The sequence below is a fragment of the Melospiza melodia genome, chromosome 4 (assembly GCF_035770615.1).
Source record: "Melospiza melodia melodia isolate bMelMel2 chromosome 4, bMelMel2.pri, whole genome shotgun sequence".
Lineage (NCBI taxonomy): Eukaryota > Metazoa > Chordata > Aves > Passeriformes > Passerellidae > Melospiza > Melospiza melodia.
The window spans coordinates 48,272,155-49,425,587 of record NC_086197.1 but is presented as its reverse complement, the minus strand read 5'-3'; positions in this window follow the sequence as shown (position 1 = coordinate 49,425,587).

Here is a 1,153,433-nt window from a genome sequence, read left to right as displayed (position 1 = left end):
TTGCCCTGGATATTGGTCCGTCTCCAGAAACACATCCCAACTGTTTGAAACATTTGCTGCCCTGAGAAGTTTTTTCAAACAAATGTTCCAATTGAAGGAAGGACCGTTTCCATTGTCAATTCCACCTGGTTTACCATTGGATTCTTTTCTAACCAAAGGAAACTCTTTCACTGGCACACCAACCAAACAGGTTGAGAAAGGCTTTTCTGGTTCCCAATTAGACAGACATATAGTATCCGATCCGGCAGCCTTGGCTAAGGTCACCCAAACATTCGTTTTTCGTTGATCCACAGGCAAATCTGCACGACACAAAACAATTAACATCAAGCAAAACAAGTATACCATTTGATTCTGCCCCATCTCTTTCAAGAACTAAGTTTTGGCAGAATTCTTTCTAAACAAAAACAACAACCTAAATTTTCAGCCAAAAATTAGCTTTGTTAAACAAACATTCAGCATTCAATTCGTATGCTCATAAATAACATTGGCACAAAATCAGAGTTCATGGGTTCCACCGATGCACAAAGAACGTCAGGCACAAGAGGCGTCAGGCGAGACCCGGGATCCTTCCATTCGGTCCACGTCTGCGTACTCGCTTCCTCAGTTCTAGGCTCGACAACAGGTTCTGAAGTGCGATACGGTTTGACGTTTTTGGCAGGAACCCACTTAATTCTTCCAGCACCTGTGGAAATAGAAGCATACCCTTTGCCCCACGTTATTAATTGAAACGGGCCTTCCATCTGTCCAGAGTCAGGGTTTCTAATTAGAAGAGGAGGATGTTCTTTCAGTTTTGCCTGGGTGCTATTTGAAAAGTGTCTAAAGATTGGTGGATCTGGTTCTGTACTTGAACTATTTAGAAAATTAAAACCATACAAAACCTTACTCAGTCTCATCTGTGGGGTGATTTCCGTTCCCCCTCTCTGTTGATCTAATATGCGTTTTAAGGTTTGATGTGTTCTTTCAATGATTGCTTGGCTTGTGGGAGAGTGGGGAATACCAAAAATGTGTCGAACACCCCATTCATTTAAAAATGTGGCCAATTTTTGAGATATGTATGCGGGACCATTGTCAGTTTTTACTTCTTGGGGTATACCCAATGAAGCAAAAGCTGGCAGGAAATGATGACAGGCATGGCTGCCAGTTTCACCTGTGTGAAGGGAAGCAAAAACTGCACCAGAGAACGTGTCTATGGAAACATGAATATTTTTAAATTTACCAAAAGAAGGCTATTTAGTAACACCTGTTTGCCACAACTGTAGGCTTTGTAAGCCTCGGGGGTTGATTGCTCCTGTAGAAACAGGAGGTTGTACCAATTGACAGTCAGGGCAAGTATGAATGATAGCTTTAGCTTGACTTTTAGTGATTTGGAACATTCGCATGAGTGCTTGTGCATTTTGGTGGAAAAAGGCATGACTCAATTTTGCTTGTTCAAAAATATTTGGCAATGTGTTAGAAATGACCATTGTCAGCTTGTCCGCTCTTGCATTTCCTTCCACTACAAATCCAGGAAGTGAAGAATGCGCCCTAATGTGAGAAACAAAATATGGATTAGTTCTATATTGCAAAGTTATAAAAAGACATGAAAGCCAACGATGTAAAGTTTCATTACTAACATCCTTTAAAATGGAACCTTCTATTCTCCTGACTACATTAGCAACATAAGCAGAATCTGTGACCAAATTAAAAGGCTGAGGAAACAGCTGAAAAGCTCAAACTACTGCAGCAAGCTCAACAATTTGAGGGGATCCCTCTACTGTTTGAATATCAGATTCCCAAACATCAGTCTTTTGATTAAACCAAGTCACAACGGACTTGTGGCTTTTACCAGAGCCATCAGTGAAGAGAGTCACAGCATGTAAAGGTTCTTCACTTAATTTAGGTTTTTCTCTGAAACTCAATTTTGCTTGCAGTAGTTTGTGAGCTGGAGAGTGTATGGAACAAACACCTGGAAAACCTAAGAATGCATATTGTAAATCATCAGAATTTTGCATTGCCCAATTGAAATAATCATTTTTCAATGGCAAATAGATAACTGAACATTCTTGACCTGCCAAAGTTAACAATCTGGTTCTAGCCTTAATTATAATGTATGCAATCATTTCTAAAACTGAGCAAATGGTCTTTGAAAACCTGTAGGGAGGAAAAACCCATTCCATTATTAACAAAGGATCTTGTTCTGTGGCATCCCACTGGAAAATGAGAGCACAAAGCTGCATCTTCTCTCCTAAGATTGCAAGAAAGAAAGGATTTTCAGGAACGCAGCGATGAGCTTGTCTTTTTTGAAGAGCTTCTGTGACTTTGTCGAGAGCAGCACGAGCTTCAGGGGTTAAAGTTCTTGGCAAAGTGATGTCGCAACTTCCTCTCAGCAAATGGAAGAGCGGACTCAGTTCATCATTGGTGATTCCCAACATCGGTCTGACCCAGTTGATTTCTCCTAGAAGTTGTTGTAACTCTTGTAGGTTGTTGACTCTGGTTCGGATCTGAATTTTCTGTGGTCTTCTTGTTGTCTCAGTCATCTTCCATCCCAGGTACTTCTAAGGTGAAACTTGTTGAATTTTCGTTGCAGAGATTTCAAGTCCAGCTTTTTGAATTTCAGCAACAACACAGTTGCGAGTTTCTTCCATCTCTTCCTTTCAAAGGACTCCGCCCTTAAAGCCAATTTTTCTTTCTCTGTATCTATAGATTGACAAACACCAGAACAACCATGTTTTTGCTTAACTGAAAAAGAGTTCCCCGGAACCACAATTTCCCGAGTGGAAGCAGCCACCTCAGCCTCCACCCCAGGCCCAACAGAATCCAATTCAAGTTTCAGTGTCCCTGCACAAACAATTTTAAGAAGTACAGTCACTTTTTCATTTCCATCTTTTACACACTTTGTTCCATCCCCCTTACAAGAGTCACATATTTTTACATTAACAGAACAACGCAAAGAAAAGTCCAAAAGAGTCTCATTTTTTCCCAGAGAGAGAGAAGAAAGATTTTGGTCAACAGAGTTCAAAGCAATACTTTCAGCATTTGCAACAACACTTGTAACATTCTCCGATACTCACACAGTCTCCGGTTTACTGGAATTTAATGAGACAGAACCAGAAGCTTTGTTTTCTGAGTCCAAGTTGATCTTATTATTATCCGTTTGTTTAAAACAGCACTCCAACAGCGCTCTACAAACCGGCATAAGTTCTCTTAAGCTTTCATCTTTTTTAAGAGAGACTAGATTATAGATTCTCCAGTTTATCTGATCCCAAAAATGAAAACTAAAAGCAGACTGCAGATTTAAATCTTGCGTATTCGCTTTAACCCAGATAAGTAAGTTTTTAAGCTCAGTTTTTGAAATTTCAGAGTGACCTTTTTCTTGTAACATTGTCTCTAAATGATGAAAAACATCCCATTCAACTTTTGATAAATTCGTTCCCATTTTTGTGTTCTTGTAATAATTTTCTTTTTCTCTATTTTGCCTCCCAACGTCACCCAAGCGCTCTCCCGAGATAAGTTACTTACAATTTTCTTGGCTTCGGCGGGAGAGATGATACAGTGTGCTCCTTGTTAACACTTGGGTCTCCGCAGCTGGTACTTCCACGATTTTTCTTTCTTTTTCTTCTATTCTACGTCCTGACACGAGGCACCAATATGCGGGGGACGGGACAGGTATAAGTCCAATGGTGTCAGGAGCCCACGCCTTAAAAAAGGAACCCACTAGGTCGCGGCAAAATATCCAAATATGGATAACATGGTAACCAGAGCAGTGAAGAGATTTTTGCTTTTATTTCCAGCACATCAGTCTCAAAATACAAAATGGAGACATGACAGCTCACTGATCCACACCAAAAAATGTCTCCTTCAACAGGGCTCATACAGCAATACATAAAATCATCTCAGACTAGAATTCAGCCAATCAGACACAGAAAACACATCCTGACAAGCATTCTATCCAATCTTATAAAACATAGGTAATCGTAGCTAAAACAAAGACTAGTTGATAAGAGACAAAGAACAGAGTTCTATTCATGCTAACCTTCTAAAGATATACATTAAATAACCTTGTTGCCATCCTAAAGCCAATTCTACAGAAGCCTATTGTTATTTGTCACGTCTACAGCTTGGGAAACTTTTCTGCTTGCATGGAAAACTTTTTCTGCTTGCATGGGAAACTTTTCTGCAATGCTAACAAAACTCCAGTCTAAGGCCTACATACTTCTTTGTAACCATTTCTTAAAAATCCTCTAACCTTATGGATTCCAACATTTCCCCCTCTCTGTTTGACCCAGAAGCTTTCATTTTCTTGTCGCTTGCTATTTGCGTTTCATAGCTCTATTGCAAAATTTCTGCTTATTATCTGCTGAAGACCTATTTTCACTAAACTGAAGCATTGCTATATTACGGCACAGCAACTTCATGCTGTGAAGACCCAATCCCTGAAAGAGAGATATGAATCACGTTTGGCAACAGTCACAAGGCATCGTTCAAAAAACTCTGGTCGATTCCAAGGCCTTAATTCAAAACCTTCGTTCATGTCAATACCCTCATCTACTGCTTTCGTGAGATTTCGTACACTCTCTGTGCTTCTACTTCCTAGTTCTCCTGCTTGAATGACAAAAACTTCTCGGACTGTTTTGTTCATCATTCGCCGAAGACAACAGAGTATACAAGGTGCCACTATCAATATCAGTATTAGAACACCTAATATGTAAAGACCTATCTTGCAAAGTTGCCTTAGCCAAGGTGCAAAACTCCAATTTTGAAACAAATCATCCAACCAGGAACCTCCATCTTCTTTAATTTGGGCTGTCAGATCCTTTAATTTTTGAATGCTTTTGTGAATGGATTCAGAATGATCAGACAAATTCATACAACACAATCCTTCAAATTCCTCACAACCATGTCCTTGTGCCAGTAAGAGAAAATCAATGGCTGCTCTGTTTTGAAGAGTAGCATGTCTAATACTATCAACATCGGTCAACATATCACTGATTGCGGAGGATGTGGCATTAGCTTGTTTGCTCAGCCAACATCCAACTCGATCTAATTGTCTCAATGCCACAGCTGAAGCCAATTGGGGTAGAAATATACCTGCTGAAAGCCTTCTGGCGGCATTCCAAGGCATAAAATCACTCTGACAGTTCTCATCATAATGAGGAACAGCTCTTCTTTTCCTTTGTTTCTTTTTCATCACTGCTTTGGCAGTGGGGGCAATTATGGTAAGCATACCAATGCTACAAGGGCCACCTTCAAGGTGGGCTGGAATGCCTTGCCAACCTCTGTCTCCGCAAATGATCCAATACCCTTTTGGCAATTGCCCTGGATATTGGTCCGTCTCCAGAAACACATCCCAACTGTTTGAAACATTTGCTGCCCTGAGAAGTTTTTTCAAACAAATGTTCCAATTGAAGGAAGGACCGTTTCCATTGTCAATTCCACCTGGTTTACCATTGGATTCTTTTCTAACCAAAGGAAACTCTTTCACTGGCACACCAACCAAACAGGTTGAGAAAGGCTTTTCTGGTTCCCAATTAGACAGACATATAGTATCCGATCCGGCAGCCTTGGCTAAGGTCACCCAAACATTCGTTTTTCGTTGATCCACAGGCAAATCTGCACGACACAAAACAATTAACATCAAGCAAAACAAGTATACCATTTGATTCTGCCCCATCTCTTTCAAGAACTAAGTTTTGGCAGAATTCTTTCTAAACAAAAACAACAACCTAAATTTTCAGCCAAAAATTAGCTTTGTTAAACAAACATTCAGCATTCAATTCGTATGCTCATAAATAACATTGGCACAAAATCAGAGTTCATGGGTTCCACCGATGCACAAAGAACGTCAGGCACAAGAGGCGTCAGGCGAGACCCGGGATCCTTCCATTCGGTCCACGTCTGCGTACTCGCTTCCTCAGTTCTAGGCTCGACAACAGGTTCTGAAGTGCGATACGGTTTGACGTTTTTGGCAGGAACCCACTTAATTCTTCCAGCACCTGTGGAAATAGAAGCATACCCTTTGCCCCACGTTATTAATTGAAACGGGCCTTCCATCTGTCCAGAGTCAGGGTTTCTAATTAGAAGAGGAGGATGTTCTTTCAGTTTTGCCTGGGTGCTATTTGAAAAGTGTCTAAAGATTGGTGGATCTGGTTCTGTACTTGAACTATTTAGAAAATTAAAACCATACAAAACCTTACTCAGTCTCATCTGTGGGGTGATTTCCGTTCCCCCTCTCTGTTGATCTAATATGCGTTTTAAGGTTTGATGTGTTCTTTCAATGATTGCTTGGCTTGTGGGAGAGTGGGGAATACCAAAAATGTGTCGAACACCCCATTCATTTAAAAATGTGGCCAATTTTTGAGATATGTATGCGGGACCATTGTCAGTTTTTACTTCTTGGGGTATACCCAATGAAGCAAAAGCTGGCAGGAAATGATGACAGGCATGGCTGCCAGTTTCACCTGTGTGAAGGGAAGCAAAAACTGCACCAGAGAACGTGTCTATGGAAACATGAATATTTTTAAATTTACCAAAAGAAGGCTATTTAGTAACACCTGTTTGCCACAACTGTAGGCTTTGTAAGCCTCGGGGGTTGATTGCTCCTGTAGAAACAGGAGGTTGTACCAATTGACAGTCAGGGCAAGTATGAATGATAGCTTTAGCTTGACTTTTAGTGATTTGGAACATTCGCATGAGTGCTTGTGCATTTTGGTGGAAAAAGGCATGACTCAATTTTGCTTGTTCAAAAATATTTGGCAATGTGTTAGAAATGACCATTGTCAGCTTGTCCGCTCTTGCATTTCCTTCCACTACAAATCCAGGAAGTGAAGAATGCGCCCTAATGTGAGAAACAAAATATGGATTAGTTCTATATTGCAAAGTTATAAAAAGACATGAAAGCCAACGATGTAAAGTTTCATTACTAACATCCTTTAAAATGGAACCTTCTATTCTCCTGACTACATTAGCAACATAAGCAGAATCTGTGACCAAATTAAAAGGCTGAGGAAACAGCTGAAAAGCTCAAACTACTGCAGCAAGCTCAACAATTTGAGGGGATCCCTCTACTGTTTGAATATCAGATTCCCAAACATCAGTCTTTTGATTAAACCAAGTCACAACGGACTTGTGGCTTTTACCAGAGCCATCAGTGAAGAGAGTCACAGCATGTAAAGGTTCTTCACTTAATTTAGGTTTTTCTCTGAAACTCAATTTTGCTTGCAGTAGTTTGTGAGCTGGAGAGTGTATGGAACAAACACCTGGAAAACCTAAGAATGCATATTGTAAATCATCAGAATTTTGCATTGCCCAATTGAAATAATCATTTTTCAATGGCAAATAGATAACTGAACATTCTTGACCTGCCAAAGTTAACAATCTGGTTCTAGCCTTAATTATAATGTATGCAATCATTTCTAAAACTGAGCAAATGGTCTTTGAAAACCTGTAGGGAGGAAAAACCCATTCCATTATTAACAAAGGATCTTGTTCTGTGGCATCCCACTGGAAAATGAGAGCACAAAGCTGCATCTTCTCTCCTAAGATTGCAAGAAAGAAAGGATTTTCAGGAACGCAGCGATGAGCTTGTCTTTTTTGAAGAGCTTCTGTGACTTTGTCGAGAGCAGCACGAGCTTCAGGGGTTAAAGTTCTTGGCAAAGTGATGTCGCAACTTCCTCTCAGCAAATGGAAGAGCGGACTCAGTTCATCATTGGTGATTCCCAACATCGGTCTGACCCAGTTGATTTCTCCTAGAAGTTGTTGTAACTCTTGTAGGTTGTTGACTCTGGTTCGGATCTGAATTTTCTGTGGTCTTCTTGTTGTCTCAGTCATCTTCCATCCCAGGTACTTCTAAGGTGAAACTTGTTGAATTTTCGTTGCAGAGATTTCAAGTCCAGCTTTTTGAATTTCAGCAACAACACAGTTGCGAGTTTCTTCCATCTCTTCCTTTCAAAGGACTCCGCCCTTAAAGCCAATTTTTCTTTCTCTGTATCTATAGATTGACAAACACCAGAACAACCATGTTTTTGCTTAACTGAAAAAGAGTTCCCCGGAACCACAATTTCCCGAGTGGAAGCAGCCACCTCAGCCTCCACCCCAGGCCCAACAGAATCCAATTCAAGTTTCAGTGTCCCTGCACAAACAATTTTAAGAAGTACAGTCACTTTTTCATTTCCATCTTTTACACACTTTGTTCCATCCCCCTTACAAGAGTCACATATTTTTACATTAACAGAACAACGCAAAGAAAAGTCCAAAAGAGTCTCATTTTTTCCCAGAGAGAGAGAAGAAAGATTTTGGTCAACAGAGTTCAAAGCAATACTTTCAGCATTTGCAACAACACTTGTAACATTCTCCGATACTCACACAGTCTCCGGTTTACTGGAATTTAATGAGACAGAACCAGAAGCTTTGTTTTCTGAGTCCAAGTTGATCTTATTATTATCCGTTTGTTTAAAACAGCACTCCAACAGCGCTCTACAAACCGGCATAAGTTCTCTTAAGCTTTCATCTTTTTTAAGAGAGACTAGATTATAGATTCTCCAGTTTATCTGATCCCAAAAATGAAAACTAAAAGCAGACTGCAGATTTAAATCTTGCGTATTCGCTTTAACCCAGATAAGTAAGTTTTTAAGCTCAGTTTTTGAAATTTCAGAGTGACCTTTTTCTTGTAACATTGTCTCTAAATGATGAAAAACATCCCATTCAACTTTTGATAAATTCGTTCCCATTTTTGTGTTCTTGTAATAATTTTCTTTTTCTCTATTTTGCCTCCCAACGTCACCCAAGCGCTCTCCCGAGATAAGTTACTTACAATTTTCTTGGCTTCGGCGGGAGAGATGATACAGTGTGCTCCTTGTTAACACTTGGGTCTCCGCAGCTGGTACTTCCACGATTTTTCTTTCTTTTTCTTCTATTCTACGTCCTGACACGAGGCACCAATATGCGGGGGACGGGACAGGTATAAGTCCAATGGTGTCAGGAGCCCACGCCTTAAAAAAGGAACCCACTAGGTCGCGGCAAAATATCCAAATATGGATAACATGGTAACCAGAGCAGTGAAGAGATTTTTGCTTTTATTTCCAGCACATCAGTCTCAAAATACAAAATGGAGACATGACAGCTCACTGATCCACACCAAAAAATGTCTCCTTCAACAGGGCTCATACAGCAATACATAAAATCATCTCAGACTAGAATTCAGCCAATCAGACACAGAAAACACATCCTGACAAGCATTCTATCCAATCTTATAAAACATAGGTAATCGTAGCTAAAACAAAGACTAGTTGATAAGAGACAAAGAACAGAGTTCTATTCATGCTAACCTTCTAAAGATATACATTAAATAACCTTGTTGCCATCCTAAAGCCAATTCTACAGAAGCCTATTGTTATTTGTCACGTCTACAGCTTGGGAAACTTTTCTGCTTGCATGGAAAACTTTTTCTGCTTGCATGGGAAACTTTTCTGCAATGCTAACAAAACTCCAGTCTAAGGCCTACATACTTCTTTGTAACCATTTCTTAAAAATCCTCTAACCTTATGGATTCCAACATTTCCCCCTCTCTGTTTGACCCAGAAGCTTTCATTTTCTTGTCGCTTGCTATTTGCGTTTCATAGCTCTATTGCAAAATTTCTGCTTATTATCTGCTGAAGACCTATTTTCACTAAACTGAAGCATTGCTATATTACGGCACAGCAACTTCATGCTGTGAAGACCCAATCCCTGAAAGAGAGATATGAATCACGTTTGGCAACAGTCACAAGGCATCGTTCAAAAAACTCTGGTCGATTCCAAGGCCTTAATTCAAAACCTTCGTTCATGTCAATACCCTCATCTACTGCTTTCGTGAGATTTCGTACACTCTCTGTGCTTCTACTTCCTAGTTCTCCTGCTTGAATGACAAAAACTTCTCGGACTGTTTTGTTCATCATTCGCTGAAGACAACAGAGTATACAAGGTGCCACTATCAATATCAGTATTAGAACACCTAATATGTAAAGACCTATCTTGCAAAGTTGCCTTAGCCAAGGTGCAAAACTCCAATTTTGAAACAAATCATCCAACCAGGAACCTCCATCTTCTTTAATTTGGGCTGTCAGATCCTTTAATTTTTGAATGCTTTTGTGAATGGATTCAGAATGATCAGACAAATTCATACAACACAATCCTTCAAATTCCTCACAACCATGTCCTTGTGCCAGTAAGAGAAAATCAATGGCTGCTCTGTTTTGAAGAGTAGCATGTCTAATACTATCAACATCGGTCAACATATCACTGATTGCGGAGGATGTGGCATTAGCTTGTTTGCTCAGCCAACATCCAACTCGATCTAATTGTCTCAATGCCACAGCTGAAGCCAATTGGGATAGAAATATACCTGCTGAAAGCCTTCTGGCGGCATTCCAAGGCATAAAATCACTCTGACAGTTCTCATCATAATGAGGAACAGCTCTTCTTTTCCTTTGTTTCTTTTTCATCACTGCTTTGGCAGTGGGGGCAATTATGGTAAGCATACCAATGCTACAAGGGCCACCTTCAAGGTGGGCTGGAATGCCTTGCCAACCTCTGTCTCCGCAAATGATCCAATACCCTTTTGGCAATTGCCCTGGATATTGGTCCGTCTCCAGAAACACATCCCAACTGTTTGAAACATTTGCTGCCCTGAGAAGTTTTTTCAAACAAATGTTCCAATTGAAGGAAGGACCGTTTCCATTGTCAATTCCACCTGGTTTACCATTGGATTCTTTTCTGACCAAAGGAAACTCTTACACTGGCACACCAACCAAACAGGTTGAGAAAGGCTTTTCTGGTTCCCAATTAGACAGACATATAGTATCCGATCCGGCAGCCTTGGCTAAGGTCACCCAAACATTCGTTTTTCGTTGATCCACAGGCAAATCTGCACGACACAAAACAATTAACATCAAGCAAAACAAGTATACCATTTGATTCTGCCCCATCTCTTTCAAGAACTAAGTTTTGGCAGAATTCTTTCTAAACAAAAACAACAACCTAAATTTTCAGCCAAAAATTAGCTTTGTTAAACAAACATTCAGCATTCAATTCGTATGCTCATAAATAACATTGGCACAAAATCAGAGTTCATGGGTTCCACCGATGCACAAAGAACGTCAGGCACAAGAGGCGTCAGGCGAGACCCGGGATCCTTCCATTCGGTCCACGTCTGCGTACTCGCTTCCTCAGTTCTAGGCTCGACAACAGGTTCTGAAGTGCGATACGGTTTGACGTTTTTGGCAGGAACCCACTTAATTCTTCCAGCACCTGTGGAAATAGAAGCATACCCTTTGCCCCACGTTATTAATTGAAACGGGCCTTCCATCTGTCCAGAGTCAGGGTTTCTAATTAGAAGAGGAGGATGTTCTTTCAGTTTTGCCTGGGTGCTATTTGAAAAGTGTCTAAAGATTGGTGGATCTGGTTCTGTACTTGAACTATTTAGAAAATTAAAACCATACAAAACCTTACTCAGTCTCATCTGTGGGGTGATTTCCGTTCCCCCTCTCTGTTGATCTAATATGCGTTTTAAGGTTTGATGTGTTCTTTCAATGATTGCTTGGCTTGTGGGAGAGTGGGGAATACCAAAAATGTGTCGAACACCCCATTCATTTAAAAATGTGGCCAATTTTTGAGATATGTATGCGGGACCATTGTCAGTTTTTACTTCTTGGGGTATACCCAATGAAGCAAAAGCTGGCAGGAAATGATGACAGGCATGGCTGCCAGTTTCACCTGTGTGAAGGGAAGCAAAAACTGCACCAGAGAACGTGTCTATGGAAACATGAATATTTTTAAATTTACCAAAAGAAGGCTATTTAGTAACACCTGTTTGCCACAACTGTAGGCTTTGTAAGCCTCGGGGGTTGATTGCTCCTGTAGAAACAGGAGGTTGTACCAATTGACAGTCAGGGCAAGTATGAATGATAGCTTTAGCTTGACTTTTAGTGATTTGGAACATTCGCATGAGTGCTTGTGCATTTTGGTGGAAAAAGGCATGACTCAATTTTGCTTGTTCAAAAATATTTGGCAATGTGTTAGAAATGACCATTGTCAGCTTGTCCGCTCTTGCATTTCCTTCCACTACAAATCCAGGAAGTGAAGAATGCGCCCTAATGTGAGAAACAAAATATGGATTAGTTCTATATTGCAAAGTTATAAAAAGACATGAAAGCCAACGATGTAAAGTTTCATTACTAACATCCTTTAAAATGGAACCTTCTATTCTCCTGACTACATTAGCAACATAAGCAGAATCTGTGACCAAATTAAAAGGCTGAGGAAACAGCTGAAAAGCTCAAACTACTGCAGCAAGCTCAACAATTTGAGGGGATCCCTCTACTGTTTGAATATCAGATTCCCAAACATCAGTCTTTTGATTAAACCAAGTCACAACGGACTTGTGGCTTTTACCAGAGCCATCAGTGAAGAGAGTCACAGCATGTAAAGGTTCTTCACTTAATTTAGGTTTTTCTCTGAAACTCAATTTTGCTTGCAGTAGTTTGTGAGCTGGAGAGTGTATGGAACAAACACCTGGAAAACCTAAGAATGCATATTGTAAATCATCAGAATTTTGCATTGCCCAATTGAAATAATCATTTTTCAATGGCAAATAGATAACTGAACATTCTTGACCTGCCAAAGTTAACAATCTGGTTCTAGCCTTAATTATAATGTATGCAATCATTTCTAAAACTGAGCAAATGGTCTTTGAAAACCTGTAGGGAGGAAAAACCCATTCCATTATTAACAAAGGATCTTGTTGTGTGGCATCCCACTGGAAAATGAGACCACAAAGCTGCATCTTCTCTCCTAAGATTGCAAGAAAGAAAGGATTTTCAGGAACGCAGCGATGAGCTTGTCTTTTTTGAAGAGCTTCTGTGACTTTGTCGAGAGCAGCACGAGCTTCAGGGGTTAAAGTTCTTGGCAAAGTGATGTCGCAACTTCCTCTCAGCAAATGGAAGAGCGGACTCAGTTCATCATTGGTGATTCCCAACATCGGTCTGACCCAGTTGATTTCTCCTAGAAGTTGTTGTAACTCTTGTAGGTTGTTGACTCTGGTTCGGATCTGAATTTTCTGTGGTCTTCTTGTTGTCTCAGTCATCTTCCATCCCAGGTACTTCTAAGGTGAAACTTGTTGAATTTTGGTTGCAGAGATTTCAAGTCCAGCTTTTTGAATTTCAGCAACAACACAGTTGCGAGTTTCTTCCATCTCTTCCTTTCAAAGGACTCCGCCCTTAAAGCCAATTTTTCTTTCTCTGTATCTATAGATTGACAAACACCAGAACAACCATGTTTTTGCTTAACTGAAAAAGAGTTCCCCGGAACCACAATTTCCCGAGTGGAAGCAGCCACCTCAGCCTCCACCCCAGGCCCAACAGAATCCAATTCAAGTTTCAGTGTCCCTGCACAAACAATTTTAAGAAGTACAGTCACTTTTTCATTTCCATCTTTTACACACTTTGTTCCATCCCCCTTACAAGAGTCACATATTTTTACATTAACAGAACAACGCAAAGAAAAGTCCAAAAGAGTCTCATTTTTTCCCAGAGAGAGAGAAGAAAGATTTTGGTCAACAGAGTTCAAAGCAATACTTTCAGCATTTGCAACAACACTTGTAACATTCTCCGATACTCACACAGTCTCCGGTTTACTGGAATTTAATGAGACAGAACCAGAAGCTTTGTTTTCTGAGTCCAAGTTGATCTTATTATTATCCGTTTGTTTAAAACAGCACTCCAACAGCGCTCTACAAACCGGCATAAGTTCTCTTAAGCTTTCATCTTTTTTGAGAGAGACTAGATTATAGATTCTCCAGTTTATCTGATCCCAGAAATGAAAAGTAAAAGCAGACTGCAGATTTAAATCTTGCGTATTCGCTTTAACCCAGATAAGTAAGTTTTTAAGCTCAGTTTTTGAAATTTCAGAGTGACCTTTTTCTTGTAACATTGTCTCTAAATGATGAAAAACATCCCATTCAACTTTTGATAAATTCGTTCCCATTTTTGTGTTCTTGTAATAATTTTCTTTTTCTCTATTTTGCCTCCCAACGTCACCCAAGCGCTCTCCCGAGATAAGTTACTTACAATTTTCTTGGCTTCGGCGGGACAGATGATACAGTGTGCTCCTTGTTAACACTTGGGTCTCCGCAGCTGGTACTTCCACGATTTTTCTTTCTTTTTCTTCTATTCTACGTCCTGACACAAGGCACCAATATGCGGGGGACGGGACAGGTATAAGTCCAATGGTGTCAGGAGCCCACGCCTTAAAAAAGGAACCCACTAGGTCGCGGCAAAATATCCAAATATGGATAACATGGTAACCAGAGCAGTGAAGAGATTTTTGCTTTTATTTCCAGCACATCAGTCTCAAAATACAAAATGGAGACATGACAGCTCACTGATCCACACCAAAAAATGTCTCCTTCAACAGGGCTCATACAGCAATACATAAAATCATCTCAGACTAGAATTCAGCCAATCAGACACAGAAAACACATCCTGACAAGCATTCTATCCAATCTTATAAAACATAGGTAATCGTAGCTAAAACAAAGACTAGTTGATAAGAGACAAAGAACAGAGTTCTATTCATGCTAACCTTCTAAAGATATACATTAAATAACCTTGTTGCCATCCTAAAGCCAATTCTACAGAAGCCTATTGTTATTTGTCACGTCTACAGCTTGGGAAACTTTTCTGCTTGCATGGAAAACTTTTTCTGCTTGCATGGGAAACTTTTCTGCAATGCTAACAAAACTCCAGTCTAAGGCCTACATACTTCTTTGTAACCATTTCTTAAAAATCCTCTAACCTTATGGATTCCAACATTTCCCCCTCTCTGTTTGACCCAGAAGCTTTCATTTTCTTGTCGCTTGCTATTTGCGTTTCATAGCTCTATTGCAAAATTTCTGCTTATTATCTGCTGAAGACCTATTTTCACTAAACTGAAGCATTGCTATATTACGGCACAGCAACTTCATGCTGTGAAGACCCAATCCCTGAAAGAGAGATATGAATCACGTTTGGCAACAGTCACAAGGCATCGTTCAAAAAACTCTGGTCGATTCCAAGGCCTTAATTCAAAACCTTCGTTCATGTCAATACCCTCATCTACTGCTTTCGTGAGATTTCGTACACTCTCTGTGCTTCTACTTCCTAGTTCTCCTGCTTGAATGACAAAAACTTCTCGGACTGTTTTGTTCATCATTCGCCGAAGACAACAGAGTATACAAGGTGCCACTATCAATATCAGTATTAGAACACCTAATATGTAAAGACCTATCTTGCAAAGTTGCCTTAGCCAAGGTGCAAAACTCCAATTTTGAAACAAATCATCCAACCAGGAACCTCCATCTTCTTTAATTTGGGCTGTCAGATCCTTTAATTTTTGAATGCTTTTGTGAATGGATTCAGAATGATCAGACAAATTCATACAACACAATCCTTCAAATTCCTCACAACCATGTCCTTGTGCCAGTAAGAGAAAATCAATGGCTGCTCTGTTTTGAAGAGTAGCATGTCTAATACTATCAACATCGGTCAACATATCACTGATTGCGGAGGATGTGGCATTAGCTTGTTTGCTCAGCCAACATCCAACTTGATCTAATTGTCTCAATGCCACAGCTGAAGCCAATTGGGGTAGAAATATACCTGCTGAAAGCCTTCTGGCGGCATTCCAAGGCATAAAATCACTCTGACAGTTCTCATCATAATGAGGAACAGCTCTTCTTTTCCTTTGTTTCTTTTTCATCACTGCTTTGGCAGTGGGGGCAATTATGGTAAGCATACCAATGCTACAAGGGCCACCTTCAAGGTGGGCTGGAATGCCTTGCCAACCTCTGTCTCCGCAAATGATCCAATACCCTTTTGGCAATTGCCCTGGATATTGGTCCGTCTCCAGAAACACATCCCAACTGTTTGAAACATTTGCTGCCCTGAGAAGTTTTTTCAAACAAATGTTCCAATTGAAGGAAGGACTGTTTCCATTGTCAATTCCACCTGGTTTACCATTGGATTCTTTTCTGACCAAAGGAAACTCTTTCACTGGCACACCCACCAAACAGGTTGAGAAAGGCTTTTCTGGTTCCCAACTAGACAGACATATAGTATCCGATCCGGCAGCCTTGGCTAAGGTCACCCAAACATTCGTTTTTCGTTGATCCACAGGCAAATCTGCACGACAAAAAACAATTAACATCAAGCAAAACAAGTATACCATTTGATTCTGCTCCATCTCTTTCAAGAACTAAGTTTTGGCAGAATTCTTTCTAAACAAAAACAACAACCTAAATTTTCAGCCAAAAATTAGCTTTGTTAAACAAACATTCAGCATTCAATTCGTATGCTCATAAATAACATTGGCACAAAATCAGAGTTCATGGGTTCCACCGATGCACAAAGAACGTCAGGCACAAGAGGCGTCAGGCGAGACCCGGGATCCTTCCATTCGGTCCACGTCTGCGTACTCGCTTCCTCAGTTCTAGGCTCGACAACAGGTTCTGAAGTGCGATACGGTTTGACGTTTTTGGCAGGAACCCACTTAATTCTTCCAGCACCTGTGGAAATAGAAGCATACCCTTTGCCCCACGTTATTAATTGAAACGGGCCTTCCATCTGTCCAGAGTCAGGGTTTCTAATTAGAAGAGGAGGATGTTCTTTCAGTTTTGCCTGGGTGCTATTTGAAAAGTGTCTAAAGATTGGTGGATCTGGTTCTGTACTTGAACTATTTAGAAAATTAAAACCATACAAAGCCTTACTCAGTCTCATCTGTGGGGTGATTTCCGTTCCCCCTCTCTGTTGATCTAATATGCGTTTTAAGGTTTGATGTGTTCTTTCAATGATTGCTTGGCTTGTGGGAGAGTGGGGAATACCAAAAATGTGTCGAACACCCCATTCATTTAAAAATGTGGCCAATTTTTGAGATATGTATGCGGGACCATTGTCAGTTTTTACTTCTTGGGGTATACCCAATGAAGCAAAAGCTGGCAGGAAATGATGACAGGCATGGCTGCCAGTTTCACCTGTGTGAAGGGAAGCAAAAACTGCACCAGAGAACGTGTCTATGGAAACATGAATATTTTTAAATTTACCAAAAGAAGGCTATTTAGTAACACCTGTTTGCCACAACTGTAGGCTTTGTAAGCCTCGGGGGTTGATTGCTCCTGTAGAAACAGGAGGTTGTACCAATTGACAGTCAGGGCAAGTATGAATGATAGCTTTAGCTTGACTTTTAGTGATTTGGAACATTCGCATGAGTGCTTGTGCATTTTGGTGGAAAAAGGCATGACTCAATTTTGCTTGTTCAAAAATATTTGGCAATGTGTTAGAAATGACCATTGTCAGCTTGTCCGCTCTTGCATTTCCTTCCACTACAAATCCAGGAAGTGAAGAATGCGCCCTAATGTGAGAAACAAAATATGGATTAGTTCTATATTGCAAAGTTATAAAAAGACATGAAAGCCAACGATGTAAAGTTTCATTACTAACATCCTTTAAAATGGAACCTTCTATTCTCCTGACTACATTAGCAACATAAGCAGAATCTGTGACCAAATTAAAAGGCTGAGGAAACAGCTGAAAAGCTCAAACTACTGCAGCAAGCTCAACAATTTGAGGGGATCCCTCTACTGTTTGAATATCAGATTCCCAAACATCAGTCTTTTGATTAAACCAAGTCACAACGGACTTGTGGCTTTTACCAGAGCCATCAGTGAAGAGAGTCACAGCATGTAAAGGTTCTTCACTTAATTTAGGTTTTTCTCTGAAACTCAATTTTGCTTGCAGTAGTTTGTGAGCTGGAGAGTGTATGGAACAAACACCTGGAAAACCTAAGAATGCATATTGTAAATCATCAGAATTTTGCATTGCCCAATTGAAATAATCATTTTTCAATGGCAAATAGATAACTGAACATTCTTGACCTGCCAAAGTTAACAATCTGGTTCTAGCCTTAATTATAATGTATGCAATCATTTCTAAAACTGAGCAAATGGTCTTTGAAAACCTGTAGGGAGGAAAAACCCATTCCATTATTAACAAAGGATCTTGTTGTGTGGCATCCCACTGGAAAATGAGAGCACAAAGCTGCATCTTCTCTCCTAAGATTGCAAGAAAGAAAGGATTTTCAGGAACGCAGCGATGAGCTTGTCTTTTTTGAAGAGCTTCTGTGACTTTGTCGAGAGCAGCACGAGCTTCAGGGGTTAAAGTTCTTGGCAAAGTGATGTCGCAACTTCCTCTCAGCAAATGGAAGAGCGGACTCAGTTCATCATTGGTGATTCCCAACATCGGTCTGACCCAGTTGATTTCTCCTAGAAGTTGTTGTAACTCTTGTAGGTTGTTGACTCTGGTTCGGATCTGAATTTTCTGTGGTCTTCTTGTTGTCTCAGTCATCTTCCATCCCAGGTACTTCTAAGGTGAAACTTGTTGAATTTTCGTTGCAGAGATTTCAAGTCCAGCTTTTTGAATTTCAGCAACAACACAGTTGCGAGTTTCTTCCATCTCTTCCTTTCAAAGGACTCCGCCCTTAAAGCCAATTTTTCTTTCTCTGTATCTATAGATTGACAAACACCAGAACAACCATGTTTTTGCTTAACTGAAAAAGAGTTCCCCGGAACCACAATTTCCTGAGTGGAAGCAGCCACCTCAGCCTCCACCCCAGGCCCAACAGAATCCAATTCAAGTTTCAGTGTCCCTGCACAAACAATTTTAAGAAGTACAGTCACTTTTTCATTTCCATCTTTTACACACTTTGTTCCATCCCCCTTACAAGAGTCACATATTTTTACATTAACAGAACAACGCAAAGAAAAGTCCAAAAGAGTCTCATTTTTTCCCAGAGAGAGAGAAGAAAGATTTTGGTCAACAGAGTTCAAAGCAATACTTTCAGCATTTGCAACAACACTTGTAACATTCTCCGATACTCACACAGTCTCCGGTTTACTGGAATTTAATGAGACAGAACCAGAAGCTTTGTTTTCTGAGTCCAAGTTGATCTTATTATTATCCGTTTGTTTAAAACAGCACTCCAACAGCGCTCTACAAACCGGCATAAGTTCTCTTAAGCTTTCATCTTTTTTGAGAGAGACTAGATTATAGATTCTCCAGTTTATCTGATCCCAAAAATGAAAAGTAAAAGCAGACTGCAGATTTAAATCTTGCGTATTCGCTTTAACCCAGATAAGTAAGTTTTTAAGCTCAGTTTTTGAAATTTCAGAGTGACCTTTTTCTTGTAACATTGTCTCTAAATGATGAAAAACATCCCATTCAACTTTTGATAAATTCGTTCCCATTTTTGTGTTCTTGTAATAATTTTCTTTTTCTCTATTTTGCCTCCCAACGTCACCCAAGCGCTCTCCCGAGATAAGTTACTTACAATTTTCTTGGCTTCGGCGGGAGAGATGATACAGTGTGCTCCTTGTTAACACTTGGGTCTCCGCAGCTGGTACTTCCACGATTTTTCTTTCTTTTTCTTCTATTCTACGTCCTGACACGAGGCACCAATATGCGGGGGACGGGACAGGTATAAGTCCAATGGTGTCAGGAGCCCACGCCTTAAAAAAGGAACCCACTAGGTCGCGGCAAAATATCCAAATATGGATAACATGGTAACCAGAGCAGTGAAGAGATTTTTGCTTTTATTTCCAGCACATCAGTCTCAAAATACAAAATGGAGACATGACAGCTCACTGATCCACACCAAAAAATGTCTCCTTCAACAGGGCTCATACAGCAATACATAAAATCATCTCAGACTAGAATTCAGCCAATCAGACACAGAAAACACATCCTGACAAGCATTCTATCCAATCTTATAAAACATAGGTAATCGTAGCTAAAACAAAGACTAGTTGATAAGAGACAAAGAACAGAGTTCTATTCATGCTAACCTTCTAAAGATATACATTAAATAACCTTGTTGCCATCCTAAAGCCAATTCTACAGAAGCCTATTGTTATTTGTCACGTCTACAGCTTGGGAAACTTTTCTGCTTGCATGGAAAACTTTTTCTGCTTGCATGGGAAACTTTTCTGCAATGCTAACAAAACTCCAGTCTAAGGCCTACATACTTCTTTGTAACCATTTCTTAAAAATCCTCTAACCTTATGGATTCCAACATTTCCCCCTCTCTGTTTGACCCAGAAGCTTTCATTTTCTTGTCGCTTGCTATTTGCGTTTCATAGCTCTATTGCAAAATTTCTGCTTATTATCTGCTGAAGACCTATTTTCACTAAACTGAAGCATTGCTATATTACGGCACAGCAACTTCATGCTGTGAAGACCCAATCCCTGAAAGAGAGATATGAATCACGTTTGGCAACAGTCACAAGGCATCGTTCAAAAAACTCTGGTCGATTCCAAGGCCTTAATTCAAAACCTTCATTCATGTCAATACCCTCATCTACTGCTTTCGTGAGATTTCGTACACTCTCTGTGCTTCTACTTCCTAGTTCTCCTGCTTGAATGACAAAAACTTCTCGGACTGTTTTGTTCATCATTCGCCGAAGACAACAGAGTATACAAGGTGCCACTATCAATATCAGTATTAGAACACCTAATATGTAAAGACCTATCTTGCAAAGTTGCCTTAGCCAAGGTGCAAAACTCCAATTTTGAAACAAATCATCCAACCAGGAACCTCCATCTTCTTTAATTTGGGCTGTCAGATCCTTTAATTTTTGAATGCTTTTGTGAATGGATTCAGAATGATCAGACAAATTCATACAACACAATCCTTCAAATTCCTCACAACCATGTCCTTGTGCCAGTAAGAGAAAATCAATGGCTGCTCTGTTTTGAAGAGTAGCATGTCTAATACTATCAACATCGGTCAACATATCACTGATTGCGGAGGATGTGGCATTAGCTTGTTTGCTCAGCCAACATCCAACTCGATCTAATTGTCTCAATGCCACAGCTGAAGCCAATTGGGGTAGAAATATACCTGCTGAAAGCCTTCTGGCGGCATTCCAAGGCATAAAATCACTCTGACAGTTCTCATCATAATGAGGAACAGCTCTTCTTTTCCTTTGTTTCTTTTTCATCACTGCTTTGGCAGTGGGGGCAATTATGGTAAGCATACCAATGCTACAAGGGCCACCTTCAAGGTGGGCTGGAATGCCTTGCCAACCTCTGTCTCCGCAAATGATCCAATACCCTTTTGGCAATTGCCCTGGATATTGGTCCGTCTCCAGAAACACATCCCAACTGTTTGAAACATTTGCTGCCCTGAGAAGTTTTTTCAAACAAATGTTCCAATTGAAGGAAGGACTGTTTCCATTGTCAATTCCACCTGGTTTACCATTGGATTCTTTTCTGACCAAAGGAAACTCTTTCACTGGCACACCCACCAAACAGGTTGAGAAAGGCTTTTCTGGTTCCCAATTAGACAGACATATAGTATCCGATCCGGCAGCCTTGGCTAAGGTCACCCAAACATTCGTTTTCCGTTGATCCACAGGCAAATCTGCACGACACAAAACAATTAACATCAAGCAAAACAAGTATACCATTTGATTCTGCCCCATCTCTTTCAAGAACTAAGTTTTGGCAGAATTCTTTCTAAACAAAAACAACAACCTAAATTTTCAGCCAAAAATTAGCTTTGTTAAACAAACATTCAGCATTCAATTCGTATGCTCATAAATAACATTGGCACAAAATCAGAGTTCATGGGTTCCACCGATGCACAAAGAACGTCAGGCACAAGAGGCGTCAGGCGAGACCCGGGATCCTTCCATTCGGTCCACGTCTGCGTACTCGCTTCCTCAGTTCTAGGCTCGACAACAGGTTCTGAAGTGCGATACGGTTTGACGTTTTTGGCAGGAACCCACTTAATTCTTCCAGCACCTGTGGAAATAGAAGCATACCCTTTGCCCCACGTTATTAATTGAAACGGGCCTTCCATCTGTCCAGAGTCAGGGTTTCTAATTAGAAGAGGAGGATGTTCTTTCAGTTTTGCCTGGGTGCTATTTGAAAAGTGTCTAAAGATTGGTGGATCTGGTTCTGTACTTGAACTATTTAGAAAATTAAAACCATACAAAGCCTTACTCAGTCTCATCTGTGGGGTGATTTCCGTTCCCCCTCTCTGTTGATCTAATATGCGTTTTAAGGTTTGATGTGTTCTTTCAATGATTGCTTGGCTTGTGGGAGAGTGGGGAATACCAAAAATGTGTCGAACACCCCATTCATTTAAAAATGTGGCCAATTTTTGAGATATGTATGCGGGACCATTGTCAGTTTTTACTTCTTGGGGTATACCCAATGAAGCAAAAGCTGGCAGGAAATGATGACAGGCATGGCTGCCAGTTTCACCTGTGTGAAGGGAAGCAAAAACTGCACCAGAGAACGTGTCTATGGAAACATGAATATTTTTAAATTTACCAAAAGAAGGCTATTTAGTAACACCTGTTTGCCACAACTGTAGGCTTTGTAAGCCTCGGGGGTTGATTGCTCCTGTAGAAACAGGAGGTTGTACCAATTGACAGTCAGGGCAAGTATGAATGATAGCTTTAGCTTGACTTTTAGTGATTTGGAACATTCGCATGAGTGCTTGTGCATTTTGGTGGAAAAAGGCATGACTCAATTTTGCTTGTTCAAAAATATTTGGCAATGTGTTAGAAATGACCATTGTCAGCTTGTCCGCTCTTGCATTTCCTTCCACTACAAATCCAGGAAGTGAAGAATGCGCCCTAATGTGAGAAACAAAATATGGATTAGTTCTATATTGCAAAGTTATAAAAAGACATGAAAGCCAACGATGTAAAGTTTCATTACTAACATCCTTTAAAATGGAACCTTCTATTCTCCTGACTACATTAGCAACATAAGCAGAATCTGTGACCAAATTAAAAGGCTGAGGAAACAGCTGAAAAGCTCAAACTACTGCAGCAAGCTCAACAATTTGAGGGGATCCCTCTACTGTTTGAATATCAGATTCCCAAACATCAGTCTTTTGATTAAACCAAGTCACAACGGACTTGTGGCTTTTACCAGAGCCATCAGTGAAGAGAGTCACAGCATGTAAAGGTTCTTCACTTAATTTAGGTTTTTCTCTGAAACTCAATTTTGCTTGCAGTAGTTTGTGAGCTGGAGAGTGTATGGAACAACCACCTGGAAAACCTAAGAATGCATATTGTAAATCATCAGAATTTTGCATTGCCCAATTGAAATAATCATTTTTCAATGGCAAATAGATAACTGAACATTCTTGACCTGCCAAAGTTAACAATCTGGTTCTAGCCTTAATTATAATGTATGCAATCATTTCTAAAACTGAGCAAATGGTCTTTGAAAACCTGTAGGGAGGAAAAACCCATTCCATTATTAACAAAGGATCTTGTTCTGTGGCATCCCACTGGAAAATGAGAGCACAAAGCTGCATCTTCTCTCCTAAGATTGCAAGAAAGAAAGGATTTTCAGGAACGCAGCGATGAGCTTGTCTTTTTTGAAGAGCTTCTGTGACTTTGTCGAGAGCAGCACGAGCTTCAGGGGTTAAAGTTCTTGGCAAAGTGATGTCGCAACTTCCTCTCAGCAAATGGAAGAGCGGACTCAGTTCATCATTGGTGATTCCCAACATCGGTCTGACCCAGTTGATTTCTCCTAGAAGTTGTTGTAACTCTTGTAGGTTGTTGACTCTGGTTCGGATCTGAATTTTCTGTGGTCTTCTTGTTGTCTCAGTCATCTTCCATCCCAGGTACTTCTAAGGTGAAACTTGTTGAATTTTCGTTGCAGAGATTTCAAGTCCAGCTTTTTGAATTTCAGCAATAACACAGTTGCGAGTTTCTTCCATCTCTTCCTTTCAAAGGACTCCGCCCTTAAAGCCAATTTTTCTTTCTCTGTATCTATAGATTGACAAACACCAGAACAACCATGTTTTTGCTTAACTGAAAAAGAGTTCCCCGGAACCACAATTTCCCGAGTGGAAGCAGCCACCTCAGCCTCCACCCCAGGCCCAACAGAATCCAATTCAGGTTTCAGTGTCCCTGCACAAACAATTTTAAGAAGTACAGTCACTTTTTCATTTCCATCTTTTACACACTTTGTTCCATCCCCCTTACAAGAGTCACATATTTTTACATTAACAGAACAACGCAAAGAAAAGTCCAAAAGAGTCTCATTTTTTCCCAGAGAGAGAGAAGAAAGATTTTGGTCAACAGAGTTCAAAGCAATACTTTCAGCATTTGCAACAACACTTGTAACATTCTCCGATACTCACACAGTCTCCGGTTTACTGGAATTTAATGAGACAGAACCAGAAGCTTTGTTTTCTGAGTCCAAGTTGATCTTATTATTATCCGTTTGTTTAAAACAGCACTCCAACAGCGCTCTACAAACCGGCATAAGTTCTCTTAAGCTTTCATCTTTTTTGAGAGAGACTAGATTATAGATTCTCCAGTTTATCTGATCCCAAAAATGAAAAGTAAAAGCAGACTGCAGATTTAAATCTTGCGTATTCGCTTTAACCCAGATAAGTAAGTTTTTAAGCTCAGTTTTTGAAATTTCAGAGTGACCTTTTTCTTGTAACATTGTCTCTAAATGATGAAAAACATCCCATTCAACTTTTGATAAATTCGTTCCCATTTTTGTGTTCTTGTAATAATTTTCTTTTTCTCTATTTTGCCTCCCAACGTCACCCAAGCGCTCTCCCGAGATAAGTTACTTACAATTTTCTTGGCTTCGGCGGGACAGATGATACAGTGTGCTCCTTGTTAACACTTGGGTCTCCGCAGCTGGTACTTCCACGATTTTTCTTTCTTTTTCTTCTATTCTACGTCCTGACACGAGGCACCAATATGCGGGGGACGGGACAGGTATAAGTCCAATGGTGTCAGGAGCCCACGCCTTAAAAAAGGAACCCACTAGGTCGCGGCAAAATATCCAAATATGGATAACATGGTAACCAGAGCAGTGAAGAGATTTTTGCTTTTATTTCCAGCACATCAGTCTCAAAATACAAAATGGAGACATGACAGCTCACTGATCCACACCAAAAAATGTCTCCTTCAACAGGGCTCATACAGCAATACATAAAATCATCTCAGACTAGAATTCAGCCAATCAGACACAGAAAACACATCCTGACAAGCATTCTATCCAATCTTATAAAACATAGGTAATCGTAGCTAAAACAAAGACTAGTTGATAAGAGACAAAGAACAGAGTTCTATTCATGCTAACCTTCTAAAGATATACATTAAATAACCTTGTTGCCATCCTAAAGCCAATTCTACAGAAGCCTATTGTTATTTGTCACGTCTACAGCTTGGGAAACTTTTCTGCTTGCATGGAAAACTTTTTCTGCTTGCATGGGAAACTTTTCTGCAATGCTAACAAAACTCCAGTCTAAGGCCTACATACTTCTTTGTAACCATTTCTTAAAAATCCTCTAACCTTATGGATTCCAACATTTCCCCCTCTCTGTTTGACCCAGAAGCTTTCATTTTCTTGTCGCTTGCTATTTGCGTTTCATAGCTCTATTGCAAAATTTCTGCTTATTATCTGCTGAAGACCTATTTTCACTAAACTGAAGCATTGCTATATTACGGCACAGCAACTTCATGCTGTGAAGACCCAATCCCTGAAAGAGAGATATGAATCACGTTTGGCAACAGTCACAAGGCATCGTTCAAAAAACTCTGGTCGATTCCAAGGCCTTAATTCAAAACCTTCATTCATGTCAATACCCTCATCTACTGCTTTCGTGAGATTTCGTACACTCTCTGTGCTTCTACTTCCTAGTTCTCCTGCTTGAATGACAAAAACTTCTCGGACTGTTTTGTTCATCATTCGCCGAAGACAACAGAGTATACAAGGTGCCACTATCAATATCAGTATTAGAACACCTAATATGTAAAGACCTATCTTGCAAAGTTGCCTTAGCCAAGGTGCAAAACTCCAATTTTGAAACAAATCATCCAACCAGGAACCTCCATCTTCTTTAATTTGGGCTGTCAGATCCTTTAATTTTTGAATGCTTTTGTGAATGGATTCAGAATGATCAGACAAATTCATACAACACAATCCTTCAAATTCCTCACAACCATGTCCTTGTGCCAGTAAGAGAAAATCAATGGCTGCTCTGTTTTGAAGAGTAGCATGTCTAATACTATCAACATCGGTCAACATATCACTGATTGCGGAGGATGTGGCATTAGCTTGTTTGCTCAGCCAACATCCAACTCGATCTAATTGTCTCAATGCCACAGCTGAAGCCAATTGGGGTAGAAATATACCTGCTGAAAGCCTTCTGGCGGCATTCCAAGGCATAAAATCACTCTGACAGTTCTCATCATAATGAGGAACAGCTCTTCTTTTCCTTTGTTTCTTTTTCATCACTGCTTTGGCAGTGGGGGCAATTATGGTAAGCATACCAATGCTACAAGGGCCACCTTCAAGGTGGGCTGGAATGCCTTGCCAACCTCTGTCTCCGCAAATGATCCAATACCCTTTTGGCAATTGCCCTGGATATTGGTCCGTCTCCAGAAACACATCCCAACTGTTTGAAACATTTGCTGCCCTGAGAAGTTTTTTCAAACAAATGTTCCAATTGAAGGAAGGACTGTTTCCATTGTCAATTCCACCTGGTTTACCATTGGATTCTTTTCTGACCAAAGGAAACTCTTTCACTGGCACACCCACCAAACAGGTTGAGAAAGGCTTTTCTGGTTCCCAATTAGACAGACATATAGTATCCGATCCGGCAGCCTTGGCTAAGGTCACCCAAACATTCGTTTTCCGTTGATCCACAGGCAAATCTGCACGACACAAAACAATTAACATCAAGCAAAACAAGTATACCATTTGATTCTGCCCCATCTCTTTCAAGAACTAAGTTTTGGCAGAATTCTTTCTAAACAAAAACAACAACCTAAATTTTCAGCCAAAAATTAGCTTTGTTAAACAAACATTCAGCATTCAATTCGTATGCTCATAAATAACATTGGCACAAAATCAGAGTTCATGGGTTCCACCGATGCACAAAGAACGTCAGGCACAAGAGGCGTCAGGCGAGACCCGGGATCCTTCCATTCGGTCCACGTCTGCGTACTCGCTTCCTCAGTTCTAGGCTCGACAACAGGTTCTGAAGTGCGATACGGTTTGACGTTTTTGGCAGGAACCCACTTAATTCTTCCAGCACCTGTGGAAATAGAAGCATACCCTTTGCCCCACGTTATTAATTGAAACGGGCCTTCCATCTGTCCAGAGTCAGGGTTTCTAATTAGAAGAGGAGGATGTTCTTTCAGTTTTGCCTGGGTGCTATTTGAAAAGTGTCTAAAGATTGGTGGATCTGGTTCTGTACTTGAACTATTTAGAAAATTAAAACCATACAAAGCCTTACTCAGTCTCATCTGTGGGGTGATTTCCGTTCCCCCTCTCTGTTGATCTAATATGCGTTTTAAGGTTTGATGTGTTCTTTCAATGATTGCTTGGCTTGTGGGAGAGTGGGGAATACCAAAAATGTGTCGAACACCCCATTCATTTAAAAATGTGGCCAATTTTTGAGATATGTATGCGGGACCATTGTCAGTTTTTACTTCTTGGGGTATACCCAATGAAGCAAAAGCTGGCAGGAAATGATGACAGGCATGGCTGCCAGTTTCACCTGTGTGAAGGGAAGCAAAAACTGCACCAGAGAACGTGTCTATGGAAACATGAATATTTTTAAATTTACCAAAAGAAGGCTATTTAGTAACACCTGTTTGCCACAACTGTAGGCTTTGTAAGCCTCGGGGGTTGATTGCTCCTGTAGAAACAGGAGGTTGTACCAATTGACAGTCAGGGCAAGTATGAATGATAGCTTTAGCTTGACTTTTAGTGATTTGGAACATTCGCATGAGTGCTTGTGCATTTTGGTGGAAAAAGGCATGACTCAATTTTGCTTGTTCAAAAATATTTGGCAATGTGTTAGAAATGACCATTGTCAGCTTGTCCGCTCTTGCATTTCCTTCCACTACAAATCCAGGAAGTGAAGAATGCGCCCTAATGTGAGAAACAAAATATGGATTAGTTCTATATTGCAAAGTTATAAAAAGACATGAAAGCCAACGATGTAAAGTTTCATTACTAACATCCTTTAAAATGGAACCTTCTATTCTCCTGACTACATTAGCAACATAAGCAGAATCTGTGACCAAATTAAAAGGCTGAGGAAACAGCTGAAAAGCTCAAACTACTGCAGCAAGCTCAACAATTTGAGGGGATCCCTCTACTGTTTGAATATCAGATTCCCAAACATCAGTCTTTTGATTAAACCAAGTCACAACGGACTTGTGGCTTTTACCAGAGCCATCAGTGAAGAGAGTCACAGCATGTAAAGGTTCTTCACTTAATTTAGGTTTTTCTCTGAAACTCAATTTTGCTTGCAGTAGTTTGTGAGCTGGAGAGTGTATGGAACAACCACCTGGAAAACCTAAGAATGCATATTGTAAATCATCAGAATTTTGCATTGCCCAATTGAAATAATCATTTTTCAATGGCAAATAGATAACTGAACATTCTTGACCTGCCAAAGTTAACAATCTGGTTCTAGCCTTAATTATAATGTATGCAATCATTTCTAAAACTGAGCAAATGGTCTTTGAAAACCTGTAGGGAGGAAAAACCCATTCCATTATTAACAAAGGATCTTGTTCTGTGGCATCCCACTGGAAAATGAGAGCACAAAGCTGCATCTTCTCTCCTAAGATTGCAAGAAAGAAAGGATTTTCAGGAACGCAGCGATGAGCTTGTCTTTTTTGAAGAGCTTCTGTGACTTTGTCGAGAGCAGCACGAGCTTCAGGGGTTAAAGTTCTTGGCAAAGTGATGTCGCAACTTCCTCTCAGCAAATGGAAGAGCGGACTCAGTTCATCATTGGTGATTCCCAACATCGGTCTGACCCAGTTGATTTCTCCTAGAAGTTGTTGTAACTCTTGTAGGTTGTTGACTCTGGTTCGGATCTGAATTTTCTGTGGTCTTCTTGTTGTCTCAGTCATCTTCCATCCCAGGTACTTCTAAGGTGAAACTTGTTGAATTTTCGTTGCAGAGATTTCAAGTCCAGCTTTTTGAATTTCAGCAACAACACAGTTGCGAGTTTCTTCCATCTCTTCCTTTCAAAGGACTCCGCCCTTAAAGCCAATTTTTCTTTCTCTGTATCTATAGATTGACAAACACCAGAACAACCATGTTTTTGCTTAACTGAAAAAGAGTTCCCCGGAACCACAATTTCCCGAGTGGAAGCAGCCACCTCAGCCTCCACCCCAGGCCCAACAGAATCCAATTCAAGTTTCAGTGTCCCTGCACAAACAATTTTAAGAAGTACAGTCACTTTTTCATTTCCATCTTTTACACACTTTGTTCCATCCCCCTTACAAGAGTCACATATTTTTACATTAACAGAACAACGCAAAGAAAAGTCCAAAAGAGTCTCATTTTTTCCCAGAGAGAGAGAAGAAAGATTTTGGTCAACAGAGTTCAAAGCAATACTTTCAGCATTTGCAACAACACTTGTAACATTCTCCGATACTCACACAGTCTCCGGTTTACTGGAATTTAATGAGACAGAACCAGAAGCTTTGTTTTCTGAGTCCAAGTTGATCTTATTATTATCCGTTTGTTTAAAACAGCACTCCAACAGCGCTCTACAAACCGGCATAAGTTCTCTTAAGCTTTCATCTTTTTTGAGAGAGACTAGATTATAGATTCTCCAGTTTATCTGATCCCAAAAATGAAAAGTAAAAGCAGACTGCAGATTTAAATCTTGCGTATTCGCTTTAACCCAGATAAGTAAGTTTTTAAGCTCAGTTTTTGAAATTTCAGAGTGACCTTTTTCTTGTAACATTGTCTCTAAATGATGAAAAACATCCCATTCAACTTTTGATAAATTCGTTCCCATTTTTGTGTTCTTGTAATAATTTTCTTTTTCTCTATTTTGCCTCCCAACCTCACCCAAGCGCTCTCCCGAGATAAGTTACTTACAATTTTCTTGGCTTCGGCGGGAGAGATGATACAGTGTGCTCCTTGTTAACACTTGGGTCTCCGCAGCTGGTACTTCCACGATTTTTCTTTGTTTTTCTTCTATTCTACGTCCTGACACGAGGCACCAATATGCGGGGGACGGGACAGGTATAAGTCCAATGGTGTCAGGAGCCCACGCCTTAAAAAAGGAACCCACTAGGTCGCGGCAAAATATCCAAATATGGATAACATGGTAACCAGAGCAGTGAAGAGATTTTTGCTTTTATTTCCAGCACATCAGTCTCAAAATACAAAATGGAGACATGACAGCTCACTGATCCACACCAAAAAATGTCTCCTTCAACAGGGCTCATACAGCAATACATAAAATCATCTCAGACTAGAATTCAGCCAATCAGACACAGAAAACACATCCTGACAAGCATTCTATCCAATCTTATAAAACATAGGTAATCGTAGCTAAAACAAAGACTAGTTGATAAGAGACAAAGAACAGAGTTCTATTCATGCTAACCTTCTAAAGATATACATTAAATAACCTTGTTGCCATCCTAAAGCCAATTCTACAGAAGCCTATTGTTATTTGTCACGTCTACAGCTTGGGAAACTTTTCTGCTTGCATGGGAAACTTTTCTGCAATGCTAACAAAACTCCAGTCTAAGGCCTACATACTTCTTTGTAACCATTTCTTAAAAATCCTCTAACCTTATGGATTCCAACATTTCCCCCTCTCTGTTTGACCCAGAAGCTTTCATTTTCTTGTCGCTTGCTATTTGCGTTTCATAGCTCTATTGCAAAATTTCTGCTTATTATCTGCTGAAGACCTATTTTCACTAAACTGAAGCATTGCTATATTACGGCACAGCAACTTCATGCTGTGAAGACCCAATCCCTGAAAGAGAGATATGAATCACGTTTGGCAACAGTCACAAGGCATCGTTCAAAAAACTCTGGTCGATTCCAAGGCCTTAATTCAAAACCTTCGTTCATGTCAATACCCTCATCTACTGCTTTCGTGAGATTTCGTACACTCTCTGTGCTTCTACTTCCTAGTTCTCCTGCTTGAATGACAAAAACTTCTCGGACTGTTTTGTTCATCATTCGCCGAAGACAACAGAGTATACAAGGTGCCCCTATCAATATCAGTATTAGAACACCTAATATGTAAAGACCTATCTTGCAAAGTTGCCTTAGCCAAGGTGCAAAACTCCAATTTTGAAACAAATCATCCAACCAGGAACCTCCATCTTCTTTAATTTGGGCTGTCAGATCCTTTAATTTTTGAATGCTTTTGTGAATGGATTCAGAATGATCAGACAAATTCATACAACACAATCCTTCAAATTCCTCACAACCATGTCCTTGTGCCAGTAAGAGAAAATCAATGGCTGCTCTGTTTTGAAGAGTAGCATGTCTAATACTATCAACATCGGTCAACATATCACTGATTGCGGAGGATGTGGCATTAGCTTGTTTGCTCAGCCAACATCCAACTCGATCTAATTGTCTCAATGCCACAGCTGAAGCCAATTGGGGTAGAAATATACCTGCTGAAAGCCTTCTGGCGGCATTCCAAGGCATAAAATCACTCTGACAGTTCTCATCATAATGAGGAACAGCTCTTCTTTTCCTTTGTTTCTTTTTCATCACTGCTTTGGCAGTGGGGGCAATTATGGTAAGCATACCAATGCTACAAGGGCCACCTTCAAGGTGGGCTGGAATGCCTTGCCAACCTCTGTCTCCGCAAATGATCCAATACCCTTTTGGCAATTGCCCTGGATATTGGTCCGTCTCCAGAAACACATCCCAACTGTTTGAAACATTTGCTGCCCTGAGAAGTTTTTTCAAACAAATGTTCCAATTGAAGGAAGGACTGTTTCCATTGTCAATTCCACCTGGTTTACCATTGGATTCTTTTCTGACCAAAGGAAACTCGTTCACTGGCACACCCACCAAACAGGTTGAGAAAGGCTTTTCTGGTTCCCAATTAGACAGACATATAGTATCCGATCCGGCAGCCTTGGCTAAGGTCACCCAAACATTCGTTTTCCATTGATCCACAGGCAAATCTGCACGACACAAAACAATTAACATCAAGCAAAACAAGTATACCATTTGATTCTGCCCCATCTCTTTCAAGAACTAAGTTTTGGCAGAATTCTTTCTAAACAAAAACAACAACCTAAATTTTCAGCCAAAAATTAGCTTTGTTAAACAAACATTCAGCATTCAATTCGTATGCTCATAAATAACATTGGCACAAAATCAGAGTTCATGGGTTCCACCGATGCACAAAGAACGTCAGGCACAAGAGGCGTCAGGCGAGACCCGGGATCCTTCCATTCGGTCCACGTCTGCGTACTCGCTTCCTCAGTTCTAGGCTCGACAACAGGTTCTGAAGTGCGATACGGTTTGACGTTTTTGGCAGGAACCCACTTAATTCTTCCAGCACCTGTGGAAATAGAAGCATACCCTTTGCCCCACGTTATTAATTGAAACGGGCCTTCCATCTGTCCAGAGTCAGGGTTTCTAATTAGAAGAGGAGGATGTTCTTTCAGTTTTGCCTGGGTGCTATTTGAAAAGTGTCTAAAGATTGGTGGATCTGGTTCTGTACTTGAACTATTTAGAAAATTAAAACCATACAAAGCCTTACTCAGTCTCATCTGTGGGGTGATTTCCGTTCCCCCTCTCTGTTGATCTAATATGCGTTTTAAGGTTTGATGTGTTCTTTCAATGATTGCTTGGCTTGTGGGAGAGTGGGGAATACCAAAAATGTGTCGAACACCCCATTCATTTAAAAATGTGGCCAATTTTTGAGATATGTATGCGGGACCATTGTCAGTTTTTACTTCTTGGGGTATACCCAATGAAGCAAAAGCTGGCAGGAAATGATGACAGGCATGGCTGCCAGTTTCACCTGTGTGAAGGGAAGCAAAAACTGCACCAGAGAACGTGTCTATGGAAACATGAATATTTTTAAATTTACCAAAAGAAGGCTATTTAGTAACACCTGTTTGCCACAACTGTAGGCTTTGTAAGCCTCGGGGGTTGATTGCTCCTGTAGAAACAGGAGGTTGTACCAATTGACAGTCAGGGCAAGTATGAATGATAGCTTTAGCTTGACTTTTAGTGATTTGGAACATTCGCATGAGTGCTTGTGCATTTTGGTGGAAAAAGGCATGACTCAATTTTGCTTGTTCAAAAATATTTGGCAATGTGTTAGAAATGACCATTGTCAGCTTGTCCGCTCTTGCATTTCCTTCCACTACAAATCCAGGAAGTGAAGAATGCGCCCTAATGTGAGAAACAAAATATGGATTAGTTCTATATTGCAAAGTTATAAAAAGACATGAAAGCCAACGATGTAAAGTTTCATTACTAACATCCTTTAAAATGGAACCTTCTATTCTCCTGACTACATTAGCAACATAAGCAGAATCTGTGACCAAATTAAAAGGCTGAGGAAACAGCTGAAAAGCTCAAACTACTGCAGCAAGCTCAACAATTTGAGGGGATTCCTCTACTGTTTGAATATCAGATTCCCAAACATCAGTCTTTTGATTAAACCAAGTCACAACGGACTTGTGGCTTTTACCAGAGCCATCAGTGAAGAGAGTCACAGCATGTAAAGGTTCTTCACTTAATTTAGGTTTTTCTCTGAAACTCAATTTTGCTTGCAGTAGTTTGTGAGCTGGAGAGTGTATGGAACAAACACCTGGAAAACCTAAGAATGCATATTGTAAATCATCAGAATTTTGCATTGCCCAATTGAAATAATCATTTTTCAATGGCAAATAGATAACTGAACATTCTTGACCTGCCAAAGTTAACAATCTGGTTCTAGCCTTAATTATAATGTATGCAATCATTTCTAAAACTGAGCAAATGGTCTTTGAAAACCTGTAGGGAGGAAAAACCCATTCCATTATTAACAAAGGATCTTGTTCTGTGGCATCCCACTGGAAAATGAGACCACAAAGCTGCATCTTCTCTCCTAAGATTGCAAGAAAGAAAGGATTTTCAGGAACGCAGCGATGAGCTTGTCTTTTTTGAAGAGCTTCTGTGACTTTGTCGAGAGCAGCACGAGCTTCAGGGGTTAAAGTTCTTGGCAAAGTGATGTCGCAACTTCCTCTCAGCAAATGGAAGAGCGGACTCAGTTCATCATTGGTGATTCCCAACATCGGTCTGACCCAGTTGATTTCTCCTAGAAGTTGTTGTAACTCTTGTAGGTTGTTGACTCTGGTTCGGATCTGAATTTTCTGTGGTCTTCTTGTTGTCTCAGTCATCTTCCATCCCAGGTACTTCTAAGGTGAAACTTGTTGAATTTTCGTTGCAGAGATTTCAAGTCCAGCTTTTTGAATTTCAGCAACAACACAGTTGCGAGTTTCTTCCATCTCTTCCTTTCAAAGGACTCCACCCTTAAAGCCAATTTTTCTTTCTCTGTATCTATAGATTGACAAACACCAGAACAACCATGTTTTTGCTTAACTGAAAAAGAGTTCCCCGGAACCACAATTTCCCGAGTGGAAGCAGCCACCTCAGCCTCCACCCCAGGCCCAACAGAATCCAATTCAAGTTTCAGTGTCCCTGCACAAGCAATTTTAAGAAGTACAGTCACTTTTTCATTTCCATCTTTTACACACTTTGTTCCATCCCCCTTACAAGAGTCACATATTTTTACATTAACAGAACAACGCAAAGAAAAGTCCAAAAGAGTCTCATTTTTTCCCAGAGAGAGAGAAGAAAGATTTTGGTCAACAGAGTTCAAAGCAATACTTTCAGCATTTGCAACAACACTTGTAACATTCTCCGATACTCACACAGTCTCCGGTTTACTGGAATTTAATGAGACAGAACCAGAAGCTTTGTTTTCTGAGTCCAAGTTGATCTTATTATTATCCGTTTGTTTAAAACAGCACTCCAACAGCGCTCTACAAACCGGCATAAGTTCTCTTAAGCTTTCATCTTTTTTGAGAGAGACTAGATTATAGATTCTCCAGTTTATCTGATCCCAAAAATGAAAAGTAAAAGCAGACTGCAGATTTAAATCTTGCGTATTCGCTTTAACCCAGATAAGTAAGTTTTTAAGCTCAGTTTTTGAAATTTCAGAGTGACCTTTTTCTTGTAACATTGTCTCTAAATGATGAAAAACATCCCATTCAACTTTTGATAAATTCGTTCCCATTTTTGTGTTCTTGTAATAATTTTCTTTTTCTCTATTTTGCCTCCCAACCTCACCCAAGCGCTCTCCTGAGATAAGTTACTTACAATTTTCTTGGCTTCGGCGGGAGAGATGATACAGTGTGCTCCTTGTTAACACTTGGGTCTCCGCAGCTGGTACTTCCACGATTTTTCTTTGTTTTTCTTCTATTCTACGTCCTGACACGAGGCACCAATATGCGGGGGACGGGACAGGTATAAGTCCAATGGTGTCAGGAGCCCACGCCTTAAAAAAGGAACCCACTAGGTCGCGGCAAAATATCCAAATATGGATAACATGGTAACCAGAGCAGTGAAGAGATTTTTGCTTTTATTTCCAGCACATCAGTCTCAAAATACAAAATGGAGACATGACAGCTCACTGATCCACACCAAAAAATGTCTCCTTCAACAGGGCTCATACAGCAATACATAAAATCATCTCAGACTAGAATTCAGCCAATCAGACACAGAAAACACATCCTGACAAGCATTCTATCCAATCTTATAAAACATAGGTAATCGTAGCTAAAACAAAGACTAGTTGATAAGAGACAAAGAACAGAGTTCTATTCATGCTAACCTTCTAAAGATATACATTAAATAACCTTGTTGCCATCCTAAAGCCAATTCTACAGAAGCCTATTGTTATTTGTCACGTCTACAGCTTGGGAAACTTTTCTGCTTGCATGGGAAACTTTTCTGCAATGCTAACAAAACTCCAGTCTAAGGCCTACATACTTCTTTGTAACCATTTCTTAAAAATCCTCTAACCTTATGGATTCCAACATTTCCCCCTCTCTGTTTGACCCAGAAGCTTTCATTTTCTTGTCGCTTGCTATTTGCGTTTCATAGCTCTATTGCAAAATTTCTGCTTATTATCTGCTGAAGACCTATTTTCACTAAACTGAAGCATTGCTATATTACGGCACAGCAACTTCATGCTGTGAAGACCCAATCCCTGAAAGAGAGATATGAATCACGTTTGGCAACAGTCACAAGGCATCGTTCAAAAAACTCTGGTCGATTCCAAGGCCTTAATTCAAAACCTTCGTTCATGTCAATACCCTCATCTACTGCTTTCGTGAGATTTCGTACACTCTCTGTGCTTCTACTTCCTAGTTCTCCTGCTTGAATGACAAAAACTTCTCGGACTGTTTTGTTCATCATTCGCCGAAGACAACAGAGTATACAAGGTGCCCCTATCAATATCAGTATTAGAACACCTAATATGTAAAGACCTATCTTGCAAAGTTGCCTTAGCCAAGGTGCAAAACTCCAATTTTGAAACAAATCATCCAACCAGGAACCTCCATCTTCTTTAATTTGGGCTGTCAGATCCTTTAATTTTTGAATGCTTTTGTGAATGGATTCAGAATGATCAGACAAATTCATACAACACAATCCTTCAAATTCCTCACAACCATGTCCTTGTGCCAGTAAGAGAAAATCAATGGCTGCTCTGTTTTGAAGAGTAGCATGTCTAATACTATCAACATCGGTCAACATATCACTGATTGCGGAGGATGTGGCATTAGCTTGTTTGCTCAGCCAACATCCAACTCGATCTAATTGTCTCAATGCCACAGCTGAAGCCAATTGGGGTAGAAATATACCTGCTGAAAGCCTTCTGGCGGCATTCCAAGGCATAAAATCACTCTGACAGTTCTCATCATAATGAGGAACAGCTCTTCTTTTCCTTTGTTTCTTTTTCATCACTGCTTTGGCAGTGGGGGCAATTATGGTAAGCATACCAATGCTACAAGGGCCACCTTCAAGGTGGGCTGGAATGCCTTGCCAACCTCTGTCTCCGCAAATGATCCAATACCCTTTTGGCAATTGCCCTGGATATTGGTCCGTCTCCAGAAACACATCCCAACTGTTTGAAACATTTGCTGCCCTGAGAAGTTTTTTCAAACAAATGTTCCAATTGAAGGAAGGACTGTTTCCATTGTCAATTCCACCTGGTTTACCATTGGATTCTTTTCTGACCAAAGGAAACTCGTTCACTGGCACACCCACCAAACAGGTTGAGAAAGGCTTTTCTGGTTCCCAATTAGACAGACATATAGTATCCGATCCGGCAGCCTTGGCTAAGGTCACCCAAACATTCGTTTTCCATTGATCCACAGGCAAATCTGCACGACACAAAACAATTAACATCAAGCAAAACAAGTATACCATTTGATTCTGCCCCATCTCTTTCAAGAACTAAGTTTTGGCAGAATTCTTTCTAAACAAAAACAACAACCTAAATTTTCAGCCAAAAATTAGCTTTGTTAAACAAACATTCAGCATTCAATTCGTATGCTCATAAATAACATTGGCACAAAATCAGAGTTCATGGGTTCCACCGATGCACAAAGAACGTCAGGCACAAGAGGCGTCAGGCGAGACCCGGGATCCTTCCATTCGGTCCACGTCTGCGTACTCGCTTCCTCAGTTCTAGGCTCGACAACAGGTTCTGAAGTGCGATACGGTTTGACGTTTTTGGCAGGAACCCACTTAATTCTTCCAGCACCTGTGGAAATAGAAGCATACCCTTTGCCCCACGTTATTAATTGAAACGGGCCTTCCATCTGTCCAGAGTCAGGGTTTCTAATTAGAAGAGGAGGATGTTCTTTCAGTTTTGCCTGGGTGCTATTTGAAAAGTGTCTAAAGATTGGTGGATCTGGTTCTGTACTTGAACTATTTAGAAAATTAAAACCATACAAAACCTTACTCAGTCTCATCTGTGGGGTGATTTCCGTTCCCCCTCTCTGTTGATCTAATATGCGTTTTAAGGTTTGATGTGTTCTTTCAATGATTGCTTGGCTTGTGGGAGAGTGGGGAATACCAAAAATGTGTCGAACACCCCATTCATTTAAAAATGTGGCCAATTTTTGAGATATGTATGCGGGACCATTGTCAGTTTTTACTTCTTGGGGTATACCCAATGAAGCAAAAGCTGGCAGGAAATGATGACAGGCATGGCTGCCAGTTTCACCTGTGTGAAGGGAAGCAAAAACTGCACCAGAGAACGTGTCTATGGAAACATGAATATTTTTAAATTTACCAAAAGAAGGCTATTTAGTAACACCTGTTTGCCACAACTGTAGGCTTTGTAAGCCTCGGGGGTTGATTGCTCCTGTAGAAACAGGAGGTTGTACCAATTGACAGTCAGGGCAAGTATGAATGATAGCTTTAGCTTGACTTTTAGTGATTTGGAACATTCGCATGAGTGCTTGTGCATTTTGGTGGAAAAAGGCATGACTCAATTTTGCTTGTTCAAAAATATTTGGCAATGTGTTAGAAATGACCATTGTCAGCTTGTCCGCTCTTGCATTTCCTTCCACTACAAATCCAGGAAGTGAAGAATGCGCCCTAATGTGAGAAACAAAATATGGATTAGTTCTATATTGCAAAGTTATAAAAAGACATGAAAGCCAACGATGTAAAGTTTCATTACTAACATCCTTTAAAATGGAACCTTCTATTCTCCTGACTACATTAGCAACATAAGCAGAATCTGTGACCAAATTAAAAGGCTGAGGAAACAGCTGAAAAGCTCAAACTACTGCAGCAAGCTCAACAATTTGAGGGGATCCCTCTACTGTTTGAATATCAGATTCCCAAACATCAGTCTTTTGATTAAACCAAGTCACAACGGACTTGTGGCTTTTACCAGAGCCATCAGTGAAGAGAGTCACAGCATGTAAAGGTTCTTCACTTAATTTAGGTTTTTCTCTGAAACTCAATTTTGCTTGCAGTAGTTTGTGAGCTGGAGAGTGTATGGAACAAACACCTGGAAAACCTAAGAATGCATATTGTAAATCATCAGAATTTTGCATTGCCCAATTGAAATAATCATTTTTCAATGGCAAATAGATAACTGAACATTCTTGACCTGCCAAAGTTAACAATCTGGTTCTAGCCTTAATTATAATGTATGCAATCATTTCTAAAACTGAGCAAATGGTCTTTGAAAACCTGTAGGGAGGAAAAACCCATTCCATTATTAACAAAGGATCTTGTTCTGTGGCATCCCACTGGAAAATGAGACCACAAAGCTGCATCTTCTCTCCTAAGATTGCAAGAAAGAAAGGATTTTCAGGAACGCAGCGATGAGCTTGTCTTTTTTGAAGAGCTTCTGTGACTTTGTCGAGAGCAGCACGAGCTTCAGGGGTTAAAGTTCTTGGCAAAGTGATGTCGCAACTTCCTCTCAGCAAATGGAAGAGCGGACTCAGTTCATCATTGGTGATTCCCAACATCGGTCTGACCCAGTTGATTTCTCCTAGAAGTTGTTGTAACTCTTGTAGGTTGTTGACTCTGGTTCGGATCTGAATTTTCTGTGGTCTTCTTGTTGTCTCAGTCATCTTCCATCCCAGGTACTTCTAAGGTGAAACTTGTTGAATTTTGGTTGCAGAGATTTCAAGTCCAGCTTTTTGAATTTCAGCAACAACACAGTTGCGAGTTTCTTCCATCTCTTCCTTTCAAAGGACTCCGCCCTTAAAGCCAATTTTTCTTTCTCTGTATCTATAGATTGACAAACACCAGAACAACCATGTTTTTGCTTAACTGAAAAAGAGTTCCCCGGAACCACAATTTCCCGAGTGGAAGCAGCCACCTCAGCCTCCACCCCAGGCCCAACAGAATCCAATTCAAGTTTCAGTGTCCCTGCACAAGCAATTTTAAGAAGTACAGTCACTTTTTCATTTCCATCTTTTACACACTTTGTTCCATCCCCCTTACAAGAGTCACATATTTTTACATTAACAGAACAACGCAAAGAAAAGTCCAAAAGAGTCTCATTTTTTCCCAGAGAGAGAGAAGAAAGATTTTGGTCAACAGAGTTCAAAGCAATACTTTCAGCATTTGCAACAACACTTGTAACATTCTCCGATACTCACACAGTCTCCGGTTTACTGGAATTTAATGAGACAGAACCAGAAGCTTTGTTTTCTGAGTCCAAGTTGATCTTATTATTATCCGTTTGTTTAAAACAGCACTCCAACAGCGCTCTACAAACCGGCATAAGTTCTCTTAAGCTTTCATCTTTTTTGAGAGAGACTAGATTATAGATTCTCCAGTTTATCTGATCCCAAAAATGAAAAGTAAAAGCAGACTGCAGATTTAAATCTTGCGTATTCGCTTTAACCCAGATAAGTAAGTTTTTAAGCTCAGTTTTTGAAATTTCAGAGTGACCTTTTTCTTGTAACATTGTCTCTAAATGATGAAAAACATCCCATTCAACTTTTGATAAATTCGTTCCCATTTTTGTGTTCTTGTAATAATTTTCTTTTTCTCTATTTTGCCTCCCAACCTCACCCAAGCGCTCTCCTGAGATAAGTTACTTACAATTTTCTTGGCTTCGGCGGGAGAGATGATACAGTGTGCTCCTTGTTAACACTTGGGTCTCCGCAGCTGGTACTTCCACGATTTTTCTTTCTTTTTCTTCTATTCTACGTCCTGACACGAGGCACCAATATGCGGGGGACGGGACAGGTATAAGTCCAATGGTGTCAGGAGCCCACGCCTTAAAAAAGGAACCCACTAGGTCGCGGCAAAATATCCAAATATGGATAACATGGTAACCAGAGCAGTGAAGAGATTTTTGCTTTTATTTCCAGCACATCAGTCTCAAAATACAAAATGGAGACATGACAGCTCACTGATCCACACCAAAAAATGTCTCCTTCAACAGGGCTCATACAGCAATACATAAAATCATCTCAGACTAGAATTCAGCCAATCAGACACAGAAAACACATCCTGACAAGCATTCTATCCAATCTTATAAAACATAGGTAATCGTAGCTAAAACAAAGACTAGTTGATAAGAGACAAAGAACAGAGTTCTATTCATGCTAACCTTCTAAAGATATACATTAAATAAGCTTGTTGCCATCCTAAAGCCAATTCTACAGAAGCCTATTGTTATTTGTCACGTCTACAGCTTGGGAAACTTTTCTGCTTGCATGGAAAACTTTTTCTGCTTGCATGGGAAACTTTTCTGCAATGCTAACAAAACTCCAGTCTAAGGCCTACATACTTCTTTGTAACCATTTCTTAAAAATCCTCTAACCTTATGGATTCCAACATTTCCCCCTCTCTGTTTGACCCAGAAGCTTTCATTTTCTTGTCGCTTGCTATTTGCGTTTCATAGCTCTATTGCAAAATTTCTGCTTATTATCTGCTGAAGACCTATTTTCACTAAACTGAAGCATTGCTATATTACGGCACAGCAACTTCATGCTGTGAAGACCCAATCCCTGAAAGAGAGATATGAATCACGTTTGGCAACAGTCACAAGGCATCGTTCAAAAAACTCTGGTCGATTCCAAGGCCTTAATTCAAAACCTTCGTTCATGTCAATACCCTCATCTACTGCTTTCGTGAGATTTCGTACACTCTCTGTGCTTCTACTTCCTAGTTCTCCTGCTTGAATGACAAAAACTTCTCGGACTGTTTTGTTCATCATTCGCCGAAGACAACAGAGTATACAAGGTGCCACTATCAATATCAGTATTAGAACACCTAATATGTAAAGACCTATCTTGCAAAGTTGCCTTAGCCAAGGTGCAAAACTCCAATTTTGAAACAAATCATCCAACCAGGAACCTCCATCTTCTTTAATTTGGGCTGTCAGATCCTTTAATTTTTGAATGCTTTTGTGAATGGATTCAGAATGATCAGACAAATTCATACAACACAATCCTTCAAATTCCTCACAACCATGTCCTTGTGCCAGTAAGAGAAAATCAATGGCTGCTCTGTTTTGAAGAGTAGCATGTCTAATACTATCAACATCGGTCAACATATCACTGATTGCGGAGGATGTGGCATTAGCTTGTTTGCTCAGCCAACATCCAACTCGATCTAATTGTCTCAATGCCACAGCTGAAGCCAATTGGGGTAGAAATATACCTGCTGAAAGCCTTCTGGCGGCATTCCAAGGCATAAAATCACTCTGACAGTTCTCATCATAATGAGGAACAGCTCTTCTTTTCCTTTGTTTCTTTTTCATCACTGCTTTGGCAGTGGGGGCAATTATGGTAAGCATACCAATGCTACAAGGGCCACCTTCAAGGTGGGCTGGAATGCCTTGCCAACCTCTGTCTCCGCAAATGATCCAATACCCTTTTGGCAATTGCCCTGGATATTGGTCCGTCTCCAGAAACACATCCCAACTGTTTGAAACATTTGCTGCCCTGAGAAGTTTTTTCAAACAAATGTTCCAATTGAAGGAAGGACTGTTTCCATTGTCAATTCCACCTGGTTTACCATTGGATTCTTTTCTGACCAAAGGAAACTCACTGGCACACCCACCAAACAGGTTGAGAAAGGCTTTTCTGGTTCCGAATTAGACAGACATATAGTATCCGATCCGGCAGCCTTGGCTAAGGTCACCCAAACATTCATTTTTCGTTGATCCACAGGCAAATCTGCACGACACAAAACAATTAACATCAAGCAAAACAAGTATACCATTTGATTCTGCCCCATCTCTTTCAAGAACTAAGTTTTGGCAGAATTCTTTCTAAACAAAAACAACAACCTAAATTTTCAGCCAAAAATTAGCTTTGTTAAACAAACATTCAGCATTCAATTCGTATACTCATAAATAACATTGGCACAAAATCAGAGTTCATGGGTTCCACCGATGCACAAAGAACGTCAGGCACAAGAGGCGTCAGGCGAGACCCGGGATCCTTCCATTCGGTCCACGTCTGCGTACTCGCTTCCTCAGTTCTAGGCTCGACAACAGGTTCTGAAGTGCAATACGGTTTGACGTTTTTGGCAGGAACCCACTTAATTCTTCCAGCACCTGTGGAAATAGAAGCATACCCTTTGCCCCACGTTATTAATTGAAACGGGCCTTCCATCTGTCCAGAGTCAGGGTTTCTAATTAGAAGAGGAGGATGTTCTTTCAGTTTTTCCTGGGTGCTATTTGAAAAGTGTCTAAAGATTGGTGGATCTGGTTCTGTACTTGAACTATTTAGAAAATTAAAACCATACAAAGCCTTACTCAGTCTCATCTGTGGGGTGATTTCCGTTCCCCCTCTCTGTTGATCTAATATGCGTTTTAAGGTTTGATGTGTTCTTTCAATGATTGCTTGGCTTGTGGGAGAGTGGGGAATACCAAAAATGTGTCGAACACCCCATTCATTTAAAAATGTGGCCAATTTTTGAGATATGTATGCGGGACCATTGTCAGTTTTTACTTCTTGGGGTATACCCAATGAAGCAAAAGCTGGCAGGAAATGATGACAGGCATGGCTGCCAGTTTCACCTGTGTGAAGGGAAGCAAAAACTGCACCAGAGAACGTGTCTATGGAAACATGAATATTTTTAAATTTACCAAAAGAAGGCTATTTAGTAACACCTGTTTGCCACAACTGTAGGCTTTGTAAGCCTCGGGGGTTGATTGCTCCTGTAGAAACAGGAGGTTGTACCAATTGACAGTCAGGGCAAGTATGAATGATAGCTTTAGCTTGACTTTTAGTGATTTGGAACATTCGCATGAGTGCTTGTGCATTTTGGTGGAAAAAGGCATGACTCAATTTTGCTTGTTCAAAAATATTTGGCAATGTGTTAGAAATGACCATTGTCAGCTTGTCCGCTCTTGCATTTCCTTCCACTACAAATCCAGGAAGTGAAGAATGCGCCCTAATGTGAGAAACAAAATATGGATTAGTTCTATATTGCAAAGTTATAAAAAGACATGAAAGCCAACGATGTAAAGTTTCATTACTAACATCCTTTAAAATGGAACCTTCTATTCTCCTGACTACATTAGCAACATAAGCAGAATCTGTGACCAAATTAAAAGGCTGAGGAAACAGCTGAAAAGCTCAAACTACTGCAGCAAGCTCAACAATTTGAGGGGATCCCTCTACTGTTTGAATATCAGATTCCCAAACATCAGTCTTTTGATTAAACCAAGTCACAACGGACTTGTGGCTTTTACCAGAGCCATCAGTGAAGAGAGTCACAGCATGTAAAGGTTCTTCACTTAATTTAGGTTTTTCTCTGAAACTCAATTTTGCTTGCAGTAGTTTGTGAGCTGGAGAGTGTATGGAACAAACACCTGGAAAACCTAAGAATGCATATTGTAAATCATCAGAATTTTGCATTGCCCAATTGAAATAATCATTTTTCAATGGCAAATAGATAACTGAACATTCTTGACCTGCCAAAGTTAACAATCTGGTTCTAGCCTTAATTATAATGTATGCAATCATTTCTAAAACTGAGCAAATGGTCTTTGAAAACCTGTAGGGAGGAAAAACCCATTCCATTATTAACAAAGGATCTTGTTCTGTGGCATCCCACTGGAAAATGAGACCACAAAGCTGCATCTTCTCTCCTAAGATTGCAAGAAAGAAAGGATTTTCAGGAACGCAGCGATGAGCTTGTCTTTTTTGAAGAGCTTCTGTGACTTTGTCGAGAGCAGCACGAGCTTCAGGGGTTAAAGTTCTTGGCAAAGTGATGTCGCAACTTCCTCTCAGCAAATGGAAGAGCGGACTCAGTTCATCATTGGTGATTCCCAACATCGGTCTGACCCAGTTGATTTCTCCTAGAAGTTGTTGTAACTCTTGTAGGTTGTTGACTCTGGTTCGGATCTGAATTTTCTGTGGTCTTCTTGTTGTCTCAGTCATCTTCCATCCCAGGTACTTCTAAGGTGAAACTTGTTGAATTTTCGTTGCAGAGATTTCAAGTCCAGCTTTTTGAATTTCAGCAACAACACAGTTGCGAGTTTCTTCCATCTCTTCCTTTCAAAGGACTCCGCCCTTAAAGCCAATTTTTCTTTCTCTGTATCTATAGATTGACAAACACCAGAACAACCATGTTTTTGCTTAACTGAAAAAGAGTTCCCCGGAACCACAATTTCCCGAGTGGAAGCAGCCACCTCAGCCTCCACCCCAGGCCCAACAGAATCCAATTCAAGTTTCAGTGTCCCTGCACAAACAATTTTAAGAAGTACAGTCACTTTTTCATTTCCATCTTTTACACACTTTGTTCCATCCCCCTTACAAGAGTCACATATTTTTACATTAACAGAACAACGCAAAGAAAAGTCCAAAAGAGTCTCATTTTTTCCCAGAGAGAGAGAAGAAAGATTTTGGTCAACAGAGTTCAAAGCAATACTTTCAGCATTTGCAACAACACTTGTAACATTCTCCGATACTCACACAGTCTCCGGTTTACTGGAATTTAATGAGACAGAACCAGAAGCTTTGTTTTCTGAGTCCAAGTTGATCTTATTATTATCCGTTTGTTTAAAACAGCACTCCAACAGCGCTCTACAAACCGGCATAAGTTCTCTTAAGCTTTCATCTTTTTTGAGAGAGACTAGATTATAGATTCTCCAGTTTATCTGATCCCAAAAATGAAAAGTAAAAGCAGACTGCAGATTTAAATCTTGCGTATTCGCTTTAACCCAGATAAGTAAGTTTTTAAGCTCAGTTTTTGAAATTTCAGAGTGACCTTTTTCTTGTAACATTGTCTCTAAATGATGAAAAACATCCCATTCAACTTTTGATAAATTCGTTCCCATTTTTGTGTTCTTGTAATAATTTTCTTTTTCTCTATTTTGCCTCCCAACCTCACCCAAGCGCTCTCCCGAGATAAGTTACTTACAATTTTCTTGGCTTCGGCGGGAGAGATGATACAGTGTGCTCCTTGTTAACACTTGGGTCTCCGCAGCTGGTACTTCCACGATTTTTCTTTCTTTTTCTTCTATTCTACGTCCTGACACGAGGCACCAATATGCGGGGGACGGGACAGGTATAAGTCCAATGGTGTCAGGAGCCCACGCCTTAAAAAAGGAACCCACTAGGTCGCGGCAAAATATCCAAATATGGATAACATGGTAACCAGAGCAGTGAAGAGATTTTTGCTTTTATTTCCAGCACATCAGTCTCAAAATACAAAATGGAGACATGACAGCTCACTGATCCACACCAAAAAATGTCTCCTTCAACAGGGCTCATACAGCAATACATAAAATCATCTCAGACTAGAATTCAGCCAATCAGACACAGAAAACACATCCTGACAAGCATTCTATCCAATCTTATAAAACATAGGTAATCGTAGCTAAAACAAAGACTAGTTGATAAGAGACAAAGAACAGAGTTCTATTCATGCTAACCTTCTAAAGATATACATTAAATAACCTTGTTGCCATCCTAAAGCCAATTCTACAGAAGCCTGTTGTTATTTGTCACGTCTACAGCTTGGGAAACTTTTCTGCTTGCATGGAAAACTTTTTCTGCTTGCATGGGAAACTTTTCTGCAATGCTAACAAAACTCCAGTCTAAGGCCTACATACTTCTTTGTAACCATTTCTTAAAAATCCTCTAACCTTATGGATTCCAACATTTCCCCCTCTCTGTTTGACCCAGAAGCTTTCATTTTCTTGTCGCTTGCTATTTGCGTTTCATAGCTCTATTGCAAAATTTCTGCTTATTATCTGCTGAAGACCTATTTTCACTAAACTGAAGCATTGCTATATTACGGCACAGCAACTTCATGCTGTGAAGACCCAATCCCTGAAAGAGAGATATGAATCACGTTTGGCAACAGTCACAAGGCATCGTTCAAAAAACTCTGGTCGATTCCAAGGCCTTAATTCAAAACCTTCGTTCATGTCAATACCCTCATCTACTGCTTTCGTGAGATTTCGTACACTCTCTGTGCTTCTACTTCCTAGTTCTCCTGCTTGAATGACAAAAACTTCTCGGACTGTTTTGTTCATCATTCGCCGAAGACAACAGAGTATACAAGGTGCCACTATCAATATCAGTATTAGAACACCTAATATGTAAAGACCTATCTTGCAAAGTTGCCTTAGCCAAAGTGCAAAACTCCAATTTTGAAACAAATCATCCAACCAGGAACCTCCATCTTCTTTAATTTGGGCTGTCAGATCCTTTAATTTTTGAATGCTTTTGTGAATGGATTCAGAATGATCAGACAAATTCATACAACACAATCCTTCAAATTCCTCACAACCATGTCCTTGTGCCAGTAAGAGAAAATCAATGGCTGCTCTGTTTTGAAGAGTAGCATGTCTAATACTATCAACATCGGTCAACATATCACTGATTGCGGAGGATGTGGCATTAGCTTGTTTGCTCAGCCAACATCCAACTCGATCTAATTGTCTCAATGCCACAGCTGAAGCCAATTGGGGTAGAAATATACCTGCTGAAAGCCTTCTGGCGGCATTCCAAGTCATAAAATCACTCTGACAGTTCTCATCATAATGAGGAACAGCTCTTCTTTTCCTTTGTTTCTTTTTCATCACTGCTTTGGCAGTGGGGGCAATTATGGTAAGCATACCAATGCTACAAGGGCCACCTTCAAGGTGGGCTGGAATGCCTTGCCAACCTCTGTCTCCGCAAATGATCCAATACCCTTTTGGCAATTGCCCTGGATATTGGTCCGTCTCCAGAAACACATCCCAACTGTTTGAAACATTTGCTGCCCTGAGAAGTTTTTTCAAACAAATGTTCCAATTGAAGGAAGGACTCTTTCCATTGTCAATTCCACCTGGTTTACCATTGGATTCTTTTCTGACCAAAGGAAACTCTTTCACTGGCACACCCACCAAACAGGTTGAGAAAGGCTTTTCTGGTTCCCAATTAGACAGACATATAGTATCCGATCCGGCAGCCTTGGCTAAGGTCACCCAAACATTCGTTTTCCGTTGATCCACAGGCAAATCTGCACGACAAAAAACAATTAACATCAAGCAAAACAAGTATACCATTTGATTCTGCCCCATCTCTTTCAAGAACTAAGTTTTGGCAGAATTCTTTCTAAACAAAAACAACAACCTAAATTTTCAGCCAAAAATTAGCTTTGTTAAACAAACATTCAGCATTCAATTCGTATGCTCATAAATAACATTGGCACAAAATCAGAGTTCATGGGTTCCACCGATGCACAAAGAACGTCAGGCACAAGAGGCGTCAGGCGAGACTCGGGATCCTTCCATTCGGTCCACGTCTGCGTACTCGCTTCCTCAGTTCTAGGCTCGACAACAGGTTCTGAAGTGCGATACGGTTTGACGTTTTTGGCAGGAACCCACTTAATTCTTCCAGCACCTGTGGAAATAGAAGCATACCCTTTGCCCCACGTTATTAATTGAAACGGGCCTTCCATCTGTCCAGAGTCAGGGTTTCTAATTAGAAGAGGAGGATGTTCTTTCAGTTTTGCCTGGGTGCTATTTGAAAAGTGTCTAAAGATTGGTGGATCTGGTTCTGTACTTGAACTATTTAGAAAATTAAAACCATACAAAGCCTTACTCAGTCTCATCTGTGGGGTGATTTCCGTTCCCCCTCTCTGTTGATCTAATATGCGTTTTAAGGTTTGATGTGTTCTTTCAATGATTGCTTGGCTTGTGGGAGAGTGGGGAATACCAAAAATGTGTCGAACACCCCATTCATTTAAAAATGTGGCCAATTTTTGAGATATGTATGCGGGACCATTGTCAGTTTTTACTTCTTGGGGTATACCCAATGAAGCAAAAGCTGGCAGGAAATGATGACAGGCATGGCTGCCAGTTTCACCTGTGTGAAGGGAAGCAAAAACTGCGCCAGAGAACGTGTCTATGGAAACATGAATATTTTTAAATTTACCTAAAGAAGGCTATTTAGTAACACCTGTTTGCCACAACTGTAGGCTTTGTAAGCCTCGGGGGTTGATTGCTCCTGTAGAAACAGGAGGTTGTACCAATTGACAGTCAGGGCAAGTATGAATGATAGCTTTAGCTTGACTTTTAGTGATTTGGAACATTCGCATGAGTGCTTGTGCATTTTGGTGGAAAAAGGCATGACTCAATTTTGCTTGTTCAAAAATATTTGGCAATGTGTTAGAAATGACCATTGTCAGCTTGTCCGCTCTTGCATTTCCTTCCACTACAAATCCAGGAAGTGAAGAATGCGCCCTAATGTGAGAAACAAAATATGGATTAGTTCTATATTGCAAAGTTATAAAAAGACATGAAAGCCAACGATGTAAAGTTTCATTACTAACATCCTTTAAAATGGAACCTTCTATTCTCCTGACTACATTAGCAACATAAGCAGAATCTGTGACCAAATTAAAAGGCTGAGGAAACAGCTGAAAAGCTCAAACTACTGCAGCAAGCTCAACAATTTGAGGGGATCCCTCTACTGTTTGAATATCAGATTCCCAAACATCAGTCTTTTGATTAAACCAAGTCACAACGGACTTGTGGCTTTTACCAGAGCCATCAGTGAAGAGAGTCACAGCATGTAAAGGTTCTTCACTTAATTTAGGTTTTTCTCTGAAACTCAATTTTGCTTGCAGTAGTTTGTGAGCTGGAGAGTGTATGGAACAACCACCTGGAAAACCTAAGAATGCATATTGTAAATCATCAGAATTTTGCATTGCCCAATTGAAATAATCATTTTTCAATGGCAAATAGATAACTGAACATTCTTGACCTGCCAAAGTTAACAATCTGGTTCTAGCCTTAATTATAATGTATGCAATCATTTCTAAAACTGAGCAAATGGTCTTTGAAAACCTGTAGGGAGGAAAAACCCATTCCATTATTAACAAAGGATCTTGTTCTGTGGCATCCCACTGGAAAATGAGACCACAAAGCTGCATCTTCTCTCCTAAGATTGCAAGAAAGAAAGGATTTTCAGGAACGCAGCGATGAGCTTGTCTTTTTTGAAGAGCTTCTGTGACTTTGTCGAGAGCAGCACGAGCTTCAGGGGTTAAAGTTCTTGGCAAAGTGATGTCGCAACTTCCTCTCAGCAAATGGAAGAGCGGACTCAGTTCATCATTGGTGATTCCCAACATCGGTCTGACCCAGTTGATTTCTCCTAGAAGTTGTTGTAACTCTTGTAGGTTGTTGACTCTGGTTCGGATCTGAATTTTCTGTGGTCTTCTTGTTGTCTCAGTCATCTTCCATCCCAGGTACTTCTAAGGTGAAACTTGTTGAATTTTGGTTGCAGAGATTTCAAGTCCAGCTTTTTGAATTTCAGCAACAACACAGTTGCGAGTTTCTTCCATCTCTTCCTTTCAAAGGACTCCGCCCTTAAAGCCAATTTTTCTTTCTCTGTATCTATAGATTGACAAACACCAGAACAACCATGTTTTTGCTTAACTGAAAAAGAGTTCCCCGGAACCACAATTTCCCGAGTGGAAGCAGCCACCTCAGCCTCCACCCCAGGCCCAACAGAATCCAATTCAAGTTTCAGTGTCCCTGCACAAACAATTTTAAGAAGTACAGTCACTTTTTCATTTCCATCTTTTACACACTTTGTTCCATCCCCCTTACAAGAGTCACATATTTTTACATTAACAGAACAACGCAAAGAAAAGTCCAAAAGAGTCTCATTTTTTCCCAGAGAGAGAGAAGAAAGATTTTGGTCAACAGAGTTCAAAGCAATACTTTCAGCATTTGCAACAACACTTGTAACATTCTCCGATACTCACACAGTCTCCGGTTTACTGGAATTTAATGAGACAGAACCAGAAGCTTTGTTTTCTGAGTCCAAGTTGATCTTATTATTATCCGTTTGTTTAAAACAGCACTCCAACAGCGCTCTACAAACCGGCATAAGTTCTCTTAAGCTTTCATCTTTTTTGAGAGAGACTAGATTATAGATTCTCCAGTTTATCTGATCCCAAAAATGAAAAGTAAAAGCAGACTGCAGATTTAAATCTTGCGTATTCGCTTTAACCCAGATAAGTAAGTTTTTAAGCTCAGTTTTTGAAATTTCAGAGTGACCTTTTTCTTGTAACATTGTCTCTAAATGATGAAAAACATCCCATTCAACTTTTGATAAATTCGTTCCCATTTTTGTGTTCTTGTAATAATTTTCTTTTTCTCTATTTTGCCTCCCAACGTCACCCAAGCGCTCTCCCGAGATAAGTTACTTACAATTTTCTTGGCTTCGGCGGGAGAGATGATACAGTGTGCTCCTTGTTAACACTTGGGTCTCCGCAGCTGGTACTTCCACGATTTTTCTTTCTTTTTCTTCTATTCTACGTCCTGACACGAGGCACCAATATGCGGGGGACGGGACAGGTATAAGTCCAATGGTGTCAGGAGCCCACGCCTTAAAAAAGGAACCCACTAGGTCGCGGCAAAATATCCAAATATGGATAACATGGTAACCAGAGCAGTGAAGAGATTTTTGCTTTTATTTCCAGCACATCAGTCTCAAAATACAAAATGGAGACATGACAGCTCACTGATCCACACCAAAAAATGTCTCCTTCAACAGGGCTCATACAGCAATACATAAAATCATCTCAGACTAGAATTCAGCCAATCAGACACAGAAAACACATCCTGACAAGCATTCTATCCAATCTTATAAAACATAGGTAATCGTAGCTAAAACAAAGACTAGTTGATAAGAGACAAAGAACAGAGTTCTATTCATGCTAACCTTCTAAAGATATACATTAAATAACCTTGTTGCCATCCTAAAGCCAATTCTACAGAAGCCTATTGTTATTTGTCACGTCTACAGCTTGGGAAACTTTTCTGCTTGCATGGAAAACTTTTTCTGCTTGCATGGGAAACTTTTCTGCAATGCTAACAAAACTCCAGTCTAAGGCCTACATACTTCTTTGTAACCATTTCTTAAAAATCCTCTAACCTTATGGATTCCAACATTTCCCCCTCTCTGTTTGACCCAGAAGCTTTCATTTTCTTGTCGCTTGCTATTTGCGTTTCATAGCTCTATTGCAAAATTTCTGCTTATTATCTGCTGAAGACCTATTTTCACTAAACTGAAGCATTGCTATATTACGGCACAGCAACTTCATGCTGTGAAGACCCAATCCCTGAAAGAGAGATATGAATCACGTTTGGCAACAGTCACAAGGCATCGTTCAAAAAACTCTGGTCGATTCCAAGGCCTTAATTCAAAACCTTCGTTCATGTCAATACCCTCATCTACTGCTTTCGTGAGATTTCGTACACTCTCTGTGCTTCTACTTCCTAGTTCTCCTGCTTGAATGACAAAAACTTCTCGGACTGTTTTGTTCATCATTCGCCGAAGACAACAGAGTATACAAGGTGCCACTATCAATATCAGTATTAGAACACCTAATATGTAAAGACCTATCTTGCAAAGTTGCCTTAGCCAAGGTGCAAAACTCCAATTTTGAAACAAATAATCCAACCAGGAACCTCCATCTTCTTTAATTTGGGCTGTCAGATCCTTTAATTTTTGAATGCTTTTGTGAATGGATTCAGAATGATCAGACAAATTCATACAACACAATCCTTCAAATTCCTCACAACCATGTCCTTGTGCCAGTAAGAGAAAATCAATGGCTGCTCTGTTTTGAAGAGTAGCATGTCTAATACTATCAACATCGGTCAACATATCACTGATTGCGGAGGATGTGGCATTAGCTTGTTTGCTCAGCCAACATCCAACTCGATCTAATTGTCTCAATGCCACAGCTGAAGCCAATTGGGGTAGAAATATACCTGCTGAAAGCCTTCTGGCGGCATTCCAAGGCATAAAATCACTCTGACAGTTCTCATCATAATGAGGAACAGCTCTTGTTTTCCTTTGTTTCTTTTTCATCACTGCTTTGGCAGTGGGGGCAATTATGGTAAGCATACCAATGCTACAAGGGCCACCTTCAAGGTGGGCTGGAATGCCTTGCCAACCTCTGTCTCCGCAAATGATCCAATACCCTTTTGGCAATTGCCCTGGATATTGGTCCATCTCCAGAAACACATCCCAACTGTTTGAAACATTTGCTGCCCTGAGAAGTTTTTTCAAACAAATGTTCCAATTGAAGGAAGGACTCTTTCCATTGTCAATTCCACCTGGTTTACCATTGGATTCTTTTCTGACCAAAGGAAACTCTTTCACTGGCACACCCACCAAACAGGTTGAGAAAGGCTTTTCTGGTTCCCAATTAGACAGACATATAGTATCCGATCCGGCAGCCTTGGCTAAGGTCACCCAAACATTTGTTTTTCGTTGATCCACAGGCAAATCTGCACGACACAAAACAATTAACATCAAGCAAAACAAGTATACCATTTGATTCTGCCCCATCTCTTTCAAGAACTAAGTTTTGGCAGAATTCTTTCTAAACAAAAACAACAACCTAAATTTTCAGCCAAAAATTAGCTTTGTTAAACAAACATTCAGCATTCAATTCGTATACTCATAAATAACATTGGCACAAAATCAGAGTTCATGGGTTCCACCGATGCACAAAGAACGTCAGGCACAAGAGGCGTCAGGTGAGACCCGGGATCCTTCCATTCGGTCCACGTCTGCGTACTCGCTTCCTCAGTTCTAGGCTCGACAACAGGTTCTGAAGTGCGATACGGTTTGACGTTTTTGGCAGGAACCCACTTAATTCTTCCAGCACCTGTGGAAATAGAAGCATACCCTTTGCCCCACGTTATTAATTGAAACGGGCCTTCCATCTGTCCAGAGTCAGGGTTTCTAATTAGAAGAGGAGGATGTTCTTTCAGTTTTGCCTGGGTGCTATTTGAAAAGTGTCTAAAGATTGGTGGATCTGGTTCTGTACTTGAACTATTTAGAAAATTAAAACCATACAAAGCCTTACTCAGTCTCATCTGTGGGGTGATTTCCGTTCCCCCTCTCTGTTGATCTAATATGCGTTTTAAGGTTTGATGTGTTCTTTCAATGATTGCTTGGCTTGTGGGAGAGTGGGGAATACCAAAAATGTGTCGAACACCCCATTCATTTAAAAATGTGGCCAATTTTTGAGATATGTATGCGGGACCATTGTCAGTTTTTACTTCTTGGGGTATACCCAATGAAGCAAAAGCTGGCAGGAAATGATGACAGGCATGGCTGCCAGTTTCACCTGTGTGAAGGGAAGCAAAAACTGCACCAGAGAACGTGTCTATGGAAACATGAATATTTTTAAATTTACCAAAAGAAGGCTATTTAGTAACACCTGTTTGCCACAACTGTAGGCTTTGTAAGCCTCGGGGGTTGATTGCTCCTGTAGAAACAGGAGGTTGTACCAATTGACAGTCAGGGCAAGTATGAATGATAGCTTTAGCTTGACTTTTAGTGATTTGGAACATTCGCATGAGTGCTTGTGCATTTTGGTGGAAAAAGGCATGACTCAATTTTGCTTGTTCAAAAATATTTGGCAATGTGTTAGAAATGACCATTGTCAGCTTGTCCGCTCTTGCATTTCCTTCCACTACAAATCCAGGAAGTGAAGAATGCGCCCTAATGTGAGAAACAAAATATGGATTAGTTCTATATTGCAAAGTTATAAAAAGACATGAAAGCCAACGATGTAAAGTTTCATTACTAACATCCTTTAAAATGGAACCTTCTATTCTCCTGACTACATTAGCAACATAAGCAGAATCTGTGACCAAATTAAAAGGCTGAGGAAACAGCTGAAAAGCTCAAACTACTGCAGCAAGCTCAACAATTTGAGGGGATCCCTCTACTGTTTGAATATCAGATTCCCAAACATCAGTCTTTTGATTAAACCAAGTCACAACGGACTTGTGGCTTTTACCAGAGCCATCAGTGAAGAGAGTCACAGCATGTAAAGGTTCTTCACTTAATTTAGGTTTTTCTCTGAAACTCAATTTTGCTTGCAGTAGTTTGTGAGCTGGAGAGTGTATGGAACAAACACCTGGAAAACCTAAGAATGCATATTGTAAATCATCAGAATTTTGCATTGCCCAATTGAAATAATCATTTTTCAATGGCAAATAGATAACTGAACATTCTTGACCTGCCAAAGTTAACAATCTGGTTCTAGCCTTAATTATAATGTATGAAATCATTTCTAAAACTGAGCAAATGGTCTTTGAAAACCTGTAGGGAGGAAAAACCCATTCCATTATTAACAAAGGATCTTGTTCTGTGGCATCCCACTGGAAAATGAGACCACAAAGCTGCATCTTCTCTCCTAAGATTGCAAGAAAGAAAGGATTTTCAGGAACGCAGCGATGAGCTTGTCTTTTTTGAAGAGCTTCTGTGACTTTGTCGAGAGCAGCACGAGCTTCAGGGGTTAAAGTTCTTGGCAAAGTGATGTCGCAACTTCCTCTCAGCAAATGGAAGAGCGGACTCAGTTCATCATTGGTGATTCCCAACATCGGTCTGACCCAGTTGATTTCTCCTAGAAGTTGTTGTAACTCTTGTAGGTTGTTGACTCTGGTTCAGATCTGAATTTTCTGTGGTCTTCTTGTTGTCTCAGTCATCTTCCATCCCAGGTACTTCTAAGGTGAAACTTGTTGAATTTTCGTTGCAGAGATTTCAAGTCCAGCTTTTTGAATTTCAGCAACAACACAGTTGCGAGTTTCTTCCATCTCTTCCTTTCAAAGGACTCCGCCCTTAAAGCCAATTTTTCTTTCTCTGTATCTATAGATTGACAAACACCAGAACAACCATGTTTTTGCTTAACTGAAAAAGAGTTCCCCGGAACCACAATTTCCCGAGTGGAAGCAGCCACCTCAGCCTCCACCCCAGGCCCAACAGAATCCAATTCAGGTTTCAGTGTCCCTGCACAAACAATTTTAAGAAGTACAGTCACTTTTTCATTTCCATCTTTTACACACTTTGTTCCATCCCCCTTACAAGAGTCACATATTTTTACATTAACAGAACAACGCAAAGAAAAGTCCAAAAGAGTCTCATTTTTTCCCAGAGAGAGAGAAGAAAGATTTTGGTCAACAGAGTTCAAAGCAATACTTTCAGCATTTGCAACAACACTTGTAACATTCTCCGATACTCACACAGTCTCCGGTTTACTGGAATTTAATGAGACAGAACCAGAAGCTTTGTTTTCTGAGTCCAAGTTGATCTTATTATTATCCGTTTGTTTAAAACAGCACTCCAACAGCGCTCTACAAACCGGCATAAGTTCTCTTAAGCTTTCATCTTTTTTGAGAGAGACTAGATTATAGATTCTCCAGTTTATCTGATCCCAAAAATGAAAAGTAAAAGCAGACTGCAGATTTAAATCTTGCGTATTCGCTTTAACCCAGATAAGTAAGTTTTTAAGCTCAGTTTTTGAAATTTCAGAGTGACCTTTTTCTTGTAACATTGTCTCTAAATGATGAAAAACATCCCATTCAACTTTTGATAAATTCGTTCCCATTTTTGTGTTCTTGTAATAATTTTCTTTTTCTCTATTTTGCCTCCCAACGTCACCCAAGCGCTCTCCCGAGATAAGTTACTTACAATTTTCTTGGCTTCGGCGGGAGAGATGATACAGTGTGCTCCTTGTTAACACTTGGGTCTCCGCAGCTGGTACTTCCACGATTTTTCTTTCTTTTTCTTCTATTCTACGTCCTGACACGAGGCACCAATATGCGGGGGACGGGACAGGTATAAGTCCAATGGTGTCAGGAGCCCACGCCTTAAAAAAGGAACCCACTAGGTCGCGGCAAAATATCCAAATATGGATAACATGGTAACCAGAGCAGTGAAGAGATTTTTGCTTTTATTTCCAGCACATCAGTCTCAAAATACAAAATGGAGACATGACAGCTCACTGATCCACACCAAAAAATGTCTCCTTCAACAGGGCTCATACAGCAATACATAAAATCATCTCAGACTAGAATTCAGCCAATCAGACACAGAAAACACATCCTGACAAGCATTCTATCCAATCTTATAAAACATAGGTAATCGTAGCTAAAACAAAGACTAGTTGATAAGAGACAAAGAACAGAGTTCTATTCATGCTAACCTTCTAAAGACATACATTAAATAACCTTGTTGCCATCCTAAAGCCAATTCTACAGAAGCCTATTGTTATTTGTCACGTCTACAGCTTGGGAAACTTTTCTGCTTGCATGGAAAACTTTTTCTGCTTGCATGGGAAACTTTTCTGCAATGCTAACAAAACTCCAGTCTAAGGCCTACATACTTCTTTGTAACCATTTCTTAAAAATCCTCTAACCTTATGGATTCCAACATTTCCCCCTCTCTGTTTGACCCAGAAGCTTTCATTTTCTTGTCGCTTGCTATTTGCGTTTCATAGCTCTATTGCAAAATTTCTGCTTATTATCTGCTGAAGACCTATTTTCACTAAACTGAAGCATTGCTATATTACGGCACAGCAACTTCATGCTGTGAAGACCCAATCCCTGAAAGAGAGATATGAATCACGTTTGGCAACAGTCACAAGGCATCGTTCAAAAAACTCTGGTCGATTCCAAGGCCTTAATTCAAAACCTTCGTTCATGTCAATACCCTCATCTACTGCTTTCGTGAGATTTCGTACACTCTCTGTGCTTCTACTTCCTAGTTCTCCTGCTTGAATGACAAAAACTTCTCGGACTGTTTTGTTCATCATTCGCCGAAGACAACAGAGTATACAAGGTGCCACTATCAATATCAGTATTAGAACACCTAATATGTAAAGACCTATCTTGCAAAGTTGCCTTAGCCAAGGTGCAAAACTCCAATTTTGAAACAAATCATCCAACCAGGAACCTCCATCTTCTTTAATTTGGGCTGTCAGATCCTTTAATTTTTGAATGCTTTTGTGAATGGATTCAGAATGATCAGACAAATTCATACAACACAATCCTTCAAATTCCTCACAACCATGTCCTTGTGCCAGTAAGAGAAAATCAATGGCTGCTCTGTTTTGAAGAGTAGCATGTCTAATACTATCAACATCGGTCAACATATCACTGATTGCGGAGGATGTGGCATTAGCTTGTTTGCTCAGCCAACATCCAACTCGATCTAATTGTCTCAATGCCACAGCTGAAGCCAATTGGGGTAGAAATATACCTGCTGAAAGCCTTCTGGCGGCATTCCAAGGCATAAAATCACTCTGACAGTTCTCATCATAATGAGGAACAGCTCTTCTTTTCCTTTGTTTCTTTTTCATCACTGCTTTGGCAGTGGGGGCAATTATGGTAAGCATACCAATGCTACAAGGGCCACCTTCAAGGTGGGCTGGAATGCCTTGCCAACCTCTGTCTCCGCAAATGATCCAATACCCTTTTGGCAATTGCCCTGGATATTGGTCCGTCTCCAGAAACACATCCCAACTGTTTGAAACATTTGCTGCCCTGAGAAGTTTTTTCAAACAAATGTTCCAATTGAAGGAAGGACTCTTTCCATTGTCAATTCCACCTGGTTTACCATTGGATTCTTTTCTGACCAAAGGAAACTCTTTCACTGGCACACCCACCAAACAGGTTGAGAAAGGCTTTTCTGGTTCCCAATTAGACAGACATATAGTATCCGATCCGGCAGCCTTGGCTAAGGTCACCCAAACATTCGTTTTTCGTTGATCCACAGGCAAATCTGCACGACACAAAACAATTAACATCAAGCAAAACAAGTATACCATTTGATTCTGCCCCATCTCTTTCAAGAACTAAGTTTTGGCAGAATTCTTTCTAAACAAAAACAACAACCTAAATTTTCAGCCAAAAATTAGCTTTGTTAAACAAACATTCAGCATTCAATTCGTATACTCATAAATAACATTGGCACAAAATCAGAGTTCATGGGTTCCACCGATGCACAAAGAACGTCAGGCACAAGAGGCGTCAGGTGAGACCCGGGATCCTTCCATTCGGTCCACGTCTGCGTACTCGCTTCCTCAGTTCTAGGCTCGACAACAGGTTCTGAAGTGCGATACGGTTTGACGTTTTTGGCAGGAACCCACTTAATTCTTCCAGCACCTGTGGAAATAGAAGCATACCCTTTGCCCCACGTTATTAATTGAAACGGGCCTTCCATCTGTCCAGAGTCAGGGTTTCTAATTAGAAGAGGAGGATGTTCTTTCAGTTTTGCCTGGGTGCTATTTGAAAAGTGTCTAAAGATTGGTGGATCTGGTTCTGTACTTGAACTATTTAGAAAATTAAAACCATACAAAGCCTTACTCAGTCTCATCTGTGGGGTGATTTCCGTTCCCCCTCTCTGTTGATCTAATATGCGTTTTAAGGTTTGATGTGTTCTTTCAATGATTGCTTGGCTTGTGGGAGAGTGGGGAATACCAAAAATGTGTCGAACACCCCATTCATTTAAAAATGTGGCCAATTTTTGAGATATGTATGCGGGACCATTGTCAGTTTTTACTTCTTGGGGTATACCCAATGAAGCAAAAGCTGGCAGGAAATGATGACAGGCATGGCTGCCAGTTTCACCTGTGTGAAGGGAAGCAAAAACTGCACCAGAGAACGTGTCTATGGAAACATGAATATTTTTAAATTTACCAAAAGAAGGCTATTTAGTAACACCTGTTTGCCACAACTGTAGGCTTTGTAAGCCTCGGGGGTTGATTGCTCCTGTAGAAACAGGAGGTTGTACCAATTGACAGTCAGGGCAAGTATGAATGATAGCTTTAGCTTGACTTTTAGTGATTTGGAACATTCGCATGAGTGCTTGTGCATTTTGGTGGAAAAAGGCATGACTCAATTTTGCTTGTTCAAAAATATTTGGCAATGTGTTAGAAATGACCATTGTCAGCTTGTCCGCTCTTGCATTTCCTTCCACTACAAATCCAGGAAGTGAAGAATGCGCCCTAATGTGAGAAACAAAATATGGATTAGTTCTATATTGCAAAGTTATAAAAAGACATGAAAGCCAACGATGTAAAGTTTCATTACTAACATCCTTTAAAATGGAACCTTCTATTCTCCTGACTACATTAGCAACATAAGCAGAATCTGTGACCAAATTAAAAGGCTGAGGAAACAGCTGAAAAGCTCAAACTACTGCAGCAAGCTCAACAATTTGAGGGGATCCCTCTACTGTTTGAATATCAGATTCCCAAACATCAGTCTTTTGATTAAACCAAGTCACAACGGACTTGTGGCTTTTACCAGAGCCATCAGTGAAGAGAGTCACAGCATGTAAAGGTTCTTCACTTAATTTAGGTTTTTCTCTGAAACTCAATTTTGCTTGCAGTAGTTTGTGAGCTGGAGAGTGTATGGAACAAACACCTGGAAAACCTAAGAATGCATATTGTAAATCATCAGAATTTTGCATTGCCCAATTGAAATAATCATTTTTCAATGGCAAATAGATAACTGAACATTCTTGACCTGCCAAAGTTAACAATCTGGTTCTAGCCTTAATTATAATGTATGCAATCATTTCTAAAACTGAGCAAATGGTCTTTGAAAACCTGTAGGGAGGAAAAACCCATTCCATTATTAACAAAGGATCTTGTTCTGTGGCATCCCACTGGAAAATGAGACCACAAAGCTGCATCTTCTCTCCTAAGATTGCAAGAAAGAAAGGATTTTCAGGAACGCAGCGATGAGCTTGTCTTTTTTGAAGAGCTTCTGTGACTTTGTCGAGAGCAGCACGAGCTTCAGGGGTTAAAGTTCTTGGCAAAGTGATGTCGCAACTTCCTCTCAGCAAATGGAAGAGCGGACTCAGTTCATCATTGGTGATTCCCAACATCGGTCTGACCCAGTTGATTTCTCCTAGAAGTTGTTGTAACTCTTGTAGGTTGTTGACTCTGGTTCGGATCTGAATTTTCTGTGGTCTTCTTGTTGTCTCAGTCATCTTCCATCCCAGGTACTTCTAAGGTGAAACTTGTTGAATTTTCGTTGCAGAGATTTCAAGTCCAGCTTTTTGAATTTCAGCAACAACACAGTTGCGAGTTTCTTCCATCTCTTCCTTTCAAAGGACTCCGCCCTTAAAGCCAATTTTTCTTTCTCTGTATCTATAGATTGACAAACACCAGAACAACCATGTTTTTGCTTAACTGAAAAAGAGTTCCCCGGAACCACAATTTCCCGAGTGGAAGCAGCCACCTCAGCCTCCACCCCAGGCCCAACAGAATCCAATTCAGGTTTCAGTGTCCCTGCACAAACAATTTTAAGAAGTACAGTCACTTTTTCATTTCCATCTTTTACACACTTTGTTCCATCCCCCTTACAAGAGTCACATATTTTTACATTAACAGAACAACGCAAAGAAAAGTCCAAAAGAGTCTCATTTTTTCCCAGAGAGAGAGAAGAAAGATTTTGGTCAACAGAGTTCAAAGCAATACTTTCAGCATTTGCAACAACACTTGTAACATTCTCCGATACTCACACAGTCTCCGGTTTACTGGAATTTAATGAGACAGAACCAGAAGCTTTGTTTTCTGAGTCCAAGTTGATCTTATTATTATCCGTTTGTTTAAAACAGCACTCCAACAGCGCTCTACAAACCGGCATAAGTTCTCTTAAGCTTTCATCTTTTTTGAGAGAGACTAGATTATAGATTCTCCAGTTTATCTGATCCCAAAAATGAAAAGTAAAAGCAGACTGCAGATTTAAATCTTGCGTATTCGCTTTAACCCAGATAAGTAAGTTTTTAAGCTCAGTTTTTGAAATTTCAGAGTGACCTTTTTCTTGTAACATTGTCTCTAAATGATGAAAAACATCCCATTCAACTTTTGATAAATTCGTTCCCATTTTTGTGTTCTTGTAATAATTTTCTTTTTCTCTATTTTGCCTCCCAACGTCACCCAAGCGCTCTCCCGAGATAAGTTACTTACAATTTTCTTGGCTTCGGCGGGAGAGATGATACAGTGTGCTCCTTGTTAACACTTGGGTCTCCGCAGCTGGTACTTCCACGATTTTTCTTTCTTTTTCTTCTATTCTACGTCCTGACACGAGGCACCAATATGCGGGGGACGGGACAGGTATAAGTCCAATGGTGTCAGGAGCCCACGCCTTAAAAAAGGAACCCACTAGGTCGCGGCAAAATATCCAAATATGGATAACATGGTAACCAGAGCAGTGAAGAGATTTTTGCTTTTATTTCCAGCACATCAGTCTCAAAATACAAAATGGAGACATGACAGCTCACTGATCCACACCAAAAAATGTCTCCTTCAACAGGGCTCATACAGCAATACATAAAATCATCTCAGACTAGAATTCAGCCAATCAGACACAGAAAACACATCCTGACAAGCATTCTATCCAATCTTATAAAACATAGGTAATCGTAGCTAAAACAAAGACTAGTTGATAAGAGACAAAGAACAGAGTTCTATTCATGCTAACCTTCTAAAGACATACATTAAATAACCTTGTTGCCATCCTAAAGCCAATTCTACAGAAGCCTATTGTTATTTGTCACGTCTACAGCTTGGGAAACTTTTCTGCTTGCATGGAAAACTTTTTCTGCTTGCATGGGAAACTTTTCTGCAATGCTAACAAAACTCCAGTCTAAGGCCTACATACTTCTTTGTAACCATTTCTTAAAAATCCTCTAACCTTATGGATTCCAACATTTCCCCCTCTCTGTTTGACCCAGAAGCTTTCATTTTCTTGTCGCTTGCTATTTGCGTTTCATAGCTCTATTGCAAAATTTCTGCTTATTATCTGCTGAAGACCTATTTTCACTAAACTGAAGCATTGCTATATTACGGCACAGCAACTTCATGCTGTGAAGACCCAATCCCTGAAAGAGAGATATGAATCACGTTTGGCAACAGTCACAAGGCATCGTTCAAAAAACTCTGGTCGATTCCAAGGCCTTAATTCAAAACCTTCGTTCATGTCAATACCCTCATCTACTGCTTTCGTGAGATTTCGTACACTCTCTGTGCTTCTACTTCCTAGTTCTCCTGCTTGAATGACAAAAACTTCTCGGACTGTTTTGTTCATCATTCGCCGAAGACAACAGAGTATACAAGGTGCCACTATCAATATCAGTATTAGAACACCTAATATGTAAAGACCTATCTTGCAAAGTTGCCTTAGCCAAGGTGCAAAACTCCAATTTTGAAACAAATCATCCAACCAGGAACCTCCATCTTCTTTAATTTGGGCTGTCAGATCCTTTAATTTTTGAATGCTTTTGTGAATGGATTCAGAATGATCAGACAAATTCATACAACACAATCCTTCAAATTCCTCACAACCATGTCCTTGTGCCAGTAAGAGAAAATCAATGGCTGCTCTGTTTTGAAGAGTAGCATGTCTAATACTATCAACATCGGTCAACATATCACTGATTGCGGAGGATGTGGCATTAGCTTGTTTGCTCAGCCAACATCCAACTCGATCTAATTGTCTCAATGCCACAGCTGAAGCCAATTGGGGTAGAAATATACCTGCTGAAAGCCTTCTGGCGGCATTCCAAGGCATAAAATCACTCTGACAGTTCTCATCATAATGAGGAACAGCTCTTCTTTTCCTTTGTTTCTTTTTCATCACTGCTTTGGCAGTGGGGGCAATTATGGTAAGCATACCAATGCTACAAGGGCCACCTTCAAGGTGGGCTGGAATGCCTTGCCAACCTCTGTCTCCGCAAATGATCCAATACCCTTTTGGCAATTGCCCTGGATATTGGTCCGTCTCCAGAAACACATCCCAACTGTTTGAAACATTTGCTGCCCTGAGAAGTTTTTTCAAACAAATGTTCCAATTGAAGGAAGGACTGTTTCCATTGTCAATTCCACCTGGTTTACCATTGGATTCTTTTCTGACCAAAGGAAACTCTTTCACTGGCACACCCACCAAACAGGTTGAGAAAGGCTTTTCTGGTTCCCAATTAGACAGACATATAGTATCCGATCCGGCAGCCTTGGCTAAGGTCACCCAAACATTCGTTTTTCGTTGATCCACAGGCAAATCTGCACGACAAAAAACAATTAACATCAAGCAAAACAAGTATACCATTTGATTCTGCCCCATCTCTTTCAAGAACTAAGTTTTGGCAGAATTCTTTCTAAACAAAAACAACAACCTAAATTTTCAGCCAAAAATTAGCTTTGTTAAACAAACATTCAGCATTCAATTCGTATACTCATAAATAACATTGGCACAAAATCAGAGTTCATGGGTTCCACCGATGCACAAAGAACGTCAGGCACAAGAGGCGTCAGGCGAGACCCGGGATCCTTCCATTCGGTCCACGTCTGCGTACTCGCTTCCTCAGTTCTAGGCTCGACAACAGGTTCTGAAGTGCGATACGGTTTGACGTTTTTGGCAGGAACCCACTTAATTCTTCCAGCACCTGTGGAAATAGAAGCATACCCTTTGCCCCACGTTATTAATTGAAACGGGCCTTCCATCTGTCCAGAGTCAGGGTTTCTAATTAGAAGAGGAGGATGTTCTTTCAGTTTTGCCTGGGTGCTATTTGAAAAGTGTCTAAAGATTGGTGGATCTGGTTCTGTACTTGAACTATTTAGAATATTAAAACCATACAAAGCCTTACTCAGTCTCATCTGTGGGGTGATTTCCGTTCCCCCTCTCTGTTGATCTAATATGCGTTTTAAGGTTTGATGTGTTCTTTCAATGATTGCTTGGCTTGTGGGAGAGTGGGGAATACCAAAAATGTGTCGAACACCCCATTCATTTAAAAATGTGGCCAATTTTTGAGATATGTATGCGGGACCATTGTCAGTTTTTACTTCTTGGGGTATACCCAATGAAGCAAAAGCTGGCAGGAAATGATGACAGGCATGGCTGCCAGTTTCACCTGTGTGAAGGGAAGCAAAAACTGCACCAGAGAACGTGTCTATGGAAACATGAATATTTTTAAATTTACCAAAAGAAGGCTATTTAGTAACACCTGTTTGCCACAACTGTAGGCTTTGTAAGCCTCGGGGGTTGATTGCTCCTGTAGAAACAGGAGGTTGTACCAATTGACAGTCAGGGCAAGTATGAATGATAGCTTTAGCTTGACTTTCAGTGATTTGGAACATTCGCATGAGTGCTTGTGCATTTTGGTGGAAAAAGGCATGACTCAATTTTGCTTGTTCAAAAATATTTGGCAATGTGTTAGAAATGACCATTGTCAGCTTGTCCGCTCTTGCATTTCCTTCCAGTAAAAGTCCAGGAAGTGAAGAATGCGCCCTAATGTGAGAAACAAAATATGGATTAGTTCTATATTGCAAAGTTATAAAAAGACATGAAAGCCAACGATGTAAACTTTCATTACTAACATCCTTTAAAATGGAACCTTCTATTCTCCTGACTACATTAGCAACATAAGCAGAATCTGTGACCAAATTAAAAGGCTGAGGAAACAGCTGAAAAGCTCAAACTACTGCAGCAAGCTCAACAATTTGAGGGATCCCTCTACTGTTTGAATATCAGATTCCCAAACATCAGTCTTTTGATTAAACCAAGTCACAACGGACTTGTGGCTTTTACCAGAGCCATCAGTGAAGAGAGTCACAGCATGTAAAGGTTCTTCACTTAATTTAGGTTTTTCTCTGAAACTCAATTTTGCTTGCAGTAGTTTGTGAGCTGGAGAGTGTATGGAACAAACACCTGGAAAACCTAAGAATGCATATTGTAAATCATCAGAATTTTGCATTGCCCAATTGAAATAATCATTTTTCAATGGCAAATAGATAACTGAACATTCTTGACCTGCCAAAGTTAACAATCTGGTTCTAGCCTTAATTATAATGTATGCAATCATTTCTAAAACTGAGCAAATGGTCTTTGAAAACCTGTAGGGAGGAAAAACCCATTCCATTATTAACAAAGGATCTTGTTCTGTGGCATCCCACTGGAAAATGAGAGCACAAAGCTGCATCTTCTCTCCTAAGATTGCAAGAAAGAAAGGATTTTCAGGAACGCAGCGATGAGCTTGTCTTTTTTGAAGAGCTTCTGTGACTTTGTCGAGAGCAGCACGAGCTTCAGGGGTTAAAGTTCTTGGCAAAGTGATGTCGCAACTTCCTCTCAGCAAATGGAAGAGCGGACTCAGTTCATCATTGGTGATTCCCAACATCGGTCTGACCCAGTTGATTTCTCCTAGAAGTTGTTGTAACTCTTGTAGGTTGTTGACTCTGGTTCGGATCTGGATTTTCTGTGGTCTTCTTGTTGTCTCAGTCATCTTCCATCCCAGGTACTTCTAAGGTGAAACTTGTTGAATTTTGGTTGCAGAGATTTCAAGTCCAGCTTTTTGAATTTCAGCAACAACACAGTTGCGAGTTTCTTCCATCTCTTCCTTTCAAAGGACTCCGCCCTTAAAGCCAATTTTTCTTTCTCTGTATCTATAGATTGACAAACACCAGAACAACCATGTTTTTGCTTAACTGAAAAAGAGTTCCCCGGAACCACAATTTCCCGAGTGGAAGCAGCCACCTCAGCCTCCACCCCAGGCCCAACAGAATCCAATTCAGGTTTCAGTGTCCCTGCACAAACAATTTTAAGAAGTACAGTCACTTTTTCATTTCCATCTTTTACACACTTTGTTCCATCCCCCTTACAAGAGTCACATATTTTTACATTAACAGAACAACGCAAAGAAAAGTCCAAAAGAGTCTCATTTTTTCCCAGAGAGAGAGAAGAAAGATTTTGGTCAACAGAGTTCAAAGCAATACTTTCAGCATTTGCAACAACACTTGTAACATTCTCCGATACTCACACAGTCTCCGGTTTACTGGAATTTAATGAGACAGAACCAGAAGCTTTGTTTTCTGAGTCCAAGTTGATCTTATTATTATCCGTTTGTTTAAAACAGCACTCCAACAGCGCTCTACAAACCGGCATAAGTTCTCTTAAGCTTTCATCTTTTTTGAGAGAGACTAGATTATAGATTCTCCAGTTTATCTGATCCCAAAAATGAAAAGTAAAAGCAGACTGCAGATTTAAATCTTGCGTATTCGCTTTAACCCAGATAAGTAAGTTTTAAGCTCAGTTTTTGAAATTTCAGAGTGACCTTTTTCTTGTAACATTGTCTCTAAATGATGAAAAACATCCCATTCAACTTTTGATAAATTCGTTCCCATTTTTGTGTTCTTGTAATAATTTTCTTTTTCTCTATTTTGCCTCCCAACGTCACCCAAGCGCTCTCCTGAGATAAGTTACTTACAATTTTCTTGGCTTCGGCGGGAGAGATGATACAGTGTGCTCCTTGTTAACACTTGGGTCTCCGCAGCTGGTACTTCCACGATTTTTCTTTCTTTTTCTTCTATTCTACGTCCTGACACGAGGCACCAATATGCGGGGGACGGGACAGGTATAAGTCCAATGGTGTCAGGAGCCCACGCCTTAAAAAAGGAACCCACTAGGTCGCGGCAAAATATCCAAATATGGATAACATGGTAACCAGAGCAGTGAAGAGATTTTTGCTTTTATTTCCAGCACATCAGTCTCAAAATACAAAATGGAGACATGACAGCTCACTGATCCACACCAACAAATGTCTCCTTCAACAGGGCTCATACAGCAATACATAAAATCATCTCAGACTAGAATTCAGCCAATCAGACACAGAAAACACATCCTGACAAGCATTCTATCCAATCTTATAAAACATAGGTAATCGTAGCTAAAACAAAGACTAGTTGATAAGAGACAAAGAACAGAGTTCTATTCATGCTAACCTTCTAAAGACATACATTAAATAACCTTGTTGCCATCCTAAAGCCAATTCTACAGAAGCCTATTGTTATTTGTCACGTCTACAGCTTGGGAAACTTTTCTGCTTGCATGGAAAACTTTTTCTGCTTGCATGGGAAACTTTTCTGCAATGCTAACAAAACTCCAGTCTAAGGCCTACATACTTCTTTGTAACCATTTCTTAAAAATCCTCTAACCTTATGGATTCCAACATTTCCCCCTCTCTGTTTGACCCAGAAGCTTTCATTTTCTTGTCGCTTGCTATTTGCGTTTCATAGCTCTATTGCAAAATTTCTGCTTATTATCTGCTGAAGACCTATTTTCACTAAACTGAAGCATTGCTATATTACGGCACAGCAACTTCATGCTGTGAAGACCCAATCCCTGAAAGAGAGATATGAATCACGTTTGGCAACAGTCACAAGGCATCGTTCAAAAAACTCTGGTCGATTCCAAGGCCTTAATTCAAAACCTTCGTTCATGTCAATACCCTCATCTACTGCTTTCGTGAGATTTCGTACACTCTCTGTGCTTCTACTTCCTAGTTCTCCTGCTTGAATGACAAAAACTTCTCGGACTGTTTTGTTCATCATTCGCTGAAGACAACAGAGTATACAAGGTGCCACTATCAATATCAGTATTAGAACACCTAATATGTAAAGACCTATCTTGCAAAGTTGCCTTAGCCAAGGTGCAAAACTCCAATTTTGAAACAAATCATCCAACCAGGAACCTCCATCTTCTTTAATTTGGGCTGTCAGATCCTTTAATTTTTGAATGCTTTTGTGAATGGATTCAGAATGATCAGACAAATTCATACAACACAATCCTTCAAATTCCTCACAACCATGTCCTTGTGCCAGTAAGAGAAAATCAATGGCTGCTCTGTTTTGAAGAGTAGCATGTCTAATACTATCAACATCGGTCAACATATCACTGATTGCGGAGGATGTGGCATTAGCTTGTTTGCTCAGCCAACATCCAACTCGATCTAATTGTCTCAATGCCACAGCTGAAGCCAATTGGGGTAGAAATATACCTGCTGAAAGCCTTCTGGCGGCATTCCAAGGCATAAAATCACTCTGACAGTTCTCATCATAATGAGGAACAGCTCTTCTTTTCCTTTGTTTCTTTTTCATCACTGCTTTGGCAGTGGGGGCAATTATGGTAAGCATACCAATGCTACAAGGGCCACCTTCAAGGTGGGCTGGAATGCCTTGCCAACCTCTGTCTCCGCAAATGATCCAATACCCTTTTGGCAATTGCCCTGGATATTGGTCCGTCTCCAGAAACACATCCCAACTGTTTGAAACATTTGCTGCCCTGAGAAGTTTTTTCAAACAAATGTTCCAATTGAAGGAAGGACTGTTTCCATTGTCAATTCCACCTGGTTTACCATTGGATTCTTTTCTGACCAAAGGAAACTCTTTCACTGGCACACCCACCAAACAGGTTGAGAAAGGCTTTTCTGGTTCCCAATTAGACAGACATATAGTATCCGATCCGGCAGCCTTGGCTAAGGTCACCCAAACATTCATTTTTCGTTGATCCACAGGCAAATCTGCACGACAAAAAACAATTAACATCAAGCAAAACAAGTATACCATTTGATTCTGCCCCATCTCTTTCAAGAACTAAGTTTTGGCAGAATTCTTTCTAAACAAAAACAACAACCTAAATTTTCAGCCAAAAATTAGCTTTGTTAAACAAACATTCAGCATTCAATTCGTATACTCATAAATAACATTGGCACAAAATCAGAGTTCATGGGTTCCACCGATGCACAAAGAACGTCAGGCACAAGAGGCGTCAGGCGAGACCCGGGATCCTTCCATTCGGTCCACGTCTGCGTACTCGCTTCCTCAGTTCTAGGCTCGACAACAGGTTCTGAAGTGCGATACGGTTTGACGTTTTTGGCAGGAACCCACTTAATTCTTCCAGCACCTGTGGAAATAGAAGCATACCCTTTGCCCCACGTTATTAATTGAAACGGGCCTTCCATCTGTCCAGAGTCAGGGTTTCTAATTAGAAGAGGAGGATGTTCTTTCAGTTTTGCCTGGGTGCTATTTGAAAAGTGTCTAAAGATTGGTGGATCTGGTTCTGTACTTGAACTATTTAGAAAATTAAAACCATACAAAGCCTTACTCAGTCTCATCTGTGGGGTGATTTCCGTTCCCCCTCTCTGTTGATCTAATATGCGTTTTAAGGTTTGATGTGTTCTTTCAATGATTGCTTGGCTTGTGGGAGAGTGGGGAATACCAAAAATGTGTCGAACACCCCATTCATTTAAAAATGTGGCCAATTTTTGAGATATGTATGCGGGACCATTGTCAGTTTTTACTTCTTGGGGTATACCCAATGAAGCAAAAGCTGGCAGGAAATGATGACAGGCATGGCTGCCAGTTTCACCTGTGTGAAGGGAAGCAAAAACTGCACCAGAGAACGTGTCTATGGAAACATGAATATTTTTAAATTTACCAAAAGAAGGCTATTTAGTAACACCTGTTTGCCACAACTGTAGGCTTTGTAAGCCTCGGGGGTTGATTGCTCCTGTAGAAACAGGAGGTTGTACCAATTGACAGTCAGGGCAAGTATGAATGATAGCTTTAGCTTGACTTTCAGTGATTTGGAACATTCGCATGAGTGCTTGTGCATTTTGGTGGAAAAAGGCATGACTCAATTTTGCTTGTTCAAAAATATTTGGCAATGTGTTAGAAATGACCATTGTCAGCTTGTCCGCTCTTGCATTTCCTTCCAGTAAAAGTCCAGGAAGTGAAGAATGCGCCCTAATGTGAGAAACAAAATATGGATTAGTTCTATATTGCAAAGTTATAAAAAGACATGAAAGCCAACGATGTAAAGTTTCATTACTAACATCCTTTAAAATGGAACCTTCTATTCTCCTGACTACATTAGCAACATAAGCAGAATCTGTGACCAAATTAAAAGGCTGAGGAAACAGCTGAAAAGCTCAAACTACTGCAGCAAGCTCAACAATTTGAGGGATCCCTCTACTGTTTGAATATCAGATTCCCAAACATCAGTCTTTTGATTAAACCAAGTCACAACGGACTTGTGGCTTTTACCAGAGCCATCAGTGAAGAGAGTCACAGCATGTAAAGGTTCTTCACTTAATTTAGGTTTTTCTCTGAAACTCAATTTTGCTTGCAGTAGTTTGTGAGCTGGAGAGTGTATGGAACAAACACCTGGAAAACCTAAGAATGCATATTGTAAATCATCAGAATTTTGCATTGCCCAATTGAAATAATCATTTTTCAATGGCAAATAGATAACTGAACATTCTTGACCTGCCAAAGTTAACAATCTGGTTCTAGCCTTAATTATAATGTATGCAATCATTTCTAAAACTGAGCAAATGGTCTTTGAAAACCTGTAGGGAGGAAAAACCCATTCCATTATTAACAAAGGATCTTGTTCTGTGGCATCCCACTGGAAAATGAGAGCACAAAGCTGCATCTTCTCTCCTAAGATTGCAAGAAAGAAAGGATTTTCAGGAACGCAGCGATGAGCTTGTCTTTTTTGAAGAGCTTCTGTGACTTTGTCGAGAGCAGCACGAGCTTCAGGGGTTAAAGTTCTTGGCAAAGTGATGTCGCAACTTCCTCTCAGCAAATGGAAGAGCGGACTCAGTTCATCATTGGTGATTCCCAACATCGGTCTGACCCAGTTGATTTCTCCTAGAAGTTGTTGTAACTCTTGTAGGTTGTTGACTCTGGTTCGGATCTGGATTTTCTGTGGTCTTCTTGTTGTCTCAGTCATCTTCCATCCCAGGTACTTCTAAGGTGAAACTTGTTGAATTTTGGTTGCAGAGATTTCAAGTCCAGCTTTTTGAATTTCAGCAATAACACAGTTGCGAGTTTCTTCCATCTCTTCCTTTCAAAGGACTCCGCCCTTAAAGCCAATTTTTCTTTCTCTGTATCTATAGATTGACAAACACCAGAACAACCATGTTTTTGCTTAACTGAAAAAGAGTTCCCCGGAACCACAATTTCCCGAGTGGAAGCAGCCACCTCAGCCTCCACCCCAGGCCCAACAGAATCCAATTCAGGTTTCAGTGTCCCTGCACAAACAATTTTAAGAAGTACAGTCACTTTTTCATTTCCATCTTTTACACACTTTGTTCCATCCCCCTTACAAGAGTCACATATTTTTACATTAACAGAACAACGCAAAGAAAAGTCCAAAAGAGTCTCATTTTTTCCCAGAGAGAGAGAAGAAAGATTTTGGTCAACAGAGTTCAAAGCAATACTTTCAGCATTTGCAACAACACTTGTAACATTCTCCGATACTCACACAGTCTCCGGTTTACTGGAATTTAATGAGACAGAACCAGAAGCTTTGTTTTCTGAGTCCAAGTTGATCTTATTATTATCCGTTTGTTTAAAACAGCACTCCAACAGCGCTCTACAAACCGGCATAAGTTCTCTTAAGCTTTCATCTTTTTTGAGAGAGACTAGATTATAGATTCTCCAGTTTATCTGATCCCAAAAATGAAAACTAAAAGCAGACTGCAGATTTAAATCTTGCGTATTCGCTTTAACCCAGATAAGTAAGTTTTAAGCTCAGTTTTTGAAATTTCAGAGTGACCTTTTTCTTGTAACATTGTCTCTAAATGATGAAAAACATCCCATTCAACTTTTGATAAATTCGTTCCCATTTTTGTGTTCTTGTAATAATTTTCTTTTTCTCTATTTTGCCTCCCAACGTCACCCAAGCGCTCTCCTGAGATAAGTTACTTACAATTTTCTTGGCTTCGGCGGGAGAGATGATACAGTGTGCTCCTTGTTAACACTTGGGTCTCCGCAGCTGGTACTTCCACGATTTTTCTTTCTTTTTCTTCTATTCTACGTCCTGACACGAGGCACCAATATGCGGGGGACGGGACAGGTATAAGTCCAATGGTGTCAGGAGCCCACGCCTTAAAAAAGGAACCCACTAGGTCGCGGCAAAATATCCAAATATGGATAACATGGTAACCAGAGCAGTGAAGAGATTTTTGCTTTTATTTCCAGCACATCAGTCTCAAAATACAAAATGGAGACATGACAGCTCACTGATCCACACCAACAAATGTCTCCTTCAACAGGGCTCATACAGCAATACATAAAATCATCTCAGACTAGAATTCAGCCAATCAGACACAGAAAACACATCCTGACAAGCATTCTATCCAATCTTATAAAACATAGGTAATCGTAGCTAAAACAAAGACTAGTTGATAAGAGACAAAGAACAGAGTTCTATTCATGCTAACCTTCTAAAGACATACATTAAATAACCTTGTTGCCATCCTAAAGCCAATTCTACAGAAGCCTATTGTTATTTGTCACGTCTACAGCTTGGGAAACTTTTCTGCTTGCATGGAAAACTTTTTCTGCTTGCATGGGAAACTTTTCTGCAATGCTAACAAAACTCCAGTCTAAGGCCTACATACTTCTTTGTAACCATTTCTTAAAAATCCTCTAACCTTATGGATTCCAACATTTCCCCCTCTCTGTTTGACCCAGAAGCTTTCATTTTCTTGTCGCTTGCTATTTGCGTTTCATAGCTCTATTGCAAAATTTCTGCTTATTATCTGCTGAAGACCTATTTTCACTAAACTGAAGCATTGCTATATTACGGCACAGCAACTTCATGCTGTGAAGACCCAATCCCTGAAAGAGAGATATGAATCACGTTTGGCAACAGTCACAAGGCATCGTTCAAAAAACTCTGGTCGATTCCAAGGCCTTAATTCAAAACCTTCATTCATGTCAATACCCTCATCTACTGCTTTCGTGAGATTTCGTACACTCTCTGTGCTTCTACTTCCTAGTTCTCCTGCTTGAATGACAAAAACTTCTCGGACTGTTTTGTTCATCATTCGCTGAAGACAACAGAGTATACAAGGTGCCACTATCAATATCAGTATTAGAACACCTAATATGTAAAGACCTATCTTGCAAAGTTGCCTTAGCCAAGGTGCAAAACTCCAATTTTGAAACAAATCATCCAACCAGGAACCTCCATCTTCTTTAATTTGGGCTGTCAGATCCTTTAATTTTTGAATGCTTTTGTGAATGGATTCAGAATGATCAGACAAATTCATACAACACAATCCTTCAAATTCCTCACAACCATGTCCTTGTGCCAGTAAGAGAAAATCAATGGCTGCTCTGTTTTGAAGAGTAGCATGTCTAATACTATCAACATCGGTCAACATATCACTGATTGCGGAGGATGTGGCATTAGCTTGTTTGCTCAGCCAACATCCAACTCGATCTAATTGTCTCAATGCCACAGCTGAAGCCAATTGGGGTAGAAATATACCTGCTGAAAGCCTTCTGGCGGCATTCCAAGGCATAAAATCACTCTGACAGTTCTCATCATAATGAGGAACAGCTCTTCTTTTCCTTTGTTTCTTTTTCATCACTGCTTTGGCAGTGGGGGCAATTATGGTAAGCATACCAATGCTACAAGGGCCACCTTCAAGGTGGGCTGGAATGCCTTGCCAACCTCTGTCTCCGCAAATGATCCAATACCCTTTTGGCAATTGCCCTGGATATTGGGCCGTCTCCAGAAACACATCCCAACTGTTTGAAACATTTGCTGCCCTGAGAAGTTTTTTCAAACAAATGTTCCAATTGAAGGAAGGACTGTTTCCATTGTCAATTCCACCTGGTTTACCATTGGATTCTTTTCTGACCAAAGGAAACTCTTTCACTGGCACACCCACCAAACAGGTTGAGAAAGGCTTTTCTGGTTCCCAATTAGACAGACATATAGTATCCGATCCGGCAGCCTTGGCTAAGGTCACCCAAACATTCATTTTTCGTTGATCCACAGGCAAATCTGCACGACAAAAAACAATTAACATCAAGCAAAACAAGTATACCATTTGATTCTGCCCCATCTCTTTCAAGAACTAAGTTTTGGCAGAATTCTTTCTAAACAAAAACAACAACCTAAATTTTCAGCCAAAAATTAGCTTTGTTAAACAAACATTCAGCATTCAATTCGTATACTCATAAATAACATTGGCACAAAATCAGAGTTCATGGGTTCCACCGATGCACAAAGAACGTCAGGCACAAGAGGCGTCAGGCGAGACCCGGGATCCTTCCATTCGGTCCACGTCTGCGTACTCGCTTCCTCAGTTCTAGGCTCGACAACAGGTTCTGAAGTGCGATACGGTTTGACGTTTTTGGCAGGAACCCACTTAATTCTTCCAGCACCTGTGGAAATAGAAGCATACCCTTTGCCCCACGTTATTAATTGAAACGGGCCTTCCATCTGTCCAGAGTCAGGGTTTCTAATTAGAAGAGGAGGATGTTCTTTCAGTTTTGCCTGGGTGCTATTTGAAAAGTGTCTAAAGATTGGTGGATCTGGTTCTGTACTTGAACTATTTAGAAAATTAAAACCATACAAAGCCTTACTCAGTCTCATCTGTGGGGTGATTTCCGTTCCCCCTCTCTGTTGATCTAATATGCGTTTTAAGGTTTGATGTGTTCTTTCAATGATTGCTTGGCTTGTGGGAGAGTGGGGAATACCAAAAATGTGTCGAACACCCCATTCATTTAAAAATGTGGCCAATTTTTGAGATATGTATGCGGGACCATTGTCAGTTTTTACTTCTTGGGGTATACCCAATGAAGCAAAAGCTGGCAGGAAATGATGACAGGCATGGCTGCCGGTTTCACCTGTGTGAAGGGAAGCAAAAACTGCACCAGAGAACGTGTCTATGGAAACATGAATATTTTTAAATTTACCAAAAGAAGGCTATTTAGTAACACCTGTTTGCCACAACTGTAGGCTTTGTAAGCCTCGGGGGTTGATTGCTCCTGTAGAAACAGGAGGTTGTACCAATTGACAGTCAGGGCAAGTATGAATGATAGCTTTAGCTTGACTTTCAGTGATTTGGAACATTCGCATGAGTGCTTGTGCATTTTGGTGGAAAAAGGCATGACTCAATTTTGCTTGTTCAAAAATATTTGGCAATGTGTTAGAAATGACCATTGTCAGCTTGTCCGCTCTTGCATTTCCTTCCAGTAAAAGTCCAGGAAGTGAAGAATGCGCCCTAATGTGAGAAACAAAATATGGATTAGTTCTATATTGCAAAGTTATAAAAAGACATGAAAGCCAACGATGTAAAGTTTCATTACTAACATCCTTTAAAATGGAACCTTCTATTCTCCTGACTACATTAGCAACATAAGCAGAATCTGTGACCAAATTAAAAGGCTGAGGAAACAGCTGAAAAGCTCAAACTACTGCAGCAAGCTCAACAATTTGAGGGGATCCCTCTACTGTTTGAATATCAGATTCCCAAACATCAGTCTTTTGATTAAACCAAGTCACAACGGACTTGTGGCTTTTACCAGAGCCATCAGTGAAGAGAGTCACAGCATGTAAAGGTTCTTCACTTAATTTAGGTTTTTCTCTGAAACTCAATTTTGCTTGCAGTAGTTTGTGAGCTGGAGAGTGTATGGAACAAACACCTGGAAAACCTAAGAATGCATATTGTAAATCATCAGAATTTTGCATTGCCCAATTGAAATAATCATTTTTCAATGGCAAATAGATAACTGAACATTCTTGACCTGCCAAAGTTAACAATCTGGTTCTAGCCTTAATTATAATGTATGCAATCATTTCTAAAACTGAGCAAATGGTCTTTGAAAACCTGTAGGGAGGAAAAACCCATTCCATTATTAACAAAGGATCTTGTTCTGTGGCATCCCACTGGAAAATGAGACCACAAAGCTGCATCTTCTCTCCTAAGATTGCAAGAAAGAAAGGATTTTCAGGAACGCAGCGATGAGCTTGTCTTTTTTGAAGAGCTTCTGTGACTTTGTCGAGAGCAGCACGAGCTTCAGGGGTTAAAGTTCTTGGCAAAGTGATGTCGCAACTTCCTCTCAGCAAATGGAAGAGCGGACTCAGTTCATCATTGGTGATTCCCAACATCGGTCTGACCCAGTTGATTTCTCCTAGAAGTTGTTGTAACTCTTGTAGGTTGTTGACTCTGGTTCGGATCTGGATTTTCTGTGGTCTTCTTGTTGTCTCAGTCATCTTCCATCCCAGGTACTTCTAAGGTGAAACTTGTTGAATTTTGGTTGCAGAGATTTCAAGTCCAGCTTTTTGAATTTCAGCAACAACACAGTTGCGAGTTTCGTCCATCTCTTCCTTTCAAAGGACTCCGCCCTTAAAGCCAATTTTTCTTTCTCTGTATCTATAGATTGACAAACACCAGAACAACCATGTTTTTGCTTAACTGAAAAAGAGTTCCCCGGAACCACAATTTCCCGAGTGGAAGCAGCCACCTCAGCCTCCACCCCAGGTCCAACAGAATCCAATTCAGGTTTCAGTGTCCCTGCACAAACAATTTTAAGAAGTACAGTCACTTTTTCATTTCCATCTTTTACACACTTTGTTCCATCCCCCTTACAAGAGTCACATATCTTTACATTAACAGAACAACGCAAAGAAAAGTCCAAAAGAGTCTCATTTTTTCCCAGAGAGAGAGAAGAAAGATTTTGGTCAACAGAGTTCAAAGCAATACTTTCAGCATTTGCAACAACACTTGTAACATTCTCCGATACTCACACAGTCTCCGGTTTACTGGAATTTAATGAGACAGAACCAGAAGCTTTGTTTTCTGAGTCCAAGTTGATCTTATTATTATCCGTTTGTTTAAAACAGCACTCCAACAGCGCTCTACAAACCGGCATAAGTTCTCTTAAGCTTTCATCTTTTTTGAGAGAGACTAGATTATAGATTCTCCAGTTTATCTGATCCCAAAAATGAAAACTAAAAGCAGACTGCAGATTTAAATCTTGCGTATTCGCTTTAACCCAGATAAGTAAGTTTTAAGCTCAGTTTTTGAAATTTCAGAGTGACCTTTTTCTTGTAACATTGTCTCTAAATGATGAAAAACATCCCATTCAACTTTTGATAAATTCGTTCCCATTTTTGTGTTCTTGTAATAATTTTCTTTTTCTCTATTTTGCCTCCCAACGTCACCCAAGCGCTCTCCTGAGATAAGTTACTTACAATTTTCTTGGCTTCGGCGGGAGAGATGATACAGTGTGCTCCTTGTTAACACTTGGGTCTCCGCAGCTGGTACTTCCACGATTTTTCTTTCTTTTTCTTCTATTCTACGTCCTGACACGAGGCACCAATATGCGGGGGACGGGACAGGTATAAGTCCAATGGTGTCAGGAGCCCACGCCTTAAAAAAGGAACCCACTAGGTCGCGGCAAAATATCCAAATATGGATAACATGGTAACCAGAGCAGTGAAGAGATTTTTGCTTTTATTTCCAGCACATCAGTCTCAAAATACAAAATGGAGACATGACAGCTCACTGATCCACACCAACAAATGTCTCCTTCAACAGGGCTCATACAGCAATACATAAAATCATCTCAGACTAGAATTCAGCCAATCAGACACAGAAAACACATCCTGACAAGCATTCTATCCAATCTTATAAAACATAGGTAATCGTAGCTAAAACAAAGACTAGTTGATAAGAGACAAAGAACAGAGTTCTATTCATGCTAACCTTCTAAAGACATACATTAAATAACCTTGTTGCCATCCTAAAGCCAATTCTACAGAAGCCTATTGTTATTTGTCACGTCTACAGCTTGGGAAACTTTTCTGCTTGCATGGAAAACTTTTTCTGCTTGCATGGGAAACTTTTCTGCAATGCTAACAAAACTCCAGTCTAAGGCCTACATACTTCTTTGTAACCATTTCTTAAAAATCCTCTAACCTTATGGATTCCAACATTTCCCCCTCTCTGTTTGACCCAGAAGCTTTCATTTTCTTGTCGCTTGCTATTTGCGTTTCATAGCTCTATTGCAAAATTTCTGCTTATTATCTGCTGAAGACCTATTTTCACTAAACTGAAGCATTGCTATATTACGGCACAGCAACTTCATGCTGTGAAGACCCAATCCCTGAAAGAGAGATATGAATCACGTTTGGCAACAGTCACAAGGCATCGTTCAAAAAACTCTGGTCGATTCCAAGGCCTTAATTCAAAACCTTCGTTCATGTCAATACCCTCATCTACTGCTTTCGTGAGATTTCGTACACTCTCTGTGCTTCTACTTCCTAGTTCTCCTGCTTGAATGACAAAAACTTCTCGGACTGTTTTGTTCATCATTCGCTGAAGACAACAGAGTATACAAGGTGCCACTATCAATATCAGTATTAGAACACCTAATATGTAAAGACCTATCTTGCAAAGTTGCCTTAGCCAAGGTGCAAAACTCCAATTTTGAAACAAATCATCCAACCAGGAACCTCCATCTTCTTTAATTTGGGCTGTCAGATCCTTTAATTTTTGAATGCTTTTGTGAATGGATTCAGAATGATCAGACAAATTCATACAACACAATCCTTCAAATTCCTCACAACCATGTCCTTGTGCCAGTAAGAGAAAATCAATGGCTGCTCTGTTTTGAAGAGTAGCATGTCTAATACTATCAACATCGGTCAACATATCACTGATTGCGGAGGATGTGGCATTAGCTTGTTTGCTCAGCCAACATCCAACTCGATCTAATTGTCTCAATGCCACAGCTGAAGCCAATTGGGGTAGAAATATACCTGCTGAAAGCCTTCTGGCGGCATTCCAAGGCATAAAATCACTCTGACAGTTCTCATCATAATGAGGAACAGCTCTTCTTTTCCTTTGTTTCTTTTTCATCACTGCTTTGGCAGTGGGGGCAATTATGGTAAGCATACCAATGCTACAAGGGCCACCTTCAAGGTGGGCTGGAATGCCTTGCCAACCTCTGTCTCCGCAAATGATCCAATACCCTTTTGGCAATTGCCCTGGATATTGGTCCGTCTCCAGAAACACATCCCAACTGTTTGAAACATTTGCTGCCCTGAGAAGTTTTTTCAAACAAATGTTCCAATTGAAGGAAGGACTGTTTCCATTGTCAATTCCACCTGGTTTACCATTGGATTCTTTTCTGACCAAAGGAAACTCTTTCACTGGCACACCCACCAAACAGGTTGAGAAAGGCTTTTCTGGTTCCCAATTAGACAGACATATAGTATCCGATCCGGCAGCCTTGGCTAAGGTCACCCAAACATTCGTTTTTCGTTGATCCACAGGCAAATCTGCACGACAAAAAACAATTAACATCAAGCAAAACAAGTATACCATTTGATTCTGCCCCATCTCTTTCAAGAACTAAGTTTTGGCAGAATTCTTTCTAAACAAAAACAACAACCTAAATTTTCAGCCAAAAATTAGCTTTGTTAAACAAACATTCAGCATTCAATTCGTATACTCATAAATAACATTGGCACAAAATCAGAGTTCATGGGTTCCACCGATGCACAAAGAACGTCAGGCACAAGAGGCGTCAGGCGAGACCCGGGATCCTTCCATTCGGTCCACGTCTGCGTACTCGCTTCCTCAGTTCTAGGCTCGACAACAGGTTCTGAAGTGCGATACGGTTTGACGTTTTTGGCAGGAACCCACTTAATTCTTCCAGCACCTGTGGAAATAGAAGCATACCCTTTGCCCCACGTTATTAATTGAAACGGGCCTTCCATCTGTCCAGAGTCAGGGTTTCTAATTAGAAGAGGAGGATGTTCTTTCAGTTTTGCCTGGGTGCTATTTGAAAAGTGTCTAAAGATTGGTGGATCTGGTTCTGTACTTGAACTATTTAGAAAATTAAAACCATACAAAGCCTTACTCAGTCTCATCTGTGGGGTGATTTCCGTTCCCCCTCTCTGTTGATCTAATATGCGTTTTAAGGTTTGATGTGTTCTTTCAATGATTGCTTGGCTTGTGGGAGAGTGGGGAATACCAAAAATGTGTCGAACACCCCATTCATTTAAAAATGTGGCCAATTTTTGAGATATGTATGCGGGACCATTGTCAGTTTTTACTTCTTGGGGTATACCCAATGAAGCAAAAGCTGGCAGGAAATGATGACAGGCATGGCTGCCGGTTTCACCTGTGTGAAGGGAAGCAAAAACTGCACCAGAGAACGTGTCTATGGAAACATGAATATTTTTAAATTTACCAAAAGAAGGCTATTTAGTAACACCTGTTTGCCACAACTGTAGGCTTTGTAAGCCTCGGGGGTTGATTGCTCCTGTAGAAACAGGAGGTTGTACCAATTGACAGTCAGGGCAAGTATGAATGATAGCTTTAGCTTGACTTTCAGTGATTTGGAACATTCGCATGAGTGCTTGTGCATTTTGGTGGAAAAAGGCATGACTCAATTTTGCTTGTTCAAAAATATTTGGCAATGTGTTAGAAATGACCATTGTCAGCTTGTCCGCTCTTGCATTTCCTTCCACTACAAATCCAGGAAGTGAAGAATGCGCCCTAATGTGAGAAACAAAATATGGATTAGTTCTATATTGCAAAGTTATAAAAAGACATGAAAGCCAACGATGTAAAGTTTCATTACTAACATCCTTTAAAATGGAACCTTCTATTCTCCTGACTACATTAGCAACATAAGCAGAATCTGTGACCAAATTAAAAGGCTGAGGAAACAGCTGAAAAGCTCAAACTACTGCAGCAAGCTCAACAATTTGAGGGATCCCTCTACTGTTTGAATATCAGATTCCCAAACATCAGTCTTTTGATTAAACCAAGTCACAACGGACTTGTGGCTTTTACCAGAGCCATCAGTGAAGAGAGTCACAGCATGTAAAGGTTCTTCACTTAATTTAGGTTTTTCTCTGAAACTCAATTTTGCTTGCAGTAGTTTGTGAGCTGGAGAGTGTATGGAACAAACACCTGGAAAACCTAAGAATGCATATTGTAAATCATCAGAATTTTGCATTGCCCAATTGAAATAATCATTTTTCAATGGCAAATAGATAACTGAACATTCTTGACCTGCCAAAGTTAACAATCTGGTTCTAGCCTTAATTATAATGTATGCAATCATTTCTAAAACTGAGCAAATGGTCTTTGAAAACCTGTAGGGAGGAAAAACCCATTCCATTATTAACAAAGGATCTTGTTCTGTGGCATCCCACTGGAAAATGAGAGCACAAAGCTGCATCTTCTCTCCTAAGATTGCAAGAAAGAAAGGATTTTCAGGAACGCAGCGATGAGCTTGTCTTTTTTGAAGAGCTTCTGTGACTTTGTCGAGAGCAGCACGAGCTTCAGGGGTTAAAGTTCTTGGCAAAGTGATGTCGCAACTTCCTCTCAGCAAATGGAAGAGCGGACTCAGTTCATCATTGGTGATTCCCAACATCGGTCTGACCCAGTTGATTTCTCCTAGAAGTTGTTGTAACTCTTGTAGGTTGTTGACTCTGGTTCGGATCTGGATTTTCTGTGGTCTTCTTGTTGTCTCAGTCATCTTCCATCCCAGGTACTTCTAAGGTGAAACTTGTTGAATTTTGGTTGCAGAGATTTCAAGTCCAGCTTTTTGAATTTCAGCAACAACACAGTTGCGAGTTTCTTCCATCTCTTCCTTTCAAAGGACTCCGCCCTTAAAGCCAATTTTTCTTTCTCTGTATCTATAGATTGACAAACACCAGAACAACCATGTTTTTGCTTAACTGAAAAAGAGTTCCCCGGAACCACAATTTCCCGAGTGGAAGCAGCCACCTCAGCCTCCACCCCAGGCCCAACAGAATCCAATTCAGGTTTCAGTGTCCCTGCACAAACAATTTTAAGAAGTACAGTCACTTTTTCATTTCCATCTTTTACACACTTTGTTCCATCCCCCTTACAAGAGTCACATATCTTTACATTAACAGAACAACGCAAAGAAAAGTCCAAAAGAGTCTCATTTTTTCCCAGAGAGAGAGAAGAAAGATTTTGGTCAACAGAGTTCAAAGCAATACTTTCAGCATTTGCAACAACACTTGTAACATTCTCCGATACTCACACAGTCTCCGGTTTACTGGAATTTAATGAGACAGAACCAGAAGCTTTGTTTTCTGAGTCCAAGTTGATCTTATTATTATCCGTTTGTTTAAAACAGCACTCCAACAGCGCTCTACAAACCGGCATAAGTTCTCTTAAGCTTTCATCTTTTTTGAGAGAGACTAGATTATAGATTCTCCAGTTTATCTGATCCCAAAAATGAAAAGTAAAAGCAGACTGCAGATTTAAATCTTGCGTATTCGCTTTAACCCAGATAAGTAAGTTTTAAGCTCAGTTTTTGAAATTTCAGAGTGACCTTTTTCTTGTAACATTGTCTCTAAATGATGAAAAACATCCCATTCAACTTTTGATAAATTCGTTCCCATTTTTGTGTTCTTGTAATAATTTTCTTTTTCTCTATTTTGCCTCCCAACGTCACCCAAGCGCTCTCCTGAGATAAGTTACTTACAATTTTCTTGGCTTCGGCGGGAGAGATGATACAGTGTGCTCCTTGTTAACACTTGGGTCTCCGCAGCTGGTACTTCCACGATTTTTCTTTCTTTTTCTTCTATTCTACGTCCTGACACGAGGCACCAATATGCGGGGGACGGGACAGGTATAAGTCCAATGGTGTCAGGAGCCCACGCCTTAAAAAAGGAACCCACTAGGTCGCGGCAAAATATCCAAATATGGATAACATGGTAACCAGAGCAGTGAAGAGATTTTTGCTTTTATTTCCAGCACATCAGTCTCAAAATACAAAATGGAGACATGACAGCTCACTGATCCACACCAACAAATGTCTCCTTCAACAGGGCTCATACAGCAATACATAAAATCATCTCAGACTAGAATTCAGCCAATCAGACACAGAAAACACATCCTGACAAGCATTCTATCCAATCTTATAAAACATAGGTAATCGTAGCTAAAACAAAGACTAGTTGATAAGAGACAAAGAACAGAGTTCTATTCATGCTAACCTTCTAAAGACATACATTAAATAACCTTGTTGCCATCCTAAAGCCAATTCTACAGAAGCCTATTGTTATTTGTCACGTCTACAGCTTGGGAAACTTTTCTGCTTGCATGGAAAACTTTTTCTGCTTGCATGGGAAACTTTTCTGCAATGCTAACAAAACTCCAGTCTAAGGCCTACATACTTCTTTGTAACCATTTCTTAAAAATCCTCTAACCTTATGGATTCCAACATTTCCCCCTCTCTGTTTGACCCAGAAGCTTTCATTTTCTTGTCGCTTGCTATTTGCGTTTCATAGCTCTATTGCAAAATTTCTGCTTATTATCTGCTGAAGACCTATTTTCACTAAACTGAAGCATTGCTATATTACGGCACAGCAACTTCATGCTGTGAAGACCCAATCCCTGAAAGAGAGATATGAATCACGTTTGGCAACAGTCACAAGGCATCGTTCAAAAAACTCTGGTCGATTCCAAGGCCTTAATTCAAAACCTTCGTTCATGTCAATACCCTCATCTACTGCTTTCGTGAGATTTCGTACACTCTCTGTGCTTCTACTTCCTAGTTCTCCTGCTTGAATGACAAAAACTTCTCGGACTGTTTTGTTCATCATTCGCTGAAGACAACAGAGTATACAAGGTGCCACTATCAATATCAGTATTAGAACACCTAATATGTAAAGACCTATCTTGCAAAGTTGCCTTAGCCAAGGTGCAAAACTCCAATTTTGAAACAAATCATCCAACCAGGAACCTCCATCTTCTTTAATTTGGGCTGTCAGATCCTTTAATTTTTGAATGCTTTTGTGAATGGATTCAGAATGATCAGACAAATTCATACAACACAATCCTTCAAATTCCTCACAACCATGTCCTTGTGCCAGTAAGAGAAAATCAATGGCTGCTCTGTTTTGAAGAGTAGCATGTCTAATACTATCAACATCGGTCAACATATCACTGATTGCGGAGGATGTGGCATTAGCTTGTTTGCTCAGCCAACATCCAACTCGATCTAATTGTCTCAATGCCACAGCTGAAGCCAATTGGGGTAGAAATATACCTGCTGAAAGCCTTCTGGCGGCATTCCAAGGCATAAAATCACTCTGACAGTTCTCATCATAATGAGGAACAGCTCTTCTTTTCCTTTGTTTCTTTTTCATCACTGCTTTGGCAGTGGGGGCAATTATGGTAAGCATACCAATGCTACAAGGGCCACCTTCAAGGTGGGCTGGAATGCCTTGCCAACCTCTGTCTCCGCAAATGATCCAATACCCTTTTGGCAATTGCCCTGGATATTGGTCCGTCTCCAGAAACACATCCCAACTGTTTGAAACATTTGCTGCCCTGAGAAGTTTTTTCAAACAAATGTTCCAATTGAAGGAAGGACTGTTTCCATTGTCAATTCCACCTGGTTTACCATTGGATTCTTTTCTGACCAAAGGAAACTCTTTCACTGGCACACCCACCAAACAGGTTGAGAAAGGCTTTTCTGGTTCCCAATTAGACAGACATATAGTATCCGATCCGGCAGCCTTGGCTAAGGTCACCCAAACATTCGTTTTTCGTTGATCCACAGGCAAATCTGCACGACAAAAAACAATTAACATCAAGCAAAACAAGTATACCATTTGATTCTGCCCCATCTCTTTCAAGAACTAAGTTTTGGCAGAATTCTTTCTAAACAAAAACAACAACCTAAATTTTCAGCCAAAAATTAGCTTTGTTAAACAAACATTCAGCATTCAATTCGTATACTCATAAATAACATTGGCACAAAATCAGAGTTCATGGGTTCCACCGATGCACAAAGAACGTCAGGCACAAGAGGCGTCAGGCGAGACCCGGGATCCTTCCATTCGGTCCACGTCTGCGTACTCGCTTCCTCAGTTCTAGGCTCGACAACAGGTTCTGAAGTGCGATACGGTTTGACGTTTTTGGCAGGAACCCACTTAATTCTTCCAGCACCTGTGGAAATAGAAGCATACCCTTTGCCCCACGTTATTAATTGAAACGGGCCTTCCATCTGTCCAGAGTCAGGGTTTCTAATTAGAAGAGGAGGATGTTCTTTCAGTTTTGCCTGGGTGCTATTTGAAAAGTGTCTAAAGATTGGTGGATCTGGTTCTGTACTTGAACTATTTAGAAAATTAAAACCATACAAAGCCTTACTCAGTCTCATCTGTGGGGTGATTTCCGTTCCCCCTCTCTGTTGATCTAATATGCGTTTTAAGGTTTGATGTGTTCTTTCAATGATTGCTTGGCTTGTGGGAGAGTGGGGAATACCAAAAATGTGTCGAACACCCCATTCATTTAAAAATGTGGCCAATTTTTGAGATATGTATGCGGGACCATTGTCAGTTTTTACTTCTTGGGGTATACCCAATGAAGCAAAAGCTGGCAGGAAATGATGACAGGCATGGCTGCCGGTTTCACCTGTGTGAAGGGAAGCAAAAACTGCACCAGAGAACGTGTCTATGGAAACATGAATATTTTTAAATTTACCAAAAGAAGGCTATTTAGTAACACCTGTTTGCCACAACTGTAGGCTTTGTAAGCCTCGGGGGTTGATTGCTCCTGTAGAAACAGGAGGTTGTACCAATTGACAGTCAGGGCAAGTATGAATGATAGCTTTAGCTTGACTTTCAGTGATTTGGAACATTCGCATGAGTGCTTGTGCATTTTGGTGGAAAAAGGCATGACTCAATTTTGCTTGTTCAAAAATATTTGGCAATGTGTTAGAAATGACCATTGTCAGCTTGTCCGCTCTTGCATTTCCTTCCACTACAAATCCAGGAAGTGAAGAATGCGCCCTAATGTGAGAAACAAAATATGGATTAGTTCTATATTGCAAAGTTATAAAAAGACATGAAAGCCAACGATGTAAAGTTTCATTACTAACATCCTTTAAAATGGAACCTTCTATTCTCCTGACTACATTAGCAACATAAGCAGAATCTGTGACCAAATTAAAAGGCTGAGGAAACAGCTGAAAAGCTCAAACTACTGCAGCAAGCTCAACAATTTGAGGGATCCCTCTACTGTTTGAATATCAGATTCCCAAACATCAGTCTTTTGATTAAACCAAGTCACAACGGACTTGTGGCTTTTACCAGAGCCATCAGTGAAGAGAGTCACAGCATGTAAAGGTTCTTCACTTAATTTAGGTTTTTCTCTGAAACTCAATTTTGCTTGCAGTAGTTTGTGAGCTGGAGAGTGTATGGAACAAACACCTGGAAAACCTAAGAATGCATATTGTAAATCATCAGAATTTTGCATTGCCCAATTGAAATAATCATTTTTCAATGGCAAATAGATAACTGAACATTCTTGACCTGCCAAAGTTAACAATCTGGTTCTAGCCTTAATTATAATGTATGCAATCATTTCTAAAACTGAGCAAATGGTCTTTGAAAACCTGTAGGGAGGAAAAACCCATTCCATTATTAACAAAGGATCTTGTTCTGTGGCATCCCACTGGAAAATGAGAGCACAAAGCTGCATCTTCTCTCCTAAGATTGCAAGAAAGAAAGGATTTTCAGGAACGCAGCGATGAGCTTGTCTTTTTTGAAGAGCTTCTGTGACTTTGTCGAGAGCAGCACGAGCTTCAGGGGTTAAAGTTCTTGGCAAAGTGATGTCGCAACTTCCTCTCAGCAAATGGAAGAGCGGACTCAGTTCATCATTGGTGATTCCCAACATCGGTCTGACCCAGTTGATTTCTCCTAGAAGTTGTTGTAACTCTTGTAGGTTGTTGACTCTGGTTCGGATCTGGATTTTCTGTGGTCTTCTTGTTGTCTCAGTCATCTTCCATCCCAGGTACTTCTAAGGTGAAACTTGTTGAATTTTGGTTGCAGAGATTTCAAGTCCAGCTTTTTGAATTTCAGCAACAACACAGTTGCGAGTTTCTTCCATCTCTTCCTTTCAAAGGACTCCGCCCTTAAAGCCAATTTTTCTTTCTCTGTATCTATAGATTGACAAACACCAGAACAACCATGTTTTTGCTTAACTGAAAAAGAGTTCCCCGGAACCACAATTTCCCGAGTGGAAGCAGCCACCTCAGCCTCCACCCCAGGCCCAACAGAATCCAATTCAGGTTTCAGTGTCCCTGCACAAACAATTTTAAGAAGTACAGTCACTTTTTCATTTCCATCTTTTACACACTTTGTTCCATCCCCCTTACAAGAGTCACATATCTTTACATTAACAGAACAACGCAAAGAAAAGTCCAAAAGAGTCTCATTTTTTCCCAGAGAGAGAGAAGAAAGATTTTGGTCAACAGAGTTCAAAGCAATACTTTCAGCATTTGCAACAACACTTGTAACATTCTCCGATACTCACACAGTCTCCGGTTTACTGGAATTTAATGAGACAGAACCAGAAGCTTTGTTTTCTGAGTCCAAGTTGATCTTATTATTATCCGTTTGTTTAAAACAGCACTCCAACAGCGCTCTACAAACCGGCATAAGTTCTCTTAAGCTTTCATCTTTTTTGAGAGAGACTAGATTATAGATTCTCCAGTTTATCTGATCCCAAAAATGAAAAGTAAAAGCAGACTGCAGATTTAAATCTTGCGTATTCGCTTTAACCCAGATAAGTAAGTTTTAAGCTCAGTTTTTGAAATTTCAGAGTGACCTTTTTCTTGTAACATTGTCTCTAAATGATGAAAAACATCCCATTCAACTTTTGATAAATTCGTTCCCATTTTTGTGTTCTTGTAATAATTTTCTTTTTCTCTATTTTGCCTCCCAACGTCACCCAAGCGCTCTCCTGAGATAAGTTACTTACAATTTTCTTGGCTTCGGCGGGAGAGATGATACAGTGTGCTCCTTGTTAACACTTGGGTCTCCGCAGCTGGTACTTCCACGATTTTTCTTTCTTTTTCTTCTATTCTACGTCCTGACACGAGGCACCAATATGCGGGGGACGGGACAGGTATAAGTCCAATGGTGTCAGGAGCCCACGCCTTAAAAAAGGAACCCACTAGGTCGCGGCAAAATATCCAAATATGGATAACATGGTAACCAGAGCAGTGAAGAGATTTTTGCTTTTATTTCCAGCACATCAGTCTCAAAATACAAAATGGAGACATGACAGCTCACTGATCCACACCAACAAATGTCTCCTTCAACAGGGCTCATACAGCAATACATAAAATCATCTCAGACTAGAATTCAGCCAATCAGACACAGAAAACACATCCTGACAAGCATTCTATCCAATCTTATAAAACATAGGTAATCGTAGCTAAAACAAAGACTAGTTGATAAGAGACAAAGAACAGAGTTCTATTCATGCTAACCTTCTAAAGACATACATTAAATAACCTTGTTGCCATCCTAAAGCCAATTCTACAGAAGCCTATTGTTATTTGTCACGTCTACAGCTTGGGAAACTTTTCTGCTTGCATGGAAAACTTTTTCTGCTTGCATGGGAAACTTTTCTGCAATGCTAACAAAACTCCAGTCTAAGGCCTACATACTTCTTTGTAACCATTTCTTAAAAATCCTCTAACCTTATGGATTCCAACATTTCCCCCTCTCTGTTTGACCCAGAAGCTTTCATTTTCTTGTCGCTTGCTATTTGCGTTTCATAGCTCTATTGCAAAATTTCTGCTTATTATCTGCTGAAGACCTATTTTCACTAAACTGAAGCATTGCTATATTACGGCACAGCAACTTCATGCTGTGAAGACCCAATCCCTGAAAGAGAGATATGAATCACGTTTGGCAACAGTCACAAGGCATCGTTCAAAAAACTCTGGTCGATTCCAAGGCCTTAATTCAAAACCTTCGTTCATGTCAATACCCTCATCTACTGCTTTCGTGAGATTTCGTACACTCTCTGTGCTTCTACTTCCTAGTTCTCCTGCTTGAATGACAAAAACTTCTCGGACTGTTTTGTTCATCATTCGCTGAAGACAACAGAGTATACAAGGTGCCACTATCAATATCAGTATTAGAACACCTAATATGTAAAGACCTATCTTGCAAAGTTGCCTTAGCCAAGGTGCAAAACTCCAATTTTGAAACAAATCATCCAACCAGGAACCTCCATCTTCTTTAATTTGGGCTGTCAGATCCTTTAATTTTTGAATGCTTTTGTGAATGGATTCAGAATGATCAGACAAATTCATACAACACAATCCTTCAAATTCCTCACAACCATGTCCTTGTGCCAGTAAGAGAAAATCAATGGCTGCTCTGTTTTGAAGAGTAGCATGTCTAATACTATCAACATCGGTCAACATATCACTGATTGCGGAGGATGTGGCATTAGCTTGTTTGCTCAGCCAACATCCAACTCGATCTAATTGTCTCAATGCCACAGCTGAAGCCAATTGGGGTAGAAATATACCTGCTGAAAGCCTTCTGGCGGCATTCCAAGGCATAAAATCACTCTGACAGTTCTCATCATAATGAGGAACAGCTCTTCTTTTCCTTTGTTTCTTTTTCATCACTGCTTTGGCAGTGGGGGCAATTATGGTAAGCATACCAATGCTACAAGGGCCACCTTCAAGGTGGGCTGGAATGCCTTGCCAACCTCTGTCTCCGCAAATGATCCAATACCCTTTTGGCAATTGCCCTGGATATTGGGCCGTCTCCAGAAACACATCCCAACTGTTTGAAACATTTGCTGCCCTGAGAAGTTTTTTCAAACAAATGTTCCAATTGAAGGAAGGACTGTTTCCATTGTCAATTCCACCTGGTTTACCATTGGATTCTTTTCTGACCAAAGGAAACTCTTTCACTGGCACACCCACCAAACAGGTTGAGAAAGGCTTTTCTGGTTCCCAATTAGACAGACATATAGTATCCGATCCGGCAGCCTTGGCTAAGGTCACCCAAACATTCGTTTTTCGTTGATCCACAGGCAAATCTGCACGACAAAAAACAATTAACATCAAGCAAAACAAGTATACCATTTGATTCTGCTCCATCTCTTTCAAGAACTAAGTTTTGGCAGAATTCTTTCTAAACAAAAACAACAACCTAAATTTTCAGCCAAAAATTAGCTTTGTTAAACAAACATTCAGCATTCAATTCGTATACTCATAAATAACATTGGCACAAAATCAGAGTTCATGGGTTCCACCGATGCACAAAGAACGTCAGGCACAAGAGGCGTCAGGCGAGACCCGGGATCCTTCCATTCGGTCCACGTCTGCGTACTCGCTTCCTCAGTTCTAGGCTCGACAACAGGTTCTGAAGTGCGATACGGTTTGACGTTTTTGGCAGGAACCCACTTAATTCTTCCAGCACCTGTGGAAATAGAAGCATACCCTTTGCCCCACGTTATTAATTGAAACGGGCCTTCCATCTGTCCAGAGTCAGGGTTTCTAATTAGAAGAGGAGGATGTTCTTTCAGTTTTGCCTGGGTGCTATTTGAAAAGTGTCTAAAGATTGGTGGATCTGGTTCTGTACTTGAACTATTTAGAAAATTAAAACCATACAAAGCCTTACTCAGTCTCATCTGTGGGGTGATTTCCGTTCCCCCTCTCTGTTGATCTAATATGCGTTTTAAGGTTTGATGTGTTCTTTCAATGATTGCTTGGCTTGTGGGAGAGTGGGGAATACCAAAAATGTGTCGAACACCCCATTCATTTAAAAATGTGGCCAATTTTTGAGATATGTATGCGGGACCATTGTCAGTTTTTACTTCTTGGGGTATACCCAATGAAGCAAAAGCTGGCAGGAAATGATGACAGGCATGGCTGCCAGTTTCACCTGTGTGAAGGGAAGCAAAAACTGCACCAGAGAACGTGTCTATGGAAACATGAATATTTTTAAATTTACCAAAAGAAGGCTATTTAGTAACACCTGTTTGCCACAACTGTAGGCTTTGTAAGCCTCGGGGGTTGATTGCTCCTGTAGAAACAGGAGGTTGTACCAATTGACAGTCAGGGCAAGTATGAATGATAGCTTTAGCTTGACTTTCAGTGATTTGGAACATTCGCATGAGTGCTTGTGCATTTTGGTGGAAAAAGGCATGACTCAATTTTGCTTGTTCAAAAATATTTGGCAATGTGTTAGAAATGACCATTGTCAGCTTGTCCGCTCTTGCATTTCCTTCCACTACAAATCCAGGAAGTGAAGAATGCGCCCTAATGTGAGAAACAAAATATGGATTAGTTCTATATTGCAAAGTTATAAAAAGACATGAAAGCCAACGATGTAAAGTTTCATTACTAACATCCTTTAAAATGGAACCTTCTATTCTCCTGACTACATTAGCAACATAAGCAGAATCTGTGACCAAATTAAAAGGCTGAGGAAACAGCTGAAAAGCTCAAACTACTGCAGCAAGCTCAACAATTTGAGGGATCCCTCTACTGTTTGAATATCAGATTCCCAAACATCAGTCTTTTGATTAAACCAAGTCACAACGGACTTGTGGCTTTTACCAGAGCCATCAGTGAAGAGAGTCACAGCATGTAAAGGTTCTTCACTTAATTTAGGTTTTTCTCTGAAACTCAATTTTGCTTGCAGTAGTTTGTGAGCTGGAGAGTGTATGGAACAAACACCTGGAAAACCTAAGAATGCATATTGTAAATCATCAGAATTTTGCATTGCCCAATTGAAATAATCATTTTTCAATGGCAAATAGATAACTGAACATTCTTGACCTGCCAAAGTTAACAATCTGGTTCTAGCCTTAATTATAATGTATGCAATCATTTCTAAAACTGAGCAAATGGTCTTTGAAAACCTGTAGGGAGGAAAAACCCATTCCATTATTAACAAAGGATCTTGTTGTGTGGCATCCCACTGGAAAATGAGACCACAAAGCTGCATCTTCTCTCCTAAGATTGCAAGAAAGAAAGGATTTTCAGGAACGCAGCGATGAGCTTGTCTTTTTTGAAGAGCTTCTGTGACTTTGTCGAGAGCAGCACGAGCTTCAGGGGTTAAAGTTCTTGGCAAAGTGATGTCGCAACTTCCTCTCAGCAAATGGAAGAGCGGACTCAGTTCATCATTGGTGATTCCCAACATCGGTCTGACCCAGTTGATTTCTCCTAGAAGTTGTTGTAACTCTTGTAGGTTGTTGACTCTGGTTCGGATCTGAATTTTCTGTGGTCTTCTTGTTGTCTCAGTCATCTTCCATCCCAGGTACTTCTAAGGTGAAACTTGTTGAATTTTCGTTGCAGAGATTTCAAGTCCAGCTTTTTGAATTTCAGCAATAACACAGTTGCGAGTTTCTTCCATCTCTTCCTTTCAAAGGACTCCACCCTTAAAGCCAATTTTTCTTTCTCTGTATCTATAGATTGACAAACACCAGAACAACCATGTTTTTGCTTAACTGAAAAAGAGTTCCCCGGAACCACAATTTCCCGAGTGGAAGCAGCCACCTCAGCCTCCACCCCAGGCCCAACAGAATCCAATTCAAGTTTCAGTGTCCCTGCACAAACAATTTTAGGAAGTACAGTCACTTTTTCATTTCCATCTTTTACACACTTTGTTCCATCCCCCTTACAAGAGTCACATATTTTTACATTAACAGAACAACGCAAAGAAAAGTCCAAAAGAGTCTCATTTTTTCCCAGAGAGAGAGAAGAAAGATTTTGGTCAACAGAGTTCAAAGCAATACTTTCAGCATTTGCAACAACACTTGTAACATTCTCCGATACTCACACAGTCTCCGGTTTACTGGAATTTAATGAGACAGAACCAGAAGCTTTGTTTTCTGAGTCCAAGTTGATCTTATTATTATCCGTTTGTTTAAAACAGCACTCCAACAGCGCTCTACAAACCGGCATAAGTTCTCTTAAGCTTTCATCTTTTTTGAGAGAGACTAGATTATAGATTCTCCAGTTTATCTGATCCCAAAAATGAAAACTAAAAGCAGACTGCAGATTTAAGTCTTGCGTATTCGCTTTAACCCAGATAAGTAAGTTTTAAGCTCAGTTTTTGAAATTTCAGAGTGACCTTTTTCTTGTAACATTGTCTCTAAATGATGAAAAACATCCCATTCAACTTTTGATAAATTCGTTCCCATTTTTGTGTTCTTGTAATAATTTTCTTTTTCTCTATTTTGCCTCCCAACGTCACCCAAGCGCTCTCCCGAGATAAGTTACTTACAATTTTCTTGGCTTCGGCGGGAGAGATGATACAGTGTGCTCCTTGTTAACACTTGGGTCTCCGCAGCTGGTACTTCCACGATTTTTCTTTCTTTTTCTTCTATTCTACGTCCTGACACGAGGCACCAATATGCGGGGGACGGGACAGGTATAAGTCCAATGGTGTCAGGAGCCCACGCCTTAAAAAAGGAACCCACTAGGTCGCGGCAAAATATCCAAATATGGATAACATGGTAACCAGAGCAGTGAAGAGATTTTTGCTTTTATTTCCAGCACATCAGTCTCAAAATACAAAATGGAGACATGACAGCTCACTGATCCACACCAACAAATGTCTCCTTCAACAGGGCTCATACAGCAATACATAAAATCATCTCAGACTAGAATTCAGCCAATCAGACACAGAAAACACATCCTGACAAGCATTCTATCCAATCTTATAAAACATAGGTAATCGTAGCTAAAACAAAGACTAGTTGATAAGAGACAAAGAACAGAGTTCTATTCATGCTAACCTTCTAAAGACATACATTAAATAACCTTGTTGCCATCCTAAAGCCAATTCTACAGAAGCCTATTGTTATTTGTCACGTCTACAGCTTGGGAAACTTTTCTGCTTGCATGGAAAACTTTTTCTGCTTGCATGGGAAACTTTTCTGCAATGCTAACAAAACTCCAGTCTAAGGCCTACATACTTCTTTGTAACCATTTCTTAAAAATCCTCTAACCTTATGGATTCCAACATTTCCCCCTCTCTGTTTGACCCAGAAGCTTTCATTTTCTTGTCGCTTGCTATTTGCGTTTCATAGCTCTATTGCAAAATTTCTGCTTATTATCTGCTGAAGACCTATTTTCACTAAACTGAAGCATTGCTATATTACGGCACAGCAACTTCATGCTGTGAAGACCCAATCCCTGAAAGAGAGATATGAATCACGTTTGGCAACAGTCACAAGGCATCGTTCAAAAAACTCTGGTCGATTCCAAGGCCTTAATTCAAAACCTTCGTTCATGTCAATACCCTCATCTACTGCTTTCGTGAGATTTCGTACACTCTCTGTGCTTCTACTTCCTAGTTCTCCTGCTTGAATGACAAAAACTTCTCGGACTGTTTTGTTCATCATTCGCTGAAGACAACAGAGTATACAAGGTGCCACTATCAATATCAGTATTAGAACACCTAATATGTAAAGACCTATCTTGCAAAGTTGCCTTAGCCAAGGTGCAAAACTCCAATTTTGAAACAAATCATCCAACCAGGAACCTCCATCTTCTTTAATTTGGGCTGTCAGATCCTTTAATTTTTGAATGCTTTTGTGAATGGATTCAGAATGATCAGACAAATTCATACAACACAATCCTTCAAATTCCTCACAACCATGTCCTTGTGCCAGTAAGAGAAAATCAATGGCTGCTCTGTTTTGAAGAGTAGCATGTCTAATACTATCAACATCGGTCAACATATCACTGATTGCGGAGGATGTGGCATTAGCTTGTTTGCTCAGCCAACATCCAACTCGATCTAATTGTCTCAATGCCACAGCTGAAGCCAATTGGGGTAGAAATATACCTGCTGAAAGCCTTCTGGCGGCATTCCAAGGCATAAAATCACTCTGACAGTTCTCATCATAATGAGGAACAGCTCTTCTTTTCCTTTGTTTCTTTTTCATCACTGCTTTGGCAGTGGGGGCAATTATGGTAAGCATACCAATGCTACAAGGGCCACCTTCAAGGTGGGCTGGAATGCCTTGCCAACCTCTGTCTCCGCAAATGATCCAATACCCTTTTGGCAATTGCCCTGGATATTGGGCCGTCTCCAGAAACACATCCCAACTGTTTGAAACATTTGCTGCCCTGAGAAGTTTTTTCAAACAAATGTTCCAATTGAAGGGAGGACTGTTTCCATTGTCAATTCCACCTGGTTTACCATTGGATTCTTTTCTGACCAAAGGAAACTCTTTCACTGGCACACCCACCAAACAGGTTGAGAAAGGCTTTTCTGGTTCCCAATTAGACAGACATATAGTATCCGATCCGGCAGCCTTGGCTAAGGTCACCCAAACATTCGTTTTTCGTTGATCCACAGGCAAATCTGCACGACAAAAAACAATTAACATCAAGCAAAACAAGTATACCATTTGATTCTGCTCCATCTCTTTCAAGAACTAAGTTGTGGCAGAATTCTTTCTAAACAAAAACAACAACCTAAATTTTCAGCCAAAAATTAGCTTTGTTAAACAAACATTCAGCATTCAATTCGTATGCTCATAAATAACATTGCACAAAATCAGAGTTCATGGGTTCCACCGATGCACAAAGAACGTCAGGCACAAGAGGCGTCAGGCGAGACCCGGGATCCTTCCATTCGGTCCACGTCTGCGTACTCGCTTCCTCAGTTCTAGGCTCGACAACAGGTTCTGAAGTGCGATACGGTTTGACGTTTTTGGCAGGAACCCACTTAATTCTTCCAGCACCTGTGGAAATAGAAGCATACCCTTTGCCCCACGTTATTAATTGAAACGGGCCTTCCATCTGTCCAGAGTCAGGGTTTCTAATTAGAAGAGGAGGATGTTCTTTCAGTTTTGCCTGGGTGCTATTTGAAAAGTGTCTAAAGATTGGTGGATCTGGTTCTGTACTTGAACTATTTAGAAAATTAAAACCATACAAAGCCTTACTCAGTCTCATCTGTGGGGTGATTTCCGTTCCCCCTCTCTGTTGATCTAATATGCGTTTTAAGGTTTGATGTGTTCTTTCAATGATTGCTTGGCTTGTGGGAGAGTGGGGAATACCAAAAATGTGTCGAACACCCCATTCATTTAAAAATGTGGCCAATTTTTGAGATATGTATGCGGGACCATTGTCAGTTTTTACTTCTTGGGGTATACCCAATGAAGCAAAAGCTGGCAGGAAATGATGACAGGCATGGCTGCCAGTTTCACCTGTGTGAAGGGAAGCAAAAACTGCACCAGAGAACGTGTCTATGGAAACATGAATATTTTTAAATTTACCAAAAGAAGGCTATTTAGTAACACCTGTTTGCCACAACTGTAGGCTTTGTAAGCCTCGGGGGTTGATTGCTCCTGTAGAAACAGGAGGTTGTACCAATTGACAGTCAGGGCAAGTATGAATGATAGCTTTAGCTTGACTTTCAGTGATTTGGAACATTCGCATGAGTGCTTGTGCATTTTGGTGGAAAAAGGCATGACTCAATTTTGCTTGTTCAAAAATATTTGGCAATGTGTTAGAAATGACCATTGTCAGCTTGTCCGCTCTTGCATTTCCTTCCACTACAAATCCAGGAAGTGAAGAATGCGCCCTAATGTGAGAAACAAAATATGGATTAGTTCTATATTGCAAAGTTATAAAAAGACATGAAAGCCAACGATGTAAAGTTTCATTACTAACATCCTTTAAAATGGAACCTTCTATTCTCCTGACTACATTAGCAACATAAGCAGAATCTGTGACCAAATTAAAAGGCTGAGGAAACAGCTGAAAAGCTCAAACTACTGCAGCAAGCTCAACAATTTGAGGGATCCCTCTACTGTTTGAATATCAGATTCCCAAACATCAGTCTTTTGATTAAACCAAGTCACAACGGACTTGTGGCTTTTACCAGAGCCATCAGTGAAGAGAGTCACAGCATGTAAAGGTTCTTCACTTAATTTAGGTTTTTCTCTGAAACTCAATTTTGCTTGCAGTACTTTGTGAGCTGGAGAGTGTATGGAACAAACACCTGGAAAACCTAAGAATGCATATTGTAAATCATCAGAATTTTGCATTGCCCAATTGAAATAATCATTTTTCAATGGCAAATAGATAACTGAACATTCTTGACCTGCCAAAGTTAACAATCTGGTTCTAGCCTTAATTATAATGTATGCAATCATTTCTAAAACTGAGCAAATGGTCTTTGAAAACCTGTAGGGAGGAAAAACCCATTCCATTATTAACAAAGGATCTTGTTGTGTGGCATCCCACTGGAAAATGAGACCACAAAGCTGCATCTTCTCTCCTAAGACTGCAGGAAAGAAAGGATTTTCAGGAACGCAGCGATGAGCTTGTCTTTTTTGAAGAGCTTCTGTGACTTTGTCGAGAGCAGCACGAGCTTCAGGGGTTAAAGTTCTTGGCAAAGTGATGTCGCAACTTCCTCTCAGCAAATGGAAGAGCGGACTCAGTTCATCATTGGTGATTCCCAACATCGGTCTGACCCAGTTGATTTCTCCTAGAAGTTGTTGTAACTCTTGTAGGTTGTTGACTCTGGTTCGGATCTGAATTTTCTGTGGTCTTCTTGTTGTCTCAGTCATCTTCCATCCCAGGTACTTCTAAGGTGAAACTTGTTGAATTTTCGTTGCAGAGATTTCAAGTCCAGCTTTTTGAATTTCAGCAATAACACAGTTGCGAGTTTCTTCCATCTCTTCCTTTCAAAGGACTCCACCCTTAAAGCCAATTTTTCTTTCTCTGTATCTATAGATTGACAAACACCAGAACAACCATGTTTTTGCTTAACTGAAAAAGAGTTCCCCGGAACCACAATTTCCCGAGTGGAAGCAGCCACCTCAGCCTCCACCCCAGGCCCAACAGAATCCAATTCAAGTTTCAGTGTCCCTGCACAAACAATTTTAGGAAGTACAGTCACTTTTTCATTTCCATCTTTTACACACTTTGTTCCATCCCCCTTACAAGAGTCACATATTTTTACATTAACAGAACAACGCAAAGAAAAGTCCAAAAGAGTCTCATTTTTTCCCAGAGAGAGAGAAGAAAGATTTTGGTCAACAGAGTTCAAAGCAATACTTTCAGCATTTGCAACAACACTTGTAACATTCTCCGATACTCACACAGTCTCCGGTTTACTGGAATTTAATGAGACAGAACCAGAAGCTTTGTTTTCTGAGTCCAAGTTGATCTTATTATTATCCGTTTGTTTAAAACAGCACTCCAACAGCGCTCTACAAACCGGCATAAGTTCTCTTAAGCTTTCATCTTTTTTGAGAGAGACTAGATTATAGATTCTCCAGTTTATCTGATCCCAAAAATGAAAACTAAAAGCAGACTGCAGATTTAAGTCTTGCGTATTCGCTTTAACCCAGATAAGTAAGTTTTAAGCTCAGTTTTTGAAATTTCAGAGTGACCTTTTTCTTGTAACATTGTCTCTAAATGATGAAAAACATCCCATTCAACTTTTGATAAATTCGTTCCCATTTTTGTGTTCTTGTAATAATTTTCTTTTTCTCTATTTTGCCTCCCAACGTCACCCAAGCGCTCTCCCGAGATAAGTTACTTACAATTTTCTTGGCTTCGGCGGGAGAGATGATACAGTGTGCTCCTTGTTAACACTTGGGTCTCCGCAGCTGGTACTTCCACGATTTTTCTTTCTTTTTCTTCTATTCTACATCCTGACACGAGGCACCAATATGCGGGGGACGGGACAGGTATAAGTCCAATGGTGTCAGGAGCCCACGCCTTAAAAAAGGAACCCACTAGGTCGCGGCAAAATATCCAAATATGGATAACATGGTAATCAGAGCAGTGAAGAGATTTTTGCTTTTATTTCCAGCACATCAGTCTCAAAATACAAAATGGAGACATGACAGCTCACTGATCCACACCAACAAATGTCTCCTTCAACAGGGCTCATACAGCAATACATAAAATCATCTCAGACTAGAATTCAGCCAATCAGACACAGAAAACACATCCTGACAAGCATTCTATCCAATCTTATAAAACATAGGTAATCGTAGCTAAAACAAAGACTAGTTGATAAGAGACAAAGAACAGAGTTCTATTCATGCTAACCTTCTAAAGACATACATTAAATAACCTTGTTGCCATCCTAAAGCCAATTCTACAGAAGCCTATTGTTATTTGTCACGTCTACAGCTTGGGAAACTTTTCTGCTTGCATGGAAAACTTTTTCTGCTTGCATGGGAAACTTTTCTGCAATGCTAACAAAACTCCAGTCTAAGGCCTACATACTTCTTTGTAACCATTTCTTAAAAATCCTCTAACCTTATGGATTCCAACATTTCCCCCTCTCTGTTTGACCCAGAAGCTTTCATTTTCTTGTCGCTTGCTATTTGCGTTTCATAGCTCTATTGCAAAATTTCTGCTTATTATCTGCTGAAGACCTATTTTCACTAAACTGAAGCATTGCTATATTACGGCACAGCAACTTCATGCTGTGAAGACCCAATCCCTGAAAGAGAGATATGAATCACGTTTGGCAACAGTCACAAGGCATCGTTCAAAAAACTCTGGTCGATTCCAAGGCCTTAATTCAAAACCTTCGTTCATGTCAATACCCTCATCTACTGCTTTCGTGAGATTTCGTACACTCTCTGTGCTTCTACTTCCTAGTTCTCCTGCTTGAATGACAAAAACTTCTCGGACTGTTTTGTTCATCATTCGCTGAAGACAACAGAGTATACAAGGTGCCACTATCAATATCAGTATTAGAACACCTAATATGTAAAGACCTATCTTGCAAAGTTGCCTTAGCCAAGGTGCAAAACTCCAATTTTGAAACAAATCATCCAACCAGGAACCTCCATCTTCTTTAATTTGGGCTGTCAGATCCTTTAATTTTTGAATGCTTTTGTGAATGGATTCAGAATGATCAGACAAATTCATACAACACAATCCTTCAAATTCCTCACAACCATGTCCTTGTGCCAGTAAGAGAAAATCAATGGCTGCTCTGTTTTGAAGAGTAGCATGTCTAATACTATCAACATCGGTCAACATATCACTGATTGCGGAGGATGTGGCATTAGCTTGTTTGCTCAGCCAACATCCAACTCGATCTAATTGTCTCAATGCCACAGCTGAAGCCAATTGGGGTAGAAATATACCTGCTGAAAGCCTTCTGGCGGCATTCCAAGGCATAAAATCACTCTGACAGTTCTCATCATAATGAGGAACAGCTCTTCTTTTCCTTTGTTTCTTTTTCATCACTGCTTTGGCAGTGGGGGCAATTATGGTAAGCATACCAATGCTACAAGGGCCACCTTCAAGGTGGGCTGGAATGCCTTGCCAACCTCTGTCTCCGCAAATGATCCAATACCCTTTTGGCAATTGCCCTGGATATTGGGCCGTCTCCAGAAACACATCCCAACTGTTTGAAACATTTGCTGCCCTGAGAAGTTTTTTCAAACAAATGTTCCAATTGAAGGGAGGACTGTTTCCATTGTCAATTCCACCTGGTTTACCATTGGATTCTTTTCTGACCAAAGGAAACTCTTTCACTGGCACACCCACCAAACAGGTTGAGAAAGGCTTTTCTGGTTCCCAATTAGACAGACATATAGTATCCGATCCGGCAGCCTTGGCTAAGGTCACCCAAACATTCGTTTTTCGTTGATCCACAGGCAAATCTGCACGACAAAAAACAATTAACATCAAGCAAAACAAGTATACCATTTGATTCTGCTCCATCTCTTTCAAGAACTAAGTTTTGGCAGAATTCTTTCTAAACAAAAACAACAACCTAAATTTTCAGCCAAAAATTAGCTTTGTTAAACAAACATTCAGCATTCAATTCGTATGCTCATAAATAACATTGCACAAAATCAGAGTTCATGGGTTCCACCGATGCACAAAGAACGTCAGGCACAAGAGGCGTCAGGCGAGACCCGGGATCCTTCCATTCGGTCCACGTCTGCGTACTCGCTTCCTCAGTTCTAGGCTCGACAACAGGTTCTGAAGTGCGATACGGTTTGACGTTTTTGGCAGGAACCCACTTAATTCTTCCAGCACCTGTGGAAATAGAAGCATACCCTTTGCCCCACGTTATTAATTGAAACGGGCCTTCCATCTGTCCAGAGTCAGGGTTTCTAATTAGAAGAGGAGGATGTTCTTTCAGTTTTGCCTGGGTGCTATTTGAAAAGTGTCTAAAGATTGGTGGATCTGGTTCTGTACTTGAACTATTTAGAAAATTAAAACCATACAAAGCCTTACTCAGTCTCATCTGTGGGGTGATTTCCGTTCCCCCTCTCTGTTGATCTAATATGCGTTTTAAGGTTTGATGTGTTCTTTCAATGATTGCTTGGCTTGTGGGAGAGTGGGGAATACCAAAAATGTGTCGAACACCCCATTCATTTAAAAATGTGGCCAATTTTTGAGATATGTATGCGGGACCATTGTCAGTTTTTACTTCTTGGGGTATACCCAATGAAGCAAAAGCTGGCAGGAAATGATGACAGGCATGGCTGCCAGTTTCACCTGTGTGAAGGGAAGCAAAAACTGCACCAGAGAACGTGTCTATGGAAACATGAATATTTTTAAATTTACCAAAAGAAGGCTATTTAGTAACACCTGTTTGCCACAACTGTAGGCTTTGTAAGCCTCGGGGGTTGATTGCTCCTGTAGAAACAGGAGGTTGTACCAATTGACAGTCAGGGCAAGTATGAATGATAGCTTTAGCTTGACTTTTAGTGATTTGGAACATTCGCATGAGTGCTTGTGCATTTTGGTGGAAAAAGGCATGACTCAATTTTGCTTGTTCAAAAATATTTGGCAATGTGTTAGAAATGACCATTGTCAGCTTGTCCGCTCTTGCATTTCCTTCCACTACAAATCCAGGAAGTGAAGAATGCGCCCTAATGTGAGAAACAAAATATGGATTAGTTCTATATTGCAAAGTTATAAAAAGACATGAAAGCCAACGATGTAAAGTTTCATTACTAACATCCTTTAAAATGGAACCTTCTATTCTCCTGACTACATTAGCAACATAAGCAGAATCTGTGACCAAATTAAAAGGCTGAGGAAACAGCTGAAAAGCTCAAACTACTGCAGCAAGCTCAACAATTTGAGGGATCCCTCTACTGTTTGAATATCAGATTCCCAAACATCAGTCTTTTGATTAAACCAAGTCACAACGGACTTGTGGCTTTTACCAGAGCCATCAGTGAAGAGAGTCACAGCATGTAAAGGTTCTTCACTTAATTTAGGTTTTTCTCTGAAACTCAATTTTGCTTGCAGTAGTTTGTGAGCTGGAGAGTGTATGGAACAAACACCTGGAAAACCTAAGAATGCATATTGTAAATCATCAGAATTTTGCATTGCCCAATTGAAATAATCATTTTTCAATGGCAAATAGATAACTGAACATTCTTGACCTGCCAAAGTTAACAATCTGGTTCTAGCCTTAATTATAATGTATGCAATCATTTCTAAAACTGAGCAAATGGTCTTTGAAAACCTGTAGGGAGGAAAAACCCATTCCATTATTAACAAAGGATCTTGTTCTGTGGCATCCCACTGGAAAATGAGACCACAAAGCTGCATCTTCTCTCCTAAGATTGCAAGAAAGAAAGGATTTTCAGGAACGCAGCGATGAGCTTGTCTTTTTTGAAGAGCTTCTGTGACTTTGTCGAGAGCAGCACGAGCTTCAGGGGTTAAAGTTCTTGGCAAAGTGATGTCGCAACTTCCTCTCAGCAAATGGAAGAGCGGACTCAGTTCATCATTGGTGATTCCCAACATCGGTCTGACCCAGTTGATTTCTCCTAGAAGTTGTTGTAACTCTTGTAGGTTGTTGACTCTGGTTCGGATCTGAATTTTCTGTGGTCTTCTTGTTGTCTCAGTCATCTTCCATCCCAGGTACTTCTAAGGTGAAACTTGTTGAATTTTCGTTGCAGAGATTTCAAGTCCAGCTTTTTGAATTTCAGCAATAACACAGTTGCGAGTTTCTTCCATCTCTTCCTTTCAAAGGACTCCACCCTTAAAGCCAATTTTTCTTTCTCTGTATCTATAGATTGACAAACACCAGAACAACCATGTTTTTGCTTAACTGAAAAAGAGTTCCCCGGAACCACAATTTCCCGAGTGGAAGCAGCCACCTCAGCCTCCACCCCAGGCCCAACAGAATCCAATTCAAGTTTCAGTGTCCCTGCACAAACAATTTTAGGAAGTACAGTCACTTTTTCATTTCCATCTTTTACACACTTTGTTCCATCCCCCTTACAAGAGTCACATATTTTTACATTAACAGAACAACGCAAAGAAAAGTCCAAAAGAGTCTCATTTTTTCCCAGAGAGAGAGAAGAAAGATTTTGGTCAACAGAGTTCAAAGCAATACTTTCAGCATTTGCAACAACACTTGTAACATTCTCCGATACTCACACAGTCTCCGGTTTACTGGAATTTAATGAGACAGAACCAGAAGCTTTGTTTTCTGAGTCCAAGTTGATCTTATTATTATCCGTTTGTTTAAAACAGCACTCCAACAGCGCTCTACAAACCGGCATAAGTTCTCTTAAGCTTTCATCTTTTTTGAGAGAGACTAGATTATAGATTCTCCAGTTTATCTGATCCCAAAAATGCAAACTAAAAGCAGACTGCAGATTTAAGTCTTGCGTATTTGCTTTAACCCAGATAAGTAAGTTTTAAGCTCAGTTTTTGAAATTTCAGAGTGACCTTTTTCTTGTAACATTGTCTCTAAATGATGAAAAACATCCCATTCAACTTTTGATAAATTCGTTCCCATTTTTGTGTTCTTGTAATAATTTTCTTTTTCTCTATTTTGCCTCCCAACGTCACCCAAGCGCTCTCCCGAGATAAGTTACTTACAATTTTCTTGGCTTCGGCGGGAGAGATGATACAGTGTGCTCCTTGTTAACACTTGGGTCTCCGCAGCTGGTACTTCCACGATTTTTCTTTCTTTTTCTTCTATTCTACATCCTGACACGAGGCACCAATATGCGGGGGACGGGACAGGTATAAGTCCAATGGTGTCAGGAGCCCACGCCTTAAAAAAGGAACCCACTAGGTCGCGGCAAAATATCCAAATATGGATAACATGGTAATCAGAGCAGTGAAGAGATTTTTGCTTTTATTTCCAGCACATCAGTCTCAAAATACAAAATGGAGACATGACAGCTCACTGATCCACACCAACAAATGTCTCCTTCAACAGGGCTCATACAGCAATACATAAAATCATCTCAGACTAGAATTCAGCCAATCAGACACAGAAAACACATCCTGACAAGCATTCTATCCAATCTTATAAAACATAGGTAATCGTAGCTAAAACAAAGACTAGTTGATAAGAGACAAAGAACAGAGTTCTATTCATGCTAACCTTCTAAAGACATACATTAAATAACCTTGTTGCCATCCTAAAGCCAATTCTACAGAAGCCTATTGTTATTTGTCACGTCTACAGCTTGGGAAACTTTTCTGCTTGCATGGAAAACTTTTTCTGCTTGCATGGGAAACTTTTCTGCAATGCTAACAAAACTCCAGTCTAAGGCCTACATACTTCTTTGTAACCATTTCTTAAAAATCCTCTAACCTTATGGATTCCAACATTTCCCCCTCTCTGTTTGACCCAGAAGCTTTCATTTTCTTGTCGCTTGCTATTTGCGTTTCATAGCTCTATTGCAAAATTTCTGCTTATTATCTGCTGAAGACCTATTTTCACTAAACTGAAGCATTGCTATATTACGGCACAGCAACTTCATGCTGTGAAGACCCAATCCCTGAAAGAGAGATATGAATCACGTTTGGCAACAGTCACAAGGCATCGTTCAAAAAACTCTGGTCGATTCCAAGGCCTTAATTCAAAACCTTCGTTCATGTCAATACCCTCATCTACTGCTTTCGTGAGATTTCGTACACTCTCTGTGCTTCTACTTCCTAGTTCTCCTGCTTGAATGACAAAAACTTCTCGGACTGTTTTGTTCATCATTCGCTGAAGACAACAGAGTATACAAGGTGCCACTATCAATATCAGTATTAGAACACCTAATATGTAAAGACCTATCTTGCAAAGTTGCCTTAGCCAAGGTGCAAAACTCCAATTTTGAAACAAATCATCCAACCAGGAACCTCCATCTTCTTTAATTTGGGCTGTCAGATCCTTTAATTTTTGAATGCTTTTGTGAATGGATTCAGAATGATCAGACAAATTCATACAACACAATCCTTCAAATTCCTCACAACCATGTCCTTGTGCCAGTAAGAGAAAATCAATGGCTGCTCTGTTTTGAAGAGTAGCATGTCTAATACTATCAACATCGGTCAACATATCACTGATTGCGGAGGATGTGGCATTAGCTTGTTTGCTCAGCCAACATCCAACTCGATCTAATTGTCTCAATGCCACAGCTGAAGCCAATTGGGGTAGAAATATACCTGCTGAAAGCCTTCTGGCGGCATTCCAAGGCATAAAATCACTCTGACAGTTCTCATCATAATGAGGAACAGCTCTTCTTTTCCTTTGTTTCTTTTTCATCACTGCTTTGGCAGTGGGGGCAATTATGGTAAGCATACCAATGCTACAAGGGCCACCTTCAAGGTGGGCTGGAATGCCTTGCCAACCTCTGTCTCCGCAAATGATCCAATACCCTTTTGGCAATTGCCCTGGATATTGGGCCGTCTCCAGAAACACATCCCAACTGTTTGAAACATTTGCTGCCCTGAGAAGTTTTTTCAAACAAATGTTCCAATTGAAGGGAGGACTGTTTCCATTGTCAATTCCACCTGGTTTACCATTGGATTCTTTTCTGACCAAAGGAAACTCTTTCACTGGCACACCCACCAAACAGGTTGAGAAAGGCTTTTCTGGTTCCCAATTAGACAGACATATAGTATCCGATCCGGCAGCCTTGGCTAAGGTCACCCAAACATTCGTTTTTCGTTGATCCACAGGCAAATCTGCACGACAAAAAACAATTAACATCAAGCAAAACAAGTATACCATTTGATTCTGCTCCATCTCTTTCAAGAACTAAGTTGTGGCAGAATTCTTTCTAAACAAAAACAACAACCTAAATTTTCAGCCAAAAATTAGCTTTGTTAAACAAACATTCAGCATTCAATTCGTATGCTCATAAATAACATTGCACAAAATCAGAGTTCATGGGTTCCACCGATGCACAAAGAACGTCAGGCACAAGAGGCGTCAGGCGAGACCCGGGATCCTTCCATTCGGTCCACGTCTGCGTACTCGCTTCCTCAGTTCTAGGCTCGACAACAGGTTCTGAAGTGCGATACGGTTTGACGTTTTTGGCAGGAACCCACTTAATTCTTCCAGCACCTGTGGAAATAGAAGCATACCCTTTGCCCCACGTTATTAATTGAAACGGGCCTTCCATCTGTCCAGAGTCAGGGTTTCTAATTAGAAGAGGAGGATGTTCTTTCAGTTTTGCCTGGGTGCTATTTGAAAAGTGTCTAAAGATTGGTGGATCTGGTTCTGTACTTGAACTATTTAGAAAATTAAAACCATACAAAGCCTTACTCAGTCTCATCTGTGGGGTGATTTCCGTTCCCCCTCTCTGTTGATCTAATATGCGTTTTAAGGTTTGATGTGTTCTTTCAATGATTGCTTGGCTTGTGGGAGAGTGGGGAATACCAAAAATGTGTCGAACACCCCATTCATTTAAAAATGTGGCCAATTTTTGAGATATGTATGCGGGACCATTGTCAGTTTTTACTTCTTGGGGTATACCCAATGAAGCAAAAGCTGGCAGGAAATGATGACAGGCATGGCTGCCAGTTTCACCTGTGTGAAGGGAAGCAAAAACTGCACCAGAGAACGTGTCTATGGAAACATGAATATTTTTAAATTTACCAAAAGAAGGCTATTTAGTAACACCTGTTTGCCACAACTGTAGGCTTTGTAAGCCTCGGGGGTTGATTGCTCCTGTAGAAACAGGAGGTTGTACCAATTGACAGTCAGGGCAAGTATGAATGATAGCTTTAGCTTGACTTTCAGTGATTTGGAACATTCGCAAGAGTGCTTGTGCATTTTGGTGGAAAAAGGCATGACTCAATTTTGCTTGTTCAAAAATATTTGGCAATGTGTTAGAAATGACCATTGTCAGCTTGTCCGCTCTTGCATTTCCTTCCACTACAAATCCAGGAAGTGAAGAATGCGCCCTAATGTGAGAAACAAAATATGGATTAGTTCTATATTGCAAAGTTATAAAAAGACATGAAAGCCAACGATGTAAAGTTTCATTACTAACATCCTTTAAAATGGAACCTTCTATTCTCCTGACTACATTAGCAACATAAGCAGAATCTGTGACCAAATTAAAAGGCTGAGGAAACAGCTGAAAAGCTCAAACTACTGCAGCAAGCTCAACAATTTGAGGGATCCCTCTACTGTTTGAATATCAGATTCCCAAACATCAGTCTTTTGATTAAACCAAGTCACAACGGACTTGTGGCTTTTACCAGAGCCATCAGTGAAGAGAGTCACAGCATGTAAAGGTTCTTCACTTAATTTAGGTTTTTCTCTGAAACTCAATTTTGCTTGCAGTAGTTTGTGAGCTGGAGAGTGTATGGAACAAACACCTGGAAAACCTAAGAATGCATATTGTAAATCATCAGAATTTTGCATTGCCCAATTGAAATAATCATTTTTCAATGGCAAATAGATAACTGAACATTCTTGACCTGCCAAAGTTAACAATCTGGTTCTAGCCTTAATTATAATGTATGCAATCATTTCTAAAACTGAGCAAATGGTCTTTGAAAACCTGTAGGGAGGAAAAACCCATTCCATTATTAACAAAGGATCTTGTTGTGTGGCATCCCACTGGAAAATGAGACCACAAAGCTGCATCTTCTCTCCTAAGATTGCAAGAAAGAAAGGATTTTCAGGAACGCAGCGATGAGCTTGTCTTTTTTGAAGAGCTTCTGTGACTTTGTCGAGAGCAGCACGAGCTTCAGGGGTTAAAGTTCTTGGCAAAGTGATGTCGCAACTTCCTCTCAGCAAATGGAAGAGCGGACTCAGTTCATCATTGGTGATTCCCAACATCGGTCTGACCCAGTTGATTTCTCCTAGAAGTTGTTGTAACTCTTGTAGGTTGTTGACTCTGGTTCGGATCTGAATTTTCTGTGGTCTTCTTGTTGTCTCAGTCATCTTCCATCCCAGGTACTTCTAAGGTGAAACTTGTTGAATTTTCGTTGCAGAGATTTCAAGTCCAGCTTTTTGAATTTCAGCAACAACACAGTTGCGAGTTTCTTCCATCTCTTCCTTTCAAAGGACTCCGCCCTTAAAGCCAATTTTTCTTTCTCTGTATCTATAGATTGACAAACACCAGAACAACCATGTTTTTGCTTAACTGAAAAAGAGTTCCCCGGAACCACAATTTCCCGAGTGGAAGCAGCCACCTCAGCCTCCACCCCAGGCCCAACAGAATCCAATTCAAGTTTCAGTGTCCCTGCACAAACAATTTTAAGAAGTACAGTCACTTTTTCATTTCCATCTTTTACACACTTTGTTCCATCCCCCTTACAAGAGTCACATATTTTTACATTAACAGAACAACGCAAAGAAAAGTCCAAAAGAGTCTCATTTTTTCCCAGAGAGAGAGAAGAAAGATTTTGGTCAACAGAGTTCAAAGCAATACTTTCAGCATTTGCAACAACACTTGTAACATTCTCCGATACTCACACAGTCTCCGGTTTACTGGAATTTAATGAGACAGAACCAGAAGCTTTGTTTTCTGAGTCCAAGTTGATCTTATTATTATCCGTTTGTTTAAAACAGCACTCCAACAGCGCTCTACAAACCGGCATAAGTTCTCTTAAGCTTTCATCTTTTTTGAGAGAGACTAGATTATAGATTCTCCAGTTTATCTGATCCCAAAAATGAAAACTAAAAGCAGACTGCAGATTTAAATCTTGCGTATTCGCTTTAACCCAGATAAGTAAGTTTTTAAGCTCAGTTTTTGAAATTTCAGAGTGACCTTTTTCTTGTAACATTGTCTCTAAATGATGAAAAACATCCCATTCAACTTTTGATAAATTCGTTCCCATTTTTGTGTTCTTGTAATAATTTTCTTTTTCTCTATTTTGCCTCCCAACGTCACCCAAGCGCTCTCCCGAGATAAGTTACTTACAATTTTCTTGGCTTCGGCGGGACAGATGATACAGTGTGCTCCTTGTTAACACTTGGGTCTCCGCAGCTGGTACTTCCACGATTTTTCTTTCTTTTTCTTCTATTCTACGTCCTGACACGAGGCACCAATATGCGGGGGACGGGACAGGTATAAGTCCAATGGTGTCAGGAGCCCACGCCTTAAAAAAGGAACCCACTAGGTCGCGGCAAAATATCCAAATATGGATAACATGGTAACCAGAGCAGTGAAGAGATTTTTGCTTTTATTTCCAGCACATCAGTCTCAAAATACAAAATGGAGACATGACAGCTCACTGATCCACACCAACAAATGTCTCCTTCAACAGGGCTCATACAGCAATACATAAAATCATCTCAGACTAGAATTCAGCCAATCAGACACAGAAAACACATCCTGACAAGCATTCTATCCAATCTTATAAAACATAGGTAATCGTAGCTAAAACAAAGACTAGTTGATAAGAGACAAAGAACAGAGTTCTATTCATGCTAACCTTCTAAAGACATACATTAAATAACCTTGTTGCCATCCTAAAGCCAATTCTACAGAAGCCTATTGTTTTTGTCACGTCTACAGCTTGGGAAACTTTTCTGCTTGCATGGAAAACTTTTTCTGCTTGCATGGGAAACTTTTCTGCAATGCTAACAAAACTCCAGTCTAAGGCCTACATACTTCTTTGTAACCATTTCTTAAAAATCCTCTAACCTTATGGATTCCAACATTTCCCCCTCTCTGTTTGACCCAGAAGCTTTCATTTTCTTGTCGCTTGCTATTTGCGTTTCATAGCTCTATTGCAAAATTTCTGCTTATTATCTGCTGAAGACCTATTTTCACTAAACTGAAGCATTGCTATATTACGGCACAGCAACTTCATGCTGTGAAGACCCAATCCCTGAAAGAGAGATATGAGTCACGTTTGGCAACAGTCACAAGGCATCGTTCAAAAAACTCTGGTCGATTCCAAGGCCTTAATTCAAAACCTTCGTTCATGTCAATACCCTCATCTACTGCTTTCGTGAGATTTCGTACACTCTCTGTGCTTCTACTTCCTAGTTCTCCTGCTTGAATGACAAAAACTTCTCGGACTGTTTTGTTCATCATTCGCCGAAGACAACAGAGTATACAAGGTGCCACTATCAATATCAGTATTAGAACACCTAATATGTAAAGACCTATCTTGCAAAGTTGCCTTAGCCAAGGTGCAAAACTCCAATTTTGAAACAAATCATCCAACCAGGAACCTCCATCTTCTTTAATTTGGGCTGTCAGATCCTTTAATTTTTGAATGCTTTTGTGAATGGATTCAGAATGATCAGACAAATTCATACAACACAATCCTTCAAATTCCTCACAACCATGTCCTTGTGCCAGTAAGAGAAAATCAATGGCTGCTCTGTTTTGAAGAGTAGCATGTCTAATACTATCAACATCGGTCAACATATCACTGATTGCGGAGGATGTGGCATTAGCTTGTTTGCTCAGCCAACATCCAACTCGATCTAATTGTCTCAATGCCACAGCTGAAGCCAATTGGGGTAGAAATATACCTGCTGAAAGCCTTCTGGCGGCATTCCAAGGCATAAAATCACTCTGACAGTTCTCATCATAATGAGGAACAGCTCTTCTTTTCCTTTGTTTCTTTTTCATCACTGCTTTGGCAGTGGGGGCAATTATGGTAAGCATACCAATGCTACAAGGGCCACCTTCAAGGTGGGCTGGAATGCCTTGCCAACCTCTGTCTCCGCAAATGATCCAATACCCTTTTGGCAATTGCCCTGGATATTGGGCCGTCTCCAGAAACACATCCCAACTGTTTGAAACATTTGCTGCCCTGAGAAGTTTTTTCAAACAAATGTTCCAATTGAAGGGAGGACTGTTTCCATTGTCAATTCCACCTGGTTTACCATTGGATTCTTTTCTGACCAAAGGAAACTCTTTCACTGGCACACCCACCAAACAGGTTGAGAAAGGCTTTTCTGGTTCCCAATTAGACAGACATATAGTATCCGATCCGGCAGCCTTGGCTAAGGTCACCCAAACATTCGTTTTTCGTTGATCCACAGGCAAATCTGCACGACAAAAAACAATTAACATCAAGCAAAACAAGTATACCATTTGATTCTGCTCCATCTCCTTCAAGAACTAAGTTTTGGCAGAATTCTTTCTAAACAAAAACAACAACCTAAATTTTCAGCCAAAAATTAGCTTTGTTAAACAAACATTCAGCATTCAATTCGTATACTCATAAATAACATTGGCACAAAATCAGAGTTCATGGGTTCCACCGATGCACAAAGAACGTCAGGCACAAGAGGCGTCAGGCGAGACCCGGGATCCTTCCATTCGGTCCACGTCTGCGTACTCGCTTCCTCAGTTCTAGGCTCGACAACAGGTTCTGAAGTGCGATACGGTTTGACGTTTTTGGCAGGAACCCACTTAATTCTTCCAGCACCTGTGGAAATAGAAGCATACCCTTTGCCCCACGTTATTAATTGAAACGGGCCTTCCATCTGTCCAGAGTCAGGGTTTCTAATTAGAAGAGGAGGATGTTCTTTCAGTTTTGCCTGGGTGCTATTTGAAAAGTGTCTAAAGATTGGTGGATCTGGTTCTGTACTTGAACTATTTAGAAAATTAAAACCATACAAAGCCTTACTCAGTCTCATCTGTGGGGTGATTTCCGTTCCCCCTCTCTGTTGATCTAATATGCGTTTTAAGGTTTGATGTGTTCTTTCAATGATTGCTTGGCTTGTGGGAGAGTGGGGAATACCAAAAATGTGTCGAACACCCCATTCATTTAAAAATGTGGCCAATTTTTGAGATATGTATGCGGGACCATTGTCAGTTTTTACTTCTTGGGGTATACCCAATGAAGCAAAAGCTGGCAGGAAATGATGACAGGCATGGCTGCCGGTTTCACCTGTGTGAAGGGAAGCAAAAACTGCACCAGAGAACGTGTCTATGGAAACATGAATATTTTTAAATTTACCAAAAGAAGGCTATTTAGTAACACCTGTTTGCCACAACTGTAGGCTTTGTAAGCCTCGGGGGTTGATTGCTCCTGTAGAAACAGGAGGTTGTACCAATTGACAGTCAGGGCAAGTATGAATGATAGCTTTAGCTTGACTTTTAGTGATTTGGAACATTCGCATGAGTGCTTGTGCATTTTGGTGGAAAAAGGCATGACTCAATTTTGCTTGTTCAAAAATATTTGGCAATGTGTTAGAAATGACCATTGTCAGCTTGTCCGCTCTTGCATTTCCTTCCACTACAAATCCAGGAAGTGAAGAATGCACCCTAATGTGAGAAACAAAATATGGATTAGTTCTATATTGCAAAGTTATAAAAAGACATGAAAGCCAACGATGTAAAGTTTCATTACTAACATCCTTTAAAATGGAACCTTCTATTCTCCTGACTACATTAGCAACATAAGCAGAATCTGTGACCAAATTAAAAGGCTGAGGAAACAGCTGAAAAGCTCAAACTACTGCAGCAAGCTCAACAATTTGAGGGGATCCCTCTACTGTTTGAATATCAGATTCCCAAACATCAGTCTTTTGATTAAACCAAGTCACAACGGACTTGTGGCTTTTACCAGAGCCATCAGTGAAGAGAGTCACAGCATGTAAAGGTTCTTCACTTAATTTAGGTTTTTCTCTGAAACTCAATTTTGCTTGCGGTAGTTTGTGAGCTGGATAGTGTATGGAACAAACACCTGGAAAACCTAAGAATGCATATTGTAAATCATCAGAATTTTGCATTGCCCAATTGAAATAATCATTTTTCAATGGCAAATAGATAACTGAACATTCTTGACCTGCCAAAGTTAACAATCTGGTTCTAGCCTTAATTATAATGTATGCAATCATTTCTAAAACTGAGCAAATGGTCTTTGAAAACCTGTAGGGAGGAAAAACCCATTCCATTATTAACAAAGGATCTTGTTGTGTGGCATCCCACTGGAAAATGAGACCACAAAGCTGCATCTTCTCTCCTAAGATTGCAAGAAAGAAAGGATTTTCAGGAACGCAGCGATGAGCTTGTCTTTTTTGAAGAGCTTCTGTGACTTTGTCGAGAGCAGCACGAGCTTCAGGGGTTAAAGTTCTTGGCAAAGTGATGTCGCAACTTCCTCTCAGCAAATGGAAGAGCGGACTCAGTTCATCATTGGTGATTCCCAACATCGGTCTGACCCAGTTGATTTCTCCTAGAAGTTGTTGTAACTCTTGTAGGTTGTTGACTCTGGTTCGGATCTGAATTTTCTGTGGTCTTCTTGTTGTCTCAGTCATCTTCCATCCCAGGTACTTCTAAGGTGAAACTTGTTGAATTTTCGTTGCAGAGATTTCAAGTCCAGCTTTTTGAATTTCAGCAACAACACAGTTGCGAGTTTCTTCCATCTCTTCCTTTCAAAGGACTCCGCCCTTAAAGCCAATTTTTCTTTCTCTGTATCTATAGATTGACAAACACCAGAACAACCATGTTTTTGCTTAACTGAAAAAGAGTTCCCCGGAACCACAATTTCCCGAGTGGAAGCAGCCACCTCAGCCTCCACCCCAGGCCCAACAGAATCCAATTCAAGTTTCAGTGTCCCTGCACAAACAATTTTAAGAAGTACAGTCACTTTTTCATTTCCATCTTTTACACACTTTGTTCCATCCCCCTTACAAGAGTCACATATTTTTACATTAACAGAACAACGCAAAGAAAAGTCCAAAAGAGTCTCATTTTTTCCCAGAGAGAGAGAAGAAAGATTTTGGTCAACAGAGTTCAAAGCAATACTTTCAGCATTTGCAACAACACTTGTAACATTCTCCGATACTCACACAGTCTCCGGTTTACTGGAATTTAATGAGACAGAACCAGAAGCTTTGTTTTCTGAGTCCAAGTTGATCTTATTATTATCCGTTTGTTTAAAACAGCACTCCAACAGCGCTCTACAAACCGGCATAAGTTCTCTTAAGCTTTCATCTTTTTTGAGAGAGACTAGATTATAGATTCTCCAGTTTATCTGATCCCAAAAATGAAAACTAAAAGCAGACTGCAGATTTAAATCTTGCGTATTCGCTTTAACCCAGATAAGTAAGTTTTTAAGCTCAGTTTTTGAAATTTCAGAGTGACCTTTTTCTTGTAACATTGTCTCTAAATGATGAAAAACATCCCATTCAACTTTTGATAAATTCGTTCCCATTTTTGTGTTCTTGTAATAATTTTCTTTTTCTCTATTTTGCCTCCCAACGTCACCCAAGCGCTCTCCCGAGATAAGTTACTTACAATTTTCTTGGCTTCGGCGGGAGAGATGATACAGTGTGCTCCTTGTTAACACTTGGGTCTCCGCAGCTGGTACTTCCACGATTTTTCTTTCTTTTTCTTCTATTCTACGTCCTGACACGAGGCACCAATATGCGGGGGACGGGACAGGTATAAGTCCAATGGTGTCAGGAGCCCACGCCTTAAAAAAGGAACCCACTAGGTCGCGGCAAAATATCCAAATATGGATAACATGGTAACCAGAGCAGTGAAGAGATTTTTGCTTTTATTTCCAGCACATCAGTCTCAAAATACAAAATGGAGACATGACAGCTCACTGATCCACACCAACAAATGTCTCCTTCAACAGGGCTCATACAGCAATACATAAAATCATCTCAGACTAGAATTCAGCCAATCAGACACAGAAAACACATCCTGACAAGCATTCTATCCAATCTTATAAAACATAGGTAATCGTAGCTAAAACAAAGACTAGTTGATAAGAGACAAAGAACAGAGTTCTATTCATGCTAACCTTCTAAAGACATACATTAAATAACCTTGTTGCCATCCTAAAGCCAATTCTACAGAAGCCTATTGTTATTTGTCACGTCTACAGCTTGGGAAACTTTTCTGCTTGCATGGAAAACTTTTTCTGCTTGCATGGGAAACTTTTCTGCAATGCTAACAAAACTCCAGTCTAAGGCCTACATACTTCTTTGTAACCATTTCTTAAAAATCCTCTAACCTTATGGATTCCAACATTTCCCCCTCTCTGTTTGACCCAGAAGCTTTCATTTTCTTGTCGCTTGCTATTTGCGTTTCATAGCTCTATTGCAAAATTTCTGCTTATTATCTGCTGAAGACCTATTTTCACTAAACTGAAGCATTGCTATATTACGGCACAGCAACTTCATGCTGTGAAGACCCAATCCCTGAAAGAGAGATATGAATCACGTTTGGCAACAGTCACAAGGCATCGTTCAAAAAACTCTGGTCGATTCCAAGGCCTTAATTCAAAACCTTCGTTCATGTCAATACCCTCATCTACTGCTTTCGTGAGATTTCGTACACTCTCTGTGCTTCTACTTCCTAGTTCTCCTGCTTGAATGACAAAAACTTCTCGGACTGTTTTGTTCATCATTCGCCGAAGACAACAGAGTATACAAGGTGCCACTATCAATATCAGTATTAGAACACCTAATATGTAAAGACCTATCTTGCAAAGTTGCCTTAGCCAAGGTGCAAAACTCCAATTTTGAAACAAATCATCCAACCAGGAACCTCCATCTTCTTTAATTTGGGCTGTCAGATCCTTTAATTTTTGAATGCTTTTGTGAATGGATTCAGAATGATCAGACAAATTCATACAACACAATCCTTCAAATTCCTCACAACCATGTCCTTGTGCCAGTAAGAGAAAATCAATGGCTGCTCTGTTTTGAAGAGTAGCATGTCTAATACTATCAACATCGGTCAACATATCACTGATTGCGGAGGATGTGGCATTAGCTTGTTTGCTCAGCCAACATCCAACTCGATCTAATTGTCTCAATGCCACAGCTGAAGCCAATTGGGGTAGAAATATACCTGCTGAAAGCCTTCTGGCGGCATTCCAAGGCATAAAATCACTCTGACAGTTCTCATCATAATGAGAAACAGCTCTTCTTTTCCTTTGTTTCTTTTTCATCACTGCTTTGGCAGTGGGGGCAATTATGGTAAGCATACCAATGCTACAAGGGCCACCTTCAAGGTGGGCTGGAATGCCTTGCCAACCTCTGTCTCCGCAAATGATCCAATACCCTTTTGGCAATTGCCCTGGATATTGGTCCGTCTCCAGAAACACATCCCAACTGTTTGAAACATTTGCTGCCCTGAGAAGTTTTTTCAAACAAATGTTCCAATTGAAGGGAGGACTGTTTCCATTGTCAATTCCACCTGGTTTACCATTGGATTCTTTTCTGACCAAAGGAAACTCTTTCACTGGCACACCCACCAAACAGGTTGAGAAAGGCTTTTCTGGTTCCCAATTAGACAGACATATAGTATCCGATCCGGCAGCCTTGGCTAAGGTCACCCAAACATTCGTTTTTCGTTGATCCACAGGCAAATCTGCACGACAAAAAACAATTAACATCAAGCAAAACAAGTATACCATTTGATTCTGCTCCATCTCTTTCAAGAACTAAGTTTTGGCAGAATTCTTTCTAAACAAAAACAACAACCTAAATTTTCAGCCAAAAATTAGCTTTGTTAAACAAACATTCAGCATTCAATTCGTATACTCATAAATAACATTGGCACAAAATCAGAGTTCATGGGTTCCACCGATGCACAAAGAACGTCAGGCACAAGAGGCGTCAGGCGAGACCCGGGATCCTTCCATTCGGTCCACGTCTGCGTACTCGCTTCCTCAGTTCTAGGCTCGACAACAGGTTCTGAAGTGCGATACGGTTTGACGTTTTTGGCAGGAACCCACTTAATTCTTCCAGCACCTGTGGAAATAGAAGCATACCCTTTGCCCCACGTTATTAATTGAAACGGGCCTTCCATCTGTCCAGAGTCAGGGTTTCTAATTAGAAGAGGAGGATGTTCTTTCAGTTTTGCCTGGGTGCTATTTGAAAAGTGTCTAAAGATTGGTGGATCTGGTTCTGTACTTGAACTATTTAGAAAATTAAAACCATACAAAGCCTTACTCAGTCTCATCTGTGGGGTGATTTCCGTTCCCCCTCTCTGTTGATCTAATATGCGTTTTAAGGTTTGATGTGTTCTTTCAATGATTGCTTGGCTTGTGGGAGAGTGGGGAATACCAAAAATGTGTCGAACACCCCATTCATTTAAAAATGTGGCCAATTTTTGAGATATGTATGCGGGACCATTGTCAGTTTTTACTTCTTGGGGTATACCCAATGAAGCAAAAGCTGGCAGGAAATGATGACAGGCATGGCTGCCAGTTTCACCTGTGTGAAGGGAAGCAAAAACTGCACCAGAGAACGTCTATGGAAACATGAATATTTTTAAATTTACCAAAAGAAGGCTATTTAGTAACACCTGTTTGCCACAACTGTAGGCTTTGTAAGCCTCGGGGGTTGATTGCTCCTGTAGAAACAGGAGGTTGTACCAATTGACAGTCAGGGCAAGTATGAATGATAGCTTTAGCTTGACTTTCAGTGATTTGGAACATTCGCATGAGTGCTTGTGCATTTTGGTGGAAAAAGGCATGACTCAATTTTGCTTGTTCAAAAATATTTGGCAATGTGTTAGAAATGACCATTGTCAGCTTGTCCGCTCTTGCATTTCCTTCCACTACAAATCCAGGAAGTGAAGAATGCACCCTAATGTGAGAAACAAAATATGGATTAGTTCTATATTGCAAAGTTATAAAAAGACATGAAAGCCAACGATGTAAAGTTTCATTACTAACATCCTTTAAAATGGAACCTTCTATTCTCCTGACTACATTAGCAACATAAGCAGAATCTGTGACCAAATTAAAAGGCTGAGGAAACAGCTGAAAAGCTCAAACTACTGCAGCAAGCTCAACAATTTGAGGGGATCCCTCTACTGTTTGAATATCAGATTCCCAAACATCAGTCTTTTGATTAAACCAAGTCACAACGGACTTGTGGCTTTTACCAGAGCCATCAGTGAAGAGAGTCACAGCATGTAAAGGTTCTTCACTTAATTTAGGTTTTTCTCTGAAACTCAATTTTGCTTGCAGTAGTTTGTGAGCTGGAGAGTGTATGGAACAAACACCTGGAAAACCTAAGAATGCATATTGTAAATCATCAGAATTTTGCATTGCCCAATTGAAATAATCATTTTTCAATGGCAAATAGATAACTGAACATTCTTGACCTGCCAAAGTTAACAATCTGGTTCTAGCCTTAATTATAATGTATGCAATCATTTCTAAAACTGAGCAAATGGTCTTTGAAAACCTGTAGGGAGGAAAAACCCATTCCATTATTAACAAAGGATCTTGTTGTGTGGCATCCCACTGGAAAATGAGACCACAAAGCTGCATCTTCTCTCCTAAGATTGCAAGAAAGAAAGGATTTTCAGGAACGCAGCGATGAGCTTGTCTTTTTTGAAGAGCTTCTGTGACTTTGTCGAGAGCAGCACGAGCTTCAGGGGTTAAAGTTCTTGGCAAAGTGATGTCGCAACTTCCTCTCAGCAAATGGAAGAGCGGACTCAGTTCATCATTGGTGATTCCCAACATCGGTCTGACCCAGTTGATTTCTCCTAGAAGTTGTTGTAACTCTTGTAGGTTGTTGACTCTGGTTCGGATCTGAATTTTCTGTGGTCTTCTTGTTGTCTCAGTCATCTTCCATCCCAGGTACTTCTAAGGTGAAACTTGTTGAATTTTCGTTGCAGAGATTTCAAGTCCAGCTTTTTGAATTTCAGCAACAACACAGTTGCGAGTTTCTTCCATCTCTTCCTTTCAAAGGACTCCGCCCTTAAAGCCAATTTTTCTTTCTCTGTATCTATAGATTGACAAACACCAGAACAACCATGTTTTTGCTTAACTGAAAAAGAGTTCCCCGGAACCACAATTTCCCGAGTGGAAGCAGCCACCTCAGCCTCCACCCCAGGCCCAACAGAATCCAATTCAAGTTTCAGTGTCCCTGCACAAACAATTTTAAGAAGTACAGTCACTTTTTCATTTCCATCTTTTACACACTTTGTTCCATCCCCCTTACAAGAGTCACATATTTTTACATTAACAGAACAACGCAAAGAAAAGTCCAAAAGAGTCTCATTTTTTCCCAGAGAGAGAGAAGAAAGATTTTGGTCAACAGAGTTCAAAGCAATACTTTCAGCATTTGCAACAACACTTGTAACATTCTCCGATACTCACACAGTCTCCGGTTTACTGGAATTTAATGAGACAGAACCAGAAGCTTTGTTTTCTGAGTCCAAGTTGATCTTATTATTATCCGTTTGTTTAAAACAGCACTCCAACAGCGCTCTACAAACCGGCATAAGTTCTCTTAAGCTTTCATCTTTTTTGAGAGAGACTAGATTATAGATTCTCCAGTTTATCTGATCCCAAAAATGAAAACTAAAAGCAGACTGCAGATTTAAATCTTGCGTATTCGCTTTAACCCAGATAAGTAAGTTTTTAAGCTCAGTTTTTGAAATTTCAGAGTGACCTTTTTCTTGTAACATTGTCTCTAAATGATGAAAAACATCCCATTCAACTTTTGATAAATTCGTTCCCATTTTTGTGTTCTTGTAATAATTTTCTTTTTCTCTATTTTGCCTCCCAACGTCACCCAAGCGCTCTCCCGAGATAAGTTACTTACAATTTTCTTGGCTTCGGCGGGACAGATGATACAGTGTGCTCCTTGTTAACACTTGGGTCTCCGCAGCTGGTACTTCCACGATTTTTCTTTCTTTTTCTTCTATTCTACATCCTGACACGAGGCACCAATATGCGGGGGACGGGACAGGTATAAGTCCAATGGTGTCAGGAGCCCACGCCTTAAAAAAGGAACCCACTAGGTCGCGGCAAAATATCCAAATATGGATAACATGGTAACCAGAGCAGTGAAGAGATTTTTGCTTTTATTTCCAGCACATCAGTCTCAAAATACAAAATGGAGACATGACAGCTCACTGATCCACACCAACAAATGTCTCCTTCAACAGGGCTCATACAGCAATACATAAAATCATCTCAGACTAGAATTCAGCCAATCAGACACAGAAAACACATCCTGACAAGCATTCTATCCAATCTTATAAAACATAGGTAATCGTAGCTAAAACAAAGACTAGTTGATAAGAGACAAAGAACAGAGTTCTATTCATGCTAACCTTCTAAAGACATACATTAAATGACCTTGTTTCCATTTTTCACGTCTGCTGCTTGGGAAACTTTTCTGCTTGCACGGAGATCTTTTCTGCTTGCATGGGAAACTTTTCTGCAATGCTAACAAAACTCCAGTCTAAGGCCTACATACTTCTTTGTAACCATTTCTTAAAAATCCTCTAACCTTATGGATTCCAACATCAGGCCTTTATCAGTTCCAAAGCTTTTAGCCATAACAAACACAATTCAACCCACCACCATGCACCACGCTGTGAACACACGACAGTTCTAGAACTTGTTGATTTACCTCTAATTCAGCTGCCTCACCTCCCACAGTCCTTTTCTACTTAGCCAAAGTAATGGGCCTCAGCCCAAGGCCTTCCTTTTTTAAGCTTCTAGCTATATGCAGCAGCAAAACACTACTTTCTTCTGTGCCAAGACTTTAGGTAGACGATTTGCATCTGCCCTTCCAGTGAAACCTAATGGGGAGAGAAAAGCCTCTCAGAGATGTTTAGTCATTCCATTTTCTAGACAGGCCAAATCCAAAGAAAAGCAAGCTATGGGATTGTGTACTTGCTCTTACAAAACACCTGCTGCCCTCTGACAGGTGGCAGAAAACCAGCCAAACTGAGACTTGAGGCAAACGACCCTTGGAAGGGAATAATGATGTGATCAATCAAGACAACACTTTTCCAGGCTACCGAGATATTGGAAATGTCAGCAAAGGCTTGAGAGCAAAGGCTGAACAAATGGGGAAAGGGTAAAAGAATCCCAAGAAAAACATGACCAAAGGTTAAAACAATTCCAAGAAAAACATGGGCAAGTAACCTGTTGAAGCCTTCAGGAAATCAGTGGCCGCTGATTGACATAGGCCATTCAAGTTAATTGACCCCTGCACCTTCCACTCCTTTTTCATAGGGGGAATTGAGACCATGGAAGCACAATTCCTTGGATTCTGTTCTTAACTTTCGGAGAGAAGTACAGCAGCTGAAGTCCCTGTTACTGATGTGATACCCAGAAACACAGAGTTGACATATTTCATTCTTTGTCTATCACAACAAGCAAGACTAAGAGGATAAGGCTGGCTTATTTTCATGACATTTCTCTTGTTTGACAGCCTGCTCTGATTGCAGTGAAAATTTTCATTAGCTTCTCTCTACAAGGAGAAAGTCCAGTTCACTGTCATGCCCTAATGCTGCAAGTATACCATTTGGTTTGTCGAGCCAAAATATTGAATTGGAAGGTACGGAGCTAAGAGACGCTCCCGGACGTCTTTCGGCAGAAGCCGCGCTAAGGAGAGCACTGTGAGCGGCACAATCGTCTTTGCGCGAAGAAGCCGCTTCTTCGGCTCCGGCAGCCGGCGAGAGCGGCAGCTTCGGGAAGGTGAAGAAGCAAGCTGTACAACACTGGGATTGTGTGCGCACCTTGCCAACTGATAGAAAACAGTACTTTTGCACTCTCCTGACTCTTCCAATCACATGAACATTCGATTGGAAGCTGTTTTGGACAACTTTTCTTTTCTTCCTGCCAAACACTTGGCAGACATCCGTGCAACTTCTAGAACGCGATGGGAGATGTTTTCTGTGCTGGCACAGTTTTTCCTAGCCAGACATAGTGGGAAAGCGTTTTGCTAAGATGTAGATGAGAAGAGACGCTAAAGACGAAGGTAGGATGCTGTCCGCAGCTAAGAGCCGCTCCCGGGCGTCTTTCGGCAGAAGCCGCGCTAAGGAGAGCACTGTGAGCGGCACAATCGTCTTTGCGCGAAGAAGCCGCTTCTTCGGCTCCGGGAGCCGGAGAGAGCGGCAACTTCGGGAAGGTGAAGAAGCAAGCTGTACAACACTGGGATTGTGTGCGCACCTTGCCAACTGATAGAAAACAGTACTTTTGCACTCTCCTGACTCTTCCAATCACATGAACATTCGATTGGAAGCTGTTTTGGACAACTTTTCATCCTGCCAAACACTTGGCAGACATCCGTGCAACGTCTAGAACACGATGGGAGATGTTTTCTGTGCTGGCACAGTTTTTCCTAGCCAGACATAGTGGAAAAGCTTTTTGCCGAGGTGTAGATTAGAAGAGGAGCTAAAGACGAAGGTAGGATGCTTTCCGGAGGTAAGAGCCGCTGCCGGGCGTCTTTCGGCAGAAGCCGCGCTAAGGAGAGCACTGTGAGCGGCACAATCGTCTTTGCGCGAAGAAGCCGCTTCTTCGGCTCCGGCAGCCGGAGAGAGCGGCAGCTTCGGGAAGGTGAAGAAGCAAGCTGTACAACACTGGGATTGTGTGCGCACCTTGCCAACTGATAGAAAACAGTACCTTTGCACTCTCCTGACTTTTCCAATAACATGAACATTCGATTGGAAGCTGTTTTGGACAACTTTTCTTTTCTTCCTGCCAAACAATTGGCAGACATCCGTGCAACTTCTAGAACACGATGGGAGATGTTTTCTGTGCTGGCACAGTTTTTCCTAGCCAGACATAGTGGGAAAGCGTTTTGCTAAGATGTAGAGGACAAGAGAGGCTAAAGAGTGGATGTTAGCAAATGACACCCATCTTCAAAAAAGGCAATTAAGAGGACTCGCCATAGTACAAACCAGCCAGCCTCTTTTTTATCCCCAGGAAGTTGATGAAGCAGCTCTTCCTGGAAATCCTTGCCAGGCACATGAAAGATGACCAAATAATGTAGTTAGCATGATTTTTCAGGGGAATTTCATGCTGAACATCACTTTAAACTCCTCTGATGAATCAACTTGACTGGTAGATGAAGGGAATATTATCTGCCTGGGCTTCAGGGAGGTTTTTGACATACCTCTACATGGCATCACACATACATATGGAAGCAATAGTGCAAAGGGGAGGGAATCAGTGTCTTTTCAGTGATGCTGAGGGAAAAGACAAGAGGCAGTGGGCACACACTGAAATACAGGAGATTGCCTTTGAACATCAGTAAATGTTTCTTTACTGTCAGGGTGACTGAACCACGGCACAGACTGCCCAGAAAGATTGTGGAGCCTGGATCTTTGAAGACATTAAAAGTACACCCAGATAGAATCCTGGGCAAGTGGCTCTAGGTATCCTGGTTTAGGCAGGGGGGTTGGGCCTGGTTAGCCCCACCAACCCCTTCCACTCTCTTTCATTCTGTGCTAGTGAATTGTCTTCAAGATGCATTTCAAAGCACTGGCATGACAAAGTTCTGTGCAGACAGAGATCCAAATGGACATGGCATCTAAGTTCCTTAAGCAGTGTTCAAGAAGAATGTAAAACTCTGGCACAAGTGTCTCTTCCCTAACTGAATCCCTTTCATGGGAAAATTCCCAGCTCTAGAAAGATCTTCTGATACGCATGCTTAAGACTGACACTGGCTGAGCAAATTTCTCCCTATGTATATCTAAGACCAGTTAGGATCTTCACCCAAAGTGCAGTCAACATAGTCACAGAATGCCTATTGTTAAGAAGTGACAGCTTCCATCAGAATGGCAGCTATTGGTCCACAAAATGGATTAATGGATGGGAATTATCTACGTGGGTTAAAAACAAAAATAAAGAGTTGGTCTTTATTTATCAATTTCATGGCAATATTGATAAGGGAAGAAAAAGATCTAAGTCCTTGACTTTCTGGACTCGAGGAAAGATTTTAAAAATTCCTTGTAAAAATGTATGATCACAATCAGACTATTGAAACCATTTTAGTTGGGAACAAAGTTCCAAAATTGTCTAGATAGTGGCAAAGAAGCCAAGAAAATAGGAAAGAAACAAAAAGAGAGCAAAAGAGTCAGCTTCAGTGTACAAGCTCGTTCTAGAAGTAGTCTGCTGGGAAAAGGAACCCCCAGCTAAATTTCCAATGTATTCCTGCGCTTGATTCAGTAACTGGTCAATGTAAAAACCAATCCTTTTGTACAACTTCTTCCAGCAACAAAAACTCCAACAGGTTGACACTACCATCATGCCTGTTCCAGACATATTTAAAAGAGAAATGATGATTTTCTTGAAAACCTACTTACATAAAAGTTGCAAGATGGTGGAGGGATTCCCACATCCTCCTTCCTCCATCTGGCTTGAAAGTATATTTGATAAAATATGCAACAAAGCACATGATTTATAAGGGAGAGTCAAATGGATGATTTGGGAATCGATCTCTTGTTGATAGTAAACTTCATATCCACTCGGTGTGACCTTTTTAAAACAAAATGTGGAGCTGAGGCATGAATCTGCCACAACAATTGTAAAGCAAACATACACACTCCCCTTCATATGCCCCCCCCTCCACACACACCTAGGCACACACAGAGATCAGCATAGCAGATCATGAACACCTTGGAAAAGACTGAAATGCTAAATGCCTCTCTTGATGGGCAAAAGAGCTGGTGCAGTAATTCAAATGCCTGGTACAAAAATTCTGTTTAATATTTAGCTCCTATTTAAAACACAGCTTTTCATTTCATTCTATTTACAGAATATTTTCATTTCATTTGTTTCTTTAAAATTACTTAGTTCTCACCTGTTGTATGTCTAGGAATATTTTCTTCCAAAAATAGAAAAAAATAGATGATATCTTTTCAGCAGAAAACATTGGTTGATACAATTTTAAACCATCATGATATGGAAGAATTCTTCTGTCCCTCTCGAAGGTGGAAGAAGCATTTGGATCACAGATCATCTACAATGAAATACTTGACATGTTTAAGATGCTTTCAATCAATTTTGATCGTCAATTGCTTATTTGTTGTAAACAGTAATTTTTCAGTGAAGGGAAAGCGTGTGTGGTATATCTACATGATATGTTCAAAGGCAGTTCCTACTAATGGCCAGGCTGAATTCCAGTAAATAATGTCCCGAATGATATTTTGCCGCCTTCTTTGGCACTTCATGAAATCTTACCCCGATGAAGTGCTGAAACACAGAGATTTTCTCTTAGAGAGTGTCTCATGTTGTAACCTATCCCATGGATTTTATGCTGTAATTCTTATCTCTTTTAAAATTTACTATCTTCTGTACAGTTTTCATGAAACTTTCTGTTACAGTAGTGAATAGCACAGATAAATGTCATTTTGTACAACTTTGAATTTACCCCAAGAGCTGAGAGAAAACTTGATCCTATACTTCAATCCGAGTTTCTTCTATAGTCCAACTTTGTTTCTCTACCATCAAGCTTCTCCTTTGTTGCTGCTCCAAGCCCCGTCCAAGGTGACCTTGAATACTTTCAGGGATGGGACACCCACAACTTCTCTGGGCAACCTGTTCCAGTGTTCCAGCACTCCCACAGTAAAAAAGGCCTTCCTTTCATCTAATATGTGTAGGAAATCATAAATCTAGGCATAGAAGCTTGGAGTGCAAATTTGAAATTCTTTGGATTTGAAGCACATTTTATATGAATACTGACTTACAGATGACTAAAAGATGTTGATGGGCATTTGAGCTGACAAGTTTTGAAAAAGTGCACGGAAATTAAAATTGAAACCACTACAATTAAAAACTCCTTGCCATTTTCTTTTTCCTCTCCTATTCAAAATTGCATATGTCAGATATCAGTGCTTCATGCAAACCTCTCAGATGCTCTCAGAGAAAAAGCTTTTCTTTCAGACTAAGTTGCGGTTGACGTAGAACACTAGCAGGAGTGAAAGATTTTCTGGGCATCGGGGCAGCACGTTCTCCTTGGATTTGTGTGCAGAATGCATTTTATCCAAACGGGAAAATAGATCCCAGCTCTGTTCTATTCATCATTCTTACTTCATCAGGCCAGAAGATTCTGTGAAAAGTAGCCTGTGGACCTTGAAGACAGCGCATGTGAACCAGAAGAGAGATGATAGAGAAGTTGAGGGAGAGAAGAAAGAGCATGAGGCTGAAACCAGAAAGTATTTCTCCACGTGATCATGGAAGATTGCAGGAGCCACTTGGTACAATCAAACCAGCCCAACTTGGCACTGGTGCCACCTTGGGTCTGGGAGCCATGTTGCATATCGTGCATTTTAAGGAGCCAGCTGGCCACACCCAGCCATATGCCCCCAAACACAAACCAAGGCCCTTTTCTCTGGCAAACAAAACTCAGCTGCCCTGCTTCTGGATGGCAGATTGCAGGAGCCACTTGGTACTATCAAACCAGCCCAACTTGGCACTGGTGCCACCATGGGTCTGGTAACCATCCTGCCTATTGTAGCTTTTCAGGAGCCAGCCGGTCACTCTCAGCCATAGGCCCCCAAACACAAACCTCGGCCCGTTTCCCTGGCAAACAAAAGTAAGCTGCCCCGCTTCTGGATGGCAGATTGCAGGAGCTACTTAGTACTATCAAATCAGCCCGACTTGGCACAGGTGCCACCTTGGATCTGGGAACCATCCTGCGTATTGTGGATTTTCAGGGGCCAGCCGGCCACTCTCAGCCATATGCCCCCAAAAACAAACCACGGACCTTTTCTGTGGCAAACAAAAATCAGCTGCCCCACTTTTGGATGGTAGATTGCAGGAGCCACTTGGGACTATCACACCAGCACAACATGGCACTGCTGCCACCTTGGATCTGGGAACAATCCTGCGTATCGTACATATTCAGGAACCAGACGAACACTCCCAGCCACAGGCCCCCAAACAAAAACCTAGGCCCATTTCTCTGGCAAACAAAAGTAAGCTGCCCCGCTTCTGGATGGCAGATTGCAGGAGACACTTGGGACTATCAAACCAGCCCAACTTGGCACTGGTGCCACCTTGGATCTGGGAACCATGCTGTGTATCGTGGATTTTCAGGGGCCAGCCGGCCACTCTCAGCCATATGCCCCCAAACAGAAACCTCGGCCCGTTTCTCTGGCAAACAAAACTCAACTGCCCCTCTTCTGGATGGCAAATTGCAGGATGAACTTGATACTAAAACCGCAGGCCGACTTGGTAGTGGTGACACCTTGGGCCTGGGAACCATCATGCGTATCGAGCATTTTAAGGAGCCAGCCGGCCACTCTCAGCTATATGCCCCCAAAAACGATCCACGGAATTTTTCTCTGGCAAACAAAAATCAGCTGCCCCGCTTCTGGATGGCAGATTGCAGGAGCCACTTTGCACCATCAAACCAGCCCGACTTGGCACTGGTGCCACCTTGCATCTGGGAACCATGCTGCCTAGCGTGGATTTTCAGGAGCCAGCCGGCCACTCTCAGCTATATGCCCCCAAACAAAACCACGGCCCGTTTCCCTGGCAAACAAAATTAAGCTGCCCCGATTCTGGATGGCAGATTGCAGAAACCACTTGGTAGTATCAAACCAGCCCAACTTGGCACTGGTGCCACCTCTGGTCTGGGAACCATCCTGCGTATCGTGGTTTCTAAGGAGCCAGCCGGCCACTCCCAACCACAGGCCCCCAAACACAAACAACGGCGTTTTCCCTGGAAAACAAAACTCGCCTGCCAACTTTTTGATGGCAGATTGCAGGAGCCTCTTGGTACTATCAAACCAGCCCAACTTGGCACTGGTGCCACCATGGGTCTGGTCACCATCTTCCTATCGTAGCTTTTCAGGAGCCAGCCGGTCATTCCCAGCCATAGGCCCCCAGACACAAACCGCGGCCCGTTTCCCTGGCAAACAAAAGTAACCTGCCCCGCTTCTGGATGGCAGATTGCAGGAACCACTTTGCACCATCAAACCAGCCCAACTTGGCACTGGTGCCACCTCTGGTGTGGGAACCATCCTGCGTATCGTGGGTTCTAAGGAGCCAGCAGGCCATTCCCAGCCACATGCCGCCAACCACAAACAACGGCGCTATTCCCTGGAAAACAAAACTCGCCTGCCAACATTTTGATGGCAGATTGCAGGAGCCACTTGGCACTATCAAACCAGCCCAACTTGGCACTGGTGCCACTTTGGGTCTGGTCACCATCCTGCCTATTGTAGCATTTCAGGAGCCAGCCGGTCACTGCCAGCCATAGGCCCCGAGACAAAAAACTCGGCCCGTTTCCCTGGCAAACAAAAGTAAGCTGCCCCGCTTCTGGATGGCAGATTGCAGGAACCACTTGGTACTATCAAACCAGCCCGACTTGGCACTGGTGCCACCTTGGGTCTTGGAACCATCCTGCGTATCGTGGATTCTAAGGAGCCAGCCGGCCACTCCAAGCCATATGCCCCCAAACACAAACAACGGCGTTTTCCCTGGAAAACAAAACTCGCCTGCCAACTATTAGATGGCAGATTGCAGAAGCCACTTGGTACTATCAAATCAGCCCAACTTGGCACTGGTGCCACCATGGGTCTGGTCACCATCCTGCCTATCGTAGCTTTTCAGGACCTAGGCGGTCACTCCCAGCCATAGGCCCCCAGACACAAACCTTGGCCCGTTTCCCTGGCAAACAAAAGTAAGCTGCCCCGCTTCTGGATGGCAGATTGCAGGAACTACTTGATACTATCAAACCAGCCCAACTTGGCACTGGTGCCACCTTGGGTCTGGATACCATGCTGCGTATCGTGGATTCTAAGGAGCCAGCTGGCCACTCCCAGCCACAGGCCCCCAGAAAAAAACCTCGGCCCGTTTCCCTGGCAAACAGAAGTAAGCTACCCCGCTTCTGGATGGCAGATTGCAGGAGCCACTTTGCACCATCAAACTAGCCCGACGTGGCACTGGTGCCACCTCTGGTCTGGGAACCATCCTGCGTATCGTGGATTCTAAGGAGCCAGCTGGCCACTCCCAGCGATAGGCCCCCAAACACAAACAACGGCGCTTTTCCCTGGAAAACAAAACTCGCCTGCCAAATATTTGATGGCAGATTGCAGGAGCCACTTGGTACTATCAAACCAGCCCAACTTGCCACTGGTGCCACCATTGGTCTGGTCACCATCCTGCCTATCGTAAATTTCAGGAGCCAGCCGGTCACTCCCAGCCATAGGCCCCGAGACACAAACCTCGGCCCGTTACCCTGGCAAACAAAAGTAAGCTACCCCGCTTCTGGATGGCAGATTGCAGGAGCCACTTGGTACTATCAAACCAGCCCGACTTGTCACTGGTGCCACCTCTGGTCTGGGAACCATCCTGCGTATCATGGATTCTGATTAGCCAGCCGGCCACTCCCAGCCACAGGCCCCCAAACACAAACAACGGCCCGTTTCCGTGGCAAACAAAAGTAAGCTGTCCCGCTTCTGGATGGCAGATTGCAGGAACCACTTGGTAGTATCAAACCAGCCCAACTTGGCACTGGTGCCACCTCTGGTCTGGGAACCATCCAGCGTATCGTGCTTTCTAAGGAGCCAGCAGGCCACTCCCAACCACAGGCCCCCAAACACAAACAACGGCGTTTTGCCGGGAAAACAAAACTCGCCTGCCAACCTTTTGATGGCAGATTGCAGGAGCCACTTGGTACTATCAAACCAGCCCAACTTGGCACTGGTGCCACCATGGGTCTGGTCACCATCCTGCCTATCGTAGCTTTTCAGGAGCCAGCCGGTCATTCCCAGCCATAGGCCCCCAGACACAAAACTCGGCCCGTTTCCCTGGCAAACAAAATTAAGCTGCCCCGCTTCTGGATGGCAGATTGCAGGAACCACTTGGTACTATCAAACCAGCCCAACTTGGCACTGGTGCCACCTCTGGTCTGGGAACCATCCTGTGTATCGTGGGTTCTAAGGAGCCAGCCGGCCACTCCCAGCCACATGCCGCCAAACACAAACAACGGCGCTTTTCCCTGGAAAACAAAACTCGCCTGCCAACTTTTTGATGGCAGATTGCAGGAGCCACTTGGTACTATCAAACCAGCCCAACTTGGCACTGGTGCCACCATGGGTCTGGTCACCATCCTGCCTATCGTAGCTTTTCAGGAGCCAGCCAGTCACTCCCAGCCATAGGCCCCCAGACACAAACCTCGGCCCGTTTCCCTGGCAAACAAAAGTAAGCTGCCCCGCTTCTGGATGGCAGATTGCAGGAGCCACTTGGTAGTATCAAACCAGCCCAACTTGGCACTGGTGCCACCTCTGGTCTGGGAACCATCCAGCGTATCGTGCTTTCTAAGGAGCCAGCAGGCCACTCCCAACCACAGGCCCCCAAACACAAACAACGGCGTTTTGCCGGGAAAACAAAACTCGCCTGCCAACTTTTTGATGGCAGATTGCAGGAGCCACTTGGTACTATCAAACCAGCCCAACTTGGCACTGGTGCCACCATGGGTCTGGTCACCATCCTGCCTATCGTAGCTTTTCAGGAGCCAGCCGGTCATTCCCAGCCATAGGCCCCCAGACACAAAACTCGGCCCGTTTCCCTGGCAAACAAAATTAAGCTGCCCCGCTTCTGGATGGCAGATTGCAGGAACCACTTGGTACTATCAAACCAGCCCAACTTGGCACTGGTGCCACCTCTGGTCTGGGAACCATCCTGCGTATCGTGGGTTCTAAGGAGCCAGCCGGCCACTCCCAGCCACATGCCGCCAAACACAAACAACGGTACTTTTCCCTGGAAAACAAAACTCGCCTGCCAACTTTTTGATGGAAGATTGCAGGAGCCACTTGGTACTATCAAACCAGCCCAACTTGGCACTGGTGCCACCATGGGTCTGGTCACCATCCTGCCTATCGTAGCTTTTCAGGAGCCAGCCGGTCACTCCCAGCCATAGGCCCCCAGACACAAACCTCGGCCCGTTTCCCTGGCAAACAAAAGTAAGCTGCCCCGCTTCTGGATGGCAGATTGCAGGAGCCACTTGGCACTATCAAACCAGCCCAACTTGGCACTGGTGCCACCATGGGTCTGGTCACCATCCTGCCTATTGTAGCATTTCAGGAGCCAGCCGGTCACTGCCAGCCATAGGCCCCGAGACAAAAAACTCGGCCCGTTTCCCTGGCAAACAAAAGTAAGCTGCCCCGCTTCTGGATGGCAGATTGCAGGAGCCACTTGGTACTATCAAACCAGCCCGACTTGGCACTGGTGCCACCTTGGGTCTTGGAACCATCCTGCGTATCGTGGATTCTAAGGAGCCAGCCGGCCACTCCAAGCCATATGCCCCCAAACACAAACAACGGCGTTTTCCCTGGAAAACAAACCTCGCCTGCCAACTTTTAGATGGCAGATTGCAGAAGCCACTTGGTACTATCAAATCAGCCCAACTTGGCACTGGTGCCACCATGGGTCTGGTCACCATCCTGCCTATCGTAGCTTTTCAGGAGCCAGCCGGTCATTCCCAGCCATAGGCCCCCAGACACAAAACTCGGCCCGTTTCCCTGGCAAACAAAATAAAGCTGCCCCGCTTCTGGATGGCAGATTGCAGGAACCACTTGGTACTATCAAACCAGCCCAACTTGGCACTGGTGCCACCTTGGCTCTGGGAACCATCCTGCGTACCGTGGATTCTAAGGAGCCAGCCGGCCACTCCCAGCCACAGGCCTCCAAACACAAACAACGGCGCTTTTCCCTGGAAAACAAAACTCGCCTGCCAACTTTTTGATGGCAGATTGCAGGAGCCACTTGGTACTATCAAATCAGCCCAACTTGGCACTGGTGCCACCTCTGGTCTGGGAACCATCCTGCCTATCGTAGCTTTTCAGGAGCCAGCCAGTCACTCCCAGCCTTAGGGCCCCAGACACAAACCTCGGACCGTTTCCCTGGCAAACAAAATTAAGCTGCCCCTCTTCTGGATGGCAGATTGCAGGACGCACTTGGTACTATCAAACCAGCCCAACTTGGCCCTGGTGCCACCTCTGGTCTGGGAACCATCCTGCGTATCGTGGGTTCTAAGGAGCCAGCCGGCCACTCCCAGCCACAGGCCCCCAAACACAAACAACGGCGCTTTTCCCTGGAAAACAAAACTCGCCTCCCAACTTTTTGATGGCAGATTGCAGGAGCCACTTGGTACTATCAAACCAGCCCAACTTGGCACTGGTGCCACCATGGGTCTGGTCACCATCCTGCCTATCGTAGCTTTTAAGGAGCCAGCCGGTCACTGCAAGCCATAGGCCCCCAGACACAAAGCTCTGCCCGTTTCCCTGGCAAACAAAAGTAAGCTACCCCGCTTCTGGATGGCAGATTGCAGGAGCCACTTGGTACTATCAAACCAGCCCGACTTGGCACTGGTGCCACCTCTGGTCTGGGAACCATCCTGCGTATCATGGATTCTGATTAGCCAGCCGGCCACTCCCAGCCACAGGCCCCCAAACACAAACAACGACGCTTTTCCCTGGAAAACAAAACTCGCCTGCCAATTTTTGATGACGGATTGCAGGAGCCACTTGGTGCTGTCAAACCAGCCCAACTTGGCACTGGTGCCACCATGGGTCTGGTCAGCATCCTGCACATCGTAGCTTTTCAGGAACCAGCCGGTCATTCCCAGCCATAGGCCCCCAGACACAAAGCTCGACCCGTTTCCGTGGCAAACAAAAGTAAGCTGCCCCGCTTCTGGATGGCAGATTGCAGGAGCCACTTGGTATAATCAAACCAGCCCGACTTGGCACTGGTGCCACCTCTGGTCTGGGAACCATCCTGCGTATCGTGGATTCTAAGGAGCCAGCCGGCCACTCCCAGCTACAGGCCCGCAAACACAAACAACGGCGCTTTTCCCTGGAAAACAAAACTCGCCTGCCAAATTTTGATGGCAGATTGCAGGAGCCACTTGGTACTATCAAACCAGCCCAACTTGGCACTGGTGCCACCATGGGTCTGGTCACCATCCTGCCTATGGTAGCTTTTCAGGAGCCATCCGGTCACTCCCAGCCATAGGCCCCCAGACACAAACATCGGCCCGTTTCCCTGGCAAACAAAAGTAAGCTGCCCCGTTTCTGGATGGCAGATTGCAGGAACCACTTGGTATTATCAAACCAGCCCAACTTGGCACTGGTGCCACCTTGGGTCTGGATACCATGCTGCGTATCGTGGATTCTAAGGAGCCAGCCGGCCACTCCCAGCCACAGGCCCCCAAACACAAACAACGGCACTTTTCCCTGGAAAACAAAACTCGCCTGCCAACTTTTTCATGGCAGATTGCAGGAGCCACTTGGTACTATCAAACCAGCCCGACTTGGTACTGGTGCCACCTCTGGTCTGGGAACGATCCTGCGTATCGTGGATTCTAAGGAGCCAGCCGGCCACTCCCAGCCACAGGCCCCCAAAAAAAAACAACGGCGCTTTTCCCTGGAAAACAAAACTCGCCTGCCAACATTTTGATGGCAGATTGCAGGAACCACTTGGTACTATCAAACCAGCCCGACTTGGCACTGGTGCCACCTTGGGTCTGGGAACCATCCGGCGTATCGTGTGTTGAAAGGAGCCAGCCGGCCACTCCAGCCACAGGCCCGCAGACACAAACAACGGCGCTTTTCCCTGGAAAACAAAACTCGCCTACTGACTTTTTGATGGAAGATTGCAGGAGCCACTTTGTACTTTGAAATCAGCCGAACATGGCTCTGGTGCCACCATGGGTCTGGTCACCATCCTGCCTATCGTAGCTTTTCAGGAGCCAGCCGGTCACTCCCAGCCATAGGCCCCCAGACACAAACCTCGGCCCGTTTCCGTGGCAAACAAAACTAAGCGGCGCCGCTTGTGGATGGCAGATTGCAGGACGCACTTGGTACTATCAAACCAGCCCGACTTGGCACTGGTGCCACCTCTGGTCTGGGAACCATGCTGCGTATCGTGGATTCTAAGGAGCCAGCCGGCCACTCCCAGCCACAGGCCCTCAAACACAAACAACGGCGCTTTTCCCTGGAAAACAAAACTCGCCTGCCAAATTTTGATGGCAGATTGCCGGAGCCACTTGGTACTATCAAACCAGCCCAACTTGGCACTGGTGCCACCATGGGTCTGGTCACCATCCTGCCTATCGTAGATTTTCAGGACCTAGCCGGTCACTCCCAGCCATAGGCCCCCAGACACAAACCTCGGCCCGTTTCCGTGGCAAACAAAACTAAGCGGCGCCGCTTGTGGATGGCAGATTGCAGGACGCACTTGGTACTATCAAACCAGCCCAACTTGGCACTGGTGCCACCTCTGGTCTGGGAACCATCCTGCGTATCGTGGATTCTAAGGAGCCAGCCGGCCACTCCCAGCCACAGGCCCTCAAACACAAACAACGGCGCTTTTCCCTGGAAAACAAAACTCGCCTGCCAACATTTGATGGCAGATTGCAGGAGGCACTTGGTACTATCAAACCAGCCCAACTTGGCACTGGTGCCACCATGGGTCTGGTCACCATCCTGCCTATCGTAGCTTTTCAGGAGCCAGCCGGTCACTCCCAGCCATAGGCCCCGAGACACAAACCTCGGCCCGTTTCCCTGGCAAACAAAAGTAAGCTGCCCCGTTTCTGGATGGCAGATTGCAGGAACCACTTGGTATTATCAAACCAGCCCAACTTGGCACTGGTGCCACCTTGGGTCTGGATACCATGCTGCGTATCGTGGATTCTAAGGAGCCAGCCGGCCACTCCCAGCCACAGGCCCCCAAACACAAACAACGGCACTTTTCCCTGGAAAACAAAACTCGCCTGCCAACTTTTTCATGGCAGATTGCAGGAGCCACTTGGTACTATCAAACCAGCCCAACTTGGCACTGGTGCCACCATGGGTCTGGTCACCATCCTGCCTATCGTAGCTTTTCAGGAGCCCTCCGGCCACTCCCAGCCACAGGCCCCCAAACACAAACAACGGCGCTTTTCCCTGGAAAACAAAAGTAAGCTGCACCGCTTCTGGATGGCAGATTGCAGGAGCCACTTGGTACTATCAAACCAGCCCAACTTGGCACTGGTGCCACCTCTGGTCTGGGAACCATCCTGCGTATCGTGGATTCTAAGGAGCCAGCCGGTCACTCCCAGCCACAGGCCCCCAAACACAAACAACGGCACTTTTCCCTGGAAAACAAAACTCGCCTGCCAACACTTTGATGGCAGATTGCAGGAGCCACTTGGTACTATCAAATCAGCCCAACTTGGCACTGGTGCCACCTTGGGTCTGGTCACCATCCTGCCTATCGTAGCTTTTCAGGAGCCAGCCGGTCACTCCCAGCCATAGGCCCTGAGACACAAACCTCGGCCCGTTTCCCTGGCAAACAAAAGTAAGCTGCCCCGCTTCTGGATGGCAGATTGCAGGAGCCACTTTGCACCATCAAACTGGCCCGACTTGTCACTGGTGCCACCTCAGGTCTGGGAACCATCCTGCGTATCGTGGATTCCAATTAGCAAGACGGCCACTCCCAGCCACAGGCCCCCAAACACAAACAACGGCGCTTTTCCCTGGAAAACAAAACTCGCCTGCCAACTTTTTGATGGCAGATTGCAGGAGCCACTTGGTACTATCAAACCAGCCCAACTTGGCACTGGTGCCACCATGGGTCTGGTCACCATCCTGCCTATCGTAGCTTTTCAGGAGCCAGCCGGTCACTCCCAGCCATAGGCCCCCAGACACAAAGCTCGGCCCGTTTCCCTGGCAAACAAAAGAAAGCTGCCCCGCTTCTGGATGGCAGATTGCAGGATCCACTTGTTATTATCAAACCAGCCCGACTTGGCACTGGTGCCACCTCTGGTCTGGGAACGATCCTGCGTATCGTGGATTCTAAGGAGCCAGCCGGCCACTCCCAGCCACAGGCCCCCAAAAAAAAACAACGGCGCTTTTCCCTGGAAAACAAAACTCGCCTGCCAACATTTTGATGGCAGATTGCAGGAACCACTTGGTACTATCAAACCAGCCCGACTTGGCACTGGTGCCACCTTGGGTCTGGGAACCATCCGGCGTATCGTGTGTTGAAAGGAGCCAGCCGGCCACTCCAGCCACAGGCCCGCAGACACAAACAACGGCGCTTTTCCCTGGAAAACAAAACTCGCCTACTGACTTTTTGATGGAAGATTGCAGGAGCCACTTTGTACTTTGAAATCAGCCGAACATGGCTCTGGTGCCACCATGGGTCTGGTCACCATCCTGCCTATCGTAGCTTTTCAGGAGCCAGCCGGTCACTCCCAGCCATAGGCCCCCAGACACAAACCTCGGCCCGTTTCCGTGGCAAACAAAACTAAGCGGCGCCGCATGTGGATGGCAGATTGCAGGACGCACTTGGTACTATCAAACCAGCCCGACTTGGCACTGGTGCCACCACTGGTCTGGGAACCATGCTGCGTATCGTGGATTCTAAGGAGCCAGCCGGCCACTCCCAGCCACAGGCCCTCAAACACAAACAACGGCGCTTTTCCCTGGAAAACAAAACTCGCCTGCCAAATTTTGATGGCAGATTGCCGGAGCCACTTGGTACTATCAAACCAGCCCAACTTGGCACTGGTGCCACCATGGGTCTGGTCACCATCCTGCCTATCGTAGATTTTCAGGACCTAGCCGGTCACTCCCAGCCATAGGCCCCCAGACACAAACCTCGGCCCGTTTCCGTGGCAAACAAAACTAAGCGGCGCCGCTTGTGGATGGCAGATTGCAGGACGCACTTGGTACTATCAAACCAGCCCAACTTGGCACTGGTGCCACCTCTGGTCTGGGAACCATCCTGCGTATCGTGGATTCTAAGGAGCCAGCCGGCCACTCCCAGCCACAGGCCCTCAAACACAAACAACGGCGCTTTTCCCTGGAAAACAAAACTCGCCTGCCAACATTTGATGGCAGATTGCAGGAGGCACTTGGTACTATCAAACCAGCCCAACTTGGCACTGGTGCCACCATGGGTCTGGTCACCATCCTGCCTATCGTAGCTTTTCAGGAGCCAGCCGGTCACTCCCAGCCATAGGCCCCGAGACACAAACCTCGGCCCGTTTCCCTGGCAAACAAAAGTAAGCTGCCCCGTTTCTGGATGGCAGATTGCAGGAACCACTTGGTATTATCAAACCAGCCCAACTTGGCACTGGTGCCACCTTGGGTCTGGATACCATGCTGCGTATCGTGGATTCTAAGGAGCCAGCCGGCCACTCCCAGCCACAGGCCCCCAAACACAAACAACGGCACTTTTCCCTGGAAAACAAAACTCGCCTGCCAACTTTTTCATGGCAGATTGCAGGAGCCACTTGGTACTATCAAACCAGCCCGACTTGGTACTGGTGCCACCTCTGGTCTGGGAACGATCCTGCGTATCGTGGATTCTAAGGAGCCAGCCGGCCACTCCCAGCCACAGGCCCCCAAAAAAAAACAACGGCGCTTTTCCCTGGAAAACAAAACTCGCCTGCCAACATTTTGATGGCAGATTGCAGGAACCACTTGGTACTATCAAACCAGCCCAACTTGGCACTGGTGCCACCTTGGGTCTGGGAACCATCCGGCGTATCGTGTGTTGAAAGGAGCCAGCCGGCCACTCCAGCCACAGGCCCGCAGACACAAACAACGGCGCTTTTCCCTGGAAAACAAAACTCGCCTACTGGCTTTTTGATGGAAGATTGCAGGAGCCACTTTGTACTTTGAAATCAGCCGAACATGGCTCTGGTGCCACCATGGGTCTGGTCACCATCCTGCCTATCGTAGCTTTTCAGGAGCCAGCCGGTCACTCCCAGCCATAGGCCCCCAGACACAAACCTCGGCCCGTTTCCGTGGCAAACAAAACTAAGCGGCGCCGCTTGTGGATGGCAGATTGCAGGACGCACTTGGTACTATCAAACCAGCCCGACTTGGCACTGGTGCCACCTCTGGTCTGGGAACCATGCTGCGTATCGTGGATTCTAAGGAGCCAGCCGGCCACTCCCAGCCACAGGCCCTCAAACACAAACAACGGCGCTTTTCCCTGGAAAACAAAACTCGCCTGCCAAATTTTGATGGCAGATTGCCGGAGCCACTTGGTACTATCAAACCAGCCCAACTTGGCACTGGTGCCACCATGGGTCTGGTCACCATCCTGCCTATCGTAGATTTTCAGGACCTAGCCGGTCACTCCCAGCCATAGGCCCCCAGACACAAACCTCGGCCCGTTTCCGTGGCAAACAAAACTAAGCGGCGCCGCTTGTGGATGGCAGATTGCAGGACGCACTTGGTACTATCAAACCAGCCCAACTTGGCACTGGTGCCACCTCTGGTCTGGGAACCATCCTGCGTATCGTGGATTCTAAGGAGCCAGCCGGCCACTCCCAGCCACAGGCCCTCAAACACAAACAACGGCGCTTTTCCCTGGAAAACAAAACTCGCCTGCCAACATTTGATGGCAGATTGCAGGAGGCACTTGGTACTATCAAACCAGCCCAACTTGGCACTGGTGCCACCATGGGTCTGGTCACCATCCTGCCTATCGTAGCTTTTCAGGAGCCAGCCGGTCACTCCCAGCCATAGGCCCCGAGACACAAACCTCGGCCCGTTTCCCTGGCAAACAAAAGTAAGCTGCCCCGTTTCTGGATGGCAGATTGCAGGAACCACTTGGTATTATCAAACCAGCCCAACTTGGCACTGGTGCCACCTTGGGTCTGGATACCATGCTGCGTATCGTGGATTCTAAGGAGCCAGCCGGCCACTCCCAGCCACAGGCCCCCAAACACAAACAACGGCACTTTTCCCTGGAAAACAAAACTCGCCTGCCAACTTTTTCATGGCAGATTGCAGGAGCCACTTGGTACTATCAAACCAGCCCAACTTGGCACTGGTGCCACCATGGGTCTGGTCACCATCCTGCCTATCGTAGCTTTTCAGGAGCCCTCCGGCCACTCCCAGCCACAGGCCCCCAAACACAAACAACGGCGCTTTTCCCTGGAAAACAAAAGTAAGCTGCACCGCTTCTGGATGGCAGATTGCAGGAGCTACTTGGTACTATCAAACCAGCCCGACTTGGCACTGGTGCCACCTCTGGTCTGGAAACCATCCCGCGTATCGTGGATTCTAAGGAGCCAGTCGGCAACTCCCAGCCACAGGCCCCCAAACACAAACAACGGCCCGTTTCCGTGGCAAACAAAAGTAAGCTGCCCCGCTTCTGGATGGCAGATTGCAGAAGCCACTTGGTACTATCAAACTAGCCCAACTTGGCACTGGTGCCACCTCTGGTCTGGGAACCATCCTGCGTATCATTGGTTCTAAGGAGCCAGCCGGCCACTCCCAGCCACAGGCCTCCAAACAGAAACAACGGCGCTTTTCCCTGGAAAACAAAACTCGCCTGCCAGCTTTTTGATGGCAGATTGCAGGAGCCACTTGGTACTATCAAATCAGCCCAACTTGGCACTGGTGCCACCATGGGTCTGGTCACCATCCTGCCTATCGTAGCTTTTCAGGAGCCAGCCGGTCACTCCCAGCCATAGGCCCCCAGACACAAACTCGGCCCGTTTCCCTGGCAAACAAAAGTAAGCTGCCCCGCTTCTGGATGGCAGATTGCAGGACGCACTTGGTACTATCAAGCCAGCCCGACTTGGCACTGGTGCCACCTCTGGTCTGGGAACCATCCTGCGTATCGTGGATTCTAAGGAGCCAGCCGGCCACTCCCACCCACAGGCCCCCAAACACAAACAACGGCGCTTTTCCCTGGAAAACAAAACTCGCCTCCCAACTTTTTGATGGCAGATTGCAGGAGCCACTTGGTACTATCAAACCAGCCCAACTTGGCACTGGTGTCACCATGGGTCTGGTCATCATCCTGCCTATGGTAGCTTTTCAGGAGCCAGCCGGTCACCCTCAGCCATAGACCCCGAGACAAAAATCTCGGCCCGTTTCCCTGGCAAAAAAAAGTAAGCTACCCCGCTTCTGCATGGCAGATTGCAGGAGCCACTTTGCAGCATCAAACTAGCCCGACCTGGCACTGGTGCCACGTCAGGTCTGGGAACCATCCTGCGTATCGTGGATTCTAAGCAGCCAGCCGGCCACTCCCATCCACAGACCCCCAAACACAAACAACGGCGCTTTTCCCTGGAAATCAAAACTCGCCTGCCAAATTTTTGATGGCAGATTGCAGGAGCCACTTGGTACTATCAAATCAGCCCAACTTGGCACTGGTGCCACCATGGGTCTGGTCACCATCCTGCCTATCGTAGCTTTTCAGGACCTAGCCGGTCACTCGCAGCCATAGGCCCCCAGACACAAAGCTCGGCCCGTTTCCCTGGCAAACAAAAGTAAGCTGCCCCGCTTCTGGATGGCAGATTGCAGGACGCACTTGGTACTATCAAACCAGCCCAACTTGGCACTGGTGCCACCTCTGGTCTGGGAACCATCCTGCGTATCGTGGATTCTAAGCAGCCAGCCGGCCACTCCCAGCCACAGGCCCCCAAACACAAACAACGGCGCTTTTCCCTGGAAAACAAAACTCGCCTGCCAACTTTTTGATGGCAGATTGCAGGAGCCACTTGGTACTATCAAACCAGCCCAACTTGGCACTGGTGCCACCATGGGTCTGGTCACCATCCTGCCTATCGTAGCTTTTCAGGAGCCAGCCGGTCACTCCCAGCCATAGGCCCCCAGACACAAACCTCGGCCCGTTTCCCTGGCAAACAAAAGTAAGCTGCCCCGCTTCTGGATGGCAAATTGCAGGAGCCACTTTGCACCATCAAACTAGCCCGACTTGTCACTGGTGCCACCTCAGGTCTGGGAACCATGCTGCGTATCGTGGATTCTAATTAGCCAGCCGGTCACTCCCAGCCATAGGCCCCCAAACACAAACAACGGCGCTTTTCCCTGGAAAACAAAACTCGCCTGCCAAATTTTGATGGCAGATTGCCGGAGCCTCTTGGTACTATCAAACCAGCCCAACTTGACAGTGGTGCCACCATGGGTCTGGTCACCATCCTGCCTATCGTAGCTTTTCAGGAGCCAGCCGGTCACTCCCTGCCATAGGCCCCCTGACAAAAACCTCGGCTCGTTTCCCTGGCAAACAAAAGTAAGTTATCCCGCTTCTGGATGGCAGATTGCAGGAGCCACTTTTCACCATCAAACCAGCCCGACTTGGCACTGGTGCCACCACTGGTCTGGGAACCATCCTGCGTATCGTGGATTCTAAGGAGCCAGCCGGCCACTCCAAGCCACAGGCCCCCAAACACAAACAACGGCGCTTTTCCCTGGATAACAAACTCGCCTGCTAACTTTTGGATGGCAGATTGCAGGAGCCACTTGGTACTATCAAACCAGCCCAACTTGGCACTGGTGCCACCATGGGTCTGGTCACCATCCTGCCTATCGTAGCTTTTCAGGAGCCAGCCGGTCACTCCCAGCCATAGGCCCCCAGACAAAAACCTCGGCCCGTTTCCCTGGCAAACAAAAGTAAGCTGCCCCGCTTCTGGATGGCAGATTGCAGGACGCACTTGGTACTATCAAACCAGCCCAACTTGGCACTGGTGCCACCTCTGGTCTGGGAGCCATCCTGCGTATCGTGGATTCTAAGGAGCCAGCCGGGCACTCCCAGCCACAGGCCCCCAAACACAAACAACGGCGCTTTTCCCTGGAAAACAAAACTCGCCTGCCAACTTTTTGATGGCAGATTGCAGGAGCCACTTGGTACTATCAAATCAGCCCAACTTGGCACTGGTGCCACCATGGGTCTGGTCACCATCCTGCCTATCGTAGCTTTTCAGGAGCCAGCCGGTCACTCCCAGCCATAGGCCCCCAGACACAAACCTCGGCCCGTTTCCCTGGCAAACAAAAGTAAGCTACCCCGCTTCTGGATGGCAGATTGCAGGAGCCACTTTGCACCATCAAACTAGCCCAACTTGGCACTGGTGCCACGTCAGGTCTGGGAACCATCCTGCGTATCGTGGATTCTAAGGAGCCAGCCGGCCACTCCCACCCACAGGCCCCCAAACACAAACAACGGCGCTTTTCCCTGGAAAACAAAACTCGCCTCCCAACTTTTTGATGGCAGATTGCAGGAGCCACTTGGTACTATCAAACCAGCCCAACTTGGCACTGGTGCCACCATGGGTCTGGTCACCATCCTGCCTATCGTAGCTTTTCAGGAGCCAGCCGGTCACTCCCAGCCATAGGCCCCCAGACACAAACCTCGGCCCGTTTCCCTGGCAAACAAAAGTAAGCTGCCCCGCTTCTGGATGGCAGATTGCAGGAGCCACTTGGTAGTATCAAACCAGCCCGACTTGTCACTGGTGCCACCTCTGGTATGGGAACCATCCTGCGTATCGTGGATTCTAATTAGCCAGCCGGCCACTCCCAGCCACAGGCCCCCAAACACAAACAACGGCGCTTTTCCCTGGAAAACAAAACTCGCCTGCCAAATATTTGATGGCAGATTGCAGGAGCCACTTGGTACTATCAAACCAGCCCAACTTGGCACTGGTGCCACCATGGGTCTGGTCACCATCCTGCCTATCGTAGCTTTTCAGGAGCCAGCCGGTCACCCCCAGCCATAGGCCCCGAGACAAAAACCTCGGCCCGTTTCCCTGGCAAAAAATGTAACCTACCCCGCTTCTGGATGGCAGATTGCAGGACGCACTTGGTAGTATCAAACCAGCCCAACTTGGCGCTGGTGCCACCTTGGGTCTGGGAACCATCCTGCGTATCGTGGATTCTAAGGAGCCAGCCGGCCACTCCCTGCCACAGGCCCCCAAACACAAACAACGGGGCTTTTCCCTGGAAAACAAAACTCGCCTGCCAACTTTTTGATGGCGGATTGCAGGAGCCACTTGGTACTATCAAACCAGCCCAACTTGGCACTGGTGCCACCATGGATGTGGTCACCATCCTGCCTATCGTATCTTTTCAGGACCTAGCAGGTCACTCCCAGCCATAGGCGCCCAGACACAAAGATCTGCCCGTTTCCCTGGCAAACAAAAGTAAGCTGCCCCGCTTCTGGATGGCAGATTGCAGGAACCACTTGGAACTATAAAACCAGCCCGCCTTGGCACTGGTGCCACCTCTGGTCTGGGAACCATCCTGCGTATCGTGGATTCTAAGGAGCCAGCCGGTCACTCCCAGCCACAGGCCCCCAAACACAAACAACAGCGCTTTTCCCTGGAAACAAAACTCGCCTGCCAACATTTTGATGGCAGATTGCAGGAGCCACGTGGTACTATCAAATCCGCCCAACTTGGCACTGGTGCCACCATGGGTCTGGTCACCATCCTGCCTATCGCAGCTGTTGAGGCGCCAACAGGTCACTCCCAGCCATAGGCCCCCAGAGAAAAACCTCGGCCCGTTTCCCTGGCAAACAAAAGTAAGCTACCCCGCTTCTGGATGGCAGATTGCAGGAGCCACTTTGCAGCATCAAACTGGCCCGACTTGTCACTGGTGCCACCTCATGTCTGGGAACCATCCTGCGTATCGTGGATTCCACTTAGCAAGCCGGCCACTCCCAGCCACAGGCCCCCAAACACAAACAACGGCGCTTTTCCCTGGAAAACAAAACTCGCCTGCCAAATTTTTGATGGCAGATTGCAGGAGCCACTTGGTACTATCAAACCAGCCCAACTTGGCACTGGTGCCACCATGGGTCTGGTCACCATCCTGCCTATCGTAGCTTTTCAGGACCTAGACGGTCACTCCCAGCCATAGGCCCCGTGACACAAAGCTCAGCCCGTTTCCCTGACAAACAAAAGTAAGCTACCCCGCTTCTGGATGGCAGATTGCAGGATCCACTAGGTATTATCAAACCAGCCCTACTTGGCACTGGTGCCACCTTGGGTCTGGGAACCATCCTGCGTATCGTGGATTCTAAGCAGCCAGCCGGCCACTCCCATCCACAGGCCCCCAAACAAAAACAACGGCGCTTTTCCCTGGAAAACAAAACTCGCCTGCCAAATTTTTGATGGCAGATTGCAGGAACCACTTGGTACTATCAAACCAGGCCAACTTGGCACTGGTGCCACCATGGGTCTGGTCACCATCCTGCCTATCTTAGCTTTTCAGGAGCCAGCCGGTCACTCCCAGCCATAGGACCCCAGACACAAACCTCGACCCGTTTCCCTGGCACACAAAAGTAAGCTGCCCCGCTTCTGGATGGCAGATTGCAGGAGCCACTTGGTACTATCAAACCAGCCCAACTTGGCACTGGTGCCACCTTGGGTCTGGGAACCATCCTGCGTATCGTGGATTCTAAGGTGCCAGCCGGTCACTCCCAGCCACAGGCCCCCAAACAAAAACCACAGGGCTATTCCCTGGAAAACAAAACTCGCCTGCCAACATTTTGATGGCAGCTTGCAGGAGCCACTTGCTACTATCAAATCAGCCCAACTTGGCACTGGTGCCACCATGGGTCTGGTCACCATCCTGCCTATCGTAGCTTTTCAGGAGCCAGCCGGTCCCTCCCAGCCATAGGCCCCCAGACACAAATCTCGGCCCGTTTCCCTGGCAAACAAAAGTAAGCTACCCCGCTTCTGGATGGCAGATTGCAGGACGCACTTGGTAGTATCAAACCAGCCCGACTTGGCACTGGCGCCACCTCACGTCTGGGAAACATCCTGTGTATCGTGGATTCTAAGCAGCCAGCCGGCCACTCCCAGCCACAGGCCCCCAAACACAAACAACGGCGCTTTTCCCTGGAAAACAAAACTCGCCTGACAACATTTTGATGGCAGATTGCAGGAGCCACTTGGTACTATCAAACCAGCCCAACTTGGCACTGGTGCCACCATGGGTCTGGTCACCATCCTGCACATCGTAGCTTTTCAGGAGCCAGCCGGTCACTCCCAGCCATAGGCCCCCAGACACAAAGCTCGGCCCGTTTCCCTGGGAAACAAAAGCAAGCTGCCCCGCTTCTGGATGGCAGATTGCAGGAGCCAGTTTGCACCATCAAACTAGCCCGACTTCGCACTGGTGCCACCTCAGGTCTGGGAACCATGCTGCGTATCGTGGATTCTAATTAGCCATCCGGCCACTCCCAGCCACAGGCCCCCAAACACAAACAACGGCGCTTTTCACTGGAAAACAAATCTCGCCTGCCAAATTTGATGGCAGATTGCCGGAGCCACTTGGTACTATCAAACCAGCCCAACTTGACACTGGTGCCACCATGGGTCTGGTCACCATCCTGCCTATCGTAGCTTTTCAGGAGCCAGCCGGTCACTCCCAGCCAAAGGCCCCCAGACACAAAGCTCGGCCCGTTTCCCTGGCAAACAAAAGCAAGTTATCCCGCTTCTGAATGGCAGATTGCAGGAGCCACTTTTCACCATCAAACCAGCCTGACTTGGCACTGCTGCCACCTCTGGTCGGGGAACCATCCTGCGTATCGTGGATTCTAAGGAGCCATCCGGCCACTCCCAGCCACAGGCCCCCAAACACAAACAACGGCGCTTTTCCCTGGAAAACAAAACTCGCCTGCCAACTTTATGATGGCAGATTGCAGGAGCCACTTGGTACTATCAAACCAGCCCAACTTGGCACTGGTGCCACCATGGGTCTGGTCACCATCCTGCCTATCGTAGCTTTTCAGGAGCCAGCCGGTCACTCCCAGCCATAGGCCCCGAGACACAAACCTCGGCCCGTTTCCCTGGCAAACAAAAGTAAGCTACCCCGCTTCTGGATGGCAGATTGCAGGACGCACTTTGTACTATCAAACCAGCCCAACTTGGCACTGGTGCCACCTCAGGTCTGGGAACCATCCTGCGTATCGTGGATTCTAAGGAGACATCCGTCCACTCCCAGGCACAGGCCCCCAAACACAAACAACGGCGCTTTTCCCTGGAAAACAAAACTTGCCTGCCAACTTTTTGATGGCAGATTGCAGGAGCCACTTGGTACTATCAAACCAGCCCAACTTGGCACTGGTGCCACCATGGGTCTGGTCACCATCCTGCCTATCGTAGCTTTTCGGGAGCCAGCCGGCCACTCCAGGCCACAGGCCCCCAAACACAAACAACGGCGCTTTTCCCTGGAAAACAAAACTCGCCTGCCAACTGTTTGATGGCAGATTGCAGGAGCCACTTGGTACTATCAAATCAGCCGAACTTGGCACTGGTGCCACCATGGGTCTGGTCACCATCCTGCCTATCGTAGCTTTTCAGGAGCCAGCCGGTCACTCCCAGCCATAGGCCCCCAGACCCAAACCTCGGCCCGTTTCCCTGGCAAACAAAAGTAAGCTACCCCGCTTCTGGATGGCAGATTGCAGGAGCCACTTGGTACTATCAAACCAGCCCGACTTGGCACTGGTGCCACCTCAGGTCTGGGAACCATCCTGCGTATCGTGTATTCTAAGGAGCCAGCCGGCCACTCCCAGCCATAGGCCCCCAAACAAAAACAACGGCGCTTTTCCCTGGAAAACAAAACTTGCCTGCCACCTTTTTGACGGCAGATTGCAGGAGCCACTTGCTACTATCAAATCAGCCCAACTTGGCACTGGTGCCACCATGGGTCTGGTCACCATCCTGCCTATCGTAGCTTTTCAGGAGCCAGCCGGTCACTCCCAGCCATAGGCCCCCAGACAAAATCCTCGGCCATTTTCCCTGGCAAACAAAAGTAAGCTACCCCGCTTCTGCATGGCAGATTGCAGGAGCCACTTTGCACCATCAAACTGGCCCGATTTGGCACTGGTGCCACGTCAGGTCTGGGAACCATCCTGCGTATCGTGGATTCCAATTAGCAAGACGGCCACTCCCAGCCACAGGCCCCCAAACACAAACAACGGCGCTTTTCCCTGGAAATCAAAACTCGCCTGCCAAATTTTTGATGGCAGATTGCAGGAGCCACTTGGTACTATCAATCCAGCCCAACTTGGCACTGGTGCCACCATGGGTCTGGTCACCATCCTGCCTATCGTAGCTTTTCAGGACCTAGCCGGTCACTCGCAGCCATAGGCCCCCAGACACAAAGCTCGGCCCGTTTCCCTGGCAAACAAAAGTAAGCTGCCCCGCTTCTGGATGGCAGATTGCAGGAACCACTTGGTACTATCAAACCAGCCCAACTTGGCACTGGTGCCACCTTGGGTCTGGGAACCATCCTGCGTATTGTGGATTCTAAGCAGCCAGCCGGCCACTCCCACCCACAGGCCTGCAGACACAAACAACGGCGCTTTTCCCTGGAAAACAAAACTCGCCTGCCAACTTTTTGATGGCGGATTGCAGGAGCCACTTGGTACTATCAAAACAGCCCAACTTGGCACTGGTGCCACCATGGATATGGTCACCATCCTGCCTATCGTAGCTTTTCAGGACCTAGCAGGTCACTCCCAGCCATAGGCCCCCAGACGCAAAGCACGGCCCGTTTCCCTGGCAAACAAAAGTAAGCTGCCCCGCTTCTGGATGGCAGATTGCAGGAGCCACTTTGCACCATCAAACTGGCCCGACTTGTCACTGGTGCCACCTCAGGTCTGGGAACCATGCTGCGTATCGTGGATTCCAATTAGCAAGCCGGCCACTCCCAGCCACAGGCCCCCAAACACAATCAATGGCGCTTTTCCCTGGAAAACAAAACTCGCCTGCCAACTTTTTGACGGCAGATTGCAGGAGCCACTTGGTACTATCGAACCAGCCCAACTTGGCACTGGTGCCACCATGGGTCTGGTCACCATCCTGCCTATCGTAGCTTTTCAGGAGCCAGCCGGTCACTCCCAGCCATAGGCCCCCAGACACAAAGCTCTGCCCGTTTCCCTGGCAAACAAAAGTAAGCTACCCCGCTTCTGGATGGCAGATTGCAGGACGCACTTGGTAGTATCAAACCAGCCCGACTTGGCACTGGTGCCACCTCACGTCTGGGAACCATCCTGCGTATCGTGGATTCTAAGGAGCCAGCCGGCCACTCCCTGCCACAGGCCCCCAAACACAAACAACGGCGCTTTTCCCTGGAAAACAAAACTCGCCTGCCAACTTTTTGATGGCAGATTGCAGGAGCCACTTGGTACTATCAAACCAGCCCAACTTGGCACTGGTGCCACCATGGGTCTGGTCACCATCCTGCCTATCGTAGCTTTTCAGGAGCCAGCCGGTCACTCCCAGCCATAGGCCCCCAGACACAAACCTCGGCCCGTTTCCCTGGCAAACAAAAGTAAGCTGCCCCGCTTCTGGATGGCAAATTGCAGGAGCCACTTTGCACCATCAAACTAGCCCGACTTGTCACTGGTGCCACCTCAGGTCTGGGAACCATGCTGCGTATCGTGGATTCTAATTAGCCAGCCGGTCACTCCCAGCCATAGGCCCCCAAACACAAACAACGGCGCTTTTCCCTGGAAAACAAAACTCGCCTGCCAAATTTTGATGGCAGATTGCCGGAGCCTCTTGGTACTATCAAACCAGCCCAACTTGACAGTAGTGCCACCATGGGTCTGGTCACCATCCTGCCTATCGTAGCTTTTCAGGAGCCAGCCGGTCACTCCCTGCCATAGGCCCCCAGACACAAACCTCGGCCCGTTTCCCTGGCAAACAAAAGTAAGCTGCCCCGCTTCTGGATGGCAGATTGCAGGACGCACTTGGTACTATCAAACCAGCCCGACTTGTCACTGGTGCCACCTCTGGTCTGGGAAGCATCCTGCTTATCGTGGATTCTAATTAGCCAGCCGGCCACTCCCAGCCACAGGCCCCCAAACACAAACAACGGCGCTTTTCCCTGGATAACAAAACTCGCCTGCCAACTTTTTGATGGCAGATTGCAGGAGCCACTTGGTACTATCAAACCAGCCCAACTTGGCACTGGTGCCACCATGGGTCTGGTCACCATCCTGCCTATCGTAGCTTTTCAGGAGCCAGCCGGTCACCCCCAGCCATAGGCCCCGAGAAAAAAACCTCGGCTCGTTTCCCTGGCAAAAAATGTAACCTACCCCGCTTCTGGATGGCAGATTGCAGGACCCACTTGGTAGTATCAAACCAGCCCAACTTGGCGCTGGTGCCACCTTGGGTCTGGGAACCATCCTGCGTATCGTGGATTCTAAGGAGCCAGCCGGCCACTCCCTGCCACAGGCCCCCAAACAGAAACAACTGCACTTTTCCCTGGAAAACAAAACTCGCCTGCCAAATTTTTGATGGCGGATTGCAGGAGCCACTTGGTACTATCAAACCAGCCCAACTTGGCACTGGTGCCACCATGGATGTGGTCACCATCCTGCCTATCGTATCTTTTCAGGACCTAGCAGGTCACTCCCAGCCATAGGCGCCCAGACACAAAGCTCGGCCCGTTTCCCTGGCAAACAAAATTAAGCTGCCCCGCTTCTGGATGGCAGATTGCAGGAACCACTTGGTACTATAAAACCAGCCCGACTTGGCACTGGTGCCACCTCTGGTCTGGGAACCATCCTGCGTATCGTGGATTCTAAGGAGCCAGCCGGTCACTCCCAGCCACAGGCCCCCAAACACAAACAACAGCGCTTTTCCCTGGAAACAAAACTCGCCTGCCAACATTTTGATGGCAGATTGCAGGAGCCACGTGGTACTATCAAATCCGCCCAACTTGGCACTGGTGCCACCATGGGTCTGGTCACCATCCTGCCTATCGTAGCTGTTGAGGCGCCAACAGGTCACTCCCAGCCATAGGCCCCCTGAGAAAAACCTCGGCCCGTTTCCCTGGCAAACAAAAGTAAGCTACCCCGCTTCTGGATGGCAGATTGCAGGAGCCACTTTGCACCATCAAACTGGCCCGACTTGTCACTGGTGCCACCTCAAGTCTGGGAACCATCCTGCGTATCGTGGATTCCACTTAGCAAGCCGGCCACTCCCAGCCACAGGCCCCCAAACACAAACAACGGCGCTTTTCCCTGGAAAACAAAACTCGCCTGACAAATTTTTGATGGCAGATTGCAGGAGCCACTTGGTACTATCAAACCAGCCCAACTTGGCACTGGTGCCACCATGGGTCTGGTCACCATCCTGCCTATCGTAGCTTTTCAGGACCTAGACGGTCACTCCCAGCCATAGGCCCCGTGACACAAAGCTCAGCCCGTTTCCCTGACAAACAAAAGTAAGCTGTCCCGCTTCTGGATGGCAGATTGCAGGATCCACTAGGTATTATCAAACCAGCCCTACTTGGCACTGGTGCCACCTTGGGTCTGGGAACCATCCTGCGTATCGTGGATTCTAAGGAGCCAGCCGGCCACTCCCATCCACAGGCCCCCAAACAAAAACAACGGCGCTTTTCCCTGGAAAACAAAACTCGCCTGCCAAATTTTTGATGGCAGATTGCAGGAGCCACTTGGTACTATCAAACCAGCCCAACTTGGCACTGGTGCCACCATGGGTCTGGTCACCATCCTGCCTATCGTAGCTTTTCAGGAGCCAGCCGGTCACTCCCAGCCATAGGACCCCAGACACAAAGCTCGACCCGTTTCCCTGGCACACAAAAGTAAGCTGCCCCGCTTCTGGATGGCAGATTGCAGGAGCCACTTGGTACTATCAAACCAGCCCGACATTTGCACTGGCGCCACCTCACGTCTGGGAACCATCCTGTGTATCGTGGATTCTAAGGAGACATCCGTCCACTCCCAGGCACAGGCCCCCAAACGCAAACAACGGCGCTTTTCCCTGGAAAACAAAACTCGCCTGACAACATTTTGATGGCAGATTGCAGGAGCCACTTGGTACTATCAAACCAGCCCAACTTGGCACTGGTGCCACCATGGGTCTGGTCACCATCCTGCCTATCGTAGCTTTTCAGGAGCCAGCCGGTCACTCCCAGCCATAGGCCCCCAGACACAAAGCTCGGCCCGTTTCCCTGGCAAACAAAAGCAAGCTGCCCCGCTTCTGGATGGCAGATTGCAGGAGCCAGTTTGCACCATCAAACTGGCCCGACTTGTCACTGGTGCCACCTCAGGTCTGGGAACCATGCTGCGTATCGTGGATTCCACTTAGCAAGCCGGCCACTCCCAGCCACAGGCCCCCAAACACAAACAACGGCGCTTTTCCCTGGAAAACAAAACTCGCCTGCCAAATTTGATGGCAGATTGCCGGAGCCACTTGGTACTATCAAACCAGCCCAACTTGACACTGGTGCCACCATGGGTCTGGTCACAATCCTGCCTATCGTAGCTTTTCAGGAGCCAGCCGGTCACTCCCAGCCAAAGGCCCCCAGACACAAAGCTCGGCCCGTTTCAATGGCAAACAAAAGCAAGTTATCCCGCTTCTGAATGGCAGATTGCAGGAGCCACTTTTCACCATCAAACCAGCCTGACTTGGCACTGCTGCCACCTCTGGTCGGGGAACCATCCTGCGTATCGTGGATTCTAAGGAGCCAGCCGGCCACTCCCAGCCACAGGCCCCCAAACACAAACAACGGCGCTTTTCCCTGGATAACAAAACTCGCCTGCCAACTTTTTGATGGCAGATTGCAGGAGCCACTTGGTACTATCAAACCAGCCCAACTTGGCACTGGTGCCACCATGGGTCTGGTCACCATCCTGCCTATCGTAGCTTTTCAGGAGCCAGCCGGTCACTCCCAGCCATAGGCCCCGAGACACAAACCTCGGCCCGTTTCCCTGGCAAACAAAAGTAAGCTACCCCGCTTCTAGATGGCAGATTGCAGGACGCACTTTGTACTATCAAACCAGCCCAACTTGGCACTGGTGCCACCTCAGGTGTGGGAACCATCCTGCGTATCGTGGATTCTAAGGAGACATCCGTCCACTCCCAGGCACAGGCCCCCAAACACAAACAACGGCGCTTTTCCCTGGAAAACAAAACTTGCCTGCCAAATTTTTGATGGCAGATTGCAGGAGCCACTTGGTACTATCAAACCAGCCCAACTTGACACTGGTGCCACCATGGGTCTGGTCACCATCCTGCCTATCGTAGCTTTTCGGGAGCCAGCCGGCCACTCCAGGCCACAGGCCCCCAAACAAAAACAACGGCGCTTTTCCCTGGAAAACAAAACTCGCCTGCCAACTGTTTGATGGCAGATTGCAGGAGCCACTTGGTACTATCAAATCATCCGAACTTGGCACTGGTGCCACCATGGGTCTGGTCACCATCCTGCCTATCGTAGCTTTTCAGGAGCCAGCCGGTCACTCCCAGCCATAGGCCCCCAGACCCAAACCTCGGCCCGTTTCCCTGGCAAACAAAAGTAAGCTACCCCGCTTCTGGATGGCAGATTGCAGGAGCCACTTGGTACTATCAAACCAGCCCAACTTGGCACTGGTGCCACCTCAGGTCTGGGAACCATCCTGCGTATCGTGGATTCTAAGGAGCCAGCCGGCCACTCCCAGCCATAGGCCCCCAAACAAAAACAACGGCGCTTTTCCCTGGAAAACAAAACTTGCCTGCCACCTTTTTGATGGCAGATTGCAGGAGCCACTTGGTACTATCAAACCAGCCCAACTTGGCACTGGTGCCACCATGGGTCTGGTCACCATCCTGCCTATCGTATCTTTTCAGAAGCCAGCCGGTCACTCCCAGCCATAGGCCCCCAGAAACAAATCTCGACCCGTTTCCCTGGCAAACAAAAGCAAGCTGCCCCGCTTCTGGATGGCAGATTGCAGGAGACACTTGGTACTATCAAACCAGCCCAACTTGGCACTGGTGCCACCTTGGGTGTGGGAACCATCCTGCGTATCGTGGATTCTAAGGAGCCAGCCGGCCACTCCCAGCCACAGGCCCCCAAACACAAACAAGGGCGCTTTTCCCTAGAAAACAAAACTCTCCTGCCAACTTTTTGATGGCAGATTGCAGGAGCCACTTGGTACTATCAAACCAGCCCAACTTGGCACTGGTGCCACCATGGGTCTGGTCACCATCCTGCCTATCGTAGCTTTTCAGGAGCCAGCCGGTCACTCCCAGCCATAGGCCCCCAGACACAAAGCTCGGCCCGTTTCCCTGGCAAACAAAAGTAAGCTGCCCCGCTTCTGGATGGCAGATTCCCGGACGCACTTGGTACTATCAAACCAGCCCAACTTGGCACTGGTGCCACCTCTGGTCTGGGAACCATGCTGAGTATCGTGGATTCTAAGGAGCCAGCCGGCCACTCCCAGCCACAGGCCCCCAAACACAAACAACGGCGCTTTTCCCTGGAAAACAAAACTCGCCTGCCAAGTTTTGATGGGAGATTGCAGGAGCCACTTGGTACTATCAAACCAGCCCAACTTGGCACTGGTGCCGTCATGGGTCTGGTCACCATCCTGCCTATCGTAGCTTTTCACGAGCCAGCCGGTCACTTCCAGGCTTAGGCCCCCAGACACAATCCTCGGACCGTTTCCCTGGCAAACAAAAGTAAGCTGCCCCGCTTCTGGATGGCAGATTGCAGGAACCACTTGGTACTATCAAACCAGCCCAACTTGGCACTGGTGCCACCATGGGTCTGGGAACCATCCTGTGTATCGTGTATTCTAATTAGCCATCCGTCCACTCCAGGCCATAGGGCCCCAGGCACAAACAACGGCGCTTTTCCCTGGATAACAAACTCGCCTGCCAAATTTTTGATGGCAGATTGCAGGAGCCACTTGGTACTATCAAACCAGCCCAACTTGGCACTGGTGCCACCATGGGTCTGGTCACCATCCTGCCTATCGTAGCTTTTCAGGAGCCAGCCGGTCACTCCCAGCCATAGGCCCCCAGACACAAACCTCGGCCCTTTTCCCTGACAAACAAATGTAAGCTGTCCCGCTTCTGGATGGCAGATTGCAGGAAGCACTTGGTACTATCAAACCAGCCCGACTTGGCACTGGTGCCACCTCTGGTCTGGGAACCATCCTGCGTATCGTAGATTCTAATTAGCCATCCGTCCACTCCCAGCCACAGGCCCCCAAACACAAACAACGGCGCTTTTCCCTGGAAAACAAAACTCGTCTGCCAACTTTTTGATGGCAGATTGCCGGAGCCACTTGGTACTATCAAACCAGCCCAACTTGGCACTGGTGCCACCATGGGTCTGGTAACCATCCTGCCTATTGTAGCTTTTCAGGAGCCAGCCGGCCACTCCCTGCCACAGGCCCCCAAACACAAACAACGGCGCTTTTCCCTGGAAAACAAAATTCGCCTGCCAACTTTTTGATGGCAGATTGCTGGAGCCACTTGGTACTATCAAATCAGCCCAACTTCGCACTGGTGCCACCATGGGTCTGGTCAACATCCTGCCTATCGTAGCTTTTCAGGAGCCAGCCGGTCACTCCCAGCCATAGGCCCCCAGACCCAAACCTCGGCCCGTTTCCCTGGCAAACAAAAGTAAGCTGCCCCGCTTCTAGATGGCAGATTGCAGGACGCACTTGGTACTATCAAACCAGCCCGACTTGGCACTGGTGCCACCATGGGTCTGGGAACCATCCTGTGTATCGTGTATTCTAATTAGCCATCCGTCCACTCCAGGACATAGGGCCCCAGGCACAAACAACGGCGCTTTTCCCTGGATAACAAACTCGCCTAACAAATTTTTGATGGCAGATTGCAGGAGCCACTTGGTACTATCAAACCAGCCCAACTTGGCACTGGTGCCACCATGGGTCTGGTCACCATCCTGCCTATCGTAGCTTTTCAGGAGCCAGCCGGTCACTCCCAGCCATAGGCCCCCAGACACAAACCTCGGCCCTTTTCCCTGACAAACAAATGTAAGCTGTCCCGCTTCTGGATGGCAGATTGCAGGAAGCACTTGGTACTATCAAACCAGCCCGACTTGGCACTGGTGCCACCTCTGGTCTGGGAACCATCCTGCGTATCGTAGATTCTAATTAGCCATCCGTCCACTCCCAGCCACAGGCCCCCAAACACAAACAACGGCGCTTTTCCCTGGAAAACAAAACTCGTCTGCCAACTTTTTGATGGCAGATTGCCGGAGCCACTTGGTACTATCAAACCAGCCCAACTTGGCACTGGTGCCACCATGGGTCTGGTAACCATCCTGCCTATCGTAGCTTTTCAGGAGCCAGCCGGCCACTCCCTGCCACAGGCCCTCAAACACAAACAACGGCGCTTTTCCCTGGAAAACAAAATTCGCCTGCCAACTTTTTGATGGCAGATTGCTGGAGCCACTTGGTACTATCAAATCAGCCCAACTTGGCACTGGTGCCACCATGGGTCTGGTCAACATCCTGCCTATCGTAGCTTTTCAGGAGCCAGCCGGTCACTCCCAGCCATAGGCCCCCAGACCCAAACCTCGGCCCGTTTCCCTGGCAAACAAAAGTAAGCTGCCCCGCTTCTGGATGGCAGATTCCCGGACGCACTTGGTACTATCAAACCAGCCCAACTTGGCACTGGTGCCACCTCTGGTCTGGGAACCATGCTGAGTATCGTGGACTCTAAGGAGCCAGCCGGCCACTCCCAGCCACAGGCCCCCAAACACAAACAACGGCGCTTTTCCCTGGAAAACAAAACTCGCCTGCCAAGTTTTTGATGGCAGATTGTAGGAACCACTTGGTATTATCAAGCCAGCCCAACTTGGCACTGGTGCCACCTTGGGTCTGGTCACCATCCTGCCTATCGTAGCTTTTCAGGAGCCAGCCGGTCACTCCCAGCCATAGGCCCCCAGACACAAACCTGTGACCGTTTCCCTGGCAAACAAAAGTAAGCTGCCCCGCTTCTGGATGGCAGATTGCAGGACGCACTTGTTACTATCAAACCAGCCCAACTTGGCACTGGTGCCACCATGGGTCTGGGAACCATCCTGTGTATCGTGGATTCTAATTAGCCATCCGTCCACTCCAGGCCATAGGGCCCCAGGCACAAACAACGGCGCTTTTCCCTGGAAAACAAAACTCGCCTGCCAACTTTTTGATGGCCGATTGCAGGAACCACTTGGTATTATCAAGCCAGCCCGACTTGGCACTGGTGCCACCTTGGGTCTGGGAACCATGCTGCGTATCGTGGATTCTAAGGAGCCAGCCGGCCACTCCCTGCCACAGGCCCCCAAACACAAACAACGGCGCTTTTCCCTGGAAATCAACACTCGCTTGCCGACTTTTTGATGGCAGATTGCAGGAGCCACTTGGTACTATCAAACCAGCCCAACTTGGCACTGGTGCCACCATGGGTCTGGTCACCATCATGCCTCTCGTAGCTTTTCAGGAACTAACCGGTCACTCACAGCCATAGGCCCCCAGACACAAACCTTGGCCCGTTTCCCTGGCAAACAAAAGTAAGCTGCCCCGCTTCTGGATGGCAGATTGCAGGAGCAACTTTGCACCATCAAACTGGCCCGACTTGTCACTGGTGCCACCTCAGGTCTGGGAACCATCCTGCGTATCGTGGATTCGAAGGAGTCAGCCGGCCACTCCCAGCCACAGGCACCCAAACACAAACAACGGCGCTTTTCCCTGGAAAACAAAACTCGCCTGCCAACTTTTTGATGGCAGATTGCAGGAGCCACTTGGTACTATCAAACCAGCCCAACTTGGCACTGGTGCCACCATGGGTCTGGTCACCATCCTGCCTATCGTAGCTTTTCAGGAGCCAGCCGGTCACTCCCAGCCATAGGCCCCCAGACAAAAACCTCGGCCCGTTTTCCTGGCAAACAAAAGTAAGCTGCCCCGCTTCTGCATGGCAGATTGCAGGAGCCACTTTGCACCATCAAACCAGCCCAACTTGGCACTGGTGCCACCTCAGGTCTGGGAACCATCCTGCGTATCGTGGATTCTAATTAGCCATCCGTCCACTCCAGGCCATAGGGCCCCAGGCACAAACAACGGCGCTTTTCCCTGGAAAACTAAACTCGCCTGCCAACTTTGTGATGGCCGATTGCATGAACCACTTGGTATTATCAAGCCAGCCCAACTTGGCACTGGTGCCACCATGGGTCTGGTCACCATCCTGCCTATCGTAGCTTTTCAGGAGCCAGCCGGTCGCTCCCAGCCTTAGGCCCCCAGACACAAAGCTCGGCCCGTTTCCCTGGCAAACAAAAGTAAGCTGCCCCGCTTCTGGATGGCAGATTGCAGGAACCACTTGGTACTATCAAACCAGCCCAACCTGGCACTGGTGCCACCATGGGTCTGGGAACCATCCTGTGTATCGTGGATTCTAATTAGCCATCCGTCCACTCCAGGCCATAGGGCCCCAGGCACAAACAACGGAGCTTTTCCCTGGAAAACAAAACTCGCCTGCCAACATTTTGATGGCCGATTGCAGGAACCACTTGGTATTATCAAGCCAGCCCGACTTGGCACTGGTGCCACCTTGTGTCTGGGAACCATGCTGCGTATCGTGGATTCTAAGGAGCCAGCCGGCCACTCCCTGCCACAGGCCCCCAAACACAAACAACGGCGCTTTTCCCTGGAAATCAACACTCGCTTGCCGACTTTTTGATGGCAGATTGCAGGAGCCACTTGGTACTATCAAACCAGCCCAACTTGGCACTGGTGCCACCATGGGTCTGGTCACCATCATGCCTATCGTAGCTTTTCAGGACCTAGCCGGTCACTCCCAGCCATAGGCCCCCAGACACAAACCTTGGCCCGTTTCCCTGGCAAACAAAAGTAAGCTGCCCCGCTTCTGGATGGCAGATTGCAGGAGCCACTTTGCACCATCAAACTGGCCCGACATGTCACTGGTGCCACCTCTGGTCTGGGAACCATCCTGCGTATCGTGGATTCTAATTAGCCAGCCGGCCACTCCCAGCCACAGGCCCCCAAACACAAACAACGGCGCTTTTCCTTGGAAAACAAAATTCGCCTGACAAACTTTTGATGGCAGATTGCAGGAGCCACTTGGTACTATCAAACCAGCCCAACTTGGCACTGGTGCCACCATGGGTCTGGTCACCATCCTGCCTATCGTAGCTTTTCAGGAGCCAGCCGGTCACTCCCAGCCATAGGCCCCCAGACACAAACCTCGGCCCGTTTCCCTGGCAAACAAAAGTAAGCTGCCCCGCTTCTGGATGGCAGATTGTAGGACGCACTTGGTACTATCAACCAGCCCGACTTGGCACTGGTGCCACCATGGGTCTGGGAACCATCCTGCGTATCGTGGATTCGAAGGAGCCAGCCGGCCACTCCCAGCCACAGGCCCCCAAACACAAACAACGGCGCTTTTCCCTGGAAAACAAAACTCGCCTGCCAACTTTTTGATGGCAGATTGCAGGAGCCACTTGGTACTATCAAACCAGCCCAACTTGGCACTGGTGCCACCATGGGTCTGGTCACCATCCTGCCTATCGTAGCTTTTCAGGAGCCAGCCGGTCACTCCCAGCCATAGGCCCCCAGACAAAAACCTCGGCCCGTTTCCCTGGCAAACAAAAGTAAGCTGCCCCGCTTCTGGATGGCAGATTGCAGGACGCACTTGGTACTATCAAACCAGCCCGACTTGGCACTGGTGCCACCACTGGTCTGGGAACCATCCTGCGTATCGTGGATTCTAAGGACCCAGCTGGCCACTCCCTGCCACAGGCCCCCAAACACAGACAACGGCGCTTTTTCCTGGAAAACAAAACTCGCCTGCCAACTTTTTGATGGCAGATTGCAGGAGCCACTTGGTACTATCAAACCAGCCCAACTTGGCACTAGTGCCACCATGGGTCTGGTCACCATCCTGCCTATCGTAGCTTTTCAGGAGCCAGCCGGTCACTCCCGGCCATACGCCCCCAGAAAAAAACCTCGGCACGTTTCCCTGGCAAACAAAAGTAAGCTGCCCCGCTTCTGGATGGCAGATTGCAGGAGCCACTTTGCACCATCAAACTAGCCCGACTTGGCACTGGTGCCACCTTGGGTCTGGGAACCATCCTGCGTATCGTGGATTCTAATTAGCCAGCCGGCCACTCCCAGCCATAGGCCCCAAACACAAACAACGGCGCTTTTCCCTGGAAAACAAAACTCGCCTACCAACTTTTTGATGGCAGATTGCCGGAGCCACTTGGTACTATCAAACCAGCCCAACTTGACACTGGTGCCACCATGGGTCTGGTCACCATCCTGCCTATCGTAACTTTTCAGGAGCCAGCCGGTCACTCCCAGCCATAGGCCCCCAGACACAAAGCTCGGCCAGTTTCTCTGGCAAACAAAAGTAAGCTGCCCCGCTTCTGGATGGCAGATTGCAGGAGCCACTTGGTATTATCAAACCAGCCCGACTTGGCACTGGTGCCACCTCTGGTCTGGGAACCATCCTGCGTATCGTGGATTGTAAGGAGCCAGTCGGCCACTCCCAGCCACAGGCCCCCAAACACAAACAACGGCCCGTTTCCGTGGCAAACAAAAGTAAGCTGTCCCGCTTCTGGATGGCAGATTGCAGGAACCACTTGGTACTATCAAACCAGCCCAACTTGGCACTGGTGGCACCTCTTGTCTGGGAACCATGCTGCGTATCGTGGTTTCTAAGGAGCCAGCCGGCCACTCCCAACCACAGGCCCCCAAACACAAACAACGGCGTTTTTCCCTGGAAAACAAAACTCGCCTGACAACTTTTTGATGGCAGATTGCAGGAGCCACTTGGTACTATCAAACCAGCCCAACTTGGCACTGGTGCCACCATGGGTCTGGTCGCCATCCTGCCTATCGTAGCTTTTCAGGAGCCAGCCGGTCACTCCCTGCCATAGGCCCCGAGACACAAAGCTCGGCCCGTTTCCCTGGCACACAAAAGTAAGCTGCCCCGCTTCTGGATGGCAGATTGCAGGAGCCACTTGGTACTATCAAACCAGCCCGACTTGGCACTGGTGCCACCTCTGGTCTGGGAACCATCCTGCGTATCGTGGATTTTAAGGAGCCAGCCGGTCAGTCCCAGCCATAGGCCCCCTAACACAAACAACGGTCCGTTTCCCTGGCAAACAAAAGTAAGCTGTCCCGCTTCTGGATGGCAGATTGCAGGAACCACTTGGTAGTATCAAACCAGCCCAACTTGGCACTGGTGGCACCTCTTGTCTGGGAACCATGCTGCGTATCGTGGTTTCTAAGGAGCCAGCCGGCCACTCCCAACCATAGGCCCCCGGACACAAACCTCGGCCCGTTTCCCTGGAAAACAAAAGTAAGCTACCCCGATTCTGGATGGCAGATTGCAGGAGCCACTTGGTACTATCAAATCAGCCCAACTTGGCACTGGTGCCACCATGGGTCTGGTAAATATCCTGCCTATCGTAGCTTTTCAGGAGCCAGCCGGCCACTCTCAGCCATATGCCCCCAAAAACAAACCATGGCCCTTTTCTCTGGCAAACAAAACTCAACTGCCCCTCTTCTGGATGGCAAATTTTAGGACGCACTTTGTACTACGAAAACCGCCCGACGTGGCACTGGTGCCACCTTGTGTCAGGGAACCATCCTGCATATCGAGCTTTTTAAGGAGCCAGCCGGCCACGCCCAGCCATAAACCCCCAAAAACAAACCACGGACCATTTCGATTGGAAACAAAAATCCGCTGCCCCGCGTCTGGATGGCAGATTGCAGGAGCCACTTTGCACCATCAAACCAGCCCGACTTGGCACTGGTGCCACCTTGGGTCTGGGAACAATCCTGCATATCGTGGATTCTAAGGAGCCAGCCGGCCACTCCCAGCCACAGGCCCCCAAACACAAACAACGGCGCTTTTCCCTGGAAAACAAAATTCGCCTGCCAACTTTTTGATGGCAGATTGCAGGAGCCACTTGGTACTATCAAATCATCCCATCTTGGCACTGGTGCCACTATGGGTCTGGGAACCATCCTGCCTATTGTAGCATTTCAGTAGCCAGCCGGTCACTCCCGGCCATAGGCCCCCAGACACAAACCTCGGACCGTTTCCCTGGCAAACAAAATTAAGCTGCCCCGATTCTGGATGGCAGATTGCAGGAGCCACTTGGTTGTGTCAAACCAGCCCGACTTGGCACTGGTGCCACCTTGGGTCTGGGAACCATCCTGCGTATCGTGGATTCTAAGCAGCCACCCGGCCACTCTGAGCCACAGACCCCCAAACACAAACAACGGCGCTTTTCCCTGGAAAACAAAACTCGCCTGCCAACTTTTTGATGGCAGATTGCAGGAGCCACTTGGTACTATCAAACCAGCCCAACTTGGCACTAGTACCACCTCTGGTCTGGGAACCATCCTGCCTATCGTAGCTTTTCAGGAGCCAGCCGGTCACTCCCAGGCATAGGCCCCCAGACACAAACCTCGGCCCGTTTCCCTGGCAAACAAAAGTAAGCTGCCCCGCTTTTGGATGGCAGATTGCAGGAGCCACGTTGCACCATCAAACCAGCCTGAAATGGCACTGGTGCCACATTGGGTCTGGGAACAAGTTGGGCTGGTTTGATAGTACCAAGCGGCTCCTGCAATCTGCCATCCAGAAGCGGGCCAGCTTACTTTTGTTTCCCAGGGAAACGGGCCGAGGTATTTGTCTGGGGGCCTATGGCTGGGAGTGACCGGCAGGCTACGGAAAAGCTAGGATAGGCAGGATGGTTACCAGACTCATGGTGCCACCAGTGCCAAGTCGGGCTGGTTTGATAATACTAAATAGCTCCTGCAATCTGCCATCCAGACGCGGGGCAGCGGATTTTTGTTTGCTGGAGAAAAGTTCCGTGGTTTTTTTTTGGGCGTATATGACTGGACGTGGCCGGCTGGCTCCTTAAAAAGCTCGATACGCAGGATTGTTCCCTGACCCAAGGTGGCATCAGTGCCAAGTCGGGCTGTTTTCGTAGTACCAAGTGCGTCCTGCAATTTGCCATCCAGAAGCGGGGCAGCCTACTTTTGTTTGCCAGGGAAACGTGCCGAGGTATTTGTCTGGAGGCCTATGGCTGGGAGTGAGCTGCTGGCTCCTGAAAAGCTACGATAGGCAGGATGGTGACCAGACCCATGGTGGCACCATTGCCAAGTTGGGCTGGTTTGATAGTACCAAGTGGCTCCTGCAATCTGCCATCAAGAAGTTGGCAGGCGAGTTTTGTTTTCCAGGGAAAAGCGCCGTTGTTTTTGTTTAGAGGCCTGTGGCTGGGAGTGGCCGCCTGTCCTCGTAGAATCTACGTTACGCAGCATGGTTCCCAGAGCCAAGGTGGCACCAGGGCCAAGTCGGGCTGGTTTGTAAGTACCAAGTGCATCCTGCAATCTGCCATCCAAAAGCGGGGCAGCTTACTTTTGTTTGCCAGGGAAACGGGCCGAGGTTTGTGTCCGGGGGCCTATGGCAGGGAGTGACCGGCTGGCTCCTGAAAAGCTACGATAGGCAGGATGTTTACCAGACCCATGGTGGCACCAGTGCCAAGTTGGGCTGATTTGATAGTACCAAGTGGCTCCTGCAATCTGCCATCCAGAATCGGGGTAGCTTACTTTTGTTTTCCAGGGAAACGGGCCGAGGTTTGTGTCTGCGGGTCTATGGCTGGGAGTGACCGGCTGGCTCCTGAAAAGCTACGATAGGCAGGATGGTTCCCAGACCAGAGGTGGCACCAGTGCCAAGTTGGGCTGGTTTGATAGTACCAAGTGGCTCCTGCAATCTGCCATCCAGACGCGGGGCAGCGGATTTTTGTTTCCCATCGTAATGGTCCGTGGTTTGTTTTTGGGGGCCTCTGGCTGGGCGTGGCCGGCTGGCTCCTTAAAAAGCTCGATATGCAGGATGGTTCCCTGACACAAGGTGGCACCAGTGCCACGTCGGGCGGTTTTCGTAGTACAAAGTGCGTCCTAAAATTTGCCATCCAGAAGAGGGGCAGTTGAGTTTTGTTTGCCAGAGAAAAGGGCCGTGGTTTGTTTTTGGGGGCATATGGCTGAGAGTGGCCGGCTGGCCCCTGAAAATCCACGATAGGCAGGATGGTTCCCAGACCAGAGGTGTCACCAGTGCCAAGTCGGGCTGGTTTGATAGTACTAAATAGCTCCTGCAATCTGCCATGCAGAAGCGGGGCAGTTTACTTTTGTTTGCCAGGGAAACGGGCCGAGGTTTGTGTCTGGGGGCCTATGGCTGGGAGTGACCGGCTGGCTCCTGAAAAGCTACGATAGGCAGGATGGTGACCAGACCCATGGTGGCACCAGTGCCAAGTTGGGCTGGTTTGATAGTACCAAGTGGCTCCTGCAATCTGCCATCAAAATTTGGCAGGCGAGTTTTGTTTTCCAGGGAAAAGCGCCGTTGTTTGTGTTTGGGGGCCTGTGGCTGGGAGTGGCCAGCTGGCTCCTTAGAACCCACGATACGCAGGATGGTTCCCAGACCTGAGGTGGCACCAGTGCCAAGTTGGGCTGGTTTGATGGTGCAAAGTGGCTCCTGCAATCTGCCATCCAGAAGCGGGGCAGCTTACTTTTGTTTGCCAGGAAAACGGGCCGAAATATTTGTCTGGGGGCCTATGGCTGGGGGTGGCTGGCTGGCTCCTGAAAAGCTACGATAGGCAGGATGGTGACCAGACCCATGGTGGCACCAGTGCCAAGTTGGGCTGGTTTGATAGTACCAAGTGGCTCCTGCAATCTGCCATCCAAAGTTTGGCAGGCGAGTTTTGTTTTCCAGGGAAAAGCACCGTTGTGTGTGTTTTGGGGCCTGTGGCTGGGAGTGGCCAGCTGGCTCCTTAGAATCCACGATACGCAGGATGGTTCCCAGACCCAAGGTGGCACCAGTGCCAAGTCGGGCTGGTTTGTTACTACCATGTGGTTCCTGCAATCTGCCATCCAGCAGCGGGGCAGCTGAATTTTGTTTGCCAGAGAAAAAGGCTGTTGTTTGTGTTTCGGGGCCTGTGGCGGGCAGTGGCCGGCTGGCTCCTGAAAATCCATGATACGCAGCATGGTTCCCAGACCCAAGGTGGCATCAGTGCCAAGTAGGGCTGGTTTCATAGTACCCAGTGGCTCCTGCAATCTGCCATCCAGAAGAGGGGCAGTTGAGTTTTGTTTTCCAGAGAAAAGGGCCGTGGTTTGTGTTTGGGGCCTATGGCTGAGAGTGACCGGCTGGCCCCTGAAAATCCACGATAGGAAGGATGGTTCCCAGATCCAAGGTGGCAGCAGTGCCATGTTGTGCTGGTGTGATAGTCCCAAGTGGCTCCTGCAATCTGCCATCCAGAAGCGGGGCAGCTGAATTTTGTTTGCCAGAGAAAAACGCTGTGGTTTGTGTTTGGGGGCCTGTGGCTGGGAGTGGCCGGCTGGCTCCTGAAAATCCATGATACGCAGCATGGTTCCCAGACCCAAGGTGGCACCAGTGCCAAGTGGGGCTGGTTTCACAGTGTCAAGTGCCTCCTGCAATCTCCCATCCAGAAGCGGGGCAGCTGAGTTTTGTTTGCCTGTGAAACGGGCCGTTGTTTTTAATTGGGGTCTGTGGCCGAGAGTGTTCGGCTGGCTCCTGACAACCCACAATACGCAGGATGGTTCCCAGACCCAAGGTGGCACCAGTGCCAAGTCGGGCTGGTTTGATAGTACCAAGTGGCTCCTGCAATCTGCCATCCAGAAGCGGTGCAGTTGAGTTTTGTTTGCCAGAGAAAAGGGCCGTGGGTTGTGTTTGGGGGCATATGGCTGGGCGTGGCCGGCTGTCTCATTAAAAAGATCGATACGCAGGATGGTTCCCAGATCCAAGGTGGCACCAGTGCCAAGTCGGGCTGTTTTTATAATACCAAGTGCGTCCTGCAATTTGCCATCCAGAAGAGGGGCAGTTGAGTTTTGTTTGCCAGAGAATAGCGCCGTTGTTTGTGTTTGGGGGCTTGTGGCTGGTAGTGGCCGACTGGCGCCTTAAAATCTGTGTTACGCAGCATGGTTCCCAGACCCAAGGTGGCACCAGTGCCAAGTTGGGCTGGTTTGATAGTACCATGTGGCTCCTGCAATCTGCCATCCAGAAGCGGGGCAGCTTACTTTTGTTTGCCAGGGAAACGGGCCGAGGTTTGTGACTGGGGACCTATGGCTGGGAGTGACCGGCTGGCTCCTGGAAAGCTACAATAGGCAGGATGTTTACCAGACCCATGGTGGCACCAGTGCCAAGTTGGGCTGGTTTGATAGTACCAAGTGGCTCCTGCAATCTGCCATCAAAAAGTTGGCAGGCGAGTTTTGTTTTCCAGGGAAAAGCGCCATTGTTTGTATTTGGGGGCCTGTGGCTGGGAGTGACCGGCTGGCTCCTGGAAAGCTACGATACGCAGGATGGTTCCCAGACCCAAGGTGGCACCAGTGCCAAGTCGGGCTGGTTTGATACTACCAAGTGCGTCCTGCAATCTGCCATCCAGAAGCGGGGCAGCTTAATTTTGTTTGCCAGGGAAACGGGCCGTGGGTTTTTTTTGGGGGCATATAGCAGAGAGTGGCCGGCTGGCTCCTGAAAAGCCACGCTAGGCAGCATGGTTCCCAGATGCAAGGTGTGACCAGTGCCAAGTCGGGCTGGTTTGATAGTACCAAGTGTCTCCTGCAATCTGCCATCCAGAAGCAGGGCAGCTTACTTTTGTTTGCCTGAGAAATAGGCCTAGGTTTTTGTTTGGGGGCCTGTGGCTAGAAGTGGCCGGCTGGCTCCTAAGAATCCACGATACGCAGGATGTTTCCCAGACCCAAGGTGGCACCAGTGCCAAGTCGGGCTGGTTTGATAGTACCAAGTGGCTCCTGCAAACTCAATCAAAAAGTTGGCAGGCGTGTTTTGTTTTCCAGGGAACAGCGCCGTTGATTTTGTTTGGGGGCCTGTGGCTGGGAGTGGCCGGCTGGCTCCTTAGAATCCACGATACGCAGGATGGTTCCCAGACCCAAGGTGGCACCAGTGCCAAGTCGGGCTGGTTTGATAGTACCAAGTGGCTCCTGCAATCTGCCATCCAGAAGTGAGGCAGCTAAGTTTTGTTTGCGAGAAAAAAGGGCCGTGGTTTTTGTTGGGGGCCTGTGGCTGGGAGTAGCCGGCTGGCTCCTTAAAATCCACAATAGGCAGGATGGTTCCCAGACCCAAGGTGGCACCAGTGCCAAGTCGGGCTGGTTTGATAGTACCAAGTGGCTCCTGCAATCTGCCATCCAGAAGCGGGGCAGCTGAGTTTTGTTTGCCAGAGAAAAAGGCTGTGGTTTGTGTTTGGGGGCCTGTGGCTGGCAGTGGCCGGCTGGCTCCTGAAAATCCACGATACGCAGCATGGTTCCCAGACCCAAGGTGGCACCAGTGCCAAGTGGGGCTCGTTTGACAGTGTCAAGTGCCTCCTGCAATCTCCCATCCAGAAGCGGGGCAGCTGAGTTTTTTTTGCCAGGGAAACGGACCTTTGTTTTTGATTGGGGTCTGTGGCCGAGAGTGGTCGGCTGTCTCCTGACAATCCACAATACGCAGGATGGTTCCCAGACCCAAGGTGGCACCAGTGCCAAGTCGGGCTGGTTTGATAGTACCAAGTGTCTCCTGCAATCTGCCATCCAGAAGCGGGGCAGCTGAGTTTTGTTTGCCAGAGAAAAGGGCCGTGGGTTGTGTTTGGGGGCATATGGCTGGGAGTGGCCACCTGGCTCCTTAAAATGCACGATACGCCGCATGGTAACCAGACGCAAGGTGGCACCAGTGCCAAGTCAGGCTGTTTTTGTAGTACCCAGTGGCTCCTGCAATTTGCCATCCAGAAGAGGGGCAGTTGAGTTTTGTTTTCCAGAGAAAAGGGCCGTGGTTTGTGTTTGGGGGCCTATGGCTGAGAGTGGCCGGCTGGCCCCTGAAAATCAACGATAGGCAGGATGGTTCCCAGATCCAAGGTGGCACCAGTGCCAAGTAAGGCTGGTTATATGGTTCAAAGTGACTCCTGCAATCTGCCATCCAGGAGCGGGACAGCTGAGTTTTTTTTGCCAGAGAAAAGGTCCATGGTTTCTTTTTGGGGCATACGGCTGGGAATTGCCAGCTGGCTCCTTAAAATGCTCGATACGCAGGATGGTTCCCAGAGCCAAGGTGGCACCACTGCCAAGTCGGGCTCTTTTTGTAGTACCAAGTGCGTCCTGCAATTTGCCATCCAGAAGAGGGGCAGTTGAGTTTTGTTTGCCAGAGAAAAGGGCCGAGGTTTGTGTTTGGGGGCATATGGCTGGGAATGACCGGCTGGCCCCTGAAAATCCACGATACGCCGGATGGTTCCCAGATCCAAGGTGGTACCATTACCAAGTCGGGCTGGTTTGATAGTCCCAAGTGGCTCCTGCAAACTGCCATCCAGAAGCGGGGCAGCTGAGTTTTGTTTGCCAGGGAAATGGGCCGTTGTTTGTGTTTGGGGGCCTGTGGCTGGGAGTGTTCGGCTGGTTCCTGAATATGTACGATACGCAGGATTGTTCCCAGATCCAAGGTGGCAGCAGTGCCATGTTGTGCTGGTGTGATAGTCCCAAGTGGCTCCTGCAATCTGCCATCCAGAAGTGGGGCAGCTGATTTTTGTTTGCCAGAGAAAAGGTCCGTGGTTTGTGTTTGGGGGCATATGGCTGAGAGTGGCCGGCTGGCCCCTGAAAATCCACGATACACAGGATGGTTCCCAGATCCAAGGTGGCACCTGTGCCAAGTCGGGCTGATTTGATAGTACTAAGTAGCTCCTGCAATCTGCCATGCAGAAGCGGGGCAGCTTACTTTTGTTTGCCAGGGAAACGGGCCGAGGTTTGTGTTTGGGGGCCTATGGCTGGGAGTGACCGGCTGGCTCCTGAAAAGCTACAATAGGCAGGATGGTGACCAGACCCATGGTGGCACCAGTGCCAAGTTGGGCTGGTTTGATAGTACCAAGTGGTTCCTGCAATCTGCCATCCAGAAGCAGGGCAGCTGAGTTTTGTTTGCCAGAGAAAAGGGCCTTGGTTTGTGTTTGGGGGCATATGGCTGGGTGTGGCCAGCTGGCTCCTTAAAATGCACGATATGCAACATGGCTCCCAGACCCAAGGTGGCACCAGTGCCAAGTTGGGCTGGTTTGATAGTACCAAGTGGCTCCTGCAATCTTCCATGATCACGTGGAGAAATACTTTCTGGTTTCAGCCTCATGCTCTTTCTTCTCTCCCTCAACTTCTCTATCACCTCTCATCTGGTTCACATGCGCTGTCTTCAAGGTCCACAGGCTACTTTTCACAGAATCTTCTGGCCTGATGAAGTAAGAATGATGAATAGAACAGAGCTGGGATCTATTTTCCAGTTTGGATAAAATGCATTCTGCACACAAATCCAAGGAGAACGGGCTGCCCCAATGCCCAGAAAATCTTTCACTCCTGCTAGTGTTCTACGTCAACCGCAACTTAGTCTGAAAGAAAAGCTTTTTCTCTGAGAGCATCTGAGAGGTTTGCATGAAGCACTGATATCTGACATATGCAATTTTGAATAGGAGAGGAAAAAGAAAATGGCAAGGAGTTTTTAATTTTAGTGGTTTCAATTTTAATTTCCGTGCACTTTTTCAAAACTTGTCAGCTCAAATGCCCATCAACATCTTTTAGTCATCTGTAAGTCAGTATTCATATAAAATGTGCTTCAAATCCAAAGAATTTCAAATTTGCACTCCAAGCTTCTATGCCTAGATTTATGATTTCCTACACATATTAGATGAAAGGAAGGCCTTTTTTACTGTGGGAGTGCTGGAACACTGGAACAGGTTGCCCAGAGAAGTTGTGGGTGTCCCATCCCTGAAAGTATTCAAGGTCACCTTGGACGGGGCTTGGAGCAGCAACAAAGGAGAAGCTTGATGGTAGAGAAACAAAGTTGGACTATAGAAGAAACTCGGATTGAAGTATAGGAGCAAGTTTTCTCTCAGCTCTTGGGGTAAATTCAAAGTTGTACAAAATGACATTTATCTGTGCTATTCACTACTGTAACAGAAAGTTTCATGAAAACTGTACAGAAGATAGTAAATTTTAAAAGAGATAAGAATTACAGCATAAAATCCATGGGATAGGTTACAACATGAGACACTCTCTAAGAGAAAATCTCTGTGTTTCAGCACTTCATCAGGGTAAGATTTCATGAAGTGCCAAAGAAGGCGGCAAAATATCATTCGGGACATTATTTACTGGAATTCAGCCTGGCCATTAGTAGGAACTGCCTTTGAACATATCATGTAGATATACCACACACGCTTTCCCTTCACTGAAAAATTACTGTTTACAACAAATAAGCAATTGACGATCAAAATTGATTGAAAGCATCTTAAACATGTCAAGTATTTCATTGTAGATGATCTGTGATCCAAATGCTTCTTCCACCTTCGAGAGGGACAGAAGAATTCTTCCATATCATGATGGTTTAAAATTGTATCAACCAATGTTTTCTGCTGAAAAGATATCATCTATTTTTTTCTATTTTTGGAAGAAAATATTCCTAGACATACAACAGGTGAGAACTAAGTAATTTTAAAGAAACAAATGAAATGAAAATATTCTGTAAATAGAATGAAATGAAAAGCTGTGTTTTAAATAGGAGCTAAATATTAAACAGAATTTTTGTACCAGGCATTTGAATTACTGCACCAGCTCTTTTGCCCATCAAGAGAGGCATTTAGCATTTCAGTCTTTTCCAAGGTGTTCATGATCTGCTATGCTGATCTCTGTGTGTGCCTAGGTGTGTGTGGAGGGGGGGGCATATGAAGGGGAGTGTGTATGTTTGCTTTACAATTGTTGTGGCAGATTCATGCCTCAGCTCCACATTTTGTTTTAAAAAGGTCACACCGAGTGGATATGAAGTTTACTATCAACAAGAGATCGATTCCCAAATCATCCATTTGACTCTCCCTTATAAATCATGTGCTTTGTTGCATATTTTATCAAATATACTTTCAAGCCAGATGGAGGAAGGAGGATGTGGGAATCCCTCCACCATCTTGCAACTTTTATGTAAGTAGGTTTTCAAGAAAATCATCATTTCTCTTTTAAATATGTCTGGAACAGGCATGATGGTAGTGTCAACCTGTTGGAGTTTTTGTTGCTGGAAGAAGTTGTACAAAAGGATTGGTTTTTACATTGACCAGTTACTGAATCAAGCGCAGGAATACATTGGAAATTTAGCTGGGGGTTCCTTTTCCCAGCAGACTACTTCTAGAACGAGCTTGTACACTGAAGCTGACTCTTTTGCTCTCTTTTTGTTTCTTTCCTATTTTCTTGGCTTCTTTGCCACTATCTAGACAATTTTGGAACTTTGTTCCCAACTAAAATGGTTTCAATAGTCTGATTGTGATCATACATTTTTACAAGGAATTTTTAAAATCTTTCCTCGAGTCCAGAAAGTCAAGGACTTAGATCTTTTTCTTCCCTTATCAATATTGCCATGAAATTGATAAATAAAGACCAACTCTTTATTTTTGTTTTTAACCCACGTAGATAATTCCCATCCATTAATCCATTTTGTGGACCAATAGCTGCCATTCTGATGGAAGCTGTCACTTCTTAACAATAGGCATTCTGTGACTATGTTGACTGCACTTTGGGTGAAGATCCTAACTGGTCTTAGATATACATAGGGAGAAATTTGCTCAGCCAGTGTCAGTCTTAAGCATGCGTATCAGAAGATCTTTCTAGAGCTGGGAATTTTCCCATGAAAGGGATTCAGTTAGGGAAGAGACACTTGTGCCAGAGTTTTACATTCTTCTTGAACACTGCTTAAGGAACTTAGATGCCATGTCCATTTGGATCTCTGTCTGCACAGAACTTTGTCATGCCAGTGCTTTGAAATGCATCTTGAAGACAATTCACTAGCACAGAATGAGAGTGGAAGGGGTTGGTGGGGCTAACCAGGCCCAACCCCCCTGCCTAAACCAGGATACCTAGAGCCTCTTGCCCAGGATTCTATCTGGGTGTACTTTTAATGTCTTCAAAGATCCAGGCTCCACAATCTTTCTGGGCAGTCTGTGCCGTGGTTCAGTCACCCTGACAGTAAAGAAACATTTACTGATGTTCAAAGGCAATCTCCTGTATTTCAGTGTGTGCCCACTGACTCTTGTCTTTTCCCTCAGCATCACTGAAAAGACACTGATTCCCTCCCCTTTGCACTATTGCTTCCATATGTATGTGTGATGCCATGTAGAGGTATGTCAAAAACCTCCCTGAAGCCCAGGCAGATAATATTCCCTTCATCTACCAGTCAAGTTGATTCATCAGAGGAGTTTAAAGTGATGTTCAGCATGAAATTCCCCTGAAAAATCATGCTAACTACATTATTTGGTCATCTGTCATGTGCCTGGCAAGGATTTCCAGGAAGAGCTGCTTCATCAACTTCCTGGGGATAAAAAAGAGGCTGGCTGGTTTGTACTATGGCGAGTCCTCTTAATTGCCTTTTTTGAAGATGGGTGTCATTTGCTAACATCCACTCTTTAGCCTCTCTTGACGTCTACATCTTAGCAAAATGCTTTTCCACTATGTCTGGCTAGGAAAAACTGTGCCAGCACAGAAAACATCTCCCATCGTGTTCTAGAAGTTGCACGGATGTCTGCCAAGTGTTTGGCAGGAAGAAAAGAAAAGTTGTCCAAAACAGCTTCCAATCGAATGTTCCTGTGATTGGAAAAGTCAGGAGAGTGCAAAGGTACTGTTTTCTATCAGTTGGCAAGGTGCGCACACAATCCCAGTGTTGTACAGCTTGCTTCTTCACCTTCCCGAAGCTGCCGCTCTCGCCGGCTGCCGGAGCCCAAGAAGCGGCTTCTTCGCGCAAAGACGATTGTGCCGCTCACAGTGCTCTCCTTAGCGCGGCTTCTGCCGAAAGACGCCCGGCAGCGGCTCTTACCTCCGGAGAGCATCCTACCTTCGTCTTTCGCGTCTTATGTAGTCTACACCTCGGCAAAACGCTTTTCCACTATGTCTGGCTAGGAAAAACTGTGCCAGCACAGAAAACATCTCCCATCGTGTTCTAGAAGTTGCACGGATGTCTGCCAAGTGTTTGGCAGGAAGAAAAGAAAAGTTGTCCAAAACAGCTTCCAATCGAATGTTCCTGTGATTGGAAAAGTCAGGAGAGTGCAAAGGTACTGTTTTCTATCAGTTGGCAAGGTGCGCACGCAATCCCAGTGTTGTACAGCTTGCTTCTTCACCTTCCCGAAGCTGCCGCTCTCGCCGGCTGCCGGAGCCCAAGAAGCGGCTTCTTCGCGCAAAGACGATTGTGCCGCTCACAGTGCTCTCCTTAGCGCGGCTTCTGCCGAAAGACGCCCGGCAGCGGCTCTTACCTCCGGAGAGCATCCTACCTTCGTCTTTAGCTCCTCTTCTCATCTACACCTCGCAAAACGCTTTTCCACTATGTCTGGCTAGGAAAAACTGTGCCAGCACAGAAAACATCTCCCATCGTGTTCTAGAAGTTGCACGGATGTCTGCCAAGTGTTTGGCAGGAAGAAAAGTTGTCCAAAACAGCTTCCAATCGAATGTTCCTGTGATTGGAAAAGTCAGGAGAGTGCAAAGGTACTGTTTTCTATCAGTTGGCAAGGTGCGCACACAATCCCAGTGTTGTACAGCTTGCTTCTTCACCTTCCCGAAGCTGCCGCTCTCGCCGGCTGCCGGAGCCCAAGAAGCGGCTTCTTCGTGCAAAGACGATTGTGCCGCTCACAGTGCTCTCCTTAGCGCGGCTTCTGCCGAAAGACGCCCGGCAGCGGCTCTTACCTCCGGAGAGCATCCTACCTTCGTCTTTCGCGTCTTTTGTAGTCTACATCTTAGCAAAATGCTTCTCCACTATGTCTGGCTAGGAAAAACTGTGCCAGCACAGAAAACATCTCCCATCGTGTTCTAGAAGTTGCACGGATGTCTGCCAAGTGTTTGGCAGGAAGAAAAGAAAAGTTGTCCAAAACAGCTTCCAATCGAATGTTCCTGTGATTGGAAAAGTCAGGAGAGTGCAAAGGTACTGTTTTCTATCAGTTGGCAAGGTGCGCACACAATCCCAGTGTTGTACAGCTTGCTTCTTCACCTTCCCGAAGCTGCCGCTCTCGCCGGCTGCCGGAGCCCAAGAAGCGGCTTCTTCGCGCAAAGACGATTGTGCCGCTCACAGTGCTCTCCTTAGCGCGGCTTCTGCCGAAAGACGCCCGGCAGCGGCTCTTACCTCCGGAGAGCATCCTACCTTCGTCTTTCGCGTCTTATGTAGACTACACCTCGGCAAAAAGCTTTTCCACTATGTCTGGCTAGGAAAAACTGTGCCAGCACAGAAAACATCTCCCATCGTGTTCTAGAAGTTGCACGGATGTCTGCCAAGTGTTTGGCAGGAAGAAAAGAAAAGTTGTCCAAAACAGCTTCCAATCGAATGTTCCTGTGATTGGAAAAGTCAGGAGAGTGCAAAGGTACTGTTTTCTATCAGTTGGCAAGGTGCGCACACAATCCCAGTGTTGTACAGCTTGCTTCTTCACCTTCCCGAAGCTGCCGCTCTCGCCGGCTGCCGGAGCCCAAGAAGCGGCTTCTTCGCGCAAAGACGATTGTGCCGCTCACAGTGCTCTCCTTAGCGCGGCTTCTGCCGAAAGACGCCCGGCAGCGGCTCTTACCTCCGGAGAGCATCCTACCTTCGTCTTTCGCGTCTTATGTAGTCTACACCTCGGCAAAACGCTTTTCCACTATGTCTGGCTAGGAAAAACTGTGCCAGCACAGAAAACATCTCCCATCGTGTTCTAGAAGTTGCACGGATGTCTGCCAAGTGTTTGGCAGGAAGAAAAGAAAAGTTGTCCAAAACAGCTTCCAATCGAATGTTCCTGTGATTGGAAAAGTCAGGAGAGTGCAAAGGTACTGTTTTCTATCAGTTGGCAAGGTGCGCACACAATCCCAGTGTTGTACAGCTTGCTTCTTCACCTTCCCGAAGCTGCCGCTCTCGCCGGCTGCCGGAGCCCAAGAAGCGGCTTCTTCGCGCAAAGACGATTGTGCCGCTCACAGTGCTCTCCTTAGCGCGGCTTCTGCCGAAAGACGCCCGGCAGCGGCTCTTACCTCCGGAGAGCATCCTACCTTCGTCTTTCGCGTCTTATGTAGTCTACACCTTAGCAAAACGCTTTTCCACTATGTCTGGCTAGGAAAAACTGTGCCAGCACAGAAAACATCTCCCATCGTGTTCTAGAAGTTGCATGGATGTCTGCCAAGTGTTTGGCAGGAAGAAAAGAAAAGTTGTCCAAAACAGCTTCCAATCGAATGTTCCTGTGATTGGAAAAGTCAGGAGAGTGCAAAGGTACTGTTTTCTATCAGTTGGCAAGGTGCGCACACAATCCCAGTGTTGTACAGCTTGCTTTTTCACCTTCCCGAAGCTGCCGCTCTCGCCGGCTGCCGGAGCCCAAGAAGCGGCTTCTTCGCGCAAAGACGATTGTGCCGCTCACAGTGCTCTCCTTAGCGCGGCTTCTGCCGAAAGACGCCCGGCAGCGGCTCTTAACTCCGGAGAGCATCCTACCTTCGTCTTTCGCGTCTTTTGTAGTCTACATCTTAGCAAAATGCTTTTCCACTATGTCTGGCTAGGAAAAACTGTGCCAGCACAGAAAACATCTCCCATCGTGTTCTAGAAGTTGCACGGATGTCTGCCAAGTGTTTGGCAGGAAGAAAAGAAAAGTTGTCCAAAACAGCTTCCAATCGAATGTTCCTGTGATTGGAAAAGTCAGGAGAGTGCAAAGGTACTGTTTTCTATCAGTTGGCAAGGTGCGCACACAATCCCAGTGTTGTACAGCTTGCTTCTTCACCTTCCCGAAGCTGCCGCTCTCGCCGGCTGCCGGAGCCCAAGAAGCGGCTTCTTCGCGCAAAGACGATTGTGCCGCTCACAGGGCTCTCCTTAGCGCGGCTTCTGCCGAAAGACGCCCGGCAGCGGCTCTTACCTCCGGAGAGCATCCTACCTTCGTCTTTCGCGTCTTTTGTAGTCTACATCTTAGCAAAACGCTTTTCCACTATGTCTGGCTAGGAAAAACTGTTCCAGCACAGAAAACATCTCCCATCGTGTTCTAGAAGTTGCAGAGATGTCTGCCAAGTGTTTGGCAGGAAGAAAAGTTGTCCAAAACAGCTTCCAATCGAATGTTCCTGTGATTGGAAAAGTCAGGAGAGTGCAAAGGTACTGTTTTCTATCAGTTGGCAAGGTGCGCACACAATCCCAGTGTTGTACAGCTTGCTTTTTCACCTTCCCGAAGCTGCCGCTCTCGCCGGCTGCCGGAGCCCAAGAAGCGGCTTCTTCGCGCAAAGACGATTGTGCCGCTCACAGTGCTCTCCTTAGCGCGGCTTCTGCCGAAAGACGCCCGGCAGCGGCTCTTACCTCCGGAGAGCATCCTACCTTCGTCTTTCGCGTCTTATGTAGTCTACACCTCGGCAAAAAGCTTTTCCACTATGTCTGGCTAGGAAAAACTGTGCCAGCACAGAAAACGTCTCCCATCGTGTTCTAGAAGTTGCACGGATGTCTGCCAAGTGTTTGGCAGGAAGAAAAGAAAAGTTGTCCAAAACAGCTTCCAATCGAATGTTCCTGTGATTGGAAAAGTCAGGAGAGTGCAAAGGTACTGTTTTCTATCAGTTGGCAAGGTGCGCACACAATCCCAGTGTTGTACAGCTTGCTTCTTCACCTTCCCGAAGCTGCCGCTCTCGCCGGCTGCCGGAGCCCAAGAAGCGCCTTCTTCGCGCAAAGACGATTGTGCCGCTCACAGGGCTCTCCTTAGCGCGGCTTCTGCCGAAAGACGCCCGGCAGCGGCTCTTACCTCCGGAGAGCATCCTACCTTCGTCTTTCGCGTCTTTTGTAGTCTACATCTTAGCAAAACGCTTTTCCACTATGTCTGGCTAGGAAAAACTGTGCCAGCACAGAAAACATCTCCCATCGTGTTCTAGAAGTTGCATGGATGTCTGCCAAGTGTTTGGCAGGAAGAAAAGAAAAGTTGTCCAAAACAGCTTCCAATCGAATGTTCCTGTGATTGGAAAAGTCAGGAGAGTGCAAAGGTACTGTTTTCTATCAGTTGGCAAGGTGCGCACACAATCCCAGTGTTGTACAGCTTGCTTCTTCACCTTCCCGAAGCTGCCGCTCTCGCCGGCTGCCGGAGCCCAAGAAGCGCCTTCTTCGCGCAAAGACGATTGTGCCGCTCACAGTGCTCTCCTTAGCGCGGCTTCTGCCGAAAGACGCCCGGCAGCGGCTCTTACCTCCGGAGAGCATCCTACCTTCGTCTTTCGCGTCTTATGTAGTCTACATCTTAGCAAAACGCTTTTCCACTATGTCTGGCTAGGAAAAACTGTGCCAGCACAGAAAACATCTCCCATCGTGTTCTAGAAGTTGCACGGATGTCTGCCAAGTGTTTGGCAGGAAGAAAAGAAAAGTTGTCCAAAACAGCTTCCAATCGAATGTTCCTGTGATTGGAAAAGTCAGGAGAGTGCAAAGGTACTGTTTTCTATCAGTTGGCAAGGTGCGCACACAATCCCAGTGTTGTACAGCTTGCTTCTTCACCTTCCCGAAGCTGCCGCTCTCGCCGGCTGCCGGAGCCCAAGAAGCGCCTTCTTCGCGCAAAGACGATTGTGCCGCTCACAGGGCTCTCCTTAGCGCGGCTTCTGCCGAAAGACGCCCGGCAGCGGCTCTTACCTCCGGAGAGCATCCTACCTTCGTCTTTCGCGTCTTATGTAGTCTACACCTCGGCAAAACGCTTTTCCACTATGTCTGGCTAGGAAAAACTGTGCCAGCACAGAAAACATCTCCCATCGTGTTCTAGAAGTTGCACGGATGTCTGCCAAGTGTTTGGCAGGAAGAAAAGAAAAGTTGTCCAAAACAGCTTCCAATCGAATGTTCCTGTGATTGGAAAAGTCAGGAGAGTGCAAAGGTACTGTTTTCTATCAGTTGGCAAGGTGCGCACACAATCCCAGTGTTGTACAGCTTGCTTTTTCACCTTCCCGAAGCTGCCGCTCTCGCCGGCTGCCGGAGCCCAAGAAGCGGCTTCTTCGCGCAAAGACGATTGTGACGCTCACAGTGCTCTCCTTAGCGCAGCTTCTGCCGAAAGACGCCCGGCAGCGGCTCTTACCTCCTGAGAGTGGCAGCTTCGGGAAGGTGAAGAAGCAAGCTGTACAACACTGGGATTGTGTGCGCACTTTGCCAACTGATAGAAAACAGTACCTTTGCACTCTCCTGACTTTTTCAATCACAGGAACATTCGATTGGAAGCTGTTTTGGACAACTTTTCTTTTCTTCCTGCCAAACACTTGGCAGACATCCGTGCAACTTCTAGAACACGATGGTAGATGTTTTCTGTGCTGGCACAGTTTTTCCTAGCCAGACATAGTGGAAAAGCTTTTTGCCGAGGTGTAGACTACATAAGACGCGAAAGACGAAGGTAGGATGCTCTCCGGAGGTAAGAGCCGCTGCCGGGCGTCTTTCGGCAGAAGCCGCGCTAAGGAGAGCACTGTGAGCGGCACAATCGTCTTTGCGCGAAGAAGCCGCTTCTTGGGCTCCGGCAGCCGGCGAGAGCGGCAGCTTCGGGAAGGTGAAGAAGCAAGCTGTACAACACTGGGATTGTGTGCGCACCTTGCCAACTGATAGAAAACAGTACCTTTGCACTCTCCTGACTTTTCCAATCACAGGAACATTCGATTGGAAGCTGTTTTGGACAACTTTTCTTTTCTTCCTGCCAAACACTTGGCAGACATCTCTGCAACTTCTAGAACACGATGGGAGATGTTTTCTGTGCTGGCACAGTTTTTCCTAGCCAGACATAGTGGAAAAGCTTTTTGCCGAGGTGTAGATGAGAAGAGGAGCTAAAGACGAAGGTAGGATGCTCTCCGGAGGTAAGAGCCGCTGCCGGGCGTCTTTCGGCAGAAGCCGCGCTAAGGAGAGCCCTGTGAGCGGCACAATCGTCTTTGCGCGAAGAAGGCGCTTCTTGGGCTCCGGCAGCCGGCGAGAGCGGCAGCTTCGGGAAGGTGAAGAAGCAAGCTGTACAACACTGGGATTGTGTGCGCACCTTGCCAACTGATAGAAAACAGTACCTTTGCACTCTCCTGACTTTTCCAATCACAGGAACATTCGATTGGAAGCTGTTTTGGACAACTTTTCTTTTCTTCCTGCCAAACACTTGGCAGACATCCGTGCAACTTCTAGAACACGATGGGAGATGTTTTCTGTGCTGGCACAGTTTTTCCTAGCCAGACATAGTGGAAAAGCGTTTTGCTAAGATGTAGACGACAAGAGAGGCTAAAGAGTGGATGTTAGCAAATGACACCCATCTTCAAAAAAGGCAATTAAGAGGACTCGCCATAGTACAAACCAGCCAGCCTCTTTTTTATCCCCAGGAAGTTGATGAAGCAGCTCTTCCTGGAAATCCTTGCCAGGCACATGACAGATGACCAAATAATGTAGTTAGCATGATTTTTCAGGGGAATTTCATGCTGAACATCACTTTAAACTCCTCTGATGAATCAACTTGACTGGTAGATGAAGGGAATATTATCTGCCTGGGCTTCAGGGAGGTTTTTGACATACCTCTACATGGCATCACACATACATATGGAAGCAATAGTGCAAAGGGGAGGGAATCAGTGTCTTTTCAGTGATGCTGAGGGAAAAGACAAGAGGCAGTGGGCACACACTGAAATACAGGAGATTGCCTTTGAACATCAGTAAATGTTTCTTTACTGTCAGGGTGACTGAACCACGGCACAGACTGCCCAGAAAGATTGTGGAGCCTGGATCTTTGAAGACATTAAAAGTACACCCAGATAGAATCCTGGGCAAGAGGCTCTAGGTATCCTGGTTTAGGCAGGGGGGTTGGGCCTGGTTAGCCCCACCAACCCCTTCCACTCTCTTTCATTCTGTGCTAGTGAATTGTCTTCAAGATGCATTTCAAAGCACTGGCATGACAAAGTTCTGTGCAGACAGAGATCCAAATGGACATGGCATCTAAGTTCCTTAAGCAGTGTTCAAGAAGAATGTAAAACTCTGGCACAAGTGTCTCTTCCCTAACTGAATCCCTTTCATGGGAAAATTCCCAGCTCTAGAAAGATCTTCTGATACGCATGCTTAAGACTGACACTGGCTGAGCAAATTTCTCCCTATGTATATCTAAGACCAGTTAGGATCTTCACCCAAAGTGCAGTCAACATAGTCACAGAATGCCTATTGTTAAGAAGTGACAGCTTCCATCAGAATGGCAGCTATTGGTCCACAAAATGGATTAATGGATGGGAATTATCTACGTGGGTTAAAAACAAAAATAAAGAGTTGGTCTTTATTTATCAATTTCATGGCAATATTGATAAGGGAAGAAAAAGATCTAAGTCCTTGACTTTCTGGACTCGAGGAAAGATTTTAAAAATTCCTTGTAAAAATGTATGATCACAATCAGACTATTGAAACCATTTTAGTTGGGAACAAAGTTCCAAAATTGTCTAGATAGTGGCAAAGAAGCCAAGAAAATAGGAAAGAAACAAAAAGAGAGCAAAAGAGTCAGCTTCAGTGTACAAGCTCGTTCTAGAAGTAGTCTGCTGGGAAAAGGAACCCCCAGCTAAATTTCCAATGTATTCCTGCGCTTGATTCAGTAACTGGTCAATGTAAAAACCAATCCTTTTGTACAACTTCTTCCAGCAACAAAAACTCCAACAGGTTGACACTACCATCATGCCTGTTCCAGACATATTTAAAAGAGAAATGATGATTTTCTTGAAAACCTACTTACATAAAAGTTGCAAGATGGTGGAGGGATTCCCACATCCTCCTTCCTCCATCTGGCTTGAAAGTATATTTGATAAAATATGCAACAAAGCACATGATTTATAAGGGAGAGTCAAATGGATGATTTGGGAATCGATCTCTTGTTGATAGTAAACTTCATATCCACTCGGTGTGACCTTTTTAAAACAAAATGTGGAGCTGAGGCATGAATCTGCCACAACAATTGTAAAGCAAACATACACACTCCCCTTCATATGCCCCCCCCTCCACACACACCTAGGCACACACAGAGATCAGCATAGCAGATCATGAACACCTTGGAAAAGACTGAAATGCTAAATGCCTCTCTTGATGGGCAAAAGAGCTGGTGCAGTAATTCAAATGCCTGGTACAAAAATTCTGTTTAATATTTAGCTCCTATTTAAAACACAGCTTTTCATTTCATTCTATTTACAGAATATTTTCATTTCATTTGTTTCTTTAAAATTACTTAGTTCTCACCTGTTGTATGTCTAGGAATATTTTCTTCCAAAAATAGAAAAAAATAGATGATATCTTTTCAGCAGAAAACATTGGTTGATACAATTTTAAACCATCATGATATGGAAAAATTCTTCTGTCCCTCTCGAAGGTGGAAGAAGCATTTGGATCACAGATCATCTACAATGAAATACTTGACATGTTTAAGATGCTTTCAATCAATTTTGATCGTCAATTGCTTATTTGTTGTAAACAGTAATTTTTCAGTGAAGGGAAAGCGTGTGTGGTATATCTACATGATATGTTCAAAGGCAGTTCCTACTAATGGCCAGGCTGAATTCCAGTAAATAATGTCCCGAATGATATTTTGCCGCCTTTTTGGCACTTTATGAAATCTTACCCTGATGAAGTGCTGAAACACAGAGATTTTCTCTTAGAGAGTGTCTCATGTTGTAACCTATCCCATGGATTTTATGCTGTAATTCTTATCTCTTTTAAAATTTACTATCTTCTGTACAGTTTTCATGAAACTTTCTGTTACAGTAGTGAATAGCACAGATAAATGTCATTTTGTACAACTTTGAATTTACCCCAAGAGCTGAGAGAAAACTTGATCCTATACTTCAATCCGAGTTTCTTCTATAGTCCAACTTTGTTTCTCTACCATCAAGCTTCTCCTTTGTTGCTGCTCCAAGCCCCGTCCAAGGTGACCTTGAATACTTTCAGGGATGGGACACCCACAACTTCTCTGGGCAACCTGTTCCAGTGTTCCAGCACTCCCACAGTAAAAAAGGCCTTCCTTTCATCTAATATGTGTAGGAAATCATAAATCTAGGCATAGAAGCTTGGAGTGCAAATTTGAAATTCTTTGGATTTGAAGCACATTTTATATGAATACTGACTTACAGATGACTAAAAGATGTTGATGGGCATTTGAGCTGACAAGTTTTGAAAAAGTGCACGGAAATTAAAATTGAAACCACTAAAATTAAAAACTCCTTGCCATTTTCTTTTTCCTCTCCTATTCAAAATTGCATATGTCAGATATCAGTGCTTCATGCAAACCTCTCAGATGCTCTCAGAGAAAAAGCTTTTCTTTCAGACTAAGTTGCGGTTGACGTAGAACACTAGCAGGAGTGAAAGATTTTCTGGGCATTGGGGCAGCCCGTTCTCCTTGGATTTGTGTGCAGAATGCATTTTATCCAAACTGGAAAATAGATCCCAGCTCTGTTCTATTCATCATTCTTACTTCATCAGGACAGAAGATTCTGTGAAAAGAAGCCTGTGGACCTTGAAGACAGCGCATGTGAACCAGATGAGAGGTGATAGAGAAGTTGAGGGAGAGAAGAAAGAGCATGAGGCTGAAACCAGAAAGTATTTCTCCACGTGATCATGGAAGATTGCAGGAGCCACTTGGTACTATCAAACCAGCCCAACTTGGCACTGGTGCCACCTTGGGTCTGGGAGCCATGTTGCATATCGTGCATTTTAAGGAGCCAGCTGGCCACACCCAGCCATATGCCCCCAAACACAAACCAAGGCCCTTTTCTCTGGCAAACAAAACTCAGCTGCCCTGCTTCTGGATGGCAGATTGCAGGAGCCACTTGGTACTATCAAACCAGCCCAACTTGGCACTGGTGCCACCATGGGTCTGGTCACCATCCTGCCTATTGTAGCTTTTCAGGAGCCAGCCGGTCACTCTCAGCCATAGGCCCCCAAACACAAACCTCGGCCCGTTTCCCTGGCAAACAAAAGTAAGCTGCCCCGCTTCTGCATGGCAGATTGCAGGAGCTACTTAGTACTATCAAATCAGCCCGACTTGGCACAGGTGCCACCTTGGATCTGGGAACCATCCTGTGTATCGTGGATTTTCAGGGGCCAGCCGGCCACTCTCAGCCATATGCCCCCAAACACAAACCACGGACCTTTTCTCTGGCAAACAAAAATCAACTGCCCCACTTCTGGATGGCAGATTGCAGGAGCCACTTGGGACTATCACACCAGCACAACATGGCACTGCTGCCACCTTGGATCTGGGAACAATCCTGCGTATCGTACATATTCAGGAACCAGCCGAACACTCCCAGCCACAGGCCCCCAAACACAAACAACGGCCCATTTCCCTGGCAAACAAAACTCAGCTGCCCCGCATCTGGATGGCAGTTTGCAGGAGCCACTTGGGACTATCAAACCAGCCCGACTTGGTAATGGTACCACCTTGGATCTGGGAACCATCCGGCGTATCGTGGATTTTCAGGGGCCAGCCGGTCATTCCCAGCCATATGCCCCCAAACACAAACCTCGGCCCTTTTCTCTGGCAAACAAAACTCAACTGCCCCTCTTCTGGATGGCAAATTGCAGGACGCACTTGGTACTACAAAAAGAGCCCGACTTGGCAGTGGTGCCACCTTGGCTCTGGGAACCATCCTGCGTATCGAGCATTTTAAGGAGCCAGCTGGCAATTCCCAGCCGTATGCCCCAAAAAAAACCATGGACCTTTTCTCTGGCAAAAAAAACTCAGCTGTCCCGCTTCTGGATGGCAGATTGCAGGAGTCACTTTGAACCATATAACCAGCCTTACTTGGCACTGGTGCCACCTTGGATCTGGGAACCATCCTGCCTATCGTTGATTTTCAGGGGCCAGCCGGCCACTCTCAGCCATAGGCCACCAAACACAAACCACAGCCCTTTTCTCTAGCAAACAAAATTCAACTGCCCCGCTTCTGGATGGCAAATTGCAGGAGCCACTGGGTACTACAAAAACAGCCTGACTTGGCACTGGTGCCACCTTGCGTCTGGTTACCATGCGGCGTATCGTGCATTTTAAGGAGCCAGGTGGCCACTCCCAGCCATATGCCCCCAAACACAACCCACGGCCCTTTTCTCTGGCAAACAAAACTCAGCTGCCCCGCTTCTGGATGGCAGATTGCAGGAGACACTTGGTACTATCAAACCAGCCCGACTTGGCACTGGTGCCACCTTGGGTCTGGGAACCATCCTGCGTATTGTGGATTGTCAGGAGACAGCCGACCACTCTCGGCCACAGACCCCAATCAAAAACAAAGGTCCGTTTCCCTGGCAAAAAAAACTCAGCTGCCCCGCTTCTGGATGGGAGATTGCAGGAGGCACTTGACACTGTCAAACGAGCCCCACTTGGCACTGGTGCCACCATGGGTCTGGGAACCATGCTGCGTATCGTGGATTTTCAGGAGCCAGCCGGCCACTGCCAGCCACAGGCCCCCAAACACAAACCACAGCCTTTTTCTCTGGCAAACAAAACTCAGCTGCCCCGCTTCTGGATGGCAGATTGCAGGAGCCACTTGGTACTATCAAACCAGCCCGACTTGGCACTGGTGCCACCTTGGGTCTGGGAACCATCCTGCCTATCGTGGATTTTAAGGAGCCAGCCGGCTACTCCCAGCCACAGGCCCCCAACAAAAAACCACGGCCCTTTTTTCTCGCAAACAAAACTTAGCTGCCTCACTTCTGGATGGCAGATTGCAGGAGCCACTTGGTGTAATCAAACCAGCCCGACTTGGCACTGGTGCCACCTTGGGTCTGGGAACCATCCTGCGTATCGTGGATTCTAAGGAGCCAGCCGGCCACTCCTAGCCACAGGCCCCCAAACAAAAACCTCGGCCTATTTCTCAGGCAAACAAAAGTAAGCTGCCCTGCTTCTGGATGGCAGATTGCAGGAGACACTTGGTACTATCAAACCAGCCCGACTTGGCACTGGTGCCACCTTGGATCTGGGAACCATGCTCTGTATCGTGGATATTCAGGGGCCAGCCGGCCACTCTCAGCCATATGACCCCAAACAGAAACCTCGGCCCGTTTCTCTGGCAAACTAAACTCAACTTCCACTCTTCTGGATGGCAAATTGCAGGATGAACTTGATACTAAAACCGCAGGCCAACTTGGTAGTGGTGACACCTTGGGCCTGGGAACCATCATGCGTATCGAGCATTTTAAGGAGCCAGCCGGCCACTCCCAGCAATATGCCCCCAAAAACAATCCACGGAATTTTTCTCTGGCAAACAAAAATCAGCTGCCCCGCTTCTGGATGGCAGATTGCAGGAGCCACTTTGCACCATCAAACCAGCCCGACTTGGCACTGGTGCCACCTTGCATCTGGGAACCATGCTGCCTAGCGTGGCTTTTCAGGAGCCAGCCGGCCACTCTCAGCTATATGCCCCCAAACAAAACCCACGGCCCGTTTCCCTGGCAAACAAAATTAAGCTGCCCCGCTTCTGGATGGCAGATTGCAGGACGCACTTGGTAGTATCAAACCAGCCCGACTTGGCACTGGTGCCACCTTGGGTCTGGGAACCATCCTGCGTATCGTGGGTTCAAAGGAGCCAGCCGGCCACTCCCAGCCACAGGCCCCCAAATACAAACAATGGCGCTTTTCCCTGGAAAACAAAACTCGCCTGCCAACTTTTTGATGGCAGATTGCAGGAGCCACTTGGTACTATCAAACCAGCCCTACTTGGCACTGGTGCCACCATGGGTCTGGTAACCATCCTGCCTATTGTAGCTTTCCAGGAGCCAGCCGGTCACTCCCAGCCATAGGTCCCCAGTCACAAACCTCGGCCCGTTTCCCTGGCAAACAAAAGTAAGCTGCCCCGCTTCTGGATGGCAGATTGCAGGAGCCACTTGGTACTATCAAACCAGCCCAACTTGGCACTGGTGCCACCTTGGGTCTGGGAACCATGCTGCGTAACACAGATTCTAAGGCGCCAGTCGGCCACTACCAGCCATATGCCCCCAAACACAAACAACGGCGCTATTCTCTGGCAAACAAAACTCAACTGCCCCTCTTCTGGATGGCAAATTGCAGGACGCACTTGGTACTATAAAAACAGCCCGACTTGGCACTGGTGCCACCTTGGGTCTGGTCACCATCCTGCCTATCGATCTTTTTAATGAGACAGCCGGCCACTCCCAGCCATATGCCCCCAAACACAACCCACAGCCCTTTTCTCTGGCAAACAAAACTCAACTGCACCGCTTCTGGATGGCAGATTGCAGGAGACACTTGGTTGTGTCAAACCAGCCCGACTTGGCACTGGTGCCACCTTGGGTCTGGGAACCATCCTGCGTATTGTGGGTTGTCAGGAGCCAGCCGAACACTCTCGGCCACAGACCCCAATTAAAAACAACGGCCCGTTTCACAGGCAAACAAAACTCAGCTGCCCCGCTTCTGGATGGGAGATTGCAGGAGGCACTTGACACTGTGAAACCAGCCCCACTTGGCACTGGTGCCACCTTGGGTCTGGGAACCATGCTGCGTATCATGGATTTTCAGGAGCCAGCCGGCCACTCCCAGCCACAGGCCCCCAAACACAAACCACAGCCTTTTTCTCTGGCAAACAAAATTCAGCTGCCCCGCTTCTGGATGGCAGATTGCAGGAGCCACTTGGGACTATCACACCAGCACAACATGGCACTGCTGCCACCTTGGATCTGGGAATCATCCTTCCTATCGTGGATTTTCAGGGGCCAGCCGGTCACTCTCAGCCATAGGCCCCAAACAAAAACCACGGCCCTTTTCTCTGGAAAACAAAACTCAACTGCCCCTCTTCTGGATGGCAGATTGCAGGAGCCACTGGGTACTATGAAACCAGCCTTACTTGGCACTGATGCCACCTTGGGTCTGGGAACCATGCTGCGTATCATGGATTTTCAGGAGCCAGCCGGCCACTGCCAGCCACAGGCCCCGAAACACAAACAACAGCCTTTTTCTCTGGCAAACAAAAGTCAGCTGCCCCGCTTCTGGATGGCAGATTGCAGGAACCACTTGGTACTAAACAAACCAGCCCGACTTGGCACTGCTGCCACCTTGGGTCTGGGAACCATCCTGCGTATCGTGGATTCTAAGGAGCCAGCTGGCCACTCCCAGCCACATGCCCCAAAACAAACACAACGGTGCTTTTCCCTGGAAAACAAAACTCGCCTGCCAAACTTTGGATGGCAGATTGCAGGAGCCACTTGGTACTATCAAACCAGCCCTACTTGGCACTGGTGCCACCATGGGTCTGGTCACCATCCTGCCTATCGTAGCTTTTCAGGAGCCAGCCAGCCACCCCCAGCCAGAGGCCCCCAGACAAATATTTCGGCCCGTTTCCCTGGCAAACAAAAGTAAGCTGCCCCGCTTCTGGATGGCAGATTGCAGGAGCCGCTTTGCACCATCAAACAAGCCCAACTTGGCACTGGTGCCACCTCAGGTCTGGGAACCATCCTGCGTATCGTGGGTTCTAAGGAGCCAGCTGGCCACTCCCAGCCACAGGCCCCCAAACAAAAACAATGGCGCTTTTCCCTGGAAAACAAAACTCGCCTGCCAACTTTTTGATGGCAGATTGCAGGAGCCACTTGGTACTATCAAACCAGCCCAACTTGGCACTGGTGCCACCATGGGTCTGGTCACCATCCTGCCTATCGTAGCTTTTCAGGAGCCAGCCGGTCACTCCCAGCCATAGGCCCCCAGACACAAACCTCGGCCCGTTTCCCTGGCAAACAAAAGTAAGCTGCCCCGCTTCTGCATGGCAGATTGCAGGAGCTATTTAGTACTATCAAACCAGCCCGACTTGGCACTGGTGACACCTCTGGTCTGGGAACCATCCTGCCTATCGTGGATTTTCAGGGGCCAGCCGGCCACTCTCAGCCATATGCCCCCAAAAACAAACAACGGCCCTTTTCTCTGGCAAACAAAACTCAACTGCCCCTCTTCTGGATGGCAAATTTTAGGACGCACTTTGTACTACGAAAACCGCCCGACGTGGCACTGGTGCCACCTTGTGTCAGGGAACCATCCTGCATATCGAGCTTTTTAAGGAGCCAGCCGGCCACGCCCAGCCAGAGGCCCCCAAAAACAAACCACGGACCATTTCGATTGGAAACAAAAATCCGCTGCCCCGCGTCTGGATGGCAGATTGCAGGAGCCACTTTGCACCATCAAACCAGCCCGACTTGGCACTGGTGCCACCTTGGGTCTGGGAACCATCCTGCATATCGTGGATTCTAAGGAGCCAGCCTGCCACTCCCAGCCACAGGACCCCAAACACAAACAACGGCGCTTTTCCCTGGAAAACAAAACTCGCCTGCCAACTTTTTGATGGCAGATTGCAGGAGCCACTTGGTACTATCAAACCAGCCCAATTTGGCACTGGTGCCACCTCTGGTCTGGGAACCATCCTGCCTATCGTAGCTTTTCAGGAGCCAGCCGGTCACTCCCAGCCATAGACCCCCAGACACAAACCTCGGCCTGTTTCCCTGGAAAACAAAAGTAAGCTGCCCCGCTTCTGGATGGCAGATTGCAGGAGCCACTTGGTACTATCAAATCAGCCCAACTTGGCACTGGTGCCACCATGGGTCTGGTAAACATCCTGCCTATCGTAGCTTTTCAGGAGCCAGCCGGTCACTCCCTGCCATAGGCCCCCGGACACAAACCTCGGCCCGTTTCCCTGGCAAACAAAAGTAAGCTGCCCCGCTTTTGGATGGCAGATTGCAGGATGCACTTGGTACTTACAAACCAGCCCGACTTGGCCCTGGTGCCACCTTGGCTCTGGGAACCATGCTGCGTAACGTAGATTCTACGAGGACAGGCGGCCACTCCCAACCACAGGCCTCTAAACAAAAACAATGGCGCTTTTCCCTGGAAAACAAAACTCGCCTGCCAACTTCTTGATGGCAGATTGCAGGAGCCACTTGGTACTATCAAACCAGCCCAACTTGGCACTGGTGCCACCATGGGTCTGGTCACCATCCTGCCTATCGTAGCTTTTCAGGAGCCAGCAGCTCACTCCCAGCCATAGGCCTCCAGACAAATACCTCGGCACGTTTCCCTGGCAAACAAAAGTAGGCTGCCCCGCTTCTGGATGGCAAATTGCAGGACGCACTTGGTACTACGAAAACAGCCCGACTTGGCACTGATGCCACCTTGGGTCAGGGAACAATCCTGCGTATCGAGCTTTTTAAGGAGCCAGCCGGCCACGTCCAGTCATATACCCCCAAAAAAAAACCACGGAACTTTTCTCCAGCAAACAAAAATCCGCTGCCCCGCGTCTGGATGGCAGATTGCAGGAGCTATTTAGTATTATCAAACCAGCCCGACTTGGCACTGGTGGCACCATGAGTCTGGTAACCATCCTGCCTATCGTAGCTTTTCCGTAGCCTGCCGGTCACTCCCAGCCATAGGCCCCCAGACAAATACCTCGGCCCGTTTCCCTGGGAAACAAAAGTAAGCTGTCCCACTTCTGGATGGCAGATTGCAGGAGCCACTTGGTACTATCAAACCAGCCCAACTTGTTCCCAGACCCAATGTGGCACCAGTGCCAAGTCGGGCTGGTTTGATGGTGCAACGTGGCTCCTGCAATCTGCCATCCAAAAGTGGGGCAGCTTACTTTTGTTTGCCAGGGAAACGGGCCGAGGTTTGTGTCTGGGGGCCTGAGACTGGGAGTGACCGGCTGGCTCCTGAAAAGCTACGATAGGCAGGATGGTTCCCAGACCAGAGGTGGTACTAGTGCCAAGTTGGGCTGTTTTGATAGTACCAAGTGGCTCCTGCAATCTGCCATCAAAAAGTTGGCAGGCGAGTTTTGTATTCCAGGGAAAAGCACCGTTGTTTGTGTTTGGGGGTCTATGGCTCAGAGTGGCCGGGTGGCTGCTTAGAATCCACGATACGCAGGATGGTTCCCAGACCCAAGGTGGCACCAGTGCCAAGTCGGGCTGGTTTGACACAACCAAGTGGCTCCTGCAATCTGCCATCCAGAAACGGGGCAGCTTACTTTTGTTTGCCAGGGAAACGGGCCAAGGTTTGTGTCTGGGGGCCTATGGCCGGGAGTGACCGGCTGGCTACTGAAATGCTACAATAGGCAGGATGGTTCCCAGACCCATAGTGGCACCAGTGCCAAGTTGGGATGATTTGATAGTACCAAGTGGCTCCTGCAATCTGCCATCACAAACTTGGCAGGCGAGTTTTGTTTTCCAGGGAAAAGCGCCGTTGTTTGTGTTTGGGGGCCTGTGGCTGGGAGTGGCCGGCTGGCTCCTTAGAATCCACGATATGCAGGATGGTTCCCAGACCCAAGGTGGCACCAGTGCCAAGTCGGGCTGGTTTGATGGTGCAAAGTGGCTCCTGCAATCTGCCATCCAGACGCGGGGCAGCGGATTTTTGTTTCCAATCGAAATGGTCCGTGGTTTGTTTTTGGGGGCCTCTGGCTGGGCGTGGCCGGCTGGCTCCTTAAAAAGCTCGATATGCAGGATGGTTCCCTGACACAAGGTGGCACCAGTGCCACGTCGGGCGGTTTTCGTAGTACAAAGTGCGTCCTAAAATTTGCCATCCAGAAGAGGGGCAGTTGAGTTTTGTTTGCCAGAGAAAAGGGCCGTGGTTTGTTTTTGGGGGCATATGGCTGAGAGTGGCCGGCTGGCCCCTGAAAATCCACGATAGGCAGGATGGTTCCCAGACCAGAGGTGTCACCAGTGCCAAGTCGGGCTGGTTTGATAGTACTAAATAGCTCCTGCAATCTGCCATGCAGAAGCGGGGCAGCTTACTTTTGTTTGCCAGGGAAACGGGCCGAGGTTTGTATCTGGGGGTCTATGGTTGGGAGTGGCCGGCTGGTTCCTTAGAAACCACGATACGCAGCATGGTTCCCAGACAAGAGGTGCCACCAGTGCCAAGTTGGGCTGGTTTGGTACTACCAAGTGGTTCCTGCAATCTGCCATCCAGAAGCGGGGCAGCTTACTTTTGTTTGCCAGGGAAACGGACCGTTGTTTGTGTTTGGGGGCCTATGGCTGGGACTGACCGGCTGGCTCCTTAAAATCCACGATACGCAGGATGGTTCCCAGACCAGAGGTGGCACCAGTGCCAAGTCGGGCTGGTTTGATAGTACCAAGTGGCTCCTGCAATCTGCCATCCAGAAGCGGGGCAGCTTACTTTTGTGTGCCAGGGAAACGGGCCGAGCTTTGTGTCTCGGGGCCTATGGCAGGGAGTGACCGGCTGGCTCCTGAAAAGCTACGATAGGCAGGATGGTGACCAGACCCATGGTGGCACCAGTGCCAAGTTGGGCTGGTTTGATAGTACCAAGTGGCTCCTGCAATCTGCCATCAAAAAGTTGTCAGGCGAGTTTTGTTTTCCAGGGAAAAGCGCCGTTGTTTGTGTTTGGGGGCCTGTGGTTGGGAGTGGCCAGCTGGCTCCTTAGAAACCACGATACGCAGCATGGTTCCCAGACAAGAGGTGCCACCAGTGCCAAGTTGGGCTGGTTTGATAGTACCAAGTGGTTCCTGCAATCTGCCATCCAGAAGCGGGGCAGCTTACTTTTGTTTGCCACGGAAACGGGCCGTTGTTTGTGTTTGGGGGCCTGTGGCTGGGAGTGGCCGACTGGCTCCTTAGAATCCACGATACGCAGGATGGTTCCCAGACCAGAGGTGGCACCAGTGCCAAGTCGGGCTGGTTTGATAATACCAAGTGGCTCCTGCAATCTGCCATCCAGAAGCGGGGCAGCTTAATTTTGTTTGCCAGGGAAACGGGCCGAGCTTTGTGTCTGGGGGCCTATGGCTGGGAGTGACCGGCTGGCTCCTGAAAAGTTACGATAGGCAGGATGGTGACCAGACCCATGGTGGCACCAGTGCCAAGTTGGGCTGGTTTGATAGTACCAAGTGGCTCCTGCAATCTGCCATCAAAAAGTTGGTAGGCGAGTTTTGTTTTCCAGGGAAAAGCGCCGTTGTTTGTGTTTGGGGGCCTATGGATGGGAGTGGCCGGCTGGCTAATTAGAATCCACGATACGCAGGATGGTTCCCAGACCCAAGGTGGCACCAGTGCCAAGTCGGGCTAGTTTGATGTTGCAAAGTGGCTCCTGCAATCTGCCATCCAGAAGCGGGGTAGCTTACTTTTGTTTGCCAGGGAAACGGGCCGAGGTTTTTTCTGGGGGCCTATGGCTGGGAGTGACCGGCTGGCTCCTGAAAAGCTACGATAGGCAGGATGGTGACCAGACCCAAGGTGGCACTAGTGCCAAGTTGGGCTGATTTGATAAAACCAAGTGGCTCCTGCAATCTGCCATCAAAAAGTTGGCAGGCGAGTTTTGTTTTCCAGGGAAAAGCGCCGTTGTTTGTGTTTGGGGGCCTGTGGCTGGGAGTGGCCGGCTGGCTCCTTAGAATCCACGATACGCACCATGGTATCCAGACCCAAGGTGGCACCAGTGCCAAGTTTTGCTGGTTTGATCGCACCAAGTGGTTCCTGCAATCTGCCATCCAGAAGCAGGGCAGCTTACTTTTGTTTGCCAGGGAAACGGGCCGAGGTTTTTGTCTGGAGGCCTATGGCTGGGAGTGACCGGCTGGCTCCTGAAAAGCTACGATAGGCAGGATGGTGACCAGACCCATGGTGGCACCAGTGCCAAGTTGGGCTGGTTTGATAGTACCAAGTGGCTCCTGCAATCTGCCATCAAAATGTTGGCAGGCGAGTTTTGTTTTCCAGGGAAAAGCGCCGTTGTATGTGTTTGGGTGCCTGTGGCTGGGAGTTTCCGGCTGGCTCCTTCGAATCCACGATACGCAGGATGGTTCCCAGACCAGTGGTGGCGCCAGTGCCAAGTTGGGCTGGTTTGATAGTACCAAGTGGCTCCTGCAATCTGCCATCAAAAATTTGTCAGGCGAATTTAGTTTTCCAAGGAAAAGCGCCGTTGTTTGTGTTTGGGGGCCTGTGGCTGGGAGTGGCCGGCTGGCTAATTAGAATCCACGATACGCAGGATGGTTCCCAGACCAGAGGTGGCACCAGTGACATGTCGAGCCAGTTTGATGGTGCAAAGTGGCTCCTGCAATCTGCCATCCAGAAGCGGGGCAGCTTACTTTTGTTTGCCAGGGAAAGGAGCCAAGGTTTTTGACTGGGGGCCTATGGCTGGGAGTGACCGGCTGGCTCCTGAAAAGGTACGATAGGCAGGATGGTTACCAGACCCATGGTGACACCAGTGCCAAGTTGGGCTGGTTTGATAGTATCAAGTGGCTCCTGCAATCTGCCATCAAAAAGTTGGCAGGCGAGTTTTGTTTTCCAGGGAAAAGCGCCGTTGTGTTTTGTTTGCGGGCCTGTGGGTGGGAGTGGCCGGATGGCTAATTAGAATCCACGATACGCAGGATGGTTCCCAGACCTGAGGTGGCACCAGTGACAAGTCGGGCCAGTTTGATGGTGCAAAGTTGCTCCTGCAATCTGCCATCCAGAAGCGGGGCAGCTTACTTTTGTTTGCCAGGGAAACGGGCCAAGGTTTGTGTCTGGGGGCCTATGGCTGTGAGTGACCGGCTAGGTCCTGAAAAGCTACGATAGGCAGGATGGTGACCAGACCCATGGTGGCACCAGTGCCAAGTTGGGCTGGTTTGATAGTACCAAGTGGCTCCTGCAATCTGCCATCAAAAAGTCGGCAAGCGAGTGTTGATTTCCAGGGAAAAGCGCCGTTGTTTGTGTTTGGGGGCCTGTGGCAGGGAGTGGCCGGCTGGCTCCTTAGAATCCACGATACGCAGCATGGTTCCCAGACCCAAGGTGGCACCAGTGCCAAGTCGGGCTGGCTTGATAATACCAAGTGGTTCCTGCAATCGGCCATCAAAATGTTGGCAGGCGAGTTTTGTTTTCCAGGGAAAACCGCCGTTCTTTGTGTCTGGGGGCCTATGGCCTGGAGTGGACGGATGGCTAATTAGAATCCACGATACACAGGATGGTTCCCAGACCCATGGTGGCACCAGTGCCAAGTTGGGCTGGTTTGATAGTACCAAGTGGTTCCTGCAATCTGCCATCCAGAAGCGGGGCAGCTTACTTTTGTTTGCCAGGGAAACGGGCCGAGCTTTGTGTCTGGGGGCCTAAGGCTGGGAGTGACCGGCTGGCTCCTGAAAAGCTACGATAGGCAGGATGGTGACCAGACCCATGGTGGCACCAGTGCCAAGTTGGGCTGGCTTGATAATACCAAGTGGTTCCTGCAATCGGCCATCACAAAGTTGGCAGGCGAGTTTTGTTTTCCAGGGAAAAGCGCCGTTGTTTGTGCCTGGGGCCCTATGGCCTGGAGTGGACGGATGGCTAATTAGAATCCACGATACGCAGGATGGTTCCCAGACCAGAGGTGGCACCAGTGCCAAGTTGGGCTGGTTTGATGGTGCAAAGTGGCTCCTGCAATCTGCCATGCAGAAGCGGGGCAGCTTACTTTTGTTTCCCAGGGAAACGGGCCGAAATATTTGTCTGGGGGCCTCTGGCTGGGGGTGGCTGGCTGGCTCCTGAAAAGCTACGATAGGCAGGATGGTGACCAGACCCATGGTGGCACCAGTGCCAAGTTGGGCTGGTTTGATAGTACCAAGTGGCTCCTGCAATCTGCCATCAAAAAGTTGGCAGGCGAGTTTTGTTTTCCAGGGAAAAGCGCCGTTGTTTGTGTTTGGGGGCCTGTGGCTGGGAGTGGCCGGCTGGCTCCTTAGAATACACGATACGCACCATGGTATCCAGACCCAAGGTGGCACCAGTGCCAAGTTTTGCTGGTTTGATAGTACCAAGTGGTTCCTGCAATTTGGCATCCAGAAGCAGGTCAGCTTACTTTTGTTTGCCAGGGAAACGGGCCGAGGTTTTTGTCTGGGGGCCTATGGCTGGGAGTGACCGGCTGGCTCCTGAAAAGCTACGATAGGCAGGATGGTGACCAGACCCATGGTGGCACCAGTGCCAAGTTGGGCTGGTTTGATAGTACCAAGTGGTTCCTGCAATCTGCCATCAAAAAGTTGGCAGGCGAGTTTTGTTTTCCAGGGAAAAGCGCCGTTGTTTGTGTTTGGGGGCCTGTGGCAGGGAGTGGCCGGCTGGCTCCTTAGAATCCACGATACGCAGGATGGTTCCCAGACCAGAGGTGGCACCAGTGCCATGTCGGGCTGGTTTGATAGTACCAAGTGCGTCCTGCAATCTGCCATCCAGAAGCGGGGCAGCTTACTTTTGTTTGCCAGGGAAACGGGCCGAGGTTTTTGTCTGGGGGCCTATGGCTGCGAGTGACCGGCTGGCTCCTGAAAAGCTACGATAGGCAGGATGGTGACCAGACCCATGGTGGCACCAGTGCCAAGTTGGGCTGGTTTGATAGTACCAATTGGCTCCTGCAATCTGCCATCAAAAAGTTGTCAGGCGAGTTTTGTTTTCCAGGGAAAAGCGCCGTTGTTTGTGTTTGGGGGCCTGTGGTTGGGAGTGGCCGGCTGGCTCCTTAGAAACCACGATACGCAGCATGGTTCCCAGACAAGAGGTGCCACCAGTGCCAAGTTGGGCTGGTTTGATAGTACCAAGTGGTTCCTGCAATCTGCCATCCAGAAGCGGGGCAGCTTACTTTTGTTTGCCACGGAAACGGGCCGTTGTTTGTGTTTGTGGGCCTGTGGCTGGGAGTGGCCGACTGGCTCCTTAGAATCCACGATACGCAGGATGGTTCCCAGACCAGAGGTGGCACCAGTGCCAAGTCGGGCTGGTTTGATAATACCAAGTGGCTCCTGCAATCTGCCATCCAGAAGCGGGGCAGCTTAATTTTGTTTGCCAGGGAAACGGGCCGAGCTTTGTGTCTGGGGGCCTATGGCTGGGAGTGACCGGCTGGCTCCTGAAAAGTTACGATAGGCAGGATGGTGACCAGACCCATGGTGGCACCAGTGCCAAGTTGGGCTGGTTTGATAGTACCAAGTGGCTCCTGCAATCTGCCATCAAAAAGTTGGTAGGCGAGTTTTGTTTTCCAGGGAAAAGCGCCGTTGTTTGTGTTTGGGGGCCTATGGATGGGAGTGGCCGGCTGGCTAATTAGAATCCACGATACGCAGGATGGTTCCCAGACCCAAGGTGGCACCAGTGCCAAGTCGGGCTAGTTTGATGTTGCAAAGTGGCTCCTGCAATCTGCCATCCAGAAGCGGGGTAGCTTACTTTTGTTTGCCAGGGAAACGGGCCGAGGTTTTTTCTGGGGGCCTATGGCTGGGAGTGACCGGCTGGCTCCTGAAAAGCTACGATAGGCAGGATGGTGACCAGACCCAAGGTGGCACTAGTGCCAAGTTGGGCTGATTTGATAAAACCAAGTGGCTCCTGCAATCTGCCATCAAAAAGTTGGCAGGCGAGTTTTGTTTTCCAGGGAAAAGCGCCGTTGTTTGTGTTTGGGGGCCTGTGGCTGGGAGTGGCCGGCTGGCTCCTTAGAATCCACGATACGCACCATGGTATCCAGACCCAAGGTGGCACCAGTGCCAAGTTTTGCTGGTTTGATCGTACCAAGTGGTTCCTGCAATCTGCCATCCAGAAGCAGGGCAGCTTACTTTTGTTTGCCAGGGAAACGGGCCGAGGTTTTTGTCTGGAGGCCTATGGCTGGGAGTGACCGGCTGGCTCCTGAAAAGCTACGATAGGCAGGATGGTGACCAGACCCATGGTGGCACCAGTGCCAAGTTGGGCTGGTTTGATAGTACCAAGTGGCTCCTGCAATCTGCCATCAAAATGTTGGCAGGCGAGTTTTGTTTTCCAGGGAAAAGCGCCGTTGTATGTGTTTGGGTGCCTGTGGCTGGGAGTTTCCGGCTGGCTCCTTCGAATCCACGATACGCAGGATGGTTCCCAGACCAGTGGTGGCGCCAGTGCCAAGTTGGGCTGGTTTGATAGTACCAAGTGGCTCCTGCAATCTGCCATCAAAAATTTGTCAGGCGAATTTAGTTTTCCAAGGAAAAGCGCCGTTGTTTGTGTTTGGGGGCCTGTGGCTGGGAGTGGCCGGCTGGCTAATTAGAATCCACGATACGCAGGATGGTTCCCAGACCAGAGGTGGCACCAGTGACATGTCGAGCCAGTTTGATGGTGCAAAGTGGCTCCTGCAATCTGCCATCCAGAAGCGGGGCAGCTTACTTTTGTTTGCCAGGGAAAGGAGCCAAGGTTTTTGACTGGGGGCCTATGGCTGGGAGTGACCGGCTGGCTCCTGAAAAGGTACGATAGGCAGGATGGTTACCAGACCCATGGTGACACCAGTGCCAAGTTGGGCTGGTTTGATAGTATCAAGTGGCTCCTGCAATCTGCCATCAAAAAGTTGGCAGGCGAGTTTTGTTTTCCAGGGAAAAGCGCCGTTGTGTTTTGTTTGCGGGCCTGTGGGTGGGAGTGGCCGGATGGCTAATTAGAATCCACGATACGCAGGATGGTTCCCAGACCTGAGGTGGCACCAGTGACAAGTCGGGCCAGTTTGATGGTGCAAAGTTGCTCCTGCAATCTGCCATCCAGAAGCGGGGCAGCTTACTTTTGTTTGCCAGGGAAACGGGCCAAGGTTTGTGTCTGGGGGCCTATGGCTGTGAGTGACCGGCTAGGTCCTGAAAAGCTACGATAGGCAGGATGGTGACCAGACCCATGGTGGCACCAGTGCCAAGTTGGGCTGGTTTGATAGTACCAAGTGGCTCCTGCAATCTGCCATCAAAAAGTCGGCAAGCGAGTGTTGATTTCCAGGGAAAAGCGCCGTTGTTTGTGTTTGGGGGCCTGTGGCAGGGAGTGGCCGGCTGGCTCCTTAGAATCCACGATACGCAGCATGGTTCCCAGACCCAAGGTGGCACCAGTGCCAAGTCGGCCTGGCTTGATAATACCAAGTGGTTCCTGCAATCGGCCATCAAAATGTTGGCAGGCGAGTTTTGTTTTCCAGGGAAAACCGCCGTTCTTTGTGTCTGGGGGCCTATGGCCTGGAGTGGACGGATGGCTAATTAGAATCCACGATACACAGGATGGTTCCCAGACCCATGGTGGCACCAGTGCCAAGTTGGGCTGGTTTGATAGTACCAAGTGGTTCCTGCAATCTGCCATCCAGAAGCGGGGCAGCTTACTTTTGTTTGCCAGGGAAACGGGCCGAGCTTTGTGTCTGGGGGCCTAAGGCTGGGAGTGACCGGCTGGCTCCTGAAAAGCTACGATAGGCAGGATGGTGACCAGACCCATGGTGGCACCAGTGCCAAGTTGGGCTGGCTTGATAATACCAAGTGGTTCCTGCAATCGGCCATCACAAAGTTGGCAGGCGAGTTTTGTTTTCCAGGGAAAAGCGCCGTTGTTTGTGCCTGGGGCCCTATGGCCTGGAGTGGACGGATGGCTAATTAGAATCCACGATACGCAGGATGGTTCCCAGACCAGAGGTGGCACCAGTGCCAAGTTGGGCTGGTTTGATGGTGCAAAGTGGCTCCTGCAATCTGCCATGCAGAAGCGGGGCAGCTTACTTTTGTTTGCCAGGGAAACGGGCCGAAATATTTGTCTGGGGGCCTCTGGCTGGGGGTGGCTGGCTGGCTCCTGAAAAGCTACGATAGGCAGGATGGTGACCAGACCCATGGTGGCACCAGTGCCAAGTTGGGCTGGTTTGATAGTACCAAGTGGCTCCTGCAATCTGCCATCAAAAAGTTGGCAGGCGAGTTTTGTTTTCCAGGGAAAAGCGCCGTTGTTTGTGTTTGGGGGCCTGTGGCTGGGAGTGGCCGGCTGGCTCCTTAGAATACACGATACGCACCATGGTATCCAGACCCAAGGTGGCACCAGTGCCAAGTTTTGCTGGTTTGATAGTACCAAGTGGTTCCTGCAATTTGGCATCCAGAAGCAGGTCAGCTTACTTTTGTTTGCCAGGGAAACGGGCCGAGGTTTTTGTCTGGGGGCCTATGGCTGGGAGTGACCGGCTGGCTCCTGAAAAGCTACGATAGGCAGGATGGTGACCAGACCCATGGTGGCACCAGTGCCAAGTTGGGCTGGTTTGATAGTACCAAGTGGTTCCTGCAATCTGCCATCAAAAAGTTGGCAGGCGAGTTTTGATTTCCAGGGAAAAGCGCCGTTGTTTGTGTTTGGGGGCCTGTGGCAGGGAGTGGCCGGCTGGCTCCTTAGAATCCACGATACGCAGGATGGTTCCCAGACCAGAGGTGGCACCAGTGCCATGTCGGGCTGGTTTGATAGTACCAAGTGCGTCCTGCAATCTGCCATCCAGAAGCGGGGCAGCTTACTTTTGTTTGCCAGGGAAACGGGCCGAGGTTTTTGTCTGGGGGCCTATGGCTGGGAGTGACCGGCTGGCTCCTGAAAAGCTACGATAGGCAGGATGGTGACCAGACCCATGGTGGCACCAGTGCCAAGTTGGGCTGGTTTGATAGTACCAAGTGGTTCCTGCAATCTGCCATCAAAAAGTTGGCAGGCGAGTTTTGTTTTCCAGGGAAAAGCGCCGTTGTTTGTGTTTGGGGGCCTGTGGCAGGGAGTGGCCGGCTGGCTCCTTAGAATCCACGATACGCAGGATGGTTCCCAGACCAGAGGTGGCACCAGTGCCATGTCGGGCTGGTTTGATAGTACCAAGTGCGTCCTGCAATCTGCCATCCAGAAGCGGGGCAGCTTACTTTTGTTTGCCAGGGAAACGGGCCGAGGTTTTTGTCTGGGGGCCTATGGCTGCGAGTGACCGGCTGGCTCCTGAAAAGCTACGATAGGCAGGATGGTGACCAGACCCATGGTGGCACCAGTGCCAAGTTGGGCTGGTTTGATAGTACCAAGTGGCTCCTGCAATCTGCCATCAAAAAGTTGGCAGGCGAGTTTTGTTTTCCAGGGATAAGCGCCGTTGTTTGTGTTTGGGGGCCTGTGGCTGGGAGTGGCCGGCTGGCTCCTTCGAATCCACGATACGCAGGATGCTTCCCAGACCTGAGGTGGCACCAGTGACAAGTCGGGCCAGTTTGATGGTGCAACGTTGCTCCTGCAATCTGCCATCCAGAAGCGGGGCAGCTTACTTTTGTTTGCCAGGGAAACGGGCCAAGGTTTGTGTCTGGGGGCCTATGGCTGTGAGTGACCGGCTAGGTCCTGAAAAGCTAAGATAGGCATGATGGTGACCAGACCCATGGTGGCACCAGTGTCAAGTTGGGCTGGTTTGATAGTACCAAGTGGCTCCTGCAATCTGCGATCAAAAAGTCGGCAAGCGAGTGTTGATTTCCAGGGAAAAGCGCCGTGGTTTGTGTTTGGGGGCCTGTGGCAGGGAGTGGCCGGCTGGCTCCTTAGAATCCACGATACGCAGCATGGTTCCCAGACCCAAGGTGGCACCAGTGCCAAGTCGGGCTGGCTTGATACTACCAAGTGGTTCCTGCAATGGGCCATCAAAATGTTGGCAGGCGAGTTTTGTTTTCCAGGGAAAAGCGCCGTTGTTTGTGCCTGGGGCCCTACGGCCTGGAGTGGACGGATGGCTAATTAGAATCCACGATACACAGGATGGTTCCCAGACCCATGGTGGCACCAGTGCCAAGTTGGGCTGGTTTGATAGTACCAAGTGGTTCCTGCAATCTGCCATCCAGAAGCGGGGCAGCTTACTTTTGTTTGCCAGGGAAACGGGCCGAGCTTTGTGTCTGGAGGCCTATGGCTTGGAGTGACCGGCTGGCTCCTGAAAAGCTACGATAGGCAGGATGGTGACCAGACCCATGGTGGCACCAGTGCCAAGTTGGGCTGGCTTGATAATACCAAGTGGTTCCTGCAATCGGCCATCACAAAATTGGCAGGCGAGTTTTGTTTTCCAGGGAAAAGCGCCGTTGTTTGTGCCTGGGGCCCTATGGCCTGGAGTGGACGGATGGCTAATTAGAATCCACGATACGCAGGATGGTTCCCAGACCTGAGGTGGCACCAGTGCCATGTTGGGCTGGTTTGATGGTGCAAAGTGGCTCCTGCAATCTGCCATGCAGAAGCGGGGCAGCTTACTTTTGTTTGCCAGGGAAACGGGCCGAAATATTTGTCTGTGGGCCTCTGGCTGGGGGTGGCTGGCTGGCTCCTGAAAAGCTACGATAGGCAGGATGGTGACCAGACCCATGGTGGCACCAGTGCCAAGTTGGGCTGGTTTGATAGTACCAAGTGGCTCCTGCAATCTGCCATCAAAAAGTTGGCAAGCGAGTTTTGTTTTCCAGGGAAAAGCGCCGTTGTTTGTGTTTGGGGGCCTGTGGCAGGGAGTGGCCGGCTGGCTCCTTAGAATCCACGATACGCACCATGGTATCCAGACCCAAGGTGGCACCAGTGCCAAGTTTTGCTGGTTTGATAGTACCAAGTGGTTCCTGCAATCTGCCATCCAGAAGCAGGGCAGCTTACTTTTGTTTGCCAGGGAAACGGGCCGAGGTTTTTGTCTGGGGGCCTAGGGCTGCGAGTGACCGGCTGGCTCCTGAAAAGCTACGATAGGCAGGATGGTGACCAGACCCATGGTGGCACCAGTCCCAAGTTGGGCTGATTTGATAGTACCAAGTGGCTCCTGCAATCTGCCATCAAAATTTGGCAGGCGAGTTTTGTTTTCCAGGGAAAAGCGCCGTTGTTTGTGTTTGGGGGCCTGTGGCTGGGAGTGGCCGGCTGGCTCCTTAGAATCCACGATACGCAGGATGGTTCCCAGACCAGAGGTGTCACCAGTGCCAAGTCGGGCTGGTTTGATAGTAAAAAGTGCGTCCTACAATCTGCCATCCAGAAGCGGGGCAGCTTACTTTTGTTTGCCAGGGAAACGGGCCGAGGTTTGTGTCTGGGGGCCTATGGCTGGGAGTGACCGGCTGGCTCCAGAAAAGCTACGATAGGCAGGATGGTGACCAGACCCATGGTGGCACCAGTGCCAAGTTGGGCTGGTTTGTTAGTACCAAGTGGCTCCTGCAATCCGCCATCAAAATGTTGTAAGGCGAGTTTTGTTTTCCAGGGAAAAGCGCCGTTGTTTGTGTTTGGGGGCCTGTGGCTGGGAGTGGCCGGCTGGCTAATTAGAATCCACGATACGCAGGATGGTTCCCAGACCAGAGGTGGCACCAGTGACAAGTCGGGCTGGTTTGATGGTGAAAAGTGTCTCCTGCAATCAGCCATCCAGAAGCGGGGCAGCTTACTTTTGTTTGCCAGGGAAAGGAGCCGAGGTTTTTGTCTGGGGGCCTATGGCTGGGAGTGACCAGCTGGCTCCTGAAAAGGTACGATAGGCAGGATGGTGACCAGACCCATGGTGGCACCAGTGCCAAGTTCGGCTGATTTGATAGTACCAAGTGGCTCCTGCAATCTGCCATCAAAATGTTGGTAGGCGAATTTTGTTTTCCAGGGAAAAGCGCCGTTGTGTTTTGTTTGGGGGCCTGTGGGTGGGAGTGGCCGAATGGCTAATTAGAATCCACGATACGCAGGATGGTTCCCAGACCTGAGGTGGCACCAGTGACAAGTCGGACCAGTTTGATGGTGCAAAGTTGCTCCTGAAATCTGCCATCCAGAAGCGGGGCAGCTTACTTTTGTTTGCCAGGGAAACGGGCCAAGGTTTGTGTCTGGGGGCCTATGGCTGTGAGTGACCGGCTAGGTCCTGAAAAGCTACGAGAGGCATGATGGTGACCAGACCCATGGTGGCACCAGTGCCAAGTTGGGCTGGTTTGATAGTACCAAGTGGCTCCTGCAATCTGCCATCAAAAAGTCGGCAAGCGAGTGTTGATTTCCAGGGAAAAGCGCTGTTGTTTGTGTTTGGGGGCCTGTGGCAGGGAGTGGCCGGCTGGCTCCTTAGAATCCACGATACGCAGCATGGTTCCCAGACCCAAGGTGGCACCAGTGCCAAGTCGGGCTGGCTTGATAATACCAAGTGGTTCCTGCAATCGGCCATCAAAAAGTTGGCAGGCGAGTTTTGTTTTCCAGGGAAAAGCGCCGTTGTTTGTGCCTGGGGCCCTATGGCCTGGAGTGGACGGATGGCTAATTAGAATCCACGATACACAGGATGGTTCCCAGACCCATGGAGGCACCAGTGCCAAGTTGGGCTGGATTGATAGTAACAAGTGGTTCCTGCAATCTGCCATCCAGAAGCGGGGCAGCTTACTTTTGTTTGCCAGGGAAACGGTCCGAGGTTTGTGTCTGGGGGCCTATGGCTTGGAGTGACCGGCTGGCTCCTGAAAAGCTACGATAGGCAGGATGGTGACCAGACCCATGGTGGCACCAGTGCCAAGTTGGGCTGGCTTGATAATACCAAGTGGTTCCTGCAATCGGCCATCAAAAATTTGGCAGGCGAGTTTGGTTTTCCAGGGAAAAGCGCCGTTGTTTGTGCCTGGGGCCCTACGGACTGGAGTGGACGGATGGCTAATTAGAATCCACGATACACAGGATGGTTCCCAGACCCATGGTGGCACCAGTGCCAAGTTGGGCTAGTTTGATAGTACCAAGTGGTTCCTGCAATCTGCCATCCAGAAGCGATGCAGCTTACTTTTGTTTTCCAGGGAAACGGGCCGAGGTTTTTGTCTGGGGGCCTATGGCTGGGAGTGACCGGCTGGCTCGTGAAAAGCTACGATAGGCAGGATGGTGACCAGACCCATGACGGCACCAGTGCCAAGTTGGGCTGGTTTGATAGTACCAAGTGGCTCCTGCAATCTGCCATCAAAAAGTTGGCAGGCGAGTTTTGTTTTCCAGGGAAAAGCGCCGTTGTTTGTGTTTGGGGGCCTGTGGCTGGGAGTGGCCGGCTGGCTCCTTAGAATCCACGATACTCAGCATGGTTCCCAGACCTGAGGTGGCACCAGTGCCAAGTGTGGCTGGTTTGATAGTACCAAGTGCGTCCGGGAATCTGCCATCCAGAAGCGGGGCAGCTTACTTTTGTTTGCCAGGGAAACGGGCCGAGGTTTGTGTCTGGGGGCCTATGGCTGGGAGTGGCCGGCTGGCTCCTGAAAAGCTACGATAGGCAGGATTGTGACCAGACCCATGGTGGCACCAGTGCCAAGTCGGGCTGGTTTGATAGTACCAAGTGGCTCCTGCAATCTGCCATCAAAAAGTTGGCAGGAGAGTTTTGTTTTCCAGGGAAAAGCGCCGTTGTTTGTGTTTGAGGGCCTGTGGCTGGGAGTGGCCGGCTGGCTCCTTAGAATCCACGATACGCAGGATGGTTCCCAGACCCAAGGTGGCACCAGTACCAAGTTGGGCTGGTTTGATACTACCAAGTGGCTCCTGCAATCTGCCATCCAGAAGCGGGGCAGCTTACTTTTGTTTGCCATGGAAACGGGCCGAGATTTGTGTCTGGGGGCCTATGGCTGGGAGTGACCGGCTGGCTTCTGAAAAGCTACGATAGGCAGGATGGTGACCAGACCCATGGTGGCACCAGTGCCAAGTTGGGCTGGTTTGATAGTACCAAGTGGCTCCTGCAATCTGCCATCAAAAAGTTGGCAGGCAAGTTTTGTTTTCCAGGGAAAAGCGCCGTTGTTTGTGTTTGGGGGCCTGTGGCTGGGAGTGGCCGGCTGGCTCCTTAGAATCCACGATACGCAGGATGGTTCCCAGACCTGAGGTGGCACCAGTGCCAAGTCGGGCTGGTTTGATAGTACCAAGTGGCTCCTGCAATCTGCCATCCAGAAGCGGGGCAGCTTACTTTTGTTTGCCAGGGAAACGGGCCGAGGTTTGGGTCTGGGGGCCTATGGCTGGGAGTGACCGGCTGGCTCCTGAAAAGCTACGATAGGCAGGATGGTGACCAGACCCATGGTGGCACCAGTGCCAAGTTCGGCTGATTTGATAGTACCAAGTGGCTCCTGCAATCTGCCATCAAACAGTTGGCAGGCGAGTTTTGTTTTCCAGGGAAAAGCGCCGTTGTTTGTGTTTGGGGGCCTGTGGCCTGGAGTGGCCGGCTGGCTCCTGAAAAGCTACGATAGGCAGGATGGTGACCAGACCCATGGTGGTACCACCGCCAAGTTGGGCTGGTTTGATAGTACCAAGTGGCTCCTGCAATCTGCCATCAAAAAGTTGGCAGGCGAGTTTGTTATCCAGGGAAAAGCGCCGTTGTTTGTGTTTGGGGGCCTGTGGCTGGGAGTGGCCGGCTGGCTCCTTAGAATCCACGATACGCAGGATGGTTCCCCGACGAGAGGTGGCAGCAGTGCCAAGTCAGGCTGGTTTGATGGTGAAAAGTGGCTCCTGCAATCTGCCATTCAGAAGCGGGGCAGCTTGCTTTTGTTTGCCAGGAAAACGGGCCGAGCTTTGTGTCTGGGGGCCTTTGGCTGGGAGTGACCGGCTGGCTCCTGAAAAGCTACGATAGGCAGGATGGTGACCAGACCCATGGTGGCACCAGTGTCAAGTTGGGCTGGTTTGATAGTACCAAGTGGCTCCGGCAATCTGCCATTAAATTTGGCAGGCGAGTTTTGTTTTCCAGGGAAAAGCGCCGTTGTTTGTGTTTGGGGGCCTGTGGCTGGGAGTGGCCAGATGGCTAATTAGAATCCACGATACGCAGCATGGTTCCCAGACCTGTGGTGGCACCAGTGCCAAGTCGGGCTAGTTTGATGGTGCAAACTGGCTCCTCCAATCTGCCATCCAGAAGCGGGGCAGCTTGCTTTTGTTTGCCAGGGAAACGGGCCGAGCTTTGTGTCTGGGGGCCTATGGCTGGGAGTGACCGGCTGGCTCCTTAAAAGCTACGATAGGCAGGATGGTGACCAGACCCATGGTGGCACCAGTGCCAAGTTGGGCTGGTTTGATAGTACCAAGTGGCTCCTGCAATCTGCCATCAAAATGTTGGCAGGCGAGTTTTGTTTTCCAGGGAAAAGCGCCGTTGTTTGTGTTTGGGGGCCTGTGGCTGGGAGTGGCCGCCTGGCTGCTTAGAATCCACGATACACAGGATGGTTCCCAGACGTGAGGTGGCGCCAGTGCCAAGTCGGGCTGGTTTGATACTACCAAGTGCGTCCTGCAATCTGCCATCCAGAAGCGGGGCAGCTTACTTTTGTTTGCCAGGGAAACGGGCCGAGATTTGTGTCTGGGGGCCTATGGCTGGGAGTGACCGGCTGGCTTCTGAAAAGCTACGATAGGCAGGATGGTGACCAGACCCATGGTGGCACCAGTGCCAAGTTGGGCTGGTTTGATAGTACCAAGTGGCTCCTGCAATCTGCCATCAAAAAGTTGGCAGGCAAGTTTTGTTTTCCAGGGAAAAGCGCCGTTGTTTGTGTTTGGGGGCCTGTGGCTGGGAGTGGCCGGCTGGCTCCTTAGAATCCACGATACGCAGGATGGTTCCCAGACCTGAGGTGGCACCAGTGCCAAGTCGGGCTGGTTTGATAGTACCAAGTGGCTCCTGCAATCTGCCATCCAGAAGCGGGGCAGCTTACTTTTGTTTGCCAGGGAAACGGGCCGAGGTTTGGGTCTGGGGGCCTATGGCTGGGAGTGACCGGCTGGCTCCTGAAAAGCTACGATAGGCAGGATGGTGACCAGACCCATGGTGGCACCAGTGCCAAGTTCGGCTGATTTGATAGTACCAAGTGGCTCCTGCAATCTGCCATCAAACAGTTGGCAGGCGAGTTTTGTTTTCCAGGGAAAAGCGCCGTTGTTTGTGTTTGGGGGCCTGTGGCCTGGAGTGGCCGGCTGGCTCCTGAAAAGCTACGATAGGCAGGATGGTGACCAGACCCATGGTGGTACCACCGCCAAGTTGGGCTGGTTTGATAGTACCAAGTGGCTCCTGCAATCTGCCATCAAAAAGTTGGCAGGCGAGTTTGTTATCCAGGGAAAAGCGCCGTTGTTTGTGTTTGGGGGCCTGTGGCTGGGAGTGGCCGGCTGGCTCCTTAGAATCCACGATACGCAGGATGGTTCCCCGACGAGAGGTGGCAGCAGTGCCAAGTCAGGCTGGTTTGATGGTGAAAAGTGGCTCCTGCAATCTGCCATTCAGAAGCGGGGCAGCTTGCTTTTGTTTGCCAGGAAAACGGGCCGAGCTTTGTGTCTGGGGGCCTTTGGCTGGGAGTGACCGGCTGGCTCCTGAAAAGCTACGATAGGCAGGATGGTGACCAGACCCATGGTGGCACCAGTGTCAAGTTGGGCTGGTTTGATAGTACCAAGTGGCTCCGGCAATCTGCCATTAAATTTGGCAGGCGAGTTTTGTTTTCCAGGGAAAAGCGCCGTTGTTTGTGTTTGGGGGCCTGTGGCTGGGAGTGGCCAGATGGCTAATTAGAATCCACGATACGCAGCATGGTTCCCAGACCTGTGGTGGCACCAGTGCCAAGTCGGGCTAGTTTGATGGTGCAAACTGGCTCCTCCAATCTGCCATCCAGAAGCGGGGCAGCTTGCTTTTGTTTGCCAGGGAAACGGGCCGAGCTTTGTGTCTGGGGGCCTATGGCTGGGAGTGACCGGCTGGCTCCTTAAAAGCTACGATAGGCAGGATGGTGACCAGACCCATGGTGGCACCAGTGCCAAGTTGGGCTGGTTTGATAGTACCAAGTGGCTCCTGCAATCTGCCATCAAAATGTTGGCAGGCGAGTTTTGTTTTCCAGGGAAAAGCGCCGTTGTTTGTGTTTGGGGGCCTGTGGCTGGGAGTGGCCGCCTGGCTGCTTAGAATCCACGATACACAGGATGGTTCCCAGACGTGAGGTGGCGCCAGTGCCAAGTCGGGCTGGTTTGATACTACCAAGTGCGTCCTGCAATCTGCCATCCAGAAGCGGGGCAGCTTACTTTTGTTTGCCAGGGAAACGGGCCGAGGTTTGTGTCTGGGGGCCTATGGCTGGGAGGGACCGGCTGGCTCCTGAAAAGCTACGATAGGCAGGATGGTGACCAGACCCATGGTGGCACCAGTGCCAAGTTGGGCTGATTTGATAGTAGCAAGTGGCTCCTGCAATCTGCCATCAAAATGTTGGCAGGCGAGTTTTGTTTTCCAGGGAATAGCCCTGTGGTTTTTGTTTGGGGGCCTGTGGCTGGGAGTGACCGGCTGGCTCCTTAGAATCCACGATACGCAGGATGGTTCCCAGACCCAAGGTGGCACCAGTGCCAAGTTGGGCTGGTTTGATAGTACCAAGTGGCTCCTGCAATCTGCCATCCAGAAGCGGGGCAGCTTACTTTTGTGTGCCAGGGAAACGGGTCGAGCTTTGTGTCTGGGGTCCTATGGCTGGGAGTGACCGGCTGGCTCCTGAAAAGCTAAGATAGGCAGGATGGTGACCAGACCCATGGTGGCACCAGTGCCAAGTTGGGCTGGTTTGATAGTACCAAGTGGTTCCTGCAATCTGCCATCAAAAATTTGGCAGGCGAGTTTTGTTTTCCAGGGAAAAGCGCCGTTGTTTGTGTTTGGGGGCCTGTGGCTGGGAGTGGCCGGCTGGCTGCTTAGAATCCACGATACGCAGGATGGTTCCCAGACCAGAGGTGGCACCAGTGCCAAGTAGGGCTGGTTTGATAATACCTAGTGGATCCTGCAATCTGCCATCCAGAAGCGGGACAGCTTACTTTTGTTTGTCAGGGAAACGGGCTGAGCTTTGTGTCACGGGGCCTATGGCTGGGAGTGACCGTCTAGGTCCTGAAAAGCTACGATAGGCAGGATGGTGACCAGACCCATGGTGGCACCAGTGCCAAGTTGGGCTGGTTTGATAGTACCAAGTGGCTCCTGCAATCTGCCATCAAAAATTTGGCAGGCGAGTTTTGTTTTCCAGGGAAAAGCGCCGTTGTTTGTGTTTTGGGGCCTGTGGGTGGGTGTGGCCGGCTTGCTAATTGGAATCCACGATACGCAGGATGGTTCCCAGACTTGAGGTGGCACCAGTGACAAGTCGGGCCAGTTTGATGGTGCAAAGTGGCTCCTGCAATCTGCCATCCAGGAGCGGGGCAGCTTACTTTTGTTTGCCAGGGAAACGGGCCGAGGTTTTTCTCTGGGGGCCTATGGCTGGGAGTGACCGGCTGGCTCCTGAAAAGCTACGATAGGCAGGATGGTGACCAGACCCATGGTGGCACCAGTGCCAAGTTGGGCTGATTTGATAGTACCACGTGGCTCCTGCAATCTGCCATCAAAATGTTGGCAGGCGAGTTTTGTTTCCAGGGAAAAGCGCTGTTGTTTGTGTTTGGGGGCCTGTGGCTGGGAGTGACCGGCTGGCTCCTTAGAATCCACGATACGCAGGATGGTTCCCAGACCAGAGGTGGCACCAGTGACAAGTCGGGCTGGTTTTATAGTACCAAGTGGTTCCTGCAATCTGCCATCCAGAAGCGGGGCAGCTTACTTTTGTTTGCCAGGGAAACGGGCCGAGCTTTGTGTCTGGGCGCCTATGGCTGGGAGTGACCTGCTAGGTCCTGAAAAGATACGATAGGCAGGATGGTGACCACATCCATGGTGGCACCAGTGCCAAGTTGGGCTGGTTTGATAGTACCAAGTGGCTCCTGCAATCCGCCATCAAAAAGTTGGCAGGCGAGTTTTGTTTTCCAGGGAAAAGCGCAGTTGTTTGTGTTTGGGGGCCTGTGGCAGGGAGTGGCCGGCTGGCTCCTTAGAATCCACGATACGCAGGATGGTTCCCAGACCCAAGGTGGCACCAGCGCCAAGTTGGGCTGGTTTGATACTACCAAGTGCGTCCTGCAATCTGCCATCCAGAAGCGGGGTAGGTTACATTTTTTGCCAGGGAAACGGGCCGAGGTTTTTGTCTCGGGGCCTATGGCTGGGGGTGACCGGCTGGCTCCTGAAAAGCTACGATAGGCAGGATGGTGACCAGACCCATGGTGGCACCAGTGCCAAGTTGGGCTGGTTTGATAGTACCAAGTGGCTCCTGCAATCTGCCATCAAAAATTTGGCAGGCGAGTTTTGTTTTCCAGGGAAAAGCGCCCTTGTTTGTGTTTGGGGGCCTGTGGCTGGGAGTGGCCGGCTGGCTAATTAGAATCCACGATACGCAGGATGGTTCCCAGACCAGAGGTGGCACCAGTGACAAGTCGGGCTGGTTTGATACTACCAAGTGCGTCCTGCAATCTGCCATCCAGAAGCGGGGCAGCTTACTTTTGTTTGCCAGGGAAACGGGCCGAGGTTTGTGTCTGGGGGCCTATGGCTGGGAGGGACCGGCTGGCTCCTGAAAAGCTACGATAGGCAGGATGGTGACCAGACCCATGGTGGCACCAGTGCCAAGTTGGGCTGATTTGATAGTACCAAGTGGCTCCTGCAATCTGCCATCAAAAAGTTGGCAGGCGAGTTTTGTTTTCCAGGGAAAAGCGCCGTTGTTTGTGTTTGGGGGCCTGTGGATGGGAGTGGCCGGCTGGCTCCTTAGAATCCACGATACTCAGCATGGTTCCCAGACCAGAGGTGGCACCAGTGCCAAGTTGGGCTGGTTTGATAGTACCAAGTGCGTCCTGCAATCTGCCATCCAGAAGCGGGGCAGCTTACTTTTGTTTGCCAGGGAAACGGGCCGAGGTTTTTGTCTGGGGGCCTATGGCTGGGAGTGACCGGCTGGCTCCTGAAAAGCTACGATAGGCAGGATGGTGACCAGACCCATGGTGGCACCAGTGCCAAGTTGGGCTGGTTTGATAGTACCAAGTGGCTCCTGCAATCTGCCATCCAAAAGTTGGCAGGCGAGTTTGTTATCCAGGGAAAAGCGCCGTTGTTTGTGTTTGGGGGCCTGTGGCTGGGAGTGGTCGGCTGGCTCCTTAGAATCCACGATACGCAGGATGGTTCCCAGACCAGTGGTGGCACCAGTGCCAAGTCGGGCTGGTTTGATGGTGAAAAGTGGCTCCTGCAATCTGCCATCCAGAAGCGGGATAACTTACTTTTGCTTTCCAGGGAAACGGGCCGAGGTTTTTGTCTGGGGCCCTATGGCTGGGAGTGACCGGCTGGCTCCTGAAAAGCTACGATAGGCAGGATGGTGACCAGACCCATGGTGGCACCAGTGCCAAGTTGGGCTGGTTTGATAGTACCAAGTGGCTCCGGCAATCTGCCATCAAAATTTGGCAGGCGAGTTTTGTTTTCCAGTGAAAAGCGCCCTTGTTTGTGTTTGGGGGCCTATGGCTGGGAGTGACCGGCTGGCTAATTAGAATCCACGATACTCAGCATGGTTCCCAGACCTGAGGTGGCACCAGTGACAAGTCGGGCTAGTTTGATGGTGCAAAGTGGCTCCTGCAATTTGCCATCCAGAAGCGGGGCAGCTTACTTTTGTTTGCCAGGGAAACGGGCCGAGGTTTGTGTCTGGGGGCCTATGGCTGGGAGTGACCGGCTGGCTCCTGAAAAGCTACGATAGGCAGGATGGTGACCAGACCCATGGTGGCACCAGTGCCAAGTTGGGCTGGTTTGATAGTACCAAGTGGCTCCTGCAATCTGCCATCAAAATGTTGGCAGGCGAGTTTTGTTTTCCAGGGAAAAGCGCCGTTGTTTGTGTTTGGGGGCCTGTGGCTGGGAGTGGCCGGCTGGCTGCTTAGAATCCACGATACGCAGGATGGTTCCCAGACCAGAGGTGGCACCAGTGCCAAGTCGGGCTGGTTTGATACTACCAAGTGCGTCCTGCAATCTGCCATCCAGAAGCGGGGCAGCTTACTTTTGTTTGCCAGGGAAACGGGCAGAGCTTTGTGTCTGGGGGCCTATGGCTGGGAGTGACCGGCTGGCTCCTGAAAAGCTACGATAGGCAGGATGGTGACCAGACCCATGGTGGCACCAGTGCCAAGTTGGGCTGGTTCGATAGTACCAAGTGGCTCCTGCAATCTGCCATCAAAAAGTTGGCAGGCGAGTTTTGTTTTCCAGGGAAAAGCGCCATTGTTTGTGTTTGGGGGCCTGTGGCTGGGAGTGGCCGGCTTGCTAATTGGAATCCACGATACGCAGCATGGTTCCCAGACCTGAGGAGGCACCAATGACAAGTCGGGCCAGTTTGATGGTGCAAAGTGGCTCCTGCAATCTGCCATCCAGAAGCGGGGCAGCTTACTTTTGTTTTCCAGGGAAAAGGGCCGAGGTTTTTCTCTGGGGGCCTATGGCTGGGAGTGACCGGCTGGCGCCTGAACAGCTACGATAGGCAGGATGGTGACCAGACCCATGGTGGCACCAGTGCCATGTTGGGCTGATTTGATAGTACCAAGTGGCTCCTGCAATCTGCCATCAAAATGTTGGCAGGCGAGTTTTGTTTTCCAGGGAAAAGAGCTGTTGTTTGTATTTGGGGGCCTGTGGCTGGGAGTGGCCGGCTGGCTGCTTAGAATCCACGATATGCAGGATGGTTCCCAGACCAGAGGTGGCACCAGTGCCAAGTCGAGCTGGTTTGATAGTACCAAGTGGTTCCTGCAATCTGCCATCCAGAAGCGGGGCAGCTTACTTTTGTTTGCCAGGGAAACGGGCCGAGCTTTGTGTCTGGGGGCCTATGGCTGGGAGTGACCTGCTAGGTCCTGAAAAGCTACGATAGGCAGGATGGTGACCATATCCATGGTGGCACCAGTGCCAAGTTGGGCTGGTTTGATAGCACCAAGTGGCTCCTGCAATCCGCCATCAAAAATTGTCAGGCGAGTTTTGTTTTCCAGGGAAAAGCGCCGTTGTTTGTGTCTGCGGGCATGTGGGTGGTAGTGGCTGGCTGGCTGCTTAGAATCCACAATACGCAGGATGGTTCCCAGACCCAAGGTGGCACCAGTTCCAAGTTGGGCTGGTTTGATAGTACCAAGTGGTTCCTGCAATCTGCCATCCAGAATCGGGGCAGCTTACTTTTGTTAGCCAGGGAAACGGGCCGAGGTTTGTGTCTGGGGGCCTATGGCTGGGAGTGGCCGGCTGGCTCCTGAAAAGCTACGATACGCAGGATGGTGACCAGACCCATGGTGGCACCAGTGCCAAGTTGGGCTGGTTTGATAGTACCAAGTGGCTCCTGCAATCTGCCATCAAAAAGTTGGCAGGAGAGTTTTGTTTTCCAGGGAATAGCGCCGTTGTTTTTGTTTGGGGGCCTGTGGCGGGGAGTGGCCGGCTGGCTCCTTAGAATCCACGATACGCAGGATGGTTCCCAGACCCAAGGTGGCACCAGTGCCAAGTTGGGCTGGTTTGATAGTACCAAGTGGCTCCTGCAATCTGCCATCCAGAAGCGGGGCAGCTTGCTTTTGTTTGCCAGGGAAACGGGTCGAGATTTGTGTCTGGGGGCCTTTGGCTGGGAGTGACTGGCTGGCTTCTGAAAAGCTACGATAGGCAGGATGGTGACCAGACCCATGGTGGCACCAGTGCCAAGTAGGGCTGGTTTGATAGTACCAAGTGGCTCCTGCAATCTGCCATCAAAAAGTTGGCAGGCGAGTTTTGTTTTCCAGGGAAAAGCGCCGTTGTTTTTGTTTGGGGGCCTATGGCTGGGAGTGGCCGGCTGGCTCCTTAGAATCCACGATACGCAGGATGGTTCCCAGACCTGAGGTGGCACCAGTGCCAAGTCGGGCTGGTTTGATAGTACCAAGTGGCTCCTGCAATCTGCCATCCAGAAGCGGGGTAGCTTACTTTTGTTTGCCAGGGAAACGGGCCGAGGTTTGGGTCTGGGGGCCTATGGCTGGGAGTGACCGGCTGGCTCCTGAAAAGCGACGATAGGCAGGATGGTGACCAGACCCATGGTGGCACCAGTGCCAAGATCGGCGGATTTGATAGTACCAAGTGGCTCCTGCAATCTGCCATCAAACAGTTGGCAGGCGAGTTTTGTTTTCCAGGGAAAAGCGCCGTTGTTTGTGTTTGGGGGCCTGTGGCTGGGAGTGGCCGGATGGCTAATTAGAATCCACGATACGCAGCATGGTTCCCAGACCTGAGGTGGCACCAGTGCCAAGTCGGGCTAGTTTGATGGTGCAAACTGGCTCCTGCACTCTGCCATCCAGAAGCGGGGCAGCTTGCTTTTGTTTGCCAGGGAAACGGGCCGAGCTTTGTGTCTGGGGGCCTATGGCTGGGAGTGACCGGCTGGCTCCTGAAAAGCTACGATAGGCAGGATGGTGACCAGACCCATGGTGGCACCAGTGCCAAGTTGGGCTGGTTTGATAGTACCAAGTGGCTCCTGCAATCTGCCATCAAAATGTTGGCAGGCGAGTTTTGTTTTCCAGGGAAAAGCGCCGTTGTTTGTGTTTGGGGGCCTGTGGCTGGGAGTGGCCGGCTGGCTGCTTAGAATCCACGATACACAGGATGGTTCCCAGACCTGAGGTGGCACCAGTGACAAGTCGGACCAGTTTGATGGTGCAAAGTTGCTCCTGAAATCTGCCATCCAGAAGCGGGGCAGCTTACTTTTGTTTGCCAGGGAAACGGGCCAAGGTTTGTGTCTGGGGGCCTATAGCTGGGAGTGACCGGCTGGCTCCTGAAAAGCTACGATAGGCAGGATGGTGACCAGACCCATGGTGGCACCAGTGCTAAGTTGGGCTGATTTGATAGTACCAATTGGCTCCTGCAATCCGCCATCAAAAAGTTGGCAGGCGAGTTTTGTTTTCCAGGGAAAAGCGCCGTTGTTTGTGTCTGTGGGCCTGTGGGTGGGAGTGGCCGGCTGGGTGGTTAGAATCCACAATACGCAGGATGGTTCCCAGACCCAAGGTGGCACCAGTGCCAAGTTGGGCTGGTTTGATAGTACCAAGTGGTTCCTGCAATCTGCCATCCAGAAGCGGGGCAGCTTACTTTTGTTTGCCAGGGAAACGGGCCGAGCTTTGTGTCTGGGGGCCTATGGCTGCGAGTGACCGGCTAGGTCCTGAAAAGCTACGATAGGCAGGATGGTGACCAGACCCATGGTGGCACCAGTGCCAAGTTGGGCTGATTTGATAGTACCAAGTGGCTCCTGCAATCTGCCATCAAAAATTTGGCAGGCGAGTTTTGATTTCCAGGGAAAAGCGCCGTTGTTTGTGTTTGGGGGCCTGTGGCTGGGAGTGGCCGTCTTGCTAATTGGAATCCACGATACGCAGGATGGTTCCCAGACCTGACGTGGCACCAGTGCCAAGTCGGGGTAGTTTGATGCTGCAAAGTGGCTCCTGCAATCTGCCATGCAGAAGCGGGGTAGTTACTTTTGTTTGCCAGGGAAAATGGCTGAGGTTTTTGTCTGGGGGCCTATGGCTGGGAGGGACCGGCTGGCTCCTGAAAAGCTACGATAGGCAGGATGGTGACCAGACCCATGGTGGCACCAGTGCCAAGTTGGGCTGATTTGATAGTACCAAGTGGCTCCTGCAATCTGCCATCAGAAAGTTGGCAGGCGAGTTTTGTTTTCCAGGGAAAAGCGCCGTTGTTTGTGTTTGGGGGCCTGTGGCTGGGAGTGACCGGCTGGCTCCTTAGAATCCACGATACGCAGGATGGTTCCCAGACCCATGGTGGCACCAGTGCCAAGTCGGGCTGGTTTGATAGTACCAAGTGGCTCCTGCAATCTGCCATCCAGAAGCGGGGTAGCTTACTTATGTATGCCAGGGAAACGGGCCGAGGTTTTTGTCTGGGGGCCTATGGCTGGGAGTGACCGGCTGTCTCCTGAAAAGCTACGATAGGCAGGATGGTGACCAGACCCATGGTGGCACCAGTGCCAAGTTGGTCTGATTTGATAATACCAAGTGGCTCCTGCAATCTGCCATCAAATTGTTGCAGGCGAGTTTTGTTTTCCATGGAAAAGCGCCGTTGATTTTGTTTGGGGGCCTGTGGCTGGGAGTGACCGGCTGGCTCCTTAGAATCCACGATACGCAGGATGGTTCCCAGACCCAAGGTGGCACCAGTGCCAAGTCGGGTTGGCTTGATAGTACCAAGTGCGTCCTGCAATCTGCCATCCAGAAGCGGGGCAGCTTACTTTTGTTTGCCAGGGAAACGGGCCGAGTTTGTGTCTGGGGGCCTATGGCTGGGAGTGACCGGCTGGCTCCTGAAAAGCTACGATAGGCAGGATGGTGACCAGACCCATGGTGGCACCAGTGCCAAGTTGGGCTGATTTGATAGTACCAAGTGGCTCCTGCAATCTGCCAACCAAAAGCTGGCAGGCGAGTTTTGTTTTCCAGGGAAAAGCGCCGTTGTTTGTGTTTGGGGGCCTGTGGCCTGGAGTGGCCGGCTGGCTCCTGAAAAGCTACGATAGGCAGGATGGTGACCAGACCCATGGTGGTACCAGTGCCAAGTTGGGCTGGTTTGATAGTACCAAGTGGCTCCTGCAATCTGCCATCAAAAAGTTGGCAGGCAAGTTTTGTTTTCCAGGGAAAAGCGCCGTTGTTTGTGTTTGGGGGCCTGTGCCTGGGAGTGGACGGATGTCTCCTTAGAATCCACGATACGCAGGATGGTTCCCAGACCTGAGGTGGCACCAGTGCCAAATTGGGCTGGTTTGATTGTACAAAGTGCGTCCTGCAATCTGCCATCCAGAAGCGGGGTAGCTTACTTTTGTTTGCCAGGGAAACGGGCCGAGGTTTGTGTCTCGGGGCCTATGGCTGGGAGTGACCAGCTGGCTCCTGAAAAGCTACGATAGGCAGGATGGTGACCAGACCCATGGTGGCACCAGTGCCAAGTTGGGCTGGTTTGATAGTACCAAGTGGCTCCTGCAATCTGCCATCAAAAAGTTGGCAGGCGAGTTTGTTATCCAGGGAAAAGCGCCGTTGTTTGTGTTTGGGGGCCTGTGGCTGGGAGTGGCCGGCTGGCTCCTTAGAATCCACGATACGCAGGATGGTTCCCCGACCAGAGGTGGCAGCAGTGCCAAGTCAGGCTGGTTTGATGGTGAAAAGTGGCTCCTGCAATCTGCCATTCAGAAGCGGGATAACTTGATTTTGTTTGCCAGGAAAACGGGCCGAGCTTTGTGTCTGGGGGCCTTTGGCTGGGAGTGACCGGCTGGCTCCTTAAAAGCTACGATAGGCAGGATGGTGACCAGACACATGGTGGCACCAGTGTCAAGTTGGGCTGGTTTGATAGTACCAAGTGGCTCCGGCAATCTGCCATTAAATTTGGCAGGCGAGTTTTGTTTTCCAGGGAAAAGCGCCGTTGTTTGTTTTTGGGGGCCTGTGGCTGGGAGTGGCCGGATGGCTAATTAGAATCCACGATACGCAGCATGGTTCCCAGACCTGAGGTGGCACCAGTGCCAAGTCGGGCTAGTTTGATGGTGCAAACTGGCTCCTCCAATCTGCCATCCAGAAGCGGGGCAGCTTGCTTTTGTTTGCCAGGGAAACGGGCCGAGCTTTGTGTCTGGGGGCCTATGGCTGGGAGTGACCGGCTGGCTCCTGAAAAGCTACGATAGGCAGGATGGTGACCAGACCCATGGTGGCACCAGTGCCAAGTTGGGCTGGTTTGATAGTACCAAGTGGCTCCTGCAATCTGCCATCAAAATGTTGGCAGGCGAGTTTTGTTTTCCAGGGAAAAGCGCCGTTGTTTGTGTTTGGGGGCCTGTGGCTGGGAGTGGCCGGCTGGCTGCTTAGAATCCACGATACACAGGATGGTTCCCAGACGTGAGGTGGCGCCAGTGCCAAGTCGGGCTGGTTTGATACTACCAATTGCGTCCTGCAATCTGCCATCCAGAAGCGGGGCAGCTTACTTTTGTTTGCCAGGGAAACGGGCCGAGGTTTGTGTCTGGGGGCCTATGGCTGGGAGGGACCGGCTGGCTCCTGAAAAGCTACGATAGGCAGGATGGTGACCAGACCCATGGTGGCACCAGTGCCAAGTTGGGCTGATTTGATAGTAGCAAGTGGCTCCTGCAATCTGCCATCAAAATGTTGGCAGGCGAGTTTTGTTTTCCAGGGAATAGCCCTGTGGTTTTTGTTTGGGGGCCTGTGGCTGGGAGTGACCGGCTGGCTCCTTAGAATCCACGATACGCAGGATGGTTCCCAGACCCAAGGTGGCACCAGTGCCAAGTTGGGCTGGTTTGATAGTACCAAGTGGCTCCTGCAATCTGCCATCCAGAAGCGGGGCAGCTTACTTTTGTGTGCCAGGGAAACGGGTCGAGCTTTGTGTCTGGGGTCCTATGGCTGGGAGTGACCGGCTGGCTCCTGAAAAGCTAAGATAGGCAGGATGCTGACCAGACCCATGGTGGCACCAGTGCCAAGTTGGGCTGGTTTGATAGTACCAAGTGGTTCCTGCAATCTGCCATCAAAAATTTGGCAGGCGAGTTTTGTTTTCCAGGGAAAAGCGCCGTTGTTTGTGTTTGGGGGCCTGTGGATGGGAGTGGCCGGCTGGCTGCTTAGAATCCACGATACGCAGGATGGTTCCCAGACCAGAGGTGGCACCAGTGCCAAGTAGGGCTGGTTTGATAATACCTAGTGGATCCTGCAGTCTGCCATCCAGAAGCGGGACAGCTTACTTTTGTTTGCCAGGGAAACGGGCTGAGCTTTGTGTCACGGGGCCTATGGCTGGGAGTGACCGTCTAGGTCCTGAAAAGCTACGATAGGCAGGATGGTGACCAGACCCATGGTGGCACCAGTGCCAAGTTGGGCTGGTTTGATAGTACCAAGTGGCTCCTGCAATCTGCCATCAAAAATTTGGCAGGCGAGTTTTGTTTTCCAGGGAAAAGCGTCGTTGTTTGTGTTTTGGGGCCTGTGGGTGGGAGTGGCCGGCTTGCTAATTGGAATCCACGATACGCAGGATGGTTCCCAGACTTGAGGTGGCACCAGTGACAAGTCGGGCCAGTTTGATGGTGCAAAGTGGCTCCTGCAATCTGCCATCCAGAAGCGGGGCAGCTTACTTTTGTTTGCCAGGGAAACGGGCCGAGGTTTGTGTCTGGGGGCCTATGGCTGGGAGTGACCGGCTGGCTCCTGAAAAGCTACGATAGGCAGGATGGTGACCAGACCCATGGTGGCACCAGTGCCAAGTTGGGCTGATTTGATAGTACCACGTGGCTCCTGCAATCTGCCATCAAAATGTTGGCAGGCGAGTTTTGTTTCCAGGGAAAAGCGCTGTTGTTTGTGTTTGGGGGCCTGTGGCTGGGAGTGACCGGCTGGCTCCTTAGAATCCACGATACGCAGGATGGTTCCCAGACCAGAGGTGGCACCAGTGCCAAGTCGGGCTGGTTTTATAGTACCATGTGGTTCCTGCAATCTGCCATCCAGAAGCGGGGCAGCTTACTTTTGTTTGCCAGGGAAACGGGCCGAGCTTTGTGTCTGGGCGCCTATGGCTGGGAGTGACCTGCTAGGTCCTGAAAAGATACGATAGGCAGGATGGTGACCACATCCATGGTGGCACCAGAGCCAAGTTGGGCTTGTTTGATAGTACCAAGTGGCTCCTGCAATCCGCCATCAAAAAGTTGGCAGGCGAGTTTTGTTTTCCAGGGAAAAGCGCAGTTGTTTGTGTTTGGGGGCCTGTGGCAGGGAGTGGCCGGCTGGCTCCTTAGAATCCACGATACGCAGGATGGTTCCCAGACCCAAGGTGGCACCAGCGCCAAGTTGGGCTGGTTTGATACTACCAAGTGCGTCCTGCAATCTGCCATCCAGAAGCGGGGTAGGTTACATATTTGCCAGGGAAACGGGCCGAGGTTTTTGTCTCGGGGCCTATGGCTGGGGGTGACCGGCTGGCTCCTGAAAAGCTACGATAGGCAGGATGGTGACCAGACCCATGGTGGCACCAGTGCCAAGTTGGGCTGGTTTGATAGTACCAAGTGGCTCCTGCAATCTGCCATCAAAAATTTGGCAGGCGAGTTTTGTTTTCCAGGGAAAAGCGCCCTTGTTTGTGTTTGGGGGCCTGTGGCTGGGAGTGGCCGGCTGGCTAATTAGAATCCACGATACGCAGGATGGTTCCCAGACCTGAGGTGGCACCAGTGACAAGTCGGGCTGGTTTGATACTACCAAGTGCGTCCTGCAATCTGCCATCCAGAAGCGGGGCAGCTTACTTTTGTTTGCCAGGGAAACGGGCCAAGGTTTGTGTTTGGGGGCCTATGGCTGGGAGGGACCGGCTGGCTCCTGAAAAGCTACGATAGGCAGGATGGTGACCAGACCCATGGTGGCACCAGTGCCAAGTTGGGCTGGTTTGATAGTACCAAGTGGCTCCTGCAATCTGCCATCAAAAAGTTGGCAGGCGAGTTTTGTTTTCCAGGGAAAAGCGCCGTTGTTTGTGTTTGGGGGCCTGTGGCTGGGAGTGGCCGGCTGGCTCCTTAGAATCCACGATACGCAGGATGGTTCCCAGACCTGACGTGGCACCAGTGCCAAGTTGGGCTTGTTTGATGGTGCAAAGTGGCTCCTGCAATCTGCCATCCAGAAGCGGGGCAGCTTACTTTAGTTTGCCAGGGAAACGGGCCGAGGTTTGTGTCTGGGGGCCTATGGCTGGGAGTGACCGGCTGGCTCCTGAAAAGCTACGATAGGCAGGATGGTGACCAGACCCATGGTGGCACCAGTGCCAAGTTGGGCTGATTTGATAGTACCAAGTGGCTCCTGCAATCTGCCATCAAAAAGTTGGCAGGCGAGTTTTGTTTTCCAGGGAAAAGCGCCGTTGTTTGTGTTTGGGGGCCTGTGGCTGGGAGTGGCCGGCTGGCTCCTTAGAATCCACGATACTCAGCATGGTTCCCAGACCAGAGGTGGCACCAGTGCCAAGTTGGGCTGGTTTGATAGTACCAAGTGCGTCCTGCAATCTGCCATCCAGAAGCGGGGCAGCTTACTTTTGTTTGCCAGGGAAACGGGCCGAGGTTTTTGTCTGGGGGCCTATGGCTGGGAGTGACCAGCTGGCTCCTGAAAAGCTACGATAGGCAGGATGGTGACCAGACCCATGGTGGCACCAGTGCCAAGTTGGGCTGGTTTGATAGTACCAAGTGGCTCCTGCAATCTGCCATCCAAAAGTTGGCAGGAGAGTTTGTTATCCAGGGAAAAGCGCCGTTGTTTGTGATTGGGGGCCTGTGGCTGGGAGTGGCCGGCTGGCTCCTTAGAATCCACGATACGCAGGATGGTTCCAAGACCAGTGGTGGCACCAGTGCAAAGTCGGGCTGGTTTGATGGTGAAAAGTGGCTCCTGCAATCTGCCATCCAGAAGCGGGATAACTTACTTTTGTTTGCCAGGGAAACGGGCCGAGGTTTTTGTCTGGGGGCCTATGGCTGGGAGTGACCGGCTGGCTCCTGAAAAGCTACGATAGGCAGGATGGTGACCAGACCCATGGTGGCACCACTGTCAAGTTGGGCTGGTTTGATAGTACCAAGTGGCTCCGGCAATCTGCCATCAAAATTTGGCAGGCGAGTTTTGTTTTCCAGTGAAAAGCGCCCTTGTTTGTGTTTGGGGGCCTATGGCAGGGAGTGACCGGCTGGCTAATTAGAATCCACGATACGCAGCATGGTTCCCAGACCTGAGGTGGCACCAGTGACAAGTCGGGCTAGTTTGATGGTGCAAAGTGGCTCCTGCAATTTGCCATCCAGAAGCGGGGCAGCTTACTTTTGTTTGCCAGGGAAACGGGCCGAGGTTTTTGTCTGGGGGCCTATGGCTGGGAGTGACCGGCTGGCTCCTGAAAAGCTACGATAGGCAGGATGGTGACCAGACCCATGGTGGCACCAGTGCCAAGTTGGGCTGGTTTGATAGTACCAAGTGGCTCCTGCAATCTGCCATCAAAATGTTGGCAGGCGAGTTTTGTTTTCCAGGGAAAAGCGCCGTTGTTTGTGTTTGGGGGCCTGTGGCTGGGAGTGGCCGGCTGGCTGCTTAGAATCCACGATACGCAGGATGGTTCCCAGACCAGAGGTGGCACCAGTGCCAAGTCGGGCTGGTTTGATACTACCAAGTGCGTCCTGCAATCTGCCATCCAGAAGCGGGGCAGCTTACTTTTGTTTGCCAGGGAAACGGGCAGAGCTTTGTGTCTGGGGGCCTATGGCTGGGAGTGACCGGCTGGCTCCTGAAAAGCTACGATAGGCAGGATGGTGACCAGACCCATGGTGGCACCAGTGCCAAGTTGGGCTGGTTCGATAGTACCAAGGGGCTCCTGCAATCTGCCATCAAAAAGTTGGCAGGCGAGTTTTGTTTTCCAGGGAAAAGCGCCATTGTTTGTGTTTGGGGGCCTGTGGCTGGGAGTGACCGGCTTGCTAATTGGAATCCACGATACGCAGCATGGTTCCCAGACCTGAGGTGGCACCAGTGACAAGTCGGGCCAGTTTGATGGTGCAAAGTGGCTCCTGCAATCTGCCATCCAGAAGCGGGGCAGCTTACTTTTGTTTTCCAGGGAAAAGGGCCGAGGTTTTTCTCTGGGGGCCTACGGCTGGGAGTGACCGGCTGGCGCCTGAACAGCTACGATAGGCAGGATGGTGACCAGACCCATGGTGGCACCAGTGCCATGTTGGGCTGATTTGATAGTACCAAGTGGCTCCTGCAATCTGCCATCAAAATGTTGGCAGGCGAGTTTTGTTTTCCAGGGAAAAGAGCTGTTGTTTGTATTTGGGGGCCTGTGGCTGGGAGTGGCCGGCTGGCTGCTTAGAATCCACGATATGCAGGATGGTTCCCAGACCAGAGGTGGCACCAGTGCCAAGTCGAGTTGGTTTGATAGTACCAAGTGGTTCCTGCAATCTGCCATCCAGAAGCGGGGCAGCTTACTTTTGTTTGCCAGGGAAACGGGCCGAGCTTTGTGTCTGGGGGCCTATGGCTGGGAGTGACCTGCTAGGTCCTGAAAAGCTACGATAGGCAGGATGGTGACCATATCCATGGTGGCACCAGTGCCAAGTTGGGCTGGTTTGATAGCACCAAGTGGCTCCTGCAATCCGCCATCAAAAAGTTGGCAGGCGAGTTTTGTTTTCCAGGGAAAAGCGCCGTTGTTTGTGTCTGCGGGCCTGTGGGTGGTAGTGGCCGGCTGGCTGCTTAGAATCCACAATACGCAGGATGGTTCCCAGACCCAAGGTGGCACCAGTGCCAAGTTGGGCTGGTTTGATAGTACCAAGTGGTTCCTGCAATCTGCCATCCAGAATCGGGGCAGCTTACTTTTGTTTGCCAGGGAAACGGGCTGAGGTTTGTGTCTGGGGGCCTATGGCTGGGAGTGGCCGGCTGGCTCCTGAAAAGCTACGATAGGCAGGATGGTGACCAGACCCATGGTGGCACCAGTGCCAAGTTGGGCTGGTTTGATAGTACCAAGTGGCTCCTGCAATCTGCCATCAAAAAGTTGGCAGGAGAGTTTTGTTTTCCAGGGAAAAGCGCCCTTGTTTTTGTTTGGGGGCCTGTGGCTGGGAGTGGCCGGCTGGCTCCTTAGAATCCACGATACGCAGGATGGTTCCCAGACCCAAGGTGGCACCAGTACCAAGTTGGGCTGGTTTGATACTACCAAGTGGCTCCTGCAATGTGCCATCCAGAAGCGGGGCAGCTTACTTTTGTTTGCCATGGAAACGGGCCGAGGTTTGGGTCTGGGGGCCTATGGCTGGGAGTGACCGGCTGGCTCCTGAAAAGCTACGATAGGCAGGATGGTGACCAGACCCATGGTGGCACCAGTGTCAAGTTGGGCTGGTTTGATAGTACCAAGTGGCTCCGGCAATCTGCCATCAAAATTTGGCAGGCGAGTTTTGTTTTCCAGGGAAAAGCGCCGTTGTTTGTGTCTGGGGGCCTGTGGCTCGGAGTGGCCGGCTGTCTCCTTAGAATCCACGATACGCAGCATGGTTCCCAGACCCAAGGTGGCACCAGTGCAAAGTTGGGCTGGTTTGATAGTACCAAGTGGCTCCTGCAATCTGCCATCCAGAAGCGGGGCAGCTTGCTTTTGTTTGCCAGGGAAACGGGTCGAGATTTGTGTCTGGGGGCCTATGGCTGGGAGTGACTGGCTGGCTTCTGAAAAGCTACGATAGGCAGGATGGTGACCAGACCCATGGTGGCACCAGTGCCAAGTAGGGCTGGTTTGATAGTACCAAGTGGCTCCTGCAATCTGCCATCAAAAAGTTGGCAGGCGAGTTTTGTTTTCCAGGGAAAAGCGCCGTTGTTTTTGTTTGGGGGCCTATGGCTGGGAGTGGCCGGCTGGCTCCTTAGAATCCACGATACGCAGGATGGTTCCCAGACCTGAGGTGGCACCAGTGCCAAGTCGGGCTGGTTTGATAGTACCAAGTGGCTCCTGCAATCTGCCATCCAGAAGCGGGGTAGCTTACTTTTGTTTGCCAGGGAAACGGGCCGAGGTTTGGGTCTGGGGGCCTATGGCTGGGAGTGACCGGCTGGCTCCTGAAAAGCTACGATAGGCAGGATGGTGACCAGACCCATGGTGGCACCAGTGCCAAGTTCGGCTTATTTGATAGTACCAAGTGGCTCCTGCAATCTGCCATCAAACAGTTGGCAGGCGAGTTTTGTTTTCCAGGGAAAAGCGCCGTTGTTTGTGTTTGGGGGCCTGTGGCCTGGAGTGGCCGGCTGGCTCCTGAAAAGCTACGATAGGCAGGATGGTGACCAGACCCATGGTGGCACCAGTGCCAAGTTGGGCTGGTTTGATAGTACCAAGTGGCTCCTGCAATCTGCCATCAAAATGTTGGCAGGCGAGTTTGTTATCCAGGGAAAAGCGCCGTTGTTTGTGTTTGGGGGCCTGTGGCTGGGAGTGGCCGGCTGGCTCCTTAGAATCCACGATACGCAGGATGGTTCCCCGACCAGAGGTGGCAGCAGTGCCAAGTCAGGCTGGTTTGATGGTGAAAAGTGGCTCCTGCAATCTGCCATTCAGAAGCGGGATAACTTGCTTTTGTTTGCCAGGGAAACGGGCCGAGCTTTGTGTCTGGGGGCCTTTGGCTGGGAGTGACCGGCTGGCTCCTGAAAAGCTACGATAGGCAGGATGGTGACCAGACCCATGGTGGCACCAGTGTCAAGTTGGGCTGGTTTGATAGTACCAAGTGGCTCCGGCAATCTGCCATCAAATTTGGCAGGCGAGTTTTGTTTTCCAGGGAAAAGCGCCGTTGTTTGTGTTTGGGGGCCTGTGGCTGGGAGTGGCCGGATGGCTAATTAGAATCCACGATACGCAGCATGGTTCCCAGACCTGAGGTGGCACCAGTGCCAAGTCGGGCTAGTTTGATGGTGCAAACTGGCTCCTGCAATCTGCCATCCAGAAGCGGGGCAGCTTGCTTTTGTTTGCCAGGGAAACGGGCCGAGCTTTGTGTCTGGGGGCCTATGGCTGGGAGTGACCGGCTGGCTCCTGAAAAGCTACGATAGGCAGGATGGTGACCACATCCATGGTGGCACCAGTGCCAAGTTGGGCTGGTTTGATAGTACCAAGTGGCTCCTGCAATCTGCCATCAAAATGTTGGCAGGCGAGTTTTGTTTTCCAGGGAAAAGCGCCGTTGTTTGTGTTTGGGGGCCTGTGGCTGGGAGTGGCCGGCTGGCTGCTTAGAATCCACGATACACAGGATGGTTCCCAGACGTGAGGTGGCGCCAGTGCCAAGTCGGGCTGGTTTGATACTACCAAGTGCGTCCTGCAATCTGCCATCCAGAAGCGGGGCAGCTTACTTTTGTTTGCCAGGGAAACGGGCCGAGCTTTGTGTCTGGGGGCCTATGGCTGGGAGTGACCGGCTGGCTCCTGAAAAGCTACGATAGGCAGGATGGTGACCAGACCCATGGTGGCACCAGTGCCAAGTTGGGCTGATTTGATAGTAGCAAGTGGCTCCTGCAATCTGCCATCAAAATGTTGGCAGGCGAGTTTTGTTTTCCAGGGAATAGCCCTGTGGTTTTTGTTTGGGGGCCTGTGGCTGGGAGTGACCGGCTGGCTCCTTAGAATCCACGATACGCAGGATGGTTCCCAGACCCAAGGTGGCACCAGTGCCAAGTTGGGCTGGTTTGATAGTACCAAGTGGCTCCTGCAATCTGCCATCCAGAAGCGGGGCAGCTTACTTTTGTTTGCCAGGGAAACGGGCCGAGGATTGTGACTGGGGACCGATGGCTGGGAGTGACCGGCTGGCTCCTGAAAAGCTAAGATAGGCAGGATGCTGACCAGACCCATGGTGGCACCAGTGCCAAGTTGGGCTGGTTTGATAGTACCAAGTGGCTCCTGCAATCTGCCATCAAAATTGGCAGGCGAGTTTTGTTTTCCAGGGAAAAGCGCCGTTGTTTTTGTTTGGGGGCCTGTGGGTGGGAGTGGCCGGCTGGCTCCTTAGAATCCACGATACGCAGGATGGTTCCCAGACCTGACGTGGCACCAGTGCCAAGTTGGGCTAGTTTGATGGTGCAAAGTGGCTCCTGCAATCTGCCATCCTGAAGCGGGGCAGCTTACTTTTGTTTGCCAGGGAAACGGGCCGAGGTTAGTGTCTGGGCGCCTATGGCTGGGAGTGACCGGCTGGCTCCTGAAAAGCTACGATAGGCAGGATGGTGACCAGACCCATGGTGGCACCAGTGCCAAGTTGGGCTGATTTGATAGTAGCAAGTGGCTCCTGCAATCTGCCATCAAAAAGTTGGCAGGCGAGTTTTGTTTTCCAGGGAAAAGCGCCGTTGTTTGTGTTTGGGGGCCTGTGGCTGGGAGTGGCCGGATGGCTCCTTAGAATCCACGATACGCAGCATGGTTCCCAGACCAGAGGTGGCACCAGTGCCAAGTTGGGCTGGTTTGATAGTAACAAGTGCGTCCTGCAATCTGCCATCCAGAAGCGGGGCAGCTTACTTTTGTTTGCCAGGGAAACGGGCCGAGGTTTTTGTCTGGGGGCCTATGGCTGGGAGTGACCGGCTGGCTCCTGAAAAGCTACGATATGCAGGATGGTGACCAGACCCATGGTGGCACCAGTGCCAAGTTGGGCTGGTTTGATAGTACCAAGTGGCTCCGGCAATCTGCCATCAAAATTTGGCAGGCGAGTTTTGTTTTCCAGTGAAAAGCGCCCTTGTTTGTGTTTGGGGGCCTATGGAAGGGAGTGACCGGCTGGCTAATTAGAATCCACGATACGCAGCATGGTTCCCAGACCTGAGGTGGCACCAGTGACAAGTCGGGCTAGTTTGATGGTGCAAAGTGGCTCCTGCAATTTGCCATCCAGAAGCGGGGCAGCTTACTTTTGTTTGCCAGGGAAACGGGCCGAGGTTTGTGTCTGGGGGCCTATGGCTGGGAGTGACCGGCTGGCTCCTGAAAAGCTACGATAGGCAGGATGGTGACCAGACCCATGGTGGCACCAGTGCCAAGTTGGGCTGGTTTGATAGTACCAAGTGGCTCCTGCAATCTGCCATCAAAAAGTTGGCAGGCGAGTTTTGTTTTCCAGGGAAAAGCGCCGTTGTTTGTGTTTGGGGGCCTGTGGCTGGGAGTGGCCGGCTGGCTGCTTAGAATCCACGATACGCAGGATGGTTCCCAGACCAGAGGTGGCACCAGTGCCAAGTTGGGCTGGTTTGATACTACCAAGTGCGTCCTGCAATCTGCCATCCAGAAGCGGGGCAGCTTACTTTTGTTTGCCAGGGAAACGGGCAGAGCTTTGTGTCTGGGGGCCTATGGCTGGGAGTGACCGGCTGGCTCCTGAAAAGCTACGATAGGCAGGATGGTGACCAGACCCATGGTGGCACCAGTGCCAAGTTGGGCTGGTTTGATAGTACCAAGTGGCTCCTGCAATCCGCCATCAAAAAGTTGGCAGGCGAGTTTTGTTTTCCAGGGAAAAGCGCCATTGTTTGTGTTTGGGGGCCTGTGGCTGGGAGTGGCCGGCTTGCTAATTGGAATCCACGATACGCAGCATGGTTCCCAGACCTGAGGTGGCACCAGTGACAAGTCGGGCCAGTTTGATGGTGCAAAGTGGCTCCTGCAATCTGCCATCCAGAAGCGGGGCAGCTTACTTTTGTTTTCCAGGGAAAAAGGCCGAGGTTTTTCTCTGGGTGCCTATGGCTGGGAGTGACCGGCTGGCGCCTGAACAGCTACGATAGGCAGGATGGTGACCAGACCCATGGTGGCACCAGTGCCATGTTGGGCTGATTTGATAGTACCAAGTGGCTCCTGCAATCTGCCATCAAAATGTTGGCAGGCGAGTTTTGTTTTCCAGGGAAAAGAGCTGTTGTTTGTATTTGGGGGCCTGTGGCTGGGAGTGGCCGGCTGGCTGCTTAGAATCCACGATACGCAGGATGGTTCCCAGACCAGAGGTGGCACCAGTGCCAAGTCGAGCTGGTTTGATAGTACCAAGTGGTTCCTGCAATCTGCCATCCAGAAGCGGGGCAGCTTACTTTTGTTTGCCAGGGAAACGGGCCGAGCTTTGTGTCTGGGGGCCTATGGCTGGGAGTGACCTGCTAGGTCCTGAAAAGCTACGATAGGCAGGATGGTGACCATATCCATGGTGGCACCAGTGCCAAGTTGGGCTGGTTTGATAGTACCAAGTGGCTCCTGCAATCCGCCATCAAAAAGTTGGCAGGCGAGTTTTGTTTTCCAGGGAAAAGCGCCGTTGTTTGTGTCTGCGGGCCTGTGGGTGGGAGTGGCCGGCTGGCTGGTTAGAATCCACAATACGCAGGATGGTTCCCAGACCCAAGGTGGCACCAGTGCCAAGTTGGGCTGGTTTGATAGTACCAAGTGGTTCCTGCAATCTGCCATCCAGAAGCGGGGCAGCTTACTTTTGTTTGCCAGGGAAACGGGCCGAGCTTTGTGTCTGGGGGCCTATGGCTGCGAGTGACCGGCTAGGTCCTGAAAAGCTACGATAGGCAGGATGGTGACCAGACCCATGGTGGCACCAGTGCCAAGTTGGGCTGATTTGATAGTACCAAGTGGCTCCTGCAATCTGCCATCAAAAATTTGGCAGGCGAGTTTTGATTTCCAGGGAAAAGCGCCGTTGATTGTGTTTGGGGGCCTGTGGCTGGGAGTGGCCGTCTTGCTAATTGGAATCCACGATACGCAGGATGGTTCCCAGACCTGACGTGGCACCAGTGCCAAGTCGGGCTAGTTTGATGCTGCAAAGTGGCTCCTGCAATCTGCCATGCAGAAGCGGGGTAGTTACTTTTGTTTGCCAGGGAAAATGGCTGAGGTTTTTGTCTGGGGGCCTATGGCTGGGAGTGACCGGCTGGCTCCTGAAAAGCTACGATAGGCAGGATGGTGACCAGACCCATGGTGGCACCAGTGCCAAGTTGGGCTGATTTGATAGTACCAAGTGGCTCCTGCAATCTGCCATCAAAATATTGGCAGGCGAGTTTTGTTTTCCAGGGAAAAGCGCCGTTGATTTTGTTTGGGGGCCTGTGGCTGGGAGTGACCGGCTGGCTCCTTAGAATCCACGATACGCAGGATGGTTCCCAGACCCAAGGTGGCACCAGTGCCAAGTTGGGCTGGTTTGATAGTACCAAGTGTGTCCTGCAATCTGCCATCCAGAAGCGGGGTAGCTTACTTTTGTTTGCCAGGGAAACGGGCCGAGATTTTTGTCTCGGGGCCTATGGCTGAGGGTGACCGGCTGGCTCCTGAAAAGCTACCATAGGCAGGATGGTGACCAGACCCATGGTGACACCAGTGCCAAGTTGGGCTGGTTTGATAGTACCAAGTGGCTCCTGCAATCTGCCATCAAAAAGTTGGCAGGCGAGTTTTGTTTTCCAGGGAAAAGCGCCGTTGTTTGTGTTTGGGGGCCTGTGGCTGGGAGTGGCCGGCTGGCTGCTTAGAATCCACGATACGCAGGATGGTTCCCAGACCAGAGGTGGCACCAGTGCCAAGTCGGGCTGGCTTGATAGTACCAAGTGCGTCCTGCAATCTGCCATCCAGAAGCGGGGCAGCTTACTTTTGTTTGCCAGGGAAACGGGCCGAGTTTCTGTCTGGGGGCCTATGGCTGGGAGTGACCGGCTGGCTCCTGAAAAGCTACGATAGGCAGGATGTTTACCAGACCCATGGTGGCACCAGTGCCAAGTTGGGCTGATTTGATAGTACCAAGTGGCTCCTGCAATCTGCCATCAAAAAGCTGGCAGGCGAGTTTTGTTTTCCAGGGAAAAGCGCCGTTGTTTCTGTTTGGAGGCCTGTGGCTGGGAGTGGCCGGCTGGCTCCTTAGAACCCATGATACGCAGGATGGTTCCCAGACCAGGGGTGGCACCAGTGCCAAGTTGGGCTAGTTTGATAGTACCAAGTGGCTTCTGCAATCTGCCATCCAGAAGCGGGGCAGCTTACTTTTGTTTGCCACGGAAACGGGCCGTTGTTTGTGTTTGGGGGCCTGTGGCTGGGAGTTGCCGACTGGCTCCTTAGAATCCACGATACGCGGGATGGTTCCCAGACCAGAGGTGGCACCAGTGCCAAGTCGGGCTGGTTTGATAGTACCAAGTGGCTCCTGCAATCTGCCATCCAGAAGCGGGGCAGCTTACTTTTGTTTTCCATGGAAAAGCGTCGTTGTTTGTGTTTGGGGGCCTGTGGCTGGGAGTGGCCGGCTGGCTCCTTAGAATCCACGATACGCAGTATGGTATCCAGACCCAAGGTGGCACCAGTGCCAAGTTGGGCTGGTTTGATAATACCAAGTAGTTCCTGCAATCTGCCATCCAGAAACGGGGCAGCTTACTTTTGTTTGAAAGGGAAACGGGCAGAGCTTTGTGTCTGGGGGCCTATGGCTGGGAGTGACCGGCTGGCTCCTGAAAAGCTACGATATGCAGGATGGTGACCAGACCCATGGTGGCACCAGTGCCAAGTTGGGCTGGTTTGATAGTACCAAGTGGCTCCGGCAATCTGCCATCAAAATTTGGCAGGCGAGTTTTGTTTTCCAGTGAAAAGCGCCCTTGTTTGTGTTTGGGGGCCTATGGAAGGGAGTGACCGGCTGGCTAATTAGAATCCACGATACGCAGCATGGTTCCCAGACCTGAGGTGGCACCAGTGACAAGTCGGGCTAGTTTGATGGTGCAAAGTGGCTCCTGCAATTTGCCATCCAGAAGCGGGGCAGCTTACTTTTGTTTGCCAGGGAAACGGGCCGAGGTTTGTGTCTGGGGGCCTATGGCTGGGAGTGACCGGCTGGCTCCTGAAAAGCTACGATAGGCAGGATGGTGACCAGACCCATGGTGGCACCAGTGCCAAGTTGGGCTGGTTTGATAGTACCAAGTGGCTCCTGCAATCTGCCATCAAAAAGTTGGCAGGCGAGTTTTGTTTTCCAGGGAAAAGCGCCGTTGTTTGTGTTTGGGGGCCTGTGGCTGGGAGTGGCCGGCTGGCTGCTTAGAATCCACGATACGCAGGATGGTTCCCAGACCAGAGGTGGCACCAGTGCCAAGTCGGGCTGGTTTGATACTACCAAGTGCGTCCTGCAATCTGCCATCCAGAAGCGGGGCAGCTTACTTTTGTTTGCCAGGGAAACGGGCTGAGCTTTGTGTCACGGGGCCTATGGCTGGGAGTGACCGGCTGGCTCCTGAAAAGCTACGATAGGCAGGATGGTGACCAGACCCATGGTGGCACCAGTGCCAAGTTGGGCTGGTTTGATAGTACCAAGTGGCTCCTGCAATCCGCCATCAAAAAGTTGGCAGGCGAGTTTTGTTTTCCAGGGAAAAGCGCCATTGTTTGTGTTTGGGGGCCTGTGGCTGGGAGTGGCCGGCTTGCTAATTGGAATCCACGATACGCAGCATGGTTCCCAGACCTGAGGTGGCACCAGTGACAAGTCGGGCCAGTTTGATGGTGCAAAGTGGCTCCTGCAATCTGCCATCCAGAAGCGGGGCAGCTTACTTTTGTTTTCCAGGGAAAAAGGCCGAGGTTTTTCTCTGGGTGCCTATGGCTGGGAGTGACCGGCTGGCGCCTGAACAGCTACGATAGGCAGGATGGTGACCAGACCCATGGTGGCACCAGTGCCATGTTGGGCTGATTTGATAGTACCAAGTGGCTCCTGCAATCTGCCATCAAAATGTTGGCAGGCGAGTTTTGTTTTCCAGGGAAAAGAGCTGTTGTTTGTATTTGGGGGCCTGTGGCTGGGAGTGGCCGGCTGGCTGCTTAGAATCCACGATACGCAGGATGGTTCCCAGACCAGAGGTGGCACCAGTGCCAAGTCGAGCTGGTTTGATAGTACCAAGTGGTTCCTGCAATCTGCCATCCAGAAGCGGGGCAGCTTACTTTTGTTTGCCAGGGAAACGGGCCGAGCTTTGTGTCTGGGGGCCTATGGCTGGGAGTGACCTGCTAGGTCCTGAAAAGCTACGATAGGCAGGATGGTGACCATATCCATGGTGGCACCAGTGCCAAGTTGGGCTGGTTTGATAGTACCAAGTGGCTCCTGCAATCCGCCATCAAAAAGTTGGCAGGCGAGTTTTGTTTTCCAGGGAAAAGCGCCGTTGTTTGTGTCTGCGGGCCTGTGGGTGGGAGTGGCCGGCTGGCTGGTTAGAATCCACAATACGCAGGATGGTTCCCAGACCCAAGGTGGCACCAGTGCCAAGTTGGGCTGGTTTGATAGTACCAAGTGGTTCCTGCAATCTGCCATCCAGAAGCGGGGCAGCTTACTTTTGTTTGCCAGGGAAACGGGCCGAGCTTTGTGTCTGGGGGCCTATGGCTGCGAGTGACCGGCTAGGTCCTGAAAAGCTACGATAGGCAGGATGGTGACCAGACCCATGGTGGCACCAGTGCCAAGTTGGGCTGATTTGATAGTACCAAGTGGCTCCTGCAATCTGCCATCAAAAATTTGGCAGGCGAGTTTTGATTTCCAGGGAAAAGCGCCGTTGATTGTGTTTGGGGGCCTGTGGCTGGGAGTGGCCGTCTTGCTAATTGGAATCCACGATACGCAGGATGGTTCCCAGACCTGACGTGGCACCAGTGCCAAGTCGGGCTAGTTTGATGCTGCAAAGTGGCTCCTGCAATCTGCCATGCAGAAGCGGGGTAGTTACTTTTGTTTGCCAGGGAAAATGGCTGAGGTTTTTGTCTGGGGGCCTATGGCTGGGAGTGACCGGCTGGCTCCTGAAAAGCTACGATAGGCAGGATGGTGACCAGACCCATGGTGGCACCAGTGCCAAGTTGGGCTGATTTGATAGTACCAAGTGGCTCCTGCAATCTGCCATCAAAATATTGGCAGGCGAGTTTTGTTTTCCAGGGAAAAGCGCCGTTGATTTTGTTTGGGGGCCTGTGGCTGGGAGTGACCGGCTGGCTCCTTAGAATCCACGATACGCAGGATGGTTCCCAGACCCAAGGTGGCACCAGTGCCAAGTTGGGCTGGTTTGATAGTACCAAGTGTGTCCTGCAATCTGCCATCCAGAAGCGGGGTAGCTTACTTTTTTTTGCCAGGGAAACGGGCCGAGATTTTTGTCTCGGGGCCTATGGCTGAGGGTGACCGGCTGGCTCCTGAAAAGCTACCATAGGCAGGATGGTGACCAGACCCATGGTGACACCAGTGCCAAGTTGGGCTGGTTTGATAGTACCAAGTGGCTCCTGCAATCTGCCATCAAAAAGTTGGCAGGCGAGTTTTGTTTTCCAGGGAAAAGCGCCGTTGTTTGTGTTTGGGGGCCTGTGGCTGGGAGTGGCCGGCTGGCTGCTTAGAATCCACGATACGCAGGATGGTTCCCAGACCAGAGGTGGCACCAGTGCCAAGTCGGGCTGGCTTGATAGTACCAAGTGCGTCCTGCAATCTGCCATCCAGAAGCGGGGCAGCTTACTTTTGTTTGCCAGGGAAACGGGCCGAGTTTGTGTCTGGGGGCCTATGGCTGGGAGTGACCGGCTGGCTCCTGAAAAGCTACGATAGGCAGGATGTTTACCAGACCCATGGTGGCACCAGTGCCAAGTTGGGCTGATTTGATAGTACCAAGTGGCTCCTGCAATCTGCCATCAAAAAGCTGGCAGGCGAGTTTTGTTTTCCAGGGAAAAGCGCCGTTGTTTCTGTTTGGAGGCCTGTGGCTGGGAGTGGCCGGCTGGCTCCTTAGAACCCATGATACGCAGGATGGTTCCCAGACCAGGGGTGGCACCAGTGCCAAGTTGGGCTAGTTTGATAGTACCAAGTGGCTTCTGCAATCTGCCATCCAGAAGCGGGGCAGCTTACTTTTGTTTGCCACGGAAACGGGCCGTTGTTTGTGTTTGGGGGCCTGTGGCTGGGAGTTGCCGACTGGCTCCTTAGAATCCACGATACGCGGGATGGTTCCCAGACCAGAGGTGGCCCCAGTGCCAAGTCGGGCTGGTTTGATAGTACCAAGTGGCTCCTGCAATCTGCCATCCAGAAGCGGGGCAGCTTACTTTTGTTTTCCATGGAAAAGCGTCGTTGTTTGTGTTTGGGGGCCTGTGGCTGGGAGTGGCCGGCTGGCTCCTTAGAATCCACGATACGCAGTATGGTATCCAGACCCAAGGTGGCACCAGTGCCAAGTTGGGCTGGTTTGATAATACCAAGTGGTTCCTGCAATCTGCCATCCAGAAACGGGGCAGCTTACTTTTGTTTGAAAGGGAAACGGGCCGAGGTTTGTGTCTGGGGGCCTATGGCTGGGAGTGACCGGCTGGCTCCTGAAAAGCAACCATAGGCAGGATGGTGACCAGACCCATGGTGGCACCAGTGCCAAGTTGGGCTGGTTTGATAGTACCAAGTGGCTCCTGCAATCTGCCATCAAAATTTGGCAGGCGAGTTTTGTTTTCCAGGGAAAAGCGCCGTTGTTTGTGTTTGAGGGCCTGTGGCTGGGAGTGGCCGGCTGGCTCCTTAGAATCCACGATACGCAGGATGGTTCCCAGACCAGAGGTGGCACCAGTGCCAAGTCGGGCTGGTTTGATAGTACCAAGTGCGTCCTGCAATCTGCCATCCACAAGCGGCGCCGCTTAGTTTTGTTTGCCACGGAAACGGGCCGAGGTTTGTGTCTGGGGGCCTATGGCTGGGAGTGACCGGCTAGGTCCTGAAAATCTACGATAGGCAGGATGGTGACCAGACCCATGGTGGCACCAGTGCCAAGTTGGGCTGGTTTGATAGTACCAAGTGGCTCCGGCAATCTGCCATCAAAATTTGGCAGGCGAGTTTTGTTTTCCAGGGAAAAGCGCCGTTGTTTGTGTTTGAGGGCCTGTGGCTGGGAGTGGCCGGCTGGCTCCTTAGAATCCACGATACGCAGGATGGTTCCCAGACCAGAGGTGGCACCAGTGCCAAGTCGGGCTGGTTTGATAGTACCAAGTGCGTCCTGCAATCTGCCATCCAGAAGCGGGGCAGCTTACTTTTGTTTGCCAGGGTAACGGGCCGAGGTTTGTGTCTGGGGGCCTATGGCAGGGAGTGACCGTCTGGCTCCTGAAAAGCTACGATAGGCAGGATGGTGACCAGACCCATGGTGGCACCAGTGCCAAGTTGGGCTGGTTTGATAGTACCAAGTGCCTCCTGCAATCTGCCATCAAAATTTGGCAGGCGAGTTTTGTTTTCCAGGGAAAAGCGCCGTTGTTTGTGTTTGGGGGCCTGTGGCTGGGAGTGGCCTGCTGGCTCCTTAGAATCCACAATACGCAGGATGGTTCCCAGACCTGAGGTGGCACCAGTGCCAAGTTGGGCTGGTTTGATAGTACCAAGTGCGTCCTGCAATCTGCCATCCAGAAGCGGGGCAGCTTACTTTTGTTTGCCAGGGAAACGGGCCGAGCTTTGTGTCTGGGGGCCTATGGCTGGGAGTGACCGGCTGGCTCCTGAAAAGCTACGATAGGCAGGATGGTGACCAGACCCATGGTGGCACCAGAGCCATGTTCGGCTGATTTCAAAGTACAAAGTGGCTCCTGCAATCTTCCATCAAAAAGTCAGTAGGCGAGTTTTGTTTTCCAGGGAAAAGCGCCGTTGTTTGTGTCTGCGGGCCTGTGGCTGGAGTGGCCGGCTGGCTCCTTTCAACACACGATACGCCGGATGGTTCCCAGACCCAAGGTGGCACCAGTGCCAAGTTGGGCTGGTTTGATAGTACCAAGTGGTTCCTGCAATCTGCCATCAAAATGTTGGCAGGCGAGTTTTGTTTTCCAGGGAAAAGCGCCGTTGTTTTTTTTTGGGGGCCTGTGGCTGGGAGTGGCCGGCTGGCTCCTTAGAATCCACGATACGCAGGATGGTTGCCAGACCAGAGGTGGCACCAGTACCAAGTCGGGCTGGTTTGATAATAACAAGTGGATCCTGCAATCTGCCATCCAGAAGCGGGGCAGCTTTCTTTTGTTTGCCAGGGAAACGGGCCGAGCTTTGTGTCTGGGGGCCTATGGCTGGGAGTGACCGGCTGGCTCCTGAAAAGCGACGATAGGCAGGATGGTGACCAGACCCATGGTGGCACCAGTGCCAAGTTGGGCTGGTTTGATAGCACCAAGTGGCTCCTGCAATCTGCCATCAAAAAGTTGGCAGGCGAGTTTTGTTTTCCAGGGAAAAGCGCCGTTGTTTGTGTTTGGGGGCCTGTGGCTGGGAGTGGCCGTTTTGCTAATTGGAATCCACGATACGCAGGATGGTTCCCAGACCTGAGGTGGCACCAGTGACAAGTCGGGCCAGTTTGATGGTGCAAAGTGGCTCCTGCAATCTGCCATCCAGAAGTGGGGCAGCTTACTTTTGTTTGCCAGGGAAACGGGCCGAGATTTTTGTCTGGGGGCCTATGGCTGGGAGTGACCGGCTGGCTCCTGAAAAGCTACGATAGGCAGGATGGTGACCAGACCCATGGTGACACCAGTTCCAAGTTGGGCTGGTTTGATAGTACCAAGTGGCTCCTGCAATCTGCCATCAAAAAGTTGGCAGGCGAGTTTTGTTTTCCAGGGAAAAGCGCCGTTGTTTGTGTTTGGGGGCCTGTGGCTGGGAGTGGCCGGCTGGCTGCTTAGAATCCACGATACGCAGGATGGTTCCCAGACCAGAGGTGGCACCAGTGCCAAGTCGGGCTGGCTTGATAGTACCAAGTGGCTTCTGCAATCTGCCATCCAGAAGCGGGGCAGCTTACTTTTGTTAGCCACGGAAACGGGCCGTTGTTTGTGTTTGGGGACCTGTGGCTGGGAGTTGCCGACTGGCTCCTTAGAATCCACGATACGCGGGATGGTTCCCAGACCAGAGGTGGCACCAGTGCCAAGTCGGGCTGGTTTGATAGTACCAAGTGGCTCCTGCAATCTGCCATCCAGAAGCGGGGCAGCTTACTTTTGTTTTCCAGGGAAAAGCGCCGTTGTTTGTGTTTGGTGGCCTGTGGGTGGGAGTGGCCGGCTGGCTCCTTAGAATCCACGATACGCAGGATGGTTCCCAGACCAGAGGTGGCACCAGTGCCAAGTCGGGCTGGTTTGATAGTACCAAGTGGCTCCTGCAATCTGCCATCCAGAAGCGGGGCAGCTTACTTTTGTTTGCCAGGGAAACGGGCCGAGGTTTGTGTCTCAGGGCCTATGGCTGGGAGTGACCGGCTGGCTCCTGAAAAGCGACCATAGGCAGGATGGTGACCAGACCCATGGTGGCACCAGAGCCAAGTAGGGCTGGTTTGATAGTACCAAGTGGCTCCTGCAATCTGCCATGAAAAAGTTGGCAGGCGAGTTTTGTTTTCCAGGGAAAAGTGCCGTTGTTTTTGTTTGGGGGCCTGTGGCTTGGAGTGGCCGGCTGGCTCCTTAGAATCCACGATACGCAGCATGGTATCCAGACCCAAGGTGGCACCAGTGCCAAGTTGGGCTGGTTTGATAATACCAAGTGGTTCCTGCAATCTGCCATCCAGAAACGGGGCAGCTTACTTTTGTTTGCCAGGGAAACGGGCCGATGTTTGTGTCTGGGGGCCTATGGCTGGGAGTGACCGGATGGCTCCTGAAAAGCTACCATAGGCAGGATGGTGACCAGACCCATGGTGGCACCAGTGCCAAGTTGGGCTGGTTTGATAGTACCAAGTGGCTCCTGCAATCTGCCATCAAAATTTGGCAGGCGAGTTTTGTTTTCCAGGGAAAAGCGCCGTTGTTTGTGTTTGAGGGCCTGTGGCTGGGAGTGGCCGGCTGGCTCCTTAGAATCCACGATACGCAGGATGGTTCCCAGACCAGAGGTGGCACCAGTGCCAAGTCGGGCTGGTTTGATTATACCAAGTGGCTCCTGCAATCTGCCATCCAGAAGCGGGGCAGCTTACTTTTGTTTGCCACGGAAATGGGTCGATCTTTGTGTCTGGGGGCCTATGGCTGGGAATGACCGGCTGCTTCCTGAAAAGCTACGATGTGCAGGATGGTGACCAGACCCATGGTGGCACCAGTGCCAAGTTGGGCTGGTTTGATAGCACCAAGTGGCTCCTGCAATCTGTCATCAAAAATTGGCAGGCGAGTTTTGTTTTCCAGGGAAAAGCGTCGTTGTTTGTGTTTGGGGGCCTGTGGCTGGGAGTGGCCGGATGGCTAATTAGAATCCACGATACGCAGGATGGTTCCCAGACCCATGGTGGCACCAGTGCCAAGTTGGGCTGGTTTGATAGTACCAAGTGGCTCCTGCAATCTGCCATCAAAAAGTTGGCAGGCGAGTTTTGTTTTCCAGGGAAAAGCGCCGTTGTTTGTGTTTGGGGGCCTGTGGCTGGGAGTGGCCGTCTTGCTAATTGGAATCCACGATACGCAGGATGGTTCCCAGACCTGAGGTGGCACCAGTGAAAAGTCGGGCCAGTTTGATGGTGCAAAGTGGCTCCTGCAATCTGCCATCCAGAAGCGGGGCAGCTTACTTTTGTTTGCCAGGGAAACGGGCCGAGGTTTGTGTCTGGGGGCCTATGGCTGGGAGTGACCGGCTGGCTCCTGAAAAGCTACGATAGGCAGGATGGTGACCAGACCCATGGTGGCACCAGTGCCAAGTTGGGCTGGTTTGATAGTACCAAGTGGCTCCTGCAATCTGCCATCAAAAAGTTGGCAGGCGAGTTTTGTTTTCCAGGGAAAAGCGCTGATGATTGTATTTGGGGGCCTGTGGGTGGGAGTGACCGGCTGGCTCCTTAGAATCCACGATACGCAGGATGGTTCCCAGACCAAAGGTGGCACCATTTCCAAGTTGGGCTGGTTTGATAGTACCAAGTGCGTCCTGCAATCTGCCATCCAGAAGCGGGGCAGCTTACTTTAGTTTGCCAGGGAAACGGGCCGAGGTTTGTGTCTGGGCGCCTATGGCTGGGAGTGACCGGCTGGCTCCTGAAAAGCCACGATAGGCAGGATGGTGACCCGACCCAAGGTGGCACCAGTGCCAAGTTGGGCTGATTTGATAGTACCAAGTGGCTCCTGCAATCTGCCATCAGAAAGTTGGCAGGCGACTTTTGTTTTCCAGGGAAAAGCGCCGTTGTTTGTGTTTGGGGGCCTGTGGCTGGGAGTGGCCAGCTGGCTCCTTAGAATCCACGATACGCAGGATGGTTCCCAGACCCAAGGTGGCAGCAGTGCCAAGTTGGGCTGGTTTGATTATACCAAGTGGTTCCTGCAATCTGCCATCCAGAAGTGGGGCAGCTTACTTTTGTTTGCCAGGGAAACGGGCCGAGCTTTGTGTCTGGGGGCCTATGGCTGGGAGTGACCTGCTAGGTCCTGAAAAGCTACGATAGGCAGGATGGTGACCAGACCCATGGTGGCACCAGTGCCAAGTTGGGCTGGTTTGATAGTACCAAGTGGCTCCTGCAATCTGCCATCAAAATGTTGGCAGGCGAGTTTTGTTTTCCAGGAAAAAGCGCCGTTGTTTGTGTTTGGGGGCCTGTGGCTGGGAGTGGCCGGCTGGCTCCTTAGAATCCACGATACGCAGGATGGTTCCCAGACCCAAGATGGCACCAGTGCCAAGTCGGGCTGGTTTGATAGTACCAAGTGGTTCCCGCAATCTGCCATCCAGAAGCGGGGTAGCTTACTTTTGTTTGCCAGGGAAACGGGCCGAGGTTTGTGTCTGGGGGCCGGTGGCTGGCAGTGGCCAGCTGGCTCCTGAAAATCCATGATACGCAGCATGGTTCCCAGACCCAAGATGTCACCAGTGCCAAGTGGGGCTGGTTTGACAGTGTCAAGTGCCTCATGCAATCTCCCATGCAGAAACGGGGCAGCTGAGTTTTGTTTGCCTGTGAAACGGGCCGTTGTTTTTGATTGGGGTCTGTGGCCGAGAGTGTTCAGCTGGCTCCTGACAATCCACAATACGCAGGATGGTTCCCAGACCCAAGGTGGCACCAGTGCCAAGTCGGGCTGGTTTGATAGTACCAAGTGGCTCCTGCAATCTGCCATCCAGAAGCGGTGCAGCTGAGTTTTGTTTGCCAGAGGAAAGGGCCGTGGGTTGTGTTTGGGGGCATTTGGCTGGGAGTGGCCGGCTGTCTCATTAAAAAGTTCGATACGCAGGATGGTTCCCAGACCCAAGGTGGCACCAGTGCCAAGTCGGGCTGTTTTTATAGTACCAAGTGCGTCCTGCAATTTGCAATCCAGAAGAGGGGCAGTTGAGTTTTGTTTGCCAGAGAAAAGCGCCGTTGTTTGTGTTTGGGGGCTTGCGGCTGGGAGTGGCCGACTGGCGCCTTAGAATCTGCGATACGCAGCATGGTTCCCAGACCCAAGGTGGCACCAGTGCCAAGTCGGGCTGGTTTGATAGTACGAAGTGGCTCCTGCAATCTGCCATCCAGAAGCGGGGCAGCTTACTTTCGTTTGCCAGGGAAACAGGCCGAGGTTTGTGTCTGGGGGCCTATGGCTGGGAGTGACCGGCTGGCTCCTGAAAAGCTACGATAGGCAGGATGGTTACCAGACCCATGGTGGCACCAGTGCCAAGTTGGGCTGGTTTGATAGTACCAAGTTGCTCCTGCAATCTGCCATCAAAAAGTTGGCAGGCGAGTTTTGTTTTCCAGGGAAAAGCGCCGTTGTTTTTATTTGGGGGCCTGTGGCTGGGAGTGGCCGGCTGGCTCCTTTGAACCCACGATACGCAGGATGGTTCCCAGACCCAAGGTGGCACCAGTGCCAAGTCGGGCTGGTTTGATACTACCAAGTGGTTCCTGCAATCTGCCATCCAGAAGCAGGGCAGCTTACTTTTTTTTGCCAGGGAAACGGGCCGTGGGTTTTGTTTGGGGCATATAGCTGAGAGTGGCCGGCTGGCTCCTGAAAATCCATGCTAGGCAGCATGGTTCCCAGATGCAAGGTGGCACCAGTGCCAAGTCGGGCTGGTTTGATGGTGCAAAGTGGCTCCTGCAATCTGCCATCCAGAAGCGGGGCAGCTGATTTTTGTTTGCCAGAGAAAAATTCCGTGGATTGTTTTTGGGGGCATATTGCTGGGAGTGGCCGGCTGGCTCCTTAAAATGCTCGATACGCATGATGGTTCCCAGGCCCAAGGTGTCACCACTACCAAGTCAGCCTGCGGTTTTAGTATCAAGTTCATCCTGCAATTTGCCATCCAGAAGAGGGGCAGTTGAGTTTTGTTTGCCAGAGACACGGGCCGAGGTTTCTGTTTGGGGGCATATGGCTGAGAGTGGCCAGCTGGCTCCTTAGAATCCACGATACGCAGGATGGTTCCCAGACCCATGGTGGCACCAGTGCCAAGTCGGGCTGGTTTGATAGTACCAAGTGGCTCCTGCAATCTGCCTTCCAGAAGCGGGGTAGCTTACTTATGTATGCCAGGGAAACGGGCCGAGGTTTTTGTCTGGGGGCCTATGGCTGGGAGTGACCGGCTGGCTCCTGAAAAGCTACGATAGGCAGGATGGTGACCAGACCCATGGTGGCACCAGTGCCAAGTTGGTCTGATTTGATAGTACCACGTGGCTCCTGCAATCTGCCATCAAAATGTTGGCAGGCGAGTTTTGTTTTCCAGGGAAAAGCGCCGTTGATTTTGTTTGGGGGCCTGTGGCTGGGAGTGACCGGCTGGCTCCTTAGAACCCACGATACGCAGGATGGTTCCCAGACCCAAGGTGGCACCAGTGCCAAGTTGGGCTGGTTTGATAGTACCAAGTGCGTCCTGCAATCTGCCATCCAGAAGCGGGGTAGCTTACTTTTTTTTGCCAGGGAAACGGGCCGAGATTTTTGTCTCGGGGCTTATGGCTGAGGGTGACCGGCTGGCTCCTGAAAAGCTACCATAGGCAGGATGGTGACCAGACCCATGGTGACACCAGTGCCAAGTTGGGCTGATTTGATAGTACCAAGTGGCTCCTGCAATCTGCCATCAAAAAGTTGGCAGGCGAGTTTTGTTTTCCAGGGAAAAGCGCCGTTGTTTGTGTTTGGGGGCCTGTGGCTGGGAGTGGCCGGCTGGCTGCTTAGAATCCACGATACGCAGGATGGTTCCCAGACCAGAGGTGGCACCAGTGCCAAGTCGGGCTGGTTTGATAGTACCAAGTGCGTCCTGCAATCTGCCATCCAGAAGCGGGGCAGCTTACTTTTGTTTGCCAGGGAAACGGGCCGAGTTTGTGTCTGGGGGCCTATGGCTGGGAGTGACCGGCTGGCTCCTGAAAAGCTACGATAGGCAGGATGGTGACCAGACCCATGGTGGCACCAGTGCCAAGTTGGGCTGATTTGATAGTACCAAGTGGCTCCTGCAATCTGCCATCAAAAAGCTGGCAGGCGAGTTTTGTTTTCCAGGGAAAAGCGCCGTTGTTTCTGTTTGGAGGCCTGTGGCTGGGAGTGGCCGGCTGGCTCCTTAGAACCCATGATACGCAAGATGGTTCCCAGACCAGGGGTGGCACCAGTGCCAAGTTGGGCTAGTTTGATAGTACCAAGTGGCTTCTGCAATCTGCCATCCAGAAGCGGGGCAGCTTACTTTTGTTTGCCACGGAAACGGGCCGTTGTTTCTGTTTGGGGGCCTGTGGCTGGGACTTGCCGACTGGCTCCTTAGAATTCACGATACGCGGGATGGTTCCCAGACCAGAGGTGGCACCAGTGCCAAGTCGGGCTGGTTTGATACTACCAAGTGGCTCCTGCAATCTGCCATCCAGAAGCGGTGCAGCTTACTTTTGTTTTCCAGGGAAAAGCGCCGTTGTTTGTGTTTGGGGGCCTGTGGCTGGGAGTGGCCGGCTGCCTCCTTAGAATCCACGATACGCAGTATGGTATCCAGACCCAAGGTGGCACCAGTGCCAAGTTGGGCTGGTTTGATAATACCAAGTGGTTCCTGCAATCTGCCATCCAGAAACGGGGCAGCTTACTTTTGTTTGCCAGGGAAACGGGCCGAGGTTTGTGTCTGGGGGCCTATGGCTGGGAGTGACCGGCTGGCTCCTGAAAAGCAACCATAGGCAGGATGGTGACCAGACCCATGGTGGCACCAGTGCCAAGTTGGGCTGGTTTGAAAGTACCAAGTGGCTCCTGCAATCTGCCATCAAAATTTGGCAGGCGAGTTTTGTTTTCCAGGGAAAAGCCCCGTTGTTTGTGTTTGGGGGCCTGTGGGTGGGAGTGGCCGGCTGGCTCCTTAGAATCCACGATACGCAGGATGGTTCCCAGACCAGAGGTGGCACCAGTGCCAAGTCGGGCTGGTTTGATTATACCAAGTGGCTCCTGCAATCTGCCATCCAGAAGCGGGGCAGCTTACTTTTGTTTGCCACGGAAACGGGTCGAGCTTTGTGTCTGGGGGCCTATGGCTGGGAATGACCGGCTGGTTCCTGAAAAGCTACGATGTGCAGGATGGTGACCAGACCCATGGTGGCACCAGTGCCAAGTTGGGCTGGTTTGATAGCACCAAGTGGCTCCTGCAATCTGTCATCAAAAATTGGCAGGCGAGTTTTGTTTTCCAGGGAAAAGCGTCGTTGTTTGTGTTTGGGGGCCTGTGGCTGGGAGTGGCCGGACGGCTAATTAGAATCCACGATACGCAGGATGGTTCCCAGACCAGAGGTGGCACCAGTGCCAAGTTGGGCTGGTTTGATAGTACCAAGTGCGTCCTGCAATCTGCCATCCAGAAGCGGGGCAGCTTACTTTTGTTTGCCAGGGAAACGGGCCGAGCTTTGTGTCTCGGGGCCTATGGCTGGGAGTGACCGGCTGGCTCCTGAAAAGCTACGATAGGCAGGATGGTGACCAGACCCATGGTGGCACCAGTGCCAAGTTGGGCTGGTTTGATAGTACCAAGTGCCTCCTGCAATCTGCCATCAAAAAGTTGGCAGGCGAGTTTTGTTTTCCAGGGAAAAGCGCCGTTGTTTGTGTTTGAGGGCCTGTGGCTGGGAGTGGCCGGCTGGCTCCTTAGAATCCACGATACGCAGCATGGTTCCCAGACCAGAGGTGGCACCAGTGCCAAGTCGGGCTGGTTTGATAGTACCAAGTGCGTCCTGCAATCTGCCATCCACAAGCGGCGCCGCTTAGTTTTGTTTGTCACGGAAACGGGCCGAGGTTTGTGTCTGGGGGCCTATGGCTGGGAGTGACCGGCTAGGTCCTGAAAATCTACGATAGGCAGGATGGTGACCAGACCCATGGTGGCACCAGTGCCAAGTTGGGCTGGTTTGATAGTACCAAGTGGCTACGGCAATCTGCCATCAAAATTTGGCAGGCGAGTTTTGTTTTCCAGGGAAAAGCGCCGTTGTTTGTGTTTGAGGGCCTGTGGCTGGGAGTGGCCGGCTGGCTCCTTAGAATCCACGATACGCAGGATGGTTCCCAGACCTGAGGTGGCACCAGTGCCAAGTCGGGCTGGTTTGATAGTACCAAGTGCGTCCTGCAATCTGCCATCCAGAAGCGGGGCAGCTTACTTTTGTTTTCCAGGGTAACGGGCCGAGGTTTGTGTCTGGGGGCCTATGGCAGGGAGTGACCGTCTGGCTCCTGAAAAGCTACGATAGGCAGGATGGTGACCAGACCCATGGTGGCACCAGTGCCAAGTTGGGCTGGTTTGATAGTACCAAGTGGCTCCTGCAATCTGCCATCAAATTTTGGCAGGCGAGTTTTGTTTTCCAGGGAAAAGCGCCGTTGTTTGTGTTTGGGGGCCTGTGGCTGGGAGTGGCCTGCTGGCTCCTTAGAATCCACAATACGCAGGATGGTTCCCAGACCTGAGGTGGCACCAGTGCCAAGTTGGGCTGGTTTGATAGTACCAAGTGTGTCCTGCAATCTGCCATCCAGAAGCGGGGCAGCTTACTTTTGTTTGCCAGGGAAACGGGCCGAGCTTTGTGTCTGGGGGCCTATGGCTGGGAGTGACCGGCTGGCTCCTGAAAAGCTACGATAGGCAGGATGGTGACCAGACCCATGGTGGCACCAGAGCCATGTTCGGCTGATTTCAAATTACAAAGTGGCTCCTGCAATCTTCCATCAAAATTCAGTAGGCGAGTTTTGTTTTCCAGGGAAAAGCGCCGTTGTTTGTGTCTGCGGGCCTGTGGCTGGAGTGGCCGGCTGGCTCCTTTCAACACACGATACGCCGGATGGTTCCCAGACCCAAGGTGGCACCAGTGCCAAGTTGGGCTGGTTTGATAGTACCAAGTGGTTCCTGCAATCTGCCATCAAAATGTTGGCAGGCGAGTTTTGTTTTCCAGGGAAAAGCGCCGTTGTTTTTTTTGGGGGCCTGTGGCTGGGAGTGGCCGGCTGGCTCCTTAGAATCCACGATACGCAGGATGGTTGCCAGACCAGAGGTGGCACCAGTACCAAGTCGGGCTGGTTTGATAATAACAAGTGGATCCTGCAATCTGCCATCCAGAAGCGGGGCAGCTTTCTTTTGTTTGCCAGGGAAACGGGCCGAGCTTTGTGTCTGGGGGCCTATGGCTGGGAGTGACCGGCTGGCTCCTGAAAAGCTACGATAGGCAGGATGGTGACCAGACCCATGGTGGCACCAGTGCCAAGTTGGGCTGGTTTGATAGCACCAAGTGGCTCCTGCAATCTGTCATCAAAAATTGGCAGGCGAGTTTTGTTTTCCAGGGAAAAGCGTCGTTGTTTGTGTTTGGGGGCCTGTGGCTGGGAGTGGCCGGATGGCTAATTAGAATCCACGATACGCAGGATGGTTCCCAGACCAGAGGTGGCACCAGTGCCAAGTTGGGCTGGTTTGATAGTACCAAGTGCGTCCGGCAATCTGCCATCCAGAAGCGGGGCAGCTTTCTTTTGTTTGTCACGGAAACGGGCCGAGGTTTGTGTCTGGGGGCCTATGGCTGGGAGTGACCGGCTGGCTCCTGAAAAGCTACGATAGGCAGGATGGTGACCAGACCCATGGTGGCACCAGTGCCAAGTTGGGCTGGTTTGATAGTACCAAGTGGCTCCTGCAATCTGCCATCAAAAAGTTGGCAGGCGAGTTTTGTTTTCCAGGGAAAAGCGCCGTTGTTTGTGTTTGAGGGCCTGTGGCTGGGAGTGGCCGGCTGGCTCCTTAGAATCCACGATACGCAGCATGGTTCCCAGACCAGAGGTGGCACCAGTGCCAAGTCGGGCTGGTTTGATAGTACCAAGTGCGTCCTGCAATCTGCCATCCACAAGCGGCGCCGCTTAGTTTTGTTTGCCACGGAAACGGGCCGAGGTTTGTGTCTGGGGGCCTATGGCTGGGAGTGACCGGCTAGGTCCTGAAAATCTACGATAGGCAGGATGGTGACCAGACCCATGGTGGCACCAGTGCCAAGTTGGGCTGGTTTGATAGTACCAAGTGGCTCCGGCAATCTGCCATCAAAATTTGGCAGGCGAGTTTTGTTTTCCAGGGAAAAGCGCCGTTGTTTGTGTTTGAGGGCCTGTGGCTGGGAGTGGCCGGCTGGCTCCTTAGAATCCACGATACGCAGGATGGTTCCCAGACCTGAGGTGGCACCAGTGCCAAGTCGGGCTGGTTTGATAGTACCAAGTGCGTCCTGCAATCTGTCATCCAGAAGCGGGGCAGCTTACTTTTGTTTGCCAGGGTAACGGGCCGAGGTTTGTGTCTGGGGGCCTATGGCAGGGAGTGACCGTCTGGCTCCTGAAAAGCTACGATAGGCAGGATGGTGACCAGATCCATGGTGGCACCAGTGCCAAGTTGGGCTGGTTTGATAGTACCAAGTGGCTCCTGCAATCTGCCATCAAAATTTGGCAGGCGAGTTTTGTTTTCCAGGGAAAAGCGCCGTTGTTTGTGTTTGGGGGCCTGTGGCTGGGAGTGGCCTGCTGGCTCCTTAGAATCCACAATACGCAGGATGGTTCCCAGACCTGAGGTGGCACCAGTGCCAAGTTGGGCTGGTTTGATAGTACCAAGTGCGTCCTGCAATCTGCCATCCAGAAGCGGGGCAGCTTACTTTTGTTTGCCAGGGAAACGGGCCGAGCTTTGTGTCTGGGGGCCTATGGCTGGGAGTGACCGGCTGGCTCCTGAAAAGCTACGATAGGCAGGATGGTGACCAGACCCATGGTGGCACCAGAGCCATGTTCGGCTGATTTCAAATTACAAAGTGGCTCCTGCAATCTTCCATCAAAAAGTCAGTAGGCGAGTTTTGTTTTCCAGGGAAAAGCGCCGTTGTTTGTGTCTGCGGGCCTGTGGCTGGAGTGGCCGGCTGGCTCCTTTCAACACACGATACGCCGGATGGTTCCCAGACCCAAGGTGGCACCAGTGCCAAGTTGGGCTGGTTTGATAGTACCAAGTGGTTCCTGCAATCTGCCATCAAAATGTTGGCAGGCGAGTTTTGTTTTCCAGGGAAAAGCGCCGTTGTTTTTTTTTGGGGGCCTGTGGCTGGGAGTGGCCGGCTGGCTCCTTAGAATCCACGATACGCAGGATGGTTGCCAGACCAGAGGTGGCACCAGTACCAAGTCGGGCTGGTTTGATAATAACAAGTGGATCCTGCAATCTGCCATCCAGAAGCGGGGCAGCTTTCTTTTGTTTGCCAGGGAAACGGGCCGAGCTTTGTGTCTGGGGGCCTATGGCTGGGAGTGACCGGCTGGCTCCTGAAAAGCTACGATAGGCAGGATGGTGACCAGACCCATGGTGGCACCAGTGCCAAGTTGGGCTGGTTTGATAGCACCAAGTGGCTCCTGCAATCTGCCATCAAAAAGTTGGCAGGCGAGTTTTGTTTTCCAGGGAAAAGCGCCGTTGTTTGTGTTTGGGGGCCTGTGGCTGGGAGTGGCCGTCTTGCTAATTGGAATCCACGATACGCAGGATGGTTCCCAGACCTGAGGTGGCACCAGTGCCAAGTCGGGCCAGTTTGATGGTGCAAAGTGGCTCCTGCAATCTGCCATCCAGAAGCGGGGCAGCTTACTTTTGTTTGCCAGGGAAACGGGCCGAGGTTTGTGTCTGGGGGCCTATGGCTGGGAGTGACCGGCTGGCTCCTGAAAAGCTACGATAGGCAGGATGGTGACCAGACCCATGGTGGCACCAGTGCCAAGTTGGTCTGATTTGATAGTACCAAGTGGCTCCTGCAATCTGCCATCAAAAAGTTGGCAGGCGAGTTTTGTTTTCCAGGGAAAAGCGCCGTTGATTTTGTTTGGGGGCCTGGGGCTGGGAGTGACCGGCTGGCTCCTTAGAATTCACGATACGCAGGATGGTTCCCAGACCCAAGGTGGCACCAGTGCCAAGTTGGGCTGGTTTGATAGTACCAAGTGCGTCCTGCAATCTGCCATCCAGAAGCGGGGTAGCTTACTTTTTTTTGCCAGGGAAACGGGCCGAGATTTTTGTCTGGGGGCCTATGGCTGGGAGTGACCGGCTGGCTCCTGAAAAGCTACGATAGGCAGGATGGTGACCAGACCCATGGTGACACCAGTTCCAAGTTGGGCTGGTTTGATAGTACCAAGTGGCTCCTGCAATCTGCCATCAAAATGTTGGCAGGCGAGTTTTGTTTTCCAGGGAAAAGCGCCGTTGTTTGTGTTTGGGGGCCTGTGGCTGGGAGTTGCCGGCTGGCTGCTTAGAATCCACGATACGCAGGATGGTTCCCAGACCAGAGGTGGCACCAGTGCCAAGTCGGGCTGGCTTGATAGTACCAAGTGCGTCCTGCAATCTGCCATCCAGAAGCGGGGCAGCTTAATTTTGTTTGCCAGGGAAACGGGACGAGTTTGTGTCTGGGGGCCTGTGGCTGGGAGTGACCGGCTGGCTCCTGAAAAGCTACGATAGGCAGGATGGTGACCAGACCCATGGTGGCACCAGTGCCAAGTTGGGCTGATTTGATAGTACCAAGTGGCTCCTGCAATCTGCCATCAAAAAGCTGGCAGGCGAGTTTTGTTTTCCAGGGAAAAGCGCCGTTGTTTCTGTTTGGAGGCCTGTGGCTGGGAGTGGCCGGCTGGCTCCTTAGAACCCATGATTCGCAGGATGGTTCCCAGACCAGAGGTGGCACCAGTGCCAAGTTGGGCTAGTTTGATAGTACCAAGTGGCTTCTGCAATCTGCCATCCAGAAGCGGGGCAGCTTACTTTTGTTTTCCAGGGAAAAGCGCCGTGGTTTGTGTTTGGTCGCCTGTGGGTGGGAGTGGCCGGCTGGCTCCTTAGAATCCACGATACGCAGGATGGTTCCCAGACCAGAGGTGGCACCAGTGCCAAGTCGGGCTGGTTTGATAGTACCAAGTGTCTCCTGCAATCTGCCATCCAGAAGCGGGGCAGCTTACTTTTGTTTGCCAGGGAAACGGGCCGAGGTTTGTGTCTCAGGGCCTATGGCTGGGAGTGACCGGCTGGCTCCTGAAAAGCGACCATAGGCAGGATGGTGACCAGACCCATGGTGGCACCAGTGCCAAGTAGGGCTGGTTTGATAGTACCAAGTGGCTCCTGCAATCTGCCATGAAAAAGTTGGCAGGCGAGTTTTGTTTTCCAGGGAAAAGTGCCGTTGTTTTTGTTTGGGGGCCTGTGGCTGGGAGTGGCCGGCTGGCTCCTTAGAATCCACGATACGCAGCATGGTATCCAGACCCAAGGTGGCACCAGTGCCAAGTTGGGCTGGTTTGATAATACCAAGTGGTTCCTGCAATCTGCCATCCAGAAATGGGGCAGCTTACTTTTGTTTGCCAGGGAAACGGGCCGATGTTTGTGTCTGGGGGCCTATGGCTGGGAGTGACCGGATGGCTCCTGAAAAGCTACGATAGGCAGGATGGTGACCAGACCCATGATGGCACCAGTGCCAAGTTGGGCTGGTTTGATAGTACCAAGTGGCTCCTGCAATCTGCCATCAAAAAGTTGGCAGGCGAGTTTTGTTTTCCAGGGAAAAGCGCCGTTGTTTGTGTTTGAGGGCCTGTGGCTGGGAGTGGCCGGCTGGCTAATTAGAATCCACGATACGCAGGATGGTTCCCAGACCAGAGGTGGCACCAGTGCCAAGTCGGGCTGCTTTGATACTACCAAGTGCGTCCTGCAATCTGCCATCCACAAGCGGCGCCGCTTAATTTTGTTTGCCACGGAAACGGGCCGAGGTTTGTGTCTGGGGGCCTATGGATGGGAGTGACCGGCTAGGTCCTGAAAAGCTACGATAGGCAGGATGGTGACCAGACCCATGGTGGCACCAGTGCCAAGTTGGGCTGGTTTGATAGTACCAAGTGGCTCCTGCAATCTGCCATCAAAAAGTTGGCAGGCGAGTTTTGTTTTCCAGGGAAAAGCGCCGTTGTTTGTGTTTTGGGGCCTGTGGCTGGGAGTGGCCGTCTTGCTAATTGGAATCCACGATACGCAGGATGGTTCCCAGACCTGAGGTGGCACCAGTGACAAGTCGGGCCAGTTTGATGGTGCAAAGTGGCTCCTGCAATCTGCCATCCAGAAGCGGGGCAGCTTACTTTTGTTTGCCAGGGAAACGGGCCGAGGTTTGTGTCTGGGGGCCTATGGCTGGGAGTGACCGGCTGGCTCCTGAAAAGCTACGATAGGCAGGATGGTGACCAGACCCATGGTGGCACCAGTGCCAAGTTGGGCTGATTTGATAGTACCAAGTGGCTCCTGCAATCTGCCATCAAAAAGTTGGCAGGCGAGTTTTGTTTTCCAAGGAAAAGCGCTGATGTTTGTATTTGGGGGCCTGTGGCTGGGAGTGACCGGCTGGCTCCTTAGAATCCACGATACGCAGGATGGTTCCCAGACCCAAGGTGGCACCATTTCCAAGTTGGGCTGGTTTGATAGTACCAAGTGCGTCCTGCAATCTGCCATCCAGAAGCGGGGCAGCTTACTTTTGTTTGCCAGGGAAACGGGCCGAGGTTTGTGTCTGGGGGCCTATGGCTGGGAGTGACCGGCTGGCTCCTGAAAAGCCACGATAGGCAGGATGGTGACCCGACCAGAGGTGGCACCAGAGCCAAGTTGGGCTGATTTGATAGTACCAAGTGGCTCCTGCAATCTGCCATCAGAAAGTTGGCAGGCGAGTTTTGTTTTCCAGGGAAAAGCGCCGTTGTTTGTGTTTGGGGGCCTTTGGCTGGCAGTGGCCAGCTGGCTCCTTAGAATCCACGATACGCAGGATGGTTCCCAGACCCAAGGTGGCAGCAGTGCCAAGTTGGGCTGGTTTGATTATACCAAGTGGTTCCTGCAATCTGCCATCCAGAAGTGGGGCAGCTTACTTTTGTTTGCCAGGGAAACGGGCCGAGCTTTGTGTCTGGGGGCCTATGGCTGGGAGTGACCTGCTAGGTCCTGAAAAGCTACGATAGGCAGGATGGTGACCAGACCCATGGTGGCACCAGTGCCAAGTTGGGCTGGTTTGATAGTACCAAGTGGCTCCTGCAATCTGCCATCAAAATGTTGGCAGGCGAGTTTTGTTTTCCAGGAAAAAGCGCCGTTGTTTGTGTTTGGGGGCCTGTGGCTGGGAGTGACCGGCTGGCTCCTTAGAACCCACGATACGCAGGATGGTTCCCAGACCCAAGGTGGCACCAGTGCCAAGTTGGGCTGGTTTGATAGTACCAAGTGCGTCCTGCAATCTGCCATCCAGAAGCGGGGTAGCTTACTTTTTTTTGCCAGGGAAACGGGCCGAGATTTTTGTCTCGGGGCTTATGGCTGAGGGTGACCGGCTGGCTCCTGAAAAGCTACCATAGGCAGGATGGTGACCAGACCCATGGTGACACCAGTGCCAAGTTGGGCTGATTTGATAGTACCAAGTGGCTCCTGCAATCTGCCATCAAAAAGTTGGCAGGCGAGTTTTGTTTTCCAGGGAAAAGCGCCGTTGTTTGTGTTTGGGGGCCTGTGGCTGGGAGTGGCCGGCTGGCTGCTTAGAATCCACGATACGCAGGATGGTTCCCAGACCAGAGGTGGCACCAGTGCCAAGTCGGGCTGGTTTGATAGTACCAAGTGCGTCCTGCAATCTGCCATCCAGAAGCGGGGCAGCTTACTTTTGTTTGCCAGGGAAACGGGCCGAGTTTGTGTCTGGGGGCCTATGGCTGGGAGTGACCGGCTGGCTCCTGAAAAGCTACGATAGGCAGGATGGTGACCAGACCCATGGTGGCACCAGTGCCAAGTTGGGCTGATTTGATAGTACCAAGTGGCTCCTGCAATCTGCCATCAAAAAGCTGGCAGGCGAGTTTTGTTTTCCAGGGAAAAGCGCCGTTGTTTCTGTTTGGAGGCCTGTGGCTGGGAGTGGCCGGCTGGCTCCTTAGAACCCATGATACGCAAGATGGTTCCCAGACCAGGGGTGGCACCAGTGCCAAGTTGGGCTAGTTTGATAGTACCAAGTGGCTTCTGCAATCTGCCATCCAGAAGCGGGGCAGCTTACTTTTGTTTGCCACGGAAACGGGCCGTTGTTTCTGTTTGGGGGCCTGTGGCTGGGACTTGCCGACTGGCTCCTTAGAATTCACGATACGCGGGATGGTTCCCAGACCAGAGGTGGCACCAGTGCCAAGTCGGGCTGGTTTGATACTACCAAGTGGCTCCTGCAATCTGCCATCCAGAAGCGGTGCAGCTTACTTTTGTTTTCCAGGGAAAAGCGCCGTTGTTTGTGTTTGGGGGCCTGTGGCTGGGAGTGGCCGGCTGCCTCCTTAGAATCCACGATACGCAGTATGGTATCCAGACCCAAGGTGGCACCAGTGCCAAGTTGGGCTGGTTTGATAATACCAAGTGGTTCCTGCAATCTGCCATCCAGAAACGGGGCAGCTTACTTTTGTTTGCCAGGGAAACGGGCCGAGGTTTGTGTCTGGGGGCCTATGGCTGGGAGTGACCGGCTGGCTCCTGAAAAGCAACCATAGGCAGGATGGTGACCAGACCCATGGTGGCACCAGTGCCAAGTTGGGCTGGTTTGAAAGTACCAAGTGGCTCCTGCAATCTGCCATCAAAATTTGGCAGGCGAGTTTTGTTTTCCAGGGAAAAGCCCCGTTGTTTGTGTTTGGGGGCCTGTGGGTGGGAGTGGCCGGCTGGCTCCTTAGAATCCACGATACGCAGGATGGTTCCCAGACCAGAGGTGGCACCAGTGCCAAGTCGGGCTGGTTTGATTATACCAAGTGGCTCCTGCAATCTGCCATCCAGAAGCGGGGCAGCTTACTTTTGTTTGCCACGGAAACGGGTCGAGCTTTGTGTCTGGGGGCCTATGGCTGGGAATGACCGGCTGGTTCCTGAAAAGCTACGATGTGCAGGATGGTGACCAGACCCATGGTGGCACCAGTGCCAAGTTGGGCTGGTTTGATAGCACCAAGTGGCTCCTGCAATCTGTCATCAAAAATTGGCAGGCGAGTTTTGTTTTCCAGGGAAAAGCGTCGTTGTTTGTGTTTGGGGGCCTGTGGCTGGGAGTGGCCGGACGGCTAATTAGAATCCACGATACGCAGGATGGTTCCCAGACCAGAGGTGGCACCAGTGCCAAGTTGGGCTGGTTTGATAGTACCAAGTGCGTCCTGCAATCTGCCATCCAGAAGCGGGGCAGCTTACTTTTGTTTGCCAGGGAAACGGGCCGAGCTTTGTGTCTCGGGGCCTATGGCTGGGAGTGACCGGCTGGCTCCTGAAAAGCTACGATAGGCAGGATGGTGACCAGACCCATGGTGGCACCAGTGCCAAGTTGGGCTGGTTTGATAGTACCAAGTGCCTCCTGCAATCTGCCATCAAAAAGTTGGCAGGCGAGTTTTGTTTTCCAGGGAAAAGCGCCGTTGTTTGTGTTTGAGGGCCTGTGGCTGGGAGTGGCCGGCTGGCTCCTTAGAATCCACGATACGCAGCATGGTTCCCAGACCAGAGGTGGCACCAGTGCCAAGTCGGGCTGGTTTGATAGTACCAAGTGCGTCCTGCAATCTGCCATCCACAAGCGGCGCCGCTTAGTTTTGTTTGTCACGGAAACGGGCCGAGGTTTGTGTCTGGGGGCCTATGGCTGGGAGTGACCGGCTAGGTCCTGAAAATCTACGATAGGCAGGATGGTGACCAGACCCATGGTGGCACCAGTGCCAAGTTGGGCTGGTTTGATAGTACCAAGTGGCTACGGCAATCTGCCATCAAAATTTGGCAGGCGAGTTTTGTTTTCCAGGGAAAAGCGCCGTTGTTTGTGTTTGAGGGCCTGTGGCTGGGAGTGGCCGGCTGGCTCCTTAGAATCCACGATACGCAGGATGGTTCCCAGACCTGAGGTGGCACCAGTGCCAAGTCGGGCTGGTTTGATAGTACCAAGTGCGTCCTGCAATCTGCCATCCAGAAGCGGGGCAGCTTACTTTTGTTTTCCAGGGTAACGGGCCGAGGTTTGTGTCTGGGGGCCTATGGCAGGGAGTGACCGTCTGGCTCCTGAAAAGCTACGATAGGCAGGATGGTGACCAGACCCATGGTGGCACCAGTGCCAAGTTGGGCTGGTTTGATAGTACCAAGTGGCTCCTGCAATCTGCCATCAAATTTTGGCAGGCGAGTTTTGTTTTCCAGGGAAAAGCGCCGTTGTTTGTGTTTGGGGGCCTGTGGCTGGGAGTGGCCTGCTGGCTCCTTAGAATCCACAATACGCAGGATGGTTCCCAGACCTGAGGTGGCACCAGTGCCAAGTTGGGCTGGTTTGATAGTACCAAGTGTGTCCTGCAATCTGCCATCCAGAAGCGGGGCAGCTTACTTTTGTTTGCCAGGGAAACGGGCCGAGCTTTGTGTCTGGGGGCCTATGGCTGGGAGTGACCGGCTGGCTCCTGAAAAGCTACGATAGGCAGGATGGTGACCAGACCCATGGTGGCACCAGAGCCATGTTCGGCTGATTTCAAATTACAAAGTGGCTCCTGCAATCTTCCATCAAAATTCAGTAGGCGAGTTTTGTTTTCCAGGGAAAAGCGCCGTTGTTTGTGTCTGCGGGCCTGTGGCTGGAGTGGCCGGCTGGCTCCTTTCAACACACGATACGCCGGATGGTTCCCAGACCCAAGGTGGCACCAGTGCCAAGTTGGGCTGGTTTGATAGTACCAAGTGGTTCCTGCAATCTGCCATCAAAATGTTGGCAGGCGAGTTTTGTTTTCCAGGGAAAAGCGCCGTTGTTTTTTTTGGGGGCCTGTGGCTGGGAGTGGCCGGCTGGCTCCTTAGAATCCACGATACGCAGGATGGTTGCCAGACCAGAGGTGGCACCAGTACCAAGTCGGGCTGGTTTGATAATAACAAGTGGATCCTGCAATCTGCCATCCAGAAGCGGGGCAGCTTTCTTTTGTTTGCCAGGGAAACGGGCCGAGCTTTGTGTCTGGGGGCCTATGGCTGGGAGTGACCGGCTGGCTCCTGAAAAGCTACGATAGGCAGGATGGTGACCAGACCCATGGTGGCACCAGTGCCAAGTTGGGCTGGTTTGATAGCACCAAGTGGCTCCTGCAATCTGTCATCAAAAATTGGCAGGCGAGTTTTGTTTTCCAGGGAAAAGCGTCGTTGTTTGTGTTTGGGGGCCTGTGGCTGGGAGTGGCCGGATGGCTAATTAGAATCCACGATACGCAGGATGGTTCCCAGACCAGAGGTGGCACCAGTGCCAAGTTGGGCTGGTTTGATAGTACCAAGTGCGTCCGGCAATCTGCCATCCAGAAGCGGGGCAGCTTTCTTTTGTTTGCCAGGGAAACGGGCCGAGCTTTGTGTCACGGGGCCTATGGCTGGGAGTGACCGGCTGGCTCCTGAAAAGCTACGATAGGCAGGATGGTGACCAGACCCATGGTGGCACCAGTGCCAAGTTGGGCTGGTTTGATAGTACCAAGTGGCTCCTGCAATCTGCCATCAAAAAGTTGGCAGGCGAGTTTTGTTTTCCAGGGAAAAGCGCCGTTGTTTGTGTTTGAGGGCCTGTGGCTGGGAGTGGCCGGCTGGCTCCTTAGAATCCACGATACGCAGCATGGTTCCCAGACCAGAGGTGGCACCAGTGCCAAGTCGGGCTGGTTTGATAGTACCAAGTGCGTCCTGCAATCTGCCATCCACAAGCGGCGCCGCTTAGTTTTGTTTGCCACGGAAACGGGCCGAGGTTTGTGTCTGGGGGCCTATGGCTGGGAGTGACCGGCTAGGTCCTGAAAATCTACGATAGGCAGGATGGTGACCAGACCCATGGTGGCACCAGTGCCAAGTTGGGCTGGTTTGATAGTACCAAGTGGCTCCGGCAATCTGCCATCAAAATTTGGCAGGCGAGTTTTGTTTTCCAGGGAAAAGCGCCGTTGTTTGTGTTTGAGGGCCTGTGGCTGGGAGTGGCCGGCTGGCTCCTTAGAATCCACGATACGCAGGATGGTTCCCAGACCTGAGGTGGCACCAGTGCCAAGTCGGGCTGGTTTGATAGTACCAAGTGCGTCCTGCAATCTGTCATCCAGAAGCGGGGCAGCTTACTTTTGTTTGCCAGGGTAACGGGCCGAGGTTTGTGTCTGGGGGCCTATGGCAGGGAGTGACCGTCTGGCTCCTGAAAAGCTACGATAGGCAGGATGGTGACCAGATCCATGGTGGCACCAGTGCCAAGTTGGGCTGGTTTGATAGTACCAAGTGGCTCCTGCAATCTGCCATCAAAATTTGGCAGGCGAGTTTTGTTTTCCAGGGAAAAGCGCCGTTGTTTGTGTTTGGGGGCCTGTGGCTGGGAGTGGCCTGCTGGCTCCTTAGAATCCACAATACGCAGGATGGTTCCCAGACCTGAGGTGGCACCAGTGCCAAGTTGGGCTGGTTTGATAGTACCAAGTGCGTCCTGCAATCTGCCATCCAGAAGCGGGGCAGCTTACTTTTGTTTGCCAGGGAAACGGGCCGAGCTTTGTGTCTGGGGGCCTATGGCTGGGAGTGACCGGCTGGCTCCTGAAAAGCTACGATAGGCAGGATGGTGACCAGACCCATGGTGGCACCAGAGCCATGTTCGGCTGATTTCAAATTACAAAGTGGCTCCTGCAATCTTCCATCAAAAAGTCAGTAGGCGAGTTTTGTTTTCCAGGGAAAAGCGCCGTTGTTTGTGTCTGCGGGCCTGTGGCTGGAGTGGCCGGCTGGCTCCTTTCAACACACGATACGCCGGATGGTTCCCAGACCCAAGGTGGCACCAGTGCCAAGTTGGGCTGGTTTGATAGTACCAAGTGGTTCCTGCAATCTGCCATCAAAATGTTGGCAGGCGAGTTTTGTTTTCCAGGGAAAAGCGCCGTTGTTTTTTTTTGGGGGCCTGTGGCTGGGAGTGGCCGGCTGGCTCCTTAGAATCCACGATACGCAGGATGGTTGCCAGACCAGAGGTGGCACCAGTACCAAGTCGGGCTGGTTTGATAATAACAAGTGGATCCTGCAATCTGCCATCCAGAAGCGGGGCAGCTTTCTTTTGTTTGCCAGGGAAACGGGCCGAGCTTTGTGTCTGGGGGCCTATGGCTGGGAGTGACCGGCTGGCTCCTGAAAAGCTACGATAGGCAGGATGGTGACCAGACCCATGGTGGCACCAGTGCCAAGTTGGGCTGGTTTGATAGCACCAAGTGGCTCCTGCAATCTGCCATCAAAAAGTTGGCAGGCGAGTTTTGTTTTCCAGGGAAAAGCGCCGTTGTTTGTGTTTGGGGGCCTGTGGCTGGGAGTGGCCGTCTTGCTAATTGGAATCCACGATACGCAGGATGGTTCCCAGACCTGAGGTGGCACCAGTGCCAAGTCGGGCCAGTTTGATGGTGCAAAGTGGCTCCTGCAATCTGCCATCCAGAAGCGGGGCAGCTTACTTTTGTTTGCCAGGGAAACGGGCCGAGGTTTGTGTCTGGGGGCCTATGGCTGGGAGTGACCGGCTGGCTCCTGAAAAGCTACGATAGGCAGGATGGTGACCAGACCCATGGTGGCACCAGTGCCAAGTTGGTCTGATTTGATAGTACCAAGTGGCTCCTGCAATCTGCCATCAAAAAGTTGGCAGGCGAGTTTTGTTTTCCAGGGAAAAGCGCCGTTGATTTTGTTTGGGGGCCTGGGGCTGGGAGTGACCGGCTGGCTCCTTAGAATTCACGATACGCAGGATGGTTCCCAGACCCAAGGTGGCACCAGTGCCAAGTTGGGCTGGTTTGATAGTACCAAGTGCGTCCTGCAATCTGCCATCCAGAAGCGGGGTAGCTTACTTTTTTTTGCCAGGGAAACGGGCCGAGATTTTTGTCTGGGGGCCTATGGCTGGGAGTGACCGGCTGGCTCCTGAAAAGCTACGATAGGCAGGATGGTGACCAGACCCATGGTGACACCAGTTCCAAGTTGGGCTGGTTTGATAGTACCAAGTGGCTCCTGCAATCTGCCATCAAAATGTTGGCAGGCGAGTTTTGTTTTCCAGGGAAAAGCGCCGTTGTTTGTGTTTGGGGGCCTGTGGCTGGGAGTTGCCGGCTGGCTGCTTAGAATCCACGATACGCAGGATGGTTCCCAGACCAGAGGTGGCACCAGTGCCAAGTCGGGCTGGCTTGATAGTACCAAGTGCGTCCTGCAATCTGCCATCCAGAAGCGGGGCAGCTTAATTTTGTTTGCCAGGGAAACGGGACGAGTTTGTGTCTGGGGGCCTGTGGCTGGGAGTGACCGGCTGGCTCCTGAAAAGCTACGATAGGCAGGATGGTGACCAGACCCATGGTGGCACCAGTGCCAAGTTGGGCTGATTTGATAGTACCAAGTGGCTCCTGCAATCTGCCATCAAAAAGCTGGCAGGCGAGTTTTGTTTTCCAGGGAAAAGCGCCGTTGTTTCTGTTTGGAGGCCTGTGGCTGGGAGTGGCCGGCTGGCTCCTTAGAACCCATGATTCGCAGGATGGTTCCCAGACCAGAGGTGGCACCAGTGCCAAGTTGGGCTAGTTTGATAGTACCAAGTGGCTTCTGCAATCTGCCATCCAGAAGCGGGGCAGCTTACTTTTGTTTTCCAGGGAAAAGCGCCGTGGTTTGTGTTTGGTCGCCTGTGGGTGGGAGTGGCCGGCTGGCTCCTTAGAATCCACGATACGCAGGATGGTTCCCAGACCAGAGGTGGCACCAGTGCCAAGTCGGGCTGGTTTGATAGTACCAAGTGTCTCCTGCAATCTGCCATCCAGAAGCGGGGCAGCTTACTTTTGTTTGCCAGGGAAACGGGCCGAGGTTTGTGTCTCAGGGCCTATGGCTGGGAGTGACCGGCTGGCTCCTGAAAAGCGACCATAGGCAGGATGGTGACCAGACCCATGGTGGCACCAGTGCCAAGTAGGGCTGGTTTGATAGTACCAAGTGGCTCCTGCAATCTGCCATGAAAAAGTTGGCAGGCGAGTTTTGTTTTCCAGGGAAAAGTGCCGTTGTTTTTGTTTGGGGGCCTGTGGCTGGGAGTGGCCGGCTGGCTCCTTAGAATCCACGATACGCAGCATGGTATCCAGACCCAAGGTGGCACCAGTGCCAAGTTGGGCTGGTTTGATAATACCAAGTGGTTCCTGCAATCTGCCATCCAGAAATGGGGCAGCTTACTTTTGTTTGCCAGGGAAACGGGCCGATGTTTGTGTCTGGGGGCCTATGGCTGGGAGTGACCGGATGGCTCCTGAAAAGCTACGATAGGCAGGATGGTGACCAGACCCATGATGGCACCAGTGCCAAGTTGGGCTGGTTTGATAGTACCAAGTGGCTCCTGCAATCTGCCATCAAAAAGTTGGCAGGCGAGTTTTGTTTTCCAGGGAAAAGCGCCGTTGTTTGTGTTTGAGGGCCTGTGGCTGGGAGTGGCCGGCTGGCTAATTAGAATCCACGATACGCAGGATGGTTCCCAGACCAGAGGTGGCACCAGTGCCAAGTCGGGCTGCTTTGATACTACCAAGTGCGTCCTGCAATCTGCCATCCACAAGCGGCGCCGCTTAATTTTGTTTGCCACGGAAACGGGCCGAGGTTTGTGTCTGGGGGCCTATGGATGGGAGTGACCGGCTAGGTCCTGAAAAGCTACGATAGGCAGGATGGTGACCAGACCCATGGTGGCACCAGTGCCAAGTTGGGCTGGTTTGATAGTACCAAGTGGCTCCTGCAATCTGCCATCAAAAAGTTGGCAGGCGAGTTTTGTTTTCCAGGGAAAAGCGCCGTTGTTTGTGTTTGGGGGCCTGTGGCTGGGAGTGGCCGTCTTGCTAATTGGAATCCACGATACGCAGGATGGTTCCCAGACCTGAGGTGGCACCAGTGACAAGTCGGGCCAGTTTGATGGTGCAAAGTGGCTCCTGCAATCTGCCATCCAGAAGCGGGGCAGCTTACTTTTGTTTGCCAGGGAAACGGGCCGAGGTTTGTGTCTGGGGGCCTATGGCTGGGAGTGACCGGCTGGCTCCTGAAAAGCTACGATAGGCAGGATGGTGACCAGACCCATGGTGGCACCAGTGCCAAGTTGGGCTGATTTGATAGTACCAAGTGGCTCCTGCAATCTGCCATCAAAAAGTTGGCAGGCGAGTTTTGTTTTCCAAGGAAAAGCGCTGATGTTTGTATTTGGGGGCCTGTGGCTGGGAGTGACCGGCTGGCTCCTTAGAATCCACGATACGCAGGATGGTTCCCAGACCCAAGGTGGCACCATTTCCAAGTTGGGCTGGTTTGATAGTACCAAGTGCGTCCTGCAATCTGCCATCCAGAAGCGGGGCAGCTTACTTTTGTTTGCCAGGGAAACGGGCCGAGGTTTGTGTCTGGGGGCCTATGGCTGGGAGTGACCGGCTGGCTCCTGAAAAGCCACGATAGGCAGGATGGTGACCCGACCAGAGGTGGCACCAGAGCCAAGTTGGGCTGATTTGATAGTACCAAGTGGCTCCTGCAATCTGCCATCAGAAAGTTGGCAGGCGAGTTTTGTTTTCCAGGGAAAAGCGCCGTTGTTTGTGTTTGGGGGCCTTTGGCTGGCAGTGGCCAGCTGGCTCCTTAGAATCCACGATACGCAGGATGGTTCCCAGACCCAAGGTGGCAGCAGTGCCAAGTTGGGCTGGTTTGATTATACCAAGTGGTTCCTGCAATCTGCCATCCAGAAGTGGGGCAGCTTACTTTTGTTTGCCAGGGAAACGGGCCGAGCTTTGTGTCTGGGGGCCTATGGCTGGGAGTGACCTGCTAGGTCCTGAAAAGCTACGATAGGCAGGATGGTGACCAGACCCATGGTGGCACCAGTGCCAAGTTGGGCTGGTTTGATAGTACCAAGTGGCTCCTGCAATCTGCCATCAAAATGTTGGCAGGCGAGTTTTGTTTTCCAGGAAAAAGCGCCGTTGTTTGTGTTTGGGGGCCTGTGGCTGGGAGTGGCCGGCTGGCTCCTTAGAATCCACGATACGCAGGATGGTTCCCAGACCCAAGATGGCACCAGCGCCAAGTCGGGCTGGTTTGATAGTACCAAGTGGTTCCCGCAATCTGCCATCCAGAAGCGGGGTAGCTAACTTTTGTTTGCCAGGGAAACGGGCCGAGGTTTGTGTCTGGGGGCCGGTGGCTGGCAGTGGCCGGCTGGCTCCTGAAAATCCATGATACGCAGCATGGTTCCCAGACCCAAGATGGCACCAGTGCCAAGTGGGGCTGGTTTGACAATGTCAAGTTCCTCATGCAATCTCCCATGCAGAAACGGGGCAGCTGAGTTTTGTTTGCCTGTGAAACGGGCCGTTGTTTTTGATTGGGGTCTGTGGCCGAGAGTGTTCAGCTGGCTCCTGACAATCCACAATACGCAGGATGGTTCCCAGACCCAAGGTGGCACCAGTGCCAAGTCGGGCTGGTTTGATAGTACAAAGTGGCTCCTGCAATCTGCCATCCAGAAGCGGTGCAGCTGAGTTTTGTTTGCCAGAGGAAAGGGCCGTGGGTTGTGTTTGGGGGCATATGGCTGGGAGTGGCCGGCTGTCTCATTAAAAAGTTCGATACGCAGGATGGTTCCCAGACCCAAGGTGGCACCAGTGCCAAGTCGGGCTGTTTTTATAGTACCAAGTGCGTCCTGCAATTTGCAATCCAGAAGAGGGGCAGTTGAGTTTTGTTTGCCAGAGAAAAGCGCCGTTGTTTGTGTTTGGGGGCTTGCGGCTGCGAGTGGCCGACTGGCGCCTTAGAATCTGCGATACGCAGCATGGTTCCCAGACCCAAGGTGGCACCAGTGCCAAGTCGGGCTGGTTTGATAGTACCAAGTGGCTCCTGCAATCTGCCATCCAGAAGCGGGGCAGCTTACTTTCGTTTGCCAGGGAAACAGGCCGAGGTTTGTGTCTGGGGGCCTATGGCTGGGAGTGACCGGCTGGCTCCTGGAAAGCTACAATAGGCAGGATGGTTACCAGACCCATGGTGGCACCAGTGCCAAGTTGGGCTGGTTTGATAGTACCAAGTTGCTCCTGCAATCTGCCATCAAAAAGTTGGCAGGCGAGTTTTGTTTTCCAGGGAAAAGCGCCGTTGTTTGTATTTGGGGGCCTGTGGCTGGGAGTGGCCGGCTGGCTCCTTAGAATCCACGATACGCAGGATGGTTCCCAGACCCAAGGTGGCACCAGTGCCAAGTCGGGCTGGTTTGATACTACCAAGTGGTTCCTGCAATCTGCCATCCAGAAGCAGGGCAGCTTACTTTTGTTTGCCAGGGAAACGGGCCGTGGGTTTTGTTTGGGGCATATAGCTGAGAGTGGCCGGCTGGCTCCTGAAAATCCACGCTAGGCAGCATGGTTCCCAGATGCAAGGTGGCACCAGTGCCAAGTCGGGCTGGTTTGATGGTGCAAAGTGGCTCCTGCAATCTGCCATCCAGAAGCGGGGCAGCTGATTTTTGTTTGCCAGAGAAAAATTCCGTGGATTGTTTTTGGGGGCATATTGCTGGGAGTGGCCGGCTGGCTCCTTAAAATGCTCGATACGCATGATGGTTCCCAGGCCCAAGGTGTCACCACTACCAAGTTGGCCTGCGGTTTTAGTATCAAGTTCATCCTGCAATTTGCCATCCAGAAGAGGGGCAGTTGAGTTTTGTTTGCCAGAGACACGGGCCGAGGTTTCTGTTTGGGGGCATATGGCTGAGAGTGGCCGGCTGGCCCCTGAAAATCCACGATACACAGCATGGTTCCCAGATCCAACGTGGGACCAGTGCCAAGTTGGGCTGGTTTGATAGTCCCAAGTGTCTCCTGCAATCTGCCATCCAGAAGCGGGGCAGCTTACTTTTGTTTGCCAGAGAAATAGGCCTAGGTTTTTGTTTGGGGGCCTGTGGCTAGGAGTGGCCGGCTGGCTCCTAAGAATCCACGATACGCAGGATGTTTACCAGACCCATGGTGGCACCAGTGCCAAGTTGGGCTGGTTTGATAGTACCAAGTGGCTCCTGCAAACTCCATCAAAAAGTTGGCAGGTGTGTTTTGTTTTCCAGGGAACAGCGCCGTTGATTTTGTTTGGGGGCCTGTGGCTGGGAGTGGCCGGCTGGCTCCTTAGAATCCACGATACGCAGGATGGTTCCCAGACCCAAGGTGGCACCAGTGCCAAGTCGGGCTGGTTTGATAGTACCAAGTGGCTCCTGCAATCTGCCATCCAGAAGTGAGGCAGCTAAGTTTTGTTTGCCAGAAAAAAGGGCCGTGGTTTTTGTTGGGGGCCTGTGGCTGGGAGTAGCCGGCTGGCTCCTTAAAATCCACGATAGGCAGGATGGTTCCCAGACCCAAGGTGACACCAGTGCCAAGTCGGGCTGGTTTGATAGTACCAAGTGGCTCCTGCAATCTGCCATCCAGAAGCGGGGCAGCTGAGTTTTGTTTGCCAGAGAAACAGGCTGTGGTTTGTGTTTGGGGGCCTGTGGCTGGCAGTGGCCGGCTGGCTCCTGAAAATCCACGATACGCAGCATGGTTCCCAGACCCAAGGTGGCACCAGTGCCAAGTGGGTCTCGTTTGACAGTGTCAAGTGCCTCCTGCAATCTCCCATCCAGAAGCGGGGCAGCTGAGTTTTTTTTGCCAGGGAAACGGACCTTTGTTTTTGATTGGGGTCTGTGGCCGAGAGTGGTCGGCTGTCTCCTGACAATCCACAATACGCAGGATGGTTCCCAGACCAAAGGTGGCACCAGTGCCAAGTCGGGCTGGTTTGATAGTACCAAGTGTCTCCTGCAATCTGCCATCCAGAAGCGGGGCAGCTGAGTTTTGTTTGCCAGAGAAAAGGGCCGTGGGTTGTGTTTGGGGGCATATGGCTGGGAGTGGCCACCTGGCTCCTTAAAATGCACGATACGCCGCATGGTAACCAGACGCAAGGTGGCACCAGTGCCAAGTCGGGCTGTTTTTGTAGTACCCAGTGGCTTCTGCAATTTGCCATCCAGAAGCGGGGCAGCTAAATTTTGTTTGCTAGAGAAAAGGGCTGTGGTTTGTGTTTGGGGGCCTATGGCTGAGAGTGGCCGGCTGGCCCCTGAAAATCAACGATAGGCAGGATGGTTCCCAGATCCAAGGTGGCACCAGTGCCAAGTAAGGCTGGTTGTATGGTTCAAAGTGACTCCTGCAATGTGCCATCCAGAAGCGGGACAGCTGAGTTTTTTTTGCCAGAGAAAAGGTCCGTGGTTTCTTTTTGGGGCATACGGCTGGGAATTGCCGGCTGGCTCCTTAAAATGCTCGATACGCAGGATGGTTCCCAGAGCCAAGGTGGCACCACTGCCAAGTCGGGCTCTTTTTGTAGTACCAAGTGCGTCCTGCAATTTGCCATCCAGAAGAGGGGCAGTTGAGTTTTGTTTGCCAGAGAAAAGGGCCGAGGTTTGTGTTTGGGGGCATATGGCTGGGAATGACCGGCTGGCCCCTGAAAATCCACGATACGCCGGATGGTTCCCAGATCCAAGGTGGTACCATTACCAAGTCGGGCTGGTTTGATAGTCCCAAGTGGCTCCTGCAAACTGCCATCCAGAAGCGGGGCAGCTGAGTTTTGTTTGCCAGGGAAATGGGCCGTTGTTTGTGTTTGGGGGCCTGTGGCTGGGAGTGTTCGGCTGGTTCCTGAATATGTACGATACGCAGGATTGTTCCCAGATCCAAGGTGGCAGCAGTGCCATGTTGTGCTGGTGTGGTAGTCCCAAGTGGCTCCTGCAATCTGCCATCCAGAAGTGGGGCAGCTGATTTTTGTTTGCCAGAGAAAAGGTCCGTGGTTTGTGTTTGGGGGCATATGGCTGAGAGTGGCCGGCTGGCCCCTGAAAATCCACGATACACAGGATGGTTCCCAGATCCAAGGTGGCACCTGTGCCAAGTCGGGCTGATTTGATAGTACTAAGTAGCTCCTGCAATCTGCCATCCAGAAGCGGGGCAGCTTACTTTTGTTTGCCAGGGAAACGGGCCGAGGTTTTTGTTTGGGGGCCTATGGCTGAGAGTGACCGGCTGGCTCCTGAAAAGCTACAATAGGCAGGATGGTGACCAGACCCATGGTGGCACCAGTGCCAAGTTGGGCTGGTTTGATAGTACCAAGTGGCTCCTGCAATTTGCCATCCAGAAGCAGGGCAGCTGAGTTTTGTTTGCCAGAGAAAAGGGCTTGGTTTGTGTTTGGGGGCATATGGCTGGGTGTGGCCAGCTGGCTCCTTAAAATGCACGATATGCAACATGGCTCCCAGACCCATAGTGGCACCAGTGCCAAGTCGGGCTGGTTTGATAGTACCAAGTGGCTCCTGCAATCTTCCATGATCACGTGGAGAAATACTTTCTGGTTTCAGCCATATGCTCTTTCTTCTCTCCCTCAGCTTCTCTATCACCTCTCATCTGGTTCACATGCGCTGTCTTCAAGGTCCACAGGCTACTTTTCACAGAATCTTCTGGCCTGATGAAGTAAGAATGATGAATAGAACAGAGCTGGGATCTATTTTCCAGTTTGGATAAAATGCATTCTGCACACAAATCCAAGGAGAACGTGCTGCCCCAATGCCCAGAAAATCTTTCACTCCTGCTAGTGTTCTACGTCAACCGCAACTTAGTCTGAAAGAAAAGCTTTTTCTCTGAGAGCATCTGAGAGGTTTGCATGAAGCACTGATATCTGACATATGCAATTTTGAATAGGAGAGGAAAAAGAAAATGGCAAGGAGTTTTTAATTCTAGTGGTTTCAATTTTAATTTCCGTGCACTTTTTCAAAACTTGTCAGCTCAAATGCCCATCAACATCTTTTAGTCATCTGTAAGTCAGTATTCATATAAAATGTGCTTCAAATCCAAAGAATTTCAAATTTGCACTCCAAGCTTCTATGCCTAGATTTATGATTTCCTACACATATTAGATGAAAGGAAGGCCTTTTTTACTGTGGGAGTGCTGGAACACTGGAACAGGTTGCCCAGAGAAGTTGTGGGTGTCCCATCCCTGAAAGTATTCAAGGTCACCTTGGACGGGGCTTGGAGCAGCAACAAAGGAGAAGCTTGATGGTAGAGAAACAAAGTTGGACTATAGAAGAAACTCGGATTGAAGTATAGGATCAAGTTTTCTCTCAGCTCTTGGGGTAAATTCAAAGTTGTACAAAATGACATTTATCTGTGCTATTCACTACTGTAACAGAAAGTTTCATGAAAACTGTACAGAAGATAGTAAATTTTAAAAGAGATAAGAATTACAGCATAAAATCCATGGGATAGGTTACAACATGAGACACTCTCTAAGAGAAAATCTCTGTGTTTCAGCACTTCATCGGGGTAAGATTTCATGAAGTGCCAAAGAAGGCGGCAAAATATCATTCGGGACATTATTTACTGGAATTCAGCCTGGCCATTAGTAGGAACTGCCTTTGAACATATCATGTAGATATACCACACACGCTTTCCCTTCACTGAAAAATTACTGTTTACAACAAATAAGCAATTGACGATCAAAATTGATTGAAAGCATCTTAAACATGTCAAGTATTTCATTGTAGATGATCTGTGATCCAAATGCTTCTTCCACCTTCGAGAGGGACAGAAGAATTCTTCCATATCATGATGGTTTAAAATTGTATCAACCAATGTTTTCTGCTGAAAAGATATCATCTATTTTTTTCTATTTTTGGAAGAAAATATTCCTAGACATACAACAGGTGAGAACTAAGTAATTTTAAAGAAACAAATGAAATGAAAATATTCTGTAAATAGAATGAAATGAAAAGCTGTGTTTTAAATAGGAGCTAAATATTAAACAGAATTTTTGTACCAGGCATTTGAATTACTGCACCAGCTCTTTTGCCCATCAAGAGAGGCATTTAGCATTTCAGTCTTTTCCAAGGTGTTCATGATCTGCTATGCTGATCTCTGTGTGTGCCTAGGTGTGTGTGGAGGGGGGGGCATATGAAGGGGAGTGTGTATGTTTGCTTTACAATTGTTGTGGCAGATTCATGCCTCAGCTCCACATTTTGTTTTAAAAAGGTCACACCGAGTGGATATGAAGTTTACTATCAACAAGAGATCGATTCCCAAATCATCCATTTGACTCTCCCTTATAAATCATGTGCTTTGTTGCATATTTTATCAAATATACTTTCAAGCCAGATGGAGGAAGGAGGATGTGGGAATCCCTCCACCATCTTGCAACTTTTATGTAAGTAGGTTTTCAAGAAAATCATCATTTCTCTTTTAAATATGTCTGGAACAGGCATGATGGTAGTGTCAACCTGTTGGAGTTTTTGTTGCTGGAAGAAGTTGTACAAAAGGATTGGTTTTTACATTGACCAGTTACTGAATCAAGCGCAGGAATACATTGGAAATTTAGCTGGGGGTTCCTTTTCCCAGCAGACTACTTCTAGAACGAGCTTGTACACTGAAGCTGACTCTTTTGCTCTCTTTTTTTTCTTTCCTATTTTCTTGGCTTCTTTGCCACTATCTAGACAATTTTGGAACTTTGTTCCCAACTAAAATGGTTTCAATAGTCTGATTGTGATCATACATTTTTACAAGGAATTTTTAAAATCTTTCCTCGAGTCCAGAAAGTCAAGGACTTAGATCTTTTTCTTCCCTTATCAATATTGCCATGAAATTGATAAATAAAGACCAACTCTTTATTTTTGTTTTTAACCCACGTAGATAATTCCCATCCATTAATCCATTTTGTGGACCAATAGCTGCCATTCTGATGGAAGCTGTCACTTCTTAACAATAGGCATTCTGTGACTATGTTGACAGCACTTTGGGTGAAGATCCTAACTGGTCTTAGATATACATAGGGAGAAATTTGCTCAGCCAGTGTCAGTCTTAAGCATGCGTATCAGAAGATCTTTCTAGAGCTGGGAATTTTCCCATGAAAGGGATTCAGTTAGGGAAGAGACACTTGTGCCAGAGTTTTACATTCTTCTTGAACACTGCTTAAGGAACTTAGATGCCATGTCCATTTGGATCTCTGTCTGCACAGAACATTGTCATGCCAGTGCTTTGAAATGCATCTTGAAGAGAATTCACTAGCACAGAATGAAAGAGAGTGGAAGGGGTTGGTGGGGCTAACCAGGCCCAACCCCCCTGCCTAAACCAGGATACCTAGAGCCTCTTGCCCAGGATTCTATCTGGGTGTACTTTTAATGTCTTCAAAGATCCAGGCTCCACAATCTTTCTGGGCAGTCTGTGCCGTGGTTCAGTCACCCTGACAGTAAAGAAACATTTACTGATGTTCAAAGGCAATCTCCTGTATTTCAGTGTGTGCCCACTGCCTCTTGTCTTTTCCCTCAGCATCACTGAAAAGACACTGATTCCCTCCCCTTTGCACTATTGCTTCCATATGTATGTGTGATGCCATGTAGAGGTATGTCAAAAACCTCCCTGAAGCCCAGGCAGATAATATTCCCTTCATCTACCAGTCAAGTTGATTCATCAGAGGAGTTTAAAGTGATGTTCAGCATGAAATTCCCCTGAAAAATCATGCTAACTACATTATTTGGTCATCTGTCATGTGCCTGGCAAGGATTTCCAGGAAGAGCTGCTTCATCAACTTCCTGGGGATAAAAAAGAGGCTGGCTGGTTTGTACTATGGCGAGTCCTCTTAATTGCCTTTTTTGAAGATGGGTGTCATTTGCTAACATCCACTCTTTAGCCTCTCTTGTCGTCTACATTTTAGCAAAACGCTTTTCCACTATGTCTGGCTAGGAAAAACTGTGCCAGCACAGAAAACATCTCCCATCGTGTTCTAGAAGTTGCACGGATGTCTGCCAAGTGTTTGGCAGGAAGAAAAGAAAAGTTGTCCAAAACAGCTTCCAATCGAATGTTCCTGTGATTGGAAAAGTCAGGAGAGTGCAAAGGTACTGTTTTCTATCAGTTGGCAAGGTGCGCACACAATCCCAGTGTTGTACAGCTTGCTTCTTCACCTTCCCGAAGCTGCCGCTCTCGCCGGCTGCCGGAGCCCAAGAAGCGCCTTCTTCGCGCAAAGACGATTGTGCCGCTCACAGGGCTCTCCTTAGCGCGGCTTCTGCCGAAAGACGCCCGGCAGCGGCTCTTACCTCCGGAGAGCATCCTACCTTCGTCTTTCGCGTCTTTTGTAGTCTACATCTTAGCAAAACGCTTTTCCACTATGTCTGGCTAGGAAAAACTGTGCCAGCACAGAAAACATCTCCCATCGTGTTCTAGAAGTTGCAGAGATGTCTGCCAAGTGTTTGGCAGGAAGAAAAGAAAAGTTGTCCAAAACAGCTTCCAATCGAATGTTCCTGTGATTGGAAAAGTCAGGAGAGTGCAAAGGTACTGTTTTCTATCAGTTGGCAAGGTGCGCACACAATCCCAGTGTTGTACAGCTTGCTTCTTCACCTTCCCGAAGCTGCCGCTCTCGCCGGCTGCCGGAGCCCAAGAAGCGGCTTCTTCGCGCAAAGACGATTGTGCCGCTCACAGTGCTCTCCTTAGCGCGGCTTCTGCCGAAAGACGCCCGGCAGCGGCTCTTACCTCCGGAGAGCATCCTACCTTCGTCTTTCGCGTCTTATGTAGTCTACACCTCGGCAAAAAGCTTTTCCACTATGTCTGGCTAGGAAAAACTGTGCCAGCACAGAAAACATCTCCCATCGTGTTCTAGAAGTTGCAGAGATGTCTGCCAAGTGTTTGGCAGGAAGAAAAGAAAAGTTGTCCAAAACAGCTTCCAATCGAATGTTCCTGTGATTGGAAAAGTCAGGAGAGTGCAAAGGTACTGTTTTCTAAGAGTTGACAAGGTGCGCACACAATCCCAGTGTTGTACAGCTTGCTTCTTCACCTTCCCGAAGCTGCCACTCTCAGGAGGTAAGAGCCGCTGCCAGGCGTCTTTCGGCAGAAGCCGCGCTAAGGAGAGCACTGTGAGCGGCACAATCGTCTTTGCGCGAAGAAGCCGCTTCTTGGGCTCCGGCAGCCGGCGAGAGCGGCAGCTTCGGGAAGGTGAAGAAGCAAGCTGTACAACACTGGGATTGTGTGCGCACCTTGTCAACTGTTAGAAAACAGTACCTTTGCACTCTCCTGACTTTTCCAATCACAGGAACATTCGATTGGAAGCTGTTTTGGACAACTTTTCTTTTCTTCCTGCCAAACACTTGGCAGACATCCGTGCAACTTCTAGAACACGATGGGAGATGTTTTCTGTGCTGGCACAGTTTTTCCTAGCCAGACATAGTGGAAAAGCTTTTTGCCGAGGTGTAGACTACATAAGACGCGAAAGACGAAGGTAGGATGCTCTCCGGAGGTAAGAGCCGCTGCCGGGCGTCTTTCGGCAGAAGCCGCGCTAAGGAGAGCACTGTGAGCGGCACAATCGTCTTTGCGCGAAGAAGCCGCTTCTTGGGCTCCGGCAGCCGGCGAGAGCGGCAGCTTCGGGAAGGTGAAGAAGCAAGCTGTACAACACTGGGATTGTGTGCGCACCTTGCCAACTGATAGAAAACAGTACCTTTGCACTCTCCTGACTTTTCCAATCACAGGAACATTCGATTGGAAGCTGTTTTGGACAACTTTTCTTTTCTTCCTGCCAAACACTTGGCAGACATCTCTGCAACTTCTAGAAAACGATGGGAGATGTTTTCTGTGCTGGCACAGTTTTTTCTAGCCAGACATAGTGGAAAAGCGTTTTGCTAAGATGTAGACTACAAAAGACGCGAAAGACGAAGGTAGGATGCTCTCCGGAGGTAAGAGCCGCTGCCGGGCGTCTTTCGGCAGAAGCCGCGCTAAGGAGAGCCCTGTGAGCGGCACAATCGTCTTTGCGCGAAGAAGGCGCTTCTTGGGCTCCGGCAGCCGGCGAGAGCGGCAGCTTCGGGAAGGTGAAGAAGCAAGCTGTACAACACTGGGATTGTGTGCGCACCTTGCCAACTGATAGAAAACAGTACCTTTGCACTCTCCTGACTTTTCCAATCACAGGAACATTCGATTGGAAGCTGTTTTGGACAACTTTTCTTTTCTTCCTGCCAAACACTTGGCAGACATCCGTGCAACTTCTAGAACACGATGGGAGATGTTTTCTGTGCTGGCACAGTTTTTCCTAGCCAGACATAGTGGAAAAGCGTTTTGCTAAAATGTAGACGACAAGAGAGGCTAAAGAGTGGATGTTAGCAAATGACACCCATCTTCAAAAAAGGCAATTAAGAGGACTCGCCATAGTACAAACCAGCCAGCCTCTTTTTTATCCCCAGGAAGTTGATGAAGCAGCTCTTCCTGGAAATCCTTGCCAGGCACATGACAGATGACCAAATAATGTAGTTAGCATGATTTTTCAGGGGAATTTCATGCTGAACATCACTTTAAACTCCTCTGATGAATCAACTTGACTGGTAGATGAAGGGAATATTATCTGCCTGGGCTTCAGGGAGGTTTTTGACATACCTCTACATGGCATCACACATACATATGGAAGCAATAGTGCAAAGGGGAGGGAATCAGTGTCTTTTCAGTGATGCTGAGGGAAAAGACAAGAGGCAGTGGGCACACACTGAAATACAGGAGATTGCCTTTGAACATCAGTAAATGTTTCTTTACTGTCAGGGTGACTGAACCACGGCACAGACTGCCCAGAAAGATTGTGGAGCCTGGATCTTTGAAGACATTAAAAGTACACCCAGATAGAATCCTGGGCAAGAGGCTCTAGGTATCCTGGTTTAGGCAGGGGAGTTGGGCCTGGTTAGCCCCACCAACCCCTTCCACTCTCTTTCAAGATGCATTTCAAAGCACTGGCATGACAATGTTCTGTGCAGACAGAGATCCAAATGGACATGGCATCTAAGTTCCTTAAGCAGTGTTCAAGAAGAATGTAAAACTCTGGCACAAGTGTCTCTTCCCTAACTGAATCCCTTTCATGGGAAAATTCCCAGCTCTAGAAAGATCTTCTGATACGCATGCTTAAGACTGACACTGGCTGAGCAAATTTCTCCCTATGTATATCTAAGACCAGTTAGGATCTTCACCCAAAGTGCTGTCAACATAGTCACAGAATGCCTATTGTTAAGAAGTGACAGCTTCCATCAGAATGGCAGCTATTGGTCCACAAAATGGATTAATGGATGGGAATTATCTACGTGGGTTAAAAACAAAAATAAAGAGTTGGTCTTTATTTATCAATTTCATGGCAATATTGATAAGGGAAGAAAAAGATCTAAGTCCTTGACTTTCTGGACTCGAGGAAAGATTTTAAAAATTCCTTGTAAAAATGTATGATCACAATCAGACTATTGAAACCATTTTAGTTGGGAACAAAGTTCCAAAATTGTCTAGATAGTGGCAAAGAAGCCAAGAAAATAGGAAAGAAACAAAAAGAGAGCAAAAGAGTCAGCTTCAGTGTACAAGCTCGTTCTAGAAGTGGTCTGCTGGGAAAAGGAACCCCCAGCTAAATTTCCAATGTATTCCTGCGCTTGATTCAGTAACTGGTCAATGTAAAAACCAATCCTTTTGTACAACTTCTTCCAGCAACAAAAACTCCAACAGGTTGACACTACCATCATGCCTGTTCCAGACATATTTAAAAGAGAAATGATGATTTTCTTGAAAACCTACTTACATAAAAGTTGCAAGATGGTGGAGGGATTCCCACATCCTCCTTCCTCCATCTGGCTTGAAAGTATATTTGATAAAATATGCAACAAAGCACATGATTTATAAGGGAGAGTCAAATGGATGATTTGGGAATCGATCTCTTGTTGATAGTAAACTTCATATCCACTCGGTGTGACCTTTTTAAAACAAAATGTGGAGCTGAGGCATGAATCTGCCACAACAATTGTAAAGCAAACATACACACTCCCCTTCATATGCCCCCCCCTCCACACACACCTAGGCACACACAGAGATCAGCATAGCAGATCATGAACACCTTGGAAAAGACTGAAATGCTAAATGCCTCTCTTGATGGGCAAAAGAGCTGGTGCAGTAATTCAAATGCCTGGTACAAAAATTCTGTTTAATATTTAGCTCCTATTTAAAACACAGCTTTTCATTTCATTCTATTTACAGAATATTTTCATTTCATTTGTTTCTTTAAAATTACTTAGTTCTCACCTGTTGTATGTCTAGGAATATTTTCTTCCAAAAATAGAAAAAAATAGATGATATCTTTTCAGCAGAAAACATTGGTTGATACAATTTTAAACCATCATGATATGGAAGAATTCTTCTGTCCCTCTCGAAGGTGGAAGAAGCATTTGGATCACAGATCATCTACAATGAAATACTTGACATGTTTAAGATGCTTTCAATCAATTTTGATCGTCAATTGCTTATTTGTTGTAAACAGTAATTTTTCAGTGAAGGGAAAGCGTGTGTGGTATATCTACATGATATGTTCAAAGGCAGTTCCTACTAATGGCCAGGCTGAATTCCAGTAAATAATGTCCCGAATGATATTTTGCCGCCTTCTTTGGCACTTCATGAAATCTTACCCCGATGAAGTGCTGAAACACAGAGATTTTCTCTTAGAGAGTGTCTCATGTTGTAACCTATCCCATGGATTTTATGCTGTAATTCTTATCTCTTTTAAAATTTACTATCTTCTGTACAGTTTTCATGAAACTTTCTGTTACAGTAGTGAATAGCACAGATAAATGTCATTTTGTACAACTTTGAATTTACCCCAAGAGCTGAGAGAAAACTTGATCCTATACTTCAATCCGAGTTTCTTCTATAGTCCAACTTTGTTTCTCTACCATCAAGCTTCTCCTTTGTTGCTGCTCCAAGCCCCGTCCAAGGTGACCTTGAATACTTTCAGGGATGGGACACCCACAACTTCTCTGGGCAACCTGTTCCAGTGTTCCAGCACTCCCACAGTAAAAAAGGCCTTCCTTTCATCTAATATGTGTAGGAAATCATAAATCTAGGCATAGAAGCTTGGAGTGCAAATTTGAAATTCTTTGGATTTGAAGCACATTTTATATGAATACTGACTTACAGATGACTAAAAGATGTTGATGGGCATTTGAGCTGACAAGTTTTGAAAAAGTGCACGGAAATTAAAATTGAAACCACTAGAATTAAAAACTCCTTGCCATTTTCTTTTTCCTCTCCTATTCAAAATTGCATATGTCAGATATCAGTGCTTCATGCAAACCTCTCAGATGCTCTCAGAGAAAAAGTTTTTCTTTCAGACTAAGTTGCGGTTGACGTAGAACACTAGCAGGAGTGAAAGATTTTCTGGGCATCGGGGAAGCCCGTTCTCCTTGGATTTGTGTGCAGAATGCATTTTATCCGAACTGGAAAATAGATCCCAGCTCTGTTCTATTCATCATTCTTAGTTCATCAGGCCAGAAGATTCTGTGAAAAGTAGCCTGTGGACCTTGAAGACAGCGCATGTGAACCAGATGAGAGGTGATAGAGAAGTTGAGGGAGAGAAGAAAGAGCATGAGGCTGAAACCAGAAAGTATTTCTCCACGTGATCATGGAAGATTGCAGGAGCCACTTGGTACTATCAAACCAGCCCAACTTGGCACTGGTGCCACCTTGGGTCTGGGAGCCATGTTGCATATCGTGCATTTTAAGGAGCCAGCTGGCCACACCCAGCCATATGCCCCCAAACACAAACCAAGGCCCTTTTCTCTGGCAAACAAAACTCAGCTGCCCTGCTTCTGGATGGCAGATTGCAGGAACCACTTGGTACTATCAAACCAGCCCAACTTGGCACTGGTGCCACCATGGGTCTGGTCACCATCCTGCCTATTGTAGCTTTTCAGGAGCCAGACGGTCACTCTCAGCCATATGCCCCCAAAAACAAACCACGGACCTTTACTCTGGCAAACAAAAATCAGCTGCCCCTCTTCTGGATGGCAGATTGCAGGAGCCACTTGGGACTATCACACCAGCACAACATGGCACTGCTGCCACCTTGGATCTGGGAACAATCCTGCGTATCGTACATATTCAGGAACCAGCCGAACACTCCCAGCCACAGGCCCCCAAACACAAACAACGGCCCATTTCCCTGGCAAACAAAACTCAGCTGCCCCGCTTCTGGATGGCAGTTTGCAGGAGCCACTTGGGACTATCAAACCAGCCCGACTTGGTAATGGTACCACCTTGGATCTGGGAACCATCCGGCGTATCGTGGATTTTCAGGGGCCAGCCGGTCATTCCCAGCCATATGCCCCCAAACACAAACCTCGGCCCTTTTCTCTGGCAAACAAAACTCAACTGCCCCTCTTCTGGATGGCAAATTGCAGGACGCACTTGGTACTACAAAAAGAGCCCGACTTGGCAGTGGTGCCACTTTGGCTCTGGGAACCATCCTGCGTATCGAGCATTTTAAGGAGCCAGCCGGCAATTCCCAGCCGTATGCCCCAAAAAGAAACCATGGACCTTTTCTCTGGCAAAAAAAACTCAGCTGTCCCGCTTCTGGATGGCAGATTGCAGGAGTCACATTGAACCATACAACCAGCCTTACTTGGCACTGGTGCCACCTTGGATCTGGGAACCATCCTGCCTATCGTTGATTTTCAGGGGCCAGCCGGCCACTCTCAGCCATAGGCCCACAAACACAAACCACAGCCCTTTTCTCTAGCAAACAAAATTTAGCTGCCCCGCTTCTGGATGGCAAATTGCAGGAGCCACTGGGTACTACAAAAACAGCCCGACTTGGCACTGGTGCCACCTTGCGTCTGGTTACCATGCGGCGTATCGTGCATTTTAAGGAGCCAGGTGGCCACTCCCAGCCATATGCCCCCAAACACAACCCACGGCCCTTTTCTCTGGCAAACAAAACTCAGCTGCCCCGCTTCTGGATGGCAGATTGCAGGAGACACTTGGTACTATCAAACCAGCCCGACTTGGCACTGGTGCCACCTTGGGTCTGGGAACCATCCTGCGTATTGTGGATTGTCAGGAGACAGCCGACCACTCTCGGCCACAGACCCCAATCAAAAACAAAGGTCCGTTTCCCTGGCAAAAAAAACTCAGCGGCCCCGCTTCTGGATGGGAGATTGCAGGAGGCACTTGACACTGTCAAACGAGCCCCACTTGGCACTGGTGCCACCTTGGGTCTGGGAACCATGCTGCGTATCGTCGATTTTCAGGAGCCAGCCGGCCACTGCCAGCCACAGGCCCCCAAACACAAACCACAGCCTTTTTCTCTGGCAAACAAAACTCAGCTACCCCGCTTCTGGATGGCAAATTGCAGGAGCCACTTGGTACTATCAAACCACCCCGACTTGGCACTGGTGCCACCTTGGGTCTGGGAACCATCCTGCCTATCGTGGATTTTAAGGAGCCAGCCGGCTACTCCCAGCCACAGGACCCCAACAAAAACCACGGGCCTTTTTTCTGGCAAACAAAACTTAGCAGCCTCACTTCTGGATGGCAGATTGCAGGAGCCACTTGGTGTAATCAAACCAGCCCGACTTGGCACTGGTGCCACCTTGGGTCAGGGAACCATCCTGCGTATCGTGGATTCTAAGGAGCCAGCCGGCCACTCCCAGCCACAGGCCCCCAAACAAAATCAACGGCGCTGTTCCCTGGAAAACAAAACACGCCTGCCAACTTTTTGATGGAGTTTGCAGGAGCCACTTGGTGCTATCAAACCAGCCCGACTTGGCACTGGTGCCACCTTGGGTCTGGGAAACATCCTGCGTATCGTGGATTCTTAGAAGCCAGCCGGCCACTCCTAGCCACAGGCCCCAAACACAAACCTTGGCCCGTTTCTCTGGCAAACAAAAGTAAGCTGCCCCGCTTCTGGATGGCAGATTGCAGGAGACACTTGGTACTATCAAACCAACCCAACTTGGCACTGGTGCCACCTTGGATCTGGGAACCATGTTGTGTATCGTGGATATTCAGGGGCCAGCCGGCCACTCTCAGCCATATGCCCCCAAACAGAAACCTCGGCCCGTTTCTCTGGCAAACAAAACTCAACTGCCCCTCTTCTGGATGGCAAATTGCAGGATGAACTTGATACTAAAACCGCAGGCCGACTTGGTAGTGGTGACACCTTGGGCCTGGGAACCATCATGCGTATCGAGCATTTTCAGGAGCCAGCCGGCCACTCCCAGCAATATGCCCCCAAAAACAATCCACGGAATTTTTCTCTGGCAAACAAAAATCAGCTGCCCCGCTTCTGGATGGCAGATTGCAGGAGCCACTTTGCACCATCAAACCAGCCCGACTTGGCACTGGTGCCACCTTGCATCTGGGAACCATGCTGCCTAGCGTGGATTTTCAGGAGCCAGCCGGCCACTCTCAGCTATATGCCCCCAAACAAAACCCACGGCCCGTTTCCCTGGCAAACAAAATTAAGATGCCCCGCTTCTGGATGGCAGATTGCAGGACGCACTTGGTAGTATCAAACCAGCCCGACTTGGCACTGGTGCCACCTTGGGTCTGGGAACCATCCTGCGTATCGTGGGTTCAAAGGAGCCAGCCGGCCACTCCCAGCCACAGGCCCCCAAATACAAACAACGGCGCTTTTCCCTGGAAAACAAAACTCGCCTGCCAACTTTTTGATGGCAGATTGCAGGAGCCACTTGGTACTATCAAACCAGCCCAACTTGGCACTGGTGCCACCATGGGTCTGGTAACCATCCTGCCTATTGTAGCTTTCCAGGAGCCAGCCGGTCACTCCCAGCCATAGGCCCCCAGACACAAACCTCGGCCGGTTTCCCTGGCAAACAAAAGTAAGCTGCCCCGCTTCTGGATGGCAGATTGCAGGAGCCACTTGGTACTATCAAACCAGCCCAACTTGGCACTGGTGCCACCTTGGATCTGGGAACCATGCTGCGTAACACAGATTCTAAGGCGCCAGTCGGCCACTACCAGCCACAAGCCCCCAAACACAAACAACGGCGCTATTCTCTGGCAAACAAAACTCAACTGCCCCTCTTCTGGATGGCAAATTGCAGGACGCACTTGGTACTATAAAAACAGCCCGACTTGGCAATGGTGCCACCTTGGGTCTGGGAACCATCCTGCGTATCGATCTTTTTAATGAGAGAGCCGGCCACTCCCAGTCATATGCCCCCAAACACAACCCACGGCCCTTTTCTCTGGCAAACAAAACTCAACTGCACCGCTTCTGGATGGCAGATTGCAGGAGCCACTTGGTACTATCAAACCAGCCCGACTTGGCACTGGTGCCACCTTGGATCTGGGAACCATCCTTCCTATCGTGGATTTTCAGGGGCCAGCCGGTCACTCTCAGCCATAGGCCCCAAACACAAACCACGGCCCATTTCTCTGGAAAACAAAACTCAACTGCCCCTCTTCTGGATGGCAGATTTCAGGAGCCACTGGGTACTATGAAACCAGCCGAACTTGGCACTGGTGCCACCTTGGGTCTGGGAACCATGCTGCGTATCATGGATTTTCAGGAGCCAGCCGGCCACTGCCAGCCACAGGCCCCGAAACACAAACAACAGCCTTTTTCTCTGGCAAACAAAATTCAGCTGCCCCGCTGCTGGATGGCAGATTGCAGGAACCACTTGGTACTAACAAACCAGCCCGACTTGGCACTGGTGCCACCTTGGGTCTGGGAACAATCCTGCGTATCGTGGATTCTAAGGAGCCAGCTGGCCACTCCCAGCCACAGGCCCCAAAACACACACAACGGTGCTTTTCCCTGGAAAACAAAACTCGCCTGCCAACTTTTTGATGGCAGATTGCAGGAGCCACTTGGTACTATCAAACCAGCCCAACTTGGCACTGGTGCCACCATGGGTCTGGTCACCATCCTGCCTATCGTAGCTTTTCAGGAGCCAGCCAGCCACCCCCAGCCAGAGGCCCCCAGACAAATATTTCGGCCCGTTTCCCTGGCAAACAAAAGTAAGCTACCCCGCTTCTGGATGGCAGATTTCAGGAGCCACTTTGCACCATCAAATCAGCCCAACTTGGCACTGGTGCCACCTCTGGTCTGGGAACCATCCTGCGTATCGTGGGTTCTAAGGAGCCAGCTGGCCACTCCCAGCCACAGGCCCCCAAACACAAACAACGGCGCTTTTCCCTGGAAAACAAAACTCGCCTGCCAACTTTTTGATGGCAGATTGCAGGAGCCACTTGGTACTATCAAACCAGCCCAACTTGGCACTGGTGCCACCATGGGTCTGGTCACCATCCTGCCTATCGTAGCTTTTCAGGAGCCAGCCGGTCACTCCCAGCCATAGGCCCCCAGACACAAACCTCGGCCCGTTTCCCTGGCAACCAAAGTAAGCTGCCGCGCTTCTGCATGGCAGATTGCAGGAGCTACTTAGTACTATCAAACCAGCCCGACTTGGCACTGGTGACACCTCTGGTCTGGGAACCATCCTGCCTATCGTAGCTTTTCAGGAGCCAGCCGGTCACTCCCAGCCATAGAACCCCAGACACAATCCTCGGCCCGTTTCCCTGGAAAACAAAACTAAGCTGCCCCGATTCTGGATGGCAGATTGCAGGAGCCACTTGGTACTATGAAATCAGCCCAACTTGGCACTGGTGCCAGCATGGGTCTGGTAAACATCCTGCCTATCGTAGCTTTTCAGGAGCCAGCCGGTCACTCCCTGCCATAGGCCCCCAGACACAAACCTCGGCCCGTTTCCCTGGCAAACAAAAGTAAGCTACCCCGCTTTTGGATGGCAGATTGCAGGAGCCACTTGGTACTATCAAACCAGCCCGACTTGGCCCTGGTGCCACCTTGGCTCTGGGAACCATGCTGCGTAATGTAGATTCTACGAGGACAGGTGGCCACTCCCAGCCACAGGCCTCTAAACAAAAACAACGGCGCTTTTCCCTGGAAAACAAAACTCGCCTGCCAACATTTTGATGGCAGATTGCAGGAGCCACTTGGTACTATGAAATCAGCCCAACTTGGCACTGGTGCCACCATGGGTCTGGTCACCATCCTGCCTATCGTAGCTTTTCAGGAGCCAGCCGGTCACTCCCAGCCATAGGCCCCCAGACAAATACCTCGGCCCGTTTCCCTGGCAAACAAAAGTAAGCTGCCCCGCTTCTGGATGGCAGACTGCAGGAGCCACATGGTACTATCAAACCAGGCCAACATGGCACTGGTGCCACCTTGGCTCGGGGAACCATCCTGCCTATCGTGGATTTTCAGGGGCCAGCCGGCCACTCTCAGCCATATGCCCGCAAACACATACCACGGCCCTTTTCTCTGGCAAACAAAACTCAACTGCCCCTCTTCTGGATGGCAAATTGCAGGACGCACTTGGTACTACGAAAACAGCCCGACTTGGCACTGATGCCACCTTGGGTCAGGGAACAATCCTGCGTATCGATTTTTTAAGGAGCCAGCCGGCCACGTCCAGCCATATACCCCCCAAAAAAAACCACGGAACTTTTCTCCAGGAAACAAAAATCCGCTGCCCCGCGTCTGAATGGCAGATTTCAGGAGCTATTTAGTATTATCAAACCAGCCCGACTTGGCACTGGTGCTACCATGAGTCTGGTAACCATCCTGCCTATCGTAGCTTTTCAGTAGCCAGCCGGTCACTCCCAGCCATAGGCCCCCAGACAAATACCTCGGCCCGTTTCCCTGGCAAACAAAAGTAAGCTGTCCCGCTTCTGGATGGCAGATTGCAGGAGCCACTTGGTACTATCAAACCAGCCCAACTTTGCACTGGTGCCACCTTGGCTCTGGGAACCATCCTGCGAATCCTGGGTTCAAAGGAGGCAGCCGGCAACTCCCAGCCACAGGCCTCTAAACAAAAACAACGGCGCTTTTCCCTGGAAAACAAAACTCGCCTGACAACTTTTTGATGGCAGATTGCAGGAGCCACTTGGTACTATCAAACCAGCCCAACTTGGCCCTGGTGCCACCATGGGTCTGGTCACCATCCTGCCTATCGTAGCTTTCCAGGAGCCAGCCGGTCACTCCCAGCCATAGGGCCCCAGACACAAACCTCGGCCCGTTTCCCTGGCAAACAAAATTAAGCTGCCCCGCTTCTGGATGGCAGATTGCAGGAGCCACTTTGCACCCTCAAACCAGCCCGACTTGGCACTGGTGCCACCTCTGATCGGGGAACCATCCTGCGTATCGTGGATTCTAAGGAGACAGCTGGCCACTCCCAGCCACAGGCCCGCAAACACAAACAACGGCGTTTTTCCCTGGAAAACAAAACTCGCCCGCCAACTTTTTGATGGCAGATTGCAGGAGCCACTTGGTACTATCAAACCAGCCCAACTTGGCACTGGTGCCACCATGGGTCTGGTCACCATCCTGCCTATCGTAGCTTTTCAGGAGCCAGCCGGTCACTCCCAGCCATAGGCCCCCAGACACAAACCTCGGCCCGTTTCCCTGGCAAACAAAAGTAAGCTGCCCCGCTTCTGGATGGCAGATTGCAGGAGCCACTTGGTACTATCAAACCAGCCCAACTTGGCACTGGTGCCACCTTGGGTCTGGGAACCATGCTGCGTAACACAGATTCTAAGGCGCCAGTCGGCCACTACCAGCCACAAGCCCCCAAACACAAACAACGGCGCTATTCTCTGGCAAACAAAACTCAACTGCCCCTCTTCTGGATGGCAAATTGCAGGACGCACTTGGTACTATAAAAACAGCCCGACTTGGCACTGGTGCCACCTTGGGTCTGGGAACCATCCTGCGTATCGATCTTTTTAATGAGAGAGCCGGCCACTCCGAGCCATATGCCCCCAAACACAACCCACGGCCCTTTTCTCTGGCAAACAAAACTCAACTGCACCGCTTCTGGATGGCAGATTGCAGGAGCCACTTGGTACTATCAAACCAGCCCAACTTGGCACTGGTGCCACATTGGGTCTGGGAACCATCCTGCGTATTGTGGGTTGTCAGGAGCCAGCCGAACACTCTCGGCCACAGACCCCAATCAAAAACAACGGCCCGTTTCACAGGCAAACAAAACTCAGCTGCCCCGCTTCTGGATGGGAGATTGCAGGAGGCACTTGACACTGTGAAACCAGCCCCACTTGGCACTGGTGCCACCTTGGGTCTGGGAACCATGCTGCGTATCATGGATTTTCAGGAGCCAGCCGGCCACTCCCAGCCACAGGCCCCCAAACACAAACCACAGCCTTTTTCTCTGGCAAACAAAATTCAGCTGCCCCAATTCTGGATGGCAGATTGCAGGAGCCACTTGGGACTATCACACCAGCACAACATGGCACTGCTGCCACCTTGGATCTGGGAACCATCCTTCCTATCGTGGATTTTCAGGGGCCAGCCGGTCACTCTCAGCCATAGGCCCCAAACACAAACCACGGCCCATTTCTCTGGAAAACAAAACTCAACTGCCCCTCTTCTGGATGGCAGATTTCAGGAGCCACTGGGTACTATGAAACCAGCCGAACTTGGCACTGGTGCCACCTTGGGTCTGGGAACCATGCTGCGTATCATGGATTTTCAGGAGCCAGCCGGCCACTGCCAGCCACAGGCCCCGAAACACAAACAACAGCCTTTTTCTCTGGCAAACAAAATTCAGCTGCCCCGCTGCTGGATGGCAGATTGCAGAAACCACTTGGTACTAACAAACCAGCCCGACTTGGCACTGGTGCCACCTTGGGTCTGGGAACCATCCTGCGTATCGTGGATTCTAAGGAGCCAGCTGGCCACTCCCAGCCACAGGCCCCAAAACACACACAACGGTGCTTTTCCCTGGAAAACAAAACTCGCCTGCCAAACTTTTGATGGCAGATTGCAGGAGCCACTTGGTACTATCAAACCAGCCCAACTTGGCACTGGTGCCACCATGGGTCTGGTCACCATCCTGCCTATCGTAGCTTTTCAGGAGCCAGCCAGCCACCCCCAGCAAGAGGCCCCCAGACAAATATTTCGGCCCGTTTCCCTGGCAAACAAAAGTAAGCTACCCCGCTTCTGGATGGCAGATTGCAGGAGCCACTTTACACCATCAAACCAGCCCAACTTGGCACAGGTGCCACTTCTGGTCTGGGAACCATCCTGCGTATCGTGGGTTCTAAGGAGCCAGCTGGCCACTCCCAGCCACTGGCCCCCAAAAACAAACCACGGCCCTTTTCTCTGGCAAACAAAACTTAACTGCCCCTCTTCTGGATGGCAAATTTTAGGACGCCCTTTGTACTACGAAAACCGCCCGACGTGGCACTGGTGCCACCTTGTGTCAGGGAACCATCCTGCATATCGAGCTTTTTAAGGGGCCAGCCGGCCACGCCCAGCCATATACCCCCAAAAACAAACCACGGACCATTTCTATTGGAAACAAAAATCCGCTGCCCCGCGTCTGGATGGCAGATTGCAGGAGCCACTTTGCACCATCAAACCAGCCCGACTTGGCACTGGTGCCACCTTGGGTCTGGGAACAATCCTGCATATCGTGGATTCTAAGGAGCCAGCCGGCCACTCCCAGCCACAGGCCCCCAAATACAAACAAAGGCGCTTTTCCCTGGAAAACAAAACTCGCCTGCCAGCTTTTTGATGGCAGATTGCAGGAGCCACTTGGTACTATCAAATCATCCCAACTTGGCACTGGTGCCACTATGGGTCTGGGAACCATCCTGCCTATTGTAGCATTTCAGGAGCCAGCCGGTCACTCCCAGCCATAGGCCCCCAGACACAAACCTCGGACCGTTTCCCTGGCAAACAAAATTAAGCTGCCCCGATTCTGGATGGCAGATTGCAGGAGCCACTTGGTAGTGTCAAACCAGCCCGACTTGGCACTGGTGCCACCTTGGGTCTTGGAACCATCCTGCGTATCGTGGATTCTAAGCAGCCACCCGGCCACTCTGAGCCACAGGCCCCCAAACACAAACAACGGCGCTTTTCCCTGGAAAACAAAACTCGCCTGCCAACATTTTGATGGCAGATTGCAGGAGCCACTTGGTACTATCAAACCAGCCCAACTTGGCACTGGTGCCACCATGGGTCTGGTCACCATCCTGCCTATTGTAGCTTTTCAGGAGCCAGCCCGTCACTCTCAGCCATAGGCCCCCAAACACAAACCTCGGCCCGTTTCCCTGGCAAACAAAAGTAAGCTGCCCCGCTTCTGGATGGCAGATTGCAGGAGCTACTTAGTACTATCAAATCAGCCCGACTTGGCACAGGTGCCACCTTGGATCTGGGAACCATCCTGTGTATCGTGGATTTTCAGGGGCCAGCCGGCCACTCTCAGCCATATGCCCCCAAACACAAACCACGGACCTTTTCTCTGGCAAACAAAAATCAGCTGCCCCACTTCTGGATGGCAGATTGCAGGAGCCACTTGGGACTATCACACCAGCACAACATGGCACTGCTGCCACCTTGGATCTGGGAACAATCCTGCGTATCGTACATATTCAGGAACCAGCCGAACACTCCCAGCCACAGGCCCCCAAACACAAACAACGGCCCATTTCCCTGGCAAACAAAACTCAGCTGCCCCGCTTCTGGATGGCAGTTTGCAGGAGCCACTTGGGACTATCAAACCAGCCCGACTTGGTAATGGTACCACCTTGGATCTGGGAACCATCCGGCGTATCGTGGATTTTCAGGGGCCAGCCGGTCATTCCCAGCCATATGCCCCCAAACACAAACCTCGGCCCTTTTCTCTGGCAAACAATACTCAACTGCCCCTCTTCTGGATGGCAAATTGCAGGACGCACTTGGTACTACAAAAAGAGCCCGACTTGGCACTGGTGCCACCTTGGCTCTGGGAACCATCCTGCGTATCGAGCATTTTAAGGAGCCAGCCGGCAATTCCCAGCCGTATGCCCCAAAAAGAAACCACGGACCTTTTCTCTGGCAAAAAAAACTCAGCTGTCCCGCTTCTGGATGGCAGATTGCAGGAGTCACTTTGAACCATACAACCAGCCTTACTTGGCACTGGTGCCACCTTGGATCTGGGAACCATCCTGCCTATCGTTGATTTTCAGGGGCCAGCCGGCCACTCTCAGCCATAGGCCCCCAAACACAAACCACAGCCCTTTTCTCTAGCAAACAAAATTTAGCTGCCCCGCTTCTGGATGGCAAATTGCAGAAGCCACTGGGTACTACAAAAACAGCCCGACTTGGCACTGGTGCCACCTTGCGTCTGGTTACCATGCGGCGTATCGTGCATTTTAAGGAGCCAGGTGGCCACTCCCAGCCATATGCCCCCAAACACAACCCACGGCCCTTTTCTCTGGCAAACAAAACTCAGCTGCCCCGCTTCTGGATGGCAGATTGCAGGAGACACTTGGTACTATCAAACCAGCCCGACTTGGCACTGGTGCCACCTTGGGTCTGGGAACCATCCTGCGTATTGTGGATTGTCAGGAGACAGCCGACCACTCTCGGCCACAGACCCCAATCAAAAACAAAGGTCCGTTTCCCTGGCAAAAAACACTCAGCTGCCCCGCTTCTGGATGGGAGATTGCAGGAGGCACTTGACACTGTCAAACGAGACCCACTTGGCACTGGTGCCACCTTGGGTCTGGGAACCATGCTGCGTATCGTGGATTTTCAGGAGCCAGCCGGCCACTGCCAGCCACAGGCCCCCAAACACAAACCACAGCCTTTTTCTCTGGCAAACAAAACTCAGCTGCCCCGCTTCTGGATGGCAGATTGTAGGACGCACTTGGTACTATCAAACCAGCCCGACTTGGCACTGGTGCCACCTTGGGTCTGGGAACCATCCTGCCTATCGTGGATTTTAAGGAGCCAGCCGGCTACTCCCAGCCACAGGCCCCCAACAAAAACCACGGCCCTTTTTTCTGGCAAACAAAACTTAGCTGCCTCACTTCTGGATGGCAGATTGCAGGAGCCACTTGGTACTATCAAACCAGCCCGACTTGGCACTGGTGCCACCTTGGGTCTGGGAACCATCCTGCGTATCGTGGATTCTAAGGAGCCAGCCGGCCACTCCCAGCCACAGGCCCCCAAACAAAATCAACGGCGCTGTTCCCTGGAAAACAAAACACGCCTGCCAACTTTTTGATGGAGTTTGCAGGAGCCACTTGGTACTATCAAACCAGCCCAACTTGGCACTGGTGCCACCATGGGTCTGGTAAACATCCTGCGTATCGTGGATTCTTAGGAGCCAGCCGGCCACTCCTAGCCACAGGCCCCCAAACAAAAACCTAGGCCTATTTCTCTGGCAAACAAAAGTAAGCTGCCCCGCTTCTGGATGGCAGATTGCAGGAGACACTTGGGACTATCAAACCAGCCCAACTTGGCACTGGTCCCACCTTGGATCTGGGAACCATGCTGTGTATCGTGGATTTTCAGGGGCCAGCCGGCCACTCTCAGCCATATGCCCCCAAACAGAAACCTCGGCCCGTTTCTCTGGCAAACAAAACTCAACTGCCCCTCTTCTGGATGGCAAATTGCAGGATGAACTTGATACTAAAACCGCAGGCCGACTTGGTAGTGGTGACACCTTGGGCCTGGGAACCATCATGCGTATCGAGCATTTTAAGGAGCCAGCCGGCCACTCCCAGCAATATGCCCCCAAAAACAATCCACGGAATTTTTCTCTGGCAAACAAAAATCAGATGCCCCGCTTCTGGATGGCAGATTGCAGGAGCCACTTTGCACCATCAAACCAGCCCGACTTGGCACTGGTGCCACCTTGCATCTGGGAACCATGCTGCCTAGGGTGGATTTTCAGGAGCCAGCCGGCCACTCTCAGCTATATGCCCCAAACAAAACCCACGGCCCGTTTCCCTGGCAAACAAAAGTAAGCTGCCCTGCTTCTGGATGGCAGATTGCAGGAACCACTTGGTAGTATCAAACCAGCCCGACTTGGCACTGGTGCCACCTTGGGTCTGGGAGCCATCCTGCGTATCGTGGATTCTAAGGAGCCAGCCGGCCACTCCCAGCCACAGGCCCCCAAATACAAACAACGGCGCTTTTCCCTGGAAAACAAAACTCGCCTGCCAAATTTTTGATGGCAGATTGCAGGAGCAACTTGGTACTATCAAACCAGCCCAACTTGGCACTGGTGCCACCATGGGTCTGGTAACCATCCTGCCTATTGTAGCTTTCCAGGAGCCAGCCGGTCACTCCCAGCCATAGGCCCCCAGACACAAACCTCGGCCCGTTTCCCTGGCAAACGAAAGTAAGCTGCCCCGCTTCTGGATGGCAGATTGCAGGAGCCACTTGGTACTATCAAACCAGCCCAACTTGGCACTGGTGCCACCTTGGGTCTGGGAACCATGCTGCGTATCGCAGATTCTAAGGCGCCAGTCGGCCACTCCCAGCCACAAGCCCCCAAACACAAACAACGGCGCTTTTCTCTGGCAAACAAAACTCAACTGCCCCTCTTCTGGATTGCAAATTGCAGGACGCACTTGGTACTATAAAAACAGCCCGACTTGGCACTGGTGCCACCTTGGGTCTGGGAACCATCCTGCGTATCGAACTTTTTAATGAGACAGCCGGCCACTCCCAGCCATATGCCCCCAAACACAACCCACGGCCCTTTCCTCTGGCAAACAAAACTCAGCTGCACCGCTTCTGGATGGCAGATTGCAGGAGCCACTTCATACTATCAAACCAGCACGACTTGGCACTGGTGCCACCTTGGGTCTGGGAACCATCCTGCGTATTGTGGATTGTCAGGAGCCAGCTGAACACTCTCGGCCACAGACCCCAATCAAAAACAACGGCCCGTTTCACAGGCAAACAAAACTCAGCTGCACCGCTTCTGGATGGGAGATTGCAGGAGGCACTTGACACTGTGAAACCAGCCCCACTTGGCACTGGTGCCACCTTGGGTCTGGGAACCATGCTGCGTATCATGGATTTTCAGGAGCCAGCCGGCCACTCCCAGCCACAGGCCCCCAAACACAAACCACAGCCTTTTTCTCTGGCAAACAAAATTCAGCTGCCCCACTTCTGGATGGCAGATTGCAGGAGCAACTTGGGACTATCACACCAGCACAACATGGCACTGCTGCCACCTTGGATCTGGGAACCATCCTTCCTATCGTGGATTTTCAGGGGCCAGCCGGTCACTCTCAGCCATAGGCACCAAACACAAACCACGGCCCTTTTCTCTGGAAAACAAAACTCAACTGCCCCTCTTCTGGATGGCAGATTGCAGGAGCCACTGGGTACTATGAAACCAGACCTACTTGGCACTGGCGCCACCTTGGGTCTGGGAACCATGCTGCGTAACATGGATTTTCAGGAGCCAGCCGACCACTGCCAGCCACAGGCCCTGAAACACAAACAACAGCCTTTTTCTCTGGCAAACAAAACTCAGCTGTCCCGCTTCTGGATGGCAGATTGCAGGAACCACTTGGTACTAACAAACCAGCCCGACTTGGCACTGGTGCCACCTTGGGTCTGGGAACCATCCTGCGTATCGTGGATTCTAAGGAGCCAGCTGGCCACTCCCAGCCACAGGCCCCAAAACACACACAACGGTGCTTTTCCCTGGAAAACAAAACTCGCCTGCCAACGTTTTGATGGCAGATTGCAGGAGCCACTTGGTACTATCAAACCAGCCCAACTTGGCACTGGTGCCACCATGGGTCTGGTCACCATCCTGCCTATCGTAGCTTTTCAGGAGCCAGCCGGTCACTCCCAGCCATAGGCCCCCAGACACAAACCTCGGCCCGTTACCCTGGCACACAAAAGTAAGCTACCGCACTTCTGGAGGGCAGATTGCAGGAGCCACTTTGCACCATCAAACCAGCCCGACTTGGCACTGGTGCCACCTTGGGTCTGGGAACCATCCTGCGTATCGTGGATTCTAAGGAGCCAGCCGGCCACTCCCAGCCACAGGCCCCCAAACAAAATCAACGGCGCTGTTCCCTGGAAAACAAAACACGCCTGCCAACTTTTTGATGGAGTTTGCAGGAGCCACTTGGTACTATCAAACCAGCCCAACTTGGCACTGGTGCCACCATGGGTCTGGTAAACATCCTGTGTATCTTGGATTCTTAGGAGCCAGCCGGCCACTCCTAGCCACAGGCCCCCAAACAAAAACCTAGGCCTATTTCTCTGGCAAACAAAAGTAAGCTGCCCCGCTTCTGGATGGCAGATTGCAGGAGACACTTGGGACTATCAAACCAGCCCAACTTGGCACTGGTCCCCCCTTGGATCTGGGAACCATGCTGTGTATCGTGGATTTTCAGGGGCCAGCCGGCCACTCTCAGCCATATGCCCCCAAACAGAAACCTCGGCCCGTTTCTCTGGCAAACAAAACTCAACTGCCCCTCTTCTGGATGGCAAATTGCAGGATGAACTTGATACTAAAACCGCAGGCCGACTTGGTAGTGGTGACACCTTGGGCCTGGGAACCATCATGCGTATCGAGCATTTTAAGGAGCCAGCCGGCCACTCCCAGCAATATGCCCCCAAAAACAATCCACGGAATTTTTCTCTGGCAAACAAAAATCAGATGCCCCGCTTCTGGATGGCAGATTGCAGGAGCCACTTGGCACCATCAAACCAGCCCGACTTGGCACTGGTGCCACCTTGCATCTGGGAACCATGCTGCCTAGCGTGGATTTTCAGGAGCCAGCCGGCCACTCTCAGCTATATGCCCCAAACAAAACCCACGGCCCGTTTCCCTGGCAAACAAAAGTAAGCTGCCCTGCTTCTGGATGGCAGATTGAAGGAACCACTTGGTAGTATCAAACCAGCCCGACTTGGCACTGGTGCCACCTTGGGTCTGGGAACCATCCTGCGTATCGTGGATTCTAAGGAGCCAGCCGGCCACTCCCAGCCACAGGCCCCCAAATACAAACAACGGCGCTTTTCCCTGGAAAACAAAACTCGCCTGCCAACTTTTTGATGGCAGATTGCAGGAGCAACTTGGTACTATCAAACCAGCCGAACATGGCACTGGTGCCACCATGGGTCTGGTAACCATCCTGCCTATTGTAGCTTTCCAGGAGCCAGCCGGTCACTCCCAGCCATAGGCCCCCAGACACAAACCTCGGACCGTTTCCCTGGCAAACGAAAGTAAGCTGCCCCGCTTCTGGATGGCAGATTGCAGGAGCCACTTGGTACTATCAAACCAGCCCGACTTGGCACTGGTGCCACCTTGGGTCTGGGAACCATGCTGCGTATCGCAGATTCTAAGGCACCAGTCGGCCACTCCCAGCCACAAGCCCCCAAACACAAACAACGGCGCTTTTCTCTGGCAAACAAAACTCAACTGCCCCTCTTCTGGATTGCAAATTGCAGGACGCACTTGGTACTATAAAAACAGCCCGACTTGGCACTGGTGCCACCTTGCGTCTGGGAACCATCCTGCGTATCGAACTTTTTAATGAGACAGCCGGCCACTCCCAGCCATATGCCCCCAAACACAACCCACGGCCCTTTCCTCTGGCAAACAAAACTCAGCTGCACCGCTTCAGGATGGCAGATTGCAGGAGCCACTTCATACTATCAAACCAGCACGACTTGGCACTGGTGCCACCTTGGGTCTGGGAACCATCCTGCGTATTGTGGATTGTCAGGAGCCAGCTGAACACTCTCGGCCACAGACCCCAATCAAAAACAACGGCCCGTTTCACAGGCAAACAAAACTCAGCTGCACCGCTTCTGGATGGGAGATTGCAGGAGGCACTTGACACTGTGAAACCAGCCCCACTTGGCACTGGTGCCACCTTGGGTCTGGGAACCATGCTGCGTATCATGGATTTTCAGGAGCCAGCCGGCCACTCCCAGCCACAGGCCCCCAAACACAAACCACAGCCTTTTTCTCTGGCAAACAAAATTCAGCTGCCCCACTTCTGGATGGCAGATTGCAGGAGCAACTTGGGACTATCACACCAGCACAACATGGCACTGCTGCCACCTTGGATCTGGGAACCATCCTTCCTATCGTGGATTTTCAGGGGCCAGCCGGTCACTCTCAGCCATAGGCACCAAACACAAACCACGGCCCTTTTCTCTGGAAAACAAAACTCAACTGCCCCTCTTCTGGATGGCAGATTGCAGGAGCCACTGGGTACTATGAAACCAGACCTACTTGGCACTGGCGCCACCTTGGGTCTGGGAACCATGCTGCGTAACATGGATTTTCAGGAGCCAGCCGACCACTGCCAGCCACAGGCCCTGAAACACAAACAACAGCCTTTTTCTCTGGCAAACAAAATTCAGCTGTCCCGCTTCTGGATGGCAGATTGCAGGAACCACTTGGTACTAACAAACCAGCCCGACTTGGCACTGGTGCCACCTTGGGTCTGGGAACCATCCTGCGTATCGTGGATTCTAAGGAGCCAGCTGGCCACTCCCAGCCACAGGCCCCAAAACACACACAACGGTGCTTTTCCCTGGAAAACAAAACTGGCCTGCCAACTTTTTGATGGCAGATTGCAGGTGCTATTTAGTACTATCAAACCAGCCCGACTTGGCACTGGTGCCACCTCAGGTCTGGGAACCATCCTGCGTATCGTGGATTCTAAGCAGCCACCCTGCCACTCCGTGCCACAGGCCCGAAAACACAAACAACGGCGCGTTTCCCTGGAAAACAAAACTCGCCTGCCAACTTTTTGATGGCAGATTGCAGGAGCCACTTGGTACTATCAAACCAGCCCAACTTGGCACTGGTGCCACCATGGGTCTGGTCACCATCCTGCCTATCGTAGCTTTTCAGGAGCCAGCCGGTCACTCCCAGCCATAGGCCCCCAGACAAATACCTCGGCCCGTTTCCCTGGCAAACAAAAGTAAGCTGCCCCGCTTCTGGATGGCAGACTGCAGGAGCCACATGGTACTATCAAACCAGGCCAACATGGCACTGGTGCCACCTTGGCTCTGGGAACCATCCTGCCTATCGTGGATTTTCAGGGGCCAGCCGGCCACTCTCAGCCATATGCCCCCAAACACAAACCACGGCCCTTTTCTCTGGTAAACAAAACTCAACTGCCCCTCTTCTGGATGGCAAATTGCAGGACGCACTTGGTACTACGAAAACAGCCCGACTTGGCACTGATGCCACCTTGGGTCAGGGAACCATCCTGCGTATCGATCTTTTTAAGGAGCCAGCCGGCCACGTCCAGCCATATACCCCCAAAAAAAAACCACGGAACTTTTCTCCAGCAAACAAAAATCCGCTGCCCCTCGTCTGGATGGCAGATTGCAGGTACTATTTAGTATTATCAAACCAGCCCGACTTGGCACTGGTGCCACCATGGGTCTGGTAACCATCCTGCCTATCGTAGCTTTTCAGGAGCCAGCCGGTCACTCCCAGCCATAGGCCCCCAGACAAATACCTCGGCCCGTTTCCCTGGCAAACAAAAGTAAGCTGTCCCGCTTCTGGATGGCAGATTGCAGGAGCCACTTGGTACTATCAAACCAGCCCAACTTGGCACTGGTGCCACCTTGTGTCAGGGAACCATCCTGCATATCGAGCTTTTTAAGGGGCCAGCCGGCCACGCCCAGCCATATACCCCCAAAAACAAACCACGGACCATTTTGATTGGAAACAAAAATCCGCTGCCCCGCGTCTGGATGGCAGATTGCAGGAGCCACTTTGCACCATCAAACCAGCCCGACTTGGCACTGGTGCCACCTTGGGTCTGGGAACAATCCTGCATATCGTGGATTCTAAGGAGCCAGCCGGCCACTCCCAGCCACAGGCCCCCAAATAAAAACAAAGCGCTTTTCCCTGGAAAACAAAACTCGCCTGCCAGCTTTTTGATGGCAGATTGCAGGAGCCACTTGGTACTATCAAATCATCCCAACTTGGCACTGGTGCCACTATGGGTCTGGGAACCATCCTGCCTATTGTAGCATTTCAGGAGCCAGCCGGTCACTCCCAGCCATAGGCCCCCACACACAAACCTCGGACCGTTTCCCTGGCAAACAAAATTAAGCTGCCCCGATTCTGGATGGCAGATTGCAGGAGCCACTTGGTAGTGTCAAACCAGCCCGACTTGGCACTGGTGCCACCTTGGGTCTTGGAACCATCCTGCGTATCGTGGATTCTAAGCAGCCACCCGGCCACTCTGAGCCACAGGCCCCCAAACACAAACAACGGCGCTTTTCCCTGGAAAACAAAACTCGCCTGCCAACATTTTGATGGCAGATTGCAGGAGCCACTTGGTACTATCAAACCAGCCCAACTTGGCACTGGTGCCACCATGGGTCTGGTCACCATCCTGCCTATTGTAGCTTTTCAGGAGCCAGCCCGTCACTCTCAGCCATAGGCCCCCAAACACAAACCTCGGCCCGTTTCCCTGGCAAACAAAAGTAAGCTGCCCCGCTTCTGGATGGCAGATTGCAGGAGCTACTTAGTACTATCAAATCAGCCCGACTTGGCACAGGTGCCACCTTGGATCTGGGAACCATCCTGTGTATCGTGGATTTTCAGGGGCCAGCCGGCCACTCTCAGCCATATGCCCCCAAACACAAACCACGGACCTTTTCTCTGGCAAACAAAAATCAGCTGCCCCACTTCTGGATGGCAGATTGCAGGAGCCACTTGGGACTATCACACCAGCACAACATGGCACTGCTGCCACCTTGGATCTGGGAACAATCCTGCGTATCGTACATATTCAGGAACCAGCCGAACACTCCCAGCCACAGGCCCCCAAACACAAACAACGGCCCATTTCCCTGGCAAACAAAACTCAGCTGCCCCGCTTCTGGATGGCAGTTTGCAGGAGCCACTTGGGACTATCAAACCAGCCCGACTTGGTAATGGTACCACCTTGGATCTGGGAACCATCCGGCGTATCGTGGATTTTCAGGGGCCAGCCGGTCATTCCCAGCCATATGCCCCCAAACACAAACCTCGGCCCTTTTCTCTGGCAAACAATACTCAACTGCCCCTCTTCTGGATGGCAAATTGCAGGACGCACTTGGTACTACAAAAAGAGCCCGACTTGGCACTGGTGCCACCTTGGCTCTGGGAACCATCCTGCGTATCGAGCATTTTAAGGAGCCAGCCGGCAATTCCCAGCCGTATGCCCCAAAAAGAAACCACGGACCTTTTCTCTGGCAAAAAAAACTCAGCTGTCCCGCTTCTGGATGGCAGATTGCAGGAGTCACTTTGAACCATACAACCAGCCTTACTTGGCACTGGTGCCACCTTGGATCTGGGAACCATCCTGCCTATCGTTGATTTTCAGGGGCCAGCCGGCCACTCTCAGCCATAGGCCCCCAAACACAAACCACAGCCCTTTTCTCTAGCAAACAAAATTTAGCTGCCCCGCTTCTGGATGGCAAATTGCAGAAGCCACTGGGTACTACAAAAACAGCCCGACTTGGCACTGGTGCCACCTTGCGTCTGGTTACCATGCGGCGTATCGTGCATTTTAAGGAGCCAGGTGGCCACTCCCAGCCATATGCCCCCAAACACAACCCACGGCCCTTTTCTCTGGCAAACAAAACTCAGCTGCCCCGCTTCTGGATGGCAGATTGCAGGAGACACTTGGTACTATCAAACCAGCCCGACTTGGCACTGGTGCCACCTTGGGTCTGGGAACCATCCTGCGTATTGTGGATTGTCAGGAGACAGCCGACCACTCTCGGCCACAGACCCCAATCAAAAACAAAGGTCCGTTTCCCTGGCAAAAAACACTCAGCTGCCCCGCTTCTGGATGGGAGATTGCAGGAGGCACTTGACACTGTCAAACGAGACCCACTTGGCACTGGTGCCACCTTGGGTCTGGGAACCATGCTGCGTATCGTGGATTTTCAGGAGCCAGCCGGCCACTGCCAGCCACAGGCCCCCAAACACAAACCACAGCCTTTTTCTCTGGCAAACAAAACTCAGCTGCCCCGCTTCTGGATGGCAGATTGCAGGAGCCACTTGGTACTATCAAACCAGCCCGACTTGGCACTGGTGCCACCTTGGGTCTGGGAACCATCCTGCCTATCGTGGATTTTAAGGAGCCAGCCGGCTACTCCCAGCCACAGGCCCCCAACAAAAACCACGGCCCTTTTTTCTGGCAAACAAAACTTAGCTGCCTCACTTCTGGATGGCAGATTGCAGGAGCCACTTGGTACTATCAAACCAGCCCGACTTGGCACTGGTGCCACCTTGGGTCTGGGAACCATCCTGCGTATCGTGGATTCTAAGGAGCCAGCCGGCCACTCCCAGCCACAGGCCCCCAAACAAAATCAACGGCGCTGTTCCCTGGAAAACAAAACACGCCTGCCAACTTTTTGATGGAGTTTGCAGGAGCCACTTGGTACTATCAAACCAGCCCAACTTGGCACTGGTGCCACCATGGGTCTGGTAAACATCCTGCGTATCGTGGATTCTTAGGAGCCAGCCGGCCACTCCTAGCCACAGGCCCCCAAACAAAAACCTAGGCCTATTTCTCTGGCAAACAAAAGTAAGCTGCCCCGCTTCTGGATGGCAGATTGCAGGAGACACTTGGGACTATCAAACCAGCCCAACTTGGCCCTGGTGCCACCTTGGATCTGGGAACCATGCTGTGTATCGTGGATTTTCAGGGGCCAGCCGGCCACTCTCAGCCATAGGCCCCCAAACACAAACCACAGCCCTTTTCTCTAGCAAACAAAATTTAGCTGCCCCGCTTCTGGATGGCAAATTGCAGAAGCCACTGGGTACTACAAAAACAGCCCGACTTGGCACTGGTGCCACCTTGCGTCTGGTTACCATGCGGCGTATCGTGCATTTTAAGGAGCCAGGTGGCCACTCCCAGCCATATGCCCCCAAACACAACCCACGGCCCTTTTCTCTGGCAAACAAAACTCAGCTGCCCCGCTTCTGGATGGCAGATTGCAGGAGACACTTGGTACTATCAAACCAGCCCGACTTGGCACTGGTGCCACCTTGGGTCTGGGAACCATCCTGCGTATTGTGGATTGTCAGGAGACAGCCGACCACTCTCGGCCACAGACCCCAATCAAAAACAAAGGTCCGTTTCCCTGGCAAAAAACACTCAGCTGCCCCGCTTCTGGATGGGAGATTGCAGGAGGCACTTGACACTGTCAAACGAGACCCACTTGGCACTGGTGCCACCTTGGGTCTGGGAACCATGCTGCGTATCATGGATTTTCAGGAGCCAGCCGGCCACTGCCAGCCACAGGCCCCCAAACACAAACCACAGCCTTTTTCTCTGGCAAACAAAACTCAGCTGCCCCGCTTCTGGATGGCAGATTGCAGGAGCCACTTGGTACTATCAAACCAGCCCGACTTGGCACTGGTGCCACCTTGGGTCTGGGAACCATCCTGCCTATCGTGGATTTTCAGGAGCCAGCCGGCTACTCCCAGCCACGGGCCCCCAACAAAAACCACGGCCCTTTTTTCTGGCAAACAAAACTTAGCTGCCTCACTTCTGGATGGCAGATTGCAGGAGCCACTTGGTACTATCAAACCAGCCCGACTTGGCACTGGTGCCACCTTGGGTCTGGGAACCATCCTGCGTATCGTGGATTTTAAGGAGCCAGCCGGCCACTCCCAGCCACAGGCCCCCAAACAAAATCAACGGCGCTGTTCCCTGGAAAACAAAACACGCCTGCCAACTTTTTGATGGAGTTTGCAGGAGCCACTTGGTACTATCAAACCAGCCCAACTTGGCACTGGTGCCACCATGGGTCTGGTAAACATCCTGCGTATCGTGGATTCTTAGGAGCCAGCCGGCCACTCCTAGCCACAGGCCCCCAAACAAAAACCTAGGCCTATTTCTCTGGCAAACAAAAGTAAGCTGCCCCGCTTCTGGATGGCAGATTGCAGGAGACACTTGGGACTATCAAACCAGCCCAACTTGGCACTGGTGCCACCTTGGATCTGGGAACCATCCTTCCTATCGTGGATTTTCAGGGGCCAGCCGGCCACTCTCAGCCATATGCCCCCAAACAGAAACCTCGGCCCGTGTCTCTGGCAAACAAAACTCAACTGCCCCTCTTCTGGATGGCAAATTGCAGGATGAACTTGATACTAAAACCGCAGGCTGACTTGGTAGTGGTGACACCTTGGGCCTGGGAACCATCATGCGTATCGAGCATTTTAAGGAGCCAGCCGGCCACTCCCAGCAATATGCCCCCAAAAACAATCCACGGAATTTTTCTCTGGCAAACAAAAATCAGCTGCCCCACTTCTGGATGGCAGATTGCAGGAGCCACTTTGCACCATCAAACCAGCCCGACTTGGCACTGGTGCCACCTTGCATCTGGGAACCATGCTGCCTAGCGTGGATTTTCAGGAGCCAGCCGGCCTCTCTCAGCTATATGCCCCAAACAAAACCCACGGCCCGTTTCCCTGGCAAACAAAAGTAAGCTGCCCTGCTTCTGGATGGCAGATTGCAGGAACCACTTGGTAGTATCAAACCAGCCCGACTTGGCACTGGTGCCACCTTGGGTCTGGGAACCATCCTGCGTATCGTGGATTCTAAGGAGCCAGCCGGCCACTCCCAGCCACAGGCCCCCAAATACAAACAACGGCGCTTTTCCCTGGAAAACAAAACTCGCCTGCCAACTTTTTGATGGCAGATTGCAGGAGCAACTTGGTACTATCAAACCAGCCCAACTTGGCACTGGTGCCACCATGGGTCTGGTAACCATCCTGCCTATTGTAGCTTTCCAGGAGCCAGCCTGTCACTCCCAGCCATAGGCCCCCAGACACAAACCTCGGCCCGTTTCCCTGGCAAACGAAAGTAAGCTGCCCCGCTTCTGGATGGCAGATTGCAGGAGCCACTTGGTACTATCAAACCAGCCCGACTTGGCACTGGTGCCACCTTGGGTCTGGGAACCATGCTGCGTATCGCAGATTCTAAGGCGCCAGTCGGCCACTCCCAGCCACAAGCCCCCAAACACAAACAACGGCGCTTTTCTCTGGCAAACAAAACTCAACTGCCCCTCTTCTGGATTGCAAATTGCAGAACGCACTTGGTACTATAAAAACAGCCCGACTTGGCACTGGTGCCACCTTGGGTCTGGGAACCATCCTGCGTATCGAACTTTTTAATGAGACAGCCGGCCACTCCCCGCCATATGCCCCCAAACAGAACCCACGGCCCTTTCCTCTGGCAAACAAAACTCAGCTGCACCGCTTCTGGATGGCAGATTGCAGGAGCCACTTCATACTATCAAACCAGCACGACTTGGCACTGGTGCCACCTTGGGTCTGGGAACCATCCTGCGTATTGTGGATTGTCAGGAGCCAGCTGAACACTCTCGGCCACAGACCCCAATCAAAAACAACGGCCCGTTTCACAGGCAAACAAAACTCAGCTGCACCGCTTCTGGATGGGAGATTGCAGGAGGCACTTGACACTGTGAAACCAGCCCCACTTGGCACTGGTGCCACCTTGGGTGTGGGAACCATGCTGCGTATCATGGATTTTCAGGAGCCAGCCGGCCACTCCCAGCCACAGGCCCCCAAACACAAACCACAGCCTTTTTCTCTGGCAAACAAAATTCAGCTGCCCCACTTCTGGATGGCAGATTGCAGGAGCAACTTGGGACTATCACACCAGCACAACATGGCACTGCTGCCACCTTGGATCTGGGAACCATCCTTCCTATCGTGGATTTTCAGGGGCCAGCCGGTCACTCTCAGCCATAGGCACCAAACACAAACCACGGCCCTTTTCTCTGGAAAACAAAACTCAACTGCCCCTCTTCTGGATGGCAGATTGCAGGAGCCACTGGGTACTATGAAACCAGACCTACTTGGCACTGGCGCCACCTTGGGTCTGGGAACCATGCTGCGTATCATGGATTTTCAGGAGCCAGCCGACCACTGCCAGCCACAGGCCCCGAAACACAAACAACAGCCTTTTTCTCTGGCAAACAAAATTCAGCTGTCCCGCTTCTGGATGGCAGATTGCAGGAACCACTTGGTACTAACAAACCAGCCCGACTTGGCACTGGTGCCACCTTGGGTCTGGGAACCATCCTGCGTATCATGGATTCTAAGGAGCCAGCTGGCCACTCCCAGCCACAGGCCCCAAAACACACACAACGGTGCTTTTCCCTGGAAAACAAAACTCGCCTGCCAACGTTTTGATGGCAGATTGCAGGAGCCACTTGGTACTATCAAATCAGCCCAACTTGGCACTGGTGCCACCATGGGTCTGGTCACCATCCTGCCTATCGTAGCTTTTCAGGAGCCAGCCGGTCACTCCCAGCCATAGGCCCCCAGACACAAACCTCGGCCCGTTTCCCTGGCACACAAAAGTAAGCTACCGCACTTCTGGATGGCAGATTGCAGGAGCCACATTGCACCATCAAACCAGCCCGACTTGGCACTGGTGCCACCTCTGGTCTGGGAACCATCCTGCGTATCGTGGATTCTAATTAGCCAGCCGGCCACTCCCAGCCACAGGCCCCCAAACACAAACAACGGCGCTTTTCCCTGGAAACCAAAACTCGCCTGCCAACTTTTTGATGGCAGAGTGCAGGAGCCACTTGGTACTATCAAACCAGCCCAACTTGGCACTGGTGCCACCATGGGTCTGGTAAACATCCTGCCTATCATAGCTTTTCAGGAGCCAGCTGGTCACTCCCATCCATAGACCCCCAGACACAAACCTCGGTCCGTTTCCCTGGAAAACAAAAGTAAGCTGCCCCGCTTCTGGATGGCAGATTGCAGGAGCCACTTGGTACTATCAAACCAGCGCGACTTGGCACTGGTGCCACCTTGGGTCTGGGAACCATCCTGCGTATCTTGTGTTCTAAGGAGCCAGCCGGCCACTCCCAGCCACAGGCCCCCAAACACAAACAACGGCGCTTTTCCCTGGAAACCAAAACTCGCCTGCCAACTTTTTGATGGCAGAGTGCAGAAGCCACTTGGTACTATCAAACCAGCCCAACTTGGCACTGGTGCCACCTTGGGTCTGGGAACCATCCTGCCTATTGTAGCTTTTCAGGAGCCAGCCTGTCACTCCTAGCCCTAGGCCCCCAGACAAAAACCTCGGCCCGTTTCCCTGGCACACAAAAGTAAGCTACCCCGCTTCAGGATGGCAGATTGCAGGAGCCACTTTTCACCATCAAACCAGCCCGACGTGGCACTGGTGCCACCTTGGGTCTGGGAACCATCCTGCGTATCGTGTGTTCTAAGGAGCCAGCCGGCCACTCCCAGCCACAGTCCCGCAAACACAAACAACGGTGCTTTTCCCTGGAAAACAAAACTGGCCTGCCAACTTTTTGATGGCAGATTGCAGGTGCTATTTAGTACTATCAAACCAGCCCGACTTGGCACTGGTGCCACCTCAGGTCTGGGAACCATCCTGCGTATCGTGGATTCTAAGCAGCCACCCTGCCACTCCGTGCCACAGGCCCGAAAACACAAACAACGGCGCGTTTCCCTGGAAAACAAAACTCGCCTGCCAACTTTTTGATGGCAGATTGCAGGAGCCACTTGGTACTATCAAACCAGCCCAACTTGGCACTGGTGCCACCATGGGTCTGGTCACCATCCTGCCTATCGTAGCTTTTCAGAAGCCAGCCGGTCACTCCCAGCCATAGGCCCCCAGACAAATACCTCGGCCCGTTTCCCTGGCAAACAAAAGTAAGCTGCCCCGCTTCTGGATGGCAGACTGCAGGAGCCACATGGTACTATCAAACCAGGCCAACATGGCACTGGTGCCACCTTGGCTCTGGGAACCATCCTGCCTATCGTGGATTTTCAGGGGCCAGCCGGCCACTCTCAGCCATATGCCCCCAAACACAAACCACGGCCCTTTTCTCTGGTAAACAAAACTCAACTGCCCCTCTTCTGGATGGCAAATTGCAGGACGCACTTGGTACTACGAAAACAGCCCGACTTGGCACTGATGCCACCTTGGGTCAGGGAACCATCCTGCGTATGGATCTTTTTAAGGAGCCAGCCGGCCACGTCCAGCCATATACCCCCAAAAAAAAACCACGGAACTTTTCTCCAGCAAACAAAAATCCGCTGCCCCTCGTCTGGATGGCAGATTGCAGGTACTATTTAGTATTATCAAACCAGCCCGACTTGGCACTGGTGCCACCATGGGTCTGGTAACCATCCTGCCTATCGTAGCTTTTCAGGAGCCAGCCGGTCACTCCCAGCCATAGGCCCCCAGACAAATACCTCGGCCCGTTTCCCTGGCAAACAAAAGTAAGCTGTCCCGCTTCTGGATGGCAGATTGCAGGAGCCACTTGGTACTATCAAACCAGCCCAACTTGGCAGTGGTGCCACCATGGGTCTGGTCACCATCCTGCCTATCGTAGCTTTTCAGGAGCCAGCCGGTCACTCCCAGCCATAGGCCCCCAGACACAAAGCTCGGCCCGTTTCCCTGGCAAAAAAAAGTAAGCTGCCCCGCTTCTGGATGGCAGATTGCAGGAACCACTTGGTACTATCAAACCAGCCCAACTTGGCACTGGTGCCACCTTGGGTTGGGAACCATCCGGCGTATCGTGTGTTGAAAGGAGCCAGCCGGCCACTCCCAGCCACAGGCCTCCAAACAAAAACAACGGCGCTTTTCCCTGGAAAACAAAACTCAACTGCCCTTCTTCTGGATGGAAAATTGCAGGACGCACTTGGTACTACAAAAACAGCCAAACTTGGCAATGGTGCCACCTTGGATCTGGGAACCATCCTGCGTATCGAGCTTCTTAAGGAGCCAGCCGGCCACTCCCAGCCATATGCCCCCATAAACAAACCACGGAACTTTACTCTGGCAAACAAAGATCCGCTGCCCCGCGTCAGGATGGCAGATTGCAGGAGCCACTTGGTACTATCAAACGAGCCCGACTTGGCCCTGGTGCCACCTTGAGTCTGGGAACCATCCTGCGTATTGTGGATTGTCAGGAGCCAGTCGACCATCCTCGGCCACAGACCCCAATCAAAAACAACGGCCGGTTCACAGGCAAAAGAACTCAGCTGCCCCGTTTGTGCATGGGAGATTGCATGAGGCACTTGACACTGTCAAACCACCCCACTTGGCACTGGTGCCATCTTGGGTCTGGGAACCATGCTGCGTATCATGGATTTTCAGGAGCCAGCTGGCCACTGCCAGCCACCGGCCCCCAAACACAAACCTCGGCCCGTTTCCCTGGCAAACAAAAGTAAGCTGCCCCGCTTCTGGATGGCAGATTGCGGGAACCACTTGGTACTATCAAACCAGCCCGACTTGGCACTGGTGCCATCTTGGGTCTGGGAACCATCCTGCGTATCGTGGATTCTAAGGAGCCAGCCGGCCACTCCCAGCCACAGGCCCCCAAACACAAACAACGGCGCTTTTTCCTGGAAAACAAAACTCGCCTGCCAACTTTTTGATGGCAGATTGCAGGAGCCACTTGGTACTATCAAACCAGCCCAACTTGGCACTGGTGCCACCATGGGTCTGGTCACCATCCTGCCTATCGTAGCTTTTCAGGACCTAGCAGGTCACTCCCAGCCATAGGCCCCCAGACACAAAGCTCGGCCCGTTTCCCTGGCAAACAAAAGTAAGCTGCCCCACCTCTGGATGGCAGATTGCAGGAACCACTTGGTATAATCAAACCAGCCCAACTTGGCACTGGTGCCACCTTGGGTCTGGGAACCATCCTGCGTATCGTGGATTCTAAGGAGCCAGCTGGCCACTCCCAGCCACAGGCCCCCAAACACAAACAACAGCGCTTTTCCCTGGAAAACAAAACTCGCCTGCCAAATTTCTGATGGCAGATTGCAGGAGCCACTTGGTACTATCAAATCAGCCCAACTTGGCACTGGTGCCACCTCTGGTCGGGTCACCATCCTGCCTATCGTGGCTTTTCAGGAGCCAGCCGGTCACTCCCAGCCATAGGCCCCCAGACACAAACCTCGGCCCGTTTCCCTGGCAAACAAAAGTAAGCTGCCCTGCTTCTGGATGGCCGATTGAAGGACGCACTTGGTACTATCAAACCAGCCCAACTTGGAAATGGTGCCACCTTGGGTCTGGGAACCATCCTGCGTATCGTGGATTCTAAGGAGCCAGCCGGTCGCTCCCAGCCACAGGCCCCCAAATACAAACATCAGCGCTTTTCCCTGGAACACAAAACTCGCCTGCCAACTGTTTGATGGCAGATTGCAGGAGCCACTTGGTACTATCAAATCAGCCCAACTTGGCACTGGTGCCACCATGGGTCTGGTCACCATCCTGCCTATTGTAGCTTTTCAGGAGCCAGCCGGTCACTCCCAGCCATAGGCGCCCAGACACAAACCTCGGCCCGTTTCCCTGGCAAACAAAAGTAAGCTGCCCTGCTTCTGGATGGCAGATTGCAGGAGCCACTTTGCACCATCAAACTGGCCCGACTTGTCACTGGTGCCACCTCAGGTCTGGGAACCATCCTGCGTATCGTGGATTCCAATTAGCAAGACGGCCACTCCCAGCCACAGGCCCCCAAACACAAACAACGGCGCTTTTCCCTGGAAAACAAAACTCGCCTGCCAACTTTTTGATGGCAGATTGCAGGAGCCACTTGGTACTATCAAACCAGCCCAACTTGGCACTGGTGCCACCATGGGTCTGGTCACCATCCTGCCTATCGTAGCTTTTCAGAAGCCAGCCGGTCACTCCCAGCCATAGGCCCCCAGACACAAAGCTCGGCCCGTTTCCCTGGCAAACAAAAGAAAGCTGCCCCGCTTCTGGATGGCAGATTGCAGGATCCACTTGTTATTATCAAACCAGCCCGACTTGGCACTGGTGCCACCTCTGGTCTGGGAACCATCCTGCGTATCGTGGATTCTAAGGAGCCAGCCGGCCACTCCCAGCCACAGGCCCCCAAAAAAAAACAACGGCGCTTTTCCCTGGAAAACAAAACTCGCCTGCCAACATTTTGATGGCAGATTGCAGGAACCACTTGGTACTATCAAACCAGCCCAACTTGGCACTGGTGCCACCTTGGGTCTGGGAACCATCCGGCGTATCGTCTGTTGAAAGGAGCCAGCCGGCCACTCCAGCCACAGCCCCGCAGACACAAACAACGGCGCTTTTCCCTGGAAAACAAAACTCGCCTGCTGACTTTTTGATGGAAGATTGCAGGAGCCAGTTTGTACTTTGAAATCAGCCGAACATGGCTCTGGTGCCACCATGGGTCTGGTCACCCTCCTGCCTATCGTAGCTTTTCAGGAGCCAGCCGGTCACTCCCAGCCATAGGCCCCCAGACACAAACCTCGGCCCTTTTCCCTGGCAAACAAAAGTAAGCTGCCCCGCTTCTGGATGGCAGATTGCAGGAGCCACTTGGTACTATCAAACCAGCCCAACTTGGCACTGGTGCCACCTCTGGTCTGGGAACCATCCTGCGTATTGTGGATTCTAAGGAGCCAGCCGGCCACTCCCAGCCACAGGCCCCCAAACACAAACAACGGCGCTTTTCCCTGGAAAACAAAACTCGCCTGCCAAATTTTGATGGCAGATTGCCGGAGCCACTTGGTACTATCAAACCAGCCCAACTTGGCACTGGTGCCACCATGGGTCTGGTCACCATCCTGCCTATCGTAGATTTTCAGGACCTAGCCGGTCACTCCCAGCCATAGGCCCCCAGACACAAACCTCGGCCCGTTTCCGTGGCAAACAAAACTAAGCGGCGCCGCTTGTGGATGGCAGATTGCAGGACGCACTTGGTACTATCAAACCAGCCCGACTTGTCACTGGTGCCACCTCTGGTCTGGGAACCATGCTGCGTATCGTGGATTCTAAGGAGCCAGCCGGCCACTCCCAGCCACAGGCCCTCAAACACAAACAACGGCGCTTTTCCCTGGTAAACAAAACTCGCCTGCCAACTTTTTGATGGCAGATTGCAGGAGCCACTTGGTACTATCAAACCAGCCCAACTTGGCACTGGTGCCACCATGGGTCTGGTCACCATCCTGCCTATCGTAGCTTTTCAGGAGGCAGCCGGCCACTCCCAGCCATAGGCCCCGAGACACAAAGCTCGGCCCGTTTCCCTGGCAAACAAAAGAAAGCTGCCCCGCTTCTGGATGGCAGATTGCCGGACGCACTTGGTACTATCAAACCAGCCCAACTTGGCACTGGTGCCACCTCTGGTCTGGGAACCATCCTGCGTATCGTGGATTCTAAGGAGCCAGCCGGCCACTCCCAGCCACAGGCCCCCAAACACAAACAACGACGCTTTTCCCTGGAAAACAAAACTCTCCTGCCAATTTTTGATGGCAGATTGCAGGAGCCACTTGGTGCTATCAAACCAGCCCAACTTGGCACTGGTGCCACCATGGGTCTGGTCACCATCCTGCACATCGTAGCTTTTCAGGAACCAGCCGGTCATTCCCAGCCATAAGCCCCCAGACACAAAGCTCGACCCGTTTCCGTGGCAAACAAAAGTAAGCTGCCCCGCTTCTGGATGGCAGATTGCAGGACCCACTTGGTATAATCAAACCAGCCCGACTTGGCACTGGTGCCACCTCTGGTCTGGGAACCATCCTGCGTATCGTGGATTCTAAGGAGCCAGCCGGCCACTCCCAGCCACAGGCCCTCAAACACAAACAACGGCGCTTTTCCCTGGAAAACAAAACTCGCCTGCCAAATTTTGATGGCAGATTGCCGGAGCCACTTGGTACTATCAAACCAGCCCAACTTGGCACTGGTGCCACCATGGGTCTGGTCACCATCCTGCCTATGGTAGCTTTTCAGGAGACATCCGGTCCCTCCCAGCCATAGGCCCCCAGACACAAATCTCGGCCCGTTTCCCTGGCAAACAAAAGTAAGCTGCCCCGTTTCTGGATGGCAGATTGCAGGAACCACTTGGTATTATCAAACCAGCCCAACTTGGCACTGGTGCCACCTTGGGTCTGGATACCATGCTGCGTATCGTGGATTCTAAGGAGCCAGCCGGCCACTCCCAGCCACAGGACCCCAAACACAAACAACGGCACTTTTCCCTGGAAAACAAAACTCGCCTGCCAACTTTTTCATGGCAGATTGCAGGAGCCACTTGGTACTATCAAACCAGCCCTACTTGGCACTGGTGCCACCATGGGTCTGGTCACCATCCTGCCTATGGTAGCTTTTCAGGAGCCAGCCGGTCACTCCCAGCCATAGGCCCTGAGACACAAACCTCGGCCCGTTTCCCTGGCAAACAAAAGTAAGCTGCCCCGCTTCTGGATGGCAGATTGCAGGAGCCACTTGGTACTATCAAACCAGCCCGACTTGGCACTGGTGCCACCTCTGGTCTGGGAACCATCCTGCGTATCGTGGATTCTAAGGAGCCATCCGGCCACTCCCACCCACAGGCCCCCAAACACAAACAACGGCGCTTTTCCGTGGAAAACAAAAGTAAGCTGCCCCGCTTCTGGATGGCAGATTGCAGGAGCCACTTGGTACTATCAAACCAGCCCGACTTGGCACTGGTGCCACCTCTGGTCTGGGAACAATCCCGCGTATCGTGGATTCTAAGGAGCCAGTCGGCAACTCCCAGCCACAGGCCTCCAAACAGAAACAACGGCGCTTTTCCCTGGAAAACAAAACTCGCCTGCCAGCTTTTTGATGGCAGATTGCAGGAGCCACTTGGTACTATCAAATTAGCCCAACTTGGCACTGGTGCCACCATGGGTCTGGTCACCATCCTGCCTATCGCAGCTTTTCAGGAGCCAGCCGGTCACTCCCAGCCATAGGCCCCCAGACACAAACCTCGGCCCGTTTCCCTGGCAAACAAAAGTAAGCTGCCCCGCTTCTGGATGGCAGATTGCAGGAGCCACTTTGCACCATCAAACTGGCCCGACTTGTCACTGGTGCCACCTCAGGTCTGGGAACCATCCTGCGTATCGTGGATTCCAAATAGCAAGACGGCCACTCCCAGCCACAGGCCCCCAAACACAAACAACGGCGCTTTTCCCTGGAAAACAAAACTCGCCTGCGAACTGTTTGATGGCAGATTGCAGGAGCCACTTGGTACTATCAAACCAGCCCAACTTGGCACTGGTGCCACCATGGGTCTGGTCACCATCCTGCCTATCGTAGCTTTTCAGGAGCCAGCCGATCACTCCCTGCCATAGGCCCCCAGACACAACCCTCCGCCCGTTACCCTGGCAAGCAAAAGTAAGCTGCCCCGCTTCTGGATGGCAGATTGCAGGACGCACTTGGTACTATCAAACCAGCCCGACTTGGTACTGGTGCCACGATGGGTCTGGTCACCATCCTGCGTATCGTGGATTCTAAGGAGCCAGCCGGTCACTCCCAGCCACAGGCCCCCAAAAAAAACAACGGCGCTTTTCCCTGGAAAACAAAACTCGCCTGCCAACATTTTGATGGCAGATTGCAGGAACCACTTCGTACTATCAAACCAGCCCAACTTGGCACTGGTGCCACCTTGGGTCTGGGAACCATCCGGCGTATCGTGTGTTGAAAGGAGCCAGCCGGCCACTCCAGCCACAGGCCCGCAGACACAAACAACGGCGCTTTTCCCTGGAAAAGAAAACTCGCCTGCTGACTTTTTGATGGAAGATTGCAGGAGCCAGTTTGTACTTTGAAATCAGCCGAACATGGCTCTGGTGCCACCATGGGTCTGGTCACCATCCTGCCTATCGTAGCTTTTCAGGAGCCAGCCGGTCACTCCCAGCCATAGGCCCCCAGACACAAAGCTCGGCCCGTTTCCCTGGCAAACAAAAGTAAGCTGCCCCGCTTCTGGATGGCAGATTGCAGGACGCACTTGGTACTATCAAACCAGCCCAACTTGGCACTGGTGCCACCTCAGGTCTGGGAACCATTCTGCGTATCGTGGATTCTAAGGAGCAGGACGGCCACTCCCAGCCACAGGCCCCCAAACACAAACAACGGCGCTTTTCCCTGGAAAACAAGACTCGCCTGCCAAATTTTGATGGCAGATTGCAGGAGCCACTTGGTACTATCAAACCAGCCCAACTTGGCACTGGTGCCACCATGGGTCTGGTCACCATCCTGCCTATCGTAGCTTTTCAGGAGCCAGCCGGTCACTCCCAGCCATAGGCCCCCAGACACAAACCTCGGCCCGTTACCCTGGCAAACAAAAGTAAGCTGCCCCGCTTCTGGATGGCAGATTGCAGGACGCGCTTGGTACTATCAAACCAGCCCGACTTGGCACTGGTGCCACCTCAGGTCTGGGAACCATCCTGCGTATCGTGGATTCTAAGGAGCCAGCCGGCCACTCCCAGCCACAGGCCCTCAAACACAAACAACGGCGCTTTTCCCTAGAAAACAAAACTCGCCTGCCAAATTTTGATGGCAGATTGCCGGAGCCACTTGGTATTATCAAACCAGCCCAACTTGGCACTGGTGCCACCATGGGTCTGGTCACCATCCTGCCTATCGTAGATTTTCAGGACCTAGCCGGTCACTCCCAGCCATAGGCCCCCAGACACAAACCTCGGCCCGTTTCCGTGGCAAACAAAACTAAGCGGCGCCGCTTGTGGATGGCAGATTGCAGGACGCACTTGGTACTATCAAACCAGCCCGACTTGGCACTGGTGCCACCTCTGGTCTGGGAACCATGCTGCGTATCGTGGATTCTAAGGAGCCAGCCGGCCACTCCCAGCCACAGGCCCTCAAACACAAACAACGGCGCTTTTCCCTGGAAAACAAAACTCGCCTGCCAACTTTTTGATGGCAGATTGCAGGAGCCACTTGGTACTATCAAACCAGCCCAACTTGGCACTGGTGCCACCATGGGTCTGGTCACCATCCTGCCTATCGTAGCTTTTCAGGAGCCAGCCGGTCACTCCCAGCCATAGGCCCCGAGACACAAAGCTCGGCCCGTTTCCCTGGCAAAAAAAAGAAAGCTGCCCCGCTTCTGGATGGCAGATTGCCGGACGCACTTGGTACTATCAAACCAGCCCAACTTGGCACTGGTGCCACCTCTGGTCTGGGAACCATCCTCCGTATCGTGGATTCTAATTAGCCATCCGGGCACTCCCAGCCACAGGCCCCCAAACACAAACAACGACGCTTTTCCCTGGAAAACAAAACTCGCCTGCCAATTTTTGATGACAGATTGCAGGAGCCACTTGGTGCTATCAAACCAGCCCAACTTGGCACTGGTGCCACCATGGGTCTGGTCACCATCCTGCACATCGTAGCTTTTCAGGAACCAGCCGGTCATTCCCAGCCATAGGCCCCCAGACACAAAGCTCGGCCCGTTTCCCTGGCAAACAAAAGTAAGCTGCCCCGCTTCTGGATGGCAGATTGCAGGAGCCACTTGGTATAATCAAACCAGCCCGACTTGGCACTGGTGCCACCTCTGGTCTGGGAACCATCCTGCGTATCGTGGATTCTAAGGAGCCAGCCGGCCACTCCCAGCCACAGGCCCTCAAACACAAACAACGGCGCTTTTCCCTGGAAAACAAAACTCGCCTGCCAAATTTTGATGGCAGATTGCAGGAGCCACTTGGTACTATCAAACCAGCCCAACTTGGCACTGGTGCCACCATGGGTCTGGTCACCATCCTGCCTATCGTAGCTTTTCAGGAGCCATCCGGTCACTCCCAGCCATAGGCCCCCAGACACAAACCTCGGCCCGTTTCCCTGGCAAACAAAAGTAAGCTGCCCCGTTTCTGGATGGCAGATTGCAGGAACCCCTTGGTATTATCAAACCAGCCCAACTTGGCACTGGTGCCACCTTGGGTCTGGATACCATGCTGCGTATCGTGGATTCTAAGGAGCCAGCCGGCCACTCCCAGCCACAGGCCCCCAAACACAAACAACGGCACTTTTCCCTGGAAAACAAAACTCGCCTGCCAAATTTTTCATGGCAGATTGCAGGAGCCACTTGGTACTATCAAACCAGCCCTACTTGGCACTGGTGCCACCATGGGTCTGGTCACCATCCTGCCTATGGTAGCTTTTCAGGAGCCAGCCGGTCACTCCCAGCCATAGGCCCTGAGACACAAACCTCGGCCCGTTTCCCTGGCAAACAAAAGTAAGCTGCCCCGCTTCTGGATGGCAGATTGCAGGAGCCACTTGGTACTATCAAACCAGCCCGACTTGGCACTGGTGCCACCTCTGGTCTGGGAACCATCCTGCGTATCGTGGATTCTAAGGAGCCATCCGGCCACTCCCACCCACAGGCCCCCAAACACAAACAACGGCGCTTTTCCCTGGAAAACAAAAGTAAGCTGCCCCGCTTCTGGATGGCAGATTGCAGGAGCCACTTGGTACTATCAAACCAGCCCGACTTGGCACTGGTGCCACCTCTGGTCTGGGAACCATCCCGCGTATCGTGGATTCTAAGGAGCCAGTCGGCAACTCCCAGCCACAGCCCCCAAACACAAACAACGGCCCGTTTCCGTGGCAAACAAAAGTAAGCTGCCCCGCTACTGGATGGCAGATTGCAGAAGCCACATGCTACTATCAAACTAGCCCAACTTGGCACTGGTGCCACCTCTGGTCTGGGAACCATCCTGCGTATCATGGGTTCTAAGGAGCCAGCCGGCCGCTCCCAGCCACAGGCCCCCATACAGAAACAACGGCGCTTTTCCCTGGAAAACAAAACTCGCCTGCCAGCTTTTTGATGGCAGATTGCAGGAGCCACTTGGTACTATCAAATCAGCCCAACTTGGCACTGGTGCCACCATGGGTCTGGTCACCATCCTGCCTATCGTAGCTTTTCAGGAGCCAGCCGGTCACTCCCATCCATAGGCCCCCAGACACAATCTCGGCCCGTTTCTCTGGCAAACAAAATTAAGCTGCCCCGCTTTTGGATGGCAGATTGCAGGACACACTTGGTACTATCAAGCCAGCCCGACTTGGCACTGGTGCCACCTCTGGTCTGGGAACCATCCTGCATATCGTGGATTCTAAGCAGCCAGCCGGCCACTCCCAGCCACAGGCCCCCAAACACAAACAACGGCGCTTTTCCCTGGAAAACAAAACTCGCCTGCCAACTTTTTGATGGCAGATTGCAGGAGCCACTTGGTACTATCAAACCAGCCCAACTTGGCACTGGTGTCACCATGGGTCTCGTCACCATCCTGCCTATGGTAGCTTTTCAGGAGCCAGCCGGTCACCCTCAGCCATAGGCCCCGAGACAAAAATCTCGGCCCGTTTCCCTGGCAAAAAAAAGTAAGCTACCCCGCTTCTGGATGGCAGATTGCAGGACGCACTTGGTACTATCAAACCAGCCCAACTTGGCACTGGTGCCACCTTGGGTCTGGGAACCATCCTGCGTATCGTGGATTCTAAGGAGCCAGCCGGTCACTCCCAGCCACAGGCCCCCAAACAAAATCAACGGCGCTTTTCCCTGGAAAACAAAACTCGCCTGCCAACATTTTGATGGCAGATTGCAGGAGCCACTTGGTACTATCAAATCAGACCAACTTGGCACTGGTGCCACCATGGGTCTGGTCACCATCCTGCCTATCGTAGCTTTTCAGGAGCCTGCCGGTCACTCCCAGCTATAGGCCCCCAGACAAAAACCTCGGCCCGTTTCCCTGGCATACATAAGTAAGCTACCCCGCTTCTGGATGGCAGATTGCAGGAGCCACTTGGTACTATCAAACCAGCCTGACTTGGCACTGGTGCCACCTCTGGTCTGGGAACCATCCTGCGTATCGTGGATTCTAAGGAGCCAGCCGGTCACTCCCAGCCACAGGCCCCCAAACACAAACAACGGCGCTTTTCCCTGGAAAACAAAACTCGCCTGCCAACTTTTTGATGGCAGATTGCAGGAGCCACTTGGTACTATCAAATCAGCCCAACTTGGCACTGGTGCCACCATGGGTCTGGTCACCATCCTGCCTATCGTAGCTTTTCAGGAGCCAGCCGGTCACTCCCAGCCATAGGCCCCCAGACACAAAGCTCGGCCCGTTTCCCTGGCAAACAAAAGAAAGCTGCCCCGCTTCTGGATGGCAGATTGCAGGAGCCACTTTGCACCATCAAACTGGCCCGACTTGTCACTGGTGCCACCTCAGGTCTGGGAACCATCCTGCGTATCGTGGATTCCAATTAGCAAGACGGCCACTCCCAGCCACAGGCCCCCAAACACAAACAACGGCGCTTTTCCCTGGAAAACAAAACTCGCCTGCCAACATTTTGATGGCAGATTGCAGGAACCACTTGGTACTATCAAACCAGCCCAACTTGGCACTGGTGCCACCTTGGGTCTGGGAACCATCCGGCGTATCGTGTGTTGAAAGGAGCCAGCCGGCCACTCCAGCCACAGGCCCGCAGACACCAACAACGGCGCTTTTCCCTGGAAAACAAAACTCGCCTGCCAACTTTTTGATGGAAGATTGCAGGAGCCACTTGGTACTATCAAACCAGCCCAACTTGGCACTGGTGCCACCATGAGTCTGGTCACCATCCTGCCTATCGTAGCTTTTCAGGAGCCAGCCGGTCACTCCCAGCCATAGGCCCCGAGACACAAAGCTCGGCCCGTTTCCCTGGCAAACAAAAGAAAGCTGCCCCGCTTCTGGATGGCAGATTGCCGCACGCACTTGGTACTATCAAACCAGCCCAACTTGGCACTGGTGCCACCTCTGGTCTGGGAACCATCCTGCGTATCGTGGATTCTAATTAGCCATCCAGCCACTCCCAGCCACAGGCCCCCAAACACAAACAACGACGCTTTTCCCTGGAAATCAAAACTCGCCTGCCAATTTTTGATGACAGATTGCAGGAGCCACTTGGTGCTATCAAACCAGCCCAACTTGGCACTGGTGCCACCATGGGTCTGGTCACCATCCTGCACATCGTAGCTTTTCAGGAACAAGCCGGTCACTCCCAGCCATAGGCCCCCAGACACAAAGTTCGACCCGTTTCCCTGGCAAACAAAAGTAAGCTGCCCCGCTTCTGGATGGCAGATTGCAGGAGCCACTTGGTATAATCAAACCAGCCCGACTTGGCACTGGTGCCACCTCTGGTCTGGGAACCATCCTGCGTATCGTGGATTCTAAGGAGCCAGCCGACCACTCCCAGCCACAGGCCCTCAAACACAAACAACGGCGCTTTTCCCTGGAAAACAAAACTCGCCTGCCAACTTTTTGATGGCAGATTGCAGGAGCCACTTGGTACTATCAAACCAGCCCAACTTGGCACTGGTGCCACCATGGGTCTGGTCACCATCCTGCCTATGGTAGCTTGTCAGGAGCCATCCGGTCACTCCCAGCCATAGGCCCCCAGACACAAACCTCGGCCCGTTTCCCTGGCAAACAAAAGTAAGCTGCCCCGCTTCTGGATGGCAGATTGCAGGAACCACTTGGTATTATCAAACCAGCCCAACTTGGCACTGGTGCCACCTTGGGTCTGGATACCATGCTGCGTATCGTGGATTCTAAGGAGCCAGCCGGCCACTCCCAGCCACAGGCCCCCAAACACAAACAACGGCACTTTTCCCTGGAAAACAAAACTCGCCTGCCAACTTTTTCATGGCAGATTGCAGGAGCCACTTGGTACTATCAAACCAGCCCTACTTGGCACTGGTGCCACCATGGGTCTGGTCACCATCCTGCCTATGGTAGCTTTTCAGGAGCCAGCCGGTCACTCCCAGCCATAGGCCCTGAGACACAAACCTCGGCCCGTTTCCCTGGCAAACAAAAGTAAGCTGCCCCGCTTCTGGATGGCAGATTGCAGGAGCCACTTGGTACTATCAAACCAGCCCGACTTGGCACTGGTGCCACCTCTGGTCTGGGAACCATCCTGCGTATCGTGGATTCTAAGGAGCCAGCCGGCCACTCCCACCCACAGGCCCCCAAACACAAACAACGGCGCTTTTCCCTGGAAAACAAAAGTAAGCTGCCCCGCTTCTGGATGGCAGATTGCAGGAGCCACTTGGTACTATCAAACCAGCCCGACTTGGCACTGGTGCCACCTCTGGTCTGGGAACCATCCCGCGTATCGTGGATTCTAAGGAGCCAGTCGGCAACTCCCAGCCACAGCCCCCAAACACAAACAACGGCCCGTTTCCGTGGCAAACAAAAGTAAGCTGCCCCGCTTCTGGATGGCAGATTGCAGAAGCCACTTGGTAATATCAAACTAGCCCAACTTGGCACTGGTGCCACCTCTGGTCTGGGAACCATCCTGCGTATCGTGGGTTCTAAGGAGCCAGCCGGCCGCTCCAAGCCACAGGCCTCCAAACAGAAACAACGGCGCTTTTCCCTGGAAAACAAAACTCGCCTGCCAGCTTTTTGATGGCAGATTGCAGGAGCCACTTGGTACTATCAAACCAGCCCAACTTGGCACTGGTGCCACCATGGGTCTGGTCACCATCCTGCCTATCGTAGCTTTTCAGGAGCCAGCCGGTCACTCCCAGCCATAGGCCCCCAGACACAAACTCGGCCCGTTTCCCTGGCAAACAAAAGTAAGCTGCCCCGATTCTGGATGGCAGATTGCAGGACGCACTTGGTACTATCAAACCAGCCCGACTTGGCACTGGTGCCACCTCTGGTCTGGGAACCATCCTGCGTATCGTGGATTCCAATTAGCAAGACGGCCACTCCCAGCCACAGGCCCCCAAACACAAACAACGGCGCTTTTCCCTGGAAAACAAAACTCGCCTGCCAACATTTTGATGGCAGATTGCAGGAGCCACTTGGTACTATCAAACCAGCCCAACTTGGCACTGGTGCCACCATCGGTCTGGGAACCATCCTGCCTATCGTAGCTTTTCAGGAGCCAGCCGGTCACTCCCAGCCATAGGCCCCCAGACACAAAGCTCGGCCCGTTTCCCTGGCAAACAAAAGAAAGCTGCCCCGATTCTGGATGGCAGATTGCAGGATCCACTTGTTATTATCAAACCAGCCCGACTTGGCACTGGTGCCACCTCTGGTCTGGGAACCATCCTGCGTATCGTGGATTCTAAGGAGCCAGCCGGCCACTCCCAGCCACAGGCCCCCAAACACCAACAACGGCACTTTTCCCTGGAAAACAAAACTCGCCTGCCAACATTTTGATGGCAGATTGCAGGAACCACTTGGTACTATCAAACCAGCCCAACTTGGCACTGGTGCCACCTTGGGTCTGGGAACCATCCGGCGTATCGTGTGTTGAAAGGAGCCAGCCGGCCACTCCAGCCACAGGCCCGCAGACACAAACAACGGCGCTTTTCCCTGGAAAACAAAACTCGCCTGCTGACTTTTTGATGGAAGTTTGCAGGAGCCACTTGGTACTATCAAATCAGCCCAACTTGGCACTGGTGCCACCATGGGTCTGGTCACCATCCTGCCTATCGTAGCTTTTCAGGAGCCAGCCGGTCACTCCCAGCCATCGGCCCCGAGACACAAAGCTCGGCCCGTTACCCTGGCAAACAAAAGAAAGCTGCCCCGCTTCTGGATGGCAGATTGCCGGACGCACTTGGTACTATCAAACCAGCCCAACTTGGCACTGGTGCCACCTCTGGTCTGGGAACCATCCTGCGTATCGTGGATTCTAATTAGCCATCCGGCCACTCCCAGCCACAGGCCCCCAAACACAAACAACGACGCTTTTCCCTGGAAAACAAAACTCGCCTGCCAATTTTTGATGACAGATTGCAGGAGCCACTTGGTGCTATCAAACCAGCCCAACTTGGCACTGGTGCCACCATGGGTCTGGTCACCATCCTGCCTATCGTAGCTTTTCAGGAGCCAGCCGGTCACTCCCAGCCATAGGCCCCGAGACACAAAGCTCGGCCCGTTTCCCTGGCAAACAAAAGAAAGCTGCCCCGCTTCTGGATGGCAGATTGCCGCACGCACTTGGTACTATCAAACCAGCCCAACTTGGCACTGGTGCCACCTCTGGTCTGGGAACCATCCTGCGTATCGTGGATTCTAAGGAGCCAGCCGGCCACTCCCAGCCACAGGCCCTCAAACACAAACAACGGCGCTTTTCCCTGGAAAACAAAACTCGCCTGCCAAATTTTGATGGCAGATTGCAGGAGCCACTTGGTACTATCAAACCAGCCCAACTTGGCACTGGTGCCACCATGGGTCTGGTCACCATCCTGCCTATGGTAGCTTTTCAGGAGCCATCCGGTCACTCCCAGCCATAGGCCCCCAGACACAAACCTCGGCCCGTTTCCCTGGCAAACAAAAGTAAGCTGCCCCGTTTCTGGATGGCAGATTGCAGGAACCACTTGATATTATCAAACCAGCCCAACTTGGCACTGGTGCCACCTTGGGTCTGGATACCATGCTGCGTATTGTGGATTCTAAGGAGCCAGCCGGCCACTCCCAGCCACAGGCCCCCAAACACAAACAACGGCACTTTTCCCTGGAAAACAAAACTCGCCTGCCAACTTTTACACGGCAGATTGCAGGAGCCACTTGGTACTATCAAACCAGCCCTACTTGGCACTGGTGCCACCATGGGTCTGGTCACCATCCTGCCTATGGTAGCTTTTCAGGAGCCAGCCGGTCACTCCCAGCCATAGGCCCTGAGACAAAAACCTCGGCCCGTTTCCCTGGCAAACAAAAGTAAGCTGCCCCGCTTCTGGATGGCAGATTGCAGGAGCCACTTGGTACTATCAAACCAGCCCGACTTGGCACTGGTGCCACCTCTGGTCTGGGAACCATCCTGCGTATCGTGGATTCTAAGGAGCCAGCCAGCCACTCCCACCCACAGGCCCCCAAACACAAACAACGGCGCTTTTCCCTGGAAAACAAAAGTAAGCTGCCCCGCTTCTGGATGGCAGATTGCAGGAGCCACTTGGTACTATCAAACCAGCCCGACTTGGCACTGGTGCCACCTCTGGTCTGGGAACCATCCCGCGTATCGTGGATTCTAAGGAGCCAGTCGGCAACTCCCAGCCACAGCCCCCAAACACAAACAACGGCCCGTTTCCGTGGCAAACAAAAGTAAGCTGCCCCGCTTCTGGATGGCAGATTGCAGAAGCCACTTGGTACTATCAAACTAGCCCAACTTGGCACTGGTGCCACCTCTGGTCTGGGAACCATCCTGCGTATCGTGGGTTCTAAGGAGCCAGCCGGCCGCTCCCAGCCACAGGCCTCCAAACAGAAACAACGGCGCTTATCCCTGGAAAACAAAACTCGCCTGCCAGCTTTTTGATGGCAGATTGCAGGAGCCACTTGGTACTATCAAACCAGCCCAACTTGGCACTGGTGCCACCATGGGTCTGGTCACCATCCTGCCTATCGTAGCTTTTCAGGAGCCAGCTGGTCACTCCCAGCCATAGGCCCCCAGACACAAACTCGGCCGGTTTCCCTGGCAAACAAAAGAAAGCTGCCCCGCTTCTGGATGGCAGATTGCAGGATCCACTTGTTATTATCAAACCAGCCCGACTTGGCACTGGTGCCACCTCTGGTCTGGGAACCATCCTGCGTATCGTGGATTCTAAGGACCCAGCCGGCCACTCCCAGCCACAGGCCCCCAAACACCAACAACGGCACTTTTCCCTGGAAAACAAAACTCGCCTGCCAACATTTTGATGGCAGATTGCAGGAACCACTTGGTACTATCAAACCAGCCCAACTTGGCACTGGTGCCACCTTGGGTCTGGGAACCATCCGGCGTATCGTGTGTTGAAAGGAGCCAGCCGGCCACTCCAGCCACAGGCCCGCAGACACAAACAACGGCGCTTTTCCCTGGAAAACAAAACTCGCCTGCTGACTTTTTGATGGAAGTTTGCAGGAGCCACTTGGTACTATCAAACCAGCCCAACTTGGCACTGGTGCCACCATGGGTCTGGTCACCATCCTGCCTATCGTAGCTTTTCAGGAGCCAGCCGGTCACTCCCAGCCATAGGCCCCCAGACACAAACCTCGGCCCGTTTCCCTGGCAAACAAAAGTAAGCTGCCCCGTTTCTGGATGGCAGATTGCAGGAACCACTTGATATTATCAAACCAGCCCAACTTGGCACTGGTGCCACCTTGGGTCTGGATACCATGCTGCGTATCGTGGATTCTAAGGAGCCAGCCGGCCACTCCCAGCCACAGGCCCCCAAACACAAACAACGGCACTTTTCCCTGGAAAACAAAACTCGCCTGCCAACTTTTTCACGGCAGATTGCAGGAGCCACTTGGTACTATCAAACCAGCCCTACTTGGCAATGGTGCCACCATGGGTCTGGTCACCATCCTGTCTATCGTAGCTTTTCAGGAGCCAGCCGGTCACTCCCAGCCATAGGCCCTGAGACACAAACCTCGGCCCGTTTCCCTGGCAAACAAAAGAAAGCTGCCCCGCTTCTGGATGGCAGATTGCCGGACGCACTTGGTACTATCAAACCAGCCCAACTTGCCACTGTTGCCACCTCTGGTCTGGGAACCATCCTGCGTATCGTGGATTCTAAGGAGCCAGCCGGCCACTCCCACCCACAGGCCCCCAAACACAAACAACGGCGCTTTTCCCTGGAAAACAAAAGTAAGCTGCCCCGCTTCTGGATGGCAGATTGCAGGAGCCACTTGGTACTATCAAACCAGCCCGACTTGGCACTGGTGCCACCTCTGGTCTGGGAACCATCCCGCTTATCGTGGATTCTAAGGAGCCAGTCGGCAACTCCCAGCCACAGCCCCCAAACAAAAACAACGGCCCGTTTCCGTGGCAAACAAAAGTAAGATGCCCCGCTTGTGGATGGCAGATTTCAGAAGCCACTTGGTACTATCAAACTAGCCCGACTTGGCACTGGTGCCACCTCTGGTCTAGGAACCATCCTGCGTATCGTGGGTTCTAAGGAGCCAGCCGGCCGCTCCCAGCCACAGGCCCCCAAACACAAACAACGGCGCTTTTCCCTGGAAAACAAAACTCGCCTGCCAGCTTTTTGATGGCAGATTGCAGGAGCCACTTGGTACTATCAAATCAGCCCAACTTGGCACTGGTGCCACCATGGGTCTGGTCACCATCCTGCCTAACGTAGCTTTTCAGGAGCCAGCCGGTCACTCCCAGCCATAGGCCCCCAGACACAAACTCGGCCCGTTTCCCTGGCAAACAAAATTAAGCTGCCCCGATTCTGGATGGCAGATTGCAGGACACACTAGGTACAATCAAGCCAGCCCGACTTGGCACTGGTGCCACCTCTGGTCTGGGAACCATCCTGCATATCGTGGATTCTAAGCAGCCAGCCGGCCACTCCCAGCAACAGGCCCCCAAACACAAACAACGGCGCTTTTTCCTGGAAAACAAAACTCGCCTGCCAACTGTTTGATGGCAGATTGCAGGAGCCACTTGGTACTATCAAACCAGCCCAACTTGGCACTGGTGCCACCATGGGTCTGGTCTCCATCCTGCCTATGCTAGCTTTTCAGGAGCCAGCCGGTCACCCTCAGCCATAGGCCCCGAGACAAAAATCTCGGCCCGTTTCCCTGGCAAAAATAAGTAAGCTACCCCGCTTCTGGATGGCAGATTGCAGGACGCACTTGGTACTATCAAACCAGCCCAACTTGGCACTGGTGCCACCTTGGGTCTGGGAACCATCCTGCGTATCGTGGATTCTAAGGAGCCAGCCGGTCACTCCCAGCCACAGGCCCCCAAACAAAATCAACGGCGCTTTTCCCTGGAAAACAAAACTCGCCTGCCAAAATTTTGATGGCAGATTGCAGGAGCCACTTGGTACTATCAAACCAGCCCAACTTGGCACTGGTGCCACCATGGGTCTGGTCACCATCCTGCCTATCGTAGCTTTTCAGGAGCCAGCCGGTCACTCCCAGCTATAGGCCCCCAGACAAAAACCTCGGCCCGTTTCCCTGGCATACATAAGTAAGCTACCCCGCTTCTGGATGGCAGATTGCAGGAGCCACTTGGTACTATCAAACCAGCCCAACTTGGCACTGGTGCCACCTCTGGTCTGGGAACCATCCTGCGTATCGTGGATTCTAAGGAGCCAGCCGGTCACTCCCAGCCACAGGCCCCCAAACACAAACAACGGCGCTTTTCCCTGGAAAACAAAACTCGCCTGCCAACACTTTGATGGCAGATTGCAGGAGCCACTTGGTACTATCAAATCAGCCCACCTTGGCACTGGTGCCACCATGGGTCTGGTCACCATCCTGCCTATCGTAGCTTTTCAGGAGCCAGCCGGTCACTCCCAGCCATAGGCCCCCAGACACAAACCTCGGCCCGTTTCCCTGGCAAACAAAAGTAAGCTGCCCCGCTTCTGGATGGCAGATTGTAGGAGCCACTTTGCACCATCAAACTGGCCCGACTTGTCACTGGTGCCACCTCAGGTCTGGGAACCATCCTGCGTATCGTGGATTCCAATTAGCAAGACGGCCACTCCCAGCCACAGGCCCCCAAACACAAACAACGGCGCTTTTCCCTGGAAAACAAAACTCGCCTGCCAACTTTTTGATGGCAGATTGCAGGAGCCACTTGGTACTATCAAACCAGCCCAACTTGGCACTGGTGCCACCATGGGTCTGGTCACCATCCTGCCTATCGTAGCTTTTCAGGAGCCAGCCGGTCACTCCCAGCCATAGGCCCCCAGACACAAAGCTCGGCCCGTTTCCCTGGCAAACAAAAGAAAGCTGCCCCGCTTCTGGATGGCAGATTGCAGGAGCCACTTGTTATTATCAAACCAGCCCGAATTGGTACTGGTGCCACCTCTGGTCTGGGAACCATCCTGCGTATCGTGGATTCTAAGCAGCCAGCCGGCCACTCCCAGCCACAGGCCCCCAAAAAAAATCAACGGCGCTTTTCCCTGGAAAACAAAACTCGCCTGCCAACATTTTGATGGCAGATTGCAGGAACCACTTGGTACTATCAAACCAGCCCAACTTGGCACTGGTGCCACCTTGGGTCTGGGAACCATCCGGCGTATCGTGTGTTGAAAGGAGCCAGCCGGCCACTCCCAGCCACAGGCCCCCAAACACAAACAACGGCGCTTTTCCCTGGAAAACAAAACTTGCCTGCCAATTTTTGATGACAGATTGCAGGAGCCACTTGGTACTATCAAACCAGCCCAACTTGGCACTGGTGCCACCATGGGTCTGGTCACCATCCTGCACATCGTAGCTTTTCAGGAACCAGCCGGTCATTCCCAGCCATAGGCCCCCAGACACAAAGCTCGACCCGTTTCCGTGGCAAACAAAAGTAAGCTGCCCCGCTTCTGGATGGCAGATTGCAGGAGCCACTTGGTATAATCAAACCAGCCCGACTTGGCACTGGTGCCCCCTCTGGTCGGGGAACCATCCTGCGTATTGTGGATTCTAAGGAGCCAGCCGGCCACTCCCACCCACAGGCCCTCAAACACAAACAACGGCGCTTTTCCCTGGAAAACAAAACTCGCCTGCCAAATTTTGATGGCAGATTGCAGGAGCCACTTGGTACTATCAAACCAGCCCAACTTGGCACTGGTGCCACCAAGGGTCTGGTCACCATCCTGCCTATGGTTACTTTTCAGGAGCCATCCGGTCACTCCCAGCCATAGGCCCCCAGACACAAACCTCGGCCCGTTTCCCTGGCAAACAAAAGTAAGCTGCCCCGCTTCTGGATGGCAGATTGCAGGAGCCACTTGGTACTATCAAACCAGCCCGACTTGGCACTGGTGCCACCTCTGGTCTGGGAACCATCCTGCGTATCGTGGATTCTAAGGAGCCATCCGGCCACTCCCACCCACAGGCCCCCAAACACAAACAACGGCGCTTTTCCCTGGAAAACAAAAGTAAGCTGCCCCGCTTCTGGATGGCAGATTGCAGGAGCCACTTGGTACTATCAAACCAGCCCGACTTGGTACGGGTGCCACCTCTGGTCTGGGAACCATCCCGCGTATCGTGGATTCTAAGGAGCCAGTCGGCAACTCCCAGCTACAGGCCCCCAAACACAAACAACGGCCCGTTTCCGTGGCAAACAAAAGTAAGCTGCCCCGCTTCTGGATGGCAGATTGCAGAAGCCACTTGGTACTATCAAACTAGCCCAACTTGGCACTGGTGCCACCTCTGGTCTGGGAACCATCCTGCGTATCATGGGTTCTAAGGAGCCAGCCGGCCACTCCCAGCCACAGGCCTCCAAACAGAAACAACGGCGCTTTTCCCTGGAAAACAAAACTCGCCTGCCAGCTTTTTGATGGCAGATTGCAGGAGCCACTTGGTACTATCAAATCAGCCCAACTTGGCACTGGTGCCACCATGGGTCTGGTCACCATCCTGCCTATCGTAGCTTTTCAGGAGCCAGCCGGTCACTCCCAGCCATAGGCCCCCAGACACAAACTCGGCCCGTTTCCCTGGCAAACAAAATTAAGCTGCCCCGCTTCTGGATGGCAGATTGCAGGACGCACTTGGTACTATCAAGCCAGCCCGACTTGGCACTGGTGCCACCTCTGGTCTGGGATCCATCCTGCGTATCGTGGATTCTAAGCAGTCAGCCGGCCACTCCCAGCCACAGGCCCCCAAACACAAACAACGACGCTTTTCCCTGGAAAACAAAACTCGCCTGCCAACTTTTTGATGGCAGATTGCAGGAGCCACTTGGTACTATCAAACCAGCCCAACTTGGCACTGGTGCCACCATGGGTCTGGTCACCATCCTGCCTATCGTAGCTTTTCAGGAGCCAGCCGGTCACCCTCAGCCATAGGCCCCGAGACAAAAATCTCGGCCCGTTTCCCTGGCAAAAAAAATAAGCTACCCCGCTTCTGGATGGCAGATTGCAGGACGCACTTGGTACTATCAAACCAGCCCAACTTGGCACTGGTGCCACCTCTGGTCTGGGAACCATCCTGCGTATCGTGGATTCTAAGGTGCCAGCCGGTCACTCCCAGCCACAGGCCCCCAAACAAAATCAACGGCGCTTTTCCCCGGAAAACAAAATTCGCCTGCCAACATTTTGATGGCAGATTGCCGGAGCCACTTGGTACTATCAAATCAGACCAACTTGGCACTGGTGCCACCATGGGTCTGGTCACCATCCTGCCTATCGTAGCTTTTCAGGAGCCAGCCGGTCACTCCCAGCTATAGGCCCCCAGACAAAAACATCGGCCCGTTTCCCTGGCATACATAAGTAAGCTTCCCCGGTTCTGGATGGCAGATTGCAGGAGCCACTTGGTACTATCAAACCAGCCCGACTTGGCACTGGTGCCACCTCTGGTCTGGGAACCATCCTGCGTATCGTGGATTCTAAGGAGCCAGCCGGTCACTCCCAGCCACAGGCCCCCAAACACAAACAACGGCGCTTTTCCCTGGAAAACAAAACTCGCCTGCCAACATTTTGATGGCAGATTGCAGGAGCCACTTGCTACTATCAAATCAGCCCAACTTGGCACTGGTGCCACCATGGGTCTGGTCACCATCCTGCCTATCGTAGCTTTTCAGGAGCCAGCCGGTCACTCCCAGCCATAGGCCCCCAGACACAAAGCTCGGCCCGTTTCCCTGGCAAACAAAAGTAAGCTGCCCCGCTTCTGGATGGCAGATTGCAGGACGCACTTTGTACTATCAAACCAGTCCGACTTGGCACTGGCGCCACCTCACGTCTGGGAACCATCCTGCGTATCGTGGATTCTAAGGAGCCATCCGGCCACTCCCAGCCACAGGCCCCCAAACACAAACAACGGCGCTTTTCCCTGGAAAACAAAACTCGCCTGCCAACATTTTGATGGCAGATTGCAGGAGCCACTTGGTACTATCAAACCAGCCCAACTTGGCACTGGTGCCACCATGGGTCTGGTCACCATCCTGCCTATCGTAGCTGTTGAGGCGCCAACAGGTCACTCCCAGCCATAGGCCCCCAGAGAAAAACCTCGGCCCGTTTCCCTGGCAAACAAAAGTAAGCTACCCCGCTTCTGGATGGCAGATTGCAGGAGCCACTTTGCACCATCAAACTGGCCCGACTTGTCACTGGTGCCACCTCAAGTCTGGGAACCATCCTGCGTATCGTGGATTCCAATTAGCAAGCCGGCCACTCCCACCCACAGGCCCCCAAACACAAACAACGGCGCTTTTCCCTGGAAAACAAAACTCGCCTGCCAAATTTTTGATGGCAGATTGCAGGAGCCACTTGGTACTATCAAACCAGCCCAACTTGGCACTGGTGCCACCATGGGTCTGGTCACCATCCTGCCTATCGTAGCTTTTCAGCACCTAGACGGTCACTCCCAGCCATAGGCCCCGTGACACAAAGCTCAGCCCGTTTCCCTGACAAACAAAAGTAAGCTGTCCGGCTTCTGGATGGCAGATTGGAGGATCCACTATGTATTATCAAACCAGCCCTACTTGGCACTGGTGCCACCTCTGGTCTGGGAACCATCCTGCGTATCGTGGATTCTAAGCAGCCAGCCGGCCACTCCCAGCCACAGGGCCCCAAACACAAACAACGGCGCTTTTCCCTGGAAAACAAAACTCGCCTGCCAAATTTTTGATGGCAGATTGCAGGAACCACTTGGTACTATCAAACCAGCCCAACTTGGCACTGGTGCCTCCATGGGTCTGGTCACCATCCTGCCAATCTTAGCTTTTCAGGAGCCAGCCGGTCACTCCCAGCCATAGGCCCCCAGACACAAAGCTCGACCCGTTTCACTGGCACACAAAAGTAATCTGCCCCGCTTCTGGATGGCAGATTGCAGGAGCCACTTGGTACTATCAAACCAGCCCAACTTGGCACTGGTGCCACCTTGGGTCTGGGAACCATCCTGCGTATCGTGGATTCTAAGGAGCCAGCCGATCACTCCCAGCCACAGGCCCCCAGACACAAACAACTGCGCTTTTCCCTGGAAAACAAAATTCGCCTGCCGACTATTTGATGGCAGATTGCAGGAGCCACTTGGTACTATCAAATCAGCCCAACTTGGCACTGGTGCCACCATGGGTCTGGTCACCATCCCGCCTATCGTAGCTTTTCAGGAGCCAGCCGGTCACTCCCAGCCATAGGCCCCCAGACACAAACCTCGGCCCGTTTCCCTGGCAAACAAAAGTAAGCTGCCCCGCTTCTGGATGGCAGATTGCAGGAGCCACTTTTCACCATCAAACTAGTCCGACTTGCCACTGGTGCCACCTCAGGTCTGGGAACCATCCTGCGTATCCTGGATTCTAATGAACCAGCCGGCCACTCCCACCCACAGGCCACCAAACACAAACAACGGCGCTTTACCCTGGAAAACAAAACTCGCCTGCCAACTTTTTGATGGCAGATTGCAGGAGCCACTTGGTACTATCAAACCAGCCCAACTTGGCACTGGTGCCACCATGGGTCTGGTCACCATCCTGCCTATCGTAGCTTTTCAGGAGCCAGCCGGTCACTCCCAGCCATAGGCCCCCAGACACAAAGCTCGGCCCGTTTCCCTGGCAAACAAAAGTAAGCTGCCCCGCTTCTGGATGGCAGATTGCAGGACGCACTTGGTAGTATCAAACCAGCCCGACTTGGCACTGGCGCCACCTCACGTCTGGGAACCATCCTGTGTATGGTGGATTCTAAGCAGCCAGCCGGCCACTCCCAGCCACAGGCCCCCAAACAAAATCAACGGCGCTTTTCCCTGGAAAACAAAACTCGCCTGCCAACATTTTGATGGCAGATTGCAGGAGCCACTTGGTACTATCAAACCAGCCCAACTTGGCACTGGTGCCACCATGGGTCTGGTCACCATCCTGCCTATCGTAGCTTTTCAGGAGCCAGCCGGTCACTCCCAGCCATAGGCCCCCAGACACAAAGCTCGGCCCGTTTCCCTGGCAAACAAAAGCAAGCTGCCCCGCTTCTGGATGGCAGATTGCAGGAGCCAGTTTGCACCATCAAACTAGCCCGACTTGGCACTGGTGCCACCTCAGGTCTGGGAACCATGCTGCGTATCGTGGATTCTAATTAGCCATCCGGCCACTCCCAGCCACAGGCCCCCAAACAAAAACAACGGCGCTTTTCCCTGGAAAACAAAACTCGCCTGCCAAATTTGATGGCAGATTGCCGGAGCCACTTGGTACTATCAAACCAGCCCAACTTGACACTGGTGCCACCATGGGTCTGGTCACCATCCTGCCTATCGTAGCTTTTCAGGAGCCAGCCGGTCTCTCCCAGCCATAGGCCCCCAGACACAAATCTCGGCCCGTTTCCCTGGCAAACAAAAGCAAGTTATCCCGCTTCTGGATGGCAGATTGCAGGAGCCACTTTTCACCATCAAACCAGCCTGACTTGGCACTGCTGCCACCTCTGGTCTGGGAACCATCCTCCGTATCGTGGATTCTAAGGAGCCAGCCGGCCACTCCCAGCCACAGGCCCCCAAACACAAACAACGGCGCTTTTCCCTGGATAACAAACTCGCCTGCCAACTTTTTGATGGCAGATTGCAGGAGCCACTTGGTACTATCAAACCAGCCCAACTTGGCACTGGTGCCACCATGGGTCTGGTCACCATCCTGCCTATCGTAGCTTTTCAGGAGCCAGCCGGTCACTCCCAGCCATAGGCCCCCAGACACAAACCTCGGCCCGTTTCCCTGGCAAACAAAAGTAAGCTGCCCCGCTTCTGGATGGCAGATTGCAGGACGCACTTTGTACTATCAAACCAGCCCAACTTGGCACTGGTGCCACCTCAGGTCTGGGAACCATGCTGAGTATCGTGGATTCTAAGGAGCCATCCGTCCACTCCCAGGCACAGGCCCCCAAACACAAACACCGGCGCTTTTCCCTGGAAAACAAAACTCTCCTGCCAACTTTTTGATGGCAGATTGCAGGAGCCACTTGGTACTATCAAACCAGCCCAACTTGGCACTGGTGCCACCATGGGTCTGGTCACCATCCTGCCTATCGTAGCTTTTCAGGAGCCAGCCGGTCACTCACAGCCATAGGCCCCCAGACACAAAGCTCGGCCCGTTTCCCTGACAAACAAAAGTAAGCTGTCCCGCTTCTGGATGGCAGATTGCAGGAAGCACTTGGTACTATCAAACCAGCCCGACTTGGCACTGGTGCCACCTCTGGTCTGGGAACCATCCTGCGTATCGTGGATTCTAATTAGCCATCCGTCCCCTCCCAGCCACAGGCCCCCAAACACAAACAACGGCGCTTTTCCCTGGAAAACAAAACTTGCCTGCCAACTTTTTGATGGCAGATGGCCGGAGCCACTTGGTACTATCAAACCAGCCCAACTTGGCACTGGTGCCACCATGGGTCTGGGAACCATCCTGCCTATCGTAGCTTTTCAGGAGCCAGCCGGCCACTCCCTGCCACAGGCCCCCAAACACAAACAACGGCGCTTTTCCCTGGAAAACAAAACTCGCCTGCCAACTTTTTGATGGCAGATTGCAGGAGCCACTTGGTACTATCAAACCAGCCCAACTTGGCACTGGTGCCACCATGGGTCTTGTCACCATCCTGCCTATCGTAGCTTTTCAGGAGCCAGCCGGTCACTCCCAGCCATCGGCCCCCAGACAAAAACCTCGGCCCGTTTCCCTGGCAAACAAAAGTAAGCTACCCCGCTTCTGGATGGCAGATTGCAGGAGCCACTTGGTACTATCAAACCAGCCCAACTTGGCACTGGTGCCACCTCAGGTCTGGGAACCATCCTGCGTATCGTGGATTCTAAGGAGCCAGCCGGCCACTCCCAGCCATAGGCCCCCAAACAAAAACAACGGCGCTTTTCCCTGGAAAACAAAACTTGCCTGCCAACTTTTTGATGGCAGATTGCAGGAGCCACTTGGTACTATCAAACCAGCCCAACTTGGCACTGGTGCCACCATGGGTCTGGTCACCATCCTGCCTATCGTAGCTTTTCAGAAGCCAGCCGGTCACTCCCAGCCATAGGCCCCCAGACACAAATCTCGACCCGTTTCCCTGGCAAACAAAAGCAAGCTGCCCCGCTTCTGGATGGCAGATTGCAGGACGCACTTGGTACTATCAAACCAGCCCAACTTGGCACTCGTGCCACCTTGGGTCTGGGAACCATCCTGCGTATCGTGGATTCTAAGGAGCCAGCCGGCCACTCCCAGCCACAGGCCCCCAAACAAAAACAACGGCGCTTTTCCCTGGAAAACAAAACTCGCCTGCCAACTTTTTGATGGCAGATTGCAGGAGCCACTTGGTACTATCAAACCAGCCCAACTTGGCACTGGTGCCACCATGGGTCTGGTCACCATCCTGCCTATCGTAGCTTTTCAGGAGCCAGCCGGTCACTCCCAGCCATAGGCCCCCAGACACAAACCTCGGCCCGTTTCCCTGGCAAACAAAAGTAAGCTACCCCGCTTCTGGATGGCAGATTCCCGGACGCACTTGGTACTATCAAACCAGCCCAACTTGGCACTGGTGCCACCTCAGGTCTGGGAACCATCCTGCGTATCGTGGATTCTAAGGAGCCAGCCGGCCACTCCCAGCCATAGGCCCCCAAACAAAAACAACGGCGCTTTTCCCTGGAAAACAAAACTTGCCTGCCAACTTTTTGATGGCAGATTGCAGGAGCCACTTGGTACTATCAAACCAGCCCAACTTGGCACTGGTGCCGTCATGGGTCTGGTCACCATCCTGCCTATCGTAGCTTTTCAGGAGCCAGCCGGTAACTTCCAGGCTTAGGCCCACAGACACAATCCTCGGACCGTTTCCCTGGCAAACAAAAGTAAGCTGCCCCGCTTCTGGATGGCAGATTGCAGGAACCACTTGGTACTATCAAACCAGCCCAACTTGGCACTGGTGCCACCATGGGTCTGGGAACCATCCTGTGTATCGTGGATTCTAATTAGCCATCCGTCCACTCCAGGCCATAGGGCCCCAGGCACAAACAACGGCGCTTTTCCCTGGATAACAAACTCGCCTGCCAAATTTTTGATGGCAGATTACAGGAGCCACTTGGTACTATCAAACCAGCCCAACTTGGCACTGGTGCCACCATGGGTCTGGTCACCATCCTGCCTATCGTAGCTTTTCAGGAGCCAGCCGGTCACTCCCAGCCATAGGCCCCCAGACACAAACCTCGGCCCGTTTCCCTGGCAAACAAAAGTAAGCTACCCCGCTTCTGGATGGCAGATTGCAGGACGCACTTGGTACTATCAAACCAGCCCAACTTGGCACTGGTGCCACCTTGGGTCTGGGAACCATCCTGCGTATCGTGGATTCTAAGCAGCCAGCCGGCCACTCCCAGCCATAGGCCCCCAAACAAAAACAACGGTGCTTTTCCCTGGTAAACAAAACTTGCCTGCCAACTTTTTGATGGCAGATTGCAGGAGCCACTTGGTACTATCAAACCAGCCCAACTTGGCACTGGTGCCACCATGGGTCTGGTCACCATCCTGCCTATCGTAGCTTTTCAGGAGCCAGCCGGTCACTCCCAGCCATAGGCCCCCAGACACAAACCTCGGCCCTTTTCCCTGACAAACAAAAGTAAGCTGTCCCGCTTCTGGATGGCAGATTGCAGGAGCCACTTGGTACTATCAAACCAGCCCAACTTGGCACTGGTGCCACCATGGGTCTGGTAACCATCCAGCCTATCGTAGCTTTTCAGGAGCCAGTTGGCCACTCCCTGCCACAGGCCCCCAAACACAAACAACGGCGCTTTTCCCTGGGAAACAAAATTCGCCTGCCAACTTTTTGATGGCAGATTGCAGGAGCCACTTGGTACTATCAAATCAGCCCAACTTGGCACTGGTGCCACCATGGGTCTGGTCAACATCCTGCCTATCGTAGCTTTTCAGGAGCCAGCCGGTCACTCCCAGCCATAGGCCCTGAGACACAAACCTCGGCCCGTTTCCCTGGCAAACAAAAGTAAGCTGCCCCGCTTCTGGATGGCAGATTCCCGGACGCACTTGGTACTATCAAACCAGCCCAACTTGGCACTGGTGCCACCTCTGGTCTGGGAACCATGCTGAGTATCGTGGATTCTAAGGAGCCAGCCGGCCACTCCCAGCCACAGGCCCCCAAAGACAAACAACTGCGCTTTTCCCTGGAAAACAAAACTCGCCTGCCAAGTTTTTGATGGCAGATTGCAGGAGCCACTTGGTACTATCAAACCAGCCCAACTTGGCACTGGTGCCGTCATGGGTTTGGTCACCATCCTGCCTATCGTAGCTTTTCACGAGCCAGCCGGTCACTCCCAGCCATAGGCCCCCAGACAAAAACCTCGGCCCGTTTCCCTGGCAAACAAAAGTAAGCTGCCCCGCTTCTGGATGGCAGATTGCAGGAACCACTTGGTACTATCAAACCAGCCCAACTTGGCACTGGTGCCACCATGGGTCTGGGAACCATCCTGTGTATCGTGGATTCTAATTAGCCATCCGTCCACTCCAAGCCGTAGGGCCCCAGGCACAAACAACGGCGCTTTTCCCTGGAAAACAAAACTCGCCTGCCAAATTTTTGATGGCCGATTGCAGGAACCACTTGGTATTATCAAGCCAGCCCAACTTGGCACTGGTGCCACCATGGGTCTGGTCACCATCCTGCCTATCGTAGCTTTTCAGGAGCCAGCCGGTCACTCCCAGCCATAGGCCCCCAGACACAAACCTCGGCCCGTTTCCCTGGCAAACAAAAGTAAGCTACCCCGCTTCTGGATGGCAGATTGCAGGAGCCACTTGGTACTATCAAACCAGCCCGGCTTGGCACTGGTGCCACCTCAGGTCTGGGAACCATCCTGCGTATCGTGGATTTTAAGGAGCCAGCCGGCCACTCCCAGCCATAGGCCCCCAAACAAAAACAACGGCGCTTTTCCCTGGAAAACAAAACTTGCCTGCCAACTTTTTGATGGCAGATTGCAGGAGCCACTTGGTACTATCAAACCAGCCCTACTTGGCACTGGTGCCACCATGGGTCTGGTCAGCATCCTGCCTATCGTAGCTTTTCAGAAGCCAGCCGGTCACTCCCAACCATAGGCCCCCACACACAAAGCTCGACCCGTTTCCCTGGCAAACAAAAGCAAGCTGCCCGCTTCTGGATGGCAGATTGCAGGAGCCACTTGGTACTATCAAACCAGCCCAACTTGGCACTGGTGCCACCTTGGGTCTGGGAACCATCCTGCGTATCGTGGATTCTAAGGAGCCAGCCGGCCACTCCCAGCCACAGGCCCCCAAACACAAACAACGGCGGTTTTCCCTGGAAAACAAAACTCGCCTGCCAAATTTTGATGGCAGATTGCAGGAGCCACTTGGTACTATCAAACCAGCCCAACTTGACACTGGTGCCACCATGGGTCTGGTCACCATCCTGCCTATCGTAGCTTTTCAGGAGCCAGCCGGTCACTCCCAGCCATAGGCCCCCAGACACAAAGCTCGGCCCGTTTCCCTGGCAAACAAAAGTAAGTTATCCCGCTGCTGGATGGCAGATTGCAGGAGCCACTTTTCACCATCAAACCAGCCCGACTTGGCACTGGTGCCACCTCTGGTCTGGGAACCATGCTGCGTATCGTGGATTCTAAGGAGCCAGCCGGCCACTCCCAGCCATAGGCCCCCAAACAAAACCAACGGCGCTTTTCCCTGGAAAACAAAACTTGCCTGCCAACTTTTTGATGGCAGATTGCAGGAGTCACTTGGTACTATCAAACCAGCCCAACTTGGCACTGGTGCCACCATGGGTCTGGTCACCATCCTGCCTATCGTAGCTTTTCAGAAGCCAGCCGGTCACTCCCAGCCATAGGCCCCCAGACAAAAACCTCGGCCCGTTTCCCTGGCAAACAAAAGCAAGCTGCCCCGCTTCTGGCTGGCAGATTGCAGGACGCACTTGGTACTATCAAAACAGCCCAACTTGGCACTGGTGCCACCTTGGGTCTGGGAACCATCCTGCGTATCGTGGATTCTAAGGAGCCAGCCGGTCACTCCCAGCCACAGGCCCCCAAACACAAACAACGGCGGTATTCCCTGGAAAACAAAACTCGCCTGCCAAATTTTGATGGCAGATTGCAGGAGCCACTTGGTACTATCAAACCAGCCCAACTTGACACTGGTGCCACCATGGGTCTGGTCACCATCCTGCCTATCGTAGCTTTTCAGGAGCCAGCCGGTCACTCCCAGCCATAGGCCCCCAGACACAAAGCTCGGCCCGTTTCCCTGGCAAAAAAAAGTAAGTTATCCCACTTCTGGATGGCAGATTGCAGGAGCCACTTTTCACCATCAAACCAGCCCGACTTGGCACTGCTGCCACCTCTGGTCTGGGAACCATCCTGCGTATCGTGGATTCTAAGGAGCCAGCCGGCCACTCCCACCCACAGGCCCCCAAACACAAACAACGGCGCTTTTCCCTGGATAACAAACTCGCCTGCCAACTTTTTGATGGCAGATTGCAGGAGCCACTTGGTACTATCAAACCAGCCCAACTTGGCACTGGTGCCACCATGGGTCTGGTCACCATCCTGCCTATCGTAGCTTTTCAGGAGCCAGCCGGTCACTCCCAGCCATAGGCCCCCAGACACAAACCTCGGCCCGTTTCCCTGGCAAACAAAAGTAAGCTACCCCGCTTCTGGATGGCAGATTGAAGGACGCACTTGGTACTATCAAACCAGCCCGACTTGGCACTGGTGCCACCTCTGGTCTGGGAACCATCCTGCGTATCGTGGATTCTAAGGAGCCAGCCGGCCACTCCCAGCCATAGGCCCCCAAACAAAACAACGGCGCTTTTCCCTGGAAAACAAAACGTGGCTGCCAACATTTGATGGCAGATTGCAGGAACCACTTGGTACTATCAAACCAGCCCTACTTGGCACTGGTGCCACCATGGGTCTGGTCACCATCCTGCCTATCGTAGCGTTTCAGAAGCCAGCCGGTCACTCCCAGCCATAGGCCCCCAGACACAAACCTCGGCCCGTTTCCCTGGCAAACAAAAGTAAGCTGCCCCGCTTCTGGATGGCAGATTGCAGGACGCACTTGGTACTATCAAACCAGCCCAACTTGGCACTGGTGCCACCTTGGGTCTGGGAACCATCCTGCGTATCGTGGATTCTAAGGAGCCAGCCGGTCACTCCGAGCCACAGGCCCCCAAACACAAACAACGGCGGTTTTCCCTGGAAAACAAAACTCGCCTGCCAAATTTTGATGGCAGATTGCAGGAGCCACTTGGTACTATCAAACCAGCCCAACTTGGCACTGGTGCCACCATGGGTCTGGTCACCATCCTGCCTATCGTAGCTTTTCCGGAGCCAGCCGGTCACTCCCAGCCATAGGCCCCCAGACACAAAGCTCGGCCCTTTTCCCTGGCAAAAAAAAGTAAGTTATCCCGCTTCTGGATGGCAGATTGCAGGAGCCACTTTTCACCATCAAACCAGCCCGACTTGGCACTGGTGCCACCTCTGGTCTGGGAACCATCCTCCGTATCGTGGATTCTAAGGAGCCAGCCGGCCACTCCCAGCCACAGGCCCCCAAACACAAACAACGGCGCTTTTCCCTGGATAACAAACTCGCCTGCCAACTTTTTGATGGCAGATTGCAGGAGCCACTTGGTACTATCAAACCAGCCCAACTTGGCACTGGTGCCACCATGGGTCTGGTCACCATCCTGCCTATCGTAGCTTTTCAGGAGCCAGCCGGTCACTCCCAGCCATAGGCCCCCAGACACAAACCTCGGCCCGTTTCCCTGGCAAACAAAAGTAAGCTACCCCGCTTCTGGATGGCAGATTGCAGGACGCACTTGGTACTATCAAACCAGCCCAACTTGGCACTGGTGCCACCTCAGGTCTGGGAACCATCCAGCGTATCGTGGATTCTAAGGAGCCAGCCGGACACTCCCAGCCATAGGCCCCCAAACACAAACAACGGCGCTTTTCCCTGGAAAACAAAACTTGCCTGCCAACTTTTTGATGGCAGATTGCAGGAGCCACTTGGTACTATCAAACCAGTCCAACTTGGCACTGGTGCCACCATGGGTCTGGTCACCATCCTGCCTATCGTAGCTTTTCAGGAGCCAGCCGGCCACTCCCTGCCACAGGCCCCCAAACACAAACAACGGCGCTTTTCCCTGGAAAACAAAATTCGCCTGACAACTTTTTGATGGCAGATTGCAGGAGCCACTTGGTACTATCAAACCAGCTCAACTTGGTACTGATGCCACCTTGGGTCTGGGAACCATCCTGCGTATCGTGGATTCTAAGGAGCCAGCCGGCCACTCCCAACCACAGGCCCCCAAACACAAACAAGGGCGCTTTTCCCTGGAAAACAAAACTCTCCTGCCAACTTTTTGATGGCAGATTGCAGGAGCCACTTGGTACTATCAAACCAGCTCAACTTGGCACTGGTGCCACCATGGGTCTGGTCAACATCCTGCCTATCGTAGCTTTTCAGGAGCCAGCCGGTCACTCCCATCCATAGGCCCCCAGACCCAAACCTCGACCCGTTTCCCTGGCAAACAAAATTAAGCTGCCCCGCTTCTGGATGGCAGATTGCAGGAGCCACTTGGTACTATCAAACCAGCCCAACTTGGTACTGATGCCACCTTGGGTCTGGGAACCATCCTGCGTATCGTGGATTCTAAGGAGCCAGCCGGCCACTCCCAACCACAGGCCCCCAAACACAAACAAGGGCGCTTTTCCCTGGAAAACAAAACTCTCCTGCCAACTTTTTGATGGCAGATTGCAGGAGCCACTTGGTACTATCAAACCAGCTCAACTTGGCACTGGTGCCACCATGGGTCTGGTCACCATCCTGCCTATCGTAGCTTTTCAGGAGCCAGCCGGCCACTCCCAGCCATAGGCCCCCAGACACAAACCTCGGCCCGTTTCCCTGGCAAACAAAAGTAAGCTGCCCTGCTTCTGGATGGCAGATTCCCGGACGCACTTGCCACTATCAAACCAGCCCAACTTGACACTGGTGCCACCTCTGGTCTGGGAACCATGCTGAGTATCGTGGATTCTAAGGAGCCAGCCGGCCACTCCCAGCCACAGGCCCCCAAACACAAACAACGGCGCTTTTCCCTGGAAAACAAAACTCGCCTGCCAAGTTTTTGATGGCAGATTGCAGGAGCCACTTGGTACTATCAAACCAGCCCAACTTGGCACTGGTGCCGTCATGGGTCTGGTCACCATCCTGCCTATCGTAGCTTTTCACGAGCCAGATGGTCACTTCCAGGCTTAGGCCCACAGACACAATCCTCGGACCGTTTCCCTGGCAAACAATAGTAAGCTGCCCCGCTTCTGGATGGCAGATTGCAGGAACCACTTGGTACTATCAAACCAGCCCAACTTGGCACTGGTGCCACCATGAGTCTGGGAACCATCCTGTGTATCGTGGATTCTAATTAGCCATCCGTCCACTCCAGGCCATAGGGCCCCAGGCACAAACAACGGCGCTTTTCCCTGGATAACAAACTCGCCTGCCAAATATTTGATGGCAGATTGCAGGAGCCACTTGGTACTATCAAACCAGCCCAACTTGGCACTGGTGCCACCATGGGTCTGGTCACCATCCTGCCTATCGTAGCTTTTCAGGAGCCAGCCGGTCACTCCCAGCCATAGGCCCCCAGACACAAACCTCGGACCGTTTCCCTGGCAAACAAAAGTAAGCTACCCCGCTTCTGGATGGCAGATTGCAGGACGCACTTGGTACTATCAAACCAGCCCAACTTGGCACTGGTGCCACCTCAGGTCTGGGAACCATCCTCCGTATCGTGGATTCTAAGGAGCCAGCCGGCCACTCCCAGCCATAGGCCCCCAAACAAAAACAACGGCGCTATTCCCTGGTAAACAAAACTTGCCTGCCAACTTTTTGATGGCAGATTGCAGGAGCCACTTGGTACTATCAAACCAGCCCAACTTGGCACTGGTGCCACCATGGGTCTGGTCACCATCCTGCCTATCGTAGCTTTTCAGGAGCCAGCCGGTCACTCCCAGCCATAGGCCCCCAGACACAAACCTCGGCCCTTTTCCCTGACAAACAAAAGTAAGCTGTCCTGCTTCTGGATGGCAGATTGCAGGACGCACTTGGTACTATCAAACCAGCCCGACTTGGCACTGGTGCCACCTCTGGTCTGGGAACCATCCTGCGTATCGTAGATTCTAATTAGCCATCCGTCCACTCCCAGCCACAGGCCCCCAAACACAAACAACGGCGCTTTTCCCTGGAAAACAAAACTCGTCTGCCAACTTTTTGATGGCAGATTGCCGGAGCCACTTGGTACTATCAAACCAGCCCAACTTGGCACTGGTGCCACCATGGGTCTGGTAACCATCCTGCCTATCGTAGCTTTTCAGGAGCCAGCCGGCCACTCCCTGCCACAGGCCCCCAAACACAAACAACGGCGCTTTTCCCTGGAAAACAAAATTTGCCTGCTAACATTTGATGGCAGATTGCAGGAGCCACTTGGTACTATCAAATCAGCCCAACTTTTCACTGGTGCCACCATGGGTCTGGTCACCATCCTGCCTATCGTATCTTTTCATGAGCCAGCCGGTCACTCCCAGCCATAGGCCCCCAGACCAAAACCTCGGCCCGTTTCCCTGGCAAACAAAAGTAAGCTGCCCCGCTTCTGGATGGCAGATTCCCGGACGCACTTGGTATTATCAAACCAGCCCAACTTGGCACTGGTGCCACCTCTGGTCTGGGAACCATGCTGAGTATCGTGGATTCTAAGGAGCCAGCCGGCCACTCCCAGCCACAGGCCCCCAAACACAAACAACGGCGCTTTTCCCTGGAAAACAAAACTCGCCTGCCAAGTTTTTGATGGCAGATTGCAGGAGCCACTTGGTACTATCAAACCAGCCCAACTTGGCACTGGTGCCGTCATGGGTCTGGTCACCATCCTGCCTATCGTAGCTTTTCACGAGCCAGCCGGTCACTCCCAGCCATAGGCCCCCAGACAAAAACCTCGGCCCGTTTCCCTGGAAAACAAAAGTAAGCTGCCCCGCTTCTGGATGGCAGATTGTAGGAACCACTTGGTACTATCAAACCAGCCCAACTTGGCACTGGTGCCACCATGGGTCTGGGAACCATCCTGTGTATCGTGGATTCTAATTAGCCATCCGTCCACTCCAAGCCGTAGGGCCCCAGGCACAAACAACGGCGCTTTTCCCTGGAAAACAAAACTCGCCTGCCAACTTTTTGATGGCCGATTGCAGGAACCACTTGGTATTATCAAGCCAGCCCAACTTGGCACTGGTGCCACCATGGGTCTGGTCACCATCCTGCCTATCGTAGCTTTTCAGGAGCCAGCCGGTCACTCCCAGCCATAGGCCCCCAGACACAAACCTCGGACCGTTTCCCTGGCAAACAAAAGTAAGCTGCCCCGCTTCTGGATGGCAGATTGCAGGAACCACTTGTTACTATCAAACCAGCCCAACTTGGCACTGGTGCCACCATGAGTCTGGGAACCATCCTGTGTATCGTGGATTCTAATTAGCCATCCGTCCACTCCAGGCCATAGGGCCCCAGGCACAAACAACGGCGCTTTTCCCTGGAAAACAAAACTCGCCTGCCAACTTTTTGATGGCCGATTGCAGGAACCACTTGGTATTATCAAGCCAGCCCGACTTGGCACTGGTGCCACCTTGGGTCTGGGAACCATGCTGCGTATCGTGGATTCTAAGGAGCCAGCCGGCCACTCCCTGCCACAGGCCCCCAAACACAAACAACGGCGCTTTTCCCTGGAAATCAACACTCGCTTGCCGACTTTTTGATGGAAGATTGCAGGAGCCACTTGGTACTATCAAACCAGCCCAACTTGGCACTGGTGCCACCATGGGTCTGGTCACCATCATGCCTCTCGTAGCTTTTCAGGACCTAGCCGGTCACTCACAGCCATAGGCCCCCAGACACAAACCTTGGCCCGTTTCCCTGGCAAACAAAAGTAAGCTGCCCCGCTTCTGGATGGCAGATTTCAGGAGCAACTTTGCACCATCAAACTGGCCCGACTTGTCACTGGTGCCACCTCAGGTCTGGGAACCATCCTGCGTATCGTGGATTCTAATTAGCCATCCGGCCACTCCCACCCACAGGCCCCCAAACAAAACACAACGGCGCTTTTCCCTGGAAAACAAAACTTGCCTGCCAACTTTTTGATGGCAGATTGCAGGAGCCACTTGGTACTATCAAATCAGCCGAACCTGGCACTGGTGCCACCATGGGTCTGGTAACCATCCTGCCTATCGTACCTTTCCAGGAGCCAGCTGGTCACTCCCAGCCATAGGCCCCCAGACAAAAACCTCGGCTCCTTTCCCTGGCAAACAAAAGTAAGCTGCCCCGCTTCTGGATGGCAGATCGTAGGACGCACTTGTTACTATCAAACCAGCCCGACTTGGCACTGGTGCCACCACTGGTCTGGGAACCATCCTGCGTATCGTGGATTCTAAGGAGCCAGCCGGCCACTCCCAGCCACAGGCCCCCAAACACAAACAACGGCGCTTTTCCCTGGAAAACAAAACTCGCCTGCCAAATTTTGATGGCAGATTGCAGGAGCCACTTGGTACTATCAAATCAGCCCAACTTGGGACTGGTGCCACCATGGGTCTGGTCACCATCCTGCCTATCGTAGCTTTTCAGGAGCCAGCCGGTCACTCGCAGCCATAGGCCCCCAGACAAAAACCTCGTCCCATTTCCCTGGCAAACAAAAGTAAGCTGCCCTGCTTCGGGATGGCAGATTGCAGGAACCACTTGGTACTATCAAACCAGCAAAACTTGGCACTGGTGCCACCTTGGGTCTGGATACCATGGTGCGTATCGTGGATTCTAAGGAGCCAGCCGGCCACTCCCAGCCACAGGCCCCCAAACACAAACAACGGCGCTTTTCCCTGGAAAACAAAACTCGCCTGCCAACTTTTTGATGGCAGATTTCAGGAGCCACTTGGTATTATCAAACCAGCCCAACTTGGCACTGGTGCCACCATGGGTCTGGTCACCATCCTGCCTATCGTAGCTTTTCAGGAGCCAGGCAGCCACCCCCAGCCAGAGGCCCCCAGGCAAATATTTCGGCCCGTTTCCCTGGCAAACCAAAGTAAGCTGCCCCGCTTCTGCATGGCAGATTGCAGGAGCCACTTTGCACCATCAAACCAGCCCAACTTGGCACTGGTGCCACCTCAGGTCTGGGAACCATCCTGCGTATCGTGGATTCTAATTAGCCATCCGTCCACTCCAGGCCATAGGGCCCCAGGCACAAACAACGGCGCTTTTCCCTGGAAAACTAAACTCGCCTGCCAATATTGTGATGGCCGATTGAAGGAACCACTTGGTATTATCAAGCCAGCCCAACTTGGCACTGGTGCCACCATGGGTCTGGTCACCATCCTGCCTATCGTAGCTTTTCAGGAGCCAGCCGGTCACTCCCAGCCTTAGGCCCCCAGACACAAATCTCGGCCCGTTTCCCTGGCAAACAAAAGTAAGCTGCCCCGCTTCTGGATGGCAGATTGCAGGAACCACTTGGTACTATCAAAACAGCACAACTTGGCACTGGTGCCACCATGGGTCTGGGAACCATCCTGTGTATCGTGGATTCTAATTAGCCATCCGTCCACTCCAGGCCATAGGGCCCCAGGCACAAACAACGGCGCTTTTCCCTGGAAAACAAAACTCGCCTGCCAACTTTTTGATGGCCGATTGCAGGAACCACTTGGTATTATCAAGCCAGCCCGACTTGGCACTGGTGCCACCTTGGGTCTGGGAACCATGCTGCGTATCGTGGATTCTAAGGAGCCAGCCGGCCACTCCCTGCCACAGGCCCCCAAACACAAACAACGGCGCTTTTCCCTGGAAATCAACACTCGCTTGCCGACTTTTTGATGGGAGATTGCAGGAGCCACTTGGTACTATCAAACCAGCCCAACTTGGCACTGGTGCCACCATGGGTCTGGTCACCATCATGCCTATCGTAGCTTTTCAGGACCTAGCCGGTCACTCACAGCCATAGGCCCCCAGACACAAACCTTGGCCCGTTTCCCTGGCAAACAAAAGTAAGCTGCCCCGCTTCTGGATGGCAGATTGCAGGAGCAACTTTGCACCATCAAACTGGCCCGACTTGACACTTGTGCCACCTCAGGTCTGGGAACCATCCTGCGTATCGTGGATTCTAATTAGCCATCCGGCCACTCCCACCCACAGGCCCCCAAACAAAACACAACGGCGCTTTTCCCTGGAAAACAAAACTCGCCTGCCAACTTTTTGATGGCAGATTGCAGGAGCCACTTGGTACTATCAAACCAGCCCAACTTGGCACTGGTGCCACCATGGGTCTGGTCACCATCCTGCCTATCGTAGCTTTTCAGGAGCCAGCCGGTCACTCCCAGCCATAGGCCCCCAGACACAAACCTCGGCCCTTTTCCCTGACAAACAAAAGTAAGCTGTCCTGCTTCTGGATGGCAGATTGCAGGACGCACTTGGTACTATCAAACCAGCCCGACTTGGCACTGGTGCCACCTCTGGTCTGGGAACCATCCTGCGTATCGTAGATTCTAATTAGCCATCAGTCCACTCCCAGCCACAGGCCCCCAAACACAAACAACGGCGCTTTTCCCTGGAAAACAAAACTCGTCTGCCAACTTTTTGATGGCAGATTGCCGGAGCCACTTGGTACTATCAAAACAGCCCAACTTGGCACTGGTGCCACCATGGGTCTGGTAACCATCCTGCCTATCGTAGCTTTTCAGGAGCCAGCCGGCCACTCCCTGCCACAGGCCCCCAAACACAAACAACGGCGCTTTTCCCTGGAAAACAAAATTCGCCTGCTAACATTTGATGGCAGATTGCAGGAGCCACTTGGTACTATCAAATCAGCCCAACTTGGCACTGGTGCCACCATGGGTCTGGTCACCATCCTGCCTATCGTAGCTTTTCATGAGCCAGCCGGTCACTCCCAGCCATAGGCCCCCAGACACAAACCTCGGCCCGTTTCCCTGGCAAACAAAAGTAAGCAGCCCCGCTTCTGGATGGCAGATTCCCGGACGCACTTGGTACTATCAAACCAGCCCAACTTGGCACTGGTGCCACCTCTGGTCTGGGAACCATGCTGAGTATCGTGGATTCTAAGGAGCCAGCCGGCCACTCCCAGCCACAGGCCCCCAAACACAAACAACGGCGCTTTTCCCTGGAAAACAAAACTCGCCTGCCAACTTTTTGATGGCAGATTGCAGGAGCCACTTGGTACTATCAAACCAGCCCAACTTGGCACTGGTGCCATCATGGGTCTGGTCACCATCCTGCCTATCGTAGCTTTTCACGAGCCAGCCGGTCACTCCCAGCCATAGGCCCCCAGACAAAAACCTCGGCCCGTTTCCCTGGAAAACAAAAGTAGGCTGCCCCGCTTCTGGATGGCAGATTGCAGGAGCTATTTAGTACTATCAAACCAGTCCGACTTGGCACTGGTGCCACCATGGGTCTGGGAACCATCCTGTGTATCGTGGATTCTAATTAGCCATCCGTCCACTCCAAGCCGTAGGGCCCCAGGCACAAACAACGGCGCTTTTCCCTGGAAAACAAAACTCGCCTGCCAACTTTTTGATGGCCGATTGCAGGAACCACTTGGTATTATCAAGCCAGCCCAACTTGGCACTGGTGCCACCATGGGTCTGGTCACCATCCTGCGTATCGTGGATTCTAATTAGCCATCCGGCCACTCCCACCCACAGGCCCCCAAACAAAACACAACGGCGCTTTTCCCTGGAAAACAAAACTCGCCTACCAACATTTTGATGGCAGATTGCAGGAGCCACTTGGTACTATCAAATCAGCCGAACCTGGCACTGGTGCCACCATGGGTCTGGTAACCATCCTGCCTATCGTACCTTTCCAGGAGCCAGCTGGTCACTCCCAGCCATAGGCCCCCAGACAAAAACCTCGGCTCCTTTCCCTGGCAAACAAAAGTAAGCTGCCCCGCTTCTGGATGGCAGATCGTAGGACGCACTTGTTACTATCAAACCAGCCCGACTTGGCACTGGTGCCACCACTGGTCTGGGAACCATCCTGCGTATCGTGGATTCTAAGGAGCCAGCCGGCCACTCCCAGCCACAGGCCCCCAAACACAAACAACGGCGCTTTTCCCTGGAAAACAAAACTCGCCTGCCAAATTTTGATGGCAGATTGCAGGAGCCACTTGGTACTATCAAATCAGCCCAACTTGGGACTGGTGCCACCATGGGTCTGGTCACCATCCTGCCTATCGTAGCTTTTCAGGAGCCAGCCGGTCACTCGCAGCCATAGGCCCCCAGACAAAAACCTCGTCCCGTTTCCCTGGCAAACAAAAGTAAGCTGCCCTGCTTCTGGATGGCAGATTGCAGGAACCACTTGGTACTATCAAACCAGCAAAACTTGGCACTGGTGCCACCTTGGGTCTGGATACCATGGTGCGTATCGTGGATTCTAAGGAGCCAGCCGGCCACTCCCAGCCACAGGCCCCCAAACACAAACAACGGCGCTTTTCCCTGGAAAACAAAACTCGCCTGCCAACTTTTTGATGGCAGATTTCAGGAGCCACTTGGTATTATCAAACCAGCCCAACTTGGCACTGGTGCCACCATGGGTCTGGTCACCATCCTGCCTATCGTAGCTTTTCAGGAGCCAGCCAGCCACCCCCAGCCAGAGGCCCCCAGACAAATATTTCGGCCCGTTTCCCTGGCAAACAAAAGAAAGCTGCCCCGCTTCTGCATGGCAGATTGCAGGAGCCACTTTGCACCATCAAACCTGCCCAACTTGGCACTGGTGCCACCTCAGGTCTGGGAACCATCCTGCGTATCGTGGATTCTAATTAGCCATCCGTCCACTCCAGGCCATAGGGCCCCAGGCACAAACATCGGCGCTTTTCCCTGGAAAACAAAACTCGCCTGCCAACTTTTTGATGGCAGATTGCAGGAGCCACTTGGTACTATCAAACCAGCCCAACTTGGCACTGGTGCCACCATGGGTCTGGTCACCATCCTGCCTATCGTAGCTTTTCAGGAGCCAGCCGGTCACTCCCAGCCATAGGACCCCAGACAAAAACCACGGCCCGTTTCCCTGGCAAACAAAAGTAAGCTACCCCGCTTCTGGATGGCAGATTGCAGGACGCACTTGGTACTATCAAACCAGCCCGACTTGGCACTGGTGCCACTTCTGGTCTGCGACCCATCCTGCGTATCGTGGATTCTAAGGAGCCAGCCGGCCACTCCCTGCCACAGGCCCCCAAACACAAACAACGGCGCTTTTCCCTGGAAAACAAAACTCGCCTGCCAACTTTTTGATGGCAGATTGCAGGAGCCACTTGGTACTATCAAACCAGCCCAACTTGGCACTGGTGCCACCATGGGTCTGGTCACCATCCTGCCTATCGTAGCTTTTCAGGAGCCAGCCGGTCTCTCCCAGACATAGGCCCCGAGACACAAAGCTCGGCCCGTTTCCCTGGCAAACAAAAGTAAGCTGCCCCGCTTCTGGATGGCAGATTGCAGGAGCCACTTTGCACCATCAAACTATCCCGACTTGGCACCGGTGCCACCTTGGGTCTGGGAACCATCCTGCGTATCGTGGATACTAAGGAGCCAGCCGGCCACTCCCAGCCACAGGCCCCCAAACACAACAACGGCGCTTTTCCCTGGAAAACAAAACTCGCCTGCCAAATTTTGATGGCAGATTGCAGGAGCCACTTGGTACTATCAAATCAGACCAACTTGGCACTGGTGCCACCATGGGTCTGGTCACCATCCTGCCTATCGTAGCTTTTCAGGAGCCAGCCGGTCACTCGCAGCCATAGGCCCCCAGACAAAAACCTCGTCCCGTTTCCCTGGCAAACAAAAGTAAGCTGCCCTGCTTCTGGATGGCAGATTGCAGGAACCACTTGGTACTATCAAACCAGCAAAACTTGGCACTGGTGCCACCTTGGGTCTGGATACCATGGTGCGTATCGTGGATTCTAAGGAGCCAGCCGGCCACTCCCAGCCACAGGCCCCCAAACACAAACAACGGCGCTTTTCCCTGGATAACAAACTCGCCTGCCAACATTTTGATGGCAGATTGCAGGAGCCACTTGGTTTTATCAAATCAGCCTAACTTGGCAGCAGTGCCACCATGGGTCTGGTCACCATCCTGCCTATCGTAGCTTTTCAGGAGCCAGCCGGTCACTCCCAGCCATAGGCCCCCAGAAAAAAACCTCGGCCCGTTTCCCTGGCAAACAAAAGTAAGCTACCCCGCTTCTGGATGGCAGATTGCAGGAACCACTTGGTACTATCAAACCAGCCCAACTTGGCACTGGTGGCACCTCTTGTCTGGGAACCATGCTGCGTATCGTGGTTTCTAAGGAGCCAGCCGGCCACTCCCAACCACAGGCCCCCAAACACAAACAACGGCGCTTTTCCCTGGAAAACAAAACTCGCCAGACAACTTTTTGATGGCAGATTGCAGGAGCCACTTGGTACTATCAAACCAGCCCAACTTGGCACTGGCGCCACCATGGGTCTGGTCACCATCCTGCCTATCGTAGCTTTTCAGGAGCCAGCCGGTCACTCCCTGCCATAGGCCCCGAGACACAAAGCTCGGCCCGTTTCCCTGGCACACAAAAGTAAGCTGCCCCGCTTCTGGATGGCAGATTGCAGGAGCCACTTGGTACTATCAAACCAGCCCGACTTGGCACTGGTGCCACCATGGGTCTGGGAACCATCCTGCGTATCGTGGATTTTAAGGAGCCAGCCGGTCAGTCCCAGCCATAGGCCCCCAAACACAAACAACGGTCCGTTTCCCTGGCAAACAAAAGTAAGCTGCCCCGCTTCTGGATGGCAGATTGCAGGAACCACTTGGTAGTATCAAACCAGCCCAACTTGGCACTGGTGGCACCTCTTGTCTGGGAACCATGCTGCGTATCGTGGTTTCTAAGGAGCCAGCCGGCCACTCCCAACCATAGACCCCCAGACACAAAGCTCGGCCCGTTTCCCTGGAAAACAAAAGTAAGCTACCCCGATTCTGGATGGCAGATTGCAGGAGCCACTTGGTACTATCAAATCAGCCCAACTTGGCACTGGTGTCACCATGGGTCTGGTAAACATCCTGCCTATCGTAGCTTTTCAGGAGCCAGCCGGCCACTCTCAGCCATATGCCCCCAAAAAAAAACCACGGCCCTTTTCTCTGGCAAACAAAACTCAACTGGCCCTCTTCTGGATGGCAAATTTTAGGACGCACTTTGTACTACGAAAACCGCCCGACGTGGCACTGGTGCCACCTTGTGTCAGGGAACCATCCTGCATATCGAGCTTTTTAAGGAGCCAGCCGGCCACGCCCAGCCATAAACCCCCAAAAACAAACCACGGACCATTTCTCTTGGAAACAAAAATCCGCTGCCCCGCGTCTGGATGGCAGATTGCAGGAGCCACTTTGCACCATCAAACCAGCCCGACTTGGCACTGGTGCCACCTTTGGTCTGGGAACAATCCTGCATATCGTGGATTCTAAGGAGCCAGCCGGCCACTCCCAGCCACAGACCCCAAACAAAAACAACGGCGCTTTTCCCTGGAAAACAAAATTCGCCTGCCAACTTTTTGATGGCAGATTGCAGGAGCCACTTGGTACTATCAAATCATCCCAACTTGGCACTGGTGCCACTATGGGTCTGGGAACCATCCTGCCTATTGTAGCATTTCAGTAGCCAGCCGGTCACTCCCGGCCATAGGCCCCCAGACACAAACCTCGGACCGTTTCCCTGGCAAACAAAATTAAGCTGCCCCGATTCTGGATGGCAGATTGCAGGAGCCACTTGATTGTGTCAAACCAGCCCGACTTGTCACTGGTGCCACCTTGGGTCTGGGAACCATCCTGCGTATCGTGGATTCTAAGCAGCCACCCGGCCACTCTGAGACACAGACCCCCAAACACAAACAACGGCGCTTTTCCCTGGAAAACAAAACTCGCCTGCCAAACTTTTGATGGCAGATTGCAGGAGCCACTTGGTACTATCAAACCAGCCCAACTTGGCACGAGTACCACCTCTGGTCTGGGAACCATCCTGCCTATCGTAGCTTTTCAGGAGCCAGCCGGTCACTCCCTGCCATAGGCCCCCAGACACAAACCTCGGCCCGTTTCCCTGGCAAAAAAAAGTAAGCTGCCCCGCATTTGGATGGCAGATTGCAGGTGCCACGTTGCACCATCAAACCAGCCCGACTTGGCACTGGTGCCACATTGGGTCTGGGAACAAGTTGGGCTGGTTTGATAGTACCAAGTGGCTCCTGCAATCTGCCATCCAGAAGCGGGACAGCTTTCTTTTGTTTCCCAGGGAAACGGGCCGAGGTATTTGTCTGGGGGCCTATGGCTGGGAGTGACCGGCTGGCTACTGAAAAGCTACGATAGGCAGGATGGTTACCAGACTCATGGTGGCACCAGTGCCAAGTCGGGCTGGTTTGATAATACTAAATAGCTCCTGCAATCTGCCATCCAGACGCGGGGCAGCGGATTTTTGTTTGCTGGAGAAAAGTTCCGTGGTTTTTTTTTGGGGGTATATGACTGGACGTGGCCGGCTGGCTCCTTAAAAGCTCGATACGCAGGATTGTTCCCTGACCCAAGGTGGCATCAGTGCCAAGTCGGGCTGTTTTCGTAGTACCAAGTGCGTCCTGCAATTTGCCATCCAGAAGCGGGGCAGCCTACATTTGTTTGCCAGGGAAACGGGCCGAGGTATTTGTCTGGAGGCCTATGGCTGGGAGTGAGCTGCTGGCTCCTGAAAAGCTACGATAGGCAGGATGGTTACCAGACCCATGGTGGCACCAGTGCCAAGTTGGGCTGGTTTGATAGTACCAAGTGGCTCCTGCAATCTGCCATCAAGAAGTTGTCAGGCGAGTTTTGTTTTCCAGGGAAAAGCGCCGTTGTTTTTGTTTAGAGGCCTGTGGCTGGGAGTGGCCGCCTGTCCTCGTAGAATCTACGTTACGCAGCATGGTTCCCAGAGACAAGGTGGCACCAGGGCCAAGTCGGGCTGGTTTGTAAGTACAAAGTGCATCCTGCAATCTGCCATCCAAAAGCGGGGCAGCTTACTTTTATTTGCCAGGGAAACTGGCCGAGGTTTGTGTCCGGGGGCCTATGGCAGGGAGTGACCGGCTGGCTCCTGAAAAGCTACGATAGGCAGGATGGTGACCAGACCCATGGTGGCACCAGTGCCAAGTTGGGCTTATTTGATAGTACCAAGTAGCTCCTGCAATCTGCCATCCAGAATCGGGGTAGCTTACTTTTGTTTTCCAGGGAAACGGGCCGAGGTTTGTGTCTGGGGGTCTATGGCTGGGAGTGACCGGCTGGCTCCTGAAAAGCTACGATAGGCAGGATGGTGACCAGACCAGAGGTGGCACCAGTGCCAAGTTGGGCTGGTTTGATAGTACCAAGTGGCTCCTGCAATCTGCCATCAAAAAGTTGGCAGGAGAGTTTTGTTTTCCAGGGAAAAGCGCCGTTGTTTGTGTTTGGGGGCCTGTGGCTGGGAGTGGCCGGCTGGCTCCTTAGAATCCACGATATGCTGGATTGTTCCCAGACCCAAGGTGGCACCAGTGCCAAGTCGGGCTCGTTTGATGGTGCAAAGTGGCTCCTGCAATCTGCCATCCAGACGCGGGGCAGCGGATTTTTGTTTCCAATCGAAATGGTCCGTGGTTGGTATTGGGGGCCTCTGGCTGGGCGTGGCCGGCTGGCTCCTTAAAAAGCTCGATATGCAGGATGGTTCCCTGACACAAGGTGGCACCAGTGCCACGTCGGGCGGTTTTCGTAGTACAAAGTGCGTCCTAAAATTTGCCATCCAGAAGAGGGGCAGTTGAGTTTTGTTTGCCAGAGAAAAGGGCCGTGGTTTGTTTTTGGGGGCATATGGCTGAGAGTGGCCGGCTGGCCCCTGAAAATCCACGATAGGCAGGATGGTTCCCAGACCAGAGGTGTCACCAGTGCCAAGTCGGGCTGGTTTGATAGTACTAAGTAGCTCCTGCAATCTGCCATGCAGAAGCGGGGCAGCTTACTTTTGTTTGCCAGGGAAACGGGCCGAGGTTTGTGTCTGGGGGCCTATGGCTGGGAGTGACCGGCTGGCTCCTGAAAAGCTACGATAAGCAGGATGGTGACCAGACCCATGGTGGCTTCAGTGCCAAGTTGGGCTGGTTTGATAGTACCAAGTGGCTCCTGCAATCTGCCATCAAAAAGTTGGCAGGCGAGTTTTGTTTTCCAGGGAAAAGCGCCGTTGTTTGTGTTTGGGGGCCTGTGGCTGGGAGTGGCCAGCTGGCTCCTTAGAACCCACGATACGCAGGATGGTTCCCAGACCTGAGGTGGCACCAGTGCCAAGTTGGGCTGGTTTGATGGTGCAAAGTGGCTCCTGCAATCTGCCATCCAGAAGCGGGGCAGCTTACTTTTGTTTGCCAGGGAAACGGGCCGAAATATTTGTCTGGGGGCCTCTGGCTGGGGGTGGCTGGCTGGCTCCTGAAAAGCTACGATAGGCAGGATGGTGACCAGACCCATGGTGGCACCAGTGCCAAGTTGGGCTGGTTTGATAGTACCAAGTGGCTCCTGCAATCTGCCATCAAAAGTTTGGCAGGCGAGTTTTGTTTTCCAGGGAAAAGCACCGTTGTGTGTGTTTTGGGGCCTGTGGCTGGGAGTGGCCAGCTGGCTCCTTAGAATCCACGATACGCAGGATGGTTCCCAGACCCAAGGTGGCACCAGTGCCAAGTCGGGCTGGTTTGTTAGTACCAAGTGGTTCCTGCAATCTGCCATCCAGAAGCGGGGCAGCTGAATTTTGTTTGCCAGAGAAAAAGGCTGTTGTTTGTGTTTCGGGGCCTGTGGCTGGCAGTGGCCGGCTGGCTCCTGAAAATCCATGATACGCAGCATGGTTCCCAGACCCAAGGTGGCATCAGTGCCAAGTAGGGCTGGTTTCATAGTACCCAGTGGCTCCTGCAATCTGCCATCCAGAAGAGGGGCAGTTGAGTTTTGTTTTCCAGAGAAAAGGGCCGTGGTTTGTGTTTGGGGCCTATGGCTGAGAGTGACCGGCTGGCCCCTGAAAATCCACGATAGGAAGGATGGTTCCCAGATCCAAGGTGGCAGCAGTGCCATGTTGTGCTGGTGTGATAGTCCCAAGTGGATCCTGCAATCTGCCATCCAGAAGCGGCGCAGCTGAATTTTGTTTGCCAGAGAAAAAGGCTGTGGTTTGTGTTTGGGGGCCTGTGGCTGGGAGTGGCCGGCTGGCTCCTGAAAATCCATGATACGCAGCATGGTTCCCAGACCCAAGGTGGCACCAGTGCCAAGTGGGGCTGGTTTCACAGTGTCAAGTGCCTCCTGCAATCTCCCATCCAGAAGCGGGGCAGCTGAGTTTTGTTTGCCTGTGAAACGGGCCGTTGTTTTTAATTGGGGTCTGTGGCCGAGAGTGTTCGGCTGGCTCCTGACAACCCACAATACGCAGGATGGTTCCCAGACCCAAGGTGGCACCAGTGCCAAGTCGGGCTGGTTTGATAGTACCAAGTGGCTCCTGCAATCTGCCATCCAGAAGCGGTGCAGTTGAGTTTTGTTTGCCAGAGAAAAGGGCCGTGGGTTGTGTTTGGGGGCATATGGCTGGGAGTGGCCGGCTGTCTCATTAAAAAGATCGATACGCAGGATTGTTCCCAGACCCAAGGTGGCACCAGTGCCAAGTCGGGCTGTTTTTATAGTACCAAGTGCGTCCTGCAATTTGCCATCCAGAAGAGGGGCAGTTGAGTTTTGTTTGCCAGAGAATAGCGCCGTTGTTTGTGTTTGGGGGCTTGTGGCTGGTAGTGGCCGACTGGCGCCTTAGAATCTGTGTTACGCAGCATGGTTCCCAGACCCAAGGTGGCACCAGTGCCAAGTTGGGCTGGTTTGATAGTACCAAGTGGCTCCTGCAATCTGCCATCCAGAAGCGGGGCAGCTTACTTTTCTTTGCCAGGGAAACGGGCCGAGGTTTGTGACTTGGGACCTATGGCTGGGAGTGACCGGCTGGCTCCTGGAAAGCTACGATAGGCAGGATGGTTACCAGACCCATGGTGGCACCAGTGCCAAGTTGGGCTGGTTTGATAGTACCAAGTGGCTCCTGCAATCTGCCATCAAAAAGTTGGCAGGCGAGTTTTGTTTTCCAGGGAAAAGCGCCATTGTTTTTATTTGGGGGCCTGTGGCTGGGAGTGGCCGGCTGGCTCCTTTGAACCCACGATACGCAGGATGGTTCCCAGACCCAAGGTGGCACCAGTGCCAAGTCGGGCTGGTTTGATACTACGAAGTGCGTCCTGCAATCTGCCATCCAGAAGCGGGGCAGCTTAATTTTGTTTGCCAGGGAAACGGGCCGTGGGTTTTGTTTGGGGGCATATAGCTGAGAGTGGCCGGCTGGCTCCTGAAAAGCCACGCTAGGCAGCATGGTTCCCAGATGCAAGGTGGCACCAGTGCCAAGTCAGGCTGGTTTGATGGTGCAAAGTGGCTCCTGCAATCTGCCATCCAGAAGCGGGGCAGCTCATTTTTGTTTGCCAGAGAAAAATTCCGTGGATTGTTTTTTGGGGCATATTGCTGGGAGTGGCCGGCTGGCTCCTTAAAATGCTCGATACGCATGATGGTTCCCAGGCCCAAGGTGTCACCACTACCAAGTTGGCCTGCGGTTTTAGTATCAAGTTCATCCTGCAATTTGCCATCCAGAAGAGGGGCAGTTGAGTTTTGTTTGCCAGAGAAACGGGCCGAGGTTTCTGTTTGGGGACATATGGCTGAGAGTGGCCGGCTGGCCCCTGAATATCCACGATACAGAGCATGGTTCCCAGATCCAAGGTGGCACCAGTGCCAAGTCGGGCTGGTTTGATAGTACCAAGTGTCTCCTGCAATCTGCCATCCAGAAGCAGGGCAGCTTACTTTTGTTTGCCAGAGAAATAGGCCTAGGTTTTTGTTTGGGGGCCTGTGGCTAGGAGTGGCCGGCTGGCTCCTAAGAATCCACGATACGCAGGATGTTTCCCAGACCCAAGGTGGCACCAGTGCCAAGTCGGGCTGGTTTGATAGTACCAAGTGGCTCCTGCAAACTCCATCAAAAAGTTGGCAGGCGTGTTTTGTTTCCCAGGGAACAGCGCCGTTGATTTTGTTTGGGGGCCTGTGGCTGGGAGTGGCCGGCTGGCTCCTTTGAATCCACGATACGCAGGATGTTTCCCAGACCCAAGGTGGCACCAGTGCCAAGTCGGGCTGGTTTGATTACACCAAGTGGCTCCTGCAATCTGCCATCCAGAAGTGAGGCAGCTAAGTTTTGTTTGCCAGAAAAAAGGGCCGTGGTTTTTGTTGGGGGCCTGTGGCTGGGAGTAGCCGGCTGGCTCCTTAAAATCCACGATAGGCAGGATGGTTCCCAGACCCAAGGTGGCACCAGTGCCAAGTCGGGCTGGTTTGATAGTACCAAGTGGCTCCTGCAATCTGCCATCCAGAAGCGGGGCAGCTGAGTTTTGTTTTCCAATGAAAAAGGCTGTGGTTTGTGTTTGGGGGCCTGTGGCTGGCAGTGGCCGGCTGGCTCCTGAAAATCCACGATACGCAGCATGGTTCCCAGACCCAAGGTGGAACCAGTTCCAAGTGGGGCTCGTTTGACAGTGTCAAGTGCCTCCTGCAATCTCCCATCCAGAAGCGGGGCAGCTGAGTTTTTTTTGCCAGGGAAACGGACCTTTGTTTTTGATTGGGGTCTGTGGCCGAGAGTGGTCGGCTGTCTCCTGACAATCCACAATACGCAGGATGGTTCCCAGACCCAAGGTGGCACCAGTGCCAAGTCGGGCTGGTTTGATAGTACCAAGTGTCTCCTGCAATCTGCCATCCAGAAGCGGGGCAGCTGAGTTTTGTTTGCCAGAGAAAAGGGCCGTGGGTTGTGTTTGGGGGCATATGGCTGGGAGTGGCCACCTGGCTCCTTAAAATGCACGATACGCCGCATGGTAACCAGACGCAAGGTGGCACCAGTGCCAAGTCAGGCTGTTTTTTTAGTACCCAGTGGCTCCTGCAATTTGCCATCCAGAAGCGGGGCAGTTGAATTTTGTTTGCTAGAGAAAAGGGCTGTGGTTTGTGTTTGGGGGCCTATGGCTGAGAGTGGCCGGCTGGCCCCTGAAAATCAACGATAGGCAGGATGGTTCCCAGATCCAAGGTGGCACCACTGCCAAGTCGGGCTCTTTTTGTAGTACCAAGTGCGTCCTGCAATTTGCCATCCAGAAGAGGGGCAGTTGAGTTTTGTTTGCCAGAGAAAAGGGCCGAGGTTTGTGTTTGGGGGCATATGGCTGGGAATGACCGGCTGGCCCCTGAAAATCCACGATACGCCGGATGGTTCCCAGATCCAAGGTGGTACCATTACCAAGTCGGGCTGGTTTGATAGTCCCAAGTGGCTCCTGCAAACTGCCATCAAAAAGTTGGCAGGCGAGTTTTGTTTTCCAGGGAAAAGCGCCATTGTTTTTATTTGGGGGCCTGTGGCTGGGAGTGGCCGGCTGGCTCCTTTGAACCCACGATACGCAGGATGGTTCCCAGACCCAAGGTGGCACCAGTGCCAAGTCGGGCTGGTTTGATACTACGAAGTGCGTCCTGCAATCTGCCATCCAGAAGCGGGGCAGCTTAATTTTGTTTGCCAGGGAAACGGGCCGTGGGTTTTGTTTGGGGGCATATAGCTGAGAGTGGCCGGCTGGCTCCTGAAAAGCCACGCTAGGCAGCATGGTTCCCAGATGCAAGGTGGCACCAGTGCCAAGTCAGGCTGGTTTGATGGTGCAAAGTGGCTCCTGCAATCTGCCATCCAGAAGCGGGGCAGCTCATTTTTGTTTGCCAGAGAAAAATTCCGTGGATTGTTTTTTGGGGCATATTGCTGGGAGTGGCCGGCTGGCTCCTTAAAATGCTCGATACGCATGATGGTTCCCAGGCCCAAGGTGTCACCACTACCAAGTTGGCCTGCGGTTTTAGTATCAAGTTCATCCTGCAATTTGCCATCCAGAAGAGGGGCAGTTGAGTTTTGTTTGCCAGAGAAACGGGCCGAGGTTTCTGTTTGGGGACATATGGCTGAGAGTGGCCGGCTGGCCCCTGAATATCCACGATACAGAGCATGGTTCCCAGATCCAAGGTGGCACCAGTGCCAAGTCGGGCTGGTTTGATAGTACCAAGTGTCTCCTGCAATCTGCCATCCAGAAGCAGGGCAGCTTACTTTTGTTTGCCAGAGAAATAGGCCTAGGTTTTTGTTTGGGGGCCTGTGGCTAGGAGTGGCCGGCTGGCTCCTAAGAATCCACGATACGCAGGATGTTTCCCAGACCCAAGGTGGCACCAGTGCCAAGTCGGGCTGGTTTGATTACACCAAGTGGCTCCTGCAATCTGCCATCCAGAAGTGAGGCAGCTAAGTTTTGTTTGCCAGAAAAAAGGGCCGTGGTTTTTGTTGGGGGCCTGTGGCTGGGAGTAGCCGGCTGGCTCCTTAAAATCCACGATAGGCAGGATGGTTCCCAGACCCAAGGTGGCACCAGTGCCAAGTCGGGCTGGTTTGATAGTACCAAGTGGCTCCTGCAATCTGCCATCCAGAAGCGGGGCAGCTGAGTTTTGTTTTCCAATGAAAAAGGCTGTGGTTTGTGTTTGGGGGCCTGTGGCTGGCAGTGGCCGGCTGGCTCCTGAAAATCCACGATACGCAGCATGGTTCCCAGACCCAAGGTGGAACCAGTTCCAAGTGGGGCTCGTTTGACAGTGTCAAGTGCCTCCTGCAATCTCCCATCCAGAAGCGGGGCAGCTGAGTTTTTTTTGCCAGGGAAACGGACCTTTGTTTTTGATTGGGGTCTGTGGCCGAGAGTGGTCGGCTGTCTCCTGACAATCCACAATACGCAGGATGGTTCCCAGACCCAAGGTGGCACCAGTGCCAAGTCGGGCTGGTTTGATAGTACCAAGTGTCTCCTGCAATCTGCCATCCAGAAGCGGGGCAGCTGAGTTTTGTTTGCCAGAGAAAAGGGCCGTGGGTTGTGTTTGGGGGCATATGGCTGGGAGTGGCCACCTGGCTCCTTAAAATGCACGATACGCCGCATGGTTCCCAGACGCAAGGTGGCACCAGTGCCAAGTCAGGCTGTTTTTTTAGTACCCAGTGGCTCCTGCAATTTGCCATCCAGAAGCGGGGCAGTTGAATTTTGTTTGCTAGAGAAAAGGGCTGTGGTTTGTGTTTGGGGGCCTATGGCTGAGAGTGGCCGGCTGGCCCCTGAAAATCAACGATAGGCAGGATGGTTCCCAGATCCAAGGTGGCACCACTGCCAAGTCGGGCTCTTTTTGTAGTACCAAGTGCGTCCTGCAATTTGCCACCCAGAAGAGGGGCAGTTGAGTTTTGTTTGCCAGAGAAAAGGGCCGAGGTTTGTGTTTGGGGGCATATGGCTGGGAATGACCGGCTGGCCCCTGAAAATCCACGATACGCCGGATGGTTCCCAGATCCAAGGTGGTACCATTACCAAGTCGGGCTGGTTTGATAGTCCCAAGTGGCTCCTGCAAACTGCCATCCAGAAGCGGGGCAGCTGAGTTTTGTTTGCCAGGGAAATGGGCCGTTGTTTGTGTTTGGGGGCCTGTGGCTGGGAGTGTTCGGCTGGTTCCTGAATATGTACGATACGCAGGATTGTTCCCAGATCCAAGGTGGCAGCAGTGCCATGTTGTGCTGGTGTGATAGTCCCAAGTGGCTCCTGCAATCTGCCATCCAGAAGTGGGGCAGCTGATTTTTGTTTGCCAGAGAAAAGGTCCGTGGTTTGTGTTTGGGGGCATATGGCTGAGAGTGGCCGGCTGGCCCCTGAAAATCCACGATACACAGGATGGTTCCCAGATCCAAGGTGGCACCTGTGCCAAATCGGGCTGATTTGATAGTACTAAGTAGCTCCTGCAATCTGCCATGCAGAAGCAGGGCAGCTTACTTTTGTTTACCAGGGAAACGGGCCGAGGTTTGTGTTTGGGGGCCTATGGCTGAGAGTGACCGGCTGGCTCCTGAAAAGCTACAATAGGCAGGATGGTGACCAGACCCATGGTGGCACCAGTGCCAAGTTGGGCTGGTTTGATAGTACCAAGTGGTTCCTGCAATCTGCCATCCAGAAGCAGGGCAGCTGAGTTTTGTTTGCCAGAGAAAAGGGCCTTGGTTTGTGTTTGGGGGCATATGGCTGGGTGTGGCCAGCTGGCTCCTTAAAATGCACGATATGCAACATGGCTCCCAGACCCAAGGTGGCACCAGTGCCAAGTTGGGCTGGTTTGATAGTACCAAGTGGCTCCTGCAATCTTCCATGATCACGTGGAGAAATACTTTCTGGTTTCAGCCTCATGCTCTTTCTTCTCTCCCTCAACTTCTCTATCACCTCTCATCTGGTTCACATGCGCTGTCTTCAAGGTCCACAGGCTACTTTTCACAGAATCTTCTGGCCTGATGAAGTAAGAATGATGAATAGAACAGAGCTGGGATCTATTTTCCAGTTTGGATAAAATGCATTCTGCACACAAATCCAAGGAGAACGGGCTGCCCCAATGCCCAGAAAATCTTTCACTCCTGCTAGTGTTCTACGTCAACCGCAACTTAGTCTGAAAGAAAAGCTTTTTCTCTGAGAGCATCTGAGAGGTTTGCATGAAGCACTGATATCTGACATATGCAATTTTGAATAGGAGAGGAAAAAGAAAATGGCAAGGAGTTTTTAATTGTAGTGGTTTCAATTTTAATTTCCGTGCACTTTTTCAAAACTTGTCAGCTCAAATGCCCATCAACATCTTTTAGTCATCTGTAAGTCAGTATTCATATAAAATGTGCTTCAAATCCAAAGAATTTCAAATTTGCACTCCAAGCTTCTATGCCTAGATTTATGATTTCCTACACATATTAGATGAAAGGAAGGCCTTTTTTACTGTGGGAGTGCTGGAACACTGGAACAGGTTGCCCAGAGAAGTTGTGGGTGTCCCATCCCTGAAAGTATTCAAGGTCACCTTGGACGGGGCTTGGAGCAGCAACAAAGGAGAAGCTTGATGGTAGAGAAACAAAGTTGGACTATAGAAGAAACTCGGATTGAAGTATAGGATCAAGTTTTCTCTCAGCTCTTGGGGTAAATTCAAAGTTGTACAAAATGACATTTATCTGTGCTATTCACTACTGTAACAGAAAGTTTCATGAAAACTGTACAGAAGATAGTAAATTTTAAAAGAGATAAGAATTACAGCATAAAATCCATGGGATAGGTTACAACATGAGACACTCTCTAAGAGAAAATCTCTGTGTTTCAGCACTTCATCAGGGTAAGATTTCATGAAGTGCCAAAGAAGGCGGCAAAATATCATTCGGGACATTATTTACTGGAATTCAGCCTGGCCATTAGTAGGAACTGCCTTTGAACATATCATGTAGATATACCACACACACTTTCCCTTCACTGAAAAATTACTGTTTACAACAAATAAGCAATTGACGATCAAAATTGATTGAAAGCATCTTAAACATGTCAAGTATTTCATTGTAGATGATCTGTGATCCAAATGCTTCTTCCACCTTCGAGAGGGACAGAAGAATTCTTCCATATCATGATGGTTTAAAATTGTATCAACCAATGTTTTCTGCTGAAAAGATATCATCTATTTTTTTCTATTTTTGGAAGAAAATATTCCTAGACATACAACAGGTGAGAACTAAGTAATTTTAAAGAAACAAATGAAATGAAAATATTCTGTAAATAGAATGAAATGAAAAGCTGTGTTTTAAATAGGAGCTAAATATTAAACAGAATTTTTGTACCAGGCATTTGAATTACTGCACCAGCTCTTTTGCCCATCAAGAGAGGCATTTAGCATTTCAGTCTTTTCCAAGGTGTTCATGATCTGCTATGCTGATCTCTGTGTGTGCCTAGGTGTGTGTGGAGGGGGGGGCATATGAAGGGGAGTGTGTATGTTTGCTTTACAATTGTTGTGGCAGATTCATGCCTCAGCTCCACATTTTGTTTTAAAAAGGTCACACCGAGTGGATATGAAGTTTACTATCAACAAGAGATCGATTCCCAAATCATCCATTTGACTCTCCCTTATAAATCATGTGCTTTGTTGCATATTTTATCAAATATACTTTCAAGCCAGATGGAGGAAGGAGGATGTGGGAATCCCTCCACCATCTTGCAACTTTTATGTAAGTAGGTTTTCAAGAAAATCATCATTTCTCTTTTAAATATGTCTGGAACAGGCATGATGGTAGTGTCAACCTGTTGGAGTTTTTGTTGCTGGAAGAAGTTGTACAAAAGGATTGGTTTTTACATTGACCAGTTACTGAATCAAGCGCAGGAATACATTGGAAATTTAGCTGGGGGTTCCTTTTCCCAGCAGACCACTTCTAGAACGAGCTTGTACACTGAAGCTGACTCTTTTGCTCTCTTTTTGTTTCTTTCCTATTTTCTTGGCTTCTTTGCCACTATCTAGACAATTTTGGAACTTTGTTCCCAACTAAAATGGTTTCAATAGTCTGATTGTGATCATACATTTTTACAAGGAATTTTTAAAATCTTTCCTCGAGTCCAGAAAGTCAAGGACTTAGATCTTTTTCTTCCCTTATCAATATTGCCATGAAATTGATAAATAAAGACCAACTCTTTATTTTTGTTTTTAACCCACGTAGATAATTCCCATCCATTAATCCATTTTGTGGACCAATAGCTGCCATTCTGATGGAAGCTGTCACTTCTTAACAATAGGCATTCTGTGACTATGTTGACTGCACTTTGGGTGAAGATCCTAACTGGTCTTAGATATACATAGGGAGAAATTTGCTCAGCCAGTGTCAGTCTTAAGCATGCGTATCAGAAGATCTTTCTAGAGCTGGGAATTTTCCCATGAAAGGGATTCAGTTAGGGAAGAGACACTTGTGCCAGAGTTTTACATTCTTCTTGAACACTGCTTAAGGAACTTAGATGCCATGTCCATTTGGATCTCTGTCTGCACAGAACTTTGTCATGCCAGTGCTCTGAAATGCATCTTGAAGAGAATTCACTAGCACAGAATGAAAGAGAGTGGAAGGGGTTGGTGGGGCTAACCAGGCCCAACCCCCCTGCCTAAACCAGGATACCTAGAGCCTCTTGCCCAGGATTCTATCTGGGTGTACTTTTAATGTCTTCAAAGATCCAGGCTCCACAATCTTTCTGGGCAGTCTGTGCCGTGGTTCAGTCACCCTGACAGTAAAGAAACATTTACTGATGTTCAAAGGCAATCTCCTGTATTTCAGTGTATGCCCACTGCCTCTTGTCTTTTCCCTCAGCATCACTGAAAAGACACTGATTCCCTCCCCTTTGCACTATTGCTTCCATATGTATGTGTGATGCCATGTAGAGGTATGTCAAAAACCTCCCTGAAGCCCAGGCAGATAATATTCCCTTCATCTACCAGTCAAGTTGATTCATCAGAGGAGTTTAAAGTGATGTTCAGCATGAAATTCCCCTGAAAAATCATGCTAACTACATTATTTGGTCATCTGTCATGTGCCTGGCAAGGATTTCCAGGAAGAGCTGCTTCATCAACTTCCTGGGGATAAAAAAGAGGCTGGCTGGTTTGTACTATGGCGAGTCCTCTTAATTGCCTTTTTTGAAGATGGGTGTCATTTGCTAACATCCACTCTTTAGCCTCTCTTGTCGTCTACATCTTAGCAAAACGCTTTTCCACTATGTCTGGCTAGGAAAAACTGTGCCAGCACAGAAAACATCTCCCATCGTGTTCTAGAAGTTGCACGGATGTCTGCCAAGTGTTTGGCAGGAAGAAAAGAAAAGTTGTCCAAAACAGCTTCCAATCGAATGTTCCTGTGATTGGAAAAGTCAGGAGAGTGCAAAGGTACTGTTTTCTATCAGTTGGCAAGGTGCGCACACAATCCCAGTGTTGTACAGCTTGCTTCTTCACCTTCCCGAAGCTGCCGCTCTCGCCGGCTGCCGGAGCCCAAGAAGCGGCTTCTTCGCGCAAAGACGATTGTGCCGCTCACAGTGCTCTCCTTAGCGCGGCTTCTGCCGAAAGACGCCCGGCAGCGGCTCTTACCTCCGGAGAGCATCCTACCTTCGTCTTTCGCGTCTTTTGTAGTCTACATCTTAGCAAAACGCTTTTCCACTATGTCTGGCTAGGAAAAACTGTGCCAGCACAGAAAACATCTCCCATCGTGTTCTAGAAGTTGCACGGATGTCTGCCAAGTGTTTGGCAGGAAGAAAAGAAAAGTTGTCCAAAACAGCTTCCAATCGAACGTTCCTGTGATTGGAAAAGTCAGGAGAGTGCAAAGGTACTGTTTTCTATCAGTTGGCAAGGTGCGCACACAATCCCAGTGTTGTACAGCTTGCTTCTTCACCTTCCCGAAGCTGCCGCTCTCGCCGGCTGCCGGAGCCCAAGAAGCGGCTTCTTCGCGCAAAGACGATTGTGCCGCTCACAGGGCTCTCCTTAGCGCGGCTTCTGCCGAAAGACGCCCGGCAGCGGCTCTTACCTCCGGAGAGCATCCTACCTTCGTCTTTCGCGTCTTTTGTAGTCTACATCTTAGCAAAACGCTTTTCCACTATGTCTGGCTAGGAAAAACTGTGCCAGCACAGAAAACATCTCCCATCGTGTTCTAGAAGTTGCACGGATGTCTGCCAAGTGTTTGGCAGGAAGAAAAGAAAAGTTGTCCAAAACAGCTTCCAATCGAATGTTCCTGTGATTGGAAAAGTCAGGAGAGTGCAAAGGTACTGTTTTCTATCAGTTGGCAAGGTGCGCACACAATCCCAGTGTTGTACAGCTTGCTTCTTCACCTTCCCGAAGCTGCCGCTCTCGCCGGCTGCCGGAGCCCAAGAAGCGGCTTCTTCGCGCAAAGACGATTGTGCCGCTCACAGTGCTCTCCTTAGCGCGGCTTCTGCCGAAAGACGCCCGGCAGCGGCTCTTACCTCCGGAGAGCATCCTACCTTCGTCTTTCGCGTCTTTTGTAGTCTACATCTTAGCAAAACGCTTTTCCACTATGTCTGGCTAGGAAAAACTGTGCCAGCACAGAAAACATCTCCCATCGTGTTCTAGAAGTTGCAGAGATGTCTGCCAAGTGTTTGGCAGGAAGAAAAGAAAAGTTGTCCAAAACAGCTTCCAATCGAATGTTCCTGTGATTGGAAAAGTCAGGAGAGTGCAAAGATACTGTTTTCTATCAGTTGGCAAGGTGCGCACACAATCCCAGTGTTGTACAGCTTGCTTCTTCACCTTCCCGAAGCTGCCGCTCTCGCCGGCTGCCGGAGCCCAAGAAGCGGCTTCTTCGCGCAAAGACGATTGTGCCGCTCACAGTGCTCTCCTTAGCGCGGCTTCTGCCGAAAGACGCCCGGCAGCGGCTCTTACCTCCGGAGAGCATCCTACCTTCGTCTTTCGCGTCTTATGTAGTCTACACCTCGGCAAAAAGCTTTTCCACTATGTCTGGCTAGGAAAAACTGTGCCAGCACAGAAAACATCTCCCATCGTGTTCTAGAAGTTGCACGGATGTCTGCCAAGTGTTTGGCAGGAAGAAAAGAAAAGAAAAGTTGTCCAAAACAGCTTCCAATCGAATGTTCCTGTGATTGAAAAAGTCAGGAGAGTGCAAAGGTACTGTTTTCTATCAGTTGGCAAGGTGCGCACACAATCCCAGTGTTGTACAGCTTGCTTCTTCACCTTCCCGAAGCTGCCACTCTCAGGAGGTAAGAGCCGCTGCCGGGCGTCTTTCGGCAGAAGCCGCGCTAAGGAGAGCACTGTGAGCGGCACAATCGTCTTTGCGCGAAGAAGGCGCTTCTTGGGCTCCGGCAGCCGGCGAGAGCGGCAGCTTCGGGAAGGTGAAGAAGCAAGCTGTACAACACTGGGATTGTGTGCGCACCTTGCCAACTGATAGAAAACAGTACCTTTGCACTCTCCTGACTTTTCCAATCACAGGAACATTCGATTGGAAGCTGTTTTGGACAACTTTTCTTTTCTTCCTGCCAAACACTTGGCAGACATCCGTGCAACTTCTAGAACACGATGGGAGATGTTTTCTGTGCTGGCACAGTTTTTCCTAGCCAGACATAGTGGAAAAGCGTTTTGCTAAGATGTAGACTACAAAAGACGCGAAAGACGAAGGTAGGATGCTCTCCGGAGGTAAGAGCCGCTGCCGGGCGTCTTTCGGCAGAAGCCGCGCTAAGGAGAGCCCTGTGAGCGGCACAATCGTCTTTGCGCGAAGAAGCCGCTTCTTGGGCTCCGGCAGCCGGCGAGAGCGGCAGCTTCGGGAAGGTGAAGAAGCAAGCTGTACAACACTGGGATTGTGTGCGCACCTTGCCAACTGATAGAAAACAGTACCTTTGCACTCTCCTGACTTTTCCAATCACAGGAACATTCGATTGGAAGCTGTTTTGGACAACTTTTCTTTTCTTCCTGCCAAACACTTGGCAGACATCCGTGCAACTTCTAGAACACGATGGGAGATGTTTTCTGTGCTGGCACAGTTTTTCCTAGCCAGACATAGTGGAAAAGCGTTTTGCTAAGATGTAGACTACAAAAGACGCGAAAGACGAAGGTAGGATGCTCTCCGGAGGTAAGAGCCGCTGCCGGGCGTCTTTCGGCAGAAGCCGCGCTAAGGAGAGCCCTGTGAGCGGCACAATCGTCTTTGCGCGAAGAAGCCGCTTCTTGGGCTCCGGCAGCCGGCGAGAGCGGCAGCTTCGGGAAGGTGAAGAAGCAAGCTGTACAACACTGGGATTGTGTGCGCACCTTGCCAACTGATAGAAAACAGTATCTTTGCACTCTCCTGACTTTTCCAATCACAGGAACATTCGATTGGAAGCTGTTTTGGACAACTTTTCTTTTCTTCCTGCCAAACACTTGGCAGACATCCGTGCAACTTCTAGAACACGATGGGAGATGTTTTCTGTGCTGGCACAGTTTTTCCTAGCCAGACATAGTGGAAAAGCGTTTTGCTAACATGTAGACTACAAAAGACGCGAAAGACGAAGGTAGGATGCTCTCCGGAGGTAAGAGCCGCTGCCGGGCGTCTTTCGGCAGAAGCCGCGCTAAGGAGAGCACTGTGAGCGGCACAATCGTCTTTGCGCGAAGAAGCCGCTTCTTGGGCTCCGGCAGCCGGCGAGAGCGGCAGCTTCGGGAAGGTGAAGAAGCAAGCTGTACAACACTGGGATTGTGTGCGCACCTTGCCAACTGATAGAAAACAGTACCTTTGCACTCTCCTGACTTTTCCAATCACAGGAACATTCGATTGGAAGCTGTTTTGGACAACTTTTCTTTTCTTCCTGCCAAACACTTGGCAGACATCCGTGCAACTTCTAGAACACGATGGGAGATGTTTTCTGTGCTGGCACAGTTTTTCCTAGCCAGACATAGTGGAAAAGCGTTTTGCTAAGATGTAGACTACAAAAGACGCGAAAGACGAAGGTAGGATGCTCTCCGGAGGTAAGAGCCGCTGCCGGGCGTCTTTCGGCAGAAGCCGCGCTAAGGAGAGCCCTGTGAGCGGCACAATCGTCTTTGCGCGAAGAAGCCGCTTCTTGGGCTCCGGCAGCCGGCGAGAGCGGCAGCTTCGGGAAGGTGAAGAAGCAAGCTGTACAACACTGGGATTGTGTGCGCACCTTGCCAACTGATAGAAAACAGTACCTTTGCACTCTCCTGACTTTTCCAATCACAGGAACGTTCGATTGGAAGCTGTTTTGGACAACTTTTCTTTTCTTCCTGCCAAACACTTGGCAGACATCCGTGCAACTTCTAGAACACGATGGGAGATGTTTTCTGTGCTGGCACAGTTTTTCCTAGCCAGACATAGTGGAAAAGCGTTTTGCTAAGATGTAGACTACAAAAGACGCGAAAGACGAAGGTAGGATGCTCTCCGGAGGTAAGAGCCGCTGCCGGGCGTCTTTCGGCAGAAGCCGCGCTAAGGAGAGCCCTGTGAGCGGCACAATCGTCTTTGCGCGAAGAAGCCGCTTCTTGGGCTCCGGCAGCCGGCGAGAGCGGCAGCTTCGGGAAGGTGAAGAAGCAAGCTGTACAACACTGGGATTGTGTGCGCACCTTGCCAACTGATAGAAAACAGTATCTTTGCACTCTCCTGACTTTTCCAATCACAGGAACATTCGATTGGAAGCTGTTTTGGACAACTTTTCTTTTCTTCCTGCCAAACACTTGGCAGACATCCGTGCAACTTCTAGAACACGATGGGAGATGTTTTCTGTGCTGGCACAGTTTTTCCTAGCCAGACATAGTGGAAAAGCGTTTTGCTAACATGTAGACTACAAAAGACGCGAAAGACGAAGGTAGGATGCTCTCCGGAGGTAAGAGCCGCTGCCGGGCGTCTTTCGGCAGAAGCCGCGCTAAGGAGAGCCCTGTGAGCGGCACAATCGTCTTTGCGCGAAGAAGCCGCTTCTTGGGCTCCGGCAGCCGGCGAGAGCGGCAGCTTCGGGAAGGTGAAGAAGCAAGCTGTACAACACTGGGATTGTGTGCGCACCTTGCCAACTGATAGAAAACAGTATCTTTGCACTCTCCTGACTTTTCCAATCGCAGGAACATTCGATTGGAAGCTGTTTTGGACAACTTTTCTTTTCTTCCTCCCAAACACTTGGCAGACATCCGTGCAACTTCTAGAACACGATGGGAGATGTTTTCTGTGCTGGCACAGTTTTTCCTAGCCAGACATAGTGGAAAAGCGTTTTGCTAAGATGTAGACTACAAAAGACGCGAAAGACGAAGGTAGGATGCTCTCCGGAGGTAAGAGCCGCTGCCGGGCGTCTTTCGGCAGAAGCCGCGCTAAGGAGAGCACTGTGAGCGGCACAATCGTCTTTGCGCGAAGAAGCCGCTTCTTGAGCTCCGGCAGCCGGCGAGAGCGGCAGCTTCGGGAAGGTGAAGAAGCAAGCTGTACAACACTGGGATTGTGTGCGCACCTTGCCAACTGATAGAAAACAGTATCTTTGCACTCTCCTGACTTTTCCAATCACAGGAACATTCGATTGGAAGCTGTTTTGGACAACTTTTCTTTTCTTCCTGCCAAACACTTGGCAGACATCCGTGCAACTTCTAGAACACGATGGGAGATGTTTTCTGTGCTGGCACAGTTTTTCCTAGCCAGACATAGTGGAAAAGCTTTTTGCCGAGGTGTAGATGGGAAGAGGAGCTAAAGACGAAGGTAGGATGCTCTCCGGAGGTAAGAGCCGCTGCCGGGCGTCTTTCGGCAGAAGCCGCGCTAAGGAGAGCACTGTGAGCGGCACAATCGTCTTTGCGCGAAGAAGCCGCTTCTTGGGCTCCGGCAGCCGGCGAGAGCGGCAGCTTCGGGAAGGTGAAGAAGCAAGCTGTACAACACTGGGATTGTGTGCGCACCTTGCCAACTGATAGAAAACAGTACCTTTGCACTCTCCTGACTTTTCCAATCACAGGAACATTCGATTGGAAGCTGTTTTGGACAACTTTTCTTTTCTTCCTGCCAAACACTTGGCAGACATCCGTGCAACTTCTAGAACACGATGGGAGATGTTTTCTGTGCTGGCACAGTTTTTCCTAGCCAGACATAGTGGAAAAGCGTTTTGCTAAGATGTAGACTACAAAAGACGCGAAAGACGAAGGTAGGATGCTCTCCGGAGGTAAGAGCCGCTGCCGGGCGTCTTTCGGCAGAAGCCGCGCTAAGGAGAGCCCTGTGAGCGGCACAATCGTCTTTGCGCGAAGAAGCCGCTTCTTGGGCTCCGGCAGCCGGCGAGAGCGGCAGCTTCGGGAAGGTGAAGAAGCAAGCTGTACAACACTGGGATTGTGTGCGCACCTTGCCAACTGATAGAAAACAGTATCTTTGCACTCTCCTGACTTTTCCAATCACAGGAACATTCGATTGGAAGCTGTTTTGGACAACTTTTCTTTTCTTCCTGCCAAACACTTGGCAGACATCCGTGCAACTTCTAGAACACGATGGGAGATGTTTTCTGTGCTGGCACAGTTTTTCCTAGCCAGACATAGTGGAAAAGCGTTTTGCTAAGATGTAGACTACAAAAGACGCGAAAGACGAAGGTAGGATGCTCTCCGGAGGTAAGAGCCGCTGCCGGGCGTCTTTCGGCAGAAGCCGCGCTAAGGAGAGCCCTGTGAGCGGCACAATCGTCTTTGCGCGAAGAAGCCGCTTCTTGGGCTCCGGCAGCCGGCGAGAGCGGCAGCTTCGGGAAGGTGAAGAAGCAAGCTGTACAACACTGGGATTGTGTGCGCACCTTGCCAACTGATAGAAAACAGTACCTTTGCACTCTCCTGACTTTTCCAATCACAGGAACATTCGATTGGAAGCTGTTTTGGACAACTTTTCTTTTCTTCCTGCCAAACACTTGGCAGACATCCGTGCAACTTCTAGAACACGATGGGAGATGTTTTCTGTGCTGGCACAGTTTTTCCTAGCCAGACATAGTGGAAAAGCTTTTTGCCGAGGTGTAGATGAGAAGAGGAGCTAAAGACGAAGGTAGGATGCTCTCCGGAGGTAAGAGCCGCTGCCGGGCGTCTTTCGGCAGAAGCCGCGCTAAGGAGAGCCCTGTGAGCGGCACAATCGTCTTTGCGCGAAGAAGCCGCTTCTTGGGCTCCGGCAGCCGGCGAGAGCGGCAGCTTCGGGAAGGTGAAGAAGCAAGCTGTACAACACTGGGATTGTGTGCGCACCTTGCCAACTGATAGAAAACAGTACCTTTGCACTCTCCTGACTTTTCCAATCACAGGAACATTCGATTGGAAGCTGTTTTGGACAACTTTTCTTCCTGCCAAACACTTGGCAGACATCCGTGCAACTTCTAGAACACGATGGGAGATGTTTTCTGTGCTGGCACAGTTTTTCCTAGCCAGACATAGTGGAAAAGCGTTTTGCCGAGGTGTAGATGGGAAGAGGAGCTAAAGACGAAGGTAGGATGCTCTCCGGAGGTAAGAGCCGCTGCCGGGCGTCTTTCGGCAGAAGCCGCGCTAAGGAGAGCACTGTGAGCGGCACAATCGTCTTTGCGCGAAGAAGCCGCTTCTTGGGCTCCGGCAGCCGGCGAGAGCGGCAGCTTCGGGAAGGTGAAGAAGCAAGCTGTACAACACTGGGATTGTGTGCGCACCTTGCCAACTGATAGAAAACAGTACCTTTGCACTCTCCTGACTTTTCCAATCACAGGAACATTCGATTGGAAGCTGTTTTGGACAACTTTTCTTTTCTTCCTGCCAAACACTTGGCAGACATCCGTGCAACTTCTAGAACACGATGGGAGATGTTTTCTGTGCTGGCACAGTTTTTCCTAGCCAGACATAGTGGAAAAGCGTTTTGCTAACATGTAGACTACAAAAGACGCGAAAGACGAAGGTAGGATGCTCTCCGGAGGTAAGAGCCGCTGCCGGGCGTCTTTCGGCAGAAGCCGCGCTAAGGAGAGCCCTGTGAGCGGCACAATCGTCTTTGCGCGAAGAAGCCGCTTCTTGGGCTCCGGCAGCCGGCGAGAGCGGCAGCTTCGGGAAGGTGAAGAAGCAAGCTGTACAACACTGGGATTGTGTGCGCACCTTGCCAACTGATAGAAAACAGTACCTTTGCACTCTCCTGACTTTTCCAATCACAGGAACATTCGATTGGAAGCTGTTTTGGACAACTTTTCTTTTCTTCCTGCCAAACACTTGGCAGACATCCGTGCAACTTCTAGAACACGATGGGAGATGTTTTCTGTGCTGGCACAGTTTTTCCTAGCCAGACATAGTGGAAAAGCGTTTTGCTAACATGTAGACTACAAAAGACGCGAAAGACGAAGGTAGGATGCTCTCCGGAGGTAAGAGCCGCTGCCGGGCGTCTTTCGGCAGAAGCCGCGCTAAGGAGAGCCCTGTGAGCGGCACAATCGTCTTTGCGCGAAGAAGCCGCTTCTTGGGCTCCGGCAGCCGGCGAGAGCGGCAGCTTCGGGAAGGTGAAGAAGCAAGCTGTACAACACTGGGATTGTGTGCGCACCTTGCCAACTGATAGAAAACAGTACCTTTGCACTCTCCTGACTTTTCCAATCACAGGAACATTCGATTGGAAGCTGTTTTGGACAACTTTTCTTTTCTTCCTGCCAAACACTTGGCAGACATCCGTGCAACTTCTAGAACACGATGGGAGATGTTTTCTGTGCTGGCACAGTTTTTCCTAGCCAGACATAGTGGAAAAGCGTTTTGCTAAGATGTAGACTACAAAAGACGCGAAAGACGAAGGTAGGATGCTCTCCGGAGGTAAGAGCCGCTGCCGGGCGTCTTTCGGCAGAAGCCGCGCTAAGGAGAGCCCTGTGAGCGGCACAATCGTCTTTGCGCGAAGAAGCCGCTTCTTGGGCTCCGGCAGCCGGCGAGAGCGGCAGCTTCGGGAAGGTGAAGAAGCAAGCTGTACAACACTGGGATTGTGTGCGCACCTTGCCAACTGATAGAAAACAGTACCTTTGCACTCTCCTGACTTTTCCAATCACAGGAACATTCGATTGGAAGCTGTTTTGGACAACTTTTCTTTTCTTCCTGCCAAACACTTGGCAGACATCCGTGCAACTTCTAGAACACGATGGGAGATGTTTTCTGTGCTGGCACAGTTTTTCCTAGCCAGACATAGTGGAAAAGCGTTTTGCTAAGATGTAGACTACAAAAGACGCGAAAGACGAAGGTAGGATGCTCTCCGGAGGTAAGAGCCGCTGCCGGGCGTCTTTCGGCAGAAGCCGCGCTAAGGAGAGCCCTGTGAGCGGCACAATCGTCTTTGCGCGAAGAAGCCGCTTCTTGGGCTCCGGCAGCCGGCGAGAGCGGCAGCTTCGGGAAGGTGAAGAAGCAAGCTGTACAACACTGGGATTGTGTGCGCACCTTGCCAACTGATAGAAAACAGTATCTTTGCACTCTCCTGACTTTTCCAATCACAGGAACATTCGATTGGAAGCTGTTTTGGACAACTTTTCTTTTCTTCCTGCCAAACACTTGGCAGACATCCGTGCAACTTCTAGAACACGATGGGAGATGTTTTCTGTGCTGGCACAGTTTTTCCTAGCCAGACATAGTGGAAAAGCGTTTTGCTAACATGTAGACTACAAAAGACGCGAAAGACGAAGGTAGGATGCTCTCCGGAGGTAAGAGCCGCTGCCGGGCGTCTTTCGGCAGAAGCCGCGCTAAGGAGAGCACTGTGAGCGGCACAATCGTCTTTGCGCGAAGAAGCCGCTTCTTGGGCTCCGGCAGCCGGCGAGAGCGGCAGCTTCGGGAAGGTGAAGAAGCAAGCTGTACAACACTGGGATTGTGTGCGCACCTTGCCAACTGATAGAAAACAGTACCTTTGCACTCTCCTGACTTTTCCAATCACAGGAACATTCGATTGGAAGCTGTTTTGGACAACTTTTCTTTTCTTCCTGCCAAACACTTGGCAGACATCCGTGCAACTTCTAGAACACGATGGGAGATGTTTTCTGTGCTGGCACAGTTTTTCCTAGCCAGACATAGTGGAAAAGCGTTTTGCTAAGATGTAGACTACAAAAGACGCGAAAGACGAAGGTAGGATGCTCTCCGGAGGTAAGAGCCGCTGCCGGGCGTCTTTCGGCAGAAGCCGCGCTAAGGAGAGCCCTGTGAGCGGCACAATCGTCTTTGCGCGAAGAAGCCGCTTCTTGGGCTCCGGCAGCCGGCGAGAGCGGCAGCTTCGGGAAGGTGAAGAAGCAAGCTGTACAACACTGGGATTGTGTGCGCACCTTGCCAACTGATAGAAAACAGTACCTTTGCACTCTCCTGACTTTTCCAATCACAGGAACGTTCGATTGGAAGCTGTTTTGGACAACTTTTCTTTTCTTCCTGCCAAACACTTGGCAGACATCCGTGCAACTTCTAGAACACGATGGGAGATGTTTTCTGTGCTGGCACAGTTTTTCCTAGCCAGACATAGTGGAAAAGCGTTTTGCTAAGATGTAGACTACAAAAGACGCGAAAGACGAAGGTAGGATGCTCTCCGGAGGTAAGAGCCGCTGCCGGGCGTCTTTCGGCAGAAGCCGCGCTAAGGAGAGCCCTGTGAGCGGCACAATCGTCTTTGCGCGAAGAAGCCGCTTCTTGGGCTCCGGCAGCCGGCGAGAGCGGCAGCTTCGGGAAGGTGAAGAAGCAAGCTGTACAACACTGGGATTGTGTGCGCACCTTGCCAACTGATAGAAAACAGTATCTTTGCACTCTCCTGACTTTTCCAATCACAGGAACATTCGATTGGAAGCTGTTTTGGACAACTTTTCTTTTCTTCCTGCCAAACACTTGGCAGACATCCGTGCAACTTCTAGAACACGATGGGAGATGTTTTCTGTGCTGGCACAGTTTTTCCTAGCCAGACATAGTGGAAAAGCGTTTTGCTAACATGTAGACTACAAAAGACGCGAAAGACGAAGGTAGGATGCTCTCCGGAGGTAAGAGCCGCTGCCGGGCGTCTTTCGGCAGAAGCCGCGCTAAGGAGAGCCCTGTGAGCGGCACAATCGTCTTTGCGCGAAGAAGCCGCTTCTTGGGCTCCGGCAGCCGGCGAGAGCGGCAGCTTCGGGAAGGTGAAGAAGCAAGCTGTACAACACTGGGATTGTGTGCGCACCTTGCCAACTGATAGAAAACAGTATCTTTGCACTCTCCTGACTTTTCCAATCGCAGGAACATTCGATTGGAAGCTGTTTTGGACAACTTTTCTTTTCTTCCTCCCAAACACTTGGCAGACATCCGTGCAACTTCTAGAACACGATGGGAGATGTTTTCTGTGCTGGCACAGTTTTTCCTAGCCAGACATAGTGGAAAAGCGTTTTGCTAAGATGTAGACTACAAAAGACGCGAAAGACGAAGGTAGGATGCTCTCCGGAGGTAAGAGCCGCTGCCGGGCGTCTTTCGGCAGAAGCCGCGCTAAGGAGAGCACTGTGAGCGGCACAATCGTCTTTGCGCGAAGAAGCCGCTTCTTGAGCTCCGGCAGCCGGCGAGAGCGGCAGCTTCGGGAAGGTGAAGAAGCAAGCTGTACAACACTGGGATTGTGTGCGCACCTTGCCAACTGATAGAAAACAGTATCTTTGCACTCTCCTGACTTTTCCAATCACAGGAACATTCGATTGGAAGCTGTTTTGGACAACTTTTCTTTTCTTCCTGCCAAACACTTGGCAGACATCCGTGCAACTTCTAGAACACGATGGGAGATGTTTTCTGTGCTGGCACAGTTTTTCCTAGCCAGACATAGTGGAAAAGCTTTTTGCCGAGGTGTAGATGGGAAGAGGAGCAAAAGACGAAGGTAGGATGCTCTCCGGAGGTAAGAGCCGCTGCCGGGCGTCTTTCGGCAGAAGCCGCGCTAAGGAGAGCACTGTGAGCGGCACAATCGTCTTTGCGCGAAGAAGCCGCTTCTTGGGCTCCGGCAGCCGGCGAGAGCGGCAGCTTCGGGAAGGTGAAGAAGCAAGCTGTACAACACTGGGATTGTGTGCGCACCTTGCCAACTGATAGAAAACAGTACCTTTGCACTCTCCTGACTTTTCCAATCACAGGAACATTCGATTGGAAGCTGTTTTGGACAACTTTTCTTTTCTTCCTGCCAAACACTTGGCAGACATCCGTGCAACTTCTAGAACACGATGGGAGATGTTTTCTGTGCTGGCACAGTTTTTCCTAGCCAGACATAGTGGAAAAGCGTTTTGCTAAGATGTAGACTACAAAAGACGCGAAAGACGAAGGTAGGATGCTCTCCGGAGGTAAGAGCCGCTGCCGGGCGTCTTTCGGCAGAAGCCGCGCTAAGGAGAGCCCTGTGAGCGGCACAATCGTCTTTGCGCGAAGAAGCCGCTTCTTGGGCTCCGGCAGCCGGCGAGAGCGGCAGCTTCGGGAAGGTGAAGAAGCAAGCTGTACAACACTGGGATTGTGTGCGCACCTTGCCAACTGATAGAAAACAGTATCTTTGCACTCTCCTGACTTTTCCAATCACAGGAACATTCGATTGGAAGCTGTTTTGGACAACTTTTCTTTTCTTCCTGCCAAACACTTGGCAGACATCCGTGCAACTTCTAGAACACGATGGGAGATGTTTTCTGTGCTGGCACAGTTTTTCCTAGCCAGACATAGTGGAAAAGCGTTTTGCTAAGATGTAGACTACAAAAGACGCGAAAGACGAAGGTAGGATGCTCTCCGGAGGTAAGAGCCGCTGCCGGGCGTCTTTCGGCAGAAGCCGCGCTAAGGAGAGCCCTGTGAGCGGCACAATCGTCTTTGCGCGAAGAAGCCGCTTCTTGGGCTCCGGCAGCCGGCGAGAGCGGCAGCTTCGGGAAGGTGAAGAAGCAAGCTGTACAACACTGGGATTGTGTGCGCACCTTGCCAACTGATAGAAAACAGTACCTTTGCACTCTCCTGACTTTTCCAATCACAGGAACATTCGATTGGAAGCTGTTTTGGACAACTTTTCTTTTCTTCCTGCCAAACACTTGGCAGACATCCGTGCAACTTCTAGAACACGATGGGAGATGTTTTCTGTGCTGGCACAGTTTTTCCTAGCCAGACATAGTGGAAAAGCTTTTTGCCGAGGTGTAGATGAGAAGAGGAGCTAAAGACGAAGGTAGGATGCTCTCCGGAGGTAAGAGCCGCTGCCGGGCGTCTTTCGGCAGAAGCCGCGCTAAGGAGAGCCCTGTGAGCGGCACAATCGTCTTTGCGCGAAGAAGCCGCTTCTTGGGCTCCGGCAGCCGGCGAGAGCGGCAGCTTCGGGAAGGTGAAGAAGCAAGCTGTACAACACTGGGATTGTGTGCGCACCTTGCCAACTGATAGAAAACAGTACCTTTGCACTCTCCTGACTTTTCCAATCACAGGAACATTCGATTGGAAGCTGTTTTGGACAACTTTTCTTCCTGCCAAACACTTGGCAGACATCCGTGCAACTTCTAGAACACGATGGGAGATGTTTTCTGTGCTGGCACAGTTTTTCCTAGCCAGACATAGTGGAAAAGCGTTTTGCCGAGGTGTAGATGGGAAGAGGAGCTAAAGACGAAGGTAGGATGCTCTCCGGAGGTAAGAGCCGCTGCCGGGCGTCTTTCGGCAGAAGCCGCGCTAAGGAGAGCACTGTGAGCGGCACAATCGTCTTTGCGCGAAGAAGCCGCTTCTTGGGCTCCGGCAGCCGGCGAGAGCGGCAGCTTCGGGAAGGTGAAGAAGCAAGCTGTACAACACTGGGATTGTGTGCGCACCTTGCCAACTGATAGAAAACAGTACCTTTGCACTCTCCTGACTTTTCCAATCACAGGAACATTCGATTGGAAGCTGTTTTGGACAACTTTTCTTTTCTTCCTGCCAAACACTTGGCAGACATCCGTGCAACTTCTAGAACACGATGGGAGATGTTTTCTGTGCTGGCACAGTTTTTCCTAGCCAGACATAGTGGAAAAGCGTTTTGCTAACATGTAGACTACAAAAGACGCGAAAGACGAAGGTAGGATGCTCTCCGGAGGTAAGAGCCGCTGCCGGGCGTCTTTCGGCAGAAGCCGCGCTAAGGAGAGCCCTGTGAGCGGCACAATCGTCTTTGCGCGAAGAAGCCGCTTCTTGGGCTCCGGCAGCCGGCGAGAGCGGCAGCTTCGGGAAGGTGAAGAAGCAAGCTGTACAACACTGGGATTGTGTGCGCACCTTGCCAACTGATAGAAAACAGTACCTTTGCACTCTCCTGACTTTTCCAATCACAGGAACATTCGATTGGAAGCTGTTTTGGACAACTTTTCTTTTCTTCCTGCCAAACACTTGGCAGACATCCGTGCAACTTCTAGAACACGATGGGAGATGTTTTCTGTGCTGGCACAGTTTTTCCTAGCCAGACATAGTGGAAAAGCGTTTTGCTAACATGTAGACTACAAAAGACGCGAAAGACGAAGGTAGGATGCTCTCCGGAGGTAAGAGCCGCTGCCGGGCGTCTTTCGGCAGAAGCCGCGCTAAGGAGAGCCCTGTGAGCGGCACAATCGTCTTTGCGCGAAGAAGCCGCTTCTTGGGCTCCGGCAGCCGGCGAGAGCGGCAGCTTCGGGAAGGTGAAGAAGCAAGCTGTACAACACTGGGATTGTGTGCGCACCTTGCCAACTGATAGAAAACAGTACCTTTGCACTCTCCTGACTTTTCCAATCACAGGAACATTCGATTGGAAGCTGTTTTGGACAACTTTTCTTTTCTTCCTGCCAAACACTTGGCAGACATCCGTGCAACTTCTAGAACACGATGGGAGATGTTTTCTGTGCTGGCACAGTTTTTCCTAGCCAGACATAGTGGAAAAGCGTTTTGCTAACATGTAGACTACAAAAGACGCGAAAGACGAAGGTAGGATGCTCTCCGGAGGTAAGAGCCGCTGCCGGGCGTCTTTCGGCAGAAGCCGCGCTAAGGAGAGCCCTGTGAGCGGCACAATCGTCTTTGCGCGAAGAAGCCGCTTCTTGGGCTCCGGCAGCCGGCGAGAGCGGCAGCTTCGGGAAGGTGAAGAAGCAAGCTGTACAACACTGGGATTGTGTGCGCACCTTGCCAACTGATAGAAAACAGTACCTTTGCACTCTCCTGACTTTTCCAATCGCAGGAACATTCGATTGGAAGCTGTTTTGGACAACTTTTCTTTTCTTCCTGCCAAACACTTGGCAGACATCCGTGCAACTTCTAGAACACGATGGGAGATGTTTTCTGTGCTGGCACAGTTTTTCCTAGCCAGACATAGTGGAAAAGCGTTTTGCTAAGATGTAGACTACAAAAGACGCGAAAGACGAAGGTAGGATGCTCTCCGGAGGTAAGAGCCGCTGCCGGGCGTCTTTCGGCAGAAGCCGCGCTAAGGAGAGCACTGTGAGCGGCACAATCGTCTTTGCGCGAAGAAGCCGCTTCTTGGGCTCCGGCAGCCGGCGAGAGCGGCAGCTTCGGGAAGGTGAAGAAGCAAGCTGTACAACACTGGGATTGTGTGCGCACCTTGCCAACTGATAGAAAACAGTATCTTTGCACTCTCCTGACTTTTCCAATCACAGGAACATTCGATTGGAAGCTGTTTTGGACAACTTTTCTTTTCTTCCTGCCAAACACTTGGCAGACATCCGTGCAACTTCTAGAACACGATGGGAGATGTTTTCTGTGCTGGCACAGTTTTTCCTAGCCAGACATAGTGGAAAAGCTTTTTGCCGAGGTGTAGATGAGAAGAGGAGCTAAAGACGAAGGTAGGATGCTCTCCGGAGGTAAGAGCCGCTGCCGGGCGTCTTTCGGCAGAAGCCGCGCTAAGGAGAGCACTGTGAGCGGCACAATCGTCTTTGCGCGAAGAAGCCGCTTCTTGGGCTCCGGCAGCCGGCGAGAGCGGCAGCTTCGGGAAGGTGAAGAAGCAAGCTGTACAACACTGGGATTGTGTGCGCACCTTGCCAACTGATAGAAAACAGTACCTTTGCACTCTCCTGACTTTTCCAATCACAGGAACATTCGATTGGAAGCTGTTTTGGACAACTTTTCTTCCTGCCAAACACTTGGCAGACATCCGTGCAACTTCTAGAACACGATGGGAGATGTTTTCTGTGCTGGCACAGTTTTTCCTAGCCAGACATAGTGGAGAAGCTTTTTGCCGAGGTGTAGATGGGAAGAGGAGCTAAAGACGAAGGTAGGATGCTCTCCGGAGGTAAGAGCCGCTGCCGGGCGTCTTTCGGCAGAAGCCGCGCTAAGGAGAGCCCTGTGAGCGGCACAATCGTCTTTGCGCGAAGAAGCCGCTTCTTGGGCTCCGGCAGCCGGCGAGAGCGGCAGCTTCGGGAAGGTGAAGAAGCAAGCTGTACAACACTGGGATTGTGTGCGCACCTTGCCAACTGATAGAAAACAGTACCTTTGCACTCTCCTGACTTTTCCAATCACAGGAACATTCGATTGGAAGCTGTTTTGGACAACTTTTCTTTTCTTCCTGCCAAACACTTGGCAGACATCCGTGCAACTTCTAGAACACGATGGGAGATGTTTTCTGTGCTGGCACAGTTTTTCCTAGCCAGACATAGTGGAAAAGCGTTTTGCTAACATGTAGACTACAAAAGACGCGAAAGACGAAGGTAGGATGCTCTCCGGAGGTAAGAGCCGCTGCCGGGCGTCTTTCGGCAGAAGCCGCGCTAAGGAGAGCCCTGTGAGCGGCACAATCGTCTTTGCGCGAAGAAGCCGCTTCTTGGGCTCCGGCAGCCGGCGAGAGCGGCAGCTTCGGGAAGGTGAAGAAGCAAGCTGTACAACACTGGGATTGTGTGCGCACCTTGCCAACTGATAGAAAACAGTACCTTTGCACTCTCCTGACTTTTCCAATCACAGGAACATTCGATTGGAAGCTGTTTTGGACAACTTTTCTTTTCTTCCTGCCAAACACTTGGCAGACATCCGTGCAACTTCTAGAACACGATGGGAGATGTTTTCTGTGCTGGCACAGTTTTTCCTAGCCAGACATAGTGGAAAAGCGTTTTGCTAAGATGTAGACTACAAAAGACGCGAAAGACGAAGGTAGGATGCTCTCCGGAGGTAAGAGCCGCTGCCGGGCGTCTTTCGGCAGAAGCCGCGCTAAGGAGAGCCCTGTGAGCGGCACAATCGTCTTTGCGCGAAGAAGCCGCTTCTTGGGCTCCGGCAGCCGGCGAGAGCGGCAGCTTCGGGAAGGTGAAGAAGCAAGCTGTACAACACTGGGATTGTGTGCGCACCTTGCCAACTGATAGAAAACAGTATCTTTGCACTCTCCTGACTTTTCCAATCACAGGAACATTCGATTGGAAGCTGTTTTGGACAACTTTTCTTTTCTTCCTGCCAAACACTTGGCAGACATCCGTGCAACTTCTAGAACACGATGGGAGATGTTTTCTGTGCTGGCACAGTTTTTCCTAGCCAGACATAGTGGAAAAGCGTTTTGCTAAGATGTAGACTACAAAAGACGCGAAAGACGAAGGTAGGATGCTCTCCGGAGGTAAGAGCCGCTGCCGGGCGTCTTTCGGCAGAAGCCGCGCTAAGGAGAGCCCTGTGAGCGGCACAATCGTCTTTGCGCGAAGAAGCCGCTTCTTGGGCTCCGGCAGCCGGCGAGAGCGGCAGCTTCGGGAAGGTGAAGAAGCAAGCTGTACAACACTGGGATTGTGTGCGCACCTTGCCAACTGATAGAAAACAGTATCTTTGCACTCTCCTGACTTTTCCAATCGCAGGAACATTCGATTGGAAGCTGTTTTGGACAACTTTTCTTTTCTTCCTCCCAAACACTTGGCAGACATCCGTGCAACTTCTAGAACACGATGGGAGATGTTTTCTGTGCTGGCACAGTTTTTCCTAGCCAGACATAGTGGAAAAGCGTTTTGCTAAGATGTAGACTACAAAAGACGCGAAAGACGAAGGTAGGATGCTCTCCGGAGGTAAGAGCCGCTGCCGGGCGTCTTTCGGCAGAAGCCGCGCTAAGGAGAGCACTGTGAGCGGCACAATCGTCTTTGCGCGAAGAAGCCGCTTCTTGGGCTCCGGCAGCCGGCGAGAGCGGCAGCTTCGGGAAGGTGAAGAAGCAAGCTGTACAACACTGGGATTGTGTGCGCACCTTGCCAACTGATAGAAAACAGTATCTTTGCACTCTCCTGACTTTTCCAATCACAGGAACATTCGATTGGAAGCTGTTTTGGACAACTTTTCTTTTCTTCCTGCCAAACACTTGGCAGACATCCGTGCAACTTCTAGAACACGATGGGAGATGTTTTCTGTGCTGGCACAGTTTTTCCTAGCCAGACATAGTGGAAAAGCTTTTTGCCGAGGTGTAGATGAGAAGAGGAGCTAAAGACGAAGGTAGGATGCTCTCCGGAGGTAAGAGCCGCTGCCGGGCGTCTTTCGGCAGAAGCCGCGCTAAGGAGAGCACTGTGAGCGGCACAATCGTCTTTGCGCGAAGAAGCCGCTTCTTGGGCTCCGGCAGCCGGCGAGAGCGGCAGCTTCGGGAAGGTGAAGAAGCAAGCTGTACAACACTGGGATTGTGTGCGCACCTTGCCAACTGATAGAAAACAGTACCTTTGCACTCTCCTGACTTTTCCAATCACAGGAACATTCGATTGGAAGCTGTTTTGGACAACTTTTCTTCCTGCCAAACACTTGGCAGACATCCGTGCAACTTCTAGAACACGAGGGGAGATGTTTTCTGTGCTGGCACAGTTTTTCCTAGCCAGACATAGTGGAGAAGCTTTTTGCCGAGGTGTAGATGGGAAGAGGAGCTAAAGACGAAGGTAGGATGCTCTCCGGAGGTAAGAGCCGCTGCCGGGCGTCTTTCGGCAGAAGCCGCGCTAAGGAGAGCACTGTGAGCGGCACAATCGTCTTTGCGCGAAGAAGCCGCTTCTTGGGCTCCGGCAGCCGGCGAGAGCGGCAGCTTCGGGAAGGTGAAGAAGCAAGCTGTACAACACTGGGATTGTGTGCGCACCTTGCCAACTGATAGAAAACAGTACCTTTGCACTCTCCTGACTTTTCCAATCACAGGAACATTCGATTGGAAGCTGTTTTGGACAACTTTTCTTTTCTTCCTGCCAAACACTTGGCAGACATCCGTGCAACTTCTAGAACACGATGGGAGATGTTTTCTGTGCTGGCACAGTTTTTCCTAGCCAGACATAGTGGAAAAGCGTTTTGCTAACATGTAGACTACAAAAGACGCGAAAGACGAAGGTAGGATGCTCTCCGGAGGTAAGAGCCGCTGCCGGGCGTCTTTCGGCAGAAGCCGCGCTAAGGAGAGCCCTGTGAGCGGCACAATCGTCTTTGCGCGAAGAAGCCGCTTCTTGGGCTCCGGCAGCCGGCGAGAGCGGCAGCTTCGGGAAGGTGAAGAAGCAAGCTGTACAACACTGGGATTGTGTGCGCACCTTGCCAACTGATAGAAAACAGTACCTTTGCACTCTCCTGACTTTTCCAATCGCAGGAACATTCGATTGGAAGCTGTTTTGGACAACTTTTCTTTTCTTCCTGCCAAACACTTGGCAGACATCCGTGCAACTTCTAGAACACGATGGGAGATGTTTTCTGTGCTGGCACAGTTTTTCCTAGCCAGACATAGTGGAAAAGCGTTTTGCTAAGATGTAGACTACAAAAGACGCGAAAGACGAAGGTAGGATGCTCTCCGGAGGTAAGAGCCGCTGCCGGGCGTCTTTCGGCAGAAGCCGCGCTAAGGAGAGCACTGTGAGCGGCACAATCGTCTTTGCGCGAAGAAGCCGCTTCTTGGGCTCCGGCAGCCGGCGAGAGCGGCAGCTTCGGGAAGGTGAAGAAGCAAGCTGTACAACACTGGGATTGTGTGCGCACCTTGCCAACTGATAGAAAACAGTATCTTTGCACTCTCCTGACTTTTCCAATCACAGGAACATTCGATTGGAAGCTGTTTTGGACAACTTTTCTTTTCTTCCTGCCAAACACTTGGCAGACATCCGTGCAACTTCTAGAACACGATGGGAGATGTTTTCTGTGCTGGCACAGTTTTTCCTAGCCAGACATAGTGGAAAAGCTTTTTGCCGAGGTGTAGATGAGAAGAGGAGCTAAAGACGAAGGTAGGATGCTCTCCGGAGGTAAGAGCCGCTGCCGGGCGTCTTTCGGCAGAAGCCGCGCTAAGGAGAGCACTGTGAGCGGCACAATCGTCTTTGCGCGAAGAAGCCGCTTCTTGGGCTCCGGCAGCCGGCGAGAGCGGCAGCTTCGGGAAGGTGAAGAAGCAAGCTGTACAACACTGGGATTGTGTGCGCACCTTGCCAACTGATAGAAAACAGTACCTTTGCACTCTCCTGACTTTTCCAATCACAGGAACATTCGATTGGAAGCTGTTTTGGACAACTTTTCTTCCTGCCAAACACTTGGCAGACATCCGTGCAACTTCTAGAACACGATGGGAGATGTTTTCTGTGCTGGCACAGTTTTTCCTAGCCAGACATAGTGGAGAAGCTTTTTGCCGAGGTGTAGATGGGAAGAGGAGCTAAAGACGAAGGTAGGATGCTCTCCGGAGGTAAGAGCCGCTGCCGGGCGTCTTTCGGCAGAAGCCGCGCTAAGGAGAGCCCTGTGAGCGGCACAATCGTCTTTGCGCGAAGAAGCCGCTTCTTGGGCTCCGGCAGCCGGCGAGAGCGGCAGCTTCGGGAAGGTGAAGAAGCAAGCTGTACAACACTGGGATTGTGTGCGCACCTTGCCAACTGATAGAAAACAGTACCTTTGCACTCTCCTGACTTTTCCAATCACAGGAACATTCGATTGGAAGCTGTTTTGGACAACTTTTCTTTTCTTCCTGCCAAACACTTGGCAGACATCCGTGCAACTTCTAGAACACGATGGGAGATGTTTTCTGTGCTGGCACAGTTTTTCCTAGCCAGACATAGTGGAAAAGCGTTTTGCTAAGATGTAGACTACAAAAGACGCGAAAGACGAAGGTAGGATGCTCTCCGGAGGTAAGAGCCGCTGCCGGGCGTCTTTCGGCAGAAGCCGCGCTAAGGAGAGCCCTGTGAGCGGCACAATCGTCTTTGCGCGAAGAAGCCGCTTCTTGGGCTCCGGCAGCCGGCGAGAGCGGCAGCTTCGGGAAGGTGAAGAAGCAAGCTGTACAACACTGGGATTGTGTGCGCACCTTGCCAACTGATAGAAAACAGTACCTTTGCACTCTCCTGACTTTTCCAATCGCAGGAACATTCGATTGGAAGCTGTTTTGGACAACTTTTCTTTTCTTCCTGCCAAACACTTGGCAGACATCCGTGCAACTTCTAGAACACGATGGGAGATGTTTTCTGTGCTGGCACAGTTTTTCCTAGCCAGACATAGTGGAAAAGCGTTTTGCTAAGATGTAGACTACAAAAGACGCGAAAGACGAAGGTAGGATGCTCTCCGGAGGTAAGAGCCGCTGCCGGGCGTCTTTCGGCAGAAGCCGCGCTAAGGAGAGCCCTGTGAGCGGCACAATCGTCTTTGCGCGAAGAAGCCGCTTCTTGGGCTCCGGCAGCCGGCGAGAGCGGCAGCTTCGGGAAGGTGAAGAAGCAAGCTGTACAACACTGGGATTGTGTGCGCACCTTGCCAACTGATAGAAAACAGTATCTTTGCACTCTCCTGACTTTTCCAATCACAGGAACATTCGATTGGAAGCTGTTTTGGACAACTTTTCTTTTCTTCCTGCCAAACACTTGGCAGACATCCGTGCAACTTCTAGAACACGATGGGAGATGTTTTCTGTGCTGGCACAGTTTTTCCTAGCCAGACATAGTGGAAAAGCGTTTTGCTAAGATGTAGACTACAAAAGACGCGAAAGACGAAGGTAGGATGCTCTCCGGAGGTAAGAGCCGCTGCCGGGCGTCTTTCGGCAGAAGCCGCGCTAAGGAGAGCCCTGTGAGCGGCACAATCGTCTTTGCGCGAAGAAGCCGCTTCTTGGGCTCCGGCAGCCGGCGAGAGCGGCAGCTTCGGGAAGGTGAAGAAGCAAGCTGTACAACACTGGGATTGTGTGCGCACCTTGCCAACTGATAGAAAACAGTATCTTTGCACTCTCCTGACTTTTCCAATCGCAGGAACATTCGATTGGAAGCTGTTTTGGACAACTTTTCTTTTCTTCCTCCCAAACACTTGGCAGACATCCGTGCAACTTCTAGAACACGATGGGAGATGTTTTCTGTGCTGGCACAGTTTTTCCTAGCCAGACATAGTGGAAAAGCGTTTTGCTAAGATGTAGACTACAAAAGACGCGAAAGACGAAGGTAGGATGCTCTCCGGAGGTAAGAGCCGCTGCCGGGCGTCTTTCGGCAGAAGCCGCGCTAAGGAGAGCACTGTGAGCGGCACAATCGTCTTTGCGCGAAGAAGCCGCTTCTTGGGCTCCGGCAGCCGGCGAGAGCGGCAGCTTCGGGAAGGTGAAGAAGCAAGCTGTACAACACTGGGATTGTGTGCGCACCTTGCCAACTGATAGAAAACAGTATCTTTGCACTCTCCTGACTTTTCCAATCACAGGAACATTCGATTGGAAGCTGTTTTGGACAACTTTTCTTTTCTTCCTGCCAAACACTTGGCAGACATCCGTGCAACTTCTAGAACACGATGGGAGATGTTTTCTGTGCTGGCACAGTTTTTCCTAGCCAGACATAGTGGAAAAGCTTTTTGCCGAGGTGTAGATGAGAAGAGGAGCTAAAGACGAAGGTAGGATGCTCTCCGGAGGTAAGAGCCGCTGCCGGGCGTCTTTCGGCAGAAGCCGCGCTAAGGAGAGCACTGTGAGCGGCACAATCGTCTTTGCGCGAAGAAGCCGCTTCTTGGGCTCCGGCAGCCGGCGAGAGCGGCAGCTTCGGGAAGGTGAAGAAGCAAGCTGTACAACACTGGGATTGTGTGCGCACCTTGCCAACTGATAGAAAACAGTACCTTTGCACTCTCCTGACTTTTCCAATCACAGGAACATTCGATTGGAAGCTGTTTTGGACAACTTTTCTTCCTGCCAAACACTTGGCAGACATCCGTGCAACTTCTAGAACACGAGGGGAGATGTTTTCTGTGCTGGCACAGTTTTTCCTAGCCAGACATAGTGGAGAAGCTTTTTGCCGAGGTGTAGATGGGAAGAGGAGCTAAAGACGAAGGTAGGATGCTCTCCGGAGGTAAGAGCCGCTGCCGGGCGTCTTTCGGCAGAAGCCGCGCTAAGGAGAGCACTGTGAGCGGCACAATCGTCTTTGCGCGAAGAAGCCGCTTCTTGGGCTCCGGCAGCCGGCGAGAGCGGCAGCTTCGGGAAGGTGAAGAAGCAAGCTGTACAACACTGGGATTGTGTGCGCACCTTGCCAACTGATAGAAAACAGTACCTTTGCACTCTCCTGACTTTTCCAATCACAGGAACATTCGATTGGAAGCTGTTTTGGACAACTTTTCTTTTCTTCCTGCCAAACACTTGGCAGACATCCGTGCAACTTCTAGAACACGATGGGAGATGTTTTCTGTGCTGGCACAGTTTTTCCTAGCCAGACATAGTGGAAAAGCGTTTTGCTAAGATGTAGACTACAAAAGACGCGAAAGACGAAGGTAGGATGCTCTCCGGAGGTAAGAGCCGCTGCCGGGCGTCTTTCGGCAGAAGCCGCGCTAAGGAGAGCCCTGTGAGCGGCACAATCGTCTTTGCGCGAAGAAGCCGCTTCTTGGGCTCCGGCAGCCGGCGAGAGCGGCAGCTTCGGGAAGGTGAAGAAGCAAGCTGTACAACACTGGGATTGTGTGCGCACCTTGCCAACTGATAGAAAACAGTACCTTTGCACTCTCCTGACTTTTCCAATCACAGGAACATTCGATTGGAAGCTGTTTTGGACAACTTTTCTTTTCTTCCTGCCAAACACTTGGCAGACATCCGTGCAACTTCTAGAACACGATGGGAGATGTTTTCTGTGCTGGCACAGTTTTTCCTAGCCAGACATAGTGGAAAAGCGTTTTGCTAACATGTAGACTACAAAAGACGCGAAAGACGAAGGTAGGATGCTCTCCGGAGGTAAGAGCCGCTGCCGGGCGTCTTTCGGCAGAAGCCGCGCTAAGGAGAGCCCTGTGAGCGGCACAATCGTCTTTGCGCGAAGAAGCCGCTTCTTGGGCTCCGGCAGCCGGCGAGAGCGGCAGCTTCGGGAAGGTGAAGAAGCAAGCTGTACAACACTGGGATTGTGTGCGCACCTTGCCAACTGATAGAAAACAGTATCTTTGCACTCTCCTGACTTTTCCAATCGCAGGAACATTCGATTGGAAGCTGTTTTGGACAACTTTTCTTTTCTTCCTCCCAAACACTTGGCAGACATCCGTGCAACTTCTAGAACACGATGGGAGATGTTTTCTGTGCTGGCACAGTTTTTCCTAGCCAGACATAGTGGAAAAGCGTTTTGCTAAGATGTAGACTACAAAAGACGCGAAAGACGAAGGTAGGATGCTCTCCGGAGGTAAGAGCCGCTGCCGGGCGTCTTTCGGCAGAAGCCGCGCTAAGGAGAGCACTGTGAGCGGCACAATCGTCTTTGCGCGAAGAAGCCGCTTCTTGGGCTCCGGCAGCCGGCGAGAGCGGCAGCTTCGGGAAGGTGAAGAAGCAAGCTGTACAACACTGGGATTGTGTGCGCACCTTGCCAACTGATAGAAAACAGTATCTTTGCACTCTCCTGACTTTTCCAATCACAGGAACATTCGATTGGAAGCTGTTTTGGACAACTTTTCTTTTCTTCCTGCCAAACACTTGGCAGACATCCGTGCAACTTCTAGAACACGATGGGAGATGTTTTCTGTGCTGGCACAGTTTTTCCTAGCCAGACATAGTGGAAAAGCTTTTTGCCGAGGTGTAGATGAGAAGAGGAGCTAAAGACGAAGGTAGGATGCTCTCCGGAGGTAAGAGCCGCTGCCGGGCGTCTTTCGGCAGAAGCCGCGCTAAGGAGAGCACTGTGAGCGGCACAATCGTCTTTGCGCGAAGAAGCCGCTTCTTGGGCTCCGGCAGCCGGCGAGAGCGGCAGCTTCGGGAAGGTGAAGAAGCAAGCTGTACAACACTGGGATTGTGTGCGCACCTTGCCAACTGATAGAAAACAGTACCTTTGCACTCTCCTGACTTTTCCAATCACAGGAACATTCGATTGGAAGCTGTTTTGGACAACTTTTCTTCCTGCCAAACACTTGGCAGACATCCGTGCAACTTCTAGAACACGATGGGAGATGTTTTCTGTGCTGGCACAGTTTTTCCTAGCCAGACATAGTGGAAAAGCTTTTTGCCGAGGTGTAGATGGGAAGAGGAGCTAAAGACGAAGGTAGGATGCTCTCCGGAGGTAAGAGCCGCTGCCGGGCGTCTTTCGGCAGAAGCCGCGCTAAGGAGAGCACTGTGAGCGGCACAATCGTCTTTGCGCGAAGAAGCCGCTTCTTGGGCTCCGGCAGCCGGCGAGAGCGGCAGCTTCGGGAAGGTGAAGAAGCAAGCTGTACAACACTGGGATTGTGTGCGCACCTTGCCAACTGATAGAAAACAGTATCTTTGCACTCTCCTGACTTTTCCAATCACAGGAACATTCGATTGGAAGCTGTTTTGGACAACTTTTCTTTTCTTCCTGCCAAACACTTGGCAGACATCCGTGCAACTTCTAGAACACGATGGGAGATGTTTTCTGTGCTGGCACAGTTTTTCCTAGCCAGACATAGTGGAGAAGCTTTTTGCCGAGGTGTAGATGGGAAGAGGAGCTAAAGACGAAGGTAGGATGCTCTCCGGAGGTAAGAGCCGCTGCCGGGCGTCTTTCGGCAGAAGCCGCGCTAAGGAGAGCACTGTGAGCGGCACAATCGTCTTTGCGCGAAGAAGCCGCTTCTTGGGCTCCGGCAGCCGGCGAGAGCGGCAGCTTCGGGAAGGTGAAGAAGCAAGCTGTACAACACTGGGATTGTGTGCGCACCTTGCCAACTGATAGAAAACAGTATCTTTGCACTCTCCTGACTTTTCCAATCACAGGAACATTCGATTGGAAGCTGTTTTGGACAACTTTTCTTTTCTTCCTGCCAAACACTTGGCAGACATCCGTGCAACTTCTAGAACACGATGGGAGATGTTTTCTGTGCTGGCACAGTTTTTCCTAGCCAGACATAGTGGAAAAGCGTTTTGCTAAGATGTAGACGACAAGAGGGGCTAAAGAGTGGATGTTAGCAAATGACACCCATCTTCAAAAAAGGCAATTAAGAGGACTCGCCATAGTACACACCAGCCAGCCTCTTTTTTATCCCCAGGAAGTTGATGAAGCAGCTCTTCCTGGAAATCCTTGCCAGGCACATGACAGATGACCAAATAATGTAGTTAGCATGATTTTTCAGGGGAATTTCATGCTGAACATCACTTTAAACTCCTCTGATGAATCAACTTGACTGGTAGATGAAGGGAATATTATCTGCCTGGGCTTCAGGGAGGTTTTTGACATACCTCTACATGGCATCACACATACATATGGAAGCAATAGTGCAAAGGGGAGGGAATCAGTGTCTTTTCAGTGATGCTGAGGGAAAAGACAAGAGGCAGTGGGCACACACTGAAATACAGGAGATTGCCTTTGAACATCAGTAAATGTTCCTTTACTGTCAGGGTGACTGAACCACGGCACAGACTGCCCAGAAAGATTGTGGAGCCTGGATCTTTGAAGACATTAAAAGTACACCCAGATAGAATCCTGGGCAAGAGGCTCTAGGTATCCTGGTTTAGGCAGGGGGGTTGGGCCTGGTTAGCCCCACCAACCCCTTCCACTCTCTTTCATTCTGTGCTAGTGAATTCTCTTCAAGATGCATTTCAAAGCACTGGCATGACAAAGTTCTGTGCAGACAGAGATCCAAATGGACATGGCATCTAAGTTCCTTAAGCAGTGTTCAAGAAGAATGTAAAACTCTGGCACAAGTGTCTCTTCCCTAACTGAATCCCTTTCATGGGAAAATTCCCAGCTCTAGAAAGATCTTCTGATACGCATGCTTAAGACTGACACTGGCTGAGCAAATTTCTCCCTATGTATATCTAAGACCAGTTAGGATCTTCACCCAAAGTGCAGTCAACATAGTCACAGAATGCCTATTGTTAAGAAGTGACAGCTTCCATCAGAATGGCAGCTATTGGTCCACAAAATGGATTAATGGATGGGAATTATCTACGTGGGTTAAAAACAAAAATAAAGAGTTGGTCTTTATTTATCAATTTCATGGCAATATTGATAAGGGAAGAAAAAGATCTAAGTCCTTGACTTTCTGGACTCGAGGAAAGATTTTAAAAATTCCTTGTAAAAATGTATGATCACAATCAGACTATTGAAACCATTTTAGTTGGGAACAAAGTTCCAAAATTGTCTAGATAGTGGCAAAGAAGCCAAGAAAATAGGAAAGGAAACAAAAAGAGAGCAAAAGAGTCAGCTTCAGTGTACAAGCTCGTTCTAGAAGTAGTCTGCTGGGAAAAGGAACCCCCAGCTAAATTTCCAATGTATTCCTGTGCTTGATTCAGTAACTGGTCAATGTAAAAACCAATCCTTTTGTACAACTTCTTCCAGCAACAAAAACTCCAACAGGTTGACACTACCATCATGCCTGTTCCAGACATATTTAAAAGAGAAATGATGATTTTCTTGAAAACCTACTTACATAAAAGTTGCAAGATGGTGGAGGGATTCCCACATCCTCCTTCCTCCATCTGGCTTGAAAGTATATTTGATAAAATATGCAACAAAGCACATGATTTATAAGGGAGAGTCAAATGGATGATTTGGGAATCGATCTCTTGTTGATAGTAAACTTCATATCCACTCGGTGTGACCTTTTTAAAACAAAATGTGGAGCTGAGGCATGAATCTGCCACAACAATTGTAAAGCAAACATACACACTCCCCTTCATATGCCCCCCCCTCCACACACACCTAGGCACACACAGAGATCAGCATAGCAGATCATGAACACCTTGGAAAAGACTGAAATGCTAAATGCCTCTCTTGATGGGCAAAAGAGCTGGTGCAGTAATTCAAATGCCTGGTACAAAAATTCTGTTTAATATTTAGCTCCTATTTAAAACACAGCTTTTCATTTCATTCTATTTACAGAATATTTTCATTTCATTTGTTTCTTTAAAATTACTTAGTTCTCACCTGTTGTATGTCTAGGAATATTTTCTTCCAAAAATAGAAAAAAATAGATGATATCTTTTCAGCAGAAAACATTGGTTGATACAATTTTAAACCATCATGATATGGAAGAATTCTTCTGTCCCTCTCGAAGGTGGAAGAAGCATTTGGATCACAGATCATCTACAATGAAATACTTGACATGTTTAAGATGCTTTCAATCAATTTTGATCGTCAATTGCTTATTTGTTGTAAACAGTAATTTTTCAGTGAAGGGAAAGCGTGTGTGGTATATCTACATGATATGTTCAAAGGCAGTTCCTACTAATGGCCAGGCTGAATTCCAGTAAATAATGTCCCGAATGATATTTTGCCGCCTTCTTTGGCACTTCAAGAAATCTTATCCTGATGAAGTGCTGAAACACAGAGATTTTCTCTTAGAGAGTGTCTCATGTTGTAACCTATCCCATGGATTTTATGCTGTAATTCTTATCTCTTTTAAAATTTACTATCTTCTGTACAGTTTTCATGAAACTTTCTGTTACAGTAGTGAATAGCACAGATAAATGTCATTTTGTACAACTTTGAATTTACCCCAAGAGCTGAGAGAAAACTTGCTCCTATACTTCAATCCGAGTTTCTTCTATAGTCCAACTTTGTTTCTCTACCATCAAGCTTCTCCTTTGTTGCTGCTCCAAGCCCCGTCCAAGGTGACCTTGAATACTTTCAGGGATGAGACACCCACAACTTCTCTGGGCAACCTGTTCCAGTGTTCCAGCACTCCCACAGTAAAAAAGGCCTTCCTTTCATCTAATATGTGTAGGAAATCATAAATCTAGGCATAGAAGCTTGGAGTGCAAATTTGAAATTCTTTGGATTTGAAGCACATTTTATATGAATACTGACTTACAGATGACTAAAAGATGTTGATGGGCATTTGAGCTGACAAGTTTTGAAAAAGTGCACGGAAATTAAAATTGAAACCACTAAAATTAAAAACTCCTTGCCATTTTCTTTTTCCTCTCCTATTCAAAATTGCATATGTCAGATATCAGTGCTTCATGCAAACCTCTCAGATGCTCTCAGAGAAAAAGCTTTTCTTTCAGACTAAGTTGCGGTTGACGTGGAACACTAGCAGGAGTGAAAGATTTTCTGGGCATTGGGGCAGCCCGTTCTCCTTGGATTTGTGTGCAGAATGCATTTTATCCAAACTGGAAAATAGATCCCAGCTCTGTTCTATTCATCATTCTTACTTCATCAGGCCAGAAGATTCTGTGAAAAGTAGCCTGTGGACCTTGAAGACAGCGCATGTGAACCAGATGAGAGGTGATAGAGAAGTTGAGGGAGAGAAGAAAGAGCATGAGGCTGAAACCAGAAAGTATTTCTCCACGTCATCATGGAAGATTGCAGGAGCCACTTGGTACTATCAAACCAGCCCAACTTGGCACTGGTGCCACCTTGGGTCTGGGAGCCATGTTGCATATCGTGCATTTTAAGGAGCCAGCCGGCCACTCCCAGCCACAGGCCCCCAAACACAAACAACGGCGCTTTTCCCTGGAAAACAAAACTCAGCTGCCCTGCTTCTGGATGGCAGATTGCAGGAACCACTTGGTACTATCAAACCAGCCCAACTTGGCACTGGTGCCACCATGGGTCTGGTCACCATCCTGCCTATTGTAGCTTTTCAGGAGCCAGCCGGTCACTATCAGCCATAGGCCCCGAGACACAAAGCTCGGCCCGTTTCCCTGGCAAACAAAAATAAGCTGCCCCGCTTCTGCATGGCAGATTGCAGGAGCTACTTAGTACTATCAAATCAGCCCGACTTGGCACAGGTGCCACCTTGGATCTGGGAACCATCCTGTGTATCGTGGATTTTCAGGGGCCAGCCGGCCACTCTCAGCCATATGCCCCCAAACACAAACCACGGACCTTTTCTCTGGCAAACAAAAATCAGCTGCCCCACTTCTGGATGGCAGATTGCAGGAGCCACCTGGGACTATCACACCAGCACAACATGGCACTGCTGCCACCTTGGATCTGGGAACAATCCTGCGTATCGTACATATTCAGGAACCAGCCGAACTCTCCCAGCCACAGGCCCCCAAACACAAACAACGACCCATTTCCCTGGCAAACAAAACTCAGCTGCCCCGCTTCTGGATGGCAGTTTGCAGGAGCCACTTGGGACTATCAAACCAGCCCGACTTGGTAATGGTACCACCTTGGATCTGGGAACCATCCGGCGTATCGTGGATTTTCAGGGGCCAGCCGGTCATTCCCAGCCATATGCCCCCAAACACAAACCTCGGCCCTTTTCTCTGGCAAACAAAACTCAACTGCCCCTCTTCTGGATGGCAAATTGCAGGACGCACTTGGTACTACAAAAAGAGCCCGACTTGGCAGTGGTGCCACCTTGGCTCTGGGAACCATCCTGCGTATCGAGCATTTTAAGGAGCCAGCCGGCAATTCCCAGCCGTATGCCCCAAAAAGAAACCATGGACCTTTTCTCTGGCAAAAAAAACTCAGCTGTCCCGCTTCTGGATGGCAGATTGCAGGAGTCACTTTGAACCATACAACCAGCCTTACTTGGCACTGGTGCCACCTTGGATCTGGGAACCATCCTGCCTATCGTTGATTTTCAGGGGCCAGCCGGCCACTCTCAGCCATAGGCCCCCAAACACAAACCACAGCCCTTTTCTCTAGCAAACAAAATTCAACTGCCCCGCTTCTGGATGGCAAATTGCAGGAGCCACTGGGTACTACAAAAACAGCCTGACTTGGCACTGGTGCCACCTTGCGTCTGGTTATCATGCGGCGTATCCTGCATTTTAAGGAGCCAGGTGGCCACTCCCAGCCATATGCCCCCAAACACAACCCACGGCCCTTTTCTCTGGCAAACAAAACTCAGCTGCCCCGCTTCTGGATGGCAGATTGCAGGAGACACTTGGTACTATCAAACCAGCACAACTTGGCACTGGTGCCACCTTGGGTCTGGGAACCATCCTGCGTATTGTGGATTGTCAGGAGACAGCCGACCACTCTCGGCCAGAGACCCCAATCAAAAACAAAGGTCCGTTTCCCTGGCAAAAAAAACTCAGCTGCCCCGCTTCTGGATGGGAGATTGCAGGAGGCACTTGACACTGTCAAACGAGCCCCACTTGGCACTGGTGCCACCTTGGGTCTGGGAACGATGCTGCGTATCGTGGATTTTCAGGAGCCAGCCGGCCACTGCCAGCCACAGGCCCCCAAACACAAACCACAGCCTTTTTGCTCTGGCAAACAAAACTCAGCTGCCCCGCTTCTGGATGGCAGATTGCAGGAGCCACTTGGTACTATCAAACCAGCCCGACTTGGCACTGGTGCCACCTTGGGTCTGGGAACCATCCTGCCTATCGTGGATTTTAAGGAGCCAGCCGGCTACTCCCAGCCACAGGCCCCCAACAAAAACCACGGCCCTTTTTTCTCGCAAACAAAACTTAGCTGCCTCACTTCTGGATGGCAGATTGCGGGAGCCACTTGGTGTAATCAAACCAGCCCGACTTGGCACTGGTGCCACCTTGGGTCTGGGAACCATCCTGCGTATCGTGGATTCTAAGGAGCCAGCCGGCCACTCCCAGCCACAGGCCCCCAAACAAAATCAACGGCGCTGTTCCCTGGAAAACAAAACACGCCTGCCAACTTTTTGATGGAGTTTGCAGGAGCCACTTGGTACTATCAAACCAGCCCGACTTGGCACTGGTGCCACCTTGGGTCTGGGAAACATCCTGCGTATCGTGGATTCTTAGGAGCCAGCCGGCCACTCCTAGCCACAGGCCCCCAAACACAAACCTTGGCCCGTTTCTCTGGCAAACAAAAGTAAGCTGCCCTGCTTCTGGATGGCAGATTGCAGGAGACACTTGGTACTATCAAACCAGCCCGACTTGGCACTGGTGCCACCTTGGATCTGGGAACCATGCTCTGTATCGTGGATATTCAGGGGCCAGCCGGCCACTCTCAGCCATATGTCCCCAAACAGAAACCTCGGCCCGTTTCTCTGGCAAACAAAACTCAACTGCCCCTCTTCTGGATGGCAAATTGCAGGATGAACTTGATACTAAAACCGCAGGCCAACTTGGTAGTGGTGACACCTTGGGCCTGGGAACCATCATGCGTATCGAGCATTTTAAGGAGCCAGCCGGCCACTCCCAGCAATATGCCCCCAAAAACAATCCACGGAATTTTTCTCTGGCAAAAAAAAATCAGCTGCCCCGCTTCTGGATGGCAGATTGCAGGAGCCACTTTGCACCATCAAAGCAGCCCGACTTGGCACTGGTGCCACCTTGCATCTGGGAACCATGCTGCCTAGCGTGGCTTTTCAGGAGCCAGCCGGCCACTCTCAGCTATATGCCCCCAAACAAAACCCACGGCCCGTTTCCCTGGCAAACAAAATTAAGCTGCCCCGCTTCTGGATGGCAGATTGCAGGACGAACTTGGTAGTATCAAACCAGCCCGACTTGGCACTGGTGCCACCTTGGGTCTGGGAACCATCCTGCGTATCGTGGGTTCAAAGGAGCCAGCCGGCCACTCCCAGCCACAGGCCCCCAAATACAAACAATGGCGCTTTTCCCTGGAAAACAAAACTCGCCTGCCAACTTTTTGATGGCAGATTGCAGGAGCCACTTGGTACTATCAAACCAGCCCAACTTGGCACTGGTGCCACCATGGGTCTGGTAACCATCCTGCCTATTGTAGCTTTCCAGGAGACAGCCGGTCACTCCCAGCCATAGGTCCCCAGTCACAAACCTCGGCCCGTTTCCCTGGCAAACAAAAGTAAGCTGCCCCGCTTCTGGATGGCAGATTGCAGGAGCCACTTGGTACTATCAAACCAGCCCAACTTGGCACTGGTGCCACCTTGTGTCTGGGAACCATCCTGCGTAACACAGATTCTAAGGCGCCAGTCGGCCACTACCAGCCACAAGCCCCCAAACACAAACAACGGCGCTATTCTCTGGCAAACAAAACTCAACTGCCCCTCTTCTGGATGGCAAATTGCAGGACGCACTTGGTACTATAAAAACAGCCCGACTTGGCACTGGTGCCACCTTGGGTCTGGGAACCATCCTGCGTATCGATCTTTTTAATGAGAGAGCCGGCCACTCCGAGCCATATGCCCCCAAACACAACCCACGGCCCTTTTCTCTGGCAAACAAAACTCAACTGCACCGCTTCTGGATGGCAGATTGCAGGAGCCACTTGGTACTATCAAACCAGCCCGACTTGGCACTGGTGCCACCTTGGGTCTGGGAACCATCCTGCGTATTGTGGGTTGTCAGGAGCCAGCCGAACACTCTCGGCCACAGACCCCAATCAAAAACAACGGCCCGTTTCACAGGCAAACAAAACTCAGCTGCCCCGCTTCTGGATGGGAGATTGCAGGAGGCACTTGACACTGTGAAACCAGCCCCACATGGCACTGGTGCCACCTTGGGTCTGGGAACCATGCTGCGTATCATGGATTTTCAGGAGCCAGCCGGCCACTGCCAGCCACAGGCCCCAAAACACAAACAACAGCCTTTTTCTCTGGCAAACAAAATTCAGCTGCCCCGCTTCTGGATGGCAGATTGCAGGAACCACTTGGTATTAACAAACCAGCCCGACTTGGCACTGGTGCCACCTTGGGTCTGGGAACCATCCTGCGTATCGTGGATTCTAAGGAGCCAGCTGGCCACTCCCAGCCACAAGCCCCAAAACACACACAACGGTGCTTTTCCCTGGAAAAATAAACTCGCCTGCCAAACTTTTGATGGCAGATTGCAGGAGCCATTTGGTATTATCAAACCAGCCCAACTTGGCACTGGTGCCACCATGGGTCTGGTCACCATCCTGCCTATCGTAGCTTTTCAGGAGCCAGCCAGCCACCCCCAGCCAGAGGCCCCCAGACAAATATTTCGGCCCGTTTCCCTGGCAAACAAAAGTAAGCTGCCCCGCTTCTGGATGGCAGATTGCAGGAGCCACTTTGCACCATCAAACCAGCCCAACTTGGCACTGGTGCCACCTCAGGTCTGGGAACCATCCTGCGTATCGTGGGTTCTAAGGAGCCAGCTGGCCACTCCCAGCCACAGGCCCCCAAACACAAACCGAGGCACTTTTCCCTGGAAAACAAAACTCGCCTGCCAACTTTTTGATGGCAGATTGCAGGAGCCACTTGGTACTATCAAACCAGCCCAACTTGGCACTGGTGCCACCATGGGTCTGGTCACCATCCTGCCTATCGTAGCTTTTCAGGAGCCAGCCGGTCACTCCCAGCCATAGGCCCCCAGACACAAAGCTCGGCCCGTTTCCCTGGCAAACAAAAGTAAGCTGCCCCGCTTCTGCATGGCAGATTGCAGGAGCTACTTAGTACTATCAAACCAGCCCGACTTGGCACTGGTGACACCTCTGGTCTGGGAACCATCCTGCCTATCGTGGATTTTCAGGGGCCAGCCGGCCACTCTCAGCCATATGCCCCCAAAAACAAACCACGGCTCTTTTCTCTGGCAAACAAAACTCAACTGCCCCTATTCTGGATGGCAAATTTTAGGACGCACTTTGTACTACGAAAACCGCCCGACGTGGCAATGGTGCCACCTTGTGTCAGGGAACCATCCTGCATATCGAGCTTTTTAAGGAGCCAGCCGGCCACGCCCAGCCATATACCCCCAAAAACAAACCACGGACAATTTCTCTTGTAAAACAAAAATCCGCTGCCCCGCGTCTGGATGGCAGATTGCAGGAGCCACTTTGCACCATCAAACCAGCCCGACTTGGCACTGGTGCCACCTTGGGTCTGGGAACAATCCTGCATATCGTGGATTCTAAGGAGCCAGCCGGCCACTCCCAGCCACAGGCCCCCAAACACAAACAACGGCGCTTTTCCCTGGAAAACAAAACTCTCCTGCCAACTTTTTGATGGCAGATTGCAGGAGCCACTTGGTACTATCAAACCAGCCCAACTTGGCACTGGTGCCACCTCTGTTCTGGGAACCATCCTGCCTATCGTAGCTTTTCAGGAGCCAGCCGGTCACTCCCATCCATAGACCCCCAGACACAAAGCTCGGCCCGTTTCCCTGGAAAACAAAAGTAAGCTACCCCGATTCTGGATGGCAGATTGCAGGAGCCACTTGGTACTATCAAATCAGCCCAACTTGGCACTGGTGCCAACATGGGTCTGGTCACCATCCTGCCTATCGTAGCTTTTCAGGAGCCAGCCGGTCACTCCCTGCCATAGGCCCCCGGACACAAACCTCGGCCCGTTTCCCTGGCAAACAAAAGTAAGCTGCCCCGCTTTTGGATGGCAGATTGCAGGATGCACTTGGTACAATCAAACCAGACCGACTTGGCCCTGGTGCCACCTTGGCTCTGGGAACCATGCTGCGTAACGTAGATTCTACGAGGACAGGCGGCCACTCCCAGCCACAGGCCTCTAAACAGAAACAACGGCGCTTTTCCCTGGAAAACAAAACTCGCCTGCCAACTTCTTGATGGCAGATTGCAGGAGCCACTTGGTACTATCAAACCAGCCCAACTTGGCACTGGTGCCACCATGGGTCTGGTCACCATCCTGCCTATCGTAGCTTTTCAGGAGCCAGCAGCTCACTCCCAGCCATAGGCCTCCAGACAAATACCTCGGCACGTTTCCCTGGCAAACAAAAGTAGGCTGCCCCGCTTCTGGATGGCAAATTGCAGGACGCACTTGGTACTACGAAAACAGCCCGACTTGGCACTGATGCCACCTTGGGTCAGGGAACAATCCTGCGTATCGAGCTTTTTAAGGAGCCAGCCGGCCACGTCCAGTCATATACCCCCAAAAAAAAACCACGGAACTTTTCTCCAGCAAACAAAAATCCGCTGCCCCGCGTCTGGATGGCAGATTGCAGGAGCTATTTAGTATTATCAAACCAGCCCGACTTGGCACTGGTGGCACCATGAGTCTGGTAACCATCCTGCCTATCGTAGCTTTTCAGTAGCCAGCCGGTCACTCCCAGCCATAGGCCCCCAGACAAATACCTCGGCCCGTTTCCCTGGCAAACAAAAGTAAGCTGCCCCGCTTTTGGATGGCAGATTGCAGGATGCACTTGGTACAATCAAACCAGACCGACTTGGCCCTGGTGCCACCTTGGCTCTGGGAACCATGCTGCGTAACGTAGATTCTACGAGGACAGGCGGCCACTCCCAGCCACAGGCCTCTAAACAGAAACAACGGCGCTTTTCCCTGGAAAACAAAACTCGCCTGCCAACTTCTTGATGGCAGATTGCAGGAGCCACTTGGTACTATCAAACCAGCCCAACTTGGCACTGGTGCCACCATGGGTCTGGTCACCATCCTGCCTATCGTAGCTTTTCAGGAGCCAGCAGCTCACTCCCAGCCATAGGCCTCCAGACAAATACCTCGGCACGTTTCCCTGGCAAACAAAAGTAGGCTGCCCCGCTTCTGGATGGCAAATTGCAGGACGCACTTGGTACTACGAAAACAGCCCGACTTGGCACTGATGCCACCTTGGGTCAGGGAACAATCCTGCGTATCGAGCTTTTTAAGGAGCCAGCCGGCCACGTCCAGTCATATACCCCCAAAAAAAAACCACGGAACTTTTCTCCAGCAAACAAAAATCCGCTGCCCCGCGTCTGGATGGCAGATTGCAGGAGCTATTTAGTATTATCAAACCAGCCCGACTTGGCACTGGTGGCACCATGAGTCTGGTAACCATCCTGCCTATCGTAGCTTTTCAGTAGCCAGCCGGTCACTCCCAGCCATAGGCCCCCAGACAAATACCTCGGCCCGTTTCCCTGGGAAACAAAAGTAAGCTGTCCCGCTTCTGGATGGCAGATTGCAGGAGCCACTTGGTATTATCAAACCAGCCCAACTTGTTCCCAGACCCAATGTGGCACCAGTGCCAAGTCGGGCTGGTTTGATAGTACCAAGTGCGTCCTGCAATCTGCCATCCAGAAGCGGGGCAGCTTACTTTTTTTTGCCAGGGAAACGGGCCAAGGTTTGTGTCTGGGGGCCTATGGCTGGGAGTGACCGCCTGGCTCCTGAAAAGCTACGATAGGCAGGATGGTTCCCAGACCCATGGTGGCACCAGTGCCAAGTTGGGCTGGTTTGATAGTACCAAGTGGCTCCTGCAATCTGCCATCAAAAAGTTGGCAGACGAATTTTGTTTTCCAGGGAAAAGCGCCGTTGTTTGTGTTTGGGGGTCTGTGGCTCAGAGTGGCCGGGTGGCTGCTTAGAATCCACGATACGCAGGATGGTTCCCAGACCCAAGGTGGCACCAGTGCCAAGTCGGGCTGGTTTGACACAAACAAGTGGCTCCTGCAATCTGCCATCCAGAATCGGGGCAGCTTAATTTTGTTTGCCAGGAAAACGGTCCGAGGTTTGTGTCTGGGGGCCTATTGCCGGGAGTGACCGGCTGGCTCCTGAAGTGCTACAATAGGCAGGATGGTTCCCAGACCCATAGTGGCACCAGTGCCAAGTTGGGATGATTTGATAGTACCAAGTGGCTCCTGCAATCTGCCATCAAAAAGTTGGCAGGCGAATTTTGTTTTCCAGGGAAAAGCGCCGTTGTTTGTGTTTGGGGGCCTGTGGCTGGGAGTGGCCGGCTGGCTCCTTAGAATCCACGATATGCAGGATTGTTCCCAGACCCAAGGTGGCACCAGTGCCAAGTCGGGCTGGTTTGATGGTGCAAAGTGGCTCCTGCAATCTGCCATCCAGACGCGGGGCAGCGGATTTTTGTTTCCAAGAGAAATGATCCGTGGTGTGTTTTTGGGGGTTTATGGCTGGGCGTGGCTGGCTGGCTCCTTAAAAGGCTCGATATGCAGGATGGTTCCCTGACACAAGGTGGCACCAGTGCCACGTCGGGCGGTTTTCGTAGTACAAAGTGCGTCCTAAAATTTGCCATCCAGAAGAGGGCCAGTTGAGTTTTGTTTGCCAGAGAAAAGGGCCGTGGTTTGTTTTTGGGGGCATATGGCTGAGAGTGGCCGGCTGGCTCCTGAAAAGCTACGATAGGCAGGATGTTTACCAGACCCATGGTGGCACCAGCGCCAAGTGTGGCTGATTTGATAGTACCAAGTGGCTCCTGCAATCTGCCATCCAGAATCGGGGTAGCTTACTTTTGTTTTCCAGGGAAACGGGCCGAGCTTTGTGTCTGGGGGTCTATGGTTGGGAGTGGCTGGCTGGCTCCTTAGAAACCACGATACGCAGCATGGTTCCCAGACAAGAGGTGCCACCAGTGCCAAGTTGGGCTGGTTTGATACTACCAAGTGGTTCCTGCAATCTGCCATCCAGAAGCGGGGCAGCTTACTTTTGTTTGCCAGGGAAACGGACCACTGTTTGTGTTTGGGGGCCTATGGCTGGGACTGCCCGGCTGGCTCCTTAAAATCCACGATACGCAGGATGGTTCCCAGACCAGAGGTGGCACCAGTGCCAAGTCGGGCTGGTTTGATAGTACCAAGTGGCTCCTGCAATCTGCCATCCAGAAGCGGGGCAGCTTACTTTTGTGTGCCAGGGAAACGGGCCGAGCTTTGTGTCTCGGGGCCTATGGCAGGGACTGACCGGCTGGCTCCTGAAAAGCTACGATAGGCAGGATGGTGACCAGACCCATGGTGGCACCAGTGCCAAGTTGGGCTGGTTTGATAGTACCAAGTGGCTCCTGCAATCTGCCATCAAAAAGTTGTCAGGCGAGTTTTGTTTTCCAGGGAAAAGCGCCGTTGTTTGTGTTTGGGGGCCTGTGGTTGGGAGTGGCCGGCTGGCTCCTTAGAAACCACGATACGCAGCATGGTTCCCAGACAAGAGGTGCCACCAGTGCCAAGTGGGGCTGGTTTGATAGTACCAAGTGGTTCCTGCAATCTGCCATCCAGAAGCGGGGCAGCTTACTTTTGTTTGCCACGGAAACGGGCCGTTGTTTGTGTTTGGGGGCCTGTGGCTGGGAGTGGCCGACTGGCTCCTTAGAATCCACGATACGCAGGATGGTTCCCAGACCAGAGGTGGCACCAGTGCCAAGTCGGGCTGGTTTGATAATACCAAGTGGCTCCTGCAATCTGCCATCCAGAAGCGGGGCAGCTTAATTTTGTTTGCCAGGGAAACGGGCCGAGTTTTGTGTCTGGGGGCCTATGGCTGTGAGTGACCGGCTGGCTCCTGAAAAGTTACGATAGGCAGGATGGTGACCAGACCCATGGTGGCACCAGTGCCAAATTGGGCTGGTTTGATAGTACCAAGTGGCTCCTGCAATCTGCCATCAAAAAGTTGGTAGGCGAGTTTTGTTTTCCAGGGAAAAGCGCCGTTGTTTGTGTTTGGGTGCCTATGGCTGGGAGTGGCCGGCTGGGTAATTAGAATCCACGATACGCAGGATGGTTCCCAGACCAGAGGTGGCACCAGTGCCAAGTCGGGCTAGTTTGATGGTGCAAAGTGGCTCCTGCAATCTGCCATCCAGAAGCGGGGTAGCTTACTTTTGTTTGCCAGGGAAACGGGCCGAGGTTTTTTTCTGGGGGCCTATGGCTGGGAGTGACCGGCTGGCTCCTGAAAAGCTACGATAGGCAGGATGGTGACCAGACCCATGGTGGCACTAGTGCCAAGTTGGGCTGATTTGATAAAACCAAGTGGCTCCTGCAATCTGCCATCAAAAAGTTGGCAGGCGAGTTTTGTTTTCCAGGGAAAAGCGCCGTTGTTTGTGTTTGGGGGCCTGTGGCTGGGAGTGGCCGGCTGGCTCCTTAGAATCCACGATACGCACCATGGTATCCAGACCCAAGGTGGCACCAGTGCCAAGTTTTGCTGGTTTGATAGTACCAAGTGGTTCCTGCAATCTGCCATCCAGAAGCAGGGCAGCTTACTTTTGTTTGCCAGGGAAACGGGCCGAGGTTTTTTTCTGGGGGCCTATGGCTGGGAGTGACCGGCTGGCTCCTGAAGTGCTACAATAGGCAGGATGGTGACCAGACCCATGGTGGCACCAGTCCCAAGTTGGGCTGATTTGATAGTACCAAGTGGCTCCTGCAATCTGCCATCAAAATTTGGCAGGCGAGTTTTGTTTTCCAGGGAAAAGCGCCGTTGTTGTGTTTGGGGGCCTGTGGCAGGGAGTGGCCGGCTGGCTCCTTAGAACCCACGATACGCAGGATGGTTCCCAGACCCAAGGTGGCACCGGTGCCAAGTCGGGATAGTTTGATGGTGCAAAGTGGCTCCTGCAATCTGCCATCCAGAAGCGGGGCAGCTTACTTTTGTTTGCCTGGGAAAAGGGCCGAGCTTTGTGTCTGGGGGCCTATGGCTGGGAGTGACCGGCTGGCTCCTGAAAAGCTACGATAGGCAGGATGGTGACCAGACCCATGGTGGCACCAGTGCCAAGTTGGGCTGGTTTGATAGTACCAAGTGGCTCCTGCAATCTGCCATCAAAAAGTTGGCAGGCGAGTTTGGTTTTCCAGGGAAAAGCGCCGTTGTTTGTGTTTGGGGGCCTGTGGCAGGGAGTGGCTGGCTGGCTCCTTAGAATCCACGATACGCAGGATGGTTCCCAGACTTGACGTGGCACCAGTGCCAAGTCGGGCTGGTTTGATAGTACCAAGTGCGTGCGTCCTGCATTCTGCCATCCAGAAGCGGGGCAGCTTACTTTTGTTTGCCAGGGAAACGGGCCGAGGTTTTAGTCTGGGGGCCTATGGCTGGGAGTGACCGGCTGGCTCCTTAGAATCCACGATACGCAGGATGGTTCCCAGGCCAGTGGTGGCACCAGTGCCAAGTCGGGCTGGTTTGATAGTAACAAGTGCGTCCTACAACCTACCATCCAGAAGCGGGGCAGCTTACTTTTGTTTGCCAGGGAAACGGGCCGAGCTTTGTGTCTGGGGGCCTATGGCTGGGAGTGACCGGCTGGCTAATTAGAATCCACGATACGCAGGATGGTTCCCAGACCAGAGGTGGCACCAGTGACATGTCGGGCCAGTTTGATGGTGCAAAGTGGCTCCTGCAATCTGCCATCCAGAAGCGGGGCAGCTTACTTTTGTTTGCCAGGGAAAGGAGCCGAGGTTTTTGACTGGGGGCCTATGGCTGGGAGTGACTGGCTGGCTCCTGAAAAGCTACGATAGGCTGGATGGTGACCAGACCCATGGTGGCACCAGTGCCAAGTTGGGCTGGTTTGATAATACCAAGTGGTACCTGAAATCGGCCATCAAAAAGTTGGCAGGCGAGTTTTGTTTTCCAGGGAAAAGCGCCGTTGTTTGTGCCTGGGGCCCTATGGCCTGGAGTGGACGGATGGCTAATTAGAACCCACGATACGCAGGATGGTTCCCAGACCAGAGGTGGCACCAGTGCCAAGTTGGGCTGGTTTGATGGTGCAAACTGGCTCCTGCAATCTGCCATGCAGAAGCGGGGCAGCTTACTTTTGTTTGCCAGGGAAAAGGGCCAAAATATTTGTCTGTCGGCCTCTGGCTGGGAGTGGCCGGCTGGCTCCTTAGAATCCACGATACGCACCATGGTATCCAGACCCAAGGTGGCACCAGTTCCAACTTTTGCTGGTTTGATAGCACCAAGTGGTTCCTGCAATCTGCCATCCAGAAGCAGGGCAGCTTACTTTTGTTTGCCAGGGAAACGGGCTGAGGTTTTTGTGTGGGGGCCTATGGCTGGGAGTGACCGGCTGGCTCCTGAAAAGCTACGATAGGCAGGATGGTGACCAGAGCCATGGTGGCACCAGTCCCAAGTTGGGCTGATTTGATAGTACCAAGTGGCTCCTGCAATCTGCCATCAAAATTTGGCAGGCGAGTTTTGTTTTCCAGGGAAAAGCGCCGTTGTTTGTGTTTGGGGGCCTGTGGCTGGGAGTGGCCGGCTGGCTCCTTAGAATCCACGATACGCAGGATGGTTCCCAGACCAGTGGTGGCAGCAGTGCCAAGTCGGGCTGGTTTGATAGTAACAAGTGTGTCCTACAATCTGCCATCCAGAAGCGGGGCAGCTTACTTTTGTCTGCCAGGGAAACGGGCCGAGCTTTGTGTCTGGGGGCCTATGGCTGGGAGTGACCGGCTGGCTCCTGAAACGGTACGATAGGCAGGATGGTTACCAGACCCATGGTGGCACCAGTGCCAAGTTGGGCTGGTTTGATAGTACCAAGTGGCTCCTGCAATCTGCCATCAAAATGTTGGTAGGCGAGTTTTGTTTTCCAGGGAAAAGCGCAGTTGTGTTTTGTTTGGGGGCCTGTGGGTGGGAGTGGCCGGATGGCTAATTAGAATCCACGATACGCAGGATGGTTCCCAGACCTGAGGTGGCACCAGTGACAAGTCGGGCCAGTTTGATGGTGTAAAGTTGCTCCTGAAATCTGCCATCCAGAAGCGGGGCAGCTTACTTTTGTTTGCCAGGGAAACGGGCCAAGGTTTGTGTCTGGGGGCCTATGGCTGTGAGTGACCGGCTAGGTCCTGAAAAGCTACGAGAGGCATGATGGTGACCAGACCCATGGTGGCACCAGTGCCAAGTTGGGCTGGTTTGATAGTACCAAGTGGCTCCTGCAATCTGCCATCAAAAAGTCAGCAAGCGAGTGTTGATTTCCAGGGAAAAGCGCCGTTGTTTTTGTTTGGGGGCCTGTGGCAGGGAGTGGCCGGCTGGCTCCTTAGAATCCACGATACGCAGGATGGTTCCCAGACCCAAGGTGGCACCAGTGCCAAGTCGGGCTGGCTTGATAATACCAAGTGGTTCCTGCAATCGGCCATCAAAAAGTTGGCAGGCGAGTTTTGTTTTCCAGGGAAAAGCGCCGTTGTTTGTGGCTGGGGCCCTATGGCCTGGAGTGGACGGATGGCTAATTAGAATCCACGATACACAGGATGGTTCCCAGACCCATGGAGGCACCAGTGCCAAGTTGGGCTGGATTGATAGTACCAAGTGGTTCCTGCAATCTGCCATCCAGAAGCGGGGCAGCTTACTTTTGTTTGCCAGGGAAACGGTCCGAGGTTTGTGTCTGGGGGCCTATGGCTGGGAGTGACCGGCTGGCTCCTGAAAAGCTACGATAGGCAGGATGGTGACCAGACCCATGGTGGCACCAGTGCCAAGTTGGGCTGGCTTGATAATACCAAGTGTTCCTGCAATCGGCCCTCAAAAACTTGGCAGGCGAGTTTTGTTTTCCAGGGAAAAGCGCCGTTGTTTGTGCCTGGGGCCCTACGGCCTGGAGTGGACGGATGGCTAATTAGAATCCACGATACACAGGATGGTTCCCAGACCCATGGTGGCACCAGTGCCAAGTTGGGCTGGTTTGATAGTACCAAGTGGTTCCTGCAATCTGCCATCCAGAAGCGGGGCAGCTTACTTTTGTTTTCTAGGGAAACGGGCCGAGGATTTTGTCTGGGGGCCTATGGCTGGGAGTGACCAGCTGGCTCCTGAAAAGCTACAATAGGCAGGATGGTGACCCGACCCATGACGGCACCAGTGCCAAGTTGGGCTGGTTTGATAGTACCAAGTGGCTCCTGCAATCTGCCATCAAAAACTTGGCAGGCGAGTTTTGTTTTCCAGGGAAAAGCGCCGTTGTTTGTGTTTGGGGGCCTGTGGCTGGGAGTGGCCGTCTGGCTCCTTAGAATCCACGATACTCAGCATGGTTCCCAGACCAGAGGTGGCACCAGTGCCAAGTTGGGCTGGTTTGATAGTACCAAGTGGTTCCTGCAATCTGCCATCCAGAAGCGGGGCAGCTTACTTTTGTTTGCCAGGGAAACGGGCCGAGGTTTGGGTCTGGGGGCCTATGGCTGGGAGTGACCGGCTGGCTCCTGAAAAGCTACGATAGGCAGGATGTTGACCAGACCCATGGTGGCACCAGTGCCAAGTTGGGCTGATTTGATAGTACCAAGTGGCTCCTGCAATCTGCCATCAAAATGTTGGCAGGCGAATTTTGTTTTCCAGGGAAAAGCGCCGTTGTTTGTGTTTGGGGGCCTGTGGCAGGGAGTGGCCGGCTGGCTCCTGAAAAGCTACGATAGGCAGGATGGTTACCAGACCCATGGTGGCACCAGTGCCAAGTTGGGCTGGTTTGATAGTACCAAGTGGCTCCGGCAATCTGCCATCAAATAGTTGGCAGACGAGTTTTGTATTCCAGGGAAAAGCGCCGTTGTTTGTGTTTGGGGGCCTGTGGCTGGGAGTGGACGGATGGCTAATTAGAATCTACGATACGCAGGATGGTTCCCAGACCAGAGGTGGCACCAGTGCCAAGTCGGGCTGGTTTGATAGTACCAAGTGGCTCCTGCAATCTGCCATCCAGAAGCGGGGCAGCTTACTTTTGTTTGTCAGGGAAAAGGGCCGAGGTTTGTGTCTGGGGGCCTATGGCTGGGAGTGACCGGCTGGCTCCTGAAAAGCTACGATAGGCAGGATGGTGACCAGACCCATGGTGGCACCAGTGCCAAGTTGGGCTGGTTTGATAGTACCAAGTGGCTCCTGCAATCTGCCATCAAAAAGTTGGCAGGCAAGTTTTGTTTACCAGGGAAAAGCGCCGTTGTTTTTGTTTGGGGGCCTATGGCTGGGAGTGGCCGGCTGGCTCCTTAGAATTCAAGATCCGCAGGATGGTTCCCAGACCTGAGGTGGCACCAGTGCCAAGTTGGGCTGGTTTGATAGTACCAAGTGCGTCCTGCAATCTGCCATCCAGAAGCGGGGTAGCTTACTTTTGTTTGCCAGGGAAACGGGCCGAGGTTTGTGTCTGGGGGCCTATGGCTGGGAGTGACCGGCTGGCTCCTGAAAAGCTACGATAGGCAGGATGGTGACCAGACCCATGGTGGCACCAGTGCCAAGTTGGGCTGGTTTGATAGTACCAAGTGGCTCCTGCAATCTGCCATCAATAATTTGGCAGGCGAGTTTGTTATCCAGGGAAAAGCGCCGTTGATTGTGCCTGGGGCCCTCTGGCCTGGAGTGGACGGATGGCTAATTAGAATCCACGATACACAGGATGGTTCCCAGACCCATGGTGGCACCAGTGCCAAGTTGGGCTGGTTTGATAGTACCAAGTGGTTCCTGCAATCTGCCATCCAGAAGCGGGGCAGCTTACTTTTGTTTGCCAGGGAAACGGTCCGAGGATTGTGTCTGGGGGCCTAAGCCTGGAAGTGACCGGCTGGCTCGTGAAAAGCTACGATAGGCAGGATGGTGACCAGACCCATGACGGCACCAGTGCCAAGTTGGGCTGGTTTGATAGTACCAAGTGGCTCCTGCAATCTGCCATCAAAAACTTGGCAGGCGAGTTTTGTTTTCCAGGGAAAAGCGCCGTTGTTTGTGTTTGGGTGCCTGTGGCTGGGAGTGGCCGGCTGGCTCCTTAGAATCCACGATACTCAGCATGGTTCCCAGACCAGAGGTGGCACCAGTTCCAAGTTGGGCTGGTTTGATAGTACCAAGTGCGTTCGGGAATCTGCCATCCAGAAGCGGGGTAGCTTACTTTTGTTTGCCAGGGAAACGGGCCGAGGTTTGTGTCTGGGGGCCTATGGCTGGGAGTGGCCGGCTGGCTCCTGAAAAGCTACGATAGGCAGGATGGTGACCAGACCCATGGTGGCACCAGTGCCAAGTTGGGCTGGATTGATAGTACCAAGTGGCTCCTGCAATCTACCATCAAAAAGTTGGCAGGAGAGTTTTGTTTTCCAGGGAAAAGCGCCCTTGTTTGTGTTTGGGGGCCTGTGGCTGGGAGTGACCGGCTGGGTCCTTAGAGTCCACGATACGCAGGATGGTTCCCAGACCCAAGGTGGCACCAGTACCAAGTTGGGCTGGTTTGATACTACCAAGTGGCTCCTGCAATCTGCCATCCAGAAGCGGGGCAGCTGACTTTCGTTTGCCAGGGAAACGGGCCGAGGTTTTGGTCTGGGGGCCTATGGCTGGGAGTGACCGGCTGGCTCCTGAAAAGCTACGATAGGCAGGATGTTGACCAGACCCATGGTGGCACCAGTGCCAAGTTGGGCTGATTTGATAGTACCAAGTGGCTCCTGCAATCTGCCATCAAAAAGTTGTCAGGCGAATTTTGTTTTCCAGGGAAAAGCGCCGTTGTTTGTGTTTGGGGGCCTGTGCCAGGGAGTGGCCGGCTGGCTCCTGAAAAGCTACGATAGGCAGGATGGTGACCAGACCCATGGTGGCACCAGTGCCAAGTTGGGCTGGTTTGATAGTACCAAGTGGCTCCTGCAATCTGCCATCAAAAAGTTGGCAGGCAAGTTTTGTTTTCCAGGGAGAAGCGCCGTTGTTTTTGTTTGGGGGCCTATGGCTGGGAGTGGCCGGCTGGCTCCTTAGAATCCACGATACGCAGGATGGTTCCCAGACCTGAGGTGGCACCAGTGCCAAGTTGGGCTGGTTTGATAGTACCAAGTGCGTCCTGCAATCTGCCATCCAGAAGCGGGGCAGCTTACTTTTGTTTGCCAGGGAAACGGTCCGAGGATTGTGTCTGGGGGCCTATGGCTGGGAGTGACCGGCTGGCTCCTGAAAAGCTACGATAGGCAGGATGGTGACCAGACCCATGGTGGCACCAGTGCCAAGTTGGGCTGGTTTGATAGTACCAAGTGGCTCCTGCAATCTGCCATCAAAAAGTTGGCAGGCGAGTTTGTTATCCAGGGAAAAGCGCCGTTGTTTGTGTTTGGGGGCCTGTGGCTGGGAGTGGCCGGCTGGCTCCTTAGAATCCACGATACGCAGGATGGTTCCCAGACCTGAGGTGGCACCAGTGCCAAGTCGGGCTGGTTTGATGGTGAAAAGTGGCTCCTGCAATCTGCCATCCAGAAGCGGGATAACTTACTTTTGTTTGCCAGGGAAACGGGCCGAGGTTTGTGTCTGGGGGCCTATGGCTGGGAGTGACCGGCTGGCTCCTGAAAAGCTACGATAGGCAGGATGGTGACCAGACCCATGGTGGCACCAGTGTCAAGTTGGGCTGGTTTGATAGTACCAAGTGGCTCCTGCAATCTGCCATCAAAATTTGGCAGGCGAGTTTTGTTTTCCAGGGAAAAGCGCCGTTGTTTTTGTCTGGGGGCCTGTGGCTCGGAGTGACCGGCTGGCTCCTTAGAATCCACGATACGCAGGATGGTTCCCAGACCCAAGGTGGCACCAGTGCCAAGTTTTGCTGGTTTGATAGTACCAAGTGGTTCCTGCAATCTGCCATCCAGAAGCGGGGCAGCTTGCTTTTTTTTGCCAGGGAAACGGGTCGAGATTTGTGTCTGGGGGCCTATGGCTGGGAGTGACCGGCTGGCTCCTGAAAAGCTACGATAGGCAGGATGGTGACCAGACCCATGGTGGCACCAGTGCCAAGTTGGGCTGGTTTGATAGTACCAAGTGGCTCCTGCAATCTGCCATCAAAATGTTGGTAGGCGAGTTTTGTTTTCCAGGGAAAAGCGCCGTTGTGTTTTGTTTGGGGGCCTGTGGGTGGGAGTGGCCGGATGGCTAATTAGAATCCACGATACGCAGGATGGTTCCCAGACCTGAGGTGGCACCAGTGACAAGTCGGGCCAGTTTGATGGTGTAAAGTTGCTCCTGAAATATGCCATCCAGAAGCGGGGCAGCTTACTTTTGTTTGCCAGGGAAACGGGCCAAGGTTTGTGTCTGGGGGCCTATGGCTGTGAGTGACCGGCTAGGTCCTGAAAAGCTACGAGAGGCATGATGGTGACCAGACCCATGGTGGCACCAGTGCCAATTTGGGCTGGTTTGATAGTACCAAGTGGCTCCTGCAATCTGCCATCAAAAGTCAGCAAGCGAGTGTTGATTTCCAGGGAAAAGCGCCGTTGTTTTTGTTTGGGGGCCTGTGGCAGGGAGTGGCCGGCTGGCTCCTTAGAATCCACGATACGCAGCATGGTTCCCAGACCCAAGGTGGCACCAGTGCCAAGTCGGGCTGGCTTGATAATACCAAGTGGTTCCTGCAATCGGCCATCAAAAAGTTGGCAGGCGAGTTTTGTTTTCCAGGGAAAAGCGCCGTTGTTTGTGGCTGGGGCCCTATGGCCTGGAGTGGACGGATGGCTAATTAGAATCCACGATACACAGGATGGTTCCCAGACCCATGGAGGCACCAGTGCCAAGTTGGGCTGGATTGATAGTAACAAGTGGTTCCTGCAATCTGCCATCCAGAAGCGGGGCAGCTTACTTTTGTTTGCCAGGGAAACGGTCCGAGGTTTGTGTCTGGGGGCCTATGGCTGGGAGTGACCGGCTGGCTCCTGAAAAGCTACGATAGGCAGGATGGTGACCAGACCCATGGTGGCACATGTGCCAAGTTGGGCTGGCTTGATAATACCAAGTGTTCCTGCAATCGGCCATCAAAAAGTTGGCAGGCGAGTTTTGTTTTCCAGGGAAAAGCGCCGTTGTTTGTGCCTGGGGCCCTACGGCCTGGAGTGGACGGATGGCTAATTAGAATCCACGATACACAGGATGGTTCCCAGACCCATGGTGGCACCAGTGCCAAGTTGGGCTGGTTTGATAGTACCAAGTGGTTCCTGCAATCTGCCATCCAGAAGCGGGGCAGCTTACTTTTGTTTTCCAGGGAAACGGGCCGAGGTTTTTGTCTGGGGGCCTATGGCTGGGAGTGACCAGCTGGCTCGTGAAAAGCTACGATAGGCAGGATGGTGACCAGACCCATGACGGCACCAGTGCCAAGTTGGGCTGGTTTGATAGTACCAAGTGGCTCCTGCAATCTGCCATCAAAAACTTGGCAGGCGAGTTTTGTTTTCCAGGGAAAAGCGCCGTTGTTTGTGTTTGGAAGCCTGTGGCTGGGAGTGGCCGTCTGGCTCCTTAGAATCCACGATACTCAGCATGGTTCCCAGACCAGAGGTGGCACCAGTGCCAAGTTGGGCTGGTTTGATAGTACCAAGTGGCTCCTGCAATCTGCCATCCAGAAGCGGGGCAGCTTACTTTTGTTTGCCAGGGAAACGGGCCGAGGTTTGGGTCTGGGGGCCTATGGCTGGGAGTGACCGGCTGGCTCCTGAAAAGCTACGATAGGCAGGATGTTGACCAGACCCATGGTGGCACCAGTGCCAAGTTGGGCTGATTTGATAGTACCAAGTGGCTCCTGCAATCTGCCATCAAAAAGTTGGCAGGCGAATTTTGTTTTCCAGGGAAAAGCGCCGTTGTTTGTGTTTGGGGGCCTGTGGCAGGGAGTGGCCGGCTGGCTCCTGAAAAGCTACGATAGTCAGGATGGTTACCAGACCCATGGTGGCACCAGTGCCAAGTTGGGCTGGTTTGATAGTACCAAGTGGCTCCTGCAATCTGCCATCAGAAAGTTGGCAGGCGAGTTTTGTTTTCCAGGGAAAAGCGCCGTTGTTTGTGTTTGGGGGCCTGTGGCTGGGAGTGGCCAGCTGGCTAATTAGAATCCACGATACGCAGGATGATTCCCAGACCAGAGGTGGCACCAGTGCCAAGTCGGGCTGGTTTGATAGTACCAAGTGGCTCCTGCAATCTGCCATCCAGAAGCGGGGCAGCTTACTTTTGTTTGTCAGGGAAAAGGGCCGAGGTTTGTGTCTGGGGGCCTATGGCTGGGAGTGACCGGCTGGCTCCTGAAAAGCTAAGATAGGCAGGATGGTGACCAGACCCATGGTGGCACCAGTGCCAAGTTGGGCTGGTTTGATAGTACCAAGTGGCTCCTGCAATCTGCCATCAAAAAGTTGGCAGGCAAGTTTTGTTTACCAGGGAAAAGCGCCGTTGTTTTTGTTTGGGGGCCTATGGCTGGGAGTGGCCGGCTGGCTCCTTAGAATCCACGATACGCAGGATGGTTCCCAGACCTGAGGTGGCACCAGTGCCAAGTTGGGCTGGTTTGATAGTACCAAGTGCGTCCTGCAATCTGCCATCCAGAAGCCGGGTAGCTTACTTTTGTTTGCCAGGGAAACGGGCCGAGGTTTGTGTCTGGGGGCCTATGGCTGGGAGTGACCGGCTGGCTCCTGAAAAGCTACGATAGGCAGGATGGTGACCAGACCCATGGTGGCACCAGTGCCAAGTTGGGCTGATTTGATAGTACCAAGTGGCTCCTGCAATCTGCCATCAAAAAGTTGTCAGGCGAATTTTGTTTTCCAGGGAAAAGCGCCGTTGTTTGTGTTTGGGGGCCTGTGGCAGGGAGTGGCCGGCTGGCTCCTGAAAAGCTACGATAGGCAGGATGTTGACCAGACCCATGGTGGCACCAGTGCCAAGTTGGGCTGATTTGATAGTACCAAGTGGCTCCTGCAATCGGCCATCAAAAAGTTGGCAGGCGAGTTTTGTTTTCCAGGGAAAAGCGCCGTTGTTTGTGCCTGGGGCCCTACGGCCTGGAGTGGACGGATGGCTAATTAGAATCCACGATACACAGGATGGTTCCCAGACCCATGGTGGCACCAGTGCCAAGTTGGGCTGGTTTGATAGTACCAAGTGGTTCCTGCAATCTGCCATCCAGAAGCGGGGCAGCTTACTTTTGTTTTCCAGGGAAACGGGCCGAGGTTTTTGTCTGGGGGCCTATGGCTGGGAGTGACCAGCTGGCTCGTGAAAAGCTACGATAGGCAGGATGGTGACCAGACCCATGACGGCACCAGTGCCAAGTTGGGCTGGTTTGATAGTACCAAGTGGCTCCTGCAATCTGCCATCAAAAACTTGGCAGGCGAGTTTTGTTTTCCAGGGAAATGCGCCGTTGTTTGTGTTTGGGGGCCTGTGGCTGGGAGTGGCCGTCTGGCTCCTTAGAATCCACGATACTCAGCATGGTTCCCAGACCAGAGGTGGCACCAGTGCCAAGTTGGGCTGGTTTGATAGTACCAAGTGCGTCCGGGAATCTGCCATCCAGAAGCGGGGCAGCTTACTTTTGTTTGCCAGGGAAACGGGCCGAGGTTTGGGTCTGGGGGCCTATGGCTGGGAGTGACCGGCTGGCTCCTGAAAAGCTACGATAGGCAGGATGTTGACCAGACCCATGGTGGCACCAGTGCCAAGTTGGGCTGATTTGATAGTACCAAGTGGCTCCTGCAATCTGCCATCAAAAAGTTGGCAGGCGAATTTTGTTTTCCAGGGAAAAGCGCCGTTGTTTGTGTTTGGGGGCCTGTGGCAGGGAGTGGCCGGCTGGCTCCTGAAAAGCTACGATAGTCAGGATGGTTACCAGACCCATGGTGGCACCAGTGCCAAGTTGGGCTGGTTTGATAGTACCAAGTGGCTCCTGCAATCTGCCATCAGAAAGTTGGCAGGCGAGTTTTGTTTTCCAGGGAAAAGCGCCGTTGTTTGTGTTTGGGGGCCTGTGGCTGGGAGTGGCCAGCTGGCTAATTAGAATCCACGATACGCAGGATGATTCCCAGACCAGAGGTGGCACCAGTGCCAAGTCGGGCTGGTTTGATAGTACCAAGTGGCTCCTGCAATCTGCCATCCAGAAGCGGGGCAGCTTACTTTTGTTTGTCAGGGAAAAGGGCCGAGGTTTGTGTCTGGGGGCCTATGGCTGGGAGTGACCGGCTGGCTCCTGAAAAGCTAAGATAGGCAGGATGGTGACCAGACCCATGGTGGCACCAGTGCCAAGTTGGGCTGGTTTGATAGTACCAAGTGGCTCCTGCAATCTGCCATCAAAAAGTTGGCAGGCAAGTTTTGTTTACCAGGGAAAAGCGCCGTTGTTTTTGTTTGGGGGCCTATGGCTGGGAGTGGCCGGCTGGCTCCTTAGAATCCACGATACGCAGGATGGTTCCCAGACCTGAGGTGGCACCAGTGCCAAGTTGGGCTGGTTTGATAGTACCAAGTGCGTCCTGCAATCTGCCATCCAGAAGCGGGGTAGCTTACTTTTGTTTGCCAGGGAAACGGGCCGAGGTTTGTGTCTGGGGGCCTATGGCTGGGAGTGACCGGCTGGCTCCTGAAAAGCTACGATAGGCAGGATGGTGACCAGACCCATGGTGGCACCAGTGCCAAGTTGGGCTGGTTTGATAGTACCAAGTGGCTCCTGCAATCTGCCATCAATAATTTGGCAGGCGAGTTTGTTATCCTGGGAAAAGCGCCGTTGTTTGTGCCTGGGGCCCTATGACCTGGAGTGGACGGATGGCTAATTAGAATCCACGATACACAGGATGGTTCCCAGACCCATGGTGGCACCAGTGCCAAGTTGGGCTGGTTTGATAGTACCAAGTGGTTCCTGCAATCTGCCATCCAGAAGCGGGGCAGCTTACTTTTGTTTGCCAGGGAAACGGTCCGAGGATTGTGTCTGGGGGCCTGAGCCTGGAAGTGACCGGCTGGCTCGTGAAAAGCTACGATAGGCAGGATGGTGACCAGACCCATGACGTCACAAGTGCCAAGTTGGGCTGGTTTGATAGTACCAAGTGGCTCCTGCAATCTGCCATCAAAAACTTGGCAGGCGAGTTTTGTTTTCCAGGGAAAAGCGCCGTTGTTTGTGTTTGGGGGCTTGTGGCTGGGAGTGGCCGTCTGGCTCCTTAGAATCCACGATATTCAGCATGGTTCCCAGACCAGAGGTGGCACCAGTGCCAAGTTGGGCTGGTTTGATAGTACCAAGTGCATTCGGGAATCTGCCATCCAGAAGCGGGGCAGCTTACTTTTGTTTGCCAGGGAAACGGGCCGAGGTTTGTGTCTGGGGGCCTATGGCTGGGAGTGGCCGGCTGGCTCCTGAAAAGCTACGATAGGCAGGATGGTGACCAGACCCATGGTGGCACCAGTGCCAAGTTGGGCTGGTTTGATAGTACCAAGTGGCTCCTGCAATCTGCCATCAAAAAGTTGGCAGGAGAGTTTTGTTTTCCAGGGAAAAGCGCCGTTGTTTGTGTTTGGGGGCCTGTGGGTGGGAGTGACCGGCTGGCTCCTTATAGTCCACGATACGCAGGATGGTTCCCAGACCCAAGGTGGCACCAGTACCAAGTTGGGCTGGTTTGATACTACCAAGTGGCTCCTGCAATCTGCCATCCAGAAGCGGGGCAGCTTACTTTTGTTTGCCAGGGAAACGGGCCGAGGTTTGGGTCTGGGGGCCTATGGCTGGGAGTGACCGGCTGGCTCCTGAAAAGCTACGATAGGCAGGATGTTGACCAGACCCATGGTGGCACCAGTGCCAAGTTGGGCTGATTTGATAGTACCAAGTGGCTCCTGCAATCTGCCATCAAAAAGTTGTCAGGCGAATTTTGTTTTCCAGGGAAAAGCGCCGTTGTTTGTGTTTGGGGGCCTGTGGCAGGGAGTGGCCGGCTGGCTCCTGAAAAGCTACGATAGGCAGGATGGTGACCAGACCCATGGTGGCACCAGTGCCAAGTTGGGCTGGTTTGATAGTACCAAGTGGCTCCTGCAATCTGCCATCAAAAAGTTGGCAGGCGAGTTTGTTATCCAGGGAAAAGCGCCGTTGTTTGTGTTTGGGGGCCTGTGGCTGGGAGTGGCCGGCTGGCTCCTTAGAATCCACGATACGCAGGATGGTTCCCAGACCAGAGGTGGCAGCAGTGCCAAGTCGGGCTGGTTTGATGGTGAAAAGTGGCTCCTGCAATCTGCCATCCAGAAGCGGGATAACTTACTTTTGTTTGCCAGGGAAACGGGCCGAGGTTTGTGTCTGGGGGCCTATGGCTGGGAGTGACCGGCTGGCTCCTGAAAAGCTACGATAGGCAGGATGGTGACCAGACCCATGGTGGCACCAGTGTCAAGTTGGGCTGGTTTGATAGTACCAAGTGGCTCCTGCAATCTGCCATCAAAATTTGGCAGGCGAGTTTTGTTTTCCAGGGAAAAGTGCCGTTGGCTTTTGTCTGGGGGCCTGTGGCTCGGAGTGACCGGCTGGCTCCTTAGAATCCACGATACGCAGGATGGTTCCCAGACCCAAGGTGGCACCAGTGCCAAGTTTTGCTGGTTTGATAGTACCAAGTGCGTCCTGCAATCTGCCATCCAGAAGCGGGGCAGCTTGCTTTTGTTTGCCAGGGAAACGGGTCGAGATTTGTGTCTGGGGGCCTATGGCTGGGAGTGAGCGGCTGGCTCCTGAAAAGCTACGATAGGCAGGATGGTGACCAGACCCATGACGGCACCAGTGCCAAGTTGGGCTGGTTTGATAGTACCAAGTGGCTCCTGCAATCTGCCATGAAAAAGTTGGTAGGCGAGTTTTGTTTTCCAGGGAAAAGCGCCGTTGTTTGTGTTTGGGGGCCTGTGCCTGGGAGTGGACGGATGGCTAATTAGAATCCACGATACGCAGGATGGTTCCCAGACCTGAGGTGGCACCAGTGCCAAGTTGGGCTGGTTTGATAGTACAAAGTGCGTCCTGCAATCTGCCATCCAGAAGCGGGGTAGCTTAATTTTGTTTGCCAGGGAAACGGGCCAAGGTTTGTGTCTGGGGGCCTATGGCTGGGAGTGACCGGCTGGCTCCTGAAAAGCTACGATAGGCAGGATGGTGACCAGACCCATGGTGGCACCAGTGCCAAGTTGGGCTGGTTTGATAGTACCAAGTGGCTCCTGCAATCTGCCATCAAAATGTTGGCAAGCGAGTTTTGTTTTCCAGGGAAAAGCGCCGTTGTTTGTGTTTGGGGGCCTGTGGCTGGGAGTGGCCGGCTGGCTGCTTAGAATCCACGATACACAGGATGGTTCCCAGACGTGAGGTGACGCCAGTGCCAAGTCGGGCTGGTTTGATACTACCAAGTGCGTCCTGCAATCTGCCATCCAGAAGCGGGGCAGCTTACTTTTGTTTGCCAGGGAAACGGGCCGAGCTTTGTGTCTGGGGGCCTATGGATGGGAGTGACCGGCTGGCTCCTGAAAAGCTACGATAGGCAGGATGGTGACCAGACCCATGGTGGCACCAGTGCCAAGTAGGGCTGGTTTGATAGTACCAAGTGGCTCCTGCAATCTGCCATCAAAAAGTTGGCAGGCGAGTTTTGTTTTCCAGGGAAAACCGCCGTTGTTTGTGTTTGGGGGCCTGTGGCTGGGAGTGGCCGGCTGGTTCCTTAGAATCCACGATACACAGGATGGTTCCCAGACCTGAGGTGGCACCAGTGCCAAGTCGGGCTAGTTTGATGGTGCAAAGTGGCTCCTGCAATCTGCCATCCAGAAGCGGGGCAGCTTACTTTTGTTTGCCAGGGAAACGGGCAGAGCTTTGTGTCTGGGGGCCTATGGCTGGGAGTGACCGGCTGGCTCCTGAAAAGCTACGATAGGCAGGATGGTGACCAGACCCATGGTGACACCAGTGCCAAGTTGGGCTGATTTGATAGTACCAAGTGGCTCCTGCAATCTGCCATCAAAAAGTCGGCAGGCGAGTTTTGTTTTCCAGGGAAAAGCGCCGTTGTTTGTGTCTGGGGGCCTGTGGTTGGGAGTGATCGGCTGGCTCCTTAGAATCCACGTTACGCAGGATGGTTCCCAGACCCAAGGTGGCACCAGTGCCAAGTTGGGCTGGTTTGATAGTACCAAGTGGCTCCTGCAATCTGCCATCCAGAAGCGGGGCAGCTTACTTTTGTTTGCCAGGGAAATGGGCCGAGGTTTTTCTCTGGGGGCCTATGGCAGGGAGGGACCGGCTGGCTCCTGAAAAGCTACGATAGGCAGGATGGTGACCAGACCCATGGTGGCACCAGTGCCAAGTTGGGCTGGTTTGATAGTACCAAGTGGCTCCTGCAATCTGCCATCAAAATGTTGGCAGGCGAGTTTTGTTTTCCAGGGAAAAGCCCTGTGGTTTTTGTTTGGGGGCCTGTGGCTGGGAGTGACCGGCTGGCTCCTTAGAATCCACGATACGCAGGATGGTTCCCAGACCTGAGGTGGCACCAGTGCCAAGTTGGGCTGGTTTGATAGTACCAAGTGGCTCCTGCAATCTGCCATCCAGAAGCGGGGCAGCTTATTTTGTGTGCCAGGGAAACGGGTCGAGCTTTGTGTCTGGGGGCCTATGGCTGGGAGTGACCGGCTGGCTCCTGAAAAGCTACGATAGGCAGGATGGTGACCAGACCCATGGTGACACCAGTGCCAAGTTGGGCTGATTTGATAGTACCAAGTGGCTCCTGCAATCTGCCATCAAAAAGTCGGCAGGCGAGTTTTGTTTTCCAGGGAAAAGCGCCGTTGTTTGTGTCTGGGGGCCTGTGGCTGGGAGTGATCGGCTGGCTCCTTAGAATCCACGTTACGCAGGATGGTTCCCAGACCCAAGGTGGCACCAGTGCCAAGTTGGGCTGGTTTGATAGTAACAAGTGCGTCCTGCAATCTGCCATCCAGAAGCGGGGCAGCTTACTTTTGTTTGCCAGGGAAACGGGCCGAGGTTTTTCTCTGGGGTCCTATGGCAGGGAGGGACCGGCTGGCTCCTGAAAAGCTACGATAGGCAGGATGGTGACCAGACCCAAGGTGGCACCAGTGCCAAGTTGGGCTGGTTTGATAGTACCAAGTGGCTCCTGCAATCTGCCATCCAGAAGCGGGGCAGCTTACTTTTGTGTGCCAGGGAAACGGGTCGAGCTTTGTGTCTGGGGGCCTATGGCTGGGAGTGACCGGCTGGCTCCTGAAAAGCTAAGATAGGCAGGATGGTGACCAGACCCATGGTGGCACCAGTGCCAAGTTGGGCTGGTTTGATAGTACCAAGTGGTTCCTGCAATCTGCCATCAAAAAGTTGGCAGGCGAGTTTTGTTTTCCAGGGAAAAGCGCCGTTGTTTTTGTTTTGGGGCCTGTGGCTGGGAGTGGCCGGCTGGCTGCTTAGAATCCACGATACGCAGGATGGTTCCCAGACCAGAGGTGGCACCAGTGCCAAGTAGGGCTGGTTTGATAATACCTAGTGGATCCTGCAATCTGCCATCCAGAAGCGGGACAGCTTACTTTTGTTTGTCAGGGAAATGGGCTGAGCTTTGTGTCACGGGGCCTATGGCTGGGAGTGACCGTCTAGGTCCTGAAAAGCTACGATAGGCAGGATGGTGACCAGACCCATGGTGGCACCAGTGCCAAGTTGGGCTGGTTTGATAGTACCAAGTGGCTCCTGCAATCTGCCATCAAAAATTTGGCAGGCGAGTTTTGTTTTCCAGGGGAAAGCGCCGTTGTTTGTGTTTGGGGGCCTGTGGGTGGGAGTGGCCGGCTTGCTAATTGGAATCCACGATACGCAGGATGGTTCCCAGACCAGAGGTGGCACCAGTGCCCAGTCGGGCTGGTTTTATGGTGCAAAGTGGCTCCTGCAATCTGCCATCCAGAAGCGGGGCAGCTTAATTTTGTTTGCCAGGGAAACGGGCCGAGGTTTGTGTCTGGGGCCCTATGGCTGGGAGTGACCGGCTGGCTCCTGAAAAGCTACGATAGGCAGGATGGTGACCAGACCCATGGTGGCACCAGTGCCAAGTTGGGCTGGTTTGATAGTACCAAGTGGCTCCTGCAATCTGCCATCAAAAAGTTGTCAGGCGAGTTTTGTTTTCCAGGGAAAAGCGCCGTTGTTTTTGTTTAGAGGCCTGTGGCTGGGAGTGGCCGGCTGCCTCCTTTGAACCCAGGATACGCAGGATTGTTCCCAGAGCCAAGGTGGCACCAGTGCAAAGTTGGGCTGGTTTGATAGTACCAAGTGCGTCCTGCAATCTGCCATCCAGAAGCGGGACAGCTTACTTTTGTTTGCCAGGGAAACGGGCCGAGGAATTTGTCTGGGGGCCTATGGCTGGGAGTGACCGGCTGGCTACTGAAAAGCTACGATAGGCAGGATGGTTACCCGACTCATGGTAGCACCAGTGCCAAGTCGGGCTGGTTTGATAATACTAAATAGCTCCTGAAATCTGCCATTCAGACGCGGGGCAGCGGATTTTTGTTTCCTGGAGAAAAGTTCCGTGGTTTTTTTTGGGGGGTATATGGCTGGACGTGGCCGGCTGGCTCCTTAAAAAGATCGATACGCTGAATTGTTCCCTGACCCAAGGTGGCATCAGTGCCAAGTCGGGCTGTTTTCGTAGTACCAATTGCGTCCTGCAATTTGCCATCCAGAAGAGGGGCAGTTGAGTTTTTTTTGCCAGAGAAAAGGGCCGTGGTATGTGTTTGCGGGCATATGGCTGAGAGTGGCCGGCTGGCCCCTGAAAATCCACGATAGGCAGGATGGTTCCCCGAGCCAAGGTGGCACCAGTGCCATGTTGGCCTGGTTTGATAGTACCATGTGGCTCCTGCAATCTGCCATCCAGAAGCGGGGCAGCTTACTTTTGTTTGCCAGGGAAACGGGCCGAGGTATTTGTCTGGGGGCCTATGGCTGGGAGTGACCGGCTGGCTCCTGAAAAGCTACGATAGGCAGGATGGTGACCAGACCCATGGTGGCACCAGTGCCAAGTTGGGCTGGTTTGATAGTACCAAGTGGCTCCTGCAATCTGCCATCAAAAAGTTGGCAGGCGAGTTTTGTTTTCCAGGGAAAAGCGCTGTTGTTTTTGTTTAGAGGCCTGTGGCTGGGAGTGGCCACCTGTCCTCGTAGAATCTACATTACGCAGCATGGTTCCCAGAGCCAAGGTGGCACCAGGGCCAAGTTGGGCTGGTTTGATAGTACCAAGTGGCTCCTGCAATCTGCCATCCAAAAGCGGGGTAGCTTACTTTTGTTTGCCAGGGAAACGGGCCGAGGTTTGTGTCTGGGGGCCTATGGCAGGGAGTGACCGGCTGGCTCCTGAAAAGCTACGATAGGCAGGATGGTGACCAGACCCATGGTGGCACCAGTGCCAAGTTGGGCTGGTTTGATAGTACCAAGTGGCTCCTGCAATCTGCCATCAAAAAGTTGGCAGGCGAGTTTTGTTTTCCAGGGAAAAGCGCCGTTGTTTGTGTTTGGGGGCCTGTGGCTCAGAGTGGCTGGGTGGCTGCTTAGAATCCACGATACGCAGGATGGTTCCAAGACCCAAGGTGGCACCAGTGCCAAGTCGGGCTGGTTTGACACTACCAAGTGGCTCCTGCAATCTGCCGTCCAGAATCGGGGCAGCTTAATTTTGCTTGCCAGGGAAACGGTCCGAGGTTTGTGTCTGGGGGCCTATGGCTGGGAGTGACCGGCTGGCTCCTGAAATGCTACAATAGGCAGGATGGTTCCCAGACCCATAGTGGCACCAGTGCCAAGTTGGGATGATTTGATAGTACCAAGTGGCTCCTGCAATCTGCCATCAAAAAGCTGGCAGGCGAATTTTGTTTTCCAGGGAAAAGCGCCTTTGTTTTTATTTGGGGGCCAGTGGCTGGGAGTGGCCGGCTGGCTCCTTAGAATCCACGATATGCAGGATTGTTCCCAGACCCAAGGTGGCACCAGTGCCAAGTCGGGCTGGTTTGATGGTGCAAAGTGGCTCCTGCAATCTGCCATCCAGACGCGGGGCAGCGGATTTTTGTTTCCAATCGAAATGGTCCGTGGTTTGTTTTTCGGGGTATATGGCTGGGCGTGGCCGGCTGGCCCCTTAAAAAGCTCGATATGCAGGATGGTTCCCTGACACAAGGTGGCACCAGTGTCACGTCGGGCGGTTTTCGTAGTACAAAGGGCGTCCTAAAATTTGCCATCCAGAAGAGGGGCAGTTGAGTTTTGTTTGCCAGAGAAAAGGGCCGTGGTTTGTTTTTGGGGGCATATGGCTGAGAGTGGCCGGCTGGCCCCTGAAAATCCACGATAGGCAGGATGGTTCCCAGACCAGAGGTGTCACCAGTGCCAAGTCGGGCTTGTTTGATTGTACTAAGTAGCTCCTGCAATCTGCCATGCAGAAGCGCGGCAGCTTACTTTTGTTTGCCAGGGAAACGGGCCGAGGTTTGTGTCTGGGGGCCTATGGCCGGGAGTGACCGGCTGGCTCCTGAAAAGCTACGATAGGCAGGATGGTGACCAGACCCATGGTGGCACCAGTGCCAATTTGGGCTGGTTTGATAGTACCAAGTGGCTCCTGCAATCTGCCATCAAAAGTTGGCAGGCGAGTTTTGTTTTCCAGGGAAAAGCACCGTTGTGTGTGTTTTGGGGCCTGTGGCTGGGAGTGGCCAGCTGGCTCCTTAGAATCCACGATACGCAGGATTGTTCCCAGACCCAAGGTGGCACCAGTGCCAAGTCGGGCTGGTTTGTTAGTACCAAGTGGTTCCTGCAATCTGCCATCCAGCAGCGGGGCAGCTGAATTTTGTTTGCCAGAGAAAAAGGCTGTTGTTTGTGTTTCGGGGCCTTCGGCTGGCAGTGGCCGCCTGGCTCCTGAAAATCCATTATACGCAGCATGGTTCCCAGACCCAAGGTGGCACCAGTGCCAAGTTGGGCTGGTTTCATAGTACCCAGTGGCTCCTGAAATCTGCCATCCAGAAGAGGGGCAGTTGAGTTTTGTTTTCCAGAGAAATGGGCCGAGGTTTGTGTCTGGGGCCTATGGCTGAGAGTGACCGGCTGGCCCCTGAAAATCCACGATAGGAAGGATGGTTCCCAGATCCAAGGTGGCAGCAGTGCCATGTTGTGCTGGTGTGATAGTCCCAAGTGGCTCCTGCAATCTGCCATCCAGAAGTGGGGCAGCTGAATTTTGTTTGCCAGAGAAAAAGGCTGTGGTTTGTGTTTCGGGGCCTGTGGCTGGGAGTGGCCGGCTGGCTCCTGAAAATCCATGATACGCAGCATGGTTCCCAGACCCAAGGTGGCACCAGTGCCAAGTGGGGCTGGTTTCACAGTGTCAAGTGCCTCCTGCAATCTCCCATCCAGAAGCGGGGCAGCTGAGTTTTGTTTGCCTGTGAAACGGGCCGTTGTTTTTCATTGGGGTCTGTGGCCGAGAGTGTTCGGCTGGCTCCTGACAACCCACAATACGCAGGATGGTTCCCAGACCCAAGGTGGCACCAGTGCCAAGTCGGGCTGTTTTGATAGTACCAAGTGGCTCCTGCAATCTGCCATCCAGAAGCGGTGCAGTTGAGTTTTGTTTGCCAGAGAAAAGGGCCATGGGTTGTGTTTGGGGGCATATGGCTGGGAGTGGCCGGCTCTCTCATTAAAAAGATCGATACGCAGGATGGTTCCCAGACCCAAGGTGGCACCAGTGCCAAGTCGGGCTGTTTTTATAGTACCAAGTGCGTCCTGCAATTTGCCATCCAGAAGAGGGGCAGTTGAGTTTTGTTTGCCAGAGAATAGCGCCGTTCTTTGTGTTTGGGAGCTTGTGGCTGGTAGTGGCCGACTGGCGCCTTAGAATCTGTTTTACGCAGCATGGTTCCCAGACCCAAGGTGGCACCAGTGCCAAGTTGGGTTGGTTTGATAGTACCCAGTGGCTCCTGCAATCTGCCATCCAGAAGCGGGGCAGCTTACTTTTGTTTGCCAGGGAAACGGGCCGAGGTTTGTGACTGGGGACCGATGGCTGGGAGTGACCGGCTGGCTCCTGGAAAGCTACAATAGGCAGGATGGTGACCAGACCCATGGTGGCACCAGTGCCAAGTTGGGCTGGTTTGATAGTACCAAGTGGCTCCTGCAATCTGCCATCAAAAAGTTGGCAGGCGAGTTTTGTTTTCCAGGGAAAAGCGCCGTTGTTTGTATTTGGGGGCCTGTGGCTGGGAGTGGCCGGCTGGCTCCTTTGAACCCACGATACGCAGTATGGTTCCCAGACCCAAGGTGGCACCAGTGCCAAGTCGGGCTGGTTTGATACTACCAAGTGCGTCCTGCAATCTGCCATCGAGAAGCGGGGCATCCTAATTTTGTTTGCCAGGGAAACGGGCCGTGGGTTTTGTTTGGGGGCATATGGCTGGGAATGACCGGCTGGCTCCTGAAAATCCACGATACGCCGGATGGTTCCCAGATGCAAGGTGGCACCAGTGCCAAGTCGGGCTGGTTTGATAGTCCCAAGTGGCTCCTGCAAACTGCCATCCAGAAGCGGGGCAGCTGAGTTTTGTTTGCCAGGGAAATGGGTCGTTGTTTGTGTTTGGGGGCCTGTGGCTGGGAGTGTTCGGCTGGTTCCTGAATATGTACGATACGCAGGATTGTTCCCAGATCCAAGGTGGCAGCAGTGCCATGTTGTGCTGGTGTGATAGTCCCAGGTGGCTCCTGCAATCTGCCATCCAGAAGTGGGGCAGCTGATTTTTGTTTGCCAGAGAAAAGGTCCGTGGTTTGTGTTTGGGGGCATATGGCTGAGAGTGGCCGGCTGGCCCCTGAAAATCCACGATACACAGGATGGTTCCCAGATCCAAGGTGGCACCTGTGCCAAGTCGGGCTGATTTGATAGTACTAAGTAGCTCCTGCAATCTGCCATGCAGAAGCGGGGCAGCTTATTTTTGTTTGCCAGGGAAACGGGCCGAGCTTTGTGTCTCGGGGCCTATGGCTGATAGTGACCGGCTGGCTCCTGAAAAGCTACAATAGGCAGGATGGTGACCAGACCCATGGTGGCACCAGTGCCAAGTTGGGCTGGTTTGATAGTACCAAGTGGTTCCTGCAATCTGCCATCCAGAAGCAGGGCAGCTGAGTTTTGTTTTCCAGGGAAAAGCGCCGTTGTTTGTGTTTGGGGGCCTGTGGCTGGGAGTGGCCGGCTGGCTCCTTAAAATGCACGATATGCAACATGGCTCCCAGACCCAAGGTGGCACCAGTGCCAAGTTGGGCTGGTTTGATAGTACCAAGTGGCTCCTGCAATCTTCCATGATCACGTGGAGAAATACTTTCTGGTTTCAGCCTCATGCTCTTTCTTCTCTCCCTCAACTTCTCTATCACCTCTCATCTGGTTCACATGCGCTGTCTTCAAGGTCCACAGGCTACTTTTCACAGAATCTTCTGGCCTGATGAAGTAAGAATGATGAATAGAACAGAGCTGGGATCTATTTTCCAGTTTGGATAAAATGCATTCTGCACACAAATCCAAGGAGAACGGGCTGCCCCAATGCCCAGAAAATCTTTCACTCCTGCTAGTGTTCCACGTCAACCGCAACTTAGTCTGAAAGAAAAGCTTTTTCTCTGAGAGCATCTGAGAGGTTTGCATGAAGCACTGATATCTGACATATGCAATTTTGAATAGGAGAGGAAAAAGAAAATGGCAAGGAGTTTTTAATTTTAGTGGTTTCAATTTTAATTTCCGTGCACTTTTTCAAAACTTGTCAGCTCAAATGCCCATCAACATCTTTTAGTCATCTGTAAGTCAGTATTCATATAAAATGTGCTTCAAATCCAAAGAATTTCAAATTTGCACTCCAAGCTTCTATGCCTAGATTTATGATTTCCTACACATATTAGATGAAAGGAAGGCCTTTTTTACTGTGGGAGTGCTGGAACACTGGAACAGGTTGCCCAGAGAAGTTGTGGGTGTCCCATCCCTGAAAGTATTCAAGGTCACCTTGGACGGGGCTTGGAGCAGCAACAAAGGAGAAGCTTGATGGTAGAGAAACAAAGTTGGACTATAGAAGAAACTCGGATTGAAGTATAGGATCAAGTTTTCTCTCAGCTCTTGGGGTAAATTCAAAGTTGTACAAAATGACATTTATCTGTGCTATTCACTACTGTAACAGAAAGTTTCATGAAAACTGTACAGAAGATAGTAAATTTTAAAAGAGATAAGAATTACAGCATAAAATCCATGGGATAGGTTACAACATGAGACACTCTCTAAGAGAAAATCTCTTTGTTTCAGCACTTCATCGGGGTAAGATTTCATGAAGTGCCAAAGAAGGCGGCAAAATATCATTCGGGACATTATTTACTGGAATTCAGCCTGGCCATTAGTAGGAACTGCCTTTGAACATATCATGTAGATATACCACACACACTTTCCCTTCACTGAAAAATTACTGTTTACAACAAATAAGCAATTGACGATCAAAATTGATTGAAAGCATCTTAAACATGTCAAGTATTTCATTGTAGATGATCTGTGATCCAAATGCTTCTTCCACCTTCGAGAGGGACAGAAGAATTCTTCCATATCATGATGGTTTAAAATTGTATCAACCAATGTTTTCTGCTGAAAAGATATCATCTATTTTTTTCTATTTTTGGAAGAAAATATTCCTAGACATACAACAGGTGAGAACTAAGTAATTTTAAAGAAACAAATGAAATGAAAATATTCTGTAAATAGAATGAAATGAAAAGCTGTGTTTTAAATAGGAGCTAAATATTAAACAGAATTTTTGTACCAGGCATTTGAATTACTGCACCAGCTCTTTTGCCCATCAAGAGAGGCATTTAGCATTTCAGTCTTTTCCAAGGTGTTCATGATCTGCTATGCTGATCTCTGTGTGTGCCTAGGTGTGTGTGGAGGGGGGGGCATATGAAGGGGAGTGTGTATGTTTGCTTTACAATTGTTGTGGCAGATTCATGCCTCAGCTCCACATTTTGTTTTAAAAAGGTCACACCGAGTGGATATGAAGTTTACTATCAACAAGAGATCGATTCCCAAATCATCCATTTGACTCTCCCTTATAAATCATGTGCTTTGTTGCATATTTTATCAAATATACTTTCAAGCCAGATGGAGGAAGGAGGATGTGGGAATCCCTCCACCATCTTGCAACTTTTATGTAAGTAGGTTTTCAAGAAAATCATCATTTCTCTTTTAAATATGTCTGGAACAGGCATGATGGTAGTGTCAACCTGTTGGAGTTTTTGTTGCTGGAAGAAGTTGTACAAAAGGATTGGTTTTTACATTGACCAGTTACTGAATCAAGCGCAGGAATACATTGGAAATTTAGCTGGGGGTTCCTTTTCCCAGCAGACTACTTCTAGAACGAGCTTGTACACTGAAGCTGACTCTTTTGCTCTCTTTTTGTTTCTTTCCTATTTTCTTGGCTTCTTTGCCACTATCTAGACAATTTTGGAACTTTGTTCCCAACTAAAATGGTTTCAATAGTCTGATTGTGATCATACATTTTTACAAGGAATTTTTAAAATCTTTCCTCGAGTCCAGAAAGTCAAGGACTTAGATCTTTTTCTTCCCTTATCAATATTGCCATGAAATTGATAAATAAAGACCAACTCTTTATTTTTGTTTTTAACCCACGTAGATAATTCCCATCCATTAATCCATTTTGTGGACCAATAGCTGCCATTCTGATGGAAGCTGTCACTTCTTAACAATAGGCATTCTGTGACTATGTTGACTGCACTTTGGGTGAAGATCCTAACTGGTCTTAGATATACATAGGGAGAAATTTGCTCAGCCAGTGTCAGTCTTAAGCATGCGTATCAGAAGATCTTTCTAGAGCTGGGAATTTTCCCATGAAAGGGATTCAGTTAGGGAAGAGACACTTGTGCCAGAGTTTTACATTCTTCTTGAACACTGCTTAAGGAACTTAGATGCCATGTCCATTTGGATCTCTGTCTGCACAGAACATTGTCATGCCAGTGCTTTGAAATGCATCTTGAAAGAGAGTGGAAGGGGTTGGTGGGGCTAACCAGGCCCAACCCCCCTGCCTAAACCAGGATACCTAGAGCCTCTTGCCCAGGATTCTATCTGGGTGTACTTTTAATGTCTTCAAAGATCCAGGCTCCACAATCTTTCTGGGCAGTCTGTGCCGTGGTTCAGTCACCCTGACAGTAAAGGAACATTTACTGATGTTCAAAGGCAATCTCCTGTATTTCAGTGTGTGCCCACTGCCTCTTGTCTTTTCCCTCAGCATCACTGAAAAGACACTGATTCCCTCCCCTTTGCACTATTGCTTCCATATGTATGTGTGATGCCATGTAGAGGTATGTCAAAAACCTCCCTGAAGCCCAGGCAGATAATATTCCCTTCATCTACCAGTCAAGTTGATTCATCAGAGGAGTTTAACGTGATGTTCAGCATGAAATTCCCCTGAAAAATCATGCTAACTACATTATTTGGTCATATGTCATGTGCCTGGCAAGGATTTCCAGGAAGAGCTGCTTCATCAACTTCCTGGGGATAAAAAAGAGGCTGTCTGGTTTGTACTATGGCGAGTCCTCTTAATTGCCTTTTTTGAAGATGGGTGTCATTTGCTAACATCCACTCTTTAGCCTCTCTTGTCGTCTACATCTTAGCAAAACGCTTTTCCACTATGTCTGGCTAGGAAAAACTGTGCCAGCACAGAAAACATCTCCCATCGTGTTCTAGAAGTTGCACGGATGTCTGCCAAGTGTTTGGCAGGAAGAAAAGAAAAGTTGTCCAAAACAGCTTCCAATCGAATGTTCATGTGATTGGAAAAGTCAGGAGAGTGCAAAGGTACTGTTTTCTATCAGTTGGCAAGGTGCGCACACAATCCCAGTGTTGTACAGCTTGCTTCTTCACCTTCCCGAAGCTGCCGCTCTCGCCGGCTGCTGGAGCCCAAGAAGCGGCTTCTTCGCGCAAAGACGATTGTGCCGCTCACAGTGCTCTCCTTAGCGCGGCTTCTGCCGAAAGACGCCCGGCAGCGGCTCTTACCTCCGGAGAGCATCCTACCTTCGTCTTTAGCTCCTCTTCTCATCTACACCTCGGCAAAAAGCTTTTCCACTATGTCTGGCTAGGAAAAACTGTGCCAGCACAGAAAACATCTCCCATCGTGTTCTAGAAGTTGCACGGATGTCTGCCAAGTGTTTGGCAGGAAGAAAAGAAAAGTTGTCCAAAACAGCTTCCAATCGAATGTTCCTGTGATTGGAAAAGTCAGGAGAGTGCAAAGGTACTGTTTTCTATCAGTTGGCAAGGTGCGCACACAATCCCAGTGTTGTACAGCTTGCTTCTTCACCTTCCCGAAGCTGCCGCTCTCGCCGGCTGCCGGAGCCCAAGAAGCGGCTTCTTCGCGCAAAGACGATTGTGCCGCTCACAGTGCTCTCCTTAGCGCGGCTTCTGCCGAAAGACGCCCGGCAGCGGCTCTTACCTCCGGAGAGCATCCTACCTTCGTCTTTCGCGTCTTTTGTAGTCTACATCTTAGCAAAACGCTTTTCCACTATGTCTGGCTAGGAAAAACTGTGCCAGCACAGAAAACATCTCCCATCGTGTTCTAGAAGTTGCACGGATGTCTGCCAAGTGTTTGGCAGGAAGAAAAGAAAAGTTGTCCAAAACAGCTTCCAATCGAATGTTCCTGTGATTGGAAAAGTCAGGAGAGTGCAAAGGTACTGTTTTCTATCAGTTGGCAAGGTGCGCACACAATCCCAGTGTTGTACAGCTTGCTTCTTCACCTTCCCGAAGCTGCCGCTCTCGCCGGCTGCCGGAGCCCAAGAAGCGGCTTCTTCGCGCAAAGACGATTGTGCTGCTCACAGTGCTCTCCTTAGCGCGGCTTCTGCCGAAAGACGCCCGGCAGCGGCTCTTACCTCCGGAGAGCATCCTACCTTCGTCTTTCGCGTCTTTTGTAGTCTACACCTCGGCAAAAAGCTTTTCCACTATGTCTGGCTAGGAAAAACTGTGCCAGCACAGAAAACATCTCCCATCGTGTTCTAGAAGTTGCACGGATGTCTGCCAAGTGTTTGGCAGGAAGGAAAGAAAAGTTGTCCAAAACAGCTTCCAATCGAATGTTCCTGTGATTGGAAAAGTCAGGAGAGTGCAAAGGTACTGTTTTCTATCAGTTGGCAAGGTGCGCACACAATCCCAGTGTTGTACAGCTTGCTTCTTCACCTTCCCGAAGCTGCCGCTCTCGCCGGCTGCCGGAGCCCAAGAAGCGGCTTCTTCGCGCAAAGACGATTGTGCCGCTCACAGTGCTCTCCTTAGCGCGGCTTCTGCCGAAAGACGCCCGGCAGCGGCTCTTACCTCCGGAGAGCATCCTACCTTCGTCTTTCGCGTCTTTTGTAGTCTACATCTTAGCAAAACGCTTTTCCACTATGTCTGGCTAGGAAAAACTGTGCCAGCACAGAAAACATCTCCCATCGTGTTCTAGAAGTTGCACGGATGTCTGCCAAGTGTTTGGCAGGAAAAAAAGAAAAGTTGTCCAAAACAGCTTCCAATCGAATGTTCCTGTGATTGGAAAAGTCAGGAGAGTGCAAAGGTACTGTTTTCTATCAGTTGGCAAGGTGCGCACACAATCCCAGTGTTGTACAGCTTGCTTCTTCACCTTCCCGAAGCTGCCGCTCTCGCCGGCTGCCGGAGCCCAAGAAGCGGCTTCTTCGCGCAAAGACGATTGTGCCGCTCACAGTGCTCTCCTTAGCGCGGCTTCTGCCGAAAGACGCCCGGCAGCGGCTCTTACCTCCGGAGAGCATCCTACCTTCGTCTTTCGCGTCTTTTGTAGTCTACATCTTAGCAAAACGCTTTTCCACTATGTCTGGCTAGGAAAAACTGTGCCAGCACAGAAAACATCTCCCATCGTGTTCTAGAAGTTGCACGGATGTCTGCCAAGTGTTTGGCAGGAAGGAAAGAAAAGTTGTCCAAAACAGCTTCCAATCGAATGTTCCTGTGATTGGAAAAGTCAGGAGAGTGCAAAGGTACTGTTTTCTATCAGTTGGCAAGGTGCGCACACAATCCCAGTGTTGTACAGCTTGCTTCTTCACCTTCCCGAAGCTGCCGCTCTCGCCGGCTGCCGGAGCCCAAGAAGCGGCTTCTTCGCGCAAAGACGATTGTGCTGCTCACAGTGCTCTCCTTAGCGCGGCTTCTGCCGAAAGACGCCCGGCAGCGGCTCTTACCTCCGGAGAGCATCCTACCTTCGTCTTTCGCGTCTTTTGTAGTCTACACCTCGGCAAAAAGCTTTTCCACTATGTCTGGCTAGGAAAAACTGTGCCAGCACAGAAAACATCTCCCATCGTGTTCTAGAAGTTGCACGGATGTCTGCCAAGTGTTTGGCAGGAAGGAAAGAAAAGTTGTCCAAAACAGCTTCCAATCGAATGTTCCTGTGATTGGAAAAGTCAGGAGAGTGCAAAGGTACTGTTTTCTATCAGTTGGCAAGGTGCGCACACAATCCCAGTGTTGTACAGCTTGCTTCTTCACCTTCCCGAAGCTGCCGCTCTCGCCGGCTGCCGGAGCCCAAGAAGCGGCTTCTTCGCGCAAAGACGATTGTGCCGCTCACAGGGCTCTCCTTAGCGCGGCTTCTGCCGAAAGACGCCCGGCAGCGGCTCTTACCTCCGGAGAGCATCCTACCTTCGTCTTTCGCGTCTTTTGTAGTCTACATCTTAGCAAAACGCTTTTCCACTATGTCTGGCTAGGAAAAACTGTGCCAGCACAGAAAACATCTCCCATCGTGTTCTAGAAGTTGCACGGATGTCTGCCAAGTGTTTGGCAGGAAAAAAAGAAAAGTTGTCCAAAACAGCTTCCAATCGAATGTTCCTGTGATTGGAAAAGTCAGGAGAGTGCAAAGGTACTGTTTTCTATCAGTTGGCAAGGTGCGCACACAATCCCAGTGTTGTACAGCTTGCTTCTTCACCTTCCCGAAGCTGCCGCTCTCGCCGGCTGCCGGAGCCCAAGAAGCGGCTTCTTCGCGCAAAGACGATTGTGCCGCTCACAGTGCTCTCCTTAGCGCGGCTTCTGCCGAAAGACGCCCGGCAGCGGCTCTTACCTCCGGAGAGCATCCTACCTTCGTCTTTCGCGTCTTTTGTAGTCTACATCTTAGCAAAACGCTTTTCCACTATGTCTGGCTAGGAAAAACTGTGCCAGCACAGAAAACATCTCCCATCGTGTTCTAGAAGTTGCACGGATGTCTGCCAAGTGTTTGGCAGGAAGGAAAGAAAAGTTGTCCAAAACAGCTTCCAATCGAATGTTCCTGTGATTGGAAAAGTCAGGAGAGTGCAAAGGTACTGTTTTCTATCAGTTGGCAAGGTGCGCACACAATCCCAGTGTTGTACAGCTTGCTTCTTCACCTTCCCGAAGCTGCCGCTCTCGCCGGCTGCCGGAGCCCAAGAAGCGGCTTCTTCGCGCAAAGACGATTGTGCCGCTCACAGTGCTCTCCTTAGCGCGGCTTCTGCCGAAAGACGCCCGGCAGCGGCTCTTACCTCCGGAGAGCATCCTACCTTCGTCTTTCGCGTCTTATGTAGTCTACACCTCGGCAAAAAGCTTTTCCACTATGTCTGGCTAGGAAAAACTGTGCCAGCACAGAAAACATCTCCCATCGTGTTCTAGAAGTTGCAGGGATGTCTGCCAAGTGTTTGGCAGGAAGAAAAGAAAAGTTGTCCAAAACAGCTTCCAATCGAATGTTCCTGTGATTGGAAAAGTCAGGAGAGTGCAAAGGTACTGTTTTCTATCAGTTGGCAAGGTGCGCACACAATCCCAGTGTTGTACAGCTTGCTTCTTCACCTTCCCGAAGCTGCCGCTCTCGCCGGCTGCCGGAGCCCAAGAAGCGGCTTCTTCGCGCAAAGACGATTGTGCCGCTCACAGTGCTCTCCTTAGCGCGGCTTCTGCCGAAAGACGCCCGGCAGCGGCTCTTAACTCCGGAGAGCATCCTACCTTCGTCTTTCGCGTCTTTTGTAGTCTACATCTTAGCAAAACGCTTTTCCACTATGTCTGGCTAGGAAAAACTGTGCCAGCACAGAAAACATCTCCCATCGTGTTCTAGAAGTTGCACGGATGTCTGCCAAGTGTTTGGCAGGAAGAAAAGAAAAGTTGTCCAAAACAGCTTCCAATCGAATGTTCCTGTGATTGGAAAAGTCAGGAGAGTGCAAAGGTACTGTTTTCTATCAGTTGGCAAGGTGCGCACACAATCCCAGTGTTGTACAGCTTGCTTCTTCACCTTCCCGAAGCTGCCGCTCTCGCCGGCTGCCGGAGCCCAAGAAGCGGCTTCTTCGCGCAAAGACGATTGTGCCGCTCACAGGGCTCTCCTTAGCGCGGCTTCTGCCGAAAGACGCCCGGCAGCGGCTCTTACCTCCGGAGAGCATCCTACCTTCGTCTTTCGCGTCTTTTGTAGTCTACATCTTAGCAAAACGCTTTTCCACTATGTCTGGCTAGGAAAAACTGTGCCAGCACAGAAAACATCTCCCATCGTGTTCTAGAAGTTGCACGGATGTCTGCCAAGTGTTTGGCAGGAAGAAAAGAAAAGTTGTCCAAAACAGCTTCCAATCGAATGTTCCTGTGATTGGAAAAGTCAGGAGAGTGCAAAGGTACTGTTTTCTATCAGTTGGCAAGGTGCGCACACAATCCCAGTGTTGTACAGCTTGCTTCTTCACCTTCCCGAAGCTGCCGCTCTCGCCGGCTGCCGGAGCCCAAGAAGCGGCTTCTTCGTGCAAAGACGATTGTGCCGCTCACAGTGCTCTCCTTAGCGCGGCTTCTGCCGAAAGACGCCCGGCAGCGGCTCTTACCTCCGGAGAGCATCCTACCTTCGTCTTTCGCGTCTTTTGTAGTCTACATCTTAGCAAAACGCTTTTCCACTATGTCTGGCTAGGAAAAACTGTGCCAGCACAGAAAACATCTCCCATCGTGTTCTAGAAGTTGCACGGATGTCTGCCAAGTGTTTGGCAGGAAGAAAAGAAAAGTTGTCCAAAACAGCTTCCAATCGAATGTTCCTGTGATTGGAAAAGTCAGGAGAGTGCAAAGGTACTGTTTTCTATCAGTTGGCAAGGTGCGCACACAATCCCAGTGTTGTACAGCTTGCTTCTTCACCTTCCCGAAGCTGCCGCTCTCGCCGGCTGCCGGAGCCCAAGAAGCGGCTTCTTCGCGCAAAGACGATTGTGCCGCTCACAGTGCTCTCCTTAGCGCGGCTTCTGCCGAAAGACGCCCGGCAGCGGCTCTTACCTCCGGAGAGCATCCTACCTTCGTCTTTCACGTCTTATGTAGTCTACATCTTAGCAAAACGCTTTTCCACTATGTCTGGCTAGGAAAAACCGTGCCAGCACAGAAAACATCTCCCATCGTTTTCTAGAAGTTGCAGAGATGTCTGCCAATTGTTTGGGAGGAAGAAAAGAAAAGTTGTCCAAAACAGCTTCCAATCGAATGTTCCTGTGATTGGAAAAGTCAGGAGAGTGCAAAGGTACTGTTTTCTATCAGTTGGCAAGGTGCGCACAAAATCCCAGTGTTGTACAGCTTGCTTCTTCACCTTCCCGAAGCTGCCACTCTCAGGAGGTAAGAGCCGCTGCCAGGCGTCTTTCGGCAGAAGCCGCGCTAAGGAGAGCACTGTGAGCGGCACAATTGTCTTTGCGCGAAGAAGCCGCTTCTTGGGCTCCGGCAGCCGGCGAGAGCGGCAGCTTCGGGAAGGTGAAGAAGCAAGCTGTACAACACTGGGATTGTGTGCGCACCTTGCCAACTGATAGAAAACAGTACCTTTGCACTCTCCTGACTTTTTCAATCACAGGAACATTCGATTGGAAGCTGTTTTGGACAACTTTTCTTTTCTTCCTGCCAAACACTTGGCAGACATCCGTGCAACTTCTAGAACACGATGGGAGATGTTTTCTGTGCTGGCACAGTTTTTCCTAGCCAGACATAGTGGAAAAGCTTTTTGCCGAGGTGTAGACTACATAAGACGCGAAAGACGAAGGTAGGATGCTCTCCGGAGGTAAGAGCCGCTGCCGGGCGTCTTTCGGCAGAAGCCGCGCTAAGGAGAGCCCTGTGAGCGGCACAATCGTCTTTGCGCGAAGAAGCCGCTTCTTGGGCTCCGGCAGCCGGCGAGAGCGGCAGCTTCGGGAAGGTGAAGAAGCAAGCTGTACAACACTGGGATTGTGTGCGCACCTTGCCAACTGATAGAAAACAGTACCTTTGCACTCTCCTGACTTTTCCAATCACAGGAACATTCGATTGGAAGCTGTTTTGGACAACTTTTCTTTTCTTCCTGCCAAACACTTGGCAGACATCTCTGCAACTTCTAGAACACGATGGGAGATGTTTTCTGTGCTGGCACAGTTTTTCCTAGCCAGACATAGTGGAAAAGCGTTTTGCTAAGATGTAGACGACAAGAGAGGCTAAAGAGTGGATGTTAGCAAATGACACCCATCTTCAAAAAAGGCAATTAAGAGGACTCGCCATAGTACAAACCAGCCAGCCTCTTTTTTATCCCCAGGAAGTTGATGAAGCAGCTCTTCCTGGAAATCCTTGCCAGGCACATGAAAGATGACCAAATAATGTAGTTAGCATGATTTTTCAGGGGAATTTCATGCTGAACATCACGTTAAACTCCTCTGATGAATCAACTTGACTGGTAGATGAAGGGAATATTATCTGCCTGGGCTTCAGGGAGGTTTTTGACATACCTCTACATGGCATCACACATACATATGGAAGCAATAGTGCAAAGGGGAGGGAATCAGTGTCTTTTCAGTGATGCTGAGGGAAAAGACAAGAGGCAGTGGGCACACACTGAAATACAGGAGATTGCCTTTGAACATCAGTAAATGTTTCTTTACTGTCAGGGTGACTGAACCACGGCACAGACTGCCCAGAAAGATTGTGGAGCCTGGATCTTTGAAGACATTAAAAGTACACCCAGATAGAATCCTGGGCAAGAGGCTCTAGGTATCCTGGTTTAGGCAGGGGGGTTGGGCCTGGTTAGCCCCACCAACCCCTTCCACTCTCTTTCATTCTGTGCTAGTGAATTCTCTTCAAGATGCATTTCAAAGCGCTGGCATGACAAAGTTCTGTGCAGACAGAGATCCAAATGGACATGGCATCTAAGTTCCTTAAGCAGTGTTCAAGAAGAATGTAAAACTCTGGCACAAGTGTCTCTTCCCTAACTGAATCCCTTTCATGGGAAAATTCCCAGCTCTAGAAAGATCTTCTGATACGCATGCTTAAGACTGACACTGGCTGAGCAAATTTCTCCCTATGTATATCTAAGACCAGTTAGGATCTTCACCCAAAGTGCTGTCAACATAGTCACAGAATGCCTATTGTTAAGAAGTGACAGCTTCCATCAGAATGGCAGCTATTGGTCCACAAAATGGATTAATGGATGGGAATTATCTACGTGGGTTAAAAACAAAAATAAAGAGTTGGTCTTTATTTATCAATTTCATGGCAATATTGATAAGGGAAGAAAAAGATCTAAGTCCTTGACTTTCTGGACTCGAGGAAAGATTTTAAAAATTCCTTGTAAAAATGTATGATCACAATCAGACTATTGAAACCATTTTAGTTGGGAACAAAGTTCCAAAATTGTCTAGATAGTGGCAAAGAAGCCAAGAAAATAGGAAAGAAACAAAAAGAGAGCAAAAGAGTCAGCTTCAGTGTACAAGCTCGTTCTAGAAGTGGTCTGCTGGGAAAAGGAACCCCCAGCTAAATTTCCAATGTATTCCTGCGCTTGATTCAGTAACTGGTCAATGTAAAAACCAATCCTTTTGTACAACTTCTTCCAGCAACAAAAACTCCAACAGGTTGACACTACCATCATGCCTGTTCCAGACATATTTAAAAGAGAAATGATGATTTTCTTGAAAACCTACTTACATAAAAGTTGCAAGATGGTGGAGGGATTCCCACATCCTCCTTCCTCCATCTGGCTTGAAAGTATATTTGATAAAATATGCAACAAAGCACATGATTTATAAGGGAGAGTCAAATGGATGATTTGGGAATCGATCTCTTGTTGATAGTAAACTTCATATCCACTCGGTGTGACCTTTTTAAAACAAAATGTGGAGCTGAGGCATGAATCTGCCACAACAATTGTAAAGCAAACATACACACTCCCCTTCATATGCCCCCCCCTCCACACACACCTAGGCACACACAGAGATCAGCATAGCAGATCATGAACACCTTGGAAAAGACTGAAATGCTAAATGCCTCTCTTGATGGGCAAAAGAGCTGGTGCAGTAATTCAAATGCCTGGTACAAAAATTCTGTTTAATATTTAGCTCCTATTTAAAACACAGCTTTTCATTTCATTCTATTTACAGAATATTTTCATTTCATTTGTTTCTTTAAAATTACTTAGTTCTCACCTGTTGTATGTCTAGGAATATTTTCTTCCAAAAATAGAAAAAAATAGATGATATCTTTTCAGCAGAAAACATTGGTTGATACAATTTTAAACCATCATGATATGGAAGAATTCTTCTGTCCCTCTCGAAGGTGGAAGAAGCATTTGGATCACAGATCATCTACAATGAAATACTTGACATGTTTAAGATGCTTTCAATCAATTTTGATCGTCAATTGCTTATTTGTTGTAAACAGTAATTTTTCAGTGAAGGGAAAGTGTGTGTGGTATATCTACATGATATGTTCAAAGGCAGTTCCTACTAATGGCCAGGCTGAATTCCAGTAAATAATGTCCCGAATGATATTTTGCCGCCTTCTTTGGCACTTCATGAAATCTTACCCCGATGAAGTGCTGAAACACAGAGATTTTCTCTTAGAGAGTGTCTCATGTTGTAACCTATCCCATGGATTTTATGCTGTAATTCTTATCTCTTTTAAAATTTACTATCTTCTGTACAGTTTTCATGAAACTTTCTGTTACAGTAGTGAATAGCACAGATAAATGTCATTTTGTACAACTTTGAATTTACCCCAAGAGCTGAGAGAAAACTTGATCCTATACTTCAATCCGAGTTTCTTCTATAGTCCGACTTTGTTTCTCTACCATCAAGCTTCTCCTTTGTTGCTGCTCCAAGCCCCGTCCAAGGTGACCTTGAATACTTTCAGGGATGGGACACCCACAACTTCTCTGGGCAACCTGTTCCAGTGTTCCAGCACTCCCACAGTAAAAAAGGCCTTCCTTTCATCTAATATGTGTAGGAAATCATAAATCTAGGCATAGAAGCTTGGAGTGCAAATTTGAAATTCTTTGGATTTGAAGCACATTTTATATGAATACTGACTTACAGATGACTAAAAGATGTTGATGGGCATTTGAGCTGACAAGTTTTGAAAAAGTGCACGGAAATTAAAATTGAAACCACTAAAATTAAAAACTCCTTGCCATTTTCTTTTTCCTCTCCTATTCAAAATTGCATATGTCAGATATCAGTGCTTCATGCAAACCTCTCAGATGCTCTCAGAGAAAAAGCTTTTCTTTCAGACTAAGTTGCGGTTGACGTAGAACACTAGCAGGAGTGAAAGATTTTCTGGGCATCAAGGCAGCCCGTTCTCCTTGGATTTGTGTGCAGAATGCATTTTATCCAAACTGGAAAATAGATCCCAGCTCTGTTCTATTCATCATTCTTACTTCATCAGGCCAGAAGATTCTGTGAAAAGTAGCCTGTGGACCTTGAAGACAGCGCATGTGAACCAGATGAGAGGTGATAGAGAAGTTGAGGGAGAGAAGAAAGAGCATATGGCTGAAACCAGAAAGTATTTCTCCACGTGATCATGGAAGATTGCAGGAGCCACTTGGTACTATCAAACCAGCCCGACTTGGCACTGGTGCCACTATGGGTCTGGGAGCCATGTTGCATATCGTGCATTTTAAGGAGCCAGCTGGCCACACCCAGCCATATGCCCCCAAACACAAACCAAGCCCTTTTCTCTGGCAAACAAAACTCAGCTGCCCTGCTTCTGGATGGCAGATTGCAGGAGCCACTTGGTACTATCAAACCAGCCCAACTTGGCACTGGTGCCACCATGGGTCTGGTCACCATCCTGCCTATTGTAGCTTTTCAGGAGCCAGCCGGTCACTCTCAGCCATAGGCCCCCAAACAGAAACCTCGGCCCGTTTCCCTGGCAAACAAAAGTAAGCTGCCCCGCTTCTGGATGGCAGATTGCAGGAGCTACTTAGTACTATCAAATCAGCCCGACTTGGCACAGGTGCCACCTTGGATCTGGGAACCATCCTGTGTATCGTGGATTTTCAGGGGCCAGCCGGCCACTCTCAGCCATATGCCCCCAAACACAAACCACGGACCTTTTCTCTGGCAAACAAAAATCAGCTGCCCCACTTCTGGATGGCAGATTGCAGGAGCCACTTGGGACTATCACACCAGCACAACATGGCACTGCTGCCACCTTGGATCTGGGAACAATCCTGCGTATCGTACATATTCAGGAACCAGCCGAACACTCCCAGCCACAGGCCCCCAAACACAAACAACGGCCCATTTCCCTGGCAAACAAAACTCAGCTGCCCCGCTTCTGGATGGCAGTTTGCAGGAGCCACTTGGGACTATCAAACCAGCCTGACTTGGTAATGGTACCACCTTGGATCTGGGAACCATCCGGCGTATCGTGGATTTTCAGGGGCCAGCCGGTCATTCCCAGCCATATGCCCCCAAACACAAACCTCGGCCCTTTTCTCTGGCAAACAAAACTCAACTGGCCCTCTTCTGGATGGCAAATTGCAGGACGCACTTGGTACTACAAAAAGAGCCCGACTTGGCAGTGGTGCCACCTTGGCTCTGGGAACCATCCTGCGTATCGAGCATTTTAAGGAGCCAGCCGGCAATTCCCAGCCGTATGCCCCAAAAAGAAACCACGGACCTTTTCTCTGGCAAAAAAAACTCAGCTGTCCCGCTTCTGGATGGCAGATTGCAGGAGTCACTTTGAACCATACAACCAGCCTTACTTGGCACTGGTGCCACCTTGGATCTGGGAACCATCCTGCCTATCGTTGATTTTCAGGGGCCAGCCGGCCACTCTCAGCCATAGGCCCCCAAACACAAACCACAGCCCTTTTCTCTAGCAAACAAAATTTAGCTGCCCCGCTTCTGGATGGCAAATTGCAGAAGCCACTGGGTACTACAAAAACAGCCCGACTTGGCACTGGTGCCACCTTGCGTCTGGTTACCATGCGGCGTATCGTGCATTTTAAGGAGCCAGGTGGCCACTCCCAGCCATATGCCCCCAAACACAACCCACGGCCCTTTTCTCTGGCAAACAAAACTCAGCTGCCCCGCTTCTGGATGGCAGATTGCAGGAGACACTTGGTACTATCAAACCAGCCCGACTTGGCACTGGTGCCACCTTGGGTCTGGGAACCATCCTGCGTATTGTGGGTTGTCAGGAGCCAGCCGAACACTCTCGGCCACAGACCCCAATCAAAAACAACGGCCCGTTTCCCTGGCAAAAAAAACTCAGCTGCCCCGCTTCTGGATGGGAGATTGCAGGAGGCACTTGACACTGTCAAACGAGACCCACTTGGCACTGGTGCCACCTTGGGTCTGGGAACCATGCTGCGTATCGTGGATTTTCAGGAGCCAGCCGGCCACTGCCAGCCACAGGCCCCCAAACACAAACCACAGCCTTTTTCTCTGGCAAACAAAACTCAGCTGCCCCGCTTCTGGATGGCAGATTGCAGGAGCCACTTGGTACTATCAAACCAGCCCGACTTGGCACTGGTGCCACCTTGGGTCTGGGAACCATCCTGCCTATCGTGGATTTTAAGGAGCCAGCCGGCTACTCCCAGCCACAGGCCCCCAACTAAAACCACGGCCCTTTTTTCTGGCAAACAAAACTTAGCTGCCTCACTTCTGGATGGCAGATTGCAGGAGCCACGTGGTGTAATCAAACCAGCCCGACTTGGCACTGGTGCCACCTTGGGTCTGGGAACCATCCTGCGTATCATGGATTCTAAGGAGCCAGCCGGCCACTCCCAGCCACAGGCCCCCAAACAAAATCAACGGCGCTGTTCCCTGGAAAACAAAACACGCCTGCCAACTTTTTGATGGAGTTTGCAGGAGCCACTTGGTACTATCAAACCAGCCCAACTTGGCACTGGTGCCACCATGGGTCTGGTAAACATCCTGCGTATCGTGGATTCTTAGGAGCCAGCCGGCCACTCCTAGCCACAGGCCCCCAAACAAAAACCTAGGCCTATTTCTCTGGCAAACAAAAGTAAGCTGCCCCGCTTCTGGATGGCAGATTGCAGGAGACACTTGGGACTATCAAACCAGCCCAACTTGGCACTGGTGCCACCTTGGATCTGGGAACCATGCTGTGTATCGTGGATTTTCAGGGGCCAGCCGGCCACTCTCAGCCATATGCCCCCAAACAGAAACCTCGGCCCGTGTCTCTGGCAAACAAAACTCAGCTGCCCTGCTTCTGGATGGCAGATTGCAGGAGCCACTTGGTACTATCAAACCACCCCAACTTGGCACTGGTGCCACCATGGGTCTGGTCACCATCCTGCCTATTGTTGCTTTTCAGGAGCCAGCCGGTCACTCTCAGCCATAGGCCCCCAAACAGAAACCTCGGCCCGTTTCCCTGGCAAACAAAAGTAAGCTGCCCCGCTTCTGGATGGCAGATTGCAGGAGCTACTTAGTACTATCAAATCAGCCCGACTTGGCACAGGTGCCACCTTGGATCTGGGAACCATCCTGTGTATCGTGGATTTTCAGGGGCCAGCCGGCCACTCTCAGCCATATGCCCCCAAACACAAACCACGGACCTTTTCTCTGGCAAACAAAAATCAGCTGCCCCACTTCTGGATGGCAGATTGCAGGAGCCACTTGGGACTATCACACCAGCACAACATGGCACTGCTGCCACCTTGGATCTGGGAACAATCCTGCGTATCGTACATATTCAGGAACCAGCCGAACACTCCCAGCCACAGGCCCCCAAACACAAACAATGGCCCATTTCCCTGGCAAACAAAACTCAGCTGCCCCGCTTCTGGATGGCAGTTTGCAGGAGCCACTTGGGACTATCAAAGCAGCCCGACTTGGTAATGGTACCACCTTGGATCTGGGAACCATCCGGCGTATCGTGGATTTTCAGGGGCCAGCCGGTCATTCCCAGCCATATGCCCCCAAACACAAACCTCGGCCCTTTTCTCTGGCAAACAAAACTCAACTGGCCCTCTTCTGGATGGCAAATTGCAGGACGCACTTGGTACTACAAAAAGAGCCCGACTTGGCAGTGGTGCCACCTTGGCTCTGGGAACCATCCTGCGTATCGAGCATTTTAAGGAGGCAGCCGGCAATTCCCAGCTGTATGCCCCAAAAAGAAACCACGGACCTTTTCTCTGGCAAAAAAAACTCAGCTGTCCCGCTTCTGGATGGCAGATTGCAGGAGTCACTTTGAACCATACAACCAGCCTTACTTGGCACTGGTGCCACCTTGGATCTGGGAACCATCCTGCCTATCGTTGATTTTCAGGGGCCAGCCGGCCACTCTCATCCATAGGCCCCCAAACACAAACCACAGCCCTTTTCTCTAGCAAACAAAATTTAGCTGCCCCGCTTCTGGATGGCAAATTGCAGAAGCCACTGGGTACTACAAAAACAGCCCGACTTGGCACTGGTGCCACCATGGGTCTGGTAACCATGCGGCGTATCGTGCATTTTAAGGAGCCAGGTGGCCACTCCCAGCCATATGCCCCCAAACACAACCCACGGCCCTTTTCTCTGGCAAACAAAACTCAGCTGCCCCGCTTCTGGATGGCAGATTGCAGGAGACACTTGGTACTATCAAACCAGCCCGACTTGGCACGGGTGCCACCTTGGGTCTGGGAACCATCCTGCGTATTGTGGATTGTCAGGAGACAGCCGACCACTCTCGGCCACAGACCCCAATCAAAAACAAAGGTCCGTTTCCCTGGCAAAAAAAACTCAGCTGCCCCGCTTCTGGATGGGAGATTGCAGGAGGCACTTGACACTGTCAAACGAGACCCACTTGGCACTGGTGCCACCTTGGGTCTGGGAAACATGCTGCGTATCGTGGATTTTCAGGAGCCAGCCAGCCACTGCCAGCCACAGGCCCCCAAACACAAACCACAGCCTTTTTCTCTGGCAAACAAAACTCAGCTGCCCCGCTTCTGGATGGCAGATTGCAGGAGCCACTTGGTACTATCAAACCAGCCCGACTTGGCACTGGTGCCACCTTGGGTCTGGGAACCATCCTGCCTATCGTGGATTTTAAGGAGCCAGCCGGCTACCCCCAGCCACAGGCCCCCAACAAAAACCACGGCCCTTTTTTCTGGCAAACAAAACTTAGCTGCCTCACTTCTGGATGGCAGATTGCAGGAGCCACTTGGTACTATCAAACCAGCCCGACTTGGCACTGGTGCCACCTTGGGTCTGGGAACCATCCTGCGTATCGTGGATTCTAAGGAGCCAGCCGGCCACTCCCAGCCACAGGCCCCCAAACAAAATCAACGGCGCTGTTCCCTGGAAAACAAAACACGCCTGCCAACTTTTTGATGGAGTTTGCAGGAGCCACTTGGTACTATCAAACCAGCCCAACTTGGCACTGGTGCCACCATGGGTCTGGTAAACATCCTGCGTATCGTGGATTCTTAGGAGCCAGCCGGCCACTCCTAGCCACAGGCCCCCAAACAAAAACCTAGGCCTATTTCTCTGGCAAACAAAAGTAAGCTGCCCCGCTTCTGGATGGCAGATTGCAGGAGACACTTGGGACTATCAAACCAGCCCAACTTGGCACTGGTGCCACCTTGGATCTGGGAACCATGCTGTGTATCGTGGATTTTCAGGGGCCAGCCGGCCACTCTCAGCCATATGCCCCCAAACAGAAACCTCGGCCCGTGTCTCTGGCAAACAAATCTCAACAGCCCCTCTTCTGGATGGCAAATTGCAGGATGAACTTGATACTAAAACCGCAGGCTGACTTGGTAGTGGTGACACCTTGGGCCTGGGAACCATCATGCGTATCGAGCATTTTAAGGAGCCAGCCGGCCACTCCCAGCAATATGCCCCCAAAAACAATCCACGGAATTTTTCTCTGGCAAACAAAAATCAGCTGCCCCGCTTCTGGATGGCAGATTGCAGGAGCCACTTTGCACCATCAAACCAGCCCGACTTGGCACTGGTGCCACCTTGCATCTGGGAACCATGCTGCCTAGCGTGGATTTTCAGGAGCCAGCCGGCCACTCTCAGCTATATGCCCCAAACAAAACCCACGGCCCGTTTCCCTGGCAAACAAAAGTAAGCTGCCCTGCTTCTGGATGGCAGATTGCAGGAACCACTTGGTAGTATCAAACCAGCCCGACTTGGCACTGGTGCCACCTTGGGTCTGGGAACCATCCTGCGTATCGTGGATTCTAAGGAGCCAGCCGGCCACTCCCAGCCACAGGCCCCCAAATACAAACAACGGCGCTTTTCCCTGGAAAACAAAACTCGCCTGCCAACTTTTTGATGGCAGATTGCAGGAGCAACTTGGTACTATCAAACCAGCCCAACTTGGCACTGGTGTTACCATGGGTCTGGTAACCATCCTGCCTATTGTAGCTTTCCAGGAGCCAGCCGGTCACTCCCAGCCATAGGCCCCCAGACACAAACCTCGGCCCGTTTCCCTGGCAAACGAAAGTAAGCTGCCCCGCTTCTGGATGGCAGATTGCAGGAGCCACTTGGTACTATCAAACCAGCCCGACTTGGCACTGGTGCCACCTTGGGTCTGGGAACCATGCTGCGTATCGCAGATTCTAAGGCGCCAGTCGGCCACTCCCAGCCACAAGCCCCCAAACACAAACAACTCCGCTTTTCTCTGGCAAACAAAACTCAACTGCCCCTCTTCTGGATTGCAAATTGCAGGACGCACTTGGTACTATAAAAACAGCCCGACTTGGCACTGGTGCCACCTTGGGTCTGGGAACCATCCTGCGTATCGAACTTTTTAATGAGACAGCCGGCCACTCCCAGCCATATGCCCCCAAACACAACCCACGGCCCTTTCCTCTGGCAAACAAAACTCAGCTGCACCGCTTCTGGATGGCAGATTGCAGGAGCCACTTGGTACTATCAAACCAGCACGACTTGGCACTGGTGCCACCTTGGGTCTGGGAACCATCCTGCGTATTGTGGATTGTCAGGAGCCAGCTGAACACTCTCGGCCACAGACCCCAATCAAAAACATCGGCCCGTTTCACAGGCAAACAAAACTCAGCTGCACCGCTTCTGGATGGGAGATTGCAGGAGGCACTTGACACTGTGAAACCAGCCCCACTTGGCACTGGTGCCAACTTAGGTCTGGGAACCATGCTGCGTATCATGGATTTTCAGGAGCCAGGTGGCCACTCCCAGCCACAGGCCCCCAAACACTAACCACAGCCTTTTTCTCTGGCAAACAAAATTCAGCTGCCCCACTTCTGGATGGCAGATTGCAGGAGCAACTTGGGACTATCACACCAGCACAACATGGCACTGCTGCCACCTTGGATCTGGGAACCATCCTTCCTATCGTGGATTTTCAGGGGCCAGCCGGTCACTCTCAGCCATAGGCCCCAAACACAAACCACGGCCCTTTTCTCTGGAAAACAAAACTCAACTGCCCCTCTTCTGGATGGCAGATTGCAGGAGCCACTGGGTACTATGAACCCAGACCTACTTGGCACTGGCGCCACCTTGGGTCTGGGAACCATGCTGCGTATCATGGATTTTCAGGAGCCAGCCGACCACTGCCAGCCACAGGCCCCGAAACACAAACAACAGCCTTTTTCTCTGGCAAACAAAATTCAGCTGTCCCGCTTCTGGTTGGCAGATTGCAGGAACCACTTGGTACTAACAAACCAGCCCGACTTGGCACTGGTGCCACCTTGGGTCTGGGAACCATCCTGCGTATCGTGGATTCTAAGGAGCCAGCTGGCCACTCCCAGCCACAGGCCCCAAAACACACACAACGGTGCTTTTCCCTGGAAAACAAAACTCGCCTGCCAACGATTTGATGGCAGATTGCAGGAGCCACTTGGTACTATCAAATCAGCCCAACTTGGCACTGGTGCCACCATGGGTCTGGTCACCATCCTGCCTATCATAGCTTTTCAGGAGCCAGCCGGTCACTCCCAGCCATAGGCCCCCAGACACAAACCTCGGCCCGTTTCCCTGGCACACAAAAGTAAGCTACCGCACTTCTGGATGGCAGATGGCAGGAGCCACTTTGCACCATCAAACCAGCCCGACTTGGCACTGGTGCCACCTCTGGTCTGGGAACCATCCTGCGTATCGTGGATTCTAATTAGCCAGCCGGCCACTCCCAGCCACAGGCCCCCAAATACAAACAACGGCGCTTTTCCCTGGAAAACAAAACTCGCCTGCCAACTTTTTGATGGCAGATTGCAGGAGCCACTTGGTACTATCAAACCAGCCCAACTTGGCACTGGTGCCACCATGGGTCTGGTCACCATCCTGCCTATAATAGCTTTTCAGGAGCCAGCTGGTCACTCCCATCCATAGACCCCCAGACACAAACCTCGGTCCGTTTCCCTGGAAAACAAAAGTAAGCTGCCCCGCTTCTGGATGGCAGATTGCAGGAGCCACTTGGTACTATCAAACCAGCGCGACTTGGCACTGGTGCCACCTCTGGTCTGGGAACCATCCTGCGTATCTTGTGTTCTAAGGAGCCAGCCGGCCACTCCCAGCCACAGTCCCCCAAACACAAAAAACGGCGCTTTTCCCTGGAAAACAAAACTGGCCTGCCAACTTTTTGAGGGCAGATTGCAGGAGCCACTTGGTACCATCAAACCAGCCCAACTTGGCACTGGTGCCACCTTGGGTCTGGGAACCATCCTGCCTATTGTAGCTTTTCAGGAGCCAGCCTGTCACTCCTAGCCCTAGGCCCCCAGTCATAAACCTCGGCCTGTTTCCCTGGCACACAAAAGCAAGCTACCCCGCTTCAGGATGGCAGATTGCAGGAGCCACTTTTCACCATCAAACCAGCCCGACGTGGCACTGGTGCCACCTTGGGTCTGGGAACCATCCTGCGTATCGTGTGTTCTAAGGAGCCAGCCGGCCACTCCCAGCCACAGTCCCCCAAACACAAACAACGGTGCTTTTCCCTGGAAAACAAAACTGGACTGCCAACTATTTGATGGCAGATTGCAGGTGCTATTTAGTACTATCAAACCAGCCCGACTTGGCACTGGTGCCACCTCAGGTCTGGGAACCATGCTGCGTATCGTGGATTCTAAGCAGCCACCCGGCCACTCCGTGCCACAGGCCCCAAAACACAAACAACGGCGCGTTTCCCTGGAAAACAAAACTCGCCTGCCAACTTTTTGATGGCAGATTGCAGGAGCCACTTGGTACTATCAAACCAGCCCAACTTGGCACTGGTGCCACCATGGGTCTGGTCACCATCCTGCCTATCGTAGCTTTTCAGGAGCCAGCCGGTCACTCCCAGCCGTAGGCCCCCAAATACAAACCACGGCCATTTTCTCTGGTAAACAAAACTCAACTGCCCCTCTTCTGGATGGCAAATTGCAGGACGCACTTGGTACTACGAAAACAGCCCGACTTGGCACTGATGCCACCTTGGGTCAGGGAACCATCCTGCGTATCGATCTTTTTAAGGAGCCAGCCGGCCACGTCCAGCCATATACCCCCAAAAAAAAACCACGGAACTTTTCTCCAGCAAACAAAAATCCGCTGCCCCTCGTCTGGATGGCAGATTGCAGGAGCTATTTAGTATTATCAAACCAGCCCGACTTGGCACTGGTGCCACCATGGGTCTGGTAACCATCCTGCCTATCGTAGCTTTTCAGGAGCCAGCCGGTCACTCCCAGCCATAGGCCCCCAGACACAAACCTCGGCCCGTTTCCCTGGCAAACAAAAGTAAGCTGCCCCGCTTCTGGATGGCAGATTGCAGGAGCCACTTGGTACTATCAAACCAGCCCAACTTGGCACTGGTGCCACCTTGGGTCTGGGAACAATCCTGCGTATCCTGGGTTCAAAGGAGCCAGCCGGCCACTCCCAGCCACAGGCCTCCAAACACAAACAACGGCGCTTTTCCCTGGAAAACAAAACTCGCCTGCCAAGTTTTGATGGCAGATTGCAGGAGCCACTTGGTACTATCAAACCAGCCGAACTTGGCACTGGTGCCACCATGGGTCTGGTCACCATCCTGCCTATCGTAGCTTTTCAGGAGCCAGCCGGTCACTCCCAGCCATAGGCCCCCAGACACAAACCTCGGCCCGTTTCCCTGGCAAAAAAAAGTAAGCTGCCCCGCTTCTGGATGGCAGATTGCAGGAACCACTTGGTACTATCAAACCAGCCCAACTTGGCCCTGGTGCCACCTTGGGTTGGGAACCATCCGGCGTATCGTGTGTTGAAAGGAGCCAGCCGGCCACTCCCAGCCACAGGCCTCCAAACAAAAACAACGGCGCTTTTCCCTGGAAAACAAAACTCAACTGCACTTCTTCTGGATGGAAAATTGCAGGACGCACTTGGTACTACAAAAACAGCCAAACTTGGCAATGGTGCCACCTTGGGTCTGGGAACCATCCTGCGTATCGAGCTTCTTAAGGAGCCAGCCGGCCACTCCCAGCCATATGCCCCCAAAAACAAACCACGGACCTTTACCCTGGCAAACAAAGATCCGCTGCCCCGCGTCAGGATGGCAGATTGCAGGAGCCACTTGGTACTATCAAACGAGCCCGACTTGGCCCTGGTGCCACCTTGAGTCTGGGAACCATCCTGCGTATTGTGGATTGTCAGGAGCCAGTCGACCATCCTCGGCCACAGACCCCAATCAAAAACAACGGCCGGTTCACAGGCGAAAGAACTCAGCTGCCCCGTTTCTGCATGGGAGATTGCATGAGGCACTTGACACTGTCAAACCAGCCCCACTTGGCACTGGTGCCATCTTGGGTCTGGGAACCATGCTGCGTATCATGGATTTTCAGGAGCCAGCTGGCCACTGCCAGCCACCGGCCCCCAAACACAAACCTCGGCCCGTTGCCCTGGCAAACAAAAGTAAGCTACCCCGCTTCTGGATGGCAGATTGCGGGAAACACTTGGTACTATCAAACCAGCCCGACTTGGCACTGGTGCCACCTCTGGTCTGGGAACCATCCTGCGTATCGTGGATTCTAAGCAGCCAGCCGGCCACTCCCAGCCACAGGCCCCCAAACACAAACAACGGCGCTTTTCCCTGGAAAACAAAACTCGCCTGCCAACTTTTAGATGGCAGATTGCAGGAGCCACTTGGTACTATCAAACCAGCCCAACTTGGCACTGGTGCCACCATGGGTCTGGTCACCATCCTGCCTATCGTAGCTTTTCAGGACCTAGCAGGTCACTCCCAGCCATAGGCCCCCAGACACAAAGCTCGGCCCGTTTCCCTGGCAAACAAAAGTAAGCTGCCCCACTTCTGGATGGCAGATTGCAGGAACCACTTGGTATAATCAAACCAGCCCAACTTGGCACTGGTGCCACCTTGGGTCTGGGAACCATCCTGCGTATCGTGGATTCTAATTAGCCAGCTGGCCACTCCCAGCCACAGGCCCCCAAACACAAACAACGGCGCTTTTCCCTGGAAAACAAAACTCGCCTGCCAACTTTCTGATGGCAGATTGCAGGAGCCACTTGGTACTATCAAACCAGCCCAACTTGGCACTGGTGCCACCATGGGTCTGGTCACCATCCTGCCTATCGTAGCTTTTCAGGAGCCAGCCGGTCACTCCCAGCCATAGGCCCCCAGACACAAACCGCGGCCCGTTTCCCTGGCAAACAAAAGTAAGCTGCCCCGCTTCTGGATGGCAAATTGCAGGAGCCACTTTGCACCATCAAACTGGCCCGACTTGTCACTGGTGCCACCTCAGGTCTGGGAACCATCCTGCGTATCGTGGATTCCAATTAGCAAGACGGCCACTCCCAGCCACAGGCCCCCAAACACAAACAACGCCGCTTTTCCCTGGAAAACAAAACTCGCCTGCCAAATTTTGATGGCAGATTGCAGGAGCCACTTGGTACTATCAAACCAGCCCAACTTGGCACTGGTGCCACCATGGGTCTGGTCACCATCCTGCCTATCGTAGCTTTTCAGGAGCCAGCCGGTCACTCCCAGCCATAGGCCCCCAGACACAAAGCTCGGCCCGTTTCCCTGGCAAACAAAAGAAAGCTGCCCCGCTTCTGGATGGCAGATTGCAGGATCCACTTGTTATTATCAAACCAGCCCGACTTGGTACTGGTGCAACCTCTGGTCTGGGAACCATCCTGCGTATCGTGGATTCTAAGGAGCCAGCCGGCCACTCCCAGCCACAGGCCCCCAAAAAAAAACAACGGCGCTTTTCCCTGGAAAACAAAACTCGCCTGCCAACATTTTGATGGCAGATTGCAGGAACCACTTGGTACTATCAAACCAGCCCAACTTGGCACTGGTGCCACCTTGGGTCTGGGAACCATCCGGCGTATCGTGTGTTGAAAGGAGCCAGCCGGCCACTCCAGCCACAGGCTCGCAGACACAAACAACGGCGCTTTTCCCTGGAAAACAAAACTCGCCTGCTGACTTTTAGATGGAAGATTGCAGGAGCCAGTTTGTACTTTGAAATCAGCCGAACATGGCTCTGGTGCCACCATGGGTCTGGTCACCATCCTGCCTATCGTAGCTTTTCAGGAGCCAGCCGGTCACTCCCAGCCATAGGCCCCCAGACACAAAGCTCGGCCCGTTTCCCTGGCAAACAAAAGTAAGCTGCCCCGCTTCTGGATGGCAGATTGCAGGACGCACTTGGTACTATCAAACCAGCCCAACTTGGCACTGGTGCCACCTCAGGTCTGGGAGCCATGCTGCGTATCATGGATTTTCAGGAGCCAGCCGGCCACTCCCAGCCACAGGCCCTAAACACAAACAACGGCGCTTTTCCCTGGAAAACAAAACTCGCCTGCCAAATTTTGATGGCAGATTGCAGGAGCCACTTGGTACTATCAAACCAGCCCAACTTGGCACTGGTGCCACCATGGGTCTGGTCACCATCCTGCCTATCGTAGCTTTTCAGGAGCCAGCCGGTCACTCCCTGCCATAGGCCCCCAGACACAAACCTCGGCCCGTTACCCTGGCAAACAAAAGTAAGCTGTCCCGCTTCTGGATGGCAGATTGCAGGACGCACTTGGTACTATCAAACCAGCCCGACTTGGCACTGGTGCCACCTCAGGTCTGGGAACCATCCTGCGTATCGTGGATTCTAAGGAGCCAGCCGGCCACTCCCAGCCACAGGCCCCCAAACACAAACAACGGCGCTTTTCCCTGGAAAACAAAACTCGCCTGCCAAATTTTGATGGCAGATTGCCGGAGCCACTTGGTACTATCAAACCAGCCCAACTTGGCACTGGTGCCACCATGGGTCTGGTCACCATCCTGCCTATCGTAGATTTTCAGGACCTAGCCGGTCACTCCCAGCCATAGGCCCCCAGACACAAACCTCGGCCCGTTTCCGTGGCAAACAAAACTAAGCGGCGCCGCTTGTGGATGGCAGATTGCAGGACGCACTTGGTACTATCAAACCAGCCCGACTTGGCACTGGTGCCACCTCTGGTCTGGGAACCATGCTGCGTATCGTGGATTCTAAGGAGCCAGCCGGCCACTCTAAGCCACAGGCCCTCAAACACAAACAACGGCGCTTTTCCCTGGAAAACAAAACTCTCCTGCCAACTTTTTGATGGCAGATTGCAGGAGCCACTTGGTACTATCAAACCAGCCCAACTTGGCACTGGTGCCACCATGGGTCTGGTCACCATCCTGCCTATCGTAGCTTTTCAGGAGCCAGCCGGTCACTCCCAGCCATAGGCCCCGAGACACAAAGCTCGGCCCGTTTCCCTGGCAAAAAAAAGAAAGCTGCCCCGCTTCTGGATGGCAGATTGCCGGACGCACTTAGTACTATCAAACAAGCCCAACTTGGCACTGGTGCCACCTTGGGTCTGGATACCATGCTGCGTATCGTGGATTCTAAGGAGCCAGCCGGCCACTCCCAGCCACAGGCCCCCAAACACAAACAACGGCACTTTTCCCTGGAAAACAAAACTCGCCTGCCAACTTTTTCATGGCAGATTGCAGGAGCCACTTGGAACTATCAAACCAGCCCAACTTGGCACTGGTGCCACCATGGGTCTGGTCACCATCCTGCCTATGGTAGCTTTTCAGGAGCCAGCCGGTCACTCCCAGCCATAGGCCCTGAGACACAAACCTTGGCCCGTTTCCCTGGCAAACAAAAGTAAGCTGCCCCGCTTCTGGATGGCAGATTGCAGGAGCCACTTGGTACTATCAAACCAGCCCGACTTGTCACTGGTGCCACCTCTGGTCTGGGAACCATCCTGCGTATCGTGGATTCTAAGGAGCCATCCGGCCACTCCCACCCACAGGCCCCCAAAAACAAACAACGGCCCGTTTCCGTGGCAAACAAAAGTAAGCTGCCCCGCTTCTGGATGGCAGATTGCAGAAGCCACTTGGTACTATCAAACTAGCCCAACTTGGCACTGGTGCCACCTGTGGTCTGGGAACCATCCTGCGTATCATGGGTTCTAAGGAGCCAGCCGGCCACTCCCAGCCACAGGCCTCCAAACAGAAACAACGGCGCTTTTCCCTGGAAAACAAAACTCGCCTGCCAGCTTTTTGATGGCAGATTGCAGGAGCCACTTGGTACTATCAAATCAGCCCAACTTGGCACTGGTGCCACCATGGGTCTGGTCACCATCCTGCCTATCGTAGCTTTTCAGGAGCCAGCCGGTCACTCCCAGCCATAGGCCCCCAGACACAAACTCGGCCCGTTTCCCTGGCAAACAAAATTAAGCTGCCCGCTTCTGGATGGCAGATTGCAGGACGCACTTGGTACTATCAAGCCAGCCCAACTTGGCACTGGTGCCACCTCTGGTCTGGGAACCATCCTGCATATCGTGGATTCTAAGCAGCCAGCCGGCCACTCCCAGCCACAGGCCCCCAAACACAAACAACGGCGCTTTTCCCTGGAAAACAAAACTCGCCTGCCAACTTTTTGATGGCAGATTGCAGGAGCCACTTGGTACTATCAAACCAGCCCAACTTGGCACTGGTGTCACCATGGGTCTGGTCACCATCCTGCCTATCGTAGCTTTTCAGGAGCCAGCCGGTCACCCTCAGCCATAGGCCCCGAGACAAAAATCTCGGCCCGTTTCCCTGGCAAAAAAAAGTAAGCTACCCCGCTTCTGGATGGCAGATTGCAGGACGCACTTGGTACTATCAAACCAGCCCAACTTGGCACTGGTGCCACCTTGGGTCTGGGAACCATCCTGCGTATCGTGGATTCTAAGGAGCCAGCCGGTCACTCCCAGCCACAGGTCCCCAAACAAAATCAACGGCGCTTTTCCCTGGAAAACAAAACTCGCCTGCCAACATTTTGATGGCAGATTGCAGGAGCCACTTGGTACTATCAAATCAGACCAACTTGGCACTGGTGCCACCATGGGTCTGGTCACCATCCTGCCTATCGTAGCTTTTCAGGAGCCAGCCGGTCACTCCCAGCTATAGGCCCCCAGACAAAAACCTCGGCCCGTTTCCCTGGCATACATAAGTAAGCTACCCCGCTTCTGGATGGCAGATTGCAGGAGCCACTTGGTACTATCAAACCAGCCCGACTTGGCACTGGTGCCACCTCTGGTCTGGGAACCATCCTGCGTATCGTGGATTCTAAGGAGCCAGCCGGTCACTCCCAGCCACAGGGCCCCAAACACAAACAACGGCACTTTTCCCTGTAAAACAAAACTCGCCTGCCAACTTTCTGATGGCATATTGCAGGAGCCACTTGGTACTATCAAATCAGCCCAACTTGGCACTGGTGCCACCATGGGTCTGGTCACCATCCTGCCTATCGTAGCTTTTCAGGAGCCAGCCGGTCACTCCCAGCCATAGGACCCCAGACACAAACCTCGGCCCGTTTCCCTGGCAAACAAAAGTAAGCTGCCCCGCTTCTGGATGGCAGATTGCAGGAGCCACTTTGCACCATCAAACCAGCCCGACTTGTCACTGGTGCCACCTCAGGTCTGGGAACCATCCTGCGTATCGTGGATTCCAATTAGCAAGACGGCCACTCCCAGCCACAGGCCCCCAAACACAAACAACGGCGCTTTTCCCTGGAAAACAAAACTCGCCTGCCAACATTTTGATGGCAGATTGCAGGAGCCACTTGGTACTATCAAACCAGCCCAACTTGGCACTGGTGCCACCATGGGTCTGGTCACCATCCTGCCTATCGTAGCTTTTCAGGAGCCAGCCGGTCACTCCCAGCCATAGGCCCCCAGACACAAACCTCGGCCCGTTTCCCTGGCAAACAAAAGAAAGCTGCCCCGCGTCTGGATGGCAGATTGCAGGATCCACTTGTTATTATCAAACCAGCCCGACTTGGTACTGGTGCCACCTTGGGTCTGGGAACCATGCTGCGTATCATGGATTTTCAGGAGCCGGCCGGCCACTCCCAGCCACAGGCCCCCAAACACAAACCACAGCATTTTTCTCTGGCAAACAAAATTCAGCTGCCCCACTTCTGGATGGCAGATTGCAGGAGCAACTTGGGACTATCACACCAGCACAACATGGCACTGCTGCCACCTTGGATCTGGGAACCATCCTTCCTATCGTGGATTTTCAGGGGCCAGCCGGTCACTCTCAGCCATAGGCCCCAAACACAAACCACGGCCCTTTTCTCTGGAAAACAAAACTCAACTGCCCCTCTTCTGGATGGCAGATTGCAGGAGCCACTGGGTACTATGAAACCAGCCCTACTTGGCACTGGTGCCACCTTGGGTCTGGGAACCATGCTGCGTATCATGGATTTTCAGGAGCCAGCCGTCCACTGCCAGCCACAGGCCCCGAAACACAAACAACAGCCTTTTTCTCTGGCAAACAAAATTCAGCTGTCCCGCTTCTGGATGGCAGATTGCAGGAACCACTTGGTACTAACAAACCAGCCCGACTTGGCACTGGTGCCACCTTGGGTCTGGGAACCATCCTGCGTATCGTGGATTCTAATTAGCCAGCCGGCCACTCCCAGCCACAGGCCCCCAAACACAAACAACGGCGCTTTTCCCTGGAAACCAAAACTCGCCTGCCACCTTTTTGATGGCAGAGTGCAGGAGCCACTTGGTACTATCAAATCAGTCCAACTTGGCACTGGTGCCACCATGGGTCTGGTCACCATCCTGCCTATCATAGCTTTTCAGGAGCCAGCTGGTCACTCCCATCCATAGACCCCCAGACACAAACCTCGGTCCGTTTCCCTGGAAAACAAAAGTAAGCTGCCCCGCTTCTGGATGGCAGATTGCAGGAGCCACTTGGTACTATCAAACCAGCGCGACTTGGCACTGGTGCCACCTTGGGTCTGGGAACCATCCTGCGTATCTAGTGTTCTAAGGAGCCAGCCGGCCACTCCCAGCCACAGTCCCCCAAACACAAACAACGGCGCTTTTCCCTGGAAAACAAATCTGGCCTGCCAACTTTTTGAGGGCAGATTGCAGGAGCCACTTGGTACTATCAAACCAGCCCAACTTGGCACTGGTGCCACCTTGGGTCTGGGAACCATCCTGCCTATTGTAGCTTTTCAGGAGCCAGCCTGTCACTCCTAGCCCTAGGCCCCCAGTCATAAACCTCGGCCCGTTTCCCTGGCACACAAAAGTAAGCTACCCAGCTTCAGGATGGCAGATTGCAGGAGCCACTTTTCACCATCAAACCAGCCCGACGTGGCACTGGTGCCACCTTGGGTCTGGGAACCATCCTGCGTATCGTGTGTTCTAAGGAGCCAGCCGGCCACTCCCAGCCACAGTCCCCCAAACACAAACAACGGTGCTTTTGCCTGGAAAACAAAACTGGCCTGCCAACTTTTTGATGGCAGATTGCAGGTGCTATTTAGTACTATCAAACCAGCCCGACTTGGCACTTGTGCCACCTCAGGTCTGGGAACCATCCTGCGTATCGTAGATTCTAAGCAGCCACCCGGCAACTCCGTGCCACAGGCCCCAAAACAGAAACAACGGCGCGTTTCCCTGGAAAACAAAACTCGCCTGCCAACATTTAGATGGCAGATTGCAGGAGCCACTTGGTACTATCAAACCAGCCCAACTTGGCACTGGTGCCACCATGGGTCTGGTCACCATCCTGCCTATCGTAGCTTTTCAGGAGCCAGCCGGTCACTCCCAGCCATAGGCCCCCAGACAAATACCTCGGCCCGTTTCCCTGGCAAACAAAAGTAAGCTGCCCCGCTTCTGGATGGCAGACTGCAGGAGCCACATGGTACTATCAAACCAGGCCAACATGGCACTGGTGCCACCTTTGCTCTGGGAACCATCCTGCCTATCGTGGATTTTCTGGGGCCAGCCGGCCACTCTCAGCCATATGCCCCCAAACACAAACCACGGCCCTTTTCTCTGGTAAACAAAACTCAACTGCCCCTCTTCTGGATGGCAAATTGCAGGACGCACTTGGTACTACGAAAACAGCCCGACTTGGCACAGATGCCACCTTGGGTCAGGGAACCATCCTGCGTATCGATCTTTTTAAGGAGCCAGCCGGCCACGTCCAGCCATATACCACCAAAAAAAAACCATGGAACTTTTCTCCAGCAAACAAAAATCCGCTGCCCCTCGTCTGGATGGCAGATTGCAGGAGCTATTTAGTATTATCAAACCAGCCCGACTTGGCACTGGTGCCACCATGGGTCTGGTAACCATCCTGCCTATCGTAGCTTTTCAGGAGCCAGCCGGTCACTCCCAGCCATAGGCCCCCAGACAAATACCTCGGCCCGTTTCCCTGGGAAACAAAAGTAAGCTGTCCCGCTTCTGGATGGCAGATTGCAGGAGCCACTTGGTACTATCAAACCAGCCCAACTTGGCACTGGTGCCACCTTGGGTCTGGGAACAATCCTGCGTATCCTGGGTTCAAAGGAGCCAGCCGGCCACTCCCAGCCACAGGCCTCCAAACACAAACAACGGCGCTTTTCCCTGGAAAACAAAACTCGCCTGCCAAGTTTTTGATGGCAGATTGCAGGAGCCACTTGGTACTATCAAACCAGCCCAACTTGGCACTGGTGCCACCTTGGGTTGGGAACCATCCGGCGTATCGTGTGTTGAAAGGAGCCAGCCGGCCACTCCCAGCCACAGGCCTCCAAACAAAAACAACGGCGCTTTTCCCTGGAAAACAAAACTCAACTGCCCTTCTTCTGGATGGAAAATTGCAGGACGCACTTGGTACTACAAAAACAGCCAAACTTGGCAATGGTGCCACCTTGGATCTGGGAACCATCCTGCGTATCGAGCTTCTTAAGGAGCCAGCCGGCCACTCCCAGCCATATGCCTCCAAAAACAAACCACGGAACTTTACTCTGGCAAACAAAGATCCGCTGCCCCGCGTCAGGATGGCAGATTGCAGGAGCCACTTGGTACTATCAAACGAGCCCGACTTGGCCCTGGTGCCACCTTGAGTCTGGGAACCATCCTGCGTATTGTGGATTGTCAGGAGCCAGTCGACCATCCTCGGCCACAGACCCCAATCAAAAACAACGGCCGGTTCACAGGCAAAAGAACTCAGCTGCCCCGTTTCTGCATGGGAGATTGCATGAGGCACTTGACACTGTCAAACCAGCCCCACTTGGCACTGGTGCCATCTTGGGTCTGGGAACCATGCTGCGTATCATGGATTTTCAGGAGCCAGCTGGCCACTGCCAGCCACCGGCCCCCAAACACAAACCTCGGCCCGTTTCCCTGGCAAACAAAAGTAAGCTACCCCGCTTCTGGATGGCAGATTGCGGGAACCACCTGGTACTATCAAACCAGCCCGACTTGGCACTGGTGCCACCTCTGGTCTGGGAACCATCCTGCGTATCGTGGATTCTAAGCAGCCAGCCGGCCACTCCCAGCCACAGGCCCCCAAACACAAACAACGGCGCTTTTCCCTGGAAAACAAAACTCGCCTGCAAACATTTAGATGGCAGATTGCAGGAGCCACTTGGTACTATCAAACCAGCCCAACTTGGCACTGGTGCCACCATGGGTCTGGTCACCATCCTGCCTATCGTAGCTTTTCAGGACCTAGCAGGTCACTCCCAGCCATAGGCCCCCAGACACAAAGCTCGGCCCGTTTCCCTGGCAAACAAAAGTAAGCTGCCCCACTTCTGGATGGCAGATTGCAGGAACCACTTGGTACTATCAAACCAGCCCAACTTGGCACTCGTGCCACCTTGGGTCTGGGAACCATCCGGCGTATCGTGTGTTGAAAGGAGCCAACCGGCCACTCCATCCACAGGCCCGCAGACACAAACAACGGCGCTTTTCCCTGGAAAACAAAACTCGCCTGCTGACTTTTTGATGGAAGATTGCAGGAGCCAGTTTGTACTTTGAAATCATGGAACATGGCTCTGGTGCCACCATGGGTCTGGTCACCATCCTGCCTATCGTAGCTTTTCAGGAGCCAGCCGGTCACTCCCAGCCATAGGCCCCCAGACACAAAGCTCGGCCCGTTTCCCTGGCAAACAAAAGTAAGCTGCTCCGCTTCTGGATGGCAGATTGCAGGACGCACTTGGTACTATCAAACCAGCCCAACTTGGCACTGGTGCCACCTCAGGTCTGGGAACCATCCTGCGTATTGTGGATTCTAAGGAGCCAGCCGGCCACTCCCAGCCACAGGCCCCCAAACACAAACAACGGCGCTTTTCCCTGGAAAACAAAACTTGCCTGCCAAATTTTGATGGCAGATTGCAGGAGCCACTTGGTACTATCAAACCAGCCCAACTTGGCACTGGTGCCACCATGGGTCTGGTCACCATCCTGCCTATCGTAGCTTTTCAGGAGCCAGCCGGTCACTCCCTGCCATAGGCCCCCAGAAACAAACCTCGGCCCGTTACCCTGGCAAACAAAAGTAAGCTGCCCCGCTTCTGGATGGCAGATTGCCGGAGCCACTTGGTACTATCAAACCAGCCCAACTTGGCACTGGTGCCACCATGGGTCTGGTCACCATCCTGCCTATCGTAGATTTTCAGGACCTAGCCGGTCACTCCCAGCCATAGGCCCCCAGACACAAACCTCGGCCCGTTTCCCTGGCAAACAAAAGTAAGCTGCCCCGCTTCTGGATGGCAAATTGCAGGAGCCACTTTGCACCATCAAACTGGCCCGACTTGTCACTGGTGCCACCTCAGGTCTGGGAACCATCCTGCGTATCGTGGATTCCAATTAGCAAGACGGCCACTCCCAGCCACAGGCCCCCAAACACAAACAACGCCGCTTTTCCCTGGAAAACAAAACTCGCCTGCCAAATTTTGATGGCAGATTGCAGGAGCCACTTGGTACTATCAAACCAGCCCAACTTGGCACTGGTGCCACCATGGGTCTGGTCACCATCCTGCCTATCGTAGCTTTTCAGGAGCCAGCCGGTCACTCCCAGCCATAGGCCCCCAGACACAAACCTCGGCCCGTTTCCCTGGCAAACAAAAGTAAGCTGCTCCGCTTCTGGATGGCAGATTGCAGGACGCACTTGGTACTATCAAACCAGCCCAACTTGGCACTGGTGCCACCTCAGGTCTGGGAACCATCCTGCGTATTGTGGATTCTAAGGAGCCAGCCGGCCACTCCCAGCCACAGGCCCCCAAACACAAACAACGGCGCTTTTCCCTGGAAAACAAAACTTGCCTGCCAAATTTTGATGGCAGATTGCAGGAGCCACTTGGTACTATCAAACCAGCCCAACTTGGCACTGGTGCCACCATGGGTCTGGTCACCATCCTGCCTATCGTAGCTTTTCAGGAGCCAGCCGGTCACTCCCTGCCATAGGCCCCCAGAAACAAACCTCGGCCCGTTACCCTGGCAAACAAAAGTAAGCTGCCCCGCTTCTGGATGGCAGATTGCCGGAGCCACTTGGTACTATCAAACCAGCCCAACTTGGCACTGGTGCCACCATGGGTCTGGTCACCATCCTGCCTATCGTAGATTTTCAGGACCTAGCCGGTCACTCCCAGCCATAGGCCCCCAGACACAAACCTCGGCCCGTTTCCCTGGCAAACAAAAGTAAGCTGCCCCGCTTCTGGATGGCAAATTGCAGGAGCCACTTTGCACCATCAAACTGGCCCGACTTGTCACTGGTGCCACCTCAGGTCTGGGAACCATCCTGCGTATCGTGGATTCCAATTAGCAAGACGGCCACTCCCAGCCACAGGCCCCCAAACACAAACAACGCCGCTTTTCCCTGGAAAACAAAACTCGCCTGCCAAATTTTGATGGCAGATTGCAGGAGCCACTTGGTACTATCAAACCAGCCCAACTTGGCACTGGTGCCACCATGGGTCTGGTCACCATCCTGCCTATCGTAGCTTTTCAGGAGCCAGCCGGTCACTCCCAGCCATAGGCCCCCAGACACAAAGCTCGGCCCGTTTCCCTGGCAAACAAAAGAAAGCTGCCCCGCTTCTGGATGGCAGATTGCAGGATCCACTTGTTATTATCAAACCAGCCCGACTTGGTACTGGTGCAACCTCTGGTCTGGGAACCATCCTGCGTATCGTGGATTCTAAGGAGCCAGCCGGCCACTCCCAGCCACAGGCCCCCAAAAAAAAACAACGGCGCTTTTCCCTGGAAAACAAAACTCGCCTGCCAACATTTTGATGGCAGATTGCAGGAACCACTTGGTACTATCAAACCAGCCCAACTTGGCACTGGTGCCACCTTGGGTCTGGGAACCATCCGGCGTATCGTGTGTTGAAAGGAGCCAGCCGGCCACTCCAGCCACAGGCTCGCAGACACAAACAACGGCGCTTTTCCCTGGAAAACAAAACTCGCCTGCTGACTTTTAGATGGAAGATTGCAGGAGCCAGTTTGTACTTTGAAATCAGCCGAACATGGCTCTGGTGCCACCATGGGTCTGGTCACCATCCTGCCTATCGTAGCTTTTCAGGAGCCAGCCGGTCACTCCCAGCCATAGGCCCCCAGACACAAAGCTCGGCCCGTTTCCCTGGCAAACAAAAGTAAGCTGCCCCGCTTCTGGATGGCAGATTGCAGGACGCACTTGGTACTATCAAACCAGCCCAACTTGGCACTGGTGCCACCTCAGGTCTGGGAGCCATGCTGCGTATCATGGATTTTCAGGAGCCAGCCGGCCACTCCCAGCCACAGGCCCTAAACACAAACAACGGCGCTTTTCCCTGGAAAACAAAACTCGCCTGCCAAATTTTGATGGCAGATTGCAGGAGCCACTTGGTACTATCAAACCAGCCCAACTTGGCACTGGTGCCACCATGGGTCTGGTCACCATCCTGCCTATCGTAGCTTTTCAGGAGCCAGCCGGTCACTCCCTGCCATAGGCCCCCAGACACAAACCTCGGCCCGTTACCCTGGCAAACAAAAGTAAGCTGTCCCGCTTCTGGATGGCAGATTGCAGGACGCACTTGGTACTATCAAACCAGCCCGACTTGGCACTGGTGCCACCTCAGGTCTGGGAACCATCCTGCGTATCGTGGATTCTAAGGAGCCAGCCGGCCACTCCCAGCCACAGGCCCCCAAACACAAACAACGGCGCTTTTCCCTGGAAAACAAAACTCGCCTGCCAAATTTTGATGGCAGATTGCCGGAGCCACTTGGTACTATCAAACCAGCCCAACTTGGCACTGGTGCCACCATGGGTCTGGTCACCATCCTGCCTATCGTAGATTTTCAGGACCTAGCCGGTCACTCCCAGCCATAGGCCCCCAGACACAAACCTCGGCCCGTTTCCGTGGCAAACAAAACTAAGCGGCGCCGCTTGTGGATGGCAGATTGCAGGACGCACTTGGTACTATCAAACCAGCCCGACTTGGCACTGGTGCCACCTCTGGTCTGGGAACCATGCTGCGTATCGTGGATTCTAAGGAGCCAGCCGGCCACTCTAAGCCACAGGCCCTCAAACACAAACAACGGCGCTTTTCCCTGGAAAACAAAACTCTCCTGCCAACTTTTTGATGGCAGATTGCAGGAGCCACTTGGTACTATCAAACCAGCCCAACTTGGCACTGGTGCCACCATGGGTCTGGTCACCATCCTGCCTATCGTAGCTTTTCAGGAGCCAGCCGGTCACTCCCAGCCATAGGCCCCGAGACACAAAGCTCGGCCCGTTTCCCTGGCAAAAAAAAGAAAGCTGCCCCGCTTCTGGATGGCAGATTGCCGGACGCACTTGGTACTATCAAACAAGCCCAACTTGGCACTGGTGCCACCTTGGGTCTGGATACCATGCTGCGTATCGTGGATTCTAAGGAGCCAGCCGGCCACTCCCAGCCACAGGCCCCCAAACACAAACAACGGCACTTTTCCCTGGAAAACAAAACTCGCCTGCCAACTTTTTCATGGCAGATTGCAGGAGCCACTTGGAACTATCAAACCAGCCCAACTTGGCACTGGTGCCACCATGGGTCTGGTCACCATCCTGCCTATCGTAGCTTTTCAGGAGCCAGCCGGTCACTCCCAGCCATAGGCCCTGAGACACAAACCTTGGCCCGTTTCCCTGGCAAACAAAAGTAAGCTGCCCCGCTTCTGGATGGCAGATTGCAGGAGCCACTTGGTACTATCAAACCAGCCCGACTTGTCACTGGTGCCACCTCTGGTCTGGGAACCATCCTGCGTATCGTGGATTCTAAGGAGCCATCCGGCCACTCCCACCCACAGGCCCCCAAAAACAAACAACGGCCCGTTTCCGTGGCAAACAAAAGTAAGCTGCCCCGCTTCTGGATGGCAGATTGCAGAAGCCACTTGGTACTATCAAACTAGCCCAACTTGGCACTGGTGCCACCTGTGGTCTGGGAACCATCCTGCGTATCATGGGTTCTAAGGAGCCAGCCGGCCACTCCCAGCCACAGGCCTCCAAACAGAAACAACGGCGCTTTTCCCTGGAAAACAAAACTCGCCTGCCAGCTTTTTGATGGCAGATTGCAGGAGCCACTTGGTACTATCAAATCAGCCCAACTTGGCACTGGTGCCACCATGGGTCTGGTCACCATCCTGCCTATCGTAGCTTTTCAGGAGCCAGCCGGTCACTCCCAGCCATAGGCCCCCAGACACAAACTCGGCCCGTTTCCCTGGCAAACAAAATTAAGCTGCCCGCTTCTGGATGGCAGATTGCAGGACGCACTTGGTACTATCAAGCCAGCCCAACTTGGCACTGGTGCCACCTCTGGTCTGGGAACCATCCTGCATATCGTGGATTCTAAGCAGCCAGCCGGCCACTCCCAGCCACAGGCCCCCAAACACAAACAACGGCGCTTTTCCCTGGAAAACAAAACTCGCCTGCCAACTTTTTGATGGCAGATTGCAGGAGCCACTTGGTACTATCAAACCAGCCCAACTTGGCACTGGTGTCACCATGGGTCTGGTCACCATCCTGCCTATCGTAGCTTTTCAGGAGCCAGCCGGTCACCCTCAGCCATAGGCCCCGAGACAAAAATCTCGGCCCGTTTCCCTGGCAAAAAAAAGTAAGCTACCCCGCTTCTGGATGGCAGATTGCAGGACGCACTTGGTACTATCAAACCAGCCCAACTTGGCACTGGTGCCACCTTGGGTCTGGGAACCATCCTGCGTATCGTGGATTCTAAGGAGCCAGCCGGCCACTCCCAGCCACAGGTCCCCAAACAAAATCAACGGCGCTTTTCCCTGGAAAACAAAACTCGCCTGCCAACATTTTGATGGCAGATTGCAGGAGCCACTTGGTACTATCAAATCAGACCAACTTGGCACTGGTGCCACCATGGGTCTGGTCACCATCCTGCCTATCGTAGCTTTTCAGGAGCCAGCCGGTCACTCCCAGCTATAGGCCCCCAGACAAAAACCTCGGCCCGTTTCCCTGGCATACATAAGTAAGCTACCCCGCTTCTGGATGGCAGATTGCAGGAGCCACTTGGTACTATCAAACCAGCCCGACTTGGCACTGGTGCCACCTCTGGTCTGGGAACCATCCTGCGTATCGTGGATTCTAAGGAGCCAGCCGGTCACTCCCAGCCACAGGGCCCCAAACACAAACAACGGCACTTTTCCCTGTAAAACAAAACTCGCCTGCCAACTTTCTGATGGCATATTGCAGGAGCCACTTGGTACTATCAAATCAGCCCAACTTGGCACTGGTGCCACCATGGGTCTGGTCACCATCCTGCCTATCGTAGCTTTTCAGGAGCCAGCCGGTCACTCCCAGCCATAGGACCCCAGACACAAACCTCGGCCCGTTTCCCTGGCAAACAAAAGTAAGCTGCCCCGCTTCTGGATGGCAGATTGCAGGAGCCACTTTGCACCATCAAACCAGCCCGACTTGTCACTGGTGCCACCTCAGGTCTGGGAACCATCCTGCGTATCGTGGATTCCAATTAGCAAGACGGCCACTCCCAGCCACAGGCCCCCAAACACAAACAACGGCGCTTTTCCCTGGAAAACAAAACTCGCCTGCCAACATTTTGATGGCAGATTGCAGGAGCCACTTGGTACTATCAAACCAGCCCAACTTGGCACTGGTGCCACCATGGGTCTGGTCACCATCCTGCCTATCGTAGCTTTTCAGGAGCCAGCCGGTCACTCCCAGCCATAGGCCCCCAGACACAAACCTCGGCCCGTTTCCCTGGCAAACAAAAGAAAGCTGCCCCGCGTCTGGATGGCAGATTGCAGGATCCACTTGTTATTATCAAACCAGCCCGACTTGGTACTGGTGCCACCTTGGGTCTGGGAACCATGCTGCGTATCATGGATTTTCAGGAGCCGGCCGGCCACTCCCAGCCACAGGCCCCCAAACACAAACCACAGCATTTTTCTCTGGCAAACAAAATTCAGCTGCCCCACTTCTGGATGGCAGATTGCAGGAGCAACTTGGGACTATCACACCAGCACAACATGGCACTGCTGCCACCTTGGATCTGGGAACCATCCTTCCTATCGTGGATTTTCAGGGGCCAGCCGGTCACTCTCAGCCATAGGCCCCAAACACAAACCACGGCCCTTTTCTCTGGAAAACAAAACTCAACTGCCCCTCTTCTGGATGGCAGATTGCAGGAGCCACTGGGTACTATGAAACCAGCCCTACTTGGCACTGGTGCCACCTTGGGTCTGGGAACCATGCTGCGTATCATGGATTTTCAGGAGCCAGCCGTCCACTGCCAGCCACAGGCCCCGAAACACAAACAACAGCCTTTTTCTCTGGCAAACAAAATTCAGCTGTCCCGCTTCTGGATGGCAGATTGCAGGAACCACTTGGTACTAACAAACCAGCCCGACTTGGCACTGGTGCCACCTTGGGTCTGGGAACCATCCTGCGTATCGTGGATTCTAATTAGCCAGCCGGCCACTCCCAGCCACAGGCCCCCAAACACAAACAACGGCGCTTTTCCCTGGAAACCAAAACTCGCCTGCCACCTTTTTGATGGCAGAGTGCAGGAGCCACTTGGTACTATCAAATCAGTCCAACTTGGCACTGGTGCCACCATGGGTCTGGTCACCATCCTGCCTATCATAGCTTTTCAGGAGCCAGCTGGTCACTCCCATCCATAGACCCCCAGACACAAACCTCGGTCCGTTTCCCTGGAAAACAAAAGTAAGCTGCCCCGCTTCTGGATGGCAGATTGCAGGAGCCACTTGGTACTATCAAACCAGCGCGACTTGGCACTGGTGCCACCTTGGGTCTGGGAACCATCCTGCGTATCTAGTGTTCTAAGGAGCCAGCCGGCCACTCCCAGCCACAGTCCCCCAAACACAAACAACGGCGCTTTTCCCTGGAAAACAAATCTGGCCTGCCAACTTTTTGAGGGCAGATTGCAGGAGCCACTTGGTACTATCAAACCAGCCCAACTTGGCACTGGTGCCACCTTGGGTCTGGGAACCATCCTGCCTATTGTAGCTTTTCAGGAGCCAGCCTGTCACTCCTAGCCCTAGGCCCCCAGTCATAAACCTCGGCCCGTTTCCCTGGCACACAAAAGTAAGCTACCCAGCTTCAGGATGGCAGATTGCAGGAGCCACTTTTCACCATCAAACCAGCCCGACGTGGCACTGGTGCCACCTTGGGTCTGGGAACCATCCTGCGTATCGTGTGTTCTAAGGAGCCAGCCGGCCACTCCCAGCCACAGTCCCCCAAACACAAACAACGGTGCTTTTCCCTGGAAAACAAAACTGGCCTGCCAACTTTTTGATGGCAGATTGCAGGTGCTATTTAGTACTATCAAACCAGCCCGACTTGGCACTTGTGCCACCTCAGGTCTGGGAACCATCCTGCGTATCGTAGATTCTAAGCAGCCACCCGGCAACTCCGTGCCACAGGCCCCAAAACAGAAACAACGGCGCGTTTCCCTGGAAAACAAAACTCGCCTGCCAACATTTAGATGGCAGATTGCAGGAGCCACTTGGTACTATCAAACCAGCCCAACTTGGCACTGGTGCCACCATGGGTCTGGTCACCATCCTGCCTATCGTAGCTTTTCAGGAGCCAGCCGGTCACTCCCAGCCATAGGCCCCCAGACAAATACCTCGGCCCGTTTCCCTGGCAAACAAAAGTAAGCTGCCCCGCTTCTGGATGGCAGACTGCAGGAGCCACATGGTACTATCAAACCAGGCCAACATGGCACTGGTGCCACCTTTGCTCTGGGAACCATCCTGCCTATCGTGGATTTTCTGGGGCCAGCCGGCCACTCTCAGCCATATGCCCCCAAACACAAACCACGGCCCTTTTCTCTGGTAAACAAAACTCAACTGCCCCTCTTCTGGATGGCAAATTGCAGGACGCACTTGGTACTACGAAAACAGCCCGACTTGGCACAGATGCCACCTTGGGTCAGGGAACCATCCTGCGTATCGATCTTTTTAAGGAGCCAGCCGGCCACGTCCAGCCATATACCACCAAAAAAAAACCATGGAACTTTTCTCCAGCAAACAAAAATCCGCTGCCCCTCGTCTGGATGGCAGATTGCAGGAGCTATTTAGTATTATCAAACCAGCCCGACTTGGCACTGGTGCCACCATGGGTCTGGTAACCATCCTGCCTATCGTAGCTTTTCAGGAGCCAGCCGGTCACTCCCAGCCATAGGCCCCCAGACAAATACCTCGGCCCGTTTCCCTGGGAAACAAAAGTAAGCTGTCCCGCTTCTGGATGGCAGATTGCAGGAGCCACTTGGTACTATCAAACCAGCCCAACTTGGCACTGGTGCCACCTTGGGTCTGGGAACAATCCTGCGTATCCTGGGTTCAAAGGAGCCAGCCGGCCACTCCCAGCCACAGGCCTCCAAACACAAACAACGGCGCTTTTCCCTGGAAAACAAAACTCGCCTGCCAAGTTTTTGATGGCAGATTGCAGGAGCCACTTGGTACTATCAAACCAGCCCAACTTGGCACTGGTGCCACCTTGGGTTGGGAACCATCCGGCGTATCGTGTGTTGAAAGGAGCCAGCCGGCCACTCCCAGCCACAGGCCTCCAAACAAAAACAACGGCGCTTTTCCCTGGAAAACAAAACTCAACTGCCCTTCTTCTGGATGGAAAATTGCAGGACGCACTTGGTACTACAAAAACAGCCAAACTTGGCAATGGTGCCACCTTGGATCTGGGAACCATCCTGCGTATCGAGCTTCTTAAGGAGCCAGCCGGCCACTCCCAGCCATATGCCTCCAAAAACAAACCACGGAACTTTACTCTGGCAAACAAAGATCCGCTGCCCCGCGTCAGGATGGCAGATTGCAGGAGCCACTTGGTACTATCAAACGAGCCCGACTTGGCCCTGGTGCCACCTTGAGTCTGGGAACCATCCTGCGTATTGTGGATTGTCAGGAGCCAGTCGACCATCCTCGGCCACAGACCCCAATCAAAAACAACGGCCGGTTCACAGGCAAAAGAACTCAGCTGCCCCGTTTCTGCATGGGAGATTGCATGAGGCACTTGACACTGTCAAACCAGCCCCACTTGGCACTGGTGCCATCTTGGGTCTGGGAACCATGCTGCGTATCATGGATTTTCAGGAGCCAGCTGGCCACTGCCAGCCACCGGCCCCCAAACACAAACCTCGGCCCGTTTCCCTGGCAAACAAAAGTAAGCTACCCCGCTTCTGGATGGCAGATTGCGGGAACCACCTGGTACTATCAAACCAGCCCGACTTGGCACTGGTGCCACCTCTGGTCTGGGAACCATCCTGCGTATCGTGGATTCTAAGCAGCCAGCCGGCCACTCCCAGCCACAGGCCCCCAAACACAAACAACGGCGCTTTTCCCTGGAAAACAAAACTCGCCTGCAAACATTTAGATGGCAGATTGCAGGAGCCACTTGGTACTATCAAACCAGCCCAACTTGGCACTGGTGCCACCATGGGTCTGGTCACCATCCTGCCTATCGTAGCTTTTCAGGACCTAGCAGGTCACTCCCAGCCATAGGCCCCCAGACACAAAGCTCGGCCCGTTTCCCTGGCAAACAAAAGTAAGCTGCCCCACTTCTGGATGGCAGATTGCAGGAACCACTTGGTACTATCAAACCAGCCCAACTTGGCACTCGTGCCACCTTGGGTCTGGGAACCATCCGGCGTATCGTGTGTTGAAAGGAGCCAACCGGCCACTCCATCCACAGGCCCGCAGACACAAACAACGGCGCTTTTCCCTGGAAAACAAAACTCGCCTGCTGACTTTTTGATGGAAGATTGCAGGAGCCAGTTTGTACTTTGAAATCATGGAACATGGCTCTGGTGCCACCATGGGTCTGGTCACCATCCTGCCTATCGTAGCTTTTCAGGAGCCAGCCGGTCACTCCCAGCCATAGGCCCCCAGACACAAAGCTCGGCCCGTTTCCCTGGCAAACAAAAGTAAGCTGCTCCGCTTCTGGATGGCAGATTGCAGGACGCACTTGGTACTATCAAACCAGCCCAACTTGGCACTGGTGCCACCTCAGGTCTGGGAACCATCCTGCGTATTGTGGATTCTAAGGAGCCAGCCGGCCACTCCCAGCCACAGGCCCCCAAACACAAACAACGGCGCTTTTCCCTGGAAAACAAAACTTGCCTGCCAAATTTTGATGGCAGATTGCAGGAGCCACTTGGTACTATCAAACCAGCCCAACTTGGCACTGGTGCCACCATGGGTCTGGTCACCATCCTGCCTATCGTAGCTTTTCAGGAGCCAGCCGGTCACTCCCTGCCATAGGCCCCCAGAAACAAACCTCGGCCCGTTACCCTGGCAAACAAAAGTAAGCTGCCCCGCTTCTGGATGGCAGATTGCCGGAGCCACTTGGTACTATCAAACCAGCCCAACTTGGCACTGGTGCCACCATGGGTCTGGTCACCATCCTGCCTATCGTAGATTTTCAGGACCTAGCCGGTCACTCCCAGCCATAGGCCCCCAGACACAAACCTCGGCCCGTTTCCCTGGCAAACAAAACTAAGCGGCGCCGCTTGTGGATGGCAGATTGCAGGACGCACTTGGTACTATCAAACCAGCCCGACTTGGCACTGGTGCCACCTCTGGTCTGGGAACCATGCTGCGTATCGTGGATTCTAAGGAGCCAGCCGGCCACTCCCAGCCACAGGCCCTCAAACACAAACAACGGCGCTTTTCCCTGGAAAACAAAACTCGCCTGCCAAATTTTGATGGCAGATTGCAGGAGCCACTTGGTACTATCAAACCAGCCCAACTTGGCACTGGTGCCACCATGGGTCTGGTCACCATCCTGCCTATCGTAGCTTTTCAGGAGCCAGCCGGTCACTCCCTGCCATAGGCCCCCAGAAACAAACCTCGGCCCGTTTCCCTGGCAAACAAAAGTAAGCTGCCCCGCTTCTGGATGGCAGATTGCAGGACGCACTTGGTACTATCAAACCAGCCCAACTTGGCACTGGTGCCACCTCAGGTCTGGGAACCATCCTGCGTATCGTGGATTCTAAGGAGCCAGCCGGCCACTCCCAGCCACAGGCCCTCAAACACAAACAACGGCGCTTTTCCCTGGAAAACAAAACTCGCCTGCCAACGTTTTGATGGCAGATTGCCGGAGCCACTTGGTACTATCAAACCAGCCCAACTTGGCACTGGTGCCACCATGGGTCTGGTCACCATCCTGCCTATCGTAGATTTTCAGGACCTAGCCGGTCACTCCCAGCCATAGGCCCCCAGACACAAACCTCGGCCCGTTTCCGTGGCAAACAAAACTAAGCGGCGCCGCTTGTGGATGGCAGATTGCAGGACGCACTTGGTACTATCAAACCAGCCCGACTTGGCCCTGGTGCCACCTCTGGTCTGGGAACCATGCTGCGTATCGCGGATTCTAAGGAGCCAGCCGGCCACTCCCAGCCACAGGCCCTCAAACACAAACAACGGCGCTTTTCCCTGGAAAACAAAACTCGCCTGCCAAATTTTGATGGCAGATTGCAGGAGCCACTTGGTACTATCAAACCAGCCCGACTTGGTACTGGTGCCACCTCTGGTCTGGGAACCATCCTGCGTATCGTGGATTCTAAGGAGCCAGGCGGCCACTCCCAGCCACAGGCCCCCAAAAAAAAACAACGGCGCTTTTCCCTGGAAAACAAAACTCGCCTGCCAACATTTTGATGGCAGATTGCAGGAACCACTTGGTACTATCAAACCAGCCCAACTTGGCACTCGTGCCACCTTGGGTCTGGGAACCATCCGGCGTATCGTGTGTTGAAAGGAGCCAGCCGGCCACTCCATCCACAGGCCCGCAGACAAAAACAACGGCGCTTTTCCCTGGAAAACAAAACTCGCCTACTGACTTTTTGATGGAAGATTGCAGGAGCCACTTTGTACTTTGAAATCAGGGAACATGGCTCTGGTGCCACCATGGGTCTGGTCACCATCCTGCCTATCGTAGCTTTTCAGGAGCCAGCCGGTCACTCCCAGCCATAGGCCCCCAGACACAAAGCTCGGCCCGTTTCCCTGGCAAACAAAAGTAAGCTGCTCCGCTTCTGGATGGCAGATTGCAGGACGCACTTGGTACTATCAAACCAGCCCAACTTGGCACTGGTGCCACCTCAGGTCTGGGAACCAACCTGCGTATTGTGGATTCTAATAAGCCAGCCGGCCACTCCCAGCCACAGGCCCCCAAACACAAACAACGGCGCTTTTCCCTGGAAAACAAAACTTGCCTGCCAAATTTTGATGGCAGATTGCAGGAGCCACTTGGTACTATCAAACCAGCCCAACTTGGCACTGGTGCCACCATGGGTCTGGTCACCATCCTGCCTATCGTAGCTTTTAAGGAGCCAGCCGGTCACTCCCTGCCATAGGCCCCCAGAAACAAACCTCGGCCCGTTACCCTGGCAAACAAAAGTAAGCTGCCCCGCTTCTGGATGGCAGATTGCCGGAGCCACTTGGTACTATCAAACCAGCCCAACTTGGCACTGGTGCCACCATGGGTCTGGTCACCATCCTGCCTATCGTAGATTTTCAGGACCTAGCCGGTCACTCCCAGCCATAGGCCCCCAGACACAAACCTCGGCCCGTTTCCGTGGCAAACAAAACTAAGCGGCGCCGCTTGTGGATGGCAGATTGCAGGACGCACTTGGTACTATCAAACCAGCCCGACTTGGCACTGGTGCCACCTCTGGTCTGGGAACCATGCTGCGTATCGTGGATTCTAAGGAGCCAGCCGGCCACTCCCAGCCACAGGCCCTCAAACACAAACAACGGCGCTTTTCCCTGGAAAACAAAACTCGCCTGCCAAATTTTGATGGCAGATTGCAGGAGCCACTTGGTACTATCAAACCAGCACAACTTGGCACTGGTGCCACCATGGGTCTGGTCACCATCCTGCCTATGGTAGCTTTTCAGGAGCCATCCGGTCACTCCCAGCCATAGGCGCCCAGACACAAACCTCGGCCCGTTTCCCTGGCAAACAAAAGTAAGCTGCCCCGTTTCTGGATGGCAGATTGCAGGAACCACTTGGTATTATCAAACCAGCCCAACTTGGCACTGGTGCCACCTTGGGTCTGGATACCATGCTGCGTATCGTGGATTCTAAGGAGCCAGCCGGCCACTCCCAGCCACAGGCCCCCAAACACAAACAACGGCACTTTTCCCTGGAAAACAAAACTCGCCTGCCAACTTTTTCATGGCAGATTGCAGGAGCAACTTGGTACTATCAAACCAGCCCTACTTGGCACTGGTGCCACCATGGGTCTGTTCACCATCCTGCCTATGGTAGCTTTTCAGGAGCCAGCCGGTCACTCCCAGCCATAGGCCCTGAGACACAAACCTTGGCCCGTTTCCCTAGCAAACAAAAGTAAGCTACCCCGCTTCTGGATGGCAGATTGCAGGAGCCACTTGGTACTATCAAACCAGCCCGACTTGGCACTGGTGCCACCTCAGGTCTGGGAACCATCCTGCGTATCGTGGATTCTAAGGAGCCATCCGGCGACTCCCACCCACAGGCCCCCAAACACAAACAACGGCGCTTTTCCCTGGAAAACAAAAGTAAGCTGCCCCGCTTCTGGATGGCAGATTGCAGGAGCCACTTGGTACTATCAAACCAGCCCGACTTGGCACTGGTGCCACCTCTGGTCTGGGAACCATCCCGCGTATCGTGGATTCTAAGGAGCCAGTCGGCAACTCCCAGCCACAGGCCTCCAAACAGAAAAAACGGCGCGTTTCCCTGGAAAACAAAACTCGCCTGCCAAATTTTGATGGCAGATTGCAGGAGCCACTTGGTACTATCAAACCAGCCCAACTTGGCACTGGTGCCACCATGGGTCTGGTCACCATCCTGCCTATCGTAGCTTTTCAGGAGCCAGCCGGTCACTCCCTGCCATAGGCCCCCAGACACAAACCTCGGCCCGTTACCCTGGCAAACAAAAGTAAGCTGCCCCGCTTCTGGATGGCAGATTGCAGGAGCCACTTGGTACTATTAAACCAGCCCGACTTGGCACTGGTGCCACCTCAGGTCTGGGAACCATCCTGCGTATCGTGGATTCTAAGCAGCCAGCCGGCCACTCCCAGCCACAGGCCCCCAAACACAAACAACGGCGCTTTTCCCTGGAAAACAAAACTCGCCTGCCAACTTTTTGATGGCAGATTGCAGGAGCCACTTGGTACTATCAAACCAGCCCAACTAGGCACTGGTGTCACCATGGGTCTGGTCACCATCCTGCCTATCGTAGCTTTTCAGGAGCCAGCCGGTCACCCTCAGCCATAGGCCCCGAGACAAAAATCTCGGCCCTTTTCCCTGTCAAAAAAAAGTAAGCTAGCCCGCTTCTGGATGGCAGATTGCAGGACGCACTTGGTACTATCAAACCAGCCCAACTTGGCACTGGTTCCACCTTGGGTCTGGGAACCATCCTGCGTATCGTGGATTCTAAGGAGCCAGCCGGTCACTCCCAGTCACAGGCCCCCAAACAAAATCAACGGCGCTTTTCCCTGGAAAACAAAACTCGCCTGCCAACATTTTGATGGCAGATTGCAGGAGCCACTTGGTACTATCAAACCAGCCCAACTTGGCACTGGTGCCACCATGGGTCTGGTCACCATCCTGCCTATGGTAGCTTTTCAGGAGCCAGCCGGTCACTCCCAGCTCTAGGCCCCCAGACAAAAACCTCGGCCCGTTTCCCTGGCATACATAAGTAAGCTACCCCGCTTCTGGATGGCAGATTGCAGGAGCCACTTGGTACTATCAAACCAGCCCGACTTGGCACTGGTGCCACCTCTGGTCTGGGAACCATCCTGCGTATCGTGGATTCTAAGGAGCCAGCCGGTCACTCCCAGCCACAGGCCCCCAAACACAAACAACGGCGCTTTTCCCTGGAAAACAAAACTCGCCTGCCAACTTTTTGATGGCAGATTGCAGGAGCCACTTGGTACTATCAAATCAGCCCAACTTGGCACTGCTGCCACCATGGGTCTGGTCACCATCCTGCCTATCGTAGCTTTTCAGGAGCCAGCCGGTCACTCCCAGCCATAGGCCCCCAGACACAAACCTCGGCCCGTTTCCCTGGAAAACAAAAGTAAGCTACCCCGCTTCTGGATGGCAGATTGCAGGAGCCACTTTGCACCATCAAACTGGCCCGACTTGTCACTGGTGCCACCTCAGGTCTGGGAACCATCCTGCGTATCGTGGATTCCAATTAGCAAGACGGCCACTCCCAGCCACAGGCCCCCAAACACAAACAACGGCGCTTTTCCCTGGAAAACAAAACTCGCCTGCCAACTTTTTGATGGCAGATTGCAGGAGCCACTTGGTACTATCAAACCAGCCCAACTTGGCACTGGTGCCACCATGGGTCTGGTCACCATCCTGCCTATCGTAGCTTTTCAGGAGCCAGCCGGTCACTCCCAGCCATAGGCCCCCAGACACAAACCTCGGCCCGTTTCCCTGGCAAACAAAAGAAAGCTGCCCCGCGTCTGGATGGCAGATTGCAGGATCCATTTGTTATTATCAAGCCAGCCCGACTTGGCGCTGGTGCCACCTCTGGTCTGGGAACCATCCTGCGTATCGTGGATTCTAAGCAGCCAGCCGGCCACTCCCAGCCACAGGCCCCCAAACACAAACAACGGCGCTTTTCCCTGGAAAACAAAACTCGCCTGCCAACTTTTTGATGGCAGATTGCAGGAGCCACTTGGTACTATCAAACCAGCCCAACTTGGCACTGGTGTCACCATGGGTCTGGTCACCATCCTGCCTATCGTAGCTTTTCAGGAGCCAGCCGGTCACCCTCAGCCATAGGCCCCGAGACAAAAATCTCGGCCCGTTTCCCTGGCAAAAAAAAGTAAGCTACCCCGCTTCTGGATGGCAGATTGCAGGAGCCACTTGGTACTATCAAACCAGCCCGACTTGGCACTGGTGCCACCTCAGGTCTGGGAACCATCCTGCGTATCGTGGATTCTAAGGAGCCAGCCGGTCACTCCCAGCCACAGGCCCCCAAACACAAACAACGGCGCTTTTCCCTGGAAAACAAAACTCGCCTGCCAACATTTTGATGGCAGATTGCAGGAGCCACTTGGTACTATCAAATCAGCCCAACTTGGCACTGGTGCCACCATGGGTCTGGTCACCATCCTGCCTATCGTAGCTTTTCAGGAGCCAGCCGGTCACTCCCAGCCATAGGCCCCCAGACACAAACCTCGGCCCGTTTCCCTGGCAAACAAAAGTAAGCTGCCCCGCTTCTGGATGGCAGATTGCAGGAGCCACTTTGCACCATCAAACTGGCCCGACATGTCACTGGTGCCACCTCAGGTCTGGGAACCATCCTGCGTATCGTGGATTCCAATCAGCAAGACGGCCACTCCCAGACACAGGCCCCCAAACACAAACAACGGCGCTTTTCCCTGGAAAACAAAACTCGCCTGCCAACATTTTGATGGCAGATTGCAGGAGCCACTTGGTACTATCAAACCAGCCCAACTTGGCACTGGTGCCACCTTGGGTCTGGGAACCATCCGGCGTATCGTGTGTTGAAAGGAGCCAGCCGGCCACTCCAGCCACAGTCCCGCAGACACAAACAACGGCGCTTTTCCCTGGAAAACAAAACTCGCCTGCTGACTTTTTGATGGAAGATTGCAGGAGCCACTTGGTACTATCAAACCAGCCCAACTTGGCACTGGTGCCACCATGGGTCTGGTCACCATCCTGCCTATCGTAGCTTTTCAGGAGCCAGCCGGTCACTCCCAGCCATAGGCCCCGAGACACAAAGCTCGGCCCGTTTCCCTGGCAAACAAAAGAAAGCTGCCCCGCTTCTGGATGGCAGATTGCCGGACGCACTTGGTACTATCAAACCAGCCCAACTTGGCACTGGTGCCTCCTCTGGTCTGGGAACCATCCTGTGTATCGTGGATTCTAATTAGCCATCCGGCCACTCCCAGCCACAGGCCCCCAAACACAAACAACGACGCTTTTCCCTGGAAAACAAAACTCGCCTGCCAATTTTTGATGACAGGTTGCAGGAGCCACTTGGTGCTATCAAACCAGCCCAACTTGGCACTTGTGCCACCATGGGTCTGGTCACCATCCTGCACATCGTAGCTTTTCATGAACCAGCCGGTCATTCCCAGCCATAGGCCCCCACACACAAAGCTCGACCCGTTTCCGTGGCAAACAAAAGTAAGCTGTCCCTCTTCTGGATGGCAGATTGCAGGAGCCACTTGGTATAATCAAACCAGGCCGACTTGGCACTGGTGCCACCTCTGGTCTGGGAACCATCCTGCGTATCGTGGATTCTAAGGAGCCAGCCGGCCACTCCCAGCCACAGGCCCTCAAACACAAACAACGGCGCTTTTCCCTGGAAAACAAAACTCGCCTGCCAAATTTTGGTGGCAGATTGCAGGAGCCACTTGGTACTATCAAACCAGCCCAACTTGGCACTGGTGCCACCATGGGTCTGGTCAGCATCCTGCCTATGGTTGCTTTTCAGGAGCCATCCGGTCACTCCCAGCCATAGGCCCCCAGACACAAACCTCGGCCCGTTTCCCTGGCAAACAAAAGTAAGCTGCCCCGTTTCTGGATGGCAGATTGCAGGAACCACTTGGTATTATCAAACTAGCCCAACTTGGCACTGGTGCCACCTTGGGTCTGGATACCATGCTGCGTATCGTGGATTCTAAGGAGCCAGCCGGCCACTCCCAGCCACAGGCCCCCAAACACAAACAACGGCGCTTTTCCCTGGAAAACAAAACTCGCCTGCCAACTTTTTCATGGCAGATTGCAGGAGCCACTTGGTACTATCAAACCAGCCCTACTTGGCACTGGTGCCACCATGGGTCTGGTCACCATCCTGCCTATCATAGCTTTTCAGGAGCCAGCCGGTCACTCCCAGCCATAGGCCCTGAGACACAAACCTCGGCCCGTTTCCCTGGCAAACAAAAGTAAGCTGCCCCGCTTCTGGATGGCAGATTGCAGGAGACACTTGGTACTATCAAACCAGCCCGACTTGGCACTGGCGCCACCACTGGTCTGGGAACCATCCTGCGTATCGTGGATTCTAATTAGCCAGCCGGCCACTCCCAGCCACAGGCCCCCAAACACAAACAACGGCGCTTTTCCCTGGAAAACAAAACTCGCCTGCCAACATTTTGATGGCAGATTGCAGGAGCCACTTGGTACTATCAAACCAGCCCGACTTGGCACTGGTGCCACCTCTGGTCTGGGAACCATCCCGCGTATCGTGGATTCTAAGGAGCCAGTCGGCAACTCCCAGCCACAGGCCCCCAAACACAAACAACGGCCCGTTTCCGTGGGAAACAAAAGTAAGCTGCCCCGCTTCTGGATGGCAGATTGCAGAAGCCACTTGGTACTATCAAACTAGCCCAACTTGGCTCTGGTGCCACCTCTGGTCTGGGAACCATCCTGCGTATCATGGGTTCTAAGGAGCCAGCAGGCCACTCCCAGCCACAGGCCTCCAAACAGAAACAACGGCGCTTTTCCCTGGAAAACAAAACTCGCCTGCCAACTTTTTCATGGCAGATTGCAGGAGCCACTTGGTACTATCAAACCAGCCCAACTTGGCACTGGTGCCACCATGGGTCTTGTCAACATCCTGCCTATCGTAGCTTTTCAGGAGCCAGCCGGTCACTCCCAGCCATAGGCCCCCAGACACAAACCTCGGCCCGTTTCCCTGGCAAACAAAAGTAAGCTGCCCCGCTTCTGGATGGCAGATTGCAGGAGCCACTTGGTACTATCAAACCAGCCCAACTTGGCACTGGTGCCACCTCTGGTCTGGGAACCATGCTGCGTATCGCGGATTCTAAGGAGCCAGCCGGCCACTCCAAGCCACAGGCCCCCAAACACAAACAACGGCGCTTTTCCCTGGAAAACAAAACGCGCCTGCCAAATTTTGATGGCACATTGTAGGAGCCACTTGGTACTATCAAACCAGCCCAACTTGGCACTGGTGCCACCATGGGTCTGGTCACCATCCTGCCTATCGTAGCTTTTCAGGAGCCAGCCGGTCACTCCCAGCCATAGGCCCCCAGAGAAAAACCTCGGCCCGTTTCCCTGGCAAACAAAAGTAAGCTGCCCCGCTTCTGGATGGCAGATTGCAGGACGCACTTGGTAGTATCAAACCAGCCCGACTTGTCACTGGTGCCACCTCTGGTCTGGGAACCATCCTGCGTATCGTGGATTCTAATTAGCCAGCCGGCCACTCCCAGCCATATGCCCCCAAACACAAACAACGGCGCTTTTCCCTGGAAAACAAAACTCGCCTGCCAACATTTTGATGGCAGATTGCAGGAGCCACTTGGTACTATCAAACCAGCCCAACTTGGCACTGGTGCCACCTTGGGTCTGGGAACCATCCGGCGTATCGTGTGTTGAAAGGAGCCAGCCGGCCACTCCAGCCACAGTCCCGCAGACACAAACAACGGCGCTTTTCCCTGGAAAACAAAACTCGCCTGCTGACTTTTTGATGGAAGATTGCAGGAGCCACTTGGTACTATCAAACCAGCTCAACTTGGCACTGGTGCCACCATGGGTCTGGTCACCATCCTGCCTATCGTAGCTTTTCAGGAGCCAGCCGGTCACTCCCAGCCATAGGCCCCGAGACACAAAGCTCGGCCCGTTTCCCTGGCAAACAAAAGAAAGCTGCCCCGCTTCTGGATGGCAGATTGCCGGACGCACTTGGTACTATCAAACCAGCCCAACTTGGCACTGGTGCCTCCTCTGGTCTGGGAACCATCCTGTGTATCGTGGATTCTAATTAGCCATCCGGCCACTCCCAGCCACAGGCCCCCAAACACAAACAACGACGCTTTTCCCTGGAAAACAAAACTCGCCTGCCAATTTTTGATGACAGGTTGCAGGAGCCACTTGGTGCTATCATACCAGCCCAACTTGGCACTTGTGCCACCATGGGTCTGGTCACCATCCTGCACATCGTAGCTTTTCAGGAACCAGCCGGTCATTCCCAGCCATAGGCCCCCACACACAAAGCTCGACCCGTTTCCGTGGCAAACAAAAGTAAGCTGTCCCGCTTCTGGATGGCAGATTGCAGGAGCCACTTGGTATAATCAAACCAGGCCGACTTGGCACTGGTGCCACCTCTGGTCTGGGAACCATCCTGCGTATCGTGGATTCTAAGCAGCCAGCCGGCCACTCCCAGCCACAGGCCCTCAAACACAAACAACGGCGCTTTTCCCTGGAAAACAAAACTCGCCTGCCAAATTTTGGTGGCAGATTGCAGGAGCCACTTGGTACTATCAAACCAGCCCAACTTGGCACTGGTGCCACCATGGGTCTGGTCAGCATCCTGCCTATGGTTGCTTTTCAGGAGCCATCCGGTCACTCCCAGCCATAGGCCCCCAGACACAAACCTCGGCCCGTTTCCCTGGCAAACAAAAGTAAGCTGCCCCGTTTCTGGATGGCAGATTGCAGGAACCACTTGGTATTATCAAACTAGCCCAACTTGGCACTGGTGCCACCTTGGGTCTGGATACCATGCTGCGTATCGTGGATTCTAAGGAGCCAGCCGGCCACTCCCAGCCACAGGCCCCCAAACACAAACAACGGCGCTTTTCCCTGGAAAACAAAACTCGCCTGCCAAATTTTTCATGGCAGATTGCAGGAGCCACTTGGTACTATCAAACCAGCCCTACTTGGCACTGGTGCCACCATGGGTCTGGTCACCATCCTGCCTATCGTAGCTTTTCAGGAGCCAGCCGGTCACTCCCAGCCATAGGCCCTGAGACACAAACCTCGGCCCGTTTCCCTGGCAAACAAAAGTAAGCTGCCCCGCTTCTGGATGGCAGATTGCAGGAGACACTTGGTACTATCAAACCAGCCCGACTTGGCACTGGTGCCACCTCTGGTCTGGGAACCATCCCGCGTATCGTGGATTCTAAGGAGCCAGTCGGCAACTCCCAGCCACAGGCCCCCAAACACAAACAACGGCCCGTTTCCGTGGGAAACAAAAGTAAGCTGCCCCGCTTCTGGATGGCAGATTGCAGAAGCCACTTGGTACTATCAAACTAGCCCAACTTGGCTCTGGTGCCACCTCTGGTCTGGGAACCATCCTGCGTATCATGGGTTCTAAGGAGCCAGCAGGCCACTCCCAGCCACAGGCCTCCAAACAGAAACAACGGCGCTTTTCCCTGGAAAACAAAACTCGCCTGCCAACTTTTTCATGGCAGATTGCAGGAGCCACTTGGTACTATCAAACCAGCCCAACTTGGCACTGGTGCCACCATGGGTCTTGTCAACATCCTGCCTATCGTAGCTTTTCAGGAGCCAGCCGGTCACTCCCAGCCATAGGCCCCCAGACACAAACCTCGGCCCGTTTCCCTGGCAAACAAAAGTAAGCTGCCCCGCTTCTGGATGGCAGATTGCAGGACGCACTTGGTACTATCAAACCAGCCCAACTTGGCACTGGTGCCACCTCTGGTCTGGGAACCATGCTGCGTATCGCGGATTCTAAGGAGCCAGCCGGCCACTCCAAGCCACAGGCCCCCAAACACAAACAACGGCGCTTTTCCCTGGAAAACAAAACGCGCCTGCCAAATTTTGATGGCACATTGTAGGAGCCACTTGGTACTATCAAACCAGCCCAACTTGGCACTGGTGCCACCATGGGTCTGGTCACCATCCTGCCTATCGTAGCTTTTCAGGAGCCAGCCGGTCACTCCCAGCCATAGGCCCCCAGAGAAAAACCTCGGCCCGTTTCCCTGGCAAACAAAAGTAAGCTGCCCCGCTTCTGGATGGCAGATTGCAGGACGCACTTGGTAGTATCAAACCAGCCCGACTTGTCACTGGTGCCACCTCTGGTCTGGGAACCATCCTGCGTATCGTGGATTCTAATTAGCCAGCCGGCCACTCCCAGCCACAGGCCCCCAAACACAAACAACGGCGCTTTTCCCTGGAAAACAAAACTCGCCTGCCAACATTTTGATGGCAGATTGCAGGAGCCACTTGGTACTATCAAACCAGCCCAACTTGGCACTGGTGCCACCATGGGTCTGGTCACCATCCTGCCTATCGTAGCTTTTCAGGACCTAGCAGGTCACTCCCAGCCATAGGCGCCCAGACACAAGGCTCGGCCCGTTTCCCTGGCAAAAAATGTAACCTACCCCGCTTCTGGATGGCAGATTGCAGGACGCACTTGGTAGTATCAAACCAGCCCGACTTGTCACTGGTGCCACCTCTGGTCTGGGAACCATCCTGCGTATCGTGGATTCTAAGGAGCCAGCCGGTCACTCCCAGCCACAGGCCCCCAAACACAAACAACAGCGCTTTTCCCTGGAAAACAAAACTCGCCTGACAACTTTTTGATGGCAGATTGCAGGAGCCACGTGGTACTATCAAATCAGCCCAACTTGGCACTGGTGCCACCATGGGTCTGGTCACCATCCTGCCTATCGTAGCTGTTGAGGCGCCACCCGGTCACTCCCAGCCATAGGCCCCCAGAGAAAAACCTCGGCCCGTTTCCCTGGCAAACAAAAGTAAGCTGCCCCGCTTCTGGATGGCAGATTGCAGGAGCCACTTTGCACCATCAAACTGGCCCGACTTGTCACTGGTGCCACCTCAAGTCTGGGAACCATCCTGCGTATCGTGGATTCCAATTAGCAAGCCGGCCACTCCCAGCCACAGGCCCCCAAACACAAACAACGGCGCTTTTCCCTGGAAAACAAAACTCGCCTGCCAACATTTTGATGGCAGATTGCAGGAGCCACTTGGTACTATCAAACCAGCCCAACTTGGCACTGGTGCCACCATGGGTCTGGTCACCATCCTGCCTATCGTAGCTTTTCAGGACCTAGACGGTCACTCCCAGCCATAGGCCCCGTGACACAAAGCTCGACCCGTTTCCCTGACAAACAAAAGTAAGCTGTCCCGCTTCTGGATGGCAGATTGCAGGATCCACTAGGTATTATCAAACCAGCCCTACTTGGCACTGGTGCCACCTCTGGTCTGGGAACCATCCTGCGTATCGTGGATTCTAAGCAGCCAGCCGGCCACTCCCAGCCACAGGCCCCCAAACAAAAACAACGGCGCTTTTCCCTGGAAAACAAAACTCGCCTGCCAACATTTTGATGGCAGATTGCAGGAACCACTTGGTGCTATAAAACCAGCCCAACTTGGCACTGGTGCCACCATGGGTCTGGTCACCATCCTGCCTATCTTAGCTTTTCAGGAGCCAGCCGGTCACTCCCAGCCATAGGCCCCCAGACACAAAACTCGACCCGTTTCCCTGGCACACAATAGTAAGCTGCCCCGCTTCTGGATGGCAGATTGCAGGAGCCACTTGGTACTATCAAACCAGCCCAACTTGGCACTGGTGCCACCTTGGGTCTGGGAACCATCCTGCGTATCGTGGATTGTAAGGAGCCAGCCGGTCACTCCGAGCCACAGGCCCCCACACAAAAACCACAGGGCTATTCCCTGGAAAACAAAACTCGCCTGCCAACATTTTGATGGCAGATTGCAGGAGCCACGTGGTACTATCAAATCAGCCCAACTTGGCACTGGTGCCACCATGGGTCTGGTCACCATCCTGCCTATCGTAGCTTTTCAGGAGCCAGCCGGTCACTCCCAGCCATAGGCCCCCAGACACAAAGCTCTGCCCGTTTCTCTGGCAAACAAAAGTAAGCTGCCCCGCTTCTGGATGGCAGATTGCAGGAGCCACTTTGCACCATCAAACTAGCCCGACTTGGCACTGGTGCCACCATGGGTCTGGTCACCATCCTGCGTATCGTGGATTCTAAGGAACCAGCCGGCCACTCCCAGCCACAGGCCCCCAAACACAAACAACGGCGCTTTTCCCTGGAAAACAAAACTCGCCTGCCAATTTTTGACGGCAGATTGCAGGAGCCACTTGGTACTATCAAACCAGCCCAACTTGGCACTGGTGCCACCATGGGTCTGGTCACCATCCTGCCTATCGTAGCTTTTCAGGAGCCAGCCGGTCACTCCCAGCCATAGGCCCCCAGACACAAAGCTCGGCCCGTTTCCCTGGCAAACAAAAGTAAGCTGCCCCGCTTCTGGGTGGCAGATTGCAGGACGCACTTGGTAGTATCAAACCAGCCCGACTTGGCACTGGCGCCACCTCACGTCTGGGATCCATCCTGTGTATCGTGGATTTTAAGCAGCCAGCCGGCCACTCCCAGCCACAGGCCCCCAAACACAAACAACGGCGCTTTTCCCTGGAAAACAAAACTCGCCTGCCAACATTTTGATGGCAGATTGCAGGAGCCACTTGGTACTATCAAACCAGCCCAACTTGGCACTGGTGCCACCATGGGTCTGGTCACCATCCTGCCTATCGTAGCTTTTCAGGAGCCAGCCGGTCACTCCCAGCCATAGGCCCCCAGACACAAACCTCGGCCCGTTTCCCTGGCAAACCAAAGCAAGCTGCCCCGCTTCTGGATGGCAGATTGCAGGAGCCAGTTTGCACCATCAAACTAGCCCGACTTGGCGCTGGTGCCACCTCAGGTCTGGGAACCATGCTGCGTATCGTGGATTCTAATTGGCCATCCGGCCACTCCCAGCCACAGGCCCCCAAACACAAACAACGGCGCTTTTCCCTGGAAATCAAAACTTGCCTGCCAAATTTTTGATGGCAGATTGCAGGAGCCACTTGCTACTATCAAATCAGCCCAACTAGGCACTGGTGCCACCATGGGTCTGGTCACCATCCTGCCTATCGTAGCTTTTCAGAAACTAGCAGGTCACTCCGAGCCATAGGCCCCCAGACACAAAGCTCGGCCCGTTTCCCTGGCAAACAAAAGTAAGCTGCCCCGCTTCTGGATGGCAGATTGCAGGAACCACTTGGTGCTATCAAACCAGCTCGACTTGGCACTGGTGCCACCTCTGGTCTGGGAACCATCCTGCGTATCGTGGATTCTAGGCAGCCAGCGGGCCACTCCCAGCCACAGGCCCCCAAATACAAACAACAGCTCTTTTCCCTGGAAAACAAAACTCGCCTGCCAACATTTTGATGGCAGATTGCAGGAGCCACTTGGTACTATCAAATCAGCCCAACTTGGCGCTGGTGCCACCATGGGTCTGGTCACCATCCTGCCTATCGTAGCTGTTCAGGCGCCAGCCGGTCACTCCCAGCCATAGGCCCCCAGAGAAAAACCTCGGCCCTTTTCCCTGGAAAACAAAAGTAAGCTGCCCCGCTTCTGGATGGCAGATGGCAGGAGCCACTTTGCACCATCAAACTGGCCCGACTTGTCACTGGTGCCACCTCAGGCCTGGGAACCATGCTGCGTATCGTGGATTCCAATTAGCAAGCCGGCCACTCCCAGCCACAGGCCCCCAAACACAAACAACGGCGCTTTTCCCTGGATAACAAACTCGCCTGCCAAGTTTTTGATGGCAGATTGCAGGAGCCACTTGGTACTATCAAACCAGCCCAACTTGGCACTGGTGCCACCATGGGTCTGGTCACCATCCTGCCTATGGTAGCTTTTCAGGAGCCAGCCGGTCACTCCCAGCCATAGGTCCCCAGTCACAAAGCTCGGCCCGTTTCCCTGGCAAACAAAAGTAAGCTGCCCCGCTTGTGGATGGCAGATTGCAGGAGCCACTTGGTACTATCAAACTAGCCCAATTTGGCACTGGTGCCACCTCTGGTCTGGGAACCATGCTGCGTATCGTGGATTCTAAGGAGCCAGCCGGCCACTCCCAGACACAGGCCCCCAAACACAAACAACGGCGCTTTTCCCTGGAAAACAAAACGCGCCTGCCAACATTTTGATGGCAGATTGTAGGAGCCACTTGGTACTATCAAACCAGCCCTACTTGGCACTGGTGCCACCATGGGTCTGGTCACCATCCTGCCTATCGTAGCTTTTCAGGAGCCAGCCGGTCACTCCCAGCCATAGGCCCCCAGACACAAACCTCGGCCCGTTTCCCTGGCAAACAAAAGTAAGCTGCCCCGCTTCTGGATGGCAGATTGCAGGACGCACTTGGTAGTATCAAACCACCCCGACTTGTCACTGGTGCCACCTCTGGTCTGGGAACCATCCTGCGTATCGTGGATTCTAATTAGCCAGCCGGCCACTCCCAGCCACAGGCCCCCAAACACAAACAACGGCGCTTTTCCCTGGAAAACAAAACTCGCCTGACAACTTTTGATGGCAGATTGCAGGAGCCACTTGGTACTATCAAACCAGCCCAACTTGGCACTGGTGCCACCATGGGTCTGGTCACCATCCTGCCTATCGTAGCTTTTCAGGAGCCAGCCGGTCACTCCCAGCCATAGGCCCCCAGACACAAAGCTCGGCCCATTTCCCTGGCAAACAAAAGCAAGCTGCCCCGCTTCTGGATGGCAGATTGCAGGAGCCAGTTTGCACCATCAAACTAGCCCGACTTGGCGCTGGTGCCACCTCAGGTCTGGGAACCATCCTGCGTATCGTGGATTCTAATTGGCCATCCGGCCACTCCCAGCCACAGGCCCCCAAACACAAACAACGGCGCTTTTCCCTGGAAATCAAAACTTGCCTGCCAAATTTTTGATGGCAGATTGCAGGAGCCACTTGGTACTATCAAATCAGCCCAACTTGGCACTGGTGCCACCATGGGTCTGGTCACCATCCTGCCTATCGTAGCTTTTCAGGACCTAGTCGGTCACTCGCAGCCATAGGCCCCCAGACAAAAAGCTCGGCCCGTTTCCCTGGCAAACAAAAGTAAGCTGTCCGCTTCTGGATGGCAGATTGCAGGAACCACTTGGTACTATCAAACCAGCCCAACTTGGCACTGGTGCCACCTTGGGTCTGGGAACCATCCTGCGTATCGTGGATTCTAATTAGCCAGCCGGCCACTCCCACCCACAGGCCCGCAGACACAAACAACGGCGCTTTTCCCTGGAAAACAAAACTCGCCTGCCAACTTTTTGATGGCGGATTGCAGGAGCCACTTGGTACTATCAAACCAGCCCAACTTGGCACTGGTGCCACCATGGATATGGTCACCATCCTGCCTATCGTAGCTTTTCAGGACCTAGCAGGTCACTCCCAGCCATAGGCCCCCAGACACAAAGCTCGGCCCGTTTCCCTGGCAAACAAAAGTAAGCTGCCCCGCTTCTGGATGGCAGATTGCAGGAACCACTTGGTGCTATCAAACCAGCTCGACTTGGCACTGGTGCCACCTCTGGTCTGGGAACCATCCTGCGTATCGTGGATTCTAGGCAGCCAGCGGGCCACTCCCAGCCACAGGCCCCCAAATACAAACAACAGCTCTTTTCCCTGGAAAACAAAACTCGCCTGCCAACATTTTGATGGCAGATTGCAGGAGCCACTTGGTACTATCAAACCAGCCCAACTTGGCACTGGTGCCACCATGGGTCTGGTCACCATCCTGCCTATCGTAGCTGTTCAGGCGCCAGCCGGTCACTCCCAGCCATAGGCCCCCAGAGAAAAACCTCGGCCCTTTTCCCTGGAAAACAAAAGTAAGCTGCCCCGCTTCTGGATGGCAGATGGCAGGAGCCACTTTGCACCATCAAACTGGCCCGACTTGTCACTGGTGCCACCTCAGGTCTGGGAACAATGCTGCGTATCGTGGATTCCAATTAGCAAGCCGGCCACTCCCACCCACAGGCCCCCAAACACAAACAACGGCGCTTTTCCCTGGAAAACAAAACGCGCCTGCCAACTTTTTGATGGCAGATTGTAGGAGCCACTTGGTACTATCAAACCAGCCCAACTTGGCACTGGTGCCACCATGGGTCTGGTCACCATCCTGCCTATCGTAGCTTTTCAGGAGCCAGCCGGTCACTCCCAGCCATAGGCCCCCAGACACAAACCTCGGCCCGTTTCCCTGGCAAACAAAAGTAAGCTGCCCCGCTTCTGGATGGCAGATTGCAGGACGCACTTGGTACTATCAAACCACCCCGACTTGTCACTGGTGCCACCTCTGGTCTGGGAACCATCCTGCGTATCGTGGATTCTAATTAGCCAGCCGGCCACTCCCAGCCACAGGCCCCCAAACACAAACAACGGCGCTTTTCCCTGGAAAACAAAACTCGCCTGACAACTTTTGATGGCAGATTGCAGGAGCCACTTGGTACTATCAAACCAGCCCAACTTGGCACTGGTGCCACCATGGGTCTGGTCACCATCCTGCCTATCGTAGCTTTTCAGGAGCCAGCCGGTCACTCCCAGCCATAGGCCCCCAGAGAAAATCCTCGGCCCGTTTCCCTGGCAAACAAAAGTAAGCTGCCCCGCTTCTGGATGGCAGATTGCAGGAGCCACTTTGCACCATCAAACTGGCACGACTTGTCACTGGTGCCACCTCTGGTCTGGGAACCATCCTGCGTATCGTGGATTCCAATTAGCAAGCCGGCCACTCCCACCCACAGGCCCCCAAACACAAACAACGGCGCTTTTCCCTGGAAAACAAAACTCGCCTGCCAACTTTTTGATGGCAGATTGCAGGAGCCACTTGGTACTATCAAAACAGCCCAACCTGGCACTGGTGCCACCATGGGTCTGGTCACCATCCTGCCTATCATAGCTTTTCAGGACCTAGACGGTCACTCCCAGCCATAGGCCCCGTGACACAAAGCTCAGCCCGTTTCCCTGACAAACAAAAGTAAGCTGTCCCGTTTCTGGATGGCAGATTGCAGGATCCACTAGGTATTATCAAACCAGCCCTACTTGGCACTGGTGCCACCTCTGGACTGGGAACCATCCTGCGTATCGTGGATTCTAAGCAGCCAGCCGGCCACTCCCAGCCACAGGCCCCCAAACAAAAACAACGGCGCTTTTCCCTGGAAAACAAAACTCGCCTGCCAACTTTTTGATGGCAGATTGCAGGAGCCACTTGGTACTATCAAACCAGCCCAACTTGGCACTGGTGCCACCTTGGGTCTGGGAACCATCCTGCGTATCGTGGATTCTAAGGAGCCAGCCGGTCACTCCCCGCCACAGGCCCCCAAACAAAAACCACAGGGCTATTCCGTGGAAAAGAAAACTCGCCTGCCAACATTTTGATGGCAGATTGCAGGAGCCACGTGGCACTATCAAATCAGCCAAACTTGGCACTGGTGCCACCATGGGTCTGGTCACCATCCTGCCTATCGTAGCTTTTCAGGAGCCAGCCGGTCCCTCCCTGCCATAGGCCCCCAGAGAAAACCTCGGCCCGTTTCCCTGGCAAACAAAAGTAAGCTGCCCCGCTTCTGGATGGCAGATTGCAGGACGCACTTAGTACTATCAAACCAGCCCAACTTGGCACTGGTGCCACCTTGGGTCTGGGAACCATCCTGCGTATCGTGGATTCTAAGGAGCCAGCCGATCACTCCCAGCCACAGGACCCCAGACACAAACAACGGCGCTTTTCCCTGGAAAACAAAACTCGCCTGCCGACTTTTTGATGGCAGATTGCAGGAGCCACTTGGTACTATCAAATCAGCCCAACTTGGCACTGGTGCTACCATGGGTCTGGTCACCATCCTGCCTATCGTAGCTTTTCAGGAGCCAGCCGGTCACTCCCAGCCATAGGCCCTCAGACACAAAGCTCTGCCCGTTTCCCTGGCAAACAAAAATAAGCTGCCCCGCTTGTGGATGGCAGATTGCAGGAGACACTTTGCACCATCAAACTAGCCCGACTTGGCACTGGTGCCACCTCAGGTCTGGGAACCATCCTGCGTATCGTGGATTCTAAGGAACCAGCCGGCCACTCCCAGCCACAGGCCCCCAAACACAAACAATGGCGCTTTTCCCTGGAAAACAAAACTCGCCTGCCAAATTTTTGATGGCAGATTGCAGGAGCCACTTGGTACTATCGAACCAGCCCAACTTGGCACTGGTGCCACCATGGGTCTGGTCACCATCCTGCCTATCGTAGCTTTTCAGGAGCCAGCCGGTCACTCCCAGCCATAGGCCCCCAGACAAATACCTCGGCCCGTTTCCCTGGCAAACAAAAGTAAGCTGCCCCGCTTCTGGATGGCAGATTGCAGGAGCCACTTGGTACTATCAAACCAGCCCAACTTGGCGCTGTGCCACCTTGGGTCTGGGAACAATCCTGCGTATCCTGGGTTCAAAGGAGCCAGCCGGCCACTCCCAGCCACAGGCCTCCAAACACAAACAACGGCGCTTTTCCCTGGAAAACAAAACTCGCCTGCCAAGTTTTTGATGGCAGATTGCAGGAGCCACTTGGTACTATCAAACCAGCCCAACTTGGCACTGGTGCCACCTTGGGTTGGGAACCATCCGGCGTATCGTGTGTTGAAAGGAGCCAGCCGGCCACTCCCAGCCACAGGCCTCCAAGCAAAAACAACGGCGCTTTTCCCTGGAAAACAAAACTCAACTGCCCTTCTTCTGGATGGAAAATTGCAGGACGCACTTGGTACTACAAAAACAGCCAAACTTGACAATGGTGCCACCTTGGATCTGGGAACCATCCTGCGTATCGAGCTTCTTAAGGAGCCAGCCGGCCACTCCCAGCCATATGCCCCCAAAAACAAACCACGGAACTTTACTCTGGCAAACAAAGATCCGCTGCCCCGCGTCAGGATGGCAGATTGCAGGAGCCACTTGGTACTATCAAACGAGCCCGACTTGGCCCTGGTGCCACCTTGAGTCTGGGAACCATCCTGCGTATTTTGGATTGTCAGGAGCCAGTCGACCATCCTCGGCCACAGACCCCAATCAAAAACAACGGCCGGTTCACAGGCAAAAGAACTCAGCTGCCCCGTTTCTGCATGGGAGATTGCATGAGGCACTTGACACTGTCAAACCAGCCCCACTTGGCACTGGTGCCATCTTGGGTCTGGGAACCATGCTGCGTATCATGGATTTTCAGGAGCCAGTTGGCCACTGCCAGCCACCGGCCCCCAAACACAAACCTCGGCCCGTTTCCCTGGCAAACAAAAGTAAGCTACCCCGCTTCTGGATGGCAGATTGCGGGAACCACTTGGTACTATCAAACCAGCCCGACTTGGCACTGGTGCCACCTCTGGTCTGGGAACCATCCTGCGTATCGTGGATTCTAAGCAGCCAGCCGGCCACTCCCAGCCACAGGCCCCCAAACACAAACAACGGCGCTTTTCCCTGGAAAACAAAACTCGCCTGCCAACATTTAGATGGCAGATTGCAGGAGCCACTTGGTACTATCAAACCAGCCCAACTTGGCACTGGTGCCACCATGGGTCTGGTCACCATCCTGCCTATCGTAGCTTTTCAGGACCTAGCAGGTCACTCCCAGCCATAGGCCCCCAGACACAAAGCTCGGCCCGTTTCCCGGGCAAACAAAAGTAAGCTGCCCCACTTCTGGATGGCAGATTGCAGGAACCACTTGGTATAATCAAACCAGCCCAACTTGGCACTGGTGCCACCTCGGGTCTGGGAACCATCCTGCGTATCGTGGATTCTAATTAGCCAGCTGGCCACTCCCAGCCACAGGCCCCCAAACACAAACAACGGCGCTTTTCCCTGGAAAACTAAACTCGCCTGCCAACTTCTGATGGCAGATTGCAGGAGCCACTTGGTACTATCAAACCAGCCCAACTTGGCACTGGTGCCACCATGGGTCTGGTCACCATCCTGCCTATCGTAACTTTTCAGGAGCCAGCCGGTCACTCCCAGCCATAGGCCCCCAGACACAAACCTCGGCCCGTTTCCCTGGCAAACAAAAGTAAGCTGCCCCGCTTCTGGATGGCAGATTGCAGGAGCCACTTTGCACCATCAAACTGGCCCGACTTGTCACTGGTGCCACCTCAGGTCTGGGAACCATCCTGCGTATCGTGGATTCCAATTAGCAAGACGGCCACTCCCAGCCACAGGCCCCCAAACACAAACAACGGCGCTTTTCCCTGGAAAACAAAACTCGCCTGCCAACATTTTGATGGCAGATTGCAGGAGCCACTTGGTACTATCAAACCAGCCCAACTTGGCACTGGTGCCACCATGGGTCTGGTCACCATCCTGCCTATCGTAGCTTTTCAGGAGCCAGCCGGTCACTCCCAGCCATAGGCCCCCAGACACAAAGCTCGGCCCTTTTCCCTGGCAAACAAAAGCAAGCGGCCCCGCTTCTGGATGGCAGATTGCAGGAGCCAGTTTTCACCATCAAACTAGCCCGACTTGGCGCTGGTGCCACCTCAGGTCTGGGAACCATGCTGCGTATCATGGATTCTAATTAGCCATCCGGCCACTCCCAGCCACAGGCCCCCAAACACAAACAACGGCGCTTTTCCCTGGAAATCAAAACTTGCCTGCCAAATTTTTGATGGCAGATTGCAGGAGCCACTTGGTACTATCAAATCAGCCCAACTTGGCACTGGTGCCACCATGGGTCTGGTCACCATCCTGCCTATCGTAGCTTTTCAGGACCTAGTCGGTCACTCGCAGCCATAGGCCCCCAGACACAAAGCTGGGCCCGTTTCCCTGGCAAACAAAAGTAAGCTGCCCGCTTCTGGATGGCAGATTGCAGGAACCACTTGGTACTATCAAACCAGCCCAACTTGGCACTGGTGCCACCTCTGGTCTGGGAACCATCCTGCGTATCGTGGATTCTAAGCAGCCAGCCGGCCACTCCGAGCCACAGGCCCGCAGACACAAACAACGGCGCTTTTCCCTGGAAAACAAAACTCGCCTGCCAACTTTTTGATGGCGGATTGCAGGAGCCACTTGGTACTATCAAACCAGCCCAACTTGGCACTGGTGCCACCATGGATATGGTCACCATCCTGCCTATCGCAGCTTTTCAGGACCTAGCAGGTCACTCCCAGCCATAGGCCCCCAGACACAAAGCTCGGCCCGTTTCCCTGGCAAACAAAAGTAAGCTGCCCCGCTTCTGGATGGCAGATTGCAGGAACCACTTGGTGCTATCAAACCAGCTCGACTTGGCACTGGTGCCACCTCTGGTCTGGGAACCATCCTGCGTATCGTGGATTCTAGGCAGCCAGCGGGCCACTCCCAGCCACAGGCCCCCAAATACAAACAACAGCTCTTTTCCCTGGAAAACAAAACTCGCCTGCCAACATTTTGATGGCAGATTGCAGGAGCCACTTGGTACTATCAAATCAGCCCAACATGGCACTGGTGCCACCATGGGTCTGGGAACCATCCTGCCTATCGTAGCTGTTCAGGTGCCAGCTGGTCACTCCCAGCCATAGGCCCCCAGAGAAAAACCTCGGCCCTTTTCCCTGGAAAACAAAAGTAAGCTGCCCCGCTTCTGGATGGCAGATGGCAGGAGCCACTTTGCACCATCAAACTGGCCCGACTTGTCACTGGTGCCACCTCAGGACTGGGAACCATGCTGCGTATCGTGGATTCCAATTAGCAAGCCGGCCACTCCCAGCCACAGGCCCCCAAACACAAACAATGGCGCTTTTCCCTGGAAAACAAAACTCGCCTGCCAAATTTTTGATGGCAGATTGCAGGAGCCACTTGGTACTATCGAACCAGCCCAACTTGGCACTGGTGCCACCATGGGTCTGGTCACCATCCTGCCTATCGTAGCTTTTCAGGAGCCAGCCGGTCACTCCCAGCCATAGGCCCCCAGACAAATACCTCGGCCCGTTTCCCTGGCAAACAAAAGTAAGCTGTCCCGCTTCTGGATGGCAGATTGCAGGAGCCACTTGGTACTATCAAACCAGCCCAACTTGGCACTGTGCCACCTTGGGTCTGGGAACAATCCTGCGTATCCTGGGTTCAAAGGAGCCAGCCGGTCACTCCCAGCCACAGGCCCCCAAACAAAATCAACGGCGCTTTTCCCTGGAAAACAAAACTCGCCTGCCAAGTTTTTGATGGCAGATTGCAGGAGCCACTTGGTACTATCAAACCAGCCCAACTTGGCACTGGTGCCACCTTGGGTTGGGAACCATCCGGCGTATCGTGTGTTGAAAGGAGCCAGCCGGCCACTCCCAGCCACAGGCCTCCAAGCAAAAACAACGGCGCTTTTCCCTGGAAAACAAAACTCAACTGCCCTTCTTCTGGATGGAAAATTGCAGGACGCACTTGGTACTACAAAAACAGCCAAACTTGGCAATGGTGCCACCTTGGATCTGGGAACCATCCTGCGTATCGAGCTTCTTAAGGAGCCAGCCGGCCACTCCCAGCCATATGCCCCCAAAAACAAACCACGGAACTTTACTCTGGCAAACAAAGATCCGCTGCCCCGCGTCAGGATGGCAGATTGCAGGAGCCACATGGTACTATCAAACGAGCCCGACTTGGCCCTGGTGCCACCTTGAGTCTGGGAACCATCCTGCGTATTTTGGATTGTCAGGAGCCAGTCGACCATCCTCGGCCACAGACCCCAATCAAAAACAACGGCCGGTTCACAGGCAAAAGAACTCAGCTGCCCCGTTTCTGCATGGGAGATTGCATGAGGCACTTGACACTGTCAAACCAGCCCCACTTGGCACTGGTGCCATCTTGGGTCTCGGAACCATGCTGCGTATCATGGATTTTCAGGAGCCAGGTGGCCACTGCCAGCCACCGGCCCCCAAACACAAACCTCGGCCCGTTTCCCTGGCAAACAAAAGTAAGCTACCCCGCTTCTGGATGGCAGATTGCGGGAACCACTTGGTACTATCAAACCAGCCCGACTTGGCACTGGTGCCACCTCTGGTCTGGGAACCATCCTGCGTATCGTGGATTCTAAGCAGCCAGCCGGCCACTCCCAGCCACAGGCCCCCAAACACAAACAACGGCGCTTTTCCCTGGAAAACAAAACTCGCCTGCCAACATTTAGATGGCAGATTGCAGGAGCCACTTGGTACTATCAAATCAGCCCAACTTGGCACTGGTGCCACCATGGGTCTGGTCACCATCCTGCCTATCGTAGCTTTTCAGGACCTAGCAGGTCACTCCCAGCCATAGGCCCCCAGACACAAAGCTCGGCCCGTTTCCCTGGCAAACAAAAGTAAGCTGCCCCACTTCTGGATGGCAGATTGCAGGAACCACTTGGTATAATCAAACCAGCCCAACTTGGCACTGGTGCCACCTCGGGTCTGGGAACCATCCTGCGTATCGTGGATTCTAATTAGCCAGCTGGCCACTCCCAGCCACAGGCCCCCAAATACAAACAACGGCGCTTTTCCCTGGAAAACAAAACTCGCCTGCCAACTTCTGATGGCAGATTGCAGGAGCCACTTGGTACTATCAAACCAGCCCAACTTGGCACTGGTGCCACCATGGGTCTGGTCACCATCCTGCCTATCGTAGCTTTTCAGGAGCCAGCCGGTCACTCCCAGCCATAGGCCCCCAGACACAAACCTCGGCCCGTTTCCCTGGCAAACAAAAGTAAGCTGCCCCGCTTCTGGATGGCAGATTGCAGGAGCCACTTTGCACCATCAAACTGGCCCGACTTGTCACTGGTGCCACCTCAGGTCTGGGAACCATCCTGCGTATCGTGGATTCCAATTAGCAAGACGGCCACTCCCAGCCACAGGCCCCCAAACACAAACAACGGCGCTTTTCCCTGGAAAACAAAACTCGCCTGCCAACTTTTTGATGGCAGATTGCAGGAGCCACTTGGTACTATCGAACCAGCCCAACTTGGCACTGGTGCCACCATGGGTCTGGTCACCATCCTGCCTATCGTAGCTTTTCAGGAGCCAGCCGGTCACTCCCAGCCATAGGCCCCCAGACACAAAGCTCGGCCCGTTTCCCTGGCAAACAAAAGTAAGCTGCCCCGCTTCTGGATGGCAGATTGCAGGAGCCACTTGGTACTATCAAACCAGCCCGACTTGGCACTGGTGCCACCTCTGGTCTGGGAACCATCCTGCGTATCGTGGATTCTAAGGAGCCATCCGGCCACTCCCACCCACAGGCCCCCAAACACAAACAACGGCGCTTTTCCCTGGAAAACAAAAGTAAGCTGCCCCGCTTCTGGATGGCAGATTGCAGGAGCCACTTGGTACTATCAAACCAGCCCGACTTGGCACTGGTGCCACCTCTGGTCTGGGAACCATCCCGCGTATCGTGGATTCTAAGGAGCCAGTCGGCAACTCCCATCCACAGGCCTCCAAACACAAACAACGGCGCTTTTCCCTGGAAAACAAAACTCGCCTGCCAACTTTTTGATGGCAGATTGCAGGAGCCACTTGGTACTATCAAACCAGCCCAACTAGGCACTGGTGTCACCATGGGTCTGGTCACCATCCTGCCTATGGTAGCTTTTCAGGAGCCAGCCGGTCACCCTCAGCCATAGGCCCCGAGACAAAAATCTCGGCCCGTTTCCCTGTCAAAAAAAAGTAAGCTACCCCGCTTCTGGATGGCAGATTGCAGGACGCACTTGGTACTATCAAACCAGCCCAACTTGGCACTGGTGCCACCTTGGGTCTGGGAACCATCCTGCGTATCGTGGATTCTAAGGAGCCAGCCGGTCACTCCCAGTCACAGGCCCCCAAACAAAATCAACGGCGCTTTTCCCTGGAAAACAAAACTCGCCTGCCAACATTTTGATGGCAGATTGCAGGAGCCACTTGGTACTATCAAACCAGCCCAACTTGGCACTGGTGCCACCATGGGTCTGGTCACCATCCTGCCTATCGTAGCTTTTCAGGAGCCAGCCGGTCACTCCCAGCTATAGGCCCCCAGACAAAAACCTCGGCCCGTTTCCCTGGCATACATAAGTAAGCTACCCCGCTTCTGGATGGCAGATTGCAGGAGCCACTTGGTACTATCAAACCAGCCCGACTTGGCACTGGTGCCACCTCTGGTCTGGGAACCATCCTGCGTATCGTGGATTCTAAGGAGCCAGCCGGTCACTCCCAGCCACAGGCCCCCAAACACAAACAACGGCGCTTTTCCCTGGAAAACAAAACTCGCCTGCCAACATTTTGATGGCAGATTGCAGGAGCCACTTGGTACTATCAAATCAGCCCAACTTGGCACTGCTGCCACCATGGGTCTGGTCACCATCCTGCCTATCGTAGCTTTTCAGGAGCCAGCCGGTCACTCCCAGCCATAGGCCCCCAGAGAAAAACCTCGGCCCGTTTCCCTGGCAAACAAAAGTAAGCTGCCCCGCTTCTGGATGGCAGATTGCAGGAGCCACTTTGCACCATCAAACTGGCCCGACTTGTCACTGGTGCCACCTCAGGTCTGGGAACCATCCTGCGTATCGTGGATTCCAATTAGCAAGACGGCCACTCCCAGCCACAGGCCCCCAAACACAAACAACGGCGCTTTTCCCTGGAAAACAAAACTCGCCTGCCGACTTTTTGATGGAAGATTGCAGGAGCCACTTGGTACTATCAAACCAGCCCAACTTGGCACTGGTGCCACCATGGGTCTGGTCACCATCCTGCCTATCGTAGCTTTTCAGGAGCCAGCCGGTCACTCCCAGCCATAGGCCCCGAGACACAAAGCTCGGCCCGTTTCCCTGGCAAACAAAAGAAAGCTGCCCCGCTTCTGGATGGCAGATTGCAGAAGCCACTTGGTACTATCAAACTAGCCCAACTTGGCACTGGTGCCACCTCTGGTCTGGGAACCATCCTGCGTATCATGGGTTCTAAGGAGCCAGCCGGCCACTCCCAGCCACAGGCCTCCAAACAGAAACAACGGCGCTTTCCCCTGGAAAACAAAACTCGCCTGCCAGCTTTTTGATGGCAGATTGCAGGAGCCACTTGGTACTATCAAATCAGCCCAACTTGGCACTGGTGCCACCATGGGTCTGGTCACCATCCTGCCTATCGTAGCTTTTCAGGAGCCAGCCGGTCACTCCCAGCCATAGGCCCCCAGACACAAACTCGGCCCGTTTCCCTGGCAAACAAAATTAAGCTGCCCCGTTTCTGGATGGCAGATTGCAGGACGCACTTGGTACTATCAAGCCAGCCCGACTTGGCACTGGTGCCACCTCTGGTCTGGGAACCATCCTGCGTATCGTGGATTCTAAGCAGCCAGCCGGCCACTCCCAGCCACAGGCCCCCAAACACAAACAACGGCGCTTTTCCCTGGAAAACAAAACTCGCCTGCCAACTTTTTGATGGCAGATTGCAGGAGCCACTTGGTACTATCAAACCAGCCCAACTTGGCACTGGTGTCACCATGGGTCTGGTCACCATCCTGCCTATGGTAGCTTTTCAGGAGCCAGCCGGTCACCCTCAGCCATAGGCCCCGAGACAAAAATCTCGGCCCGTTTCCCTGGCAAAAAAAAGTAAGCTACCCCGCTTCTGGATGGCAGATTGCAGGACGCACTTGGTACTATCAAACCAGCCCAACTTGGCACTGGTGCCACCTTGGGTCTGGGAACCATCCTGCGTATCGTGGATTCTAAGGAGCCAGCCGGTCACTCCCAGCCACAGGCCCCCAAACAAAATCAACGGCGCTTTTCCCTGGAAAACAAAACTCGCCTGCCAACATTTTGATGGCAGATTGCAGGAGCCACTTCGTACTATCAAATCAGACCAACTTGGCACTGGTGCCACCATGGGTCTGGTCACCATCCTGCCTATCGTAGCTTTTCAGGAGCCAGCCGGTCACTCCCAGCTATAGGCCCCCAGACAAAAACCTCGGCCCGTTTCCCTGCCATACATAAGTAAGCTACCCCGCTTCTGGATGGCAGATTGCAGGAGCCACTTGGTACTATCAAACCAGCCCGACATGGCACTGGTGCCACCTCAGGTCTGGGAACCATCCTGCGTATCGTGGATTCTAAGGAGCCAGCCGGTCACTCCCAGCCACAGGCCCCCAAACAAAAACTACGGCGCTTTTCCCTGGAAAACAAAACTCGCCTGCCAACATTTTGATGGCAGATTGCAGGAGCCACTTGGTACTATCAAATCAGCCCAACTTGGCACTGGTGCCACCATGGGTCTGGTCACCATCCTGCCTATCGTAGCTTTTCAGGAGCCAGCCGGTCACTCCCAGCCATAGGCCCCCAGACACAAACCTCGGCCCGTTTCCCTGGCAAACAAAAGTAAGCTGCCCCGCTTCTGGATGGCAGATTGCAGGAGCCACTTTGCACCATCAAACTGGCCCGACATGTCACTGGTGCCACCTCAGGTCTGGGAACCATCCTGCGTATCGTGGATTCCAATTAGCAAGACGGCCACTCCTAGACACAGGCCCCCAAACACAAACAACGGCGCTTTTCCCTGGAAAACAAAACTCGCCTGCCAACACTTTGATGGCAGATTGCAGGAGCCACTTGGTACTATCAAACCAGCCCAACTTGGCACTGGTGCCACCATGGGTCTGGTCACCATCCTGCCTATCGTAGCTTTTCAGGAGCCAGCCGGTCACTCCCAGCCATAGGCCCCCAGACACAAAGCTCGGCCCGTTTCCCTGGCAAACAAAAGAAAGCTGCCCCGCTTCTGGATGGCAGATTGCAGGATCCACTTGTTATTATCAAACCAGCCCGACTTGGTACTGGTGCCACCTCTGCTCTGGGAACCATCCTGCGTATCGTGGATTCTAAGGAGCCAGCCGGCCACTCCCAGCCACAGGCCCCCAAAAAAAAACAACGGCACTTTTCCCTGGAAAACAAAACTCACCTGCCAACATTTTGATGGCAGATTGCAGGAGCCACTTGGTACTATCAAACCAGCCCAACTTGGCACTGGTGCCACCTTGGGTCTGGGAACCATGCGGCGTATCGTGTGTTGAAAGGAGCCAGCCGGCCACTCCAGCCACAGTCCCGCAGACACAAACAACGGCGCTTTTCCCTGGAAAACAAAACTCGCCTGCTGACTTTTTGATGGAAGATTGCAGGAGCCACTTGGTACTATCAAACCAGCCCAACTTGGCACTGGTGCCACCATGGGTCTGGTCACCATCCTGCCTATCGTAGCTTTTCAGGAGCCAGCCGGTCACTCCCAGCCATAGGCCCCGAGACACAAAGCTCGGCCCGTTTCCCTGGCAAACAAAAGAAAGCTGCCCCGCTTCTGGATGGCAGATTCCCGGACGCACTTGGTACTATCAAACCAGCCCAACTTGGCACTGGTGCCACCTCTGGTCTGGGAACCATCCTGCGTATCGTGGATTCTAATTAGCCATCCGGCCACTCCCAGCCACAGGCCCCCAAACACAAACAACGACGCTTTTCCCTGGAAAACAAAACTCGCCTGCCAATTTTTGATGACAGATTGCAGGAGCCACTTGGTGCTATCAAACCAGCCCAACTTGGCACTGGTGCCACCATGGGTCTGGTCACCATCCTGCACATCGTAGCGTTTCAGGAACCAGACGGTCATTCCCAGCCATAGGCCCCCAGACACAAAGCTCGACCCGTTTCCGTGGCAAACAAAAGTAAGCTGTCCCGCTTCTGGATGGCAGATTGCAGGAGCCACTTGGTATAATCAAACCAGCCCGACTTGGCACTGGTGCCACCTCTGGTCTGGGAACCATCCTGCGTATCGTGGATTCTAAGGAGCCAGCCGGCCACTCCCAGCCACAGGCCCTCAAGCACATACAACGGCGCTTTTCCCTGGAAAACAAAACTCGCCTGCCAAATTTTGGTGGCAGATTGCAGGAGCCACTTGGTACTATCAAACCAGCCCAACTTGGCACTGGTGCCACCATGGGTCTGGTCACCATCCTGCCTATGGTTGCTTTTCAGGAGCCATCCGGTCACTCCCAGCCATAGGCCCCCAGACACAAACCTCGGCCCGTTTCCCTGGCAAACAAAAGTAAGCTGCCCCGTTTCTGGATGGCAGATTGCAGGAACCACTTGGTATTATCAAACTAGCCCAACTTGGCACTGGTGCCACCTTGGGTCTGGATACCATGCTGCGTATCGTGGATTCTAAGGAGCCAGCCGGCCACTCCCAACCACAGGCCCCCAAACACAAACAACGGCACTTTTCCCTGGAAAACAAAACTCGCCTGCCAACTTTTTCATGGCAGATTTCAGGAGCCACTTGGTACTATCAAACCAGCCCAACTTGGCACTGGTGCCACCATGGGTCTGGTCACCATCCTGCCTATCGTAGCTTTTCAGGAGCCAGCCGGTCACTCCCAGCCATAGGCCCTGAGACACAAACCTCGGCCCGTTTCCCTGGCAAACAAAAGTAATCTGCCCCGCTTCTGGATGGCAGATTGCAGGAGACACTTGGTACTATCAAACCAGCCCGACTTGGCACTGGCGCCACCACTGGTCTGGGAACCATCCTGCGTATCGTGGATTCTAAGGAGCCATCCGGCCACTCCCACCCACAGGCCCCCAAACACAAACAACGGCGCTTTTCCCTGGAAAACAAAAGTAAGCTGCCCCGCTTCTGGATGGCAGATTGCAGGAGCCACTTGGTACTATCAAACCAGCCCGACTTGGCACTGGCGCCACCACTGGTCTGGGAACCATCCTGCGTATCGTGGATTCTAAGGAGCCAGTCGGCAACTCCCAGCCACAGGCCCCCAAACACAAACAACGGCCCGTTTCCGTGGCAAACAAAAGTAAGCTGCCCCGCTTCTGGATGGCAGATTGCAGAAGCCACTTGGTACTATCAAACTAGCCCAACTTGGCTCTGGTGCCACCTCTGGTCTGGGAACCATCCTGCGTATCATGGGTTCTAAGGAGCCAGCCGGCCACTCCCAGCCACAGGCCTCCAAACAGAAACAACGGCGCTTTTCCCTGGAAAACAAAACTCGCCTGCCAACTTTTTGATGGCAGATTGCAGGAGCCACTTGGTACTATCAAATCAGCCCAACTTGGCACTGGTGCCACCATGGGTCTGGTCACCATCCTGCCTATCGTAGCTTTTCAGGAGCCAGCCGGTCACTCCCAGCCATAGGCCCCCAGACACAAACCTCGGCCCGTTTCCCTGGCAAAAAAAAGTAAGCTGCCCCGCTTCTGGATGGCAAATTGCAGGAGCCACTTTGCACCATCAAACTAGCCCGACTTGTCACTGGTGCCACCTCTGGTCTGGGAACCATGCTGCGTATCGTGGATTCTAATTAGCCAGCCGGTCACTCCCTGCCATAGGCCCCCAAACACAAACAACGGCGCTTTTCCCTGGAAAACAAAACGCGCCTGCCAAATTTTGATGGCACATTGTAGGAGCCACTTGGTACTATCAAACCAGCCCAACTTGGCACTGGTGCCACCATGGGTCTGGTCACCATCCTGCCTATCGTAGCTTTTCAGGAGCCAGCCGGTCACTCCCAGCCATAGGCCCCCAGAGAAAAACCTCGGCCCGTTTCCCTGGCAAACAAAAGTAAGCTGCCCCGCTTCTGGATGGCAGATTGCAGGACGCACTTGGTAGTATCAAACCAGCCCGACTTGTCACTGGTGCCACCTCTGGTCTGGGAACCATCCTGCGTATCGTGGATTCTAATTAGCCAGCCGGCCACTCCCAGCCACAGGCCCCCAAACACAAACAACGGCGCTTTTCCCTGGAAAACAAAACTCGCCTGCCAACTTTTGGATGGCAGATTGCAGGAGCCACTTGGTACTATCAAACCAGCCCAACTTGGCACTGGTGCCACCATGGGTCTGGTCACCATCCTGCCTATCGTAGCTTTTCAGGACCTAGCAGGTCACTCCCAGCCATAGGCGCCCAGACACAAGGCTCGGCCCGTTTCCCTGGCAAAAAATGTAACCTACCCCGCTTCTGGATGGCAGATTGCAGGACGCACTTGGTAGTATCAAACCAGCCCGACTTGTCACTGGTGCCACCTCTGGTCTCGGAACCATCCTGCGTATCGTGGATTCTAAGGAGCCAGCTGGTCACTCCCAGCCACAGGCCCCCAAACACAAACAACAGCGCTTTTCCCTGGAAAACAAAACTCGCCTGCCAACTTTTTGATGGCAGATTGCAGGAGCCACGTGGTACTATCAAATCAGCCCAACTTGGCACTGGTGCCACCATGGGTCTGGTCACCATCCTGCCTATCGTAGCTGTTGACTCGCCACCCGGTCACTCCCAGCCATAGGCCCCCAGAGAAAAACCTCGGCCCGTTTCCCTGGCAAACAAAAGTAAGCTGCCCCGCTTCTGGATGGCAGATTGCAGGAGCCACTTTGCACCATCAAACTGGCCCGACTTGTCACTGGTGCCACCTCAAGTCTGGGAACCATCCTGCGTATCGTGGATTCCAATTAGCAAGCCGGCCACTCCCAGCCACAGGCCCCCAAACACAAACAACGGCGCTTTTCCCTGGAAAACAAAACTCGCCTGCCAACTTTTTGATGGCAGATTGCAGGAGCCACTTGGTACTATCAAACCAGCCCAACTTGGCACTGGTGCCACCATGGGTCTGGTCACCATCCTGCCTATCGTAGCTTTTCAGGACCTAGACGGTCACTCCCAGCCATAGGCCCCGTGACACAAAGCTCAGCCCGTTTCCCTGACAAACAAAAGTAAGCTGTCCCGCTTCTGGATGGCAGATTGCAGGATCCACTAGGTATTATCAAACCAGCCCTACTTGGCACTGGTGCAACCTCTGGTCTGGGAACCATCCTGTGTATCGTGGATTCTAAGCAGCCAGCCGGCCACTCCCAGCCACAGGCCCCCAAACAAAAACACCGACGCTTTTCCCTGGAAAACAAAACTCGCCTGCCAACTTTTTGATGGCAGATTGCAGGAACCACTTGGTACTATAAAACCAGCCCAACTTGGCACTGGTGCCACCATGGGTCTGGTCACCATCCTGCCTATCTTAGCTTTTCAGGAGCCAGCCGGTCACTCCCAGCCATAGGCCCCCAGACACAAACCTCGGCCCGTTTCCCTGGCACACAATAGTAAGCTGCCCCGCTTCTGGATGGCAGATTGCAGGAGCCACTTGGTACTATCAAACCAGCCCAACTTGGCACTGGTGCCACCTTGGGTCTGGGAACCATCCTGCGTATCGTGGATTGTAAGGAGCCAGCCGGTCACTCCCAGCCACAGGCCCCCAAACAAAAACCACAGGGCTATTCCCTGGAAAACAAAACTCGCCTGCCAACATTTTGATGGCAGATTGCAGGAGCCACGTGGTACTATCAAATCAGCCCAACTTGGCACTCGTGCCACCATGGGTCTGGTCACCATCCTGCCTATCGTAGCTTTTCAGGAGCCAGCCGGTCACTCCCAGCCTTAGGCCCCCAGACACAAAGCTCTGCCCGTTTCTCTGGCAAACAAAAGTAAGCTGCCCCGCTTCTGGATGGCAGATTGCAGGAGCCACTTTGCACCATAAAACTAGCCCGACTTGGCACTGGTGCCACCATGGGTCTGGTCACCATCCTGCGTATCGTGGATTCTAAGGAACCAGCCGGCCACTCCCACCCACAGGCCCCCAAACACAAACAACGGCGCTTTTCCCTGGAAAACAAAACTCGCCTGCCAACATTTTGATGGCAGATTGCAGGAGCCACTTGGTACTATCAAACCAGCCCAACTTGGCACTGGTGCCACCATGGGTCTGGTCACCATCCTGCCTATCGTAGCTTTTCAGGAGCCAGCCGGTCACTCCCAGCCATAGGCCCCCAGAGAAAAACCTCGGCCCGTTTCCCTGGCAAACAAAAGTAAGCTGCCCCGCTTCTGGATGGCAGATTGCAGGACGCACTTGGTAGTATCAAACCAGCCCGACTTGGCACTGGTGCCACCTCACGTCTGGGAACCATCCTGTGTATCGTGGATTTTAGGCAGCCAGCCGGCCACTCCCAGCCACAGGCCCCCAAACACAAACAACGGCGCTTTTCCCTGGAAAACAAAACTCGCCTGCCAACATTTTGATGGCAGATTGCAGGAGCCACTTGGTACTATCAAACCAGCCCAACTTGGCACTGGTGCCACCATGGGTCTGGTCACCATCCTGCCTATCGTAGCTTTTCAGGAGCCAGCCGGTCACTCCCAGCCATAGGCCCCCAGACACAAAGCTCGGCCCGTTTCCCTGGCAAACAAAAGCAAGCTGCCCCGCTTCTGGATGGCAGATTGCAGGAGCCAGTTTGCACCATCAAACTAGCCCGACTTGGCGCTGGTGCCACCTCAGGTCTGGGAACCATGCTGCGTATCGTGGATTCTAATTGGCCATCCGGCCACTCCCAGCCACAGGCCCCCAAACACAAACAACGGCGCTTTTCCCTGGAAATCAAAACTTGCCTGCCAAATTTTTGATGGCAGATTGCAGGAGCCACTTGGTACTATCAAATCAGCCCAACTTGGCACTGGTGCCACCATGGGTCTGGTCACCATCCGGCCTATCGTAGCTTTTCAGGACCTAGTCGGTCACTCGCAGCCATAGGCCCCCAGACAAAAAGCTCGGCCCGTTTCACTGGCAAACAAAAGTAAGCTGCCCGCTTCTGGATGGCAGATTGCAGGAACCACTTGGTACTATCAAACCAGCCCAACTTGGCACTGGTGCCACCTTGGGTCTGGGAACCATCCTGCGTATCGTGGATTCTAATTAGCCAGCCGGCCACTCCCACCCACAGGCCCGCAGACACAAACAACGGCGCTTTTCCCTGGAAAACAAAACTCGCCTGCCAACTTTTTGATGGCGGATTGCAGGAGCCACTTGGTACTATCAAACCAGCCCAACTTGGCACTGGTGCCACCATGGATATGGTCACCATCCTGCCTATCGTAGCTTTTCAGGACCTAGCAGGTCACTCCCAGCCATAGGCCCCCAGACACAAAGCTCGGCCCGTTTCCCTGGCAAACAAAATTAAGCTGCCCCGCTTCTGGATGGCAGATTGCAGGAACCACTTGGTGCTATCAAACCAGCTCGACTTGGCACTGGTGCCACCTCTGGTCTGGGAACCATCCTGCGTATCGTGGATTCTAGGCAGCCAGCGGGCCACTCCCAGCCACAGGACCCCAAATACAAACAACAGCTCTTTTCCCTGGAAAACAAAACTCGCCTGCCAACATTTTGATGGCAGATTGCAGGAGCCACTTGGTACTATCAAACCAGCCCAACTTGGCGCTGGTGCCACCATGGGTCTGGTCACCATCCTGCCTATCGTAGCTGTTCAGGCGCCAGCCGGTCACTCCCAGCCATAGGTCCCCAGAGAAAAACCTCGGCCCTTTTCCCTGGAAAACAAAAGTAAGCTGCCCCGCTTCTGGATGGCAGATGGCAGGAGCCACTTTGCACCATCAAACTGGCCCGACTTGTCACTGGTGCCACCTCAGGTCTGGGAACAATGCTGCGTATCGTGGATTCCAATTAGCAAGCCGGCCACTCCCAGCCACAGGCCCCCAAACACAAACAACGGCGCTTTTCCCTGGATAACAAACTCGCCTGCCAACTTTTTGATGGCAGATTGCAGGAACCACTTGGTATTATCAAACTAGCCCAACTTGGCACTGGTGCCACCTTGGGTCTGGATACCATGCTGCGTATCGTGGATTCTAAGGAGCCAGCCGGCCACTCCCAACCACAGGCCCCCAAACACAAACAACGGCACTTTTCCCTGGAAAACAAAACTCGCCTGCCAACTTTTTCATGGCAGATTTCAGGAGCCACTTGGTACTATCAAACCAGCCCAACTTGGCACTGGTGCCACCATGGGTCTGGTCACCATCCTGCCTATCGTAGCTTTTCAGGAGCCAGCCGGTCACTCCCAGCCATAGGCCCTGAGACACAAACCTCGGCCCGTTTCCCTGGCAAACAAAAGTAATCTGCCCCGCTTCTGGATGGCAGATTGCAGGAGACACTTGGTACTATCAAACCAGCCCGACTTGGCACTGGCGCCACCACTGGTCTGGGAACCATCCTGCGTATCGTGGATTCTAAGGAGCCATCCGGCCACTCCCACCCACAGGCCCCCAAACACAAACAACGGCGCTTTTCCCTGGAAAACAAAAGTAAGCTGCCCCGCTTCTGGATGGCAGATTGCAGGAGCCACTTGGTACTATCAAACCAGCCCGACTTGGCACTGGCGCCACCACTGGTCTGGGAACCATCCTGCGTATCGTGGATTCTAAGGAGCCAGTCGGCAACTCCCAGCCACAGGCCCCCAAACACAAACAACGGCCCGTTTCCGTGGCAAACAAAAGTAAGCTGCCCCGCTTCTGGATGGCAGATTGCAGAAGCCACTTGGTACTATCAAACTAGCCCAACTTGGCTCTGGTGCCACCTCTGGTCTGGGAACCATCCTGCGTATCATGGGTTCTAAGGAGCCAGCCGGCCACTCCCAGCCACAGGCCTCCAAACAGAAACAACGGCGCTTTTCCCTGGAAAACAAAACTCGCCTGCCAACTTTTTGATGGCAGATTGCAGGAGCCACTTGGTACTATCAAATCAGCCCAACTTGGCACTGGTGCCACCATGGGTCTGGTCACCATCCTGCCTATCGTAGCTTTTCAGGAGCCAGCCGGTCACTCCCAGCCATAGGCCCCCAGACACAAACCTCGGCCCGTTTCCCTGGCAAAAAAAAGTAAGCTGCCCCGCTTCTGGATGGCAAATTGCAGGAGCCACTTTGCACCATCAAACTAGCCCGACTTGTCACTGGTGCCACCTCTGGTCTGGGAACCATGCTGCGTATCGTGGATTCTAATTAGCCAGCCGGTCACTCCCTGCCATAGGCCCCCAAACACAAACAACGGCGCTTTTCCCTGGAAAACAAAACGCGCCTGCCAAATTTTGATGGCACATTGTAGGAGCCACTTGGTACTATCAAACCAGCCCAACTTGGCACTGGTGCCACCATGGGTCTGGTCACCATCCTGCCTATCGTAGCTTTTCAGGAGCCAGCCGGTCACTCCCAGCCATAGGCCCCCAGAGAAAAACCTCGGCCCGTTTCCCTGGCAAACAAAAGTAAGCTGCCCCGCTTCTGGATGGCAGATTGCAGGACGCACTTGGTAGTATCAAACCAGCCCGACTTGTCACTGGTGCCACCTCTGGTCTGGGAACCATCCTGCGTATCGTGGATTCTAATTAGCCAGCCGGCCACTCCCAGCCACAGGCCCCCAAACACAAACAACGGCGCTTTTCCCTGGAAAACAAAACTCGCCTGCCAACTTTTGGATGGCAGATTGCAGGAGCCACTTGGTACTATCAAACCAGCCCAACTTGGCACTGGTGCCACCATGGGTCTGGTCACCATCCTGCCTATCGTAGCTTTTCAGGACCTAGCAGGTCACTCCCAGCCATAGGCGCCCAGACACAAGGCTCGGCCCGTTTCCCTGGCAAAAAATGTAACCTACCCCGCTTCTGGATGGCAGATTGCAGGACGCACTTGGTAGTATCAAACCAGCCCGACTTGTCACTGGTGCCACCTCTGGTCTCGGAACCATCCTGCGTATCGTGGATTCTAAGGAGCCAGCTGGTCACTCCCAGCCACAGGCCCCCAAACACAAACAACAGCGCTTTTCCCTGGAAAACAAAACTCGCCTGCCAACTTTTTGATGGCAGATTGCAGGAGCCACGTGGTACTATCAAATCAGCCCAACTTGGCACTGGTGCCACCATGGGTCTGGTCACCATCCTGCCTATCGTAGCTGTTGACTCGCCACCCGGTCACTCCCAGCCATAGGCCCCCAGAGAAAAACCTCGGCCCGTTTCCCTGGCAAACAAAAGTAAGCTGCCCCGCTTCTGGATGGCAGATTGCAGGAGCCACTTTGCACCATCAAACTGGCCCGACTTGTCACTGGTGCCACCTCAAGTCTGGGAACCATCCTGCGTATCGTGGATTCCAATTAGCAAGCCGGCCACTCCCAGCCACAGGCCCCCAAACACAAACAACGGCGCTTTTCCCTGGAAAACAAAACTCGCCTGCCAACTTTTTGATGGCAGATTGCAGGAGCCACTTGGTACTATCAAACCAGCCCAACTTGGCACTGGTGCCACCATGGGTCTGGTCACCATCCTGCCTATCGTAGCTTTTCAGGACCTAGACGGTCACTCCCAGCCATAGGCCCCGTGACACAAAGCTCAGCCCGTTTCCCTGACAAACAAAAGTAAGCTGTCCCGCTTCTGGATGGCAGATTGCAGGATCCACTAGGTATTATCAAACCAGCCCTACTTGGCACTGGTGCAACCTCTGGTCTGGGAACCATCCTGCGTATCGTGGATTCTAAGCAGCCAGCCGGCCACTCCCAGCCACAGGCCCCCAAACAAAAACACCGACGCTTTTCCCTGGAAAACAAAACTCGCCTGCCAACTTTTTGATGGCAGATTGCAGGAACCACTTGGTACTATAAAACCAGCCCAACTTGGCACTGGTGCCACCATGGGTCTGGTCACCATCCTGCCTATCTTAGCTTTTCAGGAGCCAGCCGGTCACTCCCAGCCATAGGCCCCCAGACACAAAGCTCGGCCCGTTTCCCTGGCACACAATAGTAAGCTGCCCCGCTTCTGGATGGCAGATTGCAGGAGCCACTTGGTACTATCAAACCAGCCCAACTTGGCACTGGTGCCACCTTGGGTCTGGGAACCATCCTGCGTATCGTGGATTGTAAGGAGCCAGCCGGTCACTCCCAGCCACAGGCCCCCAAACAAAAACCACAGGGCTATTCCCTGGAAAACAAAACTCGCCTGCCAACATTTTGATGGCAGATTGCAGGAGCCACGTGGTACTATCAAATCAGCCCAACTTGGCACTCGTGCCACCATGGGTCTGGTCACCATCCTGCCTATCGTAGCTTTTCAGGAGCCAGCCGGTCACTCCCAGCCTTAGGCCCCCAGACACAAAGCTCTGCCCGTTTCTCTGGCAAACAAAAGTAAGCTGCCCCGCTTCTGGATGGCAGATTGCAGGAGCCACTTTGCACCATAAAACTAGCCCGACTTGGCACTGGTGCCACCATGGGTCTGGTCACCATCCTGCGTATCGTGGATTCTAAGGAACCAGCCGGCCACTCCCACCCACAGGCCCCCAAACACAAACAACGGCGCTTTTCCCTGGAAAACAAAACTCGCCTGCCAATTTTTGATGGCAGATTGCAGGAGCCACTTGGTACTATCAAACCAGCCCAACTTGGCACTGGTGCCACCATGGGTCTGGTCACCATCCTGCCTATCGTAGCTTTTCAGGAGCCAGCCGGTCACTCCCAGCCATAGGCCCCCAGACACAAACCTCGGCCCGTTTCCCTGGCAAACAAAAGTAAGCTGCCCCGCTTCTGGATGGCAGATTGCAGGACGCACTTGGTAGTATCAAACCAGCCCGACTTGGCACTGGTGCCACCTCACGTCTGGGAACCATCCTGTGTATCGTGGATTTTAGGCAGCCAGCCGGCCACTCCCAGCCACAGGCCCCCAAACACAAACAACGGCGCTTTTCCCTGGAAAACAAAACTCGCCTGCCAACATTTTGATGGCAGATTGCAGGAGCCACTTGGTACTATCAAACCAGCCCAACTTGGCACTGGTGCCACCATGGGTCTGGTCACCATCCTGCCTATCGTAGCTTTTCAGGAGCCAGCCGGTCACTCCCAGCCATAGGCCCCCAGACACAAAGCTCGGCCCGTTTCCCTGGCAAACAAAAGCAAGCTGCCCCGCTTCTGGATGGCAGATTGCAGGAGCCAGTTTGCACCATCAAACTAGCCCGACTTGGCGCTGGTGCCACCTCAGGTCTGGGAACCATGCTGCGTATCGTGGATTCTAATTGGCCATCCGGCCACTCCCAGCCACAGGCCCCCAAACACAAACAACGGCGCTTTTCCCTGGAAATCAAAACTTGCCTGCCAAATTTTTGATGGCAGATTGCAGGAGCCACTTGGTACTATCAAATCAGCCCAACTTGGCACTGGTGCCACCATGGGTCTGGTCACCATCCGGCCTATCGTAGCTTTTCAGGACCTAGTCGGTCACTCGCAGCCATAGGCCCCCAGACAAAAAGCTCGGCCCGTTTCACTGGCAAACAAAAGTAAGCTGCCCGCTTCTGGATGGCAGATTGCAGGAACCACTTGGTACTATCAAACCAGCCCAACTTGGCACTGGTGCCACCTTGGGTCTGGGAACCATCCTGCGTATCGTGGATTCTAATTAGCCAGCCGGCCACTCCCACCCACAGGCCCGCAGACACAAACAACGGCGCTTTTCCCTGGAAAACAAAACTCGCCTGCCAACTTTTTGATGGCGGATTGCAGGAGCCACTTGGTACTATCAAACCAGCCCAACTTGGCACTGGTGCCACCATGGATATGGTCACCATCCTGCCTATCGTAGCTTTTCAGGACCTAGCAGGTCACTCCCAGCCATAGGCCCCCAGACACAAAGCTCGGCCCGTTTCCCTGGCAAACAAAATTAAGCTGCCCCGCTTCTGGATGGCAGATTGCAGGAACCACTTGGTGCTATCAAACCAGCTCGACTTGGCACTGGTGCCACCTCTGGTCTGGGAACCATCCTGCGTATCGTGGATTCTAGGCAGCCAGCGGGCCACTCCCAGCCACAGGACCCCAAATACAAACAACAGCTCTTTTCCCTGGAAAACAAAACTCGCCTGCCAACATTTTGATGGCAGATTGCAGGAGCCACTTGGTACTATCAAACCAGCCCAACTTGGCGCTGGTGCCACCATGGGTCTGGTCACCATCCTGCCTATCGTAGCTGTTCAGGCGCCAGCCGGTCACTCCCAGCCATAGGTCCCCAGAGAAAAACCTCGGCCCTTTTCCCTGGAAAACAAAAGTAAGCTGCCCCGCTTCTGGATGGCAGATGGCAGGAGCCACTTTGCACCATCAAACTGGCCCGACTTGTCACTGGTGCCACCTCAGGTCTGGGAACAATGCTGCGTATCGTGGATTCCAATTAGCAAGCCGGCCACTCCCAGCCACAGGCCCCCAAACACAAACAACGGCGCTTTTCCCTGGATAACAAACTCGCCTGCCAACTTTTTGATGGCAGATTGCAGGAGCCACTTGGTACTATAAAACCAGCCCAACTTGGCACTGGTGCCACCATGGGTCTGGTCACCATCCTGCCTATCGTAGCTTTTCAGGAGCCAGCCGGTCACTCCCAGCCATAGATCCCCAGTCACAAACCTCGGCCCGTTTCCCTGGCAAACAAAAGTAAGCTGCCCCGCTTCTGGATGGCAGATTGCAGGAGCCACTTGGTACTATCAAACTAGCCCAATTTGGCACTGGTGCCACCTCTGGTCTGGGAACCATGCTGCGTATCGTGGATTCTAAGGAGCCAGCCGGCCACTCCCAGACACAGGCCCCCAAACACAAACAACGGCGCTTTTCCCTGGAAAACAAAACGCGCCTGCCAACTTTTTGATGGCAGATTGTAGGAGCCACTTGGTACTATCAAACCAGCCCAACTTGGCACTGGTGCCACCATGGGTCTGGTCACCATCCTGCCTATCGTAGCTTTTCAGGAGCCAGCCGGTCACTCCCAGCCATAGGCCCCCAGACACAAACCTCGGCCCGTTTCCCTGGCAAACAAAAGTAAGCTGCCCCGCTTCTGGATGGCAGATTGCAGGACGCACTTGGTAGTATCAAACCACCCCGACTTGTCACTGGTGCCACCTCTGGTCTGGGAACCATCCTGCGTATCGTGGATTCTAATTAGCCAGCCGGCCACTCCCAGCCACAGGCCCCCAAACACAAACAACGGCGCTTTTCCCTGGAAAACAAAACTCGCCTGACAACATTTTGATGGCAGATTGCAGGAGCCACTTGGTACTATCAAACCAGCCCAACTTGGCACTGGTGCCACCTCTGGTCTGGGAACCATCCTGCCTATCGTAGCTTTTCAGGAGCCAGCCGGTCACTCCCAGCCATAGGCCCCCAGACACAAACCTCGGCCCGTTTCCCTGGCAAACAAAAGCAAGCTGCCCCGCTTCTGGATGGCAGATTGCAGGAGCCAGTTTGCACCATCAAACTAGCCCGACTTGGCGCTGGTGCCACCTCAGGTCTGGGAACCATGCTGCGTATCGTGGATTCTAATTGGCCATCCGGCCACTCCCAGCCACAGGCCCCCAGACACAAACAACGGCGCTTTTCCCTGGAAATCAAAACTTGCCTGCCAAATTTTTGATGGCAGATTGCAGGAGCCACTTGGTACTATCAAATCAGCCCAACTTGGCACTGGTGCCACCATGGGTCTGGTCACCATCCTGCCTATCGTAGCTTTTCAGGACCTAGTCGGTCACTCGCAGCCATAGGCCCCCAGACAAAAACCTCGGCCCGTTTCCCTGGCAAACAAAAGTAAGCTGCCCGCTTCTGGATGGCAGATTGCAGGAACCACTTGGTACTATCAAACCAGCCCAACTTGGCACTGGTGCCACCTTGGGTCTGGGAACCATCCTGCGTATCGTGGATTCTATTTAGCCAGCCGGCCACTCCCACCCACAGGCCCGCAGACACAAACAACGGCGCTTTTCCCTGGAAAACAAAACTCGCCTGCTGACTTTTTGATGGCGGATTGCAGGAGCCACTTGGTACTATCAAACCAGCCCAACTTGGCACTGGTGCCACCATGGATATGGTCACCATCCTGCCTATCGTAGCTTTTCAGGACCTAGCAGGTCACTCCCAGCCATAGGCCCCCAGACACAAAGCTCGGCCCGTTTCCCTGGCAAACAAAAGTAAGCTGCCCCGCTTCTGGATGGCAGATTGCAGGAACCACTTGGTGCTATCAAACCAGCTCGACTTGGCACTGGTGCCACCTCTGGTCTGGGAACCATCCTGCGTATCGTGGATTCTAGGCAGCCAGCGGGCCACTCCCAGCCACAGGCCCCCGAATACAAACAACAGCTCTTTTCCCTGGAAATCAAAACTCGCCTGCCAACATTTTGATGGCAGATTGCAGGAGCCACTTGGTACTATCAAACCAGCCCAACTTGGCACTGGTGCCACCATGGGTCTGGTCACCATCCTGCCTATCGTAGCTTTTCAGGCGCCAGCAGGTCACTCCCAGCCATAGGCCCCCAGAGAAAATCCTCGGCCCTTTTCCCTGGAAAAAAAAAGTAAGCTGCCCCGCTTCTGGATGGCAGATGGCAGGAGCCACTTTGCACCATCAAACTGGCCCGACTTGTCACTGGTGCCACCTCAGGTCTGGGAACAATGCTGCGTATCGTGGATTCCAATTAGCAAGCCGGCCACTCCCAGCCACAGGCCCCCAAACACAAACAACGGCGCCTTTCTCTGGATAACAAACTCGCCTGCCAACTTTTTGATGGCAGATTGCAGGAGCCACTTGGTACTATCAAACCAGCCCAACTTGGCACTGGTGCCACCATGGGTCTGGTCACCATCCTGCCTATCGTAGCTTTTCAGGAGCCAGCCGGTCACTCCCAGCCATAGGTCCCCAGTCACAAACCTCGGCCCGTTTCCCTGGCAAACAAAAGTAAGCTGCCCCGCTTCTGGATGGCAGATTGCAGAAGCCACTTGGTACTATCAAACTAGCCCAATTTGGCACTGGTGCCACCTCTGGTCTGGGAACCATGCTGCGTATCGTGGATTCTAAGGAGCCAGCCGGCCACTCCCAGACACAGGCCCCCAAACACAAACAACGGCGCTTTTCCCTGGAAAACAAAACTCGCCTGCCAACTTTTTGATGGCAGATTGTAGGAGCCACTTGGTACTATCAAACCAGCCCAACTTGGCACTGGTGCCACCATGGGTCTGGTCACCATCCTGCCTATCGTAGCTTTTCAGGAGCCAGCCGGTCACTCCCAGCCATAGGCCCCCAGACACAAACCTCGGCCCGTTTCCCTGGCAAACAAAAGTAAGCTGCCCTGCTTCTGGATGGCAGATTGCAGGACGCACTTGGTAGTATCAAACCACCCCGACTTGTCACTGGTGCCACCTCTGGTCTGGGAACCATCCTGCGTATCGTGGATTTTAATTAGCCAGCCGGCCACTCCCAGCCACAGGCCCCCAAACACAAACAACGGCGCTTTTCCCTGGAAAACAAAACTCGCCTGACAACTTTTGATGGCAGATTGCAGGAGCCACTTGGTACTATCAAACCAGCCCAACTTGGCACTGGTGCCACCATGGGTCTGGTCACCATCCTGCCTATCGTAGCTTTTCAGGAGCCAGCCGGTCACTCCCAGCCATAGGTCCCCAGAGAAAAACCTCGGCCCGTTTCCCTGGCAAACAAAAGTAAGCTGCCCCGCTTCTGGATGGCAGATTGCAGGAGCCACTTTGCACCATCAAACTGGCCCGACTTGTCACTGGTGCCACCTCAAGTCTGGGAACCATCCTGCGTATCGTGGATTCCAATTAGCAAGCCGGCCACTCCCAGCCACAGGCCCCCAAACACAAACAACGGCGCTTTTCCCTGGAAAACAAAACTCGCCTACCAACTTTTTGATGGCAGATTGCAGGAGCCACTTGGTACTATCAAACCAGCCCAACTTGGCACTGGTGCCACCATGGGTCTGGTCACCATCCTGCCTATCATAGCTTTTCAGGACCTAGACGGTCACTCCCAGCCATAGGCCCCGTGACACAAAGCTCAGCCCGTTTCCCTGACAAAAAAAAGTAAGCTGTCCCGCTTCTGGATGGCAGATTGCAGGATCCACTAGGTATTATCAAACCAGCCCTACTTGGCACTGGTGCCACCTCTGGTCTGGGAACCATCCTGCGTATCGTGGATTCTAAGCAGCCAGCCGGCCACTCCCAGCCACAGGCCCCCAAACACAAACAACGGCGCTTTTCCCTGGAAAACAAAACTCGCCTGCCAACTTTTTGATGGCAGATTGCAGGAGCCACTTGGTACTATCAAACCAGCCCAACTTGGCACTGGTGCCACCATGGGTCTGGTCACCATCCTGCCTATCTTAGCTTTTCAGGAGCCAGCCGGTCACTCCCAGCCATAGGCCCCCAGACACAAAGCTCGACCCGTTTCCCTGACACACAATAGTAAGCTGCCCCGCTTCTGGATGGCAGATTGCAGGAGCCACTTGGTACTATCAAACCAGCCCAACTTGGCACTGGTGCCACCTTGGGTCTGGGAACCATCCTGCGTATCGTGGATTCTAAGGAGCCAGCCGGTCACTCCCAGCCACAGGCCCCCAAACAAAAACCACAGGGCTATTCCCTGGAAAACAAAACTCGCCTGCCAACATTTTGATGGCAGATTGCAGGAGCCACGTGGTACTATCAAATCAGCCAAACTTGGCACTGGTGCCACCATGGGTCTGGTCACCATCCTGCCTATCGTAGCTTTTCAGGAGCCAGCCGGTCCCTCCCTGCCATAGGCCCCCAGAGAAAAACCTCGGCCCGTTTCCCTGGCAAACAAAAGTAAGCTGCCCCGCTTCTGGATGGCAGATTGCAGGACGCACTTGGTACTATCAAACCAGCCCAACTTGGCACTGGTGCCACCTTGGGTCTGGGAACCATCCTGCGTATCGTGGATTCTAAGGAGCCAGCCGATCACTCCCAGCCACAGGCCCCCAGACACAAACAACGGCGCTTTTCCCTGGAAAACAAAACTCGCCTGCCGACTTTTTGATGGCAGATTGCAGGAGCCACTTGGTACTATCAAATCAGCCCAACTTGGCACTGGTGCCACCATGGGTCTGGTCACCATCCTGCCTATCGTAGCTTTTCAGGAGCCAGCCGGTCACTCCCAGCCATAGGCCCCCAGACACAAAGCTCTGCCCGTTTCCCTGGCAAACAAAAGTAAGCTGCCCCGCTTCTGGATGGCAGATTGCAGGAGCCACTTTGCACCATCAAACTAGCCCGACTTGGCACTGGTGCCACCTCAGGTCTGGGATCCATCCTGCGTATCGTGGATTCTAAGGAACCAGCCGGCCACTCCCACCCACAGGCCCCCAAACACAAACAACGGCGCTTTTCCCTGGAAAACAAAACTCGCCTGCCAACATTTTGATGGCAGATTGCAGGAGCCACTTGGTACTATCAAACCAGCCCAACTTGGCACTGGTGCCACCATGGGTCTGGTCACCATCCTGCCTATCGTAGCTTTTCAGGAGCCAGCCGGTCACTCCCAGCCATAGGCCCCCAGACACAAAGCTCGGCCCATTTCCGAGGCAAACAAAAGTAAGCTGGCCCGCTTCTGGATGGCAGATTGCAGGACGCACTTGGTAGTATCAAACCAGCCCAACTTGGCACTGGCGCCACCTCACGTCTGGGAACCATCCTGTGTATCGTGGATTCTAAGCAGCCAGCCGGCCACTCCCAGCCACAGGCCCCCAAACACAAACAACGGCGCTTTTCCCTGGAAAACAAAACTCGCCTGCCAACATTTTGATGGCAGATTGCAGGAGCCACTTGGTACTATCAAACCAGCCCAACTTGGCACTGGTGCCACCATGGGTCTGGTCACCATCCTGCCTATCGAAGCTTTTCAGGAGCCAGCCGGTCACTCCCAGCCATAGGCCCCCAGACACAAAGCTCGGCCCGTTTCCCTGGCAAACAAAAGCAAGCTGCCCCGCTTCTGGATGGCAGATTGCAGGAGCCAGTTTTCACCATCAAACTAGTCTGACTTGGCGCTGGTGCCACCTCAGGTCTGGGAACCATGCTGCGTATCGTGGATTCTAATTAGCCATCCGGCCACTCCCAGCCACAGGCCCCCAAACACAAACAACGGCGCTTTTCCCTGGAAATCAAAACTTGCCTGCCAAATTTTTGATGGCAGATTGCAGGAGCCACTTGGTACTATCAAATCAGCCCAACTTGGCACTGGTGCCACCATGGGTCTGGTCACCATCCTGCCTATCGTAGCTTTTCAGGACCTAGTCGGTCACTCGCAGCCATAGGCCCCCAGACACAAAGCTCGGCCCGTTTCCCTGGCAAACAAAAGTAAGCTGCCCGCTTCTGGATGGCAGATTGCAGGAACCACTTGGTACTATCAAACCAGCCCAACTTGGCTCTGGTGCCACCTCTGGTCTGGGAACCATCCTGCGTATCGTGGATTCTAAGCAGCCAGCCGGCCACTCCCACCCACAGGCCCGCAGACACAAACAACGGCGCTTTTCCCTGGAAAACAAAACTCGCCTGCCAACTTTTTGATGGCGGATTGCAGGAGCCACTTGGTACTATCAAACCAGCCCAACTTGGCACTGGTGCCACCATGGATATGGTCACCATCCTGCCTATCGTAGCTTTTCAGGACCTAGCAGGTCACTCCCAGCCATAGGCCCCCAGACACAAAGCTCGGCCCGTTTCCCTGGCAAACAAAAGTAAGCTGCCCCGCTTCTGGATGGCAGATTGCAGGAACCACTTGGTGCTATCAAACCAGCTCGACTTGGCACTGGTGCCACCTCTGGTCTGGGAACCATCCTGCGTATCGTGGATTCTAGGCAGCCAGCGGGCCACTCCCAGCCACAGGACCCCAAATACAAACAACAGCTCTTTTCCCTGGAAAACAAAACTCGCCTGCCAACATTTTGATGGCAGATTGCAGGAGCCACTTGGTACTATCAAATCAGCCCAACATGGCACTGGTGCCACCATGGGTCTGGGAACCATCCTGCCTATCGTAGCTGTTCAGGAGCCAGCCGGTCACTCCCAGCCATAGGCCCCCAGAGAAAAACCTCGGCCCTTTTCCCTGGAAAACAAAAGTAAGCTGCCCCGCTTCTGGATGGCAGATGGCAGGAGCCACTTTGCACCATCAAACTGGCCCGACTTGTCACTGGTGCCACCTCAGGTCTGGGAACCATGCTGCGTATCGTGGATTCCAATTAGCAAGCCGGCCACTCCCAGCCACAGGCCCCCAAACACAAACAATGGCGCTTTTCCCTGGAAAACAAAACTCGCCTGCCAACATTTTGATGGCAGATTGTAGGAGCCACTTGGTACTATCGAACCAGCCCAACTTGGCACTGGTGCCACCATGGGTCTGGTCACCATCCTGCCTATCGTAGCTTTTCAGGAGCCAGCCGGTCACTCCCAGCCATAGGCCCCCAGACAAAAACCTCGGCCCGTTTCCCTGGAAAAAAAAAGTAAGCTGCCCCGCTTCTGGATGGCAGATTGCAGGACGCACTTGGTAGTATCAAACCAGCCCAACTTGGCACTGGTGCCACCTCTGGTCTGGGAACCATGCTGAGTATCGTGGATTCTAAGGAGCCAGCCGGCCACTCCCAGCCACAGGCCCCCAAACACAAACAACGGCGCTTTTCCCTGGAAAACAAAACTCGCCTGCCAACTTTTTGATGGCAGATTGCAGGAGCCACTTGGTACTATCAAATCAGCCCAACTTGGGACTGGTGCCACCATGGGTCTGGTCACCATCCTGCCTATCGTAGCTTTTCAGGAGCCAGCCGGTCACTCCCAGCCATAGGCCCCCAGACACAAACCTCGGCCCGTTTCCCTGGCAAACAAAAGTAAGCTACCCCGCTTCTGGATGGCTGATTGCAGGAGCCTCTTTGCACCATCAAACTAGCCCAACTTGGCACTGGTGCCACGTCAGGTCTGGGAACCATCCTGTGTATCGTGGATTCTAAGGAGCCAGCCGGCCACTCCCAGCCACAGGCCCCCAAACACAAACAACGGCGCTTTTCCCTGGAAAACAAAACTCGCCTGCCAACATTTTGATGGCAGATTGCAGGAGCCACTTGGTACTATCAAACCAGCCCAACTTGGCACTGGTGCCACCATGGGTCTGGTCACCATCCTGCCTATCGTAGCTTTTCAGGAGCCAGCCGGCCACTCCCAGCCATAGGCCCCCAGACACAAACCTCGGCCTGTTTCCCTGGCAAACAAAAGTAAGCTGCCCCGCTTCTGGATGGCAGATTGCAGGACGCACTTGGTAGTATCAAACCAGCCCGACTTGTCACTGGTGCCACCTCTGGTCTGGGAACCATCCTGCGTATCGTGGATTCTAATTAGCCAGCCGGCCACTCCCAGCCACAGGCCCCCAAACACAAACAACGGCGCTTTTCCCTGGAAAACAAAACTCGCCTGCCAAATTTTTGATGGCAGATTGCAGGAGCCACTTGGTACTATCAAACCAGCCCAACTTGGCACTGGTGCCACCATGGGTCTGGTCACCATCCTGCCTATCGTAGCTTTTCAGGAGCCAGCCGGTCACCCCCAGCCATAGGCCCCGAGACAAAAACCTCGGCCCGTTTCCCTGGCAAAAAATGTAACCTACCCCGCTTCTGGATGGCAGATTGCAGGACGCACTTCGTAGTATCAAACCAGCCCAACTTGGCGCTGGTGCCACCTTGGGTCTGGGAACCATCCTGCGTATCGTGGATTCTAAGGAGCCAGCCGGCCACTCCCTGCCACAGGCACCCAAACACAAACAACGGCGCTTTTCCCTGGAAAACAAAACTCGCCTGCCAATTTTTGATGGCGGATTGCAGGAGCCACTTGGTACTATCAAAGCAGCCCAACTTGGCACTGGTGCCACCATGGATGTGGTCACCATCCTGCCTATCGTAGCTGTTGAGGCGCCACCCGGTCACTCCCAGCCATAGGCCCCCAGAGAAAAACCTCGGCCCGTTTCCCTGGCAAACAAAAGTAAGCTGCCCCGCTTCTGGATGGCAGATTGCAGGAGCCACTTTGCACCATCAAACTGGCCCGACTTGTCACTGGTGCCACCTCAAGTCTGGGAACCATCCTGCGTATCGTGGATTCCAATTAGCAAGCCGGCCACTCCCAGCCACAGGCCCCCAAACACAAACAACGGCGCTTTTCCCTGGAAAACAAAACTCGCCTGCCAACTTTTTGATGGCAGATTGCAGGAGCCACTTGGTACTATCAAACCAGCCCAACTTGGCACTGGTGCCACCATGGGTCTGGTCACCATCCTGCCTATCGTAGCTTTTCAGGACCTAGACGGTCACTCCCAGCCATAGGCCCCGTGACACAAAGCTCAGCCCGTTTCCCTGACAAACAAAAGTAAGCTGTCCCGCTTCTGGATGGCAGATTGCAGGATCCACTATGTATTATCAAAGCAGCCCTACTTGGCACTGGTGCCACCTCTGCCCAGGGAACCATCCTGCGTATCGTGGATTCTAAGCAGCCAGCCGGCCACTCACAGCCACAGGCCCCCAAACAAAAACAACGACGCTTTTCCCTGGAAAACAAAACTCGCCTGCCAACTTTTTGATGGCAGATTGCAGGAGCCACTTGGTACTATCAAACCAGCCCAACTTGGCACTGGTGCCACCATGGGTCTGGTCACCATCCTGCCTATCTTAGCTTTTCAGGAGCCAGCCGGTCACTCCCAGCCATAGGCCCCCAGACACAAAGCTCGACCCGTTTCCCTGGCACACAAAAGTAAGCTGCCCCGCTTCTGGATGGCAGATTGCAGGAGCCACTTGGTACTATCCAACCAGCCCAACTTGGCACTGGTGCCACCTTGGGTCTGGGAACCATCCTGCGTATCGTGGATTCTAAGGAGCCAGCCGGTCACCCCCAGCCACAGGCCCCCAAACAAAAACCACAGGGCTATTCCCTGGAAAACAAAACTCGCCTGCCAACATTTTGATGGCAGATTGCAGGAGCCACGTGGTACTATCAAATCAGCCCAACTTGGCACTGGTGCCACCATGGGTCTGGTCACCATCCTGCCTATCGTAGCTTTTCAGGAGCCAGCCGCTCACTCCCTGCCATAGGCCCCCAGAGAAAAACCTCGGCCCGTTTCCCTGGCAAACAAAAGTAAGCTGCCCCGCTTCTGGATGGCAGATTGCAGGACGCACTTGGTACTATCAAACCAGCCCAACTTGGCACTGGTGCCACCTTGGGTCTGGGAACCATCCTGCGTATCGTGGATTCTAAGGAGCCAGCCGATCACTCCCAGCCACAGGCACCCAGACACAAACAACGGCGCTTTTCCCTGGAAAACAAAACTCGCCTGCCGAATTTTTGATGGCAGATTGCAGGAGCCACTTGGTACTATCAAATCAGACCAACTTGGCACTGGTGCCACCATGGGTCTGGTCACCATCCTGCCTATCGTAGCTTTTCAGGAGCCAGCCGGTCACTCCCAGCCATAGGCCCCCAGACACAAACCTCGGCCCGTTTCCCTGGCAAACAAAAGTAAGCTGCCCCGCTTCTGGATGGCAGATTGCAGGAGCCACTTTGCACCATCAAACTAGCCCGACTTGGCACTGGTGCCACCTCAGCTCTGGGAACCATCCTGCGTATCGTGGATTCTAAGGAACCAGCCGGCCACTCCCACCCACAGGCCCCCAAACAAAAACAACGGCGCTTTTCCCTGGAAAACAAAACTCGCCTGACAACTTTTTGATGGCAGATTGCAGGAGCCACTTGGTACTATCAAACCAGCCCAACTTGGCACTGGTGCCACCATGGGTCTGGTCACCATCCTGCCTATCGTAGCTTTTCAGGAGCCAGCCGGTCACTCCCAGCCATAGGCCCCCAGACACAAAGCTCGGCCCGTTTCCCTGGCAAACAAAAGTAAGCTGCCCCGCTTCTGGATGGAAGATTGCAGGACCCACTTGGCAGTATCAAACCAGCCCGACTTGACACTGGTGCCACCATGGGTCTGGTCACCATCCTGCCTATCGTAGCTTTTCAGGAGCCAGCCGGTCACTCCCAGCCATAGACCCCCAGACACAAAGCTCGGCCCGTTTCCCTGGCAAACAAAAGCAAGTTATCCCGCTTCTGGATGGCAGATTGCAGGAGCCACTTTTCACCATCAAACCAGCCTGACTTGGCACTGCTGCCACCTCTGGTCTGGGAACCATCCTGCGTATCGTGGATTCTAAGGAGCCAGCCGGCCCCTCCCAGCCACAGGCCCCCAAACACAAACAACGGCGCTTTTCCCTGGATAACAAACTCGCCTGCCAACTTTTTGATGGCAGATTGCAGGAGCCACTTGGTACTATAAAACCAGCCCAACTTGGCACTGGTGCCACCATGGGTCTGGTCACCATCCTGCCTATCGTAGCTTTTCAGGAGCCAGCCGGTCACTCCCTGCCATAGGCCCCGAGACAAAAACCTCGGCCCGTTTCCCTGGCAAACAAAAGTAAGCTACCCCGCTTCTGGATGGCAGATTGCAGGACGCACTTTGTACTATAAAACCAACCCGACTTGGCACTGGTGCCACCTCTGGTCTGGGAACCATCCTGCGTATCGTGGATTCTAAGGAGCCAGTCGTCCACTCCCAGGCACAGGCCCCCAAACACAAACAACGGCGCTTTTCCCTGGAAAACAAAACTCGCCTGCCAACTTTTTGATGGCAGATTGCAGCAGCCACTTGGTACTATCAAACCAGCCCAACTTGGCACTGGTGCCACCATGGGTCTGGTCACCATCCTGCCTATTGTAGCTTTCCAGGAGCCAGCCGGTCACTCCCAGCCATAGGTCCCAAGTCACAAACCTCGGCCCGTTTCCCTGGCAAACAAAAGTAAGCTGCCCCGCTTCTGGATGGCAGATTGCAGGAGCCACTTGGTACTATCAAACCAGCCCAACTCGGCACTGGTGCCACCTCTGGTCTGGGAACCATCCTGCGTATCGTGGATTCTAATTAGCCATCCGTCCACTCCCAGCCACAGGCCCCCAAACAAAAACAACGGCGCTTTTCCCTGGAAGACAAAACACGTCTGCCAACTTTTTGATGGCAGATTGCCGGAGCCACTTGGTACTATCAAACCAGCCCAACCTGGCACTGGTGCCACCTTGGGTCTGGGAACCATGCTGCGTATCGTGGATTATAAGGAGCCAGCCGGCCACTCCCAGCCACAGGCCCCCAAACAAAAACCACAGCGCTTTTCCCTGGAAAACAAAATTCGCCGGCCAACTCTTTGATGGCAGATTGTAGGAGCCACTTGGTACTATCAAACCAGCCCAACTTGGCACTGGTGCCACCCTGGGTCTTGTCACCATCCTGCCTATCGTAGCTTTTCAGGAGCCAGGCGGTCACTCCCAGCCATAGGCGCCGAGACACAAAGCTCTGCCCTTTTCCCTGGCAAACCAAAGTAAGCTGCCCCGCTTCTGGATGGCAGATTGCAGGAACCACTTTTCAACATCAAAGTAGCCCGACTTGGAACTGGTGCCACCACACGTCTGGGAACCATCCTGCGTATCGTGGATTCTAAGGAGCCAGCCGGCCACTCCCAGCCACAGGCCCCCAAACACAAACAACGGCGCTTTTCCCTGGAAAACAAAACTGGCCTGCCAACTTTTTGATGGCAGATTGCAGGAGCCACTTGCTACTATCAAATCAGCCCAACTTGGCACTGGTGCCACCATGGGTCTGGTCACCATCCTGCCTATCGTAGCTTTTCAGGCGCCAGCCGGCCACTCCCAGCCATAGGCCCCCAGACAAAAACCTCGGCCCGTTTCCCTGGCAAACAAAAGTAAGCTGCCCCGCTTCTGGATGGCAGATTGCAGGAACCACTTGGTACTATAAAACCAGCCCAACTTGGCACTGGTGCCACCTCTGGTCTGGGAACCATGCTGCGTATTGTGGATTCTAAGGAGCCAGCCGGCCACTCCCAGCCAAAGGTCCCCAAACACAAACAACGGCGCTTTTCCGTGGAAAACAAAACTCGCCTGCCAACTTTTTGATGGCAGATTGCAGGAACCACTTAGTACTATCAAAGCAGCCCAACTTGGCACTTGTGCCTCCATGGGTCTGGTCACCATCCTGCCTATCTTAGCTTTTCAGGACCTAGCCGGTCACTCCCAGCCATAGGCCCCCAGACACAAAGCTCGACCCGTTTCCCTGGCAAACAAAAGTAAGCTGCCCCGCTTCTGGATGGCAGATTGTAGGACGCACTTGGTACTATCAAACCAGCCCGACTTGGCACTGGTGCCACCTCTGGTCTGGGAACCATGCTGCGTATCGTGGATTCTAAGGAGCCAGCCGGCCACTCCCAGCCATAGGCACCCAAACACAAAGAACGGCGCTTTTCCCTGGAAAACAAAACTCGCCTGCCAACTTTTTGATGGCAGATTGCAGGAGCCACTTGGTGCTATCAAACCAGCCCAACTTGGCACTTGTGCCACCATGGGTCTGCTCACCATCCTGCCTATCGTAGCTTTTCAGGAGCCAGCCGGTCACTCCCAGCCATAGGCCCCCAGACAAAAAGCTCGGCCCGTTTCCCTGGCAAACAAAAGTAAGCTGCCCCGCTTCTGGATGGCAGATTGCAGGAGCCACTTTGCACCATCAAACTGGCCCGACTTGTCACTGGTGCCACCTCAGGTCTGGGAACCATGCTGCGTATCGTGGATTTTAATTAGCCAGCCGGTAACTCCCTGCCATAGGCCCCCAAACACAAACAAGGGCGCTTTTCACTGGAAAACAAAACTCGCCTGCCAAATTTTGATGGCAGATTGCCGGAGCCACTTGGTACTATCAAACCAGCCCAACTTGGGACGGGTGCCACCATGGGTCTGGTCACCATCCTGCCTATCGTAGCTTTTCAGGAGCCAGCCGGTCACTCCCTGCCATAGGCCCCCAGACAAAAACCTCGGCCCGTTTCCCTGGCAAACAAAAGTAAGTTATCCCGCTTCTGGATGGCAGATTGCAGGAGCCACTTTTCACCATCAAACCAGCCCGACTTGGCACTGGTGCCACCACTGGTCTGGGAACCATCCTGCGTATCGTGGATTCTACGGAGCCAGCCGGCCACTCCCAGCCACAGGCCCCCAAACACAAACAACGGCGCTTTTCCCTGGATAACAAACTCGCCTGCCAACTTTTTGATGGCAGATTGCAGGAGCCACTTGGTACTATCAAACCAGCCCAACTTGGCACTGGTGCCACCATGGGTCTGGTCACCATCCTGCCTATCGTAGCTTTTCAGGAGCCAGCCGGTCACTCCCAGCCATAGGCCCTGAGACACAAACCTTGGCCCGTTTCCCTGGCAAACAAAAGTAAGCTGCCCCGCTTCTGGATGGCAGATTGCAGGACGCACTTTGTACAATCAAACCAGCCCAACTTGGCACTGGTGCCACCTCTGGTCTGGGAACCATGCTGCGTATCGTGGATTCTAAGGAGCCAGCCGGCCACTCCCAGGCACAGGCCCCCAAACACAAACAACGGCGCTTTTCCCTGGAAAACAAAACTCGCCTGCCAACTTTTTGATGGCAGATTGCAGGAGCCACTTGGTACTATCAAACCAGCCCAACTTGGCACTGGTGCCACCATGGGTCTGGTCACCATCCTGCCTATCGTAGCTTTTCAGGAGCCAGCCGGTCACTCCCAGCCATAGGCCCCCAGACACAAACCTCGGCCCGTTTCCCTGGCAAACAAAAGTAAGCTACCCCGCTTCTGGATGGCAGATTGCAGGAGCCACTTTGCACCATCAAAGTAGCCCAACTTGGCACTGGTGCCACGTCAGGTCTGGGAACCATCCTGCGTATCGTGGATTATAAGGAGCCAGCCGGCCACTCCCAGCCACAGGCCCCCAAACACAAACAACGGCGCTTTTCCCTGGAAAACAAAACTCGCCTGCCAACATTTTGATGGCAGATTGCAGGAGCCACTTGGTACTATCAAACCAGCCCAACTTGGCACTGGTGCCACCATGGGTCTGGTCAACATCCTGCCTATCGTAGCTTTTCAGGAGCCAGCCGGTCACTCCCAGCCATAGGCCCCCAGACACAAACCTCGGCCCGTTTCCCTGGCAAACAAAAGTAAGCTGCCCCGCTTCTGGATGGCAGAATGCAGGACGCACTTGGTAGTATCAAACCAGCCCGACTTGTCACTGGTGCCACCTCTGGTCTGGGAACCATCCTGCGTATCGTGGATTCTAATTAGCCAGCCGGCCACTCCCAGCCACAGGCCCCCAAACACAAACAACGGCGCTTTTCCCTGGAAAACAAAACTCGCCTGCCAACTTTTTGATGGCAGATTGCAGGAGCCACTTGGTACTATCAAACCAGCCCAACTTGGCACTGGTGCCACCATGGGTCTGGTCACCATCCTGCCTATCGTAGCTTTTCAGGAGCCAGCCGGTCACCCCCAGCCATAGGCCCCGAGACAAAAACCTCGGCCCGTTTCCCTGGCAAAAAATGTAACCTACCCCGCTTCTGGATGGCAGATTGCAGGACGCACTTGGTAGTATCAAACCAGCCCAACTTGGCGCTGGTGCCACCTTGGGTCTGGGAACCATCCTGCGTATCGTGGATTCTAAGCAGCCACCCGGCCACTCCCTGCCACAGGCACCCAAACACAAACAACGGCGCTTTTCCCTGGAAAACAAAACTCGCCTGCCAACTTTTTGATGGCGGATTGCAGGAGCCACTTGGTACTATCAAACCAGCCCAACTTGGCACTGGTGCCACCATGGATGTGGTCACCATCCTGCCTATCGTAGCTGTTGAGGCGCCACCCGGTCACTCCCAGCCATAGGACCCCAGAGAAAAACCTCGGCCCGTTTCCCTGGCAAACAAAAGTAAGCTGCCCCGCTTCTGGATGGCAGATTGCAGGAGCCACTTTGCACCATCAAACTGGCCCGACTTGTCACTGGTGCCACCTCAAGTCTGGGAACCATCCTGCGTATCGTGGATTCCAATTAGCAAGCCGGCCACTCCCAGCCACAGGCCCCCAAACACAAACAACGGCGCTTTCTCCTGGAAAACAAAACTCGCCTGCGAAATTTTTGATGGCAGATTGCAGGAGCCACTTGGTACTATCAAACCAGCCCAACTTGGCACTGGTGCCACCATGGGTCTGGTCACCATCCTGCCTATCGTAGCTTTTCAGGACCTAGACGGTCACTCCCAGCCATAGGCCCCGTGACACAAAGCTCAGCCCGTTTCCCTGACAAACAAAAGTAAGCTGTCCCGCTTCTGGATGGCAGATTGCAGGATCCACTAGGTATTATCAAACCAGCCCTACTTGGCACTGGTGCCACCTCTGGTCTGGGAACCATCCTGCGTATCGTGGATTCTAAGCAGCCAGCCGTCCACTCCCAGCCACAGGCCCCCAAACAAAAACAACGGCGCTTTTCCCTGGAAAACAAAACTCGCCTGCCAACTTTTTGATGGCAGATTGCAGGAACCACTTGGTACTATCAAACCAGCCCAACTTGGCACTGGTGCCACCATGGGTCTGGTCACCATCCTGCCTATCTTAGCTTTTCAGGAGCCAGCCGGTCACTCCCAGCCATAGGCCCCCAGACACAAACCTCGACCCGTTTCCCTGGCACACAAAAGTAACCTGCCCCGCTTCTGGATGGCAGATTGCAGGAGCCACTTGGTACTATCAAACCAGCCCAACTTGGCACTGGTGCCACCTTGGGTCTGGGAACCATCCTGCGTATCGTGGATTCTAAGGAGCCAGCCGGTCACTCCCAGCCACAGGCCCCCAAACAAATACCACAGGGCTTTTCCCTGGAAAACAAAACTCGCCTGCCAACATTTTAATGCAGATTGCAGGAGCCACTTGGTACTATCAAACCAGCCCAACTTGGCACTGGTGCCACCATGGGTCTGGTCACCATCCTGCCTATCGTAGCTTTTCAGGAGCCAGCCGGTCCCTCCCTGCCATAGGCCCCCAGAGAAAAACCTCGGCCCGTTTCCCTGGCAAACAAAAGTAAGCTGCCCCGCTTCTGGATGGCAGATTGCAGGACGCACTTGGTACTATCAAACCAGCCCAACTTGGCACTGGTGCCACCTTGGGTCTGGGAACCATCCTGCGTAACGTGGATTCTAAGGAGCCAGCCGATCACTCCCAGCCACAGGCCCCCAGACACAAACAACGGCGCTTTTCCCTGGAAAACAAAACTCGCCTGCCGACTTTTTGATGGCAGATTGCAGGAGCCACTTGGTACTATCAAATCAGCCCAACTTGGCACTGGTGCCACCATGGGTCTGGTCACCATCCTGCCTATCGTAGCTTTTCAGGAGCCAGCCGGTCACTCCCAGCCATAGGCCCTGAGACAGAAACCTCGGCCCGTTTCCCTGGCAAACAAAAGAAAGCTACCCCTCTTCTGGATGGCAGATTGCAGGACGCACTTGGTACTATCAAACCAGCCCAACTTCGCACTGGTGCCACCTCAGGTCTGGGAACCATCCTGCGTATCGTGGATTCTAAGGAGCCAGCCGGCCACTCCCAGCCATAGGCCCCCAAACAAAAACAACGGCGCTTTTCCCTGGAAAACAAAACTTGCCTGCCAACTTTTTGATGGCAGATTGCAGGAGCCACTTGGTACTATCAAACCAGCCCAACTTGGCACTGGTGCCACCATGGGTCTGGTCACCATCCTGCCTATCGTAGCTTTTCAGGAGCCAGCCGGCCACTCCCTGCCACAGGCCCCCAAACACAAACAACGGCGCTTTTCCCTGGAAAACAAAATTCGCCTGACAACTTTTTGATGGCAGATTGCAGGAGCCACTTGGTACTATCAAATCAGCCCAACTTGGCACTGGTGCCACCATGGGTCTGGTCAACATCCTGCCTATCGTAGCTTTTCAGGAGCCAGCCGGTCACTCACAGCCATAGGCCCCCAGACCCAAACCTCGGCCCGTTTCCCTGGCAAACAAAAGTAAGCTGCCCCGCTTCTGGATGGCAGATTGCAGGAACCACTTTTCACCATCAAAGTAGCCCGACTTGGAACTGGTGCCACCACACGTCTGGGAACCATCCTGCGTATCGTGGATTCTAAGAAGCCAGCCGGCCACTCCCACCCACAGGCCCCCAAACACAAACAACGGTGCTTTTCCCTGGAAAACAAAACTCGCCTGCCAACTTTTTGATGGCAGATTGCAGGAGCCACTTGCTACTATCAAATCAGCCCAACTTGGCACTGGTGCCACCATGGGTCTGGTCACCATCCTGCCTATCGTAGCTTTTCAGGCGCCAGCCGGCCACTCCCAGCCATAGGCCCCCAGACAAAAACCTCGGCCCGTTTCCCTGGCAAACAAAAGTAAGCTGCCCCGCTTCTGGATGGCAGATTGCAGGAACCACTTGGTACTATCAAACCAGCCCAACTTGGCACTGGTGCCACCTCTGGTCTGGGAACCATGCTGCGTATTGTGGATTCTAAGGAGCCAGCCGGCCACTCCCAGCCAAAGGTCCCCAAACACAAACAACGGCGCTTTTCCGTGGAAAACAAAACTCGCCTGCCAACTTTTTGATGGCAGATTGCAGGAACCACTTAGTACTATCAAAGCAGCCCAACTTGGCACTTGTGCCTCCATGGGTCTGGTCACCATCCTGCCTATCTTAGCTTTTCAGGACCTAGCCGGTCACTCCCAGCCATAGGCCCCCAGACCCAAAGCTCGACCCGTTTCCCTGGCAAACAAAAGTAAGCTGCCCCGCTTCTGGATGGCAGATTGTAGGACGCACTTGGTACTATCAAACCAGCCCGACTTGGCACTGGTGCCACCTCTGGTCTGGGAACCATGCTGCGTATCGTGGATTCTAAGGAGCCAGCCGGCCACTCCCAGCCATAGGCACCCAAACACAAAGAACGGCGCTTTTCCCTGGAAAACAAAACTCGCCTGCCAACTTTTTGATGGCAGATTGCAGGAGCCACTTGGTGCTATCAAACCAGCCCAACTTGGCACTTGTGCCACCATGGGTCTGCTCACCATCCTGCCTATCGTAGCTTTTCAGGAGCCAGCCGGTCACTCCCAGCCATAGGCCCCCAGACAAAAAGCTCGGCCCGTTTCCCTGGCAAACAAAAGTAAGCTGCCCCGCTTCTGGATGGCAGATTGCAGGAGCCACTTTGCACCATCAAACTGGCCCGACTTGTCACTGGTGCCACCTCAGGTCTGGGAACCATGCTGCGTATCGTGGATTTTAATTAGCCAGCCGGTCACTCCCTGCCATAGGCCCCCAAACACAAACAAGGGCGCTTTTCACTGGAAAACAAAACTCGCCTGCCAAATTTTGATGGCAGATTGCCGGAGCCACTTGGTACTATCAAACCAGCCCAACTTGGGACGGGTGCCACCATGGGTCTGGTCACCATCCTGCCTATCGTAGCTTTTCAGGAGCCAGCCGGTCACTCCCTGCCATAGGCCCCCAGACAAAAACCTCGGCCCGTTTCCCTGGCAAACAAAAGTAAGTTATCCCGCTTCTGGATGGCAGATTGCAGGAGCCACTTTTCACCATCAAACCAGCCCGACTTGGCACTGGTGCCACCACTGGTCTGGGAACCATCCTGCGTATCGTGGATTCTAAGGAGCCAGCCGGCCACTCCCAGCCACAGGCCCCCAAACACAAACAACGGCGCTTTTCCCTGGATAACAAACTCGCCTGCCAACTTTTTGATGGCAGATTGCAGGAGCCACTTGGTACTATCAAACCAGCCCAACTTGGCACTGGTGCCACCATGGGTCTGGTCACCATCCTGCCTATCGTAGCTTTTCAGGAGCCAGCCGGTCACTCCCAGCCATAGGCCCCCAGACAAAAACCTCGGCCCGTTTCCCTGGCAAACAAAAGTAAGCTGCCCCGCTTCTGGATGGCAGATTGCAGGACGCACTTTGTACAATCAAACCACCCCAACTTGGCACTGGTGCCACCTCTGGTCTGGGAACCATGCTGCGTATCGTGGATTCTAAGGAGCCAGCCGGCCACTCCCAGGCACAGGCCCCCAAACACAAACAACGGCGCTTTTCCCTGGAAAACAAAACTCGCCTGCCAACTTTTTGATGGCAGATTGCAGGAGCCACTTGGTACTATCAAACCAGCCCAACTTGGCACTGGTGCCACCATGGGTCTGGTCACCATCCTGCCTATCGTAGCTTTTCAGGAGCCAGCCGGTCACTCCCAGCCATAGGCCCCCAGACACAAACCTCGGCCCGTTTCCCTGGCAAACAAAAGTAAGCTACCCCGCTTCTGGATGGCAGATTGCAGGAGCCACTTTGCACCATCAAACTAGCCCAACTTGGCACTGGTGCCACGTCAGGTCTGGGAACCATCCTGCGTATCGTGGATTCTAAGGAGCCAGCCGGCCACTCCCAGCCACAGGCCCCCAAACACAAACAACGGCGCTTTTCCCTGGAAAACAAAACTCGCCTGCCAACATTTTGATGGCAGATTGCAGGAGCCACTTGGTACTATCAAACCAGCCCAACTTGGCACTGGTGCCACCATGGGTCTGGTCAACATCCTGCCTATCGTAGCTTTTCAGGAGCCAGCCGGTCACTCCCAGCCATAGGCCCCCAGACACAAACCTCGGCCCGTTTCCCTGGCAAACAAAAGTAAGCTGCCCCGCTTCTGGATGGCAGAATGCAGGACGCACTTGGTAGTATCAAACCAGCCCGACTTGTCACTGGTGCCACCTCTGGTCTGGGAACCATCCTGCGTATCGTGGATTCTAATTAGCCAGCCGGCCACTCCCAGCCACAGGCCCCCAAACACAAACAACGGCGCTTTTCCCTGGAAAACAAAACTCGCCTGCCAAATTTTTGATGGCAGATTGCAGGAGCCACTTGGTACTATCAAACCAGCCCAACTTGGCACTGGTGCCACCATGGGTCTGGTCACCATCCTGCCTATCGTAGCTTTTCAGGAGCCAGCCGGTCACCCCCAGCCATAGGCCCCGAGACAAAAACCTCGGCCCGTTTCCCTGGCAAAAAATGTAACCTACCCCGCTTCTGGATGGCAGATTGCAGGACGCACTTGGTAGTATCAAACCAGCCCAACTTGGCGCTGGTGCCACCTTGGGTCTGGGAACCATCCTGCGTATCGTGGATTCTAAGGAGCCAGCCGGCCACTCCCTGCCACAGGCACCCAAACACAAACAACGGCGCTTTTCCCTGGAAAACAAAACTCGCCTGCCAACTTTTTGATGGCGGATTGCAGGAGCCACTTGGTACTATCAAACCAGCCCAACTTGGCACTGGTGCCACCATGGATGTGGTCACCATCCTGCCTATCGTAGCTGTTGAGGCGCCACCCGGTCACTCCCAGCCATAGGACCCCAGAGAAAAACCTCGGCCCGTTTCCCTGGCAAACAAAAGTAAGCTGCCCCGCTTCTGGATGGCAGATTGCAGGAGCCACTTTGCACCATCAAACTGGCCCGACTTGTCACTGGTGCCACCTCAAGTCTGGGAACCATCCTGCGTATCGTGGATTCCAATTAGCAAGCCGGCCACTCCCAGCCACAGGCCCCCAAACACAAACAACGGCGCTTTCTCCTGGAAAACAAAACTCGCCTGCGAAATTTTTGATGGCAGATTGCAGGAGCCACTTGGTACTATCAAACCAGCCCAACTTGGCACTGGTGCCACCATGGGTCTGGTCACCATCCTGCCTATCGTAGCTTTTCAGGACCTAGACGGTCACTCCCAGCCATAGGCCCCGTGACACAAAGCTCAGCCCGTTTCCCTGACAAACAAAAGTAAGCTGTCCCGCTTCTGGATGGCAGATTGCAGGATCCACTAGGTATTATCAAACCAGCCCTACTTGGCACTGGTGCCACCTCTGGTCTGGGAACCATCCTGCGTATCGTGGATTCTAAGCAGCCAGCCGTCCACTCCCAGCCACAGGCCCCCAAACAAAAACAACGGCGCTTTTCCCTGGAAAACAAAACTCGCCTGCCAACTTTTTGATGGCAGATTGCAGGAACCACTTGGTACTATCAAACCAGCCCAACTTGGCACTGGTGCCACCATGGGTCTGGTCACCATCCTGCCTATCTTAGCTTTTCAGGAGCCAGCCGGTCACTCCCAGCCATAGGCCCCCACACACAAAGCTCGACCCGTTTCCCTGGCACACAAAAGTAAGCTGCCCCGCTTCTGGATGGCAGATTGCAGGAGCCACTTGGTACTATCAAACCAGCCCAACTTGGCACTGGTGCCACCTTGGGTCTGGGAACCATCCTGCGTATCGTGGATTCTAAGGAGCCAGCCGGTCACTCCCAGCCACAGGCCCCCAAACAAATACCACAGGGCTTTTCCCTGGAAAACAAAACTCGCCTGCCGACTTTTTGATGGCAGATTGCAGGAGCCACTTGGTACTATCAAATCAGCCCAACTTGGCACTGGTGCCACCATGGGTCTGGTCACCATCCTGCCTATCGTAGCTTTTCAGGAGCCAGCCGGTCACTCCCAGCCATAGGCCCTGAGACAGAAACCTCGGCCCGTTTCCCTGGCAAACAAAAGTAAGCTACCCCGCTTCTGGATGGCAGATTGCAGGACGCACTTGGTACTATCAAACCAGCCCAACTTCGCACTGGTGCCACCTCAGGTCTGGGAACCATCCTGCGTATCGTGGATTCTAAGGAGCCAGCCGGCCACTCCAAGCCATAGCCCCCAAAAAAAAACAACGGCGCTTTTCCCTGGAAAACAAAACTTGCCTGCCAACTTTTTGATGGCAGATTGCAGGAGCCACTTGGTACTATCAAACCAGCCCAACTTGGCACTGGTGCCACCATGGGTCTGGTCACCATCCTGCCTATCGTAGCTTTTCAGGAGCCAGCCGGCCACTCCCTGCCACAGGCCCCCAAACACAAACAACGGCGCTTTTCCCTGGAAAACAAAATTCGCCTGACAACTTTTTGATGGCAGATTGCAGGAGCCACTTGGTACAATCAAATCAGCCCAACTTGGCACTGGTGCCACCATGGGTCTGGTCAACATCCTGCCTATCGTAGCTTTTCAGGAGCCAGCCGGTCACTCACAGCCATAGGCCCCCAGACACAAACCTCGGCCCGTTTCCCTGGCAAACAAAAGTAAGCTGCCCCGCTTCTGGATGGCAGATTGCAGGAGCCACTTGGCAGTATCAAACCAGCCCAACTTGGTACTGGTGCCACCTTGGGTCTGGGAACCATCCTGCGTATCGTGGATTCTAAGGAGCCAGCCGGCCACTCCCAGGCACAGGCCCCCAAACACAAACAACGGCGCTTTTCCCTGGAAAACAAAACTCGCCTGCCAAGTTTTTGATGGCAGATTGCAGGAGCCACTTGGTACTATCAAACCAGCCCAACTTGGCACTGGTGCCATCATGGGTCTGGTCACCATCCTGCCTATCGTAGCTTTTCACGAGCCAGCCGGTCACTTCCAGGCTTAGGCCCCCAGACACAATCCTCGGACCGTTTCCCTGGCAAACAAAAGTAAGCTGCCCCGCTTCTGGATGGCAGATTGCAGGAACCACTTGGTACTATCAAACCAGCCCAACTTGGCACTGGTGCCACCATGGGTCTGGGAACCATCCTGTGTATCGTGGATTCTAATTAGCCATCCGTCCACTCCAGCCCATAGGACCCCAGGCACAAACAACGGCGCTTTACCCTGGAAAAAAAACTCGCCTGCCAAATTTTTGATGGCAGATTGCAGGAGCCACTTGGTACTATCAAACCAGCCCAACTTGGCACTGGTGCCACCATGGGTCTGGTCACCATCCTGCCTATCTTAGCTTTTCAGGAGCCAGCCGGTCACTCCCAGCCATAGGCCCCCAGACCCAAACCTCGGCCCGTTTCCCTGGCAAACAAAAGTAAGCTACCCCGCTTCTGGATGGCAGATTGCAGGAGCCACTTGGTACTATCAAACCAGCCCAACTTGGCACTGGTGCCACCTCAGGTCTGGGAACCATGCTGAGTATCGTGGATTCTAAGGAGCCAGCCGGCCACTCCCAGCCATAGGCCCCCAAACAAAAACAACGGCGCTTTTCCCTGGTAAACAAAACTTGCCTGCCAACTTTTTGATGGCCGATTGCAGGAGCCACTTGGTACTATCAAACCAGCCCAACTTGGCACTGGTGCCACCATGGGTCTGGTCACCATCCTGCCTATCGTAGCTTTTCAGGAGCCAGCCGGTCACTCCCAGCCATAGGCCCCCAGACACAAACCTCGGCCCTTTTCCCTGACAAACAAAAGTAATCTGTCCCGCTTCTGGATGGCAGATTGCAGGAGGCACTTGGTACTATCAAACCAGCCCGACTTGGCACTGGTGCCACCTCTGGTCTGGGAACCATCCTGCGTATCGTAGATTCTAATTAGCCATCCGTCCACTCCCAGCCACAGGCCCCCAAACACAAACAACTGCGCTTTTCCCTGGAAAACAAAACTCGTCTGCCAACTTTTTGATGGCAGATTGCCGGAGCCACTTGGTACTATCAAACCAGCCCAACTTGGCACTGGTGCCACCATGGGTCTGGTAACCATCCTGCCTATGGTAGCTTTTCAGGAGCCAGCCGGCCACTCCCTGCCACAGGCCCCCAAACACAAGCAACGGCGCTTTTCCCTGGAAAACAAAATTCGCCTGCCAACTTTTTGATGGCAGATTGCAGGAGCCACTTGGTACTATCAAACCAGCCCAACTTGGCACTGGTGCCACCATGGGTCTGGTCAACATCCTGCCTATCGTAGCTTTTCAGGAGCCAGCCGGTCACTCCCAGCCATAGGCCCCCAGACACAAACCTCGGCCCGTTTCCCTGGCAAACAAAAGTAAGCTGCCCCGCTTCTGGATGGCAGATTCCCGGACGCACTTGGTACTATCAAACCAGCCCAACTTGGCACTGGTGCCACCTCTGGTCTGGGAACCATGCTGAGTATCGTGGATTCTAAGGAGCCAGCCGGCCACTCCCAGCCACAGGCCCCCAAACACAAACAACGGCGCTTTTCCCTGGAAAACAAAACTCGCCTGCCAACTTTTTGATGGCCGATTGCAGGAACCACTTGGTATTATCAATCCAGCCCAACTTGGCACTGGTGCCACCATGGGTCTGGTCACCATCCTGCCTATCGTAGCTTTTCAGGAGCCAGCCGGTCACTCCCAGCCATAGGCCCCCAGACACAAACCTCGGACCGTTTCCCTGGCAAACAAAAGTAAGCTGCCCCGCTTCTGGATGGCAGATTGCAGGAACCACTTGTTACTATCAAACCAGCCCAACTTGGCACTGGTGCCTCCATGGGTCTGGGAACCATCCTGTGTATCGTGGATTCTAATTAGCCATCCGTCCACTCCAGGCCATAGGGCCCCAGGCACAAACAACGGCGCTTTTCCCTGGAAAACAAAACTCGCCTGCCAACATTTTGATGGCCGATTGCAGGAACCACTTGGTATTATCAAGCCAGCCCGACTTGGCACTGCTGCCACCTTGGGTCTGGGAACCATGCTGTGTATCGTGGATTCTAAGGAGCCAGCCGGCCACTCCCTGCCACAGGCCCCCAAACACAAACAACGGCGCTTTTCCCTGGAAATCAACACTCGCTTGCTGACTTTTTGATGGCAGATTGCAGGAGCCACTTGGTACTATCAAACCAGCCCAACTTCGCACTGGTACCACCATGGGTCTGGTCACCATCATGCCTCTCGTAGCTTTTCAGGACCTAGCCGGTCACTCACAGCCATAGGCCCCCAGACACAAACCTTGGCCCGTTTCCCTGGCAAACAAAAGTAAGCTGCCCCGCTTCTGGATGGCAGATTGCAGGAGCAACTTTACACCATCAAACTGGCCCGACTTGTCACTGGTGCCACCTCAGGTCTGGGAACCATCCTGCGTATCGTTGATTCTAATTAGCCATCCGGCCACTCCCACCCACAGGCCCCCAAACAAAACACAACGGCGCTTTTCCCTGGAAAACAAAACTCGCCTACCAACATTTTGATGGCAGATTGCAGGAGCCACTTGGTACTATCAAATCAGCCCAACTTGGCACTGGTGCCACCATGGGTCTGGTAACCATCCTGCCTATCGTACCTTTTCAGGAGCCAGCTGGTCACTCCCAGCCATAGGCCCTCAGACAAAAACCTCGGCTCCTTTCCCTGGCAAACAAAAGTAAGCTGCCCCGCTTCTGGATGGCAGATTGCAGGAGCCACTTTTCACCATCAAACCAGCCCGACTTGTCACTGGTGCCACCTCTGGTCTGGGAACCATCCTGCGTATCGTGGATTCTAATTAGCCAGACGGCCACTCCCAGCCACAGGCCCCCAAACACAAACAACGGCGCTTTTCCCTGGAAAACAAAACTCGCCTGACAACATTTTGATGGCAGATTGCAGGAGCCACTTGGTACTATCAAATCAGCCCAACTTGGCACTGGTGCCACCATGGGTCTGGTCACCATCCTGCCTATCGTAGCTTTTCAGGAGCCAGCCGGTCACTAGCAGCCATAGGCCCCCAGACACAAACCTCGGCCCGTTTCCCTGGCAAACAAAAGTAAGCTGCCCTGCTTCTGGATGGCAGATTGCAGGAACCACTTGGTACTATCAAACCAGCAAAACTTGGAACTGGTGCCACCATGGGTCTGGATACCATGGTGCGTATCGTGGATTCTAAGGAGCCAGCCGGCCACTCCCAGCCAGAGGCCCCCAGACAAATATTTTGGCCCGTTTCCCTGGCAAACAAAAGTAAGCTGCCCCGCTTCTGCAGGGCAGATTGCAGGAGCCAGTTTGCACCATCAAACCAGCCCAACTTGGCACTGGTGCCACCTCTGGTCTGGGAACCATCCTGCGTATCGTGGGTTCTAATTAGACATCCGTCCACTCCAGGCCATAGGGCCCCAGGCACAAACAACGGCGCTTTTCCCTGGAAAACAAAACTCGCCTACCAACTTTTTGATGGCCGATTGCAGGAACCACTTGGTATTATCAAGCCAGCCCAACTTGGCACTGGTGCCACCATGGGTCTGGTCACCATCCTGCCTATCGTAGCTTTTCAGGAGCCAGCCGGTCACTCCCAGCCATAGGCCCCCAGTCAAAAACCTCGGCTCCTTTCCCTGGCAAACAAAAGTAAGCTGCCCCGCTTCTGGATGGCAGATTGCAGGAGCCACTTTGCACCATCAAACTGGCCCGACATGTCACTGGTGCCACCTCTGGTCTGGGAACCATCCTGCGTATCGTGGATTCTAATTAGCCAGCCGGCCACTCCCAGCCACAGGCCCCCAAACACAAACAACGGCGCTTTTCCTTGGAAAACAAAATTTGCCTGACAACTTTTTGATGGCATATTGCAGGAGCCACTTGGTACTATCAAACCAGCCCAACTTGGCACTGGTGCCACCATGGGTCTGGTCACCATCCTGCCTATCGTAGCTTTTCAGGAGCCAGCCCGTCACTCCCTGCCATAGGCCCCCAGACACAAACCTCGGCCCGTTTCCCTGGCAAACAAAAGTAAGCTGCCCCGCTTCTGCATGGCAGATTGTAGGACGCACTTGTTAGTATCAAACCATCCCGACTTGGCACTGGTGCCACCACTGGTCTGGGAACCATCCTGCGTATCGTGGATTCTAAGGAGTCAGCCGGCCACTCCCAGCCACAGGCACCCAAACACAAACAACGGCGCTTTTCCCTGGAAAACAAAACTCGCCTGACAACTTTTTGATGGCCGATTGCAGGAGCCACTTGGTACTATCAAACCAGCCCAACTTGGCACTGGTGCCACCATGGGTCTGGTCACCATCCTGCCTATCGTAGCTTTTCAGGAGCCAGCCGGTCACTCCCAGCCATAGGCCCCCAGACACAAACCTCGGCCCGTTTCCCTGGCAAACAAAAGTAAGCTGCCCCGCTTCTGGATGGCAGATTGCAGGACGCACTTGGTACTATCAAACCAGCCCGACTTGGCACTGGTGCCACGTCAAGTCTGGGAAAGATCCTGCGTATCGTGGATTCTAAGGAGCCAGCCGGCCACTCCCTGCCACAGGCCCCCAAACACAAACAACGGCGCTTTTCCCTGGAAAACAAAACTCGCCTGCCAACTTTTTGATGGCAGATTGCAGGAGCCACTTGGTACTATCAAACCAGCCCAACTTGGCACTGGTGCCACCATGGGTCTGGTCACCATCCTGCCTATCGTAGCTTTTCAGGAGCCAGCCGGTCTCTCCCAGCCATAGGCCCCGAGACACAAAGCTCGGCCCTTTTCCCTGGAAAACAAAAGTAAGCTGCCCCGCTTCTGGATGGCAGATTGCAGGAGCCACTTTGCACCATCAAACTATCCCGACTTGGCACCGGTGCCACCTTGGGTCTTGGAACCATGCTGAGTATCGTGGATTCTAAGGAGCCAGCCGGCCACTCCCAGCCACAGGCCCCCAAACACAACAACGGCGCTTTTCCCTGGAAAACAAAACTCGCCTGCCAAATTTTGATGGCAGATTGCAGGAGCCACTTGGTACTATCAAATCAGCCCCACTTGGGACTGGTGCCACCATGGGTCTGGTCACCATCCTGCCTATCGTAGCTTTTCAGGAGCCAGCCGGTCACTCGCAGCCATAGGCCCCCAGACAAAAACCTCGGCCCGTTTCCCTGGCAAACAAAAGTAAGCTGCCCTGCTTCTGGATGGCACATTGCAGGAACCACTTGGTACTATCAAACCAGCAAAACTTGGCACTGGTGCCACCTTGGGTCTGGATACCATGGTGCGTATCGTGGATTCTAAGGAGCCTGCCGGCCACTCCCAGCCACAGGCCCCCAAACACAAACAACGGCGCTTTTCCCTGGAAAACAAAACTCGCCTGCCAACTTTTTGATGGCAGATTGCAGGAGCCACTTGGTTTTATCAAATCAGCCCAACTTGGCACTAGTGCCACCATGGGTCTGGTCACCATCCTGCCTATCGTAGCTTTTCAGGAGCCAGCCGGTCACTCCCAGCCATAGGCCCCCAGACACAAACCTCGGCCCGTTTCCCTGGCAAACAAAAGTAAGCTACCCCGCTTCTGGATGGCAGATTGCAGGAGCCACTTTGCACAATCAAACTAGCCCGACTTGGCACTGGTGCCACCTCTGGTCTGGGAACCATCCTGCGTATCGTGGATTCTAAGGAGCCAGCCGGCCACTCCCAGCCATAGGCCCCCAAACACAAACAACGGCGCTTTTCCCTGGAAAACAAAACTCGCCTACCAACTTTTTGATGGCAGATTGCAGGAGCCACTTGGTACTATCAAACCAGCCCAACTTGGCACTGGTGCCACCATGGGTCTGGTCACCATCCTGCCTATCGTAACTTTTCAGGAGCCAGCCGGTCACTCCCAGCCATAGGCCCCCAGACACAAAGCTCGGCCCGTTTCCCTGGCAAACAAAATTAAGCTGCCCCGCTTCTGGATGGCAGATTGCAGGAGCCACTTGGTATTATCAAACCAGCCCGACTTGGCACTGGTGCCACCTCTGGTCTGGGAACCATCCTGCGTATCGTGGATTTTAAGGAGCCAGCCGGGCAGTCCCAGCCATAGGCCCCCAAACACAAACAGCGGTCCGTTTCCCTGGCAAACAAAAGTAAGCTGCCCCGCTTCTGTATGGCAGATTGCAGGAACCACTTGGTAGTATCAAACCAGCCCAACTTGGCACTGGTGGCACCTCTTGTCTGGGAACCATGCTGCGTATCGTGGTTTCTAAGGAGCCAGCCAGCCACTCCCAACCATAGACCCCCAGACACAAAGCTCGGCCCGTTTCCCTGGAAAACAAAAGTAAGCTACCCCGATTCTGGATGGCAGATTGCAGGAGCCACTTGGTACTATCAAACCAGCCCAACTTGGCACGGGTGCCACCATGGGTCTGGTAAACATCCTGCCTATCGTAGCTATTCAGGAGCCAGCCGGCCACTCTCAGCCATATGCCCCCAAAAACAAACCACGGCCCTTTTCTCTGGCAAACAAAACTCAACTGCCCCTCTTCTGGATGGCAAATTTTAGGACGCACTTTGTACTACGAAAACCGCCCGACGTGGCACTGGTGCCACCTTGTGTCAGGGAACCATCCTGCATATCGAGCTTTTTAAGGAGCCAGCCAGCCACGCCCAGCCATAAACCCCCAAAAACAAACCACGGACCATTTCTCTTGGAAACAAAAATCCGCTGCCCCGCGTCTGGATGGCAGATTGCAGGAGCCACTTGGTATTATCAAACCAGCCCGACTTGGCACTGGTGCAACCTCTGGTCTGGGAACCATCCTGCGTATCGTGGATTCTAAGCAGCCACCCGGCCACTCTGAGCCACAGACCCCCAAACACAAACAACGGCGCTTTTCCCTGGAAAACAAAACTCGCCTGCCAACTTTTTGATGGCAGATTGCAGGAGCCACTTGGTACTATCAAACCAGCCCAACTTGGCACTAGTGCCACCTCTGGTCTGGGAACCATCCTGCCTATCGTAGCTTTTCAGGAGCCAGCCGGTCACTCCCTGCCATAGGCCCCCAGACACAAACCTCGGCCCGTTTCCCTGGCAAACAAAAGTAAGCTGCCCCGCTTTTGGATGGCAGATTGCAGGAGCCACGTTGCACCATCAATCCAGCCCGACTTGGCACTGGTGCCACATTGGGTCTGGGAACAAGTTGGGCTGGTTTGATAGTACCAAGTGGCTCCTGCAATCTGACATCCAGAAGCGGGAGAGCTTACTTTTGTTTCCCAGGGAAACGGGCCGAGGTATTTGTCTGGGGGCCTATGGCTGGGAGTGACCGGCTGGCTACTGAAAAGCTACGATAGGCAGGATGGTTACCAGACTCATGGTGCCACCAGTGCCAAGTCGGGCTGGTTTGATAATACTAAATAGCTCCTGCAATCTGCCATCCAGACGCGGGGCAGCGGATTTCTGTTTGCTGGAGAAAAGTTCCGTGGTTTTTTTTTGGGGGTATATGACTGGACGTGGCCGGCTGGCTCCTTAAAAAGCTCGATACGCAGGATTGTTCCCTGACCCAAGGTGGCATCAGTGCCAAGTCGGGCTGTTTTCGTAGTACCAAGTGCGTCCTGCAATTTGCCATCCAGAAGCGGGGCAGCCTACTTTTGTTTGCCAGGGAAACGTGCCGAGGTATTTGTCTGGAGGCCTATGGCTGGGAGTGAGCTGCTGGCTCCTGAAAAGCTACTATAGGCAGGATGGTGACCAGACCCATGGTGGCACCAGTGCCAAGTTGGGCTGGTTTGATAGTACCAAGTGGCTCCTGCAATCTGCCATCAAGAATTTGGCAGGCGAGTTTTGTTTTCCAGGGAAATGCGCCGTTGTTTTTGTTTTGAGGCCTGTGGCTGGGAGTGGCCGCCTGTCCTCGTAGAATCTACCTTACGCAGCATGGTTCCCAGAGCCAAGGTGGCACCAGGGCCAAGTCGGTCTGGTTTGTAAGTACCAAGTGCATCCTGCAATCTGCCATCCAAAAGCGGGGCAGCTTACTTTTCTTTGCCAGGGAAACCGGCCGAGGTTTGTGTCCGGGGGCCTATGGCAGGGAGTGACCGGCTGGCTCCTGAAAAGCTACGAAAGGCAGGATGTTTACCAGACCCATGGTGGCACCAGTGCCAAGTTGGGCTGATTTGATAGTACCAAGTGGCTCCTGCAATCTGCCATCCAGAATCGGGGTAGCTTACTTTTGTTTTCCAGGGAAACGGGCCGAGCTTTGTGTCTGGGGGTCTATGGCTGGGAGTGACCGGCTGGCTCCTGAAAAGCTACGATAGGCAGGATGGTTCCCAGACCAGAGGTGGCACCAGTGCCAAGTTGGGCTGGTTTGATAGTACCAAGTGACTCCTGCAATCTGCCATCAAAAAGTTGGCAGGCGAGTTTTGTTTTCCAGGGAAAAGCGCCGTTGTTTGTGTTTGGGGGCCTGTGGCTGGGAGTGGCCGGCTGGCTCCTTAGAATCCACGATATGCAGGATTGTTCCCAGACCCAAGGTGGCACCAGTGCCAAGTCGGGCTAGTTTGATGGTGCAAAGTGGCTCCTGCAATCTGCCATCCAGACGCGGGGCAGCGGATTTTTGTTTCCAAGAGAAATGGTCCGTGGTTTGTTTTTGGGGGTATCTGGCTGGGCGTGGCCGGCTGGCTCCTTAAAAAGCTCGATATGCAGGATGGTTCCCTGACACAAGGTGGCACCAGTGCCACGTCAGGCGGTTTTCGTAGTACAAAGTGCGTCCTAAAATTTGCCATCCAGAAGAGGGGCAGTTGCGTTTTGTTTGCCAGAGAAAAGGGCCGTGGTTTGTTTTTGGGGGCATATGGCTGAGAGTGGCCGGCTGGCCCCTGAAAATCCACGATAGGCAGGATGGTTCCCAGACCAGAGGTGTCACCAGTGCCAAGTCGGGCTGGTTTGATAGTACTAAGTAGCTCCTGCAATCTGCCATGCAGAAGCGGGGCAGCTTACTTTTGTTTGCCAGGGAAACGGGCCGAGGTTTGTGTCTGGGGGCCTATGGCTGGGAGTGACCGGCTGGCTCCTGAAAAGCTACGATAGGCAGGATGGTGACCAGACCCATGGTGGCACCAGTGCCAAGTTGGGCTGGTTTGATAGTACCAAGTGGCTCCTGCAATCTGCCATCAAAAAGTTGGCAGGCGAGTTTTGTTTTCCAGGGAAAAGCGCCGTTGTTTTTGTTTGGGGGCCTGTGGCTGGGAGTGGCCAGCTGGCTCCTTAGAACCCACGATACGCAGGATGGTTCCCAGACCTGAGGTGGCACCAGTGCCAAGTTGGGCTGGTTTGATGGTGCAAAGTGGCTCCTGCAATCTGCCATCCAGAAGCGGGGCAGCTTACTTTTGTTTGCCAGGGAAACGGGCCGAAATATTTGTCTGGGGGCCTCTGGCTGGGGGTGGCTGGCTGGCTCCTGAAAAGCTACGATAGGCAGGATGGTGACCAGACCCATGGTGGCACCAGTGCCAAGTTGGGCTGGTTTGATAATACCAAGTGGCTCCTGCAATCTGCCATCAAAAGTTTGGCAGGCGAGTTTTGTTTTCCAGGGAAAAGCACCGTTGTGTGTGTTTTGGGGCCTGTGGCTGGGAGTGGCCAGCTGGCTCCTTAGAATCCACGATACGCAGGATGGTTCCCAGACCCAAGGTGGCACCAGTGCCAAGTCGGGCTGGTTTGATAGTACCAAGTGGTTCCTGCAATCTGCCATCCAGAAGCGGGGCAGCTGAATTTTGTTTGCCAGAGAAAAAGGCTGTTGTTTGTGTTTCGGGGCCTGTGGCTGGCAGTGGCCGGCTGGCCCCTGAAAATCCACGATAGGAAGGATGGTTCCCAGATCCAAGGTGGCAGCAGTGCCATGTTGTGCTGGTGTGATAGTCCCAAGTGGCTCCTGCAATCTGCCATCCAGAAGCGGGGCAGCTGAATTTTGTTTGCCAGAGAAAAAGGCTGTGGTTTGTGTTTGGGGGCCTGTGGCTGGGAGTGGCCGGCTGGCTCCTGAAAATCCATGATACGCAGCATGGTTCCCAGACCCAAGGTGGCACCAGTGCCAAGTGGGGCTGGTTTCACAGTGTCAAGTGCCTCCTGCAATCTGCCATCCAGAAGCGGGGCAGCTGAGTTTTGTTTGCCTGTGAAACGGGCCGTTGTTTTTAATTGGGGTCTGTGGCCGAGAGTGTTCGGCTGGCTCCTGACAACCCACAATACGCAGGATGGTTCCCAGACCCAAGGTGGCACCAGTGCCAAGTCGGGCTGGTTTGATAGTACCTAGTGGCTCCTGCAATCTGCCATCCAGAAGCGGTGCAGTTGAGTTTTGTTTGCCAGAGAAAAGGGGCGTGGGTTGTGTTTGGGGGCATATGGCTGGGAGTGGCTGGCTGTCTCATTAAAAAGATCGATACGCAGGATGGTTCCCAGACCCAAGGTGGCACCAGTGCCAAGTCGGGCTGTTTTTATAGTACCAAGTGCGTCCTGCAATTTGCCATCCAGAAGAGGGGCAGTTGAGTTTTGTTTGCCAGAGAATAGCGCCGTTGTTTGTGTTTGGGGGCTTGTGGCTGGTAGTGGCCGACTGGCGCCTTAGAATCTGTGTTACGCAGGATGGTTCCCAGACCCAAGGTGGCACCAGTGCCAAGTTGGGCTGGTTTGATAGTACCAAGTGGCTCCTGCAATCTGCCATCCAGAAGCGGGGCAGCTTACTTTTGTTTGCCAGGGAAACGGGCCGAGGTTTGTGACTGGGGACCTAAGGCTGGGAGTGACCGGCTGGCTCCTGGAAAGCGACAATAGGCAGGATGGTTACCAGACCCATGGTGGCACCAGTGCCAAGTTGGGCTGGTTTGATAGTACCAAGTTGCTCCTGCAATCTGCCATCAAAAAGTTGGCAGGCGAGTTTTGTTTTCCAGGGAAAAGCGCCATTGTTTGTATTTGGGGGCCTGTGGCTTGGAGTGGCCGGCTGGCTCCTTTGAACCCAAGATACGCAGGATGGTTCCCAGACCCAAGGTGGCACCAGTGCCAAGTCGGGCTGGTTTGATACTACCAAGTGCGTCCTGCAATCTGCCATCCAGAAGCGGGGCAGCTTAATTTTGTTTGCCAGGGAAACGGGCCGTGGGTTTTGTTTGGGGGCATATAGCTGAGAGTGGCCGGCTGGCTCCTGAAAAGCCACGCTAGGCAGCATGGTTCCCAGATGCAAGGTGGCACCAGTGCCAAGTCGGGCTGCTTTGATGGTGCAAAGTGGCTCCTGCAATCTGCCATCCCGAAGCGGGGCAGCTGATTTTTGTTTGCCAGAGAAAAATTCCGTGGATTGTTTTTGGGGGCATATTGCTGGGAGTGGCCGGCTGGCTCCTTAAAATGCTCGATACGCATGATGGTTCCCTGGCCCAAGGTGTCACCACTACCAAGTTGGCCTGCGGTTTTAGTATCAAGTTCATCCTGCAATTTGCCATCCAGAAGAGGGGCAGTTGAGTTTTGTTTGCCAGAGAAACGGGCTGAGGTTTCTGTTTGGGGACATATGGCTGAGAGTGGCCGGCTGGCCCCTGAATATCCACGATACAGAGCATGGTTCCCAGATCCAAGGTGGCACCAGTGCCAAGTCGGGCTGGTTTGATAGTACCAAGTGTCTCCTGCAATCTGCCATCCAGAAGCAGGGCAGCTTACTTTTGTTTGCCAGAGAAATAGGCCTAGGTTTTTGTTTGGGGGCCTGTGGCTAGGAGTGGCCGGCTGGCTCCTAAGAATCCACGATACGCAGGATGTTTCCCAGACCCAAGGTGGCACCAGTGCCAAGTCGGGCTGGTTTGATAGTACCAAGTGGCTCCTGCAAACTCCATCAAAAAGTTGGCAGGCGTGTTTTGTTTTCCAGGGAACAGCGCCGTTGATTTTGTTTGGGGGCCTGTGGCTGGGAGTGGCCGGCTGGCTCCTTAGAATCCACGATACGCAGGATGGTTCCCAGACCCAAGGTGGCACCAGTGCCAAGTCGGGCTGGTTTGATTACACCAAGTGGCTCCTGCAATCTGCCATCCAGAAGTGAGGCAGCTAAGTTTTGTTTGCGAGAAAAAAGGGCCGTGGTTTTTGTTGGGGGCCTGTGGCTGGGAGTAGCCGGCTGGCTCCTTAAAATCCACGATAGGCAGGATGCTTCCCAGACCCAAGGTGGCACCAGTGCCAAGTCGGGCTGGTTTGATAGTACCAAGTGGCTCCTGCAATCTGCCATCCAGAAGCGGGGCAGCTGAGTTTTGTTTGCCAGAGAAAAAGGCTGTGGTTTGTGTTTGGGGGCCGGTGGCTGGCAGTGGCCGGCTGGCTCCTGAAAATCCACGATACGCAGCATGGTTCCCAGACCCAAGGTGGCACCAGTGCCAAGTGGGGCTCGTTTGACAGTGTCAAGTGCCTCCTGCAATCTCCCATCCAGAAGCGGGGCAGCTGAGTTTTTTTTGCCAGGGAAACGGACCTTTGTTTTTGATTGGGGTCTGTGGCCGAGAGTGGTCGGCTGTCTCCTGACAATCCACAATACGCAGGATGGTTCCCAGACCCAAGGTGGCACCAGTGCCAAGTCGGGCTGGTTTGATAGTACCAAGTGGCTCCTGCAATCTGCCATCCAGAAGCGGGGCAGCTGAGTTTTGTTTGCCAGAGAAAAGGGCCGTGGGTTGTGTTTGGGGGCATATGGCTGGGAGTGGCCACCTGGCTCCTTAAAATGCACGATACGCCGCATGGTAACCAGACGCAAGGTGGCACCAGTGCCAAGTCAGGCTGTTTTTGTAGTACCCAGTGGCTCCTGCAATTTGCCATCCAGAAGCGGGGCAGTTGAATTTTGTTTGCTAGAGAAAAGGGCTGTGGTTTGTGTTTGGGGGCCTATGGCTGAGAGTGGCCGGCTGGCCCCTGAAAATCAACGATAGGCAGGATGGTTCCCAGATCCAAGGTGGCACCAGTGCCAAGTAAGGCTGGTTGTATGGTTCAAAGTGACTCCTGCAATCTGCCATCCAGAAGCGGGACAGCTGAGTTTTTTTTGCCAGAGAAAAGGTCCATGGTTTCTTTTTGGGGCATACGGCTGGGAATTGCCGGCTGGCTCCTTAAAATGCTCGATACGCAGGATGGTTCCCAGAGCCAAGGTGGCACCACTGCCAAGTCGGGCTCTTTTTGTAGTACCAAGTGCGTCCTGCAATTTGCCATCCAGAAGAGGGGCAGTTGAGTTTTGTTTGCCAGAGAAAAGGGCCTTGGTTTGTGTTTGGGGGCATATGGCTGGGTGTGGCCAGCTGGCTCCTTAAAATGCACGATATGCAACATGGCTCCCAGACCCAAGGTGGCACCAGTGCCAAGTTGGGCTGGTTTGATAGTACCAAGTGGCTCCTGCAATCTTCCATGATCACGTGGAGAAATACTTTCTGGTTTCAGCCTCATGCTCTTTCTTCTCTCCCTCAACTTCTCTATCACCTCTCATCTGGTTCACATGCGCTGTCTTCAAGGTCCACAGGCTACTTTTCACAGAATCTTCTGGCCTGATGAAGTAAGAATGATGAATAGAACAGAGCTGGGATCTATTTTCCAGTTTGGATAAAATGCATTCTGCACACAAATCCAAGGAGAACGGGCTGCCCCAATGCCCAGAAAATCTTTCACTCCTGCTAGTGTTCTACGTCAACCGCAACTTAGTCTGAAAGAAAAGCTTTTTCTCTGAGAGCATCTGAGAGGTTTGCATGAAGCACTGATATCTGACATATGCAATTTTGAATAGGAGAGGAAAAAGAAAATGGCAAGGAGTTTTTAATTTTAGTGGTTTCAATTTTAATTTCCGTGCACTTTTTCAAAACTTGTCAGCTCAAATGCCCATCAACATCTTTTAGTCATCTGTAAGTCAGTATTCATATAAAATGTGCTTCAAATCCAAAGAATTTCAAATTTGCACTCCAAGCTTCTATGCCTAGATTTATGATTTCCTACACATATTAGATGAAAGGAAGGCCTTTTTTACTGTGGGAGTGCTGGAACACTGGAACAGGTTGCCCAGAGAAGTTGTGGGTGTCCCATCCCTGAAAGTATTCAAGGTCACCTTGGACGGGGCTTGGAGCAGCAACAAAGGAGAAGCTTGATGGTAGAGAAACAAAGTTGGACTATAGAAGAAACTCGGATTGAAGTATAGGAGCAAGTTTTCTCTCAGCTCTTGGGGTAAATTCAAAGTTGTACAAAATGACATTTATCTGTGCTATTCACTACTGTAACAGAAAGTTTCATGAAAACTGTACAGAAGATAGTAAATTTTAAAAGAGATAAGAATTACAGCATAAAATCCATGGGATAGGTTACAACATGAGACACTCTCTAAGAGAAAATCTCTGTGTTTCAGCACTTCATCAGGATAAGATTTCATGAAGTGCCAAAGAAGGCGGCAAAATATCATTCGGGACATTATTTACTGGAATTCAGCCTGGCCATTAGTAGGAACTGCCTTTGAACATATCATGTAGATATACCACACACGCTTTCCCTTCACTGAAAAATTACTGTTTACAACAAATAAGCAATTGACGATCAAAATTGATTGAAAGCATCTTAAACATGTCAAGTATTTCATTGTAGATGATCTGTGATCCAAATGCTTCTTCCACCTTCGAGAGGGACAGAAGAATTCTTCCATATCATGATGGTTTAAAATTGTATCAACCAATGTTTTCTGCTGAAAAGATATCATCTATTTTTTTCTATTTTTGGAAGAAAATATTCCTAGACATACAACAGGTGAGAACTAAGTAATTTTAAAGAAACAAATGAAATGAAAATATTCTGTAAATAGAATGAAATGAAAAGCTGTGTTTTAAATAGGAGCTAAATATTAAACAGAATTTTTGTACCAGGCATTTGAATTACTGCACCAGCTCTTTTGCCCATCAAGAGAGGCATTTAGCATTTCAGTCTTTTCCAAGGTGTTCATGATCTGCTATGCTGATCTCTGTGTGTGCCTAGGTGTGTGTGGAGGGGGGGGCATATGAAGGGGAGTGTGTATGTTTGCTTTACAATTGTTGTGGCAGATTCATGCCTCAGCTCCACATTTTGTTTTAAAAAGGTCACACCGAGTGGATATGAAGTTTACTATCAACAAGAGATCGATTCCCAAATCATCCATTTGACTCTCCCTTATAAATCATGTGCTTTGTTGCATATTTTATCAAATATACTTTCAAGCCAGATGGAGGAAGGAGGATGTGGGAATCCCTCCACCATCTTGCAACTTTTATGTAAGTAGGTTTTCAAGAAAATCATCATTTCTCTTTTAAATATGTCTGGAACAGGCATGATGGTAGTGTCAACCTGTTGGAGTTTTTGTTGCTGGAAGAAGTTGTACAAAAGGATTGGTTTTTACATTGACCAGTTACTGAATCAAGCACAGGAATACATTGGAAATTTAGCTGGGGGTTCCTTTTCCCAGCAGACTACTTCTAGAACGAGCTTGTACACTGAAGCTGACTCTTTTGCTCTCTTTTTGTTTCCTTTCCTATTTTCTTGGCTTCTTTGCCACTATCTAGACAATTTTGGAACTTTGTTCCCAACTAAAATGGTTTCAATAGTCTGATTGTGATCATACATTTTTACAAGGAATTTTTAAAATCTTTCCTCGAGTCCAGAAAGTCAAGGACTTAGATCTTTTTCTTCCCTTATCAATATTGCCATGAAATTGATAAATAAAGACCAACTCTTTATTTTTGTTTTTAACCCACGTAGATAATTCCCATCCATTAATCCATTTTGTGGACCAATAGCTGCCATTCTGATGGAAGCTGTCACTTCTTAACAATAGGCATTCTGTGACTATGTTGACAGCACTTTGGGTGAAGATCCTAACTGGTCTTAGATATACATAGGGAGAAATTTGCTCAGCCAGTGTCAGTCTTAAGCATGCGTATCAGAAGATCTTTCTAGAGCTGGGAATTTTCCCATGAAAGGGATTCAGTTAGGGAAGAGACACTTGTGCCAGAGTTTTACATTCTTCTTGAACACTGCTTAAGGAACTTAGATGCCATGTCCATTTGGATCTCTGTCTGCACAGAACTTTGTCATGCCAGCGCTTTGAAATGCATCTTGAAGAGAATTCACTAGCACAGAATGAAAGAGAGTGGAAGGGGTTGGTGGGGCTAACCAGGCCCAACCCCCCTGCCTAAACCAGGATACCTAGAGCCTCTTGCCCAGGATTCTATCTGGGTGTACTTTTAATGTCTTCAAAGATCCAGGCTCCACAATCTTTCCGGGCAGTCTGTGCCGTGGTTCAGTCACCCTGACAGTAAAGAAACATTTACTGATGTTCAAAGGCAATCTCCTGTATTTCAGTGTGTGCCCACTGCCTCTTGTCTTTTCCCTCAGCATCACTGAAAAGACACTGATTCCCTCCCCTTTGCACTATTGCTTCCATATGTATGTGTGATGCCATGTAGAGGTATGTCAAAAACCTCCCTGAAGCCCAGGCAGATAATATTCCCTTCATCTACCAGTCAAGTTGATTCATCAGAGGAGTTTAAAGTGATGTTCAGCATGAAATTCCCCTGAAAAATCATGCTAACTACATTATTTGGTCATCTGTCATGTGCCTGGCAAGGATTTCCAGGAAGAGCTGCTTCATCAACTTCCTGGGGATAAAAAAGAGGCTGTCTGGTTTGTACTATGGCGAGTCCTCTTAATTGCCTTTTTTGAAGATGGGTGTCATTTGCTAACATCCACTCTTTAGCCTCTCTTGTCGTCTACATCTTAGCAAAACGCTTTTCCACTATGTCTGGCTAGGAAAAACTGTGCCAGCACAGAAAACATCTCCCATCGTGTTCTAGAAGTTGCACGGATGTCTGCCAAGTGTTTGGCAGGAAGAAAAGAAAAGTTGTCCAAAACAGCTTCCAATCGAATGTTCCTTTGATTGGAAAAGTCAGGAGAGTGCAAAGGTACTGTTTTCTATCAGTTGGCAAGGTGCGCACACAATCCCAGTGTTGTACAGCTTGCTTCTTCACCTTCCCGAAGCTGCCGCTCTCGCCGGCTGCCGGAGCCCAAGAAGCGGCTTCTTCGCGCAAAGACGATTGTGCCGCTCACAGGGCTCTCCTTAGCGCGGCTTCTGCCGAAAGACGCCCGGCAGCGGCTCTTACCTCCGGAGAGCATCCTACCTTCGTCTTTCGCGTCTTTTGTAGTCTACATCTTAGCAAAACGCTTTTCCACTATGTCTGGCTAGGAAAAACTGTGCCAGCACAGAAAACATCTCCCATCGTGTTCTAGAAGTTGCACGGATGTCTGCCAAGTGTTTGGCAGGAAGAAAAGAAAAGTTGTCCAAAACAGCTTCCAATCGAATGTTCCTGTGATTGGAAAAGTCAGGAGAGTGCAAAGGTACTGTTTTCTATCAGTTGGCAAGGTGCGCACACAATCCCAGTGTTGTACAGCTTGCTTCTTCACCTTCCCGAAGCTGCCGCTCTCGCCGGCTGCCGGAGCCCAAGAAGCGGCTTCTTCGCGCAAAGACGATTGTGCCGCTCACAGTGCTCTCCTTAGCGCGGCTTCTGCCGAAAGACGCCCGGCAGCGGCTCTTACCTCCGGAGAGCATCCTACCTTCGTCTTTCGCGTCTTTTGTAGTCTACATCTTAGCAAAACGCTTTTCCACTATGTCTGGCTAGGAAAAACTGTGCCAGCACAGAAAACATCTCCCATCGTGTTCTAGAAGTTGCACGGATGTCTGCCAAGTGTTTGGCAGGAAGAAAAGAAAAGTTGTCCAAAACAGCTTCCAATCGAATGTTCCTGTGATTGGAAAAGTCAGGAGAGTGCAAAGATACTGTTTTCTATCAGTTGGCAAGGTGCGCACACAATCCCAGTGTTGTACAGCTTGCTTCTTCACCTTCCCGAAGCTGCCGCTCTCGCCGGCTGCCGGAGCCCAAGAAGCGGCTTCTTCGCGCAAAGACGATTGTGCCGCTCACAGGGCTCTCCTTAGCGCGGCTTCTGCCGAAAGACGCCCGGCAGCGGCTCTTACCTCCGGAGAGCATCCTACCTTCGTCTTTCGCGTCTTTTGTAGTCTACATCTTAGCAAAACGCTTTTCCACTATGTCTGGCTAGGAAAAACTGTGCCAGCACAGAAAACATCTCCCATCGTGTTCTAGAAGTTGCACGGATGTCTGCCAAGTGTTTGGCAGGAAGAAAAGAAAAGTTGTCCAAAACAGCTTCCAATCGAATGTTCCTGTGATTGGAAAAGTCAGGAGAGTGCAAAGATACTGTTTTCTATCAGTTGGCAAGGTGCGCACACAATCCCAGTGTTGTACAGCTTGCTTCTTCACCTTCCCGAAGCTGCCGCTCTCGCCGGCTGCCGGAGCCCAAGAAGCGGCTTCTTCGCGCAAAGACGATTGTGCCGCTCACAGGGCTCTCCTTAGCGCGGCTTCTGCCGAAAGACGCCCGGCAGCGGCTCTTACCTCCGGAGAGCATCCTACCTTCGTCTTTCGCGTCTTTTGTAGTCTACATCTTAGCAAAACGCTTTTCCACTATGTCTGGCTAGGAAAAACTGTGCCAGCACAGAAAACATCTCCCATCGTGTTCTAGAAGTTGCACGGATGTCTGCCAAGTGTTTGGCAGGAAGAAAAGAAAAGTTGTCCAAAACAGCTTCCAATCGAATGTTCCTGTGATTGGAAAAGTCAGGAGAGTGCAAAGGTACTGTTTTCTATCAGTTGGCAAGGTGCGCACACAATCCCAGTGTTGTACAGCTTGCTTCTTCACCTTCCCGAAGCTGCCGCTCTCGCCGGCTGCCGGAGCCCAAGAAGCGGCTTCTTCGCGCAAAGACGATTGTGCCGCTCACAGGGCTCTCCTTAGCGCGGCTTCTGCCGAAAGACGCCCGGCAGCGGCTCTTACCTCCGGAGAGCATCCTACCTTCGTCTTTCGCGTCTTTTGTAGTCTACATCTTAGCAAAACGCTTTTCCACTATGTCTGGCTAGGAAAAACTGTGCCAGCACAGAAAACATCTCCCATCGTGTTCTAGAAGTTGCACGGATGTCTGCCAAGTGTTTGGCAGGAAGAAAAGAAAAGTTGTCCAAAAGAGCTTCCAATCGAATGTTCCTGTGATTGGAAAAGTCAGGAGAGTGCAAAGGTACTGTTTTCTATCAGTTGGCAAGGTGCGCACACAATCCCAGTGTTGTACAGCTTGCTTCTTCACCTTCCCGAAGCTGCCGCTCTCGCCGGCTGCCGGAGCCCAAGAAGCGGCTTCTTCGCGCAAAGACGATTGTGCCGCTCACAGTGCTCTCCTTAGCGCGGCTTCTGCCGAAAGACGCCCGGCAGCGGCTCTTACCTCCTGAGAGTGGCAGCTTCGGGAAGGTGAAGAAGCAAGCTGTACAACACTGGGATTGTGTGCGCACCTTGCCAACTGATAGAAAACAGTACCTTTGCACTCTCCTGACTTTTTCAATCACAGGAACATTCTATTGGAAGCTGTTTTGGACAACTTTTCTTTTCTTTCTGCCAAACACTTGGCAGACATCCGTGCAACTTCTAGAACACGATGGGAGATGTTTTCTGTGCTGGCACAGTTTTTCCTAGCCAGACATAGTGGAAAAGCTTTTCGCCGAGGTGTATACTACATAAGACGCGAAAGACGAAGGTAGGATGCTCTCCGGAGGTAAGAGCCGCTGCCGGGCGTCTTTCGGCAGAAGCCGCGCTAAGGAGAGCCCTGTGAGCGGCACAATCGTCTTTGCGCGAAGAAGGCGCTTCTTGGGCTCCGGCAGCCGGCGAGAGCGGCAGCTTCGGGAAGGTGAAGAAGCAAGCTGTACAACACTGGGATTGTGTGCGCACCTTGCCAACTGATAGAAAACAGTACCTTTGCACTCTCCTGACTTTTCCAATCACAGGAACATTCGATTGGAAGCTGTTTTGGACAACTTTTCTTTTCTTTCTGCCAAACACTTGGCAGACATCCGTGCAACTTCTAGAACACGATGGGAGATGTTTTCTGTGCTGGCACAGTTTTTCCTAGCCAGACATAGTGGAAAAGCTTTTTGCGAGGTGTAGATGAGAAGAGGAGCTAAAGACGAAGGTAGGATGCTCTCCGGAGGTAAGAGCCGCTGCCGGGCGTCTTTCGGCAGAAGCCGCGCTAAGGAGAGCACTGTGAGCGGCACAATCGTCTTTGCGCGAAGAAGCCGCTTCTTGGGCTCCGGCAGCCGGCGAGAGCGGCAGCTTCGGGAAGGTGAAGAAGCAAGCTGTACAACACTGGGATTGTGTGCGCACCTTGCCAACTGATAGAAAACAGTACCTTTGCACTCTCCTGACTTTTCCAATCACAGGAACATTCGATTGGAAGCTGTTTTGGACAACTTTTCTTTTCTTCCTGCCAAACACTTGGCAGACATCCGTGCAACTTCTAGAACACGATGGGAGATGTTTTCTGTGCTGGCACAGTTTTTCCTAGCCAGACATAGTGGAAAAGCGTTTTGCTAAGATGTAGACTACAAAAGACGCGAAAGACGAAGGTAGGATGCTCTCCGGAGGTAAGAGCCGCTGCCGGGCGTCTTTCGGCAGAAGCCGCGCTAAGGAGAGCACTGTGAGCGGCACAATCGTCTTTGCGCGAAGAAGCCGCTTCTTGGGCTCCGGCAGCCGGCGAGAGCGGCAGCTTCGGGAAGGTGAAGAAGCAAGCTGTACAACACTGGGATTGTGTGCGCACCTTGCCAACTGATAGAAAACAGTACCTTTGCACTCTCCTGACTTTTCCAATCACAGGAACATTCGATTGGAAGCTGTTTTGGACAACTTTTCTTTTCTTCCTGCCAAACACTTGGCAGACATCCGTGCAACTTCTAGAACACGATGGGAGATGTTTTCTGTGCTGGCACAGTTTTTCCTAGCCAGACATAGTGGAAAAGCTTTTTGCGAGGTGTAGATGAGAAGAGGAGCTAAAGACGAAGGTAGGATGCTCTCCGGAGGTAAGAGCCGCTGCCGGGCGTCTTTCGGCAGAAGCCGCGCTAAGGAGAGCACTGTGAGCGGCACAATCGTCTTTGCGCGAAGAAGCCGCTTCTTGGGCTCCGGCAGCCGGCGAGAGCGGCAGCTTCGGGAAGGTGAAGAAGCAAGCTGTACAACACTGGGATTGTGTGCGCACCTTGCCAACTGATAGAAAACAGTACCTTTGCACTCTCCTGACTTTTCCAATCACAGGAACATTCGATTGGAAGCTGTTTTGGACAACTTTTCTTTTCTTCCTGCCAAACACTTGGCAGACATCCGTGCAACTTCTAGAACACGATGGGAGATGTTTTCTGTGCTGGCACAGTTTTTCCTAGCCAGACATAGTGGAAAAGCGTTTTGCTAAGATGTAGACTACAAAAGACGCGAAAGACGAAGGTAGGATGCTCTCCGGAGGTAAGAGCCGCTGCCGGGCGTCTTTCGGCAGAAGCCGCGCTAAGGAGAGCACTGTGAGCGGCACAATCGTCTTTGCGCGAAGAAGCCGCTTCTTGGGCTCCGGCAGCCGGCGAGAGCGGCAGCTTCGGGAAGGTGAAGAAGCAAGCTGTACAACACTGGGATTGTGTGCGCACCTTGCCAACTGATAGAAAACAGTACCTTTGCACTCTCCTGACTTTTCCAATCACAGGAACATTCGATTGGAAGCTGTTTTGGACAACTTTTCTTTTCTTCCTGCCAAACACTTGGCAGACATCCGTGCAACTTCTAGAACACGATGGGAGATGTTTTCTGTGCTGGCACAGTTTTTCCTAGCCAGACATAGTGGAAAAGCGTTTTGCTAAGATGTAGACTACAAAAGACGCGAAAGACGAAGGTAGGATGCTCTCCGGAGGTAAGAGCCGCTGCCGGGCGTCTTTCGGCAGAAGCCGCGCTAAGGAGAGCACTGTGAGCGGCACAATCGTCTTTGCGCGAAGAAGCCGCTTCTTGGGCTCCGGCAGCCGGCGAGAGCGGCAGCTTCGGGAAGGTGAAGAAGCAAGCTGTACAACACTGGGATTGTGTGCGCACCTTGCCAACTGATAGAAAACAGTACCTTTGCACTCTCCTGACTTTTCCAATCACAGGAACATTCGATTGGAAGCTCTTTTGGACAACTTTTCTTTTCTTCCTGCCAAACACTTGGCAGACATCCGTGCAACTTCTAGAACACGATGGGAGATGTTTTCTGTGCTGGCACAGTTTTTCCTAGCCAGACATAGTGGAAAAGCGTTTTGCTAAGATGTAGACTACAAAAGACGCGAAAGACGAAGGTAGGATGCTCTCCGGAGGTAAGAGCCGCTGCCGGGCGTCTTTCGGCAGAAGCCGCGCTAAGGAGAGCCCTGTGAGCGGCACAATCGTCTTTGCGCGAAGAAGCCGCTTCTTGGGCTCCGGCAGCCGGCGAGAGCGGCAGCTTCGGGAAGGTGAAGAAGCAAGCTGTACAACACTGGGATTGTGTGCGCACCTTGCCAACTGATAGAAAACAGTACCTTTGCACTCTCCTGACTTTTCCAATCACAGGAACATTCGATTGGAAGCTGTTTTGGACAACTTTTCTTTTCTTCCTGCCAAACACTTGGCAGACATCCGTGCAACTTCTAGAACACGATGGGAGATGTTTTCTGTGCTGGCACAGTTTTTCCTAGCCAGACATAGTGGAAAAGCGTTTTGCTAAGATGTAGACTACAAAAGACGCGAAAGACGAAGGTAGGATGCTCTCCGGAGGTAAGAGCCGCTGCCGGGCGTCTTTCGGCAGAAGCCGCGCTAAGGAGAGCCCTGTGAGCGGCACAATCGTCTTTGCGCGAAGAAGCCGCTTCTTGGGCTCCGGCAGCCGGCGAGAGCGGCAGCTTCGGGAAGGTGAAGAAGCAAGCTGTACAACACTGGGATTGTGTGCGCACCTTGCCAACTGATAGAAAACAGTACCTTTGCACTCTCCTGACTTTTCCAATCACAGGAACATTCGATTGGAAGCTGTTTTGGACAACTTTTCTTTTCTTCCTGCCAAACACTTGGCAGACATCCGTGCAACTTCTAGAACACGATGGGAGATGTTTTCTGTGCTGGCACAGTTTTTCCTAGCCAGACATAGTGGAAAAGCGTTTTGCTAAGATGTAGACTACAAAAGACGCGAAAGACGAAGGTAGGATGCTCTCCGGAGGTAAGAGCCGCTGCCGGGCGTCTTTCGGCAGAAGCCGCGCTAAGGAGAGCCCTGTGAGCGGCACAATCGTCTTTGCGCGAAGAAGCCGCTTCTTGGGCTCCGGCAGCCGGCGAGAGCGGCAGCTTCGGGAAGGTGAAGAAGCAAGCTGTACAACACTGGGATTGTGTGCGCACCTTGCCAACTGATAGAAAACAGTACCTTTGCACTCTCCTGACTTTTCCAATCACAGGAACATTCGATTGGAAGCTGTTTTGGACAACTTTTCTTTTCTTCCTGCCAAACACTTGGCAGACATCCGTGCAACTTCTAGAACACGATGGGAGATGTTTTCTGTGCTGGCACAGTTTTTCCTAGCCAGACATAGTGGAAAAGCGTTTTGCTAAGATGTAGACTACAAAAGACGCGAAAGACGAAGGTAGGATGCTCTCCGGAGGTAAGAGCCGCTGCCGGGCGTCTTTCGGCAGAAGCCGCGCTAAGGAGAGCACTGTGAGCGGCACAATCGTCTTTGCGCGAAGAAGCCGCTTCTTGGGCTCCGGCAGCCGGCGAGAGCGGCAGCTTCGGGAAGGTGAAGAAGCAAGCTGTACAACACTGGGATTGTGTGCGCACCTTGCCAACTGATAGAAAACAGTACCTTTGCACTCTCCTGACTTTTCCAATCACAGGAACATTCGATTGGAAGCTGTTTTGGACAACTTTTCTTTTCTTCCTGCCAAACACTTGGCAGACATCCGTGCAACTTCTAGAACACGATGGGAGATGTTTTCTGTGCTGGCACAGTTTTTCCTAGCCAGACATAGTGGAAAAGCGTTTTGCTAAGATGTAGACTACAAAAGACGCGAAAGACGAAGGTAGGATGCTCTCCGGAGGTAAGAGCCGCTGCCGGGCGTCTTTCGGCAGAAGCCGCGCTAAGGAGAGCCCTGTGAGCGGCACAATCGTCTTTGCGCGAAGAAGCCGCTTCTTGGGCTCCGGCAGCCGGCGAGAGCGGCAGCTTCGGGAAGGTGAAGAAGCAAGCTGTACAACACTGGGATTGTGTGCGCACCTTGCCAACTGATAGAAAACAGTACCTTTGCACTCTCCTGACTTTTCCAATCACAGGAACATTCGATTGGAAGCTGTTTTGGACAACTTTTCTTCCTGCCAAACACTTGGCAGACATCCGTGCAACTTCTAGAACACGATGGGAGATGTTTTCTGTGCTGGCACAGTTTTTCCTAGCCAGACATAGTGGAAAAGCGTTTTGCTAAGATGTAGACTACAAAAGACGCGAAAGACGAAGGTAGGATGCTCTCCGGAGGTAAGAGCCGCTGCCGGGCGTCTTTCGGCAGAAGCCGCGCTAAGGAGAGCCCTGTGAGCGGCACAATCGTCTTTGCGCGAAGAAGCCGCTTCTTGGGCTCCGGCAGCCGGCGAGAGCGGCAGCTTCGGGAAGGTGAAGAAGCAAGCTGTACAACACTGGGATTGTGTGCGCACCTTGCCAACTGATAGAAAACAGTACCTTTGCACTCTCCTGACTTTTCCAATCACAGAAACATTCGATTGGAAGCTCTTTTGGACAACTTTTCTTTTCTTCCGGCCAAACACTTGGCAGACATCCGTGCAACTTCTAGAACACGATGGGAGATGTTTTCTGTGCTGGCACAGTTTTTCCTAGCCAGACATAGTGGAAAAGCGTTTTGCTAAGATGTAGACGACAAGAGAGGCTAAAGAGGGCATGTTAGCAAATGACACCCATCTTCAAAAAAGGCAATTAAGAGGACTCGCCATAGTACAAACCAGCCAGCCTCTTTTTTATCCCCAGGAAGTTGATGAAGCAGCTCTTCCTGGAAATCCTTGCCAGGCACATGACAGGTGACCAAATAATGTAGTTAGCATGATTTTTCAGGGGAATTTCATGCTGAACATCACTTTAAACTCCTCTGATGAATCAACTTGACTGGTAGATGAAGGGAATATTATCTGCCTGGGCTTCAGGGAGGTTTTTGACATACCTCTACATGGCATCACACATACATATGGAAGCAATAGTGCAAAGGGGAGGGAATCAGTGTCTTTTCAGTGATGCTGAGGGAAAAGACAAGAGGCAGTGGGCACACACTGAAATACAGGAGATTGCCTTTGAACATCAGTAAATGTTCCTTTACTGTCAGGGTGACTGAACCACGGCACAGACTGCCCAGAAAGATTGTGGAGCCTGGATCTTTGAAGACATTAAAAGTACACCCAGATAGAATCCTGGGCAAGAGGCTCTAGGTATCCTGGTTTAGGCAGGGGGGTTGGGCCTGGTTAGCCCCACCAACCCCTTCCACTCTCTTTCATTCTGTGCTAGTGAATTCTCTTCAAGATGCATTTCAAAGCACTGGCATGACAAAGTTCTGTGCAGACAGAGATCCAAATGGACATGGCATCTAAGTTCCTTAAGCAGTGTTCAAGAAGAATGTAAAACTCTGGCACAAGTGTCTCTTCCCTAACTGAATCCCTTTCATGGGAAAATTCCCAGCTCTAGAAAGATCTTCTGATACGCATGCTTAAGACTGACACTGGCTGAGCAAATTTCTCCCTATGTATATCTAAGACCAGTTAGGATCTTCACCCAAAGTGCTGTCAACATAGTCACAGAATGCCTATTGTTAAGAAGTGACAGTTTCCATCAGAATGGCAGCTATTGGTCCACAAAATGGATTAATGGATGGGAATTATCTACGTGGGTTAAAAACAAAAATAAAGAGTTGGTCTTTATTTATCAATTTCATGGCAATATTGATAAGGGAAGAAAAAGATCTAAGTCCTTGACTTTCTGGACTCGAGGAAAGATTTTAAAAATTCCTTGTAAAAATGTATGATCACAATCAGACTATTGAAACCATTTTAGTTGGGAACAAAGTTCCAAAATTGTCTAGATAGTGGCAAAGAAGCCAAGAAAATAGGAAAGAAACAAAAAGAGAGCAAAAGAGTCAGCTTCAGTGTACAAGCTCGTTCTAGAAGTAGTCTGCTGGGAAAAGGAACCCCCAGCTAAATTTCCAATGTATTCCTGCGCTTGATTCAGTAACTGGTCAATGTAAAAACCAATCCTTTTGTACAACTTCTTCCAGCAACAAAAACTCCAACAGGTTGACACTACCATCATGCCTGTTCCAGACATATTTAAAAGAGAAATGATGATTTTCTTGAAAACCTACTTACATAAAAGTTGCAAGATGGTGGAGGGATTCCCACATCCTCCTTCCTCCATCTGGCTTGAAAGTATATTTGATAAAATATGCAACAAAGCACATGATTTATAAGGGAGAGTCAAATGGATGATTTGGGAATCGATCTCTTGTTGATAGTAAACTTCATATCCACTCGGTGTGACCTTTTTAAAACAAAATGTGGAGCTGAGGCATGAATCTGCCACAACAATTGTAAAGCAAACATACACACTCCCCTTCATATGCCCCCCCCTCCACACACACCTAGGCACACACAGAGATCAGCATAGCAGATCATGAACACCTTGGAAAAGACTGAAATGCTAAATGCCTCTCTTGATGGGCAAAAGAGCTGGTGCAGTAATTCAAATGCCTGGTACAAAAATTCTGTTTAATATTTAGCTCCTATTTAAAACACAGCTTTTCATTTCATTCTATTTACAGAATATTTTCATTTCATTTGTTTCTTTAAAATTACTTAGTTCTCACCTGTTGTATGTCTAGGAATATTTTCTTCCAAAAATAGAAAAAAATAGATGATATCTTTTCAGCAGAAAACATTGGTTGATACAATTTTAAACCATCATGAAATGGAAGAATTCTTCTGTCCCTCTCGAAGGTGGAAGAAGCATTTGGATCACAGATCATCTACAATGAAATACTTGACATGTTTAAGATGCTTTCAATCAATTTTGATCGTCAATTGCTTATTTGTTGTAAACAGTAATTTTTCAGTGAAGGGAAAGCGTGTGTGGTATATCTACATGATATGTTCAAAGGCAGTTCCTACTAATGGCCAGGCTGAATTCCAGTAAATAATGTCCCGAATGATATTTTGCCGCCTTCTTTGGCACTTCATGAAATCTTACCCCGATGAAGTGCTGAAACACAGAGATTTTCTCTTAGAGAGTGTCTCATGTTGTAACCTATCCCATGGATTTTATGCTGTAATTCTTATCTCTTTTAAAATTTACTATCTTCTGTACAGTTTTCATGAAACTTTCTGTTACAGTAGTGAATAGCACAGATAAATGTCATTTTGTACAACTTTGAATTTACCCCAAGAGCTGAGAGAAAACTTGATCCTATACTTCAATCCGAGTTTCTTCTATAGTCCAACTTTGTTTCTCTACCATCAAGCTTCTCCTTTGTTGCTGCTCCAAGCCCCGTCCAAGGTGACCTTGAATACTTTCAGGGATGGGACACCCACAACTTCTCTGGGCAACCTGTTCCAGTGTTCCAGCACTCCCACAGTAAAAAAGGCCTTCCTTTCATCTAATATGTGTAGGAAATCATAAATCTAGGCATAGAAGCTTGGAGTGCAAATTTGAAATTCTTTGGATTTGAAGCACATTTTATATGAATACTGACTTACAGATGACTAAAAGATGTTGATGGGCATTTGAGCTGACAAGTTTTGAAAAAGTGCACGGAAATTAAAATTGAAACCACTAAAATTAAAAACTCCTTGCCATTTTCTTTTTCCTCTCCTATTCAAAATTGCATATGTCAGATATCAGTGCTTCATGCAAACCTCTCAGATGCTCTCAGAGAAAAAGCTTTTCTTTCAGACTAAGTTGCGGTTGACGTAGAACACTAGCAGGAGTGAAAGATTTTCTGGGCATTGGGGCAGCCCGTTCTCCTTGGATTTGTGTGCAGAATGCATTTTATCCAAACTGGAAAATAGATCCCAGCTCTGTTCTATTCATCATTCTTACTTCATCAGGCCAGAAGATTCTGTGAAAAGTAGCCTGTGGACCTTGAAGACAGCGCATGTGAACCAGATGAGAGGTGATAGAGAAGTTGAGGGAGAGAGGAAAGAGCATGAGGCTGAAACCAGAAAGTATTTCTCCACGTGATCATGGAAGATTGCAGGAGCCACTTGGTACTATCAAACCAGCCCAACTTGGCACTGGTGCCACCTTGGGTCTGGGAGCCATGTTGCATATCGTGCATTTTAAGGAGCCAGCTGGCCACACCCAGCCATATGCCCCCAAACACAAACCAAGGCCCTTTTCTCTGGCAAACAAAACTCAGCTGCCCTGCTTCTGGATGGCAGATTGCAGGAACCACTTGGTACTATCAAACCAGCAAAACTTGGCACTGGTGCCACCATGGGTCTGGTCACCATCCTGCCTATTGTAGCTTTTCAGGAGCCAGCCGGTCACTCTCAGCGATAGGCCCCCAAACACAAACCTCGGCCCGTTTCCCTGGCAAACAAAAGTAAGCTGCCCCGCTTCTGCATGGCAGATTGCAGGAGCTACTTAGTACTATCAAATCAGCCCGACTTGGCACAGGTGCCACCTTGGATCTGGGAACCATCCTGTGTATCGTGGATTTTCAGGGGCCAGCCGGCCACTCTCAGCCATATGCCCCCAAACACAAACCACGGACCTTTTCTCTGGCAAACAAAAATCAGCTGCCCCACTTCTGGATGGCAGATTGCAGGAGCCACTTGGGACTATCACACCAGCACAACATGGCACTGCTGCCACCTTGGATCTGGGAACAATCCTGCGTATCGTACATATTCAGGAACCAGCCGAACACTCCCAGCCACAGGCCCCCAAACACAAACAACGGCCCATTTCCCTGGCAAACAAAACTCAGCTGCCCCGCTTCTGGATGGCAGTTTGCAGGAGCCACTTGGGACTATCAAACCAGCCCGACTTGGTAATGGTACCACCTTGGATCTGGGAACCATCCGGCGTATCGTGGATTTTCAGGGGCCAGCCGGTCATTCCCAGCCATATGCCCCCAAACACAAACCTCGGCCCTTTTCTCTGGCAAACAAAACTCAACTGCCCCTCTTCTGGATGGCAAATTGCAGGACGCACTTGGTACTACAAAAAGAGCCCGACTTGGCAGTGGTGCCACCTTGGATCTGGGAACCATCCTGCCTATCGTTGATTTTCAGGGGCCAGCCGGCCACTCTCAGCCATATGCCCCCAAACACAAACCACAGCCCTTTTCTCTAGCAAACAAAATTCAACTGCCCCGCTTCTGGATGGCAAATTGCAGGAGCCACTGGGTACTACAAAAACAGCCTGACTTGGCACTGGTGCCACCTTGCGTCTGGTTACCATGCGGCGTATCGTGCATTTTAAGGAGCCAGGTGGCCACTCCCAGCCATATGCCCCCAAACACAACCCACGGCCCTTTTCTCTGGCAAACAAAACTCAGCTGCCCCGCTTCTGGATGGCAGATTGCAGGAGACACTTGGTACTATCAAACCAGCCCGACATGGCACTGGTGCCACCTTGGGTCTGGGAACCATCCTGCGTATTGTGGATTGTCAGGAGACAGCCGACCACTCTCGGCCACAGACCCCAATCAAAAACAAAGGTCCGTTTCCCTGGCAAAAAAAACTCAGCTGCCCCGCTTCTGGATGGGAGATTGCAGGAGGCACTTGACACTGTCAAACGAGCCCCACTTGGCACTGGTGCCACCTTGGGTCTGGGAACCATGCTGCGTATCGTGGATTATCAGGAGCCAGCCGCCCACTGCAAGCCACAGGCCCCCAAACACAAACCACAGCCTTTTTCTCTGGCAAACAAAACTCAACTGCCCCGCTTCTGGATGGCAGATTGCAGGAGCCACTTGGTACTATCAAACCAGCCCGACTTGGCACTGGTGCCACCTTGGGTCTGGGAACCATCCTGCCTATCGTGGATTTTAAGGTGCCAGCCGGCTACTCCCAGCCACAGGCCCCCAACAAAAACCACGGCCCTTTTTTCTGGCAAACAAAACTTAGCTGCCTCACTTCTGGATGGCAGATTGCAGGAGCCACTTGGTGTAATCAAACCAGCCCGACTTGGCACTGGTGCCACCTCACGTCTGGGAACCATCCTGCGTATCGTGGATTCTAAGGAGCCAGCCGGCCACTCCCAGCCACAGGCCCCCAAACAAAATCAACGGCGCTGTTCCCTGGAAAACAAAACACGCCTGCCAACTTTTTGATGGAGTTTGCAGGAGCCACTTGGTACTATCAAACCAGCCCAACTTGGCACTGGTGCCACCTTGGATCTGGGAACCATGCTGTGTATCGTGGATTTTCAGGGGCCAGCCGGCCACTCTCAGCCATATGCCCCCAAACAGAAACCTCGGCCCGTTTCTCTGGCAAACAAAACTCAACTGCCCCTCTTCTGGATGGCAAATTGCAAGATGAACTTGATACTAAAACCGCAGGCCGACTTGGTAGTGGTGACACCTTGGGCCTGGGAACCATCATGCGTATCGTGGATTCTAAGGAGCCAGCCGGCCACTCCCAGCCACAGGCCCCCAAATACAAACAACGGCGCTTTTCCCTGGAAAACAAAACTTGCCTGCCAACTTTTTGATGGCAGATTGCAGGAGCAACTTGGTACTATCAAACCAGCCCAACTTGGCACTGGTGCCACCATGGGTCTGGTAAGCATCCTGCCTATTGTAGCTTTCCAGGAGCCAGCCGGTCACTCCCAGCCATAGGCCCCCAAACACAAACCTCGGCCCGTTTCCCTGGCAAACAAAAGTAAGCTGCCCCGCTTCTGGATGGCAGATTGCAGGAGCCACTTGGTACTATCAAACCAGCCCGACTTGGCACTGGTGCCACCTTGGGTCTGGGAACCATGCTGCGTATCGCAGATTCTAAGGCGCCAGTCGGCCACTCCCAGCCACAAGACCCCAAACACAAACAACGGCGCTTTTCTCTGGCAAACAAAACTCAACTGCCCCTCTTCTGGATGGCAAATTGCAGGACGCACTTGGTACTATCAAACCAGCACGACTTGGCACGGGTGCCACCTTGGGTCTGGGAACCATCCTGCGTATTGTGGATTGTCAGGAGCCAGCTGGACACTCTCGGCCACAGACCCCAATCAAAAACAACGGCCCGTTTCACAGGCAAACAAAACTCAGCTGCCCCGCTTCTGGATGGGAGATTGCAGGAGGCACTTGACACTGTGAAACCAGCCCCACTTGGCACTGGTGCCACCTTGGGTCTGGGAACCATGCTGCGTATCATGGATTTTCAGGAGCCAGCCGGCCACTCCCAGCCATAGGCCCCCAAACAAAAACCACAGCCTTTTTCTCTGGCAAACAAAATTCAGCTGCCCCGCTTCTGGATGGCAGATTGCAGGAGCCACTTGGGACTATCACACCAGCACAACATGGCACTGGTGCCACCTTGGATCTGGGAATCATCCTTCCTATCGTGGATTTTCTGGGGCCAGCCGGTCACTCTCAGCCATAGGCCCCAAACACAAACCACGGCCCTTTTCTCTGGAAAACAAAACTCAACTGCCCCTCTTCTGGATGGCAGATTGCAGGAGCCACTGGGTACTATGAAACCAGCCCTACTTGGCACTGGTGCCACCTTGGGTCTGGGAACCATGCTGCGTATCATGGATTTTCAGGAGCCAGCCGTCCACTGCCAGCCACAGGCCCCGAAACACAAACAACAGCCTTTTTCTCTGGCAAACAAAATTCAGCTGCCCCGCTTCTGGATGGCAGATTGCAGGAACCACTTGGTACTAACAAACCAGCCCGACTTGGCACTGGTGCCACCTTGGGTCTGGGAACCATCCTGCGTATCGTGGATTCTAAGGAGCCAGCTGGCCACTCCCAGCCACAGGCCCCAAAATACACACAACGGCGCTTTTCCCTGGAAAACAAAACTCGCCTGCCAACTTTTTGATGGCAGATTGCAGGAGCCACTTGGTACTATCAAACCAGCCCAACTTGGCACTGGTGCCACCATGGGTCTGGTCACCATCCTGCCTATCGTAGCTTTTCAGGAGCCAGCCGGTCACTCCCAGCCATAGGCCCCCAGAAAAAAACCTCGGTCCGTTTCCCTGGAAAACAAAAGTAAGCTGCCCCGCTTCTGGATGGCAGATTGCAGGAGCCACTTGGTACTATCAAACCAGCCTGACTTGGCACTGGTGACACCTTGGGTCTGGGAACCATCCTGCGTATCGTGGATTCTAAGGAGCCAGCTGGCCACTCCCAGCCACAGGCCCCAAAACACACACAACGGCGCTTTTCCCTGGAAAACAACCTCGCCTGCCAACTTTTTGATGGCAGATTGCAGGAGCCACTTGGTACTATCAAACCAGCCCAACTTGCCACTGGTGCCACCATGGGTCTGGTCACCATCCTGCCTATCGTAGCTTTTCAGGAGCCAGCCGGTCACTCCCTGCCATAGGCCCCGAGACACAAACCTCGGCCCGTTTCCCTGGCAAACAAAAGTAAGCTGCCCCGCTTCTGGATGGCAGATTGCAGGAGCCACTTGGTACTATCAAACCAGCCCGACTTGGCACTGGTGCCACCTTGGGTCTGGGAACCATCCAGCCTATCGTGGATTTTAAGGAGCCAGCCGGCTACTCCCAGCCACAGGCCCCCAACAAAAACCACGGCCCTTTTTTCTGGCAAACAAAACTTAGCTGCCTCACTTCTGGATGGCAGATTGCAGGAGCCACTTGGTGTAATCAAACCAGCCCGACTTGGCACTGGTGTCACCTTGGGTCTGGGAACCATCCTGCGTATCGTGGATTCTAAGGAGCCAGCCGGCCACTCCCAGCCACAGGCCCCCAAACAAAATCAACGGCGCTGTTCCCTGGAAAACAAAACACGCCTGCCAACTTTTTGATGGAGTTTGCAGGAGCCACTTGGTACTATCAAACCAGCCCAACTTGGCACTGGTGCCACCATGGGTCTGGTAAACATCCTGCGTATCGTGGATTCTTAGGAGCCAGCAGGCCACTCCTAGCCACAGGCCCCCAAACAAAAACCTAGGCCTATTTCTCTGGCAAACAAAAGTAAGCTGCCCCGCTTCTGCATGGCAGATTGCAGGAGACACTTGGGACTATCAAACCAGCCCAACTTGGCACTGGTGCCACCTTGGATCTGGGAACCATGTTGTGTATCGTGGATTTTCAGGGGCCAGCCGGCCACTCTCAGCCATATGTCCCCAAACAGAAACCTCGGCCCGTTTCTCTGGCAAACAAAACTCAACTGCCCCTCTTCTGGATGGCAAATTGCAGGATGAACTTGATACTAAAACCGCAGGCCGACTTGGTAGTGGTGACACCTTGGGCCTGGGAACCATCATGCGTATCGAGCATTTTAAGGAGCCAGCCGGCCACTCCCAGCAATATGCCCCCAAAAACAATCCACGGAATTTTTCTCTGGCAAACAAAAATCAGCTGCCCCGCTTCTGGATGGCAGATTGCAGGAGCCACTTTGCACCATCAAACCAGCCCGACTTGGCACTGGTGCCACCTTGCATCTGGGAACCATGCTGCCTAGCGTGGATTTTCAGGGGCCAGCGGGCCACTCTCAGCTATATGCCCCGAAACAAAACCCACGGCCCGTTTCCCTGGCAAACAAAAGAAAGCTGCCCTGCTTCTGGATGGCAGATTGCAGGAACCACTTGGTAGTATCAAACCAGCCCGACTTGGCACTGGTGCCACCTTGGGTCTGGGAACCATCCTGCGTATCGTGGATTCTAAGGAGCCAGCCGGCCACTCCCAGCCACAGGCCCCCAAACACAAACAACGGCGCTTTTCCCTGGAAAACAAAACTCGCCTGCCAACTTTTTGATGGCAGATTGCAGGAGCAACTTGGTACTATCAAACCAGCCCAGCTTGGCACTGGTGCCACCATGGGTCTGGTCACCATCCTGCCTATTGTAGCTTTCCAGGAGCCAGCCGGTCACTCCCAGCCATAGGCCCCCAAACACAAACCTCGGCCCGTTTCCCTGGCAAACAAAAGTAAGCTGCCCCGCTTCTGGATGGCAGATTGCAGGAGCCACTTGGTACTATCAAACCAGCCCAACTTGGCACTGGTGCCACCTTGGGTCTGGGAACCATGCTGCGTATCGCAGATTCTAAGGCGCCAGTCGGCCACTCCCAGCCACAAGCCCCCAAACACAAACAACGGCGCTTTTCTCTGGCAAACAAAACTCAACTGCCCCTCTTCTGGATGGCAAATTGCAGGACGCACTTGGTACTATAAAAACAGCCCGACTTGGCACTGGTGCCACCTTGGGTCTGGGAACCATCCTGCGTATCGATCTTTTTAATGAGACAGCCGGCCACTCCCAGCCATATGCCCCCAAACACAACCCACGGCCCTTTCCTCTGGCAAACAAAACTCAGCTGCACCGCTTCTGGATGGCAGATTGCAGGAGCCACTTGGTACTATCAAACCAGCAAGACTTGGCACTGGTGCCACCTTGGGTCTGGGAACCATCCTGCGTATTGTGGATTGTCAGGAGCCAGCTGAACATTCTCGGCCACAGACCCCAATCAAAAACAACGGCCCGTTTCACAGGCAAACAAAACTCAGCTGCCCCGCTTCTGGATGGGAGATTGCAGGAGGCACTTGACACTGTGAAACCAGCCCCACTTGGCACTGGTGCCACCTTGGGTCTGGGAACCATGCTGCGTATCATGGATTTTCAGGAGCCAGCCGGCCACTCCCAGCCATAGGCCCCCAAACAAAAACCACAGCCTTTTTCTCTGGCAAACAAAATTCAGCTGCCCCACTTCTGGATGGCAGATTGCAGGAGCCACTTGGGACTATCACACCAGCACAACATGGCACTGCTGCCACCTTGGATCTGGGAACCATCCTTCCTATCGTGGATTTTCAGGGGCCAGCCGGTCACTCTCAGCCATAGGCCCCAAACACAAACCACGGCCCTTTTCTCTGGAAAACAAAACTCAACTGCCCCTCTTCTGGATGGCAGATTGCAGGAGCCAGTGGGTACTATGAAACTAGCCCTACTTGGCACTGGTGCCACCTTGGGTCTGGGAACCATGCTGCGTATCATGGATTTTCAGGAGCCAGCCGTCCACTGCCAGCCACAGGCCCCGAAACACAAACAACAGCCTTTTTCTCTGGCAAACAAAATTCAGCTGCCCCGCTTCTGGATGGCAGATTGCAGGAACCACTTGGTACTAACAAACCAGCCCGACTTGGCACTGGTGCCACCTTGGGTCTGGGAACCATCCTGCGTATCGTGGATTCTAAGCAGCCAGCTGGACACTCCCAGCCACAGGCCCCAAAATACACACAACGGCGCTTTTCCCTGGAAAACAAAACTCGCCTGCCAACTTTTTGATGGCAGATTGCAGGAGCCACTTGGTACTATCAAACCAGCCCAACTTGGCACTGGTGCCACCATGGGTCTGGTCACCATCCTGCCTATCGTAGCTTTTCAGGAGCCAGCCGGTCACTCCCAGCCATAGGCCCCCAGAAAAAAACCTCGGTCCGTTTCCCTGGAAAACAAAAGTAAGCTGCCCCGCTTCTGCATGGCAGATTGCAGGAGCCACTTGGTGCTATCAAACCAGCCCGACTTGGCACTGGTGCCACCTTGGGTCTGGGAACCATCCTGCGTATCCTGTGTTCTAAGGAGCCAGCCGGCCACTCCCAGCCACAGTCCCCCAAACACAAACAACGGCGCTTTTCCCTGGAAAACAAAACTGACCTGCCAACTTTTTGATGGCAGATTGCAGGAGCCACTTGGTACTATCAAACCAGCCCAACTTGGCACTGGTGCCACCATGGGTCTGGTCACCATCCTGCCTATCGTAGCTTTTCAGGAGCCAGCCGGTCACTCCCAGCCATAGGTCCCCAGACAAATACCTCGGCCCGTTTCCCTGGCAAACAAAAGTAAGCTGCCCCGCTTCTGGATGGCAGATTGCAGGAGCCACTTGGTACTATCAAACCAGCCCAACTTGACACTGGTGCCACCTTGGCTCTGGGAACCATGCTGCGTAACCCGGATTCTAAGACGACAGGCAGCCACTGCCAGCCACAGGCCTCCAAACAAAATCAACGGCGCTTTTCCCTGGAAAACAAAACTCGCCTGACAACTTTTAGATGGCAGATTGCAGGAGCCAGTTGGTACCATCAAACCAGCCCAACTTGGCACTGGTGCCACCTTGGGTCTGGGAACCATCCTGCCTATTGTTGCTTTTCAGGAGCCAGCCGGTCACTTCTAGCCCTAGGCCCCCAGTCATAAACCTCGGCCCGTTTCCCTGGCACACAAATGTAAGCTACCCCGCTTCAGGATGGCAGATTGCAGGAGCCACTTTTCACCATCAAACCAGCCCGACTTGGCACTGGTGCCACCTTGGGTCTGGGAACCATCCTGCGTATCGTGTGTTCTAAGGAGCCAGCCGGCCACTCCCAGCCACAGTCCCCCAAACACAAACAACGGCGCTTTTCCCTGGAAAACAAAACTGGCCTGCCAACTTTTTGATGGCAGATTGCAGGAGCCACTTGGTACTATCAAACCAGCCCAACTTGGCACTGGTGCCACCATGGGTCTGGTCACCATCCTGCCTATCGTAGCTTTTCAGGAGCCAGGCGGTCACTCCCAGCCATAGGCCCCCAGACACAAACCTCGGCCCTTTTCCCTGGCAAACAAAAGTAAGCTGCCCCGCTTCTGCATGGCAGATTGCAGGTGCTATTTAGTACTATCAAACCAGCCCGACTTGGCACTGGTGCCACCTCTGGTCTGGGAACCATCCTGCCTATCGTGGATTTTCAGGGGCCAGACGGCCACTATCAGCCATATGCCCCCAAAAACAAACCACGGGCTTTTCTCTGGTAAACAAAACTCAACTGCCCCTCTTCTAGATGGCAAATTTTAGGACGCACTTTGTACTACGAAAACCGCCCGACTTGGCACTGGTGCCACCTTGGGTCAGGGAACCATCCTGCCTATCGTAGCTTTTCAGGAGCCAGCCGGTCACTCCCAGCCATAGGTCCCCAGACAAATACCTCGGCCCGTTTCCCTGGCAAACAAAAGTAAGCTGCCCCGCTTCTGGATGGCAGATTGCAGGAACCACTTGGTACTAACAAACCAGCCCAACTTGACACTGGTGCCACCTTGGCTCTGGGAACCATGCTGCGTAACCCGGATTCTAAGACGACAGGCAGCCACTGCCAGCCACAGGCCTCCAAACAAAATCAACGGCGCTTTTCCCTGGAAAACAAAACTCGCCTGACAACTTTTAGATGGCAGATTGCAGGAGCCAGTTGGTACCATCAAACCAGCCCAACTTGGCACTGGTGCCACCTTGGGTCTGGGAACCATCCTGCCTATTGTTGCTTTTCAGGAGCCAGCCGGTCACTTCTAGCCCTAGGCCCCCAGTCATAAACCTCGGCCCGTTTCCCTGGCACACAAATGTAAGCTACCCCGCTTCAGGATGGCAGATTGCAGGAGCCACTTTTCACCATCAAACCAGCCCGACTTGGCACTGGTGCCACCTTGGGTCTGGGAACCATCCTGCGTATCGTGTGTTCTAAGGAGCCAGCCGGCCACTCCCAGCCCCTGTCCTCCAAACACAAACAACGGCGCTTTTCCCTGGAAAACAAAACTCGCCTGCCAACTTTTTGATGGCAGATTGCAGGAGCCACTTGGTACTATCAAACCAGCCCAACTTGGCACTGGTGCCACCATGGGTCTGGTCACCATCCTGCCTATCGTAGCTTTTCAGGAGCCAGGCGGTCACTCCCAGCCATAGGCCCCCAGACACAAACCTCGGCCCGTTTCCCTGGCAAACAAAAGTAAGCTGCCCCGCTTCTGCATGGCAGATTGCAGGTGCTATTTAGTACTATCAAACCAGCCCGACTTGGCACTGGTGCCACCTCTGGTCTGGGAACCATCCTGCCTATCGTGGATTTTCAGGGGCCAGACGGCCACTATCAGCCATATGCCCCCAAAAACAAACCACGGGCTTTTCTCTGGTAAACAAAACTCAACTGCCCCTCTTCTGGATGGCAAATTTTAGGACGCACTTTGTACTACGAAAACCGCCCGACTTGGCACTGGTGCCACCTTGGGTCAGGGAACCATCCTGCCTATCGTAGCTTTTCAGGAGCCAGCCGGTCACTCCCAGCCATAGGTCCCCAGACAAATACGTCGGCCCGTTTCCCTGGCAAACAAAAGTAAGCTGCCCCGCTTCTGGATGGCAGATTGCAGGAGCCACTTGGTACTATCAAACCAGCCCAACTTGACACTGGTGCCACCTTGGCTCTGGGAACCATGCTGCGTAACCCGGATTCTAAGACGACAGGCAGCCACTGCCAGCCACAGGCCTCCAAACAAAATCAACGGCGCTTTTCCCTGGAAAACAAAACTCGCCTGACAACTTTTAGATGGCAGATTGCAGGAGCCAGTTGGTACCATCAAACCAGCCCAACTTGGCACTGGTGCCACCTTGGGTCTGGGAACCATCCTGCCTATTGTTGCTTTTCAGGAGCCAGCCGGTCACTTCTAGCCCTAGGCCCCCAGTCATAAACCTCGGCCCGTTTCCCTGGCACACAAATGTAAGCTACCCCGCTTCAGGATGGCAGATTGCAGGAGCCACTTTTCACCATCAAACCAGCCCGACGTGGCACTGGTGCCACCTTGGGTCTGGGAACCATCCTGCGTATCGTGTGTTCTAAGGAGCCAGCCGGCCACTCCCACCCACAGTCCCCCAAACACAAACAACGGCGCTTTTCCCTGGATAACAAAACTGGCCTGCCAAATTTTTGATGGCAGATTGCAGGAGCCACTTGGTACTATCAAACCAGCCCAACTTGGCACTGGTGCCACCATGGGTCTGGTCACCATCCTGCCTATCGTAGCTTTTCAGGAGCCAGCCGGTCACTCCCAGCCATAGGCCCCCAGACACAAACCTCGGCCCGTTTCCCTGGCAAACAAAAGTAAGCTGCCCCGCTTCTGCATGGCAGATTGCAGGTGCTATTTAGTACTATCAAACCAGACCGACTTGGCACTGGTGCCACCTCTGGTCTGGTCACCATCCTGCCTATCGTGGATTTTCAGGGGCCAGACGGCCACTATCAGGCATATGCCCCCAAAAACAAACCACGGCCCTTTTCTATGGTAAACAAAACTCAACTGCCCCTCTTCTGGATGGCAAATTTTAGGACGCACTTTGTACTACGAATACCGCCCGACTTGGCACTGGTGCCACCTTGGGTCAGGGAACCATCCTGCCTATCGTAGCTTTTTAAGGAGCCAGCAGGCCACGCCCAGCCATATAGCCCCAAAAACAAACCACGGACCATTTCTCTTGGAAACAAAAATCCGCTGCCCCGCGTCAGGATGGCAGATTGCAGGAGCCACTTTGCACCATCAAACCACCCCGACTTGGCACTGGTGCCATCTTGGATCTGGGAACCATCCTGCCTATCGTAGCTTTTCAGGAGCCAGCCGGTTACTCCCAACCATAGCCCCCAGACAGAAAGCTCTGCCCGTTTCCCTGGCAAACAAAAGTAAGCTACCCCGCTTCTGGATGGCAGATTGCAGGAGCCACTTGGTACTATCAAACCAGCCCAACTTGGCACTGGTGCCACCATGGGTCTGGTCACCATCCTGCCTATCGTAGCTTTTCAGGAGCCAGCCGGTCACTCCCAGCCATAGGCCCCCAGACAAATACCTCGGCCCGTTTCCCTGGCAAACAAAAGTAAGCTGCCCCGCTTCTGGATGGCAGATTGCAGGAGCTATTTAGTATTATCAAACCAGCCCGACTTGGCACTGGTGCCACCATGGGTCTGGTCACCATCCTGCCTATCGTAGCTTTTCAGGAGCCAGCCGGTCACTCTCAGCCATAGGCCCCAAACACAAACCACGGCCCTTTTCTCTGGAAAACAAAACTCAACTGCCCCTCTTCTGGATGGCAGATTGCAGGAGCCACTGGGTACTATGAAACCAGCCCTACTTGGCACTGGTGCCACCTTGGGTCTGGGAACCATGCTGCGTATCATGGATTTTCAGGAGCCAGCCGTCCACTGCCAGCCACAGGCCCCGAAACACAAACAACAGCCTTTTTCTCTGGCAAACAAAATTCAGCTGCCCCGCTTCTGGATGGCAGATTGCAGGAACCACTTGGTACTAACAAACCAGCCCGACTTGGCACTGGTGCCACCTTGGGTCTGGGAACCATCCTGCGTATCGTGGATTCTAAGGAGCCAGCTGGCCACTCCCAGCCACAGGCCCCAAAACACACACAACGGCGCTTTTCCCTGGAAAACAAAACTCGCCTGCCAACTTTTTGATGGCAGATTGCAGGAGCCACTTGGTACTATCAAACCAGCCCAACTTGGCACTGGTGCCACCATGGGTCTGGTCACCATCCTGCCTATCGTAGCTTTTCAGGAGCCAGCCGGTCACTCCCAGCCATAGGCCCCCAGACACAAAGCTCGGCCTGTTTCCCTGGCACACAAAAGTAAGCTACCGCACTTCTGGATGGCTGATTGCAGGAGCCACTTTGCACCATCAAATCAGCCCAACTTGGCACTGGTGCCACCTTGGCTCTGGGAACCATGCTGCGTAACCCGGATTCTAAGACGACAGGCAGCCACTGCCAGCCACAGGCCTCCAAACAAAATCAACGGCGCTTTTCCCTGGAAAACAAAACTCGCCTGACAACTTTTAGATGGCAGATTGCAGGAGCCAGTTGGTACCATCAAACCAGCCCAACTTGGCACTGGTGCCACCTTGGGTCTGGGAACCATCCTGCCTATTGTTGCTTTTCAGGAGCCAGCCGGTCACTCCTAGCCCTAGGCCCCCAGTCATAAACCTCGGCCCGTTTCCCTGGCACACAAAAGTAAGCTACCCCGCTTCAGGATGGCAGATTGCAGGAGCCACTTTTCACCATCAAACCAGCCCGACGTGGCACTGGTGCCACCTTGGGTCTGGGAACCATCCTGCGTATCGTGTGTTCTAAGGAGCCAGCCGGCCACTCCCACCAACAGTCCCCCAAACACAAACAACGGCGCGTTACCCTGGAAAACAAAACTCGCCTGCCAACTTTTTGATGGCAGATTGCAGGAGCCACTTGGTACTATCAAACCAGCCCAACTTGGCACTGGTGCCACCATGGGTCTGGTCACCATCCTGCCTATCGTAGCTTTTCAGGAGCCAGCCGGTCACTCCCAGCCATAGGCCCCCAGACAAATACCTCGGCCCGTTTCCCTGGCAAACAAAAGTAAGCTGCCCCGCTTCTGGATGGCAGATTGCAGGAGCTATTTAGTATTATCAAACCAGCCCGACTTGGCACTGGTGCCACCATGGGTCTGGTCACCATCCTGCCTATCGTAGCTTTTCAGGAGCCAGCCGGTCACTCTCAGCCATAGGCCCCAAACACAAACCACGGCCCTTTTCTCTGGAAAACAAAACTCAACTGCCCCTCTTCTGGATGGCAGATTGCAGGAGCCACTGGGTACTATGAAACCAGCCCTACTTGGCACTGGTGCCACCTTGGGTCTGGGAACCATGCTGCGTATCATGGATTTTCAGGAGCCAGCCGTCCACTGCCAGCCACAGGCCCCGAAACACAAACAACAGCCTTTTTCTCTGGCAAACAAAATTCAGCTGCCCCGCTTCTGGATGGCAGATTGCAGGAACCACTTGGTACTAACAAACCAGCCCGACTTGGCACTGGTGCCACCTTGGGTCTGGGAACCATCCTGCGTATCGTGGATTCTAAGGAGCCAGCCGGCCACTCCCAGCCACAGGCCCCAAAACACACACAACGGCGCTTTTCCCTGGAAAACAAAACTCGCCTGCCAACTTTTTGATGGCAGATTGCAGGAGCCACTTGGTACTATCAAACCAGCCCAACTTGGCACTGGTGCCACCATGGGTCTGGTCACCATCCTGCCTATCGTAGCTTTTCAGGAGCCAGCCGGTCACTCCCAGCCATAGGCCCCCAGACACAAAGCTCGGCCTGTTTCCCTGGCACACAAAAGTAAGCTACCGCACTTCTGGATGGCTGATTGCAGGAGCCACTTTGCACCATCAAATCAGCCCAACTTGGCACTGGTGCCACCTTGGCTCTGGGAACCATGCTGCGTAACCCGGATTCTAAGACGACAGGCAGCCACTGCCAGCCACAGGCCTCCAAACAAAATCAACGGCGCTTTTCCCTGGAAAACAAAACTCGCCTGACAACTTTTAGATGGCAGATTGCAGGAGCCAGTTGGTACCATCAAACCAGCCCAACTTGGCACTGGTGCCACCTTGGGTCTGGGAACCATCCTGCCTATTGTTGCTTTTCAGGAGCCAGCCGGTCACTCCTAGCCCTAGGCCCCCAGTCATAAACCTCGGCCCGTTTCCCTGGCACACAAAAGTAAGCTACCCCGCTTCAGGATGGCAGATTGCAGGAGCCACTTTTCACCATCAAACCAGCCCGACGTGGCACTGGTGCCACCTTGGGTCTGGGAACCATCCTGCGTATCGTGTGTTCTAAGGAGCCAGCCGGCCACTCCCACCAACAGTCCCCCAAACACAAACAACGGCGCTTTTCCCTGGAAAACAAAACTCGCCTGACAACTTTTTGATGGCAGATTGCAGGAGCCACTTGGTACTATCAAACCAGCCCAACTTGGCACTGGTGCCACCATGGGTCTGGTAACCATCCTGCCTATCGTAGCTTTTCAGGAGCCAGGCGGTCACTCCCAGCCATAGGCCCCCAGACACAAACCTCGGCCCGTTTCCCTGGCAAACAAAAGTAAGCTGCTCCGCTTCTGCATGGCAGATTTCAGGTTGTATTTAGTACTATCAAACCAGCCCGACTTGGCACTGGTGCCACCTCTGGTCTGGTCACCATCCTGCCTATCGTGGATTTTCAGGCGCCAGACGGCCACTATCAGCCATATGCCCCCAAAAACAAACCACGGCCCTTTTCTCTGGTAAACAAAACTCAACTGCCCCTCTTCTGGATGGCAAATTTTAGGACGCACTTTGTACTACGAAAACCGCCCGACTTGGCACTGGTGCCACCTTGGGTCAGGGAACCATCCTGCCTATCGTAGCTTTTTAAGGAGCCAGCAGGCCACGCCCAGCCATATAGCCCCAAAAACAAACCACGGACCATTTCTCTTGGAAACAAAAATCCGCTGCCCCGCGTCAGGATGGCAGATTGCAGGAGCCACGTTGCACCATCAAACCACCCCGACTTGGCACTGGTGCCATCTTGGATCTGGGAACCATCCTGCCTATCGTAGCTTTTCAGGAGCCAGCCGGTTACTCCCAACCATAGGCCCCCAGAAAGAAAGCTCTGCCCGTTTCCCTGGCAAACAAAAGTAAGCTACCCCGCTTCTGGATGGCAGATTGCAGGAGCCACTTGGTACTATCAAACCAGCCCAACTTGACACTGGTGCCACTTTGGGTCTGGGAACCATGCTGCGTAACGTAGATTCTAAGGAGCCAGGCGGCCACTCCCAGCCACAGGCCCCCAAATACAAACAACGGCGCTTTTCCCTGGAAAACATAACTCGCCTGCCAGCTTTTTGATGGCAGATTGCAGGAGCCACTTGGTACTATCAAATCATCCCAACTTGGCACTGGTGCCACTATGGGTCTGGGAACCATCCTGCCAAATGTACCATTTCAGGAGCCAGCCGGTCACTCCCAGCCATAGGCCCCCATCACAAACCTCGGACCGTTTCCCTGGCAAACAAAATTAAGCTGCCCCGATTCTGGATGGCAGATTGCAGGAGCCACTTGGTAGTGTCAAAACAGCCCGACTTGGCACTGGTGCCACCTTGGGTCTGGGAACCATCCTGCGTATCGTGGATTCTAAGCAGCCACCCGGCCACTCCGTGCCACAGGCGCCCAAACACAAACAACGGCGCTTTTCCCTGGAAAACAAAACTCGCCTGCCAACATTTTGATGGCAGATTGCAGGAGCCACTTGGTACTATCAAACCAGCCCAACTTGGCACTGGTGCCACCATGGGTCTGGTCACCATCCTGCCTATCGTAGCTTTTCAGGAGCCAGCCGGTCACTCCCAGCCATAAACCCCCAGACACAAACCTCGGCCCGTTTCCCTGGAAAACAAAAGTAAGCACCCCCGATTCTGGATGGCAGATTGCAGGAGCCACTTGGTAGTATCAAATTAGCCCAACTTGGCACTGGTGCCATCATGGGTCTGGTAAACATCCTGCCTATCTTAGCTTTTCAGGAGCCGGCCGGTCACTCCCTGCCATAGGCCCCCAGAGAAATACCTCGGCCCGTTTCCCTGGCAAACAAAAGTAAGCTGCCCCTCTTCTGGATGGCAGATTGCAGGAACCACTTGCTACTATCAAACCAGCCCAACTTGGCACTGGTGCCACCTTGGCTCTGGGAACCATGCTGCGTAACGTAGATTCTAAGAGGACAGGCGGACACTCCCAGCCACAGGCCTCTAAACAAAACCAACGGCGCGTTACCCTGGAAAACAAAACTCGCCTGCCAACTTTTTGATGGCAGATTGCAGGAGCCACTTGGTACTATCAAACCAGCCCAACTTGGCACTGGTGCCACCATGGGTCTGGTCACCATCCTGCCTATCGTAGCTTTTCAGGAGCCAGCCGGTCACTCCCAGCCATAGGCCCCCAGACAAATACCTCGGCCCGTTTCCCTGGCAAACAAAAGTAAGCTGCCCCGCTTCTGGATGGCAGATTGCAGGAGCCACATGGTACTATCAAACCAGGCCAACATGGCACTGGTGCCACCTTGGCTCTGGGAACCATCCTGCCTATCGTGGATTTTCAGGCGCCAGCCGGCCACTCTCAGCCATATGCCCCAAAACACAAACCACGGCCGTTTTCTCTGGTAAAAAAAACTCAACTGCCCCTCTTCTGGATGGCAAATTGCAGGAGCCACTTGGTACTACGAAAACAGCCCGACTTGGCAGTGATGCCACCTTGGGTCAGGGAACCATCCTGCGTATCGATGTTTTTAAGGAGTCAGCCGGCAACGTCCAGCCATATACCCCCAAAAAAAACCCACGGAACTTTTCTACAGCAAGCAAAAATCCGCTGCCCCGCGTCTGGATGGCAGATTGCAGGAGCTATTTAGTATTATCAAACCAGCCCGACTTGGCACTGGTGCCACTATCGGTCTGGTCACCATCCTGCCTATCGTAGCTTTTCAGGAGCCAGCCGGTCACTCTCAGCCATAGGCCCCAAACACAAACCACGGCCCTTTTCTCTGGAAAACAAAATTCAACTGCCCCTCTTCTGGATGGCAGATTGCAGGAGCCACTGGGTACTATGAAACCAGCCCGACTTGGCACTGGTGCCACCTTGGGTCTGGGAACCATGCTGCGTATCATGGATTTTCAGGAGCCAGCCATCCACTGCCAGCCACAGGCCCCGAAACACAAACAACAGCCTTTTTCTCTGGCAAACAAAATTCAGCTGCCCCGCTTCTGGATGGCAGATTGCAGGAACCACTTGGTACTAACAAACCAGCCCGACTTGGCACTGGTGCCACCTTGGGTCTGGGAACCATCCTGCGTATCGTGGATTCTAAGGAGCCAGCTGGCCACTCCCAGCCACAGGCCCCAAAACACACACAACGGCGCTTTTCCCTGGAAAACAAAACTCGCCTGCCAACTTTTTGATGGCAGATTGCAGGAGCCACTTGGTACTATCAAACCAGCCCAACTTGGCACTGGTGCCACCATGGGTCTGGTCACCATCCTGCCTATCGTAGCTTTTCAGGAGCCAGCCGGTCACTCCCAGCCATAGGCCCCCAGACACAAAGCTCGGCCCGTTTCCCTGGCAAACAAAAGTAAGCTGCCCCGCTTCTGGATGGCAGATTGCAGGATCCACTTGTTATTATCAAACCAGCCCGACTTGGTACTGGTGCCACCTTGGGTCTGGGAACCATCCTGCGTATCGTGTGTTCTAAGGAGCCAGCCGGCCACTCCCAGCCACAGGCCCCCAAACAAAAACAACGGCGATTTTCCCTGGAAAACAGAACTCGCCTGACAACTTTTTGATGGCAGATTGCAGGAACCACTTGGTACTATCAAACCAGCCCAACTTGGCACTGGTGCCACCTTGGGTCTGGGAACCATGCTGCGTATTGTGGATTCTAAGGAGCCAGCCGGCCACTCCAGCCACAGGCCCGCAGACACAAACAACGGCGCTTTTCCCTGGAAAACAAAACTCGCCTGCCAACATTTTGATGGCAGATTGCAGGAGCCACTTGGTACTATCAAACCAGCCCAACTTGGCACTGGTGCCACCATGGGTCTGGTCACCATCCTGCCTATCGTAGCTTTTCAGGAGCCAGCCGGTCACTCCCAGCCATAGGCCCCCAGACACAAAGCTCGGCCCGTTTCCCTGGCAAACAAAAGTAAGCTGCCCCGCTTCTGGATGGTAGATTGCAGGAACCATTTGCTACAATCAAACCAGCCCAACTTGGCACTGGTGCCACCTCAGGTCTGGGAACCATCCTGCGTATTTTGGATTCTAAGGAGCCAGCCGGCCACTCCCAGCCACAGGCCCCCAAACAAAAACAACGGCGCTTTTCCATGGAAAACAAAACTCGCCTGCCAACATTTTGATGGCAGATTGCAGGAGCCACTTGGTACTATCAAACCAGCCCAACTTGGCACTGGTGCCACCATGGGTCTGGTCACCATCCTGCCTATCGTAGTTTTTCAGGAGCCAGCCGGTCACTCCCTGCCATAGGCCCCCAGACAAAACCTCGGACCGTTTCCCTGGCAAACAAAATTTGGCTGCCCCGCTTCTGGATGGCAGATTGCAGGACGCACTTGGTAGTATCAAACCAGCCCAACTTGGCACTGGTGCCACCTCAGGTCTGGGAACCATGCTGCGTATCGTGGATTCTAATTAGCCATACGTCCACTCCCAGCCACAGGCCCCCAAACAAAAACAACGGCGCTTTTCCCTGGATAACAAACTCGCCTGCCAACATTTTGATGGCAGATTGCAGGAGCCAATTGGTACTATGAAACCAGCCCAACTTGGCACTGGTGCCACCATGGGTCTGGTCACCATCCTGCCTATCGTAGCTTTTCAGGAGACAGCCGGTCACTCCCAGCCATAGGCCCCCAGACAAAAACCTCGGCCCTTTTCCCTGGCAAACAAAAGTAAGTTAACCCGCTTCTGGATGGCAGATTGCAGGAGCCACTTTTCACCATCAAACTAGCCCGACTTGGCACTGGTGTCACCTCTGGTCTGGGAACCATCCTGCCTGTCGTGGATTCTAATTAGCCAGCCGGCCACTCCCAGCCACAGGCCCCCAAACACAAACAACGGCGCTTTTCCCTGGGAAACAAAACTCGCCTGCCAAGTTTTTGATGGCAGATTGCAGGAGCCACTTGGTACTATCAAACCAGCCCAACTTGGCACTGGTGCCACCATGGGTCTGGTCACCATCCTGCCTATCGTAGCTTTTCAGGAGCCAGCCGGTCACTCCCAGCCATAGGCCCCCTGACACAAAGCTCGGACCGTTTCCCTGGCAAACAAAAGTAAGCTGCCCCGCTTCTGGATGGCAGATTGCAGGAGCCACTTTGCACCATCATACTAGCTCGACTTGGCACTGGTGCCACCTTGGGTCTGGGAACCATCCTGCGTATCGTGGATTCTAAGCAGCCAGCCGGCCACTCCCAGCCACAGGCCCCCAAACACAAACAACGGCGCTTTTCCCTGGAAAATAAAAACTCGCCTGCCAAATTTTGACGGCAGATTGCAGGAGCCACTTGGTACTATCAAATCAGCCCAACTTGGGACTGGTGCCACCATGGGTCTGGTCACCATCCTGCCTTACGTAGCTTTTCAGGAGCCAGCCGGTCACTCCCAGCCATAGGCCCCCAGACAAAAACCTCGGCCCGTTTCCCTGGCAAACAAAAGTAAGCTGCCCTGCTTCTGGATGGCAGATTGCAGGAACCACTTGGTACTATCAAACCAGCAAAACTTGGCACTGGTGCCACCTTGGGTCTGGATACCATGCTGCGTATCGTGGATTCTAAGGAGCCAGCCGGCCACTCCCAGCCACAGGACCCCAAACACAAACAACGGCGCTTTTCCCTGGAAAACAAAACAATCCTGCCAACTTTTTGATGGCAGATTGCAGGAGCCACTTGGTTTTATCAAATCAGCCCAACTTGGAACTGGTGCCACCATGGGTCTGGTCACCATCCTGCCTATCTTATCTTTTCAGGAGCCAGCCGGTCACTCCCCGCCATAGGCCCCCAGAGAAAAACCTCGGCCCGTTTCCCTGGCAAACAAAAGTAAGCTACCCCGCTTCTGGATGGCAGATTGCAGGAGCCACTTGGTACTATCAAACCAGCCCGACTTGGCACTGGTGCCACCTCTGGTCTGGGACCCATCCTGCGTATCATGGATTCTAAGGAGCCAGTCGGCCACTCCCAGCCACAGGCCCCCAAACACAAACAACGGCCCGTTTCCGTGGCAAACAAAAGTAAGCTGCCCCGCTTCTGGATGGCAGATTGCAGGAACCACTTGTTGCCAAGTTGGGGTGGTTTGATAGTACCAAGTGGCTCCTGCAATCTGCCATCAAAAAGTTGGCAAGCGAGTTTTGTTTTCCAGGGAAAAGCGCCGTTGTTTGTGTTTGGGGGCCTGTGGCTGGGAGTGGCCAGCTGTCTCCTTAGAATCCACGATACGCAGGATGGGTCCCAGACCAGAGGCGGCACCAGTGCCAAGTCGGGCTAGTTTGATGGTGCAAAGTGACTCCTGCAATCTGCCATCCAGAAGCGGGGTAGCTTACTTTTGTTTGCCAGGGAAACGGGTAGAGCTTTGTGTCTGGGGGCCTATGGCTGGGAGTGACCGGCTGGCTCCTGAAAAGCTACGATAGGCAGGATGGTGACCAGACCCATGGTGGCACCAGTGCCAAGTTGGGCTGGTTTGATAGTACCAAGTGGCTCCTGCAATCTGCCATCAAAAAGTTGGCAGGTGAGTTTTGTTTTCCAGGGAAAAGCACCGTTGTTTGTGTTTGGGGGCCTGTGGCTGGGAGTGGCCAGCTGGCTCCTTAGAACCCACGATACGCAGGATGGTTCCCAGACCAGAGGTGGCACCAGTGCCATGTTGGCCTGGTTTGATAGTACCATGTGGCTCCTGCAATCTGCCATCCAGAAGCGGGGCTGCTTACTTTTGTTTGCCAGGGAAACGGGCCGAGATATTTGTCTGGGGGCCTATGGCTGGGAGTGAGCGGCTGGCTCCTGAAAAGCTACGATAGGCAGGATGGTGACCAGACCCATGGTGGCACCAGTGCCAAGTTGGGCTGGTTTGATAGTACCAAGTGGCTCCTGCAATCTGCCATCAAAAAGTTGTCAGGCGACTTTTGTTTTCAAGGGAAAAGCGCCGTTGTTCTTGTTTAGAGGCCTGTGGCTGGGAGTGGCCGGCTGACTCCTTTGAACCCAGGATACGCAGGATGGTTCCCAGAGCCAAGGTGGCACCAGTGCCAAGTTGGGCTGGTTTGATAGTACCAAGTGGCTCCTGCAATCTGCCATCCAGAAGCGGGGCAGCTTACTTTTGTTTGCCAGGGAAACGGGCCGAGGTTTGTGACTGGGGACCTATGGCTGGGAGTGACCGGCTGGCTACTGAAAAGCTACGATAGGCAGGATGGTTACCAGACTCATGGTGGCACCAGTGCCAAGTCGGGCTGGTTTGATAATACTAAATAGCACCTGAAATCTGCCATTCAGACGCGGGGCAGTGGATTTTTGTTTGCTGGAGAAAAGTTCCGTGGTTTGTTTTTGGGGGTATATGGCTAGACGTGGCCGGCTGGCTCCTTAAAAAGATCGATACGCAGGATTGTTCCCTGACCCAAGGTGGCATCACTGCCAAGTCGGGCTGTTTTCGTAGTACCAAGGGCGTCCTGCAATTTGCCATCCAGAAGAGGGGCAGTTGAGTTTTGTTTGCCAGAGCAAAGGGCCGTGGTATGTGTTTGGGGGCATATGGCTGAGAGTGGCCGGCTGGCCCCTGAAAATCCACGATAGGCAGGATGGTTCCCAGAGCCAAGGTGGCACCAGTGCCATGTTGGCCTGGTTTGATAGTACCATGTGGCTGCTATAATCTGCCATCCAGAAGCGGGGCAGCTTACTTTTGTTTGCCAGGGAAACGGGCCGAGGTATTTGTCTGGGGGCCTATGGGTGGGAGTGACCGGCTGGCTCCTGAAAAGCTACGATAGGCAGGATGGTTACCAGACCCATGGTGGCACCAGTACCAAGTTGGGCTGGTTTGATAGTACCAAGTGGCTCCTGCAATCTGCCATCAAAAATTTGGCAGGCGAGTTTTGTTTTCCAGGGAAAAGCGCCGTTGTTTTTGTTTAGAGGCCTGTGGCTGGGAATGGCCGCCTGTCCTCGTAGAATCTACGTTACGCAGCATGGTTCCCAGAGCCAAGGTTGCACGAGGGCCAAGTCGGGCAGGTTTGATAGTACCAAATGCATCCTGCAATCTGCCATCCAAAAGCGGGGCAGTTTACTTTTGTTTGCCAGGGAAACGGGCCGAGGTTTGTGTCTGGGGGCCTATGGCAGGGAGTGACCGGCTGGCTCCTGAAAAGCTACGATAGGCAGGATGTTTACCAGACCCATGGTGGCACCAGTGCCAAGTTGGGCTGATTTGATAGTACCAAGTGGCTCCTGCAATCTGCCATCCAGAATCGGGGCAGATTACTTTTGTTTTCCAGGGAAACGGGCCGAGGTTTGTGTCTGGGGGTCTATGGCTGGGAGTGACCGGCTGGCTCCTGAAAAGCTACGATAGGCAGGATGGTGACCAGACCCATGGTGGCACCAGTGCCAAGTTGGGCTGGTTTGATAGCACCAAGTGGCTCCTGCAATCTGCCATCAAAATGTTGGCAAGCGAGTTTTGTTTTCCAGGGAAAAGCGCCGTTGTTTTTGTTTGGGCGCCTGTGGCTCAGAGTGGCCGGGTGGCTGCTTAGAATCCACGATACGCAGGATGGTTCCCAGACCCATGTTGGCACCAGTGCCAAGTCGGGCTGGTTTGAAACTACCATGTGGCTCCTGCAATCTGCCATCCAGAATCGGGGCAGCCAAATTTTGTTTGCCAGGGAAACGGTCCGAGGATTGTGTCTGGGGGACTATGGCTGGGAGTGACCGGCTGGCTCCTGAAATGCTACAATAGGCAGGATGGTTCCCAGACCCATAGTGGCACCAGTGCCAAGTTGGGATGATTTGATAGTACCAAGTGGCTCCTGCAATCTGCCATCAAAAAGCTGGCAGGCGAGTTTTGTTTTCCAGGGAAAAGCGCCGTTGTTTGTGTTTGGGGGCCTGTGGCTGGGAGTGGCCGGCTGGCTCCTTAGAATCCACGATATGCAGGATTGTTCCCAGACCCAAGGTGGCACCAGTGCCAAGTCGGGCTGGTTTGATGGTGCAAAGTGGCTCCTGCAATCTGCCATCCAGACGCGGGGCAGCGGATTTTTGTTTCCATGAGGAATGGTCCGTGGTTTGTTTTTGGGGGTATATGGCTGGGCGTGGCCGGCTGGCCCCTTAAAAAGCTCGATATGCAGGATGGTTCCCTGACACAAGGTGGCACCAGTGCCACGTCGGGCGGTTTTCGTAGTACAAAGTGCGTCCTAAAATTTGCCATCCAGAAGAGGGGCAGTTGAGTTTTGTTTGCCAGAGAAAAGGTCCGTGGTTTGTTTTTGGGGGCATATGGCTGAGAGTGGCCGGCTGGCCCCTGAAAATCCACGATAGGCAGGATGGTTCCCAGACCAGAGGTGTCACCAGTGCCAAGTCGGGCTGGTTTGATAGTACTAAATAGCTCCTTCAATCTGCCATGCAGAAGCGGGGCAGCTTACTTTTGTTTGCCAGGGAAACGGGCCGAGGTTTGTGTCTCGGGGCCTATGGCTGGGAGTGACCGACTGGCTCCTGAAAAGCTACGATAGGCAGGATGGTGACCAGACCCATGGTGGCACCAGTGCCAAGTTGGGCTGGTTTGATAGTACCAAGTGGTTCCTGCAATCTGCCATCCAGAAGCAGGGCAGCTGAGTTTTGTTTGCCAGAGAAAAGCGCCGTTGTTTGTGTTTGGGGGCCTGTGGCTGGGAGTGGCCAGCTGGCTCCTTAGAACCCACGATACGCAGGATGGTTCCCAGACCAGAGGTGGCACCAGTGCCAAGTTGGGCTGGTTTGATGGTGCAAAGTGGCTCCTGCAATCTGCCATCCAGAAGCGGGGTAGCTTACTTTTGTTTGCCAGGGAAACGGGCCGAAATATTTGTCTAGGGGCCTCTGGCTGGGGGTGGCTGGCTGGCACCTGAAAAGCTACGATAGGCAGGATGGTGACCAGACCCATGGTGGCACCAGTGCCAAGTTGGGCTGGTTTGATAGTACCAAGTGGCTCCTGCAATCTGCCATCAAATGTTTGGCAGGCGAGTTTTGTTTTCCAGGGAAAAGCACCGTTGTTTGTGTTTGGGGGCCTGTGGCTGGGAGTGGCCAGCTGGCTCCTTAGAATCCACGATACGCAGGATGGTTCCCAGACCCAAGGTGGCACCAGTGCCAAGTCGGGCTGGTTTGTTAGTACCAAGTGGTTCCTGCAATCTGCCATCCAGAAGCGGGGCAGCTGAATTTTGTTTGCCAGAGAAAAAGGCTGTTGTTTGTGTTTCGGGGCCTGTGGCTGGCAGTGGACGGCTGGCTCCTGAAAATCCATGATACGCAGCATGGTTCCCAGACCCAAGGTGGCACCAGTGCCAAGTCGGGCTGGTTTGATACTACCAAGTGCGTCCTGCAATCTGCCATCCAGAAGCGGGGCAGCTTAATTTTGTTTGCCAGGGAAACGGGCCGTGGGTTTTGTATGGGGGCCTATGGCTGAGAGTGGCCGGCTGGCTCCTGAAAATCCACGCTAGGCAGCATGGTTCCCAGATGCAAGTTGGCACCAGTGCCAAGTCGGGCTGGTTTGATGGTGCAAAGTGGCTCCTGCAATCTGCCATCCAGAAGCGGGGCAGCTGATTTTTGTTTGCCAGAGAAAAATTCCGTGGATTGTTTTTGGGGGCATATTGCTGGGAGTGGCCGGCTGGCTCCTTAAAATGCTCGATACGCATGATGGTTCCCAGGCCCAAGGTGTCACCACTACCAAGTCGGCCTGCGGTTTTAGTATCAAGTTCATCCTGCAATTTGCCATCCAGAAGAGGGGCAGTTGAGTTTTGTTTGCCAGAGAAACGGGCCGAGGTTTCTGTTTGGGGACATATGGCTGAGAGTGGCCGGCTGGCCCCTGAATATCCACGATACACAGCATGGTTCCCAGATCCAAGGTGGCACCAGTGCCAAGTTGGGCTGGTTTGATAGTCCCAAGTGTCTCCTGCAATCTGCCATCCAGAAGCGGGGCAGCTTACTTTTGTTTGCCAGAGAAATAGGCCTAGGTTTTTGTCTGGGGGCCTGTGGATAGGAGTGGCCGGCTGGCTCCTTAGAATCCACGATACGCAGGATGTTTCCCAGACCCAAGGTGGCACCAGTGCCAAGTCGGGCTGGTTTGATAGTACCAAGTGGCTCCTGCAAACTCCATCAAAATGTTGGCAGACGTGTTTTGTTTTCCAGGGAACAGCGCCGTTGATTTTGTTTGGGGACCTGTGGCTGGGAGTGGCCGGCTGGCTCCTTAGAATCCACGATACGCAGGATGGTTCCCAGACCCAAGGTGGCACCAGTGCCAAGTCGGGCTGGTTTGATTACACCAAGTGGCTCCTGCAATCTGCCATCCAGAAGTGAGGCAGCTAAGTTTTGTTTGCCAGAAAAAAGGGCCGTGGTTTTTGTTGGGGGCCTGTGGCTGGGAGTAGCCGGCTGGCTCCTTAAAATCCACGATAGGCTGGAGGGTTCCCAGACCCAAGGTGGCACCAGTGCCAAGTCGGGCTGGTTTGATAGTACCAAGTGGCTCCTGCAATCTGCCATCCAGAAGCGGTGCAGTTGAGTTTTGTTTGCCAGAGAAAAGGGCCGTGGGTTGTGTTTGGGGGCATATGGCTGGGAGTGGCCGGCTGTCTCATTAAAAAGATCGATACGCAGGATGGTTCCCAGACCCAAGGTGGCACCAGTGCCAAGTCGGGCTGTTTTTATAGTACCAAGTGCGTCCTGCAATTTGCCATCCAGAAGAGGGGCAGTGGAGTTTTGTTTGCCAGAGAATAGCGCCGTTGTTTGTGTTTGGGGGCTTGTGGCTGGGAGTGGCCGACTGGCGCCTTAGAATCTGTGTTACGCAGCATGGTTCCCAGACCAGAGGTGGCACCAGTGCCAAGTTGGGCTGGTTTGATAGTACCAAGTGGCTCCTGCAATCTGCCATCCAGAAGTGGGGCAGCTTACTTTTGTTTGCCAGGGAAACGGGCCGAGGTTTGTGACTGGGGACCTATGGCTGGGAGTGACCGGCTGGCTCCTGAAAAGCTACGATAGGCAGGATGGTGACCAGACCCATGGTGGCACCAGTGCCAAGTTGGGCTGGTTTGATAGTACCAAGTGGCTCCTGCAATCTGCCATCAAAAAGTTGTCAGGCGAGTTTTGTTTTCCAGGGAAAAGCGCCGTTGTTTGTATTTGGGGGCCTGTGGCTGGGAGTGGCCGGCTGGCTCCTTTGAACCCACAATACGCAGGATGGTTCCCAGACCCAAGGTGGCACCAGTGCCAAGTCGGGCTGGTTTGATACTACCAAGTGCGTCCTGCAATCTGCCATCCAGAAGCGGGGCAGCTTAATTTTGTTTGCCAGGGAAACGGGCCGTGGGTTTTGTTTGGGGGCCTATGGCTGAGAGTGGCCGGCTGGCTCCTGAAAATCCACGCTAGGCAGCATGGTTCCCAGATGCAAGGTGGCACCAGTGCCAAGTCGGGCTGGTTTGATGGTGCAAAGTGGCTCCTGCAATCTGCCATCCAGAAGCGGGGCAGCTGATTTTTGTTTGCCAGAGAAAAATTCCGTGGATTGTTTTTGGGGGCATATTGCTGGGAGTGGCCGGCTGGCTCCTTAAAATGCTCGATACGCATGATGGTTCCCAGGCCCAAGGTGTCACCACTACCAAGTCGGCCTGCGGTTTTAGTATCAAGTTCATCCTGCAATTTGCCATCCAGAAGAGGGGCAGTTGAGTTTTGTTTGCCAGAGAAACGGGCCGAGGTTTCTGTTTGGGGACATATGGCTGAGAGTGGCCGGCTGGCCCCTGAATATCCACGATACACAGCATGGTTCCCAGATCCAAGGTGGCACCAGTGCCAAGTTGGGCTGGTTTGATAGTACCAAGTGTCTCCTGCAATCTGCCATCCAGAAGCGGGGCAGCTTACTTTTGTTTGCCAGAGAAATAGGCCTAGGTTTTTGTCTGGGGGCCTGTGGCTAGGAGTGGCCGGCTGGCTCCTAAGAATCCACGATACGCAGGATGTTTCCCAGACCCAAGGTGGCACCAGTGCCAAGTCGGGCTGGTTTGATAGTACCAAGTGGCTCCTGCAAACTCCATCAAAAAGTTGGCAGGCGTGTTTTGTTTTCCAGGGAACAGCGCCGTTGATTTTGTTTGGGGGCCTGTGGCTGGGAGTGGCCGGCTGGCTCCTTAGAATCCACGATACGCAGGATGGTTCCCAGACCCAAGGTGGCACCAGTGCCAAGTCGGGCTGGTTTGATTACACCAAGTGGCTCCTGCAATCTGCCATCCAGAAGTGAGGCAGCTAAGTTTTGTTTGCCAGAAAAAAGGGCCGTGGTTTTTGTTGGGGGCCTGTGGCTGGGAGTGGCCGGCTGGCTCCTTAGAATCCACCATACGCAGGATGGTTCCCAGACCCAAGGTGGCACCAGTGCCAAGTCGGGCTGGTTTGATAGTCCCAAGTGGCTCCTGCAAACTGCCATCCAGAAGCGGGGCAGCTGAGTTTTGTTTGCCAGGGAAATGGGCCGTTGTTTGTGTTTGGGGGCCTGTGGCTGGGAGTGTTCGGCTGGTTCCTGAATATGTACGATACGCAGGATTGTTCCCAGACCCAAGGTGGCACCAGTGCCAAGTCGGGCTGGTTTGATGGTGCAAAGTGGCTCCTGCAATCTGCCATCCAGACGCGGGGCAGCGGATTTTTGTTTCCATGAGAAATGGTCCGTGGTTTGTTTTTGGGGGTATATGGCTGGGCCTGGCCGGCTGGCTCCTTAAAAAGCTCGATATGCAGGATGGTTCCCTGACACAAGGTGGCACCAGTGCCACGTCGGGCGGTTTTCGTAGTACAAAGTGCGTCCTAAAATTTGCCATCCAGAAGAGGGGCAGTTGAGTTTTGTTTGCCAGAGAAAAGGTCCGTGGTTTGTTTTTGGGGGCATATGGCTGAGAGTGGCTGGGTGGCCCCTGAAAATCCACGATACACAGGATGGTTCCCAGATCCAAGGTGGCACCTGTGCCAAGTCGGGCTGATTTGATAGTACTAAGTAGCTCCTGCAATCTGCCATCCAGAAGCGGGGCAGCTTACTTTTGTTTGCCAGGGAAACGGGCCGAGGTTTGTGTTTGGGGGCCTATGGCTGAGAGTGACCGGCTGGCTCCTGAAAAGCTACAATAGGCAGGATGGTGACCAGACCCATGGTGGCACCAGTGCCAAGTTGGGCTGGTTTGATAGTACCAAGTGGTTCCTGCAATCTGCCATCCAGAAGCAGGGCAGCTGAGTTTTGTTTGCCAGAGAAAAGGGCCTTGGTTTGTGTTTGGGGGCATATGGCTGGGTGTGGCCAGCTGGCTCCTTAAAATGCACGATATGCAACATGGCTCCCAGACCCAAGGTGGCACCAGTGCCAAGTTGGGCTGGTTTGATAGTACCAAGTGGCTCCTGCAATCTTCCATGATCACGTGGAGAAATACTTTCTGGTTTCAGCCTCATGCTCTTTCTTCTCTCCCTCAACTTCTCTATCACCTCTCATCTGGTTCACATGCGCTGTCTTCAAGGTCCACAGGCTACTTTTCACAGAATCTTCTGGCCTGATGAAGTAAGAATGATGAATAGAACAGAGCTGGGATCTATTTTCCAGTTTGGATAAAATGCATTCTGCACACAAATCCAAGGAGAACGGGCTGCCCCGATGCCCAGAAAATCTTTCACTCCTGCTAGTGTTCTACGTCAACCGCAACTTAGTCTGAAAGAAAAGCTTTTTCTCTGAGAGCATCTGAGAGGTTTGCATGAAGCACTGATATCTGACATATGCAATTTTGAATAGGAGAGGAAAAAGAAAATGGCAAGGAGTTTTTAATTTTAGTGGTTTCAATTTTAATTTCCGTGCACTTTTTCAAAACTTGTCAGCTCAAATGCCCATCAACATCTTTTAGTCATCTGTAAGTCAGTATTCATATAAAATGTGCTTCAAATCCAAAGAATTTCAAATTTGCACTCCAAGCTTCTATGCCTAGATTTATGATTTCCTACACATATTAGATGAAAGGAAGGCCTTTTTTACTGTGGGAGTGCTGGAACACTGGAACAGGTTGCCCAGAGAAGTTGTGGGTGTCCCATCCCTGAAAGTATTCAAGGTCACCTTGGACGGGGCTTGGAGCAGCAACAAAGGAGAAGCTTGATGGTAGAGAAACAAAGTCGGACTATAGAAGAAACTCGGATTGAAGTATAGGATCAAGTTTTCTCTCAGCTCTTGGGGTAAATTCAAAGTTGTACAAAATGACATTTATCTGTGCTATTCACTACTGTAACAGAAAGTTTCATGAAAACTGTACAGAAGATAGTAAATTTTAAAAGAGATAAGAATTACAGCATAAAATCCATGGGATAGGTTACAACATGAGACACTCTCTAAGAGAAAATCTCTTTGTTTCAGCACTTCATCGGGGTAAGATTTCATGAAGTGCCAAAGAAGGCGGCAAAATATCATTCGGGACATTATTTACTGGAATTCAGCCTGGCCATTAGTAGGAACTGCCTTTGAACATATCATGTAGATATACCACACACACTTTCCCTTCACTGAAAAATTACTGTTTACAACAAATAAGCAATTGACGATCAAAATTGATTGAAAGCATCTTAAACATGTCAAGTATTTCATTGTAGATGATCTGTGATCCAAATGCTTCTTCCACCTTCGAGAGGGACAGAAGAATTCTTCCATATCATGATGGTTTAAAATTGTATCAACCAATGTTTTCTGCTGAAAAGATATCATCTATTTTTTTCTATTTTTGGAAGAAAATATTCCTAGACATACAACAGGTGAGAACTAAGTAATTTTAAAGAAACAAATGAAATGAAAATATTCTGTAAATAGAATGAAATGAAAAGCTGTGTTTTAAATAGGAGCTAAATATTAAACAGAATTTTTGTACCAGGCATTTGAATTACTGCACCAGCTCTTTTGCCCATCAAGAGAGGCATTTAGCATTTCAGTCTTTTCCAAGGTGTTCATGATCTGCTATGCTGATCTCTGTGTGTGCCTAGGTGTGTGTGGAGGGGGGGGCATATGAAGGGGAGTGTGTATGTTTGCTTTACAATTGTTGTGGCAGATTCATGCCTCAGCTCCACATTTTGTTTTAAAAAGGTCACACCGAGTGGATATGAAGTTTACTATCAACAAGAGATCGATTCCCAAATCATCCATTTGACTCTCCCTTATAAATCATGTGCTTTGTTGCATATTTTATCAAATATACTTTCAAGCCAGATGGAGGAAGGAGGATGTGGGAATCCCTCCACCATCTTGCAACTTTTATGTAAGTAAGTTTTCAAGAAAATCATCATTTCTCTTTTAAATATGTCTGGAACAGGCATGATGGTAGTGTCAACCTGTTGGAGTTTTTGTTGCTGGAAGAAGTTGTACAAAAGGATTGGTTTTTACATTGACCAGTTACTGAATCAAGCGCAGGAATACATTGGAAATTTAGCTGGGGGTTCCTTTTCCCAGCAGACTACTTCTAGAACGAGCTTGTACACTGAAGCTGACTCTTTTGCTCTCTTTTTGTTTCTTTCCTATTTTCTTGGCTTCTTTGCCACTATCTAGACAATTTTGGAACTTTGTTCCCAACTAAAATGGTTTCAATAGTCTGATTGTGATCATACATTTTTACAAGGAATTTTTAAAATCTTTCCTCGAGTCCAGAAAGTCAAGGACTTAGATCTTTTTCTTCCCTTATCAATATTGCCATGAAATTGATAAATAAAGACCAACTCTTTATTTTTGTTTTTAACCCACGTAGATAATTCCCATCCATTAATCCATTTTGTGGACCAATAGCTGCCATTCTGATGGAAGCTGTCACTTCTTAACAATAGGCATTCTGTGACTATGTTGACTGCACTTTGGGTGAAGATCCTAACTGGTCTTAGATATACATAGGGAGAAATTTGCTCAGCCAGTGTCAGTCTTAAGCATGCGTATCAGAAGATCTTTCTAGAGCTGGGAATTTTCCCATGAAAGGGATTCAGTTAGGGAAGAGACACTTGTGCCAGAGTTTTACATTCTTCTTGAACACTGCTTAAGGAACTTAGATGCCATGTCCATTTGGATCTCTGTCTGCACAGAACTTTGTCATGCCAGCGCTTTGAAATGCATCTTGAAGAGAATTCACTAGCACAGAATGAAAGAGAGTGGAAGGGGTTGGTGGGGCTAACCAGGCCCAACCCCCCTGCCTAAACCAGGATACCTAGAGCCTCTTGCCCAGGATTCTATCTGGGTGTACTTTTAATGTCTTCAAAGATCCAGGCTCCACAATCTTTCTGGGCAGTCTGTGCCGTGGTTCAGTCACCCTGACAGTAAAGAAACATTTACTGATGTTCAAAGGCAATCTCCTGTATTTCAGTGTGTGCCCACTGCCTCTTGTCTTTTCCCTCAGCATCACTGAAAAGACACTGATTCCCTCCCCTTTGCACTATTGCTTCCATATGTATGTGTGATGCCATGTAGAGGTATGTCAAAAACCTCCCTGAAGCCCAGGCAGATAATATTCCCTTCATCTACCAGTCAAGTTGATTCATCAGAGGAGTTTAAAGTGATGTTCAGCATGAAATTCCCCTGAAAAATCATGCTAACTACATTATTTGGTCATCTGTCATGTGCCTGGCAAGGATTTCCAGGAAGAGCCGCTTCATCAACTTCCTGGGGATAAAAAAGAGGCTGGCTGGTTTGTACTATGGCGAGTCCTCTTAATTGCCTTTTTTGAAGATGGGTGTCATTTGCTAACATCCACTCTTTAGCTCCTCTTCTCATCTACACCTCGGCAAAAAGCTTTTCCACTATGTCTGGCTAGGAAAAACTGTGCCAGCACAGAAAACATCTCCCATCGTGTTCTAGAAGTTGCACGGATGTCTGCCAAGTGTTTGGCAGGAAGAAAAGAAAAGTTGTCCAAAACAGCTTCCAATCGAATGTTCCTGTGATTGGAAAAGTCAGGAGAGTGCAAAGGTACTGTTTTCTATCAGTTGGCAAGGTGCGCACACAATCCCAGTGTTGTACAGCTTGCTTCTTCACCTTCCCGAAGCTGCCGCTCTCGCCGGCTGCCGGAGCCCAAGAAGCGGCTTCTTCGCGCAAAGACGATTGTGCCGCTCACAGTGCTCTCCTTAGCGCGGCTTCTGCCGAAAGACGCCCGGCAGCGGCTCTTACCTCCGGAGAGCATCCTACCTTCGTCTTTAGCTCCTCTTCTCATCTACACCTCGGCAAAACGCTTTTCCACTATGTCTGGCTAGGAAAAACTGTGCCAGCACAGAAAACATCTCCCATCGTGTTCTCGAAGTTGCACGGATGTCTGCCAAGTGTTTGGCAGGAAGAAAAGAAAAGTTGTCCAAAACAGCTTCCAATCGAATGTTCCTGTGATTGGAAAAGTCAGGAGAGTGCAAAGGTACTGTTTTCTATCAGTTGGCAAAGTGCGCACACAATCCCAGTGTTGTACAGCTTGCTTCTTCACCTTCCCGAAGCTGCCGCTCTCGCCGGCTGCCGGAGCCCAAGAAGCGGCTTCTTCGCGCAAAGACGATTGTGCCGCTCACAGGGCTCTCCTTAGCGCGGCTTCTGCCGAAAGACGCCCGGCAGCGGCTCTTACCTCCGGAGAGCATCCTACCTTCGTCTTTCGCGTCTTTTGTAGTCTACATCTTAGCAAAACGCTTTTCCACTATGTCTGGCTAGGAAAAACTGTGCCAGCACAGAAAACATCTCCCATCGTGTTCTAGAAGTTGCACGGATGTCTGCCAAGTGTTTGGCAGGAAGAAAAGAAAAGTTGTCCAAAACAGCTTCCAATCGAATGTTCCTGTGATTGGAAAAGTCAGGAGAGTGCAAAGGTACTGTTTTCTATCAGTTGGCAAGGTGCGCACACAATCCCAGTGTTGTACAGCTTGCTTCTTCACCTTCCCGAAGCTGCCGCTCTCGCCGGCTCCCGGAACCGAAGAAGCGGCTTCTTCGCGCAAAGACGATTGTGCCGCTCACAGTGCTCTCCTTAGCGCGGCTTCTGCCGAAAGACGCCCGGCAGCGGCTCTTACCTCCGGAGAGCATCCTACCTTCGTCTTTCGCGTCTTATGTAGTCTACACCTCGGCAAAAAGCTTTTCCACTATGTCTGGCTAGGAAAAACTGTGCCAGCACAGAAAACATCTCCCATCGTGTTCTAGAAGTTGCACGGATGTCTGCCAAGTGTTTGGCAGGAAGAAAAGAAAAGTTGTCCAAAACAGCTTCCAATCGAATGTTCCTGTGATTGGAAAAGTCAGGAGAGTGCAAAGGTACTGTTTTCTATCAGTTGGCAAGGTGCGCACACAATCCCAGTGTTGTACAGCTTGCTTCTTCACCTTCCCGAAGCTGCCGCTCTCGCCGGCTGCCGGAGCCCAAGAAGCGGCTTCTTCGCGCAAAGACGATTGTGCCGCTCACAGTGCTCTCCTTAGCGCGGCTTCTGCCGAAAGACGCCCGGCAGCGGCTCTTACCTCCGGAGAGCATCCTACCTTCGTCTTTCGCGTCTTTTGTAGTCTACACCTCGGCAAAAAGCTTTTCCACTATGTCTGGCTAGGAAAAACTGTGCCAGCACAGAAAACATCTCCCATCGTGTTCTAGAAGTTGCACGGATGTCTGCCAAGTGTTTGGCAGGAAGAAAAGAAAAGTTGTCCAAAACAGCTTCCAATCGAATGTTCCTGTGATTGGAAAAGTCAGGAGAGTGCAAAGGTACTGTTTTCTATCAGTTGGCAAGGTGCGCACACAATCCCAGTGTTGTACAGCTTGCTTCTTCACCTTCCCGAAGCTGCCGCTCTCGCCGGCTGCCGGAGCCCAAGAAGCGGCTTCTTCGCGCAAAGACGATTGTGCCGCTCACAGTGCTCTCCTTAGCGCGGCTTCTGCCGAAAGACGCCCGGCAGCGGCTCTTACCTCCGGAGAGCATCCTACCTTCGTCTTTCGCGTCTTTTGTAGTCTACATCTTAGCAAAACGCTTTTCCACTATGTCTGGCTAGGAAAAACTGTGCCAGCACAGAAAACATCTCCCATCGTGTTCTAGAAGTTGCACGGATGTCTGCCAAGTGTTTGGCAGGAAGAAAAGAAAAGTTGTCCAAAACAGCTTCCAATCGAATGTTCCTGTGATTGGAAAAGTCAGGAGAGTGCAAAGGTACTGTTTTCTATCAGTTGGCAAGGTGCGCACACAATCCCAGTGTTGTACAGCTTGCTTCTTCACCTTCCCGAAGCTGCCGCTCTCGCCGGCTGCCGGAGCCCAAGAAGCGGCTTCTTCGCGCAAAGACGATTGTGCCGCTCACAGTGCTCTCCTTAGCGCGGCTTCTGCCGAAAGACGCCCGGCAGCGGCTCTTACCTCCGGAGAGCATCCTACCTTCGTCTTTCGCGTCTTTTGTAGTCTACATCTTAGCAAAACGCTTTTCCACTATGTCTGGCTAGGAAAAACTGTGCCAGCACAGAAAACATCTCCCATCGTGTTCTAGAAGTTGCACGGATGTCTGCCAAGTGTTTGGCAGGAAGAAAAGAAAAGTTGTCCAAAACAGCTTCCAATCGAATGTTCCTGTGATTGGAAAAGTCAGGAGAGTGCAAAGGTACTGTTTTCTATCAGTTGGCAAGGTGCGCACACAATCCCAGTGTTGTACAGCTTGCTTCTTCACCTTCCCGAAGCTGCCGCTCTCGCCGGCTGCCGGAGCCCAAGAAGCGGCTTCTTCGCGCAAAGACGATTGTGCCGCTCACAGTGCTCTCCTTAGCGCGGCTTCTGCTGAAAGACGCCCGGCAGCGGCTCTTACCTCCGGAGAGCATCCTACCTTCGTCTTTCGCGTCTTATGTAGTCTACACCTCGGCAAAAAGCTTTTCCACTATGTCTGGCTAGGAAAAACTGTGCCAGCACAGAAAACATCTCCCATCGTGTTCTAGAAGTTGCACGGATGTCTGCCAAGTGTTTGGCAGGAAGAAAAGAAAAGTTGTCCAAAACAGCTTCCAATCGAATGTTCCTGTGATTGGAAAAGTCAGGAGAGTGCAAAGGTACTGTTTTCTATCAGTTGGCAAGGTGCGCACACAATCCCAGTGTTGTACAGCTTGCTTCTTCACCTTCCCGAAGCTGCCACTCTCAGGAGGTAAGAGCCGCTGCCGGGCGTCTTTCGGCAGAAGCCGCGCTAAGGGGAGCCCTTGAGCGGCACAATCGTCTTTGCGCGAAGAAGCCGCTTCTTGGGCTCCGGCAGCCGGCGAGAGCGGCAGCTTCGGGAAGGTGAAGAAGCAAGCTGTACAACACTGGGATTGTGTGCGCACCTTGCCAACTGATAGAAAACAGTACCTTTGCACTCTCCTGACTTTTCCAATCACAGGAACATTCGATTGGAAGCTGTTTTGGACAACTTTTCTTTTCTTCCTGCCAAACACTTGGCAGACATCCGTGCAACTTCTAGAACACGATGGGAGATGTTTTCTGTGCTGGCACAGTTTTTCCTAGCCAGACATAGTGGAAAAGCTTTTTGCCGAGGTGTAGACTACAAAAGACGCGAAAGACGAAGGTAGGATGCTCTCCGGAGGTAAGAGCCGCTGCCGGGCGTCTTTCGGCAGAAGCCGCGCTAAGGAGGGCACTGTGAGCGGCACAATCGTCTTTGCGCGAAGAAGCCGCTTCTTGGGCTCCGGCAGCCGGCGAGAGCGGCAGCTTCGGGAAGGTGAAGAAGCAAGCTGTACAACACTGGGATTGTGTGCGCACCTTGCCAACTGATAGAAAACAGTACCTTTGCACTCTCCTGACTTTTCCAATCACAGGAACATTCGATTGGAAGCTGTTTTGGACAACTTTTCTTTTCTTCCTGCCAAACACTTGGCAGACATCCGTGCAACTTCTAGAACACGATGGGAGATGTTTTCTGTGCTGGCACAGTTTTTCCTAGCCAGACATAGTGGAAAAGCGTTTTGCTAAGATGTAGACTACAAAAGACGCGAAAGACGAAGGTAGGATGCTCTCCGGAGGTAAGAGCCGCTGCCGGGCGTCTTTCGGCAGAAGCCGCGCTAAGGAGAGCACTGTGAGCGGCACAATCGTCTTTGCGCGAAGAAGCCGCTTCTTGGGCTCCGGCAGCCGGCGAGAGCGGCAGCTTCGGGAAGGTGAAGAAGCAAGCTGTACAACACTGGGATTGTGTGCGCACCTTGCCAACTGATAGAAAACAGTACCTTTGCACTCTCCTGACTTTTCCAATCACAGGAACATTCGATTGGAAGCTGTTTTGGACAACTTTTCTTTTCTTCCTGCCAAACACTTGGCAGACATCCGTGCAACTTCTAGAACACGATGGGAGATGTTTTCTGTGCTGGCACAGTTTTTCCTAGCCAGACATAGTGGAAAAGCGTTTTGCTAAGATGTAGACTACAAAAGACGCGAAAGACGAAGGTAGGATGCTCTCCGGAGGTAAGAGCCGCTGCCGGGCGTCTTTCGGCAGAAGCCGCGCTAAGGAGAGCACTGTGAGCGGCACAATCGTCTTTGCGCGAAGAAGCCGCTTCTTGGGCTCCGGCAGCCGGCGAGAGCGGCAGCTTCGGGAAGGTGAAGAAGCAAGCTGTACAACACTGGGATTGTGTGCGCACCTTGCCAACTGATAGAAAACAGTACCTTTGCACTCTCCTGACTTTTCCAATCACAGGAACATTCGATTGGAAGCTGTTTTGGACAACTTTTCTTTTCTTCCTGCCAAACACTTGGCAGACATCCGTGCAACTTCTAGAACACGATGGGAGATGTTTTCTGTGCTGGCACAGTTTTTCCTAGCCAGACATAGTGGAAAAGCGTTTTGCTAAGATGTAGACTACAAAAGACGCGAAAGACGAAGGTAGGATGCTCTCCGGAGGTAAGAGCCGCTGCCGGGCGTCTTTCGGCAGAAGCCGCGCTAAGGAGAGCCCTGTGAGCGGCACAATCGTCTTTGCGCGAAGAAGCCGCTTCTTGGGCTCCGGCAGCCGGCGAGAGCGGCAGCTTCGGGAAGGTGAAGAAGCAAGCTGTACAACACTGGGATTGTGTGCGCACCTTGCCAACTGATAGAAAACAGTACCTTTGCACTCTCCTGACTTTTCCAATCACAGGAACATTCGATTGGAAGCTGTTTTGGACAACTTTTCTTTTCTTCCTGCCAAACACTTGGCAGACATCCGTGCAACTTCTAGAACACGATGGGAGATGTTTTCTGTGCTGGCACAGTTTTTCCTAGCCAGACATAGTGGAAAAGCGTTTTGCTAAGATGTAGACTACAAAAGACGCGAAAGACGAAGGTAGGATGCTCTCCGGAGGTAAGAGCCGCTGCCGGGCGTCTTTCGGCAGAAGCCGCGCTAAGGAGAGCCCTGTGAGCGGCACAATCGTCTTTGCGCGAAGAAGCCGCTTCTTCGGTTCCGGGAGCCGGCGAGAGCGGCAGCTTCGGGAAGGTGAAGAAGCAAGCTGTACAACACTGGGATTGTGTGCGCACCTTGCCAACTGATAGAAAACAGTACCTTTGCACTCTCCTGACTTTTCCAATCACAGGAACATTCGATTGGAAGCTGTTTTGGACAACTTTTCTTTTCTTCCTGCCAAACACTTGGCAGACATCCGTGCAACTTCTAGAACACGATGGGAGATGTTTTCTGTGCTGGCACAGTTTTTCCTAGCCAGACATAGTGGAAAAGCGTTTTGCTAAGATGTAGACTACAAAAGACGCGAAAGACGAAGGTAGGATGCTCTCCGGAGGTAAGAGCCGCTGCCGGGCGTCTTTCGGCAGAAGCCGCGCTAAGGAGAGCCCTGTGAGCGGCACAATCGTCTTTGCGCGAAGAAGCCGCTTCTTGGGCTCCGGCAGCCGGCGAGAGCGGCAGCTTCGGGAAGGTGAAGAAGCAAGCTGTACAACACTGGGATTGTGTGCGCACTTTGCCAACTGATAGAAAACAGTACCTTTGCACTCTCCTGACTTTTCCAATCACAGGAACATTCGATTGGAAGCTGTTTTGGACAACTTTTCTTTTCTTCCTGCCAAACACTTGGCAGACATCCGTGCAACTTCGAGAACACGATGGGAGATGTTTTCTGTGCTGGCACAGTTTTTCCTAGCCAGACATAGTGGAAAAGCGTTTTGCTAAGATGTAGACTACAAAAGACGCGAAAGACGAAGGTAGGATGCTCTCCGGAGGTAAGAGCCGCTGCCGGGCGTCTTTCGGCAGAAGCCGCGCTAAGGAGAGCCCTGTGAGCGGCACAATCGTCTTTGCGCGAAGAAGCCGCTTCTTCGGTTCCGGGAGCCGGCGAGAGCGGCAGCTTCGGGAAGGTGAAGAAGCAAGCTGTACAACACTGGGATTGTGTGCGCACTTTGCCAACTGATAGAAAACAGTACCTTTGCACTCTCCTGACTTTTCCAATCACATGAACATTCGATTGGAAGCTGTTTTGGACAACTTTTCTTTTCTTCCTGCCAAACACTTGGCAGACATCCGTGCAACTTCGAGAACACGATGGGAGATGTTTTCTGTGCTGGCACAGTTTTTCCTAGCCAGACATAGTGGAAAAGCTTTTTGCCGAGGTGTAGATTAGAAGAGGAGCTAAAGAGTGGATGTTAGCAAATGACACCCATCTTCAAAAAAGGCAATTAAGAGGACTCGCCATAGTACAAACCAGCCAGCCTCTTTTTTATCCCCAGGAAGTTGATGAAGCAGCTCTTCCTGGAAATCCTTGCCAGGCACATGACAGATGACCAAGTAATGTAGTTAGCATGATTTTTCAGGGGAATTTCATGCTGAACATCACTTTAAACTCCTCTGATGAATCAACTTGACTGGTAGATGAAGGGAATATTATCTGCCTGGGCTTCAGGGAGGTTTTTGACATACCTCTACATGGCATCACACATACATATGGAAGCAATAGTGCAAAGGGGAGGGAATCAGTGTCTTTTCAGTGATGCTGAGGGAAAAGACAAGAGGCAGTGGGCACACACTGAAATACAGGAGATTGCCTTTGAACATCAGTAAATGTTTCTTTACTGTCAGGGTGACTGAACCACGGCACAGACTGCCCAGAAAGATTGTGGAGCCTGGATCTTTGAAGACATTAAAAGTACACCCAGATAGAATCCTGGGCAAGAGGCTCTAGGTATCCTGGTTTAGGCAGGGGGGTTGGGCCTGGTTAGCCCCACCAACCCCTTCCACTCTCTTTCATTCTGTGCTAGTGAATTCTCTTCAAGATGCATTTCAAAGCGCTGGCATGACAAAGTTCTGTGCAGACAGAGATCCAAATGGACATGGCATCTAAGTTCCTTAAGCAGTGTTCAAGAAGAATGTAAAACTCTGGCACAAGTGTCTCTTCCCTAACTGAATCCCTTTCATGGGAAAATTCCCAGCTCTAGAAAGATCTTCTGATACGCATGCTTAAGACTGACACTGGCTGAGCAAATTTCTCCCTATGTATATCTAAGACCAGTTAGGATCTTCACCCAAAGTGCAGTCAACATAGTCACAGAATGCCTATTGTTAAGAAGTGACAGCTTCCATCAGAATGGCAGCTATTGGTCCACAAAATGGATTAATGGATGGGAATTATCTACGTGGGTTAAAAACAAAAATAAAGAGTTGGTCTTTATTTATCAATTTCATGGCAATATTGATAAGGGAAGAAAAAGATCTAAGTCCTTGACTTTCTGGACTCGAGGAAAGATTTTAAAAATTCCTTGTAAAAATGTATGATCACAATCAGACTATTGAAACCATTTTAGTTGGGAACAAAGTTCCAAAATTGTCTAGATAGTGGCAAAGAAGCCAAGAAAATAGGAAAGAAACAAAAAGAGAGCAAAAGAGTCAGCTTCAGTGTACAAGCTCGTTCTAGAAGTAGTCTGCTGGGAAAAGGAACCCCCAGCTAAATTTCCAATGTATTCCTGCGCTTGATTCAGTAACTGGTCAATGTAAAAACCAATCCTTTTGTACAACTTCTTCCAGCAACAAAAACTCCAACAGGTTGACACTACCATCATGCCTGTTCCAGACATATTTAAAAGAGAAATGATGATTTTCTTGAAAACTTACTTACATAAAAGTTGCAAGATGGTGGAGGGATTCCCACATCCTCCTTCCTCCATCTGGCTTGAAAGTATATTTGATAAAATATGCAACAAAGCACATGATTTATAAGGGAGAGTCAAATGGATGATTTGGGAATCGATCTCTTGTTGATAGTAAACTTCATATCCACTCGGTGTGACCTTTTTAAAACAAAATGTGGAGCTGAGGCATGAATCTGCCACAACAATTGTAAAGCAAACATACACACTCCCCTTCATATGCCCCCCCCTCCACACACACCTAGGCACACACAGAGATCAGCATAGCAGATCATGAACACCTTGGAAAAGACTGAAATGCTAAATGCCTCTCTTGATGGGCAAAAGAGCTGGTGCAGTAATTCAAATGCCTGGTACAAAAATTCTGTTTAATATTTAGCTCCTATTTAAAACACAGCTTTTCATTTCATTCTATTTACAGAATATTTTCATTTCATTTGTTTCTTTAAAATTACTTAGTTCTCACCTGTTGTATGTCTAGGAATATTTTCTTCCAAAAATAGAAAAAAATAGATGATATCTTTTCAGCAGAAAACATTGGTTGATACAATTTTAAACCATCATGATATGGAAGAATTCTTCTGTCCCTCTCGAAGGTGGAAGAAGCATTTGGATCACAGATCATCTACAATGAAATACTTGACATGTTTAAGATGCTTTCAATCAATTTTGATCGTCAATTGCTTATTTGTTGTAAACAGTAATTTTTCAGTGAAGGGAAAGTGTGTGTGGTATATCTACATGATATGTTCAAAGGCAGTTCCTACTAATGGCCAGGCTGAATTCCAGTAAATAATGTCCCGAATGATATTTTGCCGCCTTCTTTGGCACTTCATGAAATCTTACCCCGATGAAGTGCTGAAACAAAGAGATTTTCTCTTAGAGAGTGTCTCATGTTGTAACCTATCCCATGGATTTTATGCTGTAATTCTTATCTCTTTTAAAATTTACTATCTTCTGTACAGTTTTCATGAAACTTTCTGTTACAGTAGTGAATAGCACAGATAAATGTCATTTTGTACAACTTTGAATTTACCCCAAGAGCTGAGAGAAAACTTGATCCTATACTTCAATCCGAGTTTCTTCTATAGTCCGACTTTGTTTCTCTACCATCAAGCTTCTCCTTTGTTGCTGCTCCAAGCCCCGTCCAAGGTGACCTTGAATACTTTCAGGGATGGGACACCCACAACTTCTCTGGGCAACCTGTTCCAGTGTTCCAGCACTCCCACAGTAAAAAAGGCCTTCCTTTCATCTAATATGTGTAGGAAATCATAAATCTAGGCATAGAAGCTTGGAGTGCAAATTTGAAATTCTTTGGATTTGAAGCACATTTTATATGAATACTGACTTACAGATGACTAAAAGATGTTGATGGGCATTTGAGCTGACAAGTTTTGAAAAAGTGCACGGAAATTAAAATTGAAACCACTAAAATTAAAAACTCCTTGCCATTTTCTTTTTCCTCTCCTATTCAAAATTGCATATGTCAGATATCAGTGCTTCATGCAAACCTCTCAGATGCTCTCAGAGAAAAAGCTTTTCTTTCAGACTAAGTTGCGGTTGACGTAGAACACTAGCAGGAGTGAAAGATTTTCTGGGCATCGGGGCAGCCCGTTCTCCTTGGATTTGTGTGCAGAATGCATTTTATCCAAACTGGAAAATAGATCCCAGCTCTGTTCTATTCATCATTCTTACTTCATCAGGCCAGAAGATTCTGTGAAAAGTAGCCTGTGGACCTTGAAGACAGCGCATGTGAACCAGATGAGAGGTGATAGAGAAGTTGAGGGAGAGAAGAAAGAGCATGAGGCTGAAACCAGAAAGTATTTCTCCACGTGATCATGGAAGATTGCAGGAGCCACTTGGTACTATCAAACCAGCCCAACTTGGCACTGGTGCCACCTTGGGTCTGGGAGCCATGTTGCATATCGTGCATTTTAAGGAGCCAGCTGGCCACACCCAGCCATATGCCCCCAAACACAAACCAAGGCCCTTTTCTCTGGCAAACAAAACTCAGCTGCCCTGCTTCTGGATGGCAGATTGCAGGAACCACTTGGTACTATCAAACCAGCCCAACTTGGCACTGGTGCCACCATGGGTCTGGTCACCATCCTGCCTATTGTAGCTTTTCAGGAGCCAGCCGGTCACTCTCAGCCATAGGCCCCCAAACACAAACCTCGGCCCGTTTCCCTGGCAAACAAAAGTAAGCTGCCCCGCTTCTGGATGGCAGATTGCAGGAGCTACTTAGTACTATCAAATCAGCCCGACTTGGCACAGGTGCCACCTTGGATCTGGGAACCATCCTGTGTATCGTGGATTTTCAGGGGCCACCCAGCCACTCTCAGCCATATGCCCCCAAAAACAAACCACGGACCTTTTCTCTGGCAAACAAAACTCAACTGCCCCTCTTCTGGATGGCAAATTTTAGGACGCACTTTGTACTACGAAAACCGCCCGACGTGGCACTGGTGCCACCTTGTGTCAGGGAACCATCCTGCATATCGAGCTTTTTAAGGAGCCAGCCGGCCAGGCCCAGCCATATACCCCCAAAAACAAACCACGGACCATTTCTCATGGAAACAAAAATCCGCTGCCCCGCGTCTGGATGGCAGATTGCAGGACCCACTTTGCACCATCAAACCAGCCCGACTTGGCACTGGTGCCACCTTGGGTCTGGGAACCATGCTGCGTATCGTACATATTCAGGAACCAGCCGAACACTCCCAGCCACAGGCCCCCAAACACAAACAACGGCCCATTTCCCTGGCAAACAAAACTCAGCTGCCCCGCTTCTGGATGGCAGATTGCAGGAGCCACTTGGGACAATCAAACCAGCCCGACTTGGCACTGGTGCCACCTTGGGTCTGGGAACCATCCTGCGTATGGTGGATTCTAAGGAGCCAGCCGGCCACTCCCAGCCACAGGCCCCCAACAAAAACCACGGCCCTTTTTTCTGGCAAACAAAACTTAGCTGCCTCACTTCTGGATGGCAGATTGCAGGAGCCACTTGGTGTAATCAAACCAGCCCGACTTGGCACTGGTGCCACCTTGGGTCTGGGAACCATCCTGCGTATCGTGGATTCTAAGGAGCCAGCCGGCCACTCCCAGCCACAGGCCCCCAAACAAAATCAACGGCGCTGTTCCCTGGAAAACAAAACACGCCTGCCAACATTTTGATGGAGTTTGCAGGAGCCACTTGGTACTATCAAACCAGCCCGACTTGGCACTGGTGCCACCTTGGGTCTGGGAAACATCCTGCGTATCGTGGATTCTTAGGAGCCAGCCGGCCACTCCTAGCCACAGGCCCCCAGACAAAAACCTAGGCCTATTTCTCTGGCAAACAAAAGTAAGCTGCCCCGCTTCTGGATGGCAGATTGCAGGAGACACTTGGGACTATCAAACCAGCCCAACTTGGCACTGGTGCCACCTTGGATCTGGGAACCATGCTCTGTATCGTGGATATTCAGGGGCCAGCCGGCCACTCTCAGCCATATGTCCCCAAACAGAAACCTCGGCCCGTTTCTCTGGCAAACAAAACTCAACTGCCCCGCTTCTGGATGGCAGATTGCAGGAGCCACTTTGCACCATCAAACCAGCCCGACTTGGCACTGGTGCCACCTTGCATCTGGGAACCATGCTGCCTAGCGTGGATTTTCAGGAGACAGCCGGGCACTCTCAGCCATAGGCCCCCAAACAAAACCCACGGCCCGTTTCCCTGGCAAACAAAATTAAGCTGCCCCGCTTCTGGATGGCAGATTGCAGGAACCACTTGGTAGTATCAAACCAGCCCGACTTGGCACTGGTGCCACCTTGGGTCTGGGAACCATCCTGTGTATGGTGGATTCTAAGGAGCCATCCGGCCACTCCCAGCCACAGGCCCCCAACAAAATCCACGGCCCTTTTTTCTGGCAAACAAAACTTAGCTGCCTCACTTCTGGATGGCAGATTGCAGGAGCCACTTGGTGTAATCAAACCAGCCCGACTTGGCACTGGTGCCACCTTGGGTCTGGGAACCATCCTGCGTATCGTGGATTCTAAGGAGCCAGCCGGCCACTCCCAGCCACAGGCCCCCAAACAAAATCAACGGCGCTGTTCCCTGGAAAACAAAACACGCCTGCCAACATTTTCATGGAGTTTGCAGGAGCCACTTGGTACTATCAAACCAGCCCGACTTGGCACTGGTGCCACCTTGGGTCTGGGAAACATCCTGCGTATCGTGGATTCTTAGGAGCCAGCCGGCCACTCCTAGCCACAGGCCCCCAGACAAAAACCTAGGCCTATTTCTCTGGCAAACAAAAGTAAGCTGCCCCGCTTCTGGATGGCAGATTGCAGGAGACACTTGGTACTATCAAACCAGCCCAACTTGGCACTGGTGCCACCTTGGATCTGGGAACCATGCTGTGTATCGTGGATATTCAGGGGCCAGCCGGCCACTCTCAGCCATATGTCCCCAAACAGAAACCTCGGCCCGTTTCTCTGGCAAACAAAACTCAACTGCCCCGCTTCTGGATGGCAGATTGCAGGAGCCACTTTGCACCATCAAACCAGCCCGACTTGGCACTGGTGCCACCTTGCATCTGGGAACCATGCTGCCTAGCGTGGATTTTCAGGAGACAGCCGGGCACTCTCAGCCATAGGCCCCCAAACAAAACCCACGGCCCGTTTCCCTGGCAAACAAAATTAAGCTGCCCCGCTTCTGGATGGCAGATTGCAGGAACCACTTGGTAGTATCAAACCAGCCCGACTTGGCTCTGGTGCCACCTTGGGTCTGGGAACCATCCTGCTTATTGTGGGTTCAAAGGAGCCAGCCGGCCACTCCCAGCCACAGGCCCCCAAATACAAACAACGGCGCTTTTCCCTGGAAAACAAAACTCGCCTGACAACTATTTGATGGCAGATTGCAGGAGCCACTTGGTACTATCAAACCAGCCCAACTTGGCACTGGTGCCACCATGGGTCTGGTCACCATCCTGCCTATCGTAGCTTTTCAGGAGCCAGCCGGTCACTCCCAGCCATAGGTCCCCAGTCACAAACCTCGGCCCGTTTCCCTGGCAAACAAAAGTAAGCTGCCCCGCTTCTGGATGGCAGATTGCAGGAGCCACTTGGTACTATCAAACCAGCCCAACTTGGCACTGGTGCCACCTCTGGTCTGGGAACCATGCTGCGTAACACAGATTCTACGGCGCCAGTCGGCCACTCCCAGCCACAAGCTCCCAAACACAAACAACGGCGCTATTCTCTGGCAAACAAAACTCCACTGCCCCTCTTCTGGATGGCAAATTGCAGGACGCACTTGGTACTATAAAAACAGCCCGACTTGGCACTGGTGCCACCTTGGGTCTGGGAACCATCCTGCGTATCGATCTTTTTAATGAGACAGCCGGCCACTCCCAGCCATATGCCCCCAAACACAACCCACGGCCCTTTTCTCTGGCAAACAAAACTCAACTGCACCGCTTCTGGATGGCAGATTGCAGGAGCCACTTGGTACTATCAAACCAGCCCGACTTGGCACTGGTGCCACCTTGGGTCTGGGAACCATCCTGCGTATGGTGGATTCTAAGGAGCCAGCCGGCCACTCCCAGCCACAGGCCCCCAACAAAAACCACGGCCCTTTTTTCTGGCAAACAAAACTTAGCTGCCTCACTTCTGGATGGCAGATTGCAGGAGCCACTTGGTGTAATCAAACCAGCCCGACTTGGCACTGGTGCCACCTTGGGTCTGGGAACCATCCTGCGTATCGTGGATTCTAAGGAGCCAGCCGGCCACTCCCAGCCACAGGCCCCCAAACAAAATCAACGGCGCTGTTCCCTGGAAAACAAAACACGCCTGCCAACTTTTTGATGGAGTTTGCAGGAGCCACTTGGTACTATCAAACCAGCCCGACTTGGCACTGGTGCCACCTTGGGTCTGGGAAACATCCTGCGTATCGTGGATTCTTAGGAGCCAGCCGGCCACTCCTAGCCACAGGCCCCCAGACAAAAACCTAGGCCTATTTCTCTGGCAAACAAAAGTAAGCTGCCCCGCTTCTGGATGGCAGATTGCAGGAGACACTTGGTACTATCAAACCAGCCCAACTTGGCACTGGTGCCACCTTGGATCTGGGAACCATGCTGTGTATCGTGGATATTCAGGGGCCAGCCGGCCACTCTCAGCCATATGTCCCCAAACAGAAACCTCGGCCCGTTTCTCTGGCAAACAAAACTCAACTGCCCCTCTTCTGGATGGCAAATTGCAGGATGAACTTGATACTAAAACCGCAGGCCGACTTGGTAGTGGTGACACCTTGGACCTGGGAACCATCATGCGTATCGAGCATTTTAAGGAGCCAGCCGGCCACTCCCAGCAATATGCCCCCAAAAACAATCCACGGAATTTTTCTCTGGCAAACAAAAATCAGCTGCCCCGCTTCTGGATGGCAGATTGCAGGAGCCACTTTGCACCATCAAACCAGCCCGACTTGGCACTGGTGCCACCTTGCATCTGGGAACCATGCTGCCTAGCGTGGATTTTCAGGAGCCAGCCGGCCACTCTCAGCCATAGGCCCCCAAACAAAACCCACGGCCCGTTTCCCTGGCAAACAAAATTAAGCTGCCCCGCTTCTGGATGGCAGATTGCAGGACGCACTTGGTAGTATCAAACCAGCCCGACTTGGCACTGGTGCCACCTTGGGTCTGGGAACCATCCTGCGTATCGTGGGTTCAAAGGAGCCAGCCGACCACTCCCAGCCACAGGCCCCCAAATACAAACAACGGCGCTTTTCCCTGGAAAACAAAACTCGCCTGCCAACTTTTTGATGGCAGATTGCAGGAGCCACTTGGTACTATCAAACCAGCCCAACTTGGCACTGGTGCCACCTCTGGTCTGGGAACCATGCTGCGTAACACAGATTCTAAGGCGCCAGTCGGCCACTCCCAGCCACAAGCCCCCAAACACAAACAACGGCGCTATTCTCTGGCAAACAAAACTCCACTGCCCCTCTTCTGGATGGCAAATTGCAGGACGCACTTGGTACTATAAAAACAGCCCGACTTGGCACTGGTGCCACCTTGGGTCTGGGAACCATCCTGCGTATCGATCTTTTTAATGAGACAGCCGGCCACTCCCAGCCATATGCCCCCAAACACAACCCACGGCCCTTTTCTCTGGCAAACAAAACTCAACTGCACCGCTTCTGGATGGCAGATTGCAGGAGCCACTTGGTGCTATCAAACCAGCCCGACTTGGCACTGGTGCCACCTTGGGTCTGGGAACCATCCAGCCTATCGTGGATTTTAAGGAGCCAGCCGGCTACTCCCAGCCACAGGCCCCCAACAAAAACCACGGCCCTTTTTTCTGGCAAACAAAACTTAGCTGCCTCACTTCTGGATGGCAGATTGCAGGAGCCACTTGGTGTAATCAAACCAGCCCGACTTGGCACTGGTGCCACCTTGGGTCTGGGAACCATCCTGCGTATCGTGGATTCTAAGGAGCCAGCCGGCCACTCCCAGCCACAGGTCCCCAAACAAAATCAACGGCGCTGTTCCCTGGAAAACAAAACACGTCTGCCAACATTTTGATGGAGTTTGCAGGAGCCACTTGGTACTATCAAACCAGCCCGACTTGGCACTGGTGCCACCTTGGGTCTGGGAAACATCCTGCGTATCGTGGATTCTAAGGAGCCAGCCGGCCACTCCTAGCCACAGGCCCCCAGACAAAAACCTAGGCCTATTTCTCTGGCAAACAAAAGTAAGCTGCCCCGCTTCTGGATGGCAGATTGCAGGAGACACTTGGGACTATCAAACCAGCCCAACTTGGCACTGGTGCCACCTTGGATCTGGGAACCATGCTGTGTATCGTGGATATTCAGGGGTCAGCCGGCCACTCTCAGCCATATGTCCCCAAACAGAAACCTCGGCCCGTTTCTCTGGCAAACAAAACTCAACTGCCCCTCTTCTGGATGGCAAATTGCAGGATGAACTTGATACTAAAACCGCAGGCCGACTTGGTAGTGGTGACACCTTGGGCCTGGGAACCATCATGCGTATCGAGCATTTTAAGGAGCCAGCCGGCCACTCCCAGCAATATGCCCCCAAAAACAATCCACGGAATTTTTCTCTGGCAAACAAAAATCAGCTGCCCCGCTTCTGGATGGCAGATTGCAGGAGCCACTTTGCACCATCAAACCAGCCCGACTTGGCACTGGTGCCACCTTGCATCTGGGAACCATGCTGCCTAGCGTGGATTTTCAGGAGCCAGCCGGCCACTCTCAGCCATAGGCCCCCATACAAAACCCACGGCCCGTTTCCCTGGCCAACAAAATTAAGCTGCCCCGCTTCTGGATGGCAGATTGCAGGACGCACTTGGTAGTATCAAACCAGCCCGACTTGGCACTGGTGCCACCTTGGGTCTGGGAACCATGCTGCGTATCATGGATTTTCAGGAGCCAGCCGTCCACTGCCAGCCACAGGCCCCGAAACACAAACAACAGCCTTTTTCTCTGGCAAACAAAATTCAGCTGCCCCGCTTCTGGATGGCAGATTGCAGGAACCACTTGGTACTAACAAACCAGCCCGACTTGGCACTGGTGCCACCTTGGGTCTGGGAACCATCCTGCGTATCGTGGATTCTAAGGAGCCAGCTGCCCACTCCCAGCCACAGGCCCCCAAACACACACAACGGTGCTTTTCCCTGGAAAACAAAACTCGCCTGCCAAACATTTGATGGCAGATTGCAGGAGCCACTTGGTACTATCAAACCAGCCCAACTTGGCACTGGTGCCACCATGGGTCTGGTCACCATCCTGCCTATTGTAGCTTTTCAGGTTCCAGCCAGCACCCCCAGCCAGAGGCCCCTAGACAAATATTTCGGCCCGTTTCCCTGGCAAACAAAAGTAAGCTACCCCGCTTCTGGATGGCAGATTGCAGGAGCCACTTTGCACCATCAAACCAGCCCAACTTGGCACTGGTGCCACCTCTGGTCTGGGAACCATGCTGCGTATCGTGGGTTCTAAGGATCCAGCTGGCCACTCCCAGCCACAGGCCCCCAAACACAAACAACGGCGCTTTTCCCTGGAAAACAAAACTCGCCTGCCAACTTTTTGATGGCAGATTGCAGGAGCCACTTGGTACTATCAAACCAGCCCAACTTGGCACTGGTGCCACCATGGGTCTGGTCACCATCCTGCCTATCGTAGCTTTTCAGGAGCCAGCCGGTCACTCCCAGCCATAGGCCCCCAGACACAAACCTCGGCCCGTTTCCCTGGCAAACAAAAGTAAGCTGTCCCGCTTCGGCATGGCAGATTGCAGGAGCTATTTAGTACTATCAAACCAGCCCGACTTGGCACTGGTGACACCTCTGGTCTGGGAACCATCCTGCCTATCGTGGATTTTCAGGGGCCAGCCGGCCACTCTCAGCCATATGCCCCCAAAAACAAACCACGGCCCTTTTCTCTGGCAAACAAAACTCAACTGCCCCTCTTCTGGATGGCAAATTTTAGGACGCACTTTGTACTACGAAAACCGCCCGACGTGGCACTGGTGCCACCTTGTGTCAGGGAACCATCCTGCATATCGAGCTTTTTAAGGAGCCAGCCGGCCAGGCCCAGCCATATACCCCCAAAAACAAACCACGGACCATTTCTCATGGAAACAAAAATCCGCTGCCCCGCGTCTGGATGGCAGATTGCAGGACCCACTTTGCACCATCAAACCGGCCCGACTTGGCATTGGTGCCACCTTGGGTCTGGGAACAATCCTGCATATCGTGGATTCTAAGGAGCCAGCCGGCCACTCCCAGCCACAGGCCCCCAAACACAAACAACGGCGCTTTTCCCTGGAAAACAAAACTCGCCTGCCAGCTTTTTGATGGCAGATTGCAGGAGCCACTTGGTACTATCAAATCATCCCAACTTGGCACTGGTGCCACTATGGGTCTGGGAACCATCCTGCCTATTGTAGCATTTCAGGAGCCAGCCGGTCACTCCCAGCCATAGGCCCCCTGACACAAACCTCGGACCGTTTCCCTGGCAAACAAAATTAAGCTGCCCCAATTCTGGATGGCAGATTACAGCAGCCACATGGTACTATCAAACCAGGCCAACATGGCACTGGTGCCACCTTGGGTCTGGGAACCATCCTGCCTATCGTGGATTTTCAGGGGCCAGCCGGCCACTCTCAGCCATATGCCCCCAAACACATACCACGGCCCTTTGCTCTGGCAAACAAAACTCAACTGCCCCTCTTCTGGATGGCAAATTGCAGGACGCACTTGGTACTACGAAAACAGCCCGACTTGGCAGTGATGCCACCTTGGGTCAGGGAACAATCCTGCGTATCGATCTTTTTAAGGAGCCAGCCGGCCATGTCCAGCCATATACCCCCAAAAAAAAACCACGGAACTATTCTCCGGCAAACAAAAATCCGCTGCCCCGCGTCTGAATGGCAGATTTCAGGAGCTATTTAGTATTATCAAACCAGCCCGACTTGGCACTGGTGCCACCATGAGTCTGGTAACCATCCTGCCTATCGTAGCTTTTCAGTAGCCAGCCGGTCACTCCCAGCCATAGGCCCCCAGACAAATATCTCGGCCCGTTTCCCTGGGAAACAAAAGTAAGCTGACACGCTTCTGGATGGCAGATTGCAGGAGCCACTTGGTACTATCAAACCAGCCAAACTTGGCACTGGTGCCACCTTGGCTCTGGGAACCATCCTGCGTATCCTGGGTTCAAAGGAGGCAGCCGGCCACTCCCAGCCACATGCCTCTAAACAAGAACAGCGGCACTTTTCCCTGGAAAACAAAAGTCGCCTGACAACTTTTTGATGGCAGATTGCAGGAGCCACTTGGTACTATCAAACCAGCCCAACTTGGCACTGGTGCCACCATGGGTCTGGTCACCATCCTGCCTATCGTAGCTTTTCAGGAGCCAGCCGCTCCCTCCCAGCCATAGGCCCCCAGACAAATATCTCGGCCCGTTTCCCTGGCAAACAAAAGTAAGCAGCCCCGCTTCTGGATGGCAGATTGCAGGAGCCACATGGTACTATCAAACCAGGCCAACATGGCACTGGTGCCACCTCTGGTCTGGGACCCATCCTGCGTATCGTGGATTCTAAGGAGACAGATTGCCACTCCCAGCCACAGGCCCCCAAACACAAACAACGGTGCTTTTCCCTGGAAAACAAAACTCACCTGCCAACTTTTTGATGGCAGATTGCAGGAGCCACTTGGTACTATCAAACCACCCCAACTTGGCAACAAGTGGTTCCTGCAATCTGACATCCAGAAGCGGGGCAGCTTACTTTTGTTTGCCAGGGAAATGGACCGTTGTTTGTGTTTGGAGGCGTATGGCTGGGAGTGGCCGACTGGCTCCTTAAAATCCACGATACGCAGCATGGTTCCCAGACCAGAGGTGGCACCAGTGCCAAGTCGGGCTGGTTTGATAGTACAAAGTGGCTCCTGCAATCTGCCATCCAGAAGCGGGGCAGCTTACTTTTGTTTGCCAGGGAAACGGGCCGGGCTTTCTGTCTCGGGGCCTATGGCTGGGAGTGACCGGCTGGCTCCTGAAAAGCTACGATAGGCAGGATGGTGACCAGACCCATGGTGGCACCAGTGCCAAGTTGGGCTGGTTTGATAGTACCAAGTGGCTCCTGCAAACTCCATCAAAAAGTTGGCAGGCGAGTTTTGTTTTCCAGGGAAAAGCGCCATTGTTTGTGTTTGGGGACCTGTGGTTGGGAGTGCCCGGCTGGCTCCTTAGAAACCACGATACGCAGCATGGTATCCAGACCCAAGGTGGCACCAGTGCCAAGTTGTGCTGGTTTGATACTGCCAAGTGGTTCCTGCAATCTGCCATCCAGAAACGGGGCAGCTTACTTTTGTTTGCCACGGAAACGGGCCGTTGTTTGTGTTTGGGGGCCTGTGGCTGGGAGTGGCCGACTGGCTCCTTAGAATCCACGATACGCAGGATGGGTCCCAGACCAGAGGTGGCACCAGTGCCAAGTCGGGCTGGTTTGATAGTACCAAGTGGCTCCTGCAATCTGCCATCCAGAAGCGGGGCAGCTTACTTTTGTTTGCCAGGGAAACGGGCCGAGGTTTGTGACTGGGGACCTATGGCTGGGAGTGACCGGCTGGATCCTGAAAAGTTACGATAGGCAGGATTGTGACCAGACCCATGGTGGCACCAGTGCCAAGTTGGGCTGGTTTGATAGTACCAAGTGGCTCCTGTAATCTGCCATCAAATAGTTGGTAGGCGAGTTTTGTTTTCCAGGGAAAAGCGCCGTTGTTTGTGTTTGGGGGCCTGTGGTAGGGAGTGGCCGGCTGGCTAATTAGAATCCACGATACGCAGGATGGTTCCCAGACCAGAGGTGGCACCAGCGCCAAGACGGGCTAGTTTGATGGTGCAAAGTGGCTCCTGCATTCTGCCATCCAGAAGCGGGGTAGCTTACTTTTGTTTGCCAGGGAAACGGGCCGAGGTATTTGTCTGGGGGCCTATGGCGGGGAGTGACCGGCTGGCTCCTGAAAAGCTAAGATAGGCAGGATGGTGACCAGACCCATGGTGGCACCAGTGCCAAGTCGGGCTGATTTGATAAAACCAAGTGGCTCCTGCAATCTGCCATCAAAAAGTTGGCAGGAGAGTTTTGTTTTCCAGGGAAAAGCGCCGTTGTTTGTGTTTGGGGGCCTGTGGCTGGGAGTGGCCGGCTGGCTCCTTAGAATCCACGATACGCAGCATGGTATCCAGACCCAAGGTGGCACCAGTGCCAAGTTTTGCTGGTTTGATAGTACCAAGTGGTTCCTGCAATCTGCCATCCAGAAGCGGGGCAGCTTACTTTTGTTTGCCAGGGAAACGGGCCGAGGTTTTTGTCTGGGGGCCTATGGCTGGGAGTGACCGGCTGGCTCCTGAAAAGCTACGATAGGCAGGATGGTGACCAGACCCATGGTGGCACCAGTGCCAAGTTGGGCTGATTTGATAGTACCAAGTGGCTCCTGCAATCTGCCGTCAAAATTTGGCAGGCGAGTTTTTATTTTCCAGGGAAAAGCGCCGTTGTTTGTGTTTGGGGGCCTGTGGCTGGGAGTGGCCGGCTGGCTGCTTAGAATCCACGATACGCAGGATGGTTCCCAGACCCAAGGTGGCACCAGTGCCAAGTCGGGCTGGTTTGATGGTGCAAAGTGGCTCCTGCAATCTGCCATCCAGAAGCGGGGCAGCTTACTTTTGTTTGCCAGGGAAACGGGCCGAGCTTTGTGTCAGGGGGCCTATGGCTGGGAGTGACCGGCTGGCTCCTGAAAAGCTACGATAGGCAGGATGGTGACCAGACCCATGGTGGCACCAGTGCCATGTTCGGCTGATTTCATAGTACCAAGTGGCTCCTGCAATCTGCCATCAAAAAGTCGGCAGGCGAGTTTTGTTTTCCAGGGAAAAGCGCCGTTGTTTTTGTCTGCGGGCCTGTGGCTGGAGTGGCCAGCTGGCTCCTTAGAATCCACGATACGCAGCATGGTTCCCAGACCCAAGGTGGCACCAGTGCTAAGTTGGGCTGGTTTGATAGTACCAAGTGGTTCCTGCAATCTGCCATCAAAAAGTTGGCAGGCGAGTTTTGTTTTCCAGGGAAAAGCGTCGTTGTTTGTGTTTGGGGGCCTGTGGCTGGGAGTGGCCGGCTGGCTCCTTAGAATCCACGATACGCAGGATGGTTCCCAGACCCAAGGTGGCACCAGTCCCAAGTTGGGCTGGTTTGATAGTACCAAGTGTTTCCTGCAATCTGCCATCCAGAAGCGGGGCAGCTTACTTTTGTTTGCCAGGGAAACGGGCCGAGGTATTTGTCTGGGGGCCTATGGCTGGTAGTGACCGGCTGGCTCCTGAAAGGCTACGATAGGCAGGATTGTGACCAGACCCATGGTGGCACCAGTGCCAAGTTGGGCTGGTTTGATAGTACCAAGTGGCTCCTGTAATCTGCCATCAAATAGTTGGTAGGCGAGTTTTGTTTTCCAGGGAAAAGCGCCGTTGTTTGTGTTTGGGGGCCTGTGGTAGGGAGTGGCCGGCTGGCTAATTAGAATCCACGATACGCAGGATGGTTCCCAGACCAGAGGTGGCACCAGCGCCAAGACGGGCTAGTTTGATGGTGCAAAGTGGCTCCTGCATTCTGCCATCCAGAAGCGGGGTAGCTTACTTTTGTTTGCCAGGGAAACGGGCCGAGGTATTTGTCTGGGGGCCTATGGCGGGGAGTGACCGGCTGGCTCCTGAAAAGCTAAGATAGGCAGGATGGTGACCAGACCCATGGTGGCACCAGTGCCAAGTCGGGCTGATTTGATAAAACCAAGTGGCTCCTGCAATCTGCCATCAAAAAGTTGGCAGGAGAGTTTTGTTTTCCAGGGAAAAGCGCCGTTGTTTGTGTTTGGGGGCCTGTGGCTGGGAGTGGCCGGCTGGCTCCTTAGAATCCACGATACGCAGCATGGTATCCAGACCCAAGGTGGCACCAGTGCCAAGTTTTGCTGGTTTGATAGTACCAAGTGGTTCCTGCAATCTGCCATCCAGAAGCGGGGCAGCTTACTTTTGTTTGCCAGGGAAACGGGCCGAGGTTTTTGTCTGGGGGCCTATGGCTGGGAGTGACCGGCTGGCTCCTGAAAAGCTACGATAGGCAGGATGGTGACCAGACCCATGGTGGCACCAGTGCCAAGTTGGGCTGATTTGATAGTACCAAGTGGCTCCTGCAATCTGCCGTCAAAATTTGGCAGGCGAGTTTTTATTTTCCAGGGAAAAGCGCCGTTGTTTGTGTTTGGGGGCCTGTGGCTGGGAGTGGCCGGCTGGCTGCTTAGAATCCACGATACGCAGGATGGTTCCCAGACCCAAGGTGGCACCAGTGCCAAGTCGGGCTGGTTTGATGGTGCAAAGTGGCTCCTGCAATCTGCCATCCAGAAGCGGGGCAGCTTACTTTTGTTTGCCAGGGAAACGGGCCGAGCTTTGTGTCAGGGGGCCTATGGCTGGGAGTGACCGGCTGGCTCCTGAAAAGCTACGATAGGCAGGATGGTGACCAGACCCATGGTGGCACCAGTGCCATGTTCGGCTGATTTCATAGTACCAAGTGGCTCCTGCAATCTGCCATCAAAAAGTCGGCAGGCGAGTTTTGTTTTCCAGGGAAAAGCGCCGTTGTTTTTGTCTGCGGGCCTGTGGCTGGAGTGGCCAGCTGGCTCCTTAGAATCCACGATACGCAGCATGGTTCCCAGACCCAAGGTGGCACCAGTGCTAAGTTGGGCTGGTTTGATAGTACCAAGTGGTTCCTGCAATCTGCCATCAAAAAGTTGGCAGGCGAGTTTTGTTTTCCAGGGAAAAGCGTCGTTGTTTGTGTTTGGGGGCCTGTGGCTGGGAGTGGCCGGCTGGCTCCTTAGAATCCACGATACGCAGGATGGTTCCCAGACCCAAGGTGGCACCAGTCCCAAGTTGGGCTGGTTTGATAGTACCAAGTGTTTCCTGCAATCTGCCATCCAGAAGCGGGGCAGCTTACTTTTGTTTGCCAGGGAAACGGGCCGAGGTATTTGTCTGGGGGCCTATGGCTGGTAGTGACCGGCTGGCTCCTGAAAGGCTACGATAGGCAGGATTGTGACCAGACCCATGGTGGCACCAGTGCCAAGTTGGGCTGGTTTGATAGTACCAAGTGGCTCCTGCAATCTGCCATCAAAAACTTGGCAGGCGAGTTTTGTTTTCCAGGGAAAAGCGCCGTTGTTTGTGTTTGGGGGCCTGTGGCTGGGAGTGGCCGGCTGGCTAATTAGAATCCACGACAGGCAGGATGGTTCCCAGACCAGAGGTGACACCAGTGCCAAGTCGGGTAGTTTGATGGTGAAAAGTGGCTCCTGCAATCTGCCATCCAGAAGCGGGTTAACTTACTTTTGTTTGCCAGGGAAAAGGGCCGAGGTTTTTGTCTGGGGGCCTATGGCTGGGAGTGACCGGCTGGCTCCTGAAAAGCTAAGATAGGCAGGATGGTGACCAGACCCATGGTGGCACCAGTGCCATGTTCGGCTGATTTCATAGTACCAAGTGGCTCCTGCAATCTGCCATCAAAATGTTGGCAGGCGAGTTTTGTTTTCCAGGGAAAAGCGCCGTTGTTTGTGTCTGCGGGCCTGTGGCTGGAGTGGCCGGCTGGCTCCTTAGAATCCACAATACGCAGCATGGTTCCCAGACCCAAGGTGGCACCAGTGCCAAGTTGGGCTGGTTTGATAGTACCAAGTGGTTCCTGCAATCTGCCATCAAAAAGTTTTCAGGCGAGTTTTGTTTTCCAGGGAAAATCGCCGTTGTTTTTGTTTGGGGGCCTGTGGCTGGGAGTGGCCGGCTGGCTCCTTAGGATCCACGATACCCAGGATGGTACCCAGACCAGAGGTGGCACCAGTACCAAGTCGGGCTGGTTTGATAATAACAAGTGGATCCTGCAATCTGCCATCCAGAAGCGGGGCAGCTTACTTTTGTTTGCCAGGGAAACGGTCCGAGCTTTGTGTCTGGGGGCCTATGGCTGGGAGTGACCGGCTGGCTCCTGAAAAGCTACGATAGGCAGGATGGTGACCAGACCCATGGTGGCACCAGTGCCAAGTTGGGCTGGTTTGATAGTACCAAGTGGCTCCTGCAATCTGCCATCAAAAAGTTGGCAGGCGAGTTTTGTTTTCCAGTGAAAAGCGCCGTTGTGTGTGTTTTGGGGCCTGTGGCTGGGAGTGGCCAGCTGGCTCCTTAGAATCCACGATACGCAGGATGGTTCCCAGACCCAAGGTGGCACCAGTGCCAAGTCGGGCTGGTTTGTTAGTACCAAGTGGTTCCTGCAATCTGCCATCCAGAAGCGGGGCAGCTGAATTTTGTTTGCCAGAGAAAAAGGCTGTTGTTTGTGTTTCGGGGCCTGTGGCTGGCAGTGGACGGCTGGCTCCTGAAAATCCATGATACGCAGCATGGTTCCCAGACCCAAGGTGGCACCAGTGCCAAGTCGGGCTGGTTTCATAGTACCCAGTGGCTCCTGCAATCTGCCATCCAGAAGAGGGGCAGTTGAGTTTTGTTTTCCAGAGAAAAGGGCCGTGGTTTGTGTTTGGGGCCTATGGCTGAGAGTGACCGGCTGGCTCCTGAAAAGCTACGATAGGCAGGATGGTGACCAGACCCATGGTGGCACCAGTGCCAAGTCGGGCTGGTTTGATAATACTAAATAGCTCCTGCAATCTGCCATCCAGACGCGGGGCAGCGGATTTTTGCTTGCTGGAGAAAAGTTCCGTGGGTTTTTTTTTGGGGGTATATGGCTGGACGTTGCCGGCTGACTCCTTAAAAACATCGATACGCAGGATGGTTCCCTGACCCAAGGTGGCATCACTGCCAAGTCGGGCTGTTTTCGTAGTACCAAGTGGCTCCTGCAATTTGCCATCCAGAAGAGGGGCAGTTGAGTTTTGTTTGCCAGAGAAAAGGGCCGTGGTTTGGGTTTTGGGGCATATGGCTGAGAGTGGCCGGCTGGCGCCTGAAAATCCACGATAGGCAGGATGGTTCCCAGAGCCAAGGTGGCACCAGTGCCATGTTGGCCTGGTTTGATAGTACCATGTGGCTCCTGCAATCTGCCATCCAGAAGCGGGGCAGCTTACTTTTGTTTGCCAGGGAAACGGGCCGAGGTATTTGTCTGGGGGCCTATGGCTGGGAGTGACCGGCTGGCTCCTGAAAAGCTACGATAGGCAGGATGGTGACCAGACCCATGGTGGCACCAGTGCCAAGTTGGGCTGGTTTGATAGTACCAAGTGGCTCCTGCAATCTGCCATCAAAATGTTGGCAGGCGAGTTTTGTTTTCCAGGGTAACGCGCCGTTGTTTTTGTTTAGAGGCCTGTGGCTGGGAGTGTCCGCCTGTCCTCTTAGAATCTACGTTACGCAGCATGGTTCCCAGAGCCAAGGTGGCACCAGTGCCAAGTTGGGCTGGTTTGATAGTAGCAAGTGGTTCCTGCAATCTGCCATCCAGAAGAGGGGCAGCTTACTTTTGTTTGCCAGGGAAACGGGCCGAGGTATTTCTCTGGGGGCCTATGGCAGGGAGTGACCGGCCGGCTCCTGAAAAGCTAAGATAGGCAGGATGTTTACCAGACCCATGATGGCACCAGTGCCAAGTTGGGCTAATTTGATACTACCAAGTGGCTCCTGCAATCTGCCATCCAGAATCGGGGGTGCTTACTTTTGTTTTCCAGGGAAACGGGCCGAGGTTTGTGACTGGGGGTTTATGGCTGGGAGTGACCGGCTGGCTCCTGAAAAGCTACGATAGGCAGGATGGTGACCAGACCCATGGTGGCACCAGTGCCAAGTTGGGCTGGTTTGATAGTACCAAGTGGCTCCTGCAATCTGCCATCAAAATGTTGGCAGGCGAGTTTTGTTTTCCAGGGAAAAGCGCCGTTGTTTGTGTGTTGGCGCCTGTGGCACGGAGTGGCCGGGTGGCTGCTTAGAATCCACGATACGCAGGATGGTTCCCAGACCCAAGGTGGCACCAGTGCCAAGTCGGGCTGTTTTGACAATACCAAGTGGCTCCTGCAATCTGCCATCCAGAATCGGGGCAGCTTAATTTTGTTTGCCAGGGAAACGGGCCGAGGTTTGTGATGGGGGCCTATGGCTGGGAGTGACCGGCTGGCTCCTGAAATGGTACAATTGGCAGGATGGTTCCCAGACCCATAGTGGCACCAGTGCCAAGTTGGGATGATTTGATAGTACCAAGTGGCTCCTGCAATCTGCCATCAAAAAGCTGGCAGGCGAGTTTTGTTTTCCAGGGAAAAGCGCCGTTGTTTGTATTTGGGGGCCTGTGGCTGGGAGTGGCCGCCTGGCGCCTTAGAATCTACGTTACGCAGCATGGTTCCCAGACCCAAAGTGGCACCAGTGTCAAGTTGGGCTGGTTTGATAGTACCAAGTGGCTCCTGCAATCTGCCATCCAGAAGCGGGGTAGCTTACTTTTGTTTGCCAGGGAAACGGGCAGAGCTTTCTGTCTGGGGGCCTATGGTTGGGAGTAACCGGCTGGCTCCTGAAAAGCTACGATAGGCAGGATGGTTCCCAGATCCAAGATGGCACCAGTGCCAAGTCGGGGTGGTTTGATGGTGCAACGTGGCTCCTGCAATCTGCCATCCAGACGCGGGGCAGCGGATTTTTGTTTCCAAGAGAAATGGTCCGTGGTTTGTTTTTGGGGCTATATGGCTGGGCGTGGCCTGCTGGCTCCTTAAAAAGCTACGATAGGCAGGATGGTTCCCTGACCCAAGGTGGCACCAGTGCCAAGTCGGGCGGTTTTCGTAGTACAAAGTGCGTCCTAAAATTTGCCATCCAGAAGAGGGGCAGTTGAGTTTTGTTTACCAGAGAAAAGGGCCGTGGTTTGTTTTTGGGGGCATATGGCTGATAGTGGCCGTCTGGCGCCTGAAAATCCACGATAGGCAGGATGGTTCCCAGACCAGAGGTGGCACCAGTGCCAAGTCGGGCTGGTTTGATAGTACTAAATAGCACCTGCAATCTGCCATGCAGAAGCGGGGCAGCTTACTTTTGTTTGCCAGGGAAACGGGCCGAGGTTTGTGTCTGGGGGCCTATGGCTGGGAGTGACCGGCTGGCTCCTGAAAGGCTACGATAGGCAGGATGGTGACCAGACCCATGGTGGCACAAGTGCCAAGTTGGGCTGGTTTGATAGTACCAAGTGGCTCCTGCAATCTGCCATCAAAAACTTGGCAGGCGAGTTTTGTTTCCCAGGGAAAAGCGCCGTTGTTTGTGTTTGGGGGCCTGTGGCTGGGAGTGGCCGGCTGGCTAATTAGAATCCACGACAGGCAGGATGGTTCCCAGACCAGAGGTGACACCAGTGCCAAGTCGGGCTAGTTTGATGGTGAAAAGTGGCTCCTGCAATCTGCCATCCAGAAGCGGGTTAACTTACTTTTGTTTGCCAGGGAAAAGGGCCGAGGTTTTTGTCTGGGGGCCTATGGCTGGGAGTGACCGGCTGTCTCCTGAAAAGCTACGATAGGCAGGATGGTGACCAGACCCATGGTGGCACCAGTGCCAAGTTGGGCTGGTTTGATAGTACCAAGTGGCTCCTGCAATCTGCCATCAAAAAGTTGGCAGGCGAGTTTGTTATCCAGGGAAAAGCGCCGTTGTTTTTGTTTGGGGGCCTGTGGCTGGGAGTGGCCGGATGGCTAATTAGAATCCACGATACGCAGCATGGTTCCCAGACCTGAGGTGGCACCAGTGCCAAGTTGGGCTGGTTTGATACTACCAAGTGCGTCCTGCAATCTGCCATCCAGAAGCGGGGCAGCTCACTTTTGTTTGCCAGGGAAACGGGCCGAGGTTTTGTCTGGGGGCCTATGGCAGGGAGTGACCGGCTGGCTCCTGAGAAACTACGATAGGCAGGATGGTGACCAGACCCATGGTGGCACCAGTGCCAAGTTGGGCTGGTTTGATAGTCCCAAGTGGCTCCTGCAATCTGCCATCAAAATGTTGGCAGGCGAGTTTTGTTTTCCAGGGAAAAGCGCCCTTGTTTGTGTTTGGGGGCCTGTGGCTGGGAGTGGCCGGCTGGCTCCTTAGAATCCAAAATACGCAGGATGGTTCCCAGACCTGAGGTGGCACCAGTGCCAAGTTGGGCTGGTTTGATTGTAGCAAATGGTTCCTGCAATCTACCATCCAGAAGCGGGGCAGCTTACTTTTGTTTGCCAGGGAAACGGGCCGAGCTTTGTGTCTGGGGGCCTATGGCTGGGAGTGACCGGCTGGCTCCTGAAAAGCTACGATAGGCAGGATGGTGACCAGACCCATGGTGGCACCAGTGCCATGTTCGGCTGATTTCATAGTACCAAGTGGCTCCTGCAATCTGCCATCAAAAAGTTGGCAGGCGAGTTTTGTTTTCCAGGGAAAAGCGCCGTTGTTTGTGTCTGCGGGCCTGTGGCTGGAGTGGCCGGCTGGCTCCTTAGAATCCACAATACGCAGCATGGTTCCCAGACCCAAGGTGGCACCAGTGCCAAGTTGGGCTGGTTTGATAGTACCAAGTGGTTCCTGCAATCTGCCATCAAAAAGTTGTCAGGCGAGTTTTGTTTTCCAGGGAAAATCGCCGTTGTTTTTTTTTGGGGGCCTGTGGCTGGGAGTGGCCGGCTGGCTCCTTAGGATCCACGATACCCAGGATGGTACCCAGACCAGAGGTGGCACCAGTACCAAGTCGGGCTGGTTTGATAATAACAAGTGGATCCTGCAATCTGCCATCCAGAAGCGGGGCAGCTTACTTTTGTTTGCCAGGGAAACGGTCCGAGCTTTGTGTCTGGGGGCCTATGGCTGGGAGTGACCGGCTGGCTCCTGAAAAGCTACGATAGGCAGGATGGTGACCAGACCCATGGTGGCACCAGTGCCAAGTTGGGCTGGTTTGATAGTACCAAGTGGCTCCTGCAATCTGCCATCAAAAAGTTGGCAGGCGAGTTTTGTTTTCCAGTGAAAAGCGCCGTTGTGTGTGTTTTGGGGCCTGTGGCTGGGAGTGGCCAGCTGGCTCCTTAGAATCCACGATACGCAGGATGGTTCCCAGACCCAAGGTGGCACCAGTGCCAAGTCGGGCTGGTTTGTTAGTACCAAGTGGTTCCTGCAATCTGCCATCCAGAAGCGGGGCAGCTGAATTTTGTTTGCCAGAGAAAAAGGCTGTTGTTTGTGTTTCGGGGCCTGTGGCTGGCAGTGGACGGCTGGCTCCTGAAAATCCATGATACGCAGCATGGTTCCCAGACCCAAGGTGGCACCAGTGCCAAGTCGGGCTGGTTTCATAGTACCCAGTGGCTCCTGCAATCTGCCATCCAGAAGAGGGGCAGTTGAGTTTTGTTTTCCAGAGAAAAGGGCCGTGGTTTGTGTTTGGGGCCTATGGCTGAGAGTGACCGGCTGGCTCCTGAAAAGCTACGATAGGCAGGATGGTGACCAGACCCATGGTGGCACCAGTGCCAAGTCGGGCTGGTTTGATAATACTAAATAGCTCCTGCAATCTGCCATCCAGACGCGGGGCAGCGGATTTTTGCTTGCTGGAGAAAAGTTCCGTGGGTTTTTTTTGGGGGTATATGGCTGGACGTTGCCGGCTGACTCCTTAAAAACATCGATACGCAGGATGGTTCCCTGACCCAAGGTGGCATCACTGCCAAGTCGGGCTGTTTTCGTAGTACCAAGTGGCTCCTGCAATTTGCCATCCAGAAGAGGGGCAGTTGAGTTTTGTTTGCCAGAGAAAAGGGCCGTGGTTTGGGTTTTGGGGCATATGGCTGAGAGTGGCCGGCTGGCGCCTGAAAATCCACGATAGGCAGGATGGTTCCCAGAGCCAAGGTGGCACCAGTGCCATGTTGGCCTGGTTTGATAGTACCATGTGGCTCCTGCAATCTGCCATCCAGAAGCGGGGCAGCTTACTTTTGTTTGCCAGGGAAACGGGCCGAGGTATTTGTCTGGGGGCCTATGGCTGGGAGTGACCGGCTGGCTCCTGAAAAGCTACGATAGGCAGGATGGTGACCAGACCCATGGTGGCACCAGTGCCAAGTTGGGCTGGTTTGATAGTACCAAGTGGCTCCTGCAATCTGCCATCAAAATGTTGGCAGGCGAGTTTTGTTTTCCAGGGTAACGCGCCGTTGTTTTTGTTTAGAGGCCTGTGGCTGGGAGTGTCCGCCTGTCCTCTTAGAATCTACGTTACGCAGCATGGTTCCCAGAGCCAAGGTGGCACCAGTGCCAAGTTGGGCTGGTTTGATAGTAGCAAGTGGTTCCTGCAATCTGCCATCCAGAAGAGGGGCAGCTTACTTTTGTTTGCCAGGGAAACGGGCCGAGGTATTTCTCTGGGGGCCTATGGCAGGGAGTGACCGGCAGGCTCCTGAAAAGCTAAGATAGGCAGGATGTTTACCAGACCCATGATGGCACCAGTGCCAAGTTGGGCTAATTTGATACTACCAAGTGGCTCCTGCAATCTGCCATCCAGAATCGGGGGTGCTTACTTTTGTTTTCCAGGGAAACGGGCCGAGGTTTGTGACTGGGGGTTTATGGCTGGGAGTGACCGGCTGGCTCCTGAAAAGCTACGATAGGCAGGATGGTGACCAGACCCATGGTGGCACCAGTGCCAAGTTGGGCTGGTTTGATAGTACCAAGTGGCTCCTGCAATCTGCCATCAAAATGTTGGCAGGCGAGTTTTGTTTTCCAGGGAAAAGCGCCGTTGTTTGTGTGTTGGCGCCTGTGGCACGGAGTGGCCGGGTGGCTGCTTAGAATCCACGATACGCAGGATGGTTCCCAGACCCAAGATGGCACCAGTGCCAAGTCGGGCTGTTTTGACACTACCAAGTGGCTCCTGCAATCTGCCATCCAGAATCGGGGCAGCTTAATTTTGTTTGCCAGGGAAACGGGCCGAGGTTTGTGATGGGGGCCTATGGCTGGGAGTGACCGGCTGGCTCCTGAAATGGTACAATTGGCAGGATGGTTCCCAGACCCATAGTGGCACCAGTGCCAAGTTGGGATGATTTGATAGTACCAAGTGGCTCCTGCAATCTGCCATCAAAAAGCTGGCAGGCGAGTTTTGTTTTCCAGGGAAAAGCGCCGTTGTTTGTATTTGGGGGCCTGTGGCTGGGAGTGGCCGCCTGGCGCCTTAGAATCTACGTTACGCAGCATGGTTCCCAGACCCAAAGTGGCACCAGTGTCAAGTTGGGCTGGTTTGATAGTACCAAGTGGCTCCTGCAATCTGCCATCCAGAAGCGGGGTAGCTTACTTTTGTTTGCCAGGGAAACGGGCAGAGCTTTCTGTCTGGGGGCCTATGGTTGGGAGTAACCGGCTGGCTCCTGAAAAGCTACGATAGGCAGGATGGTTCCCAGATCCAAGATGGCACCAGTGCCAAGTCGGGCTGGTTTGATGGTGCAACGTGGCTCCTGCAATCTGCCATCCTGACGCGGGGCAGCGGATTTTTGTTTCCAAGAGAAATGGTCCGTGGTTTGTTTTTGGGGCTATATGGCTGGGCGTGGCCTGCTGGCTCCTTAAAAAGCTACGATAGGCAGGATGGTTCCCTGACCCAAGGTGGCACCAGTGCCAAGTCGGGCGGTTTTCGTAGTACAAAGTGCGTCCTAAAATTTGCCATCCAGAAGAGGGGCAGTTGAGTTTTGTTTACCAGAGAAAAGGGCCGTGGTTTGTTTTTGGGGGCATATGGCTGATAGTGGCCGTCTGGCGCCTGAAAATCCACGATAGGCAGGATGGTTCCCAGACCAGAGGTGGCACCAGTGCCAAGTCGGGCTGGTTTGATAGTACTAAATAGCACCTGCAATCTGCCATGCAGAAGCGGGGCAGCTTACTTTTGTTTGCCAGGGAAACGGGCCGAGGTTTGTGTCTGGGGGCCTATGGCTGGGAGTGACCGGCTGGCTCCTGAAAAGCTACGATAGGCAGGATGGTTACCAGACCCATGGTGGCACCAGTGCCAAGTTGGGCTGGTTTGATAGTACCAAGTGGCTCCTGCAATCTGCCATCAAAAAGTTGTCAGGCGAGTTTTGTTTTCCAGGGAAAAGCGCCGTTGTTTGTGTTTGGGGGACTGTTGGTGGGAGTGGCCGGCTGGCTCCTTAGAACACACGATACGCAGGATGGTTCCCAGACCCAAGGTGGCACCAGTGCCACGTCGGGCTGGTTTGATGGTGAAAAGTGGCTCCTGCAATCTGCCATCCTGAAGCGGGGTAGCTTACTTTTGTGTGCCAGGGAAACTGGCCGAGGTTTATGATTGGGGGCCTAGGGCTAGGAGTGACCGGCTGGCTCCTGAAAAGCAACAATAGGCAGGATGGTTCCCAGACCCAAGGTGGCACCAGTGCCAAGTTGGGCTGGTTTGATGGTACCAACTGGCTCCTGCAATCTGCCATCTAAAAGTTGTCAGGCGAGTTTTGTTTTCCAGGGAAAAGCGCCGTTGATTTTGTTTGGAGGCCTGTGGCTGGCAGTGGCTGCCTGTCGTCTTACAATCCGGGTTACGCAGCATGGTTCCCAGAGCCAAGGTGGCACCAGTGCCAAGTTGGGCTGGTTTGATGGTGCAAAGTGGCTCCTGCAATCTGCCATCCAGAAGTGCGGTAGCTTACTTTTGTGTGCCAGGGAAACAGGCCGAGGTTTGTGTCTGGGGGCCTATGGCTGGGAGTGACCGGCTGGCTCCTGAAAAGCTACGATAGGCAGGATGGTGACCAGACCCATGGTGGCACCAGTGCCAAGTTGGGCTGGTTTGATAGTACCAAGTGGCTCCTGCAATCTGCCATCAAAAAGTTGGCAGGCGAGTTTTGTTTTCCAGGGAAAAGCGCCGTTGTGTGTGTTTTGGGGCCTGTGGCTGGGAGTTGCCAGCTGGCTCCTTAGAATCCACGATACGCAGGATGGTTCCCAGACCCAAGGTGGCACCAGTGCCAAGTCGGGCTGGTTTGACACTACCAAGTGGTTCCTGCAATCTGCCATCCAGAAGCGGGGCAGCTGAATTTTGTTTGCCAGAGAAAAAGGCTGTTGTTTGTGTTTCGGGGCCTGTGGCTGGCAGTGGACGGCTGGCTCCTGAAAATCCATGATACGCAGCATGGTTCCCAGACCCAAGGTGGCACCAGTGCCAAGTAGGGCTGGTTTCATAGTACCCAGTGGCTCCTGCAATCTGCCATCCAGAAGAGGGGCAGTTGAGTTTTGTTTTCCAGAGAAAAGGGCCGTGGTTTGTGTTTGGGGCCTATGGCTGAGAGTGACCGGCTGGCTCCTGAAAAGCTACGATAGGCAGGATGGTGACCAGACCCATGGTGGCACCAGTGCCAAGTCGGGCTGGTTTGATAATACTAAATAGCTCCTGCAATCTGCCATCCAGACGCGGGGCAGCGGATTTTTGCTTGCTGGAGAAAAGTTCCGTGGGTTTTTTTTGGGGGTATATGGCTGGACGTTGCCGGCTGACTCCTTAAAAACATCGATACGCAGGATGGTTCCCTGACCCAAGGTGGCATCACTGCCAAGTCGGGCTGTTTTCGTAGTACCAAGTGCGTCCTGCAATTTGCCATCCAGAAGAGGGGCAGTTGAGTTTTGTTTACCACAGAAAAGGGCCGTGGTTTGTGTTTGGGGGCATATGGCTGAGAGTGGCCGGCTGGCGCCTGAAAATCCACGATAGGCAGGATGGTTCCCAGAGCCAAGGTGGCACCAGTGCCATGTTGGCCTGGTTTGATAGTACCAAGTGCGTCCTGCAATTTGCCATCCAGAAGAGGGGCAGTTGAGTTTTGTTTGCCAGAGAAAAGCACCGTTGTTTGTGTTTGTGGTCTTGTGGCTGGGAGTGGCCGACTGGCGCCTTAGAATCTGCGATACGCAGCATGGTTCCCAGACCCAAGGTGGCACCAGTGCCAAGTCGGGCTGGTTTGATAGTACCAAGTGGCTCCTGCAATCTGCCATCCAGAAGCGGGGCAGCTTACTTTTGTTTGCCAGGGAAACGGGCCGAGGTTTGTGACTGGGGGCCTATGGCTGGGAGTGACCGGCTGGCTCCTGAAAAGCTACAATAGGCAGGATGGTTACCAGACCCATGGTGGCACCAGTGCCAAGTTGGGCTGGTTTGATAGTACCAAGTGGCTCCTGCAATCTGCCATCAAAAAGTTGGCAGGCGAGTTTTGTTTTCCAGGGAAAAGCGCCGTTGTTTTTATTTGGGGGCCTGTGGCTGGGAGTGGCCGGCTGGCTCCTTAGAATCCACGATACGCAGGATGGTTCCCAGACCCAAGGTGGCACCAGTGCCAAGTCGGGCTGGTTTGATACTACCAAGTGGTTCCTGCAATCTGCCATCCAGAAGCGGGGCAGCTTACTTTTGTTTGCCAGGGAAACGGGCCGTGGGTTTTGTTTGGGGGCATATAGCTGAGAGTGGCCGGCTGGCCCCTGAAAATTCACGCTAGGCAGCATGGTTCCAGGATGCAAGGTGGCACCAGTGCCAAGTCGGGCTGGTTTGATGGTGCAAAGTGGCTCCTGCAATCTGCCATCCAGAAGCGGGGCAGCTGATTTTTGTTTGCCAGAGAAAAATTCCGTGGATTGTTTTTGGGGGCATATTGCTGGGAGTGGCCGGCTGGCTCCTTAAAATGCTCGATACGCATGATGGTTCCCAGGCCCAAGGTGTCACCACTACCAAGTCGGCCTGCGGTTTTAGTATCAAGTTCATCTTGCAATTTGCCATCCAGAAGAGGGGCAGTTGAGTTTTGTTTGCCAGAGAAACGGGCCGAGGTTTCTGTTTGGGGGCATATGGCTGAGAGTGGCCGGCTGGCCCCTGAAAATCCACGATACACAGCATGGTTCCCAGATCCAAGGTGGCACCAGTGCCAAGTTGGGCTGGTTTGATAGTCCCAAGTGTCTCCTGCAATCTGCCATCCAGAAGCGGGGCAGCTTACTTTTGTTTGCCAGAGAAATAGGCCTAGGTTTTTGTTTGGGGGCCTGTGGCTAGGAGTGGCCGGCTGGCTCCTAAGAATCCACGATACGCAGGATGTTTACCAGACCCATGGTGGCACCAGTGCCAAGTTGGGCTGGTTTGATAGTACCAAGTGGCTCCTGCAAACTCCATCAAAAAGTTGGCAGGCGTGTTTTGTTTTCCAGGGAACAGCGCCGTTGATTTTGTTTGGGGGCCTGTGGCTGGGAGTGGCCGGCTGGCTCCTTAGAATCCACGATACGCAGGATGGTTCCCAGACCCAAGGTGGCACCAGTGCCAAGTCGGGCTGGTTTGATTACACCAAGTGACTCCTGCAATCTGCCATCCAGAAGTGAGGCAGCTAAGTTTTGTTTGCGAGAAAAAAGGGCCGTGGTTTTTGTTGGGGGCCTGTGGCTGGGAGTAGCCGGCTGGCTCCTTAAAATCCACGATAGGCAGGATGGTTCCCAGACCCAAGGTGGCACCAGTGCCAAGTCGGGCTGGTTTGATAGTACCAAGTGGCTCCTGCAATCTGCCATCCAGAAGCGGGGCAGCTGAGTTTTTATTGCCAGAGAAAAAGGCTGTGGTTTTTGTTTGGGGGCCTGTGGCTGGCAGTGGCCGGCTGGCTCCTGAAAATCCACGATACGCAGCATGGTTCCCAGACCCAAGGTGGCACCAGTACAAAGTGGGGCTCGTTTGACAGTGTCAAGTGCCTCCTGCAATCTCCCATCCAGAAGCGGGGCAGCTGAGTTTTTTTTGCCAGGGAAACGGACCTTTGTTTTTGATTGGGGTCTGTGGCCGAGAGTGGTCGGCTGTCTCCTGACAATCCACAATACGCAGGATGGTTCCCAGACCAAAGGTGGCACCAGTGCCAAGTCGGGCTGGTTTGATAGTACCAAGTGTCTCCTGCACTCTGCCATCCAGAAGCGGGGCAGCTGAGTTTTGTTTGCCAGAGAAAAGGGCCGTGGGTTGTGTTTGGGGGCATATGGCTGGGAGTGGCCACCTGGCTCCTTAAAATGCACGATACGCCGCATGGTAACCAGACGCAAGGTGGCACCAGTGCCAAGTCGGGCTGTTTTTGTAGTACCCAGTGGCTCCTGCAATTTGCCATCCAGAAGCGGGGCAGCTAAATTTTGTTTGCTAGAGAAAAGGGCTGTGGTTTGTGTTTGGGGGCCTATGGCCGAGAGTGGTAGGCTGGCCCCTGAAAATCAACGATAGGCAGGATGGTTCCCAGATCCAAGGTGGCACCAGTGCCAAGTAAGGCTGGTTGTATGGTTCAAAGTGACTCCTGCAATCTGCCATCCAGAAGCGGGACAGCTGAGTTTTTTTTGCCAGAGAAAAGGTCCGTGGTTTCTTTTTGGGGCATACGGCTGGGAATTGCCGGCTGGCTCCTTAAAATGTTCGATACGCAGGATGGTTCCCAGAGCCAAGGTGGCACCACTGCCAAGTCGGGCTCTTTTTGTAGTACCAAGTGCGTCCTGCAATTTGCCATCCAGAAGAGGGGCAGTTGAGTTTTGTTTGCCAGAGAAAAGGGCCGAGGTTTGTGTTTGGGAGCATATGGCTGGGAATGACCGGCTGGCCCCTGAAAATCCACGATACGCCGGATGGTTCCCAGATCCAAGATGGTACCATTACCAAGTCGGGCTGCTTTGATAGTCCCAAGTGGCTCCTGCAAACTGCCACACCAGAAGCGGGGCAGCTGAGTTTTGTTTGCCAGGGAAATGGGCCGTTGTTTGTGTTTGGGGGCCTGTGGCTGGGAGTGTTCGGCTGGTTCCTGAATATGTACGATACGCAGGATTGTTCCCAGATCCAAGGTGGCAGCAGTGCCATGTTGTGCTGGTGTGATAGTCCCAAGTGGCTCCTGCAATCTGCCATCCAGAAGTGGGGCAGCTGATTTTTGTTTGCCAGAGAAAAGGTCCGTGGTTTGTGTTTGGGGGCATATGGCTGAGAGTGGCCGGCTGGCCCCTGAAAATCCACGATACACAGGATGGTTCCCAGATCCAAGGTGGCACCTGTGCCAAGTCGGGCTGATTTGATAGTACTAAGTAGCTCCTGCAATCTGCCATCCAGAAGCGGGGCAGCTTACTTTTCTTTGCCAGGGAAACGGGCCGAGGTTTGTGTTTGGGGGCCTATGGCTGGGAGTGACCGGCTGGCTCCTGAAAAGCTACAATAGGCAGGATGGTTCCCAGAGCCAAGGTGGCACCAGTGCCAAGTTGGGCTGGTTTGATAGTACCAAGTGGCTCCTGCAATCTGCCATCCAGAAGCGGGGCAGCTTACTTTTTTTTGCCAGAGAAATAGGCCTAGGTTTTTGTCTGGGCGCCTGTGGCTAGGAGTGGCCGGCTGGCTCCGTAGAATCCACCATACGCAGGATGGTTCCCAGACCCAAGGTGGCACCAGTGCCAAGTCGGGCTGGTTTGATAGTCCCAAGTGGCTCCTGCAAACTGCCATCCAGAAGCGGGGCAGCTGAGTTTTGTTTGCCAGGGAAATGGGCCGTTGTTTGTGTTTGGGGGCCTGTGGCTGGGAGTGTTCGGCTGGTTCCTGAATATGTACGATACGCAGGATTGTTCCCAGACCCAAGGTGGCACCAGTGCCAAGTCGGGCTGGTTTGATGGTGCAAAGTGGCTCCTGCAATCTGCCATCCAGACGCGGGGCAGCGGATTTTTGTTTCCATGAGAAATGGTCCGTGGTTTGTTTTTGGGGGTATATGGCTGGGCCTGGCCGGCTGGCTCCTTAAAAAGCTCGATATGCAGGATGGTTCCCTGACACAAGGTGGCACCAGTGCCACGTCGGGCGGTTTTCGTAGTACAAAGTGCGTCCTAAAATTTGCCATCCAGAAGAGGGGCAGTTGAGTTTTGTTTGCCAGAGAAAAGGTCCGTGGTTTGTTTTTGGGGGCATATGGCTGAGAGTGGCTGGCTGGCCCCTGAAAATCGACGATACACAGGATGGTTCCCAGATCCAAGGTGGCACCTGTGCCAAGTCGGGCTGATTTGATAGTACTAAGTAGCTCCTGCAATCTGCCATCCAGAAGCGGGGCAGCTTACTTTTGTTTGCCAGGGAAACGGGCCGAGGTTTGTGTTTGGGGGCCTATGGCTGAGAGTGACCGGCTGGCTCCTGAAAAGCTACAATAGGCAGGATGGTGACCAGACCCATGGTGGCACCAGTGCCAAGTTGGGCTGGTTTGATAGTACCAAGTGGTTCCTGCAATCTGCCATCCAGAAGCAGGGCAGCTGAGTTTTGTTTGCCAGAGAAAAGGGCCTTGGTTTGTGTTTGGGGGCATATGGCTGGGTGTGGCCAGCTGGCTCCTTAAAATGCACGATATGCAACATGGCTCCCAGACCCAAGGTGGCACCAGTGCCAAGTTGGGCTGGTTTGATAGTACCAAGTGGCTCCTGCAATCTTCCATGATCACGTGGAGAAATACTTTCTGGTTTCAGCCTCATGCTCTTTCTTCTCTCCCTCAACTTCTCTATCACCTCTCATCTGGTTCACATGCGCTGTCTTCAAGGTCCACAGGCTACTTTTCACAGAATCTTCTGGCCTGATGAAGTAAGAATGATGAATAGAACAGAGCTGGGATCTATTTTCCAGTTTGGATAAAATGCATTCTGCACACAAATCCAAGGAGAACGGGCTGCCCCGATGCCCAGAAAATCTTTCACTCCTGCTAGTGTTCTACGTCAACCGCAACTTAGTCTGAAAGAAAAGCTTTTTCTCTGAGAGCATCTGAGAGGTTTGCATGAAGCACTGATATCTGACATATGCAATTTTGAATAGGAGAGGAAAAAGAAAATGGCAAGGAGTTTTTAATTTTAGTGGTTTCAATTTTAATTTCCGTGCACTTTTTCAAAACTTGTCAGCTCAAATGCCCATCAACATCTTTTAGTCATCTGTAAGTCAGTATTCATATAAAATGTGCTTCAAATCCAAAGAATTTCAAATTTGCACTCCAAGCTTCTATGCCTAGATTTATGATTTCCTACACATATTAGATGAAAGGAAGGCCTTTTTTACTGTGGGAGTGCTGGAACACTGGAACAGGTTGCCCAGAGAAGTTGTGGGTGTCCCATCCCTGAAAGTATTCAAGGTCACCTTGGACGGGGCTTGGAGCAGCAACAAAGGAGAAGCTTGATGGTAGAGAAACAAAGTCGGACTATAGAAGAAACTCGGATTGAAGTATAGGATCAAGTTTTCTCTCAGCTCTTGGGGTAAATTCAAAGTTGTACAAAATGACATTTATCTGTGCTATTCACTACTGTAACAGAAAGTTTCATGAAAACTGTACAGAAGATAGTAAATTTTAAAAGAGATAAGAATTACAGCATAAAATCCATGGGATAGGTTACAACATGAGACACTCTCTAAGAGAAAATCTCTTTGTTTCAGCACTTCATCGGGGTAAGATTTCATGAAGTGCCAAAGAAGGCGGCAAAATATCATTCGGGACATTATTTACTGGAATTCAGCCTGGCCATTAGTAGGAACTGCCTTTGAACATATCATGTAGATATACCACACACACTTTCCCTTCACTGAAAAATTACTGTTTACAACAAATAAGCAATTGACGATCAAAATTGATTGAAAGCATCTTAAACATGTCAAGTATTTCATTGTAGATGATCTGTGATCCAAATGCTTCTTCCACCTTCGAGAGGGACAGAAGAATTCTTCCATATCATGATGGTTTAAAATTGTATCAACCAATGTTTTCTGCTGAAAAGATATCATCTATTTTTTTCTATTTTTGGAAGAAAATATTCCTAGACATACAACAGGTGAGAACTAAGTAATTTTAAAGAAACAAATGAAATGAAAATATTCTGTAAATAGAATGAAATGAAAAGCTGTGTTTTAAATAGGAGCTAAATATTAAACAGAATTTTTGTACCAGGCATTTGAATTACTGCACCAGCTCTTTTGCCCATCAAGAGAGGCATTTAGCATTTCAGTCTTTTCCAAGGTGTTCATGATCTGCTATGCTGATCTCTGTGTGTGCCTAGGTGTGTGTGGAGGGGGGGGCATATGAAGGGGAGTGTGTATGTTTGCTTTACAATTGTTGTGGCAGATTCATGCCTCAGCTCCACATTTTGTTTTAAAAAGGTCACACCGAGTGGATATGAAGTTTACTATCAACAAGAGATCGATTCCCAAATCATCCATTTGACTCTCCCTTATAAATCATGTGCTTTGTTGCATATTTTATCAAATATACTTTCAAGCCAGATGGAGGAAGGAGGATGTGGGAATCCCTCCACCATCTTGCAACTTTTATGTAAGTAGGTTTTCAAGAAAATCATCATTTCTCTTTTAAATATGTCTGGAACAGGCATGATGGTAGTGTCAACCTGTTGGAGTTTTTGTTGCTGGAAGAAGTTGTACAAAAGGATTGGTTTTTACATTGACCAGTTACTGAATCAAGCGCAGGAATACATTGGAAATTTAGCTGGGGGTTCCTTTTCCCAGCAGACTACTTCTAGAACGAGCTTGTACACTGAAGCTGACTCTTTTGCTCTCTTTTTGTTTCTTTCCTATTTTCTTGGCTTCTTTGCCACTATCTAGACAATTTTGGAACTTTGTTCCCAACTAAAATGGTTTCAATAGTCTGATTGTGATCATACATTTTTACAAGGAATTTTTAAAATCTTTCCTCGAGTCCAGAAAGTCAAGGACTTAGATCTTTTTCTTCCCTTATCAATATTGCCATGAAATTGATAAATAAAGACCAACTCTTTATTTTTGTTTTTAACCCACGTAGATAATTCCCATCCATTAATCCATTTTGTGGACCAATAGCTGCCATTCTGATGGAAGCTGTCACTTCTTAACAATAGGCATTCTGTGACTATGTTGACTGCACTTTGGGTGAAGATCCTAACTGGTCTTAGATATACATAGGGAGAAATTTGCTCAGCCAGTGTCAGTCTTAAGCATGCGTATCAGAAGATCTTTCTAGAGCTGGGAATTTTCCCATGAAAGGGATTCAGTTAGGGAAGAGACACTTGTGCCAGAGTTTTACATTCTTCTTGAACACTGCTTAAGGAACTTAGATGCCATGTCCATTTGGATCTCTGTCTGCACAGAACTTTGTCATGCCAGCGCTTTGAAATGCATCTTGAAGAGAATTCACTAGCACAGAATGAAAGAGAGTGGAAGGGGTTGGTGGGGCTAACCAGGCCCAACCCCCCTGCCTAAACCAGGATACCTAGAGCCTCTTGCCCAGGATTCTATCTGGGTGTACTTTTAATGTCTTCGAAGATCCAGGCTCCACAATCTTTCTGGGCAGTCTGTGCCGTGGTTCAGTCACCCTGACAGTAAAGAAACATTTACTGATGTTCAAAGGCAATCTCCTGTATTTCAGTGTGTGCCCACTGCCTCTTGTCTTTTCCCTCAGCATCACTGAAAAGACACTGATTCCCTCCCCTTTGCACTATTGCTTCCATATGTATGTGTGATGCCATGTAGAGGTATGTCAAAAACCTCCCTGAAGCCCAGGCAGATAATATTCCCTTCATCTACCAGTCAAGTTGATTCATCAGAGGAGTTTAAAGTGATGTTCAGCATGAAATTCCCCTGAAAAATCATGCTAACTACATTATTTGGTCATCTGTCATGTGCCTGGCAAGGATTTCCAGGAAGAGCTGCTTCATCAACTTCCTGGGGATAAAAAAGAGGCTGGCTGGTTTGTACTATGGCGAGTCCTCTTAATTGCCTTTTTTGAAGATGGGTGTCATTTGCTAACATCCACTCTTTAGCCTCTGTTGTCGTCTACATCTTAGCAAAACGCTTTTCCACTATGTCTGGCTAGGAAAAACTGTGCCAGCACAGAAAACATCTCCCATCGTGTTCTAGAAGTTGCACGGATGTCTGCCAAGTGTTTGGCAGGAAGAAAAGAAAAGTTGTCCAAAACAGCTTCCAATCGAATGTTCCTGTGATTGGAAAAGTCAGGAGAGTGCAAAGGTACTGTTTTCTATCAGTTGGCAAGGTGCGCACACAATCCCAGTGTTGTACAGCTTGCTTCTTCACCTTCCCGAAGCTGCCGCTCTCGCCGGCTGCCGGAGCCCAAGAAGCGGCTTCTTCGCGCAAAGACGATTGTGCCGCTCACAGTGCTCTCCTTAGCGCGGCTTCTGCCGAAAGACGCCCGGCAGCGGCTCTTACCTCCGGAGAGCATCCTACCTTCGTCTTTCGCGTCTTTTGTAGTCTACATCTTAGCAAAACGCTTTTCCACTATGTCTGGCTAGGAAAAACTGTGCCAGCACAGAAAACATCTCCCATCGTGTTCTAGAAGTTGCACGGATGTCTGCCAAGTGTTTGGCAGGAAGAAAAGAAAAGTTGTCCAAAACAGCTTCCAATCGAATGTTCCTGTGATTGGAAAAGTCAGGAGAGTGCAAAGGTACTGTTTTCTATCAGTTGGCAAGGTGCGCACACAATCCCAGTGTTGTACAGCTTGCTTCTTCACCTTCCCGAAGCTGCCGCTCTCGCCGGCTGCCGGAGCCCAAGAAGCGGCTTCTTCGCGCAAAGACGATTGTGCCGCTCACAGGGCTCTCCTTAGCGCGGCTTCTGCCGAAAGACGCCCGGCAGCGGCTCTTACCTCGGGAGAGCATCCTACCTTCGTCTTTCCCGTCTTTTGTAGTCTACACCTCGGCAAAACGCTTTTCCACTATGTCTGGCTAGGAAAAACTGTGCCAGCACAGAAAACATCTCCCATCGTGTTCTAGAAGTTGCACGGATGTCTGCCAAGTGTTTGGCAGGAAGAAAAGAAAAGTTGTTCAAAACAGCTTCCAATCGAATGTTCATGTGATTGGAAAAGTCAGGAGAGTGCAAAGGTACTGTTTTCTATCAGTTGGCAAGGTGCGCACACAATCCCAGTGTTGTACAGCTTGCTTCTTCACCTTCCCGAAGCTGCCGCTCTCGCCGGCTGCCGGAGCCCAAGAAGCGGCTTCTTCGCGCAAAGACGATTGTGCCGCTCACAGTGCTCTCCTTAGCGCGGCTTCTGCCGAAAGACGCCCGGCAGCGGCTCTTACCTCCGGAGAGCATCCTACCTTCGTCTTTCGCGTCTTTTGTAGTCTACATCTTAGCAAAACGCTTTTCCACTATGTCTGGCTAGGAAAAACTGTGCCAGCACAGAAAACATCTCCCATCGTGTTCTAGAAGTTGCACGGATGTCTGCCAAGTGTTTGGCAGGAAGAAAAGAAAAGTTGTCCAAAACAGCTTCCAATCGAATGTTCCTGTGATTGGAAAAGTCAGGAGAGTGCAAAGGTACTGTTTTCTATCAGTTGGCAAAGTGCGCACACAATCCCAGTGTTGTACAGCTTGCTTCTTCACCTTCCCGAAGCTGCCACTCTCAGGAGGTAAGAGCCGCTGCCGGGCGTCTTTCGGCAGAAGCCGCGCTAAGGAGAGCACTGTGAGCGGCACAATCGTCTTTGCGCGAAGAAGCCGCTTCTTGGGCTCCGGCAGCCGGCGAGAGCGGCAGCTTCGGGAAGGTGAAGAAGCAAGCTGTACAACACTGGGATTGTGTGCGCACCTTGCCAACTGATAGAAAACAGTACCTTTGCACTCTCCTGACTTTTCCAATCACAGGAACATTCGATTGGAAGCTGTTTTGGACAACTTTTCTTTTCTTCCTGCCAAACACTTGGCAGACATCCGTGCAACTTCGAGAACACGATGGGAGATGTTTTCTGTGCTGGCACAGTTTTTCCTAGCCAGACATAGTGGAAAAGCGTTTTGCCGAGGTGTAGACTACATAAGACGCGAAAGACGAAGGTAGGATGCTCTCCGGAGGTAAGAGCCGCTGCCGGGCGTCTTTCGGCAGAAGCCGCGCTAAGGAGAGCACTGTGAGCGGCACAGTCGTCTTTGCGCGAAGAAGCCGCTTCTTCGGTTCCGGGAGCCGGCGAGAGCGGCAGCTTCGGGAAGGTGAAGAAGCAAGCTGTACAACACTGGGATTGTGTGCGCACCTTGCCAACTGATAGAAAACAGTACCTTTGCACTCTCCTGACTTTTCCAATCACAGGAACATTCGATTGGAAGCTGTTTTGGACAACTTTTCTTTTCTTCCTGCCAAACACTTGGCAGACATCCGTGCAACTTCTAGAACACGATGGGAGATGTTTTCTGTGCTGGCACAGTTTTTCCTAGCCAGACATAGTGGAAAAGCTTTTTGCCGAGGTGTAGACTACATAAGACGCGAAAGACGAAGGTAGGATGCTCTCCGGAGGTAAGAGCCGCTGCCGGGCGTCTTTCGGCAGAAGCCGCGCTAAGGAGAGCACTGTGAGCGGCACAATCGTCTTTGCGCGAAGAAGCCGCTTCTTGGGCTCCGGCAGCCGGCGAGAGCGGCAGCTTCGGGAAGGTGAAGAAGCAAGCTGTACAACACTGGGATTGTGTGCGCACCTTGCCAACTGATAGAAAACAGTACCTTTGCACTCTCCTGACTTTTCCAATCACAGGAACATTCGATTGGAAGCTGTTTTGGACAACTTTTCTTTTCTTCCTGCCAAACACTTGGCAGACATCCGTGCAACTTCTAGAACACGATGGGAGATGTTTTCTGTGCTGGCACAGTTTTTCCTAGCCAGACATAGTGGAAAAGCGTTTTGCTAAGATGTAGACTACAAAAGACGCGAAAGACGAAGGTAGGATGCTCTCCGGAGGTAAGAGCCGCTGCCGGGCGTCTTTCGGCAGAAGCCGCGCTAAGGAGAGCACTGTGAGCGGCACAATCGTCTTTGCGCGAAGAAGCCGCTTCTTGGGCTCCGGCAGCCGGCGAGAGCGGCAGCTTCGGGAAGGTGAAGAAGCAAGCTGTACAACACTGGGATTGTGTGCGCACCTTGCCAACTGATAGAAAACAGTACCTTTGCACTCTCCTGACTTTTCCAATCACAGGAACATTCGATTGGAAGCTGTTTTGGACAACTTTTCTTTTCTTCCTGCCAAACACTTGGCAGACATCCGTGCAACTTCTAGAACACGATGGGAGATGTTTTCTGTGCTGGCACAGTTTTTCCTAGCCAGACATAGTGGAAAAGCGTTTTGCTAAGATGTAGACGACAACAGAGGATAAAGAGTGGATGTTAGCAAATGACACCCATCTTCAAAAAAGGCAATTAAGAGGACTCGCCATAGTACAAACCAGCCAGCCTCTTTTTTATCCCCAGGAAGTTGATGAAGCAGCTCTTCCTGGAAATCCTTGCCAGGCACATGACAGATGACCAAATAATGTAGTTAGCATGATTTTTCAGGGGAATTTCATGCTGAACATCACTTTAAACTCCTCTGATGAATCAACTTGACTGGTAGATGAAGGGAATATTATCTGCCTGGGCTTCAGGGAGGTTTTTGACATACCTCTACATGGCATCACACATACATATGGAAGCAATAGTGCAAAGGGGAGGGAATCAGTGTCTTTTCAGTGATGCTGAGGGAAAAGACAAGAGGCAGTGGGCACACACTGAAATACAGGAGATTGCCTTTGAACATCAGTAAATGTTTCTTTACTGTCAGGGTGACTGAACCACGGCACAGACTGCCCAGAAAGATTGTGGAGCCTGGATCTTCGAAGACATTAAAAGTACACCCAGATAGAATCCTGGGCAAGAGGCTCTAGGTATCCTGGTTTAGGCAGGGGGGTTGGGCCTGGTTAGCCCCACCAACCCCTTCCACTCTCTTTCATTCTGTGCTAGTGAATTCTCTTCAAGATGCATTTCAAAGCGCTGGCATGACAAAGTTCTGTGCAGACAGAGATCCAAATGGACATGGCATCTAAGTTCCTTAAGCAGTGTTCAAGAAGAATGTAAAACTCTGGCACAAGTGTCTCTTCCCTAACTGAATCCCTTTCATGGGAAAATTCCCAGCTCTAGAAAGATCTTCTGATACGCATGCTTAAGACTGACACTGGCTGAGCAAATTTCTCCCTATGTATATCTAAGACCAGTTAGGATCTTCACCCAAAGTGCAGTCAACATAGTCACAGAATGCCTATTGTTAAGAAGTGACAGCTTCCATCAGAATGGCAGCTATTGGTCCACAAAATGGATTAATGGATGGGAATTATCTACGTGGGTTAAAAACAAAAATAAAGAGTTGGTCTTTATTTATCAATTTCATGGCAATATTGATAAGGGAAGAAAAAGATCTAAGTCCTTGACTTTCTGGACTCGAGGAAAGATTTTAAAAATTCCTTGTAAAAATGTATGATCACAATCAGACTATTGAAACCATTTTAGTTGGGAACAAAGTTCCAAAATTGTCTAGATAGTGGCAAAGAAGCCAAGAAAATAGGAAAGAAACAAAAAGAGAGCAAAAGAGTCAGCTTCAGTGTACAAGCTCGTTCTAGAAGTAGTCTGCTGGGAAAAGGAACCCCCAGCTAAATTTCCAATGTATTCCTGCGCTTGATTCAGTAACTGGTCAATGTAAAAACCAATCCTTTTGTACAACTTCTTCCAGCAACAAAAACTCCAACAGGTTGACACTACCATCATGCCTGTTCCAGACATATTTAAAAGAGAAATGATGATTTTCTTGAAAACCTACTTACATAAAAGTTGCAAGATGGTGGAGGGATTCCCACATCCTCCTTCCTCCATCTGGCTTGAAAGTATATTTGATAAAATATGCAACAAAGCACATGATTTATAAGGGAGAGTCAAATGGATGATTTGGGAATCGATCTCTTGTTGATAGTAAACTTCATATCCACTCGGTGTGACCTTTTTAAAACAAAATGTGGAGCTGAGGCATGAATCTGCCACAACAATTGTAAAGCAAACATACACACTCCCCTTCATATGCCCCCCCCTCCACACACACCTAGGCACACACAGAGATCAGCATAGCAGATCATGAACACCTTGGAAAAGACTGAAATGCTAAATGCCTCTCTTGATGGGCAAAAGAGCTGGTGCAGTAATTCAAATGCCTGGTACAAAAATTCTGTTTAATATTTAGCTCCTATTTAAAACACAGCTTTTCATTTCATTCTATTTACAGAATATTTTCATTTCATTTGTTTCTTTAAAATTACTTAGTTCTCACCTGTTGTATGTCTAGGAATATTTTCTTCCAAAAATAGAAAAAAATAGATGATATCTTTTCAGCAGAAAACATTGGTTGATACAATTTTAAACCATCATGATATGGAAGAATTCTTCTGTCCCTCTCGAAGGTGGAAGAAGCATTTGGATCACAGATCATCTACAATGAAATACTTGACATGTTTAAGATGCTTTCAATCAATTTTGATCGTCAATTGCTTATTTGTTGTAAACAGTAATTTTTCAGTGAAGGGAAAGTGTGTGTGGTATATCTACATGATATGTTCAAAGGCAGTTCCTACTAATGGCCAGGCTGAATTCCAGTAAATAATGTCCCGAATGATATTTTGCCGCCTTCTTTGGCACTTCATGAAATCTTACCCCGATGAAGTGCTGAAACAAAGAGATTTTCTCTTAGAGAGTGTCTCATGTTGTAACCTATCCCATGGATTTTATGCTGTAATTCTTATCTCTTTTAAAATTTACTATCTTCTGTACAGTTTTCATGAAACTTTCTGTTACAGTAGTGAATAGCACAGATAAATGTCATTTTGTACAACTTTGAATTTACCCCAAGAGCTGAGAGAAAACTTGATCCTATACTTCAATCCGAGTTTCTTCTATAGTCCAACTTTGTTTCTCTACCATCAAGCTTCTCCTTTGTTGCTGCTCCAAGCCCCGTCCAAGGTGACCTTGAATACTTTCAGGGATGGGACACCCACAACTTCTCTGGGCAACCTGTTCCAGTGTTCCAGCACTCCCACAGTAAAAAAGGCCTTCCTTTCATCTAATATGTGTAGGAAATCATAAATCTAGGCATAGAAGCTTGGAGTGCAAATTTGAAATTCTTTGGATTTGAAGCACATTTTATATGAATACTGACTTACAGATGACTAAAAGATGTTGATGGGCATTTGAGCTGACAAGTTTTGAAAAAGTGCACGGAAATTAAAATTGAAACCACTAAAATTAAAAACTCCTTGCCATTTTCTTTTTCCTCTCCTATTCAAAATTGCATATGTCAGATATCAGTGCTTCATGCAAACCTCTCAGATGCTCTCAGAGAAAAAGCTTTTCTTTCAGACTAAGTTGCGGTTGACGTAGAACACTAGCAGGAGTGAAAGATTTTCTGGGCATTGGGGCAGCACGTTCTCCTTGGATTTGTGTGCAGAATGCATTTTATCCAAACTGGAAAATAGATCCCAGCTCTGTTCTATTCATCATTCTTACTTCATCAGGCCAGAAGATTCTGTGAAAAGTAGCCTGTGGACCTTGAAGACAGCGCATGTGAACCAGATGAGAGGTGATAGAGAAGTTGAGGGAGAGAAGAAAGAGCATATGGCTGAAACCAGAAAGTATTTCTCCACGTGATCATGGAAGATTGCAGGAGCCACTTGGTACTATCAAACCAGCCCGACTTGGCACTGGTGCCACTATGGGTCTGGGAGCCATGTTGCATATCGTGCATTTTAAGGAGCCAGCTGGCCACACACAGCCATATGCCCCCAAACACAAACCAAGCCCTTTTCTCTGGCAAACAAAACTCAGCTGCCCTGCTTCTGGATGGCAGATTGCAGGAGCCACTTGGTACTATCAAACCAGCCCAACTTGGCACTGGTGCCACCTTGGCTCTGGGAACCATCCTGCCTATTGTAGCTTTTCAGGAGCCAGCCGGTCACTCCCAGCCATAGGCCCCCAAACAGAAACCTCGGCCCGTTTCCCTGGCAAACAAAAGTAAGCTGCCCCGCTTCTGGATGGCAGATTGCAGGAGCTACTTAGTACTATCAAATCAGCCCGACTTGGCACAGGTGCCACCTTGGATCTGGGAACCATCCTGTGTATCGTGGTTTTTCAGGGGCCAGCCGGCCACTCTCAGCCATATGCCCCCAAACACAAACCACGGACCTTTTCTCTGGCAAACAAAAATCAGCTGCCCCACTTCTGGATGGCAGATTGCAGGAGCCACTTGGGACTATCACACCAGCACAACATGGCACTGCTGCCACCTTGGATCTGGGAACAATCCTGCGTATCGTACATATTCAGGAACCAGCCGAACACTCCCAGCCACAGGCCCCCAAACACAAACAACGGCCCATTTCCCTGGCAAACAAAACTCAGCTGCCCCGCTTCTGGATGGCAGTTTGCAGGAGCCACTTGGGACTATCAAAGCAGCCCGACTTGGTAATGGTACCATCTTGGATCTGGGAACCATCCGGCGTATCGTGGATTTTCAGGGGCCAGCCGGTCATTCCCAGCCATATGCTCCCAAACACAAACCTCGGCCCTTTTCTCTGGCAAACAAAACTCAACTGCCCCTCTTCTGGATGGCAAATTGCAGGACGCACTTGGTACTACAAAAAGAGCCCGACTTGGCAGTGGTGCCACCTTGGCTCTGGGAACCATCCTGCGTATCGAGCATTTTAAGGAGCCAGCCGGCAATTCCCAGCCGTATGCCCCAAAAAGAAACCACGGACCTTTTCTCTGGCAAAAAAAACTCAGCTGTCCCGCTTCTGGATGGCAGATTGCAGGAGTCACTTTGAACTATACAACCAGCCTTACTTGGCACTGGTGCCACCTTGTATCTGGGAACCATCCTGCCTATCGTTGATTTTCAGGGGCCAGCCTACCACTCTCGGCCATAGGCCCCCAAACACAAACCACAGCCCTTTTCTCTAGCAAACAAAATTTAGCTGCCCCGCTTCTGGATGGCAAATTGCAGGAGCCACTGGGTACTACAAAAACAGCCCGACTTGGCACTGGTGCCACCTTGCGTCTGGTTACCATGCGGCGTATCGTGCATTTTAAGGAGCCAGGTGGCCACTCCCAGCCATATGCCCCCAAACACAACCCACGGCCCTTTTCTCTGGCAAACAAAACTCAGCTGCCCCGCTTCTGGATGGCAGAGTGCAGGAGACACTTGGTACTATCAAACCAGCCCGACTTGGCACTGGTGCCACCTTTGGTCTGGGAACCATCCTGCGTATTGTGGATTGTCAGGAGACAGCCGACCACTCTCGGCCACAGACCCCAATCAAAAACAAAGGTCCGTTTCCCTGGCAAAAAAAAACTCAGCTGCCCCGCTTCTGGATGGGAGATTGCAGGAGGCACTTGACACTGTCAAAAGAGCCCCACTTTGTACTGGTGCCACCTTGGGTCTGGGAACCATGCTGCGTATCGTGGATTTTCAGGAGCCAGCCGGCCACTGCCAGCCACAGGCCCCCAAACAAAAACCACAGCCTTTTTCTCTGGCAAACAAAACTCAGCTGCCCTGCTTCTGGATGGCAGATTGCAGGAGCCACTTGGTACTATCAAACCAGCCCGACTTGGCACTGGTGCCACCTTGGGTCTGGGAACCATCCTGCCTATCGTGGATTTTAAGGAGCCAGCCGGCTACTCCCAGCCACAGGCCCCCAACAAAAACCACGGCCCTTTTTTCTCGCAAACAAAACTTAGCTGCCTCACTTCTGGATGGCAGATTGCAGGAGTCACTTGGTGTAATCAAACCAGCCCGACTTGGCACTGGTACCACCTTGGGTCTGGGAACCATCCTGCGTATCGTGGATTCTAAGGAGCCAGCCGGCCACTCCCAGCCACAGGCCCCCAAACAAAATCAACGGCGCTGTTCCCTGGAAAACAAAACACGCCTGCCAACTTTTTGATGGAGTTTGCAGGAGCCACTTGGTACTATCAAACCAGCCCAACTTGGCACTGGTGCCACCATGGGTCTGGTAAACATCCTGCGAATCGTGGATTCTTAGGAGCCAGCCGGCCACTCCTAGCCACAGGCCCCCAAACAAAAACCTAGGCCTATTTCTCTGGCAAACAAAAGTAAGCTGCCCCGCTTCTGGATGGCAGATTGCAGGAGACACTTGGGACTATCAAACCAGCCCAACTTGGCACTGGTGCCACCTTGGATCTGGGAACCATGCTGTGTATCGTGGATTTTCAGGGGCCAGCCGGCCACTCTCAGCCATATGCCCCCAAACAGAAACCTCGGCCCGTTTCTCTGGCAAACAAAACTCAACTGCCCCTCTTCTGGATGGCAAATTGCAAGATGAACTTGATACTAAAACCGCAGGCCGACTTGGTAGTGGTGACACCTTGGGCCTGGGAACCATCATGCGTATCGAGCATTTTAAGGAGCCAGCCGGCCACTCCCAGCAATATGCCCCCAAAAACAATCCACGGAATTTTTCTCTGGCAAACAAAAATCAGCTGCCCCGCTTCTGGATGGCAGATTGCAGGAGCCACTTTGACCCATCAAACCAGCCCGACTTGGCACTGGTGCCACCTTGCATCCTGGAACCATGCTGCCTAGCGTGGATTTTCAGGGGCCAGCCGGCCACTCTCAGCTATATGCCCCCAAACAAAACCCACGGCCCGTTTCCCTGGCAAACAAAAGTAAGCTGCCCCGCTTCTGGATGGCAGATTGCAGGAACCACTTGGTAGTATCAAACCAGCCCGACTTGGCACTGGTGCCACCTTGGGTCTGGGAACCATCCTGCGTATCGTGGATTCTAAGGAGCCAGCCGGCCACTCCCAGCCACAGGCCCCCAAATACAAACAACGGCGCTTTTCCCTGGAAAACAAAACTCGCCTGTCAACTTTTTGATGGCAGATTGCAGGAGCCACTTGGGACTATCACACCAGCACAACATGGCACTGCTGCCACCTTGGATCTGGGAACAATCCTTCCTATCGTGGATTTTCAGGGGCCAGCCGGTCACTCTCGGCCATAGGCCCCAAACACAAACCACGGCCCTTTTCTCTGGAAAACAAAACTCAACTGCCCCTCTTCTGGATGGCAGATTGCAGGAGCCACTGGGTACTATGAAACTAGCCCGACTTGGCACTGGTGCCACCTTGGGTCTGGGAACCATGCTGCGTATCATGGATTTTCAGGAGCCAGCCGTCCACTGCCAGCCACAGGCCCCGAAACACAAACAACAGCCTTTTTCTCTGGCAAACAAAATTCAGCTGCCCCGCTTCTGGATGGCAGATTGCAGGAACCACTTGGTACTAACAAACCAGCCCGACTTGGCACTGGTGCCACCTTGGGTCTGGGAACCATCCTGCGTATCGTGTGTTCTAAGGAGCCAGCCGGCCACTCCCACCCACAGTCCCCCAAACACAAACAACGGCGCTTTTCCCTGGAAAACAAAACTGGCCTGCCAACTTTTTGATGGCAGATTGCAGGAGCCACTTGGTACTATCAAACCAGCCCAACTTGGCACTGGTGCCACCATGGGTCTGGTAACCATCCTGCCTATCGTAGCTTTTCAGGAGCCAGCCGGTCACTCCCAGCCATAGGCCCCCAGACACAAACCTCGGCCCGTTTCCCTGGCAAACAAAAGTAAGCTGCCCCGCTTCTGCATGGCTGATTGCAGGTGCTATTTAGTACTATCAAACCAGCCCGACTTGGCACTGGTGCCACATCTGGTCTGGGAACCATCCTGCCTATCGTGGATTTTCAGGGGCCAGACGGCCACTATCAGCCATATGCCCCCAAAAACAAACCACGGCCCTTTTCTCTGGTAAACAAAACTCAACTGCCCCTCTTCTGGATGGCAAATTTTAGGACGCACTTTGTACTACGAATACCGCCCGACTTGGCACTGGTGCCACCTTGGGTCAGGGAACCATCCTGCCTATCGTAGCTTTTTAAGGAGCCAGCAGGCCACGCCCAGCCATATAGCCCCAAAAACAAACCACGGACCATTTCTCATGGAAACAAAAATCCGCTGCCCCGCGTCAGGATGGCAGATTGCAGGAGCCACTTTGCACCATCAAACCACCCCGACTTGGCACTGGTGCCATCTTGGATCTGGGAACCATCCTGCCTATCGTAGCTTTTCAGGAGCCAGCCGGTTACTCCCAACCATAGGCCCCCAGACAGAAAGCTCTGCCCGTTTCCCTGGCAAACAAAAGTAAGCTACCCCGCTTCTGGATGGCAGATTGCAGGAGCCACTTGGTACTATCAAACCAGCCCAACTTGGCACTGGTGCCACCATGGGTCTGGTCACCATCCTGCCTATCGTAGCTTTTCAGGAGCCAGCCGGTCACTCCCAGCCATAGGCCCCCAGACAAATACCTCGGCCCGTTTCCCTGGCAAACAAAAGTAAGCTGCCCCTCTTCTGGATGGCAGATTGCAGGAGCCACATGGTACTATCAAACCAGGCCAACATGGCACTGGTGCCACCTTGGCTCTGGGAACCATCCTGCCTATCGTGGATTTTCAGGCGCCAGCCGGCCACTCTCAGCCATATGCCCCAAAACACAAACCACGGCCCTTTTCTCTGGTAAACAAAACTCAACTGCCCCTCTTCTGGATGGCAAATTGCAGGACGCACTTGGTACTACGAAAACAGCCCGACTTGGCAGTGATGCCACCTTGGGTCAGGGAACCATCCTGCGTATCGATGTTTTTAAGGAGTCAGCAGGCAACGTCCAGCCATATACCCCCAAAAAAACCCACGGAACTTTTCTCCAGCAAGCAAAAATCCGCTGCCCCGCGTCTGGATGGCAGATTGCAGGAGCTATTTAGTATTATCAAACCAGCCCGACTTGGCACTGGTGCCACCATGGGTCTGGTCACCATCCGGCCTATCGTAGCTTTTCAGGAGCCAGCCAGTCACTCTCAGCCATAGGCCCCAAACACAAACCACGGCCCTTTTCTCTGGAAAACAAAACTCAACTGCCCCTCTTCTGGATGGCAGATTGCAGGAGCCACTGGGTACTATGAAACCAGCCCTACTTGGCACTGGTGCCACCTTGGGTCTGGGAACCATGCTGCGTATCATGGATTTTCAGGAGCCAGCCGTCCACTGCCAGCCACAGGCCCCGAAACACAAACAACGGCCTTTTTCTCTGGCAAACAAAATTCAGCTGCCCCGCTTCTGGATGGCAGATTGCAGGAGCCACTTGGTGTAATCAAACCAGCCCGACTTGGCACTGGTGCCACCTTGGGTCTGGGAACCATCCTGCGTATCGTGGATTCTAGGGAGCCAGCTGGCCACTCCAAGCCACAGGCCCCAAAACACACACAACGGCGCTTTTCCCTGGAAAACAAAACTCGCCTGACAACTTTTTGATGGCAGATTGCAGGAGCCACTTGGTACTATCAAACCAGCCCAACTTGGCACTGGTGCCACCATGGGTCTGGTCACCATCCTGCCTATCGTAGCTTTTCAGGAGCCAGCCGGTCACTCCCAGCCATAGGCCCCCAGACACAAAGCTCGGCCTGTTTCCCTGGCACACAAAAGTAAGCTACCGCACTTCTGGATGGCAGATTGCAGGAGCCACTTTGCACCATCAAACCAGCCCAACTTGGCACTGGTGCCACCTTGGCTCTGGGAACCATGCTGCGTAACCCGGATTCTAAGACGACAGGCAGCCACAGCCAGCCACAGGCCTCCAAACAAAATCAACGGCGCTTTTCCCTGGAAAACAAAACTCGCCTGACAACTTTTAGATGGCAGATTGCAGGAGCCATTTGGTACCATCAAACCAGCCCAACTTGGCACTGGTGCCACCTTGGGTCTGGGAACCATCCTGCCTATTGTTGCTTTTCAGGAGCCAGCCGGTCACTCCTAGCCCTAGGCCCCCAGTCATAAACCTCGGCCCGTTTCCCTGGCACACAAAAGTAAGCTACCCCGCTTCAGGATGGCAGATTGCAGGAGCCACTTTTCACCATCAAACCAGCCCGACGTGGCACTGGTGCCACCTTGGGTCTGGGACCATCCTGCGTATCGTGTGTTCTAAGGAGCCAGCCGGCCACTCCCACCAACAGTCCCCCAAACACAAACAACGGCGCTTTTCCCTGGAAAACAAAACTCGCCTGACAACTTTTTGATGGCAGATTGCAGGAGCCACTTGGTACTATCAAACCAGCCCAACTTGGCACTGGTGCCACCATGGGTCTGGTAACCATCCTGCCTATCGTAGCTTTTCAGGAGCCAGGCGGTCACTCCCAGCCATAGGCCCCCAGACACAAACCTCGGCCCGTTTCCCTGGCAAACAAAAGTAAGCTGCCCCGCTTCTGCATGGCAGATTGCAGGTGCTATTTAGTACTATCAAACCAGCCCGACTTGGCACTGCTGCCACCTCTGGTCTGGGAACCATCCTGCCTATCGTGGATTTTCAGGCGCCAGACGGCCACTATCAGCCATATGCCCCCAAAAACAAACCACGGCCCTTTTCTCTGTTAAACAAAACTCAACTGCCCCTCTTCTGGGTGGCAAATTTTAGGACGCACTTTGTACTACGAAAACCGCCCGACTTGGCACTGGTGCCACCTTGGGTCAGGGAACCATCCTGCCTATCGTAGCTTTTTAAGGAGCCAGCAGGCCACGCCCAGCCATATAGCCCCAAAAACAAACCACGGACCATTTCTCTTGGAAACAAAAATCCGCTGCCCCGCGTCAGGATGGCAGATTGCAGGAGCCACGTTGCACCATCAAACCACCCCGACTTGGCACTGGTGCCATCTTGGATCTGGGAACCATCCTGCCTATCGTAGCTTTTCAGGAGCCAGCCGGTTACTCCCAACCATAGGCCCCCAGACAGAAAGCTCTGCCCGTTTCCCTGGCAAACAAAAGTAAGCTACCCCGCTTCTGGATGGCAGATTGCAGGAGCCACTTGGTACTATCAAACCAGCCCAACTTGACACTGGTGCCACTTTGGGTCTGGGAACCATGCTGCGTAACGTAGATTCTAAGGCGCCAGGCGGCCACTCCCAGCCACAGGCCCCCAAATACAAACAACGGCGCTTTTCCCTGGAAAACAAAACTCGCCTGCCACCTTTTTGATGGCAGATTGCAGGAGCCACTTGGTACTATCAAATCATCCCAACTTGGCACTGGTGCCACTATGGGTCTGAGAACCATCCTGCCAATTGTACCATTTCAGGAGCCAGCCGGTCACTCCCAGCCATAGGCCCCCATCACAAACCTCGGACCGTTTCCCTGGCAAAAAAAATTAAGCTGCCCCGATTCTGGATGGCAGATTGCAGGAGCCACTTGGTAGTGTCAAACCAGCCCAACTTGGAACTGGTGCCACCATGGGTCTGGGAACCATCCTGCGTATCGTGGATTCTAAGCAGCCACCCGGCCACTCCGTGCCACAGGCGCCCAAACACAAACAACGGCGCTTTTCCCTGGAAAACAAAACTCGCCTGCCAACATTTTGATGGCAGATTGCAGGAGCCACTTGGTACTATCAAACCAGCCCAACTTGGCACTGGTGCCACCATGGGTCTGGTCACCATCCTGCCTATCGTAGCTTTTCAGGAGCCAGCCGGTCACTCCCAGCCATAAACCCCCAGACACAAACCTCGGCCCGTTTCCCTGGAAAACAAAAGTAAGCACCCCCGATTCTGGATGGCAGATTGCAGGAGCCACTTGTAGTATCAAATTAGCCCAACTTGGCACTGGTGCCATCATGGGTCTGGTAAACATCCTGCCTATCTTAGCTTTTCAGGAGCCGGCCGGTCACTCCCTGCCATAGGCCCCCAGAGAAATACCTCGGCCCGTTTCCCTGGCAAACAAAAGTAAGCTGCCCCTCTTCTGGATGGCAGATTGCAGGAACCACTTGCTACTATCAAACCAGCCCAACTTGGCACTGGTGCCACCTTGGCTCTGGGAACCATGCTGCGTAACGTAGATTCTAAGAGGACAGGCGGACACTCCCAGCCACAGGCCTCTAAACAAAAACAACGGCGCGTTACCCTGGAAAACAAAACTCGCCTGCCAACTTTTTGATGGCAGATTGCAGGAGCCACTTGGTACTATCAAACCAGCCCAACTTGGCACTGGTGCCACCATGGGTCTGGTCACCATCCTGCCTATCGTAGCTTTTCAGGAGCCAGCCGGTCACTCCCAGCCATAGGCCCCCAGACAAATACCTCGGCCCGTTTCCCTGGCAAACTAAAGTAAGCTGCCCCGCTTCTGGATGGCAGATTGCAGGAGCCACATGGTACTATCAAACCAGGCCAACATGGCACTGGTGCCACCTTGGCTCTGGGAACCATCCTGCCTATCGTGGATTTTCAGGCGCCAGCCGGCCACTCTCAGCCATATGCCCCAAAACACAAACCACGGCCCTTTTCTCTGGTAAACAAAACTCAACTGCCCCGCTTCTGGATGGCAAATTGCAGGAGCCACTTGGTACTACGAAAACAGCCCGACTTGGCAGTGATGCCACCTTGGGTCAGGGAACCATCCTGCGTATCGATGTTTTTAAGGAGTCAGCCGGCAACGTCCAGCCATATACCCCCAAAAAAAACCCACGGAACTTTTCGCCAGCAAGCAAAAATCCGCTGCCCCGCGTCTGGATGGCAGATTGCAGGAGCTATTTAGTATTATCAAACCAGCCCGACTTGGCACTGGTGCCACCATCGGTCTGGTCACCATCCTGCCTATCGTAGCTTTTCAGGAGCCAGCCGGTCACTCTCAGCCATAGGCCCCAAACAAAAACCACGGCCCTTTTCTCTGGAAAACAAAATTCAACTGCCCCTCTTCTGGATGGCAGATTGCAGGAGCCACTGGGTACTATGAAACCAGCCCGACTTGGCACTGGTGCCACCTTGGGTCTGGGAACCATGCTGCGTATCATGGATTTTCAGGAGCCAGCCGTCCACTGCCAGCCACAGGCCCCGAAACACAAACAACAGCCTTTTTCTCTGGCAAACAAAATTCAGCAGCCCCGCTTCTGGATGGCAGATTGCAGGAACCACTTGGTACTAACAAACCAGCCCGACTTGGCACTGGTGCCACCTTGGGTCTGGGAACCATCCTGCGTATCGTGGATTCTAAGGACCCAGCTGGCCACTCCCAGCCACCGGCCCCAAAACACACACAACGGCGCTTTTCCCTGGAAAACAAAACTCGCCTGCCAACTTTTTGATGGCAGATTGCAGGAGCCACTTGGTACTATCAAACCAGCCCAACTTGGCACTGGTGCCACCATGGGTCTGGTCACCATCCTGCCTATCGTAGCTTTTCAGGAGCCAGCCGGTCACTCCCAGCCATAGGCCCCCAGACACAAAGCTCGGCCCGTTTCCCTGGCAAACAAAAGTAAGCTGCCCCGCTTCTGGATGGTAGATTGCAGGAACCATTTGCTACAATCAAACCAGCCCAACTTGGCACTGGTGCCACCTCAGGTCTGGGAAACATCCTGCGTATTTTGGATTCTAAGGAGCCAGCCGGCCACTCCCAGCCACAGGCCCCCAAACACAAACAACGGCGCTTTTCCCTGGAAAACAAAACTCGCCTGCCAACTTTTTGATGGCAGATTGCAGGAGCCACTTGGTACTATCAAACCAGCCCAACTTGGCACTGGTGCCACCATGGGTCTGGTCACCATCCTGCCTATCGTAGCTTTTCAGGAGACAGCCGGTCACTCCCAGCCATAGGCCCCCAGACAAAAACCTCGGCCCTTTTCCCTGGCAAACAAAAGTAAGTTAACCCGCTTCTGGATGGCAGATTGCAGGAGCCACTTTTCACCATCAAACTAGCCCGACTTGGCACTGGTGTCACCTCTGGTCTGGGAACCATCCTGCCTGTCGTGGATTCTAATTAGCCAGCCGGCCACTCCCAGCCACAGGCCCCCAAACACAAACAACGGCGCTTTTCCCTGGGAAACAAAACTCGCCAGCCAAGTTTTTGATGGCAGATTGCAGGAGCCACTTGGTACTATCAAACCAGCCCAACTTGGCACTTGTGCCCCCATGGGTCTGGTCACCATCCTGCCTATCGTAGCCTTTCAGGAGCCAGCCGGTCACTCCCAGCCATAGGCCCCCAGACACAAACCTCGGCCCGTTTCCCTGGCAAACAAAAGTAAGCTGCCCCGCTTCTGGATGGCAGATTGCAGGAACCACTTGCTACTATCAAACCAGCCCAACTTGGGACTGGTGCCAGCTTGGGTCTGGGAACCATCCTGCGTATCGTGGATTCTAAGGAGCCAGCCGGCCACTCCCAGCCACAGGCCCCCAAACACAAACAACGACGCTTTTCCCTGGAAAACAAAACTCGACTGCCAACTTTTTGATGGCAGATTGCAGGAACCACTTGGTACTATCAAACCAGCCCGACTTGGCACTGGTGCCACCTTGGGTCTGGGAACCATGCTGCGTATCGTGGATTCTAAGGAGCCAGCCGGTCACTCCAGCCACAGGCCCGCAGACAAAAACAACGGCGCTTTTCCCTGGAAAACAAAACTCGCCTGCCGACTTTTTGATGGCAGATTGCAGGAGCCACTTGGTACTATGAAATCAGCCGAACATGGCACTGGTGCCACCATGGGTCTGGTCACCATCCTGCCTATCGTAGCTTTTCAGGAGCCAGCCGGTCACTCCCAGCCATAGGCCCCCTGACACAAAGCTCGGCCCGTTTCCCTGGCAAACAAAAGTAAGCTGCCCCGCTTCTGGATGGCCGATTGCAGGACGCACTTGGTACTATAACACCAGCCCGACTTGGCACTGGTGCCACCTCAGGTCTGGGAACCATCCTGCGTATCGTGGATTCTAAGGAGCCAGCCGGCCACTCCCAGCCACAGGCCCCCAAACACAAACAACGGCGCTTTTCCCTGGAAAACAAAACTCGCCTGCCGACAATTTGATGGCAGATTGCAGGAGCCACTTGGTACTATCAAACCAGCCCAACTTGGCACTGGTGCCACCATGGGTCTGGTCACCATCCTGCCTATCGTAGCTTTTCAGGAGCCAGCCGGTCACTCCCAGCCATAGGCCCCGAGACACAAACTCGGACCGTTTCCCTGGCAAACAAAAGTAAGCTGCCCCGCTTCTGGATGGCAGATTGCAGGAGCCACTTTGCACCATCATACTAGCCCGACTTGGCACTGGTGCCACCTTGGGTCTGGGAACCATCCTGCGTATCGTGGATTCTAAGCAGCCAGCCGGCCACTCCCAGCCACAGGCCCCCAAACACAAACAACGGCGCTTTTCCCTGGAAAATAAAAACTCGCCTGCCAAATTTTGACGGCAGATTGCAGGAGCCACTTCGTACTATCAAATCAGCCCAACTTGGGACTGGTGCCACCATGGGTCTGGTCACCATCCTGCCTATCGTAGCTTTTCAGGAGCCAGCCGGTCACTCCCAGCCATAGGCCCCCAGACAAAAACCTCGGCCCGTTTCCCTGGCAAACAAAAGTAAGCTGCCCTGCTTCTGGATGGCAGATTGCAGGAACCACTTGGTACTATCAAACCAGCAAAACTTGGCACTGGTGCCACCTTGGGTCTGGATACCATGCTGCGTATCGTGGATTCTAAGGAGCCAGCCGGCCACTCCCAGCCACAGGCCCCCAAACAAAAACAACGGCGCTTTTCCCTGGGAAACAAAACTCTCCTGACAACTTTGTCATGGCAGATTGCAGGAGCCACTTGGTTTTATCAAATCAGCCCAACTTGGCACTGGTGCCACCATGGGTCTGGTCACCATCCTGCCTATCTTATCTTTTCAGGAGCCAGCCGGTCACTCCCCGCCATAGGCCCCCAGACAAAAAGCTCGGCCCGTTTCCCTGGCAAACAAAAGTAAGCTACCGCACTTCTGGATGGCAGATTGCAGGAGCCACTTTGCACCATCAAACTAGCCCGTCTTGGCACTGGTGCCACCTCTGGTCTGGGAACCATCCTGCGTATCGTGGATTCTAATTAGCCAGCCGGCCACTCCCTACCACAGGCCCCCAAACACAAACAACGGCGCTTTTCCCTGGAAAACAAAACTCGCCTACCAACTATTTGATGGCAGATTACAGGAGCCACTTGGTACTATCAAACCAGCCCAACTTGGCACTGGTGCCACCATGGGTCTGGTCACCATCCTGCCTATCGTAACTTTTCAGGAGCCAGCCGGTCACTCCCAGCCATAGGTCCCCAGTCACAAACCTCGGCCCGTTTCCCTGGCAAACAAAAGTAAGCTGCCCCGCTTCTGGATGGCAGATTGCAGGAGCCACTTGGTACTATCAAACCAGCCCGACTTTGCACTGGTGCCACCTCTGGTCTGGGACCCATCCTGCGTATCATGGATTCTAAGGAGCCAGTCGGCCACTCCCAGCCACAAGCCCCCAAACACAAACAACGGCCCGTTTCCGTGGCAAACAAAAGTAAGCTGCCCGCTTCTGGATGGCAGATTGCAGGAACCACTTGGTAGTATCAAACCAGCACAACTTGGCACTGGTGGCACCTCTTGTCTGGTAACCATGCTGCGTATCGTGGTTTCTAAGGAGCCAGCCGGGCACTCCCAACCACAGGTCCCCAAACACAAACAACGGCGCTTTTCCCTGGAAAACAAAACTCGCCTGCCAACTTTTTGATGGCAGATTGCAGGAGCCACTTGGTACTATCAAACCAGCCCAACTTGGCACTGGTGCCACCATGGGTCTGGTCACCATCCTGCCTATCGTAGCTTTTCAGGAGCCAGCCGGTCACTCCCAGCCATAGGCCCCCAGACACAAACCTCGGCCCGTTTCCCTGGCAAACAAAAGTAAGCTGCCCCGCTTCTGGATGGCAGATTGCAGGAGCCACTTTGTACTATCAAACCAGCCCGACTTGGCACTGGTGCCACCTCTGGTCTGGGAACCATGCTGCGTATCGTGGATTTTAAGGAGCCAGTCGGCCACACCCAGCCATACGCCTCCAAACACAAACACGGTCCATTTCCCTGGCAAACAAAAGTAACCTACCCCGCTTCTGGATGTCAGATTGCAGGAACCACTTGTTGCCAAGTTGGGCTGGTTTGATAGTACCAAGTGGCTCCTGCAATCTGCCATCCAGAAGCGGGGTAGCTTACTTTTGTTTGCCAGGGAAACGGGTAGAGCTTTGTGTCTGGGGTCCTATGGCTGGGAGTGACCGGCTGGCTCCTGAAAAGCTACGATAGGCAGGATGGTGACCAGACCCATGGTGGCACCAGTGCCAAGTTGGGCTGGTTTGATAGTACCAAGTGGCTCCTGCAATCTGCCATCAAAAAGTTGGCAGGTGAGTTTTGTTTTCCAGGGAAAAGCACCGTTGTTTGTGTTTGGGGGCCTGTGGCTGGGAGTGGCCAGCTGGCTCCTTAGAATCCACGATACGCAGGATGGTTCCCAGACCAGAGGTGGCACCAGTGCCATGTTGGCCTGGTTTGATAGTACCATGTGGCTCCTGCAATCTGCCATCCAGAAGCGGGGCTGCTTACTTTTGTTTGCCAGGGAAACGGGCCGAGATATTTGTCTGGGGGCCTATGACTGGGAGTGAGCGGCTGGCTCCTGAAAAGCTACGATAGGCAGGATGGTGACCAGACCCATGGTGGCACCAGTGCCAAGTTGGGCTGGTTTGATAGAACCAAGTGGCTCCTGCAATCTGCCATCAAAAAGTTGTCAGGCGACTTTTGTTTTCCAGGGAAAAGCGCCGTTGTTCTTGTTTAGAGGCCTGTGGCTGGGAGTGGCCGGCTGCCTCCTTTGAACCCAGGATACGCAGGATGGTTCCCAGAGCCAAGGTGGCACCAGTGCCAAGTTGGGCTGGTTTGATAGTACCAAGTGGCTCCTGCAATCTGCCATCCAGAAGCGGGTCAGCTTACTTTTGTTTCCCAGGGAAACGGGCCGAGGTTTGTGTCTGGGTGCCTATGGCTGGGAGTGACCGGCTGGCTACTGAAAAGCTACGATATGCAGGATGGTTACCAGACTCATGGTGGCACCAGTGCCAAGTCGGGCTGGTTTGATAATACTAAATAGCTCCTGAAATCTGCCATTCAGACGCGGGGCAGCGGATTTTTGTTTGCTGGAGAAAAGTTCCGTGGTTTTTTTTTGGGGGTATATGGCTGGACGTGGCCGGCTGGCTCCTTAAAAAGATCGATACGCAGGATTGTTCCCTGACCCAAGGTGGCATCACTGCCAAGTCGGGCTGTTTTCGTAGTACCAAGTGCGTCCTGCAATTTGCCATCCAGAAGAGGGGCAGGTGAGTTTTGTTTGCCAGAGCAAAGGGCCGTGGTATGTGTTTGGGGGCATATGGCTGAGAGTGGCCGGCTGGCCCCTGAAAATCCACGATAGGCAGGATGGTTCCCAGAGCCAAGGTGGCACCAGTGCCATGTTGGCCTGGTTTGATAGTACCATGTGGCTGCTGTAATCTGCCATCCAGAAGCGGGGCAGCTTACTTTTGTTTGCCAGGGAAACGGGCCGAGATATTTGTCTGGGGGCCTATGGCTGGGAGTGACCGGCTGGCTCCTGAAAAGCTACGATAGGCAGGATGGTGACCAGACCCATGGTGGCACCAGTGCCAAGTTGGGCTGGTTTGATAGTACCAAGTGGCTCCTGCAATCTGCCATCAAAAATTTGGCAGGCGAGTTTTGTTTTCCAGGGAAAAGCGCCGTTGTTTTTGTTTAGAGGCCTGTGGCTGGTAGTGGCCGCCTGTCCTCGTAGAATCTACGTTACGCAGCATGGTCCCCAGAGCCAAGGTGGCACGAGGGCCAAGTCGGGCAGGTTTGATAGTACCAAATGCATCCTGCAATCTGCCATCCAAAAGCGGGGCAGTTTACTTTTGTTTGCCAGAGAAACGGGCCGAGGTTTGTGTCTGGGGGCCTATGGCAGGGAGTGACCGGCTGGCTCCTGAAAAGCTACGATAGGCAGGATGTTTACCAGACCCATGGTGGCACCAGTGCCAAGTTGGGCTGATTTGATAGTACCAAGTGGCTCCTGCAATCTGCCATCCAGAATCGGGGCAGCTTACTTTTGTTTTCCAGGGAAACGGGCCGAGGTTTGTGTCTGGGGGTCTATGGCTGGGAGTGACCGGCTGGCTCCTGAAAAGCTACGATAGGCAGGATGGTGACCAGACCCATGGTGGCACCAGTGCCAAGTTGGGCTGGTTTGATAGTACCAAGTGGCTCCTGCAATCTGCCATCAAAATGTTGGCAGGCGAGTTTTGTTTTCCAGGGAAAAGCGCCGTTGTTTGTGTTTGGGCGCCTGTGGCTCAGAGTGGCCGGGTGGCTGCTTAGAATCCACGATACGCAGGATGGTTCCCAGACCCAAGGTGGCACCAGTGCCAAGTCGGGCTGGTTTGACACTACCAAGTGGCTCCTGCAATCTGCCATCCAGAATCGGGGCAGCCAAATTTTGTTTGCCAGGGAAACGGTCCGAGGTTTGTGTCTGGGGGACTATGGCTGGGAGTGACCGGCTGGCTCCTGAAATGCTACAATAGGCAGGATGGTTCCCAGACCCATAGTGGCACCAGTGCCAAGTTGGGATGATTTGATAGTACCAAGTGGCTCCTGCAATCTGCCATCAAAAAGCTGGCAGGCGAGTTTTGTTTTCCAGGGAAAAGCGCCGTTGTTTGTGTTTGGGGGCCTGTGGCTGGGAGTGGCCGGCTGGCTCCTTAGAATCCACGATATGCAGGATTGTTCCCAGACCCAAGGTGGCACCAGTGCCAAGTCGGGCTGGTTTGATGGTGCAAAGTGGCTCCTGCAATCTGCCATCCAGACGCGGGGCAGCGGATTTTTGTTTCCATGAGAAATGGTCCGTGGTTTGTTTTTGGGGGTATATGGCTGGGCGTGGCCGGCTGGCCCCTTAAAAAGCTCGATATGCAGGATGGTTCCCTGACACAAGGTGGCACCAGTGCCACGTCGGGCGGTTTTCGTAGTACAAAGTGCGTCCTAAAATTTGCCATCCAGAAGAGGGGCAGTTGAGTTTTGTTTGCCAGAGAAAAGGGCCGTGGTTTGTTTTTGGGGGCATATGGCTGAGAGTGGCCGGCTGGCCCCTGAAAATCCACGATAGGCAGGATGGTTCCCAGACCAGAGGTGTCACCAGTGCCAAGTCGGGCTGGTTTGATAGTACTAAATAGCTCCTGCAATCTGCCATGCAGAAGCGGGGCAGCTTACTTTTGTTTTCCAGGGAAACGGGCCGAGGTTTGTGTCTGGGGGCCTATGGCTGGGAGTGACCGACTGGCTCCTGAAAAGCTATGATAGGCAGGATGGTGACCAGACCCATGGTGGCACCAGTGCCAAGTTGGGCTGGTTTGATAGTACCAAGTGGCTCCTGCAATCTGCCATCAAAATGTTGGCAGGCGAGTTTTGTTTTCCAGGGAAAAGCGCCGTTGTTTGTGTTTGGGGGCCTGTGGCTGGGAGTGGCCAGCTGGCTCCTTAGAACCCACGATACGCAGGATGGTTCCCAGACCAGAGGTGGCACCAGTGCCAAGTTGGGCTGGTTTGATGGTGCAAAGTGGCTCCTGCAATCTGCCATCAAATGTTTGGCAGGCGAGTTTTGTTTTCCAGGGAAAAGCACCGTTGTGTGTGTTTGGGGGCCTGTGGCTGGGAGTGGCCAGCTGGCTCCTTAGAATCCACGATACGCAGGATGGTTCCCAGACCCAAGGTGGCACCAGTGCCAAGTCGGGCTGGTTTGTTAGTACCAAGTGGTTCCTGCAATCTGCCATCCAGAAGCGGGGCAGCTGAATTTTTTTTGCCAGAGAAAAAGGCTGTTGTTTGTGTTTCGGGGCCTGTGGCTGGCAGTGGACGGCTGGCTCCTGAAAATCCATGATACGCAGCATGGTTCCCAGACCCAAGGTGGCACCAGTGCCAAGTCGGGCTGGTTTGATACTACCAAGTGCGTCCTGCAATCTGCCATCCAGAAGCGGGGCAGCTTAATTTTGTTTGCCAGGGAAACGGGCCGTGGGTTTTGTATGGGGGCCTATGGCTGAGAGTGGCCGGCTGGCTCCTGAAAATCCACGCTAGGCAGCATGGTTCCCAGACCCAAGGTGGCACCAGTGCCAAGTCGGGCTGGTTTGATGGTGCAAAGTGGCTCCTGCAATCTGCCATCCAGAAGCGGGGCAGCTGATTTTTGTTTGCCAGAGAAAAATTCCGTGGATTGTTTTTGGGGGCATATTGCTGGGAGTGGCCGGCTGGCTCCTTAAAATGCTCGATACGCATGATGGTTCCCAGGCCCAAGGTGTCACCACTACCAAGTCGGCCTGCGGTTTTAGTATCAAGTTCATCCTGCAATTTGCCATCCAGAAGAGGGGCAGTTGAGTTTTGTTTGCCAGAGAAACGGGCCGAGGTTTCTGTTTGGGGACATATGGCTGAGAGTGGCCGGGTGGCCCCTGAATATCCACGATACACAGCATGGTTCCCAGATCCAAGGTGGCACCAGTGCCAAGTTGGGCTGGTTTGATAGTCCCAAGTGTCTCCTGCAATCTGCCATCCAGAAGCGGGGCAGCTTACTTTTGTTTGCCAGAGAAATAGGCCTAGGTTTTTGTCTGGGGGCCTGTGGCTAGGAGTGGCCGGCTGGCTCCTTAGAATCCACGATACGCAGGATGTTTCCCAGACCCAAGGTGGCACCAGTGCCAAGTCGGGCTGGTTTGATAGTACCAAGTGGCTCCTGCAAACTCCATCAAAATGTTGGCAGACGTGTTTTGTTTTCCAGGGAACAGCGCCGTTGATTTTGTTTGGGGACCTGTGGCTGGGAGTGGCCGGCTGGCTCCTTAGAATCCACGATACGCAGGATGGTTCCCAGACCCAAGGTGGCACCAGTGCCAAGTCGGGCTGGTTTGATTACACCAAGTGGCTCCTGCAATCTGCCATCCAGAAGTGAGGCAGCTAAGTTTTGTTTGCCAGAAAAAAGGGCCGTGGTTTTTGTTGGGGGCCTGTGGCTGGGAGTAGCCGGCTGGCTCCTTAAAATCCACGATAGGCTGGATGGTTCCCAGACCCAAGGTGGCACCAGTGCCAAGTCGGGCTGGTTTGATAGTACCAAGTGGCTCCTGCAATCTGCCATCCAGAAGCGGTGCAGTTGAGTTTTGTTTGCCAGAGAAAAGGGCCGTGGGTTGTGTTTGGGGGCATATGGCTGGGAGTGGCCGGCTGTCTCATTAAAAAGATCGATACGCAGGATGGTTCCCAGACCCAAGGTGGCACCAGTGCCAAGTCGGGCTGTTTTTATAGTACCAAGTGAGTCCTGCAATTTGCCATCCAGAAGAGGGGCAGTGGAGTTTTGTTTGCCAGAGAATAGCGCCGTTGTTTGTGTTTGGGGGCTTGTGGCTGGGAGTGGCCGACTGGCGCCTTAGAATCTGTGTTACGCAGCATGGTTCCCAGACCAGAGGTGGCACCAGTGCCAAGTTGGGCTGGTTTGATAGTACCAAGTGGCTCCTGCAATCTGCCATCCAGAAGTGGGGCAGCTTACTTTTGTTTGCCAGGGAAACGGGCCGAGGTTTGTGACTGGGGACCTATGGCTGGGAGTGACCGTCTGGCTCCTGAAAAGCTACGATAGGCAGGATGGTGACCAGACCCATGGTGGCACCAGTGCCAAGTTGGGCTGGTTTGATAGTACCAAGTGTCTCCTGCAATCTGCCATCCAGAAGCGGGGCAGCTTACTTTTGTTTGCCATAGAAATAGGCCTAGGTTTTTGTCTGGGGGCCTGTGGCTAGGAGTGGCCGGCTGGCTCCTAAGAATCCACGATAGGCAGGATGTTTCCCAGACCCAAGGTGGCACCAGTGCCAAGTCGGGCTGGTTTGATAGTACCAAGTGGCTCCTGCAAACTCCATCAAAAAGTTGGCAGGCGTGTTTTGTTTTCCAGGGAACAGCGCCGTTGATTTTGTTTGGGGGCCTGTGGCTGGGAGTGGCCGGCTGGCTCCTTAGAATCCACGATACGCAGGATGGTTCCCAGACCCAAGGTGGCACCAGTGCCAAGTCGGGCTGGTTTGATAGTACCAAGTGGCTCCTGCAATCTGCCATCCAGAAGCGGTGCAGTTGAGTTTTGTTTGCCAGAGAAAAGGGCCGTGGGTTGTGTTTGGGGGCATATGGCTGGGAGTGGCCGGCTGTCTCATTAAAAAGATCGTAACGCAGGATGGTTCCCAGACCCAAGGTGGCACCAGTGCCAAGTCGGGCTGTTTTTATAGTACCAAGTGCGTCCTGCAATTTGCCATCCAGAAGAGGGGCAGTGGAGTTTTGTTTGCCAGAGAATAGCGCCGTTGTTTGTGTTTGGGGGCTTGTGGCTGGGAGTGGCCGACTGGCGCCTTAGAATCTGTGTTACGCAGCATGGTTCCCAGACCAGAGGTGGCACCAGTGCCAAGTTGGGCTGGTTTGATAGTACCAAGTGGCTCCTGCAATCTGCCATCCAGAAGCGGGGCAGCTTACTTTTGTTTGCCAGGGAAACGGGCCGAGGTTTGTGACTGGGGACCTATGGCTGGGAGTGACCGGCTGGCTCCTGAAAAGCTACGATAGGCAGGATGGTGACCAGACCCATGGTGGCACCAGTGCCAAGTTGGGCTGGTTTGATAGTACCAAGTGGCTCCTGCAATCTGCCATCAAAAAGTTGTCAGGCGAGTTTTGTTTTCCAGGGAAAAGCGCCGTTGTTTGTATTTGGGGGCCTGTGGCTGGCAGTGGACGGCTGGCTCCTTTGAACCCACAATACGCAGGATGGTTCCCAGACCCAAGGTGGCACCAGTGCCAAGTCGGGCTGGTTTGATACTACCAAGTTCGTCCTGCAATCTGCCATCCAGAAGCGGGGCAGCTTAATTTTGTTTGCCAGGGAAACGGGCCGTGGGTTTTGTTTGGGGGCCTATGGCTGAGAGTGGCCGGCTGGCTCCTGAAAATCCACGCTAGGCAGCATGGTTCCCAGATGCAAGGTGGCACCAGTGCCAAGTCGGGCTGGTTTAATGGTGCAAAGTGGCTCCTGCAATCTGCCATCCAGAAGCGGGGCAGCTGATTTTTGTTTGCCAGAGAAAAATTCCGTGGATTGTTTTTGGGGGCATATTGCTGGGAGTGGCCGGCTGGCTCCTTAAAATGCTCGATACGCATGATGGTTCCCAGGTCCAAGGTGTCACCACTACCAAGTCGGCCTGCGGTTTTAGTATCAAGTTCATCCTGCAATTTGCCATCCAGAAGAGGGGCAGTTGAGTTTTGTTTGCCAGAGAAACGGGCCGAGGTTTCTGTTTGGGGACATATGGCTGAGAGTGGCCGGCTGGCCCCTGAATATCCACGATACACAGCATGGTTCCCAGATCCAAGGTGGCACCAGTGCCAAGTTGGGCTGGTTTGATAGTACCAAGTGTCTCCTGCAATCTGCCATCCAGAAGCGGGGCAGCTTACTTTTGTTTGCCAGAGAAATAGGCCTAGGTTTTTGTCTGGGGGCCTGTGGCTAGGAGTGGCCGGCTGGCTCCTAAGAATCCACGATACGCAGGATGTTTCCCAGACCCAAGGTGGCACCAGTGCCAAGTCGGGCTGGTTTGATAGTACCAAGTGGCTCCTGCAAACTCCATCAAAAAGTTGGCAGGCGTGTTTTGTTTTCCAGGGAACAGCGCCGTTGATTTTGTTTGGGGGCCTGTGGCTGGGAGTGGCCGGCTGGCTCCTTAGAATCCACGATACGCAGGATGGTTCCCAGACCCAAGGTGGCACCAGTGCCAAGTCGGGCTGGTTTGATTACACCAAGTGGCTCCTGCAATCTGCCATCCAGAAGTGAGGCAGCTAAGTTTTGTTTGCCAGAAAAAAGGGCCGTGGTTTTTGTTGGGGGCCTGTGGCTGGGAGTGGCCGGCTGGCTCCTTAGAATCCACCATACGCAGGATGGTTCCCAGACCCAAGGTGGCACCAGTGCCAAGTCGGGCTGGTTTGATAGTCCCAAGTGGCTCCTGCAAACTGCCATCCAGAAGCGGGGCAGCTGAGTTTTGTTTGCCAGGGAAATGGGCCGTTGTTTGTGTTTGGGGGCCTGTGGCTGGGAGTGTTCGGCTGGTTCCTGAATATGTACGATACGCAGGATTGTTCCCAGACCCAAGGTGGCACCAGTGCCAAGTCGGGCTGGTTTGATGGTGCAAAGTGGCTCCTGCAATCTGCCATCCAGACGCGGGGCAGCGGATTTTTGTTTCCATGAGAAATGGTCCGTGGTTTGTTTTTGGGGGTATATGGCTGGGCCTGGCCGGCTGGCTCCTTAAAAAGCTCGATATGCAGGATGGTTCCCTGACACAAGGTGGCACCAGTGCCACGTCGGGCGGTTTTCGTAGTACAAAGTGCGTCCTAAAATTTGCCATCCAGAAGAGGGGCAGTTGAGTTTTGTTTGCCAGAGAAAAGGTCCGTGGTTTGTTTTTGGGGGCATATGGCTGAGAGTGGCTGGCTGGCCCCTGAAAATCCACGATACACAGGATGGTTCCCAGATCCAAGGTGGCACCTGTGCCAAGTCGGGCTGATTTGATAGTACTAAGTAGCTCCTGCAATCTGCCATCCAGAAGCGGGGCAGCTTACTTTTGTTTGCCAGGGAAACGGGCCGAGGTTTGTGTTTGGGGGCCTATGGCTGAGAGTGACCGGCTGGCTCCTGAAAAGCTACGATAGGCAGGATGGTGACCAGACCCATGGTGGCACCAGTGCCAAGTTGGGCTGATTTGATAGTACCAAGTGGCTCCTGCAATCTGCCATCAAATGTTGTCAGGCGAGTTTTGTTTTCCAGGGAAAAGCGCCGTTGTTTGTATTTGGGGGCCTGTGGCTGGCAGTGGACGGCTGGCTCCTTTGAACCCACAATACGCAGGATGGTTCCCAGACCCAAGGTGGCACCAGTGCCAAGTCGGGCTGGTTTGATACTACCAAGTTCGTCCTGCAATCTGCCATCCAGAAGCGGGGCAGCTTAATTTTGTTTGCCAGGGAAACGGGCCGTGGGTTTTGTTTGGGGGCCTATGGCTGAGAGTGGCCGGCTGGCTCCTGAAAATCCACGCTAGGCAGCATGGTTCCCAGATGCAAGGTGGCACCAGTGCCAAGTCGGGCTGGTTTGATGGTGCAAAGTGGCTCCTGCAATCTGCCATCCAGAAGCGGGGCAGCTGATTTTTGTTTGCCAGAGAAAAATTCCGTGGATTGTTTTTGGGGGCATATTGCTGGGAGTGGCCGGCTGGCTCCTTAAAATGCTCGATACGCATGATGGTTCCCAGGTCCAAGGTGTCACCACTACCAAGTCGGCCTGCGGTTTTAGTATCAAGTTCATCCTGCAATTTGCCATCCAGAAGAGGGGCAGTTGAGTTTTGTTTGCCAGAGAAACGGGCCGAGGTTTCTGTTTGGGGACATATGGCTGAGAGTGGCCGGCTGGCCCCTGAATATCCACGATACACAGCATGGTTCCCAGATCCAAGGTGGCACCAGTGCCAAGTTGGGCTGGTTTGATAGTACCAAGTGTCTCCTGCAATCTGCCATCCAGAAGCGGGGCAGCTTACTTTTGTTTGCCAGAGAAATAGGCCTAGGTTTTTGTCTGGGGGCCTGTGGCTAGGAGTGGCCGGCTGGCTCCTAAGAATCCACGATACGCAGGATGTTTCCCAGACCCAAGGTGGCACCAGTGCCAAGTCGGGCTGGTTTGATAGTACCAAGTGGCTCCTGCAAACTCCATCAAAAAGTTGGCAGGCGTGTTTTGTTTTCCAGGGAACAGCGCCGTTGATTTTGTTTGGGGGCCTGTGGCTGGGAGTGGCCGGCTGGCTCCTTAGAATCCACGATACGCAGGATGGTTCCCAGACCCAAGGTGGCACCAGTGCCAAGTCGGGCTGGTTTGATTACACCAAGTGGCTCCTGCAATCTGCCATCCAGAAGTGAGGCAGCTAAGTTTTGTTTGCCAGAAAAAAGGGCCGTGGTTTTTGTTGGGGGCCTGTGGCTGGGAGTGGCCGGCTGGCTCCTTAGAATCCACCATACGCAGGATGGTTCCCAGACCCAAGGTGGCACCAGTGCCAAGTCGGGCTGGTTTGATAGTCCCAAGTGGCTCCTGCAAACTGCCATCCAGAAGCGGGGCAGCTGAGTTTTGTTTGCCAGGGAAATGGGCCGTTGTTTGTGTTTGGGGGCCTGTGGCTGGGAGTGTTCGGCTGGTTCCTGAATATGTACGATACGCAGGATTGTTCCCAGACCCAAGGTGGCACCAGTGCCAAGTCGGGCTGGTTTGATGGTGCAAAGTGGCTCCTGCAATCTGCCATCCAGACGCGGGGCAGCGGATTTTTGTTTCCATGAGAAATGGTCCGTGGTTTGTTTTTGGGGGTATATGGCTGGGCCTGGCCGGCTGGCTCCTTAAAAAGCTCGATATGCAGGATGGTTCCCTGACACAAGGTGGCACCAGTGCCACGTCGGGCGGTTTTCGTAGTACAAAGTGCGTCCTAAAATTTGCCATCCAGAAGAGGGGCAGTTGAGTTTTGTTTGCCAGAGAAAAGGTCCGTGGTTTGTTTTTGGGGGCATATGGCTGAGAGTGGCTGGCTGGCCCCTGAAAATCCACGATACACAGGATGGTTCCCAGATCCAAGGTGGCACCTGTGCCAAGTCGGGCTGATTTGATAGTACTAAGTAGCTCCTGCAATCTGCCATCCAGAAGCGGGGCAGCTTACTTTTGTTTGCCAGGGAAACGGGCCGAGGTTTGTGTTTGGGGGCCTATGGCTGAGAGTGACCGGCTGGCTCCTGAAAAGCTACAATAGGCAGGATGGTGACCAGACCCATGGTGGCACCAGTGCCAAGTTGGGCTGGTTTGATAGTACCAAGTGGCTCCTGCAATCTGCCATCAAAAAGTTGTCAGGCGAGTTTTGTTTTCCAGGGAAAAGCGCCGTTGTTTGTATTTGGGGGCCTGTGGCTGGCAGTGGACGGCTGGCTCCTTTGAACCCACAATACGCAGGATGGTTCCCAGACCCAAGGTGGCACCAGTGCCAAGTCGGGCTGGTTTGATACTACCAAGTTCGTCCTGCAATCTGCCATCCAGAAGCGGGGCAGCTTAATTTTGTTTGCCAGGGAAACGGGCCGTGGGTTTTGTTTGGGGGCCTATGGCTGAGAGTGGCCGGCTGGCTCCTGAAAATCCACGCTAGGCAGCATGGTTCCCAGATGCAAGGTGGCACCAGTGCCAAGTCGGGCTGGTTTGATGGTGCAAAGTGGCTCCTGCAATCTGCCATCCAGAAGCGGGGCAGCTGATTTTTGTTTGCCAGAGAAAAATTCCGTGGATTGTTTTTGGGGGCATATTGCTGGGAGTGGCCGGCTGGCTCCTTAAAATGCTCGATACGCATGATGGTTCCCAGGTCCAAGGTGTCACCACTACCAAGTCGGCCTGCGGTTTTAGTATCAAGTTCATCCTGCAATTTGCCATCCAGAAGAGGGGCAGTTGAGTTTTGTTTGCCAGAGAAACGGGCCGAGGTTTCTGTTTGGGGACATATGGCTGAGAGTGGCCGGCTGGCCCCTGAATATCCACGATACACAGCATGGTTCCCAGATCCAAGGTGGCACCAGTGCCAAGTTGGGCTGGTTTGATAGTACCAAGTGTCTCCTGCAATCTGCCATCCAGAAGCGGGGCAGCTTACTTTTGTTTGCCAGAGAAATAGGCCTAGGTTTTTGTCTGGGGGCCTGTGGCTAGGAGTGGCCGGCTGGCTCCTAAGAATCCACGATAGGCAGGATGTTTCCCAGACCCAAGGTGGCACCAGTGCCAAGTCGGGCTGGTTTGATAGTACCAAGTGGCTCCTGCAAACTCCATCAAAAAGTTGGCAGGCGTGTTTTGTTTTCCAGGGAACAGCGCCGTTGATTTTGTTTGGGGGCCTGTGGCTGGGAGTGGCCGGCTGGCTCCTTAGAATCCACGATACGCAGGATGGTTCCCAGACCCAAGGTGGCACCAGTGCCAAGTCGGGCTGGTTTGATTACACCAAGTGACTCCTGCAATCTGCCATCCAGAAGTGAGGCAGCTAAGTTTTGTTTGCCAGAAAAAAGGGCCGTGGTTTTTGTTGGGGGCCTGTGGCTGGGAGTGGCCGGCTGGCTCCTTAGAATCCACCATACGCAGGATGGTTCCCAGACCCAAGGTGGCACCAGTGCCAAGTCGGGCTGGTTTGATAGTCCCAAGTGGCTCCTGCAAACTGCCATCCAGAAGCGGGGCAGCTGAGTTTTGTTTGCCAGGGAAATGGGCCGTTGTTTGTGTTTGGGGGCCTGTGGCTGGGAGTGTTCGGCTGGTTCCTGAATATGTACGATACGCAGGATTGTTCCCAGACCCAAGGTGGCACCAGTGCCAAGTCGGGCTGGTTTGATGGTGCAAAGTGGCTCCTGCAATCTGCCATCCAGACGCGGGGCAGCGGATTTTTGTTTCCATGAGAAATGGTCCGTGGTTTGTTTTTGGGGGTATATGGCTGGGCCTGGCCGGCTGGCTCCTTAAAAAGCTCGATATGCAGGATGGTTCCCTGACACAAGGTGGCACCAGTGCCACGTCGGGCGGTTTTCGTAGTACAAAGTGCGTCCTAAAATTTGCCATCCAGAAGAGGGGCAGTTGAGTTTTGTTTGCCAGAGAAAAGGTCCGTGGTTTGTTTTTGGGGGCATATGGCTGAGAGTGGCTGGCTGGCCCCTGAAAATCCACGATACACAGGATGGTTCCCAGATCCAAGGTGGCACCTGTGCCAAGTCGGGCTGATTTGATAGTACTAAGTAGCTCCTGCAATCTGCCATCCAGAAGCGGGGCAGCTTACTTTTGTTTGCCAGGGAAACGGGCCGAGGTTTGTGTTTGGGGGCCTATGGCTGAGAGTGACCGGCTGGCTCCTGAAAAGCTACAATAGGCAGGATGGTGACCAGACCCATGGTGGCACCAGTGCCAAGTTGGGCTGGTTTGATAGTACCAAGTGGTTCCTGCAATCTGCCATCCAGAAGCAGGGCAGCTGAGTTTTGTTTGCCAGAGAAAAGGGCCTTGGTTTGTGTTTGGGGGCATATGGCTGGGTGTGGCCAGCTGGCTCCTTAAAATGCACGATATGCAACATGGCTCCCAGACCCAAGGTGGCACCAGTGCCAAGTTGGGCTGGTTTGATAGTACCAAGTGGCTCCTGCAATCTTCCATGATCACGTGGAGAAATACTTTCTGGTTTCAGCCTCATGCTCTTTCTTCTCTCCCTCAACTTCTCTATCACCTCTCATCTGGTTCACATGCGCTGTCTTCAAGGTCCACAGGCTACTTTTCACAGAATCTTCTGGCCTGATGAAGTAAGAATGATGAATAGAACAGAGCTGGGATCTATTTTCCAGTTTGGATAAAATGCATTCTGCACACAAATCCAAGGAGAACGGGCTGCCCCGATGCCCAGAAAATCTTTCACTCCTGCTAGTGTTCTACGTCAACCGCAACTTAGTCTGAAAGAAAAGCTTTTTCTCTGAGAGCATCTGAGAGGTTTGCATGAAGCACTGATATCTGACATATGCAATTTTGAATAGGAGAGGAAAAAGAAAATGGCAAGGAGTTTTTAATTTTAGTGGTTTCAATTTTAATTTCCGTGCACTTTTTCAAAACTTGTCAGCTCAAATGCCCATCAACATCTTTTAGTCATCTGTAAGTCAGTATTCATATAAAATGTGCTTCAAATCCAAAGAATTTCAAATTTGCACTCCAAGCTTCTATGCCTAGATTTATGATTTCCTACACATATTAGATGAAAGGAAGGCCTTTTTTACTGTGGGAGTGCTGGAACACTGGAACAGGTTGCCCAGAGAAGTTGTGGGTGTCCCATCCCTGAAAGTATTCAAGGTCACCTTGGACGGGGCTTGGAGCAGCAACAAAGGAGAAGCTTGATGGTAGAGAAACAAAGTCGGACTATAGAAGAAACTCGGATTGAAGTATAGGATCAAGTTTTCTCTCAGCTCTTGGGGTAAATTCAAAGTTGTACAAAATGACATTTATCTGTGCTATTCACTACTGTAACAGAAAGTTTCATGAAAACTGTACAGAAGATAGTAAATTTTAAAAGAGATAAGAATTACAGCATAAAATCCATGGGATAGGTTACAACATGAGACACTCTCTAAGAGAAAATCTCTTTGTTTCAGCACTTCATCGGGGTAAGATTTCATGAAGTGCCAAAGAAGGCGGCAAAATATCATTCGGGACATTATTTACTGGAATTCAGCCTGGCCATTAGTAGGAACTGCCTTTGAACATATCATGTAGATATACCACACACACTTTCCCTTCACTGAAAAATTACTGTTTACAACAAATAAGCAATTGACGATCAAAATTGATTGAAAGCATCTTAAACATGTCAAGTATTTCATTGTAGATGATCTGTGATCCAAATGCTTCTTCCACCTTCGAGAGGGACAGAAGAATTCTTCCATATCATGATGGTTTAAAATTGTATCAACCAATGTTTTCTGCTGAAAAGATATCATCTATTTTTTTCTATTTTTGGAAGAAAATATTCCTAGACATACAACAGGTGAGAACTAAGTAATTTTAAAGAAACAAATGAAATGAAAATATTCTGTAAATAGAATGAAATGAAAAGCTGTGTTTTAAATAGGAGCTAAATATTAAACAGAATTTTTGTACCAGGCATTTGAATTACTGCACCAGCTCTTTTGCCCATCAAGAGAGGCATTTAGCATTTCAGTCTTTTCCAAGGTGTTCATGATCTGCTATGCTGATCTCTGTGTGTGCCTAGGTGTGTGTGGAGGGGGGGGCATATGAAGGGGAGTGTGTATGTTTGCTTTACAATTGTTGTGGCAGATTCATGCCTCAGCTCCACATTTTGTTTTAAAAAGGTCACACCGAGTGGATATGAAGTTTACTATCAACAAGAGATCGATTCCCAAATCATCCATTTGACTCTCCCTTATAAATCATGTGCTTTGTTGCATATTTTATCAAATATACTTTCAAGCCAGATGGAGGAAGGAGGATGTGGGAATCCCTCCACCATCTTGCAACTTTTATGTAAGTAGGTTTTCAAGAAAATCATCATTTCTCTTTTAAATATGTCTGGAACAGGCATGATGGTAGTGTCAACCTGTTGGAGTTTTTGTTGCTGGAAGAAGTTGTACAAAAGGATTGGTTTTTACATTGACCAGTTACTGAATCAAGCGCAGGAATACATTGGAAATTTAGCTGGGGGTTCCTTTTCCCAGCAGACTACTTCTAGAACGAGCTTGTACACTGAAGCTGACTCTTTTGCTCTCTTTTTGTTTCTTTCCTATTTTCTTGGCTTCTTTGCCACTATCTAGACAATTTTGGAACTTTGTTCCCAACTAAAATGGTTTCAATAGTCTGATTGTGATCATACATTTTTACAAGGAATTTTTAAAATCTTTCCTCGAGTCCAGAAAGTCAAGGACTTAGATCTTTTTCTTCCCTTATCAATATTGCCATGAAATTGATAAATAAAGACCAACTCTTTATTTTTGTTTTTAACCCACGTAGATAATTCCCATCCATTAATCCATTTTGTGGACCAATAGCTGCCATTCTGATGGAAGCTGTCACTTCTTAACAATAGGCATTCTGTGACTATGTTGACTGCACTTTGGGTGAAGATCCTAACTGGTCTTAGATATACATAGGGAGAAATTTGCTCAGCCAGTGTCAGTCTTAAGCATGCGTATCAGAAGATCTTTCTAGAGCTGGGAATTTTCCCATGAAAGGGATTCAGTTAGGGAAGAGACACTTGTGCCAGAGTTTTACATTCTTCTTGAACACTGCTTAAGGAACTTAGATGCCATGTCCATTTGGATCTCTGTCTGCACAGAACTTTGTCATGCCAGCGCTTTGAAATGCATCTTGAAGAGAATTCACTAGCACAGAATGAAAGAGAGTGGAAGGGGTTGGTGGGGCTAACCAGGCCCAACCCCCCTGCCTAAACCAGGATACCTAGAGCCTCTTGCCCAGGATTCTATCTGGGTGTACTTTTAATGTCTTCAAAGATCCAGGCTCCACAATCTTTCTGGGCAGTCTGTGCCGTGGTTCAGTCACCCTGACAGTAAAGAAACATTTACTGATGTTCAAAGGCAATCTCCTGTATTTCAGTGTGTGCCCACTGCCTCTTGTCTTTTCCCTCAGCATCACTGAAAAGACACTGATTCCCTCCCCTTTGCACTATTGCTTCCATATGTATGTGTGATGCCATGTAGAGGTATGTCAAAAACCTCCCTGAAGCCCAGGCAGATAATATTCCCTTCATCTACCAGTCAAGTTGATTCATCAGAGGAGTTTAAAGTGATGTTCAGCATGAAATTCCCCTGAAAAATCATGCTAACTACATTATTTGGTCATCTGTCATGTGCCTGGCAAGGATTTCCAGGAAGAGCTGCTTCATCAACTTCCTGGGGATAAAAAAGAGGCTGGCTGGTTTGTACTATGGCGAGTCCTCTTAATTGCCTTTTTTGAAGATGGGTGTCATTTGCTAACATCCACTCTTTAGCTCCTCTTCTCATCTACACCTCGGCAAAAAGCTTTTCCACTATGTCTGGCTAGGAAAAACTGTGCCAGCACAGAAAACATCTCCCATCGTGTTCTAGAAGTTGCACGGATGTCTGCCAAGTGTTTGGCAGGAAGAAAAGAAAAGTTGTCCAAAACAGCTTCCAATCGAATGTTCCTGTGATTGGAAAAGTCAGGAGAGTGCAAAGGTACTGTTTTCTATCAGTTGGCAAGGTGCGCACACAATCCCAGTGTTGTACAGCTTGCTTCTTCACCTTCCCGAAGCTGCCGCTCTCGCCGGCTGCCGGAGCCCAAGAAGCGGCTTCTTCGCGCAAAGACGATTGTGCCGCTCACAGTGCTCTCCTTAGCGCGGCTTCTGCCGAAAGACGCCCGGCAGCGGCTCTTACCTCCGGAGAGCATCCTACCTTCGTCTTTAGCTCCTCTTCTCATCTACACCTCGGCAAAACGCTTTTCCACTATGTCTGGCTAGGAAAAACTGTGCCAGCACAGAAAACATCTCCCATCGTGTTCTCGAAGTTGCACGGATGTCTGCCAAGTGTTTGGCAGGAAGAAAAGAAAAGTTGTCCAAAACAGCTTCCAATCGAATGTTCCTGTGATTGGAAAAGTCAGGAGAGTGCAAAGGTACTGTTTTCTATCAGTTGGCAAGGTGCGCACACAATCCCAGTGTTGTACAGCTTGCTTCTTCACCTTCCCGAAGCTGCCGCTCTCGCCGGCTGCCGGAGCCCAAGAAGCGGCTTCTTCGCGCAAAGACGATTGTGCCGCTCACAGGGCTCTCCTTAGCGCGGCTTCTGCCGAAAGACGCCCGGCAGCGGCTCTTACCTCCGGAGAGCATCCTACCTTCGTCTTTCGCGTCTTTTGTAGTCTACATCTTAGCAAAACGCTTTTCCACTATGTCTGGCTAGGAAAAACTGTGCCAGCACAGAAAACATCTCCCATCGTGTTCTCGAAGTTGCACGGATGTCTGCCAAGTGTTTGGCAGGAAGAAAAGAAAAGTTGTCCAAAACAGCTTCCAATCGAATGTTCCTGTGATTGGAAAAGTCAGGAGAGTGCAAAGGTACTGTTTTCTATCAGTTGGCAAGGTGCGCACACAATCCCAGTGTTGTACAGCTTGCTTCTTCACCTTCCCGAAGCTGCCGCTCTCGCCGGCTCCCGGAACCGAAGAAGCGGCTTCTTCGCGCAAAGACGATTGTGCCGCTCACAGGGCTCTCCTTAGCGCGGCTTCTGCCGAAAGACGCCCGGCAGCGGCTCTTACCTCCGGAGAGCATCCTACCTTCGTCTTTCGCGTCTTTTGTAGTCTACATCTTAGCAAAACGCTTTTCCACTATGTCTGGCTAGGAAAAACCGTGCCAGCCCAGAAAACATCTCCCATCGTTTTCTAGAAGTTGCAGATATGTCTGCCAAGTGTTTGGGAGGAAGAAAAGAAAAGTTGTCCAAAACAGCTTCCAATCGAATGTTCCTGTGATTGGAAGAGTCAGGAGAGTGCAAAGGTACTGTTTTCTATCAGTTGGCAAGGTGCGCACACAATCCCAGTGTTGTACAGCTTGCTTCTTCACCTTCCCGAAGCTGCCGCTCTCGCCGGCTCCCGGAACCGAAGAAGCGGCTTCTTCGCGCAAAGACGATTGTGCCGCTCACAGGGCTCTCCTTAGCGCGGCTTCTGCCGAAAGACGCCCGGCAGCGGCTCTTACCTCCGGAGAGCATCCTACCTTCGTCTTTCGCGTCTTATGTAGTCTACACCTCGGCAAAAAGCTTTTCCACTATGTCTGGCTAGGAAAAACTGTGCCAGCACAGAAAACATCTCCCATCGTGTTCTAGAAGTTGCACGGATGTCTGCCAAGTGTTTGGCAGGAAGAAAAGAAAAGTTGTCCAAAACAGCTTCCAATCGAATGTTCCTGTGATTGGAAAAGTCAGGAGAGTGCAAAGGTACTGTTTTCTATCAGTTGGCAAGGTGCGCACACAATCCCAGTGTTGTACAGCTTGCTTCTTCACCTTCCCGAAGCTGCCGCTCTCGCCGGCTGCCGGAGCCCAAGAAGCGGCTTCTTCGCGCAAAGACGATTGTGCCGCTCACAGTGCTCTCCTTAGCGCGGCTTCTGCCGAAAGACGCCCGGCAGCGGCTCTTACCTCCGGAGAGCATCCTACCTTCGTCTTTCGCGTCTTTTGTAGTCTACACCTCGGCAAAAAGCTTTTCCACTATGTCTGGCTAGGAAAAACTGTGCCAGCACAGAAAACATCTCCCATCGTGTTCTAGAAGTTGCACGGATGTCTGCCAAGTGTTTGGCAGGAAGAAAAGTTGTCCAAAACAGCTTCCAATCGAATGTTCCTGTGATTGGAAAAGTCAGGAGAGTGCAAAGGTACTGTTTTCTATCAGTTGGCAAGGTGCGCACACAATCCCAGTGTTGTACAGCTTGCTTCTTCACCTTCCCGAAGCTGCCGCTCTCGCCGGCTCCCGGAACCGAAGAAGCGGCTTCTTCGCGCAAAGACGATTGTGCCGCTCACAGTGCTCTCCTTAGCGCGGGTTCTGCCGAAAGACGCCCGGCAGCGGCTCTTACCTCCGGAGAGCATCCTACCTTCGTCTTTAGCTCCTCTTCTCATCTACACCTCGGCAAAACGCTTTTCCACTATGTCTGGCTAGGAAAAACTGTGCCAGCACAGAAAACATCTCCCATCGTGTTCTCGAAGTTGCACGGATGTCTGCCAAGTGTTTGGCAGGAAGAAAAGAAAAGTTGTCCAAAACAGCTTCCAATCGAATGTTCCTGTGATTGGAAAAGTCAGGAGAGTGCAAAGGTACTGTTTTCTATCAGTTGGCAAGGTGCGCACACAATCCCAGTGTTGTACAGCTTGCTTCTTCACCTTCCCGAAGCTGCCGCTCTCGCCGGCTGCCGGAGCCCAAGAAGCGGCTTCTTCGCGCAAAGACGATTGTGCCGCTCACAGTGCTCTCCTTAGCGCGGCTTCTGCCGAAAGACGCCCGGCAGCGGCTCTTACCTCCGGAGAGCATCCTACCTTCGTCTTTCGCGTCTTTTGTAGTCTACATCTTAGCAAAACGCTTTTCCACTATGTCTGGCTAGGAAAAACTGTGCCAGCACAGAAAACATCTCCCATCGTGTTCTAGAAGTTGCACGGATGTCTGCCAAGTGTTTGGCAGGAAGAAAAGAAAAGTTGTCCAAAACAGCTTCCAATCGAATGTTCCTGTGATTGGAAAAGTCAGGAGAGTGCAAAGGTACTGTTTTCTATCAGTTGGCAAGGTGCGCACACAATCCCAGTGTTGTACAGCTTGCTTCTTCACCTTCCCGAAGCTGCCGCTCTCGCCGGCTCCCGGAACCGAAGAAGCGGCTTCTTCGCGCAAAGACGATTGTGCCGCTCACAGGGCTCTCCTTAGCGCGGCTTCTGCCGAAAGACGCCCGGCAGCGGCTCTTACCTCCGGAGAGCATCCTACCTTCGTCTTTCGCGTCTTTTGTAGTCTACATCTTAGCAAAACGCTTTTCCACTATGTCTGGCTAGGAAAAACCGTGCCAGCCCAGAAAACATCTCCCATCGTTTTCTAGAAGTTGCAGATATGTCTGCCAAGTGTTTGGGAGGAAGAAAAGAAAAGTTGTCCAAAACAGCTTCCAATCGAATGTTCCTGTGATTGGAAGAGTCAGGAGAGTGCAAAGGTACTGTTTTCTATCAGTTGGCAAGGTGCGCACACAATCCCAGTGTTGTACAGCTTGCTTCTTCACCTTCCCGAAGCTGCCGCTCTCGCCGGCTCCCGGAACCGAAGAAGCGGCTTCTTCGCGCAAAGACGATTGTGCCGCTCACAGTGCTCTCCTTAGCGCGGCTTCTGCCGAAAGACGCCCGGCAGCGGCTCTTACCTCCGGAGAGCATCCTACCTTCGTCTTTCGCGTCTTATGTAGTCTACACCTCGGCAAAAAGCTTTTCCACTATGTCTGGCTAGGAAAAACTGTGCCAGCACAGAAAACATCTCCCATCGTGTTCTAGAAGTTGCACGGATGTCTGCCAAGTGTTTGGCAGGAAGAAAAGAAAAGTTGTCCAAAACAGCTTCCAATCGAATGTTCCTGTGATTGGAAAAGTCAGGAGAGTGCAAAGGTACTGTTTTCTATCAGTTGGCAAGGTGCGCACACAATCCCAGTGTTGTACAGCTTGCTTCTTCACCTTCCCGAAGCTGCCGCTCTCGCCGGCTGCCGGAGCCCAAGAAGCGGCTTCTTCGCGCAAAGACGATTGTGCCGCTCACAGTGCTCTCCTTAGCGCGGCTTCTGCCGAAAGACGCCCGGCAGCGGCTCTTACCTCCGGAGAGCATCCTACCTTCGTCTTTCGCGTCTTATGTAGTCTACACCTCGGCAAAAAGCTTTTCCACTATGTCTGGCTAGGAAAAACTGTGCCAGCACAGAAAACATCTCCCATCGTGTTCTAGAAGTTGCACGGATGTCTGCCAAGTGTTTGGCAGGAAGAAAAGAAAAGTTGTCCAAAACAGCTTCCAATCGAATGTTCCTGTGATTGGAAAAGTCAGGAGAGTGCAAAGGTACTGTTTTCTATCAGTTGGCAAGGTGCGCACACAATCCCAGTGTTGTACAGCTTGCTTCTTCACCTTCCCGAAGCTGCCGCTCTCGCCGGCTGCCGGAGCCCAAGAAGCGGCTTCTTCGCGCAAAGACGATTGTGCCGCTCACAGTGCTCTCCTTAGCGCGGCTTCTGCCGAAAGACGCCCGGCAGCGGCTCTTACCTCCGGAGAGCATCCTACCTTCGTCTTTCGCGTCTTTTGTAGTCTACATCTTAGCAAAACGCTTTTCCACTATGTCTGGCTAGGAAAAACTGTGCCAGCACAGAAAACATCTCCCATCGTGTTCTAGAAGTTGCACGGATGTCTGCCAAGTGTTTGGCAGGAAGAAAAGAAAAGTTGTCCAAAACAGCTTCCAATCGAATGTTCCTGTGATTGGAAAAGTCAGGAGAGTGCAAAGGTACTGTTTTCTATCAGTTGGCAAGGTGCGCACACAATCCCAGTGTTGTACAGCTTGCTTCTTCACCTTCCCGAAGCTGCCGCTCTCGCCGGCTGCCGGAGCCCAAGAAGCGGCTTCTTCGCGCAAAGACGATTGTGCCGCTCACAGGGCTCTCCTTAGCGCGGCTTCTGCCGAAAGACGCCCGGCAGCGGCTCTTACCTCCGGAGAGCATCCTACCTTCGTCTTTCGCGTCTTATGTAGTCTACACCTCGGCAAAAAGCTTTTCCACTATGTCTGGCTAGGAAAAACTGTGCCAGCACAGAAAACATCTCCCATCGTGTTCTAGAAGTTGCACGGATGTCTGCCAAGTGTTTGGCAGGAAGAAAAGAAAAGTTGTCCAAAACAGCTTCCAATCGAATGTTCCTGTGATTGGAAAAGTCAGGAGAGTGCAAAGGTACTGTTTTCTATCAGTTGGCAAGGTGCGCACACAATCCCAGTGTTGTACAGCTTGCTTCTTCACCTTCCCGAAGCTGCCGCTCTCGCCGGCTGCCGGAGCCCAAGAAGCGGCTTCTTCGCGCAAAGACGATTGTGCCGCTCACAGTGCTCTCCTTAGCGCGGCTTCTGCCGAAAGACGCCCGGCAGCGGCTCTTACCTCCGGAGAGCATCCTACCTTCGTCTTTCGCGTCTTATGTAGTCTACACCTCGGCAAAAAGCTTTTCCACTATGTCTGGCTAGGAAAAACTGTGCCAGCACAGAAAACATCTCCCATCGTGTTCTAGAAGTTGCACGGATGTCTGCCAAGTGTTTGGCAGGAAGAAAAGAAAAGTTGTCCAAAACAGCTTCCAATCGAATGTTCCTGTGATTGGAAAAGTCAGGAGAGTGCAAAGGTACTGTTTTCTATCAGTTGGCAAGGTGCGCACACAATCCCAGTGTTGTACAGCTTGCTTCTTCACCTTCCCGAAGCTGCCGCTCTCGCCGGCTGCCGGAGCCCAAGAAGCGGCTTCTTCGCGCAAAGACGATTGTGCCGCTCACAGTGCTCTCCTTAGCGCGGCTTCTGCCGAAAGACGCCCGGCAGCGGCTCTTACCTCCGGAGAGCATCCTACCTTCGTCTTTCGCGTCTTTTGTAGTCTACATCTTAGCAAAACGCTTTTCCACTATGTCTGGCTAGGAAAAACTGTGCCAGCACAGAAAACATCTCCCATCGTGTTCTAGAAGTTGCACGGATGTCTGCCAAGTGTTTGGCAGGAAGAAAAGAAAAGTTGTCCAAAACAGCTTCCAATCGAATGTTCCTGTGATTGGAAAAGTCAGGAGAGTGCAAAGGTACTGTTTTCTATCAGTTGGCAAGGTGCGCACACAATCCCAGTGTTGTACAGCTTGCTTCTTCACCTTCCCGAAGCTGCCGCTCTCGCCGGCTGCCGGAGCCCAAGAAGCGGCTTCTTCGCGCAAAGACGATTGTGCCGCTCACAGGGCTCTCCTTAGCGCGGCTTCTGCCGAAAGACGCCCGGCAGCGGCTCTTACCTCCGGAGAGCATCCTACCTTCGTCTTTCGCGTCTTTTGTAGTCTACACCTCGGCAAAAAGCTTTTCCACTATGTCTGGCTAGGAAAAACTGTGCCAGCACAGAAAACATCTCCCATCGTGTTCTAGAAGTTGCACGGATGTCTGCCAAGTGTTTGGCAGGAAGAAAAGAAAAGTTGTCCAAAACAGCTTCCAATCGAATGTTCCTGTGATTGGAAAAGTCAGGAGAGTGCAAAGGTACTGTTTTCTATCAGTTGGCAAGGTGCGCACACAATCCCAGTGTTGTACAGCTTGCTTCTTCACCTTCCCGAAGCTGCCGCTCTCGCCGGCTGCCGGAGCCCAAGAAGCGGCTTCTTCGCGCAAAGACGATTGTGCCGCTCACAGTGCTCCCCTTAGCGCGGGTTCTGCCGAAAGACGCCCGGCAGCGGCTCTTACCTCCTGAGAGTGGCAGCTTCGGGAAGGTGAAGAAGCAAGCTGTACAACACTGGGATTGTGTGCGCACCTTGCCAACTGATAGAAAACAGTACCTTTGCACTCTCCTGACTCTTCCAATCACAGGAACATTCGATTGGAAGCTGTTTTGGACAACTTTTCTTTTCTTCCTCCCAAACACTTGGCAGACATATCTGCAACTTCTAGAAAACGATGGGAGATGTTTTCTGGGCTGGCACGGTTTTTCCTAGCCAGACATAGTGGAAAAGCGTTTTGCTAAGATGTAGACTACATAAGACGCGAAAGACGAAGGTAGGATGCTCTCCGGAGTTAAGAGCCGCTGCCGGGCGTCTTTCGGCAGAAGCCGCGCTAAGGAGAGCACTGTGAGCGGCACAATCGTCTTTGCGCGAAGAAGCCGCTTCTTGGGCTCCGGCAGCCGGCGAGAGCGGCAGCTTCGGGAAGGTGAAGAAGCAAGCTGTACAACACTGGGATTGTGTGCGCACCTTGCCAACTGATAGAAAACAGTACCTTTGCACTCTCCTGACTTTTCCAATCACAGGAACATTCGATTGGAAGCTGTTTTGGACAACTTTTCTTTTCTTCCTGCCAAACACTTGGCAGACATCCGTGCAACTTCTAGAACACGATGGGAGATGTTTTCTGTGCTGGCACAGTTTTTCCTAGCCAGACATAGTGGAAAAGCGTTTTGCTAAGATGTAGACTACAAAAGACGCGAAAGACGAAGGTAGGATGCTCTCCGGAGGTAAGAGCCGCTGCCGGGCGTCTTTCGGCAGAAGCCGCGCTAAGGAGAGCACTGTGAGCGGCACAATCGTCTTTGCGCGAAGAAGCCGCTTCTTGGGCTCCGGCAGCCGGCGAGAGCGGCAGCTTCGGGAAGGTGAAGAAGCAAGCTGTAAAACACTGGGATTGTGTGCGCACCTTGCCAACTGATAGAAAACAGTACCTTTGCACTCTCCTGACTTTTCCAATCACAGGAACATTCGATTGGAAGCTGTTTTGGACAACTTTTCTTTTCTTCCTGCCAAACACTTGGCAGACATCCGTGCAACTTCTGGAACACGATGGGAGATGTTTTCTGTGCTGGCACAGTTTTTCCTAGCCAGACATAGTGGAAAAGCGTTTTGCCGAGGTGTAGACTACAAAAGACGCGAAAGACGAAGGTAGGATGCTCTCCGGAGGTAAGAGCCGCTGCCGGGCGTCTTTCGGCAGAAGCCGCGCTAAGGAGAGCCCTGTGAGCGGCACAATCGTCTTTGCGCGAAGAAGCCGCTTCTTGGGCTCCGGGAGCCGGCGAGAGCGGCAGCTTCGGGAAGGTGAAGAAGCAAGCTGTACAACACTGGGATTGTGTGCGCACCTTGCCAACTGATAGAAAACAGTACCTTTGCACTCTCCTGACTTTTCCAATCACAGGAACATTCGATTGGAAGCTGTTTTGGACAACTTTTCTTTTCTTCCTGCCAAACACTTGGCAGACATCCGTGCAACTTCTAGAACACGATGGGAGATGTTTTCTGTGCTGGCACAGTTTTTCCTAGCCAGACATAGTGGAAAAGCTTTTTGCCGAGGTGTAGACTACATAAGACGCGAAAGACGAAGGTAGGATGCTCTCCGGAGGTAAGAGCCGCTGCCGGGCGTCTTTCGGCAGAAGCCGCGCTAAGGAGAGCACTGTGAGCGGCGCAATCGTCTTTGCGCGAAGAAGCCGCTTCTTGGGCTCCGGCAGCCGGCGAGAGCGGCAGCTTCGGGAAGGTGAAGAAGCAAGCTGTACAACACTGGGATTGTGTGCGCACCTTGCCAACTGATAGAAAACAGTACCTTTGCACTCTCCTGACTTTTCCAATCACAGGAACATTCGATTGGAAGCTGTTTTGGACAACTTTTCTTTTCTTCCTGCCAAACACTTGGCAGACATCCGTGCAACTTCTAGAACACGATGGGAGATGTTTTCTGTGCTGGCACAGTTTTTCCTAGCCAGACATAGTGGAAAAGCTTTTTGCCGAGGTGTAGACTACAAAAGACGCGAAAGACGAAGGTAGGATGCTCTCCGGAGGTAAGAGCCGCTGCCGGGCGTCTTTCGGCAGAAGCCGCGCTAAGGAGAGCACTGTGAGCGGCACAATCGTCTTTGCGCGAAGAAGCCGCTTCTTCGGTTCCGGGAGCCGGCGAGAGCGGCAGCTTCGGGAAGGTGAAGAAGCAAGCTGTACAACACTGGGATTGTGTGCGCACCTTGCCAACTGATAGAAAACAGTACCTTTGCACTCTCCTGACTCTTCCAATCACAGGAACATTCGATTGGAAGCTGTTTTGGACAACTTTTCTTTTCTTCCTCCCAAACACTTGGCAGACATATCTGCAACTTCTAGAAAACGATGGGAGATGTTTTCTGGGCTGGCACGGTTTTTCCTAGCCAGACATAGTGGAAAAGCGTTTTGCTAAGATGTAGACTACAAAAGACGCGAAAGACGAAGGTAGGATGCTCTCCGGAGGTAAGAGCCGCTGCCGGGCGTCTTTCGGCAGAAGCCGCGCTAAGGAGAGCACTGTGAGCGGCACAATCGTCTTTGCGCGAAGAAGCCGCTTCTTCGGTTCCGGGAGCCGGCGAGAGCGGCAGCTTCGGGAAGGTGAAGAAGCAAGCTGTACAACACTGGGATTGTGTGCGCACCTTGCCAACTGATAGAAAACAGTACCTTTGCACTCTCCTGACTTTTCCAATCACAGGAACATTCGATTGGAAGCTGTTTTGGACAACTTTTCTTTTCTTCCTGCCAAACACTTGGCAGACATCCGTGCAACTTCTAGAACACGATGGGAGATGTTTTCTGTGCTGGCACAGTTTTTCCTAGCCAGACATAGTGGAAAAGCGTTTTGCCGAGGTGTAGATGAGAAGAGGAGCTAAAGACGAAGGTAGGATGCTCTCCGGAGGTAAGAGCCGCTGCCGGGCGTCTTTCGGCAGAAGCCGCGCTAAGGAGAGCACTGTGAGCGGCACAATCGTCTTTGCGCGAAGAAGCCGCTTCTTGGGCTCCGGCAGCCGGCGAGAGCGGCAGCTTCGGGAAGGTGAAGAAGCAAGCTGTACAACACTGGGATTGTGTGCGCACCTTGCCAACTGATAGAAAACAGTACCTTTGCACTCTCCTGACTTTTCCAATCACAGGAACATTCGATTGGAAGCTGTTTTGGACAACTTTTCTTTTCTTCCTGCCAAACACTTGGCAGACATCCGTGCAACTTCTAGAACACGATGGGAGATGTTTTCTGTGCTGGCACAGTTTTTCCTAGCCAGACATAGTGGAAAAGCTTTTTGCCGAGGTGTAGATGAGAAGAGGAGCTAAAGAGTGGATGTTAGCAAATGACACCCATCTTCAAAAAAGGCAATTAAGAGGACTCGCCATAGTACAAACCAGCCAGCCTCTTTTTTATCCCCAGGAAGTTGATGAAGCAGCTCTTCCTGGAAATCCTTGCCAGGCACATGACAGATGACCAAATAATGTAGTTAGCATGATTTTTCAGGGGAATTTCATGCTGAACATCACTTTAAACTCCTCTGATGAATCAACTTGACTGGTAGATGAAGGGAATATTATCTGCCTGGGCTTCAGGGAGGTTTTTGACATACCTCTACATGGCATCACACATACATATGGAAGCAATAGTGCAAAGGGGAGGGAATCAGTGTCTTTTCAGTGATGCTGAGGGAAAAGACAAGAGGCAGTGGGCACACACTGAAATACAGGAGATTGCCTTTGAACATCAGTAAATGTTTCTTTACTGTCAGGGTGACTGAACCACGGCACAGACTGCCCAGAAAGATTGTGGAGCCTGGATCTTTGAAGACATTAAAAGTACACCCAGATAGAATCCTGGGCAAGAGGCTCTAGGTATCCTGGTTTAGGCAGGGGGGTTGGGCCTGGTTAGCCCCACCAACCCCTTCCACTCTCTTTCATTCTGTGCTAGTGAATTCTCTTCAAGATGCATTTCAAAGCGCTGGCATGACAAAGTTCTGTGCAGACAGAGATCCAAATGGACATGGCATCTAAGTTCCTTAAGCAGTGTTCAAGAAGAATGTAAAACTCTGGCACAAGTGTCTCTTCCCTAACTGAATCCCTTTCATGGGAAAATTCCCAGCTCTAGAAAGATCTTCTGATACGCATGCTTAAGACTGACACTGGCTGAGCAAATTTCTCCCTATGTATATCTAAGACCAGTTAGGATCTTCACCCAAAGTGCAGTCAACATAGTCACAGAATGCCTATTGTTAAGAAGTGACAGCTTCCATCAGAATGGCAGCTATTGGTCCACAAAATGGATTAATGGATGGGAATTATCTACGTGGGTTAAAAACAAAAATAAAGAGTTGGTCTTTATTTATCAATTTCATGGCAATATTGATAAGGGAAGAAAAAGATCTAAGTCCTTGACTTTCTGGACTCGAGGAAAGATTTTAAAAATTCCTTGTAAAAATGTATGATCACAATCAGACTATTGAAACCATTTTAGTTGGGAACAAAGTTCCAAAATTGTCTAGATAGTGGCAAAGAAGCCAAGAAAATAGGAAAGAAACAAAAAGAGAGCAAAAGAGTCAGCTTCAGTGTACAAGCTCGTTCTAGAAGTAGTCTGCTGGGAAAAGGAACCCCCAGCTAAATTTCCAATGTATTCCTGCGCTTGATTCAGTAACTGGTCAATGTAAAAACCAATCTTTTTGTACAACTTCTTCCAGCAACAAAAACTCCAACAGGTTGACACTACCATCATGCCTGTTCCAGACATATTTAAAAGAGAAATGATGATTTTCTTGAAAACCTACTTACATAAAAGTTGCAAGATGGTGGAGGGATTCCCACATCCTCCTTCCTCCATCTGGCTTGAAAGTATATTTGATAAAATATGCAACAAAGCACATGATTTATAAGGGAGAGTCAAATGGATGATTTGGGAATCGATCTCTTGTTGATAGTAAACTTCATATCCACTCGGTGTGACCTTTTTAAAACAAAATGTGGAGCTGAGGCATGAATCTGCCACAACAATTGTAAAGCAAACATACACACTCCCCTTCATATGCCCCCCCCTCCACACACACCTAGGCACACACAGAGATCAGCATAGCAGATCATGAACACCTTGGAAAAGACTGAAATGCTAAATGCCTCTCTTGATGGGCAAAAGAGCTGGTGCAGTAATTCAAATGCCTGGTACAAAAATTCTGTTTAATATTTAGCTCCTATTTAAAACACAGCTTTTCATTTCATTCTATTTACAGAATATTTTCATTTCATTTGTTTCTTTAAAATTACTTAGTTCTCACCTGTTGTATGTCTAGGAATATTTTCTTCCAAAAATAGAAAAAAATAGATGATATCTTTTCAGCAGAAAACATTGGTTGATACAATTTTAAACCATCATGATATGGAAGAATTCTTCTGTCCCTCTCGAAGGTGGAAGAAGCATTTGGATCACAGATCATCTACAATGAAATACTTGACATGTTTAAGATGCTTTCAATCAATTTTGATCGTCAATTGCTTATTTGTTGTAAACAGTAATTTTTCAGTGAAGGGAAAGTGTGTGTGGTATATCTACATGATATGTTCAAAGGCAGTTCCTACTAATGGCCAGGCTGAATTCCAGTAAATAATGTCCCGAATGATATTTTGCCGCCTTCTTTGGCACTTCATGAAATCTTACCCCGATGAAGTGCTGAAACAAAGAGATTTTCTCTTAGAGAGTGTCTCATGTTGTAACCTATCCCATGGATTTTATGCTGTAATTCTTATCTCTTTTAAAATTTACTATCTTCTGTACAGTTTTCATGAAACTTTCTGTTACAGTAGTGAATAGCACAGATAAATGTCATTTTGTACAACTTTGAATTTACCCCAAGAGCTGAGAGAAAACTTGATCCTATACTTCAATCCGAGTTTCTTCTATAGTCCGACTTTGTTTCTCTACCATCAAGCTTCTCCTTTGTTGCTGCTCCAAGCCCCGTCCAAGGTGACCTTGAATACTTTCAGGGATGGGACACCCACAACTTCTCTGGGCAACCTGTTCCAGTGTTCCAGCACTCCCACAGTAAAAAAGGCCTTCCTTTCATCTAATATGTGTAGGAAATCATAAATCTAGGCATAGAAGCTTGGAGTGCAAATTTGAAATTCTTTGGATTTGAAGCACATTTTATATGAATACTGACTTACAGATGACTAAAAGATGTTGATGGGCATTTGAGCTGACAAGTTTTGAAAAAGTGCACGGAAATTAAAATTGAAACCACTAAAATTAAAAACTCCTTGCCATTTTCTTTTTCCTCTCCTATTCAAAATTGCATATGTCAGATATCAGTGCTTCATGCAAACCTCTCAGATGCTCTCAGAGAAAAAGCTTTTCTTTCAGACTAAGTTGCGGTTGACGTAGAACACTAGCAGGAGTGAAAGATTTTCTGGGCATCGGGGCAGCCCGTTCTCCTTGGATTTGTGTGCAGAATGCATTTTATCCAAACTGGAAAATAGATCCCAGCTCTGTTCTATTCATCATTCTTACTTCATCAGGCCAGAAGATTCTGTGAAAAGTAGCCTGTGGACCTTGAAGACAGCGCATGTGAACCAGATGAGAGGTGATAGAGAAGTTGAGGGAGAGAAGAAAGAGCATGAGGCTGAAACCAGAAAGTATTTCTCCACGTGATCATGGAAGATTGCAGGAGCCACTTGGTACTATCAAACCAGCCCAACGTGGCACTGGTGCCACCTTGGGTCTGGGAGCCATGTTGCATATCGTGCATTTTAAGGAGCCAGCTGGCCACACCCAGCCATATGCCCCCAAACACAAACCAAGGCCCTTTTCTCTGGCAAACAAAACTCAGCTGCCCTGCTTCTGGATGGCAGATTGCAGGAACCACTTGGTACTATCAAACCAGCCCAACTTGGCACTGGTGCCACCATGGGTCTGGTCACCATCCTGCCTATTGTAGCTTTTCAGGAGCCAGCCGGTCACTCTCAGCCATAGGCCCCCAAACACAAACCTCGGCCCGTTTCCCTGGCAAACAAAAGTAAGCTGCCCCGCTTCTGGATGGCAGATTGCAGGAGCTACTTAGTACTATCAAATCAGCCCGACTTGGCACAGGTGCCACCTTGGATCTGGGAACCATCCTGTGTATCGTCGATTTTCAGGGGCCAGCCAGCCACTCTCAGCCATATGCCCCCAAAAACAAACCACGGACCTTTTCTCTGGCAAACAAAACTCAACTGCCCCTCTTCTGGATGGCAAATTTTAGGACGCACTTTGTACTACGAAAACCGCCCGACGTGGCACTGGTGCCACCTTGTGTCAGGGAACCATCCTGCATATCGAGCTTTTTAAGGAGCCAGCCGGCCAGGCCCAGCCATATACCCCCAAAAACAAACCACGGACCATTTCTCATGGAAACAAAAATCCGCTGCCCCGCGTCTGGATGGCAGATTGCAGGAGCCACTTTGCACCATCAAACCAGCCCGACTTGGCACTGGTGCCACCTTGGGTCTGGGAACAATCCTGCGTATCGTACATATTCAGGAACCAGCCGAACACTCCCAGCCACAGGCCCCCAAACACAAACAACGGCCCATTTCCCTGGCAAACAAAAGTAAGCTGCCCCGCTTCTGGATGGCAGTTTGCAGGAGCCACTTGGGACTATCAAACCAGCCCGACTTGGCACTGGTGCCACCTTGGGTCTGGGAACCATCCTGCGTATGGTGGATTCTAAGGAGCCAGCCGGCCACTCCCAGCCACAGGCCCCCAACAAAAACCACGGCCCTTTTTTCTGGCAAACAAAACTTAGCTGCCTCACTTATGGATGGCAGATTGCAGGAGCCACTTGGTGTAATCAAACCAGCCCGACTTGGCACTGGTGCCACCTTGGGTCTGGGAACCATCCTGCGTATCGTGGATTCTAAGGAGCCAGCCGGCCACTCCCAGCCACAGGCCCCCAAACAAAATCAACGGCGCTGTTCCCTGGAAAACAAAACACGCCTGCCAACTTTTTGATGGAGTTTGCAGGAGCCACTTGGTACTATCAAACCAGCCCGACTTGGCACTGGTGCCACCTTGGGTCTGGGAAACATCCTGCGTATCGTGGATTCTTAGGAGCCAGCCGGCCACTCCTAGCCACAGGCCCCCAGACAAAAACCTAGGCCTATTTCTCTGGCAAACAAAAGTAAGCTGCCCCGCTTCTGGATGGCAGATTGCAGGAGACACTTGGGACTATCAAACCAGCCCAACTTGGCACTGGTGCCACCTTGGATCTGGGAACCATGCTGTGTATCGTGGATATTCAGGGGCCAGCCGGCCACTCTCAGCCATATGTCCCCAAACAGAAACCTCGGCCCGTTTCTCTGGCAAACAAAACTCAACTGCCCCTCTTCTGGATGGCAAATTGCAGGATGAACTTGATACTAAAACCGCAGGCCGACTTGGTAGTGGTGACACCTTGGGCCTGGGAACCATCATGCGTATCGAGCATTTTAAGGAGCCAGCCGGCCACTCCCAGCAATATGCCCCCAAAAACAATCCACGGAATTTTTCTCTGGCAAACAAAAATCAGCTGCCCCGCTTCTGGATGGCAGATTGCAGGAGCCACTTTGCACCATCAAACCAGCCCGACTTGGCACTGGTGCCACCTTGCATCTGGGAACCATGCTGCCTAGCGTGGATTTTCAGGAGCCAGCCGGCCACTCTCAGCCATAGGCCCCCAAACAAAACCCACGGCCCGTTTCCCTGGCAAACAAAATTAAGCTGCCCCGCTTCTGGATGGCAGATTGCAGGACGCACTTGGTAGTATCAAACCAGCCCGACTTGGCACTGGTGCCACCTTGGGTCTGGGAACCATCCTGCGTATTGTGGGTTCAAAGGAGCCAGCCGGCCACTCCCAGCCACAGGCCCCCAAATACAAACAACGGCGCTTTTCCCTGGAAAACAAAACTCGCCTGACAACTTTTTGATGGCAGATTGCAGGAGCCACTTGGTACTATCAAACCAGCCCAACTTGGCACTGGTGCCACCATGGGTCTGGTCACCATCCTGCCTATCGTAGCCTTTCAGGAGCCAGCCGGTCACTCCCAGCCATAGGTCCCCAGTCACAAACCTCGGCCCGTTTCCCTGGCAAACAAAAGTAAGCTGCCCCGCTTCTGGATGGCAGATTGCAGGAGCCACTTGGTACTATCAAACCAGCCCAACTTGGCACTGGTGCCACCTCTGGTCTGGGAACCATGCTGCGTAACACAGATTCTACGGCGCCAGTCGGCCACTCCCAGCCACAAGCTCCCAAACACAAACAACGGCGCTATTCTCTGGCAAACAAAACTCCACTGCCCCTCTTCTGGATGGCAAATTGCAGGACGCACTTGGTACTATAAAAACAGCCCGACTTGGCACTGGTGCCACCTTGGGTCTGGGAACCATCCTGCGTATCGATCTTTTTAATGAGACAGCCGGCCACTCCCAGCCATATGCCCCCAAACACAACCCACGGCCCTTTTCTCTGGCAAACAAAACTCAACTGCACCGCTTCTGGATGGCAGATTGCAGGAGCCACTTGGTACTATCAAACCAGCCCGACTTGGCACTGGTGCCACCTTGGGTCTGGGAACCATCCTGCGTATGGTGGATTCTAAGGAGCCAGCCGGCCACTCCCAGCCACAGGCCCCCAACAAAAACCACGGCCCTTTTTCCTGGCAAACAAAACTTAGCTGCCTCACTTCTGGATGGCAGATTGCAGGAGCCACTTGGTGTAATCAAACCAGCCCGACTTGGCACTGGTGCCACCTTGGGTCTGGGAACCATCCTGCGTATCGTGGATTCTAAGGAGCCAGCCGGCCACTCCCAGCCACAGGCCCCCAAACAAAATCAACGGCGCTGTTCCCTGGAAAACAAAACACGCCTGCCAACTTTTTGATGGAGTTTGCAGGAGCCACTTGGTACTATCAAACCAGCCCGACTTGGCACTGGTGCCACCTTGGGTCTGGGAAACATCCTGCGTATTGTGGATTCTTAGGAGCCAGCCGGCCACTCCTAGCCACAGGCCCCCAGACAAAAACCTAGGCCTATTTCTCTGGCAAACAAAAGTAAGCTGCCCCGCTTCTGGATGGCAGATTGCAGGAGACACTTGGTACTATCAAACCAGCCCAACTTGGCACTGGTGCCACCTTGGATCTGGGAACCATGCTGTGTATCGTGGATATTCAGGGGCCAGCCGGCCACTCTCAGCCATATGTCCCCAAACAGAAACCTCGGCCCGTTTCTCTGGCAAACAAAACTCAACTGCCCCTCTTCTGGATGGCAAATTGCAGGATGAACTTGATACTAAAACCGCAGGCCGACTTGGTAGTGGTGACACCTTGGACCTGGGAACCATCATGCGTATCGAGCATTTTAAGGAGCCAGCCGGCCACTCCCAGCAATATGCCCCCAAAAAAAATCCACGGAATTTTTCTCTGGCAAACAAAAATCAGCTGCCCCGCTTCTGGATGGCAGATTGCAGGAGCCACTTTGCACCATCAAACCAGCCCGACTTGGCACTGGTGCCCCCATGGGTCTGGTCACCATCCTGCCTATCGTAGCTTTTCAGGTGCCAGCCAGCCACCCCCAGCCAGAGGCCCCTAGACAAATATTTCGGCCCGTTTCCCTGGCAAACAAAAGTAAGCTACCCCGCTTCTGGATGGCAGATTGCAGGAGCCACTTTGCACCATCAAACCATCCCAACTTGGCACTGGTGCCACCTCTGGTCTGGGAACCATCCTGCGTATCGAGGGTTCTAAGGAGCCAGCTGGCCACTCCCAGCCACAGGCCCCCAAACACAAACAACGGCGCTTTTCCCTGGAAAACAAAACTCGCCTGCCAACTTTTTGATGGCAGATTGCCGGAGCCACTTGGTACTATCAAACCAGCCCAACTTGGCACTGGTGCCACCATGGGTCTGGTCACCATCCTGCCTATCGTAGCTTTTCAGGAGCCAGTCGGTCACTCCCAGCCATAGGCCCCCAGACACAAACCTCGGCCCGTTTCCCTGGCAAACAAAAGTAAGCTGCCCCGCTTCTGCATGGCAGATTGCAGGAGCTATTTAGTACTATCAAACCAGCCTGACTTGGCACTGGTGACACCTCTGGTCTGGGAACCATCCTGCCTATCGTGGATTTTCAGGGGCCAGCCGGCCACTCTCAGCCATATGCCCCCAAAAACAAACCACGGCCCTTTTCTCTGGCAAACAAAACTCCACTGCCCCTCTTCTGGATGGCAAATTTTAGGACGCACTTTGTACTACGAAAACCGCCCGACGTGGCACTGGTGCCACCTTGCGTCAGGGAACCATCCTGCATATCGAGCTTTTTAAGGGGCCAGCCAGCCACGCACAGCCATATACCCCCAAAAACAAACCACGGATCATTTCTCATGGAAACAAAAATCCGCTGCCCCGCGTCTGGATGGCAGATTGCAGGAGCCACTTTGCACCATCAAACCAGCCCGACTTGGCACTGGTGCCACCTTGGGTCTGGGAACAGTCCTGCATATCGTGGATTCTAAGGAGCCAGCCGGCCACTCCCAGCCACAGGCCCCCAAACACAAACAACGGCGCTTTTCCCTGGAAAACAAAACTCGCCTGCCAGCTTTTTGATGGCAGATTGCAGGAGCCACTTGGTACTATCAAATCATCCCAACTTGGCACTGGTGCCACTATGGGTCTGGGAACCATCCTGCCTATTGTAGCATTTCAGGAGCCAGCCGGTCACTCCCAGCCGTAGTCCCCCAGACACAAACCTCGGACCGTTTCCCTGGCAAACAAAATTTGGCTGCCCCGATTCTGGATGGCAGATTGCAGGAGCCACTTGGTAGTGTCAAACCAGCCCGACTTGGCACTGGTGCCACCTTGGGTCTGGGAACCATCCTGCGTATCGTGGATTCTAAGCAGCCACCCGGCCACTCTGAGCCACAGGCGCCCAAACACAAACAACGGCGCTTTTCCCTGGAAAACAAAACTCGCCTGCCAACATTTTGATGGCAGATTGCAGGAGCCACTTGGTGCTATCAAACCAGCCCAACTTGGCACTGGTGCCACCATGGGTCTGGTCACCATCCTGCCTATCGTAGCTTTTCAGGAGCCAGCCGGTCACTCCCAGCCGTAGACCCCCAGACACAAACCTCGGCCCGTTTCCCTGGAAAACAAAAGTAAACTGCCCCGCTTTTGGATGGCAGATTGCAGGATGCATTTGGTACTATCAAACCTGCCCGACTTGGCCCTCGTGCAACCTTGGCTCTGGGAACCATGCTGCGTAACGTAGATTCTACGAGGACAGGCGGCCACTCCCAGCCACAGGCCTCTAAACAAAAACAACGGCGCTTTTCCCTGGAAAACAAAACTCGCCTGCCAAATTTTTGATGGCAGATTGCAGGAGCCACTTGGTACTATCAAACCAGCCCAACTTGGTACTGGTGCCACCATGGGTCTGGTAACCATCCTGCCTATCGTAGCTTTTCAGGAGCCAGCCGGTCACTCCCAGCCATAGGCCCCCAGACAAATATCTCGGCCCGTTTCCCTGGCAAACAAAAGTAAGCTGCCCTGCTTCTGGATGGCAGATTACAGCAGCCACATGGTACTATCAAACCAGGCCAACATGGCACTGGTGCCACCTTGCCTCTGGGAACCATCCTGCCTATCGTGGATTTTCAGGGGCCAGCCGGCCACTCTCAGCCATATGCCCCCAAACACATACCACGGCCCTTTGCTCTGGCAAACAAAACTCAACTGCCCCTCTTCTGGATGGCAAATTGCAGGACGCACTTGGTACTACGAAAACAGCCCGACTTGGCAGTGATGCCACCTTGGGTCAGGGAACAATCCTGCGTATCGATCTTTTTAAGGAGCCAGCCGGCCACGTCCAGCCATATACCCCCAAAAACAAACCACGGAACTTTTCTCCAGCAAACAAAAATCCGCTGCCCCGCGTCTGAATGGCAGATTTCAGGAGCTATTTAGTATTATCAAACCAGCCCGACTTGGCACTGGTGCCACCATGAGTCTGGTAACCATCCTGCCTATCGTAGCTTTTCAGTAGCCAGCCGGTCACTCCCAGCCATAGGCCCCCAGACAGAAACCTCGGCCCGTTTCCCTGGGAAACAAAAGTAAGCTGACCCGCTTCTGGATGGCAGATTGCAGGAGCCACTTGGTACTATCAAACCAGCCCAACTTGGCACTGGTGCCACCTTGGCTCTGGGAACCATGCTGCGTATCCTGGGTTCAAAGGAGCCAGCCGGCCACTCCCAGCCACAGGCCTCTAAACAAGAACAACGGCGCTTTTCCCTGGGAAACAAAACTCGCCTGCCAAGTTTTTGATGGCAGATTGCAGGAGCCACTTGGTACTATCAAACCAGCCCAACTTGGCACTGGTGCCACCATGGGTCTGGTCACCATCCTGCCTATCGTAGCTTTTCAGGAGCCAGCCGCTCACTCCCAGCCATAGGCCCCCAGACAAATATCTCGGCCCGTTTCCCTGGCAAAGAAAAGTAAGCAGCCCCGCTTCTGGATGGCAGATTGCAGGAGCCACATGGTACTATCAAACCAGGCCAACATGGCACTGGTGCCACCTCTGGTCTGGGAACCATCCTGCGTATCGTGGATTCTAAGGAGCCAGCTGGCCACTCCCAGCCACAGGCCCCCAAACACAAACAACGGTGCTTTTCCCTGGAAAACAAAACTCACCTGCCAACTTTTTGATGGCAGATTGCAGGAGCCACTTGGTACTATCAAACCAGCCCAACTTGGCACTGGTGCCACCATGGGTCTGGTCACCATCCTGCCTATCGTAGCTTTTCAGGAGCCAGCCGGTCACTCCCAGCCATAGGCCCCCAGACACAAAGCTCTACCCGTTTCCCTGGCAAACAAAAGTAAGCTACCCCGCTTCTGGATGGCAGATTGCAGGAGTCACTTTGCACCATCAAACCAGCCCGACTTGGCACTGGTGCCACCTCTGGTCTGGGACCCATCCTGCGTATCGTGGATTCTAAGGAGACAGCTGGCCACTCCCAGCCACAGGCCCCCAAACACAAACAACGGCGCTTTTCCCTGGAAAACAAAACTCGCTTGCCAACTATTTGATGGCAGATTGCAGGAGCCACTTGGTACTATCAAACCACCCCAACTTGGCAACAAGTGGTTCCTGCAATCTGACATCCAGAAGCGGGGCAGCTTACTTTTGTTTGCCAGGGAAATGGACCGTTGTTTGTGTTTGGAGGCGTATGGCTGGGAGTGGCCGACTGGCTCCTTAAAATCCACGATACGCAGCATGGTTCCCAGACCAGAGGTGGCACCAGTGCCAAGTCGGGCTGGTTTGATAGTACAAAGTGGCTCCTGCAATCTGCCATCCAGAAGCGGGGCAGCTTACTTTTGTTTGCCAGGGAAACGGGCCGGGCTTTCTGTCTCGGGGCCTATGGCAGGGAGTGACCGGCTGGCTCCTGAAAAGCTACGATAGGCAGGATGGTGACCAGACCCATGGTGGCACCAGTGCCAAGTTGGGCTGGTTTGATAGTACCAAGTGGCTCCTGCAATCTGCCATCAAAAAGTTGGCAGGCGAGTTTTGTTTTCCAGGGAAAAGCGCCATTGTTTGTGTTTGGGGACCTGTGGTTGGGAGTGCCCGGCTGGCTCCTTAGAAACCACGATACGCAGCATGGTTACCAGACAAGAGGTGCCACCAGTGCCAAGTTGTGCTGGTTTGATACTACCAAGTGGTTCCTGCAATCTGCCATCCAGAAGCGGGGCAGCTTACTTTTATTTGCCAGGGAAACGGGCCGTTGTTTGTGTTTGGGGGCCTGTGGCTGGGAGTGGCCGACTGGCTCCTTAGAATCCATTATACGCAGGATGGGTCCCAGACCAGAGGTGGCACCAGTGCCAAGTCGGGCTGGTTTGATAGTACCAAGTGGCTCCTGCAATCTGCCATCCAGAAGCGGGGCAGTTTACTTTTGTTTGCCAGGGAAACGGGCCGAGGTTTGTGACTGGGGACCTATGGCTGGGAGTGACCGACTGGCTCCTGAAAAGTTACGATAGGCAGGATTGTGACCAGACCCATGGTGGCACCAGTGCCAAGTTGGGCTGGTTTGATAGTACCAAGTGGCTCCTGTAATCTGCCATCAAATAGTTGGTAGGCGAGTTTTGTTTTCCAGGGAAAAGCGCCGTTGTTTGTGTTTGGGGGCCTGTGGTAGGGAGTGGCCGGCTGGCTAATTAGAATCCACGATACGCAGGATGGTTCCCAGACCAGAGGTGGCACCAGTGCCAAGACGGGCTAGTTTGATGGTGCAAAGTGGCTCCTGCAATCTGCCATCCAGAAGCGGGGTAGCTTACTTTTGTTTGCCAGGGAAACGGGCCGAGGTTTTTCTCTGGGGGCCTATGGCGGGGAGTGACCGGCTGGCTCCTGAAAAGATAAGATAGGCAGGATGGTGACCAGACCCATGGTGGCACCAGTGCCAAGTTGGGCTGATTTGATAGTACCAAGTGGCTCCTGCAATCTGCCATCAAAAAGTTGGCAGGAGAGTTTTGTTTTCCAGGGAAAAGCGCCGTTGTTTGTGTTTGGGGGCCTGTGGCTGGGAGTGGCCGGCTGGCTCCTTAGAATCCACGATACGCAGCATGGTATCCAGACCCAAGGTGGCACCAGTGCCAAGTTTTGCTGGTTTGATAGTACCAAGTGGTTCCTGCAATCTGCCATCCAGAAGCAGGGCAGCTTACTTTTGTTGGCCAGGGAAACGGGCCGAGGTTTTTGTCTGGGGGCCTATGGCTGGGAGTGACCGGCTGGCTCCTGAAAAGCTACGATAGGCAGGATGGTGACCAGACCCATGGTGGCACCAGTCCCAAGTTGGGCTGATTTGATAGTACCAAGTGGCTCCTGCAATCTGCCGTCAAAATTTGGCAGGCGAGTTTTTATTTTCCAGGGAAAAGCGCCGTTGTTTGTGTTTGGGGGCCTGTGGCTGGGAGTGGCCGGCTGGCTCCTTAGAATCCACGATACGCAGCATGGTTCCCAGACCCAAGGTGGCACCAGTGCCAAGTCGGGCTGGTTTGATAGTACCAAGTGGTTCCTGCAATCTGCCATCAAAAAGTTGGCAGGCGAGTTTTGTTTTCCAGGGAAAAGCGTCGTTGTTTTTGTTTGGGGGCCTGTGGCTGGGAGTGGCCGGCTGGCTCCTTAGAATCCACGATACGCAGGATGGTTCCCAGACCCATGGTGGCACCAGTCCCAAGTTGGGCTGGTTTGATAGTACCAAGTGGTTCCTGCAATCTGCCATCCAGAAGCGGGGCAGCTTACTTTTGTTTGCCAGGGAAACGGGCCGAGGTTTGTGTCTGGGGGCCTATGGCTGGGAGTGACCGGCTGGCTCCTGAAAGGCTACGATAGGCAGGATGGTGACCAGACCCATGGTGGCACCAGTGCCAAGTTGGGCTGGTTTGATAGTACCAAGTGGCTCCTGCAATCTGCCATCAAAAACTTGGCAGGCGAGTTTTGTTTCCCAGGGAAAAGCGCCGTTGTTTGTGTTTGGGGGCCTGTGGCTGGGAGTGGCCGGCTGGCTAATTAGAATCCACGACAGGCAGGATGGTTCCCAGACCAGAGGTGACACCAGTGCCAAGTCGGGCTAGTTTGATGGTGAAAAGTGGCTCCTGCAATCTGCCATCCAGAAGCGGGTTAACTTACTTTTGTTTGCAAGGGAAAAGGGCCGAGGTTTTTGTCTGGGGGCCTATGGCTGGGAGTGACCGGCTGTCTCCTGAAAAGCTACGATAGGCAGGATGGTGACCAGACCCATGGTGGCACCAGTGCCAAGTTGGGCTGGTTTGATAGTACCAAGTGGCTCCTGCAATCTGCCATCAAAAAGTTGGCAAGCGAGTTTTGTTTTCCAGGGAAAAGCGCCGTTGTTTTTGTTTGGGGGCCTGTGGCTGGGGGTGGCCGGATGGCTAATTAGAATCCACGATACGCAGCATGGTTCCCAGACGTGAGGTGGCACCAGTGCCAAGTTGGGCTGGTTTGATACTACCAAGTGCGTCCTGCAATCTGCCATCCAGAAGCGGGGCAGCTTACTTTTGTTTGCCAGGGAAACGGGCCGAGGTTTTGTCTGGGGGCCTATGGCAGGGAGTGACCGGCTGGCTCCTGAAAAACTACGATAGGCAGGATGGTGACCAGACCCATGGTGGCACCAGTGCCAAGTTGGGCTGGTTTGATAGTACCAAGTGGCTCCTGCAATCTGCCATCAAAATGTTGGCAGGCGAGTTTTGTTTTCCATGGAAAAGCGCCGTTGTTTGTGTTTGGGGGCCTGTGGCTGGGAGTGGCCGGCTGACTCCTTAGAATCCAAAATACGCAGGATGGTTCCCAGACCTGAGGTGGCACCAGTGCCAAGTCGGGCTGGTTTTATAGTACCAAGTGCGTCCTGCAATCTGCCATCCAGAAGCGGGGCAGCTTACTTTTGTTTGCCAGGGAAACGGGCCGAGCTTTGTGTCTGGGGGCCTATGGCTGGGAGTGACCGGCTGGCTCCTGAAAAGCTACGATAGGCAGGATGGTGACCAGACCCATGGTGGCACCAGTGCCATGTTCGGCTGATTTCATAGTACCAAGTGGCTCCTGCAATCTGCCATCAAAATGTTGGCAGGCGAGTTTTGTTTTCCAGGGAAAAGCGCCGTTGTTTGTGTCTGCGGGCCTGTGGCTGGAGTGGCCGGCTGGCTCCTTAGAATCCACAATACGCAGCATGGTTCCCAGACCCAAGGTGGCACCAGTGCCAAGTTGGGCTGGTTTGATAGTACCAAGTGGTTCCTGCAATCTGCCATCAAAAAGTTGTCAGGCGAGTTTTGTTTTCCAGGGAAAATCGCCGTTGTTTTTGTTTGGGGGCCTGTGGCTGGGAGTGGCCGGCTGGCTCCTTAGGATCCACGATACACAGGATGGTTCCCAGACCAGAGGTGGCACCAGTACCAAGTCGGGCTGGTTTGATAATAACAAGTGGATCCTGCAATCTGCCATCCAGAAGCGGGGCAGCTTACTTTTGTTTGCCAGGGAAACGGGCCGAGCTTTGTGTCTGGGGGCCTATGGCTGGGAGTGACCGGCTGGCTCCTGAAAAGCTACGGTAGGCAGGATGGTGACCAGACCGATGGTGGCACCAGTGCCAAGTCGGGCTGGTTTGATAATACTAAATAGCTCCTGCAATCTGCCATCCAGACGCGGGGCAGCGGATTTTTGCTTGCTGGAGAAAAGTTCCGTGGGTTTTTTTTGGGGGTATATGGCTGGACGTTGCCGGCTGACTCCTTAAAAACATCGATACGCAGGATGGTTCCCTGACCCAAGGTGGCATCACTGCCAAGTCGGGCTGTTTTCGTAGTACCAAGTGGCTCCTGCAATTTGCCATCCAGAAGAGGGGCAGTTGAGTTTTGTTTACCAGAGAAAAGGGCCGTGGTTTGTGTTTTGGGGCATATGGCTGAGAGTGGCCGGCTGGCGCCTGAAAATCCACGATAGGCAGGATGGTTCCCAGAGCCAAGGTGGCACCAGTGCCATGTTGGCCTGGTTTGATAGTACCATGTGGCTCCTGCAATCTGCCATCCAGAAGCGGGGCAGCTTACTTTTGTTTGCCAGGGAAACGGGCCGAGGTATTTGTCTGGGGGCCTATGGCTGGGAGTGACCGGCTGGCTCCTGAAAAGCTACGATAGGCAGGATGGTGACCAGACCCATGGTGGCACCAGTGCCAAGTTGGGCTGGTTTGATAGTACCAAGTGGCTCCTGCAATCTGCCATCAAAAAGTTGGCAGGCGAGTTTTGTTTTCCAGGGTAACGCGCCGTTGTTTTTGTTTAGAGGCCTGTGGCTGGGAGTGTCCGCCTGTCCTCTTAGAATCTACGTTACGCAGCATGGTTCCCAGAGCCAAGGTGGCACCAGTGCCAAGTTGGGCTGGTTTGATAGTAGCAAGTGGTTCCTGCAATCTGCCATCCAGAAGAGGGGCAGCTTACTTTTGTTTGCCAGGGAAACGGGCCGAGGTATTTCTCTGGGGGCCTATGGCAGGGAGTGACCGGCGGGCTCCTGAAAAGCTAAGATAGGCAGGATGGTTACCAGACCCATGATGGCACCAGTGCCAAGTTGGGCTAATTTGATACTACCAAGTGGCTCCTGCAATCTGCCATCCAGAATCGGGGGTGCTTACTTTTGTTTTCCAGGGAAACGGGCCGAGGTTTGTGTCTGGGGGTTTATGGCTGGGAGTGACCGGCTGGCTCCTGAAAAGCTACGATAGGCAGGATGGTGACCAGACCCATGGTGGCACCAGTGCCAAGTTGGGCTGGTTTGATAGTACCAAGTGGCTCCTGCAATCTGCCATCAAAATGTTGGCAGGCGAATTTTGTTTTCCAGGGAAAAGCGCCGTTGTTTGTGTTTGGGCGCCTGTGGCACGGAGTGGCCGGGTGGCTGCTTAGAATCCACGATACGCAGGATGGTTCCCAGACCCAAGGTGGCACCAGTGCCAAGTCGGGCTGTTTTGATACTACCAAGTGGCTCCTGCAATCTGCCATCCAGAATCGGGGCAGCTTAATTTTGTTTGCCAGGGAAACGGTCCGAGGTTTGTGATGGGGGCCTATGGCTGGGAGTGACCGGCTGGCTCCTGAAATGGTACAATTGGCAGGATGGTTCCCAGACCCATAGTGGCACCAGTGCCAAGTTGGGATGATTTGATAGTACCAAGTGGCTCCTGCAATCTGCCATCAAAAAGCTGGCAGGCGAGTTTTGTTTTCCAGGGAAAAGCGCCGTTGTTTGTATTTGGGGGCCTGTGGCTGGGAGTGGCCGCCTGGCGCCTTAGAATCTACGTTACGCAGCATGGTTCCCAGACTCAAAGTGGCACCAGTGTCAAGTTGGGCTGGTTTGATAGTACCAAGTGGCTCCTGCAATCTGCCATCCAGAAGCGGGGTAGCTTACTTTTGTTTGCCAGGGAAACGGGCAGAGCTTTCTGTCTGGGGGCCTATGGTTGGGAGTAACCGGCTGGCTCCTGAAAAGCTACGATAGGCAGGATGGTTCCCAGATCCAAGATGGCACCAGTGCCAAGTCGGGGTGGTTTGATGGTGCAACGTGGCTCCTGCAATCTGCCATCCTGACGCGGGGCAGCGGATTTTTGTTTCCAAGAGAAATGGTCCGTGGTTTGTTTTTGGGGCTATATGGCTGGGCGTGGCCTGCTGGCTCCTTAAAAAGCAACGATAGGCAGGATGGTTCCCTGACCCAAGGTGGCACCAGTGCCAAGTCGGGCGGTTTTCGTAGTACAAAGTGCGTCCTAAAATTTGCCATCCAGAAGAGGGGCAGTTGAGTTTTGTTTACCAGAGAAAAGGGCCGTGGTTTGTTTTTGGGGGCATATGGCTGATAGTGGCCGTCTGGCGCCTGAAAATCCACGATAGGCAGGATGGTTCCCAGACCAGAGGTGGCACCAGTGCCAAGTCGGGCTGGTTTGATAGTACTAAATAGCACCTGCAATCTGCCATGCAGAAGCGGGGCAGCTTACTTTTGTTTGCCAGGGAAACGGGCCGAGGTTTGTGTCTCAGGGCCTATGGCTGGGAGTGACCGGCTGGCTCCTGAAAAGCTACGATAGGCAGGATGGTTACCAGACCCATGGTGGCACCAGTGCCAAGTTGGGCTGGTTTGATAGTACCAAGTGGCTCCTGCAATCTGCCATCAAAAAGTTGGCAGGCCAGTTTTGTTTTCCAGGGAAAAGCGCCGTTGTTTGTGTTTGGGGGACTGTTGGTGGGAGTGGCCGGCTGGCTCCTTAGAACACACGATACGCAGGATGGTTCCCAGACCCAAGGTGGCACCAGTGCCACGTCGGGCTGGTTTGATGGTGAAAAGTGGCTCCTGCAATCTGCCATCCTGAAGCGGGGTAGCTTACTTTTGTGTGCCAGGGAAACGGGCCGAGGTTTATGACTGGGGGCCTAGGGCTAGGAGTGACCGGCTGGCTCCTGAAAAGCAACAATAGGCAGGATGGTTCCCAGACCCAAGGTGGCACCAGTGCCAAGTTGGGCTGGTTTGATGGTACCAACTGGCTCCTGCAATCTGCCATCTAAAAGTTGTCAGGCGAGTTTTGTTTTCCAGGGAAAAGCGCCGTTGATTTTGTTTGGAGGCCTGTGGCTGGCAGTGGCTGCCTGTCGTCTTAGAATCCGGGTTACGCAGCATGGTTCCCAGAGCCAAGGTGGCACCAGTGCCAAGTTGGGCTGATTTGATGGGGCAAAGTGGCTCCTGCAATCTGCCATCCAGAAGTGCGGTAGCTTACTTTTGTGTGCCAGGGAAACAGGCCGAGCTTTGTGTCTGGGGGCCTATGGCTGGGAGTGACCGGCTGGCTCCTGAAAAGCTACGATAGGCAGGATGGTGACCAGACCCATGGTGGCACCAGTGCCAAGTTGGGCTGGTTTGATAGTACCAAGTGGCTCCTGCAATCTGCCATCAAAAAGTTGGCAGGCGAGTTTTGTTTTCCAGGGAAAAGCGCCGTTGTGTGTGTTTTGGGGCCTGTGGCTGGGAGTGGCCAGCTGGCTCCTTAGAATCCACGATACGCAGGATGGTTCCCAGACCCAAGGTGGCACCAGTGCCAAGTCGGGCTGGTTTGTTAGTACCAAGTGGTTCCTGCAATCTGCCATCCAGAAGCGGGGCAGCTGAATTTTGTTTGCCAGAGAAAAAGGCTGTTGTTTGTGTTTCGGGGCCTGTGGCTGGCAGTGGACGGCTGGCTCCTGAAAATCCATGATACGCAGCATGGTTCCCAGACCCAAGGTGGCACCAGTGCCAAGTAGGGCTGGTTTCATAGTACCCAGTGGCTCCTGCAATCTGCCATCCAGAAGAGGGGCAGTTGAGTTTTGTTTTCCAGAGAAAAGGGCCGTGGTTTGTGTTTGGGGCCTATGGCTGAGAGTGACCGGCTGGCTCCTGAAAAGCTACGATAGGCAGGATGGTTACCAGACTCATGGTGGCACCAGTGCCAAGTCGGGCTGGTTTGATAATACTAAATAGCTCCTGCAATCTGCCATCCAGACGCGGGGCAGCGGATTTTTGCTTGCTGGAGAAAAGTTCCGTGGGTTTTTTTTGGGGGTATATGGCTGGACGTTGCCGGCTGACTGCTTAAAAACATCGATACGCAGGATGGTTCCCTGACCCAAGGTGGCATCCCTGCCAAGTCGGGCTGTTTTCGTAGTACCAAGTGCGTCCTGCAATTTGCCATCCAGAAGAGGGGCAGTTGAGTTTTGTTTACCAGAGAAAAGGTCCGTGGTTTGTGTTTGGGGGCATATGGCTGAGAGTGGCCGGCTGGCGCCTGAAAATCCACGATAGGCAGGATGGTTCCCAGAGCCAAGGTGGCACCAGTGCCATGTTGGCCTGGTTTGATAGTACCATGTGGCTCCTGCAATCTGCCATCCAGAAGCGGGGCAGCTTACTTTTGTTTGCCAGGGAAACGGGCCGAGGTATTTGTCTGGGGGCCTATGGCTGGGAGTGACCGCCTGGCTCCTGAAAAGCTACGATAGGCAGGATGGTGACCAGACCCATGGTGGCACCAGTGCCAAGTTGGGCTGGTTTGATGGTACCAACTGGCTCCTGCAATCTGCCATCCAGAAGCGGGGTAGCTTACTTTTGTTTGCCAGGGAAACGGGCAGAGCTTTCTGTCTGGGGGCTATGGTTGGGAGTAACCGGCTGGCTCCTGAAAAGCTACGATAGGCAGGATGGTTCCCAGATCCAAGATGGCACCAGTGCCAAGTCGGGGTGGTTTGATGGTGCAAAGTGGCTCCTGCAATCTGCCATCCTGACGCGGGGCAGCGGATTTTTGTTTCCAAGAGAAATGGTCCGTGGTTTGTTTTTGGGGCTATATGGCTGGGCGTGGCCTGCTGGCTCTTTAAAAAGCTACGATAGGCAGGATGGTTCCCTGACCCAAGGTGGCACCAGTGCCAAGTCGGGCGGTATTCGTAGTACAAAGTGCGTCCTAAAATTTGCCATCCAGAAGAGGGGCAGTTGAGTTTTGTTTACCAGAGAAAAGGGCCGTGGTTTGTTTTTGGGAGCATATGGCTGATAGTGGCCGTCTGGCCCCTGAAAATCCACGATAGGCAGGATGGTTCCCAGACCAGAGGTGGCACCAGTGCCAAGTCGGGCTGGTTTGATAGTACTAAATAGCACCTGCAATCTGCCATGCAGAAGCGGGGCAGCTTACTTTTGTTTGCCAGGGAAACGGGCCGAGGTTTGTGTCTGGGGGCCTATGGCTGGGAGTGACCGGCTGGCTCCTGAAAAGCTACGATAGGCAGGATGGTTACCAGACCCATGGTGGCACCAGTGCCAAGTTGGGCTGGTTTGATAGTACCAAGTGGCTCCTGCAATCTGCCATCAAAAAGTTGGCAGGCCAGTTTTGTTTTCCAGGGAAAAGCGCCGTTGTTTGTGTTTGGGGGACTGTGGGTGGGAGTGGCCGGCTGGCTCCTTAGAACACACGATACGCAGGATGGTTCCCAGACCCAAGGTGGCACCAGTGCCACGTCGGGCTGGTTTGATGGTGAAAAGTGGCTCCTGCAATCTGCCATCCTGAAGCGGGTCAGCTTACTTTTGTGTGCCAGGGAAACGGGCCGAGGTTTATGACTGGGGGCCTAGGGCTAGAAGTGACCGGCTGGCTCCTGAAAAGCACCAATAGGCAGGATGGTTCCCAGACCCAAGGTGGCACCAGTGCCAAGTTGGGCTGGTTTGATGGTACCAACTGGCTCCTGCAATCTGCCATCTAAAAGTTGTCAGGCGAGTTTTGTTTTCCAGGGAAAAGCGCCGTTGATTTTGTTTGGAGGCCTGTGGCTGGCAGTGGCTGCCTGTCGTCTTAGAATCCGGGTTACGCAGCATGGTTCCCAGAGCCAAGGTGGCACCAGTGTCAAGTTGGGCTGGTTTGATAGTACCAAGTGGCTCCTGCAATCTGCCATCCAGAAGCGGGGCAGCTTACTTTTGTTTGCCAGGGAAACGGGCCGAGGTATTTGTCTGGGGACCTATGGCTGGGAGTGACCGGCTGGCTCCTGAAAAGCTACGATAGGCAGGATGGTTCCCTGACCCAAGGTGGCACCAGTGCCAAGTCGGGCGGTTTTCGTAGTACAAAGTGCGTCCTAAAATTTGCCATCCAGAAGAGGGGCAGTTGAGTTTTGTTTACCAGAGAAAAGCCCGTGGTTTGTTTTTGGGGGCATATGGCTGATAGTGGCCGTCTGGCCCCTGAAAATCCACGATAGGCAGGATGGTTCCCAGACCAGAGGTGGCACCAGTGCCAAGTAGGGCTGGTTTCATAGTACCCAGTGGCTCCTGCAATCTGCCATCCAGAAGAGGGGCAGTTGAGTTTTGTTTTCCAGAGAAAAGGGCCGTGGTTTGTGTTTGGGGCCTATGGCTGAGAGTGACCGGATGGCCCCTGAAAATCCACGATAGGAAGGATGGTTCCCAGATCCAAGGTGGCAGCAGTGCCATGTTGTGCTGGTGTGATAGTCCCAAGTGGCTCCTGCAATCTGCCATCCAGAAGTGGGGCAGCTGAATTTTGTTTGCCAGAGAAAAAGGCTGTGGTTTTTGTTTGGGGGCCTATGGCTGGGAGTGGCCGGCTGGCTCCTGAAAATCCATGATACGCAGCATGGTTCCCAGACCCAAGGTGGCACCAGTGCCAAGTGGGGCTGGTTTCACAGTGTCAAGTGCCTCCTGCAATCTCCCATCCAGAAGCGGGGCAGCTGAGTTTTGTTTGCCTGTGAAACGGGCCGTTGTTTTTGATTGGGGTCTGTGGCCGAGAATGTTCAGCTGGCTCCTGACAATCCACAATACGCAGGATGGTTCCCAGACCCAAGGTGGCACCAGTGCCAAGTCTTGCTGGTTTGATAGTACCAAGTGGCTCCTGCAATCTGCCATCCAGAAGCGGTGCAGCTGAGTTTTGTTTGCCAGAGGAAAGGGCCGTGGGTTGTGTTTGGGGGCATATGGCTGGGAGTGGCCGGCTGTCTCATTAAAAAGATCGATACGCAGGATGGTTCCCAGACCCAAGGTGGCACCAGTGCCAAGTGGGGCTGGTTTCACAGTGTCAAGTGCCTCCTGCAATCTCCCATCCAGAAGCGGGGCAGCTGAGTTTTGTTTGCCTGTGAAACGGGCCGTTGTTTTTGATTGGGGTCTGTGGCCGAGAGTGTCCAGCTGGCTCCTGACAATCCACAATACGCAGGATGGTTCCCAGACCCAAGGTGGCACCAGTGCCAAGTCGTGCTGGTTTGATAGTACCAAGTGCGTCCTGCAATTTGCCATCCAGAAGAGGGGCAGTTGAGTTTTGTTTGCCAGAGAAAAGCGCCGTTGTTTGTGTTTGGGGTCTTGTGGCTGGGAGTGGCCGACTGGCGCCTTAGAATCTGCGATACGCAGCATGGTTCCCAGACCCAAGGTGGCACCAGTGCCAAGTCGGGCTGGTTTGATAGTACCAAGTGGCTCCTGCAATCTGCCATCCAGAAGCGGGGCAGCTTACTTTTGTTTGCCAGGGAAACGGGCCGAGGTTTGTGACTGGGGGCCTATGGCTGGGAGTGACCGGCTGGCTCCTGAAAAGCTACAATAGGCAGGATGCTTACCAGACCCATGGTGGCACCAGTGCCAAGTTGGGCTGGTTTGATAGTACCAAGTTGCTCCTGCAATCTGCCATCAAAAAGTTGACAGGCGAGTTTTGTTTTCCAGGGAAAAGCGCCGTTGTTTGTATTTGGGGGCCTGTGGCTGGGAGTGGCCGGCTGGCTCCTTAGAATCCACGATACGCAGGATGGTTCCCAGACCCAAGGTGGCACCAGTGCCAAGTCGGGCTGGTTTGATACTACCAAGTGGTTCCTGCAATCTGCCATGCAGAAGCGGGGCAGCTTACTTTTGTTTGCCAGGGAAACGGGCCGTGGGTTTTGTTTGCGGGCATATAGCTGAGAGTGGCCGGCTGGCCCCTGAAAATCCACGCTAGGCAGCATGGTTCCAGGATGCAAGGTGGCACCAGTGCCAAGTCGGGCTGGTTTGATGGGTCAAAGTGGCTCCTGCAATCTGCCATCCAGAAGCGGGGCAGCTGATTTTTGTTTGCCAGAGAAAAGTTCCGTGGATTGTTTTTGGGGGCATATTGCTGGGAGTGGCCGGCTGGCTCCTTAAAATGCTCGATACGCATGATGGTTCCCAGGCCCAAGGTGTCACCACTACCAAGTCGGCCTGCGGTTTTAGTATCAAGTTCATCTTGCAATTTGCCATCCAGAAGAGGGGCAGTTGAGTTTTGTTTGCCAGAGAAACGGGCCGAGGTTTCTGTTTGGGGGCATATGGCTGAGAGTGGCCGGCTGGCCCCTGAAAATCCACGATACACAGCATGGTTCCCAGATCCAAGGTGGCACCAGTGCCAAGTTGGGCTGGTTTGATAGTCCCAAGTGTCTCCTGCAATCTGCCATCCAGAAGCGGGGCAGCTTACTTTTGTTTGCCAGAGAAATAGGCCTAGGTTTTTGTTTGGGGGCCTGTGGCTAGGAGTGGCCGGCTGGCTCCTAAGAATCCACGATTCGCAGGATGTTTACCAGACCCATGGTGGCACCAGTGCCAAGTTGGGCTGGTTTGATAGTACCAAGTGGCTCCTGCAAACTCCATCAAAAAGTTGGCAGGCGTGTTTTGTTTTCCAGGGAACAGCGCCGTTGATTTTGTTTGGGGGCCTGTGGCTGGGAGTGGCCGGCTGGCTCCTTAGAATCCACGATACGCAGGATGGTTCCCAGACCCAAGGTGGCACCAGTGCCAAATCGGGCTGGTTTGATTACACCAAGTGGCTCCTGCAATCTGCCATCCAGAAGTGAGGCAGCTAAGTTTTGTTTGCGAGAAAAAAGGGCCGTGGTTTTTGTTGGGGGCCTGTGGCTGGGAGTAGCCGGCTGGCTCCTTAAAATCCACGATAGGCAGGATGGTTCCCAGACCCAAGGTGGCACCAGTGCCAAGTCGGGCTGGTTTGATAGTACCAAGTGGCTCCTGCAATCTGCCATCCAGAAGCAGGGCAGCTGAGTTTTGTTTGCCAGAGAAAAAGGCTGTGGTTTTTGTTTGGGGGCCTGTGGCTGGCTGTGGCCGGCTGGCTCCTGAAAATCCACGATACGCAGCATGGTTCCCAGACCCAAGGTGGCACCAGTACAAAGTGGGGCTCTTTTGACAGTGTCAAGTGCCTCCTGCAATCTCCCATCCAGAAGCGGGGCAGCTGAGTTTTTTTTGCCAGGGAAACGGACCTTTGTTTTTGATTGGGGTCTGTGGCCGAGAGTGGTCGGCTGTCTCCTGACAATCCACAATACGCAGGATGGTTCCCAGACCAAAGGTGGCACCAGTGCCAAGTCGGGCTGGTTTGATAGTACCAAGTGTCTCCTGCACTCTGCCATCCAGAAGCGGGGCAGCTGAGTTTTGTTTGCCAGAGAAAAGGGCCGTGGGTTGTGTTTGGGGGCATATGGCTGGGAGTGGCCACCTGGCTCCTTAAAATGCACGATACGCCGCATGGTAACCAGACGCAATGTGGCACCAGTGCCAAGTCGGGCTGTTTTTGTAGTACCCAGTGGCTCCTGCAATTTGCCATCCAGAAGCGGGGCAGCTAAATTTTGTTTGCTAGAGAAAAGGGCTGTGGTTTGTGTTTGGGGGCCTATGGCCGAGAGTGGTAGGCTGGCCCCTGAAAATCAACGATAGGCAGGATGGTTCCCAGATACAAGGTGGCACCAGTGCCAAGTAAGGCTGGTTGTATGGTTCAAAGTGACTCCTGCAATCTGCCATCCAGAAGCGGGACAGCTGAGTTTTTTTTGCCAGAGAAAAGGTTTGTGGTTTCTTTTTGGGGCATACGGCTGGGAATTGCCGGCTGGCTCCTTAAAATGCTCGATACGCAGGATGGTTCCCAGAGCCAAGGTGGCACCACTGCCAAGTCGGGCTCTTTTTGTAGTACCAAGTGCGTCCTGCAATTTGCCATCCAGAAGAGGGGCAGTTGAGTTTTGTTTGCCAGAGAAAAGGGCCGAGGTTTGTGTTTGGGAGCATATGGCTGGGAATGACCGGCTGGCCCCTGAAAATCCACGATAGGCAGGATGGTTCCCAGAGCCAAGATGGTACCATTACCAAGTCGGGCTGCTTTGATAGTCCCAAGTGGCTCCTGCAAACTGCCATCCAGAAGCGGGGCAGCTGAGTTTTGTTTGCCAGGGAAATGGGCCGTTGTTTGTGTTTGGGGGCCTGTGGCTGGGAGTGTTCGGCTGGTTCCTGAATATGTACCATACGCAGGATTGTTCCCAGATCCAAGGTGGCAGCAGTGCCATGTTGTGCTGGTGTGATAGTCCCAAGTGGCTCCTGCAATCTGCCATCCAGAAGTGGGGCAGCTGATTTTTGTTTGCCAGAGAAAAGGTCCGTGGTTTGTGTTTGGGGGCATATGGCTGAGAGTGGCCGGCTGGCCCCTGAAAATCCACGATACACAGGATGGTTCCCAGATCCAAGGTGGCACCTGTGCCAAGTCGGGCTGATTTGATAGTACTAAGTAGCTCCTGCAATCTGCCATCCAGAAGCGGGGCAGCTTACTTTTGTTTGCCAGGGAAATGGGCCGAGGTTTCTGTTTGGGGGCCTATGGCTGGGAGTGACCGGCTGGCTCCTGAAAAGCTACAATAGGCAGGATGGTTCCCAGAGCCAAGGTGGCACCAGTGCCAAGTTGGGCTGGTTTGATAGTACCAAGTGGCTCCTGCAATCTGCCATCCAGAAGCAGGGCAGCTGAGTTTTGTTTGCCAGAGAAAAGGGCTTGGTTTTTGTTTGGGGGCATATGGCTGTGTGTGGCCAGCTGGCTCCTTAAAATGCACGATATGCAACATGGCTCCCAGACCCATAGTGGCACCAGTGCCAAGTCGGGCTGGTTTGATAGTACCAAGTGGCTCCTGCAATCTTCCATGATCACGTGGAGAAATACTTTCTGGTTTCAGCCATATGCTCTTTCTTCTCTCCCTCAACTTCTCTATCACCTCTCATCTGGTTCACATGCGCTGTCTTCAAGGTCCACAGGCTACTTTTCACAGAATCTTCTGGCCTGATGAAGTAAGAATGATGAATAGAACAGAGCTGGGATCTATTTTCCAGTTTGGATAAAATGCATTCTGCACACAAATCCAAGGAGAACGTGCTGCCCCAATGCCCAGAAAATCTTTCACTCCTGCTAGTGTTCTACGTCAACCGCAACTTAGTCTGAAAGAAAAGCTTTTTCTCTGAGAGCATCTGAGAGGTTTGCATGAAGCACTGATATCTGACATATGCAATTTTGAATAGGAGAGGAAAAAGAAAATGGCAAGGAGTTTTTAATTTTAGTGGTTTCAATTTTAATTTCCGTGCACTTTTTCAAAACTTGTCAGCTCAAATGCCCATCAACATCTTTTAGTCATCTGTAAGTCAGTATTCATATAAAATGTGCTTCAAATCCAAAGAATTTCAAATTTGCACTCCAAGCTTCTATGCCTAGATTTATGATTTCCTACACATATTAGATGAAAGGAAGGCCTTTTTTACTGTGGGAGTGCTGGAACACTGGAACAGGTTGCCCAGAGAAGTTGTGGGTGTCCCATCCCTGAAAGTATTCAAGGTCACCTTGGACGGGGCTTGGAGCAGCAACAAAGGAGAAGCTTGATGGTAGAGAAACAAAGTTGGACTATAGAAGAAACTCGGATTGAAGTATAGGATCAAGTTTTCTCTCAGCTCTTGGGGTAAATTCAAAGTTGTACAAAATGACATTTATCTGTGCTATTCACTACTGTAACAGAAAGTTTCATGAAAACTGTACAGAAGATAGTAAATTTTAAAAGAGATAAGAATTACAGCATAAAATCCATGGGATAGGTTACAACATGAGACACTCTCTAAGAGAAAATCTCTTTGTTTCAGCACTTCATCGGGGTAAGATTTCATGAAGTGCCAAAGAAGGCGGCAAAATATCATTCGGGACATTATTTACTGGAATTCAGCCTGGCCATTAGTAGGAACTGCCTTTGAACATATCATGTAGATATACCACACACACTTTCCCTTCACTGAAAAATTACTGTTTACAACAAATAAGCAATTGACGATCAAAATTGATTGAAAGCATCTTAAACATGTCAAGTATTTCATTGTAGATGATCTGTGATCCAAATGCTTCTTCCACCTTCGAGAGGGACAGAAGAATTCTTCCATATCATGATGGTTTAAAATTGTATCAACCAATGTTTTCTGCTGAAAAGATATCATCTATTTTTTTCTATTTTTGGAAGAAAATATTCCTAGACATACAACAGGTGAGAACTAAGTAATTTTAAAGAAACAAATGAAATGAAAATATTCTGTAAATAGAATGAAATGAAAAGCTGTGTTTTAAATAGGAGCTAAATATTAAACAGAATTTTTGTACCAGGCATTTGAATTACTGCACCAGCTCTTTTGCCCATCAAGAGAGGCATTTAGCATTTCAGTCTTTTCCAAGGTGTTCATGATCTGCTATGCTGATCTCTGTGTGTGCCTAGGTGTGTGTGGAGGGGGGGGCATATGAAGGGGAGTGTGTATGTTTGCTTTACAATTGTTGTGGCAGATTCATGCCTCAGCTCCACATTTTGTTTTAAAAAGGTCACACCGAGTGGATATGAAGTTTACTATCAACAAGAGATCGATTCCCAAATCATCCATTTGACTCTCCCTTATAAATCATGTGCTTTGTTGCATATTTTATCAAATATACTTTCAAGCCAGATGGAGGAAGGAGGATGTGGGAATCCCTCCACCATCTTGCAACTTTTATGTAAGTAGGTTTTCAAGAAAATCATCATTTCTCTTTTAAATATGTCTGGAACAGGCATGATGGTAGTGTCAACCTTTTGGAGTTTTTGTTGCTGGAAGAAGTTGTACAAAAGGATTGGTTTTTACATTGACCAGTTACTGAATCAAGCGCAGGAATACATTGGAAATTTAGCTGGGGGTTCCTTTTCCCAGCAGACTACTTCTAGAACGAGCTTGTACACTGAAGCTGACTCTTTTGCTCTCTTTTTGTTTCTTTCCTATTTTCTTGGCTTCTTTGCCACTATCTAGACAATTTTGGAACTTTGTTCCCAACTAAAATGGTTTCAATAGTCTGATTGTGATCATACATTTTTACAAGGAATTTTTAAAATCTTTCCTCGAGTCCAGAAAGTCAAGGACTTAGATCTTTTTCTTCCCTTATCAATATTGCCATGAAATTGATAAATAAAGACCAACTCTTTATTTTTGTTTTTAACCCACGTAGATAATTCCCATCCATTAATCCATTTTGTGGACCAATAGCTGCCATTCTGATGGAAGCTGTCACTTCTTAACAATAGGCATTCTGTGACTATGTTGACTGCACTTTGGGTGAAGATCCTAACTGGTCTTAGATATACATAGGGAGAAATTTGCTCAGCCAGTGTCAGTCTTAAGCATGCGTATCAGAAGATCTTTCTAGAGCTGGGAATTTTCCCATGAAAGGGATTCAGTTAGGGAAGAGACACTTGTGCCAGAGTTTTACATTCTTCTTGAACACTGCTTAAGGAACTTAGATGCCATGTCCATTTGGATCTCTGTCTGCACAGAACTTTGTCATGCCAGCGCTTTGAAATGCATCTTGAAGAGAATTCACTAGCACAGAATGAAAGAGAGTGGAAGGGGTTGGTGGGGCTAACCAGGCCCAACCCCCCTGCCTAAACCAGGATACCTAGAGCCTCTTGCCCAGGATTCTATCTGGGTGTACTTTTAATGTCTTCGAAGATCCAGGCTCCACAATCTTTCTGGGCAGTCTGTGCCGTGGTTCAGTCACCCTGACAGTAAAGAAACATTTACTGATGTTCAAAGGCAATCTCCTGTATTTCAGTGTGTGCCCACTGCCTCTTGTCTTTTCCCTCAGCATCACTGAAAAGACACTGATTCCCTCCCCTTTGCACTATTGCTTCCATATGTATGTGTGATGCCATGTAGAGGTATGTCAAAAACCTCCCTGAAGCCCAGGCAGATAATATTCCCTTCATCTACCAGTCAAGTTGATTCATCAGAGGAGTTTAAAGTGATGTTCAGCATGAAATTCCCCTGAAAAATCATGCTAACTACATTATTTGGTCATCTGTCATGTGCCTGGCAAGGATTTCCAGGAAGAGCTGCTTCATCAACTTCCTGGGGATAAAAAAGAGGCTGGCTGGTTTGTACTATGGCGAGTCCTCTTAATTGCCTTTTTTGAAGATGGGTGTCATTTGCTAACATCCACTCTTTAGCTCCTCTTCTCATCTACACCTCGGCAAAAAGCTTTTCCACTATGTCTGGCTAGGAAAAACTGTGCCAGCACAGAAAACATCTCCCATCGTGTTCTAGAAGTTGCACGGATGTCTGCCAAGTGTTTGGCAGGAAGAAAAGAAAAGTTGTCCAAAACAGCTTCCAATCGAATGTTCCTGTGATTGCAAAAGTCAGGAGAGTGCAAAGGTACTGTTTTCTATCAGTTGGCAAGGTGCGCACACAATCCCAGTGTTGTACAGCTTGCTTCTTCACCTTCCCGAAGCTGCCGCTCTCGCCGGCTGCCGGAGCCCAAGAAGCGGCTTCTTCGCGCAAAGACGATTGTGCCGCTCACAGTGCTCTCCTTAGCGCGGCTTCTGCCGAAAGACGCCCGGCAGCGGCTCTTACCTCCGGAGAGCATCCTACCTTCGTCTTTAGCTCCTCTTCTCATCTACACCTCGGCAAAACGCTTTTCCACTATGTCTGGCTAGGAAAAACTGTGCCAGCACAGAAAACATCTCCCATCGTGTTCTAGAAGTTGCACGGATGTCTGCCAAGTGTTTGGCAGGAAGAAAAGAAAAGTTGTCCAAAACATCTTCCAATCGAATGTTCCTGTGATTGGAAAAGTCAGGAGAGTGCAAAGGTACTGTTTTCTATCAGTTGGCAAGGTGCGCACACAATCCCAGTGTTGTACAGCTTGCTTCTTCACCTTCCCGAAGCTGCCGCTCTCGCCGGCTCCCGGAACCGAAGAAGCGGCTTCTTCGCGCAAAGACGATTGTGCCGCTCACAGTGCTCTCCTTAGCGCGGCTTCTGCCGAAAGACGCCCGGCAGCGGCTCTTACCTCCGGAGAGCATCCTACCTTCGTCTTTCGCGTCTTTTGTAGTCTACATCTTAGCAAAACGCTTTTCCACTATGTCTGGCTAGGAAAAACTGTGCCAGCACAGAAAACATCTCCCATCGTGTTCTAGAAGTTGCACGGATGTCTGCCAAGTGTTTGGCAGGAAGAAAAGAAAAGTTGTCCAAAACAGCTTCCAATCGAATGTTCCTGTGATTGGAAAAGTCAGGAGAGTGCAAAGGTACTGTTTTCTATCAGTTGGCAAGGTGCGCACACAATCCCAGTGTTGTACAGCTTGCTTCTTCACCTTCCCGAAGCTGCCGCTCTCGCCGGCTGCCGGAGCCCAAGAAGCGGCTTCTTCGCGCAAAGACGATTGTGCCGCTCACAGTGCTCTCCTTAGCGCGGCTTCTGCCGAAAGACGCCCGGCAGCGGCTCTTACCTCCGGAGAGCATCCTACCTTCGTCTTTCGCGTCTTTTGTAGTCTACACCTCGGCAAAACGCTTTTCCACTATGTCTGGCTAGGAAAAACTGTGCCAGCACAGAAAACATCTCCCATCGTGTTCTAGAAGTTGCACGGATGTCTGCCAAGTGTTTGGCAGGAAGAAAAGAAAAGTTGTCCAAAACAGCTTCCAATCGAATGTTCCTGTGATTGCAAAAGTCAGGAGAGTGCAAAGGTACTGTTTTCTATCAGTTGGCAAGGTGCGCACACAATCCCAGTGTTGTACAGCTTGCTTCTTCACCTTCCCGAAGCTGCCGCTCTCGCCGGCTGCCGGAGCCCAAGAAGCGGCTTCTTCGCGCAAAGACGATTGTGCCGCTCACAGTGCTCTCCTTAGCGCGGCTTCTGCCGAAAGACGCCCGGCAGCGGCTCTTACCTCCGGAGAGCATCCTACCTTCGTCTTTCGCGTCTTTTGTAGTCTACATCTTAGCAAAACGCTTCTCCACTATGTCTGGCTAGGAAAAACTGTGCCAGCACAGAAAACATCTCCCATCGTGTTCTCGAAGTTGCACGGATGTCTGCCAAGTGTTTGGCAGGAAGAAAAGAAAAGTTGTCCAAAACAGCTTCCAATCGAATGTTCCTGTGATTGGAAAAGTCAGGAGAGTGCAAAGGTACTGTTTTCTATCAGTTGGCAAGGTGCGCACACAATCCCAGTGTTGTACAGCTTGCTTCTTCACCTTCCCGAAGCTGCCGCTCTCGCCGGCTGCCGGAGCCCAAGAAGCGGCTTCTTCGCGCAAAGACGATTGTGCCGCTCACAGTGCTCTCCTTAGCGCGGCTTCTGCCGAAAGACGCCCGGCAGCGGCTCTTACCTCCGGAGAGCATCCTACCTTCGTCTTTCGCGTCTTATGTAGTCTACACCTCGGCAAAAAGCTTTTCCACTATGTCTGGCTAGGAAAAACTGTGCCAGCACAGAAAACATCTCCCATCGTGTTCTAGAAGTTGCACGGATGTCTGCCAAGTGTTTGGCAGGAAGAAAAGAAAAGTTGTCCAAAACAGCTTCCAATCGAATGTTCCTGTGATTGCAAAAGTCAGGAGAGTGCAAAGGTACTGTTTTCTATCAGTTGGCAAGGTGCGCACACAATCCCAGTGTTGTACAGCTTGCTTCTTCACCTTCCCGAAGCTGCCGCTCTCGCCGGCTCCCGGAACCGAAGAAGCGGCTTCTTCGCGCAAAGACGATTGTGCCGCTCACAGTGCTCTCCTTAGCGCGGCTTCTGCCGAAAGACGCCCGGCAGCGGCTCTTACCTCCGGAGAGCATCCTACCTTCGTCTTTCGCGTCTTATGTAGTCTACACCTCGGCAAAACGCTTTTCCACTATGTCTGGCTAGGAAAAACTGTGCCAGCACAGAAAACATCTCCCATCGTGTTCTAGAAGTTGCACGGATGTCTGCCAAGTGTTTGGCAGGAAGAAAAGAAAAGTTGTCCAAAACAGCTTCCAATCGAATGTTCCTGTGATTGGAAAAGTCAGGAGAGTGCAAAGGTACTGTTTTCTATCAGTTGGCAAGGTGCGCACACAATCCCAGTGTTGTACAGCTTGCTTCTTCACCTTCCCGAAGCTGCCGCTCTCGCCGGCTGCCGGAGCCCAAGAAGCGGCTTCTTCGCGCAAAGACGATTGTGCCGCTCACAGTGCCCTCCTTAGCGCGGCTTCTGCCGAAAGACGCCCGGCAGCGGCTCTTACCTCCTGAGAGTGGCAGCTTCGGGAAGGTGAAGAAGCAAGCTGTACAACACTGGGATTGTGTGCGCACCTTGCCAACTGATAGAAAACAGTACCTTTGCACTCTCCTGACTTTTCCAACACAGGAACATTCGATTGGAAGCTGTTTTGGACAACTTTTCTTTTCTTCCTGCCAAACACTTGGCAGACATATCTGCAACTTCTAGAAAACGATGGGAGATGTTTTCTGGGCTGGCACGGTTTTTCCTAGCCAGACATAGTGGAAAAGCGTTTTGCTAAGATGTAGACTACATAAGACGCGAAAGACGAAGGTAGGATGCTCTCCGGAGTTAAGAGCCGCTGCCGGGCGTCTTTCGGCAGAAGCCGCGCTAAGGAGAGCCCTGTGAGCGGCACAATCGTCTTTGCGCGAACAAGCCGATTCTTCGGTTCCGGGAGCCGGCGAGAGCGGCAGCTTCGGGAAGGTGAAGAAGCAAGCTGTACAACACTGGGATTGTGTGCGCACCTTGCCAACTGATAGAAAACAGTACCTTTGCACTCTCCTGACTTTTCCAATCACAGGAACATTCGATTGGAAGCTGTTTTGGACAACTTTTCTTTTCTTCCTGCCAAACACTTGGCAGACATCCGTGCAACTTCTAGAACACGATGGGAGATGTTTTCTGTGCTGGCACAGTTTTTCCTAGCCAGACATAGTGGAAAAGCGTTTTGCTAAGATGTAGACTACAAAAGACGCGAAAGACGAAGGTAGGATGCTCTCCGGAGGTAAGAGCCGCTGCCGGGCGTCTTTCGGCAGAAGCCGCGCTAAGGAGAGCACTGTGAGCGGCACAATCGTCTTTGCGCGAAGAAGCCGCTTCTTGGGCTCCGGCAGCCGGCGAGAGCGGCAGCTTCGGGAAGGTGAAGAAGCAAGCTGTACAACACTGGGATTGTGTGCGCACCTTGCCAACTGATAGAAAACAGTACCTTTGCACTCTCCTGACTTTTCCAACACAGGAACATTCGATTGGAAGCTGTTTTGGACAACTTTTCTTTTCTTCCTGCCAAACACTTGGCAGACATCCGTGCAACTTCTAGAACACGATGGGAGATGTTTTCTGTGCTGGCACAGTTTTTCCTAGCCAGACATAGTGGAAAAGCGTTTTGCCGAGGTGTAGACTACATAAGACGCGAAAGACGAAGGTAGGATGCTCTCCGGAGGTAAGAGCCGCTGCCGGGCGTCTTTCGGCAGAAGCCGCGCTAAGGAGAGCACTGTGAGCGGCACAATCGTCTTTGCGCGAAGAAGCCGCTTCTTGGGCTCCGGCAGCCGGCGAGAGCGGCAGCTTCGGGAAGGTGAAGAAGCAAGCTGTACAACACTGGGATTGTGTGCGCACCTTGCCAACTGATAGAAAACAGTACCTTTGCACTCTCCTGACTTTTCCAATCACAGGAACATTCGATTGGAAGCTGTTTTGGACAACTTTTCTTTTCTTCCTGCCAAACACTTGGCAGACATCCGTGCAACTTCTAGAACACGATGGGAGATGTTTTCTGTGCTGGCACAGTTTTTCCTAGCCAGACATAGTGGAAAAGCGTTTTGCTAAGATGTAGACTACAAAAGACGCGAAAGACGAAGGTAGGATGCTCTCCGGAGGTAAGAGCCGCTGCCGGGCGTCTTTCGGCAGAAGCCGCGCTAAGGAGAGCACTGTGAGCGGCACAATCGTCTTTGCGCGAAGAAGCCGCTTCTTGGGCTCCGGCAGCCGGCGAGAGCGGCAGCTTCGGGAAGGTGAAGAAGCAAGCTGTACAACACTGGGATTGTGTGCGCACCTTGCCAACTGATAGAAAACAGTACCTTTGCACTCTCCTGACTTTTGCAATCACAGGAACATTCGATTGGAAGCTGTTTTGGACAACTTTTCTTTTCTTCCTGCCAAACACTTGGCAGACATCCGTGCAACTTCTAGAACACGATGGGAGATGTTTTCTGTGCTGGCACAGTTTTTCCTAGCCAGACATAGTGGAAAAGCGTTTTGCTAAGATGTAGACTACAAAAGACGCGAAAGACGAAGGTAGGATGCTCTCCGGAGGTAAGAGCCGCTGCCGGGCGTCTTTCGGCAGAAGCCGCGCTAAGGAGAGCACTGTGAGCGGCACAATCGTCTTTGCGCGAAGAAGCCGCTTCTTGGGCTCCGGCAGCCGGCGAGAGCGGCAGCTTCGGGAAGGTGAAGAAGCAAGCTGTACAACACTGGGATTGTGTGCGCACCTTGCCAACTGATAGAAAACAGTACCTTTGCACTCTCCTGACTTTTCCAATCACAGGAACATTCGATTGGAAGCTGTTTTGGACAACTTTTCTTTTCTTCCTGCCAAACACTTGGCAGACATCCGTGCAACTTCGAGAACACGATGGGAGATGTTTTCTGTGCTGGCACAGTTTTTCCTAGCCAGACATAGTGGAAAAGCGTTTTGCTAAGATGTAGACGACAACAGAGGCTAAAGAGTGGATGTTAGCAAATGACACCCATCTTCAAAAAAGGCAATTAAGAGGACTCGCCATAGTACAAACCAGCCAGCCTCTTTTTTATCCCCAGGAAGTTGATGAAGCAGCTCTTCCTGGAAATCCTTGCCAGGCACATGACAGATGACCAAATAATGTAGTTAGCATGATTTTTCAGGGGAATTTCATGCTGAACATCACTTTAAACTCCTCTGATGAATCAACTTGACTGGTAGATGAAGGGAATATTATCTGCCTGGGCTTCAGGGAGGTTTTTGACATACCTCTACATGGCATCACACATACATATGGAAGCAATAGTGCAAAGGGGAGGGAATCAGTGTCTTTTCAGTGATGCTGAGGGAAAAGACAAGAGGCAGTGGGCACACACTGAAATACAGGAGATTGCCTTTGAACATCAGTAAATGTTTCTTTACTGTCAGGGTGACTGAACCACGGCACAGACTGCCCAGAAAGATTGTGGAGCCTGGATCTTTGAAGACATTAAAAGTACACCCAGATAGAATCCTGGGCAAGAGGCTCTAGGTATCCTGGTTTAGGCAGGGGGGTTGGGCCTGGTTAGCCCCACCAACCCCTTCCACTCTCTTTCATTCTGTGCTAGTGAATTCTCTTCAAGATGCATTTCAAAGCGCTGGCATGACAAAGTTCTGTGCAGACAGAGATCCAAATGGACATGGCATCTAAGTTCCTTAAGCAGTGTTCAAGAAGAATGTAAAACTCTGGCACAAGTGTCTCTTCCCTAACTGAATCCCTTTCATGGGAAAATTCCCAGCTCTAGAAAGATCTTCTGATACGCATGCTTAAGACTGACACTGGCTGAGCAAATTTCTCCCTATGTATATCTAAGACCAGTTAGGATCTTCACCCAAAGTGCAGTCAACATAGTCACAGAATGCCTATTGTTAAGAAGTGACAGCTTCCATCAGAATGGCAGCTATTGGTCCACAAAATGGATTAATGGATGGGAATTATCTACGTGGGTTAAAAACAAAAATAAAGAGTTGGTCTTTATTTATCAATTTCATGGCAATATTGATAAGGGAAGAAAAAGATCTAAGTCCTTGACTTTCTGGACTCGAGGAAAGATTTTAAAAATTCCTTGTAAAAATGTATGATCACAATCAGACTATTGAAACCATTTTAGTTGGGAACAAAGTTCCAAAATTGTCTAGATAGTGGCAAAGAAGCCAAGAAAATAGGAAAGAAACAAAAAGAGAGCAAAAGAGTCAGCTTCAGTGTACAAGCTCGTTCTAGAAGTAGTCTGCTGGGAAAAGGAACCCCCAGCTAAATTTCCAATGTATTCCTGCGCTTGATTCAGTAACTGGTCAATGTAAAAACCAATCCTTTTGTACAACTTCTTCCAGCAACAAAAACTCCAACAGGTTGACACTACCATCATGCCTGTTCCAGACATATTTAAAAGAGAAATGATGATTTTCTTGAAAACCTACTTACATAAAAGTTGCAAGATGGTGGAGGGATTCCCACATCCTCCTTCCTCCATCTGGCTTGAAAGTATATTTGATAAAATATGCAACAAAGCACATGATTTATAAGGGAGAGTCAAATGGATGATTTGGGAATCGATCTCTTGTTGATAGTAAACTTCATATCCACTCGGTGTGACCTTTTTAAAACAAAATGTGGAGCTGAGGCATGAATCTGCCACAACAATTGTAAAGCAAACATACACACTCCCCTTCATATGCCCCCCCCTCCACACACACCTAGGCACACACAGAGATCAGCATAGCAGATCATGAACACCTTGGAAAAGACTGAAATGCTAAATGCCTCTCTTGATGGGCAAAAGAGCTGGTGCAGTAATTCAAATGCCTGGTACAAAAATTCTGTTTAATATTTAGCTCCTATTTAAAACACAGCTTTTCATTTCATTCTATTTACAGAATATTTTCATTTCATTTGTTTCTTTAAAATTACTTAGTTCTCACCTGTTGTATGTCTAGGAATATTTTCTTCCAAAAATAGAAAAAAATAGATGATATCTTTTCAGCAGAAAACATTGGTTGATACAATTTTAAACCATCATGATATGGAAGAATTCTTCTGTCCCTCTCGAAGGTGGAAGAAGCATTTGGATCACAGATCATCTACAATGAAATACTTGACATGTTTAAGATGCTTTCAATCAATTTTGATCGTCAATTGCTTATTTGTTGTAAACAGTAATTTTTCAGTGAAGGGAAAGTGTGTGTGGTATATCTACATGATATGTTCAAAGGCAGTTCCTACTAATGGCCAGGCTGAATTCCAGTAAATAATGTCCCGAATGATATTTTGCCGCCTTCTTTGGCACTTCATGAAATCTTACCCCGATGAAGTGCTGAAACAAAGAGATTTTCTCTTAGAGAGTGTCTCATGTTGTAACCTATCCCATGGATTTTATGCTGTAATTCTTATCTCTTTTAAAATTTACTATCTTCTGTACAGTTTTCATGAAACTTTCTGTTACAGTAGTGAATAGCACAGATAAATGTCATTTTGTACAACTTTGAATTTACCCCAAGAGCTGAGAGAAAACTTGATCCTATACTTCAATCCGAGTTTCTTCTATAGTCCAACTTTGTTTCTCTACCATCAAGCTTCTCCTTTGTTGCTGCTCCAAGCCCCGTCCAAGGTGACCTTGAATACTTTCAGGGATGGGACACCCACAACTTCTCTGGGCAACCTGTTCCAGTGTTCCAGCACTCCCACAGTAAAAAAGGCCTTCCTTTCATCTAATATGTGTAGGAAATCATAAATCTAGGCATAGAAGCTTGGAGTGCAAATTTGAAATTCTTTGGATTTGAAGCACATTTTATATGAATACTGACTTACAGATGACTAAAGATGTTGATGGGCATTTGAGCTGACAAGTTTTGAAAAAGTGCACGGAAATTAAAATTGAAACCACTAAAATTAAAAACTCCTTGCCATTTTCTTTTTCCTCTCCTATTCAAAATTGCATATGTCAGATATCAGTGCTTCATGCAAACCTCTCAGATGCTCTCAGAGAAAAAGCTTTTCTTTCAGACTAAGTTGCGGTTGACGTAGAACACTAGCAGGAGTGAAAGATTTTCTGGGCATCGGGGCAGCCCGTTCTCCTTGGATTTGTGTGCAGAATGCATTTTATCCAAACTGGAAAATAGATCCCAGCTCTGTTCTATTCATCATTCTTACTTCATCAGGCCAGAAGATTCTGTGAAAAGTAGCCTGTGGACCTTGAAGACAGCGCATGTGAACCAGATGAGAGGTGATAGAGAAGTTGAGGGAGAGAAGAAAGAGCATGAGGCTGAAACCAGAAAGTATTTCTCCACGTGATCATGGAAGATTGCAGGAGCCACTTGGTACTATCAAACCAGCCCAACTTGGCACTGGTGCCACCATGGGTCTGGTCACCATCCTGCCTATTGTAGCTTTTCAGGAGCCAGCCGGTCACTCTCAGCCATAGGCCCCCAAACACAAACCTCGGCCCGTTTCCCTGGCAAACAAAAGTAAGCTGCCCCGCTTCTGGATGGCAGATTGCAGGAGCTACTTAGTACTATCAAATCAGCCCGACTTGGCACAGGTGCCACCTTTGATCTGGGAACCATCCTGTGTATCGTGGATTTTCAGGGGCCAGCCAGCCACTCTCAGCCATATGCCCCCAAAAACAAACCACGGACCTTTTCTCTGGCAAACAAAACTCAACTGCCCCTCTTCTGGATGGCAAATTTTAGGACGCACTTTGTACTACGAAAACCGCCCGACGTGGCACTGGTGCCACCTTGTGTCAGGGAACCATCCTGCATATCGAGCTTTTTAAGGAGCCAGCCGGCCAGGCCCAGCCATATACCCCCAAAAACAAACCACGGACCATTTCTCATGGAAACAAAAATCCGCTGCCCCGCGTCTGGATGGCAGATTGCAGGAGCCACTTTGCACCATCAAACCAGCCCGACTTGGCACTGGTGCCACCTTGGGTCTGGGAACAATCCTGCGTATCGTACATATTCAGGAACCAGCCGAACACTCCCAGCCACAGGCCCCCAAACACAAACAACGGCCCATTTCCCTGGCAAACAAAACTCAGCTGCCCCGCTTCTGGATGGCAGATTGCAGGAGCCACTTGGGACTATCAAACCAGCCCGACTTGGCACTGGTGCCACCTTGGGTCTGGGAACCATCCTGCGTATCGTGGATTCTAAGGAGCCAGCCGGCCACTCCCAGCCACAGGCCCCCAACAAAAACCACGGCCCTTTTTTCTGGCAAACAAAACTTAGCTGCCTCACTTCTGGATGGCAGATTGCAGGAGCCACTTGGTGTAATCAAACCAGCCCGACTTGGCACTGGTGCCACCTTGGGTCTGGGAACCATCCTGCGTATCGTGGATTCTAAGGAGCCAGCCGGCCACTCCCAGCCACAGGCCCCCAAACAAAATCAACGGCGCTGTTCCCTGGAAAACAAAACACGCCTGCCAACTTTTTGATGGAGTTTGCAGGAGCCACTTGGTACTATCAAACCAGCCCGACTTGGCACTGGTGTCACCTTGGGTCTGGGAAACATCCTGCGTATCGTGGATTCTTAGGAGCCAGCCGGCCACTCCTAGCCACAGGCCCCCAGACAAAAACCTAGGCCTATTTCTCTGGCAAACAAAAGTAAGCTGCCCCGCTTCTGGATGGCAGATTGCAGGAGCCACTTGGTACTATCAAACCAGCCCAACTTGGCACTGGTGCCACCTTGGCTCTGGGAACCATCCTGCCTATTGTAGCTTTTCAGGAGTCAGCCGGTCACTCCCAGCCATAGGCCCCCAAACAGAAACCTCGGCCCGTTTCCCTGGCAAACAAAAGTAAGCTGCCCCGCTTCTGGATGGCAGATTGCAGGAGCTACTTAGTACTATCAAATCAGCCCGACTTGGCACAGGTGCCACCTTGGATCTGGGAACCATCCTGTGTATCGTGGATTTTCAGGGGCCAGCCGGCCACTCTCAGCCATATGCCCCCAAACACAAACCACGGACCTTTTCTCTGGCAAACAAAAATCAGCTGCCCCACTTCTGGATGGCAGATTGCAGGAGCCACTTGGGACTATCACACCAGCACAACATGGCACTGCTGCCACCTTGGATCTGGGAACAATCCTGTGTATCGTACATATTCAGGAACCAGCCGAACACTCCCAGCCACAGGCCCCCAAACACAAACAACGGCCCATTTCCCTGGCAAACAAAACTCAGCTGCCCCGCTTCTGGTGTGGCAGTTTGCAGGAGCCACTTGGGACTATCAAAGCAGCCCGACTTGGTAATGGTACCATCTTGGATCTGGGAACCATCCGGCGTATCGTGGATTTTCAGGGGCCAGCCGGTCATTCCCAGCCATATGCTCCCAAACACAAACCTCGGCCCTTTTCTCTGGCAAACAAAACTCAACTGCCCCTCTTCTGGATGGCAAATTGCAGGACGCACTTGGTACTACAAAAAGAGCCCGACTTGGCAGTGGTGCCACCTTGGCTCTGGGAACCATCCTGCGTATCGAGCATTTTAAGGAGCCAGCCGGCAATTCCCAGCCGTATGCCCCAAAAAGAAACCACGGACCTTTTCTCTGGCAAAAAAAACTCAGCTGTCCCGCTTCTGGATGGCAGATTGCAGGAGTCACTTTGAACCATACAACCAGCCTTACTTGGCACTGGTGCCACCTTGTATCTGGGAACCATCCTGCCTATCGTTGATTTTCAGGGGCCAGCCTACCACTCTCGGCCATAGGCCCCCAAACACAAACCACAGCCCTTTTCTCTAGCAAACAAAATTTAGCTGCCCCGCTTCTGGATGGCAAATTGCAGGAGCCACTGGGTACTACAAAAACAGCCCGACTTGGCACTGGTGCCACCTTGCGTCTGGTTACCATGCGGCGTATCGTGCATTTTAAGGAGCCAGGTGGCCACTCCCAGCCATATGCCCCCAAACACAACCCACGGCCCTTTTCTCTGGCAAACAAAACTCAGCTGCCCCGCTTCTGGATGGCAGATTGCAGGAGACACTTGGTACTATCAAACCAGCCCGACTTGGCACTGGTGCCACCTTTGGTCTGGGAACCATCCTGCGTATTGTGGATTGTCAGGAGACAGCCGACCACTCTCGGCCACAGACCCCAATCAAAAACAAAGGTCCGTTTCCCTGGCAAACAAAACTCAGCTGCCCCGCTTCTGGATGGGAGATTGCAGGAGGCACTTGACACTGTCAAACGAGCCCCACTTTGTACTGGTGCCACCTTGGGTCTGGGAACCATGCTGCGTATCGTGGATTTTCAGGAGCCAGCCGGCCACTGCCAGTCACAGGCCCCCAAACAAAAACCACAGCCTTTTTCTCTGGCAATAAAAACTCAGCTGCCCCGCTTCTGGATGGCAGATTGCAGGAGCCACTTGGTACTATCAAACCAGCCCGACTTGGCACTGGTGCCACCTTGGGTCTGGGAACCATCCTGCCTATCGTGGATTTTAAGGAGCCAGCCGGCTACTCCCAGCCACAGGCCCCCAACAAAAACCACGGCCCTTTTTTCTCGCAAACAAAACTTAGCTGCCTCACTTCTGGATGGCAGATTGCAGGAGTCACTTGGTGTAATCAAACCAGCCCGACTTGGCACTGGTGCCACCTTGGGTCTGGGAACCATCCTGCGTATCGTGGATTCTAAGGAGCCAGCCGGCCACTCCCAGCCACAAGTCCCCAAACAAAATCAACGGCGCTGTTCCCTGGAAAACAAAACACGCCTGCCAACTTTTTGATGGAGTTTGCAGGAGCCACTTGGTACTATCAAACCAGCCCAACTTGGCACTGGTGCCACCATGGGTCTGGTAAACATCCTGCGTATCGTGGATTCTTAGGAGCCAGCCGGCCACTCCTAGCCACAGGCCCCCAAACAAAAACCTAGGCCTATTTCTCTGGCAAACAAAAGTAAGCTGCCCCGCTTCTGGATGGCAGATTGCAGGAGACACTTGGGACTATCAAACCAGCCCAACTTGGCACTGGTGCCACCTTGGATCTGGGAACCATGCTGTGTATCGTGGATTTTCAGGGGCCAGCCGGCCACTCTCAGCCATATGCCCCCAAACAGAAACCTCAGCCCGTTTCTCTGGCAAACAAAACTCAACTGCCCCTCTTCTGGATGGCAAATTGCAAGATGAACTTGATACTAAAACCGCAGGCCGACTTGGTAGTGGTGACACCTTGGGCCTGGGAACCATCATGCGTATCGAGCATTTTAAGGAGCCAGCCGGCCACTCCCAGCAATATGCCCCCAAAACAATCTACGGAATTTTTCTCTGGCAAACAAAAATCAGCTGCCCCGCTTCTGGATGGCAGATTGCAGGAGCCACTTTGACCCATCAAACCAGCCCGACTTGGCACTGGTGCCACCTTGCATCCTGGAACCATGCTGCCTAGCGTGGATTTTCAGGGGCCAGCCGGCCACTCTCAGCTATATGCCCCCAAACAAAACCCACGGCCCGTTTCCCTGGCAAACAAAAGTAAGCTGCCCCGCTTCTGGATGGCAGATTGCAGGAACCACTTGGTAGTATCAAACCAGCCCGACTTGGCACTGGTGCCACCTTGGGTCTGGGAACCATCCTGCGTATCGTGGATTCTAAGGAGCCAGCCGGCCACTCCCAGCCACAGGCCCCCAAATACAAACAACGGCGCTTTTCCCTGGAAAACAAAACTCGCCTGCCAACTTTTTGATGGCAGATTGCAGGAGCTATTTAGTATTATCAAACCAGCCCGACTTGGCACTGGTGCCACCATCGGTCTGGTCACCATCCTGCCTATTGTAGCTTTCCAGGAGCCAGCCGGTCACTCCCAGCCATAGGCCCCCAGTCACAAACCTCGGCCCGTTTCCCTGGCAAACAAAAGTAAGCTGCCCCGCTTCTGGATGGCACATTGCAGGAGCCACTTGGTACTATCAAACCAGCCCGACTTGGCACTGGTGCCACCTTGGGTCTGGGAACCATGCTGCGTATCGCAGATTCTAAGGCGCCAGTCGGCCACTCCCAGCCACAAGCCCCCAAACACAAACAACGGCGCTTTTCTCTGGCAAACAAAACTCAACTGCCCCTCTTCTGGATGGCAAATTGCAGGACGCACTTGGTACTATCAAACCAGCACGACTTGGCACTGGTGCCACCTTGGGTCTGGGAACCATCCTGCGTATTGTGGATTGTCAGGAGCCAGCTGGACACTCTCGGCCACAGACCCCAATCAAAAACAACGGCCCGTTTCACAGGCAAACAAAACTCAGCTGCCCCGCTTCTGGATGGGAGATTGCAGGAGGCACTTGACACTGTGAAACCAGCCCCACTTGGCACTGGTGCCACCTTGGGTCTGGGAACCATGCTGCGTATCATGGATTTTCAGGAGCCAGCCGGCCACTCCCAGCCATAGGCCCCCAAACAAAAACCACAGCCTTTTTCTCTGGCAAACAAAATTCAGCTGCCCCGCTTCTGGATGGCAGATTGCAGGAGCCACTTGGGACTATCACACCAGCACAATATGGCACTGCTGCCACCTTGGATCTGGGAATCATCCTTCCTATCGTGGATTTTCAGGGGCCAGCCGGTCACTCTCAGCCATAGGCCCCAAACACAAACCACGGCCCTTTTCTCTGGAAAACAAAACTCAACTGCCCCTCTTCTGGATGGCAGATTGCAGGAGCCACTGGGTACTATGAAACCAGCCCTACTTGGCACTGGTGCCACCTTGGGTCTGGGAACCATGCTGCGTATCATGGATTTTCAGGAGCCAGCCGTCCACTGCCAGCCACAGGCCCCGAAACACAAACAACAGCCTTTTTCTCTGGCAAACAAAATTCAGCTGCCCCGCTTCTGGATGGCAGATTGCAGGAACCACTTGGTACTAACAAACCAGCCCGACTTGGCACTGGTGCCACCTTGGGTCTGGGAACCATCCTGCGTGTCGTGGATTCTAAGGAGCCAGCTGGCCACTCCCAGCCACAGGCCCCAAAACACACACAACGGCGCTTTTCCCTGGAAAACAAAACTCGCCTGCCAACTTTTTGATGGCAGATTGCAGGAGCCACTTGGTACTATCAAACCAGCCCAACTTGCCACTGGTGCCACCATGGGTCTGGTCACCATCCTGCCTATCGTAGCTTTTCAGGAGCCAGCCGGTCACTCCCTGCCATAGGCCCCGAGACACAAAGCTCGGCCCGTTTCCCTGGCAAACAAAAGTAAGCTGCCCCGCTTCTGGATGGCAGATTGCAGGAGCCACTTGGTACTATCAAACCAGCCCGACTTGGCACTGGTACCACCTTGGGTCTGGGAACCATCCTGCCTATCGTGGATTTTAAGGAGCCAGCCGGCTACTCCCCGCCACAGGCCCCCAACAAAAACCACGGCCCTTTTTTCTGGCAAACAAAACTTAGCTGCCTCACTTATGGATGGCAGATTGCAGGAGCCACTTGGTGTAATCAAACCAGCCCGACTTGGCACTGGTGTCACCTTGGGTCTGGGAACCATCCTGCGTATCGTGGATTCTAAGGAGCCAGCCGGCCACTCCCAGCCACAGGCCCCCAAACAAAATCAACGGCGCTGTTCCCTGGAAAACAAAACACGCCTGCCAACTTTTTGATGGAGTTTGCAGGAGCCACTTGGTACTATCAAACCAGCCCAACTTGGCACTGGTGCCACCATGGGTCTGGTAAACATCCTGCGTATCGTGGATTCTTAGGAGCCAGCAGGCCACTCCTAGCCACAGGCCCCCAAACAAAAACCTAGGCCTATTTCTCTGGCAAACAAAAGTAAGCTGCCCCGCTTCTGGATGTCAGATTGCAGGAGACACTTGGGACTATCAAACCAGCCCAACTTGGCACTGGTGCCACCTTGGATCTGGGAACCATGTTGTGTATCGTGGATTTTCAGAGGCCAGCCGGCCACTCTCAGCCATATGTCCCCAAACAGAAACCTCGGCCCGTTTCTCTGGCAAACAAAACTCAACTGCCCCTCTTCTGGATGGCAAATTGCAGGATGAACTTGATACTAAAACCGCAGGCCGACTTGGTAGTGGTGACACCTTGGGCCTGGGAACCATCATGCGTATCGAGCATTTTAAGGAGCCAGCCGGCCACTCCCAGCAATATGCCCCCAAAAACAATCCACGGAATTTTTCTCTGGCAAACAAAAATCAGCTGCCCCGCTTCTGGATGGCAGATTGCAGGAGCCACTTTGCACCATCAAACCAGCCCGACTTGGCACTGGTGCCACCTTGCATCTGGGAACCATGCTGCCTAGCGTGGATTTTCAGGGGCCAGCGGGCCACTCTCAGCTATATGCCCCCAAACAAAACCCACGGCCCGTTTCCCTGGCAAACAAAAGTAAGCTGCCCTGCTTCTGGATGGCAGATTGCAGGAACCACTTGGTAGTATCAAACCAGCCCGACTTGGCACTGGTGCCACCTTGGGTCTGGGAACCATCCTGCGTATCGTGGATTCTAAGGAGCCAGCCGGCCACTCCCAGGCACAGGCCCCCAAACACAAACAACGGCGCTTTTCCCTGGAAAACAAAACTCGCCTGACAACTTTTTGATGGCAGATTGCAGGAGCAACTTGGTACTATCAAACCAGCCCAACTTGGCACTGGTGCCACCATGGGTCTGGTCACCATCCTGCCTATTGTAGCTTTTCAGGAGCCAGCCGGTCACTCCCAGCCATAGGCCCCCAAACACAAACCTCGGCCCGTTTCCCTGGCAAACAAAAGTAAGCTGCCCCGCTTCTGGATGGCAGATTGCAGGAGCCACTTGGTACTATCAAACCAGCCCAACTTGGAACTGGTGCCACCTTGGGTCTGGGAACCATGCTGCGTATCGCAGATTCTAAGGCGCCAGTCGGCCACTCCCAGCCACAAGCCCCCAAACACAAACAACGGCGCTTTTCTCTGGCAAACAAAACTCAACTGCCCCTCTTCTGGATGGCAAATTGCAGGACGCACTTGGTACTATAAAAACAGCCCGACTTGGCACTGGTGCCACCTTGGGTCTGGGAACCATCCTGCGTATTGATCTTTTTAATGAGACAGCCGGCCACTCCCAGCCATATGCCCCCAAACACAACCCACGGCCCTTTCCTCTGGCAAACAAAACTCAGCTGCACCGCTTCTGGATGGCAGATTGCAGGAGCCACTTGGTACTATCAAACCAGCAAGACTTGGCACTGGTGCCACCTTGGGTCTGGGAACCATCCTGCATATTGTGGATTGTCAGGAGCCAGCTGATCATTCTCGGCCACAGACCCCAATCAAAAACAACGGCCCGTTTCACAGGCAAACAAAACTCAGCTGCCCCGCTTCTGGATGGGAGATTGCAGGAGGCACTTGACACTGTGAAACCAGCCCCACTTGGCACTGGTGCCACCTTGGGTCTGGGAACCATGCTGCGTATCATGGATTTTCAGGAGCCAGCCGGCCACTCCCAGCCATAGGCCCCCAAACAAAAACCACAGCCTTTTTCTCTGGCAAACAAAATTCAGCTGCCCCACTTCTGGATGGCAGATTGCAGGAGCCACTTGGGAGTATCACACCAGCACAACATGGCACTGCTGCCACCTTGGATCTGGGAACCATCCTTCCTATCGTGGATTTTCAGGGGCCAGCCGGTCACTCTCAGCCATAGGCCCCAAACACAAACCACGGCCCTTTTCTCTGGAAAACAAAACTCAACTGCCCCTCTTCTGGATGGCAGATTGCAGGAGCCACTGGGTACTATGAAACTAGCCCTACTTGGCACTGGTGCCACCTTGGGTCTGGGAACCATGCTGCGTATCATGGATTTTCAGGAGCCAGCCGTCCACTGCCAGCCACAGGCCCCGAAACATAAACAACAGCCTTTTTCTCTGGCAAACAAAATTCAGCTGCCCCGCTTCTGGATGGCAGATTGCAGGAACCACTTGGTACTAACAAACCAGCCCGACTTGGCACTGGTGCCACCTTGGGTCTGGGAACCATCCTGCGTATCGTGGATTCTAAGGAGCCAGCTGGCCACTCCCAGCCACAGGCCCCAAAATACACACAACGGCGCTTTTCCCTGGAAAACAAAACTCGCCTGCCAACTTTTTGATGGCAGATTGCAGGAGCCACTTGGTACTATCAAACCAGCCCAACTTGGCACTGGTGCCACCATGGGTCTGGTCACCATCCTGCCTATCGTAGCTTTTCAGGAGCCAGCCAGGCACTCCCAGCCATAGGACCCCAGAAAAAAACCTCGGTCCGTTTCCCTGGAAAACAAAAGTAAGCTGCCCCGCTTCTGGATGGCAGATTGCAGGAGCCACTTGGTGCTATCAAACCAGCCCGACTTGGCACTGGTGCCACCTTGGGTCTGGGAACCATCCTGCGTATCCTGTGTTCTAAGGAGCCAGCCGGCCACTCCCAGCCACAGTCCCCCAAACAGAAACAACGGCGCTTTTCCCTGGAAAACAAAACTGACCTGCCAACTTTTTGATGGCAGATTGCAGGAGACACTTGGTACTATCAAACCAGCCCAACTTGGCACTGGTGCCACCATGGGTCTGGTCACCATCCTGCCTATCGTAGCTTTTCAGGAGCCAGCCGGTCACTCCCAGCCATAGGTCCCCAGACAAATACCTCGGCCCGTTTCCCTGGCAAACAAAAGTAAGCTGCCCCGCTTCTGGATGGCAGATTGCAGGAGCCACTTGGTACAATCAAACCAGCCCAACTTGACACTGGTGCCACCTTGGCTCTGGGAACCATGCTGCGCAACCCGGATTCTAAGACGACAGGCAGCCACTGCCAGCCACAGGCCTCCAAACAAAATCAACGGCGCTTTTCCTGGAAAACAAAACTCGCCTGAAAACTTTTAGATGGCAGATTGCAGGAGCCAGTTGGTACCATCAAACCAGCCCAACTTGGCACTGGTGCCACCTTGGGTCTGGGAACCATCCTGCCTATTGTTGCTTTTCAGGAGCCAGCCGGTCACTTCTAGCCCTAGGCCCCCAGTCATAAACCTCGGCCCGTTTCCCTGGCACACAAATGTAAGCTACCCCGCTTCAGGATGGCAGATTGCAGGAGCCACTTTTCACCATCAAACCAGCCCGACGTGGCACTGGTGCCACCTTGGGTCTGGGAACCATCCTGCGTATCGTGTGTTCTAAGGAGCCAGCCGGCCACTCCCAGCCACAGTCCCCCAAACACAAACAACGGCGCTTTTCCCTGGAAAACAAAACTCGCCTGACAACTTTTTGATGGCAGATTGCAGGAGCCACTTGGTACTATCAAACCAGCCCAACTTGGCACTGGTGCCACCATGGGTCTGGTCACCATCCTGCCTATCGTAGCTTTTCAGGAGCCAGCCGGTCACTCCCAGCCATAGGCCCCCAGACACAAACCTCGGCCCGTTTCCCTGGCAAACAAAAGTAAGCTGCCCCGCTTCTGCATGGCAGATTGCAGGAGCTATTTAGTACTATCAAACCAGCCCGACTTGGCACTGGTGCCACCTCTGGTCTGGGAACCATCCTGCCTATCGTGGATTTTCAGGGGCCAGACGGCCACTATCAGCCATATGCCCCCAAAAACAAACCACGGCCCTTTTCTCTGGTAAACAAAACTCAACTGCCCCTCTGCTGGATGGCAAATTTTAGGACGCACTTTGTACTACGAAAACCGCCCGACTTGGCACTGGTGCCACCTTGGGTCAGGGAACCATCCTGCCTATCGTAGCTTTTCAGGAGCCAGCCGGTCACTCCCAGCCATAGGTCCCCAGACAAATACCTCGGCCCGTTTCCCTGGCAAACAAAAGTAAGCTGCCCCGCTTCTGGATGGCAGATTGCAGGAGCCACTTGGTACTATCAAACCAGCCCAACTTGACACTGGTGCCACCTTGGCTCTGGGAACCATGCTGCGTAACCCGGATTCTAAGACGACAGGCAGCCACTGCCAGCCACAGGCCTCCAAACAAAATCAACGGCGCTTTTCCCTGGAAAACAAAACTCGCCTGACAACTTTTAGATGGCAGATTGCAGGAGCCAGTTGGTACCATCAAACCAGCCCAACTTGGCACTGGTGCCACCTTGGGTCTGGGAACCATCCTGCCTATCGTAGCTTTTCAGGAGCCAGCCGGTCACTCTCAGCCATAGGCCCCAAACACAAACCACGGCCTTTTTCTCTGGCAAACAAAATTCAGCTGCCCCGCTTCTGGATGGCAGATTGCAGGAACCACTTGGTACTAACAAACCAGCCCGACTTGGCACTGGTGCCACCTTGGGTCTGGGAACCATCCTGCGTATCGTGGATTCTAAGGAGCCAGCTGGCCACTCCCAGCCACAGGCCCCAAAACACACACAACGGCGCTTTTCCCTGGAAAACAAAACTCGCCTGCCAACTTTTTGATGGCAGATTGCAGGAGCCACTTGGTACTATCAAACCAGCCCAACTTGGCACTGGTGCCACCATGGGTCTGGTCACCATCCTGCCTATCGTAGCTTTTCAGGAGCCAGCCGGTCACACCCAGCCATAGGCCCCAGACACAAACCTCGGCCTGTTTCCCTGGCACACAAAAGTAAGCTACCGCACTTCTGGATGGCAGATTGCAGGAGCCACTTTGCACCATCAAACCAGCCCAACTTGGCACTGGTGCCACCTTGGCTCTCGGAACCATGCTGCGTAACCCGGATTCTAAGACGACAGGCAGCCACTGCCAGCCACAGGCCTCCAAACAAAATCAACGGCGCTTTTCCCTGGAAAACAAAACTCGCCTGACAACTTTTAGATGGCAGATTGCAGGAGCCAGTTGGTACCATCAAACCAGCCCAACTTGGCACTGGTGCCACCTTGGGTCTGGGAACCATCCTGCCTATTGTTGCTTTTCAGGAGCCAGCCGGTCACTCCTAGCCCTAGGCCCCCAGTCATAAACCTCGGCCCGTTTCCCTGGCACACAAAAGTAAGCTGCCCCGCTTCAGGATGGCAGATTGCAGGAGCCACTTTTCACCATCAAACCAGCCCGACGTGGCACTGGTGCCACCTTGGGTCTGGGAACCATCCTGCGTATCGTGTGTTCTAAGGAGCCAGCCGGCCACTCCCACCAACAGTCCCCCAAACACAAACAACGGCGCTTTTCCCTGGAAAACAAAACTCGCCTGACAACTTTTTGATGGCAGATTGCAGGAGCCACTTGGTACTATCAAACCAGCCCAACTTGGCACTGGTGCCACCATGGGTCTGGTCACCATCCTGCCTATCGTAGCTTTTCAGGAGCCAGGCGGTCACTCCCAGCCATAGGCCCCCAGACACAAACCTCGGCCAGTTTCCCTGGCAAACAAAAGTAAGCTGCCCCGCTTCTGCATGGCAGATTGCAGGTGCTATTTAGTACTATCAAACCAGCCCGACTTGGCACTGGTGCCACCTCTGGTCTGGGAACCATCCTGCCTATCGTGGATTTTCAGGCGCCAGACGGCCACTATCAGCCATATGCCCCCAAAAACAAACCACGGCCCTTTTCTCTGGTAAACAAAACTCAACTGCCCCTCTTCTGGATGGCAAATTTTAGGACGCACTTTGCACTACGAAAACCGCCCGACTTGGCACTGGTGCCACCTTGGGTCAGGGAACCATCCTGCCTATCGTAGCTTTTTAAGGAGCCAGCAGGCCACGCCCAGCCATATAGCCCCAAAAAAAACCACGGACCATTTCTCTTGGAAACAAAAATCCGCTGCCCCGCGTCAGGATGGCAGATTGCAGGAGCCACGTTGCACCATCAAACCACCCCGACTTGGCACTGGTGCCATCTTGGATCTGGGAACCATCCTGCCTATCGTAGCTTTTCAGGAGCCAGCCGGTTACTCCCAGCCATAGGCCCCCAGACAGAAAGCTCTGCCCGTTTCCCTGGCAAACAAAAGTAAGCTACCCCGCTTCTGGATGGCAGATTGCAGGAGCCACTTGGTACTATCAAACCAGCCCAACTTGACACTGGTGCCACTTTGGGTCTGGGAACCATGCTGCGTAACGTAGATTCTAAGGCGCCAGGCGGCCACTCCCAGCCACAGGCCCCCAAATACAAACAACGGCGCTTTTCCCTGGAAAACAAAACTCGCCTGCCAGCTTTTTGATGGCAGATTGCAGGAGCCACTTGGTACTATCAAATCATCCCAACTTGGCACTGGTGCCACTATGGGTCTGGGAACCATCCTGCCAATTGTACCATTTCAGGAGCCAGCCGGTCACTCCCAGCCATAGGCCCCCATCACAAACCTCGGACCGTTTCCCTGGCAAACAAAATTAAGCTGCCCCGATTCTGGATGGCAGATTGCAGGAGCCACTTGGTAGTGTCAAAACAGCCCGACTTGGCACTGGTGCCACCTTGGGTCTGGGAACCATCCTGCGTATCGTGGATTCTAAGCAGCCACCCGGCCACTCCGTGCCACAGGCGCCCAAACACAAACAACGGCGCTTTTCCCTGGAAAACAAAACTCGCCTGCCAACATTTTGATGGCAGATTGCAGGAGCCACTTGGTACTATCAAACCAGCCCAACTTGGCACTGGTGCCACCATGGGTCTGGTCACCATCCTGCCTATCGTAGCTTTTCAGGAGCCAGCCGGTCACTCCCAGCCATAAACCCCCAGACACAAACCTCGGCCCGTTTCCCTGGAAAACAAAAGTAAGCACCCCCGATTCTGGATGGCAGATTGCAGGAGCCACTTGGTAGTATCAAATTAGCCCAACTTGGCACTGGTGCCATCATGGGTCTGGTAAACATCCTGCCTATCTTAGCTTTTCAGGAGCCGGCCGGTCACTCCCTGCCATAGGCCCCCAGAGAAATACCTCGGCCCGTTTCCCTGGCAAACAAAAGTAAGCTGCCCCTCTTCTGGATGGCAGATTGCAGGAACCACTTGCTACTATCAAACCAGCCCAACTTGGCACTGGTGCCACCTTGGCTCTGGGAACCATGCTGTGTAACGTAGATTCTAAGAGGACAGGCGCACACTCCCTGCCACAGGCCTCTAAACAAAAACAACGGCGCGTTACCCTGGAAAACAAAACTCGCCTGCCAACTTTTTGATGGCAGATTGCAGGAGCCACTTGGTACTATCAAACCAGCCCAACTTGGCACTGGTGCCACCATGGGTCTGGTCACCATCCTGCCTATCGTAGCTTTTCAGGAGCCAGCCGGTCACTCCCAGCCATAGGCCCCCAGACAAATACCTCGGCCCGTTTCCCTGGCAAACAAAAGTAAGCTGCCCCGCTTCTGGATGGCAGATTGCAGGAGCCACATGGTACTATCAAACCAGGCCAACATGGCACTGGTGCCACCTTGGCTCTGGGAACCATCCTGCCTATCGTGGATTTTCAGGCGCCAGCCGGCCACTCTCAGCCATATGCCCCCAAACACAAACCACGGCCCTTTTCTCTGGTAAACAAAACTCAACTGCCCCTCTTCTGGATGGCAAATTGCAGGAGCCACTTGGTACTACGAAAACAGCCCGACTTGGCAGTGATGCCACCTTGGGTCAGGGAACCATCCTGCGTATCGATGTTTTTAAGGAGTCAGCCGGCAACGTCCAGCCATATACCCCCAAAAAAAACCCACGGAACTTTTCTCCAGCAAGCAAAAATCCGCTGCCCCGCGTCTGGATGGCAGATTGCAGGAGCTATTTAGTATTATCAAACCAGCCCGACTTGGCACTGGTGCCACCATCGGTCTGGTCACCATCCTGCCTATCGTAGCTTTTCAGGAGCCAGCCGGTCACTCTCAGCCATAGGCCCCAAACACAAACCACGGCCCTTTTCTCTGGAAAACAAAATTCAACAGCCCCTCTTCTGGATGGCAGATTGCAGGAGCCACTGGGTACTATGAAACCAGCCCGACTTGGCACTGGTGCCACCTTGGGTCTGGGAACCATGCTGCGTATCATGGATTTTCAGGAGCCAGCCGTCCACTGCCAGCCACAGGCCCCGAAACACAAACAACAGCCTTTTTCTCTGGCAAACAAAATTCAGCTGCCCCGCTTCTGGATGGCAGATTGCAGGAACCACTTGGTACTAACAAACCAGCCCGACTTGGCACTGGTGCCACCTTGGGTCTGGGAACCATCCTGCGTATCGTGGATTCTAAGGAGCCAGCTGGCCACTCCCAGCCACAGGCCCCAAAACACACACAACGGCGCTTTTCACTGGAAAACAAAACTCGCCTGCCAACTTTTTGATGGCAGATTGCAGGAGCCACTTGGTACTATCAAACCAGCCCAACTTGGCACTGGTGCCACCATGGGTCTGGTCACCATCCTGCCTATCGTAGCTTTTCAGGAGCCAGCCGGTCACTCCCAGCCATAGGCCCCCAGACACAAAGCTCGGACCGTTTCCCTGGCAAACAAAAGTAAGCTGCCCCGCTTCTGGATGGCAGATTGCAGGATCCACTTGTTATTATCAAACCAGCCCGACTTGGTACTGGTGCCACCTCTGGTCTGGGTACCATCCTGGGTATCGTGGATCCTAAGGAGCCAGCCGGCCACTCCCAGCCACAGGCCCCCAAACAAAATCAACGGCGATTTTCCCTGGAAAACAAAACTCGCCTGACAACTTTTTGATGGCAGATTGCAGGAACCACTTGGTACTATCAAACCAGCCCAACTTGGCACTGGTGCCACCTTGGGTCTGGGAACCATGCTGCGTATTGTGGATTCTAAGGAGCCAGCCGGCCACTCCAGCCACAGGCCCGCAGACACAAACAACGGCGCTTTTCCCTTGAAAACAAAACTCGCCTGCCAACATTTTGATGGCAGATTGCAGGAGCCACTTGGTACTATGAAATCAGCCGAACATGGCACTGGTGCCACCATGGGTCTGGTCACCATCCTGCCTATCGTAGCTTTTCAGGAGCCAGCCGGTCACTCCCTGCCATAGGCCCCGAGACACAAAGCTCGGCCCGTTTCCCTGGCAAACAAAAGTAAGCTGCCCCGCTTCTGGATGGTAGATTGCAGGAACCATTTGCTACAATCAAACCAGCCCAACTTGGCACTGGTGCCACCTCTGGTCTGGGAACCATCCTGCGTATTTTGGATTCTAAGGAGCCAGCCGGCCACTCCCAGCCACAGGCCCCCAAACACAAACAACGGCGCTTTTCCCTGGAAAACAAAACTCGCCTGCCAACATTTTGATGGCAGATCGCAGGAGCCACTTGGTACTATCAAACCAGCCCAACTTGGCACTGGTGCCACCATGGGTCTGGTCACCATCCTGCCTATCGTAGTTTCTCAGGAGCCAGCCGGTCACTCCCTGCCATAGGCCCCCAGACAAAACCTCGGCCCGTTTCCCTGGCAAACAAAAGTAAGCTGCCCCGCTTCTGGATGGCAGATTGCAGGACGTACTTGGTAGTATCAAACCAGCCCAACTTGGCACTGGTGCCACCTCAGGTCTGGGAACCATGCTGCGTATCGTGGATTCTAATTAGCCATCCGGCCACTCCCAGCCACAGGCCCCCAAACAAAAACAACGGCGCTTTTCCCTGGATAACAAACTCGCCTGCCAACTTTTTGATGGCAGATTGCAGGAGCCACTTGGTACTATCAAACCAGCCCAACTTGGCACTGGTGCCACCATGGGTCTGGTCACCATCCTGCCTATCGTAGCTTTTCAGGAGACAGCCGGTCACTCCCAGCCATAGGCCCCCAGACACAAACCTCGGCCCTTTTCCCTGGCAAACAAAAGTAAGTTAACCCGCTTCTGGATGGCAGATTGCAGGAGCCACTTTTCACCATCAAACTAGCCCAACTTGGCACTGGTGTCACCTCTGGTCTGGGAACCATCCTGCCTGTCGTGGATTCTAATTAGCCAGCCGGCCACTCCCAGCCACAGGCCCCCAAACACAAACAACGGCGCTTTTCCCTGGAAAACAAAACTCGCCTGCCAACTTTTTGATGGCAGATTGCAGGAGCCACTTGGTACTATCAAACCAGCCCAACTTGGCACTGGTGCCACCATGGGTCTGGTCACAATCCTGCCTATCGTAGCCTTTCAGGAGCCAGCCGGTCACTCCCAGCCATAGGCCCCCAGACACAAACCTCGGCCCGTTTCCCTGGCAAACAAAAGTAAGCTGCCCCGCTTCTGGATGGCAGATTGCAGGAAACACTTGGTACTATCAAACCAGCCCAACTTGGGACTGGTGCCACCTTGGGTCTGGGAACCATCCTGCGTATCGTGGATTCTAAGGAGCCAGCCGGCCACTCCCAGCCACAGGCCCCCAAACACAAACAACGACGCTTTTCCCTGGAAAACAAAACTCGCCTGCCAACTTTTTGATGGCAGATTGCAGGAACCACTTGGTACTATCAAACCAGCCCAACTTGGCACTGGTGCCACCTTGGGTCTGGGAACCATGCTGCGTATCGTGGATTCTAAGGAGCCAGCCGGCCACTCCAGCCACAGGCCCGCAGACAAAAACAACGGCGCTTTTCCCTGGAAAACAAAACTCGCCTGCCGACTTTTTGATGGCAGATTGCAGGAGCCACTTGGTACTATGAAATCAGCCGAACATGGCACTGGTGCCACCATGGGTCTGGTCACCATCCTGCCTATCGTAGCTTTTCAGGAGCCAGCCGGTCACTCCCAGCCATAGGCCCCCTGACACAAAGCTCGGCCCGTTTCCCTGGCAAACAAAAGTAAGCTGCCCCGCTTCTGGATGGCAGATTGCAGGACGCACTTGGTACTATAAAACCAGCCCGACTTGGCACTGGTGCCACCTCAGGTCTGGGAACCATCCTGCATATCGTGGATTCTAAGGAGCCAGCCGGCCACTCCCAGCCACAGGCCCCCAAACAGAAACAACGGCGCTTTTCCCTGGAAAACAAAACTCGCCTGCCGACATTTTGATGGCAGATTGCAGGAGCCACTTGGTACTATCAAACCAGCCCAACTTGGCACTGGTGCCACCATGGGTCTGGTCACCATCCTGCCTATCGTAGCTTTTCAGGAGCCAGCCGGTCACTCCCAGCCATAGGCCCCGAGACACAAAGCTCGGACCGTTTCCCTGGCAAACAAAAGTAAGCTGCCCCGCTTCTGGATGGCAGATTGCAGGAGCCACTTTGCACCATCATACTAGCCCGACTTGGCATTGGTGCCACCTTGGGTCTGGGAACCATCCTGCGTATCGTGGATTCTAAGCAGCCAGCCGGCCACTCCCAGCCACAGGCCCCCAAACACAAACAACGGCGCTTTTCCCTGGAAAATAAAAACTCGCCTGCCAAATTTTGACGGCAGATTGCAGGAGGCACTTGGTACTATCAAATCAGCCCAACTTGGGACTGGTGCCACCTTGGGTCTGGGAACCATCCTGCGTATCGTGGATTCTAAGGAGCCAGCCGGCCACTCCCAGCCACAGGCCCCCAAACACAAACAACGACGCTTTTCCCTGGAAAACAAAACTCGCCTGCCAACTTTTTGATGGCAGATTGCAGGAACCACTTGGTACTATCAAACCAGCAAAACTTGGCACTGGTGCCACCTTGGGTCTGGGAACCATGCTGCGTATCGTGGATTCTAAGGAGCCAGCCGGCCACTCCAGCCACAGGCCCGCAGACAAAATCAACGGCGCTTTTCCCTGGAAAACAAAACTCGCCTGCCGACATTTTGATGGCAGATTGCAGGAGCCACTTGGTACTATGAAATCAGCCGAACATGGCACTGGTGCCACCATGGGTCTGGTCACCATCCTGCCTATCGTAGCTTTTCAGGAGCCAGCCGGTCACTCCCAGCCATAGGCCCCCTGACACAAAGCTCGGCCCGTTTCCCTGGCAAACAAAAGTAAGCTGCCCCGCTTCTGGATGGCAGATTGCAGGAGCCACTTTGCACAATCATACTAGCCCGACTTGGCATTGGTGCCACCTTGGGTCTGGGAACCATCCTGCGTATCGTGGATTCTAAGCAGCCAGCCGGCCACTCCCAGCCACAGGCCCCCAAACACAAACAACGGCGCTTTTCCCTGGAAAATAAAAACTCGCCTGCCAAATTTTGACGGCAGATTGCAGGAGCCACTTGGTACTATCAAATCAGCCCAACTTGGGACTGGTGCCACCATGGGTCTGGTCACCATCCTGCCTATCGTAGCTTTTCAGGAGCCAGCCGGTCACTCCCAGCCATAGGCCCCCAGACAAAAACCTCGGCCCGTTTCCCTGGCAAACAAAAGTAAGCTGCCCTGCTTCTGGATGGCAGATTGCAGGAACCACTTGGTACTATCAAACCAGCAAAACTTGGCACTGGTGCCACCTTGGGTCTGGATACCATGCTGCGTATCGTGGATTCTAAGGAGCCAGCCGGCCACTCCCAGCCACAGGCCCCCAAACACAAACAACGGCGCTTTTCCCTGGAAAACAAAACTCTCCTGCCAACTTTTTGATGGCAGATTGCAGGAGCCACTTGGTTTTATCAAATCAGCCCAACTTGGCACTGGTGCCACCATGGGTCTGGTCACCATCCTGCCTATCTTAGCTTTTCAGGAGCCAGCCGGTCACTCCCAGCCATAGGCCCCCAGACAAAAAGCTCGGCCTGTTTCCCTGGCAAACAAAAGTAAGCTGCCCCGCTTCTGGATGGCAGATTGCAGGAGCCACTTTGCACCATCAAACTAGCCCGTCTTGGCACTGGTGCCACCTCTGGTCTGGGAACCATCCTGCGTATCGTGGATTCTAATTAGCCAGCCGGCCACTCCCTACCACAGGCCCCCAAACACAAACAACGGCGCTTTTCCCTGGAAAACAAAACTCGCCTACCAACTATTTGATGGCAGATTACAGGAGCCACTTGGTACTATCAAACCAGCCCAACTTGGCACTGGTGCCACCATGGGTCTGGTCACAATCCTGCCTATCGTAACTTTTCAGGAGCCAGCCGGTCACTCCCAGCCATAGGTCCCCAGTCACAAACCTCGGCCCGTTTCCCTGGCAAACAAAAGTAAGCTGCCCCGCTTCTGGATGGCAGATTGCAGGAGCCACTTTGTACTATCAAACCAGCCCGACTTGGCACTGGTGCCACCTCTGGTCTGGGACCCATCCTGCGTATCGTGGATTCTAAGGAGCCAGTCGGCCACTCCCAGCCACAGGCCCCCAAACACAAACAACGGCCCGTTTCCGTGGCAAACAAAAGTAAGCTGCCCCGTTTCAGGATGGCAGATTGCAGGAACCACTTGGCAGTATCAAACCAGCACAACTTGGCACTGGTGGCACCTCTTGTCTGGTAACCATGCTGCGTATCGTGGTTTCTAAGGAGCCAGCCGGGCACTCCCAACCACAGGTCCCCAAACACAAACAATGGCGCTTTTCCCTGGAAAACAAAACTCGCCTGCCAACTTTTTGATGGCAGATTGCAGGAGCCACTTGGTACTATCAAACCAGCCCAACTTGGCACTTGTGCCACCATGGGTCTGGTCACCATCCTGCCTATCGTAGCTTTTCAGGAGGCAGCCGGTCACTCCCAGCCATAGGCCCCGAGACAGAAAGCCCGGCCCGTTTCCCTGGCAAACAAAAGTAAGCTGCCCCGCTTCTGGATGGCAGATTGCAGGAGCCACTTTGCACCATCAAACTAGCCCGACTTGGCACTGGTGCCACCTTGGCTCTGGGAACCATGCTGCGTAACCCGGATTCTAAGACGACAGGCAGCCACTCCCAGCCACAGGCCCCCAAACACAAACAACGGCGCTTTTCCCTGGAAAATAAAAACTCGCCTGCCAAATTTTGACGGCAGATTGCAGGAGCCACTTGGTACTATCAAATCAGCCCAACTTGGGTCTGGTGCCACCATGGGTCTGGTAAACATCCTGGGTATCGTGGATTCTTAGGAGCCAGCAGGCCACTCCTAGCCACAGGCCCCCAAACAAAAACCTAGGCCTATTTCTCTGGCAAACAAAAGTAAGCTGCCCTGCTTCTGGATGTCAGATTGCAGGAGACACTTGGGACTATCAAACCAGCCCAACTTGGCACTGGTGCCACCTTGGATCTGGGAACCATGTTGTGTATCGTGGATTTTCAGGGGCCACCCGGCCACTCTCAGCCATATGTCCCCAAACAGAATCCTCGGCCCGTTTCTCTGGCAAACAAAACTCAACTGCCCCTCTTCTGGATGGCAAATTGCAGGATGAACTTGATACTAAAACCGCAGGCCGACTTGGTAGTGGTGACACCTTGGGCCTGGGAACCATCATGCGTATCGAGCATTTTAAGGAGCCAGCCGGCCACTCCCAGCAATATGCCCCCAAAAACAATCCACGGAATTTTTCTCTGGCAAACAAAAATCAGCTGCCCCGCTTCTGGATGGCAGATTGCAGGAGCCACTTTGCACCATCAAACCAGCCCGACTTGGCACTGGTGACACCTTGCATCTGGGAACCATGCTGCCTAGCGTGGATTTTCAGGGGCCAGCGGGCCACTCTCAGCTATATGCCCCCAAACAAAACCCACGGCCCGTTTCCCTGGCAAACAAAAGTAAGCTGCCCTGCTTCTGGATGGCAGATTGCAGGAACCACTTGGTAGTATCAAACCAGCCCGACTTGGCACTGGTGCCACCTTGGGTCTGGGAACCATCCTGCGTATCGTGGATTCTAAGGAGCCAGCCGGCCACTCCCAGCCACAGGCCCCCAAACACAAACAACGGCGCTTTTCCCTGGAAAACAAAACTCGCCTGCCAACTTTTTGATGGCAGATTGCAGGAGCAACTTGGTACTATCAAACCAGCCCAACTTGGCACTGGTGCCACCATGGGTCTGGTCACCATCCTGCCTATTGTAGCTTTCCAGGAGCCAGCCGGTCACTCCCAGCCATAGGCCCCCAAACACAAACCTCGGCCCGTTTCCCTGGCAAACAAAAGTAAGCTGCCCCGCTTCTGGATGGCAGATTGCAGGAGCCACTTGGTACTATCAAACCAGCCCAACTTGGAACTGGTGCCACCTTGGGTCTGGGAACCATGCTGCGTATCGCAGATTCTAAGGCGCCAGTCGGCCACTCCCAGCCACAAGCCCCCAAACACAAACAACGGCGCTTTTCTCTGGCAAACAAAACTCAACTGCCCCTCTTCTGGATGGCAAATTGCAGGACGCACTTGGTACTATAAAAACAGCCCGACTTGGCACTGGTGCCACCTTGGGTCTGGGAACCATCCTGCGTATCGATCTTTTTAATGAGACAGCCGGCCACTCCCAGCCATATGCCCCCAAACAGAACCCACGGCCCTTTCCTCTGGCAAACAAAACTCAGCTGCACCGCTTCTGGATGGCAGATTGCAGGAGCCACTTGGTACTATCAAACCAGCAAGACTTGGCACTGGTGCCACCTTGGGTCTGGGAACCATCCTGCGTATTGTGGATTGTCAGGAGCCAGCTGAACATTCTCGGCCACAGACCCCAATCAAAAACAACGGCCCGTTTCACAGGCAAACAAAACTCAGCTGCCCCGCTTCTGGATGGGAGATTGCAGGAGGCACTTGACACTGTGAAACCAGCCCCACTTGGCACTGGTGCCACCTTGGGTCTGGGAACCATGCTGCGTATCATGGATTTTCAGGAGCCAGCCGGCCACTCCCAGCCATAGGCCCCCAAACAAAAACCACAGCCTTTTTCTCTGGCAAACAAAATTCAGCTGCCCCACTTCTGGATGGCAGATTGCAGGAGCCACTTGGGACTATCACACCAGCACAACATGGCACTGCTGCCACCTTGGATCTGGGAACCATCCTTCCTATCGTGGATTTTCAGGGGCCAGCCGGTCACTCTCAGCCATAGGCCCCAAACACAAACCACGGCCCTTTTCTCTGGAAAACAAAACTCAACTGCCACTCTTCTGGATGGCAGATTGCAGGAGCCAGTGGGTACTATGAAACTAGCCCTACTTGGCACTGGTGCCACCTTGGGTCTGGGAACCATGCTGCGTATCATGGATTTTCAGGAGCCAGCCGTCCACTGCCAGCCACAGGCCCCGAAACACAAACAACAGCCTTTTTCTCTGGCAAACAAAATTCAGCTGCCCCGCTTCTGGATGGCAGATTGCAGGAACCACTTGGTACTAACAAACCAGCCCGACTTGGCACTGGTGCCACCTTGGGTCTGGGAACCATCCTGCGTATCGTGGATTCTAAGGAGCCAGCTGGCCACTCCCAGCCACAGGCCCCAAAATACACACAACGGCGCTTTTCCCTGGAAAACAAAACTCGCCTGCCAACTTTTTGATGGCAGATTGCAGGAGCCACTTGGTACTATCAAACCAGCCCAACTTGGCACTGGTGCCACCATGGGTCTGGTCACCATCCTGCCTATCGTAGCTTTTCAGGAGCCAGCCGGTCACTCCCAGCCATAGGCCCCCAGAAAAAAACCTCGGTCCGTTTCCCTGGAAAACAAAAGTAAGCTGCTCCGCTTCTGGATGGCAGATTGCAGGAGCCACTTGGTGCTATCAAACCAGCCCGACTTGGCACTGGTGCCACCTTGGCTCTGGGAACCATGCTGCGTAACCCGGATTCTAAGATGACAGGCAGCCACTGCCAGCCACAGGCCTCCAAACAAAATCAACGGCGCTTTTCCCTGGAAAACAAAACTCGCCTGACAACTTTTAGATGGCAGATTGCAGGAGCCAGTTGGTACCATCAAACCAGCCCAACTTGGCACTGGTGCCACCTTGGGTCTGGGAACCATCCTGCCTATTGTTGCTTTTCAGGAGCCAGCCGGTCACTCCTAGCCCTAGGCCCCCAGTCATAAACCTCGGCCCGTTTCCCTGGCACACAAAAGTAAGCTACCCCGCTTCAGGATGGCAGATTGCAGGAGCCACTTTTCACCATCAAACCAGCCCGACGTGGCACTGGTGCCACCGTGGGTCTGGGAACCATCCTGCGTATCGTGTGTTCTAAGGAGCCAGCCGGCCACTCCCACCAACAGTCCCCCAAACACAAACAACGGCGCTTTTCCCTGGAAAACAAAACTCGCCTGACAACTTTTTGATGGCAGATTGCAGGAGCCACTTGGTACTATCAAACCAGCCCAACTTGGCACTGGTGCCACCATGGGTCTGGTAACCATCCTGCCTATCGTAGCTTTTCAGGAGCCAGCCGGTCACTCCCAGCCATAGGCCCCCAGACACAAACCTCGGCCCGTTTCCCTGGCAAACAAAAGTAAGCTGCCCCGCTTCTGCATGGCAGATTGCAGGTGCTATTTAGTACTATCAAACCAGCCCGACTTGGCACTGGTGCCACCTCTGGTCTGGGAACCATCCTGCCTATCGTGGATTTTCAGGCGCCAGACGGCCACTATCAGCCATATGCCCCCAAAAACAAACCACGGCCCTTTTCTCTGGTAAACAAAACTCAACTGCCCCTCTGCTGGATGGCAAATTTTAGGACGCACTTTGTACTACGAAAACCGCCCGACTTGGCACTGGTGCCACCTTGGGTCAGGGAACCATCCTGCCTATCGTAGCTTTTTAAGGAGCCAGCAGGCCACGCCCAGCCATATAGCCCCAAAAACAAACCACAGACCATTTCTCTTGGAAACAAAAATCCGCTGCCCCGCGTCAGGATGGCAGATTGCAGGAGCCACGTTGCACCATCAAACCACCCCGACTTGGCACTGGTGCCATCTTGGATCTGGGAACCATCCTGCCTATCGTAGCTTTTCAGGAGCCAGCCGGTTACTCCCAACCATAGCCCCCAGACAGAAAGCTCTGCCCGTTTCCCTGGCAAACAAAAGTAAGCTACCCCGCTTCTGGATGGCAGATTGCAGGAGCCACTTGGTACTATCAAACCAGCCCAACTTGACACTGGTGCCACTTTGAGTCTGGGAACCATGCTGCGTAACGTAGATTCTAAGGCGCCAGGCGGCCACTCCCAGCCACAGGCCCCCAAATACAAACAACGGCGCTTTTCCCTGGAAAACAAAACTCGCCTGCCAGCTTTTTGATGGCAGATTGCAGGAGCCACTTGGTACTATCAAATCATCCCAACTTGGCACTGGTGCCACTATGGGTCTGGGAACCATCCTGCCAATTGTACCATTTCAGGAGCCAGCCGGTCACTCCCAGCCATAGGCCCCCATCACAAACCTCGGACCGTTTCCCTGGCAAACAAAATTAAGCTGCCCCGATTCTGGATGGCAGATTGCAGGAGCCACTTGGTAGTGTCAAAACAGCCCGACTTGGCACTGGTGCCACCTTGGGTCTGGGAACCATGCTGCGTATCGTGGATTCTAAGCAGCCACCCGGCCACTCCGTGCCACAGGCGCCCAAACACAAACAACGGCGCTTTTCCCTGGAAAACAAAATTCGCCTGCCAACATTTTGATGGCAGATTGCAGGAGCCACTTGGTACTATCAAACCAGCCCAACTTGGCACTGGTGCCACCATGGGTCTGGTCACCATCCTGCCTATCGTAGCTTTTCAGGAGCCAGCCGGTCACTCCCAGCCATAAACCCCCAGACACAAAGCTCGGCCCGTTTCCCTGGAAAACAAAAGTAAGCACCCCCGATTCTGGATGGCAGATTGCAGGAGCCACTTGGTAGTATCAAATTAGCCCAACTTGGCACTGGTGCCATCATGGGTCTGGTAAACATCCTGCCTATCTTAGCTTTTCAGGAGCCAGCCGGTCACTCCCTGCCATAGGCCCCCAGAGAAATACCTCGGCCCGTTTCCCTGGCAAACAAAAGTAAGCTGCCCCTCTTCTGGATGGCAGATTGCAGGAACCACTTGCTACTATCAAACCAGCCCAACTTGGCACTGGTGCCACCTTGGCTCTGGGAACCATGCTGCGTAACGTAGATTCTAAGAGGACAGGCGGACACTCCCAGCCACAGGCCTCTAAACAAAAACAACAGCGCTTTACCCTGGAAAACAAAACTCGCCTGCCAACTTTTTGATGGCAGATTGCAGGAGCCACTTGGTACTATCAAACCAGCCCAACTTGGCACTGGTGCCACCATGGGTCTGGTCACCATCCTGCCTATCGTAGCTTTTCAGGAGCCAGCCGGTCACTCCCAGCCATAGGCCCCCAGACAAATACCTCGGCCCGTTTCCCTGGCAAACAAAAGTAAGCTGCCCCGCTTCTGGATGGCAGATTGCAGGAGCCACATGGTACTATCAAACCAGGCCAACATGGCACTGGTGCCACCTTGGCTCTGGGAACCATCCTGCCTATCGTGGATTTTCAGGCGCCAGCCGGCCACTCTCAGCCATATGCCCCAAAACACAAACCACGGCCCTTTTCTCTGGTAAACAAAACTCAACTGCCCCTCTTCTGGATGGCAAATTGCAGGAGCCACTTGGTACTACGAAAACAGCCCGACTTGGCAGTGATGCCACCTTGGGTCAGGGAACCATCCTGCGTATCGATGTTTTTAAGGAGTCAGCCGGCAACGTCCAGCCATATACCCCCAAAAAAAACCCACGGAACTTTTCTCCAGCAAGCAAAAATCCGCTGCCCCGCGTCTGGATGGCAGATTGCAGGAGCTATTTAGTATTATCAAACCAGCCCGACTTGGCACTGGTGCCACCATCGGTCTGGTCACCATCCTGCCTATCGTAGCTTTTCAGGAGCCAGCCGGTCACTCTCAGCCATAGGCCCCAAACACAAACCACGGCCCTTTCCTCTGGAAAACAAAATTCAACTGCCCCTCTTCTGGATGGCAGATTGCAGGAGCCACTGGGTACTATGAAACCAGCCCTACTTGGCACTGGTGCCACCTTGGGTCTGGGAACCATGCTGCGTATCATGGATTTTCAGGAGCCAGCCATCCACTGCCAGCCACAGGCCCCGAAACACAAACAACAGCCTTTTTCTCTGGCAAACAAAATTCAGCTGCCCCGCTTCTGGATGGCAGATTGCAGGAACCACTTGGTACTAACAAACCAGCCCGACTTGGCACTGGTGCCACCTTGGGTCTGGGAACCATCCTGCGTATCGTGGATTCTAAGGAGCCAGCTGGCCACTCCCAGCCACAGGCCCCAAAACACACACAACGGCGCTTTTCCCTGGAAAACAAAACTCGCCTGCCAACTTTTTGATGGCAGATTGCAGGAGCCACTTGGTACTATCAAACCAGCCCAACTTGGCACTGGTGCCACCATGGGTCTGGTCACCATCCTGCCTATCGTAGCTTTTCAGGAGCCAGCCGGTCACTCCCAGCCATAGGCCCCCAGACACAAAGCTCGGCCCGATTCCCTGGCAAACAAAAGTAAGCTGCCCCGCTTCTGGATGGCAGATTGCAGGATCCACTTGTTATTATCAAACCAGCCCGACTTGGTACTGGTGCCACCTCTGGTCTGGGAACCATCCTGGGTATCGTGGATCCTAAGGAGCCAGCCGGCCACTCCCAGCCACAGGCCCCCAAACAAAAACAACGGCGATTTTCCCTGGAAAACAAAACTCGCCTGACAACTTTTTGATGGCAGATTGCAGGAACCACTTGGTACTATCAAACCAGCCCAACTTGGCACTGGTGCCACCTTGGGTCTGGGAACCATGCTGCGTATTGTGGATTCTAAGGAGCCAGCCGGCCACTCCAGCCACAGGCCCGCAGACACAAACAACGGCGCTTTTCCCTGGAAAACAAAACTCGCCTGCCAACATTTTGATGGCAGATTGCAGGAGCCACTTGGTACTATGAAATCAGCCGAACATGGCACTGGTGCCACCATGGGTCTGGTCACCATCCTGCCTATCGTAGCTTTTCAGGAGCCAGCCGGTCACTCCCAGGCATAGGCCCCCAGACACAAAGCTCGGCCCGTTTCCCTGGCAAACAAAAGTAAGCTGCCCCGCTTCTGGATGGTAGATTGCAGGAACCATTTGCTACAATCAAACCAGCCCAACTTGGCACTGGTGCCACCTCAGGTCTGGGAACCATCCTGCGTATTTTGGATTCTAAGGAGCCAGCCGGCCACTCCCAGCCACAGGCCCCCAAACACAAACAACGGCGCTTTTCCCTGGAAAACAAAACTCGCCTGCCAACTTTTTGATGGCAGATTGCAGGAGCCACTTGGTACTATCAAACCAGCCCAACTTGGCACTGGTGCCACCATGGGTCGGGTCACCATCCTGCCTATCGTAGTTTTTCAGGAGCCAGCCGGTCACTCCCTGCCATAGGCCCCCAGACAAAACCTCGGCCCGTTTCCCTGGCAAACAAAAGTAAGCTGCCCCGCTTCTGGATGGCAGATTGCAGGACGCACTTGGTAGTATCAAACCAGCCCAACTTGGCACTGGTGCCACCTCAGGTCTGGGAACCATGCTGCGTATCGTGGATTCTAATTAGCCATCCGGCCACTCCCAGCCACAGGCCCCCAAACAAAAACAACGGCGCTTTTCCCTGGATAACAAACTCGCCTGCCAACTTTTTGATGGCAGATTGCAGGAGCCACTTGGTACTATCAAACCAGCCCAACTTGGCACTGGTGCCACCATGGGTCTGGTCACCATCCTGCCTATCGTAGCTTTTCAGGAGACAGCCGGTCACTCCCAGCCATAGGCCCCCAGACAAAAACCTCGGCCCTTTTCCCTGGCAAACAAAAGTAAGTTAACCCGCTTCTGGATGGCAGATTGCAGGAGCCACTTTTCACCATCAAACTAGCCCGACTTGGCACTGCTGTCACCTCTGGTCTGGGAACCATCCTGCCTGTCGTGGATTCTAATTAGCCAGCCGGCCACTCCCAGCCACAGGCCCCCAAACACAAACAACGGCGCTTTTCCCTGGAAAACAAAACTTGCCTGCCAAGTTTTGATGGCAGATTGCAGGAGCCACTTGGTACTATCAAACCAGCCCAACTTGGCACTGGTGCCACCATGGGTCTGGTCACCATCCTGCCTATCGTAGCCTTTCAGGAGCCAGCCGGTCACTCCCAGCCATAGGCCCCCAGACACAAACCTCGGCCCGTTTCCCTGGCAAACAAAAGTAAGCTGCCCCGCTTCTGGATGGCAGATTGCAGGAACCACTTGGTACAATCAAACCAGCCCAACTTGGGACTGGTGCCACCTTGGGTCTGGGAACCATCCTGCGTATCGTGGATTCTAAGGAGCCAGCCGGCCACTCCCAGCCACAGGCCCCCAAACACAAACAACGACGCTTTTCCCTGGAAAACAAAACTCGCCTGCCAACTTTTTGATGGCAGATTGCAGGAACCACTTGGTACTATCAAACCAGCCCAACTTGGCACTGGTGCCACCTTGGGTCTGGGAACCATGCTGCGTATCGTGGATTCTAAGGAGCCAGCCGGTCACTCCAGCCACAGGCCCGCAGACACAAACAACGGCGCTTTTCCCTGTTAAACAAAACTCGCCTGCCGACTTTTTGATGGCAGATTGCAGGAGCCACTTGGTACTATGAAATCAGCCGAACATGGCACTGGTGCCACCATGGGTCTGGTCACCATCCTGCCTATCGTAGCTTTTCAGGAGCCAGCCGGTCACTCCCAGCCATAGGCCCCCTGACACAAAGCTCGGCCCGTTTCCCTGGCAAACAAAAGTAAGCTGCCCCGCTTCTGGATGGCAGATTGCAGGACGCACTTGGTACTATAAAACCAGCCCGACTTGGCACTGGTGCCACCTCAGGTCTGGGAACCATCCTGCGTATCGTGGATTCTAAGGAGCCAGCCGGCCACTCCCAGCCACAGGCCCCCAAACACAAACAACGGCGCTTTTCCCCGGAAAACAAAACTCGCCTGTCGACATTTTGATGGCAGATTGCAGGAGCCACTTGGTACTATCAAACCAGCCCAACTTGGCACTGGTGCCACCATGGGTCTGGTCACCATCCTGCCTATCGTAGCTTTTCAGGAGGCAGCCGGTCACTCCCAGCCATAGGCCCCGAGACACAAAGCTCGGACCGTTTCCCTGGCAAAAAAAAGTAAGCTGCCCCGCTTCTGGATGGCAGATTGCAGGAGCCACTTTGCACCATCATACTAGCCCGACTTGGCACTGGTGCCACCTTGGGTCTGGGAACCATCCTGCGTATCGTGGATTCTAAGCAGCCAGCCGGCCACTCCCAGCCACAGTCCCCCAAACACAAACAACGGCGCTTTTCCCTGGAAAATAAAAACTCGCCTGCCAAATTTTGACGGCAGATTGCAGGAGCCACTTGGTACCATCAAATCAGCCCAACTTGGCACTGGTGCCACCATGGGTCTGGTCACCATCCTGCCTATCGTAGCTTTTCAGGAGCCAGCCGGTCACTCCCAGCCATAGGCCCCCAGACAAAAACCTCGGCCCGTTTCCCTGGCAAACAAAAGTAAGCTGCCCTGCTTCTGGATGGCAGATTGCAGGAACCACTTGGTACTATCAAACCAGCAAAACTTGGCACTGGTGCCACCTTGGGTCTGGATACCATGCTGCGTATCGTGGATTCTAAGGAGCCAGCCGGCCACTCCCAGCCACACGCCCCCAAACACAAACAACGGCGCTTTTCCCTGGAAAACAAAACTCTCCTGCCAACTTTTTGATGGCAGATTGCAGGAGCCACTTGGTTTTATCAAATCAGCCCAACTTGGCACTGGTGCCACCATGGGTCTGGTCACCATCCTGCCTATCTTATCTTTTCAGGAGCCAGCCGGTCACTCCCCGCCATAGGCCCCCAGAGAAAAACCTCGGCCCGTTTCCCTGGCAAACAAAAGTAAGCTACCCCGCTTCTGGATGGCAGATTGCAGGAGCCACTTTGCACCATCAAACTAGCCCAACTTGGCACTGGTGCCACCTCTGGTCTGGGAACCATCCTGCGTATCGTGGATTCTAATTAGCCAGCCGGCCACTCCCTACCACAGGCCCCCAAACACAAACAACGGCGCTTTTCCCTGGAAAACAAAACTCGCCTACCAACTATTTGATGGCAGATTACAGGAGCCACTTGGTACTATCAAACCAGCCCAACTTGGCACTGGTGCCACCATGGGTCTGGTCACAATCCTGCCTATCGTAACTTTTCAGGAGCCAGCCGGTCACTCCCAGCCATAGGTCCCCAGTCACAAACCTCGGCCCGTTTCCCTGGCAAACAAAAGTAAGCTGCCCCGCTTCTGGATGGCAGATTGCAGGAGCCACTTGGTACTATCAAACCAGCCCGACTTGGCACTGGTGCCACCTCTGGTCTGGGACCCATCCTGCGTATCATGGATTCTAAGGAGCCAGTCGGCCACTCCCAGCCACAGGCCCCCAAACACAAACAACGACCCGTTTCCGTGGCAAACAAAAGTAAGCTGCCCCGCTTCTGGATGGCAGATTGCAGGAACCACTTGGTAGTATCAAACCAGCACAACTTGGCACTGGTGGCACCTCTTGTCTGGTAACCATGCTGCGTATCGTGGTTTCTAAGGAGCCAGCCGGGCACTCCCAACCACAGGTCCCCAAACACAAACAATGGCGCTTTTCCCTGGAAAACAAAACTCGCCTGCCAACTTTTTGATGGCAGATTGCAGGAGCCACTTGGTACTATCAAACCAGCCCGACTTGGCACTGGTGCCACCTCTGGTCTGGGAACCATCCTGCGTATCGTGGATTCTAAGGAGCCAGCCGGCCACTATCAGCCATATGCCCCCAAAAACAAACCACGGCCCTTTTCTCTGGTAAACAAAACTCAACTGCCCCTCTTCTGGATGGCAAATTTTAGGACGCACTTTGTACTACGAAAACCGCCCGACTTGGCACTGGTGCCACCTTGGGTCAGGGAACCATCCTGCCTATCGTAGCTTTTTAAGGAGCCAGCAGGCCACGCCCAGCCATATAGCCCCAAAAACAAACCACGGACCATTTCTCTTGGAAACAAAAATCCGCTGCCCCGCGTCAGGATGGCAGATTGCAGGAGCCACGTTGCACCATCAAACCACCCCGACTTGGCACTGGTGCCATCTTGGATCTGGGAACCATCCTGCCTATCGTAGCTTTTCAGGAGCCAGCCGGTTACTCCCAACCATAGCCCCCAGACAGAAAGCTCTGCCCGTTTCCCTGGCAAACAAAAGTAAGCTACCCCGCTTCTGGATGGCAGATTGCAGGAGCCACTTGGTACTATCAAACCAGCCCAACTTGACACTGGTGCCACTTTGAGTCTGGGAACCATGCTGCGTAACGTAGATTCTAAGGCGCCAGGCGGCCACTCCCAGCCACAGGCCCCCAAATACAAACAACGGCGCTTTTCCCTGGAAAACAAAACTCGCCTGCCAGCTTTTTGATGGCAGATTGCAGGAGCCACTTGGTACTATCAAATCATCCCAACTTGGCACTGGTGCCACTATGGGTCTGGGAACCATCCTGCCAATTGTACCATTTCAGGAGCCAGCCGGTCACTCCCAGCCATAGGCCCCCATCACAAACCTCGGACCGTTTCCCTGGCAAACAAAATTAAGCTGCCCCGATTCTGGATGGCAGATTGCAGGAGCCACTTGGTAGTGTCAAAACAGCCCGACTTGGCACTGGTGCCACCTTGGGTCTGGGAACCATGCTGCGTATCGTGGATTCTAAGCAGCCACCCGGCCACTCCGTGCCACAGGCGCCCAAACACAAACAACGGCGCTTTTCCCTGGAAAACAAAATTCGCCTGCCAACATTTTGATGGCAGATTGCAGGAGCCACTTGGTACTATCAAACCAGCCCAACTTGGCACTGGTGCCACCATGGGTCTGGTCACCATCCTGCCTATCGTAGCTTTTCAGGAGCCAGCCGGTCACTCCCAGCCATAAACCCCCAGACACAAAGCTCGGCCCGTTTCCCTGGAAAACAAAAGTAAGCACCCCCGATTCTGGATGGCAGATTGCAGGAGCCACTTGGTAGTATCAAATTAGCCCAACTTGGCACTGGTGCCATCATGGGTCTGGTAAACATCCTGCCTATCTTAGCTTTTCAGGAGCCGGCCGGTCACTCCCTGCCATAGGCCCCCAGAGAAATACCTCGGCCCGTTTCCCTGGCAAACAAAAGTAAGCTGCCCCTCTTCTGGATGGCAGATTGCAGGAACCACTTGCTACTATCAAACCAGCCCAACTTGGCACTGGTGCCACCTTGGCTCTGGGAACCATGCTGCGTAACGTAGATTCTAAGAGGACAGGCGGACACTCCCAGCCACAGGCCTCTAAACAAAAACAACAGCGCTTTACCCTGGAAAACAAAACTCGCCTGCCAACTTTTTGATGGCAGATTGCAGGAGCCACTTGGTACTATCAAACCAGCCCAACTTGGCACTGGTGCCACCATGGGTCTGGTCACCATCCTGCCTATCGTAGCTTTTCAGGAGCCAGCCGGTCACTCCCAGCCATAGGCCCCCAGACAAATACCTCGGCCCGTTTCCCTGGCAAACAAAAGTAAGCTGCCCCGCTTCTGGATGGCAGATTGCAGGAGCCACATGGTACTATCAAACCAGGCCAACATGGCACTGGTGCCACCTTGGCTCTGGGAACCATCCTGCCTATCGTGGATTTTCAGGCGCCAGCCGGCCACTCTCAGCCATATGCCCCAAAACACAAACCACGGCCCTTTTCTCTGGTAAACAAAACTCAACTGCCCCTCTTCTGGATGGCAAATTGCAGGACGCACTTGGTACTACGAAAACAGCCCGACTTGGCAGTGATGCCACCTTGGGTCAGGGAACCATCCTGCGTATCGATGTTTTTAAGGAGTCAGCCGGCAACGTCCAGCCATATACCCCCAAAAAAAACCCACGGAACTTTTCTCCAGCAAGCAAAAATCCGCTGCCCCGCGTCTGGATGGCAGATTGCAGGAGCTATTTAGTATTATCAAACCAGCCCGACTTGGCACTGGTGCCACCATCGGTCTGGTCACCATCCTGCCTATCGTAGCTTTTCAGGAGCCAGCCGGTCACTCTCAGCCATAGGCCCCAAACACAAACCACGGCCCTTTCCTCTGGAAAACAAAATTCAACTGCCCCTCTTCTGGATGGCAGATTGCAGGAGCCACTGGGTACTATGAAACCAGCCCTACTTGGCACTGGTGCCACCTTGGGTCTGGGAACCATGCTGCGTATCATGGATTTTCAGGAGCCAGCCATCCACTGCCAGCCACAGGCCCCGAAACACAAACAACAGCCTTTTTCTCTGGCAAACAAAATTCAGCTGCCCCGCTTCTGGATGGCAGATTGCAGGAACCACTTGGTACTAACAAACCAGCCCGACTTGGCACTGGTGCCACCTTGGGTCTGGGAACCATCCTGCGTATCGTGGATTCTAAGGAGCCAGCTGGCCACTCCCAGCCACAGGCCCCAAAACACACACAACGGCGCTTTTCCCTGGAAAACAAAACTCGCCTGCCAACTTTTTGATGGCAGATTGCAGGAGCCACTTGGTACTATCAAACCAGCCCAACTTGGCACTGGTGCCACCATGGGTCTGGTCACCATCCTGCCTATCGTAGCTTTTCAGGAGCCAGCCGGTCACTCCCAGCCATATGCCCCCAAACAGAACCCACGGCCCTTTCCTCTGGCAAACAAAACTCAGCTGCACCGCTTCTGGATGGCAGATTGCAGGAGCCACTTGGTACTATCAAACCAGCAAGACTTGGCACTGGTGCCACCTTGGGTCTGGGAACCATCCTGCGTATTGTGGATTGTCAGGAGCCAGCTGAACATTCTCGGCCACAGACCCCAATCAAAAACAACGGCCCGTTTCACAGGCAAACAAAACTCAGCTGCCCCGCTTCTGGATGGGAGATTGCAGGAGGCACTTGACACTGTGAAACCAGCCCCACTTGGCACTGGTGCCACCTTGGGTCTGGGAACCATGCTGCGTATCATGGATTTTCAGGAGCCAGCCGGCCACTCCCAGCCATAGGCCCCCAAACAAAAACCACAGCCTTTTTCTCTGGCAAACAAAATTCAGCTGCCCCACTTCTGGATGGCAGATTGCAGGAGCCACTTGGGACTATCACACCAGCACAACATGGCACTGCTGCCACCTTGGATCTGGGAACCATCCTTCCTATCGTGGATTTTCAGGGGCCAGCCGGTCACTCTCAGCCATAGGCCCCAAACACAAACCACGGCCCTTTTCTCTGGAAAACAAAACTCAACTGCCCCTCTTCTGGATGGCAGATTGCAGGAGCCAGTGGGTACTATGAAACTAGCCCTACTTGGCACTGGTGCCACCTTGGGTCTGGGAACCATGCTGCGTATCATGGATTTTCAGGAGCCAGCCGTCCACTGCCAGCCACAGGCCCCGAAACACAAACAACAGCCTTTTTCTCTGGCAAACAAAATTCAGCTGCCCCGCTTCTGGATGGCAGATTGCAGGAACCACTTGGTACTAACAAACCAGCCCGACTTGGCACTGGTGCCACCATGGGTCTGGTCACCATCCTGCCTATCGTAGCTTTTCAGGAGCCAGCCGGTCACTCCCAGCCATAGGCCCCCAGAAAAAAACCTCGGTCCGTTTCCCTGGAAAACAAAAGTAAGCTGCTCCGCTTCTGGATGGCAGATTGCAGGAGCCACTTGGTGCTATCAAACCAGCCCGACTTGGCACTGGTGCCACCTTGGCTCTGGGAACCATGCTGCGTAACCCGGATTCTAAGACGACAGGCAGCCACTGCCAGCCACAGGCCTCCAAACAAAATCAACGGCGCTTTTCCCTGGAAAACAAAACTCGCCTGACAACTTTTAGATGGCAGATTGCAGGAGCCAGTTGGTACCATCAAACCAGCCCAACTTGGCACTGGTGCCACCTTGGGTCTGGGAACCATCCTGCCTATTGTTGCTTTTCAGGAGCCAGCCGGTCACTCCTAGCCCTAGGCCCCCAGTCATAAACCTCGGCCCGTTTCCCTGGCACACAAAAGTAAGCTACCCCGCTTCAGGATGGCAGATTGCAGGAGCCACTTTTCACCATCAAACCAGCCCGACGTGGCACTGGTGCCACCGTGGGTCTGGGAACCATCCTGCGTATCGTGTGTTCTAAGGAGCCAGCCGGCCACTCCCACCAACAGTCCCCCAAACACAAACAACGGCGCTTTTCCCTGGAAAACAAAACTCGCCTGACAACTTTTTGATGGCAGATTGCAGGAGCCACTTGGTACTATCAAACCAGCCCAACTTGGCACTGGTGCCACCATGGGTCTGGTAACCATCCTGCCTATCGTAGCTTTTCAGGAGCCAGCCGGTCACTCCCAGCCATAGGCCCCCAGACACAAACCTCGGCCCGTTTCCCTGGCAAACAAAAGTAAGCTGCCCCGCTTCTGCATGGCAGATTGCAGGTGCTATTTAGTACTATCAAACCAGCCCGACTTGGCACTGGTGCCACCTCTGGTCTGGGAACCATCCTGCCTATCGTGGATTTTCAGGCGCCAGACGGCCACTATCAGCCATATGCCCCCAAAAACAAACCACGGCCCTTTTCTCTGGTAAACAAAACTCAACTGCCCCTCTGCTGGATGGCAAATTTTAGGACGCACTTTGTACTACGAAAACCGCCCGACTTGGCACTGGTGCCACCTTGGGTCAGGGAACCATCCTGCCTATCGTAGCTTTTTAAGGAGCCAGCAGGCCACGCCCAGCCATATAGCCCCAAAAACAAACCACGGACCATTTCACTTGGAAACAAAAATCCGCTGCCCCGCGTCAGGATGGCAGATTGCAGGAGCCACGTTGCACCATCAAACCACCCCGACTTGGCACTGGTGCCATCTTGGATCTGGGAACCATCCTGCCTATCGTAGCTTTTCAGGAGCCAGCCGGTTACTCCCAACCATAGCCCCCAGACAGAAAGCTCTGCCCGTTTCCCTGGCAAACAAAAGTAAGCTACCCCGCTTCTGGATGGCAGATTGCAGGAGCCACTTGGTACTATCAAACCAGCCCAACTTGACACTGGTGCCACTTTGAGTCTGGGAACCATGCTGCGTAACGTAGATTCTAAGGCGCCAGGCGGCCACTCCCAGCCACAGGCCCCCAAATACAAACAACGGCGCTTTTCCCTGGAAAACAAAACTCGCCTGCCAGCTTTTTGATGGCAGATTGCAGGAGCCACTTGGTACTATCAAATCATCCCAACTTGGCACTGGTGCCACTATGGGTCTGGGAACCATCCTGCCAATTGTACCATTTCAGGAGCCAGCCGGTCACTCCCAGCCATAGGCCCCCATCACAAACCTCGGACCGTTTCCCTGGCAAACAAAATTAAGCTGCCCCGATTCTGGATGGCAGATTGCAGGAGCCACTTGGTAGTGTCAAAACAGCCCGACTTGGCACTGGTGCCACCTTGGGTCTGGGAACCATGCTGCGTATCGTGGATTCTAAGCAGCCACCCGGCCACTCCGTGCCACAGGCGCCCAAACACAAACAACGGCGCTTTTCCCTGGAAAACAAAATTCGCCTGCCAACATTTTGATGGCAGATTGCAGGAGCCACTTGGTACTATCAAACCAGCCCAACTTGGCACTGGTGCCACCATGGGTCTGGTCACCATCCTGCCTATCGTAGCTTTTCAGGAGCCAGCCGGTCACTCCCAGCCATAAACCCCCAGACACAAAGCTCGGCCCGTTTCCCTGGAAAACAAAAGTAAGCACCCCCGATTCTGGATGGCAGATTGCAGGAGCCACTTGGTAGTATCAAATTAGCCCAACTTGGCACTGGTGCCATCATGGGTCTGGTAAACATCCTGCCTATCTTAGCTTTTCAGGAGCCGGCCGGTCACTCCCTGCCATAGGCCCCCAGAGAAATACCTCGGCCCGTTTCCCTGGCAAACAAAAGTAAGCTGCCCCTCTTCTGGATGGCAGATTGCAGGAACCACTTGCTACTATCAAACCAGCCCAACTTGGCACTGGTGCCACCTTGGCTCTGGGAACCATGCTGCGTAACGTAGATTCTAAGAGGACAGGCGGACACTCCCAGCCACAGGCCTCTAAACAAAAACAACAGCGCTTTACCCTGGAAAACAAAACTCGCCTGCCAACTTTTTGATGGCAGATTGCAGGAGCCACTTGGTACTATCAAACCAGCCCAACTTGGCACTGGTGCCACCATGGGTCTGGTCACCATCCTGCCTATCGTAGCTTTTCAGGAGCCAGCCGGTCACTCCCAGCCATAGGCCCCCAGACAAATACCTCGGCCCGTTTCCCTGGCAAACAAAAGTAAGCTGCCCCGCTTCTGGATGGCAGATTGCAGGAGCCACATGGTACTATCAAACCAGGCCAACATGGCACTGGTGCCACCTTGGCTCTGGGAACCATCCTGCCTATCGTGGATTTTCAGGCGCCAGCCGGCCACTCTCAGCCATATGCCCCAAAACACAAACCACGGCCCTTTTCTCTGGTAAACAAAACTCAACTGCCCCTCTTCTGGATGGCAAATTGCAGGACGCACTTGGTACTACGAAAACAGCCCGACTTGGCAGTGATGCCACCTTGGGTCAGGGAACCATCCTGCGTATCGATGTTTTTAAGGAGTCAGCCGGCAACGTCCAGCCATATACCCCCAAAAAAAACCCACGGAACTTTTCTCCAGCAAGCAAAAATCCGCTGCCCCGCGTCTGGATGGCAGATTGCAGGAGCTATTTAGTATTATCAAACCAGCCCGACTTGGCACTGGTGCCACCATGGGTCTGGTCACCATCCTGCCTATCGTAGCTTTTCAGGAGCCAGCCGGTCACTCTCAGCCATAGGCCCCAAACACAAACCACGGCCCTTTCCTCTGGAAAACAAAATTCAACTGCCCCTCTTCTGGATGGCAGATTGCAGGAGCCACTGGGTACTATGAAACCAGCCCTACTTGGCACTGGTGCCACCTTGGGTCTGGGAACCATGCTGCGTATCATGGATTTTCAGGAGCCAGCCATCCACTGCCAGCCACAGGCCCCGAAACACAAACAACAGCCTTTTTCTCTGGCAAACAAAATTCAGCTGCCCCGCTTCTGGATGGCAGATTGCAGGAACCACTTGGTACTAACAAACCAGCCCGACTTGGCACTGGTGCCACCTTGGGTCTGGGAACCATCCTGCGTATCGTGGATTCTAAGGAGCCAGCTGGCCACTCCCAGCCACAGGCCCCAAAACACACACAACGGCGCTTTTCCCTGGAAAACAAAACTCGCCTGCCAACTTTTTGATGGCAGATTGCAGGAGCCACTTGGTACTATCAAACCAGCCCAACTTGGCACTGGTGCCACCATGGGTCTGGTCACCATCCTGCCTATCGTAGCTTTTCAGGAGCCAGCCGGTCACTCCCAGCCATAGGCCCCCAGACACAAAGCTCGGCCCGATTCCCTGGCAAACAAAAGTAAGCTGCCCCGCTTCTGGATGGCAGATTGCAGGATCCACTTGTTATTATCAAACCAGCCCGACTTGGTACTGGTGCCACCTCTGGTCTGGGAACCATCCTGGGTATCGTGGATCCTAAGGAGCCAGCCGGCCACTCCCAGCCACAGGCCCCCAAACAAAAACAACGGCGATTTTCCCTGGAAAACAAAACTCGCCTGACAACTTTTTGATGGCAGATTGCAGGAACCACTTGGTACTATCAAACCAGCCCAACTTGGCACTGGTGCCACCTTGGGTCTGGGAACCATGCTGCGTATTGTGGATTCTAAGGAGCCAGCCGGCCACTCCAGCCACAGGCCCGCAGACACAAACAACGGCGCTTTTCCCTGGAAAACAAAACTCGCCTGCCAACATTTTGATGGCAGATTGCAGGAGCCACTTGGTACTATGAAATCAGCCGAACATGGCACTGGTGCCACCATGGGTCTGGTCACCATCCTGCCTATCGTAGCTTTTCAGGAGCCAGCCGGTCACTCCCAGGCATAGGCCCCCAGACACAAAGCTCGGCCCGTTTCCCTGGCAAACAAAAGTAAGCTGCCCCGCTTCTGGATGGTAGATTGCAGGAACCATTTGCTACAATCAAACCAGCCCAACTTGGCACTGGTGCCACCTCAGGTCTGGGAACCATCCTGCGTATTTTGGATTCTAAGGAGCCAGCCGGCCACTCCCAGCCACAGGCCCCCAAACACAAACAACGGCGCTTTTCCCTGGAAAACAAAACTCGCCTGCCAACTTTTTGATGGCAGATTGCAGGAGCCACTTGGTACTATCAAACCAGCCCAACTTGGCACTGGTGCCACCATGGGTCGGGTCACCATCCTGCCTATCGTAGTTTTTCAGGAGCCAGCCGGTCACTCCCTGCCATAGGCCCCCAGACAAAACCTCGGCCCGTTTCCCTGGCAAACAAAAGTAAGCTGCCCCGCTTCTGGATGGCAGATTGCAGGACGCACTTGGTAGTATCAAACCAGCCCAACTTGGCACTGGTGCCACCTCAGGTCTGGGAACCATGCTGCGTATCGTGGATTCTAATTAGCCATCCGGCCACTCCCAGCCACAGGCCCCCAAACAAAAACAACGGCGCTTTTCCCTGGATAACAAACTCGCCTGCCAACTTTTTGATGGCAGATTGCAGGAGCCACTTGGTACTATCAAACCAGCCCAACTTGGCACTGGTGCCACCATGGGTCTGGTCACCATCCTGCCTATCGTAGCTTTTCAGGAGACAGCCGGTCACTCCCAGCCATAGGCCCCCAGACAAATCCTCGGCCCTTTTCCCTGGCAAACAAAAGTAAGTTAACCCGCTTCTGGATGGCAGATTGCAGGAGCCACTTTTCACCATCAAACTAGCCCGACTTGGCACTGCTGTCACCTCTGGTCTGGGAACCATCCTGCCTGTCGTGGATTCTAATTAGCCAGCCGGCCACTCCCAGCCACAGGCCCCCAAACACAAACAACGGCGCTTTTCCCTGGAAAACAAAACTTGCCTGCCAAGTTTTTGATGGCAGATTGCAGGAGCCACTTGGTACTATCAAACCAGCCCAACTTGGCACTGGTGCCACCATGGGTCTGGTCACCATCCTGCCTATCGTAGCCTTTCAGGAGCCAGCCGGTCACTCCCAGCCATAGGCCCCCAGACACAAACCTCGGCCCGTTTCCCTGGCAAACAAAAGTAAGCTGCCCCGCTTCTGGATGGCAGATTGCAGGAACCACTTGGTACAATCAAACCAGCCCAACTTGGGACTGGTGCCACCTTGGGTCTGGGAACCATCCTGCGTATCGTGGATTCTAAGGAGCCAGCCGGCCACTCCCAGCCACAGGCCCCCAAACACAAACAACGACGCTTTTCCCTGGAAAACAAAACTCGCCTGCCAACTTTTTGATGGCAGATTGCAGGAACCACTTGGTACTATCAAACCAGCCCAACTTGGCACTGGTGCCACCTTGGGTCTGGGAACCATGCTGCGTATCGTGGATTCTAAGGAGCCAGCCGGTCACTCCAGCCACAGGCCCGCAGACACAAACAACGGCGCTTTTCCCTGGAAAACAAAACTCGCCTGCCGACTTTTTGATGGCAGATTGCAGGAGCCACTTGGTACTATGAAATCAGCCGAACATGGCACTGGTGCCACCATGGGTCTGGTCACCATCCTGCCTATCGTAGCTTTTCAGGAGCCAGCCGGTCACTCCCAGCCATAGGCCCCCTGACACAAAGCTCGGCCCGTTTCCCTGGCAAACAAAAGTAAGCTGCCCCGCTTCTGGATGGCAGATTGCAGGACGCACTTGGTACTATAAAACCAGCCCGACTTGGCACTGGTGCCACCTCAGGTCTGGGAACCATCCTGCGTATCGTGGATTCTAAGGAGCCAGCCGGCCACTCCCAGCCACAGGCCCCCAAACACAAACAACGGCGCTTTTCCCCGGAAAACAAAACTCGCCTGTCGACATTTTGATGGCAGATTGCAGGAGCCACTTGGTACTATCAAACCAGCCCAACTTGGCACTGGTGCCACCATGGGTCTGGTCACCATCCTGCCTATCGTAGCTTTTCAGGAGGCAGCCGGTCACTCCCAGCCATAGGCCCCGAGACACAAAGCTCGGACCGTTTCCCTGGCAAAAAAAAGTAAGCTGCCCCGCTTCTGGATGGCAGATTGCAGGAGCCACTTTGCACCATCATACTAGCCCGACTTGGCACTGGTGCCACCTTGGGTCTGGGAACCATCCTGCGTATCGTGGATTCTAAGCAGCCAGCCGGCCACTCCCAGCCACAGTCCCCCAAACACAAACAACGGCGCTTTTCCCTGGAAAATAAAAACTCGCCTGCCAAATTTTGACGGCAGATTGCAGGAGCCACTTGGTACCATCAAATCAGCCCAACTTGGGACTGGTGCCACCATGGGTCTGGTCACCATCCTGCCTATCGTAGCTTTTCAGGAGCCAGCCGGTCACTCCCAGCCATAGGCCCCCAGACAAAAACCTCGGCCCGTTTCCCTGGCAAACAAAAGTAAGCTGCCCTGCTTCTGGATGGCAGATTGCAGGAACCACTTGGTACTATCAAACCAGCAAAACTTGGCACTGGTGCCACCTTGGGTCTGGATACCATGCTGCGTATCGTGGATTCTAAGGAGCCAGCCGGCCACTCCCAGCCACACGCCCCCAAACACAAACAACGGCGCTTTTCCCTGGAAAACAAAACTCTCCTGCCAACTTTTTGATGGCAGATTGCAGGAGCCACTTGGTTTTATCAAATCAGCCCAACTTGGCACTGGTGCCACCATGGGTCTGGTCACCATCCTGCCTATCTTATCTTTTCAGGAGCCAGCCGGTCACTCCCCGCCATAGGCCCCCAGAGAAAAACCTCGGCCCGTTTCCCTGGCAAACAAAAGTAAGCTACCCCGCTTCTGGATGGCAGATTGCAGGAGCCACTTTGCACCATCAAACTAGCCCGTCTTGGCACTGGTGCCACCTCTGGTCTGGGAACCATCCTGCGTATCGTGGATTCTAATTAGCCAGCCGGCCACTCCCTACCACAGGCCCCCAAACACAAACAACGGCGCTTTTCCCTGGAAAACAAAACTCGCCTACCAACTATTTGATGGCAGATTACAGGAGCCACTTGGTACTATCAAACCAGCCCAACTTGGCACTGGTGCCACCATGGGTCTGGTCACAATCCTGCCTATCGTAACTTTTCAGGAGCCAGCCGGTCACTCCCAGCCATAGGTCCCCAGTCACAAACCTCGGCCCGTTTCCCTGGCAAACAAAAGTAAGCTGCCCCGCTTCTGGATGGCAGATTGCAGGAGCCACTTGGTACTATCAAACCAGCCCGACTTGGCACTGGTGCCACCTCTGGTCTGGGACCCATCCTGCGTATCATGGATTCTAAGGAGCCAGTCGGCCACTCCCAGCCACAGGCCCCCAAACACAAACAACGACCCGTTTCCGTGGCAAACAAAAGTAAGCTGCCCCGCTTCTGGATGGCAGATTGCAGGAACCACTTGGTAGTATCAAACCAGCACAACTTGGCACTGGTGGCACCTCTTGTCTGGTAACCATGCTGCGTATCGTGGTTTCTAAGGAGCCAGCCGGGCACTCCCAACCACAGGTCCCCAAACACAAACAATGGCGCTTTTCCCTGGAAAACAAAACTCGCCTGCCAACTTTTTGATGGCAGATTGCAGGAGCCACTTGGTACTATCAAACCAGCCCAACTTGGCACTGGTGCCACCATGGGTCTGGTCACCATCCTGCCTATCGTAGCTTTTCAGGAGCCAGCCGGTCACTCCCTGCCATAGGCCCCGAGACAGAAAGCCCGGCCCGTTTCCCTGGCAAACAAAAGTAAGCTGCCCCGCTTCTGGATGGCAGATTGCAGGAGCCACTTGGTACTATCAAACCAGCCCGACTTGGCACTGGTGCCACCTCTGGTCTGGGAACCATCCTGCGTATCGTGGATTCTAAGGAGCCAGCCGGCCACTATCAGCCATATGCCCCCAAAAACAAACCACGGCCCTTTTCTCTGGTAAACAAAACTCAACTGCCCCTCTTCTGGATGGCAAATTTTAGGACGCACTTTGTACTACGAAAACCGCCCGACTTGGCACTGGTGCCACCTTCGGTCAGGGAACCATCCTGCCTATCGTAGCTTTTTAAGGAGCCAGCAGGCCACGCCCAGCCATATAGCCCCAAAAACAAACCACGGACCATTTCTCTTGGAAACAAAAATCCGCTGCCCCGCGTCAGGATGGCAGATTGCAGGAGCCACGTTGCACCATCAAACCACCCCGACTTGGCACTGGTGCCATCTTGGATCTGGGAACCATCCTGCCTATCGTAGCTTTTCAGGAGCCAGCCGGTTACTACCAACCATAGCCCCCAGACAGAAAGCTCTGCCCGTTTCCCTGGCAAACAAAAGTAAGCTACCCCGCTTCTGGATGGCAGATTGCAGGAGCCACTTGGTACTATCAAACCAGCCCAACTTGACACTGGTGCCACTTTGAGTCTGGGAACCATGCTGCGTAACGTAGATTCTAAGGCGCCAGGCGGCCACTCCCAGCCACAGGCCCCCAAATACAAACAACGGCGCTTTTCCCTGGAAAACAAAACTCGCCTGCCAGCTTTTTGATGGCAGATTGCAGGAGCCACTTGGTACTATCAAATCATCCCAACTTGGCACTGGTGCCACTATGGGTCTGGGAACCATCCTGCCAATTGTACCATTTCAGGAGCCAGCCGGTCACTCCCAGCCATAGGCCCCCATCACAAACCTCGGACCGTTTCCCTGGCAAACAAAATTAAGCTGCCCCGATTCTGGATGGCAGATTGCAGGAGCCACTTGGTAGTGTCAAAACAGCCCGACTTGGCACTGGTGCCACCTTGGGTCTGGGAACCATGCTGCGTATCGTGGATTCTAAGCAGCCACCCGGCCACTCCGTGCCACAGGCGCCCAAACACAAACAACGGCGCTTTTCCCTGGAAAACAAAATTCGCCTGCCAACATTTTGATGGCAGATTGCAGGAGCCACTTGGTACTATCAAACCAGCCCAACTTGGCACTGGTGCCACCATGGGTCTGGTCACCATCCTGCCTATCGTAGCTTTTCAGGAGCCAGCCGGTCACTCCCAGCCATAAACCCCCAGACACAAAGCTCGGCCCGTTTCCCTGGAAAACAAAAGTAAGCACCCCCGATTCTGGATGGCAGATTGCAGGAGCCACTTGGTAGTATCAAATTAGCCCAACTTGGCACTGGTGCCATCATGGGTCTGGTAAACATCCTGCCTATCTTAGCTTTTCAGGAGCCGGCCGGTCACTCCCTGCCATAGGCCCCCAGAGAAATACCTCGGCCCGTTTCCCTGGCAAACAAAAGTAAGCTGCCCCTCTTCTGGATGGCAGATTGCAGGAACCACTTGCTACTATCAAACCAGCCCAACTTGGCACTGGTGCCACCTTGGCTCTGGGAACCATGCTGCGTAACGTAGATTCTAAGAGGACAGGCGGACACTCCCAGCCACAGGCCTCTAAACAAAAACAACAGCGCTTTACCCTGGAAAACAAAACTCGCCTGCCAACTTTTTGATGGCAGATTGCAGGAGCCACTTGGTACTATCAAACCAGCCCAACTTGGCACTGGTGCCACCATGGGTCTGGTCACCATCCTGCCTATCGTAGCTTTTCAGGAGCCAGCCGGTCACTCCCAGCCATAGGCCCCCAGACAAATACCTCGGCCCGTTTCCCTGGCAAACAAAAGTAAGCTGCCCCGCTTCTGGATGGCAGATTGCAGGAGCCACATGGTACTATCAAACCAGGCCAACATGGCACTGGTGCCACCTTGGCTCTGGGAACCATCCTGCCTATCGTGGATTTTCAGGCGCCAGCCGGCCACTCTCAGCCATATGCCCCAAAACACAAACCACGGCCCTTTTCTCTGGTAAACAAAACTCAACTGCCCCTCTTCTGGATGGCAAATTGCAGGACGCACTTGGTACTACGAAAACAGCCCGACTTGGCAGTGATGCCACCTTGGGTCAGGGAACCATCCTGCGTATCGATGTTTTTAAGGAGTCAGCCGGCAACGTCCAGCCATATACCCCCAAAAAAAACCCACGGAACTTTTCTCCAGCAAGCAAAAATCCGCTGCCCCGCGTCTGGATGGCAGATTGCAGGAGCTATTTAGTATTATCAAACCAGCCCGACTTGGCACTGGTGCCACCATCGGTCTGGTCACCATCCTGCCTATCGTAGCTTTTCAGGAGCCAGCCGGTCACTCTCAGCCATAGGCCCCAAACACAAACCACGGCCCTTTCCTCTGGAAAACAAAATTCAACTGCCCCTCTTCTGGATGGCAGATTGCAGGAGCCACTGGGTACTATGAAACCAGCCCTACTTGGCACTGGTGCCACCTTGGGTCTGGGAACCATGCTGCGTATCATGGATTTTCAGGAGCCAGCCATCCACTGCCAGCCACAGGCCCCGAAACACAAACAACAGCCTTTTTCTCTGGCAAACAAAATTCAGCTGCCCCGCTTCTGGATGGCAGATTGCAGGAACCACTTGGTACTAACAAACCAGCCCGACTTGGCACTGGTGCCACCTTGGGTCTGGGAACCATCCTGCGTATCGTGGATTCTAAGGAGCCAGCCGGCCACTCCCAGCCACAGGCCCCAAACACACACAACGGCGCTTTTCCCTGGAAAACAAAACTCGCCTGCCAACTTTTTGATGGCAGATTGCAGGAGCCACTTGGTACTATCAAACCAGCCCAACTTGGCACTGGTGCCACCATGGGTCTGGTCACCATCCTGCCTATCGTAGCTTTTCAGGAGCCAGCCGGTCACTCCCAGCCATAGGCCCCCAGACACAAAGCTCGGCCCGATTCCCTGGCAAACAAAAGTAAGCTGCCCCGCTTCTGGATGGCAGATTGCAGGATCCACTTGTTATTATCAAACCAGCCCGACTTGGTACTGGTGCCACCTCTGGTCTGGGAACCATCCTGGGTATCGTGGATCCTAAGGAGCCAGCCGGCCACTCCCAGCCACAGGCCCCCAAACAAAAACAACGGCGCTTTTCCCTGGAAAACAAAACTCGCCTGACAACTTTTTGATGGCAGATTGCAGGAACCACTTGGTACTATCAAACCAGCCCAACTTGGCACTGGTGCCACCTTGGGTCTGGGAACCATGCTGCGTATTGTGGATTCTAAGGAGCCAGCCGGCCACTCCAGCCACAGGCCCGCAGACACAAACAACGGCGCTTTTCCCTGGAAAACAAAACTCGCCTGCCAACATTTTGATGGCAGATTGCAGGAGCCACTTGGTACTATGAAATCAGCCGAACATGGCACTGGTGCCACCATGGGTCTGGTCACCATCCTGCCTATCGTAGCTTTTCAGGAGCCAGCCGGTCACTCCCAGGCATAGGCCCCCAGACACAAAGCTCGGCCCGTTTCCCTGGCAAACAAAAGTAAGCTGCCCCGCTTCTGGATGGTAGATTGCAGGAACCATTTGCTACAATCAAACCAGCCCAACTTGGCACTGGTGCCACCTCAGGTCTGGGAACCATCCTGCGTATTTTGGATTCTAAGGAGCCAGCCGGCCACTCCCAGCCACAGGCCCCCAAACACAAACAACGGCGCTTTTCCCTGGAAAACAAAACTCGCCTGCCAACTTTTTGATGGCAGATTGCAGGAGCCACTTGGTACTATCAAACCAGCCCAACTTGGCACTGGTGCCACCATGGGTCGGGTCACCATCCTGCCTATCGTAGTTTTTCAGGAGCCAGCCGGTCACTCCCTGCCATAGGCCCCCAGACAAAACCTCGGCCCGTTTCCCTGGCAAACAAAAGTAAGCTGCCCCGCTTCTGGATGGCAGATTGCAGGACGCACTTGGTACTATAAAACCAGCCCAACTTGGCACTGGTGCCACCTCAGGTCTGGGAACCATGCTGCGTATCGTGGATTCTAATTAGCCATCCGGCCACTCCCAGCCACAGGCCCCCAAACAAAAACAACGGCGCTTTTCCCTGGATAACAAACTCGCCTGCCAACTTTTTGATGGCAGATTGCAGGAGCCACTTGGTACTATCAAACCAGCCCAACTTGGCACTGGTGCCACCATGGGTCTGGTCACCATCCTGCCTATCGTAGCTTTTCAGGAGGCAGCCGGTCACTCCCAGCCATAGGCCCCGAGACACAAACCTCGGCCCTTTTCCCTGGCAAAAAAAAGTAAGCTGCCCCGCTTCTGGATGGCAGATTGCAGGAGCCACTTTGCACCATCATACTAGCCCGACTTGGCACTGGTGCCACCTTGGGTCTGGGAACCATCCTGCGTATCGTGGATTCTAAGCAGCCAGCCGGCCACTCCCAGCCACAGTCCCCCAAACACAAACAACGGCGCTTTTCCCTGGAAAATAAAAACTCGCCTGCCAAATTTTGACGGCAGATTGCAGGAGCCACTTGGTACCATCAAATCAGCCCAACTTGGGACTGGTGCCACCATGGGTCTGGTCACCATCCTGCCTATCGTAGCTTTTCAGGAGCCAGCCGGTCACTCCCAGCCATAGGCCCCCAGACAAAAACCTCGGCCCGTTTCCCTGGCAAACAAAAGTAAGCTGCCCTGCTTCTGGATGGCAGATTGCAGGAACCACTTGGTACTATCAAACCAGCAAAACTTGGCATTGGTGCCACCTTGGGTCTGGATACCATGCTGCGTATCGTGGATTCTAAGGAGCCAGCCGGCCACTCCCAGCCACACGCCCCCAAACACAAACAACGGCGCTTTTCCCTGGAAAACAAAACTCTCCTGCCAACTTTTTGATGGCAGATTGCAGGAGCCACTTGGTTTTATCAAATCAGCCCAACTTGGCACTGGTGCCACCATGGGTCTGGTCACCATCCTGCCTATCTTATCTTTTCAGGAGCCAGCCGGTCACTCCCCGCCATAGGCCCCCAGAGAAAAACCTCGGCCCGTTTCCCTGGCAAACAAAAGTAAGCTACCCCGCTTCTGGATGGCAGATTGCAGGAGCCACTTTGCACCATCAAACTAGCCCGTCTTGGCACTGGTGCCACCTCTGGTCTGGGAACCATCCTGCGTATCGTGGATTCTAATTAGCCAGCCGGCCACTCCCTACCACAGGCCCCCAAACACAAACAACGGCGCTTTTCCCTGGAAAACAAAACTCGCCTACCAACTATTTGATGGCAGATTACAGGAGCCACTTGGTACTATCAAACCAGCCCAACTTGGCACTGGTGCCACCATGGGTCTGGTCACAATCCTGCCTATCGTAACTTTTCAGGAGCCAGCCGGTCACTCCCAGCCATAGGTCCCCAGTCACAAACCTCGGCCCGTTTCCCTGGCAAACAAAAGTAAGCTGCCCCGCTTCTGGATGGCAGATTGCAGGAGCCACTTGGTACTATCAAACCAGCCCGACTTGGCACTGGTGCCACCTCTGGTCTGGGACCCATCCTGCGTATCATGGATTCTAAGGAGCCAGTCGGCCACTCCCAGCCACAGGCCCCCAAACACAAACAACGACCCGTTTCCGTGGCAAACAAAAGTAAGCTGCCCCGCTTCTGGATGGCAGATTGCAGGAACCACTTGGTAGTATCAAACCAGCACAACTTGGCACTGGTGGCACCTCTTGTCTGGTAACCATGCTGCGTATCGTGGTTTCTAAGGAGCAAGCCGGGCACTCCCAACCACAGGTCCCCAAACACAAACAATGGCGCTTTTCCCTGGAAAACAAAACTCGCCTGCCAACTTTTTGATGGCAGATTGCAGGAGCCACTTGGTACTATCAAACCAGCCCAACTTGGCACTGGTGCCACCATGGGTCTGGTCACCATCCTGCCTATCGTAGCTTTTCAGGAGCCAGCCGGTCACTCCCTGCCATAGGCCCCGAGACAGAAAGCCCGGCCCGTTTCCCTGGCAAACAAAAGTAAGCTGCCCCGCTTCTGGATGGCAGATTGCAGGAGCCACTTGGTACTATCAAACCAGCCCGACTTGGCACTGGTGCCACCTCTGGTCTGGGAACCATGCTGCGTATCGTGGATTCTAAGGAGCCAGCCGGCCACTCCCAGCCACAGGCCCCCAAACACAAACAACGACGCTTTTCCCTGGAAAACAAAACTCGCCTGCCAACTTTTTGATGGCAGATTGCAGGAACCACTTGGTACTATCAAACCAGCCCGACTTGGCACTGGTGCCACCTTGGGTCTGGGAACCATGCTGCGTATCGTGGATTCTAAGGAGCCAGCCGGTCACTCCAGCCACAGGCCCGCAGACACAAACAACGGCGCTTTTCCCTGGAAAACAAAACTCGCCTGCCGACTTTTTGATGGCAGATTGCAGGAGCCACTTGGTACTATGAAATCAGCCGAACATGGCACTGGTGCCACCATGGGTCTGGTCACCATCCTGCCTATCGTAGCTTTTCAGGAGCCAGCCGGTCACTCCCAGCCATAGGCCCCCTGACACAAAGCTCGGCCCGTTTCCCTGGCAAACAAAAGTAAGCTGCCCCGCTTCTGGATGGCAGATTGCAGGACGCACTTGGTACTATAAAACCAGCCCGACTTGGCACTGGTGCCACCTCAGGTCTGGGAACCATCCTGCGTATCGTGGATTCTAAGGAGCCAGCCGGCCACTCCCAGCCACAGGCCCCCAAACACAAACAACGGCGCTTTTCCCCGGAAAACAAAACTCGCCTGTCGACATTTTGATGGCAGATTGCAGGAGCCACTTGGTACTATCAAACCAGCCCAACTTGGCACTGGTGCCACCATGGGTCTGGTCACCATCCTGCCTATCGTAGCTTTTCAGGAGCCAGCCGGTCACTCCCAGCCATAGGCCCCGAGACACAAAGCTCGGACCGTTTCCCTGGCAAACAAAAGTAAGCTGCCCCGCTTCTGGATGGCAGATTGCAGGAGCCACTTTGCACCATCATACTAGCCCGACTTGGCACTGGTGCCACCTTGGGTCTGGGAACCATCCTGCGTATCGTGGATTCTAAGCAGCCAGCCGGCCACTCCCAGCCACAGTCCCCCAAACACAAACAACGGCGCTTTTCCCTGGAAAATAAAAACTCGCCTGCCAAATTTTGACGGCAGATTGCAGGAGCCACTTGGTACTATCAAATCAGCCCAACTTGGGACTGGTGCCACCATGGGTCTGGTCACCATCCTGCCTATCGTAGCTTTTCAGGAGCCAGCCGGTCACTCCCAGCCATAGGCCCCCAGACAAAAACCTCGGCCCGTTTCCCTGGCAAACAAAAGTAAGCTGCCCTGCTTCTGGATGGCAGATTGCAGGAACCACTTGGTACTATCAAACCAGCAAAACTTGGCACTGGTGCCACCTTGGGTCTGGATACCATGCTGCGTATCGTGGATTCTAAGGAGCCAGCCGGCCACTCCCAGCCACAGGCCCCCAAACACAAACAACGACGCTTTTCCCTGGAAAACAAAACTCGCCTGCCAACTTTTTGATGGCAGATTGCAGGAACCACTTGGTACTATCAAACCAGCCCGACTTGGCACTGGTGCCACCTTGGGTCTGGGAACCATGCTGCGTATCGTGGATTCTAAGGAGCCAGCCGGTCACTCCAGCCACAGGCCCGCAGACACAAACAACGGCGCTTTTCCCTGGAAAACAAAACTCGCCTGCCGACTTTTTGATGGCAGATTGCAGGAGCCACTTGGTACTATGAAATCAGCCGAACATGGCACTGGTGCCACCATGGGTCTGGTCACGATCCTGCCTATCGTAGCTTTTCAGGAGCCAGCCGGTCACTCCCAGCCATAGGCCCCCTGACACAAAGCTCGGCCCGTTTCCCTGGCAAACAAAAGTAAGCTGCCCCGCTTCTGGATGGCAGATTGCAGGACGCACTTGGTACTATAAAACCAGCCCGACTTGGCACTGGTGCCACCTCAGGTCTGGGAACCATCCTGCGTATCGTGGATTCTAAGGAGCCAGCCGGCCACTCCCAGCCACAGGCCCCCAAACACAAACAACGGCGCTTTTCCCCGGAAAACAAAACTCGCCTGTCGACATTTTGATGGCAGATTGCAGGAGCCACTTGGTACTATCAAACCAGCCCAACTTGGCACTGGTGCCACCATGGGTCTGGTCACCATCCTGCCTATCGTAGCTTTTCAGGAGGCAGCCGGTCACTCCCAGCCATAGGCCCCGAGACACAAAGCTCGGACCGTTTCCCTGGCAAACAAAAGTAAGCTGCCCCGCTTCTGGATGGCAGATTGCAGGAGCCACTTTGCACCATCATACTAGCCCGACTTGGCACTGGTGCCACCTTGGGTCTGGGAACCATCCTGCGTATCGTGGATTCTAAGCAGCCAGCCGGCCACTCCCAGCCACAGTCCCCCAAACACAAACAACGGCGCTTTTCCCTGGAAAATAAAAACTCGCCTGCCAAATTTTGACGGCAGATTGCAGGAGCCACTTGGTACCATCAAATCAGCCCAACTTGGGACTGGTGCCACCATGGGTCTGGTCACCATCCTGCCTATCGTAGCTTTTCAGGAGCCAGCCGGTCACTCCCAGCCATAGGTCCCCAGACAAAACCTCGGCCCGTTTCCCTGGCAAACAAAAGTAAGCTGCCCTGCTTCTGGATGGCAGATTGCAGGAACCACTTGGTACTATCAAACCAGCAAAACTTGGCACTGGTGCCACCTTGGGTCTGGATACCATGCTGCGTATCGTGGATTCTAAGGAGCCAGCCGGCCACTCCCAGCCACACGCCCCCAAACACAAACAACGGCGCTTTTCCCTGGAAAACAAAACTCTCCTGCCAACTTTTTGATGGCAGATTGCAGGAGCCACTTGGTTTTATCAAATCAGCCCAACTTGGCACTGGTGCCACCATGGGTCTGGTCACCATCCTGCCTATCTTATCTTTTCAGGAGCCAGCCGGTCACTCCCCGCCATAGGCCCCCAGAGAAAAACCTCGGCCCGTTTCCCTGGCAAACAAAAGTAAGCTACCCCGCTTCTGGATGGCAGATTGCAGGAGCCACTTTGCACCATCAAACTAGCCCGTCTTGGCACTGGTGCCACCTCTGGTCTGGGAACCATCCTGCGTATCGTGGATTCTAATTAGCCAGCCGGCCACTCCCTACCACAGGCCCCCATACACAAACAACGACGCTTTTCCCTGGAAAACAAAACTCGCCTACCAACTATTTGATGGCAAATTACAGGAGCCACTTGGTACTATCAAACCAGCCCAACTTGGCACTGGTGCCACCTCTGGTCTGGGAACCATCCTGCCTATCGTGGATTTTCAGGCGCCAGACGGCCACTATCAGCCATATGCCCCCAAAAACAAACCACGGCCCTTTTCTCTGGTAAACAAAACTCAACTGCCCCTCTTCTGGATGGCAAATTTTAGGACGCACTTTGTACTACGAAAACCGCCCGACTTGGCACTGGTGCCACCTTGGGTCAGGGAACCATCCTGCCTATCGTAGCTTTTTAAGGAGCCAGCAGGCCACGCCCAGCCATATAGCCCCAAAAACAAACCACGGACCATTTCTCTTGGAAACAAAAATCCGCTGCCCCGCGTCAGGATGGCAGATTGCAGGAGCCACGTTGCACCATCAAACCACCCCGACTTGGCACTGGTGCCATCTTGGATCTGGGAACCATCCTGCCTATCGTAGCTTTTCAGGAGCCAGCCGGTTACTCCCAACCATAGGCCCCCAGACAGAAAGCTCTGCCCGTTTCCCTGGCAAACAAAAGTAAGCTACCCCGCTTCTGGATGGCAGATTGCAGGAGCCACTTGGTACTATCAAACCAGCCCAACTTGACACTGGTGCCACTTTGAGTCTGGGAACCATGCTGCGTAACGTAGATTCTAAGGCGCCAGGCGGCCACTCCCAGCCACAGGCCCCCAAATACAAACAACGGCGCTTTTCCCTGGAAAACAAAACTCGCCTGCCAGCTTTTTGATGGCAGATTGCAGGAGCCACTTGGTACTATCAAATCATCCCAACTTGGCACTGGTGCCACTATGGGTCTGGGAACCATCCTGCCAATTGTACCATTTCAGGAGCCAGCCGGTCACTCCCAGCCATAGGCCCCCATCACAAACCTCGGACCGTTTCCCTGGCAAACAAAATTAAGCTGCCCCGATTCTGGATGGCAGATTGCAGGAGCCACTTGGTAGTGTCAAAACAGCCCGACTTGGCACTGGTGCCACCTTGGGTCTGGGAACCATCCTGCGTATCGTGGATTCTAAGCAGCCACCCGGCCACTCCGTGCCACAGGCGCCCAAACACAAACAACGGCGCTTTTCCCTGGAAAACAAAATTCGCCTGCCAACATTTTGATGGCAGATTGCAGGAGCCACTTGGTACTATCAAACCAGCCCAACTTGGCACTGGTGCCACCATGGGTCTGGTCACCATCCTGCCTATCGTAGCTTTTCAGGAGCCAGCCGGTCACTCCCAGCCATAAACCCCCAGACACAAACCTCGGCCCGTTTCCCTGGAAAACAAAAGTAAGCACCCCCGATTCTGGATGGCAGATTGCAGGAGCCACTTGGTAGTATCAAATTAGCCCAACTTGGCACTGGTGCCATCATGGGTCTGGTAAACATCCTGCCTATCTTAGCTTTTCAGGAGCCGGCCGGTCACTCCCTGCCATAGGCCCCCAGAGAAATACCTCGGCCCGTTTCCCTGGCAAACAAAAGTAAGCTGCCCCTCTTCTGGATGGCAGATTGCAGGAACCACTTGCTACTATCAAACCAGCCCAACTTGGCACTGGTGCCACCTTGGCTCTGGGAACCATGCTGCGTAACGTAGATTCTAAGAGGACAGGCGGACACTCCCAGCCACAGGCCTCTAAACAAAAACAACAGCGCGTTACCCTGGAAAACAAAACTCGCCTGCCAACTTTTTGATGGCAGATTGCAGGAGCCACTTGGTACTATCAAACCAGCCCAACTTGGCACTGGTGCCACCATGGGTCTGGTCACCATCCTGCCTATCGTAGCTTTTCAGGAGCCAGCCGGTCACTCCCAGCCATAGGCCCCCAGACAAATACCTCGGCCCGTTTCCCTGGCAAACAAAAGTAAGCTGCCCCGCTTCTGGATGGCAGATTGCAGGAGCCACATGGTACTATCAAACCAGGCCAACATGGCACTGGTGCCACCTTGGCTCTGGGAACCATCCTGCCTATCGTGGATTTTCAGGCGCCAGCCGGCCACTCTCAGCCATATGCCCCAAAACACAAACCACGGCCCTTTTCTCTGGTAAACAAAACTCAACTGCCCCTCTTCTGGATGGCAAATTGCAGGACGCACTTGGTACTACGAAAACAGCCCGACTTGGCAGTGATGCCACCTTGGGTCAGGGAACCATCCTGCGTATCGATGTTTTTAAGGAGTCAGCCGGCAACGTCCAGCCATATACCCCCAAAAAAAACCCACGGAACTTTTCTCCAGCAAGCAAAAATCCGCTGCCCCGCGTCTGGATGGCAGATTGCAGGAGCTATTTAGTATTATCAAACCAGCCCGACTTGGCACTGGTGCCACCATCGGTCTGGTCACCATCCTGCCTATCGTAGCTTTTCAGGAGCCAGCCGGTCACTCTCAGCCATAGGCCCCAAACACAAACCACGGCCCTTTCCTCTGGAAAACAAAATTCAACTGCCCCTCTTCTGGATGGCAGATTGCAGGAGCCACTGGGTACTATGAAACCAGCCCTACTTGGCACTGGTGCCACCTTGGGTCTGGGAACCATGCTGCGTATCATGGATTTTCAGGAGCCAGCCATCCACTGCCAGCCACAGGCCCCGAAACACAAACAACAGCCTTTTTCTCTGGCAAACAAAATTCAGCTGCCCCGCTTCTGGATGGCAGATTGCAGGAACCACTTGGTACTAACAAACCAGCCCGACTTGGCACTGGTGCCACCTTGGGTCTGGGAACCATCCTGCGTATCGTGGATTCTAAGGAGCCAGCTGGCCACTCCCAGCCACAGGCCCCAAAACACACACAACGGCGCTTTTCCCTGGAAAACAAAACTCGCCTGCCAACTTTTTGATGGCAGATTGCAGGAGCCACTTGGTACTATCAAACCAGCCCAACTTGGCACTGGTGCCACCATGGGTCTGGTCACCATCCTGCCTATCGTAGCTTTTCAGGAGCCAGCCGGTCACTCCCAGCCATAGGCCCCCAGACACAAAGCTCGGCCCGTTTCCCTGGCAAACAAAAGTAAGCTGCCCCGCTTCTGGATGGCAGATTGCAGGATCCACTTGTTATTATCAAACCAGCCCGACTTGGTACTGGTGCCACCTCTGGTCTGGGAACCATCCTGGGTATCGTGGATCCTAAGGAGCCAGCCGGCCACTCCCAGCCACAGGCCCCCAAACAAAAACAACGGCGATTTTCCCTGGAAAACAAAACTCGCCTGACAACTTTTTGATGGCAGATTGCAGGAACCACTTGGTACTATCAAACCAGCCCAACTTGGCACTGGTGCCACCTTGGGTCTGGGAACCATGCTGCGTATTGTGGATTCTAAGGAGCCAGCCGGCCACTCCAGCCACAGGCCCGCAGACACAAACAACGGCGCTTTTCCCTGGAAAACAAAACTCGCCTGCCAACATTTTGATGGCAGATTGCAGGAGCCACTTGGTACTATGAAATCAGCCGAACATGGCACTGGTGCCACCATGGGTCTGGTCACCATCCTGCCTATCGTAGCTTTTCAGGAGCCAGTCGGTCACTCCCAGGCATAGGCCCCCAGACACAAAGCTCGGCCCGTTTCCCTGGCAAACAAAAGTAAGCTGCCCCGCTTCTGGATGGTAGATTGCAGGAACCATTTGCTACAATCAAACCAGCCCAACTTGGCACTGGTGCCACCTCAGGTCTGGGAACCATCCTGCGTATTTTGGATTCTAAGGAGCCAGCCGGCCACTCCCAGCCACAGGCCCCCAAACACAAACAACGGCGCTTTTCCCTGGAAAACAAAACTCGCCTGCCAACTTTTTGATGGCAGATTGCAGGAGCCACTTGGTACTATCAAACCAGCCCAACTTGGCACTGGTGCCACCATGGGTCGGGTCACCATCCTGCCTATCGTAGTTTTTCAGGAGCCAGCCGGTCACTCCCTGCCATAGGCCCCCAGACAAAACCTCGGCCCGTTTCCCTGGCAAACAAAAGTAAGCTGCCCCGCTTCTGGATGGCAGATTGCAGGACGCACTTGGTAGTATCAAACCAGCCCAACTTGGCACTGGTGCCACCTCAGGTCTGGGAACCATGCTGCGTATCGTGGATTCTAATTAGCCATCCGGCCACTCCCAGCCACAGGCCCCCAAACAAAAACAACGGCGCTTTTCCCTGGATAACAAACTCGCCTGCCAACTTTTTGATGGCAGATTGCAGGAGCCACTTGGTACTATCAAACCAGCCCAACTTGGCACTGGTGCCACCATGGGTCTGGTCACCATCCTGCCTATCGTAGCTTTTCAGGAGACAGCCGGTCACTCCCAGCCATAGGCCCCCAGACAAAAACCTCGGCCCTTTTCCCTTGCAAACAAAAGTAAGTTAACCCGCTTCTGGATGGCAGATTGCAGGAGCCACTTTTCACCATCAAACTAGCCCGACTTGGCACTGGTGTCACCTCTGGTCTGGGAACCATCCTGCCTGTCGTGGATTCTAATTAGCCAGCCGGCCACTCCCAGCCACAGGCCCCCAAACACAAACAACGGCGCTTTTCCCTGGAAAACAAAACTTGCCTGCCAACTTTTTGATGGCAGATTGCAGGAGCCACTTGGTACTATCAAACCAGCCCAACTTGGCACTGGTGCCACCATGGGTCTGGTCACCATCCTGCCTATCGTAGCCTTTCAGGAGCCAGCCGGTCACTCCCAGCCATAGGCCCCCAGACACAAACCTCGGCCCGTTTCCCTGGCAAACAAAAGTAAGCTGCCCCGCTTCTGGATGGCAGATTGCAGGAACCACTTGGTACAATCAAACCAGCCCAACTTGGGACTGGTGCCACCTTGGGTCTGGGAACCATCCTGCGTATCGTGGATTCTAAGGAGCCAGCCGGCCACTCCCAGCCACAGGCCCCCAAACACAAACAACGACGCTTTTCCCTGGAAAACAAAACTCGCCTGCCAACTTTTTGATGGCAGATTGCAGGAACCACTTGGTACTATCAAACCAGCCCGACTTGGCACTGGTGCCACCTTGGGTCTGGGAACCATGCTGCGTATCGTGGATTCTAAGGAGCCAGCCGGTCACTCCAGCCACAGGCCCGCAGACACAAACAACGGCGCTTTTCCCTGGAAAACAAAACTCGCCTGCCGACTTTTTGATGGCAGATTGCAGGAGCCACTTTGTACTATGAAATCAGCTGAACATGGCACTGGTGCCACCATGGGTCTGGTCACCATCCTGCCTATCGTAGCTTTTCAGGAGGCAGCCGGTCACTCCCAGCCATAGGCCCCGAGACACAAAGCTCGGCCCGTTTCCCTGGCAAACAAAAGTAAGCTGCCCCGCTTCTGGATGGCAGATTGCAGGACGCACTTGGTACTATAAAACCAGCCCGACTTGGCACTGGTGCCACCTCAGGTCTGGGAACCATCCTGCGTATCGTGGATTCTAAGGAGCCAGCCGGCCACTCCCAGCCACAGGCCCCCAAACACAAACAACGGCGCTTTTCCCCGGAAAACAAAACTCGCCTGTCGACATTTTGATGGCAGATTGCAGGAGCCACTTGGTACTATCAAACCAGCCCAACTTGGCACTGGTGCCACCATGGGTCTGGTCACCATCCTGCCTATCGTAGCTTTTCAGGAGGCAGCCGGTCACTCCCAGCCATAGGCCCCGAGACACAAAGCTCGGACCGTTTCCCTGGCAAACAAAAGTAAGCTGCCCCGCTTCTGGATGGCAGATTGCAGGAGCCACTTTGCACCATCATACTAGCCCGACTTGGCACTGGTGCCACCTTGGGTCTGGGAACCATCCTGCGTATCGTGGATTCTAAGCAGCCAGCCGGCCACTCCCAGCCACAGTCCCCCAAACACAAACAACGGCGCTTTTCCCTGGAAAATAAAAACTCGCCTGCCAAATTTTGACGGCAGATTGCAGGAGCCACTTGGTACCATCAAATCAGCCCAACTTGGGACTGGTGCCACCATGGGTCTGGTCACCATCCTGCCTATCGTAGCTTTTCAGGAGCCAGCCGGTCACTCCCAGCCATAGGCCCCCAGACAAAAACCTCGGCCCGTTTCCCTGGCAAACAAAAGTAAGCTGCCCTGCTTCTGGATGGCAGATTGCAGGAACCACTTGGTACTATCAAACCAGCAAAACTTGGCACTGGTGCCACCTTGGGTCTGGATACCATGCTGCGTATCGTGGATTCTAAGGAGCCAGCCGGCCACTCCCAGCCACACGCCCCCAAACACAAACAACGGCGCTTTTCCCTGGAAAACAAAACTCTCCTGCCAACTTTTTGATGGCAGATTGCAGGAGCCACTTGGTTTTATCAAACCAGCCCAACTTGGCAATGGTGCCACCATGGGTCTGGTCACCATCCTGCCTATCTTATCTTTTCAGGAGCCAGCCGGTCACTCCCCGCCATAGGCCCCCAGAGAAAAACCTCGGCCCGTTTCCCTGGCAAACAAAAGTAAGCTACCCCGCTTCTGGATGGCAGATTGCAGGAGCCACTTTGCACCATCAAACTAGCCCGTCTTGGCACTGGTGCCACCTCTGGTCTGGGAACCATCCTGCGTATCGTGGATTCTAATTAGCCAGCCGGCCACTCCCTACCACAGGCCCCCAAACACAAACAACGGCGCTTTTCCCTGGAAAACAAAACTCGCCTACCAACTATTTGATGGCAGATTACAGGAGCCACTTGGTACTATCAAACCAGCCCAACTTGGCACTGGTGCCACCATGGGTCTGGTCACAATCCTGCCTATCGTAACTTTTCAGGAGCCAGCCGGTCACTCCCAGCCATAGGTCCCCAGTCACAAACCTCGGCCCGTTTCCCTGGCAAACAAAAGTAAGCTGCCCCGCTTCTGGATGGCAGATTGCAGGAGCCACTTGGTACTATCAAACCAGCCCGACTTGGCACTGGTGCCACCTCTGGTCTGGGACCCATCCTGCGTATCATGGATTCTAAGGAGCCAGTCGGCCACTCCCAGCCACAGGCCCCCAAACACAAACAACGGCCCGTTTCCGTGGCAAACAAAAGTAAGCTGCCCCGCTTCTGGATGGCAGATTGCAGGAACCACTTGGTAGTATCAAACCAGCACAACTTGGCACTGGTGGCACCTCTTGTCTGGTAACCATGCTGCGTATCGTGGTTTCTAAGGAGCCAGCCGGGCACTCCCAACCACAGGTCCCCAAACACAAACAATGGCGCTTTTCCCTGGAAAACAAAACTCGCCTGCCAACTTTTTGATGGCAGATTGCAGGAGCCACTTGGTACTATCAAACCAGCCCAACTTGGCACTGGTGCCACCATGGGTCTGGTCACCATCCTGCCTATCGTAGCTTTTCAGGAGCCAGCCGGTCACTCCCTGCCATAGGCCCCGAGACAGAAAGCCCGGCCCGTTTCCCTGGCAAACAAAAGTAAGCTGCCCCGCTTCTGGATGGCAGATTGCAGGAGCCACTTGGTACTATCAAACCAGCCCGACTTGGCACTGGTGCCACCTCTGGTCTGGGAACCATGCTGCGTATCGTGGATTCTAAGGAGCCAGCCGGCCACTCCCAGCCACAGGCCCCCAAACACAAACAACGACGCTTTTCCCTGGAAAACAAAACTCGCCTGCCAACTTTTTGATGGCAGATTGCAGGAACCACTTGGTACTATCAAACCAGCCCGACTTGGCACTGGTGCCACCTTGGGTCTGGGAACCATGCTGCGTATCGTGGATTCTAAGGAGCCAGCCGGTCACTCCAGCCACAGGCCCGCAGACACAAACAACGGCGCTTTTCCCTGGAAAACAAAACTCGCCTGCCGACTTTTTGATGGCAGATTGCAGGAGCCACTTGGTACTATGAAATCAGCCGAACATGGCAGTGGTGCCACCATGGGTCTGGTCACCATCCTGCCTATCGTAGCTTTTCAGGAGCCAGCCGGTCACTCCCAGCCATAGGCCCCCTGACACAAAGCTCGGCCCGTTTCCCTGGCAAACAAAAGTAAGCTGCCCCGCTTCTGGATGGCAGATTGCAGGACGCACTTGGTACTATAAAACCAGCCCGACTTGGCACTGGTGCCACCTCAGGTCTGGGAACCATCCTGCGTATCGTGGATTCTAAGGAGCCAGCCGGCCACTCCCAGCCACAGGCCCCCAAACACAAACAACGGCGCTTTTCCCCGGAAAACAAAACTCGCCTGTCGACATTTTGATGGCAGATTGCAGGAGCCACTTGGTACTATCAAACCAGCCCAACTTGGCACTGGTGCCACCATGGGTCTGGTCACCATCCTGCCTATCGTAGCTTTTCAGGAGGCAGCCGGTCACTCCCAGCCATAGGCCCCGAGACACAAAGCTCGGACCGTTTCCCTGGCAAACAAAAGTAAGCTGCCCCGCTTCTGGATGGCAGATTGCAGGAGCCACTTTGCACCATCATACTAGCCCGACTTGGCACTGGTGCCACCTTGGGTCTGGGAACCATCCTGCGTATCGTGGATTCTAAGCAGCCAGCCGGCCACTCCCAGCCACAGTCCCCCAAACACAAACAACGGCGCTTTTCCCTGGAAAATAAAAACTCGCCTGCCAAATTTTGACGGCAGATTGCAGGAGCCACTTGGTACCATCAAATCAGCCCAACTTGGGACTGGTGCCACCATGGGTCTGGTCACCATCCTGCCTATCGTAGCTTTTCAGGAGCCAGCCGGTCACTCCCAGCCATAGGCCCCCAGACAAAAACCTCGGCCCGTTTCCCTGGCAAACAAAAGTAAGCTGCCCTGCTTCTGGATGGCAGATTGCAGGAACCACTTGGTACTATCAAACCAGCAAAACTTGGCACTGGTGCCACCTATGGTCTGGATACCATGCTGCGTATCGTGGATTCTAAGGAGCCAGCCGGCCACTCCCAGCCACACGCCCCCAAACACAAACAACGGCGCTTTTCCCTGGAAAACAAAACTCTCCTGCCAACTTTTTGATGGCAGATTGCAGGAGCCACTTGGTTTTATCAAATCAGCCCAACTTGGCACTGGTGCCACCATGGGTCTGGTCACCATCCTGCCTATCTTATCTTTTCAGGAGCCAGCCGGTCACTCCCCGCCATAGGCCCCCAGAGAAAAACCTCGGCCCGTTTCCCTGGCAAACAAAAGTAAGCTACCCCGCTTCTGGATGGCAGATTGCAGGAGCCACTTTGCACCATCAAACTAGCCCGTCTTGGCACTGGTGCCACCTCTGGTCTGGGAACCATCCTGCGTATCGTGGATTCTAATTAGCCAGCCGGCCACTCCCTACCACAGGCCCCCAAACACAAACAACGGCGCTTTTCCCTGGAAAACAAAACTCGCCTACCAACTATTTGATGGCAGATTACAGGAGCCACTTGGTACTATGAAATCAGCCGAACATGGCACTGGTGCCACCATGGGTCTGGTCACCATCCTGCCTATCGTAGCTTTTCAGGAGCCAGCCGGTCACTCCCAGCCATAGGCCCCCTGACACAAAGCTCGGCCCGTTTCCCTGGCAAACAAAAGTAAGCTGCCCCGCTTCTGGATGGCAGATTGCAGGACGCACTTGGTACTATAAAACCAGCCCGACTTGGCACTGGTGCCACCTCAGGTCTGGGAACCATCCTGCGTATCGTGGATTCTAAGGAGCCAGCCGGCCACTCCCAGCCACAGGCCCCCAAACACAAACAACGGCGCTTTTCCCCGGAAAACAAAACTCGCCTGTCGACATTTTGATGGCAGATTGCAGGAGCCACTTGGTACTATCAAACCAGCCCAACTTGGCACTGGTGCCACCATGGGTCTGGTCACCATCCTGCCTATCGTAGCTTTTCAGGAGGCAGCCGGTCACTCCCAGCCATAGGCCCCGAGACACAAAGCTCGGACCGTTTCCCTGGCAAACAAAAGTAAGCTGCCCCGCTTCTGGATGGCAGATTGCAGGAGCCACTTTGCACCATCATACTAGCCCGACTTGGCACTGGTGCCACCTTGGGTCTGGGAACCATCCTGCGTATCGTGGATTCTAAGCAGCCAGCCGGCCACTCCCAGCCACAGTCCCCCAAACACAAACAACGGCGCTTTTCCCTGGAAAATAAAAACTCGCCTGCCAAATTTTGACGGCAGATTGCAGGAGCCACTTGGTACCATCAAATCAGCCCAACTTGGGACTGGTGCCACCATGGGTCTGGTCACCATCCTGCCTATCGTAGCTTTTCAGGAGCCAGCCGGTCACTCCCAGCCATAGGCCCCCAGACAAAAACCTCGGCCCGTTTCCCTGGCAAACAAAAGTAAGCTGCCCTGCTTCTGGATGGCAGATTGCAGGAACCACTTGGTACTATCAAACCAGCAAAACTTGGCACTGGTGCCACCTATGGTCTGGATACCATGCTGCGTATCGTGGATTCTAAGGAGCCAGCCGGCCACTCCCAGCCACACGCCCCCAAACACAAACAACGGCGCTTTTCCCTGGAAAACAAAACTCTCCTGCCAACTTTTTGATGGCAGATTGCAGGAGCCACTTGGTTTTATCAAATCAGCCCAACTTGGCACTGGTGCCACCATGGGTCTGGTCACCATCCTGCCTATCTTATCTTTTCAGGAGCCAGCCGGTCACTCCCCGCCATAGGCCCCCAGAGAAAAACCTCGGCCCGTTTCCCTGGCAAACAAAAGTAAGCTACCCCGCTTCTGGATGGCAGATTGCAGGAGCCACTTTGCACCATCAAACTAGCCCGTCTTGGCACTGGTGCCACCTCTGGTCTGGGAACCATCCTGCGTATCGTGGATTCTAATTAGCCAGCCGGCCACTCCCTACCACAGGCCCCCAAACACAAACAACGGCGCTTTTCCCTGGAAAACAAAACTCGCCTACCAACTATTTGATGGCAGATTACAGGAGCCACTTGGTACTATGAAATCAGCCGAACATGGCACTGGTGCCACCATGGGTCTGGTCACCATCCTGCCTATCGTAGCTTTTCAGGAGCCAGCCGGTCACTCCCAGCCATAGGCCCCCTGACACAAAGCTCGGCCCGTTTCCCTGGCAAACAAAAGTAAGCTGCCCCGCTTCTGGATGGCAGATTGCAGGACGCACTTGGTACTATAAAACCAGCCCGACTTGGCACTGGTGCCACCTCAGGTCTGGGAACCATCCTGCGTATCGTGGATTCTAAGGAGCCAGTCGGCCACTCCCAGCCACAGGCCCCCAGACACAAACAACGGCGCTTTTCCCCGGAAAACAAAACTCGCCTGTCGACATTTTGATGGCAGATTGCAGGAGCCACTTGGTACTATCAAACCAGCCCAACTTGGCACTGGTGCCACCATGGGTCTGGTCACCATCCTGCCTATCGTAGCTTTTCAGGAGGCAGCCGGTCACTCCCAGCCATAGGCCCCGAGACACAAAGCTCGGACCGTTTCCCTGGCAAACAAAAGTAAGCTGCCCCGCTTCTGGATGGCAGATTGCAGGAGCCACTTTGCACCATCATACTAGCCCGACTTGGCACTGGTGCCACCTTGGGTCTGGGAACCATCCTGCGTATCGTGGATTCTAAGCAGCCAGCCGGCCACTCCCAGCCACAGTCCCCCAAACACAAACAACGGCGCTTTTCCCTGGAAAATAAAAACTCGCCTGCCAAATTTTGACGGCAGATTGCAGGAGCCACTTGGTACCATCAAATCAGCCCAACTTGGGACTGGTGCCACCATGGGTCTGGTCACCATCCTGCCTATCGTAGCTTTTCAGGAGCCAGCCGGTCACTCCCAGCCATAGGCCCCCAGACAAAAACCTCGGCCCGTTTCCCTGGCAAACAAAAGTAAGCTGCCCTGCTTCTGGATGGCAGATTGCAGGAACCACTTGGTACTATCAAACCAGCAAAACTTGGCACTGGTGCCACCTTGGGTCTGGATACCATGCTGCGTATCGTGGATTCTAAGGAGCCAGCCGGCCACTCCCAGCCACACGCCCCCAAACACAAACAACGGCGCTTTTCCCTGGAAAACAAAACTCTCCTGCCAACTTTTTGATGGCAGATTGCAGGAGCCACTTGGTTTTATCAAATCAGCCCAACTTGGCACTGGTGCCACCATGGGTCTGGTCACCATCCTGCCTATCTTATCTTTTCAGGAGCCAGCCGGTCACTCCCCGCCATAGGCCCCCAGAGAAAAACCTCGGCCCGTTTCCCTGGCAAACAAAAGTAAGCTACCCCGCTTCTGGATGGCAGATTGCAGGAGCCACTTTGCACCATCAAACTAGCCCGTCTTGGCACTGGTGCCACCTCTGGTCTGGGAACCATCCTGCGTATCGTGGATTCTAATTAGCCAGCCGGCCACTCCCTACCACAGGCCCCCAAACACAAACAACGGCGCTTTTCCCTGGAAAACAAAACTCGCCTACCAACTATTTGATGGCAGATTACAGGAGCCACTTGGTACTATCAAACCAGCCCAACTTGGCACTGGTGCCACCATGGGTCTGGTCACAATCCTGCCTATCGTAACTTTTCAGGAGCCAGCCGGTCACTCCCAGCCATAGGTCCCCAGTCACAAACCTCGGCCCGTTTCCCTGGCAAACAAAAGTAAGCTGCCCCGCTTCTGGATGGCAGATTGCAGGAGCCACTTGGTACTATCAAACCAGCCCGACTTGGCACTGGTGCCACCTCTGGTCTGGGACCCATCCTGCGTATCATGGATTCTAAGGAGCCAGTCGGCCACTCCCAGCCACAGGCCCCCAAACACAAACAACGGCCCGTTTCCGTGGCAAACAAAAGTAAGCTGCCCCGCTTCTGGATGGCAGATTGCAGGAACCACTTGGTAGTATCAAACCAGCACAACTTGGCACTGGTGGCACCTCTTGTCTGGTAACCATGCTGCGTATCGTGGTTTCTAAGGAGCCAGCCGGGCACTCCCAACCACAGGTCCCCAAACACAAACAACGGCGCTTTTCCCTGGAAAACAAAACTCGCCTGCCAACTTTTTGATGGCAGATTGCAGGAGCCACTTGGTACTATCAAACCAGCCCAACTTGGCACTGGTGCCACCATGAGTCTGGTCACCATCCTGCCTATCGTAGCTTTTCAGGAGCCAGCCGGTCACTCCCTGCCATAGGCCCCGAGACAGAAAGCCCGGCCCGTTTCCCTGGCAAACAAAAGTAAGCTGCCCCGCTTCTGGATGGCAGATTGCAGGAGCCACTTGGTACTATCAAACCAGCCCGACTTGGCACTGGTGCCACCTCTGGTCTGGGAACAATGCTGCGTATCGTGGATTCTAAGGAGCCAGCCGGCCACTCCCAGCCACAGGCCCCCAAACACAAACAACGACGCTTTTCCCTGGAAAACAAAACTCGCCTGCCAACTTTTTGATGGCAGATTGCAGGAACCACTTGGTACTATCAAACCAGCCCGACTTGGCACTGGTGCCACCTTGGGTCTGGGAACCATGCTGCGTATCGTGGATTCTAAGGAGCCAGCCGGTCACTCCAGCCACAGGCCCGCAGACACAAACAACGGCGCTTTTCCCTGGAAAACAAAACTCGCCTGCCGACTTTTTGATGGCAGATTGCAGGAGCCACTTGGTACTATGAAATCAGCCGAACATGGCACTGGTGCCACCATGGGTCTGGTCACCATCCTGCCTATCGTAGCTTTTCAGGAGCCAGCCGGTCACTCCCAGCCATAGGCCCCCTGACACAAAGCTCGGCCCGTTTCCCTGGCAAACAAAAGTAAGCTGCCCTGCTTCTGGATGGCAGATTGCAGGACGCACTTGGTACTATAAAACCAGCCCGACTTGGCACTGGTGCCACCTCAGGTCTGGGAACCATCCTGCGTATCGTGGATTCTAAGGAGCCAGCCGGCCACTCCCAGCCACAGGCCCCCAAACACAAACAACGGCGCTTTTCCCCGGAAAACAAAACTCGCCTGTCGACATTTTGATGGCAGATTGCAGGAGCCACTTGGTACTATCAAACCAGCCCAACTTGGCACTGGTGCCACCATGGGTCTGGTCACCATCCTGCCTATCGTAGCTTTTCAGGAGCCAGCCGGTCACTCCCAGCCATAGGCCCCGAGACACAAAGCTCGGACCGTTTCCCTGGCAAACAAAAGTAAGCTGCCCCGCTTCTGGATGGCAGATTGCAGGAGCCACTTTGCACCATCATACTAGCCCGACTTGGCACTGGTGCCACCTTGGGTCTGGGAACCATCCTGCGTATCGTGGATTCTAAGCAGCCAGCCGGCCACTCCCAGCCACAGTCCCCCAAACACAAACAACGGCGCTTTTCCCTGGAAAATAAAAACTCGCCTGCCAAATTTTGACGGCAGATTGCAGGAGCCACTTGGTACTATCAAATCAGCCCAACTTGGGACTGGTGCCACCATGGGTCTGGTCACCATCCTGCCTATCGTAGCTTTTCAGGAGCCAGCCGGTCACTCCCAGCCATAGGCCCCCAGACAAAAACCTCGGCCCGTTTCCCTGGCAAACAAAAGTAAGCTGCCCTGCTTCTGGATGGCAGATTGCAGGAACCACTTGGTACTATCAAACCAGCAAAACTTGGCACTGGTGCCACCTTGGGTCTGGATACCATGCTGCGTATCGTGGATTCTAAGGAGCCAGCCGGCCACTCCCAGCCACACGCCCCCAAACACAAACAACGGCGCTTTTCCCTGGAAAACAAAACTCTCCTGCCAACTTTTTGATGGCAGATTGCAGGAGCCACTTGGTTTTATCAAATCAGCCCAACTTGGCACTGGTGCCACCATGGGTCTGGTCACCATCCTGCCTATCTTATCTTTTCAGGAGCCAGCCGGTCACTCCCCGCCATAGGCCCCCAGAGAAAAACCTCGGCCCGTTTCCCTGGCAAACAAAAGTAAGCTACCCCGCTTCTGGATGGCAGATTGCAGGAGCCACTTTGCACCATCAAACTAGCCCGTCTTGGCACTGGTGCCACCTCTGGTCTGGGAACCATCCTGCGTATCGTGGATTCTAATTAGCCAGCCGGCCACTCCCTACCACAGGCCGCCAAACACAAACAACGGCGCTTTTCCCTGGAAAACAAAACTCGCCTACCAACTATTTGATGGCAGATTACAGGAGCCAATTGGTACTATCAAACCAGCCCAACTTGGCACTGGTGCCACCATGGGTCTGGTCACAATCCTGCCTATTGTAGCTTTTCAGGAGCCAGCCGGTCACTCCCAGCCATAGGTCCCCAGTCACAAACCTCGGCCCGTTTCCCTGGCAAACAAAAGTAAGCTGCCCCGCTTCTGGATGGCAGATTGCAGGAGCCACTTGGTACTATCAAACCAGCCCGACTTGGCACTGGTGCCACCTCTGGTCTGGGACCCATCCTGCGTATAATGGATTCTAAGGAGCCAGTCGGCCACTCCCAGCCACAGGCCCCCAAACAAAAACAACGGCCCGTTTCCGTGGCAAACAAAAGTAAGCTGCCCCGCTTCTGGATGGCAGATTGCAGGAACCACTTGGTAGTATCAAACCAGCACAACTTGGCACTGGTGGCACCTCTTGTCTGGTAACCATGCTGCGTATCGTGGTTTCTAAGGAGCCAGCCGGGCACTCCCAACCACAGGTCCCCAAACACAAACAATGGCGCTTTTCCCTGGAAAACAAAACTCGCCTGCCAACTTTTTGATGGCAGATTGCAGGAGCCACTTGGTACTATCAAACCAGCCCAACTTGGCACTGGTGCCACCATGGGTCTGGTCACCATCCTGCCTATCGTAGCTTTTCAGGAGCCAGCCGGTCACTCCCTGCCATAGGCCCCGAGACAGAAAGCCCGGCCCGTTTCCCTGGCAAACAAAAGTAAGCAGCCCCGCTTCTGGATGGCAGATTGCAGGAGCCACTTGGTACTATCAAACCAGCCCGACTTGGCACTGGTGCCACCTCTGGTCTGGGAACCATGCTGCGTATCGTGGATTTTAAGGAGCCAGTCGGCCACTCCCAGCCATACGCCTCCAAACACAAACAACGGTCCATTTCCCTGGCAAACAAAAGTAAGCTGCCCCGCTTCTGGATGTCAGATTGCAGGAACCACTTGTTGCCAAGTTGGGGTGGTTTGATAGTACCAAGTGGCTCCTGCAATCTGCCATCAAAAAGTTGGCAAGCGAGTTTTGTTTTCCAGGGAAAAGCGCCGTTGTTTGTGTTTGGGGGCCTGTGGCTGGGAGTGGCCAGCTGTCTCCTTAGAATCCACGATACGCAGGATGGGTCCCAGACCAGAGGTGGCACCAGTGCCAAGTCGGGCTGGTTTGATGGTGCAAAGTGACTCCTGCAATCTGCCATCCAGAAGCGGGGTAGCTTACTTTTGTTTGCCAGGGAATCGGGTAGAGCTTTGTGTCTAGGGGCCTATGGCTGGGAGTGACCGGCTGGCTCCTGAAAAGCTACGATAGGCAGGATGGTGACCAGACCCATGGTGGCACCAGTGCCAAGTTGGGCTGCTTTGATAGTACCAAGTGGCTCCTGCAATCTGCCATCAAAAAGTTGGCAGGTCAGTTTTGTTTTCCAGGGAAAAGCACCGTTGTTTGTGTTTGGGGGCCTGTGGCTGGGAGTGGCCAGCTGGCTCCTTAGAATCCACGATACGCAGGATGGTTCCCAGACCAGAGGTGGCACCAGTGCCATGTTGGCCTGGTTTGATAGTACCATGTGGCTCCTGCAATCTGCCATCCAGAAGCGGGGCTGCTTACTTTTGTTTGCCAGGGAAACGGGCCGAGATATTTGTCTGGGGGCCTATGGCTGGGAGTGAGCGGCTGGCTCCTGAAAAGCTACGATAGGCAGGATGGTGACCAGACCCATGGTGGCACCAGTGCCAAGTTGGGCTGGTTTGATAGTACCAAGTGGCTCCTGCAATCTGCCATCAAAAAGTTGTCAGGCGACTTTTGTTTTCCAGGGAAAAGCGCCGTTGTTCTTGTTTAGAGGCCTGTGGCTGGGAGTGGCCGGCTGCCTCCTTTGAACCCAGGATACGCAGGATGGTTCCCAGAGCCAAGGTGGCACCAGTGCCAAGTTGGGCTGGTTTGATAGTACCAAGTGGCTCCTGCAATCTGCCATCCAGAAGCGGGTCAGCTTACTTTTGTTTCCCAGGGAAACGGGCCGAGGTTTGTGTCTGGGGGCCTATGGCTGGGAGTGACCGGCTGGCTACTGAAAAGCTACGATAGGCAGGATGGTTACCAGACTCATGGTGGCACCAGTGCCAAGTCGGGCTGGTTTGATAATACTAAATAGCTCCTGAAATCTGCCATTCAGGCGCGGGGCAGCGGATTTTTGTTTGCTGGAGAAAAGTTCCGTGGTTTGTATTTGGGGGTATATGGCTGGACGTGGCCGGCTGGCTCCTTAAAAAGATCGATACGCAGGATTGTTCCCAGACCCAAGGTGGCATCACTGCCAAGTCGGGCTGTTTTCGTAGTACCAAGTGCGTCCTGCAATTTGCCATCCAGAAGAGGGGCAGTTGAGTTTTGTTTGCCAGAGCAAAGGGCCGTGGTATGTGTTTGGGGGCATATGGCTGAGAGTGGCCGGCTGGCCCCTGAAAATCCACGATAGGCAGGATGGTTCCCAGAGCCAAGGTGGCACCAGTGCCATGTTGGCCTGGTTTGATAGTACCATGTGGCTGCTGTAATCTGCCATCCAGAAGCGGGGCAGCTTACTTTTGTTTGCCAGGGAAACGGGCCGAGATATTTGTCTGGGGGCCTATGGCTGGGAGTGACCGGCTGGCTCCTGAAAAGCTACGATAGGCAGGATGGTTACCAGACCCATGGTGGCATCAGTACCAAGTTGGGCTGGTTTGATAGTACCAAGTGGCTCCTGCAATCTGCCATCAAAAATTTGGCAGGCGAGTTTTGTTTTCCAGGGAAAAGCGCCGTTGTTTTTGTTTAGAGGCCTGTGGCTGGGAGTGGCCGCCTGTCCTCGTAGAATCTACGTTACGCAGCATGGTTCCCAGAGCCAAGGTTGCACGAGGGCCAAGTCGGGCAGGTTTGATAGTACCAAATGCATCCTGCAATCTGCCATCCAAAAGCGGGGCAGTTTTCTTTGGTTTGCCAGGGAAACGGGCCGAGGTTTGTGTCTGGGGGCCTATGGCAGGGAGTGACCGGCTGGCTCCTGAAAAGCTACGATAGGCAGGATGGTGACCAGACCCATGGTGGCACCAGTGCCAAGTTGGGCTGATTTGATAGTACCAAGTGGCTCCTGCAATCTGCCATCCAGAATCGGGGCAGCTTACTTTTGTTTTCCAGGGAAACGGGCCGAGGTTTGTGTCTGGGGGTCTATGGCTGGGAGTGACCGGCTGGCTCCTGAAAAGCTACGATAGGCAGGATGGTGACCAGACCCATGGTGGCACCAGTGCCAAGTTGGGCTGGTTTGATAGCACCAAGTGGCTCCTGCAATCTGCCATCAAAAAGTTGGCAGGCGAGTTTTGTTTTCCAGGGAAAAGCGCCGTTGTTTGTGTTTGGGCGCCTGAGGCTCAGAGTGGCCGGGTGGCTGCTTAGAATCCACGATACGCAGGATGGTTCCCAGACCCAAGGTGGCACCAGTGCCAAGTCGGGCTGGTTTGACACTACCAAGTGGCTCCTGCAATCTGCCATCCAGAATCGGGGCAGCCAAATTTTGTTTGCCAGGGAAACGGTCCGAGGTTTGTGTCTGGGGGACTATGGCTGGGAGTGACCGGCTGGCTCCTGAAATGCTACAATAGGCAGGATGGTTCCCAGACCCATAGTGGCACCAGTGCCAAGTTGGGATGATTTGATAGTACCAAGTGGCTCCTGCAATCTGCCATCAAAAAGCTGGCAGGCGAGTTTTGTTTTCCAGGGAAAAGCGCCGTTGTTTGTGTTTGGGGGCCTGTGGCTGGGAGTGGCCGGCTGGCTCCTTAGAATCCACGATACGCAGGATGGTTCCCAGACCCAAGGTGGCACCAGTGCCAAGTCGGGCTGGTTTGATTACACCAAGTGGCTCCTGCAATCTGCCATCCAGAAGTGAGGCAGCTAAGTTTTGTTTGCCAGAAAAAAGGGCCGTGGTTTTTGTTGGGGGCCTGTGGCTGGGAGTAGCCGGCTGGCTCCTTAAAATCCACGATAGGCTGGATGGTTCCCAGACCCAAGGTGGCACCAGTGCCAAGTCGGGCTGGTTTGATAGTACCAAGTGGCTCCTGCAATCTGCCATCCAGAAGCGGTGCAGTTGAGTTTTGTTTGCCAGAGAAAAGGGCCGTGGGTTGTGTTTGGGGGCATATGGCTGGGAGTGGCCGGCTGTCTCATTAAAAAGATCGATACGCAGGATGGTTCCCAGACCCATGGTGGCACCAGTGCCAAGTCGGGCTGTTTTTATAGTACCAAGTGCGTCCTGCAATTTGCCATCCAGAAGAGGGGCAGTGGAGTTTTGTTTGCCATAGAATAGCGCCGTTGTTTGTGTTTGGGGGCTTGTGGCTGGGAGTGGCCGACTGGCGCCTTAGAATCTGCGATACGCAGCATGGTTCCCAGACCAGAGGTGGCACCACTGCCAAGTTGGGCTGGTTTGATAGTACCAAGTGGCTCCTGCAATCTGCCATCCAGAAGCGGGGCAGCTTACTTTTGTTTGCCAGGGAAACGGGCCGAGGTTTGTGACTGGGGACCTATGGCTGGGAGTGACCGGCTGGCTCCTGAAAAGCTACGATAGGCAGGATGGTGACCAGACCCATGGTGGCACCAGTGCCAAGTTGGGCTGGTTTGATAGTACCAAGTGGCTCCTGCAATCTGCCATCAAAAAGTTGTCAGGCGAGTTTTGTTTTCCAGGGAAAAGCGCCGTTGTTTGTATTTGGGGGCCTGTGGCTGGGAGTGGCCGGCTGGCTCCTTTGAACCCACAATACGCAGGATGGTTCCCAGACCTGAGGTGGCACCAGTGCCAAGTCGGGCTGGTTTGATACTACCAAGTGCGTCCTGCAATCTGCCATCCAGAAGCGGGGCAGCTTAATTTTGTTTGCCAGGGAAACGGGCCGTGGGTTTTGTTTGGGGGCCTATGGCTGAGAGTGGCCGGCTGGCTCCTGAAAATCCACGCTAGGCAGCATGGTTCCCAGATGCAAGGTGGCACCAGTGCCAAGTCGGGCTGGTTTGATGGTGCAAAGTGGCTCCTGCAATCTGCCATCCAGAAGCGGGGCAGCTGATTTTTGTTTGCCAGAGAAAAATTCCGTGGATTGTTTTTGGGGGCATATTGCTGGGAGTGGCCGGCTGGCTCCTTAAAATGCTCGATACGCATGATGGTTCCCAGGTCCAAGGTGTCACCACTACCAAGTCGGCCTGCGGTTTTAGTATCAAGTTCATCCTGCAATTTGCCATCCAGAAGAGGGGCAGTTGAGTTTTGTTTGCCAGAGAAACGGGCCGAGGTTTCTGTTTGGGGACATATGGCTGAGAGTGGCCGGCTGGCCCCTGAATATCCACGATACACAGCATGGTTCCCAGATCCAAGGTGGCACCAGTGCCAAGTTGGGCTGGTTTGATAGTACCAAGTGTCTCCTGCAATCTGCCATCCAGAAGCGGGGCAGCTTACTTTTGTTTGCCAGAGAAATAGGCCTAGGTTTTTGTCTGGGGGCCTGTGGCTAGGAGTGGCCGGCTGGCTCCTAAGAATCCACGATACGCAGGATGTTTCCCAGACCCAAGGTGGCACCAGTGCCAAGTCGGGCTGGTTTGATAGTACCAAGTGGCTCCTGCAAACTCCATCAAAAAGTTGGCAGGCGTGTTTTGTTTTCCAGGGAACAGCGCCGTTGATTTTGTTTGGGGGCCTGTGGCTGGGAGTGGCCGGCTGGCTCCTTAGAATCCACGATACGCAGGATGGTTCCCAGACCCAAGGTGGCACCAGTGCCAAGTCGGGCTGGTTTGATTACACCAAGTGGCTCCTGCAATCTGCCATCCAGAAGTGAGGCAGCTAAGTTTTGTTTGCCAGAAAAAAGGGCCGTGGTTTTTGTTGGGGGCCTGTGGCTGGGAGTGGCCGGCTGGCTCCTTAGAATCCACCATACGCAGGATGGTTCCCAGACCCAAGGTGGCACCAGTGCCAAGTCGGGCTGGTTTGATAGTCCCAAGTGGCTCCTGCAATCTGCCATCCAGAAGCGGGGCAGCTGAGTTTTGTTTGCCAGGGAAATGGGCCGTTGTTTGTGTTTGGGGGCCTGTGGCTGGGAGTGTTCGGCTGGTTCCTGAATATGTACGATACGCAGGATTGTTCCCAGACCCAAGGTGGCACCAGTGCCAAGTCGGGCTGGTTTGATGGTGCAAAGTGGCTCCTGCAATCTGCCATCCAGACGCGGGGCAGCGGATTTTTGTTTCCATGAGAAATGGTCCGTGGTTTGTTTTTGGGGGTATATGGCTGGGCCTGGCCGGCTGGCTCCTTAAAAAGCTCGATATGCAGGATGGTTCCCTGACACAAGGTGGCACCAGTGCCACGTCGGGCGGTTTTCGTAGTACAAAGTGCGTCCTAAAATTTGCCATCCAGAAGAGGGGCAGTTGAGTTTTGTTTGCCAGAGAAAAGGTCCGTGGTTTGTTTTTGGGGGCATATGGCTGAGAGTGGCTGGGTGGCCCCTGAAAATCCACGATACACAGGATGGTTCCCAGATCCAAGGTGGCACCTGTGCCAAGTCGGGCTGATTTGATAGTACTAAGTAGCTCCTGCAATCTGCCATCCAGAAGCGGGGCAGCTTACTTTTGTTTGCCAGGGAAACGGGCCGAGGTTTGTGTTTGGGGGCCTATGGCTGAGAGTGACCGGCTGGCTCCTGAAAAGCTACAATAGGCAGGATGGTGACCAGACCCATGGTGGCACCAGTGCCAAGTTGGGCTGGTTTGATAGTACCAAGTGGTTCCTGCAATCTGCCATCCAGAAGCAGGGCAGCTGAGTTTTGTTTGCCAGAGAAAAGGGCCTTGGTTTGTGTTTGGGGGCATATGGCTGGGTGTGGCCAGCTGGCTCCTTAAAATGCACGATATGCAACATGGCTCCCAGACCCAAGGTGGCACCAGTGCCAAGTTGGGCTGGTTTGATAGTACCAAGTGGCTCCTGCAATCTTCCATGATCACGTGGAGAAATACTTTCTGGTTTCAGCCTCATGCTCTTTCTTCTCTCCCTCAACTTCTCTATCACCTCTCATCTGGTTCACATGCGCTGTCTTCAAGGTCCACAGGCTACTTTTCACAGAATCTTCTGGCCTGATGAAGTAAGAATGATGAATAGAACAGAGCTGGGATCTATTTTCCAGTTTGGATAAAATGCATTCTGCACACAAATCCAAGGAGAACGGGCTGCCCCGATGCCCAGAAAATCTTTCACTCCTGCTAGTGTTCTACGTCAACCGCAACTTAGTCTGAAAGAAAAGCTTTTTCTCTGAGAGCATCTGAGAGGTTTGCATGAAGCACTGATATCTGACATATGCAATTTTGAATAGGAGAGGAAAAAGAAAATGGCAAGGAGTTTTTAATTTTAGTGGTTTCAATTTTAATTTCCGTGCACTTTTTCAAAACTTGTCAGCTCAAATGCCCATCAACATCTTTTAGTCATCTGTAAGTCAGTATTCATATAAAATGTGCTTCAAATCCAAAGAATTTCAAATTTGCACTCCAAGCTTCTATGCCTAGATTTATGATTTCCTACACATATTAGATGAAAGGAAGGCCTTTTTTACTGTGGGAGTGCTGGAACACTGGAACAGGTTGCCCAGAGAAGTTGTGGGTGTCCCATCCCTGAAAGTATTCAAGGTCACCTTGGACGGGGCTTGGAGCAGCAACAAAGGAGAAGCTTGATGGTAGAGAAACAAAGTCGGACTATAGAAGAAACTCGGATTGAAGTATAGGATCAAGTTTTCTCTCAGCTCTTGGGGTAAATTCAAAGTTGTACAAAATGACATTTATCTGTGCTATTCACTACTGTAACAGAAAGTTTCATGAAAACTGTACAGAAGATAGTAAATTTTAAAAGAGATAAGAATTACAGCATAAAATCCATGGGATAGGTTACAACATGAGACACTCTCTAAGAGAAAATCTCTTTGTTTCAGCACTTCATCGGGGTAAGATTTCATGAAGTGCCAAAGAAGGCGGCAAAATATCATTCGGGACATTATTTACTGGAATTCAGCCTGGCCATTAGTAGGAACTGCCTTTGAACATATCATGTAGATATACCACACACACTTTCCCTTCACTGAAAAATTACTGTTTACAACAAATAAGCAATTGACGATCAAAATTGATTGAAAGCATCTTAAACATGTCAAGTATTTCATTGTAGATGATCTGTGATCCAAATGCTTCTTCCACCTTCGAGAGGGACAGAAGAATTCTTCCATATCATGATGGTTTAAAATTGTATCAACCAATGTTTTCTGCTGAAAAGATATCATCTATTTTTTTCTATTTTTGGAAGAAAATATTCCTAGACATACAACAGGTGAGAACTAAGTAATTTTAAAGAAACAAATGAAATGAAAATATTCTGTAAATAGAATGAAATGAAAAGCTGTGTTTTAAATAGGAGCTAAATATTAAACAGAATTTTTGTACCAGGCATTTGAATTACTGCACCAGCTCTTTTGCCCATCAAGAGAGGCATTTAGCATTTCAGTCTTTTCCAAGGTGTTCATGATCTGCTATGCTGATCTCTGTGTGTGCCTAGGTGTGTGTGGAGGGGGGGGCATATGAAGGGGAGTGTGTATGTTTGCTTTACAATTGTTGTGGCAGATTCATGCCTCAGCTCCACATTTTGTTTTAAAAAGGTCACACCGAGTGGATATGAAGTTTACTATCAACAAGAGATCGATTCCCAAATCATCCATTTGACTCTCCCTTATAAATCATGTGCTTTGTTGCATATTTTATCAAATATACTTTCAAGCCAGATGGAGGAAGGAGGATGTGGGAATCCCTCCACCATCTTGCAACTTTTATGTAAGTAGGTTTTCAAGAAAATCATCATTTCTCTTTTAAATATGTCTGGAACAGGCATGATGGTAGTGTCAACCTGTTGGAGTTTTTGTTGCTGGAAGAAGTTGTACAAAAGGATTGGTTTTTACATTGACCAGTTACTGAATCAAGCGCAGGAATACATTGGAAATTTAGCTGGGGGTTCCTTTTCCCAGCAGACTACTTCTAGAACGAGCTTGTACACTGAAGCTGACTCTTTTGCTCTCTTTTTGTTTCTTTCCTATTTTCTTGGCTTCTTTGCCACTATCTAGACAATTTTGGAACTTTGTTCCCAACTAAAATGGTTTCAATAGTCTGATTGTGATCATACATTTTTACAAGGAATTTTTAAAATCTTTCCTCGAGTCCAGAAAGTCAAGGACTTAGATCTTTTTCTTCCCTTATCAATATTGCCATGAAATTGATAAATAAAGACCAACTCTTTATTTTTGTTTTTAACCCACGTAGATAATTCCCATCCATTAATCCATTTTGTGGACCAATAGCTGCCATTCTGATGGAAGCTGTCACTTCTTAACAATAGGCATTCTGTGACTATGTTGACTGCACTTTGGGTGAAGATCCTAACTGGTCTTAGATATACATAGGGAGAAATTTGCTCAGCCAGTGTCAGTCTTAAGCATGCGTATCAGAAGATCTTTCTAGAGCTGGGAATTTTCCCATGAAAGGGATTCAGTTAGGGAAGAGACACTTGTGCCAGAGTTTTACATTCTTCTTGAACACTGCTTAAGGAACTTAGATGCCATGTCCATTTGGATCTCTGTCTGCACAGAACTTTGTCATGCCAGCGCTTTGAAATGCATCTTGAAGAGAATTCACTAGCACAGAATGAAAGAGAGTGGAAGGGGTTGGTGGGGCTAACCAGGCCCAACCCCCCTGCCTAAACCAGGATACCTAGAGCCTCTTGCCCAGGATTCTATCTGGGTGTACTTTTAATGTCTTCAAAGATCCAGGCTCCACAATCTTTCTGGGCAGTCTGTGCCGTGGTTCAGTCACCCTGACAGTAAAGAAACATTTACTGATGTTCAAAGGCAATCTCCTGTATTTCAGTGTGTGCCCACTGCCTCTTGTCTTTTCCCTCAGCATCACTGAAAAGACACTGATTCCCTCCCCTTTGCACTATTGCTTCCATATGTATGTGTGATGCCATGTAGAGGTATGTCAAAAACCTCCCTGAAGCCCAGGCAGATAATATTCCCTTCATCTACCAGTCAAGTTGATTCATCAGAGGAGTTTAAAGTGATGTTCAGCATGAAATTCCCCTGAAAAATCATGCTAACTACATTATTTGGTCATCTGTCATGTGCCTGGCAAGGATTTCCAGGAAGAGCTGCTTCATCAACTTCCTGGGGATAAAAAAGAGGCTGGCTGGTTTGTACTATGGCGAGTCCTCTTAATTGCCTTTTTTGAAGATGGGTGTCATTTGCTAACATCCACTCTTTAGCTCCTCTTCTCATCTACACCTCGGCAAAAAGCTTTTCCACTATGTCTGGCTAGGAAAAACTGTGCCAGCACAGAAAACATCTCCCATCGTGTTCTAGAAGTTGCACGGATGTCTGCCAAGTGTTTGGCAGGAAGAAAAGAAAAGTTGTCCAAAACAGCTTCCAATCGAATGTTCCTGTGATTGGAAAAGTCAGGAGAGTGCAAAGGTACTGTTTTCTATCAGTTGGCAAGGTGCGCACACAATCCCAGTGTTGTACAGCTTGCTTCTTCACCTTCCCGAAGCTGCCGCTCTCGCCGGCTGCCGGAGCCCAAGAAGCGGCTTCTTCGCGCAAAGACGATTGTGCCGCTCACAGTGCTCTCCTTAGCGCGGCTTCTGCCGAAAGACGCCCGGCAGCGGCTCTTACCTCCGGAGAGCATCCTACCTTCGTCTTTAGCTCCTCTTCTCATCTACACCTCGGCAAAACGCTTTTCCACTATGTCTGGCTAGGAAAAACTGTGCCAGCACAGAAAACATCTCCCATCGTGTTCTCGAAGTTGCACGGATGTCTGCCAAGTGTTTGGCAGGAAGAAAAGAAAAGTTGTCCAAAACAGCTTCCAATCGAATGTTCATGTGATTGGAAAAGTCAGGAGAGTGCAAAGGTACTGTTTTCTATCAGTTGGCAAAGTGCGCACACAATCCCAGTGTTGTACAGCTTGCTTCTTCACCTTCCCGAAGCTGCCGCTCTCGCCGGCTCCCGGAGCCCAAGAAGCGGCTTCTTCGCGCAAAGACGATTGTGCCGCTCACAGGGCTCTCCTTAGCGCGGCTTCTGCCGAAAGACGCCCGGCAGCGGCTCTTACCTCCGGAGAGCATCCTACCTTCGTCTTTCGCGTCTTTTGTAGTCTACATCTTAGCAAAACGCTTTTCCACTATGTCTGGCTAGGAAAAACTGTGCCAGCACAGAAAACATCTCCCATCGTGTTCTAGAAGTTGCACGGATGTCTGCCAAGTGTTTGGCAGGAAGAAAAGAAAAGTTGTCCAAAACAGCTTCCAATCGAATGTTCCTGTGATTGGAAAAGTCAGGAGAGTGCAAAGGTACTGTTTTCTATCAGTTGGCAAGGTGCGCACACAATCCCAGTGTTGTACAGCTTGCTTCTTCACCTTCCCGAAGCTGCCGCTCTCGCCGGCTGCCGGAGCCCAAGAAGCGGCTTCTTCGCGCAAAGACGATTGTGCCGCTCACAGGGCTCTCCTTAGCGCGGCTTCTGCCGAAAGACGCCCGGCAGCGGCTCTTACCTCCGGAGAGCATCCTACCTTCGTCTTTCGCGTCTTTTGTAGTCTACATCTTAGCAAAACGCTTTTCCACTATGTCTGGCTAGGAAAAACTGTGCCAGCACAGAAAACATCTCCCATCGTGTTCTAGAAGTTGCACGGATGTCTGCCAAGTGTTTGGCAGGAAGAAAAGAAAAGTTGTCCAAAACAGCTTCCAATCGAATGTTCCTGTGATTGGAAAAGTCAGGAGAGTGCAAAGGTACTGTTTTCTATCAGTTGGCAAGGTGCGCACACAATCCCAGTGTTGTACAGCTTGCTTCTTCACCTTCCCGAAGCTGCCGCTCTCGCCGGCTGCCGGAGCCCAAGAAGCGGCTTCTTCGCGCAAAGACGATTGTGCCGCTCACAGTGCTCTCCTTAGCGCGGCTTCTGCCGAAAGACGCCCGGCAGCGGCTCTTACCTCCGGAGAGCATCCTACCTTCGTCTTTCGCGTCTTATGTAGTCTACACCTCGGCAAAAAGCTTTTCCACTATGTCTGGCTAGGAAAAACTGTGCCAGCACAGAAAACATCTCCCATCGTGTTCTAGAAGTTGCACGGATGTCTGCCAAGTGTTTGGCAGGAAGAAAAGAAAAGTTGTCCAAAACAGCTTCCAATCGAATGTTCCTGTGATTGGAAAAGTCAGGAGAGTGCAAAGGTACTGTTTTCTATCAGTTGGCAAGGTGCGCACACAATCCCAGTGTTGTACAGCTTGCTTCTTCACCTTCCCGAAGCTGCCGCTCTCGCCGGCTGCCGGAGCCCAAGAAGCGGCTTCTTCGCGCAAAGACGATTGTGCCGCTCACAGTGCTCTCCTTAGCGCGGCTTCTGCCGAAAGACGCCCGGCAGCGGCTCTTACCTCCGGAGAGCATCCTACCTTCGTCTTTCGCGTCTTATGTAGTCTACACCTCGGCAAAACGCTTTTCCACTATGTCTGGCTAGGAAAAACTGTGCCAGCACAGAAAACATCTCCCATCGTGTTCTAGAAGTTGCACGGATGTCTGCCAAGTGTTTGGCAGGAAGAAAAGAAAAGTTGTCCAAAACAGCTTCCAATCGAATGTTCCTGTGATTGGAAAAGTCAGGAGAGTGCAAAGGTACTGTTTTCTATCAGTTGGCAAGGTGCGCACACAATCCCAGTGTTGTACAGCTTGCTTCTTCACCTTCCCGAAGCTGCCGCTCTCGCCGGCTGCCGGAGCCCAAGAAGCGGCTTCTTCGCGCAAAGACGATTGTGCCGCTCACAGTGCTCTCCTTAGCGCGGCTTCTGCCGAAAGACGCCCGGCAGCGGCTCTTACCTCCGGAGAGCATCCTACCTTCGTCTTTCGCGTCTTTTGTAGTCTACACCTCGGCAAAAAGCTTTTCCACTATGTCTGGCTAGGAAAAACTGTGCCAGCACAGAAAACATCTCCCATCGTGTTCTAGAAGTTGCACGGATGTCTGCCAAGTGTTTGGCAGGAAGAAAAGAAAAGTTGTCCAAAACAGCTTCCAATCGAATGTTCCTGTGATTGGAAAAGTCAGGAGAGTGCAAAGGTACTGTTTTCTATCAGTTGGCAAGGTGCGCACACAATCCCAGTGTTGTACAGCTTGCTTCTTCACCTTCCCGAAGCTGCCGCTCTCGCCGGCTGCCGGAGCCCAAGAAGCGGCTTCTTCGCGCAAAGACGATTGTGCCGCTCACAGTGCTCTCCTTAGCGCGGCTTCTGCCGAAAGACGCCCGGCAGCGGCTCTTACCTCCGGAGAGCATCCTACCTTCGTCTTTCGCGTCTTTTGTAGTCTACATCTTAGCAAAACGCTTTTCCACTATGTCTGGCTAGGAAAAACTGTGCCAGCACAGAAAACATCTCCCATCGTGTTCTAGAAGTTGCACGGATGTCTGCCAAGTGTTTGGCAGGAAGAAAAGAAAAGTTGTCCAAAACAGCTTCCAATCGAATGTTCCTGTGATTGGAAAAGTCAGGAGAGTGCAAAGGTACTGTTTTCTATCAGTTGGCAAGGTGCGCACACAATCCCAGTGTTGTACAGCTTGCTTCTTCACCTTCCCGAAGCTGCCGCTCTCGCCGGCTCCCGGAACCGAAGAATCGGCTTCTTCGCGCAAAGACGATTGTGCCGCTCACAGGGCTCTCCATAGTGCGGCTTCTGCCGAAAGACGCCCGGCAGCGGCTCTTAACTCCGGAGAGCATCCTACCTTCGTCTTTCGCGTCTTATGTAGTCTACATCTTAGCAAAACGCTTTTCCACTATGTCTGGCTAGGAAAAACCGTGCCAGCCCAGAAAACATCTCCCATCGTTTTCTAGAAGTTGCAGATATGTCTGCCAAGTGTTTGGGAGGAAGAAAAGAAAAGTTGTCCAAAACAGCTTCCAATCGAATGTTCCTGTGATTGGAAGAGTCAGGAGAGTGCAAAGGTACTGTTTTCTATCAGTTGGCAAGGTGCGCACACAATCCCAGTGTTGTACAGCTTGCATCTTCACCTTCCCGAAGCTGCCACTCTCAGGAGGTAAGAGCCGCTGCCGGGCGTCTTTCGGCAGAAGCCGCGCTAAGGGGAGCACTGTGAGCGGCACAATCGTCTTTGCGCGAAGAAGCCGCTTCTTGGGCTCCGGGAGCCGGCGAGAGCGGCAGCTTCGGGAAGGTGAAGAAGCAAGCTGTACAACACTGGGATTGTGTGCGCACCTTGCCAACTGATAGAAAACAGTACCTTTGCACTCTCCTGACTTTTCCAATCACAGGAACATTCGATTGGAAGCTGTTTTGGACAACTTTTCTTTTCTTCCTGCCAAACACTTGGCAGACATCCGTGCAACTTCTAGAACACGATGGGAGATGTTTTCTGTGCTGGCACAGTTTTTCCTAGCCAGACATAGTGGAAAAGCGTTTTGCCGAGGTGTAGACTACATAAGACGCGAAAGACGAAGGTAGGATGCTCTCCGGAGGTAAGAGCCGCTGCCGGGCGTCTTTCGGCAGAAGCCGCGCTAAGGAGAGCACTGTGAGCGGCACAATCGTCTTTGCGCGAAGAAGCCGCTTCTTGGGCTCCGGCAGCCGGCGAGAGCGGCAGCTTCGGGAAGGTGAAGAAGCAAGCTGTACAACACTGGGATTGTGTGCGCACCTTGCCAACTGATAGAAAACAGTACCTTTGCACTCTCCTGACTTTTCCAATCACAGGAACATTCGATTGGAAGCTGTTTTGGACAACTTTTCTTTTCTTCCTGCCAAACACTTGGCAGACATCCGTGCAACTTCTAGAACACGATGGGAGATGTTTTCTGTGCTGGCACAGTTTTTCCTAGCCAGACATAGTGGAAAAGCGTTTTGCTAAGATGTAGACTACAAAAGACGCGAAAGACGAAGGTAGGATGCTCTCCGGAGGTAAGAGCCGCTGCCGGGTGTCTTTCGGCAGAAGCCGCGCTAAGGAGAGCACTGTGAGCGGCACAATCGTCTTTGCGCGAAGAAGCCGCTTCTTGGGCTCCGGCAGCCGGCGAGAGCGGCAGCTTCGGGAAGGTGAAGAAGCAAGCTGTACAACACTGGGATTGTGTGCGCACCTTGCCAACTGATAGAAAACAGTACCTTTGCACTCTCCTGACTTTTCCAATCACAGGAACATTCGATTGGAAGCTGTTTTGGACAACTTTTCTTTTCTTCCTGCCAAACACTTGGCAGACATCCGTGCAACTTCTAGAACACGATGGGAGATGTTTTCTGTGCTGGCACAGTTTTTCCTAGCCAGACATAGTGGAAAAGCGTTTTGCTAAGATGTAGACTACAAAAGACGCGAAAGACGAAGGTAGGATGCTCTCCGGAGGTAAGAGCCGCTGCCGGGCGTCTTTCGGCAGAAGCCGCGCTAAGGAGAGCCCTGTGAGCGGCACAATCGTCTTTGCGCGAAGAAGCCGCTTCTTGGGCTCCGGGAGCCGGCGAGAGCGGCAGCTTCGGGAAGGTGAAGAAGCAAGCTGTACAACACTGGGATTGTGTGCGCACCTTGCCAACTGATAGAAAACAGTACCTTTGCACTCTCCTGACTTTTCCAATCACAGGAACATTCGATTGGAAGCTGTTTTGGACAACTTTTCTTTTCTTCCTGCCAAACACTTGGCAGACATCCGTGCAACTTCTAGAACACGATGGGAGATGTTTTCTGTGCTGGCACAGTTTTTCCTAGCCAGACATAGTGGAAAAGCGTTTTGCTAAGATGTAGACTACAAAAGACGCGAAAGACGAAGGTAGGATGCTCTCCGGAGGTAAGAGCCGCTGCCGGGCGTCTTTCGGCAGAAGCCGCGCTAAGGAGAGCACTGTGAGCGGCACAATCGTCTTTGCGCGAAGAAGCCGCTTCTTGGGCTCCGGCAGCCGGCGAGAGCGGCAGCTTCGGGAAGGTGAAGAAGCAAGCTGTACAACACTGGGATTGTGTGCGCACTTTGCCAACTGATAGAAAACAGTACCTTTGCACTCTCCTGACTTTTCCAATCACATGAACATTCGATTGGAAGCTGTTTTGGACAACTTTTCTTTTCTTCCTGCCAAACACTTGGCAGACATCCGTGCAACTTCGAGAACACGATGGGAGATGTTTTCTGTGCTGGCACAGTTTTTCCTAGCCAGACATAGTGGAAAAGCGTTTTGCCGAGGTGTAGATGAGAAGAGGAGCTAAAGACGAAGGTAGGATGCTCTCCGGAGGTAAGAGCCGCTGCCGGGCGTCTTTCGGCAGAAGCCGCGCTAAGGAGAGCACTGTGAGCGGCACAATCGTCTTTGCGCGAAGAAGCCGCTTCTTGGGCTCCGGCAGCCGGCGAGAGCGGCAGCTTCGGGAAGGTGAAGAAGCAAGCTGTACAACACTGGGATTGTGTGCGCACCTTGCCAACTGATAGAAAACAGTACCTTTGCACTCTCCTGACTTTTCCAATCACAGGAACATTCGATTGGAAGCTGTTTTGGACAACTTTTCTTTTCTTCCTGCCAAACACTTGGCAGACATCCGTGCAACTTCTAGAACACGATGGGAGATGTTTTCTGTGCTGGCACAGTTTTTCCTAGCCAGACATAGTGGAAAAGCTTTTTGCCGAGGTGTAGATGAGAAGAGGAGCTAAAGAGTGGATGTTAGCAAATGACACCCATCTTCAAAAAAGGCAATTAAGAGGACTCGCCATAGTACAAACCAGCCAGCCTCTTTTTTATCCCCAGGAAGTTGATGAAGCAGCTCTTCCTGGAAATCCTTGCCAGGCACATGACAGATGACCAAATAATGTAGTTAGCATGATTTTTCAGGGGAATTTCATGCTGAACATCACTTTAAACTCCTCTGATGAATCAACTTGACTGGTAGATGAAGGGAATATTATCTGCCTGGGCTTCAGGGAGGTTTTTGACATACCTCTACATGGCATCACACATACATATGGAAGCAATAGTGCAAAGGGGAGGGAATCAGTGTCTTTTCAGTGATGCTGAGGGAAAAGACAAGAGGCAGTGGGCACACACTGAAATACAGGAGATTGCCTTTGAACATCAGTAAATGTTTCTTTACTGTCAGGGTGACTGAACCACGGCACAGACTGCCCAGAAAGATTGTGGAGCCTGGATCTTTGAAGACATTAAAAGTACACCCAGATAGAATCCTGGGCAAGAGGCTCTAGGTATCCTGGTTTAGGCAGGGGGGTTGGGCCTGGTTAGCCCCACCAACCCCTTCCACTCTCTTTCATTCTGTGCTAGTGAATTCTCTTCAAGATGCATTTCAAAGCACTGGCATGACAAAGTTCTGTGCAGACAGAGATCCAAATGGACATGGCATCTAAGTTCCTTAAGCAGTGTTCAAGAAGAATGTAAAACTCTGGCACAAGTGTCTCTTCCCTAACTGAATCCCTTTCATGGGAAAATTCCCAGCTCTAGAAAGATCTTCTGATACGCATGCTTAAGACTGACACTGGCTGAGCAAATTTCTCCCTATGTATATCTAAGACCAGTTAGGATCTTCACCCAAAGTGCAGTCAACATAGTCACAGAATGCCTATTGTTAAGAAGTGACAGCTTCCATCAGAATGGCAGCTATTGGTCCACAAAATGGATTAATGGATGGGAATTATCTACGTGGGTTAAAAACAAAAATAAAGAGTTGGTCTTTATTTATCAATTTCATGGCAATATTGATAAGGGAAGAAAAAGATCTAAGTCCTTGACTTTCTGGACTCGAGGAAAGATTTTAAAAATTCCTTGTAAAAATGTATGATCACAATCAGACTATTGAAACCATTTTAGTTGGGAACAAAGTTCCAAAATTGTCTAGATAGTGGCAAAGAAGCCAAGAAAATAGGAAAGAAACAAAAAGAGAGCAAAAGAGTCAGCTTCAGTGTACAAGCTCGTTCTAGAAGTAGTCTGCTGGGAAAAGGAACCCCCAGCTAAATTTCCAATGTATTCCTGCGCTTGATTCAGTAACTGGTCAATGTAAAAACCAATCCTTTTGTACAACTTCTTCCAGCAACAAAAACTCCAACAGGTTGACACTACCATCATGCCTGTTCCAGACATATTTAAAAGAGAAATGATGATTTTCTTGAAAACCTACTTACATAAAAGTTGCAAGATGGTGGAGGGATTCCCACATCCTCCTTCCTCCATCTGGCTTGAAAGTATATTTGATAAAATATGCAACAAAGCACATGATTTATAAGGGAGAGTCAAATGGATGATTTGGGAATCGATCTCTTGTTGATAGTAAACTTCATATCCACTCGGTGTGACCTTTTTAAAACAAAATGTGGAGCTGAGGCATGAATCTGCCACAACAATTGTAAAGCAAACATACACACTCCCCTTCATATGCCCCCCCCTCCACACACACCTAGGCACACACAGAGATCAGCATAGCAGATCATGAACACCTTGGAAAAGACTGAAATGCTAAATGCCTCTCTTGATGGGCAAAAGAGCTGGTGCAGTAATTCAAATGCCTGGTACAAAAATTCTGTTTAATATTTAGCTCCTATTTAAAACACAGCTTTTCATTTCATTCTATTTACAGAATATTTTCATTTCATTTGTTTCTTTAAAATTACTTAGTTCTCACCTGTTGTATGTCTAGGAATATTTTCTTCCAAAAATAGAAAAAAATAGATGATATCTTTTCAGCAGAAAACATTGGTTGATACAATTTTAAACCATCATGATATGGAAGAATTCTTCTGTCCCTCTCGAAGGTGGAAGAAGCATTTGGATCACAGATCATCTACAATGAAATACTTGACATGTTTAAGATGCTTTCAATCAATTTTGATCGTCAATTGCTTATTTGTTGTAAACAGTAATTTTTCAGTGAAGGGAAAGTGTGTGTGGTATATCTACATGATATGTTCAAAGGCAGTTCCTACTAATGGCCAGGCTGAATTCCAGTAAATAATGTCCCGAATGATATTTTGCCGCCTTCTTTGGCACTTCATGAAATCTTACCCCGATGAAGTGCTGAAACAAAGAGATTTTCTCTTAGAGAGTGTCTCATGTTGTAACCTATCCCATGGATTTTATGCTGTAATTCTTATCTCTTTTAAAATTTACTATCTTCTGTACAGTTTTCATGAAACTTTCTGTTACAGTAGTGAATAGCACAGATAAATGTCATTTTGTACAACTTTGAATTTACCCCAAGAGCTGAGAGAAAACTTGATCCTATACTTCAATCCGAGTTTCTTCTATAGTCCGACTTTGTTTCTCTACCATCAAGCTTCTCCTTTGTTGCTGCTCCAAGCCCCGTCCAAGGTGACCTTGAATACTTTCAGGGATGGGACACCCACAACTTCTCTGGGCAACCTGTTCCAGTGTTCCAGCACTCCCACAGTAAAAAAGGCCTTCCTTTCATCTAATATGTGTAGGAAATCATAAATCTAGGCATAGAAGCTTGGAGTGCAAATTTGAAATTCTTTGGATTTGAAGCACATTTTATATGAATACTGACTTACAGATGACTAAAAGATGTTGATGGGCATTTGAGCTGACAAGTTTTGAAAAAGTGCACGGAAATTAAAATTGAAACCACTAAAATTAAAAACTCCTTGCCATTTTCTTTTTCCTCTCCTATTCAAAATTGCATATGTCAGATATCAGTGCTTCATGCAAACCTCTCAGATGCTCTCAGAGAAAAAGCTTTTCTTTCAGACTAAGTTGCGGTTGACGTAGAACACTAGCAGGAGTGAAAGATTTTCTGGGCATCGGGGCAGCCCGTTCTCCTTGGATTTGTGTGCAGAATGCATTTTATCCAAACTGGAAAATAGATCCCAGCTCTGTTCTATTCATCATTCTTACTTCATCAGGCCAGAAGATTCTGTGAAAAGTAGCCTGTGGACCTTGAAGACAGCGCATGTGAACCAGATGAGAGGTGATAGAGAAGTTGAGGGAGAGAAGAAAGAGCATGAGGCTGAAACCAGAAAGTATTTCTCCACGTGATCATGGAAGATTGCAGGAGCCACTTGGTACTATCAAACCAGCCCAACTTGGCACTGGTGCCACCTTGGGTCTGGGAGCCATGTTGCATATCGTGCATTTTAAGGAGCCAGCTGGCCACACCCAGCCATATGCCCCCAAACACAAACCAAGGCCCTTTTCTCTGGCAAACAAAACTCAGCTGCCCTGCTTCTGGATGGCAGATTGCAGGAACCACTTGGTACTATCAAACCAGCCCAACTTGGCACTGGTGCCACCATGGGTCTGGTCACCATCCTGCCTATTGTAGCTTTTCAGGAGCCAGCCGGTCACTCTCAGCCATAGGCCCCCAAACACAAACCTCGGCCCGTTTCCCTGGCAAACAAAAGTAAGCTGCCCCGCTTCTGGATGGCAGATTGCAGGAGCTACTTAGTACTATCAAATCAGCCCGACTTGGCACAGGTGCCACCTTGGATCTGGGAACCATCCTGTGTATCGTGGATTTTCAGGGGCCAGCCAGCCACTCTCAGCCATATGCCCCCAAAAACAAACCACGGACCTTTTCTCTGGCAAACAAAACTCAACTGCCCCTCTTCTGGATGGCAAATTTTAGGACGCACTTTGTACTACGAAAACGGCCCGACGTGGCACTGGTGCCCCCTTGTGTCAGGGAACCATCCTGCATATCGAGCTTTTTAAGGAGCCAGCCGGCCAGGCCCAGCCATATACCCCCAAAAACAAACCACGGACCATTTCTCATGGAAACAAAAATCCGCTGCCCCGCGTCTGGATGGCAGATTGCAGGAGCCACTTTGCACCATCAAACCAGCCCGACTTGGCACTGGTGCCACCTTGGGTCTGGGAACAATCCTGCGTATCGTACATATTCAGGAACCAGCCGAACACTCCCAGCCACAGGCCCCCAAACACAAACAACGGCCCATTTCCCTGGCAAACAAAACTCAGCTGCCCCGCTTCTGGATGGCAGTTTGCAGGAGCCACTTGGGACTATCAAACCAGCCCGACTTGGCACTGGTGCCACCTTGTGTCTGGGAACCATCCTGCGTATGGTGGATTCTAAGGAGCCAGCCGGCCACTGCCAGCCACAGGCCCCCAACAAAAACCACGGCCCTTTTTTCTGGCAAACAAAACTTAGCTGCCTCACTTCTGGATGGCAGATTGCAGGAGCCACTTGGTGTAATCAAACCAGCCCGACTTGGCACTGGTGCCACCTTGGGTCTGGGAACCATCCTGCGTATCGTGGATTCTAAGGAGCCAGCCGGCCACTCCCAGCCACAGGCCCCCAAACAAAATCAACGGCGCTGTTCCCAGGAAAACAAAACACGCCTGCCAACTTTTTGATGGAGTTTGCAGGAGCCACTTGGTACTATCAAACCAGCCCGACTTGGCACTGGTGCCACCTTGGGTCTGGGAAACATCCTGCGTATCGTGGATTCTTAGGAGCCAGCCGGCCACTCCTAGCCACAGGCCCCCAGACAAAAACCTAGGCCTATTTCTCTGGCAAACAAAAGTAAGCTGCCCCGCTTCTGGATGGCAGATTGCAGGAGACACTTGGTACTATCAAACCAGCCCAACTTGGCACTGGTGCCACCTTGGATCTGGGAACCATGCTGTGTATCGTGGATATTCAGGGGCCAGCCGGCCACTCTCAGCCATATGTCCCCAAACAGAAACCTCGGCCCGTTTCTCTGGCAAACAAAACTCAACTGCCCCTCTTCTGGATGGCAAATTGCAGGATGAACTTGATACTAAAACCGCAGGCCGACTTGGTAGTGGTGACACCTTGGACCTGGGAACCATCATGCGTATCGAGCATTTTAAGGAGCCAGCCGGCCACTCCCAGCAATATGCCCCCAAAAACAATCCACGGAATTTTTCTCTGGCAAACAAAAATCAGCTGCCCCGCTTCTGGATGGCAGATTGCAGGAGCCACTTTGCACCATCAAACCAGCCCGACTTGGCACTGGTGCCACCTTGCATCTGGGAACCATGCTGCCTAGCGTGGATTTTCAGGAGCCAGCCGGCCACTCTCAGCCATAGGCCCCCATACAAAACCCACGGCCCGTTTCCCTGGCAAACAAAATTAAGCTGCCCCGCTTCTGGATGGCAGATTGCAGGACGCACTTGGTAGTATCAAACCAGCCCGACTTGGCACTGGTGCCACCTTGGGTCTGGGAACCATCCTGCGTATTGTGGGTTCAAAGGAGCCAGCCGGCCACTCCCAGCCACAGGCCCCCAAATACAAACAACGGCGCTTTTCCCTGGAAAACAAAACTCGCCTGCCAACATTTTGATGGCAGATTGCAGGAGCCACTTGGTACTATCAAACCAGCCCAACTTGGCACTGGTGCCACCATGGGTCAGGTCACCATCCTGCCTATCGTAGCTTTTCAGGAGCCAGCCGGTCACTCCCAGCCATAGGTCCCCAGTCACAAACCTCGGCCCGTTTCCCTGGCAAACAAAAGTAAGCTGCCCCACTTCTGGATGGCAGATTGCAGGAGCCACTTGGTACTATCAAACCAGCCCAACTTGGCACTGGTGCCACCTCTGGTCTGGGAACCATGCTGCGTAACACAGATTCTAAGGCGCCAGTCGGCCACTCCCAGCCACAAGCCCCCAAACACAAACAACGGCGCTATTCTCTGGCAAACAAAACTCCACTGCCCCTCTTCTGGATGGCAAATTGCAGGACGCACTTGGTACTATAAAAACAGCCCGACTTGGCACTGGTGCCACCTTGGGTCTGGGAACCATCCTGCGTATCGATCTTTTTAATGAGACAGCCGGCCACTCCCAGCCATATGCCCCCAAACACAACCCACGGCCCTTTTCTCTGGCAAACAAAACTCAACTGCACCGCTTCTGGATGGCAGATTGCAGGAGCCACTTGGTACTATCAAACCAGCCCGACTTGGCACTGGTGCCACCTTGGGTCTGGGAACCATCCAGCCTATCGTGGATTTTAAGGAGCCAGCCGGCTACTCCCAGCCACAGGCCCCCAACAAAAACCACGGCCCTTTTTTCTGGCAAACAAAACTTAGCTGCCTCACTTCTGGATGGCAGATTGCAGGAGCCACTTGGTGTAATCAAACCAGCCCGACTTGGCACTGGTGCCACCTTGGGTCTGGGAACCATCCTGCGTATCGTGGATTCTAAGGAGCCAGCCGGCCACTCCCAGCCACAGGTCCCCAAACAAAATCAACGGCGCTGTTCCCTGGAAAACAAAACACGTCTGCCAACATTTTGATGGAGTTTGCAGGAGCCACTTGGTACTATCAAACCAGCCCGACTTGGCACTCGTGCCACCTTGGGTCTGGGAAACATCCTGCGTATCGTGGATTCTTAGGAGCCAGCCGGCCACTCCTAGCCACAGGCCCCCAGACAAAAACCTAGGCCTATTTCTCTGGCAAACAAAAGTAAGCTGCCCCGCTTCTGGATGGCAGATTGCAGGAGACACTTGGGACTATCAAACCAGCCCAACTTGGCACTGGTGCCACCTTGGATCTGGGAACCATGCTGTGTATCGTGGATATTCAGGGGCCAGCCGGCCACTCTCAGCCATATGTCCCCAAACAGAAACCTCGGCCCGTTTCTCTGGCAAACAAAACTCAACTGCCCCTCTTCTGGATGGCAAATTGCAGGATGAACTTGATACTAAAACCGCAGGCCGACTTGGTAGTGGTGACACCTTGGACCTGGGAACCATCATGCGTATCGAGCATTTTAAGGAGCCAGCCGGCCACTCCCAGCAATATGCCCCCAAAAACAATCCACGGAATTTTTCTCTGGCAAACAAAAATCAGCTGCCCCGCTTCTGGATGGCAGATTGCAGGAGCCACTTTGCACCATCAAACCAGCCCGACTTGGCACTGGTGCCACCTTGCATCTGGGAACCATGCTGCCTAGCGTGGATTTTCAGGAGCCAGCCGGCCACTCTCAGCCATAGGCCCCCATACAAAACCCACGGCCCGTTTCCCTGGCAAACAAAATTAAGCTGCCCCGCTTCTGGATGGCAGATTGCAGGACGCACTTGGTAGTATCAAACCAGCCCGACTTGGCACTGGTGCCACCTTGGGTCTGGGAACCATCCTGCGTATTGTGGGTTCAAAGGAGCCAGCCGGCCACTCCCAGCCACAGGCCCCCAAATACAAACAACGGCGCTTTTCCCTGGAAAACAAAACTCGCCTGACAACTTTTTGATGGCAGATTGCAGGAGCCACTTGGTACTATCAAACCAGCCCAACTTGGCACTGGTGCCACCATGGGTCTGGTCACCATCCTGCCTATCGTAGCTTTTCAGGAGCCAGCCGGTCACTCCCAGCCATAGGTCCCCAGTCACAAACCTCGGCCCGTTTCCCTGGCAAACAAAAGTAAGCTGCCCCACTTCTGGATGGCAGATTGCAGGAGCCACTTGGTACTATCAAACCAGCCCAACTTGGCACTGGTGCCACCTCTGGTCTGGGAACCATGCTGCGTAACACAGATTCTAAGGCGCCAGTCGGCCACTCCCAGCCACAAGCCCCCAAACACAAACAACGGCGCTATTCTCTGGCAAACAAAACTCCACTGCCCCTCTTCTGGATGGCAAATTGCAGGACGCACTTGGTACTATAAAAACAGCCCGACTTGGCACTGGTGCCACCTTGGGTCTGGGAACCATCCTGCGTATCGATCTTTTTAATGAGACAGCCGGCCACTCCCAGCCATTAGCCCCCAAACACAACCCACGGCCCTTTTCTCTGGCAAACAAAACTCAACTGCACCGCTTCTGGATGGCAGATTGCAGGAGCCACTTGGTACTATCAAACCAGCCCGACTTGGCACTGGTGCCACCTTGGGTCTGGGAACCATCCAGCCTATCGTGGATTTTAAGGAGCCAGCCGGCTACTCCCAGCCACAGGCCCCCAACAAAAACCACGGCCCTTTTTTCTGGCAAACAAAACTTAGCTGCCTCACTTCTGGATGGCAGATTGCAGGAGCCACTTGGTGTAATCAAACCAGCCCGACTTGGCACTGGTGCCACCTTGGGTCTGGGAACCATCCTGCGTATCGTGGATTCTAAGGAGCCAGCCGGCCACTCCCAGCCACAGGTCCCCAAACAAAATCAACGGCGCTGTTCCCTGGAAAACAAAACACGTCTGCCAACATTTTGATGGAGTTTGCAGGAGCCACTTGGTACTATCAAACCAGCCCGACTTGGCACTCGTGCCACCTTGGGTCTGGGAAACATCCTGCGTATCGTGGATTCTAAGGAGCCAGCCGGCCACTCCTAGCCACAGGCCCCCAGACAAAAACCTAGGCCTATTTCTCTGGCAAACAAAAGTAAGCTGCCCCGCTTCTGGATGGCAGATTGCAGGAGACACTTGGGACTATCAAACCAGCCCAACTTGGCACTGGTGCCACCTTGGATCTGGGAACCATGCTGTGTATCGTGGATATTCAGGGGCCAGCCGGCCACTCTCAGCCATATGTCCCCAAACAGAAACCTCGGCCCGTTTCTCTGGCAAACAAAACTCAACTGCCCCTCTTCTGGATGGCAAATTGCAGGATGAACTTGATACTAAAACCGCAGGCCGACTTGGTAGTGGTGACACCTTGGGCCTGGAAACCATCATGCGTATCGAGCATTTTAAGGAGCCAGCCGGCCACTCCCAGCAATATGCCCCCAAAAACAATCCACGGAATTTTTCTCTGGCAAACAAAAATCAGCTGCCCCGCTTCTGGATGGCAGATTGCAGGAGCCACTTTGCACCATCAAACCAGCCCGACTTGGCACTGGTGCCACCTTGCATCTGGGAACCATGCTGCCTAGCGTGGATTTTCAGGAGCCAGCCGGCCACTCTCAGCCATAGGCCCCCATACAAAACCCACGGCCCGTTTCCCTGGCAAACAAAATTAAGCTGCCCCGCTTCTGGATGGCAGATTGCAGGACGCACTTGGTAGTATCAAACCAGCCCGACTTGGCACTGGTGCCACCTTGGGTCTGGGAACCATGCTGCGTATCATGGATTTTCAGGAGCCAGCCGTCCACTGCCAGCCACAGGCCCCGAAACACAAACAACAGCCTTTTTCTCTGGCAAACAAAATTCAGCTGCCCCGCTTCTGGATGGCAGATTTCAGGAACCACTTGGTACTAACAAACCAGCCCGACTTGGCACTGGTGCCACCTTGGGTCTGGGAACCATCCTGCGTATCGTGGATTCTAAGGAGCCAGCTGGCCACTCCCAGCCACAGGCCCCCAAACACACACAACGGTGCTTTTCCCTGGAAAACAAAACTCGCCTGCCAAATATTTGATGGCAGATTGCAGGAGCCACTTGGTACTATCAAACCAGCCCAACTTGGCACTGGTGCCACCATGGGTCTGGTAAACATCCTGCCTATCGTAGCCTTTCAGGTGCCAGCCAGCCACCCCTAGCCAGAGGCCCCTAGACAAATATTTCGGCCCGTTTCCCTGGCAAACAAAAGTAAGCTACCCCGCTTCTGGATGGCAGATTGCAGGAGCCACTTTCCACCATCAAACCAGCCCAACTTGGCACTGGTGCCACCTCTGGTCTGGGAACCATCCTGCGTATCGTGGGTTCTAAGGAGCCAGCTGGCCACTCCCAGCCACAGGCCCCCAAACACAAACAACGGCGCTTTTCCCTGGAAAACAAAACTCGCCTGCCAACTTTTTGATGGCAGATTGCCGGAGCCACTTGGTACTATCAAACCAGCCCAACTTGGCACTGGTGCCACCATGGGTCTGGTCACCATCCTGCCTATCGTAGCTTTTCAGGAGCCAGTCGGTCACTCCCAGCCATAGGCCCCCAGACAAAAACCTCGGCCCGTTTCCCTGGCAAACAAAAGTAAGCTGCCCCGCTTCTGCATGGCAGATTGCAGGAGCTATTTAGTACTATCAAACCAGCCCGACTTGGCACTGGTGACACCTCTGGTCTGGGAACCATCCTGCCTATCGTGGATTTTCAGGGGCCAGCCGGCCACTCTCAGCCATATGCCCCCAAAAACAAACCACGGCCCTTTTCTCTGGCAAACAAAACTCAACTGCCCCTCTTCTGGATGGCAAATTTTAGGACGCACTTTGTACTACGAAAACAGCCCGACGTGGCACTGGTGCCACCTTGTGTCAGGGAACCATCCTGCATATCGAGCTTTTTAAGGGGCCAGCCGGCCACGCCCAGCCATATACCCCCAAAAACAAACCACGGACCATTTCTCATGGAAACAAAAATCCGCTGCCCCGCGTCTGGATGGCAGATTGCAGGAGCCACTTTGCACCATCAAACCAGCCCGACTTGGCACTGGTGCCACCTTGGGTCTGGGAACAATCCTGCATATCGTGGATTCTAAGGAGCCAGCCGGCCACTCCCAGCCACAGGCCCCCAAACACAAACAACGGCGCTTTTCCCTGGAAAACAAAACTCGCCTGCCAGCTTTTTGATGGCAGATTGCAGGAGCCACTTGGTACTATCAAATCATCCCAACTTGGCACTGGTGCCACTATGGGTCTGGGAACCATCCTGCCTATTGTAGCATTTCAGGAGCCAGCCGGTCACTCCCAGCCATAGACCCCCAGACACAAACCTCGGACCGTTTCCCTGGCAAACAAAAATAAGCTGCCCCGATTCTGGATGGCAGATTGCAGGAGCCACTTGGTACTATCAAATCAGCCCAACTTGGCACTGGTGCCACAATGGGTCTGGTAAACATCCTGCCTATCGTAGCTTTTCAGGAGCCAGCCGGTTACTCCCTGCCATAGGCCCCCAGACACAAACCTCGGCCCGTTTCTCTGGCAAACAAAAGTAAACTGCCCCGCTTTTGGATGGCAGATTGCAGGATGCATTTGGTACTATCAAACCTGCCCGACTTGGCCCTCGTGCCACCTTGGCTCTGGGAACCATGCTGCGTAACGTAGATTCTACGAGGACAGGCGGCCACTCCCAGCCACAGGCCTCTAAACAAAAACAACGGCGCTTTTCCCTGGAAAACAAAACTCGCCTGCCAAATTTTTGATGACAGATTGCAGGAGCCACTTGGTACTATCAAACCAGCCCAACTTGGTACTGGTGCCACCATGGGTCTGGTAACCATCCTGCCTATCGTAGCTTTTCAGGAGCCAGCCGGTCACTCCCAGCCATAGGCCCCCAGACAAATATCTCGGCCCGTTTCCCTGGCAAACAAAAGTAAGCTGCCCCGCTTCTGGATGGCAGATTACAGCAGCCACATGGTACTATCAAACCAGGCCAACATGGCACTGGTGCCACCTTGGCTCTGGGAACCATCCTGCCTATCGTGGATTTTCAGGGGCCAGCCGGCCACTCTCAGCCATATGCCCCCAAACACATACCACGGCCCTTTGCTCTGGCAAACAAAACTCAACTGCCCCTCTTCTGGATGGCAAATTGCAGGACGCACTTGGTACTACGAAAACAGCCCGACTTGGCAGTGATGCCACCTTGGGTCAGGGAACAATCCTGCGTATCGATCTTTTTAAGGAGCCAGCCGGCCACGTCCAGCCATATACCCCCAAAAAAAAAACCACGGAACTTTTCTCCAGCAAACAAAAATCCGCTGCCCCGCGTCTGAATGGCAGATTTCAGGAGCTATTTAGTATTATCAAACAAGCCCGACTTGGCACTGGTGCCACCATGAGTCTGGTAACCATCCTGCCTATCGTAGCTTTTCAGTAGCCAGCCGGTCACTCCCAGCCATAGGCCCCCAGACACAAACCTCGGCCCGTTTCCCTGGGAAACAAAAGTAAGCTGACCCGCTTCTGGATGGCAGATTGCAGGAGCCACTTGGTACTATCAAACCAGCCCAACTTGGCACTGGTGCCACCTTGGCTCTGGGAACCATCCTGCGTATCCTGGGTTCAAAGGAGGCAGCCGGCCACTCCCAGCCACAGGCCTCTAAACAAGAACAACGGCGCTTTTCCCTGGAAAACAAAAGTCGCCTGACAACTTTTTGATGGCAGATTGCAGGAGCCACTTGGTACTATCAAACCAGCCCAACTTGGCACTGGTGCCACCATGGGTCTGGTCACCATCCTGCCTATCGTAGCTTTTCAGGAGCCAGCCGCTCACTCCCAGCCATAGGCCCCCAGACAAATATCTCGGCCGGTTTCCCTGGCAAACAAAAGTAAGCAGCCCCGCTTCTGGATGGCAGATTGCAGGAGCCACATGGTACTATCAAACCAGGCCAACATGGCACTGGTGCCTCCTCTGGTCTGGGAACCATCCTGCGTATCGTGGATTCTAAGGAGCCAGCTGGCCACTCCCAGCCACAGGCCCCCAAACACAAACAACGGTGCTTTTCCCTGGAAAACAAAACTCACCTGCCAACTTTTTGATGGCAGATTGCAGGAGCCACTTGGTACTATCAAACCAGCCCAACTTGGCACTGGTGCCACCATGGGTCTGGTCACCATCCTGCCTATCGTAGCTTTTCAGGAGCCAGCCGGTCACTCCCAGCCATAGGCCCCCAGACACAAAGCTCTACCCGTTTCCCTGGCAAACAAAAGTAAGCTACCCCGCTTCTGGACGGCAGATTGCAGGAGTCACTTTGCACCATCAAACCAGCCCGACTTGGCACTGGTGCCACCTCTGGTCTGGGACCCATCCTGCGTATCGTGGATTCTAAGGAGACAGCTGGCCACTCCCAGCCACAAGCCCCCAAACACAAACAACGGCGCTTTTCCCTGGAAAACAAAACTCGCTTGCCAACTTTTTGATGGCAGATTGCAGGAGCCACTTGGTACTATCAAACCACCCCAACTTGGCAACAAGTGGTTCCTGCAATCTGACATCCAGAAGCGGGGCAGCTTACTTTTGTTTGCCAGGGAAATGGACCGTTGTTTGTGTTTGGAGGCGTATGGCTGGGAGTGGCCGACTGGCTCCTTAAAATCCACGATACGCAGCATGGTTCCCAGACCAGAGGTGGCACCAGTGCCAAGTCGGGCTGGTTTGATAGTACAAAGTGGCTCCTGCAATCTGCCATCCAGAAGCGGGGCAGCTTACTTTTGTTTGCCAGGGAAACGGGCCGGGCTTTCTGTCTCGGGGCCTATGGCAGGGAGTGACCGGCTGGCTCCTGAAATGCTACAATAGGCAGGATGGTGACCAGACCCATGGTGGCACCAGTGCCAAGTTGGGCTGGTTTGATAGTACCAAGTGGCTCCTGCAATCTGCCATCAAAAAGTTGGCAGGCGAGTTTTGTTTTCCTGGGAAAAGCGCCATTGTTTGTGTTTGGGGACCTGTGGTTGGGAGTGCCCGGCTGGCTCCTTAGAAACCACGATACGCAGCATGGTTACCAGACAAGAGGTGCCACCAGTGCCAAGTTGTGCTGGTTTGATACTACCAAGTGGTTCCTGCAATCTGCCATCCAGAAGCGGGGCAGCTTACTTTTGTTTGCCACGGAAACGGGCCGTTGTTTGTGTTTGGGGGCCTGTGGCTGGGAGTGGCCGACTGGCTCCTTAGAATCCATGATACGCAGGATGGGTCCCAGACCAGAGGTGGCACCAGTGCCAAGTCGGGCTGGTTTGATAGTACCAAGTGGCTCCTGCAATCTGCCATCCAGAAGCGGGGCAGCTTACTTTTGTTTGCCAGGGAAACGGGCCGAGGTTTGTGACTGGGGACCTATGGCTGGGAGTGACCGGCTGGCTCCTGAAAAGTTACGATAGGCAGGATGGTGACCAGACCCATGGTGGCACCAGTGCCAAGTTGGGCTGGTTTGATAGTACCAAGTGGCTCCTGTAATCTGCCATCAAATAGTTGGTAGGCGAGTTTTGTTTTCCAGGGAAAAGCGCCGTTGTTTGTGTTTGGGGGCCTGTGGTAGGGAGTGGCCGGCTGGCTAATTAGAATCCACGATACGCAGGATGGTTCCCAGACCAGAGGTGGCACCAGTGCCAAGACGGGCTAGTTTGATGGTGCAAAGTGGCTCCTGCAATCTGCCATCCAGAAGCGGGGTAGCTTACTTTTGTTTGCCAGGGAAACGGGCCGAGCTTTTTGTCTGGGGGCCTATGGCGGGGAGTGACCGGCTGGCTCCTGAAAAGATAAGATAGGCAGGATGGTGACCAGACCCATGGTGGCACCAGTGCCAAGTTGGGCTGATTTGATAAAACCAAGTGGCTCCTGCAATCTGCCATCAAAAAGTTGGCAGGAGAGTTTTGTTTTCCAGGGAAAAGCGCCGTTGTTTGTGTTTGGGGGCCTGTGGCTGGGAGTGGCCGGCTGGCTCCTTAGAATCCACGATACGCAGCATGGTATCCAGACCCAAGGTGGCACCAGTGCCAAGTTTTGCTGGTTTGATAGTACCAAGTGGTTCCTGCAATCTGCCATCCAGAAGCAGGGCAGCTTACTTTTGTTTGCCAGGGAAACGGGCCGAGGTTTTTGTCTGGGGGCCTATGGCTGGGAGTGACCGGCTGGCTCCTGAAAAGCTACGATAGGCAGGATGGTGACCAGACCCATGGTGGCACCAGTCCCAAGTTGGGCTGATTTGATAGTACCAAGTGGCTCCTGCAATCTGCCATCAAAATTTGGCAGGCGAGTTTTTATTTTCCAGGGAAAAGCGCCGTTGTTTGTGTTTGGGGGCCTGTGGCTGGGAGTGGCCGGCTGGCTGCTTAGAATCCACGATACGCAGGATGGTTCCCAGACCCAAGGTGGCACCAGTGCCAAGTCGGGCTAGTATGATGGTGCAAAGTGGCTCCTGCAATCTGCCATCCAGAAGCGGGGCAGCTTACTTTTGTTTGCCAGGGAAACGGTCCGAGCTTTGTGTCTCGGGGCCTATGGCTGGGAGTGACCGGCTGGCTCCTGAAAAGCTACGATAGGCAGGATGGTGACCAGACCCATGGTGGCACCAGTGCCAAGTTGGGCTGGTTTGATAGTACCAAGTGGCTCCTGCAATCTGCCATCAAAATGTCGGCAGGCGAGTTTTGTTTTCCAGGGAAAAGCGCCGTTGTTTGTGTTTGGGGGCCTGTGGCTGGGAGTGGCCGGCTGGCTCCTTAGAATCCACGATACGCAGGATGGTTCCCAGACCTGAGGTGGCACCAGTGCCAAGTCGGGCTGGTTTTATAGTACCAAGTGCGTCCTGCAATCTGCCATCCAGAAGCGGGGCAGCTTACTTTTGTTTGCCAGGGAAACGGGCCGATCTTTGTGTCAGGGGGCCTATGGCTGGGAGTGACCGGCTGGCTCCTGAAAAGCTACGATAGGCAGGATGGTGACCAGACCCATGGTGGCACCAGTGCCATGTTCGGCTGATTTCATAGTACCAAGTGGCTCCTGCAATCTGCCATCAAAAAGTCGGCAGGCGAGTTTTGTTTTCCAGGGAAAAGCGCCGTTGTTTGTGTCTGCGGGCCTGTGGCTGGAGTGACCGGCTGGCTCCTTAGAATCCACGATACGCAGCATGGTTCCCAGACCCAAGGTGGCACCAGTGCCAAGTCGGGCTGGTTTGATAGTACCAAGTGGTTCCTGCAATCTGCCATCAAAAACTTGGCAGGCGAGTTTTGTTTCCCAGGGAAAAGCGCCGTTGTTTGTGTTTGGGGGCCTGTGGCTGGGAGTGGCCGGCTGGCTAATTAGAATCCACGACAGGCAGGATGGTTCCCAGACCAGAGGTGACACCAGTGCCAAGTCGGGCTAGTTTGATGGTGAAAAGTGGCTCCTGCAATCTGCCATCCAGAAGCGGGTTAACTTACTTTTGTTTGCCAGGGAAAAGGGCCGAGGTTTTTGTCTGGAGGCCTATGGCTGGGAGTGACCGGCTGTCTCCTGAAAAGCTACGATAGGCAGGATGGTGACCAGACCCATGGTGGCACCAGTGCCTAATTGGGCTGGTTTGATAGTACCAAGTGGCTCCTGCAATCTGCCATCAAAAAGTTGGCAGGCGAGTTTGTTATCCAGGGAAAAGCGCCGTTGTTTTTGTTTGGGGGCCTGTGGCTGGGAGTGGCCGGATGGCTAATTAGAATCCACGATACGCAGCATGGTTCCCAGACCTGAGGTGGCACCAGTGCCAAGTCGGGCTGGTTTGATACTACCAAGTGCGTCCTGCAATCTGCCATCCAGAAGCGGGGCAGCTTACTTTTGTTTGCCAGGGAAACGGGCCGAGGTTTTGTCTGGGGGCCTATGGCAGGGAGTGACCGGCTGGCTCCTGAAAAACTACGATAGGCAGGATGGTGACCAGACCCATGGTGGCACCAGTGCCAAGTTGGGCTGGTTTGATAGTACCAAGTGGCTCCTGCAATCTGCCATCAAAAAGTTGGCAGGCGAGTTTTGTTTTCCAGGGAAAAGCGCCGTTGTTTGTGTTTGGGGGCCTGTGGCTGGGAGTGGCCGGCTGGCTCCTTAGAATCCAAAATACGCAGGATGGTTCCCAGACCCAAGGTGGCACCAGTGCCAAGTCGGGCTGGTTTGTTAGTACCAAGTGGTTCCTGCAATCTGCCATCCAGAAGCGGGGCAGCTGAATTTTGTTTGCCAGAGAAAAAGGCTGTTGTTTGTGTTTCGGGGCCTGTGGCTGGCAGTGGATGGCTGGCTCCTGAAAATCCATGATACGCAGCATGGTTCCCAGACCCAAGGTGGCACCAGTGCCAAGTCGGGCTGGTTTCATAGTACCCAGTGGCTCCTGCAATCTGCCATCCAGAAGAGGGGCAGTTGAATTTTGTTTTCCAGAGAAAAGGGCCGTGGTTTGTGTTTGGGGCCTATGGCTGAGAGTGACCGGCTGGCTCCTGAAAAGCTACGATAGGCAGGATGGTGACCAGACCGATGGTGGCACCAGTGCCAAGTCGGGCTGGTTTGATAATACTAAATAGCTCCTGCAATCTGCCATCCAGACGCGGGGCAGCGGATTTTTGCTTGCTGGAGAAAAGTTCCCTGGGTTTTTTTTGGGGGTATATGGCTGGACGTTGCCGGCTGACTCCTTAAAAACATCGATACGCAGGATGGTTCCCTGACCCAAGGTGGCATCACTGCCAAGTCGGGCTGTTTTCGTAGTACCAAGTGGCTCCTGCAATTTGCCATCCAGAAGAGGGGCAGTTGAGTTTTGTTTACCAGAGAAAAGGGCCGTGGTTTGTGTTTTGGGGCATATGGCTGAGAGTGGCCGGCTGGCGCCTGAAAATCCACGATAGGCAGGATGGTTCCCAGAGCCAAGGTGGCACCAGTGCCATGTTGGCCTGGTTTGATAGTACCATGTGGCTCCTGCAATCTGCCATCCAGAAGCGGGGCAGCTTACTTTTGTTTGCCAGGGAAACGGGCCGAGGTATTTGTCTGGGGGCCTATGGCTGGGAGTGACCGGTTGGCTCCTGAAAAGCTACGATAGGCAGGATGGTGACCAGACCCATGGTGGCACCAGCGCCAAGTTGGGCTGGTTTGATAGTACCAAGTGGCTCCTGCAATCTGCCATCAAAAAGTTGGCAGGCGAGTTTTGTTTTCCAGGGTAACGCGCCGTTGTTTTTGTTTAGAGGCCTGTGGCTGGGAGTGTCCGCCTGTCCTCTTAGAATCTACGTTACGCAGCATGGTTCCCAGAGCCAAGGTGGCACCAGTGCCAAGTTGGGCTGGTTTGATAGTAGCAAGTGGTTCCTGCAATCTGCCATCCAGAAGAGGGGCAGCTTACTTTTGTTTGCCAGGGAAACGGGCCGAGGTATTTCTCTGGGGGCCTATGGCAGGGAGTGACCGGCCGGCTCCTGAAAAGCTAAGATAGGCAGGATGTTTACCAGACCCATGATGGCACCAGTGCCAAGTTGGGCTAATTTGATACTACCAAGTGGCTCCTGCAATCTGCCATCCAGAATCGGGGGTGCTTACTTTTGTTTTCCAGGGAAACGGGCCGAGGTTTGTGTCTGGGGGTTGATGGCTGGGAGTGACCGGCTGGCTCCTGAAAAGCTACGATAGGCAGGATGGTGACCAGACCCATGGTGGCACCAGTGCCATGTTGGGCTGATTTGATAAAACCAAGTGGCTCCTGCAATCTGCCATCAAAAAGTTGGCAGGAGAGTTTTGTTTTCCAGGGAAAAGCGCCGTCGTTTGTGTTTGGGGGCCTGTGGCTGGGAGTGGCCGGCTGGCTCCTTAGAATCCACGATACGCAGCATGGTATCCAGACCCAAGGTGGCACCAGTGCCAAGTTTTGCTGGTTTGATAGTACCAAGTGGTTCCTGCAATCTGCCATCCAGAAGCAGGGCAGCTTACTTTGGTTTCCCAGGGAAACGGGCCGAGGTTTTTGTCTGGGGGCCTATGGCTGGGAGTGACCGGCTGGCTCCTGAAAAGCTACGATAGGCAGGATGGTGACCAGACCCATGGTGGCACCAGTGCCAAGTTGGGCTGATTTGATAGTACCAAGTGGCTCCTGCAATCTGCCGTCAAAATTTGGCAGGCGAGTTTTTATTTTCCAGGGAAAAGCGCCGTTGTTTGTGTTTGGGGGCCTGTGGCTGGGAGTGGCCGGCTGTCTCCTTAGAATCCACGATACGCAGGATGGTTCCCAGACCCAAGGTGGCACCTGTGCCAAGTCGGGCTAGTATGATGGTGCAAAGTGGCTCCTGCAATCTGCCATCCAGAAGCGGGGCAGCTTACTTTTGTTTGCCAGGGAAACGGTCCGAGCTTTGTGTCAGGGGGCCTATGGCTGGGAGTGACCGGCTGGCTCCTGAAAAGCTACGATAGGCAGGATGGTGACCAGACCCATGCTGGCACCAGTGCCATGTTCGGCTGATTTCATAGTACCAAGTGGCTCCTGCAATCTGCCATCAAAAAGTCGGCAGGCGAGTTTTGTTTTCCAGGGAAAAGCGCCGTTGTTTGTGTCTGCGGGCCTGTGGCTGGAGTGACCGGCTGGCTCCTTAGAATCCACGATACGCAGCAAGGTTCCCAGACCCAAGGTGGCACCAGTGCCAAGTCGGGCTGGTTTGATAGTACCAAGTGGTTCCTGCAATCTGCCATCAAAAAGTTGGCAGGCGAGTTTTGTTTTCCAGGGAAAAGCGTCGTTGTTTGTGTTTGGGGGCCTGTGGCTGGGAGTGGCCGGCTGGCTCCTTAGAATCCACGATACGCAGGATGGTTCCCAGACCCAAGGTGGCACCAGTCCCAAGTTGGGCTGGTTTGATAGTACCAAGTGGTTCCTGCAATCTGCCATCCAGAAGCGGGGCAGCTTACTTTTGTTTGCCAGGGAAACGGGCCGAGGTTTGTGTCTGGGGGCCTATGGCTGGGAGTGACCGGCTGGCTCCTGAAAGGCTACGATAGGCAGGATGGTGACCAGACCCATGGTGGCACCAGTGCCAAGTTGGGCTGGTTTGATAATATCAAGTGGCTCCTGCAATCTGCCATCAAAAAGTTGGCAGGCGAGTTTGTTATCCAGGGAAAAGCGCCGTTGTTTTTGTTTGGGGGCCTGTGGCTGGGAGTGGCCGGATGGCTAATTAGAATCCACGATACGCAGCATGGTTCCCCGACCTGAGGTGGCACCAGTGCCAAGTTGGGCTGGTTTGATACTACCAAGTGCGTCCTGCAATCTGCCATCCAGAAGCGGGGCAGCTTACTTTTGTTTGCCAGGGAAACGGGCGGAGGTTTTGTCTGGGGGCCTATGGCAGGGAGTGACCGGCTGGCTCCTGAAAAACTACGATAGGCAGGATGGTGACCAGACCCATGGTGGCACCAGTGCCAAGTTGGGCTGGTTTGATAGTACCAAGTGGCTCCTGCAATCTGCCATCAAAAAGTTGGCAGGCGACTTTTGTTTTCCAGGGAAACGCGCCGTTGTTTGTGTTTGGGGGCCTGTGGCTGGGAGTGGCCGGCTGGCTCCTTAGAATCCAAAATACGCAGGATGGTTCCCAGACCTGAGGTGGCACCAGTGCCAAGTTGGGCTGGTTTGATTGTAGCAAATGGTTCCTGCAATCTACCATCCAGAAGCGGGGCAGCTTACTTTTGTTTGCCAGGGAAACGGGCCGAGCTTTGTGTCTGGGGGCCTATGGCTGGGAGTGGCCGGCTGGCTCCTGAAAAGCTACGATAGGCAGGATGGTGACCAGACCCATGGTGGCACCAGTGCCAAGTTGGGCTGGTTTGATAGTACCAAGTGGCTCCTGCAATCTGCCATCAAAATGTTGGCAGGCGAGTTTTGTTTTCCAGGGAAAAGCGCCGTTGTTTGTGTCTGCGGGCCTGTGGCTGGAGTGGCCGGCTGGCTCCTTAGAATCCACAATACGCAGCATGGTTCCCAGACCCAAGGTGGCACCAGTGCCAAGTTGGGCTGGTTTGATAGTACCAAGTGGTTCCTGCAATCTGCCATCAAAAAGTTGTCAGGCGAGTTTTGTTTTCCAGGGAAAATCGCCGTTGTTTTTGTTTGGGGGCCTGTGGCTGGGAGTGGCCGGCTGGCTCCTTAGGATCCACGATACCCAGGATGGTTCCCAGACCAGAGGTGGCACCAGTACCAAGTCGGGCTGGTTTGATAATAACAAGTGGATCCTGCAATCTGCCATCCAGAAGCGGGGCAGCTTACTTTTTTTTGCCAGGGAAACGGGCCGAGCTTTGTGTCTGGGGGCCTATGGCTGGGAGTGACCGGCTGGCTCCTGAAAAGCTACGATAGGCAGGATGGTGACCAGACCCATGGTGGCACCAGTGCCAAGTTGGGCTGGTTTGATAGTACCAAGTGGCTCCTGCAATCTGCCATCAAAAAGTTGGCAGGCGAGTTTTGTTTTCCAGGGAAAAGCGCCGTTGTGTGTGTTTTGGGGCCTGTGGGTGGGAGTGGCCAGCTGGCTCCTTAGAATCCACGATACGCAGGATGGTTCCCAGACCCAAGGTGGCACCAGTGCCAAGTCGGGCTGGTTTGTTAGTACCAAGTGGTTCCTGCAATCTGCCATCCAGAAGCGGGGCAGCTGAATTTTGTTTGCCAGAGAAAAAGGCTGTTGTTTGTGTTTCGGGGCCTGTGGCTGGCAGTGGATGGCTGGCTCCTGAAAATCCATGATACGCAGCATGGTTCCCAGACCCAAGGTGGCACCAGTGCCAAGTCGGGCTGGTTTCATAGTACCCAGTGGCTCCTGCAATCTGCCATCCAGAAGAGGGGCAGTTGAATTTTGTTTTCCAGAGAAAAGGGCCGTGGTTTGTGTTTTGGGCCTATGGCTGAGAGTGACCGGCTGGCTCCTGAAAAGCTACGATAGGCAGGATGGTGACCAGACCGATGGTGGCACCAGTGCCAAGTCGGGCTGGTTTGATAATACTAAATAGCTCCTGCAATCTGCCATCCAGACGCGGGGCAGCGGATTTTTGCTTGCTGGAGAAAAGTTCCGTGGGTTTTTTTTGGGGGTATATGGCTGGACGTTGCCGGCTGACTCCTTAAAAACATCGATACGCAGGATGGTTCCCTGACCCAAGGTGGCATCACTGCCAAGTCGGGCTGTTTTCGTAGTACCAAGTGGCTCCTGCAATTTGCCATCCAGAAGAGGGGCAGTTGAGTTTTGTTTACCAGAGAAAAGGGCCGTGGTTTGTGTTTTGGGGCATATGGCTGAGAGTGGGCGGCTGGCGCCTGAAAATCCACGATAGGCAGGATGGTTCCCAGAGCCAAGGTGGCACCAGTGCCATGTTGGCCTGGTTTGATAGTACCATGTGGCTCCTGCAATCTGCCATCCAGAAGCGGGGCAGCTTACTTTTGTTTGCCAGGGAAACGGGCCGAGGTATTTGTCTGGGGGCCTATGGCTGGGAGTGACCGGCTGGCTCCTGAAAAGCTACGATAGGCAGGATGGTGACCAGACCCATGGTGGCACCAGTGCCAAGTTGGGCTGGTTTGATAGTACCAAGTGGCTCCTGCAATCTGCCATCAAAAAGTTGGCAGGCGAGTTTTGTTTTCCAGGGTAACGCGCCGTTGTTTTTGTTTAGAGGCCTGTGGCTGGGAGTGTCCGCCTGTCCTCTTAGAATCTACGTTACGCAGCATGGTTCCCAGAGCCAAGGTGGCACCAGTGCCAAGTTGGGCTGGTTTGATAGTAGCAAGTGGTTCCTGCAATCTGCCATCCAGAAGAGGGGCAGCTTACTTTTGTTTGCCAGGGAAACGGGCCGAGGTATTTCTCTGGGGGCCTATGGCAGGGAGTGACCGGCCGGCTCCTGAAAAGCTAAGATAGGCAGGATGTTTACCAGACCCATGATGGCACCAGTGCCAAGTTGGGCTAATTTGATACTACCAAGTGGCTCCTGCAATCTGCCATCCAGAATCGGGGGTGCTTACTTTTGTTTTCCAGGGAAACGGGCCGAGGTTTGTGTCTGGGGGTTGATGGCTGGGAGTGACCGGCTGGCTCCTGAAAAGCTACGATAGGCAGGATGGTGACCAGACCCATGGTGGCACCAGTGCCAAGTTGGGCTGGTTTGATAGTACCAAGTGGCTCCTGCAATCTGCCATCAAAATGTTGGCAGGCGAGTTTTGTTTTCCAGGGAAAAGCGCCGTTGTTTGTGTTTGGGCGCCTGTGGCACGGAGTGGCCGGGTGGCTGCTTAGAATCCACGATACGCAGGATGGTTCCCAGACCCAAGGTGGCACCAGTGCCAAGTCGGGCTGTTTTGACACTACCAAGTGGCTCCTGCAATCTGCCATCCAGAATCGGGGCAGCTTAATTTTGTTTGCCAGGGAAACGGTCCGAGGTTTGTGATGGGGGCCTATGGCTGGGAGTGACCGGCTGGCTCCTGAAATGGTACAATTGGCAGGATGGTTCCCAGACCCATAGTGGCACCAGTGCCAAGTTGGGATGATTTGATAGTACCAAGTGGCTCCTGCAATCTGCCATCAAAAAGCTGGCAGGCGAGTTTTGTTTTCCAGGGAAAAGCGCCGTTGTTTGTATTTGGGGGCCTGTGGCTGGGAGTGGCCGCCTGGCGCCTTAGAATCTACGTTACGCAGCATGGTTCCCAGACCCAAAGTGGCACCAGTGTCAAGTTGGGCTGGTTTGATAGTACCAAGTGGCTCCTGCAATCTGCCATCCAGAAGCGGGGTAGCTTACTTTTGTTTGCCAGGGAAACGGGCAGAGCTTTCTGTCTGGGGGCCTATGGTTGGGAGTAACCGGCTGGCTCCTGAAAAGCTACGATAGGCAGGATGGTTCCCAGATCCAAGATGGCACCAGTGCCAAGTCGGGGTGGTTTGATGGTGCAACGTGGCTCCTGCAATCTGCCATCCTGACGCGGGGCAGCGGATTTTTGTTTCCAAGAGAAATGGTCCGTGGTTTGTTTTTGGGGCTATATGGCTGGGCGTGGCCTGCTGGCTCCTTAAAAAGCTACGATAGGCAGGATGGTTCCCTGACCCAAGGTGGCAGCAGTGCCAAGTCGGGCGTTTTTCGTAGTACAAAGTGCGTCCTAAAATTTGCCATCCAGAAGAGGGGCAGTTGAGTTTTGTTTACCAGAGAAAAGGGCCGTGGTTTGTTTTTGGGGGCATATGGCTGATAGTGGCCGTCTGGCGCCTGAAAATCCACGATAGGCAGGATGGTTCCCAGACCAGAGGTGGCACCAGTGCCAAGTCGGGCTGGTTTGATAGTACTAAATAGCACCTGCAATCTGCCATGCAGAAGCGGGGCAGCTTACTTTTGTTTGCCAGGGAAACGGGCCGAGGTTTGTGTCTGGGGGCCTATGGCTGGGAGTGACCGCCTGGCTCCTGAAAAGCTACGATAGGCAGGATGGTTACCAGACCCATGGTGGCACCAGTGCCAAGTTGGGCTGGTTTGATAGTACCAAGTGGCTCCTGCAATCTGCCATCAAAAAGTTGGCAGGCGAGTTTTGTTTTCCAGGGAAAAGCGCCGTTGTGTGTGTTTTGGGGCCTGTGGCTGGGAGTGGCCAGCTGGCTCCTTAGAATCCACGATACGCAGGATGGTTCCCAGACCCAAGGTGGCACCAGTGCCAAGTCGGGCTGGTTTGTTAGTACCAAGTGGTTCCTGCAATCTGCCATCCAGAAGCGGGGCAGCTGAATTTTGTTTGCCAGAGAAAAAGGCTGTTGTTTGTGTTTCGGGGCCTGTGGCTGGCAGTGGACGGCTGGCTCCTGAAAATCCATGATACGCAGCATGGTTCCCAGACCCAAGGTGGCACCAGTGCCAAGTAGGGCTGGTTTCATAGTACCCAGTGGCTCCTGCAATCTGCCATCCAGAAGAGGGGCAGTTGAGTTTTGTTTTCCAGAGAAAAGGGCCGTGGTTTGTGTTTGGGGCCTATGGCTGAGAGTGACCGGCTGGCTCCTGAAAAGCTACGATAGGCAGGATGGTGACCAGACCCATGGTGGCACCAGTGCCAAGTCGGGCTGGTTTGATAATACTAAATAGCTCCTGCAATCTGCCATCCAGACGCGGGGCAGCGGATTTTTGCTTGCTGGAGAAAAGTTCCGTGGGTTTTTTTTGGGGGTATATGGCTGGACGTTGCCGGCTGACTCCTTAAAAACATCGATACGCAGGATGGTTCCCTGACCCAAGGTGGCATCACTGCCAAGTCGGGCTGTTTTCGTAGTACCAAGTGCGTCCTGCAATTTGCCATCCAGAAGAGGGGCAGTTGAGTTTTGTTTACCAGAGAAAAGGGCCGTGGTTTGTGTTTTGGGGCATATGGCTGAGAGTGGCCGGCTGGCGCCTGAAAATCCACGATAGGCAGGATGGTTCCCAGAGCCAAGGTGGCACCAGTGCCATGTTGGCCTGGTTTGATAGTACCATGTGGCTCCTGCAATCTGCCATCCAGAAGCGGGGCAGCTTACATTTGTTTGCCAGGGAAACGGGCCGAGGTATTTGTCTGGGGGCCTATGGTTGGGAGTAACCGGCTGGCTCCTGAAAAGCTACGATAGGCAGGATGGTTCCCAGATCCAAGCTGGCACCAGTGCCAAGTCGGGGTGGTTTGATGGTGCAAAGTGGCTCCTGCAATCTGCCATCCTGACGCGGGGCAGCGGATTTTTGTTTCCAAGAGAAATGGTCCGTGGTTTGTTTTTGGGGCTATATGGCTGGGCGTGGCCTGCTGGCTCCTTAAAAAGCTACGATAGGCAGGATGGTTCCCTGACCCAAGGTGGCACCAGTGCCAAGTCGGGCGGTTTTCGTAGTACAAAGTGCGTCCTAAAATTTGCCATCCAGAAGAGGGGCAGTTGAGTTTTGTTTACCAGAGTAAAGGGCCGTGGTTTGTTTTTGGGGGCATATGGCTGATAGTGGCCGTCTGGCCCCTGAAAATCCACGATAGGCAGGATGGTTCCCAGACCAGAGGTGGCACCAGTGCCAAGTCGGGCTGGTTTGATAGTACTAAATAGCACCTGCAATCTGCCATGCAGAAGCGGGGCAGCTTACTTTTGTTTGCCAGGGAAACGGGCCGAGGTTTGTGTCTGGGGGCCTATGGCTGGGAGTGACCGGCTGGCTCCTGAAAAGCTACGATAGGCAGGATGGTTACCAGACCCATGGTGGCACCAGTGCCAAGTTGGGCTGGTTTGATAGTACCAAGTGGCTCCTGCAATCTGCCATCAAAAAGTTGGCAGGCCAGTTTTGTTTTCCAGGGAAAAGCGCCGTTGTTTGTGTTTGGGGGACTGTGGGTGGGAGTGGCCGGCTGGCTCCTTAGAACACACGATACGCAGGATGGTTCCCAGACCCAAGGTGGCACCAGTGCCACGTCGGGCTGGTTTGATGGTGAAAAGTGGCTCCTGCAATCTGCCATCCTGAAGCGGGGTAGCTTACATTTGTGTGCCATGGTAACGGGCCGAGGTTTATGACTGGGGGCCTAGGGCTAGAAGTGACCGGCTGGCTCCTGAAAAGCAACAATAGGCAGGATGGTTCACAGACCCAAGGTGGCACCAGTGCCAAGTTGGGCTGGTTTGATGGTACCAACTGGCTCCTGCAATCTGCCATCTAAAAGTTGTCAGGCGAGTTTTGTTTTCCAGGGAAAAGCGCCGTTGATTTTGTTTGGAGGCCTGTGGCTGGCAGTGGCTGCCTGTCGTCTTAGAATCCGGGTTACGCAGCATGGTTCCCAGAGCCAAGGTGGCACCAGTGTCAAGTTGGGCTGGTTTGATAGTACCAAGTGGCTCCTGCAATCTGCCATCCAGAAGCGGGGCAGCTTACTTTTGTTTGCCAGGGAAACGGGCTGAGGTATTTGTCTGGGGACCTATGGCTGGGAGTGACCGGCTGGCTCCTGAAAAGCTACGATAGGCAGGATGGTTCCCAGACCCAAGGTGGCACCAGTGCCAAGTCGGGCGGTTTTCGTAGTAAAAAGTGCGTCCTAAAATTTGCCATCCAGAAGAGGGGCAGTTGAGTTTTGTTTACCAGAGAAAAGCCCGTGGTTTGTTTTTGGGGGCATATGGCTGATAGTGGCCGTCTGGCCCCTGAAAATCCACGATAGGCAGGATGGTTCCCAGACCAGAGGTGGCACCAGTGCCAAGTCGGGCTGGTTTGATAGTACTAAATAGCACCTGCAATCTGCCATCAAAAAGTTGGCAGGTCAGTTTTGTTTTCCAGGGAAAAGCGCCGTTGTTTGTGTTTGGGGGACTGTGGCTGGGAGTGTTCGGCTGGTTCCTGAATATGTACGATACGCAGGATTGTTCCCAGACCCAAGGTGGCACCAGTGCCAAGTCGGGCTGGTTTGATGGTGCAAAGTGGCTCCTGCAATCTGCCATCCAGACGCGGGGCAGCGGATTTTTGTTTCCATGAGAAATGGTCCGTGGTTTGTTTTTGGGGGTATATGGCTGGGCCTGGCCGGCTGGCTCCTTAAAAAGCTCGATATGCAGGATGGTTCCCTGACACAAGGTGGCACCAGTGCCACGTCGGGCGGTTTTCGTAGTACAAAGTGCGTCCTAAAATTTGCCATCCAGAAGAGGGGCAGTTGAGTTTTGTTTGCCAGAGAAAAGGTCCGTGGTTTGTTTTTGGGGGCATATGGCTGAGAGTGGCTGGCTGGCCCCTGAAAATCGACGATACACAGGATGGTTCCCAGATCCAAGGTGGCACCTGTGCCAAGTCGGGCTGATTTGATAGTACTAAGTAGCTCCTGCAATCTGCCATCCAGAAGCGGGGCAGCTTACTTTTGTTTGCCAGGGAAACGGGCCGAGGTTTGTGTTTGGGGGCCTATGGCTGAGAGTGACCGGCTGGCTCCTGAAAAGCTACAATAGGCAGGATGGTGACCAGACCCATGGTGGCACCAGTGTCAAGTTGGGCTGGTTTGATAGTACCAAGTGGTTCCTGCAATCTGCCATCCAGAAGCAGGGCAGCTGAGTTTTGTTTGCCAGAGAAAAGGGCCTTGGTTTGTGTTTGGGGGCATATGGCTGGGTGTGGCCAGCTGGCTCCTTAAAATGCACGATATGCAACATGGCTCCCAGACCCAAGGTGGCACCAGTGCCAAGTTGGGCTGGTTTGATAGTACCAAGTGGCTCCTGCAATCTTCCATGATCACGTGGAGAAATACTTTCTGGTTTCAGCCTCATGCTCTTTCTTCTCTCCCTCAACTTCTCTATCACCTCTCATCTGGTTCACATGCGCTGTCTTCAAGGTCCACAGGCTACTTTTCACAGAATCTTCTGGCCTGATGAAGTAAGAATGATGAATAGAACAGAGCTGGGATCTATTTTCCAGTTTGGATAAAATGCATTCTGCACACAAATCCAAGGAGAACGGGCTGCCCCGATGCCCAGAAAATCTTTCACTCCTGCTAGTGTTCTACGTCAACCGCAACTTAGTCTGAAAGAAAAGCTTTTTCTCTGAGAGCATCTGAGAGGTTTGCATGAAGCACTGATATCTGACATATGCAATTTTGAATAGGAGAGGAAAAAGAAAATGGCAAGGAGTTTTTAATTTTAGTGGTTTCAATTTTAATTTCCGTGCACTTTTTCAAAACTTGTCAGCTCAAATGCCCATCAACATCTTTTAGTCATCTGTAAGTCAGTATTCATATAAAATGTGCTTCAAATCCAAAGAATTTCAAATTTGCACTCCAAGCTTCTATGCCTAGATTTATGATTTCCTACACATATTAGATGAAAGGAAGGCCTTTTTTACTGTGGGAGTGCTGGAACACTGGAACAGGTTGCCCAGAGAAGTTGTGGGTGTCCCATCCCTGAAAGTATTCAAGGTCACCTTGGACGGGGCTTGGAGCAGCAACAAAGGAGAAGCTTGATGGTAGAGAAACAAAGTTGGACTATAGAAGAAACTCGGATTGAAGTATAGGATCAAGTTTTCTCTCAGCTCTTGGGGTAAATTCAAAGTTGTACAAAATGACATTTATCTGTGCTATTCACTACTGTAACAGAAAGTTTCATGAAAACTGTACAGAAGATAGTAAATTTTAAAAGAGATAAGAATTACAGCATAAAATCCATGGGATAGGTTACAACATGAGACACTCTCTAAGAGAAAATCTCTTTGTTTCAGCACTTCATCGGGGTAAGATTTCATGAAGTGCCAAAGAAGGCGGCAAAATATCATTCGGGACATTATTTACTGGAATTCAGCCTGGCCATTAGTAGGAACTGCCTTTGAACATATCATGTAGATATACCACACACACTTTCCCTTCACTGAAAAATTACTGTTTACAACAAATAAGCAATTGACGATCAAAATTGATTGAAAGCATCTTAAACATGTCAAGTATTTCATTGTAGATGATCTGTGATCCAAATGCTTCTTCCACCTTCGAGAGGGACAGAAGAATTCTTCCATATCATGATGGTTTAAAATTGTATCAACCAATGTTTTCTGCTGAAAAGATATCATCTATTTTTTTCTATTTTTGGAAGAAAATATTCCTAGACATACAACAGGTGAGAACTAAGTAATTTTAAAGAAACAAATGAAATGAAAATATTCTGTAAATAGAATGAAATGAAAAGCTGTGTTTTAAATAGGAGCTAAATATTAAACAGAATTTTTGTACCAGGCATTTGAATTACTGCACCAGCTCTTTTGCCCATCAAGAGAGGCATTTAGCATTTCAGTCTTTTCCAAGGTGTTCATGATCTGCTATGCTGATCTCTGTGTGTGCCTAGGTGTGTGTGGAGGGGGGGGCATATGAAGGGGAGTGTGTATGTTTGCTTTACAATTGTTGTGGCAGATTCATGCCTCAGCTCCACATTTTGTTTTAAAAAGGTCACACCGAGTGGATATGAAGTTTACTATCAACAAGAGATCGATTCCCAAATCATCCATTTGACTCTCCCTTATAAATCATGTGCTTTGTTGCATATTTTATCAAATATACTTTCAAGCCAGATGGAGGAAGGAGGATGTGGGAATCCCTCCACCATCTTGCAACTTTTATGTAAGTAGGTTTTCAAGAAAATCATCATTTCTCTTTTAAATATGTCTGGAACAGGCATGATGGTAGTGTCAACCTGTTGGAGTTTTTGTTGCTGGAAGAAGTTGTACAAAAGGATTGGTTTTTACATTGACCAGTTACTGAATCAAGCGCAGGAATACATTGGAAATTTAGCTGGGGGTTCCTTTTCCCAGCAGACTACTTCTAGAACGAGCTTGTACACTGAAGCTGACTCTTTTGCTCTCTTTTTGTTTCTTTCCTATTTTCTTGGCTTCTTTGCCACTATCTAGACAATTTTGGAACTTTGTTCCCAACTAAAATGGTTTCAATAGTCTGATTGTGATCATACATTTTTACAAGGAATTTTTAAAATCTTTCCTCGAGTCCAGAAAGTCAAGGACTTAGATCTTTTTCTTCCCTTATCAATATTGCCATGAAATTGATAAATAAAGACCAACTCTTTATTTTTGTTTTTAACCCACGTAGATAATTCCCATCCATTAATCCATTTTGTGGACCAATAGCTGCCATTCTGATGGAAGCTGTCACTTCTTAACAATAGGCATTCTGTGACTATGTTGACTGCACTTTGGGTGAAGATCCTAACTGGTCTTAGATATACATAGGGAGAAATTTGCTCAGCCAGTGTCAGTCTTAAGCATGCGTATCAGAAGATCTTTCTAGAGCTGGGAATTTTCCCATGAAAGGGATTCAGTTAGGGAAGAGACACTTGTGCCAGAGTTTTACATTCTTCTTGAACACTGCTTAAGGAACTTAGATGCCATGTCCATTTGGATCTCTGTCTGCACAGAACTTTGTCATGCCAGCGCTTTGAAATGCATCTTGAAGAGAATTCACTAGCACAGAATGAAAGAGAGTGGAAGGGGTTGGTGGGGCTAACCAGGCCCAACCCCCCTGCCTAAACCAGGATACCTAGAGCCTCTTGCCCAGGATTCTATCTGGGTGTACTTTTAATGTCTTCGAAGATCCAGGCTCCACAATCTTTCTGGGCAGTCTGTGCCGTGGTTCAGTCACCCTGACAGTAAAGAAACATTTACTGATGTTCAAAGGCAATCTCCTGTATTTCAGTGTGTGCCCACTGCCTCTTGTCTTTTCCCTCAGCATCACTGAAAAGACACTGATTCCCTCCCCTTTGCACTATTGCTTCCATATGTATGTGTGATGCCATGTAGAGGTATGTCAAAAACCTCCCTGAAGCCCAGGCAGATAATATTCCCTTCATCTACCAGTCAAGTTGATTCATCAGAGGAGTTTAAAGTGATGTTCAGCATGAAATTCCCCTGAAAAATCATGCTAACTACATTATTTGGTCATCTGTCATGTGCCTGGCAAGGATTTCCAGGAAGAGCTGCTTCATCAACTTCCTGGGGATAAAAAAGAGGCTGGCTGGTTTGTACTATGGCGAGTCCTCTTAATTGCCTTTTTTGAAGATGGGTGTCATTTGCTAACATCCACTCTTTTGCTCCTCTTCTCATCTACACCTCGGCAAAAAGCTTTTCCACTATGTCTGGCTAGGAAAAACTGTGCCAGCACAGAAAACATCTCCCATCGTGTTCTAGAAGTTGCACGGATGTCTGCCAAGTGTTTGGCAGCAAGAAGAGAAAAGTTGTCCAAAACAGCTTCCAATCGAATGTTCCTGTGATTGGAAAAGTCAGGAGAGTGCAAAGGTACTGTTTTCTATCAGTTGGCAAGGTGCGCACACAATCCCAGTGTTGTACAGCTTGCTTCTTCACCTTCCCGAAGCTGCCGCTCTCGCCGGCTGCCGGAGCCCAAGAAGCGGCTTCTTCGCGCAAAGACGATTGTGCCGCTCACAGTGCTCTCCTTAGCGCGGCTTCTGCCGAAAGACGCCCGGCAGCGGCTCTTACCTCCGGAGAGCATCCTACCTTCGTCTTTAGCTCCTCTTCTCATCTACACCTCGGCAAAACGCTTTTCCACTATGTCTGGCTAGGAAAAACTGTGCCAGCACAGAAAACATCTCCCATCGTGTTCTAGAAGTTGCACGGATGTCTGCCAAGTGTTTGGCAGGAAGAAAAGAAAAGTTGTCCAAAACAGCTTCCAATCGAATGTTCCTGTGATTGGAAAAGTCAGGAGAGTGCAAAGGTACTGTTTTCTATCAGTTGGCAAGGTGCGCACACAATCCCAGTGTTGTACAGCTTGCTTCTTCACCTTCCCGAAGCTGCCGCTCTCGCCGGCTCCCGGAACCGAAGAAGCGGCTTCTTCGCGCAAAGACGATTGTGCCGCTCACAGTGCTCTCCTTAGCGCGGCTTCTGCCGAAAGACGCCCGGCAGCGGCTCTTACCTCCGGAGAGCATCCTACCTTCGTTTTTCGCGTCTTTTGTAGTCTACATCTTAGCAAAACGCTTTTCCACTATGTCTGGCTAGGAAAAACTGTGCCAGCACAGAAAACATCTCCCATCGTGTTCTAGAAGTTGCACGGATGTCTGCCAAGTGTTTGGCAGGAAGAAAAGAAAAGTTGTCCAAAACAGCTTCCAATCGAATGTTCCTGTGATTGGAAAAGTCAGGAGAGTGCAAAGGTACTGTTTTCTATCAGTTGGCAAGGTGCGCACACAATCCCAGTGTTGTACAGCTTGCTTCTTCACCTTCCCGAAGCTGCCGCTCTCGCCGGCTCCCGGAACCGAAGAAGCGGCTTCTTCGCGCAAAGACGATTGTGCTGCTCACAGTGCTCTCCTTAGCGCGGCTTCTGCCGAAAGACGCCCGGCAGCGGCTCTTACCTCCGGAGAGCATCCTACCTTCGTCTTTCGCGTCTTTTGTAGTCTACATCTTAGCAAAACGCTTTTCCACTATGTCTGGCTAGGAAAAACTGTGCCAGCACAGAAAACATCTCCCATCGTGTTCTAGAAGTTGCACGGATGTCTGCCAAGTGTTTGGGAGGAAGAAAAGAAAAGTTGTCCAAAACAGCTTCCAATCGAATGTTCCTGTGATTGGAAAAGTCAGGAGAGTGCAAAGGTACTGTTTTCTATCAGTTGGCAAGGTGCGCACACAATCCCAGTGTTGTACAGCTTGCTTCTTCACCTTCCCGAAGCTGCCGCTCTCGCCGGCTGCCGGAGCCCAAGAAGCGGCTTCTTCGCGCAAAGACGATTGTGCCGCTCACAGTGCTCTCCTTAGCGCGGCTTCTGCCAAAAGACGCCCGGCAGCGGCTCTTACCTCCGGAGAGCATCCTACCTTCGTCTTTCGCGTCTTTTGTAGTCTACATCTTAGCAAAACGCTTTTCCACTATGTCTGGCTAGGAAAAACTGTGCCAGCACAGAAAACATCTCCCATCGTGTTCTAGAAGTTGCACGGATGTCTGCCAAGTGTTTGGCAGGAAGAAAAGAAAAGTTGTCCAAAACAGCTTCCAATCGAATGTTCCTGTGATTGGAAAAGTCAGGAGAGTGCAAAGGTACTGTTTTCTATCAGTTGGCAAGGTGCGCACACAATCCCAGTGTTGTAGAGCTTGCTTCTTCACCTTCCCGAAGCTGCCACTCTCAGGAGGTAAGAGCCGCTGCCGGGCGTCTTTCGGCAGAAGCCGCGCTAAGGGGAGCACTGTGAGCGGCACAATCGTCTTTGCGCGAAGAAGCCGCTTCTTGGGCTCCGGCAGCCGGCGAGAGCGGCAGCTTCGGGAAGGTGAAGAAGCAAGCTGTACAACACTGGGATTGTGTGCGCACCTTGCCAACTGATAGAAAACAGTACCTTTGCACTCTCCTGACTTTTCCAATCACAGGAACATTCGATTGGAAGCTGTTTTGGACAACTTTTCTTTTCTTCCTGCCAAACACTTGGCAGACATCCGTGCAACTTCTAGAACACGATGGGAGATGTTTTCTGTGCTGGCACAGTTTTTCCTAGCCAGACATAGTGGAAAAGCTTTTTGCCGAGGTGTAGACTACATAAGACGCGAAAGACGAAGGTAGGATGCTCTCCGGAGGTAAGAGCCGCTGCCGGGCGTCTTTCAGCAGAAGCCGCGCTAAGGAGAGCACTGTGAGCGGCACAATCGTCTTTGCGCGAAGAAGCCGCTTCTTGGGCTCCGGCAGCCGGCGAGAGCGGCAGCTTCGGGAAGGTGAAGAAGCAAGCTGTACAACACTGGGATTGTGTGCGCACCTTGCCAACTGATAGAAAACAGTACCTTTGCACTCTCCTGACTTTTCCAATCACAGGAACATTCGATTGGAAGCTGTTTTGGACAACTTTTCTTTTCTTCCTGCCAAACACTTGGCAGACATCCGTGCAACTTCTAGAACACGATGGGAGATGTTTTCTGTGCTGGCACAGTTTTTCCTAGCCAGACATAGTGGAGAACCGTTTTGCTAAGATGTAGACTACAAAAGACGCGAAAGACGAAGGTAGGATGCTCTCCGGAGGTAAGAGCCGCTGCCGGGCGTCTTTCGGCAGAAGCCGCGCTAAGGAGAGCACTGTGAGCGGCACAATCGTCTTTGCGCGAAGAAGCCGCTTCTTGGGCTCCGGCAGCCGGCGAGAGCGGCAGCTTCGGGAAGGTGAAGAAGCAAGCTGTACAACACTGGGATTGTGTGCGCACCTTGCCAACTGATAGAAAACAGTACCTTTGCACTCTCCTGACTTTTCCAATCACAGGAACATTCGATTGGAAGCTGTTTTGGACAACTTTTCTTTTCTTCCTGCCAAACACTTGGCAGACATCCGTGCAACTTCTAGAACACGATGGGAGATGTTTTCTGTGCTGGCACAGTTTTTCCTAGCCAGACATAGTGGAAAAGCTTTTTGCCGAGGTGTAGACTACATAAGACGCGAAAGACGAAGGTAGGATGCTCTCCGGAGGTAAGAGCCGCTGCCGGGCGTCTTTCAGCAGAAGCCGCGCTAAGGAGAGCACTGTGAGCGGCACAATCGTCTTTGCGCGAAGAAGCCGCTTCATGGGCTCCGGCAGCCGGCGAGAGCGGCAGCTTCGGGAAGGTGAAGAAGCAAGCTGTACAACACTGGGATTGTGTGCGCACCTTGCCAACTGATAGAAAACAGTACCTTTGCACTCTCCTGACTTTTCCAATCACAGGAACATTCGATTGGAAGCTGTTTTGGACAACTTTTCTTTTCTTCCTGCCAAACACTTGGCAGACATCCGTGCAACTTCTAGAACACGATGGGAGATGTTTTCTGTGCTGGCACAGTTTTTCCTAGCCAGACATAGTGGAAAAGCTTTTTGCCGAGGTGTAGACTACATAAGACGCGAAAGACGAAGGTAGGATGCTCTCCGGAGGTAAGAGCCGCTGCCGGGCGTCTTTCAGCAGAAGCCGCGCTAAGGAGAGCCCTGTGAGCGGCACAATCGTCTTTGCGCGAAGAAGCCGCTTCTTCGGTTCCGGGAGCCGGCGAGAGCGGCAGCTTCGGGAAGGTGAAGAAGCAAGCTGTACAACACTGGGATTGTGTGCGCACCTTGCCAACTGATAGAAAACAGTACCTTTGCACTCTCCTGACTTTTCCAATCACAGGAACATTCGATTGGAAGCTGTTTTGGACAACTTTTCTTTTCTTCCTGCCAAACACTTGGCAGACATCCGTGCAACTTCGAGAACACGATGGGAGATGTTTTCTGTGCTGGCACAGTTTTTCCTAGCCAGACATAGTGGAAAAGCTTTTTGCCGAGGTGTAGATGAGAAGAGGAGCTAAAGAGTGGATGTTAGCAAATGACACCCATCTTCAAAAAAGGCAATTAAGAGGACTCGCCATAGTACAAACCAGCCAGCCTCTTTTTTATCCCCAGGAAGTTGATGAAGCAGCTCTTCCTGGAAATCCTTGCCAGGCACATGACAGATGACCAAATAATGTAGTTAGCATGATTTTTCAGGGGAATTTCATGCTGAACATCACTTTAAACTCCTCTGATGAATCAACTTGACTGGTAGATGAAGGGAATATTATCTGCCTGGGCTTCAGGGAGGTTTTTGACATACCTCTACATGGCATCACACATACATATGGAAGCAATAGTGCAAAGGGGAGGGAATCAGTGTCTTTTCAGTGATGCTGAGGGAAAAGACAAGAGGCAGTGGGCACACACTGAAATACAGGAGATTGCCTTTGAACATCAGTAAATGTTTCTTTACTGTCAGGGTGACTGAACCACGGCACAGACTGCCCAGAAAGATTGTGGAGCCTGGATCTTTGAAGACATTAAAAGTACACCCAGATAGAATCCTGGGCAAGAGGCTCTAGGTATCCTGGTTTAGGCAGGGGGGTTGGGCCTGGTTAGCCCCACCAACCCCTTCCACTCTCTTTCATTCTGTGCTAGTGAATTCTCTTCAAGATGCATTTCAAAGCGCTGGCATGACAAAGTTCTGTGCAGACAGAGATCCAAATGGACATGGCATCTAAGTTCCTTAAGCAGTGTTCAAGAAGAATGTAAAACTCTGGCACAAGTGTCTCTTCCCTAACTGAATCCCTTTCATGGGAAAATTCCCAGCTCTAGAAAGATCTTCTGATACGCATGCTTAAGACTGACACTGGCTGAGCAAATTTCTCCCTATGTATATCTAAGACCAGTTAGGATCTTCACCCAAAGTGCAGTCAACATAGTCACAGAATGCCTATTGTTAAGAAGTGACAGCTTCCATCAGAATGGCAGCTATTGGTCCACAAAATGGATTAATGGATGGGAATTATCTACGTGGGTTAAAAACAAAAATAAAGAGTTGGTCTTTATTTATCAATTTCATGGCAATATTGATAAGGGAAGAAAAAGATCTAAGTCCTTGACTTTCTGGACTCGAGGAAAGATTTTAAAAATTCCTTGTAAAAATGTATGATCACAATCAGACTATTGAAACCATTTTAGTTGGGAACAAAGTTCCAAAATTGTCTAGATAGTGGCAAAGAAGCCAAGAAAATAGGAAAGAAACAAAAAGAGAGCAAAAGAGTCAGCTTCAGTGTACAAGCTCGTTCTAGAAGTAGTCTGCTGGGAAAAGGAACCCCCAGCTAAATTTCCAATGTATTCCTGCGCTTGATTCAGTAACTGGTCAATGTAAAAACCAATCCTTTTGTACAACTTCTTCCAGCAACAAAAACTCCAACAGGTTGACACTACCATCATGCCTGTTCCAGACATATTTAAAAGAGAAATGATGATTTTCTTGAAAACCTACTTACATAAAAGTTGCAAGATGGTGGAGGGATTCCCACATCCTCCTTCCTCCATCTGGCTTGAAAGTATATTTGATAAAATATGCAACAAAGCACATGATTTATAAGGGAGAGTCAAATGGATGATTTGGGAATCGATCTCTTGTTGATAGTAAACTTCATATCCACTCGGTGTGACCTTTTTAAAACAAAATGTGGAGCTGAGGCATGAATCTGCCACAACAATTGTAAAGCAAACATACACACTCCCCTTCATATGCCCCCCCCTCCACACACACCTAGGCACACACAGAGATCAGCATAGCAGATCATGAACACCTTGGAAAAGACTGAAATGCTAAATGCCTCTCTTGATGGGCAAAAGAGCTGGTGCAGTAATTCAAATGCCTGGTACAAAAATTCTGTTTAATATTTAGCTCCTATTTAAAACACAGCTTTTCATTTCATTCTATTTACAGAATATTTTCATTTCATTTGTTTCTTTAAAATTACTTAGTTCTCACCTGTTGTATGTCTAGGAATATTTTCTTCCAAAAATAGAAAAAAATAGATGATATCTTTTCAGCAGAAAACATTGGTTGATACAATTTTAAACCATCATGATATGGAAGAATTCTTCTGTCCCTCTCGAAGGTGGAAGAAGCATTTGGATCACAGATCATCTACAATGAAATACTTGACATGTTTAAGATGCTTTCAATCAATTTTGATCGTCAATTGCTTATTTGTTGTAAACAGTAATTTTTCAGTGAAGGGAAAGTGTGTGTGGTATATCTACATGATATGTTCAAAGGCAGTTCCTACTAATGGCCAGGCTGAATTCCAGTAAATAATGTCCCGAATGATATTTTGCCGCCTTCTTTGGCACTTCATGAAATCTTACCCCGATGAAGTGCTGAAACAAAGAGATTTTCTCTTAGAGAGTGTCTCATGTTGTAACCTATCCCATGGATTTTATGCTGTAATTCTTATCTCTTTTAAAATTTACTATCTTCTGTACAGTTTTCATGAAACTTTCTGTTACAGTAGTGAATAGCACAGATAAATGTCATTTTGTACAACTTTGAATTTACCCCAAGAGCTGAGAGAAAACTTGATCCTATACTTCAATCCGAGTTTCTTCTATAGTCCAACTTTGTTTCTCTACCATCAAGCTTCTCCTTTGTTGCTGCTCCAAGCCCCGTCCAAGGTGACCTTGAATACTTTCAGGGATGGGACACCCACAACTTCTCTGGGCAACCTGTTCCAGTGTTCCAGCACTCCCACAGTAAAAAAGGCCTTCCTTTCATCTAATATGTGTAGGAAATCATAAATCTAGGCATAGAAGCTTGGAGTGCAAATTTGAAATTCTTTGGATTTGAAGCACATTTTATATGAATACTGACTTACAGATGACTAAAAGATGTTGATGGGCATTTGAGCTGACAAGTTTTGAAAAAGTGCACGGAAATTAAAATTGAAACCACTAAAATTAAAAACTTCTTGCCATTTTCTTTTTCCTCTCCTATTCAAAATTGCATATGTCAGATATCAGTGCTTCATGCAAACCTCTCAGATGCTCTCAGAGAAAAAGCTTTTCTTTCAGACTAAGTTGCGGTTGACGTAGAACACTAGCAGGAGTGAAAGATTTTCTGGGCATCGGGGCAGCCCGTTCTCCTTGGATTTGTGTGCAGAATGCATTTTATCCAAACTGGAAAATAGATCCCAGCTCTGTTCTATTCATCATTCTTACTTCATCAGGCCAGAAGATTCTGTGAAAAGTAGCCTGTGGACCTTGAAGACAGCGCATGTGAACCAGATGAGAGGTGATAGAGAAGTTGAGGGAGAGAAGAAAGAGCATGAGGCTGAAACCAGAAAGTATTTCTCCACGTGATCATGGAAGATTGCAGGAGCCACTTGGTACTATCAAACCAGCCCAACTTGGCACTGGTGCCACCTTGGGTCTGGGAGCCATGTTGCATATCGTGCATTTTAAGGAGCCAGCTGGCCACACCCAGCCATATGCCCCCAAACACAAACCAAGGCCCTTTTCCCTGGCAAACAAAACTCAGCTGCCCTGCTTCTGGATGGCAGATTGCAGGAACCACTTGGTACTATCAAACCAGCCCAACTTGGCACTGGTGCCACCATGGGTCTGGTCACCATCCTGCCTATTGTAGCTTTTCAGGAGCCAGCCGGTCACTCTCAGCCATAGGCCCCCAAACACAAACCTCGGCCCGTTTCCCTGGCAAACAAAAGTAAGCTGCCCCGCTTCTGGATGGCAGATTGCAGGAGCTACTTAGTACTATCAAATCAGCCTGACTTGGCACAGGTGCCACCTTGGATCTGGGAACCATCCTGTGTATCGTGGATTTTCAGGGGCCAGCCAGCCACTCTCAGCCATATGCCCCCAAAAACAAACCACGGACCTTTTCTCTGGCAAACAAAACTCAACTGCCCCTCTTCTGGATGGCAAATTTTAGGACGCACTTTGTACTACGAAAACCGCCCGACGTGGCACTGGTGCCACCTTGTGTCAGGGAACCATCCTGCATATCGAGCTTTTTAAGGAGCCAGCCGGCCAGGCCCAGCCATATACCCCCAAAAACAAACCACGGACCATTTCTCATGGAAACAAAAATCCGCTGCCCCGCGTCTGGATGGCAGATTGCAGGAGCCACTTTGCACCATCAAATCAGCCCGACTTGGCACTGGTGCCACCTTGGGTCTGGGAACAATCCTGCGTATCGTACATATTCAGGAACCAGCCGAACACTCCCAGCCACAGGCCCCCAAACACAAACAACGGCCCATTTCCCTGGCAAACAAAACTCAGCTGCCCCGCTTCTGGATGGCAGTTTGCAGGAGCCACTTGGGACTATCAAACCAGCCCGACTTGACACTGGTGCCACCTTGGGTCTGGGAACCATCCTGCATATGGTGGATTCTAAGGAGCCAGCCGGCCACTCCCAGCCACAGGCCCCCAACAAAAACCACGGCCCTTTTTTCTGGCAAACAAAACTTAGCTGCCTCACTTCTGGATGGCAGATTGCAGGAGCCACTTGGTGTAATCAAACCAGCCCGACTTGGCACTGGTGCCACCTTGGGTCTGGGAACCATCCTGCGTATCGTGGATTCTAAGGAGCCAGCCGGCCACTCCCAGCCACAGGCCCCCAAACAAAATCAACGGCGCTGTTCCCTGGAAAACAAAACACGCCTGCCAACTTTTTGATGGAGTTTGCAGGAGCCACTTGGTACTATCAAACCAGCCCGACTTGGCACTGGTGTCACCTTGGGTCTGAGAAACATCCTGCGTATCGTGGATTCTAAGGAGCCAGCCGGCCACTCCTAGCCACAGGCCCCCAGACAAAAACCTAGGCCTATTTCTCTGGCAAACAAAAGTAAGCTGCCCCGCTTCTGGATGGCAGATTGCAGGAGCCACTTGGTACTATCAAACCAGCCCAACTTGGCACTGGTGCCACCTTGGCTCTGGGAACCATCCTGCCTATTGTAGCTTTTCAGGAGCCAGCCGGTCACTCCCAGCCATAGGCCCCCAAACAGAAACCTCGGCCCGTTTCCCTGGCAAACAAAAGTAAGCTGCCCCGCTTCTGGATGGCAGATTGCAGGAGCTACTTAGTACTATCAAATCAGCCCGACTTGGCACAGGTGCCACCTTGGATCTGGGAACCATCCTGTGTATCGTGGATTTTCAGGGGCCAGCCGGCCACTCTCAGCCATATGCCCCCAAACACAAACCACGGACCTTTTCTCTGGCAAACAAAAATCAGCTGCCCCACTTCTGGATGGCAGATTGCAGGAGCCACTTGGGACTATCACACCAGCACAACATGGCACTGCTGCCACCTTGGATCTGGGAACAATCCTGCGTATCGTACATATTCAGGAACCAGCCGAACACTCCCAGCCACAGGCCCCCAAACACAAACAACGGCCCATTTCCCTGGCAAACAAAACTCAGCTGCCCCGCTTCTGGTGTGGCAGTTTGCAGGAGCCACTTGGGACTATCAAAGCAGCCCGACTTGGTAATGGTACCATCTTGGATCTGGGAACCATCCGGCGTATCGTGGATTTTCAGGGGCCAGCCGGTCATTCCCAGCCATATGCTCCCAAACACAAACCTCGGCCCTTTTCTCTGGCAAACAAAACTCAACTGCCCCTCTTCTGGATGGCAAATTGCAGGACGCACTTGGTACTACAAAAAGAGCCCGACTTGGCAGTGGTGCCACCTTGGCTCTGGGAACCATCCTGCGTATCGAGCATTTTAAGGAGCCAGCCGGCAATTCCCAGCCGTATGCCCCAAAAAGAAACCACGGACCTTTTCTCTGGCAAAAAAAACTCAGCTGTCCCGCTTCTGGATGGCAGATTGCAGGAGTCACTTTGAACCATACAACCAGCCTTACTTGGCACTGGTGCCACCTTGTATCTGGGAACCATCCTGCCTATCGTTGATTTTCAGGGGCCAGCCTACCACTCTCGGCCATAGGCCCCCAAACACAAACCACAGCCCTTTTCTCTAGCAAACAAAATTTAGCTGCCCCGCTTCTGGATGGCAAATTGCAGGAGCCACTGGGTACTACAAAAACAGCCCGACTTGGCACTGGTGCCACCTTGCGTCTGGTTACCATGCGGCGTATCGTGCATTTTAAGGAGCCAGGTGGCCACTCCCAGCCATATGCCCCCAAACACAACCCACGGCCCTTTTCTCTGGCAAACAAAACTCAGCTGCCCCGCTTCTGGATGGCAGAGTGCAGGAGACACTTGGTACTATCAAACCAGCCCGACTTGGCACTGGTGCCACCTTTGGTCTGGGAACCATCCTGCGTATTGTGGATTGTCAGGAGACAGCCGACCACTCTCGGCCACAGACCCCAATCAAAAACAAAGGTCCGTTTCCCTGGCAAAAAAAACTCAGCTGCCCCGCTTCTGGATGGGAGATTGCAGGAGGCACTTGACACTGTCAAACGAGCCCCACTTTGTACTGGTGCCACCTTGGGTCTGGGAACCATGCTGCGTATCGTGGATTTTCAGGAGCCAGCCGGCCACTGCCAGCCACAGGCCCCCAAACAAAAACCACAGCCTTTTTCTCTGGCAATAAAAACTCAGCTGCCCCGCTTCTGGATGGCAGATTGCAGGAGCCACTTGGTACTATCAAACCAGCCCGACTTGGCACTGGTGCCACCTTGGGTCTGGGAACCATCCTGCCTATCGTGGATTTTAAGGAGCCAGCCGGCTACTCCCAGCCACAGGCCCCCAACAAAAACCACGGCCCTTTTTTCTCGCAAACAAAACTTAGCTGCCTCACTTCTGGATGGCAGATTGCAGGAGTCACTTGGTGTAATCAAACCAGCCCGACTTGGCACTGGTGCCACCTTGGGTCTGGGAACCATCCTGCGTATCGTGGATTCTAAGGAGCCAGCCGGCCACTCCCAGCCACAGGCCCCCAAACAAAATCAACGGCGCTGTTCCCTGGAAAACAAAACACGCCTGCCAACTTTTTGATGGAGTTTGCAGGAGCCACTTGGTACTATCAAACCAGCCCAACTTGGCACTGGTGCCACCATGGGTCTGGTAAACATCCTGCGTATCGTGGATTCTTAGGAGCCAGCCGGCCACTCCTAGCCACAGGCCCCCAAACAAAAACCTAGGCCTATTTCTCTGGCAAACAAAAGTAAGCTGCCCCGCTTCTGGATGGCAGATTGCAGGAGAAACTTGGGACTATCAAACCAGCCCAACTTGGCACTGGTGCCACCTTGGATCTGGGAACCATGCTGTGTATCGTGGATTTTCAGGGGCCAGCCGGCCACTCTCAGCCATATGCCCCCAAACAGAAACCTCGGCCCGTTTCTCTGGCAAACAAAACTCAACTGCCCCTCTTCTGGATGGCAAATTGCAAGATGAACTTGATACTAAAACCGCAGGCCGACTTGGTAGTGGTGACACCTTGGGCCTGGGAACCATCATGCGTATCGAGCATTTTAAGGAGCCAGCCGGCCACTCCCAGCAATATGCCCCCAAAAACAATCCACGGAATTTTTCTCTGGCAAACAAAAATCAGCTGCCCCGCTTCTGGATGGCAGATTGCAGGAGCCACTTTGACCCATCAAACCAGCCCGACTTGGCACTGGTGCCACCTTGCATCCTGGAACCATGCTGCCTAGCGTGGATTTTCAGGGGCCAGCCGGCCACTCTCAGCTATATGCCCCCAAACAAAACCCACGGCCCGTTTCCCTGGCAAACAAAAGTAAGCTGCCCCGCTTCTGGATGGCAGATTGCAGGAACCACTTGGTAGTATCAAACCAGCCCGACTTGGCACTGGTGCCACCTTGGGTCTGGGAACCATCCTGCGTATCGTGGATTCTAAGGAGCCAGCCGGCCACTCCCAGCCACAGGCCCCCAAATACAAACAACGGCGCTTTTCCCTGGAAAACAAAACTCGCCTGCCAACTTTTTGATGGCAGATTGCAGGAGCAACTTGGTACTATCAAACCAGCCCAACTTGGCACTGGTGCCACCATGGGTCTGGTAACCATCCTGCCTATTGTAGCTTTTCAGGAGCCAGCCGGTCACTCCCAGCCATAGGCCCCCAGTCACAAACCTCGGCCCGTTTCCCTGGCAAACAAAAGTAAGCTGCCCCGCTTCTGGATGGCAGATTGCAGGAGCCACTTGGTACTATCAAACCAGCCCGACTTGGCACTGGTGCCACCTTGGGTCTGGGAACCATGCTGCGTATCGCAGATTCTAAGGCGCCAGTCGGCCACTCCCAGCCACAAGACCCCAAACACAATCAACGGCGCTTTTCTCTGGCAAACAAAACTCAACTGCCCCTCTTCTGGATGGCAAATTGCAGGACGCACTTGGTACTATCAAACCAGCACGACTTGGCACTGGTGCCACCTTGGGTCTGGGACCATCCTGCGTATTGTGGATTGTCAGGAGCCAGCTGGACACTCTCGGCCACAGACCCCAATCAAAAACAACGGCCCGTTTCACAGGCAAACAAAACTCAGCTGCCCCACTTCTGGATGGGAGATTGCAGGAGGCACTTGACACTGTGAAACCAGCCCCACTTGGCACTGGTGCCACCTTGGGTCTGGGAACCATGCTGCGTATCATGGATTTTCAGGAGCCAGCCGGCCACTCCCAGCCATAGGCCCCCAAACAAAAACCACAGCCTTTTTCTCTGGCAAACAAAATTCAGCTGCCCCGCTTCTGGATGGCAGATTGCAGGAGCCACTTGGGACTATCACACCAGCACAACATGGCACTGGTGCCACATTGGATCTGGGAATCATCCTTCCTATCGTGGATTTTCAGGGGCCAGCCGGTCACTCTCAGCCATAGGCCCCAAACACAAACCACGGCCCTTTTCTCTGGAAAACAAAACTCAACTGCCCCTCTTCTGGATGGCAGATTGCAGGAGCCACTGGGTACTATGAAACCAGCCCTACTTGGCACTGGTGCCACCTTGGGTCTGGGAACCATGCTGCGTATCATGGATTTTCAGGAGCCAGCCGTCCACTGCCAGCCACAGGCCCCGAAACACAAACAACAGCCTTTTTCTCTGGCAAACAAAATTCAGCTGCCCCGCTTCTGGATGGCAGATTGCAGGAACCACTTGGTACTAACAAACCAGCCCGACTTGGCACTGGTGCCACCTTGGGTCTGGGAACCATCCTGCGTATCGTGGATTCTAAGGAGCCAGCTGGCCACTCCCAGCCACAGGCCCCAAAACACACACAACGGCGCTTTTCCCTGGAAAACAAAACTCGCCTGCCAACTTTTTGATGGCAGATTGCAGGAGCCACTTGGTACTATCAAACCAGCCCAACTTGCCACTGGTGCCACCATGGCTCTGGTCACCATCCTGCCTATCGTAGCTTTTCAGGAGCCAGCCGGTCACTCCCTGCCATAGGCCCCGAGACACAAAGCTCGGCCCGTTTCCCTGGCAAACAAAAGTAAGCTGCCCCGCTTCTGGATGGCAGATTGCAGGAGCCACTTGGTACTATCAAACCAGCCCGACTTGGCACTGGTGCCACCTCTGGTCTGGGAACCATCCTGCCTATCGTGGATTTTAAGGAGCCAGCCGGCTACTCCCAGCCACAGGCCCCCAACAAAAACCACGGCCCTTTTTTCTGGCAAACAAAACTTAGCTGCCTCACTTATGGATGGCAGATTGCAGGAGCCACTTGGTGTAATCAAACCAGCCCGACTTGGCACTGGTGTCACCTTGGGTCTGGGAACCATCCTGCGTATCGTGGATTCTAAGGAGCCAGCCGGCCACTCCCAGCCACAGGCCCCCAAACAAATTCAACGGCGCTGTTCCCTGGAAAACAAAACACGCCTGCCAACTTTTTGATGGAGTTTGCAGGAGCCACTTGGTACTATCAAACCAGCCCAACTTGGCACTGGTGCCACCATGGGTCTGGTAAACATCCTGCGTATCGTGGATTCTTAGGCGCCAGCAGGCCACTCCTAGCCACAGGCCCCAAACAGGCCGACTTGGTAGTGGTGACACCTTGGGCCTGGGAACCATCATGCGTATCGAGCATTTTAAGGAGCCAGCCGGCCACTCCCAGCAATATGCCCCCAAAAACAATCCACGGAATTTTTCTCTGGCAAACAAAAATCAGCTGCCCCGCTTCTGGATGGCAGATTGCAGGAGCCACTTTGCACCATCAAACCAGCCCGACTTGGCACTGGTGCCACCTTGCATCTGGGAACCATGCTGCCTAGCGTGGATTTTCAGGGGCCAGCGGGCCACTCTCAGCTATATGCCCCCAAACAAAACCCACGGCCCGTTTCCCTGGCAAACAAAAGTAAGCTGCCCTGCTTCTGGATGGCAGATTGCAGGAACCACTTGGTAGTATCAAACCAGCCCGACTTGGCACTGGTGCCACCTTGGGTCTGGGAACCATCCTGCGTATCGTGGATTCTAAGGAGCCAGCCGGCCACTCCCAGCCACAGGCCCCCAAACACAAACAACGGCGCTTTTCCCTGGAAAACAAAACTCGCCGGCCAACTTTTTGATGGCAGATTGCAGGAGCAACTTGGTACTATCAAACCAGCCCAACTTGGCACTGGTGCCACCATGGGTCTGGTCACCATCCTGCCTATTGTAGCTTTCCAGGAGCCAGCCGGTCACTCCCAGCCATAGGCCCCCAAACACAAACCTCGGCCCGTTTCCCTGGCAAACAAAAGTAAGCTGCCCCGCTTCTGGATGGCAGATTGCAGGAGCCACTTGGTACTATCAAACCAGCCCAACTTGGAACTGGTGCCACCTTGGGTCTGGGAACCATGCTGCGTATCGCAGATTCTAAGGCGCCAGTCGGCCACTCCCAGCCACAAGCCCCCAAACACAAACAACGGCGCTTTTCTCTGGCAAACAAAACTCAACTGCCCCTCTTCTGGATGGCAAATTGCAGGACGCACTTGGTACTATAAAAACAGCCCGACTTGGCACTGGTGCCACCTTGGGTCTGGGAACCATCCTGCGTATCGATCTTTTTAATGAGACAGCCGGCCACTCCCAGCCATATGCCCCCAAACACAACCCACGGCCCTTTCCTCTGGCAAACAAAACTCAGCTGCACCGCTTCTGGATGGCAGATTGCAGGAGCCACTTGGTACTATCAAACCAGCAAGACTTGGCACTGGTGCCACCTTGGGTCTGGGAACCATCCTGCGTATTGTGGATTGTCAGGAGCCAGCTGAACATTCTCGGCCACAGTCCCCAATCAAAAACAACGGCCCGTTTCACAGGAAAACAAAACTCAGCTGCCCCGCTTCTGGATGGGAGATTGCAGGAGGCACTTGACACTGTGAAACCAGCCCCACTTGGCACTGGTGCCACCTTGGGTCTGGGAACCATGCTGCGTATCATGGATTTTCAGGAGCCAGCCGGCCACTCCCAGCCATAGGCCCCCAAACAAAAACCACAGCCTTTTTCTCTGGCAAACAAAATTCAGCTGCCCCACTTCTGGATGGCAGATTGCAGGAGCCACTTGGGACTATCACACCAGCACAACATGGCACTGCTGCCACCTTGGATCTGGGAACCATCCTTCCTATCGTGGATTTTCAGGGGCCAGCCGGTCACTCTCAGCCATAGGCCCCAAACACAAACCACGGCCCTTTTCTCTGGAAAACAAAACTCAACTGCCCCTCTTCTGGATGGCAGATTGCAGGAGCCACTGGGTACTATGAAACTAGCCCTACTTGGCACTGGTGCCACCTTGGGTCTGGGAACCATGCTGCGTATCATGGATTTTCAGGAGCCAGCCGTCCACTGCCAGCCACAGGCCCCGAAACACAAACAACAGCCTTTTTCTCTGGCAAACAAAATTCAGCTGCCCCGCTTCTGGATGGCAGATTGCAGGAACCACTTGGTACTAACAAACCAGCCCGACTTGGCACTGGTGCCACCTTGGGTCTGGGAACCATCCTGCGTATCGTGGATTCTAAGGAGCCAGCTGGCCACTCCCAGCCACAGGCCCCAAAATACACACAACGGCGCTTTTCCCTGGAAAACAAAACTCGCCTGCCAACTTTTTGATGGCAGATTGCAGGAGCCACTTGGTACTATCAAACCAGCCCAACTTGGCACTGGTGCCACCATGGGTCTGGTCACCATCCTGCCTATCGTAGCTTTTCAGGAGCCAGCCGGTCACTCCCAGCCATAGGCCCCCAGAAAAAAACCTCGGTCCGTTTCCCTGGAAAACAAAAGTAAGCTGCCCCGCTTCTGGATGGCAGATTGCAGGAGCCACTTGGTGCTATCAAACCAGCCCGACTTGGCACTGGTGCCACCTTGGGTCTGGGAACCATCCTGCGTATCCTGTGTTCTAAGGAGCCAGCCGGCCACTCCCAGCCACAGTCCCCCAAACAGAAACAACGGCGCTTTTCCCTGGAAAACAAAACTGACCTGCCAACTTTTTGATGGCAGATTGCAGGAGCCACTTGGTACTATCAAACCAGCCCAACTTGGCACTGGTGCCACCATGGGTCTGGTCACCATCCTGCCTATCGTAGCTTTTCAGGAGCCAGCCGGTCACTCCCAGCCATAGGTCCCCAGAAAAATACCTCGGCCCGTTTCCCTGGCAAACAAAAGTAAGCTGCCCCGCTTCTGGATGGCAGATTGCAGGAGCCACTTGGTACAATCAAACCAGCCCAACTTGACACTGGTGCCACCTTGGCTCTGGGAACCATGCTGCGTAACCCGGATTCTAAGACGACAGGCAGCCACTGCCAGCCACAGGCCTCCAAACAAAATCAACGGCGCTTTTCCCTGGAAAACAAAACTCGCCTGACAACTTTTAGATGGCAGATTGCAGGAGCCAGTTGGTACCATCAAACCAGCCCAACTTGGCACTGGTGCCACCTTGGGTCTGGGAACCATCCTGCCTATTGTTGCTTTTCAGGAGCCAGCCGGTCACTTCTAGCCCTAGGCCCCCAGTCATAAACCTCGGCCCGTTTCCCTGGCACACAAATGTAAGCTACCCCGCTTCAGGATGGCAGATTGCAGGAGCCACTTTTCACCATCAAACCAGCCCGACGTGGCACTGGTGCCACCTTGGGTCTGGGAACCATCCTGCGTATCGTGTGTTCTAAGGAGCCAGCCGGCCACTCCCAGCCACAGTCCCCCAAACACAAACAACGGCGCTTTTCCCTGGAAAACAAAACTCGCCTGCCAACATTTTGATGGCAGATTGCAGGAGCCACTTGGTACTATCAAACCAGCCCAACTTGGCACTGGTGCCACCATGGGTCTGGTCACCATCCTGCCTATCGTAGCTTTTCAGGAGCCAGGCGGTCACTCCCAGCCATAGGCCCCCAGACAAATACCTCGGCCCGTTTCCCTGGCAAACAAAATAAGCTGCCCCGCTTCTGCATGGCAGATTGCAGGTGCTATTTAGTACTATCAAACCAGCCCGACTTGGCACTGGTGCCACCTCTGGTCTGGGAACCATCCTGCCTATCGTGGATTTTCAGGGGCCAGACGGCCACTATCAGCCGTATGCCCCCAAAAACAAACCACGGCCCTTTTCTCTGGTAAACAAAACTCAACTGCCCCTCTTCTGGATGGCAAATTTTAGGACGCACTTTGTACTACGAAAACCGCCCGACTTGGCACTGGTGCCACCTTGGGTCAGGGAACCATCCTGCCTGTCGTAGCTTTTCAGGAGCCAGCCGGTCACTCCCAGCCATAGGTCCCCAGACAAATACCTCGGCCCGTTTCCCTGGCAAACAGAAGTAAGCTGCCCCGCTTCTGGATGGCAGATTGCAGGAGCCACTTGGTACTATCAAACCAGCCCAACTTGACACTGGTGCCACCTTGGCTCTGGGAACCATGCTGCGTAACCCGGATTCTAAGACGACAGGCAGCCACTGCCAGCCACAGGCCTCCAAACAAAATCAACGGCGCTTTTCCCTGGAAAACAAAACTCGCCTGACAACTTTTAGATGGCAGATTGCAGGAGCCAGTTGGTACCATCAAACCAGCCCAACTTGGCACTGGTGCCACCTTGGGTCTGGGAACCATCCTGCGTATCGTGTGTTCTAAGGAGCCAGCCGGCCACTCCCACCCACAGTCCCCCAAACACAAACAACGGCGCTTTTCCCTGGAAAACAAAACTGGCCTGCCAACTTTTTGATGGCAGATTGCAGGAGCCACTTGGTACTATCAAACCAGCCCAACTTGGCACTGGTGCCACCATGGGTCTGGTAACCATCCTGCCTATCGTAGCTTTTCAGGAGCCAGCCGGTCACTCCCAGCCATAGGCCCCCAAACAGAAACCTCGGCCCGTTTCCCTGGCAAACAAAAGTAAGCTGCCCCGCTTCTGGATGGCAGATTGCAGGAGCTACTTAGTACTATCAAATCAGCCCGACTTGGCACAGGTGCCACCTTGGATCTGGGAACCATCCTGTGTATCGTGGATTTTCAGGGGCCAGCCGGCCACTCTCAGCCATATGCCCCCAAACACAAACCACGGACCTTTTCTCTGGCAAACAAAAATCAGCTGCCCCACTTCTGGATGGCAGATTGCAGGAGCCACTTGGGACTATCACACCAGCACAACATGGCACTGCTGCCACCTTGGATCTGGGAACAATCCTGCGTATCGTACATATTCAGGAACCAGCCGAACACTCCCAGCCACAGGCCCCCAAACACAAACAACGGCCCATTTCCCTGGCAAACAAAACTCAGCTGCCCCGCTTCTGGTGTGGCAGTTTGCAGGAGCCACTTGGGACTATCAAAGCAGCCCGACTTGGTAATGGTACCATCTTGGATCTGGGAACCATCCGGCGTATCGTGGATTTTCAGGGGCCAGCCGGTCATTCCCAGCCATATGCTCCCAAACACAAACCTCGGCCCTTTTCTCTGGCAAACAAAACTCAACTGCCCCTCTTCTGGATGGCAAATTGCAGGACGCACTTGGTACTACAAAAAGAGCCCGACTTGGCAGTGGTGCCACCTTGGCTCTGGGAACCATCCTGCGTATCGAGCATTTTAAGGAGCCAGCCGGCAATTCCCAGCCGTATGCCCCAAAAAGAAACCACGGACCTTTTCTCTGGCAAAAAAAACTCAGCTGTCCCGCTTCTGGATGGCAGATTGCAGGAGTCACTTTGAACCATACAACCAGCCTTACTTGGCACTGGTGCCACCTTGTATCTGGGAACCATCCTGCCTATCGTTGATTTTCAGGGGCCAGCCTACCACTCTCGGCCATAGGCCCCCAAACACAAACCACAGCCCTTTTCTCTAGCAAACAAAATTTAGCTGCCCCGCTTCTGGATGGCAAATTGCAGGAGCCACTGGGTACTACAAAAACAGCCCGACTTGGCACTGGTGCCACCTTGCGTCTGGTTACCATGCGGCGTATCGTGCATTTTAAGGAGCCAGGTGGCCACTCCCAGCCATATGGCCCCAAACACAACCCACGGCCCTTTTCTCTGGCAAACAAAACTCAGCTGCCCCGCTTCTGGATGGCAGAGTGCAGGAGACACTTGGTACTATCAAACCAGCCCGACTTGGCACTGGTGCCACCTTTGGTCTGGGAACCATCCTGCGTATTGTGGATTGTCAGGAGACAGCCGACCACTCTCGGCCACAGACCCCAATCAAAAACAAAGGTCCGTTTCCCTGGCAAAAAAAACTCAGCTGCCCCGCTTCTGGATGGGAGATTGCAGGAGGCACTTGACACTGTCAAACGAGCCCCACTTTGTACTGGTGCCACCTTGGGTCTGGGAACCATGCTGCGTATCGTGGATTTTCAGGAGCCAGCCGGCCACTGCCAGCCACAGGCCCCCAAACAAAAACCACAGCCTTTTTCTCTGGCAATAAAAACTCAGCTGCCCCGCTTCTGGATGGCAGATTGCAGGAGCCACTTGGTACTATCAAACCAGCCCGACTTGGCACTGGTGCCACCTTGGGTCTGGGAACCATCCTGCCTATCGTGGATTTTAAGGAGCCAGCCGGCTACTCCCAGCCACAGGCCCCCAACAAAAACCACGGCCCTTTTTTCTCGCAAACAAAACTTAGCTGCCTCACTTCTGGATGGCAGATTGCAGGAGTCACTTGGTGTAATCAAACCAGCCCGACTTGGCACTGGTGCCACCTTGGGTCTGGGAACCATCCTGCGTATCGTGGATTCTAAGGAGCCAGCCGGCCACTCCCAGCCACAGGCCCCCAAACAAAATCAACGGCGCTGTTCCCTGGAAAACAAAACACGCCTGCCAACTTTTTGATGGAGTTTGCAGGAGCCACTTGGTACTATCAAACCAGCCCAACTTGGCACTGGTGCCACCATGGGTCTGGTAAACATCCTGCGTATCGTGGATTCTTAGGAGCCAGCCGGCCACTCCTAGCCACAGGCCCCCAAACAAAAACCTAGGCCTATTTCTCTGGCAAACAAAAGTAAGCTGCCCCGCTTCTGGATGGCAGATTGCAGGAGAAACTTGGGACTATCAAACCAGCCCAACTTGGCACTGGTGCCACCTTGGATCTGGGAACCATGCTGTGTATCGTGGATTTTCAGGGGCCAGCCGGCCACTCTCAGCCATATGCCCCCAAACAGAAACCTCGGCCCGTTTCTCTGGCAAACAAAACTCAACTGCCCCTCTTCTGGATGGCAAATTGCAAGATGAACTTGATACTAAAACCGCAGGCCGACTTGGTAGTGGTGACACCTTGGGCCTGGGAACCATCATGCGTATCGAGCATTTTAAGGAGCCAGCCGGCCACTCCCAGCAATATGCCCCCAAAAACAATCCACGGAATTTTTCTCTGGCAAACAAAAATCAGCTGCCCCGCTTCTGGATGGCAGATTGCAGGAGCCACTTTGACCCATCAAACCAGCCCGACTTGGCACTGGTGCCACCTTGCATCCCTGGTGCCACCTTGCATCCTGGAACCATGCTGCCTAGCGTGGATTTTCAGGGGCCAGCCGGCCACTCTCAGCTATATGCCCCCAAACAAAACCCACGGCCCGTTTCCCTGGCAAACAAAAGTAAGCTGCCCCGCTTCTGGATGGCAGATTGCAGGAACCACTTGGTAGTATCAAACCAGCCCGACTTGGCACTGGTGCCACCTTGGGTCTGGGAACCATCCTGCGTATCGTGGATTCTAAGGAGCCAGCCGGCCACTCCCAGCCACAGGCCCCCAAATACAAACAACGGCGCTTTTCCCTGGAAAACAAAACTCGCCTGCCAACTTTTTGATGGCAGATTGCAGGAGCAACTTGGTACTATCAAACCAGCCCAACTTGGCACTGGTGCCACCATGGGTCTGGTAACCATCCTGCCTATTGTAGCTTTTCAGGAGCCAGCCGGTCACTCCCAGCCATAGGCCCCCAGTCACAAACCTCGGCCCGTTTCCCTGGCAAACAAAAGTAAGCTGCCCCGCTTCTGGATGGCAGATTGCAGGAGCCACTTGGTACTATCAAACCAGCCCGACTTGGCACTGGTGCCACCTTGGGTCTGGGAACCATGCTGCGTATCGCAGATTCTAAGGCGCCAGTCGGCCACTCCCAGCCACAAGACCCCAAACACAATCAACGGCGCTTTTCTCTGGCAAACAAAACTCAACTGCCCCTCTTCTGGATGGCAAATTGCAGGACGCACTTGGTACTATCAAACCAGCACGACTTGGCACTGGTGCCACCTTGGGTCTGGGAACCATCCTGCGTATTGTGGATTGTCAGGAGCCAGCTGAACATTCTCGGCCACAGACCCCAATCAAAAACAACGGCCCGTTTCACAGGCAAACAAAACTCAGCTGCCCCGCTTCTGGATGGGAGATTGCAGGAGGCACTTGACACTGTGAAACCAGCCCCACTTGGCACTGGTGCCACCTTGGGTCTGGGAACCATGCTGCGTATCATGGATTTTCAGGAGCCAGCCGGCCACTCCCAGCCATAGGCCCCCAAACAAAAACCACAGCCTTTTTCTCTGGCAAACAAAATTCAGCTGCCCCGCTTCTGGATGGCAGATTGCAGGAGCCACTTGGGACTATCACACCAGCACAACATGGCACTGGTGCCACATTGGATCTGGGAATCATCCTTCCTATCGTGGATTTTCAGGGGCCAGCCGGTCACTCTCAGCCATAGGCCCCAAACACAAACCACGGCCCTTTTCTCTGGAAAACAAAACTCAACTGCCCCTCTTCTGGATGGCAGATTGCAGGAGCCACTGGGTACTATGAAACCAGCCCTACTTGGCACTGGTGCCACCTTGGGTCTGGGAACCATGCTGCGTATCATGGATTTTCAGGAGCCAGCCGTCCACTGCCAGCCACAGGCCCCGAAACAAAAACAACAGCCTTTTTCTCTGGCAAACAAAATTCAGCTGCCCCGCTTCTGGATGGCAGATTGCAGGAACCACTTGGTACTAACAAACCAGCCCGACTTGGCACTGGTGCCACCTTGGGTCTGGGAACCATCCTGCGTATCGTGGATTCTAAGGAGCCAGCTGGCCACTCCCAGCCACAGGCCCCAAAACACACACAACGGCGCTTTTCCCTGGAAAACAAAACTCGCCTGCCAACTTTTTGATGGCAGATTGCAGGAGCCACTTGGTACTATCAAACCAGCCCAACTTGCCACTGGTGCCACCATGGCTCTGGTCACCATCCTGCCTATCGTAGCTTTTCAGGAGCCAGCCGGTCACTCCCTGCCATAGGCCCCAAGACACAAAGCTCGGCCCGTTTCCCTGGCAAACAAAAGTAAGCTGCCCCGCTTCTGGATGGCAGATTGCAGGAGCCACTTGGTACTATCAAACCAGCCCGACTTGGCACTGGTACCACCTTGGGTCTGGGAACCATCCTGCCTATCGTGGATTTTAAGGAGCCAGCCGGCTACTCCCAGCCACAGGCCCCCAACAAAAACCACGGCCCTTTTTTCTGGCAAACAAAACTTAGCTGCCTCACTTATGGATGGCAGATTGCAGGAGCCACTTGGTGTAATCAAACCAGCCCGACTTGGCACTGGTGTCACCTTGGGTCTGGGAACCATCCTGCGTATCGTGGATTCTAAGGAGCCAGCCGGCCACTCCCAGCCACAGGCCCCCAAACAAAATCAACGGCGCTGTTCCCTGGAAAACAAAACACGCCTGCCAACTTTTTGATGGAGTTTGCAGGAGCCACTTGGTACTATCAAACCAGCCCAACTTGGCACTGGTGCCACCATGGGTCTGGTAAACATCCTGCGTATCGTGGATTCTTAGGCGCCAGCAGGACACTCCTAGCCACAGGCCCCCAAACAGGCCGACTTGGTAGTGGTGACACCTTGGGCCTGGGAACCATCATGCGTATCGAGCATTTTAAGGAGCCAGCCGGCCACTCCCAGCAATATGCCCCCAAAAACAATCCACGGAATTTTTCTCTGGCAAACAAAAATCAGCTGCCCCGCTTCTGGATGGCAGATTGCAGGAGCCACTTTGCACCATCAAACCAGCCCGACTTGGCACTGGTGCCACCTTGCATCTGGGAACCATGCTGCCTAGCGTGGATTTTCAGGGGCCAGCGGGCCACTCTCAGCTATATGCCCCCAAACAAAACCCACGGCCCGTTTCCCTGGCAAACAAAAGTAAGCTGCCCTGCTTCTGGATGGCAGATTGCAGGAACCACTTGGTAGTATCAAACCAGCCCGACTTGGCACTGGTGCCACCTTGGGTCTGGGAACCATCCTGCGTATCGTGGATTCTAAGGAGCCAGCCGGCCACTCCCAGCCACAGGCCCCCAAACACAAACAACGGCGCTTTTCCCTGGAAAACAAAACTCGCCGGCCAACTTTTTGATGGCAGATTGCAGGAGCAACTTGGTACTATCAAACCAGCCCAACTTGGCACTGGTGCCACCATGGGTCTGGTCACCATCCTGCCTATTGTAGCTTTCCAGGAGCCAGCCGGTCACTCCCAGCCATAGGCCCCCAAACACAAACCTCGGCCCGTTTCCCTGGCAAACAAAAGTAAGCTGCCCCGCTTCTGGATGGCAGATTGCAGGAGCCACTTGGTACTATCAAACCAGCCCAACTTGGAACTGGTGCCACCTTGGGTCTGGGAACCATGCTGCGTATCGCAGATTCTAAGGCGCCAGTCGGCCACTCCCAGCCACAAGCCCCCAAACACAAACAACGGCGCTTTTCTCTGGCAAACAAAACTCAACTGCCCCTCTTCTGGATGGCAAATTGCAGGACGCACTTGGTACTATAAAAACAGCCCGACTTGGCACTGGTGCCACCTTGGGTCTGGGAACCATCCTGCGTATCGATCTTTTTAATGAGACAGCCGGCCACTCCCAGCCATATGCCCCCAAACACAACCCACGGCCCTTTCCTCTGGCAAACAAAACTCAGCTGCACCGCTTCTGGATGGCAGATTGCAGGAGCCACTTGGTACTATCAAACCAGCAAGACTTGGCACTGGTGCCACCTTGGGTCTGGGAACCATCCTGCGTATTGTGGATTGTCAGGAGCCAGCTGAACATTCTCGGCCACAGACCCCAATCAAAAACAACGGCCCGTTTCACAGGCAAACAAAACTCAGCTGCCCCGCTTCTGGATGGGAGATTGCAGGAGGCACTTGACACTGTGAAACCAGCCCCACTTGGCACTGGTGCCACCTTGGGTCTGGGAACCATGCTGCGTATCATGGATTTTCAGGAGCCAGCCGGCCACTCCCAGCCATAGGCCCCCAAACAAAAACCACAGCCTTTTTCTCTGGCAAACAAAATTCAGCTGCCCCACTTCTGGATGGCAGATTGCAGGAGCCACTTGGGACTATCACACCAGCACAACATGGCACTGCTGCCACCTTGGATCTGGGAACCATCCTTCCTATCGTGGATTTTCAGGGGCCAGCCGGTCACTCTCAGCCATAGGCCCCAAACACAAACCACGGCCCTTTTCTCTGGAAAACAAAACTCAACTGCCCCTCTTCTGGATGGCAGATTGCAGGAGCCACTGGGTACTATGAAACTAGCCCTACTTGGCACTGGTGCCACCTTGGGTCTGGGAACCATGCTGCGTATCATGGATTTTCAGGAGCCAGCCGTCCACTGCCAGCCACAGGCCCCGAAACACAAACAACAGCCTTTTTCTCTGGCAAACAAAATTCAGCTGCCCCGCTTCTGGATGGCAGATTGCAGGAACCACTTGGTACTAACAAACCAGCCCGACTTGGCACTGGTGCCACCTTGGGTCTGGGAACCATCCTGCGTATCGTGGATTCTAAGGAGCCAGCTGGCCACTCCCAGCCACAGGCCCCAAAATACACACAACGGCGCTTTTCCCTGGAAAACAAAACTCGCCTGCCAACTTTTTGATGGCAGATTGCAGGAGCCACTTGGTACTATCAAACCAGCCCAACTTGGCACTGGTGCCACCATGGGTCTGGTCACCATCCTGCCTATCGTAGCTTTTCAGGAGCCAGGCGGTCACTCCCAGCCATAGGCCCCCAGAAAAAAACCTCGGTCCGTTTCCCTGGAAAACAAAAGTAAGCTGCCCCGCTTCTGGATGGCAGATTGCAGGAGCCACTTGGTGCTATCAAACCAGCCCGACTTGGCACTGGTGCCACCTTGGGTCTGGGAACCATCCTGCGTATCCTGTGTTCTAAGGAGCCAGCCGGCCACTCCCAGCCACAGTCCCCCAAACAGAAACAACGGCGCTTTTCCCTGGAAAACAAAACTGACCTGCCAACTTTTTGATGGCAGATTGCAGGAGCCACTTGGTACTATCAAACCAGCCCAACTTGGCACTGGTGCCACCATGGGTCTGGTCACCATCCTGCCTATCGTAGCTTTTCAGGAGCCAGCCGGTCACTCCCAGCCATAGGTCCCCAGAAAAATACCTCGGCCCGTTTCCCTGGCAAACAAAAGTAAGCTGCCCCGCTTTTGGATGGCAGATTGCAGGAGCCACTTGGTACAATCAAACCAGCCCAACTTGACACTGGTGCCACCTTGGCTCTGGGAACCATGCTGCGTAACCCGGATTCTAAGACGACAGGCAGCCACTGCCAGCCACAGGCCTCCAAACAAAATCAACGGCGCTTTTCCCTGGAAAACAAAACTCGCCTGACAACTTTTAGATGGCAGATTGCAGGAGCCAGTTGGTACCATCAAACCAGCCCAACTTGGCACTGGTGCCACCTTGGGTCTGGGAACCATCCTGCCTATTGTTGCTTTTCAGGAGCCAGCCGGTCACTTCTAGCCCTAGGCCCCCAGTCATAAACCTCGGCCCGTTTCCCTGGCACACAAATGTAAGCTACCCCGCTTCAGGATGGCAGATTGCAGGAGCCACTTTTCACCATCAAACCAGCCCGACGTGGCACTGGTGCCACCTTGGGTCTGGGAACCATCCTGCGTATCGTGTGTTCTAAGGAGCCAGCCGGCCACTCCCAGCCACAGTCCCCCAAACACAAACAACGGCGCTTTTCCCTGGAAAACAAAACTCGCCTGCCAACATTTTGATGGCAGATTGCAGGAGCCACTTGGTACTATCAAACCAGCCCAACTTGGCACTGGTGCCACCATGGGTCTGGTCACCATCCTGCCTATCGTAGCTTTTCAGGAGCCAGGCGGTCACTCCCAGCCATAGGCCCCCAGACAAATACCTCGGCCCGTTTCCCTGGCAAACAAAATAAGCTGCCCCGCTTCTGCATGGCAGATTGCAGGTGCTATTTAGTACTATCAAACCAGCCCGACTTGGCACTGGTGCCACCTCTGGTCTGGGAACCATCCTGCCTATCGTGGATTTTCAGGGGCCAGACGGCCACTATCAGCCGTATGCCCCCAAAAACAAACCACGGCCCTTTTCTCTGGTAAACAAAACTCAACTGCCCCTCTTCTGGATGGCAAATTTTAGGACGCACTTTGTACTACGAAAACCGCCCGACTTGGCACTGGTGCCACCTTGGGTCAGGGAACCATCCTGCCTATCGTAGCTTTTCAGGAGCCAGCCGGTCACTCCCAGCCATAGGTCCCCAGACAAATACCTCGGCCCGTTTCCCTGGCAAACAAAAGTAAGCTGCCCCGCTTCTGGATGGCAGATTGCAGGAGCCACTTGGTACTATCAAACCAGCCCAACTTGACACTGGTGCCACCTTGGCTCTGGGAACCATGCTGCGTAACCCGGATTCTAAGACGACAGGCAGCCACTGCCAGCCACAGGCCTCCAAACAAAATCAACGGCGCTTTTCCCTGGAAAACAAAACTCGCCTGACAACTTTTAGATGGCAGATTGCAGGAGCCAGTTGGTACCATCAAACCAGCCCAACTTGGCACTGGTGCCACCTTGGGTCTGGGAACCATCCTGCCTATTGTTGCTTTTCAGGAGCCAGCCGGTCACTTCTAGCCCTAGGCCCCCAGTCATAAACCTCGGCCCGTTTCCCTGGCACACAAATGTAAGCTACCCCGCTTCAGGATGGCAGATTGCAGGAGCCACTTTTCACCATCAAACCAGCCCGACGTGGCACTGGTGCCACCTTGGGTCTGGGAACCATCCTGCGTATCGTGTGTTCTAAGGAGCCAGCCGGCCACTCCCAGCCACAGTCCCCCAAACACAAACAACGGCGCTTTTCCCTGGAAAACAAAACTGGCCTGCCAACTTTTTGATGGCAGATTGCAGGAGCAACTTGGTACTATCAAACCAGCCCAACTTGGCACTGGTGCCACCATGGGTCTGGTCACCATCCTGCCTATCGTAGCTTTTCAGGAGCCAGGCGGTCACTCCCAGCCATAGGCCCCCAGACACAAACCTCGGCCCGTTTCCCTGGCAAACAAAAGTAAGCTGCCCCGCTTCTGCATGGCAGATTGCAGGTGCTATTTAGTACTATCAAACCAGCCCGACTTGGCACTGGTGCCACCTCTGGTCTGGGAACCATCCTGCCTATCGTGGATTTTCAGGCGCCAGACGGCCACTATCAGCCATATGCCCCCAAAAACAAACCACGGCCCTTTTCTCTGGTAAACAAAACTCAACTGCCCCTCTTCTGGATGGCAAATTTTAGGACGCACTTTGTACTACGAAAACCGCCCGACTTGGCACTGGTGCCACCTTGGGTCAGGGAACCATCCTGCCTATCGTAGCTTTTTAAGGAGCCAGCAGGCCACGCCAGCCATATAGCCCCAAAAACAAACCACGGACCATTTCTCTTGGAAACAAAAATCCGCTGCCCCGCGTCTGGATGGCAGATTGCAGGAGCCACTTTGCACCATCAAACCACCCCGACTTGGCACTGGTGCCATCTTGGATCTGGGAACCATCCTGCCTATCGTAGCTTTTCAGGAGCCAGCCGGTTACTCCCAACCATAGGCCCCCAGACAGAAAGCTCTGCCCGTTTCCCTGGCAAACAAAAGTAAGTTACCCCGCTTCTGGATGGCAGATTGCAGGAGCCACTTGGTACTATCAAACCAGCCCAACTTGGCACTGGTGCCACCATGGGTCTGGTCACCATCCTGCCTATCGTAGCTTTTCAGGAGCCAGGCGGTCACTCCCAGCCATAGGCCCCCAGACAAATACCTCGGCCCGTTTCCCTGGCAAACAAATGTAAGCTGCCCCGCTTCTGGATGGCAGATTGCAGGAGCCACATGGTACTATCAAACCAGGCCAACATGGCACTGGTGCCACCTTGGCTCTGGGAACCATCCTGCCTATCGTGGATTTTCAGGCGCCAGCCGGCCACTCTCAGCCATATGCCCCCAAACACAAACCACGGCCCTTTTCTCTGGTAAACAAAACTCAACTGCCCCTCTTCTGGATGGCAAATTGCAGGACGCACTTGGTACTACGAAAACAGCCCGACTTGGCAGTGATGCCACCTTGGGTCAGGGAACCATCCTGCGTATCGATGTTTTTAAGGAGTCAGCCGGCAACGTCCAGCCATATACCCCCAAAAAAAACCACGGAACTTTTCTCCAGCAAGCAAAAATCCGCTGCCCCGCGTCTGGATGGCAGATTGCAGGAGCTATTTAGTATTATCAAACCAGCCCGACTTGGCACTGGTGCCACCATGGGTCTGGTCACCTTCCTGCCTATCGTAGCTTTTCAGGAGCCAGCCGGTCACTCTCAGCCATAGGCCCCAAACACAAACCACGGCCCTTTTCTCTGGAAAACAAAACTCAACTGCCCCTCTTCTGGATGGCAGATTGCAGGAGCCACTGGGTACTATGAAACCAGCCCTACTTGGCACTGGTGCCACCTTGGGTCTGGGAACCATGCTGCGTATCATGGATTTTCAGGAGCCAGCCGTCCACTGCCAGCCACAGCCCCGAAACACAAACAACAGCCTTTTTCTCTGGCAAACAAAATTCAGCTGCCCCGCTTCTGGATGGCAGATTGCAGGAGCCACTTGGTACTAACAAACCAGCCCGACTTGGCACTGGTGCCACCTTGGGTCTGGGAACCATCCTGCGTATCGTGGATTCTAAGGAGCCAGCTGGCCACTCCCAGCCACAGGCCCCAAAACACACACAACGGCGCTTTTCCCTGGAAAACAAAACTCGCCTGCCAACTTTTTGATGGCAGATTGCAGGAGCCACTTGGTACTATCAAACCAGCCCAACTTGGCACTGGTGCCACCATGGGTCTGGTCACCATCCTGCCTATCGTAGCTTTTCAGGAGCCAGCCGGTCACTCCCAGCCATAGGCCCCCAGACACAAACCTCGGCCTGTTTCCCTGGCACACAAAAGTAAGCTACCGCACTTCTGGATGGCAGATTGCAGGAGCCACTTTGCACCATCAAACCAGCCCAACTTGGCACTGGTGCCACCTTGGCTCTGGGAACCATGCTGCGTAACCCGGATTCTAAGACGACAGGCAGCCACTGCCAGCCACAGGCCTCCAAACAAAATCAACGGCGCTTTTCCCTGGAAAACAAAACTCGCCTGACAACTTTTAGATGGCAGATTGCAGGAGCCAGTTGGTACCATCAAACCAGCCCAACTTGGCACTGGTGCCACCTTGGGTCTGGGAACCATCCTGCCTATTGTTGCTTTTCAGGAGCCAGCCGGTCACTCCTAGCCCTAGGACCCCAGTCATAAACCTCGGCCCGTTTCCCTGGCAGACAAATGTAAGCTACCCCGCTTCAAGATGGCAGATTGCAGGAGCCACTTTTCACCATCAAACCAGCCCGACGTGGCACTGGTGCCACCTTGGGTCTGGGAACCATCCTGCGTATCGTGTGTTCTAAGGAGCCAGCCGGCCACTCCCACCAACAGTCCCCCAAACACAAACAACGGCGCTTTTCCCTGGAAACAAAACTCGCCTGACAACTTTTTGATGGCAGATTGCAGGAGCCACTTGGTACTATCAAACCAGCCCAACTTGGCACTGGTGCCACCATGGGTCTGGTCACCATCCTGCCTATCGTAGCTTTTCAGGAGACAGCCGGTCACTCCCAGCCATAGGCCCCCAGACACAAAGCTCTACCCGTTTCCTGGCAAACAAAAGTAAGCTACCCCGCTTCTGGATGGCAGATTGCAGGAGTCACTTTGCACCATCAAACCAGCCCGACTTGGTACTGGTGCCACCTCTGGTCTGGGTACCCCCTGGGTATCGTGGATCCTAAGGAGCCAGCCGGCCACTCCCAGCCACAGGCCCCCAAACAAAAACAACGGCGATTTTCCCTGGAAAACAAAACTCGCCTGAAAACTTTTTGATGGTAGATTGCAGGAACCACTTGGTACTATCAAACCAGCCCAACTTGGCACTGGTGCCACCTTGGTCTGGGAACCATGCTGCGTATTGTGGATTCTAAGGAGCCAGCCGGCCACTCCAGCCACAGGCCCGCAGACACAAACAACGGCGCTTTTCCCTGGAAAACAAAACTCGCCTGCCAACATTTTGATGGCAGATTGCAGGAGCCACTTGGTACTATGAAATCAGCCGAACATGGCACTGGTGCCACCATGGGTCTGGTCACCATCCTGCCTATCGTAGCTTTTCAGGAGCCAGCCGGTCACTCCCAGCCATAGGCCCCCAGACACAAAGCTCGGCCCGTTTCCCTGGCAAACAAAAGTAAGCTGCCCCGCTTCTGGATGGCAGATTGCAGGAACCATTTGCTACAATCAAACCAGCCCAACTTGGCACTGGTGCCACCTCAGGTCTGGGAACCATCCTGCGTATTTTGGATTCTACGGAGCCAGCCGGCCACTCCCAGCCACAGGCCCCCAAACACAAACAACGGCGCTTTTCCTGGAAAACAAAACTCGCCTGCCAACATTTTGATGGCAGATTGCAGGAGCCACTTGGTACTATCAAACCAGCCCAACTTGGCACTGGTGCCACCATGGGTCTGGTCACTATCCTGCCTATCGTAGTTTCTCAGGAGCCAGCCGGTCACTCCCTGCCATAGGCCCCAGACAAAACCTCGGCCCGTTTCCCTGGCAAACAAAAGTAAGCTGCCCCGCTTCTGGATGGCAGATTGCAGGACGCACTTGGTAGTATCAAACCAGCCCAACTTGGCACTGGTGCCACCTCAGGTCTGGGAACCATGCTGCGTATCGTGGATTCTAATTAGCCATCCGGCCACTCCCAGCCACAGGCCCCCTACAAAAACAACGGCGCTTTTCCCTGGATAACAAACTCGCCTGCCAACTTTTTGATGGCAGATTGCAGGAGCCACTTGGTACTATCAAACCAGCCCAACATGGCACTAGTGCCACCATGGGTCTGGTCACCATCCTGCCTATCGTAGCTTTTCAGGAGACAGCCGGTCACTCCCAGCCATAGGCCCCCAGACAAAAACCTCGGCCCTTTTCCCTGGCAAACAAAAGTAAGTTAACCCGCTTCTGGATGGCAGATTGCAGGAGCCACTTTTCACCATCAAACTAGCCCGACTTGGCACTGGTGTCACCTCTGGTCTGGGAACCATCCTGCCTGTCGTGGATTCTAATTAGCCAGCCGGCCACTCCCAGCCACAGGCCCCCAAACACAAACAACGGCGCTTTTCCCTGGGAAACAAAACTCGCCTGCCAAGTTTTTGATGGCAGATTGCAGGAGCCACTTGGTACTATCAAACCAGCCCAACTTGGCACTGGTGCCACCATGGGTCAGGGAACCATCCTGCCTATCGTAGCTTTTCAGGAGCCAGCCGGTCACTCCCAGCCATAGGTCCCCCAGACAAATACCTCGGCCCGTTTCCCTGGCAAACAAAAGTAAGCTGCCCCGCTTCTGGATGGCAGATTGCAGGAGCCACTTGGTACTATCAAACCAGCCCAACTTGACACTGGTGCCACCTTGGCTCTGGGAACCATGCTGCGTAACCCGGATTCTAAGACGACAGGCAGCCACTGCCAGCCACAGGCCTCCAAACAAAATCAACGGCGCTTTTCCCTGGAAAACAAAACTCGCCCTGACAACTTTTAGATGGCAGATTGCAGGAGCCAGTTGGTACCATCAAACCAGCCCAACTTGGCACTGGTGCCACCTTGGGTCTGGGAACCATCCTGCCTATCGTAGCTTTTCAGGAGCCAGCCGGTCACTTCTAGCCCTAGGCCCCCAGTCATAAACCTCGGCCCGTTTCCCTGGCACACAAATGTAAGCTACCCCGCTTCAGGATGGCAGATTGCAGGAGCCACTTTTCACCATCAAACCAGCCCGACGTGGCACTGGTGCCACCTTGGGTCTGGGAACCATCCTGCGTATCGTGTGTTCTAAGGAGCCAGCCGGCCACTCCCAGCCACAGTCCCCCAAACACAAACAACGGCGCTTTTCCCTGGAAAACAAAACTGGCCTGCCAACTTTTTGATGGCAGATTGCAGGAGCAACTTGGTACTATCAAACCAGCCCAACTTGGCACTGGTGCCACCATGGGTCTGGTCACCATCCTGCCTATCGTAGCTTTTCAGGAGCCAGGCGGTCACTCCCAGCCATAGGCCCCCAGACACAAACCTCGGCCCGTTTCCCTGGGCAAACAAAAGTAAGCTGCCCCGCTTCTGCATGGCAGATTGCAGGTGCTATTTAGTACTATCAAACCAGCCCGACTTGGCACTGGTGCCACCTCTGGTCTGGGAACCATCCTGCCTATCGTGGATTTTCAGGCGCCAGACGGCCACTATCAGCCATATGCCCCCAAAAACAAACCACGGCCCTTTTCTCTGGTAAACAAAACTCAACTGCCCCTCTTCTGGATGGCAAATTTTAGGACGCACTTTGTACTACGAATACCGCCCGACTTGGCACTGGTGCCACCTTGGGTCAGGGAACCATCCTGCCTATCGTAGCTTTTTAAGGAGCCAGCAGCCACGCCCAGCCATATAGCCCCAAAAACAAAACCACGGACCATTTCTCTTGGAAACAAAAATCCGCTGCCCGCGTCAGGATGGCAGATTGCAGGAGCCACTTTGCACCATCAAACCACCCCGACTTGGCACTGGTGCCATCTTGGATCTGGGAACCATCCTGCCTATCGTAGCTTTTCAGGAGCCAGCCGGTTACTCCAACCATAGGCCCCCAGACAGAAAGCTCTGCCCGTTTCCCTGGCAAACAAAAGTAAGCTACCCCGCTTCTGGATGGCAGATTGCAGGAGCCACTTGGTACTATCAAACCAGCCCAACTTGGCACTGGTGCCACCATGGGTCTGGTCACCATCCTGCCTATCGTAGCTTTTCAGGAGCCAGGCGGTCACTCCCAGCCATAGGCCCCCAGACAAATACCTCGGCCCGTTTCCCTGGCAAACAAATGTAAGCTGCCCCGCTTCTGGATGGCAGATTGCAGGAGCCACATGGTACTATCAAACCAGGCCAACATGGCACTGGTGCCACCTTGGCTCTGGGAACCATCCTGCCTATCGTGGATTTTCAGGCGCCAGCCGGCCACTCTCAGCCATATGCCCCCAAACACAAACCACGGCCCTTTTCTCTGGTAAACAAAACTCAACTGCCCCTCTTCTGGATGGCAAATTGCAGACGCACTTGGTACTACGAAAACAGCCCGACTTGGCAGTGATGCCACCTTGGGTCAGGGAACCATCCTGCGTATCGATGTTTTTAAGGAGTCAGCCGGCAACGTCCAGCCATATACCCCCAAAAAAAACCCACGGAACTTTCTCCAGCAAGCAAAAATCCGCTGCCCCGCGTCTGGATGGCAGATTGCAGGAGCTATTTAGTATTATCAAACCAGCCCGACTTGGCACTGGTGCCACCATGGGTCTGGTCACCTTCCTGCCTATCGTAGCTTTTCAGGAGCCAGCCGGTCACTCTCAGCCATAGGCCCCAAACACAAACCACGGCCCTTTTCTCTGGAAAAACAAAACTCAACTGCCCCTCTTCTGGATGGCAGATTGCAGGAGCCACTGGGTACTATGAAACCAGCCCTACTTGGCACTGGTGCCACCTTGGGTCTGGGAACCATGCTGCGTATCATGGATTTTCAGGAGCCAGCCGTCCACTGCCAGCCACAGGCCCCCGAAACACAAACAACAGCCTTTTTCTCTGGCAAACAAAATTCAGCTGCCCCGCTTCTGGATGGCAGATTGCAGGAGCCACTTGGTACTAACAAACCAGCCCGACTTGGCACTGGTGCCACCTTGGGTCTGGGAACCATCCTGCGTATCGTGGATTCTAAGGAGCCAGCTGGCCACTCCCAGCCACAGGCCCCAAAACACACACAACGGCGCTTTTCCCTGGAAAACAAAACTCGCCTGCCAACTTTTTGATGGCAGATTGCAGGAGCCACTTGGTACTATCAAACCAGCCCAACTTGGCACTGGTGCCACCATGGGTCTGGTCACCATCCTGCCTATCGTAGCTTTTCAGGAGCCAGCCGGTCACTCCCAGCCATAGGCCCCCAGACACAAACCTCGGCCTGTTTCCCTGGCACACAAAAGTAAGCTACCGCACTTCTGGATGGCAGATTGCAGGAGCCACTTTGCACCATCAAACCAGCCCAACTTGGCACTGGTGCCACCTTGGCTCTGGGAACCATGCTGCGTAACCCGGATTCTAAGACGACAGGCAGCCACTGCCAGCCACAGGCCTCCAAACAAAATCAACGGCGCTTTTCCCTGGAAAACAAAACTCGCCTGACAACTTTTAGATGGCAGATTGCAGGAGCCAGTTGGTACCATCAAACCAGCCCAACTTGGCACTGGTGCCACCTTGGGTCTGGGAACCATCCTGCCTATCGTAGCTTTTCAGGAGCCAGCCGGTCACTCCTAGCCCTAGGCCCCCAGTCATAAACCTCGGCCCGTTTCCCTGGCACACAAATGTAAGCTACCCCGCTTCAGGATGGCAGATTGCAGGAGCCACTTTTCACCATCAAACCAGCCCGACGTGGCACTGGTGCCACCTTGGGTCTGGGAACCATCCTGCGTATCGTGTGTTCTAAGGAGCCAGCCGGCCACTCCCACCCACAGTCCCCCAAACACAAACAACGGCGCTTTTCCCTGGAAAACAAAACTCGCCTGACAACTTTTTGATGGCAGATTGCAGGAGCCACTTGGTACTATCAAACCAGCCCAACTTGGCACTGGTGCCACCATGGGTCTGGTCACCATCCTGCCTATCGTAGCTTTTCAGGAGCCAGCCGGTCACTCCCAGCCATAGGCCCCCAGACACAAAGCTCTACCCGTTTCCCTGGCAAACAAAAGTAAGCTACCCCGCTTCTGGATGGCAGATTGCAGGAGTCACTTTGCACCATCAAACCAGCCCGACTTGGTACTGGTGCCACCTCTGGTCTGGGTACCACCTGGGTATCGTTGATCCTAAGGAGCCAGCCGGCCACTCCCAGCCACAGGCCCCCAAACAAAAACAACGGCGATTTTCCCTGGAAAACAAAACTCTCCTGAAAACTTTTTGATGGCAGATTGCAGGAACCACTTGGTACTATCAAACCAGCCCGACTTGGCACTGGTGCCACCTTGGGTCTGGGAACCATGCTGCGTATTGTGGATTCTAAGGAGCCAGCCGGCCACTCCAGCCACAGGCCCGCAGACACAAACAACGGCGCTTTTCCCTGGAAAACAAAACTCGCCTGCCAACATTTTGATGGCAGATTGCAGGAGCCACTTGGTACTATGAAATCAGCCGAACATGGCACTGGTGCCACCATGGGTCTGGTCACCATCCTGCCTATCGTAGCTTTTCAGGAGCCAGCCGGTCACTCCCAGCCATAGGCCCCCAGACACAAAGCTCGGCCCGTTTCCCTGGCAAACAAAAGTAAGCTGCCCCGCTTCTGGATGGCAGATTGCAGGAACCATTTGCTACAATCAAACCAGCCCAACTTGGCACTGGTGCCACCTCAGGTCTGGGAACCATCCTGCGTATTTTGGATTCTACGGAGCCAGCCGGCCACTCCCAGCCACAGGCCCCCAAACACAAACAACGGCGCTTTTCCCTGGAAAACAAAACTCGCCTGCCAACATTTTGATGGCAGATTGCAGGAGCCACTTGGTACTATCAAACCAGCCCAACTTGGCACTGGTGCCACCATGGGTCTGGTCACTATCCTGCCTATCGTAGTTTCTCAGGAGCCAGCCGGTCACTCCCTGCCATAGGCCCCCAGACAAAACCTCGGCCCGTTTCCCTGGCAAACAAAAGTAAGCTGCCCCGCTTCTGGATGGCAGATTGCAGGACGCACTTGGTAGTATCAAACCAGCCCAACTTGGCACTGGTGCCACCTCAGGTCTGGGAACCATGCTGCGTATCGTGGATTCTAATTAGCCATCCGGCCACTCCCAGCCACAGGCCCCCAAACAAAAACAACGGCGCTTTTCCCTGGATAACAAACTCGCCTGCCAACTTTTTGATGGCAGATTGCAGGAGCCACTTGGTACTATCAAACCAGCCCAACTTGGCACTGGTGCCACCATGGGTCTGGTCACCATCCTGCCTATCGTAGCTTTTCAGGAGACAGCCGGTCACTCCCAGCCATAGGCCCCCAGACAAAAACCTCGGCCCTTTTCCCTGGCAAACAAAAGTAAGTTAACCCGCTTCTGGATGGCAGATTGCAGGAGCCACTTTTCACCATCAAACTAGCCCGACTTGGCACTATTGTCACCTCTGGTCTGGGAACCATCCTGCCTGTCGTGGATTCTAATTAGCCAGCCGGCCACTCCCAGCCACAGGCCCCCAAACACAAACAACGGCGCTTTTCCCTGGGAAACAAAACTCGCCTGCCAAGTTTTTGATGGCAGATTGCAGGAGCCACTTGGTACTATCAAACCAGCCCAACTTGGCACTGGTGCCACCATGGGTCTGGTCACAATCCTGCCTATCGTAGCCTTTCAGGAGCCAGCCGGTCACTCCCAGCCATAGGCCCCCAGACACAAACCTCGGCCCGTTTCCCTGGCAAACAAAAGTAAGCTACCCCGCTTCTGGATGGCAGATTGCAGGAAACACTTGGTACTATCAAACCAGCCCAACTTGGGACTGGTGCCACCTTGGGTCTGGGAACCATCCTGCGTATCGTGGATTCTAAGGAGCCAGCCGGCCACTCCCAGCCACAGGCCCCCAAACACAAACAACGACGCTTTTCCCTGGAAAACAAAACTCGCCTGCCAACTTTTTGATGGCAGATTGCAGGAACCACTTGGTACTATCAAACCAGCCCAACTTGGCACTGGTGCCACCTTGGGTCTGGGAACCATGCTGCGTATCGTGGATTCTAAGGAGCCAGCCGGCCACTCCAGCCACAGGCCCGCAGACAAAAACAACGGCGCTTTTCCCTGGAAAACAAAACTCGCCTGCCGACATTTTGATGGCAGATTGCAGGAGCCACTTGGTACTATGAAATCAGCCGAACATGGCACTGGTGCCACCATGGGTCTGGTCACCATCCTGCCTATCGTAGCTTTTCAGGAGCCAGCCGGTCACTCCCAGCCATAGGCCCCCTGACACAAAGCTCGGCCCGTTTCCCTGGCAAACAAAAGTAAGCTGCCCCGCTTCTGGATGGCAGATTGCAGGAGCCACTTTGCACCATCAAACCAGCCCGACTTGGCACTGTTGCCACCTCAGGTCTGGGAACCATCCTGCGTATCGTGGATTCTAAGGAGCCAGCCGGCCACTCCCAGCCACAGGCCCCCAAACACAAACAACGGCGCTTTTCCCTGGAAAACAAAACTCGCCTGCCGACATTTTGATGGCAGATTGCAGGAGCCACTTGGTACTATCAAACCAGCCCAACTTGGCACTGGTGCCACCATGGGTCTGGTCACCATCCTGCCTATCGTAGCTTTTCAGGAGCCAGCCGGTCACTCCCAGCCATAGGCCCCGAGACACAAAGCTCGGACCGTTTCCCTGGCAAACAAAAGTAAGCTGCCCCGCTTCTGGATGGCAGATTGCAGGAGCCACTTTGCACCATCATACTAGCCCGACTTGGCACTGGTGCCACCTTGGGTCTGGGAACCATCCTGCGTATCGTGGATTCTAAGCAGCCAGCCGGCCACTCCCAGCCACAGGCCCCCAAACACAAACAACGGCGCTTTTCCCTGGAAAATAAAAACTCGCCTGCCAAATTTTGACGGCAGATTGCAGGAGCCACTTGGTACTATCAAATCAGCCCAACTTGGGACTGGTGCCACCATGGGTCTGGTCACCATCCTGCCTATCGTAGCTTTTCAGGAGCCAGCCGGTCACTCCCAGCCATAGGCCCCCAGACAAAAACCTCGGCCCGTTTCCCTGGCAAACAAAAGTAAGCTGCCCTGCTTCTGGATGGCAGATTGCAGGAACCACTTGGTACTATCAAACCAGCAAAACTTGGCACTGGTGCCACCTTGGGTCTGGATACCATGCTGCGTATCGTGGATTCTAAGGAGCCAGCCGGCCACTCCCAGCCACAGGCCCCCAAACACAAACAACGGCGCTTTTCCCTGGAAAACAAAACTCTCCTGCCAACTTTTTGATGGCAGATTGCAGGAGCCACTTGGTTTTATCAAATCAGCCCAACTTGGCACTGGTGCCACCATGGGTCTGGTCACCATCCTGCCTATCTTAGCTTTTCAGGAGCCAGCCGGTCACTCCCCGCCATAGGCCCCCAGACAAAAAGCTCGGCCCGTTTCCCTGGCAAACAAAAGTAAGCTACCCCGCTTCTGGATGGCAGATTGCAGGAGCCACTTTGCACCATCAAACTAGCCCGTCTTGGCGCTGGTGCCACCTCTGGTCTGGGAACCATCCTGCGTATCGTGGATTCTAATTAGTCAGCCGGCCACTCCCTACCACAGGCCCCCAAACACAAACAACGGCGCTTTTCCCTGGAAAACAAAACTCGCCTACCAACTATTTGATGGCAGATTACAGGAGCCACTTGGTACTATCAAACCAGCCCAACTTGGCACTGGTGCCACCATGGGTCTGGTCACAATCCTGCCTATCGTAACTTTTCAGGAGCCAGCCGGTCACTCCCAGCCATAGGTCCCCAGTCACAAACCTCGGCCCGTTTCCCTGGCAAACAAAAGTAAGCTGCCCCGCTTCTGGATGGCAGATTGCAGGAGCCACTTGGTACTATCAAACCAGCCCAACTTGGCACTGGTGCCACCTCTGGTCTGGGACCCATCCTGCGTATCGTGGATTCTAAGGAGCCAGTCGGCCACTCCCAGCCACAGGCCCCCAAACACAAACAACGGCCCGTTTCCGTGGCAAACAAAAGTAAGTTGCCCCGCTTCTGGATGGCAGATTGCAGGAACCACTTGGCAGTATCAAACCAGCACAACTTGGCACTGGTGGCACCTCTTGTCTGGTAACCATGCTGCGTATCGTGGTTTCTAAGGAGCCAGCCGGGCACTCCCAACCACAGGTCCCCAAACACAAACAATGGCGCTTTTCCCTGGAAAACAAAACTCGCCTGCCAACTTTTTGATGGCAGATTGCAGGAGCCACTTGGTACTATCAAACCAGCCCAACTTGGCACTGGTGCCACCATGGGTCTGGTCACCATCCTGCCTATCGTAGCTTTTCAGGAGCCAGCCGGTCACTCCCAGCCATAGGCCCCGAGACAGAAAGCCCGGCCCGTTTCCCTGGCAAACAAAAGTAAGCTGCCCCGCTTCTGGATGGCAGATTGCAGGAGCCACTTTGTACTATCAAACCAGCCCGACTTGGCACTGGTGCCACCTCTGGTCTGGGAACCATGCTGCGTATCGTGGATTTTAAGGAGCCAGTCGGCCACTCCCAGCCATACGCCTCCAAACACAAACAACGGTCCATTTCCCTGGCAAACAAAAGTAAGCTGCCCCGCTTCTGGATGTCAGATTGCAGGAACAACTTGTTGCCAAGTTGGGGTGGTTTGATAGTACCAAGTGGCTCCTGCAATCTGCCATCAAAAAGTTGGCAAGCGAGTTTTGTTTTCCAGGGAAAAGCGCCGTTGTTTGTGTTTGGGGGCCTGTGGCTGGGAGTGGCCAGCTGTCTCCTTAGAATCCACGATACGCAGGATGGGTCCCAGACCAGAGGTGGCACCAGTGCCAAGTCGGGCTGGTTTGATGGTGCAAAGTGACTCCTGCAATCTGCCATCCAGAAGCGGGGTAGCTTACTTTTGTTTGCCAGGGAAACGGGTAGAGCTTTGTGTCTGGGGGCCTATGGCTGGGAGTGACCGGCTGGCTCCTGAAAAGCTACGATAGGCAGGATGGTGACCAGACCCATGGTGGCACCAGTGCCAAGTTGGGCTGGTTTGATAGTACCAAGTGGCTCCTGCAATCTGCCATCAAAAAGTTGGCAGGTGAGTTTTGTTTTCCAGGGAAAAGCACCGTTGTTTGTGTTTGGGGGCCTGTGGCTGGGAGTGGCCAGCTGGCTCCTTAGAATCCACGATACGCAGGATGGTTCCCAGACCAGAGGTGGCACCAGTGCCATGTTGGCCTGGTTTGATAGTACCATGTGGCTCCTGCAATCTGCCATCCAGAAGCGGGGCTGCTTACTTTTGTTTGCCAGGGAAACGGGCCGAGATATTTGTCTGGGGGCCTATGGCTGGGAGTGACCGGCTGGCTCCTGAAAAGCTACGATAGGCAGGATGGTGACCAGACCCATGGTGGCACCAGTGCCAAGTTGGGCTGGTTTGATAGTACCAAGTGGCTCCTGCAATCTGCCATCAAAAAGTTGTCAGGCGACTTTTGTTTTCCAGGGAAAAGCGCCGTTGTTCTTGTTTAGAGGCCTGTGGCTGGGAGTGACCGGCTGCCTCCTTTGAACCCAGGATACGCAGGATGGTTCCCAGAGCCAAGGTGGCACCAGTGCCAAGTTGGGCTGGTTTGATAGTACCAAGTGGCTCCTGCAATCTGCCATCCAGAAGCGGGTCAGCTTACTTTTGTTTCCCAGGGAAACGGGCCGAGGTTTGTGTCTGGGGGCCTATGGCTGGGAGTGACCGGCTGGCTACTGAAAAGCTACGATAGGCAGGATGGTTACCAGACTCATGGTGGCACCAGTGCCAAGTCGGGCTGGTTTGATAATACTAAATAGCTCCTGAAATCTGCCATTCAGACGCGGGGCAGCGGATTTTTGTTTGCTGGAGAAAAGTTCCGTGGTTTTTTTTTGGGGGTATATGGCTGGACGTGGCCGGCTGGCTCCTTAAAAAGATCGATACGCAGGATTGTTCACTGACCCAAGGTGGCATCACTGCCAAGTCGGGCTGTTTTCGTAGTACCAAGTGCGTCCTGCAATTTGCCATCCAGAAGAGGGGCAGTTGAGTTTTGTTTGCCAGAGCAAAGGGCCGTGGTATGTGTTTGGGGGCATATGGCTGAGAGTGGCCGGCTGGCCCCTGAAAATCCACGATAGGCAGGATGGTTCCCAGAGCCAAGGTGGCACCAGTGCCATGTTGGCCTGGTTTGATAGTACCATGTGGCTGCTGTAATCTGCCATCCAGAAGCGGGGCAGCTTACTTTTGTTTGCCAGGGGAACGGGCCGAGATATATGTCTGGGGGCCTATGGCTGGGAGTGACCGGCTGGCTCCTGAAAAGCTACGATAGGCAGGATGGTGACCAGACCCATGGTGGCACCAGTACCAAGTTGGGCTGGTTTGATAGTACCAAGTGGCTCCTGCAATCTGCCATCAAAAATTTGGCAGGCGAGTTTTGTTTTCCAGGGAAAAGCGCCCTTGTTTGTGTTTGGGGGCCAGTGGCTGGGAGTGGCCGGCTGGCTCCTTAGAATCCACGATATGCAGGATTGTTCCCAGACCCAAGGTGGCACCAGTGCCACGTCGGGCTGTTTTGATGGTGCAAAGTGGCTCCTGCAATCTGCCATCCAGACGCGGGGCAGCGGATTTTTGTTTCCATGAGAAATGGTCCGTGGTTTTTTTTTGGGGGTATATGGCTGGGCGTGGCCGGCTGGCTCCTTAAAAAGCTCGATATGCAGGATGGTTCCCTGACACAAGGTGGCACCAGTGCCACGTCGGGCGGTTTTCGTAGTACAAAGTGCGTCCTAAAATTTCCATCCAGAAGAGGGGCAGTTGAGTTTTGTTTGCCAGAGAAAAGGGCCGTGGTTTGTTTTTGGGGGCATATGGCTGAGAGTGGCCGGCTGGCCCCAGAAAATCCACGATACACAGGATGGTTCCCAGACCAGAGGTGTCACCAGTGCCAAGTCGGGCTGGTTTGATAGTACTAAATAGCTCCTGCAATCTGCCATCCAGAAGCGGGGCAGCTTACTTTTGTTTGCCAGGGAAACGGGCCGAGGTTTGTGTCTGGGGGCCTATGGCTGGGAGTGACCGGCTGGCTCCTGAAAAGCTACGATAGGCAGGATGGTGACCAGACCCATGGTGGCACCAGTGCCAAGTTGGGCTGGTTTGATAGTACCAAGTGGCTCCGGCAATCTGCCATCAAAAAGTTGGCAGGCGAGTTTTGTTTTCCAGGGAAAAGCGCCATTGTTTGTGTTTGGGGGCCTGTGGCTCGGAGTGGCCAGCTGGCTCCTTAGAACACACGATACGCAGGATGGTTCCCAGACCAGAGGTGGCACCAGTGCCAAGTTGGGCTGGTTTGATGGTGCAAAGTGGCTCCTGCAATCTGCCATCCAGAAGCGGGGTAGCTTACTTTTGTTTGCCAGGGAAACGGGCCGAAATATTTGTCTAGGGGCCTCTGGCTGGGGGTGGCTGGCTGGCACCTGAAAAGCTACGATAGGCAGGATGGTGACCAGACCCATGGTGGCACCAGTGCCAAGTTGGGCTGGTTTGATAGTACCAAGTGGCTCCTGCAATCTGCCATCAAATGTTTGGCAGGCGAGTTTTGTTTTCCAGGGAAAAGCACCGTTGTGTGTGTTTTGGGGCCTGTGGCTGGGAGTGGCCAGCTGGCTCCTTAGAATCCACGATACGCAGGATGGTTCCCAGACCCAAGGTGGCACCAGTGCCAAGTCGGGCTGGTTTGTTAGTACCAAGTGGTTCCTGCAATCTGCCATCCAGAAGCGGGGCAGCTGAATTTTGTTTGCCAGAGAAAAAGGCTGTTGTTTGTGTTTCGGGGCCTGTGGCTGGCAGTGGACGGCTGGCTCCTGAAAATCCATGATACGCAGCATGGTTCCCAGACCCAAGGTGGCACCAGTGCCAAGTTGGGCTGGTTTGATACTACCAAGTGCGTCCTGCAATCTGCCATCCAGAAGCGGGGCAGCTTAATTTTGTTTGCCAGGGAAACGGGCCGTGGGTTTTGTATGGGGGCCTATGGCTGAGAGTGGCCGGCTGGCTCCTGAAAATCCACGCTAGGCAGCATGGTTCCCAGATGCAAGGTGGCACCAGTGCCAAGTCGGGCTGGTTTGATGGTGCAAAGTGGCTCCTGCAATCTGCCATCCAGAAGCGGGGCAGCTGATTTTTGTTTGCCAGAGAAAAATTCCGTGGATTGTTTTTGGGGGCATATTGCTGGGAGTGGCCGGCTGGCTCCTTAAAATGCTCGATACGCATGATGGTTCCCAGGCCCAAGGTGTCACCACTACCAAGTCGGCCTGCGGTTTTAGTATCAAGTTCATCCTGCAATTTGCCATCCAGAAGAGGGGCAGTTGAGTTTTGTTTGCCAGAGAAACGGGCCGAGGTTTCTGTTTGGGGACATATGGCTGAGAGTGGCCGGCTGGCCCCTGAATATCCACGATACACAGCATGGTTCCCAGATCCAAGGTGGCACCAGTGCCAAGTTGGGCTGGTTTGATAGTCCCAAGTGTCTCCTGCAATCTGCCATCCAGAAGTGGGGCAGCTTACTTTTGTTTGCCAGAGAAATAGGCCTAGGTTTTTGTCTGGGGGCCTGTGGCTAGGAGTGGCCGGCTGGCTCCTTAGAATCCACGATACGCAGGATGTTTCCCAGACCCAAGGTGGCACCAGTTCCAAGTCGGGCTGGTTTGATAGTACCAAGTGGCTCCTGCAAACTCCATCAAAATGTTGGCAGACGTGTTTTGTTTTCCAGGGAACAGCGCCGTTGATTTTGTTTGGGGACCTGTGGCTGGGAGTGGCCGGCTGGCTCCTTAGAATCCACGATACGCAGGATGGTTCCCAGACCCAAGGTGGCACCAGTGCCAAGTCGGGCTGGTTTGATTACACCAAGTGGCTCCTGCAATCTGCCATCCAGAAGTGAGGCAGCTAAGTTTTGTTTGCCAGAAAAAAGGGCCGTGGTTTTTGTTGGGGGCCTGTGGCTGGGAGTAGCCGGCTGGCTCCTTAAAATCCACGATAGGCAGGATGGTTCCCAGACCCAAGGTGGCACCAGTGCCAAGTCGGGCTGGTTTGATAGTACCAAGTGGCTCCTGCAATCTGCCATCCAGAAGCGGTGCAGTTGAGTTTTGTTTGCCAGAGAAAAGGGCCGTGGGTTGTGTTTGGGGGCATATGGCTGGGAGTGGCCGGCTGTCTCATTAAAAAGATCGATACGCAGGATGGTTCCCAGACCCAAGGTGGCACCAGTGCCAAGTCGGGCTGTTTTTATAGTACCAAGTGCGTCCTGCAATTTGCCATCCAGAAGAGGGGCAGTGGAGTTTTGTTTGCCAGAGAATAGCGCCGTTGTTTGTGTTTGGGGGCTTGTGGCTGGGAGTGGCCGACTGGCGCCTTAGAATCTGTGTTACGCAGCATGGTTCCCAGACCAGAGGTGGCACCAGTGCCAAGTTGGGCTGGTTTGATAGTACCAAGTGGCTCCTGCAATCTGCCATCAAAAAGTTGTCAGGCGAGTTTTTTTTTCCAGGGAAAAGCGCCGTTGTTTGTATTTGGGGGCCTGTGGCTGGGAGTGGCCGGCTGGCTCCTTTGAACCCACGATACGCAGGATGGTTCCCAGACCCAAGGTGGCACCAGTGCCAAGTTGGGCTGGTTTGATACTACCAAGTGCGTCCTGCAATCTGCCATCCAGAAGCGGGGCAGCTTAATTTTGTTTGCCAGGGAAACGGGCCGTGGGTTTTGTTTGGGGGCCTATGGCTGAGAGTGGCCGGCTGGCTCCTGAAAATCCACGCTAGGCAGCATGGTTCCCAGATGCAAGGTGGCACCAGTGCCAAGTCGGGCTGGTTTGATGGTGCAAAGTGGCTCCTGCAATCTGCCATCCAGAAGCGGGGCAGCTGATTTTTGTTTGCCAGAGAAAAATTCCGTGGATTGTTTTAGGGGGCATATTGCTGGGAGTGGCCGGCTGGCTCCTTAAAATGCTCGATACGCATGATGGTTCCCAGGTCCAAGGTGTCACCACTACCAAGTCGGCCTGCGGTTTTAGTATCAAGTTCATCCTGCAATTTGCCATCCAGAAGAGGGGCAGTTGAGTTTTGTTTGCCAGAGAAACGGGCCGAGGTTTCTGTTTGGGGACATATGGCTGAGAGTGGCCGGCTGGCCCCTGAATATCCACGATACACAGCATGGTTCCCAGATCCAAGGTGGCACCAGTGCCAAGTTGGGATGGTTTGATAGTACCAAGTGTCTCCTGCAATCTGCCATCCAGAAGCGGGGCAGCTTACTTTTGTTTGCCAGAGAAATAGGCCTAGGTTTTTGTCTGGGGGCCTGTGGCTAGGAGTGGCCGGCTGGCTCCTAAGAATCCACGATACGCAGGATGTTTCCCAGACCCAAGGTGGCACCAGTGCCAAGTCGGGCTGGTTTGATAGTACCAAGTGGCTCCTGCAAACTCCATCAAAAAGTTGGCAGGCGTGTTTTGTTTTCCAGGGAACAGCGCCGTTGATTTTGTTTGGGGGCCTGTGGCTGGGAGTGGCCGGCTGGCTCCTTAGAATCCACGATACGCAGGATGGTTCCCAGACCCAAGGTGGCACCAGTGCCAAGTCGGGCTGGTTTGATTACACCAAGTGGCTCCTGCAATCTGCCATCCAGAAGTGAGGCAGCTAAGTTTTGTTTGCCAGAAAAAAGGGCCGTGGTTTTTGTTGGGGGCCTGTGGCTGGGAGTGGCCGGCTGGCTCCTTAGAATCCACCATACGCAGGATGGTTCCCAGACCCAAGGTGGCACCAGTGCCAAGTCGGGCTGGTTTGATAGTACCAAGTGGCTCCTGCAATCTGCCATCCAGAAGCGGTGCAGTTGAGTTTTGTTTGCCAGAGAAAAGGGCCGTGGGTTGTGTTTGGGGGCATATGGCTGGGAGTGGCCGGCTGTCTCATTAAAAAGATCGATACGCAGGATGGTTCCCAGACCCAAGGTGGCACCAGTGCCAAGTCGGGCTGTTTTTATAGTACCAAGTGCGTCCTGCAATTTGCCATCCACAAGAGGGGCAGTGGAGTTTTGTTTGCCAGAGAATAGCGCCGTTGTTTGTGTTTGGGAGCTTGTGGCTGGGAGTGGCCGACTGGCGCCGTAGAATCTGTGTTACGCAGCATGGTTCCCAGACCAGAGGTGGCACCAGTGCCAAGTTGGGCTGGTTTGATAGTACCAAGTGGCTCCTGCAATCTGCCATCCAGAAGCGGGGCAGCTTACTTTTGTTTGCCAGGGAAACGGGCCGAGGTTTGTGACTGGGGACCTATGGCTGGGAGTGACCGGCTGGCTCCTGAAAAGCTACGATAGGCAGGATTGTTCCCAGACCCATGGTGGCACCAGTGCCAAGTTGGGCTGGTTTGATAGTACCAAGTGGCTCCTGCAATCTGCCATCAAAAAGTTGTCAGGCGAGTTTTGTTTTCCAGGGAAAAGCGCCGTTGTTTGTATTTGGGGGCCTGTGGCTGGGAGTGGCCGGCTGGCTCCTTTGAACCCACAATACGCAGGATGGTTCCCAGACCCAAGGTGGCACCAGTGCCAAGTCGGGCTGGTTTGATACTACCAAGTGCGTCCTGCAATCTGCCATCCAGAAGCGGGGCAGCTTAATTTTGTTTGCCAGGGAAACGGGCCGTGGGTTTTGTTTGGGGGCCTATGGCTGAGAGTGGCCGGCTGGCTCCTGAAAATCCACGCTAGGCAGCATGGTTCCCAGATGCAAGGTGGCACCAGTGCCAAGTCGGGCTGGTTTGATGGTGCAAAGTGGCTCCTGCAATCTGCCATCCAGAAGCGGGGCAGCTGATTTTTGTTTGCCAGAGAAAAATTCCGTGGATTGTTTTTGGGGGCATATTGCTGGGAGTGGCCGGCTGGCTCCTTAAAATGCTCGATACGCATGATGGTTCCCAGGTCCAAGGTGTCACCACTACCAAGTCGGCCTGCGGTTTTAGTATCAAGTTCATCCTGCAATTTGCCATCCAGAAGAGGGGCAGTTGAGTTTTGTTTGCCAGAGAAACGGGCCGAGGTTTCTGTTTGGGGACATATGGCTGAGAGTGGCCGGCTGGCCCCTGAATATCCACGATACACAGCATGGTTCCCAGATCCAAGGTGGCACCAGTGCCAAGTTGGGCTGGTTTGATAGTACCAAGTGTCTCCTGCAATCTGCCATCCAGAAGCGGGGCAGCTTACTTTTGTTTGCCAGAGAAATAGGCCTAGGTTTTTGTCTGGGGGCCTGTGGCTAGGAGTGGCCGGCTGGCTCCTAAGAATCCACGATACGCAGGATGTTTCCCAGACCCAAGGTGGCACCAGTGCCAAGTCGGGCTGGTTTGATAGTACCAAGTGGCTCCTGCAAACTCCATCAAAAAGTTGGCAGGCGTGTTTTGTTTTCCAGGGAACAGCGCCGTTGATTTTGTTTGGGGGCCTGTGGCTGGGAGTGGCCGGCTGGCTCCTTAGAATCCACGATACGCAGGATGGTTCCCAGACCCAAGGTGGCACCAGTGCCAAGTCGGGCTGGTTTGATTACACCAAGTGGCTCCTGCAATCTGCCATCCAGAAGTGAGGCAGCTAAGTTTTGTTTGCCAGAAAAAAGGGCCGTGGTTTTTGTTGGGGGCCTGTGGCTGGGAGTGGCCGGCTGGCTCCTTAGAATCCACCATACGCAGGATGGTTCCCAGACCCAAGGTGGCACCAGTGCCAAGTCGGGCTGGTTTGATAGTCCCAAGTGGCTCCTGCAAACTGCCATCCAGAAGCGGGGCAGCTGAGTTTTGTTTGCCAGGGAAATGGGCCGTTGTTTGTGTTTGGGGGCCTGTGGCTGGGAGTGTTCGGCTGGTTCCTGAATATGTACGATACGCAGGATTGTTCCCAGACCCAAAGTGGCACCAGTGCCAAGTCGGGCTGGTTTGATGGTGCAAAGTGGCTCCTGCAATCTGCCATCCAGACGCGGGGCAGCGGATTTTTGTTTCCATGAGAAATGGTCCGTGGTTTGTTTTTGGGGGTATATGGCTGGGCCTGGCCGGCTGGCTCCTTAAAAAGCTCGATATGCAGGATGGTTCCCTGACACAAGGTGGCACCAGTGCCACGTCGGGCGGTTTTCGTAGTACAAAGTGCGTCCTAAAATTTGCCATCCAGAAGAGGGGCAGTTGAGTTTTGTTTGCCAGAGAAAAGGTCCGTGGTTTGTTTTTGGGGGCATATGGCTGAGAGTGGCTGGCTGGCCCCTGAAAATCCACGATACACAGGATGGTTCCCAGATCCAAGGTGGCACCTGTGCCAAGTCGGGCTGATTTGATAGTACTAAGTAGCTCCTGCAATCTGCCATCCAGAAGCGGGGCAGCTTACTTTTGTTTGCCAGGGAAACGGGCCGAGGTTTGTGTTTGGGGGCCTATGGCTGAGAGTGACCGGCTGGCTCCTGAAAAGCTACAATAGGCAGGATGGTGACCAGACCCATGGTGGCACCAGTGCCAAGTTGGGCTGGTTTGATAGTACCAAGTGGTTCCTGCAATCTGCCATCCAGAAGCAGGGCAGCTGAGTTTTGTTTGCCAGAGAAAAGGGCCTTGGTTTGTGTTTGGGGGCATATGGCTGGGTGTGGCCAGCTGGCTCCTTAAAATGCACGATATGCAACATGGCTCCCAGACCCAAGGTGGCACCAGTGCCAAGTTGGGCTGGTTTGATAGTACCAAGTGGCTCCTGCAATCTTCCATGATCACGTGGAGAAATACTTTCTGGTTTCAGCCTCATGCTCTTTCTTCTCTCCCTCAACTTCTCTATCACCTCTCATCTGGTTCACATGCGCTGTCTTCAAGGTCCACAGGCTACTTTTCACAGAATCTTCTGGCCTGATGAAGTAAGAATGATGAATAGAACAGAGCTGGGATCTATTTTCCAGTTTGGATAAAATGCATTCTGCACACAAATCCAAGGAGAACGGGCTGCCCCAATGCCCAGAAAATCTTTCACTCCTGCTAGTGTTCTACGTCAACCGCAACTTAGTCTGAAAGAAAAGCTTTTTCTCTGAGAGCATCTGAGAGGTTTGCATGAAGCACTGATATCTGACATATGCAATTTTGAATAGGAGAGGAAAAAGAAAATGGCAAGGAGTTTTTAATTTTAGTGGTTTCAATTTTAATTTCCGTGCACTTTTTCAAAACTTGTCAGCTCAAATGCCCATCAACATCTTTTAGTCATCTGTAAGTCAGTATTCATATAAAATGTGCTTCAAATCCAAAGAATTTCAAATTTGCACTCCAAGCTTCTATGCCTAGATTTATGATTTCCTACACATATTAGATGAAAGGAAGGCCTTTTTTACTGTGGGAGTGCTGGAACACTGGAACAGGTTGCCCAGAGAAGTTGTGGGTGTCCCATCCCTGAAAGTATTCAAGGTCACCTTGGACGGGGCTTGGAGCAGCAACAAAGGAGAAGCTTGATGGTAGAGAAACAAAGTTGGACTATAGAAGAAACTCGGATTGAAGTATAGGATCAAGTTTTCTCTCAGCTCTTGGGGTAAATTCAAAGTTGTACAAAATGACATTTATCTGTGCTATTCACTACTGTAACAGAAAGTTTCATGAAAACTGTACAGAAGATAGTAAATTTTAAAAGAGATAAGAATTACAGCATAAAATCCATGGGATAGGTTACAACATGAGACACTCTCTAAGAGAAAATCTCTTTGTTTCAGCACTTCATCGGGGTAAGATTTCATGAAGTGCCAAAGAAGGCGGCAAAATATCATTCGGGACATTATTTACTGGAATTCAGCCTGGCCATTAGTAGGAACTGCCTTTGAACATATCATGTAGATATACCACACACACTTTCCCTTCACTGAAAAATTACTGTTTACAACAAATAAGCAATTGACGATCAAAATTGATTGAAAGCATCTTAAACATGTCAAGTATTTCATTGTAGATGATCTGTGATCCAAATGCTTCTTCCACCTTCGAGAGGGACAGAAGAATTCTTCCATATCATGATGGTTTAAAATTGTATCAACCAATGTTTTCTGCTGAAAAGATATCATCTATTTTTTTCTATTTTTGGAAGAAAATATTCCTAGACATACAACAGGTGAGAACTAAGTAATTTTAAAGAAACAAATGAAATGAAAATATTCTGTAAATAGAATGAAATGAAAAGCTGTGTTTTAAATAGGAGCTAAATATTAAACAGAATTTTTGTACCAGGCATTTGAATTACTGCACCAGCTCTTTTGCCCATCAAGAGAGGCATTTAGCATTTCAGTCTTTTCCAAGGTGTTCATGATCTGCTATGCTGATCTCTGTGTGTGCCTAGGTGTGTGTGGAGGGGGGGGCATATGAAGGGGAGTGTGTATGTTTGCTTTACAATTGTTGTGGCAGATTCATGCCTCAGCTCCACATTTTGTTTTAAAAAGGTCACACCGAGTGGATATGAAGTTTACTATCAACAAGAGATCGATTCCCAAATCATCCATTTGACTCTCCCTTATAAATCATGTGCTTTGTTGCATATTTTATCAAATATACTTTCAAGCCAGATGGAGGAAGGAGGATGTGGGAATCCCTCCACCATCTTGCAACTTTTATGTAAGTAGGTTTTCAAGAAAATCATCATTTCTCTTTTAAATATGTCTGGAACAGGCATGATGGTAGTGTCAACCTGTTGGAGTTTTTGTTGCTGGAAGAAGTTGTACAAAAGGATTGGTTTTTACATTGACCAGTTACTGAATCAAGCGCAGGAATACATTGGAAATTTAGCTGGGGGTTCCTTTTCCCAGCAGACTACTTCTAGAACGAGCTTGTACACTGAAGCTGACTCTTTTGCTCTCTTTTTGTTTCTTTCCTATTTTCTTGGCTTCTTTGCCACTATCTAGACAATTTTGGAACTTTGTTCCCAACTAAAATGGTTTCAATAGTCTGATTGTGATCATACATTTTTACAAGGAATTTTTAAAATCTTTCCTCGAGTCCAGAAAGTCAAGGACTTAGATCTTTTTCTTCCCTTATCAATATTGCCATGAAATTGATAAATAAAGACCAACTCTTTATTTTTGTTTTTAACCCACGTAGATAATTCCCATCCATTAATCCATTTTGTGGACCAATAGCTGCCATTCTGATGGAAGCTGTCACTTCTTAACAATAGGCATTCTGTGACTATGTTGACTGCACTTTGGGTGAAGATCCTAACTGGTCTTAGATATACATAGGGAGAAATTTGCTCAGCCAGTGTCAGTCTTAAGCATGCGTATCAGAAGATCTTTCTAGAGCTGGGAATTTTCCCATGAAAGGGATTCAGTTAGGGAAGAGACACTTGTGCCAGAGTTTTACATTCTTCTTGAACACTGCTTAAGGAACTTAGATGCCATGTCCATTTGGATCTCTGTCTGCACAGAACTTTGTCATGCCAGCGCTTTGAAATGCATCTTGAAGAGAATTCACTAGCACAGAATGAAAGAGAGTGGAAGGGGTTGGTGGGGCTAACCAGGCCCAACCCCCCTGCCTAAACCAGGATACCTAGAGCCTCTTGCCCAGGATTCTATCTGGGTGTACTTTTAATGTCTTCAAAGATCCAGGCTCCACAATCTTTCTGGGCAGTCTGTGCCGTGGTTCAGTCACCCTGACAGTAAAGAAACATTTACTGATGTTCAAAGGCAATCTCCTGTATTTCAGTGTGTGCCCACTGCCTCTTGTCTTTTCCCTCAGCATCACTGAAAAGACACTGATTCCCTCCCCTTTGCACTATTGCTTCCATATGTATGTGTGATGCCATGTAGAGGTATGTCAAAAACCTCCCTGAAGCCCAGGCAGATAATATTCCCTTCATCTACCAGTCAAGTTGATTCATCAGAGGAGTTTAAAGTGATGTTCAGCATGAAATTCCCCTGAAAAATCATGCTAACTACATTATTTGGTCATCTGTCATGTGCCTGGCAAGGATTTCCAGGAAGAGCTGCTTCATCAACTTCCTGGGGATAAAAAAGAGGCTGGCTGGTTTGTACTATGGCGAGTCCTCTTAATTGCCTTTTTTGAAGATGGGTGTCATTTGCTAACATCCACTCTTTAGCTCCTCTTCTCATCTACACCTCGGCAAAAAGCTTTTCCACTATGTCTGGCTAGGAAAAACTGTGCCAGCACAGAAAACATCTCCCATCGTGTTCTAGAAGTTGCACGGATGTCTGCCAAGTGTTTGGCAGGAAGAAAAGAAAAGTTGTCCAAAACAGCTTCCAATCGAATGTTCCTGTGATTGGAAAAGTCAGGAGAGTGCAAAGGTACTGTTTTCTATCAGTTGGCAAGGTGCGCACACAATCCCAGTGTTGTACAGCTTGCTTCTTCACCTTCCCGAAGCTGCCGCTCTCGCCGGCTGCCGGAGCCCAAGAAGCGGCTTCTTCGCGCAAAGACGATTGTGCCGCTCACAGGGCTCTCCTTAGCGCGGCTTCTGCCGAAAGACGCCCGGCAGCGGCTCTTACCTCCGGAGAGCATCCTACCTTCGTCTTTCGCGTCTTTTGTAGTCTACATCTTAGCAAAACGCTTCTCCACTATGTCTGGCTAGGAAAAACTGTGCCAGCACAGAAAACATCTCCCATCGTGTTCTAGAAGTTGCACGGATGTCTGCCAAGTGTTTGGCAGGAAGAAAAGAAAAGTTGTCCAAAAGAGCTTCCAATCGAATGTTCCTGTGATTGGAAAAGTCAGGAGAGTGCAAAGGTACTGTTTTCTATCAGTTGGCAAGGTGCGCACACAATCCCAGTGTTGTACAGCTTGCTTCTTCACCTTCCCGAAGCTGCCGCTCTCGCCGGCTCCCGGAACCGAAGAAGCGGCTTCTTCGCGCAAAGACGATTGTGCCGCTCACAGGGCTCTCCTTAGCGCGGCTTCTGCCGAAAGACGCCCGGCAGCGGCTCTTACCTCCGGAGAGCATCCTACCTTCGTCTTTCGCGTCTTTTGTAGTCTACATCTTAGCAAAACGCTTCTCCACTATGTCTGGCTAGGAAAAACTGTGCCAGCACAGAAAACATCTCCCATCGTGTTCTAGAAGTTGCACGGATGTCTGCCAAGTGTTTGGCAGGAAGAAAAGAAAAGTTGTCCAAAACAGCTTCCAATCGAATGTTCCTGTGATTGGAAAAGTCAGGAGAGTGCAAAGGTACTGTTTTCTATCAGTTGGCAAGGTGCGCACACAATCCCAGTGTTGTACAGCTTGCTTCTTCACCTTCCCGAAGCTGCCGCTCTCGCCGGCTCCCGGAACCGAAGAAGCGGCTTCTTCGCGCAAAGACGATTGTGCCGCTCACAGGGCTCTCCTTAGCGCGGCTTCTGCCGAAAGACGCCCGGCAGCGGCTCTTACCTCCGGAGAGCATCCTACCTTCGTCTTTCGCGTCTTATGTAGTCTACACCTCGGCAAAAAGCTTTTCCACTATGTCTGGCTAGGAAAAACTGTGCCAGCACAGAAAACATCTCCCATCGTGTTCTAGAAGTTGCACGGATGTCTGCCAAGTGTTTGGCAGGAAGAAAAGAAAAGTTGTCCAAAACAGCTTCCAATCGAATGTTCCTGTGATTGGAAAAGTCAGGAGAGTGCAAAGGTACTGTTTTCTATCAGTTGGCAAGGTGCGCACACAATCCCAGTGTTGTACAGCTTGCTTCTTCACCTTCCCGAAGCTGCCGCTCTCGCCAGCTGCCGGAGCCCAAGAAGCGGCTTCTTCGCGCAAAGACGATTGTGCCGCTCACAGTGCTCTCCTTAGCGCGGCTTCTGCTGAAAGACGCCCGGCAGCGGCTCTTACCTCCGGAGAGCATCCTACCTTCGTCTTTCGCGTCTTATGTAGTCTACACCTCGGCAAAAAGCTTTTCCACTATGTCTGGCTAGGAAAAACTGTGCCAGCACAGAAAACATCTCCCATCGTGTTCTAGAAGTTGCACGGATGTCTGCCAAGTGTTTGGCAGGAAGAAAAGAAAAGTTGTCCAAAACAGCTTCCAATCGAATGTTCCTGTGATTGGAAAAGTCAGGAGAGTGCAAAGGTACTGTTTTCTATCAGTTGGCAAGGTGCGCACACAATCCCAGTGTTGTACAGCTTGCTTCTTCACCTTCCCGAAGCTGCCGCTCTCGCCGGCTGCCGGAGCCCAAGAAGCGGGTTCTTCGCGCAAAGACGATTGTGCCGCTCACAGTGCTCCCCTTAGCGCGGCTTCTGCCGAAAGACGCCCGGCAGCGGCTCTTACCTCCTGAGAGTGGCAGCTTCGGGAAGGTGAAGAAGCAAGCTGTACAACACTGGGATTGTGTGCGCACCTTGCCAACTGATAGAAAACAGTACCTTTGCACTCTCCTGACTTTTCCAATCACAGGAACATTCGATTGGAAGCTGTTTTGGACAACTTTTCTTTTCTTCCTGCCAAACACTTGGCAGACATATCTGCAACTTCCAGAAAACGATGGGAGATGTTTTCTGGGCTGGCACGGTTTTTCCTAGCCAGACATAGTGGAAAAGCGTTTTGCTAAGATGTAGACTACAAAAGACGCGAAAGACGAAGGTAGGATGCTCTCCGGAGGTAAGAGCCGCTGCCGGGCGTCTTTCGGCAGAAGCCGCGCTAAGGAGAGCACTGTGAGCGGCACAATCGTCTTTGCGCGAAGAAGCCGCTTCTTGGGCTCCGGCAGCCGGCGAGAGCGGCAGCTTCGGGAAGGTGAAGAAGCAAGCTGTACAACACTGGGATTGTGTGCGCACCTTGCCAACTGATAGAAAACAGTACCTTTGCACTCTCCTGACTTTTCCAATCACAGGAACATTCGATTGGAAGCTGTTTTGGACAACTTTTCTTTTCTTCCTGCCAAACACTTGGCAGACATCCGTGCAACTTCTAGAACACGATGGGAGATGTTTTCTGTGCTGGCACAGTTTTTCCTAGCCAGACATAGTGGAAAAGCTTTTTGCCGAGGTGTAGATGAGAAGAGGAGCAAAAGAGTGGATGTTAGCAAATGACACCCATCTTCAAAAAAGGCAATTAAGAGGACTCGCCATAGTACAAACCAGCCAGCCTCTTTTTTATCCCCAGGAAGTTGATGAAGCAGCTCTTCCTGGAAATCCTTGCCAGGCACATGACAGATGACCAAATAATGTAGTTAGCATGATTTTTCAGGGGAATTTCATGCTGAACATCACGTTAAACTCCTCTGATGAATCAACTTGACTGGTAGATGAAGGGAATATTATCTGCCTGGGCTTCAGGGAGGTTTTTGACATACCTCTACATGGCATCACACATACATATGGAAGCAATAGTACAAAGGGGAGGGAATCAGTGTCTTTTCAGTGATGCTGAGGGAAAAGACAAGAGGCAGTGGGCACACACTGAAATACAGGAGATTGCCTTTGAACATCAGTAAATGTTTCTTTACTGTCAGGGTGACTGAACCACGGCACAGACTGCCCAGAAAGATTGTGGAGCCTGGATCTTCGAAGACATTAAAAGTACACCCAGATAGAATCCTGGGCAAGAGGCTCTAGGTATCCTGGTTTAGGCAGGGGGGTTGGGCCTGGTTAGCCCCACCAACCCCTTCCACTCTCTTTCATTCTGTGCTAGTGAATTCTCTTCAAGATGCATTTCAAAGCGCTGGCATGACAAAGTTCTGTGCAGACAGAGATCCAAATGGACATGGCATCTAAGTTCCTTAAGCAGTGTTCAAGAAGAATGTAAAACTCTGGCACAAGTGTCTCTTCCCTAACTGAATCCCTTTCATGGGAAAATTCCCAGCTCTAGAAAGATCTTCTGATACGCATGCTTAAGACTGACACTGGCTGAGCAAATTTCTCCCTATGTATATCTAAGACCAGTTAGGATCTTCACCCAAAGTGCAGTCAACATAGTCACAGAATGCCTATTGTTAAGAAGTGACAGCTTCCATCAGAATGGCAGCTATTGGTCCACAAAATGGATTAATGGATGGGAATTATCTACGTGGGTTAAAAACAAAAATAAAGAGTTGGTCTTTATTTATCAATTTCATGGCAATATTGATAAGGGAAGAAAAAGATCTAAGTCCTTGACTTTCTGGACTCGAGGAAAGATTTTAAAAATTCCTTGTAAAAATGTATGATCACAATCAGACTATTGAAACCATTTTAGTTGGGAACAAAGTTCCAAAATTGTCTAGATAGTGGCAAAGAAGCCAAGAAAATAGGAAAGAAACAAAAAGAGAGCAAAAGAGTCAGCTTCAGTGTACAAGCTCGTTCTAGAAGTAGTCTGCTGGGAAAAGGAACCCCCAGCTAAATTTCCAATGTATTCCTGCGCTTGATTCAGTAACTGGTCAATGTAAAAACCAATCCTTTTGTACAACTTCTTCCAGCAACAAAAACTCCAACAGGTTGACACTACCATCATGCCTGTTCCAGACATATTTAAAAGAGAAATGATGATTTTCTTGAAAACCTACTTACATAAAAGTTGCAAGATGGTGGAGGGATTCCCACATCCTCCTTCCTCCATCTGGCTTGAAAGTATATTTGATAAAATATGCAACAAAGCACATGATTTATAAGGGAGAGTCAAATGGATGATTTGGGAATCGATCTCTTGTTGATAGTAAACTTCATATCCACTCGGTGTGACCTTTTTAAAACAAAATGTGGAGCTGAGGCATGAATCTGCCACAACAATTGTAAAGCAAACATACACACTCCCCTTCATATGCCCCCCCCTCCACACACACCTAGGCACACACAGAGATCAGCATAGCAGATCATGAACACCTTGGAAAAGACTGAAATGCTAAATGCCTCTCTTGATGGGCAAAAGAGCTGGTGCAGTAATTCAAATGCCTGGTACAAAAATTCTGTTTAATATTTAGCTCCTATTTAAAACACAGCTTTTCATTTCATTCTATTTACAGAATATTTTCATTTCATTTGTTTCTTTAAAATTACTTAGTTCTCACCTGTTGTATGTCTAGGAATATTTTCTTCCAAAAATAGAAAAAAATAGATGATATCTTTTCAGCAGAAAACATTGGTTGATACAATTTTAAACCATCATGATATGGAAGAATTCTTCTGTCCCTCTCGAAGGTGGAAGAAGCATTTGGATCACAGATCATCTACAATGAAATACTTGACATGTTTAAGATGCTTTCAATCAATTTTGATCGTCAATTGCTTATTTGTTGTAAACAGTAATTTTTCAGTGAAGGGAAAGTGTGTGTGGTATATCTACATGATATGTTCAAAGGCAGTTCCTACTAATGGCCAGGCTGAATTCCAGTAAATAATGTCCCGAATGATATTTTGCCGCCTTCTTTGGCACTTCATGAAATCTTACCCCGATGAAGTGCTGAAACAAAGAGATTTTCTCTTAGAGAGTGTCTCATGTTGTAACCTATCCCATGGATTTTATGCTGTAATTCTTATCTCTTTTAAAATTTACTATCTTCTGTACAGTTTTCATGAAACTTTCTGTTACAGTAGTGAATAGCACAGATAAATGTCATTTTGTACAACTTTGAATTTACCCCAAGAGCTGAGAGAAAACTTGATCCTATACTTCAATCCGAGTTTCTTCTATAGTCCAACTTTGTTTCTCTACCATCAAGCTTCTCCTTTGTTGCTGCTCCAAGCCCCGTCCAAGGTGACCTTGAATACTTTCAGGGATGGGACACCCACAACTTCTCTGGGCAACCTGTTCCAGTGTTCCAGCACTCCCACAGTAAAAAAGGCCTTCCTTTCATCTAATATGTGTAGGAAATCATAAATCTAGGCATAGAAGCTTGGAGTGCAAATTTGAAATTCTTTGGATTTGAAGCACATTTTATATGAATACTGACTTACAGATGACTAAAAGATGTTGATGGGCATTTGAGCTGACAAGTTTTGAAAAAGTGCACGGAAATTAAAATTGAAACCACTAAAATTAAAAACTCCTTGCCATTTTCTTTTTCCTCTCCTATTCAAAATTGCATATGTCAGATATCAGTGCTTCATGCAAACCTCTCAGATGCTCTCAGAGAAAAAGCTTTTCTTTCAGACTAAGTTGCGGTTGACGTAGAACACTAGCAGGAGTGAAAGATTTTCTGGGCATCGGGGCAGCACGTTCTCCTTGGATTTGTGTGCAGAATGTATTTTATCCAAACTGGAAAATAGATCCCAGCTCTGTTCTATTCATCATTCTTACTTCATCAGGCCAGAAGATTCTGTGAAAAGTAGCCTGTGGACCTTGAAGACAGCGCATGTGAACCAGATGAGAGGTGATAGAGAAGTTGAGGGAGAGAAGAAAGAGCATATGGCTGAAACCAGAAAGTATTTCTCCACGTGATCATGGAAGATTGCAGGAGCCACTTGGTACTATCAAACCAGCCCGACTTGGCACTGGTGCCACTATGGGTCTGGGAGCCATGATGCATATCGTGCATTTTAAGGAGCCAGCTGGCCACACACAGCCATATGCCCCCAAACACAAACCAAGCCCTTTTCTCTGGCAAACAAAACTCAGCTGCCCTGCTTCTGGATGGCAGATTGCAGGAGCCACTTGGTACTATCAAACCAGCCCAACTTGGCACTGGTGCCACCTTGGCTCTGGGAACCATCCTGCCTATTGTAGCTTTTCAGGAGCCAGCCGGTCACTCCCAGCCATAGGCCCCCAAACAGAAACCTCGGCCCGTTTCCCTGGCAAACAAAAGTAAGCTGCCCCGCTTCTGGATGGCAGATTGCAGGAGCTACTTAGTACTATCAAATCAGCCCGACTTGGCACAGGTGCCACCTTGGATCTGGGAACCATCCTGTGTATCGTGGATTTTCAGGGGCCAGCCGGCCACTCTCAGCCATATGCCCCCAAACACAAACCACGGACCTTTTCTCTGGCAAACAAAAATCAGCTGCCCCACTTCTGGATGGCAGATTGCAGGAGCCACTTGGGACTATCACACCAGCACAACATGGCACTGCTGCCACCTTGGATCTGGGAACAATCCTGCGTATCGTACATATTCAGGAACCAGCCGAACACTCCCAGCCACAGGCCCCCAAACACAAACAACGGCCCATTTCCCTGGCAAACAAAACTCAGCTGCCCCGCTTCTGGATGGCAGTTTGCAGGAGCCACTTGGGACTATCAAACCAGCCCGACTTGGTAATGGTACCATCTTGGATCTGGGAACCATCCGGCGTATCGTGGATTTTCAGGGGCCAGCCGGTCATTCCCAGCCATATGCTCCCAAACACAAACCTCGGCCCTTTTCTCTGGCAAACAAAACTCAACTGCCCCTCTTCTGGATGGCAAATTGCAGGACGCACTTGGTACTACAAAAAGAGCCCGACTTGGCAGTGGTGCCACCTTGGCTCTGGGAACCATCCTGCGTATCGAGCATTTTAAGGAGCCAGCCGGCAATTCCCAGCCGTATGCCCCAAAAAGAAACCACGGACCTTTTCTCTGGCAAAAAAAACTCAGCTGTCCCGCTTCTGGATGGCAGATTGCAGGAGTCACTTTGAACCATACAACCAGCCTTACTTGGCACTGGTGCCACCTTGTATCTGGGAACCATCCTGCCTATCGTTGATTTTCAGGGGCCAGCCTACCACTCTCGGCCATAGGCCCCCAAACACAAACCACAGCCATTTTCTCTAGCAAACAAAATTTAGCTGCCCCGCTTCTGGATGGCAAATTGCAGGAGCCACTGGGTACTACAAAAACAGCCCGACTTGGCACTGGTGCCACCATGGGTCTGGGAACCATCCTGCGTATTGTGGATTGTCAGGAGACAGCCGACCACTCTCGGCCACAGACCCCAATCAAAAACAAAGGTCCGTTTCCCTGGCAAAAAAAACTCAGCTGCCCCGCTTCTGGATGGGAGATTGCAGGAGGCACTTGACACTGTCAAAAGAGCCCCACTTTGTACTGGTGCCACCTTGGGTCTGGAAACCATGCTGCGTATCGTGGATTTTCAGGAGCCAGCCGGCCACTGCCAGCCACAGGCCCCCAAACAAAAACCACAGCCTTTTTCTCTGGCAAACAAAACTCAGCTGCCCCGCTTCTGGATGGCAGATTGCAGGAGCCACTTGGTACTATCAAACCAGCCCGACTTGGCACTGGTGCCACCTTGGGTCTGGGAACCATCCTGCCTATCGTGGATTTTAAGGAGCCAGCCGGCTACTCCCAGCCACAGGCCCCCAACAAAAGCCACGGCCCTTTTTTCTCGCAAACAAAACTTAGCTGCCTCACTTCTGGATGGCAGATTGCAGGAGTCACTTGGTGTAATCAAACCAGCCCGACTTGGCACTGGTGCCACCTTGGGTCTGGGAACCATCCTGTGTATCGTGGATTCTAAGGAGCCAGCCGGCCACTCCCAGCCACAGGCCCCCAAACAAAATCAACGGCGCTGTTCCCTGGAAAACAAAACACGCCTGCCAACTTTTTGATGGAGTTTGCAGGAGCCACTTGGTACTATCAAACCAGCCCAACTTGGCACTGGTGCCACCATGGGTCTGGTAAACATCCTGCGTATCGTGGATCCTTAGGAGCCAGCAGGCCACTCCTAGCCACAGGCCCCCAAACAAAAACCTAGGCCTATTTCTCTGGCAAACAAAAGTAAGCTGCCCCGCTTCTGGATGGCAGATTGCAGGAGACACTTGGGACTATCAAACCAGCCCAACTTGGCACTGGTGCCACCTTGGATCTGGGAACCATGCTGTGTATCGTGGATTTTCAGGGGCCAGCCGGCCACTCTCTGCCATATGTCCCCAAACAGAAACCTCGGCCCGTTTCTCTGGCAAACAAAACTCAACTGCCCCTCTTCTGGATGGCAAATTGCAAGATGAACTTGATACTAAAACCGCAGGCCGCCTTGGTAGTGGTGACACCTTGGGCCTGGGAACCATCATGCGTATCGAGCATTTTAAGGAGCCAGCCGGCCACTCCCAGCAATATGCCCCCAAAAACAATCCACGGAATTTTTCTCTGGCAAACAAAAATCAGCTGCCCCGCTTTTTGATGGCAGATTGCAGGAGCCACTTTGCACCATCAAACCAGCCCGACTTGGCACTGGTGCCACCTTGCATCCTGGAACCATGCTGCCTAGCGTGGATTTTCAGGGGCCAGCCGGCCACTCTCAGCTATATGCCCCCAAACAAAACCCACGGCCCGTTTCCCTGGCAAACAAAAGTAAGCTGCCCCGCTTCTGGATGGCAGATTGCAGGAACCACTTGGTAGTATCAAACCAGCCCGACTTGGCACTGGTGCCACCTTGGGTCTGGGAACCATCCTGCGTATCGTGGATTCTAAGGAGCCAGCCGGCCACTCCCAGCCACAGGCCCCCAAATACAAACAACGGCGCTTTTCCCTGGAAAACAAAACTCGCCTGCCAACTTTTTGATGGCAGATTGCAGGAGCAACTTGGTACTATCAAACCAGCCCAACTTGGCACTGGTGCCACCATGGGTCTGGTAACCATCCTGCCTATTGTAGCTTTCCAGGAGCCAGCCGGTCACTCCCAGCCATAGGCCCCCAGTCACAAACCTCGGCCCGTTTCCCTGGCAAACAAAAGTAAGCTGCCCCGCTTCTGGATGGCAGATTGCAGGAGCCACTTGGTACTATCAAACCAGCCCGACTTGGCACTGGTGCCACCTTGGGTCTGGGAACCATGCTGCGTATCGCAGATTCTAAGGCGCCAGTCGGCCACTCCCAGCCACAAGACCCCAAACACAAACAACGGCGCTTTTCTCTGGCAAACAAAACTCAACTGCCCCTCTTCTGGATGGCAAATTGCAGGACGCACTTGGTACTATCAAACCAGCACGACTTGGCACTGGTGCCACCTTGGGTCTGGGAACCATCCTGCGTATTGTGGATTTTCAGGAGCCAGCTGGACACTCTCGGCCACAGACCCCAATCAAAAACAACGGCCCGTTTCACAGGCAAACAAAGCTCAGCTGCCCCGCTTCTGGATGGGAGATTGCAGGAGGCACTTTACACTGTGAAACCAGCCCCACTTGGCACTGGTGCCACCTTGGGTCTGGGAACCATGCTGCGTATCATGGATTTTCAGGAGCCAGCCGGCCACTCCCAGCCATAGGCCCCCAAACAAAAACCACAGCCTTTTTCTCTGGCAAACAAAATTCAGCTGCCCCGCTTCTGGATGGCAGATTGCAGGAGCCACTTGGGACTATCACACCAGCACAACATGGCACTGCTGCCACCTTGGATCTGGGAATCATCCTTCCTATCGTGGATTTTCAGGGGCCAGCCGGTCACTCTCAGCCATAGGCCCCAAACACAAACCACGGCCCTTTTCTCTGGAAAACAAAACTCAACTGCCCCTCTTCTGGATGGCAGATTGCAGGAGCCACTGGGTACTATGAAACCAGCCCTACTTGGCACTGGTGCCACCTTGGGTCTGGGAACCATGCTGCGTATCATGGATTTTCAGGAGCCAGCCGTCCACTGCCAGCCACAGGCCCCGAAACACAAACAACAGCCTTTTTCTCTGGCAAACAAAATTCAGCTGCCCCGCTTCTGGATGGCAGATTGCAGGAACCACTTGGTACTAACAAACCAGCCCGACTTGGCACTGGTGCCACCTTGGGTCTGGGAACCATCCTGCGTATCGTGGATTCTAAGGAGCCAGCTGGCCACTCCCAGCCACAGGCCCCAAAATACACACAACGGCGCTTTTCCCTGGAAAACAAAACTCGCCTGCCAACTTTTTGATGGCAGATTGCAGGAGCCACTTGGTACTATCAAACCAGCCCAACTTGGCACTGGTGCCACCATGGGTCTGGTCACCATCCTGCCTATCGTAGCTTTTCAGGAGCCAGCCGGTCACTCCCAGCCATAGGCCCCCAGAAAAAAACCTCGGTCCGTTTCCCTGGAAAACAAAAGTAAGCTGCCCCGCTTCTGGATGGCAGATTGCAGGAGCCACTTGGTGCTATCAAACCAGCCCGACTTGGCACTGGTGCCACCCTGGGTCTGGGAACCATCCTGCGTATCGTGGATTCTAAGGAGCCAGCTGGCCACTCCCAGCCACAGGCCCCAAAACACACACAACGGCGCTTTTCCCTGGAAAACAACCTCGCCTGCCAACTTTTTGATGGCAGATTGCAGGAGCCACTTGGTACTATCAAACCAGCCCAACTTGCCACTGGTGCCACCATGGGTCTGGTCACCATCCTGCCTATCGTAGCTTTTCAGGAGCCAGCCGGTCACTCCCTGCCATAGGCCCCGAGACACAAACCTCGGCCCGTTTCCCTGGCAAACAAAAGTAAGCTGCCCCGCTTCTGGATGGCAGATTGCAGGAGCCACTTGGTACTATCAAACCAGCCCGACTTGGCACTGGTACCACCTTGGGTCTGGGAACCATCCTGCCTATCGTGGATTTTAAGGAGCCAGCCGGCTACTCCCAGCCACAGGCCCCCAACAGAAACCACGGCCCTTTTTTCTGGCAAACAAAACTTAGCTGCCTCACTTATGGATGGCAGATTGCAGGAGCCACTTGGTGTAATCAAACCAGCCCGACTTGGCACTGGTGTCACCTTGGGTCTGGGAACCATCCTGCGTATCGTGGATTCTAAGGAGCCAGCCGGCAACTCCCAGCCACAGGCCCCCAAACAAAATCAACGGCGCTGTTCCCTGGAAAACAAAACATGCCTGCCAACTTTTTGATGGAGTTTGCAGGAGCCACTTGGTACTATCAAACCAGCCCAACTTGGCACTGGTGCCACCATGGGTCTGGTAAACATCCTGCGTATCGTGGATTCTTAGGAGCCAGCAGGCCACTCCTAGCCACAGGCCCCCAAACAAAAACCTAGGCCTATTTCTCTGGCAAACAAAAGTAAGCTGCCCCGCTTCTGGATGGCAGATTGCAGGAGACACTTGGGACTATCAAACCAGCCCAACTTGGCACTGGTGCCACCTTGGATCTGGGAACCATGTTGTGTATCGTGGATTTTCAGGGGCCACCCGGCCACTCTCAGCCATATGTCCCCAAACAGAAACCTCGGCCCGTTTCTCTGGCAAACAAAACTCAACTGCCCCTCTTCTGGATGGCAAATTGCAGGATGAACTTGATACTAAAACCGCAGGCCGACTTGGTAGTGGTGACACCTTGGGCCTGGGAACCATCATGCGTATCGAGCATTTTAAGGAGCCAGCCGGCCACTCCCAGCAATATGCCCCCAAAAACAATCCACGGAATTTTTCTCTGGCAAACAAAAATCAGCTGCCTCGCTTCTGGATGGCAGATTGCAGGAGCCACTTTGCACCATCAAACCAGCCCGACTTGGCACTGGTGCCACCTTGCATCTGGGAACCATGCTGCCTAGCGTGGATTTTCAGGGGCCAGCGGGCCACTCTCAGCTATATGCCCCCAAACAAAACCCACGGCCCGTTTCCCTGGCAAACAAAAGTAAGCTGCCCTGCTTCTGGATGGCAGATTGCAGGAACCACTTGGTAGTATCAAACCAGCCCGACTTGGCACTGGTGCCACCTTGGGTCTGGGAACCATCCTGCGTATCGTGGATTCTAAGGAGCCAGCCGGCCACTCCCAGCCACAGGCCCCCAAACACAAACAACGGCGCTTTTCCCTGGAAAACAAAACTCGCCTGCCAACTTTTTGATGGCAGATTGCAGGAGCAACTTGGTACTATCAAACCAGCCCAACTTGGCACTGGTGCCACCATGGGTCTGGTCCCCATCCTGCCTATCGTAGCTTTCCAGGAGCCAGCCGGTCACTCCCAGCCATAGGCCCCCAAACACAAACCTCGGCCCGTTTCCCTGGCAAACAAAAGTAAGCTGCCCCGCTTCTGCATGGCAGATTGCAGGAGCCACTTGGTACTATCAAACCAGCCCAACTTGGAACTGGTGCCACCTTGGGTCTGGGAACCATGCTGCGTATCGCAGATTCTAAGGCGCCAGTCGGCCACTCCCAGCCACAAGCCCCCAAACACAAACAACGGCGCTTTTCTCTGGCAAACAAAACTCAACTGCCCCTCTTCTGGATGGCAAATTGCAGGACGCACTTGGTACTATAAAAACAGCCCGACTTGGCACTGGTGCCACCTTGGGTCTGGGAACCATCCTGCGTATCGATCTTTTTAATGAGACAGCCGGCCACTCCCAGCCATATGCCCCCAAACACAACCCACGGCCCTTTCCTCTGGCAAACAAAACTCAGCTGCACCGCTTCTGGATGGCAGATTGCAGGAGCCACTTGGTACTATCAAACCAGCAAGACTTGGCACTGGTGCCACCTTGGGTCTGGGAACCATCCTGCGTATTGTGGATTGTCAGGAGCCAGCTGAACATTCTCGGCCACAGACCCCAATCAAAAACAACGGCCCGTTTCACAGGCAAACAAAACTCAGCTGCCCCGCTTCTGGATGGGAGATTGCAGGAGGCACTTGACACTGTGAAACCAGCCCCACTTGGCACTGGTGCCACCTTGGGTCTGGGAACCATGCTGCGTATCATGGATTTTCAGGAGCCAGCCGGCCACTCCCAGCCATAGGCCCCCAAACAAAAACCACAGCCTTTTTCTCTGGCAAACAAAATTCAGCTGCCCCACTTCTGGATGGCAGATTGCAGGAGCCACTTGGGACTATCACACCAGCACAACATGGCACTGCTGCCACCTTGGATCTGGGAACCATCCTTCCTATCGTGGATTTTCAGGGGCCAGCCGGTCACTCTCAGCCATAGGCCCCAAACACAAACCACGGCCCTTTTCTCTGGAAAACAAAACTCAACTGCCCCTCTTCTGGATGGCAGATTGCAGGAGCCACTGGGTACTATGAAACTAGACCTACTTGGCACTGGTGCCACCTTGGGTCTGGGAACCATGCTGCGTATCATGGATTTTCAGGAGCCAGCCGTCCACTGCCAGCCACAGGCCCCGAAACACAAACAACAGCCTTTTTCTCTGGCAAACAAAATTCAGCTGCCCCGCTTCGGGATGGCAGATTGCAGGAACCACTTGGTACTAACAAACCAGCCCGACTTGGCACTGGTGCCACCTTGGGTCTGGGAACCATCCTGCGTATCGTGGATTCTAAGGAGCCAGCTGGCCACTCCCAGCCACAGGCCCCAAAATACACACAACGGCGCTTTTCCCTGGAAAACAAAACTCGCCTGCCAACTTTTTGATGGCAGATTGCAGGAGCCACTTGGTACTATCAAACCAGCCCAACTTGGCACTGGTGCCACCATGGGTCTGGTCACCATCCTGCCTATCGTAGCTTTTCAGGAGCCAGCCGGTCACTCCCAGCCATAGGCCCCCAGAAAAAAACCTCGGTCCGTTTCCCTGGAAAACAAAAGTAAGCTGCCCCGCTTCTGGATGGCAGATTGCAGGAGCCACTTGGTGCTATCGAACCAGCCCGACTTGGCACTGGTGCCACCTTGGGTCTGGGAACCATCCTGCGTATCCTGTGTTCTAAGGAGCCAGCCGGCCACTCCCAGCCACAGTCCCCCAAACACAAACAACGGCGCTTTTCCCTGGAAAACAAAACTGACCTGCCAACTTTTTGATGGCAGATTGCAGGTGATATTTAGTACTATCAAACCAGCCCGACTTGGCACTGGTGCCACCTCTGGTCTGGGAACCATCCTGCCTATCGTGGATTTTCAGGGGCCAGACGGCCACTATCAGCCATATGCCCCCAAAAAAATCCACGGGCTTTTCTCTGGTAAACAAAACTCAACTGCCCCTCTTCTGGATGGCAAATTTTAGGACGCACTTTGTACTACGAAAACCGCCCGACTTGGCACTGGTGCCACCTTGGGTCAGGGAACCATCCTGCCTATCGTAGCTTTTCAGGAGCCAGCCGGTCACTCCCAGCCATAGGTCCCCAGACAAATACCTCGGCCCGTTTCCCTGGCAAACAAAAGTAAGCTGCCCCGCTTCTGGATGGCAGATTGCAGGAGCCACTTGGTACTATCAAACCAGCCCAACTTGACACTGGTGCCACCTTGGCTCTGGGAACCATGCTGCGTAACCCGGATTCTAAGACGACAGGCAGCCACTGCCAGCCACAGGCCTCCAAACAAAATCAACGGCGCTTTTCCCTGGAAAACAAAACTCGCCTGACAACTTTTAGATGGCAGATTGCAGGAGCCAGTTGGTACCATCAAACCAGCCCAACTTGGCACTGGTGCCACCTTGGGTCTGGGAACCATCCTGCCTATTGTTGCTTTTCAGGAGCCAGCCGGTCACTTCTAGCCCTAGGCCCCCAGTCATAAACCTCGGCCCGTTTCCCTGGCACACAAATGTAAGCTACCCCGCTTCAGGATGGCAGATTGCAGGAGCCACTTTTCACCATCAAACCAGCCCGACGTGGCACTGGTGCCACCTTGGGTCTGGGAACCATCCTGCGTATCGTGTGTTCTAAGGAGCCAGCCGGCCACTCCCACCCACAGTCCCCCAAACACAAACAACGGCGCTTTTCCCTGGAAAACAAAACTGGCCTGCCAACTTTTTGATGGCAGATTGCAGGAGCCACTTGGTACTATCAAACCAGCCCAACTTGGCACTGGTGCCACCATGGGTCTGGTAACCATCCTGCCTATCGTAGCTTTTCAGGAGCCAGCCGGTCACTCCCAGCCATAGGCCCCCAGACACAAACCTCGGCCCGTTTCCCTGGCAAACAAAAGTAAGCTGCCCCGCTTCTGCATGGCAGATTGCAGGTGCTATTTAGTACTATCAAACCAGCCCGACTTGGCACTGGTGCCACCTCTGGTCTGGGAACCATCCTGCCTATCGTGGATTTTCAGGGGCCAGACGGCCACTATCAGCCATATGCCCCCAAAAACAAACCACGGACCTTTTCTCTGGTAAACAAAACTCAACTGCCCCTCTTCTGGATGGCAAATTTTAGGACGCACTTTGTACTACGAATACCGCCCGACTTGGCACTGGTGCCACCTTGGGTCAGGGAACCATCCTGCCTATCGTAGCTTTTTAAGGAGCCAGCAGGCCACGCCCAGCCATATAGCCCCAAAAACAAACCACGGACCATTTCTCTTGGAAACAAAAATCCGCTGCCCCGCGTCAGGATGGCAGATTGCAGGAGCCACTTTGCACCATCAAACCAGCCCGACTTGGCACTGGTGCCACCTTGCATCTGGGAACCATGCTGCCCAGCGTGGATTTTCAGGGGCCAGCGGGCCACTCTCAGCTATATGCCCCCAAACAAAACCCACGGCCCGTTTCCCTGGCAAACAAAAGTAAGCTGCCCTGCTTCTGGATGGCAGATTGCAGGAACCACTTGGTAGTATCAAACCAGCCCGACTTGGCACTGGTGCCACCTTGGGTCTGGGAACCATCCTGCGTATCGTGGATTCTAAGGAGCCAGCCGGCCACTCCCAGCCACAGGCCCCCAAACACAAACAACGGCGCTTTTCCCTGGAAAACAAAACTCGCCTGCCAACTTTTTGATGGCAGATTGCAGGAGCAACTTGGTACTATCAAACCAGCCCAACTTGGCACTGGTGCCACCATGGGTCTGGTCCCCATCCTGCCTATCGTAGCTTTCCAGGAGCCAGCCGGTCACTCCCAGCCATAGGCCCCCAAACACAAACCTCGGCCCGTTTCCCTGGCAAACAAAAGTAAGCTGCCCCGCTTCTGCATGGCAGATTGCAGGAGCCACTTGGTACTATCAAACCAGCCCAACTTGGAACTGGTGCCACCTTGGGTCTGGGAACCATGCTGCGTATCGCAGATTCTAAGGCGCCAGTCGGCCACTCCCAGCCACAAGCCCCCAAACACAAACAACGGCGCTTTTCTCTGGCAAACAAAACTCAACTGCCCCTCTTCTGGATGGCAAATTGCAGGACGCACTTGGTACTATAAAAACAGCCCGACTTGGCACTGGTGCCACCTTGGGTCTGGGAACCATCCTGCGTATCGATCTTTTTAATGAGACAGCCGGCCACTCCCAGCCATATGCCCCCAAACACAACCCACGGCCCTTTCCTCTGGCAAACAAAACTCAGCTGCACCGCTTCTGGATGGCAGATTGCAGGAGCCACTTGGTACTATCAAACCAGCAAGACTTGGCACTGGTGCCACCTTGGGTCTGGGAACCATCCTGCGTATTGTGGATTGTCAGGAGCCAGCTGAACATTCTCGGCCACAGACCCCAATCAAAAACAACGGCCCGTTTCACAGGCAAACAAAACTCAGCTGCCCCGCTTCTGGATGGGAGATTGCAGGAGGCACTTGACACTGTGAAACCAGCCCCACTTGGCACTGGTGCCACCTTGGGTCTGGGAACCATGCTGCGTATCATGGATTTTCAGGAGCCAGCCGGCCACTCCCAGCCATAGGCCCCCAAACAAAAACCACAGCCTTTTTCTCTGGCAAACAAAATTCAGCTGCCCCACTTCTGGATGGCAGATTGCAGGAGCCACTTGGGACTATCACACCAGCACAACATGGCACTGCTGCCACCTTGGATCTGGGAACCATCCTTCCTATCGTGGATTTTCAGGGGCCAGCCGGTCACTCTCAGCCATAGGCCCCAAACACAAACCACGGCCCTTTTCTCTGGAAAACAAAACTCAACTGCCCCTCTTCTGGATGGCAGATTGCAGGAGCCACTGGGTACTATGAAACTAGACCTACTTGGCACTGGTGCCACCTTGGGTCTGGGAACCATGCTGCGTATCATGGATTTTCAGGAGCCAGCCGTCCACTGCCAGCCACAGGCCCCGAAACACAAACAACAGCCTTTTTCTCTGGCAAACAAAATTCAGCTGCCCCGCTTCGGGATGGCAGATTGCAGGAACCACTTGGTACTAACAAACCAGCCCGACTTGGCACTGGTGCCACCTTGGGTCTGGGAACCATCCTGCGTATCGTGGATTCTAAGGAGCCAGCTGGCCACTCCCAGCCACAGGCCCCAAAATACACACAACGGCGCTTTTCCCTGGAAAACAAAACTCGCCTGCCAACTTTTTGATGGCAGATTGCAGGAGCCACTTGGTACTATCAAACCAGCCCAACTTGGCACTGGTGCCACCATGGGTCTGGTCACCATCCTGCCTATCGTAGCTTTTCAGGAGCCAGCCGGTCACTCCCAGCCATAGGCCCCCAGAAAAAAACCTCGGTCCGTTTCCCTGGAAAACAAAAGTAAGCTGCCCCGCTTCTGGATGGCAGATTGCAGGAGCCACTTGGTGCTATCAAACCAGCCCGACTTGGCACTGGTGCCACCTTGGGTCTGGGAACCATCCTGCGTATCCTGTGTTCTAAGGAGCCAGCCGGCCACTCCCAGCCACAGTCCCCCAAACACAAACAACGGCGCTTTTCCCTGGAAAACAAAACTGACCTGCCAACTTTTTGATGGCAGATTGCAGGTGATATTTAGTACTATCAAACCAGCCCGACTTGGCACTGGTGCCACCTCTGGTCTGGGAACCATCCTGCCTATCGTGGATTTTCAGGGGCCAGACGGCCACTATCAGCCATATGCCCCCAAAAAAATCCACGGGCTTTTCTCTGGTAAACAAAACTCAACTGCCCCTCTTCTGGATGGCAAATTTTAGGACGCACTTTGTACTACGAAAACCGCCCGACTTGGCACTGGTGCCACCTTGGGTCAGGGAACCATCCTGCCTATCGTAGCTTTTCAGGAGCCAGCCGGTCACTCCCAGCCATAGGTCCCCAGACAAATACCTCGGCCCGTTTCCCTGGCAAACAAAAGTAAGCTGCCCCGCTTCTGGATGGCAGATTGCAGGAGCCACTTGGTACTATCAAACCAGCCCAACTTGACACTGGTGCCACCTTGGCTCTGGGAACCATGCTGCGTAACCCGGATTCTAAGACGACAGGCAGCCACTGCCAGCCACAGGCCTCCAAACAAAATCAACGGTGCTTTTCCCTGGAAAACAAAACTCGCCTGACAACTTTTAGATGGCAGATTGCAGGAGCCAGTTGGTACCATCAAACCAGCCCAACTTGGCACTGGTGCCACCTTGGGTCTGGGAACCATCCTGCCTATTGTTGCTTTTCAGGAGCCAGCCGGTCACTTCTAGCCCTAGGCCCCCAGTCATAAACCTCGGCCCGTTTCCCTGGCACACAAATGTAAGCTACCCCGCTTCAGGATGGCAGATTGCAGGAGCCACTTTTCACCATCAAACCAGCCCGACGTGGCACTGGTGCCACCTTGGGTCTGGGAACCATCCTGCGTATCGTGTGTTCTAAGGAGCCAGCCGGCCACTCCCACCCACAGTCCCCCAAACACAAACAACGGCGCTTTTCCCTGGAAAACAAAACTGGCCTGCCAACTTTTTGATGGCAGATTGCAGGAGCCACTTGGTACTATCAAACCAGCCCAACTTGGCACTGGTGCCACCATGGGTCTGGTAACCATCCTGCCTATCGTAGCTTTTCAGGAGCCAGCCGGTCACTCCCAGCCATAGGCCCCCAGACACAAACCTCGGCCCGTTTCCCTGGCAAACAAAAGTAAGCTGCCCCGCTTCTGCATGGCAGATTGCAGGTGCTATTTAGTACTATCAAACCAGCCCGACTTGGCACTGGTGCCACCTCTGGTCTGGGAACCATCCTGCCTATCGTGGATTTTCAGGGGCCAGACGGCCACTATCAGCCATATGCCCCCAAAAACAAACCACGGACCTTTTCTCTGGTAAACAAAACTCAACTGCCCCTCTTCTGGATGGCAAATTTTAGGACGCACTTTGTACTACGAATACCGCCCGACTTGGCACTGGTGCCACCTTGGGTCAGGGAACCATCCTGCCTATCGTAGCTTTTTAAGGAGCCAGCAGGCCACGCCCAGCCATATAGCCCCAAAAACAAACCACGGACCATTTCTCTTGGAAACAAAAATCCGCTGCCCCGCGTCAGGATGGCAGATTGCAGGAGCCACTTTGCACCATCAAACCACCCCGACTTGGCACTGGTGCCATCTTGGATCTGGGAACCATCCTGCCTATCGTAGCTTTTCAGGAGCCAGCCGGTTACTCCCAACCATAGGCCCCCAGACAGAAAGCTCTGCCCGTTTCCCTGGCAAACAAAAGTAAGCTACCCCGCTTCTGGATGGCAGATTGCAGGAGCCACTTGGTACTATCAAACCAGCCCAACTTGGCACTGGTGCCACCATGGGTCTGGTCACCATCCTGCCTATCGTAGCTTTTCAGGAGCCAGGCGGTCACTCCCAGCCATAGGCCCCCAGACAAATACCTCGGCCCGTTCCCCTGGCAAACAAAAGTAAGCTGCCCCGCTTCTGGATGGCAGATTGCAGGAGCCACATGGTACTATCAAACCAGGCCAACATGGCACTGGTGCCACCTTGGCTCTGGGAACTATCCTGCCTATCGTGGATTTTCAGGCGCCAGCCGGCCACTCTCAGCCATATGCCCCAAAACACAAACCACGGCCCTTTTCTCTGGTAAACAAAACTCAACTGCCCCTCTTCTGGATGGCAAATTGCAGGAGCCACTTGGTACTACGAAAACAGCCCGACTTGGCAGTGATGCCACCTTGGGTCAGGGAACCATCCTGCGTATCGATGTTTTTAAGGAGTCAGCCGGCAACGTCCAGCCATATACCCCCAAAAAAAACCCAGGGAACTTTTCTCCAGCAAGCAGAAATCCGCTGCCCCGCGTCTGGATGGCAGATTGCAGGAGCTATTTAGTATTATCAAACCAGCCCGACTTGGCACTGGTGCCACCATGGGTCTGGTCACCATCCTGCCTATCGTAGCTTTTCAGGAGCCAGCCGGTCACTCTCAGCCATAGGCCCCAAACACAAACCACGGCCCTTTTCTCTGGAAAACAAAACTCAACTGCCCCTCTTCTGGATGGCAGATTGCAGGAGCCACTGGGTACTATGAAACCAGCCCTACTTGGCACTGGTGCCACCTTGGGTCTGGGAACCATGCTGCGTATCATGGATTTTCAGGAGCCAGCCGTCCACTGCCAGCCACAGGCCCCGAAACACAAACAACAGCCTTTTTCTCTGGCAAACAAAATTCAGCTGCCCCGCTTCTGGATGGCAGATTGCAGGAACCACTTGGTACTAACAAACCAGCCCGACTTGGCACTGGTGCCACCTTGGGTCTGGGAACCATCCTGCGTATCGTGGATTCTAAGGAGCCAGCTGGCCACTCCCAGCCACAGGCCCCAAAACACACACAACGGCGCTTTTCCCTGGAAAACAAAACTCGCCTGCCAACTTTTTGATGGCAGATTGCAGGAGCAACTTGGTACTATCAAACCAGCCCAACTTGGCACTGGTGCCACCATGGGTCTGGTAACCATCCTGCCTATTGTAGCTTTCCAGGAGCCAGCCGGTCACTCCCAGCCATAGGCCCCCAGTCACAAACCTCGGCCCGTTTCCCTGGCAAACAAAAGTAAGCTGCCCCGCTTCTGGATGGCAGATTGCAGGAGCCACTTGGTACTATCAAACCAGCCCGACTTGGCACTGGTGCCACCTTGGGTCTGGGAACCATGCTGCGTATCGCAGATTCTAAGGCGCCAGTCGGCCACTCCCAGCCACAAGACCCCAAACACAAACAACGGCGCTTTTCTCTGGCAAACAAAACTCAACTGCCCCTCTTCTGGATGGCAAATTGCAGGACGCACTTGGTACTATCAAACCAGCACGACTTGGCACTGGTGCCACCTTGGGTCTGGGAACCATCCTGCGTATTGTGGATTTTCAGGAGCCAGCTGGACACTCTCGGCCACAGACCCCAATCAAAAACAACGGCCCGTTTCACAGGCAAACAAAACTCAGCTGCCCCGCTTCTGGATGGGAGATTGCAGGAGGCACTTGACACTGTGAAACCAGCCCCACTTGGCACTGGTGCCACCTTGGGTCTGGGAACCATGCTGCGTATCATGGATTTTCAGGAGCCAGCCGGCCACTCCCAGCCATAGGCCCCCAAACAAAAACCACAGCCTTTTTCTCTGGCAAACAAAATTCAGCTGCCCCGCTTCTGGATGGCAGATTGCAGGAGCCACTTGGGACTATCACACCAGCACAACATGGCACTGGTGCCACCTTGGATCTGGGAATCATCCTTCCTATCGTGGATTTTCAGGGGCCAGCCGGTCACTCTCAGCCATAGGCCCCAAACACAAACCACGGCCCTTTTCTCTGGAAAACAAAACTCAACTGCCCCTCTTCTGGATGGCAGATTGCAGGAGCCACTGGGTACTATGAAACCAGCCCTACTTGGCACTGGTGCCACCTTGGGTCTGGGAACCATGCTGCGTATCATGGATTTTCAGGAGCCAGCCGTCCACTGCCAGCCACAGGCCCCGAAACACAAACAACAGCCTTTTTCTCTGGCAAACAAAATTCAGCTGCCCCGCTTCTGGATGGCAGATTGCAGGAACCACTTGGTACTAACAAACCAGCCCGACTTGGCACTGGTGCCACCTTGGGTCTGGGAACCATCCTGCGTATCGTGGATTCTAAGGAGCCAGCTGGCCACTCCCAGCCACAGGCCCCAAAATACACACAACGGCGCTTTTCCCTGGAAAACAAAACTCGCCTGCCAACTTTTTGATGGCAGATTGCAGGAGCCACTTGGTACTATCAAACCAGCCCAACTTGGCACTGGTGCCACCATGGGTCTGGTCACCATCCTGCCTATCGTAGCTTTTCAGGAGCCAGCCGGTCACTCCCAGCCATAGGCCCCCAGAAAAAAACCTCGGTCCGTTTCCCTGGAAAACAAAAGTAAGCTGTCCCGCTTCTGGATGGCAGATTGCAGGAGACACTTGGTGCTATCAAACCAGCCCGACTTGGCACTGGTGCCACCCTGGGTCTGGGAACCATCCTGCGTATCGTGGTTTCTAAGGAGCCAGCTGGCCACTCCCAGCCACAGGCCCCAAAACACACACAACGGCGCTTTTCCCTGGAAAACAACCTCGCCTGCCAACTTTTTGATGGCAGATTGCAGGAGCCACTTGGTACTATCAAACCAGCCCAACTTGGCACTGGTGCCACCATGGGTCTGGTCACCATCCTGCCTATCGTAGCTTTTCAGGAGCCAGCCGGTCACTCCCTGCCATAGGCCCCGAGACACAAACCTCGGCCCGTTTCCCTGGCAAACAAAAGTAAGCTGCCCCGCTTCTGGATGGCAGATTGCAGGAGCCACTTGGTACTATCAAACCAGCCCGACTTGGCACTGGTACCACCTTGGGTCTGGGAACCATCCTGCCTATCGTGGATTTTAAGGAGCCAGCCGGCTACTCCCAGCCACAGGCCCCCAACAAAAACCACGGCCCTTTTTTCTGGCAAACAAAACTTAGCTGCCTCACTTATGGATGGCAGATTGCAGGAGCCACTTGGTGTAATCAAACCAGCCCGACTTGGCACTGGTGTCACCTTGGGTCTGGGAACCATCCTGCGTATCGTGGATTCTAAGGAGCCAGCCGGCCACTCCCAGCCACAGGCCCCCAAACAAAATCAACGGCGCTGTTCCCTGGAAAACAAAACATGCCTGCCAACTTTTTGATGGAGTTTGCAGGAGCCACTTGGTACTATCAAACCAGCCCAACTTGGCACTGGTGCCACCATGGGTCTGGTAAACATCCTGCGTATCGTGGATTCTTAGGAGCCAGCAGGCCACTCCTAGCCACAGGCCCCCAAACAAAAACCTAGGCCTATTTCTCTGGCAAACAAAAGTAAGCTGCCCCGCTTCTGGATGGCAGATTGCAGGAGACACTTGGGACTATCAAACCAGCCCAACTTGGCACTGGTGCCACCTTGGATCTGGGAACCATGTTGTGTATCGTGGATTTTCAGGGGCCACCCGGCCACTCTCAGCCATATGTCCCCAAACAGAAACCTCGGCCCGTTTCTCTGGCAAACAAAACTCAACTGCCCCTCTTCTGGATGGCAAATTGCAGGATGAACTTGATACTAAAACCGCAGGCCGACTTGGTAGTGGTGACACCTTGGGCCTGGGAACCATCATGCGTATCGAGCATTTTAAGGAGCCAGCCGGCCACTCCCAGCAATATGCCCCCAAAAACAATCCACGGAATTTTTCTCTGGCAAACAAAAATCAGCTGCCTCGCTTCTGGATGGCAGATTGCAGGAGCCACTTTGCACCATCAAACCAGCCCGACTTGGCACTGGTGCCACCTTGCATCTGGGAACCATGCTGCCCAGCGTGGATTTTCAGGGGCCAGCGGGCCACTCTCAGCTATATGCCCCCAAACAAAACCCACGGCCCGTTTCCCTGGCAAACAAAAGTAAGCTGCCCTGCTTCTGGATGGCAGATTGCAGGAACCACTTGGTAGTATCAAACCAGCCCGACTTGGCACTGGTGCCACCTTGGGTCTGGGAACCATCCTGCGTATCGTGGATTCTAAGGAGCCAGCCGGCCACTCCCAGCCACAGGCCCCCAAACACAAACAACGGCGCTTTTCCCTGGAAAACAAAACTCGCCTGCCAACTTTTTGATGGCAGATTGCAGGAGCAACTTGGTACTATCAAACCAGCCCAACTTGGCACTGGTGCCACCATGGGTCTGGTCACCATCCTGCCTATTGTAGCTTTCCAGGAGCCAGCCGGTCACTCCCAGCCATAGGCCCCCAAACACAAACCTCGGCCCGTTTCCCTGGCAAACAAAAGTAAGCTGCCCCGCTTCTGCATGGCAGATTGCAGGAGCCACTTGGTACTATCAAACCAGCCCAACTTGGAACTGGTGCCACCTTGGGTCTGGGAACCATGCTGCGTATCGCAGATTCTAAGGCGCCAGTCGGCCACTCCCAGCCACAAGCCCCCAAACACAAACAACGGCGCTTTTCTCTGGCAAACAAAACTCAACTGCCCCTCTTCTGGATGGCAAATTGCAGGACGCACTTGGTACTATAAAAACAGCCCGACTTGGCACTGGTGCCACCTTGGGTCTGGGAACCATCCTGCGTATCGATCTTTTTAATGAGACAGCCGGCCACTCCCAGCCATATGCCCCCAAACACAACCCACGGCCCTTTCCTCTGGCAAACAAAACTCAGCTGCACCGCTTCTGGATGGCAGATTGCAGGAGCCACTTGGTACTATCAAACCAGCAAGACTTGGCACTGGTGCCACCTTGGGTCTGGGAACCATCCTGCGTATTGTGGATTGTCAGGAGCCAGCTGAACATTCTCGGCCACAGACCCCAATCAAAAACAACGGCCCGTTTCACAGGCAAACAAAACTCAGCTGCCCCGCTTCTGGATGGGAGATTGCAGGAGGCACTTGACACTGTGAAACCAGCCCCACTTGGCACTGGTGCCACCTTGGGTCTGGGAACCATGCTGCGTATCATGGATTTTCAGGAGCCAGCCGGCCACTCCCAGCCATAGGCCCCCAAACAAAAACCACAGCCTTTTTCTCTGGCAAACAAAATTCAGCTGCCCCACTTCTGGATGGCAGATTGCAGGAGCCACTTGGGACTATCACACCAGCACAACATGGCACTGCTGCCACCTTGGATCTGGGAACCATCCTTCCTATCGTGGATTTTCAGGGGCCAGCCGGTCACTCTCAGCCATAGGCCCCAAACACAAACCACGGCCCTTTTCTCTGGAAAACAAAACTCAACTGCCCCTCTTCTGGATGGCAGATTGCAGGAGCCACTGGGTACTATGAAACTAGCCCTACTTGGCACTGGTGCCACCTTGGGTCTGGGAACCATGCTGCGTATCATGGATTTTCAGGAGCCAGCCGTCCACTGCCAGCCACAGGCCCCGAAACACAAACAACAGCCTTTTTCTCTGGCAAACAAAATTCAGCTGCCCCGCTTCGGGATGGCAGATTGCAGGAACCACTTGGTACTAACAAACCAGCCCGACTTGGCACTGGTGCCACGTTGGGTCTGGGAACCATCCTGCGTATCGTGGATTCTAAGGAGCCAGCTGGCCACTCCCAGCCACAGGCCCCAAAATACACACAACGGCGCTTTTCCCTGGAAAACAAAACTCGCCTGCCAACTTTTTGATGGCAGATTGCAGGAGCCACTTGGTACTATCAAACCAGCCCAACTTGGCACTGGTGCCACCATGGGTCTGGTCACCATCCTGCCTATCGTAGCTTTTCAGGAGCCAGCCGGTCACTCCCAGCCATAGGCCCCCAGAAAAAAACCTCGGTCCGTTTCCCTGGAAAACAAAAGTAAGCTGTCCCGCTTCTGGATGGCAGATTGCAGGAGCCACTTGGTGCTATCAAACCAGCCCGACTTGGCACTGGTGCCACCCTGGGTCTGGGAACCATCCTGCGTATCGTGGATTCTAAGGAGCCAGCTGGCCACTCCCAGCCACAGGCCCCAAAACACACACAACGGCGCTTTTCCCTGGAAAACAACCTCGCCTGCCAACTTTTTGATGGCAGATTGCAGGAGCCACTTGGTACTATCAAACCAGCCCAACTTGCCACTGGTGCCACCATGGGTCTGGTCACCATCCTGCCTATCGTAGCTTTTCAGGAGCCAGACGGTCACTCCCTGCCATAGGCCCCGAGACACAAACCTCGGCCCGTTTCCCTGGCAAACAAAAGTAAGCTGCCCCGCTTCTGGATGGCAGATTGCAGGAGCCACTTGGTACTATCAAACCAGCCCGACTTGGCACTGGTACCACCTTGGGTCTGGGAACCATCCTGCCTATCGTGGATTTTAAGGAGCCAGCCGGCTACTCCCAGCCACAGGCCCCCAACAAAAACCACGGCCCTTTTTTCTGGCAAACAAAACTTAGCTGCCTCACTTATGGATGGCAGATTGCAGGAGCCACTTGGTGTAATCAAACCAGCCCGACTTGGCACTGGTGTCACCTTGGGTCTGGGAACCATCCTGCGTATCGTGGATTCTAAGGAGCCAGCCGGCAACTCCCAGCCACAGGCCCCCAAACAAAATCAACGGCGCTGTTCCCTGGAAAACAAAACATGCCTGCCAACTTTTTGATGGAGTTTGCAGGAGCCACTTGGTACTATCAAACCAGCCCAACTTGGCACTGGTGCCACCATGGGTCTGGTAAACATCCTGCGTATCGTGGATTCTTAGGAGCCAGCAGGCCACTCCTAGCCACAGGCCCCCAAACAAAAACCTAGGCCTATTTCTCTGGCAAACAAAAGTAAGCTGCCCCGCTTCTGGATGGCAGATTGCAGGAGACACTTGGGACTATCAAACCAGCCCAACTTGGCACTGGTGCCACCTTGGATCTGGGAACCATGTTGTGTATCGTGGATTTTCAGGGGCCACCCGGCCACTCTCAGCCATATGTCCCCAAACAGAAACCTCGGCCCGTTTCTCTGGCAAACAAAACTCAACTGCCCCTCTTCTGGATGGCAAATTGCAGGATGAACTTGATACTAAAACCGCAGGCCGACTTGGTAGTGGTGACACCTTGGGCCTGGGAACCATCATGCGTATCGAGCATTTTAAGGAGCCAGCCGGCCACTCCCAGCAATATGCCCCCAAAAACAATCCACGGAATTTTTCTCTGGCAAACAAAAATCAGCTGCCTCGCTTCTGGATGGCAGATTGCAGGAGCCACTTTGCACCATCAAACCAGCCCGACTTGGCACTGGTGCCACCTTGCATCTGGGAACCATGCTGCCTAGCGTGGATTTTCAGGGGCCAGCGGGCCACTCTCAGCTATATGCCCCCAAACAAAACCCACGGCCCGTTTCCCTGGCAAACAAAAGTAAGCTGCCCTGCTTCTGGATGGCAGATTGCAGGAACCACTTGGTAGTATCAAACCAGCCCGACTTGGCACTGGTGCCACCTTGGGTCTGGGAACCATCCTGCGTATCGTGGATTCTAAGGAGCCAGCCGGCCACTCCCAGCCACAGGCCCCCAAACACAAACAACGGCGCTTTTCCCTGGAAAACAAAACTCGCCTGCCAACTTTTTGATGGCAGATTGCAGGAGCAACTTGGTACTATCAAACCAGCCCAACTTGGCACTGGTGCCACCATGGGTCTGGTCCCCATCCTGCCTATTGTAGCTTTCCAGGAGCCAGCCGGTCACTCCCAGCCATAGGCCCCCAAACACAAACCTCGGCCCGTTTCCCTGGCAAACAAAAGTAAGCTGCCCCGCTTCTGCATGGCAGATTGCAGGAGCCACTTGGTACTATCAAACCAGCCCAACTTGGAACTGGTGCCACCTTGGGTCTGGGAACCATGCTGCGTATCGCAGATTCTAAGGCGCCAGTCGGCCACTCCCAGCCACAAGCCCCCAAACACAAACAACGGCGCTTTTCTCTGGCAAACAAAACTCAACTGCCCCTCTTCTGGATGGCAAATTGCAGGACGCACTTGGTACTATAAAAACAGCCCGACTTGGCACTGGTGCCACCTTGGGTCTGGGAACCATCCTGCGTATCGATCTTTTTAATGAGACAGCCGGCCACTCCCAGCCATATGCCCCCAAACACAACCCACGGCCCTTTCCTCTGGCAAACAAAACTCAGCTGCACCGCTTCTGGATGGCAGATTGCAGGAGCCACTTGGTACTATCAAACCAGCAAGACTTGGCACTGGTGCCACCTTGGGTCTGGGAACCATCCTGCGTATCGTGTGTTCTAAGGAGCCAGCCGGCCACTCCCACCCACAGTCCCCCAAACACAAACAACGGCGCTTTTCCCTGGAAAACAAAACTGGCCTGCCAACTTTTTGATGGCAGATTGCAGGAGCCACTTGGTACTATCAAACCAGCCCAACTTGGCACTGGTGCCACCATGGGTCTGGTAACCATCCTGCCTATCGTAGCTTTTCAGGAGCCAGCCGGTCACTCCCAGCCATAGGCCCCCAGACACAAACCTCGGCCCGTTTCCCTGGCAAACAAAAGTAAGCTGCCCCGCTTCTGCATGGCAGATTGCAGGTGCTATTTAGTACTATCAAACCAGCCCGACTTGGCACTGGTGCCACCTCTGGTCTGGGAACCATCCTTCCTATCGTGGATTTTCAGGGGCCAGACGGCCACTATCAGCCATATGCCCCCAAAAACAAACCACGGACCTTTTCTCTGGTAAACAAAACTCAACTGCCCCTCTTCTGGATGGCAAATTTTAGGACGCACTTTGTACTACGAATACCGCCCGTCTTGGCACTGGTGCCACCTTGGGTCAGGGAACCATCCTGCCTATCGTAGCTTTTTAAGGAGCCAGCAGGCCACGCCCAGCCATATAGCCCCAAAAACAAACCACGGACCATTTCTCTTGGAAACAAAAATCCGCTGCCCCGCGTCAGGATGGCAGATTGCAGGAGCCACTTTGCACCATCAAACCACCCCGACTTGGCACTGGTGCCATCTTGGATCTGGGAACCATCCTGCCTATCGTAGCTTTTCAGGAGCCAGCCGGTTACTCCCAACCATAGGCCCCCAGACAGAAAGCTCTGCCCGTTTCCCTGGCAAACAAAAGTAAGCTACCCCGCTTCTGGATGGCAGATTGCAGGAGCCACTTGGTACTATCAAACCAGCCCAACTTGGCACTGGTGCCACCATGGGTCTGGTCACCATCCTGCCTATCGTAGCTTTTCAGGAGCCAGGCGGTCACTCCCAGCCATAGGCCCCCAGACAAATACCTCGGCCCGTTCCCCTGGCAAACAAAAGTAAGCTGCCCCGCTTCTGGATGGCAGATTGCAGGAGCCACATGGTACTATCAAACCAGGCCAACATGGCACTGGTGCCACCTTGGCTCTGGGAACTATCCTGCCTATCGTGGATTTTCAGGCGCCAGCCGGCCACTCTCAGCCATATGCCCCAAAACACAAACCACGGCCCTTTTCTCTGGTAAACAAAACTCAACTGCCCCTCTTCTGGATGGCAAATTGCAGGAGCCACTTGGTACTACGAAAACAGCCCGACTTGGCAGTGATGCCACCTTGGGTCAGGGAACCATCCTGCGTATCGATGTTTTTAAGGAGTCAGCCGGCAACGTCCAGCCATATACCCCCAAAAAAAACCCAGGGAACTTTTCTCCAGCAAGCACAAATCCGCTGCCCCGCGTCTGGATGGCAGATTGCAGGAGCTATTTAGTATTATCAAACCAGCCCGACTTGGCACTGGTGCCACCATGGGTCTGGTCACCATCCTGCTTATCGTAGCTTTTCAGGAGCCAGCCGGTCACTCTCAGCCATAGGCCCCAAACACAAACCACGGCCCTTTTCTCTGGAAAACAAAACTCAACTGCCCCTCTTCTGGATGGCAGATTGCAGGAGCCACTGGGTACTATGAAACCAGCCCTACTTGGCACTGGTGCCACCTTGGGTCTGGGAACCATGCTGCGTATCATGGATTTTCAGGAGCCAGCCGTCCACTGCCAGCCACAGGCCCCGAAACACAAACAACAGCCTTTTTCTCTGGCAAACAAAATTCAGCTGCCCCGCTTCTGGATGGCAGATTGCAGGAACCACTTGGTACTAACAAACCAGCCCGACTTGGCACTGGTGCCACCTTGGGTCTGGGAACCATCCTGCGTATCGTGGATTCTAAGGAGCCAGCTGGCCACTCCCAGCCACAGGCCCCAAAACACACACAACGGCGCTTTTCCCTGGAAAACAAAACTCGCCTGCCAACTTTTTGATGGCAGATTGCAGGAGCAACTTGGTACTATCAAACCAGCCCAACTTGGCACTGGTGCCACCATGGGTCTGGTAACCATCCTGCCTATTGTAGCTTTCCAGGAGCCAGCCGGTCACTCCCAGCCATAGGCCCCCAGTCACAAACCTCGGCCCGTTTCCCTGGCAAACAAAAGTAAGCTGCCCCGCTTCTGGATGGCAGATTGCAGGAGCCACTTGGTACTATCAAACCAGCCCGACTTGGCACTGGTGCCACCTTGGGTCTGGGAACCATGCTGCGTATCGCAGATTCTAAGGCGCCAGTCGGCCACTCCCAGCCACAAGACCCCAAACACAAACAACGGCGCTTTTCTCTGGCAAACAAAACTCAACTGCCCCTCTTCTGGATGGCAAATTGCAGGACGCACTTGGTACTATCAAACCAGCACGACTTGGCACTGGTGCCACCTTGGGTCTGGGAACCATCCTGCGTATTGTGGATTTTCAGGAGCCAGCTGGACACTCTCGGCCACAGACCCCAATCAAAAACAACGGCCCGTTTCACAGGCAAACAAAACTCAGCTGCCCCGCTTCTGGATGGGAGATTGCAGGAGGCACTTGACACTGTGAAACCAGCCCCACTTGGCACTGGTGCCACCTTGGGTCTGGGAACCATGCTGCGTATCATGGATTTTCAGGAGCCAGCCGGCCACTCCCAGCCATAGGCCCCCAAACAAAAACCACAGCCTTTTTCTCTGGCAAACAAAATTCAGCTGCCCCGCTTCTGGATGGCAGATTGCAGGAGCCACTTGGGACTATCACACCAGCACAACATGGCACTGGTGCCACCTTGGATCTGGGAATCATCCTTCCTATCGTGGATTTTCAGGGGCCAGCCGGTCACTCTCAGCCATAGGCCCCAAACACAAACCACGGCCCTTTTCTCTGGAAAACAAAACTCAACTGCCCCTCTTCTGGATGGCAGATTGCAGGAGCCACTGGGTACTATGAAACCAGCCCTACTTGGCACTGGTGCCACCTTGGGTCTGGGAACCATGCTGCGTATCATGGATTTTCAGGAGCCAGCCGTCCACTGCCAGCCACAGGCCCCGAAACACAAACAACAGCCTTTTTCTCTGGCAAACAAAATTCAGCTGCCCCGCTTCTGGATGGCAGATTGCAGGAACCACTTGGTACTAACAAACCAGCCCGACTTGGCACTGGTGCCACCTTGGGTCTGGGAACCATCCTGCGTATCGTGGATTCTAAGGAGCCAGCTGGCCACTCCCAGCCACAGGCCCCAAAATACACACAACGGCGCTTTTCCCTGGAAAACAAAACTCGCCTGCCAACTTTTTGATGGCAGATTGCAGGAGCCACTTGGTACTATCAAACCAGCCCAACTTGGCACTGGTGCCACCATGGGTCTGGTCACCATCCTGCCTATCGTAGCTTTTCAGGAGCCAGCCGGTCACTCCCAGCCATAGGCCCCCAGAAAAAAACCTCGGTCCGTTTCCCTGGAAAACAAAAGTAAGCTGTCCCGCTTCTGGATGGCAGATTGCAGGAGACACTTGGTGCTATCAAACCAGCCCGACTTGGCACTGGTGCCACCCTGGGTCTGGGAACCATCCTGCGTATCGTGGTTTCTAAGGAGCCAGCTGGCCACTCCCAGCCACAGGCCCCAAAACACACACAACGGCGCTTTTCCCTGGAAAACAACCTCGCCTGCCAACTTTTTGATGGCAGATTGCAGGAGCCACTTGGTACTATCAAACCAGCCCAACTTGCCACTGGTGCCACCATGGGTCTGGTCACCATCCTGCCTATCGTAGCTTTTCAGGAGCCAGCCGGTCACTCCCTGCCATAGGCCCCGAGACACAAACCTCGGCCCGTTTCCCTGGCAAACAAAAGTAAGCTGCCCCGCTTCTGGATGGCAGATTGCAGGAGCCACTTGGTACTATCAAACCAGCCCGACTTGGCACTGGTACCACCTTGGGTCTGGGAACCATCCTGCCTATCGTGGATTTTAAGGAGCCAGCCGGCTACTCCCAGCCACAGGCCCCCAACAAAAACCACGGCCCTTTTTTCTGGCAAACAAAACTTAGCTGCCTCACTTATGGATGGCAGATTGCAGGAGCCACTTGGTGTAATCAAACCAGCCCGACTTGGCACTGGTGTCACCTTGGGTCTGGGAACCATCCTGCGTATCGTGGATTCTAAGGAGCCAGCAGGCCACTCCCAGCCACAGGCCCCCAAACAAAATCAACGGCGCTGTTCCCTGGAAAACAAAACACGCCTGCCAACTTTTTGATGGAGTTTGCAGGAGCCACTTGGTACTATCAAACCAGCCCGACTTGGCACTGGTGCCACCATGGGTCTGGTAAACATCCTGCGTATCGTGGATTCTTAGGAGCCAGCAGGCCACTCCTAGCCACAGGCCCCCAAACAAAAACCTAGGCCTATTTCTCTGGCAAACAAAAGTAAGCTGCCCCGCTTCTGGATGGCAGATTGCAGGAGACACTTGGGACTATCAAACCAGCCCAACTTGGCACTGGTGCCACCTTGGATCTGGGAACCATGTTGTGTATCGTGGATTTTCAGGGGCCACCCGGCCACTCTCAGCCATATGTCCCCAAACAGAAACCTCGGCCCGTTTCTCTGGCAAACAAAACTCAACTGCCCCTCTTCTGGATGGCAAATTGCAGGATGAACTTGATACTAAAACCGCAGGCCGACTTGGTAGTGGTGACACCTTGGGCCTGGGAACCATCATGCGTATCGAGCATTTTAAGGAGCCAGCCGGCCACTCCCAGCAATATGCCCCCAAAAACAATCCACGGAATTTTTCTCTGGCAAACAAAAATCAGCTGCCTCGCTTCTGGATGGCAGATTGCAGGAGCCACTTTGCACCATCAAACCAGCCCAACTTGGCACTGGTGCCACCTTGGCTCTGGGAACCATGCTGCGTAACCCGGATTCTAAGACGACAGGCAGCCACTGCCAGCCACAGGCCTCCAAACAAAATCAACGGCGCTTTTCCCTGGAAAACAAAACTCGCCTGACAACTTTTAGATGGCAGATTGCAGGAGCCAGTTGGTACCATCAAACCAGCCCAACTTGGCACTGGTGCCACCTTGGGTCTGGGAACCATCCTGCCTATTGTTGCTTTTCAGGACCCAGCCGGTCACTCCTAGCCCTAGGCCCCCAGTCATAAACCTCGGCCCGTTTCCCTGGCACACAAAAGTAAGCTACCCCGCTTCAGGATGGCAGATTGCAGGAGCCACTTTTCACCATCAAACCAGCCCGACGTGGCACTGGTGCCACCTTGGGTCTGGGAACCATCCTGCGTATCGTGTGTTCTAAGGAGCCAGCCGGCCACTCCCACCAACAGTCCCCCAAACACAAACAACGGCGCTTTTCCCTGGAAAACAAAACTGGCCTGCCAACTTTTTGATGGCAGATTGCAGGAGCCACTTGGTACTATCAAACCAGCCCAACTTGGCACTGGTGCCACCATGGGTCTGGTAACCATCCTGCCTATCGTAGCTTTTCAGGAGCCAGGCGGTCACTCCCAGCCATAGGCCCCCAGACACAAACCTCGGCCCGTTTCCCTGGCAAACAAAAGTAAGCTGCCCCGCTTCTGCATGGCAGATTGCAGGTGCTATTTAGTACTATCAAACCAGCCCGACTTGGCACTGGTGCCACCTCTGGTCTGGGAACCATCCTGCCTATCGTGGATTTTCAGGCGCCAGACGGCCACTATCAGCCATATGCCCCCAAAAACAAACCACGGCCCTTTTCTCTGGTAAACAAAACTCAACTGCCCCTCTTCTGGATGGCAAATTTTAGGACGCACTTTGTACTACGAAAACCGCCCGACTTGGCACTGGTGCCACCTTGGGTCAGGGAACCATCCTGCCTATCGTAGCTTTTTAAGGAGCCAGCAGGCCACGCCCAGCCATATAGCCCCAAAAACAAACCACGGACCATTTCTCTTGGAAACAAAAATCCGCTGCCCCGCGTCAGGATGGCAGATTGCAGGAGCCACGTTGCACCATCAAACCACCCCGACTTGGCACTGGTGCCATCTTGGATCTGGGAACCATCCTGCCTATCGTAGCTTTTCAGGAGCCAGGCGGCCACTCCCAGCCACAGGCCCCCAAATACAAACAACGGCGCTTTTCCCTGGAAAACAAAACTCGCCTGCCAGCTTTTTGATGGCAGATTGCAGGAGCCACTTGGTACTATCAAATCATCCCAACTTGGCACTGGTGCCACTATGGGTCTGGGAACCATCCTGCCAATTGTACCATTTCAGGAGCCAGCCGGTCACACCCAGCCATAGGCCCCCATCACAAACCTCGGACCGTTTCCCTGGCAAACAAAATTAAGCTGCCCCGATTCTGGATGGCAGATTGCAGGAGCCACTTGGTAGTGTCAAAACAGCCCGACTTGGCACTGGTGCCACCTTGGGTCTGGGAACCATCCTGCGTATCGTGGATTCTAAGCAGCCACCCGGCCACTCCGTGCCACAGGCGCCCAAACACAAACAACGGCGCTTTTCCCTGGAAAACAAAACTCGCCTGCCAACATTTTGATGGCAGATTGCAGGAGCCACTTGGTACTATCAAACCAGCCCAACTTGGCACTGGTGCCACCATGGGTCTGGTCACCATCCTGCCTATCGTAGCTTTTCAGGAGCCAGCCGGTCACTCCCAGCCATAAACCCCCAGACACAAACCTCGGCCCGTTTCCCTGGAAAACAAAAGTAAGCACCCCCGATTCTGGATGGCAGATTGCAGGAGCCACTTGGTAGTATCAAATTAGCCCAACTTGGCACTGGTGCCATCATGGGTCTGGTAAACATCCTGCCTATCTTAGCTTTTCAGGAGCCGGCCGGTCACTCCCTGCCATAGGCCCCCAGAGAAATACCTCGGCCCGTTTCCCTGGCAAACAAAAGTAAGCTGCCCCTCTTCTGGATGGCAGATTGCAGGAACCACTTGCTACTATCAAACCAGCCCAACTTGGCACTGGTGCCACCTTGGCTCTGGGAACCATGCTGCGTAACGTAGATTCTAAGAGGACTGGCGGACACTCCCAGCCACAGGCCTCTAAACAAAAACAACGGCGCGTTACCCTGGAAAACAAAACTCGCCTGCCAACTTTTTGATGGCAGATTGCAGGAGCCACTTGGTACTATCAAACCAGCCCAACTTGGCACTGGTGCCACCATGGGTCTGGTCACCATCCTGCCTATCGTAGCTTTTCAGGAGCCAGCCGGTCACTCCCAGCCATAGGCCCCCAGACAAATACCTCGGCCCGTTTCCCTGGCAAACAAAAGTAAGCTGCCCCGCTTCTGGATGGCAGATTGCAGGAGCCACATGGTACTATCAAACCAGGCCAACATGGCACTGGTGCCACCTTGGCTCTGGGAACCATCCTGCCTATCGTGGATTTTCAGGCGCCAGCCGGCCACTCTCAGCCATATGCCCCAAAACACAAACCACGGCCCTTTTCTCTGGTAAACAAAACTCAACTGCCCCTCTTCTGGATGGCAAATTGCAGGAGCCATTTGGTACTACGAAAACAGCCCGACTTGGCAGTGATGCCACCTTGGGTCAGGGAACCATCCTGCGTATCGATGTTTTTAAGGAGTCAGCCGGCAACGTCCAGCCATATACCCCCAAAAAAAACCCAGGGAACTCTTCTCCAGCAAGCAAAAATCCGCTGCCCCGCGTCTGGATGGCAGATTGAAGGAGCTATTTAGTATTATCAAACCAGCCCGACTTGGCACTGGTGCCACCATCGGTCTGGTCACCATCCTGCCTATCGTAGCTTTTCAGGAGCCAGCCGGTCACTCTCAGCCATAGGCCCCAAACACAAACCACGGCCCTTTTCTCTGGAAAACAAAATTCAACGGCCCCTCTTCTGGATGGCAGATTGCAGGAGCCACTGGGTACTATGAAACCAGCCCGACTTGGCACTGGTGCCACCTTGGGTCTGGGAACCATGCTGCGTATCATGGATTTTCAGGAGCCAGCCATCCACTGCCAGCCACAGGCCCCGAAACACAAACAACAGCCTTTTTCTCTGGCAAACAAAATTCAGCTGCCCCGCTTCTGGATGGCAGATTGCAGGAACCACTTGGTACTAACAAACCAGCCCGACTTGGCACTGGTGCCACCTTGGGTCTGGGAACCATCCTGCGTATCGTGGATTCTAAGGAGCCAGCTGGCCACTCCCAGCCACAGGCCCCAAAACACACACAACGGCGCTTTTCCCTGGAAAACAAAACTCGTCTGCCAGCTTTTTGATGGCAGATTGCAGGAGCCACTTGGTACTATCAAACCAGCCCAACTTGGCACTGGTGCCACCATGGGTCTGGTCACCATCCTGCCTATCGTAGCTTTTCAGGAGCCAGCCGGTCACTCCCAGCCATAGGCCCCCAGACACAAAGCTCGGCCCGTTTCCCTGGCAAACAAAAGTAAGATGCCCCGCTTCTGGATGGCAGATTGCAGGAGCCACTTGTTATTATCAAACCAGCCCGACTTGGTACTGGTGCCACCTCTGGTCTGGGAACCATCCTGGGTATCGTGGATCCTAAGGAGCCAGCCGGCCACTCCCAGCCACAGGCCCCCAAACAAAAACAACGGCGATTTTCCCTGGAAAACAAAACTCGCCTGACAACTTTTTGATGGCAGATTGCAGGAACCACTTGGTACTATCAAACCAGCCCAACTTGGCACTGGTGCCACCTTGGGTCTGGGAACCATGCTGCGTATTGTGGATTCTAAGGAGCCAGCCGGCCACTCCAGCCACAGGCCCGCAGACACAAACAACGGCGCTTTTCCCTGGAAAACAAAACTCGCCTGCCAACATTTTGATGGCAGATTGCAGGAGCCACTTGGTACTATGAAATCAGCCGAACATGGCACTGGTGCCACCATGGGTCTGGTCACCATCCTGCCTATCGTAGCTTTTCAGGAGCCAGCCGGTCACTCCCAGCCATAGGCCCCCAGACACAAAGCTCGGCCCGTTTCCCTGGCAAACAAAAGTAAGCTGCCCCGCTTCTGGATGGTAGATTGCAGGAACCATTTGCTACAATCAAACCAGCCCAACTTGGCACTGGTGCCACCTCAGGTCTGGGAACCATCCTGCGTATTTTGGATTCTAAGGAGCCAGCCGGCCACTCCCAGCCACAGGCCCCCAAACACAAACAACGGCGCTTTTCCCTGGAAAACAAAACTCGCCTTCCAACTTTTTGATGGCAGATTGCAGGAGCCACTTGGTACTATCAAACCAGCCCAACTTGGCACTGGTGCCACCATGGGTCTGGTCACCATCCTGCCTATCGTAGTTTTTCAGGGGGCAGCCGGTCACTCCCAGCCATAGGCCCCCAGACAAAAAGCTCGGCCCGTTTCCCTGGCAAACAAAAGTAAGCTGCCCCGCTTCTGGATGGCAGATTGCAGGACGCACTTGGTACTATCAAACCAGCCCGACTTGGCACTGGTGCCACCTCAGGTCTGGGAACCATGCTGCGTATCGTGGATTCTAATTAGCCATCCGGCCACTCCCAGCCACAGGCCCCCAAACAAAAACAACGGCGCGTTTCCCTGGATAACAAACTCGCCTGCCAACTTTTTGATGGCAGATTGCAGGAGCCACTTGGTACTATCAAACCAGCCCAACTTGGCACTGGTGCCACCATGGGTCTGGTCACCATCCTGCCTATCGTAGCTTTTCAGGAGACAGCCGGTCACTCCCAGCCATAGGCCCCCAGACAAAAACCTCGGCCCTTTTCCCTGGCAAACAAAAGTAAGTTAACCCGCTTCTGGATGGCAGATTGCAGGAGCCACTTTTCACCATCAAACTAGCCCGACTTGGCACTGGTGTCACATCTGGTCTGGGAACCATCCTGCCTGTCGTGGATTCTAATTAGCCAGCCGGCCACTCCCAGCCACAGGCCCCCAAACACAAACAACGGCGCTTTTCCCTGGGAAACAAAACTCGCCTGCCAAGTTTTTGATGGCAGATTGCAGGAGCCACTTGGTACTATCAAACCAGCCCAACTTGGCACTGGTGCCACCATGGGTCTGGTCACCATCCTGCCTATCGTAGCCTTTCAGGAGCCAGCCGGTCACTCCCAGCCATAGGCCCCCAGACACAAACCTCGGCCCGTTTCCCTGGCAAACAAAAGTAAGCTGCCCCGCTTCTGGATGGCAGATTGCAGGAAACACTTGGTACTATCAAACCAGCCCAACTTGGGACTGGTGCCACCTTGGGTCTGGGAACCATCCTGCGTATCGTGGATTCTAAGGAGCCAGCCGGCCACTCCCAGCCACAGGCCCCCAAACACAAACAACGACGCTTTTCCCTGGAAAACAAAACTCGCCTGCCAACTTTTTGATGGCTGATTGCAGGAACCACTTGGTACTATCAAACCAGCCCGACTTGGCACTGGTGCCACCTTGGGTCTGGGAACCATGCTGCGTATCGTGGATTCTAAGGAGCCAGCCGGTCACTCCAGCCACAGGCCCGCAGACACAAACAACGGCGCTTTTCCCTGGAAAACAAAACTCGCCTGCCGACTTTTTGATGGCAGATTGCTGGAGCCACTTGGTACTATGAAATCAGCCGAACATGGCACTGGTGCCACCATGGGTCTGGTCACCATCCTGCCTATCGTAGCTTTTCAGGAGCCAGCCGGTCACTCCCAGCCATAGGCCCCCTGACACAAAGCTCGGCCCGTTTCCCTGGCAAACAAAAGTAAGCTGCCCCGCTTCTGGATGGCAGATTGCAGGACGCACTTGGTACTATAAAACCAGCCCGACTTGGCACTGGTGCCACCTCAGGTCTGGGAACCATCCTGCGTATCGTGGATTCTAAGGAGCCAGCCGGCCACTCCCAGCCACAGGCCCCCAAACACAAACAACGGCGCTTTTCCCTGGAAAACAAAACTCGCCTGCCGACATTTTGATGGCAGATTGCAGGAGCCACTTGGTACTATCAAACCAGCCCAACTTGGCACTGGTGCCACCATGGGTCTGGTCACCATCCTGCCTATCGTAGCTTTTCAGGAGCCAGCCGGTCACTCCCAGCCATAGGCCCCGAGACACAAAGCTCGGACCGTTTCCCTGGCAAACAAAAGTAAGCTGCCCCGCTTCAAGATGGCAGATTGCAGGAGCCACTTTGCACCATCATACTAGCCCGACTTGGCACTGGTGCCACCTTGGGTCTGGGAACCATCCTGCGTATCGTGGATTCTAAGCAGCCAGCCGGCCACTCCCAGCCACAGGCCCCCAAACACAAACAACGGCGCTTTTCCCTGGAAAATAAAAACTCGCCTGCCAAATTTTGACGGCAGATTGCAGGAGCCACTTGGTACTATCAAATCAGCCCAACTTGGGACTGGTGCCACCATGGGTCTGGTCACCATCCTGCCTATCGTAGCTTTTCAGGAGCCAGCCGGTCACTCCCAGCCATAGGCCCCCAGACAAAAACCTCGGCCCGTTTCCCTGGCAAACAAAAGTAAGCTGCCCTGCTTCTGGATGGCAGATTGCAGGAACCACTTGGTACTATCAAACCAGCAAAACTTGGCACTGGTGCCACCTTGGGTCTGGATACCATGCTGCGTATCGTGGATTCTAAGGAGCCAGCCGGCCACTCCCAGCCACAGGCCCCCAAACACAAACAACGGCGCTTTTCCCTGGAAAACAAAACTCTCCTGCCAACTTTTTGATGGCAGATTGCAGGAGCCACTTGGTTTTATCAAATCAGCCCAACTTGGCACTGGTGCCACCATGGGTCTGGTCACCATCCTGCCTATCTTATCTTTTCAGGAGCCAGCCGGTCACTCCCCGCCATAGGCCCCCAGACAAAAAGCTCGGCCCGTTTCCCTGGCAAACAAAAGTAAGCTACCCCGCTTCTGGATGGCAGATTGCAGGAGCCACTTTGCATCATCAAACTAGCCCGTCTTGGCACTGGTGCCACCTCTGGTCTGGGAACCATCCTGCGTATCGTGGATTCTAATTAGCCAGCCGGCCACTCCCTACCACAGGCCCCCAAACACAAACAACGGCGCTTTTCCCTGGAAAACAAAACTCGCCTACCAACTATTTGATGGCAGATTACAGGAGCCACTTGGTACTATCAAACCAGCCCAACTTGGCACTGGTGCCACCATGGGTCTGGTCACCATCCTGCCTATCGTAACTTTTCAGGAGCCAGCCGGTCACTCCCAGCCATAGGTCCCCAGTCACAAACCTCGGCCCGTTTCCCTGGCAAACAAAAGTAAGCTGCCCCGCTTCTGGATGGCAGATTGCAGGAGCCACTTGGTACTATCAAACCACCCCGACTTGGCACTGGTGCCACCTCTGGTCTGGGACCCATCCTGCGTATCATGGATTCTAAGGAGCCAGTCGGCCACTCCCAGCCACAGGCCCCCAAACACAAACAACGGCCCGTTTCCGTGGCAAACAAAAGTAAGCTGCCCCGCTTCTGGATGGCAGATTGCAGGAACCACTTGGTAGTATCAAACCAGCACAACTTGGCACTGGTGGCACCTCTTGTCTGGTAACCATGCTGCGTATCGTGGTTTCTAAGGAGCCAGCCGGGCACTCCCAACCACAGGTCCCCAAACACAAACAATGGCGCTTTTCCCTGGAAAACAAAACTCGCCTGCCAACTTTTTGATGGCAGATTGCAGGAGCCACTTGGTACTATCAAACCAGCCCAACTTGGCACTGGTGCCACCATGGGTCTGGTCACCATCCTGCCTATCGTAGCTTTTCAGGAGCCAGCCGGTCACTCCCTGCCATAGGCCCCGAGACAGAAAGCCCGGCCCGTTTCCCTGGCAAACATAAGTAAGCTGCCCCGCTTCTGGATGGCAGATTGCAGGAGCCACTTTGTACTATCAAACCAGCCCGACTTGGCACTGGTGCCACCTCTGGTCTGGGAACCATGCTGCGTATCGTGGATTTTAAGGAGCCAGTCGGCCACTCCAAGCCATACGCCTCCAAACACAAACAACGGTCCATTTCCCTGGCAAACAAAAGTAAGCTGCCCCGCTTCTGGATGTCAGATTGCAGGAACCACTTGTTGCCAAGTTGGGGTGGTTTGATAGTACCAAGTGGCTCCTGCAATCTGCCATCAAAAAGTTGGCAAGCGAGTTTTGTTTTCCAGGGAAAAGCGCCGTTGTTTGTGTTTGGGGGCCTGTGGCTGGGAGTGGCCAGCTGTCTCCTTAGAATCCACGATACGCAGGATGGGTCCCAGACCAGAGGTGGCACCAGTGCCAAGTCGGGCTGGTTTGATGGTGCAAAGTGACTCCTGCAATCTGCCATCCAGAAGCGGGGTAGCTTACTTTTGTTTGCCAGGGAAACGGGTAGAGATTTGTGTCTGGGGGCCTATGGCTGGGAGTGACCGGCTGGCTCCTGAAAAGCTACGATAGGCAGGATGGTGACCAGACCCATGGTGGCACCAGTGCCAAGTTGGGCTGGTTTGATAGTACCAAGTGGCTCCTGCAATCTGCCATCAAAAAGTTGGCAGGTGAGTTTTGTTTTCCAGGGAAAAGCACCGTTGTTTGTGTTTGGGGGCCTGTGGCTGGGAGTGGCCAGCTGGCTCCTTAGAATCCACGGTACGCAGGATGGTTCCCAGACCAGAGGTGGCACCAGTGCCATGTTGGCCTGGTTTGATAGTACCATGTGGCTCCTGCAATCTGCCATCCAGAAGCGGGGCTGCTTACTTTTGTTTGCCAGGGAAACGGGCCGAGATATTTGTCTGGGGGCCTATGGCTGGGAGTGAGCGGCTGGCTCCTGAAAAGCTATGATAGGCAGGATGGTGACCAGACCCATGGTGGCACCAGTGCCAAGTTGGGCTGGTTTGATAGTACCAAGTGGCTCCTGCAATCTGCCATCAAAAAGTTGTCAGGCGACTTTTGTTTTCCAGGGAAAAGCGCCGTTGTTCTTGTTTAGAGGCCTGTGGCTGGGAGTGGCCGGCTGCCTCCTTTGAACCCAGGATACGCAGGATGGTTCCCTGACCCAAGGTGGCACCAGTGCCAAGTTGGGCTGGTTTGATAGTACCAAGTGGCTCCTGCAATCTGCCATCCAGAAGCGGGTCAGCTTACTTTTGTTTCCCAGGGAAACGGGCCGAGGTTTGTGTCTGGGGGCCTATGGCTGGGAGTGACCGGCTGGCTACTGAAAAGCTACGATAGGCAGGATGGTTACCAGACTCATGGTGGCACCAGTGCCAAGTCGGGCTGGTTTGATAATACTAAATAGCTCCTGAAATCTGCCATTCAGACGCGGGGCAGCGGATTTTTGTTTGCTGGAGAAAAGTTCCGTGGTTTTTTTTTGGGGGTATATGGCTGGACGTGGCCGGCTGGCTCCTTAAAAAGATCGATACGCAGGATTGTTCCCTGACCCAAGGTGGCATCACTGCCAAGTCGGGCTGTTTTCGTAGTACCAAGTGCGTCCTGCAATTTGCCATCCAGAAGAGGGGCAGTTGAGTTTTGTTTGCCAGAGCAAAGGGCCGTGGTATGTGTTTGGGGGCATATGGCTGAGAGTGGCCGGCTGGCCCCTGAAAATCCACGATAGGCAGGATGGTTCCCAGAGCCAAGGTGGCACCAGTGCCATGTTGGCCTGGTTTGATAGTACCATGTGGCTGCTGTAATCTGCCATCCAGAAGCGGGGCAGCTTACTTTTGTTTGCCAGGGAAACGGGCCGAGATATTTGTCTGGGGGCCTATGGCTGGGAGTGACCGGCTGGCTCCTGAAAAGCTACGATAGGCAGGATGGTTACCAGACCCATGGTGGCCCCAGTACCAAGTTGGGCTGGTTTGATAGTACCAAGTGGCTCCTGCAATCTGCCATCAAAAATTTGGCAGGCGAGTTTTGTTTTCCAGGGAAAAGCGCCGTTGTTTTTGTTTAGAGGCCTGTGGCTGGGAGTGGCCGCCTGTCCTCGTAGAATCTACGTTACGCAGCATGGTTCCCAGAGCCAAGGTGGCACGAGGGCCAAGTCGGGCAGGTTTGATAGTACCAAATGCATCCTGCAATCTGCCATCCAAAAGCGGCGCAGTTTACTTTTGTTTGCCAGAGAAACGGGCCGAGGTTTGTGTCTGGGGGCCTATGGCAGGGAGTGACCGGCTGGCTCCTGAAAAGCTACGATAGGCAGGATGTTTACCAGACCCATGGTGGCACCAGTGCCAAGTTGGGCTGGTTTGATAGTACCAAGTGGCTCCTGCAATCTGCCATCAAAATGTTGGCAGGCGAGCTTTGTTTTCCAGGGAAAAGCGCCGTTGTTTGTGTTTGGGCGCCTGTGGCTCAGAGTGGCCGGGTGGCTGCTTGGAATCCACGATACGCAGGATGGTTCCCAGACCCAAGGTGGCACCAGTGCCAAGTCGGGCTGGTTTGACACTACCAAGTGGCTCCTGCAATCTGCCATCCAGAATCGGGGCAGCCAAATTTTGTTTGCCAGGGAAACGGTCCGAGGTTTGTGTCTGGGGGACTATGGCTGGGAGTGACCGGCTGGCTCCTGAAATGCTACAATAGGCAGGATGGTTCCCAGACCCATAGTGGCACCAGTGCCAAGTTGGGATGATTTGATAGTACCAAGTGGCTCCTGCAATCTGCCATCAAAAAGCTGGCAGACGAGTTTTGTTTTCCAGGGAAAAGCGCCGTTGTTTGTGTTTGGGGGCCTGTGGCTGGGAGTGGCCGGCTGGCTCCTTAGAATCCACGATATGCAGGATTGTTCCCAGACCCAAGGTGGCACCAGTGCCAAGTCGGGCTGGTTTGATGGTGCAAAGTGGCTCCTGCAATCTGCCATCCAGACGCGGGGCAGCGGATTTTTGTTTCCATGAGAAATGGTCCGTGGTTTGTTTTTGGGGGTATATGGCTGGGCGTGGCCGGCTGGCCCCTTAAAAAGCTCGATATGCAGGATGGTTCCCTGACACAAGGTGGCACCAGTGCCACGTCGGGCGGTTTTCGTAGTAAAAAGTGCGTCCTAAAATTTGCCATCCAGAAGAGGGGCAGTTGAGTTTTGTTTGCCAGAGAATAGGGCCGTGGTTTGTTTTTGGGGGCATATGGCTGAGAGTGGCCGGCTGGCCCCTGAAAATCCACGATAGGCAGGATGGTTCCCAGACCAGAGGTGTCACCAGTGCCAAGTCGGGCTGGTTTGATAGTACTAAATAGCTCCTGCAATCTGCCATGCAGAAGCGGGGCAGCTTACTTTTGTTTGCCAGGGAAACGGGCCGAGGATTGTGTCTGGGGGCCTATGGCTGGGAGTGACCGACTGGCTCCTGAAAAGCTACGATAGGCAGGATGGTGACCAGACCCATGGTGGCACCAGTGCCAAGTTGGGCTGGTTTGATAGTACCTAGTGGCTCCGGCAATCTGCCATCAAAAAGTTGGCAGGCGAGTTTTGTTTTCCAGGGAAAAGCGCCGTTGTTTGTGTTTGGGGGACTCTGGCTGGGAGTGGCCAGCTGGCTCCTTAGAACCCACGATACGCAGGATGGTTCCCAGACCAGAGGTGGCACCAGTGCCAAGTTGGGCTGGTTTGATGGTGCAAAGTGGCTCCTGCAATCTGCCATCCAGAAGCGGGGTAGCTTACTTTTGTTTGCCAGGGAAACGGGCCGAAATATTTGTCTAGGGGCCTCTGGCTGGGGGTGGCTGGCTGGCACCTGAAAGGCTACGATAGGCAGGATGGTGACCAGACCCATGGTGGCACCAGTGCCAAGTTGGGCTGGTTTGATAGTACCAAGTGGCTCCTGCAATCTGCCATCAAATGTTTGGCAGGCGAGTTTTGTTTTCCAGGGAAAAGCACCGTTGTGTGTGTTTGGGGGCCTGTGGCTGGGAGTGGCCGGGTGGCTGCTTGGAATCCACGATACGCAGGATGGTTCCCAGACCCAAGGTGGCACCAGTGCCAAGTCGGGCTGGTTTGTTAGTACCAAGTGGTTCCTGCAATCTGCCATCCAGAAGCGGGGCAGCTGAATTTTGTTTGCCAGAGAAAAAGGCTGTTGTTTGTGTTTCGGGGCCTGTGGCTGGCAGTGGACGGCTGGCTCCTGAAAATCCATGATACGCAGCATGGTTCCCAGACCCAAGGTGGCACCAGTGCCAAGTCGGGCTGGTTTGATACTACCAAGTGCGTCCTGCAATCTGCCATCCAGAAGCGGGGCAGCTTAATTTTGTTTGCCAGGGAAACGGGCCGTGGTTTTTTATGGGGGCCTATGGCTGAGAGTGGCCGGCTGGCTCCTGAAAATCCACGCTAGGCAGCATGGTTCCCAGATGCAAGGTGGCACCAGTGCCAAGTCGGGCTGGTTTGATGGTGCAAAGTGGCTCCTGCAATCTGCCATCCAGAAGCGGGGCAGCTGATTTTTGTTTGCCAGAGAAAAATTCCGTGGATTGTTTTTGGGGGCATATTGCTGGGAGTGGCCGGCTGGCTCCTTAAAATGCTCGATACGCATGATGGTTCCCAGGCCCAAGGTGTCACCACTACCAAGTCGGCCTGCGGTTTTAGTATCAAGTTCATCCTGCAATTTGCCATCCAGAAGAGGGGCAGTTGAGTTTTGTTTGCCAGAGAAACGGGCCGAGGTTTCTGTTTGGGGACATATGGCTGAGAGTGGCCGGGTGGCCCCTGAATATCCACGATACACAGCATGGTTCCCAGATCCAAGGTGGCACCAGTGCCAAGTTGGGCTGGTTTGATAGTCCCAAGTGTTTCTCCTGCAATCTGCCATCCAGAAGCGGGGCAGCTTACTTTTGTTTGCCAGAGAAATAGGCCTAGGTTTTTGTCTGGGGGCCTGTGGCTAGGAGTGGCCGGCTGGCTCCTTAGAATCCACGATACGCAGGATGTTTCCCAGACCCAAGGTGGCACCAGTGCCAAGTCGGGCTGGTTTGATAGTACCAAGTGGCTCCTGCAAACTCCATCAAAATGTTGGCAGACGTGTTTTGTTTTCCAGGGAACAGCGCCGTTGATTTTGTTTGGGGACCTGTGGCTGGGAGTGGCCGGCTGGCTCCTTAGAATCCACGATACGCAGGATGGTTCCCAGACCCAAGGTGGCACCAGTGCCAAGTCGGGCTGGTTTGATTACACCAAGTGGCTCCTGCAATCTGCCATCCAGAAGTGAGGCAGCTAAGTTTTGTTTGCCAGAAAAAAGGGCCGTGGTTTTTGTTGGGGGCCTGTGGCAGGGAGTAGCCGGCTGGCTCCTTAAAATCCACGATAGGCTGGATGGTTCCCAGACCCAAGGTGGCACCAGTGCCAAGTTGGGCTGGTTTGATAGTACCAAGTGGCTCCTGCAATCTGCCATCCAGAAGCGGTGCAGTTGAGTTTTGTTTGCCAGAGAAAAGGGCCGTGGGTTGTGTTTGGGGGCATATGGCTGGGAGTGGCCGGCTGTCTCATTAAAAAGATCGATACGCAGGATGGTTCCCAGACCCAAGGTGGCACCAGTGCCAAGTCGGGCTGTTTTTATAGTACCAAGTGCGTCCTGCAATTTGCCATCCAGAAGAGGGGCAGTGGAGTTTTGTTTGCCAGAGAATAGCGCCGTTGTTTGTGTTTGGGGGCTTGTGGCTGGGAGTGGCCGACTGGCGCCTTAGAATCTGTGTTACGCAGCATGGTTCCCAGACCAGAGGTGGCACCAGTGCCAAGTTGGGCTGGTTTGATAGTACCAAGTGGCTCCTGCAATCTGCCATCCAGAAGTGGGGCAGCTTACTTTTGTTTGCCAGGGAAACGGGCCGAGGTTTGTGACTGGGGACCTATGGCTGGGAGTGACCGGCTGGCTCCTGAAAAGCTACGATAGGCAGGATGGTGACCAGACCCATGGTGGCACCAGTGCCAAGTTGGGCTGGTTTGATAGTACCAAGTGGCTCCTGCAATCTGCCATCAAAAAGTTGTCAGGCGAGTTTTGTTTTCCAGGGAAAAGCGCCGTTGTTTGTATTTGGGGGCCTGTGGCTGGGAGTGGCCGGCTGGCTCCTTTGAACCCACAATACGCAGGATGGTTCCCAGACCCAAGGTGGCACCAGTGCCAAGTCGGGCTGGTTTGATACTACCAAGTGCGTCCTGCAATCTGCCATCCAGAAGCGGGGCAGCTTAATTTTGTTTGCCAGGGAAACGGGCCGTGGATTTTGTTTGGGGGCCTATGGCTGAGAGTGGCCGGCTGGCTCCTGAAAATCCACGCTAGGCAGCATGGTTCCCAGATGCAAGGTGGCACCAGTGCCAAGTCGGGCTGGTTTGATGGTGCAAAGTGGCTCCTGCAATCTGCCATCCAGAAGCGGGGCAGCTGATTTTTGTTTGCCAGAGAAAAATTCCGTGGATTGTTTTTGGGGGCATATTGCTGGGAGTGGCCGGCTGGCTCCTTAAAATGCTCGATACGCATGATGGTTCCCAGGCCCAAGGTGTCACCACTACCAAGTCGGCCTGCGGTTTTAGTATCAAGTTCATCCTGCAATTTGCCATCCAGAAGAGGGGCAGTTGAGTTTTGTTTGCCAGAGAAACGGGCCGAGGTTTCTGTTTGGGGACATATGGCTGAGAGTGGCCGGCTGGCCCCTGAATATCCACGATACACAGCATGGTTCCCAGATCCAAGGTGGCACCAGTGCCAAGTTGGGCTGGTTTGATAGTACCAAGTGTCTCCTGCAATCTGCCATCCAGAAGCGGGGCAGCTTACTTTTGTTTGCCAGAGAAATAGGCCTAGGTTTTTGTCTGGGGGCCTGTGGCTAGGAGTGGCCGGCTGGCTCCTAAGAATCCACGATACGCAGGATGTTTCCCAGACCCAAGGTGGCACCAGTGCCAAGTCGGGCTGGTTTGATAGTACCAAGTGGCTCCTGCAAACTCCATCAAAAAGTTGGCAGGCGTGTTTTGTTTTCCAGGGAACAGCGCCGTTGATTTTGTTTGGGGGCCTGTGGCTGGGAGTGGCCGGCTGGCTCCTTAGAATCCACGATACGCAGGATGGTTCCCAGACCCAAGGTGGCACCAGTGCCAAGTCGGGCTGGTTTGATTACACCAAGTGGCTCCTGCAATCTGCCATCCAGAAGTGAGGCAGCTAAGTTTTGTTTGCCAGAAAAAAGGGCCGTGGTTTTTGTTGGGGGCCTGTGGCTGGGAGTGGCCGGCTGGCTCCTTAGAATCCACCATACGCAGGATGGTTCCCAGACCCAAGGTGGCACCATTGCCAAGTCGGGCTGGTTTGATAGTACCAAGTGGCTCCTGCAATCTGCCATCCAGAAGCGGTGCAGTTGAGTTTTGTTTGCCAGAGAAAAGGGCCGTGGGTTGTGTTTGGGGGCATATGGCTGGGAGTGGCCGGCTGTCTCATTAAAAAGATCGATACGCAGGATGGTTCCCAGACCCAAGGTGGCACCAGTGCCAAGTCGGGCTGTTTTTATAGTACCAAGTGCGTCCTGCAATTTGCCATCCAGAAGAGGGGCAGTGGAGTTTTGTTTGCCAGAGAATAGCGCCGTTGTTTGTGTTTGGGGGCTTGTGGCAGGGAGTGGCCGACTGGCGCCTTAGAATCTGTGTTACGCAGCATGGTTCCCAGACCAGAGGTGGCACCAGTGCCAAGTTGGGCTGGTTTGATAGTACCAAGTGGCTCCTGCAATCTGCCATCCAGAAGCGGGGCAGCTTACTTTTGTTTGCCAGGGAAACGGGCCGAGGTTTGTGACTGGGGACCTATGGCTGGGAGTGACCGCCTGGCTCCTGAAAAGCTACGATAGGCAGGATGGTGACCAGACCCATGGTGGCACCAGTGCCAAGTTGGGCTGATTTGATAGTACCAAGTGGCTCCTGCAATCTGCCATCAAAAAGTTGGCAGGCGAGTTTTGTTTTCCAGGGAAAAGCGCCGTTGTTTGTATTTGGGGGCCTGTGGCTGGGAGTGGCCGGCTGGCTCCTTTGAACCCACAATACGCAGGATGGTTCCCAGACCCAAGGTGGCACCAGTGCCAAGTCGGGCTGGTTTGATAGTACCATGTGGCTCCTGCAATCTGCCATCCAGAAGCGGGGCAGCTTAATTTTGTTTGCCAGGGAAACGGGCCGTGGGTTTTGTTTGGGGGCCTATGGCTGAGAGTGGCCGGCTGGCTCCTGAAAATCCACGCTAGGCAGCATGGTTCCCAGATGCAAGGTGGCACCAGTGCCAAGTCGGGCTGGTTTGATGGTGCAAAGTGGCTCCTGCAATCTGCCATCCAGAAGCGGGGCAGCTGATTTTTGTTTGCCAGAGAAAAATTCCGTGGATTGTTTTTGGGGGCATATTGCTGGGAGTGGCCGGCTGGCTCCTTAAAATGCTCGATACGCATGATGGTTCCCAGGTCCAAGGTGTCACCACTACCAAGTCGGCCTGCGGTTTTAGTATCAAGTTCATCCTGCAATTTGCCATCCAGAAGAGGGGCAGTTGAGTTTTGTTTGCCAGAGAAACGGGCCGAGGTTTCTGTTTGGGGACATATGGCTGAGAGTGGCCGGCTGGCCCCTGAATATCCACGATACACAGCATGGTTCCCAGATCCAAGGTGGCACCAGTGCCAAGTTGGGCTGGTTTGATAGTACCAAGTGTCTCCTGCAATCTGCCATCCAGAAGCGGGGCAGCTTACTTTTGTTTGCCAGAGAAATAGGCCTAGGTTTTTGTCTGGGGGCCTGTGGCTAGGAGTGGCCGGCTGGCTCCTAAGAATCCACGATACGCAGGATGTTTCCCAGACCCAAGGTGGCACCAGTGCCAAGTCGGGCTGGTTTGATAGTACCAAGTGGCTCCTGCAAACTCCATCAAAAAGTTGGCAGGCGTGTTTTGTTTTCCAGGGAACAGCGCCGTTGATTTTGTTTGGGGGCCTGTGGCTGGGAGTGGCCGGCTGGCTCCTTAGAATCCACGATACGCAGGATGGTTCCCAGACCCAAGGTGGCACCAGTGCCAAGTCGGGCTGGTTTGATTACACCAAGTGGCTCCTGCAATCTGCCATCCAGAAGTGAGGCAGCTAAGTTTTGTTTGCCAGAAAAAAGGGCCGTGGTTTTTGTTGGGGGCCTGTGGCTGGGAGTGGCCGGCTGGCTCCTTAGAATCCACCATACGCAGGATGGTTCCCAGACCCAAGGTGGCACCAGTGCCAAGTCGGGCTGGTTTGATAGTCCCAAGTGGCTCCTGCAAACTGCCATCCAGAAGCGGGGCAGCTGAGTTTTGTTTGCCAGGGAAATGGGCCGTTGTTTGTGTTTGGGGGCCTGTGGCTGGGAGTGTTCGGCTGGTTCCTGAATATGTACGATACGCAGGATTGTTCCCAGACCCAAGGTGGCACCAGTGCCAAGTCGGGCTGGTTTGATGGTGCAAAGTGGCTCCTGCAATCTGCCATCCAGACGCGGGGCAGCGGATTTTTGTTTCCATGAGAAATGGTCCGTGGTTTGTTTTTGGGGGTATATGGCTGGGCCTGGCCGGCTGGCTCCTTAAAAATCTCGATATGCAGGATGGTTCCCTGACACAAGGTGGCACCAGTGCCACGTCGGGCGGTTTTCGTAGTACAAAGTGCGTCCTAAAATTTGCCATCCAGAAGAGGGGCAGTTGAGTTTTGTTTGCCAGAGAAAAGGTCCGTGGTTTGTTTTTGGGAGCATATGGCTGAGAGTGGCTGGGTGGCCCCTGAAAATCCACGATACACAGGATGGTTCCCAGATCCAAGGTGGCACCTGTGCCAAGTCAGGCTGATTTGATAGTACTAAGTAGCTCCTGCAATCTGCCATCCAGAAGCGGGGCAGCTTACTTTTGTTTGCCAGGGAAACGGGCCGAGGTTTGTGTTTGGGGGCCTATGGCTGAGAGTGACCGGCTGGCTCCTGAAAAGCTACAATAGGCAGGATGGTGACCAGACCCATGGTGGCACCAGTGCCAAGTTGGGCTGGTTTGATAGTACCAAGTGGTTCCTGCAATCTGCCATCCAGAAGCAGGGCAGCTGAGTTTTGTTTGCCAGAGAAAAGGGCCTTGGTTTGTGTTTGGGGGCATATGGCTGGGTGTGGCCAGCTGGCTCCTTAAAATGCACGATATGCAACATGGCTCCCAGACCCAAGGTGGCACCAGTGCCAAGTTGGGCTGGTTTGATAGTACCAAGTGGCTCCTGCAATCTTCCATGATCACGTGGAGAAATACTTTCTGGTTTCAGCCTCATGCTCTTTCTTCTCTCCCTCAACTTCTCTATCACCTCTCATCTGGTTCACATGCGCTGTCTTCAAGGTCCACAGGCTACTTTTCACAGAATCTTCTGGCCTGATGAAGTAAGAATGATGAATAGAACAGAGCTGGGATCTATTTTCCAGTTTGGATAAAATGCATTCTGCACACAAATCCAAGGAGAACGGGCTGCCCCGATGCCCAGAAAATCTTTCACTCCTGCTAGTGTTCTACGTCAACCGCAACTTAGTCTGAAAGAAAAGCTTTTTCTCTGAGAGCATCTGAGAGGTTTGCATGAAGCACTGATATCTGACATATGCAATTTTGAATAGGAGAGGAAAAAGAAAATGGCAAGGAGTTTTTAATTTTAGTGGTTTCAATTTTAATTTCCGTGCACTTTTTCAAAACTTGTCAGCTCAAATGCCCATCAACATCTTTTAGTCATCTGTAAGTCAGTATTCATATAAAATGTGCTTCAAATCCAAAGAATTTCAAATTTGCACTCCAAGCTTCTATGCCTAGATTTATGATTTCCTACACATATTAGATGAAAGGAAGGCCTTTTTTACTGTGGGAGTGCTGGAACACTGGAACAGGTTGCCCAGAGAAGTTGTGGGTGTCCCATCCCTGAAAGTATTCAAGGTCACCTTGGACGGGGCTTGGAGCAGCAACAAAGGAGAAGCTTGATGGTAGAGAAACAAAGTCGGACTATAGAAGAAACTCGGATTGAAGTATAGGATCAAGTTTTCTCTCAGCTCTTGGGGTAAATTCAAAGTTGTACAAAATGACATTTATCTGTGCTATTCACTACTGTAACAGAAAGTTTCATGAAAACTGTACAGAAGATAGTAAATTTTAAAAGAGATAAGAATTACAGCATAAAATCCATGGGATAGGTTACAACATGAGACACTCTCTAAGAGAAAATCTCTTTGTTTCAGCACTTCATCGGGGTAAGATTTCATGAAGTGCCAAAGAAGGCGGCAAAATATCATTCGGGACATTATTTACTGGAATTCAGCCTGGCCATTAGTAGGAACTGCCTTTGAACATATCATGTAGATATACCACACACACTTTCCCTTCACTGAAAAATTACTGTTTACAACAAATAAGCAATTGACGATCAAAATTGATTGAAAGCATCTTAAACATGTCAAGTATTTCATTGTAGATGATCTGTGATCCAAATGCTTCTTCCACCTTCGAGAGGGACAGAAGAATTCTTCCATATCATGATGGTTTAAAATTGTATCAACCAATGTTTTCTGCTGAAAAGATATCATCTATTTTTTTCTATTTTTGGAAGAAAATATTCCTAGACATACAACAGGTGAGAACTAAGTAATTTTAAAGAAACAAATGAAATGAAAATATTCTGTAAATAGAATGAAATGAAAAGCTGTGTTTTAAATAGGAGCTAAATATTAAACAGAATTTTTGTACCAGGCATTTGAATTACTGCACCAGCTCTTTTGCCCATCAAGAGAGGCATTTAGCATTTCAGTCTTTTCCAAGGTGTTCATGATCTGCTATGCTGATCTCTGTGTGTGCCTAGGTGTGTGTGGAGGGGGGGGCATATGAAGGGGAGTGTGTATGTTTGCTTTACAATTGTTGTGGCAGATTCATGCCTCAGCTCCACATTTTGTTTTAAAAAGGTCACACCGAGTGGATATGAAGTTTACTATCAACAAGAGATCGATTCCCAAATCATCCATTTGACTCTCCCTTATAAATCATGTGCTTTGTTGCATATTTTATCAAATATACTTTCAAGCCAGATGGAGGAAGGAGGATGTGGGAATCCCTCCACCATCTTGCAACTTTTATGTAAGTAGGTTTTCAAGAAAATCATCATTTCTCTTTTAAATATGTCTGGAACAGGCATGATGGTAGTGTCAACCTGTTGGAGTTTTTGTTGCTGGAAGAAGTTGTACAAAAGGATTGGTTTTTACATTGACCAGTTACTGAATCAAGCGCAGGAATACATTGGAAATTTAGCTGGGGGTTCCTTTTCCCAGCAGACTACTTCTAGAACGAGCTTGTACACTGAAGCTGACTCTTTTGCTCTCTTTTTGTTTCTTTCCTATTTTCTTGGCTTCTTTGCCACTATCTAGACAATTTTGGAACTTTGTTCCCAACTAAAATGGTTTCAATAGCCTGATTGTGATCATACATTTTTACAAGGAATTTTTAAAATCTTTCCTCGAGTCCAGAAAGTCAAGGACTTAGATCTTTTTCTTCCCTTATCAATATTGCCATGAAATTGATAAATAAAGACCAACTCTTTATTTTTGTTTTTAACCCACGTAGATAATTCCCATCCATTAATCCATTTTGTGGACCAATAGCTGCCATTCTGATGGAAGCTGTCACTTCTTAACAATAGGCATTCTGTGACTATGTTGACTGCACTTTGGGTGAAGATCCTAACTGGTCTTAGATATACATAGGGAGAAATTTGCTCAGCCAGTGTCAGTCTTAAGCATGCGTATCAGAAGATCTTTCTAGAGCTGGGAATTTTCCCATGAAAGGGATTCAGTTAGGGAAGAGACACTTGTGCCAGAGTTTTACATTCTTCTTGAACACTGCTTAAGGAACTTAGATGCCATGTCCATTTGGATCTCTGTCTGCACAGAACTTTGTCATGCCAGCGCTTTGAAATGCATCTTGAAGAGAATTCACTAGCACAGAATGAAAGAGAGTGGAAGGGGTTGGTGGGGCTAACCAGGCCCAACCCCCCTGCCTAAACCAGGATACCTAGAGCCTCTTGCCCAGGATTCTATCTGGGTGTACTTTTAATGTCTTCAAAGATCCAGGCTCCACAATCTTTCTGGGCAGTCTGTGCCGTGGTTCAGTCACCCTGACAGTAAAGAAACATTTACTGATGTTCAAAGGCAATCTCCTGTATTTCAGTGTGTGCCCACTGCCTCTTGTCTTTTCCCTCAGCATCACTGAAAAGACACTGATTCCCTCCCCTTTGCACTATTGCTTCCATATGTATGTGTGATGCCATGTAGAGGTATGTCAAAAACCTCCCTGAAGCCCAGGCAGATAATATTCCCTTCATCTACCAGTCAAGTTGATTCATCAGAGGAGTTTAAAGTGATGTTCAGCATGAAATTCCCCTGAAAAATCATGCTAACTACATTATTTGGTCATCTGTCATGTGCCTGGCAAGGATTTCCAGGAAGAGCTGCTTCATCAACTTCCTGGGGATAAAAAAGAGGCTGGCTGGTTTGTACTATGGCGAGTCCTCTTAATTGCCTTTTTTGAAGATGGGTGTCATTTGCTAACATCCACTCTTTAGCTCCTCTTCTCATCTACACCTCGGCAAAAAGCTTTTCCACTATGTCTGGCTAGGAAAAACTGTGCCAGCACAGAAAACATCTCCCATCTTGTTCTAGAAGTTGCACGGATGTCTGCCAAGTGTTTGGCAGGAAGAAAAGAAAAGTTGTCCAAAACAGCTTCCAATCGAATGTTCCTGTGATTGGAAAAGTCAGGAGAGTGCAAAGGTACTGTTTTCTATCAGTTGGCAAGGTGCGCACACAATCCCAGTGTTGTACAGCTTGCTTCTTCACCTTCCCGAAGCTGCCGCTCTCGCCGGCTGCCGGAGCCCAAGAAGCGGCTTCTTCGCGCAAAGACGATTGTGCCGCTCACAGTGCTCTCCTTAGCGCGGCTTCTGCCGAAAGACGCCCGGCAGCGGCTCTTACCTCCGGAGAGCATCCTACCTTCGTCTTTAGCTCCTCTTCTCATCTACACCTCGGCAAAACGCTTTTCCACTATGTCTGGCTAGGAAAAACTGTGCCAGCACAGAAAACATCTCCCATCGTGTTCTCGAAGTTGCACGGATGTCTGCCAAGTGTTTGGCAGGAAGAAAAGAAAAGTTGTCCAAAACAGCTTCCAATCGAATGTTCCTGTGATTGGAAAAGTCAGGAGAGTGCAAAGGTACTGTTTTCTATCAGTTGGCAAGGTGCGCACACAATCCCAGTGTTGTACAGCTTGCTTCTTCACCTTCCCGAAGCTGCCGCTCTCGCCGGCTGCCGGAGCCCAAGAAGCGGCTTCTTCGCGCAAAGACGATTGTGCCGCTCACAGTGCTCTCCTTAGCGCGGCTTCTGCCGAAAGACGCCCGGCAGCGGCTCTTACCTCCGGAGAGCATCCTACCTTCGTCTTTCGCGTCTTTTGTAGTCTACATCTTAGCAAAACGCTTTTCCACTATGTCTGGCTAGGAAAAACTGTGCCAGCACAGAAAACATCTCCCATCGTGTTCTAGAAGTTGCACGGATGTCTGCCAAGTGTTTGGCAGGAAGAAAAGAAAAGTTGTCCAAAACAGCTTCCAATCGAATGTTCCTGTGATTGGAAAAGTCAGGAGAGTGCAAAGGTACTGTTTTCTATCAGTTGGCAAAGTGCGCACACAATCCCAGTGTTGTACAGCTTGCTTCTTCACCTTCCCGAAGCTGCCGCTCTCGCCGGCTCCCGGAACCGAAGAAGCGGCTTGTTCGCGCAAAGACGATTGTGCCGCTCACAGGGCTCTCCTTAGCGCGGCTTCTGCCGAAAGACGCCCGGCAGCGGCTCTTACCTCCGGAGAGCATCCTACCTTCGTCTTTCGCGTCTTTTGTAGTCTACATCTTAGCAAAACGCTTTTCCACTATGTCTGGCTAGGAAAAACTGTGCCAGCACAGGAAACATCTCCCATCGTGTTCTAGAAGTTGCACGGATGTCTGCCAAGTGTTTGGCAGGAAGAAAAGAAAAGTTGTCCAAAACAGCTTCCAATCGAATGTTCCTGTGATTGGAAAAGTCAGGAGAGTGCAAAGGTACTGTTTTCTATCAGTTGGCAAGGTGCGCACACAATCCCAGTGTTGTACAGCTTGCTTCTTCACCTTCCCGAAGCTGCCGCTCTCGCCGGCTGCCGGAGCCCAAGAAGCGGCTTCTTCGCGCAAAGACGATTGTGCCGCTCACAGTGCTCTCCTTAGCGCGGCTTCTGCCGAAAGACGCCCGGCAGCGGCTCTTACCTCCTGAGAGTGGCAGCTTCGGGAAGGTGAAGAAGCAAGCTGTACAACACTGGGATTGTGTGCGCACCTTGCCAACTGATAGAAAACAGTACCTTTGCACTCTCCTGACTCTTCCAATCACAGGAACATTCGATTGGAAGCTGTTTTGGACAACTTTTCTTTTCTTCCTCCCAAACACTTGGCAGACATATCTGCAACTTCTAGAAAACGATGGGAGATGTTTTCTGGGCTGGCACGGTTTTTCCTAGCCAGACATAGTGGAAAAGCGTTTTGCTAAGATGTAGACTACAAAAGACGCGAAAGACGAAGGTAGGATGCTCTCCGGAGGTAAGAGCCGCTGCCGGGCGTCTTTCGGCAGAAGCCGCGCTAAGGAGAGCCCTGTGAGCGGCACAATCGTCTTTGCGCGAAGAAGCCGCTTCTTCGGTTCCGGGAGCCGGCGAGAGCGGCAGCTTCGGGAAGGTGAAGAAGCAAGCTGTACAACACTGGGATTGTGTGCGCACCTTGCCAACTGATAGAAAACAGTACCTTTGCACTCTCCTGACTTTTCCAATCACATGAACATTCGATTGGAAGCTGTTTTGGACAACTTTTCTTTTCTTCCTGCCAAACACTTGGCAGACATCCGTGCAACTTCTAGAACACGATGGGAGATGTTTTCTGTGCTGGCACAGTTTTTCCTAGCCAGACATAGTGGAAAAGCGTTTTGCTAAGATGTAGACTACAAAAGACGCGAAAGACGAAGGTAGGATGCTCTCCGGAGGTAAGAGCCGCTGCCGGGCGTCTTTCGGCAGAAGCCGCGCTAAGGAGAGCACTGTGAGCGGCACAATCGTCTTTGCGCGAAGAAGCCGCTTCTTGGGCTCCGGCAGCCGGCGAGAGCGGCAGCTTCGGGAAGGTGAAGAAGCAAGCTGTACAACACTGGGATTGTGTGCGCACCTTGCCAACTGATAGAAAACAGTACCTTTGCACTCTCCTGACTTTTCCAATCACAGGAACATTCGATTGGAAGCTGTTTTGGACAACTTTTCTTTTCTTCCTGCCAAACACTTGGCAGACATCCGTGCAACTTCTAGAACACGATGGGAGATGTTTTCTGTGCTGGCACAGTTTTTCCTAGCCAGACATAGCGGAAAAGCGTTTTGCCGAGGTGGAGACTACAAAAGACGCGAAAGACGAAGGTAGGATGCTCTCCGGAGGTAAGAGCCGCTGCCGGGCGTCTTTCGGCAGAAGCCGCGCTAAGGAGAGCCCTGTGAGCGGCACAATCGTCTTTGCGCGAAGAAGCCGCTTCTTGGGCTCCGGCAGCCGGCGAGAGCGGCAGCTTCGGGAAGGTGAAGAAGCAAGCTGTACAACACTGGGATTGTGTGCGCACTTTGCCAACTGATAGAAAACAGTACCTTTGCACTCTCCTGACTTTTCCAATCACAGGAACATTCGATTGGAAGCTGTTTTGGACAACTTTTCTTTTCTTCCTGCCAAACACTTGGCAGACATCCGTGCAACTTCTAGAACACGATGGGAGATGTTTTCTGTGCTGGCACAGTTTTTCCTAGCCAGACATAGTGGAAAAGCTTTTTGCCGAGGTGTAGACTACATAAGACGCGAAAGACGAAGGTAGGATGCTCTCCGGAGGTAAGAGCCGCTGCCGGGCGTCTTTCAGCAGAAGCCGCGCTAAGGAGAGCACTGTGAGCGGCACAATCGTCTTTGCGCGAAGAAGCCGCTTCTTGGGCTCCGGCAGCCGGCGAGAGCGGCAGCTTCGGGAAGGTGAAGAAGCAAGCTGTACAACACTGGGATTGTGTGCGCACCTTGCCAACTGATAGAAAACAGTACCTTTGCACTCTCCTGACTTTTCCAATCACAGGAACATTCGATTGGAAGCTGTTTTGGACAACTTTTCTTTTCTTCCTGCCAAACACTTGGCAGACATCCGTGCAACTTCTAGAACACGATGGGAGATGTTTTCTGTGCTGGCACAGTTTTTCCTAGCCAGACATAGTGGAAAAGCTTTTTGCCGAGGTGTAGACTACATAAGACGCGAAAGACGAAGGTAGGATGCTCTCCGGAGGTAAGAGCCGCTGCCGGGCGTCTTTCGGCAGAAGCCGCGCTAAGGAGAGCACTGTGAGCGGCACAATCGTCTTTGCGCGAAGAAGCCGCTTCTTCGGTTCCGGGAGCCGGCGAGAGCGGCAGCTTCGGGAAGGTGAAGAAGCAAGCTGTACAACACTGGGATTGTGTGCGCACCTTGCCAACTGATAGAAAACAGTACCTTTGCACTCTCCTGACTTTTCCAATCACAGGAACATTCGATTGGAAGCTGTTTTGGACAACTTTTCTTTTCTTCCTGCCAAACACTTGGCAGACATCCGTGCAACTTCTAGAACACGATGGGAGATGTTTTCTGTGCTGGCACAGTTTTTCCTAGCCAGACATAGTGGAAAAGCTTTTTGCCGAGGTGTAGACTACATAAGACGCGAAAGACGAAGGTAGGATGCTCTCCGGAGGTAAGAGCCGCTGCCGGGCGTCTTTCGGCAGAAGCCGCGCTAAGGAGAGCACTGTGAGCGGCACAATCGTCTTTGCGCGAAGAAGCCGCTTCTTCGGTTCCGGGAGCCGGCGAGAGCGGCAGCTTCGGGAAGGTGAAGAAGCAAGCTGTACAACACTGGGATTGTGTGCGCACCTTGCCAACTGATAGAAAACAGTACCTTTGCACTCTCCTGACTTTTCCAATCACAGGAACATTCGATTGGAAGCTGTTTTGGACAACTTTTCTTTTCTTCCTGCCAAACACTTGGCAGACATCCGTGCAACTTCTAGAACACGATGGGAGATGTTTTCTGTGCTGGCACAGTTTTTCCTAGCCAGACATAGTGGAAAAGCGTTTTGCTAAGATGTAGACTACAAAAGACGCGAAAGACAAAGGTAGGATGCTCTCCGGAGGTAAGAGCCGCTGCCGGGCGTCTTTCGGCAGAAGCCGCGCTAAGGAGAGCCCTGTGAGCGGCACAATCGTCTTTGCGCGAAGAAGCCGCTTCTTCGGTTCCGGGAGCCGGCGAGAGCGGCAGCTTCGGGAAGGTGAAGAAGCAAGCTGTACAACACTGGGATTGTGTGCGCACCTTGCCAACTGATAGAAAACAGTACCTTTGCACTCTCCTGACTTTTCCAATCACAGGAACATTCGATTGGAAGCTGTTTTGGACAACTTTTCTTTTCTTCCTGCCAAACACTTGGCAGACATCCGTGCAACTTCTAGAACACGATGGGAGATGTTTTCTGTGCTGGCACAGTTTTTCCTAGCCAGACATAGTGGAAAAGCGTTTTGCTAAGATGTAGACTACAAAAGACGCGAAAGACGAAGGTAGGATGCTCTCCGGAGGTAAGAGCCGCTGCCGGGCGTCTTTCGGCAGAAGCCGCGCTAAGGAGAGCACTGTGAGCGGCACAATCGTCTTTGCGCGAAGAAGCCGCTTCTTGGGCTCCGGCAGCCGGCGAGAGCGGCAGCTTCGGGAAGGTGAAGAAGCAAGCTGTACAACACTGGGATTGTGTGCGCACCTTGCCAACTGATAGAAAACAGTACCTTTGCACTCTCCTGACTTTTCCAATCACAGGAACATTCGATTGGAAGCTGTTTTGGACAACTTTTCTTTTCTTCCTGCCAAACACTTGGCAGACATCCGTGCAACTTCTAGAACACGATGGGAGATGTTTTCTGTGCTGGCACAGTTTTTCCTAGCCAGACATAGCGGAAAAGCGTTTTGCCGAGGTGGAGACTACAAAAGACGCGAAAGACGAAGGTAGGATGCTCTCCGGAGGTAAGAGCCGCTGCCGGGCGTCTTTCGGCAGAAGCCGCGCTAAGGAGAGCCCTGTGAGCGGCACAATCGTCTTTGCGCGAAGAAGCCGCTTCTTGGGCTCCGGCAGCCGGCGAGAGCGGCAGCTTCGGGAAGGTGAAGAAGCAAGCTGTACAACACTGGGATTGTGTGCGCACTTTGCCAACTGATAGAAAACAGTACCTTTGCACTCTCCTGACTTTTCCAATCACAGGAACATTCGATTGGAAGCTGTTTTGGACAACTTTTCTTTTCTTCCTGCCAAACACTTGGCAGACATCCGTGCAACTTCTAGAACACGATGGGAGATGTTTTCTGTGCTGGCACAGTTTTTCCTAGCCAGACATAGTGGAAAAGCTTTTTGCCGAGGTGTAGACTACATAAGACGCGAAAGACGAAGGTAGGATGCTCTCCGGAGGTAAGAGCCGCTGCCGGGCGTCTTTCAGCAGAAGCCGCGCTAAGGAGAGCACTGTGAGCGGCACAATCGTCTTTGCGCGAAGAAGCCGCTTCTTGGGCTCCGGCAGCCGGCGAGAGCGGCAGCTTCGGGAAGGTGAAGAAGCAAGCTGTACAACACTGGGATTGTGTGCGCACCTTGCCAACTGATAGAAAACAGTACCTTTGCACTCTCCTGACTTTTCCAATCACAGGAACATTCGATTGGAAGCTGTTTTGGACAACTTTTCTTTTCTTCCTGCCAAACACTTGGCAGACATCCGTGCAACTTCTAGAACACGATGGGAGATGTTTTCTGTGCTGGCACAGTTTTTCCTAGCCAGACATAGTGGAAAAGCTTTTTGCCGAGGTGTAGACTACATAAGACGCGAAAGACGAAGGTAGGATGCTCTCCGGAGGTAAGAGCCGCTGCCGGGCGTCTTTCGGCAGAAGCCGCGCTAAGGAGAGCCCTGTGAGCGGCACAATCGTCTTTGCGCGAAGAAGCCGCTTCTTCGGTTCCGGGAGCCGGCGAGAGCGGCAGCTTCGGGAAGGTGAAGAAGCAAGCTGTACAACACTGGGATTGTGTGCGCACCTTGCCAACTGATAGAAAACAGTACCTTTGCACTCTCCTGACTTTTCCAATCACAGGAACATTCGATTGGAAGCTGTTTTGGACAACTTTTCTTTTCTTCCTGCCAAACACTTGGCAGACATCCGTGCAACTTCTAGAACACGATGGGAGATGTTTTCTGTGCTGGCAAAGTTTTTCCTAGCCAGACATAGTGGAAAAGCTTTTTGCCGAGGTGTAGACTACATAAGACGCGAAAGACGAAGGTAGGATGCTCTCCGGAGGTAAGAGCCGCTGCCGGGCGTCTTTCGGCAGAAGCCGCGCTAAGGAGAGCACTGTGAGCGGCACAATCGTCTTTGCGCGAAGAAGCCGCTTCTTGGGCTCCGGCAGCCGGCGAGAGCGGCAGCTTCGGGAAGGTGAAGAAGCAAGCTGTACAACACTGGGATTGTGTGCGCACCTTGCCAACTGATAGAAAACAGTACCTTTGCACTCTCCTGACTTTTCCAATCACAGGAACATTCGATTGGAAGCTGTTTTGGACAACTTTTCTTTTCTTCCTGCCAAACACTTGGCAGACATCCGTGCAACTTCTAGAACACGATGGGAGATGTTTTCTGTGCTGGCACAGTTTTTCCTAGCCAGACATAGTGGAAAAGCGTTTTGCTAAGATGTAGACTACAAAAGACGCGAAAGACGAAGGTAGGATGCTCTCCGGAGGTAAGAGCCGCTGCCGGGCGTCTTTCGGCAGAAGCCGCGCTAAGGAGAGCCCTGTGAGCGGCACAATCGTCTTTGCGCGAAGAAGCCGCTTCTTCGGTTCCGGGAGCCGGCGAGAGCGGCAGCTTCGGGAAGGTGAAGAAGCAAGCTGTACAACACTGGGATTGTGTGCGCACCTTGCCAACTGATAGAAAACAGTACCTTTGCACTCTCCTGACTTTTCCAATCACAGGAACATTCGATTGGAAGCTGTTTTGGACAACTTTTCTTTTCTTCCTGCCAAACACTTGGCAGACATCCGTGCAACTTCTAGAACACGATGGGAGATGTTTCCTGTGCTGGCACAGTTTTTCCTAGCCAGACATAGTGGAAAAGCGTTTTGCTAAGATGTAGACTACAAAAGACGCGAAAGACGAAGGTAGGATGCTCTCCGGAGGTAAGAGCCGCTGCCGGGCGTCTTTCGGCAGAAGCCGCGCTAAGGAGAGCCCTGTGAGCGGCACAATCGTCTTTGCGCGAACAAGCCGCTTCTTCGGTTCCGGGAGCCGGCGAGAGCGGCAGCTTCGGGAAGGTGAAGAAGCAAGCTGTACAACACTGGGATTGTGTGCGCACTTTGCCAACTGATAGAAAACAGTACCTTTGCACTCTCCTGACTTTTCCAATCACAGGAACATTCGATTGGAAGCTGTTTTGGACAACTTTTCTTTTCTTCCTGCCAAACACTTGGCAGACATCCGTGCAACTTCGAGAACACGATGGGAGATGTTTTCTGTGCTGGCACAGTTTTTCCTAGCCAGACATAGTGGAAAAGCGTTTTGCCGAGGTGTAGATGAGAAGAGGAGCTAAAGACGAAGGTAGGATGCTCTCCGGAGGTAAGAGCCGCTGCCGGGCGTCTTTCGGCAGAAGCCGCGCTAAGGAGAGCACTGTGAGCGGCACAATCGTCTTTGCGCGAAGAAGCCGCTTCTTGGGCTCCGGCAGCCGGCGAGAGCGGCAGCTTCGGGAAGGTGAAGAAGCAAGCTGTACAACACTGGGATTGTGTGCGCACCTTGCCAACTGATAGAAAACAGTACCTTTGCACTCTCCTGACTTTTCCAATCACAGGAACATTCGATTGGAAGCTGTTTTGGACAACTTTTCTTTTCTTCCTGCCAAACACTTGGCAGACATCCGTGCAACTTCTAGAACAAGATGGGAGATGTTTTCTGTGCTGGCACAGTTTTTCCTAGCCAGACATAGTGGAAAAGCTTTTTGCCGAGGTGTAGATGAGAAGAGGAGCTAAAGAGTGGATGTTAGCAAATGACACCCATCTTCAAAAAAGGCAATTAAGAGGACTCGCCATAGTACAAACCAGACAGCCTCTTTTTTATCCCCAGGAAGTTGATGAAGCAGCTCTTCCTGGAAATCCTTGCCAGGCACATGACAGATGACCAAATAATGTAGTTAGCATGATTTTTCAGGGGAATTTCATGCTGAACATCACTTTAAACTCCTCTGATGAATCAACTTGACTGGTAGATGAAGGGAATATTATCTGCCTGGGCTTCAGGGAGGTTTTTGACATACCTCTACATGGCATCACACATACATATGGAAGCAATAGTGCAAAGGGGAGGGAATCAGTGTCTTTTCAGTGATGCTGAGGGAAAAGACAAGAGGCAGTGGGCACACACTGAAATACAGGAGATTGCCTTTGAACATCAGTAAATGTTTCTTTACTGTCAGGGTGACTGAACCACGGCACAGACTGCCCAGAAAGATTGTGGAGCCTGGATCTTTGAAGACATTAAAAGTACACCCAGATAGAATCCTGGGCAAGAGGCTCTAGGTATCCTGGTTTAGGCAGGGGGGTTGGGCCTGGTTAGCCCCACCAACCCCTTCCACTCTCTTTCATTCTGTGCTAGTGAATTCTCTTCAAGATGCATTTCAAAGCGCTGGCATGACAAAGTTCTGTGCAGACAGAGATCCAAATGGACATGGCATCTAAGTTCCTTAAGCAGTGTTCAAGAAGAATGTAAAACTCTGGCACAAGTGTCTCTTCCCTAACTGAATCCCTTTCATGGGAAAATTCCCAGCTCTAGAAAGATCTTCTGATACGCATGCTTAAGACTGACACTGGCTGAGCAAATTTCTCCCTATGTATATCTAAGACCAGTTAGGATCTTCACCCAAAGTGCAGTCAACATAGTCACAGAATGCCTATTGTTAAGAAGTGACAGCTTCCATCAGAATGGCAGCTATTGGTCCACAAAATGGATTAATGGATGGGAATTATCTACGTGGGTTAAAAACAAAAATAAAGAGTTGGTCTTTATTTATCAATTTCATGGCAATATTGATAAGGGAAGAAAAAGATCTAAGTCCTTGACTTTCTGGACTCGAGGAAAGATTTTAAAAATTCCTTGTAAAAATGTATGATCACAATCAGACTATTGAAACCATTTTAGTTGGGAACAAAGTTCCAAAATTGTCTAGATAGTGGCAAAGAAGCCAAGAAAATAGGAAAGAAACAAAAAGAGAGCAAAAGAGTCAGCTTCAGTGTACAAGCTCGTTCTAGAAGTAGTCTGCTGGGAAAAGGAACCCCCAGCTAAATTTCCAATGTATTCCTGCGCTTGATTCAGTAACTGGTCAATGTAAAAACCAATCCTTTTGTACAACTTCTTCCAGCAACAAAAACTCCAACAGGTTGACACTACCATCATGCCTGTTCCAGACATATTTAAAAGAGAAATGATGATTTTCTTGAAAACCTACTTACATAAAAGTTGCAAGATGGTGGAGGGATTCCCACATCCTCCTTCCTCCATCTGGCTTGAAAGTATATTTGATAAAATATGCAACAAAGCACATGATTTATAAGGGAGAGTCAAATGGATGATTTGGGAATCGATCTCTTGTTGATAGTAAACTTCATATCCACTCGGTGTGACCTTTTTAAAACAAAATGTGGAGCTGAGGCATGAATCTGCCACAACAATTGTAAAGCAAACATACACACTCCCCTTCATATGCCCCCCCCTCCACACACACCTAGGCACACACAGAGATCAGCATAGCAGATCATGAACACCTTGGAAAAGACTGAAATGCTAAATGCCTCTCTTGATGGGCAAAAGAGCTGGTGCAGTAATTCAAATGCCTGGTACAAAAATTCTGTTTAATATTTAGCTCCTATTTAAAACACAGCTTTTCATTTCATTCTATTTACAGAATATTTTCATTTCATTTGTTTCTTTAAAATTACTTAGTTCTCACCTGTTGTATGTCTAGGAATATTTTCTTCCAAAAATAGAAAAAAATAGATGATATCTTTTCAGCAGAAAACATTGGTTGATACAATTTTAAACCATCATGATATGGAAGAATTCTTCTGTCCCTCTCGAAGGTGGAAGAAGCATTTGGATCACAGATCATCTACAATGAAATACTTGACATGTTTAAGATGCTTTCAATCAATTTTGATCGTCAATTGCTTATTTGTTGTAAACAGTAATTTTTCAGTGAAGGGAAAGTGTGTGTGGTATATCTACATGATATGTTCAAAGGCAGTTCCTACTAATGGCCAGGCTGAATTCCAGTAAATAATGTCCCGAATGATATTTTGCCGCCTTCTTTGGCACTTCATGAAATCTTACCCCGATGAAGTGCTGAAACAAAGAGATTTTCTCTTAGAGAGTGTCTCATGTTGTAACCTATCCCATGGATTTTATGCTGTAATTCTTATCTCTTTTAAAATTTACTATCTTCTGTACAGTTTTCATGAAACTTTCTGTTACAGTAGTGAATAGCACAGATAAATGTCATTTTGTACAACTTTGAATTTACCCCAAGAGCTGAGAGAAAACTTGATCCTATACTTCAATCCGAGTTTCTTCTATAGTCCGACTTTGTTTCTCTACCATCAAGCTTCTCCTTTGTTGCTGCTCCAAGCCCCGTCCAAGGTGACCTTGAATACTTTCAGGGATGGGACACCCACAACTTCTCTGGGCAACCTGTTCCAGTGTTCCAGCACTCCCACAGTAAAAAAGGCCTTCCTTTCATCTAATATGTGTAGGAAATCATAAATCTAGGCATAGAAGCTTGGAGTGCAAATTTGAAATTCTTTGGATTTGAAGCACATTTTATATGAATACTGACTTACAGATGACTAAAAGATGTTGATGGGCATTTGAGCTGACAAGTTTTGAAAAAGTGCACGGAAATTAAAATTGAAACCACTAAAATTAAAAACTCCTTGCCATTTTCTTTTTCCTCTCCTATTCAAAATTGCATATGTCAGATATCAGTGCTTCATGCAAACCTCTCAGATGCTCTCAGAGAAAAAGCTTTTCTTTCAGACTAAGTTGCGGTTGACGTAGAACACTAGCAGGAGTGAAAGATTTTCTGGGCATCGGGGCAGCCCGTTCTCCTTGGATTTGTGTGCAGAATGCATTTTATCCAAACTGGAAAATAGATCCCAGCTCTGTTCTATTCATCATTCTTACTTCATCAGGCCAGAAGATTCTGTGAAAAGTAGCCTGTGGACCTTGAAGACAGCGCATGTGAACCAGATGAGAGGTGATAGAGAAGTTGAGGGAGAGAAGAAAGAGCATGAGGCTGAAACCAGAAAGTATTTCTCCACGTGATCATGGAAGATTGCAGGAGCCACTTGGTACTATCAAACCAGCCCAACTTGGCACTGGTGCCACCTTGGGTCTGGGAGCCATGTTGCATATCGTGCATTTTAAGGAGCCAGCTGGCCACACCCAGCCATATGCCCCCAAACACAAACCAAGGCCCTTTTCTCTGGCAAACAAAACTCAGCTGCCCTGCTTCTGGATGGCAGATTGCAGGAACCACTTGGTACTATCAAACCAGCCCAACTTGGCACTGGTGCCACCATGGGTCTGGTCACCATCCTGCCTATTGTAGCTTTTCAGGAGCCAGCCGGTCACTCTCAGCCATAGGCCCCCAAACACAAACCTCGGCCCGTTTCCCTGGCAAACAAAAGTAAGCTGCCCCGCTTCTGGATGGCAGATTGCAGGAGCTACTTAGTACTATCAAATCAGCCCGACTTGGCACAGGTGCCACCTTGGATCTGGGAACCATCCTGTGTATCGTGGATTTTCAGGGGCCAGCCAGCCACTCTCAGCCATATGCCCCCAAAAACAAACCACGGACCTTTTCTCTGGCAAACAAAACTCAACTGCCCCTCTTCTGGATGGCAAATTTTAGGACGCACTTTGTACTACGAAAACCGCCCGACGTGGCACTGGTGCCACCTTGTGTCAGGGAACCATCCTGCATATCGAGCTTTTTAAGGAGCCAGCCGGCCAGGCCCAGCCATATACCCCCAAAAACAAACCACGGACCATTTCTCATGGAAACAAAAATCCGCTGCCCCGCGTCTGGATGGCAGATTGCAGGAGCCACTTTGCACCATCAAACCAGCCCGACTTGGCACTGGTGCCACCTTGGGTCTGGGAACAATCCTGCGTATCGTACATATTCAGGAACCAGCCGAACACTCCCAGCCACAGGCCCCCAAACACAAACAACGGCCCATTTCCCTGGCAAACAAAACTCAGCTGCCCCGCTTCTGGATGGCAGTTTGCAGGAGCCACTTGGGACTATCAAACCAGCCCGACTTGGCACTGGTGCCACCTTGGGTCTGGGAACCATCCTGCGTATGGTGGATTCTAAGGAGCCAGCCGGCCACTCCCAGCCACAGGCCCCCAACAAAAACCACGGCCCTTTTTTCTGGCAAACAAAACTTAGCTGCCTCACTTCTGGATGGCAGATTGCAGGAGCCACTTGGTGTAATCAAACCAGCCCGACTTGGCACTGGTGCCACCTTGGGTCTGGGAAACATCCTGCGTATCGTGGATTCTTAGGAGCCAGCCGGCCACTCCTAGCCACAGGCCCCCAGACAAAAACCTAGGCCTATTTCTCTGGCAAACAAAAGTAAGCTGCCCCGCTTCTGGATGGCAGATTGCAGGAGACACTTGGTACTATCAAACCAGCCCAACTTGGCACTGGTGCCACCTTGGATCTGGGAACCATGCTGTGTATCGTGGATATTCAGGGGCCAGCCGGCCACTCTCAGCCATATGTCCCCAAACAGAAACCTCGGCCCGTTTCTCTGGCAAACAAAACTCAACTGCCCCTCTTCTGGATGGCAAATTGCAGGATGAACTTGATACTAAAACCGCAGGCCGACTTGGTAGTGGTGACACCTTGGACCTGGGAACCATCATGCGTATCGAGCATTTTAAGGAGCCAGCCGGCCACTCCCAGCAATATGCCCCCAAAAACAATCCACGGAATTTTTCTCTGGCAAACAAAAATCAGCTGCCCCGCTTCTGGATGGCAGATTGCAGGAGCCACTTTGCACCATCAAACCAGCTCGACTTGGCACTGGTGCCACCTTGCATCTGGGAACCATGCTGCCTAGCGTGGATTTTCAGGAGCCAGCCGGCCACTCTCAGCCATAGGCCCCCAAACAAAACCCACGGCCCGTTTCCCTGGCAAACAAAATTAAGCTGCCCCGCTTCTGGATGGCAGATTGCAGGACGCACTTGGTAGTATCAAACCAGCCCGACTTGGCACTGGTGCCACCTTGGGTCTGGGAACCATCCTGCGTATTGTGGGTTCAAAGGAGCCAGCCGGCCACTCCCTACCACAGGCCCCCAAATACAAACAACGGCGCTTTTCCCTGGAAAACAAAACTCGCCTGACAACTTTTTGATGGCAGATTGCAGGAGCCACTTGGTACTATCAAACCAGCCCAACTTGGCACTGGTGCCACCATGGGTCTGGTCACCATCCTGCCTATCGTAGCTTTTCAGGAGCCAGCCGGTCACTCCCAGCCATAGGTCCCCAGTCATAAAACCTCGGCCCGTTTCCCTGGCAAACAAAAGTAAGCTGCCCCGCTTCTGGATGGCAGATTGCAGGAGCCACTTGGTACTATCAAACCAGCCCAACTTGGCACTGGTGCCACCTCTGGTCTGGGAACCATGCTGCGTAACACAGATTCTACGGCGCCAGTCGGCCACTCCCAGCCACAAGCTCCCAAACACAAACAACGGCGCTATTCTCTGGCAAACAAAACTCCACTGCCCCTCTTCTGGATGGCAAATTGCAGGACGCACTTGGTACTATAAAAACAGCCCGACTTGGCACTGGTGCCACCTTGGGTCTGGGAACCATCCTGCGTATCGATCTTTTTAATGAGACAGCCGGCCACTCCCAGCCATATGCCCCCAAACACAACCCACGGCCCTTTTCTCTGGCAAACAAAACTCAACTGCACCGCTTCTGGATGGCAGATTGCAGGAGCCACTTGGTACTATCAAACCAGCCCGACTTGGCACTGGTGCCACCTTGGGTCTGGGAACCATCCTGCGTATGGTGGATTCTAAGGAGCCAGCCGGCCACTCCCAGCCACAGGCCCCCAACAAAAACCACGGCCTTTTTTTCCGGCAAACAAAACTTAGCTGCCTCACTTCTGGATGGCAGATTGCAGGAGCCACTTGGTGTAATCAAACCAGCCCGACTTGGTACTGGTGCCACCTTGGGTCTGGGAACCATCCTGCGTATCGTGGATTCTAAGGAGCCAGCCGGCCACTCCCAGCCACAGGCCCCCAAACAAAATCAACGGCGCTGTTCCCTGGAAAACAAAACACGCCTGCCAACTTTTTGATGGAGTTTGCAGGAGCCACTTGGTACTATCAAACCAGCCCGACTTGGCACTGGTGCCACCTTGGGTCTGGGAAACATCCTGCGTATCGTGGATTCTTAGGAGCCAGCCGGCCACTCCTAGCCACAGGCCCCCAGACAAAAACCTAGGCCTATTTCTCTTGCAAACAAAAGTAAGCTGCCCCGCTTCTGGATGGCAGATTGCAGGAGACACTTGGTACTATCAAACCAGCCCAACTTGGCACTGGTGCCACCTTGGATCTGGGAACCATGCTGTGTATCGTGGATATTCAGGGGCCAGCCGGCCACTCTCAGCCATATGTCCCCAAACAGAAACCTCGGCCCGTTTCTCTGGCAAACAAAACTCAACTGCCCCTCTTCTGGATGGCAAATTGCAGGATGAACTTGATACTAAAACCGCAGGCCGACTTGGTAGTGGTGATACCTTGGACCTGGGAACCATCATGCGTATCGAGCATTTTAAGGAGCCAGCCGGCCACTCCCAGCAATATGCCCCCAAAAACAATCCACGGAATTTTTCTCTGGCAAACAAAAATCAGCTGCCCCGCTTCTGGATGGCAGATTGCAGGAGCCACTTTGCACCATCAAACCAGCCCGACTTGGCACTGGTGCCACCTTGCATCTGGGAACCATGCTGCCTAGCGTGGATTTTCAGGAGCCAGCCGGCCACTCTCAGCCATAGGCCCCCATACAAAACCCACGGCCCGTTTCCCTGGCAAACAAAATTAAGCTGCCCCGCTTCTGGATGGCAGATTGCAGGACGCACTTGGTAGTATCAAACCAGCCCGACTTGGCACTGGTGCCACCTTGGGTCTGGGAACCATGCTGCGTATCATGGATTTTCAGGAGCCAGCCGTCCACTGCCAGCCACAGGCCCCGAAACACAAACAACAGCCTTTTTCTCTGGCAAACAAAATTCAGCTGCCCCGCTTCTGGATGGCAGATTGCAGGAACCACTTGGTACTAACAAACCAGCCCGACTTGGCACTGGTGCCACCTTGGGTCTGGGAACCATCCTGCGTATCGTGGATTCTAAGGAGCCAGCTGGCCACTCCCAGCCACAGGCCCCCAAACACACACAACGGTGCTTTTCCCTGGAAAACAAAACTCGCCTGCCAAACATTTGATGGCAGATTGCAGGAGCCACTTGGTACTATCAAACCAGCCCAACTTGGCACTGGTGCCACCATGGGTCTGGTCACCATCCTGCCTATCGTAGCTTTTCAGGTGCCAGCCAGCCACCCCCAGCCAGAGGCCCCTAGACAAATATTTCGGCCCGTTTCCCTGGCAAACAAAAGTAAGCTACCCTGCTTCTGGATGGCAGATTGCAGGAGCCACTTTGCACCATCAAACCAGCCCAACTTGGCACTGGTGCCACCTCTGGTCTGGGAACCATCCTGCGTATCGTGGGTTCTAAGGAGCCAGCTGGCCACTCCCAGCCACAGGCCCCCAAACACAAACAACGGCGCTTTTCCCTGGAAAACAAAACTCGCCTGCCAACTTTTTGATGGCAGATTGCAGGAGCCACTTGGTACTATCAAACCAGCCCAACTTGGCACTGGTGCCACCATGGGTCTGGTCACCATCCTGCCTATCGTAGCTTTTCAGGAGCCAGTCGGTCACTCCCAGCCATAGGCCCCCAGACACAAACCTCGGCCCGTTTCCCTGGCAAACAAAAGTAAGCTGCCCCGCTTCTGCATTGCAGATTGCAGGAGCTATTTAGTACTATCAAACCAGCCCGACTTGGCACTGGTGACACCTCTGGTCTGGGAACCATCCTGCCTATCGTGGATTTTCAGGGGCCAGCCGGCCACTCTCAGCCATATGCCCCCAAAAACAAACCACGGCCCTTTTCTCTGGCAAACAAAACTCAACTGCCCCTCTTCTGGATGGCAAATTTTAGGACGCACTTTGTACTACGAAAACCGCCCGACGTGGCACTGGTGCCACCTTGTGTCAGGGAACCATCCTGCATATCGAGCTTTTTAAGGGGCCAGCCGGCCACGCCCAGCCATATACCCCCAAAAACAAACCACGGACCATTTCTCATGGAAACAAAAATCCGCTGCCCCGCGTCTGGATGGCAGATTGCAGGAGCCACTTTGCACCATCAAACCAGCCCGACTTGGCACTGGTGCCACCTTGGGTCTGGGAACAATCCTGCATATCGTGGATTCTAAGCAGCCACCCGGCCACTCTGAGCCACAGGCGCCCAAACACAAACAACGGCGCTTTTCCCTGGAAAACAAAACTCGCCTGCCAACATTTTGATGGCAGATTGCAGGAGCCACTTGGTGCTATCAAACCAGCCCAACTTGGCACTGGTGCCACCATGGGTCTGGTCACCATCCTGCCTATCGTAGCTTTTCAGGAGCCAGCCGGTCACTCCCAGCCATAGACCCCCAGACAAAAAGCTCGGCCCGTTTCCCTGGAAAACAAAAGTAAGCTGCCCCGATTCTGGATGGCAGATTGCAGGAGCCACTTGGTACTATCAAATCAGCCCAACTTGGCACTGGTGCCACCATGGGTCTGGTAAACATCCTGCCTATCGTAGCTTTTCAGGAGCCAGCCGGTCACTCCCTGCCATAGGCCCCCAGACACAAACCTCGGCCCGTTTCCCTGGCAAACAAAAGTAAACTGCCCCGCTTTTGGATGGCAGATTGCAGGATGCATTTGGTACTATCAAACCTGCCCGACTTGGCCCTCGTGCAACCTTGGCTCTGGGAACCATGCTGCGTAACGTAGATTCTACGAGGACAGGCAGCCACTCCCAGCCACAGGCCTCTAAACGAAAACAACGGCGCTTTTCCCTGGAAAACAAAACTCGCCTGCCAACTTTTTGATGGCAGATTGCAGGAGCCACTTGGTCCTATCAAACCAGCCCAACTTGGTACTGGTGCCACCATGGGTCTGGTAACCATCCTGCCTATCGTAGCTTTTCAGGAGCCAGCCGGTCACTCCCAGCCATAGGCCCCCAGACAAATATCTCTGCCCGTTTCCCTGGCAAACAAAAGTAAGCTGCCCCGCTTCTGGATGGCAGATTACAGCAGCCACATGGTACTATCAAACCAGGCCAACATGGCACTGGTGCCACCTTGGCTCTGGGAACCATCCTGCCTATCGTGGATTTTCAGGGGCCAGCCGGCCACTCTCAGCCATATGCCCCCAAACACATACCACGGCCCTTTGCTCTGGCAAACAAAACTGAACTGCCCCTCTTCTGGATGGCAAATTGCAGGACGCACTTGGTACTACGAAAACAGCCCGACTTGGCAGTGATGCCACCTTGGGTCAGGGAACAATCCTGCGTATCGATCTTTTTAAGGAGCCAGCCGGCCACGTCCAGACATATACCCCCAAAAACAAACCACGGAACTTTTCTCCAGCAAACAAAAATCCGCTGCCCCGCGTCTGAATGGCAGATTTCAGGAGCTATTTAGTATTATCAAACCAGCCCGACTTGGCACTGGTGCCACCATGAGTCTGGTAACCATCCTGCCTATCGTAGCTTTTCAGTAGCCAGCCGGTCACTCCCAGCCATAGGCCCCCAGACACAAACCTCGGCCCGTTTCCCTGGGAAACAAAAGTAAGCTGACCCGCTTCTGGATGGCAGATTGCAGGAGCCACTTGGTACTATCAAACCAGCCCAACTTGGCACTGGTGCCACCTTGGCTCTGGGAACCATCCTGCGTATCCTGGGTTCAAAGGAGGCAGTCGGCCACTCCCAGCCACAGGCCTCTAAACAAGAACAACGGCGCTTTTCCCTGGAAAACAAAAGTCGCCTGACAACTTTTTGATGGCAGATTGCAGGAGCCACTTGGTACTATCAAACCAGCCCAACTTGGCACTGGTGCCACCATGGGTCTGGTCACCATCCTGCCTATCGTAGCTTTTCAGGAGCCAGCCGGTCACTCCCAGCCATAGGCCCCCAGACAAATATCTCGGCCCGTTTCCCTGGCAAACAAAAGTAAGCTGCCCCGCTTCTGGATGGCAGATTGCAGGAGCCACATGGTACTATCAAACCAGGCCAACATGGCACTGGTGCCACCTCTTGTCTGGGAACCATCCTGCGTACCGTGGATTCTAAGGAGCCAGCTGGCCACTCCCAGCCACAGGCCCCCAAACAAAAACAACGGTGCTTTTCCCTGGAAAACAAAACTCACCTGCCAACTTTTTGGTGGCAGATTGCAGGAGCCACTTGGTACTATCAAACCAGCCCAACTTGGCACTGGTGCCACCATGGGTCTGGTCACCATCCTGCCTATCGTAGCTTTTCAGGAGCCAGCCGGTCACTCCCAGCCATAGGCCCCCAGACACAAATCTCTACCCGTTTCCCTGGCAAACAAAAGTAAGCTACCCCGCTTCTGGATGGCAGATTGCAGGAGTCACTTTGCACCATCAAACCAGCCCGACTTGGCACTGGTGCCACCTCTGGTCTGGGACCCATCCTGCGTATCGTGGATTCTAAGGAGACAGCTGGCCACTCCCAGCCACAGGCCCCCAAACACAAACAACGGTGCTTTTCCCTGGAAAACAAAACTCGCTTGCCAACTTTTTGATGGCAGATTGCAGGAGCCACTTGGTACTATCAAACCACCCCAACTTGGCAACAAGTGGTTCCTGCAATCTGACATCCAGAAGCGGGGCACCTTACTTTTGTTTGCCAGGGAAATGGACCGTTGTTTGTGTTTGGAGGCGTATGGCTGGGAGTGGCCGACTGGCTCCTTAAAATCCACGATACGCAGCATGGTTCCCAGACCAGAGGTGGCACCAGTGCCAAGTCGGGCTGGTTTGATAGTACAAAGTGGCTCCTGCAATCTGCCATCCAGAAGCGGGGCAGCTTACTTTTGTTTGCCAGGGAAACGGGCCGGGCTTTCTGTCTCGGGGCCTATGGCAGGGAGTGACCGGCTGGCTCCTGAAAAGCTACGATAGGCAGGATGGTGACCAGACCCATGGTGGCACCAGTGCCAAGTTGGGCTGGTTTGATAGTACCAAGTGGCTCCTGCAATCTGCCATCAAAAAGTTGGCAGGCGAGTTTTGTTTTCCAGGGAAAAGCGCCATTGTTTTTGTTTGGGGACCTGTGGTTGGGAGTGCCCGGCTGGCTCCTTAGAAACCACGATACGCAGCATGGTTACCAGACAAGAGGTGCCACCAGTGCCAAGTTGTGCTGGTTTGATACTACCAAGTGGTTCCTGCAATCTGCCATCCAGAAGCGGGGCAACTTACTTTTGTTTGCCACGGAAACGGGCCGTTGTTTGTGTTTGGGGGCCTGTGGCTGGGAGTGGCCGACTGGCTCCTTAGAATCCATGATACGCAGGATGGGTCCCAGACCAGAGGTGGCACCAGTGCCAAGTCGAGCTGGTTTGATAGTACCAAGTGGCTCCTGCAATCTGCCATCCAGAAGCGGGGCAGCTTACTTTTGTTTGCCAGGGAAACGGGCCGAGGTTTGTGACTGGGGACCTATGGCTGGGAGTGACCGGCTGGCTCCTGAAAAGTTACGATAGGCAGGATTGTGACCAGACCCATGGTGGCACCAGTGCCAAGTTGGGCTGGTTTGATAGTACCAAGTGGCTCCTGCAATCTGCCATCAAAAAGTTGTCAGGCGACTTTTGTTTTCCAGGGAAAAGCGCCGTTGTTTGTGTTTGGGGGCCTGTGGTAGGGAGTGGCCGGCTGGCTAATTAGAATCCACGATACGCAGGATGGTTCCCAGACCAGAGGTGGCACCAGTGCCAACACGGGCTAGTTTGATGGTGCAAAGTGGCTCCTGCAATCTGCCATCCAGAAGCGGGGTAGCTTACTTTTGTTTGCCAGGGAAACGGGCCGAGGTTTTTCTCTGGGGGCCTATGGCGGGGAGTGACCGGCTGGCTCCTGAAAAGATAAGATAGGCAGGATGGTGACCAGACCCATGGTGGCACCAGTGCCAAGTTGGGCTGATTTGATAAAACCAAGTGGCTCCTGCAATCTGCCATCAAAAAGTTGGCAGGAGAGTTTTGTTTTCCAGGGAAAAGCGCCGTTGTTTGTGTTTGGGGGCCTGTGGCTGGGAGTGGCCGGCTGGCTCCTTAGAATCCACGATACGCAGCATGGTATCCAGACCCAAGGTGGCACCAGTGCCAAGTTTTGCTGGTTTGATAGTACCAAGTGGTTCCTGCAATCTGCCATCCAGAAGCAGGGCAGCTTACTTTTGTTTGCCAGGGAAACGGGCCGAGGTTTGTGTCTGGGGGCCTATGGCTGGGAGTGACCGGCTGGCTCCTGAAAAGCTACGATAGGCAGGATGGTGACCAGACCCATGGTGGCACCAGTCCCAAGTTGGGCTGATTTGATAGTACCAAGTGGCTCCTGCAATCTGCCGTCAAAATTTGGCAGGCGAGTTTTTATTTTCCAGGGAAAAGCGCCGTTGTTTGTGTTTGGGGGCCTGTGGCTGGGAGTGGCCGGCTGGCTGCTTAGAATCCACGATACGCAGGATGGTTCCCAGACCCAAGGTGGCACCAGTGCCAAGTCGGGCTAGTATGATGGTGCAAAGTGGCTCCTGCAATCTGCCATCCAGAAGCGGGGCAGCTTACTTTTGTTTGCCAGGGAAACGGGCCGAGCTTTGTGTCAGGGGGCCTATGGCCGGGAGTGACCGGCTGGCTCCTGAAAAGCTACGATAGGCAGGATGGTGACCAGACCCATGGTGGCACCAGTGCCATGTTCGGCTGATTTCATAGTACCAAGTGGCTCCTGCAATCTGCCATCAAAAAGTCGGCAGGCGAGTTTTGTTTTCCAGGGAAAAGCGCCGTTGTTTGTGTCTGCGGGCCTGTGGCTGGAGTGACCGGCTGGCTCCTTAGAATCCACGATACGCAGCATGGTTCCCAGACCCAAGGTGGCACCAGTGCCAAGTCGGGCTGGTTTGATAGTACCATGTGGTTCCTGCAATCTGCCATCCAGAAGCGGGGCAGCTTACTTTTGTTTGCCAGGGAAACGGGCCGAGGTTTGTGTCTGGGGGCCTATGGCTGGGAGTGACCGGCTGGCTCCTGAAAGGCTACGATAGGCAGGATGGTGACCAGACCCATGGTGGCACCAGTGCCAAGTTGGGCTGGTTTGATAGTACCAAGTGGCTCCTGCAATCTGCCATCAAAAACTTGGCAGGCGAGTTTTGTTTCCCAGGGAAAAGCGCCGTTGTTTGTGTTTGGGGGCCTGTGGCTGGGAGTGGCCGGCTGGCTAATTAGAATCCACGACAGGCAGGATGGTTCCCAGACCAGAGGTGACACCAGTGCCAAGTCGGGCTAGTTTGATGGTGAAAAGTGGCTCCTGCAATCTGCCATCCAGATGCGGGTTAACTTACTTTTGTTTGCCAGGGAAAAGGGCCGAGGTTTTTGTCTGGGGGCCTATGGCTGGGAGTGACCGGCTGTCTCCTGAAAAGCTACGATAGGCAGGATGGTGACCAGACCCATGGTGGCACCAGTGCCAAGTTGGGCTGGTTTGATAGTACCAAGTGGCTCCTGCAATCTGCCATCAAAAAGTTGGCAGGCGAGTTTGTTATCCAGGGAAAAGCGCCGTTGTTTTTGTTTGGGGCCCTGTGGCTGGGAGTGGCCGGATGGCTAATTAGAATCCACGATACGCAGCATGGTTCCCAGACCTGAGGTGGCACCAGTGCCAAGTTGGGCTGGTTTGATACTACCAAGTGCGTCCTGCAATCTGCCATCCAGAAGCGGGGCAGCTTACTTTTGTTTGCCAGGGAAACGGGCCGAGGTTTTGTCTGGGGGCCTATGGCAGGGAGTGACCGGCTGGCTCCTGAAAAGCTACGATAGGCAGGATGGTGACCAGACCCATGGTGGCACCAGTGCCAAGTTGGGCTGGTTTGATAGTACCAAGTGGCTCCTGCAATCTGCCATCAAAATGTTGGCAGGCGAGTTTTGTTTTCCATGGAAAAGCGCCGTTGTTTGTGTTTGGGGGCCTGTGGCTGGGAGTGGCCGGCTGGCTCCTTAGAATCCAAAATACGCAGGATGGTTCCCAGACCTGAGGTGGCACCAGTGCCAAGTTGGGCTGGTTTGATTGTAGCAAATGGTTCCTGCAATCTACCATCCAGAAGCGGGGCAGCTTACTTTTGTTTGCCAGGGAAACGGGCCGAGCTTTGTATCTGGGGGCCTATGGCTGGGAGTGACCGGCTGGCTCCTGAAAAGCTACGATAGGCAGGATGGTGACTAGACCCATGGTGGCACCAGTGCCATGTTCGGCTGATTTCATAGTACCAAGTGGCTCCTGCAATCTGCCATCAAAATGTTGGCAGGCGAGTTTTGTTTTCCAGGGAAAAGCGCCGTTGTTTGTGTCTGCGGGCCTGTGGCTGGAGTGGCCGGCTGGCTCCTTAGAATCCACAATACGCAGCATGGTTCCCAGACCCAAGGTGGCACCAGTGCCAAGTTGGGCTGGTTTGATAGTACCAAGTGGTTCCTGCAATCTGCCATCCAAAAGTTGTCAGGCGAGTTTTGTTTTCCAGGGAAAAGCGCCGTTGTTTTTGTTTGGGGGCCTGTGGCTGGGAGTGGCCGGCTGGCTCCTTAGGATCCACGATACCCAGGATGGTTCCCAGACCAGAGGTGGCACCAGTACCAAGTCGGGCTGGTTTGATAATAACAAGTGGATCCTGCAATCTGCCATCCAGAAGCGGGGCAGCTTACTTTTGTTTGCCAGGGAAACGGGCCGAGCTTTGTGTCTGGGGGCCTATGGCTGGGAGTGACCGGCTGGCTCCTGAAAAGCTACGATAGGCAGGATGGTGACCAGACCCATGGTGGCACCAGTGCCAAGTTGGGCTGGTTTGATAGTACCAAGTGGCTCCTGCAATCTGCCATCAAAAAGTTGGCAGGCGAGTTTTGTTTTCCAGGGAAAAGCGCCGTTGTGTGTGTTTTGGGGCCTGTGGCTGGGAGTGGCCAGCTGGCTCATTAGAATCCACGATACCCAGGATGGTTCCCAGACCCAAGGTGGCACCAGTGCCAAGTTGGGCTGGTTTGATAGTACCAAGTGGTTCCTGCAATCTGCCATCCAGAAGCGGGGCAGCTGAATTTTGTTTGCCAGAGAACAAGGCTGTTGTTTGTGTTTCGGGGCCTGTGGCTGGCAGTGGATGGCTGGCTCCTGAAAATCCATGATACGCAGCATGGTTCCCAGACCCAAGGTGGCACCAGTGCCAAGTCGGGCTGGTTTCATAGTACCCAGTGGCTCCTGCAATCTGCCATCCAGAAGAGGGGCAGTTGAATTTTGTTTTCCAGAGAAAAGGGCCGTGGTTTGTGTTTGGGGACCTGTGGTTGGGAGTGCCCGGCTGGCTCCTTAGAAACCACGATACGCAGCATGGTTACCAGACAAGAGGTGCCACCAGTGCCAAGTTGTGCTGGTTTGATACTACCAAGTGGTTCCTGCAATCTGCCATCCAGAAGCGGGGCAGCTTACTTTTGTTTGCCACGGAAACGGGCCGTTGTTTGTGTTTGGGGGCCTGTGGCTGGGAGTGGCCGACTGGCTCCTTAGAATCCATTATACGCAGGATGGGTCCCAGACCAGAGGTGGCACCAGTGCCAAGTCGGGCTGGTTTGATAGTACCAAGTGGCTCCTGGAATCTGCCATCCAGAAGCGGGGCAGCTTACTTTTGTTTGCCAGGGAAACGGGCCGAGGTTTGTGACTGGGGACCTATGGCTGGGAGTGACCGGCTGGCTCCTGAAAAGTTACGATAGGCAGGATTGTGACCAGACCCATGGTGGCACCAGTGCCAAGTTGGGCTGGTTTGATAGTACCAAGTGGCTCCTGTAATCTGCCATCAAATATTTGGTAGGCGAGTTTTGTTTTCCAGGGAAAAGCGCCGTTGTTTGTGTTTGGGGGCCTGTGGTAGGGAGTGGCCGGCTGGCTCCTTAGAATCCACGATACGCAGGATGGTTCCCAGACCAGAGGTGGCACCAGTGCCAAGACGGGCTAGTTTGATGGTGCAAAGTGGCTCCTGCAATCTGCCATCCAGAAGCGGGGTAGCTTACTTTTGTTTGCCAGGGAAACGGGCCGAGGTTTTTCTCTGGGGGCCTATGGCGGGGAGTGACCGGCTGGCTCCTGAAAAGATAAGATAGGCAGGATGGTGACCAGACCCATGGTGGCACCAGTGCCAAGTTGGGCTGATTTGATAAAACCAAGTGGCTCCTGCAATCTGCCATCAAAAAGTTGGGAGGAGAGTTTTGTTTTCCAGGGAAAAGCGCCGTTGTTTGTGTTTGGGGGCCTGTGGCTGGGAGTGGCCGGCTGGCTCCTTAGAATCCACGATACGCAGCATGGTATCCAGACCCAAGGTGGCACCAGTGCCAATTTTTGCTGGTTTGATAGTACCAAGTGGTTCCTGCAATCTGCCATCCAGAAGCAGGGCAGCTTACTTTTGTTTGCCAGGGAAACGGGCCGAGGTTTTTGTCTGGGGGCCTATGGCTGGGAGTGACCGGCTGGCTCCTGAAAAGCTACGATAGGCAGGATGGTGACCAGACCCATGGTGGCACCAGTCCCAAGTTGGGCTGATTTGATAGTACCAAGTGGCTCCTGCAATCTGCCGTCAAAATTTGGCAGGCGAGTTTTTATTTTCCAGGGAAAAGCGCCGTTGTTTGTGTTTGGGGGCCTGTGGCTGGGAGTGGCCGGCTGGCTGCTTAGAATCCACGATACGCAGGATGGTTCCCAGACCCAAGGTGGCACCAGTGCCAAGTCGGGCTAGTATGATGGTGCAAAGTGGCTCCTGCAATCTGCCATCCAGAAGCGGGGCAGCTTACTTTTGTTTGCCAGGGAAACGGTCCGAGCTTTGTGTCTCGGGGCCTATGGCTGGGAGTGACCGGCTGGCTCCTGAAAAGCTACGATAGGCAGGATGGTGACCAGACCCATGGTGGCACCAGTGCCAAGTTGGGCTGGTTTGATAGTACCAAGTGGCTCCTGCAATCTGCCATCAAAATGTCGGCAGGCGAGTTTTGTTTTCCAGGGAAAAGCGCCGTTGTTTGTGTTTGGGGGCCTGTGGCTGGGAGTGGCCGGCTGGCTCCTTAGAATCCACGATACGCAGGATGGTTCCCAGACCTGAGGTGGCACCAGTGCCAAGTCGGGCTGGTTTTATAGTACCAAGTGCGTCCTGCAATCTGCCATCCAGAAGCGGGGCAGCTTACTTTTGTTTGCCAGGGAAACGGGCCGAGCTTTGTGTCAGGGGGCCTATGGCTGGGAGTGACCGGCTGGCTCCTGAAAAGCTACGATAGGCAGGATGGTGACCAGACCCATGGTGGCACCAGTGCCATGTTCGGCTGATTTCATAGTACCAAGTGGCTCCTGCAATCTGCCATCAAAAAGTCGGCAGGCGAGTTTTGTTTTCCAGGGAAAAGCGCCGTTGTTTGCGTCTGCGGGCCTGTGGCTGGGAGTGGCCGGCTGGCTCCTTAGAATCCAAAATACGCAGGATGGTTCCCAGACCTGAGGTGGCACCAGTGCCAAGTTGGGCTGGTTTGATTGTAGCAAATGGTTCCTGCAATCTACCATCCAGAAGCGGGGCAGCTTACTTTTGTTTGCCAGGGAAACGGGCCGAGCTTTGTGTCTGGGGCCCTATGGCTGGGAGTGACCGGCTGGCTCCTGAAAAGCTACGATAGGCAGGATGGTGACCAGACCCATGGTGGCACCAGTGCCATGTTCGGCTGATTTCATAGTACCAAGTGGCTCCTGCAATCTGCCATCAAAATGTTGGCAGGCGAGTTTTGTTTTCCAGGGAAAAGCGCCGTTGTTTCTGTTTGGGGGCCTGTGGCTGGAGTGGCCGGCTGGCTCCTTAGAATCCACAATACGCAGCATGGTTCCCAGACCCAAGGTGGCACCAGTGCCAAGTTGGGCTGGTTTGATAGTACCAAGTGGTTCCTGCAATCTGCCATCAAAAAGTTGTCAGGCGAGTTTTGTTTTCCAGGGAAAATCGCCGTTGTTTTTGTTTGGGGGCCTGTGGCTGGGAGTGGCCGGCTGGCTCCTTAGGATCCACGATACCCAGGATGGTTCCCAGACCAGAGGTGGCACCAGTACCAAGTCGGGCTGGTTTGATAATAACAAGTGGATCCTGCAATCTGCCATCCAGAAGCGGGGCAGCTTACTTTTGTTTGCCAGGGAAACGGGCCGAGCTTTTTGTCTGGGGGCCTATGGCTGGGAGTGACCGGCTGGCTCCTGAAAAGCTACGATAGGCAGGATGGTGACCAGACCCATGGTGGCACCAGTGCCAAGTTGGGCTGATTTGATAAAACCAAGTGGCTCCTGCAATCTGCCATCAAAAAGTTGGGAGGAGAGTTTTGTTTTCCAGGGAAAAGCGCCGTTGTTTGTGTTTGGGGGCCTGTGGCTGGGAGTGGCCGGCTGGCTCCTTAGAATCCACGATACGCAGCATGGTATCCAGACCCAAGGTGGCACCAGTGCCAATTTTTGCTGGTTTGATAGTACCAAGTGGTTCCTGCAATCTGCCATCCAGAAGCAGGGCAGCTTACTTTTGTTTGCCAGGGAAACGGGCCGAGGTTTTTGTCTGGGGGCCTATGGCTGGGAGTGACCGGCTGGCTCCTGAAAAGCTACGATAGGCAGGATGGTGACCAGACCCATGGTGGCACCAGTCCCAAGTTGGGCTGATTTGATAGTACCAAGTGGCTCCTGCAATCTGCCGTCAAAATTTGGCAGGCGAGTTTTTATTTTCCAGGGAAAAGCGCCGTTGTTTGTGTTTGGGGGCCTGTGGCTGGGAGTGGCCGGCTGGCTGCTTAGAATCCACGATACGCAGGATGGTTCCCAGACCCAAGGTGGCACCAGTGCCAAGTCGGGCTAGTATGATGGTGCAAAGTGGCTCCTGCAATCTGCCATCCAGAAGCGGGGCAGCTTACTTTTGTTTGCCAGGGAAACGGTCCGAGCTTTGTGTCTCGGGGCCTATGGCTGGGAGTGACCGGCTGGCTCCTGAAAAGCTACGATAGGCAGGATGGTGACCAGACCCATGGTGGCACCAGTGCCAAGTTGGGCTGGTTTGATAGTACCAAGTGGCTCCTGCAATCTGCCATCAAAATGTCGGCAGGCGAGTTTTGTTTTCCAGGGAAAAGCGCCGTTGTTTGTGTTTGGGGGCCTGTGGCTGGGAGTGGCCGGCTGGCTCCTTAGAATCCACGATACGCAGGATGGTTCCCAGACCTGAGGTGGCACCAGTGCCAAGTCGGGCTGGTTTTATAGTACCAAGTGCGTCCTGCAATCTGCCATCCAGAAGCGGGGCAGCTTACTTTTGTTTGCCAGGGAAACGGGCAGAGCTTTGTGTCAGGGGGCCTATGGCTGGGAGTGACCGGCTGGCTCCTGAAAAGCTACGATAGGCAGGATGGTGACCAGACCCATGGTGGCACCAGTGCCATGTTCGGCTGATTTCATAGTACCAAGTGGCTCCTGCAATCTGCCATCAAAAAGTCGGCAGGCGAGTTTTGTTTTCCAGGGAAAAGCGCCGTTGTTTGCGTCTGCGGGCCTGTGGCTGGGAGTGGCCGGCTGGCTCCTTAGAATCCAAAATACGCAGGATGGTTCCCAGACCTGAGGTGGCACCAGTGCCAAGTTGGGCTGGTTTGATTGTAGCAAATGGTTCCTGCAATCTACCATCCAGAAGCGGGGCAGCTTACTTTTGTTTGCCAGGGAAACGGGCCGAGCTTTGTGTCTGGGGCCCTATGGCTGGGAGTGACCGGCTGGCTCCTGAAAAGCTACGATAGGCAGGATGGTGACCAGACCCATGGTGGCACCAGTGCCATGTTCGGCTGATTTCATAGTACCAAGTGGCTCCTGCAATCTGCCATCAAAATGTTGGCAGGCGAGTTTTGTTTTCCAGGGAAAAGCGCCGTTGTTTCTGTTTGGGGGCCTGTGGCTGGAGTGGCCGGCTGGCTCCTTAGAATCCACAATACGCAGCATGGTTCCCAGACCCAAGGTGGCACCAGTGCCAAGTTGGGCTGGTTTGATAGTACCAAGTGGTTCCTGCAATCTGCCATCAAAAAGTTGTCAGGCGAGTTTTGTTTTCCAGGGAAAATCGCCGTTGTTTTTGTTTGGGGGCCTGTGGCTGGGAGTGGCCGGCTGGCTCCTTAGGATCCACGATACCCAGGATGGTTCCCAGACCAGAGGTGGCACCAGTACCAAGTCGGGCTGGTTTGATAATAACAAGTGGATCCTGCAATCTGCCATCCAGAAGCGGGGCAGCTTACTTTTGTTTGCCAGGGAAACGGGCCGAGCTTTTTGTCTGGGGGCCTATGGCTGGGAGTGACCGGCTGGCTCCTGAAAAGCTACGATAGGCAGGATGGTGACCAGACCCATGGTGGCACCAGTGCCAAGTTGGGCTGGTTTGATAGTACCAAGTGGCTCCTGCAATCTGCCATCAAAAAGTTGGCAGGCGAGTTTTGTTTTCCAGGGAAAAGCGCCGTTGTGTGTGTTTTGGGGCCTGTGGCTGGGAGTGGCCAGCTGGCTCCTTAGAATCCACGATACGCAGGATGGTTCCCAGACCCAAGGTGGCACCAGTGCCAAGTCGGGCTGGTTTGTTAGTACCAAGTGGTTCCTGCAATCTGCCATCCAGAAGCGGGGCAGCTGAATTTTGTTTGCCAGAGAAAAAGGCTGTTGTTTGTGTTTCGGGGCCTGTGGCTGGCAGTGGATGGCTGGCTCCTGAAAATCCATGATACGCAGCATGGTTCCCAGACCCAAGGTGGCACCAGTGCCAAGTCGGGCTGGTTTCATAGTACCCAGTGGCTCCTGCAATCTGCCATCCAGAAGAGGGGCAGTTGAATTTTGTTTTCCAGAGAAAAGGGCCGTGGTTTGTGTTTGGGGCCTATGGCTGAGAGTGACCGGCTGGCTCCTGAAAAGCTACGATAGGCAGGATGGTGACCAGACCGATGGTGGCACCAGTGCCAAGTCGGGCTGGTTTGATAATACTAAATAGCTCCTGCAATCTGCCATCCAGACGCGGGGCAGCGGATTTTTGCTTGCTGTAGAAAAGTTCCGTGGGTTATTTTTGGGGGTATATGGCTGGACGTTGCCGGCTGACTCCTTAAAAACATCGATACGCAGGATGGTTCCCTGACCCAAGGTGGCATCACTGCCAAGTCGGGCTGTTTTCGTAGTACCAAGTGGCTCCTGCAATTTGCCATCCAGAAGAGGGGCAGTTGAGTTTTGTTTACCAGAGAAAAGGGCCGAGGTTTGTGTTTTGGGGCATATGGCTGAGAGTGGCCGGCTGGCGCCTGAAAATCCACGATAGGCAGGATGGTTCCCAGAGCCAAGGTAGCACCAGTGCCATGTTGGCCTGGTTTGATAGTACCATGTGGCTCCTGCAATCTGCCATCCAGAAGCGGGGCAGCTTACTTTTGTTTGCCAGGGAAACGGGCCGAGGTATTTGTCTGGGGGCCTATGGCTGGGAGTGACCGGCTGGCTCCTGAAAAGCTACGATAGGCAGGATGGTGACCAGACCCATGGTGGCACCAGTGCCAAGTTGGGCTGGTTTGATAGTACCAAGTGGCTCCTGCAATCTGCCATCAAAAAGTTGGCAGGCGAGTTTTGTTTTCCAGGGTAACGCGCCGTTGATTTTGTTTAGAGGCCTGTGGCTGGGAGTGTCCGCCTGTCCTCTTAGAATCTACGTTACGCAGCATGGTTCCCAGAGCCAAGGTGGCACCAGTGCCAAGTTGGGCTGGTTTGATAGTAGCAAGTGGTTCCTGCAATCTGCCATCCAGAAGAGGGGCAGCTTACTTTTGTTTGCCAGGGAAACGGGCCGAGGTATTTCTCTGGGGGCCTATGGCAGGGAGTGACCGGCCGGCTCCTGAAAAGCTAAGATAGGCAGGATGTTTACCAGACCCATGATGGCACCAGTGCCAAGTTGGGCTAATTTGATACTACCAAGTGGCTCCTGCAATCTGCCATCCAGAATCGGGGGTGCTTACTTTTGTTTTCCAGGGAAACGGGCCGAGGTTTGTGTCTGGGGGTTTATGGCTGGGAGTGACCGGCTGGCTCCTGAAAAGCTACGATAGGCAGGATGGTGACCAGACCCATGGTGGCACCAGTGCCAAGTTGGGCTGGTTTGATAGTACCAAGTGGCTCCTGCAATCTGCCATCAAAATGTTGGCAGGCGAATTTTGTTTTCCAGGGAAAAGCGCCGTTGTTTGTGTTTGGGCGCCTGTGGCACGGAGTGGCCGGGTGGCTGCTTAGAATCCACGATACGCAGGATGGTTCCCAGACCCAAGGTGGCACCAGTGTCAAGTCGGGCTGTTTTGACACTACCAAGTGGCTCCTGCAATCTGCCATCCAGAATCGGGGCAGCTTAATTTTGTTTGCCAGGGAAACGGTCCGAGGTTTGTGATGGGGGCCTATGGCTGGGAGTGACCGGCTGGCTCCTGAAATGGTACAATTGGCAGGATGGTTCCCAGACCCATAGTGGCACCAGTGCCAAGTTGGGATGATTTGATAGTACCAAGTGGCTCCTGCAATCTGCCATCAAAAAGCTGGCAGGCGAGTTTTGTTTTCCAGGGAAAAGCGCCGTTGTTTGTATTTGGGGGCCTGTGGCTGGGAGTGGCCGCCTGGCGCCTTAGAATCTACGTTACGCAGCATGGTTCCCAGACTCAAAGTGGCACCAGTGTCAAGTTGGGCTGGTTTGATAGTACCAAGTGGCTCCTGCAATCTGCCATCCAGAAGCGGGGTAGCTTACTTTTGTTTGCCAGGGAAACGGGCAGAGCTTTCTGTCTGGGGGCCTATGGTTGGGAGTAACCGGCTGGCTCCTGAAAAGCTACGATAGGCAGGATGGTTCCCAGATCCAAGATGGCACCAGTGCCAAGTCGGGGTGGTTTGATGGTGCAACGTGGCTCCTGCAATCTGCCATCCTGACGCGGGGCAGCGGATTTTTGTTTCCAAGAGAAATGGTCCGTGGTTTGTTTTTGGGGCTATATGGCTGGGCGTGGCCTGCTGGCTCCTTAAAAAGCTACGATAGGCAGGATGGTTCCCTGACCCAAGGTGGCACCAGTGCCAAGTCGGGCGGTTTTCGTAGTACAAAGTGCGTCCTAAAATTTGCCATCCAGAAGAGGGGCAGTTGAGTTTTGTTTACCAGAGAAAAGGGCCGTGGTTTGTTTTTGGGGGCATATGGCTGATAGTGGCCGTCTGGCGCCTGAAAATCCACGATAGGCAGGATGGTTCCCAGACCAGAGGTGGCACCAGTGCCAAGTCGGGCTGGTTTGATAGTACTAAATAGCACCTGCAATCTGCCATGCAGAAGCGGGGCAGCTTACTTTTGTTTGCCAGGGAAACGGGCCGAGGTTTGTGTCTGGGGGCCTATGGCTGGGAGTGACCGCCTGGCTCCTGAAAAGCTACGATAGGCAGGATGGTTACCAGACCCATGGTGGCACCAGTGCCAAGTTGGGCTGGTTTGATAGTACCAAGTGGCTCCTGCAATCTGCCATCAAAAACTTGTCAGGCGAGTTTTGTTTTCCAGGGAAAAGCGCCGTTGTTTGTGTTTGGGGGACTGTTGGTGGGAGTGGCCGGCTGGCTCCTTAGAACACACGATACGCAGGATGGTTCCCAGACCCAAGGTGGCACCAGTGCCACGTCGGGCTGGTTTGATGGTGAAAAGTGGCTCCTGCAATCTGCCATCCTGAAGCGGGGTAGCTTACTTTTGTGTGCCAGGGAAACGGGCCGAGGTTTATGACTGGGGGCCTAGGGCTAGGAGTGACCGGCTGGCTCCTGAAAAGCAACAATAGGCAGGATGGTGACCAGACCCAAGGTGGCACCAGTGCCAAGTTGGGCTGGTTTGATGGTACCAACTGGCTCCTGTAATCTGCCATCTAAAAGTTGTCAGGCGAGTTTTGTTTTCCAGGGAAAAGCGCCGTTGATTTTGTTTGGAGGCCTGTGGCTGGCAGTGGCTGCCTGTCGTCTTAGAATCCAGGTTACGCAGCATGGTTCCCAGAGCCAAGGTGGCACCAGTGCCAAGTTGGGCTGATTTGATGGTGCAAATGGCTCCTGCAATCTGCCATCCAGAAGTGCGGTAGCTTACTTTTGTGTGCCAGGGAAACAGGCCGAGCTTTGTGTCTGGGGGCCTATGGCTGGGAGTGACCGGCTGGCTCCTGAACAGCTACGATAGGCAGGATGGTGACCAGACCCATGGTGGCACCAGTGCCAAGTTGGGCTGGTTTGATAGTACCAAGTGGCTCCTGCAATCTGCCATCAAAAAGTTGGCAGGCGAGTTTTGTTTTCCAGGGAAAAGCGCCGTTGTGTGTGTTTTGGGGCCTGTGGCTGGGAGTGGCCAGCTGGCTCCTTAGAATCCACGATACGCAGGATGGTTCCCAGACCCAAGGTGGCACCAGTGCCAAGTCGGGCTGGTTTGTTAGTACCAAGTGGTTCCTGCAATCTGCCATCCAGAAGCGGGGCAGCTGAATTTTGTTTGCCAGAGAAAAAGGCTGTTGTTTGTGTTTCGGGGCCTGTGGCTGGCAGTGGATGGCTGGCTCCTGAAAATCCATGATACGCAGCATGGTTCCCAGACCCAAGGTGGCACCAGGGCCAAGTAGGGCTGGTTTCATAGTACCCAGTGGCTCCTGCAATCTGCCATCCAGAAGAGGGGCAGTTGAGTTTTGTTTTCCAGAGAAAAGGGCCGTGGTTTGTGTTTGGGGCCTATGGCTGAGAGTGACCGGCTGGCTCCTGAAAAGCTACGATAGGCAGGATGGTGACCAGACCCATGGTGGCACCAGTGCCAAGTCGGGCTGGTTTGATAATACTAAATAGCTCCTGCAATCTGCCATCCAGACGCGGGGCAGCGGATTTTTGCTTGCTGGAGAAAAGTTCCGTGGGTTTTTTTTGGGGGTATATGGCTGGACGTTGCCGGCTGACTCCTTAAAAACATCGATACGCAGGATGGTTCCCTGACCCAAGGTGGCATCACTGCCAAGTCGGGCTGTTTTCGTAGTACCAAGTGCGTCCTGCAATTTGCCATCCAGAAGAGGGGCAGTTGAGTTTTGTTTACCAGAGAAAAGGGCCGTGGTTTGTGTTTGGGGGCATATGGCTGAGAGTGGCCGGCTGGCGCCTGAAAATCCACGATAGGCAGGATGGTTCCCAGAGCCAAGGTGGCACCAGTCCCAAGTTGGCCTGGTTTGATAGTACCATGTGGCTCCTGCAATCTGCCATCCAGAAGCGGGGCAGCTTACATTTGTTTGCCAGGGAAACGGGCCGAGGTATTTGTCTGGGGGCCTATGGCTGGGAGTGACCGCCTGGCTCCTGAAAAGCTACGATAGGCAGGATGGTGACCAGACCCATGGTGGCACCAGTGCCAAGTTGGGCTGGTTTGATAGTAGCAAGTGGCTCCTGCAATCTGCCATCCAGAAGCGGGGTAGCTTACTTTTGTTTGCCAGGGAAACGGGCAGAGCTTTCTGTCTGGGGGCTATGGTTGGGAGTAACCGGCTGGCTCCTGAAAAGCTACGATAGGCAGGATGGTTCCCAGATCCAAGATGGCACCAGTGCCAAGTCGGGGTGGTTTGATGGTGCAAAGTGGCTCCTGCAATCTGCCATCCTGACGCGGGGCAGCGGATTTTTGTTTCCATGAGAAATGGTCCGTGGTTTGTTTTTGGGGCTATATGGCTGGGCGTGGCCTGCTGGCTCCTTAAAAAGCTACGATAGGCAGGATGGTTCCCTGACCCAAGGTGGCACCAGTGCCAAGTCGGGCGGTTTTCGTAGTACAAAGTGCGTCCTAAAATTTGCCATCCAGAAGAGGGGCAGTTGAGTTTTGTTTACCAGAGAAAAGGGCCGTGGTTTGTTTTTGGGGGCATATGGCTGATAGTGGCCGTCTGGCGCCTGAAAATCCACGATAGGCAGGATGGTTCCCAGACCAGAGGTGGCACCAGTGCCAAGTCGGGCTGGTTTGATAGTACTAAATAGCACCTGCAATCTGCCATGCAGAAGCGGGGCAGCTTACTTTTGTTTGCCAGGGAAACGGGCCGAGGTTTGTGTCTGGGGGCCTATGGCTGGGAGTGACCGCCTGGCTCCTGAAAAGCTACGATAGGCAGGATGGTTACCAGACCCATGGTGGCACCAGTGCCAAGTTGGGCTGGTTTGATAGTACCAAGTGGCTCCTGCAATCTGCCATCAAAAACTTGTCAGGCGAGTTTTGTTTTCCAGGGAAAAGCGCCGTTGTTTGTGTTTGGGGGACTGTTGGTGGGAGTGGCCGGCTGGCTCCTTAGAACACACGATACGCAGGATGGTTCCCAGACCCAAGGTGGCACCAGTGCCACGTCGGGCTGGTTTGATGGTGAAAAGTGGCTCCTGCAATCTGCCATCCTGAAGCGGGGTAGCTTACTTTTGTGTGCCAGGGAAACGGGCCGAGGTTTATGACTGGGGGCCTAGGGCTAGGAGTGACCGGCTGGCTCCTGAAAAGCAACAATAGGCAGGATGGTGACCAGACCCAAGGTGGCACCAGTGCCAAGTTGGGCTGGTTTGATGGTACCAACTGGCTCCTGCAATCTGCCATCTAAAAGTTGTCAGGCGAGTTTTGTTTTCCAGGGAAAAGCGCCGTTGATTTTGTTTGGAGGCCTGTGGCTGGCAGTGGCTGCCTGTCGTCTTAGAATCCGGGTTACGCAGCATGGTTCCCAGAGCCAAGGTGGCACCAGTGCCAAGTTGGGCTGATTTGATGGTGCAAATGGCTCCTGCAATCTGCCATCCAGAAGTGCGGTAGCTTACTTTTGTGTGCCAGGGAAACAGGCCGAGCTTTGTGTCTGGAGGCCTATGGCTGGGAGTGACCGGCTGGCTCCTGAAAAGCTACGATAGGCAGGATGGTGACCAGACCCATGGTGGCACCAGTGCCAAGTTGGGCTGGTTTGATAGTACCAAGTGGCTCCTGCAATCTGCCATCAAAAAGTTGGCAGGCGAGTTTTGTTTTCCAGGGAAAAGCGCCGTTGTGTGTGTTTTGGGGCCTGTGGCTGGGAGTGGCCAGCTGGCTCCTTAGAATCCACGATACGCAGGATGGTTCCCAGACCCAAGGTGGCACCAGTGCCAAGTCGGGCTGGTTTGTTAGTACCAAGTGGTTCCTGCAATCTGCCATCCAGAAGCGGGGCAGCTGAATTTTGTTTGCCAGAGAAAAAGGCTGTTGTTTGTGTTTCGGGGCCTGTGGCTGGCAGTGGATGGCTGGCTCCTGAAAATCCATGATACGCAGCATGGTTCCCAGACCCAAGGTGGCACCAGGGCCAAGTAGGGCTGGTTTCATAGTACCCAGTGGCTCCTGCAATCTGCCATCCAGAAGAGGGGCAGTTGAGTTTTGTTTTCCAGAGAAAAGGGCCGTGGTTTGTGTTTGGGGCCTATGGCTGAGAGTGACCGGCTGGCTCCTGAAAAGCTACGATAGGCAGGATGGTGACCAGACCCATGGTGGCACCAGTGCCAAGTCGGGCTGGTTTGATAATACTAAATAGCTCCTGCAATCTGCCATCCAGACGCGGGGCAGCGGACTTTTGCTTGCTGGAGAAAAGTTCCGTGGGTTTTTTTTGGGGGTATATGGCTGGACGTTGCCGGCTGACTCCTTAAAAACATCGATACGCAGGATGGTTCCCTGACCCAAGGTGGCATCACTGCCAAGTCGGGCTGTTTTCGTAGTACCAAGTGCGTCCTGCAATTTGCCATCCAGAAGAGGGGCAGTTGAGTTTTGTTTACCAGAGAAAAGGGCCGTGGTTTGTGTTTGGGGGCATATGGCTGAGAGTGGCCGGCTGGCGCCTGAAAATCCACGATAGGCAGGATGGTTCCCAGAGCCAAGGTGGCACCAGTCCCAAGTTGGCCTGGTTTGATAGTACCATGTGGCTCCTGCAATCTGCCATCCAGAAGCGGGGCAGCTTACATTTGTTTGCCAGGGAAACGGGCCGAGGTATTTGTCTGGGGGCCTATGGCTGGGAGTGACCGCCTGGCTCCTGAAAAGCTACGATAGGCAGGATGGTGACCAGACCCATGGTGGCACCAGTGCCAAGTTGGGCTGGTTTGATAGTAGCAAGTGGCTCCTGCAATCTGCCATCCAGAAGCGGGGTAGCTTACTTTTGTTTGCCAGGGAAACGGGCAGAGCTTTCTGTCTGGGGGCTATGGTTGGGAGTAACCGGCTGGCTCCTGAAAAGCTACGATAGGCAGGATGGTTCCCAGATCCAAGATGGCACCAGTGCCAAGTCGGGGTGGTTTGATGGTGCAAAGTGGCTCCTGCAATCTGCCATCCAGAAGCGGGGCAGCGGATTTTTGTTTCCATGAGAAATGGTCCGTGGTTTGTTTTTGGGGCTATATGGCTGGGCGTGGCCTGCTGGCTCCTTAAAAAGCTACGATAGGCAGGATGGTTCCCTGACACAAGGTGGCACCAGTGCCAAGTCGGGCGGTATTCGTAGTACAAAGTGCGTCCTAAAATTTGCCATCCAGAAGAGGGGCAGTTGAGTTTTGTTTACCAGAGAAAAGGGCCGTGGTTTGTTTTTGGGGGCATATGGCTGATAGTGGCCGTCTGGCCCCTGAAAATCCACGATAGGCAGGATGGTTCCCAGACCAGAGGTGGCACCAGTGCCAAGTCGGGCTGGTTTGATAGTACTAAATAGCACCTGCAATCTGCCATGCAGAAGCGGGGCAGCTTACTTTTGTTTGCCAGGGAAACGGGCCGAGGTTTGTGTCTGGGGGCCTATGGCTGGGAGTGACCGGCTGGCTCCTGAAAAGCTACGATAGGCAGGATGGTTACCAGACCCATGGTGGCACCAGTGCCAAGTTGGGCTGATTTGATAGTACCAAGTGGCTCCTGCAATCTGCCATCAAAAAGTTGGCAGGCCAGTTTTGTTTTCCAGGGAAAAGCGCCGTTGTTTGTGTTTGGGGGACTGTGGGTGGGAGTGGCCGGCTGGCTCCTTAGAACACACGATACGCAGGATGGTTCCCAGACCCAAGGTGGCACCAGTGCCACGTCGGGCTGGTTTGATGGTGAAAAGTGGCTCCTGCAATCTGCCATCCTGAAGCGGGGTAGCTTACATTTGTGTGCCAGGGAAACGGGCCGAGGTTTATGACTGGGGGCCTAGGGCTAGAAGTGACCGGCTGGCTCCTGAAAAGCAACAATAGGCAGGATGGTTCCCAGACCCAAGGTGGCACCAGTGCCAAGTTGGGCTGGTTTGATGGTACCAACTGGCTCCTGCAATCTGCCATCTAAAAGTTGTCAGGCGAGTTTTGTTTTCCAGGGAAAAGCGCCGTTGATTTTGTTTGGAGGCCTGTGGCTGGCAGTGGCTGCCTGTCGTCTTAGAATCCGGGTTACGCAGCATGGTTCCCAGAGCCAAGGTGGCACCAGTGTCAAGTTGGGCTGGTTTGATAGTACGAAGTGGCTCCTGCAATGTGCCATCCAGAAGCGGGGCAGCTTACTTTTGTTTGCCAGGGAAACGGGCCGAGGTATTTGTCTGGGGACCTATGGCTGGGAGTGACCGGCTGGCTCCTGAAAAGCTACGATAGGCAGGATGGTTCCCTGACCCATGGTGGCACCAGTGCCAAGTCGGGCGGTTTTCGTAGTACAAAGTGCGTCCTAAAATTTGCCATCCAGAAGAGGGGCAGTTGAGTTTTGTTTACCAGAGAAAAGCCCGTGGTTTGTTTTTGGGGGCATATGGCTGATAGTGGCCGTCTGGCCCCTGAAAATCCACGATAGGCAGGATGGTTCCCAGACCAGAGGTGGCACCAGTGCCAAGTCGGGCTGGTTTGATAGTACTAAATAGCACCTGCAATCTGCCATGCAGAAGCGGGGCAGCTTACTTTTGTTTGCCAGGGAAACGGGCCGAGGTTTGTGTCTGGGGGCCTATGGCTGGGAGTGACCGGCTGGCTCCTGAAAAGCTACGATAGGCAGGATGGTTACCAGACCCATGGTGGCACCAGTGCCAAGTTGGGCTGGTTTGATAGTACCAAGTGGCTCCTGCAATCTGCCATCAAAAAGTTGGCAGGCCAGTTTTGTTTTCCAGGGAAAAGCGCCGTTGTTTGTGTTTGGGGGACTGTGGGTGGGAGTGGCCGGCTGGCTCCTTAGAACACACGATACGCAGGATGGTTCCCAGACCCAAGGTGGCACCAGTGCCACGTCGGGCTGGTTTGATGGTGAAAAGTGGCTCCTGCAATCTGCCATCCTGAAGCGGGGTAGCTTACATTTGTGTGCCAGGGAAACGGGCCGAGGTTTATGACTGGGGCCTAGGGCTAGAAGTGACCGGCTGGCTCCTGAAAAGCAACAATAGGCAGGATGGTTCCCAGACCCAAGGTGGCACCAGTGCCAAGTTGGGCTGGTTTGATGGTACCAACTGGCTCCTGCAATCTGCCATCTAAAAGTTGTCAGGCGAGTTTTGTTTTCCAGGGAAAAGCGCCGTTGATTTTGTTTGGAGGCCTGTGGCTGGCAGTGGCTGCCTGTCGTCTTAGAATCCGGGTTACGCAGCATGGTTCCCAGAGCCAAGGTGGCACCAGTGTCAAGTTGGCCTGGTTTGATAGTACCAAGTGGCTCCTGCAATCTGCCATCCAGAAGCGGGGCAGCTTACTTTTGTTTGCCAGGGAAACGGGCCGAGGTATTTGTCTGGGGGCTTATGGCTGGGAGTGACCGGCTGGCTCCTGAAAAGCTACGATAGGCAGGATGGTGACCAGACCCATGGTGGCACCAGTGCCAAGTTGGGCTGGTTTGATAGTACCAAGTGGCTCCTGCAATCTGCCATCAAAAAGTTGGCAGGTCAGTTTTGTTTTCCAGGGAAAAGCGCCGTTGTTTGTGTTTGGGGGACTGTGGCTGGGAGTGGCCGGCTGGCTCCTTAGAACACAGGATACGCAGGATGGTTCCCAGACCCAAGGTGGCACCAGTGCCAAGTCGGGCTGGTTTGATAGCACCAAGTGGCTCCTGCAATCTGCCATCCAGAAGCGGGGTAGCTTACTTTTGTTTGCCAGGGAAACGGACCGAGGTTTTTTTCTGGGGGCCTATGGCTGGGAGTGACCGGCTGGCTCCTGAAAAGCTACGATAGGCAGGATGGTGACCAGACCCATGGTGGCACCAGTGCCAAGTTGGGCTGGTTTGATAGTACCAAGTGGCTCCTGCAATCTGCCATCAAAAACTTGGCAGCCGAGTTTTGTTTTCCAGGGAAAAGCGCCGTTGTGTGTATTTTGGGGCCTGTGGCTGGGAGTGGCCAGCTGGCTCCTTAGAATCCACGATACGCAGGATGGTTCCCAGACCCAAGGTGGCACCAGTGCCAAGTCGGGCTGGTTTGTTAGTACCAAGTGGTTCCTGCAATCTGCCATCCAGAAGCGGGGCAGCTGAATTTTGTTTGCCAGAGAAAAAGGCTGTTGTTTGTGTTTCGGGGCCTGTGGCTGGCAGTGGACGGCTGGCTCCTGAAAATCCATGATACGCAGCATGGTTCCCAGACCCAAGGTGGCACCAGTGCCAAGTAGGGCTAGTTTCATAGTACCCACTGGCTCCTGCAATCTGCCATCCAGAAGAGGGGCAGTTGAGTTTTGTTTTCCAGAGAAAAGGGCCGTGGTTTGTGTTTGGGGCCTATGGCTGAGAGTGACCGGCTGGCCCCTGAAAATCCACGATAGGAAGGATGGTTCCCAGATCCAAGGTGGCAGCAGTGCCATGTTGTGCTGGTGTGATAGTCCCAAGTGGCTCCTGCAATCTGCCATCCAGAAGTGGGGCAGCTGAATTTTGTTTGCCAGAGAAAAAGGCTGTGGTTTTTGTTTGGGGGCCTATGGCTGGGAGTGGCCGGCTGGCTCCTGAAAATCCATGATACGCAGCATGGTTCCCAGACCCAAGGTGGCACCAGTGCCAAGTGGGGCTGGTTTCACAGTGTCAAGTGCCTCCTGCAATCTCCCATCCAGAAGCGGGGCAGCTGAGTTTTGTTTGCCTGTGAAACGGGCCGTTGTTTTTGATTGGGGTCTGTGGCCGAGAATGTTCAGCTGGCTCCTTACAATCCACAATACGCAGGATGGTTCCCAGACCCAAGGTGGCACCAGTGCCAAGTCTTGCTGGTTTGATAGTACCAAGTGGCTCCTGCAATCTGCCATCCAGAAGCGGTGCAGCTGAGTTTTGTTTGCCAGAGGAAAGGGCCGTGGGTTGTGTTTGGGGGCATATGGCTGGGAGTGGCCGGCTGTCTCATTAAAAAGATCGATACGCAGGATGGTTCCCAGACCCAAGGTGGCACCAGTGCCAAGTCGGGCTGTTTTTATAGTACCATGTGCGTCCTGCAATTTGCCATCCAGAAGAGGGGCAGTTGAGTTTTGTTTGCCAGAGAAAAGCGCCGTTGTTTGTGTTTGGGGGCTTGTGGCTGGGAGTGGCCGACTGGCGCCTTAGAATCTGCGATACGCAGCATGGTTCCCAGACCCAAGGTGGCACCAGTTCCAAGTTGGGCTGGTTTGATAGTACCAAGTGGCTCCTGCAATCTGCCATCCAGAAGCGGGGCAGCTTACTTTTGTTTGCCAGGGAAACGGGCCGAGGTTTGTGTTTGGGGGCCTATGGCTGGGAGTGACCGGCTGGCTCCTGGAAAGCTACAATAGGCAGGATGGTGACCAGACCCATGGTGGCACCAGTGCCAAGTTGGGCTGGTTTGATAGTACCAAGTTGCTCCTGCAATCTGCCATCAAAAAGTTGGCAGGCGAGTTTTGTTTTCCAGGGAAAAGCGCCGTTGTTTGTGTTTGGGGGCCTGTGGCTGGGAGTGGCCGGCTGGCTCCTTAGAATCCACGATACGCAGGATGGTTCCCAGACCCAAGGTGGCATCAGTGCCAAGTAGGGCTGGTTTGATTCTACCAAGTGGTTCCTGCAATCTGCCATCCAGAAGCAGGGCAGCTTACTTTTGTTTGCCAGGGAAACGGGCCGTGGGTTTTGTTTGGGGGCATATAGCTGAGAGTGGCCCGCTGGCCCCTGAAAATCCACGCTAGGCAGCATGGTTCCCAGATGCAAGGTGGCACCAGTGCCAAGTCGGGCTGGTTTGATGGTGCAAAGTGGCTCCTGCAATCTGCCATCCAGAAGCGGGGCAGCTGATTTTTGTTTGCCAGAGAAAAATTCCGTGGATTGTTTTTGGGGGCATATTGCTGGGAGTGGCCGGCTGGCTCCTTAAAATGCTCGATACGCATGATGGTTCCCAGGCCCAAGGTGTCACCACTACCAAGTCGGCCTGCGGTTTTAGTATCAAGTTCATCCTGCAATTTGCCATCCAGAAGAGGGGCAGTTGAGTTTTGTTTGCCAGAGAAACGGGCCGAGGTTTCTGTTTGGAGGCATATGGCTGAGAGTGGCCGGGTGGCCCCTGAAAATCCACGATACACAACATGGTTCCCAGATCCAAGGTGGCACCAGTGCCAAGTTGGGCTGGTTTGATAGTCCCAAGTGTCTCCTGCAATCTGCCATCCAGAAGCGGGGCAGCTTACTTTTGTTTGCCAGAGAAATAGGCCTAGGTTTTTGTTTGGGGGCCTGAGGCTAGGAGTGGCCTGCTGGCTCCTAAGAATCCACGATACGCAGGATGTTTACCAGACCCATGGTGGCACCAGTGCCAAGTTGGGCTGGTTTGATAGTACCAAGTGGCTCCTGCAAACTCCATCAAAATGTTGGCAGGCGTGTTTTGTTTTCCAGGGAACAGCGCCGTTGATTTTGTTTGGGGGCCTGTGGCTGGGAGTGGCCGGCTGGCTCCTTAGAATCCACGATACGCAGGATGGTTCCCAGACCCAAGGTGACACCAGTGCCAAGTCGGGCTGGTTTGATTACACCAAGTGGCTCCTGCAATCTGCCATCCATAAGTGAGGCAGCTAAGTTTTGTTTGCCAGAAAAAAGGGCCGTGGTTTTTGTTGGGGGCCTGTGGCTGGGAGTAGCCGGCTGGCTCCTTAAAATCCACGATAGGCAGGATGGTTCCCAGACCCAAGGTGGTACCAGTGCCAAGTCGGGCTGGTTTGATAGTACCAAGTGGCTCCTGCAATCTGCCATCCAGAAGCGGGGCAGCTTACTTTTGTTTTCCAGGGAAACGGGCCGAGCTTTGTGTCTCGGGGCCTATGGCAGGGAGTGACCGGCTGGCTCCTGAAAAGCTACGATAGGCAGGATGGTGACCAGACCCATGGTGGCACCAGTGCCAAGTTGGGCTGGTTTGATAGTACCAAGTGGCTCCTGCAATCTGCCATCAAAAAGTTGGCAGGCGAGTTTTGTTTTCCAGGGAAAAGCGCCGTTGTGTGTATTTTGGGGCCTGTGGCTGGGAGTGGCCAGCTGGCTCCTTAGAATCCACGATACGCAGGATGGTTCCCAGACCCAAGGTGGCACCAGTGCCAAGTCGGGCTGGTTTGTTAGTACCAAGTGGTTCCTGCAATCTGCCATCCAGAAGCGGGGCAGCTGAATTTTGTTTGCCAGAGAAAAAGGCTGTTGTTTGTGTTTCGGGGCCTGTGGCTGGCAGTGGACGGCTGGCTCCTGAAAATCCATGATACGCAGCATGGTTCCCAGACCCAAGGTGGCACCAGTGCCAAGTAGGGCTGGTTTCATAGTACCCAGTGGCTCCTGCAATCTGCCATCCAGAAGAGGGGCAGTTGAGTTTTGTTTTCCAGAGAAAAGGGCCGTGGTTTGTGTTTTGGGCCTATGGCTGAGAGTGACCGGCTGGCCCCTGAAAATCCACGATAGGAAGGATGATTCCCAGATCCAAGGTGGCACCAGTGCCATGTTGTGCTGGCGTGATAGTCCCAAGTGGCTCCTGCAATCTGCCATCCAGAAGCGGGGCAGCTGAATTTTGTTTGCCAGAGAAAAAGGCTGTGGTTTTTGTTTGGGGGCCTATGGCTGGGAGTGGCCGGCTGGCTCCTGAAAATCCATGATACGCAGCATGGTTCCCAGACCCAAGGTGGCACCAGTGCCAAGTGGGGCTGGTTTCACAGTGTCAAGTGCCTCCTGCAATCTCCCATCCAGAAGCGGGGCAGCTGAGTTTTGTTTGCCTGTGAAACGGGCCGTTGTTTTTGATTGGGGTCTGTGGCAGAGAGTGTCAAGCTGGCTCCTGACAATCCACAATACGCAGGATGGTTCCCAGACCCAAGGTGGCACCAGTGCCAAGTCGTGCTGGTTTGATAGTACCAAGTGCGTCCTGCAATTTGCCATCCAGAAGAGGGGCAGTTGAGTTTTGTTTGCCAGAGAAAAGCGCCGTTGTTTGTGTTTGGGGTCTTTTGGCTGGGAGTGGCCGACTGGCGCCTTAGAATCTGCGATATGCAGGATGGTTCCCAGACCCAAGGTGGCACCAGTGCCAAGTCGGGCTGGTTTGATAGTACCAAGTGGCTCCTGCAATCTGCCATCCAGAAGCGGGGCAGCTTACTTTTGTTTGCCAGGGAAACGGGCCGATGTTTGTGACTGGGGGCCTATGGCTGGGAGTGACCGGCTGGCTCCTGGAAAGCTACAATAGGCAGGATGCTTACCAGACCCATGGTGGCACCAGTGCCAAGTTGGGCTGGTTTGATAGTACCAAGTTGCTCCTGCAATCTGCCATCAAAAAGTTGGCAGGCGAGTTTTGTTTTCCAGGGAAAAGCGCCGTTGTTTGTATTTGGGGGCCTGTGGCTGGGAGTGGCCGGCTGGCTCCTTAGAATCCACAATACGCAGGATGGTTCCCAGACCCAAGGTGGCACCAGTGCCAAGTCGGGCTGGTTTGATACTACCAAGTGGTTCCTGCAATCTGCCATCCAGAAGCGGGGCAGCTTACTTTTGTTTGCCAGGGAAACGGGCCGTGGGTTTTGTTTGGGGGCATATAGCTGAGAGTGGCCGGCTGGCCCCTGAAAATCCACGCTAGGCAGCATGGTTCCAGGATGCAAGGTGGCACCAGTGCCAAGTCGGGCTGGTTTGATGGGTCAAAGTGGCTCCTGCAATCTGCCATCCAGAAGCGGGGCAGCTGATTTTTGTTTGCCAGAGAAAAATTCCGTGGATTGTTTTTGGGGGCATATTGCTGGGAGTGGCCGGCTGGCTCCTTAAAATGCTCGATACGCATGATGGTTCCCAGGCCCAAGGTGTCACCACTACCAAGTCGGCCTGCGGTTTTAGTATCAAGTTCATCTTGCAATTTGCCATCCAGAAGAGGGGCAGTTGAGTTTTGTTTGCCAGAGAAACGGGCCGAGGTTTCTGTTTGGAGGCATATGGCTGAGAGTGGCCGGCTGGCCCCTGAAAATCCACGATACACAGCATGGTTCCCAGATCCAAGGTGGCACCAGTGCCAAGTTGGGCTGGTTTGATAGTCCCAAGTGTCTCCTGCAATCTGCCATCCAGAAGCGGGGCAGCTTACTTTTGTTTGCCAGAGAAATAGGCCTAGGTTTTTGTTTGGGGGCCTGTGGCTAGGAGTGGCCGGCTGGCTCCTAAGAATCCACGATACGCAGGATGTTTACCAGACCCATGGTGGCACCAGTGCCAAGTTGGGCTGGTTTGATAGTACCAAGTGGCTCCTGCAAACTCCATCAAAAAGTTGGCAGGCGTGTTTTGTTTTCCAGGGAACAGCGCCGTTGATTTTGTTTGGGGGCCTGTGGCTGGGAGTGGCCGGCTGGCTCCTTAGAATCCACGATACGCAGGATGGTTCCCAGACCCAAGGTGGCACCAGTGCCAAGTCGGGCTGGTTTGATTACACCAAGTGACTCCTGCAATCTGCCATCCAGAAGTGAGGCAGCTAAGTTTTGTTTGCGAGAAAAAAGGGCCGTGGTTTTTGTTGGGGGCCTGTGGCTGGGAGTAGCCGGCTGGCTCCTTAAAATCCACGATAGGCAGGATGGTTCCCAGACCCAAGGTGGCACCAGTGCCAAGTCGGGCTGGTTTGATAGTACCAAGTGGCTCCTGCAATCTGCCATCCAGAAGCAGGGCAGCTGAGTTTTGTTTGCCAGAGAAAAAGGCTGTGGTTTTTGTTTGGGGGCCTGTGGCTGGCAGTGGCCGGCTGGCTCCTGAAAATCCACGATACGCAGCATGGTTCCCAGACCCAAGGTGGCACCAGTACAAAGTGGGGCTCTTTTGACAGTGTCAAGTGCCTCCTGCAATCTCCCATCCAGAAGCGGGGCAGCTGAGTTTTTTTTGCCAGGGAAACGGACCTTTGTTTTTGATTGGGGTCTGTGGCCGAGAGTGGTTGGCTGTCTCCTGACAATCCACAATACGCAGGATGGTTCCCAGACCCAAGGTGGCACCAGTGCCAAGTCGGGCTGGTTTGATAGTACCAAGTGTCTCCTGCACTCTGCCATCCAGAAGCGGGGCAGCTGAGTTTTGTTTGCCAGAGAAAAGGGCCGTGGGTTGTGTTTGGGGGCATATGGCTGGGAGTGGCCACCTGGCTCCTTAAAATGCACGATACGCCGCATGGTAACCAGACGCAAGGTGGCACCAGTGCCAAGTCGGGCTGTTTTTGTAGTACCCAGTGGCTCCTGCAATTTGCCATCCAGAAGCGGGGCAGCTAAATTTTGTTTGCTAGAGAAAAGGGCTGTGGTTTGTGTTTGGGGGCCTATGGCCGAGAGTGGTAGGCTGGCCCCTGAAAATCAACGATAGGCAGGATGGTTCCCAGATCCAAGGTGGCACCAGTGCCAAGTAAGGCTGGTTGTATGGTTCAAAGTGACTCCTGCAATCTGCCATCCAGAAGCGGGACAGCTGAGTTTTTTTTGCCAGAGAAAAGGTCCGTGGTTTCTTTTTGGGGCATACGGCTGGGAATTGCCGGCTGGCTCCTTAAAATGCTCGATACGCAGGATGGTTCCCAGAGCCAAGGTGGCACCACTGCCAAGTCGGGCTCTTTTTGTAGTACCAAGTGCGTCCTGCAATTTGCCATCCAGAAGAGGGGCAGTTGAGTTTTGTTTGCCAGAGAAAAGGGCCGAGGTTTGTGTTTGGGAGCATATGGCTGGGAATGACCGGCTGGCCCCTGAAAATCCACGATACGCCGGATGGTTCCCAGATCCAAGATGGTACCATTACCAAGTCGGGCTGCTTTGATAGTCCCAAGTGGCTCCTGCAAACTGCCATCCAGAAGCGGGGCAGCTGAGTTTTGTTTGCCAGGGAAATGGGCCGTTGTTTGTGTTTGGGGGCCTGTGGCTGGGAGTGTTCGGCTGGTTCCTGAATATGTACGATACGCAGGATTGTTCCCAGATCCAAGGTGGCAGCAGTGCCATGTTGTGCTGGTGTGATAGTCCCAAGTGGCTCCTGCAATCTGCCATCCAGAAGTGGGGCAGCTGATTTTTGTTTGCCAGAGAAAAGGTCCGTGGTTTATGTTTGGGGGCATATGGCTGAGAGTGGCCGGCTGGCCCCTGAAAATCCACGATACACAGGATGGTTCCCAGATCCAAGGTGGCACCTGTGCCAAGTCGGGCTGATTTGATAGTACTAAGTAGCTCCTGCAATCTGCCATCCAGAAGCGGGGCAGCTTACTTTTGTTTGCCAGGGAAACGGGCCGAGGTTTCTGTTTGGGGGCCTATGGCTGGGAGTGACCGGCTGGCTCCTGAAAAGCTACAATAGGCAGGATGGTTCCCAGAGCCAAGGTGGCACCAGTGCCAAGTTGGGCTGGTTTGATAGTACCAAGTGGCAATCTGCCATCCAGAAGCAGGGCAGCTGAGTTTTGTTTGCCAGAGAAAAGGGCTTGGTTTGTGTTTGGGGGCATATGGCTGTGTGTGGCCAGCTGGCTCCTTAAAATGCACGATATGCAACATGGCTCCCAGACCCATAGTGGCACCAGTGCCAAGTTGGGCTGGTTTGATAGTACCAAGTGGCTCCTGCAATCTTCCATGATCACGTGGAGAAATACTTTCTGGTTTCAGCCATATGCTCTTTCTTCTCTCCCTCAACTTCTCTATCACCTCTCATCTGGTTCACATGCGCTGTCTTCAAGGTCCACAGGCTACTTTTCACAGAATCTTCTGGCCTGATGAAGTAAGAATGATGAATAGAACAGAGCTGGGATCTATTTTCCAGTTTGGATAAAATGCATTCTGCACACAAATCCAAGGAGAACGTGCTGCCCCGATGCCCAGAAAATCTTTCACTCCTGCTAGTGTTCTACGTCAACCGCAACTTAGTCTGAAAGAAAAGCTTTTTCTCTGAGAGCATCTGAGAGGTTTGCATGAAGCACTGATATCTGACATATGCAATTTTGAATAGGAGAGGAAAAAGAAAATGGCAAGGAGTTTTTAATTTTAGTGGTTTCAATTTTAATTTCCGTGCACTTTTTCAAAACTTGTCAGCTCAAATGCCCATCAACATCTTTTAGTCATCTGTAAGTCAGTATTCATATAAAATGTGCTTCAAATCCAAAGAATTTCAAATTTGCACTCCAAGCTTCTATGCCTAGATTTATGATTTCCTACACATATTAGATGAAAGGAAGGCCTTTTTTACTGTGGGAGTGCTGGAACACTGGAACAGGTTGCCCAGAGAAGTTGTGGGTGTCCCATCCCTGAAAGTATTCAAGGTCACCTTGGACGGGGCTTGGAGCAGCAACAAAGGAGAAGCTTGATGGTAGAGAAACAAAGTCGGACTATAGAAGAAACTCGGATTGAAGTATAGGATCAAGTTTTCTCTCAGCTCTTGGGGTAAATTCAAAGTTGTACAAAATGACATTTATCTGTGCTATTCACTACTGTAACAGAAAGTTTCATGAAAACTGTACAGAAGATAGTAAATTTTAAAAGAGATAAGAATTACAGCATAAAATCCATGGGATAGGTTACAACATGAGACACTCTCTAAGAGAAAATCTCTTTGTTTCAGCACTTCATCGGGGTAAGATTTCATGAAGTGCCAAAGAAGGCGGCAAAATATCATTCGGGACATTATTTACTGGAATTCAGCCTGGCCATTAGTAGGAACTGCCTTTGAACATATCATGTAGATATACCACACACGCTTTCCCTTCGCTGAAAAATTACTGTTTACAACAAATAAGCAATTGACGATCAAAATTGATTGAAAGCATCTTAAACATGTCAAGTATTTCATTGTAGATGATCTGTGATCCAAATGCTTCTTCCACCTTCGAGAGGGACAGAAGAATTCTTCCATATCATGATGGTTTAAAATTGTATCAACCAATGTTTTCTGCTGAAAAGATATCATCTATTTTTTTCTATTTTTGGAAGAAAATATTCCTAGACATACAACAGGTGAGAACTAAGTAATTTTAAAGAAACAAATGAAATGAAAATATTCTGTAAATAGAATGAAATGAAAAGCTGTGTTTTAAATAGGAGCTAAATATTAAACAGAATTTTTGTACCAGGCATTTGAATTACTGCACCAGCTCTTTTGCCCATCAAGAGAGGCATTTAGCATTTCAGTCTTTTCCAAGGTGTTCATGATCTGCTATGCTGATCTCTGTGTGTGCCTAGGTGTGTGTGGAGGGCGGGGCATATGAAGGGGAGTGTGTATGTTTGCTTTACAATTGTTGTGGCAGATTCATGCCTCAGCTCCACATTTTGTTTTAAAAAGGTCACACCGAGTGGATATGAAGTTTACTATCAACAAGAGATCGATTCCCAAATCATCCATTTGACTCTCCCTTATAAATCATGTGCTTTGTTGCATATTTTATCAAATATACTTTCAAGCCAGATGGAGGAAGGAGGATGTGGGAATCCCTCCACCATCTTGCAACTTTTATGTAAGTAGGTTTTCAAGAAAATCATCATTTCTCTTTTAAATATGTCTGGAACAGGCATGATGGTAGTGTCAACCTGTTGGAGTTTTTGTTGCTGGAAGAAGTTGTACAAAAGGATTGGTTTTTACATTGACCAGTTACTGAATCAAGCGCAGGAATACATTGGAAATTTAGCTGGGGGTTCCTTTTCCCAGCAGACTACTTCTAGAACGAGCTTGTACACTGAAGCTGACTCTTTTGCTCTCTTTTTGTTTCTTTCCTATTTTCTTGGCTTCTTTGCCACTATCTAGACAATTTTGGAACTTTGTTCCCAACTAAAATGGTTTCAATAGTCTGATTGTGATCATACATTTTTACAAGGAATTTTTAAAATCTTTCCTCGAGTCCAGAAAGTCAAGGACTTAGATCTTTTTCTTCCCTTATCAATATTGCCATGAAATTGATAAATAAAGACCAACTCTTTATTTTTGTTTTTAACCCACGTAGATAATTCCCATCCATTAATCCATTTTGTGGACCAATAGCTGCCATTCTGATGGAAGCTGTCACTTCTTAACAATAGGCATTCTGTGACTATGTTGACTGCACTTTGGGTGAAGATCCTAACTGGTCTTAGATATACATAGGGAGAAATTTGCTCAGCCAGTGTCAGTCTTAAGCATGCGTATCAGAAGATCTTTCTAGAGCTGGGAATTTTCCCATGAAAGGGATTCAGTTAGGGAAGAGACACTTGTGCCAGAGTTTTACATTCTTCTTGAACACTGCTTAAGGAACTTAGATGCCATGTCCATTTGGATCTCTGTCTGCACAGAACTTTGTCATGCCAGCGCTTTGAAATGCATCTTGAAGAGAATTCACTAGCACAGAATGAAAGAGAGTGGAAGGGGTTGGTGGGGCTAACCAGGCCCAACCCCCCTGCCTAAACCAGGATACCTAGAGCCTCTTGCCCAGGATTCTATCTGGGTGTACTTTTAATGTCTTCGAAGATCCAGGCTCCACAATCTTTCTGGGCAGTCTGTGCCGTGGTTCAGTCACCCTGACAGTAAAGAAACATTTACTGATGTTCAAAGGCAATCTCCTGTATTTCAGTGTGTGCCCACTGCCTCTTGTCTTTTCCCTCAGCATCACTGAAAAGACACTGATTCCCTCCCCTTTGCACTATTGCTTCCATATGTATGTGTGATGCCATGTAGAGGTATGTCAAAAACCTCCCTGAAGCCCAGGCAGATAATATTCCCTTCATCTACCAGTCAAGTTGATTCATCAGAGGAGTTTAAAGTGATGTTCAGCATGAAATTCCCCTGAAAAATCATGCTAACTACATTATTTGGTCATCTGTCATGTGCCTGGCAAGGATTTCCAGGAAGAGCTGCTTCATCAACTTCCTGGGGATAAAAAAGAGGCTGGCTGGTTTGTACTATGGCGAGTCCTCTTAATTGCCTTTTTTGAAGATGGGTGTCATTTGCTAACATCCACTCTTTAGCTCCTCTTCTCATCTACACCTCGGCAAAAAGCTTTTCCACTATGTCTGGCTAGGAAAAACTGTGCCAGCACAGAAAACATCTCCCATCGTGTTCTAGAAGTTGCACGGATGTCTGCCAAGTGTTTGGCAGGAAGAAAAGAAAAGTTGTCCAAAACAGCTTCCAATCGAATGTTCCTGTGATTGGAAAAGTCAGGAGAGTGCAAAGGTACTGTTTTCTATCAGTTGGCAAGGTGCGCACACAATCCCAGTGTTGTACAGCTTGCTTCTTCACCTTCCCGAAGCTGCCGCTCTCGCCGGCTGCCGGAGCCCAAGAAGCGGCTTCTTCGCGCAAAGACGATTGTGCCGCTCACAGTGCTCTCCTTAGCGCGGCTTCTGCCGAAAGACGCCCGGCAGCGGCTCTTACCTCCGGAGAGCATCCTACCTTCGTCATTAGCTCCTCTTCTCATCTACATCTCGGCAAAACGCTTTTCCACTATGTCTGGCTAGGAAAAACTGTGCCAGCACAGAAAACATCTCCCATCGTGTTCTAGAAGTTGCACGGATGTCTGCCAAGTGTTTGGCAGGAAGAAAAGAAAAGTTGTCCAAAACAGCTTCCAATCGAATGTTCCTGTGATTGGAAAAGTCAGGAGAGTGCAAAGGTACTGTTTTCTATCAGTTGGCAAGGTGCGCACACAATCCCAGTGTTGTACAGCTTGCTTCTTCACCTTCCCGAAGCTGCCGCTCTCGCCGGCTCCCGGAACCGAAGAAGCGGCTTCTTCGCGCAAAGACGATTGTGCCGCTCACAGTGCTCTCCTTAGCGCGGCTTCTGCCGAAAGACGCCCGGCAGCGGCTCTTACCTCCGGAGAGCATCCTACCTTCGTCTTTCGCGTCTTTTGTAGTCTACATCTTAGCAAAACGCTTTTCCACTATGTCTGGCTAGGAAAAACTGTGCCAGCACAGAAAACATCTCCCATCGTGTTCTAGAAGTTGCACGGATGTCTGCCAAGTGTTTGGCAGGAAGAAAAGAAAAGTTGTCCAAAACAGCTTCCAATCGAATGTTCCTGTGATTGGAAAAGTCAGGAGAGTGCAAAGGTACTGTTTTCTATCAGTTGGCAAGGTGCGCACACAATCCCAGTGTTGTACAGCTTGCTTCTTCACCTTCCCGAAGCTGCCGCTCTCGCCGGCTGCCGGAGCCCAAGAAGCGGCTTCTTCGCGCAAAGACGATTGTGCCGCTCACAGTGCTCTCCTTAGCGCGGCTTCTGCCGAAAGACGCCCGGCAGCGGCTCTTACCTCCGGAGAGCATCCTACCTTCGTCTTTCGCGTCTTTTGTAGTCTACATCTTAGCAAAACGCTTTTCCACTATGTCTGGCTAGGAAAAACTGTGCCAGCACAGAAAACATCTCCCATCGTGTTCTAGAAGTTGCACGGATGTCTGCCAAGTGTTTGGCAGGAAGAAAAGAAAAGTTGTCCAAAACAGCTTCCAATCGAATGTTCCTGTGATTGGAAAAGTCAGGAGAGTGCAAAGGTACTGTTTTCTATCAGTTGGCAAGGTGCGCACACAATCCCAGTGTTGTACAGCTTGCTTCTTCACCTTCCCGAAGCTGCCGCTCTCGCCGGCTGCCGGAGCCCAAGAAGCGGCTTCTTCGCGCAAAGACGATTGTGCCGCTCACAGTGCTCTCCTTAGCGCGGCTTCTGCCGAAAGACGCCCGGCAGCGGCTCTTACCTCCGGAGAGCATCCTACCTTCGTCTTTCGCGTCTTATGTAGTCTACACCTCGGCAAAAAGCTTTTCCACTATGTCTGGCTAGGAAAAACTGTGCCAGCACAGAAAACATCTCCCATCGTGTTCTAGAAGTTGCACGGATGTCTGCCAAGTGTTTGGCAGGAAGAAAAGAAAAGTTGTCCAAAACAGCTTCCAATCGAATGTTCCTGTGATTGGAAAAGTCAGGAGAGTGCAAAGGTACTGTTTTCTATCAGTTGGCAAGGTGCGCACACAATCCCAGTGTTGTACAGCTTGCTTCTTCACCTTCCCGAAGCTGCCGCTCTCGCCGGCTCCCGGAACCGAAGAAGCGGCTTCTTCGCGCAAAGACGATTGTGCCGCTCACAGTGCTCTCCTTAGCGCGGCTTCTGCCGAAAGACGCCCGGCAGCGGCTCTTACCTCCGGAGAGCATCCTACCTTCGTCTTTCGCGTCTTATGTAGTCTACACCTCGGCAAAACGCTTTTCCACTATGTCTGGCTAGGAAAAACTGTGCCAGCACAGAAAACATCTCCCATCGTGTTCTAGAAGTTGCACGGATGTCTGCCAAGTGTTTGGCAGGAAGAAAAGAAAAGTTGTCCAAAACAGCTTCCAATCGAATGTTCCTGTGATTGGAAAAGTCAGGAGAGTGCAAAGGTACTGTTTTCTATCAGTTGGCAAGGTGCGCACACAATCCCAGTGTTGTACAGCTTGCTTCTTCACCTTCCTGAAGCTGCCGCTCTCGCCGGCTGCCGGAGCCCAAGAAGCGGCTTCTTCGCGCAAAGACGATTGTGCCGCTCACAGTGCTCTCCTTAGCGCGGCTTCTGCCGAAAGACGCCCGGCAGCGGCTCTTACCTCCTGAGAGTGGCAGCTTCGGGAAGGTGAAGAAGCAAGCTGTACAACACTGGGATTGTGTGCGCACCTTGCCAACTGATAGAAAACAGTACCTTTGCACTCTCCTGACTTTTCCAATCACAGGAACATTCGATTGGAAGCTGTTTTGGACAACTTTTCTTTTCTTCCTGCCAAACACTTGGCAGACATATCTGCAACTTCTAGAAAACGATGGGAGATGTTTTCTGGGCTGGCACGGTTTTTCCTAGCCAGACATAGTGGAAAAGCGTTTTGCTAAGATGTAGACTACATAAGACGCGAAAGACGAAGGTAGGATGCTCTCCGGAGGTAAGAGCCGCTGCCGGGCGTCTTTCGGCAGAAGCCGCGCTAAGGAGAGCACTGTGAGCGGCACAATCGTCTTTGCGCGAACAAGCCGATTCTTCGGTTCCGGGAGCCGGCGAGAGCGGCAGCTTCGGGAAGGTGAAGAAGCAAGCTGTACAACACTGGGATTGTGTGCGCACCTTGCCAACTGATAGAAAACAGTACCTTTGCACTCTCCTGACTTTTCCAATCACAGGAACATTCGATTGGAAGCTGTTTTGGACAACTTTTCTTTTCTTCCTGCCAAACACTTGGCAGACATCCGTGCAACTTCTAGAACACGATGGGAGATGTTTTCTGTGCTGGCACAGTTTTTCCTAGCCAGACATAGTGGAAAAGCGTTTTGCTAAGATGTAGACTACAAAAGACGCGAAAGACGAAGGTAGGATGCTCTCCGGAGGTCAGAGCCGCTGCCGGGCGTCTTTCGGCAGAAGCCGCGCTAAGGAGAGCACTGTGAGCGGCACAATCGTCTTTGCGCGAAGAAGCCGCTTCTTGGGCTCCGGCAGCCGGCGAGAGCGGCAGCTTCGGGAAGGTGAAGAAGCAAGCTGTACAACACTGGGATTGTGTGCGCACCTTGCCAACTGATAGAAAACAGTACCTTTGCACTCTCCTGACTTTTCCAATCACATGAACATTCGATTGGAAGCTGTTTTGAACAACTTTTCTTTTCTTCCTGCCAAACACTTGGCAGACATCCGTGCAACTTCTAGAACACGATGGGAGATGTTTTCTGTGCTGGCACAGTTTTTCCTAGCCAGACATAGTGGAAAAGCGTTTTGCCGAGGTGTAGACTACAAAAGACGCGAAAGACGAAGGTAGGATGCTCTCCGGAGGTAAGAGCCGCTGCCGGGCGTCTTTCGGCAGAAGCCGCGCTAAGGAGAGCCCTGTGAGCGGCACAATCGTCTTTGCGCGAAGAAGCCGCTTCTTGGGCTCCGGCAGCCGGCGAGAGCGGCAGCTTCGGGAAGGTGAAGAAGCAAGCTGTACAACACTGGGATTGTGTGCGCACCTTGCCAACTGATAGAAAACAGTACCTTTGCACTCTCCTGACTTTTCCAATCACAGGAACATTCGATTGGAAGCTGTTTTGGACAACTTTTCTTTTCTTCCTGCCAAACACTTGGCAGACATCCGTGCAACTTCTAGAACACGATGGGAGATGTTTTCTGTGCTGGCACAGTTTTTCCTAGCCAGACATAGTGGAAAAGCGTTTTGCCGAGGTGTAGACTACATAAGACGCGAAAGACGAAGGTAGGATGCTCTCCGGAGGTAAGAGCCGCTGCCGGGCGTCTTTCGGCAGAAGCCGCGCTAAGGAGAGCACTGTGAGCGGCACAATCGTCTTTGCGCGAAGAAGCCGCTTCTTGGGCTCCGGCAGCCGGCGAGAGCGGCAGCTTCGGGAAGGTGAAGAAGCAAGCTGTACAACACTGGGATTGTGTGCGCACCTTGCCAACTGATAGAAAACAGTACCTTTGCACTCTCCTGACTTTTCCAATCACAGGAACATTCGATTGGAAGCTGTTTTGGACAACTTTTCTTTTCTTCCTGCCAAACACTTGGCAGACATCCGTGCAACTTCTAGAACACGATGGGAGATGTTTTCTGTGCTGGCACAGTTTTTCCTAGCCAGACATAGTGGAAAAGCGTTTTGCCGAGGTGTAGACTACAAAAGACGCGAAAGACGAAGGTAGGATGCTCTCCGGAGGTAAGAGCCGCTGCCGGGCGTCTTTCGGCAGAAGCCGCGCTAAGGAGAGCCCTGTGAGCGGCACAATCGTCTTTGCGCGAAGAAGCCGCTTCTTGGGCTCCGGGAGCCGGCGAGAGCGGCAGCTTCGGGAAGGTGAAGAAGCAAGCTGTACAACACTGGGATTGTGTGCGCACCTTGCCAACTGATAGAAAACAGTACCTTTGCACTCTCCTGACTTTTCAATCACAGGAACATTCGATTGGAAGCTGTTTTGGACAACTTTTCTTTTCTTCCTGCCAAACACTTGGCAGACATCCGTGCAACTTCTAGAACACGATGGGAGATGTTTTCTGTGCTGGCACAGTTTTTCCTAGCCAGACATAGTGGAAAAGCGTTTTGCTAAGATGTAGACTACAAAAGACGCGAAAGACGAAGGTAGGATGCTCTCCGGAGGTAAGAGCCGCTGCCGGGCGTCTTTCGGCAGAAGCCGCGCTAAGGAGAGCACTGTGAGCGGCACAATCGTCTTTGCGCGAAGAAGCCGCTTCTTGGGCTCCGGCAGCCGGCGAGAGCGGCAGCTTCGGGAAGGTGAAGAAGCAAGCTGTACAACACTGGGATTGTGTGCGCACCTTGCCAACTGATAGAAAACAGTACCTTTGCACTCTCCTGACTTTTCCAATCACAGGAACATTCGATTGGAAGCTGTTTTGGACAACTTTTCTTTTCTTCCTGCCAAACACTTGGCAGACATCCGTGCAACTTCTAGAACAAGATGGGAGATGTTTTCTGTGCTGGCACAGTTTTTCCTAGCCAGACATAGTGGAAAAGCGTTTTGCTAAGATGTAGACGACAACAGAGGCTAAAGAGTGGATGTTAGCAAATGACACCCATCTTCAAAAAAGGCAATTAAGAGGACTCGCCATAGTACAAACCAGCCAGCCTCTTTTTTATCCCCAGGAAGTTGATGAAGCAGCTCTTCCTGGAAATCCTTGCCAGGCACATGACAGATGACCAAATAATGTAGTTAGCATGATTTTTCAGGGGAATTTCATGCTGAACATCACTTTAAACTCCTCTGATGAATCAACTTGACTGGTAGATGAAGGGAATATTATCTGCCTGGGCTTCAGGGAGGTTTTTGACATACCTCTACATGGCATCACACATACATATGGAAGCAATAGTGCAAAGGGGAGGGAATCAGTGTCTTTTCAGTGATGCTGAGGGAAAAGACAAGAGGCAGTGGGCACACACTGAAATACAGGAGATTGCCTTTGAACATCAGTAAATGTTTCTTTACTGTCAGGGTGACTGAACCACGGCACAGACTGCCCAGAAAGATTGTGGAGCCTGGATCTTCGAAGACATTAAAAGTACACCCAGATAGAATCCTGGGCAAGAGGCTCTAGGTATCCTGGTTTAGGCAGGGGGGTTGGGCCTGGTTAGCCCCACCAACCCCTTCCACTCTCTTTCATTCTGTGCTAGTGAATTCTCTTCAAGATGCATTTCAAAGCGCTGGCATGACAAAGTTCTGTGCAGACAGAGATCCAAATGGACATGGCATCTAAGTTCCTTAAGCAGTGTTCAAGAAGAATGTAAAACTCTGGCACAAGTGTCTCTTCCCTAACTGAATCCCTTTCATGGGAAAATTCCCAGCTCTAGAAAGATCTTCTGATACGCATGCTTAAGACTGACACTGGCTGAGCAAATTTCTCCCTATGTATATCTAAGACCAGTTAGGATCTTCACCCAAAGTGCAGTCAACATAGTCACAGAATGCCTATTGTTAAGAAGTGACAGCTTCCATCAGAATGGCAGCTATTGGTCCACAAAATGGATTAATGGATGGGAATTATCTACGTGGGTTAAAAACAAAAATAAAGAGTTGGTCTTTATTTATCAATTTCATGGCAATATTGATAAGGGAAGAAAAAGATCTAAGTCCTTGACTTTCTGGACTCGAGGAAAGATTTTAAAAATTCCTTGTAAAAATGTATGATCACAATCAGACTATTGAAACCATTTTAGTTGGGAACAAAGTTCCAAAATTGTCTAGATAGTGGCAAAGAAGCCAAGAAAATAGGAAAGAAACAAAAAGAGAGCAAAAGAGTCAGCTTCAGTGTACAAGCTCGTTCTAGAAGTAGTCTGCTGGGAAAAGGAACCCCCAGCTAAATTTCCAATGTATTCCTGCGCTTGATTCAGTAACTGGTCAATGTAAAAACCAATCCTTTTGTACAACTTCTTCCAGCAACAAAAACTCCAACAGGTTGACACTACCATCATGCCTGTTCCAGACATATTTAAAAGAGAAATGATGATTTTCTTGAAAACCTACTTACATAAAAGTTGCAAGATGGTGGAGGGATTCCCACATCCTCCTTCCTCCATCTGGCTTGAAAGTATATTTGATAAAATATGCAACAAAGCACATGATTTATAAGGGAGAGTCAAATGGATGATTTGGGAATCGATCTCTTGTTGATAGTAAACTTCATATCCACTCGGTGTGACCTTTTTAAAACAAAATGTGGAGCTGAGGCATGAATCTGCCACAACAATTGTAAAGCAAACATACACACTCCCCTTCATATGCCCCCCCCTCCACACACACCTAGGCACACACAGAGATCAGCATAGCAGATCATGAACACCTTGGAAAAGACTGAAATGCTAAATGCCTCTCTTGATGGGCAAAAGAGCTGGTGCAGTAATTCAAATGCCTGGTACAAAAATTCTGTTTAATATTTAGCTCCTATTTAAAACACAGCTTTTCATTTCATTCTATTTACAGAATATTTTCATTTCATTTGTTTCTTTAAAATTACTTAGTTCTCACCTGTTGTATGTCTAGGAATATTTTCTTCCAAAAATAGAAAAAAATAGATGATATCTTTTCAGCAGAAAACATTGGTTGATACAATTTTAAACCATCATGATATGGAAGAATTCTTCTGTCCCTCTCGAAGGTGGAAGAAGCATTTGGATCACAGATCATCTACAATGAAATACTTGACATGTTTAAGATGCTTTCAATCAATTTTGATCGTCAATTGCTTATTTGTTGTAAACAGTAATTTTTCAGCGAAGGGAAAGCGTGTGTGGTATATCTACATGATATGTTCAAAGGCAGTTCCTACTAATGGCCAGGCTGAATTCCAGTAAATAATGTCCCGAATGATATTTTGCCGCCTTCTTTGGCACTTCATGAAATCTTACCCCGATGAAGTGCTGAAACAAAGAGATTTTCTCTTAGAGAGTGTCTCATGTTGTAACCTATCCCATGGATTTTATGCTGTAATTCTTATCTCTTTTAAAATTTACTATCTTCTGTACAGTTTTCATGAAACTTTCTGTTACAGTAGTGAATAGCACAGATAAATGTCATTTTGTACAACTTTGAATTTACCCCAAGAGCTGAGAGAAAACTTGATCCTATACTTCAATCCGAGTTTCTTCTATAGTCCAACTTTGTTTCTCTACCATCAAGCTTCTCCTTTGTTGCTGCTCCAAGCCCCGTCCAAGGTGACCTTGAATACTTTCAGGGATGGGACACCCACAACTTCTCTGGGCAACCTGTTCCAGTGTTCCAGCACTCCCACAGTAAAAAAGGCCTTCCTTTCATCTAATATGTGTAGGAAATCATAAATCTAGGCATAGAAGCTTGGAGTGCAAATTTGAAATTCTTTGGATTTGAAGCACATTTTATATGAATACTGACTTACAGATGACTAAAAGATGTTGATGGGCATTTGAGCTGACAAGTTTTGAAAAAGTGCACGGAAATTAAAATTGAAACCACTAAAATTAAAAACTCCTTGCCATTTTCTTTTTCCTCTCCTATTCAAAATTGCATATGTCAGATATCAGTGCTTCATGCAAACCTCTCAGATGCTCTCAGAGAAAAAGCTTTTCTTTCAGACTAAGTTGCGGTTGACGTAGAACACTAGCAGGAGTGAAAGATTTTCTGGGCATCGGGGCAGCACGTTCTCCTTGGATTTGTGTGCAGAATGCATTTTATCCAAACTGGAAAATAGATCCCAGCTCTGTTCTATTCATCATTCTTACTTCATCAGGCCAGAAGATTCTGTGAAAAGTAGCCTGTGGACCTTGAAGACAGCGCATGTGAACCAGATGAGAGGTGATAGAGAAGTTGAGGGAGAGAAGAAAGAGCATATGGCTGAAACCAGAAAGTATTTCTCCACGTGATCATGGAAGATTGCAGGAGCCACTTGGTACTATCAAACCAGCCCAACTTGGCACTGGTGCCACCTTGGGTCTGGGAGCCATGTTGCATATCGTGCATTTTAAGGAGCCAGCTGGCCACACCCAGCCATATGCCCCCAAACACAAACCAAGGCCCTTTTCTCTGGCAAACAAAACTCAGCTGCCCTGCTTCTGGATGGCAGATTGCAGGAACCACTTGGTACTATCAAACCAGCCCAACTTGGCACTGGTGCCACCATGGGTCTGGTCACCATCCTGCCTATTGTAGCTTTTCAGGAGCCAGCCGGTCACTCTCAGCCATAGGCCCCCAAACACAAACCTCGGCCCGTTTCCCTGGCAAACAAAAGTAAGCTGCCCCGCTTCTGGATGGCAGATTGCAGGAGCTACTTAGTACTATCAAATCAGCCCGACTTGGCACAGGTGCCACCTTGGATCTGGGAACCATCCTGTGTATCGTGGATTTTCAGGGGCCAGCCAGCCACTCTCAGCCATATGCCCCCAAAAACAAACCACGGACCTTTTCTCTGGCAAACAAAACTCAACTGCCCCTCTTCTGGATGGCAAATTTTAGGACGCACTTTGTACTACGAAAACCGCCCGACGTGGCACTGGTGCCACCTTGTGTCAGGGAACCATCCTGCATATCGAGCTTTTTAAGGAGCCAGCCGGCCAGGCCCAGCCATATACCCCCAAAAACAAACCACGGACCATTTCTCATGGAAACAAAAATCCGCTGCCCCGCGTCTGGATGGCAGATTGCAGGAGCCACTTTGCACCATCAAACCAGCCCGACTTGGCACTGGTGCCACCTTGGGTCTGGGAACAATCCTGCGTATCGTACATATTCAGGAACCAGCCGAACACTCCCAGCCACAGGCCCCCAAACACAAACAACGGCCCATTTCCCTGGCAAACAAAACTCAGCTGCCCCGCTTCTGGATGGCAGTTTGCAGGAGCCACTTGGGACTATCAAACCAGCCCGACTTGGCACTGGTGCCACCTTGGGTCTGGGAACCATCCTGCGTATGGTGGATTCTAAGGAGCCAGCCGGCCACTCCCAGCCACAGGCCCCCAACAAAAACCACGGCCCTTTTTTCTGGCAAACAAAACTTAGCTGCCTCACTTCTGGATGGCAGATTGCAGGAGCCACTTGGTGTAATCAAACCAGCCCGACTTGGCACTGGTGCCACCTTGGGTCTGGGAACCATCCTGCGTATCGTGGATTCTAAGGAGCCAGCCGGCCACTCCCAGCCACAGGCCCCCAAACAAAATCAACGGCGCTGTTCCCTGGAAAACAAAACACGCCTGCCAACTTTTTGATGGAGTTTGCAGGAGCCACTTGGTACTATCAAACCAGCCCGACTTGGCACTGGTGTCACCTTGGGTCTGGGAAACATCCTGCGTATCGTGGATTCTTAGGAGCCAGCCGGCCACTCCTAGCCACAGGCCCCCAGACAAAAACCTAGGCCTATTTCTCTGGCAAACAAAAGTAAGCTGCCCCGCTTCTGGATGGCAGATTGCAGGAGCCACTTGGTACTATCAAACCAGCCCAACTTGGCACTGGTGCCACCTTGGCTCTGGGAACCATCCTGCCTATTGTAGCTTTTCAGGAGCCAGCCGGTCACTCCCAGCCATAGGCCCCCAAACAGAAACCTCGGCCCGTTTCCCTGGCAAACAAAAGTAAGCTGCCCCGCTTCTGGATGGCAGATTGCAGGAGCTACTTAGTACTATCAAATCAGCCCGACTTGGCACAGGTGCCCCCTTGGATCTGGGAACCATCCTGTGTATCGTGGATTTTCAGGGGCCAGCCGGCCACTCTCAGCCATATGCCCCCAAACACAAACCACGGACCTTTTCTCTGGCAAACAAAAATCAGCTGCCCCACTTCTGAATGGCAGATTGCAGGACGCACTTGGGACTATCACACCAGCACAACATGGCACTGGTGCCACCTTGGATCTGGGAACAATCCTGCGTATCGTACATATTCAGGAACCAGCCGAACACTCCCAGCCACAGGCCCCCAAACACAAACAACGGCCCATTTCCCTGGCAAACAAAACTCAGCTGCCCCGCTTCTGGTGTGGCAGTTTGCAGGAGCCACTTGGGACTATCAAAGCAGCCCGACTTGGTAATGGTACCATCTTGGATCTGGGAACCATCCGGCGTATCGTGGATTTTCAGGGGCCAGCCGGTCATTCCCAGCCATATGCTCCCAAACACAAACCTCGGCCCTTTTCTCTGGCAAACAAAACTCAACTGCCCCTCTTCTGGATGGCAAATTGCAGGACGCACTTGGTACTACAAAAAGAGCTTGACTTGGCAGTGGTGCCACCTTGGCTCTGGGAACCATCCTGCGTATCGAGCATTTTAAGGAGCCAGCCGGCAATTCCCAGCCGTATGCCCCAAAAAGAAACCACGGACCTTTTCTCTGGCAAAAAAAACTCAGCTGTCCCGCTTCTGGATGGCAGATTGCAGGAGTCACTTTGAACCATACAACCAGCCTTACTTGGCACTGGTGCCACCTTGGATCTGGGAACCATCCTGCCTATCGTTGATTTTCAGGGGCCAGCCTACCACTCTCGGCCATAGGCCCCCAAACACAAACCACAGCCCTTTTCTCTAGCAAACAAAATTTAGCTGCCCCGCTTCTGGATGGCAAATTGCAGGAGCCACTGGGTACTACAAAAACAGCCCGACTTGGCACTGGTGCCACCTTGCGTCTGGTTACCATGCGGCGTATCGTGCATTTTAAGGAGCCAGGTGGCCACTCCCAGCCATATGCCCCCAAACACAACCCACGGCCCTTTTCTCTGGCAAACAAAACTCAGCTGCCCCGCTTCTGGATGGCAGAGTGCAGGAGACACTTGGTACTATCAAACCAGCCCGACTTGGCACTGGTGCCACCTTTGGTCTGGGAACCATCCTGCGTATTGTGGATTGTCAGGAGACAGCCGACCACTCTCGGCCACAGACCCCAATCAAAAACAAAGGTCCGTTTCCCTGGCAAAAAAAACTCAGCTGCCCCGCTTCTGGATGGGAGATTGCAGGAGGCACTTGACACTGTCAAACGAGCCCCACTTTGTACTGGTGCCACCTTGGGTCTGGGAACCATGCTGCGTATCGTGGATTTTCAGGAGCCAGCCGGCCACTGCCAGCCACAGGCCCCCAAACAAAAACCACAGCCTTTTTTCTGGCAATAAAAACTCAGCTGCCCCGCTTCTGGATGGCAGATTGCAGGAGCCACTTGGTACTATCAAACCAGCCCGACTTGGCACTGGTGCCACCTTGGGTCTGGGAACCATCCTGCCTATCGTGGATTTTAAGGAGCCAGCCGGCTACTCCCAGCCACAGGCCCCCAACAAAAACCACGGCCCTTTTTTCTCGCAAACAAAACTTAGCTGCCTCACTTCTGGATGGCAGATTGCAGGAGTCACTTGGTGTAATCAAACCAGCCCCACTTGGCACTGGTGCCACCTTGGGTCTGGGAACCATCCTGCGTATCGTGGATTCTAAGGAGCCAGCCGGCCACTCCCAGCCACAGGCCCCTAAACAAAATCAACGGCGCTGTTCCCTGGAAAACAAAACACGCCTGCCAACTTTTTGATGGAGTTTGCAGGAGCCACTTGGTACTATCAAACCAGCCCAACTTGGCACTGGTGCCACCATGGGTCTGGTAAACATCCTGCGTATCGTGGATTCTTAGGAGCCAGCCGGCCACTCCTAGCCACAGGCCCCCAAACAAAAACCTAGGCCTATTTCTCTGGCAAACAAAAGTAAGCTGCCCCGCTTCTGGATGGCAGATTGCAGGAGACACTTGGGACTATCAAACCAGCCCAACTTGGCACTGGTGCCACCTTGGATCTGGGAACCATGCTGTGTATCGTGGATATTCAGGGGCCAGCCGGCCACTCTCAGCCATATGCCCCAAACAGAAACCTCGGCCCGTTTCTCTGGCAAACAAAACTCAACTGCCCCTCTTCTGGATGGCAAATTGCAAGATGAACTTGATACTAAAACCGCAGGCCGACTTGGTAGTGGTGACACCTTGGGCCTGGGAACCATCATGCGTATCGAGCATTTTAAGGAGCCAGCCGGCCACTCCCAGCAATATGCCCCCAAAAACAATCCACGGAATTTTTCTCTGGCAAACAAAAATCAGCTGCCCCGCTTCTGGATGGCAGATTGCAGGAGCCACTTTGACCCATCAAACCAGCCCGACTTGGCGCTGGTGCCACCTTGCATCCTGGAACCATGCTGCCTAGCGTGGATTTTCAGGGGCCAGCCGGCCACTCTCAGCTATATGCCCCCAAACAAAACCCACGGCCCGTTTCCCTGGCAAACAAAAGTAAGCTGCCCCGCTTCTGGATGGCAGATTGCAGGAACCACTTGGTAGTATCAAACCAGCCCAACTTGGCACTGGTGCCACCTTGGGTCTGGGAACCATCCTGCGTATCGTGGATTCTAAGGAGCCAGCCGGCCACTCCCAGCCACAGGCCCCCAAATACAAACAACGGCGCTTTTCCCTGGAAAACAAAACTCGCCTGCCAACTTTTTGATGGCAGATTGCAGGAGCAACTTGGTACTATCAAACCAGCCCAACTTGGCACTGGTGCCACCATGGGTCTGGTAAGCATCCTGCCTATTGTAGCTTTCCAGGAGCCAGCCGGTCACTCCCAGCCATAGGCCCCCAGTCACAAACCTCGGCCCGTTTCCCTGGCAAACAAAAGTAAGCTGCCCCGCTTCTGGATGGCAGATTGCAGGAGCCACTTGGTACTATCAAACCAGCCCGACTTGGCACTGGTGCCACCTTGGGTCTGGGAACCATGCTGCGTATCGCAGATTCTAAGGCGCCAGTCGGCCACTCCCAGCCACAAGACCCCAAACACAAACAACGGCGCTTTTCTCTGGCAAACAAAACTCAACTGCCCCTCTTCTGGATGGCAAATTGCAGGACCCACTTGGTACTATCAAACCAGCACGACTTGGCACTGGTGCCACCTTGGGTCTGGGAACCATCCTGCGTATTGTGGATTGTCAGGAGCCAGCTGGACACTCTCGGCCACAGACCCCAATCAAAAACAACGGCCCGTTTCACAGGCAAACAAAACTCAGCTGCCCCGCTTCTGGATGGGAGATTGCAGGAGGCACTTGACACTGTGAAACCAGCCCCACTTGGCACTGGTGCCACCTTGGGTCTGGGAACCATGCTGCGTATCATGGATTTTCAGGAGCCAGCCGGCCACTCCCAGCCATAGGCCCCCAAACAAAAACCACAGCCTTTTTCTCTGGCAAACAAAATTCAGCTGCCCCGCTTCTGGATGGCAGATTGCAGGAGCCACTTGGGACTATCACACCAGCACAACATGGCACTGCTGCCACCTTGGATCTGGGAATCATCCTTCCTATCGTGGATTTTCAGGGGCCAGCCGGTCACTCTCAGCCATAGGCCCCAAACACAAACCACGGCCCTTTTCTCTGGAAAACAAAACTCAACTGCCCCTCTTCTGGATGGCAGATTGCAGGAGCCACTGGGTACTATGAAACCAGCCCTACTTGGCACTGGTGCCACCTTGGGTCTGGGAACCATGCTGCGTATCATGGATTTTCAGGAGCCAGCCGTCCACTGCCAGCCACAGGCCCCGAAACACAAACAACAGCCTTTTTCTCTGGCAAACAAAATTCAGCTGCCCCGCTTCTGGATGGCAGATTGCAGGAGCCACTTTGCACCACCAAACCAGCCCGACTTGGCACTGGTGCCACCTTGCATCTGGGAACCATGCTGCCTAGCGTGGATTTTCAGGGGCCAGCGGGCCACTCTCAGCTATATGCCCCCAAACAAAACCCACGGCCCGTTTCCCTGGCAAACAAAAGTAAGCTGCCCTGCTTCTGGATGGCAGATTGCAGGAACCACTTGGTAGTATCAAACCAGCCCGACTTGGCACTGGTGCCACCTTGGGTCTGGGAACCATCCTCTTATCGTGGATTCTAAGGAGCCAGCCGGCCACTCCCAGCCACAGGCCCCCAAACACAAACAACGGCGCTTTTCCCTGGAAAACAAAACTCGCCTGCCAACTTTTTGATGGCAGAATGCAGGAGCAACTTGGTACTATCAAACCAGCCCAACTTGGCACTGGTGCCACCATGGGTCTGGTCACCATCCTGCCTATTGTAGCTTTCCAGGAGCCAGCCGGTCACTCCCAGCCATAGGCCCCCAAACACAAACCTCTACCCGTTTCCCTGGCAAACAAAAGTAAGCTGCCCCGCTTCTGGATGGCAGATTGCAGGAGCCACTTGGTACTATCAAACCAGCCCAACTTGGAACTGGTGCCACCTTGGGTCTGGGAACCATGCTGCGTATCGCAGATTCTAAGGCGCCAGTCGGCCACTCCCAGCCACAAGCCCCCAAACACAAACAACGGCGCTTTTCTCTGGCAAACAAAACTCAACTGCCCCTCTTCTGGATGGCAAATTGCAGGACGCACTTGGTACTATAAAAACAGCCCGACTTGGCACTGGTGCCACCTTGGGTCTGGGAACCATCCTGCGTATTGATCTTTTTAATGAGACAGCCGGCCACTCCCAGCCATATGCCCCCAAACACAACCCACGGCCCTTTCCTCTGGCAAACAAAACTCAGCTGCACCGCTTCTGGATGGCAGATTGCAGGAGCTACTTAGTACTATCAAACCAGCAAGACTTGGCACTGGTGCCACCTTGGGTCTGGGAACCATCCTGCATATTGTGGATTGTCAGGAGCCAGCTGATCATTCTCGGCCACAGACCCTAATCAAAAACAACGGCCCGTTTCACAGGCAAACAAAACTCAGCTGCCCCGCTTCTGGATGGGAGATTGCAGGAGGCACTTGACACTGTGAAACCAGCCCCACTTGGCACTGGTGCCACCTTGGGTCTGGGAACCATGCTGCGTATCATGGATTTTCAGGAGCCAGCCGGCCACTCCCAGCCATAGGCCCCCAAACAAAAACCACAGCCTTTTTCTCTGGCAAACAAAATTCAGCTGCCCCACTTCTGGATGGCAGATTGCAGGAGCCACTTGGGACTATCACACCAGCACAACATGGCACTGCTGCCACCTTGGATCTGGGAACCATCCTTCCTATCGTGGATTTTCAGGGGCCAGCCGGTCACTCTCAGCCATAGGCCCCAAACACAAACCACGGCCCTTTTCTCTGGAAAACAAAACTCAACTGCCCCTCTTCTGGATGGCAGATTGCAGGAGCCACTGGGTACTATGAAACTAGCCCTACTTGGCACTGGTGCCACCTTGGGTCTGGGAACCATGCTGCGTATCATGGATTTTCAGGAGCCAGCCGTCCACTGCCAGCCACAGGCCCCGAAACACAAACAACAGCCTTTTTCTCTGGCAAACAAAATTCAGCTGCCCCGCTTCTGGATGGCAGATTGCAGGAACCACTTGGTACTAACAAACCAGCCCGACTTGGCACTGGTGCCACCTTGGGTCTGGGAACCATCCTGCGTATCGTGGATTCTAAGGAGCCAGCTGGCCACTCCCAGCCACAGGCCCCAAAATACACACAACGGCGCTTTTCCCTGGAAAACAAAACTCGCCTGCCAACTTTTTGATGGCAGATTGCAGGAGCCACTTGGTACTATCAAACCAGCCCAACTTGGCACTGGTGCCACCATGGGTCTGGTCACCATCCTGCCTATCGTAGCTTTTCAGGAGCCAGCCGGTCACTCCCAGCCATAGGCCCCCAGAAAAAACCTCGGTCCGTTTCCCTGGAAAACAAAAGTAAGCTGCCCCGCTTCTGGATGGCAGATTGCAGGAGCCACTTGGTGCTATCAAACCAGCCCGACTTGGCACTGGTGCCACCAGGATGGTTCCCAGACCAGAGGTGGCACCAGTGCCAAGTTGGGCTAGTTTGATAGTACCAAGTGGCTTCTGCAATCTGCCATCCAGAAGCGGGGCAGCTTACTTTTGTTTGCCAGGGAAAATGGCCGTTGTTTGTGTTTGGGGGCCTGTGGCTGGGAGTTGCCGACTGGCTCCTTAGAATCCACGATACGCGGGATGGTTCCCAGACCAGAGGTGGCACCAGTGCCAAGTCGGGCTGGTTTGATAGTACCAAGTGGCTCCTGCAATCTGCCATCCAGAAGCGGGGCAGCTTACTTTTGTTTTCCAGGGAAAAGCGCCGTTGTTTGTGTTTGGGTGCCTGTGGCAGGGAGTGGCCGGATGGCTCCTTAGAATCCACGATACGCAGCATGGTTCCCAGACCAGAGGTGGCACCAGTGCCAAGTCGGGCTGGTTTGATAGTACCAAGTGGCTCCTGCAATCTGCCACCCAGAAGCGGGGCAGCTTACTTTTGTTTGCCAGGGAAACGGGCCGAGGTTTGTGACTGGGGGCCTATGGCTGGGAGTGACCGGCTGGCTCCTGGAAAGCTACAATAGGCAGGAGGGTTTCCAGACCCATGGTGGCACCAGTGCCAAGTTGGGCTGGTTTGATAGTACCAAGTGGCTCCTGCAATCTGCCATCAAAAAGTTGGCAGGCGAGTTTTGTTTCCCAGGGAAAAGCGCCGTTGTTTGTGTTTGGGGGCCTGTGGCTGGGAGTGGCCGGCTGGCTAATTAGAATCCACGACAGGCAGGATGGTTCCAAGACCAGAGGTGACACCAGTGCCAAGTCGGGCTAGTTTGATGGTGAAAAGTGGCTCCTGCAATCTGCCATCCAGAAGCGGGGTAACTTACTTTTGTTTGCCAGGGAAAAGGGCCGAGGTTTTTGTCTGGGGGCCTATGGCTGGGAGTGACCGGCTGGCTCCTGGAAAGCTACGATAGGCAGGATGGTGACCAGACCCATGGTGGCACCAGTGCCAAGTTGGGCTGGTTTGATAGTACCAAGTGGCTCCTGCAATCTGCCATCAAAATGTTGGCATGCGAGTTTGTTATCCAGGGAAAAGCGCCGTTGTTTTTGTTTGGGGGCCTGTGGCTGGGAGTGGCCGGCTGGCTCCTTAGAATCCACGATACGCAGGATGGTTCCCAGACCTGAGGTGGCACCAGTGCCAAGTTGGGCTGGTTTGATAGTAGCAAGTGGTTCCTGCAATCTGCCATCCAGAAGCGGGGTAGCTTACTTTTGTTTGCCAGGGAAACGGGCCGAGCTTTGTGTCTGGGGGCCTATGGCTGGGAGTGACAGGCTGGCTCCTGAAAAGCTACGATAGGCAGGATGGTGACCAGACCCATGGTGGCACCAGTGCCATGTTCGGCTGATTTCATTGTACTAAGTGGCTCCTGCAATCTGCCATCAAAAAGTCGGCAGGCGAGTTTTGATTTCCAGGGAAAGGCGCCGTTGTTTCTCTTTGGGCGTTTGTGGCAGGGAGTGGCCGGCTGGCTCCTTAGAATCCACGATACGCAGCATGGTTCCCAGACCCAAGGTGGCACCAGTGCCAAGTCGGGCTGGCTTGATAGTACCCAGTGGTTCGTGCAATCTGCCATCCAGAAGCGGGGCAGCTTACTTTTGTTTGCCAGGGAAACGGGCCGAGGTTTGTGTCTGGGGGCCTATGGCTGGGATTGACCGGCTGGCTCCTGAAAAGCTACGATAGGCAGGATGGTGACCAGACCCATGGTGGCACCAGTGCCAAGTTGGGCTGGTTTGATAGTACCAAGTGGCTCCTGCAATCTGCCATCAAAAAGTTGGCAGGCGAGTTTTGTTTTCCAGGGAAAAGCGCCGTTGTTTGTGTTTGGGGGACTGTGGCTGGGAGTGGCCGGCTTGATAATTGGAATCCCCGAGCCGCAGGATGGTTCCCAGACCAGAGGTGGCACCAGTGCCAAGTCGGGCTAGTTTGATGGTGCAAAGTGGCTCCTGCAATCTGCCATCCAGAAGCGGGGCAGCTTACTTTTGTTTGCCAGGGAAATGGGCCGAGGTTGTGTCTGGGGGCCTATGGCTGGGAGTGACCGGCTGGCTCTTGAAAAGCTACGATAGGCAGGATGGTGACCAGACCCATGGTGGCACCAGTGCCAAGTTGGGCTGGTTTGATAGTACCAAGTGGCTCCTGCAATCTGCCATCAAAATGTTGGCAGGCGAGTTTTGTTTTCCAGGGAAAAGCGCCGTTGTTTGTGTTTGGGGGCCTGTGGCTGGGAGTGGCCGGCTGGCTGCTTAGAATCTACGATACGCAGGATGGTTCCCAGACCAGAGGTGGCACCAGTGCCAAGTTGGGCTGGATTTATAGTACCAAGTGGTTCCTGCAATCTGCCATCCAGAAGCGGGGCAGCTTACTTTTGTTTGCCAGGGAAACGGGCCGAGGTTTGTGTCTGGGCGCCTATGGCTGGGAGTGACCTGCTAGGTCCTGAAAAGCTACGATAGGCAGGATGGTGACCATATCCATGGTGGCACCAGTACCAAGTTGGGCTGGTTTGATAGTACCAAGTGGCTCCTGCAATCCGCCATGAAAAAGTTGGCAGGCGAGTTTTGTTTTCCAGGGAAAAGCGCCGTTGTTTTTGTTTGGGGGCCTGTGGGTGGGAGTGGCCGGCTGGCTCCTTAGAATCCACGATACGCAGGATGGTTCCCAGACCCAAGGTGGCACCAGTGCCAAGTTGGGCTGGTTTGATAGTACCAAGTGATTCCTGCAATCTGCCATCCAGAAGCGGGGCAGCTTACTTTTGTTTGCCAGGGAAACGGGCCGAGGTTTGTGTCTGGGTGCCTATGGCTGGGAGTGACCGGCTAGGTCCTGAAAAGTTACGATAGGCAGGATGGTGACCAGACCCATGGTGGCACCAGTGCCAAGTTGGGCTGGTTTGATAGTACCAAGTGGCTCCTGCAATCTGCCATCAAAAGTTGGCAGGCGAGTTTAGTTTTCCAGGGAAAAGCGCCGTTGTTTGTGTTTGGGGGCCTGTGGCTGGGAGTGGACGGATGGCTAATTAGAATCCACGATACGCAGGATGGTTCCCAGACCAGAGGTGGCACCATTGCCAAGTCGGGCTAGTTTGATGGTGAAAAGTGGCTCCTGCAATCTGATATCCAGAAGCGGGGCAGCTTACTTTTGTTTGCCAGGGAAACAGGCCGAGCTTTGAGTCTGGGGGCCTATGGCTGGGAGTGACCGGCTGGCTCCTGAAAAGCTACGATAGCCAGGATGGTGACCAGACCCATGGTGGCAGCAGTGCCAAGTTGGGCTGGTTTGATAGTACCAAGTGGCTCCTGCAATCTGCCATCAAAAAGTTGGCAGGCGAGTTTTGTTTTCCAGGGAAAAGCGCCGTTGTTTGTGTTTGGGGGCCTGTGGCTGGGAGTGGCCGGCTGGCTAATTAGAATCAACGATACGCAGGATGGTTCCCAGACCTGAGGTGGCAACAGTGCCAAGTCGGGCTGGTTTGATAGTACCAAGTGGCTCCTGCAATCTGCCATCAAAAAGTTGGCAGGCGAGTTTTGTTTTCCAGGGAAAAGCGCCGTTGTTTGTGTTTAGGGGCCTGTGGCTGGGAGTGGCCGGCTGGCTCCTTAGAATCCACGATACGCAGGATGGTTCCCAGACCAGAGGTGGCACCAGTGCCAAGTTCGGCTGGTTTGATAGTACCAAGTGGCTCCTGCAATCTGCCATCCAGAAGCTGGACCGCTTACTTTTGTTTGCCAGGGAAACGGGCCGAGCTTTGTGTCTGGGGGCCTATGGCTGGGAGTGACCGGCTGGCTCCTGAAAAGCTACGATAGGCAGGATGGTGACCAGACCCATGGTGGCACCAGTGCCAAGTTGGGCTGGTTTGATAGTACCAAGTGGCTCCTGCAATCTGCCATCAAAAAGTTGGCAGGCGAGTTTTGTTTTCCAGGGAAAAGCGCCGTTGTTTTTGTTTGGGGGCCTGTGGCTGGGAGTGGCCGGCTGGCTCCTTAGAATCCACGATACGCAGCATGGTTCCCAGACCAGAGGTAGCACCAGTGCCAAGTTAGGCTGGTTTGATAGTACCAAGTGCGTCCTGCAATCTGCCATCCAGAAGCGGGGCAGCTTACTTTTGTTTGCCAGGGAAACGGGCCGAGCTTTGTGTCTGGGGGCCTATGGCTGGGAGTGACCGGCTGACTCCTGAAAAGCTACGATAGGCAGGATGGTTCCCAGACCCATGGTAGCACCAGTGCCAAGTTGAGCTGGTTTGATAGTACTAAGTGGCTCCTGCAATCTGCCATCAAAAATTTGGCAGGCGAGTTTTGTTTTCCTGGGAAAAGCGCCGTTGTTTGTGTTTGGGTGCCTATGTCTGGGAGTGGCCGGCTGGCTCCTTAGAATCCACGATACGCACCATGGTTCCCAGACCAGAGGTGGCACCAGTGCCAAGTTGGGCTGATTTGATAGTACCAAGTGGCTCCTGCAATCTGCGATCCAGAAGCGGGGCAGCTTACTTTTGTTTGCCAGGGAAACGGGCCGAGGTTTGTGTCTGGGGGCCTATGGCTGCGAGTGACCGGCTGGCTCCTGAAAAGCTACGATAGGCAGGATGGTGACCAGACCCATGGTGGCACCAGTGCCAAGTAGGGCTGGTTTCATAGTACCCAGTGGCTCCTGCAATCTGCCATCCAGAAGAGGGGCAGTTGAGTTTTGTTTTCCAGAGAAAAGGGCCGTGGTTTGTGTTTGGGGCCTATGGCTGAGAGTGACCGGCTGGCTCCTGAAAAGCTACGATAGGCAGGATGGTGACCAGACCCATGGTGGCACCAGTGCCAAGTCGGGCTGGTTTGATAATACTAAATAGCTCCTGCAATCTGCCATCCAGACGCGGGGCAGCGGATTTTTGCTTGCTGGAGAAAAGATCCGTGGGTTTTTTTTTGGGGGTATATGGCTGGACGTTGCCGGCTGACTCCTTAAAAACATCGATACGCAGGATGGTTCCCTGACCCAAGGTGGCATCACTGCCAAGTCGGGCTGTTTTCGTAGTACCAAGTGCGTCCTGCAATTTGCCATCCAGAAGAGGGGCAGTTGAGTTTTGTTTACCAGAGAAAAGGGCCGTGGTTTGTGTTTGGGGGCATATGGCTGAGAGTGGCCGGCTGGCGCCTGAAAATCCACGATAGGCAGGATGGTTCCCAGAGCCAAGGTGGCACCAGTGCCATGTTGGCCTGGTTTGATAGTACCAAGTGGCTCCTGCAATCTGCCATCCAGAAGCGGGGTAGCTTACTTTTGTTTGCCAGGGAAACGGGCCGAGGTATTTGTCTGGGGGCCTATGGCAGGGAGTGACCGGCTGGCTCCTGAAAAGCTACGATAGGCAGGATGGTGACCAGACCCAAGGTGGCACCAGTGCCAAGTTGGGCTGGTTTGATAGTACCAAGTGGCTCCTGCAATCTGCCATCAAAACTTGGCAGGCGAGTTTTGTTTCCCAGGGAAAAGCGCCGTTGTTTGTGTTTGGGGGCCTGTGGCTGGGAGTGGCCGGCTGGCTAATTAGAATCCACGACAGGCAGGATGGTTCCAAGACCAGAGGTGACACCAGTGCCAAGTCGGGCTAGTTTGATGGTGAAAAGTGGCTCCTGCAATCTGCCATCCAGAAGCGGGTTAACTTACTTTTGTTTGCCAGGGAAAAGGGCCGAGGTTTTTGTCTGGGGACCTATGGCTGGGAGTGACCGGCTGGCTCCTGAAAAGCTACGATAGGCAGGATGGTGACCAGACCCATGGTGGCACCAGTGCCAAGTTGGGCTGGTTTGATAGTACCAAGTGGCTCCTGCAATCTGCCATCAAAATGTTGGCAGGCGAGTTTGTTATCCAGGGAAAAGCGCCGTTGTTTTTGTTTGGGGGCCTGTGGCTGGGAGTGGCCGGCTGGCTCCTTAGAATCCACGATACGCAGGATGGTTCCCAGACCTGAGGTGGCACCAGTGCCAAGTTGGGCAGGTTTGATAGTACCAAGTGGTTCCTGCAATCTGCCATCCAGAAGCGGGGCAGCTTACTTTTGTTTGCCAGGGAAACGGGCCGAGCTTTGTGTCTGGGGGCCTATGCCTGGGAGTGACCGGCTGGCTCCTGAAAAGCTACGATAGGCAGGATGGTGACCAGACCCATGGTGGCACCAGTGCCATGTTCGGCTGATTTCATAGTACCAAGTGGCTCCTGCAATCTGCCATCAAAAAGTCGGCAGGCGAGTTTTGTTTTCCAGGGAAAAGCGCCGTTGTTTGTGTTTGGGGGCCTGTGGCTGGAGTGGCCGGCTGGCTCCTTAGAATCCACGATACGCAGCATGGTTCCCAGACCCAAGGTGGCACCACTGCCAAGTTGGGCTGGTTTGATAGTACCAAGTGGTTCCTGCAATCTGCCATCAAAATGTTGGCAGGCGAGTTTTGTTTTCCAGGGAAAAGCGCCGTTGTTTTTGTTTGGGGGCCTGTGGCTGGGAGTGGCCGGCTGGCTCCTTAGAATCCACGATACGCAGGATGGTTCCCAGACCCAAGGTGGCACCAGTGCCAAGTTGGGCTGTTTTGATAGTAGCAAGTGGTTCCTGCAATCTGCCATCCAGAAGTGGGGCAGCTTACTTTTGTTTGCCAAGGAAACGGGCCGAGGTTTGTGTCTGGGGGCCTATGGCTGGGATTGACCGGCTGGCTCCTGAAAAGCTACGATAGGCAGGATGGTGACCAGACCCATGGTGGCACCAGTGCCAAGTTGAGCTGGTTTGATAGTACCAAGTGGCTCCTGCAATCTGCCATCAAAAAGTTGGCAGGCGAGTTTTGTTTCCCAGGGAAAAGCGCCGTTGTTTTTGTTTGGGGGCCTGTGGCTGGGAGTGGCCGGATGGCTAATTAGAATCCACGATACGCAGCATGGTTCCCAGACCTGAGGTGGCACCAGTGCCAAGTTGGGCTGGTTTGATACTACCAAGTGCGTCCTGCAATCTGCCATCCAGAAGCGGGGCAGCTTACTTTTGTTTGCCAGGGAAACGGGCCGAGGTTTTTGTCTGGGGGCCTATGGCAGGGAGTGACCGGCTGGCTCCTGAAAAACTAAGATAGGCAGGATGGTGACCAGACCCATGGTGGCACCAGTGCCATGTTCGGCTGATTTCATAGTACCAAGTGGCTCCTGCAATCTGCCATCAAAAAGTCGGCAGGCGAGTTTTGTTTTCCAGGGTAAAGCGCCCTTGTTTGTGTCTGCGGGCCTGTGGCTGGAGTGGCCGGCTGGCTCCGTAGAGTCCACGATACGCAGCATGGTTCCCAGACCCAAGGTGGCACCAGTGCCAAGTTGGGCTGGTTTGATATTACCAAGTGGTTCCTGCAATCTGCCATCAAAAAGTTGGCAGGCGAGTTTTGTTTTCCAGGGAAAATCGCCGTTGTTTTTGTTTGCGGGCCTGTGGCTGGGGGTGGCCGGCTGGCTCCTTAGAATCCACGATACGCAGCATGGTTCCCAGACCAGAGGTGGCACCAGTACCAAGTCGGGCTGGTTTGATAATAACAAGTGGATCCTGCAATCTGCCATCCAGAAGCGGGGCAGCTTACTTTTGTTCGCCAGGGAAACGGGCCGAGCTTTGTGTCTGGGGGCCTGTGTCTGGGAGTGACCGGCTGGCTCCTGAAAAGCTACGATAGGCAGGATGGTGACCAGACCCATGGTGGCACCAGTGCCAAGTTGGGCTGGTTTGATAGTACCAAGTGGCTCCTGCAATCTGCCATCAAAAAGTTGGCAGGCGAGTTTTGTTTTCCAGGGAAAAGCGCCGTTGTGTGTGTTTTGGGGCCTGTGGCTGGGAGTGGCCAGCTGGCTCCTTAGAATCCACGATACGCAGGATGGTTCCCAGACCCAAGGTGGCACCAGTGCCAAGTCGGGCTGGTTTGTTAGTACCAAGTGGTTCCTGCAATCTGCCATCCAGAAGCGGGGCAGCTGAATTTTGTTTGCCAGAGAAAAAGGCTGTTGTTTGTGTTTCGGGGCCTGTGGCTGGCAGTGGACGGCTGGCTCCTGAAAATCCATGATATGCAGCTTGGTTCCCAGACCCAAGGTGGCACCAGTGCCAAGTAGGGCTAGTTTCATAGTACCCAGTGGCTCCTGCAATCTGCCATCCAGAAGAGGGGCAGTTGAGTTTTGTTTTCCAGAGAAAAGGGCCGTGGTTTGTGTTTGGGGCCTATGGCTGAGAGTGACCGGCTGGCTCCTGAAAAGCTACGATAGGCAGGATGGTGACCAGACCCATGGTGGCACCAGTGCCAAGTCGGGCTGGTTTGATAATACTAAATAGCTCCTGCAATCTGCCATCCAGACGCGGGGCAGCGGATTTTTGCTTGCTGGAGAAAAGATCCGTGGGTTTTTTTTGGGGGTATATGGCTGGACGTTGCCGGCTGACTCCTTAAAAACAGCGATACGCAGGATGGTTCCCTGACCCAAGGTGGCATCACTGCCAAGTCGGGCTGTTTTCGTAGTACCAAGTGCGTCCTGCAATTTGCCATCCAGAAGAGGGGCAGTTGAGTTTTGTTTACCAGAGAAAAGGGCCGTGGTTTGTGTTTGGGGGCATATGGCTGAGAGTGGCCGGCTGGCGCCTGAAAATCCACGATAGGCAGGATGGTTCCCAGAGCCAAGGTGGCACCAGTGCCATGTTGGCCTGGTTTGATAGTACCAAGTGGCTCCTGCAATCTGCCATCCAGAAGCGGGGTAGCTTACTTTTGTTTGCCAGGGAAACGGGCCGAGGTATTTGTCTGGGGGCCTATGGCAGGGAGTGACCGGCTGGCTCCTGAAAAGCTACGATAGGCAGGATGGTGACCAGACCCAAGGTGGCACCAGTGCCAAGTTGGGCTGGTTTGATAGTACCAAGTGGCTCCTGCAATCTGCCATCAAAACTTGGCAGGCGAGTTTTGTTTCCCAGGGAAAAGCGCCGTTGTTTGTGTTTGGGGGCCTGTGGCTGGGAGTGGCCGGCTGGCTAATTAGAATCCACGACAGGCAGGATGGTTCCAAGACCAGAGGTGACACCAGTGCCAAGTCGGGCTAGTTTGATGGTGAAAAGTGGCTCCTGCAATCTGCCATCCAGAAGCGGGTTAACTTACTTTTGTTTGCCAGGGAAAAGGGCCGAGGTTTTTGTCTGGGGACCTATGGCTGGGAGTGACCGGCTGGCTCCTGAAAAGCTACGATAGGCAGGATGGTGACCAGACCCATGGTGGCACCAGTGCCAAGTTGGGCTGGTTTGATAGTACCAAGTGGCTCCTGCAATCTGCCATCAAAATGTTGGCAGGCGAGTTTGTTATCCAGGGAAAAGCGCCGTTGTTTTTGTTTGGGGGCCTGTGGCTGGGAGTGGCCGGCTGGCTCCTTAGAATCCACGATACGCAGGATGGTTCCCAGACCTGAGGTGGCACCAGTGCCAAGTTGGGCTGGTTTGATAGTAGCAAGTGGTTCCTGCAATCTGCCATCCAGAAGCGGGGCAGCTGACTTTTGTTTGCCAGGGAAGCGGGCCGAGCTTTGTGTCTGGGGGCCTATGCCTGGGAGTGACCGGCTGGCTCCTGAAAAGCTACGATAGGCAGGATGGTGACCAGACCCATGGTGGCACCAGTGCCATGTTCGGCTGATTTCATAGTACCAAGTGGCTCCTGCAATCTGCCATCAAAAAGTCGGCAGGCGAGTTTTGTTTTCCAGGGAAAAGCGCCGTTGTTTGTGTTTGGGGGCCTGTGGCTGGAGTGGCCGGCTGGCTCCTTAGAATCCACGATACGCAGCATGGTTCCCTGACACAAGGTGGCACCACTGCCAAGTTGGGCTGGTTTGATAGTACCAAGTGGTTCCTGCAATCTGCCATCAAAATGTTGGCAGGCGAGTTTTGCTTTCCAGGGAAAAGCGCCGTTGTTTTTGTTTGGGGGCCTGTGGCTGGGAGTGGCCGGATGGCTCCTTAGAATCCACGATACGCAGGATGGTTCCCAGACCCAAGGTGGCACCAGTGCCAAGTTGGGCTGGTTTGATAGTAGCAAGTGGTTCCTGCAATCTGCCATCCAGAAGTGGGGCAGCTTACTTTTGTTTGCCAAGGAAACGGGCCGAGGTTTGTGTCTGGGGGCCTATGGCTGGGAGTGACCGGCTGGCTCCTGAAAAGCTACGATAGGCAGGATGGTGACCAGACCCATGGTGGCACCAGTGCCAAGTTGAGCTGGTTTGATAGTACCAAGTGGCTCCTGCAATCTGCCATCAAAAAGTTGGCAGGCGAGTTTTGTTTCCCAGGGAAAAGCGCCGTTGTTTTTGTTTGGGGGCCTGTGGCTGGGAGTGGCCGGATGGCTAATTAGAATCCACGATACGCAGCATGGTTCCCAGACCTGAGGTGGCACCAGTGCCAAGTTGGGCTGGTTTGATACTACCAAGTGCGTCCTGCAATCTGCCATCCAGAAGCGGGGCAGCTTACTTTTGTTTGCCAGGGAAACGGGCCGAGGTTTTTGTCTGGGGGCCTATGGCAGGGAGTGACCGGCTGGCTCCTTAAAAACTAAGATAGGCAGGATGGTGACCAGACCCATGGTGGCACCAGTGCCATGTTCGGCTGATTTCATAGTACCAAGTGGCTCCTGCAATCTGCCATCAAAAAGTCGGCAGGCGAGTTTTGTTTTCCAGGGTAAAGCGCCCTTGTTTGTGTCTGCGGGCCTGTGGCTGGAGTGGCCGGCTGGCTCCGTAGAGTCCACGATAAGCAGCATGGTTCCCAGACCCAAGGTGGCACCAGTGCCAAGTTGGGCTGGTTTGATATTACCAAGTGGTTCCTGCAATCTGCCATCAAAAAGTTGGCAGGCGAGTTTTGTTTTCCAGGGAAAATCGCCGTTGTTTTTGTTTGCGGGCCTGTGGCTGGGAGTGGCCGGCTGGCTCCTTAGAATCCACGATACGCAGCATGGTTCCCAGACCAGAGGTGGCACCAGTACCAAGTCGGGCTGGTTAGATAATAACAAGTGGATCCTGCAATCTGCCATCCAGAAGCGGGGCAGCTTACTTTTGTTTGCCAGGGAAACGGGCCGAGCTTTGTGTCTGGGGGCCTGTGGCTGGGAGTGACCGGCTGGCTCCTGAAAAGCTACGATAGGCAGGATGGTGACCAGACCCATGGTGGCACCAGTGCCAAGTTGGGCTGGTTTGATAGTACCAAGTGGCTCCTGCAATCTGCCATCAAAAAGTTGGCAGGCGAGTTTTGTTTTCCAGGGAAAAGCGCCGTTGTGTGTGTTTTGGGGCCTGTGGCTGGGAGTGGCCAGCTGGCTCCTTAGAATCCACGATACGCAGGATGGTTCCCAGACCCAAGGTGGCACCAGTGCCAAGTCGGGCTGATTTGTTAGTACCAAGTGGTTCCTGCAATCTGCCATCCAGAAGCGGGGCAGCTGAATTTTGTTTGCCAGAGAAAAAGGCTGTTGTTTGTGTTTCGGGGCCTGTGGCTGGCAGTGGACGGCTGGCTCCTGAAAATCCATGATATGCAGCTTGGTTCCCAGACCCAAGGTGGCACCAGTGCCAAGTAGGGCTAGTTTCATAGTACCCAGTGGCTCCTGCAATCTGCCATCCAGAAGAGGGGCAGTTGAGTTTTGTTTTCCAGAGAAAAGGGCCGTGGTTTGTGTTTGGGGCCTATGGCTGAGAGTGACCGGCTGGCTCCTGAAAAGCTACGATAGGCAGGATGGTTCCCAGACCCATGGTGGCACCAGTGCCAAGTCGGGCTGGTTTGATAATACTAAATAGCTCCTGCAATCTGCCGTCCATACGCGGGGCAGCGGATTTTTGCTTGCTGGAGAAAAGATCCGTGGGTTTTTTTTGGGGGTATATGGCTGGACGTTGCCGGCTGACTCCTTAAAAACATCGATACGCAGGATGGTTCCCTGACCCAAGGTGGCATCACTGCCAAGTCGGGCTGTTTTCGTAGTACCAAGTGCGTCCTGCAATTTGCCATCCAGAAGAGGGGCAGTTGAGTTTTGTTTACCAGAGAAAAGGGCCGTGGTTTGTGTTTGGGGGCATATGGCTGAGAGTGGCCGGCTGGCGCCTGAAAATCCACGATAGGCAGGATGGTTCCCAGAGCCAAGGTGGCACCAGTGCCATGTTGGCCTGGTTTGATAGTACCAAGTGGCTCCTGCAATCTGCCATCCAGAAGCGGGGTAGCTTACTTTTGTTTGCCAGGGAAACGGGCCGAGGTATTTGTCTGGGGGCCTATGGCTGGGAGTGACCGGCCGGCTCCTGAAAAGCTAATATAGGCAGGATGTTTACCAGACCCATGGTGGCACCAGTGCCAAGTTGGGCTGGTTTGATAGTACCAAGTGGCTCCTGCAATCTGCCATCAAAAAGTTGGCAGGCGAGTTTTGTTTTCCAGGGTAACGCGCCGTTGTTTTTGTTTAGAGGCCTGTGGCTGGGAGTGTCCGCCTGTCCTCTTAGAATCTACGTTACGCAGCATGGTTCCCAGAGCCAAGGTGGCACCAGTGTCAAGTTGGGCTGGTTTGATAGTACCAAGTGGCTCCTGCAATCTGCCATCCAGAAGTGCGGTAGCTTACTTTTGTGTGCCAGGGAAACGGGCCGAGGTATTTCTCTGGGGGCCTATGGCAGGGAGTGACCGGCCGGCTCCTGAAAAGCTAATATAGGCAGGATGTTTACCAGACCCATGATGGCGCCAGTGCCAAGTTGGGCTAATTTGATACTACCAAGTGGCTCCTGCAATCTGCCATCCAGAATCGGGGCAGCTTACTTTTGTTTTCCAGGGAAACGGGCCGAGGTTTGTGTCTGGGGGTTTATGACTGGGAGTGACCGGCTGGCTCCTGAAAAGCTACGATAGGCAGGATGGTGACCAGACCCATGGTGGTACCAGTGCCAAATTGGGCTGGTTTGATAGTACCAAGTGGCTCCTGCAATCTGCCATCAAAAAGTTGGCAGGCGAGTTTTGTTTTCCAGGGAAAAGTGCCGTTGTTTGTGTTTGGGCGCCTGTGGCACGGAGTGGCCGGGTGGCTGCTTAGAATCCACGATACGCAGGATGGTTCCCAGACCAGAGGTGGCACCAGTGCCAAGTCGGGCTGGTTTGACACTACCAAGTGGCTCCTGCAATCTGCCATCCAGAATCGGGGCAGCTTAATTTTGTTTGCCAGGGAAACGGTCCGAGGTTTATGTCTGGGGGCCTATGGCTGGGAGTGACCGGCTGGCTCCTGCAGTGCTACAATAGGCAGGATGGTTCCCAGACCCATAGTGGCACCAGTGCCAAGTTGGGATGATTTGATAGTACCAAGTGGCTCCTGCAATCTATCATCAAAAAGCTGGCAGGCGAGTTTTGTTTTCCAGGGAAAAGCGCCGTTGTTTGTGTTTGGGGGCCTGTGGCTGGGAGGGGCCGCCTGGCGCCTTAGAATCTACGTTACGCAGCATGGTTCCCAGACCCAAAGTGGCACCAGTGTCAAGTTGGGCTGGTTTGATAGTACCAAGTGGCTCCTGCAATCTGCCATCCAGAAGCGGGGTAGCTTACTTTTGTTTGCCAGGGAAACGGGCAGAGCTTTCTGTCTGGGGGCCTATGGTTGGGAGTAACCGGCTGGCTCCTGAAAAGCTACGATAGGCAGGATGGTTCCCAGATCCAAGATGGCACCAGTGCCAAGTCGGGGTGGTTTGATGGTGCAACGTGGCTCCTGCAATCTGCCATCCTGACGCGGGGCAGCGGATTTTTGTTTCCAAGAGAAATGGTCCGTGGTTTGTTTTTGGGGCTATATGGCTGGGCGTGGCCTGCTGGCTCCTTAAAAAGCTACGATAGGCAGGATGGTTCCCTGACCCAAGGTGGCACCAGTGCCAAGTCGGGCGGTTTTCGTAGTACAACGTGCGTCCTAAAATTTGCCATCCAGAAGAGGGGCAGTTGAGTTTTGTTTACCAGAGAAAAGGGCCGTGGTTTGTTTTTGGGGGCATATGGCTGATAGTGGCCGTCTGGCGCCTGAAAATCCACGATAGGCAGGATGGTTCCCAGACCAGAGGTGGCATCAGTGCCCAGTCGGGCTGGTTTGATAGTACTAAATGGCACCTGCAATCTGCCATGCAGAAGCGGGGCAGCTTACTTTTGTTTGCCAGGGAAACGGGCCGCGGTTTGTGTCTGGGGGCCTATGGCTGGGAGTGACCGGCTGGCTCCTGAAAAGCTACGATAGGCAGGATGGTGACCAGACCCATGGTGGCACCAGTGCCAAGTTGGGCTGGTTTGATAGTACCAAGTGGCTCCTGCAATCTGCCATCAAAAAGTTGGCAGGCCAGTTTTGTTTTCCAGGGAAAAGCGCCGTTGTTTGTGTTTGGGGGACTGTGGGTGGGAGTGGCCGACTGGCTCCTTAGAACACATGATACGCAGGATGGTTCCCAGACCCAAGGTGGCACCAGTGCCACGTCGGGCTGGTTTAATGGTGAAAAGTGGCTCCTGCAATCTGCCATCCTGAAGCGGGATAGCTTATATTTGTGTGCCAGGGAAACGGGCCGAGGTTTTTGTCTGGGGGCCTATGGCCGGGAGTGACCGGCTGGCTCCTGAAAAGCAACAATAGGCAGGATGGTGACCAGACCCAAGGTGGCACCAGTGCCAAGTTGGGCTGGTTTGATGGTACCGACTGGCTCCTGCAATCTGCCATCTAAAAGTTGTCAGGCGAGTTTTGTTTTCCAGGGAAAAGCGCCGTTGATTTTGTTTGGAGGCCTGTGGCTGGCAGTGGCTGCCTGTCGTCTTAGAATCCGGGTTACGCAGCATGGTTCCCAGAGCCAAGGTGGCACCAGTGTCAAGTTGGGCTGGTTTGATAGTACCAAGTGGCTCCTGCAATCTGCCATCCAGAAGTGCGGTAGCTTACTTTTGTGTGCCAGGGAAACGGGCCGAGGTTTGTGTCTGGGGGCCTATGGCTGGGAGTGACCGGCTGGCTCCTGAAAAGCTACGATAGGCCGGATGGTGACCAGACCCATGGTGGCACCAGTGCCAAGTTGGGCTGGTTTGATAGTACCAAGTGGCTCCTGCAATCTGCCATCAAAAATTTGGCAGGCGAGTTTTGTTTTCCAGGGAAAAGCGCCGTTGTGTGTGTTTTGGGGCCTGTGGATGGGAGTGGCCAGCTGGCTCCTTAGAATCCACGATACGCAGGATGATTCCCAGACCCAAGGTGGCACCAGTGCCAAGTCGGGCTGGTTTGTTAGTACCAAGTGGTTCCTGCAATCTGCCATCCAGAAGCGGGGCAGCTGAATTTTGTTTGCCAGAGAAAAAGGCTGTTGTTTGTGTTTCGGGGCCTGTGGCTGGCAGTGGACGGCTGGCTCCTGAAAATCCATGATACGCAGCATGGTTCCCAGACCCAAGGTGGCACCAGTGCCAAGTAGGGCTGGTTTCATAGTACCCAGTGGCTCCTGCAATCTGCCATCCAGAAGAGGGGCAGTTGAGTTTTGTTTTCCAGAGAAAAGGGCCGTGGTTTGTGTTTGGGGCCTATGGCTGAGAGTGACCGGCTGGCTCCTGAAAAGCTACGATAGGCAGCATGGTGACCAGACCCATGGTGGCACCAGTGCCAAGTCGGGCTGGTTTGATAATACTAAATAGCTCCTGCAATCTGCCATCCAGACGCGGGGCAGCGGATTTTTGCTTGCTGGAGAAAAGATCCGTGGGTATTTTTTGGGGGTATATGGCTGGACGTTGCCGGCTGACTCCTTGAAAACATCGATACGCAGGATGGTTCCCTGACCCAAGGTGGCACCAGTGCCATGTTGGCCTGGTTTGATAGTACCATGTGGCTCCTGCAATCTGCCATCCAGAAGCGGGGCAGCTTACTTTTGTTTGCCAGGGAAACGGGCCGAGGTATTTGTCTGGGGGCCTATGGCTGGGAGTGACCGCCTGGCTCCTGAAAAGCTACGATAGGCAGGATGGTTCCCAGAGCCAAGGTGGCACCAGTGCCAAGTTGGGCTGGTTTGATAGTACCAAGTGGCTCCTGCAATCTGCCATCAAAAAGTTGGCAGGCGAGTTTTGTTTTCCAGGGTAACGCGCCGTTGTTTTTGTTTAGAGGCCTGTGGCTGGGAGTGTCCGCCTGTCCTCTTAGAATCTACTTTACGCAGCATGGTTCCCAGAGCCAAGGTGGCACCAGTGCCAAGTTGGACTGGTTTGATAGTAGCAAGTGGTTCCTGCAATCTGCCATCCAGAAGAGGGGCAGCTTACTTTTGTTTGCCAGGGAAACGGGCCGAGGTATTTCTCTGGGGGCCTATGGCAGGGAGTGACCGACCGGCTCCTGAAAAGCTAAGATAGGCAGGATGTTTACCAGACCCATGATGGCACCAGTGCCAAGTTGGGCTAATTTGATACTACCAAGTGGCTCCTGCAATCTGCCATCCAGAATCGGGGGTGCTTACTTTTGTTTTCCAGGGAAACGGGCCGACGTTTGTGTCTGGGGGTTTATGGCTGGGAGTGACCAGCTGGCTCCTGAAAAGCTACGATAGGCAGGATGGTGACCAGACCCATGGTGGCACCAGTGCCAAGTTGGGCTGGTTTGATAGTACCAAGTGGCTCCTGCAATCTGCCATCAAAATGTTGGCAGGCGAGTTTTGTTTTCCAGGGAAAAGCGCCGTTGTTTGTGTTTGGGCGCCTGTGGCACGGAGTGGCCGGGTGGCTGCTTAGAATCCACGATACGCAGGATGGTTCCCAGACCCAAGGTGGCACCAGTGCCAAGTCGGGCTGTTTTGACACTACCAAGTGGCTCCTGCAATCTGCCATCCAGAATCGGGGCAGCTTAATTTTGTTTGCCAGGGAAACGGTCCGAGGTTTGTGTCTGGGGGCCTATGGCTGGGAGTGACCGGCTGGCTCCTGAAATGCCACAATAGGCAGGATGGTTCCCAGACCCATAGTGGCACCAGTGCCAAGTTGGGCTGATTTGATAGTACCAAGTGGCTCCTGCAATCTGCCATCAAAAAGCTGGCAGGCGAGTTTTGTTTTCCAGGGAAAAGCGCCGTTGTTTGTATTTGGGGGCCTGTGGCTAGGAGTGGCCGCCTGGCGCCTTAGAATCTACGTTACGCAGCATGGTTCCCAGACCCAAAGTGGCACCAGTGTCAAGTTGGGCTGGTTTGATAGTATCAAGTGGCTCCTGCAATCTGCCATCCAGAAGCGGGGTAACATACTTTTGTTTGCCAGGGAAACGGGCAGAGCTTTCTGTCTGGGGGCCTATGGTTGGGAGTAACCGGCTGGCTCCTGAAAAGCTACGATAGGCAGGATGGTTCCCAGATCCAAGATGGCACCAGTGCCAAGTCGGGGTGGTTTGATGGTGCAAAGTGGCTCCTGCAATCTGCCATCCTGACGCGGGGCAGCGGATTTTTGTTTCCAAGAGAAATGGTCCGTGGTTTTTTTTTTGGGGCTATATGGCTGGGCGTGGCCTGCTGGCTCCTTAAAAAGCTACGATAGGCAGGATGGTTCCCTGACCCAAGGTGGCACCAGTGCCAAGTCGGGCGGTTTTCGTAGTACAAAGTGCGTCCTAAAATTTGCCATCCAGAAGAGGGGCAGTTGAGTTTTGTTTACCAGAGAAAAGGGCCGTGGTTTGTTTTTGGGGGCATATGGCTGATAGTGGCCGTCTGGCCCCTGAAAATCCACGACAGGCAGGATGGTTCCCAGACCAGAGGTGGCACCAGTGCCAAGTCGGGCTGGTTTGATAGTACTAAATAGCACCTGCAATCTGCCATCCAGAAGCGGGGCAGCTTACTTTTGTTTGCCAGGGAAACGGGCCGAGGTTTTCTCTGGGGGCCTATGGCTGGGAGTGACCGCCTGGCTCCTGAAAAGCTACGATAGGCAGGATGGTGACCAGACCCATGGTGGCACCAGTGCCAAGTTGGGCTGGTTTGATAGTACCAAGTGGCTCCTGCAATCTGCCATCAAAAACTTGGCAGGCGAGTTTTGTTTTCCAGGGAAAAGCGCCGTTGTTTGTGTTTGGGGGACTGTGGCTGGGAGTGGCCGGCTGGCTCCTTAGAACACACGATACGCAGGATGGTTTCCAGACCCGAGGTGGCACCAGTGCCACGTCGGGCTGGTTTGATGGTGAAAAGTGGCTCCTGCAATTTGCCATCCTGAAGCGGGGTAGCTTACATTTGTGTGCCAGGGAAACGGGCCGAGGTTTATGACTGGGGGCCTAGGGCTAGGAGTGACCGGCTGGCTCCTGAAAAGCAACAATAGGCAGGATGGTGACCAGACCCAAGGTGGCACCAGTGCCAAGTTGGGCTGGTTTGATGGTACCAACTGGCTCCTGCAATCTGCCATCTAAAAGTTGTCAGGCGAGTTTTGTTTTCCAGGGAAAAGCGCCGTTGATTTTGTTTGGAGGCCTGTGGCTGGCAGTGGCTGCCTGTCGTCTTAGAATCCGGGTTACGCAGCATGGTTCCCAGAGCCAAGGTGGCACCAGTGCCAAGTTGGGCTGATTTGATGGTGCAAAGTGGCTCCTGCAATCTGCCATCCAGAAGTGCGGTAGCTTACTTTTGTGTGCCAGGGAAACAGGCCGAGCTTTGTGTCTGGGGGCCTATGCCTGGGAGTGACCGGCTGGCTCCTGAAAAGCTACGATAGGCAGGATGGTGACCAGACCCATGGTGGCACCAGTGCCAAGTTGGGCTGGTTTGATAGTACCAAGTGGCTCCTGCAATCTGCCATCAAAAAGTTGGCAGGCCAGTTTTGTTTTCCAGGGAAAAGCGCAGTTGTTTGTGTTTGGGGGACTGTGGCTGGGAGTGGCCGGCTGGCTCCTTAGAACACACGATACGCAGGATGGTTCCCAGACCCAAGGTGGCACCAGTGCCAAGTCGGGCTGGTTTGATGGTGCAAAGTGGCTCCTGCAATCTGCCATCCAGAAGTGCGGTAGCTTACTTTTGTGTGCCAGGGAAACAGGCCGAGCTTTGTGTCTGGGGGCCTATGGCTGGGAGTGACCGGCTGGCGCCTGAAAAGCTACGATAGGCAGGATGGTGACCAGACCCATGGTGGCATCACTGTCAAGTTGGGCTGGTTTGATAGTACCAAGTGGTTCCTGCAATCTGCCATCCAGAAGCGGGGCAGCTGAATTTTGTTTGCCAGAGAAAAAGGCTGTTGTTTGTGTTTCGGGGCCTGTGGCTGGCAGTGGACGGCTGGCTCCTGAAAATCCATGATACGCAGCATGGTTCCCAGACCCAAGGTGGCACCAGTGCCAAGTAGGGCTGGTTTCATAGTACCCAGTGGCTCCTGCAATCTGCCATCCAGAAGAGGGGCAGTTGAGTTTTGTTTTCCAGAGAAAAGGGCCGTGGTTTGTGTTTGGGGCCTATGGCTGAGAGTGACCGGCTGGCCCCTGAAAATCCACGATAGGAAGGATGGTTCCCAGATCCAAGGTGGCACCAGTGCCATGTTGTGCTGGTGTGATAGTCCCAAGTGGCTCCTGCAATCTGCCATCCAGAAGTGGGGCAGCTGAATTTTGTTTGCCAGAGATAAAGCCTGTGGTTTGTGTTTGGGGGCCTATGGCTGGGAGTGGCCGGCTGGCTCCTGAAAATCCATGATACGCAGCATGGTTCCCAGACCCAAGGTGGCACCAGTGCCAAGTGGGGCTGGTTTCACAGTGTCAAGTGCCTCCTGCAATCTCCCATCCAGAAGCGGGGCAGCTGAGTTTTGTTTGCCTGTGAAACGGGCCGTTGTTTTTGATTGGGGTCTGTGGCCGAGAGTGTTCAGCTGGCTCCTGACAATCCACAATACGCAGGATGGTTCCCAGACCCAAGGTGGCACCAGTGCCATGTCGTGCTGGTTTGATAGTACCAAGTGGCTCCTGCAATCTGCCATCCAGAAGCGGTGCAGCTGAGTTTTGTTTGCCAGAGGAAAGGGCCGTGGGTTGTGTTCGGGGGCATATGGCTGGGAGTGGCCGGCTGTCTCATTAAAAAGACCGATACGCACGATGGTTCCCAGACCCAAGGTGGCACCAGTGCCAAGTCGGGCTCTTTTTATAGTACCAAGTGCGTCCTGCAATTTGCCATCCAGAAGAGGGGCAGTTGAGTTTTGTTTGCCAGAGAAAAGCGCCGTTGTTTGTGTTTGGGGGCTTGTGGCTGGGAGTGGCCGACTGGCGCCTTAGAATCTGCGATACGCAGCATGGTTCCCAGACCCAAGGTGGCACCAGTTCCAAGTTGGGCTGGTTTGATAGTACCAAGTGGCTCCTGCAATCTGCCATCCAGAAGCGGGGCAGCTTACTTTTGTTTGCCAGGGAAACGGGCCGAGGTTTGTGTTTGGGGGCCTATGGCTGGGAGTGACCGGCTGGCTCCTGGAAAGCTACAATAGGCAGGATGGTGACCAGACCCATGGTGGCACCAGTGCCAAGTTGGGCTGGTTTGATAGTACCAAGTTGCTCCTGCAATCTGCCATCAAATAGTTGGCAGGCGAGTTTTGTTTTCCAGGGAAAAGCGCCGTTGTTTGTGTTTGGGGGCCTGTGGCAGGGAGTGGCCGGCTGGCTCCTTAGAATCCACGATACGCAGGATGGTTCCCAGACCCAAGGTGGCACCAGTGCCAAGTCGGGCTGGTTTGATACTACCAAGTGGTTCCTGCAATCTGCCATCCAGAAGCAGGGCAGCTTACTTTTGTTTGCCAGGGAAACGGGCCGTGGGTTTTGTTTGGGGGCATATAGCTGAGAGTGGCCGGCTGGCCCCTGAAAATCCACGCTAGGCAGCATGGTTCCCAGATGCAAGGTGGCACCAGTGCCAAGTCGGGGTGGTTTGATGGTGCAAAGTGGCTCCTGCAATCTGCCATCCAGAAGCGGGGCAGCTGATTTTTGTTTGCCAGAGAAAAATTCCGTGGATTGTTTTTGGGGGCATATTGCTGGGAGTGGCCGGCTGGCTCCTTAAAATGCTCGATACGCATGATGGTTCCCAGGCCCAAGGTGTCACCACTACCAAGTCGGCCTGCGGTTTTAGCATCAAGTTCATCCTCCAATTTGCCATCCAGAAGAGGGGCAGTTGAGTTTTGTTTGCCAGAGAAACGGGCCGAGGTTTCTGTTTGGGGGCATATGGCTGAGAGTGGCCGGCTGGCCCCTGAAAATCCACGATACACAAAATGGTTCCCAGATCCAAGGTGGCACCAGTGCCAAGTTGGGCTGGTTTGATAGTCCCAAGTGTCTCCTGCAATCTGCCATCCAGAAGCGGGGGAAGCTTACTTTTGTTTGCCAGAAAAATAGGCCTAGGTTTTTGTTTGGGGGCCTGTGGCTAGGAGTGGCCTGCTGGCTCCTAAGAATCCACGATACGCAGGATGTTTACCAGACCCATGGTGGCACCAGTGCCAAGTTGGGCTGGTTTGATAGTACCAAGTGGCTCCTGCAAACTCCATCAAAAAGTTGGCAGGCGTGTTTTGTTTTCCAGGGAACAGCGCCGTTGATTTTGTTTGGGGGCCTGTGGCTGGGAGTGGCCGGCTGGCTCCTGAGAATCCACGATACGCAGGATGGTTCCCAGACCCAAGGTGGCACCAGTGCCAAGTCGGGCTGGTTTGATTACACCAAGTGGTTCCTGCAATCTGCCATCCATAAGTGAGGCAGCTAAGTTTTGTTTGCCAGAAAAAAGGGCCGTGGTTTTTGTTGGGGGCCTGTGGCTGGGAGTAGCCGGCTGGCTCCTTAAAATCCACGATAGGCAGGATGGTTCCCAGACCCAAGGTGGTACCAGTGCCAAGTCGGGCTGGTTTGATAGTACCAAGTGGCTCCTGCAATCTGCCATCCAGAAGCGGGGCAGCTTACTTTTGTTTGCCAGGGAAACGGGCCGAGCTTTGTGTCTGGGGGCCTATGGCTGGGAGTGACCGGCTGGCTCCTGAAAAGCTACGATAGGCAGGATGGTGACCAGACCCATGGTGGCACCAGTGCCAAGTTGGGCTGGTTTGATAGTACCAAGTGGCTCCTGCAATCTGCCATCAAAAAGTTGGCAGGCGAGTTTTGTTTTCCAGGGAAAAGCGCCGTTGTGTGTGTTTTGGGGCCTGTGGCTGGGAGTGGCCAGCTGGCTCCTTAGAATCCACGATACGCAGGATGGTTCCAAGACCCAAGGTGGCACCAGTGCCAAGTCGGGCTGGTTTGTTAGTACCAAGTGGTTCCTGCAATCTGCCATCCAGAAGCGGGGCAGCTGAATTTTGTTTGCCAGAGAAAAAGGCTGTTGTTTGTGTTTCGGGGCCTGTGGCTGGCAGTGGACGGCTGGCTCCTGAAAATCCATGATACGCAGCATGGTTCCCAGACCCAAGGTGGCACCAGTGCCAAGTAGGGCTGTTTTCATAGTACCCAGTGGCTCCTGCAATCTGCCATCCAGAAGAGGGGCAGTTGAGTTTTGTTTTCCAGAGAAAAGGGCCGTGGTTTGTGTTTGGGGCCTATGGCTGAGAGTGACCGGCTGGCCCCTGAAAATCCACGATAGGAATGATGGTTCCCAGATCCAAGGTGGCACCAGTGCCATGTTATGCTGGTGTGATAGTCTCAAGTGGCTCCTGCAATCTGCCATCCAGAAGTGGGGCAGCTGAATTTTGTTTGCCAGAGAAAAAAGCTGTGGTTTTTGTTTGGGGGCCTATGGCTGGTAGTGGCCGGCTGGCTCCTGAAAATCCATGATACGCAGCATGGTTCCCGGACCCAAGGTGGCACCAGTGCCAAGTGGGGCTGGTTTCACAGTGTCAAGTGCCTCCTGCAATCTCCCATCCAGAAGCGGGGCAGCTGAGTTTTGTTTTCCTGTGAAACGGGCCGTTGTTTTTGATTGGGGTCTGTGGCCGAGAGTGTTCAGCTGGCTCCTGACAATCCACAATACGCAGGATGGTTCCCAGACCCAAGGTGGCACCAGTGCCAAGTCGTGCTGGTTTGATAGTACCAAGTGCGTCCTGCAATTTGCCATCCAGAAGAGGGGCAGTTGAGTTTTGTTTGCCAGAGAAAAGCGCCATTGTTTGTGTTTGGGGGCCTGTGGCTAGGAGTGGCCGGCTGGCTCCTAAGAATCCACGATACGCTGGATGTTTACCAGACCCATGGTGGCACCAGTGCCAAGTTGGGCTGGTTTGATAGTACCAAGTGGCTCCTGCTATCTGCCATCCAGAAGCGGGGCAGCTGACTTTTGTTTGCCAGGGATACGGGCCGAGGTTTTTGTCTGGGGGTCTATGGCTGGGAGTGACCGGCTGGCTCCTGAAAAGCTACGATAGGCAGGATGGTTACCAGACCCATGGTGGCACAAGTGCCAAGTTGGGCTGATATGATAGTAGCAAGTGGCTCCTGCAATCTGCCATCAAAAAGTTGGCAGGCGAGTTTTGTTTTTCAGGGAAAAGCGCCGTTGTTTGTGTTTGGGGGCCTGTGGCTGGGAGTGGCCAGCTGGCTCCTTAGAATCCACGATACGCAGGATGGTTCCCAGACCAGAGGTGGCACCAGTTCCAAGACGGGCTACTTTGATGGTGCAAAGTGGTTCCTGCAATCTGCCATCAAGAAGCGGGGCAGCTTACTTTGGTTTGCCAGGGAAACGGGCAGAGCTTTGTGTCTGGGCGCCTATGGCTGGGAGTGACCGGCTGGCTCCTGAAAAGCTACGATAGGCAGGATGGTTCCCAGACCTGAGGTGGCACCAGTGCCAAGTTGGGCTGATTTGATAGTACCAAGTGGCTCCTGCAATCTGCCATCAAAAAGTTGGCCGGCGAATTATGTTTTCCAGGGAAAAGCGCCGTTGTTTCTGTTTGGGGGCCTGTGGCAGGGAGTGGCCGGCTGGCTCCTTATAATCCACGATACGCAGCATGGTTCCCAGACCCAAGGTGGCACCAATGCCAAGTTGGGCTGGTTTGATAGTACCAAGTGGCTCCGGCAATCTGCCATCAAAAAGTTGGCAGACGAGTTTTGTTTTCCAGGGTAAAGCGCCGTTGTTTGCGTTTGGGGGCCTGTGGCTGGGAGTGGACGGATGGCTAATTAGAATCCACGATATGCAGGATGGTTCCCAGACCAGAGGTGGCACCAGTGCCAAGTTGGGCTGATTTGATAGTACCAAGTGGCTCCTGGAATCTGCCATCCAGAAGCGGGGCAGCTTACTTTTGTTTGTCAGGGAAACGGGCCGAGCTTTGTGTCTGGGGGCCTATGGCTGGGAGTGACCGGCTGGCTCCTGAAAAGCTACGATAGGCAGGATGGTGACCAGACCCAAGGTGGCACCAGTGTCAAGTTGGGCTGGTTTGATAGTACCAAGTGGCTCCTGCAATCTGCCATCAAAAAGTTGGCAGGCGAGTTTTGTTTTCCAGGGAAAAGCGCCGTTGTTTGTGTTTGGGGTCCTTTGGCTGGGAGTGGCCGGCTGGCTCCTTAGAATCCACGATACGCAGCATGGTATCCAGACCCAAGGTGGCACCAGTGCCAAGTTTTGCTGGTTTGATAGTACCAAGTGGTTCCTGCAATCTGCCATCCAGAAGCAGGGCAGCTTACTTTTGTTTGCCAAGGAAACGGGCCGAGGTTTTTGTCTGGGGGCCTATGGCTGGGAGTGACCGGCTGGCTCCTGAAAAGCTACAATAGGCAGGATGGTGACCAGACGCATGGTGGCACCAGTCCCAAGTTGGGCTGATTTGATAGTACCAAGTGGCTCCTGCAATCTACCGTCAAAATTTGGCAGGCGAGTTTTGTTTTCTAGGGCAAAGCGCCGTTGTTTGTGTTTGGGGGCCTGTGGCTGGGAGTGGCCAGCTGGCTCCTTAGAATCCACGATACGCAGGATGGTTCCCAGACCCAAGGTGGCACCAGTGCCAAGTCGGGCTAGTATGATGGTGCAAAGTGGCTCCTGCAATCTGCCATCCAGAAGCGGGGCAGCTTACTTTTGTTTGCCAGGGAAAAGGGCCGAGCTTTGTGTCTCGGGGCCTATGGCTGGGAGTGACCGGCTGGCTCCTGAAAAGCTACGATAGGCAGGATGGTGACCAGACCCATGGTGGCACCAGTGCCAAGTTGGGCTGGTTTGATAGTACCAGGTGGCTGCTGCAATCTGCCATCAAAAAGTTGGCAGGCGAGTTTTGTTTTCCAGGGAAAAGCGCCGTTGTTTGTGTTTGGGGGCCTGTGGCTGGGAGTGGCCGGCTGGCTGCTTAGAATCCACGATACGCAGGATGGTTCCCAGACCTGAGGTGGCACCAGTGACAAGTCGGGCTGGTTTGATAGTACCAAGTGCGTCCTGCAATCTGCCATCCAGAAGCGGGGCAGCTTACTTTTGTTTGCCAGGGAAACGGGCCGAGCTTTTTGTCTGGGGGCCTATGGCTGGGAGTGAGCGGTTGGCTCCTGAAAAGCTACGATAGGCAGGATGGTGAGCAGACCCATGGTGGCACAAGTGCCAAGTTGGGCTGGTTTGATAGTACCAAGTGGCTCCTGCAATCTGCCATCAAATAGTTGTCAGGCGAGTTTTGTTTTCGAGGGATAAGCGCCGTTGTTTGTGTTTGGGTGCCTATGGCTGGGAGTGGCCGGCTGGCTCCTTAGAATCCACGATACGCAGGATGGTTCCCAGACCAGAGGTGGCACCAGTGCCAAGTCGGGCTGGTTTGATAGTACCAAGTGCGTCCTACAATCTGCCATCCAGAAGCGGGGCAGCTTACTTTTGTTTGCCAGGGAAACGGGTCGAGCTTTGTGTCTGGGGGCCTATGGCAGGGAGTGACCGGCTAGGCCCTGAAAAGCTAAGATAGGCAGGATGGTGAGCAGACCCATGGTGGCACAAGTGCCAAGTTGGGCTGGTTTGATAGTACCAAGTGGCTCCTGCAATCTGCCATCAAAATGTCGGCAGGCGAGTTTTGTTTTCCAGGGAAAAGCGCCGTTGTTTGTGTTTGGGGTCCTTTGGCTGGGAGTGGCCGGCTGGCTCCTTAGAATCCACGATACGCAGCATGGTTCCCAGACCAGAGGTGGCACCAGTGCCAAGTCGGGCTGGTTTGATAGTACCAAGTGGTTCCTGCAATCTGCCATCCAGAAGCGGGGCAGCTTACTTTTGTTTGCCAGGGAAACGGGCCGAGGTTTTGTCTGGGAGCCTATGGCTGGGAGTGACCGGCTGGCTCCTGAAAAGCTACGATAGGCAGGATGGTGACCAGACCCATGGTGGCACCAGTGCCAAGTTGGGCTGATTTGATAGTAGCAAGTGGCTCCTGCAATCTGCCATCAAAAAGTTGTCAGGCGAGTTTTGTTTTCCAGGGAAAAGCGCCGTTGTTTGTGTTTGGGGGCCTGTGGCTGGGAGTGGCCGGCTGGCTCCTTAGAATCCACGATACGCAGCATGGTTCCCAGACCAGAGGTGGCACCAATTCCAAGTCGGGCTATTTGATGGTGAAAAGTGGTTCCTGCAATCTGCCATCCAGAAGCGGGGCAGCTTACTTTGGTTTGCCAGGTAAAAGGGCAGAGCTTTGTGTCTGGGCGCCTATGGCTGGGAGTGACCGGCTGGCTCCTGAAAAGCTACGATAGGCAGGATGGTGACCAGACCCATGGTGGCACCAGTGCCAAGTTGGGCTGATTTGATAGTACCAAGTGGCTCCTGCAATCTGCCATCAAAAAGTTGGCCGGCGAATTTTGTTTTCCAGGGAAAAGCGCTGTGGTTTGTGTTTGGTGGCCTGTGGCTGGGAGTGGCCGGCTGCCTCCTCATAATCCACGATACGCAGCATGGTTCCCAGACCCAAGGTGGCACCAGTGCCAAGTTGGGCTGGTTTGATAGTACCAAGTGGCTCTGGCAATCTGCCAGCAAAAAGTTGGCAGACGAGTTTTGTTTTCCAGGGAAAAGCGCCGTTGTTTTTGTTTGGGGGCCTGTGGCTGGGAGTGGACGGATGGCTAATTAGAATCCACGATACGCAGGATGGTTCCCAGACCAGAGGTGGCACCAGTGCCAAGTCGGGCTGGTTTGATAGTACCAAGTGTCTCCTGCAATCTGCCATGAAAAAGCTGGCAGGCGAGTTTTGTTTTCCAGGGAAAAGCGCCGTTGCTTGTGTTTGGGGGCCTGTGGCTGGGAGTGGCCGGCTGGCTCCTTAGAATCCACGATACGCAGGATGGTTCCCAGACCCAAGGTGGCACCAGTGCCAAGTCGGGCTAGTATGATGGTGCAAAGTGGCTCCTGCAATCTGCCATCCAGAAGCGGGGCAGCTTACTTTTGTTTGCCAGGGAAAAGGGCCGAGCTTTGTGTCTCGGGGCCTATGGCTGGGAGTGACCGGCTGGCTCCTGAAAAGCTACGATAGGCAGGATGGTGACCAGACCCATGGTGGCACCAGTGCCAAGTTGGGCTGGTTTGATAGTACCAAGTGGCTCCTGCAATCTGCCATCAAAAAGTTGTCAGGCGAGTTTTGTTTTCCAGGGAAAAGCGCCGTTGTTTGTGTTTGGGGGCCTGTGGCTGGGAGTGGCCGGCTGGCTCCTTAGAATCCACGATACGCAGGATGGTTCCCAGACCTGAGGTGGCACCAGTGCCAAGTCGGGCTGGTTTGATACTACCTAGTGCATCCTGCAATCTACCATCCAGAAGCGGGGCAGCTTACTTTTGTTTGCCAGGGAAACGGGCTGAGCTTTTTGTCTGGGGGCCTATGGCTGGGAGTGAGCGGTTGGCTCCTGAAAAGCTACGATAGGCAGGATGGTGAGAAGACCCATGGTGGCACAAGTGCCAAGTTGGGCTGGTTTGATAGCACCAAGTGTCTCCTGCAATCTGCCATCAAAAACTTGGCAGACGAGTTTTGTTTTCCAGGGAAAAGCGCCGTTGTTTGTGTTTGGGTGCCTATGGCTGGGAGTGGCCGGCTGGCTCCTTAGAATCCACGATACGCAGGATGGTTCCCAGACCAGAGGTGGCACCAGTGCCAAGTCGGGCTGGTTTGATACTACCAAGTGCGTCCTACAATCTGCCATCCAGAAGCGGGGTAGCTTACTTTTGTTTTCCAGGGAAACGGGTCGAGCTTTGTGTCTGGGGGCCTATGGCAGGGAGTGACCGGCTAGGTCCTGAAAAGCTAAGATAGGCAGGATGGTGACCAGACCCATGGTGGCACAAGTGCCAAGTTGGGCTGGTTTGATAGTACCAAGTGGCTCCTGGAATCTGCCATCAAAAAGTTGGCAGGTCAGTTTTGTTTTCCAGGGAAAAGCGCCGTTGTTTGTGTTTGGGGTCCTTTGGCTGGGAGTGGCCGGCTGGCTCCTTAGAATCCACGATACGCAGAATGGTTCCCAGACCAGAGGTGGCACCAGTGCCAAGTCGGGCTGGTTTTATAGTACAAAGTGGCTCCTGCAATCTGCCATCCAGAAGCGGGGCAGCTTACTTTTGTGTGCCAGGGAAACGGGCCGAGGTTTTTGTCTGGGAGCCTATGGCTGGGAGTGACCGGCTGGCTCCTGAAAAGCTACGATAGGCAGGATGGTGACCAGACCCATGGTGGCACCAGTGCCAAGTTGGGCTGATTTGATAGTAGCAAGTGGCACCTGCAATCTGCCATCAAAAAGTTGTCAGGCGAGTTTTGTTTTCCAGGGAAAAGCGCCGTTGTTTGTGTTTGGGGGCCTGTGGCTGGGAGTGGCCGGCTGGCTCCTTAGAATCCACGATACGCAGCATGGTTCCCAGACCAGAGGTGGCACCAGTTACAAGTCGGGCTATTTGATGGTGAAAAGTGGTTCCTGCAATCTGCCATCCAGAAGCGGGGCAGCTTACTTTGGTTTGCCAGGGAAAAGGGCAGAGCTTTGTGTCTGGGCGCCTATGGCTGGGAGTGACCGGCTGGCTCCTGAAAAGCTACGATAGGCAGGATGGTGACCAGACCCATGGTGGCACCAGTGCCAAGTTGGGCTGGTTTGATACTACCAAGTGGCTCCTGCAATCTGCCATCAAAAAGTTGGCCGGCGAATTTTGTTTTCCAGGGAAAAGCGCTGTGGTTTGTGTTTGGTGGCCTGTGGCTGGGAGTGGCCGGCTGCCTCCTTATAATCCAAGATACGCAGCATGGTTCCCAGACCCAAGGTGGCACCAGTGCCAAGTTGGGCTGGTTTGATAGTACCAAGTGGCTCTGGCAATCTGCCATCAAAAAGTTGGCAGACGAGTTTTGTTTTCCAGGGAAAAGCGCCGTTGTTTTTGTTTGGGGGCCTGTGGCTGGGAGTGGACGGATGGCTAATTAGAATCCACGATACGCAGGATGGTTCCCAGACCAGAGGTGGCACCAGTGCCAAGTCGGGCTGGTTTGATAGTACCAAGTGCGTCCTGCAATCTGCCATCTAGAAGCGGGATAACTTACTTTTGTTTGTCAGGGAAACGGGCCGAGCTTTGTGTCTGGGGGCCTATGGCTGGGAGTGACCGGCTGGCTCCTGAAAAGCTACGATAGGCAGGATGGTGACCAGACCCATGGTCCACCAGTGCCAAGTTGGTCTGATTTGATAAAACCAAGTGGCTCCTGCAATCTCCCATCAAAAAGTTGGCAGGAGAGTTTTGTTTTCCAGGGAAAAGCGCCGTTGTTTTTGTTTGGGGGCCTGTGGCTGGGAGTGGCCGGCTGGCTCCTTAGAATCCACGATACGCAGCATGGTATTCAGACCCAAGGTGGCACCAGTGCCAAGTTTTGCTGGTTTGATAGTACCAAGTGGTTCCTGCAATCTGCCATCCAGAATCGGGGCAGCTTACTTTTGTTTGCCAGGGAAACGGGCCGAGGTTTTTTTCTGGGGGCCTATGGCTGGGAGTGACCGGCTGCCTCCTGAAAAGCTACGATAGGCAGGATGGTGACCAGACCCATGGTGGCACCAGTCCCAAGTTGGGCTGATTTGATAGTACCAAGTGTCTCCTGCAATCTGCCGTCAAAATTTGGCAGGCGAGTTTTGTTTTCCAGGGAAAAGCTCCGTTGTTTGTGTTTGGGGGCCTGTGGCTGGGAGTGGCCGGCTGGCTCCTTAGAATCCACGATACGCAGGATGGTTCCCAGACCCAAGGTGGCACCAGTGCCAAGTTGGGCTGGTTTGATAGTACCAAGTGGTTCCTGCAATCTGCCATCCAGAAGCGGGGCAGCTTACTTTTGTTTGCCAGGGAAACGGGCCGAGCTTTGTGTCTGGGGGCCTATGGCTGGGAGTGACCGGCTGGCTCCTGAAAAGCTACGATAGGCAGGATGGTTCCCAGACCCATGGTGGCACCAGTGCCAAGTTGGGCTGATTTGATAGTACCAAGTGGCTCCTGCAATCTGCCATCAAAAATTTGGCAGGCGAGTTTTGATTTCCAGGGAAAAGCGACGTTGTTTGTGTCTGGGGGCCTGTGGCTGGAGTGGCCGGCTGGCTCCTTACAATGAACCATACGCAGGATGGTTCCCAGACCTGAGGTGGCACCAGTGCCAAGTCGGGCTAGTTTGATGGTGCAAAGTGGCTCCTGCAATCTGCCATCCAGAAGCGGGGTAGCTTACTTTTGTTTGCCAGGGAAACGGGCCGAGCTTGGTGTCTGGGCGCCTATGGCTTGGAGTGACCGGCTGGCTCCTGAAAAGCTACGATAGGCAGGATGGTGACCAGACCCATGGTGGCACCAGTGCCAAGTTGGGCTGATTTGATAGTACCAAGTGGCTCCTGCAATCTGCCATCAAAAAGTTGGCAGGCGAGTTTTGTTTTCCAGGGAAAAGCGCCGTTGTTTGTGTTTGGGGGCCTGTGGCTGGGAGTGGCCGGCTGGCTGCTTAGAATCCACGATACGCGGCATGGTTCCCAGACCAGAGGTGGCACCAGTGCCAAGTTGGGCTGGTTTGATAGTTCCAAGTGCGTCCTGCAATCTGCCATCCAGAAGCGGGGCAGCTTACTTTTGTTTGCCAGGGAAACGGGCCGAGGTTTGTGTCTCAGGGCCTATGGCTGGGAGTGACCGGCTGGCTCCTGAAAAGCTACGATAGGCAGGATGGTGACCAGACCCATGGTGGCACCAGTGCCAAGTTGGGCTGGTTTGATAGTACCAAGTGGCTCCTGCAATCTGCCATCAAAAAGTTGTCAGGCGAGTTTTGTTTTCCAGGGAAAAGCGCCGTTGTTTGTGTTTGGGGGCCTGTGGCTGGGAGTGGCCGGCTGGCTGCTTAGAATCCACGATACGCGGCATGGTTCCCAGACCAGAGGTGGCACCAGTGCCAAGTTGGGCTGGTTTGATAGTTCCAAGTGCGTCCTGCAATCTGCCATCCAGAAGCGGGGCAGCTTACTTTTGTTTGCCAGGGAAACGGGCCGAGGTTTGTGTCTCAGGGCCTATGGCTGGGAGTGACCGGCTGGCTCCTGAAAAGCTACGATAGGCAGGATGGTGACCAGACCCATGGTGGCACCAGTGCCAAGTTGGGCTGGTTTGATAGTACCAAGTGGCTCCTGCAATCTGCCATCAAAAAGTTGTCAGGCGAGTTTTGTTTTCCAGGGAAAAGCGCCGTTGTTTGTGTTTGGGGGCCTGTGGCTGGGAGTGGCCGGCTGGCTCCTTAGAATCCACGATACGCAGGATGCTTCCCAGACCAGAGGTGGCACCAGTGCCAAGACGGGCTGGTTTGATGGTGAAAAGTGGCTCCTGCAATCTGCCATCCAGAAGCGGGACAGCTTACTTTTGTTTGCCAGGGAAACGGGCCGAGGTTTTTGTCTGGGGGCCTATGGCTGGGAGTGTTTGGCTGGCTCCTGAAAAGCTACGATAGGCAGGATGGTGACCAGACCCATGGTGGCACCAGTGCCAAGTTGGGCTGGTTTGATAGTACCAAGTGGCTCCTGCAATCTGCCATCAAAATGTTGGCAGGCGAGTTTTGTTTTCCAGGGAAAAGCGCCGTTGTTTGTGTTTGGGGGCCTGTGGGTGGGAGTGGCCGGCTGGCTCCTTAGAATCCACGATACGCAGGATGATTCCCAGACCTGAGGTGGCACCAGTGCCAAGTCGGGCTGGTTTGATGGTGCAAAGTGGCTCCTGCAATCTGCCATCCAGAAGCGGGGCAGCTTACTTTTGTTTGCCAGGGAAACGGGCCGAGGGTTTTGTCTGGGGGCCTATGGCTTGGAGTGACCGGCTGGCTCCTGAAAAGCTACGATAGGCAGGATGGTGAGCAGACCCATGGTGGCACCAGTGCCAAGTTGGGCTGGTTTGATAGTACCAAGTGGCTCCTGCAATCTGCCATCAAAATGTTGGCAGGCGAGTTTTGTTTTCCAGGGAAAAGCGCCGTTGTTTGTGTTTGGGGTCCTGTGGCTGGGAGTGGCCGGCTGGCTCCTTAGAATCCACGATACGCAGGATGGTTCCCAGACCAGAGGTGGCACCAGTGCCAAGTCGGGCTGGTTTGATAATACCTAGTGGATCCTGCAATCTGCCATCCAGAAGCGGGACAGCTTACTTTGGTTTGCCAGGGAAACGGGCCGAGCTTTGTGTCACGGGGCCTATGGCTGGGAGTGACCGGCTGGCTCCTGAAAAGCTACGATAGGCAGGATGGTGACCAGACCCATGGTGGCACCAGTGCCAAGTTGGGCTGATTTGATAGTAGCAAGTGGCTCCTGCAATCTGCCATCAAAATGTTGGCAGGCGAGTTTTGTTTTCCAGGGAAAAGCGCCGTTGTTTGTGTTTGGGGTCCTTTGGCTGGGAGTGGCCGGCTGGCTCCTTAGAATCCACGATACGCAGCATGGTTCCCAGACCAGAGGTGGCACCAGTGCCAAGTCGGGCTGGTTTGATAGTACCAAGTGGCTCCGGCAATCTGCCATCCAGAAGCGGGGCAGCTTACTTTTGTTTGCCAGGGAAACGGGCCGAGCTTTGTGTCTGGGCGCCTATGGCTGGGAGTGACCTGCTAGGTCCTGAAAAGCTACGAGAGGCAGGATGGTGACCAGACCCATGGTGGCACCAGTGCCAAGTTGGGCTGGTTTGATAGTACCAAGTGGCTCCTGCAATCCGCCATCAAAAAGTGGGAGGGCGAGTTTTGTTTTCCAGGGAAAAGCTCCGTTGTTTGTGTTTGGGTGCCTGTGGCAGGGAGTGGCCGGCTGGCTGCTTAGAATCCACGATACGCAGGATGGTTCCCAGACCCAAGGTGGCACCAGTGCCAAGTTGGGCTGGTTTGATAGTACCAAGTGGTTCCTGCAATCTGCCATCCAGAAGCGGGGCAGCTTACTTTTGTTTGCCAGGGAAACAGGCCGAGTATTGTGTCTGGAGGCCTATGGCTGCGAGTGACCGGCTGGCTCCTGAAAAGCTACGATAGGCAGGATGGTGACCAGACCCATGGTGGCACCAGTGCCAAGTTGGGCTGATTTGATAGTACCAAGTGGCTCCTGCAATCTGCCATCAAAATGTTGGCAGGCGAGTTTTGTTTTCCAGGGAAAAGCGACGTTGTTTGTGTCTGGGGGCCTGTGGCTGGAGTGGCCGGCTGGCTCCTTACAATGAACGATACGCAGGATGGTTCCCAGACCTGAGGTGGCACCAGTGCCAAGTCGGGCTAGTTTGATGGTGCAAAGTGGCTCCTGCAATCTGCCATCCAGAAGCGGGGCAGCTTACTTTTGTTTGCCAGGGAAACGGGCCGAGGGTTTTGTCTGGGGGCCTATGGCTTGGAGTGACCGGCTGGCTCCTGAAAAGCTACGATAGGCAGGATGGTGAGCAGACCCATGGTGGCACCAGTGCCAAGTTGGGCTGGTTTGATAGTACCAAGTGGCTCCTGCAATCTGCCATCAAAATGTTGGCAGGCGAGTTTTGTTTTCCAGGGAAAAGCGCCGTTGTTTGTGTTTGGGGTCCTGTGGCTGGGAGTGGCCGGCTGGCTGCTTAGAATCCACGATACGCAGGATGGTTCCCAGACCAGAGGTGGCACCAGTGCCAAGTCGGGCTGGTTTGATAATACCTAGTGGATCCTGCAATCTGCCATCCAGAAGCGGGACAGCTTACTTTGGTTTGCCAGGGAAACGGGCCGAGCTTTGTGTCACGGGGCCTATGGCTGGGAGTGACCGGCTGGCTCCTGAAAAGCTACGATAGGCAGGATGGTGACCAGACCCATGGTGGCACCAGTGCCAAGTTGGGCTGATTTGATAGTAGCAAGTGGCTCCTGCAATCTGCCATCAAAATGTTGGCAGGCGAGTTTTGTTTTCCAGGGAAAAGCGCCGTTGTTTGTGTTTGGGGTCCTTTGGCTGGGAGTGGCCGGCTGGCTCCTTAGAATCCACGATACGCAGCATGGTTCCCAGACCAGAGGTGGCACCAGTGCCAAGTCGGGCTGGTTTGATAGTACCAAGTGGCTCCGGCAATCTGCCATCCAGAAGCGGGGCAGCTTACTTTTGTTTGCCAGGGAAACGGGCCGAGCTTTGTGTCTGGGCGCCTATGGCTGGGAGTGACCTGCTAGGTCCTGAAAAGCTACGAGAGGCAGGATGGTGACCAGACCCATGGTGGCACCAGTGCCAAGTTGGGCTGGTTTGATAGTACCAAGTGGCTCCTGCAATCCGCCATCAAAAAGTGGGAGGGCGAGTTTTGTTTTCCAGGGAAAAGCTCCGTTGTTTGTGTTTGGGTGCCTGTGGCAGGGAGTGGCCGGCTGGCTGCTTAGAATCCACGATACGCAGGATGGTTCCCAGACCCAAGGTGGCACCAGTGCCAAGTTGGGCTGGTTTGATAGTACCAAGTGGTTCCTGCAATCTGCCATCCAGAAGCGGGGCAGCTTACTTTTGTTTGCCAGGGAAACAGGCCGAGTATTGTGTCTGGAGGCCTATGGCTGCGAGTGACCGGCTGGCTCCTGAAAAGCTACGATAGGCAGGATGGTGACCAGACCCATGGTGGCACCAGTGCCAAGTTGGGCTGATTTGATAGTACCAAGTGGCTCCTGCAATCTGCCATCAAAAAGTTGGCAGGCGAGTTTTGTTTTCCAGGGAAAAGCGACGTTGTTTGTGTCTGGGGGCCTGTGGCTGGAGTGGCCGGCTGGCTCCTTACAATGAACGATACGCAGGATGGTTCCCAGACCTGAGGTGGCACCAGTGCCAAGTCGGGCTAGTTTGATGGTGCAAATTGGCTCCTGCAATCTGCCATCCAGAAGCGGGGTAGCTTACTTTTGTTTGCCAGGGAAACGGGCCGAGCTTTGTGTCTGGGCGCCTATGGCTTGGAGTGACCGGCTAGGTCCTGAAAAGCTACGATAGGCAGGATGGTGACCAGACCCATGGTGGCACCAGTGCCAAGTTGGGCTGATTTGATAGTACCAAGTGGCTCCTGCAATCTGCCATCAAAAAGTTGGCAGGCGAGTTTTGTTTTCCAGGGAAAAGCGCCGTTGTTTGTGTTTGGGGGCCTGTGGCTGGGAGTGGCCGGCTGGCTGCTTAGAATCCACGATACGCGGCATGGTTCCCAGACCAGAGGTGGCACCAGTGCCAAGTTGGGCTGGTTTGATAGTACCAAGTGCGTCCTGCAATCTGCCATCCAGAAGCGGGGCAGCTTACTTTTGTTTGCCAGGGAAACGGGCCGAGGTTTGTGTCTCAGGGCCTATGGCTGGGAGTGACCGGCTGGCTCCTGAAAAGCTACGATAGGCAGGATGGTGACCAGACCCATGGTGGCACCAGTGCCAAGTTGGGCTGGTTTGATAGTACCAAGTGGCTCCTGCAATCTGCCATCAAAAAGTTGGCAGGCGAGTTTGTTATCCAGGGAAAAGCGCCGTTGTTTGTGTTTGGGGGCCTGTGGCTGGGAGTGGCCGGCTGGCTCCTTAGAATCCACGATACGCAGGATGCTTCCCAGACCAGAGGTGGCACCAGTGCCAAGTCGGGCTGGTTTGATGGTGAAAAGTGGCTCCTGCAATCTGCCATCCAGAAGCGGGATAACTTACTTTTGTTTGCCAGGGAAACGGGCCGAGGTTTTTGTCTGGGGGCCTATGGCCGGGAGTGTTTGGCTGGCTCCTGAAAAGCTACGATAGGCAGGATGGTGACCAGACCCATGGTGGCACCAGTGCCAAGTTGGGCTGGTTTGATAGTACCAAGTGGCTCCTGCAATCTGCCATCAAAAAATTGGCAGGCGAGTTTTGTTTTCCAGGGAAAAGCGCCGTTGTTTGTGTTTGGGGGCCTGTGGCTGGGAGTGGCCGGCTGGCTGCTTAGAATCCACGATACGCAGGATGGTTCCCAGACCTGAGGTGGCACCAGTGCCAAGTCGGGCTGGTTTGATGGTGCAAAGTGGCTCCTGCAATCTGCCATCCAGAAGCGGGGTAGCTTACTTTTGTTTGCCAGGGAAACGGGCCGAGGTTTGTGACTGGGGGCCTATGGCTGGGAGTGACCGGCTGGCTCCTGAAAAGCTACGATAGGCAGGATGGTGACCAGACCCATGGTGGCACCAGTGCCAAGTTGGGCTGGTTTGATAGTACCAAGTGGCTCCTGCAATCTGCCATCAAAAAGTTGGCAGGCGAGTTTGTTATCCAGGGAAAAGCGCCGTTGTTTGTGTTTGGGGGCCTGTGGCTGGGAGTGGCCGGCTGGCTCCTTAGAATCCACGATACGCAGGATGCTTCCCAGACCAGAGGTGGCACCAGTGCCAAGTCGGGCTGGTTTGATGGTGAAAAGTGGCTCCTGCAATCTGCCATCCAGAAGCGGGATAACTTACTTTTGTTTGCCAGGGAAACGGGCCGAGGTTTTTGTCTGGGGGCCTATGGCCGGGAGTGTTTGGCTGGCTCCTGAAAAGCTACGATAGGCAGGATGGTGACCAGACCCATGGTGGCACCAGTGCCAAGTTGGGCTGGTTTGATAGTACCAAGTGGCTCCTGCAATCTGCCATCAAAAAATTGGCAGGCGAGTTTTGTTTTCCAGGGAAAAGCGCCGTTGTTTGTGTTTGGGGGCCTGTGGCTGGGAGTGGCCGGCTGGCTGCTTAGAATCCACGATACGCAGGATGGTTCCCAGACCTGAGGTGGCACCAGTGCCAAGTCGGGCTGGTTTGATGGTGCAAAGTGGCTCCTGCAATCTGCCATCCAGAAGCGGGGTAGCTTACTTTTGTTTGCCAGGGAAACGGGCCGAGGTTTGTGACTGGGGGCCTATGGCTGGGAGTGACCGGCTGGCTCCTGAAAAGCTACGATAGGCAGGATGGTGACCAGACCCATGGTGGCACCAGTGCCAAGTTGGGCTGGTTTGATAGTACCAAGTGGCTCCTGCAATCTGCCATCAAAAAGTTGGCAGGCGAGTTTTGTTTTCCAGGGAAAAGCGCCGTTGTGTGTGTTTGGGGGCCTGTGGCTGGGAGTGGCTGGCTGCCTCCTTTGAACCCAGGATACGCAGGATGGTTCCCAGAGCCAAGGTGGCACCAGTGCCAAGTTGGGCTGGTTTGATAGTACCAAGTGTCTCCTGAACTCTGCCATCCAGAAGCGGGCCAGCTTACTTTTGTTTCCCAGGGAAACGGGTCGAGGTATTTGTCTGGGGGCCTATGGCTGGGAGTGACTGGCTGGCTACTGAAAAGCTACGATAGGCAGGATGGTTACCAGACTCATGGTGGCATCAGTGCCAAGTCGGGCTGGTTTGATGATACTAAATAGCTCCTGCAATCTGCCATCCAGACGCGGTGCAGCGGATTTTTGTTTGCTGGAGAAAAGTTCCGTGGTTTTTTTTTGGGGGTATATGGCTGGACGTGGCCGGCTGGCTCATTAAATAGCTCGATACGCAGGATTGTTCCCTGACCCAAGGTGGCATCAGTGCCAAGTCGGGCTGTTTTCGTAGTACCAAGTGGGTCCTGCAATTTGCCATCCAGAAGAGGGGCAGTTGAGTTTTGTTTGCCAGAGAAAAGGGCCGTGGTATGTGTTTGGGGGCATATGGTTGAGAGTGGCCGGCTGGCCCCTGAAAATCCAAGATAGGCAGGATGGTTCCCAGAACCAAGGTGGCACCAGTGCCATGTTGGCCTGGTTTTATAGTACCATGTGGCTCCTGCAATCTGCCATCCAGAAGCGGGGCAGCTTACTTTTGTTTGCCAGGGAAACGGGCCGAGGTATTTGTCTGGGGGCCTATGGCTGGGAGTGACCGGCTGGCTCCTGAAAAGCTACGATAGGCAGGATGGTGACCAGACCCATGGTGGCACCAGTGCCAAGTTGGGCTGGTTTGATAGTACCAAGTGGCTCCTGCAATCTGCCATCAAAAAGTTGGCAGGCGAGTTTTGTTTTCCAGGGAAAAGCGCCGTTGCTTTTGTTTAGAGGCCTGTGGCAGGGAGTGGCCGCCTGTCCTCGCAGAATCTACGTTACGCAGCATGGTTCCCAGAGCCAAGGTGGCACCAGGGCCAAGTCGGGCTGGTTTGATAGTACCAAGTGCATCCTGCAATCAGCCATCCAAAAGCGGGGCAGCTTACTTTTGTTTGCCAGGGAAACGGGCCGAGGTTTGTGTCTGGGGGCCTATGGCAGGGAGTGACCGGCTGGCTCCTGAAAAGCTACGATAGGCAGGATGTTTGCCAGACCCATGGTGGCACCAGTGCCAAGTTGGGCTGATTTCATAGTACCAAGTGGCTCCTGCAATCTGCCATCCAGAATCGGGGCAGCTTACTTTTGTTTTCCAGGGAAACGGGCCGAGGTTTGTGTCTGGGGGCCTATGGCTGGGAGTGACCGGCTGGCTCCTGAAAAGCTAAGATAGGCAGGATGGTGACCAGACCCATGGTGGCACCAGTGCCAAGTTGGGCTGGTTTGATAGTACCAAGTGGCTCCTGCAATCTGCCATCAAAATGTTGGCAGGCGAGTTTTGTTTTCCAGGGAAAAGCGCCGTTGTTTCTGTTTGGGGGCCTGTGGCTGGGAGTGGCCGGCTGGCTCCTTAGAATCCACGATACGCAGGATGGTTCCCAGACCCAAGGTGGCACCAGTGCCAAGTCGGGCTGGTTTGACACTACCAAGTGGCTCCTGCACTCTGCCATCCAGAATCGGGGCAGCTTAATTTTGTTTGCCAGGGAAACGGTCCGAGGTTTGTGTCTGGGGGCCTATGGCTGGGAGTAACCGGCTGGCTCCTGAAAAGCTACGATAGGCAGGATGGTTCCCAGATCCAAGATGGCACCAGTGCCAAGTCGGGGTGGTTTGATGGTGCAAAGTGGCTCCTGCAATCTGCCATCCAGACGCGGGGCAGCGGATTTTTGTTTCCAAGAGAAATGGTCCGTGGTTTGTTTTTGGGGCTATATGGCTGGGCGTGGCCTGCTGGCTCCTTAAAAAGCTACGATAGGCAGGATGGTTCCCTGACCCAAGGTGGCACCAGTGCCAAGTCGGGCGGTTTTCGTAGTACAAAGTGCGTCCTAAAATTTGCCATCCAGAAGAGGGGCAGTTGAGTTTTGTTTACCAGAGAAAAGGGCCGTGGTTTGTTTTTGGGGGCATATGGCCGATAGTGGCCGTCTGGCCCCTGAAAATCCACGATAGGCAGGATGGTTCCCAGACCAGAGGTAGCACCAGTGCCAAGTCGGGCTGGTTTGATAGTACTAAATAGCACCTGCAATCTGCCATCCAGAAGCGGGGCAGCTTACTTTTGTTTGCCAGGGAAACGGGCCGAGGTTTGTGTCTGGGGGCCTATGGCTGGGAGTGACCGCCTGGCTCCTGAAAAGCTACGATAGGCAGGATGGTGACCAGACCCATGGTGGCACCAGTGCCAAGTTGGGCTGATTTGATAGTACCAAGTGGCTCCTGCAATCTGCCATCAAAAAGTTGGCAGGCGAGTTTTGTTTTCCAGGGAAAAGCGCCGTTGTGTGTGTTTGGGGGCCTGTGGCTGGGAGTGGCTGGCTGCCTCCTTAGAACACAGGATACGCAGGATGGTTCCCAGAGCCAAGGTGGCACCAGTGCCAAGTTGGGCTGGTTTGATAGTACCAAGTGGCTCCTGAACTCTGCCATCCAGAAGCGGGACAGCTTACTTTTGTTTCCCAGGGAAACGGGTCGAGGTATTTGTCTGGGGGCCTATGGCTGGGAGTGACTGGCTGGCTACTGAAAAGCTACGATAGGCAGGATGGTTACCAGACTCATGGTGGCACCAGTGCCAAGTCGGGCTGGTTTGATGATACTAAATAGCTCCTGCAATCTGCCATCCAGACGCGGGGCAGCGGATTTTTGTTTGCTGGAGAAAAGTTCCGTGGTTTTTTTTTGGGGGTATATGGCTGGACGTGGCCTGCTGGCTCCTTAAAAAGCTCGATACGCAGGATTGCTCCCTGACCCAAGGTGGCATCAGTGCCAAGTCGGGCTGTTTTCGTAGTACCAAGTGCGTCCTGCAATTTGCCATCCAGAAGAGGGGCAGTTGGGTTTTGTTTGCCAGAGAAAAGGGCCGTGGTATGTGTTTGGGGGCATATGGTTGAGAGTGGCCGGCTGGCCCCTGAAAATCCACGATAGGCACGATGGTTCCCAGAACCAAGGTGGCACCAGTGCCATGTTGGCCTGGTTTGATAGTACCATGTGGCTCCTGCAATCTGCCATCCAGAAGCGGGGCTGCTTACTTTTGTTTGTCAGGGAAACGGGCCGAGGTATTTGTCTGGGGGCCTAAGGCTGGGAGTGACCGGCTGGCTCCTGAAAAGCTACGATAGGCAGGATGGTGACCAGACCCATGGTGGCACCAGTGCCAAGTTGGGCTGGTTTGATAGTACCAAGTGGCTCCTGCAATCTGCCATCAAAAAGTTGTCAGGCGAGTTTTGTTTTCCAGGGAAAAGCGCCGTTGTTTTTGTTTAGAGGCCTGTGGCTGGGAGTGCCCGGCTGCCTCCTTTGAACCCAGGATACGTAGGATGTTTCCCAGAGCCAAGGTGGCACCAGTGCAAAATTGGGCTGGTTTGATAGTACCAAGTGGCTCCTGCAATCTGCCATCCAGAAGCGGGGCAGCTTACTTTTGTTTCCCCGGGGAAACGGGCCGAGGTATTTGTCTGGGGGCCTATGGCTGGGAGTGACCGGCTGGCTACTGAAAAGCTACGATAGGCAGGATGGTTACCAGACTCACGGTAGCACCAGTGCCAAGTCGGGCTGGTTTATAATACTAAATATCTCCTGAAATCTGCCATTCAGACGCGGGGCAGTGGATTTTTGTTTGCTGGAGAAAAGTTCCGTGGTTGTTTTTTGGGGGTATGTGGCTGGGCGGGGCCGGCTGGCTCCTTAAAAAGATCGATATGCAGGATTGTTCCCTGACCCAAGGTGGCATCAGTGCCAAGTCGGGCTGTTTTCGTAGTACCAAGTGGGTCCTGCAATTTGCCATCCAGAAGAGGGGCAGTTGAGTTTTGTTTGCCAGAGAAAAGGGCCGTGGTATGTGTTTGGGGGCATATGGCTGAGAGTGGCCGGCTGGCCCCTGAAAATCAAAGATAGGCAGGATGGTTCCCAGAACCAAGGTGGCACCAGTGCCATGTTGGCCTGGTTTGATAGTACCATGTGGCTCCTGCAATCTGCCATCCAGAAGCGGGGCAGCTTACTTTTGTTTGCCAGGGAAACGGGCCGAGGTATTTGTCTGGGGGCCTATGGCTGGGAGTGACCGGCTGGCTCCTGAAAAGCTACGATAGGCAGGATGGTGACCAGACCCATGGTGGCACCAGTGCCAAGTTGGGCTGGTTTGATAGTACCAAGGGGCTCCTGCACTCTGCCATCAAAAAGTTGGCAGGCGAGTTTTGTTTTCCAGGGAAAAGCGCCGTTGCTTTTGTTTAGAGGCCTGTGGCAGGGAGTGGCCGCCTGTCCTCGTAGAATCTACGTTACGCAGCATGGTTCCCAGAGCCAAGGTGGCACCAGGGCCAAGTCGGGCTGGTTTGATAGTACCAAGTGCATCCTGCAATCAGCCATTCAAAAGCGGGGCAGCTTACTTTTGTTTGCCAGGGAAACGGGCCGAGGTTTGTGTCTGGGGGCCTATGGCAGGGAGTGACCGGCTGGCTCCTGAAAAGCTACGATAGGCAGGATGTTTACCAGACCCATGGTGGTACCAGTGCCAAGTTGGGCTGATTTCATAGTACCAAGTGGCTCCTGCAATCTGCCATCCAGAATCGGGGCAGCTTACTTTTGTTTTCCAGGGAAACGGGCCGAGGTTTGTGTCTGGGGGCCTATGGCTGGGAGTGACCGGCTGGCTCCTGAAAAGCTAAGATAGGCAGGATGGTGACCAGACCCATGGTGGCACCAGTGCCAAGTTGGGCTGGTTTGATTGTACCAAGTGGCTCCTGCAATCTGCCATCAAAATGTTGGCAGGCGAGTTTTGTTTTCCAGGGAAAAGCGCCGTTGTTTTTGTTTGGGGGCCTGTGGCTCAGAGTGGCCGGGTGGCTGCTTAGAATCCATGATACGCAGGATGGTTCCCAGACCCAAGGTGGCACCAGTGCCAAGTCGGGCTGGTTTGACACTACCAAGTGGCTCCTGCACTCTGCCATCCAGAATCGGGGCAGTTTAATTTTGTTTGCCAGGGAAACGGTCCGAGGTTTGTGTCTGGGGGCCTATGGCTGGGAGTAACTGGCTGGCTCCTGAAAAGCTACGATAGGCAGGATGGTTCCCAGATCCAAGATGGCACCAGTGCCAAGTCGGGGTGGTTTGATGGTGCAAAGTGGCTCCTGCAATCTGCCATCCTGACGCGGGGCAGCGGATTTTTGTTTCCAAGAGAAATGGTCCGTGGTTTGTTTGTGGGGCTATATGGCTGGGCGTGGCCTGCTGGCTCCTTAAAAAGCTACGATAGGCAGGATGGTTCCCTGACCCAAGGTGGCACCAGTGCCAAGTCGGACGGTTTTCGTAGTACAAAGTGCGTCCTAAAATTTGCCATCCAGAAGAGGGGCAGTTGAGTTTTGTTTACCAGAGAAAAGGGCCGTGGTTTGTTTTTGGGGGCATATGGCCGATAGTGGCCGTCTCGCCCCTGAAAATCCACGATAGGCAGGATGGTTCCCAGACCAGAGGTGGCACCAGTGCCAAGTCGGGCTGGTTTGATAGTACTAAATAGCACCTGCAATCTGCCATCCAGAAGCGGGGCAGCTTACTTTTGTTTGCCAGGGAAACGGGCCGAGGTTTGTGTCTGGGGGCCTATGGCTGGGAGTGACCGGCTGGCTCCTGAAAAGCTACGATAGGCAGGATGGTGACCAGACCCATGGTGGCACCAGTGCCAAGTTGGGCTGGTTTGATAGTACCAAGTGGCTCCTGCAATCTGCCATCAAAAAGTTGGCAGGCGAGTTTTGTTTTCCAGGGAAAAGCGCCGTTGTTTGTGTTTGGGGGACTGTGGGTGGGAGTGGCCGGCTGGCTCCTTAGAACACACGATACGCAGGATGGTTCCCAGACCCAAGGTGGCACCAGTGCCACGTCGGGCTGGTTTGATGGTGAAAAGTGGCTCCTGCAATCTGCCATCCTGAAGCGGGGTAGCTTACATTTGTGTGCCAGGGAAACGGGCCGAGGTTTATGACTGGGGGCCTAGGGCTAGGAGTGACCGGCTGGCTCCTGAAAAGCAACAATAGGCAGGGTGGTGACCAGACCCAAGGTGGCACCAGTGCCAAGTTGGGCTGGTTTGATGGTACCAACTGGCTCCTAAAATCTGCCATCTAAAAGTTGTCAGGCGAGTTTTGTTTTCCAGGGAAAAGCGCCGTTGATTTTGTTTGGAGGCCTGTGGCTGGCAGTGGCTGCCTGTCGTCTTAGAATCCGGGTTACGCAGCATGGTTCCCAGAGCCAAGGTGGCACCAGTGTCAAGTTGGGCTGGTTTGATAGTACCAAGTGGCTCCTGCAATCTGCCATGCAGAAGCGGGGCAGCTTACTTTTGTTTGCCAGGGAAACGGGCCGAGGTATTTGTCTGGGGGCCTATGGCTGGGAGTGACTGGCTGGCTCCTGAAAAGCTACGATAGGCAGGATGGTGACCAGACCCAAGGTGGCACCAGTGCCACGTCGGGCTGGTTTGATGGTGAAAAGTGGCTCCTGCAATCTGCCATCCTGAAGCGGGGCAGCTTACATTTGTGTGCCAGGGAAACGGGCCGAGGTTTATGACTGGGGGCCTAGGGCTAGGAGTGACCGGCTGGCTCCTGAAAAGCTACGATAGGCAGGATGGTTCCCAGACCCAAGGTGGCACCAGTGCCAAGTCGGGCTGGTTTGATAACACCAATTGGCTCCTGCAATCTGCCATCCAGAAGCAGGGCAGCTTACTTTTGTTTGCCAGGGAAACGGACCGAGGATTTTTCCGGGGGCATATGGCTGGGAGTGACCGGCTGGCTCCTGAAAAGCTACGATAGGCAGGATGGTGACCAGACCCATGGTGGCACCAGTGCCAAGTTGGGCTGGTTTGATAGTACCAAGTGGCTCCTGCACTCTGCCATCAAAAAGTAGGCAGGCGAGTTTTGTTTTCCAGGGAAAAGCGCCGTTGTTTGTGTTTGGGGGCCTGTGGCTGGGAGTGGCCGGCTGGCTCCTTAGAATCCACGATACGCAGCATGGTTCCCAGACCTGAGGTGGCACCAGTGCCAAGTCGGGCTGGTTTGATAGTACCAAGTGGTTCCTGCAATCTGCCATCCAGAAGCGGGACAGCTTACTTTGTTTGCCAGGGAAACGGGCCGAGGTTTGTGTCTGGGGGCCTATGGCTGGGAGTAACCGGCTGGCTCCTGAAAAGCTACGATAGGCAGGGTGGTTCCCAGATCCAAGATGGCACCAGTGCCAAGTCGGGGTGGTTTGATGGTGCAAAGTGGCTCCTGCAATCTGCCATCCTGACGCGGGGCAGCGGATTTTTGTTTCCAAGAGAAATGGTCCGAGGTTTGTTTTTGGGGCTATATGGCTGGGCGTGGCCTGCTGGCTCCTTAAAAAGCTACGATAGGCAGGATGGTTCCCTGACCCAAGGTGGCACCAGTGCCAAGTCGGGCGGTTTTCGTAGTACAAAGTGCGTCCTAAAATTTGCCATCCAGAAGAGGGGCAGTTGAGTTTTGTTTACCAGAGAAAAGGGCCGTGGTTTGTTTTTGGGGGCATATGGCTGATAGTGGCCGTCTGGCCCCTGAAAATCCACGATAGGCAGGATGGTTCCCAGACCAGAGGTGGCACCAGTGCCAAGTCGGGCTGGTTTGATAGTACTAAATAGCACCTGCAATCTGCCATGCAGAAGCGGGGCAGCTTACTTTTGTTTGCCAGGGAAACGGGCCGAGGTTTGTGTCTGGGGGCCTATGGCTGGGAGTGACCGGCTGGCTCCTGAAAAGCTACGATAGGCAGGATGGTGACCAGACCCATGGTGGCACCAGTGCCAAGTTGGGCTGGTTTGATAGTACCAAGTGGCTCCTGCAATCTGCCATCAAAAAGTTGTCAGGCGAGTTTTGTTTTCCAGGGAAAAGCGCCGTTGTTTGTGTTTGGGGGACTGTGGGTGGGAGTGGCCGGCTGGGTCCTTAGAACACAGGATACGCAGGATGGTTCCCAGACCCAAGGTGGCACCAGTGCCACGTCGGGCTGGTTTGATGGTGAAAAGTGGCTCCTGCAATCTGCCATCAAAAAGTTGGCAGGCCAGTTTTGTTTTCCAAGGAAAAGCGCCGTTGTTTGTGTTTGGGGGACTGTGGCTGGGAGTGGCCGGCTGGCTCCTTAGAATCCACGATACGCAGGATGGTTCCCAGACCCAAGGTGGCACCAGTGCCAAGTCGGGCTGGTTTCATAACACCAAGTGGCACCTGCAATCTGCCATCCAGAAGCAGGGCAGCTTACTTTTGTTTTCCAGGGAAACGGACCGAGGTTTTTCTGGGGGCCTATGGCTGGGAGTGACCGGCTGGCTCCTGAAAAGCTACGATAGGCAGGATGGTGACCAGACCCATGGTGGCACCAGTGCCAAGTTGGGCTGGTTTGATAGTACCAAGTGGCTCCTGCACTCTGCCATCAAAATGTTGGCAGGCGAGTTTTGTTTTCCAGGGAAAAGCGCCGTTGTTTGTGTTTGGGGGCCTGTGGCTGGGAGTGGCCGGCTGGCTCCTTAGAATCCACGATACGCAGCATGGTTCCCAGACCAGAGGTGGCACCAGTGCCAAGTCGGGCTGGTTTGATGGTGCAAAGTGGCTCCTGCAATCTGCCATCCAGAAGTGCGGTAGCTTACTTTTGTTTGCCAGGGAAACAGGCCGAGGTTTGTGTCTGGGGGCCTATGGCTGGGAGTGACCGGCTGGCTCCTGAAAAGCTACGATAGGCAGGATGGTGACCAGACCCATGGTGGCACCAGTGCCAAGTTGGGCTGGTTTGATAGTACCAAGTGGCTCCTGCAATCTGCCATCAAAAAGTTGGCAGGCGAGTTTTGTTTTCCAGGGAAAAGCGCCGTTGTGTGTGTTTTGGGGCCTGTGGCTGGGAGTGGCCAGCTGGCTCCTTAGAATCCACGATACGCAGGATGGTTCCCAGACCCAAGGTGGCACCAGTGCCAAGTCGGGCTGGTTTGTTAGTACCAAGTGGTTCCTGCAATCTGCCATCCAGAAGCGGGGCAGCTGAATTTTGTTTGCCAGAGAAAAAGGCTGTTTTTTGTGTTTCGGGGCCTGTGGCTGGCAGTGGACGGCTGGCTCCTGAAAATCCATGATACGCAGCATGGTTCCCAGACCCAAGGTGGCACCAGTGCCAAGTAGGGCTGGTTTCATAGTACCCAGTGGCTCCTGCAATCTGCCATCCAGAAGAGGGGCAGTTGAGTTTTATTTTCCAGAGAAAAGGGCCGTGGTTTGTGTTTGGGGCCTATGGCTGAGAGTGACCGGTTGGCCCCTGAAAATCCACGATAGGAAGGATGGTTCCCAGATCCAAGGTGGCACCAGTGCCATGTTGTGCTGGTGTGATAGTCCGAAGTGGCTCCTGCACTCTGCCATCCAGAAGTGGGGCAGCTGAATTTTGTTTGCCAGAGAAAAAGGCTGTGGTTTTTGTTTGGGGGCCTATGGCTGGGAGTGGCCGGCTGGCTCCTGAAAATCCATGATACGCAGCATGGTTCCCAGACCCAAGGTGGCACCAGTGCCAAGTGGCGCTGGTTTCACAGTGTCAAGTGCCTCCTGCAATCTCCCATCCAGAAGCGGGGCAGCTGAGTTTTGTTTTCCTGTGAAACGGGCCGTTGTTTTTGATTGGGGTCTGTGGCCGAGAGTGTTCAGCTGGCTCCTGACAATCCACAATACGCAGGATGGTTCCCAGACCCAAGGTGGCAACAGTGCCAAGTCGGGCTGGTTTGATTACACCAAGTGGCTCCTGCAATCTGCCATCCTGAAGCGGTGCAGCTGAGTTTTGTTTGCCAGAGGAAAGGGCCGTGGGTTGTGTTCGGGGGCATATGGCTGGGAGTGGCCGGCTGTCTCATTAAAAAGACCGATACGCACGATGGTTCCCAGACCCAAGGTGGCACCAGTGCCAAGTCGGGCTGTTTTTATAGTACCAAGTGCGTCCTGCAATTTGCCATCCAGAAGAGGGGCAGTTGAGTTTTGTTTGCCAGAGAAAAGCGCCGTTGTTTGTGTTTGGACGCTTGTGGCTGGGAGTGGCCGACTGGCGACTTAGAATCTGCGATACGCAGCATGGTTCCCAGACCCAAGGTGGCACCAGTTCCAAGTTGGGCTGGTTTGATAGTACCAAGTGGCTCCTGCAATCTGCCATCCAGAAGCGGGGTAGCTTACTTTTGTTTGCCAGGGAAACGGGCCGAGGTTTGTGACTGGGGGCCTATGGCTGGGAGTGACCGGCTGGCTCCTGAAAAGCTACGATAGGCAGGATGGTGACCAGACCCATGGTGGCACCAGTGCCAAGTTGGGCTGGTTTGATAGTACCAAGTGGCTCCTGCAATCTGCCATCAAAAAGTTGTCAGGCGAGTTTTGTTTTCCAGGGAAAAGCGCCGTTGTTTGTGTCTGGGGGCCTGTGGCTGGAGTGACCGGCTGGCTCCTTAGAATCCACGATACGCAGGATGGTTCCCAGACCAGAGGTGGCACCAGTGCCAAGTCGGGCTGGTTTTATAGTACCAAGTGGTTCCTGCAATCTGCCATCCAGAAGCGGGGCAGCTTACTTTTGTGCGCCAGGGAAACGGGCCGAGCTTTGTGTCTGGGCGCCTATGGCTGGGAGTGACCGGCGAGGTCCTGAAAAGCTACGATAGGCAGGATGGTTACCACATCCATTGTGGCACCAGTGACAAGTTTGGCTGCTTTGATAGTACCAAGTGGCTCCTGCAATCCGCCATCAAAAAGTTGGCAGGCGAGTTTTGTTTTCCAGGGAAAAGCGCCGTTGTTTGTGTTTGGGGGCCTGTGGCTGGGAGTGGCCGGCTGGCTCCTTAGAATCCACGATACGCGGCATGGTTCCCAGACCAGAGGTGGCACCAGTGACAAGTCGGGCTGGTTTGATACTACAAAGTGCGTCCTGCAATCTGCCATCCAGAAGCGGGGCAGCTTACTTTTGTTTGCCAGGGAAACGGGCCGAGGTTTGTGTCTGGGGGCCTATGGCTGGGAGTGACCGGCTGGCTCCTGAAAAGCTACGATAGGCAGGATGGTGACCAGACCCATGGTGGCACCAGTGCCAAGTTGGGCTGGTTTGATAGTACCAAGTTGCTCCTGCAATCTGCCATCAAAAAGTTGGCAGGCGAGTTTTGTTTTCCAGGGAAAAGCGCCGTTGTTTGTGTTGGGGGGCCTGTGGGTGGGAGTGGCCGGCTGGCTCCTTAGAATCCACGATACGCAGGATGGTTCCCAGACCTGACGTGGCACCAGTGCCAAGTCGGGCTGGTTTTATAGTACCAAGTGGTTCCTGCAATCTGCCATCCAGAAGCGGGGCAGCTTACTTTTTTTTGCCAGGGAAACGGGCCGAGGTTTGTGTCTGGGCGCCTATGGCTGGGAGTGACCTGCTAGGTCCTGAAAAGCTACGATAGGCAGGATGGTGAGCATATCCATGGTGGCACCAGTGCCAAGTTGGGCTGGTTTGATAGTACCAAGTGGCTCCTGCAATCTGCCATGAAAAAGTTGGCAGGCGAGTTTTGTTTTCCAGGGAAAAGCGCCGTTGTTTGTGTTTGGGTGCCTGTGGCAGGGAGTGGCCGGCTGGCTCCTTAGAATCCACGATACGCAGGATGGTTCCCAGACCCAAGGTGGCACCAGTGCCAAGTTGGGCTGGTTTGATACTACCAAGTGCGTCCTGCAATCTGCCATCCAGAAGCGGGGTAGAGTACTTTTTTTTGCCAGGGATACGGGCTGAGGATTTTGTCTCGGGGCCTATGGCTGGGGGTGACCGGCTGGCTCCTGAAAAGCTACGATAGGCAGGATGGTGACCAGACCCATGGTGGCACCAGTGCCAAGTTGGGCTTATTTGATAGTACCAAGTGGCTCCTGCAATCTGCCATCAAAATGTTGGCAGGCGAGTTTTGTTTTCCAGGGAAAAGCGCCATTGTTTGTGTTTGGGGGTCTGTGGCTGGGAGTGGCCGGCTGGCTAATTAGAATCCAAGATACGCAGGATGGTTCCCAGACCAGAGGTGGCACCAGTGCCAAGTCGGGCTGGTTTGATACTACCAAGTGCGTCCTGCAATCTGCCATCCAGAAGCGGGACAGCTTATTTTGTTTGCCAGGGAAACGGGCCGAGGTTTGTGTCTGGGGGCCTATGGCTGGGAGTGAGCGGTTGGCTCCTGAAAAGCTACGATAGGCAGGATGGTGACCAGACCCATGGTGGCACCAGTGCCAAGTTGGGCTGGTTTGATAGTACCAAGTGGCTCCTGCAATCTGCCATCAAAAAGTTGGCAGGCGAGTTTGTTATCCAGGGAAAAGCGCTGTTGTTTGTGTTTGGGGGCGTTTGGGTGGGAGTGGCCGGCTGGCTCCTTAGAATCCACGATACGCAGGATGGTTCCCAGACCAGTGGTGGCACCAGTGCCAAGTCGGGCTGGTTTGATGGTGAAAAGTGGCTCCTGCAATCTGCCATCCACATGCGGGATAACTTACTTTTGTTTGCCAGGGAAACGGGCGGAGGTTGTTGTCTGGGGGCCTATGGCTGGGAGTGACCGGCTGGCTCCTGAAAAGCTACGATAGGCAGGATGGTGACCAGACCCATGGTGGCACCACTGTCAAGTTGGGCTGGTTTGATAGTACCAAGTGGCTCCGGCAATCTGCCATCAAAATTTGGCAGGCGAGTTTTGTTTTCCAGTGAAAAGCGCCCTTGTTTGTGTTTGGGGGCCTATGGCAGGGAGTGACCGGCTGGCTAATTAGAATCCACGATACGCAGCATGGTTCCCAGACCAGAGGTGGCACCAGTGCCAAGTTGGGCTGGTTTTATAGTACCAAGTGGTTCCTGCAATCTGCCATCCAGAAGCGGGGCAGCTTACTTTTGTTTGCCAGGGAAACGGGCCGAGGTTTGTGTCTGGGGGCCTATGGCTGGGAGTGACCGGCTGGCTCCTGAAAAGCTACGATAGGCAGGATGGTGACCAGACCCATGGTGGCACCAGTGCCAAGTTGGGCTGGTTTGATAGTACCAAGTGGCTCCTGCAATCTGCCATCAAAATGTTGGCAGGCGAGTTTTGTTTTCCAGGGAAAAGCGCCGTTGTTTGTGTTTGGGGGCCTGTGGCTGGGAGTGGCAGGCTGGCTAATTAGAATCCACGATACGCAGGATGGTTCCCAGACCCAAGGTGGCACCAGTTCCAAGTCGGGCTAGTTTGATAATACCTAGTGGATCATGCAATCTGCCATCCAGAAGCGGGGCAGCTTACTTTTGTGCGCCAGGGAAACGGGCCGAGCTTTGTGTCTGGGCGCCTATGGCTGGGAGTGACCGGCGAGGTCCTGAAAAGCTACGATAGGCAGGATGGTTACCACATCCATTGTGGCACCAGTGACAAGTTGGGCTGCTTTGATAGTACCAAGTGGCTCCTGCAATCCGCCATCAAAAAGTTGGCAGGCGAGTTTTGTTTTCCAGGGAAAAGCGCCGTTGTTTGTGTTTGGGGGCCTGTGGCTGGGAGTGGCCGGCTGGCTCCTTAGAATCCACGATACGCGGCATGGTTCCCAGACCAGAGGTGGCACCAGTGACAAGTCGGGCTGGTTTGATACTACAAAGTGCGTCCTGCAATCTGCCATCCAGAAGCGGGGTAGCTTACTTTTGTTTGCCAGGGAAACGGGCCGAGGTTTGTGTCTGGGGGCCTATGGCTGGGAGTGACCGGCTGGCTCCTGAAAAGCTACGATAGGCAGGATGGTGACCAGACCCATGGTGGCACCAGTGCCAAGTTGGGCTGGTTTGATAGTACCAAGTGGCTCCTGCAATCTGCCCTCAAAAAGTTGGCAGGCGAGTTTTGTTTTCCAGGGAAAAGCGCCGTTGTTTGTGTTGGGGGGCCTGTGGGTGGGAGTGGCCGGCTGGCTCCTTAGAATCCACGATACGCAGGATGGTTCCCAGACCTGAGGTGGCACCAGTGCCAAGTCGGGCTGGTTTTATAGTACCAAGTGGTTCCTGCAATCTGCCATCCAGAAGCGGGGCAGCTTACTTTTTTTTGCCAGGGAAACGGGCCGAGGTTTGTGTCTGGGCGCCTATGGCTGGGAGTGACCTGCTAGGTCCTGAAAAGCTACGATAGGCAGGATGGTGAGCATATGCATGGTGGCACCAGTGCCAAGTTGGGCTGGTTTGATAGTACCAAGTGGCTCCTGCAATCCGCCATCAAAAAGTTGGCAGGCGAGTTTTGTTTTCCAGGGAAAAGCGCCGTTGTTTGTGTTTGGGTGCCTGTGGCTGGGAGTGGCCGGCTGGCTCCTTAGAATCCAGGATACGCAGGATGGTTCCCAGACCCAAGGTGGCACCAGTGCCAAGTTGGGCTGGTTTGATACTACCAAGTGCGTCCTGCAATCTGCCATCCAGAAGCGGGGTAGCGTACTTTTTTTTGCCAGGGATACGGGCTGAGGATTTTGTCTCGGGGCCTATGGCTGGGGGTGACCGGCTGGCTCCTGAAAAGCTACGATAGGCAGGATGGTGACCAGACCCATGGTGGCACCAGTGCCAAGTTGGGCTTATTTGATAGTACCAAGTGGCTCCTGCAATCTGCCATCAAAATGTTGGCAGGCGAGTTTTGTTTTCCAGGGAAAAGCGCCATTGTTTGTGTTTGGGGGCCTGTGGCTGGGAGTGGCCGGCTGGCTCCTTAGAATCCACGATACGCAGCATGGTATCCAGACCCAAGGTGGCACCAGTGCCAAGTCGGGCTGGTTTTATAGTACCAAGTGGTTCCTGCAATCTGCCATCCAGAAGCGGGGCAGCTTACTTTTGTTTGCCAGGGAAACGGGCCGAGGTTTGTGTCTGGGGGCCTATGGCTGGGAGTGACCGGCTGGCTCCTGAAAAGCTACGATAGGCAGGATGGTGACCAGACCCATGGTGGCACCAGTGCCAAGTTGGGCTGATTTGATAGTAGCAAGTGGCTCCGGCAATCTGCCATCAAAAAGTTGGCAGGCGAGTTTTGTTTTCCAGGGAAAAGCGCCGTTGTTTCTGTTTGGGGGCCTGTGGGTGGGAGTGACCGGCTGGCTCCTTAGAATCCACGATACGCAGGATGGTTCCCAGACCAGAGGTGGCACCAGTGCCAAGTCGGGCTGGTTTGATAATACCTAGTGGATCCTGCAATCTGCCATGCAGAAGCGGGACAGCTTACTTTTGTTTTCCAGGGAAACGGGCCGAGCTTTGTGTCTGGGGGCCTATGGCTGGGAGTGACCGTCTAGGTCCTGAAAAGCTACGAGAGGCAGGATGGTGACCAGACCCATGGTGGCACCAGTGCCAAGTTGGGCTGGTTTGATAGTACCAAGTGGCTCCTGCAATCTGCCATCAAAAAGTTGGCAGGCGAGTTTTGTTTTCCAGGGAAAAGCGCCGTTGTTTGTGTTTGGGGGCCTGTGGCTGGGAGTGGCCGGCTTGCTAATTGGAATCCACGATACGCAGCATGGTTCCCAGACCTGAGGTGGCACCAGTGACAAGTCGGGCCAGTTTGATGGTGCAAAGTGGCTCCTGCAATCTGCCATCCAGAAGCGGGGCAGCTTACTTTTGTTTTCCAGGGAAAAGGGCCGAGGTTTTTCTCTGGGGGCCTATGGCTGGGAGTGACCGGCTGGCGCCTGAACAGCTACGATAGGCAGGATGTTTCCCAGACCCATGGTGGCACCAGTGCCATGTTGGGCTGATTTGATAGTACCAAGTGGCTCCTGCAATCTGCCATCAAAATGTTGGCAGGCGAGTTTTGTTTTCCAGGGAAAAGCGCTGTTGTTGTATTTGGGGGCCTGTGGCTGGGAGTGGCCGGCTGGCTGCTTAGAATCCACGATACGCAGGATGGTTCCCAGACCCAAGGTGGCACCAGTGCCAAGTTGGGCTGGTTTGATAGTACCAAGTGGTTCCTGCAATCTGCCATCCAGAAGCGGGGCAGCTTACTTTTGTTTGCCAGGGAAACGGGCCGAGCTTTGTGTCTGGGGGCCTATGGCTGCGAGTGACCGGCTGGCTCCTGAAAAGCTACAATAGGCAGGATGGTGAGCAGACCCATGGTGGCACCAGTGCCAAGTTGGGCTGGTTTGATAGTACCAAGTGGCTCCTGCAATCTGCCATCAAAAATTTGGCAGGCGAGTTTTGATTTCCAGGGAAAAGCGCCGTTGTTTGTGTTTGGGGGCCTGTGGCTGGGAGTGGCCGGCTTGCTAATTGGAATCCACGATACGCAGGATGGTTCCCAGACCTGACGTGGCACCAGTGCCATGTCGGGCTAGTTTGATGCTGCAAAGTGGCTCCTGCAATCTGCCATGCAGAAGCGGGGTAGCTTACTTTTGTTTGCCAGGGAAAATGGCCGAGGTTTTTGTCTGGGGGCCTATGGCTGGGAGTGACCGGCTGGCTCCTGAAAAGCTACGATAGGCAGGATGGTGACCAGACCCATGGTGGCACCAGTGCCAAGTTGGGCTGATTTGATAGTAGCAAGTGGCTCCGGCAATCTGCCATCAAAAAGTTGGCAGGCGAGTTTTGTTTTCCAGGGAAAAGCGCCGTTGTTTGTGTTTGGGGGCCTGTGCCTGGGAGTGACCGGCTGGCTCCTTAGAATCCACAATACGCAGGATGGTTCCCAGACCAGAGGTGGCACCAGTGCCAAGTCGGGCTGGTTTGATAGTACCAAGTGGCTCCTGCAATCTGCCATCCAGAAGCGGGGTAGCTTACTTTTGTATGCCAGGGAAACGGGCCGAGGTTTTTGTCTGGGGGCCTATAGCTGGGAGGGACCGGCTGGCTCCTTAGAATCCACGATACGCAGGATGGTGACCAGACCCATGGTGGCACCAGTGCCAAGTTGGGCTGATTTGATAGTACCAAGTGGCTCCTGCAATCTGCCATGAAAATGTTGGCAGGCGAGTTTTGTTTTCCAGGGAAAAGCGCCGTTGTTTGTGTATGGGTGCCTGTGGCTGGGAGTGGCCGGCTGGCTCCTTAGAATCCACGATACGCAGGATGGTTCCCAGAACCAAGGTGGCACCAGTGCCAAGTTGGGCTGGTTTGATACTACCAAGTGCGTCCTGCAATCTGCCATCCAGAAGCGGGACAGCTTACTTTTGTTTGCCAGGGAAACGGGCCGAGGTTTGTGACTGGGGGCCTATGGCTGGGAGTGACCGGCTGGCTCCTGAAAAGCTACGATAGGCAGGATGGTGACCAGACCCATGGTGGCACCAGTGCCAAGTTGGGCTGGTTTGATAGTACCAAGTGGCTCCTGCAATCTGCCATCAAAAAGTTGGCAGGCGAGTTTTGTTTTCCAGGGAAAAGCGCCGTTGTTTGTGTTTGGGGGCCTGTGGCTGGGAGAGGCCGGCTGGCTGCTTAGAATCCACGATACGCAGGATGGTTCCCAGACCAGAGATGGCACCAGTGCCAAGTTGGGCTGGTTTGATACTACCAAGTGGTTCCTGCAATCTGCCATCCAGAAGCGGGGCAGCTTACTTTTGTTTGCCAGGGAAAAGGGCCGAGGTTTGTGTCTGGGGGCCTATGGCTGCGAGTGAGCGGCTGGCTCCTGAAAAGCTACGATAGGCAGGATGGTGACCAGACCCATGGTGGCACCAGTGCCAAGTTGGGCTGGTTTGATAGTACCAAGTGGCTCCTGCAATCTGCCATCAAAATGTTGGCAGGCGAGTTTTGTTTTCCAGAGAAAAGCGCCATTGTTTGTGTTTGGGGGCCTGTGGGTGGGAGTGGCCGGCTGGCTCCTTAGAATCCACGATATGCAGGATGGTTCCCAGACCTGAGGTGGCACCAGTGCCAAGTCGGGCTAGTTTGATGCTGCAAAGTGGCTCCTGCAATCTGCCATCCAGAAGCGGGGTAGCTTACTTTTGTTTGCCAGGGAAACGGGCCGAGCTTTGTGTCTGGGGGCCTATGGCTGGGAGTGACCGGCTGGCTCCTGAAAAGCTACGATAGGCAGGATGGTGACCAGACCCATGGTGGCACCAGTGCCAAGTTGGGCTGGTTTGATAGTACCAAGTGGCTCCTGCAATCTGCCATCAAAATGTTGGCAGGCGAGTTTTGTTTTCCAGGGAAAAGCGCCGTTGTTTGTGTTTGGGGGCCTGTGGCTGGAGTGGCCGTCTGGTTCCTTAGACTCCACGATACGCAGCATGGTTCCCAGACCTGAGGTGGCACCAGTGCCAAGTCGGGCTAGTTTGATGGTGCAAAGTGGCTCCTGCAATCTGCCATCCAGAAGCGGGGCAGCTTACTTTTGTTTGCCAGGGAAACGGGCCGAGCTTTGTTTCTGGGGGCCAATGGCTGGGAGTGACCGGCTGGCTCCTGAAAAGCTGCGATAGGCAGGATGGTGACCAGACCCATGGTGGCACCAGTGCCAAGTTGGGCTGGTTTGATAGTACCAAGTGGCTCCTGCAATCTGCCCTCAAAAAGTTGGCAGGGGAGTTTTGTTTTCCAGGGAAAAGCGCCGTTGTTTGTGTTTGGGGGCCTGTGGCTGGGAGTGGCCGGCTGGCTCCTTAGAATCCACGATACGCAGCATGGTTCCCAGACCAGAGGTGGCACCAGTGCCAAGTCGGGCTGCTTTTATAGTACCAAGTGGTTCCTGCAATCTGCCATCCAGAAGCGGGGCAGCTTACTTTTGTTTGCCAGGGAAACGGGCCGAGGTTTGTGTCTGGGGGCCTATGGCAGGGAGTGACCGGCTGGCTCCTGAAAAGCTACGATAGGCAGGATGGTGACCAGACCCATGGTGGCACCAGTGCCAAGTTGGGCTGGTTTGATAGTACCAAGTGGCTCCTGCAATCTGCCATCAAAAAGTTGGCAGGCGAGTTTTGTTTTCCAGGGAAAAGCGCCGTTGTTTGTGTTTGGGGGCCTGTGGCTGGGAGTGGCCGGCTGGCTAATTAGAATCCACGATACGCAGGATGGTTCCCAGACCCAAGGTGGCACCAGTGCCAAGTCGGGCTGGTTTGATAATACCTAGTGGATCCTGCAATCTGCCATCCAGAAGCGGGACAGCTTACTTTTGTTTGCCAGGGAAACGGGCCGAGGTTTGTGTCTGGGGGCCTATGGCTGGGAGTGACCGTCTAGGTCATGAAAAGCTACGAGAGGCAGGATGGTGACCAGACCCATGGTGGCACCAGTGCCAAGTTGGGCTGGTTTGATAGTACCAAGTGGCTCCTGCAATCTGCCATCAAAAAGTTGGCAGGCGAGTTTTGTTTTCCAGGGAAAAGCGCCGTTGTTTGTGTTTGGGGGCCTGTGGCTGGGAGTGGCCGGCTTGCTAATTGGAATCCACGATACGCAGCATGGTTCCCAGACCTGAGGTGGCACCAGTGACAAGTCGGGCCAGTTTGATGGTGCAAAGTGGCTCCTGCAATCTGCCATCCAGAAGCGGGGCAGCTTACTTTTGTTTTCCAGGGAAAAGGGCCGAGGTTTTCTCTGGGGGCCTATGGCTGGGAGTGACCGGCTGGCGCCTGAACAGCTACGATAGGCAGGATGGTTCCCAGACCCCTGGTGGCACCAGTGCCATGTTGGGCTGATTTGATAGTACCAAGTGGCTCCTGCAATCTGCCATCAAAATGTTGGCAGGCGAGTTTTGTTTTCCAGGGAAAAGCGCTGTTGTTGTATTTGGGGGCCTGTGGCTGGGAGTGGCCGGCTGGCTCCTTAGAATCCACGATACGCAGGATGGTTCCCAGACCCAAGGGGGCACCAGTGCCAAGTTGGGGTGGTTTGATAGTACCAAGTGGTTCCTGCAATCTGCCATCCAGAAGCGGGGCAGCTTACTTTTGTTTGCCAGGGAAACGGGCCGAGGTTTGTGTCTGGGGGCCTATGGCTGCGAGTGACCGGCTGGCTCCTGAAAAGCTACGATAGGCAGGATGGTGACCAGACCCATGGTGGCACCAGTGCCAAGTTGGGCTGGTTTGATAGTACCAAGTGGCTCCTGCAATCTGCCCACAAAAAGTTGGCAGGCGAGTTTTGTTTTCCAGGGAAAAGCGCCGTTGATTTTGTTTGGGGGCCTGTGGGTGGGAGTGACCGGCTGGCTCCTTAGAATCCACGATACACAGGATGGTTCCCAGACCAGAGGTGGCACCAGTGCCAAGTCGGGCTGGTTTGATAATACCTAGTGGATCCTGCAATCTGCCATGCAGAAGCGGGACAGCTTACTTTTGTTTGCCAGGGAAACGGGCCGAGGTTTGTGTCTGGGGGCCTATGGCTGGGAGTGACCGGCTGGCTCCTGAAAAGCTACGATAGGCAGGATGGTGACCAGACCCATGGTGGCACCAGTGCCAAGTTGGGCTGATTTGATAGTAGCAAGTGGCTCCGGCAATCTGCCATCAAAAAGTTGGCAGGCGAGTTTTGTTTTCCAGGGAAAAGCGCCGTTGATTTTGTTTGGGGGCCTGTGGGTGGGAGTGACCGGCTGGCTCCTTAGAATCCACGATACACAGGATGGTTCCCAGACCAGAGGTGGCACCAGTGCCAAGTCGGGCTGGTTTGATAATACCTAGTGGATCCTGCAATCTGCCATGCAGAAGCGGGACAGCTTACTTGTGTTTTCCAGGGAAACGGGCCGAGCTTTGTGTCTGGGGGCCTATGGCTGGGAGTGACCGTCTAGGTCCTGAAAAGCTACGAGAGGCAGGATGGTGACCAGACCCATGGTGGCACCAGTGCCAAGTTGGGCTGGTTTGATAGTACCAAGTGACTCCTGCAATCTGCCATCAAAAAGTTGGCAGGCGAGTTTTGTTTTCCAGGGAAAAGCGCCGTTGTTTGTGTTTGGGGGCCTGTGGCTGGGAGTGGCCGGCTTGCTAATTGGAATCCACGATACGCAGCATGGTTCCCAGACCTGAGGTGGCACCAGTGACAAGTCGGGCCAGTTTGATGGTGCAAAGTGGCTCCTGCAATCTGCCATCCATAAGCGGGGCAGCTTACTTTTGTTTTCCAGGGAAAAGGGCCGAGGTTTTTCTCTGGGGGCCTATGGCTGGGAGTGACCGGCTGGCGCCTGAACAGCTACGATAGGCAGGATGGTTCCCAGACCCATGGTGGCACCAGTGCCATGTTGGGCTGATTTGATAGTACCAAGTGGCTCCTGCAATCTGCCATCAAAATGTTGGCAGGCGAGTTTTGTTTTCCAGGGAAAAGCGCTGTTGTTGTATTTGGGGGCCTGTGGCTGGGAGTGGCCGGCTGGCTGCTTAGAATCCACGATACGCAGGATGGTTCCCAGACCCAAGGTGGCACCAGTGCCAAGTTGGGCTGGTTTGATAGTACCAAGTGGTTCCTGCAATCTGCCATCCATAAGCGGGGCAGCTTACTTTTGTTTTCCAGGGAAAAGGGCCGAGGTTTTTCTCTGGGGGCCTATGGCTGCGAGTGACCGGCTGGCTCCTGAAAAGCTACAATAGGCAGGATGGTGAGCAGACCCATGGTGGCACCAGTGCCAAGTTGGGCTGGTTTGATAGTACCAAGTGGCTCCTGCAATCTGCCATCAAAAATTTGGCAGGCGAGTTTTGATTTCCAGGGAAAAGCGCCGTTGTTTGTGTTTGGGGGCCTGTGGCTGGGAGTGGCCGGCTTGCTAATTGGAATCCACGATACGCAGGATGGTTCCCAGACCTGACGTGGCACCAGTGCCAAGTCGGGCTAGTTTGATGCTGCAAAGTGGCTCCTGCAATCTGCCATGCAGAAGCGGGGTAGCTTACTTTTGTTTGCCAGGGAAAATGGCCGAGATTTTGTCTGGGGGCCTATGGCTGGGAGTGACCGGCTGGCTCCTGAAAAGCTACGATAGGCAGGATGGTGACCAGACCCATGGTGGCACCAGTGCCAAGTTGGGCTGATTTGATAGTAGCAATTGGCTCCGGCAATCTGCCATCAAAAAGTTGGCAGGCGAGTTTTGTTTTCCAGGGAAAAGCGCCGTTGTTTGTGTTTGGGGGCCTGTGCCTGGGAGTGACCGGCTGGCTCCTTAGAATCCACAATACGCAGGATGGTTCCCAGACCAGAGGTGGCACCAGTGCCAAGTTGGGCTGGTTTGATAGTACCAAGTGGTTCCTGCAATCTGCCATCCAGAAGCGGGGTAGCTTACTTTTGTATGCCAGGGAAACGGGCCGAGGTTTTTGTCTGGGGGCCTATAGCTGGGAGGGACCGGCTGGCTTCTTAGAATCCACGATACGCAGGATGGTGACCAGACCCATGGTGGCACCAGTGCCAAGTTGGGCTGATTTGATAGTACCAAGTGGCTCCTGCAATCTGCCATCAAAATGTTGGCAGGCGAGTTTTGTTTTCCAGGGAAAAGCGCCGTTGATTTTATTTGGGGGCCTGTGGCTGGGAGTGACCGGCTGGCTCCTTAGAATCCACGATACGCAGGATGGTTCCCAGACCCAAGGTGGCACCAGTGCCAAGTTGGGCTGGTTTGATAGTAAAAGTGCGTCCTGCAATCTGCCATCCAGTAGCGAGGTAGCTTACTTTTTTTTGCCAGGGAAACGGGCCGAGGTTTTTGTCTCGGGGCCTATGGCTGAGGGTGACCGGCTGCCTCCTTAAAATCTACCATAGGCAGGATGGTGACCAGACCCATGGTGGCACCAGTGCCATGTTGGGCTGGTTTGATAGTACCAAGTGGCTCCTGCAATCTGCCATCAAAAAGTTGGCAGGCGAGTTTTGTTTTCCTGGGAAAAGCGCCATTGTTTGTGTTTGGGGGCCTGTGGGTAGGAGTGGCCGGCTGGCTCCTTAGAATCCACGATACGCAGGATGGTTCCCAGACCTGAGGTGGCACCAGTGCCAAGTCGGGCTAGTTTGATGCTGCAAAGTGGCTCCTGCAATCTGCCATCCAGAAGCGGGGTAGCTTACTTTTGTTTGCCAGGGAAACGGGCCGAGGTTTGTGTCTGGGGGCCTATGGCTGGGAGTGACCGGCTGGCTCCTGAAAAGCTGCGATAGGCAGGATGGTGACCAGACCCATGCTGGCACCAGTGCCAAGTTGGGCTGGTTTGATAGTACCAAGTGGCTCCTGCAATCTGCCATCAAATTGTTGGCAGCCGAGTTTTGTTTTCCAGGGAAAACGCCGTTGTTTGTGTCTGGGGGCCTGTGGCTGGAGTGGCCGTCTGGTTCCTTAGACTCCAAGATACGCAGCATGGTTCCCAGACCTGAGGTGGCACCAGTGCCAAGTCGGGCTAGTTTGATGGTGCAAAGTGGCTCCTGCAATCTGCCATCCAGAAGCGGGGCAGCTTACTTTTGTTTGCCAGGGAAACGGGCCGAGGTTTTACTCTGGGGGCCTATGGCAGGGAGGGACCGGCTGGCTCCTGAAAAGCTACGATAGGCAGGATGGTGACCAGACCCATGGCGGCACCAGTGCCAAGTTGGGCTGATTTGATAGTAGCAAGTGGCTCCTGCAATCTGCCATCAAAATGTTGGCAGGCGAGTTTTGTTTTCCAGGGAAAAGCGCCGTTGTTTGTGTTTGGGGGCCTGTGGCTGGGAGTGACCGGCTGGCTCCTTAGAATCCACGATACGCAGGATGGTTCCCAGACCCAAGGTGGAACCACTGCCAAGTTGGGCTGGTTTGATATTACCAAGTGATTCCTGCAATCTGCCGTCCAGATGCGGGGCAGCTTACTTTTGTTTGCCAGGGAAACGGGCCGAGCTTTATGTCTGGGGGCCTATGGCTGGGAGTGACCGGCTGGCTCCTGAAAAGCTACGATAGGCAGGATGGTGACCAGACCCATGGTGGCACCAGTGCCAAGTTGGGCTGATTTGATAGTAGCAAGTGGCTCCGGCAATCTGCCATCAAAAAGTTGGCAGGCGAGTTTTGTTTTCCAGGGAAAAGCGCCGTTGTTTGTGTTTGGGGGCCTGTGCCTGGGAGTGACCGGCTGGCTCCTTAGAATCCACGATACGCAGGATGGTTCCCAGACCAGAGGTGGCACCAGTGCCAAGTCGGGCTGGTTTGATAGTACCAAGTGGCTCCTGCAATCTGCCATCCAGAAGCGGGGTAGCTTACTTTTGTATGCCAGGGAAACGGGCCGAGGTTTTTGTCTGGGGGCCTATAGCTGGGAGTGACCGGCTGGCTCCTTAGAATCCACGATACGCAGGATGGTGACCAGACCCATGGTGGCACCAGTGCCAAGTTGGGCTGATTTGATAGTACCAAGTGGCTCCTGCAATCTGCCATCAAAATGTTGGCAGGCGAGTTTTGTTTTCCAGGGAAAAGCGCCGTTGATTTTGTTTGGGGGCCTGTGGCTGGGAGTGACCGGCTGGCTCCTTAGAATCCACGATACGCAGGATGGTTCCCAGACCCAAGGTGGCACCAGTGCCAAGTTGGGCTGGTTTGATAGTATCAAGTGCGTCCTGCAATCTGCCATCCAGAAGCGGGGTAGCTTACTTTTTTTTGCCAGGGAAACGGGCCGAGGTTTTTGTCTCGGGGCCTATGGCTGAATGTGACCGGCTGGCTCCTTAAAAGCTACCATAGGCAGGATGGTGACCAGACCCATGGTGACACCAGTGCCAAGTTGGGCTGGTTTGATAGTATCAAGTAGCTCCTGCAATCTGCCATCAAAAAGTCAGCAGGCGAGTTTTGTTTTCCAGGGAAAAGCGCCATTGTTTGTGTTTGGGGGCCTGTGGGTGGGAGTGGCCGGCTGGCTCCTTAGAATCCATGATACGCAGGATGGTTCCCAGACCTGAGGTGGCACCAGTGCCAAGTCGGGGTGGTTTGATGGTGCAAAGTGGCTCCTGCAATCTGCCATCCAGAAGCGGGGTAGCTTACTTTTGTTTGCCAGGGAAACGGGCCGAGCTTTGTGTCTGGGGGCCTATGGCTGGGAGTGACCGGCTGGCTCCTGAAAAGCTGCGATAGGCAGGATGGTGACCAGACCCATGCTGGCACCAGTGCCAAGTTGGGCTGGTTTGATAGTACCAAGTGGCTCCTGCAATCTGCCATCAAATTGTTGGCAGGCGAGTTTTGTTTTCCAGGGAAAAGCGCCGTTGTTTGTGTCTGGGGGCCTGTGGCTGGAGTGGCCGTCTGGTTCCTTAGACTCCAAGATACGCAGCACGGTTCCCAGACCTGAGGTGGCACCAGTGCCAAGTCGGGCTAGTTTGATGGTGCAAAGTGGCTCCTGCAATCTGCCATCCAGAAGCGGGGCAGCTTACTTTTGTTTGCCAGGGAAACGGGCCGAGGTTTTTCTCTGGGGGCCTATGGCAGGGAGGGACCGGCTGGCTCCTGAAAAGCTACGATAGGCAGGATGGTGACCAGACCCATGGCGGCACCAGTGCCAAGTTGGGCTGATTTGATAGTAGCAAGTGGCTCCTGCAATCTGCCATCAAAATGTTGGCAGGCGAGTTTTGTTTTCCAGGGAAAAGCGCCGTTGTTTGTGTTTGGGGGCCTGTGGCTGGGAGTGACCGGCTGGCTCCTTAGAATCCACGATACGCAGGATGGTTCCCAGACCCAAGGTGGAACCACTGCCAAGTTGGGCTGGTTTGATATTACCAAGTGATTCCTGCAATCTGCCGTCCAGATGCGGGGCAGCTTACTTTTGTTTGCCAGGGAAACGGGCCGAGCTTTGTGTCTGGGGGCCTATGGCAGGGAGTGACCGGCTGGCTCCTGAAAAGCTACGATAGGCAGGATGGTGACCAGACCCATGGTGGCACCAGTGCCAAGTTGGGCTGGTTTGATAGTACCAAGTGGCTCCTGCAATCTGCCATCAAAAAGTTGGCAGGCGAGTTTTGTTTTCCAGGGAAAAGCGCCGTTGTTTGTGTTTGGGGGCCTGTGGCTGGGAGTGGCCGGCTGGCTCCTTAGAATCCACGATACGCAGGATGGTTCCCAGACCAGAGGTGGCACCAGTGCCAAGTCGGGCTGGTTTTATAGTACCAAGTGGTTCCTGCAATCTGCCATCCAGAAGCGGGACAGCTTACTTTTGTTTGCCAGGGAAACGGGCCGAGCTTTGTGTCTGGGGGCCTATGGCTGGGAGTGACCGGCTGGCTCCTGAAAAGCTACGATAGGCAGGATGGTGACCAGACCCATGGTGGCACCAGTGCCAAGTTGGGCTGGTTTGATAGTACCAAGTGGCTCCTGCAATCTGCCATCAAAAAGTTGGCAGGCGAGTTTTGTTTTCCAGGGAAAAGCGCCGTTGTTTGTGTTTGGGGGCCTGTGGCTGGGAGTGGCCGGCTGGCTAATTAGAATCCACGATACGCAGGATGGTTCCCAGACCCAAGGTGGCACCAGTGCCAAGTCGGGCTGGTTTGATAATACCTAGTGGATCCTGCAATCTGCCATCCAGAAGCAGGGCAGCTTACTTTTGTTTGCCAGGGAAACGGGCCGAGGTTTGTGTCTGGGTGCCTATGGCTGGGAGTGACCGTCTAGGTCCTGAAAAGCTACGAGAGGCAGGATGGTGACCAGACCCATGGTGGCACCAGTGCCAAGTTGGGCTGGTTTGATAGTACCAAGTGGCTCCTGCAATCTGCCATCAAAAAGTTGGCAGGCGAGTTTTGTTTTCCAGGGAAAAGCGCCGTTGTTTGTGTTTGGGGGCCTGTGGCTGGGAGTGGCCGGCTTGCTAATTGGAATCCACGATACGCAGCATGGTTCCCAGACCTGAAGTGGCACCAGTGCCAAGTCGGGCCAGTTTGATGGTGCAAAGTGGCTCCTGCAATCTGCCATCCAGAAGCGGGGCAGCTTACTTTTGTTTTCCAGGGAAACGGGCCGAGGTTTTTCTCTGGGGGCCTATGGCTGGGAGTGACCGGCTGGCGCCTGAACAGCTACGATAGGCAGGATGGTTCCCACACCCATGGTGGCACCAGTGCCAAGTTGGGCTGATTTGATAGTACCAAGTGGCTCCTGCAATCTGCCATCAAAATTTGGCAGGCGAGTTTTGTTTTCCAGTGAAAAGCGCCCTTGTTTCTGTTTGGGGGCCTATGGCAGGGAGTGACCGGCTGGCTAATTAGAATCCACGATACGCAGCATGGTTCCCAGACCTGAGGTGGCACCAGTGCCAAGTCGGGCTAGTTTGATGGTGCAAAGTGGCTCCTGCAATCTGCCATCCAGAAGCGGGGCAGCTTACTTTTGTTTACCAGGGAAAAGGGCCGAGGTTTGTGTCTGGGGGCCTATGGCTGGGAGTGACCGGCTGGCTCCTGAAAAGCTACGATAGGCAGGATGGTGACCAGACCCATGGTGGCACCAGTGCCAAGTTGGGCTGGTTTGATAGTACCAAGTGGCTCCTGCAATCTGCCATCAAAAAGTTGGCAGGCGAGTTTTGTTTTCCAGGGAACAGCGCCGTTGTTTGTGTTTGGGGGCCTGTGGCTGGGAGAGGCCGGCTGGCTGCTTAGAATCCACGATACGCAGGATGGTTCCCAGACCAGAGATGGCACCAGTGCCAAGTCGGGCTGGTTTGATACTACCAAGTGGTTCCTGCAATCTGCCATCCAGAAGCGGGGCAGCTTACTTTTGTTTGCCAGGGAAACGGGCCGAGGTTTTTGTCTGGGGGCCTATGGCTGGGAGTGACCGGCTGGCTCCTGAAAAGCTACGATAGGCAGGATGGTGAGCAGACCCATGGTGGCACCAGTGCCAAGTTGGGCTGGTTCGATAGTACCAAGTGGCTCCTGCAATCTGCCATCAAAAAGTTGGCAGGCGAGTTTTGTTTTCCAGGGAAAAGCGCCATTGTTTGTGTTTGGGGGCCTGTGGCTGGGAGTGGCCGGCTGGCTCCTTAGAATCCACGATACGCAGGATGATTCCCAGACCTGAGGTGGCACCAGTGCCAAGTCGGGCTAGTTTGATGCTGCAAAGTGGCTCCTGCAATCTGCCAACCAGAAGCGGGGTAGATTACTTTTGTTTGCCAGGGAAACGGGCCGAGCTTTGTGTCTGGGGGCCTATGGCTGGGAGTGACCGGCTGGCTCCTGAAAAGCTACGATAGGCAGGATGGTGACCAGACCCATGGTGGCAGCAGTGCCAAGTTGGGCTGGTTTGATAGTACCAAGTGGCTCCTGCAATCTGCCATCAAAATGTTGGCAGGCGAGTTTTGTTTTCCAGGGAAAAGCGCCGTTGTTTGTGTCTGGGGGCCTGTGGCTGGAGTGGCCGTCTGGTTCCTTAGACTCCACGATACGCAGCATGGTTCCCAGACCTGAGGTGGCACCAGTGCCAAGTCGGGCTAGTTTGATGGTGCAAAGTGGCTCCTGCAATCTGCCATCCAGAAGCGGGGCAGCTTACTTTTGTTTGCCAGGGAAACGGGCCGAGGTTTTTCTCTGGGGGCCTATGGCAGGGAGGGACCGGCTGGCTCCTGAAAAGCTACGATAGGCAGGATGGTGACCAGACCCATGGTGGCACCAGTGCCAAGTTGGGCTGATTTGATAGTAGCAAGTGGCTCCTGCAATCTGCCATCAAAATGTTGGCAGGCGAGTTTTGTTTTCCAGGGAAAAGCGCCTTTGTTTGTGTTTGGGGGACTGTGGCTGGGAGTGACCGGCTGGCTCCTTAGAATCCACGATACGCAGGATGGTTCCCAGACCCAAGGTGGAACCACTTCCAAGTTGGGCTGTTTTGATAGTACCAAGTGATTCCTGCAATCTGCCGTCCAGATGCGGGGATGCTTACTTTTGTTTGCCAGGGAAACGGGCCGAGCTTTGTGTCTGGGGGCCTATGGCTGGGAGTGACCGGCTGGCTCCTGAAAAGCTACGATAGGCAGGATGGTGACCAGACCCATGGTGGCACCAGTGCCAAGTTGGGCTGGTTTGATAGTACCAAGTGGCTCCTGCAATCTGCCATCAAAATGTTGGCAGGCGAGTTTTGTTTTCCAGGGAAAAGCGCCGTTGTTTGTGTTTGGGGGCCTGTGGCTGGGAGTGGCCGGCTGGCTCCTTAGAATCCACGATACGCAGCATGGTTCCCAGACCAGAGGTGGCACCAGTGCCAAGTCGGGCTGGTTTTATAGTACCAAGTGGTTCCTGCAATCTGCCATCCAGAAGCGGGGCAGCTTACTTTTGTTTGCCAGGGAAACGGGCCGAGGTTTGTGTCTGGGGGCCTATGGCTGCGAGTGACCGGCTGGCTCCTGAAAAGCTACGATAGGCAGGATGGTGACCAGACCCATGGTGGCACCAGTGCCATGTTGGGCTGGTTTGATAGTACCAAGTGGCTCCTGCAATCTGCCATCAAAAAGTTGGCAGGCGAGTTTTGTTTTCCAGGGAAAAGCGCCGTTGTTTGTGTTTGGGGGCCTGTGGCTGGGAGTTGCCGGCTGGGTAATTAGAATCCACGATACGCAGGATGGTTCCCAGACCCAAGGTGGCACCAGTGCCAAGTAGGGCTGGTTTGATAATACCTAGTGGATCCTGCAATCTGCCATCCAGAAGCGGGACAGCTTACTTTTGTTTGCCAGGGAAACGGGCCGAGCTTTGTGTCTGGGGGCCTATGGCTGGGAGTGACCGTCTAGGTCCTGAAAAGCTACGAGAGGCAGGATGGTGACCAGACCCATGGTGGCACCAGTGCCAAGTTGGGCTGGTTTGATAGTACCAAGTGGTTCCTGCAATCTGCCATGCAGAAGCGGGGCAGCTTACTTTTGTTTGCCAGGGAAACGGGCCGAGCTTTGTGTCTGGGGGCCTATGGCTGGGAGTGAGCGGCTGGCTCCTGAAAAGCTACGATAGGCAGGATGGTGACCAGACCCATGGTGGCACCAGTGCCAAGTTGGGCTGGTTTGATAGTACCAAGTGGCTCCGGCAATTTGCCATCAAAAATTTGGCAGGCGAGTTTTGATTTCCAGGGAAAAGCGCCGTTGTTTGTGTTTGGGGGCCTGTGGCTGGGAGTGGCCGTCTTCCTAATTGGAATCCTCGATACGCAGGATGGTTCCCAGACCTGACGTGGCACCAGTGCCAAGTCGGGCTAGTTTGATGCTGCAAAGTGGCTCCTGCAATCTGCCATGCAGAAGCGGGGCAGCTTACTTTTGTTGGCCAGGGAAAATGGCCGAGGTTTTTGTCTGGGGGCCTATGGCTGGGAGTGACCGGCTGGCTCCTGAAAAGCTACGATAGGCAGGATGGTGACCAGACCCATGGTGGCACCAGTGCCAAGTTGGGCTGATTTGATAGTAGCAAGTGGCTCCTGCAATCTGCCATCAAAAAGTTGGCAGGCGAGTTTTGTTTTCCAGGGAAAAGCGCCGTTGTTTCTGTTTGGGGGCCTGTGGCTGGGAGTGACCGGCTGGCTCCTTAGAATCCACGATACGCAGGATGGTTCCCAGACCAGAGGTGGCACCAGTGCCAAGTCGGGCTGGTTTGATAATACCAAGTGGCTCCTGCAATCTGCCATCCAGAAGCGGGGTAGCTTACTTTTGTATGCCAGGGAAACGGGCCGAGGTTTTTGTCTGGGGGCCTATAGCTGGGAGTGACCGGCTGGCTCCTTAGAATCCACGATACGCAGGATGGTGACCAGACCCATGGTGGCACCAGTGCCAAGTTGGGCTGATTTGATAGTACCAAGTGGCTCCTGCAATCTGCCATCAAAATATTGGCAGGCGAGTTTTGTTTCCAGGGAAAAGCGCCGTTGATTTTGTTTGGGGGCCTGTGGCTGGGAGTGACCGGCTGGCTCCTTAGAATCCACGATATGCAGGATGGTTCCCAGACCCAAGGTGGCACCAGTGCCAAGTTGGGCTGGTTTGATAGTACCAAGTGCGTCCTGCAATCTGCCATCCAGAAGCGGGGTAGCTTACTTTTTTTTGCCAGGGAAACGGGCCGAGGTTTTTGTCTCGGGGCCTATGGCTGAGGGTGACCGGCTGGCTCCTTAAAAGCTACCATAGGCAGGATGGTGACCAGACCCATGGTGACACCAGTGCCAAGTTGGGCTGGTTTGATAGTACCAAGTTGCTCCTGCAATCTGCCATCAAAAAGTTGGCAGGCGAGTTTTGTTTTCCAGGGAAAAGCGCCATTGTTTGTGTTTGGGGGCCTGTGGGTGGGAGTGGCCGGCTGGCTCCTTAGAATCCACGATACGCAGGATGGTTCCCAGACCTGAGGTGGCACCAGTGCCAAGTCGGGCTAGTTTGATGCTGCAAAGTGGCTCCTGCAATCTGCCATCCAGAAGCGGGGCAGCTTACTTTTGTTTGCCAGGGAAACGGGCCGAGCTTTGTGTCTGGGGGCCTATGGCTGGGAGTGACCGGCTGGCTCCTGAAAAGCTACGATAGGCAGGATGGTGACCAGACCCATGGTGGCACCAGTGCCAAGTTGGGCTGGTTTGATAGTACCAAGTGGCTCCTGCAATCTGCCATCAAAATGTTGGCAGGCGAGTTTTGTTTTCCAGGGAAAAGCGCCGTTGTTTTTGTCTGGGGGCCTGTGGCTGGAGTGGCCGTCTGGTTCTTTAGACTCCACGATACGCAGCATGGTTCCCAGACCCAAGGTGGAACCACTGCCAAGTTGGGCTGTTTTGATAGTACCAAGTGATTCCTGCAATCTGCCGTCCAGATGCGGGGCAGCTTACTTTTGTTTGCCAGGGAAACGGGCCGAGCTTTGTGTCTGGGGGCCTATGGCTGGGAGTGACCGGCTGGCTCCTGAAAAGCTACGATAGGCAGGATGGTGACCAGACCCATGGTGGCAGCAGTGCCAAGTTGGGCTGGTTTGATAGTACCAAGTGGCTCCTGCAATCTGCCATCAAAATGTTGGCAGGCGAGTTTTGTTTTCCAGGGAAAAGCGCCGTTGTTTGTGTTTGGGGGCCTGTGGCTGGGAGTGGCCGGCTGGCTCCTTAGAATCCACGATACGCAGCATGGTTCCCAGACCAGAGGTGGCACCAGTGCCAAGTCGGGCTGGTTTTATAGTACCAAGTGGTTCCTGCAATCTGCCATCCAGAAGCGGGGCAGCTTACTTTTGTTTGCCAGGGAAACGGGCCGTGCTTTGTGTCTGGGGGCCTATGGCTGGGAGTGGCCGGCTGGCTCCTGAAAAGCTACGATAGGCAGGATGGTGACCAGACCCATGGTGGCACCAGTGCCAAGTTGGGCTGGTTTGATAGTACCAAGTGGCTCCTGCAATCTGCCATCAAAAAGTTGGCAGGCGAGTTTTGTTTTCCAGGGAAAAGCGCCGTTGTTTGTGTTTGGGGGCCTGTGGCTGGGAGTGGCCGGCTGGCTAATTAGAATCCACGATACGCAGGATGGTTCCCAGACCCAAGGTGGCACCAGTGCCAAGTCGGGCTGGTTTGATAATACCTAGTGGATCCTGCAATCTGCCATCCAGAAGCGGGACAGCTTACTTTTGTTTGCCAGGGAAACGGGCCGAGGTTTGTGTCTGGGTGCCTATGGCTGGGAGTGACCGTCTAGGTCCTGAAATGCTACGAGAGGCAGGATGGTGACCAGACCCATGGTGGCACCAGTGCCAAGTTGGGCTGGTTTGATAGTACCAAGTGGCTCCTGCAATCTGCCATCAAAAAGTTGGCAGGCGAGTTTTGTTTTCCAGGGAAAAGCGCCGTTGTTTGTGTTTGGGGGCCTATGGCTGGGAGTGGCCGGCTTGCTAATTGGAATCCACGATACGCAGCATGGTTCCCAGACCTGAGGTGGCACCAGTGACAAGTCGGGCCAGTTTGATGATGCAAAGTGGCTCCTGCAATCTGCCATCCAGAAGCGGGGCAGCTTACTTTTGTTTTCCAGGGAAAAGGGCCGAGGTTTTTCTCTGGGGGCCTATGGCTGGGAGTGACCGGCTGGCGCCTGAACAGCTACGATAGGCAGGATGGTTCCCAGACCCATGGTGGCACCAGTGCCATGTTGGGCTGATTTGATAGTACCAAGTGGCTCCTGCAATCTGCCATCAAAATGTTGGCAGGCGAGTTTTGTTTTCCAGGGAAAAGCGCTGTTGTTGTATTTGGGGGCCTGTGGCTGGGAGTGGCCGGCTGGCTGCTTAGAATCCACGATACGCAGGATGGTTCCCAGACCCAAGGTGGCACCAGTGCCAAGTTGGGCTGGTTTGATAGTACCAAGTGGTTCCTGCAATCTGCCATCCAGAAGCGGGGCAGCTTACTTTTGTTTGCCAGGGAAACGGGCCGAGCTTTGTGTCTGGGGGCCTATGGCTGAGAGTGACCGGCTGGCTCCTGAAAAGCTACGATAGGCAGGATGGTGACCAGACCCATGGTGGCACCAGTGCCAAGTTGGGCTGGTTTGATAATACCAAGTGGCTCCTGCAATCTGCCATCAAAAATTTGGCAGGCGAGTTTTGATTTCCAGGGAAAAGCGCCGTTGTTTGTGTTTGGGGGCCTGTGGCTGGGAGTGGCCGGCTTGCTAATTGGAATCCACGATACGCAGGATGGTTCCCAGACCTGACGTGGCACCAGTGCCAAGTCGGGCTAGTTTGATGCTGCAAAGTGGCTCCTGCAATCTGCCATGCAGAAGCGGGGTAGCTTACTTTTGTTTGCCAGGGAAAATGGCCGAGGTTTTTGTCTGGGGGCCTATGGCTGGGAGTGACCGGCTGGCTCCTGAAAAGCTAAGATAGGCAGGATGGTGACCAGACCCATGGTGGCACCAGTGCCAAGTTGGGCTGATTTGATAGTAGCAAGTGGCTCCTGCAATCTGCCATCAAAAAGTTGGCAGGCGAGTTTTGTTTTCCAGGGAAAAGCGCCGTTGTTTGTGTTTGGGGGCCTGTGGCTGGGAGTGACCGGCTGGCTCCTTACAATCCACAATACGCAGGATGGTTCCCAGACCAGAGGTGGCACCAGTGCCAAGTCGGGCTGGTTTGATAGTACCAAGTGGCTCCTGCAATCTGCCATCCAGAAGCGGGGTAGCTTATTTTGTAGGCCAGGGAAACGGGCCGAGGTTTTTGTCTGGGGGCCTATAGCTGGGAGTGACCGGCTGGCTCCTGAAAAGCTACGATAGGCAGGATGGTGACCAGACCCATGGTGGCACCAGTGCCAAGTTGGGCTGATTTGATAGTACCAAGTGGCTCCTGCAATCTGCCATCAAAATGTTGGCAGGCGAGTTTTGTTTTCCAGGGAAAATTGCCGTTGATTTTGTTTGGGGGCCTGTGGCTGGGAGTGACCGGGTGGCTCCTTAGAATCCACGATACGCAGGATGGTTCCCAGACCTGAGGTGGCACCAGTGCCAAGTTGGGCTGGTTTGATAGTACCAAGTGCGTCCTGCAATCTGCCATCCAAAATCGGGTAGCTTACTTTTTTTTGCCAGGGAAACGGGCCGAGGTTTTTGTCTCGGGGCCTATGGCTGAGGGTGACCGTCTGGCTCCTTAAAAGCTACCATAGGCAGGATGGTGACCAGACCCATGGTGACACCAGTGCCAAGTTGGGCTGGTTTGATAGTACCAAGTTGCTCCTGCAATCTGCCATCAAAATGTTGGCAGGCGAGTTTTGTTTTCCAGGGAAAAGCGCCGTTGTTTGTGTTTGGGGGCCTGTGGCTGGGAGTGGCCGGCTGGCTGCTTAGAATCCACGATACGCAGCATGGTTCCCAGACCAGAGGTGGCACCAGTGCCAAGTGGGGCTGGTTTGATAGTACCAAGTGCATCCTGCAATCTACCATCCAGAAGCGGGGCAGCTTACTTTTGTTTGCCAGGGAAACGGGCCGTTGTTTGTGTTTGGGGGCCTGTGGGTGGGAGTGGCCGGATGGCTCCTTAGAATCCAAGATACGCAGGATGGTTCCCAGACCAGAGGTGGCACCAGTGCCAAGTCGGGCTGGTTTGATAGTACCAAGTGGCTCCTGCAATCTGCCATCCAGAAGCGGGGCAGCTTACTTTTGTTTGCCAGGGAAACGGGCCGAGGTTTGTGACTGGGGGCCTATGGCTGGGAGTGACCGGCTGGCTCGTGAAAAGTTACGATAGGCAGGATGGTGACCAGACCCATGGTGGCACCAGTGCCAAGTCGGGCTGGTTTGATAGTACCAAGTGGCTCCTGCAATCTGCCATGAAAAAGTTGGCAGGCGAGTTTTGTTTTCCAGGGAAAAGCGCCGTTGTTTGTGTTTGGGGGCCTGTGGCTGGGAGTGCCTGGCTGGCTCCTTAGAATCCACGATACGCAGCATGGTATCCAGACCCAAGGTGGCACCAGTGCCAAGTCGGGCTGGTTTGATAATACCAAGTGGTTCCTGCAAACTCCATCAAAAAGTTGGCAGGCGTGTTTTGTTTTCCAGGGAACAGCGCCGTTGATTTTGTTTGGGGGCCTGTGGCTGGGAGTGGCCGGCTGGCTCCTTAGAATCCACGATACGCAGGATGGTTCCCAGACCCAAGGTGGCACCAGTGCCAAGTCGGGCTGGCTTGATTACACCAAGTGGCTCCTGCAATCTGCCATCCAGAAGTGAGGCAGCTAAGTTTTGTTTGCGAGAAAATAGGGCCGTGGTTTTTGTTGGGGGCCTGTGGCTGGGAGTAGCCGGCTGGCTCCTGAAAATCCACGATACGCAGCATGGTTGCCAGACCCAAGGTGGCACCAGTACAAAGTGGGGCTCGTTTGACAGTGTCAAGTGCCTTCTGCAATCTCCCATCCAGAAGCGGGGCAGCTGAGTTTTTTTTGCCAGGGAAACGGACCTTTGTTTTTGATTGTGGTCTGTGGCCGAGAGTGGTCGGCTGTCTCCTGACAATCCACAATACGCAGGATGGTTCCCAGACCAAAGGTGGCACCAGTGCCAAGTCGGGCTGGTTTGATAGTACCAAGTGCCTCCTGCAATCTGCCATCCAGAAGCGGGGCAGCTGAGTTTTGTTTGCCAGAGAAAAGGGCCGTGGGTTGTGTTTGGGGGCATATGGCTGGGAGTGGCCACCTGGCTCCTTAAAATGCACGATACGCCGCATGGTAACCAGACGCAAGGTGGCACCAGTGCCAAGTCGGGCTGTTTTTGTAGTACCCAGTGGCTCCTGCAATTTGCCATCCAGAAGCGGGGCAGCTAAATTTTGTTTGCTAGAGAAAAGGGCTGTGGTTTGTGTTTGGGGGCCTATGGCCGAGAGTGGTAGGCTGGCCCCTGAAAATCAACGATAGGCAGGATGGTTCCCAGATCCAAGGTGGCACCAGTGCCAAGTAAGGCTGGTTGTATGGTTCAAAGTGACTCCTGCAATCTGCCATCCAGAAGCGGGACAGCTGAGTTTTTTTGCCAGAGAAAAGGTCCGTGGTTTCTTTTTGGGGCTTACGGCTGGGAATTGCCGGCTGGCTCCTTAAAATGCTCGATACGCAGGATGGTTCCCAGAGCCAAGGTGGCACCACTGCCAAGTCGGGCTCTTTTTGTAGTACCAAGTGCGTCCTGCAATTTGCCATCCAGAAGAGGGGCAGTTGAGTTTTGTTTGCCAGAGAAAAGGGCCGAGGTTTGTGTTTGGGAGCATATGGCTGGGAATGACCGGCTGGCCCCAGAAAATCCACGATACGCCGGATGGTTCCCAGATCCAAGGTGGTACCATTACCAAGTCGGGCTGGTTTGATAGTCCCAAGTGGCTCCTGCAAACTGCCATCCAGAAGCGGGGCAGCTGAGTTTTGTTTGCCAGGGAAATGGGCCGTTGTTTGTGTTTGGGGGCCTGTGGCTGGGAGTGTTCGGCTGGTTCCTGAATATGTACGATACGCAGGATTGTTCCCAGATCCAAGGTGGCAGCAGTGCCATGTTGTGCTGGTGTGATAGTCCCAAGTGGCTCCTGCAATCTGCCATCCAGAAGTGGGGCAGCTGATTTTTGTTTGCCAGAGAAAAGGTCCGTGGTTTGTGTTTGGGGGCATATGGCTGAGAGTGGCTGGCTGGCCCCTGAAAATCCACGATACACAGGATGGTTCCCAGATCCAAGGTGGCACCTGTGCCAAGTCGGGCTGATTTGATAGTACTAAGTATCTCCTGCAATCTGCCATCCAGAAGCGGGGCAGCTTACTTTTGTTTGCCAGGGAAACGGGCCGAGGTTTCTGTTTGGGGGCCTATGGCTGGGAGTGACCGGCTGGCTCCTGAAAAGCTACAATAGGCAGGATGGTTCCCAGAGCCAAGGTGGCACCAGTGCCAAGTTGGGCTGGTTTGATAGTACCAAGTGGCTCCTGCAATCTGCCATCCAGAAGCAGGGCAGCTGAGTTTTTTTTGCCAGAGAAAAGGGCTTGGTTTGTGTTTGGGGGCATATGGCTGGGTGTGGCCAGCTGGCTCCTTAAAATGCACGATATGCAACATGGCTCCCAGACCCATAGTGGCACCAGTGCCATGTCGGGCTGGTTTGATAGTACCAAGTGGCTCCTGCAATCTTCCATGATCACGTGGAGAAATACTTTCTGGTTTCAGCCATATGCTCTTTCTTCTCTCCCTCAACTTCTCTATCACCTCTCATCTGGTTCACATGCGCTGTCTTCAAGGTCCACAGGCTACTTTTCACAGAATCTTCTGGCCTGATGAAGTAAGAATGATGAATAGAACAGAGCTGGGATCTATTTTCCAGTTTGGATAAAATGCATTCTGCACACAAATCCAAGGAGAACGTGCTGCCCCAATGCCCAGAAAATCTTTCACTCCTGCTAGTGTTCTACGTCAACCGCAACTTAGTCTGAAAGAAAAGCTTTTTCTCTGAGAGCATCTGAGAGGTTTGCATGAAGCACTGATATCTGACATATGCAATTTTGAATAGGAGAGGAAAAAGAAAATGGCAAGGAGTTTTTAATTTTAGTGGTTTCAATTTTAATTTCCGTGCACTTTTTCAAAACTTGTCAGCTCAAATGCCCATCAACATCTTTTAGTCATCTGTAAGTCAGTATTCATATAAAATGTGCTTCAAATCCAAAGAATTTCAAATTTGCACTCCAAGCTTCTATGCCTAGATTTATGATTTCCTACACATATTAGATGAAAGGAAGGCCTTTTTTACTGTGGGAGTGCTGGAACACTGGAACAGGTTGCCCAGAGAAGTTGTGGGTGTCCCATCCCTGAAAGTATTCAAGGTCACCTTGGACGGGGCTTGGAGCAGCAACAAAGGAGAAGCTTGATGGTAGAGAAACAAAGTTGGACTATAGAAGAAACTCGGATTGAAGTATAGGATCAAGTTTTCTCTCAGCTCTTGGGGTAAATTCAAAGTTGTACAAAATGACATTTATCTGTGCTATTCACTACTGTAACAGAAAGTTTCATGAAAACTGTACAGAAGATAGTAAATTTTAAAAGAGATAAGAATTACAGCATAAAATCCATGGGATAGGTTACAACATGAGACACTCTCTAAGAGAAAATCTCTGTGTTTCAGCACTTCATCGGGGTAAGATTTCATGAAGTGCCAAAGAAGGCGGCAAAATATCATTCGGGACATTATTTACTGGAATTCAGCCTGGCCATTAGTAGGAACTGCCTTTGAACATATCATGTAGATATACCACACACGCTTTCCCTTCACTGAAAAATTACTGTTTACAACAAATAAGCAATTGACGATCAAAATTGATTGAAAGCATCTTAAACATGTCAAGTATTTCATTGTAGATGATCTGTGATCCAAATGCTTCTTCCACCTTCGAGAGGGACAGAAGAATTCTTCCATATCATGATGGTTTAAAATTGTATCAACCAATGTTTTCTGCTGAAAAGATATCATCTATTTTTTTCTATTTTTGGAAGAAAATATTCCTAGACATACAACAGGTGAGAACTAAGTAATTTTAAAGAAACAAATGAAATGAAAATATTCTGTAAATAGAATGAAATGAAAAGCTGTGTTTTAAATAGGAGCTAAATATTAAACAGAATTTTTGTACCAGGCATTTGAATTACTGCACCAGCTCTTTTGCCCATCAAGAGAGGCATTTAGCATTTCAGTCTTTTCCAAGGTGTTCATGATCTGCTATGCTGATCTCTGTGTGTGCCTAGGTGTGTGTGGAGGGGGGGGCATATGAAGGGGAGTGTGTATGTTTGCTTTACAATTGTTGTGGCAGATTCATGCCTCAGCTCCACATTTTGTTTTAAAAAGGTCACACCGAGTGGATATGAAGTTTACTATCAACAAGAGATCGATTCCCAAATCATCCATTTGACTCTCCCTTATAAATCATGTGCTTTGTTGCATATTTTATCAAATATACTTTCAAGCCAGATGGAGGAAGGAGGATGTGGGAATCCCTCCACCATCTTGCAACTTTTATGTAAGTAGGTTTTCAAGAAAATCATCATTTCTCTTTTAAATATGTCTGGAACAGGCATGATGGTAGTGTCAACCTGTTGGAGTTTTTGTTGCTGGAAGAAGTTGTACAAAAGGATTGGTTTTTACATTGACCAGTTACTGAATCAAGCGCAGGAATACATTGGAAATTTAGCTGGGGGTTCCTTTTCCCAGCAGACTACTTCTAGAACGAGCTTGTACACTGAAGCTGACTCTTTTGCTCTCTTTTTGTTTCTTTCCTATTTTCTTGGCTTCTTTGCCACTATCTAGACAATTTTGGAACTTTGTTCCCAACTAAAATGGTTTCAATAGTCTGATTGTGATCATACATTTTTACAAGGAATTTTTAAAATCTTTCCTCGAGTCCAGAAAGTCAAGGACTTAGATCTTTTTCTTCCCTTATCAATATTGCCATGAAATTGATAAATAAAGACCAACTCTTTATTTTTGTTTTTAACCCACGTAGATAATTCCCATCCATTAATCCATTTTGTGGACCAATAGCTGCCATTCTGATGGAAGCTGTCACTTCTTAACAATAGGCATTCTGTGACTATGTTGACTGCACTTTGGGTGAAGATCCTAACTGGTCTTAGATATACATAGGGAGAAATTTGCTCAGCCAGTGTCAGTCTTAAGCATGCGTATCAGAAGATCTTTCTAGAGCTGGGAATTTTCCCATGAAAGGGATTCAGTTAGGGAAGAGACACTTGTGCCAGAGTTTTACATTCTTCTTGAACACTGCTTAAGGAATTTAGATGCCATGTCCATTTGGATCTCTGTCTGCACAGAACTTTGTCATGCCAGTGCTTTGAAATGCATCTTGAAGAGAATTCACTAGCACAGAATGAAAGAGAGTGGAAGGGGTTGGTGGGGCTAACCAGGCCCAACCCCCCTGCCTAAACCAGGATACCTAGAGCCTCTTGCCCAGGATTCTATCTGGGTGTACTTTTAATGTCTTCAAAGATCCAGGCTCCACAATCTTTCTGGGCAGTCTGTGCCGTGGTTCAGTCACCCTGACAGTAAAGAAACATTTACTGATGTTCAAAGGCAATCTCCTGTATTTCAGTGTGTGCCCACTGCCTCTTGTCTTTTCCCTCAGCATCACTGAAAAGACACTGATTCCCTCCCCTTTGCACTATTGCTTCCATATGTATGTGTGATGCCATGTAGAGGTATGTCAAAAACCTCCCTGAAGCCCAGGCAGATAATATTCCCTTCATCTACCAGTCAAGTTGATTCATCAGAGGAGTTTAAAGTGATGTTCAGCATGAAATTCCCCTGAAAAATCATGCTAACTACATTATTTGGTCATCTGTCATGTGCCTGGCAAGGATTTCCAGGAAGAGCTGCTTCATCAACTTCCTGGGGATAAAAAAGAGGCTGGCTGGTTTGTACTATGGCGAGTCCTCTTAATTGCCTTTTTTGAAGATGGGTGTCATTTGCTAACATCCACTCTTTAGCCTCTCTTGTCGTCTACATCTTAGCAAAACGCTTTTCCACTATGTCTGGCTAGGAAAAACTGTGCCAGCACAGAAAACATCTCCCATCGTGTTCTAGAAGTTGCACGGATGTCTGCCAAGTGTTTGGCAGGAAGAAAAGAAAAGTTGTCCAAAACAGCTTCCAATCGAATGTTCCTGTGATTGGAAAAGTCAGGAGAGTGCAAAGGTACTGTTTTCTATCAGTTGGCAAGGTGCGCACACAATCCCAGTGTTGTACAGCTTGCTTCTTCACCTTCCCGAAGCTGCCGCTCTCGCCGGCTGCCGGAGCCCAAGAAGCGGCTTCTTCGCGCAAAGACGATTGTGCCGCTCACAGGGCTCTCCTTAGCGCGGCTTCTGCCGAAAGACGCCCGGCAGCGGCTCTTACCTCCGGAGAGCATCCTACCTTCGTCTTTCGCGTCTTATGTAGTCTACATCTTAGCAAAACGCTTTTCCACTATGTCTGGCTAGGAAAAACCGTGCCAGCACAGAAAACATCTCCCATCGTTTTCTAGATGTTGCAGAGATGTCTGCCAAGTGTTTGGGAGGAAGAAAAGAAACGTTGTCCAAAACAGCTTCCAATCGAATGTTCCTGTGATTGGAAAAGTCACGAGTGCAAAGGTACTGTTTTCTATCAGTTGGCAAGGTGCGCACACAATCCCAGTGTTGTACAGCTTGCTTCTTCACCTTCCCGAAGCTGCCACTCTCAGGAGGTAAGAGCCGCTGCCGGGCGTCTTTCGGCAGAAGCCGCGCTAGAGGAGGGCACTGTGAGCGGCACAATCGTCTTTGCGCAAAGAAACCGCTTCTTGGGCTCCGGCAGCCGGCGAGAGCGGCAGCTTCGGGAAGGTGAAGAAGCAAGCTGTACAACACTGGGATTGTGTGCGCACCTTGCCAACTGATAGAAAACAGTACCTTTGCACTCTCCTGACTTTTCCAATCACAGGAACATTCGATTGGAAGCTGTTTTGGACAACTTTTCTTTTCTTCCTGCCAAACACTTGGCAGACATCCGTGCAACTTCTAGAACACGATGGGAGATGTTTTCTGTGCTGGCACAGTTTTTCCTAGCCAGACATAGTGGAAAAGCGTTTTGCTAAGATGTAGACTACAAAAGACGCGAAAGACGAAGGTAGGATGCTCTCCGGAGGTAAGAGCCGCTGCCGGGCGTCTTTCGGCAGAAGCCGCGCTAAGGAGAGCCCTGTGAGCGGCACAATCGTCTTTGCGCGAAGAAGCCGCTTCTTGGGCTCCGGCAGCCGGCGAGAGCGGCAGCTTCGGGAAGGTGAAGAAGCAAGCTGTACAACACTGGGATTGTGTGCGCACCTTGCCAACTGATAGAAAACAGTACCTTTGCACTCTCCTGACTTTTCCAATCACAGGAACATTCGATTGGAAGCTGTTTTGGACAACTTTTCTTTTCTTCCTGCCAAACACTTGGCAGACATCCGTGCAACTTCTAGAACACGATGGGAGATGTTTTCTGTGCTGGCACAGTTTTTCCTAGCCAGACATAGTGGAAAAGCTTTTTGCCGAGGTGTAGATGAGAAGAGGAGCTAAAGACGAAGGTAGGATGCTCTCCGGAGGTAAGAGCCGCTGCCGGGCGTCTTTCGGCAGAAGCCGCGCTAAGGAGAGCCCTGTGAGCGGCACAATCGTCTTTGCGCGAAGAAGCCGCTTCTTGGGCTCCGGCAGCCGGCGAGAGCGGCAGCTTCGGGAAGGTGAAGAAGCAAGCTGTACAACACTGGGATTGTGTGCGCACCTTGCCAACTGATAGAAAACAGTACCTTTGCACTCTCCTGACTTTTCCAATCACAGGAACATTCGATTGGAAGCTGTTTTGGACAACTTTTCTTTTCTTCCTGCCAAACACTTGGCAGACATCCGTGCAACTTCTAGAACACGATGGGAGATGTTTTCTGTGCTGGCACAGTTTTTCCTAGCCAGACATAGTGGAAAAGCTTTTTGCCGAGGTGTAGATGAGAAGAGGAGCTAAAGACGAAGGTAGGATGCTCTCCGGAGGTAAGAGCCGCTGCCGGGCGTCTTTCGGCAGAAGCCGCGCTAAGGAGAGCCCTGTGAGCGGCACAATCGTCTTTGCGCGAAGAAGCCGCTTCTTGGGCTCCGGCAGCCGGCGAGAGCGGCAGCTTCGGGAAGGTGAAGAAGCAAGCTGTACAACACTGGGATTGTGTGCGCACCTTGCCAACTGATAGAAAACAGTACCTTTGCACTCTCCTGACTTTTCCAATCACAGGAACATTCGATTGGAAGCTGTTTTGGACAACTTTTCTTTTCTTCCTGCCAAACACTTGGCAGACATCCGTGCAACTTCTAGAACACGATGGGAGATGTTTTCTGTGCTGGCACAGTTTTTCCTAGCCAGACATAGTGGAAAAGCGTTTTGCCGAGGTGTAGATGAGAAGAGGAGCTAATGACAAAGGTAGGATGCTCTCCGGAGGTAAGAGCCGCTGCCGGGCGTCTTTCGGCAGAAGCCGCGCTAAGGAGAGCACTGTGAGCGGCACAATCGTCTTTGCGCGAAGAAGCCGCTTCTTGGGCTCCGGCAGCCGGCGAGAGCGGCAGCTTCGGGAAGGTGAAGAAGCAAGCTGTACAACACTGGGATTGTGTGCGCACCTTGCCAACTGATAGAAAACAGTACCTTTGCACTCTCCTGACTTTTCCAATCACAGGAACATTCGATTGGAAGCTGTTTTGGACAACTTTTCTTTTCTTCCTGCCAAACACTTGGCAGACATCCGTGCAACTTCTAGAACACGATGGGAGATGTTTTCTGTGCTGGCACAGTTTTTCCTAGCCAGACATAGTGGAAAAGCTTTTTGCCGAGGTGTAGATGAGAAGAGGAGCTAAAGACGAAGGTAGGATGCTCTCCGGAGGTAAGAGCCGCTGCCGGGCGTCTTTCGGCAGAAGCCGCGCTAAGGAGAGCACTGTGAGCGGCACAATCGTCTTTGCGCGAAGAAGCCGCTTCTTGGGCTCCGGCAGCCGGCGAGAGCGGCAGCTTCGGGAAGGTGAAGAAGCAAGCTGTACAACACTGGGATTGTGTGCGCACCTTGCCAACTGATAGAAAACAGTACCTTTGCACTCTCCTGACTTTTCCAATCACAGGAACATTCGATTGGAAGCTGTTTTGGACAACTTTTCTTTTCTTCCTGCCAAACACTTGGCAGACATCCGTGCAACTTCTAGAACACGATGGGAGATGTTTTCTGTGCTGGCACAGTTTTTCCTAGCCAGACATAGTGGAAAAGCTTTTTGCCGAGGTGTAGATGAGAAGAGGAGCTAAAGACGAAGGTAGGATGCTCTCCGGAGGTAAGAGCCGCTGCCGGGCGTCTTTCGGCAGAAGCCGCGCTAAGGAGAGCACTGTGAGCGGCACAATCGTCTTTGCGCGAAGAAGCCGCTTCTTGGGCTCCGGCAGCCGGCGAGAGCGGCAGCTTCGGGAAGGTGAAGAAGCAAGCTGTACAACACTGGGATTGTGTGCGCACCTTGCCAACTGATAGAAAACAGTACCTTTGCACTCTCCTGACTTTTCCAATCACAGGAACATTCGATTGGAAGCTGTTTTGGACAACTTTTCTTTTCTTCCTGCCAAACACTTGGCAGACATCCGTGCAACTTCTAGAACACGATGGGAGATGTTTTCTGTGCTGGCACAGTTTTTCCTAGCCAGACATAGTGGAAAAGCGTTTTGCTAAGATGTAGACGACAAGAGAGGCTAAAGAGTGGATGTTAGCAAATGACACCCATCTTCAAAAAAGGCAATTAAGAGGACTCGCCATAGTACAAACCAGCCAGCCTCTTTTTTATCCCCAGGAAGTTGATGAAGCAGCTCTTCCTGGAAATCCTTGCCAGGCACATGACAGATGACCAAATAATGTAGTTAGCATGATTTTTCAGGGGAATTTCATGCTGAACATCACTTTAAACTCCTCTGATGAATCAACTTGACTGGTAGATGAAGGGAATATTATCTGCCTGGGCTTCAGGGAGGTTTTTGACATACCTCTACATGGCATCACACATACATATGGAAGCAATAGTGCAAAGGGGAGGGAATCAGTGTCTTTTCAGTGATGCTGAGGGAAAAGACAAGAGGCAGTGGGCACACACTGAAATACAGGAGATTGCCTTTGAACATCAGTAAATGTTTCTTTACTGTCAGGGTGACTGAACCACGGCACAGACTGCCCAGAAAGATTGTGGAGCCTGGATCTTTGAAGACATTAAAAGTACACCCAGATAGAATCCTGGGCAAGAGGCTCTAGGTATCCTGGTTTAGGCAGGGGGGTTGGGCCTGGTTAGCCCCACCAACCCCTTCCACTCTCTTTCATTCTGTGCTAGTGAATTCTCTTCAAGATGCATTTCAAAGCACTGGCATGACAAAGTTCTGTGCAGACAGAGATCCAAATGGACATGGCATCTAAGTTCCTTAAGCAGTGTTCAAGAAGAATGTAAAACTCTGGCACAAGTGTCTCTTCCCTAACTGAATCCCTTTCATGGGAAAATTCCCAGCTCTAGAAAGATCTTCTGATACGCATGCTTAAGACTGACACTGGCTGAGCAAATTTCTCCCTATGTATATCTAAGACCAGTTAGGATCTTCACCCAAAGTGCTGTCAACATAGTCACAGAATGCCTATTGTTAAGAAGTGACAGCTTCCATCAGAATGGCAGCTATTGGTCCACAAAATGGATTAATGGATGGGAATTATCTACGTGGGTTAAAAACAAAAATAAAGAGTTGGTCTTTATTTATCAATTTCATGGCAATATTGATAAGGGAAGAAAAAGATCTAAGTCCTTGACTTTCTGGACTCGAGGAAAGATTTTAAAAATTCCTTGTAAAAATGTATGATCACAATCAGACTATTGAAACCATTTTAGTTGGGAACAAAGTTCCAAAATTGTCTAGATAGTGGCAAAGAAGCCAAGAAAATAGGAAAGAAACAAAAAGAGAGCAAAAGAGTCAGCTTCAGTGTACAAGCTCGTTCTAGAAGTAGTCTGCTGGGAAAAGGAACCCCCAGCTAAATTTCCAATGTATTCCTGCGCTTGATTCAGTAACTGGTCAATGTAAAAACCAATCCTTTTGTACAACTTCTTCCAGCAACAAAAACTCCAACAGGTTGACACTACCATCATGCCTGTTCCAGACATATTTAAAAGAGAAATGATGATTTTCTTGAAAACCTACTTACATAAAAGTTGCAAGATGGTGGAGGGATTCCCACATCCTCCTTCCTCCATCTGGCTTGAAAGTATATTTGATAAAATATGCAACAAAGCACATGATTTATAAGGGAGAGTCAAATGGATGATTTGGGAATCGATCTCTTGTTGATAGTAAACTTCATATCCACTCGGTGTGACCTTTTTAAAACAAAATGTGGAGCTGAGGCATGAATCTGCCACAACAATTGTAAAGCAAACATACACACTCCCCTTCATATGCCCCCCCCTCCACACACACCTAGGCACACACAGAGATCAGCATAGCAGATCATGAACACCTTGGAAAAGACTGAAATGCTAAATGCCTCTCTTGATGGGCAAAAGAGCTGGTGCAGTAATTCAAATGCCTGGTACAAAAATTCTGTTTAATATTTAGCTCCTATTTAAAACACAGCTTTTCATTTCATTCTATTTACAGAATATTTTCATTTCATTTGTTTCTTTAAAATTACTTAGTTCTCACCTGTTGTATGTCTAGGAATATTTTCTTCCAAAAATAGAAAAAAATAGATGATATCTTTTCAGCAGAAAACATTGGTTGATACAATTTTAAACCATCATGATATGGAAGAATTCTTCTGTCCCTCTCGAAGGTGGAAGAAGCATTTGGATCACAGATCATCTACAATGAAATACTTGACATGTTTAAGATGCTTTCAATCAATTTTGATCGTCAATTGCTTATTTGTTGTAAACAGTAATTTTTCAGTGAAGGGAAAGTGTGTGTGGTATATCTACATGATATGTTCAAAGGCAGTTCCTACTAATGGCCAGGCTGAATTCCAGTAAATAATGTCCCGAATGATATTTTGCCGCCTTCTTTGGCACTTCATGAAATCTTACCCCGATGAAGTGCTGAAACAAAGAGATTTTCTCTTAGAGAGTGTCTCATGTTGTAACCTATCCCATGGATTTTATGCTGTAATTCTTATCTCTTTTAAAATTTACTATCTTCTGTACAGTTTTCATGAAACTTTCTGTTACAGTAGTGAATAGCACAGATAAATGTCATTTTGTACAACTTTGAATTTACCCCAAGAGCTGAGAGAAAACTTGATCCTATACTTCAATCCGAGTTTCTTCTATAGTCCGACTTTGTTTCTCTACCATCAAGCTTCTCCTTTGTTGCTGCTCCAAGCCCCGTCCAAGGTGACCTTGAATACTTTCAGGGATGGGACACCCACAACTTCTCTGGGCAACCTGTTCCAGTGTTCCAGCACTCCCACAGTAAAAAAGGCCTTCCTTTCATCTAATATGTGTAGGAAATCATAAATCTAGGCATAGAAGCTTGGAGTGCAAATTTGAAATTCTTTGGATTTGAAGCACATTTTATATGAATACTGACTTACAGATGACTAAAAGATGTTGATGGGCATTTGAGCTGACAAGTTTTGAAAAAGTGCACGGAAATTAAAATTGAAACCACTAAAATTAAAAACTCCTTGCCATTTTCTTTTTCCTCTCCTATTCAAAATTGCATATGTCAGATATCAGTGCTTCATGCAAACCTCTCAGATGCTCTCAGAGAAAAAGCTTTTCTTTCAGACTAAGTTGCGGTTGACGTAGAACACTAGCAGGAGTGAAAGATTTTCTGGGCATTGGGGCAGCACGTTCTCCTTGGATTTGTGTGCAGAATGCATTTTATCCAAACTGGAAAATAGATCCCAGCTCTGTTCTATTCATCATTCTTACTTCATCAGGCCAGAAGATTCTGTGAAAAGTAGCCTGTGGACCTTGAAGACAGCGCATGTGAACCAGATGAGAGGTGATAGAGAAGTTGAGGGAGAGAAGAAAGAGCATGAGGCTGAAACCAGAAAGTATTTCTCCACGTGATCATGGAAGATTGCAGGAGCCACTTGGTACTATCAAACCAGCCCAACTTGGCACTGGTGCCACCTTGGGTCTGGGAGCCATGTTGCATATCGTGCATTTTAAGGAGCCAGCTGGCCACACCCAGCCATATGCCCCCAAACACAAACCAAGGCCCTTTTCTCTGGCAAACAAAACTCAGCTGCCCTGCTTCTGGATGGCAGATTGCAGGAGCCACTTGGTACTATCAAACCAGCCCAACTTGGCACTGGTGCCACCTTGGCTCTGGGAACCATCCTGCCTATTGTAGCTTTTCAGGAGCCAGCCGGTCACTCCCAGCCATAGGCCCCCAAACAGAAACCTCGGCCCGTTTCCCTGGCAAACAAAAGTAAGCTGCCCCGCTTCTGGATGGCAGATTGCAGGAGCTACTTAGTACTATCAAATCAGCTCGACTTGGCACAGGTGCCACCTTGGATCTGGGAACCATCCTGTGTATCGTGGATTTTCAGGGGCCAGCCGGCCACTCTCAGCCATATGCCCCCAAACACAAACCACGGACCTTTTCTCTGGCAAACAAAAATCAGCTGCCCCACTTCTGGATGGCAGATTGCAGGAGCCACTTGGGACTATCACACCAGCACAACATGGTAATGGTACCACCTTGGATCTGGGAACCATCCGGCGTATCGTGGATTTTCAGGGGCCAGCCGGTCATTCCCAGCCATATGCTCCCAAACACAAACCTCGGCCCTTTTCTCTGGCAAACAAAACTCAACTGCCCCTCTTCTGGATGGCAAATTGCAGGACGCACTTGGTACTACAAAAAGAGCCCGACTTGGCAGTGGTGCCACCTTGGCTCTGGGAACCATCCTGCGTATCGAGCATTTTAAGGAGCCAGCCGGCAATTCCCAGCCGTATGCCCCAAAAAGAAACCACGGACCTTTTCTCTGGCAAAAAAAACTCAGCTGTCCCGCTTCTGGATGGCAGATTGCAGGAGTCACTTTGAACCATAAAACCAGCCTTACTTGGCACTGGTGCCACCTTGGATCTGGGAACCATCCTGCCTATCGTTGATTTTCAGGGGCCAGCCTACCACTCTCGGCCATAGGCCCCCAAACACAAACCACAGCCCTTTTCTCTAGCAAACAAAATTTAGCTGCCTCACTTCTGGATGGCAGATTGCAGGAGCCACTGGGTACTACAAAAACAGCCCGACTTGGCACTGGTGCCACCTTGCGTCTGGTTACTATGCGGCGTATCGTGCATTTTAAGGAGCCAGGTGGCCACTCCCAGCCATATGCCCCCAAACACAACCCACGGCCCTTTTCTCTGGCAAACAAAACTCAGCTGCCCTGCTTCTGGATGGCAGATTGCAGGAGGCACTTGGTACTATCAAACCAGCCCGACTTGGCACTGGTGCCACCTTTGGTCTGGGAACCATCCTGCGTATTGTGGATTGTCAGGAGACAGCCGACCACTCTCGGCCACAGACCCCAATCAAAAACAAAGGTCAGTTTCCCTGGCAAAAAAAACTCAGCTGCCCCGCTTCTGGATGGGAGATTGCAGGAGGCACTTGACACTGTCAAACGAGCCCCACTTTGTACTGGTGCCACCTTGGGTCTGGGAACCATGCTGCGTATCGTGGATTTTCAGGAGCCAGCCGGCCACTCCCAGCCACAGGCCCCCAAACAAAAACCACAGCCTTTTTCTCTGGCAAACAAAGCTCAGCTGCCCCGCTTCTAGATGGCAGATTGCAGGAGCCACTTGGTACTACCAAACCAGCCCGACTTGGCACTGGTGCCACCTTGGGTCTGGGAACCATCCTGCCTATCGTGGATTTTAAGGAGCCAGCCGGCTACTCCCAGCCACAGGCCCCCAACAAAAACCACGGCCCTTTTTTCTCGCAGACAAAACTTAGCTGCCTCACTTCTGGATGGCAGATTGCAGGAGCCACTTGGTGTAATCAAACCAGCCCGACTTGGCACTGGTGCCACCTTGGGTCTGGGAACCATCCTGCGTATCGTGGATTCTAAGGAGCCAGCCGGCCACTCCCAGCCACAGGCCCCCAAACAAAATCAACGGCGCTGTTCCCTGGAGAACAAAACACGCCTGCCAACTTTTGATGGAGTTTGCAGGAACCACTTGGTATTATCAAACCAGCCCAACTTGGCACTGGTGCCACCTTGGGTCTGGATACCATGCTGCGTATCGTGGATTCTAAGGAGCCAGTCGGCAACTCCCAGTCACAGGCCCCCAAACACAAACAACGGCCCGTTTCCCTGGCAAACAAAAGTAAGCTGCCCCGCTTCTGGATGGCAGATTGCAGGAGCCACTTGGTACTATCAAACTAGCCCAACTTGGCACTGGTGCCACCTCTGGTCTGGGAACCATCCTGCGTATCATGGGTTCTAAGGAGCCAGTAGGCAACTCCCAGCCACAGGCCCCCAAACACAAACCTCGGCCCGTTTCCCTGGCAAACAAAATTAAGCTGCCCCGCTTCTGGATGGCAGATTGCAGGACGCACTTGGTACTATCAAACCAGCCCGACTTGGCACTGGTGCCACCTCTGGTCTGGGAACCATCCTGCGTATCGTGGATTCTAAGCAGCCAGCCGGCCACTCCCAGCCACAGGCCCCCAAACACAAACAACGGCGCTTTTCCCTGGAAAACAAAACTCGCCTGCCAACTTTTTGATGGCAGATTGCAGGAGCAACTTGGTACTATCAAACCAGCCCAACTTGGCACTGGTGTCACCATGGGTCTGGTCACCATCCTGCCTATGGTAGCTTTTCAGGAGCCAGCCGGTCACCCTCAGCCATAGGCCCCGAGACAAAAACCTCGGCCCGTTTCCCTGGCAAAAAAAAGGAAGCTACCCCGCTTCTGGATGGCAGATTGCAGGACGCACTTGGTACTATCAAACCAGCCCAACTTGGCACTGGTGCCACCTCTGGTCTGGGAACCATCCTGCGTATCGTGGATTCTAAGGAGCCAGCCGGTCACTCCCAGCCACAGGCCCCCAAACAAAATCAACGGCGCTTTTCCCTGGAAAACAAAACTCGCCTGCCAACATTTTGATGGCAGATTGCAGGAGCCACTTGGTACTATCAAATCAGCCCAACTTGGCACTGGTGCCACCATGGGTCTGGTCACCATCCTGCCTATCGTAGCTTTTCAGGAGCCAGCCGGTCACTCCCAGCTATAGGCCCCCAGACAAAAACCTCGGCCCGTTTCCCTGGCATACAAAAGTAAGCTACCCCGCTTCTGGATGGCAGATTGCAGGAGCCACTTGGTACTATCAAACCAGCCCGACTTGGCACTGGTGCCACCTCTGGTCTGGGAACCATCCTGCGTATCGTGGATTCTAAGGAGCCAGCCGGTCACTCCCAGCCACAGGCCACCAAACACAAACAACGGCGCTTTTCCCTGGAAAACAAAACTCGCCTGCCAACTTTTTGATGGCAGATTGCAGGAGCCACTTGCTACTATCAAATCAGCCCAACTTGGCACTGGTGCCACCATGGGTCTGGTCACCATCCTGCCTATCGTAGCTTTTCAGGAGCCAGCCGGTCACTCCCAGCCATAGGCCCCCAGACAAAAACCTCGGCCATTTTCCCTGGCAAACAAAAGTAAGCTACCCCGCTTCTGCATGGCAGATTGCAGGAGCCACTTTGCAGCATCAAAGTAGCCCGACTTGGCACTGGTGCCACGTCAGGTCTGGGAACCATCCTGCGTATCGTGGATGCCAATTAGCAAGCCAGCCACTCCCAGCCACAGGCCCCCAAACACAAACAACGGCGCTTTTCCCTGGAAATCAAAACTCGCCTGCCAACTTTTTGATGGCAGATTGCAGGAGCCACTTGGTACTATCAAACCAGCCCAACTTGGCACTGGTGCCACCATGGGTCTGGTCACCATCCTGCCTATCGTAGCTTTTCAGGAGCCAGCCGGTCACTCCCAGCCATAGGCCCCCAGACACAAACCTCGGCCCGTTTCCCTGGCAAACAAAAGTAAGCTGCCCCGCTTCTGGATGGCAGATTGCAGGAACCACTTGGTACTATCAAACCACCCCAACTTGGCACTGGTGCCACCTTGGGTCTGGGAACCATCCTGCGTATCGTGGATTCTAAGGAGCCAGCCGGCCACTCCCAGCCACAGGCCCCCAAATACAACAACAGCGCTTTTCCCTGGAAAACAAAACTCGCCTGCCAACATTTTGATGGCAGATTGCAGGAGCCACTTGGTACTATCAAATCAGCCCAACATGGCACTGGTGCCACCATGGGTCTGGGAACCATCCTGCCTATCGTAGCTTTTCAGGCGCCAGCCGGTCACTCCAAGCCATAGGCCCCCAGAGAAAAACCTCGGCCCTTTTCCCTGCAAAACAAAAGTAAGATGCCCCGCTTCTGGATGGCAGATTGCAGGAGCCACTTTGCACCATCAAACTAGCCCGACTTGGCACTGGTGCCACCTCAGGTCTGGGAACCATGCTGCGTATCGTGGAGTCTAAGGAGCCAGCCGGCCACTCCCACCCACAGGCCCCCAAACACAAACAATGGCGCTTTTCCCTGGAAAACAAAACTCGCCTGCCAACTTTTTGATGGCAGATTGCAGGAGCCACTTGGAACTATCGAACCAGCCCAACTTGGCACTGGTGCCACCATGGGTCTGGTCACCATCCTGCCTATCGTAGCTTTTCAGGAGCCAGCCGGTCACTCCCAGCCATAGGCCCCGAGACACAAACCTCGGCCCGTTTCCCTGGCAAACAAAAGTAAGCTGCCCCGCTTCTGGATGGCAGATTGCAGGAACCACTTGGTAGTATCAAACCAGCCCGACTTGGCACTGGTGCCATCTCTGGTCTGGGAACCATCCTGCGTATCGTGGATTCTAAGCAGCCAGCCGGCCTCTCCCAGCCACAGGCCCCCAAACAAAAACAACGGCGCTTTTCCCTGGAAAACAAAACTCGCCTGCCAACATTTTGATGGCAGATTGCAGGAGCCACTTGGTACTATCAAACCAGCCCAACTTGGCACTGGTGCCACCATGGGTCTGGTCACCATCCTGCCTATCGTAGGTTTTCAGGAGACAGCCGGTCACTCCCAGCCATAGGCCCCCAGACAGAAACCTCGGCCCGTTTCCCTGGCAAACAAAAGTAAGCTGCCCCGCTTCTGGATGGCAGATTGCAGGAGCCACTTTGCACCATCAAACTAGACCGACTTGGCACTGGTGCCACCTCAGGTCTGGGAACCATGCTGCGTATCGTGGATTCTAATTAGCCAGCCGGCCACTCTCAGCCATATGCCCCCAAACACAAACCACGGACCTTTTCTCTGGCAAACAAAAATCAGCTGCCCCACTTCTGGATGGCAGATTGCAGGAGCCACTTGGGACTATCACACCAGCACAACATGGCACTGCTGCCACCTTGGATCTGGGAACAATCCTGCGTATCGTACATATTCAGGAACCAGCCGAACACTCCCAGCCACAGGCCCCCAAACACACACAACGGCCCATTTCCCTGGCAAACAAAACTCAGCTGCCCCGCTTCTGGATGGCAGTTTGCAGGAGCCACTTGGGACTATCAAACCAGCCCGACTTGGTAATGGTACCACCTTGGATCTGGGAACCATCCGGCGTATCGTGGATTTTCAGGGGCCAGCCGGTCATTCCCAGCCATATGCTCCCAAACACAAACCTCGGCCCTTTTCTCTGGCAAATAAAACTCAACTGCCCCTCTTCTGGATGGCAAATTGCAGGACGCACTTGGTACTACAAAAAGAGCCCGACTTGGCAGTGGTGCCACCTTGGCTCTGGGAACCATCCTGCGTATCGAGCATTTTAAGGAGCCAGCCGGCAATTCCCAGCCGTATGCCCCAAAAAGAAACCACGGACCTTTTCTCTGGCAAAAAAAACTCAGCTGTCCCGCTTCTGGATGGCAGATTGCAGGAGTCACTTTGAACCATACAACCAGCCTTACTTGGCACTGGTGCCAACTTGGATCTGGGAACCATCCTGCCTATCGTTGATTTTCAGGGGCCAGCCTACCACTCTCGGCCATAGGCCCCCAAACACAAACCACAGCCCTTTTCTCTAGCAAACAAAATTTAGCTGCCCCGCTTCTGGATGGCAAATTGCAGGAGCCACTGGGTACTACAAAAACAGCCCGACTTGGCACTGGTGCCACCTTGCGTCTGGTTACCATGCGGCGTATCGTGCATTTTAAGGAGCCAGGTGGCCACTCCCAGCCAAATGCCCCCAAACACAACCCACGGCCCTTTTCTCTGGCAAACAAAACTCAGCTGCCCTGCTTCTGGATGGCAGATTGCAGGAGCCACTTGGTACTATCAAACCAGCCCGACTTGGCACTGGTGCCACCTTGGGTCTGGGAACCATCCTGCGTATTGTGGATTGTCAGGAGACAGCCGACCACTCTCGGCCACAGACCCCAATCAAAAACAAAGGTCCGTTTCCCTGGCAAAAAAAACTCAGCTGCCCCGCTTCTGGATGGGAGACTGCAGGAGGCGCTTGACACTGTCAAACGAGCCCCACTTTGTACTGGTGCCACCTTGGGTCTGGGAACCATGCTGCGTATCGTGGATGTTCAGGAGCCAGCCGGCCACTACCAGCCACAGGCCCCGAAACAAAAACCACAGCCTTTTTCTCTGGCAAACAAAACTCAGCTGCCCCGCTTCTGGATGGCAGATTGCAGGAGCCACTTGGTACTACCAAACCAGCCCGACTTGGCACTGGTGCCACCTTGGGTCTGGGAACCATCCTGCCTATCGTGGATTTTAAGGAGCCAGCCGGCTACTCCCAGCCACAGGCCCCCAACAAAAACCACGGCCCTTTTTTCTCGCAGAAAAAACTTAGCTGCCTCACTTCTGGATGGCAGATTGCAGGAGCCACTTGGTGTAATCAAACCAGCCCGACTTGGCACTGGTGCCACCTTGGGTCTGGGAACCATCCTGCGTATCGTGGATTCTAAGGAGCCAGCCGGCCACTCCCAGCCACAGGCCCCCAAACAAAATCAACGGCGCTGTTCCCTGGAAAACAAAACACGCCTGCCAACTTTTTGATGGAGTTTGCAGGAACCACTTGGTATAATCAAACCAGCCGAACTTGGCACTGGTGCCACCTTGGGTCTGGATACCATGCTGCGTATCATGGATTCTAAGGAGCCAGCCGGCCACTCCCAGCCACAGGCCCCCAAACACAAACAACGGCGCTTTTCCCTGGAAAACAAAACTCGCCTGCCAACTTTTTCATGGCAGATTGCAGGAGCCACTTGGTACTATCAAATCAGCCCGACTTGGCACTGGTGCCACCATGGGTCTGGTCACCATCCTGCCTATCGTAACTTTTCAGGAGCCAGCCGGTCACTCCCAGCCATAGGCCCTGAGACACAAACCTCGGCCCGTTTCCCTGGCAAACAAAAGTAAGCTGCCCCGCTTCTGGATGGCAGATTGCAGGAGCCACTTGGTACTATCAAACCAGCCCGACTTGGCACTGGTGCCACCTCTGGTCTGGGAACCATCCTGCGTATCGTGGATTCTAAGGAGCCATCCGGCCACTCCCACCCACAGGACCCCAAACAAAAACAACGGCGCTTTTCCCTGGAAAACAAAAGTAAGCTGCCCCGCTTCTGGATGGCAGATTGCAGGAGCCACTTGGTACTATCAAACCAGCCCGACTAGGCACTGGTGCCACCTCTGGTCTGGGAACCATCCCGCGTATCGTGGATTCTAAGGAGCCAGTCGGCAACTCCCAGCCACAGGCCCCCAAACACAAACAACGGCCCGTTTCCCTGGCAAACAAAAGTAAGCTGCCCCGCTTCTGGATGGCAGATTGCAGAAGCCACTTGGTACTATCAAACTAGCCCAACTTGGCACTGGTGCCACCTCTGGTCTGGGAACCATCCTGCGTATCATGGGTTCTAAGGAGCCAGTCGGCAACTCCCAGCCACAGGCCCCCAAACACAAACCTCGGCCCGTTTCCCTGGCAAACAAAATTAAGCTGCCCCGCTTCTGGATGGCAGATTGCAGGACGCACTTGGTACTATCAAACCAGCCCGACTTGGCACTGGTGCCACCTCTGGTCTGGGAACCATCCTGCGTATCGTGGATTCTAAGCAGCCAGCCGGCCACTCCCAGCCACAGGCCCCCAAACACAAACAACGGCGCTTTTCCCTGGAAAACAAAACTCGCCTGCCAACTTTTTGATGGCAGATTGCAGGAGCAACTTGGTACTATCAAACAAGCCCAACTTCGCACTGCTGTCACCATGGGTCTGGTCACCATCCTGCCTATGGTAGCTTTTCAGGACCCAGCCGGTCACCCTCAGCCATAGGCCCCGAGACAAAAACCTCGGCCCGTTTCCCTGGCAAAAAAAAGTAAGCTACCCCGCTTCTGGATGGCAGATTGCAGGACGCACTTGGTACTATCAAACCAGCCCAACTTGGCACTGGTGCCACCTTGGGTCTGGGAACCATCCTGCGTATCGTGGATTCTAAGGAGCCAGCCGGTCACTCCCAGCCACAGGCCCCCAAACAAAATCAACGGCGCTTTTCCCTGGAAAACAAAACTCGCCTGCCAACATTTTGATGGCAGATTGCAGGAGCCACTTGGTACTATCAAATCAGCCCAACTTGGCACTGGTGCCACCATGGGTCTGGTCACCATCCTGCCTATCGTAGCTTTTCAGGAGCCAGCCGGTCACTCCCAGCTATAGGCCCCCAGACAAAAACCTCGGCCCGTTTCCCTGGCAAACAAAAGTAAGCTACCCCGCTTCTGAATGGCAGATTGCAGGAGCCACTTGGTACTATCAAACCAGCCCGACTTGGCACTGGTGCCACCTCTGGTCTGGGAACCATCCTGCGTATCGTGGATGCCAATTAGCAAGCCAGCCACTCCCAGCCACAGGCCCCCAAACACAAACAACGGCGCTTTTCCCTGGAAATCAAAACTCGCCTGCCAAATTTTTGATGGCAGATTGCAGGAGCCACTTGGTACTATCAAACCAGCCCAACTTGGCACTGGTGCCACCATGGGTCTGGTCACCATCCTGCCTATCGTAGCTTTTCAGGAGCCAGCCGGTCACTCCCAGCCATAGGCCCCCAGACACAAACCTCGGCCCGTTTCCCTGGCAAACAAAAGTAAGCTGCCCCGCTTCTGGATGGCAGATTGCAGGAACCACTTGGTAGTAACAAACCAGCCCAACTTGGCACTGGTGCCACCTTGGGTCTGGGAACCATCCTGCGTATCGTGGATTCTAAGCAGCCAGCCGGCCACTCCCAGCCACAGGCCCCCAAATACAACAACAGCGCTTTTCCCTGGAAAACAAAACTCGCCTGCCAACATTTTGATGGCAGATTGCAGGAGCCACTTGGTACTATCAAATCAGCCCAACATGGCACTGGTGCCACCATGGGTCTGGGAACCATCCTGCCTATCGTAGCTGTTCAGGCGCCAGCCGGTCACTCCCAGCCATAGGCCCCCAGAGAAAAACCTCGGCCCTTTTCCCTGCAAAACAAAAGTAAGCTGCCCAGCTTCTGGATGGCAGATTGCAGGAGCCACTTTGCACCATCAAACTAGCCCGACTTGGCACTGGTGCCACCTCAGGTCTGGGAACCATGCTGCGTATCGTGGAGTCTAAGGAACCAGACGGCCACTCCAGCCACAGGCCCCCAGACACAAACAACGGCGCTTTTCCCTGGAAAACAAAACTCGCCTGCCAACATTTTGATGGCAGATTGCAGGAGCCACTTGGTACTATCAAATCAGCCCAACTTGGCACTGGTGCCACCTTGGGTCTGGATACCATGCTGCGTATCGTAACTTTTCAGGAGCCAGCCGGTCACTCCCAGCCATAGGCCCCCAGACAAAAACCTCGGCCCGTTTCCCTGGCAAACAAAAGTAAGTTATCCCGCATGTGGATGGCAGATTGCAGGAGCCACTTTTCACCATCAAACCAGCCCGACTTGGCACTGGTGCCACCACTGGTCTGGGAAACATCCTGCGTATCGTGGATTCTAAGGAGCCAGCCGGCCACTCCCACCCACAGGCCCCCAAACACAAACAACGGCGCTTTTCCCTGGATAACAAACTCGCCTGCCAACTTTTTGATGGCAGATTGCAGGAGCCACTTGGTACTATCAAACCAGCCCAACTTGGCACTGGTGCCACCATGGGTCTGGTCACCATCCTGCCTATCGTAGCTTTTCAGGAGCCAGCCGGTCACTCCCAGCCATAGGCCCCCAGACACAAACCTCGGCCCGTTTCCCTGGCAAACAAAAGTAAGCTGTCCCGCATCTGGATGGCAGATTGCAGGACGCACTTGGTAGTATCAAACCAGCCCGACTTGGCACTGGTGCCACCTCTGGTCTGGGAACCATCCTGCGTATCGTGGATTCTAATTAGCCAGCCGGCCACTCCCAGCCACAGGCCCCCAAACACAAACAACGGCGCTTTTCCCTGGAAAACAAAACTCGCCTGCCAACTTTTTGATGGCAGATTGCAGGAGCCACTTGGTACTATCAAATAAGCCCAACTTGGCACTGGTGCCACCATGGGTCTGGTCACCATCCTGCCTATCGTAGCTTTTCAGGAGCCAGCCGGTCACCCCCAGCCATAGGCCCCGAGAGAAAAACCTCGGCCCGTTTCCCTGGCAAAAAAAAGTAAGCTACCCCGCTTCTGGATGGCAGATTGCAGGACGCACTTGGTAGTATCAAACCAGCCCAACTTGGCACTGGTGCCACCTTGGGTCTGGGAACCATCCTGCGTATCGTGGATTCTAAGGAGCCAGCCGGCCACTCCCTGCCACAGGCACCCAAACACAAACAAGGGCGCTTTTCCCTGGAAAACAAAACTCGCCTGCCAAATTTTGATGGCGGATTGCAGGAGCCACTTGGTACTATCAAACCAGCCCAACTTGGCCATGGTGCCACCATGGATATGGTCACCATCCTGCCTATCGTAGCTTTTCAGGACCTAGCAGGTCACTCCCAGCCATAGGCGCCCAGACACAAACCTCGGCCCGTTTCCCTGGCAAACAAAAGAAAGCTGCCCCGCTACTGGATGGCAGATTGCAGGAACCACTTGGTACTATAAAACCAGCCCGACTTGGCACTGGTGCCACGTCAGGTCTGGGAACCATCCTGCGTTTCGTGGATTCTAAGGAGCCAGCCGGCCACTCCCAGCCACAGGCCCCCAAACACAAACAACGGCGCTTTTCCCTGGAAAACAAAACTCGCCTGCCAACTTTTTGATGGCGGATTGCAGGAGCCACTTGGTACTATCAAAGCAGCCCAAATTGTCACTGGTGCCACAATGGATGTGGTCACCATCCTGCCTATCGTAGCTTTTCAGGACCTCGCCGGTCACTCCCAGCCATAGGCGCCCAGACACAAAGCTCGGCCCGTTTCCCTGGCACACAAAAGTAAGCTGCCCCGCTTCTGGATGGCAGATTGCAGGAGCCACTTGGTGTTATCAAACCAGCCTGACTTGGCACTGGTGCCACCTTGGGTCTGGGAACCATCCTGCGTATCGTGGATTCAAAGGAGCCAGCCGGTCACTCCAGCCACAGGCCCCCAGACACAAACAATGGCACTTTTCCCTGGAAAACAAAACTGGCCTGCCAACTTTTTGATGGCAGATTGCAGGAGCCACTTGGTACTATCAAACCAGCCCAACTTGGCACTGGTGCCACCATGGGTCTGGTCACCATCCTGCCTATCGTAGCTTTTCAGGAGCCAGCCGGTCACTCCCAGCCATAGGCCCCCAGTCACAAACCTCGGCCCGTTTCCCTGGCAAACAAAAGTAAGCTACCCCGCTTCTGGATGGCAGATTGCAGGAGCCACTTGGTACTATCAAACCAGCCAAACTTGGAACTGGTGCCACCTTGGGTCTGGGAACCATGCTGCGAATCGCAGATTCTAAGGCGCCAGTCGGCCACTCCCAGCCACAAGCCCCCAAACACAAACAACGGCGCTTTTCTCTGGCAAACAAAACTCAACTGCCCCTCTTCTGGATGGCAAATTGCAGGACGCACTTGGTACTATAAAAACAGCCCCACTTGGCACTGGTGCCACCTTGGGTCTGGGAACCATCCTGGGTATCGATCTTTTTAATGAGACAGCCGGCCACTCCCAGCCATATGCCCCCAAACACAACCCACGGCCCTTTCCTCTGGCAAACAAAACTCAGCTGCACCGCTTCTGGATGGCAGATTGCAGGAGCCACTTGTTACTATCAAACCAGCACGACTTGGCACTGGTGCCACCATGGGTCTGGTCACCATCCTGCGTATTGTGGATTGTCAGGAGCCAGCTGAACACTCTCGGCCACAGACCCCAATCAAAAACAACGGCCCGTTTCACAGGCAAACAAAACTCAGCTGCCCCGCTTCTGGATGGGAGATTGCAGGAGGCACTTGACACTGTGAAACCAGCCCCACTTGGCACTGGTGCCACCTTGGGTCTGGGAACCATGCTGCGTATCATGGATTTTCAGGAGCCAGCCGGCCATTCCCAGCCATAGGCCCCAAAACAAAAACCACAGCCTTTTTCTCTGGCAAACAAAATTCAGCTGCCCCACTTCTGGATGGCAGAGTGCAGGAGCCACTTGGGACTATCACACCAGCACAACATGGCACTGGTGCCACCTTGGATCTGGGAACCATCCTTCCTATCGTGGATTTTCAGGGGCCAGCCGGTCACTCTCAGCCATAGGCCCCAAACACAAACCAAGGCCCTTTTCTCTGGAAAAAAAAACTCAACTGCCCCTCTTCTGGATGGCAGATTGCAGGAGCCACTGGGTACTATGAAACCAGCCCTACTTGGCACTGGTGCCACCTTGGGTCTGGGAACCATGCTGCGTATCATGGATTTTCAGGAGCCAGCCGGCCACTGCCAGCCACAGGCCCCGAAACACAAACAACAGCCTTTTTCTCTGGCAAACAAAATTCAGCTGCCCCGCTTCTGGATGGCAGATTGCAGGAACCACTTGGTACTAACAAACCAGCCCGACTTGGCACTGGTGCCACCTTGGGTCTGGGAACCATCCTGCGTATCGTGGATTCTAAGGAGCCAGCTGGCCACTCCCAGCCACAGGCCCGAAAACACACACAATGGCGCTTTTCCCTGGAAAACAAAACTCGCCTGCCAACTTTTTGATGGCAGATTGCAGGAGCCACTTGGTACTATCAAACCAGCCCAACTTGGCACTGGTGCCACCATGGGTCTGGTCACCATCCTGCCTATCGTAGCTTTTCAGGAGCCAGCCGGTCACTCCCTGCCATAGGCCCCCAGACACAAACCTCGGCCTGTTTCCCTGGCACACAAAAATAAGCTACCCCACTTCTGGATGGCAGATTGCAGGAGCCACTTTGCACCATCAAACCAGCCCGACTTGGCACTGGTGCCACCTCTGGTCTGGGAACCATGCTGCGTATCGTGGATTCCAAGCAGCCAGCCGGCCACTCCCAGCCACAGGCCCCCAAACACAAACAACGGCGCTTTTCCCTGGAAAACAAAACTCGCCTGCCAACATTTTGCTGGCAGAGTGCAGGAGCCACTTGGTACTATCAAACCAGCCCAACTTGGCACTGGTGCCACCATGGGTCTGGTCACCATCCTGCCTATCGTAGCTTTTCAGGAGCCAGCCGGTCAATCCCAGCCATAGGCCCCCAGACAAAAACCTCGGTCCGTTTCCCTGGAAAACAAAAGTAAGCTGCCCTGCTTCTGGATGGCAGATTGCAGGAGCCACTTGGTGTTATCAAACCAGCCTGACTTGGCACTGGTGCCACCTTGGGTCTGGGAACCATCCTGCGTATCGTGTGTTCTAAGGAGCCAGCCGGCCACTCCCAGCCACAGTCCCCCAAAAACAAACAACGGCGCTTTTCCCTGGAAAACAAAACTGGCCTGACAACTTTTTGATGGCAGATTGCAGGAGCCACTTGGTGCTATCAAACCAGCCCAACTTGGCACTGGTGCCACCATGGGTCTGGGAACCATCCTGCCTATCGTAGCTTTTCAGGAGCCAGCCGGTCACTCCCAGCCATAGGTCCCCAGACAAATACCTCGGCCCGTTTCCCTGGCAAACAAAAGTAAGCTGCCCCGCTTCTGGATGGCAGATTGCAGGAGCCACTTGGTACTATCAAACCAGCCCAACTTGACACTGGTGCCACCTTGGCTCTGGGAACCATGCTGCGTAACCCGGATTCTAAGACGACAGGCAGCCCCTGCCAGCCACAGGCCTCCAAACAAAATCAACGGCGCTTTTCCCTGGAAAACAAAACTCGCCTGACAACTTTTAGATGGCAGATTGCAGGAGCCAGTTGGTACCATCAAACCAGCCCAACTTGGCACTGGTGCCACCTTGGGTCTGGTCACCATCCTGCCTATCGTAGCTTTTCAGGAGCCAGCCGGTCACTCCTAGCCCTAGGCCCCCAGTCATAAACCTCGGCTCGTTTCCCTGGCACACAAATGTAAGCTACCCCGCTTCAGGATGGCAGATTGCAGGAGCCACTTTTCACCATCAAACCAGCCCGACGTGGCACTGGTGCCACCTTGGGTCTGGGAACCATCCTGCGTATCGTGTGTTCTAAGGAGCCAGCCGGCCACTCCCACACGCAGTCCCCCAAACACAAACAACGGCGCTTTTCCCTGGAAAACAAAACTCGCCTGCCAACTTTTTGATGGCAGATTGCAGGAGCCACTTGGTACTATCAAACCAGCCCAACTTGGCACTGGTGCCACCATGGGTCTGGTCACCATCCTGCCTATCGTAGCTTTTCAGGAGCCAGGCGGTCACTCCCAGCCATAGGCCCCCAGACAGATATCTCGGCCCGTTTCCCTGGCAAACAAAAGTAAGCTGCCCCGCTTCTGCATGGCAGATTGCAGGTGCTATTTAGTACTATCAAACCAGCCCGACTTGGCATTGGTGCCACCTCTGGTCTGGGAACCATCCTGCCTATCGTGGATTTCCCGGGGCCAGACGGCCGCTATCAGCCATATGCCCCCAAAAACAAACCACGGCCCTTTTCTCTGGTAAACAAAACTCAACTGCCCCTCTTCTGGATGGCAAATTTTAGGACGCACTTTGTACTACGAAAACCGCCCGACTTGGCACTGGTGCCACCTTGGGTCAGGGAACCATCCTGCCTATCGTAGCTTTTTAAGGAGCCAGCAGGCCACGCCCAGCCATATAGCCCCAAAAACAAACCACGGACCATTTCTCTTGGAAACAAAAATCCGCTGCCCCGCGTCAGGATGGCAGATTGCAGGAGCCACTTTGCACCATCAAACGACACCGACTTCGCACTGGTGCCATCTTGGATCTGGGAAACATCCTGCCTATCGTAGCTTTTCAGGAGCCAGCCGGTCACTCCCAGCCATAGGCCCCCAAACACAAACCTCGGACCGTTTCCCTGGCAAACAAAATTAAGCTGCCCCGATTCTGGATGGCAGAGTGCAGGAGCCACTTCGTAGTGTCAAACCAGCCCGACTTGGCACTGGTGCCACCTTGGGTCTGGGAACCATCCTGCGTATCGTGGATTCTAAGCAGCCACCCGGCCACTCTGAGCCACAGGCCCCCAAACACAAACAACGGCGCTTTTCCCTGGAAAACAAAACTCGCCTGCCAACATTTTGATGGCAGATTGCAGGAGCCACTTGGTACTATCAAACCAGCCCAACTTGGCACTGGTGCCACCATGGGTCTGGTCAACATCCTGCCTATCGTAGCTTTTCAGGACCCAGCCGGTCACTCCCAGCCATAGGCCCCCAGACACAAACCTCGGCCCATTTCCCAGGAAAACAAAAGTAAGCTGCCCCGATCCTGGATGGCAGATTGCAGGAGCCACTTGGTACTATGAAATCAGCCCAACTTGGCACTGGTGCCACCATGGGTCTGGTAAACATCCTGCCTATCGTAGCTTTTCAGGAGCCAGCCGGTCACTCCCTGCGATAGGCCCCCAGACACAAACCTCGGCCCGTTTCCCTGGCAAACAAAAGTAAGCTGCCCCGCTTTTGGATGGCTGATTGCAGGATGAACTTGGTACTATCAAACCAGCCCGACTTGGCCCTGGCGCTACCTTGGCTCTGGGAACCATGCTGCGTAACGTAGATTCTACGAGGACAGGCGGCCACTCCCTGCCACAGGCCTCTAAACAAAATCAACGGCGCTTTTCCCTGGAAAACAAAACTCGCCTGCCAACTTTTTGATGGCAGATTGCAGGAGCCACTTGGTACTATCAAACCAGCCCAACTTGACACTGGTGCCACCATGGGTCTGGTCACCATCCTGCCTATCGTAGCTTTTCAGGAGCCAGCCGGTCACTGCCAGCCATAGGCCCCCAGACAAAAACCTCGGCTCGTTTCCCTGGCAAACAAAAGTAAGCTGCCCCGCTTCTGGATGGCAGATTGCAGGAGCCACATGGTACTATCAAACCAGGCCAACATGGCACTGGTGCCACCTTGGCTCTGGGAACCATCCTGCCTATCTTGGATTTTCAGGGGCCAGCCGGCCACTCTCAGCCATATGCCCCCAAACACATACAACGGCCCTTTTCTCTGGCAAAAAAAACTCAACTGCCCCTCTTCTGGATGGCAAATTGCAGGACCCACTTGGTACTACGAAAACAGCCCGACTTGGCACTGATGCCACCTTGGGTCAGGGAACAATCCTGCGTATCGATCTTTTTAAGGAGCCAGCCGGCCCCGCCCAGCCATATACCCCCAAAAAACAACCACGGAACTTTACTCCAGCAAACAAAAATCCGCTGCCCCGCGTCTGAATGGCAGATTTCAGGAGCTATTTAGTATTATAAACCAGCCCGACTTGGCACTGGTGCCACCATGAGTCTGGTAACCATCCTGCCTATCGTAGCTTTTCAGTAGCCAGCCGGTCACTCCCAGCCATAGGCCCCCAGACAAATACCTCGGCCCGTTTCCCTGGCAAACAAAAGTAAGCTGCCCCGCTTCTGCATGGCAGATTGCAGGAGCCACTTGGTACTATCAAACCAGCCCAATTTTGCACTGGTGCCACCTTGGTTCTGGGAACCATCCTGCCTATCGTGGATTTTCAGGGGCCAGCTGGCCACTCTCAACCATATGCCCCCAAACATATACCACGGCCCTTTTCTCTGGCAAACAAAACTCAACTGCCCCTCTTCTGGATGGCAAATTGCAGGACGCACTTGGTACTACGAAAACAGCCCGACTTGGCACTGATGCCACCTTGAGTCAGGGAACAATCCTGCGTATCGAGCTTTTTAAGGAGCCAGCCGGCCAAGTCCAGCCATATACCCCCAAAAAAAAACCACGGAACTTTTCTCCAGCAAACAAAAATCCGCTGCCCCGCGTCTGGATGGCAGATTGCAGGAGCTATTTAGTATCATCAAACCAGCCCGACTTGGCACTGGTGCCACCATGGATCTGGTTACCATCCTGCCTATCGTAGCTTTTCAGGACCTAGCCGGTCACTCCAAGCCATAGGCCCCCAGAGATAAACCTCGGCCCATTTCCCTGGCAAACTAAAGTAAGCTGCCCCGCTTCTGGATGGCAGATTGCAGGAACCACTTGGTACTATCAAACCAGCCCAACTTGGCACTGGTGCCACCTTGGGTCTGGGAACCATCCTGCGTATCGTGGATTCTAAGGAGCCAGCAGGTCACTCCCAGCCACAGGCCACCAAACACAAACAACGGCGCTTTTCCCTGGAAAACATAACTCGCCTGCCAACATTTTGATCGCAGATTGCAGGAGCCACTTGCTACTATCAAATCAGCCCAACTTGGCACTGGTGCCACCATGGGTCTGGTCACCATCCTGCCTATCGTAGCTTTTCAGGAGCCAGCCGGTCCCTCCCTGCCATAGGCCCCCAGAGAAAAACCTCGGCCCGTTTCCCTGGCAAACAAAAGTAAGCTGCCCCGCTTCTGGATGGCAGATTGCAGGAACCACTTGCTACTATCAAACCCGCCCAACTTGGCACTGGTGCCACCTTGGGTCTGGGAACCATCCTGCGTATCGTGGATTCTAAGGAGCCAGCCGGTCACTCCGAGCCACAGGCCACCAAACACAAACAACGGCGCTTTTCCCTGGAAATCAAAACTCGCCTGCCAATTTTTGTTGGCAGATTGCAGGAGCCACTTGCTACTATCAAATCAGCCCAACTTGGCACTGGTGCCACCATGGGTCTGGTCACCATCCTGCCTATCGTAGCTTTTCAGGAGCCAGCCGGTCCCTCCCTGCCGTAGGCCCCCAGAGAAAAACCTCGGCCCGTTTCCCTGGCAAACAAAAGTAAGCTACCCCGCTTCTGGATGGCAGATTGCAGGAGCCACTTTGCACCATCAAACTAGCCCGACTTGGCACTGGTGCCACCTCAGCTCTGGGAACCATCCTGCGTATCGTTCATTGTAAGGATCCAGCCGGCCACTCCAGCCACAGGCCCCCAGACACAAACAACGGCGCTTTTCCCTGGAAAACAAAACTCGCCTGCCAACATTTTGATGGCAGATTGCAGGAGCCACTTGCTGCTATCAAATCAGACCAACTTGGCACTGGTGCCACCATGGGTCTGGTCACCATCCTGCCTATCGTAGCTTTTCAGGACCTAGCCGGTCACTCCAAGCCATAGGCCCCCAGAGAAGAACCTCGGCCCGTTTCCCTGGCAAACAAAAGTAAGCTGCCCCGCTTCTGGATGGCAGATTGGAGGAACCACTTGGTACGATCAAACCAGCCCAACTTGGCACTGGTGCCACCTTGGGTCTGGGAACCATCCGGCGTATCGTGGATTCTAAGGAGCCAGCCGGCCACTCCCAGCCACAGGCCACCAAACACAAACAACGGCGCTTTTCCCTGGAAAACTAAACTCGCCTGCCAACAATTTGATGGCAGATTGCAGGAGCCACTTGGTACTATCAAATCAGCCCAACTTGGCACTGGTGCCACCATGGGTCTGGTCACCATCCTGCCTATCGTAGCTTTTCAGGAGCCAGCCGGTCACTCCCAGCCATAGGCCCCCAGACACAAAGCTCTACCCGTTTCCCTGGCAAACAAAAGTAAGCTGCCCCGCTTCTGGATGGCAGATTGCAGGAACCACTTGGTACTATCAAACCAGCCCAACTTGGCACTGGTGCCACCTTGGGTCTGGGAACCATCCTGCGTATCGTGGATTCTAAGGAGCCAGCCGGTCACTCCCAGCCACAGGCCCCCAGACACAAACAACGGCGCTTTTCCCTGGAAAACAAAACTCGCCTGCCAACATTTTGATGGCAGATTGCAGGAGCCACTTGCTACTATCAAATCAGCCCAACTTGGCACTGGTGCCACCATGGGTCTGGTCACCATCCTGCCTATCGTAGCTTTTCAGGAGCCAGACGGCCACTCGCAGCCATAGGCCCCCAGACACAAAACTCGGCCCGTTTTCCTGACAAACAAAAGTAAGCTACCCCGCTTCTGGATGGCAGATTGCAGGAGCCACTTTGCACCATCAAACTAGCCCGACTTGGCATTGGTGCCACCTCTGGTCTGGGAACCATCCTGCGTATCGTGGATTCTAAGGAGCCAGCCGGCCACTCCCAGCCACAGGCCCCCAAACACAAACAACGGCGCTTTTCCCTGGAAAACAAAACTCGCCTGCCAACTTTTTGATGGCAGATTGCAGGAGCCACTTGGTACTATCAAACCAGCCCAACTTGGCACTGGTGCCACCATGGGTCTGGTCACCATCCTGCCTATCATAGCTTTTCAGGAGCCAGCCGGTCACTCCCAGCCATAGGCCCCCAGACAAAAACCTCGGCCCGTTTCCCTGGCAAACAAAAGTAACTTATCCCGCTTCTGGATGGCAGATTGCAGGAGCCACTTTTCACCATCAAACCAGCCCGACTTGGCACTGGTGCCACCTCTGGTCTGGGAACCATCCTGCGTATCGTGGATTCTAAGGAGCCAGCCGGCCACTCCCAGCCACAGGCCCCCAAACACAAACAACGGCACTTTTCCCTGGATAACAAACTCGCCTGCCAACTTTTTGATGGCAGATTGCAGGAGCCACTTGGTACTATCAAACCAGCCCAACTTGGCACTGGTGCCACCATGGGTCTGGTCACCATCCTGCCTATCGTAGCTTTTCAGGAGCCAGACGGTCACTCCCAGCCATAGGCCCTGAGACACAAACCTCGGCCCGTTTCCCTGGCAAACAAAAGTAAGCTGCCCTGCTTCTGGATGGCAGATTGCAGGACGCACTTGGTACTATCAAACCAGCCCAACTTGGCACTGGTGCCACCTCTGATCTGGGAACCATGCCGCGTATCGTGGATTCTAAGGAGCCAGCCGGCCACTCCCAGCCACAGGCCCCCAAACACAAACAACGGCGCTTTTCCCTGGAAAACAAAACTCGCCTGCCAACATTTTGATGGCAGATTGCAGGAGCCACTTGGTACTATCAAACCAGCCCAACTTGGCACTGGTGCCACCATGGGTCTGGTCACCATCCTGCCTATCGTAGCTTTTCAGGAGCCAGCCGGTCACTCCAAGCCATAGGCGCCCAGACACAAAGCTCGGCCCGTTTCCCTGGCAAACAAAAGTGAGCTACCCCGCTTCTGGATGGCAGATTGCAGGAGCCACTTTGCACCATCAAACTAGCCCGACTTGGCACTGGTGCCACCTTGGGTCTGGGAACCATCCTACGTATCGTGGATTCTAAGCAGCCAGCCGGCCACTCCCTGCCACAGGCACCCAAACACAAACAACGGCGCTTTTCCCTGGAAAACAAAACTCGCCCTCCCACTTTTTGATGGCGGATTGCAGGAGCCACTTGCTACTATCAAATCAGCCCAACTTGGCACTGGTGCCACCATGGGTCTGGTCACCATCCTGCCTATCGTAGCTTTTCAGGACCTAGCAGGTCACTCCCAGCCATAGGCGCCCAGACACAAAGCTCGGCCCGTTTCCATGGCAAACAAAAGTAAGCTGCCCTGCTTCTGGATGGCAGATTGCCGGAGCCACTTGGTACTATCAAACCAGCCCGACTTGGCACTGGTGCCACCTCTAGTCTGGGAACCATGCTGCGTATCGTGGATTCTAAGGAGCCAGCCGGCCACTCCCAGCCACAGGCCCCCAAACACAAACAACGGCGCTTTTCCCTGGAAAACAAAACTCGCCTGCCAACATTTTGATGGCAGATTGCAGGAGCCACTTGCTACTATCAAATCAGCCCAACTTGGCACTGGTGCCACCATGGGTCTGGTCACCATCCTGCCTATCGTAGCTGTTCAGGTGCCAGCCGGTCACTCCCAGCCATAGGCCCCCAGAGAAAAACCTCGGCCAGTTTCCCTAGCAAACAAAAGTAAGCTGCCCCGCTTCTGGATGGCAGATTGCAGGAGCCACTTTGCACCATCAAACCAGCCCAACTTGGCACTGGTGCCACCTCTGGTCTGGGAACCATGCTGCGTATCGTGGATTCCAATTAGCAAGCCGGCCACTCCCAGCCACAGGCCTCCAAACACAAACAACGGCGCTTTTCCCTGGAAAACAAAACTCGCCTGCCAACTTTTTGATGGCAGATTGCAGGAGCCACTTGGTACTATCAAACCAGCCCAACTTGGCACTGGTGCCACCATGGGTCTGCTCACCATCCTGCCTATCGTAGCTTTTCAGGAGCCAGCCGGTCACTCCTAGCCATAGGCCCCCAGACAAAAAGCTCGGCCCGTTTCCCTGGCAAACAAAAGTAAGCTGCCCCGCTTCTGGATGGCAGATTGCAGGAGCCACTTTGCACCATCAAACTAGCCAGACTTGGCGCTTGTGCCACCTCTGGTCTGGGAACCATGCTGCGTATCGTGCATTCTAAGGAGCCAGCCGGCCACTCCAAGCCACAGGCCCCCAAACACAAACAACGGCGCTTTTCCCTGGAAAACAAAACTCGCCTGCCAAATTTTGATGGCAGATTGCAGGAGCCACTTGGTACTATCACACCAGCCCAACTTGGCACTGCTGCCACCATGGGTCTGGTCACCATCCTGCCTATCTTAGCTTTTCAGGACCTAGCCTGTCACTCCCAGCCATAGGCCCCCAGACACAAAGCTCGACCCGTTTCCCTGGCAAACAAAAGTAAGCTGTCCCGCTTCTGGATGGCAGATTGCAGGAGCCACTTGGTACTATCCAACCAGCCCAACTTGGCACTGGTGCCACCTTGGGTCTGGGAACCATCCTGCGTATCGTGGATTCTAAGGAGCCAGCCGGCCACTCCCAGCCACAGGCCCCCAAACACAAACAATGGCGCTTTTCCCTGGAATACAAAACCCGCCATCCAACATTTTGATGGCAGATTGCAGGAGCCACTTGGTACTATCAAATCAGCCCAACTTGGCACTGGTGCCACCATGGGTCTGGTCACCATCCTGCCTATCATAGCTTTTCAGGAGCTTGCCGGTCCCTCTCTGCCATAGGGCCCCAGAGAAAAGCCTCGGCCAGGTTCCCTGGCAAACAAAAGTAACCTACCCCGCTTCTGGATGGCAGATTGCAGGAGCCACTTTGCACCATCAAACTAGCCCGACTTGGCACTGGTGCCACCTCAGGTCTGGGAACCATCCTGCGTATCGTGGATTCTAAGGAGCCAGCCGGCCACTCCAGCCACAGGCCCCCAGACACAAACAACGGCGCTTTTCCCTGGAAAACAAAACTCGCCTGCCGACTTTTTGATGGCAGATTGCAGGAGCCACTTGGTACTATCAAATCAGCCCAACTTGGCACTTGTGCCACCATGGGTCTGGTCACCATCCTGCCTATCGCAGCTTTTCAGGACCTAGCCGGTCACTCCCAGCCATAGGCCCCCAGACACAAAGCTCGGCCCGTTTCCCTGGCAAACAAAAGCAAGCTGTCCCGCTTCTGGATGGCAGATTGCAGGAGCCACTTTGCACCATCGAACTAGCCCGACTCGGCACTGGTGCCACCTCAGGTCTGGGAACCATGCTGCGTATCGTGGATTCTAATTAGCCATCCGGCCACTCCCACCCAGAGGCCCCCAAACAAAAACAACGGCGCTTTTCCCTGGAAAACAAAACTCGCCTGCCAACTTTTGATGGCAGATTGCCGGAGCCACTTGGTACTATCAAACCAGCCCAACTTGGCACTGGTGCCACCATGGGTCTGGTCACCATCCTGCCTATCGTAGCTTTTCAGGAGCCAGCCGGTCACTCCCAGCCATAGGTCCCCAGACACAAACCTCGGCCCGTTTCCCTGGCAATAAAAGCAAGCTACCCCGCTTCTGGATGGCAGATTGCAGGACGCACTTGGTACTATCAAACCAGCCCAACTTGGCACTGGTGCCACCTTGGGTCTGGGAACCATCCTGCGTATCGTGGATTCTAATTAGCCATCCGTCCACTCCCAGCCACAGGCCCCCAAACACAAACAACGGCGCTTTTCCCTGGAAAACAAAACTCGCCTGCCAAATTTTGATGGCAGATTGCCGGAGCCACTTGGTACTATCAAACCAGCCCAACTTGACACTGGTGCCACCATGGGTCTGGTCACCATCCTGCCTATCGTAGCATTTCAGGAGCCAGCCGGTCACTCCCAGCCATAGGCCCCCAGACAAAAACCTTGGCCCGTTTCCCTGGCAAACAAAAGTAAGTTATCCCGCTACTGGATGGCAGATTGCAGGAGGCACTTTTCACCATCAAACCAGCCCGACTTGGCACTGGTGCCACCTCAGGTCTGGGAACAATGCTGCGTATCGTGGATTCTAAGGAGCCAGCCGGCCACTCCCAGCCACAGGCCCCCAAACACAAACAACGGCGCATTTCCCTGGATAACAAACTCGCCTGCCAAATTTTGATGGCAGATTGCAGGAGCCACTTGGTACTATCAAACCAGCCCAACTTGGCACTGGTGCCACCATGGGTCTGGTCACCATCCTGCCTATCTTAGCTTTTCAGGAGCCAGCCGGTCACTCCCAGCCATAGGCCCCGAGACACAAACCTCGCCGGTTTCTCTGGCAAACAAAAGTAAGCTGCCCCGCTTCTGGATGGCTGATTGCAGGACGCACTCGGTACTATCAAACCAGCCCAACTTGGCACTGGTGCCACCTCTGGTCTGGGAACCATGCTGCGTATCGTGGATTCTCATTAGCCATCCGTCCACTCCCAGCCACAGGCCCCCAAACGCAAACAACGGCGCTTTACCCTGGAAAACAAAACTCGTCTGCCAACTTTTTGATGGCAGATTGCCGGAGCCACTTGGTACTATAAAACCAGCCCAACTTGGCAGTGGTGCCACCTTGGGTCTGGGAACCATGCTGCGTATCGTGGATTATAAGGAGCCAGCCGGCCACTCCCTGCCACAGGCCCCAAACAGAAACAACGGCGCTTTTCCCTGGAAAACATAATTCGCCGGCCCACTTTTTGATGGCAGATTGCAGGAGCCACTTGGTACTATAAAATCAGCCCAACTTGGCACTGGTGCCACCTCAGGTCTGGGAACCATCCTGCCTATCGTAGGTTTTCAGGAGCCAGCCGGTCACTCCTAGCCACAGGCCCCCAGACAAAAACCTAGGCCTATTTCTCTGGCAAACAAAAGTAAGCTGCCCCGCTTCTGGATGGCAGATTGCAGGACGCACTTGGTAGTATCAAACCAGCCCGACTTGGCACTGGTGCCACCTTGTGTCAGGGAACCATCCTGCATATCGAGCTTTTTAAGGAGCCAGCCGGCCAGGCCCAGCCATATACCCCCAAAAACAAACCACGGACCATTTCTCATGGAAACAAAAATCCGCTGCCCCGCTTCTGGATGGCAGATTGCAGGAGCCACTTTGCACCATCAAACCAGCCCGACTTGGCACTGGTGCCACCTTGGGTCTGGGAACAATCCTGCGTATCGTACATATTCAGGAACCAGCCGAACACTCCCAGCCACTGGCCCCCAAACACAAACAACGGCCCATTTCCCTGGCAAACAAAACTCAGCTGCCCCGCTTCTGGATGGCAGTTTGCAGGAGCCACTTGGGACTATCAAACCAGCCCGACTTGGCACTGGTGCCACCTTGGGTCTGGGAACCATCCTGCGTATGGTGGATTCTAAGGAGCCAGCCGGCCACTCCCAGCCACAGGCCCCCAACAAAAACCACGGCCCTTTTTTCTGGCAAACAAAACTTAGCTGCCTCACTTCTGGATGGCAGATTGCAGGAGCCACTTGGTGTAATCAAACCAGCCCGACTTGGCACTGGTGCCACCTTGGGTCTGGGAACCATGCTGTGTATCGTGGATATTCAGGGGCCAGCCGGCCACTCTCAGCCATATGTCCCCAAACAGAAACCTCGGCCCGTTTCTCTGGCAAACAAAACTCAACTGCCCCTCTTCTGGATGGCAAATTGCAGGATGAACTTGATACTAAAACCGCAGGCCGACTTGGTAGTGGTGACACCTTGGACCTGGGAACAATCATGCGTATCGAGCATTTTAAGGAGCCAGCCGGCCACTCCCAGCAATATGCCCCCAAAAACAATCCACGGAATTTTTCTCTGGCAAACAAAAATCAGCTGCCCCGCTTCTGGATGGCAGATTGCAGGAGCCACTTTGCACCATCAAACCAGCCCGACTTGGCACTGGTGCCACATTGCATCTGGGAACCATGCTGCCTAGCGTGGATTTTCAGGAGCCAGCCGGCCACTCTCAGCCATAGGCCCCCAAACAAAACCCACGGCCCGTTTCCCTGGCAAACAAAATTAAGCTGCCCCGCTTCTGGATGGCAGATTGCAGGACGCACTTGGTAGTATCAAACCAGCCCGACTTGGCACTGGTGCCACCTTGGGTCTGGGAACCATCCTGCGTATCGTGGGTTCAAAGGAGCCAGCCGGCCACTCCCAGCCACAGGCCCCCAAATACAAACAACGGCGCTTTTCCCTGGAAAACAAAACTCGCCTGACAACTTTTTGATGGCAGATTGCAGGAGCCACTTGGTACTATCAAACCAGCCCAACTTGGCACTGGTGCCACCATGGGTCTGGTCACCATCCTGCCTATCGTAGCTTTTCAGGAGCCAGCCGGTCACTCCCAGCCATAGGTCCCCAGTCACAAACCTCGGCCCGTTTCCCTGGCAAACAAAAGTAAGCTGCCCCGCTTCTGGATGGCAGATTGCAGGAGCCACTTGGTACTATCAAACCAGCCCAACTTGGCACTGGTGCCACCTCTGGTCTGGGAACCATGCTGCGTAACACAGATTCTAAGGCGCCAGTCGGCCACTCCCAGCCACAAGCCCCCAAACACAAACAACGGCGCTATTCTCTGGCAAACAAAACTCCACTGCCCCTCTTCTGGATGGCAAATTGCAGGACGCACTTGGTACTATAAAAACAGCCCGACTTGGCACTGGTGCCACCTTGGGTCTGGGAACCATCCTGCGTATCGCTCTTTTTAATGAGACAGCCGGCCACTCCCAGCCATATGCCCCCAAACACAACCCACGGCCCTTTTCTCTGGCAAACAAAACTCAACTGCACCGCTTCTGGATGGCAGATTGCAGGAGCCACTTGGTACTATCAAACCAGCCCGACTTGGCACTGGTGCCACCTTGGGTCTGGGAACCATCCTGCGTATGGTGGATTCTAAGGAGCCAGCCGGCCACTCCCAGCCACAGGCCCCCAACAAAAACCACGGCCCTTTTTTCTGGCAAACAAAACTTAGCTGCCTCACTTCTGGATGGCAGATTGCAGGAGCCACTTGGTGTAATCAAACCAGCCCGACTTGGCACTGGTGCCACCTTGGGTCTGGGAACCATCCTGCGTATCGTGGATTCTAAGGAGCCAGCCGGCCACTCCCAGCCACAGGCCCCCAAACAAAATCAACGGCGCTGTTCCCTGGAAAACAAAACACGCCTGCCAAATTTTTGATGGAGTTTGCAGGAGCCACTTGGTACTATCAAACCAGCCCAACTTGGCACTGGTGCCACCTTGGGTCTGGGAAACATCCTGCGTATCGTGGATTCTTAGGAGCCAGCCGGCCACTCCTAGCCACAGGCCCCCAGACAAAAACCTAGGCCTATTTCTCTGGCAAACAAAAGTAAGCTGCCCCGCTTCTGGATGGCAGATTGCAGGAGACACTTGGTACTATCAAACCAGCCCAACTTGGCACTGGTGCCACCTTGGATCTGGGAACCATGCTGTGTATCGTGGATATTCAGGGGCCAGCCGGCCACTCTCAGCCATATGTCCCCAAACAGAAACCTCGGCCCGTTTCTCTGGCAAACAAAACTCAACTGCCCCTCTTCTGGATGGCAAATTGCAGGATGAACTTGATACTAAAACCGCAGGCCGACTTGGTAGTGGTGACACCTTGGACCTGGGAACCATCATGCGTATCGAGCATTTTAAGGAGCCAGCCGGCCACTCCCAGCAATATGCCCCCAAAAACAATCCACGGAATTTTTCTCTGGCAAACAAAAATCAGCTGCCCCGCTTCTGGATGGCAGATTGCAGGAGCCACTTTGCACCATCAAACCAGCCCGACTTGGCACTGGTGCCACCTTGCATCTGGGAAGCATGCTGCCTAGCGTGGATTTTCAGGAGCCAGCCGGCCACTCTCAGCCATAGGCCCCCAAACAAAACCCACGGCCCGTTTCCCTGGCAAACAAAATTAAGCTGCCCCGCTTCTGGATGGCAGATTGCAGGACGCACTTGGTAGTATCAAACCAGCCCGACTTGGCACTGGTGCCACCTTGGGTCTGGGAACCATCCTGCGTATCGTGGGTTCAAAGGAGCCAGCCGGCCACTCCCAGCCACAGGCCCCCAAATACAAACAACGGCGCTTTTCTCTGGAAAACAAAACTCAACTGCCCCTCTTCTGGATGGCAGATTGCAGGAGCCACTTTGCACCATCAAACTAGCCCGACTTGGCACTGGTGCCACCTCAGCTCTGGGAAGCATCCTGCGTATCGTTCATTCTAAGGAGCCAGCCGGCCACTCCAGCCACAGGCCCCCAGACACAAACAACGGCGCTTTTCCCTGGAAAACAAAACTCGCCTGCCAACTTTTTGATGGCAGATTGCAGGAGCCACTTGCTACTATCAAATCAGCCCAACTTGGCACTGGTGCCACCTTGGGTCTGGGAACCATCCTGCCTATCGTAGCTTTTCAGGAGCCAGCCGGTCACTCGCAGCCATAGGCCCCCAGACACAAAACTCGGCCCGTTTCCCTGGCAAACAAAAGTAAGCTACCCCGCTTCTGGATGGCAGATTGCAGGAGCCACTTTGCACCATCAAACTAGCCCGACTTGGCACTGGTGCCACCTCTGGTCTGGGAACCATCCTGCGTATCGTGGATTCTAAGGAGCCAGCCGGTCACTCCCACCCACAGGCCCCCAAACAAAAACAACGGCACTTTTCCCTGGAAAACAAAACTCGCCTGCCAACTTTTTGATGGCAGATTGCAGGAGCCACTTGGTACTATCAAACCAGCCCAACCTGGCACTGGTGCCACCATGGGTCTGGTCACCATCCTGCCTATCGTAGCTTTTCAGGAGCCAGCCAGTCACTCCCAGCCATAGGCCCCCAGACAAAAACCTTGGCCCGTTTCCCTGGCAAACAAAAGTAAGTCATCCCGCTTCTGGATGGCAGATTGCAGGAGCCACTTTTCACCATCAAACCAGCCCGACTTGGCACTGGTGCCACCTCTGGTCTGGGAACCATCCTGCGTATCATGGATTCTAAGGAGCCAGCCGGCCACTCCCAGCCAGAGACCCCCAAACACAAACAACGGCGCTTTTCCCTGGATTACAAACTCGCCTGCCAGCTTTTTGATGGCAGATTGCAGGAGCCACTTGGTACTATCAAACCAGCCCAACTTGGCACTGGTGCCACCATGGCTCTGGTCACCATCCTGCCTATCGTAGCTTTTCAGGAGCCAGCCGGTCACTCCCAGCCACAGGCCCTGAGACACAAACCTCGGCCCGTTTCCCTGGCAAACAAAAGTAAGCTGCTCCGCTTCTGGATGGTAGATTGCAGGACGCACTTGGTACTATCAAACCAGCCCAACTTGGCACTGGTGCCACCTCAGGTCTGGGAACCATCCTGCGTATCGTGGATTCTAAGGAGCCAGCCGGCCACTCCCAGCCACAGGCCCCCAAACACAAACAACGGCGCTTTTCCCTGGAAAACAAAACTCGCCTGCCAACATTTTGATGGCAGATTGCAGGAGCCACTTGGTACTATCAAATCAGCCCAACTTGGCACTGGTGCCACCATGGGTCTGGTCACCATCCTGCCTATCGTAGCTTTTCAGGAGCCAGCCGGTCACTCCCAGCCATAGGCCCCCAGACACAAACCTCGGCCCGTTTCCCTGGCAAACAAAAGTAGGCTGCCCCGCTTCTGGATGGCAGATTGCAGGAACCACTTTGCACCATCAAACTAGCCCGACTTGGCACTGGTGCCACCTCTGGTCTGGGAACCATGCTGTGTATCGTGGATTCTAAGGAGCCATCCGTCCACTCCCAGCCACAGGCCCCCAAACACAAACAACGGCGCTTTTCCCTGGAAAACAAAACTCGCCTGCCAACTTTTTGATGGCAGATTGCAGGAGCCACTTGGTACTATCAAACCAGCCCAACTTGGCACTGGTGCCACCATGGGTCTGGTCACCATCCTGCCTATCGTAGCTTTTCAGGAGCCAGCCGGTCACTCCCAGCCATAGGCCCCCAGACACAAACCTCGGCCCGTTTCCCTGGCAAACAAAAGTAAGCTGCCCCGCTTCTGGATGGCAGATTGCAGGACGCACTTGGTAGTATCAAACCAGCCCGACTTGGCACTGGTGCCACCTCTGGTCTGGGAACCATCCTGCGTATCGTGGATTCTAAGCAGCCAGCCGGCCACTCCCAGCCACAGGCCCCCAAACACAAACAACGGCGCTTTTCCCTGGAAAACAAAACTCGCCTGCCAACTTTTTGATGGCAGATTGCAGGAGCCACTTGGTACTATCAAATCAGCCCAACTTGGCACTGGTGCCACCATGCGTTTGGTCACCATCCTGCCTATCGTAGCTTTTCAGGAGCCAGACTGTCACTCCCAGCTATAGGCCCCCAGACAAAAACCTCGGCCCGTTTCCCTGGCATACAAAAGTAAGCTGCCCCGCTTCTGGATGGCAGATTGCAGGAACCACTTGGTACTATCAAACAAGCCCGACTTGGCACTGGTGCCACCTCTGGTCTGGGAACCATCCTGCGTATCGTGGTTCTAAGGAGCCCTCCGTCCACACCCAGCCACAGGCCCCCAAATACAAACAACGGCGCTTTTCCCTGGAAAACAAAACTCGCCTGCCAACTTTTTGATGGCAGATTGCAGGAGCCACTTGCTACTATCAAATCAGCCCAACTTGGCACTGGTGCCACCATGGGTCTTGTCACCATCCTGCCTATCGTAGCTTTTCAGGAGCCAGCCGGTCACTCGCAGCCATAGGCCCCCAGAAACAATACTCGGCCCGTTTCCCTGGCAAACAAAAGTAAGCTGCCCCGCTTCTGGATGGCAGATTGCAGGAGCCACTTTGCACCATCAAACTAGCCCGACTTGGCACTGGTGCCACCTCTGGTCTGGGAACCATCCTGCGTATCGTGGATTCTAAGGAGCCAGCCGGCCACTCCCACCCACAGGCCCCCAAACAAAAACAACGGCGCTTTTCCCTGGAAAACAAAACTCGCCTGCCAATTTTTTGATGGCATATTGCAGGAGCCACTTGGTACTATCAAACCAGCCCAACCTGGCACTGGTGCCACCATGGGTCTGGTCACCATCCTGCCTATCGTAGCTTTTCAGGAGCCAGCCGGTCACTCCCAGCCATAGGCCCCCAGAGAAAAACCTCGGCCCGTTTCCCTGGCAAACAAAAGTAAGCTACCCCGCTTCTGGATGGCAGATTGCAGGACGCACTTGATAGTATCACACCAGCCCGACTTGGCACTGGTTCCACCTCAGGTCTGGGAACCATGCTGCGTATCGTGGATTCTAATTAGCCATCTGGCCACTCCCACCCACAGGCCCCCAAACAAAAACAACGGCGCTTTTCCCTGGAAACAAACTTTGCCTGCCAAATTTTGATGGCAGATTGCCGGAGCCACTTGGTACTATCAAACCAGCCCAACTTGGCACTGGTGCCACCATGGGTCTGGTCACCATCCTGCCTATCGTAGCTTTTCAGGAGCCAGCCGGTCACTCCCAGCCATAGGCCCCCAGACAAAAACCTTGGCCCGTTTCCCTGGCAAACAAAAGTAAGTTATCCCGCTTCTGGATGGCAGATTGCAGGAGCCACTTTTCACCATCAAACCAGCCTGACTTGGCACTGGTGCCACCTCTGGTCTGGGAACCATCCTGCGTATCGTGGATTCTAAGGAGCCAGCCGGCCACTCCCACCCACAGGCCCCCAAACACAAACCACAGCGCTTTTCCCTGGAAAACAAAACTCGCCTGCCAACTTTTTGATGGCAGATTGCAGGAGCCACTTGGTACTATCAAACCAGCCCAACTTGGCACTGGTGCCACCATGGATCTGGTCACCATCCTGCCTATCGTAGCTTTTCAGGACCTAGCCGGTCACTCCAAGCCATAGGCCCCCAGAGAAAAACCTCGGCCCGTTTCCCTGGCAAACAAAAGTAAGCTGCCCCGCTTCTGGATGGCAGATTGCAGGAACCACTTGGTACTATCAAACCAGCCCAACTTGGCACTGGTGCCACCTTGGGTCTGGGAACCATCCTGCGTATCGTGGATTCTAAGGAGCCAGCCGGTCACTCCCAGCCACAGGCCAACAAACACAAACAACGGCGCTTTTCCCTGGATAACAAAACTCGCCTGCCAACATTTTGATGGCAGATTGCAGGAGCCACTTGCTACTATCAAATCAGCCCAACTTGGCACTGGTGCCACCATGGGTCTGGTCACCATCCTGCCTATCGTAGCTTTTCAGGAGTCAGCCGGTCCCTCCCAGCCATAGGCCCCCAGAGAAAAACCTCGGCCCGTTTCCCTGGCAAACAAAAGTAAGCTACCCCGCTTCTGGATGGCAGAGTGCAGGAGCCACTTTGCACCATCAAACTAGCCCGACTTGGCACTGGTGCCACCTCAGGTCTGGGAACCATCCTGCGTATCGTTCATTCTAAGGAGCCCGCCGGCCACTCCCAGCCACAGGCCCCCAGACACAAACAACGGCGCTTTTCCGGGGAAAACAAAACTCGCCTGCCAACTTTTTGATGGCAGATTGCAGGAGCCACTTGGTACTATCAAATCAGCCCAACTTGGCACTGGTACCACCATGGGTCTGGTCACCATCCTGCCTATCGTAGCTTTTCAGGAGCCAGCCGGTCACTCCCAGCCATAGGCCCCCAGACACAAAACTCGGCCCGTTTCCCTGGCAAACAAAAGTAAGCTACCCCGCTTCTGGATGGCAGATTGCAGGAGCCACTTTGCACCATCAAACTGGCCCGACTTGGCACTGGTGCGACCTCTGGTCTGGGAACCATCCTGCGTATCGTGGATTCTAAGGAGCCAGCCGGTCACTCCCACCCACAGGCCCCCAAACAAAAACAACCGCACTTTTCCCTGGAAAACAAAACTCGCCTGCCAACTTTTTGATGGCAGATTGCAGGAGCCACTTGGTACTATCAAACCAGCCCAACTTGGCACTGGTGCCACCATGGGTCTGGTCACCATCCTGCCTATCGTAGCTTTTCAGGAGCCAGCCGGTCACTCCCAGCCATAGGCCCCCAGACAAAAACGTCGGCCCGTTTCCCTGGCAAACAAAAGTAAGTTATCCCGCTTCTGGATGGCAGATTGCAGGAGCCACTTTTCACCATCAAACCAGCCCGACTTGGCACTGGTGCCACCATGGGTCTGGTCACCATCCTGCCTATCGTAGCTTTTCAGGAGCCAGCCGGTCACTCGCAGCCATAGGCCCCCAGAAACAATACTCGGCCCGTTTCCCTGGCAAACAAAAGTAAGCTGCCCCGCTTCTGGATGGCAGATTGCAGGAGCCACTTTGCACCATCAAACTAGCCCGACTTGGCACTGGTGCCACCTCTGGTCTGGGAACCATCCTGCGTATCGTGGATTCTAAGGAGCCAGCCGGCCACTCCCACCCACAGGCCCCCAAACAAAAACAACGGCGCTTTTCCCTGGAAAACAAAACTCGCCTGCCAATTTTTTGATGGCAGATTGCAGGAGCCACTTGGTACTATCAAATCAGCCCAACTTGGCACTGGTGCCACCATGGGTCTGGTCACCATCCTGCCTATCGTAGCTTTTCAGGAGCCAGCCGGTCACTCCCAGCCATAGGCCCCCAGACACAAACCTCGGCCCGTTTCCCTGGCAAACAAAAGTAAGCTACCCCGCTTCTGGATGGCAGATTGCAGGACGCACTTGATAGTATCAAACCAGCCCGACTTGGCACTGGTGCCACCTCAGGTCTGGGAACCATGCTGCGTATCGTGGATTCTAATTAGCCATCTGGCCACTCCCACTCACAGGCCCCCAAACAAAAACAACGGCGCTTTTCCCTGGAAAACAAACCTCGCCTGCCAAATTTTGATGGCAGATTGCCGGAGCCACTTGGTACTATCAAACCAGCCCAACTTGGCACTGGTGCCACCATGGGTCTGGTCACCATCCTGCCTATCGTAGCTTTTCAGGAGCCAGCCGGTCACTCCCAGCCATAGGCCCCCAGACAAAAACCTTGGCCCGTTTCCCTGGCAAACAAAAGTAAGTTATCCCGCTTCTGGATGGCAGATTGCAGGAGCCACTTTTCACCATCAAACCAGCCTGACTTGGCACTGGTGCCACCTCTGGTCTGGGAACCATCCTGCGTATCGTGGATTCTAAGGAGCCAGCCGGCCACTCCCACCCACAGGCCCCCAAACACAAACCACAGCGCTTTTCCCTGGAAAACAAAACTCGCCTGCCAACTTTTTGATGGCAGATTGCAGGAGCCACTTGGTACTATCAAACCAGCCCAACTTGGCACTGGTGCCACCATGGATCTGGTCACCATCCTGCCTATCGTAGCTTTTCAGGACCTAGCCGGTCACTCCAAGCCATAGGCCCCCAGACAAAAACCTCGGCCCGTTTCCCTGGCAAACAAAAGTAAGCTACCCCGCTTCTGGATGGCAGATTGCAGGAGCCACTTTGCACCATCAAACTGGCCCGACTTGGCACTGGTGCGACCTCTGGTCTGGGAACCATCCTGCGTATCGTGGATTCTAAGGAGCCAGCCAGTCACTCCCACCCACAGGCCCCCAAACACAAACAACCGCACTTTTCCCTGGAAAACAAAACTCGCCTGCCAACATTTTGATGGCAGATTGCAGGAGCCACTTGGTACTATCAAACCAGCCCAACTTGGCACTGGTGCCACCATGGGTCTGGTCACCATCCTGCCTATCGTAGCTTTTCAGGAGCCAGCCGGTCACTCCCAGCCATAGGCCCCCAGACAAAAACCTCGGCCCGTTTCCCTGGCAAACAAAAGTAAGCTGCCCCGCTTCTGGATGGCAGATTGCAGGAGCCACTTTTCACCATCAAACCAGCCCGACTTGGCACTGGTGCCACCTCTGGTCTGGGAACCATCCTGCGTATCGTGGATTCTAAGGAGCCAGCCGGCCACTCCCAGCCACAGGCCCCCAAACACAAAAAACGGCGCTTTTCCCTGGATAACAAACTCGCCTGCCAACTTTTTGATGGCAGATTGCAGGAGCCACTTGGTACTATCAAACCAGCCCAACTTGGCACTGGTGCCACCATGGGTCTGGTCACCATCCTGCCTATCGTAGCTTTTCAGGAGCCAGGCGGTCACTCCCAGCCATAGGCCCCCAGACACAAACCTCGGCCCGTTTCCCTGGCAAACAAAAGTAAGCTGCCCCGCTTCTGGATGGCAGATTGCAGGACGCACTTGGTACTATCAAACCAGCCCAACTTGGCACTGGTGCCACCTCTGGTCTGGGAACCATGCCGCGTATCGTGGATTCTAAGGAGCCAGCCGGCCACTCCCAGCCACAGGCCCCCAAACACAAACAACGGCGCTTTTCCCTGGAAAACAAAACTCGCCTGCCAACTTTTTCATGGCAGATTGCAGGAGCCACTTGGTAATATCAAATCAGCCCAACTTGGCACTGGTGCCACCATGGGTCTGGTCACCATCCTGCCTATCGTAGCTTTTCAGGAGCCTGCCGGTCACTCCCAGCCATAGGCCCCCAGACACAAACCTCGGCCCGTTTCCCTGGCAAACAAAAGTAAGCTGCCCCGCTTCTGGATGGCAGATTGCAGGAGCCACTTGGTACTATCAAACCAGCCCAACTTGGCACTGGTGCCACCTCTGGTCTGGGAACCATGCTGCGTAACACAGATTCTAAGGTGCCAGTCGGCCACTCCCAGCCACAAGCCCCCAAACACAAACAACGGCGCTATTCTCTGGCAAACAAAACTCCACTGCCCCTCTTCTGGATGGCAAATTGCAGGACGCACTTGGTACTATAAAAACAGCCCGACTTGGCACTGGTGCCACCTTGGGTCTGGGAACCATCCTGCGTATCGATCTTTTTAATGAGACAGCCGGCCACTCCCAGCCATATGCCGCCAAACACAACCCACGGCCCTTTTCTCTGGCAAACAAAACTCAACTCCACCGCTTCTGGATGGCAGATTGCAGGAGCCACTTGGTACTATCAAACCAGCCCGACTTGGCACTGGTGCCACCTTGGGTCTGGGAACCATCCTGCGTATGGTGGATTCTAAGGAGCCAGCCGGCCACTCCCAGCCACAGGCCCCCAACAAAAACCACGGCCCTTTTTTCTGGCAAACAAAACTTAGCTGCCTCACTTCTGGATGGCAGATTGCAGGAGCCACTTGGTGTAATCAAACCAGCCCGACTTGGCACTGGTGCCACCTTGGGTCTGGGAACCATCCTGCGTATCGTGGATTCTAAGGAGCCAGCCGGCCACTCCCAGCCACAGGCCCCCAAACAAAATCAACGGCGCTGTTCCCTGGAAAACAAAACACGCCTGCCAACTTTTTGATGGAGTTTGCAGGAGCCACTTGGTACTATCAAACCAGCCCGACTTGGCACTGGTGCCACCTTGGGTCTGGGAAACATCCTGCGTATCGTGGATTCTTAGGAGCCAGCCGGCCACTCCTAGCCACAGGCCCCCAAACAAAAACCTAGGCCTATTTCTCTGGCAAACAAAAGTAAGCTGCCCCGCTTCTGGATGGCAGATTGCAGGAGACACTTGGTACTATCAAACCAGCCCAACTTGGCACTGGTGCCACCTTGGATCTGGGAACCATGCTGTGTATCGTGGATATTCAGGGGCCAGCCGGCCACTCTCAGCCATATGTCCCCAAACAGAAACCTCGGCCCGTTTCTCTGGCAAACAAAACTCAACTGCCCCTCTTCTGGATGGCAAATTGCAGGATGAACTTGATACTAAAACCGCAGGCCGACTTGGTAGTGGTGACACCTTGGACCTGGGAACCATCATGCGTATCGAGCATTTTAAGGAGCCAGCCGGCCAATCCCAGCAATATGCCCCCAAAAACAATCCACGGAATTTTTCTCTGGCAAACAAAAATCAGCTGCCCCGCTTCTGGATGGCAGATTGCAGGAGCCACTTTGCACCATCAAACCAGCCCGACTTGGCACTGGTGCCACCTTGCATCTGGGAACCATGCTGCCTAGCGTGGATTTTCAGGAGCCAGCCGGCCACTCTCAGCCATAGTCCCCCAAACAAAACCCACGGCCCGTTTCCCTGGCAAAAAAAATTAAGCTGCCCCGCTTCTGGATGGCAGATTGCAGGACGCACTTGGTACTATCAAACCAGCCCGACTTGGCACTGGTGCCACCTTGGGTCTGGGAACCATCCTGCGTATTGTGGGTTCAAAGGAGCCAGCCGGCCACTCCCAGCCACAGGCCCCCAAATACAAACAACGGCGCTTTTCCCTGGAAAACAAAACTCGCCTGCCAACTTTTTGATGGCAGATTGCAGGAGCCACTTGGTACTATCAAACCAGCCCAACTTGGCACTGGTGCCACCATGGGTCTGGTCACCATCCTGCCTATCGTAGCTTTTCAGGAGCCAGCCGGTCACTCCCAGCCATAGGCCCCCAGACACAAACCTCGGCCCGTTTCCCTGGCAAACAAAAGTAAGCTACCCCGCTTCTGGATGGCAGATTGCAGGACGCACTTGATAGTATCAAACCAGCCCGACTTGGCACTGGTGCCACCTCAGGTCTGGGAACCATGCTGCGTATCGTGGATTCTAATTAGCCATCTGGCCACTCCCACCCACAGGCGCCCAAACAAAAACAACGGCGCTTTTCCCTGGAAAACAAACCTCGCCTGCCAAATTTTGATGGCAGATTGCCGGAGCCACTTGGTACTATCAAACCAGCCCAACTTGGCACTGGTGCCACCATGGGTCTGGTCACCATCCTGCCTATCGTAGCTTTTCAGGAGCCAGCCGGTCACTCCCAGCCATAGGCCCCCAGACAAAAACCTTGGCCCGTTTCCCTGGCAAACAAAAGTAAGTTATCCCGCTTCTGGATGGCAGATTGCAGGAGCCACTTTTCACCATCAAACCAGCCCGACTTGGCACTGGTGCCACCTCTGGTCTGGGAACCATCCTGCGTATCGTGGATTCTAAGGAGCCAGCCGGCCACTCCCAGCCACAGGCCCCCAGACACAAACCACAGCGCTTTTCCCTGGAAAACAAAACTCGCCTGCCAACTTTTTGATGGCAGATTGCAGGAGCCACTTGGTACTATCAAACCAGCCCAACTTGGCACTGGTGCCACCATGGATCTGGTCACCATCCTGCCTATCGTACCTTTTCAGGACCTAGCCGGTCACTCCAAGCCATAGGCCCCCAGACACAAAACTCGGCCCGTTTCCCTGGCAAACAAAAGTAAGCTACCCCGCTTCTGGATGGCAGATTGCAGGAGCCACTTTGCACCATCAAACTGGCCCGACTTGGCACTGGTGCGACCTCTGGTCTGGGAACCATCCTGCGTATCGTGGATTCTAAGGAGCCAGCCGGTCACTCCCACCCACAGGCCCCCAAACACAAACAACGGCACTTTTCCCTGGAAAACAAAACTCGCCTGCCAACATTTTGATGGCAGATTGCAGGAGCCACTTGGTACTATCAAACCAGCCCAACTTGGCACTGGTGCCACCATGGGTCTGGTCACCATCCTGCCTATCGTAGCTTTTCAGGAGCCAGCCGGTCACTCCCAGCCATAGGCCCCCAGACAAAAACCTCGGCCCGTTTCCCTGGCAAACAAAAGTAAGTTATCCCGCTTCTGGATGGCAGATTGCAGGAGCCACTTTTCACCATCAAACCAGCCCGACTTGGCACTGGTGCCACCTCTGGTCTGGGAACCATGCTGCGTATCGTGGATTCTAAGCAGCCAGCCGGCCACTCCCAGCCACAGGCCCCCAAACACAAACAACGGCGCTTTTCCCTGGATAACAAAACTCGCCTGCCAACTTTTTGATGGCAGATTGCAGGAGCCACTTGGTACTATCAAACCAGCCCAACTTGGCACTGGTGCCACCATGGGTCTGGGAACCATCCTGCCTATCGTAGCTTTTCAGGAGCCAGGCGGTCACTCCCAGCCATAGGCCCTGAGACACAAACCTCGGCCCGTTTCCCTGGCAAACAAAAGTAAGCTGCCCCGCTTCTGGATGGCAGATTGCAGGACGCACTTGGTAGTATCAAACCACCCCAACTTGGCACTGGTGCCACCTCTGGTCTGGGAACCATGCCGCGTATCGTGGATTCTAAGGAGCCAGCCGGCCACTCCCAGCCACAGGCCCCCAAACAGAAACAACGGCGCTTTTCCCTGGAAAACAAAACTCGCCTGCCAACATTTTGATGGCAGATTGCAGGAGCCACTTGGTACTATCAAATCAGCCCAACTTGGCACTGGTGCCACCATGGGTCTGGTCACCATCCTGCCTATCGTAGCTTTTCAGGAGCCAGCCGGTCACTCGCAGCCATAGGCCCCCAGAAACAATACTCGGCCCGTTTCCCTGGCAAACAAAAGTAAGCTGCCCCGCTTCTGGATGGCAGATTGCAGGAGCCACTTTGCACCATCAAACTAGCCCGACTTGGCACTGGTGCCACCTCTGGTCTGGGAACCATCCTGCGTATCGTGGATTCTAAGGAGCCAGCCGGCCACTCCCACCCACAGGCCCCCAAACAAAAACAACGGCGCTTTTCCCTGGAAAACAAAACTCGCCTGCCAATTTTTTGATGGCAGATTGCAGGAGCCACTTGGTACTATCAAACCAGCCCAACTTGGCACTGGTGCCACCATGGGTCTGGTCACCATCCTGCCTATCGTAGCTTTTCAGGAGCCAGCCGGTCACTCCCAGCCATAGGCCCCCAGACACAAACCTCGGCCCGTTTCCCTGGCAAACAAAAGTAAGCTACCCCGCTTCTGGATGGCAGATTGCAGGACGCACTTGATAGTATCCAACCAGCCCGACTTGGCACTGGTGCCACCTCAGGTCTGGGAACCATGCTGCGTATCGTGGATTCTAATTAGCCATCTGGCCACTCCCACCCACAGGCCCCCAAACAAAAACAACGGCGCTTTTCCCTGGAAAACAAACCTCGCCTGCCAAATTTTGATGGCAGATTGCCGGAGCCACTTGGTACTATCAAACCAGCCCAACTTGACACTGGTGCCACCATGGGTCTGGTCACCATCCTGCCTATCGTAGCTTTTCAGGAGCCAGCCGGTCACTCCCAGCCATAGGCCCCCAGACAAAAACCTTGGCCCGTTTCCCTGGCAAACAAAAGTAAGTTATCCCGCTTCTGGATGGCAGATTGCAGGAGCCACTTTTCACCGTCAAACCAGCCCGACTTGGCACTGGTGCCACCTCTGGTCTGGGAACCATCCTGCGTATCGTGGATTCTAAGGAGCCAGCCGGCCACTCCCAGCCACAGGCCCCCAGACACAAACCACAGCGCTTTTCCCTGGAAAACAAAACTCGCCTGCCAACTTTTTGATGGCAGATTGCAGGAGCCACTTGGTACTATCAAACCAGCCCAACTTGGCACTGGTGCCACCATGGATCTGGTCACCATCCTGCCTATCGTAGCTTTTCAGGACCTAGCCGGTCACTCCAAGCCATAGGCCCCCAGAGAAAAACCTCGTCCCGTTTCCCTGGCAAACAAAAGTAAGCTGCCCCGCTTCTGGATGGCAGATTGCAGGAACCACTTGGTACTATCAAACCAGCCCAACTTGGCACTGGTGCCACCTCTGGTCTGGGAACCATCCTGAGTATCGTGGATTCTAAGGAGCCAGCCGGTCACTCCCAGCCACAGGCCACCAAACACAAACAACGGCGCTTTTCCCTGGAAAACAAAACTCGCCTGCCAACATTTTGATGGCAGATTGCAGGAGCCACTTGCTACTATCAAATCAGCCCAACTTGGCACTGGTGCCACCATGGGTCTGGTCATCATCCTGCCTATCGTAGCTTTTCAGGAGCCAGCCGGTCCCTCCCTGCCATAGGCCCCCAGAGAAAAACCTCGGCCCGTTTCCCTGGCAAACAAAAGTAAGCTGCCCCACTTCTGGATGGCAGATTGCAGGAGCCACTTTGCACCATCAAACTAGCCCGACTTGGCACTGGTGCCACCTCTGGTCTGGGAACCATCCTGCGTATCGTTCATTGTAAGGAGCCAGCCGGCCACTCCCAGCCACAGGCCCCCAGACACAAACAACGGCGCTTTTCCCTGGAAAACAAAACTCGCCTGCCAACTTTTTGATGGCAGATTGCAGGAGCCACTTGGTACTATCAAATCAGCCCAACTTGGCACTGGTGCCACCATGGGTCTGGTCACCATCCTGCCTATCGTAGCTTTTCAGGAGCCAGCCGGTCACTCGCAGCCATAGGCCCCCAAACACAAAACTCGGCCCGTTTCCCTGGCAAACAAAAGTAAGCTGCCCCGCTTCTGGATGGCAGATTGCAGGAGCCACTTTGCACCATCAAACTGGCCCGACTTGGCACTGGTGCGACCTCTGGTCTGGGAACCATCCTGCGTATCGTGGATTCTAAGGAGCCAGCCGGTCACTGCCACCCACAGGCCCCCAAACACAAACAACGGCACTTTTCCCTGGAAAACAAAACTCGCCTGCCAATATTTTGATGGCAGATTGCAGGAGCCACTTGGTACTATCAAACCAGCCCAACTTGGCACAGGTGCCACCATGGGTCTGGTCACCATCCTGCCTATCGTAGCTTTTCAGGAGCCAGCCGGTCACTCCCAGCCATAGGCCCCCAGACAAAAACCTCGGCCCGTTTCCCTGGCAAACAAAAGTAAGTTATCCCGCTTCTGGATGGCAGATTGCAGGAGCCACTTTTCACCATCAAACCAGCCCGACTTGGCACTGGTGCCACCTCTGGTCTGGGAACCATCCTGCGTATCGCGGATTCTAAGGAGCCAGCCGGCCACTCCCAGCCACAGGCCCCCAAACACAACAAACGGCGCTTTTCCCTGGATAACAAACTCGCCTGCCAACTTTTTGATGGCAGATTGCAGGAGCCACTTGGTACTATCAAACCAGCCCAACTTGGCACTGGTGCCACCATGGGTCTGGTCACCATCCTGCCTATCGTAGCTTTTCAGGAGCCAGGCGGTCACTCCCAGCCATAGCCCCCCAGACACAAACCTTGGCCCGTTTCCCTGGCAAACAAAAGTAAGCTGCCCCGCTTCTGGATGGCAGATTGCAGGAACCACTTGGTAGTATCAAACCAGCCCGACTTGGCACTGGTGCCACCTCTGGTCTGGGAACCATCCTGCGTATCGTGGTTCTAAGGAGCCATCCGTCCACTCCCAGCCACAGGCCCCCAAACACAAACAACGGCGCTTTTCCCTGGAAAACAAAACTCGCCTGCCAACTTTTTGATGGCAGATTGCAGGAGCCACTTGGTAGTATCAAACCAGCCCGACTTGGCACTGGTGCCACCTCTGGTCTGGGAACCATCCTGCGTATCGTGGTTCTAAGGAGCCATCCGTCCACTCCCAGCCACAGGCCCCCAAACACAAACAACGGCGCTTTTCCCTGGAAAACAAAACTCGCCTGCCAACATTTTGATGGCAGATTGCAGGAGCCACTTGCTACTATCAAATCAGCCCAACTTGGCACTGGTGCCACCATGGGTCTGGTCATCATCCTGCCTATCGTAGCTTTTCAGGAGCCAGCCGGTCCCTCCCTGCCATAGGCCCCCAGAGAAAAACCTCGGCCCGTTTCCCTGGCAAACAAAAGTAAGCTGCCCCGCTTCTGGATGGCAGATTGCAGGAGCCACTTTGCACCATCAAACTAGCCCGACTTGGCACTGGTGCCACCTCTGGTCTGGGAACCATCCTGCGTATCGTTCATTGTAAGGAGCCAGCCGGCCACTCCCAGCCACAGGCCCCCAGACACAAACAACGGCGCTTTTCCCTGGAAAACAAAACTCGCCTGCCAACTTTTTGATGGCAGATTGCAGGAGCCACTTGGTACTATCAAATCAGCCCAACTTGGCACTGGTGCCACCATGGGTCTGGTCACCATCCTGCCTATCGTAGCTTTTCAGGAGCCAGCCGGTCACTCGCAGCCATAGGCCCCCAAACACAAAACTCGGCCCGTTTCCCTGGCAAACAAAAGTAAGCTGCCCCGCTTCTGGATGGCAGATTGCAGGAGCCACTTTGCACCATCAAACTGGCCCGACTTGGCACTGGTGCGACCTCTGGTCTGGGAACCATCCTGCGTATCGTGGATTCTAAGGAGCCAGCCGGTCACTGCCACCCACAGGCCCCCAAACACAAACAACGGCACTTTTCCCTGGAAAACAAAACTCGCCTGCCAACATTTTGATGGCAGATTGCAGGAGCCACTTGGTACTATCAAACCAGCCCAACTTGGCACAGGTGCCACCATGGGTCTGGTCACCATCCTGCCTATCGTAGCTTTTCAGGAGCCAGCCGGTCACTCCCAGCCATAGGCCCCCAGACAAAAACCTCGGCCCGTTTCCCTGGCAAACAAAAGTAAGTTATCCCGCTTCTGGATGGCAGATTGCAGGAGCCACTTTTCACCATCAAACCAGCCCGACTTGGCACTGGTGCCACCTCTGGTCTGGGAACCATCCTGCGTATCGTGGATTCTAAGGAGCCAGCCGGCCACTCCCAGCCACAGGCCCCCAAACACAACAAACGGCGCTTTTCCCTGGATAACAAACTCGCCTGCCAACTTTTTGATGGCAGATTGCAGGAGCCACTTGGTACTATCAAATCAGCCCAACTTGGCACTGGTGCCACCATGGGTCTGGTCACCATCCTGCCTATCGTAGCTTTTCAGGAGCCAGGCGGTCACTCCCAGCCATAGGCCCCCAGACACAAACCTTGGCCCGTTTCCCTGGCAAACAAAAGTAAGCTGCCCCGCTTCTGGATGGCAGATTGCAGGAACCACTTGGTAGTATCAAACCAGCCCGACTTGGCACTGGTGCCACCTCTGGTCTGGGAACCATCCTGCGTATCGTGGTTCTAAGGAGCCATCCGTCCACTCCCAGCCACAGGCCCCCAAACACAAACAACGGCGCTTTTCCCTGGAAAACAAAACTCGCCTGCCAACTTTTTGATGGCAGATTGCAGGAGCCACTTGGTACTATCAAATCAGCCCAACTTGGCACTGGTGCCACCATGGGTCTGGTCACCATCCTGCCTATCGTAGCTTTTCAGGAGCCAGCCGGTCACTCGCAGCCATAGGCCCCCAGAAACAATACTCGGCCCGTTTCCCTGGCAAACAAAAGTAAGCTGCCCCGCTTCTGGATGGCAGATTGCAGGAGCCACTTTGCACCATCAAACTAGCCCGACTTGGCACTGGTGCCACCTCTGGTCTGGGAACCATCCTGCGTATCGTGGATTCTAAGGAGCCAGCCGGCCACTCCCACCCACAGGCCCCCAAACAAAAACAACGGCGCTTTTCCCTGGAAAACAAAACTCGCCTGCCAACTTTTTGATGGCAGATTGCAGGAGCCACTTGCTACTATCAAATCAGCCCAACTTGGCACTGGTGCCACCATGGGTCTGGTCACCATCCTGCCTATCGTAGCTTTTCAGGAGCCAGCCGGTCACTCCCAGCCATAGGCCCCCAGACACAAACCTCGGCCCGTTTCCCTGGCAAACAAAAGTAAGCTACCCCGCTTCTGGATGGCAGATTGCAGGACGCACTTGATAGTATCCAACCAGCCCGACTTGGCACTGGTGCCACCTCAGGTCTGGGAACCATGCTGCGTATCGTGGATTCTAATTAGCCATCTGGCCACTCCCACCCACAGGCCCCCAAACAAAAACAACGGCGCTTTTCCCTGGAAAACAAACCTCGCCTGCCAAATTTTGATGGCAGATTGCCGGAGCCACTTGGTACTATCAAACCAGCCCAACTTGACACTGGTGCCACCATGGGTCTGGTCACCATCCTGCCTATCGTAGCTTTTCAGGAGCCAGCCGGTCACTCCCAGCCATAGGCCCCCAGACAAAAACCTTGGCCCGTTTCCCTGGCAAACAAAAGTAAGTTATCCCGCTTCTGGATGGCAGATTGCAGGAGCCACTTTTCACCATCAAACCAGCCCGACTTGGCACTGGTGCCACCTCTGGTCTGGGAACCATCCTGCGTATCGTGGATTCTAAGGAGCCAGCCGGCCACTCCCAGCCACAGGCCCCCAAACACAAACCACAGCGCTTTTCCCTGGAAAACAAAACTCGCCTGCCAACTTTTTGATGGCAGATTGCAGGAGCCACTTGGTACTATCAAACCAGCCCAACTTGGCACTGGTGCCACCATGGATCTGGTCACCATCCTGCCTATCGTACCTTTTCAGGACCTAGCCGGTCACTCCAAGCCATAGGCCCCCAGACACAAAACTCGGCCCGTTTCCCTGGCAAACAAAAGTAAGCTACCCCGCTTCTGGATGGCAGATTGCAGGAGCCACTTTGCACCATCAAACTGGCCCGACTTGGCACTGGTGCGACCTCTGGTCTGGGAACCATCCTGCGTATCGTGGATTCTAAGGAGCCAGCCGGTCACTCCCACCCACAGGCCCCCAAACACAAACAACGGCACTTTTCCCTGGAAAACAAAACTCGCCTGCCAACTTTTTGATGGCAGATTGCAGGAGCCACTTGGTACTATCAAACCAGCCCAACTTGGCACTGGTGCCACCATGGGTCTGGGAACCATCCTGCCTATCGTAGCTTTTCAGGAGCCAGCCGGTCACTCCCAGCCATAGGCCCCCAGACACAAACCTCGGCCCGTTTCCCTGGCAAACAAAAGTAAGCTGCCCCGCTTCTGGATGGCAGATTGCAGGACGCACTTGGTAGTATCAAACCACCCCAACTTGGCACTGGTGCCACCTCTGGTCTGGGAACCATGCCGCGTATCGTGGATTCTAAGGAGCCAGCCGGCCACTCCCAGCCACAGGCCCCCAAACAGAAACAACGGCGCTTTTCCCTGGAAAACAAAACTCGCCTGCCAACTTTTTCATGGCAGATTGCAGGAGCCACTTGGTACTATCAAATCAGCCCAACTTGGCACTGGTGCCACCATGGGTCTGGTCACCATCCTGCCTATCGTAGCTTTTCAGGAGCCAGCCGGTCACTCGCAGCCATAGGCCCCCAGAAACAATACTCGGCCCGTTTCCCTGGCAAACAAAAGTAAGCTGCCCCGCTTCTGGATGGCAGATTGCAGGAGCCACTTTGCACCATCAAACTAGCCCGACTTGGCACTGGTGCCACCTCTGGTCTGGGAACCATCCTGCGTATCGTGGATTCTAAGGAGCCAGCCGGCCACTCCCACCCACAGGCCCCCAAACAAAAACAACGGCGCTTTTCCCTGGAAAACAAAACTCGCCTGCCAATTTTTTGATGGCAGATTGCAGGAGCCACTTGGTACTATCAAACCAGCCCAACTTGGCACTGGTGCCACCATGGGTCTGGTCACCATCCTGCCTATCGTAGCTTTTCAGGAGCCAGCCGGTCACTCCCAGCCATAGGCCCCCAGACACAAACCTCGGCCCGTTTCCCTGGCAAACAAAAGTAAGCTACCCCGCTTCTGGATGGCAGATTGCAGGACGCACTTGATAGTATCCAACCAGCCCGACTTGGCACTGGTGCCACCTCAGGTCTGGGAACCATGCTGCGTATCGTGGATTCTAATTAGCCATCTGGCCACTCCCACCCACAGGCCCCCAAACAAAAACAACGGCGCTTTTCCCTGGAAAACAAACCTCGCCTGCCAAATTTTGATGGCAGATTGCCGGAGCCACTTGGTACTATCAAACCAGCCCAACTTGACACTGGTGCCACCATGGGTCTGGTCACCATCCTGCCTATCGTAGCTTTTCAGGAGCCAGCCGGTCACTCCCAGCCATAGGCCCCCAGACAAAAACCTTGGCCCGTTTCCCTGGCAAACAAAAGTAAGTTATCCCGCTTCTGGATGGCAGATTGCAGGAGCCACTTTTCACCGTCAAACCAGCCCGACTTGGCACTGGTGCCACCTCTGGTCTGGGAACCATCCTGCGTATCGTGGATTCTAAGGAGCCAGCCGGCCACTCCCAGCCACAGGCCCCCAAACACAAACAACGGCGCTTTTCCCTGGAAATAAAAAATCGCCTGCCAACATTTTGATGGCAGATTGCAGGAGCCACTTGCTACTATCAAATCAGCCCAACTTGGCACTGGTGCCACCATGGGTCTGGTCATCATCCTGCCTATCGTAGCTTTTCAGGACCTAGCCGGTCACTCCAAGCCATAGGCCCCCAGAGAAAAACCTCGTCCCGTTTCCCTGGCAAACAAAAGTAAGCTGCCCCGCTTCTGGATGGCAGATTGCAGGAACCACTTGGTACTATCAAACCAGCCCAACTTGGCACTGGTGCCACCTCTGGTCTGGGAACCATCCTGAGTATCGTGGATTCTAAGGAGCCAGCCGGTCACTCCCAGCCACAGGCCACCAAACACAAACAACGGCGCTTTTCCCTGGAAAACAAAACTCGCCTGCCAACATTTTGATGGCAGATTGCAGGAGCCACTTGCTACTATCAAATCAGCCCAACTTGGCACTGGTGCCACCATGGGTCTGGTCATCATCCTGCCTATCGTAGCTTTTCAGGAGCCAGCCGGTCCCTCCCTGCCATAGGCCCCCAGAGAAAAACCTCGGCCCGTTTCCCTGGCAAACAAAAGTAAGCTGCCCCGCTTCTGGATGGCAGATTGCAGGAGCCACTTTGCACCATCAAACTAGCCCGACTTGGCACTGGTGCCACCTCTGGTCTGGGAACCATCCTGCGTATCGTTCATTGTAAGGAGCCAGCCGGCCACTCCCAGCCACAGGCCCCCAGACACAAACAACGGCGCTTTTCCCTGGAAAACAAAACTCGCCTGCCAACTTTTTGATGGCAGATTGCAGGAGCCACTTGGTACTATCAAATCAGCCCAACTTGGCACTGGTGCCACCATGGGTCTGGTCACCATCCTGCCTATCGTAGCTTTTCAGGAGCCAGCCGGTCACTCGCAGCCATAGGCCCCCAAACACAAAACTCGGCCCGTTTCCCTGGCAAACAAAAGTAAGCTGCCCCGCTTCTGGATGGCAGATTGCAGGAGCCACTTTGCACCATCAAACTGGCCCGACTTGGCACTGGTGCGACCTCTGGTCTGGGAACCATCCTGCGTATCGTGGATTCTAAGGAGCCAGCCGGTCACTGCCACCCACAGGCCCCCAAACACAAACAACGGCACTTTTCCCTGGAAAACAAAACTCGCCTGCCAACATTTTGATGGCAGATTGCAGGAGCCACTTGGTACTATCAAACCAGCCCAACTTGGCACTGGTGCCACCATGGGTCTGGTCACCATCCTGCCTATCGTAGCTTTTCAGGAGCCAGCCGGTCACTCCCAGCCATAGGCCCCCAGACAAAAACCTCGGCCCGTTTCCCTGGCAAACAAAAGTAAGTTATCCCGCTTCTGGATGGCAGATTGCAGGAGCCACTTTTCACCATCAAACCAGCCCGACTTGGCACTGGTGCCACCTCTGGTCTGGGAACCATCCTGCGTATCGCGGATTCTAAGGAGCCAGCCGGCCACTCCCAGCCACAGGCCCCCAAACACAACAAACGGCGCTTTTCCCTGGATAACAAACTCGCCTGCCAACTTTTTGATGGCAGATTGCAGGAGCCACTTGGTACTATCAAACCAGCCCAACTTGGCACTGGTGCCACCATGGGTCTGGTCACCATCCTGCCTATCGTAGCTTTTCAGGAGCCAGGCGGTCACTCCCAGCCATAGCCCCCCAGACACAAACCTTGGCCCGTTTCCCTGGCAAACAAAAGTAAGCTGCCCCGCTTCTGGATGGCAGATTGCAGGAACCACTTGGTAGTATCAAACCAGCCCGACTTGGCACTGGTGCCACCTCTGGTCTGGGAACCATCCTGCGTATCGTGGTTCTAAGGAGCCATCCGTCCACTCCCAGCCACAGGCCCCCAAACACAAACAACGGCGCTTTTCCCTGGAAAACAAAACTCGCCTGCCAACTTTTTGATGGCAGATTGCAGGAGCCACTTGGTAGTATCAAACCAGCCCGACTTGGCACTGGTGCCACCTCTGGTCTGGGAACCATCCTGCGTATCGTGGTTCTAAGGAGCCATCCGTCCACTCCCAGCCACAGGCCCCCAAACACAAACAACGGCGCTTTTCCCTGGAAAACAAAACTCGCCTGCCAACATTTTGATGGCAGATTGCAGGAGCCACTTGCTACTATCAAATCAGCCCAACTTGGCACTGGTGCCACCATGGGTCTGGTCATCATCCTGCCTATCGTAGCTTTTCAGGAGCCAGCCGGTCCCTCCCTGCCATAGGCCCCCAGAGAAAAACCTCGGCCCGTTTCCCTGGCAAACAAAAGTAAGCTGCCCCGCTTCTGGATGGCAGATTGCAGGAGCCACTTTGCACCATCAAACTAGCCCGACTTGGCACTGGTGCCACCTCTGGTCTGGGAACCATCCTGCGTATCGTTCATTGTAAGGAGCCAGCCGGCCACTCCCAGCCACAGGCCCCCAGACACAAACAACGGCGCTTTTCCCTGGAAAACAAAACTCGCCTGCCAACTTTTTGATGGCAGATTGCAGGAGCCACTTGGTACTATCAAATCAGCCCAACTTGGCACTGGTGCCACCATGGGTCTGGTCACCATCCTGCCTATCGTAGCTTTTCAGGAGCCAGCCGGTCACTCGCAGCCATAGGCCCCCAAACACAAAACTCGGCCCGTTTCCCTGGCAAACAAAAGTAAGCTGCCCCGCTTCTGGATGGCAGATTGCAGGAGCCACTTTGCACCATCAAACTGGCCCGACTTGGCACTGGTGCGACCTCTGGTCTGGGAACCATCCTGCGTATCGTGGATTCTAAGGAGCCAGCCGGTCACTGCCACCCACAGGCCCCCAAACACAAACAACGGCACTTTTCCCTGGAAAACAAAACTCGCCTGCCAACATTTTGATGGCAGATTGCAGGAGCCACTTGGTACTATCAAACCAGCCCAACTTGGCACAGGTGCCACCATGGGTCTGGTCACCATCCTGCCTATCGTAGCTTTTCAGGAGCCAGCCGGTCACTCCCAGCCATAGGCCCCCAGACAAAAACCTCGGCCCGTTTCCCTGGCAAACAAAAGTAAGTTATCCCGCTTCTGGATGGCAGATTGCAGGAGCCACTTTTCACCATCAAACCAGCCCGACTTGGCACTGGTGCCACCTCTGGTCTGGGAACCATCCTGCGTATCGTGGATTCTAAGGAGCCAGCCGGCCACTCCCAGCCACAGGCCCCCAAACACAACAAACGGCGCTTTTCCCTGGATAACAAACTCGCCTGCCAACTTTTTGATGGCAGATTGCAGGAGCCACTTGGTACTATCAAATCAGCCCAACTTGGCACTGGTGCCACCATGGGTCTGGTCACCATCCTGCCTATCGTAGCTTTTCAGGAGCCAGGCGGTCACTCCCAGCCATAGGCCCCCAGACACAAACCTTGGCCCGTTTCCCTGGCAAACAAAAGTAAGCTGCCCCGCTTCTGGATGGCAGATTGCAGGAACCACTTGGTAGTATCAAACCAGCCCGACTTGGCACTGGTGCCACCTCTGGTCTGGGAACCATCCTGCGTATCGTGGTTCTAAGGAGCCATCCGTCCACTCCCAGCCACAGGCCCCCAAACACAAACAACGGCGCTTTTCCCTGGAAAACAAAACTCGCCTGCCAACTTTTTGATGGCAGATTGCAGGAGCCACTTGGTACTATCAAACCAGCCCAACTTGGCACTGGTGCCACCATGGGTCTGGTCACCATCCTGCCTATCGTAGCTTTTCAGGAGCCAGCCGGTCACTCCCAGCCATAGGCCCCCAGAAACAATACTCGGCCCGTTTCCCTGGCAAACAAAAGTAAGCTGCCCCGCTTCTGGATGGCAGATTGCAGGAGCCACTTTGCACCATCAAACTAGCCCGACTTGGCACTGGTGCCACCTCTGGTCTGGGAACCATCCTGCGTATCGTGGATTCTAAGGAGCCAGCCGGCCACTCCCACCCACAGGCCCCCAAACAAAAACAACGGCGCTTTTCCCTGGAAAACAAAACTCGCCTGCCAACTTTTTGATGGCAGATTGCAGGAGCCACTTGCTACTATCAAATCAGCCCAACTTGGCACTGGTGCCACCATGGGTCTGGTCACCATCCTGCCTATCGTAGCTTTTCAGGAGCCAGCCGGTCACTCCCAGCCATAGGCCCCCAGACACAAACCTCGGCCCGTTTCCCTGGCAAACAAAAGTAAGCTACCCCGCTTCTGGATGGCAGATTGCAGGACGCACTTGATAGTATCAAACCAGCCCGACTTGGCACTGGTGCCACCTTGGGTCTGGGAACCATGCTGCGTATCGTGGATTCTAATTAGCCATCTGGCCACTCCCACCCACAGGCCCCCAAACAAAAACAACGGCGCTTTTCCCTGGAAAACAAACCTCGCCTGCCAAATTTTGATGGCAGTTTGCCGGAGCCACTTGGTACTATCAAACCAGCCCAACTTGACACTGGTGCCACCATGGGTCTGGTCACCATCCTGCCTATCGTAGCTTTTCAGGAGCCAGCCGGTCACTCCCAGCCATAGGCCCCCAGACAAAAACCTTGGCCCGTTTCCCTGGCAAACAAAAGTAAGTTATCCCGCTTCTGGATGGCAGATTGCAGGAGCCACTTTTCACCATCAAACCAGCCCGACTTGGCACTGGTGCCACCTCTGGTCTGGGAACCATCCTGCGTATCGTGGATTCTAAGGAGCCAGCCGGCCACTCCCAGCCACAGGCCCCCAGACACAAACCACAGCGCTTTTCCCTGGAAAACAAAACTCGCCTGCCAACTTTTTGATGGCAGATTGCAGGAGCCACTTGGTACTATCAAACCAGCCCAACTTGGCACTGGTGCCACCATGGATCTGGTCACCAAACTGCCTATCGTACCTTTTCAGGACCTAGCCGGTCACTCCAAGCCATAGGCCCCCAGACACAAAACTCGGCCCGTTTCCCTGGCAAACAAAAGTAAGCTACCCCGCTTCTGGATGGCAGATTGCAGGAGCCACTTTGCACCATCAAACTGGCCCGACTTGGCACTGGTGCGACCTCTGGTCTGGGAACCATCCTGCGTATCGTGGATTCTAAGGAGCCAGCCGGTCACTCCCACCCACAGGACCCCAAAAACAAACAACGGCACTTTTCCCTGGAAAACAAAACTCGCCTGCCAACATTTTGATGGCAGATTGCAGGAGCCACTTGGTACTATCAAACCAGCCCAACTTGGCACAGGTGCCACCATGGGTCTGGTCACCATCCTGCCTATCGTAGCTTTTCAGGAGCCAGCCGGTCACTCCCAGCCATAGGCCCCCAGACAAAAACCTCGGCCCGTTTCCCTGGCAAACAAAAGTAAGTTATCCCGCTTCTGGATGGCAGATTGCAGGAGCCACTTTTCACCATCAAACCAGCCCGACTTGGCACTGGTGCCACCTCTGGTCTGGGAACCATCCTGCGTATCGTGGATTCTAAGCAGCCAGCTGGCCACTCCCAGCCACAGGCCCCCAAACACAAACAACGGCGCTTTTCCCTGGATAACAAACTCGCCTGCCAACTTTTTGATGGCAGATTGCAGGAGCCACTTGGTACTATCAAACCAGCCCAACTTGGCACTGGTGCCACCATGGGTCTGGGAACCATCCTGCCTATCGTAGCTTTTCAGGAGCCAGGCGGTCACTCCCAGCCATAGGCCCCCAGACACAAACCTTGGCCCGTTTCCCTGGCAAACAAAAGTAAGCTGCCCCGCTTCTGGATGGCAGATTGCAGGACGCACTTGGTACTATCAAACCACCCCAACTTGGCACTGGTGCCACCTCTGGTCTGGGAACCATGCCGCGTATCGTGGATTCTAAGGAGCCAGCCGGCCACTCCCAGCCACAGGCCCCCAAACAGAAACAACGGCGCTTTACCCTGGAAAACAAAACTCGCCTGCCAACTTTTTCATGGCAGATTGCAGGAGCCACTTGGTACTATCAAATCAGCCCGACTTGGCACTGGTGCCACCATGGGTCTGGTCACCATCCTGCCTATCGTAGCTTTTCAGGAGCCAGCCGGTCACTCCCAGCCATAGGCCCCCAGACACAAACCTCGGCCCGTTTCCCTGGCAAACAAAAGTAAGCTGCCCCGCTTCTGGATGGCAGATTGCAGGAACCACTTTTCACCATCAAACTAGCCCGACTTGGCACTGGTGCCACCTCTGGTCTGGGAACCATGCTGCGTATCGTGGATTCTAAGGAGCCATCCGTCCACTCCCAGACACAGGCCCCCAAACACAAACAACGGCGCTTTTCCCTGGATAACAAACTCGCCTGCCAACTTTTTGATGGCAGATTGCAGGAGCCACTTGGTACTATCAAACCAGCCCAACTTGGCACTGGTGCCACCATGGGTCTGGGAACCATCCTGCCTATCGTAGCTTTTCAGGAGCCAGGCGGTCACTCCCAGCCATAGGCCCCCAGACACAAACCTTGGCCCGTTTCCCTGGCAAACAAAAGTAAGCTGCCCCGCTTCTGGATGGCAGATTGCAGGACGCACTTGGTACTATCAAACCACCCCAACTTGGCACTGGTGCCACCTCTGGTCTGGGAACCATGCCGCGTATCGTGGATTCTAAGGAGCCAGCCGGCCACTCCCAGCCACAGGCCCCCAAACAGAAACAACGGCGCTTTACCCTGGAAAACAAAACTCGCCTGCCAACTTTTTCATGGCAGATTGCAGGAGCCACTTGGTACTATCAAATCAGCCCGACTTGGCACTGGTGCCACCATGGGTCTGGTCACCATCCTGCCTATCGTAGCTTTTCAGGAGCCAGCCGGTCACTCCCAGCCATAGGCCCCCAGACACAAACCTCGGCCCGTTTCCCTGGCAAACAAAAGTAAGCTACCCCGCTTCTGGATGGCAGATTGCAGGAACCACTTTGCACCATCAAACTAGCCCGACTTGGCACTGGTGCCACCTCTGGTCTGGGAACCATGCTGCGTATCGTGGATTCTAAGGAGCCATCCGTCCACTCCCAGACACAGGCCCCCAAACACAAACAACGGCGCTTTTCCCTGGAAAACAAAACTCGCCTGCCAACTTTTTGATGGCAGATTGCAGGAGCCACTTGGTACTATCAAACCAGCCCAACTTGGCACTGGTGCCACCATGGGTCTGGGAACCATCCTGCCTATCGTAGCTTTTCAGGAGCCAGGCGGTCACTCCCAGCCATAGGCCCCCAGACACAAACCTTGGCCCGTTTCCCTGGCAAACAAAAGTAAGCTGCCCCGCTTCTGGATGGCAGATTGCAGGACGCACTTGGTACTATCAAACCACCCCAACTTGGCACTGGTGCCACCTCTGGTCTGGGAACCATGCCGCGTATCGTGGATTCTAAGGAGCCAGCCGGCCACTCCCAGCCACAGGCCCCCAAACAGAAACAACGGCGCTTTACCCTGGAAAACAAAACTCGCCTGCCAACTTTTTCATGGCAGATTGCAGGAGCCACTTGGTACTATCAAATCAGCCCAACTTGGCACTGGTGCCACCATGGGTCTGGTCACCATCCTGCCTATCGTAGCTTTTCAGGAGCCAGCCGGTCACTCCCAGCCATAGGCCCCCAGACACAAACCTCGGCCCGTTTCCCTGGCAAACAAAAGTAAGCTACCCCGCTTCTGGATGGCAGATTGCAGGAACCACTTTGCACCATCAAACTAGCCCGACTTGGCACTGGTGCCACCTCTGGTCTGGGAACCATGCTGCGTATCGTGGATTCTAAGGAGCCATCCGTCCACTCCCAGACACAGGCCCCCAAACACAAACAACGGCGCTTTTCCCTGGAAAACAAAACTCGCCTGCCAACTTTTTGATGGCAGATTGCAGGAGCCACTTGGTACTATCAAACCAGCCCAACTTGGCACTGGTGCCACCATGGGTCTGGTCACCATCCTGCCTATCGTAGCTTTTCAGGAGCCAGCCGGTCACTCGCAGCCATAGGCCCCCAGACACAAAGCTCGGCCCGTTTCCCTGGCAAACAAAAGTAAGCTGCCCCGCTTCTGGATGGCAGATTGCAGGACGCACTTGGTAGTATCAAACCAGCCCGACTTGGCACTGGTGCCACCTCTGGTCTGGGAACCATCCTGCGTATCGTGGATTCTAAGCAGCCAGCCGGCCACTCCCAGCCACAGGCCCCCAAACACAAACAACGGCGCTTTTCCCTGGAAAACAAACCTCGCCTGCCAACATTTTGATGGCAGATTGCAGGAGCCACTTGGAACTATCAAATCAGCCCAACTTGGCACTGGTGCCACCATGCGTTTGGTCACCATCCTGCCTATCGTAGCTTTTCAGGAGCCAGACGGTCACTCCCAGCTATAGGCCCCCGGACAAAAACCTCGGCCCGTTTCCCTGGCATACAAAAGTAAGTTATCCCGCTTCTGGATGGCAGATTGCAGGAGCCACTTTTCACCGTCAAACCAGCCCGACTTGGCACTGGTGCCACCTCTGGTCTGGGAACCATCCTGCGTATCGTGGATTCTAAGGAGCCAGCCGGCCACTCCCAGCCACAGGCCCCCAAACACAAACCACAGCGCTTTTCCCTGGAAAACAAAACTCGCCTGCCAACTTTTTGATGGCAGATTGCAGGAGCCACTTGGTACTATCAAACCAGCCCAACTTGGCACTGGTGCCACCATGGATCTGGTCACCATCCTGCCTATCGTAGCTTTTCAGGACCTAGCCGGTCACTCCAAGCCATAGGCCCCCAGAGAAAAACCTCGGCCCGTTTCCCTGGCAAACAAAAGTAAGCTGCCCCGCTTCTGGATGGCAGATTGCAGGAACCACTTGGTACTATCAAACCAGCCCAACTTGGCACTGGTGCCACCTCTGGTCTGGGAACCATCCTGAGTATCGTGGATTCTAAGGAGCCAGCCGGTCACTCCCAGCCACAGGCCACCAAACACAAACAACGGCGCTTTTCCCTGGAAAACAAAACTCGCCTGCCAACATTTTGATGGCAGATTGCAGGAGCCACTTGCTACTATCAAATCAGCCCAACTTGGCACTGCTGCCACCATGGGTCTGGTCATCATCCTGCCTATCGTAGCTTTTCAGGAGCCAGCCGGTCCCTCCCTGCCATAGGCCCCCAGAGAAAAACCTCGGCCCGTTTCCCTGGCAAACAAAAGTAAGCTGCCCCGCTTCTGGATGGCAGATTGCAGGAGCCACTTTGCACCATCAAACTAGCCCGACTTGGCACTGGTGCCACCTCTGGTCTGGGAACCATCCTGCGTATCGTTCATTGTAAGGAGCCAGCCGGCCACTCCCAGCCACAGGCCCCCAGACACAAACAACGGCGCTTTTCCCTGGAAAACAAAACTCGCCTGCCAACTTTTTGATGGCAGATTGCAGGAGCCACTTGGTACTATCAAATCAGCCCAACTTGGCACTGGTGCCACCATGGGTCTGGTCACCATCCTGCCTATCGTAGCTTTTCAGGAGCCAGCCGGTCACTCGCAGCCATAGGCCCCCAAACACAAAAATCGGCCCGTTTCCCTGGCAAACAAAAGTAAGCTGCCCCGCTTCTGGATGGCAGATTGCAGGAGCCACTTTGCACCATCAAACTGGCCCGACTTGGCACTGGTGCGACCTCTGGTCTGGGAACCATCCTGCGTATCGTGGATTCTAAGGAGCCAGCCGGTCACTGCCACCCACAGGCCCCCAAACACAAACAACGGCACTTTTCCCTGGAAAACAAAACTCGCCTGCCAACATTTTGATGGCAGATTGCAGGAGCCACTTGGTACTATCAAACCAGCCCAACTTGGCACAGGTGCCACCATGGGTCTGGTCACCATCCTGCCTATCGTAGCTTTTCAGGAGCCAGCCGGTCACTCCCAGCCATAGGCCCCCAGACAAAAACCTCGGCCCGTTTCCCTGGCAAACAAAAGTAAGTTATCCCGCTTCTGGATGGCAGATTGCAGGAGCCACTTTTCACCATCAAACCAGCCCGACTTGGCACTGGTGCCACCTCTGGTCTGGGAACCATCCTGCGTATCGTGGATTCTAAGGAGCCAGCCGGCCACTCCCAGCCACAGGCCCCCAAACACAACAAACGGCGCTTTTCCCTGGATAACAAACTCGCCTGCCAACTTTTTGATGGCAGATTGCAGGAGCCACTTGGTACTATCAAACCAGCCCAACTTGGCACTGGTGCCACCATGGGTCTGGTCACCATCCTGCCTATCGTAGCTTTTCAGGAGCCAGGCGGTCACTCCCAGCCATAGGCCCCCAGACACAAACCTTGGCCCGTTTCCCTGGCAAACAAAAGTAAGCTGCCCCGCTTCTGGATGGCAGATTGCAGGAACCACTTGGTAGTATCAAACCAGCCCGACTTGGCACTGGTGCCACCTCTGGTCTGGGAACCATCCTGCGTATCGTGGTTCTAAGGAGCCATCCGTCCACTCCCAGCCACAGGCCCCCAAACACAAACAACGGCGCTTTTCCCTGGAAAACAAAACTCGCCTGCCAACTTTTTGATGGCAGATTGCAGGAGCCACTTGGTAGTATCAAACCAGCCCGACTTGGCACTGGTGCCACCTCTGGTCTGGGAACCATCCTGCGTATCGTGGTTCTAAGGAGCCATCCGTCCACTCCCAGCCACAGGCCCCCAAACACAAACAACGGCGCTTTTCCCTGGAAAACAAAACTCGCCTGCCAACATTTTGATGGCAGATTGCAGGAGCCACTTGCTACTATCAAATCAGCCCAACTTGGCACTGGTGCCACCATGGGTCTGGTCATCATCCTGCCTATCGTAGCTTTTCAGGAGCCAGCCGGTCCCTCCCTGCCATAGGCCCCCAGAGAAAAACCTCGGCCCGTTTCCCTGGCAAACAAAAGTAAGCTGCCCCGCTTCTGGATGGCAGATTGCAGGAGCCACTTTGCACCATCAAACTAGCCCGACTTGGCACTGGTGCCACCTCTGGTCTGGGAACCATCCTGCGTATCGTTCATTGTAAGGAGCCAGCCGGCCACTCCCAGCCACAGGCCCCCAGACACAAACAACGGCGCTTTTCCCTGGAAAACAAAACTCGCCTGCCAACTTTTTGATGGCAGATTGCAGGAGCCACTTGGTACTATCAAATCAGCCCAACTTGGCACTGGTGCCACCATGGGTCTGGTCACCATCCTGCCTATCGTAGCTTTTCAGGAGCCAGCCGGTCACTCGCAGCCATAGGCCCCCAAACACAAAACTCGGCCCGTTTCCCTGGCAAACAAAAGTAAGCAGCCCCGCTTCTGGATGGCAGATTGCAGGAGCCACTTTGCACCATCAAACTGGCCCGACTTGGCACTGGTGCGACCTCTGGTCTGGGAACCATCCTGCGTATCGTGGATTCTAAGGAGCCAGCCGGTCACTGCCACCCACAGGCCCCCAAACACAAACAACGGCACTTTTCCCTGGAAAACAAAACTCGCCTGCCAACATTTTGATGGCAGATTGCAGGAGCCACTTGGTACTATCAAACCAGCCCAACTTGGCACAGGTGCCACCATGGGTCTGGTCACCATCCTGCCTATCGTAGCTTTTCAGGAGCCAGCCGGTCACTCCCAGCCATAGGCCCCCAGACAAAAACCTCGGCCCGTTTCCCTGGCAAACAAAAGTAAGTTATCCCGCTTCTGGATGGCAGATTGCAGGAGCCACTTTTCACCATCAAACCAGCCCGACTTGGCACTGGTGCCACCTCTGGTCTGGGAACCATCCTGCGTATCGTGGATTCTAAGGAGCCAGCCGGCCACTCCCAGCCACAGGCCCCCAAACACAACAAACGGCGCTTTTCCCTGGATAACAAACTCGCCTGCCAACATTTTGATGGCAGATTGCAGGAGCCACTTGGTACTATCAAACCAGCCCAACTTGGCACTGGTGCCACCATGGGTCTGGTCACCATCCTGCCTATCGTAGCTTTTCAGGAGCCAGGCGGTCACTCCCAGCCATAGGCCCCCAGACACAAACCTTGGCCCGTTTCCCTGGCAAACAAAAGTAAGCTGCCCCGCTTCTGGATGGCAGATTGCAGGAACCACTTGGTAGTATCAAACCAGCCCGACTTGGCACTGGTGCCACCTCTGGTCTGGGAACCATCCTGCGTATCGTGGTTCTAAGGAGCCATCCGTCCACTCCCAGCCACAGGCCCCCAAACACAAACAACGGCGCTTTTCCCTGGAAAACAAAACTCGCCTGCCAACTTTTTGATGGCAGATTGCAGGAGCCACTTGGTACTATCAAATCAGCCCAACTTGGCACTGGTGCCACCATGGGTCTGGTCACCATCCTGCCTATCGTAGCTTTTCAGGAGCCAGCCGGTCACTCGCAGCCATAGGCCCCCAGAAACAATACTCGGCCCGTTTCCCTGGCAAACAAAAGTAAGCTGCCCCGCTTCTGGATGGCAGATTGCAGGAGCCACTTTTCACCATCAAACCAGCCCGACTTGGCACTGGTGCCACCTCTGGTCTGGGAACCATCCTGCGTATCGTGGATTCTAAGGAGCCAGCCGGCCACTCCCAGCCACAGGCCCCCAAACACAACAAACGGCGCTTTTCCCTGGATAACAAACTCGCCTGCCAACTTTTTGATGGCAGATTGCAGGAGCCACTTGGTACTATCAAACCAGCCCAACTTGGCACTGGTGCCACCATGGGTCTGGTCACCATCCTGCCTATCGTAGCTTTTCAGGAGCCAGGCGGTCACTCCCAGCCATAGGCCCCCAGACACAAACCTTGGCCCGTTTCCCTGGCAAACAAAAGTAAGCTGCCCCGCTTCTGGATGGCAGATTGCAGGAACCACTTGGTAGTATCAAACCAGCCCGACTTGGCACTGGTGCCACCTCTGGTCTGGGAACCATCCTGCGTATCGTGGTTCTAAGGAGCCATCCGTCCACTCCCAGCCACAGGCCCCCAAACACAAACAATGGCGCTTTTCCCTGGAAAACAAAACTCGCCTGCCAACTTTTTGATGGCAGATTGCAGGAGCCACTTGGTAGTATCAAACCAGCCCGACTTGGCACTGGTGCCACCTCTGGTCTGGGAACCATCCTGCGTATCGTGGTTCTAAGGAGCCATCCGTCCACTCCCAGCCACAGGCCCCCAAACACAAACAACGGCGCTTTTCCCTGGAAAACAAAACTCGCCTGCCAACATTTTGATGGCAGATTGCAGGAGCCACTTGCTACTATCAAATCAGCCCAACTTGGCACTGGTGCCACCATGGGTCTGGTCATCATCCTGCCTATCGTAGCTTTTCAGGAGCCAGCCGGTCCCTCCCTGCCATAGGCTCCCAGAGAAAAACCTCGGCCCGTTTCCCTGGCAAACAAAAGTAAGCTGCCCCGCTTCTGGATGGCAGATTGCAGGAGCCACTTTGCACCATCAAACTAGCCCGACTTGGCACTGGTGCCACCTCTGGTCTGGGAACCATCCTGCGTATCGTGGTTCTAAGGAGCCATCCGTCCACTCCCAGCCACAGGCCCCCAAACACAAACAACGGCGCTTTTCCCTGGAAAACAAAACTCGCCTGCCAACTTTTTGATGGCAGATTGCAGGAGCCACTTGGTACTATCAAATCAGCCCAACTTGGCACTGGTGCCACCATGGGTCTGGTCACCATCCTGCCTATCGTAGCTTTTCAGGAGCCAGCCGGTCACTCGCAGCCATAGGCCCCCAGAAACAATACTCGGCCCGTTTCCCTGGCAAACAAAAGTAAGCTGCCCCGCTTCTGGATGGCAGATTGCAGGAGCCACTTTTCACCATCAAACCAGCCCGACTTGGCACTGGTGCCACCTCTGGTCTGGGAACCATCCTGCGTATCGTGGATTCTAAGGAGCCAGCCGGCCACTCCCAGCCACAGGCCCCCAAACACAACAAACGGCGCTTTTCCCTGGATAACAAACTCGCCTGCCAACTTTTTGATGGCAGATTGCAGGAGCCACTTGGTACTATCAAACCAGCCCAACTTGGCACTGGTGCCACCATGGGTCTGGTCACCATCCTGCCTATCGTAGCTTTTCAGGAGCCAGGCGGTCACTCCCAGCCATAGGCCCCCAGACACAAACCTTGGCCCGTTTCCCTGGCAAACAAAAGTAAGCTGCCCCGCTTCTGGATGGCAGATTGCAGGAACCACTTGGTAGTATCAAACCAGCCCGACTTGGCACTGGTGCCACCTCTGGTCTGGGAACCATCCTGCGTATCGTGGTTCTAAGGAGCCATCCGTCCACTCCCAGCCACAGGCCCCCAAACACAAACAATGGCGCTTTTCCCTGGAAAACAAAACTCGCCTGCCAACTTTTTGATGGCAGATTGCAGGAGCCACTTGGTAGTATCAAACCAGCCCGACTTGGCACTGGTGCCGCCTCTGGTCTGGGAACCATCCTGCGTATCGTGGTTCTAAGGAGCCATCCGTCCACTCCCAGCCACAGGCCCCCAAACACAAACAACGGCGCTTTTCCCTGGAAAACAAAACTCGCCTGCCAACATTTTGATGGCAGATTGCAGGAGCCACTTGCTACTATCAAATCAGCCCAACTTGGCACTGGTGCCACCATGGGTCTGGTCATCATCCTGCCTATCGTAGCTTTTCAGGAGCCAGCCGGTCCCTCCCTGCCATAGGCCCCCAGAGAAAAACCTCGGCCCGTTTCCCTGGCAAACAAAAGTAAGCTGCCCCGCTTCTGGATGGCAGATTGCAGGAGCCACTTTGCACCATCAAACTAGCCCGACTTGGCACTGGTGCCACCTCTGGTCTGGGAACCATCCTGCGTATCGTTCATTGTAAGGAGCCAGCCGGCCACTCCCAGCCACAGGCCCCCAGACACAAACAACGGCGCTTTTCCCTGGAAAACAAAACTCGCCTGCCAACTTTTTGATGGCAGATTGCAGGAGCCACTTGGTACTATCAAATCAGCCCAACTTGGCACTGGTGCCACCATGGGTCTGGTCACCATCCTGCCTATCGTAGCTTTTCAGGAGCCAGCCGGTCACTCGCAGCCATAGGCCCCCAAACACAAAACTCGGCCCGTTTCCCTGGCAAACAAAAGTAAGCTGCCCCGCTTCTGGATGGCAGATTGCAGGAGCCACTTTGCACCATCAAACTGGCCCGACTTGGCACTGGTGCGACCTCTGGTCTGGGAACCATCCTGCGTATCGTGGATTCTAAGGAGCCAGCCGGTCACTGCCACCCACAGGCCCCCAAACACAAACAACGGCACTTTTCCCTGGAAAACAAAACTCGCCTGCCAACATTTTGATGGCAGATTGCAGGAGCCACTTGGTACTATCAAACCAGCCCAACTTGGCACAGGTGCCACCATGGGTCTGGTCACCATCCTGCCTATCGTAGCTTTTCAGGAGCCAGCCGGTCACTCCCAGCCATAGGCCCCCAGACAAAAACCTCGGCCCGTTTCCCTGGCAAACAAAAGTAAGTTATCCCGCTTCTGGATGGCAGATTGCAGGAGCCACTTTTCACCATCAAACCAGCCCGACTTGGCACTGGTGCCACCTCTGGTCTGGGAACCATCCTGCGTATCGTGGATTCTAAGGAGCCAGCCGGCCACTCCCAGCCACAGGCCCCCAAACACAACAAATGGCGCTTTTCCCTGGATAACAAACTCGCCTGCCAACTTTTTGATGGCAGATTGCAGGAGCCACTTGGTACTATCAAACCAGCCCAACTTGGCACTGGTGCCACCATGGGTCTGGTCACCATCCTGCCTATCGTAGCTTTTCAGGAGCCAGGCGGTCACTCCCAGCCATAGGCCCCCAGACACAAACCTTGGCCCGTTTCCCTGGCAAACAAAAGTAAGCTGCCCCGCTTCTGGATGGCAGATTGCAGGAACCACTTGGTAGTATCAAACAAGCCCGACTTGGCACTGGTGCCACCTCTGGTCTGGGAACCATCCTGCGTATCGTGGTTCTAAGGAGCCATCCGTCCACTCCCAGCCACAGGCCCCCAAACACAAACAACGGCGCATTTCCCTGGAAAACAAAACTCGCCTGCCAACTTTTTGATGGCAGATTGCAGGAGCCACTTGGTACTATCAAATCAGCCCAACTTGGCACTGGTGCCACCATGGGTCTGGTCACCATCCTGCCTATCGTAGCTTTTCAGGAGCCAGCCGGTCACTCCCAGCCATAGGCCCCCAGAAACAATACTCGGCCCGTTTCCCTGGCAAACAAAAGTAAGCTGCCCCGCTTCTGGATGGCAGATTGCAGGAGCCACTTTGCACCATCAAACTAGCCCGACTTGGCACTGGTGCCACCTCAGGTCTGGGAACCATGCTGCGTATCGTGGATTCTAATTAGCCATCTGGCCACTCCCACCCACAGGCCCCCAAACAAAAACAACGGCGCTTTTCCCTGGAAAACAAACCTCGCCTGCCAAATTTTGAAGGCAGATTGCCGGAGCCACTTGGTACTATCAAACCAGCCCAACTTGACACTGGTGCCACCATGGGTCTGGTCACCATCCTGCCTATCGTAGCTTTTCAGGAGCCAGCCGGTCACTCCCAGCCATAGGGCCCCAGACAAAAACCTTGGCCCGTTTCCCTGGCAAACAAAAGTAAGTTATCCCGCTTCTGGATGGCAGATTGCAGGAGCCACTTTTCACCATCAAACCAGCCCGACTTGGCACTGGTGCCACCTCTGGTCTGGGAACCATCCTGTGTATCGTGGATTCTAAGGAGCCAGCCGGCCACTCCCAGCCACAGGCCCCCAGACACAAACCACAGCGCTTTTCCCTGGAAAACAAAACTCGCCTGCCAACTTTTTGATGGCAGATTGCAGGAGCCACTTGGTACTATCAAACCAGCCCAACTTGGCACTGGTGCCACCATGGATCTGGTCACCATCCTGCCTATCGTACCTTTTCAGGACCTAGCCGGTCACTCCAAGCCATAGGCCCCCAGACACAAAACTCGGCCCGTTTCCCTGGCAAACAAAAGTAAGCTACCCCGCTTCTGGATGGCAGATTGCAGGAGCCACTTTGCACCATCAAACTGGCCCGACTTGGCACTGGTGCGACCTCTGGTCTGGGAACCATCCTGCGTATCGTGGATTCTAAGGAGCCAGCCGGTCACTCCCACCCACAGGCCCCCAAACACAAACAACGGCACTTTTCCCTGGAAAACAAAACTCGCCTGCCAACATTTTGATGGCAGATTGCAGGAGCCACTTGGTACTATCAAACCAGCCCAACTTGGCACTGGTGCCACCATGGGTCTGGTCACCATCCTGCCTATCGTAGCTTTTCAGGAGCCAGCCGGTCACTCCCAGCCATAGGCCCCCAGACAAAAACCTCGGCCCGTTTCCCTGGCAAACAAAAGTAAGTTATCCCGCTTCTGGATGGCAGATTGCAGGAGCCACTTTTCACCATCAAACCAGCCCGACTTGGCACTGGTGCCACCTCTGGTCTGGGAACCATCCTGCGTATCGTGGATTCTAAGCAGCCAGCTGGCCACTCCCAGCCACAGGCCCCCAAACACAAACAACGGCGCTTTTCCCTGGATAACAAACTCGCCTGCCAACTTTTTGATGGCAGATTGCAGGAGCCACTTGGTACTATCAAACCAGCCCAACTTGGCACTGGTGCCACCATGGGTCTGGGAACCATCCTGCCTATCGTAGCTTTTCAGGAGCCAGGCGGTCACTCCCAGCCATAGGCCCCCAGACACAAACCTTGGCCCGTTTCCCTGGCAAACAAAAGTAAGCTGCCCCGCTTCTGGATGGCAGATTGCAGGACGCACTTGGTACTATCAAACCACCCCAACTTGGCACTGGTGCCACCTCTGGTCTGGGAACCATGCCGCATATCGTGGATTCTAAGGAGCCAGCCGGCCACTCCCAGCCACAGGCCCCCAAACAGAAACAACGGCGCTTTACCCTGGAAAACAAAACTCGCCTGCCAACTTTTTCATGGCAGATTGCAGGAGCCACTTGGTACTATCAAATCAGCCCGACTTGGCACTGGTGCCACCATGGGTCTGGTCACCATCCTGCCTATCGTAGCTTTTCAGGAGCCAGCCGGTCACTCCCAGCCATAGGCCCCCAGACACAAACCTCGGCCCGTTTCCCTGGCAAACAAAAGTAAGCTACCCCGCTTCTGGATGGCAGATTGCAGGAACCACTTTGCACCATCAAACTAGCCCGACTTGGCACTGGTGCCACCTCTGGTCTGGGAACCATGCTGCGTATCGTGGATTCTAAGGAGCCATCCGTCCACTCCCAGACACAGGCCCCCAAACACAAACAACGGCGCTTTTCCCTGGAAAACAAAACTCGCCTGCCAACTTTTTGATGGCAGATTGCAGGAGCCACTTGGTACTATCAAACCAGCCCAACTTGGCACTGGTGCCACCATGGGTCTGGTCACCATCCTGCCTATCGTAGCTTTTCAGGAGCCAGCCGGTCACTCGCAGCCATAGGCCCCCAGACACAAAGCTCGGCCCGTTTCCCTGGCAAACAAAAGTAAGCTGCCCCGCTTCTGGATGGCAGATTGCAGGACGCACTTGGTAGTATCAAACCAGCCCGACTTGGCACTGGTGCCACCTCTGGTCTGGGAACCATCCTGCGTATCGTGGATTCTAAGCAGCCAGCCGGCCACTCCCAGCCACAGGCCCCCAAACACAAACAACGGCGCTTTTCCCTGGAAAACAAAACTCGCCTGCCAACATTTTGATGGCAGATTGCAGGAGCCACTTGGAACTATCAAATCAGCCCAACTTGGCACTGGTGCCACCATGCGTTTGGTCACCATCCTGCCTATCGTAGCTTTTCAGGAGCCAGACGGTCACTCCCAGCTATAGGCCCCCAGACAAAAACCTCGGCCCGTTTCCCTGGCATACAAAAGTAAGCTGCCCCGCTTCTGGATGGCAGATTGCAGGAACAACTTGGTACTATCAAACCAGCCCGACTTGGCACTGGTGCCACCTCTGGTCTGGGAACCATCCTGCGTATCGTGGTTCTAAGGAGCCATCCGTCCACTCCCAGCCACAGGCCCCCAAACACAAACAACGGCGCTTTTCCCTGGAAATAAAAAATCGCCTGCCAACATTTTGATGGCAGATTGCAGGAGCCACTTGGTACTATCAAACCAGCCCAACTTGGCACTGGTGCCACCATGGATCTGGTCACCATCCTGCCTATCGTAGCTTTTCAGGACCTAGCCGGTCACTCCAAGCCAAAGGCGCCCAGACAAAATCTCGGCCCGTTTCCCTGGCAAACAAAGTAAGCTGCCCCGCTTCTGGATGGCAGATTGCAGGAACCACTTGGTACTATCAAACCAGCCCAACTTGGCACTGGTGCCACCTTGGGTCTGGGAACCATCCTGCGTATCGTGGATTCTAAGGAGCCAGCCGGTCACTCCCAGCCACAGGCCCCCAAACACAAACAACGGCGCTTTTCCCTGGAAAACAAAACTCGCCTGCCAATATTTTGATGGCAGATT